Source organism: Maniola hyperantus, chromosome 19 (assembly GCF_902806685.2).
Source record: "Maniola hyperantus chromosome 19, iAphHyp1.2, whole genome shotgun sequence".
Classification (NCBI taxonomy): domain Eukaryota; kingdom Metazoa; phylum Arthropoda; class Insecta; order Lepidoptera; family Nymphalidae; genus Maniola; species Maniola hyperantus.
Window position 1 is genome coordinate 7,401,497 of NC_048554.1, and position 879,519 is coordinate 8,281,015.

Below are 879,519 nucleotides of genomic sequence, written 5' to 3' on the forward strand. Positions count from 1 at the left end.
AGTATAGTTCTGGGAGAATGACATAGGCTTCTTTTTATCCCAGAAAATCAAAGAGTTCCTATGTTTTATGAGTTATTATTTATACCTACCCAAGAAATTTTTGTATTTTTTAGATTTATCAAAGGGAATAAGGCTTGAAACGGGCAGAATGATTTTTGATATGCGCGTCCGTGGCGCGTCTTAAATCAGAATATTTCAACAATTTTTAATGGAAATTAGTGGAAACACTGAATCAAATTTCAAAAGTAAAACTGTCAAAAGCAAAAGTGTCAAGTGTAAAAGTCAAACTGACATAATTATCTTATCATTCGTGTCCCGCTTTTCCGCTTTTCTCTGCTTTCTGCTTGTTTAGTGTTTTTTATAAATCTAAATAAATGTATTTTCAAGATTTCAATAAATGTTATGTGATATGATTTTAGTAAAATAGTGTATTCTAACTGCCCAGACTTAAAAAAACAATTCTCTGTAAAAGTGAAGAATCTCAAGCACAGTGCCCATGCAAATATTTATTTTCTTGTACTGTTTGGTGCATCATAGCTGCTTAAAATAATTTCATCTCCAAATTGGCGTGAATTGGTAAGTTGCATTCTTATTTACCATGAATAAATTATTTTTAGTTTCCGTTAAGTATTGTTTTGTTATTTTCTTGGTTACCAGATGACCTGGCCTGACCTGTGAAGAATATTTAATTAAGCCCTTACTTGCTCAAGTTGACATTGACGATATATTAACGTGAAGTTTACGTGCTATTAACACGTGTAAATACGTAATTAAAAGAAACAAGTGAAGTGAAGATTGTATGTAAAAAAGTGGGAAAATATGGCAAAATCTGCAGTTGTACTAAGTTTTCACGAAATTTTGCTCCATCAGTCGGACGTTGCGCTTCTAAGTGGGCCACATTGGCTCAACGATACCATCATATCGTTTTATTTTGAATATTTAGAAAAATTTATCTTTTCTGAAGCCAAAGACCTCCTGTTTGTTTCTCCAGAAGTAACCCAGTGTATTAAAATGGTTGAAACAAATGATATTGGAATTTTCCTAGAACCACTGCAAATCACTACCAAAAAGTTTGTATTCTTTGCACTGAATGACAACAGTTCACCCGACACAGCTGGAGGTTCACACTGGAGTCTATTAATATTTTCAAGAAATGAAAATAGTTTTTTTCACTTTGATTCATCATCTGGCAGCAACCATGATGTGGCTTGGGACTTTGCTAGTCATTTGATGTTGTACTTATCTAAGCAAGGTAAGATTTTCATATTATGCTAAGTCTGACTTTGAAAAAAAAAAACTTTAAAAAAAACTATACTTTTATTATTAAATTTAAGTGGTAGCAAGAAAGTTTAGAAGCTTGCTTTGGACAAAAGAGTATGACATGCACCCAATAAATTGCTCGATGATGTAGTGGGTGGACTTAAACTGAGAGGTTGTAGGTTCAAATCCCACACATTGTTTTTGTTATATGTACGTACTCCTGTTACAAGCTGTATACTTAGTTTGAGAAAATGTTGAAAACTAAATACATAAAACTATAATCAGATTTTATTGTTTCAGGAAATATAAATTTTGCTGACAAGCATTGTCAACAGCAAAGTAACGGTTATGACTGTGGTGTCCACGTTATTTGCAACACAGAGAAGCTGGCACAGCATGCATACAGTCACGGAGACATCAACAGCTGTGACATGTCCATTCAAATTAATCCTAGTGCTAAAAGGAAAGAGCTTCTCAATATTATATCTAGTTTGTCAAAATCAAAATAAATTGTGGTGCCATGCTTGTAAGATTCTTTTTTTGTTATCTTGTAGCCCTGCCTACTGTTTCGCGACCACAGTGTCTAATACTGAATGATAGCCACCAAGCTCATTTGACATTTATTTTGAATCTGTTGAAGGTTTTCTACCAGAAATTATTTTAATATGACAGTAACAATGTAGGACAAACTAATGTCAATTAGAGAGCTCAATGGCTATCATTCAGTGTTAGACACTAAGGTAGCGAATCACTGGTCAGTTGTAAATCTCCGTAGCGGCAGACAATCTGAAACAGTTTTTTTATGCGTTTGATTTATTGTCCAAAATGTCAAAAAAATACCAGAGTGCAGAACCCTCGGTGTGTGAGTTTTTTATCTACGCTTGTAAAGTTTTAACAACTCAGTTCAGGCACTGATAATAAACTTGTAAATATGTAGGGGGGACGTAAAAATTTAACAGCCTGTGCTTGGAAAATGTGTAAATCTGCGGGTGCATAGCAGCACCAGCACAACAGGATATCACACTGAAAACATAACGCGTTCATTGTTCCATCTTGTGCTGTTGTCGTCAGGTGTCGCTGCTGTAACGTGTTTTCTGACCACTTGACTAAGGATCTGCCCTCCTTTAATTAAAAAGCAGATAAGTGAAAAATATGTTTTGAGTTATTGCCAAAAAAGGTATCAAAAACCAATGTTTCTAAAAAAAACTAGTTCTAAAGATTAAACTAAAACCTTGGTCCTTTGTAGCATTTTTTTTAAATTCCCACATTTTTTGAAGACAACTCAAGAAATGTTTTTTGATTTTTAGTTAAATGACGGCAGGGTTGACCATTTAAAATGTTACGGTACCCGGCAGGAAATATTGCACATCAAGCTTTAGAAAGAGAACGGTTTCATAGAGCGTTGTCTCTGTCGTGGAGACCGACGAAAAGTCACATAGGAAAGAGTGACAGAGATGACACTCTACGAAGCAAAAATGTCTTTCTAAAGTTCGATGTGCAATATTTATTGACTGTACTCTGTACAGTCATATTAAGGACGTGCCATGTATAAAATTCATGCTTGGCGATGAGTAAAAAATAGCCATACAAAACGCACGAGAATTTTTAAAATAGCTGACTGATAGGCATATAAAATATTGTCATTTTAATTCTAGCTATTTGATATTGAAATGAAACGAACTAGGCCATAATATTATGTAGGTATTAAGTATATTATCAAAATCACAAATAGAATTGAGATGAAAATAAATAAAAAGTGCAAAAAACACATGTTTAACAACTTTTTTTTTAAACTTATAGTAAGTAATTGTAAACATTTGTCCTATGTATTATGTTCCCTACTTTATGGCTCAACCCATCCTCCAAATGCCTTTTCTAATTCCTCTGCAACAGCAAAACATAACCGGTCGTTGTTGAAATTCGCAACAACCTGAATCCCTATAGGTAGCCCATCGCTGTTCAACCCCAAAGGTACAGCGGTTGCAGGGAAACCCAAACTATTTATTATAGCTGTGTAAATAAAATTCATTGGTCTTATGAAAGGCTGGTTATGGTAGGGCGCTGGTGTTGGATGTGTAGGGAAGAGGAATACTCCATTATCGCCAAGCATATTTTTAAAGATCTCTTCTAAATGATCGCGAGCCTCCATAAAGTACTTGTACTTTTTGCTTTCCGGATTAAACTTTTCATGGTCAGTTAACGCAACAAAGAGACCAATCAAAGTGTTTCCTGATAAGCGCAGGATATTTTTGAATATCTCTATGATGTTTGAGAATAAGCTCGGGTTTTTCATTATGTAGGTTGCGAAAGGAACTTCGTTCTTCATTGTCGTGAACCATATTGCTTGCGATCGTTTTAGCCATTCGATTTTCTTTTCTTCAGGAACTACATTATATTTATGTTGGAAGTGTTCAACAACTCTTTTTAATACCTGTTTAATTTCTGGATCTACCTCGCTTACCAAGGGAGCGCCAATACTAAATTGGTAAAAGACTTCGAGTTTCCCGATATCTACTGGTTTGTCGAGGTCGAGTTTTTGAGCGTAGTCTCCTGATATTACCTTTTGGATGTGTTTTAAGTCAACAGCAAACCTTGTCATGGGTCCAATACCTGAAAAACAATAAAACTGAGTCTGTCTGAAACTATTTACCAAATATCTTATTGGAAAAGTATAATCATCGACGTGAATATCCATAAAAATTATATTAATGTGTATGTTGCGATTTCAACGAATTTTTGCGCAAACCTGGAGAACAGAATCCTTTTTATTTTGGAAAAATAAGAGATTACCACAGGATTTAAAAATCCTTAATTCACACGAAGTTGCTGGCCAGTCAATCATAAGTAGGTAAATAGTGAGTAGATACCTAACTATTGCTATTTATACTTACACAAATATAAATTAACGTCATCATTCTTGAGTTGAGGATATTGGCCTTCATTGGACACAGCTCTCCTGGTCGGCTTGTGCCCAAATATCCCATTAAAGTAAGCAGGCATACGGATAGACCCTCCTATATCGGACCCTGGAAAATTAAGAACATTCATAATATCACTCGGCCAACGAACAAAGTATGGTCCGTACGATTTCTCACGCGCCATTTTAACTTTCTGTCAACTGTCATGTCAAAAATTACTAAAATCGTACTTTTGACACATACCTAAAGTTAAAATGGCGAGTGAGAACTCATTTTGTACGCATTATACAGCTGGTCGATTACGCTACATCTAACTGCTAACACCTAACGCTACAGGTTGAGGATAGTAATCGGGGAGGGAACGCTCCGCACAGCCCTCGCGCTAACCCGGTGCGGGATAGCGCGGGTGAGGTGCGGGGCGTCATACCCCGATTGTCTTCTCAACCTGTCGCGTACTATAATCATTTATCAAAAACAAAAAATGTATCTTGTTTATTACCGATTCCAAATATGCTGCCTCCAACAGCCTGTATAACACCCTCGCCGCCCGATGACCCACCCACGATTCGAGTTGTATTGTATGGATTAAGCGTTCTGCCGTGGATGCAGTTGTAGGTTTCATACCTGCCAATAAACCATAGTTAGCATAAAAAGATGTAAGTTATGGTGTAAATAACAGCCGAAATTAATACAGTCTGTAATCTGTCGATAGTTTACATAAACATAAACATCAAGATTTTGATGGATATCCACAAGTTTTTGGACTTTGTAATATTATAACAGTTAACTTATTATAAACATAATATTATGGTAATTATTATTTAATGTGTACATGGAAAAATCCGTAAATTACGAAGTTAACAGAGTAGCATAAACTATATATGTATAAGTCAATTATTCTATATTATAACCAGTGAACGGAATAGGTAGGTACAATATGAATATCTAATAACAGGCCGCGTGACAACCGCCGTACTACAATGTTACAATTATGGTCTTTTTTGACAGTGGACAGACAGACAGAGTTAGTGGATTTAAGCGAAGCGGTAGGGATCCGGGTTTCAATCCCGAGCACGCATCTCTAACTTTTTGAATTATGTAGATTTTAAGCAGTTAAATATCACAGTTTTAACGGTTAAGGAAAACATCGTGAGGAAACCTGCATGCCTGAGTTCTCCATGATATTCTTAAAGGTGTGTCAGTGTGCCCTTGGCCAGCGTGGTGGACTAAGGCCTAAACCAAGGCAACAAATTTGGTACTAAAGTTGTATAATAGATATATACAGGGTGTAACCAGAACTCTAGCAAAAACGAAGCCAGATGATAGTACCTACCACTAAAAAAAACGCAAAAAAAATATTCAAAAAAACTACATTTTGTAAAAGTTCACGATAAATTGAAAATAAATCATCTGACTGACGCTAGAGATCAACGAACGTTGCGTAAGTAGGTCACTCGGAGTCAATGCCGCGGTTTACGTAGATGGGGCATTGACCCCAGTTTTGCACGCTATACATGGCGGGTTTGAAAAATACTAAATCACTAAAACTACAAAATGAGGCAAATGGTTATTGGTATTAGATTGTGTTTAGAAAGTATAACATAATGCTAAGTTTTGGTAGCGTTCTGGTTACAGTCTGTATGTAGTTGGTAAATAGATAGTATTATTATAATGTGAATTATCATACCACATGCACATTTCTGGGATATTAGTTACTCCAATAACTATGGCGCCACTATTTTTCATCAGTTTAATTACTTCCGCGTCCTTATCGGCTCTCAAATGTTTCCTTAAAGTAATACCAGCAGTAAAATGGAGTCCTGTAAACAAGGTAGGTAGGTATATAATAGGACAAGTCAACTTTCTTGTTTACAAACGTATTATGGACTCTACCATTTCTTTTCAGTAATCCATATTCCATAGTATAAGACCTACCTACCTGCCAAATTTCATGATTCTAGGTTAACGGGAAATACCCTGTAGGTTTCTTGACAGACACGACAGACAGACAACGAAGTGTTCCTATAAGGTTCCTTTTTTCCTTTTGAGGTACGGAACCCTAAAAATCACTTCATTTTATTACTACAGTCCAAGATCTTTTTTGGAATGGATATAGCTTATACACTGAATTAACATAGGCTATTTTTTATTACGGAAAATCAAAGAACTCTCACGCGAATTTTGAAAACCTAAATCCATGCGGACAAAGTTGCGAGCATCATTAGATAGTAAAGACGGACGTGGCGTGTTATTACACTAGATTATCTAGTCTTATTACACTAGATTTTTACATCACGTTTGCATCATCACTTCCGAACAGGTTTGATTGCTGCCAAGCGCATTAAAAAGAATGGCAGTCAGTGGGGAGTGCCGACAGAAGTGAAAACTTAGAATTGAAATAGTATAAGTCCCGCAAATTGCTATTGCGCGTAGCCGCCATTTTAGTGACGTTCAGCACTAGACTGAAGTTTCGAGCTGATGGTATATTTTTACTTAAATATAGGTACGTCATACGTCAAAATGACGTCATTTCGATGTTAATGAGACAGGGTTCCAGCGCAATAGCAATTGCGGGACTTATTTATACCTATCTAACAGTGTTTTTTTTTTGGATTTTCAAATGATTTAAGTATAGTAATTATAAAAATTTGTACATTATAACATACATAAAAAAAAGAAAAAAAAAAAGATACCGACGAATTGAGAACCTCCTCCTTTTTTTGAAGTCGTTTAAAAACTATTAACATTAGTTTACTTTTTACTTGACTGCGGCGAAGTCCAAAGGAGAGTTATTCCGAGTACTATTACTTAATTACTTAGCTTATGCTCGCTACTTCGTCTGCGTGGACTACACAATTTTCAAACCCCTATTTCGCCCCCTTAGGTTTTGAATTTTCAAAAATCCTTTCTTAGCGGATACCTACGTCATAATAGCTATCTGCATGCCAAGTATCAGCCCGATCCGTCCAGTAGTTTGAGCTGTGCGTTGATAGATCAGTCAGTCAGTCAGTCAGTCACCTTTTCCTTTTATATATTTAGATATTAATATTAGCGTGTTGGTGACGCGTCCTTGAAGTTTTTACCGGTGCCATAATCGCTCAACGTGCCTAAAAAAGATTTTACTTTAAAAAACGTACCTTCCACTCCAATGCTGTCCTTAGTAGTAAATGGAACACCTAGGAATGGTTTCTCTCGTTCTAAATATTCTACAGACAAAGTACCGCTTCTAATAAGATCGTCGGCTTCCTTTGCTTCCTTTAGCGCCAGTTCAAATCGATTGTCGATAAAATAGTTGGTAACTGGATTAGTTTCCTTTATCCTTCGTATGCAAGTATTTACAACTTCTAAACTGGATACCTGGAATCAATAAAATAATTAAATTTAATTTTGTAAAGATGTGCTCATCATCCGACTATAGGAAGGCTTATGTGTTGAATTGCATGTTCTGGCACTCACAGGCTCCAAGTCTAAAAGTTAAAAAACTCCTTTAGGTGGAACTAATTGCAACAATAGATAATGAGTCTTGATGTGAATGTTAGATGATCCTTATCATTGTAATGAGAAGGGTTATTCCCCGGACTTTTATTTAGTAGCTACGAATATACATCGATGGCTACGAAACATTGAAACCATTGAAACATATCTTTGGCCGAGGCAATCGCAATGCAATGCACGTTTCATACAAAATCTAGGGACCACCCAGAACGGAATTCGTGATAAATTACGTCTTACTTAAATATTCCTAGGTAATTTGCATAAACTTAAGTTACTATTTAGGTAACAAGTCTATGGTGTAATTTAGCAACGATATTAACTACTTATTCATAGTTAAAAACGTTTTGATTAATAAGCTGTTAAGCAGCCTACCTAACTGTACTAATGGTAAGTATAGTACGTGACAGGTCGATATGCAAATCGGGTTATGAGGCGGGGGAAGGGGGACCCCGTACACCCGCACCCCGCACGTCACTAGTGCTATCCCGCGCCGGGTTAGCGCGTTGGCTGTGCGGGTGTGCGGGGCGTCCCCACCTCGATTTCCAAATCCACCTGAGAAATTAAGATAAATAAATAGTAGGGAATAGATACAACCTTTTACATGAAATATTTTTGGTGGATTTTTATGATCTGTTGTGTTGTCTCTTTCATGACCTGTGTTAAAACTCTTTTATAGCCCTTTATAAGTTTAGCTGCGACGTTGTACGCCGTACGGGTACTTTAACCAATGTCAAATGTCATGTCAAAAGTACGGTTCTAGAATAGAATAGAATAGAATGTTTTTTTATTCATGTAAACTTTTTAAAAGTGCTTATGAATAGTCAGGTTTAATTTACCACTGGTTCACCTTTAAAATAAGGGTAAATCGTCATTCGTCGCGCGTAGGCGCATTATAATAATTATTATGGTAATTGGTAAAGTTTATTAATCACCTATAAACTATACACAATAATTATTTAAACTAAATTTTAAAATATCCTCTGCCCTAAGGTTGCCTTGAAGAGATCGCTATTATAGCGATAAGGCCGCCTATTGTACTTGCAAACATCTTTGTTATACCTACTTCTATTGTTTTGGTTTTGGTGTACAATAAAGAATATTTTACTTTTACTTTACAATAGTTATTTATGTACGTTTCCATTGAAGAAATTAGGTTGAAAGTTGTTTGGCCTATTTGCATTAGGTGCTATATTTGACCCCGAGTTTATACGCACAATAAACTTTAGAGAAACTCGCCACACAATCGCAGTGAAATTTATGGTTACGTCACAAAAAATGCCAAGGGGGGTATCATATGAAAGGGCTTTACCTGTACATTCCAAAACAGATTTTTGTTTATTTTTATGCATAATAGTTTTTGATTTATCGTGCAAAATATCGAAAAAAATACGTGAGTACGGAACCCTCGGTGCGCGAGTCTGACTCGCACTTAGCCGGTTTTTGTATTTATTGCGATAAATCGGTAATAGATAATAGATAGTCGTTATTGCATCATTGAATATTCATTTTATTACAAGCAGGATGCCTACGACTTTGTCTCTTGGCACAAATTTCTTTTTCGATTACAATTAAGTAAAGGTCAGTTAAATATATTTGTGTCTTTACTTTTTACTGGCGTTTTTATGACGCCTGATGTATGAGGCCTGTTTGTCTTCACGGGTTATGTTCTAATTCTCGGGTATTCTAAATATCTTGTATGAGACCTTCAGATAATCGAAAAAAATTAGCTTACTCTGCCATCAAGGAAGTGATTGATACCTAGTACCTACAACTCCATAGTAGGTATCTGGATAGATAATTTTTATAGTTAAAAACCGGCCAAGTGCGAGCCAGACTCGCGCACCGAGGGTTCCGTGCTACAGTCGTATTTTTTCGACATTTTGCACGATAAATCAAAAACTTTTATGCATAACAATAAATAAAAATCTGTATTAAGATGTACAGGTAAAGCCTATGATACCCCACTTAGTATTAATAATCTTACTTTGAAAGTTGAAAATACTAAATAATTGTTCATGAACTCATTTTCATTTTTTTTGTGATGTAACCACAAATTCACGGTTTTCGGATTTTTTTCCTTACGTGTGCTATAAGACCTACCTAGCTGCCATATTTCATGACTCCTATTCACAATCATTACTATGAAATCGCACTGTGTGCTCGAACGCATAGTGTAGATTCCACCAGTCAGATTATCGAAAATTGACGTGACCAAATAATCTGATTGGTGGAACCACACACTGTGCGTTCAAGCGCACTGTGAGTCCTCATAGTAATGATACGGGGGTTAGTCAACGAGAAGTACCCAGGTTTCTTGACAGACACGATAGACAGACAACGAAGTGACCCTGTAAGTGTTCCTTATTTTCTTTTAAGGTGATGAAGTGTTGTGTTTTATCGTGTCAAAGTTATTCAGACAGACGTTCTGATGCTATGAATGGTATCACATTTCATTTGTAAGTAATTTTATACGTAATTATTAAATTGTTTCTACACTTATTGACATCTAGTGTGAGATAGCTGAACTATGTAGTGACATCAATATATCGATGTTAGGTCGCTAAGCGAGTAGTTTTGCTACTAACCCGCAGATGGAAAATTGAGAAGTGGGCGGCGTTCCACAACCCCTCACCCCGCAAAATGTCACTCGATATTTCATAGGGAAATCTTAATACAACATCTCCTCTTTGTTTCTGCTCTATGACGGAACCCTAACAAGAAATTGTTAATTACATGCATTATGCCTGCCTATTCCGGTATGTGATAGGTAGGTGTATGACCACATAGCTGTTTAGGTTCTAACCTAAACCTTATGGTTATAGCCATGACCTCGATTAAGCGAGCATGTACGCGGAATTGGGTTTATAGATTACATAAGTACATTGGCCCAATACGGTAACAACCGAACCTACCTAATTGGATTTCCATCATTTTGGGGCTGGGAACTGGGTATGTGAAAATAAAATCGGAAGAGTGTGATAGTCGAAGTTTTCTCGCCTTAGGTAGGTAATGATGATGTTGATGATCTCTTCAACTTTTCAAGCTGCATCACGCTTAAAAAGTTGAGGTAACAGTGTTTTGACTTTTGAGGGGCATTTAGTCTGTTCCAGGGAGCTCGGACTCAAAGTTGAAACACAATAATTATTACAAAGTTGAAATTACGTACAGAGGTTCCCTTTATAAAATTATAGTTAAGGAATAAGCTGGATGTTTCAAAATTCCCACGGGAGCGAACACGCGAGCGGCCGCTAGTCCCTTGCAAATTAAATAAATTTATTACTAAAGAAAATGAAATAGGCGTTGGCACTAAAACCTCTTCATATAGACATTTTATATACAAACGCTCTGGTAACTCTACTCGTAGATAGTAGTTTTATCGTAGATAATAATAGATACTTATCTCTGATAGTTTTCTTACTCACTATACAAATTAAATTGCTAATAGTATAGCTTTCCCGGTATTTCCTACAACAAACAGGCTAATTGAAACCAATTACCAACCTCCCTTGTCCTTATTTTTCTGGCAACTTCAATAGCAGGTTGTTTCAATATATCATCCTTTATCCGCGGCAATTTCCTTCCTCTTGTCCCGTAATATAGTTTGAACAAAACGCAAGTTAATGCGTCTAAAATTCTTCTCAACGCGCTTAAAATACGCATTTTTAAACTGAACGGTCTCGGTTTCATTTCTACACATTTTGTGCTCATATTTGCACTTCACAACTGCCTATTGGCGACACCTTTTTACTATTTTAATCCACTTTTTATTATTTAACGATCACGATCGTCTGAGTCACACTGTTGTAGCGGCACAACCGTCGCGATCGCCGTCAATCGCCGACTCGACTCATTTTGTTTGTTCATAAGCCGAAGCATAACAATACCGGCTAGGTTACAAGAGTATGTAATCCCCATAATATCAATAGTGCCGTCTCACTTCACTATACCCACTTTCCTATATACCAACCCTGAAGTAAGTTGACAGACTAGTTGGCTCCCATATTTTTATAATAAGCGCTTTATAGCGAAACACGAATAGCTCCATATGTACCTACTATCTGACTCATTAGTCTTTATTTCCTTATTTTCTTTTACAAAGGTAGACCTATTTGTCATAGAATATACCTATACCTACGCCCATGTGTCAGTATCAGTACAGGGATCTCAATCCCCAAATTCGTTTTGTTGCTATTTGATTACTTGCTTGTATTGCAGATCAATTTCTCGTAAGTCGCTACCGTTATTTCTTACATTTATCAGATATTAGTATAGATATACATATAGTACGCGACTGGTCGAGACAGCAATCGGGGAGGGAACGCCCGGCACACCCGCAAGCTCCCGCTGGAACCCGGTGCGGGCGAGCGCAGGTAACGTGCGGGTGTGCGGGCGTCCCCCCATCTCATACAACGATTGCCATCTCAACCTGTCGCGTACTATAGTAGGTACCTAGGTATATATTTCCGCATACGTAAGTGAAATGGTGAATTGTGTAAGTAAATTTTAAAATTACATCGCTACATAAGCATAAATTCGCAGATTTAATAAATCTACATGCCTATGCAGATTTCTTTTTTTATTTATGTACGTTAGAGTTCTTAGGTATACCTAGCATATTATAACTTAGAATTTGATAGTGCTGATTTCACCAACGTCGGGTGACTTTCAATTGAGGAATAAATTAGGCGTAATGAGAGTTTTTTACTGAAACCTTTTACCCTACCAAATTTATGCTCGGATACTACTTATTTTTCGTTGGTGAAATCGGCTCTTAGAACTAACTACGTAATAAGAGTAGGTATTACTTAATAATTTATAATATTTGATTTATTAGGTAGGAATTAAAGAAATAGTTAGCTTATTTTTTTTATTAATCAACAATGATAAAATAAAGTTAAATTAAGTTTATTTAGTCTGTTATAAAATTCAGATAGAAACGTATTTTTTATACCTGCTGTTTTTATTTGCCGTTTTGAGGCTCTACCCATCCGCCAAAAACCTTTTCTAGTTCTTCTGCAACGGCAAAACATAGTCTGTCATTATTAATATTGGATACTACTTGTATTCCTATAGGCAAGCCATCTTTATTAAGTCCCAAAGGTACAGCCGTTGCAGGTAAGCCCAGACTATTTATTATAGCTGTGTACATAAAATTCAATGGTCTTATTAGTGGTTGATTATGGTAGAGCGCCGGCAGAGGATGTGTCGGAAAAAGAAATACGCCATTATCGCCCAGCATATTTCTAAAAACCTCTTCTAAATAATCACGAGCCTTCATAAAATATTTATGTTTTTCACTTTCCGGATTAAATTTTTCTTGATCGGATAATGATATCAAAAGACAAGCCAAAGTGTTTTCTGATAAGCCCAGGGTACTTTTAAATATTTCCAGGACATTCGAAGTTACACTGGGGTTTTTCAAAATGTGCGCTGCAAATCGATCCTCTGTTTTCATTGATGTTGACCATATTTGTGTTGATCGTTTCAGCCAATCGATTTTCTTTTCTTCAACGGTCATATTATATTTCAGTTGAAAGTGTTCAACAACTTTTTTCAATGCTTGTTTTATTTCTGGATCGACTTCGCTTATCATAGGAGCACCATTACTAAACTGATAAAATACTTTAAGCGTTCCAATGTCCACAGGTTTATCTAGGTTAAGATGTTCAGCATAATCTCCTGATATAATCTTCTGAATGTGTTTTAAATCAACAGCAAATCTTGTCATGGGTCCAGTACCTGAAAATATGAATTAACTATTACATACTAGTCTAAATCCATATCCACACTCTTATATCCATATCCAAATCCATACTCTTATATTCATATTACTTAATATTAAAAATACGAAAGTGTGTATGTCTGTCTGCTAGCTTTTTACGGCCCATCCGTTTAATCGATTTTCTTGAAATTGGGTAATAAACAACTAGGTAAACAATTGTTATGTTAGATGTTTATTACGATGTCATATTAGACTTTGCCCATAAAACTAAGTCTTGGAGAAGCCTAAAAATGGTATATATTTAAATATATACCATTTATATTTTAGTATATTTAAAGATTATATAATATGTATATTTAAATACTAGTGTATGCCCGCGACTTTGTCCGCGTGGACTATACAAATTTAGAATTCCTATTTTACCCCCTTAGGGGTTGAATTTTTAAAAACCCTTTCTTAGCGGATGTCAATATCAACAGCTATCTGCATCTAGCTATCTACATGCCAAATTTCAGCCTGATCCGTCCTGTAGTTTGAGCTGTGCGTTGATAGATCAGTGAGTCAGTCAGCTTTTCCTTTTTTAGAGTAACTTACTTAAATATAAGTTTATTTTATCATCCTGGACTTCAGGATGTAGTCCTTCATTAGATACTGCTCTTCGAGTAGGTTTGTGTCCAAATATCCCATTAAAAAAAGCAGGGATTCGAATAGAACCGGCTATGTCAGATCCTGAAAATATTGATAAATTAAAGTGGTATTGATTATTGCATTTGAAGGTATTTCTCCAAGAGAAGGATATTATTATGATCGACATTGAAGACTAAGCTACTAAAAGTAGCTGGATAATGATTAACCGGATACGTCAGGATTACAGCCTAATAGATTAACCGAGCCTTCGTGGGCGCACCAAACGGCCGCGGGTCAGGGTGACAGGTTGAGAAATCGGCGGACTATACTAGCCGAGTCTAATTATTATTACTTATTATTATACTGTAGTTCTGTTTCTATTACATAACCTACCTATGCCAAACAAGCTGCCTCCAACAGCCTGGATAACGCCTTCGCCGCCCGAAGATCCGCCCACGATACGAGTGGTATTGTACGGATTAAGCGTCCTGCCATAAATATGGTTGTGGGTTTCATACCTGTAATCATAAATCATAATATAAACGTTTCAAACTATAGCGATTTTTTCGAACTACCTATCTACATAAATTGTAACGATAAAGGGATGCTGCGCCGTTATGAGATAGGTAGCTGGTGGTGGTGTAATATAGTTAATTTTGTATTATTTCCTCCCCCTCATTAAGTAGGTATAACCTGTTATCTCTTATCGACTATCGACAAATATTTTTTTACTGTCATACAACAGCAGATTATCAGGTTCCAGTTCCATAAGGTGCGAGCGAAAAGTCCGGTAAAAATGATTTGTTACTCAGTTCGCATGTTTGTAATGGCTCAACTATAATGGTGTGGCTACATTAAGTTTAACGTCAATGCCCAGCAATGCTTTAAACAACGGGTTATAAGACGCTTCAAAGTTTGAAAATTCGGGGTGTCCAACGAGTCACATCCAATCGTGTAACTGTGTGACTCGTTGGGAATCCATCGAAATTTTTGTCCCATCGACTCACATTCAAAGCACAGTGTGACTAGTTGAGAATTCCAATGGATAACAAGGTTACAACTAGTAACAGTGTGACTCGATGTGGAAAAATCTATGAGTTCCCACTTCCCAACGAGTCACGCTGTGATACGATTGGGTGATGATAATCGAGCCAGTATAAAAAAGGTACTTATAAGTCATAGCTATGATAAAGGTATTAATTTATCTTACCACATGCAAAGTTCCGGAACATTTGTTAATCCAATAATTATGGCTCCGCTATTCTTTAACAATCGTATCACCTCAGCATCTTTATCGGCTTTGAAATTTTTTCTCAATGTAATTCCAACAGTCACATGAAGTCCTGCAAATAAAAATTAACAGTTTAAAACCAAAAACTCCTGAAGTGTCATAGGAGTTGGGAAATTCGACAGAAACGAAGCAATGCTTAAAAACCGCTGCGTGTTGTGTTTTTTATCTCATACAGTTTTTCTCGCTCAATAATTGACTGCGCTGCCTAACAAACTATGAAACGCGTTTCATTGCCGTGTTCGTGAGTTCGTTTCACTTTTTGTGAGCTTAGATTGAGAGTGAGGAAACAGAGAATGCTCGCTCACTGGTTGCTCTCGAAGTCCATGTCAAAGTGTCAGCAGAAAGAATCTATTAGAGAAGAATAGAAAGTGCTCACCCAAAGGTTGCTTCTCAGAGTCTATATTATCAACAGTGCCGGCTAAAGCATGTACAATTACCAGCAGAGGTGAAGTGTACTATCAGTATGAACGAATAGAGAATGCTCAACCATAATGGTTGCGTCTCGAGCAGAGATGAAGGGAACTATGAAAGTGACAGAATAGTGCTCTCCCTGGCAACGGTGGCGCTTTTTGTTCTCATTTTGGTTCCCGGCCTCAGAGCAATTAACAAGGCTTGTTGATTGTTTACAAGTTCAAATCCCAGCCCGCAACATGCGAAAAGACTTGAAAACTTGTTTTACTCGAAGACCTCTGCCACATGCCATAGACTACTAAGATTTTATTTTCGTGCCTCATCAACTTTTGCTAGGACTAATTAGCTCAAACATTACATAAACTTCTAAGTACTTATACCTTCTACGCCAATGCTGTCCTTAGTAGTAAAAGGTACACCTAAGAAAGGTTTCTCTCGAGCTAAATATTGTGTAGACAAAGAACCACTTCTTATAAGGTCGTCGGCGTCTTTTGCTTCTTTTAAAGCCAATTCAAATCTATCTTCGACAAAGTAGTTAGTGACCGGGTTGGTTTCCTTAATTCTTTGTATACAGGTATTTAAAACATCTACACTGGATACCTGGAATCATTAAAAAATTTAAATGAGTATAAAAATATGACATTCCAAAGAACGTTTGAAAGTTATCAGAAGGCATAGTAAATTATTAACATCTTTTAAAGAAACGGAATATTATGTGCCCACATGCGTACTGCCGTCCTCAAGCTAAAACGTCGTTAACCAACATTTGGCCAAATTTGACTTTTTAACGCTATCTTACTTAGAATTTTTTTTTCTATCGACCAATCTAACCGGTATTTTCCTAGCTGCTGTAGTTTTTGAAATAGCAATATGAAGAACGTCGTTAAATAACTACCTGTTCATATGATAACAACACTTAAACGCATTTAACTGACATTTGCCAGTCTAAAATGTCTCAAAGCTGGTTTTTTTTCTTAATTTCCTTAACTAAAATGTCTTTAAAGTCACTATACTTATTTTTAAATTAAGTTTTTCTCCAAAATTATGGTGCACTATTCCATAACTTAAATGTCTTTTAACGAAAATGCTAGACTAAAATGTCTTTAATGACACATAAACGCGTTACAGTTTAGTGATATTTTGCAAAAAAATATTGTTTCCTATCCTAAAATAACTCTATCCCGCTATACATAACTTTAATGTCTCTAACTATTCCCGCATCTCGCGAGGTTGTGACTTTCTTCTTCTTGCAATGCCGTCTCCTATCGGAGGTTGGCAATCATTAGAGCTATCTGCACCTTGGACACTGCTGCTCGGAAAAGAGATCGGGTTCTCTTCCCGTACCATTGGCGTAAATTCTTTAGCCACGATGTTCTTCTACGGCCTGGTGGTAAGACTGCCGGCTGTTTTCCCCTGAATAATGAGCTGAAGGCAGTCGTATTTGCTATTTCTCATAATGTGGCTGAAATACTCCAACTTCCGCACTTTTATGGTCTTCAGGATTTCAACATCTTCACTTAGCCTTTGTAGTACAGTTGCATTTTTGATACACTGTACCCAAGAGATTCTCAACATTCTTCTGTATACCCACATTTCAAAAGCTTGTAACTTTGACTAGTGCGCCTGCGAGAGCTTTCTGTAAACGCCTTGTGGCATTCAATCAAACTTTTGCACCAATAGGCAAAATAACCAATGAGTTCAAACCTCTCACTGTACTCTGGAATGATAGCGTAGTGGGAAGAAAACAAGAGGACATAACGGACTAAGAGGACTTAATATGAAGAAAAAAGGAAAATTGTATGATTTTATGGATTTTGTAATGTCACAATTATTACAGCTGACCTAAGATAGTGCTTTTATTTTATTTATGAATACGGAGGATATTTTGAAATCCATGGTTTTTCACGGTTCACTTCTACAAACGGGCCCACAAAGGACGATGGTAACTGAAGAGAGAGTCATAAAATCCAGCTTCACAGGGGAAGTTGTAAAAAATATTATTAGGATTACGATCAATCACAAATACAATAGATACAATGAAACTATAATATACATTAATATTATGCTACTCGTAATATCTACGTACAATAATTAACCTCGGAAAACAGATACAACTCCTTAACCTGTGAACCCCACTTAGCCATGATAGTTTCCTTTAAAATTGATTATATTATATACTACTGCTGTGAATTTTTTCACGTTCCTTTATACAACCATATGGCTGATAAAGGGGGTAGACACTTGACTCTAATAAAAATTAGCACTTTAATTAAAACATCATATTTTACAACGGATCTACAAATTGAAAAATGATGTTCCCACACCCACAGTATTTTTAAAAGACCTATTCAACGATATCTCACACTATGGGGTAGACGAGAAAAAAATATTCACCCCCACTTTACATGTAGGAGAGCCACCCTAAAAATAATATTTATCACAATTTTATTGCACCACTTTGTCGGCGTGATTAATATTTATACCCATGCCAAATTACAGATTTCTAGCACTAATACTATAAGTTTTAACAAAATAAGAGACTACTTTCGGACTGTTCCTCTTTCAATTGTTGTAGTTACCGTTACTTTCATTGGAAAACCTCAAATTTTTATAAACAATGCTAACCTAAAACGTCGCTACGGTTCGATCATTTGCAATAAACCACATTTTAGTTTAGCAATTCTCCCCAAAAAACGCTACTGTATACAAACCATTTCTATTCTACTAGACTAAAATGTGTTTAAATTACAAAAGCCGCATTTTAAGTGTTATGTTATTGATAGTTTTAAGGATCATAACCTAACCTACAACGTCGTTAAAGTCTTTTAGAGTCATTTTACTTTAGTAATTATACAATTTTTTAAAGTTTCGTAAAACGATGAAAAAAGTAAATGCAATCCAAGCCTTAAACGTCTTAAAGGGTAATCTAACGACATTTAAGTTATGTAAATACAAGACGTTGTTAGAAAAAATGCTAGACTAAAAAGCCAAAACTGTCCTGCTTTAATTATTATTTATTCTAGAAACTTAAAAATACAGCTATTCAAAAGTGCTCTATTTGCACTACATTTTCATAGTTTCAAGTTTTGGATACGGTTATTAGTTATCAAATGGCATCATTTCTTCATAAATTCGCGCTTTTTTGATCATATCTCGAAACTTGGTTGTGGTAGTTAACGACACTTTAGCTTTAGGACGGCAGCGTAGGTCACGAAAAAATGTAGTGACTAATTAATAGTAGGACAGGTATTTCTCCAAAAGATTTGGTCCTTGCAAGTTGCAATGCAAGATTTTTGGACCTTAATTATTATCTTATCCAGAATATACGTCCGAATATTAACACGTCAGTGGATCTGATTCGTGTTTGATTAGACTTAATTTTGTTGTAGGTAGGAAAGTTGAAACGAATATGTAATTAAATTGAATTTCGTTGACTCGCTTTTAGGTTTGTTTTATTTGCGTTTACTACTGTACATAATATTGCATTAATCTAGATTTTGTAACTAACTAGGTACAGTAAAATGGTCGATTCATGATTTAGTAGCCCACGCCCAAAGCCTCGTCCGCGTGGATTTAGGTTTGATCCAGTAGAATTTATAAAATCCTTGCGGAGGTAGGCGTGTGGATGTCTACGGTACAAAGAGAATCTTCATACAAAATTTCTAGTTTCTAGATCAAGCGGTTTGAACTGTACCAGAGTGAACTAACTGTACGTTGATATGTCAGTCAGTCGTATATTTAGATTTCATCAAGTCATCTTAAATAATAAACTTCTAACACTATCCAATCACAATATTTTTTTTTAATAAGGGTAAAAAATATCCTAATAATCTTATGTACATACCTCTTTATTCCTAATTTTTCTGGCAACTTCAATGGCTGGTTGTTTCAATATACTATCTTTTATCGGTGGTAACTTCTTCCCTTCGGCACCATAGTATATTTTAAATAAGAAACCTGTTAATGCATATAAAATTCTTCTCACGGCACTCCAAAACCGTGATTTGAAACTGAACGGGTTTGGTTTCATTCTCTATAGAGGTATCACTATTTATTTACTAATATTTACACCTCAAAACTTTAGTGAAGCACTTTTACTTGTATCTGAATAAAAAAATAAAAAATACCTAATATGTATGTATACTCTTAGCTGTATGTTTAGCGACTAGCGTTCAAAATGTCTTGAGCTAAAGTGTACATAATATCATCACCATCGTTGCTAATCTTTCCCAATCAATGACTTATCTTATTTATTTTTAATATCTTCACATTATCTATTTTATATCTAGAGTAGTACCTACATCAACTTCCAATGTTATATTATTTTTATACGATTGATAATAATAAGCGAATATATTTCACTATAATCATCCATATCCATACTAATATTATAAATGCGAAAGTGTGTCTGTCTGTCTGTCTGCTAGCTTTTCACGGCTCGACCGTTCAACCGATTTTGACGAAATTTGGTACAGAGATAGCTTGCAGCCCGGGGAATTACATAGGCTACTTTTATCCCGGAAAATTAAAGAGTTCCCACGGGATTTTTAAAAAACCTAAATTCACGCGGACGAAGTCGCGGGCATCATCTAGTTTTCCATAAAAAACATCAATAATTATATTTGAGAAGCAAAGTAACAATGTAAAAAACCTTCATAAGAAACATCAGTTTCTTTTACGTACCAAAAACTATTTTTTGCGTAAAAAAGCGTGTCGTGTGGCGTATTTATTCTATCCTCTTTTTCTTCCAGATCAACATGTCCGATACGATCCAAGACGAAGGAGGGACGGCGACACGAAGTAATTCACTTAAAATATCCCTACCGACGGTCCTTTGCACGGAAGCCATCGACAACCCTACCCTACCTGACACAAATTCCTTTATGACTTCGGAATCAAAGTTATCACTAACCTCTTGTCTTGGGACGCCAACTTCACCGTTACGTTTATCCTCGCCAAAATCTTTGCCAGCGTCACCTAAGCCATTTACAAAGGGCCTCCAGTCCCGCTCCAATATATCCCTAGATGAATCTTCACAGCTAACGTCTGAAAGCCAAACAAAAATCATGAATAAACCCCTCATCAACACCGGCTCAGCTACTGGTAAGTGCATAATCTTATAAATTTTATGCTTTAATTATATTATCGTACATTGTACATGTACCTACTTATGATAAAGCTGGCATTGCATTAATTGATAAACTACAATCTAGATAATCAAAAAAATCAAATATCATTTTTTGTGACGGGACTTTTCCACGCAGATTTCAAAGGACAAAGAAAGCCTTTTCGAACTAGTGACATGAAAAGAATTTCTGTACGCTTTCTTGGTAAAGACAATAGTTAAAATATCATCATCATCATCATCAACCAATAGACGTCCACTGCTGGACATAGGTCTCTGTAGGGACTTCCACACGCCACGGTCTTGCGCCGCCTGGATCCAGCGGCTCCCTGCGACTCGTCTGATGTCGTCCGTCCACCTAGTGGGGGGGTCTTCCAACGCTGCGTCTTCCGGTGCGAGGTCGCAATTCCAGCACCTTGGGACCCCAACGTCTATCGGTTGTACGAACTATGTGCCCTGCCCATTGCCATTTCAGCTTCGCAACCCGTTGAGCTATGTCGGTTACTCTAAATATAATAGTTAAAATATAGTGATTAAATATTATAATAAAACGACCATTCAATATACCGACAATAATGTTATCGTAATAATTAATTTATTTCAAGAGCATTTCGAAACATCACATTTGTTTCAACTAATGACATCCAATAACATGCTCTTCCTTCTCGCAGAAATCAATCAAATTCAATATTGGCTTTTCAACACAAACATCGTTTTCAATTAAACCAACAGAGAAGGTTCCGTGGTAAGCGTTATTAAAAGTTTCTATGGCATTTAAGCAAGCAAGTGGTATTAATTAATGGTTTATTATTATACCATTTTGAATATTATACAAGTGAAAACATGGAAGTAAATAATATGGTAAAAAAAAATTTTGCAAATCGGTCCAGAAATGTCGGCGAAATCGGTGTACCGAATGAAATGAATGAAAAACCGGCCAAATGCGAGTTGGACCTCACTCTTTTAGGGTTCAGTACATAATTATATTTTGGTCACAGCTTACAAACTACACTTTATGAATCGTTGTATTCAGTGTTTGATGTTTAAATATACAGAACCTATATGGTACATAATATACCGAAACTTCATATTCCTAACTAGCTTTAGTTTTTGAGTTGGGCGACTTTGATTGTCCCCTCCATTTCTTTATTTTTTAAGAGAAAAAAGAAGAGACCCGTGACATGCGGACAGACAGACAGCAGAGAGACGTTAATAGGGTTCCGTTATACCCTTTGGGTACGGAACGCTAACAACAATATTGCTCATTAATTAATATAAGCTCTTCCTTTTTGGAAGTCGGTTAATAGAAATTTCGAATTTAAAAATAATAATAAAAATTGACTTCGATGTGCATTGAAATATGTATATAATACTAGCTGATGCCCGCGACTTCGTTCGCGTGGAATCAGGGTTTTAAAAACCCTGTGGGAACTCTTTGATTTTCCGGGATAAAAAGCCTATGTTACTCTCCAGGTCTTTAACTATACCCATGCAAAAAATCACGTCAATCCGTTGCTCCGTTGCGACGTGATTGAAAGACACCCTAACAAACCAATAAACAAACTCACCTTCGCATTTATAATATTATTATGGATAATGATATGGGTAGTGATGTAAGTACCAATTATAATCCGGGTTTCTTTAAAACAATCATTTAAGAGAAGAATTCATGTTTTAGGCAAACGCGTCTTATTTTAGGCCACATTATCACGTGTGAATTGTGATTGTGCAATAAGTAAAGAGAAAGAAGAAAAATTAAAAATGCGTAAAAGAAAAGCTTTCTGATGTATCAAACTTTTCAATGTATCAAAAATTAAAAGTAGCCCTAAACCGTAAGATAATCCGTTTCATAAATAACGTAATATACAATCAGCGACTGTGTACTTTAGTTAGCAATAAATAAAGAGAAAGGTGAAAAATTGAAAATGGGAAATTCTCTTCGGAAAGCCGCAGTCAAGCGCAGAGCGCGGCCGGCGCCGGGCGTGCCTCCGCATGAGACTCAACAATGCTACCACTAACTTGCCTCAGTTTTATTATCTGCGTAAAGAGTAGTGGAGTTCTTATGGCACCATCAAATCATGACGCAGTTCTCGTTAAAATGTTCAATATACCTCGAATAATAGTCGAGTGATAGACCATATAAGCTGCCTAATTTGCCAACGATTTTCCTGCTTAGTCCGTTTGAGTTGCAGTTTATATTGATATGATAGCATTGCGGTTTGGTTGATGTAAGTGATCAGTAAATAAGGATACGATGTGAAGAATTGTAAGTTGATTATGCCGTGTTGTGGGTGCTGGTGGAATGGCAGACAGAGACACCGGCCGCCTGATAATGAAGCAGGTTTTTATCTAAATTCTAATAGGTACACGTTAGCACAGAATATATTACAAAGTAATTAAATCTTTTAAGTAATTAAATATCACTTGCTTTAACGATGAAGGAAAACATCGTGAGCAAACCTGCATGCCTGAGAGTTCTCCATAATGTTCTCAAAGGTGTGTGAAGTCTGCCAATCCGCAATTGGCCAGCGTGGTAGACTATGACCAAAAACCCTAAAGACTATATCCAAAAACCCTTCTCACTCTGAGAGGAAACCCCTTTGTAGTGAGCCAGCGATGGGTTGATCATGGTGATGATGATGATTATATTACTAAGCTCATGACGTGAACGTCCCGTAACATATTCCAGTCATTTGGTAGTTTTGCCTGGAAAGTTTTCCGGAAGTTTTGAAAAGTGTCAGTTCCAGAATTCTGAAGTGTCAATTTACTCTGGACGAACTGGTGGCCACAATAATTGAAAGTGATTACCGCCTACTGGGGATACCACAAAAAAAACCTACTCCGCCACTCACTCTACTTCATGGTGGTGTGGAAATGAGTTATTTGAACAAAACGAGTGTTGGAGTGAACTTTGCGTCGCTCGTACGCTAAAACTATTAATTTTACAAAAATAGGTGATTAAACAATTACAAATTGTCTATAGTTTAATTTATTACATAACCATTTTCATCGTAAAATGAGTCGAAAAGAAGTTATCGTCAAAAAAACTGTTTCGGCCGCCATTTTTCTTAGATGGCGGTGCGAGAGGCAAAGATACGAGGTGGTAAAATGAAAATTCAGAAAGAGCACGTTGAAATCTATAAAATCACAAATTTTCAAAACTCCCGGAAAACTTTCCTTTTTGAGCACCAAATGACTGTACTAACAGTCATCCACACTGTTGATTGGCTTTAGCTGTAAGAGTATTTAATGATAATTAATTAATTAGCGTAATTTTGTTAAGTAATTTTAGGTACCAGAGAATACTTATAGTTAATGGATTTAACTTGTATTCTCTGGTACCTATGCGTTGTATACCCGACAATGCGTTGGCGAATATATTTTTTCAACGCTATCTAGAGCGATAGATATTTAATTCTTATAACTATATGGTTTTGGGTTTTACCCTTTTCCTAGAGATAAACTATATTTAGTAATTTCCTATTTCATTTTTTACGGACATAATTACAGATGGTGAGCTGATCTTTGTAGTCTTGAATTTATTAGAGTATCTACAGATTTACTGACCTTTGTTAGAACTTATTTAATTGATTTCTTTAACACTCTTTAACTTGAGCTACTTTATCTTTTAGTTATAACTAAAAGATATTCCCTAAATATAATTAGAGTAGGTAAGTTTAAAAAATATGTATATTGTATAAGTATACATATACTTAAGTAAATAAATAAATTATTAATTTCTATTTTCTTCAAATACGCACAAATCTCCATGGAATATTTAACTTATTTCGGCTACCTTGGAGTGATATCTGTTTAATTTTGGGTGAATTTGGCTCCTTCTTTACCTCGCTTTGAGATTTATTGCAAAAGTTTTCACCTTAGGTTTTTACATTACTTTAAACATGGTTCGATAAGGAAAGATTATTCTTTGAAACGTGCAAAGAATATAAATGTTAAGTAATTAACATTTGGCGATAATTTTTTTGTAGCAAAAGCAGGTGCACTCGTATTTCGGCTTTGTTCATAACATATTATTTAGATATATTTGACGTCAGGTGCTCCCTACTTGGAAGACTCCTTTATTTGATTGCATGAAGTTGCGCATTCTAATGGATGTCGTATTCAGTGATGTTGAATCATGTCCAGGGAACGGAGTGGTTACATTACTAGAACAGCAATGTCCTGCAAAAATGATCCAACTTGACTTGACAACTACGTGTTTTTTGGCTTTTAATAAATTAGTGTTGAATCTACTTTTACTCTGTCAGTCAAATCCTGTTCGGTGTCTACCTTATCTTAGGGAGCCATCTCAAAAGGTTAACAACAAGAGTAAAAGAGACATTTATCTTAATGTTAACTTGCAAATGTGTATTAGTTTCAAGCTTCGTCGTTGTCTTAACCGTACACAACACGTACCGTACGTACGTACGTAACATTACGTAGTGGACTTAGGTTTCTTGCAAGAATATTCACAAAAAACGATATTGTGACGCTTTTTAAATAACTAGTATTCTGTGCTTGTATCCAGCTTAAAAACGTCTGTTTGAGCGCGCTTTTCTGAGTCCTGAATCAGCCCCCCAATTGTGTAAGAAATAAGAATAACCATTTCATGGCTATCGCAATCGTCAAGAGTTCTGCCCTTTGATTGGCTGTGAAAAAATGTAAACAGCGAATCAACCAATCAAAGGGCAGAATTTCTTGACGATTGCGATAGCCATGAAATGGTTATTCTTACACAATTGGGGGGCTGAAGTAAAAAGCCCCACATGTATGCTTAGTACAAGATTTTATGTCTCACCAACGTTCATAGTATTCGAGTGTCGAAATACTTGCGCGTTATGGTAAACTGGATCTTAACTGCCTTGGTATAAAGCTCAAGTTTTTCTACACATCTACAGCCAGCGCTCAAAGCTGAAACGTTGCTAAATTAAAATCAGTGGCATTGAATTTTTGACTTCAATTCAAGGCTCTTTAGGTCCATTTTACTTTGACGTTATTGTGTTTCGACTCTCAAATTCTAGCAACGTTGGTGAGACGTAAAATCTTATTGAGGTCTTCTGCTCTACGGTTTCTCTAACTCGGTGCATTAGGCTGTACCGCCACCTTTACAAATGACTCAATTATTCTCCTGTACTCATTGCTAATGGTGTGCTATCAATTTAATTTGAAATGTTTTGTTGCGTTTGCACCAAACAAACTCCACGGCGTGAATTGTCTTCATCGAACTCTAGTTTATCAAGTAAGTTCTGATTGTTCGTTTTAATACAATTAGTTTGAATTCATTTGATTTATAAAGGGATTTAATACGATTAGGCCAAAGTTTCTAGGAAAGGTTAAGGTATATAATATTATGTTCTCCCAACTTTACGATTAAAGTTGAAACATTTCTTTATTGGTTTCATAAATACCTAAGTTATTGTGTTCGCATTCTATAGAATCAAATCTACGGTTTACGTATAGCCGTGATATACCGTGTTCACATTTCTATAAAAAAGTTAATTTCTGAATTTCAGAATTTGTATTTTTTGTTTCCTATTTTTAAGATTGGATGTAAAAATGCTAAATCAACTTCATTAGACGGTAGACTTTATTTTAATTACTGTTCTCCCACTATATAAAATAGGTCGCAGAAAGAAAAATATTTTCCTTCTAGTTACCCTCTCGAGTAACTCAACAGAAAATGATTATTATTATTACTAACTGTAACTTAATTAGTTACTGAAGAACTACTGACCGGTTTCTATTTCAGTAAGTTGTTTATCGTTAGATAACATTTTGGACTAAGAGCCAGCGCGTGCCAGACCATTGTTTTATAAAAGCTGAAAATTTTTCGGCGTATTGTCCCCAACACAAAGAGGAACAAGCAGCGACCATGAAGTTTGGATCGTGATGGCTTTGTTAGATAACAGGTAATAAAGGTGTAAACAATTTTACGTCAAAGTATAAAGTCTAGTTTTTATATTTTCTTCGGAATTGTATTAGAAATCATGCCATGCATTGCCAGACACTTAGTGCCGTGGCAACCCCATGCCAGACACCATTAAACTTTTAAACTTTAAGGGCGTCTTGCAGGGGATTGCCACGACACTTAAGGGTCTGGCAATGCATGACGTGATTTTTAATACTATTCTGAAGAAAATAAAAAAATTAGATTTTTTAGATTTTTTATTTAACATTTTTTACACCTTTATTACCTTTTGTCTCCCAAAGCCACCATGATCCAAACTTCATAGTCACTGATCGTTCCTCCGTGTGTTTGGGACAACACGCAGAGAAACTTTCAGTTTTTTATAAAATAACGAAGAGCTGGCACGCGCTGGCTCTCTCTCTATTTGTTTGGAAAGAAGTAAATTGCTTGAGTCTTGAGCGAATCCTTTAGTAAACTTCAATTACTTATTCCTTTTCATACAACTTTTTAATATTTAAATTAAACCATTTCAATCTCTAGTTTCTACCGTTTCTACTTTTCTTTGACGCCTTTAAAATGTTTTTTTTTTGTGAAACTTTGCCCACGTAATAAGGTATTAAAGTAAGTTTAATTGAAAAACTTTATTACGATTTCCTTTACTTTAATTTGTTGATAGTTGTTTTTATTTGTACCTTGTACATACTGTCTGTGATTACAACACTCTGAAAAGTGTTTCTTTAAGTAATTTTTGCAGGCGACCTAAATTCTTTTAATTAGTTTTAAAATAAAAAAATTGTAAATCGGTCCTGATATCTCGGAGAAATTTGTGTACTTACATAGAAAAAAACAGGCCGAATCGAGAAATTCCCCCTTTTTGGAAGTCAGTTAAAATGAACGCGTGAAGTTGTTATACAACTGCGCGTCTTAGCGCCGCGCTTCTGCAGTCATGCAACGTCGTCGCTGCATTGTGATCAGTGACGTAATCATCGATGACGTAATTCATAAGGATACAGTTCCTTGAAATAATATTTTCCGTTTCCTGTTGTTGTTCCTGACGTCGTATGCAGTGCAGTTTCTGTCCGCATTTATACTTAAGAACTGATTAGATACTTAAGTTTTGATGAGAATCAGACGACGTTTCTGAATTCCACAGCAAATTCCGATGTTTCCTGTTCCAGTTTTATTGAAAAGGTTTCTCGTCTTTTAGAGGAGTACGCAATAAGGGGCTAATTAAAAGGTTCCACTGACATCGTTTCTTTTTACAATCTAATTGCGTTTTGTTCGCTATTTCTGTAAATTTTAAGTTAATATTGACAGAGGATAGTTAAAGATATCCAATTAAGAAGTCTCTTTTTCTAGTGCCTTTTCCATTACCAAAGGCTGGCACATAGACCAATAATTTTATCTATGGGTTGGCATTCATCGCATAATACAAACTATAATTAAAAAGTTATGACTTTAGTTTTCGATCAACTAGCTTTTAAAGTTAACCCAGCCAAGTAAGCCCAGGAATTTACACGTTTTCTGTTCTACTACTGCGACTGGCATGAAACCGTGAGCGTTGGCATCGGTTGTAGTTGACATACAATCATGATTTTGTTCAGCGTATCTGGTATGAAATGGTAGGTATGGAACGCCTTTCCGACATGACTGTTTCCTGAATCCTGCCACGTATGATTTGTGTATTTTTAATGCAAGAGTGATAAGCAACGTCTATGCAAGTACCTACGCTCCAACCTACACTTCTTATTGCTTTCCATCAGACACGATTGTCGTCAAGTGCCTCTTTCAATATAAAAAAAACTTCGCATCGTGACGATCTGGAATCACCTATCATTTCTATCACGTTCATTTTTAAGTAGCTACCCTCAAGTTTTTTCTGATTCGGGATTTAGATTAGTACCCTTATTATAAATGCGAAAGGTGTTTGTTTGTTGGTTTGTCCTTCAATCACGTCGCAACGGTGCAACGGGTTAACGTGATTTTTGCGTGGGTATAGATAAAAACCTGGAAAGTGACACAGGCTACTTTTTATCCCGGAAAATCAAAGAGTTCCCACGGGATTTTTCCACGCGGACGAAGTCGCGGGCATCAGCTAGTATTCCATAAACGTGTCGATGTCGACAGGTATCCTAATACGATTTAAGACCGGTGTGCTAAATCGTATTTTATTTGTGTATAACGCCAGAAAATGTTATGGGTGTCTGACAGTGCTATTCAAACATTATTGTCCCATGTCCCAGTCGTTTGGAATTAGGTAAACATTGAGTACCTACCTACAGGCTTCAATTATAACAACATGGGTTCGTTCTCATGACCTCGATATTTGCCGACCCGGCAGACACGTAAAGCCCTAAACCTTTAAAGCCCTGGTCAAACACAACGCGTGACGGTGACAACCTCTAACGATTTGTAATTCAAGGAACTGTGTGAAACACGTAATACTGAGCCTCGCAACGGGAGCAGTGCGGCTCCGTAATCGGTAACGTGAATTCCTTCAGACGGTTAAGCAATTTCACCCTCGCCCCCTGGGTGCCTGGTGCACTTCGACCGCCCATTGTGCCAGATCCTTTTTTCCCTGGACATGCAAACTGTGAAACCAACTCCCTGATGTTCCCACTAGATTACAACATAGGGTTATGGGCGCGGGACCAACAAAATTTCGGACAACGCATTGGCGGTTCTTCTGGTGCTGTAAATTCATGGGCGATGATAATCACTTAACATCAGGTAACGCGCCAGCTCGTTTGCTCACTATTTTTTATTTATTTTAAAGTCACTTGTTCAGGTTACAGATTTAAAGAGCCGCGTCGCGTCGTCGGTGCCATCACGTGTCGTGTGTGACCAGGGCTTTTTCGGTATATAGCATGCGTTATGGGTATCTATTGGTCGGTTATGATTAATTGAAAGCTATTTGCTATCGATCCAAACCCATATCGCATAGGTAATAATAGATTTAATTTGAAACAAATAGGTACGTGTAGAAATACCTACTTAGTACAAAATTGTAGTTTTGCATCACTAAAGTAAAATGTTAGCTAACGTACGTTTTGTGAAACGTTGTTTTACTAAGGCTTTATGACAGTCTGACAGATATGACAGACTGCTAGACATCCGCACGCCACGGTCTTGCGCTTGGTCCAGCGGCTCCTTGCGACTCGTCTGATGTCGTCCGTCCACCTAGGTCCTAGTGCCATTCCAGCACCTTGGAACCTCAACGTCTATCTGTAAAAATCTATCTATTACGGTTCATGTTCATCATGTTAGATGTAGCCCGCTGATAGACAAACAGGGTAAAATAAGACTTATAGTAAGTAACTAATACGGAACCCAAAAAAGGTGCCAACTCTACTACTTATCACTTTACTACACGCGTTATCTAGAATTATATCAATGCAGTAGCAGTATTATTTTGTATTCTATTCCAGTGTGACAAGATTCACAATACATTGATACCGTAGAGTCTGTATCTACTGTGTAGGAAACTCCTCAAAAGCTAAAGCCATTTAACAAATGTAAGCGCTAAAGTAAAGCACTTAAAATGATTCGTATTCCCAGTAGAATGTGTCATTTTTTTATCTCATTGTTTAACTTGCACTAAAAGTTAATTGTGGCACACAGTTGAGTGCTACGTTAGACCCGTGGCGTTATGTTTTCAGCTGAAATTCATAATTTATTCCATTTTATTTCCTAGTAGTTATAGTACGCAACAGGTTGAAATTGCAATCTGGGAGGGAACGCCCCGCGCTAACCCGGTGCAGGCGAGCGCGGGTGTCGTGCGGGTGTGCATGGCGTCCCCCACCGCATACCTCGATTGCCATCTCAACCTGTCGCGGACTATAGGTACGGCCATAGATAATACATATATACTGGTACGGCATAATCATAAAACTAGGAATCAGCTGAGCCTGTCATAATACTACCTGTAATAATAATAGTCTGAGTGAAAACTTCAAATGTGTCGAGGGTCGCCAGCCCTACATTTAATAACTGTCCACCTTTACTTACTGTACCTCTAAGTCTAGCGATACCTCTGGGACAGTAATTATTATAATTGAGCGTTCTAGTGCAATTACATCCCTACACGGAAGACAGCTATTCGAAACTATACGTTTTTAACATATACAAATCTCTGTACCTCTTACCCTCTACAGTCTACCCTCTTACCCTCTTTGTAAGTTACCTATAACTAACAAATTTCCCTCGAGCTTTTTAAAAATGTATCTAACTTCAGATTGTGTTGCCTTTGTACGGCCTCACTATCGTCCACGTCATAAACCCTCTTCGTAAGTTACCTAACTAAAAGTTTCTCATGAACTTTTTAAAAATGTAGGTACTCTAGTTCAATTTTTGTTGCCTTTGGTACTGCCTAATACCGACCGTTATGAATATTATACACTTACGAGGCTAAAAAAATACGGATGATAAAATGCCTACGGAGAAAAGGCCTTATCAGTTTTCTCTGCAGCAGGATATTCATAAGTCTGTTAAGCTCTATAGTTTCCTAAGATAGTTCCACCATTGATGGCGTATTTTCCTAAAGAGCGTTTTCTGTTCACATAATATGTCCCTAGAGTAACTTAGTCTTAGTCCCTAGAGTACCTAACTACTCCAAAGTCTGCACTCGAACGTAGTCGAAATCCCTCGGGCACGTAGGTATGAAGCTATTTGCCTCCTCGGTTCTAATTATTCGAATCGCTAGCAGCGAGGATATAGAACGCCCTCCCGGCATAAGTTTTCCTCTCAATTTTTAGGTCAAGAGTTAATAGGTATGTTCTAGGCAAGCACGCTGCGTTTTAGGCTGCATCATCACTTGCCAGCAGGTCTGATTGCAGCCAAGCGCTAGTCTATAAATTTAAAAAAAATCGGTGCAAAAGAATGCTTTTTCTACCGGCCGCTAGAAAGCGCTATCCTAGGAAACCAGACCTTTATTACTAAATGGATATAGATTTTCATTTATGTCGAAGTAGAGTTGTTTCACGTCACAAAGTCGTCGTATAGTTAATTCACCGTCAGAGTATATGCAGGTAGGCCTACATCTACGAGTATGGCTTTTACTTAATCAAGAGCAGCTCTCTCGTCGTCCGGGGAAATTGATCATTAACTATGTGTCCTGGGAGTTCACATACGTAGCGATTGCTTTTGTTATCTATAACATAAAAGGTTGTAAACGCACGTGAATTTGAGTTTGTAACTGATCAACAACTTTATGTAGGTCAATACCTACTCTCGAGCAACGAGCACAAAATACTTCCTATTTTGTGCTACGAGTAGGTACTTGGGATAGGTATCGGTAAGCATAAAGCTTATTTCACACTACGGGATATAAATTAGTATTATAGTCCGGTCAAAATAGACATTCAAAGTTACAATAATTCGCATATGGCTATAATATATTGGTACGAATGTTGGGAACACCAATATATAAAAGAACTGAAAAGTCCCTATCGAGTTATATTGCTTGAAGACCAAAGTCTTCGAACAGTGCGTGTTGCCACTTGACAGTGATGATAATATATGGATCCGAGACATGGTCGCTAACTATAGGCCTCATAAGAAAGCTCAGAGTCACTCAGCGGGCGATGGAGACAACTATGCTTGGAGTTTCTCTACGTGATCAAATCAGAAATGAGGACATCCGTAGGAGAACTAGAGTAACTGACAGAGCTCAACGGGTTGCGAAGCTGAAGTGGCAATGGGCAGGGCAATGTTTTTAATTTTCATGACAGCCATTTTTAATTTTTACTAAGTAATAGCGGCAATAGAAATACATATTTTGTGAAAATTTCAACTCTACGTAAGTTAACCGATCACAGTATCAATTATATTAAAGTGAACCGATTTGAATGGGAATTTTGCAAGCGAGTAAGTAACGTTGGCTATTTTATTCCAGCAAAACATAAGGGCCTTACGGCATTTTTTACTTTAAATTAAATAAAGTGTAGGCACTACACAAATTATTATGGTAGACTATCGTTACACATTCCTTACAATGTTTGTTGACAAAATGTCGAGTGAGAAGGTATGCAAATGCAAACATAGGCTATAGCAAACATAATTACTCCCCTTCGAGCTTGGTAGTTTTCCCCCCTTAGGAAGGTTAATTGACGCCTCCTCTTTGCTCCAGAGCTAACGCAGACGGCCGAGACCGACAATGAAATGTTATCCTACTTGTAATCATAAACATTTATTAACTACTATTACCTATAGCCCACGACAGGTCTAGATGACAATCGGGGTATTCGGGAGACGGGGGAGCGCCCCGCACACTTGCACGTCACCCGCACCGAATTAGCGCGGAGACTGTGCGAAATCGGGGGAGTAGGGAATATTATGCAAAACTAATTCTAAAGGGAATTTGGATTTTTATTTAGACAGGACGTCTGTCGGGTCAGCTAAATAAAATATAAATGCCAAAAAGAAATTGGCATATCATTTGATTTCAAATACAATAGGAATTATGATAATAGGTACCCGGGATATTTCCGAATTCCCAAGTTATTCTGGAGCCCCTATTTACTTGCAAAAAGGCCATTTGAAGCTTAGCGCTAAGAGCTTTACGTTAACATAAATATCCCTTCTCGGAAGTTGATTCAGAAGAAAAACAATTTCGTAGGCTTTTACCGTAAATACATTAATTTGTTGTTTTGATAAAAAAACCTTCGAAAAATGAATTATTATTGACTGCTCATAATTTTAGGTATAACTATTTCAGTCACACATTTCTATTTGACTTGCTATTTGAACTGGTACAGCTATAGCTTTTTTTTTAAATTAAAACATTATAATAAAACTTAAAGCTAGCCTTATCTAATGGTGCGAAGAATACCTACTGTCTGCATTTCCGCGCTAGACAGCGAGGCTGATCCGTTGCTCAAAAAATAAGCCAGCCCTTATGTCTCGTAATATTTTTTTTTGCATGGCCCTGAGAGACCCTGAGTCTCCACGGCAAACCTACAAAACTGTAACTCCTGATACTTGCGCCGCGCCGCTTGCAGTTTTCAGCCATTTCTGCTGCGGCTCCCGGTCTTGATGCTGTCTTCCTGATATGACACGGGGCCAATGTGTCAACGCACGTTGCATCTTATATTTGCGCCCGTCCCAGTTCCCATGGAACCGGCGTCAATCCATCAGGTCTCTTGCCATCATCCCGACTAATCCCTGCCGGCTCAATGAGCGCAAGAATGTCTATGGTGACAAAAGCCCATTAGATCGTATCGTTAAGAGAGCCATAATATAGTTAGTGCAAAATGAAATGAAATTTTTTAATCAGTTTTGGATCTTCCCATTCAGTTCTTCGTGCACTAGCTATCCTTCCGTTGTATTTGAGTCATCATGGATAATTCGGTACCTATTATCTACTTAATTGCAAAAAACATCAGATAATTTGAAGTTTTTCCCAAAAAAGTCCCATATTACAAATGCAAAAGTGTGTTTGTTTGTTGGTTTGCCTGAAATTATGTCCCAACGGAGCAATAGATCTACGTGATATTTGCATGGGTATAGTTAAAAACCTGGAGAGTGACGTAGGCTACTTGTTTCCCGGAAAATCATGGAGTTCCCACGGGATTTTTGCAAATCTAAATCCACGCCGACGAAAAGATCGCGGGCATCAGCTAGTAAGAAACCGGCCAAGTGCGAGTCAGGCTCGCTCACCGAGGGTTCCGTAGTACAGTCGCATTTTTTCAACATTTTGCACGATAAATCAAAAACTATGATTAATAAAAATAAATAAAAATCTGTTTTAGATTGCACAGGTGAAGCCATTTCATATGATACCCCACTTGATATAGTTATCTTAGTTCGAAAATTGAAAATAATAATTATTAGTTTATGACCACAATTTAATTTTTTTTGTGTGATGTGACCACAAATTCACAGTTTTCAGTTTTTTCCCCTAAAGCCAGCTATAAGATCCACCTACCTGCCAAATTTCATGATTCTAGGTCAACGGGAAGTAGACTGTAGGTTTCTTGACAGACAGACGGACAGACAGACTACAAAGAGATCCTATAAGGGTTCCGTTTTTCCTTTAGAGGTACGGAACCCTAAAAAGAAGAGAAAAAATGCGATACAAAAGCCGCGGGTAACGGTTTTAGTGCTTAGCAAGGTCCAACACTGAGCGAGCAACATTGCAGCCTCGCCTGAGGGATGTGCATTGTGCGTTGCCTCCGCCGACAATGCGTCCAAACGGCAGCGCTGCCAAATGTAAAGCCCGATTTCCACCTAGAGCGGTGAGATGTGTTCAGTCGACAAATAAAATTTTTAAAAGATGACGTGATAATTTTTCCAAGTCATCTATAAGAATCGGCTGCGCGATTGCGGAAGATTGACAGCTACAATGACACGATCGCAATCACCTCTGATTGGTTGACGCTTGCTCACTATTAGCTACAAGGCATTGTTGCAACAAGAATCGCACAAATTCAGCCAATCAGAACAATTGAGATTGTAATAATGATTGATGTAGGTTTTAGACAATCGTTCTACTGATCTGTCCTCTGAACATAATCTCCTCTCCGCTCCGCTTAGTGTAAACCGGACCTAAGCCTCGAGAGTCTGCCGCGCTCAGTGTGAACCCTGCTCTTGAAATACGACCTCACCCAGGCCGCCACGTTGTCTAGATCTGCTAATAAAACGGGCGTCTGTACAATTTGTTTCAATTCATTTTTATATGGCTGTTAAACAAGTGACGTTGTTTGTAGGATTCCTAAACCTCAAAAGGAAAAAGAAACCCACTATATTAGGATCACTTTATAGGATCACTTTGTTGTTTATCTGTTCGTCTGTCCGACTGTCTGTCTCTCTTGTCTGTCGTGTCTGTCAAGAAAACTTCCCGTTGACCTAGAATCATAAAATTTGGCAGGCAACCTGGTCTTATAGCACAAGTAAAGGAAAAAGTCCGAAAGTTTACTATGGAGACTTCTTTGACATTTTCAAATACAGTAATATCACAATTCAGTCTGGTAGTGTCACAGAGAATTATCCAACCTCAAGAGTACGCATATACCCTAGCATATACAAGGTTTTGCATGAAAACAAAATCGTAAAATGTTGACGGGGGACGGAGAGAAATGCTTTCTTGTGATTAGTCAACTCAAAAGTCATCAAGACAATGTGCGGAATGAGGGTTGCGAACGTTGGGCGTAGGCCGACTTGTATGCTAAGTAACTGCCTAAGCTTGGCGATCGGGGGTGTCCAGCTATTAAATTTTGTGTCAGCAATTTTTGATCTAATCTAAATGTTGGTTGATCTTATTTAAATATTAATCGTTCACCAGAACCTAAATTAATCTCTAAATGTTCCGTTTTCACAAGAAAGCTTTGCAAAGCTTTATCCGTTTCACTTAATTAGGATGCCGTAATTTCAAGGTGGTTGTTTTATCACAAAAGGTTTCTGTAGGAAGTTTATTCTAGGTAAATTAAAGGTAATAAATGTCGCTTAACATCATTACTGCAAAGGTGCTTCAAAGGCTACCAAGTTAAAATAATTGGGTAATTTTAAATAACCGCTAGCTCGTCCTTGACAAATTGTGACCTCTACCGGATAATATTTGGAAGAACAGAAATGAAATAACACTAAACCCGTCTTTTAGGACTTGCCTAATGACATTATTCCGGCAAGTTTCGCGGATTAGGCCCCTCTTGCTTTCAAATATTGAGTACTCTCTCTACAAAAGCTTGTTTCTTACAAAACGCGGTGTATAATTTCAAAGAATTTTATTATACCTACCCTACTCTTTAGAATATGTATGAAAATAATTAAAATTGAGTTATACGTATAGTACGCGACAGGTCGAGATGGCAATAGGGGAGGCAACAAGCCGCACAGCCACGCTAACCCGGTGCATGCGAGCGCAGGTGACGTTCCCATTGCCATCTCAACCTGTCGCAGACTACACTTACGTTTAAAGTTTTAATTAATTTTAACGCCCTATACCTATTTGATTCCAATCTTGAAAAAAGAATACCTATTATTTTAATCTATTTAAAAAAGAGACGAGTTTGCTCAATTTGCTGCATTTTTTTCTATGAATGAAACCTCCATCAATTTCAAGGGATTTCTGAACTGATTTGCGTAATTTTTCTTATTCGATTCCAAGTACAGACTTTATCATTGAAGTTCGAGTCTCTACTCCAGAATTTTGATGCTGTAGGATACATCATGGGTACAGCCAACCTACGCCATGATGACTAAATATCTGCTGGTTCTGAATTAAATAATATGAACTTACACAACAAAGCTTAAAAAGAAAATTACTTAATTTCCAAACACCTTTACCTAAACCAAAAAAAAACGGGCCGAATTGAGAACCACCTCCTTTTTGGAAGTCGGTTAAAAATAGTCGACCACGGATTGATAAACAAATTAATAATGAACTAAATTAATAGGTTTCCTCAATAACTCTTTCTTTTCATTTTATTACTGAGTCTTTGAATTTCCCTAGATTACCGAATATTCGAGCAAGCTAATAAAATATCCGTCGGTATATAAAGAGCCTACAATGAACCACTATACTTTCAAATGAAAATCCTTAGTATTATACCTACAATCATTGCGGTAAAATTATGCAGTGACCTAGAAACATCATTTTGTAAGCAGAAAAACTTGAAAAGCCCCACACCTCAATCTTGTTTTGGCATTGAAAATTGTATTTAAGGGCGTAAGCACCTATCTATGTTTTCCCGCATTTTTATGAGTTACTAGATCATACCCGCAATTTCGTCTGCGTGCGTAGGTTTTAAAAAAAATCGGTCAAGTGTGAGTCGGACTCGCACACGAAGGGTTCCGTACCGTCGTACAAGACCTACTTAATACTTTTTAAAATTTTGATGGCGGCATTTGTTGTTATACCGGCGATAAATATACACATTCTGTGAAAATTTCAACTTTCTATCTATTATAGTTCATGAGATACAGCCCGCTGACAGACAGACAGGCGGGCGGACGGACAGCGGAAGCTTAGTAATAGGGTCGCGTTGGCACCCTTTGGGTACAAAACCCTGCAAAACCCGTGGTAACTCTTTGGTTTTCAGGTATGAAAAGTACCTATAGGTAGTCTATGCCCGTTTCCAGGATGCAAGCTATTCTGTACCAATAGGAGCTCTTAGGATTTACTGGGACCAAAAGTAGCTTACTAGGTATGTCTTTCCCAGAGATGGAAGCTATCTCTGTACCAAATTTCGTCAAAATCGATTAAACGGATGGGCCGTGAAAAGTTAGCAGACAGACTTTCGCATTTGTAATATTAGTATGGGTATTATTGTCATAAGCGATTCATGTTTTGAACCTTGACGATGTCATTAATATATCGAGCGTAATTCGCACCCAAACCATCCACCATTACGGTCTACTTAATTTAATTGAGCAAACAAGAATGCATTAGGAATGCCAGACTTTCTTACGTTGCGACGCCTAACAAATTAAGAAAGCCTGTTGTATCCAAAGGAGGCAGTCGTAATGATAAAATTGTACTGCGACCTAGTATAATAATTTTGGGAGCATATAAGGGTACAAACAGAACGCGCGCGGCAGTGCAAAACAACTGCCAAAAAACTTGGCATCTGAACAAGGCGAAGCGTCAAACAAAACAATACCTAACTTTTTATCAGACTCAGAGCCATCTCAAACATAGCAATGTTTGAGATGTCTCTGCCAATTACCGACTCGATCGATTGATCGCCGTGCCCGAAGAATTTACCTATTGGCGATCAATTACTTAAGCGGGTAACATTGGAGCTTATAGCACCGACGCAGTGTCGCCTGCTTATATGTAGGTCTTTTATAGCGTATAATTTGGATAGTGTACTCAGATATTTCATAACCTTGTTCATTTCACCGTTCTACCACAGAAAAGCTAGCAACCATGAACGCTGGCATCCTAATAATGTGGTCGACATCCAATCCACTCGCATGAAACGTTTTTGCACAACATTTTTTATACGAACCCTCAGGGTGTGGCCCTTCCGGCGTCCATGTTTCCTGCCACGAAGGCAAGAGTGAATAGGCATCTTCTAGGCAAGCGCGCTTGATCTTAGGCATCATCAGTGTTTATTCTTATCCTATCTTATAAAATAAAATAAAAATAAAAAAACACGACTGCCCTGTTAAAAACGAACTAATAAGTAAAAATTTTCACATTTGGGAATGGCGCCATATTGTTTTTTTTTTTTAAATAGCCAGTGTCACAGGATGACGCAAGGCAATACCTACCGTATACTTCCAAATCTGCTTAGGCATTTAGAAATTATGGAGGAATAAAGAAACTCACATACATATAACGCGTAAAATTTAACTTCTCACGTGCCATTTTAACTGTTTGTGTCAATTTTCATGTCAAAAGTACGATTTTAGTCCTTATTGTAAAGGCGAACCGTACTTTTGACATGACATCAGCATAGAGTTAAAATCGCGCGTGAAAAGTCTTTTGTACGGACTATACTTACATACAATGAACCCTGAAAACATTTATTGCCTGCACTTCTTTATTTGGGCAGTCTTGTAAAAAGAAGACATTCTGTTGTGCAATTGCCATCTCGCCGCGCTGACTTCGCGCATTATGTGAGACTCTAGACTTAGTATTGCGATGGGAATTGATGGGATTCTTCAACCTCATTTAGCGAAAATATTCACTGAAATATGTTTGCGCCACATTTATCATGTTTTGGCATGATAAACCGATTCGTATTTGGAGCAGCGAAGGTTTTGCGGTGACGTTAATATATCGATCCCAATAAATATTTTATTCTAGCTTCCCGGTCGGTATCGCATCTATTGGCGAGAATGAATACACAGTATAATAAGCTGATTATCTAATAAAAGGAAAAGCTGACTGACTGACTAATCTATCAACGCACAGCTCAAACTACAGGATAGATCAGGCTGAAATTTGTCATGCAGATAGGTAGCTATTATGACTTAGACATCCGCTAAGAAAGGATTTTAGAAAATTCAATCTCTAAAAGGCGTAAAATAGGGGTATGAAATTTGTGAAGTCGCTGGAATAAGCTACCTAAAAACACAAAAAGTTCCCTATAAATAATCGAATACTGTAATATTGTAGTAAAACAGTGCTCGTTTTTTAGGGTTCCGTACCTCAAAAGGAAAAACGGAACCCTTATAGGCTCACTTTGTTGTCTGTCTGTCTGTCTGTCTGTCTGTCGGTCTGTCAAGAAACCTACAGGGTACTTCCCGTTGACCTAGAATCATGAAATTTGGCAGGTAGGTAGGTCTTATAGCAGACATTCGGAAATTTCGGAAAAATCTGAAAACCGTAAATTTGTGGTTACAATACACAAAAAAAATTAAATTGTGGTCATGAACTAATAATTAAAATAAATAAATAAATAAAGCCTTTATTACTGAATTTACATTTAAAAGTTACATAATTTAAATCTCGCACTTTAGTTCTTTCCGATCAGCGCGTCTTCTGACGCATAGGCCTCCTCCAGGTTTTTCCATAATAGTCTGTTTTGTGCTTCTCTTGTCCATAGTGATCCCGCTGCCTGCTTTATATCGTCTACCCAGCGTTTTCTTTGTCTACCCCTTTTCCGCTTTGAGCCATCTCTAACTTCCCATTCTGTTATAGCCTAGTCATGAACTAATAATTAGTATTTTTAATTTTCGAAGTATATCAAGTGGGGTATTGTACTGTCCTATTTGATAATAAAACACACTTACAATCTCACAAGTGAATGTAGGGTACACGAATCACTCGACACGTCCGCACCCCGCCGGAGCTTACGGCAGACAGACGCTTGTTCGCGTACACTACATCCCTTCTTTATTTTTATTTATTTGAAATAATAGTAATAAACATGTTTCATTTAAGTAAACTTTTTTACAAGCGCTTTTGAGTCGTCGGGTAGTTTTAATTTACCACTGGTTCGGAATGCCGTTCCTACCGAGAAGAACCAGCAAGAAACTCGGCGGTTGCTCTTTTTAATTTTTCAATTTACAATGTTATTATACCATACTATAATACAAGCCATTGCAGCCCCGTGCATTGCTGGAGCGAGTCAAATGATTCAAAATTACAATAGCTTTTAACGTTTCAGCTTAAACACCTATAACATGGCAGATAACTAATTAAGTTTTAAATATAAGTATTTGTTATACATTTCTAGCAAAATTTAATACAACAACTTTGGTTTTAATTCTTTTTACCAACATTCGAAACCAATTTACTTTAGTATAAAATATAATCTATCAATCAACAAAGAATCTACGCTAGTTCACCATTTGCTCCTAAATCATTATTACTGCTATTTTGATTTCCAACAGTCCATGAATCATTTACTTTCTTTATATGAACTACGTTTTGGTGACATTGTGTCCCGGATTCATCATCTTGAATATCAACATCTCAACCACTCACGTCCGTTACTGTATGCGTAGTGGGATTGAAATAGTAAGTAATAGTACCATCAGAAAATGTTTAAAATTGACAACTGTTTTGTTAAATAAATATTTCTCATTTTTCCATTTTCATTTTCATTTTCAACTGCTGTCTGTCGCCTTCCTTTGAGATCTCTATACTCCTTCCCTTTTCCCCTTTATTTGTAGATCCCTGTCTCTTATTTCTTCGTCTATTGTTTTGTATCCCATGTCTGGTGCTGCTGGGATCTTGTCTCAAAACTGTCTTTTATAAAATACGTCCAAGGGAGATTTGCTTACAACAGAGTGAGGAGTACTATTATACATCATTAAGTAACTGAAAATGTCCTCTTTCTAATCCCTGTTTTCAGCCTGACAACTTTTTAGATGTTTTAAAACGTCTCGATTTTTTGCCTCACAAATTCATCCTTCATTTGAGGCTAATACGGGACTATATTATAGAATGATTCCACCTTCCTTACAATCGGTTTGATGTCTGCACAAATAGCGATTTTAAACAAGCGAAAATTTAGTAGCAGCATAATCGATAAACAAATCCGACCATTTAGGACCTTTATGTAATAGTGAGTTTAGCTTGAGTCATTTACAACGGACGATGCATCTAGAACGAGTCTGACTGCAAGTAGAGACTTTATCGTCGCGTTGAACACCCTGGTGTGGAATAACGTGTTGTACGTCAGAGCAATCTTGCGTTACAGGACTTAAGTAATCTTTCACTAAATATTCCTCAATTATATTATTGTAATTATTATATTTTCTAATTTGCGTTCTGTCGTATTTTTATAAGTATCTTGCAACCTTGTTCTTCCTTGCCAAGGAAGTTACTCTTAGAGGGAGGTACCTCTTCCAATTCAAAATTGCGTAAATAATTATTTTATTTTATTTTATATGGAAAACCAACAGCTTAAATTAACATATTATAATCTTATAATTAAATAACTAGAAGCTAGTAATAGGTTCTCACAGGTAGATACAAAATTAAAATTCAAAGAACACAGTGAAAAGCAAACTATAACTAAATATAATTACGTTATGCTAGCAAACAAATTTATTAATTGTCTAAGTGTTCATTTGTAATAACACCCAGCGTTTGCGTTTGTGAAGGAGAAGTGGATTGCGTTAGCGGAGCTTGACCAATAATAATGTACCCAAATGTAGTTTGCAATGCGTGAAGCATACCTACCAGGTGGAGCCGCTACGCGGTCTGATAGCAGGATTTGCCTAAACATTTGCGCGCCAAATCATATCAACCTTACTTGGAAGATGGTAGGTATTATCTGCGAATGGTACCCTCTCTAAGTAGTTAAGCAGCCGATAATAATGTGGGTAAGTGAACTGTGATTTTGTCAACAATCAACGCCGTGAGCGAATATGATCTATCGATAAATCGACTTATACTCTTTATTCTACTGGAAGTACCTCTGAACCCGTTCACAATCGCGGGATTTGACTGCGTCTTGACTGTTACTTGACTGCGTCTAACACAATCTTTTGTTATGGTTATGTTGCGATGCGTTATCTATAAGGTATTTGAGGATATATTCTGCTAGAGTCTAAAGTGCGAATGGACCTCGACTTATTTAAAAATATGAATAACAGGAGACACCCATTAAGATTGCGTGCACAATATTCGAAGACAGCGAAAATGCAAAAAGCATAGTTTGTCTCGCAATTAATATGTATAACAAAGTATCAAATGAGATAAAGAAACTGCCTATGACTAGTTTTAAAACATCACTAAAGACATTTTTGATAAGCAAAGCTTATTATTCTATTAATGAGTATCTTAATGAATCGAGCATAATTTAATGATTACTTAATGCACGATTTACTTTTATTTAATATACATGGGAACCCCATTACATTAACTTAAAATTTTGAATAATAACCTCATTTTAACTCAACATTGTTCTTATCCGACTATTTGACATTTTATTCTTATTTGACATATTTCACTACCAGACACATTTTTACCTTATTTTTAAAATATGTACGAGTAATATTATCAGAACTCGATGCTAGGTATAACATAACATATTGCATGCTAATAGGCAGAATTTGGCTGTACCTTTTTGTTCTTGTAACATCTCAACTGTTTACCCATATTCGCAATAAAGAAATTTGTATTGTACCTATTTGTATTGTATTATTGTATTGGAAGCGGTTGCGAGCAAAACGGTCGTGCGCATATTATTATTAAGCTAGTAAAGCGAGACTGCGATTTGACTCTGTTACTTTGTGTCAGAAAGGTCTGCAAGTGTGCGATCACCTTTATGCCCAGAAATCTCGTTTTGGTTATCTCTATGGAGTAGCTTGTGGTGTTTTGCTCCGCAAGTATAAGATTTATCCGATTGGCGTAGCCGATTTTCTCGAAAAGAAAAGGATAAACAAGATGTGCATCCTTGATTAGACTTAGGACAGCAGTAGTGTTTGTGCGTAACGTTTTTACAAGGCAGGCATAACTGATTTTTATCACCAACCGAAATATCAAAAGATTTTGATGTAAGTATATGAAGAGGGTATATTTTTGGCGAAGGTAGTTTGCGTTGGCGCAGATTTTTATTTTCAATTGACGTGTGATGAGAATTCTCAGGAATTCTATCATTTACTTTAGCTGATTATTTTATAACTTATTAAAATTCTCCCAAGTAGATACTTTTTAGAGCGCATATACTTTTTATACAAGTGAGTAAATAAATTAAGTCTTTATTTTCTATATTCAACTTTTCAACCGCTACGATTAATGTTCCCCAAACATCTAAGAACGAGTTTAAAATTAAAGTTAAAGTTAAGAACTTGATCTAGGTAGTTTTAACTTAAGGTGCGAACATCTTGGTATTTCTCTACCAATGTTGAGTAAATAAGCTCATAACCATCCCCAGAGGGCTCAATCCCTGCTATGGAGGTCACGGCAGCGTCTAGAAGCTGGCCTAATAATTATTTTTTTTCTACTAAGTTCTTTATTTTTGTGAATTTTAGTACTGAAGCATTCATAAAAGATAGTTGTTTTATATCTCCACCAAATGTATGTAAATTTATAGATGGCAATTTTACCTTAGACTTACAAGACGTCGCAGCTTTGTTGATGGCAAACGCTTTTAATTTGAGTTGAACGGTCAACTCAAATTGAACCCACGAAAACCGATCTTCAATGCAATTAAAGATGGAAAATTCGCGAGATAATCTGGATTATTTTAGTATAGAGTAATATTCAACTTCTTAATAAGGTCTATGTATTCTGTGCATGATTTTATTTTTTATTAGCGGCTTTCAACAGGAAATTTCATCTTCACTTGTCATATTTTGAGACGCGTTATATTTGCAAAATAAGCTCCTACCTGAGTCTCCAATACTAACACTTCTGTACTGACCTTTGGGGTCGAACCTTCTCCTTTCGTCATTTTCGACTTCCGAAATCGGAAATCTCCTTTTCCACGAAAGAAAATAGGTATTCAATAAATAAAGTGAATTATAAAATTATACAGGTAGGTAGATAAGCGAATTGCGTAACTGGCTTGCGAGAAAACTAAGTATGTACTTACCTATTCAATTAATATAGTACGTATGCAGAATTTAAATTCTATAAGCAAGTAGGTAAGCGAGTTTAGTAGTCACGGACCTATAACCAGTAGGTATATATCCCGAATTAAGTAACTAGTCAATTAATTTAAAGTATTCAATTCATATACTATGACGCGGTAGGAATAAAAGTTTTTAACTGTAGGTAGGTAGACAATTTTGCCTACTGAATCTTTCGATACGATTTCGATACGAATAGGTACCTAACTTATGTGATTCACTGAATTCATTTATGCGATTCAATTTAGATACACTGCACTGTACCTAAATATTGCACTGTATGAAAATCTTTCCTGTGTTTTGGATACGATAACTATGTCAATTATATAGTTACTTTTAATTAATATTAAAATAACTACTTGATTAAATGAGTGAATATCATGGATTTTATCATAAAGATCAGGTTCCATCCAAGTTCGAAGTGACCAGTGTGGATGATGCATGAGTCATTTTGACTCTTATTTTTGCGTGGCTTTTACTGAAAATCAGTAACAGTATTACAACTGCGTAGCCCTATCATACTGTTGCAAGTATTAATTGCGTGGCTTTTACTGAAAATCAGTAACAGTATTACAACTGCGTAGCCCTTCACACTGTAATTTAATCTGCGTGGCCGTTTTTTTAAATCTGCGTGGCCGTTTCATTTAATATGCGTGGCCGTTTTATTTAATATGCGTGGCCGTTTAATTTAATCTGCGTGGCCGTTTTATTTAATATGCGTGGCCGTTTAATTTATTCTGCGTGGCCGTTTGATTGAATCTGCGTGGCCGTTTTATTTAATCTGCGTGGCCGTTTAATTTAATTAGCGTGGCCCTTTGTTATTTACTCATTGCGTGGCCGTGCAACTTTTTATATAACTGGATCATCTCACTATAAATTGTGCAAGTATACAAATAGATAAGTAGACAAAATGAGATAAGTGCCTAATTTTAAATATTGTGATGTAATTATTGTTACTAATATATAATGAGATAATCAAAGTAACCAATACACATATTTTCTACCTCGACTTAATCCAATTAAATTGTTATTTAAACTCTCATATTTCGAATTATTAGTTAAAACATTTAATAGTCAAACAATATTTAACAAATATTGCACCAATAAAATGTCTTCATCATTATGTCGATCATAATTTAAGTAAATATATCTATTTAACTATTTAACTGATCGTAGGTAGGCAGCGTTCAGTTCAATTCAATTCAATTTTATTTATAGTATACGTGCACAAAATATTTTTGTGAATATCCATATTATAACCATAGTTTCGCATAATTACGTGGCCTTATTTTCGTTCTATTTGATACGATGCATGACCCTTAACAATGAAGGATATAGGTATGAGTCCGTTTGCCACTAACAATTGTTTACGTATCTACCGTACGTACTCGTGTTCATAAGACGCGATTCTGATTCACTAATTTAATGTATGTATTCTATTAGGTTACCTATACCTAATATACATTAGACAACAATTTGTTATAGGCTATTCGAACCGACGTTAGGCAGGTACACGTAAACAACAGATGGCCAACAAATAATAATTACCTACTATACCTTCCTTTATTTCACTTTTTTTTCCTTTTTAGGGTTACATTTTTTAAATCCTAGTCTCGTCGCCACTTGTACTGTCCTATTTGATAATAAAACACACTTACAATCTCACAAGTGAATGTAGGGTACACGAATCACTCGACACGTCCGCACCCCGCCGGAGCTTACGGCAGACAGACGCTTGTTCGCGTACACTACAGGTATCATATGAAAGGTCTTCACCTGTGCATTCTAAAACAGATTTTTATTATTAACACACACACACACACACACACACACACACACACACACACACACACACACACCCACACACACACACACACACACACACACACCCGCTCACACACACACACACAATATTTGTATTTGTTATTAATTAATTTTAAGTTCAACCAATATGTGTGGGAAGGCACTGGCTCCTAATATACGGGATCTCCTAGTTTAGGGGCCAGGACTTCATTTAAGTGAAATGTACAAAATTTGGTAATAAATAAATATTCATTCAATATTCAATATTTATTTTAATGCGTCATAGTTTTTGAATTATCGTGAAAAATGTCGAAAAAATACGACTAGTACGGAACCCTCGTTGCGCGACGTACTTTTTATTTCATTTTAATTTGGGTTGCTAAAAATTTGGATGAAAGAAGAAGTTTCGATGCTAGAAATAGTTTTCTTCTTTCGAATAATTATTATTATTTTTGAATGTCTGAGTTAGGTACCCAAAATAGGTGACACGCTGACCCAGTTACAGTAGTATTTTAAATAGGGTAGGAGTCGATGAAGGTAGATATTATATAAATGGTATCTGATACAATTTTGTTACCTTCTATTACCTACTTTAGGGTGAGTTTAGACTAGCGTGTTTTCTGCTTGTATTATGTTCGTACGCGCTTACACGCGTGCTACATCTCGCACTTCGAGCGTTCACGAGTTTTTTCGAAACCGCTCTCTGATAAAATTCTGTGGGATGAAATAGAAAGGACCAGCACAAAATATACTGGCTCCTACGTAGCATTGCAATGCTACAAGTAACTCAAATATTGTTGTGAAATGAATAGAAAAGAAAAATGTTATAGCCGTAACTATAAAATTCGAATAGGTATACCTACTCGTAATAACAAAACAAAGAACAGCGTCCGCACTTTTACAAGCAAAACGAAGAGTAGGTATACTTAGGCATTCCTACTGTTTTATATTTGTACGGTGTACACTGTACAGTGTACGGCATCACACTACTGTTTTGTGATAATATGTATACTGTATACCTTTATATATTTTGCTCTTCATAATGTTAGCTATAGATAACACAGGCTACATAACTTAACCTATATTAAAAATCCTTACAGTAGGGGTATGTTACTTTAAGAATCTATACTTACTTTTAAATTCTCAATTTTCTTTATTCAGCCATTTAAAAAATAAAGTTTATCTCATATACTGTAGTTTGAACCTGTACTTTAATAAAATGTGCCTGTCTGTCACTTACTTCGTTATTTAATTTTCCTTTTAAAATAGGAACATCTCATTCAGTCTACAATAGTCACATTGTATGCAGTTAGTAAAGTTATAAAGTATCTACTAGTACTACAGACTCAACAGAGTTACTGACTACAGAGTGAGCTACAACAGCTGCAAGTTGATGTCAGACCTATCCGTTATTGATTCCTCTTTGAATTACCTACTTACTAGTCTTGAACAAAATAATATTGGTTTGCATGTACCTACTTAGGTATAGTACGCGACAGGTTGAGATGGCAATCGAGGTATTAGGCGGGGGGATGCCCCGCACACCCGCACGTCACCCGCGCTCGTCCGCACCGGGTTATCGCGGGGGCTGCGCTGGTGTGCTGGACGTTCCCTCCCTGATTTCCGTCTCCACCTATCGCGTACTATACATTCAATAGAAATTATACAGGGTGTAACCAGAACCCAAAAACGCTAGCAAAACTTAGCGTTATTGTTATACTACCTAAACATAATCCAATACCAATAACTATTTGGTTGAGTGATCTACAGTTTACGCAACGTTCGTTGACCTCTAGCATCAGTCAGATGTTTTATTTGCAATATATCGTAAACTTAAAATTATAGGACTTTTTATTATTTTTTTCGCTTTTTTTGTGGTATCATATCAGTAATCATCAGTACTATCACCTGTTTTCGTTTTTGCTAGCGTTCTGGTTACATTCTGTATTTGTCTACGACGACCTTGTATTGTTCTGCTAGGTATTAATTTTACATACATAGGTCATAGAGCAATTGACATCTGACAATAGTGACATACGAAACACTAGGTATAGGAAGTAAAAAAAAAAACATTAGATAGGAACCTACTGTATCTTTTTAAGAACGTTCTAGAATGATTCCAAATCTCACAAACTTTGTAAGATATTTTGTTCATTAAATTCTTACATCATGCTGTTAATTTAATGAACAGACCACGAATACACACGAGTAGATATCTACTCGTGTGACGAATAGACTAGAACAGATAGCAAATGGGGAAGGCAATAAAGGGAAAAGGTTGTTGCGTCACGCTTCGTCGGGTCGTCGCGATGACTTGACGAAATTACACGGAATTCTCGGAAACAGAATCACTGACGGACCAAGGCTAGTTCGGCTATGTCACGTAGTAATAGGCAGTGTTTTGTGGATATACCTACGAGTATTAATACGTTTGAAAAAGTCCTGAGTCACTCACTGAATGTGCTCAGTTCATAACATTGGGCCTAGAAAGCAGTTTTGCACGGAGATTCCCTTTATAATGTAGACAAGGGATATCGCCAGATTTTTCGAAATTTTCACGGGATGCCTAGGTAATAAAGATTATTTATATTTACTATAGGTACTATCTCATGCCCGCGACTTCGTCCGCGTGGAATTAGGTTTTTTGAAAATCCCGTGGGAACTTTGTTTTCGGGGATAAAAAGTATCCTTCGTCACTCTCCAGGTCTTTATACAACAATATACCTACCCATGCAAAAAATCATGTCAATCCGTTGCACCGTTGCGACGTGATTGAAGGACAAACCAACAAACAAACACACTTTCGCATTTATAATAAGGGTACTGATTATTATAGCTGTGATAGCCTAGTGGTCAAAGCCCTTCTCACTCTGAGAGGAGACCCGTGCTCTGTAGTGAGCCGGCGATGGTTTGATCATGATGATATTTTCGCGTATATAAACATGAAAGCGTGGACGGACGACATCAGGCCAGTCGCAGGGAGCCGCTGGATCCAGGCGGCGCAAGACCGTGGCGTGTGGAAGTCCCTACAAGAGACCTATGTCCAGCAGTGGACGTCTATTGGTTGATGATGATGATGAAACATGAAAAACACACGACCAATATTAGACAGAGCTTTTGCAACTCTTGTAGACCAAATTTCAGGTGAGCATAGTCGTAGCCAAAAACAAAAATTCACTGCGTCGTCGTCTTCCTCCAAAAGGTAGTACAAAAAATGTAGAGAGTGTGCAACACAACTTTGAAGATTACTATGGAAAATAGAATCCACTAAATACACTTCGAATCGTTTTATTTTCTAGCCATCCATCGGCTTCGATTGAAATAAAATTCAATCAGTCGGTGGATTGATTTATTACAAAAATGAATTTGGACGCCCGCCCAGTAAAAAATCTTTATATCTAAATATATTTCTGTATGTAGTAAGCATCTATAACTATTATGAAATATATCGATAATCCACTCAGTCTTTCAGTTACATACCTAAGTTTAAAAAATCTGAAGAAAAAACATTGGGTCATGTAAATAGGTATGTAATGCGTGGTTGAACTATTTATGTCATTGACAGATACCTATTAGGATTAAATTAATAATAATTTTAATTATTTAGTAGGTAGGTACTACTTCGTTTTGAATAAGTAAAAAATAGACCTGTTAATTCGGCACTAATTACACTTGGTATTTCAAAACAACACTGTAAATGATAGCGACCACAAAACAGCTTGTTTGGCGGCCATTTTAAATACAGAAAAGTCGCGTCTAAAAAAGTTTTAAGTACTTCAAAAAGCCGACCGGCATAGATGATTATTTATCCAAGTTTCGTAATGACACTTTGCAAAGTTTTGTCCATCTAACTCAATTTAGTAGCTTAGCTTGGCATTCCCAAAAGTTTAATTAATCTATTTTATGCTGGCTTTAACCTAATTAATTGTAATTAGATAATCAAAATAAATTGCTGTTATTATAAGTAATTCTCGTGTTAATTATAGTTAACTATAGGTACAATATTACTTCGACTCGTTCGCGTTAGCCTTGATCGTAGTTGCATTGAATATCATAATTATCATAATCGAACACTCGCCGGCCCACTACTGAGAACGTGTCTCCTCTCAAAATGAGAAAGGTCTTTATTGTAAATGTTTTAGGTACAAATAATAATAATAAAAGCGTTTAGGCCACGGTCTGATATTGCCACATTTGATGATTGGTGCCGTACAGCCGTAATACTGAATTTTTTTCAAAAATATCACTCGGAATGACGTAAGGATTCTAACAATACCCCATACATCCAAATCTGTTGAGGCATTTAATACATGAACCCTGAAAACATTATACTTACTCCTTTTCTTGGCAGTTGTGTAATAATATGTTTCAGGGGCCGTATTATTCACATGAACAATGTCTGAACTAGTTTCCAGCTAGATTTTTTTTAAAGGATATTGCCATGTCAAATGACTAATGTTCCCCTTTCCTCTCCAACTCAAGTCGCGTCAAGCTTGTGCTAGGAGTAGGTACGACAATAGTGCAACAGGCGGGGTTTGAACCGTCGACCTTTCGGTTTTCAGTCCACTCCTTTACCTGTTGAGCTATTGAGGTCTAGAATAGGTCTATAGAATGACACAAATGTAATGTACAGTACGCGGAAAATAATGTACATCGATCTTTAGAAGGATATAGCGCATTCGTAGAGTATTGTCTCTGTCGTTGAGACCGACAAAACGTTATATAGGTATGAGTGACAGAGACAACGCTCTACAAAGCCGAAATGTCATTCTAAAGGCCGATGTACATTACTTACGGCCGCATACTGTAATAATATGTTTCAGGGGCTCTATTATAGACATGTCCACCTGGGTGTCTGGTGCACTTCGACCGTCCGCTGTGCCAGATCCTTCTTTCCACGCACATGCAAACTGTGGAACCAACTCCCATCGGCGGTGTTCCCACTAGATTACAACATGGGGTTATTCAAGGGGTGGACCAACAAATTCCTAAAAGGCCGGCAACGCATCGGCGGTTCCTCTAGTGCTGCAAATGTTCATGGGCGGCGGTAATCACTTAAGATCACGTGACCCGCGCCTGCTCGTTTGCTCGCTATCTCTATTTAAAAAAAAAAGTCTGAACATCTGTCTGAGTTTCCAGCTAGAATGACATAAATGTAACAAGGGTTTCAGAAATAATCTCGAAAGCCGGATTGAGATAAATTGCAACACTGGAATGTAACCAACCGAGCGCCTGGGGTTCTTTTCCGTCTGAACTATCTAAATACCAATTTTCAAGCTTTGCCGACGTGTTATGAGTGATGTTAAGCTATGTATTTTTCTTGGTAAGTAATTGTAATTCGTACACGGATAGTGGATACCCGCATCTGGCTGCGCTCGCACTTCCGTTTCCTATTGAATAATGTGAAATTGAATAGTAAAATACTGACCTTTTCCTCATCCCGAAAGAGTTTGCAAACATTTGCACAGAACACAATCTAAATCTCTACATAGTATAAAATGAAGTCGCTTCCCGCGTCTGTATGTATGTATGAACGCGTAGATCTTTTAAACTACGCAACGGATTTTAATGCGGTTTTCACCAATAGATAGAGTGATTCAAGAGGAAGGTTTATAGCTATAGTTTAGTTCTTAAAAAAATAGAGATCCCTAGAGAAATTGAAATAATGTGAATTAGGTCGGAAAAAAATCCTCTCATTTGAGAGTTTCCGAGGCAATGACACCTCAATGACCCCACATTAGTATCTACGTTGCACCCATGCGAAGCCGGGGCGGGTCGCTAGTGAATTGAGATGGTCCTTGCGTTTGTGGGGGTCGCCCAATGCTACGTTTTTCAGTACGGGGTCTACATTCCAGCACCAGATAAGAAAGGTGTGTGTGGGACCAAACAATTAATCTCGCTACACATCTTTACTTCTAGAGAAAGGAAGGCGTCCATACCCATAGGCTATATCATCGAACTCACTTAATAGAGGACTATGAAATAAAAGTTCGGCGGAAATTAAAATTTAAGACATACGAGTACATTATCCCTACTTGACGTATACAGCGATTCATGCAGATCTAAATCTCCAAGTCTCTTGGTCTTTAAATCTGCTTGGGCTTCAGATTAAATCCTACTTAAGAGCAGGATTTAATCCGAAGCCCAAGCCAGCCCAAGCAGGTTTTATCGTTGTCAGATCACTAGAATTATCCAAAGCCCAAACACTTTTTTTTTTCAAATTCTCGTAAAGTGAAATACGAGTAAGAAGCAGAAATTTTCAAGTAAAAAATTTAGACTTTTTGTACAGATTAACCTACGTGTGAAAACTGAAAAGTATCTAAACTCAGTAATCTTTTTATACTAATTAATAACTAGATTCTTAGACTAGACTTCGTCCGCGTGTTCAAAACTCTTTTACTCCGACACCGTTCAAAGTGGGTTTAGAAGACAAAAAACGTGACCGCATGACTTATTCATCTATGTACAAATATGTATTCTGAATGCGTACTTATACGATTTGCAATGTTCCTTGCATCGATGCAGACGTCACAATGTGGAAAGAGCGACAGCAGCAGCGCAGCTCCTATGCATGTTACGCAGAGTAAGCCTTCATACAGTTCCTTCACGTTCCCTGTATTACAATTTACAACTTGTAGGAGCCGCGCTACTATTGAAAAACTCTGTACGAAAAGTATTTTTTTTTTTAAAAAGAACATTAGCCATGTTAAATGACTAATATTCCCCTTTTTCCTCTCCAACTAAGCGTGAAGCTTGTGCTAGGAGTAGGTACGACAATAGTGCAACGGGCGGGGTTTGAACCGTCGACCTTTCGGTTTTCAGTCCACTCCTTTACCAGTTGAGCTATTGAGGCTTTTTAATGCAACTAAGTATTAGATACTTAGTTGCATTAAAAATAAATTTTCTAAACAGCAACTAGTTATATGTAAGCAGACACTAGATAGGCATGAATTATATTATTTTTATCTGGAAAGCACTTTTCTTCTTATAGCCTCTTATTTCAGAGACAAGATCTAAAGAAAATACCTAACTTTATTTTTATAACGTTAATATAATTTTTATTAGAACAAGATAAAATGTTTCACACTTTCACTCTCCGGGGGCTTTTCTCGAACTCGCCATTGGCGGTAAAGACGCCATGCTATATCTACATTCTTTCACCATCATCGTCAACCGATACACACTAATTTTTTCAGTTATTTATATCATTCTTTTGCAAAAGTAGGGCCGAGATCTACAGAACGCACTTTGACTTGGTAAAACGAGACAGATTTATGTGAGAGATATCTTGGAGAGATATAGTTCTGTCTCGTTTTAACTCTGTCTTAATTGTAAGCAAAGTCAGAGTGCGCTCTATAGATATCACCCTTAAGGTGACCATATCACGTTTCGTAGCACATAGGTCGCACTGAGATGACAAATCATTGGGCGTCTAGATTCTAGACGATGTCTGTCGCGTTGAAATAGGTAACTACTTCAACTACTACTTCAAGGACTATTGGGACTATTACTAATGTAATACCTAATATACACACTTAGACACGGTAGACATACATATCATCACTATAATATGACTTATGAGCCTAGTTTACTAATATGCAGGATTCAACAATACATAAGTAGGTAGTAGTACCTATACTTATAATATTGAGGCTCGCAGTCAATTAAGGTTCGGAGCAGGTTGTCCTCGAAATTTATTTGTCTCCAGGGAGATGGAACAATTTCATCTATCTACGATGCCTAACTACCTACTTACCTTCGATACCAAATCTCTACCTTATACCTGATAATATAATATGATCAGAATTCGACATGGAACTTAGGTAGAGTCACGTTTCCGATTAGGTAGACTAGTAGAAAATTGGTCTTTTTATATATCACTACTACACTGCGAGAATTCAAAGATGGATCTCTTTGATTTTCTGTAATAAAAAGTAGATTAGTCCACATGACTCCAAATCTTTCCATGCAAAAAATCACGTCGATCCATTGCTCCGTTGCGGTGTGATTAAAGGACAAACCGAACATGAAAATACGCTTCTAGAATTGCTGTAATGTTTTTATCTATTAGTGGCCTGCTGTTTAGGAGTTTGGTAGGCTGGTTAGTGTTGTGTGGCACTTAAACATTATGGTTTTATCGCATAACGTGGGGATAGTACCTATGCAAATTCTATTTGAAAAATCAGTTGATAATTTCTATCCCTAATAGTCCAGTCGTATTAGACATTCAAAGTTACATTAATTCCCATACAGCTGAAAATTTGTACGAATTTTAGGAACACTATTATAAATAAAATGTGAAAAGTCCCAATCGAACCGACATTTGCAAAAAAAAGATATTCAAGGTCAAAGTTACAAATATGGGTTCTTGCATTTTTCAGCCAAACGGTAAGTTTTATCATTTAAATAGGTACAACCAAATTGTAGATCATGCAATTATCTATAAAAATTGTCTTTACAATTTTTCTCCTAAGAGTCACCGTTTCTGAGATATTACGATTCAAATAGTTGAAAAAATAGTTTTCTTCATAATTTGCAAAACTATACACCAAATTTAAACGTCATTGGAGCTATAATGAAAGTGAAAGTATTTTCATATTGGTCAGTTTATCTAGTACATACAAACGCAACAATTTTTGAGAATATAAATAATCACACTAATATTATAAACGCGAACGTTTGTCTGTAGCCAGTGGGCTAGTGTTGGATTGATCATGATGTATTGAGATCTAGTAGCCCTAATGTGACCCTGCAACCTACTCGTGTGCCTGCAAGCTATAGGTAGTGATATCGAATTCGCAGTATTGTTTAATTAACTATGTATTCTATTCTAAGCTTTTTAATTAACCTTAACTAATCTTAACACATCAAGCGTTGTCAACCGTCGCCTAAGCGTCGTCTTTAATTAGTTTTAGAGTTCCCATTATATTACAAAGTTAAATTCAGCGCCCTGAGGACCAATTTCTTGACTGAAGATTATATTTATGTACCTATTAGCGACAAAAGGTTGTACAAAATACTTGAATGCTTTGATGGCTTTTCCTGATCGGAAATTCTAGTCGAAGAGTCAGTAGAGATAACGAGGCGGCATATTTGACAAAAGCTAATATAGTAGTTCTAGCTGCGTTGTCTGATTGGTAGACTAGATCTGCCAGTTTATATTTTTCAAGTTGGTGGAACTGCCTGGTATTTCAGGTCGCCTTAATTAAATGTGCAACAAAACGAAACGTTCTTGGTATGAAGGTGGTGTGGATTGTAAACTAAAGTACCTTTTCGGTTTCTTAAAAAAACAACTTTCACTATGCACATTTCAAAACACCCACCATGGTCTAGTAGGTCTAGTTTATTATATTATACAGTTATTTACCATTATAAACCTTACAAATTTTCAGATTAGATATCAAGCACCTCCTCGAAATTTCCTACGGGTTTTTGTTCTATAGGTAAAATTTACGGCGCTGGAATTTGATATGACATCGCGAAAGAAGTCCTCTTGAAGAAGAGGAATCTTGTACCTCAATCACATTTCACACTTTATTATTCAATTAATTATCACTAAATGACTCTAACTTAATTTTGTTCCTCGAAAATCATTTCATCGCACATCAACATGGCTTGAATTCATTCGAACAAGATTAATTCATTGAATAAAACCAGAAAATCTAATACTTATAAACTAACCTCGTGTAGGTAATAGGTATCTAAAAATGGGAAAAGTAAATAAATGAACTCATGATTCTAAGCTTATTTTGTGGTTAATATATGACCACAAATGTGTCAAAACATCAAATTAATCGTGGTATGTTACCTATTAGCTACATTAAAAGTAACTAAATGAAACCATGATTACGAATTGTGGATTCAACTGAACCAAATAATATAATACTGCTTTGGCTGAATAATTCTGGACCTTAATTTCCAGCTCAATGGCTTGAATTTAAGGTCCAGAATTGTTAACATGAACGAAATCAATAGTAGAAATACGTTTCCTGTCTTTTATACCTTCGACTCCAACTGAGGGAAATACATACGTGCTCTAAATATGTTCAATGGATCATTCTTCGGCATCTATCTTCTGTGACTTAGAAATTTTATTAACTATAACTAAAATATATAACTATTTAGTCGTTGTTTTTTGGCGAGTAACATTTGGGAAAACCACAGTAGGTATGTATCTTTCTGTATATATAAAATTCAAAGTCCTGACTGACGGACTTATTATCAACGCACAGCCTATGCCACTGGTCCTAGAGATATGAAATTTGGAAAGTGTGTTCTTCGTAAAGAGCAGGTATCCACTATGAAAGGATTTTTCAAAATTTCACCCCTAAGTGGGGATTTTAAAGACGAAGTCGCGAGTATAAGCTGGTTAGAAAAATATACCTATGGGAGAAACAGTCTGACTGACATATTAACATACAGCTCTGATCTAGGAACTTGAGATTTTGCGTGTAGCCTCTACATCATGTAGGTTCTCTCTAAAGTCTACATTCTATAGTCAAGACCATTGACTTATATATTACTTCGTATGGACATGGCTATTGAACAAACAAAATGGCACCGACTCAGTGGTGCACCAATGCAACCTCAGTGACGTCTGGATTTTAAACGGGTCGTTCATTAGTATCTAAGAAGCGCTGATTTATTTGGTTCCAAAATCGTGAAAAATTTTGTTCGCTTGACCATATCTTGTCATTTATATCGATGTTCAAGACAGTCGATTTTAGAATCCACTCGGATGAAGTAGCCGAAGAAAGCGTGTATTTTTTATGATATAATATAGTGTATTTTATCCAAGTATATCTGTAGTCTGTACATACCTACATACTCTTAATTCTAAACACACACACTATGATTACAAAACTTTTCGTATTTTCATATAAAAGTTTTTTTTATGAAGTCGAAATGTTTGTTATATCTAGAGATTCTTATATCGGTACAAAAAATTTAACGTGCGTATAAATATTTTTCCGACTTAAGGTCGGTATTAAAAGAATTTGCATTCTAAAAGTTTCCGGAATCTTAATCACGTAATAAGTTTTGAACATAATATTTTGAATATGTTCAAAGGAAAATTATTGAATATCTTTTCTTTTTAGTTGTAATTACGGCTTATTACTTTAAATCTCTCATTTATTTAGTATATTTGTTTCAAAAGTCCTTTTGCTGTTGTTTTATTTATACGTAATCTTTGTTTTGCATTGTTTGGAATTCAATAATCCTGTGAGCTCCTTCTTTATGTTTCTCTTAGCGAATATTTTTTTTTGTAGTTTCAGGCATCAGCGCCAGCGGGACTTTAATAAGTTGCATTTACTTTACTTTTATTTCAAAAAAACTAATATACAAGTTGCAGGCGTATTGTTACAATCCAATTTTGCTTGTTTGTATATCAGATTTATTATAAATTTAAAGCCTGAAAATGGCTTTCGTTAGGCGACGTCGCTTGTCCATGTTAAACGGAAATTAAATAACTTAATTGGATGCGGTGACTCGTGCTAGTCGACTGTTGCAATGAATATTAAAAGTTTGTTTATATCAACTTATACCTTTAGTAAGTTTTTTTTTAATTTTATTAAAATTTACAAAGTGCTTTTTAATTGTCAAGTAAATCTACCCAACCACATGCTCTGCTTCGGAATGTTCTTCCTATGCAAATGTAGTTAGGTACATCAATCTCATAGGTACATTAAAAAGTGATCCTATAAGGGTTCCGTTTTTCCTTTTGAGGTACGGAACCCTAAAAATAAAGTCCTGTCTCACTTTAACTTATCAACCTAAACTCTCGGGCTGAAAGCTGAAGTTCCCCTTATTTAGCAAGGCATAACGCAGAAGTTTCGAAATTCTCAAGGGATAGGGATAAGGGAATACAAAGGATTTATATTTTCGCGCGCGAAATCGCGGGCGTTCGAAATTACATAATATCAGTCGAAAGAGATTAGATAGTAGATTAATAAAACCGGCCACGTGCGAGTCAGGCTCGCACACTGAGGGTTCCGTACTACAGTCGTATTTTTTCGACATTTTGCACGATAATTCAAAAACTATGATGCTTTTTAAATAAAAATCTGTTTTAGAATGCACAAGTAAAGCCCTTTCATATGATACCCCACTTGATATAGTTATATTACTTCGAATATTGAAAATACTAATTATTAGTTCATGACCACAATTTAATTTTTTTTTGTGTGATCTAACCCTAAATTCACGGTTTTCAGATTTTTCCCCTAAAGCCAGCTACAACCTACCTGCCAAATTTCATGATTCTAGGTCAACGGCTGTAGGTTTCTTGACAGACAGACAGACAACAAAGTGATCCTATAAGGGTTCCGTTTTTCCTTTTGAGGTACGGAACTCTAAAAAACTAAGATTTTTTCTTAATAGGTTGTTATTATTTTTTCACATCAACTTCCAACAATTAATTAAAATACATGGTTCAAATAGGACAGATCCGATTATTATTTTCTTAACAATTTTTTTTTGTTTTAACTCGTTTCGTTGGTTTAATTTATTTTTAAATTCCAATTTTCTTCCTACTAAAAGTTTTCCAATTATATTTCTTTAGAAAACTTTACGCGACGTAAACTGTTTAATCAAAAATCTCCTTGTTTAGTAATTTTATTATGGTTTTATAATTTACAAACAAAAAGTCATACTTTTTAGAAACAAAAAGCCAAACTTTTTAATCATTCTTTGTTACTAGTGTTACAAAAAAATACCTCAAAGTTTTCAACTCAATAATAATGTTAATGTATACTTAAACTATTAGAAATCTAAATATGTAAAGATAAATCCTGAATCACTGACTGACCCAGCCGAAACATTTTTGAAGCTATAAAGCTGCACCTTTAATATAAACCAGAATAAGGACCAGAACCGATTTTTCTGAATTCCCACGGCAGCGAAGCCATGGGTGGTCGAAATAATAAATTAGCTTTAAAGATAAATTAAATAATTTCACGGGCACGTGTTAAATAACATTATTACCTACAAAAAACATTTCTTGTAAAAATAACCCTTTTGCGGAGGATAAACGAAAAGCCCTTTTCTGATAAGAAAGAAAAAGAAAATAAAGTGCTCACATTTCCCGAACAAGACATTTTCCTGTTCACTCACAGCCGACGACACAAGCAACGTAGGTATACCTACCTATCAGAAGCTCGTGGAAAATTTTGAGCAAGTCTTTGAAAATTGCTAAAAACTTGTGACACAGTTCCACTATCATTTCTGAGAGTGTTAAGCTAGACTTGCCAACTGGCTTGTAATATATATATCGTGATTTTTTTCATTTAAACTGATATTATGTGAAAATTCACTACCCATAAATAAATAAAAATAAAAATCTTTTTTATTCAAATAAACTTTTACAAGTACTTTCGAATAGTCGGATGCATCTACCACATATTGAGTATAAATGTGAAAGTGTGTTTGTTTATTGGTACTACGCCGCAACGGAACAAAGATTCAACTTGATCTATTCCATAGATGTGGTTAAAGACATGGAGAGTGACAAGGGCTAATGGTAATGTTTATCCCGGGAAACCAAAGAGTTCCCACGGGATTTTGAAAAACCTAAACCCACGCGGACTAAGTCGCAAGCATCGTCTAGTATTTCTATTTAAAAAATCCGTGAGATGTCGTGGGACACTCAACAAAAGAGAAGCTGTAGCCTACTTCGCTCACTCATATGGAGATTTCATCAAGACGTTTCATCGATTGTTACCCCCTTTTCAAGCTTTTCGCTTCAAAACGTCATTTAGTGCCTTGAAGTTAGTTAGACAAGCAGATTTTGAAATAATAAATATTATAAAATACCTTTCAGAAACTTATAAAACGTGAACCCATCTCTAACAAGTTTAATATTAATTGGTACACTGTACAAACTCATAATATACTTAACATAGAAAAATTCATTGTACGTACAACTTTCAGGTATGATCAAACTTCTAATAAAATATTTCCACTTGCTCTCCAGTCTCCTGCAGCTAATGCGCTGAAAAGTCTTTAGAATATTTTCTTACTGTGTTGGCTAATCTTGTAACTTTTTTACCTGAGTAAACCTGAGTAACATTATAAAGTCCGTACAAAACGAGTCCTCACGCGCCATTTTAACTCTATGGGGGTCAACTGTCATGTCAAAAGTACGGTTAACCTTTAAAATAAGGACTAAAATCGTACTTTTGACAAGCAAAAAGTAAAAATGGCGCGTGAGGAGTTAATTTTTACGCGTTAGGTATACCTACTAGCCTTTGCCCCATAGGAAAAGGTAAGAATTCTCTCCTCAGTGCTTTGCCCGCAACTTTGTTCGTAGGTACCTACATAATATGTAATTTATACCCTATGCTACTTCTGGATAAAGTAGCTTCCTAATGGTAAAAGAATTATTAAAAACAGTTAATTAACTTCAGAATTTATCGATTACAAACAAATATTTCCCCTTTATTATATAAGTATAGATTTGTTACAATGATTTCGGTGCTGATATCCCTAGTTCGGCCATTTTTAATAATGACATAATATTTCATTCATAAATTCACTTCACTAGCATAATAAATTGGGTTTCTGAAAATACTTCATATTCTGCAACTAAAATAATTAAGTACTTAACTATGTATATAAACAGGCAGACATTTTATCTTTATTCACATTTTTCAATTCGGACAATGTTTCGATTCGGAGATCGTTGGTTTCAATCAAATTCAATCGCCCTAAACGATCCGTCACTCCAAATTCCAATTCGTAGTCCCCTTCCTACCTTATTGGAATTCGGATCGGAATTTTGCAACCGTGAGCGTAGGTAGATATTGAAAATATCGGAACTCGGAAGGGTTCGACAACGACATGCCGTGTTCAACGTGTTGTGTGTGTGTAACCACAATTTAACTTTTTTGTGTGATATAACCACAAATTCACGGTTTTCAGATTTTTCCCCTAATGTCAGCTAAAAGACCTACCTACATGCCAAATTTCATGATTCTAGGTCAACGGGGAGTACCCTGTACCTTTAGTACTATTATATCTTCTGTGCCTGTAGGTTTCTTGACAGACCGACAGACAGACAGACAACAAATTGATCCTATAAGGGTTCCGTTATTCCTTTTCAGGTATGGAACCCGGTAAAAAGAAAATTATACTTAGGTAGGTATATTATTCATAGGTAGTACGTAAGGAAAAGGGTTTGTGAAAACAACTTTCAGGCTGTTTTCATTTTAATATTTGTCGCCATTTACGAGGGTCGGTGGAGACAAGCACAGAAGATTATAGTAATGGCTCCGTCGTCCTTAGGTCATTTATTTTGTGCTAGCTTTTGCTTGTTAGTTCCCACACGCGTAAATTCGTTTTCAGTCTACTTATAAGGGCTTATGTTATGAGGCTCTTACTAATAAAATTGTACACTTTGTTAAATTATACTTCATAGATACTATGGTAGTACTAATTAGATAGGTACTATACAAAGGTAAAATTTGTTAGTTTGAATATGGAGCCATAGGTGCAGAACTCTAGCAAAAACAGCGTTATTGTTATACTACCCAAACAATCTAATACTAATAATAACCATTTGCCTTATTTTGTAGTTTTAGTGATTTAGTATTTGTCAACCCCGCAGTGTATAGCGTGCAAAACTCGGGTCAATGCCCCGCCTACGATGTAGCATTGACGCCGAATGGCCTACTTACACAGCGTTCGTTGATCTCTAGCGTCAGTCAGATGTTTTATTTGGAATATATCGTGAACTTTTTCAAAATGTAATTGTTTTTAGATTTTTTCGCGTTTTTTTGGTGTTATCATATCAGTAATCATCAGTCTTCGTTTTTGCTAGCGTTCTGGTTACACCCTGTATAATAGTTAAGTATAATTAAAGCATTTCTTTACAGACTCTGATTAATTAATCTGTTTACTCAACATGTACATACTACGTACCTATCAGCGGTTTCGCTAACAAAGTTCGTAGTTATGTTTGTATTCAAATTTAATTATTGTATTAAAGGTGAAACGAGGGTAAGGGCCTAAACAAACAAAAAATATTGCTATTTGCCAGTTTTCGGCTTTCCACATTTTCATCATGGACTTTGCCTATGCACCTAAGTATGACAATCAAGTTTGCAAGAAAATAGAGAGAAATTATTATTAGAAAAGTGATAGTCCCTTTTTCCTTAGTTTGCTTAAAAGATAAGTAAAATATAATGCATAAATTATAAGTTCTCACGCGCCATTTTAACTTTTTGTGTCAACTGTCAAGTGAAAAGTACGATTTTAGTCCTTGTTATAGAGGTGAATAGGACATTTGACATGACAGTTGACACATAGAGCTAAAATGGCGCGTGAGTTCTCATTTTGTACGGACTAAAGGCGAAAGTTTGTGTGTGTGTGTGTGTGTGTGTATGTTTGTTACTCCTTCACGCAAAAACTACTGGACGGATTTGGCTGAAATTTGGAATGGAAACACATTATACCCTGGATTAACACATAGGCTACTTTATAACCCGGAAAATCAAAGAGTTCCCGCAGGATTTTGAAAAACGTAAATCCACGCGGACGAAGTCGCGGGCATCAGCTAGTCATGAATAATTGTCAGTTCGGGGTAACAAGGGGCCGCCTATAGTGCGCCCCTAACGCATTTCAGCGAAAAGATGGCGAAAAGCTATTTGTTCACCTTTTAAGTAAACTTTAAAAATACCTGTAAACTAATTTGAAACTGAATACTTCGTTATGCTATATAGTTTGATTGTATATTATATTTTTATCCTATGTGATCCTTGAAAGGCACACATAACGCAGGATGGCTCATGGTATAGGTAAATCCCGCAAATTGCTAATGCGCGTTGCCGCCATTTTAATGACGTCAGCACTAGACTGAAGTTTCGAGCTGATGGTATATTTTTATTTTTTACTACGAAGTAGTACATAAAATTTCGATTTTTACTTAAATATACATCAAAATGACGTTATTTCAATGTTAATGAGACATGGTTCCAGCGCAATATCAATTTGCGGGACTTATAGGTAATGACACGACTTATGTAGGAGGTATAGACTATAGATAGGTACTGTACGACGCGCAACGTTGAATTTTACCTTCAAATTTCAAACAATGCATATTGAGTCTCCTTCGAAAGCTCCCGAGCGTACCTCATACAAATGAAGTTTGAATCTCACCTATTAACGCACAGCTCAAACTACTAGTCGGATCGGACTGAGAGGCATGCAGGAACTATTATGACGTAGACATCGGCTAAGAAAGGATTTTTGAAAATTCAACTCCTAAAGGGTAAAATAGAAGTTTGAAATTTGTGTAGTCCACGCGGACGAAGTCGCGGGAATAAGCTAGTCTAAGTATATAAAAGGAAAGGGTGACTGACTGACTGACTGACCGACTGATCTATCAACGCACAGCTCAAACTACTGGACGGATCGGGCTGAAAGGCATGCAGATAGCTATTATGACGTAGGCTAAGAAAGGATTTTTAACAATTCAACCCCTAAGGGGGTGAAATTTGTGTAATCCACGCGAACGAAGTCGTGAGGATAAGCTAGTATTCAAATAAGAATCGAACTTCGTTAGTATGGGCAGCGCTGGGAATACACTTCTCTTAAAACAAATGGAACTCAGAGCTTACAAAGGATGGAAGAGGAACGTGACGCAAATTTTAAGCCGAGTGTTGTGGGGAATTTAAAATAGAAGGATTTGACATAACAACACGTCATGTAAGCTGGGGTAATCCCTTTTGAGATGATAATACTTTTTGTTTATTGTGGGAGGTATTAGCTGATGCTCGTGAATTTCGTTTTTTTTAATCCTAATATTTTTAGGGTTCCATGCCTCAAAAGGAAAAAAGGAACCCTTATAGGATCACTTCGTTGTCTGTATGTCTCTCCGTTTGTCGTGTCTGTCAAGAAAAGCTATAGGGTATTTCCCGTTGACCTAGAATCATGAAATTTGGCAGGCAGATAGGTCTTATAGCACAAGTATAGGAATAAATCTGAAATGCCGTGAATTTGTGGTCACATCACAAAACAAAATTAAAACGTCTTCATGAACCAATAATTATTATTTTCAATTTTCAAAGTAAGATCACTATACCAAGTAAGATACCTAATATATGAAAGGGCTTTACCTGTACATTCTAAAACAGATTTTTATTTATTTTTATGCATAATATTTTGTGATTTATCGTGTAAAATGGCAAAAAATACGACTGTAGTACGGAACTCTCGGAGCGTGAGCACGCCCGAGTCTGACTCGCACTTGGCCGGTTTTTTTCGGTATGTCCGTTGCTATGTCCATCTACAGGACGCAATATAATATGTGCCATATTATTTCGTCATGTATGGTTAATGAATCAATCTGTATTATTTCATCATGATCAACCCATCGCCGGCTCACTACAGAGCACGGGTCTCCTCTCAGAGTGAGAAGGGTTTTGGCCATAGTCTACCACGCTGGCCAAGTGCGGATTGGCAGACTTCACACACCTTTGAGAACATTATGGGGAACTCTCAGGCATGCAGGTTTCCTCACGATGTTTTCCTTCACCGTTAAAGCAAGTGATATTGTGATTACTTAAAAACGCACATAACTCCGATAAGTTAGAGGTGCCCGGGATCGAACCCCCAACCTCCGATTGGAAGGCGGACGTCCTAACCAGTAGGCTACCACAGCTGTATTATTTACATTTTTTTATTATTACGCCATAGCCAAGAACACAAACGTATATGAATTAAAATAGACTTAAGATTTTGTAGATTCGTAAGTTTATCACGCAGAACGTAGAACGGTTAACCGTTTATACGTATATTTACCAATACCAATTAGTATTTAACTCAGCATTATGTCATATCATGCAGTATCATGCTATACAGGGAATTTTAACGGCGATATCGATAAGCCATTTTTATGTAAATATGATGTCATGGCCGATTTGGCTAGGAAAGGACACACTTGGCTGAAGTTCTTTATGAATAGTGCCGATGTAAAAATGTAGCTTCATTAAGCGCTTTCTTTGTTCAAGCACGAGTATAAATTGTGATCTTTACTAAAGCAGTGACCTGTATTTTAGACAAAAATGGCAAAAACGGCTTTGTAACGACTAGCGTCGCTCACGTTGTAGAAAGCATTTTCAAAATAGCTTTTAAGTCCGGAAATGTTCCGGAAATAAGCAAGGAAAGTTTTCTTTGATGTCATTTGCAATAGCATTAGACGGGATCAGTGATGTGGTTATCTCAGGATTTGTTGTCAGTGTATCAAAAATGAAACGAAGAATAGCAGCCATCATATCGCCAATAGGCCTATTTCAAATTAGTATGATCCAATCATAGCCAACATTAAGACGTCAAAATGATAAAATGCGCTTTTATAATATTTTGTTAAATAACCACCTAAACACCAATATTTCAGAGGGAATATCTTTTTTAGTTAAGTTTATGTCGATAACTGTTTTTTCATAATACTCAAAATATAATTAAACAATAAATATAAATTATTTTGCTATTATAATTATTTGACCAATGTTTGTGACAATACGCCAACTTTTTCACAACCAATATTGACTATTCTGAAACAGAGAGTGCATGGAGTAGAATTGTTACTTTATAAGTTTTTTGAAGTGAACCTTTTTATCCGCATAGGAAAGCCTCCGTATGACGGTAATATTATGAACAGTAATGGTTATCGATATGCCGTCATCTAAGCGGTGAATTATGAATTTGAATGGATTAGATTAGATTATTGAATTTGGACTTATCGTTCCTCCGGTACCTAATTCGGAGAGAACGTCAAGCAGAGACGACTCAAAAGGTGAAACTTGTTAATAAATCATTGTTTTTTTAGGCAATCCACGCAACAAATGTGTGCTGCAACCTGGACACAGTCTGATGGACTGGATACGGCTGGGGAACTCAGGGAAGGACCTCACCGGCGTGGGCGGCCGCATCCGTCCCGTCACGCCTGCGGAACTTGCTGCACACAGCACACAAAGTAAACTAGTGAATAAGCCCCCCGATTGCCATCTGTATGCTTAGTATAAGATTTTATGTCGAGAGTCGAAACACAATACCGTCAAAGTAAAATGAACCTAAAGAGCCTTGAATTGAAGTCAAAAATTCAATGCCACTGATTTTAATTTCGCAACGTTTCCGCTTGGAGCGCTGGCTGTAGATGTGTAGACTAACTTGAACTTTAAAACAAGGCAGTTAAGATTCAGCTTACTATAATGCGGAAGGTTTTCGACACTCGAATACTATCAACGTTGGTCAGACATAAAATCTCGTACTAAAGGTACTGGAGCTGTCCTGACCTCGTAAGCCTAAAGATCCAAACGCATTCGCCCTGCGCTGCGAGACGCGGTAGCATACAAACTCACATAAATTTGTTGCGCCGCATCGTACAGTGCAACTCAAGTGTGTTGGGACCTTAATCGTATAACACATAGTGGATATAGAATGATGCAAACGCGCTTGTCATGCTCAGTAATCGTATTCAAGTGCACTGAGTTCTCGCCCTGCTCATTATTCATGCAAACGCTAAGCTCGTATACCTAACACTTGAAACAAACACTACGGGCGACGCAAGCTGCATAGCACGACGTCGCACCGAACGCGCGCGAAGGTGTGTATGATTTGTTATGTAAGCAACTACATGAATTATCGCAGTGCAGCTCGCAACGATAACTGTAGGAGCCTGGACCAAAGCTCTAACGCTCGCTGCAGAAGTAAATATGAAGACTTATTATAGAGAGAGCCAGCGCGTGCTAGACCTTCCTTATTTTATAAAAGTTCTCTGCGTATTGTCTCCAACACTGGGAGGAATGTTTGTTTGGATCATGGTGGCTTTCGGAGATAACAGAGGTAATAAAGGTGTAAAAAATCTTACGTTAAAGTATAAAGTCTAATTTTTTTGTATTTTGTTCAGAATTGTAGGTATTAGAAATCACGTCATACATTGCCAAACACTTAGTATGGCAATGTATGACTTAACCTTCTAAGTTTAATAAATTATTAACGATTAAGGATTTCTGGCGGTAGTTCCCACGACACGAAGTGTCTGGCAATGCATGACGTGATTTCTAATACTACTCCGAAGAAAATATAAAAAAGTTTTATCACCTGTTATCTCCCTAAGCCATGATGATCCAAACAAACACCCAAACAAACGTTCCTCCCAGTGTTGCCGACGATACGAAGAGAAACTTTCAGCTTTTATAAAATAAGAAAATTCTGCCACGCGCTGGCTCTCTCTACAAGCTATACCAACTTTGTTAACCTGTTTATTTATTCTCTAAAGTACTTTACCCTTTACTACCCCTTAATAATCTTTGAAACATTTTAAGTTTCAATTAATTTACATAGCTTTCAAATAGCTTCCATTGCTAGGTATACATTTCGTGCAACAAATTCACAAAAATAAATATTCATGAATTAATGTTACTAAAAGGGGTTGCTTGTTTTATTCAGTAAGATGATAATTTTGTAACGTTTTCTTTTTCAGAGGACGCCTGGTTAGCGATACGAGGGAGAGTTTATAATATCTCACATTATTTAGCTTATCATCCTGGAGGTATTACCATTACTATTTTACCCAGTCCAAATGCTGATAGAATGCTCTTTATAGTTGCTGCTCACCCAAAATTCACAGGCAAATCATACTAGCTGATGGCCGCGACTTCGTGCGCATGGATTTGATTGTCCGGGATAAAAAAAAAAGTTGCATATGTCGCTCTCCAGGTCTTTAACTGTATCCATGTCAAAAATCACGCCGATCCGATGCTTCGTTGCAGCCTGTTTGAAGAACGAATCAATAAAAAAACAATACTTTCGCATTTATAATAATATGAGTACCTAGTGATTACGAAGTTGAGAGTGAAGTTCATCCTATTAGCATTTTCGGACGAGGCAATATTTTAGAAACATAATTTGCCAATATAATTACAATGTCACATTTCATATTCCATTTGCAGGGCCAGAAGAACTTATGCGTGGCGCTGGTATTGATGCTACGGAACTATTCGATAAAATCCATCCCTGGGTCAATTATGATTCACTTCTGGCAAAATGTTTAGTGGGACCTCTTCGGTTCGACAGGCCAGACGCTGAGGAACTTTTCGATATCACAAATCCATCCCCTAAATCCGACCGCTTACGAGAACCGTCTAAAGCACAAGAACTAGTAAGGAAATCTATGGAAAACTTAGCAAATTGTATAACGCCCGTTAGAAAGAAAATTACGGCTAAAAGCGAAGAAAACGTCAAAGGTAGCCCGCCGAGTAAAATAATGCAGAGTCTAATACAGTCGAGTGACTTGCCGGTCTCGATAAGCCGGCGAGCGGGGTGGGGTCAAGTGGAAACCAAAGACAAGTCTAAAGACTTGCCGTCTCCGCTGCGCTTTGATTGGATTCAAACGTCGGCGAAGCTTACTATCTCAATATACACAGGGCCTTTAGTAAATCCAGGTGGTTCTGCGAGGATTACCGACGGTGTTCTCTTCATAGAAGTGGCAACAAATGGATGGCTTAGGACGATTAAGTTGGTACCTGAGGAGGCATTAAAGGAACCCTTACAATTAAGAGTTTATTCTGAAAGCGGGAAAGTAGAGGTATGTAAATAGAATATTTTGTTACGTGTAGGTAATATGTACTAGCGACCTGCTCCGGCTTCGCACGGGTGCAATTTAGATTTTTTTTAAATTCCGTGGGAGCTCTTTGATTTTCCGGGATAAAAAGTAGCCTATGTCACACTCCAGGTCTTAAACACACATCACCACCACCATCAAAAAATCTCGTCAATCCGTTGCTCCGTTGCGACGTGAATTAAGGAAAAAACAACAAACAAACACTCTTTCGCATTCAAATATTATAAAATGGGTGGTGATGTACAAATATTATATAATGTCGGTATATGACTATTCATATAACGAATACTACCACTACAATACTACCTATCTTGGAATCCGGCGTTCTTTGCGCTAAAACTCGTCTTTGTGTTCCCAAAACTTTACTAATTTACAGTTTTCTTACTACCACTTGAGAACTTGTCGACGTTATAAACTTTGACACATAATGCTCGTAGGAACTTATCTAAAATTAAATTCTCTCGGTGCTTAGTTCTTACTGTGGTATGTGAACTTTGACTAATTTGCAAAACTAAGCTACTACTTTACTAAACTATTCCTTGCAAACTATTATGAAAAAATGTTTTTAGATATTATAAACTTAAAAGCTGCTAGTAAAAGTATATAGCCACTGTATTTCCACACGATCACCACCACACGATCCACCAGGCTTCGCTCGAGTGTTTGCTCTACCTACCTACCTAACATCATCATCATCGCATGCCTTGCCTTCTGTCCTTGCCTTGGTTCAATAGTTCCGGAGTTTATCGATTAGGTACAAGCAAATCTTTCCCATTTATAATATTTATAACATTAGATATAATAATAACAGTTATTATCAATCATCGAACTACAATTTTTATACTACCGAAATATCTAAGACTAAATTTAAGATTAACCTTTAACCTATTAATTTCTTAAAAGTAACAGTTCGTACATCTAATTCCCACTGGCATTACGTAGGTATTATTATAAATGAAAATATATTCTCTGTGATAAATCCCTAATCCAAAGAGGTATTATACGCCGCTATTACTTTATTAATGTAGGACTTTAATTAGCGTAATTCTATTGTATACTTACTTACCTGCATTTGACTAATTCGCATTATCTAACGTGAAAATTATTTTACAGGTTATTGCGTTAAAGGCAGCGAGCAAGGTTTGGAAGAATATCGGGGAGACGACATACGGAGCCGCGGTGCCTATTTCATCACCTCGGTCGGTGAACTGTCGAGTGATGCATGTTGAACGTGTCTCTCACGACACGACACTGCTTGCCTTGTGCCCGGAGACTGGACCTGTACTTGTACCTTTGGGATACCATGTACGAGTTCACCATAGAGTTAATGGTAAGACTTGGTGTTTTAAGCGGCTCCAATATGCACTGGAATCATGACAAGAATCGGCTTGTGGTTTACCTCGGTCGGTGAACTGTCGAGTGGTGCATGTTGAACGTGTCTCTCACGACACTACCCTACTTGCCTTGTATACGTAGTTAGCCAAGTTCTTGTACCTTTGAGAGTTCCCATTAAGTTACCATTTAAGAGTTCACCATAAAGTTAATGGTATGATTTTGTGTTTTTAAGCGACTTCAAAAATGTGGCTTAAAACACAAAACTAACACATGACGTCAAAGAAGCGGCTCTTGAACCACTCAGCTCGCAGGTGTGTACGTGGTGGTGGTACGTACGTAAAGCTGTGAAGCCTCCTTTAAATAATATAAAGTAACCCCGTATAATTCCAACTACGCAAACTATACGTAGGTACAGTCCGTACAAAATGACTCCTCAGGCGCCATTTTAAATCTATGGGTTAACTGTCATATCAAAAGTACGGTTCACATCTAAAATCGTACTTTTCACATGAAAGACACAAAAAGCTAAAATAGCGCGTGATGAGTTAAAGCGTTATAATACGCTGTAGGTACGCTTTTATCTTATACGCAAACTAATTGGTCCCAAACTTTGATGATACAGTGGATTAGTGGGCTTATAAGTTTTATTATTATCGCAGATAAGGAATGCGTCCGCTCCTACACGCCAGTGGGCGACCACTGGGATCGTTTCGGGAGCGATTTGAGCGCGCTCAAACTGACCGTGAAGAGGTACGACACGGGCGCTCTGTCGCCTCATCTCGCTGACTTGAGAGCTGGGGATTCATTGACATTGTCAGGGCCTTACGGGAACTTTCAGTTACAAAAGGTGAGACAACTAAAGAAAAGCTTTTTAATCACTCGCTGCTGTAGACAAATTAATCTTTTTAGTTGGTAAAGTTCTTCGCACATTACACTGACTCGACACGAATCCAACAGCGTTCGAACTTTCGATTCAGAATCGCATCAGAGTCGCGTGGCTCAATAGCTCAACGGATAAGTAGGGGACTGGATTCCGAAACGTCGGCGGTTCAAACCCTACTCGTTGCACTGTTGTCGTACCCACTCCTGGCACAAGCTTTACGCTTAGTTGGAGGAGAAAAGAGCCAATTAGTTATGAGTAACATGGCTAATATTATTTTGAAGAAAAATCCACCGTAAAGAACAGGATATTATTATAAAGCTCACATTTTCCTTGCTTTACTGGGAGTCGACTCGAAGTGGAGTCGCGTCGAGTTTGTGTAATGTGCGAAGACCGTTAGACTTAGTCGGTGCCTTAATGACTACGCCAAGGTTAAACTTCTTTGCTTTTATTACAACGCTCTTTTAAACTTTTGTTTTTTTAAAGTAAGTAAATTCTATAGACGAAATCGGAAGTTTGCCTAAAAAGCTTTGCTTTTAAAAAGCAAATGTTACTTTAGTAGCCTGTTTAATCATTACCGCAATACCTGTTCTCTTAAATAATATTATACCTACCAGTACGTATTTAATGAATATTTTACAAAAAACCGGCAAGTGCGAGTCGGACTCGTGCGCTGAGGGTACCGTGGTTCCGTAGGTACTACAGAAGTAAAACGGTAAGAATCGCTTTTGTTAATGAACCGCAAAACTAACTTTGTTTGTAAAGGTTTATTGTTAATATAAGAAAAACTGACAGGTAGAGCGTTAGTTTTATTTTTTCTGTAAAATATCTATTTCAGATTTTTCGACTGGTAAACTTCGGAGATGAGGGGCAGGAACGATATTTTGCACGATAAATTAAAAACTATTATGAATAAAACTAAATCAAAATCTGTTTTAGAATTTACAGGTTTAGCCCTTTCATAATATGATAGCCTACTTGATATAGTAATCTTACTTTGAAAGTTGAAAATACTAATTATTTGTTCAATAACACATTTAATTTTTTTTGTGATGTAACCAAAAATTCAAGATTTTCGGATTTTTCCCTTTACTTGTACTGCAAATTTCATGATTCTAGGTCAACGGGAAGTATCCTATAGATTTTGATTCTCTTGCCTTGACAGACATGACAGACATGACAGACAGACAACTATAATAAGTGATCCTATAAGAATTCTTTTTTTTCTCTGAACATACGGAACCCTAAAAATATTTCTTCTAGTAGCGTACCTATCTATATTATTTGAAGTGTTCATAACAATATGTCAACGTAAATTGATGGAAAAGGGCGCCCTGGACCCTTCAACGTGATATTTCAATGTGATATTCAATATTTTTTCGGAATAAAAAATAATAAAATTCATACTAATGCGAAAGTTTATGATTTGTCTGTTTAACCGATTTTGTATTGAAAATTGAAAATTTGCTACATAGGCATAGCGTAGGCATCATACTCATTTCACTCACCCAAACTAGATTTCGTGACTCATTTTACGAGTATGTAGGTACAACTGTATGACCAAACTGGGCTTAAAAAATGTCCACTCGAATTTTACATCGTCATCATGAGTTTAATAAAAGACGCGCTTTTTCGAGCTTATCTTATAAATCCATCTAATAAGACGTCGTGGCCTTACTTGGATAAAGGAAATTCGTTTTACTCTGGTAGCTGAAATACCTAGACATCTTATATTTTTAAACATATTAGGAAGGTACTTAACCTTACTTATATACTTACTTATGTACTTATAACCTTACTTACTTAACCTAATACGTATACCTACCTTTTTTTATTCAGATACAAGTTAGCCCGTGACTGCAATCACAGGATTTTAAAAACCTATAAGTACCTATATCCACGCGGACGAAGTTGCAGGCATCGGCTAGTCTAAATATATAAAAGGAAAAGGTGACTGACTGACTGACTGATCTATCAACGCACAGGTCAAACTACTGGACGGATCAGGCTGAAATTTGGCATGCACATAGCTATTATGACGTAGGCATCCGCTAAGAAAGGATTTTTGAAAATTTAACTCCTGAGGGGGTGATATAGGGGTTTGAAATTTGCGTAGTCCACGCGGACAAAGTCGCGAGCATAAGCTAGTTATAAATAATTTAAAAAGATTATTTGACATAAGTAATAAACATGATTTTAACATGATTTTAATAAGATCTCTTCTTACAAAGATAGGACAGTTCACAGTACCTGTGGTTGGGAAAAAATGTAAACAGCGAATCAACAAATCAAAGGGCAGAATTTTGACGATTACGATAACGATGAATACGTTTTTCTTACACAAACCGGGGGGCTGCTGGTCCAAACACTACGACCTTTTAGATCTCATTTGGCGCTCTAAACCATTACGATTTGATACTACCTATTGTCCTTGTATTTGTTTCAGTTAAAACAAGTGAAAATCATTTACTTAATAGCGGCCGGCACCGGCATCACACCTATGTTAGGATTAATCAAGTTCATGCTCACTAGATCCAACCCAAGATGGTAAGTTCAAAACAATCTAAATATATAAAAGTGAAAGGTGACTGACTGACTGAACTATCAACGCACAGCTCAATCTACTGGACGGATCGTGCTGAAATTCTACCTATCTTATTTCAGCGAGCGTGTGCATTTGCTATTCTTTAACAAGACGGAGGAGGATATTCTCTTCAGAGAGCACTTCGAAGAAATAGCGAAGCAAGACGAGAGGTAAATAGTTACTTCCCTTTGAGTTTTCATTTCCATTGTTTTAGGAACTATGTAGATAGATATCTTATTAGTTACTACTAATAACTACATACTAACTACCGTGAAGCCTAGTGGTTAAGACGCCCGGCTATTCGGGAGGCCGGGTGTTCGATCGCAGGCACGCGCCTCTAACTTTTTGAAACTATGTGCGATTTAAGAAATTAAATATCACTTGCTTTAATAGTGAAGGAAAACATCGCGAGCCAACCTGCATGCCTGAGAGTCCTCCATAATAAGAAGTCTGCCAATTCGCACTGGCGAGTGTGGTGGATTTTGGCCTAAACTTCTTCTCGTTCTGGAAGGAGATCCGTGCTCAGGAATGGGCCGGTGATCGGTTGACCATGATGAAAAGAGCAAATTTTGCACCTTACAACACTGAGGGACTCATTGTACAGTACGCGGCAGAAAATAATGTATATCGACCTTTACAAGGAGATAGAGGATTTGTAGAGCATTGTCTCTGTCGTTGAGACCGACAAAACGTCATATGACAGAGAGAACGCTCTACAAAACCAAAAAGTCATTCTAAAGGCCGATGTACATTATTTTCTGCCGCGTACCATATTGAATTTTTGGTTTGAGTTTTCTTTCTAAACTTATCCTCTAAACTTCTCTTGCAGGTTAAACACAATCCACATATTGTCAACCCCCACTTCTTCCTGGACGGGATACGAAGGTCGAATAAAGAGTGAAATTCTTTCCAAAGTGATAACCAACGAATCCGTTTCCAGGGAAGAGAAACCACATTTTGCATGTGTGTGTGGCCCCACGGAATTCACGCACACCGCTATAGACTTGTTAAAATCGCTCGGTGTTAAAGAGGACTATGTGCACGCTTTCATAGGATAGACTGAATTTAAAAATTAATAAATGCTAAATCTACAATCAGAAACTATTCACAAACGTAGGCATATTGTATCTATAACCATCTACCGTCACACAGTTGTGTAATTATTAACATCTTTTAGATGTTTTTTTAAAATTAAACAAAAGCTATTATAATTTTGACCAATTTTGAATGACAAAATCTAAATAATGCATAGAATCAGTACTCTTATTATAACGCGAAAGTGTGTTTGTTTGTTGGTTTGTCCTTCAATCACGTCGCAACGGTGCAACGGATTCACGTGATTTTTTGCATGGGTATAGATAGAAGACTTGGAGAGTGACATAGACTTTTTATCCCGGAAAATCAAAGAGTTCCCACGGGATTTTTTAAAAACCTGATTCCACACGGACGAAGTCGCGGGCTTCAGCTAGTAATGAATAATTTTTACATGATGCCATAATATTTTAAGAAGGTAAGATGAGATGCTGGGTTCAATAAGTTTTGCACGCCATGCTTGGCACGATATGTGATTACAATACGCGGCCGAAAGTAATGTACATCGACCTTTAGAAGGAGATAGCAGATTTGTAGAGCCCTTGTCGTTGAGACCGACAAAACGTCATATAGGTACGAGTGACCGAGACAACGCTCTACAAATCCGAAATGTCATTCTAAAGGCCGCGTACTGTACCTAATTTAAAGACCGCATGTTATAGGTATACATGTACCATATTCAAACAAAATAAATGATTATGATGATGGTAAAACGGTCGCGAAAACTACCAAGTCAGTAATGATTGCATTTTTCTGTACCGAAAATTGGAATGCATCACGAGTCGGCTGCATCAGTACCTTTCCTGCCGTCCTACGCATCGCAGTGGCGCGTTATATGCGGCTGACTCGTGTCAAAGTTCCTACTGAAAAATGCGTTACGCGTTGAAAGCGCTGGGGAGCGCGCTACTAGGGCTACTTCTCTTAAATCACGGAACAAACTATTTTGTGCTATGTAAATACTATGAGATACTACTATGAGTTTTATTTTTAGGTTGCAACTTATCTTAGCGCTGATGATGATTCAGTAATTGAGAATTTGTATAAGTAGTTTTTATTATTACTACCTAAAGACACTAAAGTGCACGTATGTAAATATTTTGTAAGTTTGGTCTAGAATCTAATTCATAGAGTACTTAATTGAATGTACAAAAATATAGATATGTAATTTAGTTTTTAATTTTTATCTAATTTAATGTTAAGATTAAAAACGTCACCTAACTAGAACCATTGAAAATTTAATTAAAACGGTCCATATGTAAACTGTAAAAAAGATACCCTTACTTTTTGCCTAAAATTCACAATCTTTTTATAACCTAGACATACCTATTCGTGTGTATATAGGTTATCTTAAACAATTAGGTATTATGCGTACAAAATGACTTCTCACGCACCATTTTAACTTTGTGTCAATGAGGAAGTTTCCAGGCAACATTCGATAAAATTTTCAGATGGCGCTGAATACTACCACTACTAAAGATGAAAAATACATAATACCTATATCGATATGATCTATGCTATGATCTTTATTTTCATCTTTATCGTGAATTTTCACCAAAAAAACCAACAAAATACATCATCAATATCAATATCATCAATACTTATAATAAAACTGTAACAGGTCAAATTCTGTACATTGAAGATATTTTGAAAATTTTTTTTCGAGGTCACTCTATAATCGATACTGAACCCAAAACTGTTATTTTTTTCATTTTTGTCTGTCTGTCTGTCTGTATCACGGCCGCGCATCACGCTGAAACTACTGAATGGATTCCAATGAAACTTGGTACGATTTGAGGTCATACTATGAGGAAGAATATAGGATACTTTTTATCCCGAAATTCAGCATGGTTCCCGTAGGAGAGGGGATGAAAGTTAAAATGTATACTGAGTTGTAATTCATTAACGCGTAGTCCGATTTCATTCATTCTTTTTTTGTTAGAAAGGGGATATTTTAAAGATTTTTCCGTAAATATTTCAAGGTCATCGGTTTTTAACCGACTGTCAAAAAGGAGGTGGTTCTTTTTTCTACATCGATTTTTTCGAGGTTTCTGGACCGATTTGCAATTTTTTTTTTTAAATCAACAAAAAAGTTTTCGTGGTGGTCACATAAAAAATTCTGGATTCAACTCCTTAATCCTGATGCTGCAGGGTTACTGCCCGCCTGAGTTATCAAGATTCAGGAAGTGTTCATTGTGAATTCATATTGTAGGTACCAAGCAACGACTTTATTCTCAGACTTCAAGTCCCAACTCCTCAACCCTGATGATGTAGGGTACAGCACTCCTAAACTATAATGTTTCAGGAACTGCGGATGATGCAAAATGATTTTAGGTACCAAGCATAGGCTACATCATTGAACTTCGAATCCTAACTCCTCAATCCTGATGCTGCAAAGTACTAAAGTCCTAAATCGTGGGGATTTTAGAATTTCTGATAGTGAATTGATATTTTAGGTATCAAGCAATGGCTTCACGATGACACTCCCAGTCCGAAATACTCTAACCTGATGATGCAGGGTACAGCACTCCTAAACCATAAAGATTCAGGAACTGTTCCTGGTGAAATAATATTGTAAATGCCAAGCATAGACTATGTTATTGAATTCCAAGTCTCAACTCTTCAATCATCATCAGCCTGCGGACGTCCACTGTTGGACATAGGCCTTCCCTAAAGAGCGCCACCACACCCGGTCTTCAGCCTTCCTCGTCCAGCAACTTCCCGCCAGCCTCTTTATATCGTCGGTCCATCGTGCTGGAGGGCGTCCCACACTATGCTTGCCTACCTACGCGGTCTCCTCTCAAGGACTTTCCGGCTCCAACGGCCATCACCTCTACGACAGGCATGACCTGCCTTCTTTTATCCCGGAAAATAAAAGAGTTCCCATGGGCTTTTGAAAACCTACATCCACGCGGACGAAGTCGCAGGCATCAGCTAGTTAAACAATAAACATGAAACATTGGACATGTTTGACAGATCGTCAATTATGTGGCGAATTGTTCGTGTTTTGTTGACTTTTTCCACTTTTTCACATATTATTCGCGACAGGTCGACATGGCAATTTCGAATATCGAATATTCTCATTTTGAAAATCAAATAAATGAACTTTCAACTCAACACTTGAACTTGATTTGAATTGTGAAAGTGAATTAATTATTCATGTGGTCCTCTCCAAAAAATTATATGACAATGCCAAAACAGAGTGTTCAACGTGTTTTATGTAGGAAAATGTTTCTGCAGTGTAAACTCACGGTATACCTACTTAGTGGGCAACAAGTATATGAACAAAAATAATGCTGAATAATGGTGATATTGCAAAGATGCGCGATATAAGATAAACCTGGCGTGAGTAACGCTATTCGATAATGATGCAATCATCAGTTATTATCCTTAATCCAAGAATATTAGGCTAAGATCTATGGAACACCCTTACTTAAAGTTAAAAAGGCGGAAATCTTACTTGTTTTAACTGTCGTCCGAGCAAAGTCAAAGCTCCTTCTTAAGCTGAGATCTATAGTGTGACTTTGACTTTGCTCAGAGTTAAGTTTAAATTAAAACGTAACAGATTTATGTTAGAGATATAAAAAATATATATTATGTTCTATTAAATGTTAACTTAATAAATGTCCTTAAACTAGAACATAAAATCAAAGTGTGATAATAAAATAGTTTACTATAGATAAAAGAGAACAAAAATATGATAAATTATAAGCATATTCCATTTTTATAGTACTCGTAAATGTATCACAAAGCGTGAGGCATGGCACCAGCACAGCAACATAAAGGCTGAGATTTATAGAGCTACTTTGTTTTTACACAGACTGGGTTAAAACGAGACAGATTTATGTCAGGAGCCATCTAACTCTGTCTAAGTAAAGTCAAAGATCAATAGAGCATTGACAGACTGCTCAGACTTTACTTAGAGTTAAAAAGAGCGCATGCAGGCATGTGTCTGAAATAATTGCGTCTCGCTTTAACAGTGTCTTTAATCTGAGTAAAGTCTAAAATATGCTCTATAGATCTCAGCCTGACACAGAACGCAACTACGATTTTAAGACGCAGACCAGTCGGAAGTATGCACACGTTCCTACTGTTTCTTGTAAGAGATTCTAAGGCTATTACAATGCGAATGTGCGATCTTCGCAAGTTTGCGCGAATTTTACATTACGAGCGCAATCAGACATACTGATCTTGAATAGATGTCCTAATTGGCATTCGCGTTCTATCATCAGGCGCGAGCACGCGATGGTCGCATCGCGTGCTTATCCGCGCGATGATCGCGTAATCGCGTTGTATTATAACGACGCCTACGAGCAGAAATTGTATCTGATACCGTCGCGCCTCGCTGCCTTCACGCATTACTGTCCAAGCCTTAAACTGGGTATTCACTAAGTATGTTTGCTCATACATTTAATATGACGTACACACTATTCTGCTTCTCGTATCTGTAATTGCTTGAAAAGGACGTGTGACGTTGCACTTGTCTCCCTTATCTCAGTGGTTGCACGTGTTTGCAACATAGTGGATCATCATCATCATCATGATCAACCCATAGTCAGCCCACTACTGAGCACGGATCTCCTCTCAGAACGAGAAGGCCATAGTCTGCCACGCTGGCCTAGTGCAGATTGGCAGAATAGGGGATAGACGACATAGTGGGTACCCAGCTTTAAATTGTAAAAACATTGCTTACCTAAGTACGTTGTTGTGGTGTTTGTGTCGCTAGACATACAATCTGGCACGACGATTGGCCAAGCATAGTGCGGTTCGAGCAGTGCGCAACTAAAGAAGTTACTAACCTATTAAAAATTCTTAAGTACCTACGTAGCGCGATCTTCGTACCGAATAAGTAAATGATAAGTATACGACTCGGAATACCTTTCTGTGACATCACGGAACACCACAACACAGTAATGTGTTTGCGGCTTTAATTTTAGTTCAGTGTTTAGAAACTCATTGAATTAACTTAAATCACTCTAGAAGTTACTTACTATTTGGAAAATCCATCCACATAATATTTTTATCTAAGTATGTATGTACCTATTTCTAAATTATTTTTGTAAATCTTACACTGTTAAGAAATAGTTTTTGATGAGGTTAAATTGCTTTCTAATTCTGCAGAGAAAGGGATTGGTTCGTCTTACAGATTTAATTTACGTTAAGATTTTGTATAGTGCACCTCGACACGAAAATTTATGTACATAATGAGTACCAGTAATTGTTACAGTAATTGTTTCCTAATAATTTCCCGTGCACCCATAGACAATAGAATATGTCTCGGGTACCAGATTTTTTATTTATTTAGGTATTATTTAGTGATACTTAATTTTTAAAATGTTATCGTTTTTATATCTTTAAATAGTTACTAAACGTTTTATTTATAACTCCCGTGTACAGGGCACTAGATTTTTTTTAAATATTTGTGATAAAAGTTACCAAGAGGTACCAATGCGCAATGGTGCTAATTTGGTTGAACATTAGACCAACAGATCTACATGTGCTACAGATCCTTCACAAGTATTCCGTTGCAGAAAATATATAAATACTTAAGCACTGGTTTGTGTACAACCAATTAGCGCAAAATCTCAATAACTAACGTCGACGAAATACGTGAGTAAAGCCGTTTTATCATAAATGTATAATGGACATCGCTCACGATAGTCTAAACGCTAAAATTTCAATTATTATTTATTAATTCTTAGAGGCATTTTATTTACAAATTTATCATTACGATGTAAATAGCTATTACTTAATAATGTTAAAAGTGCCTACATTCCAGGTGAAATTGAACTAATTAAATTGGTTTTCGTATTGAGTTGTGAATTGTAACATAACAATAAATTATATAATGATATTGTACATTCTGATGTTTTATTCTTTATACCTTTTAATCGCCTCGTGGGGGTTTACGGCTGTGTCATTCTCCAAAATATGACATAGGTATCTATATCTCTTATATTACTTTTCGCCCTTCTAGAGAGAGAGCCAGCGCGTACCAGACCTTCGTTATTTTATGACCTAGACCTCTTCATTCCTTTTTTACAGCATGAAGTCGATATAGCTATAGACTATAGTAGTCAAGCACAAACTAGTCTTGCAATTAAGAAAAATATGTAGGTACATGATTTATTGTGCAGCCAGAAACCAGAATACCATAAATACAGCAAATCGCAACAATTGCGATTGTAGGCACCTATGTGAAAATTACAACTTTCGTACTACGAATGTAAAAGGTCAACGAAGCTTAAAAATATAGAGCTCGTTTCGTCTAGTTGAACTCAATAATCTATGTAGTAATTAACGTAGGTATATAAAACATGCGTTTATTAACACATACGTATATGGATTCGATGGTTGTACAAATAAAACGATGAAATCATATGGAACATTAGTTATATTACAACAAAACTATATATTACAAAATCCATCAAAGTAAATGCTTGCTGTCCACATCCTTTAGCACCTTTGGTACCACTGAACTATACAATCAAAATAACCACGTATCACAAAAAAAGCTTAACAGTTTTAAGCGAAAGTAAAGAAAAATGCAGAGGAGGTTGCCGTATTTTGAGTGTGTGTAAAAATTATACTAAAGGTTAAGCACACGAAACGTTGTGACGCTGTGTGATATACAACGTTAATTTTAGTTGTAAAAACCGAAACACGGGTCGAATATTTTTACATGAAGAATATAGTGTTTTTTAACTGGGACAGTACGGGGAGATCCAAGACCATAGGAAATATAGGGAAACTGTCTTAGAGCTCTTTTATTTTGTGAAAACAATTTTGGCAGTAAATTTTTGGGCCAAGGGTGAGTTGTCCACAAAAATCAATGAAATTGACTTAACATTTTATTTAATGCCGATCAACACAGTTTCGTGTAAGGATTATTTCATTGTACCGAAAGGAAAAAAATTGGGATAGTTTCCCTGTATGGTTTTGGTGTTTTTTTATTATATTGTAAAAAAAATCATTAATAAATTATAATGCAGATGCAGCCTTCCCATGTATATTAAGGTGAGAGTCCACATTATGTTACATGTTTTAAAACTTATTGCATAACAAAATTACAACATGGTGTCCACACACTACTAAACTCATGTTTTATAACATGTTATATAGTCTGAACCTGCCCTTAGGTACAACACAAAGTTAACTATGGGTTTTATAACTATCTGAGGTAACACTCATGTGACTCATGAAACCAAAAGAAAAATATCTAGTGCAGATCTACCTATTGTTACAGTAAAATCGATAGGGTAAAGAGGTACTAATAAGACTATATAAACTAAAAACTCAAATAAAATTACTTTCTTATGTAGGTACCACATCCAACAATCTAACATTAACTATATTCATAGCTTAAACAACCCTGTCTAGATAGACTGTCGAAGTATAATTAATTTAAGTTGCAGACTAACTACTAAGTTGTGGTGTCATAACGCACTGCAGGACCTCACCGGCCATCCTGACGTTCACTGACAATGGGGATCCAGAGGCAAAACTCATCTCAGAGGGCGCCACAAGAGGTCCAGCCCAAATAAATTGTATGTACTACTATGTAGGTTGTAATATTTTATGTAATAAGTAGGTATATTATGTCACTAACATAACAATAAATTAACCCTTCTATTACAGTAAACAGCCCAAGATTTTAACTGACATGTTTACCGGCCAATCTCCTGTGTCTCCTTCAAGCTACTTGAGACTGGCAAAGGGCAAAGTGAATTGTGCTGACATAGCACTGAAAAAAGCCATATATTAAGAAAAGAAGAAGGCTCTTTTGGCACTTTAATGACATTGACAGGGGGGCGCTGTTGGACTGTTGGACAACAAAGGCCAAAGAAATTTTATGTCCTACTTCGTAGTACAAATAAAAAGTATTACCTCCTATGTCGATGACAAAGACTTAGAATATTCAAACAAGAACAAAGGGGACACTTGACGGCAACGTTAGTTCCGATTTTCGCCACGCGCCAAGATAGCCTTGTCGCACTGTAGTTTCTTTTTACATGACAACATAATTGTTTGAATACGGCGTTTGACAGCTCAGAATAGCCGGTTCCACAGATAATACGTACTATGGCCTGATCGCTTATGCGCCACCTGTCGGGATAAATTGGCAGTGTGGATCCATGGTGGATCCCCATTCCTCAATCGCAGCGCGCGTCTAGTCAGACTCTGTCAGACACTGTTCACACGGCATTTGCACTGCACATTTCTTACCGAACACATAGTGGCACATAAGTACTGCAATCAAACGTGGCACACTGTTAAAACCGTAAGAATGTGTGAACGGGGTCTACGCGTCACAGGGACACGACGTATCTAGTGTGCACGATATGGTCACGACATACGAGTTGATCTGTACATTTGATTGATTGTGATATTAGGCAAAACTGACTCTTTTCTTTAAAGTTTAATGCATGGAGATATTGGTATTACTTATGTAATAAATAACTTGTGCTAAAATTCTCAACGTTAGCATAGTAACTATTTTCGTTTAATTTCATTTATTTATTTACGTTCATGTTCTATTATGGTAGATGCTTAAATCTAACATTTAGAACATTATAGAACAAGGATGAAGTTTCGTACTAGAAGGTAGCCCTTCTAATTTTTATAATGTTTTGTTGTTTTTTGTTCTACTTGTCAGTCCCATTTTATCAAGACAGGTATCTTTTCGCGCCGTTCAGTTCAATTGCCGCAGAAACATTAGAAACTTGAGCAAGCACTCCGAACGCGCGGACGCGACTTATATTCCGTACTTTAGAGCGCCATACATTTTGTTTTCCCAGCGTCCCGTCCTCGCGAAGCGCTTGCTCATACTGTGTTGTGACGCGACCATAGACAATACTTTGGACGCAACAAAATCGATCGGAGTCTTACGTTTTTTTAATGAGTGATGACGTTCATACTAGTATCGCTTGCTAACGCTTGAGGCGCGCTCCGATAGGTCGATCGTCGCGCCATACTACGTTGCAATACAAGATTGTAACGTCCAAGTTTGATTTTACACGGCAATAACACCGCACGTTTTTTTGTAAGATAAATCTTACTGAATACACCAAGTATAGAACCGTTCACACGCTTGTACCTTACACAGTTTTAACCGTGTAAACGGTTCTATACTCAGTGCATACGCTACTATGTATTCGGTAAGATTTCATACAAACCAACGAACATTGTTATTGGAATCACACCAAGATTTACAGTGTACATACATAGTTCAATAGTCGCAAACATACAACACGATAGTCCCAAGACAAAAGTAGTATTATTAATGAGCCATGTATGGCATGTTTTCCGCGAATAATTCATAATTATTATATAGTTCCGAGACCATATTAATAAATTACAAAGAAAATTTTACAATGAGTGAAATGAAAAATTACTTAGTAGGTATAATTAATATTGGGGCCGATTCTCTTGTACACAATCTCTAAACTAAACTATAATGGCACATCTTAATCTATTGCTATCCCTGTCATAATGTTTCTTGCGGAAAAGGATAGCACTAGATTTAGATCTGTTAGTTTAGAGATTATGTACAAGAGAATCGGCCCCAATATGTGTGTAAAAGACCATCATGCAAAGCTTCAAAACAGATGGCGCAACCAGCAACTTTTGGAACCGATCAAAAATGCGACTAGCGCGGGCGTCGATATAGGTACTGGATATAAAGTTATAAAAAATTATGAAGATTTTTTTTGTATTTATTAATATGGGCTGTAATTTTCTTAAGCTCTCTTTTTGGATACATCCACTAATATTTATGGGAGATCATGTAAAAATTGGAATTTTCATTTTATAAAATATACAATTGCCGATTGATTCCCGTAAACGATTCTTTCAACGATGGAAGTAGGTAAAGTGAATTTTGCCAGTGCTAATTAATAATTCGCCAAAAGTATTTTATGTATCACAACATTCCTTAAAGATAAAATTCTTTAAATATACAAAAAAACTGTCGCGTTTAAAATATAACCGTAGCAATTAAGACATACTAAGGTGTATTTTCTAGGTCTGTGACTCTTTAAGAGACCTCCAAAACTGCAGAAGAAAGTCCGTTTTTTGGGTTCAAAAAGTTATGATACTCGATTATCTAAAATAGAAATCATTTTGTAAAGAATACATCTCAAAACCAAATAAGTTAGAAGCATTTTAAATCTGATGGTAGGGGTTACCTACTTGTTAAATCAGTATGCAATATTCACGTCTAATTTTTTAGCGAACAAAAACTAACATTACAACGCGATTAAAATAATAAAAAACTGTAATAAATAGACTCCATTTTCTGTAGTTTTTATTATTGCATTATTTAGTCTTTACTTTTCGGCGGATCATGAACCAGCAACGTTTTTAAAAATCTAAATTATTACAAAAAATATTACGCGTTTACGTCATTCACGAACAACACATCGCGGTCTTTGAGACCGGCTTCCAGCAAATTTGAAGTCCCTCGAAGTATAACACGTTTTGGAAAATTGGTCGTGATTTCAAACTCCTCCGGCGACTGTGGGTGGCTGAACACGAAATCATATAGATCCTGGAAGCAAGTATGAAGAATAAGTATGAAAAATTGGCTGTCAGTTGGGAGTACCCAATCTACCGACAGAAGTGCAAACTTAAAACTATGAAATAAGTGTTTTTTTTGTATTATATTTTTTTATTTATTAATGAAAATATTACAATAAAACTTAAAGCTAGCCTTATCTAATTACTATATAAATCATGCCCGCGTGGAATGGTGCCAAGAATACTGGCTGCATTTCCACGCTGGACAGCCAGGCTGATCCGTTGCGCAAAAAATGAGCCAGCCCTTCTGTCACCAGATGAGGCTATTAATCGCGGTGAAATGTCTCGTAAAAAAATTTTAGCACTACAATATTGTAATTATATTGTATTATTGTGAAATGTTGTATTGTAATTAATTGTAGTACCTATCAAAAATTTAAATTTAAATGAAAGCCATTAACATTAGTTTAATTTTTTTAAATAAAGATAGCGAGCAAACGTGTAAGCGGGTCACCTGATGTTAAGTGATTACCGCCGCCAATGAACATTTGCAACACCAGAGGAACTGCCGATGCGTTGCCGGTCTTTCAGGAATTTATTGGTCCTTGAATAACCCCATGTTGCAATCTAGTGGGAACACCGCCGATGGGAGTTGATTCCACAGTTTGCATGTGCGTGGAAAGAAGGATCTGGCACAACGGACGGTCAAAGTGCACCAGACACCCAGGTGGTGAGGGTGAAAAGGAGTTTTTACATCTATTGGCACTCCGAGCACGAGCATTAGCATATTAGTGAGGCAACCTTGAAGTTTTTACTTATCTTACTTTGAAAGTTGAAAATCTTCTTTGTTCATGAACACATTTTAATGTTTTTTGTGATAGAACTACAAATTCACGCTTTTCTGATTTATACCTTTACTTGTGCTATAAGACCTACATACCTGCCAAACTTCATGATAACGGGATGTACCCTACAGGTTTCTTGACAGACAGACAGACAGACAGACAAACAGACAGAAAGATAACAAATTGATCCTATAAGGGTTACTTTTTCCTTTTGAGGTATGGGACCCTAAAAATTGTATTTTATACAAAGAATAAAAATAATCATCAAAAGAAACAAATCATAATTGTTTTAACAGCTCCGAATAGATACCGTACTACAGAATAGAATAGAATAGAATGTTTTTTTATTCATGTAAACTTTTTACAAGTACTTATGAATAGTCAGGTAGTTTTAATTTACCACTGGTTCGGAATGCCGTTCCTACCGAGAAGAAGCAGCAAGAAACTCGGCGGTTGCTCTTTTTAATTTTTCAATTTACAATGTTATTATACCGTACTATACAAGCCATTGCAGCCCCGTGCATTGCTGGAGCGAGTCAAATCCAAGCTTTTTTATCGTTTACATAGTCTGCGACTGTATAATATGCTTTTTTTAGGAGCATACTTTTAGCACATTTTTAAACTTGTGTAAAGGCAAGTCTAAAATTGCTTGTGGAATTTTATTATAAAATATTACACTCATTCCCACAAATGACTTTCCCACATTCCGGAGGCGGAGCCCAGGAGTAGCAAGCTTATTTCGGTTTCTAGTTTGCCTATCGTGAAAATCTACCGTATCTACAGTATTTCGTGCGACAGAGAGACTTTCTAAAGATCGATGTTCATCACTTTTGGCCGCGTTCTGTACTTCTACTTCGTGGTTAAAGTATACAGAGTTTAAATTATATGCTCCTGTGGTTTGTATTCTTACCTGTGTGGTGTTGGCGAGCAGGAAGCGGCGAGTGAGGCGCTCCCCGCCGGGCAGGCGGATGAGCAGCGCCACCGCGTCCTTGCCAGCGAGCGGTTCGCTCGGCAACTTGCCCGCCATCGCTGCTCGCGCCTCTATTACCTACAAACAAATGCAATTTGAATACAAAAATGGTGTGCGATATGCATTCCAATTTGAGTTCCCATGGGACTTTTATAAAACCTAAATTCATCAGCTAGTTAATATAATCATCATCCGAATTTTGGCAGTAAATTACTAACTACATCGCTGTAATTCTGCGACAAAAACACGCCATGTTGTAAAGATCCTTGTCAACTATTCACTGACGCTCCTTATTATCGGCCTTCCACGATTCCTCACATGTTTCGTCCTGTGACGCCCGCAACCGCACAATCCGCATAACCTGGCGTTATCTCCTGATAACCTAACGTACCTGTTGCCGGTGTTGCTCCTCCAGCATCTGTCGGTGCAGATGGTCGCGCTGCACCTGGTCGCGAGCTTCGCGGTCGGCCGCTCGCCGACGCTCCTTCTCCTGGTCGGCCTTGAGCGACTCCTCATATGCTTCATCCTGTGCCGCGCGCAACCGCGCCGTCACCTCGCGTTCCACCCTGAGAACACCAGCATATAAGGGGACCTTAGACCTTAGTTACCTTAGTACCCATGATGTAGAATGTGTAAAATATGTCGTATATATCTTTTTAAAACTGCAAAAAATATGATTACAGCTCCTAATTCGCTTTCTTTGCAGCAGTACAAAAAAATGCTGCATCAACATGCAGCATTATAAACTGGTTTGCTTCTTCGTAATTTTTCTTGTTTTATATACTTAGTATTTTTAGGGTATCCTATAAGGGTTCCTTTTTTGTTTTGAGGTACGGAGCCCTAAAAATGCCTGAACCTCACCTGTCCGCCCTAGCTGCAGTAAGGTGTGGTTCATTCTCCTCTACAATTCTCTGCAGCCTTTGCAGCAACTGCTGCGGTGCACAAGTGCCTTCGTTTCTGGCAACCACAGTCATGCGATGGTCCCGCACACACACTACGCACAATAGAGGGTATCTGCGACCTCCCACTGATTGTGCCACTCGCCAACCCTCTGATGAGTCAATGGAACAACCCCAGAAGAGGGCATGTGTGTTTATGTATTGGATCACTTCTGGATCTGCTAATGTGGTTCTGAAAATTTTATTACAAATCTCAATAGCAATGTACAGTACAACAGCAATGTGCAAAACAAGTAGACCGCTCTGAACACAAGGCACATGATTGCACATTGTACAAAAACTGATCTGTTGTGCTTGTGTATCTAATCTTTAGTCTATGACCTGCACATGCACAATCCGCCATGTTGCACCTACAGATTGGTCTACTTGTTTTGTGTGCACTATAGCCTAAATTCAATAGTTCAGAATAGTTCAGGGCATCAACTTCATGTTTTCTTAATAAGAGACCAGTCAAATTAGTTGGTCTAGAATTTGTGCACAACCAAATTAATATTTATATAAGCTAAGTATTTTGCATGGTTCAGGCCTTAATCTCTCTTATTATATCATCACCATCATCAATCCCATGGCCAGCTCACTACTGAGCATGCGTGTCCTCTCCGAACAAGAAGAGTTTGGTTATAATCCACTAAGCTGGCCAAGTGCCGATTTGTAGACTCTGCAGACCTTTAAGAATATTATGGAGAACTCTCAAGCATGCTGATTTCCTAACAATGTTTTCCTTCACTGTTAAAACATAATTAGTTTTCATAGTAATAACTATTCATAGTTTTAGTATATTGGTGGTATACAATAAAGGTGCAATCCATACTAATATTATAAATGTGGTCTGTTTGTCTGCTAGCATTTCACTGCCTAACAGTTTGAACCGATTTTTATGAAATTTGGTACAGAGTTAGGGGAAGGACATAGGCTACTTTTTATCCCGGAAAATTAAAGAGTTCCCACAGGATTTTTGAAAAACCTAAATCCATGCGATTGAAATCGTGGGCATCATCTAGTTAAGAATAAAGGAAAATCATAAGACTTCAAACCTTACAATATTACCTGCAAAAGTTCTGGGTCTCAGTGGCAGACTCTGAATGCAGATATACAACAAGGAATCTGAGCTCATTCTTGGCATCATTGAGAGCCTGTGCATATGTTCCCTGGTAGAACACTGGGTGTGGGGAGAAACGGGATGTGTAGCTGTTGATGAAACTCATCACATCCCCTAATGGGTCTGTCACCACTGAAAATAGGGATATTTTGATAATAAATATAAATCAATATACAGTATATCAGTGAATCAATTCCTGTTTTGTGTTAGAGGAAAAGTTTTAATTATTGTTATTGTTAACTTAAAATTTTGTAGGTAGGTATCAGCCAAGAAAATATTTTACGAAAACCCACCCCTAAGGGGTTAAAATATGTGTTGGAAAATTGAATGAAAGTCGTAGGTACCTAAGAGCGCTGTATAAAGTTCGGACATAGAGCTATTCCGTACCTTAAGCCAAGACTGAATGAGTAGGTAAGTAAGTCTTTTTGCAGCAGGGAAATTTCTAATCTCATGGGAAACCAGAAATTTTATGCGGTCAAAGTCACGGGCAATTGCTAGTAATACTATAAATGTATAGCTTGCACCTGGGAGATATACATAGGTAACTTTTTATGCTGGAATAGTATGTTTAAGCAATAATCTAGTAATTTACTATCACTTGTTATCACAAATTAAAGATACTTCAAGCATTGAAATGAAACCATTGTGTACATTAATTCCAGTTGCAATGCAGAGATGAAATTGTTTCTCAAGGCTGAAAAACTATAATGTAAACACAATAATGAACCAGGTAATATTATTTAATAAATAATACTTACATCTCCTTTCATCATTTCTGACGAAACTTAAGAGCAAGTTAATTACAGACGATATTGTACTATAACATACAGATACAACTAAGTTGACAACATAACGCAGCATTCCCCGCACTCCCCCTGGACTCTCAGGGGCCTCATCTGTGAAGACTTGCTGTGCTATGTGGTCATGGACGACCGGAGGCGCCCTCGCCTCTGTAGCAAATACTGAAGGTCTGCCTTCCCTTATATTGAGCTGCTCCTGTATAGCAACCTACAAACAATAATTGCTGTCGTTGTTGTTTGTTGTGTGGCTTTTAATTGTGCCAGCACAGCAAACAATAAAGGACGCATTGACAACTTTATCAAAACAAAATACCTACTCCCAAACTTTTTACAATAATCACAATATGAATGACTTATAATAGATTACTTTACTGATTCATAAAGACAAACAATCACACTGTTCTACCTCCAAATCCCACTGGTGTCTCTGCAGAACATCTCTGCATATTGACATATCTTCGATCCCTGTTAAATCTTGGAACTGCAGCATTTTATCAGTTTGTTCTTGGGTCAAGCCCAATGCATTGTCTTCTAGGTCCATAGCGACTACGTTATTGTGAGAAAAATGTAATCCAATAAGCACTAGAGTTTAATAGGTACGTAAATTTACATAAATATGCTAGTTAACAAAAATAATAATGTGAAAATAGTGCGATAATTGTTTTCCACAATAAAATGTTTTTACACATTTAGCGAGCGAAAGTGACAGTTCACATTTCACAATAAAATTCTATGATAAAATTACATCCATTACATTACGACAATTTATTGACATCCACATTAATCCAAGTCCACAGTCCACCATAAAAGCAGTCCACTGTCCACTTTCCTTATGTAAAAAGTACTCTGTGGTCCACATTCCACAGACCACAGACCAACAACATGAGCATGACACGACAGTACCGCGTTGACGTTGCGGCAAATCCTACGAAAGAGACCAATTAAAAAAGCTAGACTAAAGTACTGCGTAACCGCGTGTGAGATAGCGATAGCACGACGTAACGATGAATAACACGACAATTATCATTGTTTAGTTGTCAATATTTGTATAAACCGCTCAACAATATTTTGTATTAAACGTATTTATCTGAAATGAAGTAAATAGTTAACTAATGAGAAATATCACAGAGAAATACAATGATGCCACGAATTCTCAAAGTTTGTTTTGCAACTAAAGTTATATTCCTTGAAAAAAATCGGTTACACAGTAAAGGACAAAAAATAGGTTAGCTGCGTCTCTGTTTATCACATTAGTAACTTTATCTGTGCTCCCTTTTTAGTGTGAATGAGAAAGCAAACGTTCCTTTGTCTAGATTTTTTACTCCGTCTACGGGCCAAATCCTAATCTGGAGCAGGAACAGATATTTTTTTAATTTGCCACCTGTCGCCATTTTTCACTAAGCTTTCAATAAAATTAAAATATAAAGTAAAGACAACGGTGACATTTTGTAATAAATTTATTTTTTATTTCCTTTCTTTTTGGGCCCAGGAGACGGTGGAGGTAGAGTTGGCTTAGGTTCCAGTACTTCCGGTTGTGGCTCAGGTTCTGGATCAGGGGGTACAGAAGGATCTTCATTGGGATCTTCGTATAAAAATTCTGCCTAAAAATTAATTACTTAGGTGTACCTACTTATATAATATACAGAAATTTAATTAATTAAATCAATAATAATACTATGCGGATGGTTTAGTTAGTTTAGTAGCGACAACGCGTTTAAATACCTGCCTATTAGCAGTCGATAGCGATACTCGATATACCTTTTCTACGAACTCGCCTGTACAATACGCGGTCGAAAGTAATATACATCGGCACATCGGCCTTTAGAATGATATTTCAGCTTTGTAGTGCGTATTCTCTGTCACTCATACCTAAATGACGTTTTATCGGTCTCAACGACTGAGACAATGCTCTACAAATCTGCTTTAATACCTTCAACTGATATAATTCAGGAGCGACGCTAAACAAACTGTCAACAAAATCTTCATAGAACACATTTCCATCTCCACGAACATTGGCATCACGTAACATTTCTCTAGTCTCCTCATCAGTGAACACATCTCCGTAGCTTGTGACAATGACTTTGATTTCATCAATTTCCAAAAAGTTGCGCTTTTCAGTATCAAACACCTGTTTTGTATTAAATTGATTAACTTCAAACCAACTTATTCGTGAAGTTTTTATCAATCCATAAAAATTGTAGGTTTGAATGTAGGGTCTACATTCAAACCTACAATTTTTATATAACTTATATTTTTATATAACTTGTATTATACAACTTTTATGAATCTCCGGAACTAATGATCCGATTCTGAAAATTCTTTCACCGATATAGATTATCCCCGAGTGCTATCAGTACCCATTATTATAAATGCGAAAGTGTGTTTGTTTGTTGGTTTATTGATTTGTTGGTTTGTCTGTCAATCACGTCGCAACGGTGCAACGGATTGACGTGATTTTTTGCATGGGTATAGATAAAGACCGTCGTCCTGCGTCTTGTAAATTGACACAGGCAACTTTTATCGAGTAGAGTTCCCATAATATGATTTTTTTAAACCTAAATCCACGCTGATGAAGTCGCGGGCATCATCTAGTTTAAAATAAGAGAAAATATATTTTACTAACCCTGAAAGCTAATTTTAATTCATGTATCAAATCTGGCTCTATAACCCATTTATGTAACACGTAAATAAATTGATCTTTTGTTAGCATTCTTATCGTTTCTGCCCTTAAGTTTTCTACTTCAATCATAATTTCTGCATAGCTTGGGTAATGAAAACATCTTTTATGAAACCTTCAAAAGATATTATTATTTTGTTATTTAGTATAGAAAATTAGCTTATTTGAAGACAATATACTTATACTTATTTACCTAATATACCTACCTACTATATGCACCTACAGGCTACATACACGTCATAGAATCCAGATAATGTCGCAAAGTTTCTCTGTCAGCTAAAAAAAATTACGCAAATCTCGGAGATTTCAGTGTACATAGGTAGAAAAACACATCTCCTTTATTAAAGCCGGTTATAAAAGTAGCCTATGTTACTAATTGGTTAATCCTATACTATACTTGTCTGTGAAAGTCCCGTCAAAATAGATTCAGCTGTTCCGAAGATCAGCTCGTTCTAACAGACAGACAATTTTTTTAAAACGTGTGTTTTAGTTATAGTAGAGTTCAAATAACCATAATTTACCTAAGCTTAATTTGACGTACCTATAGATTTTTGACTATTTGATCGCCGGGTCATTTAACCTACCGTGCATTCCCATTATTAGGTTATATTATAGCCAGGTACCCGCACCAGAAAGCGCTGTTAGAATTTTCGAAGATCCTATACGTACTAAATGGACAGAAGATAGACTACTCACGGTATAAAATTATTCAAAATTTATAAAATAAACATTCAATTCAAATCTAAACAGATAGACCTAACTACCTAATAGGAAGTCGTAAGAAATTATAGGAGCAAAATACCGTGAATTTGCGTAAGGGTGAAATCTTTCAAGAGGCCTATGCCCAGCTGTGGAAGTGTGACAGACAACGACGACTACGACATTTTGAGCCAAGATTGCTGGTTCACAATGTTTATTTCAAGGAGTAGACTTGTGACACTAAAGATTGTTAGATTTGTTTCTTATAAACAGATTAATTACCAAGCTAACTATAGTGATAAATTACTATAATTATATTTCATACTCTACTTTTTTAGTTCCAAAAAATCTTTCAAATTTTCAATTGTAATTACGTTTATCGGTACGCTGTCGCTTAAAACAAGTAAAGGCTTCGATTTATTGTCAAACCACTCGACTATATCAGCTAAATCTTCTTCCGTAAAACGTGGTGCTACATTTGCTAGAGGATTAAAAACGTCGAATACAGACATCATTAAAATTTTGAAAAGAAACGGATTAAAAAAATATTAACGTTCATTTACGTAGTTCATTTAGAATTTTTTTACTATAACTAGAGTCATAGACTATTTACGTCACATCCGCCAATCCTTTTTTTTAAACTGGTTTTACGGCTCTGGGTTCATCTACCAATCCGCTTGCGTAGTGTTGCCATCACAAAGTATAAGTGGAGGTTTTACTTCTATTAATGATGGGTCCTAAAGTCAGGGTATTTAGTTTTTTTTATTAAGTATTTTAGCACGTTTTTTGTTCAACTAATTTAGGAAGTTTTTATTCCTACAGGAACTAGGGTAAAACCAAAATCATAAGTAGAAACACTGGGGAACGTAACTTGGGCTCAGGACTCAGGTCGTGGGTCTCTAGTAGTGAGGTCTCTACTGGGTAGGTACTCTTTGACACTGGATCTGGGTCTGAGGGTCTGACCATAGAGTAGGATGTGGTCTGACTCTGGGTGAAAAGCTGAAATGGAAAAATAAAACATGGCTGGCTTGGTTCGTTGGCTGTCTAACTTTCGGTAGCATTCCCCATATAAATTAGGTTATTTATTTGTGTTAAATGACTGATCAATTGTTACAGTTTGTGAGATAAATACGTCTTATTTGAATGTGTCGAACGAAATCAACTCCATATACAATGTTACAACGTGTTCTTTGAAAACAAGGTAAGAAACATTGATGCTTACTTTATTGTTGGGATCATCATACGCTCTTACTTTAAAATACAACACTGTAATAAAAATGTTTTTCTAATTAGGTGTCGAAGTCATAAACATGGATTTTGGAAACCCACCTCCGAATATGGGTATGCCTCCACCCGGCATGGGTGGTCCCATGGGTCCACCAAGCCGTAACATTCGCCATAATTTTAGACCTTTCAACTATCAAATGCGATTTCCACCCCAGGGTCCTCTGAATATGACTCAAGACGACTTCGATGGTAAACGTTTACGTAAATCTGTTATGCGTAAAACCGTAGACTATAATTCTTCAATTATAAAAGCTTTAGAATGTCGTGTTTGGCAGCGAGACTGGCGTGACAGATACGCTTTACAGCCGGACGCCATGTACACCCCTGACTTATTACCACCACCTTCATATCCAGATAACCCTATAAATGCTGTTACTACTCGTTTTGTTAAGACTGCTACTAATAAGATGAGATGCCCTATTTTTGCTGTTGCCTGGACACCGGAAGGCCGCAGGTTAATAACTGGAGCTTCATCTGGAGAGTTCACTTTATGGAATGGATTAACTTTTAATTTTGAAACTATTCTTCAAGCTCACGACTCGCCTGTGCGATCGATGGTATGGTCTCACGGCGAAGGTTGGATGGTGACAGGAGATCATTCTGGCTTCATTAAGTATTGGCAAAGTAACATGAATAATGTTAAGATGTATCAAGCTCACAAGGAAGCGGTGAGGGGTATTAGTTTTAGTCCCAGCGATTCAAAGATCGTTACTTGCTCAGATGATGGAACTCTACGGATATTTGACTTTTATAGATGTCAAGAAGAGAGAATTTTGAGAGGGCATGGTGCTGATGTGAAATGTGTGCAGTGGCACCCGACAAAAGCTCTCATTGTATCTGGGAGTAAGGATAACCAGCAGCCAATAAAGTTATGGGATCCCAAGTCGGGAACAGCATTATCTACTTTACATGCACACAAATCTACTGTTATGGATTTGAAATGGAATGAAAATGGCAATTGGCTAATAACTGCATCCCGTGATCATTTATTAAAGCTTTTTGATATACGTAAGCTTGGTAGTGAACTTCAGATATTTAGAGGTCACAAAAAAGAGGCTTCGAGTGTAGTGTGGCATCCAACTCATGAGGGCTTGTTCTGCTCTGGTGGTTCTGATGGAACAATCTTGTTTTGGAATGTTGGCACCGATAAAGAAGTAGGTTGTATAGAAGGTGCTCATGAATCTATAGTTTGGACAATGGCTTGGCACCCTCTGGGCCATATACTATGTTCTGGATCTAATGATCACACTTCTAAGTTTTGGACCCGTAATCGTCCAGGTGATCAGATGAGAGACAAGTACAATCTTAACACATTGCCTCCGGGTGTTCAAGAGGACAATGAGTTAGAGGAGCCAGCTGCTATTCCTGGTATGGGTCCAGAGGACAAAGTTGAAATTTTCTCTACCGATACTGACAAAGCAATTCCTGGCTTAGATTTAGATACCACATTTCTGCCAATGGACTTTGAAAAGAAAGTTAAGAAAGTACCTTATAGTAAGCCTATACCGAGAAACTTCCAGGTTCAGTGGAATCATGGTCCATCTATGGATGATTCAGCAACAGAAGCATTGACACAAGCCCTTGTGGAGTCTGTTCCGGGTGCAGTTCCACTACAACAGATTTGCCCTACAGCTATCTTCATTTATGGGAAGCTTATTTCTGTAGAGCCTGGATCAAAACTTGAAAAAGCTATATCTGAAGGTCCAATAGCATTGAGAAGATATATAGCAACTGGTGAGATAGAGGAATTAGATGACATGATGCCTCACTTAGAACAGGATGCTGACGATGACAGTTTCCTGCAACCATTTGAGTATCCTACTCACGAAAATAATGACAATGACAATAGTGCACTTGAGGATGATGATGTTGACAAAAATGATTACGAAAAAGAAGATTATTATAACAATGACATGGATATGAGTGAGCCAAATCAAGATGATTATAATAGTTATGATAATGGACCACCAGACATGAACAACATGATGCCTATGGGAAGTATGCCTCCGATGGGTTTCATGGGACCTCCAATGAACATGGGTCCACCGATGGGCCCCCCCATGCATGGCATGCATATGCCTCCTCAACACATGCCACCTGGTATGCCACCAGGCAATATGCCTCCAATGGGTAATATGCCACCAATAGGTGCTATGCCTCCTATAAACAATAATATGAACACAAGACCTGTCTTCCCTGATAATGGATTTACCAAAGGACATTACGAAAGTGGTTACGACGGTAACCAGTCATACTCTCAAGAAAATGATGAATATAATGAAGAGGAATCATTTGATCGGAGCTTTAATGAAGAGGAAAATAATTTCAATGAAGAGGACAATGATGAGGGGGAAAATTATGGACGAAATCAAAGATGGGGTGGTGGTTACAGAGGCAGGGGTCAAGACAGAGGGCAAAATAGAGGTAGAGGTCAAGATCGGGGTAGAGGCCAGGACCGAGGTAGAGGCAGAGGCCAGGACCGAAGCAGGGGCCAGGACCGAGGTAGAGGACGAGGGATGAATGGCTTTGGTGGGCGCAATATGCGTAGAGGTGGCAACCAACGTGGTTCGTCTTGGAATCGACGTGGCAGTGGTGCCAATCGAATGTTCAGAAGAGGCAGTAAACAAACTAATTAGAAAATGGTAGGATTAAGTCTTTAAATGCATGCTTCAAAGACAATGACTAATGAATGAAAAATGAGTGTTAAGTGCTGCAAGATAAGTGATGATGAGTAATAAGAAGTAAGATGAATATAAGGAGGTTGTAAATAATTTTCGATTACATCTTGTATTTAATTTTAAAAGATAAAACAATAAATTTATATTAAGTTGTAAAAAAAAAATAAGTTGTTTCCTACAGGTGCCCCTTCATTTAGCTGTGGATACAGGTGAGTCGATTAGTTCTAATCATATAATTTTACCTTTTGAGCAAATTCAAACATTGTGTTTCTTGTAATATCAGGTAATATTTGCATAAAAACGAAGATAAAGGCTCAACAGCAAGATGTGGTGTTAGCAGTTTCGTCAGAAGATGCTCTTGAGTCCCGGTCATCACTCTGCAGCATCCTTATAGTAAGATCCTGGTATTTTTTGATTTTGTAAATAAAGATTTTTTTTTAAATAAAGAATAACCCTTTCCTCTATTTATAAAAAAAAACTTTTGTTTATGTGGGGCTAAATGAAATGTTGGCAAATAAAATACAAAAATATAAAGTTAAATAAATCCAAGGTACGTCCCTTCGTCCACCCTATATGAGTCAGTACAATAGATTAACATGAACTTTTCCAGCAAACAAAGTAGCATGCTATTCAATTCAATTTTGTTTTTATGGCACGCAGCTGTTATAAATGGATACAATGCCAGTGACGCGTGTAATGGAAGACTATAGAGAATGGTTGGTGATAGCTGGGAATTAGAGTAGTGACAAAAGTGATGAATAAAATTGTAGTTTTGATACACTTGTAAATGGTATTAGTTATTATATGATTTAAGCCTTTACAGCAACTTTAAATTGAGTAAAATTTAATGCATTGAATTGATGAATTTAGTACCTAGAACATAGTACCTAATTTATAATATTCTAAATATGTTCCTTCCAACATAGTTTTTAGAATACAATAGGACATTTAGGAGCGTAAAATGCTCATCATCAGCAAAGATAATATATTCCAAGACATTGTCAATTTTTCCATATGAATTTTGTTTAAGGTTTTTCTTTGTTCTATATCAGGATTCAGGAATCTGTTGTACTGATTTTTCCTACTGTACCTGCCCCCTCCGTACTTGGATTAATAAAAAAAAAAGCAAAGATGGTTTGTTAAGAAAGATGTTCTAAAGTTAAAATAAGAATAAAATAGAATAACTTTGTAGAAAAATAAATTTATGAAGTATTTGAGGGTTTCATTTGCTACCCTTTACCTGCATAAATAAAGAGAAATTGAGAAATAAAATGTAGTTTCAATTTTTTATTTAAGCATTTTTTATTCCCTTAGAAAATGCTTGAATTAGTAGTCAAAACCGTTTCTTTTGTTACAGATGTACCTGGAAAGATGGATGTATGGGCTGATTACAATATCTCTATGCGGGGCGAGTCAGTATGATAATGGCGCAGACAAGAACTCGCTTACTAGTGTTGCGAGTGAAAATACAACAATACGGCTCGAGGTCATCGATGGAACACCTAATTATAGGCTGATAAAGATGGAGAAAAGCACACAGTGGTTTCCAGAGCGAGAGATAAAGCTAGATAGCTGCGTGAGAAGAGCAAAGTGCGAGCCCCTCAATAAGACAACGTGCCTAGGGGCAAAATTACCCTACAACAGAACAAGTGTTCACCTTACATTCTATGATAGCCAGTACCAAATACAAAGCCAGTTAGAACTGTACAGGGAATTAATCAATGTGCCAAAATGTTGGGCAGTGGTGCAGCCTTTACTTTGCGCCACTTTTATGCCAAACTGCGAACAAGTACTCGGTCAGGACATGGTGTATTTGCCTTCCTACGAAATGTGCAAGATCACAATGGAACCATGTGCCATATTGTATAACACGTCATACTTTCCAAATTTTTTGAAATGTAACGCCACTCTATTTCCGCCGAAGTGCGAAAACGTAGCAAGAGAAATGAAATTTAACACAACTGGGAAGTGTTTACCGCCTCTAATTCATGCAGACAAGGCCCCTCATTTTTATGAAGGTACAGTGGTTTTTAAGCTGTGCAAATTGATACGCACATTCAAATGCTCTGGTTGCAGAGCATTTGAATGTGCCAATTTGCCAAATTCTTTTTAGAGTATCTGTATGTTTTTTGGCAAACTTTTTTTGTTTAAGGAATATCAGGGTGTGGTCTGCCTTGCCGCGATCCTTTATACACGGAAGACGAGCATCAGCAGATCCACCGGCTAGTGGCGTGGGGAGCAGGCGTGTGCCTTGCACTGAACCTTCTAACTGTGGCCACCTTCCTCATAGACTGGCGGAGCGCCAACAAATATCCCGCGCTAGTCATCTTCTATATCAACGTGTGCTTTGCTGTAGCTTCCATGGGGTAAGTTATCTGTACACTGGTTAGAACCATTACGCACGGTCGACTAGTCGCTGGGCAACTCGGATGATGTATATAAATTACAGATTCTAACCCTCGCAGTCAACTAGTTGCCGGACGACTAGACCGTGCGTAATGAAGCTGACGATCAACAGAACCGCTGATTTTAGTGGTGTGTCGCTTGATTTTTTTTTGCAAGTTATTTGCTGACTAATATTACCCTTTCCCCTCAAATTAAGCGTAAAACTTGTGCTAGGAGTAGGTACGACAATAGTGCAATGAGTGGGATTTCAACCGGCGACCTTTCGGTTTTCAGTCCGCTCCTTTAACTGTTGAGCTATCGAGGCTCTTGCTTTGTGTTGATGCTTTGTTTCTCCTCTTATATACTTGCTGATTTCCATGACTCTGCATAGATTAATGTTTTTAATCCTGTGGGAACTCTGATTTTCCAGGATAAAAAGTAGTCTATGTTCCAGGATGCAAGCTATACCAAGTAGATCATGCCCACAACTCCGTCTGTGTGGATTTATGGCCAAAATAATAATCAATTCTAAATATGATCTATCGATAAGTTATACAGTAACATCAAATTGAATCAAAAATTGTAAGATCTTTATTGACAATTAACAATGAAGATATCGGCGGAATTATTATTAATTTTCCAGGACCAAAAGTAGCCTACGTCCTTTTCCGAGATGCAAGTCATCACCAGTCAACATCGGTTAAACGGATGGATCGTATAAAGCTATAGCATTTTAAACTGAGTCGTTGAGTCGTAGGTAAGTGCGAGCGAAACAGACAGATAATTCGACGACTCAGTTTAAAATGCGTCGACTATAGCAGACAGACAGTCATACTTTTACATTTATAATATTAGTATGGATGGATGAGTACATAAATGTGGGCTTTTGTTTACCAGATGGTTGGTACAATTTGGCGTAGGATCAAGGGATGATATCGTGTGTTCAAAAGACGGCACAAGACGACAAGGAGAGCCCTCAGCCGAAGAGAATTTATCTTGCGTCGTCGTTTTTGTATTGGTATGTATATCTCTACAATTTATAGTGATAGGGTAGATGCATCTGACGATTTAAAAATACTTGTAAATTAAATTAATTGAATAAAAAATATTTTTATTTATTTATTTTTCTTTGAATAAAACCGTCCAAGTGCGAGTCGGACTCGCACACGAAGGCTTCCATATCATCGTACAAAAAATAATTAGCCCACCGTGCACTCATAACCTCGTGCAAGTTAACGACTGGACAGGGCCATCTATCATAAATAATAAATAAATAAATAAATAAATGATGTAGTTTAGTAAATTATTTGTTCAAGAAATATGTTTTTGTGATGGATCCACAAATTCACGGTTTTCGGATTTTTTCCTTTACTTGTGCTGAAGACCTACCTACCTGCCAAATTTCATAATTTTAGGTCAACGGGAAGTACCCTATATGTTCCTTGACAAACGTGACAGACATACAGACAACGAAGAAGTGATATAAGGGTTAGAAGGGGTAAGAAGGGATAAAAGGTGACTGACTGACTGACTGATCTATCAGCGCACTGCTCAAACTGCTGGATGGATCGGCCTGAAATTTGGCATGTACATAGCTATTATGACGTAGGCATTCGCTAAGAAAGGATTTTTGAAAATTCAACCCCTAAGGGGGTGAAATAGGGGTTTGAAATTTCTGTAGTCCACGCGGACGAAGTCGCGAGTATAAGCTAGTAAGTAAATAAATAAAATAATAATATTTTTTATTCAATTAAACTTTTACAAGTACTTTTGAATCGTCAAATGCATGTACCACTACCAACTAGTGTCGGTACCATAAATTCAACCCCTAAGGAGGTGAAATAGGGGTTTGAAATTTCTGTAGTCCACGCGGACGAAGTCGCGAGTATAAGCTAGAAAGTAAATAAATAAAATAATAATATTTTTTATTCAATTAAACTTTTACAAGTACTTTTGAATCGTCAAATGCATGTACCACTACCAACTAGTGTCGGTACCATAAATTCAACCCCTAAGGAGGTGAAATAGGGGTTTGAAATTTCTGTAGTCCACGCGGACGAAGTCGCGAGCATAAGCTAGTAAGTAAATAAATAAAATAATAATATTTTTTATTCAATTAAACTTTTACAAGTACTTTTGAATCGTCAAATGCATGTACCACTACCAACTAGTGTGGGTACCATCAGATAATTATTTATAGTAACAGACGCTTTATTTGTTGTTACAGGTATATTACTTCATGATCGCAGCCTGCGTTTGGTTTGTGATATTCACATACGCGTGGCACATGAGCTTCCGAGCACTGGGTAAATTATTACAACTATCGTTTTTAATTGTTGTATGTTTCATTTTATTTTATTTTATCAGTCACTCAAGTGTCAAATAGTTTCAGTGTGACCTGTATCATCATACCTGTATTTGAGATTATGATATAGATTGTTAATCAGTACCAACCCTTATTATAAATGTGAAAGTGTGTTTGTTTGTTGGTTTGTCCTTCAATCACGTCGCAACGGTGCAACAGATTGACGTGATTTTTTGCATGGGTAATGGGTGATTTTTTGATGCCCGCGACTTCGTCCGCGTGGATTTAGGTTTTTGAAAATCCCGTCGCAACGGACCAACGGATCGACGTGAATTTTTGCATGGGTATAGTTTAAGACCTGGAAAAGGACATACTACTTATACTACTACTACTACTACTACTACTACTTTTTATCTCGGAAAATCAAAAAGTTGGCACGGGATTTTTAAAAACCTAAATCCACGCGTACAAAGTCGCGGACATCAGCTAGTAAAAGTATATTCATTCATTCATTCATTAATAGTGACAATCTATAAAAATCCACAGGTAAAATTCAAGACAGAATAGACAAGAAAGCGGCATACTTCCACTTGGTAGCGTGGTCGCTCCCACTGATCCTCACCATCACAACCATGGCGTTTGGAGAAGTAGACGGGAACAGCGTGACAGGGGTCTGCTTTGTGGGCTACGTCAACCATCCCATGAGAGCTGCTTTGTTATTGGCGCCGCTGTCAGTTGTACTTCTATTGGGAGGATATTTTCTGCTAAGAGGTACGAAAATAATCTATACATATAAAAGGAAATGCTGACTGAGTGACTGACTGACTAAACTATCAACGCACAGCTCAAACTTCTGGACCGATCGAGCTTAAATTTGGCATGCATTTGCATGATTTTCGAAAATATAACCCCTAAGGGGTAAACTAGGGGTATGAAATTTTTGTTGTCCACTTGGACGATGTCGCGGCAATAAGTAGTTCCTTTTAAAATTCGGCAATAAAATGAAAACCTTTTTTTGCTTCTCAGTATTGTTAATGTTTTGTTGATGCCTGTAGTGCAACTGCACTCGTTTACCAACTCAGTACCAAAGTATTTCTGCTGAGATTTGTCAAGTGATGGTTAGAGCAGAATAAAACTCGTACCCATCTACTATGGATCTCTAGTCATATTTATGGTTTTTTCCCCAGATGGTTGAATATGTTGAATTCTAGGTATATTGAAGTATTCTTCTGCAGGACCCTCGTTTATTTTACTAAAGTCCCGTCTAACGGCGGTTACGCACCCCTCCGTTCCGAGTCCGTGAAAATACGTTCCTTTTTGTTTTGTATGGGAGCTTATGGCATATGTTGTAGATGATCGCTGGTATGCTCACGGATGACGGATAGGACTTGGATGACGGAAGTGCAGTGCGTAATCGCCGTTACGATTATTTTGTTCCGCAGGTGTATTCTCGTTGATAGCAGTGCGGGTTTCGAGTAAGGACGTGATATCGCCACGCGCCGCGAACAAAATCCGCCAGACCATCACACGGTGCTCGCTCACTGCGGCGTTGGTGGCCGTGTTCATCTGCGTCACCTTCGCCTGCCATGTCTACGAGTTCCGCAACGCCGAGTCGTGGAAGGAGGCTTTCAAGAAGAACATTATGTGAGTTACTGCCCACAAAATCCGCCAGACCATCACACGGTGCTCGCTCACTGCGGCGCTGGTGGCCGTGTTCATCTGCGTCACCTTCGCCTGCCATGTCTACGAGTTCCGCAACGCCGAGTCGTGGAAGGAGGCTTTCAAGAAGAACATTATGTGAGTTACTGCCCACAAAATTCGCCAGACCATCACACGGTGCTCGCTCACTGCAGCGCTGGTGGCCGTGTTCATCTGCGTCACTTTCGCCTGCCATGTCTACGAGTTCCGCAACGCCGAGTCGTGGAAGGAGGTTTTCAAGAAGAACATTATGTGAGTTTCTTCTACTCTTTTGTATACTGCAAACAAAATCTGTTAGACCCTCACATGGTAAATGCAATATGCTTTATTGTACACCAAAAGAGAAATGTAAATATGCGAAACCGAGTCTTGTATACATTTATCGTTCTCCATGGCTTAGTGAGAATTCGATACAAAGAAAGGAACCTTTAGATTTTTTTTCTTCGCGACGATCAAGTCTAGAGTGAATAGGCTAGCGCGCTCCATGTCAGGCTGAATCATCACATGCCAGCAGGTCTGATTGTAGCCAAGTGCTATTCTATGAATTAAGAAATCACACATTTCTACGTATTCTTGGGCGTTCGTTTTTTATTAGGTGAATTTTTAGCATCTATATTTCACGATTATGTATTCTGAGTATTAGAAAGAAAGACAAACTCAAACTCAAATTATTTATTCAGAATAGGTAAAATTTTACGCTTCCTGATTGTCAAAATTTTTATTTGTAAGATGATATAGTGGTGATAATTAATACGTTCTTAAAACTAAAGCTAAGAGGGTTCAAAACCCGCCCAGGGCTGAGAAGAGCCCACAACAAATTCAGCCGGGTATTTATTCAAAACGTTTATTATTTAAATTGTGCCAAACATTACTTCTTATAACTAAGAGTTGGTTATCCCGGCGCTTCCTCCACCTGAGCATTAAACCCAACATGCTTCAACTAAAAGAAGCGCCGGAATAACTGTCATCTGTGGCAGTATTACTACTGAATATTTATCAATATAGCTGTGATAGCCTAGTGGTTAGGACGTCCGCCTTCTAATCGGAGGTCGGGGGTTCGATCCCGGGCACGCACCTCTAACTTTTCGGAGTTATGTGCGTTTTAATAAATTAAATATCACTTGCTTTAACGGTGAAGGAAAATATCATGAGGAAACCTGCATGCCTGAGAGTTCTCCATAATGTTCTCAAAGATGTGTAAAGTCTACCAATCCACACATGGCCAGCGTGGTAGACTATGGCCAAACCCTTCTCACTCTGAGAGGAGACCCGTGCTCTTTAGTGAGCCGGTGATGGGTTGATCATGATGATGGTGATTTATCAATATTGTGACGTTCTGTCCAGCTGTCGGCTCGAAGGGCTGAAGGAGGGCGGTCGCGAGTGCGCGGCGGGCGCGCGTCCCTCCGTGTCGGTGCTGCAGCTGCGGCTGCTGTGCTGCTTCGCGGCCGGCGCGCTTATGGCCTCGTGGACGTGGACGCCTGCCGCCGCGGCCGCTTGGCGACGCTATATGGCCAAGTAAGTTTATCTTCCACCCTCATAGGATCACTTCATTGTATGTCTGTCGTGAGTCTTTAAATATCTTGTACGATGGTACAGAACCTTTAGTGTGTGAGTCCAACTCGCACTTGACCGATTTTTTTAAAAAGCGTGTTCGCCTTATTCATTGTTCAGGAGTCTGTCGAGCCTCCTATGTACATAACCTGCTATTGCCCAGCTCTAATGCATAAATGTAGCATCCACCTTGGGAAACATCGTACACCCTGAGGAAGCTACTCTAATTCCAGTCAGAAAAGTGCTGCTGTATTTGTCGGCCACAAGTATTGCCTTGTTCATAATGTTGTCATTCCTTCGAAATTGGTAACAGTAGGTCGATTTCAGAAAACCTGTATCAATCATTATTGCAATCGCAATTGTTGTAATTAACTGGCTGATTTTTTTTAAAACAAGGCAAGGCAGCCAATAAAGATCGAGCGTTAACTAATCAGAGATGATTGCGATCGTCACACTGTAGCGGTCATTTTACCGTAATCAAGCCGTCTGATTGAGTTTAAATATGTATAAATCCTAATCCACTACCCATTTATAAATGTGGAAGTGTGTTTGTTTGTTATTTTATTGGTTTGTTGGCTTGTCCTTCAGTCACGTCGCAACGGAGTAACGGACCGACCTGATTTTATACATGGGCATATTTAAAGACCTGGAAAGTGACATAGGCTACTTTTTATCCAGGAAAAGAGTTCCCACGGGATTAAAAAAAAGCCTATATCCACGCGGACGAAGTTGCGGACAACGTCTAGTTACTTAAGTTAGTAACGTGTTTAGTACTAATTCCAGAAAGTGTGGCTGCTCAGTAGAAGCTGACGTAACGCGGCGCGCGCGCAAGCACGAGCTGATCGCGCGCGCGTACAAGCGACGCAACGAGTTCATCACGCGCGGACGACTCTCCATATCGCTGGGCGGCTCCAGGCAAGACCCCGTGGGGTTCTGCCTGGACAACACGTCGCCTATCGACTACCCAGAGGACGCCAAACACGAAAGGTGATTGACATCTATAGTACGCGACAGGTCGAAATGGAAATAGGGATATGAGGCGGGGGTCGCCCTGCATCGGGTTAGCGCGGGGGCTGTGTGGGTGTGCGGGGCGTCCCCACCTCGATTGCTATCTAGACCTGTCGCGTACATGTCACTCGGGTTTAATCTTCTTAATATATAAATCAAAAAAGGTTTCTACCTGTGTCCCGCTATAGACTTCGAAACCATCCAACCGATGTTCCCCAAACCAGTTTCATTAGAAAGGCAATAATGAGAAGATGGTTTTAGAATATATATTTTTAAATATTTTATTTATATTATTATTTATTATCTGCTAGTATTCAATATACCTATCTGTGATCAGTCGTAAGTACGCGACAGATCGAGAGAGCAATCGTCTGCACACCCGCACAGCCCTCGCGCTATCTAGGTGCGGGTGTGCGGGGCGTCCCCCCGCCTCATGCCTCGATTGCCATCTCGAGCTCTTAACATGATTGACGTCGATTCTGATGTTTATCTCTAAACTGAATTTAAAGTATCTGCATCTTTTTCTTTTTAATATTGCTTAAAAAAGGACGGAAGATGGATTTTAAATTAAAGTCTCTAAATAGTGCTGCTCTACAATACGACTGGCACCTAAGGTCACGAGGTTTAACAGGCTAGGAAACTAAATTAAGTTTGTATGTCCTTTTCTTGTTACATTGGAAAGAAAAATATGAGAATACTTTAAAATTTCGTTGCGATCAGAATCAGTACTTACCATTGTCCTCCTTCAATATCCTGGGTTTCTTTTCCGAACTTAGACATAGTTGTCTGTTACACATGAAACAATGACATGAGACTTCCCGCCAGATCATTCCAGCTGATCAAGCTCACTCCAGAATCCAATCAGGCCACACAGGTCGGCGAGGACTTGAGGAAGTGTTGCTGGGGCGCCAATGCAGGCTTCTCGTTGGACAGAAGCACCGCTACATTTAAGCAGTACGTGTTCCGGTGTCTCGTCACTCTCCAGCTTGCTCTGCTAAAGGGCTGTCGGTGATATCTTGCGTGGACAGAATTGTTTAACGAACAGTGTCCTCTTATCGTGCTAACCTAACCTAACCACAGCTCACGACACTTAGGGAACTTCTAACAAAACGTCGAGGCTTCGACGTTACTGGCAGGCGTCAAATGTTAGTACATTTGACGCTAGGTAGTCCTATTTTTCTTTGATTTCACGAAGCCATAGCCTTACGGCGGTTACGCACTCATCCGATCAGAGTCTGTGAAAATACGCTCCTTTTTGTTTTGTATGGGAGCTTATGACGTGTCGTAAATAATCGCTGGTATTCTCATGGATGACGGATGTGCAGTGCGTAATCGCCGTTTGTCGTCACACTTGACATAATCGTCGATTCAGGATCAAACCTAGAGTTATCACTCTAGTTCACTCTGCTATAACTGTCATAACTTTCCCTTGGTTATGTTGTCGTAGAAACAAACGTTTGGGCTGTGTATAGCCGCCTTTAATAGTCTACAATCTATTAGTTTTTATTATGAATCGTGACAATAGTCGTCAGTTTCATTATAACTTAGCTGCTTATATACCTATATACCTATTTTATAAATAAAAGGAGGAAACTAATATGTGTGTGGTGCGTTTATAATCATAATAATTACAGTATGTTGGTAAAAGTTACCTTGATGGGGAATTAGTTGGCCTTTAGGTTAAAAAGTTTGGAGACTTGACTATAAACAAATCTTAAAACTTTTTACTGTTTCACCATCACAAGAGGTTTAAATTAAATTAAATTTTTATTTATTTCAATGGACAATCAACAAGTTACAAAACTCTTAAATAAACTACACAAAATGAACTACTTACTGACATACTTACGTACATTATCGTAAAGTTAATGTCTTATGTAATATACAATGTTAACATTGTTGTTTATTTATGAAACATTGTCCAGTAATGCGATGTAACCACAAGGTTTTGTTTTCGAGGCCGTTTGTGGGTAACTGTTACTTAATTTCCACAAGTATTTATTACACTTAGGTATTACATGAACAGTGTTGGCCTGAGAGGTAAACCTGCATGCCTGAGAGTTCTCCTGTTCTCAAAGGTGTGAAATCTGCCAAGCGTGGTAGACTATGCCCAAATCAGTCGCCTACAGTGTGAGCGAGCGTTACGCATTTCACTATTTTACCCATACATATTCAACTTTCGTTCACACCAAACCGACAATGCGCTTTTACAGCATAATTTCCGCCGATTCTCTTGTCATTGTCTAAACTAAATTTAGAGTATCTGAATCTTTTTCTTTTTAATATTACTAAAAGAGGACGGAACATGAATTTTACATTTAAAGACTAAGTTTTAATGCAAACTACAAATTTAAACAATAGGCTCGCGACTGGCAGCTTAAGTCACGAGATTTGAGCTCTAAATTAAATTTAAAACTGTCAAACTGTGTCTGTCCTTTTCATATAACATCAGTAAGAAGAGGACGTGAATACTCTAAAATTTAGGTGTGCTCAGAATCAGTACCATTGTTAGCATAGTGTGAATAAAAAATACAGTCTGATTTCACATGCACCCAGGCTCGAAGTCCTCACAGTCGGCGGCTGACATTACATGAAATATAAACACTCTCTTAGACTAACCCCCGTATTTACAATCATTACTTTGAGGTCTCACAGTGTGCTTGAACGCACAGTGTGTGGTTCCACCAATCAGATTATTTATCACGTCAATTTTCGATAATCTGATTGGTGGAATCCACACTATGCGTTCGAGCACACTGCGATTTCATAGTAATGATTGTGAATACGGGCGAAGCCGTAATTATAGTATGCGGATAAGCCTAAAGTAGTGAACGCTGGGTTGAGTCAGGGGGTGTGGTTGCAGCGGCTCGCTGTCGTCGTCGTGGGCCGCCAACCTGCCGCGCTTCGTGCGGCGCCGCGACGCGCTGGTGCTGCCGCCGCACACGCACCACTCGCACCATTCGCACCACTCGCTCAGCTCCACACCCGACCGGCGCAACTCGCAGGTACCGATTACCGAACTTTACCGAGCTTATGCTAGTCTTAGACTATACAGGGTGTAAGGGATATGCTAACGAAAACTTAAAAATTATTTCTGAACATAATTCTAATTCCCTCAACATAGGAATTTTAGTGATGTAACCACAAATTGACGGTTTTCGGAATTTTTCCTTTACTTGTGCTATAAGACATTGCTAATGTTACCTGCTAAATTTCATGATTCTAGGTCAACGGGAAGTACCCTGTAGGTCATGATTCCCTTGAATTGACAGACATGACAGAAAGACAGACGACAAAGTGAGTGTTTCTTTTTTCTTTTTGAGGTACGGAGCCCCAAAAACAGAAAAATTACAATGTAATATATTATTTAAATCAAAACATCAATTAAAGCTGTTTTTACTGATAATACTTTTTACACCGGTTCGTCAAAGCCAAAGCTTTTTGCATCAAATATTTGGTAATGGACAGTACAAATAGACCCACGTAGTTCGTTTTGGTTTGACCTAGGCGTTGGTATTTTTACAGGATTCTCAGATCAGCATCAGCCTGCGCCACGTGTCAGTAGAATCTCGTCGCAACTCCCTCGACAGCCAGCTGTCTGTTAAGATAGCGGAGATGAAGACCAAAGTGGGCCGCCGCCGCGCTAAGCACAGCAAGGCTAAGAGGAAGCGCGCCTCGGCGAGGAAAGAGAGCACCCCGTCCATTGAGAGCCAGATCAGCCGCTACCTGCTGCAGACTGTGGCGGCCAACAACGACCCTTCGCGCGAGGAAGTCAAGTTCAGCTTCGATTAAACGACCTTTCTTTCGTAGCTAAAAGACGGTTCGAAAGTGTTCACTATGACGTAAATGAAATATTTTACGAATATGTACGTATAAATCACGAGCTCGTTTCTATTAATCCATACTCTATCCGTGGGAAAAAGTTACTATAGCGCTCTCTCTATTACACAATCACATACAAATGGTAGATACAAAAATCTCAGTGGGTGCTAACTAAATCACAAACGAAACTAATGTTTTCTAATTGAATTTAGAATATTTTTGAACACATGTTTGTTATTGGCTGGTGTCTCAAAATAGTAAACACCCACTGAGCTTTTGTCTATCATTTATATGAGGTTACGTAACAGAGAAAGATGAACTTACTACGTCAAATTATGTCCGTGAAAATATCCCCTCAACCATGATTGTTATTTAAGAGATTTATGCAATACTTTTTCTGTCCGATTTTAAAATGGCATGTGATAAGACAGTTCGCACGAACTAATATGCATGTTCTCTAAAGCCTAGCATTTTAAAAATAGCAATGACTAATATAAAAATAAGCATTTATTTAAGTGTTCATACTTTATATTATACATTTATTTTCAAATATTTTCAAAGGCATATAAAAATATCTCATTTAGAAGTTCTCGTGCGCTATTTGGATATGCAATTTTGATATACATATCTTTTTTGACTGATCTCGATTTTTGACTACATGTTTACAGAAAAAGCAGCCGCAACTATTTTATTGATACATGAAATATACCTGCAGTGAGTTGTGTAAATATTATAAAGTGATGTAGTTTTACTATTTTTTTATATACGTGTTTTTTGTATTAATAAAATCGTGAATATTTTGTAAGTAACTACAGTTCAAAGCGAATTATTATAATACCCAAAGTTAAAATACACATTATTTTTAGTTTATAGTTCTAAGTTACTTCATCAGATTGTTTTTGATCAATGTTTGATAATAAGTCATAATGAACGTTGTATGATTTCTAAATATAAAGACTGATCAGATTCTCTACTGCAAGAAAACCATGACAGCTATTTTTTATGACCTAGAGATGATAATTTATTGTTATAGTCTGTAAAACATGAGTCCTCACGCGCCATTCTAACTCTTTAACTTTCATGTCAAAAGTACGGTGGCCCTACCGCGGTTGTTTGACAGCTACAATGTCACGATCGCAATTCATCTCTGATTGGTTAATGCTCGCTCACTATTGGCTACAATGCATTGTTGCAACAAGAATCGCACAAATTCAGCCAATCAGAACAATTGAGATTGTAATAATGATTGATGCAGGTTTTAGACAATCGCCCTGCGGTTCACCTGTAAAATAAGGACTAAAATCGTACTTTGACATGAATAACTCAAAAAATGGCGCGTGTGGAGTCATTTTTTATACATTACATTATACAAAATTTAATGTGCCATATTAATATTCAACAGTATAGTCCGTTATATCAACAGTTTTGTATGAGATACAGGTCGCGAGTGAATAGCAAATAGGAGTTTACCTATATCAGAGCCATAATCTCTGGTATATAGTGTGTTATCTATGGTTTACACTATGTGAAGAGGAGGCGTGGCCGGGATTAAGCCCTCGCGTCCTGAATAGGAGGCAGGCTAGGCAATCACGGTTTTAATCTATGCGCTTGCCTGCGTCTGCCCATATTGTGAACGTACCATTCGAGAATAAACCCGTAGCTAATTTTACACATTTTGCTTAACGGTCTATTCTGGACCAACGAAGTCCTAACGTTGTACCCGCTATAGACTCGCCTGTAGCGATAAGATTTGATAAACGATGTATTATTTCAACTGTACAAATTGTGGTTGTGATATCTATTCTATATATCGTAAGGCTATATTTTGGCAAATATTTTAATAAAGCTGCCTAGCCATGAACGTTGTGTACCTAGTGGTGAATTGGTTGTTGTAGCTTTTTACTGCAGTGTACCTAAAACATTTAATTAATAGCTATATTAATGTTAATTAAGTCTTGTGCTAGCTTTAAATTTTTTTTATGCAGCAGGTAATTGTACGTTTTTTACTGACTTAATTTTGGTAATAAAATATTTATCTACATCTCAGTTTTCTTTATCGACTTACCTACCACAAAAATAAGGCTTATAGAGAGAGCCAGCACGTGCTAGACGTTCGTTATTTTATAAAAGCTGAAAATTTATCTGTGTATTGTCCCCAACACAGGGAGGAACGATCAGCGACAAGTTTGGATCATGGCGGCTTTGGGAGGATAACAGGCAATCACAGAGTACTTTTACATGCAGGCAATAAAGATAACATCAAAATATAGTCTAATTTTTTCTATTATTTCTTCAAAATAATATTAGAAATCACGTCATGCATTGCCAGACACTTGTTGTGGCAATGCATGACACAACCCCCTACCAGACGCCCTTAAAGTTTAAGGCTGGCTAGCAGGGGGTTGCCACGACTGGCTATGCGTGATGTGATTTCTAATACAATTCTGGAGAATATATATAAAAAATTGACTTTATACTTTGACGTAAGATTTTTTACACCTTTATTACCTGTTATCTCCTAAAGTTGATTTACCAAAAATCTATGTGTGGCGGGAGAGAACAGTTTGCGATAAATCTTACCAACTAATTTACTTGCACACAAATTATTTTGCAACCGGATTGCTAGTCAAATATTTTAATTGCTAGTTTCGTGTGGAATAGGCATAAAAGAAAAGAAATAGTAATATTTCTTGTTTATTGAAAACGTAAGATATTGTCTGTGAATATTTCACAACACGAGTAATTAAGTAACCTATACCACAATAATTACTTATAATAGGTATAGTGTATTACATTTTCTTATAATTTCTCAGTTAAAAGATGCAAAATCACAATAATCACCCACTTAACCTCAATAGAGGTACCTAGTCCCAATCTCATCAATTTGACATGCTCAGAAAGTTTCAGTAGAAACGACCAAATGTAGGGTAGATTAAAATTCGCTCTCTATGATCAACATTGTAACAAAGTTATGTGTTAAGTTGCTTAAGTAAGTAGCTTTACTACTAGCCATACTAAACAACTACTGCCCTAACCTTCGGCCTTGCCATGCAGTAAACTTAAAAATACATTATTTTAAACCTAGTAATACATTTCTGTGAATTTCAAATTGAAAAGAGTATAATATAAGTAGATGTTTAAAATGTATAACAACTTTTAAATTATTAAGATTGAACAATAAAGCACGATTTTATTATGCAATGATTACTTTATAACATATACTAATCACAGATGCAGCTTTCAAAGAGGCAAGAAAACGTCGACAAAATTTAGTAGAAAGGCAAGGAAAATAATAAACTAGAAAATCAATTTTATTGTAGCGTAAGGACGGTGATGTTTCTTTGTAAACACTACGTGTACATCAATATTCTCTATGACACCAATAAAATTAATAGCCTTAATTATATTGTGTACATACTAGCGCTTAACGAGCAAATATAAAATAAGTTAAAGTTTACTCACATGCGAAATAACGAAAATATAAAGTAAATGAATGTAGGAACAACGCAAAAAAGGAGTGAAATATTTAAAACTATAACACTTAAAATAGTTGTCATTATCAGCGAACCATCACTGTACACTTAAAAATAATAAAAGGTCAAAAAATTGCACAACAAAAAAGGAATGTTTTCTTTGGCGCTTAAAAACTATAAGGATCATAACAGACACGATGCTTTTAGCATTAGCGATCGATGATTTACCTAGTTGCTTTTCGAAAGCTCGATGCCATCTTTGATCGCTCCCATGCAATCTCCACAGTTGAGCGATCAAGTCGATTATTGGAAGCTCGATGAGGCGTCCGAGCGCTCCAATCGAACGCAGCTATGTTGTCAACGCAATGCAGAATCTAAACAATCGCTAAAACGCGCGATTTCAATACAGCGATCGAATGCAGAAAGTCGTCAAAACGCGATGCAGCATCGGTGCAGTCACATAATCGCTGATCGCCGAAGCCAATGCTAATGAAAAGTGTAGTGTCTGCTACGGCCCTAAAAATCACAAATTTAGCGTCTAAAAATAAATTCGTTTCTAAAACCCAAATAATTTTATAGGATAAGATAAGTATATAATTAAATCACGAATATTAACCTAACCATTAATGCAATGTTGCAATAAAGTGTAAGGTAGGTACGATAATATTATATCATGGTAACACAAAATAATGTGCACCAATATAAATATTTTTTAATATTTATCTAGCTAGCGGCCGAGGACATGCAACATTTAATTCTAACTAAGTGGCAAACATTCATCTATTTTATGAACTATCACATATTTCCAGCAGTCTCTACGTGGACCTAGCTTTGCGTATGTTTTTCTTTTCCGCGTCAGTGAACCCTAGAATATTTTCTATAGCATTTAAGTGCCCCTGGTGATTCTCCGGGTCCGTGAGGAAGTAATATATCGCCGATTTTAAAAACTGTAATGTCACTTCTGGGTCCACATTGGTCTTGTTGCCTTTTTGGGACTCCACGATTCGACGGTACATTGCCTGTAACAGATAGAACTTTGTATTTATTTGTCCGCACGAAGGTATCTAATATCATACATGCAAATAATGTAAACGAAAAACATAGATATCTAGAAGTGGCTACAATATAATTAAAATTATAAATTGCGTACAATTCTAAACCTAGTTATTTCTATTAACGTAAAAAAACTAATACATAAAAATATATTCGTGGAACTTCCACTAAATTGTTCTAACAGAAAAAAACAAATATATCGCATGCGAAAAATATCGAGCGTGGACTACAGTTTGTAAGTTTTACAAAATAATTGGTGTTTTTTTTGCAAATTGCAATTAGCGATTTGACAATAATAAAATAATTTTCTTAAAAGATTTATTATTATAAACGATACTGTCAAATAGCTTATTACAAAAGCCGTCAAGTAAAAAGAGTTCTAGGAGGCAGGCGGCGGACTAAGCTCGTCGGTGGCCTGGGTTACTGAAGCCCCCCGTTCTGTTACATTTATTTTTCCCAGATTTGACTCCTACCCGCTGCGCAGATTTAAAATCAGACCTTTTTTACCTGACGGCATGTACTGTACATTTGAAGCTTTTGAAAAACTAATGTTATCAAAGTACATTATATGTTTTATGTTAAAGTAAAAAATCCGTAATTAACTTAAAATATACCTCATCACATTATATTCCAAGTACTTCCACCATATAACCAAAAGAGGCTGTTTCAAACTATAGCATGCAGATGCAAAGCTTAAAGTAAAAGCACAGGTTATTTTTGTTCTAATAAATAATTGTTAAAAACTAGCTCTTACAGTAAGAAAGTGGGGTTAGGCATATTATATTATAATATTTTTGGTAAATTCCCGTTCCAATAAAATAATGTCACAAGTATAATTTAGTAGAAGAAATAAAATTTAAACACATACTTTTCATTTATGTTTATTTATTTAAATATATTCATGTTGCTTTACAGCTGAGCATACTTAAAATACTCAATTATTTAAAAAATATAGATATATTTAGGTATTACAATAATTAACTTGTGACATTATTTTAACCAATAGTAAAACAGCCAGAATAACCATAATCAAAAATTCTACAAAAGATATGTTCTACGCAAACTTTAAACCCATAGAAAATTTTGTTACTTGATAAATTAATTTTGGCAAGAAATGCAGAAGTTCCAGTATAGCTGTTAAATATCTATAAATTATTAATTTTATAATAAAAACAAAATATTTACAACATAAATAAATAGACCTGTGCACTGGAAGCATAAATTATGTGTTATAAAAGAAAGATAAAAAGGTTTAAACGCTGTCTGTTCGGCCTCCAACCTTTCGAGCTCCTAGGACCCATAAAGAAACAGCCTCCTTTGCACTAAGAAGTACTTGTGACTTTGCAGTTCGGTCCGCTGTGAATGCCGTGTCCTGTAATTCACTACATGTTAAAGCAGGTCCAGTTAATTGCCACTACATGCTCATTCTATTCATTCTGTGTAAACTGACAGGTTATTTTCGTACCAAAAAAATATATAATAGGGAGTTTGACACAAATTGTTGATTTTATAATATTTAGCTCGAAAATAGATTAAAAAAAATATATGTATACAAAATAAAAAAATAGATTTATAATGCGTACAAAATGAGTTTACAGCGCCATTTTAACTTTATGTGTTAACTGTCATGTCAAAAGTACGATTTTAGTCTTTATTTTAAAGGTGAACCGTACTTTTGACATGACAGTTAACACAAATAGTTAAAATGGCGGGTGAGAACTTATTTTGTACAGACTATATAAAATGTATTAGTATTGCTGATACAAAAAATATAGCGCATCTTTCTTATAATGTAATACGCTAGTAACACCATACTTTCCGTTACATGAGAAGGACAAGTAACTCCCTCTAAAAACCTTTATTTGCTTTTTAATTAATTGTTATTCAATTAACTTATTATTCGTCTTTTATTGATATTTCAATGATATTAATATGTTTTTTTCATCAACGAATACAACAGATTTTGATTAGTATCAACATCCCTATTTGTGATATTATATTAAAGAGCTACTAGAAAAATACACCGAAAATGTTAGCGTTTTAAATAGATTTTGGAAGAATACTTAGTACCTATTTCTAATAATAATCATGAGCACTGTTAAATAAATAGCTTCCAGGAATTTTGCAAATCTGGAATTTGCTTATAATGGGTTTGTTAGCAAGAGCGACTAATCAATGTTAAGTCATTCTTTGGGTACAGAAAGTCACTTACTCGGACATTCTCGAGCTCTGTCTGTGTTATTTGAAGCTGCTCCAATAGTTCCTCCACTGAAACTCTGTTTATCTGACTGGTGCTGGGCTCAGGCTCTACCTCCTGAAAAAGAATTCACACTTATACATTACCATACCACTATTTCAAAATATTAAGTACCATAAAACTTTTAGGGATTCATCCCTAGATCACTCAATCTTTCCTGTATTCATACAGGACAGATTTATTGATCTATGTGCAGACTTTTTTCTTTTATATAACAAAGCTATTGAAATTTGTTTTATATTGAAATACGAATAAATGTGTGGACACACTAAACTTATGCTACAAGTAACGAAAACAAGAAACAGATTAAGAAAGGTTGAGTTTTTTTATCTAATCTAATGTCTACATAATAAAAAATTAAAAACATGTCTTTGTTCTGAAAGTAAAATAAAAATAACAATACACTACCTTATCTAATTCATATTTGACAGCTTCCATGCCTTTATTATACATTTGCAGGTACACAGAGCGATGTCTGCTGTCATCATCTTGCAGCTGCTTGCTGGCATCTTCTAGCTGCTTCTCCAAAACATGTATTCTCTCTTTTGCTTGTTCATAGTTTGGCAACAGTTCACAGTAGCGGGTGTTCACATCTGATAATTTCTGAAGCAACGCTTCCACCTTGTCATTGTGAGCTTTCTTTATTTCCTGAGTTTCTCCCACATGAGATCTCACGACGTCTTCTATTTTCTTCTCATAGTAAGCCATTAAGCTGCGCCGCTCCTCATCACTGTCCGTAACTTCTGTCATGCAAGATGCATCATGGGTAGACATGTGAACAGACTCCTTGGAATGTAGAGAAGAATTTGTAAGATCATCAAAATGTCCAGAATCAGTAAAGGATCCTTGCATCTCATTCCGGCACCTGGTAGGAGTCTGATCTTTAAACATTGGACTGTCAGTGATGTCAAATGAATGGTGAACATCTTTACATTTGACACTCTCCTCCTCGACCGAAGGCTCCTCATTGTTCTCTCTCACCGTCACAATCTCACTAGAGTTTGACTTTTCATCCGGAGAGAATATAGAGGCCTTGTACAGACGAAGCTCGACCACTTCCTTAGTGAGCTGGAATATTTCACTGTCCTTCTTTTCCAAGTCCTTTTTAGCTTGGCTTAGAAGGCTTTTGAGGCGGCGAATCTGCTTCTGGGCGCGCTGTGTCGGTGTGAGGTATTCCTCTCCTGCTAAGCCGGCATGTGAGGAACAATGCAACACGTAGCGCATGGATCGCCCGCTGAAAGTGGTGCCGTTGAATGGAGCATATCCCGCATCGATGGACGCGGCGGTGGCTGCGCTGCCGTAGCTGTGCAGAGAATCGTCATCGGGCAAATCTTCTGGAGATCCTGGGGGAGTGTGGGCAGAATCTGTCATACTTATGCAAGGGTCTTGTGTTTTCAGGCAGGATTTCCTCGGCTTGTTACCATTTGCATTGAATGACTGAAATATAAATAACATATGTTAGGAAAATACCTAATAGGTAGTCCTAATATAAAGTTATGTAGGTACTTAGTAAAATTTCAAACAGGTTCTTTGTTCATAACAAATAAGCACATAATATGAATAGTGTTTTGCAACAGAAGGCTATAATTACATGAAGCCCTATGGAAAATATGTTGATTGTGCGGTGTATTATAGCCATGTAGCCATGACAATAATTAAATAGTTACAAGCATCGATGTATAGTAAAATGCAAGACTCGGGAGATTACTTACTTGACTTCGTTGACGATGGCAAGGCTCTGGAAGTCGGGAGCCATCGCTTCGTGGTTTCTGGTTGTTATTTTCCGTGATTATTGGGATATATTTCCTCGTTGATAAAGGCGACCGCTGCACCATTTTTTCACCGCGCAGCCGCAGTGAACACGAGCGTCGGAAATTGCTTGTGACATTTCCTGCGCAGTAATGTTCATCTTGGAACTCGGCTAATCTTCTTCCACAATTTCGATTCATTTTATTTATTTAATTTACATTGACGAAGCGTTCTGCAAAAAATTACCAGATGGTAAAGTAAATTGTAAAATTGAAAACTCAAAGCAAACATCAAAAATTCAAAACTTCTTGAAAAGTCAAAACAAGCCACAGATTATTATTGATGATTGGCATAAGACATTGCTCAACTGTGTCAACTGTATAATCTGCCAGATATATAAAAAAACGTTATTTTTAAAAATAGGAGATTTTATCAAAGAGTATAATAATATACGAATAATATACAGGATTTTATAGTAACTTTTATGGGGGAGTCAGTGGGCTTAAAACTACAAAAATATGAGGCAAATGATTATTATTGGTATTGGATTGTGTTTAGACTTTAGTTAGTACATTTATATCAATAACGCTAAGTTTTTGCTAGCGTTCTGGTTACACGTTAGCCGTATGGGTATAAGTAATTTTACTTTCCTTTCAGCTCTCCGTATTATTAAGTAGGTATGTAGGTAAACAATAGGTAGGTAAATCGTATGCATAAATTCATTGCATTACTTCTTATAATAAACGATGTGAAACAATAAGCAAATTTCAGCGAAAGTGATTTTAATGTTTTCTCAGCGTTTGCAGTTAGGTACGTATACTTACATACAATATGATGTATGAAACGATTGTCCAACGGGAAATTGGGTCGGTACACGCGAGCTGGTAATTTCGCAAGATTTACGATTGCATGCGTATCTTTCTGACAAATACCTACCTACCTATTGAAAAAGTAAAATTATTGGGACAGTACCTATTTGACTGTCTTCATATAAAGTGAACTGAAAAACGAATGGAAAAGGCAGCAGACAGTCAATTCAATTCAATTCAAATAATTTATTAAAAGTAGCTACTATTGTAGTTATATTCTCTTTTTGATGGTCGGGATACAGATGATAGTGGTGATCATAATTAATAATAGCTACGAGGGTTCCAAACGTGCCCAGGTCTGAGAAGAGCCCACAACAAATTCAGCCGGGTATTCTTGTAGATAGGTCTTTCAGGTTCTTTTCTTTTATTCTATAGTACCTACTTACTCACCTAATTAGTTATACCAACCTAGTAGTTTTTAACAAATATAAATAATAGGAAATATATTAATCATGATCAACCCATCGCCGGCTCACTACAGTGCACGAGTCTCCACTCAGTGACGATAGACCGATTTTTTTATAATTCCCATGGTAGTGTAACCATGGGGAGTTGCTAGTAATAAAATAAAGGTAGGTAGGTATTGCTGTGCTACAACTTCGTTAATTTTTAGGGTTCCAAAAGGAAAAAAGGAACCCTTATAGGATCACTTCGTTGTCTGTCTGTCGTGTCCGTCGAGAAACCTACAGGATACTTCCCGTTGACCTAGAATCATGAAATTTGGCAGGTAGGTAGGTCTTATAGCACAAGTGAATGCATAAATCCGAAAACCGTGGGTTTGTGGTTACATTACAAAAAAAAAAAACGTGTTCGTGAATTAATAATTAGTATTTTCAAAGTAAGATAACTCTATCATGTGGGGGTATCATATGGAAGGTTTTCACCTGTCCATTCTAAAACAGATTTTTATGCATCATTGTTTTTGATTTAGATGTCAGTACGGAACCCTCGGCGAGCGAGTCTGCGACTCACACTTAGTTTTTTTCAGTAGACAAGTACCTACTTATGTTACATACTCTTCAACTAGATACAAGAAATAGAAATTTTCTCCGTAAGTATCATTTTACATAGCTACATTAGTGCCTCGTTTTTCTAATAAAACCGAGTGCTCCCTTTCCTTTTTACTTCGCAGCAAAGCAAAATTTCATAAAGGAATCTACCACTGGAAAATATGAAAAACGCATTCTCGGTAACCACCATCAAGATTACTTGTATTACGACTTATATGAGTGTTCTTGTTTTATGAAGAACAAAAAACGCTGCTATAAATTAGGCACCTACTAGAGAATTACTAATGTTATGATACCACAGTTCATATAAGAAGGACTACATGTAGAAACCACCGAAATTCGAACTTAGTTTTCGACAACATTAACCCCTAAGTATATTAATATAAGCTGTGATAGCCTAGTGATGACGTTCGCCTCCTAATCGGATCCTAATAGGTCCCCTAGATCGGGGATTCGATCCCGGGCAAGCACCTCTAACTTTTCGGACTTACTATACTATGTGCGTTTTGTCACTTTCTTTAACGGTGAAGGAAAATATTGTGAGGAACCCTGCATACCTGAGAGTTCTCCATAATGTTCTCAAAGGTGTGTGAAGTTTGCCAACCCACACTTGGCCAGCGTGGTAGCCTATGGCCAAAACCCTTCTCATTCTAAGAGGAGGCCCGTGCTCTGTAGTGACTCCGGACTCGCAGTGAGCTGGTCATGGGTTGATCATGATGATATTTAAATAAGTAACAGACTAGGTAGGTACCTAGGTAGGGTGCCCTATATCTATTCGTCTAACTTTATTTTTCTGAATCAGATGAATATTTCGATAACATTAACTCTTTGATTTCACACTTTTTATTTATTCTTACCTATAAAGTATAAAATACCTAATGATTACATCTTCCTACATACTTAATAGGTATATTACGTAAATCATCTAAAAATCTAAACCATCATTGCCTCATTTCGTTGCATGAAAAATAATCCGCCACAGGTATTCGATCACACCAATATTTCTTCTACATAGAACTTCTGAATTACAAGTTACAACACTTGACGTAGTTGCAAGTTGCAACAGCTACTGTGAAACATTTCTCAGAGCATAACGCAAGAATACAATCGACTACACAATGCTTGGTGTACCTACCAACTTCTTTTCATTACACCGTAAAAACAATAACCTAAATAGAATCTGTGTACGTATCCATACTTTCATTATAAACTAGAGACTACACAAATTTCAACTCCCTATTTTACCTCCTTTGGGGTTAATCCACCTACTTTTATTGTAAACCAGCGACTACACAAACAACTCCCTATTTTACCCCCTTGGGGTTTTATTTTCAAAAACAAAAAAAATTTCTTAGCGGATGTCTACACCATAAACTGTCTGCATGTCGAATTTCAGTCCGATCCGTTTAGTAGTTTGAGCTGTACGTTGATAGATCAGTCAGTCAGTCAAGCAAACATAAGAACCCTGAAAAGATACTAGAAGGCATACCGGAGTACCGCCGAGGAAGACCTAGTGACTGGTGTTTTTTTTTTTTTTTTGATGGAGTGGAGAAGAATATGAGGCTTTTCGGAGTTCGAAATTGGAAGAATTAATCTGCGTGTCACGTCTTGCTAAGATACTACAAAATATTTCAAACAATAACTGCAATTTTTATAGATATTTTAGAAAACTATTATTTTCTAATCTGCATCTAAACGTGATAACTGTACCTACGAATTTTGACTATGCAGAGTTTTTAGGGGATTAGGTACCTACCTACCTATCTACTTATATTTTAAGCTTTGACAAAGAGGAAATAAGACCCACTGAAAAATTTTCCTTGGAATCTTGGGCTACAAACGAAACCAATGAAAAATAATCTTAGACAAATGGTACCCATTATTTTAGTACCTCTATACCTATATTATAGTAATTGTTGGAGATCGTGCGTCCTCTGTCGTACAATTAGGTCCGGATTGGATTTATTGAACCCGGTTATTGGTGCGTGAAACAGCAAATTTAATTTTACGTGAATATTCCACAGAAGAAATTGTTTTAATTAAACTATTTCATCGATTCGCTAACGTTTCACAAACTAAAACCACAGCTAAAACCGTAGATCGCCGCTTTCCCACGTTTCTTTAGGTAGGTACAGATTTTCACCTTTTAAAAACAATGAAACAGAGGCGATAATATGGGTATGGGTGATGGGGGTGAGGTTGTATGTTTGTAAGCATAGTTGTGATTTTTGTCTTACTCCCCTGCGTTTTCTATACAATCGTAGTTTGGTTCTCATTTGAATAGGTAGGTACTCCAATCGAATTCAATGAAATGTTATAGACACGTTCTAGAAACAAATATGATCTGTGTTTTTGGTTTGTCACGTTTTATTTTCAAAGTTACACCGGATGAAAGATTTGTTTGTGAATCTTTGAGCCTGTGTTTACTTTAAAACTACACATTTTTACACCTAAGCATAAGTTGGTACCCACCTAAACCTAAAATTAAGTATCCTGTACTATAAAACCAATAATTCTTGTACAAACGCTGAAATGCTTCTATTAATAAGTATCGTAATAAAATTTCTAAATTATTATTTAAAATATTGTAAAACTCTAGATATGCAAAGCTTTGTTTATTGTTTACATTTTACAATAATAAAGCATTTACAAAATATGGTAAATATGACCTTGGCTACCCGTACGCATGTGCAAAAACTTTATTAATATTATAACTAAGTAGGTAGAGAGGTAATTATGACCACTAGGTATAATTAAACAATGGAGATCGTTAGTAAAAATTCGTAAAGATTTAGATAAGCGCTTAGCATGATATGCTTAGCGCAAATACTTACCTACCTATTACAAAACTGTGCTATGTATGTGTGTGTATTACCAAGGTATTAGGTAGGTACTTAAGAGAAATATAAATCGCTTTGGGGTGAATCGGTGAAAAAGGAGTCAACAAACAAAATTAACAACAGCATACCTAATAACGTAACGTGAAAACGTAAGTATCTATCTACATTACCTATTTAAAATTTTCCTAAAAAGATTTTACTTTTCCAGCAAGTACAGACAATTTTTAGGATTTCGCACCTCAAAAGGAACAAAGGAACACTTCGTTGTCTGTCTGTCGTGTCTGTCTAGACCCGTCAAGAGAATCAAAACCTATAGAGTACTTTTCGTTGACCTAGAATCATGAAAGAATCGTAGTGGTTACGTCACAAAAAAGTTATTTCTTGTGCGATGGTACGGAACCCTTCGTGAGCGAGTCCGACGCTCACTTGACTGGTTTTTTAAGTTAGTTTTCACATGGTTTTCACCTTCCAAGTTTTACATCATCTGCAAATCTGAATATAAATTAATACATAACTAATTAGGTATATACTTTACTAGTAGGGCGCGTGGGTGCGCGGACCACTGAAGTGGTCCGCGAGCATGCAGCGTTTCTTTAACAAAATGCGGACCAATCTTAAATAAGATTTTTTTATAGTTTGGTCGTCCATATATTTTGTATGGAAAAAAATCCGCCATCTTGAATTTTTTTCTATTCAACGAGTAGACCTTCGGATCCTGATCATCTTTTGCTAAGAAACCACTCTTCCATCTTTTATACTCTCCAAGATGGACACCGACGAAATTTGTATGGCGGCCATCTTTTTTTCGCCATTTTGATTTTTTTTCAGCTCACTGGCAATCGGATGAAGTTTCGAGTGACATTTGCTCAAGCACTCTCAATCATCAGCTCTCTCCTTATTTTTGTTACGAATGAATTGTTGTCCTCTATACGAAACCATCAGTGAAAAAGTAATTTTCATACAAAAAATGTTTAGGAGAGGTGATCAATGAGTGAGTGAATCAGCACGAGCAGCTATATATTTATTAAATAATATTAGTTTAAAAGTGTTTCTGTTTATTTGTTACCTTTTTCCGCCTCAACTTCAACTAATCGACCGGTTTCAACGAAATACATGGAGAAGCATGAAAATTAAAGACTGACTTTTTTCCTTTTACTTATAGAGAAATTCGAGTCGGAACCGAATTCAAAAGCTAATTTAGGTATGCCTACCTACCGATAAATCCTGGGCTAGACCTAACTACAACGACATAATTAAATATAGAGTTTGATTAATTTACCTACCTACCTGCCTAGTACCTATAAAATACTAACATTGAAACATTATTTTGGGTACCTACTTAATTTAAAATTTAAATACTTATCGCTGTGAAAAATGCACTTCAGGGAAACTTGGTCAGGGTTAGTAGATTTGGAAAGTCTGAGCATAATAAATTAGTGAAGTGAATAAATGTAAATATCGATGTTATTAAAAACAATAATGCATTATTTTCTAGATAATAATTTCAGCATTATTCAACACATAAGTAAATAAAATATTAGTATTGCGTTTATATAACAAAAACAGTTTTACAGTAGTTATAAAAATTAAATCGATTATCGTCAAAAGTTTCTAGAAATGACACAGACATCAAGATAGTTTAATAAACTTATTTTTATGACGATGATATATTTTTTGTTTAGTGTTTCCTGCCTCATAATAATTACGACCATAAATCCATACGGTCTACTATTAATATTATATTATGCGAAAGTTTGCCTTTCTGTCTGCCAGCTTTTCACGGCCTATCCGTTTAACCGATTTTAACGAAATTTGGTTCAAAGATAGCTTGCATCCCGGAAAACGCAAGTGTTTTTTCCCAAATCGGACAAGTAGGTATAAACAGATATTTGCAATAGGCTACAAGTCAAATTAAACAGAACTCGGTAGGTACATAAAAATAGTCTCTTATCAGAACATGAAAACATAAAAGAAATAAAAGTACTTACCCACCTAACGATAATGTGGAACAGTTGATAACAAAATTTAATATGAATTTTAACGGTAATTTAGCTATAGTACCTATAGGTTGGTTGTCTAAAGTAACAATGCAATAAGGTCCCAATTTATACGTTGTCTCTACAATATAATAGTGCCTATAGACAAAGCGCCTTTTTCATTAAGTAAACTTATCTTTCTTATAAGCTTTTGAATCTGAATTACTATATTGAACAATTCTAGACTTTATTATAATAGCTGTAGGTAATTTTCATCAGAAAAATATTGTTGCACCGTAAACTTACCTCTAAGGGTTAGGTGTAATTTGCTTCTGATTGTATAATATAGGTACGAATAGGCTTTACTATAGTTTCAGTTTTCAGTTTTATTATAGGTACATACGTAGATACTGAAGTTAGTTAGGTAGGTATATAATGCATTAACTTTACTTAATACTCACTAATGTTTTTGACTTGTGCAAAAATTCCAAATCCATTTCTCACTTTTGTGGAAACATCAGTAGCACACATCACTACAATAAGTGAAATCGTATTTCGTTATTCGTTCGCACTGATATTATGTTCGATGGTGAAACTTTAAAAAAAAAATCGCATTTCCCGCAAAATTACATAGAGTAAACCATCCACGTTAACTTTTACGCTAGGAATGTTGCGGTGCGCGCTGCTTGGTCAATGTTTGTTCACGCTAGTTGGTGCCGTCGCAAACGCCCCACTGAGACGACGGCGCAACTGCACGACTAAAACGCTTCGAAAAAACTAAACTCCGTCGCCAAGAATATCAATAGACCCGCTATCAGGTAGAACAATATCACATTTGAGGTTACATAACAGAACATTTGTTACCGCCAAATGTTACGTTAGCAAAACGAATCGACACAGAATTGACTCCGAGCTCTATTGCGGGCAAAGTGAGCGGGCGATACTTGCCAAAGGTTAACGCCGCCATCTAGTTTCGATCTTGTAAAGTTGTACTGCAGTTTTTTGTGAACCAGAAAATTCTTAACTCCATCAATCCATCAACCATTCAACAATAAATTGCTGAACGCACGAAGAAAATGTTTAAAGCAATTTAAAAAGTACCATAGTCTAGATATAGGCTGTTCAATCTGGCTGTTTTTGGTTTAGGGTACCTACCTATACCTACTAGATAGAGCAAAGCATGACCGTAAACAGAAGGTAAGTATAGTTCGCGACAGGTCGAGATGGCAATCGGGGAGGGATGCCTCGCACAGCAACGCGCTAACCCGGTGCTGGCGAGTGCGGGTGACGTGCGGGTGTGCAGGGCGTTTCCGCGCCTCATACCTCGATTGCCATCTCGACCTGTTGCGTACTATAGGCATTAGGCACATGAGCATTGTTTGGCAACAATCGGCCAATAGGAATTGCTCAGTCGGTTGCAATGCGGATGGAAATGGCGGCAGCAGTTTTTTCCGACAACGTCTGCAATTATTACGACATAGTCTGATAACGATGAAAACATGTTCAACTAGCGTACCAAGTTCTATTAAATTTTCTAGTAATTTTTCGATAACTATCAGAAAATTAAGGTAAATTATTGCTTGTTCACTGGTATCTCTAACGTTGGTGTAAATTGTAATCTACGTAAAGGAAAACGAGAGCCATCTTTTCTTTGTAAACTGAAATAACATATACTTACTTACCTACCTGCCTGTTATTAGGTGTTTTTTCTTAACCTTTACTTTTTATATTGGCAATTAAAATTCTTCGAACAAAGTATTGCCTTGTTCAGCGAGTGAATCAAACGCAATTACTTATTACGTTTGTATTTCAGTATCTAATTAACACACTTCCTGTGTAATCATTACGTACCCGTACAAGTGTTATAGTCCAATTGATTTATTCGAGGTTTTCACTAATTGGTAGGTTGGTACTTCGTATGAACACGCATGGCTTAAAAGTATCTACTTAACCTAGGTATACTAGGTACTAGATGATGCCCACGACTTAGTACGCGTAGATTAAGGTGTTTTAAAATCCCGTGGGAACTCTGATTTTCCGGGATGTGATTAGATTTTCACACTAAGGTGCTCGCGATGCTGATGTAGTCACTATTGAATTCAGTACTGAAAATTCACCTCTTGCGCTACCACCGTGCGCTACTAACAGCATTTGTTCAGCAGGGTTCTTGTAAAGAAAAGCTGGCCAAGTGCAGGTCAGACTCGCGCACCGAAGGTTCCGTACTACAGTCGTATTTATTCGACATATTGCACGATAAATCAAAAACTAAATAAAAATAAATATTATAATCTGTTTTAGAATGCACAAAGTAAAGTAAATCCCTTTCATATGATTCCCCACTTGGTATAGTAATCTTTAAAACTTTGAAAGTTGAAAATAACAATATTAGTAATAAAATTTATGAACACCATTTTAATTTTTTTTTCTGGTGATGTACCCATCGACATACTACGTAGTAGTACTTCCAACTTCTTTGGATGTACCTAACCACAAATTGACGGTTTTCGGACTTTTTTTCCTTTACTTGTGCTGTAAGATCTTCCCACCTGCCAAACATGATTCTAGATCAACGGGAAGTACCTTATAGGTTTTCTTGACAGGCACGACAGAGAGACGCTGTAGGAGTACACAACAAACTTTGTGTTCTGGGCATAGAGATTTCATCCAAGGTTCTGAGGCTGTAGGTAAATTAAATGCAAGGTGGGCGACACAGACAAGTAAAACTGAACAAGTAAGACTGGTCGAGTAGGTCTCTCCTCTAGGATTACCTATACGCAAATCTGTGTGCGCGTGAAAACAAAATAAATTTTATACATTTAGGTACCTGTACGCATAAATAGGCATCTTCCAAATTAAATACAGCGCCCAATAATATCTGTTCTATGATTAATATAAACTATAGCTACAAATATTTAAGTACTTAGGTATAGATTAGATACAATTATTTTAAACTAGAACTGTCCTAAGAGATAAGTAAATCTCTTAATAAAGTGCATTATAAACGATAATAAGACTGCTTTAATTTTAAAAATGTGGATAGCGTCAAACCAGCCTCGAAACCGGCTCAACAAGCTTCTGGACGTGAGTTCGGTATTCAGGGTTCCGTAGGTACCCGAAGGGTGCCAAGTGCCAACGGGACCCTGTTATTAAGACTCCGCTGTCTGTCCGCCCGTCTGTCCGTTTGTCTGTTAGCGGCCTGTATCTCTTGAATAGGTAGAGAGTTGAAATTGCCACAGAATGTGTAAGTATTTCTATTGCCGCTTTATCAACAACTAGCTTATGCTCGCAACTTCGTCCGCATGGACTACGTAAATTTCAAACCCGTATTTCACCGCCTTAGGGGTTGAAATTTGAAAAATCCTTTCTTAGCGGATGCCTACGTCATAATAGCTATCTGCAGGCCAAATTTCAGCCCGATCCGTCCAGTAGTTTGAGCTGTGCGTTGATAGATCATTCAGTCAGTCAGTCAGTCACTTTTTCCTTTTATAATTACATTTAGATAGATAGGTATCTATTGTTGTTATAGTGGTAATAGAAATAAAAAATTTAAAAGGGCAACCATGAAAATTAAAAAAAAAAGTATTATTTCTTGTACGATGGTACGGAACCCTCCGAGTGCTAGTCCGACTCGCACTTAACTGATTTTTTGTGCTCTGATTTAAACGAAAGATATTTCTTTTATGTTAGTATATCAGCTTGTTTAATTGGCCTGTTGAATCAAAAGTTGATTTTGTAAATCAACACTGTGTTTATTTGAATTTAAAAATATACCTACCTACTTAGGCTGGTCAAGTTTAGTAAGTTGCTTTATTATCAACTAACTACCCATCTATAGTCCGTGACAGGTCGAGATGACAATCGGGGTATGTGGCACAGGAAGCCCCGCACACCTGCACGTCACCCGCGTTCGCCCGCACCGGGTTAGTGCGGGCACTGTGCGGGTGTGCGTTCACACCCCGGTTGCCATCTCAACCTGTCGCGTGTTATACCTACACTTAGAGCATAGAAAATCAAGCTCATTTCACACTACGGGATATAAATTATATGTATTATAGTCCGGTCAAAATAGACATTCAAGCTTACAATAATTCTAGTGCTAAAAGTTGGAACAAATGTTGGGAACACCAATCTAAGTAAATATATAAAACGATAAGCTGAACTGACTGACTGATCTATCAACGCACAGCTCAAACTACTGGACCGATCGGGCTGAAATTTTGATGCAGATAGCTATTGAGACGTAGACATCCGCTTAGAAAGGATTAATGAAAATTCAACCCCTATATGGGCGTAAAATAGAGATTTGTTTGTGTAGTTCACGCGGACGAAGTGGCGAGCATAAGCTAGTAATATATAAATGAATTGTGAAAAGTCCCCATCGATTTATATTGATGTTTCCAACATTATTTGTACCAATTTTTAGCCCTATGCGAATTATTGCATTCTTGAATATCTATTTTGACCGGACTTTAATATAATTTGTTCCCGTAGTGTTAAATTAGTCTATCTCCGCTTTTTTTTTTCAAATGTACAAATATTTAAGTTTAATTTTTATTATTTTTAAGCGTTTATGAGTTGTATTTATGGAGATGTAACATAATACCTACATGCCTTTACGCGTTTCAATGCGCTCGCTCTCTCCAGATTTCTCGAGCGGCATATTTGATTTGCATGCAAGTGCATTAACCAATTATAATTAAGTACATCAGATAAGGTACATTATAACTTTGTACAGGCACCCGGTGTGTAAAGAAATAGATCAAGTAGACTATCTAAGCGTCGCTAGATGTTAGGGTTGTCCAGTAGCTGCACAAATTACAAAGTACAAAAGTACTCGTACCTATTATAAAATCTCATGATCAACCCATGACTGGCTCACTACAGAGCACTGGAGACCATGGAGATAGACTATGGAATTAAAATTAAAAAGAGCAACCGCCGAGTTTCTTGCTGGTTCTTCTCGGTAGGAACGGCATTCCGAACCAGTGGTAAATTAAAACTACCTGACTATTCATAAGTATTTGTAAAAAGTTTACATGAATAAAAAAACATTCTATTCTATTCTATTCTAAAAAAGAATCTACTACGGGCAAGTGCGGATTGACAGACTTCACACACCTTTGAAAACATTATGGACAACTCTGAGGCATGTAGGTTTCCTCACGGTGTTTTCCTCCACCGTTAAAGCGAGTGATATTTATTTACTTAAAATGCACGTAACTCCGAGTAAACATTAAGTTAGAGATGCATGCCCGGGGATCGACCTCCGATTAGGAGGCAGACCTCTTAACTTCTAGGCCATCACAGCTTTATAAAACCTATTCACTATCAAATAAAAATCATTAGACTACTTATTTAACTTTATTCAAACTTAAACAAGCCTAACATGCAATAGAGTTAATAACTATTTTTAATGTTTTACATTATTTAAACTCGTATCTTCTCTATTATCCTTAAACCATCCTTTACTTTACTCCTGACAGTAGAAATTAAAGATACCTCCTATACTTGTCTGTAATTAATGTTATCTATTTAAGTTTTTCATAATTTTCTGCGATTGATTTTCTTTAATGGCAACCCTGAAGTTTAAAGCTTCTTGCTGTTTATGCTAGGTAAGTGTACCATACCTAATTATGTATATGTATCTAGATCAGTAGCTATGAAAAACAAGTTTGAAATTACGTTAATTATCTGCAAAGGTGAGTAATGGATGACAGAGGGATTTCAAAATACCGGTTTTTTATACCTACATATCTCTACCTCTCTCAGTCTTTGATATTTAAGTAAGCAGGTAGGTACTTTGTTTAGTAAAACAGTGCAATAGTAGGATATCTCTATGTAAGTGTGTATTAGAATAATCCATAGGTACTAATATTATAAATGCGAAAGTGTGTCTGTCTGTCTGCTAGCTTTTCACGGCCCAACCGTTCAACCGATTTTGATGAAATTCGGTACAGAGTTAGCTTATATCCCGGGGAAGGACATAGGCTACTTTTTATCCCGGAAAGTTGAAGAGTTCCCACGGGATTTCAAAAAACCTAAATCCACGCGGACGAAGTCGCGGGCATCATCTAGTTAATAATAAACAGTATTATAATCTAGTCTATTACAACCATAGATAGTACGTTAGTACATAATAATTCAATGATAACAACAAAGCTTTTGGCCCGACTTGGCCCGTGGCACCGGGGTGATCACGACTTGGGAAATAGGATTTTAAAAATCCCACAGGAACTCTTTGATTTTCTGGGATAAAAAATAGGTAGGTATTCTATGTCCATCTCCAGGATGCAAGTTATATTCTGGACCAAATAGATGACGCCCGCAACTTCATCCGCCTGAATTTAGGTTTTTTTTAAGAATCCCTCACGAACTCTTTGATCAGGATAAAAAGTAGCCTATGGCCATCTTCGGGAATGAAAGCTATTCCTGTACCAAATGGGTAGTGAAAAGTTTGCAGACAAACAAACAGACAGATAGACATATACGAGTTTATAATATTAGTATGAATTTTCATAATTAAGATTTAAATAAATACTTATTGATTAAAAAAGGCCAACCAGTAAACTGCGTAAAAAATATAAATGGGCTTCTAGATATGTACCTACCTAACTATTTTTTGCCCGTGCTATTACTTATATTAAGTTAAATGCCACAGCAGGGTGATTATACCTAGGTAGGTTATACATATAAAGGTAAATAAAAAAGTAATAAGTCAACAACGTTTTCATTTTCACTCGTTGTAAGAAACTCGATCGAGTTATTGTATCGATGTAAAGAAAATATTATGTTTTTCTTGTAACTTGTTTATTTACATACAAACATGGAGATATTTAAATACACAGTGATCGCGATACGTGAGTCAGACCGCATCTGATGCTGACCTTATTGTTTTTTTTTTATTATACCTAACTGGATTTGCACATTTCAGTAAACATTTTTAATTATTTTAATTTAGTGACAAGTTAGATCTTTGCTGCGATCTTATCTGTTTGCTCATAATTATGTGTTGATGGTAGTCTAAGATGGGAGCGAGCTAAAAGAAGAAAAAAAGAAAAAAAACTGCAATCGCGCAGCTGGTATTATATAAGTAGGTACCTATATGCCAGAAAATTGATACAAGGGAAAGGCAACTTTCGAGTTAGCGAATCTTTCGAGATAAGGAGTTTTTACCTGACTGCAGTGGCAAAGGCCAAAGGAGGGTTATGTATTTGACCTGTATGTATGTCCGTTCCTATGTCCGCTTGAGCTCCATCTAAGCAGGCCGCGTTTGGAATCCTCGTAGCTTTAATTTAGTTTTAAGTTTACGTACTTATTAATTAATTATCACCATTACATGAATTTTCTTACAAATTCAACAATAATTGACAATCAATCAACGTACAATGGTACTATTTTGAATATAAATGACTTTGCCCCTTTTGCGTGACGGGTCTATTTTTATTTTAATACTTAGAATATTAATTGAAAATATTAAGTAAATAGACAGAATAATAATAATTATCCTATTTACGTTGATTGGAATGATTTTTATTTGAATGATTAATCAACTGTAGGTACCTACTCACTACTCGATAAAGGTTGCGAAGGAAAATGACAATGTTGTTGGAAATACAGGAATAGTCCGCGACAGGTTGAGATAGCAATCGGGGTATGAGGCGGGGGGACACCCTACACGTACGTCACCCGCCTCGCCCGCAGCGGGTTAACGCGGGGGCTGTGCGGGTGTGCGGGGCGTTCCCTTCCCAATTGCTATTTCAACCTGTCGCGTACCTACTATATATACTTAGATTGGCGAATGGAGCCACTATGTTTTATAGAATAACAAGTGTTTAATTAGTTTACATTTCATAATAATATTATATTATAATCATTGTGTTGAAGTATGAACATCTAACAATTAACCATACTTGCGAAAGTGTTTGTCTGTCTGTACTGTGTCTGCCTAACGGCTAAACGATTGTGATAAAATTTTTTACAGAGATAGTTTGCATTCTGGAGCCGGACATAGGCTACTCGCCCGGAAAATCAAAAAGTTTCCCCTTATTTAAAAAAACATAGGTAGGTAAGTAAATCATTCGTAGGGTAATCTTTATTACGGTAAAAATTATATACGGCATTCCGAACCAGTGGTAGAGAGAATATAATCACTACTGTGGCACCAGCCACAACCCGATTGAAACATGATTAAAACTAAAAATAGCATGATCTTTGTCCATTATAGAAATAATGACTTGATATCTTGAGTATTGTAATACTGACAAGAATGAAAGCAACATAACGAAATATTATGACATAATTATTATAATTATTAGGACATGGTACTTACTTATAAAAGAGGTCGATAGGTAGTAGGTAACTAGATATTGTACCAATATCAAAAAGATTACATAATAGGTAATCATCATCTCAAGTGTCAACCCATCGCTGACCCACTACCGAGCCACAACCGAGCCATGCACGAGTGAGAAGGGTTTTAGCTATAATCCACAACGCTGGCGTGTGCGTATTGGCAAACTAGGTAAAGAACATTATGGAGAACTCTCAGATATGCAGATTTTCTCGCGAGGTGTTCCTGGACCCATTAAGTAGGAGGCCAACGTCTTAGCCGTTATCACCGTTTTTAATATACCGTAAAATTTTCAAATAAGTACAAGATTTAGGTATAAAATCATTTGGTAGGTACTGCAGTCTTACTCGTAGTTGCTATGCCACTAGGCCAACCTAAAAGTTATGGTAGATACCTATAATACGCAACAGGTTGAAATGACAATCGAGGGGGGAATGTCTCGCACACCCGCACAGCCCCCGCGCTAACCCGGGGCGCGCGAGCGCGGGTGACGTTCGGGTGCGCGGGGCGACCCCCTACCTCATACCCCGATTGTCACCTCAACCTGTCGTGCACTATACCTAGTAGTAAGCTATGTTACAGTTTAGAATAGGTAGAATTTTATTTTCAGACCTTGAGAATTGTTTTACACTTTTACCAGAATGCCTTCACGCTGCCTTCAAATTACAGGAAGCCTCTCTATGCAAAATTATACCTACTTGAGTATGTTGAGTAGGTACATTATTTCTCTATTCAACACTTTTGTGATATTTGCATTAGCTGGTAGGTAGTTTATAATCGTTGAAGTCTGAGAACTCAAAGTAACGGAAATACTTGAAAGCAATCTAATTAATTTCTGAATGACCTTTTTAAACTACTTCAAGATGTCTTGGGATGGGACTGAGTTTGACGAAAGGTTAGGTATACTTTGTTATGTCAAGGGACTGATTACGGTTGATGAAACGTAAAAAGGTACCTATCTCAAAAGTTACTAAAAACAATTACTTATTACCTTGAAAGGTTGAAAGTATAATTGGAACGTAATGAGCGTGCAATTTTGGTGAAGACCGACGACGTGCAGGGTCGCAGTCGTTACGGTATTTTGTGCTTACGCAAGCATATACTATTCGTATCAAGATTAGGCATTGGAAGGCTTCAAACGTTACAAATGTGCAAAAGAAAAAGAAAAATAAGCATGAAAAGAGTAATTAGTGGAAAGGAAAGAAAATACACGTGGAATTGTAATTAACGATGGTGATCATAACTCAAAAGTAACTCTAACTTTAAATGTGTGTTTTTAAGCCCACGAAGTACAGAGCCACCTATACTTATGTTCTTCTTTAAGTTAATAAAACCTAAAATGCGGAGGTGACCACGTGTGATTACAGTCAAGGGCTAATATTTTGTCATCGAAAAAAAATTTTGAACTTATCTAATAATTTACCTGCTACCTTCCTAGGTAATTGTCAAAGTGTGAATGACATTCACAACACAATGCACACATGCTGGCTGTTAGAACTTTAAAAAATTGTTTCCAACTGAATGCGGGCGGAAGTTCGGGTTATGCTCAGTTTAGTAGGATGCGAACTCCACACCTTGTGCAGCTGCCCATGTTGTCCAAGTGAGAGGGCGCGCTAGCCAGGTGTGCGACACGCGACCAATCAGATCTGTCAACGGCCCACGGGCCCACTGGTTACATACTTGTTTTCTTCTCGAAATTGATATTAAAACACCCGCTATTCTTGTGATTTTTAAAAGAACATTAACTTTGATCGTTTTTCTTACAGACCTAATCTACTCTGAGCTTGATATGTTCAGGAACGAGTTCTGGGCTTGGCCGGCGTGGTACCTATTATGGCAAACCCTTCTCATCCTGAAAGGAGACCTGTACTCAGTAGTGAGCCGGCGCAGATGAGTTGATTATGATGCTGATGATGATAAATCGTTGCTCTAAATACTGACTTCTGATGTGGATTTTTACTCGCTTTTAGCAAATACCTATCTAAATACATATAATATAAAAGAGAAATACCACTCACTCACTCACTGATTGACTGACTAATCACGAAATCTCAGGAACTATAAAGCCTACTATTGTTATTTTTACTTAAAATTTGAAACGTAGGTTCTTTCTAAGGGGTAGGTATCAGATAAGAAAGAATCTAACTCAATTTCATCCCCCCTAAGGGGGTGAAATGGGGGTTGAAAAGTATAAACGTCCTATGTTTTTGAAGTTAGAGATATGAAAATTGGCATTTAGGTATTCTGGGTTCCGTGCCATAAGGTAAGACTGAGTGAGTAGGTAAGTGCGGCCTTTTGCAGCGGGAAATTTTCAGATCTCCTGAGAAACCAGAAATTTTACGTGGACGAAGTCGCGGGCAACTGCTAGTGTTTATTATTTACATACCTGCTTACTTTGCAACGAGAACTCGAGGTCGATCCAATTATTCTTGATTAGTCTTTTGAAAAGTGCCAGTCACGAAATAGCTGACTTGCAAAACAAATAGGTAAGTGCCTACATGAGTTTTGTTTCGATGATGCCTTGTAGAAATACTATTGAAAATATTCATGTAGGTACCTAGATATGCATTGGATAAGCAATAGGGTCTTGGACTGTAGTAGATAATAATATGCAGTGATTTTTTGTATAGTGGTAGTTTATGGGGCTAGAATTCATTATTAAAGAGAATAATTAAAAAAAAACGCTGCAACGGAAAAAGAAATTAATGACGTCACAATGCGTTCAAAAGTCGTTTACGGATTGTGACGTCATTATTCGCTTTCCGTACAGCGCGGTGACTTTAATAATTAATTATGTTGAAAATAGATAAAAATCATGATTTTTTAAAAAAAATCTCTTTAATAATAATATATTCTAGCCCCATAAACTAACGCTATACAAAAAAATCACATTTTATTACTGCAGCCGAAGACCTTATTTTGTATTATAGGACTATATCCATAATACATGACTCATTTTATTAGTGGTCGTACTAATGGCGAATATATTAGGTAGATACATCGATAGCTTATCGTAGTTTATCTAAGGAGATCGATTACCAACCAGCCTAGTTCCAGTTTCGCGTTCATGTATATTTATCACTTTATCGGACTTGACTTGTGTTTGGTGGTTTGGTTTGTCATTATTGTGACTATATTTTACTTGCAGTGGTTCAATTACGTAGGTTGAACTGGTATTATACTGCATATAGGTACCGGTAAAGATAAGGATTTGGATCACTATCAGATAAATGTAAGTATAACAATAAGAAGTGCGTAGGTACTTGCCGACGGTGTAGTATAATATTGTTACGAGCTAGGGATTCGGATTAAAATGCCAATTTACGAAACAAGAACGTTTATTCACACACAATTAAAAAAAGTATTTTCACGTATTAACACCATGTACTACACTTGAAGCTTCGAGAGTTGCATTCGTAACAATATCTTCCTGCTCTAGAATTAAAGTTTCAATGTTGTCTTCCCTTGGAGTTTTGGATTATAATTTTTTTAAACACCTACGTCCTAAGGAAGACATAGTTTTTTAGAGTCTAAACTCTAAATAGCAGATTTATGAACAATGTTCAATGCAGTTTCCACTATCATTCGAAACATTTCAAGAGGAAGTTTCATAGCTCAAGCGCACATGTGCGAAACCATGCCAAGTCAGCTATTATTACAATCATACAGTTTACCATCGATATAAATGATAAGATATGCCCAAGCAAACAAAATTTTTTACGGTTTTGGAACCAAATAAATCATCGCCACCTCTTAGATAATAATGAACTATCCGTTTGAAATCCAGATGTCACTGAGGTTGCATTGGTGCTAAAGCACCAATGAGTCGGTGCCATTTTGTTTGTTAAATGGCCCTGTCCATACGAAGTAATATATAAGTCAATGCAGTTTACAATAATATTCAAACCTAGAGAGCTGTATTCAAAGTCATTATTATCGGTCACATACAAATAACTAACAACATAATTAACTTTCTATCATTCAACTGACAAACTCGTGTACTTAAGTCAAGATTCAACAAGTCGTGAACTTACTTACCTACTAGGAATTTCGTTTATTATTGTCTCTCAAATAGGACTAACTCTCGGAATCGTAATTTAGTTGGAAAGCTGTTGTTAATCATTTTCAAATTAACCGCACTTCGCTTTGAGTAGAAAAAATAGAATGTTGTCAGCAAAAAGCAATGAAAGGTCTATGTTAACAATCTTAACATTAGGTACCTACATGTCAAAGCAACAATTTATCAACTTTTTGTGGCGTCTAGTCGAGAACGGGTACAATGATGCATATCGCCATTTGTGTGCATGTAGCTACATACTTAGAGAGTTTTCCGAACTACGACTTTTTGCTGCAATTCAAATACTGTGGTGATTCATTTTTCGATGTACTTATATACGAGAAACAATACAGATATTTGGGAGTTAGATGCCATAATAAAATGTAAATCCTTATTTCTTATTTTGCTAGTAAAGAATATCAAGAAAGAATAGTTAAATTAAACTATTTCATTAATTAATTGCTCGCTATCTAATGGGTCTCATAAAAAAGCTCAGAGTAACTCAGCGGGCGATGGAGAGAATGCTTGGAGATTCTCTACGTGATCAAATCAGAAATGGGGAGATGCGTAGAAGAACTAGAGTAACCAACATACCTTAGGTTGCGGGGCACGAGACAGACGACACAGATCCCAAGGGGCTGGTTGGAAGACTCCGCCGTGGGGGCCTTCCAACGCTGTAAAGCTGCTGCTTCAAAACTAATCACAGAAAGCCACCGCTGGATTGCAGATAATATAAGTGTATAATCTATGAATGGATTCAAGCGGCGCAAGATCGTGGCGTGTGGAAGTCCCTACAAGAGACATAGGTCCAGCAGTGATCGTCTGCCTATCGGTTGATGATGATGAAATTAATTAATTAAATTAACATTTGCATCAATGAACCGACAAATAAATTCGTCTGCGTCGCGATGCAGTTAGGTTTGCGTCACTGCAAAAAGTCGTAGTGTGCAATAGCTCTACAGTGTTTCAACCATGCAGGGAGACAATCTTCACATCTCGTGACTCGGAATGAATCTATTTTTACTTCGGGCTTCGAGCCTAGTCACTGCAGGGCAACGACCAGCGATGCAACGCCACGGTTAATTTTTTAAGAGTCATTGCCCTAGTAAATGTACATCAAGCGAGACCGAACAGACATTTTACGAGCAGATAATGTGATGGTAATGATCAAATTGTGAACAGGCTATGATGGAATAGCGGTCCAAGTATGCTGATGATTGAGTAGGTACTTACTATTGAATCGCAAGTTTGATAGCCGTGTAAGAATTTTCTATTAAAGTGTGATTGTAAAATTTCATTCTTATATCATACAGCTATTGAAGAAAGATAAAACAGAAAACTGCATCTCATTGTAAGACGTGTCATCATGTAACTTGCGACTGCGAGTTACAAGTTAAAAATAAGCTAACTTTCTTATGTAATCACTGCCCATATTATAAATGTGAATGTGTGTTTGTTTGTTGGTTTGTCCTCCGCAATGGTTTGGCATGAGTTTTTGCATGGGTATAAGGACTTAATTAAAGACCTGGGGAGTGACGAGTGACATGGGCTACTTTTTATCCCGGAAAATCAAAGACTTCCCCTTCCCACTAAATTTAAAAAATCATATAAATGCAAATTTGTGTGTTTGTTTGTCCTTAAATCACGCCGCAATGGAACAATACAATGGTTCGGCATGATTTTTTGCATAGATATAGTTAATGATCTGGAGAGTGGCATAAAAACCATACGGACAAATTCATCAGCTAAGTAATATACCTACACTTTCAACAATTAATATTAATTAGCTTAACACATTGTTTCCTATATTTGTTCATATTATCTTCTGTCTTCGTCATTTTCTTTGTAATGTAAATTCGAGCCGGAAACCTGTCCACATCCTTATGCCGTGGCTAATCCAAATATGAAAAGACCTACTTACTCGAAAGTCGAAACAAAGAGAAAGTGAACCCAGAGGAATAAACGTACTAGGCATTATTTATAAATAGGGTTGTCAACAATAACTTCAACGTAAAATATAGTATAAATAACAGCATAGAAAATAATAGGTAAGTACTTAGTGCTTCTACTAACAAATCAGTACCCTTATTATAAATGCGAAAGTGTGTTTGTTTGTTGGTTTGTCCTTCAATCACGTCGCAACGGTGCAACGGATTGACGTGATTTTTTGCATGGATATAGATAAGACCTGGAGAGTGACATAGGCTGCTTTTTATCCCGGAAAATCAGAGAGTTACCACGGGACTTTTTAAAAACCTAATTCCACGCGGACAAAGTCGCGGGCACAGCTAGTCCAGTCATAAATTAAAATGTTATAATGAGTAGGTAAGATATACATACAGCTTAATTTACAAGCTATAATAATTCTTTTGATACTTATCTTAATTTATAGTGTTAAAATTAAATACATGATTGCCGAATTACTAATTACGAAGTAGGAAAAAAAGAAAAGACAAAAAATAAGAATTTGAGGTCACGCACCCCCAACTGTGCCCCCGTTGATGTCTAACATATAGGACGTGGCCACGGGTACTTTATATGTTTTGATTTATATGTTTTGACTTTTGATTCCTGAAAATATGAATTTTTGTCTCCCATTTTATATCCTTCTTAAAATATTTCTTCTATAAACTTTGTAGGTACCTTACTTAGCTGTGAATTTTCCCAATTCTAATTTTTAGGGTTCCGTATTTCCGTATTCCGAATTTGAGGTACGATCACTTCGTTGTCTGTCTATCTCTGTGTCTGTCAGTCTGTCTGTCTGTCTGTCAGTCTGTCTGTCTGTCTGTCTGTCTGTCTGTCTGTCTGTCCGTCGGTCGTGTCTGTTAAGAAAACCTATAAGGCACTTCCCGTTCACCTAGAAACATGAAATTTGCTAGGTAGGTAGTTCTTATAGCACAAATAAAGGAAAAAATCCGAAAACCGTGAATTTATGAAGAAAAAAATTAAAATGTGTTCATGAACAAATTTTATTATGAGTTTTAGATCTTTTCTAATACAAACAATACTTACGGTAGATCTGAAGCTTGGTAGTTACCTATAGGTAGTTACCTATCTACCAACATTAAATTATTTATCCATTAATGCTATGTACTCATTTGTCTACCGCAGTATAGAAATCGAGTGACTGATAGAAATGCTACATGAGTAATAACTAATGAGTTACCGATTACGGTAACCGAGTGGACGATGAAGGGAACAAAGCGCGGACGTTATACGATTTTCGGCCATCCGTTGATTCTTTAGAGCCGAGAGACGGTTGCAATATTTCGTTAGTAATTAGTAAATTGCGTTAGTAGTAAAGACGTTGGATGCCCAACGAGTCACACATAATCGTATAACGGTGTGATTCGTTGGGAATCCATTGAATTTTTCCCCAGTGTATTATCTATGCCACCAAGTAACACCCACAGCGTTACTCGTTGGGAATGCTTATTTATAAAAATGTTGTAATTAAAAATTGTTGTACTAGAAACTGTCTAAATAATTTTAAATAGATATCAAAAAATTTCAAACCAATGTCAAAGTGAAAGTGAAAACTATACAATTGAAGATAACATCCAGTAATGAGCGAGACTGTTATTATCTTATCTACAACACTACAAATGCCTGACTAGAAAACTTTTTAGAAGAGCAACCGCCTACTTTCTTATGGTTCTTTTCAAGAAAAAGGGGGTTTCAACCAGTGCTACTAGAATTTAGAACTCATACGTTTATGATGTATGACAATAAAACTGTTATGGATTTACAGTTATGGCGAAGATAATGGATTACTGCTAATCGCAGTAACATTAGGTACAATGGCATTAGATACTTAATTGAAAAAAAATGTGTCTGCCAACTGACTTCATTAAGTTAAAGTGAATTTTCTCGATGCCTTGGAACTTTTATTTTACAATTTAAAATATCATATCAAGATTTTTAGGGAATAATTACGTGTGGTCCTAAAAGACAACTCAACTCATGTTATATGCGTGGGTCCATTCACAAGAATCTAACTTTTTTTGAGTATTAATTGCCTATGATGTTTTTCAACGGACTCTTACTTTATTATACTTAAAAGGCTTCATCGAATAATGGTACAATATATAGCACCGTCTCTCTCTTACTCATGTATTTTTCGTCCTTTACGCACGCGCAGCCGACGTCATCGCAGAAACCAGCCAGCCAATTGACCGGTATACAGTCAACCTTCAGTTTTTCTTTTATTTATAACTCGCTTTGCCTGTGTAAGTTATGCCTCGTTTGAATGGTCTAAGCTACTTGTGCATTATAAAAGTTACTGGATCAACTTAGTGTGTTGACAAAAAATTGTGGTTTTTTTAAACATAAAATGCATACTTACCCTTTAAAACTTATACTTACCATCTAATTTTTTTCATATAGGTTAATCCTACAATAGGAACATTTAAGTACATATACCTAATAACTGAATTTATCTTGGTAAAATCTTTATTAAACTAAAAGCGAAAAGAAGTTTTAACAAAAGTAGGTACCTAACAGTGTTTACGAATTTATGTTCTATTTAGGTAGGTAATTTACTAGTTTTAAATAAATTACTTAATTAATTTCTTTTTTCATGTTTGCAGGTACATGGCCATAAATATGGCTACTAGCCCAAGCAACTAGATGGCTACTAGCCCAAGCAACTAGATTATACATTGAGTGAATGTAAACACAGCATTATGCGGTTTAATGAACGGACCGCGATGGCGGCGGCGCGCGGAGCGAGCACACTGCGCAGTCGGCCTCGAGCTCCAGGCGGCGCGCGCGCAACTAGACGCGTCGGTGAAAGGACGCATGACTCACACAAGCGCTAGACATGAACGAGTACGCCGAGTACGACTGGAGGCTGCACCAGATGCAAAATGAACGCCTTTGTGACGTGTCCAGGAAAAGGCTCACAGACGGAGACAGGCAACGAGCTCTCGATGGCCTCAAGGAAGCCGTCGATTCGAGTCTCAACTTGGCCCTTCGTGACAAAAGTCGATGTCAAGACGACAATTTCTTACGGCGGTTTTTGTACGCGCGTAAACACGACGTACAGCAAAGTTTTGAATTGTTAGTGCGTTATCATCAGCATCGACGTGAACATCCAGATCTGTGGACCAGCGCGGACGGAGGAGTGCTTCGCGCCCTCGCCGATGGGCTGCCCGGCGTGTTGGAGCAACGCGATCGACGCGGCCGTTGTGTGCTCCTCATGTTCGCCTCCAACTGGACTCCGCATGCGTGCCCTCTGCTCTCTGTGTTCAGAGCCCTCCTCCTTACACTGGAACGCACTCTTGTCGAAGTGCAAAATCAAGCCAACGGATACGTTATCGTTGTGGATTGGACAGAGTTTACATTTAAACAATCGTGCAGTTTACAAGCAAAAATTTTAAAGATGATGATCGACTGCTTGCAGGATTGTCTGCCGGTGCGATTTAAAAGCATACATTTCATAGGCCAACCGTGGTATGTGGAAACTGCTCTGGCGGTTATTAAACCGTACCTCAAAGCCAAAACGCGGGAAAGAATAGTGCTTCACGGAAACAATTTGTCGACATTACACGACGCGTTGCCTCTCGACATTTTACCTGCTGAATTGGGAGGAGAAGGGCCATCGTACAACTCAGAACGCTGGTTACAAGAATTCTGTCGTTGTGAAAATATAGATTCGAAACCTGTACCTGTCGTCGTAGTAACGGCTCCACCGGTCGAGAACGATCTTCCTTCGGCCAAACTCGATAAAGCTTATAAACAAAAAGACAGTCCTAACTTTTCATATCACGGGAACGAAAAAAGTGCAAAGTCAGAATTACTTCGGGATAAAGATTGACTCGATTGTGTTGTGTAGATAAACCAGCGTGATTGTAAGACAGTTGTGCCTGGGCGCCATCGGGGCGTGTCATTTCATGTACTCATATGCTACGTGCAAGCATTTTGTGATATCAAGTGTATTAGTAATTTATTTTTACATTGCATTATAAGGTGAAACCAAATTCGGAAATGTTAGCGTGACTGTGGAGTTGTATGACGTCAAACTGGAGGGACAAGTTTTTGTATTTGTATTTTGTTTCATCCATAAATTCAGTATCGGCCTCGCATTATGGCCTTTTCAACAATGAGTCAGGTAACCTGACTCAGGTTTATAAGTGGTGGGAGTAGCTAGCTTAGATCGGCTCATCCCTGTCTGTACTGGTCCGGCCAAACAGCGCGGGCGTTAGTAACGGTTATGCGCTTTGCAGCTTTCCAAACGGTTGCGTTGATATGCACCCAAATTGCACAAAACTTATCAGTCTCTCAAAAATATAACACATCCATTTCCAAGAATTAACATTTATTACCCGTATTTATTAATAACACTTAAAATGGTGAATTTTAGGTAGATAAATACGCTTTTTACAATATATTTGCGAGGCTTGTTGCGCATTTACTATTATTTAAGTTGTGAGAGTTTTTTGTGCGTTATAGAAGAATAGGAAAATAATCTTAGCTAGATGCGGAAAGATCGTGTCTGGAACGAATCCATCATATTACTTATAGTTGAACGACCGTATGCTGTAGGCATTTATAACTATTTAATTTTTTATGTTTATTTTTTAATGACTAGTGTTCAGCTTAGTTGCCACACAAGTTGTCAGAAGCAGAACCATATAACAAATATTATTAAAAAATATTAATATTAGTTAATATTTCTCTACTTGTCTACCCTTGATCAGCACAGACCTTTGATAAAGATGTTTTAAATATTATAAATATCTGTTTGTATGTTTGTATCGTAGGTACAAGATAATACTTGTTGTTGAAAATAATTTATGTTCTGTACTAAGTTGAACGCTTCCTACATTTTCAATAGAAACAGTATTATAGTAATAAATCATTGACAAATGACATCAACTATTAAGTTATTTAATAGTAAATTAATAAATAACTCTGCTCTCACTTCGTACACGTATGCTCTCTTGGAATGGAATCATTTAATTATATGAATAAGATGTATGTATGAACTTGATCTGCCCAATAATTGAATTTAGGTGAGCAGGTTTGACTGTGACATTGGACTTCGTAGCTTATTGTAGATGTAGGTAGCTTTAATTTTTTTAAGATATCGGCAGGTATGTACAATACATTCAAATAAAATAAAATATAATGTGAAAAATCTTATACTGTAAATTATGTGGATGTACCTACCTACCTACTTCCTACAAAAACTGTTGCATTCGTTTAAAATAAAGCCTAAGAAATGACAAATAAGTACTAACGTTGCTTTTTAAATTGTACAATAGAGCCTCGTAATTCATAAAACTCTTTATTAATCTTTGAATTTTCTGAAGCTAGAAAATGTATCTTCTTATAATAAAGCCTAATAAAATCTACTGTTTGCTTGTTAGAAAGTTCATTATTAATAAACAATTTTTTCTTGCAAATTATTAATAGTGCTGAAAATGTATGTTGTAAAAAAAACAAAAAATGACAGACTTTTATTTTTAGATTATTGTTGGACGTTAAATGGCAAAAAAGTAAACATTTTTCAATACAAATCTGAATACAATGTACACTTCCAATGTCAAATAACTTAAACGGATGTTGATTGTTTTTTGGGGTTCCGTAGCTCAAAAGGAACCCTTATAGGATCACTTCGTTGTCTGTCCGTCTGTCATGTCTCTCAAGAAACCGACAGGGTACTTCCCGTTCACCTAGAATCATGAAATTTGTCAGGTAGGTAGGTCTTATAGCAGACATATGGGGATCAATCTGAAAACCGTGAATTTGAGATTACATCACAAAAAAAATTAAAATGTATTCATGGACAAATAGATAATATTTTCAACTTTTAAAGTAAGATTACTATATTATATATAAGATTACCCTTTCGTATGGCTTATCATATGAAAGGGCTTTATGTCGAAAAAATACGACTGTAGTGCGGAAGCCTCGGTGCGCGAGTCTGCTTTGCACTTGGCCGGTTTTTTGTCTGTACCTATCTATAGTATAATAAATCATTTATTAGGTACAGAAAGGTACTTGAATTGTAAATAGTATTGATGTAAACAACGTGCTATTCTTCGAAAACGATATTACGACTTCAATAAAATGTAAGAGATAAACTTGAAGCGTAGTTTTATTGCATTATCTCCTTTTTTATGCACTTTGAAGAGGTATTAAAAGCCGTAAATTACGGTTTTAATTTGTGGCTAACGTTTGCCATCGTGGTAAATAGGAAATATTTAATTATATTATAGCTAAGCAGAGTATAATCAAGGTAAATAGATAGGTCAACCCTATCCACAAAATACCTATATTAGGTATACTACCTTCACAACAGAAGAAAAAAAATCGACAAGAATAAAAAGCAAACCATAAAATTATGCTAACTGCAAAATTTTAATTAAGTAGTAGGTATGCCGAATTACGCCACGTGCATAACTGTAACTTTTATCAAGGCAATCTTTTACTACACAGAAAGAATAACTACAAATGACTGTATTTCAAAAAGATAACCTATTATGGTTTTGATACTTAGATACGATTTGTAAATAATATTATGATCGTAAATAATAAAAGATTTTTTAAAATATATCATTACTAGCGACCCGCCCCGGCTTCGCATGGGTGCAATGACAGATACTAATGTGGTGTCATTGAGGTGTCATGGCCTCGGAAACTCTCAAATGAGAAGATTTTTTCCGACCTAAATCACATTATTTCAATTTCTCTAGGGATCTCTAATTTTTTGAAAATTAAACTATAGCTATAAACCTTCCTCTTGAGTCACTCTTTCTGTTGGTGAAAACCGCATTAAAATCCGTTGCGTAGTTTAAAAGATCTACGCGTTCATACATACATACAGACAGCGGGAAGCGACTTTATTTTATACTATGTAGAGATTATTATGACTACAAAATGTTCATAATAATGCCTGCATACAGTTCACGACAGGTCGAGATGGAAATCGAGGTATGAGGCGGGGGAACGCCCCTCACACCCGCACGTCACCCGGGCCGCGCTATCCCGCATCTGGTTAGCGCGGGGGTTGTGCGGGTTCTGGGGCGTCCCCACCCCGATTGCCATCTCGACCTGTCAAGTGCTGTAGTTGTCGATAAACCATTGAATCGATATTCTATCCCAAACCTCAAAGTAAGTAAATATTATTATCTCATCTATCATGGGAGAAAAGAAGATAGGGCGCATCACGCAGTTCACCATCGTCATCAAATATTTTTGAATTGAATTGAACTCTGAATTCTAGAGCGCTTGTTAGGGATCGACGAGATGCCACACACATCAGAATTTTCACGAGACATGCAGATTACCTCACGATGTTTTCCTCTATCGAAGAGCGTGTGATGCATTACAGAATATAAATCCCCCACGGCCCCACACTGTATATTTATAGAAAGATCAGACACCAGCCGACAAGTTAATAACAGCTGATGTAGGTGCATGCAAACTGTGGAACCAACTCCCTATATTTCTCTCTCTCAACTACGTTATTCAAGGGTCGGATCAAAAAAATCCTGACAGGCCGGCAACGCTTTGGCGGTTCCTCTAGTGTTGCAAATATTCATGGGCGGCGGTAATCACTTAACATCAGGTGACCTACTGCCTGCTCGCTTGCTCGCTATTTTTCCTTAAAAAACCTATAAAAAAGTAAAACTTGTATTGTGACTAAAACATAAAATATACTTAGTTAAATATCTTCCAATCATTATACAAAAATTCCACCGCAATCATTATAAAAGTGTTAACAAATCGTAAAACCGTGTGATGTTTGAACAAAGAAGTAAATTAGGACAACGGACGTAACATCTCCAACTGCGCTAATCATATTAGATCCGAGTTTTGTAGGCCAATCAAATTCTTGCTCATTTACTATCTTAGCGTGGGTAATAAGTAAGTATGTACCACTTTTAGTTTTTTCGGGATTTTTTACTCTCCTATTTTTTAGTTAAGTATATTGTAATGCAGAAGTGTGTTTGTTTGTTGTTTTGTCCTGCAATCACTCCGCAACGTAGCAATTGGATCAGATATAGTTAAAGACCTGGAGAATTATCCTGGAAAATCAAACAGTAGGTAGGTACCCACGGGATTTTTAAAACCTAAATCCACGCATACGTAGTCCCGGGCATCAGCTAACAATGTTATAAAATATGAAAATGATTGATCGAATAGTAAAACCTGGATAGTTTTCTATTGTACTCCTACCAAGTACCGAGTGACATGTTTATTGTGATCGCATAAATGGCTGGCCACGGTTTATGATGCGCGGTAGACAATGGGCAATGACTGTAGCGCACCAGCGAGGGTGACAATGCAAGCGTAACGTAAGGAAATATTTTAGTCATATACCTACCCACACTAACCTATAATTATTATATAGAACAACGTTCTGAACCAGTTCTGCTAGCGTCAGGCGAGTGCTCCAACCAGTTTGACCATTCCCGAGCAGGTGCATGACGTAAGCTAATAAGAAAGAATTAAAAGAGCTTTAAAGATTCTTGGGAGCTTTTACGGTAAAATTCATTAGGGTTATCACTTATCATCATCATCATCGTCAACCGATAGACGTCCACTGCTGGACATAGGTCTCTTGTATGGACTTCCACACGCCACGGTCTTGCGCCGCCTGAATTCACTCCTGACTCCCTGCGACTCGTCTGATGTCATCCGTCCACCTAGTGGGGGGTCTTCCGGTGCGAGGTCGCCATTGCAGCACCTTGTGACTAGGGTTATAGGTTAATAAAATACTGCCATATCTCTTGTACGTTGGTAGCCCTTGCCAGCCTGCTACCGCTAGACTTCGTCCTTTACCACCACGGCTAACTTGTCATCCATCAAAGAAAATGTTACTTTTTGTTTGATTTTAAAACCAATTTCCAAAAAGGAAGAGGTTACAGAACCTCCTCCTTTTTGGAAATTGGTTTTTCTTTTTTCCTTTAATGACTAATTCTATTGGCCTCTTAAGCCACCAAAGAAAAATGAAATCATCATACGAAGTATGAATAGGTAGGTATTGAATTCTCGCCGCAGCCTAGTTCATCTAGATTGTAGCACAACCCGACTTCCTTTACAACGATGATGCTGCGAAGTTGGTATTTAAAGCAGGCTTCTTCCATAAAATCCTATCCTGATTTCATTCTCAGTTTATTATTATACACGTGACACCTTACCTTGATTACCTTTGATTGTTGGTTTGTCACGCGACACGCCGCAATGGAGCAACGGATTGACGTGACTTTTTGCATGTATGTATAAAAGACCTGGAAAGTGACATAAGCTACTTTTTATCCCGGAAAATCATAGAGTTTCCATGCGATTTTTAAATCTTAATCCACCCGAACGAAGTCGCGGGCATCATCCAGTAAATATCAATAAAAATGGTCAATATACACACCGCTCATGTGAGTCACGAGGCACGTTTCCGCTGCGCGCCCCAACGGAAGGTACGTCCATCGTACGTACCATCGACACTTAATATTTTAATCCATTGCAAAGCCTTGTAATAGCTTGCTAATGTTATTCGATACCGTGGAATATTGATTTAGCTTCCTCACGTTCATTTAGGCTAAGCTAAAAGCAATTTATACTTTCTACACATAGGTAGTTACGATTCTATCATCATTAAATTAAGCCTGTGGAAGTCCACTGCTGGACAAAGGTATTTCCCAATGAGATTTACCATACCACACCCTGTCCTAGTCCAGACACTTCCCATCCTACCACCATCTTTATATCGTATAAAAATGTTACTGCATAGGATGACTTATTATGACTAGATACTTCTTACTTCTTAGTGAAGTAAGAAGTATCTCGTCATAATAAGCCGAGATAGCCAAGTGGTTAAGACGGCCGCCTCCTACTTGGGAGGTCGGGGGTTCGATCACTTGCTAAGGAAAACATGAGGAAATCTGCACATGCATAAAGTTGTTCTCAAAGATGTGTGAAGTCTGCCAATCCGCACTTGGCCAACGTGGTAGACTATGGCCAAAACCGTTCTCATTCTGAGAGGAGACCTGTCCTCTGTAGTGAACCGATGATGGGTTGATCATGATGATAATGATGACTTACTTAACACCTAAGATGCAAATCTGCACAGTCAATAGACGGGTAGTAGGTATTTGTGGTTAGAACAAAAGTCTCTTTGTATTGTATTGTAATAGTTAGGTACGAGTAGGTAAGTAGACAAAGATGAGCCTATGCGGACTGCGTTGATGTATAATCTTCACATCAAGCGACTAAATGACTGAGTTTTGTTGCAATATGCAAAACGTATGCTAATTTTTCGAAAGCTGCTACAGTGCTGCAGTGCTACCTATTGATCATACTGCAACGGTCACTGTGTGCAGAACGGAATCAGTATTTTTTCATATTTTGGACGGAAGCGGGCTTTCATTACGCTCGCTAAATTAAAAAAAAAACCGGCCAAGTGCTAGTCAGGCTAGCGCACCAAGGGTTCCGTAATCGGGTATTTTTTTCGACATTTTACACGATAAATCAAAAACTTTTAAGTATGCATAAAAATAAATAAAAATCTATTTTAGAATATAGGAACAAGTAAAGCCCTTTCATATGATACACCACCCCTTTGGTACAGTTATCTTACTTAAATTTAAAATAGATACTAATTATTTTTTTATAAACACATTTTTTAAGGTAACCAGAAATTAACGGTTTTCAGATTTTTCCTTTACTTGTGCTATGTCAAATACCTGTCAAATTTCATGATTCTAGGTCAACGGGAAGTACCTGCCCTATAGCAGAGATAATTTATTACATAGGTTTTCTTGACAGACACGACAGACGGGCAGACGAACAAACGGACATAGGGACAGACAGACAAAGCGATCCTATAAGTGTTCCGTTTTTCCTTCTGAGGTATGAAACCCTAAAATATTTGGAAAGAGAAATAATAAATCACATAAGTACAACTATTACTATTATATCTTCTGGGCTATAATATCTAACCGAGCTACTAGCTCGTAGACTAGCATATTAAATTTTTCTAAGTAGGTACCTATCTAAAAATATAATGTGCTTATTAGAGTTAAAATAAAAACATTTAGGTCAAAAAGTATCTATATCTTATTCTATCTTACCTTCTGCTTAAGAAAATGTGTGGACCGCCTCTAAATAATATTAATGTAATTTTGTAAAAGAACTAGGTAGGTACAACACTGTTTAATAAATTGTTCAAACGAGTGAAGGGTTAATAGGTTAGATACACAATTATTCATTCCAGTGTTTCCATAAGAGAAGTGCACTGTACTATCCAGAGAGTGTATGATGGATTGCAAATATTATTTTAACTAAGTACCTATACTTACTTATCTAATGTAAGTTTGTGAAGAGAACTTCAACTAAGTATTACGCTTTTGTGGGAATCAAACAATCTTGAGTAACACTTCAATAATACTTGCATACATCATACATAACATTTTGTGGCTTGTGGTCTTAACTTGAGACTAGAAGGTAAGTAAGCATTGATTCAAATGATACCGCAAACGGCAAACTGATCATGTTTTCTTGCCTTATGCATTCTAGCTCGGTCCAAATATTTTATTTTGACTGAGTATTTTCTCATCTTCCAGAGTCAAAGAACCTGGTAGTTTTTTTTCTGATAGCTTAGGCTGCTGAAGAAGATCTACGAAGTTGTGTAAGGGAACCTACGATAGAGGAATGGTTCGTTCTCTATATTGCTATTTTTTGAATGATATAATAGGCATAGGTATGATAATCATCATCATCATGATAAACCCATCGCCGGTTCACTATAGAGTACGGGTTAAGTAAGTACCTCTCAGAAATAATGATTTGGCCATAGTCTACCACACTGGCCATGTGCGGATTGGTAGACTTCACACACCTATGAGAACAGCGTTACCTACGAAAATCAGCGTTGGGGCGTCTGGTACCTCAGATGTTTGCTCTAGAGGTTTGTGTCTGAGGGGCCCGACATCTCAACACAAGCTGAGTGGCCTACCTGTTCGAGGTGTTGCACTGCTGTACAGGACGATATTGCCTACACCATGTACCACCTATATACCTCGAATAAACATTATTCTATTCTATTCTATTCTATTCTATTCTATTTTAACATTATGGAGAAATTTCAGGGATGCAGGCTTCTTCACGATGTTTTCCTTCAGCATTAAAGCAAGTGATGTTTTAATAACTTAAAACGCACATAAGACTGAAAAGTTAGAGGTGCGTCCCGGGATCGAACCCCCGACCTCCGATTTGATGGCGGACGTCCTATTCACTAGCTTTTCCTAGGTACCTAGCTGCTGGTAATATGCCTGAACATCGCCTGGTAGGAATTTTAATGTAATGTAAGTAGTAAATGTAGAGTAAGTAGGTATAATGGTACTCTACTTTAAAAACCCAGCTGAGTTTGCTTGACTAAGTAGTAAACGAAATCGAAATTTTTGTGTACCTATTGTTTGCTAAAGCATTGCGCAATCGGACGAAGACATAATACGACTTATCTTTATCTAACATTGATCGATGATATGTAGGTAAGTAGGAAATTAGATATATAGTACGCGAAAGGTCGAGATGGCAACAGGGGGAGGGAACGTCCCGCACACTCGCACAGCCCCCGCGCTAACCCGGTGCGAGCGAGCGCGCGTGATGTGCGGGCGTGCGGGGCGTACCCCCGCCTCATACTCTGATTGCCATCTCGACCTGTCGCGGACTATAGATATTCATGGAATAATAAGTGTCGTGTGTACTTATTACGAAAAAAATACTCAAGGCCAGTTGTTGTACATCGGGTGCGGTTAAAGTTTAAGTTCTTACGATTAATTATCACCTTAAAATTATAACTTAACTACTTTTATCAAAAATGTGTATGTTTCCTGGTTGGAATTATATTGAACCAAATTATCATCACATATTTCAAAATTTTTTTTTCATTAAGAATTTCATTTCATCTTCGACCAACAAAAACCAAACACATCGCAAGTCAGTTATTTTCGCATGGTCAAATATGTAAATCTTTGATCCAAAGTTAACTAATCCTGACTTATACAAATTAACAGTAACCGTAACGTAACTTTAACTGCCGGATGTGCAACTGGCCCTTAGGTAGGTATTTCAACTGATACATTTAGCAATGTCAGTAACTCTGTACACAGACAGCAAATAACAGTAAGTTATTTGCTCATTGATCTGAAAACAGCATACTTCAGATATTAAGTTACGCGAAAACATAAATAACAAGTAAAAACTATGGTGGATTCGAAGACATTGGTGGTAAATATTTTTATTAATTGCAATCACTATGTTCATGTGAAATGTACAGTTTCTCTTTAAAAAAAACTGGCCAAGTGCGAGTCCGGCTCGCGCAACGAGGGTTCCGTACTATCATAGTCGTATTTTTTCGACATTTTGCACGATAATTCAAAAACTATGATGCAAAAAATTTTTTTTAGAATGCACAGGTGATGCCCTTTCATATGATACCCCACTTGATATAGTTATCTTACATCGAAAATTGAGAATACTAATTATTAGTTCACTAGCTGATGCCCGCGACTTCGTCCGCGTGGAATTAGGTTTTTTAAAAATCCCGTGGGAACTCTTTGATTTTCCGGAATACAAAGTAGCCTATGTCACTCTCCAGTCTCCAGGTCTTTATCTATACCCATGCAAAAAACCACATCAATCAGTTGCACAGTTGCGACGTGATTGAAGGACAAACCAACAAACCAACAAACAACTCACACTTTCGCTTTATAATATGGGTAGTGATTATCATGATGAGCCATTTGTTTAGCCACTGTTTTCTTCGAAATTAGAAAGTAAATTAAAAAAAATCGATAGACCCTGAAATATAGGAATAAGGAAATTCGTAGTCACGAAGTGAAACATGACCGTGTAGTAGTATTTTATGAATTACTGTCAGTTGTCACATGCGCCTTTATGTACAAATGATAACATGACAGTGAGATTTTTACAAGGGAACCCATTAAAAAGGTTTCCTGAAGTGATAACGCATTATCACGTACACGTAGGTTCATTGAAGTAGGTACCTACCTTATATTTCAATGAACATTCAAATCATAACCTATAACCATCGCCCACTAAAATGGCCTTAGATAAAATTAACATACTAATTCGTCTATTGAACTGTGTAGGCAATAGGTAAGTATAGAGATGCGTATTGTCACACGTTCAGGTTCAAGGTGGTTACGTGACAGCAATATTAGTGGGTAGCTCGCGTTGGTTGCCTTCTTTGGATCAACGCCACGGTATTGTCACGTAGTCTCAGCACCTCAGTTTCAATAAAGAGAAATCATGGTTTGAAACTGTCTTCAGAGAACAAAATAATTAGGTAGTTCTAAATGATTAGAATTCAATTCTCTACAAAAGCGAAACAGTCTAGGCAAATATACAATACACCTATTACATCCTGGAGACAGAAGTCAACTGGATATTAGGTAAGTCATTATCATCATGATCAACCTATCACCGGCTCACTACAGAGCACGGATCTCTTCTCAGAGTGAGAAGGGTTTTGGCCATAGTCTACCACGCTGGCCATGTGCGGATTGGTAGACTTCACACACCTTTGAGATCATTATGGAGAACTTTCAGGCATGCAGGTTTCCTCAAGATGATTTCCTTCGCCGTTAAAGCAAGTGATATTTAATTAATAAAAACGCACATAACTCTGAAAAGTTAGGCGGACGTCCTAACCACTAGGCTATCACAGCTTTCGAAGACGAACGTCCTAACCACTAGGCTAGATATTAAGTATAAGTACCTAATTAAGGAGCAGGCGAAAAAAACGGTACCTACTGGAATTATTACGAGAAATTCAATATTAGGTAGGTACTTAATGACCATAAAACTGTTGAAACTTTACTGTAATTTGTACCGTTCGTTTTGATCAAAATCTGGAAGTTTGGACTCAATTTTACCATCGTTTTAGGCTGTTTTACTTGGAAGTGAGTTGATATTTTGTATTCAGTGATCAATTATCACGAAATTTTGACTCAAGTTTGGTACAGTTTTAGGACGTTTTGTTTTTTTGTATGCAGTGGGCCAAAAGACGCCTCGATTAAAAGAAAAAAATCTAGATAATTAAACTTAAGTAAGATGAACATGGCGATTAATAATCATGTTTTAAATCTTTTTGTAAATATTGTTTGATAAAACGTCGTAAATAATAATTAATCTGTAATCTGTATGTAATTTAATATTGTTACTTAGTTGTAAGATAACTTGTCATTCTCTATTTGCATGCTGTGTTTACCTATAATTAGCTTATCATTTCGCTAAAATATTTTGTAAAATTAAAATTTTGATTGATGTCAATTTTATGAGCTGTTGGTAAACAGTTCATAAACCTAATAAAGAAAACATAGCATTTTGATCAGAAACAGTAACTACACCGTTCTAATCGCCAGCTCCTCATTATATATACTTAACCCAGAGAATATGAAGTTTCGGAATAATAGGTACAGTATACGCGGATAAAAGTGATGAACATCGATCTTTAGAAGGAGAGAGCAGATTTGTAGAGCACTGTCTCGGTCGTTGAGACCGACAAAACGTCATATAGGTATGAGTGACAGAGATAACGCTTTACAAACCTGAAATGTCATTCTAAAGGCTGATATTCATCACTGTCGACCGCGTACTGAACGTATGACTATATTTTTGTTAGATGTAAAATACCAGTACTTACGAAGCTTATAATGAGTGCACAGAGATTGTGTATATTTATTTTAATAATAATAATTTGTATTATATAGACCTGTATAATTAATCATCTTACCTGTAGACGCAATACTAAGTAGAAAGTTAAATTAAAATATTAGTCAATGGAAGAGAAAGTTAGACTGAGCAGATTTGATATAAAAATCAAATGCGAGTCGGACTCGCACACGAAGTTTTCCGTAACATCGTACAAGATTATGAAAAACACAATCTGTGAAAATTTCAACTCTCTACCAATTACGGTTCACGAGATACAGCCCACTGACAGATAGACAGACGGACGGACGGACAGCGAAGGCTTAGTAATAGGCACCCTTCGGGTACGGAACCCTGAAAACAAACTGATTTAGGTGATCAAATCGGTGAAGGAGTCCTAAAGAATGTGTAGCTAAATTGCAAAACCTAAAATTGTATTTAAGCTTGTACTTGATTGCTATTATTTAATCATTCATCCTCACTTACTGGGATATCTTTATACCCACTGCTAGGTATTATCTTGGCTAGTACTAGCTAGCCACAAATTTTTCCAAATGAAGTTACAAAAGAAAACTTCTAAGAGAACTTTCCTTGTGTTAGCGACATTGCTTTGCCTACAGTTGAATTTAAAAAAAGAATTACGGGGGAGATGAAAATGGCGGGCAGGAAAACCGGAGCTATTGATTTGAAGCAGGGAAAATTAGAATTTATAATTATGCCTTGAAGAAGTTAATAGTTTAAAACTAAGATTGAAGTTTATTAAGCATTGTCTAAATGGAATAAAGTCAGTTTCTATAAGTTGAGATAATTTTTATTAGTTCAGAAGTGATGATTACACAACGCCCACAATTTTGTGAGTAATAATATTCACTCATCTAAGTAGGTACTGTGAGAGTTATGAATTCAGCATATGATACCAACATTTGATCCCCAAGCTAAAACACAAACTATGAAGGATTGGTTGAAGAAGATAAATGAAACAGCGTCTGTTTATGGGTGGAATGAAAAGCAAATAACTTTTTATGCATTACCTCGTTTAGTTGGTTTGGCTAAGCGCTGGTATGACGGACTTACTACTGTTAAATATAATTGGAAACAATGGCAGGTGAAGCTTTTGAAAGCTTTTCCCTGTGAGGAAAATTATGGTGATCTTCTTACTGAGATGTTAGTTAGGAAAAGTCTACGTAACGAAACTCTAGAAGAATATTATTATGATAAAATTCGTCTCATCAATAGATGTAGCATAGTTGGATCTAAAGCAGTAGATTGTCTAACACATGGTATATATGACAATCATATAAGAATGAATGTGCAGGGGTTAAGTTTTAAAGATCCTGAAAACGTGCTTAATTATTTTCGTAAGATTTCGTCTAAGAATGGAAACGTCATGAACTTTAGAAAGCTATTGCCTTCTATTGAGCATCCATCGGCGCAAAGTAAGGATAATACTATAAAACAAAAGGGAAGTACAACTCGATGCCACAATTGCAAAGAAATAGGGCACTTTTGGACGTCATGCAAAAAAGACTTAGTAAAATGTAACATATGTAATCGTGTGGGCCACGAACATCAACAATGTTTTCGGTCGAAAGGGTTCAGAAATGATAAAGGCCAAGGTAGTTCACATATAACCAAAAATGTGATGCAAATTAAAACTAACAACTCGGGAAGTTCTAAGTACTATAAAGATGTATCTGTTAATGGAATTGCTACAAAAGCATTTATTGATTTCGGTAGTGAATGTACATTGATCAGTGATCAATTGCAGGGTATGATCTTAAATGCATTTTCTAAAATTCACACTGATGAATTGCCAGTGTTAAAAGGATTTGCAAATGGAGTTATAAGACCTACTGCTAGGATTCAAATTACTATAGAAATTGACTCTGTAAAAGAAATTATAAACGCTTATGTTATACCTCAATTACTATTACCAACGGGTGTTAATATTTTGATAGGACAAAATTTGACAGAACTCCCACAAATTAGGGTTTTCAAATCTGATACAAAACTTTGTTTGTATAATGTACCTAATCTTGAGCCACTTAAATTAAGTATTGTAGAAAATGCTGAAATTAATGGTGTAACAACAGTTAAAGCAACAACCAAATCTTTTACAGGTTACATTTATATATCAACGGTACCCTGTTTAAAACCAGGCTTAGAATACCTTATATTACCGGGGATCTATTTTTGTGACAAAGGTTGTATTAATTTATTTGTTATACCATTGACTTCGGAAAAAATAACATTATTGCGGAACCGAGTTGTTGCTAGAGGTAAAGAAATACCTAATGTTTTTATGACAGATTTTTCTGATAAAGATAAAGTTGAGCCACAAAGAAAGCTTCCTATTAATGTATATAGTATTGTTATTGAAACAATTCACGAGTCGGAAAGTATCCAATATACTGATATTAACATTGATGTTAACTTAGACCCTCAAATTAAAAAACAGTTGTATGAAATGCTAAATTCAAATAAACAATGTTTTGCCTTCTCCAATGCCGAACTTGGTGAAACAAAAGAAACGGAGATGCAGATACGATTAAAAGATGATGTGCCGGTATGTTATCGTCCATATCGTCTTTCTTATACTGAACGTCAAAAGGTTAAAGATATGATTGACGATCTTCAAAAAAATGGAATCATTCGAGAGTCAGAATCGGAGTACTCGAGTCCAATTATTGTAGTTCCTAAAAAAAACGGTGAATTACGTTTGTGCGTGGATTTCCGGGCACTGAATAAAAAGACTCATAAAGATAAATACCCAATGCCATTAATTGAGGATCAAATTAATAGTCTCAGTGGTCAAAGTTTTTACACGACATTAGATCTTGCTTCTGGGTACCATCAAATACCGATTGCGGAAAATTGTAAGCACATTACGGCATTTGTAACTCCGGATGGCCACTTTGAGTACAATCGAATGCCGTTTGGTCTTTGCAATGCCCCAGCGGTTTTTCAACGGCTAATTAACAAAGTACTGTCCCGTAAAAAGATACCTGGAGTTGTAGCTTATATGGATGACATTATTATTTCATCTAAAACTGTCAAAGAAGGCATTGATAAACTGCAACAAGTATTAGAAATGCTTAAAGAAGCTAATCTTACTCTCAATTTAGCCAAATGTCACTTCTTTAAGACTACAATAGAATATCTTGGTTACGAAATCTCATCAGAAGGCGTAAGACCTGGGTTAAAAAAAACTGAGGCTGTCGAATCATTTAAACGACCACAAAATCCGCATGAAATACGGCAATTTGTTGGTCTTGCCAGTTTTTTCCGACGCTTTGTACCAAGATTTGCAATACTAGCACAGCCGTTAACTTGTTTGACTAAAACAAATGCACAATGGATCTGGGGAGAACCACAAGAAGAAGCATTCAGTAATATTAAGAGAATCTTGGTTTCACGTCCAGTATTAGCAATATACAATCCTTCCTATTTGACGGAGTTGCATACCGACGCAAGTCAAGTAGGTATAGGCGGCATATTGTTGCAGAGGCCGAATAAAGAATTACCACTACGCGCTGTTGCATATTTCAGCTGGCAGACAACGGCTGAAGAACAACATTTTCACTCATATGAGTTGGAGACTTTGGCTGTAATTATGGCATTAAATAGATTCCGAACTTATTTGTTAGGTATAGAGTTCAAGATTATAACAGATTGTCATGCGGTTAGAATGACATGGTCGAAGCGAGACATGGTGCCAAGAATTGCAAGGTGGTGGTTACAAGCACAAGAATATAATTTTAGTATTGAATACAGACCTGGAAAACAAATGTTACATGCAGATGCACTAAGCCGAAATCCTTCTAATGCTGAGCATAATATTGACACTGAAACCAATGTGATAAATGTATTAAAGATAGGATCCCAAGATTGGTTAGAAACCATACAAACCACGGATCCAACTTTAAACTATATAAAAAGCGTACTATGCAATACTTGTCCTGAAGCAAAAGCCATCAAAAATGATTTTGTTTTAAAAGATGGTAAAGTTTACAAAAAGCTAGGCGACACGTTGAAATGGGTAGTTCCACGCGATGCTCGATGGAAAGTTTGCCATATGTCACATGACGAATGTGGCCACTTCTCGCTAGAGAAAACTTTAGATAAGATGCGTCGATTTTACTGGTTTCCTCATATGGCCAATTTTGTTAAGAAATACGTTAAAGCATGTATTCCCTGTGCTTATACTAAACAACCCGCAGGACGTAAGGAAGGCTATCTTTTCCCTATACCTAAAAGGCCAATCCCTTTCTATTCAATTCACGTGGATCATTTAGGACCATTTATTAAGAGCAAACTGGGGAACTCATATATATTAGGTATTATCGATGGTTACACTAAATTCATAATCTTAAAGCCAGTGCGTGATACAAAAAGTAAAAACACTGTTAAAGCATTAAAAGATGTGTTTGGTATTTTTGGAACACCTAGATTACTTATTTCTGATAGAGGAACCAGTTTTACGTCCGCAGAATTCGAAAGATTTGCACGAGAAGCAGAAATTAAACATATTAAAAATGCAGTGGCCATGCCTAGGGCCAACGGTCAGATCGAGAGATATAACAGATCGGTTCTGTCGGCTCTTTCTGCTTTAACAAATGGTGACGATGATAGAAACTGGGACACTCACCTAAATACAGTACAATGGAGTCTCAATAATACTTTGAACAAGGGAATCGGGAAAACACCAGCAGAAGTCATATTTCATAAGCCAACAATAAATATATCAGAATCTCACTTACATGACATGATAGAAGAAAATAGCGGAGTTGCTGATGAAGGAGTTTCTGACATTCATGCAAAAGTTATGCAAACTATTAAAAAGAATCAGGCCAATATGACTGAAAGATTTAACAAGAAAAGATGTGATCCAAAAATTTATCAAGAAGGTGACTTAGTATTAATACAAAAACAATTAAATAACCCGGGAGGTAGTAATAAACTTCTTCCTAAATATAGTGGTCCTTGTAGGGTAACAAAAGTGCTAGGACATGACCGTTATGAAGTAAGCAGTGTAGAAGGTCATAGTAAACACAAATATACAAATGTATATGCAGCTGAAAAAATGAAGCCTTGGATAACATTTTCGGTTCCAACCAGTGACAGAGTTGGTGAGGAGTCTAGTTCAAGCTCAGATTCAAACGAATAACTTATTGTGTTATTGTTTGGTTCTTGAAGTGTTCCTAAATGTAAATTCATAGGCTTCCATTTTTCTTATCTTTGACAAAAATGTAGTTTAAATTTAAATATGTATTCTTAAAGTTTTCATTAGTAGGTATTTTGGGTAGATATTAATTAATAAATAAATAAAACAAACAAAGGTTCTTTTATTTGTATTAATACATAAAGTAATTGACATTTTTAGTAGAAATAAAAGCAAAGCAAAATTAGGTAATTGACATGATTTTGTTGCTGCTTTGTTTTTTTTTTTCTTTCTGTTTCAGCAAGAATCTGTAATGATGATGAAGGTGTAAATAAATACGATACAATGAAAATTATTTAAGATCATAGTTCATACAAGAACCAAATGAGTTAATGAAATGATTAGAAGATAATAATATTATAGCAAAATATGAATGTTGCCATGACGTTGTTCATATGAGATTTAAAATATAAGAGAATGAGACTATTAGTTTGCGGCCATCAGGTTGGTGGAAGGGCCACCATGGCGTAAATGATATAGTTCATTAAGATAATAAGAGAATGAGACTATTAGTTTGCGGCCATCAGGTTGGTGGAAGGGCCACCATGGCGTAAATGATATAGTTCATTGAGATGATAAGAGAATGAGACTATTAAGTTCGCGACCATAGGCTAGTGAGCGGGCTGCCATGGCGTGAATGATATAGTTAGTTAAAGATGACAAGTAATAAAAGTGAGTATATTTCTAAAGTTACACTGCAATCACACATTTAAAGAACTCAGATACTGCTTAATTGTTTTTTATTTTGTTTCTTTCAGGCATCATTGACGTAATGATCATGGATATTAACTGATGTCATGACGTTGTGGATATGATGACGATCACAATAAGAGAATGAGACTATTAGTTTGCGGCCATCAGGTTGGTGGAAGGGCCACCATGGCGTAAATGATATAGTTCATTAAGATGATAAGAGAATGAGACTATTAAGTTCGCGACCATAGGCTAGTGAGCGGGCTGCCATGGCGTGAATGATATAGTTAGTTAAAGATGACAAGTAATAATAAGTGAGTATATTTCTAAAGTTACACTGCATTTACACATTTAAAGAACTCAGATACTGCTTAATTGTTTTTATTTTGTTCCTTACAGGCATCATTGACGTAATGATCATGGATATTAACTGATGTCATGACGTTGTGGATATGATGACGATCACAATAAGAGAATGAGACTATTAGTTTGCGGCCATCAGGTTGGTGGAAGGGCCACCATGGCGTAAATGATATAGTTCACTAAGATGATAAGAGAATGAGACTATTAGTTTGCGGCCATCAGGTTGGTGAGAGGGTCACCATGGCGTAAATGATATAGTTCATTAAGATGATAAGAGAATGAGACTATTAAGTTGCGACCATAGGCTAGTGAGCAGGCTGCCATGGCGTGAATGATATAGTTAGTTAAAGATGACAAGTAATAATAAGCATCATTGACATAATGATCATGAATATTGAACTGATGTTTGTGTCTATCTGATGTGCGAATGAGGACATTCTAAGAAAAGGATGGCCGAAACGAAATAATTGTTCAAATGCAACAATCAACCAAAGAAGTGGTTTGGTTTAAGCAAAGATGGTGATTATGAAATTAAGATAAAACTATGAGTTTGATTGAATGAGAATCTCTTTCAATTGAGCCCGAATGTCTGAGGACAGACATGAAGTCAGAATGGCCGATTGTTAGCGACATTGCTTTGCCTACAGTTGAATTTAAAAAAAGAATTACGGGGGAGATGAAAATGGCGGGCAGGAAAACCGGAGCTATTGATTTGAAGCAGGGAAAATTAGAATTTATAATTATGTCTTGAAGAAGTTAATAGTTTAAAACTAAGATTGAAGTTTATTAAGCATTGTCTAAATGGAATAAAGTCAGTTTCTATAAGTTGAGATAATTTTTATTACTTGTTAAAATATATCAGTAGGTACCCTTATTATAAATGCGAAAGTGTGTTTGTTTGTTGGTTCGTCCTTCGATCACGTCGCAACGGTGCAACGGATTCACGTGCTTTTTTGCATGGGTATAGATTAAGACCTGGAGAATGACATTGGCGACTTTTTATCCCAGAAATTCAAAAAGTTCTTACAGGATTTAAAAAAAAAAAATCCACGCGGACGAAGTCGCGGGCATCAGCTAGTACCTAATAACAAAAGAAATTCCATTTCTTGGACGTTCGACTTAACAAAGATAAGATAATAAACGCCTTTGAAGACATGACTCATCTGTTCACTTTCAAGACATACCTACGTTTGAACCACTCCCACGTGCCCTGATGCGGAAAGAATTAAATAAGTATCATTGTTCTATCTTATGAACCGAGAGTGAATTGATTTGACTATAGAAAATCTGTAGTACAGTGTAGGTGTTGTCAATAAATCTAGTTCCAATTCGGATGTACTGTTAGTCATTAAGATATGCAATAGATCTCGTTTTCATTTACAAACGTGTATTAAAAAAACTAAGTAGGTAGGTAGAGTAAGTCTCTACAAATCAACTTTGTATCTATTATCTGCATTATATTCTTGGCAGAGCCCCAATTAATTTCTATTGACCTCCGCTAATGAAATTGACAGGGAGCCGTTGGATTGACGCGACGCAAGACTGTGTGTGGAAGTCCCTACAAGAGACCCTATGTCTCTTAAAGGGACCCCTTATTTATTATTTTGCTCATAGCCATCACGGTAACGGGGGCGTACGCACTACAGACTGATCAAGTCCTATCAATCCATTCGTCCTAACTCCCAACGTCATCCTTAGCCGTGGTCTCGCACTAGTTGACGTGCCCTTAGGAAAATGTTATTCTCCGATCTCTCCAATTATGAGATTTATCTTGGATTCTGTTTTACCAATTTTTATCTGGTTAGTTACATAAGCAAAGACACACAGTTCGAAAACATAATTTTACTACTTATAGGTAATGTTTTTAGACTCGACCTATCCAACAGGTCAAAATAGGTATGTTTTCCATGTTATTTTCAGGGAAAAGAATAATATACGTCCCAACGATAGGTTAGGTAATGTCTCCTTCTTCTCCCCTGTCTTCTTCCGCGGAGTGGGTGGGCGTCAGCATCCAGCTCTCGCTCCCGCTCCGCGGCCTCCTTTAATATTATGACAGTTTCACAGAAGGAGGCCATTATGATCTTACTCATCTCACTATCGATCATGTCGTCTATTATGCTCAGCAGCGAGAGGTTTTATCTTGGACTGGACGACAAGATGTGGCGCTAAGGCCCCCACGCCGCGCACACCACCAAGGTGTGATGTGCCGTATCGTCTGGCGCACCACAATTCTTGTAGGCCGGCGTCTCCTCCCATCTCGCAATCTGATACAGATCCTTGTCAAAACACCCATTCCCTGTAAGCAACTGCACCAGCCGGTACGTCAGCACCCCATGCCGTCATTTGAGCCATCGCTCAAGGTTGTACCTTGTAAAATATGAATAACTTCGTGTGTAGTTTGTAAAATGAATATCAATAAATAAATTGTTACGGTATTACAATAATATTTGACTCGGTCACCCAATGTTAACAAAACGTTTTCTTCTATAAGCCGTACGCATACAAGCTTGTAAAGTAAGTATAATAAGATAAGAGAAAGAGAATAAGAAGCTTTATCAGCGTGTTGGACACGTCATCTCGGCTCGACGCGACGACGACGGTCTGGCTCGTGATCTGAAAATAAAGATAATCGTGTTTACATAAGCAAGGTAAACTTTGTAGTAATATTAGGTTTTTATTCGTAGGTATTTCGGATGTAATGTATCCTTGAAAGAATTAAAATGTAGATAAGGTTTAAGGAGTAAGAGCCAGCCTTGAGCGTGCCAGACCTTCGTCTATATATATAAAAGGAAAAGGTGACTGACTGACTGACTGACTGACTGATCTATGTATCAATGCACAGCTCAAACTACTGGACGGATCACGCTGAAATTCGGCATGCAAATAGCTATTATAACGTAGGCGTCCGCTAAGAAAGGATTCAAAATGCAACCCCTATAAAGGGGTAAAATAGGGGTTTGAAATTTGTGTAGTCCACGCGGACGAAGTCGCGAGCATAAGCTAGTTATTTTATAAAAGCTGAAAGTTTCTCTGCGTATTGTCCCCAACACAGGGAGGAACGATCAGCGACCATGAAGTTTGGATCTTGGTGGCTTTGGGAGATAAGCTTGGTTGGCTTTGGTAATAAAGGTGTAAAAAATCTTACGTCAAAGTATAAAGCCTAATTTTTTTCAAATTTTTTTCGAAATTCAACTCGAAAACATAGTCCGTCCCCCGTCCGTCCATCCGACCGCCTGTCTGTCAGTATTATTATGTATGTCAGTATTATATTTCGTAAACTTATATAGGCAGAGAGTTTAAATTTTCACAGAATATGTATTTCTATTGCCGCTACAAATAATGAAAATTTATAACAACAAATAATAAAAAATTCAAAATGGTTGCCATGAAAATTTAAATAAAAGATGGTAGGTACGGAACCTCTTCGTGTGTGAGTACGACTCGCACTTGACCGATTTTTAGATACGGGTATAATCGCAGCGTTGCGAGAGTCGTAAACCAAATATTTAAATCTATGCAGATAAAAACGTCGTATTTAATTTTCTAAATCCGGTTGTAAATGTTTCTAAGCATCTTTTAAGCCGTTAAAACGCCATCCAAATGAGATATTAATGTACATCTACATATTTTATTACTAGGTGCTGCCCGCGACTTCGTCCGCATGTTCTTCCCCGGGATGTAAGCTAACTGTGTACCCATCAAAATCGGTTAAGCTGTTGGGCCGTGAAAAGCTAGCAGACAGAAGGATAGACAGACACACTTTCGAATTTATAATGTTAGTATGGATATGGATCTGACTTGGATGGCATTGCGGCTCACACAAAACATGTTTTTATAACAAAAAATGCTATTGACTATACTACTGACTATTAGGACTAATTTGGACTTCTTGAAAATAAAAAGCGTCTTAAAAATAAAAGGCGGGGGAACGACAGCGGGGGGCAACACGGAGGGCAAAAGAGCGAGAGGCCGCTCACCAACGAGGTGGTCAGACCAGTTAAAGGGATCCAGCAGGTGTGGATTGTATCACATAGTGAAAATGGCCACCAACAGAAGCCGGTGGAAACAGATAATCCATGTGAAGAAAAGACCGGAGAGAGAGAGAAAAATAAAAACGTGAAAAGCATGAATTTGCAATATAAAATGGATATAGACCAAAAGATATGTGAATTGTTAAGAAGTCCTGAAAGAAAAAGGAATACAACAGTCTGATAGGTAGGTATTTTTGGAACAACAAACTACTTAATTGATTAAGCGACAGAATCGTCAGAATCTTGTTCTACCATATAAGGTTGCATGGGTCATCAGGTTTTGGAAATTGGCTGCACAAAATGACAAAGAAACTAAGTAGGTAGGTAATTAGTCACCAGGTTTGTCTAAATTTTTCCGTCAGTCCTTTGATATTTTTTCATTGGTATCAAATATTTTTTGCTTCTTTTATTACCAGTAGGTAGTATTAATTTAATATTGTATTTGTGACACTGTGCTTACCTAAGTGATTGTGCTTTTGATACCTACTTAGTTTAACTTAAAATTAACGTTTATTTGTTAAAATATTAAAATAAAGTTTAAAACTAGCCTTATCTGATTACTAAGTATACAAATCATGCCCGCGTGGAATGGTGCCAAGAATACTGGCTGTATTTCCGCGCTGGACAGCCAGGCTGATCCGTTGCGCAAAAAATGAGCCAGCCCTTCTGTCACCAGTTGAGCCTGTTTATCGCGGTGAAATGTCTCGTAAATTTTTTTTGCACTAAGACTCCATGGCCCCAGGCCCCATGGTCTCCTGGAGCTCCTTTGGCAAGAGAGTCCGTGGATTCCAAATTTAGCAACCTCTTCTCCTCACGGACATCTGTGCTGATGGCACAGTGGTGTTCCCCTGAGACCTGGAGCCACACGAAAACTTTCGTTATTTAAAAGTGGGCCGAGATTTTTGGATGGCAAGGCATGAACCCAATACCCAGATTCTTTTTTGGATAATGCTAGAAGCCTGGCATGATCTCTGTCACTTGTAACATTTTGAAGCCATTTCGAATTTCGAATGATAATCTGAATTTTAAAGGAATTCTTGAGGACATTTGATAAGTAGGAAGGTAGAGTTCTTGCAATTCACGAAGGCGAGTGAACTTTACTTGTGGTTACTTCGTTTACATGGGCATTGCGTTAGTGTGCGTGGATGTTGGACCAATCAGTCGCGAGCAAGCGCTCGCACGCACATATTTACTGTACCTTACGTATACCGATATAAGTCGTATCGGTATAAGTAAGGTACCTAACAGCACAAGCACGAGCCACTCGCCCTCGTGAAATGCAAGAACTTTCATTAATTTATTTTTATTATTTTCATGCTTTCTGTATGTGCGTGTTGAAAGTTTTTTGATGTATATATACATTACTTTAAAGTTATGTTCTTAGCGTAGGTAAATTGTGGATGCCTATTTAAAATTAGGTTTTAAGTGAACTATTGTGTTCTTTATTGAGAAAATAAATGTCTTTAAACCGAAATTCATACAAAATGAGCGAGTAACATTTAAATTTGTTGCCAGTACAGTTTGTAGACAAATTGACTAGCATGAAGTAATAAGTCTATGCTCCTGTAATTAACTAACGGCGCATACTAGATTGTACCGTTTGCTATCAAATGTACTTCGGTCTGTTTCACGTAGCGTTTTAGTTTCGAGCTTTTAGTGATTTCACTATAATAGTTTAGGCAGTAATACTTACAAAAGCGGTGATAGCCTAGTGTTTAAGACATCAACCTTCTATCTAGGAGGTCGGGGCTTCGATGCAGGGCACGCACCTTTAACTTTAAATACCCGGTGGAAAAAGAAGAGGAGCAAGGAAGCCGTTTTAAACGTCTTCGCTTACAGCTTCGTGCCTCGTCTTCTTTTTGCAAATAGGTTCCTATTTGTATGTGGGTATAGAATATAAATACTATTTACTAGATGACGCCCGCGATTTCATCCCCATGAATTTATTTAAAAATTCCTACGTTGCAAGCTAACTCTGTGTCAAATAGATGAAGCCCGCGACCTTATCTAGACGGATTAAAGTTTTTAAAAATTCCGTGGGAAGTCTTTGATTTTCTGAGACAAAGCCTATGTCTCTCCTTGGGATGCAAGCTACATCTGTAGTTCTGTACCTTTCGTCTAAACAGGTTATACGGATGGGCTAGTCGCCACTCTAGCGAGTAGTCTGCTATATACCTACTATAGATCACACTAGACGGCCCAAGCGTCTGTGACTGAGAAGTAGGACTTCACGCATGAACTGTTATTGAAAGATAAGAAGTTTTATGCTCAATTGATTGTAACATACTTACGGCCTCACGCCATCTATCTTGTAGAAAACTTTAATAAACAACAACTGCCCAAGTATACAGTAGGCCGCGACAAGTTGAGATGGAGTGTATGTCATTGTAAATGTGCGTTTTAATTAATTAAATAGGTATCACTTGCTTTAATGGTGAAGGAAAACATCTTGAGGAAACCTGCATACCTACCTGAGAGTTCTCCATAATGTTCCAAAGGTGTGTGAAGTCTACCAATCCGCACATGGCCAGCGTGGAAGACTATGGCCAAAACGCTTCTCACTCTGAGAGGAGACCCGTGCTCTGAGTGAGCCGGCGATGGGTTGATCATAATGATGATGATGATATAATAAATACAATTTTATCGTAATTACGACATAGGTTCTCCAGTGTTTTTAACATTGATGTTGGAATCCCCCTCTTTTAATAATTTAAAAATATCGAATATCAATATTGTTTTGGTTGCAGTACATGCATGTTGTTACCACAAGAATGAAGGCGGCGGCGGCGCCCTCATTTAGTTTATACTCTTTTCGGTTGATCTATACCTGCGTCTTTTCTTCCTCTTACGTTTAAGAACTCCACCTGAATCAGTTCGATCATTTTAATATCTCATTCCTGTTAAATTAATAAGTACCTAAGTTGGTACCTATTACATGCTATTACCAACCGGCCTTTACAAGAATTAAGTAGGTAGGTACCTACCTAGTTAGTTGTTTTTACCCTTCGAAGCTAGCCAACTACTATATTTGACTGTATTTGTTCATCACTTACGAATTTTTCATCCCAATGGAAATACTAAAATAAAAAGTGGCATATTTTAGGAATTTTTTAGGAGTTTGGTGAATTCTCTATTTTTGCAATGGTCACACAACACCTCAGACTCAGTAGGGCGATTGTCAAATACCTGCATCAATCATTATTACAATCTCAATTGTTCTGATTGGCTGAATTTGTGCGATTCTTCTTGCAACAATGCATTGTGGCCAATAGTGAGCGAGGATTAACCAATCAGAGATGATTGCGATCGTGACATTGTAGCTGTCAAACAACCGCGGTAGGGCCACAGAACAAATCTCACAATCTCACAGTTTTTTTACGACGCATTTTCTTCCCTCCTAAATTCTATATTTGGTAATTTTAATAAATTTTCGCATCGTCTTTTAGATATAAACCCACACATGGCCTTGTATATTTTACGTTTATGTTTATTTGCTCCTAAATTCATGTATTTATTGCGGTGCAGTCCCTTTTGGAAATACCCTTCTTTAATTTCGGTCCTAGACGTGTCACTTAAGGACACTCTTGGCAAAATTCTAAATTTACAATTCGATGACCGCACCTGGACCCAAGCGAGCCTACCTGTGAAATACGGGGGCCTAGGCATACGGTCCATTTCAAGCATTGCGCTTCCGGCTTTCTTATCTTCTGCTTCTGGCTCTATCACTCTCATCAGTCAGATCCTTAATCTGACCAGTCCGACTGATGTTGTGGTGGAGAGTCTTGCGGAGGCCAAGTTGGCTTGGAGTGCGTCTTGTCCTGATGAAGATTATCCTATTGCTGTGGAATGTCAGGGCCTTTGGGACAACCGCGTGTTATCTTGACACACGCGGACCTAGTAGCGCAGTGTACCTCGGCTACGGATAAAGCCCGAATTTTGGCGGTATCCGAAAAGGAGTCGGGTCACTGGCTACACGCTCTGCCATCTCATAGCTTGGGGACGATTCTCGACCAGACAGCGCTTCGTGTGGCCGTTTGCCTACGCTTGGGAATCAAGGTTTGTGAGCCTCATTATTGCCCTTGCGGCAGCCCCGTGGATCGGTTTGGTCACCATGGACTCAGTTGTATTCGGAGTGCAGGCCGCTTATATCGACATGGTGCTATTAATGATATAGTCCGTCGCGCTCTGGCCACTGCCTCAGTCCCAGCTCAGCTAGAACCTTCCGGCTTGTTCAGGGATGACGGCAAAAGGCCAGATGGGATGACTATAGTACCATGGTCGATGGGGCGTGCGCTGGTGTGGGATGCGACCTGCGTCGACACGTTGGCAGCGTCCCATTTATCGGGCACGTGCCAAAAAGCGGCTGCAGCAGCCGAGTCAGCTCAAGAGCTTAAGCGCCGTAAATACTCAGTCATTAGTAAGGACTATGTATTTGCGGCGCTTGCGTTTGAGACTCTGGGCCCATGGTCATCGGACACGAAAGCTTTTATAAACGTCGTGTCCCAAAAGCTGATCCACGCGTCTGGTGACCCAAGAGCTGGTGCTTATTTCGCTCAACGGTTGAGCCTTGCCGTTCAGCGAGGTAATAGCGCCAGTGTTTTGGGCACAATGCCCATAAATGACCATTTGGACGGCGTATATTTTTGTAAATATAAATTTTTTAGTAATAAGTTTTTCTGTATGTATATACTATATATAGTTTTTTTTTGTTGTTTTAATGTATGTTTGCAAAATCTCACAGTTAGTGTGTCAAGTTGACATTAGTGTCAACGTCAAATTAATACATTTATGTGAAATTTTTATTTTTCATCTATGTGTCACTGTCAAATGTTTCAATCAATTTTAAATGGGATTGTTGGGAAGTAAAATTTCACGTTCATCGAAAATGGCCAACTCTGCAGAGATTCAACAATTTATTAAAGACGCTATTTCCCAAGAAAAAGTAGTTGTGTTCTCGAAATCATATTGCCCTTATTGTACGCTAGCTAAGGATGTGAGTATCCATTATAGGTTATAAATTGTTTCCTATTTTATATATTTTTTAAATTATATTTTATTATTTTTAAGACCTAACTTTTATTAAATCTATATCTACCTATCTGATTTTCTTGGTATTTAGTTTATATTTTACTATGAAGCGAGTTATTAACTTGCTCTCCTGTTACTGTTCTCAAGACTTATAAATTACTTTATATTTTTAAGGTATTTGGAAAAGTTAAACAACCGATAAAGGTGTACGAGTTAGACGAGCGTGATGATGGCCAAGCCATTCAGGACACCCTAGCACAAATCTCCGGATTCAGAACTGTAAGTAATTTAAGCATATTGTAATCAAAATGTAAGAAGTAAAATATGATGCTGCGATTCACAGTGACCCTCAAATCAGTATTATCTGTGATGTCATTATTGTGGTGCAATATTTATTTTTAGACAATTTTTTTACACATTAGTGCATTTTAACCACATCCTTGTTGAAGAGGTAAACTCGGTTTCTTTTCGATCTGTATGAGAAGATTTTTAGCTACCTGCTTCTTGAGTTATTAAGGTTTATTTTTAGTATTTGTGTACAAACTACTACCTAATTAGGACCCATTAATAGAGACAAAAACAAATATCTTGCTGGTACCTATATATTGCAAAGTTCAAAAAAAGAAAATAATTGTTGTACCTATGTGGTAAACTCATACATACTTTTTATGTGGTAGTGGTACTGGAAGGAGGACACAAGGTCCTTAACAGAATAACCAGACTAGATCCAATTTAAAATCCAACTTAATTCAATATTCAATAAACTGCACACAAAAAGAAAAGTCCTGATTCACTCAATGACTAATCCATCAACACTCTGCCTATAAAGGTGAAATTATGCCAGAGGTTCCTTCATATTGTAAACAAGGAATAAGGATAAATTTTTTAAATGTTGGGCAGTTGCTAGTCCTAAACTATAACTCCAAACTTCTAGCTTGGTATAACTCCAAACTTCTAGCTTGGTAAAACTAAATCTTATACCACAGCACCATCTGTTAGCATATTGCTGCAACATTATGTAGGTATGACCAGTAATGTCATTTACACTTGTTTCTGAATGCTGTCATTACTCATTGGATGTTATTTATATGAGAAATGGTTTTCGTAACAATCTGAATAATCTTTCAAGAAATGTTAGTAACTAATTAGTTTATTTTTAGTTATCATGCATATTTATACTTGTACTTTAAAATAATAAATGCGAAAATGTGTCTGTCTGTCTGCTAACTTATCACAGCTTATCTGCGGGGCGATTGTCTAAAACCTGCATCAATCATTATTACAATCTCAATTGTTCTGATTGGCTGAATTTGTGCGATTCTTGTTGCAACAATGAGCAACATTGCATTGTGGCCAATAGTGAGCGAGCATTAACCAATCAGAGATGATTGCGATCGTGACATTATAGCTGTCAAACAACCGCGGTAGGGCCACTGTTTAACTGATTTTGACAAAATTTGGTATAAAGATAGCTTGTATCCCAGGGAAGGGACATAGGCTACTATTTATCCCAGAAAGTCAAAGAGTTCCAGTTCTAAATCTAGCCAGACAAAGTCACAGGCATCATCTAGTAATTAATTATAAAAGTGTATTCGTTCATTGTTATAATCTTTTTAACCAACTTCTAAAAAGGAGGAGTATCTAGATTTGATTTTGGCACTGTGTATTTATTTATATTATATTCTTTGCAGGTTCCACAAGTGTTTATTAATGGGACCTGTGTGGGCGGTGGATCAGATGTAAAGCAACTGTATGACTCTGGAAAATTAGAGCCCATGCTTATTGGATAATCTGTCAATATAGTAAACTTGCATTTCACGAGGGTGAGTGGCTCATGCTTGTGTTTAAGTCATATTGGTTTAAGTAAGGTACACTTACGCAATGCCCATGTATACGACGTAACCACAAGTAAAATTCACTCGCCTTCGTGAATTGCAAGAACTGTATTATACCTACTTATTTATAATATTGCGAAATAATAGTACATTACTGTCACAATAGATAAAGTCGTTTGTATAATATTGAAATGTACAAAGTTTGCTTATTTTCTATAGTAATTGAGAAAATATTTGAGAAAACCATCTGTGTTACTTAATTAGGTTTTTTTTTAATATGTTTTCATTCATTGACCATTTAAAATGGTGTTGATTCTATAATACAAATATTTATTTATTTTTCTGTACTTAGGTACAACTCTATTTTTACTTTGCAACTTTTTGTAATAAAGTTTATTTTAAAATGTTTTTTATTTTTTATTTCACATAAGTACAAATTGTTTAAAAACACAATTGAGAAGATCATATTTTGGTTTTGGGATGTGAATCCTACAGATTTGTAAATATAAGTCAAACAACAACATTCAAATCGAAAGCGCTAACATGTTCGCAATAATTATTATGTAAATAACGCAAAGCCTGCTAACATCACCCCTTGACGGCCGAGAGGGCTAAAATCGGCCCGAATTAATTCTAGAGATTCCTCCATAAATCCTTCAGAAGAAGTCACTGGTCCCCCTCCCTAAACGTTTTATTACGCACACGGGATGAAAACATAAGGCTCACTCAAGGCTACTACGCGCAGCCTGCCGAGGGGCCGGATTGGAGTACGTAGCTGTTATAATATATCCTATGTCATTGATAAAGGCGTCCTTTTTGCGTAACTCAATAGGCAGCCCTTATTGAGGAACTACGCGTGCGAACGAGAAAGAAAGCTACAGTTGCTACCCCAGCCCTAGCCGCCCTTGCAGATTCCGGCATACGCCGCTAGTAGGCGCTCCAGCCCGCCCTAGCACAACACGCTTTAATATCTTATTTTGTATCAGGCTTGTGTAAACAAACTCGTTTGTATATTAAATTCTACAAATGTGCCTGTACCGATTTATTCAGTGGTTTTTACACTTGTTTTTTATAAGCTGCCCGAATTAACATGTGTTGTGCTTTGAAATACGAATGAAAGGCCGGGGCTAAAGGTAAGTACTATCATAAAATAGTACAAAACGCTCCGTGCTTAACGTACTTGTCTTTATAATGATTTGTCTGTGCTTTTAAAGTATCTGGGAGGCTGAATTCTTTATGCCTAGTGTTTGGAGTATGAGAACAATGTGACTTTAATATCGTTTGGTGAAATGTTTTTAAACTAAGACTAGTTTCGTTTCGGTATTATAATAATACAAAAAATACCAAGTCACAGATAAAATGTGATCTCTCACTCTAATCACAGGCTTTTATGTTGATTTGATGTACCTAATGAATCTGTTGTTGAAAACATATTTTTAAAGAAACAGATACATTTTTAAGGACGCATTTGCTACGTTATATCTGACCATCAATATATACCTAATGTGTTTTATCAAAATCAGTTTAATTAACTAAGAATTGTATGGCGCAAAACCTAGGCATCAAAGAGCTATGACAACTATGACGCTACATTCACCGTTACTAATAAAAAAAAATAACTTGAGTCCTTATTGGTCCTTATGTTTAGTTTTATTGCAGGGCTAATAAATTCAATAGCAAAAGTAGTAGGTACTTGTTTTTCTAAAGAATAAAATAATACCGCAAATCAGTTAAGTAGGTAGCCCTTTAAAGAATTACGTTTCAATACGTAAGTACCTATGCTATCGCTCTGCTCTGCTCGTCTGTGCAAAACTGAAAAAAAAAAAAGATCAGCGCTACGAAACGATCGCTTATTTTGCTTCCGCAGTCTAAAGATTTCGAGATGTTGGAACTTGAAAAGTCACAACGTAAGCCGAATTCATATTTATGAGTCACGCAGCGACTTGATAGAGAATTTGTGTTACAAAGTAAGCATTTCAAACGAACGGCTTACTATTTACGAAAACCTCGCATCGTAAACGATACTGGCTGAATGTTACAAGTACGGGACCCTATGCCTCGTTTGGCGGGAAAAGCACGTTAGGGGTTGCCGCGTAGGTATATAAGGCGGGCGAAAGGCCGACGGCAGTCAGAGCGGCTACGGCTCCGTGGGCGGCGGCGTAGCGCCTAAACAAAGCGCGTAGCTACGAAAAAGTTTTCACTCGTCGATGCCGTAGTGAAGTAGTTATTTAGTGATCTAAACATAGTTGAGGCGATAGATTCCTTGCTTGTTGTTCGTTGGTAAGAATAGATTGATTAGAAAAGTTTCTGTTATATTTATCTTCTTTTTTATTTGCTCCGTAGTAACTCTTATAAATGTTAGTTAGTTGTGTCTTAATAGTGATACTCGTAGACTGTATTTATGTAGACTTGATTCTTTAGTAATTTTAAGTTACCTAATTATTTTTCTCTTAGTATCCAGCTGACTCCAAAATTCAACACAAAATAAAAACCTTTGCAAACAGTTTTTCGCGAAGTCCTATTATATTCGAGCTCCGCCAAATCTGAAGAGTTTATGGAAGTGCAAAATACCTGTATACCAGTATATTAACTTCATTAACCTAGACAAAGCGAAGGCGCTCGTATAATTTAAAAATAGGAAACCTACGTGTCCAAGTTTATAAACAATAATTAATCCAATCATTAAAAACCTACTTACCTACTTAGTTACCTATAACTCACTTAATATTATCTACTACAAAGCGTTTGTTTGGTTTTTTATTCTGGAAAATCAAAGAGTTGCCACGGGCTTAAAAAAATTAAATCCACGTGGTTATCATCTAGTCGCGGGCATCATCTAATTTTTAGTGTTCCGTACCCGAAGGGTGCCAACGGGACCCTGTTATAACTAACATCTGCTGTCCGTCCGTCCGTCCGTCTGTCTGTCAGCGGACTGTATCTCGTAAACCGTATAAGTATAAAGTTGAAATTTTCATCATCATCATCATCATGACATAATTAAAAATTGCCGTCATGAAAATTAAAAAAAAATTAAAAAGTGTTATTTCTTGTACGATGCTATGGAACCCTTAGTGTGCGAGTCCGACTCGCACTTGACCAATTTTTTTATATAAGAAACCATAGTTTCCTTTACGTTTCCATACAAACGTCGCGTTGTTTAAACATTGTTTTTCTCCATGTTTACACGATTGTTGATGATATTTTTCACAAACAATGAAAGCTAATTTTGCCTCAGCTTCATTTCCATATCGTACATGCTGCGGCATGTCGTTTTAGTTTGAAAAACGCTTGATTTTTATAATATAAAGCGGTTCATACGTCGACCCTAGACTCGGCCTCGGCAAAAAAAGAAAAATTCTCCCATGTCAACAAACTTCGGGCTCGGGGCTCTGGCAGACGGGAATGTTCTGGAGTGCCTATTTGTGTTCATTACTGAGGATGGATTATGAAAGTTATTTTATCTGTACTCCGTTTGTTCACTCGGTTAAGATAAGTGGAACTAGAAATATTCCACACGATTATTTACATGCTTATGACTTTTAACAGTTTTTATTGCCTTAGTTTTAGATTTTCCGGGATTTCAATAGCCATAAATGTTTTGTAAAAATTAGCTAATTAGCTAGCTATCTCAGACGCTCTACATTATAAAATAAGTTAAGGTTTACATATTTCCATCAACAGTGATCAGGATTGCAGGCGTTTCAGGATGTCTTCAGCTTCTGCAGGTTTAGGGATACTCACCGACCTTGGTTTCCTGGTTCCCAAAGTTCCAGCGTTGGGTTTACCCAGGACTTATAAATTAAAATTACAGCAGCTTTAAAATACGTCCATTTTATTTCAGTTCCAGTGAAGAGAGAGAGCGAGAAAGACATAATTTACAGATCAAATCGCAATATAGACACAGATTATATATCATCATGTAGGTACAAAGTTTAGTGATGAGAAAATACTAAACAAACAGTACCTAAAGATTGCAATCAAAAGAGCCAATGGTTCTTCTAGACTTGAAAAGCACACGCTTCACAGTATTGTGTCAGAAACAACACCGAAACTGGCCTAATCATGAGTTTGCGCTGACGAAACATTTACACACACACATGTTGAAAACTCGATTTTCTGTTAATGTATTGAACTGAGTTTGCATTGTCATACAATGTGTTGAAAAGAAACTTGTTTGATATTCCATAGCCTTTGAAAGAATTTTAAAATACTTACTTATTGTCAAAGAATTTATCCGATTTTCTGCAGTGCGAACGTAAATTCAACAAGTTAAAAGATTCATCACACACGCCGACCTGCCAAACATTCACATAAGTAGGTAGTAGGTACAGTACGCAGCAGAAAGTAATGTTAATCGGCATTTAGAAGGAGATAGCGAATTTGTAGAGCATTGTCTCTGTCGTTGAGTTCGGCAAAACGTCATATAGGTATGAGTGACAGAGACAATGCTCTACAAAGCCGAAATGTCATTCTTAAGGCTGATATACATTACTTTCTGCCGCGTACTGTGTTTAATGTATTTTGGTGCAAGCTCACGCTTGTAGACATCTACCGTTTATAAAAAAATTTACTTTTATTATTCGTAACTACAAACCATTACCTGAAAAAAATAACTTTAAAGAAAATACTTTAATAAATAGCTCTGCCATTTATATACGGTAGCGGTCGGTAGAGCTATTGGACTGTAAAATGTTTGCTTTAGATATGAATATTGGCAACTGAAAAGCCGAAAAACCAGTGAACCATAAAATATTAGGAATTTATGAACGGTCAGTCTGTAGAGCAATTCAAAAATTCGTGTATGTATTTAGTTAGTATAGTAGACAGAGTTCTTGTTTCACTTTTTATATATATATTTTTATTTAATATTTTTTCATGTAAGTAGAAAAACTAACTATCACGGGTTCAGAAAACACATTGTACTGAGAAGAGCCGGCAAGAAACTCAGCTTTTCAAATTAAGCATAAAATATATAAATATTGTAATATTATCAATGTAACAATTTACTACAAGTAGGTAAGTATCTTGTGTGAGCAACTAAAAGCTCAGCCAGTTGTTTCTATGCAACTTTATCATTAAAAAAAATATCAATTGTATCACCGTTCAGTCACTGTTTTTAGTTACAATTTACACTACGGTATAAATTGTAATTATTCTAACTTCTGCCATAAGTTAAAAGTTAGAGTCAATATAAAGCACTCCAACAAAACCTTCGCAAAATTCAAAGTATTTCAAAATCACAAAGTTTTGATTGAAAAATGTATTAATTAAACGCCGCGAATGTGTCTGAGAGCTCATCAAAAATGTATAGAATTCGTATGATTTGCATAAAAGTCATTTTATTGGCTCGCAAGACAAACAGAATGGGATATTAGCCGCTGGAACGGGTCCAACGTTGCGGTGGGGCACCTACTTACCTATCTTACGTAGGTACCTGCGCTCGCGATTCACAACGCTGCTTATTCTTAGGCCTTGGCAGACAGCTCTTGATTAATTTCTTTACTTTTTCTTTTTATTATGTAGTACATGCTTATAACCCGTGTTGATATAGCAAACTAAGCAGCAGTACCTACTAAGTAATGCTGCTTTAATTAACTTTGCAAAACTTTACTTACCTACTTAGTATAGTACGCGACAGGTCGAGATGGCAATCGGGGTATGAGGTGGGGGGACGCCCCGCACACCTTTAAAAATTATAATTTTTTCACTTATAAAAAATTTGTTCGTTACATAGGGAGTCACGCATCGTTCATTCAATACATTTGAAACTTTGTACAGTTGTTGTTGGCATTTGCGTGAAGGTTTCTGAGTATTATCATCAACGTACCTACAAAAGGTTCCACGCGAGAGGTAGGCATTTAGAAGATAAAATTATATAGGTGACTAATATTATGTGTCGTGTTTAATATTGAAATGCCTTTATGAATTAATTCCTACTTAATATTTTTATAAGAATCTCATTTTCCATATTAATATTACTTATATGAGAAAGTGTGTTTGTCTATCTACTACCTTTTCGCGGCCTATCCGTTTAACTAAGGTACAGACGTAGCTTGCATTCCGGAGGCAGATTTAGGCTAGGGAGTTCCCTCGGGATTTTTAAGAAACCTAAATCCGTGCGGACGAAATAGCCCCCTCGACCAGTAATAATATCATTTTGAAAAATTATCTACCATTAATGTTGCCGTAATTATGTTTGTCATTAAAGGTAAATGGTAAATTATTTTGACAATTCCAAAAAAGCACCCGCAAAAGTTTTTTTGAATTAAAAATTATATAATAAGTACCTACCTTATTTTAAAATTTATAGACTAGCGCTTGGCTGCAATCAGATATAATCAACCTACTCTATTCTATCCATCTAACTATAATATCGCCACGATGGAGTCGATGGATCGAAGAGTTCGGAAGAATTCAATGACGATGCGATAATTATGTCGAGAGGTACCCGTCACCACCCCCCAGCCGCTATTAAATATTCATTGGACGTCAATAAAAATCAGCTTCTGATTAAATACACTGTTAAATATTCCTTCATAAAGCACCTATTTTGTATGCGTTTTGCGCTATATTGATCGAGATTTGCAGAGCAGTAATGAGGTCTAATTAATTATGGACTGAAAATAAATCACATTGCTATGGTATTAGCTTAGGTACCTTACCTGCTTCTCTAATTTCTCTAACGAAGCACTTTTAGACTAACATCTATTTATTTTTTGTTGTAAGAATGGTGTATAAGTCCTGCAAAGTGCTATTGCGCGTAACCCCCATTAGGGACGTCAATACTAGACTGAAGTGTCGAGCTGATGGTATATTTTTATTTTGGCTGACGTCAAAAGACGTCATTTCGATGTTAATGAGACATGGTTCCAGCGCAATAGCAATTTGCGGGACTTATAACGAAAAATTGTTTTCTCGTTACAACATTGTTCAATAAACTTCAATAAAAATTTCTTAGTGACAAAGTTGCATGGAAGCGACCGACCGGCTGAGCTTTAAGTTACCTACAAGATTATTTAGTGAATTGTTATATTGATATATTGTAACTTTTTAGGATTTGAAAAGAGCAACTGTTGAATTTCTTGCCGGCTCTTCTCAGTACCTACTCATTTAGGATCTGCATACCGAACAGGTGGTAGATGTAGTAGAGCCACAGGGTAGAGCCATAGACGTAGTACGAGAGACACTAGTTGTCCTACATATAATAAATAAATTTTGATTTTGGTATTTTAAGTAAGTATCGTAAAATGATTTTCATTACTATTTAATTAACTAATTTTGTTTTGTTTCAGATGTTAAATCGGACGTTTCGATGGCACGCAGTAGTGAGTAGATAGCCCGCACTTATCTTCTTACTTAAAGGAAACGGCCCCGTAGATATTTGCTAGACGTAGCGGGCGGCGTAGCGTACATAAAGTGAAGGAGATTTTTGCAAGGCGGCTATTTACCACGATAAATTAGAGTGAGATAGTGTTATCGTGTAGTTTTATAGGAGAAAACAATGCCAGAGGTTCTCATAAAGCATCGATATCTCGGTTGTGAGTGTTGGGTAAAGTAGGGTGGGGGAGCATGTGTGAAGATAAGGAGGAGGCGCGGAGTGAGGCGGTGGTGGAGACTCCGAAGCGTCTCTGCTGGCCGCGCAAGCCGCCCGCTCCCCTGCCGGACACTAGAGGGCTTTGTTGTGCCAAGCTTCTAAGGAAAAATGGAAAGTCGAAAAAGGTAAGCGATGCTTCAAAATATACCCACGGGGCTTTTCTGTAGTAAATATACTACTTACTATACCGAATGTCCCGTTTTCAGACATGGAGCTTTTTCTTAATAAGCGTTTTCTCTCTGAGAGCAGTAATAGTCTAGTGGTTAAGACGTCGGCCTCCTATTTGGAAGGTCTGGAGTTCGATCTCTAAGTTTTGGAATAATGTACGTTTTAAGCAATTTTAGATCACTTGCTTTAATGATGAAGGAAAACATCGTGAGGAAACCTGTATGCCTGAAAATTCTCCATAATTTTTTCAAATGAGTGAAGTCTGACAATCTGCACTTTACCAGCGTGGTAGACTATTGCTAAATCATTCTCAATCTGAAAGAAGTCTAGTTCTCAGTAGTGAGCCAGAAGTGGGTTGATCATGATGTTTTCATAGAGTAAAAGACAGCAATCTCGCTACCTTTATTTTTTCTATCTAAATGCTGATAGTATGTATGAACCTTAATGTTATCATAATAAATTTTGCGTAAGTACAGCAAGATCTCGTAAGAAAACTGTCAAGAAAACTGTCGTCCTTATGCCTAAATTATATTATTAACCATAGGTAGCTTTACGTACGTATGATGAAGTAATTTATTAAAGCCTTAAATTTACGACTGAGCTACGCCTATCAGCCTAAGATCCTCCATATTTCAAGGTAGAGCGCGTTTAAGCCTTATAATCAAAGTTTCAACTGAAATTCGGTCACGGCGGTTAACTAACCGTACTTACGGAATTGACTTTGCTCAATCCATACTGTACCGGCTTTTATATAAAGCTCTTGGGTTAAGTGTATACCTGAAGGTAGCCTGTAGTATAACTAGATATCTATATATAAATAGATATCTTTTATTTCAGCAGATTTACTTAAACTTAGTAAAGCTAAGAATACCTAAGAATAAACATAAGAATCTCTAATAAAAAGCAATTAAAATTTTCTGAAGCTAACTTATACACGTAACTTAATGTAAATATATTTTACATTAAGTTACGTGTTACATTAAGTTAAGTTACATATATTTACATTAAGTTACGTGTATGAGTGTGTGCAAATATAATAATAAATAAAATAATAAGTAATAATATAATTTAAAACTTATTTTATACTAAAGAATTCGCGGGCTCTGCTAGTTCGTTAACAACTTGATATATTTCAAAGTATGCAAAAGGCGTGCCTAGTTAATAAGTCTAAGGGTGAGATCTATAGAGCGCACTCTGACTTAGCTTAGACTTAAGGTAGAGTTAAAACGAGACAGGGCTATATCTCTCACATAAATCTGTCTCGTTTTAACTCAATCTTTAGTCTGAGCAAAGTCAAAGTGTGCTCTATAGATCTCAACCTAAGTTTTGCGTGCGTTCTACGCAAACATTTCGGAGCTTGTTAAGAAGTTGAGCTGTGAAATGAGAGTGATAATACAATGTACATTGTATTAAAGATCATAACTAGTCGGGGAAAATTAGAAGCCTTGAAACCGCGAACTTTACATCAAATTAGTTCCCGCTGACATCGCGTGCTCCTTCGAGTTTGATTAACCGCTTCGAGAGAAACAAATGAAACAGCGGCAAAGAGTAATAAGTGTAGATATATTTTAATTAAGAAGTTATGCAGCTCGTTGCCTTAAATCTTGTAATTATTTATTTGCCCTGTATATTTAGGTGCTGGACATAAACCGCAGTCTGTGAATTCTGAACATCCTTTATACGACTGTCGATTGCAAGATCAAGAAAATGGTGTTCCCTTGCCAGCAGGTCTGATTGCAGTCAAGCGCTATGCATACTATCATCATATAATAAATGCCAAAGTGTGTCTGTCTGTCTGTCTGTCTATCTGTCTGTATGTCTGTATGTCTGTATGTATGTTTGTCTGTCTGTCTTCTAATCTTTCACGGCCCAATCGTTCAACCGATTTTGATGAAATTTGGTCCAGAGATAGCTTGCGTCCCGGGGAAGGACATAGGCTACTTTTTATCCCGGAAAATCAGAGTTCCCTCGGGATTTTCAAAAACCTTAAGCCACGCGAACGATGTCGCGGGCATCATTTAGTCTAAAAAAAATATAGAAGCAAATCGCGCGCGATCATTTACAAATAAATAGCCGTGGCCTGAATGCATTACTCTCGTACCTACTTATGTTTTCTACGTCCACACGCATTTAGGCCCTCTATTAGTACCACCTTTTTTTATTATCAGAATAATTTAGAAAAATATAAATCTTCTGCACGAACTTTGAGTAACTCGCATTTCCGAAAATATAATTTACACTAAGAAATTCGATTTTACCGAAAATAAAATATTATGTCTTAGCGTGAATGTTGAAGTGGTGAAAGTCTGGAAATAAATTGAATTTGCAGCGACGAATGGAAAAAAAGAATTTTCTTTGAATCAAACAGCATCCGAGTGGTTGCACTGTTTTGCAATTCTAAGTCCACCAAAGAGATTTCAATCTGACTAATGTATCTGAGATATATGAGCTCCTGCACCTAAGCTATATCGCTGGGAAATTCGAAATGCATTAGGTTGTCTGTCGATAGGTATTTATTCAAGATCTTCCGGGATATCTTCACGCCTTAGGTGCCCTACGTGCGATATTATCTTAGATGTTTTAACATAAGCGTAAGTATGATTTATTGCTACGAGTTCATAAGTTGTAATACTTTAAGTAGGTACTTAATATGTTTTTCTTTATTATATGCTATTGCCGAGAAAAATAAGAAAAAGACGAAACTAAATATTTTCAGGTTTGAAATTCATGCAGTCCACGCGGACGAAGTCGCGAGCATAATCTAGTAACTGCTAAAACTTTTTGTGGTTCAATGTCAATGTAAACATTTACAACAATTATTACAGTTACCATACAGTTACACGTTTTTTACATGTTCCCTACATAAAGTAACTTAAACTATTAATCTAGAAGGAAAATGAGAAATGAAAATTACAGATCTATTTGTAAACGGCGAATTTAATTGAAACCCTTTTCGGTTAAAAAAGTCTGATTTGAATAATAGGTAATAACGACAAATGTAAATCATTTCAATGTAAATCAATCAACATTTAGAAAAGAGCCGGGTTCTCCTCAATTATTGTGTTCCAAGGAAAATATATTAACATTAATGTCACCCCAATTTCCCTTTCGAGTGCCGAAACCGTTTGAAGGCTTTTTCTGGTTAACTGGCGACCGAAGGTAGTCGGCAGGCAGTCATTCCATTATTATTTCGCCTTTCAAAATATTTAATAGTCATTTACTTTGATAAGTAGGTACCTACGTACTCATTGAAGTAGATAGGTACGTAGCTATTAATTAGGGTTAATTATTCATTATTTTCCGTCAGTTTAGTGGTGAATTTATTTAAATTAAGTACGTACATAATATTAATGTTGTAGTAAGGCATATTAAATCTTCGTTAGTTTTTATGGTATATCCTTGATTTATTTTTGTAGTTGTAGGATTGGTTTCATTCATAGAATTATAGATTTGTAATAGGTATGTACAATCTGAATGTATAAAATAAAAAGAAAAATCCTGACATTGATTGACTAATCGCCCAGCTCAAACCTAACCTGGACCTAGAAAGCTGAAATTTTGCACAAAGATTCCCTTTATAGACAAGTAATCAGGCAAGATTTTTCAAAATTCCTAATATAGTAGGTACTAGTCGTTACCACACTAAGGTAGGTAGGTAAGGTAGGTTAAGTAAGTAAATATACCTAGGTATTTGATAAATAGAACAGAAAATGTTTAATTTAAATAAGACTAAGTTAAAATCACAGTATTTGAGTAGGCTCTTAAAAGCCGTCGTTTGTTAATGAAGATTTGCATAATAATGGATACTAGAAATTTGATTACCCGACTCAAAAAGTGCTGAGCTTCTAATTTGTAATTAAAAGTATTCGAAATCCTTTGTTGGAATTGGAGTGCTCGCGATTCTTTCAATTGTATTTTCCTCTAATTTTCTCTTAGGATTACGTAGGGACGAGTAAAAATCCTTTTTTTTTATTAATTAAGGTGGCAGCACCCATCAGAATAATGAATAAATTCTTAATTTATAAGTTTTAAACTGATTGTTATAATATCTAAGTTAATATTTATTTTATTTTGACAAAGGTTGGTTCATAATACATAGAGATATTCGAAAGGATTTAAAGCCCAAATCAAATAAAGATTTTAGAAAATTTAATAAGTAGTTAGGCTGAATATGCAGAATAGTGCCACGGCAGCAGCGTGGCGACGGAGTTCCTGGAAGTTGTAGACCTTACACGAGAGTTGACGGCAATCATGCGTGCCCTGCATGCTTGAGTGTTTTCCAAAATGGTGTTTGAAGTCTGCCAAGTGCCAATCCGCACTTGCCCAGCACTGAGAGTATGGCCTAAACCCTTCTCATTCTGAGCGGAGACTTGTACTCTGTAGTTTGATGATGATAATACTCCCATTCACCGTCATCGTACTGGAATGCTAAACGTCTGGGTGGCAGGGAGTGTGGTCACTGGCTACGGCTGAAAAAAAACCAGCCAACTGCGAGTCAGGCTCGCGCAATGAGGGTTCCGTACTACAGTCGTATTTTTTCGACATTTTGCAGGATAATTCAAAAACTATGATACATAAAAATAAACGAAAATCTGTTTTAGAATGCACAGCTGAAGACCTTTCATATGATACCCCACTTAATATAGTTATCTTACTTAGAAAATTGAAAATACTAATTCATGACCACAATTAAATTTTTTTTGTGTGATGTGACAAATTCACGGTTTTCAGTTTTTTGCCCAAATGTCAGCTATAAGATCTACCCACCTGCCAAATTTCATGATTCTAAGTCAACGGAAAGTAACCTGTAGGTTTCTTGTCAGACCGACAGACAGACAGACAACAAAGTGATCCTATAAGGGTACTGTTTTTCCTTTTGAGGTACGGAACCCTAATTATAAATTCCTAAGTTTCCCATTCCGAGAATCGAATCTTATACACACACACACACACACTTATACACAAATAGGTACACCCGAATAAATCGCTTACTTCTGCGCTAAATAATTATAACGAAAAATTTAAATATTATGAAATAAAAATAGAACATAGTAGCAAAACTTTTCTCTCCTGTTCTTATTTCTTTGTTTTACACCTTTTTCATAGAGTTTTAGCTAAGTAATATTATAATGTAGGTGAACACTGTATAAAAGCAACACTATTAGCATATTTTCCCCTTTGAATTTTTAAAAAGTTTTTGGTAATTTTTCATTCAGAGTAAGTACTTATGTAGTTAATTCTCGGCTAAGTAAAGTCATGCATTTATTAAACTATTTTCAACCAGCTGCTGCCCGCGACTTCGTCCGCGTGGATTTAGGTTTTTAAAAATCCAGGGGAACTCTTTGATTTTCCGGAATAAAAATTAGCCTATGTCACTCTACAGGTCTGTAACTATACCCATACAAAAAATCACGTTGATTCGTTGCTCCGTTGCGGCGTGATTGAAGGACAAACCAAAAAACCAACAAACAAACACTTATAACATTGGTAATGATGTATAATTACAACTGATTAGTTTTCTTACATAACACTTTATTACTACCAAAGATTAAGTACTTGTAAAACTTATTTTTAAAACTACGTAATCCTATTACGTTAAGCGCTCTCGCTCGCGAACGGAAATATTGATCAGTTTGCTAGAAACTTTCGTCTGTGGATTACCAGTCATGGACTCTTAATCTACTTCTTGTAAGCCCCTTGCTACTAAGACCAAATTGGCTAACTATGACTTTTCACAATTGCTTTTTCGGTTGGTCGCTCCCCCCGCCTCATATCCCGATTGCCATCTCGACCTGTCGCGTACTAAAGATTTAGTAGGTAACTAGCTTATGCTCGCGACTTAGTCCGCGTGGACTACACAAATTTTAAACCCCTATTTCACCCCCTTAGGGGTTGAGTTTTCAAAAATCCTTTCTTAGCGATATACCTAAGCTATCTGCTTGCCAAATTTCAGCCCGATCCGTCGAGTAGTTTGAGCTGCGGTTTGATAGATCAGTCAGTCAGACAGTCAGTCAGTCACCTTTTCCTTTTATATATTTAGATTTACCTATGTTATAGAGTAGAAGTAACATTAAATAGTTTCAATTAGTTACCTGGCATCACCTGAACGAGGGTTCCTGCTGAAAAAACATCAACACTGTGTGCTCTTGTAGTTTATTACAAGGCATACAGCATTATGCTGAGCTGAAACCTTTTTTCAGGTTTCGCCACACACGAAAAATTGTTGTCTTGACGCTTCTGTAACTTTGAGCAAATGCCCAAGTAGTGGAAGCGCCGGGTTACTCATACTTATTTGGTGGCATAATGATGTTAGTAGAATTGTTTTTCTTCCCTTCTTTTCTGTCATAACACATAGCATAGAAAATACTATAGGATTTGGCGATACGTGAAATCGCGTTTAGCAACACGTGTTTCCCGCATGTTATCTATCGTCCTACTTAAATGCCAAAATATACGATAAATGTGCTATTTTTCTTCCGCATCCACGAATAAACAGTCACTACCTAGAATTTTTATCTTCAAAGAATTTCTCAGACTAGTTTTCAAAGGCTCTATGTGAAATTGAAATCACCGGCTCCTACGTGACTCTATAACCGATCGTTGTGTATAAGGGAGGTGAAAAATAATATTTTTCATAGCTTACCGACTGCCAGACTCCCAGTGGAAGCTTCTTGAATCAGTAAAGATAGAGAATAATATAGGTACCTCTGAAATATTATTAAGTAGACACAAGTTTGTAATTTTGTATGTACCTACAATACTAATTGATGCCCGCGACTTCATCCGTGTTGATTTAGGTTTTTACAAATTTCGTGGGAATTCTTTGATTTTCCGCTATAAAATATAACTGTCCAAAGTTTTACTATATTAATATGCAAAAAATCACGTCGATCGATTGTTCGTTGTCGATCGTTGTTGCTCCGTTGCGATCAACAAACAAAAACACTTTCGCATTTTGTAATATGGGTAGTGATAGATATATTTATATTATACAAGATTACAAATAGTCCGCGGGTTAGCGCGGGGGCTGTGCGGGTATGCGGGGCTGTCGCGTACTGTACATGCCCAATATTGTATTTCATTAATATAGGTAGGTACCTAGTTTATATTCCATTAATCTAGTTCGCAGTGAATCCCATCTCCGTGTGTCAATCGAAGTGCCACCATTATCCCACCGGACGTAATGGGTGCCAAGCAAACACTTAAATCAGATCCCTTCACTCGTGTAGGCAATAGTCACTTATATTGCTGCCATATCTACTGTGCCTATATACAGCTATTTACCACATTACCAGATGACTGAATTTAAAAATGTGAATAATGAAAAGCTACCGATAGAATTTTAAAAACCTAAATCTACCCAAACGAAGTCACGAGTAAAAGCTAATAATTACTGTTCACTTTTTCCTATTACTCTAGAGCTTAGATGGTTTTTCTTCGTGTTACTTACGCTTACGCCTATACTTTGCCAGTTTCTTAAACTTTGGCTAAGAAATTGCTATGTTTGTTAATTTTTATTTTAAAAATAACGGAGTTAGAAAAACTATAGACGCCACAGGTTTTTAAATACCTAGTACAAAAACTAAGCGTGCATTTTTGTATCTACGATAAGTCTCGCGCGATGTTTGATGATCACAACGCGGTCAACAGACTTCAACAGGAGAGTGGATCGATTTTTTGTATTTGGAAAGAGGAATAATAGTATATTGATAGAGTTTTTCTACAATACTTGCGGTGCGAACGTTATAGCATCGCAAGAACGACATCTCACCTCAGTGTGATTCCATGTAAATTCCCACGATGCGTTGTGCGTTGACGTAGATTTTTACGATGCGATGACGCACTGCAAGTATTGTGAAAAGGCTTAAAGGAATGAAAAGATTCCGACGAATTGAGAACCTCCTCCTTTTTTTGAAGTCGGTTAAAAATAAAATAGGCGCTAGGCTTAGCTCAAATGTCGGGCACGCCTGGACGGACGGCTTGCGGTGTCTGCTTATCCAAGTATGTGTTAAAAACGAAATACCTCCCTAAAAAAAAAACAGACACTAAAAAAGCTTTTAGATCTCATGATTATGTTAGTGATTTTCTACTCTTACTTAACTGAGATTTGTATCTTACTTTGTAAGGAGCTTTCAATGATTCAAAGTGAAAAGTATGCTAATGGCGTCCCTTTTATACAGAAGAGCTACATTATAATATTACTTCGAATAAAACATTATGATGAGATTGTTTAGTACTAAAATGGCAGAGTTTCTGTGAATTTATTTTTATTTAGACCTGGGTGTTGTGGCTTAGTTTCGGTAATGTTTTTAAAGTGATTACTTTGATAAAGAAATATTGGCTTTATGGCTAAAAATCATGATAAATACACGCAAAGAAATAGGTAAAATATTAAATTTAATATTTAAAATTTCTTTTAGTTTACTTAGTTCCAAAAGCTGTCCTCGTTGATTTCAATCATAATGACAGAAACTAACACTCAAAAAAGTACTTAGTTACCCTAAGTAGTTTATTTTATTTAACCCAAAGATTACCACACATTTAACTAACACTGAAAAAAGTACTTAGTTACCCTAAGTAGTTTATTTTATTTAACCCAAAGATTACCACACATTTACACCAAATTTTCATTTGTTTCGTGAGGTGAGGTAAAAAAACTAGCAAATTCGATACTTCGGTAAGTATCGAGCCCGTAAATTGAAGTCGAAGAAAACAGAAGCAGTGAGACTAATAACTTCTGCCCCCGACTGGCGCTTAATCGATTTGTTCGCAGTTTATACATTGGCTGAACTTTGGAAGGTGTGAATTTACTTAGTACGTACTAGCTACATATTTGGTAGCGGAGTAAAAAGGTGAAGCTTAATCGACAGATCGAGCTACTAGCTACATATTTGGTAGCGGAGTAAAAAGGTGAAGCTTACGTGACAGATCGAGATGGCAATCAGGGTGGGGACGCCCTGCACACGCGCTATCCCACACCGGGTTAGCGCGGGGACTGTGCAGGTATGCGGGGCATCCCTCCACCTCATATCCCGATTGTCATCTCGACTTGTCGCGTATTATTTGCACTCGTTGACATTTTAGTGCGGAGTCGTATGGCGTCAGATGCATCCCTGTAGCCATGTTGGCGCAGTGTTTCAAAAACAATTTAAAACAATTAAACTTTCAAAAAACAGTAAGTACTTATATTTATGTTTAAAACAGTTTTTAAAAAATGTTTCAAACAGAATATTTTAAGTATTCTGTTTTTTTTCATACACTGCCATAGAGCATCTCCGCTACGAAACCGTAGCAGCGAAACCGTAGCAAACCCGTTTAATTACCGCCATGACTTGAGACTTGGCAATAGTATGACATGCAAAATAGAAGCGAAACTGCTTCTCGCAGATATTAGACTTTGATTTTGAGCCGTACTGGCCCTGCCCATAGCACATATCCGACGCGAAACAAATATAGAAAACCGTTACAACATGTTCTTAGCAAAACTCTATGGATTAAGGGTGGACTCATTTTTTTATTTAGTCCACAAAACTGACTACAATTATTGTATGATAGCAGGGTAGTAGATATACAAAAATATTAGTTGTTAATTGAGTATACTGGATGTGGACTCATATTCAACCTCTGCGTTAAAAGGCTTGACATAGGCTATACTTTTAATCCTGGTCGATCAAAGAGTTCCCACGGAATTTTTAAAAAACCATATTCCACGCGGACAAACTCGCGGGCATCAGCTAGTTATATAATAAAACTTATAACCTGAAGCTGATGTTATAATAAAACTTATAGATAACCTTATTAAATGCGGCCAAAACGGCGAAAATCAAGTTGTTTCAAAAACAGGTCGACAATCGCAAGTCCAGTATTAGTTAGAGGTCAGTGATATCTCGTATAAAAAAACCGGCCAAGTGCGAGTCAGGCTCGCGCAATGAGGGTTCCGTACTACAGTCATATTTTTTCGACATTTTGCACTATAATTCAAAAACTATGATGCATAAAAATAAATAAAAATCTGTTTTAGAATGTACAGGTGAAGACCTTTCATATGATACCCCACTTGATATAGTCACTCACTTCGAAAGTCTAAAATACTAATTATGACCACAATTTAATTATTTTTGTGTGACCTAACCCTAAATTCACGGTTTTCAGATTTTTCCCCAAATGTCAGCTATAAGATCTACCTACCTACCAAATTTCATGATTCTAGGTCAACGGGAAGTACCCTGTAGGTTTCTTGACAGACAGACAGACAGACAGACAACAAAGTGATCCTATAAGGGTTCCGTTTTTCCTTTTGAGGTACGGAACCCTAAAAACTATAGTAAAAAGTGAAAATAGATTCACGAACGATGTCATGAAACTGATTAAATCCACTGCCGTGCTCTTTTCAGACGAGCATGTTTTAATTTTATAATTATTATTTCGTTCTTTATCTGTCGCAAAGTAATTGAAAGTTACCGTAGAAATGTATTTAAAAAGTGGCGCATTCCCGCTGCGCCGGCGAAATCTATTTATGCATCATTTTATGAATTGGAACAACTTTTCAGGTGCTGAAAAAACTTTATTTCATATGAAACTAGTTGATGCCCGCGTTTCTTAAAAATCCAGTTGTGATTTGACAAAATCCTTTCTAAATATTTTTTTTAAATACATATCAAAAATTGCGTGACCGGCAGGAATCGAACCTGCATCTTCAGGGTTCGCGCCCGATGCCTTGACCTCGATTCCTGCCGGTCACGCAATTTCTGATATGTATTTAAAAAAATTATTTAGTAATTTCCTTGAAGTGTAGGTAAACACTAAAAAATTATAAAAATCCTTTCTATTACATAGTTGTAGGTCTATGTTATAGAAAATCTAAGATTATTTTTTTCTTTCCCGTACAACACGTCACTTTTGAGTCCCGTTTCCTGTCTATCTTTTTCCATTAGTCTGATATTTTCCCATAATATTTCATAGCAAAAAAATATAAGTATTTTATGAAATGAAAATCAAACTGACATGCACCGTATATCACTTTTCTTTTGAAAGTCGCAAAAGCTAATAAAAGTAATGTGATTTATATCATATCTACTTGGATATGTCCCCGACTTGAATTCTAACACCCTTCGCGTGAAATTGAAATCACTGGCAGCTACGTGATTCTAAAAATGATCTGTGTAATGCGAAGTAATATTTAAGTGCCTACCTCGACATCAAATTGTTGGGTTTCCCTGGAGATTTTTACTCGTATCTGAAAAATTAATTTAAGAATTTTCTGGAATAGAAATCATAGGAATAGAACATTAAATAAATAATAACATTATTTTTTCATAAGTATACTTCTAATAGATGTGTTCTTAAAATTGTGTTAAGGTAATCTACACTAATATTATAAAGAGGAAAACTTTGTTTGTTTGTTTGTTTGTTTGTTTGTTTGTTTGTTTGTTTGTTTGTACTGAATAGGCTCAAAAACTACTGGACCGATTTTAAAAATTCTTTCACCATTCGAAAGCTACATTATCCACGAGTAACATAGGCTATATTTTATTTTGGAAAAAAATAGGGTTCCGTAAGATATTTTGGTTTTTCGGACACAAGGTGTAAAAATCAACCAGAAAAGTTACTTATTTTGCGTACGCTGCCTAAACTATAAAAGATAGAAACATAAAATGTTCTAATTAATTGTAGATCTTATAAATATCTACAAAAAAGTCCGCGACACACTATACCCATCTATGTCGAGTGAGGCACAGCAACCATTTTTTTATTTAAAAATCTTGAATTTTTTTTGGACTACATTTAAACGCGTTTATTTTACTCATGCTATTAATCCTTATCAAAATAAATGATTTCATCACTAAGAACAGTTTATGGAGATAATATTTGGTCTTTGAATGATTAAAATTGGACGTTTGGTTTTGAAGTTATGGCGAAATTAAAATATTACGATTTCTGCTGCACGGCCCGTTGTATTATTTATTATATAAAGAGGTAATGTCGTTAAGTTTGTTTGTAGGGGGTAATCTTTAGAACTACTGAACCGATTTTAAAAATTCTTTCACCAGTAGAAAGCTACATTATTCCTGAGTGACATAGGCTATACGGGATCTTTAAAAACCTAAATCTACGCGGGCGAAGCTGCGGGGATCAGCTAGTAAATGTATATAATTAGAAAGAACACTTTGCTGGTTTAGCAAAAGTAATTATCCGCAGAAAACCTATATTTACTAGCAACATAAATTACATTCTGCTGTCGATTCAATGGTACCGTCCTAACAATATAGGTATAACAGCAATAGATAAACCATAATTTTCCTCTAGTCTCGGGACATGTGGGAAATAAATTTTTGAAGGCTTAGGGCCAATTTTACCAACGTAAAATAAGTCTTATCCGAGAGTATATTTGTTATTTTGGCAGGTTTTCAATACAAAAATCGGTATAATACCGTATTTTGAAGATCTCCTTGTAAGATAATTTCGTCCTGCAGTGGACCTCTTTCAGTGGAAAACAACGAGAATGACGAGCATATTAGCGAAATTTGACATCAGTTCCGACATCAGTTTTCTCGTCCACTTTTAATATAGGTACCTTTAAGTGAAAAGTGAATAGGCATATTCTTAATTCTAGACAAGACGTGTGCTCCATTTTAGGCTGCATCTTCATTTGCCAGCAGTTCTGATTGCAGCCAAGCGCTTTATCCATACTAATATTATAAATACGAAAGTGTGTCTGTCTGTCTGTCTGTCTGCTAGCTTTTCACGGCTCAACCGTTCAACCGATTTTGACGAAATTTGGTACAGAGATAGCTTGCATCCCGGGAAAGGACATAGGCTACTTTTTATCCCGGAAAAACAAACAGTTCCCACGGGATTTTTAAAAACTAAATCCATGCGGACGAAGTCGCGGGCATTCTCTAGTTAGTCTATAAAATGGATTGTTTTATAAGTTATATGAAATGGATCGTTTAAATAAATTTGAGATCTGAATACCATAACGGTAAGAAACGCGCGTTTTTCAATATATTAGAGTTTTTCGGTGTCGTGTACAAGTAGAATAAAATTCTTTTCCACAGGTAACATTCTTCTCGGAGCCGCGATATTGCTATTTATGAAACTGAATGCTTGGTTTTTAAATTAATAGGTAGGTAATCATCATCATCATCGTGATCAACCCATCACCGGCTCACTACAGAGCGCGGGTCTCCTCTCAGAGTGAGAAGGGTTAAGTGGTCCCTTATTAGAAACTATCTGTATGAAAGTTGATGCTAATGCATACATGGCATGCGATAGTTCAAACTTTGGTAATATTTCGCTTCAGCTGACTCTGATGAAATGTTTAAATTATGATTTACATTTACATTAAAGTTACTCGATACATCAACACATCACAGATATTGTAACGACAGTACAAAGCCAGTGCGAGGAGCGAGTTGGGAACTAATATCAGCTCATCTTGTATGCATAAACTTGCCAAAATTGAGGGTGGATGCAGTGTCTCGGTCTCAACACTCTGTATTCAGTTTGGGTTTTCTTAACTAAGTTCAAACGAGGTGGTGAAGAATTTTTAGCTTTCGTAAGGGAGTATATAAATAAATTCGGGAACACTTTGAAAACAGGATCCTCTGGGAACTTTGGGATAAAAAGTATATAAATAAATACACTCTTCTAGTAATGCAACGTAGCATAAAAATTTCAAGTGAATCCATCGACTACTTTTCGAGTTATAAGGACGTAAACATACAGAAACTGATTTTTCTTATAAGTTGGGATCAAAACTTGTTTTGCCGAATGACGATGGTCAAAAGTAATTTTAACTTAAACCTGGGTTAAAGTACCTACTTTTGACTAAAACTGTTACAACTGTTACACTGTTAAAACGCACATAACTCCGAAAAGTTGTTAGTAGACCAGTCCCGAAATCGAACCTGAATAGGCTGATTTAACCACGAGTAACTATGAAAGTAGTAATGGTAAACAAAAAAAATCATGACTGTATGGTATAGCAATAAATAGTATATAGCGACAGAAAATAAAGCGGTTTTGCGGCCGCGTTCGTTCGCGAGTGTGGATGTCTGCCCGGGGCTAACGGCGCGGCGCCCCGTAATGCTAACCCCGTAACGGGTGCTGAATCAACGCCAGTATCAGCCTTATTGGTGGTATTTACATGAAAATAGAAAATATATGGCAACACTCTTCAAACATCAATAAAATTTGACCTCGACTTTTTTCCTATCGTTTTTGACTTCATTCAACGAAATTAAAGTGCCCATAATCCCAAAAGTTACAGGTCCCGGGATCGAACTCCAGATCCCCTGAATGTACCGACTTAACCACGAGGCTATCACCACGTATGTTGAAATAGTAAACAATAAAAAATCATGACTGTATAGTATAGCAAATAGTGTATAGCGTCAGAAAATAAAGCGCTTTCGGTTTTATGGCACCGAGCTTTTTTTGCGGCCGCGTTCGTTCGCGAGTGTTGATGTCTGCCCGGGGCTAGCGGCGCCCCGTAATGCACAAAGGGTGCTGAATCAACGCCAGTATCAGCCTTATTGGTGGTACATAAAAATAGAAAATATATGGCATCACTTTTCGAACACCAATAAAATTTAACCTCAATTTTTGCCCACCGTTTTTGACTTCACTCAATGAAATTCGAATGTGGGGACGCATATTGCTATGCTCTATCAAGCTTGTTTGACAATCATGATCCGAGGAGGAATACAATTGCTTTGCTTGGTTCTTTAAATAACTTTTTTTTATTCAGATACAAGTTAGCTCTTGACTGTGATGTCATTTGATGGTAAGTGATCATGCAGTCTCAGATGGAAGCGGGTAATTGGTTCGATACTGGCCTTTACCAGTATCAAACCCATTTTCCCATTCGTTTTCTATGTGGCATCGCACCTGAACGTTAAATCGCTTAGCAGCACGGCTTTTCCGGCAGGATGGTAACTAGACACGGCCGAAGCCTCCCATTGGGTCAGACAGCTACAATTAAATTATTCAAATGTAGGTCTGTACGCAACGGCGAGCTTTGCTTTACTCTCTGTTCTCTATGAAGCGCTCTTTAATCAGAAAGAATAAAACACTGCTCTATTTTGTCCAATAAAATTATCAAATATTAATTAATTTAAAACAAAAATTGTAACCTAATCCATCTAGGTTCAAATCAAATTACGTGGCAGCTACGATCCCTCCAAGACATTCAACTAGCCAAGGCTTACTGAACTAGTTTGAGCTACGAGTTTGAGTTTAAACATCAAGAATGTGTAAGCGTTGTCTAAAGTCTTGATACATAGCTTGTCGTGGAATAGTTAAACGGTGTCGGCCAAACAGTGGCAGAGAATAAATCGCTGCACTAACCAGCGGCGATTAGTGAAGACATAAAGTTGACTCGCTCCGAGACGAGCTGGTTTAATAGCTGAGCATAATTCAATTGTTCCGGCCTGTCGGCCTGTGAAACTATATTCCTGTTCCGTCACGGGCCGCTCCCGGTCGCCATTTTATTTGTAGCTTTAAAAGGATTACACCGCATGCTATCTGTAGCGGAATATATTTCATTTTACAAATGTTGCTTTTATAAAAATGAATAAAAATATTGGATGAACGTTTTGTGGTACAGGCTAAAATGTTTATATACGTTTATTTATTGACTAATACCAATCAATCCTACCTATAGTTATATACATAGTTTCAGGATTTACTACTCCTACAATAAATATTTGTAATAAATTTTGGGGCCATCTTTCGGAATATTTTTTTTGATTGTTTATATTTTATAATAAAATATTATGATTATCAAATGAAGAGACTATTGCTACGTCGTAGCCTAGGATAGAAAGTAAAAGCTACGGCGTAGCAGACAGTTTCCTCGATTGTACCTAGAATTTTGTTTATGTACATCGTATTCTGATTTATATCATAAATTTCCTAATTGTCGCTAAGTTCAAAAATAAAATACGTAAATGTAATACACCTTTGATTACCCGGGATAAAAAGTAGCCTACGTCCATGCCGGGGACGTAAGTTAACTTTTGGTACCAAACGTCAAAATCGGTTAAATCTGTTTAACTGAAAACTCTGGCTCTGGCTCTGAAAACTTAGCAGACAGACACACTTTTGTATTAATAATACTAGTATGGATTATTTATTTACCTACTTCTACTATCTTCGTCCTCTTATTTGAGTTGTATGCGAAAGGATCTGGGAACCCACCGCATTACTATCCCAAGAGAACTCATACGTGATTAATGAAAAGTGGTCACGACCCTCAGCAATGAAGAATACGACTATAAAGTATGGATTATACAGTTTTATGATCAATAGATACTTTATAGGGAAAAATAGAAGCCTCAGAAGTAGTGCGAAAATAAAGTATTCTGTCCACATTCTCCACCCAAACACGTAGTAACAATATCATTACTGCAGTCATCAGTATAAAATTGGAAATGATTGAGCGCCTCGGTGGAAGCGGCGAGCGGCCCGATCCTCGCTGTGAAACGAGCTTGTCAGGAATATTGGACACGCGCCACGTCCCTTATGTGGGTTTCGATAGGAAATGAAACAAATAGATTGCTTTTAAACGCTATACAATATTTTTTGACAGCCGTGATAGCCTAGTGATTAAGACGCTCACCTCCTATTCGGGAGATCGGGGGTTCTATCGCGGGCACGCACATCTTACTTTTCAGAGTTTTAAAGGAAAACATCGTGAGGAATCCTGCATGCCCGAGAGTTCTTTATAAGGTTCTAAAAGGCGCCAATCTGCACTTGGCCAGTGTGCTGGACTTTGACCTTAACCCTATTCTTTCTGAGAAGAGGCCCGTGTTCTGTAGCGGGCCTCTAATGGGTTGATGATGAGATCTTGCCAAATAGATTTTTGAGAGTACTCAAATGTACCTATGCCGCCAAAAAGTTAGGAATGCTTGCCCGGGACCAAACCCCCAACCGCCCGAATAGGAGGTGAGCGTCTTAAACTCTAGGCTATCACATGTACATAATAATATTAATAGTAGTAGTTACCCAAGTACTCGTTAGTTTTCATACCCCGAAGGCATGAGGTGTAACGAGTAAATGTCCAATTTACAATTCACGCGTCCGTAATGTGATTTATTCCGTCCCTTTGTGACTTAGGTAGGTACTTACTACAACATCGTTGGACTAATGACCAAGATACAATGTAGAAAGTTAGATTTTTTTATATTCTGTAGGTACTCATTTGTTAGTTAAAGACGAAATGAAACAACCCCTAGACAATCTCGTAGTCGTTAATTGGCAATATGCTTGGAACAGAGAAGACTGGTGCCTTTTCGCTGAAAAACAATCTCTTCGAGCCGTCGATCTATCGCACTCAAGCTGATCGCACATGTCATGTCATGTCATGTCGCACACGCGCAAAAGTCATAAGAATGCATTTTTCTGCACTGAAAATGAAATTAATTCATCAGTAGTCTCTCACAAGCCGCACGTGCTCAATAAAGGCCGGATTTACATCACGCCATATGCACGCAATACGCAGCAGTAGCGGTCCGGCCGTGAAGTTGCAGCCCGGCACTTGATAGAGAGGGCATTGCTGCAAGCATTGATGAATGAATGTTTAATTTGTTCTGCGAGAATGATCGAGATGACCAAGCATATTATTATGATGAAGGTGGCACGCCTAAAGACGGCTAACAACTGACAATTAAAAAATGCGTTACGTTCGGACCTTACGACTCACATCTAATGTGCGATTATCTTATGCTTGACATTCAAATATTTATCATGTGAATAGTGAAAAGTGGCAAAATAGAGTCTAGAATTCTTAACACCTAACTAAACTATATAACTGTAGGTATACCTACCTAACCTAAAAGAATGTAAAAACATTTAATCGCCTTTTATAAAAAAAATCTCTAACCCCTCTTTAAAATGCCGTGTAACGTTGTCCGGTTCTACGCTGAAAAATGTGGGGAATTCGATTTAGACCCCTCGGGCCCGGCTACCTCCTTGAATGCAAATTCGCAGTGTAATACTATTTTAACCCCATTTTTCCTCTGGGTTCATAAAACAATAGCTTAAAAATAAATGTAGTCTACGACATTGTTCAGTTACAAAATCAAATGTTAAAGTAAGGCGTAAAAATCTCTCCGGTACTCCAAGTAAGTACCTGTATGCAGTCTAGAGTTCTAGGTTTCGCGTTCAATACCATGGAACTATGAATCAGCTTAGCATAATATTTCAAAACTCAGCTTAGCTTATTTGAGCGTCACGGTCAACAAACAATTTTGTGTATTGGCCTATTCAAAAAGTCTTAACTTTAAAAAACTATTATGAAATATATTAATTAATTATTATATAAAATATTTTATTTTACTACTAGCCTTTCCTTTCTGAAAATTCTGTAGGAACTCTTTATTTATTTTTTTATTTTTATTTTTCATGTACCAAAATCGTAGTTACAAAGTAATAATAAATTAAGTTACATTGGAAATGCTTATCTCTAAACAGATAAACTAAACTTTATTTTGCGGGATAAAAAGTAGCCTATTTCACTTTCCAGGTCTTTAGCTATATCTTGCTCCGTTGCTCCGTTGGAGTGTGATTCAATCACATACGAGTAATAAACAAACACTCTTTCGAATTTTATTAAAAGTAGAGATTCCTACAAAAATTAAAATTAAATCAAGGCCTCTTACTTTAAAAAATACATTCACATTGAAATAAGGTTATTTGCATTTTGCAATGCAGATAAGGGCATTGTTTTGGGAATATATTACTATTGTGTTACTCACACATAAGCTGGGATAGCTCTAAACGAGTGCGGATGCTGCGAGTCTGCAATGCAATCTATTGCAGGGGCTCTCTTTAAATGATTATGGTGAGATTAAGTTTTTAAGAGTAAGTTTTATTCATTTGATGTTACCTGCTTATTATACGCACAGTAATTATGTCGAACTCCAACAGACTAAAGCTCTCAAGAAGTTCCATCCCATCGCTGACGATGGAGCACAAGGGATCAGCAATTCCTCGTAACTCCGCCAGCGGGTGCACACTGAAGCAGACCCGCCACTGGGGCACTACGTAGTCTCAAATACCGTTAGAGGCATGCTGGAACCGCAGCACGCCAACCAACTCGAGAATCACACTGTGAGCGACGGACCGCCCCGTTTCCGTCATCCACAGGTTCTCTTGAACACTGTAGCTGATTCAGTGATTGACATCAATATGCTTTGACTTTTCTTCAATTACAGAAAACTGACACAAACCCAGTTATCCAATAGTCTGTTTTACGAGTTTCCATGAATCTTCATGGAAACTCGTCTCTCCCAATCGAAGTGCATGACGATTTATATTCAAGACAGTATCTCAGAGAGCAGGGACAAACATGTTTACGAGGAATTTGTTTTCGTATGAAATTCACGTGAGATCAAATTGACGTCATTATTCGAATATTCTTTAGCTGGTTACATTGTGAATTTATATAGAAATTACCTACCTAGCTACGATTACTTTTACCACCTTTTTACAAAAAAGGAGGTTTTAAGACGCGTAGACCTTATTTTTTTCCGAGACAAAAAGTCCGCCCCCCGGATGCAAGATATCTCTCTACCCTTTGTTAAACATGACCATGAAAAGTTATCAGGCAGACAGAGGATCAGACAGACACACTTTCGCATTTACACTATTAGATGGATTCATTTATTTGATTGGTCCTTTACTATATATGTATGTAAAGGAAGTGTATAGAGCTCTATGTTTTTATGAATAGCTAACTTGAACCGACTATAGATTTTTTTTTATTCACTCTAGCTGCATGCTTGATCACAATCACACCTGGTGGGAAGTGATGATGTGGTCTTAGATGGGACGCGTTTGCCGAGAAGATGCCTAGTCGCTCTTGTTCTTAAGATACCCGGATTGTACCTTATCGCTAAGATACACAGATATCGGAAGAGCCCTAGCCATTTGTATGAGAAATGATAACGCAAAGCATTAACATACTTTGTATCATCATTCCAAGAAAATCTATTGTCAAAATTTTAAGCTTCAAATATGTATTACGTTCTTTAAGTCCAACTAACTATTATCAACTAGGAGACGATACAGTTAGTATGGTTAAAATATTATGCGCTTCATTCACATTTTTTCATGAATAAAAATAATATTTTAGCCGTAGAATACAATGTATCCATTAGTAACGTGGCGGCGACCACGTAATAGCGTTCTTTGTCGCGGAATTAGCAATCAGCCGTCGACGACCGCGGCTCGCTGAAAAACCACTGAAAAAACTGCCTCCGAGGTTTTTCTTAATTGGACTGTAGATAAGCTATGTAGCACAGCCCTTGCCGCACAAATTATATTCCAAGAGCTCACGGGATAAATCACTTTACAGTTAACACAGTGACCACATGACCCAGCTTTGATGAACCTTCTTAGATGTGCTGATTGGCGACAAATTGAAGGAAAACCGAGGTAGTTAATGAGCGTAAATCCATACTAATATTATAAATGCTAAAGTGTGTATGTCTGTCTGTCTGTCTGCTAGCTTTTCACGGCCCATTCGGAAAAGGACATAGGCTACTTTTTGTCTCGAAAAATCAAAGAGTTCCCACGGGATTTTTAAAAACCTAAATCTACGCGAAGGAAGTCGCGGGTGACCCATCTGTCGTGAAAAGCTAGCAAACAGACCGATTGACAGACTGACATATGAATTTGCATTTATATCATAATAATATTAGTACTTATAGTTATAGATAAGATTGAAGTTATGCATTAATTGACAAAAAATATTGCTATCATCTATTCATAAATGCCGTTATAGGATAGCATGTTATAGCATAACTTTAGCCCTACAAAGATCTATTGTTGTAGCCTCTTGGGCTACTTTTAGTCATTTTACTACTCCACAGAATTAAAAATATATAAAATACTTTACTCCATTCACAAAAGTCACCCTCTCGCCTTACTGAACTTTAGGGTTAGCAATATAAAAAATTATGCATTATATCATTATATCATTTAAAAGGTATGTCTTTGTAAATGACGTAAAACTTTCCACATGGCCCTTGGAAAAAGAACGTTCAAAGTTTTCCACTTTGCCGACGTCGAAATGAACTTTGTTAAAGGTCTGAATTGTATTTGGAACTTGTTAATTCCTTGCAGCGCAGTTACTTAAGCGAGTCTTTCATTAGCGGTCGCCACGTGAGATGAATCATAAGCCGTAGAGTTTTAAGGGTTTGAGAAAAATTCAAAGACAATATTCACGGCAGCGCCTGCCCGTCTCGATTGAGACGTCTCTGTCTCTTCGCCTTTAAATAAAGCAGGTTTCCGAACTGCATAATAAGTCCGCCCTTACCTAAGATTTCTGATCGTTTGCACACCACGTATTTCACTTACCGATATCAATACACCATACTAATAGTAAAAATACGAAAGTGTGTCTGTCTTTCTGTTAGTCTTTTTGTCTTTTCATTAGTTTTTTAAGGCCCAACCAAACAGATTTTGACGAAATTTGGTACAGTAGGTAACTAGGTATAAGTATAGATTGCGTCCCGTTGATGGAAATAGACTAAGTACTTTTTACTTTGACAACTCCACGTGGATGAAATCGTGAGCATTGTCTATTTAGTACAAAAGTATCTCGCATTCCAAGGACGGGCATACGCTACTTTTTAAGCACAAAACAAAAACAAAAAGTTCCCGCGCGAAAATCCTGCATCCACGCAGACGAAGTCACGGACATCATCTAGTACTTAATAGTACCTTTCAGGTAATACACAGAAAAAAAAGATTTGTATCAAACAAAAAAGCGATTTTTGATAAACGAGAAGATGAACTTATGTGGAAGGAAACCGGAAAAAAATTATAGACACGAAAGAGAAACATGAACAGCGTTTCCCTATTTTGCATTCCCGCGTAGTTCAGTGAAAGTGTTTTTCATTGTCCCACCATTTCCCGTCGTACTTGACAGACGAGGGCTCTTTTTGTGTATGCGGTCTTTACGGTTCACATATCGTTGGGTCTCCCTTTTCGAACGACTATTGTGTTGAACTGCTACATTGGACTAGTGGTTAGTGCAGATCATGAGGTACAAGGTTCAAGTTCTAGGTTGAACCAAAAACGTGTCTGGGTTTTTCTACTAGTTGGAGTTTTTCCCGGAGTTGGGAATTTTTTGGTGTTAATAATGTTACACCCTCGTGCCTAGGAGAGTACATAAAGCCGTTGATATAGTTCGTACAAAATGACTTTTCACGCGCCACTTTAACTCTATGGGTCAACTGGCATGTCAAAAGTAGGTAGGTACAGTTCACCTTCAAAATAAGGACTAAAACCGTACTATTGAGATGACAGTTGACACAAAGTTTAAATGGCGCGTGAAAAGTCATTTTCTACGCATATACTGCGCCTGATATCTCTCCGGTTGTGTCGGATTGCGATCCTATGGGATTAGAAGAGCCACCTGTGTTTTGCGTGCACTATAAAATCACCCGCGTAGTTGGCTAGTCAGTAGTCTCTGATGAAATTGGCCACCGTGCCTGAAGTTCGACAATACAATGTTATGTAATACTGGCTGCTTTTCCGCGCGTTGCGCATAAAATGAGCCAGCCCTTCTGTCACCAGATGAGGCTTATTAATCGCAGTGAAATGTCTCGTATTTTTTTTTGCACTAAGACTCTATGGCCCCAGGGTCTCCACGGCAAACGGAACAAAATTGTAACTCTCGTTGAGAGAGGCATACCTACTTGCGCCGCTTGCCGTTTTCAGCTGTTTCTGCTGGGGCTCCCGGTCTTGATGCTGTCTCCCTGATATGACACTGGGCCAATGTGTTAACGCAAGTTGCGTCCCACATAAGCGACCGTCCCCGTTTCCTGGGAACCAGCGTCAATCCATGAGGCCTCTTGCCATCATCCCGACTAATCCCTGCCGGCTCAATGAGCGCAGGAATATATATAGTGGCAAGAGCCCTTTTATTCGTATCGTTAAGAGAGCCATGCCTAAATAGCCTACCAGAGCTAAGTAAAATGGCTATAATGATTCCCCAATGCTATCGAAAGCAGTTTTAGACAGAACCAGTATCGATCTGCAGTAATAAAGAGTTGAATGCAAGCTGCAGCCATTATTCCGATTGATCCGCGGCTTTCCGTCGAATTAATTACTGCTTTGTCTCCTTTATTCAGCCGCGGAGGAAATTAATGAACTTCGAAGACACGGAAATACTCGATTCGACTGCTCGATTCCAATTCTAATTGTACGGAAAGATAGTCGTCATGAGCGGTGATAGCCTAGTGGTTAATACCCCACATACCTACTGCTAATTTTTTTATTTAGAAATGTTTTTTCGAAGCCTTACATGACTTATGGCGTTCTGAAAAACGCGTACCTAAGTAGCTACATTCCTATGCAAACTGTTTCTTTTCTTAGCATGCTAATTTCACAGGAATTTAACTCTGAAGTCTGAAAGTTAAATTACTGAACTTTCTGTACTTTCTTTACCCACAAAGTCAACGTCGTGCAAAAACTAAACAGTGAAACCTTCGCAAAGTAGCTAACTTTTTATTGAGTTGCATGTGCATCCTTTCCATGTTTGAAAAGTTATATTATACTTAAATGGGGAGCTGGCGCCAACTAGCTGGCTGGCTGACAAACACCACCGCACCAAGGCGCAGCGTTGGAAGACCCTACACTAGGTGGACGGACGACATCAAACGAGTCGCAGATAGACGCTGGATTCAGGCGGCGCAAGCCCGTGGCATGTCGAAGTACTTAATATAGTTTGACGCTCTGTCACGGCGTCGGTATTATATCGTCACATAATATGCTTATTGACTCGATGAAGATTGAAATGAGTCGCTTTCAACAGACAGACTCAACTCGTAACTTTACCATCTCATGGACAGTTTAACTGCATCGCTTCAACTGTTACTTGTGACGTAGAATCGAAATAGAACTGTCTGAAAGTAAACTTTTCAGACGAAGTCGGATATGTCGAATTGCTACCGGGCCTTTTCACGTCTCTGTTTTATAGATATTGGCATAAATCTTTTGCCACAAAACTTCGGCTCATAGTGAGTGATGGAATAAAAAAGTTTACCAATTAATTATATTTTCATAGTCAAGTATAGAATAAATGTAAGTTTTTAAGTAAACACACCACACCCCAGAACTTTTGAAATAATCTGAATCTAAAATTCATGCTTTGGACTCAGTAACTAAATGAGGATCTTTGCGTCCTACCTAACCAGAAGCTGATACTGTGCCTGTCGTGGACCACTTTGCACCAAGAGGGGCATCCAACGGATTGAAGATCTTTCCACGCTTCGTCATTTCCTAATAATTATTTTGTAAAATAGCAAAAATCTCAGCGCTGCTCCTCAAAAGTTAAAAAAGCCTACTGGGCTTTAACTTTTGAACAGAGAACCTTTATCTGATAACATTCAAGTAAAGAAACGCTTTTAAGTATCCATACCTACTGCTTAATATTATAAATACAAAAGTGTGTCTCTGTTTAAGTCCATCTGTGATCTGTGCCATATGTTTAGCAAATTTCGACGAGTAGGTAGATACAGAGGAAGCTTGCATCCTGGATAATGAAAAGCCTACTTTTTATATCGCAAAATCAAACAGTTCTCACGGGATTTTCAAAAAAACTTAATCCGCGCGGTTGAAGTCGCGAGCAATAACTAGTCTTAAAACAAGCTTAACCCATTTTGCATTTTTAATATAACTTGGCTCACTGGGACTTAAAAGAAGACGCTATATTAATTTTACTTTATCTTGGACGTTTTAAGCAGCACCTGCATACGATCTAAGTAGCGATAAAAGATAATGGAGTAAAATTTTGTTCGACAATGTAAGAGAATCCTAATTAGTATTAGCGTAGTTTTCATAATATTAGTGGATAAGTTTTAGAATAAAATTAATTTAGAACTCTACTGGCACTATTATCAATAAGTTAAGTTAAGTAATTTAAGTTGTTAAAAATTCATCAAACGTAGAAAATACACGTACGCGGCCGAAAGTGATTAACATCGGCCTTTAGAATGGCATTTCATCTTTGTAGAGCGTTGTCTCTGTCATTCATACCCATATGACGCTTTGTCGGTCTGAGCGACCGAGACAGTGCTCTATAAATCTGCTGTCCCTTCTAAAGATCGATGTTCATCACTTTTGGCTGCGTACTGTACTACCTATCCCATCCTGGATTACTGGAAAGTCGTATAAGTGAGCCTTGGCCTTAAGGTACTTAATAATGAGCCCACTCCTTGCAGCACTACCATAGTTCTGATTTCAAAGTTTTCCGTCCCGCTTTCACAGTACCCATGATAAATAATAATTTATGCGATGGCTTTCACCTTTACACATGTATAAAACTACAGGTACGGACCTACACAAGTAGACACTTCTAAAGCGTCGGCAGTCACGTAATATTTAACTCCTCTTGCGCAATTTTAACCTTTTGTGTCAAATTTCACGTCAAAAGTACGATTAAGGCAGCGCATCCGACCGCCGCGCCGCGGCGAGAAAACGACAAACTATATAGATTTTCTCTCTCAAGAAACGCACAATAAATGTACATTCCGTGTAAATGATACGAATACGAATGATGTGATACGATGATGAATACGATGAGTATATCAAAAGTTGCTCTCTGACTTCAAGTTTAAGTTTCTAGTTCTACTCGTTTCTCGTTCATCGTCGGCGGTCGTACTACTGCCATAAGTCCTTATTTTAAACCGTACTTATGACATGACAGTTGACCGATAGAGTTAAAATGGCGTGTGAGGAGTTATTTTGTACGGACTATACCTAGGTATATTAACTCTAGCCGCCCAATAAATAGCAAAGCTATTTCAAGAAAACGGTTGGTATATTTCATATCAAAGGAAGGAATTCAATTAAGTCTAGAGGAATGTACTTTTTGCTATATAAAAATAGCAAGCTTATACCCACTGATTTTTATTGACATCACACATCCACCCCACAGGCCAAAATATCTCAACTAAGTATTTTGGTATATACCTAAGTGACGTAGGGCGAACTAGTAGGTCCACAAGGAAACAGCGAATAACAGTTTTTTGTTAACATAAAAAAAAGCCTTTATTGCAGTGCTAGTGGGTATTGTACAGTTCCTACATTAAAAATATTACAGTACCTACCTACTTAATGATTATTCACACATATTGTTTATAATTTTATATTGTTTGACTTTTTATATTCTGCAATCTGCATGTCCATCGACATAGGCCTCCTATAAATTTTTCCAAATGGTTCTATTTCTGGCTAACCTTGTCCACATAGCACCAACCAAGTTTCTCATCCTATCTTTTAAATTGTCTTCTGTCTTAAAAAAATCTAATTGTAATGTTTTGTTAACATACTTACCTAATTATTATTCCTACAGCGTGCCTACAATTCTACGTCGTAGGTACTAGATGATACTTCATCCGCGTAGATAAAATCTAGCTTATGTGTTAATTATTCAGGGTATAAGCTATACCTACCTACTCCAAATTTCAGCCAAATCAGTTCGGTCATTATGGCTTGAAGGAGTAACAAACATCCAAACTTTCACATCACTACCCATATTACTACCCATACTATAAAGAAGATATACTACATGTAGATGCACTCTTTCCTTGCCACTTCAATTGTAAATGTCAGGAAACAGACGCCGCGCCGGTGGGACTTTCAAGCTTTAATACCTATCCTACTTACATCCTACGCGTTTACAAAAGGGGGAATTAAAGTCTTTTGGTGTGAAGTCGAGAAGTCCTGGTAATTTTCCACCATTCTATCTGAGCTTTCTATATCTACTCATGCAACATGAACAAAACATGTAATATGAGTAGAGTTGAGTCAAGTCTTTTAAGCAATTAGATCCCTTGCTGTAACTGAAAACATCGCGAGGAAACTTGCTTGCCTGATAAGTAGTTTTCCAAATGTTCTCAAAGGTGTGAAGTCTGCCAATCTGCACTTGGCCAGCGTGATTGACTATGACCAAACCCTTCTCATTCTGGGACGAGACCCATGTTCAGATATGAGTCGGCGATGGGCTGATCGATGGGCGAAGTAAAGGAATAAAAAATACAATTATTTTTGTTATTCTCTCCTTGAAACTCCACGAAAATAGGTTGTCAAATAAATATCTTCCCAGTTTTATGCTGTTCCCAATCAAAAACGAGGAAAATGCTCGAATAATAAGTTTTGTACGAAGACAAACATGTTCTGGTAAACATGTTTGTGCCTATTGTTATGGAAAACTGACTTGAATATAAAATATGCAGTTCGATTTAAGGCTGCCGGGGTCACGAACTCATTTCTTATGTAATGTAACTAGGAAACAGCCACAAAATATAATATAGGTACTATCCTAATTTAAAGCACAACAATGTCTATAATATTTATACATAAAAAAAAGTTTTCGTTAAATTCCTGAAAAAATAAATTTAGGTAGATACCTATATCTAACTCTAATTTCTCAATACTTCAGAAGCGCAGACATAATAATTTATCTCCTCGGCCATTATCTATGGATAAAATTATGCTACGTTACTACGCGCTACGCCTCTGTCAATTGGAGAAACTGACTGACTGAAATATCAACGCACATCTTCGCCTCTGTCTAGGCTCTGTGCGTTACGGGTCTATTCCTCATTGCTGAGGGTCGTGACCTCTTTTCATTAATCACGTAGAAGTTATCTTGGGATTGAACCCACCGCATTATTATGCGGTGGGTTCCCAGATTCTTCCACATACAACTTGACTGAGACTTGAGAGAACGAGATTTCGACCCTTATGGTTTTACAGTTATTATTTCAGATGTTAGTGATAATAACACCGATCGATCGATATGTTAACTGCTCTCCGAGACATGGAGGAAAATTCGAGCTCCAAAGTCGATCACCAATCCAGTTATCGACTAAGGTCAACGTTGCCTAGCAATCGCAGACCGCAGTCGATTGATATGCGGTGTCACAACTAGGCCACACGTCCCTGGCCATACAAAAATACAAAACACAAAGCAAAGCAAGCTCGTTCCAGGTCAAGTACGTAATATTAGAATACTAAACAAAATATATAGGGCAAGCCCATGCAATGCAACGAAATAATATAAGCGAGCCTTTAGGATCTAGTACAAACACGGTCGCAATAATAGCACAGCATCTACAAAGAACCCCTACAACACATTGCATTACATGGTAGGTTGTAACGTTCACACCACAGAATTCTAAAGAAGGTAATAGAAATGGTAAATGCCTTCTTTCATACCGGAACGCCGCGCCGTGTCGCCAATTTTTAGAAATACTCTCACGTACAAAAATAATTCGAAGGTGCAGTTAGTGTGCTTACCTATAGATGAGCGGCATTTTGTCGATGACATGCAGGAGTGATTAGTGTCGTATACTGGCGAACGCCTTCGATACGCCGCGCTAGCTCGGTGGCTGTTATCGCGCATGGGGAGGTATCGTCGACGCGTTGGATGATGGCACGAGTTACGCTCGTCTGTAAGAGCCTTTATCTTTAGCATCTAAAGCAATGAGGTAAACTGTCGTTAATTTCAATAGCGCTGATCTTTCACTACACATTTGCACAGCGGCAAATTTATCCTCATTTACTATTTCTATAAGTATTCTGAATTCTGTGGTCCGCACTCGTAGAGCTTGTTTGTAGCTTAAATACCGCCACAGTAATACATTTCCAAAACAATGCTTTTATCTGCATTGCAAATATCTTCCGTTCTTAACTTAATTAAATACTTTCGAGTAGATTGAACACATGCCTAGCCAAATGCCAGCTCGTCTAAAATAAATTTTTGTCTTCTGTTTTATACTCTCAGCTGGCTCTATTTTCTCCTAAATCTGTGTACCTAATTCAGATTAATAGATTATGCAGCTAATCATTTCCGCACAGAAGTCGCTCACTTTTAACTTTCGTGATGCATGTACCCATGGAGCTATGAATCAGCTTTACCTTTCTAAATAGGTGCGCGTCACAGCTGTCTGTGTTCTAAGTATAAGAAGGGCCAACGCAGACCGAGCATGGCATTGAGAGTGGGGTCGAGCTCGAGGCGCGGCGAATGGCGGCGAGAAGATTAAGTCCCAGAGCGGTGAGTAGCGGCGAGTACTGAGTAGAGGCTCTCGGCGGCCAGCGCGCTGACTGAATGACGGCTAATGCACGGTGATATTCAGTGTGAGTTAGAAGAGTCGAATTGCTTCTCGCACGGTATTGACACTCTGCGGTTATAACGATTTCAACCAATATCAAAGTACAAAACCCGAGCTGATAAAAAACCCAGTAGCCACTCCTCATCGCTACTCCACTCCCTCTTAACACCTAGCACTTAAGTTTTCATGTTAAAACGTGAGACTGGAATGAAGTTAATCTGCATTTTTTAAGGATGACCAAATCACGACGTTTGCTCATTTATATTTTTACTGAAGAGAAGCTGCGCCTTCGCGCCACTCCATTCCATCTGTTCGCGTTGCACCTTTAACGTTCCATCAAGCGTAATCGACCGTCAACGTCGTAAATAGGCCACACATCGGCTTTCTGTACAATTTTTCGATTTTTCTCTATAATTCTATAAGCGTAGAGGGTGAAACAGGGTTAAATTACTATTTCACTCTCAATTTACATTCAAGGAGGCAGCCGGGGACGGGGCTAAATCGAATTCCTATCATTTCTTTTCCTTCAACCCAGAACTGTACGCACGGTACATGGCATTTCCGTATTAACCCTTTCTAGTTATTTTATTTCTTTTATTTTTACAATAATGGGAACACGTCACCGCAAAATTAAGTTTACCTATATTTTGTGAAGACCCCCCACTAGGTGGACGGACGATATCTGACGAGTCGCAGGGAGTCGCTGGATTCAGGCGGGCGCATGACCGTGGCGTGTGGAAGTCCCTACAAGAGACCTATGTCCAGCTGTGGACGTCTATCGGTTGATGATGATGATGATGATGATATTTTGTGCAAGTTTATTGCTGGTTTCTTAAAGACCATTGAGGTACGTAACCGCTGAGCAATTGAGACTTGATGCTTTATATTAATAATATAATATATATTAATATTAATAGTTCTAGGATACCAATTTATGAAACTAACAAATATACAATTTGCATATTGTATACCTTTCTCTAAGCAATATTGGTAAGTTACAATTTACCGAATCATGATGAGAATGTAAAAGGGAATACAAAAAATGGGCATATTTTTTCCTTCTACGACGATGAATGATTTTGCTCGTTTCGGGTCATAGTTACCCGCTGCCCCATCTGGATTCCATCTCTGTATTACAATTCATTTTCTGTTGTCTGTTTTCTTCATCCGTAATGGAGATGGAAACCGACACTTCACAATATAGTAATACTAGATGACGCCCGCGACTTCGTCTGCGTGGATTTAGGTTTTTTAAAAATCCCGTGGGAACTCTGTGATTTTCCGGGATCAAATGGCCTATGTCCTTCCCCGGTAAGCTATCTCTATACCAAATTTCATCAAAATCGGTTAAACGGATGGGCCAACGTCCTAAAATATCCCCCTTTTTATAACCACGGACAGAACCAGAAAACTGGGAAGATTATTTATATTTCCTTTTTTGTTTCATAAGGGTCACAGTAATTTTCGGTAATAGTCTTTCTTACCTTCTAAGTAGATATACCTACCGATTTGTGAAGTCATTATGCTCGCGACTACGTCCGCGTGGATTTAGGAAATGGGAACTCTTTGATTTTCCAGAATAAAACATAGCTTATGATACTCGCCAGGTCTTTGACTGTATCCATGCAAAAAACCATATCGATTGGTTGCTCCGTTGCGGCGTGAAAGGACAAACCAATAAACAAACATATAGCTTCGTATTTATAATAGGAAAACGTTTAGTTTAGTTTGTAACGATGGGGCTGACATATAGGTCAACTATAAAAGCTCCTTAAAAAACAGATAAAAAAAGAAACGAAAACGTGCAAATTCATCTAAGTAGACAATAAGTGAGTAGTAACTTTCGGTGAGAAGGTTTCGGAAATGTTCTAGTGCCGGCGGCGCCAACCGCCTCCGCCTGCCACTGTGGTATACACCGTCATTATTCAAATTCAAAAATATATTTTATTCAAATCAACTTCCACAAGAATTTGAATTGTCAAAGATCCTATTGGACCTCCTCCTTCGTATTTTGTTGTTGTACCTACATTGCTAGTAAAATGTATGTTCATAATACGAGGTCAATTTTGCAGAAGTTTAGGTTTAAATTTTATTAGGCTTATTTAGCTATCCACTGTTATTCTAAGTACAGTACGCGGCAGAAAATAATGAACATCGACCTTAAGAAAGAGATAGTGGTTTTGTAGAGCATTGTCTCTGTCGTTTAGGCCGACAAAATGTCACATAAGTATGAGTGACAGAGACTACGCTCTACAAAGCCGTAATCTCATTCTAAAGGTCGATGTACATTATTTTCTGCCGCGTACAATTAGTCGTTTTTATTAATAGCCAATATCTAGTGAAGCAACTTTGCTTTATAATATTATGTACTTAGTACCTACCTGATAAAATTATCTTATGGAAATTCATTCATACTAATTATTAGTACAATTATTATTATCTTCAATGAATTTTATGTCGAATTTCATACCTAATGTTACAATGTGGCTAATTCCATTGTACACAATCTCTAAACTAAACTAAAATGGCTCGTCTAAATCTATTGCTATCCCTTTCATAATGTTGCTTGCGAAAAAGGATGGCACTAAATTTAGACCTGTTAATTTAGTTTAGTTTAGAGATTGTGTACAAGAGAATCGGCCCCATTATCTATCATGTCTTAACTAAACATGACTTATCCGCTCCATCTAAGTAGGTATGTATATAAAGTTGGTGCCATCAATATATTCTGAGAAATACGAATTATTGTCTAAATAAGCTCAGAGAATAAAACAAAAAAAATAGTATTTTCATCGTAGTGTCCCGCTCCAACGAGAATGCTCGTTGTAACAACTCACAAAGGGCGGCACAAATCACATTACCGACGCGTGAATTGTAAATTGGACATTACTCGTTACACCTCCCTCCCTCGGGCCTAGACAACTAACCACCAACGCCATAGACGTACATAAAAATAGTAACTTTTACCTACCTCAGTTTTTCTTTTTGATGCGCTTAGAGATCTGAGACCGGAGTTTTGACTATAGTTGCGTGTCTGATGTTAAGACAAACCGTGTGTAAAATAAACTAATTTTTGATTGTGAACTCTGCTACTTTTTATCCCGGAAAATCAAAAAGTTCCCACAGGATTTTCAAAAACCTAAATCCACGCAGATGAAGTCGCGGGCATCATCTAGTATTATATAGATGGATAGCTGACGGCTGCTACTTCATCTGCGTGGATTTAGATTTTTAAAATCCCATGGTATATCTTTAATTTTCCAGTAGGTATAAAAATATTATACGTTTCTGTCCAGGTTTTTAAATACATAATATTCGTGCAAAAATCCCGCCGATCCGTTGCACCGTTGTGACGTGATTGAAGGAGAAATAAACAAACAAACCAATAAAATAATAAACAAACATACGTTCGCATTTATAATGGGTAGGGGTTATAATGTTCACTCACCAGTCACCTGCACGTGCTAAAGTAAAATACTGATACAAAAATTGAGCGAAACGGAAAATGCGTACCAATGTGGAATTTTATTCATTGAGCACAAAATGAAAACGCAAAATACGGCCATTAGCTCTAACTTCGAAAAAAATTGTAGTAGAATGATTTTGAATTTATCACGGTCGGCCAAATGATGAGCAATATTGAAAATTGAGCATAATGTATGTGCATAAAATATCAAAAGGAAAATTAAAATACGTTTGTATTGTATAAAATAATGTTTGGCTAGCAGTTTTCCGCCCAAATCATCCCAGTGCCGGCCTAATTGGCGCCCAATGGGACACTAACGAGGATATTGTTCGTTTATGTTTCGATGCTGCGATCCCCTTTATGTTTTTTGTTTCATTTCACTCATACACAAACTTAAAGGGGATAATCGGAAATCCATTTATGTCGTTAATTATCCTCGTAATTATTACGAAAAAGTCGATAATATATTAAAAACTCTTAATTATCTCTTATCTTAATTACTTATCTAAAGTTAAGGTTTGTAAATAGTTTAGCTGTTGCATTCTTTAGATAAAATATTTTGAAATCATTAAATAAGTTGCGTTAAATCGGGCCAAAATAACTGGCTTCATTAACGAACTGAACAGCCTCGTTGATTCTTTGCGCAAAAAAAACCTGTCACCAGAAGAGAGAAGTAGGGTGAAATGTCACAATTTGTACCCAGTGCTAATTAACAAAGCGTATTGGTCAATCAACGAAAAGTATGACCTAGATTGCCATGGCTGATTGACCGGGCTGAACCTACTTCGCACTGAAATTCTGAAAAATGGAGAAGCTTTTAAATGAAGAGGTATGTTTGTTTCATTTCCTGTCGCAGCCCAATCGGGACGTGGCCCGTTTCCAATATTGCCGACATCAAGCTCGTTTCACGGCGAAACCACTCAATCATTTCCAATTTTTTGCTGATGACTGCAATAATGACTTTGTTAGTTCGTGTATAGGAGAACGACGTAGATATACCTAACTACAAATAAATAACTTACAGACTAGGTAGGGAGAAAACTAGCACTGGTTGAAAACCTGTATTATTGTTTTAATCATATAAAGATCGATTTTTTTTTATTGAATACGAATATAAGTAGTGACAGAGTCAGGTTCGAGAAATGTTTCGGAATGTGCTTTCTCAGATTCGAAATGAAAAAGTGCACAAAAACTATAGTATGCGACAGGTCGAGATGGCTATTGGAGAGGGAACGCCCCGCACACTCGCACAGCCCCCGCGCTAACCTGTTGCGGGCGAGCGCGGGGACGTGCGGGCGTGCGGGGCGTCCCCCCGCCTCATACCCGATTGCCATCTCGACCTGTTGCCGGCTTCAGTAACCAAAAAAACATATTTCTCAATTATTTTGTCCAAATTACGATGAAATTAATCATACTGGAATTGCAGCTTTAAGAGTAGCTTTATACATTAACTCTGTTTTTACTGAAGTCTTAAATCACCTCCGACAATTTTTCATTTTTGTGGAAGCGACAGTTGGCAGCAAAATATGTTCTGCAGCAGATTATATCTGGTGTAATCCTTTTAATAAAGCTACAAATAAAACGGGGCGACCGGGAGCGGTCCGTGACGGAACAGGAATATAGTTTCACAGGCCGACAGGCCGGAACAATTGAATTATGTTCAGCTATCAAACCAGCTCATCTCGGAGCGAGTCAACTTTATGCCTTCACTAATCGTCGCTGGCTAGTGCAGCGATTTATCCTCTGCCACTGTTTGACCGAAACCGTTAACTATTTCAAGGCAAACTATCTATCAAGTCTCTAGATAACGCTTACACAATACAGCTATGAAATATTCTTATCCTCTATAATCAAATAATTGTGCAATAGGTAGGTCATGTCTGTTACGGCCGTATAAGGAAGGCGGAGGACTGAGTTGTGACGGACTCTCAAAAAGGCCTAAGTATTCAACATAAAAAAGGATGAGGTTTTCAATTAAACCCGTATTTTTTCAGCGATGTTTTTTCTTTACTTTGTTACTCCATAACTCCGTCAAAGAACCGATTTAATAATTCTTTTTTTGAATTTTCAAAAATCATTTCTTGGCGGAAGTCTACGTCATAATACCTACCTATCTGCATGCAATATGATATCATCGTGATCATCCAGACATCCTTTAGCCATGAGGCAAAAAAAAGGTTACAAGTGACAATTTGCAAAATACCTAATCTGTTTAGTTGTATGAGAGAGACCTCTGAAAATATTTACTGTGATTTTGTTAGTTCACTCTGATTTTGTTGTGTGAGCCTTGGTTGCTAAAAATACTTGACTGACTCGTTTGTATATAAATACAACTGAAATGGAACACAGTAGAAGAGACTTATATCTTCCCTCGATGCGGCAAGTTTATGCATACGAGATGAGCTGATAATATTACTTATTTAGTTATTCTCTACTCGCTTCCCACATGGGTCTTGTACTACCGTTACAATATCTGTGATGTGTATATCAACCAACTTTAATGCGAATGTAAATTATTATAACACTAGCTGACGCCCGCGACTTCGTACGCGTGGATTTAGGTTTTATAATCCGGTGGGAACTCTTTAATTTCCCGGGATAAAAAGTAGCCTATGTCACTCTCCAGGTCTTTAACTATACCCATGCAAAAAATCACGTAGATCCGTTGCTCCGTTGCGACGTGATTGAAGGACAAACCAACAAACCAACAAACTAACACACTTTCGCATTTATAATAGGGGTGGTGATTAATATCAAGCTACAGAGATTATTATAAGTATAGTCCGCAACAGATCGAGATGGCAATTAGGGTATGAGGCGGGGGAACGCCCCGCACACCCGCACGTCACCCGCGCTCGCCCGCACCGGGTTACCGGGTTGGAAAAATTATAAAAAAAATCTTTCTATTAGGTACTATTTAGAAATATAAGTCACGTAAGATATAAGAAATTAAGAAATAAGAAATTTAAGAAATTAAGAAAATAAGAAATTAAGAATTTAAGAAATTAAGAAATTAAGAACTTAAGAAATTAAGACAATAAAAAATTAAGAAATTAAGAAATTAAGAAATTAAGAAATTAAGAAATTAAGAAATTAAGAAATTAAGACATTAAGAAATTAAGAAATTAAGAAATTAAGAAATTAAGAAATTAAGAAATTAAGAAATTAAGAAATTAAGAAATTAAGAAATTAAGAAATTAAGAAGTTAAGAAATTTAAGAAATAATGTTATAAAACAATACATGAAACAATTTATGAAATAATGTTATGTTGTGTTGTGTAATGTGTCTGGCTGTCTGTCTGTCTGTCTGTCTGTCTGTCTGTCTGTCTGTCTGTCTGTCTGTCTGTCTGCTAGCTTTTCACGGCTCAACCGTTCAACCGATTTTGACGAAATTTAGTACAGAGGTAGCTTGCAACCCGGGGAAGGACATAGGCTACTTTTTATGCCGGAAACTTTAAGAGTTCCCACAGGATTTTTAGAAACCTAAATCCACGCGTACGAAGTCGCGGGCATCAGCTAGTAAGAAATAATTACGAAGGGTTTGATGGAGTTGTCCTGCAATGCGTCGCAAGACAGTCAATTATCTGATAAGCCCCGTCGCCCTTCGTCAAAATGTCCTCTGAACTCACATGTTACAACCCCGTTACTATAGCAACGCCGTAAGAAAAATACCTATACTCAATCGAAAATCGAACCGCAAACCTAATTATTTGTTCCCATTTATTCCGCCCTTACCCTCCTATTAAAGTTCCGGTTGCCTGAAATTAATTTGTTGTCCCAATATATTGCCGGCAATCTAATTGTCTCGGCTAACCTTTGGAGTTTTAATTTCCTATCGTGTTACATGAACATCTGTGGAATGAAGGCATCTCTCTAGCTAATATAATATGCATATTCCTGTAATAATATCTAGAACATTTTTGTAAATAAAAGTTGCTCCTCCGTTTTTTTTTCAGAGTATTTTTCAGAGAGTGCAATATACTCTACAGCTCTCTGCTCTGCATGCTATAATATTATTCTCTTTTTAGAATGTAATAGAATAGATGTTTTATTTTTTAAATTTAATTTTTTAAAGCGCTTTTGAAAAGTCAAAAGAATGGTTCAGAACGCCATTTCTACCGTGTAAGTCCGCGAGATGCAAGTTATTTCTGTACCAAATTTAATTAAAATCGGTTAAAGAAAAGCTAGCGGACAAGCAGACAGATAGACACACTTTCGCATATATAATATAAGTATGGATATGGATTAGTAAGGATATCGATATACAGAGATATTTACATTCTACGTCTGCATTACGTCTTACGTCTACATTACCACGAAATAAAACACAAAAACTAGCCAAGGGTACTTAGAGCCTTTTAGAAAGCTACTTTATGATCCTTTTCAGTCACACTATTTTTGATAGAAAGGTCTCTATTCAAATACCCACATCAAATCAAACGCACTCCAGCTTCGGTCAGACGAATCGTCCACGGATTTGTCATCGGAAAAATCCCTGAGCGATCATAGACAAAATATACATTGAAATGAATAGATACGGTCTTTGTGAACAAATTGGTAGTGGATGTGGAATTGAGTTAGAACGGACGGGAGCAGCGGCCGATGCGACCCTTGTCGCGTCATCGAACTACAAATTGGCAGTTTAGTGATGTGGCGTTCCATGTATATGCTATGAGGGTTCCCAGCAAAGTAGTTCTTTATAGTTGATAGACTAGTGCTAGATCCCACAAGCACAGAGATAGCTTGCTCCCAGAGAATGACATAGGATATTTTTCGTCTAGGAAAACCTAAATTCATCCGAATGGAGACGCAGACATCCTCATTTGTTACAAAGATAGCTTGCATCTTGGAGACGGGCAAAGGCAAAACGGGAAAATCATAGTTTCCACGGGATTTAAAAAAACTATATCTACGCGGACGAAGTCACGGGCATCATCTAGTATTTAACAGTTTTTATTTAGCCGCACTTTTCTTTTTGTTTCATAAATTCATATCTCGTGACAATAGTTTCTTCAACTAAGTACTTGGTTGCATTCTTATGGAATGTAATGGAATCTTATGGAATTATTGACAACACTCTCTTCACAATCTCAACATAATCTGATGGAATTATATTAACGCCAGGTTCCGACTTCTCAAACCTGATACAGTATCTTGAAACTGATCTCGATACGTCAGTCGTAGCATCATCACTTTAGCTATGTTTTAACGACTACCAGAGCGCTACGGGCGATCGTTACAGCAAGCTTTTGTAAGAAACCGGTCAAGTGCGAGTCGGACTCACACACGAAGGGTTCCGTACCATACCATCGTACCATTACATATCTACTTAACATTAAACTGTATGGCAATGGAAATAGGTAATCTGTGAAAATTTCAACCCTCTATCTAACTATAATTGTGGTTCACGAATCACGAGATAACGCCCGCTGACAGACATAAAGACAAACAGACAGACGGACGGACAGACGGATGAACGAACGGATGGACAGCGGAGGCTTAGAAATAGGGTCCCGTTGGCACCCTCGGGCACGGAACCCTAAAAAGGAGGAAACTACACTGAAACTTCATGTTGTTGCACCATTCACTAGTTTCAACGATACTTCCGAACATAGATAAAACTTAAATACTTTTATCTGCATCTGCGATGAGTTCGTTACAAAGTGGTTTTTAATAGTAGTTCGCTTGAAGAAAATTTGCATTTCTTCGACCTGGCGCGAGCTTGTCTCCAATACTAATTATGGCTATGGATACACCTAATAATACTTATTATAATTAGTATTAAGTATATTTCGCTAGAGTAGATTTTGCTATCAGCTAGGTATACTATTTTTAGGGTTCCGTACATCAAAAGGAAAAAGGAATCCTTATAGAATTACTTTGTTGTCTGTCTGTCCTTCGTGTCTGTCAAGAAAACCTATAAGGTATACTTCCCGTTTACCTATAGAATCATGAAATTTGGTAGATAGGTAGGTTTTATAGCACAAGTAAAGGAATAAATCCAAAAACCACACATACATGTAGTTACTAGTTACTTCACAAAAAGAAATTTAAATGTGTTCACTAAAAAAAAATTAAAATGTGTAGCTCGTTACAATTTAATCTGTTTTGTAATTCTCAAATCATCGTCGCCCCTATATTATACAGTTTGAGATACAAGCTTGATTTGTTTGTATTTACTTTAAAATACAAGCTTTTGCGAAATGTACAGGATAATGAAAGTTCTGAGGGAATTGAAACCGTTTAAACCAGTATTTACCGTCCGGGCAATCAAAGGTGCGGGTCATAGACTAGCAGCTAATGAAACGCAATCGAGTACCTAAGTATACCTACTGTTCTGATACCTGTCCCTGTATAAATTCATATTATGAAATGAAACTAGCTGATGTCCGCGACTCCGTCCGCGTGAATTTAGGTTTTAAAAATCCCGTAGGAACTTTTGATTTTCGAGAACAAAAGGCAGTATTGAATCCCGTAGTAGCCCGTCCCCGGAATGCAAGGGTTCTGTGTATCAAATTTCGTAAACACATTTAAACGGATGATTCTTTAAAAATCCCGTGGGCTCCCCACGATTAAGGAAAGAAATTCCTTATAGCATCAGAGTTGAGGAGTTGGGTCCTTGAGTTCATTCATTAATTGAGGAGTTGGAATCGAAATTTTTATGGGACAACTTTTAGGCAAAAGCTGAAGTTTTGGCTTTGGCCTACGCAATCTGGACATTTCTGATGGTTGCCTTGGTTGCCTTTGGGTTTGTTGGTCAATCGCGATGTCAGTCATTTCTACTTCGGACTATAACAGATACCTACTAGAACTTATATAATATATCAGCGCGATATCATAAATGTATTGAAATAAAATGTGTTCCGTAAAACTAGTTAAATAACATACCTATACTTACAAGTTTACAAAACTAATCTCATACTCGATTCGCATCACGCATGGCTCAACAGACCATAAATCAATTTTTACAAGAGGCCGAACCTAAGTAAACTATCTTAATCGAACAAACAATATATCGATATAAAAGTGTGATAAGCTGTCGCAATCTCCCTCCTCTGAGGACTTGTGGGAGTGAAGTAGACATTTTCGTATATTATATTACTAAGGGAGACAATGGATGTACGCAATCATGATGTATTTTAACCAAGTTCAAAAAATATATATTGATTGCGGTAAAATCACAGGGCTATTACAGGGTACCTATTATTGATTTTTTTAACTTAAAAAAATGGGATGGGGTCTATCTCAAAACAAAACTAGTTCGGAATATAAAATTTCGGCATATTATGTACCTATAGGTATATACAAATGACCAAAACAAATGAACATTTTTTGGGGATTTCTTTCATGGTGTGTTGCGATGAATATTTCATAGGTTACCCATTCATGATTATGTACGGAACTCTAAAAGAGCGACGCCCGGCTCGCACTTAGCTGCTTTTTATCTTTTTTTTTACAATTTTACTTTTATTAATTTTTGGTACAAATAAACAAAAAAAAGATCAGTTCAACCTTGAGTCGTGAAATCCTTCTAAGGCGCTGCTGAGACCGACTAGCTCCTGGACTGTTGCAGCTATAAAAAATTAAAAAGAAAATCAAGGATTTATACTACGAACATTTTTATAGCATTTATATGCAGTAAGTCGCGAGCCGTGAGTCGTGACACCGGGAATCCTTTAGGAAGTAGTAATCCGCACGTCGTATTCGTAGTCCAGACGAAATCCATAATCCAATTACGGGCGCTCGGGCCTCCAAACTGCACTTGACTAGGAATTACTGCTGTCATGCTGGAAATGACATATGCATTGGAAAAATATAATAAAGAAAATTCTCAAATATACTTAAGTAGTATGGAAACGATTTTTCATAGAATATTAACGTTAGGTTGGTTATCGTTCAGTAACAGGATCGAATCATTTTTATACTCGTAGCTCATTGCATTAATTAAAAAAATGCTGTATTATTTTATATCTTTTACTTATTTTCTCTATTGTTGCTCATAGAAAAAATATATTAATCCATCAAAGTTATCTACTGTAACGCATTACCTAGGGTATCACTAATCATTGTTAATCATGTTATTTTATGATAAAATTGTTTTCTTATTGCCATAAACGGAAGAAGCCATTTGTGCGCTTTTCCAGTTGTAACCCAACTTCCCAAGTTGCGTCCCATCTTAGGCCACATCATCACTTCCCATCAGGTGTGATTGTGGTCAAGCGTATACCTATAATGAATAAAAAAATTTAAAAAAACCGCTTTATTAATAAACATGACATAGCATAACAGCGTGGACTACACAAATTTCAAACCCTGTTTTATTTCGTTAGGGATTGAATTTTCAACAATCCTTTCTTAGCGGTTGTCTACGTCATAATAGCTAACTGCATGCCAAATTTCAGCCCGATCCGTCCAGTAGTTTCAGCTGTGCGTTGATAAATCAGTCAGTCAGTCAGTCAGTCAGTTAGTCATCTTTTCTTTTTATATAGATATCCTCTCAACCCTGATCAGAACTTACCTAGTCATCATTTTCATCTTTGCCGTCTTCCACTTTTTTGTCTCGTTTTTGTTAACATAACCATTTGTAATGTGTTTTTTGGCATAACTTATTAGTTTTTAAAAATTAGTGAGACGGCCTTGGTTAATTAACATTAGTTAATACCGACCAAAATCATGCCCACAAAAAGTCTCAATGTTTTTTGATTTTTAAACTTAGCTAAGCAGCTTCCGCGAACGTATCTAATTGCTCGACCCTTACTTACGTATCTACTTATGGATCTACATCCGTCTTAATGACGTAAGGCAACAAAAATTGACAAAATACCCCAATAGGCATCGGTTTATATTTTAACGATTAGCAAATTTGCCCGCGGCTTTCGTGGTCATAGAAGAAAGTTGAGATATTAGAGATAGAAAAAGAGAGGTCATTTACAGAAGTTCAACCGATCGCCGCCGGCTTTCTACGGAACGCGGGTCTCCTCACAGAATGAGAAAGATTTGGTCATAGTCTACCCCGCGGGCCAACGCATGGGCCGTGATAAGCTGAAGATGGGACAAACAGACTTTTGTATCAGTATTATTAATATGGATAAGTTAGATAGATAGATAGGAGAAGATATTACTTCGGAGACCATTTCCAGTATTATTCTATCATGGATGTCGACTCGTGCCAAGAGTGGAGTGGCGTGGAGCACCTGGACGTGACTATCTGCTGGAGTGATCTGCGCTCGCAATCAAATGAAAAATAACTGTTGCTGAAAACGAGTACAGCTTAATTTATCGCGAAATCCTGTGGGCGGCATTTTAATTTGCATCATAAAATTTAATAAATAACTAGGTACCTACCTACCTACTTAATGCGATTTACGAGTAAATCATGCGTGGGGAGGTTGGTTATTTTATTTTAATATCTAGTTATATTGAAACCTACAGGGTAGGTACTTCCCGTTGACCTAGAATCGTGAAACTTGGCAGGTAGGGTAGGTCTTATAGCACAAAGAAAATAAAAAAAAACCGACTTCAATAACCACAAACACTAAAAAGTAAAAAATAATTTAATTTATTACCCAATATATTATGTATACAAGAGTTATTGTAGTTCTATAGTAATATTTTTTGGAGCCGGTGCCAATTAGCCGCACGAACCGTCTATCTACTCTTCATATTGTTTTGTGACTCCACATTGGCACCTCATTTAACACACGGCTTTGCCGGTAGGGTGGTAACTATTAGGCGCGGTCGTAGCATCCCAAAAGACAGGATTAGAGACAATTTAGAAATTACAAATTGCCAAATTGCCCGCCGGGAACTAAACCTCGCACCTTTCACTTAGAAGACTACAGCGACCTTCTCGAGACTATAAGCGGGTATAAGTCCCGCAAATTGGTAATGCGCGTGCCCGCCATTTTATTGACGTCAGCACTAGACTGAAGTTTCGAGCTGATGGTATATTTTTATTTCGGCTGACGTCAAAACGACGTCATTTCGATGAGACATGGTTCCCGCGCAATAGCAATTTGCGGGACTTATACGCAAACATAGATGGATTGATCAATTCCTACACTGTAGTCTGTACATCGATTAGGTCTAATAAAGCTCGCCGCCTGACCTTCCCGATCCATCACGGGTGATTCAATAACCAATTAGTACAGATTAGTTAACTACAGACGTTTGCAGTTCAAATTGAAAACAGGAACTAACGAGGAACACGGTTGATGCATCAATCTAACCTATGTTATGAAGTTTATTCATGTACTTAGATAGAACTACCTGATTCGTCCCGGCTTCGCATTCGTGGGCTTAAACTTATTCTTGATTTAGGAGGAATCTAAAAACCCAAAAAGTGTAAAAACTTCTACACTAGTAGATAATTTGCAAGTTTTTATGAGAAATAAAAACTGATATTTATGATGTACCTACTTATGTGGTCTAAGCACGGATATTTTGTAAGGGTTCCGACTTCCGTAGTCCGTACCTCAAAAGAAAAATGCATCCCTTATAGGATCACTTTGTTGTCTGTCTGTCTGTCGTGTCTGTCAAGAAACCTATAGGGTACTTCCCGTTGACCTAAAATTATGAAATTTGGCAGGTAGGTAGGTCTTATAGCAGGCGTACGTAAGGGGAGAAATTCGAAAACCGTGAATTTGTGTTTAAGTCACAAAAAAGAAAAATGTGTTCATGAACAAATAATTAATATTTTCAACTTTCAAAGTAAGATTAATATACCCAAGTGGGGTATCATATAAATGGGTTTTACCTGTACATTCTAAAACAGATTTTTATTTACTTTTAGCATAATAGTATTTGATTCAGGCAGTACTGACTGTACGAAACCATCGGTGCGCGAGTCTAAATCGCACTTGGCCAGTTTTTATTTATTTAAGTCCTCAGTTAAATATTGTAAATTGCAAATCAGTGTGTAAATTGTATCATCTCAATAAGTTCTCGCTATTGAAAATTTAATGAATAAATTAAAATAACCGTACGTCAATACACGTCGATGGCATTGGGAGAAGTTAATTGATCGAGTGTTTACAAGGACGCCTTTTAATTGGTCTCTCCAGGGTCTTTCATTCAGCGGTGACATGGCAATGGATCTGTGAAAAAGTGTCTCTGCCCACCGCAAAGGGTTTTTGAATTTTAAACGACCTGTTCGAGTAGTCTGTCTGCTTTGAATGACGCACTTGTAAAGCTTGATTTATTCGTACTGAAATATTGGTTTTATTTCAATAAAATTCGCGAGTTATTTGAGAAATAACTTGGGTACAAGGATGGCCATCCATAAACATCATTAGTAGAAATTATCTAGAAACGTTCAACATTTATAAACTTGTGCATGCAATTTAAGTTTGCACCTATGTACCTACCGCAAGACGTCGGGCGAGTTTCCATCTTATGTCGTCGACATTCCATCTACACGCACGAAACGTTTTGCGTCATCATTCCTCATACGCACGACTAAGGTTTGAAATATTCTTCCACGATCTGTGTTTCCTTCCAATTACAACTCGGGTATCTTTAAAACGTCTCATCTTAGGCCATATTAATATATCCATACTAATATTATAAATGCGAAAGTGTGTCTGTTTGTCTGTCTGTCTGTCTGTCTGCTAGCCCTTCACGGTCCATCCGTTTAACCAATTTTGACGAAATTTGGTAATAATATAGCTTGCATCTCGGGGAAGGACATAGGTCCCAAAAGCTTCTTATCCCGGAAAATCAAAGAGTTCCCACGGGATTCCGGGGACGGAAAGATCATAAAAATAAGTTTATTTACATACCTAAGTACTTTACTTTAGATATGTTATTTTATTGAAACTACATGAAAGATAATGTTTTTACTTATGGTGATTACGTATTACTCAGACAAAATTGACGGTATCCATAACATATAGTTTCCATATGTAATATGCATCTACCTACAGCCAGCTACGCGGGAGAACCGTAAAAAACTTTCACGTAGTCGTTTTGCATTTCAAACTCCGTAACATTGAAACGCTTTTAAAACCATTAAACAATAGTCAGTCGTCAAAGTGTCGACACCGGGGTTCCACGGGCATTGTCCCCGCACGAGACGTCCCCGTGTCCGGAACCCAATCATTAGTGTGCTCACTCGACGTGAAACCGATTTCATCCCTCACGAGTGCGCCTCTTTGAAACCGGCGCGCGGCGCAATATTGTCGAAAGCAGGAAAACTCCTTAGGAGAAAAAAAAATATTGTTCAAGTCGCGACGAAGAAAATGAGAACGGAATGTCGAGAGGCAATCGAGCGTACGAGTCTTACCAACCAATATGCTCCCACGTTTGCGTTATCGCTGACTCTGCGAGAGGAAATACTTTGCCTCGACGAAAACGCGAGCGAACGGATTAGACTCCTATCGCCCGCGGTTGTAAACTCGAGCGCTGCAACAACTTCGTTACAACTCCGTTGTTTTGTTTCTGGTCGGTAATATTAGTTTTAGTCAAAAAGCTATTTTTCAACCCGCCGTCGAAAGCCTGGCAAAGTTTTCTAATTTGGCAAATTCACTCCCAATGTTTCATGGAGTCTTTGCCTAAGGGCACGATGAAAGACAGAACTAAGTTTCTTCGTTCGCAATTGCGAGGAATGTTTATTTATTTGAATGGTCCTGAAGTTTAGGGGTTTGTTTTACGATTGAGGAATCTTTAATAATAGTAATTTTTATTTTTTTATTAAAAATATGCTTATGGCCCACATGGACTAGACAAATTTCCAACCTCTATTTTACCCCCATGCCAATATCAGCCCGATCCATTCAGTAATTTGAATTGATAGATCCGTCAGTCAGTCACCTTTTCCAAAATAATATTATAAATATATATATATATATAGTTACTGAATAAGATTTTACTGATAAATTATATCTTTGTTGCCAGGTGCTATTATTTCCCGAGGAAGGTTGGGCGCGGAGTGCTTCTTCATCTTACTGGACGTTGAAGCCCTGTTGGTGGCGACGGACGAGATGCAAAGTGGTCGAAGTAGCTGGAACTAGAAGGTATAGACAAAAAGTTTGACAGTGGCAGAATATTTTTGTTATTATGTACAAAGAACGTTATTAACACAAACGCCCCAAGGGCGGTTGCGCACTCATCCGATCCGAGTCTGTGAAAATACGTTCCAAAGTACTCATAGAACTACTTGTATGGTAGCTTATGACATATGACGTAGATATTTTTTATATCCATATTCACGGATTCGGATCCGATGACTGTGTGATCGCTCTAACTGCTCTCACTTTAGAGTTTAGCTAGACAAAACGCAAAAGCTTAAAATAACAACTCGACGCAAGAGATAGGGATAAGATCGTACTATCTAACCTGCGTTCGAGGCTCAGCCCTTTAGAGCCCTTTAGAGATTGGTTTAACATCGTCATTTAAACATTGCTTTCATGCACATTCAATTTACCTTAATGGTATTATACTTATCTTTTTTCTACAATGCTTTTTTAAAATATGAAAAAGTAAAACAGCAGCAGCACCGGATGTTAATTTACCACGGGAAGCTATTAGCACCTAAGAGAAGGTTTTAAAGAAAATTTAATGTTCCCGCGCTTTAGCAAGGAAGCAGTCTATCATGCGGCGCGTAGAACGTGCTTTTCGTAATTAACCGCCAGCTCCCAGCCTCCAGGTACAAGAGTGTTGAACCGTAGTATGACAAACGGCTGGGAGATTAACGTTGTATCATAACTTATGAACAAACCGCTTGATATGGTGCTAATTTTGTTGTACACAATCCCCTAAACTTTATTAAATTGACTCACAAAAAAAAGTTAAAAAAAAATCATGCTACCTACCCCTTTGCTCATAGGACACATAGTAAAAACGATAGCACTATTTTTAGACATTTTCTTTATTTTATTAAGTATTATAGTCATTAAAAACCACATGGGAACTCTTTGACTTTTCGGGATAAAAAGTTGCCTTCGTTTGTTTCCGCGATGCTATTTCTAAACTAGCGGCACGCTATGATGGCCGGTTTGACGTTTGTCCGCTCATGAAGTTCCGTATTAATTGATAACGACTTTGAAGGAAATAATTGTATTACTTTATTGACGATAGTGATGTGCAGAGATTCATAAATTTTATCGAATGTAGTTTTAGGTTTAGGACTCAAAATTTATTTATTAAATTGATTTCTTAAATGTATACAAGTGTAGAAAAATCAGTTTGCACCATTTAAGGGGTGAATGTACTTGTGAATATGAACAATTTTCACTATGTGGACAAACCTCTGAAATCGCAAAAAAATATCAATAAATTTTTAAAAATGGAATCTAATACGATCGTCACATAGGATCGCTGGCTAGCACAACTACTACCTCCGGCAAACTCGCGTCAATGCTCAATGCAAAACAAAGCAGTTTCGAATTGACGTTGCTTCGAAAAGTATAAACTGTCAGTGCAATGCGATTGTGATATAGTTTGACCTGGCTTTGGATTTCAAATATTGATACTGCATTACTGTTGACCCTTGCTCGTTAATTTGGACTCTGTTCAAGCCCTTTGTTGTGGATTTCGTCGATATGACCGAACGTACGCAGAGAACTGTTCTAAATAGTCAGACACGTGAGTTCCTAATACGCCTTCGTAACTATTTCGATCGTGAAGCTCAAAATGGAGGGCCAATTTTACCTATAACGTCAGTGGTTGAACGCGTAGCTGATGCGCTTAATATTGGACAACGAACTGTTAGACGGATAACTAAAAAAAAATATGGCGAGACTGGCACAGAAGAAAATAAACTTCACACACCAAAAAAGAGAAAACGAGCAAAACCAGTCGTAGGCATCGATAGCTTTGATGCCGATGCTATCCGAAGACATGTTTACGGCTACTATTTACAGAAGGAGTATCCAACAAGAAAAAAGTTGGTGCATTCACTGAAGGAAGCTGGATTATTCTTCGGTGGGGAAAGTTCTTTAACGAAGATTTTGAAGACCATTGGATTTCGATACAAAAAATGTAACAAACGCAAAATATTGATGGAAAGATTTGATATAGCGATGGCAAGGTATACTTTTTACGGCAAGTGAAAGAAATCAAAAATTGGCAAAATGTTGTGTTCTTGGATGAAACATGGCTTAATGCTAACCATACTGTAGGCCGTTCTTGGAACGATGACACAGCAGCATCTACTTCCAAAGTTCCTGTAGGAAAAGGATCGCGACTTATAATTTGTCACGCCGGAACCATCAACGGGTTTGTCGAAGGTTCTCTCATGGCTTTTGCGTCAAAAACCACTGGAGACTATCATGAAGACATGAATGGAGAAAAGTTTACTGAATGGTTTACCTCAATGTTGTGTAGCCTCCCTGAACCATCTATTATAATTATGGACAACGCCCCATACCACTCGATGCAAATTGACAAGCCACCTGCCCAATCCCAAAAGAAAGCTGATATCGTCGCATGGCTTCGTAAAAATGGCGTAGATGCAAACATGAATATGTTAAAAGCGGAATTAGTACGTCTTTTAAAAGAAAACAAACCAACCAAGATCCGATACGTCATTGACGAAATAGCATTAGAACATGGGCACAGAGTTATACGGTTACCGCCTTACCATTGTGAGTATAATGCGATTGAGTTGGTGTGGGCTCAAATTAAGGGATATGCTGCAAGACACAATACAGAACCCCCATTTACCACAAAAAAAATGCTAAAATTATTAGAAGAAGCTTGTGAACATGTGACTAAAGGAGACTGGGAAAAGGTTGTGAATAGAACTGTTAAATTAATAAGGGAAGATTATGAAAGAGATGTGAAAATAGATAATATTATAGAAAACGAACATATAATTATTAATGTATGTGATGATAGCAGTGACGACAGTGAAAATAGTAGTATGGACGAATCTGATTAATTATGGCCTTTTGTGGCACCTTTTTCGGTATCTTTTGTATTCATATGTTTCTTGTGTGCATATAAAGTATGTATATTCATTTTCGTTCAAATATTCAGTTCGTTCAAATAAATTAAATAAACATATACATTTTTGTTTTATTAAACCTATTTAATCAGGTACAAAAACAAAACTTAATTGTTTTTTGTTCGAGAATAAATTGACATTCCACATCACTATTGTAATGTGTCAAACCGGCCATCATAGCGTGCCGCTAGTGTAGGTTAAATTGGTTAAACCTAAACGAATGTGAGAAGGTAACAAGCAGACAAAAATGAGTCACTCTACACAGATGGCACGTTCATTTGAGTTGAGCCGGAAAAAATCGGATAACAACCGCCACCGACATAAATAAAACGTTACCCGACTCAAATTGGTGTTTTGCGTTAAACCTAAAACATAAAAATAAGTATGTACCTACTGAATCGAAACCTCTTTTGGGTTCAAATTTTATTCTCCGTAATTTTTGTTGACAAAGTCTGTACGTGCACCTGACTGTAATCGGTGTTTTGCGTTAAACCTCAAACATAAAACAAGTACTGAAACGAAACCTCTTTTGGATTCAAATTATTCTCCGTAATTTTTGTTGATAAAGTCTGTACGTGCACCTGACTGTAATCGGTGGTCTGCGTTAAACCTGAAAAATAAAAACTGGTACTGAATTGAAACCACTTTAGGGCTCAAATTATTCTTTGTAATTTTCGTTGACATAATCTGTACGTGCACCGAGAAGCTGTGGCGGGAACGCGAACGTGCCGTAAATAAAGATGGCCGACGCGGCAAAGGGCTTAGCGGGAATGAGATACTATTTATTAGGCACACCTCCGTTGGTTCACAGAATATTTCACCTTGCTTTATTAGCTCGTATACTCGCTTTACTACATTTCGTGATATGGAGATTTTAGTATTATTTCTCTGTGTAGTGTATAGACATACAAAACTTTCTTCGAGAGATGCTTGCGAGATCGTGAAACCCTCATTGAAATCCACTTCGAAGCTTAATAAATAAGTGAATACACAGACAAACGAAGGTTGCGACATTTTTAAGAAGAGTTTCACTACAAAATTACATAAACATACACACACACACGCACACGCACAAGCAATAACCAATACAAGGGTAGGTACGTACAAAAAGTTGTAAAAGTTTTAAGTTTTAATACAAACAGATCCATTAGAGCATAGTCCTTTTAAAAACTTACTCACAACCTTTTTTAAGATCGATTTATTTTTCGAATTATTTAGATATATTTACTAATTTTCACTTTTAAGTTGTACCTACTTAAGACTAGACAAAATTTTAGTTCCTCAAGTTGTAAGTGAGCATTGTGCAAAAGATTTCTCAGCGCCCCACGGCGATAGAGAAGAGAACTAAGGAGCCTGTAAGCGTTAACGATTATTGCGGGCTGACTATTTTGCCTAAACGACGCGTATTTCATGATAAAACCACCGTTAAGATCTCTTTATAGTTCGCAGTATTTATAGGTTTACGATTTAGCATTTATTTCGTTTAAAGGTACGGTACGACTACACTTTCTTTATAGTCGTATTCCTCATTGCTGAGGGTCATGAGTCGTGACTCCTTTCCATTAATCCCATAATGGCAGGAGTTCTCTTGGGATAAAATGCGGTGGGTTCCCAGCCAGATCCTTCCGCATACAACTTACTAAGAGAACGAGATTTCGCTTCTTAGGTTTTACAGTTATTATCAGATGTTAGTGATCATAAGGGGGACCCGCGACGGCTTAACATTATTATGCTCGCCGAGAAAGACCAAATTTGGACCTCCAAATAACCTGCATGAAAGTTCTCCATAATATTTTCAAAGGTTTGAGAAGCACTTGCCAGCATGACGGACTATGGCATTCTCATTCCGAGAGGAGACCTGCTGGGCGATTGTCTAAAACCTGCATCAATCATTATTACAATCTCAATTGTTCTGATTGGCTGAATTTGTGCGATTCTTGTTGCATTAATGCATTGTAGCCAATAGTGAACGAGCGTTATCAGAGATGATTGCGATCGTGACATTGTAGCTGTCATTCTCCCGCAATCGCGCAGCTGTGCTCAGTAGTAGATACACACGGCGATTGATTGATCTGAATAGGTGACACACAACGTATGGGTCACTAAAAACAATCCCATGAACTGATGAGGACGATTAGTTTGAGAAGGACTATTTGGCTTAGGTATGTACCTACACAATAGTAAACAGTTCCAAAATACGGACGATGTTACGGGCATAACTTAGTTTTAAACAGTTTTTCTTACAAAACAGTAAAGAAAATGCCATTTTGTTGTACAATTGTGAAGAAAATGCGACTCCCAGCTTTGCATCGTAGATACGTTCGTTTGGGCACTTCTATTTGAGTTCATTCCCCTTTTGTTTCGTTGCAAGTACCTACCAAGTTAGCTAGACTACACCGTACACGTAGCGATACTCTCGGCACCTAATTTCACAAACTCCCATTTCAGGAGCTCTACGAATTTCGCCAAACATTATGAGTCGGCAATAACGAGTAAAAAGTAGCGGAAAGGTGCGCGTAAAGGTTTTAATTCGTCCGTGGGAAGTTCGTAGGGCTGGCGAGATGTTTCGGACTATTACTATGGCCGGCTGTCGCTGACCTTTACGCTGTACCGATACAACTACCTGCGCTGGATCTGCGATTGCCGATCTGTATATGATGACTTTTGCCATTTTGATTTTTGCCATTTTGGCGCTGATAGCAACAGTGAACGTCATGCGAGCGTACTCGGAACTGAATGTTAGTGATAAGACATCGTGTCAACACGATTACCATTTGACACAAAGTGTCAATTTTAATTCGCGGTATATCCGGTAGGGAACTTCGAATTCACTCAAAAAGTAACTGTCATTTTGCATGGCACACCTCTTCCAGCGTACTTGTATATGTCCATTTCAATACCGGCTGCCATTACATCGGCAGTTAGGGTTGCGACGTACGTGTTGGATCTTCGCCCTAGTATCTGGAATACGTGATCGGAATTCCGAACGCAACCCTATTTGTCGGCACGGTACCGAAAAATGTCTGTTTCTTGAAAACGCAGGTCACTTATTTTTTTACAAAGAGAATTTTGTGACTGATAAAAATTGAAATCGTTCCTTTTCAGTTATTTAAATGATTTTTATTAATTTTTAGGGTTCCGTACCCAAAGGGTAAAACGGAGCTCTACTAATGTCACTCTGTAGCAAAACATTTTACATAATTAGGTAGATAGTTACTTAAATCCATACTAATATTCTCTTAGCGTTTATATGCAAGCTTTTCATGCCCTAGGTATCTTTGAACCAATTTTGGCTTGAATCATGGAGATGGGCTAAGCTCCGAAACTACTGCTCACGCATTTTCATACGGTTTTCACCAGTAGAAGGTAGAATTATATGTGACTAGATGATGCCCGCGACGCGTGAATTTAGGTTTTTAAAAATGCCGTGGAAACTTTGATTTTCACGGACTCTGTACCAAATTTCGTCAAAATCGTTTGAACGGATGGGCCGTGAAAGGATAGCAGACAGACAGACTTTCGCATTTATAATATTTGTATGGACTTAAAATAAACGAGCGTTGTTAAACCTTGTCCTATATTATGGTGATGATGCTGGTTAACTATTTAATGTTAATGTTTTATTTCATTTGGGCAGGCACAGCACCCACGCGCGGATGGTCGTGAGCGGGGCCAATGCAGTTTACATCGTGGGAACCTTCAAGCATCTAGGGATTGATGCAGATTTTAAGGTATGTCATCATCATCATGATCAATCCATCGCCGGCTCACTACAGAGAACGGGTCTCCTCTCAGTGTGAGAAGGGTTTGGCCATAGTCTACCACGCTGGCCATGTGCAGATTGGTAGACTTCACACACCTTTGAGAACATTATAGAGAACTCTCAGGCATGCAGATTTCCTCACGATGTTTTCCTTCACCGTTAAAGCAAGTGATATTTTAATTAGGTACTTAAAACGTACATAACATAACTCCGAAAAGTTAGAGGTGCATGCCCCGCACGCGCCTCTTTTGTTTTTATTTTTATTTTAACTAAAATAAAAATAAATGATCATACCTACAACAATATACAATTCATAGACATTATTGTACAACAGTAGTACTTTTTCGCCACTGTTTATTTATAAATATATTATGTATGCACTGTAATGTGAATGGGACGAGAATACATTTATATTCGGAGAATATCGACTGGTAAAGCGAGGCATCACGTATTTCCGGGTGGCCTTCAGGCTTCAAAGTGTCACCTAAGTCACAGACTAGGTGCAGTGTAGCTGGCGGCAAGATTATTATTTAATAAAAACCGGCCAAGTGCGAGTCAAGCTCGCACAACGAGGGTTCCGTACTACAATCGTATTTTTTCGACATTTTGCACGATAATTCAATCAAAAACTAGGACTTATACCTACTCACTCTCTGATTCCTATGAATATATGAACCAGGCACGTCAAACCCAGATTTAGTGCTCCTATTACTTCCACCAATGAAGTCGCACTTGGCCTAATTAATATTTGCCTGTCTCTAATTTAACGTCTTGCTACGTTAATAGCTGGAGCTCACGAAAGAGCGCTAAAACATTGCCGCTTTATGTTCTAATAAACTGACTCATAGTTTATTACTAGTGAAGCCGTGATAGCCTAGTAGTTAGAGCTCCTATTCGGGAGGTCGTGGAGTCGATCCCGGGCACACACCTCTAACTTTTCGGAGTTATGTGCGTTTTAAGAAATTAATTATTAACTTAACGGTGAAGGAAAACATCGCGAGGAAAGCTGTAGGTATGCCTGAGAGTTCTTCAGCACTTGGCCAGCGTGGTGGACTATGGCCAAATCCTTCTCATGCTGAAATTAGACTCGTGCTCGTGGTTGATTATAATGATGATGATGATAGTTTTTTACTAAAAAATTCGATCAAGCCAGTAGTTACGCGTTAAACTTGTTAAGTTACGACTATTTTCAAAGTTATATTCCCTTTTACCTTGAACACATTAGGCATGGCATGGCATTATACATGGCAAAAACACGGATGCCGGAAGGGCATTCCACACCTTAGCGATTCGTATCAGAAACGTTGAGCAAAAACGTTTCGTTCAAGTTGATTGAATGTCGACCACTTATGGGTGCCAAGTTCACGGTTTCTCGCTGTTCTTACATACTAGGGAGCTGTAGGAAAATCTATGTAATTTGAGAAGTGTCATAACAAGGTCGCAGCAGATTTATCTTGTGGTAGTTGCGGTGCGGTGCAACTAGAGACAATTGAGAACATAAATGAAAATCTTATCTTTTTGACCTTTAAAGTCTGACCAAACAACTTTTGCTTTCAAACTGCGAAGTTTCATCTCAATCAATCTAGTAGCTTAAGGGTCTGGGGTTTGGCCATTCTGAGAGATTAGTTCTCAGTAGTGAGCGGGCGAGGGCTTGATGATGATGATTACTTATACCCTATTCAGGTTAGTCTGCTTAGAATAGTTAAATCATCTCTCCCCACAAGAAAGGGTAGTATTTTTTTTATAAAAGATTAATACTTAGTTCCATTTTAATCATGACTAATATTCCCCTTTCCCTTCCAACTAAGCGTAAAGCTTATGCTGGAATGGATACGATAATAGAGAAACGGGTGGGGTTTGAACTGCCAATCTTATCGATTTCAGTCGTTGAGCTATTGAGGCTCTAAATAATTTGTAGTATAAACAAAAATCTTATGATAAACAAGTACTTTTACTTACTGTTTTGTTTGTCCACAGCTTTATCTCACAACGAACGTAACTCAGGCGGATTTCAACATGGGGTATACGATGACTGGTACCCTGGAGCGAGGAAGTCGCTCCACCAACAGCTTCCAAGTCACCCACTTCGCCGTCCTGCGCCGCTGCGATCACGAGTCACACCATCTGAAAAACACATAGACTTTAATAAAGGCTGAAGCAAACCGGGGCTCCAACGTAATGAAGGCGTAATCGGAAAAATTCAATTTTTACACCAGATCAAACAACCGAAAATAGGTATTTAAATATTATAAAATAATATAACTTTAGCGTGGGTTAGCAAAGAAGGTAAATTAATAACTTTTTAATTTTTTTTAATCTTATGTAAAATAGATTTATTTCGATTAGATACTTTATTCGATTGGAGCGTCGAACATAACGCGACGGTAAACGACATACATTGCAGTCTAAAACATTTTACCTGCAATACGAAGAACTACAATGAAGGTGTTTGAAAATGGAAAACGCGCGTAGGACTTTTTTCTTTACGCGTTTCACTTTGAAATGCTTCAAATAGTTCCTTGCAAGTTTTAGGTAACTAAAACTACGTTCAAAACAAATCGGTTAGTGCCATGATATCGCGACGCAGTATAGTTACCAGGTAGTTACTAGCCTCCGTCGTACGTTGCGTGTTTCAGGCTTAACAAAAACTTTTCAGTGCCGCAATTTAATTCAATAAAATTCTTACCTATCTAAGAAAAAACTATTGTCTGAACCGTTAATTATTACTATTGTTCTGATTATCATCTCATACTTTTAAAACAATAAAATTACATTTTCCTCATAATATAAAAGACTAATAATATTACCAACGGTAAACAGAGTTCTAAAAACATGAAATTGTAATTTATCCCATTCAAAGAAAATAAGTTTTTAAACAATTTAAGATTCCTATTTTAATATAAGATCATCATGATAAACTATGAATTAATTGGGTGAACTTGCTGTGTAGAATTAGATTCTGTGTAATTTTATGATCTCAAATTGTTATGGATAGTTTAGATCTAAGTATATTGCCAAGCGATATTGTGATGTTAAGAATGGTCTATTGTTTGATGCTTATTATTTTCTAGTAATTCTCTAAGGAAATCTAGTTTTAAGTAAAGTTACCGGTAGTAGGATAAATTTACATCGTATTAAATATTTAATTTTAATAAAGTAGAGTACTTGCTTTATTGTAGTGTAGTAGTGATAGTGCGAGGTATTTTTGTAAAACTAAGAATAATAATTCATAGATTAAAAGTCCATTTGCCGTTTATTGCAATTATTTTATTATGTAGTTTATATTTAAGTAAGTAAGTATATATAATGTTAATTAGTCAGTCTTTCTAATAAAACTGTCCACGCTGCTTAACTAGATAGGTAAATTGCAGTTACACAGTCATAAACGTGTATAAGACGTGAACATACAATTTTGTAAATTATTATTATTAGGGAGGGCTGATTAATTATTTTAAGTAAGTATTACAGTTTAAGTAAGTAGTAGAACAATACCAAAATATTGGTAAAATTCGATATTTATAATGTATGACCTACTTTTCTACACACCTACTTGGAGTTTCAGTATAGGCCAAGGATTTTGCATTTACATAATATTATGTTAGGCAACGTTTTTAAACTCAAAGGCAAACGTGTAATAATAGGAACTATAAAATGTAAAGTACATAATTATTCCAAATAATAATATTATATTAATTCAGTTTTTAGGGTTCCGTACCTCAAAAGGAAAAACGGAACCCTTATAGGATCACTTTGTTGTCTGTCTGTCTGTCTGTCTGTCAAGAAACCTAGAGGGTACTTCCCGTTGACCTAGAATCATGAAGTTTGGCAGGTAGGTAGATCATATAACTGAAATGTGGGGAAAAATCTAAAAACTAAAAATTTAGGGTTAGGTCACACAAAAAAAAATTAAATTGTGGTCATGAACTAATAATTAGTATTTTCAACTTTCGAAGTGAGTGACTATATCAAGTGGGGTATCATATGAAAGGTCTTCACCTATACATTCTAAAACAGATTTTTATTTATTTTTATGCATCATAGTTTTTGAATTATCGTGCAAAATGTCGAAAAAATACGACTGTAGTACGGAACCCTCATTGCGCGAGCCTGACTCGCACTTGGCCGGTTTTTTAGAAGTGATTCCAATGTTTTGGGATTGGTTATTACTAGATTCGGAAGTATGAATAAGCGTGTACGTAACTGATTTCAAGTAATTTAAGAGTCGTTAGTAGGGGCGGCGACAGTTAAAATATTATTCAGAGCAGATATTGCAGCAGTCAATCGCTACAAGCTATAACTGCAACCTGCGGTCTAACTGCAACCTTCCTTTCAGTGCCATACTCGAGACCGCTTGAATAGTTGACCGTTCTAATGGTCTGTGAACGTTATTTACCAACCAACTGCTCAAGTTGCCCATGTGTGACTGCTCTTGGGGGTCCGGTACGGTGCACTGATTCCATCATGGACCATCATGAGAGCAAAATTTTGCTTGGGTGGGCCTGAACAGAAGATTAGAGAAGATTCTAAACACATGATTGCTTGTAGCCTAGAATGGTACAAGGAGGTACAGTACAACGATTGTACCCTTTGTAACTCTCAACCAACGACCTAAGCACAAGACGGGCCATTCTAAACAATTTTTTTGTAGGCTGCAACTTGTTTTTGCTTAGATTGATGTCCTATTGATATTAGTACTATTTTGACATGGAAGATGATTTTTATTTGAAATAGCCCGTCTTACCTACTTATACTAGGTGCTTACTTTAGTTCAATGCTCTCCCCCTGTCGCAGCCTCAAGTCGTCGATTAAAATAAATGTATCAGGAGTCGGACGTACCTGGATTTTGTAGGAAATGTCAGTAAGAAATGTTCTATGTACATATTGGATGGAACTGCTCGTCGGAGTACTTTAGTGGAGCCAGGTTCATACAGAAATGACTGTGAGCGAGGTATGCTAGCTCCAACACGTTTTGATAGAGAAACCAATAATGCAAGCATGGATTATCAGGATATTGATTTTTGTTTTTAAATAAAGAAACTTAACGCAGAGTTGTCGTACCTATGCCTATCTGCAATTTCCGATGGCGGAACACCACTACTCACAAGAGGCACACCGCACAAGATGCGCACACAACATATTTCTAACTAGCTTATACCCGCAATTTTGTCCTCGTGGACTATACAAGCTTCAAACCCTTATTTTAACCCCTTAGGGGTTGAATTTTTAAAAATCCTTTCTTATCAGATGTCTACGTCGTAATAGATATCTATCTGCATGCCAAATTTCAGCCCGATCCGTCCAGTGGTTTAAGCTATCCGTTGATAGATCAATCAGACAGTCAGTCAGTCAGTCAGCTTTTCCTTTTATTTATGTAGACGTCAGTAGAGGTCGACGTTGACGTGATCTCTGCTTTAGTTTTTCATTCGCTTATTTACTGCTGTAATTGTTACAGCAGTAAGAAATGTCTCTCATGCACTTCTTACAGGATTTGTTAATCTTGCGCCTCCTGTCGTAAACTCATCTTCCCGACATCCAACAGAAGATTATATCGTGATTTGACGACACGATACAAATTCGCCAAATTGACACCAACTCCAAAAATAATACCCCATAGACGGTAATTTCTTTAGTCAAGTCATTTCCCAAGGTTCGTAGTGCACCACTCAAACATCGGCGATGTTATATTTTTTTTTTTAATATTGATTCTTAGCGTTAGCGTTAATTCTTAGGCTAGGTAAGTACGTAACTAAGTACCAAAAGCGTCTCATAAAATTGCCAACCTCAAAGAAAAAGTAAATAGACATGAGAAACAAGTTCTATTAAAAAGCATTTCATATCATTCTTAGTACAGTACGCGGCAGAAAATAATGTAGGTACATCGGCCTTTAGTATGATATTTCGGCTTTGTAGTGCGTTGTCTCTGTCACTCATACCTATATGACGTTTTGTCGGTCTCAACGACAGAGAAGGCTCTTAAAACCCGCTATCTCCTTCTAAAGGTCGATGTACCTATATTATTTTCTGCCGCGTACTGTACCTTCTTTGACCTGCTTGAACGTCGAAAACCATTCCATCTCAGCTATTTGATGGCTTTAAATTTTTGCACAGACATGCGGAATGGTTGATAGTTTCTATGTGCTGAACCCATAAATAATTTCTCTGTAAGTACTTATTTATGTTTGCATGATAAAAAGACAAATTGATATTATCTGATAACACCACATTGCCAGACCTACCCAAGAACCTGTATGTGGTACCTAGTTACCTACCAGGTACCACAAAACGAGATATTCCGAACAAAAAATTTCCTCTGTTTTGCTTACAAATTTGTCAAGTGTCATAATATATTTAAGCTTCATAGAACACGACTTTTGTTTGAAATAACCCTTCCATAGGTACCAATTTACTTCAAATTAACTATCTATAATACCTACAGATGCCATAACACACAAACTAATTCCTTCACCTACATTCTCCTCTATGTCTACATAAAATTATCTCATATTCATCCTAATTAAGTATAATATCTTAAAGCAGTTTATTGAATATTAAGCTGATAAGTCCGATATTTTGTAATAAAAATAAAATATAAATCAAGTAAGTATTGATCTAAGAAGTAAACGTCCAGTATCGCACTCCCTCCAGTGTTTATACACATGATTTTGTACAAAGCTAGGAGATTTTTGGATTGCTCCATATAGCTTTAGATTACTAAGAGTTCTACGAAAAACGTGAAAAATTAAATTAAAAAATCCTCGCGTACTTTAAATTTTAATATTATGTCAGTAATTTGTATTACGTAAGTTGTACTTTAGTTTATTGGCAAAAATACTTGTAGCCAGTTCTCCTAGTTTCCCATAATCAGGCTGGCATAAAATACCTACACTACTCTCACTTTTCTCTTTAAAATCAGTAAGGACCTAAGTCTTGGGATAAAGAGTTAGCAAATGGTTGTATTATTGACTTAGTTTTCTCGATGAAAAGGGAAACTGCAAGAAAACAAAGAAGAAGCAAGCATTCCTGAGTCTTGACTGATTTATTTCGTGCACACGATTGCTTGGAGTTCGGACCAGGGTTGTTGCGGATGACAATATTTTAACATCCACGGATGCAGATGCGGATTATTAGAAGTACACATCCGCGAAGGAGGATGCGGATGTCTGAATTAATGCGAATGTTCCGCATTTGCGGATGCAGATGCGAATATGCGTAACACCCCTGTGGTTTGAACCACGGAGTTACTCATGTGGTTTGGTCTATCTATATTTTTTATTTATTTTTATTGTTACTTTCAGTAAACTAAGTATATTATTATTTTTGTTACTTTATTGCTGTAGGATTTACATATAATTATAAGAAAGTTGGTTGTGATATTTTTAATCATCGATTTCTGTTTAAAATTAGAATACACTTTTTAACATTATAACACGTTTTTATTTAGCTCTTATGTTTTAATTTTTACTTAATTGTGTAAACTATGTATTTAAATATTTTTGTAAAAATAAAATGTTAGTAGGCAATAATTATCAGATAAATCGTGGCTAATGTAAGCTTAATAGTTAAGATGAAAGTATCGAAATAATTGGATAATCATTAAATGATGACGTCACGTAATTATTAATGTGAATCGAAAAATATTCAACTCTTTTATATGTTAACATTTACTTTGTAAATAGTTAGTAGATATGTCATATTTTACAAGTAATCTACCAACTAGCATTGAAAAAATAACGCTTAGGTATGTACAGCTTAATTAACCTGTATTGGTAAGTTGAGTAACTGAAAAAACCATGAAGTAAAACATACTTTAAAATATTTAATTTACAAACTCAATTCTGTATTTATTAGTTAAAAACGTTTATGTAAAGCAAGTGCCAAAATTAGGGAGCTTCTATGTAGATCTCAATGAAACTGTACATACATATTATTATAATTGCTTCTTACATGTCGTTATATGCATACCGGTATGATTACAATAAAACTATAAATATTATCTAAATGTAAAACATTGTTTGCTTTCTTCATTAAATCGCACAACTACCTACCTACTCGTGCCATTATATATTATAAGTCCCGCAAATTGCTAATGAGCGTGGCCGCCATGTTAGTGACGTCAGCACTAGACTGAAGTTTCGAGCTGATGGTATATTTTTATTTCGGCTGACGTCAAAATGACGTCATTTCGATGTTATTGAGACATGGTTCCAGCGCAATAGCAAATTGCGGGGACTTATACTATGGGTCGACTTCATTAGTCTAAAATGAATGTCTTCGTAAGTCGATCGACCTCACTAGCGTAGTGGTAAACGGTGTAGGAACTCCCGGGTTCGATTCCCGGTAGGAGTAGTTTGGGAATTATAATTCTTTCTAAATTGGCTCAAATCTGGGCTAGTGGGAGGCTTCGGTCGTGGTTAGTTAGATACAAGTTACAACCCTACTGGCAAAGGCATCATCATCATCATCATCATCATCATCCGATAGACGTCCACTGCTGGACATAGGTCTCTTGTAGGGACTTTCACACGCTTGCGCCGCCTGAATCCAGCAACTCCCTGCGACTCGTCTGATGTCGTCTCTAGGCGTCGATGAAGGCGTACCGCCAAGCAATTTTTGATCAAATACCGCGTAGATATTATCATTAGAAGTTTTGTTATAGTAAAAACTGCCATATAAGCTGTTATCCAAAAATAATCCAGTGTAACAGTTATCCAAAATGGAAGCAATTTTGGATTATACCGCCAGTTTCTACCAGACCATCCTTATATTTTTCTGAAAGCTGAAAGTTTCTTTGCGTATTGTCTCCAACACTTGGGCAACGTTTGTTTGGTTTTGGGTAGTAAAATTGTAAAAAATCTTACGTCAAAGTAGGTAGATATTATTTTTATTTTTTTCGGAGTAGTATTAGGTATCACGTCATGCATTGCCAGACAGTGTCGTGGGAACTCCCGCCAGACACCCTCAAACGTTAATAATTTATTAAACTTTAAAACTATCTGACATTATCTCCCAAAACCACCATGATCCAAACAAACATCTAAACAAACGTTCCTCCCAGTGTTGGGGACAATACACAGATAAACTTTCAGCTTTTCTAAAATAAGGAATAAAATCGCTGCAAATAATACGAGTATTAAACACCAGAAGAGTATAATAATCAAACTAATATCACACCAATTTCATAACACTTAGTTATGCATTTAACGTTAAATTGGCACTTATTCACACATTATCACTACAACTCACAAAACTAGTACAGTTGCAACTAGTTACTAGTACACTCCCTAAACATCTCAAAAACTGTCTGCCTTCTAAAAATTATTGTTATGCCGTCTCGTGACGCCCCACTTTTTTGCGCAACGGCCTGGTTGTCCAACGCGGAAATGCAGCCAGTATTCTTGGCACCATTCCACGCGGGCATGATTTGTATAGTAATTAGATAATTTTAAATTATATTGTAAGATTAAAAAAAATGCAGAATAATTAATTCGAACATCACTCACAGCGCAGTTTGCGTAAATTAAATCTAAGTAGGTATTTAACTATTTTTATTGACTGTTACAGGTTGGTACATATACATTTGGTTACCGTTGGTAAGTTTTCATGCTAACAGTCAGCCCTTCTGTTAACAGATGAGGCTATTAATCGCGGTATAAATTTTCCAATTGATTAATCTATAAAATATATTTTATTATAGCTCTGTGGCGTAACTGCTCTATGTTTGCGTATTTACCGCTTTATAACGAGTATGTCCTGTAACGAATCAGTAAGACAGAAACTACCGATCAGAATGGACTTCACCGGTAAAGTAGTGCTCATCACCGGAGCAAGCTCTGGCATCGGCGCGTCCTGTGCTCTACATTTCGCGAAATTATCTGCCGAGTTAGCCTTAGTGGGTCGGAATGTGGAGAACCTTAAACGTGCCGCGAACCAGTGTGAGCAAGCGAGCGGAAGCAAGCCACTAATTATCATCGCTGATATAAGCGTAGAAGAAAACATAACACGCATCATCAATGAAACTATAGACAAGTACGGAAGACTGGACGTTTTAGTGAACAACGCGGGAATCGTGAGCGTGGCTGGAGTCATGGATGATATTACGAATTTTGATCGTTTAACTGCAACGAATATTCGAGGTCCGTATATTTTAAGTCAGCAAGCCATACCACACTTGATTGAAACTAAAGGGAATATAGTTAATGTATCTAGTATAGTTTCCACTGTCCCGATACCAGATATGACGCCATATTGCATGACGAAAGCCGCAGTTGACATGTTTACGAAATGTGCAGCGTTGGAACTTGCACCTAAAGGAGTGAGAGTGAACTGCGTGAACCCAGGCCCTGTTGAGACGGAGTTGTTTAAGCGGGCCGGGCTCGATGACGAAAGCAATAAGGGCCTATACTCAGGGATGGCTGCTTCAATGCCCTTGAGGAAATATGCTTTCAGTGAGGATGTAGCGAATTTGATTGTTTTCCTAGCTAGTGATAGTGCCAGCTGCATCACTGGCAGCCGCCACGAAGTGGATTGCGGCTTACATCTTGGCACTCCTCCATCATTTAAATAAATAAAGAGCCAAACCTACAAAATATGACACTACCTATATACTTCTTTTTTTTGCACGGCAACAATTTTGATTTTTTTATTAGGCATTTGTTATTATAGCGGCAATAGAAGTAAGTACACACTTTGTTAAAATACCTATGACGGTTCATTAGATACAGCCCGCTGACAGATAGACAGACGGAGGGACAGCGGAGGGTCCCGTTGGCCCCTGCACCGTTCGGGTATGGAACCCTAAAAAAGAAATGCAAGCAGTTTTTATTTTTTATGTAAAAGATATTTGTAAGTTCTTTGTAGTGATTTAGAGTTAAGGTAAAAAATATTGTATAAAGTATCATTAAACATTATATCCAGTTAAAATATACCTAAACGTATTATGGATTTCCTAGTTTAGGGGTCAGGACTCTGTGAAGGTTTAATAATTTAATAAATATTATTTCATTTCAGTTTTATTTCATTTCATAATTATTACCTACTTAATTATTTAGCTCTGCATATTATAGGTACTACCTAATTTCCAAAAACCTCAGAATCTAAGCTAAAAATGAAACGTAAAATGTACCTAGGCTTAAAAATGTCATAGGTATTATTGATTGTAAGGAAGATCAACAAAACTTTAAAAAATAAAAATCTTAAATTCTTAAAAACAATTTTTTTATTTCGCGCAGTTTATTTGCTAGCGCGGTGCTAATTCAGTGAATATATTCATAGAATCAACCGATATTTCTTGATAATATTTTAGGAAACAAAGCGAGAAATATTAAAATATGGTAAGTATCGTATCGAGGTAGAGAACAAAAGCTTTACAACGAAGATAAACAAAGTACAGCGGTTTTACAAGAGTCCCGCTGAGGCTCGTTGGGATTGTTTTCCACGCAGGCTTTCAGGTAAGAATCCTCAGCTTTAGTGCACCCTTAGTATATTTGGCTATCTCCGTGCTCCCCCTTGACGGGACGCTAATTTTATCTTATCTGGCGTTAATTTCTTTCTTCATTATAAGTTATAACACGAATAACAATTGAGAATTCTTTATTTAAAATATTATTTTCTGTCTATTTACGAGTACTTATTTCACTAAGCTTATTTCACACTACGGAATATAAATTATATTATAATCCGGTCAGAATAGATATTCAAGGTTACGAATAATTAGCAAAGGGATAAAAATTGGTACCTACGAATGTTGGGAACACCAATATATATAAATGAGTTGTAATTTATATCCCGTAGTGTGAAATAAGAATTAAGGTCTGATTTTTCAATCACTGAATAAACTTTAACTGACGAGTGAATTAGCGATTAAAGTAGTCATTTTGACAGGTTTTCAATACAAAAATAACAAAACGCAAAAGAAAATTGGGCCTTGAAATAAAATGCAGGCTCAAAAATAAAATGTCCTCAAGAGTAAGCTATCTCTGTGCCAAATTTTGTCATGATCGGTTCAGTGGTTGGGCCGTAAATATAACAAACAAATAGAAAGAGTTACTTTCGCATTATAATATTACAATACTTAGTATAGATGCATTGAATTATAATGTACTAACGTAATCACTTTATTGATAGTTCAAAGAACAGTTACAAAGATTTAAATATAGAAATCTTATAATAGTAGGTAGGTACTTATGTATTGAAAAAATAATCGTTTCCATGCAGTGATGTGGTTATCTCCATGAGAAAATTTCAAAGAGATGGATTGCTTAAAAGCGATCTCTTTAGCTTACACTATGACACGCCTCTCAAGTCACAATATCAACAGGCGAAGTTTTTTTTTTTTAAAGAATATTAGCCATGTTAAATGACTAATATTCCCCTTTCCTCTCCAATTAAGCGTCAGGCTTGTGCTAGGAGTAGGTAAGACAATAGTTCGAACTTATACCAAAATAGATTTGAAGCCACTTTACTAACAAGCTATTGTGTCCTTTATAACATAACTAGCTTCTGCCCGCGGCTTCGCCCGCGTGGCCTACAGGAAACAAATGGAATTTTTTTATTCAGAAACAAACATTATAACATCAGGACGCGCACCCTGCACCAGCACCGAATAACACATACAACCTTCCAACCCCCATTTCATCCCTTTAGGGAGGGGGGATTTTCTCATAGTCGTTTCTTAGCCGACACATAACCTCAAGAAAAAACCTACTTTCCCAATTTCAAGTAATTAATATCAATAGGTAATTAAAACTGTCCCATACAAACTTTCTTCCCCTATTTTACCACCCTTATGGGCGAATTTTCCAAAACTCCTGAAATACGTATTTCTTCATTTGTGACAGAAAACCCAAATACCAATTTTCATGCAAATAACTTGAAAAATGACGGACTTTCATACAAACTTCCATCCCCCATTTAACCCACTTAGGGGTGGAATTTCGAAAAATCCTTTCTTAGCTTACCTACTCCTAAACCTACTCTTTACAAAGAATAGACCCTCCAAATTTCATGTCTTTAGAACCAGCGGTTTAGGCTGTGCGTTGATATATATGTCAGTCAGTCAGTCAGTCAGGACTTTGAATTTTATATATATAGAAGATCGGCTTATCTACGAGTACGCGCATGCTAATTTCCTCTTAATTAGAACAGTCATCTATTTTCCCGTGTAATGTCATTAAGTAGGGGCTGTTACGTTATCCTGATTAATATCATCCCCTAATTTATACGCGAGAAACGTAACCGCGCCTTTGTGTTATTGAATCGAATCGCGTATTGTAATTACATGCCTCTTACATCGTAGGGTTGACAAAACTCAGTTTTTCAGATGTGTTGAATTAAGAAAGTTTTAGCATTATATTACGATCACATAAAATATTAGAAAACAATTTGATTAGGTTTAACTGAGCTGACTGTACCAAATTCAAGTTGTTTGTATTCATTTGCACAAATTATTTAAAGAGTGGTATCATTGTTTTTAATTAGGTATATGTATAAGTAGGTTATACGTATACTTAAATTATATTTGCAAGGGATCTTTTGTATCATATTATTATGCCTGCCGATAATTGGAAACATGTAGAAAGGTCAGATTAGAACAATCTATTTTGACCTTGCTATAACAGTCTGCCTTGATGGGCTATTCAAAATACCTTCATAACGTCGACACTACTCAAGCTAAATTGGACCCGTAACATCTCTTTTGGATTCATTCATTTACTTATTTTGTTTAACATAGGTAGCTACGTAACAGTCGCTCTATCACTGGTCTAGTACGGAAATCAGTACTTACGGGGGGAAAAAGATTCTACTTTCTTTCAAAAAATATTACGCACAATCAGTGGTGTGCAAGTTATAAAGGTACTGCTTACCTTAGTGTGCCCTAGTTAAAATATTACAAGTCAATGCTTATTTTTCATTATGACGTGCAACCAGTAACCTACTACTGATCCAATTTTACTAGTTCGGAAAATAGGTGCACATTAATGTTTTGTAATAATTATAACTGATCTATGACAATAATGTCTTGTTATGAGTATATTGTAAACTTTTTGTGTCAAATAAATTTTATCTTATCTTAATTCTTTCTCTACCTTCGAACCTTATGCACGCCACTGCTTGCAATAATTGTTATATTATCATCATAACAAATCGTTATCTTGTTGGCAGCTAAACGCAAAGCCGATTGTTTCCATGCAACTTAATCAGTTGCTTTTTAATTTATTTAATTTATTTTATTTTGTAGAGACAAACAGTTACAATTAGATAAATAGATAGTATATATATAAAAACACTTAAACCAAAGCAGTCTCCAATGAGAAAATCCTCCAATGCTTGTAGATATATAAATATCAACGGGCAAAAATAAGCAATATCGACCTTCAAAATCTTCGAATAAAACCTAAATATTACTAAGTGCTTATTGCGGTTATAAATAGCGATTTTATTGCGGTCGTTGAGGATATCGAGTACGTAAGACAACTAGGAGTACGGACTGGAAATACGTAGCTTTAGCAACTAGTACGTGACTATCGGCAATCCACGTAAATGTAGGTACAATCCGCTGCAAAAGTCACCACTAATGACGTTTTTGAAAAGAAAATCTACTATTAAAATTATTAAATACTAGATGATGCCAGTGACTTTGTCCGCGTGGATTTAGGCTTTTAAAAATCCCGTGGGAACTCTTTGATTTTCCGGGATAAAAAGTAGCCTATGTCCTTCCCCGGGATGCAAGCTATATCTGTAGCAAATTTCGTCAAAATCGATTGAACGGATGCGCTGTGAAAGGCTAGCAGACAGACAGACAGACACACTTTCGCATTTATAATAGGTATTATAGTATGGATTAAAAATGTACTGTACCTACCTTATCACATTCTCGTAGTTCATTGTCATCTAAATATGTAAAACGAAAAGGTGACTAACTGACTGACTGACTGACTGACTGATCTATCAACGCACAGCTCGAACCACTGGACAGATCGGGCTGACATTTGGCATGCAGATAGCTATTATGACATAGGCATCCGCTAATAAAGGTTTTTTAAAAATTCAACCCCTAAGATAGGGGTTTGGAATTTCCGGAGTCCATGCGGATGAACTCGCGAGCATACCCCTGGTCCCATCACTAATTAGCTCTAGCCTCTAAAGCGAAAAGTGACACCAAGCTCTCAAGGAAGTTTGATCAACGTTATTTTTGTTTTGATATAACTACTTAATAATAGTTTTATTATTTTAAATGTTACATACCATTGAAAACTCAATACATAAAAACTATTAGATAACCATAAAGTCAGTTCTAATTCTTTGTGAAATACTTTTTTTTAAAGAATAATAGCCACGTTAATCATGACTATTATTCCCGTTGCCCCTCCAACTAACCGCAAAGCTTGTGCTACGAATAAGTACGACAATTATTATATTATAGTGCAACGGCCAAAGGGTGGGGTTTGAACCGCCGACCTTCCAGAATTTTGTCCGTTCTTGTAACCGTTGAGCTATTGAAGCTTAAATTCATTTTTTTTTATTTAAATTCTCTTTTTACGTATAGGTTAAAAGCAATTTTTTTCTATTTAAATAGATTATAGTTTTATTATATTAGTACTTTTGTGTATTAAGTGTTTAGCTTTTAATAACTTTGCGTCTGTAATATTGTTTAAAATGAAATAAAAATAAAATAAAATTGGTATCAAAACATAATAAGTAATGTAATTGTCAAATTTTGAAGCAAACTGTACCTAACTACGGAGGAGAAATTTAGTACACGACAATTATTACTGTAGTACACCCCCTTTATATGAAACACATGAGAACTAGTCTCTATCTATATTCTATACCTACCTATCGTTGTAAAATGTACCTACCTACTTGGTGTGCATGTATAGCACTTGTATTAGTAGAAGTTATTTCTCGTGTTTTGCGACTGGAATATTCTCATAGTTATATCACAGTTCACGACAGTTAGGGAATTTCTAACAAAACGCCGAGGCTTCGGCGTCAATGGCAGGTGTCACATGTTAGTATATTGACGCAGGTAAACCTAATGTAGTCAAATTTCTATGATTGTAGGTACTTCGTAAATAGCCTAACATTTGCCATACTTATCGTCGATTCAGGATCAAACCGAGAGTTCCCTCACTCTGGTTCACTCTGGTTATATTAATTAAACGTGCCTTTCAAATTACTGTTGTATTTATAATAAAAAATAAAGTTAATTTGAAGTTTTGTCAAAGCGAAGTAAGTAAGTTAGTACTAAACTAAGTACCTATTTTAAATTAACTGTAGGTAGTTACTATTTTTGTAGTCTACTTTACTACTCTGAAGTCCTGTTTATAGAAGTAGTTTTATACAATTTCGAATATCTATCAGAATAAATGTGTTTGAATCTTTAATCTGGGATTTCAAAAATTAAACTCAAAATTAACTCTCACACGTTCACTCAAATAATGTTAGCTATCGTTAGTGAGACGATAACGTTTTGATTAGGTAGGTATATAAGGGATAAGGGATGTCATCAAAATTACCTACTAGCGGAATGAGAAAACGTGCTCTGGGACTGTTTCGACCACAGATCTGACTACTAGAGCTTGCAAGGCTTTTTGTCCTACCGTCATTTTGCTGCTTTTACCCTACTGCTCTGCTTTTATCTACACGTATAAAAGGAAAAGGTGACTGACTGACTGACTGACTCAATATCAACGCACCGTTGAAACTACTGGACGGATCGCGCTGAAATTTAGATAGTCTGATATATAATATCTTCTCTCTACTAGCTTATACTCGCGACTTTGTCCCACACAAATTTCAGACCCCCTGTTTTACCCCCTTAGGAATTGAATATATAACACAAACAAAAACAAAAAAAAAATGACGTTTTAATTTTGATGTTTTGTGATTTGTTTACGGTTTTTGGATTTTTCCCCTTACGTGTGCAATAAGACCTACCTACCTACCACAAGATTCTAGTTCAACGGGAAAGTACCCTACAGGTTTCTTGACAGACAGACAGATACTGTGGTGAGTTTCCAGACTTAATGAAACATAGTAAAATAATTCCATTATTTAAATCAGGTAGTACTAGTGACCCCACTAACTTCAGACCGATATCTGTACTACCCACTTTTAGTAAAATCTTTGAAAAAATAATTTTAACTCAACTGCTTAATTTTTTCAACATTAATGATTTATTTCACACCAAACAGTTTGGTTTTACACGGGGTCGCTCAACAACCGATGCTGGTGTTGAGTTAATACTAAATATATTTGAAGCCTGGGAGGAATCACGTGATGCGCTTGGCGTTTTATGTGATTTATCCAAGGCTTTCGACTGCGTTGATCATGAAACATTGGTCGCGAAATTGCACCATTATGGAATTAGGGGTGCAGCATTGGAATTGATGAGTTCTTACCTAAATGATAGAATACAAAGGGTAGACGTGAATGGAAAGCGATCTCCCGGATCCGTTGTAAAAATGGGGGTGCCACAAGGTTCCATCTTAGGACCTTTTCTGTTCCTTATTTACATCAATGACCTTCCTTACCTCGCTAAGGACAATTACGGGATAGTCTTGTTTGCTGATGATACATCACTTTTATTTAAAATCAATCGATACTTAACAACTTTTGATGAAGTAAACAATTCTCTCACCAAGTTAGTACAGTGGTTCGAAGCTAATAACCTGCTTCTCAACGGGAAAAAGACAAAGTGTATTAAATTCACTTTACCAAATGTTAAGCAGGTGAAAACCACTGTGCAACTTAATAATGAGGAATTAGATTTAGTGGATACCGCTATTTTTCTTGGAATAACGTTAGATGCAAAACTTCAATGGGGCTCTCATATAAATAACTTATCGAACAGACTTAGTTCTGCCGCATATGCGGTAAAAAAGATTCGCCAGTTGACAGACATAGAAACTGCGAGACTAGTATATTTTAGTTACTTTCACAGCATTATGTCATATGGTATATTATTATGGGGTAATGCTGCTGATATTAATTCTATTTTTGTGCTGCAGAAAAGGGCTGTTCGAGCCATATACAGTATGGGGCCACGAGAGTCGCTGAGAACTAAATTTAGGGAAGTTAAAATTATGACAGTGCATAATCAATATATTTTTGAAAATTTACTATACGTACATAAAAACATAAATAAATTTAAAAAAAAAAGTGACTGTCATAATATAAATACTAGAAATAAAAATAAACTTGTAATTCCCGCCTCTAGGCTCAGTAAAGTTAGCAATTCATTTGCTCGTAATTCCATACGTTTCTATAATAAGCTTCCAGAAGACATATTGGAGATGTCTCTCAACAAGTTCAAAGTTTTCATAAAACGTAAACTAATTGAAAAATCCTATTACAATGTAAAGGATTATTTAAATGATAAGCAAGCTTGGGAATGAGTTGCTTAACGACTTTGTGATAGTTCTAATAAGTTTCAATAAATTTGTAAAGTGGTGATAATAAAAAGAATACCCGGCTGAGTTTGTTGTGGGCTCTTCTCAGACCTGGGCGCGTTTGGAACCCTCGTAGCTTTAGTTTTAAGTTTGCGTTATAATTATCACCACTATATTATCTTACAAATCTAACACTATACCAGACAATCAATAAGAGTAATTTATTACCTATTTTGAATAAATCATTTGACTTTGACTTTGACTTTGACTTTGACTTTGATATTTTTTTTAATCAAGAATTTATGCGTTCTGAAAAAGATGGCGTGCAAACAATTTTAAATTACTTGACACCTAACGTAAGTAGGTTTGCTTCTCTAAAGTGCTATCGCTCTACTTTCCACACTATTTTTCTGAGCACGTGAACTTACCTGTCCTATTTTCTGATAGTAATCAGACTCGTAGGACATCGCCCTTCGAAATATATTGGACCCGTATTTTGGCCCTAGAGACGAGCGACGCGGCGTGTGCTTACTCAACACCTTGATTATAACAGTAACCAAAAGTAAACTCTATTACACTGGAATAAAGTTTAAAATTGACTATCATTAAATAATGTGTTTTGAAAAGGGCTCGCTATTGATATGTCTATTTTTACAGCCAGTTTTTCTTGAAGCACTACATTTACGACTTCTAACCTTTGCACCTGCACACTAGAATATTAACGAATAGGTTTATCAATTAAAATTCAAAAAATATGTTCTATTCAAATAAACTTTATATATAACTGGTGTCTCTCGGGTCTTGAAACCTTATCAAAAGCTTATTTGAGTTTTGAATATCTGGAACACTAGGGAACTACAAAATCAAAGCGATCTAAGAAATAACTAGCAGAATATTCGGTAGTCAGAGAAGTTAAGTATATTGACATACAAGCATCTGAATATCAGTGAACTAAACACAATTTATATACATAAAAGGAAAAGGTGACTGACTGACTGACTGACTGACTGACTGATCTATCGACGCACAGCTCAAACTACTGGACGGATCGCGCTGAAATTCGGCATGCAGATAGGTAGCTATTATGATGTAGGCATCCGCTAAGAAAGGTTTTTTAAAAATTCAACCCCTAAGTAGTAAAATAGGGGTTTGAAATTTGTATGAAACATTTTAAAATCATTATGAAGTTTCCTGGTCAGTGTAATGAAAAAAAAAAATACTACTGCTTACGAAATATGGAGGACAATATTAATTCTTAAGCAGTAGTATTTTTTTCCTTAACAACTAGCGTGGCGGAACTATCGGAAGCCTATCTTATTTTTTTTTCAGATACAAGTTAGCCCTTGACTGCAATCTCACTTGGTGGTAAATGATAATGCAGTCTAAGATGGAAGCGGACTACTGGCTAACCTGGAAAGGGTACCTATGGCAGTTTTTATTAAACCCACACCCCTGTGGTTTCTACACGGTATAGAACCGGAATGCTAAATTGCTTGGCAGCACGGCTTTGCCGGTAGTAACTAGCCACGGCAGAAGCGTCCCACCGGACCAGACCAGAGATTTAGAAATTATAAAATTCGAACCCCCTTCCCGGAGTTGATCCCGGAACCTCTAACTAATATGACCACAGCACTTACCACTGCGCCAGGTAGGTTGGCAAAATCACAATAATATCAAAATCTTGTGCACCTTCTGACACGCACTAATTGAAAAGTTTTTTTATTTGTTAAAATGATTGCTTGCTTCAATTTTTCCCCTTAATAGGCTTCGTAGCGTGGTCTATGCACAGAAATTATTCGTTGCCAAATAAAGGGAGACGAGAAAGCTTTCAAATCAACTCAAACACAGGCGTTATCCCGCAAATATCTCTGAATCTCGCCACACTGCTAACGTGCTAACATAAATAGCAGGTCTTAATGTTGGGGAACATATACTTTTATCTACATCTGCATCAACATCCGAAATTTATAGGTACTTATTTGTAGATATAGACGAGTATAATATTTCAGAATTCAGACTTTCTAAATTTCTGTAGCCGACGCGACAGCTGCGAAGCTGAAGTGGCAATGGGCTGGGCAGTACATAGTTCGAAAAAACGATAGACGTTGGGGTCCCAAATTGCTAGAATGGCGACCTCGCACGTAGAGGCAACATCAAACGGGTCGCAGGGATTCAGGGCGACGCAAGACTGTAGCAATTGGAATTTTTTGCAAGCGACCTTTGTGATATGTCCAGCAGCTATCGGTTATATAATTATATAAATATCATTGTAAAAGTTGCTTCTTGAAAAGAGTGACTAGTGAATTTCTTGCCAGTTTTGTCTCAGCAGATTCTGCTTTTCCAACCGGAGGTGGTAGAGCATGACAATTAACGTAAGAGGCATACATGAATTGACAACATTAGTCTATATATTATGTTTGCAAAATGTGGATTGAACTAAATAAGAAACAAAATCTATTGTGTTTTGCTACATTAACAAGTGTCGTAAAATAAATAAATCGTACCATTCCTGTTGTACTTACATGTCAAGAAAGGTAGAAGCATTTGATAATAAACATCGCGGAAGGAGCAGATCCGTCGGCAAGAAATGCTCCGCCGATAAAATATGATTGAGATCTTTATTACTCACCCGTACCCGTGTTGCGAAAAACGTTGAGGTTCACGCGAATTTCTGGAAACAAGCGCTGCCTTTGCTGAAGGATCAATCGTGATATGATTTATTACAATACTCGTTTTTGTTAGCGAAATAACAGGTAAAGTTGTATTTATTATATAAATAAATATAATATACATAAATTATTTATTATTAAAATAATTTAATTTATTACCGCAAATGAAAATACAAAAAACAAAAATACCAAACTTATTCTAGAACATAAAAATTACAAATCGAAAATATCATCTAAACCACCGCAACGAGGCAGGGTGCCCAGAACGCTGGCAGCGTTACCTCGTTGAATGGCCAGACTAATATGCTGACCGAGGTAACTGCCAGCCCTCCGGTCCCCCGTGGATTCCGCGAGACGGGATGAAAGGTCCTCAAAAAAGGATCTAGCATCCTCGCCCCACGAACCCATGGTCTCCACCCCAAAAGGCACAAATATGAAACTATTTTCTATATTCTCATATTTGCGCCTCTTGGCCCTTTCTGCCTTAGTAGCCGCCGCGCCGCTCCGGCCGCCACGGAGGTCGCCTGTACCGTGTACGTGTGACAGCGCCAGTGTATCCACACACGTGGCATCCCACACAAGCGACCTACCTTGCTTCCACAATCCACGGGACAAGAGTCATACCGTCTGGTCTCTTGCCATCGCTACGTGCCAAACCATTTGGCAAATTAAAATTAAATCACTACCCTTACTATAATTGCAAAAGTGTGTAGTAATGTTTGTTGGTTTATGGGTTTTTTGGTTTGTTGGTTTGTCATTCAATCACGTCGCAACGGAGCGATGGATTGACGTGATTTTTTCTGTGGGTATAGTTGAAGACCTAGAGAGTGACATAGGCTAATTTTTATCCCGGAAAATGAAAGAGTTCCCATGGGATTTTTATATAGGTATTAATACGCGACAGGTTGAGATCGCAAACGGGGTATGAGGCGGGAGGACGCCCCGCACACCCACACGTCACCCGCGTTATCCCGCACCGAATTCGCGCGTGGGCTGTAAGTGTGCGGGTGTGCGGGGCGTCCCCACCCCGATTACCGTCTCGACCTCTCGCGTACTATTATGTATGTTACAATATTTCTTCCTCATGGCAAGCTGAATGTAAAGCACATTAATAAAAGTTTAATGCAAAGCAATAATTTTCCAAATTTATAGTAGATACATCTTTTTAGGGTTACGTACCTCAAAAGGAAAAAAGGAACCCTTACAGTCTGTCAGTTTGTCGTATCTGTCAAGAAACCTATAGGGTACTTCCCGTTGCCCTAGAGTCATGAAATTTGGCAGGTAGGTAGGTCTCAAGCACACGTAAGGGGAAAAATCCGAAAACCGCGAATTTGTGGTTACAACACAAAAAAAAGTTAAAATGGATTCATAAAAAAATAGTTAGTATTTACTACTTTCAAATTAAGATTAATATACCAAATGGGGCATGATATGAAAGGGCTTCCTGTACATTCTAAAACATTCTAAACATTCAAAAAATTTATTTATTTATATGCATAACAATTTTTAATTTATTATGCAATAATGTCGAACCCTCGTTGCGCGAGTCTGACTTGCACTTGACCGTTGTTTTTTAATTTTTTTATTGTTTAAGATCGCAAAAAACTTTATTGTATGAAATATAAATAATTCGGAAGTCCGGTCGTAACATTTCGTACATTTTATTACATTGTCGATGTCTGCGACATATGGCGCAATGGTATGTATGTTCATAAAAATATTGTTGTTTTCCGTATAGGTATCGCGTGTACAGTACGCGGCAGAAAATAATGTACATCGACCTATAGAAGAGATTTCGGCTTTGTAGAGCTTTGTCTCTGTCGCTCATACTTATACGTAACGTTTTGTCGGTCTCAACGACAGAGACAATGCTCTATAAAACCGCTATATCTTTTTAAAGGTCGATGTAGGTTATTTTCTGCCGCGTACTGTACTGGCGACTCGTACATTCACATAGTGGACTCTATAACTTTCGTAAAAAAACACCTGTGCAAAAACATATTTTGCGAGTTCCAGGGTTGTTTTATCTTTTTATAATAATGAATGTTTTCGTAAAAGTTTTTATAGTTTATCTACTAGACCGCCTATGATGAGTGATGGATTATGCTATATAAAAAAACGCTAAGCGAAATTGAACGACTGCAAACGACTGTCGCCTTCTCGAGTCACGGACGCCTAACGTCCTAATAACTTGAAAAGTCAATCAATAATAAAAAGTAAATTATGTTCAAATAATTAGAAAATACTTAGTATATTATGTTAGCTTACTTTGGTATTTTGTACGCCTGTAGTGTAATAGCCATATGGAAGTTTTATTGAATAGTGATCTCCATGATTTAAGCAACCTACATTGCAAGAGAAAGCTAAATGTTAATTAATCATTAATATAGATTATCTCTGTTTAAAATGGCATTGTGTATGTCAATTGCAGCAAACTTTCGCAAAAAATCCGGAGAAATTGATTATAATTGTCAAGTAGGTAAACAAGAACAATTTAAAACAAAATGATATAGTGGCAACAAAAGTTTCCTCACTAAACAATGTTTACAACGTATATTAGTCACGTATTACGTTATAAATTTCGAAGCTACAAGTTTATTATGTTTACAATATCAAGGATGAAGGAGAGGACGTGACCCGGGCACCGGGGCACAGGTAACTAGCAACACAAGCTATAATTCAATCAAACCTGGCTTAACTGGGAACCGGTAAATGACAACGCTTCTGTTTACCAAATACCTACCAACTTTACGGTGCTACGTATAGTACGCGATAGGTCAAGATGACAATCGGGGAGGGAACGCCCTGCACACCCGCTCAGCCCGCGCGCTATCCCGGTGCGGGCGAGCGCGGTTGACGTGCGAGTGGTAATGTAAAAGAGTCCCCGCAGACCACAAACTTTTTATCGGCCGATAGTTTGGTCGGTTTCTTAATCAGTATGAAGATGTATGTAAGTGCGCAAATTATAACGATTACATCTTCATACTGATTAAGAAACCGACCAAACTATCGGCCGATAAAAAGTTTGTGGTCTGCGGGGACTCTTAAATGTCATGCAATGTACAGATGTACATATCATAATTCATAACTTCACGCAATAGTAAGCAAAGTGAACAAACTTACCTATCTTTTTAAATCAAGACTTTTTAAAGAAAAAAGTGGCTTACGGGAAAGTGTTTCTCCAAGAATAGATGAATTTAAAAAATCTGTAATTTAATTCTAGTATGTAGTAGGTAATACTATAAGTAGGTACCTACTAATTTTACATGCCTGGTAAGATAAAATGGAATACTTAGTTTTACTGGAAACCCGAAACTCTATACCTAACATCTGTTACACAAAATGATTGTACAAATAAATAAAATTGAAATAAACGTGTAAATTAACCAATTTACACTTTGCTTTTATCAAGCACCTCCGCAAAATATACTACTGCCTCTCAGATTATAACTTATGTCTTTGTTATTATTTACACCCTTTCACGTAATTATAGCTCTTAATAAAAAGCACTTAAAACCAATTTCGTTGTTCGCTTAATATCTTAACGTCTTAATTCACGTACGTAAAGCCTCAAATCAGTTTTATAGCTTGTGATAATGAAAGTGTACATGTTTTTTATCGCCAGCTATTGGATTATGTTTGTGAAATGTAGAGACGAAGAGAAAATCTCCAAAGGTTGGTATTTTTTACTTTTCATTTTGCCGCTTTTAGAGCTCCGTATCTTCAGAGAAAAAAGGAACCCTTAGGATCACTTCGTTGTCTGTCTGTCTAGACCCAACAAGGGAATCAAAAAAGCACTTAAAACCCATAGAGTACCTGTACGTCCCGTTGATCTAGAAACGTGAAAGGCAGGCAGCAATGTCTTATATAGCACAAGACCTAGAACCATGAAATATGGCAGCTAAAAAATAAAAAAAAAATAGCTAGGTAGGTCTTATAGCACAAGTAAAAGGAATAAATCCATAAACCGCGAATTTGTGGTTAGATCGCAAAAAAAATTAAATGTGTTCATGAACAAATAATTAGTAATTTAATTTTCAAAGTAAGTAAGATAACTTTAGGGGTATCATATGAAAGGGCTTTACCTGTATATTCTAAAACAGATTTTTATTTAATTTTGTTCATAATTTATATGTATATTATGTATATTCTAAAACAGATTTTTATTTAATTTTGTTCATAATAGTTTTTGTACGGAACCCTCTTTGTGCAAGTCTGCGGTTTTTAAAATTAATATTACGTCGAATGTCAAGTAGTAAAAGTAAGATTTTCCACCTTTAAGAAATGGGGGGTTTCTTTAGATAAATTCTGTTTCAGTATAAGTAAGATAAATAAAGTTAGACGAGGTAAGTCTAGGCTACCAGTTGTCCCCAAGGGGCTCGTAATGGATCTGTGAAAACGACTGCAAAAGAACTTAAGAGATCTCGTGTTCAACATTAGATTTATTTCCAAGATTAGAAAACCTTAATCTTTAGAGTCCCTGACAACGAATGTGTAAAAACTACTAGATTTCTGATTTTTACGTAAATCGAACTTTCTTTGATTTGTTTGGGTAAAATTATTATTGGGTCATTTTTGAAAATTCCGTACCCGAAGGGTGCTAACGGGACCTTATTACTAAGACTCCGCTGTCCGCCCGTCCGTCTGTCTGTCGGCGGACTGTATCTCGTAAAGCATAATAGGTAGAGACTTGAAATTTTCACAGAATGTGTATTTCTATGCCGTTATAACAATAAATTGCGACCATGAAAATTAAAAAAAAAATTAAAAGAACTATTTCTTGTAGGTACTATGGGTACGGAACCCTTCCTGCGCGAGTCTGACTCGCACTTAATCGCTTTTTTTTGGTACTTACGATTTTTTTCTTTTCATAATAATATTGTTATGCGCCCAGCCTTCAGCAATATTATTTCTAGGAGGAAGACCACTAAGAACTAAAATAAATATTATAAAAAATGCACTAAAGTAGCTCTGTGTGCTTGTAAGCGTATCAGTATCTATATTCTATACCTATTACCTAGAATACCTAGGTACAACTACTCAACAGCAGCGTAACAATAAGAATCTTACAGACTTTTGAAAAACGCAGAATCATATAATAGGGTAATTTACCCTTTTTTTTAAAGTGTCCATATTTGATCCTAAAGTGATATTAAACTATCAAAAAATTCACAAAAATTTTATTCGATCGATAAGTGCAATAAAAATACATTTAAATTTTCGCGGTGTGACGTCTCACAGTCGGTATTAACATGGCGGCTACTGTATAGTGTATACTGCGTTTTGGATATTTGTAGTACAGATAAAAAAATTGAAATCTTTAAAATGAATTAGTTATATAATTTATAAACTGAAATCAACATTTTTTCGATTGTTTATTGCTAATACTATCTTGTTCATACATTTTTAGATTTATTCTTGCTTGGTGTAAAATATCATATTCTGCTAATTTTCAGCATGTTTTTGGCCGAATGAAGTGTACGAGCCTTGTTTCGGCGGTTGCGCTGAGATCTCCTGCGACAACCCGCGGAATCACTTACGTCCCTGCTACCCTTACTGCGAGCCCGGCTGCGTGTGTGAGGACCCTTACGTTCGAGATGACCGCACTCACCAATGCGTCTTACCTCAAGATTGCTCACCGTACGTGACTCTGACCTTGATTGTCTATGTTTTTGTAATTATACGTAAGTGTATACCTATATATCAACTATATGTACCTATGTTGTATGCTGTGGGTATTGATGTCCGATTGTACATTGTGTCGCAACGTTCTTGAGCTTATTTATAATCTTGGTATACATTTTCAAGATGAATAACTGTGAATCACTTATAAGAAAGCGTAGGAGGACTCTGGGATGCAATGGGGTTAGGAATTAGGATACGTCGGTTTCCTTATTTTTTAATTAATATAATTAAATCTTTTTTAGTTCATACCTAGAGCTAAGTGTTTGACATCAATACTGAACTACATTAAGATATTATAAACAATAAAGCCTAAGTACAGCTAAAGTGAATGAGACATGGTTGTCGTATACCATGGCCTATTGATGGGATAAAGAATGATTAGACGCTCAACATAACTATTTCAATTTACCAATTAGAGTTTTTTTTGGAGTTGGCTATTATTAGGATTTTTTAGAATGTGTTAAAAATTGTTGCTTTTAGGACACAGATGGGTATACCGGTGCCAAGTAGAAGATCGGCTAAACCACCAGTGCCTCCAAAACCTTCAGGAAGAATACAAAGAGCCCATGTCAAGAAAGAGGACAACTTAGAACTGAGCGATGTCGAAAATCTCCCTAACCATGTAGATGACTTCAAACGAGCCGCAGAAGTCTCCAGAATGGGGAATTATTTCAACATAGTAATCGCTCCGCCACCCATCAAGGCACTGCAACCGAGGAAGTTGATACAGAACGACGCTCAACGAATGAAATCTAATGCAAAATATTGATTCTGATATTATAATAAAAACTATTCCAACAAATACTATTATATTTTTCAGGAAGTACCAAGAAATATTATTATTCTACCCAAGATACTCATCTAAAACTAACAAACGACAATTAGCCACTCAAAAATAATTCCCTAATACCACCTTCTGTAATAAAACCTTACTTTTCTTTTTATTTCATTCAATATGATATTGTCATCATCATTTTTTCAACAGCTAATATAGTAAAAGTGTCCGCCTATTTGTTATCTTTTCACGGTCTATCCGATAAACCGATTTTGACGAAAGTACCTTTAGAGAAAGCACTTGTAAAAGTTTACTTGAATAAAAATGTATTCTATTCCATTCTACATTATGGAGCCGACGGACATAGGCTAGGGATATAAATTAGTTATATACTTCATCCGGAGTTTTTTCGTTTATATAATCCGGAAATACTTAAAGTACCTATATAAAGAACATTGTATGCCTATGGCAGGCCTATGGTTAATAACTTTCGATGCCATATTAGAAAAAGCACGAATAAAATAAATAGTTACGGAACTGATAGAGATCTGTTACAGAATTGACTACCTACATAATCAAAAAAATGCTAAATAAATGCAAATTACTAATGCTCAATTAATCATTATTACATACGTAGGTAATTAACAAACGGATTATTTAAAAACTGCTACAGCAAATACCTATTAGGTACCTACCTCTTTATAACTAGGAAATTGTTGACCACTGCTTATTTTTTTGCAATCGTTAAACACATCCGCCGTTGTTTAGTTCTTTTATCAAACAATCAAGCAAGTGATTGGTTTGATTAGGAGAGACCGTAATTTGGAACGGAAAAGCAAATTACTAAACCTAAATGGATTGACTGATCATCGAACAAGAAAATGCGTTATTTATTATTACTGGCGCTTTTGCTTTGTAAGTTTACATAAACATTTATTGACATACTTTATTGTTTGATTAATTTTAATGAATAGAAGATAGGTAGGAACACAATTGTATTCAAGTTTTTAGGGTTCCGTACCTTACAGGATCACTTCGTTGTCTGTCTGTATGTCTGTCTGTCTGTCTGTCTGTCCGTCTGTCCGTCTGTCCGTCTGTATGTCATGTCTGTCAAGAAAACCTATAGGGTACTTCCCGTTGACCTAGAATCATGAAATTAGGTAGGTCTTATAGCACAAGTAAAAGAATAAATCTGAAAATCATGGGTTTGTGGTTACTTCACACAAAAAAATTAAAAAGTGTTAATGAACAAATATATATACCAAGTGGTATCAGGTGGTTCATATGAAAGGACTTTATCTGTATATTCTAAAACAGATTTTTATTTCTTTTTAATCCATCCATTCGTTTTTGATTTATCGTGCAAAATGTAATGAAATGCATACCCGACTACGGAACCCTCGGTGCGCGAGACTGACTCGCACTTGGTTGTTTTTTTAAATAATAGTAATAGTAATATGTTTTATATTTGTGGTTTGTAATCGATAAACTCTGAAACTACTGAACCGATTTTAATAATTCTTTCCCCATTAGAAAGCTACTTTATCCTCAAATATCATAGGCTGTATATTATGTGTTATACCTACTTGTGTTGTGTGTGTGGTGTGTTGTGTATACCCGAGCGAAGCCGGGCGGATCAGCTAGTATCTAATATAATGAATATAATAATAAGCAATACAATAATAAACATTTCAAACTTCAGAAAAATATATTTGTTTATTTACCAGAGTTTATATTTAGGTATGGCATTTGCAACATCGATGCATTTGCATAAGTAGGTACCTACGTCCCATAGGGATACGTCCTCAATATAAATACTTATACTTATGACTTAATCAAATTGGAATTTGTTTTGGAATTGAGGAAGGTTTTATTGCACTATTTTATCGATAATAGACGATTGGTAGCAGGTTAAGGCACTATAATATAATATTACTAAATATTTCTATCTGACTTTGAAAACATCGTACCGATCCGATGTGCCCCAAAACCTTCATCTAAGCCCAAACCGGTGTCATTACAAAGACAATGTCAAAATCAAAGTCAAATCATTTATTCAATGAAGGTACTGTTGTACCTACACTTTTGGATAGTCAGTTGTTGGATTTGTAAATAGTGGTGATAATAATTAATTGCGTACCTAAACTTACTAGTAAAACTAAACCTGCGAGGGTTTTTATTGTTATTATTTTTGAGCGTAGTAAGTAGCATACGCCGGGTATCCGCTAGTATTTCAATAACTTCCACTTTCAGATAATATAGTTGCGAATGCGAACAGACTAAATTCCTACGATTACGATGACCCCGACGGAATCAAAAGGCATTCTTTTGTAGACGATAGGCGGAATTGGAGAAAGAAAGCTTTATTAAAACCGTTCGACCAGGACCACAAAGACTGGGATGACAGATATGATCGCGACATTCCCGACGTGTATTCCGACGATCCGGAGCCGAAACGTTTCGGAGGGTTGGATAGACAACGGGAGATGGATCCCTCAGCGAGCGTGTATAGAGGACAGAGGCATTATGAGGACGATGACAAAATGAATATGCTTCATAAAATGAGGAGCGCTGAGGTCGGACGCTCGCCGGCTTTTTCGTAAGTAGCCTTTTGATATTCTATTCCGTATAGGTACAGTGTTTTTTTTTTCAACTGGGACAGTATGGGAAAAACCAGAATCATAGGAGATCCAGGGATACTGTCTTAGGAACCTTTAGCTCTTTTTTTATGAAAACAATTTTGGCATAGTAAATTTTTTGTCAAGCGTGAGTTGTCTATAAAAATCAATGAAATTGACAAAAAGAAATTTAATACTGATCGACTCAGTTTCATGTAGGTAAGGATCATTTTTATTGAATCGAAAGAAAAACCAAATTTATTCTAAAGTAGCTTATTCCCGTGACTGTCCGCGCGGACTACACTTTAATCACTTTTTTACCCGTTTATGGGTTCAATTTTCAAAAAACCTCTCTTAGCGGTAAGCTACGTTGTAATAGCTACCTGTATGCCAAAGGGGAATGCCGAGATTATTATTGTCAAAAAATGATGTTATAATATTATTTGTTCAAAAATTTTAAGTTCTTAAGTATTATATACTGTGGATTCGATATAGTTTCATGTGAGGGTAGGCCTATCGCCACCTGGCATTCCCCTTTCAGCTCGATCCGTCCAGTGGTTTGAGCTGTCCGTTGATAGATCAGTCAGTCGGTCAGTCAGTCAGCTTTTCCTTTTATATATTTAGACTAATTACTAAGGTCACGTAATTGTCATCTGCATTGTGTTCATGGTTTATTATTTCTATTTACTTACACATATTATTTACAGAGGGAAAGAGTCAGAGAAGAAAACTCCGTTTACGATGACTTGCGAAAAGCAAAATGAAAGGTAGGATACAATGTGACGTCATGCACAAAAAGTTAAAATGGCGAGGAGTAAAATTTTACGCGTTATATTATCTATAGGTATAAAATATGTTAAAGGCATACGCATCAGCAATGCATCCATTTTTGGACATAGGTATAGGACTCTTTGAAATAACGTCAAGCTGTCTGTCTTTGTCCTTTCGCAGCTAATCAGTGCCACCCACTATTCTGATATCACCTAATTACCACAACTACCATATAGGTACTGAATGTGACTGACTTTATCCTTTATAGAAATCCCATAGCACGCTAAATTACTTGAAGTCAACTCGCCATCAGTTTCCACGTTTCGGTACTTACCAAAAAAAAATTCATAATAGCTCGTCATTTGCAAAGTGGGTTGCAAAAGTCAATATTCATACCTACATGATAAATTTTAAATATGATCCCAACTTAACAAATCCTGATTTGTGCAGCCCATTTTATTTTTATTGACGCTCAAAGTTAATGATAAACGTAACGTAGCTTTAATCGCCTGTTATGAAACTGGACCTAAATAGATTCATTTAATTCCGGAGTATTTATTTTTCCAGATACGAGCCATGCTTCGCTGGTTGCGCCGCAGTGACATGCGACAACCCGCGCGAACGACTGCGCCGCTGTTACCCTTTCTGCGAGCCCGGGTGCATCTGCATTCAGCCGTATGTTCGGGACGATCGCACCCATAAATGCGTCCTACCCGAGGAATGCACTAAGTAAGGAAATATTTACCTACTTTATATTATTTTGGACATGAGCGGTTAAGACGTCGCATTTCTAACTTTTCAGACCTAGGTGGGTTTTAAGAAATCAAATATCACTTGTTTTAACGGTGATAGAAAACATCGTGAGGAAACCTGCATGCCTGAGAGTGCTTTAAAATGTTCTCAAAGATGTGTGAAGTCTGCCAATTCGCACTGGGCGTGGTGGACTATGACCTATGAACCTTCTCATTCTGAGAGGAGAGCCGTGCCAGTATAGTGGACTGGTGATGGGTTGATCATGATGATGATGATTTTGGTGAGATCGTCCTTATGTTTGGCTGCCCATCATGCTGTCCTAATGTATATCATCATCATCATCATCAACAACACCGATAGACTTGCACTGCTGGGCATAGGTCTCTTCTAGGGACTTCCACACGCCACGGTCTTGGGCCGCCTGAATCCAGCGGCTTCCTACGACTCGTCTGATGTCGTCCGTCCACTTAGTGGGGAGTCTTCCAACGCTGCGCCTTCAGGTGCGAGGTCCCCATTCCAGCACCTTAGGACCCCAACGTGTATAGGATCCCTTACAATTTTATAACAGTAGAGATATTTATTTATGCGACACATATTGTGTTCCCTTTACAGAGGCCTCAAAGGAATTCCCGACCTCGGCGAGGATGCTTAGAGAAAACGAACAAATGTCATTGATACACACACAATAGGTACATGCAACCTTGAGGACCCTCTGGCGAAGAAAGAGGATCATATTCCCACGATATTTGAACCTTCTATTTACTCTGATATAAAGTAATTCTATTAAGAAAGACATTGCATCTCTTTTTTATATTAGGTATTTAAATAATTTTGTAGAAAAGCTAGAAAAGAATTGCTAAAGTTATTTTAGTTATTATTGTCTAGGTAGGTACCATATATTTTAAATTATTTTATACTTAACTAGCTGATGCCCGTGACTTCGTCCGCACGGAATTAGTTTTAAAAAAATCCGTGGGAACTCTTTGATTATCCGAGATAAAAGTAGCCTATGTCACTCTCCATCTATACCCATTACCCATGCAAAAAATTACGTCAATCCGTTGCACCGTTGTGACGTGATTGAAGGACAAAGCAACAAACCAACAAACAAACACACTCTCGCATTTATAATAAGGGTACTGAGGTACTGATTAATTTTATACTTTGACGTAAGATTTTTGCACCTTTATTATAAGTTTATTATATTTATGAATCATGTCATATTTTATGTGACATCAAATTAAGAAAAACCAACCTATACAGGATAAATTAAACAAAACCAATTCATTTACACAATACAACATTGTTAAATCGCTAAAAAGTAGGTAAAACAAAAAACCATTGTTCTCTAGAATGTGTCGCTTTGCTTTTTTGTTTCATTCACGCTTCCTTTGTATCGTACTTTTTCATTACGAAGATAAAATTTCAGATTTAGCAAACACTGCAGTTTTGTACTGCCTTCTGAAAAATAATAATAATTTAATTACTTACTGTATAACCTAGTAAAGTACCTACTTATTAAGTAAGTACATTACTTACACTTACAGTTGTACGTTGAAAATAATTCCATTAAGATTTTCAAGAGTGTGCTGTGTGGCGCTGCTTTTTTTTAACAACATCAAAACATTGCACATTAAATTACATATAATATATGTATATATAAAATAATAAACAATTGCAGTTTGTTACAAAAAAAATTTTTTTTTTTACTTTAACACGGATAAAAACGTTTCAAACGATTTTTTACGTTTGTGGTTTGAACATGTTTTATGGACGTTGTATCCGGTTACGATAGACTTTTTGCAACAACTAGGTAGCTTGTTGTACAAAAACATAAGTTTATGATTTTTCGAAGTTGTGTTTTGTGTTATCAGCACCCATGTGGAGCGCACTCATAGTATTTGTGCTACAATCCATACTACAATCCTGCGTTTCAGGCGATGGTACATACGGTGAGTAGAAATGGTCACTTAATTATGTTTTATACAATTTTTATGTTTAGTTATATTATTTTTTCACTGATATCGGTCGTGCGTGAAATCGGCTTAGTCGGCATGACTATTCCGAAGAAAATATAAAACATAGAGTTTATATACTTTGACGTAAGATTTTTTACACCTTTATTACCTGTAATCTCCCAAATCCACCATGATCCCAACAAACATCCAAACAAACGTTCCTCCCAGTGTTGTGGACAATACGCAGAGAAACTTTCAACTTTTATAAAATAACGAAGGTCTGGCACGCGCTGGCTCTTTCTCTATATCTTTAGCAGACCAATCAGATTTCTCAAGTCGATAGCAGGCTTTACATCATGAAAATAATATGGTTTAGCTACGTCATTAATTTGACAGTAATTCCTTTCAGAATGTGGTGATCATGGCAGATTCGAATACTGCATCGACGAGATACCAGGATGTGTGATAGGCTGCCACTGTCATCCAGGATATTATTTTGACACTGATACGAAAATATGCGAACCCAAGTAGGTATTTTCATCTTTTTAGGGTTCCGTACCTCAAAAGGAAAAACGGAACCCTTATAGGATCACTTGGTTGTCTGTCTGTCGGTCTGTCAAGAAACCTACAGGGTACTTCCCGTTGACATCATGAAATTTGGCAGGTAGGTAGGTCTTATAGCAGACATTTGGGGAAAAATCTGAAAACCGTGAATATGTGGTTACATCACACAAAAAAAAAAGTGGTCATGAATTAAAAATTTGTGTCGGAAAAATACGACTGTAGTACGGAACCCTCGTTGCGCGAGCCTGACTCGCATTTGGCCGGGTTTTTTTATATCTTCGGTCTTTGTAGAAGTTTTCGAAATATTATAAAAATGTACAAGTTGGTAGGTAGTTACTCAATAAAACAATAACTCCTACATATTTACTATTTATCTCAAGTAAGTCGTTTTTTTTTCCAGCACAAGATTGATCGAACATTATAGGCGGGAAAATGTGTTAAAAACGACTCGGGATCAAAAAATTGAAGTGACACCTAATACAGTACTAAATGATACTGACCCTGCTTCCACCTACAAGATTGATGGATCTGTTGATGAAATAGCCAAAGACGCAAATGACTTAGGAGACTGGCTCTACAATCAGTTCTTTAAAACCATAGAGAACCAAGTAATTAACAATACAAATGATAAAGATATTTTGACCAGACGGGGTGCATCACAACCAACAATCAAAATCCCCAATAAAAGTAAGAAACCACGTAAAGGTGGAAAATCATCAAAACAAAAAGGCAAAAAGGAACAATTAAGAAGAAAGTTACTTCGAATCACAGAAAATGATAGCTTGTTCGATTTATCTTCAAAATCTAGTTCAGATTCAAGTGATTCATGTTCTAGTGAGGATTTATCGTCTATGGACTACGAAGTAAATGAAAGTAATCATCATAAACATGACGATGACGAACACGGCCATAAAAAGATAGTCATGATAAATAAAAAGCCAAAGCGACCGTTGCCAAGCTTTATATTCTTGCCTAATTTAGATACACCATTTTATCCTCCAATAGGTTTGCCCCCACCACCAATTGTGCCCATGTATCCGATGGTACCAGTTCCTCCTGTACCGCTGTGTCCAATAACAGGTTAGCTTATACATGTACTAGGGTTACCCCAGTTTTGATTAGGTAGAAGACTATGAAGTAAGGTATCTATAAAAGTATCAATGTTAATTTAATTGATCTAAATAACAATCTTAATTTTTTCCAATTTGTCTTGAATACTTAATTCAATATTGTATTTAATGCTAATTTCTAAGTGTTGATAAATCATATTCATGCGTTAATTTTATAGTTTTTTTTTAAATTAATTACAATTTTTTCAGGTTGTATAGATAACGGCAACGTTGCAACTACTACTTCCGCTCCAACTACAATTGCTGCTCCTACTACAACTACTGCTCCAGCCCCTACGACAGCTTCTGTCAGTACCGTACTTACAGATACAACTGTTCCATCTAGCGTGCCTGAAACAACTGACGATACGACAACTACCGATGCAGCTAAAACTGACACGTAAGAGTTATTTCAAAAGGGGTTTGAACTTAGCGTAAGATATAATAAACATTCATATTGGTATTCACATTTCTCTAAAATTTCCAGAAGAGCACTGCGCTTAAAAAACAAAAAGAAGAAAAAAGCTGCAAAATTTTTAAACAATGATACGAGTAGAGCAGATACTGGACAAGGGTAATTAAATTATACATAAATGTTACAAAAGTATTATTTTGTTCATTGTTTCTCAGAGTCTATGTTACTAACCTACCTTATTCCTTAACATACAATTATTGAAAAATATAAACATTGCTAAGGAACGTACGTAGATCTACACATAGAAATTGCCTAGAATTTCGGCTGTTAGTCACCAAATAAGTAACCAAATAAATAAGCTATAACAGACAAATAAAGGCGTCCATTGACAATTGAAAAGAATTGTCCCTAATTTAATTTAGTTACTTTTGAGAAAATTTGTACTATACTTAAATAGTAATAAATATTTAAAACACTACTGATTGAAGATTTTTCTTACAGGATCAATAACTTAAAGTACTTCGAACGCCAGAAAATTGTAAGTTTTTCGTTTAATTTTAAACAATTAATGTATTTGGATTTGTTATTGTTTGATAAATATATAAATGTTCAAAATTAAATTTAAAAGTAAATAAATATTAATGTATGAAATTATGATGGATGATATAAATTTAAAAAAAAAATTTTTCAGTTGGAACGTCTTAAAGAAAAAATGGGAAATCCTTCTGCCAAGTTGTTCGGGGCACCTTTGAAAAAGATCAAAAAAAATTATTCAAACAAATTCATAGATCACAACGTAGACACCGAAAGTCAATTTTTAGATAATGGGATAGTTGATAATGAATTCTTGAATAACGACAGAAACCAAAAACTTATGCAGGAAGATGGAAGTTTGCCTGATAATGTAGACTTTAAATACATCACCGAGCTTATACATCGCGTCGATCTCAATAATAAATCAAATGATTTACCACCTATAGAATATAATCCCTTAGATAGTATTGAATTACATAAAAAACAGTTTTCTGACTATAGTGTTCCTTTGTATACACCTGATGGGCGAAGGACAAGCCGCCCGATGCATCACAAGTCAGATGAATCGTACTATGCTAATTTGGGCAGGCAAATAGCCACTATGATACGAGGAATTGATACACAAGAAAATGTTGAATTGGAGGAAACGTCAAATAAAATAAAGAATGATCCATATTTTAACAATAATTCACCATCATCATTTTGGGAACGTTCGGTGCGATCCCCATTAGCGTACTTAAAAACCAAAAACAAGAAATTTGAATACTTAAAAAGAAGTAATGAATTACTTTTTGACATGGAAAATAAAGTTGAAATTATAGCTTCTACAGCACCCTCTTTAACTTTACAAGAAATAGAAAATATAGTTAAAGTTATGGAAGCTGCCAAAAAGAAGATTCAGAGTAAAAATAAATCTAGTATGAAAAATCCAGGTACTTCTCGTAGAAATCTTAACATTGATTTGTGGCCAGAGAAGTCACGTGATTCAAGGAATAATTTTCAAAATTCTGTATTGCCATATTTTAATAAAATCAAACAAGAAAAAAACGCCAATAATTACAAAAGTAGTAAAAATAACATTGTAAAACCTAATGTCAATTTGCCAGATCTTCGCATGCACAGTTCTCAAAAGTTTGTAGCCTGGAATGGTCAAAATACCAATAGAATTATAAAACCAATAAATCAAACTCATAACATTCCAACACTAGCTACCCCATTATTTAACAAGAAATATGCACAAATTAATTACAATTTTGAAAACACTAACAAAATTCATCAGATTCCAGCAGTAGCAAACCCATTTTCACAAAATACAATAAAACAATCGTTTTTAAACCAACAGATAAATCCGTATTTGTTGCATCGTAGGAAATATTTCCAAGACAATAGCAATAGTTATTATGTAAATAGAAACGTAAAACTTTCTTATTTTTCACCAGTTAAAAGAATTTCAGGAGTACCACAATTATACTTTCCTGAAATAAATCATTTCGATTACATAGATTAAATATGGATTAAGTCAATTTTAATCTCAGTAACCCTTTACTGTGCATTTCACTGCAACGAGAAGTTTATATTCAGATGCTGAGCAACATTTTTCTTTAAATCTAAAATTAAATAATGGATTTTTCGATTTAGTGCCACTAAAAGTTGCATGACAGGCGGTTAAAATTATATTACGGAGTCAATAAAATTTTACCGTTCATAAAAGTAAAATAGGTTGCACGAGTCAGGATTTGTTAACTTTGGACCAAAATTTTTATTAATCTTAATCAAATGTATTTTTTTGTTAAAATAGGAAGGCATAGGTGATGGTGTACAGTTTTATAATAATTACTGCTCGCGACTTCGTCCGCGTGGACTACACAAATTTCAAACCCCTATTTCACCCTCTTAGGTATTGAATTTTCAAAAATATTTTCTTAGCGGTGGCCTACGTCATAATAGCTATCTGCATGCCAGATTTCAGCCCGACCCGATCCGTCCAGTAGTTTAAGCTGTGCATTAATAGATAGTCAGTCAGTCACCTTTTCCTTTTATATATTTAGATAAGTGGCAGGTGGCCTGACTTGGTGGACCAGGTGGGCTGACCTGACTTGATAAGATACAAAATCGGTATATTCTGGGCACCTTTAAAGTAGCGCACATTCGAAGACAAACTCTTAGAGAGACGGCTGCGGTGGTACAGTCATGCAATGAGAAGATTCGAGAATCGCGTGAAATTATTCGCTGGACCCAGACGACGAGGAAGACTTCAACAAAGCTGGATGTCACTTAAATATTGGACCTTAAAACAGCTCAAATAGACACATTGATGATCCAAGACAGAACAACAGAGAAATATGGTTAGGAGAGCCGACCCGAACTAACACGGCTGGCTAGTGGCTAGTTCTATACATATAACATCGATTGTTCAAATTGATACATAATACCAATAAACCGGATTTTTTTTACCTAAAATTGTACATGTTATTAACAATTTTTTCCTACTAAAGCTTAACTTAACTTAACTTCACTTATTGGTGTTTCCTAATATTGATCTGTCAACATTAAAAATATTTCCGTTATTATATTCATCAAAGGACCCTAACCTAATCTACTTGTAAATGTAAAAATCTCCTCCCCTCCTCTGCTTTATCTTTTAGGTAACACTTTTGCATTAAATCTGAAAGATGGCTGTGTTTAGGCGCTACTTATCTTGTATCCCATTCGTCCTTAGTCCTTTTTAGGGTTCCGTACCTCAAAAGGAAAAACAGAACCCTTATAGGATCACTTTGTTGTCTGTCTGTCTGTCGGTCGGTCTGTCTGTCTGTCTGTCTGTCTGTCTGTCTGTCTGTCTGTCAAGAAACCTACAGGGTACTTCCCGTTGACCTAGAATCATGAAATTTGGCAGGTAGGTGGGTCTTATAGCTGGTATTAGGGGAAAAATCTGAAAACCGTGAATTTGTGGTTACATCACACACAAAAAAAAAATTGTGGTCATAAACTAATAATTAGTATTGTCAATTTTCAAAGTAAGATAATTATTTCAAGTGGGGTATCATATGAAAGGGCTTGACCTGTGCATTCTAAAACAGATTTTTATTTATTTTCATGCATTATAGTTTTTGAGTTATCCTGCAAAATGTCGAAAAAATACGATCGAAGTACGGAACCCTCGTTGCGCGAGCCTGACTCGCACTTGGCCGGATTTTTTTTCACTATACTTAACTCGTAGCATTTCAGAACATGCATTCCACTGTAGCTCACTTGACATTATAATTAATAAGAAGTTAATAAGATTTGTAGGGGATGCACTTAGAAGCTATGGGCACGTATGGGTCTTCTCCACGTGAATGCATTTCTTACGCGTGTTAAAAAATCGTTGAAGGAATAACACAAACTGAATTCGATTTAACGACCACCGTTGACGAACTATTGAAAATTCAACAAAGCAATAAAAAAGTGTCGCGTTAGAAAAGCGTCTGTGTGGACTAGGGCTAACGCCGGAGACCAATCCACGTGGTTTGACTAATTATATTGATTCCGTACCTCAAAAAGGAAAAAGGTACTCTTATAGGATCACTTTGTTATCTGTCTGTATGTCCGTCTGTCCGTCGTGTCTGTCAAGAAACCATATAGGGTACTTATACGTACCCAAATTCACAGTTTTCGGATTTTTCTCCTAAAGTGTGCTATAAGACCATACCTACCTGCCGAATTTCATAATTCTAGGTCAACGGGAAGTACTCTCTAGGTTTCTTGACAGACAGACAGACGGACAAACAGACAGACAGACAGACAACAAAGTGATCCTAAAAGGGTTCCGTTTTTCCTTTTGAGGTACGGAACCCTAAAAATAAATAAATACCTATCAACTGTATAAATAAAATAGATTTATGATTAAGATTCTAATAAGATGTTCCAAAATGATTCGAATGTTTGTAATAAACTTGGTTAGGACACTGAAAGATAATGTGGCACTTTTAAATACGGAGGAAATCCGTGGAGAATTGTGGAATAAATTAGTGCTTGCTTGAAACAAGTAATCCGAGGAGTCATCTATCTGCATCTCAAAGGATTCGATATTAAGACTACGAAGGAAACTACTACTAACTATTTATTGTAGGGTTTCTTCTTAGATGCACATTTAGAACCCCTCGTAGCTTTAGTCTTAAGCCACGATTACACCTGTAAGTTTTACTCACGTAAGCTGATGATTTTATTGTACATTTTTTGACTGCCTATTGTTGGATTTGTAAGATGATGTAATGGTGATAATTAATTACGTAAGCTTAAAACTAAAGCTACGAGCATTCCAAACGGGTCCCAAGTCTAACAAGAGCCCACAACATGGCCATAAATACTTTCACATTTATAATATTTTCATTGGAACAACATCGTTATGAGGTGAACAGAGCAGAGATTTCCGAACGAGTTGGTTCAATCAGACAAGCTATAAAAGCTCTAGTATACCTACATACGAATATAAGACGAGTACTTACATATCTCGTAATATCGAGACGGGCTTGCAAATAGGGGCCGAATTTATTTGGCTCGGTATCGAAGCGTTTCCAATTTTCATATTTTCCGCGATGGGACGCCCGCTCGTCCTATCTCGTAGGTCCTAAAGCTCCCGCGTTATTTTTACGATACGTAATTGATTTGCAGTGGTTTAAATCATGCTTTTTATACATTATCGTATTTCATCAACCCTTTCGTTTCGTAGGCTGACCATATAACTTCGTAGGGTAACCATATCATATTATATCAGACTTAAGATCTCGTAGAACTAAAGTAGTTTTATTTAAAGCAGTGATTAATATGATGTTGCTATCACTTGCTTTGTTAATTTATTGGTTTTTTGGTTTATCCTTCGTTGCAACGGAGCAACGGATCGACGTAATTTGTTGCATGGGTAAAGCTGCTTTTTATCTCGGAAAATTATAGAGTTCCCACGGGATTTTATAAAACCTAAATAAACGCGGATGAAGTCGCGGGCATCAGCTAGTAAATTATAAATTAAATACGCTGACGTAAAGGAGTATTTTATAAGAATCTGCAGTTAAGTATAATATATTATTATTTCACAAAATCGTCTAAATTAAAACAAAGGGTCTATATTTTATGGTCCTAAGTTAATATAATAAAGAATTTTGAATTGTACTGCTCTTGCTAAATTAAGGACTATCTATAAGTAGGTATATTAAAAGAGATGATCGTTAAATGAAACCTAAAATACACAAGTCTACGTTGTCGTAAGTAAGTATTTTATGTTTTCGTGTACCATTTTATGAGATTTATCCCTTGTTTTCCCCGTAGGGACCGAAAGTCGGTGATCCACGACAACTAACAATGTAACTCTCTTGTCGGGCTGCCACATTCCCGCGTTATTTTTTTAGCTTTCAGCCTTTTATATTTATTATCACTTAGGTTAAAATTTCAGAAAACAAGTAAGTATTAAATTAAGGCATAAGACGTTTGAACAAACGGCTGTCCACAGCGGGTATCAGTGCGGTATTTATTAAGTGCGGTATCCAATATACCATACAAGGATATATACATATAATACAAGAAAGGCAGTGTCTATTCAATACACAATTACATCTTGATTCTTGCATAATTGTGTACTTTGTCTACGTATACCTACCGTGTTTCTTTCCGCAAGCTTGCGTCTATCCAATTTTCAAATGAGTTCAAACGTTCACAAAAATAATAAGAATTTAATATTAAAATTATTGTCTTTTTTTAAAAAGGGGAACTGTTAAATAATTTTGTAACGAAACTATTTAGTAATATCTTCGCTCAATTCCGTGGCAAGGGATTTCATTAGAATAACGTTTACTATTCGACCTAAAAACACAGTAGGTCCCTCATCTAATCCTAATTTGTTGGAGGATTTGATCCGGGAGCGAATTCATTATTGGAAGCGGACTCGGGGGGCTAAAATCAGCGGCGGTCGAGCCTCCCGAAATTTCGCACGCACGGACCTGAAAATTTTATGGCCAATTAAGCTAATGTGGTTTTGAACAAAGATTTTACCTGTTTGAAAACTTAAAAGGGGCTTGGTTGAGTATTGTGATTTGACAAAATATGTAGTTATATTATTGTTTTATTAATATTAGAATGTGTGTACTATGTATGTCTGAACCTAAGTCTGGCTGGAAGCGTATCTACTTATTTGAGGCTCTATCGCTGAACCTGTCTTGGCAAAATCCATACTAATATTAAGTATAAGTGCGAAAGTGTACCTGTCTGTCTGTCTATCTATCTGCTAGCTTTTTACGGCCTAACAGTTTAACCAGAGTTAAATTTGTTACAGAGTCAGCTTACATCCCGGGGACAGACATACTTAGGCTTCTTTTTATCCCGAAAAATCAAAGAGTGAGTCCGTTAACCGTTTAACCGATTTATATGAAATCTGGCACAGAGATAGCTTACTCCCCGGAAATTGACACAAGCAACTGTTTATCCCGTAAAATCAAAGAGTTCCCACGAGATTTTTAAGGCAAGGTTAAGGTTTAACATAAAGATAGCTCTACATCCTTACCACGGAATTATTCCGTGCTGCCATGAGATGACAGAAATTAAGTATGTAAACAGTTTCTGCGTGGATGAAGTAGAGATAATATTTTATAAAATATAATACTTAGTTTTTGCAAATGAAAATACAAAAAACAAAAATACCAAACTTATTCTAGAACATAAAAATTACAAATCGAAAATATCATCTAAACCACCGCAACGAGGCAGGGTGCCCAGAACGCTGGCAGCGTTAAAACGTATATAAAATTAAAATTTATATTTAAAGTTTTAGATAGGTACATAATTATTATATGGATATTTGGAAAGCCCGTCAAGTCTTTGACTAAGATATCTAAAAATTAGCTGTGTCATCAAAAGTAATTATGTTAGACCGTACCTTTTTTTTCGCTGGTAAAATTGCGATTAGGCATCCCGCATGAAAACGGGTATGTGGGACTCACTGGCACTATGGGCATACGAGTGGGACTCACCGGCACAGCTGCAGCATACCCACCAAAAAACCGCGTCAAGTATAACGTAACATCTCAGGAGGGAACTATAAGCGCTAAAACTTTTTAATCTAATTTTCAAGCGGGCTTTTTAGGTGACCTATATGCCAGCCTCAGCTAAAACTTTATGGATTCGTTAATCATGATCCCCACTTCAAGAAGAACCATTTTCCTTTTTCCTCTCGAGCCGTAATATGCCATAGAAGTCAAACTTTCCCAGCGTTGTTATGAAAATTGTTTCGACTCGGTGTCAGCACTTACAGAGTTTACTCCGGGAGGCAGGGAAGTTCCGCGGTTTTCTTTTCAACTGTTATTGCTGTGAATTTTTTAGTAGACCGTTTGTAAGCAGTGATATTGAGCTGCAAATTAGGTCGTGCGAGTTCTTACTCTGGGACCACGGTAGAAACTAAATGCTACTAGTATATAGTATGCGCTAACTATTAGGTATTGAAGACAAAGTGTTTTTTATGCTAAAATAAACAATAAGCAGTAATGAGCCTTATTGAAGGTTCGTATCGTATCGAAATGACCACTTCCGTAACATCCCTCCTTAAAATGCACATAGGTATAAGTAACTCTGAAAAGTTAGAGGTGCGTGCCAGGGATTGAACCTCGGACCCTGGACTATACCTAAAATGGAAGGCATGTATTTAACCCAAACCAAGAATCTAGAAAAAACAAGCCTTTAGAGCCTCAATAGCTCAACCGGTAAAGAAGTGGACTGAAAACCGAAAGGTCGACGGTTCAAACCCTGCCCGTTGCGCTATTGTCGTACCTACTCCTAGCACAAGCCTGACGCTTAGTTGGAGAGGAAAGGGGAATATTAATCATTTAACATGGCTAATATTCTTTAAAAAAAAAAAAAAACTAGGCATCATTGTACATTTTTGATTGTCAATTTTTGAATTTATAAAATAAACGATGTAATGGTGCTAATTAATTACGTAAACTTTAAACTAAAGCTACGAGGGTTCCAAATGTGCTTTGGTCTGAAAAGAACCCCCACATCAAACACAGCCGGGTATTCATTTTATTACCACCATTTCACAATATCGCTTAAAACTTAATAGAACTATCAAAGCTGTCTAGTAAAAATTCACCATTATATTTATAACTAGCTGATGCCCGCGACTTCGTTTGCGTGGAATTAGGTTTTTTAAAAATCCCGTGGGAACTCTTTGATTTTCCGGGATAAAAAGTAGCCTATGTGCTTCCCCGGGATATGAGCTACCTCTGTACCAAATTTCATCAAAATCGGTTAAACCGTTGGGCCGTGAAAAGCTAGCAGACAGACAGATAGACACACTTTCGCATTGATAATATTAGTATGGACAGTATGGATATATGAAATACGCAAGTGAATGTATTTATTTGTATTGAAAAATTACAAATGCAACACAAGGGTGTAACAGGAAGTGTTCCAGTGTGCCTCTAATTTTGGTTGCGGCAATTCCGCCCGAAGCCTTCCCATCCGCGCCGTGGCTTCACGGTCTCTCCGCGGTAATAAAATAAGCAGTTTTTCCGATTCTACGTTTCATCTTGTCGTTTCGTATTCTGGAGGCAACTTTCGTTTTCAGAGAAAATTGGACAATGCTCTGAACGTCTCTTGCGGGTTCACTTTAATGTCACTAAGTGCGAAGAGGAGTAAGTGCGGGAAGCTAACTCTCGTGTTTGATTAGACGGAAAAAGCCGCAACCTACTGAGGATTCACTGTTGTCTGTTTATCTATCTACTCCGCAATTTCATCACACATACAACTTCTTTATACGATGCAATATTTCTATAGATAGAAAGATAAAAAAATTCAAAGACGTAGCCATGTTGGTAAATCTTTATTTATTTAAAACTTTAACAGCGCTGGTTTCCAGGAGTATTTATAGACTTGTTCCCTACGAATAACAATATAGGTAGATATTCCTGACAGTGAACCTTTATTGATAAACAATGGATTATAAAATATAATTAAAGTCTACTTAAACTACATTATTATCAAACTCCTCATTAGAAGATACTTTTTTTGATGACAATATTAATTCATGGTATGGGTAATTGGCGACGTAGAAACCTTTTTATTCACAGACAGACTAAATAAAAGAAAAAAACTACCTACTCTAAAAAATCTTAACTTGTTTTACATTGAAGCATTTGAAGTTTGTTCTTCGGCTTGAGAGTCGAGGTGTCTGACCTGCAATTTGATTTCATCTGTCTGCAATTCCTTTGGTAGTTTAAAATCTATTAGGTACCCTTATATTTTGTTATATGAAAAGTTTTATGACTTCGAAATCAAGTTTCCTTTGTTTGAATGGTAACGTAGACGCACACACATAGCTTGAAATGGGTAGAGGTACTACTAATATTTTGGAAACTAGTCAAACTACATTTGTTTAATTTTGACGATTTATAATAATCAACCCATAGTTAATCGTGTTATTTCCATTAACGATAAACTAAACGAATAACTCATACCATCACAATAAAATTACTGAAGTATTTATTTGGTTTTATATAATAAGTATATGATATTTGTCTACATTTTAGTTATATTCTAGGACAAAGGTTACTTCTATATTACTACAATATTACTATCACAATTCGTTATAAATATCTACTGAATATGGATGCAACAGCTGGCTCTTAACACGCATAAATCTTCCCTAGATCCACCAAATTCGAACTACATTAAACTAGCGGCACGCTATGATGGCCGGTTTGACGTTTGTCCGCTCATGAAGTTCCGTATTAATTGATAACGACTTTGAAGGAAATAATTGTATTACTTTATTGACGATAGTGATGTGCAGAGATTCATAAATTTTATCGAATGTAGTTTTAGGTTTAGGACTCAAAATTTATTTATTAAATTGATTTCTTAAATGTATACAAGTGTAGAAAAATCAGTTTGCACCATTTAAGGGGTGAATGTACTTGTGAATATGAACAATTTTCACTATGTGGACAAACCTCTGAAATCGCAAAAAAATATCAATAAATTTTTAAAAATGGAATCTAATACGATCGTCACATAGGATCGCTGGCTAGCACAACTACTACCTCCGGCAAACTCGCGTCAATGCTCAATGCAAAACAAAGCAGTTTCGAATTGACGTTGCTTCGAAAAGTATAAACTGTCAGTGCAATGCGATTGTGATATAGTTTTGACCTGGCTTTGGATTTCAAATATTGATACTGCATTACTGTTGACCCTTGCTCGTTAATTTGGACTCTGTTCAAGCCCTTTGTTGTGGATTTCGTCGATATGACCGAACGTACGCAGAGAACTGTTCTAAATAGTCAGACACGTGAGTTCCTAATACGCCTTCGTAACTATTTCGATCGTGAAGCTCAAAATGGAGGGCCAATTTTACCTATAACGTCAGTGGTTGAACGCGTAGCTGATGCGCTTAATATTGGACAACGAACTGTTAGACGGATAACTAAAAAAAAATATGGCGAGACTGGCACAGAAGAAAATAAACTTCACACACCAAAAAAGAGAAAACGAGCAAAACCAGTCGTAGGCATCGATAGCTTTGATGCCGATGCTATCCGAAGACATGTTTACGGCTACTATTTACAGAAGGAGTATCCAACAAGAAAAAAGTTGGTGCATTCACTGAAGGAAGCTGGATTATTCTTCGGTGGGGAAAGTTCTTTAACGAAGATTTTGAAGACCATTGGATTTCGATACAAAAAATGTAACAAACGCAAAATATTGATGGAAAGATTTGATATAGCGATGGCAAGGTATACTTTTTTACGGCAAGTGAAAGAAATCAAAAATTGGCAAAATGTTGTGTTCTTGGATGAAACATGGCTTAATGCTAACCATACTGTAGGCCGTTCTTGGAACGATGACACAGCAGCATCTACTTCCAAAGTTCCTGTAGGAAAAGGATCGCGACTTATAATTTGTCACGCCGGAACCATCAACGGGTTTGTCGAAGGTTCTCTCATGGCTTTTGCGTCAAAAACCACTGGAGACTATCATGAAGACATGAATGGAGAAAAGTTTACTGAATGGTTTACCTCAATGTTGTGTAGCCTCCCTGAACCATCTATTATAATTATGGACAACGCCCCATACCACTCGATGCAAATTGACAAGCCACCTGCCCAATCCCAAAAGAAAGCTGATATCGTCGCATGGCTTCGTAAAAATGGCGTAGATGCAAACATGAATATGTTAAAAGCGGAATTAGTACGTCTTTTAAAAGAAAACAAACCAACCAAGATCCGATACGTCATTGACGAAATAGCATTAGAACATGGGCACAGAGTTATACGGTTACCGCCTTACCATTGTGAGTATAATGCGATTGAGTTGGTGTGGGCTCAAATTAAGGGATATGCTGCAAGACACAATACAGAACCCCCATTTACCACAAAAAAAATGCTAAAATTATTAGAAGAAGCTTGTGAACATGTGACTAAAGGAGACTGGGAAAAGGTTGTGAATAGAACTGTTAAATTAATAAGGGAAGATTATGAAAGAGATGTGAAAATAGATAATATTATAGAAAACGAACATATAATTATTAATGTATGTGATGATAGCAGTGACGACAGTGAAAATAGTAGTATGGACGAATCTGATTAATTATGGCCTTTTGTGGCACCTTTTTCGGTATCTTTTGTATTCATATGTTTCTTGTGTGCATATAAAGTATGTATATTCATTTTCGTTCAAATATTCAGTTCGTTCAAATAAATTAAATAAACATATACATTTTTGTTTTATTAAACGTATTTAATCAGGTACAAAAACAAAACTTAATTGTTTTTTGTTCGAGAATAAATTGACATTCCACATCACTATTGTAATGTGTCAAACCGGCCATCATAGCGTGCCGCTAGTGTAGTAGAGTCAATGGCATAAAAATGGGATATCTTTATAAATAAAACAAAAAGCTGTCTGACTGAATGACTGATCTATCAACGCACAGCTCAAACTACTGGCTGAAATGCTATGATGACGTAGATATCCGCTAGGAAAATATTTTTGAAAATTCAATCCCTAATGAGGTAATATAGGGGTTTGAAATTTATGTAGTCCACGCGGACGAAGTCGCGGGAATAAGCTAATTCAGTTACTTATGCTCCTACCCAAGGTAGTTCGTAAAAAAACCGCATCGATCGTGTATTTACCGTTTTTTTAAATTACACTAGTATGCCTAATGTAATTTAATATAAGATACGCTTGCGCTTATATTTCATGATTATTGTTAGGTTTCTATTCATTTTCAGTATATTAAATTATTCAGTAGTTAGGTACAATACGCCTCTAAAATTACACAATTGAACTAGGTACATACTTACTAAATAAATTTTGTGCTATACGCCACTTAGATAAAAGTCGCAATCAATCCTGAACCAATGTTTCAATCGTACACAAAGAAAAATCTTTCAAACAAAGAAAATTTTTCGTCGTGTTTTAAGCTTATTACTTATTATAAGGACGATGCATGCGGTTTAAAAATATTTCACTAGTAATTCTAATATTCTTCCGAACTAATAATAATTATCTAGTACGAGTGCATCGACAATTTTCGATAATGAATTGTGATTTAAACTATGAATTTGAACGTGATTTTCGTCAATCACGTCGCAAAACGGTTTTCTAATCGGTTTGTCTGTGGCTTTACGAGAGACTATACAAGATTAACTTTACTAGATAGACTACACCAACATACTTATCCCAGTAGGCAGTACCTACCTACCTATGGTAACACTGGTGGCAAAAGCTATCATTTTAATTTATTGCTAAAAGCGCAGCTACCTTGCATAGAGGCAGTAATGGCGGCCCGGTGCAAAATGTTTCAAAGTTTCGCCCCGGATTGAGAAGTAAAGCGCGAAATTTGAATTTTTCCGCCCTTACCTGCTCCTATAAATCAGGCACAAAGTCGTCCTAAGCTCTCCTGAGCGTGTTCTCAAACCTCTTAAAATTCAAATTATAGTCCCTACGAGAACGATCGTCATACTATGGAAATTATTTTCTACCTACATGCGAGTAGGGATATAAATATTCTTATATTTTTAATCGCTGCAGCTGTACGGAAATAGTTAAATAGGTAGGTAGTTATATTACTTACTAATTATTAAACTTCATAAAATCCTGAATAAAACTAAAAACTTGTAAAATATTGCCATAATAATGCATGAAAAATTTTTGACTTTGAAAGGCATTCAAATAAAAAAAATAAAGGGGTAAATTCGGTAAATTAGTAGTTTAGTTAGAGCTTTCTTTATCCATACTGATGGAAAATGTGAAAAATGGACCCTCGCAGTTTTTTTAATAGTAGCCGGTAAGTAAGCACCTATATCAAATTAAAGCTCAGTTAATCCAAGCTTATAAATAAATTGTATGATTAATTAAATCTTTTGGTAGAGGCGTTAAAAATCTAGTGTAGTGTCATGGTAGGCAAAAGAAAACACAAAAGCTACTGGCCTAAGAGCCAGCGCGTGACTTTATATTTTGACGTAAGATTTTTTACACCTTTATTACCTGCTATCTCCCAAAGTCACCATGATCCAAACAAACAAACGTTAGGACCCAGTGCTGGGGACAACACGCAGAGAAACTTTCCGCTTTTATATTATAAGGAAGGTCTGGCACGTGCTGGCTCTCTCTCTATACGATCATAGAGGTCGTCGCCCGTAGTGAATTCTCAAATCTCAAAAGTCAAAACAATCGAATATTCAAATGTAATAATTTAAAAACGCCATCTTAATACTGTTAACTAAATCTTTCTGGTTCGAGAGACAGACGTCATGGAAAAACGGAAAAGCATCCTCGACGACGACGACATGTTCTTAAACAATTAGTAGTGGACAACACTAATAGATGGCGCTGAAGGCGTTACAACAGAAAATTCTTTTAGATATACTAGATGACACTAGTGGTACATTTATTGCGTTACAACTTACAAGATTCAAATCTGGGGAATACGGAAAATTCCTCTATTATATCAATGAAGGCTTATTTAGCAGCAGTGATGTAAATTATTGATAGTTAGGAATACAAAACTGCGGTAGGTATTAGGTAGGTAAAGAAGTAAAGAATGTAATGTAAATAAACAAGTAAGTAATATCAGAGCTAGTCCGGGTCAGTTTTGCATGCGGGCAAGATTCCATTTTTGTGCTCCCCAGGCCTCAATTAGCAATATTTTTTTATATTATTTTGTTTAAATCTTCATATTATAAGGACCTTTATAATTTAGACTTCCAAAAAATTATTTTCTTCCATATATGTACCATTAAAAGTACCTAGATAATCACCAGCAAACATACCTTTAAGCGTAGCGAGCCCGAAATTATTTTTATTCAAATAGAAAAATATCTCGGAAAATAAGTGAAATCTAGGTACCTACTTATAAACTCAGAAAGCGCGAGTGGAGCGAGCGCATTTTTTTTTAATATCGCTCAAGGGATGCGCATATTTTTGTCCTTTGCGCAATCCCCAAAATCAAATCTAGGCAATAAAAAATTAATAATTTATCTATATCTGTCTAAGTTAGTATTCAAACCTGCATTTATCAGTCGCACAAACACAATTAATATTGAATCAGATATATATTATACAGAAAGATCCATGAAACTATGAATCAGCTTAGCTTATTAACAGTTATCTGTGGAAAGATCTATTTTATTACTAAACTAATTATTATTATTAGTTATGGTTATAGTAGGTACATATTTATTTATAACTCAGCTAAGCCCATTTAGATCATTTATATTTACTAAGTATTTATTAAACTGCAAGTTCGCTAAATAAAAACTTACCTAATAATATGTTTAACGTATTTAAATATTATGATGTGATACCTATAGGTGCTATATAGGTGAAATAAATTACTTACATACTTAGTATTTACACGCAATGAATGCGCCAAAATATAGTGATAAATGAGACCGGAATAGACCACAATGAACCATATCAGTAAGTACCTATTACATATAATTATAAATATTAATATTACGCCAGCTGAGACCTCAGAATGAAAAAGGGTGATTGCGCAGTACAGCATTCTGTATTGGCGGGCGACAGAGTTACCCCTATAGGCTCCTTGAACGCGCGTCTCCTGAAATTCAGTCATAAAACTTGTTTATTTTAGCGTAACATACACCAACAGTATATTTAACAGTGAAATCTTCTCTGTACGAGCCAGATAAACATAAGGTAAACAAACATTTAGCTCTAAATAAAGAAATACTAACTGTAAGTTGTACCTATTTCATCTAACTCATTTTTCTTGTTTTAAAAAAGTAAGTAGGTCAACTTTTGTAATTGGTGGCTGTAGTTGATATTATGATATTTTCCGTGCGTAGGTATAGCACACGAGTAGAGGTATAGCGCTAGCCTATTTTTGTACGAAAATCATTACGTCATTTAGTACGTAGGTATCAACATAATACCTACCTATCTTGCACATAACTTTTATTTTCTATTACATTATAAATTATAACATTTATAGGAATCGTCGCATTGCGTTAAAGGTTTCGCAGACTCGTGAAGGATTGGGGTCGGTAACCTGCGTTGTTTGGTCGATTCCGTACGTGTTGTGATTATAAATAGGATAACGTGACATTTTAGTAGATAGAGTACAATGTGCAGTTCCAAAACACAAATTCCATTGATAATTTAATAGGTACCTACCTACCTACTTACCTATTTTCGCGCAGATTTTCTCTTATCTTTTCTGTATTACTATATTTTGTATTTTCAGATTTTTTATTGAAAAATATTTCAATGTTATATTTTTATTGAAAACTTACCTCTGCCTGTACCTAACCTTAAATCATTGAATAATTAATTAACAATTGACGCATCAGTACGACACATGCTGCACTGATTGGGTCAAAATGCCTCGTTTAGCAAAAATCAGTGTGTCTCAACTCTCAATGCCATGACCAAATCGTGAGGTTCTTACATAAAACCTATCTAACGCTGACCGCAGAGACGCGTGGACGTAGTGTACCTAATTATTGTGATATTACTTAGAGTCGTGCGAACCTTGAAATCGCAAAACCTACACCAGTTCAAGAACTTTTAGATTAAATATACTAAACTTATTAATTATAGATATAGCTAAATTTCATCAGGTGAGTACATAAAGCTTCTATGGACTTAGTTTTTATTGAATAGTTCCTAATTACTGACCAGTTGCCTTTCAATGTCCCCAGAATGTACCTACCTATTTATTATGTTATATTGCATGTTGTTGTTGTATTGTATCTTTGTAGTTTGTACCGAAGTTCAGCAGTTCAGTCTTGAAAAGGCTTCGTACATCTACCTATCGCCAGATACCTCTTGGAGGATTCATATTATATTTTCATCACATCCTTGCCAATTTATAATTATTGCCATCCTTAATAATTTGTTAACTATCTTGACTTGCATGCCTGAGAGTTCTCCATAATATTCTCAAGAGTCTGTGAAGTCTACCAATCCGCACTTGACCAGCGTTTTAGGCCTATGGCCAAATCCTTTTCATTCTGAGAGGAGACCCGTGCTCAGTAATGAGCCGGCGATGGGTTGATCATGATGATGATGAATATATTAAAATAAGTAAAATAATAAGGAAAACATTGTGGCTAATTCCTTTGTACACAATCTCTAAACTAAACTAAAATATCACGTCTAAATCTATTGCTATCCCTTTCATAATGTTGCTTGCGGAAAAGGAAAGCACTAGATTTAGACCTGTTAATTTAGTTTAGTTTAGAGATTGTGTACTAGAGAATCGGCCCCATTGTCGATTTTATAGACAGCGTAGGTATGTAGATGATAAAAACATTCATTAAAATAGGAAGGTCTGTACCTTAATATTTTTATTTTAAAAGCAGATTTTTTAATATTACAATAAAAGTACCTAGTCATATTAAATTACATTGACCTCATTTTATTTGCATATTTAAACAGTGGCAAGTCAGCAAGTAGCGCGTTTTACGTCACGCCAGCCGCAGTGTACACTGTACATGTATAATGTTATATCTAACTACCAAAGCGTAAGTAGGTCAAAGAAGATCACCGCCCACTGCGCTGGGTCATCGACTTACTTATGGTCATGTCTAACCATTATTAAAGTTCTTCACTCGCACATTAATCGCAGCGCGAAATCCCGTGAACTATCCGTGAAAGACGTAGACACTCCCGTACCTTTGTTTTCACTTCTCTCAATAAAAAAACACACCCCTCCCTCGTCCTCCTTTTTTGGAAGTTGGTTAAAAATGACAAGCTTTTCCATCACCGAAAGGCGAAATCTATTTTGAGAAATACCCTACTTCCTGTTGAACAACAATCTCAAAATCTGACGCTCCGTACAAGACCGTGGGTATGATAATTATGTAGGGGTGATCTTTCTATTCGATAGTAAAATGGCGAGGGCGAATTCGGTCGAATAGTTTCTTGGTACACTGCAATCTCCGAAATCCTGTAGTAGAAAACCAAGAGACAGGCAACCTTGCGCCAATGTTCTAAACTTTGGAGCTTAGACAATATTATTCTAAGCTCCTTGAGCAGCGCTTCGTCGCCAATGAGTCTTCTCATCTCTCGTCTTCTCTCGCACGGCAATCCACCGACTTCTTACGTGTTACGTAATCTTGTGTTTACCTAACCTACCTCACAATCTCGTCGCAGAGCTAAATAACAGTAAACATCTCTATCTTGCACAACACGGTTTACGTGATGTAATTGTGTTTGAGCGACCTGACACAGTCTCTACCTAATTAATTGCATGATGTTCACAGCATAATCTCGCTTAGTAAATAAATAAACACTGCACTAAGTACGCACTACGTACCATACAAAATATTACGTACGTAATTTTCCTTTTTACCTTTGATTTTCCGAATTGCAGTTGCCGGCTGATTGATAACTAGCCACGAGATTATGCTTTGTATAAACATTGAAAATTGTCTTCCATTTATACCTACCTTTAAAATCTCATAGCTCTAATATTTTTCATCACTAACCCATCGCCGGCTCATTACTGAGCACGGATCTTCTCTCAGAATGAGAATCCACGACGATCGCCAAGTGCGGATTACAGATTGCCTCACGATGCTCGCCTTTACCTTTAGGCTGCGATTACACTTTTAAGTTTTACTCACGTAGGTACTTAATTCGTTAGTAGCTTACGTAATTAATTGATTACAAATTTACTAATGTAAGAGTGTTTACACTAGTAAATTTGTCGTAAGTCTATCATTTAAGCTACTTAGGTACGTGAGTAAAACTTACATGTGCATCCGCGGCATTAAAGCAAGTAAGTAATATTTAATTGCTTAAAAGTTAAAACGCACATATTAAGTCGATAAATCGAACCTCCGCAGCTCCGGCTCCCCCAATAAGAGGCCGACGACGTCTTAATCACGCGCGTTAGGTACCTATATAGCCTCTATGATAATAGTATTTTACATATTATTATCTGCTGATAAAATCAATTTTTATCTATCTACTTAAGTACTTACTGTAAAATTAATAGCTACAATACTTATAGCTCTTATGAGAAATTATGTAGGTACCTACTTGGATAGGTAGATGCCAATAGTTTTATAACAACTTTTACTAACATATGGTTTTTGTCAGTGATTCAAGGTATATAATAATTTACACAATTTATTTATCAAACTGATTGTGCAATGTAGGCCACGGCCGCCGAGTATCATACAATTTGTTACCAATTGATAGATGTTGATAGCGCTATTGGCTGTGCTCCAGCCATGTATGCGTAGTGCGTATTAAGTACATAAAAATGAAATTGAAATTAAAAACAAAACAAAATGTAACTAATATAGCTGGTACCTATTTAACTATGACCCAGTCTATAGCTTTTGAATCGTACGAATCTTGAGCAATCGCCAGGACCTTCGAAAATAATAGTGGTACCTTCTCAACATTATATTTTATTTTTTATTTTATTCGAAAACTAGACGATGCCCGCGACTTCGTCCACGTGGATTTAGGTTGTTAAAAATACCGTGGGAACTCTTTGATTTTCTGAGATAAAAAGTAGCCTATGTCCTTCCACGGGATGAAAGCTATCACTGTACCAAAATCGGTTGAACCGTTGGGCCGTGAAAAGCTAGCAGACAGACAGACAGACAGACACACTTTCGCATTTATAATATTAGTATGGATTATCATTTTCAGAGTAACGAAAACTGCTATCAAAGATAAAATTTATTTAATTCAATACCTAAGACTTCTTTTAGAAATACGGAAATTTCGAGGTTGTAAAATTTTATAATCCTATTAAATACCTAAATGATTTAAAATATACAGGCATTTTAGGGTTACGAACCCGAATGGTGCTAACGGGACCCTACTTACTAAGCCTCCGCTGTCCACACGTCCATCCGTCCGTCTGCCTTTCTGTCAGCTGGGTGGATCTCGTGAACCGTATCTAATAGGTAGAGAGCTGAAATTTTCACAAAATGTGTATTTCTATTGCAGTTATAACAACAAATATTAAAAAATTTAAAATGGCCAACATGAAAATAAAATTTAAAAGTGTTATTTCTTGTGCGATGGTATGGATTAAGGGTTCCATAGCATGGCACCCTTCGTGTGCACAGACTCGCACTTGACTGAGCTTTTAGGCAGCGGTCAGTGAGGTGAAGATTAGGTAGGTAGGTTTTTGATATGAGGAACCATTTCGTCGATTTAAAAGAAAATACTTGCCTACTGCACTGCATTAATAGATAAAATCTCATACTTACACAGGTCAAATTTGATATCGAGAACTACCTACTTCCCCATTCTGGTTCTGGCTGACCAGTTGGCCGGTCGCAGACCATAGTGTACGTACCAAATAAGTATCTACGAGTACCTATCAGTATAATATTCATATTAGGTTATTTAGGTACATTTCTGGAAACGCTACAGTAACTAATTTTAGATTCCATCCCTCTATTGTATTTCCCAAGTACTATGCAGTATGCTAGGAAAATAATGTAGGTAATTTAAAACGTTGGTAGATAGCGGAATGGCCTACTTATCACACAATAGACCTGAAACTAGTTTAGTTTAGATTGTACCTAGTTATGTACCTAGACTCTACACACAGTTTGTTTCACGTAAAAAGGCCGCTAATCACAGAGTAGATCCGTCTACGTATAAGTATCTCGTGTATGGCAGTAATTATACCTACCGAGACCGCGAGGGTGCCACGGAAGGTTTCGAGAAGGTGCCAACTGACAGCCGTAAAAATCAAGGAATTCCACGTTGTTACCTTACACTACGAGCTATCTCAGTCATTGGTCATATATGATGATCTCAGTCAAGCGGTAAGTACATCTACCTCCAGAAACCTCGCTCGCCCATCACCTGCACTCGCCCGCACCGGGTTAGCGCGGGGACTGTGCGGTTGTGCGAGGCGTTTTCTCCCCGATTGCCATCTCAACCTGTCTGCGCACTATACCTATGATAAAAAAAATAAGGCCGCTCAGGCTCTTATTTTATTCAAAAGTCAGAACTCAAAAGTGTACAGTAATCTTGGATCATAATAATCTCCAATTAGGTCTCATTTAGGTAATAATTGCTCGCATGGTGTTGTGAGCACATTGAATATATTATAAGCAAGGTAGCTAAGTATTATAAGGAACAATTTAAAAAAATTCTTCATTTTAATTTATCTTTTTTCAGAATGACTTCACCTGCGATCAGCAAATCTCCCGAAAAGCAGAAGGCTAACAGCAAATCCCCATCGCAGGAAAATGTGGTACGCACGCCCATCGGAGAAACAACCGCATCGACCTCTGGTGGGCTGCGGTCGACAGATGCCTGTAGCTGGTTGCGAGTGTTTAAACTAGCGGATCTAATGATGAAGCAAGGTTGTTGAAATGCAGTTCAACCTAACAAATATTAGGTAGAAATATTTTTATTAGATACACAGTCAACTAGGCAAAACTAAATAATTATTAATTTTATTGAGAACTGTTAAACAATAAATGTTTTCATCTTAATTATGTAATAGCATAGCTTAGAATAAGTAGAATACTAATTATTTACATAGGTCCGTTAGGTCTTATTCCCAAAATGTCCAGTAAGTTTGTCTCTACAACTCTCGAATGTCCCTTTGTCCGAATATCTTTGTTTTCGTTTGTTCCATTTTAGGTAATAATTCGGTAATTTTTAGCACGGCACGCAGGGTGGTGGTCTTTAAGGCATCTAAGACCGCGGATACACCTGTAAGTTTTACTCACGTAAGCAGCTTACATGATTAACTTACGACACTAATGTATACACTATTAGAAGTACCTACATTTTACAATAGTGTTGTCAATTAATTACGTACGATACGTGCTAGTTACTACTTACGTGAGCAAAACTTACAGATGTAATCGCGGCCTTACCTACCTAAGCTACTTACGTAAGTAAAACTTCCAAGCTTACTTTACTCACGTAAGTAAGTAAAACTTACGCAGCCTAAAACAAGGCGTGCTCTCTTTCAACGTACTTTGAGTTTTTACAGCTAAAACTACCAAATTCTACTAAGTTGGAGCAAACTGAATATTCCGAGAATTAGACACTAACAGACAAAGTAGGTACCTACCTCTTACCTAGGTAAAATATCATAACGACTTAAGCTATAGACACACGACGACACTTTACACCAGACACTCAGTCTATAGGTACATCGAGTGTCTACGTGTGTCCACTACCGCGACACCTTGCAGGTTGCAGGTTGTAGTGTCGGTGTCGCTCAGTGTCCGCGACATCACTGTGGAGACGGGGCGTGCGTGGTGTCCGACACAAGTGTACGAATTTCGAACCTGAGCGACACTTTTAGCTAGACTCACTACAGCAATCTGCCGCGCAAGTGGTCTGAGGAAGAAACAAAAACCCTTCTCACTCTGAGAGGAGACCCGTGCTCTGTATTGAGCCGGCGATAGGTTGATCATGATGTGACTTATGTATATAGGTACTTAAACCGTCTTGTAATCCTGTTTTAATAATCTGCTTCACAACATTCAGGTATTATTTTTGAAATCGTTTGTCGTGGTAGTCGAAATAATCTTATTAGAGGAAAAGATACGAATCTGCTGAAATGAATAGAATAAACTTTAAAAATAGACCTTTTTTTTTTAAAGTTTACTCTAGTCGGTCGCGCACGCGAACGGTTCCGTACCATCGTTCAAGATATACCTAACACATTTACTTGTATGTAGAACACTGCAAGCCACTACCTTACCTTACTACCTACCTAGCCTTTCATGATTCTAGGTCAACGGGAAGTACCCTCTAGGTTTTATTGACAAACACGACGGCGAGACTAATAGAGGGACAGACGGACAGACAGACAGACAGACAGGCAACAAAATGATCTTATAAGGGTTCCTTTTTCTTTTGAGGTACGGAACCCCAAAAACACCAAAATGTCTATCTATGCCTTACCGTCAAAAATGTACCTAATAGGTAGACTAAAATAATTTATTTTCTTCTTATCTTTGATCCATATGGATCTCTTTTTGCGACGGCGAATTTTAATCGAAACACATATCGCCTCATGGGGATGGAATGTACTACACTAGCCGAAATGCAGTAAGTATGAGACGTTGAATACACTTGAGCCCGGACACATGATGTAGGTATTCACTAAATGTCGACACAAAAAATTGCTGTGGTATGGACGCAATCGACAGTAGTGTCAAATGTCAGTAACGTCGTGTGTCTTAAGCATTAGAATTACCCACGAATTACCTATTCATGAGATAGTGAATAGACACAATTAGTTAGCTCATTTTAGAAAAACATAGGTAATTACGAGTATGTACCTAGGTAGGTACGTATTTAGTTTTTTTTTAATCATAAACATTGAGTGATTTATCTGGATTTATCAAATCATTGAATTATTACTAGGTATGTAGGAAATCATAATTAGTCTATGAGGAAATGACAATAAAATGTATGATGAGAACATGTCACCAGTGAATAAACTGTAAAGGAAAGTTACGTAAGAAAGGTACCTACCTATAATTTAGTGAAGTAATACTGACTATTTATTTGTTAGGCAATGCTGAAAAGTTGTTATTTTGGCACAGAATAGGTATAATATTATTATAATAGTAGGTAAGTACTACCTAATATACGATGACTTGGTATACGTAATTTTGGCGCGAGTTTTTTTGAATTGAATTCCAAGCCAGCGAAGAATTCAAAGGCACGTGCACAAATCGTATTTATGTAGGTTTCTTTAAAATGGTATTTTTAGGGTTCCGTACCTCAAAAAGAAAAATGTAACCCTTCTATGATCACTTCGTTGTCTGTCTGTCAGTCTGTCGTGTATGTCAAAAAAACCTATAGGGTAGGTACTTCCCGTTGACCTAGAATCTTGCTGAATGATGTTTTGAATTTGGCTGGCAGGTAGATTTTATAGCATAAGTAAAGGAAAAAATCCGATAAACGTGAATTTGTGGTGGTTACATCACATAAAAAACTTAAAATGTGTTCATAAACAAATACCTATATAGGTACTATTTTTAATTTTCAAAGTAAGATAACTACCATATCAAATGGGGTATCATATGAAAGGGATTTTACCTGTAATGTACATTCAAGAACAGGTTTTTATTTATTTTGATGCATGTAATAGTTTTTGAGATATCGTGCAAAAAGTCGAAAAAATACGACTGTAGTACGGAACCCTCGGTGCGCGAGTCTGACTCACACTCGGCTGGTTTTTACGCCATACGCCATCCCTAAAGAGTGAACGGTGACCATAGCACGGTCCACGGTAATATTAATATTACCGTGGCCATAGTTCGTGACGTTCTTAATTTTCGATTTTTTTATGCTAGCGTTTAAAGTGGACTTTTCCACGCAGATTTCGAAGCCTTTCCGAGCTAACGAGGTGAAAAAAGATGTATTTAAATCTATTTGTTAAAGTCTCAAATATTTAAATGTTTACTTATTTACCAACCAGTAAAAATAAGAATAAATTTATGCCTAATTAGTCAATTTGTTGAAACAAATAAATATTTACTAAGTAGTTAAAATAAAATATCAATCAGATATTTCTTGTTTTATTAATAAAATAATAACTAAGCAGATGCCTGCGGGCGGCGACCTCGTCCGCGGGGTAAGGTAAGGATCCGATTTGTCGTAAAGAACTTGACGTCGTCGGACAAAATGAGACCATTTTTATCGTAGTTTGTTCCATACAACAATTGAGATTTTCTTTCTTTAATTATTGTTCCATAGAACAAACTTTTTATTTTCGTGGCGGACTGTCATCAGGATCACTTTTAGGGTTCCGCACCCGATGATGCCAACGGAACCCTAAAATGTCATTTTTCCACAAAAATAGAAATGTTTGTTATGACCTTATTATGACGCAGACGGCATACGTCGAAAATATTTCAAAAAAAAATAAAAACAGACTTCAATAACCCATCTCCGAAGATATTCATCAGATCTTTACCAAATTAAAATGGGACCACCTCTGAAGTATGTCCTACAAAACAAAAAAAGAATCATCAATATCAGTTCATAATTGACGGAGTAATCGCGTCACATACAAAAAAGTCGAATTGAGAACCTCCTCCTTTTTTTGAAGTCGGTTAAAAAGCAAGTTCGAGGTCACGTGAAATGCTAGTATGTACCTAGTTCTTGAGTTCTATCGAACAAATTAGGATGAAGTTTCATTTTGTCCGATGACGTCAAGTTCTATGGAACAAAGTAATGGGAAGTAAACTCCATTCGCGTGGATTTAGGTCGTTCCTTCTTGGTTGTGATTAGTCCAATTCTAATTTTCGTCCAATTCACCTAATTTGAGATTGGAACAATTTTTTTTGCAGATGTGTACAATTCGCATATTTACTCCGTTTATCCGTTTCGCGGTGATTGAAGGACATACGCATTTCAAAAAGCGGGTAGGTATAAATAAAAACGGCTGTTCATGTATTATTTTTTTAATAGTATTGATAGGTAGGAGGTACATAACACGCAGGAGTCTGGGTTTTTGGATAAAGGGAAGTAAAGTTACAATACTATTTTCAATATGTACAAAATATACAGTTATATCTAAGTCCTAGCAATTTAAACTTATAGTAGAAATATGATCACAATATTTTTTATATCCTTACATTTTATTATAATTAACAATGAGGCAGCGCGTGCGGTCGCCGCTGTTGCGATATAACAGTCTAGTCATCACTTTCACTTTTGCTGCACACTTGAGATCAAATGTTAATTTTACATTATATATTTAAAACTCTATTAACTCGCACACGGGCAACAGCGGCCGCCGCAGCGCGCCCTCGCAGCGTACCGCCCGAGCGTCGCCACTTCATGCTTCAGCCGACGCGCGACGTCAAGCGCCGCCGCCGCCGAGTGGGACTCCTTAGTCCTTACACGTTTCGAATCAAACGAAACAAAACTATATTATACTTCTCAGTTTCTCGCGTTCAACATTACACCTATATTAAGTCTGCAGTACCGTATGGATACAAATGATTTATACAAAATTATTATAATCCTCATCTCGAATTTGGAAGTTTTCGTTTAATAGATATTATTAATTGACATCTTGACATACGAGTTAAAAACGAGGATGAAATTACTTGTTGGCAAAATTTTCTTATTATAAACATGTGATATATTATTGCCAAAAAATAATCACATCGACAAAAGAAGTGTGAGTAAATACCGATTTGACAGTGATATAAATATTTATATTATAATTCTCATGAGTTGCCTATATAAATTTATCTCCAAGACTAAATACTGTATCGCTATTTTTCTGAAGACTTATTTACATCGACTCCCTTTTTAAGGTAATCAAAATAAGTGTACATATCGGGCATCCATTCATTAATAAAATTATGTTTTAAAATTAATGGACGAAGTGACAGTTCGTTAGTGTTCCTCCTCGCTAAATCGAGAATTGTTTGCGACGGAAACATGACCAAACATATTATAACATTTATACACCTATACATATATTATTAATCCTTAAAAGAATATACACGTTACCTGTGTTGTTATTTCTATATCGTACATATAAAATTACAATACATAAAATATTTTGTACTTTGTTTTTCGTACGACGAAAGCCGCACTTTTATCTAACCATACATTGCGAAATGATGAATTTGTGTTGAAGTAGAAATTGTGTGAATATATAGCTGAGTAATAAATAACCGCTGAAACGTTTGCTAAACTCGGAGCAGACAAACTAAACTTATGAGAAGTACAATATTGTTAGTTCGTGGAAAATCTATTTTATTAATGGCCATGTTACATGACAATTGACATTCTATGTGAGCGATTTGCTTCGAACAAAAGCACATTTGAAGCAGCGCGTTTTTATCTGTTATTTAAATAAAATTTTCTAACTTTTGTTAAATTTATGTATGTATCCCGAAATAAGTGATCTTTTACTTAGGTACCAGAAAAAATAATTGCTGGTGTTTTAGTCAAGAACATGGACTGGTCAAACGGTTGCGTCGCTCTGCAACCTTCGCATTCGATTTGTGCACGTCGCAGGAAATCGGTCACATAGGGGCTTTTATGTTATAAATGTAATAATAATTTTATTTCATTTTATAGCATTCGATGTTATTATAACGTTAGTTTAGAAGACGAATAGCATGAGGCGGTGGCGCGTGGAATGAGAAGATTCATTTTTGAACCATGTACATCGGCGCGCATCGCTTGATTTAAAATGTTTCAAAGGGTCCAAATCTAATTATTAGTATTATAATGGCACCGATTCCTTTGTTTTTCTCTAAACTAAATTTAGAGTATCTGCATCCTTTTCTTTTTAACAATGGCAAAAAAGGAACGAAACATGACTTTCACATTTAAAGACTTAAATTTTAGTGCACAATACAAATTTAAACAGTAGGTTCGTGACTTCGCGCTAAAATCACGGGTTTTACCATCTAAAAATTAAATTTAAAACTGTCAAACTGCGTCTGTCCTTTTCATATTACATTAGTAAGAAGAGCATGCGAATACTCTAAAATTAGGTTGTGCTCAGAATCGGTGCCAATGACTTGCTATTACAAACTAGCGTCCCTTAATGTCTGGTGATTTGATTGCCAAAGTAGGCACAAAGAGGCTGCATCGTATAAATTATCTCGTTTCAACCATCTATTTAGACTTATGGACTGGCATTCCTAATACCTACTTATCGCTATCCCACTTCGAGCGAGAGCGAGAGGTCGGACACCACGGGGGTCCGACCTCTCGCTCTAATTTGTTAGTCGAAATAGGGTAGCGATAAGTGCCTAGTTATTTGTTTCAAGTAGATAGTAGGAGCGCTCGATCCACCTTTATTGTACATTAATGGTCTCAGCTAAATTGTTAACCCTGAAAAAAGCCTAACAAATGAGTAACCTTTTTATATAAATTATTATTCGTGTTTATTTAGTCTGAAAATTCTGTAATCTAGAATCAATGATGCTACCGTGCCCATTTCTGGGGTTCAGTACTATTAGTTGTATTCGTTTGTTTCGTTTTGAGCGTGTGTGCGCGATTCGTGCATCAGTTGCTTGAACTTGAAGCAAACGTCACTTGTCAGTCTCTGACATGTTAAACAACCGCACATGCACAAATCGCGCACATGCGCATAAAAAGTAGCAAATGAACACAGCCATTTAGAACTGCTATGTAAGACATTAACGCTTAAAAGCCGCGTCTTCGTAACGCCACGGTAGGCGGCTCGGCTAGACTGAGACTGTCATAATGTCAGCACTTTAGTAGTAGAAGGCTTACGCAATTATAAACTTCACTAGTCTTTTATTTAACACTAAGCCAGTCTCCTATCAGTTATCCTAACATGGGCTAATAGTAAGTGGGAACGTTTCCGGAAGCCATAGTATTTTTCATGCCCGAAGTTCCATTCGGTGGATTTGTTAGTATCGATTAACGCACTTTAAAATCAATTTATGTAATAAGTTTGATGACATTTTCATATAAAATATTGTTTATTTCAGACACTATATTGTCTCATCGAATATTTAATGAAACATCGAATGTCACTTCTGTATCGCCTGGCAATAGGCTACTTGACAATTTTTTTAAGTTGGTCTTAAATGGTTAATATTTGTCCTATTATATCAAAAAAATTAACACTATATTTTTTTGCGCCCTAAAAACCGTAAAACTTTAATTTAAAAAAATATTTTTCTTAGACAGGTGAAAACACTGTCGGCCATGTTTGGCCGATAGATTATCTGTGCTCTGACGTCATGCATTTGTAAACAACAGTATAACCCTGTGGTTCGTAGTGGTATCGGCCAAACATGGCCGACAGTGTTTTCACCTGTCTAAGAAAAATATTTTTTTAAATTAAAGTTTTACGGTTTTTAGGGCGCAAAAAAATATAGTGTTAATTTTTTTGATATAATAGGACAAATATTAACCATTTAAGACCAACTTAAAAAAATTGTCAAGTAGCCTATTGTATACAAGTATTAATATTCGATCTTTCATCAAAATATATGTGTTAATAAACTGATGCTTATAAAGCGATAAAATCAAATCGGACTATGATATTGATATTTCATTCGATAAAAAGCTATAATATACATTTACATGTATTGTCAAATATGCCATATCGTGAATATTGCAATTCATAGAAAGAACTCCGTACAAGAAAAACACTCTATACCATCAACAAGACACAGCATTTTAGTATGAACAGATTACAATGAAGGCGGCATGCGGCAGCGCGCGCCGCTGTCGTCACACGCTTTTGCTCAAGTACAAGAACTTTATCAGACTACCTATAAGCTTACATTATAAGACAGAATCACAGTTTTATTTTCCACGTGTATTTTAATCGTTTTATACCGTTCATTAAATATAATTTTTATACAAAACGACATTCGACCGAGTTCCAGATTTTTTCCTTACCTACCGTAACGAGTGAAGCGAGTAAATCGAATTTTTAGTATGGATAGATTCAGTATTTACAGTATTTAAATTAGTTTAGATCCTAAGCTTAAAACAAAATAACAATTTACACTAACAATAAAAATGCTCGATAGATCGCCACTCATCTAATCAGAACCCAAAAACAATCATACTCTATCGTCTGATTCCGCGTATCTTTTATAAATTTAAACTCCGAACGAGGCCGAGCTCAGTCGACCGTAACAAAAAGTATTTTACAAAGCTACGTCTTACACTAAACCCTTACATAGGCGGCGCGCCCGCCGTAACAATAAATACACTAACGTTACTGCACTACAGCGTCCACAGGCGCGAGGTAGTCCGACAATTCCCGGTACTCACTGCACTACAACGTGCGCGGCGGCTGGCACCGCGCCGGCTCGTTGAGGAGCTACGATAATAGTAAAAATCAACTTTCACAACCTGGATATATTTACATTTTTTTTTATTAAATTATTTTTCTAACGGTCAATGTAGAAGGTTTAATTTTCAGTCAGGTTTCCAGTTATTCCAATACTGGAACAGTCCAATCAAACGACTCGCGATACGAGTCGGCGCACAGTGGCACGTCAGGTCCGATATTTTTTTTCAAATCCGTTCTATTTATGAGTCATAATGATGATGGAAAGAACAGTCATGTTTTATGTTCATTCCGAGGCTCGTTGGCCTACGACACAAATCCGGCGGGAGATCGAAGTGATCAGTCTCATGTTCAAGTGGCTCGTGCGTCCTGCGCCGGCGCTCAGCCGAGCGCGGTGGCGATGACGATGAGCAGATGCGCTATGTTGGCGACGCGATGCATAAGATCGGGAGCGATGCGGTTGAGATTTTCGTTTGCAAAATCGCAGGACGGAAATATGTGAACCGTGTATATAGACTGAAAAAAAAAGAAATTAAGTCAGTGGAAGAACGCCAAATATTTTTATTACTAGTTGAATATAGTAAAATTGATTTTCGGTCGCACTGTGTAATTTAATATTGTAATATTATGTAATTATTTAATATTATGTAATTTAATATTGTATTTTGTAATATATTTATGAACTAAGAAATTTCTCCTCTTTCATTTTGTTGGGATATTTAGAATTTATAGGAAAAATATCAGTAAAAAGAAAAACAGGACGTCCAAGTTTTTCTTTTTACTGATATTTTTCCTATAAAATCAAAATATCCCAACACCTTGTTGGAACTGGCTGTAAACTAAATTGTTTATATTTAAATATGTTCTTATTCTTATTTTTTCTAAGAGTTTTTGTTTTACATTCGATGACATATTCTCTTACTTCAAATATATATCTCAAACAGGACGTCCAAGTTTTTCTTTTTACTGATATTTTTCCTATAAATTCTAAATATCCCAACACATTTGAATCTCACTCGATATGATACCAAAAAAATTCACATACCCCCACTTTTTTGGATCTGTCATACTGATTTTTTCGTATAAGTTACAGCCTATGTCACCGGATCATAATAACGAATCGATTGACACCTTATTCATCAAAATCAGCTCAGTAGTTTAGGCGCTATTAGCTGAATTGACATAGTGTGGGTGGTGTGAGCTGGGCGGCTGGGCGATGCTCACCTGGTGGTGCCCGGGCGTGGGCGCCACGTTGACGATGCCGGCGGCCTGCTTGCGCTGCAGGTAGGTGATGAAGCCGGCCGTGAGATTGGTGGACTGCTGGAGCACGTCCATGTGGTCGCGGCCGCACGGCAGCCCCAGCAGAATGCAGTGTTCGTTTTCCAGCTAAAACATAACAACACGAATTTCATGTTAAACAAGAAACTTTATAAGGGCGGGGCGCATCACGCAGTAAGGGGACGTTCATAAATTATGTGAGGTGTTTTTTTAAATTTTCTGTCCCTCCCTCCCCCCCTGGTGCGATGTCGTGAGATTTTATTCAATCCCCTCCCCCATCCCCCAATCTCACGTGAGATTTTTCAAAATGGGGGTTTCTTACGTAAACGCGTTGGATTGTTATTGTAAAAACAAAGAAAAATTTGCTTCGTGCTTTTATTTAGGTACGACTAGTTAAGATTAGTAATCAATATTGCTGAGAGTTATAAGTGTAATAAAAATTTAACAATAGAATACTTGTATAGCATGTACAATCTGGATTAAATGGACCAAAAAAGTATTTTTTTTTGTTTCAATCAGAAAATTAAAACCGGCCAAGTGCGAGTCAGGCTCGCGCAATGAGGGTTCCGTACTAGTCGTATTTTTTCGACATTTTGCACGATAATTCAAAAACTATGATGCATAAAAATAAATAAAAACCTGTTTTAGAATGTATAGGTGAAGACCTTTCATATGATACCCCACTTGATATAGTCACTCACTTCGAAAGTTAAAAATACTAATTATTAGTTCTTGACCACAATTTAATTTTTTTTGTGTGATCTAACCCTAAATTCACGGTTTTCAGATTTTTCTACCTACCTGCCAAATTTGATGATTCTAGGTCAAAGGGAAGTACCCTGTAGGTTTCTTGACAGACAGACGGACAGACAGACAGACAGACAGACAGACAGACAGACAGACAGACAGACAGACAGACAGACAGACAGACAGACAGACAGACAGACAACTAAGTGATCCTATAAGGGTTCCGTTTTTCCTTTTGAGGTACGGAACCCTAAAAATTGCGTGATATTTGCCGAGCCCCCCCCCCCCCTCTCCAACGTAAGATTAGATGAGATTTGACTCGACCCCCTCCCCCCCCCTTAAACATCTCACGTAATTTATGGACGCCCCCTAATCTATAACAACAACTCGTAAACTCACCTTCATCTTGCGGTGCACCTGGTCGAGCTGCGCGGGCTCGAGGCGCATGCGCTGCGCGATGCGCAGCAGCGAGGCGGCCGCGCCGTCTGAGTGGCGCGACAGCGCGTCGGCCGCCACGCCCGGGTTGCCGCCCACGAAGTGCATCTGCACCGCCGCCGAGTCGTTCTTCAGCGCCAGCAGCCCTTGCCACATCACCGGGTACCGCTGCAACATTCCAAATTCTAATTAGGTACTCCTTTCGATAGTTAGGTTATAGATGATAGTGGCGATAATTTTTAGTACGTAAACTTAAAACTAAAGCTACGAGGGTTCCAAACGCGCCCGGGCCTGAGAAGAGCCCACAACAAACTCAGCCGGGTATTGGTTTTATTATTACCTCTTCTATACCTATCTATATGATTAAAGAATACCCAAGTGAGTGTTACGAGCTCGTCTCATCATCATCAAACCAATTCAACAATGACAACCAAAAGTGTACAGTAGCCAGCAGGAAATATTGTACATCGACCTTTAGAAAGAGATAGGCTGTTTTGTAAAGTGTTGTATCTGTCGTTGAGACCGACAAAACGTCACATAGGTATAAGTGACAGAGACAACGCTCTACAAAGCCGAAATCTCATTCTTTGAGTCGATGTACAATATTTCTTACCGGCTACAGTATCCAATTTGAATAAACGATAGACTTTGAAGCGATCACTCACCCGCAGCAGCATCTGCAGCGAGTCGGCCTCGCGCGGCACCTGCGACGCGTGCGGCGGGCCGGGCGCGCCGGGCGGCGGCAGCGCGGACGGCGGCCGTGACGTGCCGTGCGCGGGCGGCGGCGAGCGTCCGCACCGCACCGCGTACACTGCCAAACAAACATTCATTCGTCATCGTCATCATCAACCCATCACCAGCTCACTCACTTAAAAAATCACTTATTTCACTTAAAAACTACTGAAATTGTATAAAAATATAACTATAGTCCGCGACAGGTTGAGATGGAAATGCGGGGCCATTCCCTCCCCGATTGCCATGTCGACCTGCCACAGCCCTCACGCTAACTCAATGCGAGCAAGCGCTGGCGCCGCTGTGCAGGTATGCAGGGCGTCCACCGCCTCATACCCCGATGGCCATCTCGACCTGTCGCGAACTATAGGCAGGTCGTATAGCAAACATAAAGAGAAAAATTCGAATGTGAATTTGTGGTTACATCACAAAAAAAATGTGTTCATACACAAATTGTATTTTTTACTTTCAAAGTAAGATTACTAATACCAAGTGAGGTATCATATTATTCACCTGTACATTCTAACACAGATTTTTATTTATTTTTAATTATGCATAAGTCTTATGCGTAAGTATCGTGCAAAATGTCGAAAAAATAAGACTATAGTACGGAACTCGATGCGCGAGTCTGACTCGCACTTGGCCAGTCTTGTACTTAACAATTTAAATGAAAGATAGCAAGTTGAAATAATAAGATTGTTCAAGTCAACGCGCCGCTAGCGCTGCGATCAACGACATAGTATACTCACTGATGTGCCGGTCGAGCAGCGAGGGCGAGTGCGCAGGCCGCGGCACGCGCGCGGTCGGCGGCGGGCGCCGCAGCTCCAGCGGCGGCGTCGGCACTTTCGAAGCCTCCGCCTCCAGTGCGCCTCTGCAACCACACAACAGAGAACACCGGCGTTACATTCAAATTTATTATGTCTAGGCCGTGGATACACCTCTTAAGTTTTACTCACGCAAGTAGCTTACATGATTGACTTACGGCAAATTTACTAATGTAAACCATCGATATAAATGACAAGATATGGTCAAGCGAAAAAAAAATTTCACGGTTTTGGAACCAATTAAATCAGCGCCACCTATTAGATACTAATGAACGACTCGTTTCAAATCCAGACGCTACTGAGGTTGCATTGCTGCTAAAGCACCACTGAGTCGGTGACATTTTGTTTGTTCAATGGCCCTGTCCATACCATCGATATATATGCCTAAGCAAACAAAATTTTTCACGGTTTTGGAACCAAATAAATCAGCGCCACCTCTTAGATACTAATGAACGATCCGTTTGAAATCCAGACGTGACTGAAGTTGCATTGGTGCTAAAGCACCACTGAGTCGGTGCCATTTTGTTCGTTCAATAGCCCTGTCCAATTAATATATAAGTCAATGATGTAAACACTCTTTTAACTACATTAACCTTAGTAAATTTGTTGTCAATTACCTAAGCTACATACATACCTGAGTAAAACTTACAGGTAATCACGACGTAATATCGGGGCTTAGATCAGATTATACCAGTTTTTTTACACTTTTTTGAACTTTCACTATGTTGATGTGTTTAGCACCCGCTTTTAATGAATAGGGTTTGGGTAATCATATTCTGTTCAGCTTACTTTTCCAAGGACATGACTCATAATGTCTTTAACTTTCAATTCAAAGCTGTGTGAATGTAAATATCAAGCCAAATGTATAAAAAGAAAAAAAATGACAAAATCTCATTCAGTGTACCTTGACAAACGGCCCATCAGCGAATTAAATGAATTTTTTTATTGCGTTTAATTTTCATAAAACGACAAAAAAAAATTGAAAAATAAAGATCCAAGAATATTTTGTTGACGCTGCTGCTTCGTCGAAAAAGCGGCTGCAAATGCGCAATATTCGAACTTTTAGTTTTTGTCAAAGAAGAAATGATTTTGAGTAATTCCAATGGGATCCTTAAAAAACCTAAGTCCATACGGAAGAAGTCGCGGGAATTAGATGATACAATAATTTCAACTAAACTAATATTTATCAGGGGTTTTTAGAATAAAAACACGTTAGAATATTTATTTTATGACATACCTTGGCAAAAAAGTAGGGGTTGATATATTTTCGTGCTGAGTAGCTCGAAAGTGTTGCTGATACATTTGGTAATGGTGGTGCGAAAAGTGAGGGTACATTCCATCGCCCTGCGGATACAATTTTAACAATTAATAAGCTATGTCATTGTAGACCAAAATGATATATCACATATCTATATATATCAATAAAAAGATATTACATTATGATATACCGCGATGGGAGAAGTCTGTTGATGCGCAGGTGGAGGACTTCTAACTAAATCTGCAGACTATCCCGGATAGCATGAACAGAATTACTCTTATATATTTACTATTCAACAATATAAATATCATGGATTAAAGCGCTTCTAAATCTTTTTAAGGTCGATGATTGGTTGGTCTTAGTAGAAATGAATCCTTCCATTTTAACTTCACAACTAAAGAGTTGAATGCATTTTACTGATAGGTTCATATTTATAATATAGAATTACACTACTAGGTATGCACTCTAAGTTTTAACTCTTACACTATTATGTAACTGTTGTTAAGATTAAAACACTGTTTGAATGGATCGTAATTCGTACGTATAAACTTAAGATTAAAAAACGATGCGCTATTACTGTTCATGTTCATGCAATATTTATCTAAGCGTCATATTCACCACAGCGATTGGTCCTTGAGGGCTGCCCGCTGGTACGCTGGTGCGACCGAAGCGAGCCTCGTCCGTAACCGGCGTTCGAGAGCCTGGAGAATATCGATTCAATTAGTAGACAATAGACAAGATGTCTATGTATGTACACGAGAAAGAAAAGGTTTTTGATTTTTTTATATGTAATTTTAAAGTTACCTATGCTCAAATAGATTTACATTCAAATCTTGGAGCCAGTTCTCTTTCGTGATTAAGAGCGGTTACGCACTCATCCGATCCGAGTCCGTGAAAATATGGATATGAAAAATTCGGAGTTCGGACTGAACTCGAATATTGCTTACGCACTAATCCGATCCCTGATCCAAATGCAAGCTATTCAGAGGACATCTTTGACGTTTCTACGTCATACGTCCGATGTTAATCTGAAACACATCAGAGATATTCTCACGGATGACGAAGAGATATCGGATAACGGAAGTCGGAAAGCTACCATACAAATAGTTCTAAGACTACTTCGGAACGTATTTTCATGGATTCAGATCGGATGCAGTGCGTAACCGCCCTAAGAAACAGGATTTTAAGATACGAGTATGAGTGTAGATCAATCTGCAATTCGCATTATTCCGTAGTACGTACCCGCCAGCTGATGGTGCGGGCCCACGACGGCCACCTGCTTGGCGAGCGGCGGATGGTGAGCGCCGCGGGGCAGGCTGGCGGGCCCGGCGTACGCGCCGCGGAAACGCGACGCGCCCGCCGCGCCACCTTCACCTTCGCCCTCGCCACCTCTGTTGACATTTCATTCTTTTATGCATTTAACATAATATAGAGATAAGGCTGTAAGGGTCAGACCTTCGTTATTTTACAAATGTTGAAATTTCTATGCGCATTGTCTCTAACACAGGTAGGAACGATTAGTGACTATGAAGTTCGGATCGTCGTGGCTTTGGCAGGTAACAGGTAACAAAGGTGTCTAAAATCTTCGTCAAAGTATTAAGTGTAGTTTTTTTATATTTTCTTCGGAATAATATTAAAAATCACGTCATGCATTGGCAGACACTTAGTATCGTGGCAACCCCCTGCCAGACACCATTGTTAAAGTTTAAGTGTGTCTGGCAGGGGATTCAATTGTATCTCATAAAACGTAATAGACAGAGAGTTGAAATCGTCACAGAATGTGTATTTCTATTGCCGCTATAACAAAGTTATATATTTCTACAATTATACTCGCACATGACCGGGGTTTCAATGCTAGTGGCAATGCTATCAGAATAGGAATAAATGAACTTTATTAGGAAGCTACGAACCTGACGAGCACGGGGGTGGCGCGGTCCACGAGGTGCTGCGTGATAGGCGGGCGGTGTGGCAGCGCGGGCGACTGCACGCGCGCGTCCGTGGCCTCGGTGGCGCCGACCGGCATCATGTTTGTCGGCACGTTGTCCACGTGGCGCCGCACGTAGCCCGCGTCCCCGGCTTCGCCCGCTGCGATCGGCGAAGTCTCAGCGGCAGGCGGCGCGAGACGTTCCGCTTCACAGGGTCGCTCGGCCAACAGCACAGGTCGATCGGGCACGCTCGGTGAAGCGACCCTCACCTTGTTGTTTGTGTTCGCGGCCGCTTCGAATACGCTCGTTAGTTTGGCTATCTCTGATATCATTTTCTTGGGCGGTTTCGTTATAGGAGTTGGAATGCTCAACGGGGTGGTGATAACGGGCGGCGCGACCGGAGTTGTCTTGATGATAGTTTCGGGTTCGCTTTTTGGTGGTGCAGGAGGTTCTGCCAACTTAGGAAGTTTCGGCTCCTTAACGGTAATGTTGTCTTCCCTCTTAACGTTGTCATCGCTGCTATCCATAGAAGCGTCCGATAGACTTCTGTCTCTTGTTCTCTTGACGCCCCTAGGGGACTTACGGACGTCACCCGTAGAGTTCTTCTCGGTGTTTGTTTTACTACCGGCTTGTCTTGTGGATCTCTTTTTATTTGCCTCTTTGGTATTTCTGAATTGCGTTGCTGTACCCTTTATCACTTCGTCTATAACATCGTCGACGGTGCTACGTTGTATGTCTTTTTCTTGTAGACGTCTCGATTTACGCGTATTTGCCGAGGGTGATACGAACACTTCCATCTTGTCCTCCTTTTGTTTTTCAACATTTTTTGCCTGGTCTTTCTGTGTGATACTGAGGGTCGATGTCGCTATAACGTTCGAATGACCAGAGAGAGGACTTTTTATAGTCAGAATTAGACGAGGCCTTACTTCCGCTTTGTTAGGCGATGTCACTGTTTCATCTCCGGAATCCTCATGAAAATCGTAGACATCTCCAGGCATATTATTCAAATTGTTGGCACCTAAATTTTTAATTTTTTTATCTACCTTTGCTCTGCTGCCTCTTCCTCGCTTTGAAGCTCCCCTAGGTGGTTTGGCTATTTGACGAGTTTGAACCCTGTCCTGGTTTTTCTCCACTCTTTTACCTCGTCCAGTACGACCACCTCTTCTACCCGTTGTTTTTTCCAGAACAGGTTCTCCAATCACATTACACTCCTGAAACGTTTCACTCTTACTTTCCATATCTTTTGATAGCTCTATACTACAAGCATCTTGCCTAGTAGCATCTTTACCCCCAATCAATATATCATTTTGTATGCTTGCCTCTGATGCAGCATCCTCTGTAGAGTTCTTTGTTTTCGAACCATTCACGTCAAAAGTTTGATCTTTCTTTTCATCTGAAATATCATTACATAATGAATCAACTTTCTTAATAACTGACTCTATGTTAACGTCCTTCGCTGACCAGTAATCCCCTTCATCTGAATTTTTTATTTCTTCAGCCTTACTTGGACTTGAAAGTAGACCAAAAAACTTGTCGCTACTTTCGTCAACTTCCGATATTGAGGATATATCATTATTCTCGCAACTTTTCTTTTCGTCAATTTTATCTTTTTCATCATGGCTCAGTATCTCAAATTTTTCTTTTAGATTAAGTTCTAAACCACTGGTTTTGGTAATACTTTCAGCTGGATCATTAGATTTTGCCTCAACATTTAGTGAAGTTGTAATTTCCGTTTCATTAATTTTCAATACCGAGTCGTCATTCGGTTTTATAGTAATCAATTCTTTATTGCTACCTTTTTCAACAACCTTACTATCTGTGCTGGTTCTTGGATCGAGCCCAGGAGCTATTAAAGTAAAACATTTTCCAACATTAATTTCCAATTTCTTTTCGGGATCATTAGTTACTTTTATTTCATTTGTATTATCTTTTAATAACTCCTCAAAGTCGGTTTCACATTTAGTCATATTATGTTCTGTTGAGGATGATGAAGGGTCTGAGGGAGATTTTTGCAAATCTAATTCTTTTTTTTCATTATTTTTATCATAATTTTGTGGCTGGGAATGATTTATGAAAGGTACAGATGAATGATTATCTACATTTTCACTCTCACTTCTCGTATGTAATCTTATGGTCGCTTTTGGAGTTGTAGATGTATTAAGCAACAAAGGAGTCATAACTACATTTCTAAGACTTGACGTCGTAACGACAACCGTGTTTGATGATTCAGGTTTGCACAAGGCTTGTGGAGGTCTTATAGTGGCCATGGATAATACTGAGGGCGGACCTTTATTTGCATCCAGTTGTAAGACATTTGTCATAGGATTCGTAGTAAGCAGCCTCTGTGAATTGATAGTGTGAATCACATTCGACCCATGTCCCCTATTCACTGTTGCTGCCTCTTGAAGGCTGCAAACAACAGATTTAGTGCTACCCTGAATAATAGATGATGGAGCGTGAGTAGCTACATGTATAATAGGTGTTATCAGATTATGTTCAGACTTGTTATTCAATATTTCTCTTTTATCAGCTAGTTGAAGCTTATTGTTTATTAAAACCTTATTGGAAAGATGCAAAGTCGAATTAATATTCCCGACATGCATAGGGTTCTGCACCGATATAAGTCGATTCTGTGACAACACATTTACGGTAGAATTTGCACTTTGTTGCAATCTGGTTGGAGATAATATTATTTTTGTATTCTCATTCAAACTTTCAGATTTTCTGGTGTCCGATATCATCTTAGCTTGATGTATTAATTGTGGATTATTAGCAACACTCGTTTTAGTTTGTTGAATTATATTATTCACATTCAATGGTTTAGAAATTGGTGCGAGAACTGGAGTTACGGGCAATCTATTGAAATGTAGTGGGGAGCCTTGTGTTTGAACCAAGACTGAATTAGGTCGGTTAGGAGATACCATAGCTCTTGCACCAGGCGGTATATGCATAGTTTGAATTGGACTTAATGGTGGCTGTTGCATTCGGACTACAGTCACATGACCTGGAGGTCTTTGCTGTATCGCATTTGATGAAGCTATTCCAACTGAACTGCAATTTTGTGGAGAGCTTCCAAGAATAGCCATGCTAGGTAAACGTGGCGATGTCATACTTTCAGTTCGTGGACTAGTCTTAGGACTCAACAATAATGGTTCATTGCCGATTCTTGGCGAAATTACTATGCCTTGAGGTTTTTGATATATAATATGAGGCTCTGGTATTTTTATGGTAGGTGGTTGCATACTAGAAACTTGCGGCCTAATCATCTGATTTATTACTTGGTATGGAGTACTTAGTCTATTAGGAGTAATGATAGGCCTTAAGGAACTACCAATTTGTAGGCTTTGATTATGCGGTGCTTTAATCTGAACTATATTTGCTGTTATATGAGTAGGTTTGGTTTCATTATTATCTTTGTTAGCCAAGGAACTTGCAGGGATGTTTAGCCTGTGAGGTTCAATTATTTTATTATTTGATAAAGTCCAAGACCGGACTGGAGAAGTTATGACTGGAGTTGCAGTCGATGTAATTTGCTGAACGGTTTCTTGCTTTGTTACTAACGGTTTTACTTCTACTTCGTTTATTTTTTTATTCAAATCTTGAGACTCTTTTTGAATAGGATGTACTATAGTTGTTTTTGGTTTCGTAACGATAATGTTTGAAATCTCTGTAGTCTGAGTTAAGCTTACTTTATTATTATTGTTAAGAGATTGATTTGTTGCAATTATATTTACTGGTAGTTTTTCGATTGCATCTTGATTAGTCTCCTCGGTTTCTTCAGTATCAGTATCTATTAGTAAAAGATCATTATCAGATACAGGTGTATCAGGTTTCATTTCCATTTCACTAGCATTTAAATTTTGAACTGCCTGTCTCATTTCTTCCGCGTCTTGTTCGGGGATTATTTCACTTTCACTTGTAGTGTTTTCAATTTCGATTTGATGCGTATTATTTTTTTCTACTTCTTCATAGCAGTTGACAAACGTATTAGTTTTCCCCCCGAAACTTTCGCCCAGTAATGCAGCAACAGCATCTTCTGTTTCTTCTTGTGAAATCATGGCACGAGGTTTTTCTTCTACCTTTTTCTCTACTTTACAAGAATGCGACTCACTAGCTGTTTTATCGGTTTGTTTTTCTGTATTATTTTCCAAGTTTGATATACTTCGAACAGCATCTTCACTCATTTTTACATCAGTGTCAACATTTACACAAGTTACATCATTCTGCTTGCCTTTTTCAGTGTTAAGGGGAGGGTCCTTCGGTAATGGTACTTCACTAATATCTTGAACAATATTATCAATAGGAGGTGGCATCGGTATATCATTAACCTCAATGTTTCTAGCTGATTCAAAATTGGTTTCGACCACATCACCTTCTAATAACATGTTAGGAGAATCACGATGATTTATCTTTGTCTCAGTGTTCTCATCTGTTTTTGCTGCAAACGGAGGACTATCTGTAATTCTTGGTAAACTGGGTGATTCAGAAAGAGATTTACTATCATCTGATTTGTCGGTAACGTCAGTTTTTTGGGTATCATTGGGTAATGGTATGTCAAGTAACATCGTTTTCGGAGATAGTGTAATGTTATTGTCAAGGTAAGAGTCATCAAGTTTTTTTGGAATAATATTACTGTCGAGATAAGGGTTTTCAATTTTTTGTATCTTTTCATGGTGATATCCATGGTGATGTTCTTTACGACTTTGACGATCTTCGCGATTTCTCTTTTTTTTCTTCTTTTTTTCTCGAGAATCCTTTTTAATTTTATCACAATAATTATAAAACGACATGTTATCTACGCTAATGTTGACATCTCCATATTTATCATCAGTATCTAACTTTTTAGCAACACAATCAGAATTATTTTCCATTTTAGCACGATTATCATCAATATTCAAGGTGTCAGCAAATAACCGAGCTTCTATTGCTTTACTAACTGCATCAACATCTAAGCTGTTATCATCATCTTTGCCGAAATGCGCCTTTTCTTTTCTTCTCTTCTCTTTCTTCCGTTTCATTTCCTCTTTGATTTTAACTTCATCACAATTTAATTTTTCGTTTGTTGTATAATGATAATCCATAGATTGACCTGCAATATGGCCTGAGTCCCTATTTGCGATATGGCCCATGTCTCTATCTGACTCGTCTGAAAGTGGACCAAATATATCTTCCATCTTACCCTCTTTTTTATAATTATTAGACGTCGGATCCGTAATTAAATCATAGGATTGGCTAGGTGATCTCTTATCTTTTTTATATTTTCTTCTTTCATCTCGAGGTTCATCCGTGTCAACACTGTCACGAATTTTGTCTTTTCTTTTTTCTTTCTTATTGTTATGGCGGCGAAATTTGTCTGAGTTTTTGTGTTTAACACCTATATCTGGAGTAACTTCATGACCACTTTCAGTCTTAGTATCTTCATCAGAAAAGGAAAACTTGTATTTCTTTTGTTTTTTCTTATGCTTCTTACGCATTTCATGTATATTTGAAGGAACAGATTCATTTTCTGAAGAAATATCATTCGAATAGCTTTTCGCAAATGACATTCTGTAATTATTTTCACAGTCTAAAATTGATTTGATTCTATTGTCATCGCTATCACTTTTCCCAAATAAATTTAGAAGAGATGTTTTCTTCACCTTATCATTGCTAGATTCTTTCAGATGGATATCATTATCTTTATATTTTTGAGAAGATTCTGAGTCTGAAAATATTTCCTTTTTAATTTTAGTATTTTCGTCATCAGATGTATCGGACATAATGCGTGATCGGGAATTTTTACGCGACAATTTATTATGCGAATCTTCTTCGGTACTTACTGCATCAAAATAATCATTTGTTCTATTCTGATCGAATTCAAGACTAGATCCATGAGATTTTTCACGCTTTTTACTTTGCATTACAATTTGGTCGTCATCAGAAGAACTGCCCATAGAAGTTTTATGAGATTTACGTTGTTCATTTTCAGAATCACTATCTTCATCCCAACTAGATCTTTTCTTTTCTTCGCGTTTCGCTCGACTTTGCTTTAGTTGACTAAATTTAGCTTTAATTTTTTCCTGTCGCTTTTCTTCTTCTTGTTTTTGCATGTTTTTGCAAGATCTAGCTTTAACTTTATCGTACATAGAAATGTATGTTGGTTCATCGTCTACGATGTCAAAAATAGAATGTTTTTTCATAGGCTCATCAGAATCTGAACTATCTGTGCTTGGAACTTTACGATTTCGCCGTTTACTGTTATCATTTTTGTCATCCTTACTTTTTCGTTCAGTAGACATTCTCTTCTCACGCATGGCTTCTTTCTTCTTTTCATCATTTTTAAGTTTTCGGTCTTCCTTAATCTTATTACATAATTCAGCTTGTTGTAGAGCATCTTGTTGCATTTGAAGTTCTTGTATTTGTTGTAATTGGTGAATACGTTTCTTCTCTTTCATCTCTTTACGAAGCGCTTTTTGTCTTTCATCTTCTTCACTCGACCTCAGTTCTAAAGTAGCAAGAAAATCTATATTGTTGTGTAATGATTCTGATGACGACTCCGATTGTTGCTCTTTGCTTGACTCTTCTATCTTTTCAACACACTCATCCAGTGGAGTCTTTTTGACCATCTTATTTCTTTCAGATGTTAGCTCCTTTATTTCCTCTTCTTTTATGTTTAAGAACATATTATCATCAGGTGGTTTCACTTGATTTTTCTTGTCATCTTTGGTTTTACTTTCAATAATTTTAGCAAAATGACCTTTACTGAATTTTGTAGTTTTATGACGATCCACACTTCTAGAATCTTTAGAATCACGTCGTTCACTTTTACATTTTTTTGTATCTTCTGTTAGGCAATCTATACTGTCTTGTGATGACATTCTACGTTTATGACCGATGTTAGATGGTAGGCTAGAACATGAATTTAACCGCTCTTTACGCTTAGAATCAATACTAGGTGAATCTAGAGAGTAATGCCTTTGTTTTTCTTGACCATCAGATTTAATTTTTAATGTATTTTCCATGTAACTATCTGTTTTGTTTTTCGAATGGTGTTCTAAATCCTTTTCTTCTTTTATTTCTGTCTTAATCTTTATTTTACTATCTAATTTAGGTTGATCATTGAGTTTTATCGATTCTTTGTCAGTTTCAATTTTTTGAAATATATCAGTAGTACTTTTCTCTTTATTTTTAGGCTCCTCTTTTATTTCTGTATTTTCAAAATCTCTACATTTAGTTGAATCGTGTGATGTTCTAGACGTACTAGAGTCTGTTGAATCTTTTCGGCAAATATCCCTGCTAGACTCATCTCTTGAAGATTTACGACTCTTCGAATTATCAGATTTAATTTCACGTTTTGTATCATTTTCTTTTTTGGATCGATCGTGCTTGTATTTGTCGTCCCTTTTTGAGCCTTTAACTGAATTTTCTGTTTCTACAATATCTTTTTTTTTATCTCGATCAACTTTGTCTTTTTTATGGTTTTCATGGCGTAAATATTTTGTATCATCAATATGTCTCAGTTTATCAAGTTCACGTTCCTTTTCTAAATTTTTATCAGATTCTAGGTATTTTTCTACATTCTTTTCAGATTTCGACTTATCGATTTTTTCTGAAACTGATTTCAAAAAGGGATTTTCTTCCTTTGTCTTACGTTCTTTTTCATTTTTTTCAAGTTTTAAATTTTTATTATTTTTTAACTTTTCCTTTTCTATGTAATCCTTTTCAATGCGATGATCTTTACAGTGTCTTGTTCTATCGCGCTCGTTTTTATTAGTCTCATCCTGATTTTTAATATTATCAACGGTTTTTTCTATAGAAAGAAATAAATTGCTTTGAAACTTTAAATTGTCTACAACTTTCTCACAATTTATGTTTTCCTTACCAAACTTATCGTCTTGTGATACAAGTGGACCAATGGCATCGCCTTTTTCCTTACTTAATTTTTCATTCAATTTCAAATCTGGCGTCATTTCGATAATCTTCCTTGGTAATTCTGAGCAATTTATGACATTCAAGTGATTTAAAGAGTGTACATTATACGCTATAATTTCTTTACTTATATGATTCTGAAAAAGATTTTCAATTTCTTTTTTATCTCTAAAACCTGCGTCTTGCAATTTACTGCTTTGGTCTAATTTTGCTTTGATGTCTTCTTGGATATTTTTTTCAAATTTTGTATCATACTCATTTGGAAAGAAAAAACTTTCATGACTTAATTCGAGGTCTACCCGTAATTCTTGTTTAATCGCTTCTGTGATATCTTCACTGCATAATTTCGTTTCGTCTCGAAAACAATTTCTTTCAAATTTGTTTATTATGGAATCACTGGTTTTCAAAACGTTTCGGTCTTCTAAACTATCTTCTTTTTTTACAGTAATTAACTTATCTTCTAATCCCACTACAATATCTCTCGTATTGTGTTTTTCGTTAATATCTATTGGGGCATTGTGTTCCAATAAGGTTCGATCAGAAGTTTTTTCTGCATTGACAGGTGATTTGGTCTCATCAGTGTTCATCACTAAAGAGCTCTTTCTACTCTTGTTTTCATGCTTCGTATGATTACTGCCCATTTCAGAGATTCCTCTACTCTTATTTTCGTTCCTCGTATTATTACTGTCCATTTCGGGGTTTCCTCTGCTCTTATTTTCGTGTCTCGTATGATTACTGTCTATTTCAGAGTTTCCTCTACTCTTATTTTCGTGCCTCGTATTATTACTGTCCATTTCAGAGTTTCTTCTACTCTTCTTTTCATGCCTCGTATTATTATTGTCCATTTCAGAGTTTCTTCTACTCTTGTTTTCTTGTTTCGTATAATTTTCGTCTAATTCAGAGTTCCTTCGACTTTTGTTTGCATGCCTCGTAATATTGTCGTCTAATTCAATCTGTTCTTTAGCAATCGAAGGAGAATGTTTTTGCTCATTTGCATCCTCTTTTATATCTATAGAAGATGTTCTCGTTCTACTTCTAGTTTCGTTTAGCGCTTCTACATCGGGCAGCTTGTGTATTCTTTCCAACGGTGAAGGTCGCGAGCGGTCCTGGTCCTCTGGCTCCGCCAACCGCGTGGGCGTCCCGGGAGCCACGTTGGAAGTGGAAGGGATAGCTGACGTAGCAACCGGACCGGAATGTGCTGGAAAAGGGTATCGTAACACTCGCGGCACCGCAACGGCCAAAGAGCGCGGACTGCTTCCCGGACTCGGAACGCGAGCCCCTTCGAGCCTCTCGGTGTCTTCGTCGAAAACGGATCGTTTGGCCAGCAACGATCGGACCACCTCGGAAGGTTTCAACACCTCGTTTATGTCGAGCTCGAGGAGGCGATGCCGTAGCCGTGATCGATCGGGAGCATCCGCATGCGCTCTCGAGCCACTCCATCGCTCGTACTTTTCGTCGAGGGAGCGAATGCGTTCCTCGAGCGAGGGCGAGTGCGGCGCGGAGCCGCCGCTGGAGGAGGAAGCGGAGGGCGGGCGCGGCGGCGAGGCAGGCGCGTGCAGTAGCGAGCGCGGCTGCGCGGGCGCCGCGCGCAGCAGCTGCACGGCGAACTTAGGCAGCGGTAGACTCATTGGAAGCGGCGGGCGCTCGCGCGGCGGCCGACGCGGCTCGGTGGGTGGCGCGTCGGGTTCGTCCCGCAGCGGGGTACCGGCGCGCGAAGCGCGCGAGCCAGAGCCGTCGCGCCGCCGCCGATGCCGCCGCCGCGACACGTGTCCTCGGGAGCCGGACCGCGACCGGCCACCGGCGCTTCGATGCCGCTCCTGGTCATTCACATCATTTAATTATGTACCACTTTTATTCAAGCCAACCGCGTTCTAAAATTAAAATAAAATAAATGTTTAAAAAAATTGTGTACCTACTACTGTCTAATATTTCTATGTATATTTTCGATGCGCACTGCGATGCTGCGTTAACCAATATCGGAATATGGCGACATCCAAGTGCTCATACACTGTCCGTACAATCACATTATTGAGTGACGTAGGTAGTCGGCAGTCGCTCCCAAAAGGAAGCTGTCCTGTAATACGTATCATCGCGAAGAAGTCGGGCATTCTTGCCGATGCGAACATGTTCCATTCTTGTTATTATTTATTAACGATTTAACTGTGTGCATATTGCAACCTGCAGTTGTGGCATGTTCAATCATGGCCATAGCCAGGAATTGATTTCAGGGTGTTTTATCAGAGCCTTAACTGAATCCTTTCATAAGAAACACACTTTTGCTCGACTAATTGATGGGGTAAGCACCTGGTTATACGAATTTTAGTTTTTAATTTGACAGTAAATAGAATAGGTATAAGGCTTCGGGACATAATAGGTGTAAAAAATCTTACATTAAAGTAAAAAAAGTCTATTTTTTTATATTTTCATCACAATAGTATTAGAAATCACGTCATGCATTGCCAGACACTTAGTAGGGTGGCAGCCCCCTGCCATACATCTTTAAAGTTTAATAAATTATTAACGTAGGGTGTCTGGCGGGGGTTCCCACGACACTAAGGGTGAGATCTATAGAGCACACTCTGACTTAGCTTAGACTTAAGACAGCGTTAAAACGAGACTGAGCTTTATCTCTCATATAAATCTGTCTCGTTTTAACTCAATCTTAAGTCTGAGCAAAGTCAAAGTACGCTCTATAGATCTCAACCTAAGTGTCTGGCAAATGGCAAAGCATGACGTGATTTCTAATACTACGCCGCAGAAAATATAAAAAAATAGACTATACTTTGACGTTTTTACATCTTTATTAGCTGTTATCTCCCAAAGCTAGCATGATCCAGACGTTCTTTCCAGTGTTGGCAACAATACGCAGAGAAACTTTCAGGTTTTATAAAATAAGGAGGGTCTGGCACGCGCTGGCTCTTAGGAAATTTAATCCTTTATAATTTCATTATGAACTAATAGGATTATTATTACTTATTAGACTTTCTGTAATAATGTTGAACACTCCTGAATGGTCGATTTGACAGTGACATTTCTTTGTTTACATTTTTAGGGTTCTGTACCTCAGAAGGAAAAACGGAACCCTTACAGACAGACAGACAGACAGACAGACAGATAACAAAGTGATCCTACACTTTGTTATCTGTCTGTCTGTCTGTCTGTCGGTCTGTCAAGAAAACTACAGGGTACTTCCCATTGACCTAGAATCATTAAATTTGGCAGGTAGGTAGGTCTTATAGCAGACATTAGGGGAAACATCTGAAAACCGTGAATTTGTGGTTACATCACACAAAAAAAATTAAATTGTGGTCATGAACTAAAATTAGTGTTTTCAATTTTCAAAATAAGATAACTATATCAAGTGGGGTATCATATGAAAGGGCTTCACCTATACATTCTAAAACAGATTTTTATATATTTTTATGCATAATAGTTTTTGAATGATCGTGCAAAATGTCGAAAAAATACGTCTGTAGTATGGAGCCCTCGTTGTGCGAGCCAGACTCGCACTTGGCCTGTTTTTGATCTCGAATTACATTTCCGAGTTTATAAATAATTGATGCCCGCCCGCAACTTTGTCCGTGTTGATTTAGGTTTTCAAAATCCTGCAGCAACTCTTTGATTTTATGGGATAAACTTTATTTATGGGCTCTTAAAAGTTTTTATAAACAAGTGACTTTATTTGATAGTCCTTTTTATTACTGTACAGCTTCATTCGGAAATTTTAATATCAATAATTCGCTCTCTGTCTAGCTTATTACGACAACCATGTTTATAAAGGGTTTTTAATGTTTAGAAGAAGCCAAATGTTAGAGTTTTTATCATGAGAGTGTAACAGTCAAAGGTGTGTGAAGTCTACCAATCCGCACATGGCCAGCGTGGTAGACTATGGCTAAAACCCTTCTCACTCTGAGAGGAGACCCGTACTCTGTAATGAGCCGGCGATGGGTTGATCATAAGGTATATGTATGATATTTATACGATACTTTTTCACAAACTACATGGACAAGGTTTTTATTTTGACTTGGCAACACCATTGTTTACATTTTTGATCTTGAATTACATTTCTAAATCAGTAAACTTTACTTACCTACTAAAGATTAATCTAATTACATAAATTATTAATACAAGATGCGTAAAATTTAACTGACGCGTCATTTTAACTTTTTGTGTCAAATTTCATATCAAAAGTACGATTTCAGTCATTATTATAATAAAGGTGAATCGTACTTTTGACATGACTGTTGACCCATAGAGTTAAAATGGCGCGTGAGAAGTCATTTTTAACGGACTTTATTCATTTTTGAATAGAACACCAACATTTAAACTAGATCTCTAAATATACTAATAGAAACTAACTTTTGAATGCTTTCTATCTTCAGGGCTGGAATCTCTCCGGTGTTTATGTCCACGGTGCGGTGATACGACCACCGACTGGAGGCGATCTTCGTATGTTGCCTCATCTGTCTGTGGGCTGGATCCTAGTTCATCGTATACCCTGAAATTATAATAAATATTAAATTACCATTTCATAACTAGATGATGCCTGCAGCTGTGTGGATTTAGGTTTGAAAAATTCATTTTTGGAATAAAGAGTAGCCTATAAGGCTTTATCCTTCTCCAGGATGCAAGCTATTTCTGTACAAATCACAAGATACGCACTTTTTTGTGTTCCGCAAATTCTGCCGGCGCGGCGTGTGTATTACATAGTACAGATATTATGGATATCGTCAAAATAGGTAGATACGCCCTTCTTTTTTTGACGGCAGGTTTGTACTGTGTCTCACCTGTATCTTCGATCAGCCGCGTAATCGGCAGGATCATAGTGGTCATGCGCATTGTAACGTGGAGTCCGCGATGCGCTGCGACCGAAGCTCGGCGCTCGAGACCGTGTCGCACTATTTTCATACCTGAGGGATAATCACATTATTGTTTATTTATTACTAGATTACTACTCATACTGTACATATCTATTTAAGAGGATCTTCTAGTTGTAAATTTACATACAAAAAGCGATACCGTTTTTCTCCCCGTAAATGTAGTCCGATTTTCATAATTTTTAGAATAATAAACAACTATGCTCGTACGTTTTAATTTTAACGTAATATTTCTGATGCTAAAAGTTACTAGCGTCTAAATATTCATATTTTTAACCAAAAACTTTCTGGAGTATTTTTATTTAACGAAATTAAAATACCTACTAGCAAAATAAAACGTATGAGCTGATTATGGTATACTGAATATAATAAGACCAAAATTGTCTAATTTTATAAACGTTTCGGGTTAAAATGTTTTCACCCAAAACAATATTTCAAGAATAAAATGTAGGCAAATGCCTACTGGGCTTGCAACGCTCTCTATCTTTCACGGGGAGAAGGCACCGAAGCGGCGTGAAACAGACAGCATTTTTAAAAATACCTACTTGCGTCGCTTTTTGTCACTTGACGATGGTCTCAATTTTTCATTTTCACTCATCTAGCTAGATTAACAAAGGTAGCAGGATGGTCAGGGTTGACACAAGAGTAAGATTTTATGTATAAGGAAATCAAAAATGGAACATACCTACTAAGTGTCTCGTGCCTCGCGGATGGTATGTACCGGCTGGGGGTGTCGCCGACCACTCGCTCGGCACCCGCTAGCGCCGCAGACCCGCCGTGCTTTTCTAATTGTTCATAAAACGCCTCCTGTAATAAAACGTACAAGCATAGATCGAGTCCAACAAATCCCCTTATTCGAAGGTTTTATGTTTATTGCTAGCCAGTGCCAGGCATGGGCTAACTAACACGGATTGCGGCGCCGCAACGCGAAGGCCACTCACCTGGCACTCTCGCGAGGCGTAGTCGACACAGAGGCGCGGGTGGTCGGGCTCAGCGGCGGACAGCTGCGCGGCCACGCGGCGCAGCTCGCGCACGGCGCCGCCCGCCGCTGCCGCCTGCTCGAAGTGCACGAGCGCCGCGCCCGCCGCGCGGTCGACGCACACCGACGTGGCGGCGCCGCAGCGTGACACCGCACCCAGCACCTGCGCACACACCACCGTCACACACTGACGTACTCGCCGCGCGCGGCTCCTTTCACTCGTACTGTCATTTGTGATACAATTTGGTTTACTCTTTCGGTGCATACAATAAACGCATAGAAATAAAAATTAAAATATTCGGTTGTGAACTTTTTTATATATGTATTATTATAATGGGTGGTGAATTATTATTAATGAGCAAGTATTGTATTGTATCGCCCACCTGCTTTTCCGTGTGCTCGGTGAGGCCGTCCACCCACACACACGTGGTGGCCACGGGCTTGCCGAAGCCCAACTTGACGCGCGAGCTGCCCACGTACTCGCCGTCCATGGCGCGGATGGCCTCCACCACGCTCGCGATGGACGCGTACTGGCAGAAGGCGTAGCCCGCACCACCGCCGCTGCCCTTCTTTATGTCGATCTCTATTATTCGTCCGAAGTGCTTGAACTTATCCCTCAACTGCTGCTGCGTTACGTCTTTCTCCAAGTTACCAATAAATAACGTTCTCGTAGCCTGCCAACAAAATATTTATATCTTTTAGAAACAATGAAGAAAGGATACCAATTTAAACAAGTTTGACGTTTGAAGTTTGACAAAACATTTATGTCAAATAATCATATTACAAAAACTATTCAGGTAACAAACATCACATTCCGCTAACATCGTATCATCCATATCCATAACCATACCAACTATAATACAAAAAATGTGAAAGTGTGTATGTGTCTTCTAGCTTATAACGGCCCATCTGTTCAACTGATTATGATGAAACTTGGTGAAGAGATAGCTTTCATCGCGGGGAAGGACATAGGCTAGACATAGTTTATTAATTGTTTTATGATTGAAAAATGGGTCATGATAATTAATATCTTCATTCATGCTGACTTTTTAGTCATCTAAGGGTATGCTTACACGGGCAATTGAAATTCCGCAATTCCAGGCAATTTAGTCAATTATGACGTCAAATCACTTTACTGCAATACCCTTGCTGGGTATTGCAGTACCTGAAAATTCCAGCAATGTTATGCAAAATAATTGCTCCAGATTGCTCCACTTATTGCTCTAGATCGACCCCTACGTGGTCGTGACGTCATAATTGACTAAATTGCCTGGAATTGTGGAATTTCAATAGGGAATATGCGTGTAGTTTTTTATGATATTAATTCGCTTTTTACTTTGTTATAACATAGTAAAAAATATAATGACGTCACGAGTCACGTCAGTCACCTGTCACGTCATTATTACTATAGGATACGGTTAGGCCACAGCCATCTAAGACAATGAAGAAGGCTGTGGTTAGGCCGAAAAATTTGAAAACGTGAATCGTGACGTCACGTTCCGTTTCGACCAATGGTGATGCGTTTCTCAAATGTAAATTTCGCTCGCTTATTTTGCACAATTTAATTAATAATTTATGCAATCAAAAATGAACTAAATAAAAATAAATAGTTGCGATTTAATGTCCGTACAATAAAGATTCGGGGAGGAAAAAATCAAGTTAATTTAAATCACACACATGCTACTTATTGCCCGTGTAAGCTGACCTTACAAAAGTCAACAAGTCAGGAAGTATTGTACATTGACCTTTAGAAAGAGATAGCGGTTTCGTAGAGCGTTGTCTCTGCCTTGCTTTCTTGAGACCTGCAAAACGTCACATCGTCACGCACAACAAAGCCAAAATCTCATTCTAAAGATCGATGCACAATATTTCTTGGCGGCTACTGTTTAATGTACCCAATGTCTACTATGCATTAGTGATAGAAAATTAAACTTGATTTACGTACCTTCGGATGGTATTCATCAATATCAGTCTCATAAGGTTTGGCCGACTCTGCGTCGTCGTCGCAACTTTGGTGAGGTGCCACTGAGATCTTGCAACCAAAAAAAAGCTTATCTTGAGACACTTCGAGTGCCTTCTCTACGTCGGACGGCTTTTTAAAACGGACAACCGCGTACCGGTCGGCGTTCTGACCGACCACCTTCACCCACACCACCTTCCCGTGTTTCTTGTATTCGTGATAGAGACCGTCTTTGAGGGAACTGTCGGTCGATCTAGTCGGCAAGTTTCGTACGCAGATCGCAAGAGGTCTTCCATTCGCCGTTGACGGCCACTGTAAGTGATATTTCTACCTTTACCTAAAACTGTGGTTTCAATAAGCATGATCATGCATTATGCCTAATTCATATCCGTGCTAATTATATATTTATTATTTATAATAATAATTATTATTATTACAGATTAGATACAATAAGTTTAAGACAAAACTTTGAAGAAATAAATGATGAAAGAGGGCCTACGCCGTAGAGGCGATTTTCACGTGAACTAGCACAACTAAGTGCATGTTGTTCTATTAAATTCGACCTCTTATATCTTAACATTGTGATGCACTATTTGCTCTGTATAGTGCGGCCAGGCAAGTGATGTCCAAAGGCAAAATTTAAGCCGTGATTCCGTGCCACGCGGCAGACGGCGACGACCAAAGTTAATTTTGTAGTTAAGTCTCAATTCACTATATTTGCTGACAGAAAACATTTTGAAGCTGACCAAAACCTCAAATGCTACAACATAAAATTATGGCATCTCCGCTAGCTAAAGTTTCCTCCGCTAGTTAAAATTTCAAACTTATAAAAAAGAAAATTGGTGGTACAAATTTTTTTTAATGCATATCTGCACGAAATAGTGTACTTTTCGAGCATTTTAGGTGCACAGACAGCATCATTGTATGAAAAATGGCTCTAGTCATTCACCACCAATCCATACTAATATTATAAATGTGAAAGTGTGGATGTTTGTTACTCAATCACGCAAAAACGGCTGAACGGATTTGGATGAAATTTGGAATGGAGATAGATTATACCCTGGATTAACACAGGCTACTTTTAATCCCGGAAAATCAAAAAGTTTCCGGGGGATTCCAAAAAATGTAAATACACGCGGATTAAGTCGCGGGCATCAGCTAGTAATACAATATGTTTTCTTACTGATGAGTATTTTTGTTTCAACCAATTTTTGCAAAATAAAAAATTAATGATTTAATTTAAAGCGTACGGTAGTAGCCCGTGCACCCTTGCAACGCAAAATACTAGTTATCATTAGACCCATTGATAAAAATATCAAATAAGGACATGGGTGGGTAAGGGTCAAGATGGCTCATGGGCCATGGCACACTTATAACTTTGGCTGTTGCTAGACGAACAACAGTTGGGAGGAATAATATTCATACATATATGTATAATACTTAAATAGGATGGTATAAAGGTGTTAAATGTTCTTAAATTTTAAGGGTCTCTTAAATTCCTATTCAGTATTACTATTTCTATTCAGTATGAAAGATCTGGGAGTCAATCCATGTGGAAAAGACTCACGGTGCAAGGGTAAAGAGGAATACGACGCGACGCAAACAATCATTTATTAATTACTAGCGGATTCCCGCGCCTTGGTCCGCGTGGAATTACGTTTTTTAAAAATCCCGTGGGAACTCTTTGATTTTCCGGGATAAAAGTAACCTATGTCACTCTCCAGGTCTAACTGTACCCATGTAAAAAATCACGTCGATCCGTTGCGACGTGATTGAAGGACAAACCAACAACTCAACAAACAAACACACTTTCGCATTTATAATAAGGGTACTGATAGTCATTTTTCAATTAATAATAATACATCAATATTTTCGGAGGAATAGCAAAAGTCGGACAAATAAAAATGAATTACGCTATGTCCTAATTAGCTGTCGCAATACGACATGAATTTTATTATTCGACTTATTAACCCTGACTTATTCAAACAAAGCACTTCCAATGAATCTGTCCTAAGTGTCGGTCTAGCAACGACGCATTTGTCGGTCGGCGCATTTGAATATCAAACTAGTTAGTTTGTCAAGTCGGTCCCATCAACGTTTTATTTATAAAACTAGCTTATGCTCGCGACTTCGTCCGCGTGGGCTACATAAATTTCAACCCCCTATTTTACTCCCTTAGGGGTTGAATTTTCAAAAATCCTTTCTTAACGGATGCCATAAAAGCTATCTGCATGCCAAATTTCAGCCCAATCCGTCCATTAGTTTCAGCTGAGCATTCAGTCAGTCAGTCACCTTTTCCTTTTATATATGTATTTAGATTAAATAAATTAACGATTCTATAATTGAAATACAAGGAATGTCTATTTTGTAGAGTGAATGTAATAAAAACTACAAAATTCACATTTTAGTAGACAGTATGGTCTAAAGTGTTCCCTTAGATTTATTTTTATCATACAGACAGAAAGCCATCTTGACAACGGATGTGGACGCGTTAGCATTGTAGTCGTTTTACCTATTACGTTAGAAACGCAACGGCTGGTTGCATAGTCTGCATTTTGTCATTGAAAGACTAATGAATTGCGACATAGCATTAGTGGCTTCCGACTTTCGAGATGGTCAAGCTGCTTGACGTCAAGCACGTATATTTTTGCGAGCCAAGCATTTTGAACGTTCACTAAGTTGCTTGATTGTAATTAAGAGCTTTACGCGTGATTGATGCGATTTTATATTTTTGCGCGGCGTTGGGACAGTGTTCTAAATATGAGAAAAATTCAGTTTGCTTGATGCGACCGTCAAACAGCTTGATCAAGCAAAACAAAACTACGTGCTTGACCTCGCGCCGCTTAACCGTCTAGGAAGCCCTTTAATCATCCAACCCATCGAACGGCTAGCAACACCAAAAGTGCACGTGTGCCATCTTGTCCCTAGCTTACTCATGACATTAATTTTGAATGTGACAAGATAAAATGGTCTAGTTACCACCATTCATCTAAAGCTGGAGTTTACACAGGTCGATTTTCGCCGCTTGACTAATCTATTACATTGCAGCCCGGCTCCGACTATTAATCAAGTGGCAAACATCGGTCCAGGTAAAACTGTTTGCCCAATGGAGCAGATGAGCGAGTGGCAGACCTGGTGCGGGTGTGGCGGCGGCGTGCGTCGCGCCGTGTGGTGCGGCGCGTGGTGGTGCGTGGCGGGCGTGGAGGCACGCGACGTGTCGCTGGGTTCGGGCGAGGAGGAGTCGGAGCGCGACGAGCCCGAGCCCGACAGCCGCCGCCGGCGCTCCGTGCCCCCGCCCGGCGTGCTCGGAGTGCTCTCGCCGCCCGCTGCTCCGCCGCTGCCCGCGCCCGTGCTGCTCGTATACCATCTATGGTGGGGCGTTGTTCTGTAAAACGATAATTAAACAAAATGTTACATTATTCTTTTATTAATGTATTCTTTTAATTTATGAACTAGCTGACCCACCCCGGCTTCGGTCGGGTGAAATTCAGAAAATCGGCGTGGGGGTGGAATTTTCAATAATCCTGTAGGGCGATTGTCTAAAACCTGCATCAATCTTTATTACAATCTCAATTGTTCTGATTGGCAGAATTTGTGCGATTCTTGTTGTAACAATGCATTGTGGCCAATAGTGAGCGAGCATTAACTAATCAGAGATGATTGCGATCGTGACATTGTAGCTGTCGAACAACCGCGGTAGGGCCACTGAAATATGTATTGTTTCATTTGTAACAGAAAACCCAAATACGCCTTATAACTTCTCAATTACGTTCAGTAATTCAGAAGTTATAAGGCTGTGACAGACAGCCAGACAGACGGACGGACAAGTGCAATTTCACTCAAATAGGCTCAGACACCTCGCTTCTCTCGGTCAATGATGCTATGTGGCATTGATTGACACGTAGTCGTTCGTCTCTTCGTTCAAATTCCCCAAACCCGAGATGAAAATCATCCAATGTTCGATGCAAGGGAGGATGTATTACAAGATGATGCTGTTTCTAGTATACCTCAAACATAGGCTTTGTCAGACAGGACGCGTACTTAGCGCGCGTCAGAGCGTTAACTTGACGCCGCGCTATGACGCTAAGATGTGTTGTACTACCATCGTACAATACCGTCAAACAGAGCGCCGGCGCTAGCAGTACGCAACGCTCTGTCGCGGCGTTAGGACGCTTTTAACGTCGGGTGTTGTATTTTTTTACAAATTTTATTTTAGCGTCGGAGTGAATAGGCGTAAAATAATAATAAAATACTGCATAATGATCGAAAATTTGATAGAATTGGTTAGAAAATATCCATGCTTATATAATACGAAGGATAGTTCATATAAAGATATATCAATGAAGGCAAAATTGTGGGCACAAATCGGAAAAGAAATTAATGAAACTGGTAAGTAAAAAAATTCGTTTATTGATTAAAATAAGACACAAATTGTTCACGAGTTTCGAATGCTGCAGTCGTTGATCTTCTATTTGTTGGACGATGAGTTATTAAAGCACGCATAGGTGCGTTTTCGTCTTCCGACTCCGGAGTTAATATCGCTGTACCTTGTTTTGTTCGCAAGTAATTATGTAAACAACATGCAGCTTTAATAATATCAATTGATGTGTCCACATCACAGTCAATAGGTCGTAAAAAAAATGCGCCATTTTTGTGCTAATATTCCGAATGTATTTTCAACCACCCGACGTGCCCTGCAAAGTCTTTTATTAAAATTTGTTTTTCTTTCGTCTTGTGTGGCTAAGGCTCTTGGGAATGGACGCATCAAATATGTTTTTAAAGCAAAACCTTCGTCGCCGATAAGTACATGAGGTACGGGCTCCTCGGTGCCTGGAAGAGGTTTATCTGGCAGCAGAGATTTTCCGTGGATATATTGCCGATAAAATATTGAGTTCTCGAATATACCACTATCACTTTGCCGCCCGTAACTACCGACATCTATGACGGTGAATTTGTAACATGGATCGACTATAGCAAGAAGAACTACAGAAAAAAACTTCTTGTAGCAAAAATATTCTGATCCACTATTTTGGGGACACTTTATAGAGACATGTTTCCCATCAATACTACCGACACAATTCGGGAAGTTCCAGGTTTCCCTATAACCCTTCTCTGATTGTTTCCATGTCTCTTCAGTAGGCGATGGCATATATTCTGGTTGTAATGTATTCCAGATTTCTGTACAGACTTCTTTTACAATACCACCGACTGTTGAACGACCTACTCGGAAGGAGAAGGCTATGGTCTGATGTGAATCACCCGTAGCTAAGTACCTGAAACAAAATAATACAATTTATGTTTATTTTATAGGTGAAGTAGCTAAAAAAAAATGGAAGAGCTTGAGGGACAATTATATGAGATACAAAAAAGAGGTTGCAGGTACTACAGGACAAGCTGCAAAAAAATTTACAAAATGGCCTTGGGCTTCCCAGTTACAGTTCCTTGACTCAACTCTGACAGATCGAGAAAGAACTTCAAATATTCGAGAACCTACACCAGAAACATCGTCAGCTATAGAAACTCAATCTCCAGAGACGCCTCCACCACAGACACCTCCACCAAGAACACAAAGCGCACCCCCGCCAGAAACACCTCCGCTAGAGACGCCCCAAACAAATGACACAAATAGTTCACGAGCTAAGAAAATTAAAAAAAACTGACAGCGAAATGGATAAAGTTATAAATTTTCTTCAAAATAAGAAAAAACAAGAGTATGATGCCATAGATCACCTATTCCAAAGTTATGCCCAAACATTTAAAAGTTTTTCCAAAGACAAACAGATAAAAGCCAAAGTAGAACTAGCCAAGTTATTTGCAAGCATAGAAACAGAGGAACTGCAAGAAAACGTCCAGATATTGAATTCACCACACTATTCCATTATTAGTACCGAAGACTCCGTCTGCTATGCAGTACCCAATTCTGTTCCCGAAGATTCATCCCCAGTAGCTGTTATAGATTTATCTAACAGTACTTCATCATACCTGCAACAGCCTGAGCAGCTACGTCAACCACTACGCGAAATCGATATTCTACATGTAACTAATTTTGGAGCATCGACTTCTGATTACAACTCAGCTGATTTTGATTGATTTTCATAATAATAACGCAATGAACATGTATTTAAAAAAATAAATATTTCTTACCTTAGACAGATTACAAGTCTTTCTCTTGTAGAAATAGGTGTCCTCCAGTTTGTGGTACATTTGCTTATTTTTGGGATGAGCAGTTCATGTAGTTCTTCGAATAAATCTTGAGACATACGAAAGTATGTAAAAAAACGATCTTCATGTGATGCAAGCTCACGACACAAACGATGATACTCTCCTAAATTCTTTCTCTTTTGATTGATGTCGTGCACCCATACTCTTTTTCTCTGTGACCGTGATAAAGCATATAAAAGTAATAATTCTTCCACATCTGAATCACTCGACATCTCCATAACGAACAAACTCTTCACACTGCTATCGATCTGCACTACGCTTTGGCGAATGGCGAAATGGCGGCGCGGTGTCGTCGAGTCAGTGCCCTAACGCGCGCTAAAGCGTTCTGTTTGACGAAGCCTCGCGCGACGTTAAAACGGGACGCTATAACGCTACTACGCAGCGCTAAAATACGCATCCTGTCTGACAAAGCCTTGAATGCTCCAGATTCAAGCTCACATGAAGTAATTCCCATTTCGTCGACTAATGGAAATGAAATCATCAGTCAAAATGAAGACGAGATTAGGCTACTTGACACTTTTTTTAAGTTGGTCTTAAATGGTTAATATTTGTCCTATTAGATCAAAAAAATTAACACTATATTTTTTTGCGCCCTAAAAACCGTAAAACTTTAATTTAAAAATATTTTTTTCTTAGACAGGTGAAAACACTGTCGGCCATGTTTGGCCCATATATTATCTGTGCTCTGCCGTCATGCATTTGTAAACAACAGCATAACCTCCCAAAGTTTAATAAACATGACTTCTATACTAGTTTACATGAAAAATAAATATTATAAAGAGGAAAACTTTGTTTGTTTGTTTGTTTGTTTGTTTGTTTGTTTGTTTGTTTGTTTGTTTGTTTGTACTGAATAGGCTCAAAAACTACTGGACCGATTTTAAAAATTCTTTCACCATTCGAAAGCTACATTATCCACGAGTAACATAGGCTATATTTTATTTTGGAAAAAAATAGGGTTCCGTAAGATATTTGGGTTTTTCGGACACAAGGTGTAAAAAATCAACCAGAAAAGTTACTTATTTTGCGTACGCTGCCTAAACTATAAAAGATAGAACCATAAAATGTTCTAATTAATTGTAGATCTTATAAATATCTACAAAAAAGTCCGCGACACACTATACCCATCTATGTCGAGTGAGGCACAGCAACCATTTTTTTATTTAAAAATCTTGAATTTTTTTTGGACTACATTTAAACGCGTTTATTTTACTCATGCTATTAATCCTTATCAAAATAAATGATTTCATCACTAAGAACAGTTTATGGAGATAATATTTGGTCTTTGAATGATTAAAATTGGACGTTTGGTTTTGAAGTTATGGCGAAATTAAAATATTACGATTTCTGCTGCACGGCCCGTTGTATTATATTATATAAAGAGGTAATGTCGTTAAGTTTGTTTGTAGGGGGTAATCTTTAGAACTACTGAACCGATTTTAAAAATTCTTTCACCAGTAGAAAGCTACATTATTCCTGAGTGACATAGGCTATACGGGATCTTTAAAAACCTAAATCTACGCGGGCGAAGCCGCGGGGATCAGCTAGTGAAAAATATAGTAATTATCGTTATTGTATCATCCGAGAATGTAAAAAACGCATCGATAAAGACCACAGGAAAGTTGTGGATTAGAGTGCCCAGTGAAATAAATATACGTAACACGCGAAGACTTGCTTAAAGGGATCCTATATGACAAAGACTTCAACCCAAATTTATTTTTGCAAAGATCAGTTTGTTGTAAGTCTTACTTAATAACTTATTCAATTTATAAAGAGAAAACGATATTTTTTTACGTTTACTATGAGTTTTTAGAAATATATAAAAACTAGCTTATGCTCGTGACTTCGCCCGCGTGGACTTCATAAATTTCAAACCCCCATTTAACCCACTCAGGGGTGGAATTTCAAAAAATCCTTTCCTAGTGGATACCTTCTCTTTACCTACAAAGAACACACCCACCAAATTTCATGTATCTAGGACCAGCTGTTTAGATGTTTAGGCTGTGCGTTGATATATAAGTTAGTCAGGACTTTAAATTTTATATATATCGATACTACGTTAGTCCCCGCGTGACATAGGGATGACATTTCTTTGTTTACATATTTAATGACATCACGTCATGGCTGACAGCGTTTTCTGCGTTTCAAATAAAAATAAAAACTGTATTTTTTTAAATTGTATCCATCCTGCGTTTTTAAAAATTGTTATTGATATATTTCGTTGTCTTAAGCAAAATACTATAATAAATAATCATTTATTGGACGAAATTAGATATGAGTCAAGTAGCCTATTCTTTTTAAAATTTGGAATGTCACTCTAACATGTCTTATAATAAAAATATGTTTTCTCAAAGTATATTATTTAATTAATTGAATTTATCGATCCTAAAACGGACTCTAATAAAGTTAACCGCAATAGCATTTTTCAGGCGTCAGCACGGCGCCGCGCCGCACCCCGCAATCGCCATCTGCATTAGTGTGAGTGATATATCCCTGTGTTTAAAGATGGGCGTTATTAGCTATTTCTGGCAACGGTTAATCATCAGTTATTTAGTTTCAATACCAATATTGATAACCGTTGCCGAATATCGGTATCATGAGTTGTGTTTCAACTAATTTAATATGCGCAACGCGCAGCGGTTTCCGTAGTAGTAAGTGAAGTAACTAAGCTAGCTGCCGTATCAGTACCGTCTGTATAGCTAGCGCGCGCATATTCACTAAAATAAAACCAATTTTACTTTCATGAATATCGTGAAGTAATCACAACCTTAAGTTCATAGCAGCAAAGTTTAATTATAATGATCATTGACATAGGTCAAACTATAGTGGACGCCTGCACGAATAGTTTGCCACAATCCAGTTAACCAAAAACATTTCACGAAGATTGATAAACCAAAGAGGACCTTATCTCTATTACTCTAAGGCTAACTGTATTAAAATTGATAGATCAAAGTGTAATGGACAAGTACTTGTACAGTTAAGCCTTAGCTTAATAGAGATAAGGTCGGCTTTGGTTTATCAAGTTCTTAGTTACTAAGCCGGTAGCCAATAACCGCTCCTTCTCAGCTTTCAGTGAAAAAAAGAAAGAGAAGGCATAATTATTGCGTTTCTAGTTACCAAAAAACCAAACAATGCATTGTCAGTTGCCAGTTGGCAGCGTTGCGTTGTCAGGTGGTTCGTCATAGATGTTAGCTGATAACCGTTGTTAGCTACGACAATAACGCTACGGTACGCTATAGGCACGGCAGCGGTTTTCAGTTAAGTTAAGCTATAGCGCACACATGTCTAGTACACAGTACACGTGCGCGTGGAACAATACCTGCGCGAGCTCGCATTTGCATCGTAAGTCAGACGCGACTATTTCACTGCCGGGAACTATATCTAGTGTGGAACAAAAATTTGAAAATCACGTAGGTATAATAGCGAGGCGTCACCTACACTGGCAGGCGTATGTATACAATCACTATTGAACTGAAAGAAACAAGTTTTTTCTTTCATCCTGTAATGTTATTAAAATTGAAATAGTACCGGTTGCCAGTTCACGGTCGATTTGGAAATACGCAACATGGATTATACAGGACAAAAAGCAGGATAAGCCAAAACACATGTGTCACACATTTATTGCACAGTACAAGAAATGCTACGTTGAAGCCTCTTTTTTATATTTACGAAGGTACCTATATCAATATTCAAGCAAATTAATTTATTTGGGCCAATCCAGTAATCTACCCACCCTACAAGAAATAACCTATAGTACGCGGCAGAAAGTAATGTACATAGGCCTTTAGAATGACATTTCGGCTTTGTAGAGCGTTGTCTCTGTCACTCATACCTATATGACGTTTTGTCGGTCTCAATGACAGGGACAACGCTCTACAAATCTGCTATCTCCTTCTAAATGTCGATGTACATTACTCTCGACCGCGTACTGTACAACCGTTCAAGCGTTCGTGAATTTTTTAATTTATGGGATCTATTGAGATTTTATTTATAGAAAGTTACTGACTGACTATGTAGTTGTATTCCGATAACCAGTGTTTTAGAGTTTAGATCCGCAATAATATACAGAATGCGGCAGAAAGTAATGTACATCGGCCATTAGAATGACATTTCGGCTTTGTAGAGAGTTCTCTGTCACTCATACCTATATAACGTTTAGTCGGTCTCAACGACAGAGACAATGCTCTACAAATCTGCTATCTCCTTCTAAAGGTCGATGTACATTACTTTCTGCCGCGTACTGTACTTTTTTTCTTTGTTAAGGGTTTATTCTCACATAATCATGTCAATAACAATTCACATATTTAAAAACCCCTATTCTATTAGTGCCTTCCCGGAGGTGGTTCCGTGTCTGTCTGACTGTCTGTTACCTTTGCACAGGCGATATATTTAACCGACTTTGACAAAATTTACATAAAATTTAATAGCTTACACCCTGGGAACGGCCATAGACTTCTTTTGTGTCCCGGAAAATAAGAGTTCGCACGGATCTAAGAATACAATCTAAATCCACGTCGACGAAGTCGCGAGTCTCGCCTATCTCTTAGTCAATCAATTGATCACAAAAATTTATACTGAAAAGTAAAAAATCCGCGCGTTTATCAGAAATACATTAAAAGATAATTTTCTGCAAATGCAAATTCACAGCCCTCGCGCTAACCCGGTGCGGGCGAGCGCGGGTGTGCGGGCCGTCCCACCGCCTCATACCCTCATTGCCACCTCGACCTGTCGCGGACTATGTTTCGATAGTAAACGATCAGCTTAAGAGAGCTATACAATCTGGTCGCTTTTATATAACACCTTTCGACATTTGAAGGAGGCGTAGCATATGGTGCAGTAGAGTTGTTCCTCTGGTACCTGCCGTATGCTGCAGGGGTGTTACCGCGGCGGCAGTACTCGGTGGCGCTGTCGTTGGTGCCTCGCCACGTCACCGCCGCGGCCGCCGTCGCAGCCATTGCGCAAGTGTTAGCTACGGTGTCCTCTGTCCTGGAACAAACATCATTCATTATAGTATTTTAGCGTTTAAAGTTCAAACTATCGTGAGCGATTTCCATTATAAATATAGCTTACTAGCTTATGCTCGCGACTTCGTCCGCGTGGACTACACAAAATTGAAATCCTTGTTTTACCCCCCTATGGCGCTCGCACTGCACTTCCTACGCGCTGCACTTCCGTCATCCGAGTTCTATCCGTCATCCGTGAGAATACCAGCGATTATATACGACATATGTTATAAGCTACCATACAAAAGAAAAAGGAACGTATTTTCACGGACTCGGATCGGATGCAGTGCGTAACCGCCGCTCTTAGTGGTTGAATTTTCAAAAATCCTTTCTTAGCGGATGTCTACGTCATAATGCCAAATTTTAGACCGATCTGTCCAATAGTTTGAGCTGTGCGTTGATAGATCAGTCAGTCAGTCAGTCAGTCAGTCAGTCAGTCAGTCAGTCAGTCAGTCAGTCAGTCAGTCAGTCAGTCAGTCAGTCAGTCAGTCAGTCAGTCAGTCAGTCACAGTTAGCTTTTCCTTTTATACATTAAAAATTCCGGCTGTGCTCACTTCGGGTTACTCTAACTACTCAGGCTTACGTTGACTAACTACATGAGTACAGCCGGGATAACCTATATTTGCAAGGATAAGTGCGAAAGCATAATCGTTAAGCGCTCTTCGAAAGATGAGATTTGGAATACGGTCACTACTATAATGAAAGAAAGTTAAACTAACTAGCTTTGCTAGCTAGTGTAGTGTAATTATTTTTGTGTAGATTAACAATTTTCGATGTAGGGTAAAGTCGTGATAGATGGCCCCAGTGGGATAGATGCCACACTTTCAAAAAACCTAACTTCCCAAAATCGCAACAAATAATTAATAGTTTAAATAAGTATCTTATGCACCACACACCTAAGTCCCCGCAGATCGTCTTGCAGAACAGATGCGTTTGGCTTGTGCGTGTGATCATCTCCGCAGCGAACGCGAAAAATGCTTGATAAACTCAAACGTAAGTATTTATTGTTGCATAACTTTATAAGTACCAATAAGTTCCGTTCTGTTTTTTTATGTCAATGCATTGGTTCATAAAATATCTACACAACTAGGTGTTAATCTCTGTTTTGTATTTAATTAAGTTAATAATGAAAGGGCATCTATCCTTATCAAAAAGGATAGACGCCTCGATTTTTGGCGGGATAGATGCCCTTAGGAGTTTCTTAGGGCTATCTATCCCCCATGCCCTTTTACATAATATAATATGTCAGCCGTATTTTAACAATTTTACTGTTCTTCTGGAACTCCTATATATTTTGAAATACAGTTCTCAGAAATAGACCAAAACAACATGGGAATCAATTAAATGACGTAGAAAACGTTTAAGGTTAAATGTTGAATTATTTTTGGTTGAAAAGGGTTTTTTTAGGGTTTAACATGGTAAAAATTGGTTTAAAAGGAATTTATACCTACAAATTAAATAAAAACTTCATGACTTGTATTTCAGTTGTATTCGCAGTTTTTTTCCAATTTCTAGTTTATCTTTAGTTAATCACAAGGTTCCTCTCTGGTCTCTACTCGTGTGTTTTGGCCCTATCAAAATATGAAAGCCTTGCTCCGGATTGGTTGCATATTGCCTTTCTAGAAGAGGTAGTTACCAACTATCCGTGATTCATAGGGATCTTGGTTCCATTGTCAAATCGGAACTGTTTACGTTCATAACAACTAAACTATAATCACAGACCAGTACATCATGTTAAATACTGAAAGAGATCTTTTATAGACAATGCTAGGCAGCAATGTCGCGGCAGCAATGTAGCGGAACATATATACAGGCTCACTTTACACTGAAAGGGAATGGAAGCGAATTTCTTAAATATCACATAGTAGGTTTATTTGTTACAACCATACAAAAATACAAATCTTTCCTCTTTATAATATTAGTGTAGAAATACAAGATTATGTATACAAGAGTTATTGCAGTTTTATAATAATATTATTGTAGTCGATGCCAATGAGGTACCAAGTCACAAAACAATATGAAGAGTAGGTACTAGGTATGTACTAGTAACTAGGTACACCGGTTCGTGCGGCTAATTGGCACCGGCTCCAAAAAATATTATTAGAGAACTGCAATAACTCTTGTATAAAACATAATCTAAAAAATATATAATACATAATCTAAATAATATTAAATTCGGTAATAAATGTAATTATTTTTTCTTTTTAGTGTTTGTGGTTATTGAAGTCGTGTAACACTTGTTACGCAGGGGAAGGGCTGCTGCGGCCAAAAAAACACTGCGAGTACGGTAATAGCGTATATTATTTCCTAATCACTATTACATGATCCTCGAAACCAGCACTAGGGGTACCGAGGGCAGTGCCGACTTGGCGGCTGCAAACCCAGGGTAAACCGTAATACCGGGATATTAGGCAAGTCCCAAGAGTGCCGACTCGGCGGCTGCTGCTTGTTACTTGCGGACGAAGGGATACAGAACATTGTACAGCTTTAAGATATATGGGGCCTAACAGCGGTGGGTGATCGCGCGTTATATTCACCTAGTGGCGCCATCTGTTATCGCCGTTGGAACTACTTATATGTTACACTCCCCCTCTGTTCCTGAAGGCGACCCGACGAGGGGAACAGGAATCTTAGCTAATTACGCTTCTTCGGCCGCCCACGGCCTCTGCCTGATTGCTTCGGGGGGCTCTTCCTGGGGCGTCCCCGTTTCCTCATAGGCTGTACTGGCACTGGAAGACAAGCTGTGTCACCCGTGTAAGATGTTAATGCAGATGTGTGAAAGGTACCGATAGGGGTTTCAGGATCATCGACTTTAGCCAGCACATAAGACGTAGCCCCCTGGCAGGATTTAACAACATACGGGCCATCTCTGCGAGGCGCGAATTTTGCGCTGACTCCGTCGGCGGCTTTACTAATGGCATGAACTGTAGCAAGTACCAAGTCCCCAGGCTTATACCCAGGGTCGGGCCGACGACCCTCATCGGCTTTCGTCTTCCGTGCTTCTTCGTTGGTAGCTCTAACCTCTTCCACTCTTTTCAGGGTGTCGGCCAATAGTAGTAATTTTGGCGTAATTTCAGGAACAAAATTTTCAGAAAGCACTATTTGTCTCAAATCGTGTTTATTATCATCCATCGTTCTTAATTCGCGTGCGAAGGTAAGGTATGCTGGAGTATGGCCTGTTACTACACTAATTGCTGTATTCATAGCGAACCGGATGCTTGCTAGTTTGTCCGCCCAGCTCCTATGATCGTCTTCTACCAGGATGGCTAACTGCGTTTTCAAATCCCGATTCTTGCGCTCGACGGGATTGGCAGCTGGGTGGTAGACAGGGATGAACGTATGTTGCACTCCCAGGCAGTAGGTCATCTTTTGCATTACTGCACCGACAAACTGGACCCCGTTGTCACTGTGAATTCGTCTAGGCGTCCCGTAGCGTAGAAAGATTTCATTCATTAGCACGGTAGCACAGGTTTCAGCACTGGCGTTATCTAAAGCAAACAACTCTACCCAACCGCTAGCTATATCTTCAACTATCAGAATACAATTCTTGCCGGTGGGTGTGGTCGGTAAAGGACCGAAAAGGTCAAAGGAGAGTATCTCAAAACGTTGGTTGGGAGCCGTAGTCTGCAACAGACCAGCTGGTTTCAGATTAGTTGGTTTGTAACGTTGGCAGGCTATGCAGTTCCGTACGTAGGCTTCCACAAACTTTCTCATTCCTTTCCAATAATATCTACGAGCTATCCTCTGATAGGTTTTGTCTGCCCCATAATGTCCTGCTGATGGCTGATCGTGGTAGACCTCTAACACGTTCTTCCATTCATGTTCTGGGACTACAAGCTGCGCATCTTCTCCAGAACCATCTGGGGCATACTTGTACAGTACTCCGAGATTCATCACATAACCTTTTCCGCTCCAATATACTGCGTCCTCACTGGTTTCAGATTCCAGGGCTCGTACTATTCTACCAACGTAGCTATCTTTGAGCTGTTCCTGTCGGATTTCTGCTGGGCTGCGTGGTGGTATTTCAACCACGACGCTGCATACACCGCAATCAGTGCTGTTTTCCTCAGTACAATGAGGCCTGGACAAAGCGTCCGCTACAACGTTTGTTTTTCCCGGTGTGTATTTTATCGTGATGTTAAAAGCGTGTAACATCAGCGCCCATCGTGCCAAACGGCCAGTAGGTGTTTTCAGTGACAGTAACCACTTCAGCGCTTGATGGTCCGTGACTACGGTGACTGGCACTCCCTCTACATAGCCACGGAATTTGTGTAGTGCCCATATGACAGCAAGGGCCTCCCTCTCGGTGGTGCTGTAATTCTTCTCGGCCGGGGTTAGCAGCCTACTAGCATACTCGATAGGATGTTCTTCCTCTTGCTCCCCCTGCACTAATACTGCCCCTATTGCGTAATTGCTCGCGTCTGTTTTGATTATGTACGGCTTTGTTTCATCAGCCTGAGCTAGGACCGGTGCTGTCGTGAGGCTGGTCTTTAGGGTGTTGAATGCTTGTTCTTGTTCCTCACCCCAGGTCCATTGCACACCCCTTTTAGTTAATCTCGTTAATGGTTCACAGATTACCGAGAAATTGGGTATGAACCGGCGATACCAGGAACAGGTCTGGACAAACGACAGCAAATGCTTCAAGTTCTTTGGTCTATGAAGTTCAGTGATTGAAGACACCTTATCCGGATCAACACGAAGTCCCTGCGGGGTGATATAGTGTCCCAAATATTTAACGCTCGCACAGCAGAAGTGACATTTACTCAGATTGACCGATAAGTTGTTTTCTTTCAAAGTCTTTAGTACCTTACTGAGATCCGCCAAATGCTCTTCTAATGTAGTGGATAAAATGATAAGATCATCCAGATATGCCAGCATTTTGACGTCCCCTACTAACGCTTTTACCCGGTCAATCAGTCGCTGGAAGGTCGCCGGTGCGTTACGAAGTCCAAAAGGCATTCGGTTAAATTTATAAATACCCATGGGCGTTATAAAGCTCGTCTTGTCTTGATCTTCCTCGCGGACTTTCACTTGCCAGTATCCCGCACGTAAATCAAGAGTGGTCATAAAAGGAGTTGGCTTGGCTTCACTCAGTAGATCGTCAATTCTCGGCATCGGATACGCGTCGGGTATCGTGATCGAATTGAGACGACGATAGTCAATACGGACCCATCCTTCTTGGGGACCATCACTATAGGCGCAGACCACGGAGACGAGGATGGTTCAATTATCCCATCTCTCAACATCTTAGCTATTTCAGTCTTCAGGGCTTCACGACGCGGCGGGGATAATCTATAAGGGGGTACCGTTATAGGCGTATGATGTCCGGTATCGATGCAATGTTCCGCCAAACTCGTCGGCTTCTGGCTCGGCAAGAAAACTTCTTGTTCCTCATCAAGGATTTTCAACACCTGTTGTCTCTGTATTCCATTCAGCTCAGGTCCCACGTCTATGTTATCTTCCAGGCTAAAAGAACCGATGCCTATGTCGTCTCCTGTGTACTCGGGAAACAACGCCGCGGATTTAGGGGAAAGATCGATTCGGGCTTCCTCTATGGATCTTACGGCATCCGCATATAGGAAGTCCGTGTACTCCGGTGGAGTACCGTCGAAACCCACACGAGGGCGTTTACGTGGGATGCGGCACTCGCCTTCTTGATAGCAAGGCTGCATCTTCATTCCTTTGGCAGTAGGTGCAGCTGAAGCTATATCTGTGACGGCGTAGTCTATTGGCATGGACGTTGTCTTTAAACCCTCTAGTTGGAGATCGTAGATGACACCCGGACGATCAAAGAAGTGTCAGGTGAGCTGCGGTAGATTAATCACCATGCCGACATCCTGGATGAATCCAACTCCTAATAGAGTTTTGTTCTCTCTTGAGTTTGGGAACACCATAAAAGTCGTTGACATCATGCGGTCGCACAGCTTTACAGGCACCGTTGCTAAAAGGACGTCTTCCCTTCGCTTGATCCCGTCTGCTAAAGTGATCGTCACGGTTTGTTTCAGGAACTTACATCAACGGACTTTGAGCTGAGTGTAAAGCTGATATGATGCTATACTAGTTTTAGCACATGTATCCACATAGGCAGTCCTACTGCGTCATATATACCTATCCCAACGATGGGCCTCGGTCGGACGTCCGTCCTTACATTTAGTGCGCAAAAATCCACCTGCGCTTCCGTTTTAACTTCTTGCTTCGTGGGATTGCAGGTAGGACACCGGCTGCGTACCACATTTGGTGCTCCACAGCCGTAACATGACAAAGCCGGCTGTGACGGTGAAGGTGCTTGGGTGGATGCTCCAATAGTGACCTTTTAGGGAGGTTGGCCGCTTGCCGATTCCTTTTCCAGCAATCTTCTGAGGTGTGTCCGATGCGCCGGCAGAAATCACACCTCGGTTTCTTGGGCTTCACTTCATCCGGATTGGCCGTAGAAGTGGAAGTCTTCTCCCTGAGCAATTGCTCGACATTCCGGGCTGAGGTTAGCAATTGCTCAAAGGTACTAACTGTATTGCGCTGAACCTTCTCCCGAATCTTCAGATGCAACTGACCGTAAATTACATCTATCTGCTGTTCCTCGTTTAGCCCAGGTGCCGGGAGTAAGGCTAACAGTGCCCTGTTTTTGGCTATAAATGACTCTGTTAGCGTGTCCTTCTGCTGCCGATGCGCGAATATTTCTTGGAAAATCATATAGCCAGATTTCTTTGGTGCAAACGCGTGTCGCAACCTATTCTCAAAGTCTGACCATGTCTTTATACTTTCTTTCACACCTTGCCACCACGTAGCCGCTTCCTTTTCAAGGATCAACGGTAGACTAGAGATTGCGTCGTTTTCCGTTATCTTATTCATCGTCTTATAAACCGTCGCGGCTGCCAGGAATTCTTCCACGCGCATGCTGTCCCTAGTCCCGTCATACGAGATGGATGCATCTGCGAAGGAGGCGGACGGGGCTCGACCCGTCATTGCTTGTAGCGCCGCGGAGGTAAGCGATGTCACCAACTCCTGCAGCTGCTCTGTTGACATCGTGACTGCGTTGCTTGATGCCATTCTGCTCTTTTTACTTTTCAACAACTTCGGCGACTTGGAGATGACCCTCCTGGACCTCGTCCTCGGCGTTACTCCGATGTCGGAGGTCTCCGATATGTCGTCGGAACCGGAACTCGTCAGCTTGGATCTGGCGACGCAGCTTGGCCCAACGTTGGACGCCACTTGTAACACTTGTTACGCAGGGGAAGGGCTGCTGCGGCCAAAAAAACACTGCGAGTACGGTAATAGCGTATATTATTTCCTAATCACTATTACATGATCCACGAAACCAGCACTAGGGGTACCGAGGGCAGTGCCGACTTGGCGGCTGCAAACCCAGGGTAAACCGTAATACCGGGATATTAGGCAAGTCCCAAGAGTGCCGACTCGGCGGCTGCTGCTTGTTACTTGCGGACGAAGGGATGCAGAACATTGTACAGCTTTAAGATATATGGGGCCTAACAGCGGTGGGTGATCGCGCGTTATATTCACCTAGTGGCGCCATCTGTTATCGCCGTTGGAACTACTTATATGTTACAGTCGCTTTTTATTCATTTTTAATTTTTTTTTTAATGTTCAGGAGAAGCCCTTTCATATGATACTCCACTTGACATAGTTATCTTACTTTGAAAATTGAAAATACTTATTAGTTCACGATCACATTTTTTTTGTGATGTACAACCACAAATTCACGGTTTTCAGGTATTTCCCTTTACTTGTGTGCCACAGGGATATCTACTCGTGTGCTTGTGCTATAAGACTTACTTAACTGCCAAATTTCATGATTCTACGGGAAGTAGGTACCCTATAGGTTTTCTGACGACGCGAAGACGCTTGGATTAAAATATTTCTACAATCTAAATTTCACTGGGCCTTTTGAAATTTAACATTCAAGGTTACAATAAAATTCGCATAGAGCTGAGAATTTGTACGAATGTTCTGAACATCATTATAAATTAAATGTGAAAAGTCCCCATTGATCCGACAATAATTGCAAAAAAAATATTCACGGTTAAAGTTCGCAAGTTCGGGTTTTTAGCGTTTTTCAGTCAAATGGTAAGTTTTACCATAAAATAGGTTAGACCAAATTGTAGATCATGCAAATTATCTAAAAAAATTGTCTTTACACTTTTTCTCCTAAGATTAATCGTTTCTGAGATCTCTTACGTCTTTACGATCCAAATAGAAAACTACTTTTTCAAAAGTAACGACTTTTCCTCATAATTTGCAAAAGCACCCCGCGTTTAAACATCACTGGAGCTAGAATAACAGTATTTCCTTATTGGTCTGTTTATCTAGTACATACAAACAACAATTTATGAGAATAAAAATAACACAGGTATCATGGGTAAAATTGTCTGAAATCGAACAATGGTTTCCCATAGATTTCGAGGTGCTGATTAACGGCAAAATAATAAAAAAAATCCATCACGGAAGGTTTGTACGAATCTTAATCTCACAAAAACATTCATCTAAATTTGGTTGCCAAGATTCACAAGTTTATAATGCCTTCTTTGGTAAAAAGTTGAGATCTCTAGTCTTAGAGCCAAGCTCCAGCTGAGCTTCTACACTCGGCGTCAAAAAAATCGCACCTTTCAAAAAATCTACTTCAAACAATTTTAAACCTTATTTGACATCAATAATGAGAGTCATGTTGGGTATCATTTGAAAGGGGATGAAATGGAGAGCACAAAAACAATTCAATTAATTATTTTTCTTTTATTGGAACAGCACAAAAAAACAAGTTTATGAAACAGTAAAAATCCTTAATTAAGCCTTAATTTAAAACAGATTAATTATACAAAAAAGAATACAAAAAATGATCTTAAAAATAATCTAAAATCTAGTGTTACCCCCCCTTGCCCTGATGACGGCTTCCATGCGATCCCTCATGGATCTTATCAATTTTAAAATGTCTTCTTGAGGGATAGTGTTCCATTCCTCAATAACAGTATCTTTGAGTTCCTGGAGAGTCGTAGGAGCGGGATCACGAGACCGAACCTTGCGTTTTAAATGGTCCCATAGGTGCTCAATCGGGTTCAGGTCTGGACTTCTTGCTGGCCAGTGCATGACAGAGATCCCAACCTCTTGAAGGTACTCGCGCACAATAATTGCAGTGTGAGCGCGAGCGTTGTCGTGCATCAACATGAACCCCTCGCCTACAAAACTGGCATAGGGGACCACATGTTCTTCCAGGATCTCTGTGATGTACCGGTGAGCAGTCAGTGACCCTTGCCCGCGAGCACCTCGAGCCCGGGAGACGCAAACAAGGTCGGTTTTGCCGTCGGCAGACATGCCGCCCCAGAACATACAAGAACCGCCTCCATATTCCACCGTCTCCTGGATGCAGGCTTGGGCGAATCGTTCACCCTGTCTTCTGTACACTCTTTTGCGTCTGTCGTTGCAGAAAAGGCACACTCTCGTCTCGTCTGAGAAGAGAACAGCTTTCCATTGTTCGAGGGTCCAATTGACGTGTTCGCGAGCGAATTGCAAGCGGGCTCGCCGATGCTCTGCGGTCAATTTGGGACCCGTAGCAGCTTTTCGCGCCGCTATTTTCTTCTCCCTCAGTCTTCGTCTAACCGTAGACACACTCACAGTTCTTCTGTTAGTTGTCTGGAGCTGCTGTCGCAACTCAACAGCATTTAAGAACCGATTTCTCAAAGACGTCACTACGATGAATCGGTCGTCTCTCTCCGAGGTGCAGCGACGTCTACCAGACCCATGTCTTCGGACGAAGCCACCGGTCTCCAGGAAACGCTGGTACACTCTTCGAACCGAAAAACGGCTCAAGTTGAGTTGCCGAGCGACATCACACTGCCGCATGCCTGATTGCAGTAGTGCAATCACTTGGGCGGCCTCATCAATAGTGGTATCTTATTTTTCTTGGGAATGAGCTTCTCGTGTGTCCACTTCAACGGTTAGATAGCGAATGACCCCGATTGTTCCTGTATTGACCATTTTATACCTACAAAAGGTAGCGCAACTAGCGGCTGTCTTAAGAAGCAAAATTGTAAGTGTTTTCTTCTTCTTTTTTTGTGCTCTTCCAGTAAAAGAAAAATAATCAATTGAATTGTTTTTGTGCTCTCCATTTCATCCCCTTTCAAATGATACCCAACATGACCCTCATTATTGATGTCAAATAAGGTTTAAAATTGTTTGAAGTAGATTTTTTGAAAGGTGCGATTTTTTTGACGCCGAGTGTATTTGTGCTGCCCATGAGACCTGTCCCAAAGTATACAGGGTGGCCGGGGATATGACGTCTAAAAGAAAAATTTGAATACCTTATATTAAGGGGTATCCAAATTACCCGTATGTATGTTCAGCTATTTTCAATAGTTTAGGAGATATGAATTATTTAAAGATTTTTTCATAATTTTCATCCGCCAATGGTTTTTATATTTTTTCTTTTTTTAAAGAACGTTTTTGGACATTTTTTTCGTGATAATTAGTAACCATAAGTTTAACTATTGCCTAAAAAATAACGGTTTACCTAGGCATTATGGAATATGACTAAAATTTTATCGAAAGTTCAAAATTATTGTTCGAGCGCAGTAGCTACAAAACTTCAAGACTTGAAAAAAAATTAAAAAATGGCGCCAATGGCATATAGGTATTTCTAAAAACTTTTATGGACTTACCACTTCAGAAATAAATAAAAAAAACCTTACCTTAATTGGGGGTTATTTGATGTAAATTGTCTCCAAAGTAAATGAGTGACCTTTTTTAATTCAAAATTAATCATAAAATTTTCTTCAAATTAGGAAAAAGTCACAATATGTAAAAATATACTTTAACTGTTTTTAGGGTTCCGTACCAGAAAGGTGCCAATGGGACCCTATTACTAAGCCTCCGCTGTCCGTCCGTCCATCCGTCCGTCTGTCTGTCTGCGGGCTGTATCTATTGAACCGCAATAGGTAAAGAGTTGAAATTTTCACAAAATGTATATTTCTATTGCCGCTATAACAGCAAATAATAAAAATTTCAAAATGGACTCGCTGACGTAGGGTTCCGTACAAGATTATGTACTTTTTATTTTTTTTAATTTACGTGGCGGTCATTTTGAATATTTTTTTTGTTTGTTATCAAAGCGGCAATAGAAATACATATTCTATGAAAATTTCATTTCTTTACCTATTACGGGTCAAGAGATACAGCCCGCCTTAATGTACGCCCTTTAGATTGTTTTTTTAAGTCATATTTTACAGTGCGACAAGGCTCTCTCGGCACTTGAATGACATTGACAGGGGGGCGCTGTTGGAGAACAAAGGCTTAAAATATTCAAAAAAGAACAAAGCGGACACTTGACGGCAACTTTAGTACCGATTTTCGCCACGCGCCAAGATAGCCTTGTCGCACTGTAGGTCCTGTCTATCAATGACATAAATGAAGAGTAAAAGCTAGCGCGCACTGCAGTTTTACAAACGTTTCTTCCCCACAAAATATTCTGTGAATTAGAAAACTAGGATAGAAGCGGCGCACTTTCGGATTTGAATTATGTAGTTTGTTACAGTTTAGTCTGTGGACATATTATTATGTAGGTATGTCAGTCAGTCACCGAAGAGAAATCTCTGCAGTCAGTCATCAGTTTAGTTTCGAGTTTTGTTTCGTTTTGTGGTTTCGTGATCGTGATATTTTATTTATTTCTGCTTTAGGTACATCGAACTGCATTACTCTGGACTCCGATTACCGCTGCATCATTTGAAGATTTGGCTACTGATTATATTGATAGTTGATACAGCCAGAAAAGGCTGTATCAACTTCTTCGGACCAACATCGAACCCTGATTAAAGTTATACGACTATTTGAAAATAAAAACGTATACGTACGACGTACGTAGTAACAATGGTTGGAAGATGCATTTTACCTGGGTGCAATCATTTGAGATAGCATTTAATTTAATACCAAAAGGCCAATGATGAAACATGTCTTTGGATGAAAGCTAAAGGTTAGAAGGGCCGTTCAGTATGTACATTACATTTCAAGAAATACATAGTCGCAGAATATTATAAAGATAGCTCCTTCACTTACTAGTATTATCTATAATTTATTAGAAGTATTTTTGTACACAATGTCTGAAGAAAAGGATAGCACTAAATTAAATCCTGTCAATTTAGTTAATAAATTCTCCAGGATAAAAAGTAGCCTATGTCACTCTCCTGATCTTCAACTATATACAGGGTTACAGAAAAATAGGACACGATCCCGTTAAGGGGTTATAGTACAGGACATTAGCTATCGAACGACCCCAAAAGTGCTTATGCAAAAGTGTATCGTTTTCGAGTTATTCCATTTTTTTATTTTTTTCTTGGTAAAGGGGTGTTTTGCTACTTCAAAAATTAATAAATAAAAGGAGCAATTTATTTCATCAGTTTTTTTTTTCTTGGTAGTACATATCCGTGTTAATAATAAACAGTTATAAAACAAGAAAAATCTTCAAGCCTTTTAAAATTACAGCCCAAAAACTGTACAAGTTTTCGATTTTTAAATTTAATTCTGTGAATAACTTGCAAATTTCCTGTAAAAATTACTATGGCACTTATCCTGGGGATTATTTAATTTTTTATTTTATTTTATTCGTGTTTTGCAATCAACAGCGATATATACAATATAATTTTACATAATAACAGACTGAAAATAAGGCCAAATAGGATTACAATTTTTTACAGATTACTTAAATAGATATTAATTATAAAGAATATCGGCAAAGTTCATACAAAATTTTACCTTGAATGTGTCTATGTAGGAAAAAATATTAATACCACAGGGGGTCCATTACTTAAACATAATCACCAAGATTTTTCATTTCAGGATTCATCCAAAAAAAGATATTAATATTTTTATATTTTGAGATTATGAAGGTAACGTAGTGGTTACATACTCTTTGGTTGGTAGTACATGCAAGATTGATGCATTAATATTATCAAGTAAAAACACTTAAGAGTTGTGTGCCCAATTCGTGAGTCAGAGATTCTGACAAGTGACATTTGCAACTGCAAATGCACGAATCACGCGCATGCGCACAAAGAGTAGCAAACGAACACAGCTAAGATACTTACCTACTAAACAATGGTCCTTTATATGCCATTGGCATTAGCATTGTCTATAAAAGATCTCTTTCAGTATTTAACAAGATGTACTAGTCTGTGATTATAGTTTAGTTGTTATCACGTAAACAGTTCTGATTTGACAATGGAACCAAGATCCCTATGAATCACGGATAGTTGGTAACTACCTCTTCTAGAAAGCAACCAATCCGGAGCAAGGCTCTCATATTTTGATAGAGCCAAAACACACGAGTAGATATAGACCAGAGAGGAAGCTTGTGATTAAAGATAAACTAGAAACTGGAAAAAAACTGCGAATACAACTGAAATACAAGTCTTGAAGTTGTTATTTAATTTGTAAGTATAAATTCCTTTTAACCCAATTTTTACCATGTTTTATCTCATTCAGGTGCATTTGCTATCTCTATGTTCAGATGACATTCCAATAATCTATTAAAAATCAAAAGTTTTTATTCTTCTATTAAAAATCAGATATAAAACCTTTTTCATTTATTCTGCTTTTAATATAAACCCTCATTTAAACAACAGCGATTATAAATACATGTCAAGACTTTGTGAAGATGGCAATGGCACTAAGTGTTGCCATTAATTTTATTTCAATTACGACTTACAATATATAAGTTGTTTAATAGCACTTGGATAATGCTCTATAAGTATATAGAAAAGAAAATATTCAACTTTTTAGACGTCCAGTAAACTCAACACTAATATACAGTACCTACGCGGCAGAAAATAATGTACATCGACCTTTAGAAAGAGGTAGCGGTTTTGTAGAGCATCGCCTCTGTCGTTAAGACTGACAAAACGTCACATAGGTATGAGTGACAGAAACAAAGCTATACAAAACCGAAATCTCATTCTAAAGGTTGGTGTACATTATTTTCAGCAGCGTACCTAAATGTAAATAAGCGCAGATGTAAGTGCGATGGTTTGGTATCTAACAAGTCTAGGTATGCACTATAGTTTTGTATCGGACATTGTGTAGAGATGTTCTGGTTATACCTAACCATAATATTATACTTAAATGCGAAACGGAACTACGGATTGATGTAATTTTTTGCATGAGTATAGTTACACTAGAGCCTAGAGCCGTAAAGCCAGTTTAAGCGCAGACAAATAAACTGTTCCCATTAACCAACCATTACAAACCAACTATTACATCAAAAATTGTTGTAACAAACCCTCAATAATTATTCTTTTCTTGAGCCACGTGGGGGCGAAGCTGCGGGTAATAGTTAGCACAATAATAAATATAGTTTGTAAGCATTGATTTATAAACAGTTTTATTTATTACTTAATAATAACGAAATACCTATTTTAAAGGTAACTTTCTCTAGAGTGGCAACTCTGGTAATGTTTTGTCATTATAACCAACACCGGATATGAATTTAATCAAATAATAATTTATTTATTTAATAATTTAATCTACGATAAAGTCTTACAAAACTAATTTTGTATAGAAACTAATATATTACTAATTAAATTACTAAGTTTTGCATAGGTCACATTTCTAGACACTTCCTAAAACATTCAGGTAATCCCCTGCCTATGTTCTTTATAACAGTACGTTTGATAATTTAAACAAGCTTTACAATAATATAATAATATGAAAATATAAAAGTCAATTACTAGTAAAAATACCTAGTAGGTGATTGACAACATATTATGTATGTGTGTGTGTATGTGTGAGTGTATGTGTGTCTGTGAGTGTGTGGGTGTGTTTGTGTGTGGGAGAGAGAGTATGCGATAGTGCGTGCTTGTGGGTTATGATATTATGCGGATTTATGTACTATTATAGATACTAGTATAATTATTATCAGTTACATATTATTATTTTTCCGATGCAGTTTAATTATTTCCTTTTTTAATTGCATTTTAGACAGGTGAAAAAGGTCGAAGTGTGAGTAAATTTTATTATAGGTTCGCGCCAGGCGTAAAATTATGGAATTTTGGGCGTAGGTTGTATTTGATTTCGGTACACACAATAGCTGAGGTTTTCGAGGCCTAAAGGAGGAAGCATTGAAAGAGAAAGCTGACAGCAGGCTAGGACAGTCAATTTGTCCAGTCAATATAGCTTGTAGCAGCAGCATGTCACTTTGGTTTCTTCTTAGTTCCAGGGAGTCAATTTTGTAATGAGTACAGGCTTCTTTATAACTGTAAATTTTTTTGAATTCTTTGAAAGCCAGGTATTTAAGAAATTGTTTTTGTATTGATTCGAAAAAAAAACATCTACGTTTCATCAGCTATCCATTGGTACAAAAAAATTACAGAAAAAATCATAAAATCAAGAAAAAATTACACAACAAAGAAACCAGGTAGAAAATTCTAACAAATGCTATTGCCAAAGAATTAAATCAGGATCAATATAAAAACGAGTTTAATGCAAAATCGTTGAAGATTATTTTTCAATTAGGTCAAAAGGTAATATAAAATCAGTCAAGTGCTAGTCGGGCTCGCACGCGAAGGGTTCCGTACCATCGTACAAGAAATAACACTTTTTAATTTTTTTTAATTTTCAAGGCCGCCATTTTGTAATTTTAAGTATTTGTTGTTATAGCAGTAATAAAAATACACATTCTGTGAAAATTTCAAGTTTCTACCTATTAGGGTTCACGAGATACAGTCCACTGACAGACAAACGGACGGCCGGACAGACGGACGGACGGACGGACGAACGAACATGAAATTTTCACAGAATGTTAACCTTAACGGGATCGTGTCCTTTTTTCCTGAAACCCACTATAACTAATAGTCCGAAGAAGTTGACACAGCCCGTAGAAGATGAGTACAATACATAGAATCGGTATTCAGATCTTTATATGCAGTGATAATCGGAGTCCAGAATCGAGCAGTTCGATGTAAAGTAGAAATAAATTAAAAAAAACCGGCCAAGTGCGAGTCGGGCTCGCGCAACGCGGGTTCCGTATTACAGTCGTATTTTTTATACATTTTGTACGATAATTCAAAAACTATGATACATAAAAATGAATAAAAATCTGTTTTAGAAAGCACATGTCAAGACCTTTCATATGATACCCCACTTAATATAGTTATCTTACTTCGAAAATTGAAAATACTAATTATTAGTTCATGACCACAATTTAATTATTTTTGTTCCCCGAATGTCTGCTACAAGACCTACCTACCTGCCAAATTTCATGATTCTAGGTCAACGGGAAGTACCCTGTAGGTTTCTTGACTGACAGACAGACAGACAGACAGACAACAAAGTGATCCTATAAGGGTTCCGTTTTTCCTTTTGAGATACAGAACCCTAAAAATGTCGCGATCACAAAACCGCAAAACGAAAACAAAACTGGTGAATGACTGACATACTTATTTAATATTATGTCCACAGACTGAACAGTTACTCTTCATATGTATTTCATTAATTAGCATGACCTCATAGATTAATTATTGGTATCGCTCTATGATCTATGCATGACCTAAAACATTTATTTAAAAATCAATCTCCAAGCGTGCACTGCAGTGCGGTGAGTTGCGGTGCGGTTTAAAATCCGTAATGAAAATAAAACCGTGACTGTTCAGTCCGTGCACGGCGGTTAATCCAGTCCGCTCGTTTTGCTATTCCATTCTTATCACAACCTTCGTACAACACGGCCATGGAGTACGAAACCAAACTCCGCATTTACGTTTATTTGTTGCCCTAATACCTATTAAGGGTTTCTTTCATGAAATAATAATTATTATAATGATTGCTTATGTGCCAAAAAAAAATGTTTTCTATAGAATGAACATATTTGACATTTTGATAAGAATTATTGGGTCTGAAATTTAATGAATCTTAGGGTTAGGAGCTTACTGCACTTCTTTTTACACGAGCAGCCGGTCTACACGCAGAAACAGTACAATGCCCTGCGTGTTCAGTTCAATAATGCATTCAGGATGCTAATGGGTCTGCCTCGTTACTGTAGCGCTTCGGGTATGTTCGCGGCTGCGCATGTGGATTGTTTCTACACTACCATGCGTAAACGGTGCACATCCCTGGTGCACAGGGTACGGGCTAGCCCCAATGGCATCCTGAGGGCATTTGCTGACAGGTTTGATTGTCAGTACCTGAACCATTGTCATATTATGGTGCACGTGCTGACTAATCAGGCCTGTCTTGGATATAGTATTAGGATTAGGTAAATAGTTTTAAGATTACTAACATTAGTTCCTTAGGCGTGTGTTATTACTAACAAAAATATGATCTATTTATGGTCGAAATAAAGGATTTTTATTTTTATTTATTTTATTTTAAAGTTTTAACTATTGTTATTTTCTCTTGAAATTGGAAACGTAGGTTCTTTCTAGGAAGTAGGTATCAGATAACAAAGGAACTAACTAAATTCTCCCCCGAAGGGGGTGAAATGAGAGTTGAAAAGTTATATGATAATCCTATGTTTTTGAAGTTAGAGATATGAAAATTGGCATTTAGATATTCTGGGTTCCGTGCCTTAAGATGAGACTGAGTGAGTAGGTAAGTGAGGCCTTTTGCAGCGGGAAAATTTCAGATCTCATGAGAAACCAGAAATTTTACGCGGACGAAGTCGCGGGCAATTGCTAGTTTATACTGAACTCAAAGAAGTCCGTTCGCGCACGCGCCGCGGTTTTGACTGCGGACACCATTAGCTCCGCGTGCCTGGATTTCGGTGACGGTTCCAGTGATGAAGAACAGCAGGAACTGTCGGGAGACGATCGGCAGCTGTCTCCCCCCCACCCCAGCCACCCTCACAACGGGCTCTACGGGCAGCGGCACGTGCGTCCCGCAGTCAAAACCGCGGCGCGTGCGCGAACGGACTCCCTTGAAAAAGGACCCCGTATGGGTTCGAAACTAGTCGGGCTAACGTCGACTACACACGTGAGTACAGCCGGGACAGATATTATTTAGAATGGCAATCACTCACGGTAGTTTAAATGCTAAAAAAGAACTCAAAGAAGTTGGAAGTACTACTACGTAGTACACCTAGAAGGCCGACTAAGGCCAGTAACGCGAGCTGAAAGAGAAAACCTGGTTTTCAATGCGTCCCTTTCCTGTGTTTTCTTAGTTAGAGTAACCATGTTAACTCAATTTGGTGGACTACTATAATTTTTATGATAGGTAAAGTAGGTCCTACTTTGGATCCGTAATAATTAATATAAACCATCCTAATATTATAAATACGTAAAAGTGTGTCTGTCTGTATGAATGTCTGTCTGTCTGTTAACTTGTCACGGCCCAACAGTTTAACCGATTTTGATGAAATAGTACAAAGTTAGCTTACAGTACGCGGCCAAAAGTGATGAACATCGATCTTTAGAAGGAGATAGCAAATTTGTAGAGCACCGTCGTTGAGGCCGACAAAACGCCATATCAGTATAAGTGACAGAGACAACGCTCTACCAAGAAGAAATGTCATTCTAAAGGCCGATGTTCATCACTTTCGGCCGCGTATTGTACTTGCCGAGGAAGGTCATAGGCTACTTTTTATCCCGGAAAATAAAAGAGTAAATACGGGATTTTTAAAAATCCTAAATCCACGCGAATGAAGTCGTGGGCATCATCTAGTAATAAATAAAATAAATATAACCTACTTATAACACTAATTCTTAAACTTATTATGATATTACTACAAATTAACGTTTTTCGAATTTTTTGCTTTACTTGTGCTAGGTATAAGGTATTGTTATCTGTCAAATTTCATGATTCTAGGTCAACGGGAAGTAGGTACCCTATAGGTTTCAATTCCCATGAATTGACAGACACAAAAGACAGACAGACAACTAAGTGATTCTAAGGATTCCTTTTTCTTTTGAGGTACCTACGAAACCCTAGAAATCATCGTAATAATAAAATAAGAATGTGAATTTTCAAACTTTTTTATTTTATAATAATATAGCTAATTTGCATTGTAAAATTGTAACACATTGCTTGGTACCTACAACATGAATTTACTACGAACACTTCCTGAATCTTGATAGCTTAGGCGGGCAGTAACCTTGCAGCATCAGGATTGAGGAGTTGGATCCAGAAATTTTTATGGGACCACCACCAAAACAAACAAACTTTTGATTTTAAAAAAAATTTGCAAATCGGTCCAGAAACCTGGAAAAAACGATGTACATTCATTAAATAAATAAAGTCGAAAAAAACGGGCTGAATTGAGAACCACCTCCTTTTTGGAAGTAGGTTAAAAATTAAAGAGTTTTCACGAGAAATTTTTTTAATACGTAAATCCACACGTACGAAGTTGTGGTCATCAGCTAGTGTTATAAATTACAATAAAACTCATAGTTACCTACAAACTTCCTGTCATGACAAAGAATAATTCTAAGTCAGTCCAGAAATCTTGGAGAAATGATGTACCTGTGTACGGTACGGTACACGGTAACCTCCTTCTTTTTGGAAGTTGGTTAAAAATTGTACTTATCTATATAGGCACTACTAAATACTCATAAAAACAAGTGCTAAAGTAATCGGATATTTGACTCCAATTTTTTTATTACTTTATTAAAAACTAGGATAAAAATAATGACGTCAACTGAAAAACTAATTAAATCGATCAAATAACAAAAAAGTTATAAGCATTTAAATATTTCTGACTACACAGAGATAGTGATATATATAATTTTGATGTCACACCTTACTAATGCCATAGTAGCTTCATGCGGTTTCATACAAATTTTCGTTTTGCGAGAAAGAGATGGAAAACCCCCCCACTCTAAAATTAAAATGCCTGTAACTTTGTAAATCTTTGTTGGATTTTTATATATTTTTTTTCAGCGTACGTCATTATTTTTATCCTTGTTTATACTAAAGTAATAATATTTATCAAATTCAAAAGTAGGAAAATACCCAATTTTATGCTAGATTAGATACTAAGCTGATGCCCACGATTTCTCCGAGTAGTTTTAGGTATTTAAAATTACCGTGGGAGGTCTCCAGATCCCCAGGTCTTCAACTATACCCATGCAAAAATCATGTCGATGGAAGGACAAATCAACAAATTAATAAACGAACAAACAGACACACTTTCGAATCTATAATAACATTATGGAAAGTAATCTATTTAATTTTAAGTGTGATTGTCCTTAATAAACTACATAGTTAGCTGTTATGGTCACCCTACGAAGATCAAATACACATATTTAACCTGTGATAAGAAACGCCGCATCCTGGATAACTTTCTTTGCAGCATCCACTCACGGAACAGTAATTGTTCATCATTTTCTTTTATAAAATTATTGCATTTGTTCATATTTTTGATATCTAAAAACATTTCAAAACGTTTTGACATATTTGATTGACATGACAGTGTGACAACCACAGACAATATTGCTTCATCACCATTAGTGTTGATAGTTTTGAATCAAACTACTACCATGACCACAGTTTGGTACGGGTAACTTTAGAAACATGCCAAATATTTTAACCAGAAAATGCCCTGATAATTATTTGTATAGTCCGTACAAATGGCTCCTCACGCGACATTTTTTATGGGCCAACTGTCATATCAAAAGTATGGTTCACCTTTAAAATAAGAAATTCCTTCTTTTGACGTGAAATTTGACTCAAAAAGTTAAAATAGCCCGTGAAGAGTTAAATTGTACGCGTTATGTTTCAAGGTCCTTGAGTGATGTAAGTAAATATTAGTAGTTAGTACTTTTATAATATTGCTACGTTACTAAAGTAACGTAAGTAGGTATAGGTATACTTACTTTAAATTTAGTATTATTAATATATTAAGTTCGAGGTTGTAATTTCTGAGTCAACCTCGAACTCCAGCACCAACCTGCATGTATTGTTCAGGGCATGCTCAACTGATTGCATAGTATCTGCGGAGCAGAAGGATGCGTATATTGTGTCGCGGAGTTTAAGCCGGTGGAGATAATGCGCTAGTCCACCAATTAAAAATTCACTAACTCAGTGTCTAACGCTGAATAATAGCCACCGAGCTCATTAATTGACATTGCTGCTTCATTACAGACAGTAAGATAATTTTTCGTAGAAAACTTTCAATTGATTAAAAATCGATTGTGTCAAATGAGCTTGGTAGCTATCATTCTGTTTTAGACACTGAGTTAGCGAATCAGTAGGATGATGGGGCTAACTTGCAAGGGATAGGGCAGTTTTTTTTACTAAACCCATGCCTCTAGTCGGTTTCTACACGGCATCGTCCATGATCGCTCAATGGGCTTGGCGGCACGGCTTTGCCGGTAAGGTGAAGGCTATCGTATTAAAAAACTGCATTTTTGTTTATTGTGATTATTTATACTAACTACTAAACATTTTTTCGGTGTGGCAATTGTGAGAGAGGGACGCATGCAAGCGAATAGGGGTCCTGCTCGGCTCGTTTTTTCTTTTATCTATGGTTAATCAGAAAGCATTCTCATTCTTTTTACAGTGACAGTGATAGGTCCTGGTGTATTCCTATGTCGATGACTGAACTACATCCATTGAGTTAGTATATAAAGCATTATACATCTTTTTGAAAAAGGAATACGCATTTATTATGCAGTTATGATTAAATAGTTATAGATATTATAGTTATAGATTTTTTACTAACAAATAGGTTTAAGTTTCGTGTAATTACTAACACCAATATGATCCTCGATGGTTGAAATAAAAACATTTTTTTTATTTTATTTTTTAAATAAAATTACGAAAACCGATGAGGCCGTATGAGCTTGATGCCTCTGGTTTTCCGACCAAAAACTATTAGTCTAGGAATTTTCTTCAAATACATAAACGTTTAAAGTTTATTTTAATTTATTTTTATAAATAAGATAATGTTCTAAAAATACGTTTAATAAATGCTTATCTCATATTATTATTGTGTTAATTTTTTCGCAAATGGTACGAAAAGTAGAGTATTTTCCTCGGTGATAAAGCTGTCTTAGTCTTGGGTGAACTTAAATCCCTCGCTACACTCAGGACTCGTCTTAAATACCTCGCTTCGCTCGTGATTTAAGTTTTTAACACCCTCGCTACGCTCGGGAGTAAACCTCGAGTCCTTCGTTACGCTCGCGATTTAAATCGTCACCAGCGACAGAAGACACAGCTTTATCCCCTTGGTTAATAATCTACTATTCTTTTACTTTAATAATTTTTTTGGTTTTTTTTATAATTTTTGTAGTGTTTTACCTACACTTCAAGGAAATTTACTAAATAATTTTAAATACATTCAAAAATTTAATTATTTAAACAACTTTTTCCTACTTTTATTGTTTGAAGTATATATATTCATTAGGTAAATTACATAATAGGACGTATGATTTATTATTTCGTTCAGTATTTCTGACATTTTGAAGGGTGTCATCTATAAGGGCGGTTTCAGACTAGCGTATTTTTTTGCGCGTACGGTCGTTTCAGGATACGCGCTTACAGCGCGCTACATACGCGCTTCAAAAAACCGGACGCGCGTATACGGGCATATTTCGGCGTGTACGCTCGAACCGGTGGTGTTGCGGGCAGGTGTTTCTCGCGGCTCGCGCTTAAACGAGCTTAGAAGCGCGTCAACGCTCGTACGAGATGAGCGTGTGCCAAAAGGCGCGCCTATACGCGCCTACATGCGCTTCCAAAAACGAGCTTATACGCGCGTATAAAACGCTAGTCTGAAACCGCCCTAAGTAACAAAAATCAGTGAAACCTAATAGTTGACATGGGTGTCATCCATTGGGGTACTTTTTAGATTTATGTTATTGTAATTTCATGCAATTCAGCTGAGAAGATCGCCGCCCATGTTATACATGTACGACGTATTATCGTACACCATCTATTAGAGCTACGTAATGGCGGTGGTTTTCTCGGTTGAAATGCGTGGAAAGCCATACCTTTTAGGCTTAGTATTTATGATCTTTTTGTTGTGTTTTTCTGTACATGTTTTTGTTGATTTTGGGTAGTGTGTTTGCGCTATGATCCCAAATAAATGTTTATTTATTTATTTACTAAATTGTTACGCAGGCATAATCAGGCCGCAACGGTAGACATGCCTGCTTACTGCGTTCCCACAGGTCGCCGCGGAAACCGACACCTGACGCGGCAGAAATGATGCGATCGCAAAAAAATGCGCGGGGGGGGGGGTTTGCTTACAAAATCGGTTGAACGGATGGGCCCTGAAAGGCTAGCAGACATACAGACACACTTTCGCATTTATAATATTAAGTACGAATTTATCAGTACTCAGTGTACCAGCAATGAAAAACCAACCAATGTCAAATGAGCGCGGTGGCTATCATTCAGTGTTTAATCTTAAAGTTAACGAATGACCTCGCAGCGCGCAGGTCAGATGCGCGGCAGTCCGCTAGAGAGTAGAGACCACCGATCGACCGAAAACGCGAATGTATGCGGCAGCGGAACGGCAACGTCGCACGTCCGCTGCTGCATGATGATTGATGACGACATGCCACGGGGTTTCCTATCGGAGGACACACCGCATTCGCGCAAGCGTCTACTGCTTTTTTATTGCAGGATAGGCTTGCGCTTGATGATAATCATTCCTTAAAGTCAGCAATGATGAGGTCTAAGTTGGAGCGCGCTTGTCTAGAAGATTCCTATTCACACTTGCAATATTAAATATAAGTGTACCCTTAGCAGGGACGGTAAAGGCGAACTCTTTGGCGTTTGGAGCGTTTGGAGTTCGCCTTTACGGCTCCCGTGTTTCCTGCTGCTGTTTGCTGCGTGGCGGTTCGTAGGTATGAGAAATGTTGAGCAAAAAGTTTCGTGCGAGTAGGGCGAGTAGATTGGATGTTGACCACGTCATAAGGATGCCAACGCTCACGATTTTTCTACGGTAGAACGGATCAAGATTGAGGAGTTCTATACAGCAGAAAGACTTGACAGTTGTGATTAATGAGGAGGTGTCCAGGCAACGTTCGAGAAAATTTTAATAGATGGCCTTAGTAGATAGCGCTAAATACCACCACTACTAAAGATGAAAAATAATACCTATATCTATATTATGATCTATGCTTTAAATTTTTAAATTTAAATCAGAAGCCAAATTAATTAATTAATTACTTCTATTATAGTTTACAGATTTTGTGGCGAAGAAATGTAAGGAAAATTGCAGCGCACGCTAGCTCTTACTCTTCATCTATGTCATTGATTGACACGACCCAAACATTATTTTATTTATTTATTTTATTTTACACTTTATTGCACACAACACAAAGTAAACATTGAAAAAACACAATACAGGATCTTAATCCAATAGCTGTAGCATGCAAAAGCGGCCTTATCGCTAAAGCGTTACATTACAGCATAGATCATATAGATATAGATATTATTTTTCATCTTTAGTGATGGTAGTATTCAGCGCCACATTATATGAAAATTTTCTCGAACGTTGCCTGGAAACCTCCTCATTATTACTTAGAAAAAACTTCTCAGTGATCAAGCATCGTGGGTTACGAACTTCGTAATCCAGTAGGTATATTACCTAGTAGGGAATGCAATCTCATTCATGAATATTTGTACACTGTACCTCCGTACCTCAAAAGGAACCCTTATAGGATCACTTCGTTATCTGACTGTCTTTCCGTCTGTCTGTCGTGTCTGTCAAAAAATCCTATAGGGTACCGAAAAACTATCTAGGTAACCGTTGACCTAGAATCAAGAGATTTGGCAGAGTAGGTCTTATAGCACAAGTAAAGGAATAACTCCGAAAACCGTGGAGTTGTGGTTACATCACACCCAAAAAATTAAAATGTGTTAATGGACAAATAATTTTAGTATTTCAAAGTTAGATAACGATACCAAGTGGGGTATCATATGAAAAGGCTTTAAATATTCCAAAACAGATTTTTAATTATTTTTATGCATAATAGTTTTTCATTTATCGTGCAAAATGTTGAAAATAATACCCGAGTAAGGGACTTACAAATTACATAAATATTTCAATGATTTCCCAACAGTGGCTGATGATCGTCGAAGCACAATAATGTCAGTAAAATGGAATAAATGTTCCTTGATATAAATAAAGTCTAAAATTCACGATTTTAACTACGCAGTTTACACTTGGAGCGCTGGCTGTAGATGCATGGACTAGAGTGATTTACAGTAAGTAATAGTTAATGAGGGTGGGCCAATTATACATCTTCTAAATATATAAAAGAGATACCACTCACTGACTGACTAATCACGAAATCTCAGAAACTATAAAGCCTACAAACTTGAAATTTGGAAGGTAGGTTCTTTTTAGGACCTAGGTGTCAGCTAAGAAACGGTTTTGAAAAATTCCCCCCTAAGGGTGTGAAAGGGGGGGTCGAAGGTTGTATGAAAGTCCTATGTTTTTGGAGTTAGAGACGTGAAAATCGACATTTAGGTTATTAGCTTTAAATAATAAAAAACTGTATAAGTCAATTAGGGAAATTTCCCCCTTAAGTCTAGTAAAAAGGGGGGAGAAGTTTTTATAGAAAAGTTTTAACTATTGTTATTTTTACTTGAAATTTGGAAGGTAGGTTCTTTCTAGGGGGTAGGTATCAGATAAGAAAGGATCTTACTAAATTCCCCCCCTAAGGGAGTGAAAGGTGGGGTCGAAGGTTGTATGAAAGTCCTATGTTTTGAATAGAATAGAATAGAAGTTCATTTATTGGTTGATCCGACACATGATAAACACAAACACAAATATTTATAAACACAAACACAATTTTTTTTTGAAGTTAGAGACGTGAAAATCGACATTTAGGTTATTAGCTTTAAATAATAAAAATCTGTATAATTCTATATGTGAAATTCCCCCCTTAAAGGTGGTAAAATAAGGGGGGGGGGGCAATGTTTTTATAGAACAGTTTTAACAATTGTTATTTTTACTTGAAATTTGAAATGTAGGCTATTTCTAGGGGGTAGGTATCAGATAAGAAAGGATCTAACTAAATTCCCCCCCTAAGGGAGTAAAATGGGGGTGGAAGGGTTTTATGAAAATCCTATATTTTTGAAGTTAGAGATATGAAAATTGGCATTTAGGTATTCTGGGTTCCGTGTCTTAAAGTGAGAATGGGGCTAATTCTGAGCACAACCTAATTTTAGAGTATTCGCATGCTCTTCTTACTAATGTAATATGAAAAGGACAGACACAGTTTGACAGTTATAAACTTAATTTTTAGATGGTAAAACCCGTGATTTTAGCACGCACTCGCGAACCTACTGTTTAAATTTGTACTGTGCACTAAAATTTAGAGTCTTTAAATGTGAAAGTCATGTTCCGTTCCTTTTTTAGCATTAGTAAAAAGACAAGGATGCAGACTCTAAATTTAGTTTAGAGAGAGACTAGAGAATCGGGGCCACTGAGTGGGTAGGTAAGTGAGACCTTTTGCAGCGGGAAAATTTCAGATCTCATGAGAAACTAGAAATTTTACGCGGACGCAGTCGCGGGCATCTGCTTAAATAAAATAAAATAAAATTTAGGCAATTAATTTAATTCTATTTGTGAGTGATGTTGTTGTTATTGCAGTTAGAAATTACAATTGACTTTATTTGTAATTGGGTAATTAACATGTTGATTTATCTTACACACCTAAAACCCTAAATGAATTACGTCCATACTTGACCAACTTTTAGGAAACTTTGTAGGAAATTTGAAGAGTATTGCAATCCTTAGGCGTATGAGGAATGATGGACTATTAACGTAACGTACGCTTATCTGCTAGCTTATGCCGTGGGTCAATTTATAGGTATTAGCAACTGAAAGTAACTTTAAAAAAATAGTCACTTTTCTTAAAGTCTGACTGCTGATTTTCATGTATTGTTGTACAGAATATTGTCAATAATTTATATTCAACACTGCCAGACAGTTCCTATCGTCGGTAATTTCCGCCAGACCATTTAAAAAGCTCGCAAAAAATAACATAGTTTATCTTAATTGTTACATGAAGTTTGAGTCATAATTTTTATATTATGATACTCAGGAAATATATGTAGGCGTGTCAATGTTATAATAGGTTTTACTGTCATAGATTCCGTGAAAAGAAACGTTGCATGAAGGAAGCTTTACTCTGTGAAAAGAAGCCATCTTGGATTAGCCGGCAGAGTTGGATTTTGACAGACACGCGTAGGTTGTCTGATTCAGAATTCACTCTAGCCTTTTTATTTGAATTCAGATTAGCTTAGGTAATTCGAGATAGGTAGCTTTTAGCGTGAATAATAATGTTCGTGATATTTAATTCTGTGATTGTGATAATGTAGAATGTTTGTGTTAAATCGTAACCTTAAAGTAATTCAAACCTTTAATGCTATCCGGTGACTTTGTCTGCAAAGCACTATTAATAATGTTCGCGTAGTTGTTAGACGAATATGGAATATTAATTATATTGGTGAATATTAGAGTAATTCGTGAGTTAACGGTTGGCTCAGTGGATAGATTATTATAATGACATCCGTTAAGGTTATTTCTGCAAACGCTAGTAATTTAGAGTGTAATTGGAGATATACCGGCAGTTGAGATAATAATTAGTTTAGTGTGATAGTAATTTGCAGTTAACTTTGATAGTACCCGCTTTAGAAACGTATAACCGTTTGGTTAAGAATCATTGATGACTCTTGTGTAGGGTAGACACTACCCTACACAAGAGGTAGGGTAATCAGACAATGAGTTTCCCATTAGATCGAATAGCTTGCATTCTGGTGGTTTCGAGGAAACCGGGCACGAGCTGGCGATCCCTTGAGTGGGATTCGCGTAGGTATAGTGTGGCGATTGCATACCTGGATGAATAGTGTTCGAGGCGCCGTAGCGCACGATGCTATGGCATTCGGTATGTAGACGCGCATAGAGTGGATAAGGTAGAGCTATTGTGATATTGCGAGTTAGTAAAGAGGAGTCAATAATATGATCTGGTTTAGATAGTGAGTGTCAATGCAATGATTATTTTAAGAGTGTTCATGAAGTTGAGATTGATGATTGAGCTAGTCGCCACGCGAGTTTCTTGCTGGCTCTTCTCGCGGTAGGCTGTAGCATTCCGAACCAGTGGTAGATTGTCTTTAGATGATCAGATAAAGAAATGGCTAGTGATTTGATTCAGAGGTTGCAATAGCAATTGTGCCCTAATCACATGATGCGATGATGCTATGATGACGCTATGATGATGTTGAGATTAGGTTAGAGTGAGGTGAGGGGTCGCTGTGAGGGGTGGTTGGAGGCGACCTAGGTAGGGTTAGGTTAGGTTTACCTCGTTACCTTGCGTTGATAGTTTCCCTGTGCTATACGTGAAAGTTTCCATGATAATAATTGAGGATAGTCCATGTAATTTGATAACACAAGAATATCGTTAGTTCACATATGCGGCCTGGTTCATTTTAAGAAAGTAAATCCCGACTCATCCAATAGGTTGTTTAAAGTGCTGAGAACTAATTGTAAAGATCATTGATTAAAGTACCTAGTGGTTAATTACTACGTTCTGATACGTTCTGATGTCGGCTGAGGATTAATAATAATAATTATCGGTCATTCTCCTTCCTATTTCTGATGTACGTGTCTAGCGCGCCTACATATACATAAAAATCAGCACTCAAACATTAAGAAAAGTGAGTAATGTTTTCACGTGCCTTTAGCAACTGATATCTTTAAATTGGCCCGAGGTACAAGCTAGCAAATATGCATGACATTAAAAGTATACACTATCATTACTCTATCCCCACATTTTGTTTCTCAGCAAAAAAGGAACGTCTGGCGGCAGTAAGATCTTGGACTATAAAGAAAGTCATTGTAATGTAATAATAAGATTTTAAGACTGAAACTATAACTCATGGTAAAATCTAAATATATAAAAGGTGACTGACTGACTGACTGACTGACTGATCTATCAACGCACAGCTCAAACTACTGGACGGGTCGGGCTGAAAGGCATGCAAATAGCTATTATGACGCAGGCATCCGCTTAGAAAGGATTTTTGAAAATTCAACCCCTAAGGGGGTGAAATAGGGGTTTGAATTTTGTGAAGTCCACGCGGACGAAGTCGCGAACATAAGCTAGTCTAAAAATATAGAAAAGGTGACTGACTGACGACTGACTGATCTATCAACGCACAGCTCAAAGTACTGGACGGATCGGGCTAAAATTTGGCATGCAGATAGCTATTATGACGTATAACGTAGGCATCCGCTAAGAAAGGATTTTTTTAATTCAACCCCTAAGGGGGTGAAATAGGGGTTTTAAATTTGTGTAGTCCACGCGGACGAAGTCGCGAGCATAAGCTAGTATTATATTATATTATATGTTTTACTTTTAAATAAAGCGGTATAGTAAAAGCCACAACTTCTCCTTTTTTATAAAGAGCTTGGTCGCTTATGCAGTCGCATAAGCGACCAAGCTCGTCGCAGAAAGGTTGCATAATTTATATTATATTTCGTTCCGCCTCTAGTCCTTGGTTAGTAGTACCCACCCCACATAACGTGGCACCCTCCTTTTCTTTGATCTTGCTCTCCTCTTTTTTCTTTCGTAGGCATATTTCAACATTCCTCTAGTGATATGATTTTCTTCCCTCCACATTACATATACATATATACCAGCCACATACCATGCCAGCTTATTCCCCTCCACTTTTATAACACTGGGCGCTACTTTCAAACTTCCCCTTATAAATTTTATTGTACATTATCTTATCCTTCTTATCATCCCACACATCCACCTCAACATTCGCATTTCGGTCCCATGTACCTACTCGTCTTTCATACGCCCGTTTTACAACCCAACATTCTGAACCATATAATGTGACAGGTCTGACGACGGTTTTATAGATTTTCCCCTGAAGAGGATCGTCTTAGTTGTAAATTTTCATACAAAAAGTGATGTTTTTCTCCCCGTAAATGCATTCCAATTTTCATAATTTTTAGAAATGTAGATATAATAAAGAACTATGCTCGTACGTTTTAATTTTAACGAAATATTTGCTTATGCTAAAAGTTACTTGCGTCTAAATATCCATATTTTTTACCTAAAATCTTTCTTGAGTATTTTTATCAATTAAACTAAACTAAAATACTAAAAAAATAAAACTTACAAACCTAGATCAAGGTATATATATACTGAATCTAATGAGACCAAAATTATCTAATTTTGTAAACGTGGGGGGGGGGGGAAACGTTATCACCCGAAACAATATTTCAAGATGCCTACTGGACTTGCAAAGGACTAGATTGGCAAATGCCTACTGGACTTACAACTCTCTCTCTCCATGTTTCACGAGATGGCAGCGAAGCGGCGTGAAACAGGTAGTATTTTTGAAAATACCTACATGCATCGCGTTTTGTCACTAGACGATAGTATTAAGTTTAAGGGGCATTTTTGGGTCGCATATAACACCAGAGACCAGTCGACATTTCATAAATCCCACATTTATTCTATTGAATTATATTCATTCACGGCTCGGTCAATATTGCCGTCGCTTTGAAAGAGCGAACCGAGGTACCTAAAGTTGGAGTTTGTGATGTGTGTTGGTAATGTAACTACAAAGTCACGGTTTTCGGCTTTTCCCCTTTACTTGTGCAATATTTAAGACATTGCTATCTGCCAAATTTCAAGATGCTAGCTAGGAAAGTCAACGGGAAGTAGTCTTGAGTCTTGACCGATATGACAGACGCATATAGACAAATTGCTAATACGCGTGGCCGCCATTTTAGTGACGTCAGGACTAGACTAAAGTTTCGAGCTGATGGTATATTTTTATTTCGGCTGACGTCAAAATGACGTCATTTCGATGTTAATGAGACATTAGTGCGTTCCAGCGCAATAGCAATTTGCGGGACTTATAAAGATATTTTTTTCTCTAGAGATGGAACCCTAAAAATTGCTGTCAAATACCAACGACAATTACAGTATGCGGCCAAAAGTGGAACATCGATCTTTAGAAGGAGACAGCAGATTTATAGAGCACTGTCTCGGTCGTTAAGACCCTACCCTACAAATAACATGTACCTCAAAAGGAAAAACGGAACCCTTATAGGATCACTTTGTTGTCTGTCTGTCTGTCCATCCGTCTGTCTGTCTGTCAAGAAACCTACAGGGTACTTCCCGTAGACCAAGAATCATGAAATTTGGCAGGTAGGTAGGCCTTATAGCAGATATTAGGACAAAAATCTGAAAACCGTGAAGTTGTGGTTACATCACACAAAATTAATTAAATTGTGGTCATGAACTAATAATAAAATTAGTATTTTCAATTATTATCCAATTAAGATAACTATATCAAGTGGGGTATCATATAAAAGGGCTTCACCTGTGGATTCTAAAACAGATTTTTATTTATTTTTATGAATCATAGTATTTGATTTATCATGCAAGATGTCGAAAAAATACGACTGTATACGGAACACTCGGTGCGCGAGCCTGACTCGCACTTGGCCGGTTTTTTTTTGTGTTTTCTTTCACGGTTCGTTGATGTCTAGTTCGGAAATTTTATATCATACACCCAGAGTATTATATTGTTCATATAATTATTAATGTGTACAGAACCCTTAAATAGAGCTAGGCTTGACTCGCACTTGGCCGGTTTCTAATTATTTCACATACCTTTGATAACATTATGGGGAACTCTCAGCATGCAGGTTTCCTCACGATGTTTACCTTCACCGTTAAAGCAAGTGATATTTAATTACTTAAAAACGCACATAACTCCGAAAAGTTAGAGGTGCGTCCCGAGATCGAACGGGCGATTAGGAGGCGGACGTCCTAACCACTAGGCTATCAAAGCTTATATTTTACCCTTATATATAAAAGGAAAAGCTGACTGACTGACTGATCTATCAACGCACAGCTCAAACTACAGAATGGATTGGGCTGCAATTTGGCATGCAGATAACTATTAAGACGTAGCGGATGTCTACGAAGATTATTAGATATATAAGAAAAGATTTTAGAAAATTGATAATAATCTAAGGGGTAAAATAGGAGTTCGTAATTTGTGTAGTCCACGCGGACGAAGTCGCGGGCATAAGCTAGTTTCGAATAAAATATAAAAAAATATTAAATATTTAGATTTTTGTTTGTTTGTATGTGTATAATTAATGGTCAAAAGCTGTTATCAATGTTTTTACGACAAAGATATTATGTTATAACAACTTGTTTTATACATTTGCCACGAAGCAGGTAGTTATGTGCACATGACTGTATGTCGGGGTGGGTCTATTAGTTATAAATAACCATTAAAAACTTGGATAAGTCTATTAATTCGGTAGAGATGTAAAAATAAAAACATATCAACAAGATGTTACAGTCTGTAAGAGAATGGTTACCAAGTAAAGCCTTGAGGCGGGCATGTATGAAAATGTGTTAAACAAGTAGAAACACATATCAATAAAGAACATTAGCGTTAATAACAAGGTGCATACATAAAACGATGTTGGATCCGCCGCCAGCCACAGTGATCCCCACACGTTGCGAATTGCGATCTTGATAACAATTTGTAGAACCAATGTATCCAAAAACACTGCACACTATATAGCTCGCATTTGTAAACGCACTAACACATAGCCACTTCACTGTCACTGTATCGGGTATTCCCCCACTGCAATCCAAATTTAGCACTGCAATCCATGAGATGGTCGCAAATTCACTGTCATGGCGGCGGCGGCATCCATATTTGGTGCGAAGACTAATGACGGACATGCTTAATCTATGAGCATAATCACCACAAATTTGCAAGCATTAAAGCATTTGTATTTTTGAATTATTTTACAGGTTTATATTAATCAGTCGTTGACATGTAATGCCACATGAACACCAAGCGACAAAAACCGTCCAAAGGATCGTCGCAGCAGAAAATAATAAAAGCCATCTGCCGGTACCATTGTAATGAATTAATGTACAATACATAGAGAAACTTTCCGCTTTCTTAAAATAACGCAGGTCCTGCACGCGCTGGCTCTATCTATAATGTGTTACTTACAACGATGGTAACTTATAACTGAACTGAAAGAAAATAACAATAAAGAACAATATTTTATAATTATTAAAAATTGTTTAGAATGAAGAAAAATTCAACAAAGAAACATAATATTGAAACGAGTAATTTGCAAATTGATTATTACTTATGTACCTACAATCTACATATTAATACATTATCTATATCGACCACGATCTTATCTCCACACAAAGAATTGTTATTTAATTTATTGATCATGATAAGTAAGTACACCTACGTACAGTAATTAGGTATCCTAACCAATTTAATGATCGCGGCCTCAAACCTTACTAGCTAATCCCTACTTACAGCTTCATACTTAGTTGGAAGGGACAGAGGAATATTAGTAACCTTAAAAATTCGTTTATGTTATTATTAAAAAATTAAGTAGGTATGCCTCGCAATTGTGAAATAGTGATAGTGATACTAACAGATGGCTATAAGTAGCTAAGGAAAAGCTATACTCACGGGAGGTGGTAACGCGAGGCGGAGACGGGAGCAGGTGCGGAATTCACGGAGGATGAAGAACCTGAGTAACCGGAGCCGGCGGGCGAGGAGCCGGCAGAGGGCGCGCCCGCGGTCGATGGAATCGCGGCTGGCTCGTAATACTCAGTGGTAAGAGTTCTTTCGTCCAGTACGTGCTCCACGTTATGTGCCTTCGATGCAGACTTGATGTCCATAAATGCAACAGTGGCACAAATACCGCTATTAGCACTCGCGTTAGAACTCGCACTCGCGCCCTCCATTCGACCCAATAACTTGACATTCTGGACTCGGCCATAGCTGGAAGAGATGAAGGGATTTTGAGTCATCTAGTAAGTTGTAACTTAATTGCAGGCATCTAAGGACAGTGATATAAGGTATGGGAAATTTAAGTATGAAGCATTAAAAATAGTATATTATATAATACCTACTTAAATATGAAAAGCCAGAGCATAGAAAACTATAATATTATAAACATACCGGCACAATTAACGTAACAGAAATAAAAGTAAGATAAAAATATGTTAAAGAAATGATCGGTTATAAATTTATTAATATCTAGATAATACTTTTTATTTTTATTTCACATATTTTGAAAATAGAAAATTAGCCGAATTAGTTTTTTCAAAAAGCTAAATCTACGCGGACGAAGTTGCGGGTATCAGCTAGTAGTGAATATATGACGCAAAGGAGGAACTTTACGTTCAGTCTAATTTTAAAATTAAGTAGCATATGAGGGTGGCTCAATATGATAGTGTATCGAATTAGTGATAATATAGAGATAATCGATGGAGGGAACATGGCTGCTGCTGTGATGGTTTTATTCTAATGCAGAATAATGGGCTCAATACAGGCATATTAATAAACCATGTGGTCTGGTAATGCATTAGCCAGCAACATCTACGGATATGAATCCGATAGAGCATGTTTTTTTATGATTAGCGCTTGGCTGACATGCCTATGGGGACTTACTCAAAAAAAGCGTGAAATCCATAACCCCACTCTTCTTTAGGATTCCGTACCTCAAAAGAAAAAAGAAAGCCTTATAGGATCACTTCGTTGTCTGTCTGTGTCTGTCGAATCTGTTAAGAAACTTATAGGATCCCGTTGACCTAGAATCATGAAATTTGGCAATTAGGTAGGTCTTATAGCACAAGTAAAGGAAAAAATCTGAAAATCGTGAATTTGTGGTTACCTCACAAAAACAAAATTAAAATATGTTGTTGAAGTCATGAACAAATAGTATTTTCAATTTTCAAAGTAAGATAACTTTACCAAGTGGGGTATCATATGGGCTTTAGCTTACATTCCAAACCAGATTTTTATTTATTTTTATGCTTTATTAAGCAAAAGTTTGGTTTATCGTGCATACTTTCGAAAATATACCCGAGTACGGAAACCTCGGTGCGCGAGTCTGACTCACACTTGGCCGGTTTTTTATTTATTTATAGACTTGGCTGCAATTAGACCTGCTGGCAAGTGATGATGCAGTCTAAGGTGGAAAACGCTTGCCTATAAAATGCCTAGGATACTCTGGGATACGTTTCGAATTAGAAACGAGGTAAATCGCGTCCGTGTCTGTAGAATTTCGACTACTTACGATGCCTTACCTCTCCCAACAGTCTAGGTGAAATGCGAAACGCGTCACTTGAGTAGGTAACACATGTTGCCCCAAGAAGCCATAGATAACATTTTATTTATCTGCAGTGCAGCATGTGCAGACGAATGGAAACGGTAATAAGAGCACGGGCTGAAAACACTTATATATAATATATACTAACCATCACTAGTTTGTTCACATTATTAAATTTCATTAGTCTGTTATTCACAAAATCAAATAAAGTTTTTGCTATGGCATCGAAAGGGAAGTCAGATGAAAGAGGCGAAAATTCTGAGTTCATAAATATGTAATACTAGCTTATGCTCGCGACTTCGTCCGCGTGGACTACATAAATTTCAAACCCCTATTTTTATTTTACCTCCTTAGGAGTTGTATTTTTAAAAATCCTTTCTAAGCGGATGTCAACCTCATAATAGCTATCTGCATGCCAAATTTCATCCCGATCCGTCCAGTAGTTTGAGCTATTACAAGTATTACAAGATTAGCAGGTCGATTTCGTTAAACCGGCATTAATCATTATTATTTATTACAATCTCAATTGTTGTGATTGGCTGAATTTGTGCAATTCTTGTTGCAACAATACGTTGTAGCCAATAGTGAGCGAGCGTCAACTAATCAGGGTGATTGCGATCGTGACATTGTAGTTGTCATTCTACCGCAATCGAGCAGCTGGAAATGATTCATGACAGCGCAGCAATTGAATTGATGATCAACAATGAAAACACGTTGTTCTTTTCGTATAAATCTCCGTATTTAATAACCCTAAACTTTCATCGCTATCAAAGGGCGATGGAAATACCTTTGCTTGGAGTTTCTCTATCTATGTGACCAAATCAGACAGGAGGAGATCCGTAGGAAAACCAGAAGCTGAAATGACAATATGAACCGGGCACACAGTTCGTAAAACCGATAGAGGTTGGGGTCCCAAGGTGCTGGAAAGGCGACCTCGCACCAGAAAGCTCAGCGTTAGAAGACCGCCACTGAGTGGAAAGATGACATGAAACGAGTCGCAGTTAGCCGCTGGATTTAGGCGGTATGATCGTGGCGTCTGAAAGTCCCTATAAGAGACTCATGTCCAGTAGCGGAGTCTATGGTTGATAATGATGATGAAATAAAATTGATGATAATACCTATTTGCTTTGACAAAAATACTTTGTAATCCAGTACCTATGTACAGTATGAGTAGTAAATGTAGGTACCTACATATAATTACTACCCATATTATTATAAATGTAAAAGTGTGTTTGTTTGTTGGTTTGTCCTTCAATCACATCGCAACGAAACACCGAACAACGCAACGGATCAACGTGATTTTTAGGGTTCCGTACCTCATAAGGAAAAACGGAACCCTTATAGGATCACTTTGTTGTCTGTCTGTCTGTCAAGAAACCTACAGGGTAGGTACTTCCCGTTGACCTAGAATCATGAAACTTGGCAGGTAGGTGGGTCTTATAGCTGGCTTTAGGGGGAAAATCTGAAAACCGTGAATTTAGGGTTAGATCACACAAAAAAAATTAAATTGTGGTCATGAACTAATAATTAGTATTTTCAATATTCGAAGTAAGATAACTATATCAAGTGGGGTACCATATGAAAGGGCTTTACCTGTGCATTCTAAAACAGATTTTTATTTATTTTTATGCATCATATAGTTTTTGAATTATCGTGCAAAATGTCGAAAAAATACGACTGTAGTACGGAACCCTCAGTGTGCGAGCGTGACTAGCACTTGGCCGGTTTTTTTGCTTGGGTTACAGTAGGTAAAGACCTGTATACTGATTGCTGACATAGGTTATACTTTTTATCCTGGAAAATCAACAGAGTTCCCACTGAATTTTCAAAAACCTAAATCCACGCAGACGAAGTCAGCATCAGCGAAAGTGTGTTGTTGGTTTGTCCTTTAATCACGCCGCAACAGAGCAATGGATTGATAAGAAAATAGATAAATACCTGGAGAGTGACAGAGGCTACGTTTTATCCCGGGAAATAAAAGGATAACCACGCGATTTTTAAAAACCTAAACCCACGCTACGAAGGCAACTAGAAAATAATAAATATTTATTAGGTAGGTACCTACCTAGGTAATGACAACTGAAGGTTATTCAAAAGTAACAAGAATAAGTTAACTATTAAACTACATTATATTCCATAGGTAGGTACCTACATAATATTAGGTAGGTAGGTACCTACCTTATGTTATACTAAAACTGGTACAGTGCTACATCAGAAACACAAGGAAAAAGATCTATTAAATCGGCAGGAGGACGTTGGCTGGACGTGGACAGTAAAATTGTGCTGCGAGGGACAAAATAAATGTAAATAATAATAATTGTAGGTATTATAGTGAACACGTCTAACCGGGCGCTCTCGCTCAACTTATCGCGCAGCGGGCAGCGCGCGTCGGTCGTCATGACGCGGCGAAACTAAATGCGATGTTGCCGCTCTTGACATGGTATCGAACAACATGCGCGGTTGCCGCTTCGACAGACTTGCTTTACTACAATATGTTCGTTCTGTATTCATATTATTTCTCTCCCGTCATACCTACGTCTTGCGACGTATCTCTCTACGAAGTTTTTATCTTCGGAGTTTATGGCGACTAGACTACAAGTGCACTTACATTGTGAATCAGAAGGAAGGTACTATAGGTACCTACCTACTTACATAAATATGAACAGAATCTGAAACTTATTTAGGAAAAGTTACGACACTTTAAAATGCGGTTTATTTAGGTAGGTACTTAATTAAAAACAAGGTAAATGATAATTATTAAGATTAAAACCACTTCAGAGACGTTTATTCGGAGTGTTATAAACAAACGCCAAACAACCTGGTTTGGCTCTCCTTTGAATAATATTAACCAATCAAACTCAATGAAATTGTTTAGATAGTTAGATAGGTACCTTTTAGGAACTAACATCTGAGTCCGTGGTTTTCCAAATTTGCGTTACGTTTTGTTTTAAACGTTAAAACTTTCAAGTTTACGAGCGCAATGATTTACATTTTACATGTACAAATCCTTACAATCCATGTGTAACTTTAAAACTAGTCATTTCTACGCAACTCTGGCAAACCAGAGACAATTAGTTTCTAAAACGTCTCTACAAAGTTTCATTGACTTTTGGTATGAGATCCGGTATTAGAAATTAGAATTTAATATAAATCTAAGCATTAGTAGCGTTAATTTTTAGTACGTAGCAGACAGGACAAATTAGCTTAAATCATAATTAAAGCAGAAGTTATAGTTAATGTTTTCAAAGAAATAATACATTAAATGAATAGATAACGAGAAACTGAACATCGGCAGAGTGATTAAATCGGTCGATGTCTAGTGCGACGTTGCCAAGCTTACTCTTACAACATGGCCGCGCCCGCTGTGCCCGTTTCCGTGTGAAACCGACATGCTGTGTCTGTGTATAAAGTATAAAGGCATTGGTAGTGGTGCGACGGTGATAGCGCGAAGCGAACCGAATACGGGGATGCGAGGGTGTGAGGGTGGAGGGAAGGCAGATACCGGCTCGGTGACGTCAGTCTACTTTCTGAACAACTACCTTGTTATTGCTCACTACATGCAAACTGGAGGGTATTTCTATCTATAATATGTATTTTCCTGTTAAATAAGGGCGTTTTTCAAAAAAGTTGTCGCTTGCGAAACTTCAGTCTCCGAATGGTGTCCGACCACTTTTAAGATCACTAGGTAATTATTATTATCAAAATTTATAAGATTTTTGTTACTAATAGTTGACCCACCCCAGCTTCGCAGTTCGCATGGGAACTGAAATGAAACCGTTTTTAATTGCACTGAGAAGTTTCGATATCATTTTTAGGGTTCCGTACCTCAAAAGGAAAAACGTAACCCTTATAGAATCACTTTGTTGTCTGTCTGTCTGTCAGTCTGTCAAGAAACTTCCCGTACTTCCCGTTAACCTAGAATCATGAAATTTGGCAGGTAGGTAGGTCTTATAGCAGACATTAGGGGAAAAATCTGAAAACCGCGAATTTGTGGTTACGTCATACAAAAAAATTTAAATTGTGGTCTCATATGAACTAAAAATTAGTATTTTCATTTTCGAAGTAAAATAACTATATCAAGTGGGGGTATCATATGAAAGGGCTTCACCTGTGCATTAGAGGTGTCAAAAAATAATGTACCTAATAAATTTATTAAATATATAAATGTATTCAAGATATTCGTTTTTAGATTAAAACTAAATTGAATACAATATATAATAAGTAGTGAAAATTTGAGAAAATCCTTCCTAAAAAATAACTCAGGCGTTCGATCTTTGATACGCCGCGCGCGGCGCGACCGAGCGACGATAATATTAGAATAAAATATATTAGGTAGGTACAGCTGAATACAAATATCGTCGCGATTCGACGGTGAATAATTATTTCATCGAATTTTCGTATTGGCCTGTTACATGTTGACTGTGATGATACGAGTATGCGGCTAGTATTTTTATCATTTTGTTTGTTTCGTAATAAATTTTGAATGCAGTTTTATTTATTTGTGAACTTGAGTGTCGATAAATATTTAATGCGAATAATTGTAATGTAGATTAGGCAAAATAATGTAGATTAGGTACATTTTTGTGTTGTGATAGATTTGTGTCGCGCGTTAATAATACCTATTATAGTAGATTTGTTATTTTTGGAAATACTTGCGTCATTTTATAAATCGTATGAGAAAATGTTTTTCAAAGTGTAGGTATTATCATACATTTAAGTATTAGAGGTAATAGGTTAGGTACGTGAAGTGGTATTGTTCTTTTTAGAAATCATCATCATCATTTTATAATTCGTATGATAATAAATATGTAGAAATGTATGATAATAAATATAGTAGTTACCTACTAAAAAGATTTTTTTATAGGTAACTAGGTAAACTTACCTACCTACCTATTGTATTGTAGGTATCTACTTGACATTGCTTTATCGTTCTACTTGTTTTTATTTTTACATACATAGGTAGGTACTAGGTACTGTATTCCGCGACAGGTTGAGATGGCAATCGGGGTATGAGGCGGGGGTGACACCCCGCACACCCGCACGTCACCCTCGCTCGCCCGCACTGGGTTAGCACAGGGGCCGTGCGGGTGTGCGGGGCATTCCCTCCCCGATTGCCATTTCGACCTGTCGCGAAGGTATGGATTGGGTACCTATTAAGAGTAAAATTTAAAATTTAAATCAATCGAGTTAAATACAAGCTATACCCTAGTTCTCGACCTTATTGACGGTTATGAGAAAGTTGTTTTTTGTCATATTCTTGTTCAGTAGGTATCATTCATAGATTGTTAAAATGTTGTTCTCTATGTCAATAAGGTCGGAAATCGCTTGCACCCATTTATCTGCTTGCGCCTCATGGTGAAATCGGTGCAAGCAAATCTCGACCTTATTCACGGTTATGAGAAAGTTGTTTTTTGTCATATTCTTGCTCAGTATAATTCATAGATTGCTAAAATGCTGTTTTCTGACGTATGTCAATAAGGTCGAAAATCGATTGCACCCAATTTTCTGCTTGCGCCTCACGGTTCAAGCAATTTTTTTTTTGTAACAAAATAAATGTAACGTTAATAATTATTAAATATTTGTCTGTAACACGTGATAATATTGTGATACACACATGAACCTGTATTTGACACCTCTACTGTGCATTCTATAACAGATATTTATTTATTTTTATGCATCATAGTTTTTGAATTATCGTGCAAAATGTCGAAAAAAAACTACTGTAGTGCGGAACCCTCGCTGCGCGAGCCTGACTCGCACTTGGCCGGTTTTTTCAGATCGGATAAACAAGTGGGGTACGTTAATTGAGAAGCCTTTTGCTACAGTTACGTAGGTTTAACTGACCTGTGCACTGTACCTACTGAATTAAATCAATAACATATTGTCATGTTACGTGTAAGTACTCAGCCATATAAATCATATTTGGTATCTAGGTACCACCCGTGATACGTGAAAAACAGCGATTGAAACGTTCATTCATAAGTATTAAAATACAAGAAACACGGTGTGCTATGTACTGTAGGTATATATAATATATTATATTACTAGATGATGCCCGCGACTTCGTCCGCGTGGATTTAGGTTTTTAAAAATCCCGTGGGAACTCTTTGATTGTCCGGGGTAAAAAGTTTACCTATGTATGTCAATAACCGGGACGCGAGCTACCTCGGGATCAAATATTTTCATATAAATCGGTTACACGGATGGTTTTTCAAAAATCACGAGGGAACCCTTGATTTCCCCTGGATAAATAGTAGCCTATGTCCGTCCCCAGGATGTAAGCTATCTCTGTACCGAATTTCATCAAAATCGGGTAAAACATTGGGCCGTGAAAAGCTAGCAGACAGACAGACACTTTCGCATTTATAATATTAGTATGGATGTCGTGGTCAGATACTAAATATAATTAAAGTTCTCGTAACTCTCGTGAACTGTGGTTTGACGATATGACGATACGACCATTTCTTGAATTATGTACCTATAGGAGTTTAAATAATATCCCAAAATAACTAATACCACTAATAATAACATAAGTCTACTCGCGCCAGACGCTGACAGTGCTAGTGGACACGAATCTTTAGGGTGACCACGCAATAAATGTGACTCAAAAATATTAGGTAGGTACACATCATACCTTCTAAAGGTTGATTGATGTACATTACTTTCTGCAGTGTGCAATGCAATGGGAACTTTTCACAATTCATTTATATATAGGTGTTCCCAACATTCATAGCAATTTTCAGCCCTATGCAAATTATTGTAATCTTGAATGTCTTTTTTGACTAGACTATAATATAATTTAAATCCCATCCCATAGTGTGAAATAAGCTTTATGCTTTCTGTCTGTTCAGAGGCTTTATCACTAAGTTGATGTTTAGAGCTAATTTGTAGTGGGAGTATATGCTATAAGTAAAAGTTTGTTGTTTGTTTGTGAGTGTAAATAAAACTTGGCCGATACGATTCATATCTAGATTTCTTGGTATCAATGAAGATAAGTTGGTAGAGAAATTGATAATGCATTTGCTTGTTAAATAAATGAAGTTTTAATAAAAAATAATATGAGGACTGAATTATAATCCAGTCCTCATATTATTATTTTGCTTATTTATATTTTTATTCTATTTTTATAAGAATAAAAGCTAAAGATGCAAAAATAATATAGCTATATGAAAATTTCTAGTTAGAAGAAATTATATGCTACTTGATTTGCTACATAATTTTAATAGCAGTGAGTTCGAGTTCATAAGATTAAAATTGAATTCTTAGTAATCTGGTATTTTATATGGGCTAAGCCAGAAGCCCCTTAGCTTGGCTTCGTCACCCCTTCACTCAACTACGCCCCTTTACTCGACCTTCGTTTCGCTACACAGGTTGCTGGCTTGCTTCGCTCGCGACCTCCCTTCGTTTTACTTGGACTTGTAGGCTCGCTTCATTTAGGACCTCGCCCACGAGCTTCGCATTTTACAAAAAACACTTTAATATGTAGGGAAGACAAGACTGTAGATTCGGGGTGTTCGGATTTCGTTCTGGACCACATTTGAATTAATCTTGTGCATTAAGTATTTTATTACCCTACAGTTTGATCGTCAAACGTTTGTGACGACAGGCGTTGACGATAAAACTATATTATGGTCAGTCCTTGTTGACTATTTCATGAAATAGACGCTTCATGGAATGGGCAATTCTGCAATCTGGCCACGCATATTATACAAAACTACACTGGTGCTGATTCTGTTGTACCTACCTACACAATTTCCATACTAAGATAAACTTTCGCTTTCACAATGTTACCAGTTCTCTAATCTGTGGTTACCCGCCATGTTCACTTGTCAATATGTAGCTTAGATTGTTTATAAATTACAACAAAATTAGCACAATTGAATCATTAATAAATACCATTAACATGAAAAAAGGAGAAGAGGAAGGAACATAATATTTACTAGAGATGACAGTTGAGACCACACCAGCATAACAGACAGGGTAATGGCTTTAGATAATAATAGGGGTTAAAGTATGAAATTGCCGTTTTATTGTAATAGGTACTTCGAATTGACATAGAACCTTCATGGTTTGAGATTTTTGAGTGAAACTTTTTTCATACGGTACCTATGTAGTTCTTCTTTTAAAAAATGTGCAACATTCGATTATCAACTTTCAGTTGTTTTTTTTTTATTCAGCTTAGGCAATAAAGATAGATACTTCGAAAATTCGTGTGATTTTTGAATACGAGTTTCGACGCGGAACTAACGCGGCAGAAACAGCTCGCAATATTAATGTTGGAGAGGGGACTGCTAATGAACGCACTGTGCGATTTTGATTTAAACGCTTTCGTGATGGAAACTTCGATTTGAAGAACGAACCACGTGGAAGACCGCCCACACAGGTGAATAACAATGATTTGAAAGAGATGGTGGAAGCCGATCCGAGCCAAACTACCCAGGAATTAGCGGCATGGTTTAACGTTACCTTACCAACAATATTGACTCATTTGCGTCAAATCAATAAAATAAAAAAAATATGAAAAATGGGTGCCTCATGATTTGACTGATCTGCAGAAAGAAACGCGTGTTGAAACTTGCGTTGCCTTCTTGAATCGATACAGAAATGAAGGAATATTGGATCGAATTGTGACATGTGATGAAAAATGGATTCTTTACGATAATCGTAAGCGGAAAATGCAATGGCTGACCCCAGGTCAAACGCCGCAACAGTGTCCTAAAGCAAAGCTTACCAATAAAAAGGTAATGGTAACTGTGTGGTGGTCTCAGCGTGGTGTTATTCACTATAGCTTTCTCCGATCTGGTCAAGCAATAACGGCAGATGTCTACTGCGCCGAACTCCGAACAATGATAGCGAAACTAGCAGTGAAACAGTCCCGACTTATGAATCGATCTTCACCATTATTGCTCCATACAGCACGAGAAACCATTTTAACTCTACAGGAACTGCAATTAGAAACCATTCGTCACCCTCCGTATTCGCCAGACCTTGCTCCAACGGATTACCATTTTTTCGTGAAATGGACAATTTTCTGTGTGATAAAAAGTTTTCTTCTCAGGAGGCAGTCCAAAATGCTTTCAAAGGCATAAATGAGCTTCCTATTAGATGGCAGCAATGTATAGATAATATTGGTAATTATTTTGATTAAATAAATATGTTAAATTAAAAAAAAACTAATTTTTATTTTTCAGTACAAATCGGCAATTTCATACTTTAACCCCAAATACAATGATGCTAAATAACCTTAAATATATATAAGTATCATCATCAACCGATAGATGTCCACTGCTGGACATAAAGTGTAGGAGTTGTAGGAAAAATATAAGTATACCCAAATAAAATAAGACTAGCCGTTTCATTTAATTTTTATCTTCGTGCAAAGGTATAGCAGAATGCGGCGCCCAGAGTTTGTATAAAACAGGCGAGCGCACTATACGAGGGGTGCGGGACGAGGGGACAAGAGGATAGGGGTTCAATCCGGCCGGGTTGGTCGCCAAGCCTGCGGTAGCCCGGGTTGCTCGCGCAGGTCGATACAGCGAGGGCCGCGGGTGGGGCCGGCCGTACTGCACGGGGTGGCGCCCCGTGCCCTCGCTGTCACCACGCGAAAGTTGCATAATAACGTTACTGCGTACATATACCGTTCACGTTGGTACATGAATAGAATAGAAATTCTTTATTGGACCGAGCACAGAACTTGATTAATTATTATTAATAAAGTCAAAACACAATTTAATCTGTAGGCGCCCACGCCATTAAACGACTAAAAATTACTTAAAGAACACACTGGTATTATAATAGCAGTTTATGAAGCAGGTGCATAATAATAAGTATAGCAAAGCCGTAATATTAATAAGGATTATTATCTACGATCGCGATAGTTAGATAATAATCCTTATTAACAATAGGGCTTAATATTGCTATTTGCTATAGTACCACTCGAGTGTTTTAATACGTACCTAGTCATGTGCTGTGTGTTAGTATAATACACTACTACTTTATCTAAACTCAAATCTTAAAATCCAAAGCACAAAATACCTATGTATTAGTAACATGGTAACATTTTGTCATATACTTTTAGTCTGGTAAAAATTTGTTTGGTATTTTCGTTGCTGTTTCCACAATGCCGCGTGGAGTCAAATTCTTTTCGGTTCCGCGACAATCAGAACAAAACCAATTTCAGTGCCAAATGCCGGTGCGTGCATTCGCCGCCATGTTTAGTTGCAAAAAAAACACTAATGCAAGATACGATTTTGACATTATAATCATAGCAATGTAGGTAAGTACATGATATAATAATATGTATACAGCCCAGTACAGCCGAATTCAAATAGCGAGGATCCAGTATCAACAGTTGAGGCGTATTACTATTTACTCGGCAAGGTATTTTACACCTGATACCTACCTCAAATGTAATGTAGTGATGTGATGGTATGGGCTTCAAAGTACGCTTTGTACGCCTGTACCTGATTCGTAAAAAAACCGGCCAAGTGCGAGTCTAACTCGCGCACCGAGAGTTCCGTGCTACAGTCATATCTTTTCGACATTTTGCACGATTAATCAATAACGATTATGAATAAAAATAAATAAAAATCTGTTACGGAATCTTCATCTTGCTGTATGCAGGTACGGACACGTTCTAGAACACCTCTAGTGGCTTTACACAAAGAATGGTGGTCAATGCTATTTAAATGATAATTGCAAGGCGTCTTTTAATTCCTGTACGTTGTCAAACCGAGATTTATACACTCGACCCTTGAGGTAACCCCATATGAAAAAATCCATCGGTGGTAAGTCAGGTGAAATTGGTGGCCATTTTATAGGACCATATGTGCCTATCCAAGCAACGTCCCGGAAAATATTCGTCTAAAAACCGTTAACTTGCTGTACTATTATGGGGAGGTGGTGCACCATCTTGCTGAGTGATAAATAGCATGATTTACATTAACTCAAGGGAGAATCACCCACTAAATCGACGGCCAATATTCGATATTTCTTGATATTTTTCACTATTTAAAGTTCTGTGGTAAATCTTAAAATATTTTATTATCTAATATCGCGCACCAACAGATTTGGTTATGCGTCACTGTAGTCCGAAGTGGATTACTACGTGACCAGTAATGATTATTTTTTCTGTTGTACATGACGACTGCCGTTTTTTTTTTAAAGAATATTAGCCATGTTGAATGACTAATATTCCCCTTTCCTCTCCAACTAAGCGTCAGGCTTGTGCTAGGAGTAGGTACTACAATAGTGCAACGGGCGGGGTTTGAACCGTCGACCTTTCGGTTTTCAGTCCACTCCTTTACCGGTTGGAGGCTCCTACCTATTGAGGCTCTTATTAGAAAAATTGCATTCATCTGCCCAAACAATCTGATTTGTAAAAGAATAATCTCTAACAGTCAGTCCGTGCTACAAACTAATTACAAAATGTAATTCCTCAGGTGTTTATCGTCAGCAAGTACAAGTCGACCTTCTATGTAAGTCCAATGTATCATGTAGATATGTCGGCAATTTAAAAACCGATTAGTCGGCTAGTCGGCAAATATCATCAGCCCATCTCTAATTATTACTTTTTAGGTTCCCGTACCCGAAGGGTGCTAACTTCCACCCCCATTACTAGTAAGTCTCCGCTGACCGTCTATCTGTCAGCGAGCTGTATCTCGTGAGCCATAATAGGTACAGAGAGTTAAAATTTTCATAGAATGTGTAGTTCTATTGCTAATAATTGCCGCTATCCAATAAGGTACCTATTAATATTTTTGAAAAAATCAGTCAAGTGAGAGTCAGGCTTTTTATCTTCACTGGACGGTAGGTTCCTTAGGAGACAGGGGAGAGAAGGCCTGGGGAGATAATTTTCTGTAGTAAAAAAAAAACTGGTACAATCGTCAAAGTTTTTATAATGCATAGTTAACAAAGAAGAACGCGTATCTATGCATAAATTACAGTCATTAAATAGATAAAATAAAGTATTAGGCTTATAAATGCAAAAAAACTTACCAGGGGAGGGAATACATTCATTGATTCACACCCCACCAAGTGGCTTTACTGAAATGACGGATAAAATGGCCACATGCTTGAGTCATGAAGGCTTGCCACTAACAGCTAACTTCACGTTGTAGGTCCCAATTTACGCGGTAAAGTAAAAAGTCGTGAGTTTTTAAACGAAAACGCCCCGGGGCAAGGGATGCGTACATGAGGGACATTGATGTAAACATTATAGTTTTTATAAAATTTAGATAAAGAGCATGTCAGTGATTGTTTTTTCTTAGTTTGCATTAATTTAATTTCTCTAGTTTCTTAATTATAGGAAATTTAATTTATTACATAATTTCAAGTTAGTTAAAATTACTGATTTACTAACATAACCGGTTAAGGGACAGAGCTGGGGAGATAACTTTTTCACGTTTTAGGCGCTTTTGTGATACATTAAATTGATGAATGTGAGTGACCATAAAGAAGATGGTCTTACATAACAGCGTTATTTCAAATAAATTAAATAAGTAGGTAGGTATATAACTTATATGATTCTATCACCACCTCATAACTTAGAATAACCCAGATATGAATATATAAATATCATCATTTTACTCATCAAATTTAATAGCACCAACGGCTAAAACTAATAGAAGACGAATTTATGTTCAATAAGAATCTATGTATAAAGGTATAATGTAGGTTCATTGTACATATAGGTGTAGGTTTAAGTTGAATCATTAAAATGTTCGTGGTTCATATCGACATAATGGCGACTATCTGGTAGGTACCTACACGTCCGAATTGGCCCGATACGTACAAAACATGCGACGTTGCCGCTCTTCTCGCCGCTGCCACTGGCCGCTGCGCACTGGGCGCCACTACATTACATTTTACCCAAGGCGAACGGCGAACAGAGCTGTAACCTCAACTCCGGCCTGTTGGAGTGTCGATCGACGAAATACGACTTCACTGACTCAATTTAGATTACAATAATATAAATGTTTAATTAATAATCCCCTGCAAAATGCTGCCGATAGTTTGGTCAGTTGCGTTGCGTAGGTACCTACGAAGGCCTAGGAAAAATTAACATGTGAAACGATTTATAAATTATAATAATGTTATTCTTAAACAATAATTATTATTATTTAAACATACAACTATCGACTGATCTCTTGAGGTTGCTGGGAAGTAAGACAGTATCCCATGGCTGGGCAAAGATCCAGTCCAAACCAATCCGATCGATCTTTCCTCTCAAATGTTTTAGTGCCTCTTCGGGAAGTTAGAATCTTCAGCAAAAGTTACTGTTTCTTTTGTAGGTATTATTTTATTATTATTAAAGGCTTAAAACAGCGTTCGGGAAGGTTCGAGATGTCTTCTCATCCAAAATTCCTCAGTGCCTGACCCCGATCAGTCTTTGAACAAAAGGGCTTACAAGAAAGACGAAAGACGACGTCACTCAGCGGACGAAGGAGAGAGCTATGCTAGGAGTTTTTTTAAATTCAGATACAAGTTAGCTCTAGACGGCAATCTTATCTGGTGGTGGTTTCTCGATGTGATCAATCATCAAATGTGGATAGGAAATCCGAAGAAGTACCGAAGTAGTTAACTGGTTACGAAGCTGTTGCAATGGGCGGGCACATAGTTCGCGAAGTACCGATGGTCACTGGTGTCCCAAGGCGCTGGAATGGCAAACTCGCACCGGAAGCCACAGAGTTAGCAGACCTCTCATTAATTGGATAGATGACATCAAATAGGTACGCATGGAGCCGCTGTTGGATTCAGGCAGCGCAAGACCGTGGCGTATTGAAGTCCCTACAAAATATATCTATGCCCAGTAGGGTTACCAGGTCATAAAACCGAAAAGCCGAACAGACCAGCCAGTTTAGCCGGACATTTGGGTAAAAAGGCCGGACAACCTTAATTTTTAGGGTTCCGTACCTCAAAAGGAAAAACGGAACCCTTATAGGATCACTTTGTTTTCTGTCTGTATGTCGGTCTGTCAAGAAACTTACAGGGTATAATAGTAGGTAGGTAAGTATCTAATATACGATGACTTGGTGCATACGTAATTTTGGCGCGAGAGTTTATATTGAATTCCAAGCTAGCGAAGGATTCAAAGGCACGAGCACAAATCGCATTTCTGCAGGTTTCTTTAAATGGTATTTTTAGGGTTCCGTACCTCCAAATATAGCGCCTTTTGAACAAGACTTAGAATTAGAAGGAGCAACAGTCAGATGTTGTGGTGCCATACTTTGCGTGAATAGCGTCTCTTGAAGAAAAGGAAGGAATAAAAATATAAGCTTATACTATAAATCTAAGCCAAAACACGAAACCTAAAAAATATTAAACACGTGGAACAGCCACGAGCGTACTTACAGGATACCTAAACAATAATTAGGTAAGTAAACATTATTGTACCTTGCACCTTGGGACCCCAACGTCTATCGGTTTTACGAACTGCCCTGCCCATTACCACTTCAGCTTCGCAACCCCTTGAGCTATGTCGTTTACCCTAGCTCTCCTACAGATCTCCTCATTTATGATTTGATCACATAGAGAAGCCCCAAGCATAGCTCTCTCCATCGCCCGCTACACGATACTATACGATTAAGTTATTTGATGTTAAATACCGCGTTGGCAGCAGTTTTCGTCCACCACACGCTTAACATCAATCTATATTCTATACTAGTGATGTTCCTTCTTTACATCATCTACACAAGAAGTTGGTATGGTAATTGTAGTTAAACATATTTAAGTAGGTACATCAACTTCTAATAACAAACCCCAGTCTTAAGTCGCGAGTCACGAATTGAATAAATAATAATTGAACGTGGGTGATGAAAATGATTGTAAAAGGTAGGTCAAATACTGCATCCAACGCAATGAACTACTAGGTATTTAACCAAGGTGTTTAATTTAAATCTACGCAGAACATTTATATCAAGCTTATTCTGAACTATACATATTATAAATGTTATATATAAAAATATAATCTATCCAAGTAATCAACAAAAACAACATCCGGTTTGGCACGCAAAAAAATATTTTGGCAAGATTCAAGTCAACATGATTTTACTAGAGAAAATGTGTAACAATTACTTAAAATGAAGAAGATAGATATTTGTCTGGATATATTTTTGTTCAAGAGGTTGTTGACCTGACACCGCTGCGGTCTCCGCCTTCGCACCATTTTGCTTTTAGAGCGCGACATTGCAAAATAGTAGCGGAGCAACGCTTTTACAGTTTGACGATGATTGTTGTTCTAGTGTATGTACACGTATGTTATTAACAAGTGCTGGAGGCAAGAATATTTTCGTTTTTTAGCCCAAACATCAGTTAACCCTTATTATAAATGCGAAAGTGTGTTTTTTTGTTGGTTTGTCCTTCAATCACGTCGCAACGGATCGACGTGATTTTTTGCATGGGTATAGTTTAAGACCTGGAGAGTGACATAGGCTACTTTATCCCGGAAAATCAAAGAGTCCCCACGGGAAAACCTAAATCCACGCGTACGAAGTCGCGGGCATTAGCTAGTGCATAATATTTTTGAAAAATATTAATTTTATGGTATGTATTATATATATTATTTAAAACGTGATGTAAAAATTAAAACTGAGATTTTGGTGCACCTATCATCGTCTTTAGTATGCATGTCGCGCTGATTTAAGGCTCCCCCACACACCCGCGTTATTATCGGTCGATAATATAGCATGCGTTATTGCGATATCTGTTTTCAGTACATTTTGTATTAGGATGGTCATGTAGTTACACACTGCTGCGATAATACGTCCTACTTCCATTGCGCCGATATTATCGACCGATAATAACGCGGCTGTGTGGGAGAGCCTTTATTCAACACTACAGAATAAACTAACGAACCCTCCTGTGTTTCTCATGGAACCTGGAAGCTCTTATAGTGAACTTTTGGGTTGTTCGTCTGTGGCGCAGCAGCACTGACACCTGACTGACGCAGGACGCTCGACTCGAAAGTTTTCCTTTAGGCAAAACCAGACAGTGAGGCAAACAGTTCGTAACTTAAAGAGTTGAAATATACTGTGAAATTTGAGGTGAGATGCCGAATTTCTAGAATCTTTGCTACGATAAACATCCTAGATATTGCAACCTCCGGCCTGCATTCGGAATGATTCCAATCATTCCAAGCATGACGACAATAAAGAAGACTTCTGCAGTCGCTTTATTCAGCTCCTTTGCTATAGCTATTAGCGTGGAGTGTGCCATAAATAACTGGATATTTATGAACAGTGTAAATCCTATTGTTTTTCGCCTTCAGAAAACAACTCATTTTCAAGCGCGAAACGCATGCTTGTCACTATGAGGTCATTCAGCAGCACGACTGATAAGTGTTGCCTACAAATCGCGAATGCAGACAGCCCGGAACACTGTCGACGCCCTCGGAAATACCCATTTCATACAAATACATATTATACCTACCCCGTTTATCGAATCGAGCTAATACGATCGACTTGATCACGCAAACTTGACCGTGTGTGGATGGCAAGTCAATAAATTTTTCTGCTCACAAAAAATGGTCGTAAAATGTTAGAGAATCAGTACGTATACCTACGATGTTTCTGAATGTTTCGTGAGGCAATAAAATTAGAAATGCCAATTTGCAGCGTTGTCAATCACTTTTCTTCACAAGAATATTTAATTAGAATTCAAATAGAAACATCAAGAGCGGAAAAGGGCATCTAAGATCTCCAAAGACACTCTGAAATTAATGTAAGAGACGAGATACACTGGAACAAGCGCGAAACAGCTTACTTAAGAACTGTCGGCCTATCTGACTCTTGAGCAATAATTTTAGTATCCCTAGTTGTTTTTGAAGGTTCTTACAAATCGCCTCGCTCGAAGACTTGACATTTTTCAGCTACCAGGACAGGCTGGATTTCGAAAAGACTATAACACTGTAGACCACCACATATACTGTTAAGGACAGATTTAACAAAAAAGGAGAAGAAGAATATAATCTCCAACTCTTTCTCAAATTATATCTTTGTCACAGTTCACGACAGTAAAGGTATGATTCCGAACCACGCTGCACGCAGCAGTGCTGCCGCAACAGTGCTGTCGCTGCACTAATGTAGCGGAACATTGCTGCCTAGCTCGGAATGTAATCTATATATATAAAAGGAAAAGGTGACTGACTGACTGACTGACTGACTGAATGACTGACTGACTGACTGACTGATCTATCAACGCACAGCTCAAACTCCTGGACGGATCGGGCTGAAATTTGGCATGCAGATAGCTATTATGTCGTAGGCATCCGCTAAGAAAGGATTTTTGAAAATTCAACCCCTAAGGGGGTGAAATAGGGGTTTGAAATTTGTGAAGTCCACGCGGACGAAGTCGCGAGCGTAAGCTAGTCTCATATAAACTTATATAGAGATTGTATGGGGACCAGTAGTGCTGCGACAGCACTGTTGCGGCAGCACTGCTGCGTGCAGTGTGGTTCGGAATCATACCTCAAGAGCGAGTCCGTGAAAATAAGTTCCGAAGTAGTCATAGAACTATTTGTATGGTAGCTTACGCACTACAACCGACTTCCGTCATCAGAGTTCCCTCCGTCATCCGTGGGAATATCTCGGATATGCCTAGGTTTCAAATCGGACGTGTGAGTTGTGACGTAGATCTGTCAAAGATGTCCACTGCTTGGATGTGGATCAGAGATCGGATGAGTGCGTAAGCAATATACGAGTTCGGTCCGAGTTTTTATATCCGTATTTTCACGGATTCGGATCGGATGAGTGAGTAATCGCTCTTAGGGAATTTCTAACAAAACGTCGCGGCTTCAAAGTCACTGGCAGACGTGAAATGTACTGAAATGTTAGTACATTTGACGCAGCTAGCCCTAAGGTAGCCTATTTTTCTATGATTTTAGCACCATAAACCAACACCATATTTCACCGCCTAATATTTCACATTCGTCGATTCAGGATCCAACCGAGAGTTCCCTCATTATAGTTCACTCTGTCTTTGCAGAGTGTGAGAAAGCTTTCGACTTCATCGGCTATTCTGACGTTACTGCAAGCCTGCAAGGATGCCAGGTCGGCGGTATATCGACTATCGAGGTACTCCGATGTATTACATTCTGTGTCATTGACCGTTCAAGTACTATCTATCGAAGGTTTTCTTTGCTGAGATTGTTAAGAGTTTCCTGAGTGTGGACAGGGGGACATAATTATATCTTCCAATCAGTTTAACAGCGCACTGGAAGACTTCTTATTAAAAATATCACACACCTACGACGACGTACCTATTTGTATTGTAGAAAACGGGTAGGTACATACTACATACCACGATTAATTTGGAGCTTTTATGTGCCAACATTTCGACTAAGTTGCAAGTTGCGTAGTTATTTTAACTCCACAAGCTCACAAAGAGATACAGAATAGCCTAAGCCGCTTTTCGAGACATGTCGGTCTCGGGATAAACATGGAAAAATCAATGGTAATGTTCAAACAAAACGTAATAGTGGCATAGAGATGATCGTAGAAAATGTAGGCATCGAAAATGTTTTATAGTAAGTAGGTAGGTAGGTACCGGCAAAACATTCAATTAGTTAGGTAGAAAAATTTCGACGAGGAATCCAATAGAAGAATTCGGATATTCTGGGTAGCTTTTTTATAAATTGAGTCATAATCATCACATCGTCAATATCCTCAATGCCTGAAGACATAGTTTTTAACCAGTGTAACCTTCTTGTCTCACTCCTCAGAGTCCTCACGTATGGTGATGAAACGTAGACACTAAAAAAATGTTTCATTCACAAATTCAGGTGTGGTGGCTTATTCATGTCCAGTAGTGGACATCCACAGGTTTATCATAATGATGATAGTATAAGTTAAGTTTTACTAAGGTTTTTACTGTATTATGCTGCGTTCCAAAACTGGTAGGTAGGGTAACCCACCCTGTAGCCAGCCCCACTCCAGTAGACATTATTTCATTTCATATAGATTAGTGTTTTAGTTAGGTAGTTTACACTGGAAACATCAACAATTTTTTATCAAATCATTGTCTTATGTTTATTATTAATAACTGTTAATACTCACAACCATTTGCCTACTACCAGCGAAATGTTGGGAATGAGTAACGGGTGTCATGTGCTAAGTATATTAATATATATTTTTTTTGCAACTAAAAACTATTCGTTATTACTTACTACTTTTGTTATACCAAATACATTGAACGTAACTACATATTAAAACATAAGTTCATTTTACCAGTACCATAATATTTTGAATGTACATGACTAGATATCCAGTAGTCGCCTTATTCATTCTGTTGGAAAAGACCTTATAATTGCACTTTTATTAGGACTAGGTTTGTGTTGGCCTCATAGCAAAGTAATTGCCTAATTCAACAAATCAATAAGATCAATTTATTTGTACATAAAACAAAGTTCAAAAAAGCTAGGTTGTGGAGTGAAAATGGACATAAAGAAGTCAAGAAACAATAAAACGATATCGAAAAAAGAGATTAGAATGATAAGAGTTCGGCTCAAAACTACACAAAGTTGTTATTGCAAAACGCTCAGCACTAAGTTGCCAATGCCAAACAATCTAGTCGTAAAAACGCATTTTATACCTTCATATAAAACAGTACTAAAAATTTCTAATAAGTAGGTAGTCTGTAGTACCTACTTATTCCTCGAGTACACTAGAGCTGAACGAAATGTCCATGCGGATAAAGTCGCAGGAGTATCCTACTTTATTGTTAACAGATCATACGTCAAAATAAACCTTATTATCGAGTCCATAAGGAGGTACTTCAATTTGGGGTTGATCATGGAGTATGATTACTTGAGAAGTGTCATAGCTATTTGGTTTATTGATATTTTTTGCTATGGTAAAAAGGAATTGTTGCATTTTATTGGAAATTTAACTTTTCGATCAATTACTTGTGATTATATTCATAATAATAAACATTTTACTACATGTAAACAAAGTTTTAATTTGTGCTAAAAGGTCGACTACTGGCTGATTTACCCTATTAGGTAGAATAGATAGGTAGGTATCCTTCGGTCATTAAATTGTTAAATAGCTTGCAGTAAAATAGTTATAATATGTATAGGTACTGAACTTTTACAAACATTATGCAATAACTTGTACCATTAGAGCAAGTTTTTTTTTAATAATAATTACTACTTAGCTGTTACAAAGCGAAACATAGATTCCTACTACTAAACTAGTACATCTGGTCAATGAACTTTAATAACAATACTTATAAATACGCATAAATAAATAAGTAAATAAAGAAACAAATGTATAAATACAATACGTATATCTTACATTTTTACATAAATAATATAATTGCCTTTACATACATAATAAGAGGAAAGCTGAATATTAATATAATGTGTTTATATTCATTATTAATATGCCGTTACTTACCGTTTAAAGTGCTCCCTTATTCGATCTTCTCGTATGTTATCGGGTAAGTTTCCAACCCACAGGTGCCGAGTCTCTCTAACCATCTTGCTTCGACCTCCACATTAGGAATCATTACCCGTTCGCGTCACTACGTGGCAAAAATCAATTTTGCACACCACGGTGCTGTACACATTTTGATTAAATCACTTTCTAGTACACTAAAGACATCGTGATGATAACACAAGTTGCACTTGATAATAAAAACAACACTATCTTTCACCTCACGACATTCGAAAATCGTCACAATATACACTTCACTATAAACACACTACGTAATAGACGCGAGCGTACTCTTCGCAGCTCTCGAATTGACAGTGAAGCCAGCCTCGACGCGAGTTTGCCGATAAGCTCCGCCTTCTGACCGCTGCCGCGCAAAGTGGAGTAGGGTGCCTACGCAGCAGAAATCAAATTTCCCTTAAATTCCAATCTTACATTAGGTATAACCTATTGAAAAACAAATCCGTGTCTATTATTTCGCTTTGGGTAGGTTAGGTAGGTAGTTATTTAATATAAATGAAGTCAGAATTGAGATGTTTAAACGTAAGCCGTTATTATATAGGTATTGGGTACCTACCTAATTTGAGAATGTAGCTCGCATAACATACTTGTAAGACTGTTTCTGTTTCATTTAAACATGTTTATTTATTAAAAAATAATATTAATATCTTTAAATACGTTATTTAGTTAAATATTTAGAAAAACAAACTATAGTGAGCGGGTGGTTATTGCGGTCCGCAGGCCAGTTCTCCCTGAATTAGCCCGTCTCTTTCAATTTAGTTTACCGCTATCTCATTCTAACACGCGACGCGAGACGCTTGGTGTTGTCAATCTAAAAATATTCCCTTCTCTGCGGTGATTAATGATATTTCTTACATAGTCCTCTCAATGTCTCTCAGCATATGCCGATTTTTAACCGACTTCTAAAAAGGAGGTGACTCTCAATGAGGAATTTTCCAGGGTCCGTTCCTTAAAAGTATCATGGGTGGCGCTGTCCTTTGCCTACACATTTGTGTTCCAATTGAGGAACTAATCAAAGATATCTTTTCCGTGAACACAATGTGCCTGTCAGGCCATTTCTTATTTTTGATGTTAATAAATTCTTGTTTTGATTATCTTTTAATTTTAATCTTAAATCGAATTTAATTTGCGGGACAGCAATAAGGCATTTGTAATTGTGCTGGTAAAGAGGAAGAGTGCTGAAACTTCGATGGGTGGGAGCTCCCAAAATTTCATATTTTTTAAGAATTTTTACAAGACATGACCACGTCTCATGAAAAACGGATGTTCGGTGGTTCGGCGCCGGCGGCCACGTTCAATCAAACTCAATATACCAATATCCTGATGGTAGGTAGGTACCTACCTACTTAGTCATTTGAAGGTGCGCTGCCGCTGTCCTTATAAACTGCATATAACTTCACTTTGATTTATTTCGTCACATGTCTTGAGTCTTCCCATCCAAAAACAGGAATCGAACACTGACCGATATTGTTCTTTTTCCATTGGTGCAAAAAGTAAATACCTACTCCTGAATTTAAAAATGCAATGAAAACAAAAGTAGTTATTACCTACCTACTGTTCTTCTTATTCCCGTGGGAACGTTTTTATTTTCCGGGATAAAAAGTAGCCTAAGTATGTCCTTCCCCGGGATGTACTTAAGCTATACCAAATTTCGTCAAAATCGGTTAGACGGATGAACCGTGAAAAGCTAGCAGACAGACAGACACACTTTCCATTTGATGTGTTTATTTATTTTTATTTTTATTCCACTTATCTGTCGTCTATTCCTCTCTTATTTACTGTTGTATTTTCATTTATATAGGTATATAATTATATACATACGTATATTATGTGTATTTACTTTATTTAATTAGTACACCCCTTCCGCTTTCTTTAATTTTTATAATATCCTCTACGCTAAGGTTGCCTGGAAGAGATCGCATTTTGGCGATAAGGCCGCCTATTGTACATGCTGTATTTGTTATATTATGTCTATTGTTTTTGTTTTGGTGTACAATAAAGCATATTTTACTTTACTTTACTTTACTTTCGCATTTAGGTATAAAGTACTATTATATTATTCTGTGGTATAATATGGATTATGGATATGGATTATGGATATGGATTATGGATATGGATTATGGATTATGGATTATGGATTATGGATTATGGATTATGGATATGGATTATGGATATGAATAGTAGGTAGGTATGGATTAATAGTTTCCGGAGTTAAATTACTGCTGCTATCTTCGTCACTCGACATTTTAATTTCAAACTATATGATGCCCGCGACTTCACTCGCTTGTATTTAGGTTTTTGAAAATTCCGAGGGAACTCTTTGATTATTCCGGGATAAAAAGTAGCCTATGTCCTATCCTGGCATGTAAGCTAATCCTGTACCAAATTTCATCAAAATTGGTTGAACTGTTGGGCTGTGAAAAGCTGTGATATCGCAGGGGTTCGATCCCGGGCACGCACCTCTAACTTTTCGGAGTTATGTGCGTTTTAATTAATTAAATATCACTTGCTTTAACGGCGAAGGAAAACATCGTGAGGAAACCTGCATGCGGGAGTTCACCATAATGTTCTCAAAGGTGTGTGAAGTCTACCAATCCGCACATGGCCAGCGTGGTAGACTATGGCCAAAACCCTTCTCACTCTGAGAGGAGACCCGTGCTCTGTAGTGAGCCGGTAATGGGTTGATCATGATGATATTACTTCGTATGGACCATTGACTTAGATATTACTTCGTATGGACAGGGCCATTGAACAAACAAAATGGCACCGACTCAGTGGTGCTTTAGCACCAATGCAACCTCAGTAACGTCTGGATTTCAAACGGGTCGTTCGTTAGTATCTAAGAAGTGGCGCTGATTAAGTTGTTTCCAAAACCGTGAAAAATTTTGTTCGCTTGGGATGGGCATATCTTGTCATTTATCTTGATGGGTGAAGGTCGTTTTATACAGAGGATCTTAGACTATTAGAACAGAAACAAGAGGAAATGAGAAAAAATAAGAGTTGAACCACTTAGATAAATAATTACTTATCTATCTCTATGGTGAACAAGCATAAAACCACGGATATAAAAATAAAATCATATAAAGTCCCGCAAATTGTAATTGCGCTGGAACCATGTCTCATTAACATCGAAGTGACGTACCTAATTTTGACGTCAGCCGTAAATAAAAATATAGGTAGGTAGCGTAGATAGAGTAATAAAGATAGATGCAGGAACGTTTGCTTTTTCATTCGCACTAAAAAGAGAGCACAGATAAAGTTACTAATGTGATAAACAGAGACGCAGCTAACCTATTTTTTGTCCCTTATCGTGTTACTGGTTTTTTTCAAGAATACATACAACTTACATACAAGAAGTGGCAAAACAAAGTTTCAGAATTCGTGGCGTAATTATTGTATTTCTCATGAGTTATTTACTTGTTTTCACCTGTTACCTGACGCAAGAATCGGACGCGTATCGCGTGCCTTCAGGTAACCTTACCGGATCAGACCCGTAGATAGAGTAATAAAGGTAGATTGAAGTGCTGTGTAACCGCGTATGAGATAGTGATAGCACGACGTAACAATGAATAACACGACAATTATTATCATTGTTTAGTAGTCAATATTTGTATTAAACGTTTTTTATGTGAACACAAGTAAATAACTAATGAGAAATACAATTACGCCATGAATTCTCAAAGTTTGTTTTGCAACTAAAGTTGCATTCCTTGTATGTATTCTTGAAAAAAACCAGTTACACGATAAGGGACAAAAAATAGGTTAGCTGCGCCTCTATTTATTACATTAGTGACTTTATCTGTGCTCTCTTTTTAGTGTGAATGAGAAAGCAAACGTTCCTGTATCTACCTTTATTACTCTATCTACGATCGGACCAGTGGGTTGTTTGACAGCCACAATGTCACGATCGCAATCATCTCTGATTGGTTAATGGTCGCTCACTATTGGCCACAATGCATTGTTGCAACTAGAATCGCACAAATTCAGCCAATCAGAACAATTGAGATTATAATAATGATTGATGTAGTTTTAGACAATCGCCCTACAGATAAAAAAAACCTGACGTAGGTATATCGACGGCCTATGTTCGTACCCTATATTCAATGTACTCTGTGGTGAAGCCGAATAAATCGAGTTCAGATCCAACATCGTATAGGCCAATAGCATTATCGTCGGTATTAGCTAAAACTGCTGAACACCTCATTAAAATCAGGCTGGAATGGTTTTTAGAACATAATACATTATTATCAAGAAACCAGTTTGGTTTTAGGAAAGGTAAATGTACCCTTGACAGCTTGAGCGTTCTTACCACAGACATAAGACTAAGTTTCTCTAAAAATGAGTCTTTGGTTGCTGCCTTCCTAGACATAAATGCCGCCTATGATAATGTAAATATCTCGATTTTAAAAAATAAATTGCTAGCCCTGAATATTCCTAATTTATTAATTAATTTTATTGTAAATATGTTGTACGAAAGATATATAAAGTATTCGTTAGATTCGTCTGAAAATGAAATTATATATAGAACTGTGTGGAAGGGTTTGCCACAAGGCTCTGTTTTGAGCCCTATATTATATAACATTTATACTTACGATTTGGACATTTCTATTAACAGATATGCAAATGTGCTTCAATATGCAGATGATTTGCTTTTATATGTTGCTGGGCCATCTTTGGATAATATTAGTGAATTGTTAACTTTAGCGTTAAATGCTTTAAAGTGTTGGTTATATAATAATGGGCTAGATTTGTCACCATCTAAAAGCTCTGTTGTAGTATTTTCTCGAAAGCGAAATCTCCCATCTCTTCATATTAATTACAATGGTATTCCGCTAGCAGTTAAAGATAAGGCAAAATTTTTAGGCGTAATATTAGATTCTAAACTTACTGGAGTTCCTCATTTTGAATATGTTTCATTAAGGTGTGAGCGAAATTTGAATATTCTAAGGTGCCTTACAGGAGTATGGTGGGGTGCACACCCTTTTACAATGAGATTGTTATATAATGCTTTAATAAGAAGTGTTTTAGACTATGGAACATTCTTATTACACCCTGGTAATACAACTGCAGCTAAAAAGCTGGATATGATCCAGTCGAAGGCTTTGAGGTTAGTTACAGGTGCGATGAAATCGGCTCCGACAAATTGTCTTCAGGTAGAATGTTGTGATCCGCCCTTATATATGAGAAGACAATTCCTCTGTGATAAATACTTTTTTCGTACATTACAGCTAAGTTCCCATCCGTTATTTTCAAAAGTACGACAACTTGCATATCAGGTTGATACCTGCAATTACTGGACCCATAAAGACTCTCCATGTCTTGTAAAAAGTCTTAGAAAATATGAAAGTTTGGGCGCTCCCACCCATCGAAGTATTACTCTTCCTCTATACCAGCATAACTACAAAAGCCTTATTGCTGTCCCGCAAATTAAATTCGATTTAGGATTAAAATTAAAAGATAACCTTAATTCAAAACAGGAATTTACTAACATCGTCAATAATAAATGGCCCGACAGGCACTATGTGTTCACAGATGCTTCTAAGCATGAGGATAGGAGTTGTGTTGGGGTTGGGGTATATCATTCACAATATAAAGGTATACAACAAATTAAACTTCCACCTGAAACTTCCGTTTACACCGGTGAATGTTATGGTTTACTTAAAGCTTTAGAATATGTTTTAATTTTAAAGATACCGAAAACCATAATATTTTCTGATTCCCGCAGTGTTTTAGAAGCTATTAAAAGATTTCCATTCAAATCCCATAAACAGTCTCCAATTGTTTTTGGGATTAGAGATCTTTTATATAAATGTTCACAGAGAAATTGCGATGTTGTCCTAGCTTGGGTACCAAGCCATGTGGGCATTCTCGGAAATGAAAGAGCTGATCAATTGGCAAATGAGGCTATACGCATTGGAGATACTGTCCCATACACCAATTATTGTTCTGTTGTTGTAAATTTATCCAAAGTATATTTGTATGAAACCTGGGATGGGGTATGGAATAACGATAGTTCAGTAGGTAAACATTATAGAAAAATTCAGACGTCCATTCCGAGAAAACCATGGTTCAGTCGATTAGTTTTCTCCAAAACTGTCACCTCTGTTCTGTGTAGAATACGCTTGGGTCATGTTTGTACACCAGCCCATTTGTACAAGATGAAAATTGTTCCCGATCCTTACTGTTCCTGTGGGGAGTATGGGGACTTGAATCATATTTTCTTTGCATGCACTTTGTATGATCGGTCTGCCTTTCTTGCTCATCTCGAATCATTGCATATACCATTTCCTACATCTATAGTTTGTTTATTATATACTAATTCTTCAAATATTTACAAAGTTCTAGCTTTGTTCCTAGAAAAAAATGATATCAAGTTATAGTATATTTGTGGGTATATTATTATTAGATTAGTGAAAACCTTATCCTTTTCCTTTCAAATTCCAAATCCCGATTTTTCAATTTTATCCATAGTTTCCCTAACTTTAAACTTTAATAAATAACAAACCTGACATTGGCTAATCTGTGTAAAGCCAAACAAAAAAAAAAAAAAAAAAAAAATGTACTCTGTGGTTCGTACCAATAACCAAAGACTACAATATTCGTACCAAATATGTTATTAAGTAGTCTGTGTTCGTAATTTTCGAATTCTTCAAAACGCAAAAAATATGTTCCTTCTATTAATAAAATTAGATAAAGTTTTTAAAAATGTTTCTTAGATCGTGGAGGTCAGTTAGAGTAGGCTATAATTATTGTAAATATCTTTCATCTCAGAGGGTGGAGACCTCGGCTAGTGATGCAGTTGTCTTGAGTGATACTTGTGTACAAAAGTTAAAACAGCTATGTGGCGCTAACTATTTTTTAAGACTTTGTGTGGAGAGTGGAGGCTGCTCAGGATTCCAGTACAAATTCGATTTAGATGATAAATTGGCTGATGATGATAAGTGAGTACATACATGCAGGGTGCACCTATAACGTTGTTGTGAATTGTGATTACCATATTACTTTAACCTCAATTGTGTGATTGGTTTAAGGTACTCTAGCTCTCTCTGGTCAGCCAATTCGTATTTAGCACATGGCGACTATGGCCAAATCCTTTTCATTCTTCAGAAAACTCTTTCCTCTCAAGGAAACCTGTACTCATTAGTGAGTTAGCAATGGGTTAATGATGATTTTAGCTCCAACAGTGCATTTTAACTAACCATTCAGAGATTTGTAACTATTACATTGAAGCTGTCCAGCTACAGCAGTTGGCCAGGTCAGTGACCAGGGGCCCTACCACGGTAGTTTGACAGCTATAGTGTGAACTGTGATGAAGGTAATCACCTCTGATTGGCCGACACTCACTATTGGCTACAATGCATTGTTTCAAGAAGAATAACATTAATGCTTCCAATCACAACAATTTAGATTGTAATAATGATTGATGCAGCTTTTTTTGCTTTAAATGCTGTACCCTGTTCAGCAATTTTTATGGCCCCTCTGAGCGAGTGCAATGGATTAATCACCAAGTATGAACTTCTAGTAACATTCAGTGTAAACTGCAGGCGACCTGCACAGTCATTTGACAGTTCCGATAACTGCAATTTTGCAGTCAGCTTGCAGTCCAAATGCAGTCCATCTGTCTAGGCCCTTAGACCTATGCCTTTAAAGATATCCCGGTCACATTGTGTTTTTTGTTGTGTGTGTACATTTCTTGTTTTCACAAAGTTATAACATAATATAATATTACAGAATTTTCGAGAAAGATGGTGTGCGTGTGGTGGTTGATGAGACTTCCTTAGAGTACATTAAAGGTTCGACAATTGACTACCACACAGAATTGATCCGGTCAGCTTTCAGAGTTGTACAGAATCCAAACGCAGATCTTGGCTGCTCGTGTGGTGCAAGCTTTTCAATAAAAATTGATTAGTTTTTATGTAATATGTTAATAATTTATTACTTATACTTTATAACTATTTTGGGTAGATACTAGGTACCTATGTAAAACTTAGGTGTAATAAATGAATATAATAATCATTAGTTCCTTATCCTAGTCATAACTTTGTTTTATTTCATTTTCTTATCCATTTTTTAGGGTTCCGTACTTCAAAAGGAAAGTAGGAACCCTTATAGGATAACTTCGTTGTCTGTCTGTCTATCATGTCAGTCAAGAAAACCTATAGGGAACTTCCCGTTGACCTAGAATCATGAAATTTGGTAGGTATGTAAGGTAAGGGTGGGTATGTGGGACGCGCCGGCCGAGAGGTGACCGGAATACCCACTAAAACCCAGCGGCGCTCCTGTGCGTCCCGGACGGCGTGATCTAAATCCACGTGGATGAAGTCACTGGCAACATCATAAGTTTTTTGTTCTACTTAATGTAGAGATGAAATAAAATTCACAATTTATAATTTTTTATATTTATTCGAAAAGTAGGTATAGGTACCTATATAGCTATATTAATTTATTATTATAATAGCAAGTGGATTATATATTATAGGTAGGTACATACTAGGTACATTTTTATCAACATGCTTTTCAATTAATCCTTAAACAATTTTGCTCTATTAAAAATATGCTTATTATAGAAGATTTTGTGATGTTGATCTTTTAATAATAAAAACTAGCACTCTCCCATTTATCGCCTGCGCAGACAAGGGACTATTGTCCGCGAAGGACAGAACTCTACCCTCCCCCTTTTTTTACCATCATAAGTGAGTCGTGACGTTGTACTGTTAGTCCATCGTGTGCCATACGCGATGTATCTCTTCTAGTGGCCTATTTTTGTCCTCCGCGGACAATAGTACCTCGCCTGCGCAGGCCGATAATATATGTGCCATAAAAGCTGCATTTAATGAGATTGAGACACATTGATGGCCCAAACATTGTCGAGCTTGGTGGCAGGCAAAGTGATCATGGGTTCATTTTTGTTAGAGGAATTGGCAGCAGATCTGAAATAAAAAAATAGTTTAAAAATACATAGGTATACACCTGCTTATAATAGAAATATTATGTAGTTAGTGACCGCTAAACATGGGTCTCATAAGAAAGCTCAGTCACTCCGTGGGCGATGGAGAAATGCTTGGAGTTTCTCTACGTGATGAAATCAGAAATGAGGAAGTCCCTACAAGAGACCTGTGTCCAGCTGTGGACGTCTATCGGTTGATAATGATGATGAATAGAAACAAGTGCGAGATGGTTCCGTAGCTTAGAAAGAAACATAATCTATTGTCTCAAAAATAAGCTATTTTATTTGAAACCGCAAAAGTAACTAAGTACCTATGTAAGGATTTATTGCTAATATTTAGGGTTCCATACCTCAAAAGGAAAAACGGAACCCTTATAGGATCACTTTGTTGTCTGTCTGTCAAGAAACCTACAGGGTACTTCCCGTTGACCTAGAATCATGAAATTTGGCAGGTAGGTAGATCTTATAGCTGACATTTAGGGAAAAATCTGAAAACCGTGAATTTAGGGTTAGATCACACATAAAAAATTAAATTGTGGTAATGAACTAATAATTAGTATTTTCAACTTTCGAAGTGATAACTATATCAAGTGGGGTATCATATAAAAGGTCTTCACCTGTAGGTACATTCTAAAACAGATTTTTATTTATTTTTATGCATCATATTTGTTGATTTTATTTTGTTTTTAACTACGACATGGAAATCCTTATTTTATTTTATCTGATTGAGTAATGTTTAAATTTATGATTTCGTAAATGTAATGAACTAGAAAAAAAAAATTGATGTAATTGTAATATTCTTTAACCATTTGCACACCAGGATCTGGTAGAATGTGTCAGGCAACTCAACTGATGTAACACCTACATGTACCCACATTCCAGCGAATAAACGTTTATTTATTTATTTATTTATTTGAATTTTCGTGCAAAATGTCGAAAAAATACGACTGTAGTACGGAACCCTCATTGCGCGAGTCTGACTCGAACTTAGCCGGTTTTTAAAGAACTACAATAATTATGATACCTACTTCGGGCTACTTAAACTTGTATTCAGATTTTTCCTTTGCAAGCTTCGGAGCTATTACAAGAGGAATACGGTATTTTGTTGGCAGTGCAACTAATGCCGTTAGCGGTAGGTACCGTATCACTTTGGGTCGCGTTGCCGTGATTATCGGGATCCTGAATTAAGTTTAAAATACAACCTACCTATAATGTACCTACTACGCGTACGTAGACCACCTACCTACGTTAAATATAGTATGCCTAAAAGAAAATACCTACCCATGTTTAGTCTCATAAACTAAATACAGTTCTATCCTTGACATAGCTGAGGTGGCTGAGCGTAACGCTCCATATTTTTACCGTTCCCGTTTACCTAAGTACCTACTGCAATTCAATACATCGAGTCGTATAGCGTACTACCTTAGCTTACACGGCCTTATAACAGAGGTCGTTCTACCGTTAGGTACCTAGGTCTACTACCTACAGACAGGTATGCGACTGGTTGAGATGGCAATAGGGGAGGGATCGCCTCGCACAGCCCCCACGCTGACCTGTGCGAGCGAGCGCGGGTGAAGTGCGAGTGTGCGGGGTCATACTCCGATTGCCATCTCGACCTGTCGTGGACTATACCTACTGCAAATACTAAACTTCAGTATTCTAGTATCTATACTTATACTATAGATAGGTATTAGTTATTACCTAATGGTGACCATCTGCAATTCGGGCATTCTTGAACAAGAAGAAACTTGATTTGTCCATATTTATTATAAATGCGAAAGCATGTTTGTCTGTCTGCTAGCTTTTCACGGCTCAACAGTTTAATCGATTTTGATGAAATTTAGTACAGAGCTTTAATAAAAATAATAATAATCCAAGGTACAGAGTTTGCTTATATCCCGGGGAAGGACATAGGCTACTTTTTTATCCCGGAAAATCAAAGAGTTCTCACAGGATTTTTAAAAACCTTAATCCACGCGGATGAAGTCGCAGGCATCATCTAGTATGAACATATAAATCAAGTTTCTTTGAAAGCACAAACTTGGCTACCTACGTGTTTGATAGGTAGGCACGTTTGAAAGAGTATAGGTACGGTCTACATAAATTGATGACGATTTAGTCAATTCATAGTTACTCTATATAAGGTAATTTGTGTTTGGGTAAGTGGCGACTGGTGTACTGGTGCAACCTATGAACAGCTATCATTGCTCGGATCATACTGAATCAGGAGTTTGAAGGGGCTAGATCACACCGTAGCGCGTAAGTAATCAGTTACCTTTGTAGGTAGCTATTGAACGCCGATTCGTTTGGCATTACGGCTATGCCTTAGTAACTCGTCAAGGCCTCACCTTAAACCGGATCAGACCTAAGCCAATTTAAAAGATGCAATTTCCCACTCCAACACAGTTGGAACTCGAATCCGGGAACGTAGTATAGGCCGCGATAGACTGAGATGGCATTGCTTGCCCGCACCGGAATTGCGCGGTGGCTGTGCTGGTGTACGGGGCGTTCCTTCCCCGATTGCCATTTGAACCTGTCGCGTGCTATAGGTAGGTACGTCTGCTCTGCTCTAGAGATGAGGTCAAAGTCAAACTAAAGCTGTATACTTACTGCTGCAATTCCTCATTGAAAGTAAAAGCATCGTTGACCTTCTTGACGTTGTGCGGAGAGTAACGGTTGTAGAAGCCCCAGATGCTATTCATCAACTTGCTATTGTATTTGAGAGGCGACAGCTCCGTAACTGTAACAGGCGCAGGAGTTCACAATTTAAAAGATGTTCTAACTTCTAATGTTGTTTTTACGGTCAAAATTGCCTGAACACAATTAATCAAAAGTAACAAACAAAATGAGGCAACCTCTCGAGTGAACCTTTACCCAGAATGAACCGTCTGATAATGATAGTTACAGTTGCAGTTGCATATATGCAGAGGCATAAATATTTTTAGTGTTCTAGATTATAACCTATTTTGTAAATTAAAGAGAAAAAAAGACCGATAAGATGTAGGTCAAACAACTTTTTGTCTAATTTGCATTTAAATACAACATGAAAGTACCTACCTACCTAGGTAAAAATAATATTATTTATTACATTGAAGTTGGTTCAACTTATCGCCTTTAATTTGAATAGCAAAACCTAATATAGATTTTTAATTCTAAATCTAGCCAGGTTCATAGCTGGACTTGGCTGGTAGTACTATACTAATAGCTACATCGCCTGAGCGTCTAACTGCTCTACAGCCTTCGGTAGGAGTAATAGTGTTCTGTGTCTACATCTATAGCGTCTGAAAATAAAAAACGGCCGCCATGAAAATTTCATTTCATTCTGAGCGCAGAGCTCAAACGCCCGAGCAAAGTCTCGATGGAAGCATAAGCTGCTAAAAATCAGGCGCTGAAAAGAAAAGATCCTTCAAGTCTCAGACCACAAATTGAAGGAGGCCTCCTTCAGCCTAAAATATATACACCTCTAGTGCGAAAACTGTGTGTATCACAGTGTTTTCAAAGTCAAACATAAGGACCTTAGAATAATAAGGACCTATGGTGAATTTTAGAAAAATTGTCAACAAGGCCCAATTTTATAGTCCGTGTACCATTGTCGCACTACGAGATTTTACTATAAAATCGACTTATGAAAATGGGTTATCTTACGTTTAGTACGGAAGTACTGAGTCGGCTCTGCTCCTTTTTTGATATTTGAAACCTTCATGTCACGTTGCGTCTCTCGAATGCGTCCGGCGGAGAAAGCGGACGGGGGGATAGAAGCCATGTTTTCTCGACAAGCTGAAATGTGTTAGGTATTCACTTTTAACGATTTCCTTAGCGCAGTCGGCACGAAGTAAAAAAACCCAGGTTCGATTATTTTCAGCTGGGCCAATGAAGGATTTTCTCTAATGTAGGTATATGGTTATATCATTTGCCAATTACCAGGTAGGTAGGTACTAGCAGTGGCGTGCAGGTCATAGAGGCATAAATGCACTGCTTACCCTAGTAATTGTAATGGCTTAATGCATATTTTTGATTATGACCTGCCAGTGAACAGGTTCCTAATAACTAATGCCTACCCTGGCTTCAAACACTGTGCACGCCACTGGGTACTAGGACACTAGGTACCCGCGTAAGTAATCAAATACCAACCTATCATGTTAGCAGTCTACATACATAGGTAGGTAGGTGCCTTATATTATGATTGTTCTGATAATAGGCTTTTCGAGAAAATCGTGCGAGGTAAGTTCCAGTGGTATAATTATATATTACTCTAGGTATTACGGAACATAAAATGAATTTATCAAATACATGTATTACATGTGTAACTAAGTAGGTATTCATTTAGGTACTTATAGATATGCTGCGACGTTTCCAAGTTTTATCAAAGTTAGGTAGTACTAACACTATCCTAAGGTCAGTGCTCGATTGCAGGTACCTATAGTAATAAAACCAATAGGTACTTAGGTACTATACGAGTACCTATGTCAATTGTAGATATTAAAAGGTAAACTTATATTGTAAATAGGCACGTAAGTGGTATTATAGAGCAATAACTAAAAACCGGCTAAGTGCGACAGACAGACAACAAAGTGATCCTATAAGGGTTCCTTTTGAGGTACGGAACCCTAAAAACCGATCACACACACGAAGGGTTCCGTGCCATCATACGAAAAATAATACTTTTGAATTTTTTTGTAATGTGACAGATCAGTAGATCACAGAATATACCTATAATAAATACCTACCCCGTAGTAACCACGATTTTGGACACCATGCAACTGGGTCGATGTATCGATAATTCAACGTCATCATACTATGTACTTACATATATAGGTACTACACCTATATATGTAAGTAGGTAGGTACAACTAGGTACCTGTTATTTATATTATAGCAATTTAGTAATTATTTAACAAGGCACAATTGCTTACCTTTACACACTTTAGCGAATAGGTCTCTTGATGTGACGTAGTAAGAGGCTTCGAAGTTAACGAAGCCTTTTGCCGGGCCCGAGTAGAGACCGCTGGGAGAGGACGAATTTACCGCGTGATACAGCACCATGAACCTTAAACTGTTGAAATCAGAGAACAGAAAAACGCAGACAATAAGCGCGGAGGCAGTGGAGTCAACGGAGACGGAGATGCCACTGTTTCAAAATGGCTGCGAAATACTGACCCCCGCGAGTTTATCGGCGTCTGGCAGCATAATAGGTCATTTGGAGATAACGTTAAATTTACGTCCACAGATTGGTAGCTCTAACTACACATTAAATTAAGGACGTAAAGAAAAGAACCAAACAAATATCTTATACAACTACGTATTTCGTTTTAAAGACGGCCGAAACGAAACTTTTTAGAGAACTTCAATCTGTAGGTAGGTATAGTACGCGACAGGTCGATATGGCAATCGGGGTGTGAGGCGGGGGGACACCCCGCACACCGGCATGTTAACTGCGCTATCTCGCACCGGGTTAGCGCGGGTGTGCGTGGCGTCCCCACCCCGATTGCCATGTCGACCTGTCGCGAACCATAAGTACAGCTATATACTCTGTAGATATTATGATGATTAATGACAACTACTTCACAGTTGCTTTTGCTGAGTAGTGGGATATGGTACAAGGCTTGTGGGTACATAATCTATTGCCCATCACTAGCTTACGCTCGCGACTTCGTCCGCGTACTTCACCCCCTTAGGGGTTGAATTTTCAAAAATCCTTTTTTAGCGGATGCCTACGTTATACGTCATAATAGCTATCTGCATTTTAGCGTTTAAACTATCGTGAGCTATCTGCATGCCTTTCGGCCCGATCCGTCCAGTAGTTTGAGCTGTGCTTTGATAGTTCAGGCAGTCACATTTTCCTTTTATATAAATTTAGATTATTATTAACCATTTATTAGTAGTATTAAGCCTATCCTGACTCCGAGAGGAGACGTGTTCAGTCTGTAGTGGGCCGGTAATGGGTTGATCATGATGATGATGATAATTACCCGTTGTGACACTGGCTTATCGACCCAATCGACCCTATCCCCTGATTTGAGTAAGAATCTACACAGAATTCAGAATAGGTCAAAGATATATATTAAAATGGTAAAGGAGTCTAAAGGAGAGCTTGTCGCCGCGCAGAAAACATCAGCGTTACCTATTGTAAAAACAGACCACAGTTTTAAGATTATGCGTAGCAATTTTATTTTTGTACGTACCTGCCTATAGTTCGCGACAGGTCAAGATGGCAGTCGAGGCGAGGCGAGGGATGTCGAGACTCGAGAGGCGTGAAGACGCCCCGCACACCAGCGCTATCCCACAACGGGTTAGCGTGGGTGTACGGGGCATCCTCACTCCGATTGCCATGCCTGTCGCGTAATACACCTCTGTATTGGATGCTAGAAACACTATAAAAAATTATAGATATGCAAGAGGTATAGTTATTTAGCTATAAGTATTATTGCTTCCGCATGATGTGCAAATACCTACCTAGCCAAAAACTGGGCGGCACGTTGTCCCGGTATGATGCTATTTCTGCATAAAATTCTGTATCTCCTACAAGAAGGTACCTACCTAAGGCATGGTTTATACAGAAGTGGCGAGTAGCGGTTACGTGGCACTGATACACTTTCCTCCAGTCCTAATATAGATATATATGCCGGTAAACGTTAGTTAGGTATAGTTCCCGGCAGTTAAATAGTCGAGCTCGAGCAGGTATTCTTCCACGCGCTCGTTTACTGTGTACGAATGTAGCACTCACACTAATGCAGATGGCGAACGCGGTGTGCAGCGCGGCGCCTGGCCTGGTGTTCCGCTGCCACGCGTCGCGCGCCCCACTGACTCCTAAAAAATGCTATTGCGACGCGTCTTGCGGTTAACTTCAAGAACGACTATTTAATTGGCGCGGACTATACCTATGCATCTACGAACAAAAATATCATCTTACGCGGATGCGTCCTGACTCCTGCGGCCTGCCTTATCTAAGATAATGATGTTAGGGCCCCACACATCGCAGATATAGGCGTCAGGTAGGGTACACCAAAATGAAACAAATGTGAATCCAGCCTAAGATATATTGCATGTAGTAGGTAAATGGCCAGAGCACCAACATAATAATAGTTACTTTTATACAGAGGTTACAAGTTCCTACCGGTATAATGAACTTTATCGCTGAGGAAAAGATTGATTCTAAGCATTTTACATAAAGTACCTACATAATTAGCATAGATACCTACTTATATTTTAGGCAGGTGCATCACTTCATCAGAGGCCGTAGTCTTTATCATCATCATCATCATCATCACTGACAACCAATAGACGTCCATAGACAGACTTTGGGACTCTTGTTGTTTTTTCCACATGCCACGATCTTGCGCCGCCTGAATCAGCGGCTCCCTAAGACTCGTTTGATGGCCCACCTTATAAACGTTGTGGGTCAGATCCGACCCAGCACGTGACCAAGACTGTCGGTAATTTGGGTCTGATCTGTCCCACGTTTTTCACGCAGATGCGGTCGCGTTTCAGGCGATTTTAAGCTTTATCCCTATCAGGTCCAGATGGCAATCGGGGTGGGAACGCCCGCACACCCACACAGTCACCGCGCTAACCCAGTGCGGGTGTGCGGGGCGTCCCCCCGCCTCATACCCCGATTGCCATTTCGACCTGTTGCGTACTAAGTGATGAACATCGATCTTTAGAAGGAGACAGGAGATTTGTAGAGCACTGTCTCGGTCGTTCAGACCGACAAAGCATCATATGGGTACGAGTGACAGAGACAACGCTCTACAAAGATGAAATGTCATTTTAAAGGCCGATGTTCATCACATTCGGCCGCGTACTGTACCTACTTAATAATTTTTGGTTTTTATACCACCAGCGGTGGTTCGCTAACTCAGTGATCAACATTAAGTGATGATCACAATAATTAACATCAATCTCATTTGACATTGGTTGATTCTTCATTGCTGCTTCACTGAATTATATTAAAATACTAGCTCATGCCCGCGACTTCGTACGCGTGGATATAGGGTTTTTATAAAATCCCGTGGGACCTCTCTGATTTTCCGGGATAAAAAGTAGCCTATGTAATCCAGGGTATAATCTATCTCTATTCCACAGCCAAATCCGTGCAGTAGTTTTTGCGTGAAAGAGTAACAAACATACACAAAACTAAAGCCTTTATAAGACCAGTGTGATTTTTTCGTAGAAAACCTTCAATGGATTAAAAATAAATGTCAATTAATGAGTTCGGTGGCTATCATTTAGTGTTGACTAGCTTATGCCCGCGACTTCGTCCGCGTGGACTACACAATTTTCAAACCCCTATTTTACCCCTTTAGGGTTGAATTTTCAAAAATTCTTTCTTAGCGGATGTCTACGTCATAATAGCTATCTGCATGCCAAATTTCAGCCCGATCCGTCTAATAGTTTGAGCTGTGCGTTGATAGATAAGTCAGTCATTCATTCAGTCAGTCAGTCACCTTTTCCTTTTATATATTTAGATCATTGAGTTAGCGAATCACCCGCTACGCGCCGGTAAGCATATTTTAAACTTTGCTATAATTTACACTCTTCACATATCAACAAGGTCTTGTAGCAAGTTATCAAGCTTAAAGTTATTTTTGTCACTGATATAAAATACTTCCTGCCTCATTAAAATGTTAATTTTATAGATAAAATAGCCTAAATAATAATTAGTAATTTGTTCTTCGTTTCTATGCGGCTTTCTTTTTGTCAAAGGTAAAACTTAAACAATACAGGGTGTAACGAGAACGCTAGCAAAACGAAGACAGGTGGTAGTACTGATGATTACTGATATAATACTACAAAAAACGCGCAAAATTCCTAAATTTCATAAAAGTTCACAATATATTGCAAATAAAACATCTGACTGACGATAGAGGTCAACGAACGTTGCGTAAGTAGGCCACTCGTAGTTAATGCCGAGTCGTAGATGGAGCATTGACCTGAGTTTTACACGCTATACATTGCGGGTTTGAATAATAATATTGGTATTGGAATGTGTTTAGGTAGTATAATATAACGCTAAGTTAATATAACTTGCATTAACGGTGAAGGAAAAACATCGTGAGGAAACTTGCATGCCTGGGAGTTCTACATAATGTTCTCAAAGGTATGTGAAGTCTGCCAATCCGGACTTGGCCAATGTGGTGGACTATGACCCAATCAATGCTCTTCACATCCGGAGGAGATCCGTGCTCGGGTAGTGAGTCGGCAATGGGTTGTTGATGATGATGATGATGATGAAATATTATCATTTACCAAAAAATATATGTAAGGAGAGCGTCAGTAATTTCAATGAACTGTTATTGTTTTTAAATAACCAAGATGTGACGTCAATGAGGACATTATGTGGTTTGCGCGTCATCGGTTAAGGTTTAGTATTTGAACTCTGTATTGATCTGACTTAGGCAATATAAAACTTTATCATCATTCATGATTACTGCTGTTGATCTCACATTCCAGACAAGCCGCACGCTCCGCAAGTTTCGCTATCCAAAAGATAATGACGTGCGATGCAAGAAACGCACACCTTCATAGGCATTATGATGCGTTGCGGCGCCGCATTTGCGATTTGAGTGTTAGGTGCCGCCCTCCCCGCCTGGTCTCTCTGGTCCCCAGTCCGTTGCGCGAGCGGTGCGGCGCCGCACTACGTCGTAACGTATCGTGTGGCATGGTACAGCGATTTGTAAGTAGGAAAATGTTGGGACGATAAAATACGATTCCATAGCATGCAATACTGTGCAAGTCACATTAGTTACTTAAGTAGGTATGTAGTATACTACCTATAGCATGACCCGTAAATCGTAATGCACATTTTCAGTACTGAAAAACACGTCGCGTTCGGCGCGTGTGGCCTTGATGATGGGATGTGCGACCCGATTTTTCGTTTTTGGAGCAAAAAAACACCATATTTACATACATATTTTGTATATTTAATATACTTCAGGTCTTAAAATCTACAACAAAATTGTACAATATGGCTGATTCTGTTGCACACAGTCTCTAATTTAAACTAAATTAACAGGTTGTTAAAGTTGAGTAATTTTTAGATGAACATAAAATATGATTAGGTAAAATGAATTAAATAAGTTTTTTATTCAGATCACCAGAAAAGGGGAACTGGACTGTGTCAGCTGTCAAATGCATTAATGTAACAGCTGTCACAAATAACAAAAGGCTAATAAATAATTTACTACATGTCTCTAACACCGCTCTAAAATTTAGTGCCATCTTTTACCGCAGGAAACACCAAGAAAGGGATGGCAATACATTTAGATCTGCCATTTTAGTTTAGTTTAGAGATTGTGTCTAACAGTATCAGCAGCATTATCATAAAATAAATAATCGATTTAATACTGCAAGCAGAACCATTATTTTGTACCAATATTAAACATCAGTCAATAATTATAATTATTACGTACAACAATTCAGTACACCGTCAATATCTATTGCAACATTTGATTGATGAAGAATTAAACAAGTTAAATAAATAAACATTTATAGTGAGACTAAAACCGAGAAAAAAATGATTTTATTCTAACCTTAAGTACCTCGGTGCTGCTGATTTTTACAATACTAACAAATTAAAATTAAAATTGCTGCTCAATTATTATAGGTAGGTATATAAATTTATAGTTTTCATTGTTTAGAGGAATAAATATGAAACGGCATCTGGCATAGCTCAAAATATGATAAAGAGTTCATGATGTATGGGTACAATATGTGATTTTGAAAGTGACTTTTAATAATGTATTTATTATCCACAATAAACGCTTGTTACTCTTAAACTACATTAAAATGAATTACGAAATAAATAATGGTTTGAAAGTAAGTGCGTGTTTACATTTATTATAAATTGCGGACGCGGGCGCGACTTCTTATAGGTTAGGTAAACACTTTGGGTGTTTAGGTGTTCTGTGTTATACCATACTTTACGATTTCACATCTTATCTTTCAGATTATAGTCACTACGAAATGTAATGTAAAAAATAAAAATAAAAATAGTAAAATATACTACTTATTCGAAAAAAGTTGCTAAGTATAGTTGATTTTTTAATTAAATAAAGCTAATTCTATACTGCCAGTTTTTTCCAAAAAATAAATCATGAGGAGAGACAAATAGACTGATGCTCAGTCACCGATTTAGTACGATGAGGATCTAAAGATAGGATAAAATAAAAATTCATATGGACTCACTCGTTAGTCTAGTGACTAGTGAGTTAATATATGACTTGAAACAAAAGGCCACGGATTCGATTCTCAACCCGTACAAATCCTTGTGTGATGCACAGTTTTGTCCTAAACATGGGTGTCCCTTTTCTGTGTAAGTAAATATATTGTGCAAAAAGTATTAGTACATACAATATGTACGTATTATGTGAAAATTGCGTGAGCTCAAACTAAATAAAATCGAGAAGTAGGAACTGGTTCACTGACTCATCCACAATGACAGAACTGAACCACATCACAATAAATATCACATCATAACGTCAAAATTTTAATTTTTTTTACTGTAGTTATAAAAATTTGATACCTTTAGGTAAGTTTCTTTGACATGACATTTATGTGACGTTTGATATATGTGACTGAAACCGCGTCCGCGTACGCGAGTTGTACGTAAACACGCACTTAGCCAGACCGAGTTGCGCGCTGAAGGAATACTTCTTAGCCCAGTCAGCAGCCATTTTGTGAGATTACCTAAAAAAGATGTTAAGTTGTGTTAGAGACACGAGTTGAAAGTCTACACATGTCCTAACCACCTCTGACAGTTTCTAGGTATCTGTGCTTAGGGCGGCTTTATGCTGTCTAGGAACTCTCTGGTGACCTTTAATAGTGGTGCACCTTATTTTAAAGAAAGGCTCTAAACACCCACAAACCGTCTCGTTTGATTTAACAAATATTAGGCCACAAGTGAAGTTATTCTATTTAAACATGAACCTTAATAAGTTTAAGTTAAGGAACAAATTTTAAACGAAACATCTCTTGTGGCCTTGAATAGGTGACCTACATATATGCCAGCCCCATCAGTCTTTCAATAGACTGCGTGTGTATGATGTATGTTGGGACCCTCGAACAGCGACTCAACTTATTAATGTCATATAGACATTATACTAAGAAATAAGACATGTGATTGAGGCTAGGCCTCCGATGTCCATTCATTAGTTGTGCTTCATCCAATGTTGTTCGAATGGCAGTTTCGCCTATAACTACTTGGTCTCACCTAACTATCCTAGTACGTGCGTATGACGGGCGGCACAGTCTTGCACTCCTGCTGGTCGAGCGTGTGGTCGATGACGGGTCGGTAGCTCAGCTTGGTGGCGCCCGTGCTCGCGTCGGTCTCCGCTATCGTGTGCTTCCTCCAGTGTTGTTCGAATGGCAGTTTCGTCTAAAGCAACAGAATTATTTACGGACTGGGCATTTTGAAGCATGCTCATAGGTGTCGTTTTATCCTTACTTGCTTAAGCACCGTACCGATGTACGCTTGCGTGTTACACACCCCAGCTTACGAATTTGTCTTCACTTTTTAAAATACGGATATCTGAGTTCCGCCCACAGAGAATTCAACCTCAAGAGTAAGTACGCATATACAAGGTTTTGCATGAAAACAAAATCGCGATATGTTAGCGGGGGACAGGGGAGAATGCTTTGTTTTAAAGTCACGTAATGAAGACAATGTGCGGAATGAGGGTACCGAACGGGCGTGGGCCGACTTTCATGCTAAGTAACGGCCTACGCTTGGCGATCGCGGGTGTCCGGCTTTTCGGCGTGTATAGGTGGTTGTCTGTGGTTACGCCTAACCAAAGTTTTATAAAACCTTTGATGGAACCCTAAAAAGTTAATTACTAACCTGTCCATCCAAGGGCTTGGAATAGTCCAACTCATCGCGGCGAGTCTTGAAGTCCTCCCTCGCGTGCGCGCCTCGGGATTCCTCGCGCGCCAGTGCACCCTCCACAATCTGCACCGAGTTGATGAGGAGGTTCTGCAGCTCCAGGGTTTCCACCAGGTCGCTGTTCCAGATCAGGGACCTATCCGATACTTTGATGTCCGCCATTTGCTTGTAGATGTTGTGAATTTGTTGGTGACCTAAAAATTTCGTGAGGTTATAGAAAAAAAAAGGTGATCACGCATGTCACGTGCGGGTTTGATCCGCAATATTCAGTCAGCAATAAGCGCTAATGCTGTTCAAACAAAGGAATAATAACATTTTGTTACAATATTTTGTTATTTTTTTTGTTTCTGTTATTTTATTTTTTGTTGTTTTTTTAAATATGGTAACAATAAGATATGTAAATAAATGAGAGAAAATAATGTTTTTGTTACTAACCTTCTTCAAGCGTGCTCTTCTGCCTGAAGACAGCGGCGTTTTTCTGCATACACTTCTGCATCCTCAAACGCAGATCCGCCGTTGAGATGTTGCCATTTGCGTATCTTATCTTGTCCAGGTTGGCGATACTCTCTTGTCCTGTCGTCTGAAACAATGGTACTGACTCTGAGCGCAACTACATTTAGAGTATTCGCATCTTCTTCTTACCAATGTAATAAGAAAAGAACAGACAACCCTAATTTGATTTAGAACTGTCAAACCTCGTGACTTTAGGTGCCAGTCATGAGCCTATTGTTTAGAGTGCACTAAAATTAAAAATCTTTAAATGTAAAATTCATTGTCTATTCTTTTTCAGCAATATTAAAAAGAAAAAGATGCAGATTTAGTTTGGAGGAATCTGAATCGACGCCAATATATTGTATTATCTTTAAACTATGCGTTCATGAAGAATGTAAATCAAACGCGGGCTCCAACTTATCAAAACTTATTTTAGTTAAAATTAAAAATCTTTAAATGTAAAATTCATTGTCTATTCTTTTTCGGCAATATTAAAAAGAAAAAGATGCAGATTTAGTTTGGAGAAATCTGAATCGACGCCAATATATTGTATTATCTTTAAACTATGCGTTCATGAAGAATGTAAATCAAACGCGGGCTCCAACTTATTAAAACTTATTTTAGTTTTACTAATTTTCGCCAGCTCAATACTGAGCACAGGACTCGTCTTCACACAAGATCTTGGCGTGTGGAAATCCCTACAGATCTATATCTATCTGTCTGCTAGCTTTCACGGCCCAACAGTTAAACTGATTTTGATGAAATTTGGTACAGAGTTACATGTCGGGGAAAGACATAGGCTAATTTTTTTTCCGGAAAATTAAAAAACTCCCTTGGGATTTAACAAAAAATCTACATCCATGCGGACGAGGTCGCGAGCATTATCTAGTAAATGATAAATGATAAATGTGATGAAAAGTGTTTCAGAATTCTAAGATAAAATAATATAATCCTTTCTGCTTCCGGAAGTTTATTTTATTGTACAGTTAAAATCTGTTTAATTACACTATGTTGTCAACAAGTGAAAGATGATTTTACCGTATTATGATTTATGACGGGCATTGATGGCGTATTTTGACTTCGCGATAACTTAAGGCAGGGGTCAACTATCTCTATTATACGCGAGAAATTTAATTACATAGCTAGCTATAAAATTGAATTATTTGCGTAGTCATTATAAATTAATCCATATTAATATTATAAATGCGAAAGTATATGTCTGTCAGTACTTTTTCACGGCCATCCATTTAACCAATTTTGAAGAAAATTGGTACAGAGATAGGCCATACTTTTTATACCGGTAAATCAAAGTGTTGAGAAAATCAGAGAGTGGTGGTAAGTCCCTAAGCTAGTAGCAGGCTAATTTGAAAGGTGAATGGCAGTTTTTATTAAACCAATACCACTTTTAAGACTAGAGACAATATAGAAATAAGAAATTCTCAAACTGGCCTTAATGATCTCCCTCTTATGAGACTACAGCGCTCACAGGGAGGTCGTCATGGGGGTGCGATGATGATGATGATGATATTACCTCCTTCAGCGGGGCCTGCGAGTCTCCCGGGCGGCTGGTGTCGGCGACGGTGATGGCGCAGGCGCGGCCGAACACCACGATGTCGAGGAGCGAGTTGGCGCCCAGCCTGTTGGCGCCGTGCACGGAGGCGCAGGAAGCCTCCCCCGCCGCGAGGAGGCCGGGCACCAAGTGGTCTTTTCCGTTTTTGTGGACGAGAACCTGTGGGGAAATTATGAATTACATAATCTTGCTAATCTTCCTCGTGATAAAATTATTCTACATTAGCTGATGCGACTTCGTCCGCGTGGATTTACATTTTCAAAATCCCGCGGGAACTCTTTGATTTTTTGGTAATCCAGGATATAATCTATCTCCATTCCAAATTTCATCCAAATCCTTTAAGCTGTTTTTGCGTGATTGAGTAACAAACATCCAAACATCCACCGTTTCACATTTATAATAATATTAGTAGGAATCCAATTGAGCTTCGTGTACATCTCACGTGACCCTTCCCGGGCAACGCAGGGTACATAGACCGCTAGACTAGTATAACAACAGGTTGCTAGACACAATTTTAACAAGATCGTGAAGTGAGGAAATCCCTAAAAGAGATCTATGTCCCAAATTTGCAATCGTTTTCAAAAAATTTGAATTGTTCAAGGTCCGCAGGAGAGACGGCAATATCAAGCGAGTGGCAGTGAGCTGCTGGACATAAATAGTTCGTCGCAAAACGTTCGTCGGTTGCAAAGGCGACGACGATACCCAAATCCTTCCTTCCTATCTTCCTGGTATGTCGTAAAATTCCACAAAGTAACGTCTGAATCTACTCACCTCCCCGCGGAAGTTGGTGGGGGTGCCGCCCATGTTGTAGTGCACGGTGGGCAGCACGGGGATGGGCTCCTTGGTGACGTCAACGCCCGCGAAGATCATGGCCGTCTCCGAGATGCCGGGCAGGCGCTGCTTCAGCTGATCGGGCGGCAGGTGGTGCAGCTGCAAGTGCACGTGGTCCTTCTCCGGTCCGCAACCTCTGCCTACGCGCAAAAATGTCTTTGTAAACGTTTTGCAGTCCCGCAAAGTGCTAATGCGCGTGGCCACCATTTTAGTGACGTCAGCACTAGACTGAAGTTTCGAGCTGATGGTATATTTTTATTTCGGGTGACGTCAAAATGACGTCATTTCGATGTTAATGAGACATGGTTCCCGCGCAATAGCAATTTGCGTGACTTATACAGTACGTACGTTTACGTAATTCATTTTTATTATTATCAACATTAGGTAGGTACCTACTAGGTACTACCTAGTTACATCATTTTGGTTATCAATTCATTTAAATTCAACACGTCATGACAATCAAAAAGAATACAATTGTGCTCAATTGAAATAAAATACTCTAGACTTGTGAATATAAAAATATAAAAACATACATTTTATTTATTTATTTGTTATGTTTTCTTCACATTAGCCAATAAATGGTGTAAATATATTTTAATAAAGTTGTTATAAGAGATATAACAACAAAAATGAGAAATATGATTGATTTCATGTGTTGCCTCCTAATTCCTAAAATACACTGCTTAATTTGCAACTAAACACCAGTAGATAGACGATTGAATAAAGAGCATTTTGCTGGTTTTAATTTTTCTTTTTAATAGGTACTAACTTATTACCGCGAGTTCATCCGCGTGGACTACACAAATTTCAAACCCTTATTTTACCCTTTTAGGGGTTGAATTTTTAAAAATCCTTTCTTAGCGGCTGTTTCCGTCATAATAGCTATCTGTTTGCGAAATATCAGTCAGCTTTTCCTAATATAGATTATTGATCATAAGTCATTTGAAGTGAACTCACCCTCCATGATCTCGACAGTCATGGCCCTGGACACAACGTCTCGGCTGGCGAGGTCCTTGGCGACAGGCGCGTACCTCTCCATGAAGCGCTCGCCCTTCGCGTTGACGAGGAAGCCGCCCTCGCCGCGGCAGCCCTCCGTAATGAGGCATCCCGCACCGTAGATACCTGGGTTTTAAGGGAACCGAGCAAAAATGTGAGAAGAATAGATTTATTTACTGTAATGTACTGAGAAAGAAATGGAAAGAAAGAAATTTTGGCCACCATAGGATCAAAAAATAAAATGATTTTTTGACAATTTGATGACGTTTTGAAAATAAACTATGTTAGTAAACAAAAACCGGCCAAGTGCGAGTCAGGCTCGCGCGACGAGAGTTCCGTACAAAAGTCCTATTTTTTCGACATTTTGCACGATAATTCAAAAACTATGATGCATAAAAATAAATAAAAATCTGTTTTAGAATCCACAGATAAAGCCCTTTCATATGATACCCCACTTGATATAGTTATCTTACTTCAAATATTGAAAATACTGATTTTAGTTCATGACCACAACTTAATTTTTTTTGTGTGATCTAACCACAAATTCACGGTTTTCAGATTTTTCCCCTAATGCCAGCTATAAGACCCACCTACCTACCAAATTTCATGATTCTAGGTCAACGGGAAGTACCCTGTAGGTTTCTTGACAGACCGACAGACAGACAGACAGACAACAAAGTGATCCTATAAGGGTTCCGTTTTTCCTTTTGAGGTACGGAACTCTAAAAAACAAGACATTTTTGCTAACTGTAATATTTGTTATCCAATCCACAAAACTTCGAACATTCTTTTCTTATCTTTAACCCCCGTGAAGAGAAGTTTATACATATCCTACATATCTATCAGCTGACAATATTATATTTTATTATTGCAATACTTGAATTTGGTCACAGAACTGATAAGATAACCACCAAGTCAAGTGAATCTTAAAATACTACGCAAAATATCGCTGGATAAAAAAATCTTTTCACTTATGTTGATATCATATCAGGTTTATAAGATTTTGAACCACTTTCTAGCTGGTACCACTCAGATTTTTTTAAGTTGACTGATAGTGATTTGTAAATGTTTGTTTAGTAGGTAGGCGCCACAATATCAGTGTCATTTAATTTTGTAAAAGTGTAGACCAATAATATTTTCATCACTTGAACACTGTAGCCGGCAGGAATTATTGTACATCAAAGAATTCCTTTAGAAAGAGATTTCGGCTTCGTAAGGCTTTGTCTCCATCACTCATACCTATGTGACGTTTTGTCGGTCTCAACGACTGAGACAATGCTCTACGAAACCGCTATCTCTTTCTAAAGGTCATGTACAATATTTCCTGCTGAGTACTGCAACTGCTAGATGCCCGTGGCAGAAGATAAAGGTGACTGTGCGCCAACTGCTCTAAGTGGACACTTTCGCATTTATAATATTGGTACTGATTTCCCCAGGGCGAGAATCGAACCTCTTCTAAGTCTACAGCGCTACAGCTACAGCTACTCTTATAAGACCAGAGAGATCGTCGAATGTAGAAGTGGTAATATGTAGAAGCAGTTGCACAAAGGTTATAATAATGTTGTGTTGGTAAAATAACGACGTTAGTTACCAACGCAACATTACTATTAGTTAGTTAGTGGTATAATCGAATAGGGTTACACAGCTTGCCTTAAAGAATATTAGCCGTAGGCACGGTTGCAACGGTCTTAATCCAAATTTATCAAATCACAAATCGTTTATGGTCTAGGTATAGCTCGTCCAGGATCGGATCTATCGATATGGCATCTCGTTGGAATCATGGCGTACCACTTTTTTACAGGCACATTTACAAATCAGGTTCTAAGAAAACCTGCTTACGATCCGTATTATGCCTCATAAGCTGTTGCTTACGATTCGTATAATGCCTCATAAGCTGCTGCTTACGATTCGTATAATACCTCATAAGCTATGTATAAGCGCTCTATTAGTTATCCCGACTAATATTATAAAGGCGAAAAATTGTATGTGTGTGTGTATGTTTGTTACTCCTTCACGCAAAAACTACTGGACGGATTTGGCTGAAATTTGGAAAGAAGACAGATTATTCTCTGGATTAACACACAGGCTACTTTTTATCCCGGAAAATCAAAGAGTTCCCGCGGGATTTTGAAAAACGTAAATCCACGCGGACGAAGTCGCGGGCATTAGCTAGTATACTCTATGTAAGAACCATTACACAAGGTAGTCGCAGTGCCTATGCGCACGAAATCGTGGAGACTGCGTTCGTATACACACGGCGACTTCCATATAAATTAGCGATTCTAACGGTCGCTATCGACTGAGTTGCCGGGCGACTAGTCGATCGTGCGTAATGGGTCTAAGGTTAACTGGGCACGATGTCCGCTGCCAAGTATTACCAGTGGGGTGGAACTGCACGAACTCCATGTCCTCGTTTTGCAGGCCGGCGCGCGCCGCCATGGCCGTGCCGTCGCCCGTGCACGTGTGCGCCGACGTGCAGCTGAAGTACGAGCGCCCCGTGCCGCCCGTCGCCAGAATCGTGTTCTTGGCTTGGAACCTGACACAAAATAATCTCTATATCTACTCCACTCCAAATTCAAAACTAGTTGGGTTATGTATACTTCCACTGATCACGTGATTTCGGGCGTCAGATTCATATTTGTAAATAAATAGGTAAATAGATCTTTTTTATTTGAAGTATCTGAGGCTCAATTTGTTAGTAGAGTACAATCTGATACTTATGTAGTTAGTAACTTTTGCAATAAACTTGGAAAAATAATAATCATCATGTTTGCGGCCTCACTACATATAATATTATATTATAATGTATTCAAGCATTTTGGAGGCTGAACACAGTATGGTCAACAGTATGACATCTTTTTCAAAGTTTTGACTTTGAAAATAACGCAAAGTAAGCTGAGTTTTATTTCCTCTACATAAAGTACAAAATAATGTGAAACAAAATAAAACAGAGGTGCAAATGAGTGCATCGATTTGTTGAATCTTTTCATAATTATATAATTAAAAAAGCAAAAATACAAGTCACAAAAAGCAACTTCTCAATATAAACTATAAATTCGCACTCATAATAATATTATTTGATTAAACAACGAACAATCCATACTAATATTATAAATGCAAAAGTGTGTCGGTCTGTATGTATATCTGTCTGCTAGTTTTTCACGGCCCAACAGTTTAACCGATTTTGATCAAATTTGGTAGAGAGTTAGCTAATTTCCCGAGGAAGGACTTAGGCTACTTTTTATCGCGGAAAATAAAGAGTTCCCACGGGATTTTTTAACAACCTAAATCCACACAGACCAAGTCGCGGGCATCATCTAGTATACAATACAGCTAAAGCAGTGGCGTGCAAAGTATATAAGCTTAAAAGCTCAGCATACCCTGGCTTACTCTGGTAAAGCTCTGGCATTTTGAATCTACAAATGATTGGAATCTTTTTTTAAATAATTGAAAATTCGTCCTCAAATAGCTCGCCGCGCCTTGCAATAAAATCATAGCACTATCACAGTCATGAAACACGGTCGCGGTCGGTGTAAGCACTGTAAGCTTAGCCGATGAACCTTGAGTGAACGCCATCTATCGGTATTCGGTACTACTATCAGTCCTCTCCCATGACGCGGACGACGAGACGCGTCATCAGAGGCAAAATCCAGTTGTGCTTTTACTCACACATCCACGCTTACACGTATAGTAATATTACGCAACTCTAAATAAATAATAAATAATAAATTTATTCATAAGAATGCAGGTGACATAACATGGTTATAAAATTAGTTGGCGAGCCTTATGCATTCTACCTTAGAATATTGGTGTATGAATATTTAAGTATTACATTACAGTTAAATTTTTAAAAACATGTAAGTACATATAAATTACAAAATCTTTAAAATTATATAATATTCAGAAAGTAAATTAATTAAGTCATACAAAAACAAGAGAAAAAAAAAAAAAATAGAAATAATAACAGTCATTTAAATTTTTACATGTCATACAGAGGGGATACCTAACTATTGCACTACAAAGACCATAATTTATTTCAGTCATCTAATCTAAGTCATCAGATTTACATTATTTAGATATTATTTTAGACAAATTATTTGAGCTCATCAATCAAAAATTCCGAGATGTTGTAATAACATTTATTTATAAGCAGCTCATGAGTTTTCCTCTTGAAATTATTTATAGTAGTGTTTTTGTAGTTGTCAGGAAGTTTATTGTACACAGTTATTGCCATATAGTGTGTACTCTTTTCAAACATCTGTAGTCTTTTAGGAGGCACAACTAGTTTGTTCCTTCTCTGAGCTCTACGAGATCTCACCTCACCCAACTCAGCATAAGTTTTAAAATAGTTTGGGTTTTTCTTTACTAGTAATAGCAATTCATATAAATATTGACAGGGTAAGGTAAGAATATGATGTTTCTTAAATAAAGGCTTACAGGTATCCAATGGTTGCAGTCCACATAATGCTCTCAGACATGCTTTTTGTTTTATAAAAACTTTATTAGCAAATACCGAATTTCCCCACAGGATAATCCCATATCTTAATAGTGATGAAACATACCCTTGGTAGGCTATTAATGCTGTTTTCATATCTGAAGTTTGGTGGAGCCGTCTGAGGACATAAACAAACTTATCCAATTTGCTGCATAGGTTTTCAACATGGGTTTTCCAATTAAAATGCCGATCGATTATGAAACCTAGAAACGATGTAGACTCTACATCTTCAACGGCAGATCCCATATAGTTTATTTTAAAATTTGATAACACATTATTATATGGTAAAAATTGGATAAATTTGGTTTTTTGCATATTTACAGAGAGGTTATTTAGTTCCAACCATTTTATTACATTAGACAACGCTTCGTTTGCATCAAATTCAATAGTTAATTTATTTTTGCTTTTTACTATGATAGTCGTGTCATCCGCATACATTATACACTGTTGATTAATAAAGTCGGGAAGGTCGTTGATGTAAAGGAGAAACAATAAGGGACCCAAAACACTGCCCTGTGGTACACCATACGGATGTTGGACTTTATATACAGAGCGATAAGCCTTACAGCATGAATTTGTTGTTTGAAGAATTTCTACACATTGCATTCTTTTGCTAAGATAACTTGTTAGCCATTCTAAACATTTTCCTCTAATTCCGTATTTTTCAAGTTTATCTAAGAGAGATTTCTGACAAACTAGGTCAAATGCTCTAGTCATGTCAAGAAAGATTCCTATGACATTAAATTTATCATTTAGGCTTTCCGTAATAATTTTATTCAAGGCATAACAAGCTAAGGTGGTACTACTATTTTTTATGAAACCATATTGTTCATTTTTCAATAAATGATAAGATGATATAAAACTATATATTTTATTGTGCATTATTTTCTCCAAGACTTTCGAAAGAATTGGTATTAGTGTTATGGGGCGGTAGTTATTTATATCATTTTTATCACCCTTTTTGAAAATAGGCTTAATGATAGAAAGTTTAAGCCTGCCAGGAAAAACTCCTTCTGTAAAAGAAAGATTTACTATGTAACTTAGTGGCAACGCTACATAAGTGGCGCATATTTTTAGAATTTTTGTGCATAAATTATCGTAGCCAGTTGAGTTAGTATTCTTAAGTCCTAATATGGTTTTATGCACATCGTTTGCGATTACTGGTGTGAGGTATAAAGTCTTGTCATTAGTACTAATAAAGTTACTTATGTTATGCCTAGGGACAGTCGGGTAAGATTTTTTACTAAGGTCTAGATGTGTGAGACATTTCTCCTAAAACTTGTTAATGTGTGCGTCAAATGACCCTAAATGACCCCTTTTTGACGGGCGAAATAAGCACGACTTCTGTCCAATCACAAGAGAGTTCAATACCGCGCGGAGTTTAAAGTCGTAAGTACATGTAAGCATTTGAGTTTTTAATCTATTACAATCAAAATAAGTAGCTATATTTATTATAATTCTATACTTTTTCAATTTAATTAATTTATTGATATTATTTTCCATAAATTTGAGTACGGTTTAGATTCTAAGATAAAGCTTGCCAGTTTATGTTTCGAACGTAAATTCAAATAAATAAACCAAAACTCGTCCTATTTAAAAGAATAAAAGATTTAAAAGCATTATGGCCTTTTATTGATAATTGCAATAGTTCTTTAATAATTAAATACTATTTCTTGCAAAATAAATAATAGCTTTTATGAATAATTCAATTTTTAAGGAGATTTTTGGTATATTTTGGCATAAAAATCTCAAACTTTAATTACCTACTCCATCTTGTTTTCTTTCCAATCGTTCAATGTGCAGTGTTTTGTTTTATTTTGGTGAAAAATAGAGTTTTTGTGGATATAACTACGTGAAGTAAATGAAATCCAGTTCGTTTTGTGATTTTAAGAGTTTGTATAAAGGTTTATTTATAGAATACTTATTACTTATTTGGAAAATGGAAGTTTATTCATGTGAAGTTAGTGATGGCGCTGTGTGTTTACAAAAGGTACTTAGACAAAACTTTGTTTCTTTTCCCTTTAACGTAAAATTAGATATTATTCGCAAAGGAATATGTGTACCACTGTTACAATTATCACAAAAAAAGTGATAAAGTATCAGTCACTTATTTGGATGTTTGAGGTGGTTTTTTTGGCATGCGGCGCGGCGAGCGCTTCCTTGTAAATTGTACCTAACATCAGCTGATTTTGGCGAGTAGCAAGTAGGTAGGTGCTTTTATGTTATTTATTTTTTATAGTAGTCATCATCATGATCATGATCAACCCATCGCCGGCTCACTACAGAGCACGGGTCTCCTCTCAGAGTGAGAAGGGTTTGGCCATAGTCTACCACGCTGGCCAAGTGCGGATTGGTAGACTTCACACACCTTTAAGAACATTATAGAGAACTCTCAGGCATGCAGGTTTCCTCACGATGTTTTCCTTCACCGTTAAAGCGAGTGATATTTAATTACCTACTAAAAACGCACATAACTCCGAAAAGTTAGAGGTGCGTGCGCGGGATCGAACCCCCGACCTCCGATTAGAAGGCGGACGTCCTAACAACTAGGCTATCACAGCTTATAGTAGTATGTATCATCAATCATTTTTTTTTTAATTTTTTAATTTTTTTTTAATTTTTTTTTTAATTTTTTTTTTTTTTTGCGTTGTATTCCCCATGCATACCCGGGGCTCTGGGCCTGTGCACGCCACTGAGCTAAAGTATTATATCATAGAATATAATGGACTCGTAGGTACGCGTGCTCACAGACTGATATCATGAAATATTTTTTATTGATATGTTTGATAAACGGAATTACTATGTAATGGATTTGGAAAATATCAACACAGATTAGGTGATTCTTGAGATTATCGTGCTAATGCGTTCTGTTAACAGATTTTTATCGGTTCATGTGTACATTATATGCAGTATAATAAAGAGTAGTAGATAACCACATATTAGCACATTGAACAAAACTTTATTGATATTATGAACAAATTATTTTATTTTTCCTATGTTTTCATCCAAAATAAACAATAATCAAAATCCTTTATATTATGTTAAGTATTTTGAGATAGCATGTTGAGATGAATTCAAAGCATGGGATCACAATATTATAACTAAAACGTTCTTTAATTCAGACAAATAATTACTTTCCATTTCTATGTAGAATATATTTTTAAGCTTAACTATTCAAATTGTATTCTTAAGTGAAAAAAATCTTTATTGTTGAAAGTGTTTTCTATCAGTTAATTATCTTTAGTCTTATTCATAGCTTTTTTTAGCTTATAGTGATTGACATGATAGTATTGACACCACATATTACATTTTCCAATTCATACTATGATAATTTACATAGCAGTTATCATACATTTGCTAATTGCCCAAACACTTGAACAATTTTATACAGCTGAGCTAATATTGGCACATGATATTGTCATATAATTAGCATTTAATATACATACCTATAGAAAAAATTGGGTAGGTATATCAGATTTCGACTTTTATTTCAATTATTAATTAATTAACTTTGGACTTTAACCATCATGGTTCTTAGTTTTCCTTCCCAATTCACAAATGCTACAACTATTTAAATACTCGTAACTAAATTATTATTGACGAATTTCGCAGTTTGTAAGGAAAATAAATGACTAAATTTTGTATGTATCATCATTACTTGTTTATAAAACTAAACTAAAAGCGTTTATAAAACATTTGCATAATAGAAAAAACAAAGTGGCTTTTAAGCTATTGTATAAAAAATAAAATTATGTAGCTTTAATATTTGAAAAGTCACACAAGCATATAAACGAAAAATAAATATATTTTCTTACCTATGCAGGGTTCCATCTTCAAGGTTGAGCGCGATACAGCCCTTGCAGACTCCATCTTCCATCAGCAGGTCCAAGGCAAAATATTCAATGAAATATTCGCAGTTGTATCGTAGAGATTGTCCATAAAGTGTATGTAACAGGGAATGACCAGTTCTGTTAAAGCAATAATATAATATACTAAATATACTAATATTATAAATACAAAAGTGTGTCTGTCTGTGTGCTAGCTTTTCATAGTCTATCTGAACGATGGGTTCAGATGTTCCCTCATATGGATATAGGCAACTTTTTATCTCAGTAAAGATTTTTTAAAACCCTAAATCCATGCGGACTAAGTCATCATCTAGTTTACAGTAATAAATAATTGCTCACCTATCAGCTACAGCACAGCATCTATGCGCCTGTCCACCTTTTCCAAACTTTAGGGATTGTCCACCGAAGGCTCTCTGGTAAATCTTTCCCTCTGGGGTACGGGAGAATGGCATGCCATAGTTGTCAAGTTCAATCACCGCGTGGGGTGCCTCTCTTGTCATATAGTGAATGGCATCCTAGATAGCATATAAAATGAAATATATGGTCAGCAGGACAAATACAACCTAATACTGAAGAACTTGTAACAGCATACACCAAACAATATATGGTTCCAGTAAAATGCTATTAGTATTTTCTATATATTGGAGGGTCGATATTGAAAGAGTTCTTACTGTCGTAGACTCCGTGAAAAGAAACGTATGAAGGAAGCTTTACTCTATGGAAGGTAGCCGTCTTTATTTTAGTTGTCAGAGTTGGACTTTGACATGCACTCATTTTGTTGTTGTTCAAAATTGTCTCTCGCGTTACATTAATTAAGTATCAGATTATAGCTTAGCTAATTATTATTATTTGAGATAGGTAGGTAGATTCTTATTCGTGATATTTAATTCGGTGATTGTGATATAGTTAGAACAGTAATTGTTCGATGGTAATGTACATTGTGTTAAATCGTAACATCTAGTGCCATCCGGTGACTTTGTCTGCAAAGCACTATTAATAATGTTCACGTAGTTGTTTGACGAATATGGAATATTAATTATTGGTGAATATTAGAGTAATTCGTGAGTTAACGTTTGGCTCAGTGGATAGATTATTATAAGGACATCCGTTAAGGTTATTTCTGCAAACGCTAGTGATTTAGAGTGTAATTGGAGAAATACCGGCAGTTGAGATAATGATTAGTTTGAAGTGATAGTTTAGTGTGATAGTAACTTGAAGTTAACTTTGATAGTACCCGCTTTAGAATCGTATAACCCGGTTGGTAAAGAATCATTGATGACTCTCGTGTAATGTTGAAATGGATTAGACAATGAGTTGCCCATGAGATCGAATAGCTTACATTCTACCTGGTTTCTGTTGTGATCGCTTATTTGGGTGGATAGTAGTCGTGGCGCGTGTGGCGCACGATGCTATGGTGTTCTGTATGCAGATGTGCACAGAGTGGAGAAGGTAGAGCTATTGCGATATTCTGAATTAGTAATGAGAAGTCAATTATAAGATCTGGTTTAGATCGTAAGAGAGTCAATGCAATGATCCTTTTAAGAGCGTTCATGAAGTTGTGATAGATTACCTTGAGATGATTAGATAACGGAATAGGTCGTGATTTGATTGAGAGGTTGCAATGGCAATTGCGCCCTCATCACACGATGTAGTGTTTAGCTCAGGCTAGCTAGTTTAGAGTGTGGTGAGGGGTCGCTGTGAGGGGTGGTTGGAGGCGACCATAGGTAGGGTTAGGTTAGGGTGATCTGGTTGTGTTACGTTGATGGTTTCCATGTGCGATACGTTACTGAGAACTATTTGTAAAGAACATGGATTAAAGTACCTACTTATTAATTAATACCTTCTGATGTCGGCTAAAGATCAATAATAATTATCGGCCATCCTCTTGTTCTCTGACATATATATATATTTCTATAAAATGTAATATATTTTCAACGGATTTTATAGGACAAAATTCATTAAGAACATGGTGAATCAAAATATTTGCTATTATCATTTCATTTCATCAAGACATCACCATGGTGGAAACTTTTAAATTTCACATTCAGACATTATAAGTGTGCATTTATAATGGTTTATGTTATGCTTACCTGGTCTCCAAGCCAATCAGAGCCCTTGACAGTATCATACATATGCCATAGCCAATTATCATCCTCCATATTACCTTAAAGGAAAAAAATCATTTTGAAATTCTACATACTAAACCTATGTCTATCATTATGTAATAGAATATTAACCAATGAAAGATATTTTTTCTAGTGTTACCTAACTAGAAACAATATTCTATTTAAGTAATATTTTGATGCTAATTTGGTTTTACAAAATCTCTAACATAAATTATATTGACATAACTTTCATTCAAATCCTTTACGAAAGGATGGCAATACTTTAAGATCTGACAATTTAGTAGAGATGTCTAGACAACCATACTAACATTGCACAAAACTGACTGTATGTAACAGACTGAGGTAGTCAATCAATGGGGCCGATTCTCTTGTACACAATCTCTAAACTAAACTAAATTAACAGGTCTAAATCTAGTGCCATCCTTTTCCGCAAGCAACATTATGAAAGGGATAGCAATAGATTTAGACGTGTCATTTTAGTTTAGTTTAGAGATTGTGTACAACGGAATTAGCCACATTATTATGCTAATTTAGGTACATTTAACTTTTTTTTGCATAATACTTACACTTGACTGCAATCATGCCTAATGATGATTATTGTATAGACATATTAGGTTCTCAAGCCAAACTTGGCCAGATGAATATTCACTTTCTTTGATTAAGGTACCCTCTGCTCAGTGGCGTGCACAGAGTTTGAAATCAGGGTATGCATTAATTAGGTAGGAACCTGTTTAAGTTAGCAGGTCATAATGAAAATATGCATTGATCTGTTACAACTGGGGTAAGCAGTGCATGTATGCCTCTATGACCTGCACGCCACAGCCTCTGCTGTATTTATAATAATATTATAATACTTCATATAATAATTGTATGAGTTAAACATGCCATATTCATTTAGTAGGGTAGTTGTAATAATAATGCTTACCTAGTGCTGCATTAATGCCTCCCTGTGCAGCAACTGTATGTGACCTTGTAGGGAACAGCTTAGTGACTACAGCTGTCTTGAACCCTTCCTGCACTAAGCCAAAGGCCGCCCTAAGACCAGCTCCACCCGCTCCAATCACCAATGCATCATGTTGGTGATCAACTACTGTGTAGCCTTTCCCTGTGTTGACTGAAGCATCTTTCACTGGACATGCACCTCCAACTGATAAATGTAGGTTCCTATAGACATGAGTGGCCTGGAACAAGGATATGCACTAATTCAATAAAATGATTTTTGCAAGATTATCAATAGACTATAGTCGTGCTGATGGAAAACAATGAAATGACTATTATTAGGTTGGGACAACAGTTGATATTAGCTTTTATTTTGAAGAATTTACTCAAGTTGTAAGCTGTAATGATTTATATTATAGGCAGTTTATACAAATATATGAGTAAAATATTCTTAACGTATACATATAAACTTGCTGATTGATTGGAAATAAATTATATTACTGATCAGATTTGAGTTATCGAAATCGAAATTTTAGCATACAAAAAACATGTTTGGAATGCATTAAGAGTGCTGGAAAAATTCTAAATGAATGGTAGGTCATGTGTGGTAAATGAATAAGATTATTCTGACACTATTTATTGAGTTTATAAGGCATTTCTTCCTACAAAACATTTCTATGTCGTAATATTACATAACAAAATAATGAAATATATGCATACGCATATTAATATTTTGCACTTACCAGACAGGCAGGACTGCGAGATAAAGCTGCTTTCATTAATGCACTCATGATGGAACTCCCTGTCCGCACCAGAGTACGATTTTAAGTTTAAGTCTACAGTTTTAGAATTATTGCTGCGTGACCGACATTCACAGCGCCAGCTTTCCTTATCTTCTGTCAGTTTCAAAATTGATAATAAACGTCATGACGTCACAAAAAGCTACATGAAAAGAAAAAGCACAGTTCAGTGGTAACGGGTATCTTTAGAAAGGAGTCAAATCTGTCAAACATTATGAGCTGACGCGACGACGCGCGATGGTTGAATGGAAATAGAATAAAATTGTGAGCAAAAATGTTTCGGTTAGACTCAAAAGTGGCTAATTATTGTTAAGGACGAGCAACGCTCCCATACAATTTTAAAAATCCCTGATAATATACCAATGTTACCCGTTTCTACAGCATAGTCAAAAAAACGTCAATTGTGTCAATGGCATGTCAAATGTCAATGGTGTCAATCGTCTGTCTGTGGTGTCAATTGTCAAAAAATGAAAATGAAAACAAACAAGCTTGAAGCTTGCATTTTTATTTTTAATTCATTCGCTAAACTATAAATTAATTTAATAATATAAATCAGATATAAGGAGAAATAGAAACCATTTTAGTAAATTTTACGCAATGGCTGATAATCCAAGTAGTGACGGCTTGTCTGAAGCTGAAAGGTTAAGAGGTTAGTTCAAATTGCAATTAAAACTTATTATAATTTGCCCTACTTTAATTTTTCTAACAAATCTAAATTTATTTCAGAGGAAGAGTTGGCTCATGAGCTAGATCATAGTGATTCTAATGAAGAAGACTCTCAAGATATTTCCTTAGAAATTGAAGATAAATTGCTTAGAGATGAACCAGAATGTAAGTATTCAAGCTTGTCTTAATTCAAAGGATTTGGTCATGGTAATTTAAAGGAATGTGATGCAAGTTCTTATTTACGCAATGCTGAAACTATAGTATTTGACTATGGAACCGATGGTATGTCATAATCTGCATGCCAAAATTCAGCCTGATCTGTCCAGTAGTTTGAGCTGTGGGTTGATAGATCAGTCAGTCAATTCTTTCCTTTTATATATTTAGATAAACATGCATCTGAATGGAACTGTAGATGTTAATTATGGACAAATGATAATTAATCATTGTCCAAAATATTTCATTTAATGGTTCTCATGATATAATATTGAACTATCGTTTGGACCTGTTAGATATAAAGCTCAACCTTTGGCTACGACAGGTTAAAGCAGTTTTTAAGCATGCATGTTGCTTCACATTTGGTTTAAAGTTTTCATTATACTGAAAAAATATTCTCTTTTTTGTGTAGGTGCTACAATATTAGCAGACTCGTTGTCGTTGTCATTTCAGCCACAGTTCGCTTGACGATCTGCTGCCACACCTCCCTCCACCTTAACTATATATTTTTTTTGCCTTTATTTGAACTGTCTATCTCATGGGTAATCTGTCCATCTCTTGGTAATCTCCTGCATGCCTTCAACTTCCCCTTGCACCTTTTCTTTTTATTGACAATTTTACACCTGGACATGTGGTTGAAAAAAGTGAAAATGTGTGCTTGAACAATGCTGCTTAGTGCCAAGCTTTTCAAGGATGGACCTGTTTGTATGCAACATTCTCAATTATCTTCTCCAGTAACACAATATTATCTTGTGCATCTTTTTTCACTTCTTATTCTCTCCTCACCATCTATGATCCATGTCTTTGAACAGTTGTGAAATATGGGGAATACCAAGGCCCTAACCAGCCATATCTTAATGGTTTTTATTATGTTTTGTGTTGTGATTCCTTCATAACTTCTGTAGTGTATCCATAGCAGATCTAGATATATCTGTGTATAAAAAATGTAATCTTAAAAGTTAATGTATAATCTTTTCAGACACAACACTTACAAACTATAGTGAAAGCATACACAGCACAGATAATAAAAACATAACGGGAGATGAGTTTACTGAAAACTTACAAAACATTACAACTGAAGAAGGGCTCGGAAATGTTTACACTGAAAACACTGAGAACTTTATTACACAAACTGATACATTAACGGACACAAATGATCCCTACGAGTCGTACATTAACGATTATTCTTTTGAGAATAATCATACCATAGATGAATCTCAGTCAGAGATAAATAGAGAGGAATTAAAGTTAAGTGAAGGGAATAGTGATTTCGCAATACCAAGTATAGGTGACTATCAACAAAATGATACATGTATGGATTATCAAACTACAGAAGAAATGATGAGTGAAAGGGAAAGAGAGAGAAAAACTAAAAAGGAAATGGAGGAGGAAGAAAGAGAAAAAATGCAGTATGTTTTTATCGTATTCTAACAAATTGTCTTTGTCAAATGTCATGTCATGTCAATGTCAAATTCTAACAAATTTGTATGCTGGTGTTATTAAAAATATGTGTACGGCTGGGTCCACATAAGATCATTTTGATAAGCACCTGCACATCATGAATCAACTATTTAATTTTTAATTTTAACACACAGCACAATGACGCATATCGCTCACGACAACGAAAATCAAAATTTTTAACGTAAAAGGCTTTCGTTTTGCTGCCACGTGCGGGTGTGTCAGGATGCAATAAGCCTAGTATCCAAGTTGTAATGAAAAAAAAACATTTTCACAGAGTATTAGTATCAAATTTCACTGAAGAGCAGCTAAACCGATATGAGATGTACCGACGAGCGGCATTTCCCAAGGCAGCTGTAAAACGATTGATGCAGACTATCACTGGGTGCTCAGTGGGTCAGAATGTGGTTATAGCCATGTCTGGTATTGCCAAAGTTTTCGTTGGAGAGGTGGTTGAGGAAGGTATGTATTTTATTTACAGGCAATAGGCATAAGGTAAAACTGAGTAAATTCCTGTGGTAGTGCACCAGTGCGGGAGGGGTGCGATGACGTGACGCGAGAGCTCAGTGATTTGTCAACTTGTGACAACTGTCACCCCTCCTGCACCGCTCCACTATCGCAGGAGCTTATTCAGTTATGCTCTATACCTATAAGACATAAGTCTAGCTTTTGCCCTCATTCCTTCGCCTACGTGAAATCGCGGTTCGATCGTTTCAACTTGGGCCGAATTAGAACTAGTACATTATGAAATGTGTGACTTATATATCTATTATCGCACGGGCGACGGCGCTATACGCCGGACAATAATCCAGTCTGTACCTAAGCTGAGTATAATATACTCTGCTTAGGTACAGACTATATATATAATATTATTATTAACAAGTTTATTAAGCTTGTGTGACCACCTCAGGTTCACCTGAATTACGCTTAGCCGTGACTTAAATCACAGAGTAAGAATAGTAATATCTTTATATTATGGTTAAGTTTCACCTGCGAATTTAGGTCATTGTTACGTATGGTTTACGCGGTCCATTAAGATTAGCATAACGTCGAACATTAATGAACTTGTTTAAGTCACAGGAATAGTATACTATTTTATGGTGTCCTAAATCCACCATCTTAAGGGTGCCTGTCCATTTTTTCAGCCTTGGAAGTATTGGAAAACTCTGGTGAGCCAGGGCCCTTACAGCCTAAACACCTGAGAGAAGCTTTGAGGAGGCTTCGAGCAAGAGGCGCTATACCTACCAGGAAAGCTTATAAAGGGACATTCAGGCTATAGCTGTGCGACATTGGTACTTGTAAATGTTTTTGTAATTTTCAAATTGTTTCATTCTTAAAAAAATACTAATGAAATCTTTATACTGAAGCACTTTGCCTCAATATTTGCGGCAAAATTAATCTAATTAGTGGTACAGTACAGAAACTAATGTACACCTGCCTTTAGAATGACATTCCGGCTTTGTAGAGCGTTGTCTCTGTCACTCATACCTATATACATTACTTTCGGCCGCGTACTGTAGATGGATTTGATGATTCAAAAGTACTTTAATTTAGGCGTACATTTAGGCGAAAATAGCCGTTTTTGAGTTAATTAGTAGACGCGCATGGCGCAATGCACCTTTCCGCAATGTGCATTGAACTTAAATATTTTAGGAACAGTTCAGGGCCTGGGAAAATTAAAACAAGTAAATATTCAAATGTTAATTTATTACATGATAATTGTAATAATTATTTATTATTCTTTATTAAAACAATGCATTATAACAATAAGTTAGGATCATATTTTCAAACAGTTGAAAATAAAATCAGTCTTGTTAAAAATGGCTACATTCGCAGAAAAGGTGATGTTAATAACAAATTAATGAAGTGCATTTAAATTAAATTAATATAAAAACATACATTTTATTGATAAGTGCAAATACGTAAAAATAAAATATTTTATCGCAAAATTTCATTTAAACACAAATAAAAGTTGGCACTTAATTCATTCGTGATTGTAGTAAATAAGGTTATGTTTTTAATGATCATGTATGCTGTTTGATATATCACAGTTTTTTTTAAATATAAAAGCTGCTGGCCCCAGATCAATAAATAAATAAAATGTAAAATCGTTAAGGCTCAAACGCATTTGTGCTGCGCTGCGCGGCAAATACCTGTAGTTTATATGTGTTTGTATGGAGCAAGGCGCACTTGAGTGACGCGGCATGCAACTACGTGACATAGCGCAGCAAATACCTATAGTTTGTATGGAGAAAGGCGTACTTGAGCGACGAGGCAGGCTACTACGCGCCGCGCCGCGTCGCGTAGGGCAGCGCAAATGCGTTTGGACCTTTATTAGGAATATTTAGTGTTGTATAACATCTCACCGACTTTAAATCATAGGGGCGTATCTGCATTGTACCCTTACTTTTCAGGAAACACAAAGTACAAACTGCCAAAAATAAAATATAATCAGTCCTATCTGCAATCTGTCGATAAGTTACTTAGCAACGTCGTTATTTGTCTAAATTGTATATGGTATTTGTGACATCAACAACGTCGTTATGGAAGGATTACGGATAGGTTAATTATTTATAATTTCGGCTGTAAATAACTTTGCTGTATTAATCATATGTACAATTACTTCATTATTTTGTATATTTTCTTAAAAAGTAATTTATTCAAATGATTGAGACTGTCGCTAATGCTGGATTTAAAAACCATTCGCATATTTGTGTATACGCCCCTATGGTTTGAACTGTGAAGTCCGAGATGTTTCAATATTCAATCTATCTGTAAGCTTAGCTTAGCAATGTCATTTTTGAATAAAACCGGCCAAGATACGGTTGTACTCGCACAAGAAGGGTTCCGTACCATCGTACAAGAAATAACACTTTAATTTTAATGGCGGCCATTTTGAAATTTTTATTATTGTTTGTTATAGCGACAATAAAAATACACACAAAATTTCACCTCTCTACCAATAGGTAGAGAGGTGAAATATATAGGTGAACCGTAATAACGGTTCACGAGATACAGCCATCTGACAGACAGACGGATGAACGGACGGCGAGCGGAGGCTTAGTAATAGGGTCCCGTCTGGACCCTTCGGGTACGGGACCCTAAAAAGACCTTACTTATTAAATATTTTGACAAACGTTGCTTATCGATAGATTATAGAAAGATTGAATATTGAAAACTGGGTGTTAACCAATCTCTACAAGGGAAGGCACTGATTACAATAGCAGTTATTTTTGGTAACACTATGTTATAGTTAGGTAATAAATGACTACTTCCTATATTTTTATACTAAGCAATATGCTCATAATTTTTTCAGACGGTACGCTTAATCATTCTTTCATATTTATCAGTGAGTAAGAGATCTTTTTGTCATTGAAATAAAATAATAACAAAATCAAAACTGTTAAATAAATAAAAAATGTAATATTAAACCTTTACTCATTGTATTTTATTGAGACTACAGTTTTAATATATTAATTAAAATTAATTAAAAATGAGCAAAACCCAAATATTACATTGACATTATAGATAGAGAGAAAACTCTCGGCATCTCCAAGACTAAAATACGCGATATAGCGTTGCCAAGGCCGTATTTTCCGAAATGACGTAACGCAAACTCGGCAAAGTATTCATTCCCCTCGTACTTTTTGGACCAAACCACTTTAACAACACTTGTGTGTAGTGTGTATCACCAAAGTACGCCATATTGCCTCAGGCCAGGGGCAAACTAGTATAAAGTCGTGAGCGCAGAGGCAGATTAAATATCGAGAGCGAGGCAAGTATCTCATAGCCGCTCTCTCATAGGCGTCATTAAAAAAAAATTAATATGGCTGCTCTGCTGCTCCCAAATCGCATTTCTAGTAACGTGCGTGTTGGTCCTGTGAAATCAAACAATGTATAGTTCGGTTAGCGAAAGAGTGCGCTTTGTTTTCTCTTGTCTCAACATAATTATAGCATTCCATTTTGCATAGAAACGAAGATATTCAAAGTGCATACTCTGGCGAATCCAACTCTACATGATCGCGCGCGCCCCTTTATAACCTCGCGCCCCTAGGCACGTGCCCTATTTGCCTTAGGTATAATCTGCCACTGCGTGAGTGGTAAAACGCGCGCGATATTCTGTTCAAATGACTTGTCATAACGAAATGTTACGCTATATCTGCGCTACCAAGACGCGCCACGACGTCCGCGCTCATTACTCCGTGTGTCCGTGACACTGCACGGTTTACGCGGAATTTCAGAAATTTAGTGCAACTATCGCTTCTTTACTCAAACCGCTCAGATTTTTCGCATAGTGGTTGGGAACAGAATTATGCGCCGCGGATTTCCAAACGCTGAATTTCAACTAGACTAATAAAACTGTCCTTGGCCTTAAGCACAACATGGCCCAACATGTACCACTTTCTTTAGACTAGAAATCGCTCACACAGTATCGTTTATATTTTATACTGCAAGTCTTTTAACGCCACATTCGATGCAAAATTTGGCCGTTTCCACGGGAAACCGACTGCCGCATTCGTGGCAGAAGCGGGACAGGCGCGTCGCGGGGACCGAATCGCGACGCGGGCGGTGCAGCGAGGACTCCGAGCCGCTCGAGCTGAGCGCTTCGGGCCGCGCGTGCCAAGTGGGACTGTGGCGCGACGACGCTCGCGAACTGACGCGCTTATCTGTCAAAAGGAATGTAAAATAGCTATAAACTATGTCATAAAGTGATAAAACACACGACAAACGACAGCAATTTTTTTAAATTTGATTTGTTTTCGTCGCTGTAGTGAGATGAAAAGTTGTGTGTTTCCCACGGCTGCAAATTTTTTTGCGCTCGGGCCTTTGACTTCCTCGTTACGCTCAGGACTTTATTTTTATACCACGAGATAATTTTGAGTTCAATTTCGGTATTCTTTCCTGGCTCGGAATTCAATACAAGTTGGGTTTTAATTCCATCTCGTTGTAGATCTGTTTATTATGTGTAAGTGTGTGTATTAAGTTGTTTGATATTATGATCTATTAATATTGACTTACCATTTATTGCTAAAGATTCCGATTCCTTGCTCATGTCAGGTCTTTGCATCCCATTGGAAGATTTAATTGGTCCATCCAGCTCAGCAGATCTTTCCATCGCCAAGAATTCTTCACTGGATATGGAGCGGATATCGTCTTTCTGACTACCGCTCGAGTCTGACCCAGCGGGTATTCGCTCTAATGATGTGAGTCCATTCGATTCTTTTGCGTTACATAAAGATAGTTTAGATGGCGAGATTCTGTTTAAGCTGAAACATATACAATATATGAAAATATAAATAACAATAATCCCACTAACTTTTACTCGTAATTTTTTGTAGTACCTGACTAACCTGCTATACGCCGAATCGGTGCTTGATTTTCCATTCGGTGTGTGGTTTCCATTTGATGTGTTCTCAGGTTTTCCTCTCTTATGGTCAATCTTTCGTCGAAAATCTTTCTTTGTTGTATTGTTGTATGTTTTTTTGTTATTATTATTACTGACAATATCTTTGTTTGACGTATGGTTGTCCTTTCTTTCGGACTCGTATAATTTATCGAAATCTTTCAAAGATTGCATTAAATCTTCTTCTAGTTGATCCGTTTGGTGACGTGCTTTCGAGTTTTCAATTTTCGTTGCGGTCTTCTTTTGAATGGAATCAAGGAGGGAGGTGGAACGTTTGACAGAGGATGGGAAAAGCTTCTCACCCACAACATTGTTACTGCTAAAAATAAGAGAAGTCGATTTGTTTACAGGAATTAATCCATTACTACCACTATTAACTATTTTTGGAGAATTAATGACTTTAGTGTCGGAGCCCCTCACATCATTACACATGTCAGACGCTACAACTCTAGTTGTGGAACTACAAATGCGTTTTTGTGATTTTTGTTTATGGACCTCTTCATCGAAAGAAATCATAAACTCTTCAAGATCAAAGTCTTCACATAGAGAATCATCATCTCTAACGGAAGCCTTAGATGCTATACTTTGTTCTAAAGAAGACATCATTTTATCGTATTGTGAGCTAAAATCGCTTATAGTTGACGTACTTATTTTTTTTAGGTTAAGATTATTGTTTTTTTCTACTTTAAGGCATGAGGAATTTGTCATATTGTTAGTTTCGTTAAAGATATTTTTAGTTGCACTAAAAGATTCGAATTTTGCTGGTAAATTTTCTGTAGTGAGCAATGACTCCATGCTACTTATGATGTCTGGATTATTTAATATAGTATTTACATTTATTGGCAAGTTGTCGTTTTCGTTAATGAGCCTAGGGTCTATGTAATTACTGTCAGTCATCGATGAATTGTCAAAGGAAAGCAAGGAATCGAGATTTATGAAATCTTTCTTTTCTTCGTTCTTATTTATTTTGTCTAATTTAAGGGGTTGTTTAATAGTGTTACGCTGAAAACCATGATGCATTGATTGTGATATTTTTGGTATTTTATCTTTTAATTTAGGTGTACTGTAACTAGAATTTGAGTAACTGGAATAAGATCTATTTAAGTTGCTGCTCCGACTAAAGTAAGATTTTTCGTTTGAACTTATGTTTTCCTTACTAGATTTCGTAAATGTTGTGTTAAGTTTTTGACTAACTTTCTTGTCATTTCTATTCATCCTGAATGAATTGCATCTACCCCCAAAAGCGTTACTACTGTTATCGTTGTTTGTACTACCGAACGATTTCATTCTTTGTAAGGTTGGTGTTTTTTGGTATGTTTTATTTATTGTGTCTTTTATTTTCTTAGAGTTGTCTGAACGCTGGTATGGTGTAGACTGTTTATCTTTAGCAGGGCGTAAGCTGGGTAAGGTTCTACTAGGATCTTTGAAGGAATTATTATGAACTGTTTTAGGAATATTCGTGTCTGAGGACATGAGTTCTTTCATCTGCCGAGCAGCTGACGCGAATGGGTCGTAAGTGTCATCAAGTCTGAAATAAATTAAAATATTATCATCTACAGTGTAACAGAATTTTGGATCCGGATAGGTCACGGGCTTTTGTTGTATAATTACAAATCTTAATAAACTATCTATCTACAATAATACTGCAATTATACTAACTATCTACCACAAAATTTCTACTTTCTACTCGCTTACATTATAGAATAACCAATAAAAATAAAACCTCTTAATATCGATACGAGGCAGTTTTAGAGGCGGTTCTTCATCACTATTTTCTTCCTGTTTTTCTTTTATGATAAACGTTTGATATTCATTATCAGATTTTTTTTGTTGACCTAACAATTTACATTTTTTATGTCCTTTCTTTTTTTTTGAATTTTTAATCCTGTCACTATCTTTTCTTTGTAAAAATCGATTTGTTTCATTTATTGCCGGTAACTTTAGTTCTGAAGTATTTTTATCTAATAAATTATTCTTAATTTGTGTATTTGATTCTCGTTCATAATATTTAAGTTGATATACAGTAATATGTTCCATATCACAAACTTTTCTTTTAGTAACATCATCATCTGTCATATTTTCACAGTTATTTGTAACATCAATATTATGTTTTTGGTCTTTCACTTCTTGTAAAAGATCTTTGAAGTCATTTTTTAAGTCTTGTAAAGCATCTGAAAAGTTAAGTTTTACAATTTCTGTTGATTGGTCATTCATAGATTCAAGTGAATTAGTCTGAGGCGTGTGAATATTTTCGAGAGATTTTTCTATATGAGTAGCGTTTGTATAGTTTTCATTGGTACTTTGTATCATTTTATCAGTCAAATTAAGAAATTCTTCTAAATCGGCAGGATCTTCGGTGAATTTCGTATACGTATCCCCGCTGCCATGACGGCAAACAATATTACTATCGGCTACTCCATTTTTAATTTTGAACGAGTTTTCAAAAATGTTGCCACTTAAATCAAGTTCGTTATTTTCTTCCATATTTTCTATTGATAAATTTCCAATATCATCTGTCATGTTTCTATTCAATTCGTTTGTAGGTTCAGAAATAAAATAGCCTGACTCTGTATGATTATTTTCCAACTTTTTTATTCCTGTATCAATTTTAGCGAAAGATTTATTATCATCACCAGTCGTTGACGATTGATTACAATTTATAAATGTTACATCTTTGCTAGATTTTTTACTACACATAATATCAGAGGAACTAGTCATATTTGGATTTTTAAATAATAATTCCACTTCTGGATTTGGTTGACTTTTCTGATCAAGATGTTTATTATTTGTTTTATTCTGCCTTTTAATGATTATTTTTTCCTCAACTGTATCGTGTATCACACAAGGCACACAAGGACATAAAAGTTCTGTATTTATACCAATTGATTGACAATTCTCGATCCTGTTTGTAACTACCGAATTATCATCTAGACTATCCAAACTCATTGTACTGTCTTTTATGTTGTTCTTAGTTTCTTTTCTAATTTTCGTTTTGGTTTGTTCTTTTAGATTTATTTTAGAAGTGGCATTCAGTGGCGGTGATCTTAGGGTTGTCTTATTAATTGACGATGGCCTAATTTTTTTACTATTTGCAAAATCACTCGCTTTATCCTCATTAGATTTTTCTTCAGCTACCTTCTTTTCTTCAGGTTTAATTTTTTTCAACACTGGTATTTGAGTTTTACGCGTAGAATCTTTCATTTCAGAATGTATTTTAGTAGTTTTTTGTTTTGCATTTTCATTAATTCTTTCATTGTACTTCGAAACGGTTTTTTCAAGCTTCTTTAATTGTTCTTGTTTCTTTTTACTATTCAATTGGTTTCGTTGTTTTCTTTGCAAATTATGCTTATTAATGTTGGGATCTGTATTGGTTTGTTGGACAGGGGGCGGGTATGATCCTTGGGTATTTCTACGGAAAGGGAAAGGAAGGATTTCTTTACTGTTTTTGTCAAATTTTACGTTAAGTTTTAGATAAAAACAAGGAGTTAGGAACGGAAAAAGACAGTAATTAAAAAACTTAATCAATATAAAGATAACCTTATAAAATATAACTTTTCCCCTTCCTTTCCCCTTATTTGATACATATTGAATCAAATGACGCTAGAACTACAATAAAGTACCTAATAATTTAATTTCAACATACCTAGAACTACTCAGGTCTCTTGCTAGTCTCGCTTGTCTAGCTTTGATGTTAGCGTCACCAGATGAATTATGTTGCGCGGTTCTCATGTTTCTGATGACAGGAACGTGCGGGGAAGCATCTTCGTGGCAATCGTTACTTGACATTGATTCTATAAAAAATATACCAATATAGTATTTTGAGTGTAATAAAATTTTGGAACATTTAGGCTGTCTTTTCGCCATCCAAGGATGTGTGAAGATGCGTAGCGAAAGACATGTGTGAAATCCAACAATAGAATTGGTAAATTTTCATAGTTTAGCTCATTTTAGATCTGGTGCAAAAGAGAATTTTGAGATCGAGAATTAGAAAGTGTTTTACTATACGTACCCGACGCTCTTGTCCTAGGATGCCTATAGTCGCCGTATTCGTGAGGAGGGGACACGCCACGCGATGATTCTACTGATGCGGACCGACTGTTGGAAGATTTGTCTCGCGTTTGCGACGAACTGAAAAGTATACAAAACAGGAATTAAACTAACCCTCCGTAAAATCTATTTTCAAAAGAGGCTATTTGATGGGGGTAATACAGTTTATGCTCGTCTTCCACTGCGAACGGAGCGGGCTCCGTACGGATTCCGTTGAGCTCCCTTCGGTGAATTTCATAGAAGTGCTTCCACTACAAAATAGTGAGCGGAGCGGAGTGAAAGAGTTAAAAGAATAGTGATAGTGGTCGCAGAGTTGAGCACGTTGGGAGTCCGACGGATTCCGTACGGACTCCATTCGACTCGCAACACTAATTTTCATACAAGTGCTTCCACCGCAAACTAGTGAGCGGTGCGGACTGAGCGAGTTGAAAGAAGTCCGCTGTGTCATGGCAACGAGAACTAGTTTTGAACGAACTCGCTCGCACCCCCGCCCCTCCCAACTGTTTCTGCCACTATATCGTCATTCCGTCGGTAGTCTCTTCACTAGAATCATTCGACATTATCACTTTTGAAGAATACCACAAACTCATCTTGGTGCCGAAAAGGCCCTCCAGCACTGGCCCGCTACCAGTGGAAGCAAAGAAACTCGCTCATCTGACCCATTTTCATTTTCCGCCACTTCGCTTAGCCCGCTGTCAATGGAAGGCAAAAATCAGTTTTGTGTGAAACTATTTCTTAGGTAAAGACAAAACTATTTGGCTCCGTTCCGCCCGTTCCTCTCGCTCAAAACCCTTTCGCAGTGGAAGGCGGGCATTATACTAAAACACTACGAATTTTTCGCGCCCAGTTAAAGCAATTCAGGTCAGACCATCAAAGTATATAGATAAGGCCTGCATAGATAAAAACACTGCTCTCATCAATCTTATTAATAAAATTAGATAGATTAGTCGACAGTCGGACACTCCCAGTCTTTTATGTTGTGTTTTTGGTTAATGGTTTGGTATGATGAATCCGTCGTCGTGCATATTTAAATCTTGCAAAAAACCTTTGGAAAACATTTTACAAGAGATTTGTTTCAATATTCAAGCGCATTTTTAAAGATGGCTTTGTTATGCAATAAAATAAGCTGAATCACAGATACCTTTGAAACCTTTGTACATTTGAAAGTCTTGTCATCTCAAAAGTCCATTAAAACTTTTTTACATTTGAAAGTCTTGTCATCTAAAAAGTCCATTAATTAGAGTTTATATAAACGTACCGTCTGCCGCGTACAGGAGGAGCTTTGTACTGTGTCCTAGCATTGAGCCTCTGTTTAGCGTCAGCAATATGTGGCGGCGGCTGCTGTGGCGCGGCCGGTAGTATCTTGGCTTTATCCGCGCACCATTCCACGTGGCGTTCGAACGCACGCATGCCGAAGTTGCGGCTGCAGTGCGGGCACTTTTGTAAGTCTGCTGCTGGCTGGAATCGAAAGAAAGATGTTTTGAATTAATCTCAAAAATTTTGACGTAACACAAAATAAACACAATGGAATATCGAACTTTCTGTCACACAAGGGAAAGTACCTATGTTACAAAAATGATTTTGTAAAAGAGCATTTATAATGGCTTGTATAGTTGTTGTATTTAAAAAAAACCACGGGAGAGGAGCAGAGCGGCGCTGCTCTCGCCATAGTCTTCTAATCCTAATTAACAGTAAAGATGTCTGGGTGTATGTACTTTATTGCGTGGTTATAAAAAAAAAGTGTGTGTCGTATTTAATAATGAAACGTTGTTCATTTTCTCAATTTTATTCCTCGAAAACTAATAAATTTTCGACTTTGAAATAGGTATTTTAAGTTGTTACCTTCATGATGGCACTCCTCACTGACGGAGCTTTGGGCTTCAGGGTAGTCTTGGCAGTGTTGGGCGGACTCTTCTCGAGGAAGGGGCTGTTTTCTGGAAGACCGAAATTCTTTGGCAAGTATTGTTCTAAGTCCGTGCCTGCAATTGTTGGACATGGTGTGAGCATGCTAGTGTATCCTTGCAGTATCCGTGTTCTATTTGAATTTTTACATCGCATTTTAGGTACCTACTTCGATCATTAAAGTACTTACTAGATATGCAATCCCGTACAAAATCGATTAAATAAATACTAATTAATCGAGAAACTAGTGAACCGATTTTAACTATTATTCTTTCACCATTAGAAAGCTACTTTAAATAGAGAAATAATATAGGCTTTAGGGGTATTAATAATGTATAGATATATTAAATTTCATCCGAGCTAGTTAATAATATTTTTAGAACTTTTAAAGCACACTGCCGCATCGTGAGACGTTTTCACGTCAGTTTTTTCACTAGCAAACTAACGAAAATAAATGCGCCATCATGATTGAGCGCTAATTTTTCACGAACACTTTAACGACCAACAGTATAATAAGTATTAAGTATTATATCTTGTAAGTAGGTACCTACATTTATGATCGATGGTATTTATCCAAAAACTATTACTTATCTAGATTTACTATTTAAAATTAAGTTTTACGTGCATTTAATCGGAACTTCAAGACATAACAGGTAGAGCAAACGCCATCCATGCCTGACAATGCTTATTTGTTAATCATGACTCAAGATTGCCATATGTTTTAGTAAAGTCTGTAACACACTCCTCGCGAATCGCGACGGCAACAGAACGGCAGTACACAATTATTGTCACAACAATAATACCATTAATTCAGCCAAAAATTGAGATTGTGGCAATAATAGATACCTACAGGTCTTGCATTTCACGAGGGCGAGTGGCGATGTTTACGTCGTATCGGTATAAGTAAAGTACACTAAATGTGTGCGTTTGCGAACGTTTACTTGCGACTGATTGTTCCGATATGCACGCACACTTACGCAATGCCCATGTAAACAGCGTAACCACAAGTAAGGTTCACTCGCCTTCGTGAATTGTAAGAACTGTACAGCATTTCCGCAATTGCCCAGCAGGAGCGCGACTTCTATGCAAGTTTTGCAGTGTGAACGCCTTCATTAAGTTTCTTGACATCTCATAAAACCGCGTTGGAAACGCGCCGCTGTCGCGCATTGTATGTGTTTCAGACTTAATTTAGATAGACTGTATGTCGTGGCCCGTGGGCGACGTATACCAAACGAAGCTCGAGTCACATTTTATGCAAATGTTAGTCGTCATTATTGTATTGGGATTTAGGACATAGCAAGCTCTGAATAGAAAAGATACCTAGAGTAATAATGATCTGTATGTACATAGGTACTATGATAAAATTGTAAAAGTTTGTCTATGTAATTGGTTATGCCCGCAACAAGTTAAAATCACTGGACCATTTGATACGAATCTTTGCAGTTCGATAAAATATTTTTTAACTTTGATGAAAATAATGAGTTCACCAGGAACCGACCACAACAGCTTGACCCAACAACAACGCCTAGACGGGTCATTCCAAACAAAAAGATTTGCAAGCTGCAACTGTTTTTGCTTACAACTTAATGTCTAGAATCTTACTAATTTTGACAGCTTCCTAGTACAAGATTTTGTTTGAAAATAGCCCTTCTATAGGTTCTAATTCAGTTTAATGGCTTGACCTAAATTTCACACGGGCAAAGCAGATGACGAAATACCTACTTTACTGTAAGTTAACAAAATATAGTTTCAGTGCTTTGCGTACCTACCTAAATAAAATTAGCCAATGTCCTTGAGCAACCTAACCTAACCTAACCGTGCGTCCGTGCCTCTAATGAGAAAATATTGATTTTTTTAATGAAAAACATTACCTACCCGTTTTTATGAGACTTTATGGTTATAAGACCACTAATCCTAAATTTTATTTTTAACTAGAGGATGCCCGCGACTTCGTCCGCGTGAATTTGTTTTTTTTTAAATCCCGTGGGAACTCTTTGATTTTCAGAAATAAAAAGTAGCCTATGTCCTTCCCCGGATGTAAGCTAACTCTGTATTAAATTTCATCAAAATCGGTTAAACTATTGGGCCGTGAAAAGCTAGCAGACAGACAGACATACACACTTTCGTATTTATAATACCTATTAGTATGGATGATGTCTTTTGCTTATATCAATAAGCAAAAGAAGCTGATCACACATTACAGAGCCCTAAGTGTAAGTTTTCAAGTTAAAATAATATAGCTACGGAGTTAAAATCTGAGACAAAATCGCGCAGTGAAATTTCGCAGAACCTACCTACAAGATCTTCTAGGCCTATCTGCCAGATCTTTGTCCGATCATACAAAGAGCAGTTATCTAGGTGGGTACACTTTGACATTTGGGAGGAATACGACATTAGAATTTAGAGAACATTTAATGATGATGGTGATATTGAATGCTTTGCTTGCGGACTGCGATAAATGTTGTAATGTGAGAATAGTTATAGCTTAAAGGTATTTAAGGTCTCAAGTTCAGATATCAAAACAAATATCGCAAATACACGCAAGCCGTAGTTAATACGGGCGTTGTTCAATTATTATTCACAATACGTGCGGGTAAGGTCTTAGATTTTGCGGTAATGTTGCATTTATATTCACTGTGGAACAATATTTTTGCGACTTTGAATTATAATTCGATGTCAAGGACGGTTAAATGATGATAATATCCTCCCATATCAAAATGTTTGCTTAAAGCCTATAAGATAGAATAGAAAATGGCGGTAGCCAGCTTAAGCCTCACTTGCTCGCAAATAATATCCTTGGGTTGTAGATTAGAAGCGATCTAGAAGAAGCCATGTCTGGAAAGTGCCTAACTAAATCAAATATGAACCGCGAAAGATAGACGCTGATAGAGCATTCCATAATTTAGCGGCATGCATTAAATAAAGCGAAGCGAATCGCTCGTATTAGTGGAATGTCAATCAATGTGGAGATGCAGCTTTAACCCCAATATAGTCTTACGAAAATTACTATGTGAGTACATTGTACTCGATGGATGAAGTCATTTGCACGTCAAATAATTGTGACGTCATAGACCAGTATTTCATAGGAGCTCGAATAAGTAGGTATTTGAGCTATCTGTGACAACTGACAGTCAGCAGACCATACGCCTAGTGAGACCGCGCCCTTAGTAGGTACGTGCTTAACGAGATCGGATCTCGGGGCTCATTCATCCGAAAGGGGATATTAAGATCAAGACAACTTTCACGCGTCTCTCACGATATACCACACTAGCAAATAAATATAAACAGTCTATTTGTAGGTCAATAAAGATATGCTATCCAAGTCAGCTTTACTTCAATCTAGATTTATTACTTGGTACTTGAAACACGCAGAAATTATGCACGGACAGACGGCAAATGGCAATGTTAGTAAAATGTTCACATTCGACGGAGAACAGTTATAGAGAGTTATAGGTATTGGCAAGAATGTCATGTTCACTCACCAAAATTGCAATCGCTCGGTGTGGCCACCCCTTTTTAACCACAAACAAAATATAAGTATTATTTTCAATCAGTGGCAAATGGGAATATTTTGAATTAAACTCATGCTCTCCAGAATCAAAACATCTTCAGAAATTTAAATACCGGGCTTAATTGGGTCATCGGAACTATACCTACTAATAATAGCTCGTGTCACAATAAGAAACGTTCTACAAGTTCCAAACCACATCTACGTCTACTTTTAAATTCTACCTTTTCACCAGAGATGTCCGAACAGTCCGAATAGGATCGCTTATTCATAGCTTAACTCAACATAGCTCTGGAAGAAAATGTATCGACTCTTCCACACACCTCATTAGTGCATACGTATCCTTTAGGGTCCATAAGACGATAGCATTTGCATAGTTTTGGCACAGTCTTTGCTTTAACAGACGGATACCCTATACATGCGTTTGCGTGTCAATTATCTGGATCGTTCTCTGCTTCATCAGTCATTCATCATTTATGGTTAACGGAATTCACTGATGACCTACCATCTTATAGACCTCTTAGGTATACCTACATCTTTGGTGAAAAAAGTATCCTATCTACACTGTTTTAGTTACACAAACCTCAAACTAAAGTTGCAATATCTAATGCCACCACCATATTAGACATGGTACGAGCAGTGAATATAAAATGGGTAATAAATAGAAAAGACGAATACCTTCACGTCGTTGTCTCGAGGAGTCGAAGGTCTTTCGTTTTTTCACGGTCATCTTTTCGCAGATCTTTACGTGTTTGGCAAGGGATTGCGGTACGAAGGTCCTTTCGCACACCGGGCATGGTAGGAGCGGTAAAGGGCCGGAGGGTTCTGGTGTGGTGGGAGCTATTGGATGGGTTGGTACTGGAGGGGAAGGAGGTGGACCGGGCCGGGAAGGTGTCGGGGTGTGGAGGATAGGTCGGAAGGATTCGTTGCTGACCGGGGAAGTTAGACCCACTGACTCCGGCGACGGGGACCGCGAGGACTTCGACGATTTCTGATGTTCTTGTCGCTTGCCTGCAAGTTAAAAAACAATTTAGATGTTTACGCAAACATATAAAGAATAGTAAAGTTCGAGTAGGTACTTGGACGATAAATACCGTGACGAAGGCTTCCGAGAAGTTAAGTTAATAATAAAAGTAGAAGCAATTTATTAAAACGCAAATTAGCACTTAAGTAGCACTAGACGATTTGTAGCTTTCATTAGACGTATGGAGTCACGACCTCAAATCGCAATAGTGTTGACATTAAACTCAACTATTATCGCCTTATTCTAAGGATTGTTCTTCTTAGAACAAGCATCTAATTCTTAGTATTTCAATCATCACTATTTCTCCTATTATCAGAACAGCTTAGAATCACGGTTGTTTAAGAGATACCACTGAGTGGCACATGGAAGTCAAGGAATGTTTGTGAAGGGGCAATTTTGTTTGGTCTCCGAGTAAACTATGTACCAACAAAGTACCTACCTATTCATACATTGCGAGAGAGTGTTTACATAAAATTACGTTGTCAGTCTTGTGACTAGACAAATGACAATTGCCTATTCAAATATTGTACGAGTACGACAGGTTTAGCAATCTTTTATGTGTTTCTTCAATATAGGTAAAGAAGAACAAGGGTTTATGACAGTGTTCCTTATTTTATTCAGTAAGTAAATCTTATTCCTTATTTGCTCTTAGTACCTATTTGCATTGATTTACCAAAATCGATGTCTATCTGTCATGCTTATTTCCTATCGTTTTATATTTTGGTACAGTGCCTAATTAAAAATCTTCTGTTAATTTAGTTAAATTATTTATTTAGTCAGCGGGTCCCGGGTTCGATTACAGCCATGCACCTCTATCTTTTCGGAGTAATGGTTATCACTTGCTTTGACGGTGATGGAAAACATTGTGAGGAAACCTGCATGCCTGAGAGTACTCCATAATATTCGTACAGGTGTGTAAATAAGTCTGCCAATCCGCATTTGGCCAGTGTGGTAGACTATGGCCAAGACCTTGTCATTCTGAGAGGAGACCCGTGCTTGCTAATGAGCCGGCGATCGATGGGTTGATAATGATGACCTTCCTAAGTTTTTACTTAAGTGTAGGTAGGTGTTACGGTGCCAGTTAGAGCTAACAAAAACATCACCTTGTACTTTGCGTAGCTTACGTTACATGATGTAATATCGCTTTTTGTTTTCGCGTTTGAATTTAATAACTGTTTTTGTATAATAGAAATAGGAACTAGCGTGACAAGGTATGTGCTTATAATTTACTAAATCGATATGGAGGTTGGAGACGACGACATTCCGTCATGGTTACCTTCTCGATGCCCTTGCAATGGGTTTCACATTGAATTTTTAGAATTTCAATGTAGTTTCTGCGAAAAAGTTTTCTAACTTCTAAAATACGTACAGGTCTAGTATACGTACTACGTCTAGTAAACGTACTGACGTATACTTATCTACCTTCACAAAAGTAAAACATCGAGGAAAGAAATATTTTGTGATAATAGGCTACTTGACTCATATCTAATTTCGTCCAATAAATGATTATTTATTATAGTATTTTGCTTAAGACAACGAAATATATCAATAACAATAATTAAAAACGCAGGATGGATATATAAATCCAATTTAAAAAAATACAGTTTTTATTTTTATTTGAAACGCAGAAAACGCTGTCAGCCATGATGTGACATCATTAAAAATATGTAAACAAAGAAATGTCATCCCTATGTCACGCGGGGACTAACGTAGTATCCATATATATAAAATTTAAAGTCCTGACTAACTTATATATCAACGCACAGCCTAAACATCTAAACAGCTGGTCCTAGATACATGAAATTTGGTGGGTGTGTTCTTTGTAGGTAAAGAGAAGGTATCCACTAGGAAAGGATTTTTTGAAATTCCACCCCTGAGTGAGTTAAATGGGGGTTTGAAATTTATGAAGTCCACGCGGGCGAAGTCACGAGCATAAGCTTGTTTTTATATATTTCTAAAAACTCATAGTAAACGTAAAAAATTATCGTTTTGTCTTTATAAATTGAATAAGTTATTAAGTAAGACTTACAACAAAGTGATCTTTGCAAAAATAAATTTGGGTTGAAGTCGTTAGTCATATATAGGATCCCTTTAAGCAAGTCTTCGCGTGTTACGTATATTTTTTTCACTGGGCACTCTAATCCACAACAGCTTTCCTGTGGTCTTTGGTTATTCCCGTTGAGTCACACCCCCGTGTGTAACACTGTGACACAAGGTGCCTAAAATTTCAAAACATTCCCGTTGAGTAACACTGTTACACAACGGGAATTAATTTGAACTTGTTGGCACCTTGTGTCACACCTACATAAATACATATTATTGCGCGTGTATCGAGTATTAACTGATTGTGCACATTTCCGGGATGTTATTTATTTATAAATACAAGATGGCGGACATGATTTTTTTTACAAAAAATTGACATGGGTGTCGTTTTTAGGGTTTTAGAGGGTGCTGAATTTGATGATGACATTTATTCTGAAATCCAAGATAGCGGACATGAATTTTTTTACAAAAAATTGACATGGGTGTCGTTTTTAGGGTTTTAGAGGGTGCTGAATTTGATGATGACATTTATTCTGAAATCCAAGATGGTGGACATGAATTTTTTTACAAAAAATTGACATGGGTGTCGTTTTTAGGGTTTTAGAGGGTGCTGAATTTGATGATGACATTTATTCTGAAATCCAAGATGGCGGACATGAATTTTTTACAAAAAATTGACATGGGTGTCGTTTTTAGGGTTTTGGAGGGTGCTGAATTTGATGATGACATTTATTCTGAAATCCAAGATGGCGGACATGATTTTTTTTACAAAAAATTGACATGGGTGTCGTTTTCAGGGTTTTCGAGGGTGCTGAATTGGATGATGACATTTATTTTTAAATCCAAGATGGCGGACATTAATTTATTTACAAAAAATTGACATGGGAGTCGTTTTCAGGGTTTTCGAGGGTGCTGAATTTGATGATGACATTTATTCTGAAATCCAAGATGGCGGACATGATATTTTTACAAAAAATTGACATGGGTGTCGTTTTCAGGGTTTTCGAGGGTGCTGAATTGGATGATGACATTTATTTTTAAATCCAAGATGGCGGACATGAATTTATTTACAAAAAATTGACACGGGTGTCGTTTTCAGGGTTTTCGAGGGTGCTGAATTTGATGATGACATTTATTCTGAAATCCAAGATGGCCGACATGGATTTTTTACAAAAAAATAGACATGGGTGTCGTTTTCAGGGTTTTCGAGGGTGCTAAATTTGATGACGACATTTATTCTGAAGTCCAAGATGGCGGACAAGATTTTTTTTACAAAAAATTGACATGGGTGTCGTTTTCAGGGTTTTCGAGGGTGCTGAATTTGATGATGACATTTATTCTGAAATCCAAGATGGCCGACATGGATTTTATAAAATAAATGTCATCATCAAATTCAGCACCCTCGAAAACCCTGAAAACGACACGCATGTCTATTTTTTGTAAGAAAATCCATGTCGGCCATCTTGGATATCAAAATAAATGTCATCATCAAATTCAGCACCCTCGAAAACCCTGAAAACGACACCCATGTCTATTTTTTGTAAAAAATCCATGTCGGCCATCTTTGATTTCAAAATAAATGTCATCATCCAATTCAGCACCCTCGAAAACCCTGAAAACGACACCCATGTCTATTTTATTGTAAAAAATCCATGTCGGCCATCTTGGATTTCAGAATAAATGTCATCATCAAATTCAGCACCCTCGAAAACCCTGAAAACGACACCCATGTCTATTTTTTGTAAAAAATCCATGTCGGCCATCTTGGATTTCAAAATAAATGTCATCATCCAATTCAGCACCCTCGAAAACCCTGAAAACGACAACCATGTCAATTTTTTGTAAAAAAAATCATGTCCGCCATCTTGGACTTCAGAATAAATGTCGTCATCAAATTTAGCACCCTCGAAAACCCTGAAAACAACACCCATGTCAATTTTTTGTAAATAAATTCATGTCTGCCATCTTGGATTTAAAAATAAATGTCATCATCAAATTCAGCACCCTCGAAAACCCTGAAAACGACACCCATGTCAATTTTTTGTAAAAAAAAACATGTCCGCCATCTTAGATTTCAGAATAAATGTCATTATTGATGGAAGCCAGAGCCTAAAGTAAACGCACCTTGATTAAAAAGACTATTGTCTTTTGTAGATCTGTCAATGTCAATGTAGTGTGTCAAAAATGTCATCTTGAAAATTGTACCATTAATAGTGAATACACTCCAAGTTTATTTTTTAATCAAAAGTCTCTTATTTACTAAATCATAAAAATAATAAGTAAATTTAATTCCTACATGGTAGCAGAGCGTATATATATTTTATTTTCAGCACGAAGTGTAAAGATTTCAAAGATTCATAAAGATAAAAATTTTTGCCAACGTGATTTTGTACACGGCACAAAGTAATTATTTTTCGAAATGTCGTTGATAAGTAATAACTCATTTAGCATTGAGAAATTAAGCGGCAGAGATAATTATTCGACATGGAAGTTCGCTGTACAAACTTACTTGGAACATGAAGAACTCTGGGAGTGTATCACGGGCAAGCAAGTGGACCCATTAAAGGATAAAAAGGCAAGATCAAAAATAATATTGCTCGTCGACCCCATAAACTACGTGCACATCGAAGAATGCACGTCCGCTAAGCAGGTATGGGACAATTTATCTAAAGCTTTTAGTGATTCCGGCCTAACGAGAAAAGTTGGATTGTTAAAAACACTTATAACTACTACATTGGATAATAGTAACAGCATCGAAGATTATGTCAATAAAATAATGTCGACTGCGCATAAGCTGCGTAGCATTAATTTCAAAATCGATGATGAATGGCTAGGCACACTTCTATTAGCGGGCCTACCCGACACGTATAAGCCTATGCTCATGGCCTTAGAAAGCTCAGGCATTACTATCTCCGCTGATGCTGTTAAAACAAAAATTTTGCAAGATGTAAAACCATCATCATCTGCAGCATTTTATATCTCTAAATCTCAGAATATTAAGAACAATAGTAGTAATAAAGGCAAATCCAAGGGTCCACGTTGCTATAATTGCAATAAATTTGGCCATATTAGTAAATTTTGTAGAAATAAGGACAGAAAATCTGAAAATAAGAGTAATAACAGTGGTTTTGTAGCTGCATTTTCAGCCGTTTCAGTCAACGATGAACATAGTTGGTACATAGACTCCGGAGCATCTGTACACATGACCAAACATAAGGAATGGCTATCAGATGTATGTTTGCCGAGTCAATCTCATGTACGTATAGCAGATGACAAGGTGCTCAAAGTCGAATTGTGTGGAAGTACCACTATAACCATCCCGGGAACTAATGGTTCATCCAACAAGATTAAGGTAAATAATGTATTTTATGTACCTGATTTAGCAACCAATTTATTATCAGTGAGCAAAATAATTGAAAATGGTTGTAAAATTGAGTTTTCTAATAATGGCTGCCGGATTTTGAACGACAAAGAAGTAATTGTTGCAACAGCCAATTGTTTTAATGGGACTTATAAACTCAACACAAGTGAATCTAGAGGTTTTTCTGCTGTCACAGATAATTCTAATTTTCTTTGGCATCAAAGATTGGCTCATTTGAATTTTAATGACTTGTACAAATTACAAGACTGTGCACTTGGTATTAACTTGACAAAGCAGAAAGAAGATGTATTATGTACACCGTGCCTTCAAGGCAAGCAAACCAGGCAACCTTTCAAGCATGTTGGTTCCCGAGCAAATGATTTGCTAGAACTGATCCATTCTGACATTTGCGGTCCGATGGAGACACTGTCGCTAGGAGGTGCCAGGTACTTTATAACTTTTGTCGATGATTATTCAGGTAAAGTGTTTGTTTATACTTTAGCCAACAAAAGCGAAGCCTTAGAAAAGTTTCAAGAATTTAAAAGCAGTGTTGAAAATGAATTAAATAAATCTATTAAGATACTCCGGTCCGATAATGGCAGGGAATATGTCAATCGTTCATTTGAAAAATTTCTGAAGGACTCTGGTATTACTCATCAAACTAGTAATCCGTATACACCAGAGCAAAATGGGAGAGCAGAACGAATGAATAGAACACTAATAGAGAGGGCTAAATGTATGTTGTTTAACGCATGTTTACAGAAGGAGTACTGGGCAGAAGCAATCTTAACTGCAGCATACATAACAAATCGCTCTCCGTCTCGTGCACTTGCAGGCATAACTCCCTATGAAAAATGGACAGGATTTAAGCCAGATATTAGCCACTTACGGGTCTTTGGTTGCAAGGCAATGGTACATATACCGAAGGAGCGCAGGTTGAAATGGGATTCAAAATCCAGTGAAATGATCTTTGTCGGCTACAGCAATACAACTAAAGGTTACAGGTTATATAATCCTAAAGCTAAGCGTGTGATAATGAGTAGAGATGTTGTGTTTATTGAAAGCTCCGCTAAGGTATCTGAGAGTGTAAAACCTATTGAAAAGAATTATAATAAGGTTGATATCATACTTACATCTGAATCTCCAAACTTACCGTCCACTTCAACTGCCTCAGAAGCTGCAGAACCCAACTTATCCACTAGCTATGATGACTCCAAAGATGATGAGTACAACCCTGACTTTACTGACTGTACGTCTGATAGTAGCATATCACCCATCACACCCAGGACATCCATGAGTCATGTAACAGTCCGGACTCGCAAGCAAAAGCAGAATGATGACAGCCCCTTATCACTTATGTGTTTTAATAATGAAATGGCTATGAGTGTTTTAGATAGTGACCCACAAAGTACTGAAGAAGCTTTGCAGAGCGACCAGGCTCCACAATGGAAGAATGCCATGGACGTTGAATATGAATCTTTAATAAAGAATAATACATGGGTACTTGTGGACCTTCCAGTGGGAAAGAAAGCCATACCATGTAAGTGGATTTTTAAAACTAAAACTAATGAAAATGGGGAAATAACAAGATATAAAGCAAGGCTTGTTATAAAAGGCTATAAACAGAGGAAAAACATAGATTATCAAGAAGTATTTGCTCCAGTTATTCGCTATTCCTCCCTCCGATATTTAATGAGCCTGGCTGTTAAATATGAGCTAAAAATTCATCAAATGGATGCTGTTACAGCCTTTTTGCAAGGCGATGTAGAAGAGGAAATTTATATGTGTCAGCCACCTCTGTATGAACAAGAAGGTAACAAAGTATGTCATTTAATTAAATCAATTTATGGACTCAAGCAAGCCAGCAGGCAATGGAACAAAAAATTGAATAATGTGTTGATTGATATTGGACTTTTAAGAAGCAAAGTGGATCCTTGCATTTATTATTTGGTAAAAAGAGATAATGATATATTTTACATAGCAGTGTATGTAGATGACCTGCTATGTTTTTATAATTGTGAAGAAACTCTACATTTTATAAGAAATAAATTAACTGAAACGTTCAGCATGAAGGATATAGGTGAGGCTAAACATTGCATTGGTTTAAGGATTCATAGAGATAAACAAAAATTACAATTAGATCAGTCCTTATACATTGAAAGAATGTTACAAAGATTTGGCATGTCGGACTGCAAACCAGTGAATACCCCATGTGATACAAGCTCAAAATTGATACCTGCAAAGGATGACAGTGAAATACTCACTAATATACCTTATCATGAAGCAGTGGGGTGCTTATTGTATTTATCTCAAGGTACAAGACCAGATATAAGTTATGCTGTGAACACACTGAGTCGTTTCAATAATAAGCCTACTAAAGAACACTGGATAGCACTTAAAAGAGTGATGCGATATTTGAAAGGCTCTATAAACATGAAGTTAAATTACATTAAATCAAATGAAGATTATATCACTGGGTACTGTGATGCAGACTGGGCATCGAACCCAGAAGACAGAAGATCTTGTACCGGCTATGTCTTCTTATTTCAGGGTTCAGCGGTTACTTGGAACTCAAAAAGACAACTAACCGTTGCATTGTCATCGACAGAGGCTGAATACATGTCATTGACCTCAGCCATTCAAGAGGGCCTATGGCTCAAACAGTTGGATGCTGAATTGCGGTCCTTCATAGCAATTCAACCTCTTATAGTTTATTGTGATAATCAAAGCACCATTAGACTTTCAGGTAATGACATTTATCACTCCAGGAGCAAGCATATTGATGTGAGGTACCACTTCATAAGGGAAAAGGTGTCCAGTGGCGAGGTTACCATCAACTACAAGGGCACTGATGCAATGGTCGCTGATGTACTAACCAAAGGGCTGCCTCTTGCCAAGCATACCTTCTGCTCCTCGGCTATGGGTGTGCGTTCAGGACAGGATGATGGAAGCCAGAGCCTAAAGTAAACGCACCTTGATTAAAAAGACTATTGTCTTTTGTAGATCTGTCAATGTCAATGTAGTGTGTCAAAAATGTCATCTTGAAAATTGTACCATTAATAGTGAATACACTCCAAGTTTATTTTTTAATCAAAAGTCTCTTATTTACTAAATCATAAAAATAATAAGTAAATTTAATTCCTACAATTATCAAATTCAGCACCCTCGAAAACCCTGAAAACGACACCCATGTCAATTTTTTGTAAAAAAATTCATGTCCGCCATCTTGGATTTCAGAATAAATGTCATCATCAAATTCAGCACCCTCGAAAACCCTGAAAACGACACCCATGTTAATTTTTTGAAAAAAAAAATCATGTCCGCCATCTTGGACTTCAGAATAAATGTCGTCATCAAATTTAGCACCCTCGAAAACCCTGAAAACAACACCCATGTCAATTTTTTGTAAATAAATTCATGTCTGCCATCTTGGATTTAAAAATAAATGTCATCATCAAATTCAGCACCCTCGAAAACCCTGAAAACGACACCCATGTCAATTTTTTGTAAAAAAATTTATGTCCGCCATCTTGGATTTCAGAATAAATGTCATTATCAAATTCAGCACCCTCGAAAACCCTGAAAACGACACCCATGTCAATTTTTTGAAAAAAAATTCATGTCCGCCATCTTGGATTTCAGAATAAATGTCATCATCAAATTCAGCACCCTCGAAAACCCTGAAAACGACACCCATGTTAATTTTTTGAAAAAAAAATTCATGTCCGCCATCTTGGACTTCAGAATAAATGTCGTCATCAAATTTAGCACCCTCGAAAACCCTGAAAACGACACCCATGTCAATTTTTTTGTAAAAAAAAATTCATGTCCGCCATCTTGGATTTCAGAATAAATGTCATCATCAAATTCAGCACCCTCGAAAACCCTGAAAACGACACCCATGTCAATTTTTTTGTAAAAAAATTCATGTCCGCCATCTTGGATTTCAGAATAAATGTCATCATCAAATTCAGCACCCTCCAAAACCCTGAAAACGACACCCATGTCAATTTTTTTACAAAAAATCATGTCCGCCATCTTGGATTTCAGAATAAATGTCATCATCAAATTCAGCACCCTCGAAAACCCTGAAAACGACACCCATGTCAATTTTTTGTAAAAAAATTCATGTCCGCCATCTTGGATTTAAAAATAAATGTCATCATCCAATTCAGCACCCTCGAAAACCCTGAAAACGACACCCATGTCAATTTTTTGTAAAAAAAATCATGTCCGCCATCTTGGATTTCAGAATAAATGTCATCATCAAATTCAGCACCCTCGAAAACCCTAAAAACGACACCCATGTCAATTTTTTGTAAAAAATTCATGTCCGCCATCTTGGATTTCAGAATAAATGTCATCATCAAATTCAGCACCCTCTAAAACCCTAAAAACGACACCCATGTCAATTTTTTGTAAAAAAATTCATGTCCGCCATCTTGGATTTCAGAATAAATGTCATCATCAAATTCAGCACCCTCTAAAACTCTAAAAACGACACCCATGTCAATTTTTTGTAAAAAAATTCATGTCCGCCATCTTGGATTTCAGAATAAATGTCATCATCAAATTCAGCACCCTCTAAAACCCTAAAAACGACACCCATGTCAATTTTTTGTAAAAAAATTCATGTCCGCCATCTTGTATTTATAAATAAATAACATCCCGGAAATGTGCACAATCAGTTAATACTCGATACACGCGCAATAATATGTATTTATGTAGGTGTGACACAAGGTGCCAACAAGTTCAAATTAATTCCCGTTGTGTAACAGTGTTACTCAACGGGAATGTTTTTTGTGATAATCAAAGCACCATTAGACTTTCAGGTAATGACATTTATCACTCCAGGAGCAAGCATATTGATGTGAGGTACCACTTCATAAGGGAAAAGGTGTCCAGTGGCGAGGTTACCATCAACTACAAGGGCACTGATGCAATGGTCGCTGATGTACTAACCAAAGGGCTGCCTCTTGCCAAGCATACCTTCTGCTCCTCGGCTATGGGTGTGCGTTCAGGACAGGATGATGGAAGCCAGAGCCTAAAGTAAACGCACCTTGATTAAAAAGACTATTGTCTTTTGTAGATCTGTCAATGTCAATGTAGTGTGTCAAAAATGTCATCTTGAAAATTGTACCATTAATAGTGAATACACTCCAAGTTTATTTTTTAATCAAAAGTCTCTTATTTACTAAATCATAAAAATAATAAGTAAATTTAATTCCTACAATTATCAAATTCAGCACCCTCGAAAACCCTGAAAACGACACCCATGTCAATTTTTGTAAAAAAATTCATGTCCGCCATCTTGGATTTCAGAATAAATGTCATCATCAAATTCAGCACCCTCGAAAACCCTGAAAACGACACCCATGTTAATTTTTTGAAAAAAAAAATCATGTCCGCCATCTTGGACTTCAGAATAAATGTCGTCATCAAATTTAGCACCCTCGAAAACCCTGAAAACAACACCCATGTCAATTTTTTGTAAATAAATTCATGTCTGCCATCTTGGATTTAAAAATAAATGTCATCATCAAATTCAGCACCCTCGAAAACCCTGAAAACGACACCCATGTCAATTTTTTGTAAAAAAATTTATGTCCGCCATCTTGGATTTCAGAATAAATGTCATTATCAAATTCAGCACCCTCGAAAACCCTGAAAACGACACCCATGTCAATTTTTTGAAAAAAAATTCATGTCCGCCATCTTGGATTTCAGAATAAATGTCATCATCAAATTCAGCACCCTCGAAAACCCTGAAAACGACACCCATGTTAATTTTTTGAAAAAAAAATTCATGTCCGCCATCTTGGACTTCAGAATAAATGTCGTCATCAAATTTAGCACCCTCGAAAACCCTGAAAACGACACCCATGTCAATTTTTTTGTAAAAAAAAATTCATGTCCGCCATCTTGGATTTCAGAATAAATGTCATCATCAAATTCAGCACCCTCGAAAACCCTGAAAACGACACCCATGTCAATTTTTTTGTAAAAAAATTCATGTCCGCCATCTTGGATTTCAGAATAAATGTCATCATCAAATTCAGCACCCTCCAAAACCCTGAAAACGACACCCATGTCAATTTTTTGTAAAAAAATCATGTCCGCCATCTTGGATTTCAGAATAAATGTCATCATCAAATTCAGCACCCTCGAAAACCCTGAAAACGACACCCATGTCAATTTTTTGTAAAAAAATTCATGTCCGCCATCTTGGATTTAAAAATAAATGTCATCATCCAATTCAGCACCCTCGAAAACCCTGAAAACGACACCCATGTCAATTTTTTGTAAAAAAAATCATGTCCGCCATCTTGGATTTCAGAATAAATGTCATCATCAAATTCAGCACCCTCGAAAACCCTAAAAACGACACCCATGTCAATTTTTTGTAAAAAATTCATGTCCGCCATCTTGGATTTCAGAATAAATGTCATCATCAAATTCAGCACCCTCTAAAACCCTAAAAACGACACCCATGTCAATTTTTTGTAAAAAAATTCATGTCCGCCATCTTGGATTTCAGAATAAATGTCATCATCAAATTCAGCACCCTCTAAAACTCTAAAAACGACACCCATGTCAATTTTTTGTAAAAAAATTCATGTCCGCCATCTTGGATTTCAGAATAAATGTCATCATCAAATTCAGCACCCTCTAAAACCCTAAAAAACGACACCCATGTCAATTTTTTGTAAAAAAATTCATGTCCGCCATCTTGTATTTATAAATAAATAACATCCCGGAAATGTGCACAATCAGTTAATACTCGATACACGCGCAATAATATGTATTTATGTAGGTGTGACACAAGGTGCCAACAAGTTCAAATTAATTCCCGTTGTGTAACAGTGTTACTCAACGGGAATGTTTTGAAATTTTAGGCACCTTGTGTCACAGTGTTACACACGGGGGTGTGACTCAACGGGAATAACCCGTATAGAAGTCATGTTTATTAAACTTTGGGAGGTTATGCTGTTGTTTACAAATGCATGACGTCAGAGCACAGATAATCTATCGGCCAAACATGGCCGACAGTGTTTTCACCTGTCTAAGAAAAATATATTTTTAAATTAAAGTTTTATGGTTTTTAGGGCGCAAAAAAATATAGTGTTAATTTTTTTGATCTAATAGGACCAATATTAACCATTTAAGACCTACTTAAAAAAAGTGTCAACTAGCCTATTGTATCACAGAATTTCATCAGATTAGTGACTGGTATTGTCAAATATACCTACCACTACAGGTAGTAAGTACCTACTACCTAGTGGTTATTTGAATGCAGCACATATTATTATATATCAGTGTATGTAGCATTTTTCAGTGTACTTAAGTCCTAAATATTGTTTCAAACCGTTTGTTATGGTTATTTCTTTGATATTTTGTTCTGTAACGCCATGTTTAACGGTTACCGTGCCTAAGTGTTGGTTTTAAGCATCATAAATTGATATTCGTAAATAAGCAAAGCATCCTTGCTACATTATATTAAGTAGATAACTAGGTACTAGGATTACTAGGCAAGATGCAAAGGAATAAATATTAAATACCTATAGCAAATATATTTACTTGTGCAGCGTAAATCAATTTGCATTGGGTAGGTATATTTTAGTTACCTACGTTACCGATTCATTGAATAATTATAAGGTAAAACTAGCTGAACAAGTTTAAAACGTAACACTTGTTGATTTCTTCCTATTCGTTTGAATTTAAAAAGTAACATCAAGTAAACCAGATTGAAAGAGGTAAGTGTATCGTCGATACAAATTACAGGATGCCTCACACGAAATTAATGGATGTTAGTGTAATGTAAACGCTAGAACAATAAAGTTCAAGTCCTCCTATTTTGGTATTCCGTTAATATGTTCAGGCTCGACGTTGAGTAGCCGCTTCCTTTCCTTAACAACATCAACGACACCCGATTCCGGTTTGTTGACAACCGTCACACCTTTATTGCCAAGTTTATGTAAGGTGTGCTATGCACGAGTTTCATTCAAATCGAAACCGGCTTTACGTCTACGACCTTGAACGGCACGATGCCTTTGTACTTAATAGGAACCTACTTAATTATTCTGATTATAAGTTTATGACGTTAAGATATATCGTAACGATAAAAATATCAAGAATTTTGTAAAAACGAGAACTCGTTTGCAAGTCAGGCACATCTAAAGGTCACCTCAATGGCAAACTTGACTTAAATACCTACCTGCCTACAGAATTTGCTTAAAATACCGACATTGCAAAACTCAATCTACATTATCTGCCTATAGATAGACTATTGATGTCACTGTGTACACAGTACCTAGGTATCCATATTGTGAATAGTTTTGCCCACATCTTTTTCTGCTTGATATTTGGATAAAGCAGAAGGTCGACATACAGTCGAGGTGTGATCGGAGGAGATCGTTTTTGATCCGTTTTTTATAAACAGTTTTAAGTCAATAGCTTCCAAAATACAATTTTTTTATTTGCATTATGAGTGCATAGATATTTCAATATGAAAGCACTAGAACTTTAGCAGAGTATTATAAGGCATATTATATCTACCTACAAACATAACATTGGAGCTAATGGGATAAAACATAAGGTATTTCATAAAGGGTGGCCGTGTGCAGGATTTTACCAATTATCACCTTTCCAAGAAGATATTCGCCGCTCCCAAGACTAAAAAGAAGTAATACGCAATTATGATGCACAGGCCATCGTTCACGCGTGCGGCGAACGTAAATTGCTACAGGTTTTACATGGAGTGTTTTTAACAAGCGGACTGCTGTCTGACGACCCCGGGTCCGGACACATCAAAGGATTCCAGTACAACTTACAAGTAATGAGCAAACAACGGCTCCTGTTACCATCCTAAAAATATTTTTCTACATAGCCGAAATGGATGGAATGCAGATGGTCGTAGAAAAAATTTATTTTAATAGTCATTGCGTAACAAATTAAATTCAGAAAATGTTCGCGGAACCAGAGCTTGGACAAAACCTACTTTTTGATCCAAGGAAATAAGTACATAATAATATTTTTTCTGGTACTTAACACACTGTATCAAAATTCATACATTTCTCTTTATATCAGATGAAATCTACACAAAACAAGGCTATTTGGAAACTCAAAGCTGAAGCATTATCTTAGTAATATAATCAACAGAAATTCGATAGGACTTTCACTAGTTACTGGTAAGTAGCTGGTAACTATGCAACTGAAAAAAGAAATTAAGTGTACAAAAAACACTTATCTCCCAAAATTTACCTTGATTATGATTTTTTTCTATTTTAATTACAATTTCATACCAGCGGCGTCGCGTCGGCCTATGATTAAAGAAAGGTAGTTACTTATCGGGAATTTTTGATACTCTGATAAATTTTGGCCGTCTTATCTTAAATGTCATCAGAGATGAATAGTCTATCATTATGAAGGTGAAAATTTGATTTACCTAGTCATTAGACTGGTACTCGATCGTCGTACTTTTATTATTTCGTAACGAGATTATTTATAAAGCATTTCTTTAGAATCTTTCAATGAGCTACTATCGGTACGGCTGCTTTTTGTGTTCCGAAATAAACTTATCGAATAACCTCTATCCGTTCAAGAGCATCCGACAGTTTGAAAGTTGAGTAGCTTTATTTCAGTTGTAACAATGTTAAACTTTGATCTTGTTGTTTTGTAGAGATTGCTTTGGAGAGTTTTACATGATGCAAGCAAAAAATTATTTCAGATGATCGAAAGAAATTCGAAGAATCGATATAGGTAAGTTCCGTTTGATTAAAAGTTGAATAGTAGTAATAATAGGTCTGCATAAATTAGGTGCATCTATAACCAGCGCCAAGAGGATTGTTTTTGCCAAGGTATCCTTATTTCTATTGGTTCTTGTCGCGCTCAGAGTCACAATCTGTTCCATGGAGACGTTCGAGAGAGCAAGTTCAGTTTGCCTCGAGTCAAGGCTGCTCAAATACATTCAAAACTTTTAAAATAATTTTATGTCCCAAAATGAATAACTGTCTTAAAATTTTGTACCATGTAAGAAACGTGTTTCGGATGGATGAAAGACAACACGTAGTTTTGTTGTGGGGTGTCTGTACTGGGCAATACCAGGCACAGAAGACGAGGGAACGCTCCAAGGGTGTCACTATAAAATTGCTCGAAATTAAATCTAACCGTGTTGTTTACAATTTGATGTTTTCAAAGCTCATTTCAAATTGTAGGTAATTAGATATCTGTAAAGGATAAACAGATTTTAAAGCAACATAAATTAAGACCAAGTGCTTTGTGGTTAAATTACTCTTTGAAATCATTGCAGGGGCATATTCGAATATATTATCTATATACTTACACAAAAATCAATTAATGATTATGTGCAATCATAAATTAAAAGAAAATGAACAGAGACATTACTTATTTTCAAAATAAAGCTAGGTATATAAAACAGACATTTGAGGATATAGGTACGAGTTTATTGAATTAACCATCTCATGAGTCATAACAATATATGAATATACTAAAACAAAGGTTTCTTGTTTAAAATTTAAATGTTTCATGTATATTAAACCAACTTAGTGTATCTAAATTACTCCAAATACGTTCATTTAAAAGCAGACGATGACGAGCTACTTACTTTGAAACAACAAAGCTTCATTAAAAAAGAACAACCATTAAATTCAATCAGCATAGTTCAATAAGAGAAAAATATCTAGCGTTGAACTAATAAAAGACAATTACGAGACTACGAGTATACCTATCTAATGCCGTAATGTAATACTCTAGATAATAAAATTGCAAATGAAGTTTGTTCACCCCGCCGTTTTGCGATAGTTTTATATTGAGTGGAACGTAATGGCTTGTTAATATCTTATTGCCAAGCAAATGCCTCTTATTGAACCCGCATGAACGCTGTAAATTACTCAATAGGAACAATAACCTTCGTAACGTCGTCGACCATTTTCTATGAGAAGGTTCCTCTTGACTCGAAATAGAGGAAGAAAAAGCATACTATCAAAGTTCAAAAAAATTAAAACTTGGATAAGTATAGGTAAATATCTTAAACAAAGGTTAATTAGTTTGTGCCGTCTAAATTCACCACGTAAACAAACTTATACAAATTTTTATACATTTCATACTTTTTTAGAAAGCAGAACTTATTGTCAAGAGTTATGATTAGCCCGATAACGAATAAAGCATAAAACTATTTCAATTAGAGCGAATAACGAATTATGCGAAAGAAAATTACAAGATATGGATACCACCCTCCTAGTAAGATAGTAAGAAAAAAAAACGATAAAAGAAAGCATTTATATATTTTAAATTCAAAGTTGTCCACTGTTCAGTTCAGACATCTGTAATGATCTTAACCAAACATTTTATCAAAAAGATCTAAAATGTACAGACACAGCTCTGTTACATTTTTTTACAATAAGTAGCAATAAAATATAGATTTAAAATGAGAAAGTTTCGATAACTCTATGAAATCGATATGAGATCCAATCAAGAGAAACAAAGAAACATTATATCTTAATGATATCCCATACCCAGAACAAAATCTCAACGTCAAAATCAATGAAACGCGTCTCTTGTGACAAAATCAGTCAATGGTAAAGTTACAAAAAATCGAAAATACTGACTCCAAACTGGGTGTAATTAATAATGTCCTACAAGTTTAGATTTGATACTTCCTGTAAATATAATAGTAAATTAGATATTACTGAAGTAAATAACATGTTTGTAATTTAGAATCAAATTGTGATCAAAGTCATTAATTTACATTGCATCTAAAATCTGTTACTTTCTGACACTATGAAAATCGCTCATCTAGTAAAAACCAACAGGTTAGTAGATACCTACCTACAGTTAGTCAATTTCTAATTTCCATGCAATATTCACAAACCGCAAAACTTTATTTAGGTAGGTACCTACGTGGTCTAAACCCCAACGTGAGAAAAACTCTCCCACGCTAGTTAAGACATTAAAGTCTTTATTGGACAATGTCGCACACTTTCTTCGTAAAGGTTACGTTTAACCGCATCTATACGAAGCACCCGTGAGAGAAAAATTTACGTACACAACAAAATGCCAGAGTATGCTTTGCCTGTTCACGCTTCTTACGTAAACAAAGGTCAGACATGTGTGTCTAAGTCATTATTTCGTGCACCTAGCTAAAAATTTATGACAGCATATCAATTTGATGTTCTTTAGATAGATTACTAAAGTGATTTCCTGTAGACTTTTGACCATACATCTTATTAATATGAGCCATTACGCTGTTGTTTCAAATAATACTTTGTTATGTAATTATATTCATTCGCTCACGAAATCGTTTGGGAAAAATTGGACCTGGTACTTTGAAAAAAAGTGAGGCTACTTAGTAAAACTTACAAAGCGTGTAAAATTTTACAATATCATGTGTAAACTGACTTATTATAGCCGATATCACTAACGGTAATATTCTAATGGGGTATGCCTTGAGAGCTAGAGACTCTATATTTGACCTGAAACTGAGGATTTGCTAAAAATATGTAAATATCTGCTCGTCTATTTCCAACATACGCATGTCTCGGACCAACAAACGAATGTGACAAAAAACAGAAAAAAATTGTGATATTTGCCTCAAGGAGTGGCATGCCTCAGGTTGAGGCTCATGTTGAGGCAGCATCTCCAGTCTTCATTTGAGGTGCCGGCTAGCTTTAGGAGATCTATGCAAAGGTTTATTAGAAGACGCCATAAACAGGTATGGACAGCAAATGCATTATACAGTGTTGATGAGAGACGAATAAATAATCTTGTTGTCAAAGGTTTATTTTGAATATTTTGCACAGAATATGAAACAACCTGAAAAATTATATCAGTATAGTGAAAGCAATGTGAATCATGTTTCCAATAGACAAATAGAAATTTGCGTTCACGTTGGCTGCGTCGCAACTGACTCCGCGATTTCATATTATGAAAATTAATACTTTTATCTCAACTGAGTGTTGCGATAGTCCTACAGATCAGGGTAATCTGTGGATGGTCCAGACTCCAGAGGAAGGTTTGAAATTGGGTAGGAAATTATTTTTAAGGTTCCGTACCTCAAAAGGAAAAAGTCGTTGAGACCGACGAAATGTCACATAGGTATGAATGACAGATGACAGAGACAACTGGAAACTTTTTGATGCGATCATAAAATAATGAAGAGGCTAATAGTAATAATATTTTTCTCGAGATATCTACCTATTAACTCGACAATAACATGATAAATGGTCGAGATTCAAAAAATCTATGTGCAATGTTGACGTAACTCTTAAAAAACTAAGTGATCTGCTACAAAATGTTACAGAGTCATTACAGTAGGTACCTACATACAATTATCATTTATTGTTTTAAAGTAACAACTGTTAAATATAAGTAATAATTCTTTACGTAAAAAACCAGAAAAATAATTGATTCACGATGTTGAAATGATTTATTACTATGTAGGTATTTATTATATGCGACTATATAAAAATAGCTACATTATAAAACGCTATTCGCTTCTGCACACGGGTTGTAAAATTAAAATTTGAAAACGCGACGCGATTAGCTGATTAGCTTCTGTGGACGAATTTATTTAAAAAATAATTTTTCAAAGAAATGAAATTCAAACCAGAATTCTTTCGAATTAAAATATGTCCACATAGCAGTAAACAAATTAACATAAATATATAAAAGTGTAGAAATGGACGTTTTGAAATTTGTGTGTACAATTGACTAAAAGCAAAAAGTGTTCAGTATGACCTTGTGTGTATTTGCATTTGTCAGGCGTTAAATAAGTATCTAATGTTATTCTTGGATAAGGTTGTGTATTACAAATGCTTATTATGAGTGGATAAGTAATTATTTACTAATTGAACTTTAATCGCGTTGTACATCTGTTTATGGTCAACATGTTAAATCATTTTCATTGTCTTAGTAAGTATTATAAGTAGTCTTGGAAGACCTTATCAGTATATTCCTACCTATTAACATTATATTATTAAGTACCTATGTCTTATACCTACTACCTAGTAGTTTTTGACCATGGCTTTGAACTTTGAAAAATGCAGGGTGTTTGATTATGTTTAAGCTTTGCTTTCGGACTGCGAAAATTTCGTCACAATCGGTCTAGATGTTTTTAGGGTTGCACAATTAAATAATATTATGGATGTTAGAGTTTAAATTGTTGATTCTATTAAACTTGATAGGATCATATGAATAAGATACACATATTGACACCCACAAAACTATCTTTTCCAATTTTGGTAGATGCCTGGGATTGATTTGAAGATTGAAGTAGGTTACAATTTGTGGACTAGGTTGAGCAGATAGCCAGAAAACATACCAAAATAGAGGTTAGAAGATAATCTTACCTTGTTTCCGTTTAACACAAAAGCAATTGAGCATTGTTGCGTTGTGTCGCAAGCACTGAAACTTGTAACGCTAAGCGCACTATCTTGAGCACTGAACACAAAACATACGTAAACAGCGGGCTCCAATATCGCACTGTTCCACACGTGCTTATCACCAGCTTTATGCTAACTAAGACTGTAGGTTATCTCGATTATGTTTACTGTTTACATATTATGTAGGTAAGTTCTTCAGTTATATTACAGGCGGCCCATTATGAGAGAAAATATTTAACTCTCTTCGAAAAAACAACTCGCGCACGACAAGTCAAATTTTGACAGTCTCAAAAGTCAAAGCTAGATTTTGTAATCACTTAATGAAATGCCGCTTGATTTGTTTTTGCACTTAAGTCATAATGAAAGATCTGTTGCAAGATGATTTGAGGGTATTGCAAATAAATTTTACAATAATAAATTATAATAAATAGTCACTTTGAAAACCATAATATACCTCCTTCAATCATATTAAGTATAGATTAAATAAAAATGTTAATTATATTATCAGTTGTACCTATCTTTTGCTAATGATTAGAAGTTACTAGGTAAGTAGGTATACTAAGTAATTAGAATCGTCACTTTTTAAAACAAACTAATTTAACACTTGAAATTAAACGGCACGAGAATTCTTTAAAACTTGGTCGAAGCACATATTATACTTAGTAGATAGGTAATATACGTAGTTGAAGTTTCACTTTTTACTGCATACTAAAACTATTTTATGCACATCACACAAACTAGTCCGTTTGAATACAATCTAATTACAATATTAGCATGTTAAATTGACGAATAAGTTAATATAAATCATGTAAGTTTAAATACCAATTAAGTTCGCGGCGGTAAATTTAATTATGGGGAAGATGTCGCAACAAATAATGCACTTCTTTTAACTGACGCGGGAATTTATGGGGCTTTTTAAAATCACTTTATACTTGAGGAGACTTAAGTTAACGCAAGCAGATGTTCATCTTAAGCGGGGTGTGCGCTAAGTGAACTAAAAAATTTAATAACAGCTGCAGTGCTAGCGTGCAGTTATGTGAATTAGATCCATTTGTTAGTAAAATTTCGTACGGGAATGCTAGCGAAATTATAATTGTTCGTGAATTGACTGTAATAGCAATATTGTCAATTTGTGATCGCGTGACAATAAAGTGCGCCAGTTTGAAAACGCATGCTTTAATTGGTTTCGATTATTTCGAAGTATACAGTTATTTATTCCATATTTTAAATGTTCTTTTAATTTCTAACCTAATTGCCTAATCATCATCATTGATAATAACAGATACAAAAGTTTCATATCTGTAATTTGTAACATTAGTAGGTACATAAGTATTAGTATTGGATAACAAAGCAATGGAGGGAATGTGAAATGTGTGAAAAATTCAGCATTACAGATGTTTCTATATTAATATGAATATTCTGATATAGACTGGAACCAAATCTGCTGACTAAATCCGGTTATAGTTAGAGCGACTAATTAATCAGCAAATCCCTTGGCAACCTAAAGAAGATAAGCTGCAAGGACCTGCATGCTTTAAGAAATGGATACTATGGTCGACCAATCGAAAGACTGGACAAACTAGTTGTGCAGGCCAAACCCAAAATAATTGGAGCGAAAAAATCGACATGGCCTTGCTGGTTTGAATAGGATAAGCGAGGATGATGCTGTGAGGAATGTGTTTTATAGGTCGTTCAATAGGCATCACTGGATCGTCATGTTTAAGGACCTGCAAGTCCTCGAAAGAGCTGGTTAGTTCAAAGTGGAGTAGAACCATGCAGGAATAACGCACAGGACAAGCATGCGTGGCAGGATTTTCGTCCGACGCTAGAACCAATGACTTTGACTAGAACCTTATTTTGCTGGCACATGGAACCGAAAAAGATCTCTTTCGGTTACACAGCCAGCGGAGTAAGTAGTAAGGATATAGCAATTCCTTTGAAAGAAATGGTAGGGCGTCAAAGTTCAAATGGAAACAACTAAACGAAAGTAAATCTTAGAACTAAGATTTTATAATCAAACAAAAACAAGTCCTTGAATAAAGTAAAAGCAAGTGTTGTTTTACAAGCCTTTACGAGAGAGGTAATTGTCGGCACGTGACAAATCTCTAAACAATCAAACACACATGTATACAGTAAGATCCTATAGCTCTCACGGTTTCTTATTGGATACAAGCTGACCTGGCCCGACGTATCTCTAAGTATTCTTGGATTATATGGATAGGTACTAGCTGCCCAGACGTAACTCTAGGTGGTTTGTATTATAAAACTGTCTGTCAGTACCAGATTTACTACTAGATTCCTCGAGACGAAATTATCAAGGTTCAAAAGCATATCTAGCCTTAAATACTTTAGGTACTGCGCTTGATCAATCAATACTCAATAGGTTAAACCAAAGATACAGCTTGATCCGATTTTACGCGTGCGAGGTTAGGTATAAGAATCTTATGTTTAATGTCTTTGTGGGACACTATAAAAAAGTTCTAGAAGAAATTCTGTTCCTTTTTCCGGTTATTATCAGCTGACTTAACTTCAAAAGACTGGAATGATATTTGACAATATTGTATAACAGAACAGCCTACCTTTTTTGGAGCCAAATATTGATATCAGTTTCGATATCGTCCTCTTCTTCATTTTTGTAGTTATCACAGTAAAACTAAACTCCACACTCAACCGTTATGGACATTAGATCACATCGGATAAAAATACACTCTCGGCTAGATGTATGCGTCCTGAAGTTTTTAGGTAGTGAATGCTTTTTGCTCCTTTTGCCGCTCTTATTTCCGTGCTACGAAAATAGGTCCAACGCTCTACACTTGCATCGGCGCTGGCGCATCACTCATACATATCACAATTCACAATCACTGGTCTGTTTCTAAAATATGCTGAAGTTACGTCCGTAAACATAAAACTATGCTAGCGGGCTTACACTTTTACAGTAACTGAAGTATGCCTAACTGAACGTCGCTATGGTGTTATCTGTTTATACACATCCTTATCAATTAGCTATCATACGTGGTGACAAAAACAAAAATAATAACACACGCAAATGACTGAGTAGTTTCCAATATATTTTTAATTATTATGAATAGTCTAGTAAAGTTTTAGGCGCACGATAGAAAATTAGATAGGAACTATGGAAACGCCGCGTCAGAACTAAGAAATTACTGGTGGTGTAATAGTGTACGGAAAAAAAGATGAGTCTATTAGGGAACAAAATAAACGACGGCTATTCTTGGTCGTGCTGCGGACGCAACTAAACGCAACGACCGACAGCGTGAGGCGCGTATGCGCCGCGCTCAAGAATAATACTGTTGGTCTGCTGGCCCCCGCGGACGTATTGTTAAAAAAATTAAATTACTACGAAACTATGGTCCTCTTTCCGTTAACAGAATCCCGTTTCCGCTCAAAACTCAATCAAGCGGTGGAATGAAGTGGACGAATCTCACGAAGCTTTTGAAATTTTGTATCGTTTCATCGCGGTGGCAGTGGTGACAACACCGGAGACAGAATATCCGTTGGCCCTTTTAAAAATGGAACTAACGAGCACTTTTGGGAAGAGCCGTTTGACGTTTCCATTCAGGAGAAGGGCGGTCATAAATCACACGGGGTGTGAAAGAATCAGAACATCAACTCTGTTAAGGGTGGAAAGGGATAAACTATAGAAAAAATACCACAAAAGAATTTATTTGAAAATGTAGCAAGCAAGATGCGTGGGAATAACGACGTTGAGGATTGTTTTAGAGCAAAGACATTCTTGGCTATGCAAATTAAAATATTTTGGCTATTTTTTTTTACTTTCGTTTTCACTTTTATATCGTACTAGCTGATGCCCGCGACTTCGTACGCGTGGAATTAGATTTTTTAAAAATCCCGTGGGAATTCTTTGATTTTCCGGGATAAAAAGTAGCCTATGTCACTCTCGTCTTTATCTATACTCATGCAAAAAATCACGTCAATCCGTTGCACCGTTGCGACGTGATTGAAGGACATACCAACAAACAAACACACTTTCGCATTTATATAAGGGTACGGATGTATGTAATAAATAATAATACTATAATTTTCATCTTGCTTCATATTCTGTGAATAGAGCGAAATAATTTTTACACAAACCGTTGACAAACAATTTGAATATTAGATTCGAGTAGCTGGCGACCAGAACCAGACTAGTCCACGAAATTAAAACAGGACGGCGCGATTGCATTTTTAAAATCTTTAGTACCTACCTACTTAGTTATTTGCACTTTTTCAGGTTATTTTTACTCCGCTTTGGGCCCAAAATGGAGGAAATTCTTTCGTTCGTGGGGTTGGCGTAACTGGATCAAGATTCAAAATACTAAAACAAAAAAATGTGTTTAAGTTAAAAGAGGACTAGTTAGTCTGGTTCTGTTCGCCGATTCTTGAATTTCAATTATAAACAAGCTTTTATTCAATTGAGGCAACTATTACTCAGTTTTGCGAACTTAAATGGTGAAGTTTTATTTTGTATCTGTGTGTTAAAGTTAAATTGACGTAAAAGTTTTTACGTAAAATTATATTTTCACATAATGCTATGGCACGTTCCAGTATGCGTTAACTCAAGTGGAAGACAGCGGTCCCGTCTTGCACCATTGCATTGAAGCTACGGTGTTATGAAAAGCGCAGACTTACGACTGGACAGTCTTTTTCCAGGAGGATATCACGCGTAATAGGATGTGTTGCAAATCATGCACGAATAGATAAAGCTTGTTAAATAGGTAAAGTTTAAGGCTTTGAACAAAAATAATAAAAGAAAAAACTGACTGACTGACTGATTGATTGAAATCCACGTGGATGACGTCGCGGGTAAAAACTAGTAATAAAATAAATAAGAAAATTACCACATGAAAAAATGTGATTTTATTACAAGGTAAAAAATAATATCTGCTTAGTTTGAACTAAGAAAATTTATATAACATTCAAAGCATGTACCTAGTCATTTCAACTGCAATTAAACCTTTAAGTTCTATCAGAAGTTGTGACTATTTACGATGATGCCTGATGGAAAGCAGTTAGGCTTTATGCATGCAATGTGGCCATGAATAATAATGCGAATTCACTCTTATTTAAGTTACCTCCTCCAAATAATATTGTAAATGAATTTATTTATTAACAGTTGAATCAGCCCAGGCAGTTTGGTCTAAAGTCTACGCTCTGATACTATTTGCTACACTAAGAAATCCGTAGTGAATTGATGAACTCCCCTCTCGCTCTTCCATTACGTATGATTATAAACAGACAATGTGAACGAACCCTATTTCACGAGGCCGATTTGTTTGATGCGTAACAATCGATATGATTTAACAGTCTTATTAATAGGTAGGCGCGTACAAGTGTAGTTACTACCTTAGTCAACTACTGTATTTTTACAACCCTAGAAATAAACGCATTTAAATCGTGATTCTTGTTATTGATTGAATAGGTAGGATTTGGATTCAAGAGGCTCTGTTTTCAATAAAAATGCAACTAAATTAGGTACCTACCACGCCCTATTAACAATGTACGATCTGCCATTCTACCATAATTGTAATGCCCAGCCCAGGATAGCATTTTAATGTTAGGTAATCTTTAGGGTTCTGTACGTCCTAATGAAAAAAGGAACCCTTGTAGGATCACTCGTCTGTCCGTCTGTCTGTCTGTCATAACTAACGAAGGTCGATGTCGAGGATATGAAAGTCGATATCGAAGTTACGAAGGTCGATATCGAGGTTACGAAAGTCGACTTCAAGGTAACGATGGTCGATGTCGAGGCAACGAAGATTGACTTCGAGATAAAGAAGTTTGATATGGAGGTAAGGAAGATTAATTTGTAGGTAACGAAATTGGATGTCGAAGTACCTACGAAAGTCAACTTAAAGGTAACGATGGCCGATGTCGAGGAAACGAAGGTCGATATCGAGGTTACGAAAGTCAAATTCAAGGTAACGATGGTCGATGTCGAGGTAACGAAGATTGATTTGCAGGTAACGAAAGTGGATGTCGAAGTACGATAGTCAACTTAAACATAACGAAAGTCGATGTCCAGGTTATTAAAGTCGATGTCGATGTACTACCTGATAAGTAAGTATTTTAAAAATACTGCAACTTATAAACTATCGCTTACAAAATATAATCATTATTAGATTAAGATTTAATCTACAATAGGAATACAGGTAATTCCTATTGTAGATTAAATCCAGCATAATAATATACAAGTCATAAACGGTAAAACTTAATGTAGGTACATTGTTGCTGCATGTCTATTCATCGAATTAGGAAAGACAAGCATATAGTTTGCATTTATGTGACTTATGAGTAGTAACATAAAGGACTAAAAGCATACTTGTTTCACATAACATTTTACAGACATTAAGCTTATTTCACACTACGGGATATAAATTATATTATTATAGTCGGGTCAAAAAAGACATTCAAGGTTACAATAATTCGCATAGGGCTAAAAATTGGTACGAATGTTGGGAAAACCAATATACGTATACATGAATTGTGAAAAGTCCCCATCGCTTTATATCGATGTTCCCAACATTCGTACCAATTTTTAGCCGTATACGAATTATTTCTAACCTTGAATGTCTATTTTGACTGGACTATAATATAATTTACTAGCTGTTGCCCACGACTTCGTACGCGTGGATTTAGGTTTTTAAAAATCCCGTGAGAACTCTTTGATTTTCCGGGATAATAATTAGCTTTTCTCACTCTCTAGGTCTTAAACTATACCCATGCAAAAAATCACGTCGATCCGTTGCGACGAAACCAACCAACCAACAAACTAATAAACCAACAAACAAACACACTTTCGCATTTATAATATGGGTAGTGATAATAATATGGGGAGTGATATCCCGTAGTGTGAAATAAGCTTTACATTTACGTTATACCGTTTAAGAAATATTGTCCTCTGGCAAACAGGTTTTCGCCTCTTTAATGTTCATACTTACCTACTTCATATAATGAGGAAGTGACATAACGGAGTCGCACGGCGGACATGCAATCGTTTATTGTTGTTTATAATGTGGACGTGTGAGACAATGCGCTTAACAATGAATCATGAGTGTGAAGCCAAATTAAGCTCGCCTATCGCGTCTTATGTAATTGACATGTCGTCTTAAAATATACATACATAAAAAGTGGCTCTCTCAACTCAATTCGTGCTTCAAAGTTCAAACGTGATTCCCACTCCTATAATATGTAGATATCAGTTAATAACTTTTTGGAGTTATGTGCGTTTTAAGCAATTAAATATCCCTTACTTTAGCCAGAAGGAAAACAGCGTGAGGAAACCTGAATAATGTTTTTAAAGGTGTGTGAAGCTTGCTAATACGCACTTGACAGGCGTGGTAGACTGTGGCCTGTTCTTCTCATTTTGAGAAGAGACTCATGCTCACAGTAGTGGGCCGGCGATAGATTGAGATATCAGTAATAATTAATTTGTAGGTAATTTAGTTATTCACTAAAATTATAATTTTTAGATGAATCGTCTAATAGCAAAGAATAGGAACATCAAAAATTGGATACTTAGCTACACCTATAATAAGCTGCTTAAATAATAATGGCAAAAATTTAAAGTTAACCCTCATCATATCGGATGGGTCATAAATTATTTTTTAGGTCAAGAGTGTATCGGAAACCATTTTAATACTGCAGATGCGATGTGCGATGGGTGTAATTTGTTGTGCTCAAGTCGTTTTATTGTTTAATTTATAAATTGACATAATATTATGATACCTATATATACTTACGAATAAAAATACATGTGACTTGTAAGGTGTAATTAAAGCAATCATTGTGCAGGTGTCCACACGCGAATTTGCGGGTGGTCTTTAGTGGTCGGTGTTGTTTTATGAAAGGTGATATCTTGATTTACAAAACGGGATTACAGATTCGTTAATGTCGATTAAATTTTTTACCAGGATTTTTTTAAAGAACTTCATTCGACATGACCAAAATATTAAGTCCCTAAAGAGATTGCAAACGGCTGCTAGACCCACAGGAAGCTATGTTTTCACTTTGGGAAGATCATAATAAGTAATTCAATGACTTTTCAGTCCTAAAAATGCTTTAATTCACCCGATGCGGCCGCATTTATCACCAATGTTTAGCACACGCGTTTTCGGCTCTACGCATACGGGCATCCGGGTAATCCCCTTACTCTAGAACTTAAATAAAAACCGGCCAAGTGCGAGTCAGGCTCGCGCAACGAGGGTTCCGTACTCGTATTTTTTCGACATTTTGCACGATAATTCAAAAACTATGATGCATAAAAATAAATAAAATCTGTTTTAGAATGCGCAGGTGAAGACCTTTCATATGATACCCCACTTGATATAGTTATCTTACTTCTAAAATTGAAAATACTGATTATTAGTTCATGACCACAATTTTTTTTTGTGTGATGTAACCACAAATTCACGTTTTTGATATTTTTCCCCGAATGTCTGCTATAAGACCTACCTACCTGCCAAATTTCACGATTCTAGGTCAACGGGAAGTACCCTGTAGGTTTCTTGACAGACCGACAGAGACAGACAACAAAGTGATCCTATAAGGGTTCCGTTTTTTCTTTCGAGGTACGGAACCCTAAAAAGATTCTAGGTATGAAAATGATCTATGGCTGTAATTCTAAACTGCCATAAATTTGTCGATTAGCGCGACAACGTCCGAATGATTTGAGTTAGGTTAAGTATTTCAAGGATCCTGCTAGAATTTTTCAAAATCTTATCATAGTGCGGTTGTACGTCATAGAGAAAAACTACAGGCTTTTAAGTTTCTATGAATCCACCAGCTTAGATTGTGCAGTGTACACTGTCTATCAGTCAGTTACTGCGTTTTTACTTATAGATAGTTTATGCTCGCGACTTCGTTCGCGTGGACTACAAATATTTCAAACTCCTATTTCACCCCCTTAGCGGTTGAATTTTCAAAAATCCTTTCTTAGCGGATGCCTACGTCATAGCTATCTGCATGCCAAATTTCAGCCCGATCCGTCCAATAGTTTGAGCTGTGCGTTGATAGATCAGTCAGTCAGTCACCTTTTCCGTTTATATTATATTTATATATTTATTATGTTATATTTATATATTTATATCTTTATATTCTTATATATCTTTCATTTTATCTGGATCCGGAAATTCATAAAAGCTAAGAAATTCTCACTAAGCTAACAGCAAGTTAATGTGCAAGTATGTATATCACTTTCTAATGTAATGATTTGCAACTGCTAATGTCCAAGATGTGACTATAATCAGCTCTTGTCATTGGAATCAAATGTCTATGTCGTGCTCGTGACAGTTGATACCATTCTGAAGACTAGGTATGGCGCTTTGTTTGGCTAAACGAGCTTTTGTCTGTTCTTGGTTTCTCTAACAATTAGGAACGTTTTCAGGTGATGGTATATCGACTTTATTCGATGCAGTCTAACATGAAAGCGGGCTAACATTGAAGTGGTATCTACGGCAGTTTGTATTAAACCTATATCTGTAGGTTAAGTTCCTGGTTAAAATACAAATAGGTACTTATTAAACACGTTACCTTAGGGTTTTTACTTTGATAAATTTTACTTTTGCGCCTACAAAATCCGCCGAGGTTAGATTGTATCTAACCTAATTATAGAATATTCTGACTGCCAACGTGGACTGTTTTACCCATAGATTATAAAGTTTTGTGTTACCCTTTCAGTATGTCAATTAGGTACCTATATAACGTAACGTTATCCTGAATGAGTCATAAACGCCTTTCAACTATTTCATCACATTTGTTTACGCTTATTCCTCCACGTTGGATGTCCCCTTCCTAAGGTAAACACGTGGTCATCGTGACACGTGGTCTTTATCCGTAATTTTAATCCACGTGGAACTTTTTAGATGATGACCCTCGTTGAAGACGTTGGTATGTTGCGATTTCTGTCAGGTTTAGTAACACTACCTATTACATAATTTCGATTAGGAATTAGGATGCTTACAGCAACCGATATGCACTTAATATAAGTAGGCTCAATTTAAAAGATATTGAAAAGTTTTAGGTAATTTAAAAATTGAGCTTTAAGTTGTGTGTGCAGTGTATTTTTTTAATAGTTAGATATTAGGTAGGTACTAGGTACCTACCTAAGCTACTTCTCTAGGTAATAGGGCACTTCAACGGAATTTGTTAAAAATTAAACAGGTTCTATAAAAATAGGTTTGTAAAAGTATGATCACTAAAAACAAACAAAATCTTACTCATATTCGTCAATTAAATTGATTAAATGACTAGCTCTCCAGAATTGATTGGTTGTGTAACGCAGTAGAGATGCAATGAAATAGCTTGAGATAAGCGATAAGAACGACTCGAGATGATCAATGATCCCGATTTCCTATTGACTGATATAATATATATACATTATCATGGGTCCATAGGTAAGTAAGAAATAGTTATTTTAGTTGAGAACCTACTTACAGGATTTCGATATTCGTATTTTGTTGGTGTCTCTTAGATGTAATATCAAGACTGTAGAGCATGGTAGAGTTTTTTTTAAAGAATATTAGCCAAGTTTATCTGCTGACTAATATTCCCCTTTTTCCTCCAATTAAGCTTAAAGCTTGTGCTTGAAGTAGGTACGACAATAGTGTAATGGGTTGGGTTTGAACCGGTGACCTTACGGTTTTCAGTCCGTTCCCTTAACCGTTGAGCTATCGAGCCAATGCATTGCAAAATACACTAGGTAGATAATTACTCGGAATAGTCTGTAAGGTACGGTGGCGGAGATAGGCTAGGTACTTTTATTTCGGAAAATAAAAGACTATCCACAAGATTCTCAACCTAATTCACGCGGACGAAATCACAGGCATCATCTAATATTATTTTAATCGATATTTAGTTTTTCTTTTAGCTTCAATGCACCTTTGAAAAGTGAAAACCTTAATAATAAGATTGTACCTACGTATCTTTAAATCTTTTCCTTGACGTGGATCTTAAACAATGCATCAGTGTTGCAGTGTAGGCTGACGTCGGAGTCAATGCCCTGTCTTGTGTAACGAGGACGGGAGATGGAGACGACAAGCGAATTTAAATCGCAAATCCTACCCGTATAATATCGGAGGTCGATCGCTTATCATAAGGCTATTAATTTTATTGGGATCAGAGGTTTTCATATCGATAGTTGAAGCGGTCTTATCATCAACTAATCGATATCAGTTCAGAGCGAATGATCAACCAGATATTTTCCTTTCTCCGGTCCGGGTGTTCGATCCCGTATACGCACTTCTAACTTTTAGGATTTATGATTTATTTTTTTGACAATTAAATAACACGATAGAAGTGGACGATAACAACTTTTATTAGAAAACAACGGTGAAGGAAAACAATTTAGCTAGCGTAATGGACTATATGGCCTAAAGCCTTCCGATTCGAGAGGATAGGTCTACTCACAGTCCACACAGTGTATACCTAGTAGGTCGACGATGTATTGAGTTTGAGACGATATGACCTACTTTAACAGTGGGATAGAGTCACGGTTCCTACTGGTCTCTTTTGGATTATGGCAAGATGCCACAACCAGAACCAGGCAGTAGGTAGTTCAGAGACAACATTCTGCTTCGGAAAAACTTCTGGAAAGCTGGATTTTAGTATGAGTTATCCATATCACCAGATTCATCATCTCATCAGATATCATCATTATCGAGAGTTTGTTGGCTCCTTCAATCACGTCGCAACGGATCGACGTGATTTTTGCAAGGGTATAGTTTAAGACCTGGAGAGTGACATAGGCTACTTTTTATCCCGGAAAATCAAAGATTTCCCATGGGATTTTTAAAAACCTCAATCCACGCGAACGCGATCATGGACATCATCTAGTACAAACTATCCATCCGATTGCTGCAACATTTTTATAAGGGCACCAAAAACGTGTCTTGTTTCGACTCATATACTTTAGTATCTTCAACCAATAATAAACTGTGTTTTAGGTGTACTACTAAAGTACTAACAACTAGTCTATAGCGTAGTCGCGTTTTATTTCATTACCTAGCCGTTAAATTTTTCTCCCAATTTCATCTTCACACAATATTTTACCATATAGGTACTTAACCTAGATTGCGGAAAGCAGAACGTCTGCCTTGACCTTTGAATGCACAACTTTGAATGTAGGTACAAAATGTTTTTTGTTGTTAAAATTTCTTTTTTATCTTTGGAAGTAAGTAAATTGCAAATAAGCCGTTTAAATTGGTGGTTTAAAATGAGAGCGAGATATTATTATTATCGTTATAATAAATAGCAAGAAACTAGAACACAATGACCAGAGCATCATACACTCTCAATTTATTTTGCGATCCGAATGATTCAATACGTTCAATGACATCACAAAAAAAATTAACGAAACAGTCTTCAAGATCACATCCGATCTCAAGTGGGCGATGTCGTGAGTCCTACACAAAACATTGGATGACCGAGCGTTTTTAATTTCCGATAAAGCTTTTAATCCATACTAATATTATAAATGCGAAAGTGTGTATGTCTGTCTGTCTGCTAGCTTTTGACGGCCCAACAGTTTAACCGATTTTGATGAAATTTAGTACAGAGGTAGCTTACATCCCGGGGAAGGACAGGCTATCCCGGCTTTTTATCCCGGAAAATCAAAGAGTTCCCATGGGATTTTTAATAAACTTAAATCCACGCGGACGAAGTCACGGGCATCATCTAGTTTCCGATAAAGCTTTTAATACTATAATAGTCATGAAAAAAACCAAACTGCTTGGATTTGGGAGTGTAATCGCTTTCACTAACAATTGATTGATGGATCGAATCGTGAATTGACTGAGAAAAGTAAATAAGAATGCAACCAAATTCCAAACTAGAAAATAGCTTTATTAGTTTTTAGGGTTCCGTAGCCAAATGGTGCAAACGGGATCCTATTGCCAAGCCTCCGCTGTCCGTCAATCTGTCTGTTAGCGGACAGTATCTCTTGAACATGTGGGTAGAGAATTAAAATTTTCACAGCGTGTGTATTTCTATTACCGCAACTAACAAAAAATAATAAAAATTTCAAAATGGCCGCCATGTAAATAAATTAAAATGAATAAAAAGTATATCTTGTTCGATGGTACGGAACCCTTTGTGGACGAGTCCGACTCCCACTTAATTTTTGAATGTATTTAGATATCAGATAATTTATTTCATTGACTTATCATAAACCGCAATTGGTTTTCTCCAGTGATATGATTGTTTTCTCTACACAAAAGATCGAACTGCAGAAATGCGTACCTACCATCCAAGTCGAAGGTTTGTAATTTTTTTGTACCTACCTATCTTTTTTTAGGTAATTTTTAGGGCTCTGTAGTCAACAAGTAACCCTGTAGTTTCACCATGTCCGTCTGTCCGTTTGTGAAGGGCAACTATAGAAACTTACAATGCGCGTAATAGGTAAGTAAGTAAACGGAATCCCGAGTTCTCTTTGAACGCTCATTCCTAGGCAACGATTAATTAGTAGTTTATAATTATGCCAATTACTAGGTAAGTAGGTATGGTCAATGGTATAGATTAGTTTGATCATAAGTACCTATTGCTTCTATAGCAGCTGTAATGATGATGAGAAATCTGTTTTTATTTATAAAGTGTAACGCTAAAGTTATACCTTGCGTTTTATAAAGAGGGATGAGTGATGACGATACAAAACTGCCTAATCGGTTCCGTAAAATATAAAGGCTATATAATATAATGTTAAGTAGACAAGTATTTGCCTACTTTTGATGATGCTCTCTACTAAATTGCACAATAGTGGTTTCAAAAATAGAAAAGGTGCAGGTGGATGAAAATGGTAACAATTTGTAGATCAACCTTGAAAAGATCGTAATTAATGCATTTGTTAATTACTTGCGTTCACGGTCATACGAATACCTAGAATATCTACCTGGCTAAGGCGTGGACTTTAAGTTTATTTTGATGACGTAACACTGCGAATTGCGCGCCATTGCATATTTTACAAGCCATAGAGACTAAGGCTGGACGCTCATTGACTGCTATCGCGTGCAGTGTAGGGTCATCTTAGGGCACTTAGGCACACATTGTTTGGAGCCCTTTTAGTAAGCCAATAAAATTTGAATGTAAACACAAAAAACCCGCAAAATACTAACTAAAAGAGCCATTAGGTACCTAGTGGTTTTAAATCGTTTATTGGACGAAAAATACATAGGCTACATAGGTATGGTCTAGTCTGGTCTAGCATTTCGAGGCCTCATCTGGCTGGGTATCCTGAACTCCTAGTCCTCGGGCTCTTCTGATAAAGATGAAATTGATCGCCTGAGCGTCGCTTCTTTACAGCACTTGGCGATGTGATTTATTTAATCAGTCCATCATCATGACGCTTGCGTGCGTCTCGGGGGTGACCAAACTCTAAACGAAAGCACTAAGCATTTCAAAACTTCCATTGCTGGTTGCGCTTCATATTAGGACTCTAGAGGCGCTATAGGAATCTCGGATTTCAAAATATCGGGATCCCGCATGAATTTTGTAGGATTGGTCCTGCACATAATACTCGTGGGATCTCGCGGGATTGGCAGAACTGCGCATTAACAAATTTTATGTGTTATGTGTGTGAGTATACCTACTCTCTGCGTGTCAATTTGCCAACAAATTATTCCTTACTAACTAGCTAGGTATTGTACCGTGGCGTGTATTGCAGCGTGAAAGCATAAGGAGATATTTCCGCCGCTAGGCTAGATCATTCGTAAGGAGTCGCTTGGCAGATATGACACTATTTACGATGTTTTTTCGCAATTATTTCTAATTTTTAAATCTCGATTTGATCTCAATAAAGATTTTTTTTTTATTTTTTATTTCAACACAAGTCCTTTATAAACTTGTAACTTATTAGATAGATTTCGTAATTTCTCTTTAGACTTGCAGATCCCTGGATCCGCAGATATGGGGATTGAAGTTTTAACGCGGACTGCATTCCCTAGGGCGACAGTAACCAATGTGCGTCGATCCTAAGCTAACAAACCAGCTAAGACCATATTTGTTGTTTGTCTTTACCGTAAAAAGCATGCCCAGTGATAACGCCTTTTTATCTTTGAAACGAGCGCCTTTTGCCAGGCAACCTACTTCATTGACTTTGTAGGAAAGTAGACTCAGAGTAGGTCTCTTATTAAATATCTAAAGGTATCGAACGAAGTTCTAAGTAAATAAAATACCTTAGTATTATTCTATTTTATCAATAAAGGTACTTAGGTACCTAATATTTTGTAATAAAACTATGATTACGATAATTTAATTTTAAAATTCGGTCACAGATAATTATAATAGAGTCAGTAGATAGAGATGCACAAATTTATCTAACTTCAATAAAAATATTTTACGAGTAATAAATTAAATTCTAAAACGCGCGGATAACCATTGGAAAACCTAGTTTAGGTACCTACACTCCAATGACTCAATTCACTGACATCCTAAAAAATCAAAACAAAAGGCACCCACTACCAATCTTATGGTGATTATTATAAAACTCAGTACAGATTTATTTGTATTATATTACCTCTGATTTTATTTACAAATCAAGCTTTGTTGCAAAACATTTATTGTTTAATCAAGTACACAATCCTCCTATAAAGGACCTTCACAAGAACCTGTTTTATAAACGCCTCTAACAGTAATCTATGTGGGTTTAATCATGAATATTACGTCGCTAATAATCAAAGCAATATTTAAATAAAATAATAAAATACTCACCATCGAAAATCTCCATGTCGGTCCCGGCCAAAAAAATCAAAAGTTTTCGAAATCGTTTCTATGACGACGCATGACAACAGCCTTCTCTGATTCCTATTGGTTACAGAATAAACAATCACAGAGGCAAAATAAATAAAAGCTCTATCAGACAGGTGCGAATGTTCGGGTGGAATTTCAAATAATATTGGTCGGTATCATCCTATATCAGTATAGAAATATTCCGGCTGAAATTACGCACTTATTTTGCAAAGATATAGGCCACTAGGATATTATAAAAAAAATAGTCAGATAAAAGTTAGTAACTTATTTAATACGAACATAAAAATAATAATAATATCGTCGGGATCCCGATTAACACCACATAACTAGTTAGTTACTTACCTAGTCAAAAATAACAATTTTACGGGAGCAGTTTCATGGATTACCCTGCTGTTAATTTTATTCCGTATTGTAGAAGTTCGAAGCAAATACCAGTTTTAATTTTGCTCGTAGCGAGAGTGTAAGAGAGCATAACTTTTCTTCACTTCCGTTTGTTACTCTTTGTTTCCGGTAAAAAAAAACTTTTATTTATGGTAGAATAATGTTGCCTGGTGTAATATTTTCCCCTTAATTAAGGCAAAAATTATCATTACCTTGATAAAATATTGATTATTCAATAGCATTTAAAAGCTTTTACGATAAAAAGATTTTAAAAGATTTGATATAGCACTGTGCAGATTTAAAAAAAAAACTATTTTAAGAAACATTACTTTATAAGAAACGTATAATAAATTAAAAATCTCATTTATATATTCCCTGAGATCGTAATTAAACTTAATGGTTAAATATATTTGACTGAGTGAAGCGAGGTTTCTGTGTCTACTTGAGTGAAATTACACTTGTTCGTCTGTCCATCTATCACAGCCTGAATCTGAATTACTGAACGTAATTACTTCAAATTTAAACATAATAATGGGGCCGATTCTCTTGTACACAATCTCTAAACTAAACTAAATTAACAGGTCTAAATCTAGTGCTATCCTTTTCCGCAAGCAACATTCTGAAAAGGATAGCAATAGATTATTTTTGAACGTGCCAGATTAGAATTAGCCACATTATGTAGGTATGTAAGCTGATGGCCTTCAGCCGAATATTGTATATAAAATATAAAAAGCTTTATTTCAGGGGGCTCCCATACGAAATGGGGTGCTTTAAAGTGGAGACGTCATTTTGATTTATCGCCGCAGTCGGTTATAAAGACCGAACAAACTACAAAACAAAAGGGAATTAGGAGTTTTTATATTGTCAACTCTAATGACGTTGTCCGCGTTGACGAGTACCAAAACGAAAAACGTCTGACGTATATTTCCCATTCGGTTAATCATCGATTTGTATAAAAAAGGATTATTTTTATTACATCAACTAGTATATAAATAATCAGTTTGTGAGTTATACACCATGGGTTTAACAATTTCTAGTGTCTTCACAAGGCTATTTGGGAAAAAACAAATGCGTATCCTAATGGGTAAGTGACACGACAAACCGTAATGTTAGGTTGCGTAGAATGTTTTGTGTTTATCTTGCGGAGATAGTTAAGCCATTTGGGTTTAAATAATTGTTTTAATGATTGTAAATGTTTCTGTTTGTTAGTTGGACTCGATGCCGCTGGCAAAACTACAATACTTTACAAACTAAAACTTGGTGAAATAGTGACCACTATTCCGACCATCGGTTTTAATGTGGAGACAGTGGAATATAAAAACATTAGTTTCACGGTTTGGGATGTCGGCGGCCAGGACAAGATAAGGCCTCTGTGGCGTCACTACTACCAGAACACGCAAGGATTGATATTTGTTGTTGATTCAAGTGATACAAAGCGAATAGCTGAGGCAGAAAATGAACTTGCTAATATGGTAAGTTTTAACATCAATGTCTGGTATTAGTTTAGTTTGGTTTGTCATCAGTTTGTCTTTATTCCAAGTATTAAAATAAAAAGGAACATATTTTCACTGACTCGGATAGAATGAGTGTATAACCACATTGTTCTGTTTCTTAACACCCTGCACTTGGTATTACAAGCATTTGCATTTCACTATTAATATTATGAATGTGAAAGTGTGTTTGTTTGCCTTGAGTTTCAGCAAACCTTCAGCTTAGGCCAAATATTATATTTGACACTATTTGTCAGGTGTTATTATAAAATCATAATAAGTTCAACATGACAATAGTAAACGTATACTTCATGAAACCCATTGTTTTAGTCACTTGTAGCCAATCTTGAACTGAATTTCTTAGTCTGCTGCACAGGTAGGAGCTGGTGCATCCTGCGGGGCGGCCAGCGGGCACAGTGCTATACTATCTGACCTGCTCTCGATTAGGACACGTCCGCGGGTCTTCCTTCCAATTTCTTGTAAATATTAAGAGTTTGTTCTACACACTGGCCACCTCGCAGGACGCACCTGCTCCCACTTGAGCCACAGACTTCGAGTTATTAAACCTTCGGCATCCACTCAAGGTTCTGGTGATAGCCATTTAATCGGCTTTGGCCGGAAATCGACCTTTGGTTTGGATGTTTGTGAAGATGGACATAAAGAGTCAACTCTATATTACAGCTCAAAGAAGATGAACTCCGAGATGCAGTAATTCTAGTGTTTGCCAACAAACAAGACATGCCTAACGCAATGACAGCAGCAGAGCTTACAAATGCTTTAAATCTGAACAACATGAGGAACCGACGCGTAAGTAATCTTAGTCAATTTTCGGCTTTGCGAGTCAGACTCGCGTAGCGAGGGTTCCGTAATACAATCGTATTTTTTCGATATTTTTCACGATAAATAAAAAACTAAATCTGTTTTAAATATCAAAATAAATAAAAATCTAAATCTGTTTAGATTGTAATTAAAAATGTACAGGTAAAGTCCTTACATATATACCCCACTTGATATAGTTATCTTACGTTGGAAGTTGAAAACACTATTTATTTGTTCATGAACACATTTTTTTAAAATGATGTTCACAATTCACGGTTTTCAGATTTTTCCCCTTATGTGTGCTATACGACCTACCTACCTGCCAAATTTCATGATTCTAGGACGGGAAGTACCATATAGGTTTCTTGACAGACAGACAACAAAGTGATACTATTATGGTTCTTTTTTCCTTTTGAGGTACGGAACCCTAAAAATCACGAACGCGTGCACTCTGTGACTTGTACAACATGCACGCGAACCTCTCGTAAACCACTCGTGATCACGTCAAGGTTATGTCGTTATGATGCGCGTTGAGTGTACGGTTCGTGCGCGTACGCAGGTGTGGCCTTTAACGACAGACTCATGGGATCATCACTTCTGGTACATCCTAAGTTATGATTCTAATTTGATTGAAACCGTTCATGGTTTAGCATTTTAATCAGTGGTTGACATCCACTTTGGCTTTTTCTGACACAAACTGCTAAGGGTTTGAACACCCTTCCAGCATCAAGATCCAGAGTCAAATCTGAATTAAATAAGAGTTCAAAGAAAGTAACTCATTTACAGTGCGACAAGGCTCTTTTGGCGCGTGGCGAAAATCGGAACAAACGTTGCCGTCAAGTGTCCCCTTTGTTTTTGTTTTAATAGTCTAAGCCTTTGTTCTCCAACAGCGACCCCTCTGTCAATGTCATTCAAGGGCCAAAAGAGCCTTGTCGGACTGTACAGTGGCTTACTTTGACAGTAGTAAATAATGATTTTTCTGAATATCAAGGTGCAGCAGCTGGCAAGAAATATTGTACATCAACCTTTAGAATGAGATTTTGGCTTTGTAGAGCGTTGTCTCTGTCACTCATACATATGTGACATTTTGTCGATCTCAACGACAGAGACAACGCTCTACGAAACTGCTATCTATCTCTTCCTAAAGCTTGATGTACAATATTTTCTGCCATGTTCTGTAATGAAATTTGAGTAAGCATTCTTCTTTAGTAACTATATTATAAGGTGTGGTAAATTATAAAAATGAATGTTCATTCATTTTAAGTTGGTAGTAATTCAAATTCAAGATAAGATAAAATCATTTGATTATCTAATGTTATATGTAATTGTAAACCATGAAAACCATTATCTATTGTATATTGTAAGTGCTAGTTTCATTATCATATTGTGTAACATAATAATGTGTTATTTTCTCTAACATTACAACATTAAAATTTTATTGATTTCTATCATGGTGGAAGTTCTGAAAATCCTTTCTTATGAGAGAACCTAAACATCTCTACTTTCTAACTCCAGCTGTTTGAGTTGTGCCTTGATAGTTCAGTCAGTCAGTGTCCCCATTACTATAGTCCGCGACATTACTATATGAGATGGCAATCGGGGCATGAGGCGGAGGGACGCCTTGCACACCCGTACGTCACCCGTGCTTGTCCGCACCGGGTTGGCGCGGGGGCTGTGCGGGTGTGCGGGGCATTTCATCTTGTCGCGTACTATACATGATGATGTATGAATATCGTACTGTAAGACTAAGAAAAAAACGTTCAGATAAATATGAAAATATGAAACTGTTGAGTATCTTTAACTAACTTCTCTCCAACTAAAATATAGTTTCGGATTTTTTGTTTTGAAACTCTATCTTGTCAGTTTATCAGGTTAACAATCTTCATTTGTCTGGTTCCAGTGGTACATCCAAGCGACCTGCGCCACACAAGGCCAAGGGCTCTACGAAGGTCTAGATTGGCTGTCAAATGAACTCGCAAAGAAGTGAGACCTAACTATGAAAAAGGGAAAAGACCATCGAATTATCCCAAGAAGGCGCGTCAATCTTCCATATTGTGACTCTTGTTCAGACTTAATAAAATTGAGACAATTTTTTTTAAATGTAATTTAAATGTATTTATTTAAATTAGTATCAAGTAAGCTCTTGTTTCCTAGGGTAGTATGCCGTCACATGGTGGCTGCTCTAGCGTCCACTGACGTCACATAAACGCTGTCTATTGAAACAATGGCATGGTTAACTTGCTAGAACACGTTTTTTGACACTGTAACGTCGGTTACGCACTCATCCGATCATACCTTATGACACATATATTATGTATGTCGTTGATAATCGCTGGTATTCTCACGGATGACGGATAGAACTCTGATGACGGAAGTGCAGTGTGTAATCGCCGTAATGTCGATGCCAAAAAACAGTGCCATCATAAAGCGGCGACCGTTATGTGACAGCTATCTTAGCAAACTAGAGTTTAAATGGCAGTTAACTATTATAAAATCTTTACATACATTTTATTGTTTGCATAGATGTAAACAAATATTATATAAATTATGTACCTACAATTTTGATTTGAAGTAGTATAAAAACATTTAAAACTAAGGCTAAAGCTAAAAAATTGAGTGTAAGGGCGCCTTAATTTTTTTTAAATGTTCGTGGCATAATGTATAGACATTAAAAACTAGCAAACCAGATCAAAACCCGTTGTTTTATGTTCACGGTACCGCACCGCTAAGCACTAAATAATCCAAAACATTTTGTACCTAGTTGAAAGAGGCTAATCAATATTGGCAACCAGATAGGGCATGGTTTTTACGCTAAGCATGGGCAGGGTCATGCTCCGGAAGGCAATAGGGAATATGCATGTGGTATAAAAGGTACTAGATTTTTTCTCCCGATTCTTTACTGTCCTGACATTGTATCGTGTACTGGTGACTTCATTCAAGGCCCGCTAAAAATGGTGGCGTTCAAACAGATCAATTTTAACCCATGTTTTAAATTTTATTTAAAAAATAATTTTGAGCATTTATTACAGTACTAGATGATGCCCGCGACTTCGTCCGCGTGGAATAAGGTTTTTAAAAATCCCGTGGGAACTCTTTGATTTTCCGGGATCAAAAGTAAAGTAGCCTATGTCCTTCCCCGGGATATAAGCTAACTCTGTACCAAATTTCATCAAAATCGGTTGAACGGTTAGGCCGTGAAAAGCTAGCAGACAGACAGACACATTTTCGCATTTATAATATTAGTAATTAGTATGGATTTATATTTTTAAACACGATAAAACGATGTAAAAAGTAGATTAAAATATAAAAAAAATAGATGCATATTCCCTATTGTGAATACATTTGCGTCTAACGGGGTACGGACTGCGGGCGTTGCATTGTATAATGAATTATTACTTCATGTACATTTCATACTATCGTTCTTAGAACCGTGCCCCGAGCATAATGTATATTAAATTAACTCTGTATGTATTTTTGTTATCCCATTACTATTTTGCTCTCAAAATAGTATGAGAAAAAGAAAATTTTATAGTGTTCCCTTTCCCACAGTGGAGGGAAATAAATTAGTTTCTAAACTTGGAACTAACATTGCTTACAATGGAGCCGATTCTCTTGTACACAATCTCTAAACCAAACTAAATTAACATATCTAAATCTAGTGCTATCCTTTTCCGCAAGCAACACTATGAAAGGCATAGCAATAGATTTAGATGTGTCATTTTAGTTTCGTTTTAGAGATTGTGTACAACGGAATTAGCCACACTGTTAGTTCAAGTTTAGAAACTATCTAATCTATCTAAAAATCATGTTGCCCCTTTCCACAGCGAACATAGTGAAAAGGATGACACTACTTTTTATACATCTCCCATCTCTGAGACTTGTTTTAGGCCCCAATATTCATACTTCTATTTTTACTTTACATCTGAAAATTAAGTCTTATGTATATTGGAAAATCATATAATTGCTAAACTTATAATAATATGCTGCCATTCCAAAATTATTTATGTGTATGGTTGTATAAATTTATTATTTTATTAATATAAAGAAAGTTGTTCTTTCCTAATTTTAGTATTGGCTTGCAATAAAGATGTAAACAAACAAACTGCAGAGAGGTGATGGGGCATGGTGCGTCAGCAGACGATTTCGTTACAACATTAAATACACCGTTATTTTTTGTTAATGAGAGAACTGAGTACCTAGTTTGTTCTTTGTAATAATTTTTAAAGATAGTTTTTACCAAAAATGTATATAGTGCGGACAGCGCGAAGTAGCTATTATATTCCCGCAAGTGCGCGCACAAATAGGCACGGCGCGCGCGGCACTTGATATGATTTGATGTCTGATGACGTGATGCGAGAGCTCACTGATTCGTCAACTTGTGATGACTGTCATCCTCCCGCACCTCTCCACCACCGCAGGAGCCTACTCGTACTCATTTAAAAAGCGACAAGGCTCTTTTGGCGCGTGGCGAAAATCGGAACTAACGTTGCCATCAAGTGTCCCCTTTGTTCTTGTTTGAATAGTCTAATCCTTTGTTCTCAAACGGCGCCCCCTGTCAATACCATTCAAGTGCCAAAAGAGCCTTGTCGCACTGTATGTACGCACATGTACGCATCACTTATAGCTTATGTCAGTTGTCATTACATTTTATAAAAAAAATATTGTTAAAATAAAAATCATACGTGTTTCGGGTTTCCTATTAATAAAAAATAACGTTGTATAAAGAGTGCTCATTAGTCTGTCGTGACGTGTTCATCGTCCCGCCAGAACACGTTGCGACATACCAGAACACAGGAAGTTTGTTAGCTTAAAAGTCAAATTGTGTGTTGAACCAAATGAATGCATTTATTTTCATACACACTCGTGTGATGTGGAAAGTATAATGTGTTTCAATCTTTTTTATTATTTAGGGTTTCTTACGATATAAAGCATTATTAATATCATATTATAACATAAAAATAGGGAATAAGTTATGATTAGTTTGCACGATTTTAAAAAAAAACTTTATTGTAATTTAATTACTTGTATTAAAACAAGTAAGTACCTATCAAAATAATTGTTTATTATAATATAATTTTATCTGTCAATCTGTCAGAGATTTTTAAAAATGTTTAATTTTATAGACAATATTATAGTAAGTACTAAGTAGTATAATCCGTTCAAAATGACTTTTCACGTGCCATTTTAACTCTAGGGGTCAACTGTCATGTCAAAAGTACGGTTCACTTTTAACTAAATAAGGACTAAATCGTACTTTTGACATGAAATTTGACAGATAAATTTAAAATGGCGCGTGAAGTCATTTTTTACACATTATACCTTACCTATTTTGTAAAGGCTCATTTTCATTGGTCGAGTATGGGTGATTTCTAAAATACATGCTATAAGATCTGTTTATGTGAAACCTTATTTGTCGATAGTAAACGCATTCGGATTGCGAGTGATTTCTAAAACGCATTCCATTTTGCCTGCATGGTGAATTTGATTGGTCGTTACGCCTGCGTTGCGTACGCCCTTACATGTTGTGTATTGGCCGTGGTACAGACCAACGAAATTGGGCCTTTGGTAACTTATGAAATAAATTAAAAAACTTTCTTTAATTCGTAATTTTTATGTACCTAGTTACTGGTAATTCTGTTTGACCATAAATAAATTGATCAAGACTTAAAGTTAATACCATTTCTAATGTAAAAGACTAAGCACAAATGAATTTTGATTACTTACATCAATATTTTTGTTGGCTCTTGAGTTTCAAATAGGCCTTGATCAAGGAGATGTCATATACAACTGAAGAAGCAAACGTTATAATCAGGCGTGAATAAGCCGCCCCACCTAATGATTATAAAGATGAAAGATAACTACCTAATTAACATTTTAAGTTAGATATATTATTGTCTATCTCTTTTTAGCTTGTTCCAACTTCCATTAACATGAGAAATGCGCCAGATGTTATATTTAGATAGCGATAATATTGTCTAACAGTAAAAGCAGTTGGTCGATTACGGAAAATCAATCATTATCTATTACTGTGGCGGTCGCCACAATTGCAAGCAGATGGCGTTCCTTACTCGTACGAAGAAATCAATCAGCAATCACTAGATACAAACCCAAGCCTTGACTACTCACCTCGCTATCACTAGATGGCAGCACGGGTACCATTTTCGGAAGTGAAAGTTGAACACGCAAATCTGGCTCGCAATAACGGAGTTCTCTGCAATCTGCACTATATATACAAGTTTCAAGACAAGCGTCGGCTCAGCTGGCGCTACCGAGCAAAACCAACGCTCGGTGGGAGATCTCCCTTTGGTACGGTCGAGTCTACACACCGCTCCCGTACATTAACAATCTCAATTATTGTGATTGGCTGATTTTATGGTATATTTTAGCAAGTAGCGAGAGAGTGTCTGCTAATCGGAGGTCATTGCGATCATCACCTTGCGGAAGCCTTGCTCTAGCGCCAATTTATTGAATGACATCAAGCACGACTGGATTTCTTGTAAACCTGAGGCCATTATGTCATGATCTTAGTATCACTCACTATACACATATTATACATTTATTATAAGTATTGATAATATGTATCACTAATAATTATGACATCTCTGTGGTCCTGACTTAGTTATCACTTTACATTAGATGTAACTAGGGTTGAGTCTAAAACTACCTAACCCAGGTTCCAAAATATATTACCTTTTTTCCATTTCTCATTCAACACTGACAATAACTTTGTTCTTATGCAGTTAAATATTGTGGCTAATTCCGTTGTGCACAATCTCTAAACTAAACTATAATGGCACGTCTAAATCTATTGCTATCCCTTTCATAATGTTGCTTGCGGAAAAGGATGGCACTAGATTTAGACCTGTTAATTTAGTTTAGTTTAGAGATTGTGTACAAGAGAATCGGCCTCATTATTTCATTAGAATATAGTTTTAGTCCAGTTAATCGTATTGGATTTTTATTAAAAATATATAATAGTTATTATTTTATTAACGAATACTGAGCACTAAAGGTTTGAACAAACACAACGCGCGACGGCAACTTGTCTAATAGTGCCCTTCCAAAATACTTGCGGTGCGACATCGCATTGTTAGAACGACGTCGCACTGGTACCTATGTGACTCCATACTACATACTATTACTACTATTTAATTCCCACGATGCGTTGTGTTGTAGAATTTTACGTGCCACGTCGCACCGCTAGTGGCATGCATACCGCTCCGACTACTACAATTTGTAAGTTAAGAACTGTATGAACAGCAGTTACACTGCACAGTCGCGCTTCTGCTCTCGCTGTCATGCTCCTGAGCGTTACGTGTTCCATGCGTGAAATGTTATGTCAAACATCCAAGTACTTTCTAGATTTTTAGAATAGATTGACACTTAGACAGATTTCTAGATAGATTTGTGTACCTATTTTTTTCCTAATTCATATATAATTGTTGACTTTCTTTGAAAGTAAAAACTGTAAAATTAATACCAAGCGAAGAATGATTTGCTGGTCTTAAAATTTTGCTATGGGAGATAGTGCTTTGTATTACAAAATGTATGATTATGCGTTCAGTTAGATGATTAGCCCCGCCGCCGCTGTTGTGCTTTGTCCAGTCCTTGAGAGTTAATTTTGAGTGTGCTCCATACAAACGAAGTTTTATTCATAATTTAATATTAACATTTGTAAAGCTAGTTCCGTAGGGGAAAGGCGTCGCTGCGGAGGTACCACGGTTTAAAAATACCCGTGGTACCTTCCTTCAAACTTTAACCAATTAAACTCAATAAAAATTTATAGACACGCTCAAGAAAAAATATCTGTCTGGTTTGTCAGATTTTCGTGAAGACATATTTTTATGGAAAGCTGACAAACCACAGTGACACAGACACAGCTACATGTAATAGTTTCTAGATAAATACTATTAAAATGAAAATTCGTTTGTATAGGGATCGCTCGGGAGTGTTCTAAGGAAACTCCTCTTAAATTGATGCTCGTTTTCTCTGCACTTTTATATCAACTTTCAAACATTTCTAATATGTTGTGGGTAGGTATATCTTTTTGCATATGTACTAAATGATAATGTAACATTTAAATGTATATACTGTAAAATGTTTTGGCCAAATATTTTGATGTGTATGTGACAAAAATATGCTTTCAGATAATATTATTCTTGCTTTGGATATACACTAAAAGGTAATGATAGTGGCAAATAAATATAGGTGTAAATAATAGTGGATTTTATTCAGTTTCCAAAAAATAAATTTTAACATTGTACAAAAATATTATTATATCTTATGACTTCACGTTATTTTTAAATAAATTTTATTGAAATATGTACGTATAAGAAATTATCGTGATTAGCATTATTTATACAGTAGTCGTGGGTGGTGGGGACATTTGTATCCTTTTTTTTGTTGTGAACAAGCGTCGTTGACAATACATGTATAGTGTATACATATTGTATAATACGCGACAGGTTGAGATGGCAATCGAAGTATGAGGCGGAGGGACGCCCCGCACACCCGCGCTCGCCCGCACCGGGTTAGCGCGGGGATTTTCGGATGTGCGGGGCGTCCCCACCCCGATTGCCATCTCGACCTGTCGCGTACTATAAATGACTGCAAGCTGAAATCCAAAGTTCATGTTTATTGATATTTATGACTCCACGACGCTTTCCGCTTCTCAACGAAACTCTTAATTCCTTCTTGTCCATCATCAGAGTTAATATTTTTAACCATTATATCTTCGCCCAACTTGTAAGCTTCAAGGACGCTCAAGTCCATTTGGTTATAGAAAAATTCCTTTCCCAGTGTAATAACACTACGGCTCTTGCTTTTGATCTGATCAATGATTTTGTCCACTTCGTCATCTAATTTATCTGCGGAGACTACTTTTGTTACGAGACCACTTTCGTATGCTTCTGTTGCCGATATGGGTTCACCTAAAACATATTCCATTTTACCTAATGCACCCAAGTAGGGTACCTACTAAAAAGATTTAAACTTCAATTGCCTTATGGACTATTGTCGTACCAACTGTAAGCATCATTATCATAATCTCAACACATCGCCGACCCATTAGTGTTGACCAGAGGTCGGTCTCCTTTCAGAAAGAGAAGAGTTTACGCCATAGTCCATCGAGCTGGTCAAGTGTGGATTGGCAGACTTGCCACCTTTGAGAACATTACGGAGATCTGGCATATAGTTTTCCTCACGTTGTTTTCCTTAACCGATAAAGTAAGTGACACTACTAGGCTATCATCGATAAGCTCTATAGGTAAGGCCTATTACTACATTTAAGTATATCTATTGCCTATAAGCTTGAGAAAAGGGGAACTTTGGTAGACCTTTAAAATACCTAGTACTAAATAATATAAAGACTAACCAGTTAGCAACATGTACATAGCTTTAGATTTTGGCACACTCCTTCCGACGGCGATTCCTGGCGTAGAGCAAAATATTCCGAAGTTAGCTCTAAAGAAAAAAGGTAAAGAAAATCAAATAAGATAAAACAATTGTGTGTTGGATTTCATATGTTGTGCAAGGATGTATATGAAATCCAATATAGCAAGTCATATGGAGTCAAGTGAGGGGTTCGATCGTTTCGGCCAGTTGGGAATCGGGGGGGTCGATCGATCGGTTGGGAATCGGGGGAATGGGAGTTCGGGGGATCGGGGGTAAGCCTTACCCTGGTGTTGAAAACTTGCTTTTATCCGAACAGACGATAATATCGCAAGTCGCAACCAATTGACAACCAGCGGCAGTTGCGAACCCGTTCACCTACAAAATCAGCTCTTAGGGCCTTCAAATTTGCCGCAGAGTGGCCACACGAAGGCAGCACGGTTGCAGCGCTGCGGTCGCGCTGCTTTGTAAATCTATATAATTTCGATCGATGAATCGACGAGGCCTCATCGCGAGTATAGCGCGCTGCAGTCGCGCATTTTTATTTATAAGGCTTTGCATAGCAGCGCGACCGCAGTGCTGCAGCCGCGCTGCATCCGCGCAGCACTTTGCGACAAATTTGAAGGCGCGCTTAGAATCAGGTACAGTAATTCCTATGGTAGCGTTTTGATGTGCAGTACGCCAGAATAGTGCGCGCAAAATAAGTAGTCCAATCTGAACACTAGGTGTACGATTGCGCGTTGTACTTGCATAAAAACAGAATCTCAGTCGGGCCTGTGTACCTATTTTAATCTTTAGACCTGCGCAAACCGCTATGTTTGGGCTAATTGTTTTGCGTGCACTACCTATATCAGCGGGACGTAGAAGCCTCGCACACCTGCTCTGAATATGGAATCCGTGGAAAGTGGAAGCCGAAGTACGCGACAGCTTGAGATGGCTTTCGGGGCATGCAAGGGGGGGACCGCGCTCCGCACACCCGCGCTCGCTCACTATATATTATGTCGCACACTATAGGTACAGTACGCGGCTGAAATGTAGGTACATCAACCTTTAGAAGGAGATAGTAGATTTTTGTAGAGCGTTGTCCCTGTCGTTGAGACCAATAAAACGTCGTATAGGTATGAGTGTCAAAGACAACGCTCTACAAAGCCGAAATGACATTCTAAGAACATTACTTCCGGCCGCGTACTGTAGGTAGGTATATTATATTTTATGAGCTCATGGCATGTTCAATTACTTGATAAAAGCTAAAAGTTTTTATAAGCTACAGCTGGAAATAGGTACATGCTCATAAAGCTGGTTTCATATTTTGTTCGCGTTTTTAACATTAGTAAAGTGGGTTTTTTTAATTTTTACCTTCGCTATTACCGGCACTGGACTCAGTATAATAGATTTCATCAATTCTGTTGCTTTTCTGAACACTAGTTTATGTTGCTCAATCCCTGAGGACATTTGCTGTAAAAACAGTTATGATTTAAAAAGTTGTTAACTAAGTATCTAATTTTAGTACCTAAGTAGGTAGGTAATAGGTATATTTATGATACACTAGCTGATGCCCGTGATTTCCTCGCGTGGATTTAGGTTTTTATAATCCTGCAGGAACTCTTTGATTTTTTGGGATGTCACTCTCACCGTCCTTGGCCAGCGTGGTCGACTATAGTCTAATCACTCTAAACCCTTTTTAGGGTTCCGTACCTCAAAAGGAAAAACGGAACCCTTATAGGATCACTTCGTTGTTTGTCGTGTCTGTCAAGAAACCTACAGGGTACTCGTTGACCTAGGATCATGAAATTTGGTAGGTAGATAGGTCTTATAGTAGACATAAGGGGAAAAACATGAAAACTGTGAATTTGTGGTCACATCACAAATAAATTATGTGTTCATGAACTAGTAATCCATACTAATATTATAAATGCGAAAGTGTGTCTGTCTGTCTGCTAGCCTTTCACGGCTCATCCGTTCAACCGATTTTGCTGAAATTTGGTACAGCGATAGCTTGCAATTGCATCCCGGGGAAGGACATAGGCTTCTTTTTATTCCGAAAAATCAAAGAGTTCCCACGGGATTTTCAAAAACATAAATCCACGCGGGCATCAGCTAGTAATTAGTATTTTCAATATTCAAAGTAAGATAACTAGGTACCATATCAAATGGGGTATTAAATGAAAGGACTTTTATATACATTCTAAAACATATTTTTATGCATAGATACTTAGTAGTTTTTGAATTATTGCGCAAAATGACAAAAAAATGCGACTGTAGTCGAACGGACTCGCACTTTTCTGAGAAGAGACAAATGTTCAATAAGGGCCCAGGTTAGTTGATAATGTTGACCGTACTTACCAATTCCTTCAAATTGTGACCAGCAGAGAATACATTCCCATTGGCTGATAAAACTATTGCCCTTAATGAAGTGTCCTCTTTGTTCAGGTTAATTGCTTCTATGAGATGAGTCATCATATCCAGCGATAGTGAGTTTCTGACAAATATATTTTTCATATTTTAAATAGAATAATCATAGAGAAGTTTTATCAAAATGGGTCTATCACTTCATAATCGTAGTTAAGGCAATTTGGGGCTTAGAGTAAGAACCCAAATAAACTTATATAACCAACTAAATAGATAGAATTTTAAAAATCCTGTGAAAGCCTTTTTAAAAATCTCTGGTAGGTATAAAATGCCTCTGAGATACAAGCTATCCCTGTACATCATCAAACATCGGTAAAACGGATGGGCCTTTGAGAATCCCATAGGAACTCTTTGATATTCTGGGATAAAAAGTAGCTTATGTCCATCTCCGGGATGTTAGCTAACTCAGTACCATTCATCAAAATTGGATGGACTGTGTAAAGCTAGCAGACAGACAGATATACACTTTCACGTTTTATAATATTTGTAGGTATGGATGTTCTCAGTAATATTTTCCATTATATAGCTATATTTATATAACTTACTTGGTTTTCTCATGATTTAGTGTTATTTCTCGTGTGCCATTATTTTCATTTGTAATAAGATATTGGTTATGTGCATTACGGCTTAGTATAACTAAAGGCATAACTATTTTTCTCTGAAACAATAGAACCAAAATTTTATTGAAATAGGTATTTACCTAGTCTTTTTGTAACAGTAGGTAGGTACAGCGTAAATAACAAAATAATTGGTCTTGCCTGGATTGTAGATAACATTTCGAAAATCCCTTTTGATAAAATCTAGCACTACAAAAATATCTCATAAACTGGCAAGTGGCAGTTTCAAAATAGTAGTTAGGTACCTAAAAACAAGAATAACCTCCAAAATGTAATGATAACTGATAAGTGATAACAAACACAAACACAGCTGCGACCTGTCAAATTTCGGGTTGCCTTACCAGAAATTGACATCTAGATTAGGGGAAAAAACCGACCAAGTGCGAGGCAGACTCGCGCACCGAGTGTTCCGTACTTCAGTCGAATTTTCGACATTTTGCACGATAAATCAAAACCTATTTGCATAAAAATAAATAAAAATCTGTTTTAGAATGTACGGGGTAAAGCCCTTTCATATTGGTATAGTAATCTCACTTTGAAAGTTAAAAATATTAAAAAAATGGTTATACGCGCATAGGTCTTTCTATGGACTTGAAACTTTGTAAAAATATCATCAAATTCAGCATCCTGGAAAACCCTGAAAACGACACCAATGTCTATTTTATGTAATAAGTGCATGCCCGCCATCTTGGATTTGAAAATAAATGTCAGTATCAAAATCAGCATCCTGGGAAACCCTGAAAACAACACCCATGTTTATATTTTGTAAAAAGTGCATGTCCGCCATCTTGGATTTGAAAATAAGTGTCATCATCAAATTCAGCATCCTGGAAAACCCTGAAAACGACACCCACGTCTATTTTTTGTAAAAAGTGCATGACCGCCATCTTGGATTTGAAAATAAATGTCACTATCAAATTGCAAATTCAGCATCCCGGAAAAGTGCATATTCAGTCAACACTTGTTACACACGCAATATGTAGGTGTGACTCAACGGGAAAATAAAATTCCCAATGAGTCACAGTGTTACTCAACGGGAATTTTTTTCAACGGGAACTGATGCGACTCAACGGGAATAACCCCTGTAGGTAGCGCACCGCTGACGAGTCCCCGTTTGATATTAAATCAGTGTCCAGGTTTATACATACTCGCTATTTATTTCCTGAAAGCTGAAAGCCGTACTAATTGTTGGCCTGGAGGAGCGCACTTTGTAAATTTTGAATGATTTCTTAACTTTTCCGTTGTTTGCCTATATTATGTAGCTAGCTTATGCTCGCGACTTCGTCCGCGTGGACTACACCAATTTCAAATCCGTTTTACGGACTGAATTTTCAAAAATCCTTTATTAGCGGATGTCTAACAACCAGAGTCGCTTAATCATTACTTAAGGCATTCTCTATCCATACTAATTAATACCTTAAGTAACGATTATGCGACTGTGAGTGCGGCAGTTAGTCATAAACGTTGATAACAAAATTAGGACATTAAAATACATTTTATTTACGGACGCATTTATTGTAAACAAATATACCGGTTTACTTTCCGATAAGTTTGATGCTTAATTAAGTTTTGCGAAGTTGCGAATGTGTTAACAAATTATACGACTTCTTTCTTTTATTTAAATAATATATTAATCAACTCTCAGTAAAACTTAAAGCTAGCCTTATCTAATTACTATATAAATCATGACCGCGTGGAATGGTGCCAAGAATACTGGCTGCATTTCCGCGCTGGACAGCCAGGCTGATCCGTTGCGCAAAAAATGAGCCAGCCCTTCTGTCACCAGATGAGGCTATTAATCGCGGTGAAATGTCTCGTAAAAATTTTTTAGCACTAAGACTCCATGGCCCCAGGGTCTCCACGGCAAACGGCACAAAAATGTAACTCTCTATAAGAGAGGCATACTTGCGCCGCTTGCCGTTTTCAGCTGTTTCTGCTGCGGCTCCCGGTCTTGATGCTGTCTTCCTGATATGACACGGGGCCAATGTGTCAACGCAAGTTGCGTCTCACATTAGCGCCCGTCCCCGTTCCCAGGGAACCAGCGTCAATCCATCAGGTCTGTTGCCATCATCCCGACTAATCCCTGCCGGCTCAATGAGCGCAGGAATATTTATGGTGGCAAGAGCTCTTTTAATTGTATCGTTAAGAGAGCCATGCCTAAACAGCCTACCAGAGTACTACTACTCTCAGTAATAATTGTAACTTGCGAATGATAAAAGTTACACGATATTAAAATAGTGTTTTTGCAAAAGGCGACATTTTTAAGGCGATCTATAGTTAAGTTTCAGTTAAAATCAGACAGATTTAAGCCGGAAATGTAGGGGATGATTTATGGCAGCACTCGAATGGCGTGGGCTGTGCCACGTACGACACACGACGCGCGGACGAGACATGGGTTCAAAACATCTGCCGTGTCCGTGCACGGACGTCACACGGCGAAGAATAAACTGCTTCATATAAATTGTTAGCGATGTTTTGAATCAATGCCTTGTCCGCGCGACGTACTTGGCACGGCACGCGCCCGCCACGAGCTGGCATAAATCATCCCTAACTCTGTCTCATTTTATCAGTGTTTTAAGCTCTATATAGATCTTAAAGTCACAATACAGTTTGCAGCACTGCCGTCACTTTCGTAAAACGTGCGTTAACTGCGCGTACAAATGTCGCCATATAATGCAAACACCCATATTTTTGTATTTTTTTTTGTAATAGTTTGCTTAAAAATCTCTTCCTACTTCTTACACAGCTTTTTTCTTTGGTTAATCAGCAGCCATTAAATAACCACAGACAACGTTCCTAATAATGTCTATCTGATTCACTTCCTGAGCTATCGGAGTCTTGAAAGTCTCCTAAATATTCAGCCTTTTCATCTTCTGCAGTTATGAGTTGAATGACAGTGCTAGGACAAAAATAAACGATTAGGCAAATTGAAGTATAAATAAATAGCTATCTCCATGCCAAATTTCAGACCGATCCGTCCAGTAGTTGGAGCTGTGTGTTGATAGATCAGTCAGTCAGTCAGATATGAAAGATTCAGTCATGAGCGAGTCAGAATAACACTTTTTTTTAATTTTCATGGCACCCATTTCGAAATGTTTATTATTTTTTGTTATAGCAGCAATAGAAATACACATTCTGTGAAAATTTCAGCTCGCTAACTATTCCGATTGAAACAAAAAAATTTGTTAAAAACAAATAATCTACACTAATATTATAAAGAGGTAAAGTTTGTAAGTTTGTTTGTAGGAGGTAGTCCATGGAACTCCTGAACCGATTTTGAAAATTCTTTCACCAGTAGAAAGCTACATTTTTCCTGAGTGACATGGGCTACATTTTATTTTTTTAATCAGAGATCCCTATAAAAGTTGGAATAAGATAACTGGAGCGGTCGCTAGTCTTCTTTCTATATATAAAAATGAATCGCTGAATGTGTTGCTGATCGCAAATCTCGAGAACAGCTGAATCGATTTCGCTAATTCTTTTTTTATAATATTCCTTGAAATACGAGGATGGTTCTTACGGAGAGAAATAAATTAAAAAATTGCCTGAAAAAGAATTGACTGTTAGGCGGTACGAAGTTCGCCGGGGCAGCTAGTTTCAAATATAAATCTTACTTCAGCACTTGTTCCTCAAACTCATTGTGTTGTGTGGAATGATTGAACGTGTGTGTAATCTTTGTCGCAAGAACTTTGTCCAATAGACATCTGAGTTCAAACAGTTTGCTTGCACCATCTCTTCTGCAACGCACTTTGACATCTAAAATGGACACTATACAGCTTTCTGGATCTTCAGCATCTGTAACAAAATAAACATTCATAATAATCACTACCCATATTATAAATGCCAAAGTGTTTGTTGTTGGTTTGTCCTTCAATCACGTCACAACGGATCGATGTGGTTTTTTGCATGGATATAGTAAAGACCTGGAGAGTGACATAGGCTACTTTTTATCCCGGAAAATCAAGTTCCCACGGAATTTTTTATATCCTAAATCCACGTGGACGAAGTCGCGAGCATCAATAGTCCTACTTAATATTATAAATGTGAAAGTGTGGATGTTTGGATGTTTGTTACTCAATCACTCAAGAACGGCTGAACGGATTTGGATGAAATTTGGAATAAAGATACCCTGGATTAAAACACAGGCTACTTTTTATCCCGGAAAATCAAAGAGTTCCCGCGGGCATCAGCTAGTAAGCTATATACACGGAAGGATTGTTAATAAAACAATTACTTACCATCCGTAACAATAAACTCGCCGAAGAACAGCAAAGGCAGAGTGTAAATAAACGTGACGTCAAAGATAAACAATTCACTGGACCGTTGCTTCAACCAGTACACCAACCAGTTGGCTCCAGGGTTGTCACACAGCTTCATACCTATACCGCCCCCTCTTGCGAATCTAGGTCCGCTCATTACACTGTTCGGATGTACGTTCAGTTTACCATCTTCAGGGCTGCGTGCCACGAATTTGGGAGGTTTTCGACGGTGGTCCAAGTTGGACCATCTATAAGAAAAATAGAGTGTAAGACACAGTTATTTGGCTATTCCGGTCCAATTTTACTGCAGTAAAATTAGACCGGAATAACCAAGTAGCAAACCATGGTTTTACGTCACAGCGCTTGTGCACTATTTATTTATTTATTTATAGACTAGCGCTTGGCTGCAATCAGACCTGCTGGCTGATGCAGTCTAAAATATGTTCCGAAGTTGTCATACTACTTGTATAGTAGCTTATGACTAGCTCTCAGCCACGCCAACTCGGCAGCCGGCTGTACGGGCTGCGGGGAAAAAGGACCCCGGATGGGTTCGAAACTAGTCAAGCTAACGTTCGACTAATACCGAGCCGAGAGTATGAATGAATTATTTATTCAATAAAATGCAGGTACAATAGGTTGAAACAATGTCTGATGAGCTTTATTTTATACATTTTACTATGTTTTACCAGTAAAGCCGGTTTATCATACAAGTACAATTAATATATTTTTAGTCTCTAAAACTTATCATCAAAAAATTAAAAAAAGCTTGTTGGATGGATTTCCCATTGGACTGCACAACATTTAATTATTTCATACACATCCATTTTTGTCATACCATTGTGATGCCAGCCAATGGAAAACCTCCCATGTATGCAAAATTTAATTAAATAATTTAGTCGGTGGAGCATTAATACGTACTTGACATGAGCAATATTCGGGTACAGGGACGCAGCAACAATAGCTTTGAATAGACTCAAGTTACTTGAGTTCCGATTCTCATACGAGTATTTGACATTTCCCGACGGCAAAAATCCCATTTGCATCAGATTATCTCCAAACTGGTTCTTCATCTCAGATAGTAACTGCAGAGTATTGTTTGAAAGAAAGTTTTCGTATGCGAAAGCGCGTCGTTGTCGCTCCCCACACTCCTCCCATTTTATAATAGCTTCAGATATTGCTATGTGGTCGCTTGGTTCGCCTAAAGCTAACTTACGTTTCGCTCGGTCCACTTCTTGTTCTTTACCTGTAGGAAAAATATAACATACAATTGTTTCTAAAATAAAATTTCTGGGTCTGAACTCGGAATACCATTTGAGTCTTTGAGACTTTCTGAGACCCATTCCCAAATCAGTTGGATTTATAGTTTGCGAATTTTTAGGGCAAAACTATCAGCAGACCTTAAGTGTGGGAAAATTAAATTTCAATTCAGTTCCGTTCGGGTTCTGGACAATTCCCAGCAGGGTTAGTTTGAGAAACTTTATAAGTGTTGATGGGATCTTTAACACTTACCAATAACAAGTTGGAAGGGGTCCTTGAAGCCCCATACAGCCGCAACGCTAGCAGCGCGATCTAAGCAACCGAAAAGCGCCCCCAAGAGCAACAGTTTCCCGGCCGCCGGGTGTACCGGCAGCCTCGCTAAATGCCATCCCAAGGGGGTTAAAGTTTCCTTCTTGTTTAACGCGCCACACCTAAGTAAATACAAGATTTTCAATAAGTGAAACCCGTTTGTAGCTCCTTATATTTGTCCCGGAAGATCAAATGCGTTTCTACTGACGCGGAGCTGGGCGGAGTGGACCGTGAATTGGCCAATCACAGAGCTCGAAATCTCCACTACTCCACATCCGTAGAAACTGTGTAAGTTCTGCTAAGCTCTGCTACAAATTATAATGAAAACACTTGCCACTCTTCAGTGCTCTTAGCTCCGCGTCAGTGGAAACACTCCCTTACGACGGGATTAAAATAAAACTTAAATACACATGGCCAAAGTTGCGGACACATCTATTTGGCACAGAGACAGCTTGCTTGGAGGTACACTCTGATACGGTCTACTTTTTATCTCAGTTCCCACGGAATTTAAAAAAATCCATATCTATCCACGCGGACGAAATCGCTAGAATAATCTAATAATCCTCGCCTACCTGGGTGGCCCTGGCCTGCTAGGATTTTGGAGTGAGATCGGCTGGCTGGAGTGATCCGCACCAGGGTCTCACGTACAATGGACGGCTACGTCTAAGTGCGGAACAGAATCCCAAGAAGAAGATCATGTAGTAAAACATACCTTTGCAGGTGTTGCACTGCCCAATTAATGGTAGTTTCCGCGGGTGGTGAGGGCACCATTTTCAAGGCATCTGCCGCTATGCCGAGCCGAAGTTTCTTTATCATAAGCACTGGTTCTAGAAGATTGCTACGTTGCAGCTCTGGTAGCAAACGCTCTGGGATCTTTCCTGCTCGGTACGATGTTAGGAGGTGGTAGCATATACCTGGTTGACATCTACCGGCACGTCCTCGCCTAGAAGAAAGGACACAGCCATCAATCTTTTAAGAGCGATTTGTACAAAAGTTGTAAGTGGTAGAGACGTATCGCGGACACATTTTTATAGGCTTGAGACGTCCATCGTGGCGCGGCCAATACTACTCCTAACGCTTAGTTAGCATACAAATACTCTCTATGGAGGAGAACTGTTCAAAGAATCAATCTGCAATTTCGTTAGCTTATTTTCATCACACTGTTTTAACGCTGCCGATCCAACCGACCATGTTGTCAGATACATTTCTTCTTGTGCTGAAAACTTGTTTTTCGGCTAGTCTCGTCGAGTGGAGTGGACCATTGCAGCCCACTCACGCGTCAACATGTCATATTGAAAACGCATGTCTATCTGTTTGGTAACTTTTCATGACCTAAACATATTTTACTTTAGTTATTTTTCCGAATAACTTGAATTTGGGTATCAGCATATACTTCTGTTTACCGCGGGGAAACTTATGTTTCAAGGGGATAAAATTAACGTATATCAACGCAAACTACCACAAAAGGTTTAAACGCGGCTTAAACAAATGTTAAACACGCTTAACCCATACACATACTTAACGTTAGGTTAAATCTTGTTTAAGTTTTTGTGGTGAGACCATTTAAGTTTTAACTTCTCACACTTCTAAAACTTACCTTTGCCGTAAATTAGCCTGCGCCACCCATTCGGTGCTCAGCGTCGATATATTCGTCTCGACATTCAAACCGTTTATTTTGATTTTCCCACAGTCCACTACATAAACGACATCGTCTATCGTGATGGAAGTTTCAGCTATATTCGTCGCTATTATAATCTTTCTTATGTGACCTGGCGGCCGCTCGAAAATCTTGTGTTGCTCTAATGTTGCCAGTTTTGAATGTAAAGGGTATATTTCGAAACGGGAGTGAGGGAAACACTGGCTGTTCTCCATAAGAGACATTAATTTCGTGATTTCCCCGATTCCCGGCAAAAATACTAGTATGGCACCCTGCTGTTCCTTTTCACAAATATGTTGCAGTAGTTCGACAATTAAATCTAGTGGCAATTCTTCAATTCTACTATCTTGAAGTGTTTTGTATACTTCGTAACTCAGTCCACGCTTTATTGATTCCAGCCAAGGACCTGCAAACATTTTATTTGCAAATAGTACTTATTACTTATCGTTTTTATTAATAGCACTCAGAAACGATTGAGGTATGTGTTTCGATAAAAGTACATCTAATCACACGCGAATTTCATCACGTTTTGGTGATAAAATTCATATTAAAATCAATACTACATTAAATATAGAAATTGTTGTTACATACCAATAGCTTTTTTATGTTGCACAGAAATATTAAATTAGCAAAAAATATAAGTAACTAAAGACGAAACATACCGATTTCTGCCTTATACTTGATATCTTTCTCCATCGGGTCTGAAGTATTTCTTCTTGCATATTTCATCCATTTAGGAAAATGGGCTTTTTGTTTTTCTGGGGGCAGGTTGTATTTAGTAATTTCTAGGATTTGTTCTAGATAAATATCTTGTACAGGGTACGCTAGGCCCTCTATATGCAAGAGAGGGCAGCCGTCAAAGTATTGAGAGAGAGTGTCAGCATCTATTGTCGCACTCATCAGGATAAGCTTTAGGTCCTTTCGTTTCTTTAGTACCTTAAAAATATAAAAATGATAACTAAGCTATCTGGTATTGCCCATATACCTATGGATGTGTTCAATTAAGCGCACATGTGTGCTGCTAGGTTCAATACTTTGTAGTGCAAAGAGGTACTTTTTAAAGTCAGAAAAATAAATACTATTTCATAATATTATGAGATAGTTTTATTATTTTTAGCACATTTAACAACAATTTATAAGTTATTAATTCATAACTTATAAAAACTATAGTTCAAAAGTCCTATCCTTATTATTAAATAGAGTTTTTAGTACTTATACCAAAAAAATGTGTAAATCAGCCCATATATCTCTTGAAAATACTTGATTAGAGCACCAATTTCTTTTTCTGAGGTTGATTAAAATTTAAAAGTGAAAAAAATCTCTATGTAGTTATATGAATTGGCCATTTCAAAGAAGACTATTTTCATGCAAATTGTAGATTCGCTTATAGATCGCTTTGGCAAGTTTATGGAACACATTTCGTGTTCGAAATAGCTACATATTTAATTAAATGCAAAGTAACAGTACGCGACCGAAAGTAATGTAGTTAGAAGCAGATTTGTAGAGCATTGTCTCTCTGTCGTTGACACCGGCAAAACGACATATAGCTATGAGTGACAGAGACAACGCTCTACAAAGCCGAAATGTTATTCTAAAGGTCGATTACATTACTTTCTGCCGCGTACTGTAGTGAGTATTTACCTGTTTCAACATGCACATAGAAAGATCCACATGCACATCTCTTTCATGCACCTCGTCCAGAATTATGTGACTGTAGTTAGACAGTGATTGGTTAACTTCTAGCTCTGCTAAGAGTATGCCAGTAGTGCAATATCGGATACTGCCCCTTGATCTTTCGTCGACTCTAAAATTTTTGTAAGTATCACCCATATTATAAACGCATAAGTGTTTGTAGGTTTGTCCTTCAATCAAGCCGCAACAGATTGGTGTGATTTTTGCATAGAAATAGTTAAAGACCTGGAGAATGACAGGCTACTTTTTAACCCAGTATATCACATCCTATCCTTTCCACATAAGATTTTTAGAAACCTAAATATATGTACAGATGAAATAGCGGGCATCATCTAGTATTTTAATAAACATTAGAGAATGGACATAATTTTAAACTGTATGGAATGCTTACCTTTACAAACTCAACTGTTGAACTAATTTTGATAAAATTTGACCAACAGTTTCAGGACCATCTCCAAGAATCGTAATTCATCATCATCATGATCAACCCATCACCGGCTCACTACAGAGCATAGGTCTCCTCTCAGAGTGAGAAGGGTTTTGGCCATAGTCTACCACGCTGGCCAAGTGCGGATCGACAGATTTCACACACCTTTGAGAACATGGAGAACTCTCAGGCATGCAGGTTTCCTCACGATGTTTTCCTTCACCGTTAAAGCAAGTGATACATATTTTAATTACTTAAGAATCTTAATTAAAAATCTTAATTTTTTGATAGCTATTATTTATTTTATTATGGAGATCAAAATAAAAGATAAATATTTGGTGCCTCATATCTCTCTAAACATATTATTATGCTGTTCTATATCTCTCTAAATCGAAACTTTTTGATAATATTCTAGTACATTATTTGTTTGTGTACAGTAAAAAATTAAGTAGCTAAAGACTTACGGCCGCACTCAGAGTCGCTTAATCATTACTTAAGACATGAATGAGTATGGATAAGGAATGCCTTAAGTAACGATTAAGCGACTCTGAGTGCGGTTGCTAGACCAACAACACAATGCAGGTGTATCTGTAACATTGAGAAAAGTTTGGTTCGGCAAATTTCACCCTACAACTAGGATGGGTGCACTAAACTGTTTTGGGTGGTATTTTCTTTGTGATTTTATAAGCTTACTTTTCCAGTCTTACAGCATAACCCACTGAATGCCCAAGATTTTCATCTCTCTCTTTGGTAACTCTCATAGCCAATGAGGAGGCTGCTATCCTCCTTGGTTGAGTCACTAGAATCTTCACATTTGCACCCTTTTTGGCACATATTGCTTCATCTAAAATTATTTGCGGTACCTAAAAGGTTAAATTTTAGACCAATCTTAATAAATAAAGATAAAAGAACTGTGAAAAGTTTTTTTTTGGAATATTGATCATCTATTTTAACTTTTTTATAACAATGCAGGTAAGTTACCAACAACAACTTTTTGTAACAATGCAGATAATCCAGGTAAGTTTTTATAAAATACTAGCTGATGCCTGTGACTTCGTCTGCGTGGATTTACATTTTTCAAAATCCTACGGAAACTCTTTGATTTTCCGGGATAAAAAGTAGCCTATATGTTAATCCAGGGTATAATCTATCTCCATTTCAAATTTCATCAAAACCTGTTCAGGCGTTTTTGCGTGATTGAGTAACAAACATCCAAACATCCAAACTTTCACATTTATAATATTAATATAGTAGGGCCTAGAAATGTAAGTAAATAAATAACAAACCTGAGTAGATTTTCCACAACCAGTCTCCCCACTGATAACAATCACCTGATTGTTGTTTATAGAATCATAAATCTCCTTAGACTTAACATAAGCAGGTAACTTCTGTCTAAACTGCAACATGTCTTTGTACCGAATCCTTAGTACCCTATCTTCATATTCTTTGTAGAGAGTTGCATTTAGATTGTGAGTTTCATCATTTACAAGATTAATAGTGACTCCTTTTGAGAGGCATTCGTCAAGTTTCTCATCAAATGTTCCTGTTATGATATCTTCGTACCCATATTTGTAATCACGTGTTTGCCTTAAGCTTAGACTTTTTGGGGTTGAAGTGTCCCACTCGGGTTCTTCTGTGCTAATTGGGATAAAGTCGGAGGTATTAGGCTCACTTTTAATTTTTTTTCTATTTTGGGCTCCATCTTTTTGCATCTGTACCGGTTCTTTTTCAACCTTGATTTTTTTACTGTCACTACTCTCTGTTAAATTTGAAAGGCATTCGTCAGTTGAAGTGTCCCACACAAGTTCTTTTGTGCTAATTGGAATAAAGTCAGAGGTATTAGGGTCACTTTTATTTTTTTTACTATTTTGGACTCCATCACCTTGCATCTGTACCGGTTCTTTTTCAACCTTGATTTTTTTACTGTCACTGTCTTCTGTTAAATCTATAACTTCTGTTATCACTTTGAAATTGTCAATGTTAGGCAAGTCGATGTTGCTGCGAGTAGCTATTTTTGTAATCAATGATAAGTTGTTTTCAACCGCTGTCATGATGTGGGTAGGGATGGTTAAATTGATCTGGAAAAATATTTAATATTGGTGTTTTACAAATTTCAATGTAAAAGATGATAATGTAAGTATCATTAGTGAGCTGTATGTACACACTTTCAAGTATGTTTTTAAGTTTTTATTTGTAGGTACTTACTTTCTGTAAATACATAATATAAGAACTAATGTATTATATTTATTAAATTTATAAAAAAATTAAATAAAGCATGCTATAATACACACAACATTTACCAAAAGTTTTTCAGCCCTCTTTTGTTTAAAACTGTCTCTGAAATATAGTCCGATTTGCTTGCCTCGCAATCCCGGCGGTACCCCCCTACGCTGCTGGTTAGAAGCACCCCAGCTGCTGCCTCTACTTCCTCGTGGTTTCCTCCAGTTATTAAAATTACGGGACATGGTAGAGAAAGTTTGTTCGATATTTACCGGAAATCGCCGGTTATGACTCTTTAAACAAAATATTATATTAAATTTTATGAAGAATGTTTAAAGGTAGGTAGCGGTTGAAAACCACTGTACAGAAAAAAGTGAAACCTTTTTACTGAAGGTACTGTTATTGCATGGTGCATCAAAGTTGTTCCAGTGATGGGATTCTAGGTAGGTAGCGGTTCAAAACCACTGTACAGAAAAAAGTGAAACCTTTTTACTGAAGGTACTGTTATTGCATGGTGCATCAAAGTTGTTCCAGTGATGGGATTCTAGTACAAGCTGAGTAAATAAGGAATATATTTATTTACTTACGTTATTCTTTAGTATTTTAATTCAATGATAATATTATTACGTTCCTTGAGTAGGTACATAGTAAGTTTCAATATGGTTTCAGTGACTTAATTTCAATATTGATATCAAAGAGTTTTTGATACTTATTTCAATTTTCAAATCCAAGAGGTACTTTTATTTATTTTCTTCTTCTTCTTCTCCTCTTGTTAGTGATTAATCATAGATTAATATGTGTGTGATGGTGTGATTAATATACTCTTTGGTTGGTTGCACAGCACCATAGCACGACCAGAAATAAAAGTTGCACAGATGTTAAAAGTACTCTGTGGTTGCACAGGCACAGATCACTATAATAGACAATAGACTACGATAATAGAGGTGAGTTAGGCAAAGACACCGTACCTAATATAATCCGTAGATAGAGTAATAAAGGTAGATGCAGAAACGTTTGCTTTCTCATTCGCACTAAAAAGAGAGCACAGATAAAGTTACTAATGTGATAAACAGAGACGCAGCTAACCTATTTTTTGTCCCTTATCGTGTAACTGGTTTTTTCAAGAATACATACAAGAAGTTGCAAAACAAACTTTGAGAATTCGTGGCGTAATTGTATTTCTTATGAGTTATTTACTTGTTTCACATAAAAAACGTTTAATACAAATATTGTTGATCGGTTAATACAAATATTGACTACTAAACAATGGTAATAATTGTCGTGTTATTCATCGTTACGTCGTGCTATCGCTATCTCATACGCGGTTACACAGTACTTACATCTACCTATTATTCTATCTACGCCGAGTGCATAGAGTCACAGAATATAATATAATAGTACCTAATCCTAATACACTCTGAATACACTGGAAAAAGTATATACTCTGACATTGGCTAATCTGTGTAAAGCCAGAAGAAGAAAAAAAAAAAAAGTATATACTCTTTGGAAATTGTCCTGTCAATGTCGTTATGGACGTGTGTGTATACAAAATATAAAAAATTACGAAAACGAAACATTCTGAGATGAACATATTTTTATTGTAGAATAAATTACTATCGTAAGACTTATCTTATTAGAATTAAACTTTTTGTACCGTTATTTTATTACATAGAAAAAAAAATGTTTTGGAAAAGTGTAAGTTTGCCCTTGTTTACCTAGTTTTATTTTGCTTTATTGTGGATTGTAACAAAAACATTGTATTAATATATTGTTCTTTCTCTAATTTCAGCGTTTAAGAGCAGTTTTGTGCAGAGGACGTAGAAAAAAAATAACAAGTTTAGTCATCATTTTGATATTTTTGATAAACGCAATGTTCTATGTAAGTTTAGAACTATACAATATTATAAAGAGAAGGAATAAGGATCCTTGGTATAAGAGGTAATGTGAGTCTATATATAACTAGCTTATGCTCGAGACTTTTTCCGCGTGGACTACACAAATTTCAAACCCTTATTTCACCCCCACGGCGATTACGCACTGCATTTCCGTCATCCGAGTTCTATCCGTCATCCTAAGAATACTAGCGAATCGCTGGTACCCTATTGTCGTAGATAATCGCTGGCAGCGTTTATCTACGACATATTATGTCATAAGCTTCCATACAAAACTAAGAGGAACGTATTTTCACGGACTCGGATCGGATGATTGAGTAACCGCCGTTAGGGGTTGAATTTTCAAAAATCCTTTCTTAGCGGATGTGTATGTCACAATAGCTATCTGCATGCCAAATTTCAGCCCAATTCGTCTAGTAATTTGGGCTGTGCGTTGATAGATCAGTCAGTCAGTCAGTCATCTTTTCCTTTTAAATATTTAGATTATTTACTACAATTATTTCTTTATAAGTTAACTGGAAAATCAGCCCCAGCTTCGCATAATATGTGGACTTAAAGATTTGGTTATTACATACCTATACATTACATAATTATGTTGTGGGACGACTTTATTTGCCTAAAAGTAAAGCTAAATACTTAATAAAATACTTTTGAAATAAATTTTACAGCTTACGATATGACCAAGACTCTTATGTTGACAAGACTGGTATGAGAGTTATTGTAGGTCATTATGTTGGAGGAAACTCTGGAGGCAACTTGTCTGAAGGTAACTCGGAGAAAATAACTCATTCATATTAAAATGAAATCCCAAGAATTATTCTAGTACTATATTACAGTCATTGCGCCAATGTAATTTTTGTCATTTACTTACCTGATAATAATAGTGGCCATATCCCTACTTCTTGTTATTAAATTAATTATTTTTTAATGTGGATTAAATGTAATGCAAGTTTGATCTGAGGCCCTGCTTAAAGTAATAATATTTTCGTTGTATATTGTTTTGACAGTTTCATACCTATGGAATACTACCTATTTTATACCTATGGAACATGTTTCAAGAAAAATATATTCAAGGTTTGGTTTTGTTTTCTAGATGTAATAAATATTAACCATTATGCACCAATAGAAGGGGCAGGCGAAGGTGGAAGGCCAGTCCAACTATCTCAGAGAGAGATCATACCTGCACGGGATCTATATGCCCTGCATTCATATAACATAGTTGTCAGTGATAGGATATCAATTAATAGAAGTCTTCCTGATATGCGCAGTGAGAGGTAAGAATATACACAATCACTACCCTTATTATAAATACGAAAATATGTTTATTTGTTGGTTTATTTGTTTGTTTTTCAATCACGTCGCAACGGAGCAATGGATTGACGTAATTTTTTGCATGGGTATAGTTAGAGACCCTGACATAGGCTATTTTTTGTCCCAGAAAATCAAAGAGTTCCTACTGGGTTTTTAAAAACCTAAATCAACGCAAACGAAATCGTGGGCATCAGCTAGTTATTTCATAATATGGTTGTAAATTCTCTACCACCCTCAATTGGGGTATTAATGTAACTTTGCTTGTAAAATGCGCAACAGAGCAATATAGGATAGACAAGATTTTTAAAATGGTATTGTTGACGCTGGTTGCCATGCTTTGAGAGGCAGACAAGTATATTTTATCCCATGAGTGGATATAATCGGGGGATATAATTTTTATCTCCTGCCCATGCTAGCCTCGCTGGGAGAGTGACAGGCTACTTTTTATCCTGGAAAATCAAAGAGTTCTCACGGGATTTTTAAATACCTATATCCTAACCTATATCTACAGTACGGGATAGGTCGAGATGGCGATCGGGTTGGGAAGCCCGCACACCCGCACAGTACCTGCGCCCCGGTGCGGGACAGCGCGGGTGACGTGCGGGTGTGAGGGTCGTCCCCCCGCCTTATACCCCGATTGCCATCTCGACTTGTCGCGTACTATAGTTACAATTTAAATATATAATTTTCTTCCACAGTTGTAGGAGTATCCAATATAATTTAGCAGATCTACCAACAGCAAGTGTGATTATAGTCTTCCATAACGAGGCCTGGTCTACTCTCATGAGAACTGTGATGTCAGTTATTATCAGATCTCCTGCAGAATTGTTAAAACAGGCAAGTACTTATTAAACAGCGGAATTTCCAACCCTCGTAGGCAGTGCGTGCACAAAGTTTTACTTTTAAGATACAAGTACGGTTTACGGTAGGCATTTAGTTCCACAAGTCTGTGAGAATTGAGCTATTTCTATTTGGATAAACAGTGTTTTTATGCCTCTATGGGATCTATAGAATTTTTGAAAATTAACAAAAAAAACAAATGTCAAACCCCTATTCTATCCCCTTGGGGTAAACTCGGGACGAAGTCACGAGTTTAATCTAGTTAAGGTATATTCTTTTTGGGTCAAACTTGTATTTATTTTGTTTCAGGTTATTTTAGTAGACGACGCAAGTGATAGAAAGTATTTAGGCAAGGAGTTGGAAGATGCAATAGCTAGGTTAGACAAGGTACAACTATTGAGAAGTGTGAACCGAACTGGTTTGGTGGGAGCAAGGCTCATGGGCGCCAGGGCTGCCACGGGAGATGTCTTAGTATTTCTGGACGCTCATTGTGAGGCAAGTGTTTTGGTTTGTCGCGATTATTTGCAGGGATACAGTTAAATATGCGGAGAGTGACATACAGCCCTACTTTTTTGTCCCAAAAAATCGATTAATTCTCACGGCATTTTTAAAACTCTATATGCACGCGGTCGAAGTCGCAGGCATCACCTTGTTAATTAGTAAATGTTTACCACTGGTGTCATGTAAACCTACTAAAATAGACTTGGTCTATCTATGTAACAGTTTTAAATGTGATTCTAAACTAATTATTTAATTATAAACATTATCTGTTACAATTTCGTCAGTTAAAAAGTCCACCCCTGTTGCCTCTGGGCCAAATGTATCCGTCAAGCTTGCAGCATCCGTGAATCGCGATGGACAGGACCTACTCCAGGTAGTCCACACAGCTGCAGCTCTTTTCCCTTAGATGTCGCGATGTTATTTAAATACATATTAATAGCAAAAGGAATTAATCCATTATGAAGAATGAAAAACTTTACTGGCCAAAAAGAATTTTTCTTATAAACAGTAAGTTCCATTAAATAATACTATTATTACATTCCCAGGTCACGCAAGGCTGGCTCGAGCCTCTGCTAGACAGAGCGGGAAGTGACGATGTGTTTATTTGTCCACACATTGACCTGCTCTCGGAGGACACATTGGCTTACACAAAGAGCATTGACGCGCACTGGGGCGCATTCAGCTGGCGCCTACATTTCCGCTGGCTCATGCCCAGTAGTGAGGTAATGATGAACAAATCTAAAAATCCTGCCAAACCTTACCCCACACCGGCGATGGCTGGAGGTCTTTTCGCCGTTCGGAAAAGTCTATTCTGGCGTTTAGGTGGATACGATGACGGTATGATTATATGGGGAGCCGAGAATCTAGAACTTTCCTGGCGTGCGTGGCAATGTGGTGCCAGAATTGAAATAACGTCGTGTTCTCGTGTAGGTCATATTTTTAGAAGGCATAGTCCATACAAGTATCCCGGTGGAGTTGCAAAAGTTCTCAATGCGAATTTAGCTCGAGCGGCGACGGTATGGATGGATGAATGGGCGGATTTCTTTTTTAAGTTCAACCCTTCTGTGGCTGCGATTCGTGACACCCAAAGTGTGGCAAACAGGGTTGAGCTTCGCAAGAGATTAAACTGTAAAAGTTTTAAGTGGTACTTGGACAATGTGTGGCCACAAAACTTTTTCCCAGGCGAAAACCGCTGGTTCGGAAGAATACGGAATGATAAAGGTAGTTGTATCGGGGTGGTTGCAGGAACGCCCGGGTTAGGAGGACCCGCTTCGGGAATTAGTTGCGGCAGTGATCTCGACCTTGATAGATTACTAGTTTATACTCTCGATGGAAAAATCATGGCCGATGAAGGGTTATGCTTACAACAAGGAAACGGTAGGGCGGTGTGGAAAACTTGTAGTACCAATAAAAAGCAAATATGGCAGCAGAAAGGTCCAAGGTTAAAAACTGTGGACGGACTCTGTCTGACTTTAGTAGCTAGTGAAAATAAAGATGGCGGTGATCCGTTAACCGCCAAGCGGTGTTTAGAACACAGCAGGCAAATATGGCATTTCGAGAGAGTGCCTTGGCGTTAAAATGTGATACTTAAATACTCGTACAAATTGTTAGAAGTGATTATTTAGTTTAATATTAAATATTATGTTCATCTGAAAGTGATATCTCAGTATTTGATCTGAATATTTATGAAAAGAAATTTTGTTAGGTACTGAATGCATTTTTGTCAAGCAAGCCGTGTGTGTAAACCCCACTAATAGGACCGCTTTTATTTACACACTTCAGCTTATTTAAGCCCTGGTGAAAAACGATGAATTGGTCTAATTATACTGGTCCGCTTTGAACTTGCGTAGAGGTATGCATCATGTAAGCTGCCAAAACAATGCATGCAATAGTGTTTGCGTCAACCAAAGTATTATTTTTTTATTTTCAAAGTAGAGCATTTTAAGGAAACGGGTCACTCGCATTTTGACATGGTTGTAAATCGATCTCGTAGTTTTTTGTTGATATATCTGTACCTTTTTGAATAGCCAATGAACTAAGAAAGTTAATTCAATAATTTGTACGCAACATACCATACACTTTTGTTCGAAAATCTTTGTTTACTTACTTGTTTTTTTCGTAAACTAACATTTGGTTTATTACTTGCACCACAGGGTTTGATGCATGCGCTATTGCCAGCGAATATGAGGCATATTATGTCAGGATAGTTGATACATTCGTTTAACGCAAGTTGAAACCCAAATTATAAGCGCACCATTGTAGTTAGACTTAATGAAAATATATAATTAATCTGCTTAATAAATACTATCCAAGTATCCAATAAAGTAATCCTATTGATTGATTGTTTATATAACATCTCATGTAGAAATTAATTTGCTAGATAGCAAAAAAATATCTTCTAAAGTGATATTTATTATTATATTGTATTCAGAGATAGTTTGCACAATATTACGTGTTGTAAGACCTTTTATAATATAATTATAGTGATTATTATTAATACATTAACGTTTTTATATACATTTTGTACTTAATTTTACAGTGTAATTTTACTAATACAGTATTGTAAATCGAACACTAACTGTGATTATATTTTTTTATTGAAAAATAAGTTGTCGAGTATGTAGTTTTTATTAGTTACTAGGATTAGGTCAAGAAATTTCAAGGTCGCGTCACCGACATACTAATATTAATAGTGTTAGGAGTGCCGATAGATGTGAAAACTAAACTAATGTTAATAACGATTTTAATTTCCAAAATTTTAATGTTTTATACTTACTACAATTAATTCACTGTTAATACCTAATTTTTATTTTTTACTTATGTGGGCAATCCCCAGCAAATGCCAATTTTTATATTAAAAGAATAAGCAATATTGCATAAGGGCGTTTGTGCACTCATCCGTGAAATCATGGATTCCGTAAAAATACGAATCGAATGAGTACGTATTTGTAGGACGGCTATTTCGAAGAATCCCGGATACGAACCGAATAAGGATAAGTGCACAAACGCCCTAAGAATGAGCAATATTGAATGAATGAATTGTCTATCTGTGTTCCATATTATTATTTTTATCTAGTATTTTAAGTAGTTAATATTGATTTGAATACTTACGAAAATAACTTCTAAAAAGACTAAAGCATTTATTAATTTATATACCTACTTAGGCTTTTTATTGCTAGTCTGTAATCAATGTTACTAAATTAAGTGAAATTTTGAGATGGGTTTTTATACCATATCAGAACTAGGTAATCATACCATAAGGAAACCCTGCATCAATCATTACAATCGCAATTGTTGCGATTGGCTGAAATCATAGCATTCTTGTTGTAACAATGCATTGCAATCAATAGTGAGCGAGTGCCAGCCAATCAGAGGCGATGTCGATTGTCATACTGTAGTTGTCATTTTACTGTAGATGTGGACATTCACTGCTGGACGTCTATACGAATGCGTGTCACTATACCCTGTACTGATCCAGCCCCTTCTCGCCACCCTCTATAAGCCATTACGCACGGTCTATAGTTGCCCAGCAACTCAGTCGACGGGCAACTCAAGAATCTAATTTGCGCACGCAGTCGCCGCAACTCTTTACTTAAACAATTAAACTTTTAAACTTTAAGGGTGTCTGGCAGGGGGTTGCCAGGTACTGTCTGGCAATGCATGACGTGATTTCTAATACTACTCTGAAGAAAATTCAAAAAATAGAGTTTATACTTTGACGTAAGATTTTTTACACGTTTATTACCTGTTATCTCCCAAACCAACTATGATCCAAACAAACATTCCTCCCATGTTTGGGAGAATACGCAGAGAAACTTTCAGCTTTTATAAAATAACAAAGATCTGGCACACGCTGGCTCTTAGTCCATAACTATCATCTCAAAAATTACTTTTTATGTTATGTATATGCTATATTATAATATTAAGTTTGTGTATAACGTCACAGGGAAATCATACGTTGGTACCACGGTGCTTGACGAATATCTTCAATGAAACAATTATTTGCACTATTGTAATTCATATTTATTAAATTTAATACGAGTTTTTGTATTTTTATCTTTTATTAAAAAAAAATGTGTCTTAAAACATATTTTATTTAAATTATTTATTTAGTTTATCCTGAGTACCTAGGTGACATAAATACTACGTAAACAGGGCTAATAATAATAGCTACGTAATAGGTACATTATTCTTACAAAACTCTTCGCTGATTTTTTTCAATTGCCAAATTATTTTATTTATTAAGGATGTTAAAATTACCTGTAAAAGTTTAAAAATATAAGGTGATTTAATCTTAAAACTTCGAGGGAAAACGCGCCTTAGTTAGAGGTTAAAAGAGTTTATTTGTCAAAAAGAACAAAAGTTCACTTACAGGAGAACGATCTAAATATAAATATAGGTAATATAATACAAACATAATCTTTACAGGTACGTTGACTTTACATAATAATAATAATAATAGTAAGAATTTCAAACACATTATAATCTTAGTTAACAAACTATTGTGTTTGCCAAGAAGCCAATAAAGAACTCTGCCGGGTATTCTTTTTGTTACCATAATTTTATTATAATGTAAGTATAAACATTGGGCTTAAAACGGTCATATTCAAAGATAGAGAAAAAGATTTTAATTTAAGTATCATACACCGCCTATTTCCAATTAAGCTCAAATTTTACAAACTGCGAGTTTGCTTAGTTTTAATCATAAAGATCTAGTGTTTGTTAAAATTACAGTGATCACAAACAGTACGCGGCAGAAAGTAATGTACATCGGCGTTTAGAAAGACATTTCGGCTTTGTAGAGAGTTGTCTCTGTCATTCATACCTGTGTGACGTTTTGTCGGTCTCAACGAACGAGATAATGCTCTACAAATCTGCTATCTCTTTCTAAAGATCGATGTACATGATTTTCTGCCGCGTGTTGTACTAAATTCATTCTGAAGTTGCAAAACGGCGGTCTGTACAGGTCCCGCGCAAAAGGAATTAAAAACAAAGCCCGGCTGAGATCTGTTTTGTAGAATGCGCAGTCATATCTACGCCTCGTCTTCAGATTGGACTAAGGCTGAGATCTATAGAGCGCACTTTGACTTTGCTCAGACTAAACGATTGAGTTAAAACGAGACAGATTTATGTAAGAGATATAACATCTGTCTCGTTTGAACTCTGTCTTAAGTCTAAGCTAAGTCAGAGTGCGCTCTATAGATCTCACCCTAAGTATTTATTTTGCGCGCACTATCTATACCCAATAAGCAGAATTTATAAACGCCACATACCGTAGAAGAATACCTATTGATTAGATAAGAAATTCACCTTAGGACAAAGTATAAAAATATAGACATTAGAAGAATATGAAAAGGTGATTGGATTTTGTTGGCAGGGTTACAGTTATCGCCATTGCAATAGAAACAGCGTGCATCGCTGTGTCCGCGGGCCCTCTCCACTGCGACGAGAGCGTTGCACACTGAGTCCACTTGTGCTCTGGGCACACACCCTCGAATTGTGTCCACGGTGTTGCCAACTGGAATGTAGATATTCAGACTTGATCGATATATATTACCTACATACTTTTAAAAGCAAATTTGATTATAATGAGGTAGGTTGAGATGGCAATCGGGGTATGATCTCTAGTAAAACATGAGTAGGTACCTAAACTAAAAGCGAAATTGAAAAGTAATGGGGACCTCGCATCGAAAAGCGCAGTTTAGACTATCGTGAGTGATTTCCATTATGTAGTATATATCTCACCGCTTTTTGACGCTAAGACAATGGCATCAGTCGTGGGACAAGGACACTATTAGCTCCGCTTGCCTGGATTACGGTGACGGTTCCAGCTTCCAGCGATGAAGATCAGCAAGAACTGTCGAGAGACGATTTTCAGCTCCCCCCTCCCCTCCCTTCCCCCTCCCCCACCTCAGCCACTGCGCGGATGGGTTCGAAACTAGTCGGGCTAACGTCGACTAAACACGTAACAAAAGCGCAATGTTGGGTGGATTGGGAAAATGACATTACACCAGCAACTGGACGTATGGCGGCCAAGACTGGAGTATAGAGAGGATGAATGCAGTATGCTTTCAAATGTATTTACTCACACGACTTATCATCCGGTGTTGCTACCATTTTTAAACATCTCATTTCTATAGCCATATTCGAACCCGTAGATGGTGGTGGATGCCCGAGATTGTGCAGCCATTGTGCTGACACCCAGTTCCTCGGATTGCATTCTACTGGGGACCCTGGCCAAACCGTTTCCTGTGGATGACATCCTAAGCATCGTTGATAGATGCAGCTTTCTGAAGATACTGAAAAAAAAAAACGAAATAAACTAACAGACACCTACTTATTACTAAAGAGATCGCACAGGGTCACAAGACCCGCAGATTTTTGTGAAAACTCCTTCATTACTGGCGCTTCTCGCAATCTAAATTCAATTTATAACGAATTCAACATAGACTTATTTTATGGCAGTGTGAATAGTGCACGCAAAGTTTAATTAAGTTGTTTGCTAGCATAACGTAATTATATCTAGTTATAGTTTGCTTGTCACTGTGTTCGTCTTACTAATTTCGTATCTAACTGTGAAAACCTATTATTAGCTCTAAGTTACTCAATTTTAATTTATTTTAGTTTATTAAGCTGTTGGATCGTAACTAAAAATAAATTTAAAAAAATGCGAGTGACGATAGACCTAGACATCCTGTGCCGACCTGTGCTGACGGCATCAATATTCCTGTGATGCTTCGCTGCTGATGTCACACATACCTATTTTACATGCGTCTCTTTCGTATTGTCCCATGGTATACGATTACCTTCAAAATCCAACCTTTCTTGCTTGCTTAAATATTGAGGTTAACATGACAAATCAATTTAGTCCGCTCTCGTCCATATTGCGGTGATTTTAAAACAGCCCTCGCGAATTAAAGAAAGTCCGGTAAGCCTGTCATGTTACTCGTAAGTCGTACTACACTTGACTTATGACATTATTGTAGCGTGTCGAATTGGATTGTGCAGCAGCCTTCTCTCGCCCGGAACAGATCGACCCGTGTAATGACTGCTCCAGAGTGCAGTTTACGTTTGTTTTAAGACCGCAATCATACGTCATTTTCTCGCGTTTCGCACCGTTTTACCGGCCATCAGAACATTTGGATCTGAGCCGCACGTATGGTAGACCTACATGATTATCGAAAGCGAGAGAATCTGCTCGGGAGTGCATTGGTATGCGGTTGATTGCTTTGCTTTCTTTGGCTTTTATTTTTAGGGTTCCGTACTACAAAAGGAAAAACGAAACCCTTTTAAGATCACTTCGTTGTCTGTCTGTCTGTTTGTCTGTTAAGAAACTTATAGGGTACCTACTTCCCGTTGACCTAGAATCATGAAATTTGGCAGGTAGGTAGTTAGGTCTTATACCACACGTAAGGAGAAAAATCGGAAAACCGTAGTAGTTACATCACAAAAAAAAATTAAAATGTGTTCATGAACAAATTATTAGTATTTTCAACTTTCAAAGTAAGATTAATATACCAGGTGGGGTATCATATTATGAAAGAGCTTTACCTGTACATTCTATAACAGATTTTAATTTATTTTTATGAATAATAGTGTTTGATTTATCGTGCAAAATGTCGAAAAAAATACGACTGTAGTATGGAACCCTCGGTGCGCGAGTCTGACTCGCACTTGGCCGGTTTTTATGATTGCTTCTGCATGCAACTGCATAATTCCTTATCTTTTAAAACTGTTAACCAGCGCCTCTTATATAGCAACAATTTTATCGCTGTGCTATTTTATTACAAAAATGTATAAAATTATTGCTTATGATAATAATATAATTGAAGATAATAAATTGAAGTGCTTTCTGCTTGCCATTTTAGAAAGATTGCTTTCGAAGATAAAAGTCTATAATTAGGCTTTATCATGTGAATCTTTATAAAATTTTGTTTATCAGGTCATGTAATCGGACGGGCAAGTCAATTTGGAGAAAATAGAAAATTCTGAAGCAATCTAATAGTTTTGGTAAGTGTTTTGTTATTGCCTGTGGCCAAGAATACACAACAGAATCAACCGAGCTTGAGGTCAATTTTTATAGGTCTTTCTGTAACTCTGTTGATCTCTCAAATGATTTTCCTGTCGACCAATAAAAAAGCCGGCCAAGTGCGAGTCGGACTCGCGAACCAAGAGTTCCGTAGGTACTACAGAAGATGTATAAAACGGTAAGAATCACTTTTTTAACGAACCGCAAAACTAACTTTGTTTGTATATTATATCAAGAAAACTATGATAGAGCGTTAGTTTTATTTTTGTATAAAATATGCGTAATAGGAACCAGTTTTTTTCAACATTTTGCAGGATAAATCAAAAACTATTATGTATAAAAATCTGTCTTAGAATATACACAGGTAAAGCCCGTTCATATGATACCCCACTTGATATAGTTATCTTACTTTGAAAGTTGAAAATTCTAATTTATTTGTTCATGAATACATTTTGATTTTTTTGTGATGTAACCACAAATTCACGGTTTTCGGGTTTTACGTGTGCTATAAGACCTACCTACCTGCCAAATTTCATGATTCTATGTCAACGGGAAGTACCATATACTGTGACCCTATAGGTTTTCTTGACAGACACGACACACAGACAACAAAGTGATCCAATAAGGGTTCCTTTTTTTCTTTTTGAGGTACGGAACCCTAATAATAGGTTTCAGCTATACTAGGCATGTATTGTTATCAATACGACCCAGTAGTCTAGCTATTTACATGCTCGATGATCCATTTTTTGTTTTAAAGTGGCATGCTATAATTCAAAAGCCTGGGATCTTCAAACGGTCACTGAGGTGGGCAAAGATCGCCCATAGCTAGAGAAAGTGGATGATCGACGCTTGACATAATTGTTCACAAATAACGTGTTCACCTTGTCTAGATTGTAACATTATACGAAGAGATATTTATCGGGAGATATTTACCCAACTAACCAATAGCCATGGTCTAGCGTTCACTTGCTTTCACGGTGCAATAGTTGACTATAAATAAGTACCTAATAACTTTTCTATAAATTGCAAAATGAGAGAATAATATGTAAAGCGTCACTTTGTACAAACAAATGATTCTTGTCACTTGAATAATTGAGTTATGATTTTACCAATAAGCATGAAATATTCGTCTTGTGAGAGGGGAAAACTTTAATTTTTTGGGATAAAAGTAGGTAGGTAGGTACCTATTGTTGTTCGTCTCTAAGATTAATGCAAGAAACTTTGTGCCTTGAAAAGGTTACCTACAGTCTACAGATACTACTTAGATGGACACTCGCATTTATTATTAGTAGATATGGATGAAAAGTTTGTTTGATGTACCTATTTGGGTACCAGTCGGCATTTTTTGTAGGTACTGATTTATATACCTAGTTAGAAAATATTATAAATAGTTAGAAAATATAGGTAGGTAGATAAACGTAATTATCTACTAAGTAGGTACATATCTCATCATGCGAATCAAAAACCCCACTTCTATTTGCTATGAAATTAAAGCATTTATGTAAAGTTAGTTTTAGCGTTAAACGCTATCTATCCCAACTAAAGATATGATAGCTTATCTTTAGTAACACTAACCTAAATTCAAAATCAGTGATGCTCATCACAAAAACTACAACCCACGCTTCGTGGCGACACGGCGCTGCACATTGTAACAATGTAAATATGATTGTCAACAGTGAATTGAATAAATATTTATTAACCGGTAGTTGCAGAGCAAGATGCGCCTGTTTGGTCCATTGTTTAGTGCTAACAGGGGCGCGGGCGGTCGGACTTTGTTGATTCGTACCGATGATCTAAAATAAAAGGATGTGACGAAACCATTTTGTAGAACAATTGAGTGTTGCAAAATATGATTCCTTCCCTTTGTTTATGACGAATCATTCATCAATACTACTATAATATGTATCTATAAATGCGACAGTTACTCTGCTTGTTAGTTTGTTACATTTCAACGGTTGTCACGGTTCAACCGCTGAAGCGATCTTGAAAGGCACGGAGCACTTGCATCCTGGAGGATATTAATTATACATAGGATATTTTATATTCCGGAAAATAAAAGAGTTCCCACGCGACTTCAAAAACCTAACTCCAAGCGGACGAATCAAATTGAACAGTAAAATACTGGCAAATATAAAAAGTTGATCGATGAAAATCTTGAAGACTTTACCACTTACCTAATGACAAAATTAATGTAACAGTCAATGTGAACACTAACATATCGATTTTGAATACACAAAACAGGACATGGATATCACTAGAAGCGTGTCTTCACACGGGAGTGTTAACATACTAATCTACACCGCCTTTGTTTTTATCTTTTACGTGTGCTCTTATCACTGGATAGTAAATTATTTCTACATTTTCGTACTAAAATAAAGATTGCTGGTCTAATATTAGAACCGAATTAGAATTTACTGAAGCCCTTTAGGCTGTAAAAACGGTAGGCGAGTAAAAGACAAATAGATTCACGAGGCAAGCTTCTGTTTCGTAGACAAGTGCCAAGACCTAGTATAGAAAATTGATTGCCAATACCATTTGAACAAATGAGTAACGGTAGTTCGACGCAGAAATAAGAACCTCAAACTGGAATTCCCTTTTATGAGGTGAACGTTCAGGACTTTGTCGGTGGTTTGGGTGGTGGATGGCAGTCGCAAAAATCAATAAATACCTAATAATAATTTAATGTATGTAGGTAACCTGTTTATCATCAATTTTCAAAATATGCAAAGATGTTCGAAAGGCACCAAACAAAAAAAGAAGAAGGATATTCGAGGACCCTAAATCCGGTTTTCAAACATGAAAACTAGTCAAATCAGTATCTTTTTATCAAACGCCAAAACACGCGCTTATCTAATTCGAGCTTCTATGAAATACTGGCATGTGACGTCACAATGATTTGACGGGCTTTTTTTAGTTGAATCGATAATAATTTAAAATGGTTATTACACTGAAAACTAAACATGGGACGTGGATTTTACCTATTTTGGAAGACCCTCTATTTAATAATTAGGTACTGAGAAATAATCTATTTTTGACATAGGCAATACCGTAATATAAACGCCAAGTGGTTTCTAGAAAAAAACATCTCATAATAAAATATTGCATTAGATTTATATTTAGACTAGCTTATGCTCACGACTTCATTCGCATGGACTACGCAAATTTCTAACCTCTATTTCACCCCCATAGGGGTTGAATTATTTTCAAAAATCCTTTCTTAGCAGATGCCTACGTCATAATAGCTATCTGCATGCCAAATTTTAGCCCGATCCGTCCAGTAGTTTGAGCTGTGCGTTGATAGATCAGTCACTCAGTCACCTTTTCCTTTTATATATTTAGAAGTGTGATGGGTTAAAAGGGAAATGGGTTAATTTTTCTTCTGAAACATCGCAGTTGTTGAGGCCAGCACCGAAATGTGGTTACTAAGCACTGCTGCAACGGTGAATGAATGTGAACGAACGATACGTGCCGATACTAATTTAACAAATCTGTATTAGACAAATAATAATTGGTGCTATTTAAATTTTCACGTCATCATTAATCGTTAATTCAAGATTTATGTATAAAGTAGCTAACTCTAATTATGGATTTCTAAAGTTAAACAAGTGGCATTTTGGACTATTATTTAGATAACACCGTTTAAATTTTAATTAAATATCTCCTATGAATTTTATAAACTTAAAATTTATTACCTACTGTTCCAATTGATTAAATCAAATGAAACTGATAGTGTGCATGAAATTATTAGTTATGAATTATTACTGGACGGATCGGGCTAAAATTTGGCATGCAGATAGCTATTATGACGTAGGCAGTCGCTAAGAAAGAATTTTTGAAAATTCTAAGGGGTGAAATAGGCGCTCGAAATTTGAGTCGTCCACGTGGACGAAGTCGCGGGCATAAGCTGTACCTACAAAATAAAACCGGCTACGGCCATGCTCCAGAACATACGATTTAAATAGGTGTTTCTTTATTTTGGTAGGTAGTTGGAGAGCGCGAAATAGTGGCCCAGATCAGTCTTAAAAGCGACATCGGATCGTGTCGGCATGCAACGCGGATGCCTTCAATAGATAAACCGTACAGATGTTAAGATGGATTGTTGCTAGCCCTAATAATTCTCTGCCCACATGATGGAAATCTTATTTAGAGTACCATCCGTACGTGCATTTTGTGTATTATCAAATTACTTTTGTTTCGATCTTGTCGAAAATTTTCTAAACATGATAAGAATGTTAGTAAGCTGTGATAGCCTAGTGGTTAGGACTTCCGCCTCGCCTTCGATCCCGGGCACGTACCTCTAGCTTTTCGGAGTTACGTGCTTTTTCAGTACATAATTATATATCACATGCTTTAACGGTGAAGGAAAACATCGTGAGGAAACCTGCATGCCTGAGAGTTCTCCATAATGTTCTCAAAGGTGTGTGAAGTCTACCAATCCGCACATGGCCAGCGTGGTAGAGTATGGCCAAACCCTTCTCACACTGAGAGGAGACCCGTGCTCTGTAGTGAGCCGGCGATGGGTTAATCATGATGATTATGATAAGAATGTAGGTAGAGCGGTTATAAAACGAATCCTCCAATATCAATATAATTTTTGTACTAACACCGTTGATGGTTGGTAGATAGATAAAATAAGTACTATGATAAGGGCTGTCATCTAGAAACTAAATCGCAATTATTGGTTTTTTAAAATGTTGATTAGAAGTAGATAATTAATTTTAAAGCAAAGCATTAAGATTACGTTTTAATTTTTTACAAAAAACCCGCGCGATAAGACAAGCGAGTTCAAAGCATCGCCCGCATTAAAAATATTTTATTTATCTTGGACAATTTGTTATTGCCACTTTTCTTGGCTTCCGGTAGTCGTGTAATTGAATCTTCTGGTTTTCGGAGATTTATAGCCTTCATTTGATTGAGCTACCGCCCTTGATTAGCGGCACGACTCGGGGGCTGCGGCGTCTTTGTTTTCGGCAACATCGAAATTAAAATCCTTTTAACGAAATACACGGCTAATGTGATATTTATCTTTGCTTTAAATAAGATCATCCTTTAGCCCACTAAATGAGATCTAAGAGTGTTTTAATTAGTGGTAATAAGGATATAATAGGTTTACCGCTTTAAATTAAAATGTTAATTGATGTAATAAATTTTGTATAGGCTAATTATTTATTCAATCGAAGAAAATTGTCTGTTTAGATATCTACCTACTTACTACAAATCCTTGGAAGAAAAATTCATTCCCGTTTAGTAGATACTTATTAAGTTAGGCACTTTGCTTTGGATCCTGGTCCAAGTGGGCCACTGGGATATTTGACATAGGTAGGTACTATTTACTAGAGGTAAACCACGGCTTGTTCGCGTAAATGTCGATTTAGGTATTAAAAATGCCGTAAAAAAACTGACTTTCCGGCTTGTGATTATCTGTCTTCGGGATTCAAGCTATCTCTGTACCCACCAAATAGATGATGCCCGTGATTTCTTCGGTATGGATTTAAGTTCTTTTAAAAATCCCGTAGGGACTCTTTGATATTTCGGTACAAAGTAACCTATGTCTTTCCCCGGGTTGTAAGCTATGTTTGTGCCAATTTTATTCAAAATCTATTAAAAAGATAGGCCGTGAATAGCTATGAGATACCTGGCAGACAGACGAACACACTTTTGCATAGTATGAATTGCCTCGTCTTTTTCTGTCTTAGAGATCCATTGTAGATTTACATGAATAATCTACATGAATCTACTGTAATGAGTATCTACATGAATTTCTAAGACAGTAAAAGTTTATTTAGAATTATTTTTGCAACTAAGTTTCTCAGATTATTCGAATTTTGTATTCAGTTCAGTTAGCTTATATCAAGCTATAAGAAGATTTAGCGGACATAAAAGGTATGGTAAAACGCTGACATAGTGACCTGCCGATATCATCGGAAGGACGACGTGATCGCGTGAGATACTCCTGCGCACGTCTACCCTTACTCTGTAGTCCGTTATTTTAATTTATCTCGCCTACTGACAGCTGTTTATACTATTGCAAATCAGACTACTTCTAAGTACATTTGTAAATCAGAAAAGTTCCAAACATTTATATTTTATAGTTTTCCAGAAACTTATTAGGTTTCTATTTACCTACTGTTATGATTCTGATATTGTCTAAAATAGTCGGAAACGTTTAACGGACTTAAGTCCTCCTTTAAGTCTAAAGATAGGTATACTTAAGAGATTAAATTGTATACAGCTCAACTTTGATTTTTGTTTTTTATAATATTAACTTAAACGGGGTCTAGGTGCAGAACCGACTAAACCTACTATCAAACAACAGTTTTTCGTATTGCTAACAATACGAAAAACTATTGTTTGATGTTGAACGCTTTCTATGAGACTTACTTACTACTTAGGTAGTACTAGAAAGACTTGAAGTTAACTTTCTCAAATCATAATTATATCAAACAAAGTCACAGAAAAAAATATTATATAAAGTTTTTCTGAGATTCTAAGGTTAAAAAGATTTGGACGTTACATTAACATGTCTGTCTGCAATCGGCTTCAATTGGAAAGCAATAAATATGTACTAAGTATCTTATTTATAGTAGCGATAAGCGAACTGGGTGTTGCGTGACTGACACTACTGAAAAGCATTTAAATCCAGGAAATGTACTGTTAGCCCATTACTAGTAGGTATACTATCAATCAAGTGTCACCAAAAGCCCCAGTTGCTCGACGGTTAAAGGGGCGAAACTAGAAAGTGTGCTTTGGATATCGAATGGAGAAAGAAAGTAGAATATGACTATATTTGGGGTGGCTGCATACGAATGTTGCTCTACGTTTGCTAGAAAGTCCTCTATTTCTAACTTTTCGGAGTATTGTACGGTGAAGCAAAGAACATCGTGAGGTAACCTGCACTCCTGAGAGTTTTCCATAGTGTTCTCTGAAGATGTGCGAAGTCTGTCAATCCGCACTTGACCAATGTTGTGGTCTACGGCCTGAATCTTTTTCACTCTGTAGTGGACTGGCGATGAGCTGAGACGATGAAGAAGTCCGTAGAAGCAGTTCCGGTTAATATTCCCGCTGTCCAACTTTTATGCATCAAACGGTTGTATTGAATGAACCTGTAGGTAGTGTGGTAAGATAATAAATTATGAAATTGCAAAAAATTGTCTTGACCATACAAAGGCTTTAATTAATGGGAAGTTATAATCATCTGGTGTGATGGAACGCTAACTTTGCAGCCCATTTCAGGATTTATATCGGCAATTATAAGCTCGTTGTAACCCAGTAATTTCTTGTTATTTGTATTTTATGAAAAACTTATTCAATCACCGCGCTGCTGCTTGTGGTTACGATCAACATACCTAATTTACTTTTTAAAAACTGGTCAAGTGCGAGTCGGACTTGCATACGATGGGGTTCCGCACTATCGTACAAGAAATCTCAAACAAGTATAATAAAAATTTGCAAGTTAATGCCGTACAGCGCCATCATGATATGATTTAGTAAACTAATTATTTCATAAACAAATCTTTTATTTTTTTGTGATGGAACCACAAATTCACGGTTTTTGGATTTTTCCCTTTACTTGTGCTATAAGACCAGGCTACCTGCCAAATTTCATGATTCTAGGTCAACGGGAAGTACCCTATAAGGTTTCTTGACAGACAGACAACGAAGTGATGATATAAGGGTTCCTTTTTCCTTTTGAGCGGAACCCTAAAAATACGCGACACATCACATAAACTTCGATGAGTGTTAAACTGGATTGCAAAGTGAAAAATAAGAATTGCAGGCGCGAAAATTGGTTGAAGCACCGTTTAAAGTGTCGTTAAACCTTGTCGAAGTGAAAATATTGTAATCGTAACCGTACAACGATCAGCGCAGTTTATGGGCTGCGGAAAGCAGTTCCCATTATTACACTCGTTCATTATTCAGTACAGAGAACTCGCGGGGTGGTTTTCGATTTAAGTGTAGGCAAAATTACTTCGCGGAGACCTATTTACATACCGTCAATTGTGATACTCATCGAAATTTACCGTACCTTAAAAGGTCTGAGGAACCAATTCGTTCGTATCGAGTGATCTTTGGCTTACGATTTGGATCATTTCCTTTCGAGCAACCTTCATGCATGCAATTTCCTAAATAATAAGCAAATGCAAATCTAATCAAAATAATAAGTTCGTTATTAGGTAGTTAATGTAAGTTCAACATCCTAGTTTTTGTGGTAATATCTCAAAGGTCAGTTGAAACGGCAGCCAGTGCACGTATCTATAGGGTATTTCATTGTGAATTGTAATGCAAATGATTGAAGAATAATTGATTCCATCCAAAGCAACCTCAATCATCCAAATACAGAACGTGATCAAACAAGTGTCAGGGACAAAAGTAAATTAGATTTTTAAAACCCCGAATACGCTTCAAAATTTAACCGCAAAGGGAGCGGTGCCTTTGTACCTTTAAATTAAAAACCGGCCAAGTGCGAGTCAAACTCGCATTTTTACTCGAGTATTTTTTTCGACATTTTGCACGATAAATCAAAAAGTATTATGCATAAAAATAAATGAAAATCGGTTTTAGAATATACAGGTAAAGCCCTTTCATATTATGATACCCCACTTGGTATAGTTATCTTACTTTGAAATGATAATTTTTCGTGCGATGTAACCACAAATCCACGATTTTGAGATTTATACCATTATTTGTACAATAAGACCTAACTACCTGCCAAATTTCATGATTCTCGGTCAACGGGAAGTAGGAACCCTATAGATTTTCGTGACAGACACGACTGATAGACGGACAGACATACAGATTACAGACAGACAACGAAGTGATCCTATGAGGGTTCCTATTTTCCTTTTGAGGTACGGAACCCTAAAAATACCATCAAAATATTCCTACTGCATAAAATCTCTAATAGTAATAATCTACCTAATTCGTTTTTACTGATTTTGATGAAAGGTACAGAGACAGTATGCATCACAGGGAAGGCTACTTTTTGTCCCGTAAAATCAAAGAGTTTCCTTGGGATTTTTTTAAAACCTAAATCCACGCAGACATCATAATATGAGTATTACCTATGCTAGTAATAAATAATTTGGATCTAGATTCGGATTGAACCTGGGATTTAATTTTGTGTTTATTCTCGAAACGCTACACAGAGTTGTTGCTCGGTTATGAGAAACGTTTTTTGAAAAATATGCAAAAATAACAGCATCCGGTAGCATTATCTGAAAGTCACGTAATCTATTATTTGTGTTTTATTCAAAAGACTCGATAATAATAATGTTTTAAAGACTTCTATTGTAAAGCTACTACGATACGTGTGAGCCTTTTAACACAAAAGCAAATACATTACAAATTGAATACTAATCTGACATTTAAATGACCACTTCGACAGTTATCCTGAACCCGGCAATGAACCGGAACTGAATGAAATATGCAATTATTGATTTGCAACCAGAAATGCGACCGAATTTTATAATCATGTTGCAATTGTAGTATTAATTAGTAGCTAGGTATCTATTGCATTCAGATTTCCTACGGTCACACAGTTACAGCCTAATATAATAATTATTCAGTACGAAATAATTATTCATATAGAGAATCTGTGCTGCATTATATCTGGAACTAGCTTATGCTCGCGACTTCGTTCGCGTGGACTACATTTTCAAACCCCTATTTTTAAAAAAGGGATTTTCCGTTATAAAAAGTAGCCTGTGTCACTGTCCAGGTCTTTAGCTACCTATATCTATTATCTACCCATGCAAAAAGTCACGTCGACCCGTTGCTCTATAGCGATGTGATTGAAGGACAAAACAACAAACCAATAAACCAACAAACGAGCTTACTTAGGTAAACGAAAATTGAGAAAACGGGAACGAAGCGAAAGCAATTTTTTTACAATATTTATTACCTTAAGGGGTGCATTTTCAAGTCCGTTTCCTAGCGCCCCCCGAAATCAAATCTAAATCTATCTTAAATAGGTATGTACTTACTTACTAGCAATTTTACTGTTTTTGATCGCGTTTTATTCAATCAGTTAGCCTTAATCAGTGCTACATGAATATTGACGATTGTAAGATAGACAAAAGAATAAAATATATTAAAATCCTAATATCTACTTACCTAATTTTGGTTTGTTCGTTTCGGTGTAAGAGATTGACGCAACAGATCCGATTTAAAAATCTAATGACTTTTTTTTAAAAAGCTAGACTACCAATACTTAAATCTAGATAATATGATTGCATAAATTAAAACAGTCAATGCCTGAATACATTTTGATATTGAAACGGTTTTGTTGTTCATGATTCGTCAACCTTAACCAAATATTCATCATGATCAACCCATTACCTACCGGACCACTACTGAGCCGGATCTCCTCTCAGAGTGAGAAGGATTTAGGTCATAGTCTGCCACGGTGGCCCAAAATATTGCAACACAACTAAATAGTTCTGTCTTCTTTAAATACCGACGTATACCTACCTACATTGAAATAAAATAGTGGAATTGCAAACAACTACTGATTGTATCGTTAGTGTAATATTTTACTTTGAAAATTACAGTTGACGGCTCAAAATATGTATCTATCTAGTACCTATAGTCCGCGACAGGTTGAGATGCCAATCCGGGTATGAGGCGGGGAGACACCCCGCAAACCCACACGTCACCCACGCTCGCCTGCACCGGGTTAGAGCGGGGGCTGTGCGGGTGTGCGGGGCGTACCTTCCCTGATTGCCATTTCAATATGTCGCGTAACTATACCTATCTGATTTTTTATTAGTCTCAAATTGATTAACCACTTCAATGGCAGTAATTGCAATATTTATATTTTATTACAGTACAATCATAAGCCCAAAATGTTTGTACACTGTCAATATTTATGTAATGCGCCGAGATAGAGATCGCTGGCAGACAAAGACAGACATTTTAAATTGCATTCCAATGACTTTGCACATTCGGTAAATTTCTTTTGGCAATAAAGAGTTCGTTATATTTTACGTTAATTAAGAATTTACATCGCTACGGGGTCACTGAGAATATGGGTCAGTTACACGAAGTTTTTGCCAGTCACAGATGAAGTCTGTGTTGCCAGTGATGACATTATGGATCTGAGACATGGTCGCTAACTATGGGCTTCATATTCTTATGAAGCCCATATCCATTCCATGTTTCATAGCCATATGCATTCTAGCCCAAAGTCTCTCAGCGGGCGATGGAGAGAGCTATTGCTAGGGGTTTCTCTACTCTACGTGATCAAATCAGAAATGAGGAGGTCCGTAAGAGAACCAGAGTAACAGACAGCTCAACGGTTTGCGAATTTGTAGTGCGAGGGCGAGGCATGATATAGGTACTTTGGGGTCCCAAGGTGTTAGAATGGCGACCTCGTCTCAGAAAGCGTAGCGTTGGCAGAGCCCCCACTAGGTGGACAGACGACATCATACGAGTCGCAGGGAGCCGCTGGATTGAGAGTCAGACGGCATGTGCCCAGCAGTAGACGTCTATCGGTTGACCATGATAATGATGATGACACGGATATCTAAGAATATAGGCAGTATTGTCTTCTTAGTCTTTACTGAGATTTTGACTTATGGTTATGCGTACCTATTACCTACTAAGAATAGTAATAATTTTTTTTGTAGCTAATTATACACAAATGCGTCTGCGTAATTTTTTTCGTTCAACCTTTTCAGTGACCATAGATTATTTTTATGCTTACCGCAATCTTCCTTACTAAAACCAACGTACGTAATTTTCAAGGTGCATTAGATTTTGGTATTTAAGTTCTTTTTGTATTTAAGTTGCCTTGATATTCCATTCAAAAGTCCGTCCAAACTTCAAAGTCTCCTTCAAATAAAGATAAAGTGAATCAATCGATTATTATTTATTATCCCAAAGTATAAACGTGCACGCGTATTTTACAAATGCATTTCATTATGTCACTTTTGAGTAAGCCGCGTTCCCAAATTGGTCCCTATGATAAATGGTGCTGATATTTTATTCCATTAGTATTAAAGTATTTAATTCCTTTCGACTACTGTTATAAAGCATTAAGGATCTCGAGATAATGTTAAAAGCATACTTTATGGATGAACGTGAACCCATTTTTGGTCATAACTGCACTATTGTTAATTTGATTTCATTAATTTCGGATGACGTGCAGACATAATTATATATTCTGTGATGCAGATAAGGCAAATATATTACAAAATACTTACATAGAGTTTGAATACTGGATGTAGGTAGGTATAGTTTTTGCGTTTCATAACGAGTGGCTCATGATCGGTATAAGTAAGGTACCTACACTAAAAGTGTTGTTTGCGAGCGCTTGCTCGCGACTGATGATTCCGACATGCACGCACACTTACGCAATGCCCATGTAAACGATGTAACCACAAGTAAAGTTCCCAGGTCTTCGTGAATTGCAAGAACTGTATGTTTCGCAATGTATACTATAAGAATTTCAGTCAGTCATAAGCCACACAAAGAACAGCATGGTTAAAATACGACGTAGACATAGCGAAACATACTGCACTCGATTATCAATACATCCAAGCCAGCCTTGTTGTATTCGGTCCACATTAAACGGATAATTACAATCATTTCTAATAATGGCCGAAATATATTCCGAGCGTACAAGACAACATCTGACCGCGGTTGTAAAGGGCACAAGGAATAACGTAGCCATGTTCGGTATAGCTCGGAAAAAATAAGGGTGTAGACAATGTGCAGTTCTATTGATTAAAATTGTCGGAACGTAGAGTTAAAAGTGCTTTATTCCAGTAAATTCAGTTACGACAATCTAATCAAATAAATAAAATTAGTACTTAATACTAGTAATTATGATAATATAATTAGTTTCACAAAAACATGTCAAGGAAGTACTTTAGATAAGGAGGATTAAAAACCTTTGTTTTCGACGCCACATACAATGCTGTCTTTGCTGAAAGATTAAGAAAAGCCAGTTATCACACTATAGACTAATATTATACAGACGAAAGTATGTATGTGTGTTTGTGTGTCGGCCAAGTGAGTTACGGAGTATGAATTCGCTCATGATCGATATAGTGCATTCTTTACATAATATTATCCAGGTTAATCTAGCCCGGATAATCTTTACTGTGCTATTTAGGCAAGCAACAAAGATTTAACTCTGTGAAGAGTAGAAAAAGATCTCTCTGCGGTAGCTACGCTGACCGGGAGAGTTGTTTTTTATTTTATTTTATAAAAGCATTGGGTATTCTATATTATCATCAGCCTATCGCCCTGAATAGACCGTGAAAGTATGACGTCACAAGTCTATTGGGGTTGTGGGCATGCCCATCGTGCCCACAACGCTGGATCCGCGCTTGGTGTGGACTGCTGGACGGATGGATTGGGATGAAGGAGAAATTCGACCACCGCGATCGGAACCGAATTCGGAACCGAAAATGCAAAATCAATCAGAAGTTCCGTAAATTTGAAATCCCTATTTTATCCCCTTAGGGGATGAATTTTAAAAATCCTTTCTTAGCGGATGCCTACATCATAATAGCTATCTGCATGCCAAATTTCAGCCCGATTCGTCCAGTAGTTTGAGCTGTGCGTTGATAGATCAGTCAGTCAGTCAGTCAGTCACCTTTTCCTTTTCTATTTTTAGATTACGTTGGATAAACACAATATAATTATATTACTTTTCATCCCGTAAAAATCCATAGTTCTTGCGGGTTTTTTTAAATATATACCTATTCATGCGAACATAGTCGCGGGCGTCATCTAGATAAATAAAATTGTAGTTGACTCATCGAACGTTTGCATAGGGGAGTTGAATCGTTGCAGCAGAGAGGACGTCAGTATATTTTATTACTGAACAGTGGCACTGGCTCAACTCTCAGCGTTACAATTATTATTCTCTATTTAGCTATTCGTAAGTTTAAGAGCACATTGAAAAAGAGGCCCTAAAGGAGTTGCCGGTTATCTACGGAATTCGGCCTGTGCAGGCATGACTCATTGTACCGGCCACACCTGACGATATAGCAGCCCTTGTCGAATACCATTTACATTTTACTAGGCACGGTGAGAGGTGACTCTTAAATCTAAACTGTAACAATTGAAAGCGAATTTATATTGTCCCCAATTGTTATTTTAATGTTGGTATAGATTGTAACTCACTGAACTGAAGTTTTGTACCTAGTAAGGTTTTTGCTGTTTCTACATAGTTCCCAGTACCCCATATAATGTTATTTTTGGGAATCCGGTTTGTATCATTCTTCAGTCTTCACTATTGGGAGAGTTACCCTATTAAATTTCATCATCGTCATCATCATGATCAACCCATCGTCACGTCGGCTCACTATTCCGCACGGGTCTGCTCTCAGATAAAGACAAGTTTGGCCGTTTCCACCACGCTGGCCAACTGCGTTTTCTCACGATATTTTGCTTCACCCTAAAAGCAAATGATATTTAATTGTTTAAAACGCACATAACTTGGAAAAGTTAGGGGTGCTTACCGGGGATCGAACCCTTTACCTTCTGAATAGGAGGCGGATGTCTTAACTACTAGTTACCACCACCAACCGGATACCAAGCTCAGAAAATAAAAAAGAAACAATGTTTTCTTGGCCACCGTCTATTCATTCAATTTACCAACTCAATGACTTCCTATAAATGAATGACTGTTTATGGCGTAATACTCGCACATCTATGCAGTACTTTGATTGAAAATAGAGCACCACAACCTCCAAGTGTTGCGTAGAGGAATTCCGACATTCAAAATTTCACACTTCACATCGACGAAATGAGATTTGTGGTCAAACAATTGATACTGTCTGAACGAGGAAACCTTTAATTTCACACTAGATTACGCACTCAAATCTGCTTAACGCTAATATTGAATTTTAGAATAAAATCAATTATCTATTTAAGAATATAGAAAGTTGGACATCGTATGCATTTGAAACGGTGTCTGCACGGTGGTATGGAAAGTTCAAAGTTTTTGTCTTTTAATTCAAGTCTCTCTCTTCATTTCCTTCTGTCGGTGGCCATTTTAGCGATGGTGTATAACTGGCACGAATTGGACTCCTTCAGTTGGTCCGATCATCTTGTTGGTGAGCGTCTTCTTCCTCTTCTGTCCTCAGTGATGCCCGTAACAATCAGCTTCTCTAGGCTGTTATTCCCACGCCGCGCGCCGCATGATGTGCTCGAAATGAGAGAGCAGCCGTTAATTCAAGTAAAACAATAAATATTAAACAAAATTGCCCACCCAAAGTGGCAGATCTTAGAGGACCATCTCAGAGTTTTATCAGATAAGTGATATCGATGAAGGTTGTACTTAAATTTTCAAAATTGGTTCCTGCGAAATCTTGCGGCTTGGGTTTACATTGTAAATTGTAAAAGTTAGGTGTTCACTACAGATGCCCGTGTAAAGGGCATCTGTGGTGAACAGTAACTTGAATAACGTAGTGTTACCTACTTAAAACTAAAAAATATTTTTTGTGTCTCTTCATACTTACCTCATCATCATCATCATCATCAGCCTGTGGATGTCCACTGTTGGACATAGTTCTTCCCTAAAGAGCGCCACCACACCCGATAGCCTTCCTCATCCAGCCACTTCTCTCTTCTTCACTTCTCTCACTTCTCTCAGCCAGCCTCTTTATATCGTCGGTCCATCCTACTTACCTACCCACTCGTAATTTAAAAAGATGTCTTTGGGAAAAAGGTAACTATGTTATTCTACAGTAAAAGTAAGCTGGCAAAAATTGTTCAAAAGTGTTCACAAGGCTCATCGACATATCTCAAAGGATTAGCAAACATGACGGGTCATGTCTGTCACAAAACCGACGCGACGGCCGATGGGGCAGACGTGTTCTAGACTGGAGACCGCGTACCGGTAAGCGCAGTGTAGAACGACCTCCAGCCGCCCGGTTGGACCGATGACATTAAAAAGGTGGCGGAAAGTAGAGGGCAGTTGAAATTTGAGATTTTATCATTTCTAAATTTTCTCTGGTCTGGTTTGGTGGGAGGCTTCGGCCGTGGCTAGTTACCACCCTACCGGCAAAGACATGCTGCAAAGCGATTTAGCGTTCCGGTACGATGCCGTGCAGAAACTAGGTTTAATAAAAATTGCAATGCCTATTCCAGGTTAGCCCGCTTCCATCTTAGACTGTATCATCACTTATCACCAAGTGAGATTGCAGTCAAGGACTAACTTGTATAATATGAATTTAAAAAAAAAACCCCTCGTAGCATCGTGTATAGAGGTTTGTGGAACATATTATTATTAATACTATTGATTCCTTTAAATTTACTTAATTTTCCTGCCACATATTTTAATAGTGCAAGCGTGATTGTCGTCTAGCGCAAGCCTATGTCGCAATAAAAAAAAACGTGTTGTCTATTGTTCGTCTTTAACAATTTTATTTTACGATTTAATTTGAAAGGTTCATTAAGCTTATCTTTAGATTGGTCTAAAATCTGCTCAGCATTCACAGTGAAACATTTTATTGAGTGATCGTGATGCTCGGAGGGCTCCTGCTGCGTGTGACACGCCTTTAACTGGATCTGGCATAAGATCGCCACATGTAGGCGATTGTTTACAGCTAGCCTCTTACCGTCATGTATAATGTATATAATTTTGTATTAGCTACATAAGGTTTTTTTTAAATCAAAACCAGAATTTCAAATAAAACAAGTTGACGTGTCATAATCACTTCCAATATTATAGGTAGTGATATGGGTTAATGATTAGGTAGGTTATAGGTATAATCATTAACCCATATCATTACCTATACTATAAATGTGAAAGTGTGTTTGGTTATTGGTTTATTGGCTTGTTGGTTTGCCCTTTTAAATCTCGGCGCATAATTCTCTAATGTGTAAAACAAAAAATCATTCTACCTAAGTCTGTTATAGACTTTGAAACCATCCAACTGATGTGCCCCTAACCAGTTTCATTGGAAAGGCAATAATGCGAAGATATTTTAGACCACTAAAACTCATTAGACACATTCTTTTTTAGCGTAGTAGCACACGCCGGGTATCCGCTAGTTTTTAACCGACTTCAAAAAAAGGAGGAGGTTCTCAATTCGTCGGAATCTTTTTTCTTATAATAAGTAGGTAGGACTTTGTTTATCTCTAGTATCAGTTTAATGGTCGTAGTAGCGTAATAATAAATTGAATATAGGTGCGATACGGGGTACCCTAGAGTAGGTATCTGATACTTAAATCAGTTTTATTAGCATTTAACGTTCATAAGTATTTAGTGACTAAGGATAAGAATAGCACGAGTCCAGCAAATCAAATACCTAGCAGCTTTGGGCCACGATTCAGTAAATTAATTCGCGGTTCTTGAATTCCTTTATTTTGCACTGGATACCTTTGACCTTTATCAGGCTGACAACGCTCAATTACGGGCACAATTACAGCGTCTTAAGTAATTAATGAGACCGAGAACACAATTGTTTAATTAAGACATGAGGAGCTGCACCTACGCGTACATTCCCCTGGCGGCCTGCAGCCGGTACTGCCTACGGCCAGGGGCGACGCATCGCTTCATCAACGGACTTTAAATTACGAAATGGTTCTGCACATTCACATTTTTCTGTTGTTGGTATTTTTCAGTAATCACTTAGTAGGTAGGTAACTTATCTATGAAAAAAAGTTTAATTAACCTATATTCACGGAGACAGAGTCGCGGGCATCATCTAGTAGACTGAACGATTAAAATTTAATATTGCAACGCACAGTTCAAACTACAAGAAGGATCAGGCTGAAATTTGAAATGAAGATAGGTATTATGACGTAGGCATCCGCTAAAAAAGGATTTTTGAAAATTCATCCCCTGAAGAGTGAAATAGGGATATTAAATTTGTGTAGTCCACGTGGACGAAGTTGAGAGCATAAGCTAGTTCACATAATAAAACGTAAGTCTGTTATCATTTTCGCCATGTTTCTCATTGAATAACTATTCTACTAACTTCACCAATAACTTGTATAGTGCATTCAAAATAAACTGGAGTGTTTCCACTTGAGACCGTCATAAGCAATAACAGTAGAATTACATTCGACATGCCATGTAAACAATAGGGGTAATAAACTAAACACTCATAGAGCCCATTCATTTTTAAAGGAGCCGGTTCAACCTCACAGTGTTCGAATCTAATCTAAATCAGCCTGTGCTGTCCCACGTCTGGGCAAAGGCCTCCCTCCGATCCTTCCACAATTTTCTATTTCGTGCCTCTTCATTCCACGTAACTGTAAGTTTATCTAATTCATCACGCCAACGTCGTCTCGGCCGACCACGCTGGCGTTAATGATTCTGGGGCGTCCAAAAAGAAGCAGATTTTGCCCATAACTCATCTGGCATACGGCACACATGACCTGCCCAGTCCCATTTGAGTAAAGCGGCTGATACTTTTAAATTCACCCGCCACAACTTAATCCTATTGTTACTGTTAATGACGGTCTCAAGTGGAAACACACCAGTTTATTTTTATACCTATAATAACATCATAAGGTTACAACATGGTGTACCTAAGAAATTATTGCTTGAAATAGATAGATAACCGATTATATTGTTATGGAAGTTAACGGTCCAAATCAAACAAACAATGAGCAAAACCTAAACAACCGAGTGGATTGGCCAACTCTTTCTATATCTGCGGAGTGGTCATAAAAAGGGGTGTATCGACAAGCGATAGCATCGCTTAGTGAATTACCGACGGCCTCCATTATTTCTGTTCGGTACCAAGAGATCGAGTCACTGGAAATGATATTCGTATGCTTAGATATTGTGATTACCTTCTACTAATATCTACCTACTCTATTAACACAGTCGTAAAAAGAGATGATTTTATGATTTCTGTAAAAGCGAATACAATACTCTTACTAATTCACGAAATCTCAGGTTCTATAAAGCCTATATTAGCAATCATCTAAACTTATAGAGTTCATGATTTTTCATTAATTAAGAAAATCTTATCTTGTACAATAATAATGTTACCTACGGCTAAAAGTAGAAGTGCGGTTAGATAGCGGGGCACACGATGCGTTGCGGCGGCGCGGCGCGGCGGTGCGGCGTCGGAGCGGATCGCTGCGTCGGAGTCGTCTTATAGAAATATCTGTGGCATGTCACACGATGCGCACCGGCGCCGTACCGGACTTGCAACCACCGAGACGAGGCGGGGAGGGGTGAATGCGTTGCGAAGTCGGAGCGGCACCGCTCAGTTGTTTTTATTAACATAGGTACTGTCCAACGATGCTACGGCGCCGCTGCGACATAACAACGTTGCGGCGCTGCACCGCTCGTGTGCCCGCTGATACGGTGAAATCTTAGCGGTACGGCGCCGCAACGCATCGTGTGACCGCAGTCTTACACCTTTAGCCGGCTAAAACTAGACGCGACCGTACCGCACTGGTTGTCAGCCGTATCTATAACAGCTGATATTTAACATACCTACTAAATACCTAAAAAAATAAGCAAGAAGGCCTACTTTTAATGACTCTAAAACGGGAAACATTACCAACTTTCTAATAGAGCGTCTCAGTATAAGGTGGCGATGCGACATCGCGATAAAAATCAAAAATACGCAACGAACAATTAACGCACAACCACAACCGGAGGACGTGTCATTTCTAGCCAGCTAGATGCTATCAGATCTCTTAGCCATTATTCCGTAGCTTCGGAGAGACTAATGGGCTATCAGGGCAATAACTCAGTGTCGTTCATTGTCCGCGATTCGCATTCTAGCACTATCTATAAAGGGGTGACAAATTTATTAATACTGAACAATGTAACGGTATTTATTAACTTGGCTATAGATAATTAAAATTTGATTCGCTCGCTCGCATCTCCGCGTTTCCTATGGCTGTCGAGTTTATTTATGTGCGATATTTATATATGCTCGATTTGATTATAAATCATAGGGTAAAGCTACAATTGATTGGGATAGAGTTTCTTGCTGGTGAAAACTCACATAAATATTATCTTACATTCATCAAACAAGTCGCAACTTAAATAAAATACGACTGCCCTGCCAAAAAACGAACCAAAAAGTAAGAAAAAAACATTTTGAAAATGGTGCCACGCAACGAAACTAACATTATACCTATGTGAGTTTTTTTATTCCAATGCTCAAAAGGAAAAACGGAGCCCTTACCTATAGGATCACTTTGTTGTCTGTCTGTCTATATCAAGTGGGGTATCATGTGAAAGGTCTTCACCTGTGCATTTTTGAACAGATTTCATTTTTATTTTTATGCATCGTAGTTTTTGAATTATCGTGCAATATATGTCGCAAAAATACGATAGTAGTACGGAACCCTCGTAGCGCGAGCCTGATTCGCACTTGGCCGGTTTTTTTAATAACCTTATTTTATTACTAACCAAACCCATAATTACTTCTAGGTAAGCAGGTATAACTAATTTCGAAAGAATATTTAATTAATATTCTTGAATAATGAAATTATCTTATCGAAAAGGACGTCGAAAGTGAACTAACAGGACCACCTTGAGAGACAGTTCTGAGGTTTCCTTAGCGAGGACATGGGCTTTAATAAATTCCACCTCGTAACATCGGCAACGGTTTGCGGTTTTGTTACAAAACGGCTTCTGAGCTAATACTGTTACCCTCTATCGGGCGAAGTTAATAATTCAATCTATCTGAGATCTGTCGATAAGTTACTTAGCAACGTTGTTATTTGTCAAGAAATACTATACATTAAAAAAATTTAAATAACGAGCAAACGAGCAAGCTGGTCACTTGATGTAACCACCGCCCAGTAGGCAGTGGCGGATTTGCCCTAAGGCCCAGTAGGCCCGGGCCTAGGGCGGCTAGATATTAGAGGCGGCCAATCATGACAAAAATCACTTTTTTTAACAACAACAAAAATTGCGCCTGCTGCGCTTGCGCTCCTATTTATCATTGAATTGTATTTTACTGACAAATCAAAAGAAACATTTTTAACCCCCCCCCCCCTCCCCCCTCCCCAATCAACTCATAGCTAGACTAGACTATGATTAATGGGTGTTGAGAAAGGAGCGGCTGGTACTTACGAAATCCTGGGGCCTAGGGCGGCCAAGACTGCAAATCCGCCACTGCCAGTAGGTATAATTAGGCGACAGGTCGAGACTCGAGATGGCAATTGAGATGGGGACATCCCGCACACCCGCACAGCCCTCGTGCTAATCCAGTGCGGGATAGTGCGGGTGACGTGCGGGTCTAATGCCCCGTTTGTCTTCTCGACCTGTCGCCTACTATAGGTACATTTGCAGCACCAGACGACCCGCCAAGCGGTGCCGGCTTTTAGGAATTTGTTGATCTACCCTTAGCATAATCCCCTGGTGAAATCTAGTGGAAACACCGCCAAAGGGTGCTGGTTCCACAGTTTGCATGTGCGTGGAAAAAGCGGGTTTTGATAAATCGAGAGTTTAACAGATAAGTATATTGATTATCTACTCATTCGTTTCGGCTGCTGAGAAATCATTATTATGCTATTAACTATTAAATGATAGAAATCCAATATATTTAGGTCTGTACGACATATAAATAAATTAAACAGACAGTCAACTTACTCCATTATAAACGAAAACGAAAGTAAATAAACAACAAAATAATATCTTCTTATGAAATATTCATTTGATCAGAGATATGCGTAAATTTGACAACACTCGATACGTATTAATTTTTTATAGCGATATTACAATGTTTATTGTATGGAAAGCGATTCGATTATGTTGTCACTGTCGGTCTATTGGAAACACGTAATGCGAAATCGAAAGTACAAGGTGACCGATTGAATGTGCGATCGACAAAAAATATCGATATCGATGAACCAGCGACACCATCGCCGCCGCAGAGACAATTAGGCCGTAAGCAGGCGATTGTCGTTCGTCATCATAACAGACAAAAAACCAGTCAAGTACGATTTGGACTCGCACACGAAGGATTCCGTACCATTGTACAAGATTACTATGTATATTTAATTTTTTTTATTTGAAATTTTTATTATTTGTGGTTAAAGCGTCTATTTATAGACATACATACGCACTCGGTGAAAATTTCAACTCTCTACCGTTCAAACGTTTCGCTGACAGACAGACAGTTAGACAGACTGACGGACAGCGAAGGTTTAGAAATAGGGCCCCATTGGCACCCTTCGAGTACGGAACCCTAAAAACCACTCTCGAAGCTTAAAGTGCTTATATTCCGTGAAATTGGAATGTCTTTTTTATCGGGTCCGATCATGTTAATTGTGTAATTTTATGCAAGAATGGTAGGAATACGGATATGAAATACAATAGAGAGTCAAAATATTGTACTAAGTAACGAAAATAAAGCAGACTCGAATAAAAAGCTGATCGGAACTCGCTTATAAACTTTGCCACTCTTGGCGGCTTGCGTTAAAACAAATTATTACGATCCAATTTATGTAGGACCCATTTTAAAATATTTTATTCATCATCATCATCATCAATCCATAGTGGACATTAGACTCTTGTAGAGATTGCCACACGCCACGGTTTTGCGCCGCCTGGATCCAGCGGCTCGCTGTGACTTGTCTGATGTCGTCATCCACCTAGCGGGGGGGTCTTCCAACACTGCGCTTTCCGGCGCGAGGTCGCCATTCCAGCACTTTGGGGCACCAAGAATTTTATTAGAAGAAAGATAATAATCTAAATATATAAAAGGAAAAGGTGACTGACTGACTGACTGACTGATCTATCAACGCACAGCTCAAACTACTGGACGGATCGGGCTGAAATTTGGCATGCAGATAGCTATTATGACGTAGGAATCCGCTAAGGATTATTGAAAATTCAACCCCTAAGGGGGTGAAATAGGGGTTTGAAATTTGTGTAGTCCACGCGGATGAAGTCGCGGGCCATAATTAAAATTGACAAATCGCTGTGATAAAACTGATGGCACGATGTCTGCGCATACGCCCATAAGTTATCAGCAATATAAGAATATGAATCTAAGTCTACGAAGAAAACTTTTTCTAGAAAGAAAATTATTTCTTTTGAAGCTGTAGGTAACTAACTGAAACTGAAGATAATATGACGACGAGTACGAAAACAATTAATATTGCGCCTAATCCGTTTAGACTTATTTACACATGAATAACTTCGATAATGGATTTCAGCGTGATTTCAGCAAATCGAACAAAGAATTAAGTAGATTTAAGACCTGAGGTGTAAAGCAACGAAGTGGTACCAAAAAATATTCTTCGAAATGTCTTCCGCCTTTTCAAGGTTATCTGTCTTCGATTGCAAAAACTGATGATAAAAAGTGGTGTCTAGTTGAAAGTAAGTTGCACCCGTTTATAGCGTGAAATTTTAAAACTTAAGTGATTTTTTTAACACTTTTTTATAGGCCAATTCAACATTTTTAGTTAAATAAGTTAAAAATTGTGAGTCGCTATTTTTTACTATTGCCTTATTTTAGGAGCTGTGATTATTACACAGACAACTAAGCCTTGGTAGTTCCTGACTTCGCGGAAATGCGTATATTTTGGATTTTTGGATCATGCATTTTGCGAGTAGGTATGTTTCTTATTTGCAACGGTCACTTGCGAATCTTGCAATATGACACTGCATAAAATCTCGCGGTCCAATCTTGGCTCAATAAAAAAGCGGCGGCATGCAATCGCGCCCTGACCTTGTCAGTTCAAGTCAATTTCTGCGTAGTATGATACAACGTAATTTATAAAATAATTAATGTGACTATGCTCAGTAACTTCAAAAGTAGGACGGTAACGCAGGCGACTGCTGCTCAACGACTGCCCAAAAAAGGAGTGTAATATTTTCAGGCTTCATATGGGTATGTATGTGAGTTTTTTTGTTCTTCTAAATGCCTGAACAGATTTCGATGTATGGGGTATATCATTAGAACTTAAATCATCCCGAGTGACACTGGCTATAATTTTTTTGAAATAAATTAATATGGCTGGGCAGTCATGTTTTTATTTTTTTTAATTATTACAGCCCGTTCCCACTTGTCGTCTGTTGGGCCCGGATTTTAATCGGATGTTCCAGTGGCAGAACATTTTGACACAAAATCGGTTTTAAAGTAGCTTCATATACTTAAATATTCTGCCACTGGAACTGGAACCGGCTCTTACTTGTTGACTGAGACTGATTTTCATCTAACAAGGGCGGACTTTGCATCTGTACTGTAACTGGTCAAAATTGGTTATACGGATGGGTCGTAAAAAGCTAGCATGCAGACAAAAAGACACACTTTCGCACTTTATCTTGTTATCTAGCTAGTATGGATGGTCAAACATTATTTTGTAAAAACAATAAAAACATGGAATTGTCCTGTTAACAAAAAGAAAAGGAGACATTATTTTTAGCAGAGAGAGATACTTTAAAGTGCACAGTACGAGGTCGAATTTCGTCGCAATGCAGGTATTTTTCCAAAGTTTTTATCTGGTTTTAACTATGATATTTATTTTAATAACATTCCTTTATTAAAAATACTAAGTAGATGATGTCCGCAACTTTGCAAAATGTAGAGGTGCGTGCCCGGGCTTGAACCCCGAGTAGGAGGCAGACGTTTTGAACCACTGGCTATCACCGTTGTTTTTGTGACTAGATGATTGTATCCAATATCAGTACGACCTTGTTATTAAAGTATAAGGTATCATCATCTATATTCTATCCGTCACACACACCGGCGTGGATGCTCTCATAAAATCGGATAGGTTATATATAGGTAAGGGTCTTTCAAATTTTGAAATGAAATAAAATAACCTGTGTAAGTGATATTGTGCGGTGCGATGTGGTGCGATGTGGTGCGCTACGGTGTGATAAGGTGCGGTGCGTACCTACCCACCAAAGCAAAAATACCTACTGAGATACAATTAAATAGGTAGGTTAACTAAGTAGCTACTTTCTAACTCTAAGTATATAACAAAGCTACACCTTAAACTTAAGAACTTGAAGAGTAAGTACCTAACTATACTAAGGTACTACTTGCACCCAATAAGGGATCGGCTCCTAATAAGGATCACTGTAAAGACTTTTACTTGTTATTTACTACATACCTACTTTAAAATTCGCGTGCAATGTGTCATTCATAGACAAAATGCAACCGAGCCATCACGCTTGGGCCCACCATGTTGATAGTAACTACTGATTAGCGAAGTTCATTATGTTGGTGTGGCAGGAGGAAAAGCCAAAAATCCGAAGAAAGAGATGCTTGAAATATTTCCCAAAATTGCGTGACGATCGCTACAAAAAAGGTACAGTATAAGCCCGCCTAGCTTATCAAGGCCTTGGGCATTCGTGCGCGGCTCTACGTGCATGGGTCGAACTAAAAATGAAATTGATTCGATCTCCGCATCTCAATGACGTAATAGTTGGTGGTAATCCGATTAGAAGAATCCCGTGACTTCCGTTTTCTATGCTTTCTTTTATTGCTTACTTCCTCGTAGCTTCTTGAAATTAAGACTTCATATAGACATTAGGTTTTTTTGTTCATAAGAAACCTGAAAATAGTTTGTTCAGTCAGTAAAAATGTATTAGAAATATACCTATGCGCAAGAGCTGGCGCTTGGTGATGATTGATTGGGATGATTAGGCGGAGAAACAAAACTAACTTTTAACTTTGTTAGTTTTCACTACCTGTTTTTTTTTTCACACAAATACACACATTAAGTAATTTTATTTATTCAATTAAAAAATACAAGTATTTGATGTGATTCAATTTCGCTATTAGGTATCAAAACTAATGCGTTTTCATACCAGTCTTGTCCTGATTTGACCATTATCTACTAGTCAGCTACTATTGTGTAAAATTACTTAGATTTATTACTTAACTTACTTAGACAATTGATTCAATAGTAAATAGTGTGATCAGCAATAAATATACGTTCTCTATCTATCTGTAATCTACCAATAAGTTAGTGACGTTCCTGTTTTGTCAAAATTTACAACCTCCTCTTTTTTGAAAGTCGGTAAGTAATGTTTACACTATTGACTTTAACAAGGTTGTTAGCTTAGAAAGGCATACATCTATTTTTTTAAAAAGAATACTAGCCATGCTTATCAGGACTAATATTCCCCTTTCCCCTCCAACTAATAGTAAAGCTTGTGCTAGGAGTGGGTACGACAATAGTGCAACGGGTGGGGTTTGAACCGCCGACCTTTCGGAATTCAGTCCGCTCCTCAACCGTTGAGCAATTGAGGCTCTATAGGTAGATTAAAGATACCTAGATTGAATAAGAAAACAGACGTAAAAGGGTAAAAATCCGACTAAATAACCGTCGTATTCGAGCTACCTCAATACGGAGCTATTTGCAAATCGGGCGCAGCTTTGATATGCGGTAATGCGGTCCCCGTCACATTAGCGCGTGTCTGTCGCAGTTAGGAGGTACTTCGTAGGAAAGAATAGCGACAATTCATCGCGATTTGTCTGCGGGTCACGAGCGTCGTGACTGCGATCAATGTTTGAATCCACCATGCACTGCGCTGCGCAGTGTGCTTGCAAGTCTACGGATTTTGAATTTCGAAGTTCGAATCGTTTAAGGCAATAACCCTTTGTTGATATGATTTGCTGATTTGTTGATTATGGGTAGTGAGTTGCGGTGACTAGCTGCTATAAAGCTAATGACACATTAGAGGCGAGTTATACATGCCACTATTCACGAAATAGGTACCTACCTGAAGAGCAAGTCGTTTATTACACTTTGAGCATTAATAGTTTTCAGAGTTAAATTAGTGTCCCAGGTGGTCCCAGGTTCGATTGTCAGCAGGGGCAATGTGATCACTTTCATAATTTACTATGTAAAATTTACTTTAGCACATATCTAAATGTTCATTAACTTTGTAAACCTTTGCTTGTGTTATTATCATAATATTTTGATTTATAATTAATCTTCCATCAATTAGCTTCAGCTTTGTGTCACATTTCATAAAGAAACTGGTCCTTTATGTGCCGTGAACATCATCGAGCGTGTTTTCATCAATCAAGCTTGTCAGTGTTAATCCCTCTTTGCTCCGATTTTGAATGGCTGGAGACAGGCTTGAGGCACCTTTACATTCTCGATAGAGTATTTTAAGGTGATCGCGTACATAACAGCGACCTCTATAAGAGTGAACTAGATAGAGCGAGGTGAACTCTCGGTTTGAACTTGAATCGACGACATTTCAAATATTAGGCTATGGGTGACGTGAAATCAAGGAAAAATAGGGTATTCATAGGCTACCTAGCGTCATATGTAGGAACATTTTTGACGCCTGCCAGTGACGTCGAAGCCTCGACGTTTTGTTACAAGGTAACCATGCCTAACTGTCGTGAACTGTGTCTCTATGTAAGTAGTACCTGCTACGCAAGACGGGTCCTTCCTTTTTTTAAAATTTGAGGTCCGGTGTCATATTTATTTTAAGAGTTTCATAGAAAACGACTTTTTCTGAAATAAACCTTCTATATCTATAGCTTTACTAGTGTAGTTCAATGATACAAAAAGACAACCCGAAGCAGGCGCAAGCGTCTCTACAACCATCAGCCAACAGCCGCATCACATATTTTAACAAACTTTACAAGACTGAAAATGAATGGTAAAGGTTCGGCTGCATCGGCAAATCGAAGAAATGTTGATAACGTAACTGGAGTGACCTCAATTTGCGCAGTTTTACGGGCGAATGCTGCAGACGGCACTTGCATTTTAGCTCTTCTGGCGTCTCTTGCTGGTCTTGCTAATCGTGCTAGCTGTGTAATTATCTCAATTTCCAAATTGTCCACTAGCAATAAACCTTGCAGATGGCAAGTTAATTGCACTGTGTAAACACTTGTAGTAAGTCAATATCTGAAATATATGTTGACTAAAACTTGTCGTGTGTAGACAGGCTAGTAACATAGTACTAGGTACCTACTATGTTACTAGCCTGAGCTGACTTCTGCAAGATTTATTAATAGTGGACTCTTCATTATACATATCTCACACCCGGCTTTACTCACGAGTTTGTGTAGTCGACGTTAGCCCGACTAGTTTCGAACCCATCCGGGGTAATTTTTTTAAAGGGAGTCAGTTCGCACACTCGTCGTGGTTAAAAGTTAAGACTGCCGCGACGCGTGCGCGAACTGACTCCCTTTGAAAAAGGACCCCGGATGGGTTCGAAACTAATCGGGCTAACGCCGTCAACTGAACACGTGAGTATATCTGGGACGAGTCGACGACGAGATTGTAGTGGGCGCATAACAGGGTATTAAGCTCAACTGTAAACAAGTGCATTTCGCTGCAGTATCAATCAATATCGAAGACCGAAGTGGATCTTTTAATCCACAAGACGACCGTTGGACGTTTAATTAAAATATCAGCGCTGTCTTTGTTGTATTAATTCGTTTTTTGATTTCCTTCTAGGAAATGAGCTAGAAATCAGTTTCGGACTCTGATTTCACATATTCTCTAACTTTTCGTTGCGCGTTGTGCGTTTTAAGAAATAAAAATACCTAAACATCGCGAGAAAATTATATTAAGGATTATAGAAAGATATTTAAGTTTTAAATATTTCTTAAATAAGATGTTTAAGAGAATATTAATTTTTACTTAATTTTATGTGCCAATTTTTAAACTTTTGATAGGGTTTAAATATTAGTTATTTTTGGGTTAAGTAGACAAGTAGAATTATTAACATGACGTGTAGGCACTTATTTAGCATGATTAAAACTTGAAAAAAAGGGTTAATTGAGTCGAAATTGTGTCACGTAATCCTGCGCAATCTTCAAATGGTTCCCATGGCAAAAATCTTCACATTGCAAAAAGTTTGCATCGTTTCCAAAAGCGGTATACTAGCGAGTATTAGTGGCATATCTGAAAAATGCCAAGATTCTGAGAATCGCTCGCATAATTTACGCTCGGTGGGAAGTTCAGTATCGAGAGAGTTTATTTGCTCGAATTATTAACCTGGGAGGCCAAAATTAATTATCGTGTTCAACCAGGGTAGCCATCTTTACTAAACTTTTCGGAAAAATTGTGTAAAACACTATATACACACGTACAAATCTGCAATATAGGTAGGTACTTATTATTTACGACTGAACTCACATGATTAGTCGGAATACGCCCGACTAGTTTTGAACCCGTCCGTGGTCCTTTTTCGAAGGGGCCTCTGCTTGCGACACGGCGCGGCGCGGAGGAGTAGTTTAAGCGCTAAAATATTCTATAATTCTTTATGCCCATATTTCCATACTAACATTACAAATACGAAGACAGTTTAAGGCTGGGTATGGACAATGGGCTTAGAATTTTTTTTCTCCTAGAAAATCAAGGAGTTTACATGGAATTTTGCAAAACCCAAGCTGCTATAGTAGCATGCATTAGCTAGTCCTTTACAATCTTCTTCTTCCGTACCTTATACCACGCTAGGTGGTCGGCACAACATGTCTTTTTCTTCCATTCACTTCTGTCATCCGTCAACGCATTATCCACCCCTTTTACACGCATATCCTCTTTCACGCAATCTATCCACCATTTCTTTAGTCGTCCTCTCCTCTTTTTTCCCTAGTCTTTTACAATATTGATATACAAAAAATATAAAGCAAAATATTGTAGAGTCTTCTCTAAAATATACGAAGATTTAAAGGCTTCAATATCAAGGCCCTTACAGAGATTGAAAATTCTAAAAGAGAGCTTTTTCTTAAACCAGTTGTACCAATGTATGTAAATGATTTTGTATCTCCAAATTAAATTATGGCCTAAAAGTGAGCCAATTTCCTTGTCACGTTAAAAAGCAATTAAGCGTTGTTTTAGGCCGATTTATTTTCAATTTCATTTGTCGTAATAATTTGTCACTTGTAAAAATGTCTTTCTTGATCAAAATCGATTTTTGAACTTATGCACTAGTCACACAGCTATTTAGTGCCGGTACTGTGTCTTTTATGCTCTACTAGCTAATTTAAATATATAAAAGGAAAAGGTGACTGACTGACTGACTGACTAATTGACTGACTGACTGGTCTATCAATGCACAGATCAAACTACTGGACGGATCGGGCTCAAAGGCATGTAGATAGCTATTATAACGTAGGCATCCGCTAAGAAAGGATTATTAAAAATTCAACCCCTAAGGGTGTGAAATAGAGGTTTGAAATTTGTGTAGTCCACGCGAACGAAGTCGCGAGCATAAGCTAGTAATGATGAAAGCGGTGGTAGCCCAGTGTTAAAAGACGGAGGGCCGGGGATTCGATTCCGTTATACGCGTTTTAAGAAATTATCTAAATATCATTTGCTTTAACGGTGAAAGAAAACATTGTGAGGAAACCTGCGTGCCTGAGAGTTCTCAAAGGTTCCCATAATGTTCTCAAAAATGCGTGAGGTCTGCCAATCCGCACTTGGCTAGCTTGGTGGACTAGATTGCCTGAACTCTTCTCATTCTGAAAGGAGACCCGTGCTCAGTAGTGAGTCGGCGATAGGTTGTGATAATGAGCTAAAGCCCCGCGTGCGTTACAATGCCTCTTTAATTTTTTGCAATTTAAACAAACGTTGATAACAGAATCCTTAACGTAAGTTTCAAAAACAACTGTTTAAAGTTACAACTCAATCGAATAAATGGTGCGCAAACGCATAGAATGTGAAACAAATTAGGCTACTTTTTATCCTGGGAAATCAATTCCCAGTCAGCTATCACGGGATTTTTAAAAACCTAAATCCACGCGTACAAATAGTCGCGGGCATCATCTAGTGACTTATAAGTTAGGTACATAAATACCTACTGTGTAACAACACAGTATTTTGTATTAGGCATTGTGAAATTCAGCCAATGCGTGACGTACTTAATATGATAATATGTTTAATAGAGAATTAAAAACATAGCCCTGTGCGGGCTTGCTGTGTGACTAGTGCTTTAATGCTCTACTGACATTAACAGAGCGTGATTTTTTTCACTTTTACAAGAAATTCGTGCGACCTGGCAATAATAAAGTAGTTAAGGCAATTTGCGTGCTGTTGATAAATTGAAGTAGGGCAATATTGGGGACTTGGTAACTGTTCCATGCGCGTCGCAACCAGCTACTATTTCACAACCGTCAGTGGCGAACTGAACCTAAAGTCACATGAGCCTCAAGTCTCCGATTCTAGGAGGCCTCCAAATCTTGAGAAGCCATTATTAGTCAAGGCAAGCAGGCTGAAATTATGTTAAGCAAACTAAGAATCAGATTAGAGTTGGAGGCCTCCAAAAAAGAAGAGAAGTGAAGAGTTAAGAATATCTTAGATCCGTTTCCGTAAATTTAAGTAAAAAAAAATTGGTACAGATCACAAATGTATAGAAGAAACGCTCAATGGAAGAGATCACTTTAATCTTAAGGTCACCTTTGTACCTATTTATACGAGATATGTAATCGTCTATTCTTATGTGCAATAAGGTGTTTAAATAAAATAAATAAAAATACTCTAATAATTTAGAAATGCAAATAACGTTGAATTATCAAATCAATCCATCTACTACTTTTCGAGTATTGCGGGCACAAAGTACATTTATACGGATTTTTATAATATAGGTACAAGACATTATAATGTGCAGTAAATGTTAAAATTAATCACTATTGGTCTAAAATAAATAATTGGTTATAAAGAACATTTTAACATTGAAATGAATTCAGTTTAATTTTTTAAGCATTTACACGATAAAAACTAAATTACCGCTGTCAGTAGGTACGTCATGTTAAACCAGATACCGCTGCAGGCCGTCAGCATATTGTGGGAAGCCCCTTACACTGTAGCCTGCACTTGTCAGTGCGGAGAGCGGAATGATAAACGTTTATTTTTCATATTTCGGACGTATTGCGTAATACACTGCTGCCGGTTTGGGTGAGTAGCGCTGTCATAATGTCACATTACATATTTAGGGCGACCAGTTATACGTTCTCTCTCAGGGATAAAATCCGGACATCCGTAGGAGAATCAAAATGGCAGACGTAACTTAAACTTAGCAAGGTGAAGTGGCTTTTTTTAATAAACAGGAAATTCCTGACGCATATCCCTCCGTTACCCCTGACGGAATTATGTGGGGCTTGCACCCACTAAAACCTCTGTTCGTCCGTCAACAGACTGGCGGTTGCGCGGGTATCACTTAGTAGTACCTATTGCTACCGTGCTCCCGCCAGGTTTGTCCCGACACGAACTGGCAGGCGGGTCCCAACTCCCATCGCTAGTCTGGTTGCTATCAACCCGTCTCGGAAGCGCACCCGGAAAACGGCGCGCTGCCTCCTGAGCTGCTTATATTTATTTCGGTTGATGAACGCTCGTCAACCACAGATCTACTCGTGTGACCACAGGCCGGCAACACATGGAAGCCGGAGGTCGTCATGCGCCCTCCTTGGCTTAGTGGGCAGGCCACGCCAGTGCCAAAAAGACGGCTGCAGTTTTAAAAGCAATAAAAATAGGCGAAATAACATGACTTATATACGAACATCCCTGTAATTACTGTATCAAACGAAGCTACTCTAGTCAGTGATTTCAAGAGGCCCAATTACTTATTAATATAATTAGTAAGATATGTACAGTGACGATAAGTCGCTCATTTTGTGGGAGTGAGGTGTCGTAAGGTGTCTCAGCACTGAGATTCAAGGGCGGTCAAACAAGTTTTGTGACAATGTGTATTACATTACATTAGTCTGTATTTGATACAAGGAAGATTATGTTGAGGCTAGGAATACATTAGTGCTTAAAAGATTAAATCGTATTAGTGATATCACCAGTTAGGTATCAAGTTTTTTGAAGAGATATTATATTCAAGCTTTACAATTTATACACAACTAGCGACACGCCCCGGTTCCGCATGGGTAGCAGTAAGCAGACGGGCCACAAATAAGTACCTACGCTCTTTTGCCTTATATTTTTCAAACACAGGATAATTAGTGATTACCATAACAAAGATTGCTCAGTATTACAGAAAATCAAATTTCTTCTGTTGAATTTCGCTTAAATTGGTCGTACTTAAAAGCTTTAAAAGAAGGGCGATGTTACACAACCTTGGAGAAAGGTAAGCCTCCTTTAATGAAGGCGATCGGTGAACGGACTTATTTAAAGTCGCAATAAAAGGAATTTTTTAATGATGCTGACGCCAATATTAATATTGAAAGAAGTCGTCGGAGCTCCTCGGTTAAATGTAGTTATAAATTACGTTTTTGGTGCGCAAGCGTGCGAGCCCGCCGCGTCTCTCCTTTCCCGTCCTCCGATTATTGCTCTCGGTTTTGCATAATGCTGCTATTATTTAATAAGCTACTTTCGTGCGAAAAAAGTTTAATGGAAACCATAAAATGCAGCGAGAATGTGTATATAAAAAGTCTCGAGCACGCACTGATGTCGCCAAAAGGAACAACGACATTACTAAAACATATTGTTGTTGTTAAAAATGATGTCGTTAAAATAAAATATATTTTATGTATTTATTGAATTAAGGAAATTTGAATGCTTTATCCATTAGAACAAAGCACTTAAAATATCTTTTGTGAATGGTGACATACTAACTTTACCTACGAAATCTAAGTAATAAAATTCCGCGGATAGGTAAGTTTCATAGAGATTTCGTTGATGTCTTTTCTATAGAAATAACGATAGCTACACAGCCACAGTAAGAAACTTTGACATGAAAACAAAATATGTTCACGTAAGGTAGATAGATATAGGTAGGTACCTACTTACAATTAGTAGTAAGTATGTAACCTGTCATAATACTTACATAATTAATATAAACTTAAATTCCTTATAAACCGAATTACATATATTTATTGGTAATATAATATAAGTGCAAGTTGTCAATGTTTAGATGTCATTAATAAGTATTTTTACTATTATGTACTAGCTATTACTTCGTCCGCGTGGATTCAGTTTTTTAAGAATCCCATTGAAATTTTTATGCTATGTTATAGAGAGAACCTACATGCAATGCAATGCACGCATGATTCAAGTTTCTATAAGGAGATATACAGAATGTAACCAGAACAGTGGCAAAAACGAAGACAGGTCTGATGATCAGTGATATGATACCACAAACTGACGCTAGAGGTCAACGAACGTTCCGTAAGTAGGCCACTCGGAGTCAATACCGCGTCGTAAGCGGAGCATTGACACGAGTTTTGCACGCTATACATTGCGGGTTTGAAAAATATTAAGTCAATAAAACAAAAAAATGAGGCAAATGGTTATTGGTATTGGATGGTGTTTAGGTAGTAGGTATATATAACAATAAAGCTAAGTTTTTGCTAGCGTTTTGGTTACAGCCTGTATGTAGATCATAGAGCCTGTAGTTTTTAGGCTGTCAGTCAATTACGGTACTCTTTTATAATTATGTTTATGTAGATCATGTTAGATTTTTTTTAATAAATGAATAGTTACAAAATTATGTAACTTCCTTTTTAAGTCGTTTCAAATGTTGCCAGACAGCAACTACTTGTCAGTTGTCACTTAAAAGCAAAGATCACTTGGGAACTAACCACACCAAATTATATGACGTTCGTATAATTAGCCAGGCGATACATAATTCATTTTAGGGTTCTTTAGCAAAATGGTAAAAAGGAAGCCTTATGGATATGGTGCTATTTTGTCCATCTGTTCATCTATCACACCTGCTTATTGCAGTAACTACTAATGATATCGACATCGACTTGAAAGGAATACTTTTAAATAATGCTTTTGGCCTATTCTATTGTAAATTAAATATTTTTTATTTTTTATTTTCATTGTAAAAGAAATTGAAATGTCATATTGTGTGATCCCAAACAATAGGGATTTCATTAATTTAACCAAAAAACTATTTTCCGTTTCTTTCCAAGGTATGGAATTCTTGGTGGGTGAGTTTGACTCACACTTGGCCGGTTTTTAGGGTTCCGTACCTCAAAAGGAAAAACGGAACCCTTATAGGATCACTTTGTTGTCTGTCTGTCTGTCGGTCTGTCAAGAAACCTACAGGGTACTTCCCGTTGACCTAGAGTTATGAAATTTGGCAGGTAAGTAGGTCTTATAGCAGACATTCGGGGAAAAATCTTAAAACCGTGAATTTGTGGTTACAACACACAAAAAAAATTGTGGTCATGAACTATTAATTAGTATTTTCAATTTTCTAAGTAAGATAACAATATCAAGTGGGGTATCATATGAAAGGTCTTCACCTGTGCATTCTAAAACAGATTTATTTTTATTTTTATGCGTCATAGTTTTTGAATTACCGTGCGAAAAAATACGACTGTAGTACGGAACTCTCGTTGTGCGAGCCTGACTCGCACTTGGCCGGTTTTTGTTATTTAAATATTACAACTCGATCATCTTAATTATTAACTATGTACACGTCAAAATATAAGCAAAAGGAGTATTCAAACAGTTTCTATGTCTTAATTGGAAATTTAAGAATATGAGTAGGTAAAGATGGAACCCAATGGGATATGCTTTAATACAGTATTAGCATGAATTTCCGTGTTAATTAGAGTTATCTCTATAATAGAGAAAGAGCCAGCTCGTGCCAGACCTTCTATATTTTATAAAAATTGAAAGTTTCTCTGCGTGTTGTCATCAACGCTGGGAGGAACGTTTGTTTGGGTGTTTGTTTGGATGTATCAAATTGTAAGTAAAAACGAGATGCACTCCTTAAACATTTTTGTTCAGAATGACGTCTAAGTAGTACAAATTACACAGAAGTTTTGGTGTGACTTATTGAATGAAATAATGAAATTAAACTTTTGATTGGCTGTACGGCTACTGTAGAATTTTTAATTAGGACCATAAAAAATAATGTACTCACTTAATTTAGAAGTAGCGGCAACCCTAAGGTGAACTGATAATCGTGCAAACGATGTACGCTCTCGATTCCCGCTCGACATCGACATGTCGAACCTTGTTATTTTTACATTCCGTCAGAAATAATTTGCGGACATCAGAGCATGTGATTCTTCGAAAATCGTATCGGCCATCGTTATTGCGAGAAGATTGTACTTGAAATGATGAGCACGCATCTATAGCAAGAGTGATTCGAAGAAATATGACAAAAAAAATTACATTCAGTAGGATATTGCGGTTTTAAGAACAAAATAGTACCTACCTAAGTATGTAGAAATTATCATCTAATTATTATTATTCGTAAATATTTGTAATGAATGTGATTATAAAAGGCGGTGTATATTATTTTCCCCTTGAAAAGAAGTTATATATTATGTAGGTACCTAAAAATATGTGCCTACGTAGAGTTAGGTACTTACCTACTAAGTTACTTATTTTCAATATTTTCTAAAACTAGAAGACAATTATTTCACAACATAACTCATTATATTAAAAAGCAAAGCAAAGGGATTTAGCTAAAGCGATTTAGGGTTCCGGTACGATGCTGCGTAAAAAGGACGTGGGTTTCAAAAAACGGCCTTACCTCTAAAGACTTCTTTTGATTACCTCTTCCAAGTTACCCGCTTTTAACATAGAGTGCATCATCGTGATAGAATGCTGGCAAGATCTGTCATCGAATTAAAAAAACTTGAGCTTAATATAAAAAATAAAATGGTTAAAGTAAAATGCAAATAGAAAACAAAAAGCGACAGCATGTAACTGATTCAATGGAACATTGAAACGTGAATTCCTTCCACACAGTCGATCATATATCAATAGATACTATCGCGAGAGCAGAGGAAGTGTGGCCGACCTTCCACGCGATTCCAATACCATATCAATTTTACGAGAGGCACGCCGCACGAGTTTCCTGTCATTAGAGAGTACAGCATCACAACTGATCATTTGCTCCACATAAAGTGATTGACAAGGACTCTATTGAACTAAAAATGTACTCGTACCAGTGTGTTGCGACACTCAATCCATCTTATTACTAAAACTTTACATAGGTACTGCGTATAAGTTACACATAGCTTAAATTATATGGATTGAATGTATGGCTATAATTTGTATAAGCCATTAAATGTACTGGGAAATTAGTTACACTAAATGTAGGTTTGTTATATAATATGAGTTGTAAAAAACAATAATTAATATCATTATAAATGCAAAAGTGTGTCTGTCTGTCTGTTTATCTTTACCAATGCACGGCCCACGCGTAACTCGTTTTGACGTTTTCTTTAGAGCTCTATCCTGGACATGGGCTTATTTATCCTGGAATATAGAGTTATGTCGATAGATTCGCGGGCATTATCTAATTTAGCATAATTTTGAACCTGATAAAGAAGATGAGCCTGTGTTTATTTTGCTTGTGTTTTGAGTTGTTGTTATTTTTGTGATGATTTTTTTAAATAGCCGCGTCTTGTCTATATATTAGAACCATAGAAGTAGGAATCAGCTTAGTTTTTACTTACTGCCGTAGATGATCGACTGTAGGTGGGTGGTATCGTGATGTGCGGTTTTTCCTAGATTTTATGTGAGACGACCGTGGCGTTAAAATAAATTTGCTGTGTTCTGTTTTTGCAGACTTTTTATCATCACGAATTTAGCGCTAAGTGCTCTGCTTTTAAACAACTTCCAAATAAATTATGCTTCACAAAATCCATTATGAAACCCATAAAATATTTTACTTTAATTAAAGAGGAAAGCTTATCTTCCGAATAAATTAATCGTACATAACAATTTAATTCTAATTTATTAATCTAATACTTGTCACTGGCCGAAGCTATTATTAAGCAGTTTCTCGCATTGCATTGTAATTAGACTTTCATAACAACTATTTATTGATTGGGATTGTGTTGGAGATTAATTAGAAATTGTTTTGAGGCGCTGATCGAGATAGGCATTACATTGTTTATTGTGTTGCATTAATCGTATCGGTAGCTCATGAACCGGCACACCCAGGTCATTACAAGACACCATTCAGCGCTTTAAATGTATTTCGTGTAACAATAGACCGGGTGTAATAGCCGAGGGGTATACTTGAGAATAAGCTTCGTACATTTTGCAATATTGAGTGGCGGCGGTAATTAGACCCGCGTCCGGACTGTTACAGCATCCTGATTCTAACGCATACTTCATTCGGACGGCGAAATCAAACGTCACATAACTGAAATTAAGATCTCGGATTGTGGACTCTAGGTTGAAAGTTGTAGAGCTTTTAATTGATTGATTGATATCGATCAATTCGGAGATCCGTTTCGGGAATGGTGTAGATTAGTGAGCGTTCGAAAAGGGATTTCATCAAAATGGAGTACACACCAAATCCGTCTCTATTTCCTATTCGTAGAGGATTGTAATGCGATGAAATGTTGGTGGTAATGAATCATTTCGGCGTGTTTCAGTGATCGATATGGTCCCTTAGAAGCTGGACGAGTTTCGCAAGAGGCCGCTACGCTATCGCATCGAATTGATATCGTCTAATTATATGGTATGGTAGGCCAACGCGTGTGCGGCTCACCCGATTGATTGCTTTGTTCATTCAATATCTTGAGATGTACTACTACATTCAATAGTGCTGTCATGAAATATTAATTTATTTGCTACCAGCTGATGCTCGTGACTTCGTGACTGCGTGTATTTAGGTTCTTTAAAATCCCGTGGGAACTCTTTGATTTTCCCGGATAAAAAGTAGCCACTTTCTAGGTCTTGAAAATCACATGCAAAAAATCACGTCGATCCGATGCCTGCGTTGCGACGTGATTGAAGGACAAACCTACAAACAAACACACTTTCGTATTTATAATAGGGGTAGTGAACATATAAGCCATAGATAGAGGAGCCGTAGCCTCGTGGTCCAATGCGCTCTGGGTGCGATATACCCATAGAGACGCGAGTGTCGAATCCTGCCTGTTCCGTAATTTTTGATAAATATATATCTTTAGTAAAATGATCTGGAAATATTCTTTAAAATGTTGGTAAACACTATGATAAATCTCTGGAACTAATGATCTGATTCTGAAAATTCTTTCACTTATAGATTATCCCCGAGTGCTATAAGCCATAAATTATAATATGACGCGAACGAAATCGCGGGAAAAACATATAAAATAAAATCACAATCCCCGTTTGTTAGTGTATTCGCTCAAAATTTTGATAATATTCTAGTCGATTATTATTACGATTATTTCCCCTTTCTTTCTTATGAATAAATATGCATTATTTATTTATATCTAGTTTAGAAATCAACAAGTAATTGTATTGTACATAGAGGATTGATTTTATTTACTCCTCGAGTAGAGCAACCTTAAATGAACATTGTTTAAGATCGTTTAATACCTGGTAATAACACATTTTTTTCTCGGCACAAAAAATCGACCAAGGTTGCCCGCACGACATAATCTAGAAAGTGTGACCTTAAAAAAGACAGACTATAGGTACTGTAGCGTCTGACTACACTGCTGTCGCGGTGGTCATGTCAAAGCGTCTCGGAGGGGCTCCAACACGTTTTCAATCTACTGTTTCTAAATACGGACAAATTAATTTGGTTCGCGAGGCGGTTGGAGGTTGCCGCGAGGTCGCCCCTCTCGCCTGATCCTCCGATCGATAGTAATAAAAAACCTTTTTTATTACTAAGGCTGATTGCACATTGGCTATTTTAGCCTCAAGAGCGACTAGACGCTATAGAGGCTATATCCTAAAAATAAATATGCTCTACGCCAGCACACGACTGCAATGGCGTACCTATAATATATGGACGCTTGATCTATTAATATATAAGTAGTAGATACTATTGGTAATAGTTTGTTAACCAACAGATTTTCAGAAGAAAACAACTTACTTACTATGTAATAAATTAATAGTATTTACCATACTAATTACTTATCTAAATAGTAAATACTATGTACCTAATTATAAAAAGAGAGAAAAAACGATGATTAAGTAATATGTTATATTATACTGCTATAGGTACGGCTGCGAAACTTGGAAGGCGAAAAAGATCTCGCACATGAAAACCATTGAACAATGGTTTTCATGTGCGAGATCTTTTTCGTCAAGCGAGATCAATCGTTGTATTCGATATAGCTATACTCTGGCCCGATGATAAGATAAGTGGAGATAAGATTTAATGACAATGAACGCTTCCGTAGGATTTATGTAGGTTTTAGCTTTGTGGAAGCTTGACTGAAAAGAAGCGATCACTCAAGCAAAAGTACCCCGTGTGTGTGTCCAGCCTAAGATTATTACGAGAGGACACACTGAATCATGAACGCCGCTTTATTGGGCTCTTATATTGCATCACGACAGTTTTTACAGCTGTAGTGATTGTTACCCTTTACCTTTCTATACTGGATGATTTCCCTGTGAATCATAAAAATAAATAAACAAACCATACGTATAGGCACGTTATTTTATAGATTACTTGGAATATTTTATTTGGTGGTTAGGACAAGGGAAATAAAACATATGACTGTATTATGATTGTTTATCAAATTGTTAACAATAATTATCATTCGTAATACTCAGCTCCATACATCATAAGTACTACCACAACAATTTTATATGTAGGTATAGGCACTTAGTTCAATCTCCATCCATCCATATCCGCTAAAACACTCCGTTGTTTTGTCACGTTGAACATACTGCTTCGTTACATCTACTGTTTCAACTTTGAACGCTAGGTATTTTGTGCTTTTAAATCTCTCTCTCTCTCTCACTCTCTTTGTTTTCCTCGTTGCTGAGAGTCGTGACCTTTTCCATTAATCGCACAATGGTTGGATTTTTCTTAGGATTATAATGTGCTTAGGAGCCCACCGCATGCATCTACCTACAGTAGCTGGCAGAAAATATTGTAGGTAATAAGTCAACCTTTAGAAAGAGGTTTCGGCTTCGTAGAGCGTTGTCTCTGTCACTTATAACTATGTGACGTTTTGTCGCTCTCAACGACAGAGACAACGACAAGCACAGCAGAAAATCTATAAGCAAAAACATCTATACCTACATTATTATGAATTCTTTGCGTATGTTCAACGAAGTAGTGTGTAGTAAGGAGCTACGTGAAGCCATATTTTGTATCACAAATATATAAAACTGCTTTATTTGGTCGTTTTACTTGTTTAAAATGGTAGCGTTGATGTTAATGCGTTGTGGGCAGTGAGACGTCACGGAGAATGAGATGACAGTAACGAACTGAGAGCTCCGTTTAAGGATACCACATTATGGTGCCTTTGACATCATTAAGGTCAGTCTCCGGAGTCAGGTTATCCGTGACGTTACGGAAGTTGACGTCTGAGGCGCTGTAACAACGTGACGACTCAAGTTTTGTTGAAGTCGGAATAAATTCGACGCTGTTTTCGAACTCTTTTTAATGGAAGCTGAGCTGGAATGACATTGCCTGTGCTTCCAAAAATAAAACCGTTTGTAACTGACCGGTAAAATAAGTCTCATAAGAAATACTGTAATTACTGTAGGTAAATTTTACGACGAAAAACACTTTTTCTTAATAAAAAGATTTATTGAGAAAAAGTAAGCGTTATGATAACCTAAGGACGATTTACACAAGATGCTGCTCGTAATCACTGCCTATGGTATACGTCCGCGTGGACTACACAAATTTCGAAGCCCTATTTTACCCCCTTAGGTGTTGAATTTTCAAAATTATTTCTTAGCGAATGTTTAGGTTATAATAATAGCTATCTGCATGCCAAATTTCAGCCCGATCTGTCTAGTAGTTTGAGCTGTGCGTTGATAGATCAGTCAGTCAGTCACCTTTTCGTTTTATATATTTAGATATGTTTATTTAAAGCAATGTTGCTTCTTAATTGTAACGTCCAATTTATAGACTATTATAAGGCACGAGAAAGGCTGAAAGCTTTTGCATGTAACATTTAAATGCAAGATTGATGGGACGAAATCGCTGCGTGCCAGAATTAAGCAATAACCGCCACGATAAGCAACCAATGATCCATCCATTATAAATTTACATAGTAATCGCCGATAAGTCACATTATTGTCTTAATAAAAATTGTTTTATAGACTAGCGAAGGCTGTAGGAAACTTATACGGTGATGACATTTTAAGTGCTTGATACTTTTTACTGTAGCTATAGTACGCGACAGGTCGAGCTGATGGCAATGAAGCCGGGGGACGCACTGGACACCCGCACAGCGCCCGCGCTCGCCCGCACCGGCTTAGCGCAGGGGCTGTGCGGGTGTGCGGGGCGTTCCCTCCCCGATTGCTATCTCGACGTGTCGCGGACTTATTATATACCTACTAAGACATTTCTATGTCAATAGGAAGTACAGGTTTCGATTCCCTTGACGGGTCTTGACAGACAGACAACGAAGTGAAGAAACCCTTAGAGGATACTAAGGGTTTCTTTTTCTCTGGATATACGAAACGCTAAAAAGCAGACATGAGACCACTCTTCACAAATTATTTATTAGTATCACTATTATTAGGAGATAATTGGATTTTCTATGTTTACTATTAAAAAAACAATTAAGTATCTCCTATCTTTCCTATAAAGAAGATTTAATTCAAATGCCCGTAGCCATTATTATATTTACATAAACGCTCGAGCAATAACGAAACAGAAGTCAATCTCTATTAAGTAGGGGAAAATTACTTTCACGATAGCCCGAGCTAATCTCGAACATCACGAGCTAATTATAATAACGACGCATGAATAATTTAATAATTGCTTTACAAGTTTGTTTAATTATGCACGTACTCGGGATAGCGGCTTCTTATGTTTTAATATTGTAGGGAAATTGGATTTGCCATTTACAATGTAGGTATGCGTGCAGTTTATTGTGGTATTGTACCTAGTCGTACATTTATAAAAGGAGATAATTTTCACTGAGAAGTCGGACAAAATATTCCGCTGGTAGACTCGATAACCTTTTTTTTTTTCAAAAAGAGATCGAGCCCTAAGGTCTCCACCCCAAAGGGCACTATACATAGGTATTAAGAAGCACCCATCGAGGTATTCATACTTGCGCCTCTTGGCTCATTCAGCGTTGATGGCCCCTGCATCCGCCATTTATGGAGGTCGCCTGAATGTGGGATGCAGCTAAAGCACAGAATATATAATAGTACTACGTCTGAAGTGTCTGCACACGTTGCATTCCAAAAGACCTCTTGGGCTATCGGTTATTAAAAAAGCCCCCCCACACCCCGCACACTGAGGGCTCCGTACTCGAGTATTTTTTTGATATTTTGCACGATAAATCAAAAACTATTTACACATAAAAATAAATAAAAATCTTTTTTAGAATGTACAGGTAAAGTCCTTACATATGATAGTTCACTTGGTATAGTTATTTGAAAATGTTATATAGTTATTTGGTTTATTGAAAATACTAATTATTTGTTCACATTTTTTTTAAATGATGTAACCACGATTTCACGGTTTTCGAATTTATTGTACCTTTACTTGTACTATAATACCTACCTGCCTGCCTTTAATGGTTCTAGGTCAACGGGAAGTACCCTATAGGTTTTCTTAACAGACACGGCAGACAGACAGACAACGAAGTGATCCTATATAGGATTCTTTTTCCCTTTTGAGGTACGGAACCCTAAAAAACGATGTTGTGACGTAAACTCATTGTTTCATCAGTCACAACATGGATACCTGTCGATCGGGCGTTGATCACAATTAGCTAATGTAAGCAATATATTAACTGACACAATGTCATGTTAGTATTTCAGATTATCAAATCGGCTATTGTATTCCATCTGTTCACGCCCTGTAATCGAGTTATAATACGTATTGACAACCTGATTTATTTATAATTTGCTAATATATCTCTGTTTTGGTAGTTTAGATTAGCATCGCTCCACATTATTCAAGGCATCTGAGTTCGTTCAATGAAATTGCATCACTATCTACATTCAGGGCCCTTAGTGCAAGTTTTCTTTAAAAACTACCTTAACTCTAAAAGTATGGAAACAGTTCACGACTAGGCTAATATTTGACATATCGTCGATTCAGGATAAAACCGAGAGTTCCCTCAATCTAGTTCACTCTGGTTTGTCCATTCATATACCTAATATTTGACAGATCCTTAAAACACTCGTCTCTACCTAAATTGAAAATTACTGGTATGTCATCGTCTCAGCCGTCTTCTACAGAACATGTATAATGTATATTCTGTAGGGTTTCCCACACTGCATGCCCTTGATCCAGCGGCTCCCTGCCACTCGCTTGATGTCGCATGTCCACCCAGTGGGAGCTCTCCAATTACAGCACTTTCAGGTGTAGGTTTACCGTTCTAACATCTCAGAGCCCTGTCTGAGCAAACTTCTGGGATAAGCTTGTGTTTGACGACAATATGCCTAATAAAAAGCAATGATGAGGTATAGCTTGGGACGCGCTTGCTTATAAGATGCCCGTTCACTCTTGCCTTGAAGCTATTTAGGTATTAGGTACTTGTAATCAAAATCTTCTTATGTTATTAAGACGATAGTATGTATGTAAGTATTTCATTGTCAGGGCAATCAACAATCACAAACTTGGGCAACCGAACCTCTTTACAGAGTAACCCAAAAAGACGTTCAACATCAATTAATCATGTTACAGTCAATGATTAATTCTGTCATCACCAGCACAATAAACGGTTTGTGTAATTTCCACTAATGTTCCTAGCACGCTCTCGCTAATTACTATAGAAAAATGAATATCACTCGTTGGTTTGACGTCGTTGCGTAGAGCCCGCGGGTTGACGAGATGATTACACCTAATTGAATGTTGACGCGTACTTGCTGGGTAGATTGAGAGACCACGACAAAAAGCGAGCTGCTAATATTGGCGTTAGATTATGTATTATATTAAGGGCCTGTTTCACAACCGCTAGATAAACTTTATGTAACAGATAAGTTTGACAGATTACCGAAACAAAAACGGTCATAAGGTCATATTTATTCGTTAGATAAAGTTTATCTGGAACTGGTGAAATAGGCCTTTAGTCTTTTGAACGTATATAGGACTAGCTTATCCCCACGATTTCATCCGCGTGGACTACACAAATTTCAAACCGCTGTTTACTCCCTTAGGAGATGAATTTTCATAAATCCTTTCTTAGCGGACGTCTACGTCATAATAGGTCCTCTATGCCGATTTTCAGCCCGATCCGTCCATGTAGTTTGAGCTCTGCGTTGATAATAATCAGCCAGGCAGCTTTTCCATTTATATCTTTAGACTAGCAATCATCAGCGGCTTCGATCCCGTGGGATTAAAAAAAATCCGTCTAATTCCTTGTCTACATTATAAAGGGAACCACTGTGTCTCTTTTCTTTATTCAAGGGCTTCTTGGGCTGGGCGTTGTCGGCTGTCTGAGTTAGGGCAATTTGTTTTACATAAAATGTAAGTAGATATGATTTTGAGAGTTTGCTCAGGAATTAATTTGTCCACGACAAAAGATCACACTTTTTTGTCGTGGGCTCTTGTACTTATACAAAGGGCATTATATTATATAGTCTGCGACAGGCCGAGATGGCAATCGGGGAGGGAACGCCCCACACGCCCGCACAGCCCCAGCGCTAACCAGGTGCGGGTGAGCGCGGGTGACGTGTGGGTATGCGGGGTGTCCCCCCGCCTCATACCCCAATTGCCATCTCGACCTGTCGCGTACCATAGGTATGCACGTCCTTGCACGCATTGAATCGTGACTGTCTAGACTAGATCACAATAACTGTGCGAAGACTGTATTTACCGCATCAGTGTGATAGCGAAAATTACCACCCTTCCGTTATATCTACATGTTTACGAATAAACGTTGTCTGTTGCAATTTCCATTTACTATCATTGTAAAGAATATATATTATTACAAACAGCAATCACCTCTTGGAGTGTAAGTGTAGAGAAAATCATCAATCATCATTATTACTATTTAGACCTCCACTGTTGGACTCTTGTAGAGAGACGTCTCTTGTACACGGATGTCCACAGCTATACGCGACGATCTGCATGGCTCCCTGCGACCCTTTGGTGTCGTCTGTCCACCTATAATAGGAGGTCTTCCAACGCTGCGCTTTCCGGTGCGAGATGACCATTCCAACACCTTGGTACCCCAACGTCTATCGATTTTTAGAACTATGTGCCCTTCCCATTGCCACTTTAGCTTCGTAGCTCGCTGAGCTATGTCGATCACAGAGATAAACTTTTGGAGTAGGTATACATTACTTATACTTATTAATAAAATACCTACATTTGTTTATTTCAATTGTAAAATCACCACATCATTAAACATTTTACCTATCTAAAAACTTTTTCTCTACCAAGCAAATAAGTAGTGTTGCACTGATGTGATGCGCCATAAACTATTTTAATTGAAGAGACCTATTTGTCGTAAAATCCCAGACTTCCTTTCTAAGTGAATTGATTAAATGCATTTCTTATTTCCCTGCAGCACTGTGCCCAAAGAAAATAAACACGATACAATCAAAAGAATTCCATCCTTTTTGCTTTAACTAATGGCTCCGTGGTATCATTGCGCTGCACCATTCAATCTCTGTAACCTATCACCAACGAAACTTTTGCATAAGTAAATTTACTTTCACTAGTGAAAATATACTCTATTTAACTAACACGTAAAGTGCTTATTTCTTTGAGCTTTCACGTTAGTTACAATGTTTTGGGAAGTGAAAAGTACGCGTGCCTAGCTCGTGCCAATTTGTGAATAGCGGCGGACGCTTCAGGCAGCTTTCTTTCCTCAATTGCTAAACTTGTTAGTTGAATATCACTGCTATGTTAAATAGGGCCTATTGCTTTACTTGCATCATCGATATCGATTTATTACTTCTGAATATATTTTAAAGTACAATAGTACTTTCATGTCCATACATATAGGTACTAATATCAGGCTGAAAAACAAAAAGAACTTTTACTAAGAATTGGAAAATACTTGTGTGTAATATATATTTATTGTTTGTTGTTTCTGATATATTAATTAGACAAAAGTCTGTCTGCTCTGGAAAGGTTCTACTGTACCTGAAAAAAATTATATTCATTATAGGTAGATAAATTTTCCAACCTTTACAATATAATTATATCAGAACAATAAGTGAATTCGTGGTCAACGAATAAAAAAAAATATTTCTTGATATTATTTGGATGGTAAAAATGTATCACATGGTAATCGACATGTCATGGTCAATTTTGACAACACTAGGCATCTCATATTATGACGGCTCGCTCACGCTGTACACCGCACTCCGGCGTACTACTGTCTCTCATTAGAATGATTGATGCTGCGCTTGAATGCGGCTGCCGACCGTGCTATTGCTGGTCACGAAAATCCGTGTGTGGAATGAGTGTACACTGTTGCATCTTAGGCGCCATCTCCACGCACGAGAGAATCGCGGCAATAGTCTCGCCGTGTCATAAAATTCGATACAAACCTATCTCCACAGGGGCAACACTATCGCAAGCATAATTTGTAGTTTGTACCTATAGAATTTTGTCACACGGCGATATTATCGCCGCGATTCTCTCGTCCGTGGAGATGCCCCCTTAGGGTGAGATCTATAGAGCAAACTTTGACTTTGCTTAGTCTTAGTTTTAGTTCAAAACAAGACAGATTTATGCCAGCGATATAACACTGTCTCTTTTTAACAATGTCTTAAATCTGAGCAGTCACAGTGCGCTCTGTAAATCTCAACCTTAGTTCTTATAGGTACACATTTCCTCGAGTGTATGTGTATGTATGGTAAACCAAAAAGTCAGACTAAAGTAGGCAAGATTGTTTATTGGACGTTGAAGTACTTAATCGTAAGCATTTATTTGTTCGTAATAAAACGGTAATCCATACTAATATTATAAATAACACTGTCTCTTTTTAACAATGTCTTAAATCTGAGCAGTCACAGTGCGCTCTGTAAATCTCAACCTTAGTTCTTATAGGTACACATTTCCTCGAGTGTATGTGTATGTATGGTAAACCAAAAAGTCAGACTAAAGTAGGCAAGATTGTTTATTGGACGTTGAAGTACTTAATCGTAAGCATTTATTTGTTCGTAATAAAACGGTAATCCATACTAATATTATAAATGCGAAAGTGTGTCTGTCTGTCGGTCTGTCTGCTAGCTTTTCACAGCTCAACCGTTCAACCGATTTTGACGAAATTTAGTACAGAGATAGCTTGCAACCCGGGGAAGGACATAGGCTACTTTTAATCCCGGAAATTTAGAAGTTCCCACAGGATTTTTTTAAAAACCTAATCCACGCGTACGAAGTCGCGGGCATCAGCTAGTAAAATATAAATTGGTAAACCTTGTATCATACTTAACAAACATGAAAATAAAACCTGTGCAAACGACCTGGTTGTTTTTATATCAATTTGAGCTACTGTGCGATCTGCTCTTTAAATGGGTATAAAATACAGATTTCTTGGCGAGAGACTTAATCTTTTTTCCAGAAAAAGAGCATGCATAAGATTTATGTTAACAATTACCGCAGATCGCCGTGGTTGATTACAATTAAATTAAGACATGATGTACCTTTCGTGACCTCGTGGGCGTTCCCTCCCTTACCGGAGCCATGCTTCTCTTTTCCCTATAAGTAAATTCTTGCTGATAATTATTACTAGCACTGCGCTTGCATTATAATTATGTTATTAAATAAGAGCAGTCCACATTACCGTTTCCACGCCCCGCAGCGCTTCTTATTGGTTTCATAAAATAGCGCTCTATAAATGACGAGGTACATTATATCTATAGTTACATTGAACCAATTTCCATATTATAACGTTTGTCTCCTTGCCTTATTGATGTGTAAAGTTTCAGGTTCCTGCAGGAAATGTTTAAAAATATTTACTAAGTACTTGTTATAAAATTATACCTGCTGGCTCCTATTTTTTTATTACATTATACATGGGTAGTCTTTCTGTATCTATAAACGGTTAAAGAGCCACTGAACATAGGCTGCAGAAGACTGGTTTGTGAAAATCCTTGCTGAGACCTAAATCCAGCAGAGAACATCTTTTGATTGATTCGACAACGACCACGATACATAGTTAAGTTCGGCAAGGCTGTGTTAAATTAGGTTAGTTGAAGGGCCCATACCGGGTGTAACCAGAATGCTAGCAAAAACTTAGCGTTATTGTTATACTACCTAAACTCAATCCAATGTCAATAACCATTTGCCTCATTTTGTAGTTTAATTTGTATTTTTCAAACCCGCAATGTATAGCGTGCAAAACTCGGGTCGATGGCCCACCCACGACGTGGCATTGACTCCGAGTGGCCTACTTACGCAACGTTCGTTGACCTCTAGCATCAGTCTGATGTTTTATTTGCAATGTTGTGAAATTTTACAAAATATTGGTTTTTTTGTGGTATCATATCAGTGATCATCAGTACTATCGCCTGTCTTCGTTTTTGTCAGCGTTCTGGTTACACCCTGTATATATCACTGTAATCTAAAAAGTGACAGAGATTTCTTGGTTAGCAGATTCCAATCCAAAAAATAACAAATATCTTCCTAACAAGGCATTATTTAATACACCTACATTATAATTTCACTGCCTTATGCAAAACATGCATTGTAAATACCAATGTGGCATTTACTCTAAAATGAATTGGTTCTAGATTCAAGAGACGAAGAATTTCAAACATCCACACTTAATGGGTTCAGATGTTTATCAAATGATAAGGTTGTATCTTATTTCGGATGGCATATTACTGTTGTATTATCAATCATTGTCTTGCATTAAATGTCTATTTAAATTAGACTACGAGAGTGCTGTAAGAAGGTGAAATTCAGCCAAGAAGTACTTACCTTACCTATTCTTACTCACATGTAAATTTTAATCACATAGTAGCTTACGTATTTAATTAACAAATTTACTAAGGTAAATGTACTTATAAGAGTGTTTATCGTAAAGTCGGAAGTTATTCATGTAAGCTACTTACCTACATGAGTGAAACAGTTATGTACAGGTGTATCCGCGGCCTTATAAAAACCAAAGGTAGGTGATATATTTGATTATGGTTCGTTCAAGATACCTACAAATACCACTAGAAGCTAGCAGTTTGGTTATATTTATTACTTTTGTTTAAAAAATAAAAAAAAACAACTTTTAAGTAAGTATACATTCGTTGTATGTTTTAAATTCTCATTTGTCATAATAATTAAGAGGTCTGTATTGAATTGAATTGAAGACGTAGGTTTGTTATGTATCAATTCACTGGAAACGTCATTTTATGACGTAGGTAGTCCCGATTATTTTATTTATTGATAATTAATTAAATTATAATACTTAAGTATTATAATAATAATTAATAATAGCAACAAAATAAAATTATTTGCAATTCCTTAAAATATTATTATTAAAAAGGGGTTTTTGCAGGGTCTGATCTTTGATATCTCTTTAGATATAATATATTTTATCACAATTCATACTTTTACTTATACTTTACTTATACTTATTTTTACTTATAATTATCTTTAACCGGTTTGAATCACTTTGTATAAATCGCTAATAGCTCTTGACCCCTTTTTGTAGGATTTAATAGTTTTACCTTATAGTTAGTTGCTACGTTCTAGATATAAAATCATACATCATTTGTGATACATTTATTTTCTACAATCGAGAGTAGAGTGAGCAAAAAACCAGATTCATCGGAGTTTACGACATCAAATTCATTCATTGGATGAATAAAAGATACTATGATATATATTATGACCATGTTGGTTAAGTTAATGTAGGTACCCACATATATTTTTACAAGTGTGTAAAAACTTCTATACTTCTATGAACTGAATTTAATAAGTTAGTTAAGTACATGGAAAGTGTGTGAATACTCCAGCAGGAAATCTTAGTAGGTATTTATTGGAAATATTATGATTCATTTATAAAACAGGTCAACAGGACAACTCAACTATTTGCTTTTCAGTATTGGTTAGTGGTCAGGTATGTCTTCCCAAGATGTTATACCTATATACTTTAAGTATTCTGACAAGTCTGTTTATGTTACATATAATTCTGTTTATATTTCTTATGGGTAGTCTCCGGCGAGGAAAATTAAGACTCATTTTGATGCAAGCGTCTTCCCACCTCGCTTTGTCACAGTCAAGCTATGTCGAAATAGCTGATTCCAGACTAAACTTTGAAAAGACGTGTTAAGTAATCAGTGCATGTCATGTTACGTGACACCTACAAAATATTTTATAGATTAACCGTGCGCGAACTGAATTTTTTGACCATCTAAACCGCAATGGTCGTTCTACTTTAGGAGGAAATATCGCAAGGCTATTTGGGTACGTGGCTCATCAAACCACCTGTACCTTGAAGACCCAAAAGAAAATTAAAACATAAATTTTAGCTTGCTTAAGTTGCATTTTATCAATCAGTTACGGCCTGCGCGTCAAGCTTGCTTTATACTTTTGCGGTAACCACTTTTTTTGCTACGAAAAACTTACGCATATCATCTCGAGGCGAGAAAGTCAAGTCACTACACTACATGCATGTAGAAATAAGAAGGTATAGGTATTTAAGGAATACTTTTACTTCCACCAAAGGTTGTTTTGTTACGTAAATAATGAGTTTTATTGCATTAAAAGTGAAACTGTCAGATAAAAAGATTTCAGAAGTTAACGAATGACATAATTTAACGACGATGTTAGAGTTTGTAATAACCTTGTTATTTATTATTTGGTTCACAATAATACAGCGGGCTAGAGTATGTGTTAAATATTATCTAGTTACAATTTGTGCTAAGTACCTAAATAAAGTTTTCCCAACAAAATGAAAAATGATAGATTTCAAAATGGTCACCAGGAAAATTAAAATAAAATCAAAAGTGTTATTTTTTTGTACGATGGTACGGAACCGTTTGTTTGTAAGTCTGACTCGCACTTGACTGATTTTTGGTAATATCAGTATTCAGTATGCTACGTAAGCTTTACGTGAATTCATCATTGCGTTAGCTGAAGTCACGGCATTTATATGATTGCCATTTTTCTCAATGTACTACCTAATGTGCGAGATAAGATAATTAATATGCCTTGTCCGTTCGTAATTGAACTCGCTGGCTAATCAGTGAAACCAGTTGCAGTGGCAACTCGTAGTAAGTGACCAAATGAAAAACTGTATCGTAGAAAATCACCTAGCGGGATGGTATAGAGAGTGAAAACGGCTAGGGTTACTGGACCGACTGTTTTAGCTCAGTGCTTTTAACTTGACATCCGGTATTTAATATTTTAGTCGACACTTTTAGCTTAAGTTATAAGATTTAGTTAGTTAACAGCTGATACTTATGACTTTATCTGGGTGGATTTAGGTTTTAAAAATTCCATGGAAACTAATTTTACGGGATAAAAGAAGCTTCTTTTAGTTTATTTTATTCTCCACGTTTTGAATAATACTTATCCATGCAAAAAATTATATCGATCCGTGGCTTCATTGTCATGTAATTGAACAACAAACCAACAAACAAACATACCTTCATATTTATAAATGGGCACTGATAACTAAGGATATGTCATTACTTAAACGAGAAACTAGCTGTTCTGAAAAAAGCAACTCTAAGTCCAAAGCAAATCCCTGCCTAAAATTATGAAAACTTTATTCGATGTAAAAATAAAATATTTATAGTGACTTTTTCTTAAGTTTAAAAGTACCTAAATAAAAAATTATCACTGGAGATTTTTTACATAGTTATTGGCGTTGATCTGGAACTTTTCGCCAGAAAAGCTGCATCCTTTTTTGAAAATGGAAGTGCATATTCAAAAAAATAAAATTGATAAATTTTTACCTGTAATGCAGTAACGAGTTCTCGCGCAAAAAGCTCTCCCGAAAACAAAAAGTGGTTCAAAGTTACGAAACACGAGCGAATACCGTAATAACGAGCGGAAGACACGGCGACCGAGTGTCCTTCGCGATTAATTAAAAAGACCGGAAAATTGTGAGTTGAACTCGCGTGGAGAGGGTTCTGTATGAGATAAATATGTGACTATGAACGCACAATATAAAGTTTACCATGTTTATCCGCAGCCGCTACTTACTAAAAACTTTGTCAGTATACTACTTGTTAGTTTTATTCCAAAAACTGTCTATGAAACCTCATAATATATTTAAAATACCTATCCATTTAACAAGATTATTACTCGTAGGGGGTAAACCATTTTTTTACAATTCCCGCTTTACATTTTCATGAGTAAGTAGATAACCCCGATTTAAAAAAAATTGCTTCTGCGTATCGATAGTATATACGTTTTATTAGAGCTAGTCTATAAAGAAAAAAGAGTCCGTCTGCATTGACCCTTTATAGTTTTAGCCTGCCGAAAATAAAAAGTGGTTCAAAGTTACAAAACTCGAGCAAATACCGGAATAATGAGCTGCGGACGACGCGACGAGGCGGCCGAGTATCCTCCGCGGTGTGATTAATTAAACAGACGTATGCGATGAATAGGCATTTACTAGACAAGCGCATTCCATCTTAGGCTGCATTATCACTTGCCACTACGCACAACAGACGGAAACGTTTAAGTGCGGAAACCAGCCCAGAAAGAAAGATCACTTGCCACTCTAGGTCTGATTGCAGTCAAGCACTAGTCTATAAAGAAAAAAGAGTCCGTCTGCATTGACCCTTTATAGCCTGCCGAAAATAAAAAGTGGTTCAAAGTTACAAAACTCGAGCAAATACCGGAATAATGAGCTGCGGACGACGAGGCGGCCGAGTATCCTCCGCGGTGTGATTAATTAAACAGACGTATGCGATTAATAGGCATTTACTAGACAAGCGCATTCCATCTTAGGCTGCATTATCACTTGCCACTCTAGGTCTGATTGCAGTCAAGCGCTAGTCTATAAAGAAAAAAGAGTCCGTCTGCATTGACCCTTTATAGTCTGCCGAAAATAAAAAGTGGTTCAAAGTTACAAAACTCGAGCGAATACCGCAATAATGAGCTGCGGAAGACGAGGCGGCCGAGTATCCTTCGCGATCTGATTAATTAAACACACGTATGCGATGAATGCACTCCCGCATTTCTTTCGCCCACTGCATTTGTGTCCGGCTCGACACAATTATATTATAATTACGAGAATATTTTTTAAAACTTATTTTGTAATTTTTTATTAATTATTATTAACGATTAAATATTGTTATTATTGTTTGTTTATGTTGATAACAAAAAAATATGTTTATTTAAATTAGATTTTAAATTTAAGTACTAGGCTCCATCATCACACGCCAGCTTGGTTTGCCAGCAAGCCTGACTGCAGTCAAGCACTGTATAAGTACCTAGATTAAAAAAATCTCGAATTTATGACTCAGTTGATACCACGGGGTACAAAATATTTTCTACTTCGTGGTTGATACCTACTGGCTAAATCTACTTACAAAGATTTTTTTTTGAGAAATCTTTATTCATTTCATCGCGATACTTATTTCAGTTCGGTCTTGTGTACTGAATTAAAGCTTTGAAGTTGACTTTGTAACATGATACATAAATTGAGCATCTTTCCTTTTCATACTCATTAGGTAAACTTTATTATACTGATACTAGATGCTACTCGCGTGGATTTAAGTTTTTTGAAAATCCACGAGAATTTTTGACTTTGTGATTGTCCTGGACAAAAAGTTGCTTATATCATTCCCCGGGATGTAAGTTAATTCTGTACCAAATTTCATCAAAATCAGTTATACTATTTGGCTGTGAAAATCTAGCAGACGGACAGACACACTTTCGCATTTATAATATTAAGTACTTATGGATTAGTATTATAATAATATTGAAAATATCATCATGTTGATCATGTCAATCCATTGCCGGCTTATTACTAAGTACCGGTCTCCTTTCATAATGAGAACGGCTTGGGTCTACCACGCTGGCCAAGTGCGGATTGGCAGACTGTTGTAAAATATAAAATAAATACCTACTTTAAATAAAATTGGTTCACTGAGGCATGCACGATTAATTTGCGAGTATATTCGTACATGTTTCGTAACCGCTTTCTTAAATCATATCACGCCGAAGCAAATTAATTTGAAGCGGCAAAAGTATGCAGGTAAATCGAGTGTGATCGAGTTTATTGCGAAAACTTGACCAGAATTAGCCGCTGATTTACATCGGGTGCGCTCCACTTTGCTCCAACAATACAACAACAAAACACCTACATTTATTTACTCAAACAAAAAACACAGTTCATGACATTTATTAAACCTTCTAATAATACCTCGAGGCTTCATCTATACCTGCTGGCAGGCGTCAAATGTAGGCAATGAAACTAAGATAATGGTTAGTACGCGACAGGTCGAGATGGCAATCGGGGTATGAGGCGGGGGACGCTCTCCACACCCACACGTCACCCGCGCTATCCCGCACCGGGTTAGCGCGGGGGCTATGCAGTGATCCTGATTGCCATCTCAACCTGTCGCGTAATATATCTTTGAAACGACTAGGTATGTGAAATGGGAAAAAATATTATTATAAATTTTTGATTTCACGTCACCCCTAGTGCTCAAATATCTAATGTTTGACAGATGTCTATTCAGGATGAAACCGAGAGCTCCCTCACTCTAGTTCACTCTGTCATAAATAGCATAGTATAATAATTATGTATGTAAATCAAATCAAAAAATCTAAATCAAAATTTGTTTATTTCATGTAGTTTCTTATCATATTTTACTACTACGCCTGTCACTCTACCATCGGTTCGGAATGAAAATTATACCTACTGAGAAGAGCCGCCAAGAAATTCAACAGTTGCTCTTTTCAAATCAAAAAAAGGTATACATAACACCATCTTGTGGGCAACTGCATAACTCAGCAGGTTGCTTCCACGCAACTTTGTCACTAAGGAATTCAAAATAGCCTCGACTTAATAAGTGTATTTGATTTAAATTGCTTAATTAATTAAAATGTATTTGAGGGAAGTCATATTTTAACTTTTGGAATTATTCCTGGTCAATATTCTCAAAATAATTATTACGATTCAGGTTAATTAATTTTTGCCTGATATTTTAGATCAAAGCGAAACATACTTGTTGCGCCTGTACCGAATATATTATTATAATGTGACGGGCGGCGGCTGACGAGTCGACCTGTCAGGGCATTTAGATTGAGCGCAGAGGGTCTTGTAGGTTTTAGCTTTTATTTATTTATTTTTAGCTCCATTGCACGGTATATTCATATTATACATTATATAAAAATTAATGTTTGTGTGTTCGTTCGTTTATGTACGTTCGCGCATCGTTCAAACTTTGTGCAGTTTGTGTCAGCACTTGTGTGAAGATATGTTGCCATCACACTACGCTGGCATCGCGTATAAGCTACCTATCTATTTTCCTAATTTTTCTCAAACATGAGTACCTATCTAACACTCAATATAAAAATATAGTATTGTATTTACCATCTATGTATAGCCTTGATCTTTGATGAGTAGGAATGTACATTTAAACATGTAATAAACATACATACATTAATTATTTTTATGTACAAATGTCTTCTTACTTGCACGTAAGTACTTCATTTCAAGTTTTGTAGACATTGAATTACGTTGTTTTTAATTAAAATAAAACACCTATATTAATTACTAAATAAGATGTAGAGAGGAGTCTCTACATTGATTGGGAAATAAATTATTAATTTATACTGAGTAAGATCCTAGAGGAAGTACAAAGCCCTACTTAAAAATGTTAAAGAGACGTTTTAAAGTTATACGTTAGAAAAATTATTATGATACATATTTTTTTAAATTACAAGCCAGTCAAACCGCATAGGAGCTTATTGTTAAAATTATAATCACTTTTCACATCACCATCATCATTATCATCGTCATCAACCCATCACTGGCTCACTACTGAACACAGATCTCCTCTCAGAATAAGAAGGGTTCACAACAACCAACTTCAGTTTGCATCATATTCAAAATATTGTAATTGGAGAACATTAAGAATCGGACCATTTTTCAACATGAATGAAGGATCTCTATTTTCTCAAGACCGGTTAACGGAGGTTGTTGTAGGTACAGAGAGGCAGTGTATAATTTAGTAATACGGAGCAGAATTACACACAATAGTGTTGCACCTTATCATCACGGTCAACGTACAATTATCGATGTATGGAACATTTATTCGATGCACTGTTCCACTTAATTCAGTTATCGAGAACTTTTCAGATCGTAACTGCTTTTAAATGAGGCATAACGAGGTCCATCGCTTTAAAGTAAGGCACTTATCGAATGAGCTCGCGGTCATTTCGATAATTGTGGTGGGAAATTGTAAGAAAAATTTCGTATGCAACGTCCCTATAATATGAGTATGCAGATGGTACATAATTGGAGCTTGAAATTAAATATTCTTCTTCAAAAATTCGATAACGGTTATAACTTAATCGAAGCTGATTCGATTATAAACTTTGTTTTACAGTAGGCACCAGGCACTGCTTACTCAATTTATATTGAAACTTATAAAATACATAATATGTTTGACCAACCCAATCTATATTAAAAATATCGATTTGTTGTTACTAGACGTCGCTTTTCTATAAGTTTTTATTTTAATTTCTTAGTTTTAATTTAGATTTATTTTATAGATTAGTTTTAATTGTTATTGCCTTTGGTCATCGTTTAAACGCTTATTTACATATTAACAATTAGTAGGTGTTTAAATAAATTTACCAACATTATCGACAACAGTGTTTAATTAATTGCCTCCACCTCCCTAAAAAAATCTTGAAACAAAATTTCAAGTCAATAGAACTTGTTACATAAAAAGTAGATTCTCAAATATCAAAGTATTAGTCTCGTTCAATTAATTTCATTCCTAATTAAGCCATTAAAGTGTAGACTGCCCACGTAATACGTAATATCCTTACTGTAACCGACTCGGGCTATATAAGGCATTCTTCCAAAATGAGAGATCATTATACGTACACGTGACCAACGATGCTTCCAACCACCTTCCAGCTGTATATTTCGTATCGATAAGCAAGTTTGTCCATACTTAAGGCCAACCACACACGAACAGGTCAAACTGATAATGGGAACATCGGTAGGTAGGTACTGTTTGTCGATTATGGGAAACTTGCATCAATCACTGTTACAGTCTGAATCGTTACGATTGGGTTTTATAATATTTTTGCCTACTGATTTCTTTCAAAATCGATATCTGAGGTTCCTAGTGTTCATTAAATAGGAAATTGTTTTCAAGATTTAAAAAAGTGGATGCCATTTTGAAATTCTTTGCTATTGGACCGATTTCAAAATTGATATCTGAGGTTCCTAGTGTTCTTAAAACAGGAAATTGTTGACAAAATTCTTGGTCGAAATCCTATTTTAACGGAAGTCTACGTCAGTCTAACTATCTGCATGCCAAATTTTAGGCCGATCCATCCAGCAGTTTGAGCTGTGCGTTGATAGATCAGTCAGTCAGTCACCTTTTCCTTTTATAATAGATACATATGTCTAACAAGTTTTAAACTAGGTAATGTCAGGGCTTTGCTTGTGTAAATAAATATTCTATACCTATTTTGAATGTTAGATATTTACTTACTCTTTAAAGTTCTTAAAATAGTGTGCGAATCCTACTTTATGTTACCTCTTGTTTTTTTATAAATCCACTATGGAACAGCAATCAGTCATCATCATCATCATTATGATCAACCCATCGCCGGCTCAATACAGAGCACGGGTCTCCTCTCAGAGTGAGAAGGGTTTTGGCCATAGTCAGCAATCAGTAGTTTGCTTTCAACAGCTGCTCAATTCCGGAAAAGCCTTATCAATCATTGCTACAATCTCAATAGTTTTGATTGGCTGAATCTAGGGTATTCTTGCTGCAACTATACATTTCAGTCAATAGTGAGAGAGTGTCAGCCAATCAGATACGAAACATTGTTTTGTTATTTTTTAAAGTTTGAAATGCACAAAATCTAGATATCAGGAAAACTAGAGAATTACTTAGTGAAGTTACAACTGTACCACTGGATTAGTTCACTCTGGTTTGACAGGTTCATGGTGTGCCTCAAACGGCGTGTAGGGACTGTATTGATCCCAGAAGGAGTCCTCAGCAGGCGCCGCTGCTGGCTGGGTTGCACGAACGTGTTTGGCCTGGCCCCCTAGCCGAGCCATCAGGCGATGCGTGGAACAATATGGGGCTTTAGTCGATAAGAGATTTTAGCTTTCAAATATTCAACCTATATAATTATTATTTATGATAATAATTCAAGTATTTATCACTTACAGCGAATAAATACCATTCAAAAATTATTATCAGTAGGTATTGATAGTGAATTAACATTGCCGTTACATTGTTGGGGCCAGCGTTGGGGCCAACGTGTGGAACCAACGTAAATGATCATGTTTTTAATTTGACAAATGATTTCGATGTCGAATATCAATAAGTGTCCAGTCCAGTGTCCACAGTGATCTCGCAGGAGAAACGCGTTGCGTAAGCCTCGTTGTTTTTGTGGCGTGCTAGAGTGGGCGCTAGTCTGGTTTCATCAGCCGACCTTGCTTTCCTTTAATTAGCCACCTCACTGAGCACAGCTGATGGATCGGTCACCTGTTTCGGCCCGTTGATTGTAAAGTTGCTGGAAACGACTTCGAAAACATTTTTTGTAGAGAAGGCAGAATCGAAACTAGGAACGGTTAAATTATGCTATAATTATATACATACATGCAAATTAACCAAATTATTTACTTAAACACGATACACTATTCTATTTTTGTTATATTCTATTCTATTCTATTCAATATTCTATGCTGACGAGGTTCTTTAGTAGACTATTTTTATTGGTTCCTCGCAAATGGGAGAAAAGTACCTACTATACAAATCTCAGCGGAAATAGCAATTACCGACCTCGTTTAGTTTAAATTCACTTGAGACGTCCTCGGCTTTGCCTCGGCCTTCCAATAATACTCGGCCAGTAATCGCTTTGTTTCAGGCCTGGACTGTAATTAACTATTAATTATAGCTAAATATCAAATTACAGCTACTTATAACTTAAAAAAAAAAGAATATTAGCTATGTTAAATAAGTAATATTCTCCTTCCGTCTCCGACAGCGTGTGCTAGGAGTAGGTACGACAAAAGTGCAACGGGCGGGGTTTGAACCGTCAACCTTTCGGTTTTCAGTCCACTCCTTTACCCGTTGAGCTATTGAGGCTCAATTCAAAGGTGATTTGTTGAGATTTTTAAAAATCTTTTCCATGCGTTGTAATTCAGTGTGATAAAGACGTCGTGAGAACAATATAAGTAGTATATAAATCTCCACTTAACTTTATATCCGTGGTAACATGTCACCGCAAGTATGCTCTCAAAATCACGCAACTGACCACAGACTGGTTGATTTCGCTGGTTACATCTTATCTGTGCCCGAGGAACTCGTAGCGACCTTTCAAAATTTACATTATCTCTACATTTTATACTTGTAATTATTGCGCTCAGTAAATGTCATTATTGAATTAATAAGAAGCTCATTATAAAAGCGATTACAATATTTTATGCTTACTACACTTTCACCGTGCAGTGCTTTCAGCGAAACTCGAAACTCGAAAACGAGTGCAAACGTAACATTTGTTACATGCATACCTATAGTCGACGACAGGTTGAGATGCCAATCGGGGTATGAGGCGGGGAGACGCCCCGCACAACCGCATGCCACCTGCGCTCCCTTGCACTGTATTAGCGCAGGGGGTGTGCGGGTATGCGGGGCGTTCCTTCCCAGATTGCCATCTCGATTTGTCGTGTACTATACAGATTTTTTTGCCCGTGATTTCTAAAATCGATAACCACATTCATAATTGGTGTATTTGCCGAATTTCGTCACGATGGTGCACCGACGACCGCCGACGCAATTTAAAGTTGAAACACATGCAAAAAGTCTAGGAGTCAACCGCAAAAGTCATAATTCTGCGAAAGCGATCGGCAGTTTTTCAATAAGCAATAAATATCGCGAGCAACGCAATGGTGGCACGCGCGCGCGCTAACAAGCGCCCGGCCGTGTCATCGTTGTGCAACATGCCCCACCCAGTAAAGCCTGCACTAGATTAGGTTCTAATGTAAAGAAGAACGCGATTTTAATTTTTCACTGTGGAAAAAATTCCAAGCGTATGGCAGCGATGCACTGGAGAGAGCTACCACGCTACCACAGTTCACGACATTTAAGAAACTTGAAACAAAAAGTTTCACCTACAGGCGTCAAATGTAAAAAAAAAGAATAGCGAGCAAACGAGCAGGTGGGTCACCTGATGATAAGTGATGACGCCCATGAACATTTGCAGCACCAGAGGATGTTACCTACATTTGACACTAGGTAGGCTAGGAAGCTACTAGGTATCCTTGATATCACATCTCTCCTTGCCTAATATTTGATAGATGTGGATTCAGGATCAAACCGCGAGTTTTCTTTCACTCTAGTTCACTCTGACGTTACGGTATCAAAAAACGCTCTGAAAGAAAACTCGCTATTTTGTTTCAATAGGTAGACGTTTCATAGCTCTCCTGGGTAATTAGAGCTTTAAAGATAGATAACGACGATGCTGAATTAATGTGCGTATTACAGGATGGATAAACTTGCAAAATAGTCTTTAATGTTAAGGTTTAAATTATCTATAGATAGGCACCTAGGCTAATAAAAAAGTATCGTGACTTACAAACTACGCACAGCCCAAACCGGTGGATCTAGATTCTAGACACTTGATGTACTCTCTCTATGAAACGTAAATGCCCGAAAAACAAAGAATTCCGAAAAATTCCAACAGGATTCTTAAAAACCTAAATCCACGCGGACGAAGTCACTGGCATCAGTTTTTATTATAGTTTTACACAACGCTTGATATAAAATATGCATAAACTTTTCTCCTGTAACTTGAGACATACATTTAAGAAACGATTCCGTTAAGGTTCTATACATAAAGAAACCTATACTTTGTAGCTAGGAATAGACTAGAATAGGGCGGCGTTTACTCAATAAAATTTATTGTGTAATTACAAGTAATCTTTCGCTCTGTTATCAAACTTCCCTATTTAAATGGCGATATCCTATTTCGTTTTATATCTTGGATAACATTTTGGTCCCTCAGTGTATAATACTAGGGATAGGTCATATATTTCAAGCCTTATTTACGCCAGAGCAACATAGTGCGACATTACGACTTGCCACAGGGCCGCACGGTAAAAATATAATCCATATCCATACTAATATAAATGCGAGTGTATGTATTTCCTTTTCACACAGAGATAGCTAGCATCTGGGTGAAGGATAGGTTTTTTATTACGGAAAATCAAAGCGTTACCAATAAATATTATAAAGAAATATTAAAAAAACCGACTTCCAAAACCACTACAAATAACTTTTGTTTCTACACGTGTAGGTATGTATGTTGAAGTCGGGCGAGCTTTAAGCTTTGATTTCTAGTTTCTGTTATTATGCTCGCCCGACTTCATACAAACATACATACATTTGTGTACGCCACTCGACTCTGGAGCAATACCTTGATGAGATTACAATAAAACAAATTGTAAAATCCAACGAATAGAAATAAATCATTTTCATTTATTGAGGAAGTCAATTTAATAGGATTGGTTGGTTATAAAACTTCAATAGATATACAGGTACAAAGCTCAGGTTTCTCTAATTAGCACAATAAATTCAATAGTTTGTTTATGAAACTGCCTCGGATCTGGGAGGTACGTTTGTCTCAAATTAATGGTAATAAAGTATAATCATATCGTAAACGCCATGCCGGTCGTGAGGCGGCGCGCTAGAATGCCTCTGGCGTCCTTCGGGCGTAAAATGGGCTTAACCACCTATAGGTAGGTATCTGCTTTTAAGTATAAGAAAGAGTTGGATTACATCTAGCATAATACTTGTAAATTAAAAGTTCTCCATACTGAAACTATCTACAGGAACGGATAGGTACTTACTGATATAATTCTGCAAATTTTCCTTTCATGAACAAAATCAAGCTATAAGCGTCGGTATCTATGACTTTCACTACCTACCTATATAGAAACATAATAATGTCTTTCAACGAAATCTAGTTGAATATGTCTTACTATATTGACAGCGCGCTAAGGGGTAAAATATTACCCCTTAGGGTTTGAATTTTCAAAAATCCTTTCTTAGCGGATGTCTACGTCATAATAGCTATCTGCATGTCAAATTTCAGCCCTATCCGTCCAGTAGTTTGAGCTGTGCGTTGATAGATCAGTCAGTCATCTTTTCCTTTTATATATTTAATAGATAGACTATATGCACGCTATTACAAGCCTTGCTTTGGCAGTTTATAGGTACATGACGCATACATATACGAAAGTTGAAGCATAAGTTGAAAGCGCACCAGTGTAGTTAGATGTGGGTTGTTCTTTTTTGTTAATGAAAATACACAGATTCGATTTAATATTATTTATTTTATTTTGACAAGGTAATCGGTGACCTTCCAACGACTAATAGGTATCAAAAGTACAAAAACGAAAAAGGTAATATAATCTCTATTTCTTACACAATCTAGTGATAAGTTAAATAGCATCTCTTACTTGTTTAATAGATTTGGTACGAGTATACTAAACAGTAAAGACATGGCAAAATGTTAAATTTAAAAGGTAACAATGACTCTGAAATAGTGTAAACGCCAAATATTATAACAATATAATTATAGAATTATTGTATTAAGAGATATTATAAGAATATAACAATAATACTGTCGCCCTTTAACTAAAAAGCTGTTAACTGCACAATTTTTTTTAGTTATCGACAATAACACGGCAATGCTCAAAAACTAATTTTTCTAAAAAAACAATATTATGTTGGACTAAAACTAAAACTACAAAAATATAGATATAAGTTTTTTTCGATAGCTTAAACATTTTTTTTTTAGATTAGCTTTTTAGTAAAAGGACGGCAGAATAGCTTTGTTATCCCTGAAGGTAATACATATAGTTATGTTAACTACAATTCATAAAAGTATCTTAGAATTTATACCTATGTAGAGTGTTACCCAATATGTAGAAGCATCTACGTAAAATGAATTGGTATGTACCTACCTAAAATAATGAAGATTAATATTTGTGATTTTTTCCATTTTTTTTAAATCAGGCACTCTTATCAGGTATATAAACTAAGAATAATAAAAAAAAACTAGTAAATTACCTACATTTTATTCGTACTAATATCGAAAAGAGCAATATTTTTAGATGGCAAGACAAACAATATTTAAATTACATAGATTTAGATAATAGAATGCATTTTTAAAAAGGTATTTTTAAAAGCATTTTGAGTAAATAATTCTTTTATAATATGTAGGTGCATTCATTCACCAAAGTCTATAGTGTGTACATAATTATAGGAATCAATAAATATGTAGCAAGGTGTCGATAGGGATACATTTATACAATACTTTATACTCGTAACAATAATAGAGATCTATCTATACTTAAAGGAACGTTTACATTAGTTCATTGAGAGACTTCGTCAATAAAATTGATACAATATTCATATACGCAGATCCAATAGTGGCCGAGTAATAATTAAAATCACAGTTGTTTATCTTAATTTAGTTTAACGAATTTGAAACAATTAGATAGGTTGTCAATAGATTTACAATAGACTTTATAATAAAATTTTCTAAATATTTAAAATCTCAGAAAAATATAAAAAATACATTATAATTTGCGTAATATTTTAAACATAACAAACAGGGCGACACAGTGTCGTCACAGGAATAATAATATTAATAATTACTCTGTGGTTTTGCCCTAAAAACTAAAAGAACGAACCCATTTATGAGAAGAGCTGTTTCTACAACCGACAGAGATAAGACGTGATATTATAGCGAGCGAACAGGGTGTGTGGTGCGTGCCCCAGTTACTATATCAAAAAATATACAGGGTGTAAACAGAACGCTAGCAAAAACTTAGCGTTATCAGATGTTTTATTTGTATACTGCAATCGTGAAATTTTACAAAATATAAGTTTTTTTTTTTCACGTTTTTTTGTAGTATCACATCACTTATCATCAGTACTATCACCTGTCTTCGTTTTGCCAGCGTTCTGATTAGGTATGTATGGAGTATGGCCGTTGCCTTGGTATGACATATAATATTTGCCGGAGTACATGTCAGACAGTAACTCAGGTGTGCCCTATGCACTTGCTACAATATCATGCCCTAAGACTAAAAGTTATACATCCGAAACTATTTACACCTTGGTCGTTAAACACGTGTAAACTAAAAAAGGTTTCCTTTGGCGGGCTATCGAACTAATAGCTCTTTCGATTATTGAACTAGTTTGATCATAAATGGTTAAAGTAAGTAATTTACACTCAATATAAGTAAGTATTCATCGATCAGATCAATTTTAAACAACTTTTTCTAACATTTTATAAAATTATTCATATATTATTATCATCAATAAGCAACAAGTCATATGTTTATTGGTAACCGGCGTTTCCTCTCAGACTAAAATACTAACATAACATCAAATGAAGCAAAATTTACAAAAAATATTACAAAACTACTTACATTCATACATTTTTATTTTATATCTAAATCTAAAATATAGCGAACACTCTCTGAACACTTAAATTATATTTACGTCTTTTATGCACAATGAATACAAAATAAATCCTAGTTCGTATATCTTTATCGGTAGTAAAAATTCGGTACACGTTCTAACTAAACTACTTTGAACGATAGCTTTATATTTACATAAAGTATGTTTATCACTTCTTCATAACCTTAAGCCGACACAACATTATTTTCACTTATCTGCGCCATTTTTTCTGAAGAAAAATAAAAGCGGTAACAACTAGGAATATTCGCTAAGTCTATGTACAATGTACATGCTACTTTATATTATAGAATTTTACAGCCAAAATGGAATGTTTTTGTACATTGCAACAGTTTAAACACATTTTTTAATGGCGCGGTTTATAGATCGGTCAAGCGTCAACTCACTAAGTCAGACGTAGGTACGGTTGTAATTAATTACACACAAGAGTCATTTGGATGTATCGACCAGATTATTGTTTTGGGATTTTTGTTTAAGTTTACTATCAAGTGTGGTCCGCGACACTAGCGGCCGTGGCAGCGCGACGGGCGGGTGCCACTCGGCCCATAAACGACCTAATTTCTTCAAAGTAGGTCTCTTCCGGAGACCTCCGACGGTTGTCGTCCCCGTTCTCCGCTTCATGCTTCTTCAGATGCCTATCCAAATTAGTCTGCTGGCCGAAACAACGGTCGCAATGACGACATCGAAACGGCCGTTCTTTGTTATGAATGTTCCGTACGTGTCTTTGCAAGTTGGACGATATCGAGAAGGATCTTTCACAGTACTTGCAGCGGTAGGGCTGTTCGCCCGTGTGTGTCCGTAAATGTCTCGTCAAGTTCGCACTACGCGGAAACGCTTTTCCACAATAGGAGCAAGTGTATCGGTCGCGGGCTCTGTTCACTCCTGGGTTTTGAGGAACGGGGGGCGCTCGAGGAGCGCCGGGTGCGAGGAGGGTCGCGGCCGCCGCCGGCAGGAACGGGTAGCGGCCGAACGAGGCCGGCAGTGCGAGAGGCAGGCGCCGGCAGAACTGCAGCAGGGCCGGGTGGGCAGGATGAGCCGGGTGCGTCGGGTGCGTCGGGTGCGGCGGCGGCGACGGCACGATAAGGTTACAGTTCTCATCTTCCAGCCGCTGGGGGCGCTTGTGCGTAACTCGCAGGTCGAGGGGCTCGTCGGCGCGCGGGGAGCCCAGGGGGCTAGGGTGTCGCTCGAGTGGCGAGGAGGGCGGGGAGGCGAGGCGGCGCGGCGCCGCGTGCTTTTCGCGCATGGCGGCCGCCGCGCACGCGCTCATCGGGCTCGTGCGCCACCGACCTGGAACAATATAAAGCTCTATGAAAATACATTCACTACACTTAGGTTCAATAGCACAACGGTTTAGAATGCGGACTTGAATACCTACGACAGTTCGTAGCTTCAAATCTCCCCGACTGTAAACACGTCATACATAAACTTATGTCGTATACCGCTTGTACAAGCTTAACGCTTTCAAGGAGAAAGTCATGGTTAACTTGTCAAAAAATATGTAGGTAGTTGCAAGTTTTATTAATGTCCTATAGATACCTAGGTACCTATCTACTCATATTCTATACAATACATTTCATAACTTTTTTTAGGGTTCCGTACCTCAAAAGGAAAAACGGAACCCTTATCACTTTGTTGTCTGTCTGTCTGTCAAGAAACCTACAGGGTACTTCCCGTTGACCTAGAATCATGAAATTTGGCAGGTAGGTAGATCTTATAGCTGACATTTGGGGAAAAATCTGAAAACCGTGAATTTAGGGTTAGGTTAGGTTAGGTTAGGAGTGACTATATCAAGTGGGGTATCATATGAAAGGTCTTTACCTGTACACTCTAAAACAGATTTTTATTTATTTTTATGCATCATAGTTTTTGAATTATCGTGCAAAATGTCGAAAAAATACGACTGTAGTACGGAACCCTCATCGCGCAAGCCTGACTCGCACTTGGCCGGTTTTTTAATTGAAAATATTACAATAAAACTTAAAGCTAGCCTTATCTAATTACTATACAAATCATACCCGCGTGGAATGGTGCCAAGAATACTGGCTGCATTTCTGCCTTTTCATTTCATAACTAAATAATATAAATTGGGGTGGTCTCTACGAGCAGAGCTTTCTTCAAGCAAAAATACAGTTGGTATAATGTTTGACCGTTTACTAAAATGACGAAACAGCGAGACCGCTCAGCGCAGGGGAGAGGGCATCAGATCGAGCTCCTACGCTCGCCTTCGACGCACGCCCACTGCCTTGCGACATCGGAAACTAGAGCAATTGATACAGAAACGATGTTTTTTAAATTAATTATTAACGATACTTTATTGGGTACTTTACGATGAGGTAAATACATATTTCTTACGAACAAGATTGCAAACGCTAAATCAAAATGCTGATAGATTCTTATGATATTGATCTTTATAGTGCTTGCAGCATAATATGGTTATCGATACACGATGTAACATAATATTAGAGTTCACCCACCTGTTATGTTTCGATGAAAAAAAACAAATAAGTAAATAACTGTCATAAAAAACCTCCAAAAATACATTCGATATTAAATGGAAATAAGTCGTCTGTATGTAATTTCGAAATAAGACTATTAATTGCTCTGATACAAATTATGGCATTTTTATACAATATTATTATCAAAATATTAACCCCATTATTTAAGTTTTTATCTGCCTGTCTGTTTGTTCGGACTAATTTTGAAAACTATTTCAAAAGGATTTGCAAGGAGTTCGCAGGCCGGGATAGGAATATGCAAAGAGATGGGTAGAGACACTGTAATATCTAGGTTTATCCCCTGAAAAAGTCTTTAACTATATCCATAAAAGAACCTAAAGCCACTCTGTCGTGATGGCAAGTCATTCGCAAAAGCTAGTAAGCTATAGTGAAAATAATTAATTTTATGATCTTACAATAATTTCTTTTTAAATAATGGACATGGATATCATCTCACATAAAAACTAGTCTAGTTTATATCGCCGCTCCTTGTCCCTTTCACTGGTCTAGTTTTCTGCTCACACCGCGTACACGATATTCGTAAAAAAGTCGCTTCACTTGCTCGGTACAACTTCATCGATGCATGATCGATTGATTTGGGTAAAACACACATGATACTTTATGCATCGGCGATTAGCGATTTCGTTACTAGGTATGACGATTTTGCATAGGGTTTTAGATACTAGGTAACTAGGTACAAAAAAAATATACGAAGTCAAAATCCGCGTTTTGAGCGACAGGCGCTCCTTTGGCTGCATCACCACGGGCCACCTATTGGATGTGATTGCAGACAAGCACATGCCTAAAGTTTAAAAGTATTTATTTTCTTCAGAATAGTATTAGAAATCACGTCACGCATTGCCAGACACGTAGTATGGTGGCAACCCTCTGCCAGACACCTTTAAAGTTTAATAAATTAATTAACGTTTAAGGGTGTCTGGAGGGGTACCCACGAAACTAAGTGTCTGGCAATACATGACATGATTTCTAATACTATTCTGAAGAAAATGTAAAAAGAATTAGACTTTATACTATGACGTAAGATTTACATCTTCATTGCCTGTTATTTCTCAAAGCCACCATGAACCAAACAAACGTTCCTCCCAGTGTTGGGGACAATACGCAGAGAAACTTTCAGCTTTTATAAAATAACTAGCTTATGCTCGCGACTTCGTCCGCGTGGACTACACAAATTTCAAACCCATATTTCACCCCCTTAGGGGTTGAATTTTCAAAAATCCTTTCTTAGCGGATGCCTACGTCAAAATATATCTATGCATGCCAAATTTCATCCCGATCCGTCCAGTAGTTTGAGCTGTGCGTTGATAGATCAGTCAGTCAGTCAGTCAGTCAGTCAGTCAGTCAGTCAGTCACCTTTTCCTTTTATATATTTAGACGAAGGTCTGGCACGCGTTGGCTCTGTCTCTAGAAATAGTTATAGAAAAATACTGTTTCGGTGTGGCATTGCATTTTGGTAACTCTTTTGTTAAAAATTGGTTTTCAAATGCCAGATGCCAGAGCTTCGCTAAATTGCAGCGACTCATGATTAAATATTATATCAAATATTTAAATTATAATAATATAATGATAACATTAAATGATTACTTAATAGTAACTTATAGTTTCCGAAAAGCGATGAAATCGCCGATTGCCGATTGCTTAAAGTATCGTGTTTGCTCGTTCCTATAAACAACTTCATTGATTTATGATCGCTTGACTAATACATACATCTAGGTACTGCTTATTGTTCCTCGTCACGCTTGTAATATGTTGTGTTTTGCTATATTGTTTTGCTTTTTTTGAAACCGGAGAGAGTAAGCTTGTTTTCTATTAAGCTTTTATAAGGTAGGTAGGTACCTTAGTAAGTAGCTGATGTGGAATCAGTTTCTAAAAGTCCCGTAGAATCTTTTTGATTTTTGGATAATATAGTAAAAGTAGTCTATGTCACTCTCCATGACTATACCTATGCAACAAATCACGTCAATCTGTTGCTCCGTTGCGACGTGATTAAAGGACAAACCAGCAAACCAACAAATACACTTTTGAATTTAAGTAGTAACTTCTCGTGATTTCTATATTTTTGTTCATAAAATTTATAGCATTTTCAAGGGTGCTGGTACAAATTTGTTGGCTCACGCCTACGACCGGACACGCGGCTAATTTGTGCCAAAAGCAGACGACATAAATCCTTTGAACGAGAGTCAAGCATCGACATTTTAGAGACCTTATTTGGTCAGTTCGTGAGTCCGGTGCCGCTTGTTTATGATTTGTTACTGGAGTCTCTCGCCGAGCTATTTAGCCCCCGGAGAAACTGGGAAAATAATTGCACATTGAAGCGACATTGTACAATACACAAACCGCGCGACGGAAAATGCCGGACATCACACTGAACGCGCGCGTAGGTATATTTGTACGATTTGTAATACAAGAAAATATCAAATAGTATGGCGTGAAGGTGGCCAGGCCCTAAGGCTAAAGTACAAAAGCCAGCAATACGTCTATACCTACCTATAACATGCTCTGATTTTCCTATGCTGGCTTTATTTTCTCTCTAGCCACTCTCTCCGTGGTTGCGGATCCTACGGATATCCTCATTTCTGATTTGCTCACGTTGATTTTAAACATATACGGCTTTTGTAGAACTTCTAGAAGCTGTGTTGGATGGATAGGTAGGTACCTACACTGCTATCACGCGTCCAGTTTGTTTCAGCCTTAAAGAACTATTAGGTCTACCTAGTGCAATTAGTATGGAGTATGAACCAATGTTCATACTCCATACTAATTGCGACTTCAATAAGTCGGTGTGATATTTGCACGTACACCAATAACTAGATCGTAGATGAATTTGTCGGCACTATCAAAGAATCGCACGCTGTTTTCGCACGTCTGACTGTTTGCACGTTCAGCGCTTAGCGTTTAGAGCATATTTGTGTGATCCCATCACGAGTCGAGTCACGATTCTCTAATTGCACTTAATTAACGACGTTCGGAAGCGCCGTGACGTATTGCGTGGTAGGCGGAGCGAACACGGTTATGTATGTTAATGTAAATAGTCTGGCCAATGAGCGCCATCACGCCACGCCGCCTTGTGATATATTAGCATTTGAATCGTTTATTCGTTCTTACCGCTACGGGCACCACTCTAACGACTCAGCTGTTGACTTTTGTGGGCTTTTATGCATTTCGAATAGGCCCATCAACTTGTTCCACTTGGCTTCTTATGTAAACTTCAATTCAATAAATTACTGTATACGGTAGTGTGTGTATGTGGAGAACGTATCGACTATCGTAGTATCGACTATTGAGTTCGTGAATAGGTGGCGCACTATCGAGTACCTATATTACTTATTACTTATTAGTATTACTACCTGAGAGTAAGATGCAATAACCTAGTGGTTAGGACGTCCGCTTTCTAATCGTAGGTCGAGGGTTCGATCCTGGGCACGCACCTCTAACTTTTCGGAGTTAGGTGTGAAGTGAACACAGCCCATGAATCTAAAAAGTTGGCGGGTAGCGTTTTCGCGGCGACATTTGAAATGCAAAATTTAAATGTATTTTTTTTTAACATATCGATCGAATAAAATTTTTGTAAATTTTTTGGTAGTTTATTATTACTTTAGGATAAAATTAAGACACTTTTCAAAAAAGGGTAAAATACCCTATTACCGTATGCGGTATATTCAAGGTATAGTGTGTGTGGAGAACATATCTATCGACTATCGAGTTCTAATGTAATAGTGGCGGCGCGCGATAGAGCGTGCCGCCGATAAATTACTTTGTTTATCATTATCAGCTAATAATATTTTAAGTATTATATTCGATGTTAGGTGTAAGAAACGCGACATCGTAATTTTATCGATAATGATTTCATTTAATGTAAAGTTTGTAGTGTGTTTGTTATCTACTATTTAGATACGCTCAAGTAACTCTTATATTCTATGTCTAACCTTTTTAAAAGAATAGATACGTAATAAATATAATATAATATGTAAGTAGGTATACATAAGATATTTATACTAGAAATAGGAATAGACATATTTTTTATTCAAATAAATTTGTATAATCACATCGTCACTGAATGTACTATAATAGTTTGGAATACCCTTCCTACCAAGAAGAACCAGCAAGAAACTCGGTTATGTTGTGTCGGTGTGTTGTATTTAATATTATTATTTGATAAAAGGGAATATTAGTCATTTAACATGGCAAATATTCTTTAAAAAAAATTATGCCATGCATTGAGTCCCATCGCCCACGCATTGTTGGAGCTAGCTGTAGGTCAAGTCCATGCTCTTTTTCATTTACATAATCCTCGATTGTGACTATGCTTTTTTCAGGAGTAGGTACTTATAATAGATTTTTTAGGCCTTTCCCAAGTTGAAGGAAAGTCTAAAATTTATTCTGGAATCTTAAAGGTAAAACTTCTGATGTGATATACCTACTTAGTCTTACAATGTATGAAGTATTTTCCACTATTTATTATAGGTATCTCAATTCTTAGTAAAATTACCAACACAAACTGAAGTAACAACGTGTTAAATCAGTAATCTAAAGATACGAATGTTTATCCGAAACATTTCAACGAAATATCATTTTCGCTTTACTAACATATATTGTTTCAGTTCGAGTTAGAGGCGCACGACAAATTCCAGTTGCGACAAAGGGTCACCGCAAGTAGACCTTACCTAATCCGACTCATAAATCTATCATCACGGCAACTACCATAAGCGTTTAGTACCTAGGTATAATTATGTTCGTGATTTACTACGTCCGCTCATCAATCACGATAGGCTATCAAGTATAGGCATTGCCTACAGAAACGTCAGATTCCATGCATCAACGTAAATTAGCATCAAAGTGGATACAATAGAGTATATAGTTGCATAAAGTTTTACAGTTTAGAGTAGAGATGTAAACAGTAAGCGCCAATGATACGCGTTTTGCATGGTTAGCAGTGTGGAACATATGGGTGGCGCATCGTTTCATTGACGGAATAATGCACGTGCATCAAACTGAACTTAAATTGAATACATATTAACGTATTCAATATAGTGCGTAGAGAACGTAGGTACCTATACCTATACCTATATACCTATATCGACAATCGAGTCAATTCAATAAACAAGCGGCAAATCCTAAAATTCTTGCAAGAGATTCTGTCTGTTGAAACGACGGAGAAAGTTCTTAGATATAGGTACCTGATAAATGCAAATTAATTTCTGAAATCACAAATTTTGCGCTTATGATAATACTTAGTATAGTCGTTGATTTGATTTCAAATATTTTTTAATTAAAAATATATTATATTGAGCAAACGAGCAGGCGGTATTTAGATGTACCTAAGTGTAACATAAAAGTTTTACGACCATGTGTAGTAGACGTCATGTGCCCGCTATAGCTAAACTTAACTGAAAACCGCTGCCGTACCTATAGCGTACCGTAGCGTTATTGTCGTAGCTAACAACGGTTTTCAGCTAACATCTATGACGAACCACCTGACAACGCAACGCTGCCAACTGGCAACTGACAATGCATTGTTTGGTTTTTTGGTAACTAGAAACGCAATAATTATGCCTTCTCTTTCTTTCTTTCACTGAAAGTTGAGAAGGAGCGGTTATTGGCTACCGGCTTAGTAACTAAGAACTTAGTAAACCAAAGCCGACCTTATCTCTATTACGCTAAGGCTTAACTGTACAAGTACTTGTCCATTACACTTAGATCTATCAATTTTAATACAGTTAGCCTTAGAGTAATAGAGATAAGGTCCTCTTTGGTTTATCAATCTTCGTGAAATGTTTTTGGTTAACTGGACTGTGGCAAACTATTCGTGCAGGCGTCCACTATAGTTTGACCTATGTCAATGATCAAATTAGACTTTGCTGCTATGAACTTAAGGTTGTGATTACTTCACGATATTCATGAAAGTAAAATTGGTTTTATTTTAGTGAATATGCGCGCGCTAGCTATACAGACGGTATTGATACGGCAGCTAGCTTAGTTATAACTACGGAAACCGCTGCGCGTTGCGCATATTAAATTAGTTGAAACACAACTCTGATACCGATATTCGGCAACGGTTATCAATATCGGTATTGAAACTAAATAACTGTTGATTAACCGTTGACATAAATAGCCAATAACGCCCATCTTTAATGTGTAGCATTTAAAGCACAACTTTTATAAAAATAATAATATTAATTACTTAATAATACATTGAGCCAAATAGTAGTTTAAATTGTGTTTTCAAGATACCCATTAAAAATAAATCAGACCATAAATCTAAGTTTAGAGCATTAATTGAAATAAAAACGAAAACATAAAAGTCAGATATTCATTTATGGCCCAAACGTAGCAAAGTATTAGCCATCATTGGAAATAAATTCGTTAAAGTTAAAAACGTTCCCAATTTGGTCACAAAATGTCAGTATGAATTATGAATTTATTCGTAAAATAACATTTCCGTTCCATACAACACGCAACGTCTTGGTAGTTGCGTTTGCTAAAGCGCGTGTAGAATCAAATCGGGCAGCCTCATACTACGTCGCACAAATACTTGACATATTCTCTCATAAGATCGAGGCCGGAGCAGATTCACACGCCCTGCTAGTTTTTTAGGCGACGTATCGACATCCATAATCTTTGATTTATTTCACATCACTATTTTAGGAAATGCGTCGCGCCGACCACCTTATGGCGAGATATGAAATTGCGATCCGATGTATGAACCCTCGACATAAATGTGTCTAAACCTGAGATGTATCGATTATGTCCGCGGACATGTTATACTAACTGGTACTGTAAATCGTTGGAAAAACTGTGCAGTAGAGAAGAGTCCCACGGACATTATGCTAGTTTGATAGGCACTTTATAGCTTAGGTAAACAGTAATGTAACATGGACAGTTGATAGTCCAGTTACTTTACTCCAGTTCCTCTTAATTCATGGCGATTATTTTTCACATTTACTAAACGAAACTTAGTATATAGTCCTTGCATTTCACGAGGGCGAGTGGCTCATGCTTGTGTGTGTCGTATCGGTATAAGTAAGGTACTAATTAGCTTTAGCTGCGCGAATCGTCTAGACTTCATATTTTTATGAGACTCCACAATGGCACCTCATTGGCACCGACCCCAAAAAATATTATTATGGAACTATATTAACTCTTGTATACATAAGATATTCGGTAATAAATTAAATTATTTTTCAATTTTTAGTGTTTGTGTATCGAAGTCGGTTTTTATTTTTTTTGTGAAATTTTTTTATTTCACAATTTTTAGTGGCCCCATGGAATTATGCTATGACTGGTTAAAAATCTACTGTTTACTAAGCTATTACACTGATCGCGAGCAATTTACTCTTATCCGTTGAGGAGTTCCAGTATCTATCTTCGAAGATGTTCATTAGATCTTCACCAAATTTAAAAAAAAAAAAAAAAAGATTCCGACGAATTGAGAACCTCCTCCTTTTTTTGAAGTCGGTTAAAAAACGTAAAAATCGTAGGTATTTATTTAAAGGAAGTTTTACTTCAGAGCAGAGTGTAGGTATGATTGGAGGACAGCCGATAGGTTCCTTTATATCAGCACCGTCACAAAGACCAATGGTGACCTTGTGTTTGCACAGGCGCAGTAAAACGATTTGGGAGACTTCTCCCAAATCGTTTTACTGCGCCTGTCTGCGCTGAGAAACCCAGTGAAAACCCAGTATCAATAATTTCAGTGATTGAAGACAATATTATGTTTATCTCTGGAAAGATTTTGAAGACCCCGCTGGCGCGTAGTGAGCGCTGTGGTCACTGAAATTTCGTTCCCGGCAGGGTCAATTTGAGAAGAGGAATTGTAAGGCGGGAGTTTTTATAAGTAGGTATAAAGAATAAAGGGCCAGTCAATAGTTGTATAGTAGTCGTGGCCTATCGGCAAAAACGTACCTATAAATGTAAAAGCCTGTTAATAAAAGATTAAAAAAAAAAAAAAAAGCTATTTAACGTTCCGACACGATGCCGCGCAGCAGATTATAAGCTCCTTCTCGCTTCCTCCTAATAGTTCAATAAATGCCGTCGTAACTAGACTGATACAATATATCCACCATGAAAAAGCCTTACTATTTTATTATAGAGCTTTGCGTTTAATCGTACCTGAACTAGTAAACTCAAGGATATTTTATGGTAGGATATAAGTTACGGGTTATTAGGAAACGTTCCAGCTAAGTATCGAAATGTTTTGCACTTCGACGCGTGCTCAGGTTTTATGAGACGCTGGTAATTAGATCACAGTCGGCCGTAAATCTGTGTGAACGACTATTACTAGGAAACTATACAATTTCCCCTATAAACTTTGTAAACTGTTTATTAGCTACATCGAACCGTCGAAGAAAACTTCGTTTACACTATCTTTAGTACAATATTAAATAAATAAATAATTTATTATTTAGGTACTTAGCTGTAAGGATGTGGTAGGATTCTATAAAAAGGCTTTTAATGTAAAACACCTCTTACCTATTCATTCAATTATAAAGAAGACTTGTAAGTATATAGGTAGGTACCTATTATGTATTTCGACGATTCTATAAGCGGAGTTGTGGCCATGATAGAAAAATTAATACTTAATAGGTTTAATTTTATAATACAACCCTCTGTTAGACTGATTGCTCTTTACGAAGAATTCCTGGAGTTTCACCATCATTAACACATCACCGGCTCATTACTGAGCACGGGTCTCCTCTCAGAATGAGCCAGCACACCGTGGTGGACTATGACCAAACCCTTCTCATCTTGAGAGGAGACTTTAGAGTTTAGATAGTAGGTGCCCAGTAAAGATTTCGTAAAATACTGGCAGAAAGTCGCTTACCCTAGTTTAATTGTCAAACAATGAAACATTTTTTAATGGAAGAAATACCTTACCTGCTTTTATGTTTGTATTAAGTTTTTCGATATCGTATTAAATTTGCCACGCCTCAGTTAATTCAGCTTTTTTATAACACATACTTTTTAAAGCACGTTTCGGTAAATCAGGTTAGTAAACAAGATTGCTTATATATCGTCTTATTAACATCATCTATTTGCAAATTGTAAAAATATGGATGTTTTCTGCGTATCATACGATAGGTATTCATTAGGTATCTGGATATAGGTAATGCGAATTTAATGCAAAGTCCCCGCAGTGAACATAGCTGGGCGGATAAGAATTTATGAAACACTTAATTTTTTTATCGATATCAGATAGGTAGGTATATTATGTACCTACGCTTGTCGGCGATCTCACCTGCACTCTGCTGTCCAAGCACCGACAAACGCTTTGTCAATACAAGAACCACGAGAATGCGTAGTTGCACTGATGACTGATCGTGCTAGGGCAGCTGCTGTTGAAGCAATCCACGATAGACGTTTCCCTATACTGAAGCCGCTTCAGTATAGTACCTACGCGACTGGTTGAGATAGTAATCGGGGAGGGGATGCCCCGCACACACGCACAGCCCCCGCCTTAACCCAGAGCGAGATACCGCGGATGACGTGCGGGTGTGCGGGGAGTCACCACGCCTCATACCCCGATTGTCATCTCGACCTTGCTTACTACTCGGTGTCTCGACCTGTTGCGTACTAAAATATAGGTATACTATAATACTAGAGAATATTTTGAAAGATGAAATATAGCATAAGAAAACTAAGCAGCAAAAGAAAAAGGTGATACATTTTTTGCTAATTTTGTTGTACACAATCTCTAAACAAAGCTGAATAGACAGGTCTAATATAATATTTATCTATCTTTCCGTAGAGAATTATGCAAGGGTTCCATAAGGACTAGCAATACTTAGGTACTTGTAGATCTGTCATTTTAGTTAAGTTTAGAGATATTTAGTGTACAACAGCTTTAGCTACAATTCAATACGTATATTCCTTCGTCAGGATTAAAAAATAAGTAATTTGGAATTATTGACGTAAATTGATAGCAGTGAAAAGTTCTCAGCGATGTCAACAGAAAATATAACACCACCGATAGAATTTTATCGAAAACCTGTACGTTACTGTCATCGAAATAAAGGTTAACGATTGAGATCGTTACAAAACAGATATAATAATGCACTTTCATTATTTATTCAGCGAATAATCTCCACAAAATTGTGTACGGGAGGTAGATAGCTGGACTTGTCCCATAAATTATTGCCCGGTATTAGAATGAAGGTAGGAAAGCAGGCACATTTGCATTGGTGATTCGGATTTGCGGTGACGCGGGCGGTATTAAGATGATGTATGGGGCCCTGATTACGGGCTCGAGATGTGTTGGTACTTGGTAGTTGTTGTGGGTGCACGCTGTACACTGCGTCGGGAATGCGTTTTATAAGTACTTGTTTTCATCATGATCAACCCATTGCCGCGCCGGCTCACTACACAGTACGGGTTTCCTCTCAGAGTGAGAAGGGTTTTGGCCATAGTCTACCACGCTGGCCATGTGCGGATTGGTAGACTTGTACTTGTCTTATTGAGGTAATTACTTGTTTTACTGAGGTAATTTTATTAAAATCTTTATATTTTGTGAATTTGTTTAAAATAAATTCTTAACAAACACACATACTTACAACTGAAAAAGAACATTATGAGAAGCTCCTGTAATGCATAAATGCCTAATTAAGAAAACTAACAGTTAGTAGTAATAAAAAGGCCGTAATTTAACGTATGTGGAAAAACATTTATTGTTTTTGATAACTATAAATAGATCTTAACTTTGTAGTTTCAAATAAGTTTTATAAAGGAAATTATAGTTATAAACGATAAATTAACAATATTCAATTTTAATTAAGTACACTAATATTTCAAGGTTCATTACTTTTTCCAATCTAATAATAAATATAAAATGTCATTAAAATTGTCTGATTTTACTACAGCGTCAGAAAAACACTGAGGTATAGGTTAGGTACCATTTGTAACATGTTTCCAGTTTCCACCTAGTTGTAATTCAAAACGCGTTCTCTAGAGATAAATGCCTACAGGTATCTTGAGGCATACCTCGTGTTTCCATAAATGAAAATTCATTTAATGCGATCATATTAATAACTGCTCATACCGATCGTCTAGCATTAAGTAGAATACATATCAAGCTAGATTCCGTTTATTACATAATTTGTAAACACTTATTATCGAACCAAATAGATGCCTTTTACGAATTAATTTGCGATTGATATGATTACAAACGATTTTAGGTGTGGATGAAAAACGGAATCTCACGGTGGAACGAATCGATAGCTTATTTTCAGTAGGCAACTTTTCAGTAGGGATCAACTATAAGAAATTGAGGGAAGGGATACAGATACAAAACATGCTTTTCAAGAGCTTCGATAAAAAAGTCATTCAAGAAAAAACATAATATATTTCGATAATTTACAAATGTTTGACTATATATAATTATATTATTAAAGCAAGTTTAATCATTTTTGTTCTATAAAAACCTTGGCCATGAAGTTTTAGTGCGAAAATATTTTTACGAGACATTTTATTACGGTTAATAAATAACTATAGCCTCACTGGTGACAGAAGGGCTGGCTCATTTTGTGGGCAAGAAGATCAGCCTGGCTGTCCAGCGCGGAAATGCAGCCAGTATTCTTGGCACCATTCACACATGGGCATGATTAGTAGGTAGTCAAAGGCTAGCTTTAAATTTTGAAGTCAAATTTTCAATTAAAAAAAAGAAAAGCAAGTTAACATTAACAAAGGTAAAGATCCGCTAAATAAACAAAGAAGAGGCAGGTTGCAAGGCGTAAACTGATACCAACAGCATACCATAATAATCTTACTGAAGTCCCGACACGACATTTCGCCAACGCAGTCGCCGCATGTAGGTGGTCATGCCTTTATCAAGAACTGGTGACTCCGCTGCATTTTATTAGAAGTATCCTTAATACATTGCGGAAGTGTTCTGTGTGTTGTTCGAAACGTATAGGAAATCACATGGACATGTTTTTTTGTTAGTAGATTAGCTTGTTCTCGCCTACGTAACATTCGTAAGCCATAAATAAATAGTAATACTAAATGATGCCTGTGACATCGTCTGCGTGGATTCTTCTTGATTTTCCGTGGTGAAAAATTCCTACTTTATGTCCGTCTCTGAGATGCATGAAATATCTTGCATCTCATCATCTCACATCTAGCATCATCAGGGATCTTTTTTGGGTTCCGTACCTCAAAAGGAAAAACGGAACCCTTATAGGATCACTTTGTTGTCTGTCTGTCTGTCAAGTAACCTACAGGGTACTTCCCATTGACCTAGAATCATGAAATTTGGCAGGTAGGTAGATCTTATAGCTGACATTTGGGGAAAAATCTGAAAACCGTGAATTTAGATTGGGGTTAGATCACACAAAAAAAATTAAATTGTGGTCGTGAACTAATAATTAGTATTTTCAATTTTCGAAGTAAGTAACTATATCAAGTGGCGTATCATATGAAAGGTCTTCACCTGTGCATTCTAAAACAGATTTTTATTTATTTTTATGCATCATAGTTTTTGAATTATCGTGCAAAATGTCGAAAAAATACGACTGTAGTACGGAACCCTCAATGCGCGAGCCTGACTCGCACTTGGCCGGTTTTTTTCAGGTCAAAATCGTTTAACAACGCCGGCCGTGAAAAGGTAACAGATAAACGACAAATTTTATGGAGTATTAAATATTCGTTTCTTGTGGCTGTACATCTGGTTTTTTTATAAATAACATCTGCGATAAATGTATTTATTTAGCCCATAATATTAGGACAGCGATAATATATGATACTCACGGGCAATTTAATTTTATTTAAACAGGCCTTTTATTACTGTCGGCAGCTTGTTTAACTTCAATCGTTTATTTTATTAATTATATTTTTAGCTGCAGCTGTTCGATCCACCGCGCCACCAAGGAAGGAAGGACGCCAAGTTGAGATAAGGAAAAAATCAGTCAAGTGCGAATCGGACTCGCCCACGAAGGGATCCGCACCATCGTACAAGAAATAACACTTTTTGATTTTTTAATTTTCGTGTCGGCCATTTTCAAGTTTTCAAGAAGAAATATACATTCTGGAAAAATTCCAACCTATAACGGTTCACGAGATACAGCCCACTAACAGATAGACGAACCCGACGGACGGACGGACAGCGGAGGTTTAGTTTATTAATAGTGTCGCGTTGCCACCCTTCACGTACGGAACCCTAAAAATGTAATCAAACTCATCTAATTATTAACGTGTTTTTTAGATTGTAAAAACATAAAACTGGTTTTACTATATTTATTATATTTGGCAATGAAAGTAGTCAACCAGTCGCAAATTGAATTTAAATGGCAAAACTAGATCATACACCATAAATCTTGTGTCTGTGATTGATCAGTAAGATTTATAAATAAGTGATTTTTACAAGCTTATGTAAGTATCAAGTTCATTATTTCACACAAAGTTTTATATAAATGTAGATTAAATTAAGTATTCACTCGTACCTATTTACTGTGATTTTTATCTAGAATCCTCTATAATTCTATCACCCTAGTTCTGGTATTTTTTTTATCAAGACTGTTTATAAAAGTTTAGATAGAGAACTAACTATTTTCTCTGCATTTTCTCTTTTCGTCAATTCGTAATTCAAAGGATTTTTTTAATGTTGCAAGTTACCTACAACATAACTTAAAACTAGTCTTATCTAATTAAGTTATTACTTTACAAATAATCAAATCATGCCCCCGTAGAATGGTGCCAATAATATTGGCAGTACTTCTGCGCTGGACTGCCAGGCTGATCCTTTGCACAAAAAATGAGAGCCCTTCTCTCACCAGATGAGGCTATTGACCGCTGTGGAATGTGTCAGTTTTTTTGCATTAAGACTCCATGGCCCCAGGGTCTCATATAATAAAAACATAAATTACCATGGGGGATATGCTAACCTATTCCGTAACATATTCCATCCTATTATCATGACAAGCTCATCGCCAGTTCACTACAGAGAACGAGTCTCCTCTCAGAGTGAGAAGGATTTTGGCCATAGCCCCTAGTCTACCGCGCAGGCCAAGTGCGGATTGGCAGACCTCACACACCTTTGAAAACATTATGGAGAATTCTCATCAGGCGTGCAGGTTTCCTCACGATGTTTTCCTTCACCGTTAAAACAAGTGATGTTTAATTTTTTTAAACGCATATAACTCCGAAAAGTTAAAGGTGCGTGCCCAGGATCGAACACCGAGGAGTAGGAGGCGAACGCCCTGACCACTAGGCTATCACAGCTTCAATCACCTTATACTTAGGTATACAGTTATTGAAATATACCTAACGTCACGTCAACATCAATTACAACAATAAGTCAATGTTAAACAGATACCTTGAGATATACCTACCTATATTTTGTATGCAGTTATACCAACGAGGTTATCGTACCTGACCTCTGCTTTCTCGGTTCCAATATATTTGACAGGCAGATCAGCTACCGCTACTAGCTTAGCTTGGCGTGCTACACTAGTAGCTAAGTATAGATTAGAGCTTATTTGTACCGCCTGCCAATTCACCGCCAACTTCTTATCACGGGTGAAACTAACACGTTCACTAACAGGCCCCATTTATGTAGAGACGGTTCTAGTACGAAGGAACACATTATAATATAGAAATCATGTAGATCCACCCATATTGGGTAGATGGATTTGAACTGAAATGATTTGTTATAGACCACGATCGATGGCCAAATTCGGATTGGTAGACTTCACACAGCTCTCAGAACATTATGGAGAACTCTCTGGCTTGCAGAGTTGCTCATAATGTTTTCCTGGCTGGTTTTCCACCACCACTACCACCACTAGGCTTTCACGGCTCCTCTAATAATATGTAATAGACTATCATAATTAAGAAATACTATTCAGTGAACAGTAGTTGGCACATACTCTAAGTACCGAAATCGACCGGATGTAAATGTCACAGGCTATCACATAATATAATGAATTAAACTAAACACGAAATTATATTACACTCTATGATGTAATTTATTTTGTGCTTCTATAATTATTTATTATAGCCGAGCTAATCTAGTTTCTATAAAAATAACAATAAAGCCTAGAGTACACGGGTTAAGTAAACGGAGAGTCAACTAGCTTACTGCTCTACCATTTTTCAGTACTGTACCAGTTTTGGTAAACAACAATAAAATTACCATCCATCTATTACGAGAGAAATATCAGAGATTCTTGAAGAAGAACTCAACAGAAAAATGAGAACGTGAAACAGGAGTTAGATTCTGGGCAGAGATATACCTATATGAACTTATATGAACAAACAATTTATTCATAGGCTTTCTTTAATTTTAGTTCTTATAATCCCGCTGGCATAAGACTTTCATGAGTTATATTTTAGATGTGTTTTAGTTTTTTGTTCATATCAGTTTTTTTGTTTATAAATAATAGGAAAAACCTGCTCTGGCGCACGCAGGTTTATATTTAACTCGGTAAATAAACGGTAAAGCCGGTAATAAAGTAGAGTGGACGTAGGTGGGGGAAGACACGTGATATGTATAGTATCTGAGTGACTTTGCTCTACCAAAATACTCTATATAATCGGTCTACATTAGTATAATACCATAGTTAATAGTTAGTACTTTGCTGTGCTACTATACCGTTTACTCTACCCGTATATAACCCGCTTAAGTGATAATATAAAATCGAAATTTTAATATTAAATACACACGAGGAGAATGATTTATAGGTAAGAAAATTTAAAAATGTTTTACGTACAGTGAAAGTGTAATCTGTCTTACTTGTCACTTTGCATGTAGGTATTATTTTATTCAATTCACAGGCCAATTAGTGTGCACTAGCAATAAAACTTGTAGAAGCCAAATTACAGAAGTTATTTGCCAACGAAAAAAAAAACAAAATATTACTTGCTGCGAATGTTTGTCACAGTGCAACTTGCCAGAGCTGACGTCTTCTGCTTTCATTGCTAGTGTACACTTGGCTTTAGATATGTTTAGATAGATAGTAATTATTATTGATTTTAAAAAGTCACGTCAGAATATTTCAGGTCAATGATTGGACACCGAAGATAATATATTGCTAGCGTTTTGCATTAGAATATCAATAAATATTGATTATAATAAAAATAATCTTCCTTCTTGATTTTGCGATGATTTAGTAGCTTGGTAGCTTAATTAAAAATTTATGATTATTACCTTTAATGTGTCGGTATTTCACTGTTAATAGTTTCACGTATCGATATTATAAATTAATTATTGATATCACAAACCTGATAATGGTCCGTCAACCTTTTGAAGATGGTGTCAAAGTGAGTAAATCCCGCGCCAATATCTAGTGGTGATATTATATGTATTGCTCACGTAATAATTGTGTCACACACGCAAGCGTACGAATTTGTCTTCACTTTTTAAAATACAATTTTACTAGGTTTGTCTATCTGGAGTTGTATGATATCTTTGTAATTTCATTTAAGTGGCATTATTTCTTTATTTAGAACCACATCTGTTCTGAGTGCATAAAAAAGAATATGCATTTTCTCAACTAGGTATAAGTACCGACTTAAAGGGCTTCAATTACAAGTCTTACACAGTTTTTTTTTACATTTTTTATTAAATTAATTATCACTTATGATCGCTAATGGCTGCAAGTTTTTGTTACGTTCTTGGCCGACGCGCCTTGTAGGGTGTGTATGGATGTCCACTTAGAAAATATTAATGACGATTATAAATCACGTTACTGACATTACGAAATTCTAAAGAGCATGCACACACTTTCGACGAAACTGCTTTTTAAAATTAACAAACAGTAGGGATATCCGTCGACCTGTTGACTGAAAAAAGTTTAACGCTTGATCTCGTGTGGAGGTTTTTGAAAATCCTGTGAGAAGTCTTTGAGTTTCCTGATAAAAAGCAGCCTGTGTCACTCTCTAGGTCTTTACTTTAATTTTTTTTTAAATTTTCCTTGGAATACGGCACTTTTCAATTTCGAATAGGTAGAAAATCCATTTGTTATGGACAATACTGACCTAAATAGTCATTTTTTATCAGGTGTGATTGCAATCCCAGGTCACACAAAACAATGTTGTATAGGTATAGATATTGTTTGACGAATAAAATTAATGTTTGATAAGCTGCACAGAAAAGTTGTTAAGACGTTTTTGTACATAGCTTAGGTGTCGTGAGTGTGGAGAACCCACGCACTTGTTGTTACGAAGTAATTTCTATTGATAGGTATCCAACGATAGGTTATCTATCTCAGCCTTCCATTTGTTCTAGTTATAGCTGTATGATAATAAACCAGTTAGCATTGTTGTGGAGGATCCAGTTAGGACCCTGTCATGTTTTATATGATTATGTCTGTCTTTGCTAAAAAACCTGCCAAGTGCGAGTCAGACATATTATTTAAAATTCGTATTTAAAAAAAATTTACTCTTGATCGATTTCACCTACATTTGGCCTACAATATTAAAAAAACCCAAATCCACGCGGATGAATTTGCGGGTAAAATCTAGTTAGTAATACAGTTAAGTACTATTTAGTAATCTGGCTTCTGAGCTGAGACACTAGGTACACAGGTGTACCAATGAGTCCTACTCCTTTTTCCCTTATTAGCCGTATCTACAGATAATAATTATTAGATCTACGTATAATAATTATTACAAAAAAATACACACAAAATTGAGAACCTGAACTTTATTTAAAGTTGGCTAAAAATAACATTTAGATTTGATACCATAACCTTCTCATTCTGAGAGGAGACTCGTGCTCAGTAGTGAGCTAGCGATGTTGATCATGATGATAATGACGATAACAACTAGTAATCCAAGTGGTACAAACCCCATTAAATGACCTAGTCTTGTCTACGCCTCAATACAAGCCATCTAAATAAAGTATTTGCATACTGTTTTACATAGTTTTGAATAGCAAATTAGACATGTATGCAAATGTATCAATTGCTTGCTTATCACTGGTCATACCGAGTGTCATAATTGTATTTCATTAGAGCATCTGCGTATTATTATGCTAGCTGAACCACCCCGTCTTCGCTCGAATAGGATTTTCGAAAATCCTGAAACTATGCCTACGTATTTCTTTATTTTTAACCGACATACAGCAAAAATACTAACTTTCATAGATAAAACGTGAAAAATGACTAATTTTCATTCAAATACCTACCTACTCATCCCCTTTAGAAGTAGGTACCTAAGCTCCTTAGGGGTGAAGTTTTCAAAAATCCTTTCTTAGTGAATATCTGCGTTTAAATGCCGTTTATTAAATAACTAGCTAGCCCGCGACTTCGTCCGCGTGGATTTAGATTTTCACAAATCCCGTGGGAAGTTTTTGATTTCCCGGGATAAAAGTACCCTTATCATAGGATAAGGGTACTTTTATCCCGGGTAAATTGATCTGATTTTTAGATGGATATAGATCCATCTAAAAATCAGATCAATTTGTTGCTCCGTTGCAGCGTGATTGAAGGACAAACCAACAAACCAAAAAAAAACCTATTCCAAATCCTAGCTCCTAAACTGCTACTACATGAAAAATCTGAAAAATTGTAGGATATTAGCACGTAAAATATAATATTGGTAAGTTTAAACAACATTATTACGATTATTGTGAGACCACTACCACTACCAACAGCTTTAGTCGACCAAGATAATGTGGTCGGTGTGCCGAACAAATAGTAAGATATACTTAGTGAAAGAAAATAATTCACAACAAAAATGACTGTGTTTCTGATTATTTTATTCTTCTTTTTGGTTAACGTTCGGTTTGTATAAGCATCACTACGGAATCTTACTATTTGCACCACACAATTGAAATATCGTTTTTGTAATTTTAATGTGCAACAAAAATTTTCCACTGACGCAAAATAGTTAAAAAATGCAAATGCAAATTAATATACAGAGTATAATTAAAGCTCGATTCTATCGCGCTACAAAATCATCGAGGCAAAATTACAGAGCACGAGCGCAACGACCCACCTGTTAATCGCCTTCATTATAGGCAATCGACCTTCCACGCCAATGATAACAGAACTGGTTCACCGTCGGACTGTCATTACTGCTGAACGCAGTGCGGCTGCAACGAGGGAGGCTAATGATGCCAGGTAATCCTATGGCTGTTAGATAATACGGGTCAAGATCTACAATTCTGTAACAAGTAAGTACTAAGTATCTGTAAAGCATAAAATAATAATAACAAAAAAATAGAGTTCCGACAGGATTTTTAAACACCTAAATCCAACAAAGTCATGGACTCTGTAAGTATATCTAGGAATATTATAATCGTATGAGCATTTCAAACTCCATTCAAAGTGCCTACTTATATCGATTTGTAACCTTTATGTTAACAATAAAACAAACGTAACAACCTTTTATCTGATTGATGACTCTACCAGTGATTTACGGAACTGCCTCAAACGCCTTTGCAGATGACCTATCGTGGCGATTAAGAAATAGAAGTAATCGAATATTCCTCAACACTAATTGACAATGCCGAAGTGTACAATGGCTGCCCACATTAATTCCGTGAGCCTTGGCATTACAGCGAAATGTCTGGGCGATTCCTGAGGATGATATGGACGTGGTTTGTTAAGTGCTATATAAAGCTTAACAGGGGCTCACCGTCACTCGCTCCATACAAACGTAGGTACGTAACGTAGCGTACGTTTGGCAGCAGTCAAACTCTATGTAATTTTGTTTGTTTGTCAGATTTTGTAAAAGTAACTAACGTAACGGATTTAAAGATTTATTAAATTCTTGAAACCGTATAACTTCGAAACTGAATATTTTAATAGAAATCTGGAAAACCACAGACATAGACAGGTATTATTTCCTAGAATGCATCTACAAAATTGCATTAAGTGTGATTGGTTAGGATTCAAATGATTGCTAAACTACGTTTGTGTAGAGCGCACTACGAGTAAACCCCTCTTAAGTGCTAAAGCTTAAGTAGACGACACTCGATACTTGATGAGTATGTAAACACAGAGCTTCATAATTCCACGCGCCGCGCGCCGAGCAACTTAGTCGAGTATTAGTAGAGTCGCTCATGTTTATGAATTCAGCAACTCGTTATTTTAATTGCAAGCCGTTTAGAATAGCATAAAATTACAATCCGATGACTAGTTATTATGTACTGATATTACAGGACGGTTTTGAGGTAAAGGCTAGACGTATCAATTAAAATAATAGTGTCGGAATAATATTACAGTGGACGTTATTGAGTTTTATCTGTATCCTTAAATGCAGTTAGTATGCAAATATTTGTAATTTAAAGATACAATTTCCTCTGAGATCTTAATAGACCTTGAAAGTGACATAGGCTACTTTTTATCCCGCAAAATCAAAGAGTTCCCACGGGATTAAAAAAAAGGGCCATTGGAACGAAGTCGTGGGCATCAACTAGTTCTTTTATAAAAAAAATCTTCAAATTCAAGTTACGAAGTCATTTTATGGACTCTTCTTCGCTTTAGCTTGCCCCGAAATTTAATGGACGATTTTTCAGTTTTTATCTATTTGATATCGCAATAATTTCTTGATATTTAAATAATTATTTGACTCTATTGGTTACAGAAAATGAAAGATACATTAACTTTGCGTGGATTTCATATATATTTTATAACAGTATCCGGCAGGAAATATTGTAGGTATACCCACCTTTAGAAAGAGGTAGCGGTTTTGTAGAGCATTGTCTCCGTCGTTGAGACTGACAAAACGTCACATATGAGTGACAGAGACAACGCTCTACAAAGTCGAAATATCATTCTAAAGGCCGATGTACAATATTTCTTGCCGGCGCGGCTGCTGTACGAAGTGTATGTTGGACACAACATAGATCCGTGTATCCCAATCATAATTCGTATTGAGCAAGAACTTTTGGCATTATAATATCCATCCAGCAGCCCACGTGTATTGAATCTAGTTATTATAGTTGACGTGTTTGCGATTTCATTGTTTATTGGGTGTCGTTATCTGTCGGCTGCTCACTGTAACGAGATGGGTTTTGAATTACGCGACGTAGCCAAATGGGATTTTGAAATGCACGGTGTTCCTACGTATTTCAATGTTCCTAGTGACTAGGCAAATAACTAGCAAGTGGGAAGAAATATTATTTCATTGACTTGTTGCTTGTGCTTTATTTTACTTTTCAGGATTTCATAGGACGGTCATAGGTTACTGTTTATCCCGGAAAATCGAAGAGTTCCTTTAAAATTTTCGAAAAACCTAAATTAATCCGGACAAAGTCGTGGCCATTATCTAGTTTAGTACCCTAATTATAAATGCGAAAGTGTGTTTGTTTGTTGGTTTGTCCTTCAATCACGTCGCAACGGTGCAACGGATTGACATGATTTTTTGCATGTCAATCCGTTGACATGCAAAAAATAGATCCGGTACTACGTAAATAGAAAATCCGGTATAGATAAAGACCTGGAGAGTGACATAGGCTACCTACTTTTTAACACGGACAATCAAAGAGTTCCCACGGGATTTTTAAAAAACCTAATTCCACGCGGACGCAGTCGCGGGCATCAGCTAGTTTATAATAAATACAAATGGCTATATGAGTCAACGAAATTATTTGTAATATTTGCGATTTATTTTATGACTTTGTGGTAAAATATACGTGATAAAATTAATATAAAGACCACACAACTTAAGACAATAATTGTGTCCCGTATTTTATTAAGTAGTTATACTGAAATCGTAATAAACATTCCAACACTTAATTTTCTCAGTAGGTAATCAATAGTGATGCAGAATAATAATAATTAACCTAGAATTTAAACTATCATGAATAAATAATATTTAATTACATTCACAACTATCCAACTTGTCAAAACAAGGTATCTAATGAAAAACTTTAATATCTATGAGTGAGTACCAATTTTTAGCTCGTTTGAATATGTTTATATAAAACTAGACACGACTCCAGCTACGTGGATTTAGGTTTTTATAAAAATCTTGTGGGAACTCGTCCGAGTGGGATTTGCCGGGATAAAACGTAGCACTTTATGTTTATCCGTGCAAGCTATCTGTAGATGCCAAATTTCGTCAAAATCGGTTTTAAACATACGAGCCTTTAATAATCCCGTGGGCACTCTTATGATTTCAAACCCTTGTCATTGTTCAGTAGTAGACAGGCGATGGGTTGATGATGATGATGAATATGAATCGTTGACGACAACTGACTGACGTCCAACAAACTGTTTGTACGTATGATCAGATATTGTTAATAGTACAAAATAATTGCTATTGTTCCATTTGTTATAACAATGGCACTATACACTGTAGGTACAAGAATATAATTTCCTGACGCCATTCGAGTACCTACCCAAAATCGGTCCGCGAATTATCGCCGAAGATCAATGCAAATTCTGGAGCGGTCGTTTGCACCGTATATGGGCTTCATTAAGGCAACGGAAAAAATAATACGGGGCTCATGTGAACGTTTATACAAGAGCTTTTTTTAATTAGAGCCCAAGCACACACGATACTTTCATCATCAGTCGTCAGTGACTATACGTCTGCATCGATCCATAAAGGTATCCCGTATCAAGTTTTAGTAACAGAAATAGAAAGACGATTATTTATTCACATAAACTTGTGAAAAGTGAATCTACCGCTGTCAGAATGTTCTTCCTACCGTTAAGTATACCAGCAAGAAACTTGGCAGTTGCTCGCACGCGGTTGTGGCGTTTAAAGTCGTTTTAAGCCACGATTAATGTTGAACCCTTTTAGTGACTGGTTGCGTTTGAATATAGCAACAAACTATAAATACCAGAACCTCTGATCATGGTTTCTGATCTCAATAAATGAGTTAAGAGTTTACCGCGATGAAAATATATGATTAATGCAAAATAGTAAAATCCATAGTTATCCAATATCCATACTTATTTTATAAAAGAAAAAGTGTGTGTGTGTACATTTATACAGCTCATCCGTTTAACAGACGTAGCTTGCGTACCGGGGACGGATATAGGCTACTTTTTATCTCGGAAAATCAAAGAACCCACACGAAGTTTTCTAAACACTTAAATCCACGTGGACGAAGTCGCGGGCATCATTTAGTAACAGTATAAAGGCGTGTTTACACAGCAGAGCACCAAGCATCGTAGGAAGTTGGTGCAGTTGCAAAAATGCCAATGCAAAATGTAGTGTGTGCTGCGGCTTGAACAAGAGCTTTTTTAATTAATATCCGATCGCCCGCGCCGACCACATCGTTATTCGGCACCGAACACGCCGTGTGATGGACACGTTACGAAATTTCACAAGTAATCTCGGTAAACCTATCTCCATTGTGCTGACCGTACACGGTAAACGCTTATTAAATAAACAAGTCAAACACAACAAATTGGCTTAATTGTAAGTATGCTTTATGCACATTTTCTATAGAATTGCTCTTCATTGTATGAAAAATAAAACGAACAATATTTTTTAATGAAATTCAGTATTGAGAGCTGTAAAAATTGTGAGCCTTTTTTTGAGTTCATAATCTGTATCATAAATTACCCATACAATGTATTGAAAAATTCACAATAAAGTAGTCCATAATTTTGAAAAAACTAAATTTCTTTGGAGCAATCTTCAGAAATTCGATGAGCATTTTTTTGATGGATCCCTATAACCTAACCCTCTATCCTAAATTTGATATGAATAATTATTTTTTCATTGAAACTGTTACAATAAAACCTATAGTTACTTACTGTAGGTATAAATCGTGGAATGGTGCCAGAGGGGGATTCCAACATCAATGGTGCCAAGGATATATTGTATTAATATGATCCTTTGAGCAAAAAATGAGCCAGCCCTTTTGTTACCAAATGAGGCAATTAACTACTATGAAATGTTCGTTCGTATGTTTGCTGATATGATAAAGATATTCGGAAATGGAAAACGGTCCTCATCAACGGACAAAAGTATGAGTCAGTACGATTGTTAGTACCTAAACATTAAAATTCTTTATAATTTAAAATTGGTATAATTAAAAAAATCCTATTCAATTCTCCTTTTAAAAATCCTAATCGTCCTAGTTTGATATAATCAGAAATCAAAACGAAAGCAAACCTTAAATCAAAGTTTATGCTCAGCGTAAAAGTAAATGTATAGGTACCAGTTTTGCTTCCTCGTAAACTTCGTCTAAGATTCAGTAGCAACTACTGCCAATAATTAATAGTCTTGTATTTTCTATATCTATTTAATATCGCATAAACGTAACAAATGTACGAACAAAGTCGTAAACATGAGCATCAAACATAAAATCTTTCCGATTCATCGCAAGACTGTCCACGTACACTCTTGAGTCTCGCCTACTCAGTGTTCATGTGAGAAATAGAAACGTATGCGTTCTTAAATCAGAATGATTACAAAATTGAGCACTTGAATTTTTATGTGTTTCAGCTGTATAGGTTCGGGAAGGCATTTGATTACATTTCGTAAAAGTTAAAATATTTTTATATTAGTATACTGTAAGTACCTTTTATTATAATTTACTGTTATAATGCTTTATATTAATAGATACTTATATATAATTTACTCTGAATCTAGGTAAAGTGATCTAACAATTACTCAGAAAATAAGTTAATTGTGTGGTAATGAGTATCCAACAAGTTTTATACCCGATTAAGTTTGTAGTGGGCTTCGTCTCAGATCAGGGCACGTTTAGAACCGTCGTAACTTCAAGTAATACGTAATTTAATTATTATTTATCTAACTAATTCAACAATTAATCCGGTGCGGGGTGACGTGCGGGTTTGCGGGGGCGTACCCTCGCCTCATGCCCCGATTGCCATCTCGACCTGTCGCGTACTGTAGAGTAAATAAACGACTTTGACTTCAATACCAGAATTAAGTAGTTCAATTATTGTGATCGGTTTTTATTGATTTAATTATTATTGATGCATTATTAAGCATCATAAATATATTAATTGTTATGTAGCGAAAGTTGTTCATTATTAAACTGCTTTCGCTTAAATTGATTTAAGTACCTACTACAGAATAGGTTCCACCTAATATAGCCTGAAGTTTCCTAGCCCGTAATTTTCGTTCCTTACGAAGATTATTATAATTATTAAATTAAGTTTAATCTCGTACCAGCCAACTTCCTGTTTGGTTTAAAAACTGGTAGCTATGAAATTATCGATTATGTTCAAAATCCGATTAGATGATTAATCATATAGAGATTTTATGGACATTATCGACGGAAATTACATACTACATGTTCGTAATTTTGTTACTAGTTATTGAACTATAATTGAAATCTAAATATATAAAAGGAAAAGGTGACTGACTGACTGACTGACTGACTGATCTATCAACGCACAGCTCAAACTACTAGATAGATGGGGCTGCAATTTGGTATGCAGATAGCTATTATAACGTAGGCATCCGCTAAGAAAGGATTTTTGAAAATTCAACCTCTAAGGGGATGAAATAGGGGTTTAAAATTTGTGTGTTCCACGCGGACGAAGTCGCGAGCATAAGCTAGTAAGTAGTAGGTATATAAAAAACTGTACTAAGATTCTGAATTCTTCAAATTAAGGCTAGGACAAAGCCACGACGAAACGCTATACCTATCTACTGAAAGCGATTTGTCAAACTCGTACAATTGAGACTCCGTGAATTAATATTGCGAAGCCGCACTGATGCTGTCGCGTGTTGACTTCGTGCTCCATACAGTTGGCGTCAGGTGAAAATAACTCTTACCTTGTACCTGCGCAGTGGGTAATTTACTGATTTATTTGATGGTAAGTGAGGCGCGACGGTGGGGGTTGTCTGTACCCCTGAGCATTCATATGTTAATCTATTAGAGCCATTACGCAGGGTCGACTAGTCGCGTGGCAACTCAGTCGTCGGCGGTCGTTAGAGCCAGTAATTTCTATGGAAGTTGCCGTGCCTATGCGCACCGAGTTGAGTCGACTGAATTGCCGAGCGACTAGTCGGCCGTGCGTTGGGTCTTACTTCTCGGGTTGTAGTAAGAATAGTTCCCTACCCAACAACCTGCAAATCTCCTTTTTTCTCCCTCCCAAGAAGTGATTCACCTTCTCGTGGTGGTTATTTTGAGCCGTGGTCAAACACAACGCCCGGCGGCAGCGGCAGGGGTTTTAGATTGGAATGCAACATAATTACCAGAAATAAACGTAGGCGTGGTATGAAATACCTTCTCGAGTACCTCTATTTACTAAACATTAACTAACACACCGCACGGACAACACAATACGCAATTACAAACAAGCATCCATTGCGTCGATCTGATAACTTAAACGTTCAATAGTTGCGTCACCATCAAAATAGGTATAGCTAATTGTTACAAGCATTTCGATCGTGCTTTCACTCGAAGGAAGCTCTGGTATATTATTATTATACCATACCCAGCCTCGCACCTGTTTTGCATACCCATCTTGACCATGTTAGTGCATGCAAGTGCACCAATTCCAAGTGATGTGCCGCACGTTTATCGATAAAATATGTGCTTTGACTTGGTAATATTTACTATTGAATATGTCTACGATAGAAAGCCTGGCTTTTGACTATTTATGGTCATAAGGGAGAGCTATTTTAGGTATGACAGAAGTATTTCTTTAAACTATTGCCGGTTTTACTCGTATAAGCTCTACTTGGGTTTGATTAGCATGCCTAGGTACTTATCTTTAGCATAGTTGCTTCCCAGAAGGTTCTAATTTTAATATTAAGTTAATATATTTTACCCATGGCTTGGATTTAGTATTTACTAATAAAAAGAAAAAGACTAAGTATATCAAGCATTAAGATGAATTCAGTAGGTGAAATGTGAAAAAGTAACAGAAAGAGTGATTCTTGCATTTATAATATTGTTAAAAGTATAGATTACTTTGATAAACACTTACAACGTAATCAACACTTTCATATTTTAATTGAAAAAAAAAGTCGATGTGTGTCTATAAATCCTGAAAAATGAACCATCAATAGAGATGTTTTAGAGGAATATCGATAAACTCATACACGCGTCAATAGCACTACCGGGGAACCGGTGCTAATCTTCGCACGTCGGTTGCGAAGACGTCAGTTAAACCATTAACGGTGAAACTGCTTCTTATTAAGTTTCAATCTTATGCACTTAGTGGTTAACGATCGCACTAAAGTACTTAACTAAGGAGCCCATATGGTTTAATAATGTGCAGAAAGCCTAATGGAAAGAATAACTTAACGAAGCTTTGGGAAGCGTGTGTTTGAATGTGGCTGCGAATTTGGAATTAATATTCTACAAGACATTTAAGTACGTTACAGGTTTTTGAGGGTTTTTTACCCGAAGGATGCTAACTGGATCCTATTACTAAGCCTCCGCTTTCCGTTTGTCTGTCTGGTAGCTGTATTTCGTGAACCGTAATAGGTAGAAAGTTGAAATAATTACAGAATGTGTCTCTATTACTGCTTTAACAACAGAAAATAAATAAAAATTTCTAAATAAAAAATAATTTAAAATTGATATGTCTTGTACGATGGTCGGGAACCCTTCGTGTGCAAGTTCGATTCCGATTTTTTAATTTAATAATAATCATAACATCAAGCTGAAATTAATAAGTAAAAATTTATGAAGGTTATAAGCTCTTTAATGTTCCAATTAAATAACTTTATTTATCGAGGTAGGTTTATTTTATCGACATAAATAATTGAACTACTCGTACCTACCTATTATGTCGAAGTGAAGATATTAATTTCGTTATTTTCATAAATTTAATATTACATATAGAAAATGTTTATTTACATCCTGCAATTGGTAATAATATTGCAGTCATTACATGCGCAAAACCAAAATTATTGAGATTGCAGTGCAGGTACATACAGACTTTACATCACGTCCGGCCCGTGGGATTTTTGGTTAAGCTTAAATATAAAAGGATGTATTAAATGCTAGGTAATAGGTGAATAAGTTATTTATTTAATAGGAAGCCAATGGTATACAAATATTTTTTTTACATCTAAATTAAAGGTAAAAAAATAAAATAAAGAACATTAAATTAAAACTAAAAAAAATTAAATTAATATAAAATACTAGACGACGATGTCCGCCAATTCGCACTAGACATGTATTTTAAAAATCCCGCGGGTTCTCTTTAATTTTTTGGAACAAAAAGTAGCATCCTTATTGCGGATTCAAACGCGATAAGTAGGTACTTAAGCCCATTTTTTGTCATTTCTAAAGTGACAATGAAAGCTAAAAGAAAATGTTACTTTGTCTTATTTCTTTTGTGTATAAGAGTGGGGTCTAAACATAAACATAATACATATTTATTAATAAAATTTAATGTATACTTATTACAATATCCAAATGCACATCGTATTATAAAGAATTTGTATATTTGTAACGCAACCCTGTAATTAATTGTTTTTAAACTAAGGATTTGTGACTAATCAACTATTAGCATTGCCTATTTTATTGTTGTATATCTATTGTTAGCTCACTTAACGCTGATTTTTCTTTATGACCTGCTTATAAAATATGTGCTTTCTACATAAATATGTTTCCTGACTTCATACTCTGTGGATGCCACTAGGTCTAATAATGAGATTTTTTAATAATAATACGGCTAGTAAAAATCATAGTAAAATATAATATAAAGGAATAATTTTGTAGACTGATGCCCTATAATCGAGTGGTCGTCATAATTCGATTTCACAGCGCGCTTCGTTAATTACGATCGGCAAAGATCGATGCATCCGCGCCACTGGACTAGTTGTTATGGTGAAACGGACAGGGCTCGCCAACTATTTAGAGTTGGTCAACTTTTATTTATTTATTATATTTTGGTATTATAACCATAATACTAATACTATAAATGTGACAGTTGTCTATCTGTCCTTACCTTTTTACGCTCCATCAGCTTAATCGATTTTAACGAAATTTTGTACAGAGATATCTTGCATCCCAGAGATAAGACTACTTTTATCTCGGAAAATCAAATTTACGGACGAAGTACTATTTTAACGCAACGAAATTCATTCTTTGCTATTGCCACGCTATTTGCAAAATAAAAAATTAATCTGTTATGCTGTCATCACTATTAAAATACTGTGGTGCTAATCAGCTATTATACAAATATCTTAACTCTAATATTATTTATCTATTTATTTAAACATCTCTATTGCTATTAAGCAATAAAGATGTTTAAATAATAATAAATAATATTAATTATGAAAAAGAATAAAAATACAGGATATACTTCAAAACTTATATTATTATCGAATTAGCACCATCGTATTATGTGTAGATACAACGAATACTTAGGTATTTGATAATAAACTTACATTTTGTATTTTACGTCATTGAGCCAAGTTGTATCAAATCTTAAGTGGATTCTTATTTTATTCTTTAAAAGGTAGAAAGGACTCCAGTTAATATAATTACCTGTAACAGAAAAATTACAATAAGTTAGTGTTTATTTATTTTAAAGTTATAATTTATCATCATCGTGAGCAACGCATCGCCGGCTCACTACAGAGCATGGGTCTCCTCTAAGAGTGAGAAGGGGTTTGGCCATAGTCTACCACACTGGCCAAGTGCGGATTGACAGACTTCACACATCTTTGAGAACATTATGGAGAACTCTCTGGCATGCAGGTTTTCTCACGTTTTCCTTCACCGTTACAGCAACCCATTGATGGTTTTTATCACGTGACATAATAAAATTTATGGGTGATTTTTTGTTTCTAACGGAACCAGTGACGCATGCAGCGTCTTAGATGATGACGATGTGATGACATTTATTATATTTTTTATTGTTAATGTTTTAGGTTGCTGACAACTGCCAGATTTCTCTAGCGGTCAGTAGCTTAAGTCGAGATACGCAACATGTTCACTTTCGTTAGAGACCTTTTAGAAATAGCACCTAAGATTATTTGCCTGTAAACACAAAAAATATATATTTTTTAAAATATATGTACCTACCTAATAGTAATATTTTTTATTAAACTGTAGTGCAAATTAATAATATTAATATTTAATATTTATATATTTATTATTAATATTTAATAAACTGGGTAGGTACGTTAAACATTTAGATTTTGCTATCGATCAATTACCTATAAATCAAGGTGTTAAGCATATTACTTTATGGAAGGGCCTTTCAAAATATACATTTATTGATAGAGATTTATTATTTTATAATGATTATAGAATAGAATAGCATATTATAGAAATGGACATAAATTATTGCGTCGTAAAATTTACGAGGAACATTATTAATATATTATGTAAAATTATTAGTTTGTGCATTTTAACAACCGTTTAATACGAATATTATGTCCAGTTGTGAATAAAAATTAACACTTTTGCGTACAGATTTAAAAACTAATTTGTACGATTGATAAAATAAGTAGGTACAATAAAACGAAAAAATGTGATAAGTAGGTACCCTTTTTAATTGAAAATGAAAAAAAAAAAAATTTAGGTACTAACATGAATTTACTTTACGTAGAGACACTCTTTTCATGTCCTTTGACATTCTTATGGATACTGATAAGGACACATTTGCATATTCTTTCATTATTATGTCCGCTTTCAAAGGATTTTGTGACTTTTTTTTACAACAGATTTGTTCACCGTTTTTACGTCTCTGTAAAAAGAGATTTTTGTTTTAGCTAAGTAATGTACTATAAGTGTAATCTATTTTTTACTAATAATAAAGCGTTATAGCTTCTAAAACCTAAGATAAAAATCTAATCTCTAACAATCATAAAAAAATATTCTGAAGCAATGAAGTAGGTAAAAAAAGAAACCTATCTCTTAAACCTTAATAAAAATACAATTAATGTATTCATAATGATGATATAAATTCCAATAGGTATCTATACATATTATTTTTACGCAATAAAATTATTATCCAACACCAAATAAAAGAGACGCAAATTGACCACATCCAATCTCGTAAATAATTTCAATTCGAAACAACGATTTTGTGTTTACAATCCACGTCAATCTGTTCTGGTTTAAGAGTTTATATTCGTTGATTTATAACTATTTCTTTCAAAACTAGTTGTTTAGAAACTGGACTGCGTTTCCGGCGGGACGGCCTCCGGTCTTAGCGGTCGTTAAAAATATTAACATACAAAAATATCGTCACGTTTGTACGTAAATTGAAAACAAAATAAAATGTGTACATGTTTTCAAATACAGCTATGTTTGTTTTGTACATGTTTCTAGACTTAGTGCCGCGGATACAACTGCAAGTTTTACTTATGTAAGTAGCTTACATGATAAACTTACGATATTACTACTGTAAACAATCTTATAAGTAGATTTACATTTAGTAAATTTGTTGTCAATTAACTACTTAAGCTACTTACGTGAGTAAAATTTACAGGTGAAATCGCGGCGTAAAATATGCTGTTTATGAGTTACCTACCTTTTTATTTTCTGTTTTATTTGTAAGTATTTTTAGGTCTAGATATATAAAAGGAAAAGGTGACTAACTGATCTAGCAACGCACAGTTTAAACTACTAGACAGATCGGGCTGAAATTTGGCATGTATAGATAGCTATTATGACGTAGGCATCCGCTAAGAAAGGATTTTTTAAAACTCAACTCCTAAGGGGGTGAAATACGTGTTTGAAATTTGTGTAGTCCACGAGGACGAAGTCGCGAGCATAAGCTAGTGCATGTATAAGTTTATAGAAATGTAGTGCTGCCAATATAAAAAAAATAAGTTTCCTAATTCTTTTGTTATTAGTTGATCCAAACTGCCTGCCTGCCTGGGAAAGTCCAAATGAAATTAACCCAGAAAAAACTAAGAACAAAAAAAACGCACTTTAGGCACAGAACTAACAAATTAAATAATAAATAACCAGAGCAAAGTCACTATCAAAATGTTATAGGCCATAACGAATCGAATGCGATCTAATTTAGATTTTTACGGCTATTTATAATCGGTTAGGCGCTCAAACCGAAATGATAACGATCAATCTATTGGCGCTCAAAAATAATAAATTTTATTTCATCTTATAAACGATGCTGCATCCGTATCTATATTATAAATCGCTTCATCTTTTCGGCCTCACCGCCGAAATTAAATATCTTTAACTAGATGTACCAATTTATCATAATAATTTCGATCATACATGTATATTTTAATTAGTTGTTAAACGCGTCTTCTTATAACATTAACATTTTATGAATGTGTATTGGTTGTTTAATTTGGTCGCTTTAATATTTTTGATATCAATAAATAAAATTAGCTTACTGAGGTACGCCGTACGAGTAACTTTACTGTATACCTATACTTAGTTAATTTGTTGCAAGTTTTAACAGATTAAAACATTGATTTAGGCGGAATCTACCTAGATTTAAATGAATAAATACCTACTTAGGCCAAATTTTTTAGTTCAATTTTTTTAAATTATAATTATGTCTCACAGTCGTCTGTTGTGTAATTTTTTTGTTAATTTGTTGAATTTGTTTTTGTATGGAATTGTCAGATTACGAAATTCAACCATACGAATACAGTTGATAGATTACGCTACCTGTCATAATGCTGAGTTCGTGGGGAAATCCGTCATGAATGCCACCGGTCCCGGGGAGGTAGGCACGGAAGTTGTGTCGGACTTTTACCGATTGAAACCTCACTGTGTTCCATGCGGTCCATGCATCGCGTGAGTAGGCTACGAGACCAGACTTGTTCGCTCGACCCAGCCAGCGACGCTAGGCAGACATTCCTCTGGGACCGATCAGGTGTCGTGGCGCCTCCTAACTCGAGCCTTCATATCGGGTGATAGTTTCCTCCGCCTGGAAGGCCGTCTCAAGGGCGCTTCTTCGCCAAAGATGGGTGCACACCTACGCCTGAACCTCCTGCGATGGATGGGATTAGATCCCGCGTCATCCTCTCTCATCCGCTCAGTCGTATCATCTCCTTTCGTGACATTACCTCTTGCAGAAGGATTCTACCGCCTTCCAAGACCTATCACGGTCCGCCCTGCTTTGATCACGGCTGGCAAGGCCCTAGTCTAACTTTTCAAGTAAACTAACGTAGGGTAAATATTGTGACTTGCCGCAAATCTGACAAACATCGTCATTTGACACAGGCAACGGTCCGGCAAACTTACATAACTCTGGTGTCATGTTTTGTAACTTAAAAACTTACACACAAGATCTCAGTTCATTATTCACTTGGTAGTTGGTAATTTAATTAAATTTATTAAAAGAAATGCCATCATGCGTCTTTAAATGACAACCTGCTGCGTAAATTTTTATACAATGTTTTAATTGCGGCCTGGCCTCTTTCATTCTCACTGATGCCGACGATGATTACCTTCCATGGTAAATTAAATTATGTTTACGTAAAAGATGACACTCTACTGAAGAGCAGACAGCAAATAATTAAGATAATCAAGCCACACTTCTATGAGAAATAGGAATTTATGCATTCTTTCAATTCTATTTTTTTTTATTCAGATACAAGTTAGCCCTTGACTGCAATCTCACCTGATGGTAAGTGGTATTCTCATTTAATTTTATGGTTTCTTTGGCAGCAAAATTGAGCATTATGGAGAACTCTAACAGCCGTACTCAGAGTCGCTAACCGTTACTTAAGATTGAGTTAAAACGAGACAGATTTATGTGAGAGATATAGCTCTGTCTCGTTTTGACTAAACTTAAGTAACGATTAAGCGATTCTGAGTGCGGCTGTAAAAGGCATGCTGGTTCCCTCACGATGTCTTCCTTCACCGTTAAAGCGAAATAGAGGTGTACGCCCGGGATCGAACAAGTAACTAGTAAGTATACTCGTATAGTATTGTTTTATTAATACGTTTTTGTTGATTTTGAACCTGAATCGTAAGAACTCAGTCCATAACTTATGTTCAATTAGATGTGATCGTCTGATCGTGTGAAATGTCCTGACGACGAGCGATGTGACAGTTGAAATGTATGTTGTAAAAGTGTTTTTGTTACAAAAACATCGCAAGAAAGCTCGCTGCTTCCTGTATTTTTAATGATCCTTATTATAAAATACATATAAAAATCGTGGCGGATGTAACCATGTAGCCTTTACTCTTCTTTACCTTTAACTTGGTTGTACCTATAGTAAATTATGGATTGTTATGAAATTTATATTTTTAGGGTTGCGTATCTCGAGAGAAAAAAGAACCCTTATCCCTTGGTTGTCTACGTCCTGTCTGTCAAGAAACGTCAGCGAAATCAAAACCTAAAGGGTACTACCCGTTGACCTAGAATCATAAAAATTGGCAGGTAGCAATGTCTTGTCAGCACAAGTAAAAGGAAAAATCCAAAAACCGTGAATTTGGCTACATCACAAAAAATAATAATTAAAAAGTGATATTTCTTGTACAATGGTACGGAACCTTTAATCCTACTCGCACTTGATCAGTTTTTTAATCCTTGATAGAGCAAGTTATAATCTCATCTGATAGTAAGTAAAGACAGGTATTATCTAAGACGAATGGCTCTAGTATGAAAGAGGTTTTTTACTAAAAAAGCTACAATAATGTACTAGCAATAACTTACATATAATATTTCATATTGTATAAAACTTTTTGTTAGATCATGCAGCATGGAGTATAGCAAACCGAGTATATCAGGCGTCATATAATTATTTATTTTTAAATAAACTTATTATTTATCTATCTTCGGTAACCGAAACATTTATCTCATGTCATGAAAAGATAAGAAAAGAAAAGAAGATAGTATTATGAAGAGGCAAAAGTATAGAGCTATCGAAAGTTTATTAAACCCCGAAAAGTATGACTTGTATTGTTCATTTTGCTATGTATTGCTGCTCTATTACTATTACTATGATAACTCAGTGTAACTAACGATCCAGTGAATTAACGATTTATAAAGTTTAACCGCACCAATTGAGAAATTTAAAGCATTATGGAAATATATAAAGCGGAAATAACAGGGAATAAAATATGAATAGCATTCCAGCATCCGCTATAGGTATCAGTGCGGTTTCGCCGGATGCTTGTCGAACTTTATTGATGGCACCAGTTCTAGAGTTTGCCTATACATCTGTGATAAGATCCTATTTTAATTAGTCACTTATGTTTTCCGCAAGGGATAAATTCATTTTATATGATAAAGTCATACCTACGAGTACCAAACTTATTTTTTTTTATATTTGCTCGCTGAAATGGCAGAAAGTTTCAGAGCTATTTTTAATGAATACATCTCTTTCTGAATCATATTTGTCATTGCTGAGGATTGTGACCTCTTCCATTGATCACATAATAATAAGTTTTCTTGGGATGACAAAATAACCAACCAATCTTTTCAAAAGAAAAATACCCTGTCAGAAGCAGCAGCAATAGCTTAGGTTTTTAGTCAATTCCAAAAAAGGGGGTTCTCAATTCAGCCCATGTTTTTATAAAGAATTCAACCCCTCCAAACCAAAATCTAAACAAAACCAAACCCAAATTACCAACAGTACTGATCGAGTGAATTCATAAGTTATTCCTAAATCCAATCTAAATTAGACATTGCACTTATAAAATTGTGATAACTATAAAATACTGCAGCTTTTATAAGCAAAAAAGGCCTAACATCTGTACTATTTAGCAATAATCATTTCTCGCGAATTTCACCGCGTTTCCTCCTAATTTAATTACCGAAGTCTTATGTCCGCAAATAATTGCACTTTTAAATCACATTTGCTCTTTCAATCAATAACGGCGTGTCACAAATCGAGTGGAAAGTGCTATAAAATTTATATGTCCAATTAAATTAGAGCGAAAACGAGGCCGGTAATGAGGTAGTCACGAAAACCGCCTCATTGGCCGGCGACTCCTTTGGCGACCTTTTTGGCAACATAGTTTGTATAAACAATCAAAGGATGCAAAGAGTGTATTGACTCTCACAGGTTAGGAGCCCATTATCTATCTATGAAAAGTATTATTAAATTAGAGTGAAGCTAAGTTGGTAATGAGGCAATCACGAAAACCGTTTCATTGGCCGGTGACTGCATGGCGACCTCTTTGACTTCAAAGTTTGGTATAAACAATCAAAGGATGCAATGGCTCTCACAGCATAATATTTCCGCGCGACAATTTCGTCGTGTGTCCTTTATTATTAGCCGTCTATGAAGACTGTACCTACCAAGTACTATAATATATAGATAATAATGCAATATAGTGCGTTATCTACTGTATAATCTACAGTAGACGCTAATTAGGACTTGACATAGATTGTATGTTCAAGATTGATTGTTAAAAAAGAAAATTTGATTCAAATTGTTCAAGGTTTCTTCAATGCGAATGCCTTCCACAGCTCATCTTACTGTGATTGTGGAATCTTCACACTCAATTGTATAAGTAGGTACAATATTATGGACACTTAAATTAAAATCGATTGATGCAAATTGATACTATGTAGTGAGAATTGTTTGCATCATAATAGTTATGAATTTGCATTACCACGATATAAAATATCTCGCGACATAAAAGTCCTGCGGTGATATTCCACAGCGTGTGCTCACCCTTACTTACGCAAAAACTCTATACGTGAATATTCACAGGGCGCGAATGTACCGAGATGTTAATGACAACCATAAATTTTAAGGGGTCCTGTTTTTCTGATGGAACGTCGCCCTAACGAGGCGGTTGATTCAAAAACAATGGGTGGTCATTGCCTTCAATTGATTTGTTTCATACATAATCGAGGATACCTTACACGTCATAAAGTATGTTTAATGACAGGCAAGGCGACTTGGAATATGCCTTTTTGTATGAACAATGCCTGCAAGACAAGTTTAGAGCTTTGTGTTGTCCGCCGCCACTTTGTCCACTTTAGATTTTTTGTTCTTCTATAGGACTAATTTTTCCGAGATAAAAAGTATGTTTCTGTGCCAGTCTTATTATATTATTATAGAAGTATGGATTATGGATCTCTATCCAAAAATAAAAAATAAATATAATTATTTCACTTTATTTCGTGTCTCTACACGAAATAAAATGAAATAATTATATTTATTTTATTTAGGCCAATCAATGGTCCAATTATACTAAGTACCGTATCATACTTTAAATTTATTAAGTTGGTAGATATTATGTAGTCATCACGATACTAAAATACTTGTCACTAATTAACCTATCTAAAGTAACGAATAAACCTTCGTCATCAATGTCAAAATAGAGTCTATCGTAGGTAATTAATTTTTATGATGCCTTCGTTATGTATAGTTTATGCTTATGGCAGATATGTTAGGTACATGTATCCAGATACAGGTCTAATTAAACTCAACTACCCTGTTCCATCACTGGTCTAAAATCTTAATAATATTGTTATTAATATTCATAACGATTTTTCAATGATTCAATTAACTAATTTGGGAATTTTATACAAATATTGACAATTTATTAGTCTAATTTATTCCTAGTTCCAGTTAATTATATGGCGATTGAAGAATCCGCTCTAAGTTCATTAAAAATATATATTTTGATAATGAAATACATTTCAATAAAGCTTTATTAAGTATTGGTCAAGTTAAGGTAGGTGTTTTGTAAAATATATTTAAAAGACCTTAAAAATAAACGATTATAACTAAGAGAGTTGATCATCGTCGTCAGGTTATATAGCAACATATTCAATGTAGCAACTGATTATTGAATAGCTCTCAAGTCGTTTAGAAAACATGAGGATGACCGACATAGTACATCCGACGGTAGTGATGCTTACATAGTTCCGCTTGTTTATTATTTTGAGGAACTTTAAAAATGCTAATAAAAACGAATATAAAAACTACGAGAGTAGGTACATTCGCACGTTAAATTACCGTAATAGAATCAAGGCTTTGCTACGGAAGTGCTAATTCGTAGCTGCGTAACAAATGTTCAAGTATCTACACAAGAAAAAATATTTTTGTCGTTTGAAAATTTATTCTTTCTTTTGTTGGAACTAACTTCTAAACTATACCTACTTAATATTAAATAAATAAAAATAAAAAAATAAAAAAATAAAAAAGCTTTTATTATTCCTTACATGCACATACTTAATTTTACTTAGTTTTTAATTTTATCTTATTATTAACATTATATTATATATACAATTACTTTTAATTTTTTCTTATTATTATAAATTATTTATTTATTTAAGTATGTAGTTATTTACAATTGCCTATTTGCTAAAATCGAAAGTGTGTTTGTTTGTTTGTTTGATTGTCCTTCCTTCATGCCCTAATTAAGCAATCAATCGACTTGATTTTTGGCATAGAGAAAGGACAGAGTACTCTCCGTCTTTTCTCTATGCCAAAGTTACTACTTACCTAGGCTTCTTTTTACCCCGAAAAATCAAAGAGTTCTCACAGGATTTTATAAACCTAAATCCGCGCCAACGAAGTCGCGGACATCAGCTAATAAAAAAAATTAAAAAAAATTCTAAAACCAAATCCTAAGTTTGGATAATAATAAAATAATATCCTTGTCAGTTTTAGTTTCCTGTAATTTGTACTGAAAAAAAATTTGCCGTATCTTCGTTTTTCACTCTGGGCTGGGACTTAAATACGTTTCCGTCTGTTGTGCGGAATTACCATATAATCCGCATTAATGTAAACATACTAAAAACAATTTAACAAATGCGTGCAGGGTGTTAACAGGACATGATACATTGATAGGGATCCGCAATTTCGCTCCTTGCCTGTAATTTTCGCAGTGTATTGCATTCCTTTGACTACTTAAGTATTAAGGGACTACCATACGATCTGTATCGGATATCGATGATATGGATCAATATTACTTTGTTTGTAGTTTGTTCAATATTAACGTCATAAACTGTTAATTTTAGTATAACGGTATCAAATGTACCGAATACCAATATGCCATAATGGTACGGTAGAATGTGTATGTTTTTTACATACCTATATACATTTAATTACCTAAAGAAAAACTTTTTCTATCCAAAAAAATAAAAATAAAATTATTAATTTAATTTAATTTAAAATAACTTTATTGTTAATAGATTTACAGAGAGTAAGAATACAGGATACACTTAAAAAACAAAGGGCGACCTCATCACTAAAGTGATCTCTTCCAGGCAACCCATACTTAAGAACTTATAGAACTGTAAGACAGGGAGTCGCAATGTAGCTATAAATATAATAAAATACTACTCAATCAATGTGCTTTGTTAAGATTTTTCTTGTGTCTGTAATAATAAATAATCTTCTTTATTGAAACGTTGAGAAACCTCCCAGACCTGTTGGCTGTTGCTTATTTTTTTTTTGTATAGGTACCTACGTAATTGCACTTAATAAAATTATTCAGATAGGTATTTTTTAGTCTTAACCCTATTTGCAACGTAAATGGGTAGCTAACAACTTTCGTATCTTCATACACATAAGTACCAGACATTTCGATCATGTAGATTCAGTTAACGATTCAAAAGCACTTGTAAAAGTTTACTTGAATGAAAATATTTATATTTCTGACACCGATATCGGATCGGGCAGTGTAAAACGCCTAAAAAACGATGATTCAGTGTCAAAGTGGTGTCGTGTGGTAGCACTGTTACGTTGCAGAAGTCGCCAACAGTTTTATCGCATCATAAAGTTTCGAGTTACTTTGAAGAAAGTAAAAAGTGAATCGCGTAAAATGGGAGGTTTTACTGACGCGTGGAGAAATTAATTTGAAACTTTAGTGCCATGTTGAAACTGTGGACTACTCTTGCGTAATATGATACTCTTTCCGACTGTTTAAGTACCTACAGTGTTTATTTCTCGAAATATATCTCATTATTATAATATAGCGGGTACGAATTTAAAGACACAAAAATATGTCAAATCCAATATTTAAAATGTAAAATTGTGGCTTTTTGTATATCTGTTAAGGTTTTCACGGTTCAATCGCTGAAACAATTTGGACGGATTTTTTTTTTTTTTTTTCGAAAAGATAGCTTATATCAATAAGATAGATACTTATAGATTACTTATAGCTGCCTCGGCGAACTTCCTACCGCCTAACAGTCGATTCTTTTTCAGGAATTTTTTAAAATTTTTACTCCGTAAGAACCATCCCCGTACTTCAAGAAATAATATTATGAAAAAAATATTAGCGAAATCGGTTCAGCTGTTCTCGAGACTTGCGATCAGCAACACATTTTGCGATTCATTTTTATATATAGAGATTCATATCCCGGGAAATACAAGAGTTCCCATGGGATTTTTAGAATATCTAAATTCAAGTAGAGAAATGGCGAGCATCAGCTATTAGATATAACTAAGTATACAGTTTTTATTATTTCAATGTCTTCTTCTTCTTCTTCTTCTTTTAATATATGACTTTTTCCAGTGCCATGTCAGCACAATGCACTTTGCCAGTCTCAAGTAGCTTGAAGGAGACACAGAGGAGATTGGCCGGTTCAATGTCTTCATGTAAGTCTTCATGTTCTGTGATGTCTTCAAGTGATGATCCAGAATTCTAGCGGGCTTATAATTAAAAGGGGTTACCCGAGTGGCATTGTGATGGTAGGCAAAATACGAGTAGCTTAGCGATATTAGTACTCCAGAATTATGGTGACTAGGTATGACCAACGCCTTCTAGTTACCTTAAATTATGAAAAAATTAAAACTTAATCTAAACAAACTTAATTTTTACTAAAGCTTATTTCGCATAATCGGTATCAAAGATGCGGCCAGTTTTAATCAAAATTTAATTGAAATTATACTATTCACTTCCATGTTTAGGTAAAACTTGTAAACGGAAATTAAATGGTCAAGAATAATAGGCAGTTATCTTAGTAAATTGCGTATCTAGTCATAGAGATAGGGTCTGTAAATAAAGATAGCCCCCAGGCGACGCATTGCTTCCTACGAGAGCTCTATAACGTGTACATTGATATAATAAACCAAAGATATATTTCAGAAGCGTAACTTCTCACAATTTCTTACGTCAGTTCACGCAGGTGGGTAATGAACAGACAGACAAACAGAAGATGATTATCATTAAATAGTAAATCAATGATTTTTCATTCGTGAGAGAGAGGTGATTTATTCCTGTATTTTATATGCAACTAGCTTATGCTCGCGACTTCATCCGCGTGGACTACACAAACTTGAATCCCCTATTTCACCCCCTTAGGGGTTGAATATTCAAAAATCCTTTCTAAGCGGATGCCTACGTCATAATAGCTATCTGCATGCCTAGCTATTTCAGCCCGATCCGTCCAGTAGTTTGAGCTGTGCGTTGATAGATCAGTCAGTCAGTTAGTCACCTTTTCGTTTAATATATTTAGACTAGCGACCCTCCCCGGCTTCGGACGGGTAACTTATTACAATTTTCATAGGGATCTTTAATTTTGTTGAAAATAAAGTATAGCCTATGTCACTCAGGAATCAGCTTTTTACTGGTGCAAGAATTTTCACAAGTAGAAACTTACGTACAAACTTTACCTCTTTATAATATCAGTATAAATAGATAAAAATATAAAGTTTTAGTAAGTAACTGTTAATTACACACATAATATACTTCACGCTATATTTTAGATAGAAGAAAGGTATTATCTTGGGATTTGTATATCGATGGGTGTATCAAGTTGAGAGCTCGCAGCGGAAAATATTGTGAAGGTGCATTTGAATGCATGCGTTGGCATAGTAAATTGTCCTGTTTTGTACAGTAAGTGATATAATGCTAGTACTTTACTATACGGTCACAGCCAGCGGTCTCTTTAGCTTTTTAATGTCTTTATGTTTCTGAAATGAAAGCTCAATGGTACAAGCTTCTAGAGGTCTAGCTCTTGCACTGACAACATTGTCTGAAGAATAAGGGGTAATTGAGCAACCATAATGCAATTGCAATCAGATTGTAATGGAATCAGATTTAGACCGTTGAAGCGGATTTCTGGAAATCGTTGGTTGATTTATAAATGTTACAATTTCAGTAAGTAATAAAATTAATCGCTTTTGCTTTTTTTCATTTGCGCCAAAAATTTGTAACAGTAAAAAGAAAAAGATAATAGTATGTGGACAGGGAAGCATTTATCTCTCTCTCTTTATCATTCTTAGAGATATCTACCAGTGCCCCTTGATAATTGGAGAGGTTATGAAGGTAGAAGAATAGGTAGACCATCTAACTACAACACGTACAACATAACTATTCGGTGCAGTGTTATGCGTTCTGTTATTAAAAGTCAAGATAACTATACCACTTTAGTTTAGTCCTCATTCCAAGCTCTTCGTTATATTGATGATTTTAAGCTTATTTCGTGGTTTAAGAAAGAGGGTAGTTCACTACTGCCCTTGACAGCTCGAACTTCATCTCTCGCAGCACCGCAGTCCCGTCGTGACCACGACCCGTGCAATTGGGTTGAAATATCGACAAATGAAAACTTCAAATTAATCGTGGTATGTACCTACCCGTTATTTACATTTAACTATCTTCGTTATATTGTATTGCAAGATCTGAATGGTGCGAAGATATTGTGTACACATTTAATAGATACATTTATCAGCCTGTGTTTGTTTATAAGTGTCCTAGTTTGTGTTAAATTAATGTATTGTGTGTGTTCCTAATAAATAAAATAAAAAAAATAAAATAAAGGAGGATACACGTCAAGCACATGTCAGATTAGGTACGTATAATCAACTAGCTGATCCCCGCGGCTTCGCCCGCGTAGAGTCACTCAGGAGTAATGTAGCTTTCTACTGGTGAAAGAATTTTTAAAATTGGTTCAGTAGTTACAGAGATTAACCCCTACAAACAACTTAACGACATTACCTCTTTATATAATAGTATAGATATAATATTAAGCTTTGATATAGTACAGCTACTATCATACAACTGAACTGGTACCGTGGAGTGCTGTTAGCGATATGTTTCACTAGATGGGGCGCTTTATAATACAAACATGTTCCAATCAATATCGGTGTCCGCACTCCTGCAATCATAATCCGCTTTGACGCAGTCCATTTGTTAAAATTTAACTTGCGTGATTCTGATTACTCTAAATTTTATTATTCACATATAGGTAGTCAGTATCTAAGTCTGGTCTAACTTACCTATCTATGTTCGTAGAAACGGACAGGAGTGCGGACACCGATGTTCGTTGGATCATGTTGTTATAGTTTTTGCAATTCACGAAGACGAGTGGCTCATGCTTGTGTTCAAGTCGTATCGGTATAAGTAAGGTAGGTACACTAAAATATGTGTGCGTTTCCGAGGGCTTGCTCGCGGACTGATTGAATCGCAATGCCTATGTAGGTAAACGACGTAACCACAAGTAAAGTTCACTCGTCTTCGTGAATTGCAAGAAATGCACTATGAAGCGCCCCATCTAGTGGGACATATTTTACATCGCTGAGTGCTGTACTATAGCTGAACGGGTGAAAGTATGCGAGCAGGGCACGAGACAACGGTGAATTCTGCGACACTGCCCTGTGTCCACTAGAACAACTAGAGTTGGAGCATGCGTACACGTGCGTATTGCAAAGCTTGATACAGTACAATAATATTATAACTTGTACAGTTGAGTTAAACCTGTGCTATTAGGGAATGGGCGCGGGTGAAAATATGCAAACATGCATTTTTCACATACTTATTTTCAAAGACAGAGATTATATTAAACATTGAATTCTATGATACTAAACGATACGATACGGGTTATGTATATACGAGATAGAGCATGCTTACAGGTGATGAACTTTCTGATTTTCTTGGCACAGAGAGGTTATCATAGCAAGTATTTTGTGGTGTAGCGTGTTGCACTCACTAGGAATCTAGCTAAATCTTTACATGTAAAAACTCGCTGTGCAATTATTCATGCGAAAGTAAAACCGCACCGCATTTCATCCAGTTTTAATCAAATCACAGATTGTTTCTCGCGTGAATTTTTCTATTGCCTGTGAGAGTTCAGAATTGTGAAAAAATTTCGTTGTTTTTTTCTCGCTGCGGGTTAGCCCGCAGTGTCAAAGGCTTTTCCTAGTGACTTTGTTGTAAATATTAGCTACGGTACTTATAGGTACGTAAAAAACATGCACATAAGACAATACCGTCTCACGACATTCCCGACAATCGTGTTCGCTGTCACTATCACCGATGAGTTGATACAGCTTCCTTGTTGCAGTCAGCCATTGTTTTGTGAAATAACACTAGATACGTTTCTATTACGATACTGACCGTTATTGACATAACTAGAGCCAATAGGAAAGTGATATGCCCTGGATATCTGCGATCCCTTCCTCGTACTTAAGAAAACATTTAGTTCTTGCAAAACGTTGGATGTACCTACTGCGAGTGCGTTCGAGTGTTTACGTACTTCGGATCCCTTGCTTATTTATGCAACTAACAACTTAAAATAGAATTTTGAAGCGAGCGTTACTTTGCGAAAAATCGACGTCTGAGGAATTTCCAATAAGTAGGCAAATATACACCCTAGTATCAATATACTTTTAAATATACTTTCTTTGTAGAACATTTCTTAAAGAACTAAGTAAAAGCTCTACCTATAGATTAATTAACATTCAATAAATGATAATTTGTAATGAAATTTTGTCTGAAGCTTGGATTTATAACTAGGTATATTAACTAAGTAAATAGGTACATCAACGACGAACGGAAGAAATATAAACGGCTGATATAATACAACAGGAAAGGAATCTTATTATTTAAAATCTTATTAAGTAGTATCAAATTATCGTTCGGGTACTGTACGGTATTCCGATGCAGAAGTTATTCAAGGGTGAAAGACTCTACAACAGTAACGTTCGTAAATAAAAATATGTACGAAATGGAAGCATAAATAAAAAATAATAAAACAACCAAAACCAATATAACTGGTCGGTGCCTTTATATTACTCATCTGGTGTCAAGATAACCTGCGAAATTTTCACTCTTAAGAACGTGTTGTGTTGATCGCAATGATAAATGTACCTCGGAGCAAAAGGAATCGTAGCAAGAGGCTCATGCACAAAGAATTTTGATTTATTGCCTTAGGGCTATCGCAGACAACCAATTTTAGCCAGTCATCGATTTAAGTTATTGCGACTATCGTCTGTGACACGCGGTGTCAGATTTTCCCTGCTACCTCCTAATTTTATACCTATGTCTAAATGAACATAATTATGTTTACAAGTATGTTCTATTCCTCGTTTTAGCGCAAAAACATCAGATCTTGGATCGAATTAAAGAACGTCAGTCGTTTCTTTTCGCTTATTTTGCGCAGCGCTGCAAACTATAGAAGGTAGTAATTGAATAGTAATTAGTCCATAATATGTTTTTTCTCCAAACTCTATCCGGGCCTATTAAAATCTGACGTCTGCGCTAGGCTTTATCGGGATTTCTCCTTTGAAAATATATTTTGGGTCATCCGAAACACCCACTCACGACCCGCCTGAAGCTACCAAAATGAAGACGTCGTATTGAATGGAGTAATAAATCATTCATTGGCTATATGAAAATTTCTGTCTAGTTGAAATATTATCGGACACTCAAAAGATTTTTTAAAAGACCGGCCGTGTGAATCCTGATACCTTGTTTTCGTAGGGTTGGCAAACACATACTTCTACTCTACTTTAAATATTTTTGATCTTAAAGACGGTGATTTTTATGAAAAAAATATGTAAAAACAGTCTATCTAATAATAAAATTTAATGTAAAAGTATGTTAATATGGCCAAAATTAGATTTCAGTTAATCTCACACTTACAAAAGACGATTAAAAAAATCGACTTCTAGTCTCTACATTTGACAGATCAAAAACAATTTATTTGTACCTACTTATACATAATATGATTTCATTATACTCACTTCATTTTGATTTTAGTCATGAGTTTCGTTCTTTTAATTTCGCAGAGCTTAGTGTTATTTTGAAATGACATGACTGATGGAAATCATGCTAGAACAAAAACTAATTAAATATATTTATGTAGTGTGTAATTGAGTGTCAGCCCTATTTACTTGAGCGAAACAAATTAAGTTGTTATTCCATACATATGCATACGTAGGCGCCTACTTCATCAGAAAAACACTACCTCAATTACTCGGTGGTGCATTTAGGACACATCGGTCTTTTTGCCGCGTACACCGATCTCGCTTGTCCAAATTACCTCGCAATAAGGTTTAATTTAGGTATAATGACTTTTAAATTATGAATAACTAGCTGATCCGCCCCATCTTCGCTTGAGAGGATTTTTTTAAATTCCTTATACAGGGAATGATCTGTGATGGAAGTCTAGGAAGTCTACGTTATAGAGAGAACCTACATTTTTCTTTTTAATTACCAACATAGAGAATGTTTAACAAATCCAATTTAGACACAGCAAAAAACCACGAAGGTTTAAAAAGTGTGTCATTCCGTCTACTTATGAATACATAATAATAATAATATATACATGAAATCCGTTCATTCTTTTATAAGTAGGTATATAACAGATAATACTATTATGAGAGTCATCTGAAAATAGGTTTTCCCATTATTAAGAAAAAAGAGAAAATACCATTTTTTTTAACTTGGTGAACATTATTAAGAAAATATACCCACTTAAAATGTCAATATAAGCTGCCAAACAGACACAATTTAGCATTTAAAATATTAATATATAAAACTACGCAAATTATACTATGTTTAAAGTAAAAGAATACCTATACCGTAATATAAACTCAATATTGATCTCAATTAATTTTTAAATGCTGACTCTTTAGGTAGGAACAATATTTTTTTTTGATTCAGGGAAAATATACCAAAAGAAGTCTGAAGTCAGATGATGGTAGATCCTTAATAAGTAAATAAAAGGAAATAAAAATCAAAATATGCAAATCTCCAAATCCAAATCAAAATATCCAAATCAAGATAATATGCAAATAAAATCATGTCAACCCACTGTCAACCCTACCTATCTAATGTAAGTAAAGGTACATTTAAGGTCCACCATTGGTTGTTTTCTAAAATTTACCTATTATGAAAATATATCTAATGACCTTTATAGCCATGACCACCCACGAAACAAAGGTGTAGCTTCAACAGGAATGCAATAAAGGCTATTTTACATCATTCCCAATCTGTCCTGTAGTACCTACGGTAATAAGTGTCACGTTACAAAGGCAAGTCTAGTGTCGTGGCAATGAGATTTTATGTGGTTCAGATGAAAAGTTATGAGGTTCCTGTTAGTGGATAAAATACTGTCAATACTTAAATAACTAAGCATAGGTACAAAAGGAAATAAAATTGAGACTTAGGTCTGATTTATATTTGTCCGTGTCCATGGATGGGCCACAGTCAGACACACTTTTAGTTCATATTCGTGCTAGAAGTACGGGACTGGTACGACACTGAATCGACCCTTACTCGTACCTACCCAAAGTAAACTGGTCATAGTCAAAATTTTAAGGGTTCGTAATAGGCTGTCAATAGATTACTAAACTAAGCAGTATTTTATTTTCTATTCCATAGTTCAAAATGGTTCTTACTTCACCGATTTTACAGGTCACATGTAGTCTTGAACACATTTTGTATAACTCTTTTTACTTTGTATGTATGTTATAAGTCCCGCAAATTGCTATTGCGCTGGAACTATGTCTCATTATCATCGAAATGTTATTTTAACGTCAGCCGAAATAAAAATATACCATCAGCTCGAAAATTCAGTCTAGTGCTGACGGCACTAAAATGGCGGTCACGCGCATTAGCAATTTGCGGGACGTATATCTACATGTTTTATTTAATTCAATAACTACAATAGGAACCTAAGTACAAACTATATTCTATAAGGTTGTGAACGGGATTTACACAAAGAGGCTCAATCGAAACTTATCCGGCTGTTATGCGCACGACCCCTCATGCATCACAATCAGCTAAATAATATACCTAGCCACTCTTTAGTATCGTCACAAACATGGTCACATGGTACAAGTGTTAGGAAACTGAAGGTAGAGAGTTAAAATCTTCTTTAATATATAAAATACAAAAAATGTTTCGCTTGTGTCCGTTATAGACTTTGAAACCATCCATCCTATGTGCCACAAACCAGTTTCATTAAAAAGGCAATAATGCGAAGATGGTTTTAAAGTGATTTTTTAAAAGGCTTTTTAGCGTAGTAGCACACGCCTGGTATCCGCTAGTTTTAAATATATGGCGATAAAATTAATGCAAAAATAAAATATGATAGCTGGGAAATATAAAAAAATATTTAAAAATCATATACTAAAACTAGCTTGGCAGCATTATCTTGAATTTACTTAAAGCTCTAACAAAGGTTAGATTATTCACCCTCAAGCACGTTAAAAAAGTGAATAGCATATTAATACTATCTAGAGCCTCAATAGCTCAACGGTTAACGCGCGGATCCGAAAGGTCGGCAGTTCAAACCCCACCGTTGCACTATTGTCGTACCTACTCTTACCTAAGCTTTACGCTCAGTTGGAGGGGAAACGGGAATATTATTCGTGATTAGTATGGCGAATATTGTTTAAAAAAAACATATTAATATAAAAATAAAAAATAGCACCGTTATCCGCACATGACTTGCGACGCGTCCGCGTCACCGCAAAATACGTTCAAATCGCCCGCATGACTTACAGAACAGTAAATCTTGTCGCGATCTAAGCTGAAACTGATGCGGCACTACATCAATGCGGTAAACGTCTTAGTGTCCACTGGGACGCTCGTTTTATAGCCCTCTTGCGTTTCGTTGCGTGCCAGGACTTTAGAGCCAGTATACACACAAAGTTAAAAAAAATACAAATAGCGAGCAAACGAGCAGGCGGGTCCCCTGATGTTATGTGATCACTGCCGCCTATGAACATTTGCAGCACCAGATGAACTGTCGATGCGTTGCCGACCTTTTAGGAATTTGTATAAAAGTCCCGATTTATAATTTTGGGTCAACTTTTTTTTCTTCTTACAACAAGTACCTAAATTTCAGGTTTGCAACTCAATTCGTCTACGAGCTAAAGACCTGTGATACGCAGTCAGACAAACAGACATTAATAGGGCTCCATTTCTACCGTTTGGTTAACACTGCGCAGCGTCACAATAGTGTAAACGACTTCATGCAGTTCCGTCGAAGAGCCGTTTTCGAGTGGCTGTTGTCACACTATATACGTGTGACCAGGCCTTTAGCTTTAGCGATCAGCAACTTGCCAACAGCATTGATGCTGCATCCCGTTCTGCCGACTTGTCGCATGTGAAGTGTGAATGTGATATCAAAAGGACAGATGCCAGAGCCTCACTAACTCGATTGCTGCATTCAAATGTGTGCGGAGTGAAACGTGCGATTACTGCTTTATATTCCGATACTAATTATCAAAATTGTTAAGTTCAGAAAAAGTATGCGCATGCTAAAAGTATCATGTGTGTAGTGGCCCTTAGAACCCTTTTACGTGTCGTTGCGTGTCTATATTAAATATGATTGTGGGCAAGCCTTTAGATATAAAATACTGGACCATTGCAATCGCGGGCCGTGTTCCATGTCCATAGCCTTTAATTGAATGATGCATGCAATTGGAATAATGGTACGGGATAAATTGACATTAGTGTCGTTTTGAAGGCAGGTAGGTATTTCAACAGCACTTTAGTGAGTAGTCCTAGGCGCTTTACCATACCTACAACCTATCAAATATCAAAACAGTTATGTAAATAAAAGTAGTTTGGTCTATTTTTAAGGGGACTCAAAACTTTGTCAGCAAAAATCGTGGCATTTCTAAATTTCATATAGAGTCAGGTACTAAGAGTGAAAATGGCTAATATTCCTCATCGTTATCAAATATAGCTACAGGTTTTTTTCTACGTCAAATACCAAATTAGGTATTTAAGATACATTACTAAGATTGAAATAATAATGAATCAATATTTCGAACCATTACTTAAAACAATATAAGTACCAGCGCTCATAGCCATATTTCCCATTTGTCAGTTTACGAGATACGCCCGCGAGCAACGTTCTTAATTACACAGCTTCTTCAGATGTATGCATTAGTGGAATTTATTAACGCGAGAACTATACTATGATCTCTACGTGCAAGCATTTATAGTTCTTATAACTGTGCAATAAGGGTCAATTTCGTTAACAATAGCGATCTTTAAAATGAGTTAAAGATCGCAATCTATATAAAGGTAGAAATTGAACTCATTTGAGCTGTTACGTACCGTTCCTTATCAGGCGCTATATTTTATTGTGTAGTTCCTGGTGGATACACTCAAGTGAAGTAGAAATAAAGTTTTATAAGCTAAAATAAGATGATGACGAAACTAAATCAACTGGAGTTAAGCCTAATCACATCTTGTAATAAATATATTTTATTTCATGTAGATTAACAGTAACACACAGATTGGAGTCTTCTTTTAGGAGTAAGAGAACTACTTCTGTGTCAGAAAGCTCCACTCTTCCATAGAAATATCAGCGTGAGCGTGCATATGTGTGTAAGTCAGTAAGTGTATGTACACATGTATTTGTGTGTGTCTAAGTGTGTGTGTTATGTTCATAAGTATTAGACAAAGTATAAGTCAATAATATAATTATGGTCACTCTATGGGCCATCTGTCATGTCAAAAATACGGTTTACCTTTATAATAACGACTAAAATATGACTAAAATCGTATTTTTGACATGAAATTTGACATAAAAAGTTAAAATTGCGCGTGAGGAGTTAAATTTTACGCGTTATACCTAATAATATAATATACTTCATCAATCAGTTTCATTTCAATCAATGAAATTATTACATTAGCACACCCATTCAAATGCTTACCTCGAAGTTTCATGATCTGTTTTTATAAAACTAGGTTGTTAAACATTAATCAATCTCTGTTAGTTATGTAGATATGAAATAATAACTGTAACCTTACTGATTATGGTCTTAATGATACGTAGTCCAAGCGTGTAGCATTGAAGGATCATCAATGAGATATTATGTAGTTGAGAGTTCTACAACATGAATATTTATTTAAAAAATTTACATGCACACTTAAATAGTATAAATTTTTATATCTTAAATTATGAATCATCAAAAATGATTTAAAAGGGTATTTGGTTCACAGGAGATTGTACCTATATGTATTACATTACGCGGCAAAAAAATTTATCGACCTTTAGACTGAGATAACGGATTTGTCTCTGTCGTTGAGACCGACAAAACGTCATACAGGTACAAGTGAAGGAGACTGCAAAGCTGAAATGTCATTCAAAAGCCCGATATACGTTAATTTCAGCCTCATATTGTAATGTATTTATAGCTGAAAAATACAGAGACAAAGATCAATTTACTACAAATACCTGTGATAGAGAAATATATCCTTTCATAGCTGATTACAAATTTAGGTATTTAAACTCCCGTGGGAAATTTTTGATTTTCCTGGATAAAAAGAAGTCTATGTCACTCGCCAGGTCTTTTATTACATCAATGCAAAAAACACGCCATAAATCAAGAAACCAATGAACCAACAAACAAATACGCTTTCGCATTCATATTATATTCAACACTACTTAGGATGATCTTCATAGTTTATCAATGAAAATAGATGCAAAAACTACAAAACAACTTCTTATATAAGTTTTATTTGGTCGTGCTATCGTTGTAATTGGAAAATAGCAGAACAGACCGACAGATCATTAGCGGCGCGTGCGATGCGCGTGCGGTCGTTGCGTTATAAAATAAAACAGTATTAGAACCAACGCACACATAATACTTAGCAACGGTAGCTATTGGATTTTTCTGTTAAGAAATTCCCAATACTAGCCTAGAGTTAAGAAGTTAGCGGTGTATCACCCCCGTGCCTCGGAGATCACGTAAAGTCGTCGGTCCTAAGCCTGATCGTGTCCGGTCGTGTCGGATTTCCGTTCTATTGGGGTATGAGAGTGAGGGAATAGAGAGTATACCAGCTGTGTTTTGGCACACACTCGTACACTATAATATCTCCCGCGCACTTGGCTTATCTCTATGGAGTGGCCAATATTCATTGCCAGGACACTGAATGTTGTACTTTTAGCAACGTCATTCAGCGATTTTGTATCCGCGATCCATGCAGTATTGTCTTGCATATCATTTTGTGCGTTTCGATGCATTGTTTCTGCCGGTTTGTTGCGTTTGAGCAAATCAAAGTGACACATAAATATAGAAAAGAAAGACGTTTTTTTTATTCAATTGTACTTTTACAATACAAGGGCTTTTGAATCGTTAAGTGAATCTATCACCTGGTTCGGGATTCCTTTCTGTAGATAAATAGTGATACAGATAGATAAAGATAAGCAGAGTGGAACGTGCAGTTGTTATTTGTTGCATAGCTTTTGATACTGAATATCAAAATATTATGTGAGTATTTAAAGTTTAATTGCAGCGTTTAGCTTCAGTAAAGCAATCAATTTGGCGATATTCTCGATGCTAAAAGTATCGTGTGTGCTATAGCCCTAGGCAAGTATCAGGCTCAAGAGATTTAATGTTTCACATTCCACTACACGGGCTAGTTTAGTTTCTTTGTATAATTAAGCAATGTTTACGGTTTCACATATAATAAATTATAGTTTCATCTAAATAATGATTTGTCCGAACAATGGCAATGATGATACTCATATAGTGGAACTAAAATTATCCAATCACAACATGGCACGGTGTAATTTAGCGAGTGTTTTCAGCCAACGCCCACGCGTCTGTGTAGTGTGTACCATCAATCACCCAGTGGGCCATTCTTTACCACATGACATTCTAATGCCTCTAATGTTTCGCAATGCAGGGTTTACATTTTACAGTCCGGACGTATTGTCTTTATGACTATGATGAGGTCACGAGCTCTTCAGCTCTTTGTTTTTGTTGATTGCATGCTCGCTTCTGGTGCTACCTTGTGTGATTAGTTAAAAGTTGTACTGCTAAAGTTTTTTTAACCTGCTTTATATGTGTGTTTTCTTCTGATAAATCTCCTGATTTTTCTACTTTTTAAAGTTATGTTTTTCTTGTCCCAATTGAAGTTCTTTTTTTACTTTGTTAACGCCTTTAAAAATTGACAAATTGACCTGATTTTTCGCCATTCGGGAGAAAGCTGTGGGTATTATTTAGGTTATCAATTCCCGCTATCTTTTGCATTGTTTATTCGGCTCTAGTATTGCTAATTTCACAACAACCGTGGCGCGGCGGACCTTTTAGATCATTTGCCACTTATGTAACTTTGTTTGGCTTTATAATGGCCACTCGCAGTGGTCAATAAATATCTCGTGTAACAACAATACACTACCCTGAACTATCGTTGGTTGAAGCTCGAATATGTCACGGGATCGTATCTATATGTAAATTGAGGCGAATTTTCGTAACGTTCGCGTTCCAGGGACCGATTCATCATAGAAATGTGGACGGACCGGCCCACGCATAGCATTAATGCAGGACATTTAATGCATTATACGCCTAGATAGCGACGGACTTAAGACCCCACTAAATAACGAAATCTGATTTCCAGGGACACGTTTTCGTGCCCATAGATAAAAGATTTACTTCTCTAATCTGTGGTCGTGCCCAATTTTGCTATACTAGTATTTTTTCACATAAAGTCAACATGACCACCTATTACACTATTTGGGATAGAGACCTCCCTTGTGCTACCCCCTTTTTAAAAATTTATACTAACAGTTTTTAGATCTATAGAAAATCTTCAATATTAGTATGATGATTCCATCAATTTAAATCTTTAGCATTATAAAGTGCATTTGCCCATAGGTATTAATTAGTGTCTACCGCAAAATATGGTGTTCATTCATTCGGCATAACTCCATTAAACATTTATAGTTTAATAATGCTTACACGAAGATCATGATAAATGAGTTTTTGTTCGAGCGAAAATTTAATCGATTTCGTTCATCGATTAAGTTCAATATGCCCCGTGAAGCTATAAGGGTTTATTTGAATAACTATTTGTGGACAAGCGATTTGCGGCATAATTGAATACTTGTTTCAGGTACCTATCGCAATTTTACTGTATTCAGATGGTATCGAATAGCGAGATCGTTAACTATTTGACAGGAATTTGAGAATGCAGGTTGAAATAGCTGCCTCTCCCGCATTATTTACTGATTAGTCAGTGCTATTATCAGATAGTACAAGGTCTTTGGGTCTATAAGTATCTTAACTTGTTTGCTATCTGCTAGATAATGGTTAAAATAGTTAATCTTAAAGGACTGTTTCACTTCATTTTGAGATTATTATAATTTATAACTTTTTCTGAGTAGTTACGTGATCTGCATTAATAGAAGCATTGCCAGCTTGTTAAGTAATACTTCTTAATACTCTTTGTTCAGTCCCAAATTATGACTACACGGATATAGACTACATGGATATAGACTACATTTATCTCGGAAAATCAAAGAGTTCCCGCGGGATTAAATAAAAACCAAATCCACGTGGATGATAATATGAGCATCATCTATTGGGTATAAATATAGCTTACATCCCAGAAACGTAAATATGCTACGTTTCGGATCTTTACGCGGATGAATTTAAAAACTTAAATCTGGGCAACATCTAATTGTAACATAAACTTCAACATAAACGGCTCAGCACTTTAAAAATTTAAATTGCCATACTTGTTATGTGTGGTCTCGCGGTCGGATGAGATTGTATTTCGCAATTACGCCGCGGAAACGGGGGATATTGTGTGTCTGTCATGATGCGACTAATGTTAAGCTTCGAAATGACATTCGAGGGCCGCGGGCGGCGGCTCCGCTTTGTGCAAATACCTCGTATCTGCGTTTGTGCCTTCAGCTATTGTGCTATGGATGACTATTGTTACTGAGGGAAGTATCTTTATTTAATTTATCATATTGCTAATTTGCTTCAAATTGTGAAAAGCACTTGGTCATCATCATGATCAACCCATCGCTGTCTACAGTTTAGATTTGAAAAACAGAAACATAAACAGGAATCGCAACACAACTAGTAATCATCATCAACAATCCATCGCTGGCCTACTACTGAGCATAGGTCTCCTCTCAGAATGAAAAGGGTTTGGCCAAAGTCCACCACGCTATTAAAATGTGGATAGGTAGACATCACAGACCATTAAGAACTCTCAGGCATGCTGGTTTCCTCACGATGTTCCTAATATCAACTGATATTTAATTGCTTAAAAACTTCAAAAAATTAGAAGAGCGTGCCCGCATTGAACCTCGGAGCCCCTCTGAATAGGAGGGTAGGCCTTAACCAATAGGCTACCATCACTTTTTTGTTTTATTTTATAAACTCTAAAGTAAGAGTATTAAGTTATTAGGTGATGGAATATTGCAGGCATCTAATTTTATAAAAGGAAAAGGTGACTGACTGATCAATCAATGCACAGCTCAAACTACTAAATGGATCGGGCTGAAATTTGGCATGCAGAGAGCTATTATGACGTAGGCATCCGCTAAGAAAGCATTTTTAAAAATTGAACCCCTAAGGGGGTGAAATAGGGGTTTAAAATTTGTGTAGTCAACGCGGACGAAGTCTCGAGCATAAGCTAGTATCCTATAAAATATAGTAAAGGGATATTTTGGAATGTCCTACAATGGTGTGTGGGAGTAGGCCAACCTCAGAATGGCTAATATCTTTAAGGTCAACACGCCCATTATGATATTTCAGATGGTATTCCATGGCGCCACAACTTTATTGAATGGTATGCAAAAATTATGGCTAAAGATGATCAGCTTATCTCTAAAACTATAACTGGCAATGCAATCTATAAGTACAGATAAAAAGATAAATTTGTCAACACAAAGACTCAAATATCAAAGTATCCATAGCTTAACCTGCTGAGTCTGAAGTTTAAGGTTTAGCTTGGGAATTTCTGTATAATTTAGACCTCTTATTTTATACCTCTACCACCTTAGTGCCCTACTAAGAAAGATATTTTACGCTGCAACTAAGCTTAATTTTTTAACCCATTTCACCTTACATAAGCTATTTTATTTTAATTATCCGTTGAAACCTTTAGATAGGTAGGTATATTATACAGAATACTATCAAAAATGTTGCCATAGGTTTAAATATCACCAATTTCAAAGTCTCAATCAAAGACATTTATTTAAAATTTTTAGATTCATTGTAGCTACGAGTACACTTTTTGATTGTCAATTGTTGAAATTGTAAGAACAATTCATGTAATTTCACTAAGTACCTATGTACCTACTTAATTGCACTTTATTTATAAAGGAATAGGCAGAAAAAGGATTTTATCTATTAGCTATGTTTTACTTACATTTTAATCGTATTCTTCAGTTAAAAATAATAATGTTCTGCTGTAGAAATGTCTTCTTGGTAGGAATTACATTCTGAACCAGTGGTAAACTATACTTGACGATTCAAAAGCCCTTGTAAAAGTTTACTTGAATAAAGATATATTCTATTCTAAAAGAAGGTAAAAAAATTAAAACTGTAGAGATGCAGCCCTGCACTAGATGCGCGTGCGCTGGGCGCGGTATCACTTCCTCAGTTGAACGGCGCCCGCGGCGCGCGCCGGTCGTGCGCTGTATAATGAGTTTACCGCTCTCTTTACCCTATCGGGCGGTAATAAAACCTATGGCTACTTGCTTGTATGTCATTAAATATCATATAATATTTCAAACTATTATTATTAGATATTAAATTCATAAGGCACATTAAACTTAATATCTTGCCTTTCATTACCCTAAGTTACGGAGCAATAAAAGGGTAGTTTTAATTAATTTCGGTAGTTCTTAGTAAGCTATGTCGTTAATTTCCAAATCTGCTGCCTGTCATTGGCCTGGGTTAATAAGTCATCGGTGTTCAAGCTATATGCTCGGTTCATTGATTGTGCCAAAAAATATAAGATAGATTGACAGATACTTTTGCACTAATAAAATTAGCATGAATAAGACGATATGTCTAAGAAATGTGAATGCTTAATATAATATTGTAACAGCGGCATAAAATCCTTTGATGCTTCTCAGCTCGGTACAGTTACTTCGCTTTCACTTATTAATAAATGTCATCAGCATTAATAAAACAAGCAATTAAGAGCTTAACTACTTTACGCGTTTCTCTGTTAATATTACGACTTCACATTACAAGAGACGTGCTTCCGTCGAATGATTAGTGTGAAGCGTACACACGTAAATTAAGTGAAAATTATTTTAATTTATTAACAGGTAAGAAAAAATACTTTTAGGTTCTATTTCATACGTATGCCAAATTATTGAATACTAGCTGTTGTCCGCAACTCTGTTCGCGTAAAATCTCATACAATAATCATACAATTACAAGATTCCGGCTAACTCTACATCGATATCTTGGAAAAATAAATCCACGCCGACGAAATCGCAGGTATAATATAGTTTTAACATTTTATGAGCTTGGTCCGCGTGAATTTAAGTTTTAATTCATTTAAAAATCCTTTCGATTTTCCGGGATAAATTCCGTTGAGCCGTGAAAAAGTAACACATAAACTTTTCTACTTATAATAATAATGTTAGTATAGTTACCTATTTCAAACTTATTACTTAAACATGAGTGTATTCATCAAGGAACAAACTTTGTTATCGTCCTTCCTTATGTTCTGTCTATCAAGTAGGGAAATCAATCGCAAATTTTGACAGAAGAAATCTATTTAATAGCATAGGTTACATTCAATGGCGCGTAACGTCCAGTGAAACTTACAAAATAGCCCACCATTATCAGCCTTGGGCGTCCGCAACCGACAATTTCACCCTGATTCATATCATCAGCGATCCCCGCGAGAAAATGCGGGAACCACAGAATTCATAATAAGTATAGAAGTGGATAAGGAGCATAAGCTAATCGTCGTGCTGATGTGCTGTACGTTTATTGTAACTACTGACATATTAACATGTCATTACAGTTTAACTTACGTTGCTTTGAATGGTAATTTACGTGTATGTTCTTCTGAACAATAGATACGGTTGTTTGGATTAAAGTATAATATTCCGTGGGTCGCTACCGAAGTGACTGACGTGTGCGACGGTCACGCTGCAGCTTACCTATGTGCGTGACAGATGCACCGGGATGTGACAGTACTAAATACTATGAATATGTATTGGTGTTGCCGCACGCGGCTGTCGAATTATTCCTTTAGTAACCTACAAATATATGGCAGAAAGTGAGTCTTCACGCGTTACGCGTCACGAACAATCAAGAAAACTTATTTTTATAGCGAAAAGAGTTGCTAAAATTGACGATACAATATCTCAGTATCAAAGACAGCAGATATCATTTCTATTATCGTATACAAGATTCCGTGGTGAGAACATTTTCTCAATTTGATAAGAAGAATCATCGGTCCGGTTCAGATGAAAACGACAGTTTCCGTTAAGCTCGAACTAGTCTAGAAAACCCGACCGAAGGAAAGTAGACGGCCCCTTTTAGATAATGCCACGTTACTGTTTATGTCACGTCATGCTATCATTTGCGAGTTTATCGCTGACAGCATGTTATCAGTGATAGAAGGATTTGAAACACGTTAGATGGAAAGAAGAAAGCTAGAGTGGTAATTACCACCTTATTATCGAATCTCGTTTATTAAGCCAATTTTAAGAGCAGTCATAGCCAGTGGTTAAGATGTCTGCCTCCTATTCGGAGGGTCGGGGGTTCAATCTCGGGCATGCACCTATAGCTTTTCGAAGCTATGTGTTGAACAATAAAATATCACTAGCTTTAACGGTGAAGGAAAACTAGTCGGGCTAACGTCGACTAAACACGTGAGTATATGCAATTTACAAACTGAATTGTAAAGAGTGAACGTAGTTTTTGATTAAGTAAATAAAAAACCGGAAAAATACAATCACAAAACTATCCATATTATTAATATTATAAATGCGAAAGTGTGTCTGTCTGTCTGTTAGCCTTTCACGGCCCATCCTCCGTTCAACTGATTTTAACGAAAAAAGGTACATAGATAGCTTGCATCCCGGGGAAGGATTTAGGCTACTTTTTATCCCGGAAAATCAAATAGTTCCCACGGGATTCTTATAAACCTAAATCCACGCGGACGACGTCGCGGGAATCAGCTAGTTTTGAATAATTTCACCTACAAGACATCAACGAACATTATCTTCAATCGAAGTAAAAGACTTCAACGCGCGCCGTTTTAACATTTTAAAACAAAGTAGGTACGATTACATTTACATTAAGTGACTTTACTTTAAAATTAACTTAAAAGCATAATTTGCTGAGTGTAATTATTTTGTTCATCTTTACAATGAAAGAAGAATATTGAAATAACGGTACTTTGCTGAGGACATGAACAGTTAAATACAATCGTAATATTTAAAAGAAATCTGGCTTTAATTTTGGCATTTTTAAGCCTTAAATACTTACCTAGAAAAGATACTCTAAAATTTAGTTTAGTAAACCAGCTTTTTCCCACGACTTCGTCCGCGTGGACTACACTTTGATACCCCTATTATAACCTTTAGGGTTTCTATTTTCAAAAATCCTTTCTTAGAGGATGTCTACGTCATAATAGCTATATGCATGCCAAATTTCAGTTCGGTTCGTCCAGTAGTTTGAGGTGTGCGTTGATAGATCAGTCAGTCAGTGAGTCAGCTTTTCCTTTTATATTAATTATATTAAATATGAGGACAAACGTTACTGTCGATCTTCTTGCTGGCACTTCTCAGTACAAATAGGCATTCCGAACGAGTGCAGCAGTGGCAGGTTAGGTAGATACATTTTGACGATTCCAAAGTACCTACTGGTAAAAGTTTATTTGATTTTTTTTAATAATTTCTATTGTAGAGTAAGTTTAGAAGAAGGAAGAAAGATAACAGACATTTAAAGATAAGAGGGTTAAAGTTACAAAATGACGTCAGAGTAAAAAAAACCAGTCAAGTGCGAGTCAGGCTCGCGCACCGAGGGTTCCGTACTATAGTCGTATTTTTTTGACATTTTGCAAGATGAGATGAAATGAAATGAAATGAAAATCTTTTTTATTCGTATAAACTTTTACAAGTGCTTACGAATAGTCGGATGCATCTACCACTGGTTCAGAATGCCTTTCTAAGATAATAATTTAATAAAACTTTGATGCATAAAAACAAATAAAAATCTGTTTTAAAATGCACAGGTGAAGCCCTTTCATATGATACCCTACTTGATATAGTTATCTTACTTCGACTATTGAAAATACTAATTATTAGTTCATGACCACAATTTTTTTGTGTGATGTAACCACAAATTCACGGTTTTTAGATTTTTTCCCTTATGATTGTTATAAGACTACCTATCTGTCAAATTTAATGATTCTAGGTTAACGGGAAGTAGGTTTAGGTTAACCCTGTAGGTTTCTTGACAGACAGACAGACAGACAACAAAGTGATCCAAAGTGAAGGGTTCCGTTTTTCCTTTTGAAGTACGGAACCCTAAAAACAAATATTTGTGCATTTTATAATGTGAGGGCGGGCACTTAAAAGTTCCATCGGAAGTTTAACATTACTTTTTCGTACACTAAGTGGTAATTCCGAGTGGTGGTCATGTCAAAGGTTGTCCAAAACCTACCGTTCTCCGTTCTCACGCACTTGGCTTCTGAGAACACCATATCACACATAGATGTACCAAAAATAACTGTCTAACATTGTTCACACCATAAAAACTGTATCATAAACGTGCGCTACTGAATTAACTGTGCACTTACTAGAGTTGTTTTGTAGTGCGCAAAAATAAGTTGTATTTGTATGGAATGTTGAAAACATTTTCTTTAATTTGTTAAATAAGTTGAAATTGTCTTTGGACTTTGGAGCAAAATCCTCATACTTATCAGATATAAATGCAAAAGTATGTTTGTTTTCTTAATGTTACATTTTCAGGGCCCATTGCAGATAATCTTGAAGAAATTTGTAACAGAGATGGCTTAAGAAATACAGGTATTTTATCTCGGGAAATCAAAGGATTCACGCAATTTCCAAAAATACATAAATTCGTGCGGACAAAGTCGCAGACATCATAATATTATCTATAGCACAAAACGTCAAATAAACCTTCTGCATGAAATTTCTTAAGTGATAGATGAAAATCGCATTGAAAGCCTCTTAACAGTTTAGAAGATATAATAATCGATTGCAATTACAAATACCGATTAATACTTTGCTTCATACCATAAATACTTAGAGATTATTATTAAAGTATTGGAAAACTTCTTTTAGGATTATATATTAAGATAATATATTAAGATTAAGATAAAGGTTAAAGCACGTAGCAGCGAAGTTTTTCATTACTAATTATTTAAAATGGCATCTATAATTTAAGGCAACTCGAGATATTATAAAAAAACCGGCCAAGTGCGAGTCAGGCTCACGCAATGAGGGTTCCGTACTACAGTCGTATTTTTTCGACATTTTGCAGGATAATTCAAAAACAATGATTAATAAAATTAAATAAAAATCTGTTTTAGAATGCACAGATGAAGACTTTTCATATAAAAACCCACTTGATATAGTTATCTTTCTTAGAAAATTGAAAATACTAATTATTATTAGTTCATGACCACAATTTTTTTTGTGTGATGTAACGAATGTCAGCTATGGGATCTACCTACCTGCCAAATTTCATGATTCTAGGTCAACGCAAAGTACCCTGTAGGTTTCTTGACAAACCGACAGACAGACAGACAGACAGACAGACAACAAAGTGATCCTATAAGGGTTCCGTTTTTCCTTTTGAGGTACGGAACCCTAAAAAACCATACCTATTGTGTAATACCTAGTTGCATTGAAAGTTTTTAATAAAATTCGTGAAGATGATATCGTAAAATGAATGTTTAAAGGCTTTAAAGGCGAATATGTTTTAGTGCGTAATTCGATATGTCGATGACCCCGTTGGATAAGATCGGTAGTTTTCGGCTTCTTTGAGCGGTGTTCTTAGCCCTAATTGAATTTGTTTGTTTCGTACCGATAATGGGATATTGCCTGAGGGTGTAAGCCAAGCTGACCGATTGTTCGAAGCTGACCCGTGAGCCGTGGGTGAGATCGCCTACTGGAAGCCGGTATCCGAATATTATTTGTTAATTTACTAGCTTTTGTCTATGATGTTAGCCGCAACGCAACATCAATAGAGTGTGAGAAAACTTCTCTGCTACTAGTTAAGGTCTTTGTTACTTACTTTGACTATTATTTTAAGGCAAGTAGGTAGGTAATAATTTCAAAACCAACACTAGATATATGATAAAAGGTATATAATACACAGAATTTACCAATAACTTATGTGCATGTGTATCAAAAAAATCTATGAATTGGTCGTGAAGTTATATTTTATTCGTTGTTTTCTTAAAATTATAAGAAGAAAGTCAATTCAGTGTTTAATAAATACATACTTTTATGTACAAAACAATATTTGAAAACTTTTGTTTTTCTTTTTAAAAAGTGTTACGCGACTCAAATATGTGCTTCGGTTACCTACTTGATCTGCAATAGGCACTATTTTATATAATATCTCTCACCCGGCTATGAACTGACTTCCTTGAAAAAGGACCCCGGATGGGTTCGAAACTAGTCGGACTAACTTCGACTAAACACGTGAGTACCTATAGCCGGGTGAGAGATATTATATTTATAATGGAAATCACTCACGATAGTTTAAACGCTTAAATAGGTACACTATTTTATAGGTGTTTATTTTAATGTAGCGGTATTATTGCTTTCCGAATTAAGATGAACCTATAAAATTTTGTTGCATCGTTAAAATTTAAATGTTATTTGAACTCTGAATTAAATTGAATTTAAATATAATAAGTAGATTGTAGGCATAGTCCGTTCAAAATAATAATAATAATAATTGAATAAGAATATAAATGTAAAAAATGGAGCTAACAATTTAAAAACTAATCTAGGTAAAGGTGTTGTTGTCGCACCGATGCAGGTTGGACGAATGTTTTGTAAAAGGATTACTAAGATCCTCTACAATACCACACAAGATAGCGTTGGTACTGTGTGTCAGTCGTTCCCAGAAGGAAACCGTCCTTGCTCGGAGTATGGCGAAGAAGTCAGGGACCCTTGCAGCAGCAAACATAGCTTTAGCACTGCAGAAACGCGGGTGCTTCATTAGGATGAGGAAGGCGTCGTTATATTGTACCCTTAGTGCATTATAGCTGCGCTTGGTAAACTTTGTCTACCGCGCTAGCCAAGTGCGGATTGGCAGACTTTACACACCTTTGAGAACATTATGGAGACTTCTCAGGCATGCCGGTTTCGTCACGATGTCAAGTGATTATTTAATTACGTAAAACGAACATAACTCCGAAAAGTTAGTTACGCGCCCAGGATCGAACCCGCGACTTCTGATTAGGAGGCGGAGTTCCTAACCACTAGACTATCACAGCTTCCACTAGGCAAACTAGGCAAGTTAATGTTATATAATTTGTTTCTAGATCAAATGAGAAGACAAGGAAAACTAGTGGTCTCGTAGCTGTTGTGGCTAAATTGCCAGTGTCTCGTTTAAATAATACATAGCCCCGAGGCGTAATTACATATATAATGTTACTTATATGACGCACATGGAGAATCGTTAATGTTTTGACATTTAGTTCTAAAACATATTACTTATTCTTTGTTAATGCCGCGCGTAGGAGTACCACATTACAAGAAGCAGTCTATTAATGTCTTGTCGAGGCAAAAGATTCTTCTTATATTTTGCCGAAATTAATTAATTTCATCCAGGTTTTTTTCATAATTACGTCTATTTGGTAGTTTGGTACGTCTATTGAGGTAGCTTGCATTCCAGGGACGGGCATAGGCTACTTTTTTAACCCCTAAGAGTTTTAAGAGTTCTCACTGGATTTCTGAAACTTAATCCACACGGATAAAGTCTCGGGCATCATCGAGTATTATTAATAAATAATTAGGGAAAACTATGTTCAGGTAAAATTTGTTAGTTAGTGAATTTGTATGTAGGTAGTAGTGGGTACTAAGTAGGTAATGATCCGAATCTGAAAGTTTTTCACTAGAAGATAATTAGGGACATTATAAGTACTATAGACTATACAATGAATACGATGAAGCCGTGGACAAGAGCTAGGATAATATTATGTTGAGGTAATTACTAAGCTTTATCTAAGTTTTGGTATATATGTCTTAGAAACCTTAATGTAAGTAGGTAGCATACGTACCTTTTTATCGGTAATTGAATGATGTAACCATCATTGAATTCGCACAACTATCGAAGGTCACGTTATATAAATTAAAAACAATTGAAGATATTTCACAAAAGTATCAAAAAATTTCCGCGTCGCTGATCGCAAAACAAGGGCCTAACGGGTGTCGTCACTGGGGAAGCGAAAGCGAATCAATCGCCTTCTGCGTGACCAAGGCTATTGTTAGGAAAGCGAAAATGGGACGGATGCGAAAAAAAGGAAGACTAGCGGTCGTAGCACCCGTCTAGAGCCTCAGGCTGACTGTATAGTATTAGTAAGTATTACGAACAGATTATTAATGAATAACACGATTTAATTTCAATTTTTTAACGTGTCTCGGATCGATATGCTATCACTGGCAACACGCATTGTTCGAAGACTTTGGTCTTCAAACACCAGGGTTTTTTTGGACGAGAAGATAATATCTCGAAGCTTTCCGATCGCTGCCCAGCCACACGGAATCACAGGGAAGAAAAACTACCACATTCTGAATTCTTTTAGGCATTTTAAATTTTAGCCTGTTAACTTTTCACTGAAGGGAAGATCAGATTATTGATAAATAACTGAAACATTACTTCCCGTCATCTCTCAATATTCTGATAATAATAAGTAGATCACTATTTACGAGGCGTATTAGTTGATAGTGCAATCATCAAAAGGAATCGCGCAAAACTATATAATAGTTGGTATCAATGTCAGTCAGTGATCGGGAGCAAAAACCTGTGGCAAAAACAAATCAATCACCTTAATATATATTAGGTAAAAGGAAGGATCGTTAGCACACGTCTCGTGGCTTAAGGCTAACTACATAGTGTAGAAATCATACGATTTTTGTCTATTAAAATGGTTGTCTTACCGATAAATCTCTTGCAAGTTGCAAATATCTCCACTTAACATGATCTTACGCTGCTTAAGGTGATTTGATAGACCCAGCCGCGAAAATTCAAATTTTAGTTAGTTTTTCGAAAATAGTAGATTAATTATACATCGAAGGCTTATGGTAATGAGTTTTGCGCGCATAACATTTATGCATCTATATTACATGTTTTTCCATAATACTTTGGTCAAAAATACTCATTTACTTCATATTTGTGCAAATCTGGGAAAATTCAGAAAATGATCTTTCAGGAACAAATATGAAGTAAATGAGTATTTTTGACCAAAGTTTTATGGAAAAACTACTTGTAGATGCATAAATGTTATGCGCGCAAAACTCATTACCATAAATAAGCTTTATATGTATGATTAGTCTACTATTTTCGAAAAACTAACTAAAATTTGAATTTTTGCGGCTGGGTCTAGCAAATCACCTTAAGTGCTAATTTTACACCTAATTTATTGGGGAGCAAATTGTGTGAAATCACAAACAAAACACGCGCGCGTAGTGTGACTGGAATTATTATGGATGTCACATCGCTTGATGTGCTAAGCCTAAACTGTGAACATTTACGAACCTCCAACCTGGACTATAAAGTCCAGGGACTGATCGCAGATAGAAGAGAAAAAAAAACATTTATTAGGTAACTAGTATTAATTTCCTCACACCATCCTAAAATGGTACGTTCGTAGATAGCCTTACAGTTCTACTATGTTATGACATGTCAGAGGGCGCGTGGCTGCTCGCACATTACTGAGTCACGAGTGGCCCGAGCGTGTCCATTCAACCCCTACTGCTCTGCTGTGACATGACATGTTGACCGATGCGTGACTGCTCGCACGTCTAGTGGCCCAAGCATGACCATTTAGTGGCATCTACATTTATATACTAGTATTTTCTTTACACCATCCTAAAACGGTAGGTACGTTTGTAGCCAGCCTAACAGCTCTACCGTGGTCCGTGACATGACATGTCGGCGGGCGCGTGGCTGCTCGCACATTACTGAGTCACGAGTGGCCCGAGCGTGCCCATTCAACGCCATCTACATTTATATATTAGTATTCCATAGTTTACCGTTAAATTGGATAAGTTGGTAGCGGTTCTATTTGTTCACTTATCTGTGGTTCCAACGAATTTCTGGCTCGTTGCTAGACGTTTTAAAAAAAAAATCGAATTTCTCAATAGCGTTAAGTACGGTTCTGCTTGTAAGTTTAAGATGAGTATCTAAGAATCACAAAATATAGTAAATATTAGTAAGTAGTTTGTCAGCTATCACTATAAAATCGGTTATACGGATGGGCTGTAAAAAGCTAGCAGACAGACAGACAGATATATCCCTTCCAGGTTAGCCCGCTTCCATCTTAGACGGCATCATCACTTACCACTAGGTGAGATTGCAGTCAAGGGCTAACTTGTATCTGAATAAAAAAACTTACTAAGCAAGAAGTCGCCCAACTAAAACTAAATACTTTCTCCATAATGCAATCTCGTAAAATTATTATTTAAAGTTGTTTCAAGTACACTATAAAATTTAATACGCAGAATCTTTAACTTGGTAGGCATATGTAATTTAAAAAGTTGCATCATAGCAATAATCGTACATACTTCTACAATATTCTAATCTCGTTCAAATTACACTGGTGAATCATCATCGGTATCACAGATAACCAGTCTGAACCGAAGACCTTTTCGGCTAGCATTTCACAATTGCGCCACCACGGCGAGGCATGGCCAGTTACAGAGGTGAGACGTATTTATCGTCACAGGTAGAACTACTATTAATGTAATAAACACAGTACATCACTAGTTACTTAGTACGTAAATAAATTGTCACGTCTCCAGAATATCAGCTTACGTACCTACAGTCTCTTAAAAAAAGATTCATTTGTTTTTGCTTTAATCCATCCGTCCATCCATACTAATATTATAAGTGTATTTGTCTGTTTACCAATCCGCACTAGGCCAGCGTGGCACACTATGGCCTAAAACCCTTCTCATTCTGAGAGGAGACCCGACTTAGTAGAGGACCGGTAATGGGTTGATCAGAATGATGACAATGACCTGTTAGTCTGTCCCTTTGTCTGCTTTACACGGTTCATCCGTTTAACCAATTTAAACGAAATTTTGTTCATAGATAGCTTGCATCCCGGGAAAGGACATTAGCAATTTTTTGTCCCGAAAAATTAAAGAGTTTTTAAAGGGATTTTTAAAAACCTTTGGCACAGAGATAGCGTGGACTGGACACAGATATGGTCCACTTTTTATCCTGGAAAATGAAAAAACCTAAATCCAGACTGCCTGATGAAGTCGCGGGCATTACCTAGTTTAAAAACAAAACTCATGGCTGCTATTTTTTAGCAAATACAGGTAGGTACAGCGTAGATACATAAATGTTTACTATCTATACCATAATACATATTAGTATTTTTGCGCATATCTATTTATTGAAACTACTAGCTGAACCGCTCCGGCTTCGCTCGGGTGGAGTTTAGAATATTGAGGGGGAGGCTGAATTCAATTTTTATCTCCGTAAGAACCATCCTCGTATTTCAAGGAATATTATAAAAAAGAATTAGCGAAATCGGTTCAGCTGTTCTCGAGATTTGCGATGAGCAACACATTTAGCGATTCATTTTTATATATAGAGATGACTTTCGCCCTTGATAATAATATAGAGAGATCGAACTACAAAAGGATTTGGTCACAGCATTTGTCACAGTTATTCTTGTGAAGTCACAGTCACGGTTATATCAATTTAATGTAGTAGAGCCTTAACTCTACTAGTTTTATTTATATAGCAAGTAGTCGGGTGCGATCACGACCTGGTAATTGATGCTTTCTCGCGCGTGCCGAAGCCACTGCGCCGTTATAAGTGCTGCGGGTGATTTGCTCCGTCTTCACCCGTGCTGTTCGTCCCAGCTTTAAAATACTAACTGCTTAGATAATACGGTCTTTTGTTTTGGAGATTCAGAATAAATCTACATGTTTATGATAGGAAAGATGGCTTTTAAAGCTACTTATTCGTATTTATCAAACTGGAACCGTACGCGGCAGAAAATAATGTACATCTAAGCCAACTAACAAATTCGTTAACATTGACAGAATATCAAACACATCAAGAATTATAAAGTCAGAATTAAATGGACCTAAGACTGATGATATTAATGGTTTTTCATTAGTTGTCTTTTGGTTGTTGTTTGTTTGTTTCTGCTTGGAGCGCTGACGAGTGACGGTAGGTCAGGGTATGATGTTATCAAAACTTGAAACTTGTTTAAGTCCATTTTACTTTGACGTTATGTCTCGATACTCGAAATATTATGTCAACGTTGTTAACTTGTACTAACCCTAAAGGTTATAGGTAAATGCATTGCTTATAATCTATAGGGTTATCTCACTTTTAAAAATATAATGGGACAGTTTATAACGTGGTGGAGAATATCTTTTGCTTTTCTGCATAGGTGTCAGGGCAGTATTATTGTTGTTTGTAGGTACTGTGAGAAAAATTAATGTGTGTCAGAATGCAAGAGAGGAACATGACCAACTAGGGCGAAGTAAATACTTCAAAACACTTATGGCTTAGCCGTGACTTGGGTACGCGTTTTAGTGCATCACTTACGAAGTCGTGATAGCTCAATGCACTATATATAAACATAAACAATACTGTAAAACAGTTATCAACTTTAAAGGCCTCTACCTTATTATAGTAAGAAATCGATCTATATATTTATGGTATAAAAAATTGTGTATTTAAAAATAAAATCGAATGCAAATTATTTATTGGTTTTGTACCCAAATAGAACAAACTCTATCACTTTGAAAGCGCACGCTTCATTATAGCACTGATGTATGAGTTCGAGCAGCTTTTTTACGCTCGTGATGAAACTAATAAGCGTTAATACTATATACCCTTTTTTGTACCTACCGTGCTTATGGAAAATAGGCGTAACACGAGTTTGAGTAACGCTAACAGCAGTAATTAGTATTATAAAACAAGATTAGTATTACAAACCGTTTTGGTCATTGTGAATTTTTTTTATGGTTTTCGCTCGCCTACTTGCAGTAGGTATAGTGATACACAGTTAATTTGTTTTTAGAGGGCACATAGAGGTAGCTGTTATATTATTTAAGAACCATGGCATTTGAATAAGATGAGCAAAGGTTCCTAAAGAATAAAACAGATTCCCTACAATTTAGAAGACTAAATTAATTTTATTTTTGTTTTTATTTCATAGAAAAAATATGGTAATTGGTATAAACAACAACATCTATTGCCAAATATTTTTCATTATTGAAGTCGTAGTTTCGCGCGCATTTCTTGGAATTGGTTACCAAATTCGTAAGTTTTCGGTTCTATAGCTAATCGTCAAATCACAAGAATAATGAAATTTGTTGAATGATGCGGCGTTTATTTAATTTTTTAATCTGTTTGTTGTTTATTTCTCGAAGATCAAATTTTTTGTACACCTTAATTTGCAATTTAGGATTCCTTTGAAAGTCGTAATTTGTCTTTTTAGTGCAATTCGTATATTATCTTATATATACACTCTAAAAGCTGCTGACTTTACTAAGTCCTACACTGTATAGTCTAGCTGAATCCATATCCATACTAATATAAATTGCGAAACTGTGTGTGTCTGTCTCTGTCTGTCCATCAGTTACTTAGATAGAGATAGCTTGAAACCTACATAAATTATTTTTATTCCACAAATGAAAAAAATCCCACGGTATTTTCAAAACCAATCCACGCGCGTATCGTCTAGTAGTTATCAAATAACCTGACTCTAGTTAAAAACAATGTTAAAACAGTAGCAATTCAGCATCTATTAGAGAACAGTAGCTCTTACTTTATATAATTACAGTGAGATATATATAGGTGTGGCTCAATATATCCAATATTATGATAACGAGCAAGTTTACGATGGTAACAAATTCCACAATCACTTATCTGTCAGTCAACTTACGAGTGCTCCAGATATTAGATCATTAAATGCGTGAATGTTGTTTTAGAGATTTACGCTGCTGTTCAGGCCCTGATGTATTAAATTATAAGATGTTGTAAGGAAGAAAACTTTATATTGGCAATCCGCTTGATGGCTTTGAGTCTTTGTATAGTGACCCTTAAAATATATCTGTTTCTAATTTTACATGACTGCTGTGTCTGTTTTTGTAGTTAAATATCTTTATTAATCTGTTTTATAATGTGAAGCAGTAAAACAGAAGTAGAACTGGAATTGGCAAATCAAAAGAAAATTTTAAGATTCTAGGACCACGTGACAGAACTTGCAAGTTTCATTGCGATGTTTTCCTTCACCGTTAAAGCATGTGGCATTTCATTGGTTAAAACGCACATATTTAACTCCGAAAAGTTAAATGCGTGCCCAGAATCGAACTCCGAACCTTAACACGTACCTATAGGAAGTCCGAGGTGCGTGGTGATTTTTTTCTATACTTTATACTTACTTTTATACTTTATAATTGTTAACAACCCGTAGAATCTGAATTTTAAGATGTAAAAAACTTCTGTCAACCTAGGCAACAAGCTTATAAACTTGTCCATATCTTGTGTGTAATATTTCGGCTTTAGAGTAGGTAAATGGAGGTAAAAGTAGATTTCGGTAAATTGTGTTAACAAATTGATAAAATAAGAAGACATTTTCTGGCTAATGCTTTTTGCCGGCCATTTTACGCGTGAGTGAATCGTGATTTAAGGCATTTCTGTTGTATTTTACTTTGCTTTGAATGCTTTGCCAAGTTTTTTGGTTGTGTATGAATTTATTAGATTTAGTTTATGAAACCGCGGGATGTTTTTGTGTTGTAATAACTGAATTATGTAATTTAAATTGGTGCTTTTTGCGTAAATTGTACAAAATAGAAACTACTTACCAAAATATTTCTGTTCCGATTTGCAGTTATAGTTTTCTAAAAAATGATTTAGTTATCACAAATAAATAAGTAGAACAAAATGAAATTTGTATCTTTTTTTTTGAAATTAATTGCTGCTTTAGGTCCGTGCTAGTTATTAGTTACCTACCTATCCTTTAAAGTTAGTTTTTTTTTTTTTTTTTTTTGTTTATTTGAAAGTAATCAACAGCGTAAATACATAATTATTATTTAAATTTAAATCTAGGTATAACAGAAGGCCAAAAGAGATTACTTAAAATTATAATTAAACTATTTTAACAGAATAGAGTTAGAATAAATGTAGGTATATACAATAATAAAATAAAATTACAACAGTGTGTGTATGATTGTATGTGTGTGTGTATGCGTGTGTGAGTGTGTGCTTATGAGTTTTATTTAGCGTTCGACATATTTATAAGTTATTTTAAGTATTCATATTCACATTCCTTATTTTCGTAGATACCTACCTACGACCTGTTCGCCACTGCTAGTACCTACAGTACCCGGTATAAAATATTGTACATCGCCCTTTAGAAAGAGAAAGCAGTTTCGTAGAGCGTTGTCTCTGTCGTTGAAACCGACAAAACGTCACATGGGTTTGAGTAACAGAGACAACGCTCTACGAAGCCGAACTTTCTGTCAAAGGTCGATGTACATTATTTCCTGCCGGCTATTGTACCTAACCTATATATATTATTACGTCTAGGAGCCACTTTGCATATACTGCCACTACTTCTTGTGTGTTTCAGGCTTTAGCTACGAGTTTGATTGCAGTTCTTTACGCGATCTCAATGAAGTTGTTCCAAATAAACATTCGCAATGCACTAAGCTATGTCTGCGGCGACACTAAACCAGTTTATAATATTTTCCCGGAGTGTGCTGTCTGTATCATTAGGTTTGCATATTACAACCTTCTTTTATCTAAACATTTGCATATCCACATATTTTACAGCATTGGACGCGTTTTGACGCCTCCAATGACTTTATAAGGGATCACGCCCGGCCTTACTTTACTACTAAAGATAAGGAATAGTGGTAGGATTATTTTAATTAATTCAAAAGGAAATAAGTGTTGTCGATTTAGAATAATATGAGGACGCGGGCTGTTTTGTTTTTTATTTTATTACCATAGATTTTCCTAATGAAAATTTATCGCTCCTCTTGCCTTTACAATGCCATTTTATAAAGGTAAACTTGTATTTAAATAAGTACTCTAGACATGCAATAAACAGACTAGCTGAGTTATCTCTGTGTGAGATTACTAATCAGTGTTTGAAATGAAGTTAATTTATTAACGAAATATGGTGTCGACATTTGCAAATAAATCTATTCATAATATATTATTATTATTATATGTCAACACTCGAGTACTAAATGCAAGTTACTATTATGTAACTGATTTTATTATCATAATATTATTAGCATATAGGTAATTCAAATATTAATAATTTCACTAAGGCCACAAATACAAATACAATTTTTTTCTATAAACAGTAGAAATTCCCTTAATATGGCACACATTTGGCATATTCATACTTAATTAATTTTAAGTGCAAAAGTGTCTGTCTGTTACATTTTCAAGGCTTGATGGGCCATGATAATAAACCGACCAACCGATTTTTACAAAATTAGGTACTAAATAATTTTAAATACATATCAAAAATTGCGTAACCGGCAGGAATCAAACCTGCATCTTCTGGGTTCGCGCCCGATGCCGTGACCAACTCGGCCACGGTTTCGCTTACCTTAATTTTACTTGAAGTGTAGGTAAAAACACTAAAAAATTATAAAAAATTAGGTACACAGATAGCTTAATATCAAATATATAATAACTGAGCCACCAGTCAAAGCATTTAAAGCAAAGTGAAAAAAAACGAAATAAGTGCCTTAAATCACGATTCACTCACGCGTAAATATGAGTATAGATATGCATCCCGAGATAGACGTACCTACTTGCCTACGCTATTTTTACGTAGGATTATTAAAAACCTAAATCTACGTAGACAAAGATAGGTATCATCTAGTACCTATCATATTTTTTATATGGAAAATTTACAATTTCTGGTATGCTATATATTTTTTTTACCATAAGTAATGTTTACTGTAGGATTTATGTAATATTCAATGAACAAAAGCGTTTAAATAAATATTCAAACGCATAATAATGTGCGTACATTAATGGAATTGCCATGTAAAACACCTAGTAAATTTCAGTTAGCTTAACGAGCCGGGTTATAAACAAGCCTTCGAGATTTCCTCTCCGAGTGATATACGCAAATTAAATATAATAAACAAAGACGGGCAAGGGAGAGTCGATGATAGTAGGTGGTGACTAGGTTTACCAGCAGCGGTTAGGCAAAGTTGGGACCTAGTTACATAATTGGTACTGCTGTATTTGTCATCTATCTAAATATATAAAAGGAAAAGCTGCCTGACTTACTGACTGATCTTTCAACGCACAGCTCAAACCACGATGGATTGGGCTGAAATTTTGCATGCAGATAGTTATCAAGACGTAGACAACCGTTAAGGAACAGTTTTTGGAAATTCAATCCCTGAGGGGATAAAACCCCACAGGTTGAAGTTGTTGGTTGTGTAGTCCACGCGGATGAATCTAAAATAAAGTAGCTGTTATAATCCTTAAAGATATATGAATTATTACTTTGTAGCAAGTAATAAGTAATATCACCCATTATTTCTCATTCTAAAGGAGACTCGTGTTCATTAGAGGGCTGGCAATGAGTTAAGACGATGTCTAGATTGTATAATAGAGTCGATAGGATCTAGGAGCCTACCGTATTATATACTTATACAACTATTATACCATTGTGATAGATGGAAAGGGTTTCGCAATGAGGGATGCAATGCAAAAAGAGGTGATAGAATATTCTTAAATACTGCAACAGAGTAGGTACCATAGCATCGAAAATCGATAAGATTTGATAATACTTATCACATAGCGCAAACTTTATGGAATCATACCAACGTACTATAAAACAGCTATTTCAGAGAAAGAACATTTTAAAAGTATAATATATTGAGCTCTGAAAGGTCTAAGATTGTAAAAAAAGAAGAGTTTTAAGATATCATTAGCGCAAACTCGTGATATTCAATCGGAAACAGATGGCTACCCTATTGGCGAGGCAAAACCGCGTGGTATTCGATTGTAGGAAACCGCAAATACCATGGATCCGTTGCTTTCGATATATCGGGAAAGTGGGCTAGTCTACAATGTTGTTTGATAAAGCTGGTCGCGTGCTGAGACGCCTTTATAGAAAAGTGAAACGGGCAACTGCTACGTATCTCTTTTTTATTTACTGACTCGTTGCGATGCTGTCGCATTCCGGAGTAGGTATTTAAGGATTGAAAAGTGTGATGCACTGCCGGCAAGGTCGTTGAAAATATGTGGCCATTGTCCCCCACGCTGGCCAAGTGCGGATTGGCAAACTTTACATATTTAACATTATGGAGAACTCTCGTTAAAGCAAGTGATATTTAATTAGAAATTAAAATGCTCTTTACAACCCCGCACCCCCCCAAATAGGCTGACATCTTAATCACAAGGCTTTTTGATTTTCCGGGATAAAAATAGTAGTAGCAAAGTTCACGACAGTTACTTCTAACAAAATCGAGGCTTTGACGTTACTGGCAGGCGTCAAATGTTAGTACATTCCCCGGAATGCGAGCTTTCTTTGTACCAAATTTCGTCAAAATTGGTCAAACGAATGGGCAAATAGTCAGATAGACATACTTTAGCATTTATTATATAAATATTAGTATATATATTAGGATCCCAAATTAACTTAAAAGTTATATTAAATATCCAATTTACCTGACCTCTGGTGCCCAATATTTAAGTTAATAACTACCTACATTATAAAGTCAAAAAAATCTAAAAGGATAAGTATTCTTCCTGCAATGCTTTAATATTATTTTATCAATGTACGGATAAAATCTCGCTTTCACTTATTTACGGCAACAGATTGAATAGAATTTACAAGATCAAATGCAATATTTACTCAGCTCTTCCTGCAAACCAATAAACAGTCTGTTTTATTGTAGAGCATGGGAATATAGTGTGTACAATGTTCTATCTTCGTGACACGTTATTTTCTCGGCTATTTATCGCAGACACTAATAAATTAGCCTTAGCATATTAGCCTTAGTATTAGTTTCTGAAATAAACATATTATACAAGTAGGTACGCTGGAAGACGTGTGCCCTACAATTTTTTTAGTGCTGAATCGAAGCACCTTTCCGTGTGTATAGGAAATTAAAATTGACACTTCGTCTCAAAGGGTATTCGTGTCAAACACAAACTAGTGGTTTGTGGTCCCCTGTCTTATCACTGACATTTAGCTCCAAGTATGCCTAGTACGCGACAGGTCGAGATGGCAATCGGGGTATGAGTCGGGGGGGACGCTCTGCACACCCGCACATCACCCGCGCTATCCCGCACCGGGTTAGAGTGGGGGCTGTGTGGATGTGCGGGACGTCCCCGCCCCGATTGCAATCTCGACCTGTCACGTAATATACGCTCATGACCCTCATCGCTGCCAAAATTACAAAAATCAAGTTTCTCCAAAAAGAGGTCGGCAATCGCAGATCCAGCGTGTATTAATAGAGGTCAGTGATTAGTTTAGAGTTTAGACTATAGTATATCTGAGGTAGATATGTTTATGATGACAGATTTTGTAAATAGTTTCAAGCATGTTTCAAGACACGTATGTGGAGTATTAGTGACATTTGTAAGGAGTTATTGATATGGCGCTTGGTATTTTTCGACCGGCAGCGTAAGTGATGATAGCATCGTAACCACATGTACCTGGTGTAGTCTATCTATCCATATTTATATTCTACACAGAACTGTAAAGCAATACGATTTTAAAATTCCGTTCTCACAAGCCAATTAGGGGTACATGTCCAAAATAACTTAAATAGAGATGTTATAAGTGGACTCCATTCACATATCCAGACTTATATTAAATGCAATGATAACAAATATATACCTAATATGGGTGGTGATAGATTTGAGTTGCATGGGTTTTTTTTTATAGTGGGAAGCCACACGGAAAAACAGCTAGTATTTCATTCACGAAAATATTTGATAAGAAATAAATTTACATATTTAGTTTGATTTTTGAATACCTGTACCAGAAATCGTAGAAAACTATTTTTTTTATAGGAACAATAAACTTCTCAAAGCTTCATGAGCCTTATGTAATGCTTGTTATTATGTACGTCGTTAAAATATGCTGTAGGTACTCTTTTATTTATATAATTCAATCGATAATGCACCGTGTATGGTAATAGATTAACGAGGTTGTTTCTTAATGCATCTTTAGAATGTAAGGACAAAGCAAATATTTTACAGATATTACCTGCTGGTATGTATAATATGATGAAGTTGCATCACGCTATCTGTATTCTCAAGTGTTTCGAGTGGGTAGGTATGGATGCAGAATTATGTTTTGGAAAATTTCAAAGTAAATTTTTCTTTGTTTTGTTGCTATAGTAGGTATACACTATGCTGACTAGTTAGTAACTTAAAATAAGCTTATTACTGTTTTCTTTTTTCTTATAATAATAAGGACAAATATTAAGGCTACTAATAGATGCATGCAGCATGTAGAAGTCTCTTTTATGCCGAGATATCATCGTTTTGTATAGGTGCGTAGGTATGTAGTATATAATGATAGGACAGTTTGCCGATGAATCTTCTATATTTAAATATATAAAAGAAAACCTGACTGGCTGACTGATCTATCAATGCACAACTCAAACTACTGGATGGATCGGGCTGAAATTTTGCATGCAGATAGCTATTATGACGTAGACATCCGCTAAGAAAGGATTTTTGAAAACTCCAGGGGTTTGAAATTTGTGTAGTCCACGAAGACGAAGTCGCGTGCATAAGCTAGTTTTAAGTATAACTGTACCATGCGGCTTGTAGCATGCTGTATTATCGCACTATGTTGTTCAAGCGTAAATGAAGCTTTGTTTTACATCCATATTATATAAATTACAATCTGCGAGTAACATTTATATTACCGATAGAAATAATTTTTGATGAATTTTTAAATTGCTACCATAAAAATACGTACCAGTCTTACATGCAAATTATGGTCGAGATTTGATTAATAAAATGCAAAACCTACTTAATAAGAGTCTAACATTATGGAGCACTTTTAATGCCCAGACTATAATTTCAAATGATTAGATATAATCTGCTTAATGCAATATTTTGTTGCTACACGATTTAGGTATGATTTTAACTTTGCGGCCTTGGACAATTTTTAATATGAATGAAATGGGATAAAGTTCAAAATGAAGCGATGTTTGGTATAAATCTTTTTTAAAATCTCTGGTGTTATTAACATAAACAATTATAATAGGCAAAATTGATAAAAATAAAATAAATAATAATGGAACTATTTATAAGTTAACTGAAATTATATTTACTAGATGGTAACCACGACTTCATCCGCGTGGGTCTAATTTTTTTAATCCAGTTGGAATGCTTTGATTTTCCTGGACAAGATGTGTCTGTCTACAAGATCTTGATCCTGTCAAGTTTCGTTAAAATCGGTTAAACGGTAACAGACAAACAGAGAGACGGACTTTTGCATTTATAACATTAAACTAGCGGCACGCTATGATGGCCGGTTTGACGTTTGTCCGCTCATGAAGTTCCGTATTAATTGATAACGACTTTGAAGGAAATAATTGTATTACTTTATTGACGATAGTGATGTGCAGAGATTCATAAATTTTATCGAATGTAGTTTTAGGTTTAGGACTCAAAATTTATTTATTAAATTGATTTCTTAAATGTATACAAGTGTAGAAAAATCAGTTTGCACCATTTAAGGGGTGAATGTACTTGTGAATATGAACAATTTTCACTATGTGGACAAACCTCTGAAATCGCAAAAAAATATCAATAAATTTTTAAAAATGGAATCTAATACGATCGTCACATAGGATCGCTGGCTAGCACAACTACTACCTCCGGCAAACTCGCGTCAATGCTCAATGCAAAACAAAGCAGTTTCGAATTGACGTTGCTTCGAAAAGTATAAACTGTCAGTGCAATGCGATTGTGATATAGTTTTGACCTGGCTTTGGATTTCAAATATTGATACTGCATTACTGTTGACCCTTGCTCGTTAATTTGGACTCTGTTCAAGCCCTTTGTTGTGGATTTCGTCGATATGACCGAACGTACGCAGAGAACTGTTCTAAATAGTCAGACACGTGAGTTCCTAATACGCCTTCGTAACTATTTCGATCGTGAAGCTCAAAATGGAGGGCCAATTTTACCTATAACGTCAGTGGTTGAACGCGTAGCTGATGCGCTTAATATTGGACAACGAACTGTTAGACGGATAACTAAAAAAAAATATGGCGAGACTGGCACAGAAGAAAATAAACTTCACACACCAAAAAAGAGAAAACGAGCAAAACCAGTCGTAGGCATCGATAGCTTTGATGCCGATGCTATCCGAAGACATGTTTACGGCTACTATTTACAGAAGGAGTATCCAACAAGAAAAAAGTTGGTGCATTCACTGAAGGAAGCTGGATTATTCTTCGGTGGGGAAAGTTCTTTAACGAAGATTTTGAAGACCATTGGATTTCGATACAAAAAATGTAACAAACGCAAAATATTGATGGAAAGATTTGATATAGCGATGGCAAGGTATACTTTTTTACGGCAAGTGAAAGAAATCAAAAATTGGCAAAATGTTGTGTTCTTGGATGAAACATGGCTTAATGCTAACCATACTGTAGGCCGTTCTTGGAACGATGACACAGCAGCATCTACTTCCAAAGTTCCTGTAGGAAAAGGATCGCGACTTATAATTTGTCACGCCGGAACCATCAACGGGTTTGTCGAAGGTTCTCTCATGGCTTTTGCGTCAAAAACCACTGGAGACTATCATGAAGACATGAATGGAGAAAAGTTTACTGAATGGTTTACCTCAATGTTGTGTAGCCTCCCTGAACCATCTATTATAATTATGGACAACGCCCCATACCACTCGATGCAAATTGACAAGCCACCTGCCCAATCCCAAAAGAAAGCTGATATCGTCGCATGGCTTCGTAAAAATGGCGTAGATGCAAACATGAATATGTTAAAAGCGGAATTAGTACGTCTTTTAAAAGAAAACAAACCAACCAAGATCCGATACGTCATTGACGAAATAGCATTAGAACATGGGCACAGAGTTATACGGTTACCGCCTTACCATTGTGAGTATAATGCGATTGAGTTGGTGTGGGCTCAAATTAAGGGATATGCTGCAAGACACAATACAGAACCCCCATTTACCACAAAAAAAATGCTAAAATTATTAGAAGAAGCTTGTGAACATGTGACTAAAGGAGACTGGGAAAAGGTTGTGAATAGAACTGTTAAATTAATAAGGGAAGATTATGAAAGAGATGTGAAAATAGATAATATTATAGAAAACGAACATATAATTATTAATGTATGTGATGATAGCAGTGACGACAGTGAAAATAGTAGTATGGACGAATCTGATTAATTATGGCCTTTTGTGGCACCTTTTTCGGTATCTTTTGTATTCATATGTTTCTTGTGTGCATATAAAGTATGTATATTCATTTTCGTTCAAATATTCAGTTCGTTCAAATAAATTAAATAAACATATACATTTTTGTTTTATTAAACCTATTTAATCAGGTACAAAAACAAAACTTAATTGTTTTTTGTTCGAGAATAAATTGACATTCCACATCACTATTGTAATGTGTCAAACCGGCCATCATAGCGTGCCGCTAGTGTAGTATGGATGCAGTATTTTGCTAATTTTAGGGAAATTAAAAACAGATGGCGCTATCCGTGTAAATGATTCTCGCGGACGAAGTCGCAAACATCAGCTCATATAAAATAGTTTTATTCGAGCTTACTTGTGGTGACTCGTGATAGAAAAACATTAAACGTGCGTGTATAAACCGATCATGTTTTTGTTCTATGAAGTGTAAGTGTAAAAGCATCTTATAATGAGCGTACCAACAAGTTTATTGCACGATTCCGTATTTACATTAACTATGTAAAGTATGCGAAGGTGCGCTCTGCGTAGACAGGTAGACTATTTAAGGGCATTTGGCTAACACTAAACATCTCTAATAACTACATTACGAGACGCTAAATTGACATGTAATTAACTATTCCCGTAGGTCTAAATTTGAAAAAGTGTTTTGTTTTATTACTACATTTTCACCCACAGTACGTTTTTTAAATAAATATCTAAGGCTCAAAGCATATTGACGCAGATTCAAGACAGCGAGCCGTATTTTCACAGTTTGAAGCATAATACATCTTTTTCGTAATAGATGAGCAGATAAATATTTTGGTCATCTATAATTAGGTCATTCTTATAATATCATACAAGTATTTTGAGTACAAGGTAAAAGTTGTTCTTACCTTGCCTGTACTACGGGCACGAGCAGGTATAGCGTGACTAGGGGTCATTATAAGACGCGTGTCAAAATAGGTAGGTACTATGATATCAATTTAATGAGGAATTTAAATTATATTTGATGAATTACGGCATAATATTATAGCTAGATACGTGATACAGTAACCCATTTTATTTTATAAAATTCTTTTTTGTATAGCAATAGTATTATTGAAGTAAATACTGCTGTTTTTAGCTGAGAAAATAATAAAGACCTGGTTAAATATTTAGAAATAATATAATACTTTCGGTATTTGACTACCAATTGAGAAATTTGAAAGTAAAAAAAAGAAAAAATACTTAATATAAAACGATATAATAAAATTCTTAGAACACATTATGGACATAATTATTAAATCCACAAAGTATCCACTAATGACTAAGTACGTATTCATATATTTACTGTCTAATTTACATATGTATGATTAGGTATATATATCTCTGTATTTTATGAATAATTCATCATTTGTTTACCTTATATTGGATAGAGAACTTACAGGCTACAGTACGATTTATAATTATTAAATGTTCAGTTCAAACTAGTTCAATCATTCAAATATGCAACTGCTCTAGATCTAATCTGGACGCACCAATAAAAACCTTTATCGCGTTATCATCTCACTATCTTCTCAGAAATTCCGCAGCTTTTCTTGGAAGCGCCTAGTAGGATTTAGGCTAGGCCTGTTAACACGCGCCTTCCTATTTCGGATCGTAGATGTGTTTAATCTACAAGAATGTCGTATAATTTGCTTTAATTTGCATGGTACTAAGGTGGAAAATCGTTGGAATACCGAGAAATTTCCACGCGATGGTCATTTGCCACAGCACATCGAAATATGTTACGCGTGTGTTGTTACACCGACTGTCGTGAACGATATTTGTACGAGGATATGTATTGTGTCTCTAGAAGCGACATAAACTAAACATATTGCTATATTTTTCTTAATGCTCCTTGCAGAAAAGGATAACACTAAATTTAGGCCTGTCAATTTAGTTTACTAACCTCTGGGATAGGACTTGAGATAAATTATTGAATAAGTTTAGGTCTGAATGTGGTAGGGCTAAGTGGATGCATATAAAGTCGTTACAATGATTGCATTTATTTCTTAAAAGGTCAAAATTTAAAATAATAAAATGTTGGTTCATTGTTGTGCAAAATTTTTGACAAATTCCTAAAAGTTAAGAACATAAATTTTATTTTCTCACTATCTTTCTTTTGATAGATTATTTTGAAAACATTTCGCTACATTTAAAAAATATTCTGTATGTACCTATTATTTATATATTTTAATTCTAACATATAAAAATAGGATTAAGTAGATGAACTACAATAATTATTTTAATAGTATAACAAGACGGCTAAACCATAGGTAATAAGGCAAGTCTAGTGTTTTGCATCCAAGATAATATGACTAGAAAGTAAGATCAAGTAAGTAAACATTTTTGGTCGCTTTTCTAGTGGCTGTACATTCATAGCATAGCGTGTTGTTCTAAAGCGATAGCCCCTCTAGTAGCCGACTAATCGCAGCCTTGGGTCAGCCCGTGTTACAGCGGACCACGTTTATTATAATAAGCCATTATAAAGTTTAGCCATCGCCCTTTATACTCGCGGTACACTGGCGGAATTAATTTTATCTCGCAAACAGCTTCTTACTGGCAATTATTTCAATGCTCTTGTACCACCTATAAGTAACCTACTCTACTACCTATTAGCAACTACTCGTACTAGTCCATTTCAGTTTGCTATTTTAATAGCTATTTGATAAACAAGTATTTTTTAAGCCTTGTGTAAGTATTTAAGTTATAAAATATAAATTATAGTAACAACTAAGTAGATGGATTAATGAAACAGAATAAGTTTGTTATTAGAAATAGAGCAGTCCAAACACAATCAGTGCGACAACGGTTTCTTGCGATTTTTTTTCATTGACAATGCAAAAACCGCAGAGAGGAGTACCTAACGCTAAATAAAGTTTTGTCTAAATAATGCTCTTAGGGAAATATTCGAAGTAGTTGTATATGAATAAAGTTATTGTTTCCTTCCCGAAAAAATGGCAAGTTAAAATAATTAAAGTAGCTTGGCCTTTGAAGTTACCTCGTGTATATTTTATATATTTAAATTATGCTTAAAAGTATTATATTTTTCCTTACCTATTAGCGCTTGGACGTGGTGACTGGGTATAATCTCATTTGCGGTAGACAGTTTGGCGGCGGTTTTTCAACTCTGAAACAAAAATAAATTAGGTTAAAGCAAAATGTATGGGAAAAAATATAGTTAGTTATACAAAAATTTAAGAAGGGTCCACACTAAACGCGACAGCGCAGCTTAAAAACGTGCTGTCGCACTGTTTTAAGGGTTGCGCTTCTGTTTCAGTCGAGGCAAGGCAAATCAACATTTTGCGAAGCTCGAACACTCTTAGCAGGGAACCAGCTATTAACGTAGCTATTTTTTAAATCAATTTAAAACACTAATTAAACTACTTCAATGTTACAAAGTGAACATTTCACGGATCGAACTTAGGGTATCGTAACCGTTTCTTAAATAATATCCACAGAAAATTTGAGTTGTGCATATTATGGTGTGAAAGCACAAATTTTCTTTAGGAGGTATATGCTGTACCAGCAAAGATATAATAAGTCGGTGCGGGGTTTGTTAGGTAAGTTTCATTAGCGAAGCAATTTTAAATGGATGTAGACGCGGCTCTAGATGTCCCCAAATATTTCAATGTTCAAACAATTGCGCCATCCCGATGACAATAATAAATTATTCTATGATCTTGCAAAATTACCACTAAATTAGTCACATCGTGATCCGTGGCCGCAGATCCGATTCTAGAAATTGGCTTTTGAAATTAATTGCGTGATCTTTGAACCGTTGCCAAATGTTCGCAAACCCTACATTGTCGTTGGATTAGTAGGAAGGCGTAATTAAATGGCTGATTCATGACCGCTGGAATATATTTTATTACTTGCAAAGAAATCACTAGTTGTTTCAAATAGGAAAGCTAGCGTTGGAAAGCTTGGAACACCGCAGATACGTAAGCTCTCTTTGCGTGTTCTATCGCCTCTATAATGGAGAGTGTTCCGAAGAGTTGTTTGATCTCATTCCACCCTCCTTTTTCTACAACCGCACCGCACGCCACCGCAAACAATCCCACCCTCATTACATGGGTTTCTGGAGCACTTTGACCATCCGTTGTGCCAGATCCTTTTTTCCACGCACATGGTTAGTCTAGTTCTCCTACGGATCTTCTCATTTCTGATTTGATCACGTAGAGAAACTCCAAGCATAGCTCCATCGCCCGCTGAGTGAATCTGAGCTTTCTTATGAGGCCCATAGTCAGCCAGATTATATACGTATGTAATCACTGGCAACACGCACTGTTCGAAGGCACTGAGGAATTTTCCACAAGAAGACATCTCGAAGCTTCCTGAACGCTGCCTATTAAAAAGTATCCTCTGTTACTCCTTGGTTAATCCTCTACTTATCTGTGAAAGTCCCATCGAAATAGGATCATACGTTCCGAAGACTAGCCCGTTCAAACAGATAAAACATTAATTTTATTTATTAGTATTGATATAGATGCACAGCAAAGTGAAATACCTACAAAACTATAATAAGAAATAAGGTCTCCCATAACAAATCACTTCAATTCCATCCAATCTCAGGCTTTCGTAACAAATGATAATGATTGCTTAACAAGATGGATTTTTTCATATAGCATGTGCATGAATGAGTCTAATTCTCATGTTCCGAAACAAAGGTATAAACAATTTGCGGGCACCATTAGAGGTTTGGTTATTGAAAAAGCCCGTGCCCATCTGTTACACACGGAGTAAACGTTCAGATAGCAAGATAAAAACCAAAAGGCTTCATAAAATAATCTTTTTCCAAAGGAAAAAGGAAACCTTATAAGATCACTTTGTTGTCTGTCTGTCTGTCCATCTGTCCGTCTGTTTGTCCGTCTGTCCGCCTGTCTGTCTGTCCGTCTGTCCGTCTGTCCATTTGTCAGTCGTGTCTGTCAAGAAAACCTATAGGGTACTTCTCGTTGACCTAGAATCATGAAATTTCTCAGGTAGGTAGGTCTTATAGGTAACACAAGTAAAGACTTTAAATGCTAGTAAGTCACAGGCTGCTATCATTGGTAACCCCAGGCAAACTTGTAAGATCGACTTCAATACCGCTGGTTCAATCGTGCTGAATAATTCGACCATACCGTTCAGTGCGACTGTCAAGAACCTCGGCTTGTTTATTGACTCCTCATTCTCCTGGATCCCGCAAACTAATTATGTAAGCAGACGCCTCTTCGCTGCTGTCGGCTCTCTTAAAAGATGGAAGAATCTCCTCCCAATCAAAACAAAAATATCTTTGGCTGAAACTCTGCTCTTACCCATATTGGACTATGCCGACAGCAGCTACAGAGATCTGAATGAGGAGCTACTAAACAAGTTGGAGCGGTTGCAAAACCTTTGCATTCGATTTATTTATGGACTAAGGAAATTTGACCACATCACCGAATACCGTACGCGTCTTAAGTGGTTGACAATTAGACGGCGTCGGGATTTCCACGCACTCACCTTACTCTTCTCTATCCTCTATGCTCCCCACACTCCTTCGTACCTTAAAGATCGCTTTACTTTTCTTGGTGCTGCCTATCGCGACAGGAATTTGCGCTCATCCACAGATAACAAACTCCAAACCCCACGTAACTGCACAAAATTCTACGGGAAATCTTTTACAGTATATGTTGTACAACTGTGGAATGCTCTGCCCAAAAATATCCGGGATTCGAAATCCTTGCCCATATTCAAAAATCGTCTTAAAGAACTATACTTATCGATGCCATAATAGTTAATTTATTCGATCATAGGTATAATATGTATGTCTTTTATAATATATGTAGGTATGTAGTTATATATATATATATATGTATTTCTATTATGGATTGTATATATATTGATATTTATAATAGTTATGTATATGTATGATAGTTATGTATGTATTACTGAAATAGTTAATTATATTATATAATATTATACTACTTCATTTTTCTGAATTGCGTGTAAGTACTATGCTACACACCTAGTTTCTCCTTTCACCAAAGGTTGCCTGGTAGAGATTGCTGTGAGCAATAAGGCCGCCTTTGCATACAATTATTTTTTAGTTTTAGTTTTTTGTAATAGTTATGTAATATTTTTTGTGTGCAATAAAGTATTTCTATCTATCTATCTATCTAAGTAAAGGGAAAAATCTGCAAACCATGAGTTGGTGGTTACATCACAAAAAAAAATAAAAAGTGTGTACAATTTTTTTAATTTACTAAATCGCATATTTAAATGGCGATATCTTGTATGATGGTACGGAACTCTTGGTGAGCGAGGTATGCTTAAGTTTTGTATTTTGAAAGCATTGTGTAAGTATTCCCGAAATAATTATTTTTTAATCTTTTTTTTAATATAATAATTAACTAAAGGGCATACTCTCTTCAAAAAAACATATTATCTTTCGTTTCAATTCAGGCAATTTAAATTTTTCAATAGTCCCAGTCTTATAATTTCTCTTCTTATATTCGTTATTCCTCAAGCCAGTGTGTATCACGCGTTACATATCGCACACAATAGGCGATGATTCTGATACAAAGCAATGGGAGCCGCGATTATTAATCGTCATTGAAGATTGATGTGACACTATGGTGTAATACACCTTAAGGCACTTGTCCCACCGCCAGCGATATTAGTATAGTACCTGGAAGATTTGTAATAAGTACTCCAAAAGCGGCCCGAAAAATAAAAGCAAAAATAATATTTGACCTTAATTCAATTTTGTCAAATTTAGATTTATTGCTTAGGTGTTAAGTTTTAGTAAATATTTATATGTTTTCATTCTAAAAAACCTGTGCCATTTGACCGATATTATTTTGTTCGTAATCTGTCATCTATACCTCCTATTTTATATCGATGCTCACCGCCGTAGCGAGCGACCAGCTATCGACTATTTTCTCGCTCAAGAAACCTACACTTGATGTATGAGTTCGTGTCAATAAAAGAGTAAGTACCTAAGTAAGTAAAAATTCTTTACTACACACAAATTATATACAAATAACATAAAAGTATACAGTGTTTACAGATTAAGGTGTAAAGGCGGCCTTAACGCTTAGAGATCTCTTCTAGGCAGTCTGTATGATAGAGTTGAAGAGATAAATATAAAGTTAATCACTGACTGTGCACACTGCTGGCAAGAACTCTCTCTCCACTATAGTTTGTCGCAGTTAGAAGAGCTATATAAAAAAAACTCGCTTAGCAACACATTCTTGGCGGTGAAAACACTCTCACTGTTTGCAAAGAAATAAAATTTATGTCTCGGCCGCCTATTCGAGCGACCGGGGCTATTAATCGCCTGTCGCACTCACACACTCCCTCATGGCTCAGCGAAAAAGCTACCCCAATTACAAACTAACTTATCTAGATTTTAAGCTTATTTCGTGGTTTAACGACGTGGTATGTACCTGTTTTATACAATACAATATAACTTTTCTTGCTCGCCAACTGGTTTCTAGTTTTTAGCTCCACTCGTTTCTCGCTATCGTCGGCGGTGGGACAAGTGCCTTAGTAGGTTAAGGTTTCGAGGTAACAATATATTGATCCTTTTACAATAGTCTATCGTAATATCTTCAATAATTAATAAAAGCTCGAGATACATTATCACTAACACATTCTTATGGGCTTTGAAATAGGTAACTGATATTGTGGTGCAATACTGACAGTAGTACAAAATTATTATTATTATTATTTTTTATTCGTTATAGGCGCACGCTTGACCACGATCACACCTGATGGAAAGTGATGATGTGGCCTAAGATGGGACTCGTTTGCCTAGAAGGTGCCTATGCACTCTTGTTTTAAAGATATCCGGATTATAATTGACAGGAAACACTGATCTAGGAAGAGAATTCCAGACCCTAGCCATGCGTATAAGGAATGATGACGCAAAGCGTTTCGTACGCGAAGATGGAATGTTGACGACATAGGGGTGAAAACTCGCCCGGTGTCTTGCGGTACGGTGGTAGAAAGGTAAGGGATTATCAAACTGGGGTGGGCATTTATGTATGAACCTATTCAGTTATAATGAAAAATAAGCATTGAGCTATTAGGACTAAGGTAAGTAGTGCGTTTATGCCTCTATGACCTGCACGTCACTGTGTGTACGGTAGCTGGACATTTTAGTAGGTCAAATCCAACTAATGTTATAAATCGAAACTATGTCTATCAGTCTGCTAGCTTTTCACGGCCCATACGCTTAACCGATTTTAATGAAATTTGATACATACTCGTAGCTTGCAGCCCGGAGAAGGACATATAGCCTACTTTTTGTCTCGGTAAATCAAAGAGTTTACTGTCTGTCTGTCTGTCTGTCTGTCTGTCTGTCCGTCCGTCCGTCCGTCCGTCTGTCGTGTCTGTCAAGAAAACCTATAGGGTATTTCCCCTTGACCTAAAATCATGAAATTTGGCAACAAGGTAGGTCTTATACCACAAGTAAAGGAATAAATCCGAAAACCGTGAATTTGTGGTTACATCACAAAAAAATTAAAATGTGTTCATGAACAAATAATTATTAATACTCTCAATTTTTAAAGTAAGATAATAATACCAAGTGGGGTATTATATGAAAGGGCTTTACCCACGTAAATTCTAAAACAGATTTATTTTTATGCGTAACAGTGTTTGTTTTATCGTGTAAAATGTCGAAAATATACGACTTTAGTACGGAACCCTCGCGTCGGTGCGCGAGTCTAACTTGCACTTGGCCGATTTTTTATAATAAGTATTAGGTACGTATATTTTCTCGTACTCACACGCTGCTGCGGATATACCTACCTAATTTGCATATCCGTTGATCCGCAAATGTTGATCAATAATTAAGTATTTACATTTTCACATCCACCAACATCCGCAAAATTGGGACATATTGTGTGAATATTAAATTAATATAACTAATAGCTTTTGCCCGCAAATTCATCCTCATAATATAATTATTTTTAGTCTATAGCAGTTGGTAGATCGGAATTTTTAGATTTTTTTAAGTATATAAAATAGTAAATTAACTTTAAATAGTGAAGGCATCTTCTTGGCAAGCGCGCTCCATCTTAAGGCTGCATCATCACTTGCCAGCAGGTTGGATTCCCAGACCTGATGGCAAGTGATGGCATCCCAGCCATAGACATTTATGTTTTTTTTTGTTCCAGAAAATAAAAAATACTTAATACCCATGGGATTTGTTGTATACCTAAATCCACGAAAATGAAGTCGCAGGCATCACTTATTTGGTATATCGTTATGGCCTTGTATCCTGGAGATCGTTTAGGCTACTTTTTATCCCGGAAAATCAGAGTTTTTAAATACAATATTAATCATGCTAATTATGACTATTATTCCCCTTTCCCCTCCAACTAAGCGTAAAGCTTGTGTAGGTACGACAATAGTGCAACGGGTGGGCTTTGAACCGCCGACCTTTCGGAATCCAATACGCTTCTCCCGGTAAGCTATTGAGGCTCTTTTTCCCGTGGAATTTAAAAAGCGGATGAAGTCGCGGCAACATCTAGTGCAATAATAAATTACAACGTAATTTTCTGGATGACTCAAGCCATCAAATTTACGTAACGCCATAACTTGAGCAAGGCCGTTGAAAAAAATCCAATTCTCGTTTACACAAAATATTATGGCTCCGAGACAGTAGACGATCTACTGACCAGATACAGCCTGCAATTATAGCGGTAGAAGCACAAAGAGTATTTTTTTTCAAATGTTATGACCTCTATGTCTGTAGAAATAGAAGCTGTTTTGCTTATAAGTATCTCTATATAATATAGTATAAAATAAAGTCGCTTCCCGCTGTCTGTATGTAGGTTTGAACGCGTATAGATCTTTTAAACTACGCAACGGATTTTAATGCGGTTTTCACCAATAGATAGAGGGATTCAAGAGGAAGGTTCATAGGTATTGTTTAATATTGGTTTGTGTTAATTTGTTGAAATATGACGATATTTAAACAAATTGTCGGAAGAAATCAAGCAACCATCGAAAGTTACCAAATATTATAAGAAAAAAGTAGGATAAACTCGCCCCACCACATTAGTATCTACATTGCACCCATGCAAAGCCGGGCCGGGTCGTTAGTTAAGGTATATTATAGGTTGATGGTTAGATTGAAATAATAATAATTAAGCCGTACCCATCTTGTCTCAAATAGTAATTTCGATGTAGTTTATTCTGCCCTCAATTGCCCGCGTTATTGTAATGGTCAGATTTGGAGACTAGTTAAAGTACTTGGCAATCTTGTTTTGACTCGGAAACATGATTAAGTGGACTAGTTTATTTTAGAGCCGTGTTAATTTGAGTAATAAGGTGTTGGATTGCTTAATTGAATTTTTAACTACGTTCTTTTTTAATAAATGGAGCAGCTTTTTGAAGGCTTTTTTTGATTTCGACTGGTTACCAGCATTTAGCCTTGAACTTGTAGGCATCCGCTAAGAAAGGGTTTTTGAAAATTCAACCCCTAAGGGGGTGGAATTGGGGTTTGAAATTTGTGTAGTCCAGGCGGACGAAGTCGCGAGCATAATATGCAAGTTATTATTAATAAAACAAAAGAAAAAACAGGGGATCGCATTTGATCATTCACCAAAGACTCCTTAAAGATAGCGGGTCTGATAAAAAGGAACCATAAAAGTATTAAAAATTAAAATCAAAAGTGGAAAAAAATACCAATAAAATGCTATAAAGTAACAAAACTGTATATCATCCGCGGTAATTGCGTACCCTGAACGTTTACGACCAATGAAACGAGGAGAAGGGTCCTTGTGATGCGGCAATTTTTTTACTACTTTCGAAAGTGAAACATTATGCAACCGCAAATTTAAGCCGATTTATGAGGTAGGCGTTAATTGAACGAATTGTGTGACCTACGTCCGTTTAAGTTTTACTTAAATATTTGTAATTTTTAGGGTTTCATACCTTAAAAGGAAAAAGGTACCCTTACAGGATCACTTTGTTGTCCGTCTGTCTGTTGGTCAAGAAACCTATAGGGTACTTCCCGTTGACCTAGAATCATGAAATTTGGCAAGAAGGTAGGTCTAATAGCAGATAGGAAAAATCTGAAAACCACCTGAATCCAACGGTTCCCTGCAAATTGCCTGATGTCATCCGTCCACCTAGAGTCGAGGTCTTCCAACGCTGCGCTTTCCGGTGGGAGGTTGCCATTCCAGCACCTTGGGACCCCAACGCTGAGAATCTCATAATTACTGATTTGATCACGTACTGGCAACTGACAACTACTGGCATTATTACATCCGGTCCATATTAAGTCCGATCCGAATTAGCATAATCACTATACATGCAATAGTCCTACCAGGATTGATCAGATGGTTGGCGCCAACCAATTTATGTAGATTCATCAGTTAACAGCAATTCGTATCTCTGTCTTGAATCACACACGGTGATATTTCCTCAACAAAACGAAAAAGATTTTTGCTCATTTAAAACACTTTAAAGTAAGTATTACTGCAAAAACTCGATGCTTCTTTATCACCATGAGAAATTCATTTCGATAAAGTCATATCACAACAATCGGACATTAAAGGCGCCTCCGATCGAAATAAATTACTCGAACCTTTAGAAAATTACTCAGCATCATCGCGTTTCATGGAAATCATTGGTTGCATGCGAGCAGTTTTTTTCCGTATATGTCGCATAAGGAAGTCCATAGTCACTCGCCTCGTAACGCCGAAGTTTGCTTTTAGTAACTACGAGTATGTCTTGAGGTTGACCTCTGACGTTTACACTCATTTTACTTAAGTACGCGACAGGTTGAAATGGCATTCGGGGAGGGAACGCCCCTTATACTAACACCTTATACTAACTACCTTATACTAACAGACAGACACTTCTACTTTATTTACTTGCTTTAGCTACTAGATATCGATTATCATACGTGAATGCCTTAGGATAATAATAATTTAATTACAATGACGATTCGCATATTACCGCTCATTTAACAATGATTAAGTTAACAATAGATAAATGTCAAATGTCAACATTCTTGCATATCAAACTGTTTTGATAAGGAATTCCATTGTAACAGCTGTTGTACCCTACAAATTACAATGTTTTGTAATAGGCGTGGTAATAGGCAAATACTGATTGTTTTTTAAAGATTGAAGTATAAAACTTATTACCTTTTTCTTTTCAAAATTAGGATAGTCGTAAAAATGTTGTCTGAATGTTCAATCTTTTGATTTGAGCCTAAAACAAATATGAGAATTTGTCCATGAATTAATTAATGGGTGCGAATTGTAAACTACATATAAAGGGAGTTTCAGTTTTTTCGTAAAATATTATAATAAGTACAAATATTAAAATAAATATACTTACTTATTAAAATAAAATAAATATTAAAATACATACAATAAAGTTTTTCAACAGTCAAACTTATACGGATTATAATGTTTAGATGTTTAGGTAGTAAAATATCCTATGTTCTATTTTCACCGACTCTTATCGGTATTATGCGATAAGCATTAAAGTTACTAAGAATTACCAACTCTTGGTTATTATAATATTGTAAAATTGTAACTGACTCTATCAGTATCGAATCCATATTTTATGTGGTATTGTGAAAATGGCAATAGTGGGTAACTTATGCAATTTTCACAATATTCGTTAACGATATCTGAATCTGGTAAATTGTGGATACGATAGCAGAATGCTGAAGAAATATTAATATTAAGGGCTTAACTCACGATCTATACGAGTCTTTATTATGCGCATGAATAATTTGTTCCCATTAGTGATTTATACATGATAAAGTGAACACGTGGAATATACAAATATCTGTGTAATTCGGTGTACTTTATTATAGTGATCGGATAATTGTGAATTATGTTATTTGGTATTGGAAATAAGATAACACCGAATTATCAATTGTTTTATTGGATTTTGCTACTTTTGGATCGATATGAGTAGGATTATAAATGCGGAAGTGGTATGTCTATCTGCTAGCTTTTCACGGCCAATCCGTTAAAACGATTTAGACGAAATTGGGTACAGTGATAGCTTGCATCCGATACTATCGATTTGAACAAGAAAGAAGAAGAAGAAGAAGTTTGAAGAAGGTGGTTAAAAAGTCCTTTATTAATTACTTCTGTAGCATTCGGTGATATGAATTAAGTAGATATTATGTCTATGTATGTACTATGTATGAACATTGCATATTGAACTAATTAGTTATATTAATACTAATAATATTAATAGGCAGGAAATGATACCTAATAATTAATATGAGTAGATTATTCGTTGTTAGATAATAGCAGGATGTAGGTACTTAAAGACGTTAAAAAATCCGGTTTAGGGGATGTCACTTACAAAAAATTCCAACCACATTCTATAAAATAAAGTTCTTATTTATGAAATATCTTCTCATATTTTCCACCAGTTCTTGGACTACTTTGTATGTGTCGATGTTGACATTTATACTAAGTGGCATTATAATTATTTCGTGCGGTAAACTTAGTGGTAATGTCAGTGTTACCATCTTCAGTCGCAAGCATCAGAAATATGCGAACAATTTCCGAAATAGCCATAAAAACACTTAATTATTAAAAAAAATACACTCCACGGTCTGACCTCACGCTGGCACTTATAGGTGCATTATGTTAGTCCTTGCACTTTGTAGTGCGCCATCACTGTTAAGGTGTGGTCACACTCTCGTTGAGACAGACTTTAGAACGATTGCGTGTAACAATTGTCAGAGTAAAATGGACCTAAATTTCCTTGATTCGAAGTTTGTCTCTACGACTAGCATGGCCTGTCCACTGTTATTTCAGCTTGCTAATGGTTTGGGCTATGTTAGTGACTAGTGAGCTTGTTCGTCTGCTGACTTTGAATTTGCGGACGAGACTGTTTGCCATGCCCACGTTTCAGCATCATACGTGAGGACGATACATAGTAAGAATATTTACTGAGAATAATTCTAGGCTAAAATAAGTATAGTAGGTACTCGACGGGTTGAGATAGCAATCGGGGAGGGAATGCCCCGCACACCAGCACGGCCTCCGCGCTAACCTGGTGCGGGCGAGCGTGGTGACTTGCGGGGCGTCCCCCCGCCTCATACCCCGATTGCAATCTCGACCTGTCGCATACCATAGTAACGTATGATTTCACCTTGTTATTTTCCGAGATGTATAAAAGCCTTAAAAGGTCTTTTATCTCAAAACCAGAATCGACATGCTGTCATTTACGCAGGTTTTTATCACACGCATCTCCGACTCATCTCCGCCATTAGTCAGAAACTGGTCCGACTTCCTACGTACTCAGGATGTTGGCCCATATTCGCCACTCATTAGCTTAATGGCTTCGGACGGACGATCATTTTAATATTACGAAATTTCGGTCCGGAGCAATGAATTGAATAAATATAATCTCGATACAGTTAGGTACAATATTTATTTTTACAAATCACCTTCTCTCCTTAATTATTTCTTGTTTAATATTATATGTACCTACCTACCTATTTTTTTTTAAATCCAATACCTATAGCATGGATTTCAATATTTGAGAATGTATTTGATCAGGATTACTACAGCATCATCATCATCATCATCATAAACCAATCGCCGTCTCACTATAGCATTGGTAGGTATTTGTGTATGATTAAAAACAAAGAAATTCGTGTTTCACGATTTTTAGAAAATCCAGCCATACACACATTTTAAAAATTGTACTCACGCGAAGCCGGGGCGCGGTCAGCTAGTTTTTAATATAGTGAAATCAAAGTTTCCATTAAATCTTCAGTTTCAATTTAAATCCAGAATGTAATCTGAATACAGCTAAAAAACAATTAACCAAACAAAATGTCAATACGTTAATTATTTTTTATTCATTGTCCCTCAACTGAAGATAAACGGAATCCAATAAAAAGAGAGAGTGTGCATTGTACACAATTTATCTTTTAAGCAATTAACTGAATGTAAAGGAGATGTTTCGAAAATATATGGCCCTGGGGCCAGATCTTATACAGTATACTGAAAAGTAGGTAAGATACCTTAAAATAGCGTTTCAAAATAACATTTTCTTAGAAATGGGTTTATTTGCCAGTACAAAAATAAGAATTTACGCTGTGAATTGCAACACAGAACAAAATCCATCATGGCGGTAAGATCAAAGAAGATCAGTAATCAGACGCCATTATTGACAATCCATGAAATTATTAATTTAAAATTATTTTCCCGAGATAAAGGGGGTTTTCTCAATTTTTTAAGGAAGTGTACATGTAGGTATGTGTAATGTGGCACAATTAAAAAAAAACATCTACTTTACAAACATTTATATTATTCTTACGGCCGACTAAAAAATTAAGGAGTAATATCAGCCAAATAAATCTTAACAGATGAATATTAAGCTAATTAACAGTTAAAACGAGATAGAGTCTAGTTCTAGTTCAAGTTCAAGTTGATATGACATCAAATCTATAATGAGCTACAAGAAAGATTATGTGTTAATTTTATATCACAGTTGGCCATTTACATTTAAATGACCATCAAATGGTAGCAAATTTGTTACATCAATATTCATATAACACTAATAACAAGACGTCGCTATTTAATATATTAAACATATTAATTTTTGATTGTTTAACATAAGTGCTTCAAACGTTCCGCTGATTCCAGGAGCTCTTCAAATAATCAACTTTATTTTGAGCTGATAGAGTTGATTTTTGTTTGGGTAAGATTTGAAAAATCGTGTCTACGGTAGCCGAAATCGGGGGTCAGGAGATCAGTCGTGATCCAAAACTGATATTAGAGATAGTAATAAGAGTGACGCATGCGTGAATGAGATATCTGTATGAAGTAAGGAGTGGACCGGTGATGAAATAGATACAACGATGAATAATAAAGATGGATATCGAATTATTATTTCGTTACCAGTTACCTACTATGTTCTCTAAAAATTACGTAACTCATATTGAAGCTATCATTGAAAAGGAAGGCTTCGAAGGGGATACAGCTAACTTTAATAGAATCGAAGTTAGTTTGAGATTTAAAAATGAGACAGATTTTCCTGGTACAGTAATAAGTGCTGTGGTCTTAGGTCCCAGCAGTTTCGATTCCCGACAGTTTAAGAATTTATAATTTCTAAATTGTTTCTGGTCTGGTCTGGGTGAAATATTCGATCGTGGCTAGTTACCACCTTACTGCCAAAGTCGAGCCACCCAAGCAATTTAGCGTTCCAGTATGGGTTTAATGAAACTGTCAATTCCCCTTCCAAGTTAGCCCGCTTCGTTCTTAGACTGGATCGTCACTTACTACCAGGTGGGATCGCAATCAACTTGAATAAAAAAAGGCTTTCAAAGAGAAGCATTAAATCCCATCCATTACAATTTCCCATCTTACGAAACTCTGTCGTGATTTACAAGTTTGCAACCGATGTCGAGACGATTTATTTTACAAAGTTGCACTTTTAAATTAGGAAGGCGATTACTTTGATCACACGTGAAGAAAAATGTCACTTATCAATTAGACGGAATCTTTTCCTTACTTTATGATAAACTGTATTGCGACAAAATAATTATGCTATAACAATTTAAAACCCACGAAAGTTACGCGAAATTGGGACAAAAATGTTAACAGCCATATCGCTGTCCTCGGAAAAAAGGCAACAATGAAAATGAGAAATTTTGATGAACCCCTTTACTAACTTAAGTTGCGATATATTTCGCGCTTAATTGGGTGCCCAAATGAGCGGAGTACCTTAAATTAAACATGGTCGGTGACTTCAAAGAGGCTGGTTAATTTATTGTGCATCGCTGTGCCTTTAACTTTTGCACTCACTGAAAGAGACAAGACATAAGCGCTAGCGATATGACCTTTGTAAAAATAAACATCTTGATTGTTGATATGGATCAGCTAAATTCCCCACGCGGACATCGACAGTATTACGGAAAAAATACTCTAAAAAACCATTATTTAAGTAGGTATGTAAATATTATTAGCTACTATATAGCTGATGCCAACGACTTAGTTCGCGTGGATTTTGTTTTTAAAAAACCCCTGGAGAACTTTTTGGTTCTCCGGGATAAAAAGTACCTAACCCTTGTCCAAATCTTTAACTATAACCATGCATAAAATCACTTCGACCCGTTGTTGCTCCGTTGTGACGTGATTGAACCAAACCAAAAAACCAATAAACAAAAAAAAATACGATGATTATGGGTAATGATAATATGGGTAGGGTGATTTTTGTGGGTGCGAGTGTACTATCAATTGTACCAAAATTGCTTGCACAAAGCTAATTGCATCAGAATTAAAGTATCTTAAAAACCGTTCTCACGCTTCCATTCCCGCTTCCGCTATTGCTCGCAATTCGTGTCCTTGGCCGTGCCACTTTGTCGTTCAAATATTAAATTGTTTTACTTGATGATACCCGCGACTTCATCCGCGTTAGTTTCAATTTTTCAAAAATCTTGTGGGAACTTTATGATTTTGAATTTAATATTACTATGGAAATATGGATTATAAACATGGATGTACTGATTATAATGGGTATTTCTAATTTAGTATTGCTTGACACTAATGCGTCAGGATGTATGGTACCGTGAAAAAAATTCTCACGTTTCGATTCCCCCTTCCGCTATTGCTCGCGCTTCGTGCCATTGATCGTGCCGCATTGTCGCTTTCGTGTGTATGTAGCCTTACTTTTAAACAGATTAGAGTGGACGTTGCCGCGAAGATAATTTTAATGGCCGCCTGACGTTACGTCGAGTGTAAGGAGATTCACGGTTGATGTGCTTCGATTTTAGGCTTTCACTTATATGTGTAGAAAGTGCTTAAAAGTGCGAAATAAATCAGTTTGAAGTTTTATCTCAGAAAGTACGATTTTAAGTGTTTTTATGGAAGCAATAATTCACGGTATCCTGTATCCATCAAGTAGGTAATAAACATTATTTATTTGTAGGTAATGATTAAATAATGTCGAAACACTAAATTTTTTAACAGCATTTACGTAAAAGACAAATTTTTGTTAAAGTAGCAATTAAAAATTCAAGATTTTCCCAAAATCGTTACAAGTAGGATTCAAGTCAAACTTAGGTATCTTAGGTTTAGGATGAACCAATTTTGTTCATACTCACCGCAGTAGTTTCCGTAGTTTTTGCGCGAACATACCTGGAAATAAACAAGCGATGTTTAAAAAACAGTAGAGATTGAATCCCTAATTAAATATGACCAATTTGCACTTATTCTCAAATCTGATTATAGTGGTTTCATGTAAGTAATAAGTATAACCTTTCATTAAGTTGTAGTTAAGTCACCGTACAAAATATATTGTCATGGCAAGGCGTGATAGATTGCTTCTGCGGTTTACATTCAATATCAAATTAAGGTATACAGTTGATAGGTAAATACCTGTGTTAATTGTTCTGTTACATACCTTGTAATATAGCGATATATTAGTTACATTATAACTACATCGGCACATTTATAACAAAGCATTTATTAAAACTATAGGGTCTATAGGATAGTGAGGCATTTATTTATTTATTCATGTCAATAACTAAAACTAAACCTAGCATATAAGCTACAATAAAAAGACATGCAAAAATGAAAGTTTGTCTCTGGAGTCCAAGTGATTGTAAAGTTTTTCAAGTTTTTTAACTAGTTTTGTCTACTAGCTATCTATCAAAACACAGTTTTTCTTTTTGTTGTTAAGAACCAGTGATGTGGTTAGAACCATTATTTTTGCATGGATGAGTAATTTTTTAGGGGTTCCGTACCTCAAAAGTAAAAACTGAACCCTTATAGGATCACTTTGTTGTCTGTCTGTCTGTCTGCCGGTCTGTCAAGAAACCTACAGGGTACTTCCCGTTGACTTAGAACCATGAAATGTGGCCGGTAGGTAGGTCTTATAGCAGACATAATGGGGAAAAATCTGAAAACCGTGAATTTAAGATTACATCACACAAAAAAAATTAATTGTGGACATGAACTAATAATCAGTATTTTCAATTTTCGAAGTAAGATAACTATACCAAGGGGGGGGGGGATCATATTTAAAAAATAATCTAAAAGAGATTTTTATTTATTTTTATGCAATAGTTTTTGATTTATCGTGCAAAATGTTGAAAAAATACCTGAGTACGGAACTCTCGGTGCGCGAGTCTGACTCGCACTTGGCCGGTTTTTATATGTTAAAGGAGATTCTCCAAACGTTATTAGTGTTCCGCGTTATTAATTCTGGATTGTTGTGAATACGAACACGATTTTATATTTAGTGCCTTAATACGGCATTTTATTGTGTAAAGAGCCTATAAAATGGGTGTATTGTTGAGACGGTGCGACGATAAATATGACGATATCTCTACGTCCTACCTACGTGACCAATGAAAGGTTGGTAATGTTATTATATTTGCGGTCAGGGCTTATTATAAAATACCCCAATAGCCAGAAAATTAAGAGCTAGCGCGCACAACGGTAAGTTTCCGTACGTTTTCTTCTCGCAAAATCTGTGAACTATAGAACTATATGGAAGCGCGCGCACTGCGGAATTATTTCGCACCGGATTTTGACACATTTAAATTCAGCGAATTCATCATGGTGCGCGCTATAGCTCTGTAGGACTCTGTAAAGAAAAATCACCTCTGCTCGTCTGCACTAAAATGTTAACTAATCCAACACATAGCTGGCTCACTATAGAGCACAGACTCCTCTCAGTATGAAAAGGGTTTTGCCTAGTCCACCACTCTGGCCAAGTGTGGATTGGCAACACGCAGTGTGGATCGAGAACATCATGAAGAACTCTCAGGGATGCAGGTTTCCTCACCGTTAAAGCGAGTGATGATATATTTTAATTTCTTAAAACGCACATAGCTCCGAAAAGTTAGAGGTGCGTGCACGGGATCGAACCCCCGACCTCCGAAATAGAAGGTGGACGTCGTAACCACTGGACTATCACGCACATCTTACATTACTTTAACAGTACTATTTCTTACAAATCCAAGCTATAAGTTAATATTATGCATTATTCTCTCGTTATTTATCAATACAAGTCTATCCCCTATCTGATGCTGCATAATTAATATTGTAATAAGAAACATGATTAAATTATATTATACACTCATTGACAGCTTGTCAGAAATCTGTCTTCCTTTTTTATCCGTAGTCTAAAGGAGATTACTCATCACACACGAAATACTAAGCCCAATGCAGACGACCCAAGAGCTGCATTTTTCAATAGGTACTGAAAATGAAATAATTTATATTAGCAGCATCAGACGGACTATAAAATTGCGTAAGCAGAAGTTTTCTGTTTTGTTTTTGTTTTAATTAATTCAGATACAAGTTTACTCCTTGACTGCTATCTGTGGTAAGTGACGATGCAGTCTAAGATGGAAGCGAGCTAACCTGGAAGTAGTATGGCAGTTTTTATTAAACCCATGCCCCTTTCTAGTTTCTATACGGCATCGGACCGGAACGCTAAATCGCTTGGCAGCACGGCTTTGCTGGTAGGGTGGTAACTAGCCACGGCCGAAGCCTGCCACCAGGCAAGACCAGATATTATTTAGAAATTATAAAATTCCAAACCCCTGCCAGGAATCGAACCCGGGCCCCCCACTAATAAGACCACAGCGCTTAATACTGCGCCAGAGAGGTCGTCAGAGTTAGATTTGTACCGAGTACCGACGTAGACTAACGATACTAGCTAGCATAATCTTCTTTGCGCTCGATATGGCCGAATTTTGCTGCTGATAAATTAACAGTAGGTATTGAAAATGTGTTTGGGCTCTAGCAGCTCTTTTCATCTCGTGGTATACGATCACCTTTAATGATCAAGTGAAATGGAGACATTCAAGAGATCTAACTAAAGCCCCACGAGAATTGACAGCTGATTTGATCCGTCCGTGGTAATACCATTGTTTGTAAACCAATTTAAACTCTGAGTTATTAACTTTAAGATTGAAAATGCTATTGCATTTTTGAAAGCCTTTTAATAATAACAGGTCTTCAGTGCGTGATCCGTGAGAATTAATTTCAATGTAATGGATTATGTTAAGATGTTTGTACACTATATACGCATATTGATATTAGCTTATCGGTATCGGTACTGTATATCGGTATAATATCGGTATTATAAATAGATGAAGGACTGGTTATGGTGATACGAATACTCTTGGATATAGGTATTAGGTACAGATCACTGATAAAACTGACATGTGAGGACACTGACTCATCAATGCAAAGTTTAAACCAGTAAATCAGGAACTTCGAGCTTGAAGTAGTTGAAAGCGCAGTTAAGTAGGCTCTGAGATTTGAATAAGGGCTAAACGATATGATTCGAGAGTCGCTGAGAACTAAATTTAGGGAAGTTAAAATTATGACAGTGCATAATCAATATATTTTTGAAAATTTACTGTACGTACATAAAAACATAAATAAATTAAAAAAAAAGTGACTGTCATAATATAAATACTAGAAATAAAAATAAACATGTAATGCCCGCCTCTCGGCTCAGTAAAGTTAGCAATTCATTTGCTCGTAATTCCATACGTTTCTATAATAAGCTTCCAGAACATATTGGAGATGTCTCTCAACAAGTTCAAAGTTTTCATAAAACGTAAACTAATTGAAAAATCCTATTACAATGTAAAGGATTATTTAAATGATAAGCAAGCTTGGGAATGAGTTGTTTAGCGACTTTGTGACAATTCTAATAAGTTTCAATAATTTTGTAAAGTGGTGATAATAAAAAGAATACCCGGCTGAGTTTGTTGTGGGCTCTTCTCAGACCTGGGCGAGTTTGGAACCCTCGTAGCTTTAGTTTTAAGTTTGCGTTATAATTATCACCACTATATCTTACAAATCTAACACCATACCAGACCATCAATAAGAGTAATTATTACCTATTTTGAATAAATCATTTGACTTTGACTTTGACTTTGATTTTTTATTTGCCTATAAGTTTTAAAAATATACCAGTAAAGCCACGCCGCTAAGCTATACATACTCCATACCACCTTCAGATGAAGATTCTTAGACATCAGGTAAGATTGCAGTCTAGCACTAACACTGGTCTAATAATTTATTTTATTTGGTAAATATGGTATATACGATCTAAATAACAATAAAACATGTTTTTCCAAACATGACCTCCAACCTGTAAGACCATAGCTCTCACCACTGCGCCAGGTAGGTTGTCGTCAGTTTTGCCGCTGTTATAATTACGATTTCTATTTAGTGTAAAAGCTCTATAATGGTAGGTGACAACGATGAGAGAGGAAATATGTTTAAATATAGACCAATTACTATATGAAATCTGGGGCAGTTGAATTCTTTATAGTTAATAACAATTATTATAAGTTCCGGCACTCAAAGTGTCAATATATCTATAAATACTTCGCCATTTTGAGACCACTAATTAAAATCGTGATGATTAAGGCATCGTATAATAATTTAGCTTATTACCTACTGTAATATAAATTATTATGTCTTGCAATGATTTTTATGACAAGACAGGTAAAATGTTAATTACTGCGTTTATATTTTATTTATTTTTATAAAAGGTAGCACTTAGACCTCGTTTTTGCTCTAGATGTAAAAAAATTAAATATCTCATATATACCATGTTTCCTGATAACTTTTTAATGTTAAGTAAGTTAACATCAACCCTTCTGCAAATTCCTAACTTAAAATTCACTTATTTTCAGCCTTTTTGGTTTTACATACAGACAGCCAAGATCTTTTCTTTTTGTAGTAGTTGTTATATTTAAATAAAAATGTACTTATATGAAATACTTGTAGTCTTTTATATAAAATACTAGTTGATGCCGCGTTGCAATGTGCCTCGCGGATATCAGAAACCTCGCTTTATTTTAACTATTGGATGAAAGATACCTACGCAACCTACAAATGAACGAACATACTTAAATATTATTTTTTATAATATTTTTGGATACTGTGCAGTAAAAAAATATAGTAAAATGCACATAAAAAAAATGCTGTTAGTATTATTGGCGTGTTATTTTATTAAATTGGCTCATAACTAGCGACGAAATCAATGATAACATCTGAATATCCGCTATATGCGATGTCTCAGCTTGATTGCAGTATTATATGAGATACCCAATAGTATACCTACTTGTACTTATGAACTGCAAGCTGTATGTTGATGGGCTATAAACAGGCGGTAGAGTTTCCGACGTAGCTAAAGAGACACGTTCAGAGATATAGGCAAAAGTATAAAAAAATTGTTTTTTTTTGCTCTCATATTACGTAGATCAACAAGCCGTTGGCAACAACTTTCTACGATTTTTGAAAATTTGAAAATATAGACAGTCAGTAGATACTTGTGCATTTGCATCAATCGACGAAATAATATTATGTTTACTCAATCATTACTTTGCAAACATTACATTGCATGATGATGCATTATGCAAGCTTTAAACGTTTATTCACTTTTTCCTAAGCAAGTAAGGTATAATGAGTTCTAACCAATTGGCACAATTAAATTGTTACATTCCAGCCAATCCTTTTATGGCTAAGGGTTTAAGTTACTAATTAACTATACAGGATGGTATCAAGATGCCTGTGTCGCCTTAGTCCCCAGCCCCAACTCAATCAACCGCATTTTATTTATGCATGTTAAGAAAAAGGAAACATCAAGAATTCTTCATTAACTGTCCACTTCCTTACAAAAAACATCCTATTCGAATAACGCTAGTAATTTGCATATCCAGAGCAATTTCACGTCCTCGGGTAGGACACAGACTAAAGGAAAAGATACATGGAGCATTCGCGGCTAAACATGTTCATAAAAGTCAATCCAGCTTTATCTTTGTATATCTTTGTATTCAGAGATTTTGCGTGAACTAGGTAGGTAAAAGATAAACTAGAGTTGCAAAACATCGATATTAATTATGACTAAGTATATAATACAGCATTTCTAGTAAACCTCAAAATTTTTGGCTCGCCATTATAAACTGCCAAAGAGAAGAGATGCCACCTAATTGGATATGTGAACATAATTAATATTGCCCTTTTTAAACGTTTAAAAATTTGTGTACAGAAGGCAAACTTTAACTCGAGTATTATTCACTCGAAAACAAGGGGTTTTATAAATTGGCTTCCTTTGACTTGTTTTATTTAATTGTTTGCCGTATACCATATATTTTCTAGAGTCTGTCGTTGAATATGCAGTAATGGCGGAGACCACCCGCACGTAGTTTTTGCCTTGCGTATCGCGTTACTACTAGCTTTTTTGTTCTCTCCACAGACATTCACGGATTTCAGTAAGGCTTCTATTTACGCTTCGGTGATTAAAAGACGTGGGATTTTGTCTTCAATAATTTTTGTTCAAATTTAAATCACCACATTTACGAACAGTGCGTGTTGCCAGTGATGACATTTCTACCTATGGATACCTAATACCTATGGTCGCCACTATGAGCCTCATACGAAAGCTCAGCGGGCGATGGAGAGAGCTATGCTTGGAGCTACTCTATGTGATCAATCAGAAATGAAGAGATCCATAGGAGAAACAGAGTAACCAACATAGCTCAACAGGTTACGAATCTGAATTGGCTATGGGCTGGTTTCAAGGTTCTGGAATGGCAACCAGCACCGAAAAACGCAGCGTCGGAAGACCTCTCACTAGGTGGACAGCCAACATCAAAGAGTCGTAGGGAGCCGCTGGATTCAGGCGACGCAAGACCGTGGCCTGTGGAAGTCCCTACGAGACTAGAGAGATTCCTAAGATACTATCTCCAGCAGTGGACATCTATCGGTTGATAATAATGGTGATGATGATGTTTTCATCTGCGATGGGGTTATTCAAGGAGCGAATAAACAAATTTCAATCCATTAAGTATAGTATTATGACCATAATGGTTGAATATATCACTTCTAATCGATTTTCTATCGCTACAGCTTACAACCTTCGATCGGGAGCGTATAATAAAATCTGTATGAGCCGGCCATAACTGTAAATATGACCACGCCTCTGTGAGTTGTCCCCAGAGAAACTGAGGTTATGTGTGCGTGTGGCATGGCTTAACCTTCGGACACATAAACTATGGCAAAAAAATCAGGATATATTTATACACTAATTGATGCACGCGCTATCTTTGTACCAAATTTCATCAAAGTCGCTTGAACGGATGGGCCGTGAAAATCTAGCACACAGACAGACAGACAGACACACTTTTGCATTTATAATATTAGTATGGATATGGATTTATACTCTTTGATAAATAATAAGAGCAAGTAAATATTATAACATACTTACTTGATAAAGTAACCAACTTCGTATGAATTTAGGGTGTTTTAAAAATGCCTGGAAACTACCTATTTGATTTTTCGGAATACGCTAAGTAGCCTATGCTCCGGGATTCAAGCTATCTCTGTACAGAATTTCGTACAAATCGGTTAAACGGCTGGGCATTGGGTCGTGAAAAGACAACACACGGACATACAGACATTCGCTTTTATAATATTAATATGGATTATAATTAAAGCAGGTAATGCGAATAAAATCAACTTAGGTATGTATCAGCAAGTCCTAACAAAACAGAATGTGAAACAAAAACAGTGTAGACGTTGCTCTACAACAGTTCTAACAAGAAAGCCGATCAGCCATCGTCCAGTTATGGAGTAACTATAAAATATTATTAAAACAAAAACGTGTTCCCGTTTCACTTACACGCCTTCTAGAGCGCACCTCAAACCATTAGAAATGTCGTATTGTTGGTTAATCCTTTTACAGTTGTAGTTTTTAATTGTGGCAACCTGCAGTTTTTAGAGCACCGGAGCCAATTGACTAAAACAGATCTCTTATAGAGTTTCGCCATTTCCTACTGTCTGCCTGTTTTTGTATGACGGTGATGGATTAAGGGAAGGTCTGATTTCGTTTTGCTATAGTCACCTTTTCTGATCTAGTACCTTTAACTAGCTAGGCCCAAGCTTGTTTTTAAGAGTTCTATTTATCTATCTTTTAGTTCTTTTTTGAAATTGGTTATGTTAATGCAATTTTTCAGACGTGAAAACTCTTGAGTGTTCAATCACAAAATAATAAATGTGTATGTTTGTTGGTTTATTGATTTGCTACTTTGTTAGTAATATATTCTTCATTCACGCCGCAACGGAGGAATGGATCGGCGTGATTTTTTGAATGGATATAGTTAAATATCTGGAGAGTGACATACGCTACTTTTAATCCCAGAAAATCAAAGGGATTTCAGATTTTTAAAATTAAATCCACACGGACGAAGTCGCGGACATCAGTTAGTCATTCAATACAAAAAATACATGTTCTTGGCTACCTTTTTGAAAATGGTAAGTTTCGCAAAAATTGGTATGACGGCGCATTTTTGTTCCATCAGCACAACTGTTACTTAGTTAGGTGAATACCAAGCGACTCTGAGAACGGCTGTAGGAGTTTACAGCCGTACTCAGAGTCGCTTAATCGTTATTTAAGTTTAGTTAAAATGAGACAGAGCTATATCTCTCACATAAATCTGTCTCGTTTTAACTCAATCTTAAGTAACGATTAGCGACTCTGAGTGCGACTGTTAGTTACTTAAAGTGACATCCCTGTCGTAACTTTAGCGCAATTTCTGAATCATCATTGATCTTAATATTACTCAAATGAACCATAACTATGATATTCCGATGGATCAGACAACTTTCAGATGGCCCAGGTGCATTTTCATCTGTTATTTACCTTTTATTATTAATAAAATCGAGTCATCCAAATGACTACAATATCGATCAAACACAAGGACAACCATTAACCTCAATCCCTTAAGGACGTAATTGACCTTGGAGCGATGTTGGGGCGACACTCATTGTAATATCGATTACTTTCGATTCGATACGTACATATCGATCGCGTCATTCGATTGTGTCAACTTTGACGAGCAGCGATTCAAAGAGAGAGGTTATTTCTCGAATTGAATTTTAATGGATTTTAATAATCTCTTGGTTGATTGAAGCTTCTTTACTTTGCAATTTAGTGGTTATTACCAAGGACAACTTTTACTTTATTAGGGTTCCGTACCTCAAAGGAACCCTTTAGAATCACTTTGTTGTCTGTATGTCTGTCTGTCGGTCTGTCAACCTACAGGGTACTTCCCGTTGACTTAGAATCATGAAATTTGGCAGGTAGGTAGGTCTTATAGCAGACATGAGGGGAAAAAATCCGAAAACCGTGAATTCAGGGTTACCTACATCACACAAAAAAAATGTGGTCATGAACTATTTTTAATTTTTGAAGTAAAATAACTATATCAAGAAGGCTATCATATGAAAGGGCTTTACCTTGCATCCTAAAACAGATTTTTATTTACTTTTATGCATCATAGTTTTTGAATTATCGTGCAAAATGACGAAAAAATACGACTGTAGCACGGAACCCTAGGTGCGCGAGCTTGACTCGCACTTGGCCAATTTTTTTATTTATTTAAGTAGTGTTCTACTTTTACAAGATTCTACTCTTTCTCTTCCTTATTATTCTTTCTGTAACTTTTTAAATGTTAAGTAGTTTTTCTTCTCCGAATTAAAACGGCGAAGCATTTTACAAAATATGCTTTTCAAATTTGAAACTTTTCTTTAAATACCATGTGTACTTACCCAACACCATCTTGGAAACTTTTACAGATTTTATAGTAATTAACAACCCTGGTAAAAGACCGCCATTTTTGAAGCAAGTTCAAAGGTGTCAAAAGATGCGTGAATGCCTATATCTACAGGCGCACATTGCTAAAGCGCGTGGCCGCCATTTTATTGACGTCAGCACTAGACTGAAGTTTCGAGCTGATGGTATATTTTCATTTCGGCTGACGTCAAAATGACTATGAATGTTAATGAGACATGGTTCCAGCGCAATAGCAATTTGCGGGACTTATAGTCTGTGTACGCGTATGTGTCACACACCCAAGCTTTTCGAGTTTTATGATATCTTTGGTATGATCTTTGGTAATTAATTACAAAATGACTAATTTGATGTCTGCGATAACTGCCTAAACTGCTACACAATAATAATAATAAATTGCTTCATAATAATATAATCTTATAGCGTTTTGCCAAAGAATAGTGATCGCAATTAATGAGATCAATCTTGATTGTTTACTCATACAAAAGTAGAGTCACCATCTATTCGATTTACGCGAGATATTTCAACAAGTATGTCCACAGAAGATTCTTAGCCCTCATTTTTAAAAGCTTGACATTGTATTAGCGTGCATTGTTGAAAGCTTCTTATATTAATGTTAATCAATGTTGTTTGTTAGTTCAAAAAGTTTAGATCAAATTTATATTAGTTTTTATATTATAATTAGATGGTGCTCGCGACTTTTTCACATGCATTTGGTTTTTTTAAATCCCGTGATATGTAAGTTTTTTTCCTGAATAAAAATGGATTATGTTTAAATGTCCTTATCCGGGATACAAGCTAACTCTGTACAAAATTTCATCAAATTAATTGATTTCATGATTTGGCTGTTTTTTGTTTTTTTTTAATTGTCAGGACAAGGGTAGCATAAAATATTTTTTTTTGGATAATCCGCAGAAAAAACCAAAAATTTTGTATTTTTTTATTTGGCTGTTATTTCAACAATAGACTGATTGCTTTTATCACGAATCCCGAAAAAAAGATTTTGAAGTTGGTAACCGTAGTCACAGGCAGGGGTCCGAGCGAATCGTACCTCAATACACTTCAATCATGTTCAATGGCATTCAATCCTTGTTATCATATGATCATGTCGAAAGCAAGGTTAGTGGGAGCGGTCAAGGGATAGCCAACGCCTTCACCTCGAGTCTCGACAGACTCAGAGCAATCGCATTGTTACAAATATTGATCTTATGATCTGCTTGAGTTGCAACATTCTTTACTAATTATAACATTATTCGTTGATTGATGAATAAAGTGACATCGTCATCTTGTAAACATATTATTATTAAGTATAGGGCACGTAACTATGCAACTATAGTACGCGACAGGTCGAGATGGCAATTGGGGAGGGAACGCCCCGCACAGCTCCCGCGCTAACCCGGTGCGGGATAACGTAGGTGACGGGTGGGGCGTCCCCCCGCCTCATACTCCGATTTCTATCTCGATGTGTAGCTAAGCTATAGAATTCAAAATATTTGGATATAGGTTGGATTTAGGTTTTTAAAATGCCATGGAAACTCTCTGATTTTCACAACGCGGTTACGTTACGCGCACAAATGCGTTAAGTGTATCGGCACACGAGTAGATATATAGACCACTGACCAGAAGCTTCATACTAGCGGCTGGCTGTAGGTTCACGCACTCATAGTGCAGCTCACGCACACCACGACGTGTCACGGACGCTCCATTTGCCGCCGTTTGCCATCGAAACGGCGCAAACGGAGCGTCCGTGACACGTCGTGGTGTGCGTGAGCTAGTGTGAAGCTTCCCCTCTGGTCTGTAATATTATCTACTCGTGTGGTATCGGTACGCTCACTACTACAACTGAGGCTGAGCGGGCATCGTGAAATAGAACATCTAAGTTATATTGAAGGGGATCGGGACTCGGGAGCCACCGGGCGCGGCGGCTCGTACCACATCTCGGGTCACGTGACCAAGTGAGACCGGTAAGCTATAAGGTTTGACCTATACGAGTAGTTACCGTAACGTAGTCGTAACATAAAAACGCCCAAGTATGCCGTTAGCTGTAAGCATTGCTTGTGACGCACGACAGGAGTAAGATCGAATTCGCTTTCAATGAACGGTTACAAGTTATCGATCTCTTTCGTAACTCATATCTGTGTAACGCACATCTCGATAGCTATTTAGGTAACCTTGTTCGATCGGGCCGTGATTTGCTCGAACACCTGATAAAGCTTTGCGATACTATCGGATTCTAATTAAATCCAATAATTGGTATTTGTTGCTCAAAATAATTACATTGTGTTACGAGATACTGTTATTATAGAGCCTATTACATTATCATTATAAAGTTATCAGAAAAAGCTTTTTTGATCACCTCTAACGCCAGCTCCACACGTTGGCCCCAACGCTGGCCCCAACACTGTTCGCTCTACGTGTTGATCGGGAAATTAGCTTTGTCAACATTGGGGCCAATGCTAATTTCCCGATCCACGTTGGGCGAACAGTGTTGGGGCCATCATTGGGGCCAACGTGTGGAGTTACTTTTCGTAATAAGAACTAGAGTAACCGACATAGCTCAGTGGGTTGCGAAGCTGGAAACTGAAGTGGCAATGGGCAGGGCACATAGAAAAACCGATAGACGTTATTGGATGTAACATCTGTCATACTGATTTTGTTGATTTAAATTGTAGCCTATGTCACCCGGACCATAATAACGAATTGATTGACATCTCATACATCAAAATAGGTTTACTAGTTTAGGCGCTATGGTGGAACACACATAGATACAAACTTACATACATACATAGACTGCTAAAATCATAACCCTTTCTTTTGGCTTTGCCGTAATCGGGTAGTATAAAAGTCGAGTAAGAAGTTTTTAATCTATGAAATACCGGTCCAGATGTTGCCCGAATAACAAAACATGGACGAATGTTTTTTGTACAGTACCCGTAGTATAAGATTTTACGTCTCACCAAACGTTGCTAGAATTCGAGAGTCGAAACACAATAACATCAAAGTAAAATGGACCTAAAGCGCCTTGAATTGACGTCAAAAATTCAATGCCACTGATTTTAATTTCGCAATGTTTCCGCTTGGAGCGCTGGCTGTTGATGTGTAGACAAACTTGAGCTTTAAAACAAGGTTTTAAGATTTAAGAGAACAAAAATTTAAGATCCAGTTTACTAACGCGGAAGTATTTTGACTCTCGAATTCTAGCAACGTTTGCTGAGACGTAAAATCTTATACTACGGGTACAGCTGCTTCGTGCACGCGCCGATGGTATCGCGAGCGCTCGGGGGGCGTTACGAAAACCACTTAGCTATCGGATACCATCGCAACCAAACGTATTATTTTGACTACTTCGTTTTTAAATTATGCATCTAAACCCATATTTTATGGCATACAAATATAATACATGAAATTGTGTTTGTCTGTCTGTTTTTAGGGTTCCGTACCTTAAAAGGAAAAACGGAACACTTATAGGATCACTTTGTTGTCTGTCTATCTGTCTGTCTGTCTGTCGGCCTGTCAAGAAACCTACAGGGTACTTCCCGTTGACTTTGAACTATGAAATTTGGCAGTTAGGTAGGTCTTATAGCAGACATAAGGGGATTTTTTTAAACCCTTGAATTTAGGGTTACATCACCCACAAAAAACTTAAAATGTGGCCAAGAATTAATAATTAGTATTTTCAATTTTCGAAGTAAGATAACTATATCAAGTGGAGTATCATATGAAAGAGCTTTACCTGTGCATTTTAAAACAGATTTCTAATTATTTTTATGCATCATAGTTTTTGAATTATCTTGCAAATAGTCGAAAAAATACGATTGTAGTACAGAACCCTCGCCTGGGTACGCGAGCCTGACTCGCACTTGGCCGGTTTTTATTTCATTCCAAAACCGCTGAAAAGACGGTGTTGGACGGAATGAGACGGACCGAGGCTAGTTTTCACCGAGGGAAATATTATGAAAATGTCTTTCAAATCATCAAAACATTTGCCGGCTGACTACTGAGCTAGGAGTCTCCTCTCAGAATGTCATACTCCACTTTTCTGGCCAACTGCGGTTTGGCAGACTTCACACACCTTTGAGAACATATTATAAAGGACTCTCAATGCAGGTTTCCTCGGGATGATTTCCTTCACCGTTTAAGTGATCAGACGGAATCGCTGACAACAGCTAGTAAGTATTTATATCATACATTTAAAATAGATTTATTGTTTAAAAAGTCATTTATCACAATATTGATATCGTATTATGTTATACGTTATCTAAACTTAATGGGTCCCGCCCAATTAGAATTGCAAAACGTAGGTATGGAATTAACATTATCTTTTTAGTTATAAGTTAGAACATACTCGTAATAATAGTTATGTGTCTTCGGCCTTCGGGTAGGTAACCATCCTTTACGACTCTGTAATAATTATCTACTAGGTATATCTATGTTATTAGTCTCTACGTTCACGAAATTATAATTTCTCTGTTTATTTATTTGTACGTACTAATATTATGAAAGCTGTGATAGGACGTCCGCCTCATAATCGGAGGTCGTTAGGGGTTTAAAAAAAATCCTTTCTTAGCGGATGCCTATGTCATTATAGCTATCTGTATGCCTTTCAGCCCAATCCGTTCAATGGTTTGAGCTGTGCCTTGATAGATCAGTCAGCCAGTCAGTCAGTCAACTTTTTCAGATGACGCCCGCGCCCTCGTCCGCGTGGATTTAGGTTTTTTAAAAATCCCGTGTGAACTGTTTCAGTTTCCGGAATACAAAGTAGTCTATATCCTTTTTCGGGATGTAAGCTAACTCTCTACCAAATTTCGTCAAAATCGGTTAATCTGTTGGGCCGTTAAAAGCTAGCAGACAGACAGATACACTTTTGCATTTATAATATTAGTATGGACTAGAACCGACTACCTAAGCAAATCCGAAGGTGAAAGCTAGATCATGACAGTGGCTTTCCATAATGACAAAGAGGCTGAATTATTATGGTCCAAAGAAACTTAGCAATTCATAACTGTATGATTTAGCGTGTAAGGAAATTAAGTCAGAAATAAATCTACTCTAAAGACAGTTAAGTAGGCAATAAGTTGAGCTAGCGATAAATAACTTTACTTATAAATTACTGTAAGTTAGATGTTTAGCGTCAATGACATCGAAATAAGCATAAGTTAGGTCTTAGAATAGATTTGACTGACACTAGAATGCCAGATACAGACTTTTACGTCTCATAAGTTACGAGTACTAAGAGGTTAACAATATGCAAATAACATAATTTAGGCTGAAGATCTTTTTGTAGTCCATAGTTTATCATTTAGTTACAACAACTGTATACCATCTATGTTCCCCTAAAAACCATAACTAAAAATATTATTTAGCTTCTTATTTCTTTCGATAGTTTTTAAATTATGTTTAGATCAATAGATGCAATTATGCACTAACAAAAGAAGCTTCCTAAATTTTTCAAAATAGAGTAAAACATAATTTAGAAAACGTATTTTTTAATTTTACCACCTACGTACCTAGTAATATTGATTAAATTTTTAATTAATATTACAAGGTAGAGCTATTTAGAGCCTCAATAACTCAACGGTTAAAAGAGCGGACTGAAATCCGAAAAGTCGCCGGTTCAAACCCCACCCGTTGCACTATTGTCGTACCCTACTCCTAGCACAAGCTTAACGTTTAGTTGGAGGGGAAAGGGGAATATTAGTCATCATGATGAACTTGGCTAATATTCTTTATCTATATATATAAAAGGAGAAGGTGACTGACTGACTGACTGACTGACTGACTGATCTATCAACGCACAGCTCAAACTACTGGACGGATCGGGCTGAAATTTGGCATGCAGATAGCTATTATGACGTAGGCATCCGCTAAGAAAGGGTTTTTGAAAATTCAACTCCTAAGGGGGTTAAATACGGGTTTGAAATTTTGTAGTCCACGCGGACGAAGTCGCGCGCATAAGCTAGCACAAAAATAAAAAATATGCTTTCTTTACTAGGTCCCTATCATAAAACTACATCAGCAAAACATGTCCACAGGAATAGATATATATAAAAGGAGAAGGTGACTGACTGACTGACTGACTGACTGACTGACTGACTGACTGATCTATCAACGCACAGCTCAAACTACTGGACGGATCGGGCTGAAATTTGGCATGCAGATAGCTATTATGACGTAGGCATCCGCTAAGAAAGGGTTTTTGAAAATTCAACTCCTAAGGGGGTTAAATAGGGGTTTGAAATTTTGTAGTCCACGCGGACGAAGTCGCGAGCATAAGCTAGTACAAAAATAAAAATATGCTTTCTTTACTAGGTCCCTATCATAAAACTACAACAGCAAAACATATCCACAGGAAAAATAAACAATTCACAAAATCAACGTTGATATTTTGGTTTCGTAAAAAAATATTACTACAAAAAAAACTCGAACGGGTCTTTAGATGTCTCACTTAACGTTTATCTCAATCAGTTTACTATCAAGATGGTATTAGGCAAGTGAGGCTACTTACAATAAACTTAAAATGTAAAGATACTATCTCCCATCTCGGTATCCTCATTCAGATGGTGCTCACTGCAACCCATTTGTATTCGATACGATTATGTAACCATACTCTGTTTACTTAGAAAGTTACTCATTGTCCATCATAAGTGGTCCTATAATAGCTGTATATACCTATAAGTGGCATGTCACACAGCAAAAGACTATGTATGATTTATTTAATAAGCGCATTATGAACTTGCTTGCTTGGTGTACCGATACATAATAAAAAAAAATTCTCTAACAAAATTATATGACAGACAATTTACATGATGAAGACATCCGAATGAAAAACGGAATCCTTCTAGGATCACTGGTGTACCTGTCTGTCTATCCGTCTGTAACTGCCAATTCGCTCTGAATCTACTGGGGGTTATAAGTATAATAATAAAAGAATTTCTTTGACCCAAACGTGGAGATATTAGAAATTTCGCCAAAAATTTGGCATTGCATCCTAGAAATATAAAACCACTAGATGATGCCCGTGACTTCGTCCGCGTGGATTAAGGATTTTTAAAATCCCGTGGGAACTCTTAATTTTCCGGGATAAAAATTAGCCTACGTCCTTTCCACGGGATATAAGCTAACTCTGTACCAAATTTCACGGTTGACCGGTTGAACGGTTACGGTATACGGTGAAAAGCTAGCAGACAGACAGACAGACACTTTCGCATTTATAATATTAGATGGATTTACATTGATTTTTCACTGTGTTCCAAACTAAAGGAAGTAATTTTTGGGTTCAAAATTACGTAAAAAAGTGTTGCCATTTTATAAGCGATTTTATGTTTCGACGTAAAAACTCAGCAACATATTATAATAAATATACTATATCTTGAAATGCTCTGTAGCCGCTGTGTAGTATTGTCTAGATGGAAGTTTCTAAGCAAACAGATCATACGGTTGTAAAATAGCATTCCTTTTCTATTTGTTGTCGGACCTGCACGTCGATTTAATATGCGTACCTACCTACATTGACTGATCACTTTCAGTCGAACAAGAGACATTATGTTTAATTAAGATGGAGTCAAAAACTTTCCCTTTACTGAAGATAATACGATGACATTTCTAAAGCCACATGCTATCGCCTTACTTACCTATCATACATCATGATCAACCCATCGCCGGCTCACTACAGAGCACGCGTCTCCTCTTAGAGTGAGAAGGGTTTTGGTCATAGTCTACCACGCTGGCCATGTGCGGATTAGTAGACTTCACACACCTTTGAGAACATTATGGAAAATTCTCAGGCATGCTGGTTTCCTCACGATGTTTTCCTTCACCGCTAAAGCGAGTGATATTTAATTTCTTAAAACGCACATAACTCCGAAAAGCTAGAACCCCCGACCTCCGACTAGAAGGCGGACGTCCTAACCACTAGGCTATCACAGCTTACTACCTTACCTATCATACAAACTGTTCTATTTCGTATGCTTTTTATGTGACTTTGTTCATTTTACTTATTACTTAACTTTCAGTTTTGTTTGATGATAGGCTTCGACTGTGAACTACGTCTTGAAAAGCCGTACCGTACCGCCAAGCTATTTACCACCATTTATACCATTAGATGAGATCGCAGTCAAGAGCTAATCCATACTAATATTATAAATGCGAAAGTGTGCCTGTCTGTCTCTCTGTCTGGCTGTCTGTCTGCTAGCTTTCAACCGATTTAGATTAAATTTGGTTCAGAGTTAGCTTACATCCCGGGAAAGAACATAAGCTACTTTTTATCCCGAAAATTAACGAGTTCCTACGGGATTAAAAAAAATCTAAATACACGCGGATAAAGTCGCGGGCATCATCTAGTCTGTAATAAAAATGGAAAGCAATCCATACTAATATGACTAGTGCGAAAATATGTCTGTGTACCTGTTACTTTTTTGATACAGAGGTAGTTTGTATCCCGGAGATGTTATCGTACTACTACGGCTATCCCAGAAAATCAAAGAGCTCTATCAGTATTTTTACGTTTTTTCATCATCTACATAATCATAAAATACCTACTATTTTTTTAGTAACTGTGATAGGTACATTAATATTGAATTTTGCATTAATTTTGGATTTTTTACAGCCCATTGAAACCGTAAACGCAAGTTCACAAATTATGACCTTAATACAATGGAAACAGCTTACGTTTTTCGCATGCAATTATCTCTCACGCATCTGGAGTGCAACAATACGGTCATTATAATGCCCGAGCTCGTGCTGATGTTTTCTTTATTCCAAATTCCAAGGCTGATGTTTTGACAGCCGAAATTGCTCCGATAAAGAGCAGTTAATCTTTCGTCTCAATGGGTGTAATTAATTTTGTTGTTGCTTTTAGCATCTATCGGCTAACGTTTATCTATGTAATTGTTGAACGTACCACTTTCAGGGTTCTTTGGTCAAATGGTAAATTCAATCTGGCAGTTTCAATTAGAACCTCAACAGCTCAACGGTTGAGGAGCGGATTGAAATCTGAAACGTCGGTGGCTCAAACCCCACTCATTGTACTAATGTCGTACCCACACCTAGCACAACATTTACGCTTAGTTGAAGGGGAAAAGGCTAACATTAAAAAAATATTAGAAAACGCTCTGATAGACCAGTTAATCTTTCGTTTTAGTAGGTGTAAAATAATTTTGATTTTGCTTTTAGCATCTGTCGGCTAAGATTAAATTTAATTAAAGGAAATTGTTAACACTACAACTTTAGGGTTATTTGGTCAAATAATTGATTTAATATTTCTGTATTATTGATTTACATTGTTATGCCATCTTTGCGGTGTAAATTCATATTAGAGGAATACACATTCCACATACATGACTTACCTACAGGGTTCAGTTTCTTTGTGAAATAAGCAGCTGTTTCAAAGATTTTCTTATATGCGTACATTTTTCTAATAAGTACATAAATAAAGTACTGTTCTGCAGAATGATTTAATACCGGGTGAGATTTTATCAGTAGAAGCGCAAACCTATCAACAAAAAACTTTAACATATAATTTATCTTCACATTACACCGATTATCTGTTTTAAATTGGCTGATCGCATCTCTAAGGTTGAACGAATGTTTCGATGGTTACTCAATACCTACTACACATGCAGAGATATTATAAATGTTTGACTAGATGCGGCGTTAACACGTTCCAACGAACATCGGTGTCCGCACTCCTGTCAATCGTAATCCGCTTTAGACGCACTCCGTTTGTAAAAAATAAACTTGCGCGATAACTCTAAATTATTATTCACGTTATCATAGCTAAGCAGGTATAGGTAGCTTACCTACCTGCGTAAAAAATTTACAAAAAAATAAATAAACAAAAACTGACTTCAATACCTTACCACAACCACTAAAAAGTAAAAAATAATTAAATTTATTACCGAATTATACATATATTTTGTATACAAGAGTTAACTATGTCGATAATAGTATTTTTTGGAGCCGGTGCCAATTAGCCGCAAGAACTTTCGAAATCAAAATTTTTAGTGGCCCCATGTATTAAAATATGCTATGCCTGGTTAAAAACATACTATTTACTGAGCTATTATACTGATCGCGAGCAATTTACTGTTACCCGTTGAGGAGTTTCATTATTTATCTTCGAAAATGTTCATCAGATCTTCACCAAAATTGTATGGAACCACTTCGAAACTATACCCTTTCAAACAAAAAGATAATTTTCCAAATCGGTTTAGGCGTCTTTGAGTAATCGGGGAGCATACATAAAAAAAACAAAGATTCCGGCGTATTGATAACCTCCTCCGTTTTTGAATTCGGTTAAAAAGGACTGCGTCTAAAGCAGATCACGATTGACAAGAGTGCGGACACCAATGTTCGTTGGAACATGTGATTACTATGAAGCGCTGCATCTAGTGGAACATTTATATCGCTGTCCACTTGGCATTTGAGCCCACGTGCAATAATAGCATAAATATAATCGGTGAGTTTGAATTGATTTTGTAAGTTTGAACGCTCATCATCCGTCGTCACCCGACAGTTGTATACATTGTCCAATAACTGCACCTAACTGCACCCACAATTATGATTACCCTCGCTATTTGGTGCACAGGACACACCCAGACTCGTTAGCTAGCTTAGGCTAATCTCATGCTACGTTCAAATGGCTTCAATGAAATGTAGACAAGGCTGTTTGAGGAGCTGGCGAGCAAAACTTTGTAATTACACTTCTGGTCAAAATACTTTTTTCTTTAATCTGGATGTTTTTAGCGCCCTGAAACAAACCTGAACTCATTTTCAAGAAACGACCTAAAAATATTGCACTGTACCTAATTGTGTCCAAAGTTCATGATTTCGATGAATGAATACAAACTTATTTACAAGCGAACGGTCTAAACCTGAGTTTGAAAAATTGAGTTTCATGATTTCGATCAAAACGAATATATATAAATGAGTACTCACGTGCCATTTTAACCTTTTGTGTCAAATTTCATGTCAAAAGTACGATTTTAGTCCTTATTTTAAAGGTGAAGCGTACTTTTGACATGACAGTTGACCAGTAGAGTTAAAATGGCGCGTGATGTAATTTTTTCCGGACTATAAGTCATCATCATCATCATCAACTGATAAACAGCTACTGCTGGACATAGGTCTCTTGTAGGGACTATAAGTACCTACAGTAAATTTTCAACAGCTTACATTCAGTTGCCGTGTAATTTTCTTGCAATTGCACCGTTTTCATTTTGAACTTGCGTAATTCTTTAAAATGTATTTACGTAGTCTGAGTTGAGCTATGTGCTATTACAGTAGATGAAAAACATCATCCAGGAAGTCATTAAATTCATGAAAAGAATATGATACGATTTTTTTTTATATTTATGGGCCAGTTTTGCATACGTCCAGTGGACATACGTATCACTTTAATGACTCTGCTAAAATGACTTCCTAGCAATAATTTCGCGCATTCAGAGGCATAAAAATTATCTTTACATCTGGAAACTTAATTTAGTGTCATTCTGCAGCGTGTTTAGTGCAACCAAAGTTTTTAAGTGTATGCAATTGATGATTTTTTGGTAGAGATAACATCAAATGTCAGTGAGTAATAGTTTATTGTTGCGACCTTTCGTCGCAAGGTTTGGTCGTTTAGTCGAATGTGGTTCAGTAGTTGCGCCAGTACTAGGCTGAGTCTAAGCGGGTCTCGAGCTAACGCCGTCCTAAGTTCTGTTGCAACATAGTGCAGAGTCATTGTATGTTAAACGGGCACTTCATCTTTCACGCCAAGCTTGCGCCCGTCGATTTATTGGCCGACGCGCCCCCTTTGTGACACGGCTAGATACAGCTATCTTTAAGCGCACGTCTGATTGAATTAGGGTCTGATTAAAAATAATTTCATGTTGAACATTGCCTCGAAAATGTGTTGGGAAGTGCATACCAGTTTCGCGATTATATTTCACGCTTCAGCAATTTATCCTAAATGCCATTTTGCGTCGAGCCGCTGACAATGATTACGATTACAACCTGACGCCTCTATGTAAATAGTTGTTTGATCATTTGCAATATAACAGGTATTTGCATTTTCTACAATAACTTTGACGCTATGGCGATCATAAACATTTCGGTTTTCATTATTTGTTACAAGTTATCTACTCAACCCACGTGCGCTAAGGCAATAGATTGGCATGAAATTGACGTGTTGCTGACATGTATCTATTTGAATAAAATATTCGAGTTAAATCACCGCGAAATTTCTAATAGGAACTGCCAAGCAAATGCAATGATAACCCCATGTAGCCTTTCACTGTCGTTCCTCATTCATAGTAAGTCATTCATAAAATACATCAAGTGTGAGTGGTTTTTTCCATTCCGTTCGGTCTCTAGGGTTCCGTACCCGAAGCGAAGGGTGCCAACGGGACTCCGCTGCCTGTCCATCTATACGTCTGTCTGTCTGCCAGCAGGCTCTATCACATGAACCGTAATAGGTAGAGAACTAAAGAGTAGAGATTGTCACAGTGTGCCGCTATAACAACAATTCATAAAAATTCCAAAATAGCCGCCATGCAAATTAAAAAAAGTTCATAGTGTTATTTATCTTGTACGATGATACGGAACCCATCATGTGCAGGTCGGACTCGCATTTGACCTGTTTTTTGATCGTGCAGAGTTTTATTTCATCAGTTAGTTTTTAACAATAGCGGCACGCGCTGCTAACTTGATCCCCGAGGCGCAAGCTCACCTCTGACCCAAGACACGTGTTGCTTCTTCTCATTGGCTGAACGAAAGTGAACACTCATCGTTTTGTAATAGCCTCTTGTCTCTCTATTATGCTGTGTTTATTCAGCAAACCGGCGCATATGAAGCAACGACTGCAAACAATCTTTTGCGATCCATTTAACAATAACTTCGTGCTAGGAATATTTTAAACCATAACAAGCTTTCAATGTATTGTGAAGACTACAAAAGAACTCTTGCAAGTTAAGTTGTGAGTAAATTGGATAAGAGAATGTTCTTAAACAATTATTGTAATATTTAAAACTACAACTTCAACCGTCAAAGTAACAAAGTGGATTTGTAGATTGTGATTTGAAAGTGATTTTTAGTCTATTTAATTTTAATTATAACCGTGTGAGTTTTTTATTAAATTAACCAATCATTAAAATAAGTATGACAGTTTAATTTGACGTGAAAGTAAAAAAAAATTTAAGTTATCAATAGTAAGTACTTGTTAATGGTCTATTGTTTCTGATATTAACACCTAATTAACAGTAGTAGGTACTTACCTACTTAGTAAAAGTTAAATCAGATAAAATATGTAGGTACGGTAAGAGCTAGCGCGCACCACGGTGCGGTGACTTGCAGTGCGTTTTAAAATCCGCAAAATCTGATGCGGAATTAATTTCGCAGTGCGCGCGCTTCAATATATTATAGTTCACAGATTTTGCGGAACAAATCGTACGGAAAACCGAGGTACGCGCTAGCTCTAACAAATTGGACTTCGACACTTTTATAGAAAAACTTTGAATAGTATATCAGAGACGTTTGCATTATCTAAATATATGAAAGGCAAAGCTGACTGCATGACTGACTGACTAACTGATCTATCTAGTCGCGGGTATAAGCTAGTCTACTATATTTTTAGCAGATCCTTTTCTAGTAGGTTTTGACGACCTCCCTGGCAGAGGCAATTTGAGAATTATAATTTCTAAATTATCTCTGGTATGATCTGATGGAAGGTTTCAACTGAGGTGCCGCCAAGCGATTTAGTGCGTTCCAGTACGTTTCCGTGTAGAAACCGATAAGTAGGGGGTTTATAGAAAATGCCATACCTCTTCCAAGTTAACCCGCTTCCATCTTAGACGGCATCATCACTCACTATCAGGTAAGATCAAGAGCTAACTTGTAATCGATGAAAAAGGTAGATTACACTTATTTAGCTTTCCTTGAGATTTTTATTTCAGCATCAAAAAAACTATTTTTATAACACCCCTTACCTACATTATCTCTGTCAACAAGCTTATAACTCTCGTAACTTGAACTAAGTTACAACTCGGATGTTACTGTATCATCAATACGCTATGTTGTCACCATGAGATGTCATTGTCATATCTCCGGCACTAGTTTGACTGCTTTTGACTGTGGTTTGACAGTTCCTGGCTACGCGATGACGAGATAAAAGTATTAGGCGGCAGATGTTTGAAAACCGTTAGTTACTCTTTGCGACTGAACTGGTCTTATTTACGACTAGCTGACCCGCCCCGGCTTCGCTCGGGTGGAATTTAGAAAATCGAGGTGGGGGTTGAATTTCCAAAAATACTGAAATACACATTTCTTCATTTGTTTCCGAAAACCCAAATACCAATTTTCATGCCAATAATTTGAAAAATGACGGACTTTCATACAAACTTTCATCCCCTATTTAACCCACTTAGGGGTGGAATTTCAAAAAATCCTTTCTTAGTGGATACCTACACTTTACAAAGAACACACTCTCCAAATTTCATGTCTCTAGGACCAGCGGTTTAGGCTGTGCGTTGATATATATGTCAGTCAGTCAGTCAGGACTTTGAATTTTATACATATAGATTGTTGAGACTTGAGACTAATAGATTTAAAATTTAAAAATTTAGTCTTTAAACCATTACTCTTGTTCTATTGTCATTTTAGAAAAGGAAAAGATGACTAACTGACCTACTGACTAACTGATCTATTAATACACAGCTCAAACTACTGGACGGATCGCTCAAGCTGAAATTTGGCTGGCGATGGGTTGATATAATGTTGATGATCTTTAAGTACTTATCTTAAAGACTTTTGTTTGGAATTTTGGAAGTCACATTCTAGATCACAATCGAAATATCTAAATCGAATTAAAAGGCAATATAAATTCGTCTAATGTGTGTTTCAAAATCGAAATTGCTTGTCATTAGCAAGGCTAAAATGTCACCGAACAATGCAAGCGTAGTGTACGCTTGACGCCAGGCGAAGGCCGTACGTGAGCGCATTTCCTTTGATATTATGCTGGAAACGGTCACGCACCTAGCATAATGCATTCCGATTTATAAATGTCTCGAATATTATTCAATAATTTGGACTTGTGCCGAATTATCTGCGATTCGCCTCAGTCTGTACATACTATAAGGTCGAACTCGAATCGATCTTATAGTATGTACAGAAGACTGGGCACTGTATCAAAAATATTCATATAGAATTCAAAATTTAATGTAGGACGAATATATAATAATATAATTTATTGGACCTTATTATAATTTAGTATAGTTTGTTGGTTTGTCCTTCAATCACGTCGCAACTGTGCAACGGATTGACGTGATTTGCATGGGTATAGATAAAGACTTGGAGAGTGACATAGGCTACTTTTTATTCCTTAAAATTAAAGAGTTCTCACGCGATTTTTAAAAAACCTAATTCCATGCGGACGAAGTCGCGGTCATCAGCTAGTTATATGAATAAATAGGACTGTATTATCAGCATTGATGAAAAACATCATACTCAGAGTCGCTTAATCGTTACTTATGTATAGTTAAAACGAGACAGAGCTATATCTTTCACCTAAATCTGTCTCGTTATAACGTTTAAGTAACGATTAGCGACTCTGAGTACGGCTGTTAAACGTATTAAATAAAATTGTGTTCGATATTTTTTGAAACTCCAATATCTCAAAAGTCATGGGACGAATTGAAATGATAAAGATTTTAAATTCAAACTGCATCCGTCAAACTATTTTTATACTTATTCTAGCAGAAGCTTTACGCTAGGTTATAAGGGAAAATGGTAAAATAATGTTATATTAGTCATGCTAGATATTGTTAAATTAGGCTAGGTAGATATAATCTGTCAATTATGACTTAGTTTTTTGTATATTATAGGTAACTAACTAATTATGCTCGCGACTTCATCCGCGTGGACTACACAAATTTCAAAATCCTCTTTCACCCCCTTAGGGGTTGAATTTTCAAAAATCCTTTCTTAGCGGATGCTTACGTCATAATAGCTATCTGCATGCCAAATTTCAGCCCGATCCGTCCAGTAGTTTGAGCTGTGCGTTGAATGATCAGTCAGTCAGTCACCTTTCCCTTTTTATATATTTAGATTATTCCCCTTATAAATAAAAAAATGCGCTACATTGAAAAAATGCCAGCGCTCATGACAGGAAACTCTAAAAGAAAACAAAAATGATGTAACGACGTGACTACTGACAAGTTTTCTAACAAAAAAGTTCAACGCGTTTCAAGCCCACTCAACTCGTCAATAGAATAAGCTTAGTTATAATTTATTGAGCCATACAATAACCATCCTCGAGTGATTTCATTCATAGCAGATACTTGTAATAAATCCTTTATAGAACTATTAAATGCTTTACATAATTATAGAATGGTCTTCATAGAACCATAGATAAGTTGTTTATTAAGTGGATTCGTTACACTGCTGTGAGTACTTTTTAGGGTACCGTAGAAATATTTTTGGATCTCAGATTATTTTATCTAATTACTCTAGTATGTGAGTATGTATTTGTGTTTTTCTGTTCGTATAAGTTGAGTGCACTAGTTTTCTAGAGTTGGCCTGACCATCGAGTAGGTACCTATATTCGTGGCATGCATTCCATGTTGACAATGAGATTCTCGATGCTTTGATTTGCAATATGACCAAAATATAGCTAAGAATGCATTGAACCTACCGCTGAAGGCAGATGGTCAAATAACGTGTTTTTATCAGTTCAACAGTAGAACCATAACAAGTACCAACTCTCTTATTAATAGGTATCAGCATTGATATCAATTCGATCCAAAACGTAGACATGTTTATGTCCCCTTCTCCTTTAACTAAATGTGTAGATTTTGCTAGGCGTGGACATAACAACAGTCCAATGGGTGAAGTTCGAACCCGTGCCCTTTAAGATCTCAGTCCGCCCTTTAACCGTTGATTTATTTACTATACGGGGCCCTTGACAAAAAGTACAATTCCAGCTTCATGTTTATTTCTTGTTAAGTGGTCATAAACTGTAATGCAATTAAATAAGAATTATTTGTATGGAAAGTCGAAATTTTCGATGGACCGTGTTCAATTAAGTCGATCTAATTAACTCTTTAGTTACACCGCATCTCAATCAAAGCCATTAGAACAGAGGAATTGTCTCATAGACTACGAGATGGCGGCAAGATTTTGAACTAACCGAATTCATTTTTGGGATTTATTTTGTACGTAAAATTATGTATTTTCATTTAGTCAGTGCCTTATCTCTAGCAATAAAATATGCTTATGTTATCAATAAAATAACTAAACTATCCCTTTTTAACCCACATACAGATATCTTCTCTCATATCTTAGTGTTGAATTATAGTGCCTTACATATTCTGCTATAGCTGTCAGACACCAACAATTAACAAATACTTATGTAACTTAGATTGTCAGCTTCATAATAAGAAAACTATTATAATCTATCAAAACCATCAAGCATACCGTGTAGGTAGTCAAAAAAATGTTTAAAGTATAAATAAGAATGTCTAAAGAAGGTTAAACTCAAAAAAGAACATCACAAACAGATTAATAAGAAAGTCTCCAGTAGCGACATAATACACCATATCGATGTGACTAATAAACTAATATGCAGTGGTTTCCTGTTCAATACTATGTTGCACTAGTAATTATTTCTGTCTTCCATTGATAGGAAATCCAGCGTCCGTCTCTGAGACTATTAGATGACAGGAAGTGTCTAATGGAGAGCGTTCGGTAGCGGCATTCTGGGCATGGTGTTAAGAAATAATTACTATCGGTCACGCCTCTCCTGATTGCTTTTCGTAAGTGCTCGTAAATTTGCTGGGATTCCAGCCCGTATGTGCTACTCATTTGAAATAATAAAGCGACGGGCGGTCTTACCCAATGCTCTTTATGAGACCTTAAAATGTATGCAGCTTCTGTTTTCGCTAAGTAGATCCATAGAATACTTAATAATAGGTACTTACTAACGGTAAAGCTATAATAGACAACCGATGGGATATTTAATATTAATATTTTAATATTATAGTAGGCCTCTTAAACTAAAAATAAACCTAAACTAAAAAAAAAAACCTAAAATAAAACATAGCACATTTATTATTTAAAGGCAGACGTCCCACAAAAACAAAAATAAAAAAAAATAAGCCAAAAATAAAAGCTAAACATAATCAAGATAAATGACAAGATATGCCCAAGCGAACAAAAATTATCACGGTTTTGGAACCAAATAAATCAGCGCCACCTCTTAGATACTAAGGAACGACCTGTTTGAAATCCAGACGTCACTGAGGTTGCATTGGTGCTAAATAATTATTTTAGGACCAATGAATCGGTGCCATTTTGCTTGTTCAATGACCCTGTCCTTACGAAGTAATATAAGTCAATGGTTTTGCGCTACGTAGTCGCTGATTCTCCAGCTGAATTACGCTACCACGTGTCACGGATATAAACTTGCTGACTACGTAGCTACAGCATATTGTCATCAGCATATGAACGATGTAGCCTAACTTTACTTCATATAATGCGTAAAAAATTACTTTTCGCGCGTCATTTTAACTTCTTGTGTCAAATTTCATGTCAAAACTACGATTTTAGTCCTTATTTTAAAGGTGAACCATAATGTTGACATGACAATAATTGACCCATAGGTAATAAAATGTCGCGTGAGAAGTCATTTTGTACGGACTATACTTCATACTGGGGCTCACAGAGAGCCTGCCCACAATCGGCGTCTGATAATACGTTAGATGTGAACACTCACTAAGAAAATTGTGATCAAAATCGGCTTAGAATCCCTAGTACAATTTAAAGCCGATGGTAAAAGCTATACACATAAAGACACGCAATCTCGAGCTGACCTGTTTACCTCAGGCTTACATTGCATCATGATTTCTACGGTACGCGTAAAAAAGAACCCGTAAATTAATACATAAGTCACGGCAAAAAAAGGTGCTGTAAAACGGACGTAATTTGTACCGTTCAGTCACCGTACTTATATGCTAGGTATTTTTATCTATTCATTAATTGTACGCTTAATTTGCATTACTTGATATGTAAATACAGGAACATAGTTGCTCTTATCCCTTACCTGTCAGTGTTGCGATGCTAAAAAGAACTACGTACTTGCATGAAATTAACTAGGTAGGTATATTCGAGGCATTATAGCGTAGATAGAGGAAAAAAATAATTGTACTTTATAATAGCCATTTTCACTTATCACTTCATGGTAGGTATACTTTCATCCAGGGTCTACATATTATTTTGACCCGATTAGACAATTTGGTAGATTTTTAACAGAATGACTACGATCAAAGCTTGAATGGTAAACTCAAACTTAACATGTTTACTTGGTATATACCTATTATATAGTATAGGTTTGAATGAAAATAAGCATTTAAAGTGCACTCAAAAGGACTTAGCAAAGGTAAAATCCAATTCGACTCCCTTTGCTCAACAACCCAGTTACCTACCTAGTACCTACCAAGGTATTAGGTCAAACGTTTGCAAAAATTAGTAGGTATATGCCACATAGCATCACCCACTAAAGTCTCTACTAAAAAGTTACTCAATGAAATGACGATGTAAATTAAAGGTTTTTTTTTGTATTTTGTGATTTTAATAGCGATCTTATACCTACCTATTACTAATCGGATGCCAATAAAAATAGCGGTACACGGCACCAACCATTAAATGCCACTTGTCTTCATCCTCCATTACTTGGATGCGTTGTAATTTACATCCTTTATTGGCTAATCAATCTTCGACAGGAACATTTAACATACGAGGACGAAATATGTGTTCACCAGCAGCTACACGCGACTTCGTTCGCGTGGAAGCGCCGTTAAAGTTCTATCTTCAGAAATTTTGCGCATCAGTAGGTAAACTAAATAGTATGTTTGTTTGTTGGTTTGGCCTTCAATCATCTGCAGTCGACGTGATTTTTTGCATGGATACATTATATCAAATAGTTGAAGACCTGGAGAATGACATATCTAGGCTACTTTTATCCCGGAAAGTAAAAGTGTTCTCACGGGATTTTTAACAACCTAAATCCACGCGGATGAAGTCGTGGGCAACCGTTAAGCAGTCGTAGACATATAATAATTCAGGTAACTATGTTGTGACATGTAGTACCGTTCGGATTTTTTTTTTTTTTAAAGAATATTAGCCATGTTAAATGACTAATATTCCCCTTTGTTGTCCAATTAAGCGTCAGGCTTGTGCTAGGAGTATGTACGACAATAGTGCAACGGGCGGGGTTTGAACCGTCGACGGTTTTCAGTCCGCTCCTATAACCGTTGAGCTATCGAGGCTATAACATCATCTGGTGATAATGTTGATGATGTATTGTTATAATTGCACAATATAAGTAATATAGAACTTCTTATCTACAACGCTCCAGCTGGGTCCCCGAGGATAACACCGGCGCGGAGGAAGATCTTACGGTCGAGCACAAACACCACTTCCAACATATTGTATATAGAATGGAAATAAATAGTGATTTTTCACTACGCATTGCAAGTGTCAGTTAAAAAGCATCAAAGAAACAGACAGATTAACTGTTGCATAGATAAGTGTGGATGTGGATACGAGGACGAAATAATCTCGTTATATTAGCCGTGGATGTCACAAATCAGCGTTCAGCGGAAGCGAGGCTCGCGATAAATTATCGTGCGAATAACCTAAACGTCCGATGACTTGTTAAGGAAATTAATGACGTTTGGCATGACAGCAGGAAATATCTGGATCACGGGCGAGATAGGAAACGTCGGATAGAGATACGCTGACCCGCTTGGCTTAAGTTGCGTATTTGACGCACTTGTTCTGTTTATTTCCTGGGTGTTGCTAAGTTATTATCTACTTATTATAAACTATCTGATGCCCGCAAATTCACACACGTCGATTAAGGGTATGCGCGGAGCATGTACTGTTATTCACGAAGGACAAAAGTGGGGGTTTTTTACTACAGTTTTCGCCGTAGTAGGTAAGTACTGTTAATCCCTCGTGTGCGTTATGCGAATAACCTAAACGTCCGATGACTTGTTAAGGAAATTAATGACGTTTGGCTGATAGCCGCAAATATCTGCATCCCTTGCGACGTAAGAAACGTCGGATATCAGTACCCTTATTATAAATGCGAAAGTGTGTTTGTTTGTTGGTTTGTTGGTGTATTAGTTTGTTGGTTTGCCCTTCAATCACGTCGCAACGGTGCAACGGATTGACGTGATTTTTTTGCATGGGTATAGATAAAGACCTGGAGAGTGACATAGGCTACTTTTCATCCCGGAAAATCAAAGAGTTCCCACGGGATTTTAAAAAATCTAATTCCACGCGGACGAAGTCGCGGGCATCAGCTAGTTTATAATATGGGTAATAGTGATTCCGAGAAAAAAAAGTAGACTATGTCACTCTCCGTCTTTAACTATACCCATGCAAAAATCACGTCGATCCGTTGCTACGTCGCGACGTGATTGAAGAACAAACCAACAAACTAACACACTTTCGCATTTATAATAATTATATGGGTAGGTACTTAGTGATAAACAACAATGTATTACCCATTAATTCAGTTACCTCTGAATTAATGGGTAATACATGTGTTTGTAGTTGAGTTTTAATGTTCGGTAATATCTTACCGAATATTAAAACTCAACGAAGTGAAAAGTGTGAATTTATCATCGGATGCGCTAATCGTTTGTTATCTTAAGCAGTGGTTAGCCGCCTCGGTGATCACGCTATCTTTACTAGCATCGAACATGTGGGAACAATTCGCACGATCACTGAGAATGTTTGAAGAACAAAAAGGAATGTCAAGATGCATGTTGTGTAAGGTCATTATATACTACTCCTATACAGCTACTTTAGTTTGACATTCGGCCAATTTGCATTGAGCGTGTGTTCTTGAGACGTTTTCGTCGGCGTTTTTAAGGTCTCGACATTGTTTTGTGGGATGATATCATAACAATGAAGAATACATGCGAGTGATTTCGTATTTTTGTCACTAACACGGTGCTACCGACTTTGTTTGCTTAGTTTTACCTATATTAGGGTTTTAGAGCAACTAAGTATGCGTCCTATCTAATTATTACTATGGGTTATTTTTTCTCGATACAAGTTAGCCCTTTACCTACTGCGATCTCGTCTCTTTTTTTTCTTAAAAAGAATATTAGCCAAATTGCTGACTAATATTCCCCTTTCCTCTCCAATTAAGCGTAAAGCTTGTGCTAGGAGTAGGTACGACAATAGTGCAACGGGTGGGATTTGAACCGGCGACCTTTCGGTTTTCAGTCCGCTCCTATAACCGTTGAGCTATCGAGGCTATAACATTCCCTGGTTGATGATGTACGATGGAAGCGGGCTAACCTCAAAAGGGTAGGTAAGTAGGTATAGCAGTTTTGTTAAACACAATGACAATTTGACTGTGGTAGTTTATCATATTATAGGATGTTGACTAGATCTACTTAAACACTGATCAAGTTCCCGTTTACCAAGGTTAAGGATATGGTTTTATAAGCGAGAAAAAAAAACAAGAAACCTCTGACTTAAGCTAACATAAAAAAAAATAGTAAGTAGATACCTATCTACCTATTAAATAACTGATATTCCGTAACTATCATAACGAGCATTATCTTTTACTAGCTTATGCTCGCGACTTCGTTCGCGTGGACTACACAAATTTCAAACCCCTATTTCACCCCCTTAGGGGTTGAATTTTCAAAAATCCTTTCTTAGCGGATGCCTACATCATAATAGCTATCTGCATGCCAAATTTCAGCCCAATCCGTCCAGTAGTTTGAGCTGTGCGGTGATAGATCAGTCAGTCAGTCAGTCACTCAGTCAGTCAGTCACCTTTTCCTTTTATATATTTAGATTAGATTAGTAAAGCAACGTAAGTACCGAACTTTCTTCTACTCTGTTGATTTATTTAATAGACCTGTCGTACTATTAAATACCTACCATAATACCTACGACAGTACGCAGCGACTACGTGCGTATTGCTGATACGGATATTTCGTAATTTCCAAATGTCAAATTAATGCGTTACACCGACGTCAATGTCAAAATTGGTGTCACTTAGATTTGACATTTACGATTACCATCACATTACGACAATTAGGGGTTCCTTGATAAAGAAACTAATTTAAATGACCTTTATGTTACATGTAAAGTGCGTTAAGCCCAATTGCTAATCCGCATATTGCCAAGGTAGGCCTGTGAAAGTGTATAGGCTTAAATTTATTTCTCACGTTACGCAAAAGTCTTTACTGATTTTTATCTGGCCGTCTGGATATAAATATTATGTATACAAATTAGTTGATAAGTGCTTGTTTGGACACTCATGGCTGAATGCTGAAATAATATAAAAGCGCTTCGAACTTTATGTGACTGGTAAATTTGAGCCCATGTGACTTAGAAACTACACATTTGACGGAAATCTTGCAAACCACAGACCAGATACTAGTTTCTAGAACGTATCTACAAAATGTCTAAAATTTACTTCATGCAGATTTTAAAGTTCCATAATATTACTTATGTGTATCGTAATGTATCACGATTACGTTCAGGTTCTAGTCCTTAACGAAAAAGTTATATAAAACGCCGTATTATTCTAGCATGACTCATGCTAGATGTGTCATGTATATTACATAAACAGGCACTAAAATAACCATAAAACATATCACCAGATTTGTCAAAGTCATGTCGTCTTTACACAAATCACGAGTATAAGTTTCGCAAAATGTGAATTAAGTCATCTCACACCGAGGCGCGGCTGTGACTATAATACCAAAGTATTTAACTTAGACCGTGAGAAGTGTGCCACTATCTGATCTTATCTTTATGTATCATCGTGAACTCTTAGAATAAATTATAAAGAATTATACAAATTAGTCATTATGCCATGTTAACAACAAACAAATAAAACGTGAACAGTAAAATGTCTCTGGAATGCTAAAAGCGTTGTAATACTTTACGTCTAGACATTTTTGTGTTTGGCAAACTGTGCGAATTGACAGTGACAGAAGTGGCGGCGTGTGGTAAAATCCAGTGGTTGGCCGACACTTTTTAGGGTTCCGTAGGTACCTCAAAAATAAAAACGGAACCCTTATAGGATCACTTTGTTGTCTGTCTGTCTGTCGGTCTGTCAAGAAACCTACAGGGTACTTCCCGTTGACCTAGAATCATGAAAGGCAGGTAGGTAGATCTTATAGCAGACATTCGGAGAAAAATCTGAAAACCTTGAATTTGTGGTTACATGACACAAAAAAAAATTATGGCCATGAACAAATATTGCTATTTTCATCTTTCAAAGTGAAATTACTATACCAAGTGGGGTATCATATGAAAGGGCTGTATTTGTACATTCTAAAACCAATTTTTATTTATTTTTAGGCATAATAGTTTTTGATTTATCGTGCAAAATGTCGATAAAATACGATTGTAGTACGGAACCCTCAGTGCGCGAGTCTGACTCGCACTTGGCCGGTTTTTTATTATTGGCTGGAATTCATACTGCAAAAATACTACAAATTCAGCCAATCATAACAATTGAAATTCTAATTTGATAGCTCTTTTCCGTAATCGACCAGCTGATTGAAATGAAAGATTACAACTTTTTATAGCCCTTGTAAATTAAAGTAAAATATGTATTTTTGAAAACAAACAAATGCTCTCGACTGAGATCTTGTTAAATAACTTATAATAACTGTACAATTTTAAGAGTCAAAAGCTCGTTCTCTTATTCGAGATGTATGCGGAAGGATCTGGGAATTCATCATATTATCATCCCGAAAAACCTCTACCATTGCTTCATGAATAGAAAGGCGTCACGACCCTTAGCAACGAGGGGCAGCATTGAAGGAAAACATTGTGAGAAAAGCGGCATTCCTGAGGTTTCTCCATAATGTTCTCAAAAGTGTGTCACCATCATCATCAACAACCCATCACCGGCTCACTACTGAGCCCGGATCTCCTCTTAGAATGACAAGGGTTAGGCCGTAGTCTACCATGCTGGCCAAGTGTGAATTGGCAAATTTTACACATCTTCTTCAGACTTCACGCAAAAGTGTGTGAAGTCTGCTAATCTGCACTTGGCCAGCATGGTGGACTATTGCCAAACCCTTCTCATTCTGAGAAGAGACCCGTGCTCAGTATAGTTAACCGGCCGGGGCGGCGATGGGTTGACGATGAAGAAAGATTCGACTTACGGAGCAAGTGACGCCGCATTGTTTTCATAATCTCAACTAACGATAGTTTAATAGAAGAGTTTTCTTTTCATTAATAACATAATAACACCATGTTATTTCACGTAAGTACACACGCAAGCGGCACGTGCAGCAAAATAATAATACGATATGTGTTTTAGATTACGCTTATTTGTCAGCCTTTGACAAGTTGCAGTCCATTCATCTATGTGGGAAACGTTGTGAAATTGAAAATGATCATATTTCTTTTAAAAGACACTAGGCTATTGCACAAAGATCCACCTAGTTTTCGTAGTTAGCTATTCATTATTATGTGCCGTGGGATTTTCGCCGCGATTGTTATGGATTTGATAGACGCATTCCTTGGACGGGCCGTATATGATTATGTTTTCGTAGTACGCAGTTTATCTATAGTCCATATTTATATATATAAAAGGAAAAGGTGACTGACTGACTGACTGACTGATCTATCAACGCACAGCTCAAACTGCTGAACGGATCGGGCTGAAATTTGGCATGCAGATAGCTATTATGACGTAGGTATCCGCTAAGAAAGGATTTTTCAAAATTCAACTCCTAAGGGGGTGAAATAGGGGTTTGAAATTTGTGTAGTCCACGCGGACGAAGTCGCGAGTATAAGCTAGTTAATATTATAAATGCGAAATTGTTTCTGTCTATGTGCTAGATTTTCACAACCTCCAAACTTCACAACAACCAAAATCTGTTTATCGTTTTCGACGGGTATAGAGATACTTAGCTTAAATCCCATAAGGCATAAGTAAACTCTAAAAAAATGGTAGGTAGATACCTACGTATTTATGACTGCTACTAAAATAAATTATAGCTTATATAGTCAGATAAAAATAGCAAAAAATGCTACTTAATAATTTTTAACGTAAATTGTATAGATACAAATTTCTCAAGGATTACGACTGACTATATAATAATGCATCTTGTCAAATGTCAGAAGCAAAACAACGCGCTGTCATCGGCACAAAACGAACATACATTGACTACAATTTTATTGGCCTAGTTTCGGTCTGAAGGTCTTATGTAAATTTTGGCGGACAACTGAGTAATGACTGGAGCGAGTAATATCAAGACAGATGGTTCTTTAATAGTTATTTTAGTTAGAGGTTTAATCGTACCACGCTCCAGACAAACGTAGTTTGGCTCTCGTTTGAATATTAACCATCTGTTAATCGTCTGGTAAAAGGCTTCGGCCGTGGCTAGTTACCACCCTACCGGCAAAACCGTGCTGCCAAGCGATTTAGCTTTCCGGTACGCTGCCGTGTAGAAACCAAAGGGATATGGATTTAATGAAAACTGCCATAACTCTTCCAGGTTAGCCCGCTTCCATCTTAGACTGCATCATCACTTACCACCAGGTGAGATTGCAGTCAAGGGCTAACTTGTATCTGCATAAAAAAATCAAACACAATACAATTTTGTAGATAACGTTCTAAGAACTAATAATTGTGTCTGTGGTTTTCCAGATTTCCGTTAAAATACTTCCGGTTCAAGGATTTACATACAATTTTTTTTTAATATTAGCCTTGTTAATTATTATGACTAATATTTCCCGATTATTTATTTAAACCCGTGTAACTTTAAAACTAGACATTTTTATAAAAATTTAACAAACAACAGACACAGATAGGTATTAGTTTCTTAAACGTGTCTACAAAATTTTATTTGCTTGGTTGCTTAATAATCAAATGAGAATAAAAGTACGTTTGTATGGGGCGGGTGACGGAGAATCCCCTGTTAAAACAAGTTTAATGATCAATTGTTTTGGACTAAATGAAGTTATATAGTAATGGAGGTATCTAAACTTCCGCTAATGTACACGGAGGTTTAGATAGTTAATTATTATTTCAAAATAATTGATCTACAGAGTGTTTTGGACTTATAAACTTTTCAGATAGAAGTTTGATAAATTGATTTCTAAACTTAATAAAATGATTGTTGCGAAACTTGTTCCTGGAACCGCGAATGTTGCTTGAAAATTGTATTATGAAACTGCCAAAGTAAATCTAAGGGCTCGTTCAGGGAAACGCGGGGCGTTGCGCGGCGCGTTGCCCGTTTTCCATGTTTACGGAGAGAGGAGGCGCGTGAAACGGCGGGCGAGGGCTGCGGCGTTATCCACAGAGTAGCACGCGCAAAGACAAACATACGGCAATTTGCGGTCCCGTTTATGAAGACGCAGGGTAATGTGCGACGCGTGGTATGGTGCGTGGGAAACAACCACTTGGGGTATCCACGGCAGCTGCTGCTGTGGACCCCTTTAGGCAGTCTTCTTCGGACAGCTTTCGACTCAGACATGTGTTAGGAATGGAGCACGATTTAGTCGACGTACTAGGGAATTATTTTATTGAAACTAACGACACGCGCGTAATCCTTTCGCTGCGGGGCACGCGACGTCGGAAGATTGGCAGACTTCACAATGCATGGTTTCCTTCACCGTTAAAGCAAATGATACTAAATTCCTTAAAACGCACATCACTTCGAAAAGTTAGAAGTGCGATCCCGGAATCGAAGCCGGAACTCCTACTAGAAGGTTGACGTCTTAACCACTCAGCAACCACTGCTTATTGTTGTACATAATGTGAATTTTTAATTCGCTAAAGAAATATGAATGACGGAAACAATACGCATTTCCAGTGCTGAAAAAAGCATAACGGTAAGCTTCGTAATGTTCGTCAGCCTAGCTTTCTTTAAAATAATGTTCTTGCAAAGTAATCCTAAGATTCTTAGTCCTTTCCACGTGCAAACTGGATGCTCTTATTAAATCCCGTATAATCATGACCGCTACTATGCATAAATGAATTTTAAACCTCGATGATTTATGGGTGGGCTCGTTGAATATTTAAACGGCATCGATCTTACAAAGGTATGATTATGTTTTATCGGGAAAACGTTTTCTATTTCATATTTCGTAACGTGGTTGAGGCAGCTTGGTTTAGGCTGCCTTTCCACCAGAGATGTGCAAAGTAGCTACGCTAGTTAGGTTGTAGACAAGCTATACACTAAAGCTAAGTGGTGTAGGGGAGAGTGTAAGATGAAAATTTTTGTATTGAAATAGCCCTTGACTGTAATCTCACAAGCGGACATGCAGAAGATGCACTTTTGCGCGAGGTAGCTGTGCGAGGAAGATGTATAACGCGAGGTAAAGTACTACGCTTGGCTGTGCTTAGCTACACCACTAGCGCATCCCTAGCTCAATTTTTAGCTGGTATTCTTAGTTCGCATCCTTAGCGCATATCCCTCGCTTCAACTAGTACCTACATATGTAAAAAACTAAGCTTCGTTGAACCCCTTTCGACCAGAGCTAAACAGAGCAAAGCTAAACATCCGTAGCTATGATAGCTTACCAACGTAGCATATCTCTGGTGGAAAGGCAGTTTTATAGACGCTTTAGAGATTTAACAGAAACAGTAGGTAGTAATGAATGGTGTTTAGATTAAAATGATCGCGAGTTGAGATTAAATACTAGTCTAGACTCTAGGTAGAGTCAAGCTTCGCAAAAAACTTTACGCTGATTACGTTACGTTTTTTATTCACTTTTTTCAAATATTATGACAATATTTGACAGATTAGTAAGTACCTCAAAATTAACATTAAATCTATTTCCTGATACCATAAATTATAACTATTCAAGTTTGAAAATAAATTAGTTAGGTGTATATACGAATAAATCGGTGTTAGTCGTTAAGTCGTCAGCCTCCTATTCAGGAGTTCCGGGGTTCGATCCCGGGCACCTCAAAATTTTTAAGTTTTTAAATATTACTTACCTGCTGTTGTTTTAACGGTAAAAGAAATCGTGAGTAAACCTGCATGCCTGAGATTTGAGCATAATGTTCTCAAAGGTGTGCGAAGTCTGCTAATTCGCATTTGGCTGACCAAGAGCGATTGGCAGTGCGTGGTGGACTATGGCCAAACCCTTCTCATTCTGAGATGAGACCTGTGCTCAGCTGTGAGCTAGCGATGGGTTGATGATGATAAGTCGATACGAATAAAGTGTATCCAAAAAAGTTTGCATTTTTTTTTCATCGCGTCGTGGACTGTCTAAATTTTATCAACAGAAACGCAAATACATCTTAAATGTTGACGTAAAGCTTATCGGAGAGCTACAAATAATTCACCTGTATTTTTCCTTTAATTCGGTAGCCGCAACCCTCAAGATAATTGGTTTTCATTTCGTTATCTCCATGACCGAAATTCATTGAAAACGGTTTAAATTCAAAGCGTATTAAAATATGCTGAGGCATTTCGACCAATTAAAATCTTGCGCCATTAATCGCTACTGATTTATATTTCACACGATTTCATTAATTTTATCTGCGATAATTCACTTAAAGTTTTAAATTAAAATCCCGATACGCGCGTAGAAATCATGGATAATTTGTTGCTTGTTGATTAAAGTGAGGATATCATAGATCTTCGTCGATAGATCGATAGATATAAAGATAGCGATCTGTGTCTCGTAATTAACATTGCAATTTTTTGTCGCAAGTGTAGATTCCAGAGAATCGATGAAACTGCCTTCATAAATAAATAAAATTATCGGTACTCCATATAGAAAGTTTGAAAATGTTAAGTTTACACTTACAGCGATTTTATTACGGCGATAATGATTCAGACATTTTGTTCATTTTATTATTGTATTGCTCTAGATTGCAAATCTTTAATTATGATTTATCAGATAATTTCATAGGCTCCAGTGAACAGTAAAATTAAATTTACAACTTAAAAGTATAAGCGCCACTCTCAATTACATCCTCAGATCATTTCGCTATAGGCATTGTGGTAATTTTATCGCTTTAAGCGCGTGTCTCCACAAAGCGGAGCGGAAATTTATTCAGCAGACTAATTTTCAATAATCTGATTGGTCATAACGCATCACAAGTGGTAGCAAAAGCGGTACAGTGAGTGGCAGAAATAATGTATCCGGGTGCTTTTATACTGAGGTGGAGCGGAACGGAGACATAAAATGTTTTCGACCAATCAACTTATACAACACTTACAACAACTTGATTTATCTATTGAATACTTCTCCGCTCCGTTCCACTGCGCTCTGCTTTAGTATAAACGCACCGTTAATGCCGCCAACAATTTGCGCCGCTTCTCTACTTGACGGCTCCATGTTATGAGGACAAAAACACACGCAGAGGACAAAACACAAATCATTAGCATCGTAGGGGAATACGTTTTGTTCTGTTGCTAGTCTGGGTAGTTTCATATAAAAGTGCGCGCGCGGTTTTTTAGTCAGCCAAACAAAATATTTCGCCCTTTTGTTTTCTTCACCGCGTCCGCAGCGACTCTGCGGACTGCAACATGACCGTGTGTAGTCATGTGGACCTGTGAGAGCCAGACCTCCGTTATTTTATAAAAGCTGAATGTTTCTTTGCGCCAATTTTCCTCAACACAAGGAGGAACGATCAGCGACATAATACCCTTAAACTTTAATATGTCTTGGGTGTTTGCCAGGGGGTTGCTACGATACTAATTGTCTTGCTGCGTGACGTGATTTCTAATACTATTCCGAAGAAAATATAAAGAAATTATACTTCTTACTTTGACGTAAGATTTCATACGTCTTTGATACCTGTTATCTGCCAAAGCCATCTTAATCCAAACTTCATAGTCGCTGCTTGTTCCTCCCTGTATTGGGGACAATGCGCATTGAAACTTTAACGTTTATAAAATAACGAAGGTCTGGCCCTCACGAACTCCTAGTCCAATGGGTACGCCGCGCTGGCTAGGCATTGCCGTGATTTTTAACAATAAACCTGATATCTCCCATGGGCGTGCGAAATCGAGCGAAATTAATGTTGCGTCACATTGATTGGCGTGGCTGATTGTTATAAAACCGATCGTTTATGGAATTTCGTGATTTTGTAAGCTCGAAACTGGAGCAGTGTGCTATACTACCTGTCTTACTGAGCTCACTGTATGAGGGGCTACTTTCACAGATTTACGGCTGTACATTTCATTCGGAATACGACCTTTTAGAGTACAGATAATGATATGTATGACATTAACAAAATAATTGGTTTGCTTTAATCTGAAGCCCAAGCATAATTTGTGCGACAACGCTTTCTCGCGTCTTTTTTATCAAAAGTGATCTTTCCCACTGATTGTGCTTAGGCTGTTGTTTTGACTCAATCTTGGGTCTTCTCTTCTCCACCAGCTCTTTTACTGAGTTTTTGTCTAAGCTCTATCATCATCATCATGATCAACCGATCGCCAACCCACTACGCATGAATCTCCTCTCAGGATGAGAAGGGTTACGCAGGCCAGTGCAGAATGGCACACTTCACACAACTTTGAGATCATAATATGGAGAACTCTCAGGCATGCAAGCTTCCTCACGATGTTTTCCTTCAAGTGATATAGAATTACTTAAAACGCAAGTAACTCCGAAGAGTTAATTGTGCGTGTCAGGGATTGAACCCCTGGTGCCCTAACCTCCCGAATAGAAGACTGACTTAACCACTAGGCTATCACCTTACTGCATCCTGAGCTTGCTAAGCTCAATTTGACAAAGTAATATGTAATTGCCTATTATTGGAACAGTATAGGATTCTTCCCGCGGGAACTCAGAAATTACATCTATCCAGATAACCTTAGAAAGTAAAATATTTATCTAAATACAAAATATCATCCAAATCGTTAATAGATACAAGTGTTGCTCGCAAAAAAAAAGGAGAAACAAGGTAAACTTAAACTTTAGATACGTCTTTAACGCACAGGAAAATCAGTTGTTAATTTTGTACAAAACTATACGAGTACATGCACGTGTACTAGACTTAGGTTACAACGTTACAAATATTAAACCTAATTAGTTTTTCTGCGTGTGGAATTAGTTGATCATAACAAGGCGTGCAATATAAACCTAAAGCTGGCATTCATGTGTGTGAACATGTTTTGTGTTAAACAATTGGATTCCCATACACCGATTGCCATCTACGTGGTAAACTTATGTATGTTGCGCAACGCTAGAAGACGTATGTACGCAAAGATAATGAAAGTGATGTTTTTGTACGTTAAAAGACGTGTGAACGAACAATATGGAACCTAGATAACTGGGTCTGTAGGTAAGGTCCCATGTGGCTTAATATTTGCGATATCGGATCTTGATACCTATTGCGCTTTATATCGTTTTTGTGGAGATATTTCGTAGCTCTTTCTACATGTAAGTAGTATAAACACATAGTAAAGATACCAGTGACAACCCTCCACCTCCCATGGCCCCACCAACCTCTCAGTTATATGGGACAAATCGCGGGAGGGCACCCGTTCGGTACTTGCTCTTGCTGTTTTCTTGCGTCAAAGCAAATGATATTTTTATAGCTTAAAACGCACATAACCCCGAAAAGTTAGAGGTTTGTGCCCGGGATTGAACTGCAGTAAATAATATGTCGGTACGGGGTACCTATGGAAGTGCTTACTATCATCTGATCTACTTTGCTCGCAGCGGACGTAACCGTTTCTCTATATTACAATCTATTCAAACTATCTTTTCAATCATTTAAGGCCAAGCATATTATTATTATGATACTTTCATAACAGATTAAAATTAAAGGTACCACTTTCGCATTCATTTGATAATCCAGTCGTAAAAAGCACAGTCATAGTAATGATTCAAATTATGAAATAACTAGCTGATTCTAGTAACTTCATTCGCATGAATTCAGGTTTTTAAAAATCCCTTGAGAACTCTTTTTTTTGCGGGACAAAAAGTAGCCAAGCTCGCTCTTTAATATACGTATGTAAAAAAATTACGTCAATCCGTTGCTACGTTGTTGGTTTGTTCTTCAGTCACATCGTAACGGACCTACGGAACGACGAGATTTTTTGGGTGTAGATCTGTAGAGTGGCATGGGTTACCTTTTATCGCAAAAATTAAAGAGTCTACATGGGATTTTTAAAAACCTAAATCCGCGTGGACGAAGTCGTGAGCATCATCAAGTGCGTAATATTTCAGTCTAGAAAATTTTATCTAAGAAATAAGAAAATATGTTGTGCAATATTCCTCCCCCAAGACAGTAAAAACGCCCGCAACCTTCTCTTTTTTATGTTCATCAATAAAAAGAAGTTAAAAATTAAGACATTTTGTTTGCATTAAAATAAATTTTCTCGTTTACGAGTTTTTATTTGTTCATGCAATAACGTTAACTGTTATTTTATAGTTTTTGTATCTTTATATTATTATCTTTGGTGATTGCGTAAGGCGAAAATGCTTTGGAAGTCGATTGCGGCATTTGGTAGGAGTTTTAAGCAATACCTACATAATATTATATTTTAATTGTAAACAAGTTTAACTTAATTCATGATATATAGTAACTTTCTTCAGATACCTACTTCTTTTACTTTTTATAAAATTTAACAGCAAGTATTATACAGTGGGATTTACAATTTCAAAAATTTACTCAGGAGGCCATCATCGTGTAGGTATGTTTCTCGATATTTTGTATTAAATTGAAATTTTACGAACAGGTTACAGAATTAGCTTACATTCCGGGGGCAGACATAGGCTAGGTACTTTTTATTCTAAAAAATCAAAGAGTTTCCACGGAATTCTTAAAGGCTCATCAATTTAACCAATTTTCATGAAATTTGGTAAAGGGACAACTTGCATCCTGGAGACTGACATAGGCTTATTATCCCGGAAAAACAAAGAGTTTCCATGGGATTTTTAAAACCTTAATCTACGCGGACGAAGTCGGGGGTCATTTAACATTATATAATTTTCTTTTGCAACTATTTTTGCATTCCTATCTCTTTAATAGTAACTTGTAGAACTTGTAGAAATGCTTCCCCTTAAGGTATCAAGTTAGAGCGATGATATCCTTACTTGTGATACTTGCTAAGAGTGCATGTAAAACGGATGTCCGTTCAATATCGGAGAAAGGCGTATTCGATTGTTCTATCAACCCGATCTCTTAATCAACCAGATAAGGAAAATGTAGAGCGCCTTTCATGTGTATCTATCTACCATTGACATATTTAAACTTTTATAAGTTTCTTTTATTGCTTGATAATCCTATTACAGTATGACGTTTATCTGTACCAGTTGAAAATGTAATACAACTACTTTTATCTATACAAGAAAAAGCTGATTAACTGACTGACTGATCTATCAACGCATAGCTCAAACCACTGAACTGAACGGATCGGGCTGAAAATTGGCATACAGATAGCTATTTTGATATAGGCATCCGCTAAGAAAGGATTTTTGTAAATTCAACCCTTAAAGGGGTAAAATAGGGGTTTGAAATTTGTGTAGTCAGTAAAAAATGTTTTATTTTTGGTGCCATAAATAATAATTAAATAGGTAGTTGTGTTGCATTATATAAGGAAAATGCATTATTAGTGTAGATCTGGTTCCTAGGGCGGGCTGTTTGGGTGATAATATGTCACTAGTAATTCAGGTTATTCTATAGATCCTAATCTCTGTGAAGATAATATAAAAAAGTGTTTGGAATTCACTCCTTTATAATTATGACACTGATTAAGGATGTTATTTAAATTAATTTTTTGTTTATGACAGGTTTTCGGTTGAACACGGTCATTAATTTGGTCAGTCATGATGCAGTGGATTTTATACGGAAACTAGCTTCTGCTCGCGGCTTCGCCCGCGTGGCCTACAGGAAACGAATGGCATTTTTTTTCTTAGCTGACACCTCAAGAAAAAACCTTCTTTCCAAATTTCAAGTTAATAATATCAATAATTAAAACTGTCCCATACAAACTTTCATCCTCTATTCCACCCTTATAGGCGAATTTTCCAAAAATCCTGAAACACGTATTTCTTCATTTGTAACCGAAAACCGAAATACCAATTTTCATGCAAATAACTTGAAAAATGACCGACTTTCATACAAACTTCCATCCCCCATTTAACCCACTTAGGGGTGGAATTTCGAAAAATCCTTTCTTAGTGGATACCTACTCTTTACAAAGAATAAACTCCAAATTTCATGTCTTTAGGACCAGCGGTTTAGGCTGTGCGTTGATATATATGTCAGTCAGTCAGTCAGGACTTTGAATTTTATATATATAGATAGAAGATAGATTATTGTTAATACTCATACTAATTAGTGGTTATATCAAGCAACTTACAATAGGGTCTTCGAGTGTAGTAATAAAATGAAGTGATCTGTCCTACTAGTGATGTCCTACCAACATTAGGGTCTTAGACTGTAGTAATAAAATGACATGATTTTTTGCATAGCGGTAGTTTATGGGGCTAGAATTCATTATTAAAGAGAATAATTTAAAAAAATCACGATTTTTAGGGTTCCGTACCTCAAAAGGAAAAACGGAACCCTTATAGGATCACCTCTTTGTTGTCTGTCTGTCTGTCTGTCGGTCGATCTGTCAAGAAACCTACAGGGTACTCCCCGTTGACCTAGAATCATGAAATTTGGCAGGTAGGTAGGTCTTATAGCAGACATTAGGACAATAATCTGAAAACTATGAATTTGTGGTAACATCACACAAAAAAGTTAAATTGTGGTCATGAACTAAAAATTAGTATTTTCCATTTCGAAGTAAGATAACTATATCGAGTGGGGTATCATATGAAAGGGCTTCATTTGTGTAGGTATTCTAAAACAGATTTTTATTTATTTTTATGCATAGTATTTGAATTATCGTGCAAAATGTCGAAAAATACGACTGTAGTACGGAACCCTCGTTGCGCGAGCCTGACTCGCACTTGGCCGGTTTTTTATTTATGAAAAGCGCTAGGGTTCTCTTAAAATACCTTTATCCAATAGCAATGGATGACCATCGGTTGAGACGACGAAGATTATACAAGAATTCAACGATACTAAGAATGGCTGATAACAGGGTGTTTTTTTATTAGATGCCCCAAGTATGCTTTTCTAATGGACGATCCTCTCAAATCGAGATGTTTAAACTGCTAGCTTTAGAATTACCCGCAGCAATATATGCGGACTATGTGCTTCATTTTGTAATTCGCTTCCAATTTTCTGTTTTTCTTGATAAGTGACATCATAGGTATAGCATACAGGTATTTGTCTGCGCTGTTGACCTCAGACGTTTGACTGCACATTATGAAAATGAATCTGAAAATTATGCGTCCCGTCTAGGTATATGGCCGTCTGTGCATTTTTTTACAATCTGAGTAATGTGCTTTAGTGCAGACTATTTCGAATTTCCTTGAATTTTTATCAGACATCTATGTCTACGTCTCAAATTCTCTTCACTTGCACGATGTCCTAAGCGCATACAGTATTCGTTGAAGGCAGTGTTTTATAGTTGTTACATTATGGATTTGAATTCGCATGCAGTACCGAATGTGTGGCGTCACCCCCAGAATCGAATTTGTTTATTGCATCGTGATTCATGTGTCTGGATGCAGCAGACGAATAAATTTACTAAGCATATCTAACTCGCATAGCGACTGATTTTTTCGTGAAGTCATTTTTGATTTGATACAGTTTTTTGGGCATTTAAACCAACCTAAAAGTGATTTTGGGATTTTGTCATTTGTATTCTAGAATCTAGCTTTTTATGGCACGTACAGATTGTTTATAATCTTGTATAATATTTTACCATATTTATCACACATGTGGAAAAGTTTTTTTGTTGGTTTAGCCTTAAATCACGCTGCAACGGAGTAACGGACCCGGGCGGCGTGATAATTTGCATGAATAAGTACCTATAGTAGTTAAAGACCTCGAGTGTGACTACTAATTGTTATCGCGGGAAAAAGTTTGTCCTTCAATCACGCTGCCACGATACAACGGATAAAGGTGATTTTTACCTGGACATAGGTACTTAAAAACTTGAACGGTGACGTAGATTACTTTTATCCATGAGTCCTGACATCTCAACGTATGGTCCGCGACAGGCAATCGGGGATGGAACGCCCCGCACAACCGCACAGCCGCCTCGTTAACCCTATGCGGGCGACATCTTCACTTTTTAAAATATAAATGTAGCTTTGCCTATCTGGACTCTTACTCCATACTCTTGGGATTCTTTAAAAAACCTAAATGCCCTGATGAAGTCATTCAGTAGGTACAGTTGTACAAGTGTTTTTAATAGTCTATACTGATGAGCAGTATCAAGTCTGAATGTCTTGATTTGTGATTCTTTTTGGTCGTCTTAGTACAAATTATCAACTTCTACGGGCAAGCTACGAAATGTTGGCGTATTAAGGTCTTCGTTTATCGCTGCTGTCTCAAAATTTCGTACAGTACACGGCAGAAAATAATGTACATCGACCTTTAGAAAGAGATAGCGGTTTTGTAGAGCATTGTCTCTGTCGTTGAGACCGACAAAACCTCCCATAGGTATGAGTGACAGAGGCATTGCTTTACAAAGCCGTAATCTCATTCATAAGGTCGATGTACATTATTTTCTGTCGCGTACTGTACATAATTACATGACAAGGAAATTACTATTATAGTGCAAAAGTCTAGATTTAAATGGAAAGCACGTGGTAGAGCAGTTAAATAAATTTCCAATGTAACTTAATTTATTATTACTTTGTAACTACAATTTTGGTACATGAAAAATAAAAATAAATAAATAAAATAAAACACGCGTAATGACAGTATAAAAAAAAACTAAAAAATATTCGTCACTCCTACACAATAACGTTTTAAAATGAAATCACTTCCCATATTATAACTGCGAAAGTATGTGCTTGCTAGTTGGTTTGTTGCTTTGTCCTTCAATTAAGCTACATCGGAGCAACGGATCAACCTGATTTTTTGCATGGATATAATTATGTAGTATTAAAGACCTAGAGAGTGCCATTTATGCTACTTTTCATCCCGGATCAAAGATTTCCTACATGATTTTTAAAACTCTAAATCCACACAGACAAAGTCGCGGCTAGTATCTATATTATATAGGTACGTAATGCAAGTGTCTCTTATTTTATGCCCATATTTTTTCAATTATACTATACATAATTATAAAAATTAATTACCATACCTACCCAGCACCCATGTCATTATAATTAAACTTTTAACTGTCAATGATGAACGGTATAATTATTCTTCTTTGATTTATAAATCTCATCTATCTGAGCTATTTAAATACTTGATAGTTATTATCTTATTTAAAAAATATGTTTAAAGTTTTTTTAAGTCAAAGCACAGTTTCAATAAAAAATCATTATATTAAACAATTTTGAGTTTTAAATTTTAAAAAAACGAAGCTGTGGTAGGTCTCCTTTTTGTTTTTCGATTTTTCAGCACGTTTAAGCATTATAATATTTCTTTCGTGTGCCGTTACCCTAACCAAATACAAAGGTTGAGTATCGTTTACAAACCATTACGATACCCGCGATAACGCGTTCAGCGCTTTTAATACTACAAATTAACGGGCAAGAGATGGTAACTAGTTATTCAATAGCCACAATGCGAAGATGGTATCGCGGGGGACATTTCGATGCTAAGTACTATTCACCCATTTGCCGTGATACGATCGTCTTCTTGGTTTGTGTCTTGCCGAGATGCATGCGATATGTAGCAAGCGAATAATCGTAACTATCACCTTTTATAACTAACATGCACTTGCACAGTCAGTGTTGATATATTCAGGGTAGGTATATGAGTTGAATTGCTGTGTGAACTTGTCTGTGCGAACTTTACCGTGGTTTTGGTTGCTTGTCGCTAAAGTTAGGTGGTGGATCATTGTAAGACTATGGTTTTGTGAGCCGACGAGCCGAGATTTGATTTGTTTCATTTTCCTAGCCTTAGAATATTTTTGCAAAGCGTGAAGCCAGAAGTTCGCAAAGAAGGCCCCGAATGAAGCACGTCTATGAGACCGAATGGAGATAAAGGAGAAGATAACGAGCGAAGCGAGCCTCAATACCCATAGCGAAACGAAGTTAAAAAAACATTGAATTGTTTGAAAGAGATGTTTGGAACAAAAATATTCTGTAGAAGTCGTCGTTCGATCCGTTTATCAGTCAGTAGGTACAATCAACAAAGCTAAAAGGCTAGCAACGCATTGGCGGTTCCTGTGGTAATGTGGTGGTGTTCATAGGTAGCGGTAATCATTTAACATCGGTGACCCGCTGCTCGTTTGCTCGCTAATTTTATAAAAAAAACACGTTTTTTTATTCGTCAATAAACGCTTCGGCAAAACCGTTCAAGTATATAATTCTTAATGTAATAATTATATGTAAGTATTTTTTATTGAGTTATCTTAAATTTTTTTTCTTTTTTTCGTTTACATTATGATGAATAATTGTTCCTTTAGTAATTGAAAGATCGAGACCCTTTAAAAGTTGTATTCTGTCAAGTAGAATAGTAATAACAGAGTATGTGCTTTGATTGCTAAGTACCAGAAAAATGATAGGTTAAAAGATTTTGCTTGTCATACCCGTCACATCTAGAGCAAATCGCGAAGGAATTCTAAAAACTAGGTATAACGCATCGAAAGTACGCCGTAGCGAATCTAGGCGTCGCGTCGCGTCGCAGTTTTTACACGGACTTTGAAAACGTGCGATGTTTTTGATAATTCGCTACGGATTGTTTGTGTTTTAGATAATGTTATAATCTTGAATAAATTGTTCACTATTTTTAGAACCAGTACAAAACATAGAGTTTTATCAAGACTTTTTACCGAAATTTAAAAAAATGTTTTGAATTCGATACCTTGTATCAATTTTATTTATTTTTATTTATTTGAGAGTTATAGTTGTTAATTTTTATTTCATATTTTTTTTATTCATTCTAATATCCTATTCTAATTCCTAATGTGAAAGTTTACTTGTTACGCTTTCAAGCCACGATAACTGAACTGATGTCTGAAATTTGGAATGGAGATAGCTTATACTTAGACTTAACATATATAATTATATTAAATAGGCATAAAATTTCATCCCGCAATATTAAAGAGTTTCCGTGGGATTTAAAATAACCTGAATCTACGCGGACTAAGCTGCAGGCATCCCGCATCGGGCAGGCGGAATAGTTAGATACAAAATCCAAAATTTCTATTAATAAACATGTTTTCTACATCGATGGTTTCCTCTATTTTTTGTAGCATTTTCTCGCATGGGAATAGGTATAACAGGTAGGTTTCATGAATTGTATCTAGTATAATTATATATGATAACAATGTTTATGGATTGTTTATCAGCATGGAAAATATGTATCGCGATATAAATATTGTAATTCATCGTCTGATACCAGGAAAGGAATAAACATGCATGAAGGCAGGTCTTGTAGATAATTAGAAGCGAACTGCGATTATATGCAAATTGTATGGAGTGGATCGTTTTGAAATCATCCGTTGTCACACCTACCCGATGTAATTTTGTATCTAGCATAGTCGCTATTAATATTTAAATTGCCTATATGAATCTTAAACTGCGTAGCGTTAGACAATGCTAATAATTAATGTGATCATGTTACATAAACTAAAGTTAATTATTGTGATTTTTTGTTAACCAGAAAAGGTCTTAAATGAATTTTTATGTTTATGAAAGTAAAAAAAAAATATTGCATTATTTAATTAATTGGGATATGAAATGAAGCTATGTACTTTTTTTTTATGTAATTGACATTTTAATTACATGCCAATACTTTAAATATATGTGTTTAAAAAAAACATTTTCCCCAACACTATTTTACTCCTACCCTTATCCTTAAATAAATACAACAAAATGCAAACACTTTCAAATTAAAAATGATTCGTTAAAATATATAGAGTAGATATAAAATCGTTATAAGCGTAGGTTGTTACCTACGCTTACCTAATTAATTATTCTTAGAAAATCAAATCGCTTCAATCCGTCTGATTGATTAACATCCTACTTACTTTTCAAAAATTAAAAAGCTCACCCACCCACAGCTTTTAAAAAATACCCCGAAGCGTCTGTTACGTAATGGTTAATATAAAATCACAAAATATCCATTTATGGGACGTAATATCGATATACCTGTAGATAATAAACCGGAATATTGTCATACACCTGATCGAAATTGAACCAGACAGGTCTGTCAGTTATCTAACTCTACGCACCTATAGTAGTGAAAGCGAAATGTCTAATTATTTTTTTATTTTATAATAACAGAGATGACATAGCGGTTCGCCGCGGTAGAAATGTCTTATTCTTTTTCTTCCCACCGCGCCGCACCGGGATGCAATCTCGATCAGTGTGAAATGATTAAAAAGAAGTATGATTGACTTTTGACGGTGTAAAATGATTGCAATCGATGCATTGCCTCGATTCATTGCCTCGATTCATAAAATATCGGTGTCTATGTCTCGAAAAAATAAAAGAGGTGCTCGGAATACATAAATAGCTCGCGAGGTGATCTCTGATAACAGAGTTCCTATTAAGCGGGTAATTATTTAGACTGTAGAAGTATATTGGTAGTTATATCACGAGATTAGCATTTCACTTTCTATTATAGTTCAGAAAGAAGCTGTTGTTACCAGGAAGTTTATTATAGCTGTACGTTTAGTATTAGTTAAGACCACAGGTTAAGACGGATCGAAGAATTACTGAAACTTTTGTATTATTTTTGTGTCTCCTAACTGTTTGGGGAAAACCAACCTTTAATTTTCTAGTCTAGAAAAAGGGTTATTTTGTAACTTTATTTTAAACTAGCTACCCGTCTAGTCCATACTTAGTATTATAAATGCAAAAGTGTGCCTCTCTGTATGTCTGTCTATCTGCTGCTAGCTTTTCACGGCACTTCTGTTAAACCGATTTTGAACCGACCGAACCGAACCGATTTTGATCGATGAAAATTAGTACTGCACCAATTGCTTAGATAGCTTGCAGCCCGGGGAAGGACATAGGCTACTTTTGATTTCGGAAATTCTAAGAGTTCCCACTGCATTTTAAAAACCTAAATCCACGCGGACGCAGTCGCGGGCATCATCTAGTACAAAATAAGTGAAATTAAAGTTTGAAAAAGACCTTTACCTTTAAAAACACAAAATAAAATTATATTGCATTTTAATAGTGCTCATTAAATATTTAATTTATAGCTTCAATAATATTATAAACTTGTATCTTTATTTTTCTTTCATGGTTGCAAAATGATAAGAAAATTACGCACACGTCCTAATTTTTGCTTCACGCTTAGGTACTTTATTTTATCGGTGCTAAGAGAACTTATAACATAGAGTAAAGAAAATGCGCTTTTATAATATATATCCTATGATATTATTGTTGCCAGTGATTTTGCAAATCATCAATAAAATATTTTTATATTTTATAAATATATATATATATATATATATATATATATATTTGTGCTTTTTGATTTAGTTTAGAGTACATACAGTCATACATATTATATAAAATTTATATAGTTAAAGAAAATACTAAATACTTTTAATCGCTATAGAAAATGAATGCAACAAAAAGTGCGTAATAAAAATATGATTGTCCTTAAATTTTAAGTTACAAACTTTTTATGTACTAATTGGTCGTAAATGAATAAGAAATATCAATAAGAAGTTACAATAAATACATTATAATCGAAAAACCTTTGTCTATATTAAAATATAAAAAATAGAGCTTTAAGCTTTCGCTCTACTTGCTTCGTAATTTCTTCGCATACAATTTGTAGATACTCATTATAATTTGCACTTTTCTCGATAAACAAGAAGGTTTCATTGAAAATAGTTAAATACTAGTGGGACTATTTTAAAACAATGGACCACGTCCCGAAATCGTTATGCGGGTTCAATGAGCAAAATACGAGCAAAAAAAAAGCGTCGTCTCTCTACCCAAGTTCTACTTCGTTATTGATTCTACGCATAAAATTTGTAGGTATTTTTTATAATTTGCACTTTTCTTGAAAATAAGAAAGTTTTATTGAAAATAGTTAAATACTAGTGGGACTATTTTAAAGCAATGGACCACGTCCCGAAATCGTTATGCGGGTTCAATGAGCAAAACGCAAGCAAAAAAAGCTTCGTCTCTCTACCCAAGTTCAACTTGGTTATTGATTCTTCGCATAAAATTTGTAGATAATCTTTATAATTTGCACTTTTCTTGAAAATAAGAAAGTTTCATTGAAAATAGTTAAATACTAGTGGGACTATTTTAAAGCAATGGACCACGTCCCGAAATCGTTATGCGGGTTCAATGAGCAAAACGCAAGCAAAAAAAGCGTCGTCTCTCTACCCAAGTTCAACTTCGTTATTGATTCTTCGCATAAAATTTGTAGATAATCTTTATAATTTGCACTTTTCTCAAAAAATAAGAAAGTTTTATTGAAAAAAGATAAATGCTAGTGAAACTATTTTAGAGCAATGGACCACGTCCCGAAATTGTCATGCGGGTACAATGAGCAAAACGCAAGCAAAAAAAGCTTCGTCTCTCTACCCAAGTTCAACTTCGTTATTGATTCTTCGCATAAAATTTGTAGATAATCTTTATAATTTGCACTTTTCTTGAAAATAAGAAAGTTTCATTGAAAATAGTTAAATACTAGTGGGACTATTTTAAAGCAATGGACCACGTCCCGAAATCGTTATGCGGGTTCAATGAGCAAAACGCAAGCAAAAAAAGCGTCGTCTCTTTACCCAAGTTCAACTTCGTTATTGATTCTTCGCATAAAATTTGTAGATAATCTTTATAATTTGCACTTTTCTCAAAAAATAAGAAAGTTTTATTGAAAAAAGATAAATGCTAGTGAAACTATTTTAGAGCAATGGACCACGTCCCGAAATTGTCATGCGGGTACAATGAGCAAAACACGAGCAAAAAAATCGCCGTCGGCCGGCGGGTAGCGTAACTCACTTTCTGGTTTACTAGGTCGAATAATCTTGTTTATTTTTTTTATTCTAGTTATATTTATAGAGTGAAAATTGCAGTGAAACTGTTCCGTGGTTTTATTTCGTTTTTTTAACGCGTAGGGCAAGGTTGTTTTTTTGCCATTGTAATCAGAGTTGCGTAGTTAAGTCGTAACGATAAAAAAAATAGCGAGTTAAAAGTGATAAGCTATTTTTGCGAAATGTACTTACCTACTTATTAAAGATATATTGTTTGGTTTTTTAATCAGAATATCGTGGTATTTACAAGTTTTATATTATGGTTGCTATAGCATAGAATTCCGATAGAGTATTCTTAAAAAGAGGTGATATACCTAGTAATATAATGTTTTATCTATCATAGCATATAATACCTATCTACTATTTATTCTATCATAGTAGGTAACACAGACTCAAGCGGAATTTATTTTATAAATATAGAAATTAGACACCTAAATATTTTGAGGATCACGATACATCTGGATTTAATGGTCACGTAATTATTTTATTTACCGGATTCAATAAAATCAGAAAACATTTAATAATAATATTTATTTTAACGACCTTATGTGTAGATAGAATTATTATAATGATGACTAGGGACGATGAGGCAAAATGTTACTTTTTTATATTAAATCATTTAGCACTTTCTTTTTTTTAATTTTATCCTCCTTCCGATTTTCAAATATTATTATCCGATTTCTATTATATTTCAGGCAGTAAGCACTTTTTCGTTTTTATTTGATGAAAAATATTGAACAAAATTGAATATGAACTTCAGCGTAGCGATTAGCTACAGTTTTGGGGGCTTTTGTATTTTTAATAGTATTCCAGATTTTATAGTTATCCAGATTTTATATAAGATAGATGAATGTAAAAATAGTATTCAATATTGTATCTTACACGTTTAATTATTTAAAAAATATCATCATGTGTTTTGATCGAGCTTACCTATATTTTAAGTAAGATTTTTTATATCTGCACATTTTATTAGCAGACTATTAAAAGTTTATTTGAGAGAAGCAAGTCATTATTATCATGTTGATTCATAGAATTTCATCAGTCACTGAATACAGCTAGCGCAATAATACGTATGTTACCGCACGTGCCGTCGCAATGCGTATGATAACAATTGATAAAATGCGCAACTTTTCACAAGACATTAAAACTTGGATTATTTTGCACTGTTTTTAGGTAATTTAATTTTAAACTAAAACTATTTAAATAAATAAAAAACCTACCTTATCCGAAAAAACTTGAACTATATCCCTTGGCTATATTTTTCAGCTTGTAAAAAATAGTACAGCACTTTTACTTTCAAATCACAAAAGTCCGACAAAAATCCTCAACAATCCTTCAAACGATAGTGTTATTTAGGTCATAAATCACTCACAAGTTGTATAAAAAAATCACAATGTATCGTCAATATACCACAGCACATAGAATATCCATTCCAGAGCGAGCGAGCTTAAAGTTGAGCGAACGCGTGCGCAGGCCGGCGAGGCATCTTGTTATCAGCGCGAGCGGCGCGCCTCGCGACAACAACAGAACTTGCGGGCCGATCTCAATAATAACAAGAAAAGAAAACGGTCCAGTTTCAGCGAGGCTTCCGGATGGCTCGGACGGGGCGCGGCTGACTCACTCGCACGCCCTACTCCATCTCGCTCCCTCTCTCTCTAACGGTACTCGAGGCTTGAACGATAGCAGTCGCGGGTCCGACACCGCCCCGTATGTACGCTGCACCGATTGAAAGGGCTTTAAGGCTTTACCCGTTTCACGTGTTCGACATCGCAACCGATATGATCTAGTTGGATGATTGTTACTGATAAGCTGATGTAGAGGCTTGTAATAGAATGGGTACCTACAAGCGTATTATTATTAGATGGATTAAAAAGATTTCCTTGTTTTAGTATTTTATAATAATAATTAGTGGCTTAACTGAGGCGTTAATATTATCAATGGATGAAAATGTATTGCTGATAAGCATATTTACTTTGAATAGTGTAGAGCTGCAATATAAAGGTTATTAGTTGTACTATAATGTTATCCGATTAAAATAACATTAAACATCCCTGATTTGACCTGAAATAATTGTTTGTACTGGAACAAAACCGAATCGTAATATAACATTATTCTGAATGTAACTTTAAGTTCGTTGAAGTCTTTTGTATGCGATATTGTAAACGGCATGGAGTTTCTTTTTACCTTAGCTTAGTTTTTAAAGTGAACTGGTTTTTTTTCTTATTTCACATATAAATGATAGTTTAAAATACATGCAATAGTATTCTAAGATTGAACATTATTTTTATCATTTTTAAAATACAAAACCTACAGGCAAACGATGCTTCATTTCAATATTTTTTTAACATTCTTACTTATTAGGTAAAATTAATGGTAAAAAAATTTGTGTAAACAAAAATTGGTTACGAGAACAAAATTATCCCATAATTACAGATTCTCGAAAACCGATAAATGTCGTAATTTGTGACGTGGTGAATAAATTGGTTTTGATTAAATAAAAGCGCGATTGCCTTAACCAAATACAGGGGTACAGGCACAGGTACTGGTTGACGGCCGCAGGCATACAATGCTTTTTGAGAGAGCTGATGGCAGAAATGAATCAGTGATTTATGTTTAAATGATTGTGTGACGGAATGGTTGTGTGAAGCGGTGATTGCTTAGTGGTCAAGACCTAGGTCTCCTATTCGAGGAGTCTTAGATTCGAACACGGAATGTATCCAAACATTACTAAAATGAAAAGTTTTTTCAGTTTCTGAACAAAAAGAAAAAGTGTAAGTAAATTAAATTTTTGGATTCTGACGAATAATCAACGATATAATTACAGCGACGTGGTGATAAATAGACTTTGATCTAAATATATAAAAGGAAAAGGTGACTGACTGACTGACTGACTGACTGATCTACCAAGGCACAGCTCAAACTACTGGACGGATCACGCTGAAATTTGGTATGCAGTACCCGTAGTACAAGATTTTACGTCTCACCAAACGAAACCAAATTCGAGAGTCGAAATACTTCCGCGTTACAGTAAAATGGACCTAAACAGCCTTGAATTGAAGTCAAATATTCAATGCCACTGATTTTAATTTCGCAATGTTTCCGCTTGGAGCGCTGGCTGTAGAAGTGTAGACAAACTTGAGCTTTAAAACAAGGCTTTTAAGATCCAGTTTACTGTAACGCAGAAGTATTTCGACTCTCGAATTTGGTTTCGTTTAGTGAGACGTAAAATCTGGTACTACGGGTACTGATAGCTATTATGACGTAGGCATCCGCTAAGAAAGGATTTTTGAAGATTGAACCCCTAAGGGGGTAAAATAGGGGTTCGAAATTTGTGTAGCCCACGCGGAGGAAGTTGCGGGCATAAGCTAGTTAAAATATAAAAGCGCAATCGCGTTGACCAAATATCGCGCACTGGCACCTCACACTCACAGGTATTGATTGACGGTCGCAGGCAAAGGATTCTTATAGAGAGAGCTGATGGTAGAAATTTTTCAATCAGTGATATATTTTCAAAGTAGATGATGCCCGCGACTTCATCCGCGTTATTTTATGTTTTTAAACTCCGTAGGGACTCTAAAATTTCCCGGGAAAAAGCAGACTGTGTCCGGCTCCAGAATGCAAGCTATCTTTGTATGAAGTAGATGATGGGTGGATGGATGGATAGATGGATTTAAGCTTTTTGAAAATCCTGTGGGAGCTCCTTAAACCGGGTGGTAGCTAGTCACGGCAGAAGCACACTAGACCAGACCAGAGAACAAGTAGAAATTTCTAAAATTAAAAATTCGCCTTGCTGGGAATCGAACCCGTCACCTATCACTTATACGACTACAGCGCTCACCATTGTGGCAAGGAGGCTGTCATGACCTCTAATGACATGTTAATCATAACAAATTGAAACTGTCGCCAGCTCTTAGCTTCGATACTGCAGGTTCTGAATAAAGTCATGACATTAAATCATATTCACGGGATTGGAGTAAATTTTTTTGTGTTCATAAACTCAATCTTTTTTTTGGTACAAAAAGCAGATCACCTCGATAATATGACTGTAAGTACATCGTTATTTATGGAGTCACTGTCAGTACCTACTCGATCGTCTAGATTGTATTTACTTACCTGTATTACCTGTGAGGTCGTAATAACCTCCTCTAATAACGAGCAAATCATAATATTAAATTGAAACTGAAGCCAGCTCTTAGCTGTGATATCGTTGTTTCTGAATAAAGTAATGACTTTAAATCATATTCACGGGATTGGAGCAATATTTTTATATGTTCTTAAATTCAATGTTTTTATTTTTTGGTACAAAAAGGAGATCTATGACTGTACATCGTTATTTACGGAGTCTTACTCAGTCCCTACTTAGTACTTAGTCATCTAGATCGTAATTACCTGAACTATATTTAACTAGCTTATGTCCGCGACTTCATCCGCGTGGATAAGTCCGTATTTTACCCCCTATAGGTTGAATTTTCAAAAATCCTTTCTTAGCGGATGTCTCATCATAATAACTATCTGCATACCAAAATTTTCCACCCAGATAAAACAGGTGCGACAATGAGTCATCTACATTTTTTGCTTGATTTAAAAATTGTGGCAGGAGTCATGATTAAAAATGGAATATATTAAAATAAAATGTTCAAGTTAATACTGATCCTGATTAATATTATGATTGTTCGGAAATTATGGTGCTCATTATGTTAAAATCGATGCCACCATAACTCATCATTATTGTTTAAATAAATAAACGAGTCAATCGTAAACGGCATACCTATTGTGCGTCCAAGGTTCCAAAAAACGAATACGTTGTATATTTTGACAGGTACCACGATAATTTGGTGAACGAGTGTAAAATATTCGCACGTGAAACGATACGGTACGATAAGGTACGATACGATAGCAGATACAAATAACTTCAGTCTTCTAGCAAGAAAATAATGAGAAGTAGACATTAATTTGTTTGTATTTCTTCAATGGTAGAGTCTGGTCATATCATAAGTGACACACACTCTCCAACATGAAACAAATAAATTCATCACGGATCTCCTCTCGAAATGAGAAGGGTTTGACCACAGTCTACCTCCCTAGCGCAGTGGTAAGCACTGTGGTCTAATTAGTGAGAGGTCGAGGGTTCGATTCCTGGCAGGGTTTGGAATTTTATCATTTCTAAATTTCTGGTTGGCCTGCTGTCTGGCTTCAGCCGTGGCTAGTTAAGTACCACCCTACTGGCAAAACCGTGCCGCCAACCGATTTAGCGTTCCGGTACGATGCCGCGTAGAGACCAAAGAGGCATGGGTTTAATAAAAGTTGCCATACTCTTTCCAGGTTAGCCCGCTCCCATCTTAGACTGCATTATCACTTACCACCAAGTGAGATTTCAGTGAAGGGCTAACTTGTACCTATATGAATAAAATAAAAAATACCTCGCTGCCACAATGCTAATTAACTACAACACCTACCTTTGAGAACATTATGCATTTCATTAACTCTCAGGCATGCAGGGTTCCTCACAGTGTTTTCCTTCACCGTATAACCAAGTGAAAAAACGCACATTACTCCGAAAAGTTAGAGGTGCGTATCCGGGATCGTACCCCCGATCTCCCGAAAAAGAGGCCGACGGACGTCTTAAATACTAGGCTATTACCATTTTACAAAATCATGACTTAATCTTATTTCGGTAAGGACTATTTAATTATAAAAAAAACCGGCCAAGTGCTAGTCAGGCTCGCGCAACGAGGGTTCCGTACTACAGTCGTATTTTTTCGACATTTTGCACGATAATTTAAAAACTATGATGCATAAAAATAAATAAAAATCTGTTTTAGAATACACAGATAAAGACCTTTCATATGATACCTCATTTGATAATATAGTTATCTTACTTCCAAATTGAAAATACTAATTATTAGTTCATGACCACAATTTTTTTTAATGTAACCACAAATTCACGGTTTTCAGATTTTTCCCCGAATGCCTGCTATAAGAACTACCTACCTGCCAAATTTCATGATTCTAGGTCAACGGGAAGTACCCTGTAGGTTTCTTGACAGACCGACAGGCAGACATACAGACAGACAGACTACAAAGTGATCCTATAAGGGTTCCGTTTTTCCTTTTGAGGTACGGAGCCCTAAAAATTGCACTTGAAAATTTCCATTGCATTGTACAAAATCGCGAGGGTCAAACTTTACTGCACCAGTCGAGTTTGCCTTGCTTTGTGTTGCTGCTTACTTTTCACGATAAAATATATTAAACTGCAGCTTTATTTAATTTAATGTTCTCATAGAGATTCATGTTAACAACTAACAGGTTTATATATTTGGTAGTGAAGATATTTTTAATTGATCCTAAAAATACAAGTTTTTAAATAATTTTACTTTAAAACCATTAAAATTGTATATTTTTTTAGAATCTACCTACTCGAACACAACAGCTGCGATATTGGTAGATCTCTATACGATAAGTCGATCTCGATTAACTTTATAATAAAGTAGGTACAATTGCTAAAATTAATTGCATAAATCGGTTATTGAAGATGGACGTACGAACATCCAATGTTCCGTTTATGTTAAGGAGGGCAGATTAAGATTTACTTACTTTGATAGTTTTTTTTTTTAGAAAGAATATTAGCCAGTATATATAGTTATATACACCTTAAACATAACTGATAACTATTGTTATAGTCGACGCATTTTAAACTGAGTCGTCGAGTTATCTGTCTGTTTCGCTCGCACTTACCTACGACCTGTAAGTGCGAGCGAAACAGACAGATAACTCGACGACTCAGTTAAAATGCTTCGACTATAGCTGTAGATATCACCTATTTTGGTTCGATAAAAAATAAATGATTTGATTGTTTTGTATTGTACTTCGTAATATTACTTTTGTTTGAACCTAGTTTTAAATCAAAAGTACACAAACAATGTAATCTAGAGCCTTAATTGTGAAACGAATAAAAAGATCCATTATCACAAATGACGAGAGGACTTGCAAAAGAGAAACCTGCTCCAATTCGTAACTCATTGGTAGTAATCGATTACACAAACGAAAAATCCAGTAGTTAGGAGCAGTAAGCATTTAATTTTTTTAACGTTTTGTCTTACAGCATGAATTACGCATCGAAATTATAAAGGCCTGGATACAAAGCGCGAAGCAGTGATGCGGCCACTTGGGTACAGTGCGACAAGGCTCTTTTGACGCGTGGTGAAAATTGGAACAAACGCCGCCATCTTGTGAAGTGTCACGCTGCCCCCTTACATGCGGTGTTGCTGAGTACTAAATATGAAATTCTCTGTTTTTGTGAAATATCAATGTCATGCAAGTACCAAAAGAGCCTTGTCGTGCTGTACATCCTGTGTTTGCATTCTCTTCTGCTTTATTTTTGTACAACTACAATCGGTGACATATTAAAAGGTCTCTGACGATGACTCACATTGCACTCCCTAACTTGTAGGGCAATATTGAACTGTCTGGGGGGGGGGGGGAGGGGCGGGCGAGGGTACGGACTAATGAAGCCAACCCATTCGTCCCTATAGTCTATTTTTTAATCCCGGAGACAAAAATGACGTTTCATTTGTTGCCTTTTTTACGACTCTTTAATAGTGATGTGTTTTAATCGTTACTTACCGATAAATATTTGTTAATACTTGATATTATTGTCAGATGTGTATGAAACAACAAAATGTGTTGAAAATAATAGATGCCACGAAGCAAAATAAGAAGAATTAAAAACTAGAAGCCGTGGTCCGAGCTCTTAGTCCCCCCCGCCCACCCCCCCCCCCCCCCCCCCCCGCTTACGCCTCTGATCTTGATAACGGTATTCCTCTGTGTTCTATGGGTATTCCGAACGAGTAGTATGACGATTCAAAAGCACTTGTAAAAATTTACTTGAATAAAAATATATTCTATTCTATTCTTGCATTATAACTTCTAGGAGCCGTGCTAGAAATGATGCCGTCGCGCGTCGCAGCCATCGTAGCGCTGTGTCTATCCCTGCCTTAAAATCCGTCAATCAATTGAACGGACGCTACCGGAGGCTATCTGAAACAGAAGTTATGAAACACTTCGGATACTACATTTGATAATGAGTTCTCAGAAGCTTAATTTAAAAATGTACCTATTTGTTGATGGTAATCTTATTTAAGAACAAGTGATGAATCTTTATTAGATTCGTTGGACCTGAAAGTATCTTAATCGTTGCACAAAACTATGGGCTCGATTAACAAGGCCTTACAATAAACAAATATCTTTTCCAAAAAACTTTGTCAAGTGCGAGTTGAACTCGCACGATAAGGATTCCGTACCATCGTACAAAAAAACAATTTATTTTTTGTGATGTAAGCACATACCTTTTCACGGTGTGCGGATTTTCCCCTTTACTTTTGCTATAAGACCTAAAGAATAGGTAACATCCATACTAAAATTATAAAAGCGAAAGTTTGTTTATCTGCCTGTCTGCTAGCTATTCACGGCCCATCTGTTTAACCTATTTTGACGAAATTTGGTACAGAGATCTAGCTTGCATACCGGGGAAGGACAGGCTTTTTTTGTCGCGGAAAAACAAAGAGTTCCCACGGGATTTTTAAAAACCCGACACTTACGCGGTCGAAGTTTTCATTATAGTGTTTAATAATAATGAATCAATTACAATAAATTGAATATTTCAAAACATAAAAGACAATAGCTAACGTATTTTTATATTGCAGCATTGAAAAGGCTATCGAAAAACTAATCGATTTATGATATTCTTTTCAAAGGAATGCACGAGGCTTTACACAAAAGGCAAACTACTTTGGGCCATCATTTTTTCAGCCTCTATAAGGTTAGTTACTATATTTATCACTGGCGTTTTTTATATAATTATACTTAGAGGCATGTCATATTACTAGAGAGAGCAAACCCCTCAAAGCTGTCTCAACCACCACACCAGTCGTACTTTTTGTCAATCGGTAATGTTTGCATCTATTTCTCATTGATGAGTTTTGTGACCCCGTTTCCGTTAATCAAATAATGGTATAATAATGCAGTGGGCATAGACCTATGAATACTCGCACGGGTTCTCAGATCCTTCTGCATACAACTCAACTACGAGAACGAGATTTCGACTTGATTGTACAGTTATTATCCTGTTAGTGGTAATAACTCGGACCGATGCAGATGGCTTCACGGGCTCTCCGTGGCACGGATGTAACGTCAAGACCAAGTTCAGGCCACCAAATTTATCGACTTGGGTCAACGTTGCTTACGAATCACGATCGATTGATACTTAGGTATCCTTAGGCACAACTAGGCCACACGTCCCTCTATCATGCTATAACGCTACTATTACGATATAAATGTACTAGGTAGATACATATCATGTTTCTAAAATGTAAAAACTCCAAGCGAATGTCTTCGTAAGCATAATAATAATTTTAGGTGGGGGTGCTTTTTTGATACCTGTTGAGTTCTGTTGCTCCATAGGAATTAATCTCGATGCCTGTACCTACTTATAAAGATTGTTGCAAAAAGCCTTTAGACATATTTAGCGTTCAAACGCGAAATAGTATATCCAAATGAATTACCTTCAATTGCGCAGTAGCGCGTATTATAGTCGAGTAGGCATCGAACAGGGCGTGGTCGTCAAAGACCTTAGAGAACGGATGTAGCAGCCTCGTTCGAGCCGCCACTGCCACCATTCCAGATCAACGTTTGATGATAACCGCATCTGAAATAAAAAATATCGCTTGAGTGAAAAGGTCAGACGGTGGCCGCTGAGTCGAAATTAAAGTCGAAAATAATAATCATTACTGCCGAATATGCCCAATTGGTTCAGTATTTTTGAGAAGGGCGCCCAGATTATTGGAATCATTAGCAGGACGGGACATAACTACCTACTCGTGTTATATAATATTATATTGTTGAAATAAATGAGGAGGTGGCGAGCAAAACGGTGTAATTGCACGAAAATAAATTTAACAGGAGGAGCAAATAATTAAACATTCTTAAATATTATGTTGATAGCAAATACTATATTATTTTAACGGTGTATAAAATTCTTAATTGCACCGACTAAATAGAGATGGCGCTAGTGGTCGCTTAAATCATGCGACAATATTGTATCATGCACCTATTATATAGGATCTACTGAAAATGTTTAGTCAATATCAATTCACTATCGAAACAGATAGCAATTTTTGCAAAGTGTTATCGCTGTAAGTGGTAGTACTTGAAAGTTGAAACCTATATAGTCCGCCGTCCGGTCATGTTAGCTAGCTAGAATATAGTGGTACATAGCATTAATTCCTTTATTTCCTACAGAGCATATCAAGTCCCCAATCCCCATCGCATCCCATGTCTACTAAAAAGTTATTCGAGGTCAAAGGATTATTTTTTCGGTTTTTAGGGTTCCTTACCTCAAAAGGAAAAACGGAACCCTTATAGGATCACTTTGTTGACTGTCTGTCTGTCTGTCCGTCTGTCTGTCAAGATTCAAGAATCCTTCAGGGTACTTCCCGTTGACCTAGAATCATGAAATTTGGCAGGTAGGTGGGTCTTATAGCTGGCTTTAGGGGAAAAATCTGAAAACCGTGAATTTGTAGTCACATCACACAAAAAAAAATTAATTTTGGTCATAAACTAATAATTAGTATTTTCAATTTCCGAAGTAAGATAACTATATCAAGTGGGGTATCATATGAAAAGGCTTCACTTGTACATTCTAAAACAGATTTTTATTTATTTTTAGGTATATCATGCAATAAAATACGATTGTTATACGGAACCCTCAGTGCACGAGTCTGACTCGCACTTAGCCGGTTTTTTTGAAGTTTGCTTGTAAACTACTATTTTCTAAGAAATCTGACATTTCTCATCAAAAATTGTAAATCATAAAATTATCTACAAAAATTGTCTTTTATTTATTAACCGACGACACCGAGGGTTCCATAATACAGTCGTATTTTATTGTCATTTTGCACGATAATTCAAAAACAATGATGCATAAAAACAAATAAAAATCTATTTTAGAATGCACAGATGAAGCCCTTTCATAATATGATTACCCCACTTATATACATTTAGCACGACGGGATATACTTACTCGTGTTACACAATATTGTTGAAACAAATGAGGAACTGGTACACAAAACTGTGTATTTGCACAAAAATAAATTTAACAAGAGGAAATAATTAAACATTCGCAAACTATGTTGATATACTATTTTAATAGTATTGTGTATAAAAATCTTAGTTGCACCATCTAAATGAAGATGGCGCTAGTGGACGTTTAATTCACGTGATAATATTATGAATCATGCATCTATTATATGATCTGCTGACAATGTAACGGCATCATTAATTCACTATCAACACTGATAGTAATTTTTGAATAGGATTTATCGCTGTAAGTGATAGATACTTGAACTATTTTCTAAATTAAATACTGGGTAATCCACCTGTCCGAAGCCGTAGCTAGGGCGGGGCGGGTCATCTTGTGACCATCATCTATCTATAATACAATTACATGTACAAGAAAATTATAAAACACGACTGGCCTGCCAAAAACAAACCAAAAAGTAAAAAAAATCACAATTAAAAATGGCGCTATAGAGCCGCTACTCTTGAATAATCAGTAGAATAGGTTAGCTCTTAAGTTTTATTCAACACTAATTATTAAAAAAAACGGTGATAGCCTAGTGGTTAAGAAGTCCGCCTTCTTTTTGGGAGGTCGGTGGTTCGATCCCAGGCACGCACCTCTAACTTTTTGGAATTATGTTTTTTTAAATAATTAAATATCACTTGCTTCAACGGTGAAGGAAAACATTGTGGGGAAACCTGCAAGCCTGAGAGTTCTCAAAGATGTGTGAAGTCTGCCAATTCGCCTAAACCCTTCTCACTGTAAGAGGAGACCTGTGCTCAATAGTGGCCCGCAATGGGTTAATCATGAATGTATTAAAAAAACAAAATGCTTCCGAGGATTATCCCGTAGGATTCGAAAATGATTGTTGACCTTAAATTTGACAGCTTAAATGTCGATTGGGGTCTTACCATACTGAGCGACCCTTTCGACAGCTTTTCTTTCGAATAATTACGTTATGGTAATTTATGCGTACGCTTTTGGTGATCTTATCGTTAAGTTTTATGGCTTATTTAACAGAGTGTCATATGTTTACCTGTGAAATTAATCAATTTAATGTTAATTGTCATTAACACTTCATAAATTCATAAACATTGTGCCCAAGCAAATAATAATTTTATTATAGAGCTACTTTCTTGAATATATTATTGTGATCGTATTTGTTTATACCTACCTACTTTGAATAAATTATTTGACTTTGATTGTATAATAATTTTTGACTACCTATACTTTTTATACTTATCTACTAGAAAATCCTGCAGCTTAATATGTGTAATGCTTTAGATCAATGGACTATAGTGTCATGTTTTAATTAAAAATAATTATATCTTTACATAATACTTAAGGATATCAGCATTTATCACATTTTACTACTTTATCAACATAATGATACACATTTTCTTTACCAAATATGGCTACACCGAATATGGGCATTTCTTATCAGTCGATTAAACGGAAGCTCACACACAGATAGCTTTATTAGGTAATATTACATTTAAAAGTTAAACCAAATATGACAAGTTTAATTTACGAACAAATAAATCACTGAACTTAATGAACCTATAGTTTTTGTCAGGCAGTTACTTTTAATTTATTCGATTACAACAAACGAGTAGCTACCGCGTTTCAGTTGCTACAAAAAATAATGTAAGTAAGTAAAATACGAAGGTTTAGAACGAAAATCCGAGGTCTTATCAAAGATAATGCACGTTAAGATAAGCTATGGCTCAAGAGGCGGACTTCATTAATTTTAATGAATTGCATTTGTTTTGGTAAAGTATAGTAAGGCAAAATATATAATTTTTGAATCAATACTTTAAGTTTAATGCCATAATGCTGTTTTTCATTAAAATAAGTATCATTATGTAAAGATATCCTGTGCACAGTCGCTATAAATCGCAGGGAGTCACTGTATATAAGCCCAGTTTGTAGAAATCCCTAAGTATAAGATACTTACTGACCTGTCTGCTGGACAGTAGAGTTTGAACAAATGTACTTCATATACAAAAATATTGCCTAACATGTTTGACCAAAACATTTAGACTTATTTCTTTTATTCACCCTAAAACAGTCACCTTAGGGTGTATAATCGGAAACGTGTGTCCATTTATTCACCCCGGACGGCGAATTAGTGTTAAGGTGTTTTTCGAGTGTAGGTACACCCTTACATACTTACTTACCCTACAGTGGACGTTTTAGGGTGGATAAACGGAGTAAGCCAATATTTTGTATTTTTTGAAAATAACAGAAAAATTCATGCTAGACTTTGCTAAATGAGAATAAAGATTAGAGAAGTTTTTGTTTAGTCTATAAAATAAAAATACAATTTTTTTTTGAGATTCAGAAAAAAGCTCTTCTCGAGTTGTGTCACTTTAGTAATATAATATTTATTCAAAGTATCCGTTTGAGCCAACCGGAAAGGTATCTATGTAACACCACAGATCCGTAATGTTCTGGTGATCTGATTAAATAATTTATGTGGAACATACCGCGAACTTATCACGGATATTTATGTCGCGCAGAACAGTTCATTATAAATGGGTAAATGGCCAAGTTGTTATCACAATTTACCTACATAAATTTCGAACTGCAAATTGTAGGACATACCGATTCTTGGCTATCATAATGGGGAGATAAATCATTTTTATTTCGCTATAGAATTTAGATCGTGGTTTACTTACGAGTTGGTATCAAGGTGATAGAATACACACTTCACAGTAGGTAGTTATGCGTATTTTTGCTAACTTACAGATCTTACCTATTCATTCATAGCTTCATTAGCTTTTGCCCGCACTTTGCTCGCGGTAGGTACATTAATTTATATTTATAGCCTCGAGGCTACATTCCAGGGCCTTGACATAGGCTATAGGCTACTTTTTGTCTCGGAAAACCAAAGAATTCCCACGGGATTCTTAAAAAACTAAAGTCGCAGGACGCGCGGACAAAGTTGCATCGCAAGCTGGATTTCTCCTCGGTGATCGTAAGTATCAGTCAGTACGGATATAATATATGTATATGCAGTGGCGTGCAGGTCATAAAGGCATAAATGCAGTGCTTACCCCAGTTGTAATGGCTCAATGCATATTTTTCATTATGACCAACCAGTAAAACAGGTTTTCACATAACTAATGCCTACCCTGGCACCAAACCCTGTGCACGCCACTGATATATGTATACCTAAATATTAAAATGGATCGGCTAAATGCGACATTGGATGATTCTTTTTTGTGTTCGTTATTGTCAGGACAAGGTTTATATATGAAAGATTTTTTTGGAAAATGCACGGAAAAAACAAGTCCCGCGGGACCTGTCTTTTGTTGGGAAGTTTCGGGCAGCAGCTTTTAAGTTACGCGTGACGGTGACGCAGGACTCTCGACCGAAATTGGCAGCGCACGTGGGTAACATGTTTGCTTTTCACTTGACATTGTATGAGAAAGTTGAGAGGCACGATGATTTTCACTGAAACAAGCGCGCGAAAAGGGTTTAGGAAAAGTATTTTTGAGAATAAACTGCTGAATTTATGTTTGCAAAGTAAAGTTATTTCAACTAATGAATAAATAAACTACGTCTAATAATAAATTGTTTTAGAATTTTCATATCCCTAATCTTATTTATTTACGCCCAAAGTTGTCATTAATTTAGTGTTAAAATAGGATTTTTTTTAAAAATCGATATAATTCTTAGTTTTGTGCGTACAATATCGAATATTGTTGTAATTTCCCTCCTACGTTTGTATGAGGAAAGCACTGAACTGAGTCCCCTTAAGTTATAACTATGAATACGAAAGTGTGTTTGTTTGTTTATTTATTGGTTTGTCGTTCAATCACTGCAACGGATTGACGTGATTTTTAGCAAGAATATAGTTAAAGACCTGGAGAGTGACATATGCTACTTTTTATCCTAGAAAATCAATGAATTTCCCCGGAATTTTCAAAAACCTAATACCACGCGGACGAAGTCGCAGGCATCATCTAGAATTATATAAAGGCACTATTTACTAAGAGCCTTCGCAATATATAAAAACATGAGTGTGCCAGGTGTAAGCTGCTCATATTTTGTAAGTAGCTACCTACGCTCACACTTGTGCCCCATTAATATTGTTGGCCTAATTATAAAGCTGTAATACGCCAAGAAATAATAATTGCATGAAGTTTATGGCACTTAAAGTGATATTGCTCATAGTTTAGTGTGAAATAGATCCTTAAATATTTTACTATAATTGAAACTTTGTCATTACGGGAATGTCGTTAATTTGAATAATTTAGACATACCAATACCTAGACTAAAATTTAAGCAGAGTCGTGTCTGTCCAGCTTGCTATAGGTAAACCGTTTTACTAAAACGGTTCTTCAGGCAGGAAACGAGTTGCGGGAGGGTGACAGTTGGCGTAAAAATCGAGACTATCAACGTTATCTTCATCCTTTTTTTCGTGAGGAATGGATATCACCACGCCCGGAGAGGCACGCAGGTTGTCTCGGACTCTTATCGACTAAAACCCCACGATGTTCCAACATCGCCTGATGGCAGCGGCGCCGGCTGAGGACTCCTCCTGGCATCAATACAGTCCCTACACGCCGTTTCAGGCACACCAGGAACCAGTCAAACCAGAGTGAACTAATCCAGTGGTACAGTTGTAACTTCACTAAGTACCTAGGTATATTACATTTATCTAGTTTTCCTCATATCTAGATTCTGTGCGTTTCAAACTAAAAAAACAACAACAATGTTTCGTCTTTGATTGGCCGACACTCACAATTGGCTGAAATGTATTGTCGCAGCACGAATACCATAAATTCAGCCAATGATAACTATTGAGATTGTAGCAATAGCAGTTGATGAAGATTGTCCGGAATCGAGCAGCTGATTAGTGCAAACTACTGATTGCTGATTGACTGATTTTCATGATGGATTTATATAAAACAAGAGGTAACATAAGAAAGATTTGCACACTATTTTAAGAACTTTGGTATATGAGTAAGTAAGTAAATATCCAATATTTAAAATAGGTAGGACATTTATTTATTTATTTACACAAGCAAAGCCCTGACATTAACTAGTTTAAAACTTGTTAGATATATTTTGTTTATAAATAGATTTAAACTGTAAGGGCTTGTCCAAAAACGCACGCTTTCAGCGTAGCAAGATCATTTAACATCTAATGGTATAAAATATAAATCAATAAGTGTCACTATAAATCAACTTTGGGCATAGTTGACTTTGTACCTAACTAACGATATTTTAAATTGTATTAGTCTTTTAGGTTGATGTGAACATGTTCTCTAACTAATTGTATTTTCATAGATAACAAGAAACCCAATTATTTTATTTGCAGCTATTTGGGGACAGTTTGCAGTTTGCGTCAATTTGATTATTCATTCGATTTCATTTGAAATAATATTTTGTTTAAAGACGATGGGAAATTTTAGAGCTTTTTCTTAAATCAAACCACGCAATGAAGCCTGTATAATAATTTATTGGAAGTATTAAATAACACAAAAAAAATTAAATTGTGGTCATGAACTAATAATTAGTATTTTCAATTTTCTAAGTAAGATAGCCATATAAAGTGAGGTATCATATGAAAGGTCTTCACCTGTGCATTCTAAAACAGATTTTTATTTATTTTTATGTAATCATAGTTTTTGAATTATCCTGCAAAATGTCGAAAAATACGACTATAGTTCGGAACCCTCATTGCGCGAGCCTGACTCGCATTTGGCCGGGTTTTTTAGTCAATTCGATAACTTAAAATGATTAACAAACTTTAAAAAAAGCGAAGTGAAATTTACGATTTTTGGATTTGATAATTCCTAAGGAATAATTTATTTTTGATATAAGTATCAGTTTGCATGGAACAAATTTTAAAAGCTAATAAAAAGCTTATGGCTGGATATTTCTTTCTAATGAACGACCGCTTGTGGCCGTCTAGACACTTCCTTATTTATTTTACTGCTCTCTTTATCCTTAGCAGCAACAATATTAGGTATATAATTTATTCTAAACTTCCAATTTACAACTTTAATACGTCTTCCAAATAAAATCACTGTGGTATTCAGAATCTGGTATGACGAAGGAATTGCAAGAAGAACGGAAATAGTTCTTGTGGTAAATCCTAAAATAGTATTTCTTGATAACTATGGGTCATTTCAATAGTTTGTATTGTCACATAGATAATTATTAATTTCCGTAATGACTAGTTTCCTATTTAACATCCTTCATTTCTGTCCTTGAATTAAATTAACACCTTAAACCCATAGTAAACCCCATCGATTCATCGCCGCCTTATGCCTATTAATGAATATACAGAGAATTGTGGTACAGTTCGTAACGATATAATGCCATAGTATCCGTAAAGCTATACACACATTAGGTCGTATTAGTTACGGAAATCGTAAATTGTGATGACAAGCATTCTATATATTCCCGGTAGAAAAACCTGATTTTTCAATTTTATAAGTTATCTTGAGTTGAAATAAAGACCCATAAAACTGACAATTTTTTACTCTAATATACGTACGAATTTTTCTTTTGCAGCGAAAGAAAAATTTGTTTCGGCCTTGCTGTGGTTTTGTCTCACAACAAAAACTAAAGGTTCTAAAAATGTGGTGAACCAAAATAGCATATCCCCGGGATGCAAGCTACCCCTGCACCAAACGTAAAAATCTGTCAAACCGATAGGCCGTGAAAAGTAGCAAACAGATAGACACATTTTTCGTTGGGATCTCAAGGTGCGGGAATGATGACCGTGTACCGGAGGAAGCGTAGTGTTGGCAGAACCAACTTAACGGACGGATATAAGATCAAGCTAGTCGCAGAAAGTTGCTGGCTGGATACAAGGGGTACAAAACCACGAAGATCCATGTGAAAGTTCGAGAGACCTACATATTATTGTCAAGATGTCGCAACATGTTACATGAAGCGTATGAATTGGGAAAAAAGGCTCAGATTTAGTAAGTTCATGGATCTGCTGATGTGCAGCCACCCTTACCGTAAAGTCGAATCTGTTCGATGTGCGGTGGTAGGTAAGCGCGGGGTGCGGGGCGTGCGGGGAAGGCGTGGTCGGCGCCGGCCGCTCGCCTTGACTCTAGCGTCAAGCATCGCATGATCTCTAATGTAGCGCGGTGCGTGTGTATTGATCCTTAATCTATATGAGACCTAAATTCTAAATTAAATTTCTAAACTCTCTGTAAGCTGATCTGGTGGGACGCTATGGCTGTGGCTAGTTACCAACCTAGCCGCAAAACTATGCCACCAAGCAGTTTAGCGTTCCGGTAAGATGCCGTGCAGACACCACCTTATAGACTACATCATTACTTATCATCACGTGAGATCGCAGGCAAGGCCTAACAAGTAATGGAAATAATATCTGATTTGTCGATATGAATAATCGAATAATTTGTAACTGAGAAAATATATAAGTAGATATTTAAAATTTTCTTCATATAGTCCCTCCATGTATAAATAACTCCAAATAACTCTAAATCGCTGCTGTTAATGCAGTAGGTACGTGACATGGACAAAGCTTTGCTTGATAACACTTCGCAGATTGCCGCACTACTTGCCGCTAAACAAAGTCATGACCGGGCCGTAAATTCTACGACTGCAGAGTATTTTAGTCTACAATAAGACAATGGAAAATAGTCAGGTGAATTTATAAAACGATTTCTTATAACCTGTGGTCTTTATTGAGTGTAGTAGGTATGATTATAATTATGTCAGCTTCGATTCCAAATAGTATGGATTGGTTTTAGTAACTATTAATTTAAATATTTGAAATACATCAAGTATCAAAACGCGGTATCAAATCGGTCGCGGTGTATCAGGAGTGAATGTGGCGACTCTACAGCGCCCGGGCGCGGTGATAACGTTCCGTTATCAACCTGCGGAATATATCCGTACCTGCATGCAATTAGGGCCCGCGTAATATTTGTTACATGTTCCACGGACAATTTAAACAGTAAAATAGATCAAGTATCAAAACAGGTCGGTCGCGGTGTATCAGGAGTGAATGTGGCGACTGTACAGCGGCCGGGCGCGGTGATAACGCTCCGTTATCAGCCTGCGGAATATATCAGTACCTGCATGCAACTAGGGCCCGCGTAATATCTGTTACATGTTCCTAGGACCGGTGATATTTCTTAGTCTAGAATAGACTCTAGGCACTGTCCCGCATGTTAGTGTTGTGTAAGACAAGATTTAGTAACTTTCTGTTTTGGCTGTTTTAGGCATGGACATTTTGAATTGGATCACTGCATTTCCCTGTATTATTTAGGCCATGAGTGCCCACCAATTCTGCATAACTTTTTTTATTGTAAGAGACTTTTGCAAAGCTGTAACTTATTACCTAACGACTTCAAAAAATGAGGTTTTCAATTTAACGCGTATTTAATTTTAATTAATTAGATAAGTAGGTATTTAATTTTTTTCGCTAAGTAGGTAATTAAAGAATTGAATCTATTATAAAAGTAGGTAAAAAAAATTATGTTTAATATTTTTTTTATAATTAGGGGTAGGTATAGTTATGTATTTGATACCTAATTAACGACCGCCCCCAGCTTCTCTCGATAAAAATGTAAATCTTCGGGATTCTCTAACCCGTGGGAATTTCGAAAAATCCGGTCTTATTCCGTGTTTGCCTTGTGGAGGGAAACTGTTCAAAATTTCAGTTTCCTAGGTCGAAGAGTTTGGGCTGGGCATTGATGAGTCAGTTAGTGTCTAAATCATTATACTTATTACTTACTACTATGTTATTGTATCTAATACCCGTTATTAATATAAATTTACAAAGTATCAGGGGGCACGGCAGTGCCTCCGCCAACTCTTTGATTTTCCACGATAAAAAGTAAGCTATATCCTTTCCCGGGATGCAAGCTATATCTGTAGGTACCAAATTTCATCAAAATTGGTTAAGCGGATGGGCCGTGAAAAGCTAGCAGACAGACAGAATCACTTTCGCATTTATAATATTACTAGCTTATGCTCGTGATTTTGTCCGCGTGGACTACAACATTTTCAAATCCCTATTTTATACCTTTAGGGGTTGAATTTTTAAAAATTCTTTAGTTAACGGATGTCTAGGTCATAATAAGTCAAGTAAGTACTTTGAGCTGTACTTTGATAGATCAGTCAGTCAGTCAGTCAAGAGCGCACAGGTAGAGATTTTTACAAATCCCTGTTGATACATATGACTTTATACCTACGATAATATATCTCACACATCATACTAATATTATAAAGTATTATATTTATACGTCATAAAGCACTTCCGTGATTAATACCACATATTTATTAAGCCCACCTCATACTGAGGCGTAATTGTCGGGGAAGACACCGAGATCTAGTTCAACAAATAAGGTAACACCACGTAAGATCACTACGCCAACTGCATTATTCATTTTGTGCTGTGATCTCGTCGTCTATGTCATTAAATACTAGGTATATAAGTAGTGTTGCTGTAGAGAATTACAAATCGTTTAAATTCGGGCGAAGTTACTTAGTTATTTTATGCTGGATATTATAATTATGGCTTTGATTAAAATATATGAATCTATTAAGAATCAACGAAAAGAGATAACTTAAAAGATTTTCAGCAGCATAGCACAGTTTGTTCGACAAATCTTTCTTGCGATTTTATTCTACTGTTTTGTTCTTGTTTGAACGCAATATTGTTCTCGGGAACGTAACTGTAAGATGAGATTCTTTGAAAAGGATTTTGTAGCACTGTATCCTTATAAAAAAAATTAATATAATTATATAATAAAGGCCACGCCTCACAACAAATTATCGCATCTGTTATTATAACATAAATACCTGAGAAAATATGCCCATAATTATTATATGAATTAATTATTATGTATGGTTGTTGTTAACCACACTATAACTAATATCGCCTACGCGTTAATCTGCTGTACTAATAAGCATTGCAAATACATTGACATGAATTAGTGATAAGCAAAGAGTATAAGTTGTGATAGCCTAGAGGTTAGGTCCGCCTCCTATTTGGGAGGTCAGGGGTTCGATGGGGTGCCAGCCAGGTAACCTCCCAGTGTGCCTGGGTGCTGCTGGTCCCTTTTGGATGCATCGGCCATCCGAGGGGAAGAGTAGGTAGTACCTATTTAGGCCGGAGCACCCCGGTAACATGGCTAATAATCTCTCTTCGGGGATATTGTTAGCCATGGCTAATGATCTGGCAGGGGTTTCAAGGTTTCTCCGCGTGCCTCGGAGAGGGCGCAGCGGACGAGGCGGAGGATGGGACGCGGGCGACGTGCGCGGAGTGTGCAGTTGTCGCCCGTTGGGTCCCGTTGGGAGGCGCACGCACTTGGTCGGTGCGCCTCGGACGTGCGGTGTGGGGATCTCATGAGCGGGGTCCCAGGTGGAGGGTCCGCCTCGGCGGATGTCGCTGACTGGGTCGCGGTGGTTTGCTTCGGCGTTCCCGTGACCCAGTCACCAGGTGACGCGCAGGAGCGCCGCTGGGTTTTAGTGGGTAGTCCGGTCGCCTCTCGGCTGGCGATGGGGGGGATGCGTAAACGCATTTCCCAGCGTTAAAAAAAAAGGTCAGGGGTTCGATCCCGGGCACGCACCTCTAACTTTTCGGGAGTTATGTGCGTTTTAAGAAATTAAATATCACTCGCTTTAACGGTGAAGGAAAACACCGTGAGGAAACCTGCATGCCTGAGAGTTCTCCATAATGTTCTCAAAGGTGTGTGAAGTCTGCCGTACTCCGCACTTAGCCAGCGTGATGGACAAAGGCCAAAACAATAAACCTCTACAAACAAAATTAGTTTTGTGGTTCGTTAGAAAAAGTGATTCTTACCGTTTTTCTTCTTCTGTAGTACGGAACCCTCGGTGCGCGATCTGACTCGCACTTTACCCGTTTTCTTAATGTTATTACAAACCTCTTATATCTAATAGACTAGTTGATGCCCGCGACTTCGTCCGCGTAGATTTACGTTTTCCAAAATCCCGCGGGAACTCTTTGATTTCCGGGATAAAAAGTAGCCTATGTCTTAATCCAGGGTATAATGTATCTCCATTCCAAATTTCAGCTAAATCCGTCCAGTAGTTTTTGCGTGAAGGAGTAACAAACATACACCCACACACATATACACACACACACACACACACACACACACATACAAACTTTCGCCTTTATAATATTAGTCGGGATACCTAGGTATATAATTTAAAATAAGACGAATTTGTATTTTAAGAGATTGACATAATGTTAGTAGGTATTATAAAATAGAGAAAGGCACCGGATATAGGTAGAATATAGAGAATGAAGGTCAGAATACAAAATATAAAATATGAATAATCTCTAATTTATTATTATGTACTAGCGAATGCTCGCGACTTTTTTCGCGTGGACTACACAAATTTCAAACCCCTATTTCACCCCTTAGGGGTTGACTTTTCATAAACCCTTTCTTGGCGCATGCATACGTCATTATCTAAGTAGGTACATGCCGAATTTCAGCTCGATCCGTCCAGTAGTTTGAGCTGTGCGTTGATAGATCAATCAGTCAGTCAGCCACCTTTTCATTTTATATATTTAGACTAGATTAGATAATGAGTTCCCACGGGATTTTTAAAAACCTAATTCCACGCGGGCGAAGTCGCGGGCATCAGCTAGTTCTAAGATAAATTACTAAACGTACAATTTCCTCTACATCGGAATGGAATCGGATGCCTTTGAATTTCTGAATATTTTTTTACTGGGGGTCTATGATTAGGTACCTATTTATATTATTTAAAAGCGAAATACCAATCACTCACTAACTGACTGACTAATCAAGAAATGAATAATATAAGGTTGAATATTTATATTTAAGGAAGTCTAGATCTAGATAAGTACATACATAGGACAATATAGTCGTTAATTATTTCTTATTTAAATAAACCGTTGACAAGTTAACAGTTTAAAATATATTGGTTCTGATTAATTTGTATAGACAAATTGATATATGGGTACTTTATTTTAGGTATAAGTATAGTCTGTACGCGACAGATTAAGATTGCAGTTTTACCTGAAAGATAGAACGAAGGAGGAGAGGAGGTTTTTAGTCCGTAGGCCGTTGGGCAGCACCCCAAATGAGTCGGGTATACCAGTGGTATCCATGAGGATTTTCCTCCTCCCCAAATGAAAAAAAAAATCGGGTTAGGGACGCCCCGCACACCCGCACAGCGACGCGGGATAGCGTGGGTGACATGCGGGTGCGCGGGGCGTCACCGCGCCTCATACCCCGATTGCCATCTCGATCTGTCGCGTACTATATTTATCATTATAAGTAATTATAACATTTTATTTCAACAAAGATTAACGCAAAATATTATAGCAAGCGACCTTGCTGAATCGTGCGTTGCGTGTACTTAAAATAAGAGCAGTTAACCGAACCATCCTCTATTTTAGCGCAGACTACCCAAGTGTATCGACGTAAAACTGAACGCAGATTACAGACGCTGTGCGACAACCACCCGCAAAAACGCCCATCACCATCGATATAAATGACAAGATATGGTCAAGCGAAGAAAGTATTTCACGGTTTAGAAACCAAATAAATCAGCGCGACCTCTTAGATACTAATGAACGACCAGTTTGAAATCCAGACGTCACTGCATAAGCACCATTTTGTTTGTTCAGTAACCCTGTCCATACGAAGTAATATATAAGTCAATGCTCATCACAATCCATTTGAAGTGATGTTAGAAGCACACGTCGACAGTATCGAATGCAACAACAATAATATTAGGCTATTGATTAAGTCCTAAAATCAGGGCAATAGTAGGATAAAGGCACTCCGAACCAGTGGTAGAAAATTAAAAAGTACTTGTAAAAGTTTAATTGAATAAAAAATATTTTTATTCATTTATTTAATAAAGTACTAAGATGTTCACGGGTTTTGATTGCAGGAGTCGATCAATGGGTAATTTAAGATACTCCTGCAGCTCGAGAAAGGACCCATTGCTTTACACTACTTATAACTTTTATCATAATATGATATGCATTAAAATATGAGCCTATGAAAGTAGTTTTTATAACCATAACGTGTTGCTAGTGTGAATAAATAACATACATAGTTTATGTAAACTTTCAGCTTTGGCAGTACGTGAACCGTGGCCTAAGGCGCTCTGGGAGCGATATCCAGGGAAAACGCAGGCTCGAATCCTGCCGGTTCCACAAATTTTAACATTTATTTTTTATTTATTTATTTTTATTTATTTATTTTATATCTTATTAGAACAGCAGTGCCACTTACACTAACTAGATGATTAATAATAAATTTAAATACAAATAAAGGTACAAGAAAAAAGACATAAAATACAAAACGATAAAAGATCAAAGGATTTTGAATATGTACGTAATATAATATATATAAGATGTATATTTTAAACATGACATTAGTAATTTCTTTGAAGTATAGGTAAACACTATCACACAATTTATAAATATTGAACAAGACCCTAAGCAACTGACGGTTTCACCTTTTTGTTACCTACTACGTTTAAATATGAAAAGCGCTGGGGAGTACGCTAGGGAAATTTCTCTTCATTGGTACGTGCGATTTTGGCGGCTCGATCCTAATGTGTGATCATCCTTGGTGATCGGTCGATGGGTAAGGCGATCGCATCTGTCATACGATATGGATCGGTGTCCGCGACGATACAGCACGGGGCCTTGGAATTGCGCTTACGGAATACGCGTCTCATGCGTATCAAGTTAGCTGCCATTCTTTGGAAATATTCCAAGTATATAGGGTGTGTAATTGGTGTGTATGTTACCATAACATGGTACAATGTATCGACATAAAAAGATTTGTCCTGATTGATTCAGCCTAAATTGCTGGCTTAGAAACTTTAAATTTTTACAGTAGATTTTACAGTAAGGTTCCCATTCCAGCACCTTGGCACTCCAACGTCTATCAGTTTTTTGAACTATGTGCCCTTCTGACTGATTTCAGCTTCGCAATCCGTTGAGCTATGTCGGTTACTCTAGTTCTCCTATGAGGAGATCCTCATTTCTGATTTGATCACGTAGAGAAACTCCAAGCATAGCTCTCTCCATCGCCCGCTGAGTGACTCAGAGTTTTCTTATGAGGCCCATAGTTAGCGACCATGTCTCGGATCCATATGTCATGGTTCTGGCAACAAGCACTGTTCGAAGACTTTGGTCTTCAAGCACTGATGAATTTTGGCCAAGAAAACATCTCGAAGCTTCCTGAATGGTGCCCAATCGAATTGGATTCGGCGGCTGACCTCTTTCTCGAAGTTGTTCAAGGACAAAAAATGTTTTTGTCCTTGAACATTTTGCAAAATGTGCATTTTGCAAATTTCCTCTGTGCCTGTGAACCCATGTCGCATCGAGGAATTTCCATGGAATTTCAAACATTATGTTAAAAACATATTGAGCTATGTGAATCCGAATAGCGCTTACAACGCTTTAATGTAATGCAGATGCGCTAGATGATTGTCCGGTACTGCACGTGCCGTGGGCGTCAACACGCAAGCCTCGCGTGCATGCAAATGTTTGCTGTTCCTCCATCGATAGTGTATTGGGACCTCTGGTCTGTGTGGGCATTGCTTAGTTTCACTTAGCTTACGTTTGCATCTTAATTCCTGGGTACAATGCATTTTGACCGAGTCTATCTACGATTTTCTTATTTGGTGAAATAGTATCTATATTTTGAGTTATCAGTTCTCACTCGCCATTTTAGCTTAATGTGTTAACTGTCATATCAAAAGTACGGTTCACCTTAAAAATAAGGACTCTAAAATCGTAAGCTAAAGTGGCGAGTGCAAAGATCTAAAAAAGTATGCATTTCGCTTACTGAACATAGTATCAATGTAATAAAATAACGGTTATTACTGCATTTCCACCAAGCCTCTACCATTATACTATACTTAACTTTTATCCCTATAATCGCGGGTCAAATTGACGCAATGGATCCCGGGGGTATGATAAGTGAGTCGGATTAGTGTTATACCTCGATGCTGGTATGTACGAGTAACTCAAATTGACACTCCAAATTTTTTCTTCGTAGGCATATCCCTTGAATACCTTTCACTCACTGAACAGTATCTATGTAATAAATAAAATAACGGTTATTACTGCATTTCAACCGAGCCTCTACCATTATACTACACTTACCTTTTATCCCTATGATCGCGGGTCAAATTGACGCAACGGATCCCGGGGGTATGATAATTGAGTCGGATTCGAGTGTTACACCTCGTTGTTGCTATCTTCGCGCTCGGGGCCCGCGCTGTTTGCCGCCTGCCGCATCGCTGCCAATCTTAGGCGCTTTCTACAATGTGCGCAAATTCATTTACCTTCATTAGTGCCGATTTTCCTATCCCCAAATTCTTTAACTCAGGGATACATACCTTTTGATGCTTTGACTGTTTTTTATTGGAATATTGCCAAATATATTTCTCAGTCAGGTTATTCAGTCTAATCGACTCATATGAAATTGTAATATGTTGGTGAGTGACTGACGTAGCCATCCACTAAGAAAGGATTTTTGAAAATTCAACCCCTAAGGGGTGAAATTGGGGTTTGAAATTTGTGTAGTCCACGCGGATGAAGTCGCGAGCAAAAGCTAGTTTTAATATAAAAAGAGTTCGTAATTTATAGTAGCACCACTCAAAATTTACTTAATTTAAATACGGTATTTGACAACTAGTCAAATCAGTAACTTTTTATCAAACGTCAAAACGCGCGCTTAGTATGCGATATTCTATGAAATACCGGTGTGTGACGTCACACTCATTTGACGTGCTTTTTTAGTTTAATAATTTAAAATGGTTATTACACTTAAAACCAACAAAGGACGTGGATTTTACGTATTTTGGAAGACCCTCTATTTAATAATCACTGAGAAATAATTTATTTTTGATGCAGTCAAATACCCAATTATTGTGACCAATGTAGAAGCAGCACTAGTGACGCCCGCGGATATATTTGACATTAGCTTGAAATATACATTGACGATTTGCCGTTTTCATGTCTGCGCCACAACGAGCCATCGAGCCTTCCTTGAGTTTATTTATTGGTGCAGAAACACTTAGATTGTGAAAACCTCACTTGAACGTCCCGACTAAATCTTCGCTCCAAGCGATAACTGGAAACCTTCTTACGGGGTAAGTACTAAGGAATCATAACAGATGATGCACTGACGGTTAAGTTAAACATAGTATTTTACGTTATTTTTTCAAGTCTTTGGTATTTTTGAACAATATTATTATGAGATAATTTTGAATTTTATATTGTACAAATAAATATTATTATCAATCATAAATTCAAAAGTGTGTCTGTCTGTCTGTCTTTCTGTTACCTTTTCACGGAACACCGTGGTCCGTGATGCTTGGTGAGACAGCTTGCATCCCGGTGATGAACATAGGCTACTTTTATCCTGGAAAATTTACATACATTACTACATAAATACTTTGCTAGACATAAATACATAATTTAAATACATTGCTAGTGTAAAACTTTTATATTGTAAATTGGGGTTAGTTGAGCTAACTTCCGCTACATAGTTTTTAAGGAGATTTTTCTATGATTGAAAATATAGGTGTCCACTTTATATGTCCCTGTAGGTTTCTTGATAGACCGACTTGATTCCTATAAGGGTTCCTTTTTTCCTTTTGAGGTACGGAACTCTAAAAAGCACCTCGAACATAATTTACTTGCATTTTGTTTAATTGAGAATAGAATTATATTTTACTAATTTGTTTTGTAATACCTAAGTATTAAATTAAATATTCAATTACTGATAATAATTCATATTATCTAATAATATATTATTTTTTGTTATAGTTCGAAGGTAACGGGATATGTAAATTACGAGTAGTTTGGACTAACACCTATGTATACTGAATATTCATATACATCCTTATATGTAAAATATTATAATTTATTTCAATAAAATAATGATCTTGGCTGTCTATTAAATTAAAATTGATCGATTTGTATATTAATGTTATGTTTTTAAAGATTCAAGAATGAGCAAATATGGCAATCTGTTCTCAAAATTTACGCGTTTTACTTTATTTTAATCCTATGTACTTATTTTAATAGTAAAAGTAAAAAATCATGAAAAAAGTTAATGTATTATGTACTAGCTGATGCCCGCGACTTCGTCCGCGTGGGTTTAGGTTTTCAAGTATCCCGTAGGAACTCTTTATTTTTCGGGATAAAAAGTCTATATTTACTCTTCGTCCTTTCAACTATCTCTATCCCCAAAATCAAGTCGATTGATAGCTTTGTTAGGGCATGAAAGAAAGACAAACAAACAAACACACTTTCGCATTTATATTATTAAGTATAGATAGACACTTTCATATTTATTTCACGGGTAACTCCACCCGTGCGAAGCCCGGGCGAGTCGACTAGTTATAATAAATCAGGCAAGCTATTTGAATAATTCAATTTGGTACAGGTGCATATTTACAATATTATGTTTATTAAGTTTTTCTATGGCGAAACGGTAAGTATGATTGATTGTAAAAAATATTCGCCAAATAAAAAGACAACTTTTAATATCCGATACCGTTTCGAGGTCATAGTCAAAATATGTGCGCAGTGCGACCTAGGTGCTAGAAGGGTTGTAGGCTACCTACTTACTGTAGGTATAAAATTTAAGTAGGTATTCCATTATTCAAATATCTCTGCGTCGGCAAGTTTTTGTATTCGTACAATGTGTTTCCTTATGTTTTTCATTTCATCACATACCTATATGGGTACTATTATAAATGTGAAAGCGTGTTGGTTTGTTGGTTTGCCCTTCAATCACGTCGCAACGGAGCAACAACGGATCGACGTAATTTTTTGCATGGGTGTAGTTTAAAATCTGGAGAGGGATATCGGCAACTTTTTATCCCGGAAAATCAAAGAATTCCCACGGGATTTTTAAAAACCTAAATCCACGCGGACGAAGTCGCGGGCATCAGCTAGTATTATATAAAGTAGATATTTGATTGATTGTTTTAAATCTATAAATATCACCAAGCCTGAGTTGTACTAGATACCAATAAATTTGAGAGGGTATTTATTGATTGGGACGTTGGGGTCCAAAAAACTATCGGTTTCCACTGGAAAAGGCTACATTTGGAGACATTACTCTAATATTAGTTGAATGAGAGAACTGAGTCAATCTCAAGCGAATAACAAGAAGCTACTCGACACAAATACGAAATAATATGATTTGTGAAATATGACTATGAAACCTGTGTCCAGCAGTGGACATCCATCGGATAAGATGACCACAACGATATATAAAAAAATTTTTTTGATCGGTTGAGATAGAAATATAAGTTTGGGATGGGTAAAGAACATTATACCTAATAGGATGAGACATCATAGGATGAATACGGAACAGCCCATTTTAGGTTTAAACCTGTAATATTGTTAAAAATGTGTAATACCAAGTACCCAGATAGTATTCAGCAACAAAAATATAATTTATCAAAGTCAGAAACCAATATGGAAATAAGATAACCCGTAATTGTATTGAAGTTAGATTGAACGGTCGCTATATCTTATCCAAGATGCATAATATATAGGTTGCCTGCGCTTTTTTAAAGTAAAGGCTAGAACAGACTCAAGTCACGCCACAGGCGCGCGTACGCGTGTACCTAAAATTTTTATTTATAGTTTGATTAAATCTTGAGTCATGTAATCGATCTATGTAATGCAATTGAGCTACGAGAGCCAGTCTGATGCGCTGTATAGCACAGAAAGACAGTGACAGAAAATAATATATATAGTTCGTGACAGGTCGAGATGGCAATCGGGGTATGAGGCGGAGGAACGCCCCGCACACCCGCACGTCGCTCGCGCTCGCCCGCACCGGGTAAGCGCGGGTGCTGTGCGAGTGTTCGTTCCCACCCCGATTGCATCTCGACCTGTCGCGTACTGTTACCTAGTTAGTGACGCAAAATGTCATTGCAACAGGACTTGCAACTAACTTCTCATTCACCATAAAGCTTGGATCCTGTTGTACGATTTGCAATACAAGAAACTGTTGTCTGTTTTTATTCAGTTCCATATACATATGTATATGTATACGTAACAACTTTTAGGAGGTCGTACTCGGTAATCGTCGTATGTCAATTTTGTGTGTTTCTGGCTTTACCCCGAATCAATCAAGTTTTGAAAGCGTATTTTTTTGTTTGTCAAATCAATTTCTTATGATTTGTGGGTGTTTCTTGTTCACCTCCGGCATTACATTTAATAAATTTTTAATTGAACGTATTATTTTACATACCTACATATTATTATAGACATTAATATAATATATCACTAGATGTTAATATAAAATTATTTCTTAATAATTGAGATGCTGATATATGTTGTTGTTTCGATATGACTTTTTATTTTATGGTAGCAATTATTTTTATAATTCCTGTAAAGTTTTAACATGTTTCATTCAATTTTTGCTGGTCCTGTAAAATTGTATTTCTTGTAGGTACTTATATGATTTTGCTTGCCAGCTCCTCATTATTATATTTCGCTTTTGATTTATTAATTTGTATTTTTGAGATGTTTTCTTTTCTGAATAAATTACCTACCAAAGTTGTAGTTAAGACATAAGGAAATACTTTTTTACTATCTTTATTTCTACATCATCATAATGATCCATATGGGTCGATAATAACTATAAATTACTAAGTTATCAAAAAAATATACCTATGGGTACCTAGGTACTATAAATTCTGTTATCTATCTTTAAAAAATGAAATAAGTAGGCTAGTTTTTTTATTTTAAATTCTGAAAAATATTGTTTAGGAATTACAGCGAAAATTAAAAATACTGTATTATTTTTCATACATTCATGTACTTTGCACATACCTACCAAACAAAATAACTGCCTACGCAGGTACCTGTACAGAAATTGGAATAAATTAGTACCGTAGGGATCGTCGCCGTAGACTGATGGACAGGTGTCGTTGGTAGAAACGACTCTATCAGATAAATCTCTGAGTATCTTAATCAGCGCACGTGAGGTTCCGTGACACAGCCAGCTTAATTAAAACATAAAGTACTCTAGATAGGACAACAGAAAACAAATAAGGATATACGGGTATATAAATACTGATATATCTAGCCCACATGCGGTGCCACGCATAGTATTGCGATTTTGTGCATGGTTGTTATTTCACACGAGCTGGCAAAAATAAAAAGAGCTTATTATAAAATTGTATTTTGTATCAGCTTAGGTGTAAACAGACTTAAAAGGGATGTTTGAAGCATCACTTCAATTTTGCCTGCATAACTTTAGTTATCTCGAGGTAAAGTAACTAATAATATAATAATAATAATAATAAATTTCTTTATTTCAGGCCGTGGCCCATGTGGTGTTAGTAAATAAGTACACAATATTTAAAAACTTAAGAACTATGTTAGTACGTACAGCTTATGATATTTATCTTCAACTATTCGTAGGTAAAATACTCGCTTGCAAATTACTCCTCTGTAGATTACTTTCTTTCTTTCACACATCTCGGTTTTCCTATTAAATATGACAAAGTAATCAACACAATTAAAACGATTCTAAAATGTTTATTTTTCATGAGGACAGGTTATGTGCCGTGATATGTCAAGACTACCAGTTCGGAAAGAAGATTATTTTGAGAATAGTTGGCAACAAACTCAGTAGTTGCTCTATTTTTAAGCGATTCTGTGGCTTTATCTACCCGGAAATGATTAAGCTTGGGTGTATTTTTTTACAAACTGAAAATTCACCACGTTATATATAAGACTCGTAGATCTTACTTCGCTCGGTCAGCTATTTAACCCAATAGAGGAAGGAACTTAAAAGACGTTAAACTACTTTTATAAACTGTCACATCTATCTAATTGTTCACGTTTCTAAGTCGATTGTGGAAACGGTTGTCCCCCGTGAGGCAGTTAATAGCGGGAAATGGTACAAGATTAAATGGATTCGCTTCCCCCTGGCAGATGTCTCCGCTTGCTATTCGCGGTGAAAGTAAGAGCATTTTTACATTATCCGATCCGATTTAAGTGTCGAATTCTTTTTTTTTATAATGTAAATAGCGAGCAAACGAGCAGGTGGGTCACCTGATCTTAAGTGATTACCGCCGCCCATGAAAATTTGCAGTACCAGAGGAATCGCCAATGCATTGCTGGTCTTTCTTCTACTATCATCATTAAGTTCAGCCATAGCACCAACTCTTTAGTCTTCGGTTTTCCTAATCCCTGGTCGACTGGCATCCTACAATTTGCATGCCAAAACGCCGTCTCCACGGGAGGATCATTCAACTCCAACGTCCATCGGTCTTCCGACAGACGTGACCTCCTCGCTGCCAGTTTTTAATAGAGTCGCAAGCACGTCCGAAGGAACTTCCCACAGACCCCACTATAAAAGAACACAGCTGAGCCATTTTTAAATGTATAATTTCGCAAATACTCGTAGAGCCAACTAGGAATCGCACATGACGTCATGGAGTTTACGTACTACCACGTACGTAACAGAAAATCTTACGATATCGGGTCGGAGTGTGAAAATAACCTAAGTCACAGCATTATGAAGGATGAATGCGGTGACAGTAGCCTGTATAGTTTTATACCATCCTATATTAGTGTCTTTAATGTACTTTAGTGTGACTGGGCTATGGGACCAAACCCGTACCGAATCGACGCAGTGCCCTGTCCCCAAGGTGTTGTTTGTCAGATAATAACGGAACGTGTTATTGATATAATATAGGTAGACTAAAATGTAATTTGTTTGATCTTTTTTTGTCTGTCTGTCTGTCTGTCTGTCTGTCTGTCTGTCTGTCTGTCTGTCTGTCTGTCTGTCTGTCTGTCTGTCAAGAAACCTACAGGGTACTTCCCGTTGACCTAGAATCATGAAATTTGGCAGGTAGGTAGATCTTATAGCTGACATTTGGGGAAAAATCTGAAAACCGTGAAATTAGGGTTAGATCACACAAAAAAAATTAAATTGTGGTCATGAACTAATAATTAGTATTTTCAACTTTCGAAGTGAGATAACTATATCAAGTGGGGTATCATATGAAAGCTCTTCACATGTACACTCTAAAACAGATTTTTATTTATTTTTAAGCATCATAGTTTTTGAATTATCGTGCAAAATGTCGAAAAAATACGACTGTAGTACGGAACCCTCATTGCGCGAGCCTGACTCGCACTTGGCCGGTTTTTTATTGAATAGATAATACTATTAAGGATTGTCTAACGGTACAATTCTCTAAACAGGTCTAGTGTAGGTACGTGAAGGACATTATTTAAATCACTTGTCACTAATTTCCATATTTTTTTGGCTATGATTATAATGTTACAATCTTTGATACGTTTAAAAGTGTACTGTTTTTTTAATGAATTTAAAATGTATATCCTACGAGATTTTGAGAACGTTATAGATAATAATATTGATTCTTAAATAATAAGCTTAAAATTTTTCTTATATTATGAAATGTTAAATTAATAAGCTAACTAATGTGAACATATTGGTAAGAACTCTAACTGTGCTAGCGACTCCAACAGCGTGCTAAAATAATCATGTTTTTTAATATTATCTACTAGCTTATGCTCGCGACTTCGTCTGCGTGGACTACACAAATTTAAATCCCTATTTCACCCCCTTAGGGTTGAATTTTCAAAAATCCTTTTTTAGCGGATGCTTACGTCATAATGGCTATCTGCATGCCAAATTTCAGCCCGATCCGTCCAGTAGTTTGAGCTGTGCATTGATAGATCAGTCAGTCAGTCAGTCAGTCACCTTTTCCTTTTATATATTTAGAAGATTTTCACAGGTGAAGTTTTTCGAGAAAAAAGAAGCCTCTTTTCTATTTCCCAGATTCAACCTATCTGTATCAAAGATTTCTTGTCTTCTGTTCAGCGGTTGACCCACAGAAAAAACATTCCTTAGACTAGCGACTCGCCCGGGCTTTGTACGGAACGGCACGGAATTTACATCATATACCGGCAGCTTATTTTCGCAAAATGTTCAAATTGTAGCCTTACTCCTTCTTACATAGTCCCTCTTTTTATTGGTAAAAACCGTACGAAAATCCATGCAATAGTTTTTGAGATTGCCTCAAACAAACAGCACTGCGCGGCAGGGGACTGTAATTTATAATAGGTTAGGTAAAAATGTAGTGATAAACGTTATTAAAAGCGATTGAAAAATCGGCCTGAAGTAAAAAATCAGTAAAGGAAATCAAAAGAACTTGTAATAAAGACGTTGATATTAGTAATAGCCAATTAGACTCAGAATATTTGTTTAGCAAAAACTATGGTAAAGTAACTGTTAATTAAGGCACTGATCAAATAGGAGGTTAGTTGCAAGGACCATTTGAAGACTCGAAAGGAACCTATCAATCTTACTCTGTCAGTTACAGGAATTTGCGAGTTAGTCAAGTGTTGGCAGTGACATGTTGTTTATTTGCTGTTTGTAAAATAAACATGTGAAAAAACAAGTGCGTTATAAATTATCATTAAAATTACTGCGTTTTTTTATTAGTTGTATTACCTACCTTTAGCACCTTTACCTATTATCACTTTAGTGATAAGGTCGCCTTTGCACCCTAGCACAAATTATGCACCTTTATACAAGTAGGTACTACATATATATACTGGTTTTTTGTTGCAATTAAGCTTTATACTGAGCTGTGAGATCCTAGTGGTTAGGACGTCCGCTTCCTAATCGGAGGTCGGGGATTCGATCTCGAGCACGCACCTCATAAGTTTCGGGGTTATGCGTGTTTTAAGTAATTAAATATCACTTGCTTTAATGGTGAAGGAAAACATCGTGAGGAAACCTGCATGAGGAATGATGATGATGACAAAATGTTTTAGTAATAAGTATTTTTATAGTATTTATCACATTGATGGCCGAAACTTGGCCAAAAATGGATATTTGCCTTTGTCCTCGCGCGTGTACAATTCGAATGTCCGAGACTAACACCGGAATCTAGAGATAGGACCTCATGGACGAAATATAGGGCCTTCTTTAGCGGACGATTCAGACGATATTATGTGTCATACACAATCGTAAAGGTTGAAGATGTTACATGTAGTTTGAATCGTCCTATAAAGAAGCCCCTGAACAATTTGCTTAGAACTTACGAGTAGTATTACCTATGTACCTAATTACATAAGTCATTGGTCGATCATGTAGTTAAAGCCTTACATCGTACATGCCTCAGGTACAGTAGGACAATCGTAACAATACATCAGCGACATTAGCACGAGGCGTCGCTGACCTCTGCCTTGCTGTCATCTGTCGCGCCGATCACATGAACGCTTTGCTTAGAAAAACATTAATTAAAGTTTATTTCTATAGCGCCGTATACTTTTTCAATTAAATTCATTGAAAATAAAAATGAGAAAGAGAAGCTCTGAGTCTCTTTCTTTGTTACTGGACAAGAGTAAGGTTTAGAAATTCTTATAAACTCATCATCATTATCTCAAAGCATTATCTACCCATTACTCACCACGAGTCTCCTCTCAGAATAAGAAGAATTTAGAGTTTGGACCATAATAAATACATCACGCTAGCAAAGTGCGAATTGGCTGACTTCACCCCTTAGAATATTATGAAAAATTGTCAGGCCGGCAGTTTTCCTGGCGATGTTTTCCTAAACCGTTAAAAAAGTAATAAAAGTATTTGATTACTTAAAATGTACATTACTCCGAAAAGTTAGAGGTGCGTAGGTACTATATCAAAGCACAGAATTTTATATCTTCTCATGGTTCTACTAACAATAATTGGAGTATCTAACTAAAACAATAAATTAGACTCGTAAGTAGTATAATTATAATTAGAATGTGATCACGGTGGTCTACTAAAAATACATCAAAGGTTCAATTTTACTTCGTAGATATAAGCCTAAATTAACGTGTACCTACCTAGATTTTAATGTATAACGTTACATTCTTCATATGCTCTTCCTCGTTCTCGATACACAATTACGTTTTTACGATAAATTATGTGTTACGCATAATTCATGATAATACTAAATTACTTAAAACTATTTTTAAGCTAATTAAACTTAGTCTCTATTTCTTAACCTTTATGGTTGATTTTTCAATTGAAGCTTCTGTTGACTTAGGACGTTTGTTCTATTGAAGTGGTTTCATTTCCAGATTAATCCAAAAGATAGGTGGTGGCTGCATGCAAAATACTTCCCTCTGAGATATGAGGATCGTCCGGCACTCGTATATTATTTAAAGTATCAGTAGACGCCACACACGAAGCTACCGTATGGAGGAGTGGCGAAGTATAGAGTCTAGGGTATACTTGGATTTTAGCTTCATCTCTAAGCCAATTCCGGCATAAACATCTTCGTGGAAACATTTATTCGCACATTTACATATGCCTTTATTTGTATGAAGTCTGTATCCTGCAATGGGATTTAAATATTAAATTCCTTTACGTAAATGGTTATTCTTGACTATCATACTGTAAAGAATGCTAGAAAAGGTAAATAATTAAATATGATAATTATTTTATTTGCCATAACTTTGATATTCAAGTTTTACAGCCGCACTCAGAGTCGCTAATCGTTACTTAAGATTGAGTTAAAACGAGACAAATATATGTGAGAGATATAGCTCTGTCTCGTTTTAACTAAACTTAAGTAGGTAACGATTAAGCGACTCTGAGTACGGCTGTTAGTGCAAGTGATTCAGACACTTGTAATTATTTTTAAGGCTGTCACTTTTTGACAACAGCATTATGCTCGTGCTAAAAATTTTTACAAAAAAAATAAAAACCGACTTCGTTACATAAACACTAAAAATTGAAAAATAATTTAATTTATTACCGAATATATTATGTATACAAGAGTTAATATAGTTCCATAATAATACTTTTTGGTGCCGGTGCCAATTAGCTTTAGCTGCGCGAATCGTCTAGACTTCATATTTATATGGGACTCCACAATGGCACCTCATTGGCACCGACCCCAAAAAATATTATTATGGAACTATATTAACTCTTGTATACATAATATATTCGGTAATAAATTAAATTATTTTTCAATTTTTAGTGTTTATGTAACGAAGTCGGTTTTTATTTTTTTTGTAAAATTTTTTTATTTCACAATTTTTAGTGGCCCCATGGAATTATGCTATGACTCGTTAAAAATCTACTGTTTACTAAGCTATTACACTGATCGCGAGCAATTTACTCTTATCCGTTGAGGAGTTCCAGTATCTATCTTCGAAGATGTTCATCAGATCTTCACCAAATTGAAATGGGACCAACTTTGAAGTATACCCTTTCAAACAAAAAAAGAATTTTCAAAATCGGTCCAGGCGTTTTTGAGTAATCGGGGAACATACATAAAAAAAAAAAAAAAAAAAAGATTCCGACGAATTGAGAACCTCGTCCTTTTTTTGAAGTCGGTTAAAAAGTGACAGCATTTCAAAATTGAACTAAGCAAATCCTTATCTGTCCTTGTGCAAATCAGCCTAAATACCTTCTAATCATAGGAGAACCTATAAGAAGTAAGTCTGAGTAGAGACAAAAACAGTGATAACATTATAATTATTTACTTATACAAGACCTAAATGTATGTATCGTATTATTATTTATATTATTATGTTTTATTATTTATATTATTATGTATTATTTACTTATACAAGACCTAAATGTATGTATCGTAGGTAACTCATAACGGCTAAATTAAACTGCCCATACCTAGATCCATAAGTACTACCAGTAAAACATTAAGTTGCGAGGTATGACTATTAAATTGTTAAAGGAATCATGACTAGTTACAATCTGTGCTTAAATTAGGTAAAAAGCGTCTCCATTTCGTTTTTTATTTACATCCATATACGGTTAGAAACATCACTGATGTAGCCAAAAACGGCCACCCATGACCTCGGAAGCGGAACCACCCACACCCCGTCACGAGTCCACAATCAAAATCATCTTAATTATAAGCGTGTCGATTATCATCTCAAAATTTCTGCCTTAAAAGGTCTATAAAGAGTCTCTAAGTGTACGCAATTTATTCGAGATTACGCCCGCCCGCCGGAGTTATGTCACGACTTGCTTACGCTCCAGACACTTCTGTTTTGTTTAGGACAACTACAAACGAAATAAAAGAAACCTTTTCTCACGATCCATACTATAAATACGAAAGTTGTGCGCAAAAGAAACGATTTCGAATTTTTTCATAGGATTTGATTGGGATCCAAATCTATATAGATGAACTCGCGGGTACTAGCTACTAAATGTAGCTATAATAATATAAAAAAAAGAAATTGGCTGACTGACATGTCAACGAACAGATCTAATCTAACTCATGGCTCTTTGCATATGTCTCGAGACTGGACTTTTAAATATGTAGAGTCCTAGGTATATCATATTAAGTAGAGCCAGCTAAAAAGTTATTAAAAATTCTTTTTAGACCAATTTGAGACCAAAATTATTATTTTTATATAATAATCTTAGGACTCAGATCCTACCGTAGATCATTAGGACTTTCTCAGTGGTAAATTCATTAATGATCTAAAAGCACTTGTACACTTTACTACTGTTGAAAGTCCTTTAGACGGAAGTTGATGCAACGTAATACTGTGGTGGCATAGGTAGTATAAATAGGTTTCGTGATTAAATCTGAACTAAACTTTCTAAAGAACGTCTGTGCTTGCCCTTAGTTAGGTTAAGCAGCACGTGCTGCGAGTTTCATAATCCAGATTTGTGTTGTCTTTGCTTAAATAAGCAAAGTTACGACTACTTTGAGTTAACAATTTCAAATCAAAGAAAATAGAAGCCTGAATACATTGATATCGAGTAATTCAACGTTCTTTTCATGTCTTAAATAGGTAAGTTTAGTAAAGTTTTCTAATACTGATTAGTATTAGAGTTTTAAGAAAACTTTACTATTAAATAATACCTGGCTATGATTTTAGGTCAAAAGTACCCCACTATTATATTATTCTGTACCCATAGGTTTCATGACAGACACGACAGACAGCCAGAAAGACAGACAGACATACAACAAAGTAATCTTATAAGGGTTCCTTTTTCCTTTTGAGGTAAGAAACCTTAAAAATTAAATCTTACACGTCTCCAGAGTCAGATCTGCATCAGGAAGGTTGCCATCGCGTTGTAGATGGTGCAATAAAGTAAATTGTTGTTATTATTGAATTACATTGATCGTAAATCTTTCCGCTTCTCCTTTTCGGGATCACGCATAAATACAAGGAAATTATTATAACTTATGAGATGCAAAAATTTTAAATGCGTCTGTGGCACTTTGTTAATCGTGTAATTGAGTAATTTGTGGAAAATGCTGTTACATGTATAGAATATGCCTTACATGTATAGAAGTCGGTTAAAAAAGTACTTATAGGTAGCTAGTTGGTTAAAGAGAAGCGATGATAGCGTCTACAGGACTTAGGTAGGTACAGTAGCCGGAAAGAAATTTTGGCTTTAGAATGAGATTTTGGCTTTGTATAGCGTTGTCTATGTCACTCATAAGTCATACGTATGTTATGTTTGTCGGTCTCAACGACAGAGACAACTATCTACGAAAGCGCTATCTCTTTCTAAAGGTACATCTACAATATTTTCTGCCGCGTACTCCTAATACAAAAAGAAATACAAACATTTTTATTCTATACAAAATCTAGCATACCTATAAGTAGGCTCAAGTCTGTAACTCTGTAACCACTAGGACTTCAGCTTCATATTTTGGGGGTCAGAGATTCGATCCCCCGGTCTCCATTCTTTCATATCTTCGGTAAGTACAGCTACCTGTTGTCTCAATGATGACCTCGTACTGGAAAGCGCGGCGTTGGAACCCCAAATAGGTAGACAAATCACATAAAACTAGTCACAGGCAGCCGCTGGATTCAGGTGCCGCGGCGCGACCGTGGTGTGTGGTAGACCCTACAAGAGGCCTATGTCCAGCAGTGAACATCTATCGATTGATAATGATGATGATGATGATGAATTGTACCTATAGGATTTAGTGAAACAATAATAATATTATAATCAAAGAAGCCTCTGCAATACATAGGCAGGCTCGCGTGTGTCCCGCTATGGTCACATAACGCTATCAGTGTAATAACGCAGTCCCTGCGGCTGAGCTCCTACCAACTGCATTGATATTGCTCTGTATACAGTGCCAGCGTTCTTGATGCTTGCAATAATTGACGAAATAGTCGTAATTTGTTTTTGAGTTTCAAACAATTGCTGATGTTATGTCTACAATATAACAATCACTTGTATGTGATCTATTAAATTGGCCCTACTAGTACAGGGATATCATAAAAATTTTATTTAGCTAATAGACTTATTTAGTTTTGCACTAGAATTGTAAAAATATGATATAAACAATATTTTGGTGTGTTGAGATATTTTGTACAATCTATTAAAACTGCTTGGTTGCGCTACACACCGGGAGCGGGTGTGATTGTGGCTTGCTACAGATAAGGTAAATAGCTCATACAATTGTTGGAATGGGAGGCTCGGAGCCTCTTTTGTTAAGGAAGTGGTATCTAATGCGCTTAGCCGCCGGACTTACATGGTGTCGACGGCTGTGCTGTGCCTACCAAAACGGTGTGACTTGGGCCCATAATAAGCCAATTTTGAATTGTCTTATTTGAATACTCTGTGCGTTCAAATTGTTTATGACTCGGAGATTCATATTATAAGGTAACTATAGATTTTTATTGATCTTACATTATTGGTCTTTGATCGTACCTATAGCGTAAACTGCCTGGGTCTAGTTTGAGATTTTGTTTCTTTGTAACATAAATAACCACTAAGAAAGGATTTTCAAAAATTCCCGAGTCAGCTAGTTTTTGATAATTTATCTTCAATATAACATCATCACCATCGTCCGTCACTGACCTCGCACCGGAAGACGCAGTGTTGGAAGACCCCCACTAGGTGGACGGACGACATCAGACGAGTCGCAGGGAGCCGCTGGTTTCAGGCGGCGCAAGACCGTGGCGTGTGGAAGTCCCTACAAGAGACCTATGTCCAGCAGTGGACATCTAGCGGTTGATGATGATGACGAGAGTAAGCTTAGCCTTATTCTTTTTTTATTTTCTATCATTGATCACTGGCAATGATTAAAGGCATTTCCTCTAAACTCGTCCAAGAATATTAGATATTACTTCTCGATTCCTAAGTGACAATTATTTACCTCGGTCATATTTATGCGGAACTTAGAGTACCTTATTGAAATGCGAAGAAATTATCTTGTTTATGCATCTATATAGGTATCTGATATTATCGAATGTAATGATGGGAGTATATAAAATGTTAAAGCTTAATGCAGTTAAGTGAATGTATCCATAAATTTATGTAGGAATGTAATAGTGCTTAGGATTCTAATGACATAATTATTGTAATCGATTGGAAACGTTTAACTTTGCACTTTCTTGGTGTAAATAACTAATATCCGCAAAATACATTTGATGTACTACATGAGTATGTTCAAATTTTCAAATTCAAAATATTACCAAATCTGAGACTGAGTAATTGACATAAATAAATAATAATTAACGTACGTAAAGCTAAAACCACTTGGTTCTAGATTCTAGAAGCTTGAGATTTTTTTTAAAAGGTAGACTTGCACCAGGAAAAGATTTTTAGAATTTCCAACACGTATCTATTAATAAGTGGAAGTGCCGATTTAGAAGGGCTCTTTTAGACTCTTTTTGAAATTCGGCCCCAAATAAAATAAGCGCCATTATAGATTTGTCAAAAGGATAGTAATAAAACCATAGGTATGCGACAGATTGAAATGCCAATCGGGGAGGGAACGCCCCACAAACCCGCACAGACCCCGGGTTACGGTACGGACAAGTGCGGGTGACGTGCGGGTGTGCGGGGCGTCCCCCCTCCCCCCACTTCATACCCCGTTTGCCATCTCAACCTGTCGCGACCTATAGATACGTACAATTTGCCAGGAAGTAACATAATATAACACCTATAATCATGGCTTAGGTTAACACATTTATTTTCGAAAATTAGATACCGTCGAAACAGCAAAATAATTATCCTACAAATAGATTTAATGTAACATAATCTAGACTTCGCAAATGACTACCCGTTATTAAATTAGCATAGAAATATGTCTAAATTAGTGCCTAGACTCTAGAGGTAAAGTTGCTATATAGAGCTTCTGTAATGTATATTGTATGTAACAGCTAATAAAGTTGTTATAGAAATACATTTCTAGTTTATCAGAGAAATTATAATTTTCCTTTTGAAATAATCTATTAAACATGTTAGTAATTAAAATGTTTAACGAGTTTAATACAGAGAAATTAGAGGAAAACTGTATCTGAAAAAATGAAAGAAAAACGTTTATTTCTTACATTGTGCCACAATTTACATCTTAGAACTAAGAGTTGACATCCCGGCTCAAGCAGAAGAAGTGCAAAAGCATGTCATGTGTGGCACAACCCGAAAAAAACCCGCCAAGTGCGAGTCAGACTCGCGCACCGAGGGTTCCTCCCTCGAGTATTTTCGACATTTTGCACGATAAGTCAAACACAATTTTATGCATAAAAATAAATGAAAGTTTGTTTAGAATTTACAAGACATTTTTAATATGAAATCCCACTTGGTTTAGTTTACTTGGTACTTTAAAAATTTAAAATATTAATTATTCATGAAAATATTTTAATCTTTTTTTATGATGTAACCACAAATTCACGGTTTTCGAAGTTTTTCCTTTACTTGTGCTATTAGACCTACGTACCTGCCAAATATCATGATTCTATGTCAACGGGATGTACCTACCCTATAGATTTCCATGACAGACACGACAGATGGACAGACGGACAGACAGACAGAAGTGATCCTATAAGGATTCCTTTTTTTCCTTTTGAAGTACGGAACACTAAAAAGGTTCCAGCTCAGCAATTTGCTGTATGCCTTGATACCGTGTGGCGTGCACAGGGTTTGAAGCCAGGGTATGCATTAGTTAGGTAGGTAGGAACCTGTTAAGCTACTGGCAGGTCATAATGAAAAATATGCATTGAGCTATTACAACTGGGGTAAGCAGTGCATTTATGCCTCTACGACCTGCACGCCACTGCTTGATACACAAGAGCATACAGCGCTGATCGTAATATTTGACAGATGTCGAATCAGGATCAAACCGAGAGTTTCCTTACCCTAGTTCACTCTGCCTACGGCATGTGTCTTGTATTATAAAATTTAATAAGAGAATCGATAAAGCTTATTGCGGGAGGAATTATAGCTCTCGTGAATCTCGATAGCTGTTTGTTTGTACCTAATATTGCTCTTATCGCCCTCCGCCGGCGACAATCGTGAGACTGCGACCATGTGTGATGCTGCGATTTGTTCAGACTAGAAAACTAAACGCTAAATTCCTGCTAAATAAAATGGGTAAGTATTTAAAATAATTTACTTTTAAGTATAGCAGTAACAAAGCAGATTAGTAAAATGTCAATGCGTTGTAAAAACAGTAGTTTTTATATTAGCACACACTAATATTTCATTAGATATTTTGAATTCTGTGATCTAAATATTCATGCAAACTAACATACAACATACAACCTTTTATCTCAAAAAAAAGCAAGCGCACTCCATTTTAGGCTGCATCATCATTTGCTACCAGGTCTGATTGCAGCCAGGCGCTAGTCTACAAATTAAAAAAAAAATGAGGAGCTAACGATCGATCTATTCACATGAAATTAAATTAAGAGATTTTGATTAATTAAAAAGAAATGGGAGCAAAACACTGAAAGAACGCCGTTGAAACTTTACTGTAATTTGCCATTTTGATTTAAATCAAAAACTTTGGACTTAATTTTAACACAGTTTTAGACAGTTTTTCTTGGAAATCAGTTTAATTTAGTCTTAAGAATCACAAACTTTGGACTAAGTTTTAGCACAGTTTTATAATTTGCTTGAAAATGAGTTCCGATTTGCATTTAGGTAGAGGGTCAAAAACGTCTGTTGATTTAAAAAAGTTTTTTGAGCAGACGTGTAATTGTACCATTTTGTTTGCTAAGTCCTCAAATGTACCACCTCCATCGTGGGTAATAAAAGGGAGCTATAATATTCTATAAGGTGTATCAATTTCGGTTTAGGGAGCTGGCGGCACTTGTGTCGCATTAGCACACAGTTTTGGTTATCAGTGACAGTTTTATGGCGATACAAGTGCATCCAAAACGGTCCGGCATGGTCAAGATCGTGACGCGCTTTGACCTCATTGCAGCCCTGCATACAATATAGCACTGAGTGCTATTGCTTCTTTTATGATATTCTATACTACGATGTAAACTTATTCAAGGGAGAGGAATAGTAGATTATTCAACATGGGGGTAATGTAATGTCTTAGGTCACGGGCACCGGGATAAATAGCAAGCGTGACGAGGGATTTTAAAGTAACTCCTGAGCGTAGCAAGGGTGTTGCATCTAGAATCCTGAGTCAAGCGCATTACATCCCTTAAGTCGTACTGGATTTTGGTACAACTTTCAGATTATAGAATCTTTTCATGCAATTTATGTATTTTTCAATACAACATATAACTTCAGGTTTAAAGTCTGACCTTAAAATTCCAAACAGAACAAGTTAGAATAGTCAACATATTCAGTTTTATTAGTGCTTACATAGTTTTACTGTCTGATAGTAAAAACTGTTGCCTAATTATTCACTTCCTTTCGAAAAGAGATGTATGCATCATGCAAGATCCATATGATAAAGATAGGGCATGGTTTTGCAGGTCCTCTCGTGAAAGTATATAAAAAAAGTTATTCAGGACGTAAATTTAGATTTATAAGATTCTTGATAAAACACTCCACAAAACTCGCAAGGTGTCTTGAGATGGGGCACCCGATAGATGTGATGTTGAACTCTTTATCGTTCACTTATAGGCAATACGAGCTAAGATATTTAATAATCTGATGTAATATTCAAATTAGGATATTTCATGACTTGATTCACACGAAATAATCACGTATGGTATGAAAACATTTACGATTTCCTGTATGAACAAAGTTTATTGCAACGTAATCTGTAACAAATTTACCTCTACATTTTATTGCTTCATTTCAAGTAGATTTAAGGTTATAGGTATGCGAATAGTCGAATAAAATGTATGCAATATTTAATTTGATTGTCGTGGCTAAATTTTTTCATAAATCCAAATGCTATCGAGCCCGTAAGTTATAGTAAATCCAAAATTGTAAAAATACAGTCCATAATATTATTGTTACTATGTTGACTATAAAATACTTATGCTATGGAGTCGTTGATCGATTGACATTAAGTTTAGAAAAATTGCAACATCATCAATGTGAAGGGTAAATAAAATTGGAACCTAATGTGTCCTCTTTGAGACTCGAGATAGTTGTATATCAACAAGTAGGTACTGATCCAGAATGTCTTCTACTAAATTTAGATCAATATGATCATTACAGGTGATAACAAGTTGAAAGCTAATGAAATAGAAAATAATATGAAGATGATAATAAAACCAATCAAAAAGTTGTCTGGTAAGTAATTTTTTTTAAATCTTGGTGGCCTATCCGCAAAACAGTCTAAAAATCTAATTATTGCTATCATGCAAACAACTGCATCAAAATTGAAGTAAATGGAAAGAAAACTTATTTCCCCAAACGCTTATTATACCATCTCTAACTCATCGTGAGTAAAAAAATATAAATGGATTAAACCATGATGAAAAGTAATCATTTCCAGGTATATTTCCAAACCATGATATCGAAATGCAATTCGACATAGAGCAGACGCTATATCATCCGACTGAACGAGTTGGGCTAGTAAAATCGCACAATCAAGTACAGCTATATAATTCAGCCTATCCGAATAGCCCAGCCAAAACTAATGCTTTCAGAAGTCTAAATGGAAGAGAAAGATCCTCCGCGCCTTTGTCTATGAAACCAGAAGCAATCACTTTTCAAAAGGAACTACCAATACGTGGAATAAGTAGGAGCCTAATAGAATAATTTAAACAATTTATTAGTAATCATACGCAAATTACTTAAATTTCTGTATTTAATCAGAAAATAATGCATCACAAATATTTTTTAGGAAGATCAAACGACGTAACTAGTAAGTATCTTCATTTTTCTAATATTTTTGAAATTACTCACAGTTAATATGACTGACGCGAATATGAAATTTACTCAAACTATAGCAAATTCTGCATCATCTGCGGCCGTAACTACAACAACGCTTCTATCCACTTTAGGTATTTTTATAATAATTATTCCAATATTTTTTTGATTAGATAAGTTGTTACTTATATAATATTTTTTTTATTAGATGTAGGGCAGTACTGACTAATTGACTAGGTATATTCTAATACAGGTCCTGATAAACAAATAGTTTACATGAAAGATTTGAAAAATGCATTGGACAAACTTGAAAATAAACTATTGTTGAGTAAGTAACATAAAGTTAATGAACTTAATGCTATTGTGAAAATATTTTCTAGTTGCGTTTAATATTCAGACGTTCCATCAAACGATGGTTCACCCGAATCACCCTTTGTTGAAAAAAGGTTTGTGGGTGGCTTTAGGTGATACTTTAGGACATTTTAATTTTCTGTAAACTTTTTTTTTATATTACACACATGATTATTTGTTGCAGGAATCAAAGATGGAAGTGAGTTTTTGTGGGAATTATATAACTTATTGTAACTGAAAGACTTAAATAATTAAATTTCGATTAAAATTGTTCATTTTCTAGAATATTGTAATAATCAACAAGAAACAAAAAATGAGTTGCCACTAACTTCAAAAATAAGTCTTGACAATCCAACACTGTTGAGTATGTTTGATACCTACTTTAAAGAAAAGTAAGTATAGTAGGTGACATTTCGAGATGGCAATCGGGGTGGGGAAGCCCCGCACACCCGCACAGCCCCTGCGCTAAGCCGGTGCGGGATAGCACGGGTGACGTGCGCGTATGCGGGGCGGTGGCGGGGCGTCTCCTGCCTCATACCCTAATAGCTATCTCGACCTGTCGCGTACTATAGGTATAACCTTTCATTAAAAATGAGCAAATCATGATAAATAATCTCAATAATAATAATCACATTATTTCAGATGAGCCATTGCAGAAAGAATCAAAGCCAAGCGATGAAGATTTGAACTGGTTAAAAATCAAGCTTCCAGTTTAAGATTTATCTAATAGAAAAGTATAATAATAAATTTCTAACTCTAAATAAGTACCTATGAAATCTTATCCACGAGTAAAGCTCGGGTAAATTCTCATTTTCGTCAATAGTTCTATGAGAACGGAATCGGGTTTTTTTAAGGTATTTGGTAAGGTTTTATATGAAATCATTTTCGTTGATTGATAGGGGACGTATTGGATTTACGGGGGGTTCCTTAATGTATTCCATTTCATCGGAATACTGAATTTAATTTCTTATCGTTTGTCACCTGCATGCGGCATAAGCATCGACATGGTTCTTGACTAATCGGTATTCCGGTTGCGGGGAGTCCCCGCATCCCCTGCACCACAATAAATATCAGTTAGGGTCAGATCTTGCACTTTTGTGAAAATTTGTAATTTTGCTTTTTAAAATTTATAATTTTAACAATTTTTGTAAGTATGTTTATGTTAGTTAGTACTCGTAGTTTAATTAGTGTAATTGGGCTTTATGGCCGTTCTAATTAAATAATAAATAAATAAATAATAATAATTAAAAAACAAATTAAAATGATTACGATGATTTAGGTAACTAATAGCCTTACTATAAACTACTACTTACTAACTTCATAGTCGGAAAGAAAACCTATCGTCGTTGAAATACGTGATAGTTTCTATTACATTATTTTAATACCCTATATTTATTTATGTTCGGAATAATTAACTACGGTACTTGTTTTGAAAACTATTTCGATTTAATTATGTACCAAAACAAGATTAATTTAAACACTGTGCAAATGAAATACCACTTGCCAAAACTTAATAAGTAGGTATAAGTATTTCGGTGTAGGTAGCCATGCCAATGCTATTTAAATTACGTATCTTTGACACTGCAATTTTTTACATAAATTAGTTTAGCATTCCAGCCTAAAACAAAGAATGTTACTTTCAAGGACTTTAGAGTACATTATTGAAACACTGTCGGTAGAATCACTAAATCAAACAATGACCGCACAAAGTCTAATCAATTAGTTGGGGCACAGACCCGAGACTGCGACAAAATGTCTCCTCAAAAAAGTTATTGAGGTAGGTTAAAGTAGGTAAGGTAAGGTATTGAAAAACTCATAGTCACTGGTAAGATCGAAAGAAAGAGACCCCGCGGACATAGCCCCAGGCGCGAGTTGGTCACACCAAATAAAAAAAAGCGGTTAACACGCCTATTGCCATGTGGATTGCATGCATCGCATGCAATACACGTGCCAGGAAATATGGCAGAACAGAACATCGTAGCAAAGATCACATCGAACAGGAGCCACGATCCTCCAAGTTAAGGGAGCGACGCAGGAAGAAGAAAGTCACTGCAAAACGAGTGGGCCAATCTGAAGTTGCATAATGGCGGTGTGCGCAGGACTATGGTAGGCCTAAGGATTTGATACACAAGCCCGGCTGAGATTGTTTTTAACAATGCGCAGTCGTGAGCCTCGTGTTCAGACTGGACTACATGTTTTGCGAAAACTTTAAAATCCTGTTAATAAATCCTAGAATATTTTTTACCAAAAGCAGATTTCGTTTTTTGTTAACCATTGTGTGAGCTTTAATTCAACAATTTTAACAAACCAGTTAAATCAATGTAAATAAATATGTTAAAGGTGGTTATTCTAATGCGTAGGTATGCTTGTTTTGTAAACCAATTTTACGTAGGTATAAAATGAAATGAAAGGAAGAATAATACGTTATGCATCGGAAACTTCTTATCTAAATATTATAATAACAATGCTTTATTATTGTAAAGTTTTACTCATATTATTGTCTGAAGTCTGCACTATGCCGCTCTTGCACAAGTGCAATTATTTACAGCGCTTGACCTCAGAGTCACGGCACAAAAAAATTAACCATAAGAAATATTTATGGTTATCGCCAAATGTTTCCACATAGATGATTGAGACGTCCAACTATGGTTAATGGTTATTGAATTTGAGGTCGCTACTTCATTTTTGATGAAGCTTTTAGAGTTCCGTACCCAAAGGACCCTATTCTATTACTTAGCATCCGCTGTCCGGCCGTCTCCGTGTTGGGGACAATACGCAGACAAACTTTCAGCTTTTATAACATAACGAAGCTCTGGCACGCGCTGGCTCTTAGTCCACAAACTCATGTTACAATTGACATTTAGTATGTTTATATAAAATTGTTGATGTAAGCAATTTGCTGTGGGCTTGGTATTCCTCACAAAGGCTAATATTTAATTGCAACGTTAGTTATTCGGTCGCGCGATACCGATCTGCGTTGGAGGTCACTAGAGCACTGAGCCTTTGAGCAATCAGTTTGCATAAGTTTGTCGTGATTTAGATTTACTGTTTATATCTTATTAATTGTTTATAAATACATACTAATAAAACATAAAAGCGATATGCATATCAAGATTCGTGCCTGGTAGAAGAGAAGGATTTGCGCAAGAGTTCTCCAGGTCGCCAAATACCCAAATGGTTGGACGATAAGGGGTATATTATATACGATGCTAGCTGATGCCCGTGACTTCGTTCGCGTGGAATTAGGTTTTTAAAAATCCTGTGGGAACTCTTTGATTTTCACAGACAGACAGACAGACACACTTTCGTATTTATACTATTAGTATGGATATGGATAATATTATTAGTATAGATGATACTACCTAAAAGCACCCAAAAGTGATAAACACCCTATCAGGTAAAAAAACATCGTTTTTAATTAGATCACCTAATAAAAAGTATGCGTCGAACATAATAATTATAACCTACATATAAACAGGTCGATGACCTTCTCCTTTTTTGACCTATGTCAAAAACAACCGTAAAATCTTTACGTAATAATACAGTACATCAATATTTCATTCTAATCAATCGCACCTCGTGAACGCTTCAATTAAAAACTAATTTGAAATAAACGGCTATATAAACTGTCTATAGCATAATCGTAGGATAAAAAACATGCATTTTAATTGACTACGCAGCGTGTGGTTCTGTAATTTTATACCAGTTTCCAAACTAACGAGTCGATATTGTAATAGTAACCATTTTAGTATGACCCTTTGTAGCTTCTATGCTAATACATAGAAGGGGCTCGTTTGTAATAATATGATTAAGTATGGTTAAAGCAATAAGTGGATACTAAGTATAAAAATTATCTATGAGTTATTCGATTTCAGTAAAGTGCTTCACATCTTCAAAACAACAGTGTAAACACAACTCACACTGCCAGAGCTGAGACGCGGTGTCTTCCTTGATAATAATTCAAACTATAATTTTTTATGTACCTTTACATTTTTTACATACTTTTGCATAACGGCGGTGGCACCTAGCTTACTTATGAGCTTATTTAGGTGTCCCCTTTTAAGTACCTACAAGTTTTAAAGCTAATTTAGTTTTTTAAGTATATCAAATAATACTTAAGTTAATCGACCTGAATAAAGCGATTTTAAATATTTATTATAAAATATTGCCTAATTGGTTAGTAAAATTGATTTATTAATGTGTAATTAACAAAATTTTAAGCAATAAATTGTACACGTACCTAATACGAAGGTTGCTGCGGTGGTGCCCAATGCTAGAGTACATTGATAAATCGCAATGCAAAAGCCTGAACTTAATTATTAGGCATAGATTAGATATTTCCCTTACCTATTTATTACCTGCCAAGAGGTGACCTAATGGTTAGGACATCACTTGTTTTAACGGAAACTTGTAAGGAATAGGAAACTTGCAAGCCTGAAAGTTCCTCATAATATTCTCAAAGGTGTGTGAAGTCTGCCGATCTAAATGAGTTGTTATGTCATATGCCACCACGGAATTACAATTTCCACTTCCATCATCAGAGATGGAAAAAAGTTACATGATCATTTTCAATTGATATCCAAACAACAGTTTTTCCTAAAATCTTATCTCAATTAGATTAGTTACTGCGTTTCAGGAAATAACTGAAAAATCTGTTACGTACCGAATTCGATGGAAAGACAACAACCTGCTAAGTACTACAAGTCAACCTAAGAAAATGCTTTTAAAAAAGACCATTGAGAATTTTTTGCATTTTCTGGTAGATATTTGTGCCTCAAAACTTAAGTACTGTTACAAATAAACGTATTTTACAAGTGCATTTGTTGCTGCAATAAAAGATCATTAATTTAACTGTGATTTGGGTGATTTGCTAATCAATTGAAAAATACGCTAACTAGGCGTAACGCCTAACTAGCGACATTTCTTATCTTATTTAGAAATAAACTAAATACGCAGACACAACTAGACTTTTTAGGTATTCCCAAATTAAACAAAAAGAAGTCAAAAAGTCGTGTAAAAAGTCCTAGAGGTCACCTTACACTGGTCAAAATAAAATTGACTAGCAACTAATACTGAAAGTGTAACGCTTTAAAAGAATAACCTTGCCAAACTTTACAAAGGCGTCTGCTAGTCATTCGATCTATTTTAGTATTAAAGTTTTTAGTGGTTTTTTTTTTAGTTATCTACTTATTAACTAGCTCTGTATCCAGATGGTAGCAGTGCTTAGGTTATAATTATACTATAAATTCTGATTTTTGTCACTGTGCTTGGTGCTGATATAATATTTTGATTTCTTTGTATTTATGAGTATGTTCTTTACTTCATAATAGGTACATTTTCATAATTAAAGACATTAATTATTATTTTTAGTAGTAGGTTTTGACGACCTCCCTGGCGCAGTGGTGGCCGCTGTGGTCTTATTAGTGGGAGGTTCCGGGTTCGATTTCTGACAAGGGGGGGGGGACAATTTTATAGTTTCTAAATCTCTGGTCTGGTCTGATAGGAGGCTTCGGCGGTGGCTAGTTACTACCCTTACAGCATTCCGGTACGATGCTGTGTAGAAACAATATTTATTAAAACTGCAATACACCGTCCAGTTCAGCTCGCTTCCATCTGCATCGTCACTTACCACTAGGTGAGGTTGCAGTCAAGGGCTTACTTGAATCTACGAAAAGCCTACTTTTAATAATAAATGGTTCCTAAACCATTTATTATTCTTCTTCACTTTTGGCAGAGTGATCGTGGCTATAAATTGCCCTTTACTGCTGTTCGTGCGATCTCCTTCCAGCGACTTCTGTTGGTGGCATTACGCGTTTACATGTAGAACTAAACAAGGAACTAGTCTAGAAACTTAATTACACCCATCAAGAATATCGACTTGCATGTATACCTAGTAATATAATAATTGACAGTGATAAGCATTTGTTTCACACATTATTAATTAACATCTCTACTAAAACTGACAGAACAAAAAGACATTCATATGGATCATAAGCAGTTTGCGTACCGTTCCGACTTCAATTTAATACAAAACACGTGCAAGTCATTTTTGGTATGCATTTAATTAATATTATGATTTTAGAGCCTATGTAACCCAGTTTAAAAATATTTGTTATTTGCGTTATGAAGCAATGTATTATTCTTCAAGTTTGAATTTCAATGCAATCTAGGTAGCAGACATTATTATAGTGCTCAATTATAAGTGCGGGCGCTAACATATCAGCTTTCTCAGTTCCCTTACTCTCATCGTATAGGCTCTTTGGAAAGCCTGGCGCACTGCAGAAAATTAAGCTCTCTTTTCGTGTTTTATCGCTTTTATAATGGGTACCTAGTGCTCTAAAGAGCTGTTTGACCTCATTCCACCCTTCTTTTTTTACGATTTACCGTTCCGGTACGATGCCATGTACAAACTAAAGAGGCATGAGTTTAATAAAAACTGCCATACCCCTTCCAGGTTAGCCCGCTTCCATCTTAGACTTACCACCAGGTGAGATTTCGTTCAAGGGCTGACTTGTATCTGAATTATAAAAAAATGCGGTTTTCACTATCATTGAGAATTGTACTAGAAAGATTTACATTTCTAAAAATTTCCATTTGATCTTAAATCCAGCCGTAGAAAAACGGGGCAAACAGTAGTATCTTGTTGTACGTGTTATCCAGACATCAAAGAGCACCCTAAAGCAAAATGGCATAACGCGGCAGTACCTACCTAATATCAGGAGCCACACTGAACTTTAACATTTCCACCTAGCTGATGTTCTCGACTTTCACGATAAACGGCCAATTTAGAGATGCCTGCCGACCGGGCAGTGTCTCAAGTTAAACTATCTCAATTAGTGCCCAGATGGATGACCCCGCAATTTTGTTAGGTTTTACCGAGATTGCAGGTGTTATTAGGTTAAGTGCAATGGGGCGGCGAGGTATAATGGCTAGTGAGGAAAATTATAACATCCTTTGTGCATGCCGTAGTTTGATATGACCGGAGATACTCTGTACCTATACTGTAATATTCTTGAAGTGACTTGTACGTTCTGTTTTCCTATCAAATAATCCTATAGATCAATTATAGGCTGAATCCTGTAGACCTATATGTTACAATGGTAGGTACTAAAGACATTTTCACTTTAAAATTATGAAGTTTAAAAACCTTATGAAGCAAATACATGATCCCATTATACGAAGAAATTACAAATTTCAGTCAGTAGCACTAGCAAGTACAGTGACAGATATCAGAAATTATGATTTTCCTACGAAATATTAAAGGGCAGAAACATTGAGAAAATAATTGAATTAAAAAGTATAGGTACAGTACTTACCCTAATTTTTTTATACAGTGATCTGCAACTATCAAAAGCACTCGATCCGCGTAGCTTTTAGATGAGCGAGTGGTAGCTGCTACAAGCCGCACGCGCCGATGATACATGTCCAATTCTATTATTAAGTCTGAGATCGTGCTAGTAGTGCTAGTGACAGCGGGCTTTCATTGGATGTAAACTACGCGCTCACCATACAAAGTGTGCCTGTTTGTCTATTTGTCTGATACCTTTTCACGGCCCATCTACTTAACTGATGTTGACTTAATTTTTTAAAAATAGCTTGCATCTCGGAGATGAATATAGGCTACTTTTTATCCCAGAAAATCAATTTTTCACCTAAATCCATGCGCATACAAAGTCACATCCAATATTGTTTAAAACTTTTTTGTTAAAAAAAAGTTGTAGGTATTAATAAATCCCTTTCATTTGCGACAAGAGATTTTAGTGCACCGCTCATTCTATACTTACCTAGTACGCGACAGGGCGAGATGGCAATCACTGCACGTCACCCGCGCTATCCCGTACCGGGTTAGCGCGGGGTCTGTGCGGGGCGGCGTCCAGGGGGACGCCCCGCACACTCGCACAGCCCCCGCTGTGGCAGGGGCCACATACTCCAATTGCCATCTCGACCTTTCGCGTACTATAGGTAGGTAGCTCGTGTTACGACTCTCGAGTGATTACGACTTTTTCGATGTTTTTAGAACCTTTTGCATGTAGCAAATCAATTATCTCTAGAACTTACAGCAATAATAAGCCTACACATTTTATTTGTAGAAAGCGACCTCTGCCCATCGCTTCGTTTCCTAAGAATTTCGAAAAGCCTGGCCTTGTCTACTTGTCTACTTTATATAGGGAACATTTTCAAGTATCAAAAGTATTCGGTCCGTACTCACTTAAGAGAGCGAGCGTGCCGGTGGCGACCGCACCTACTCGTCGCACGCGCTGCCGCTGCGCAATACTGACCTATTTTTCATTACTTAATAGGTTAGATCGTAGCTTTAGAAATAAATCACTATACCCAAGTTTACCTACTAAAAGATAAGATAACCAAAAGATTACCAAGCTCTACATAATTAAATAGTTAGTAGTGTCTGTTAGGTAAAGCCAATAACTACTGTTTTGTAGGTAAATAATAATAGAAATAATTAATTATTTACAAGCTTAGTAAAATATATCTTAGCACAAGAAATAAAAATTCATAACATTTGTAAATTAAAATTAATGACGACAATTATAATCTTATGGATTTATTAGATATCGCGCCTTTATCCGCGTGGATTTAGGTGTTACGAAAATCCCGTGGGAACGCTTTGATTTTCCGGGATAAAAAGAAGCCTATGTCCTTCCCCGGGATGTAAACTAACTTTGTACCAAATTTCATGAAAATCGGTTAAATTGTTGGGCCGCGAAAAGCAGACAGACAGACTGACACACTTTCGCATTTATAATATTAGTATGGATATGGAGATGGGTTGGTTTATTTTCGCGTGTTTTATTATAAAGCTCATTCCACATCTCATTCTATGTATAGATACGGAATGTGGTAAAAATCGGTTAAACCGATGGGCTGTGCAAACGTAGCAGATATACAGACACACTTTCGCACTTATGTGCGAAATTGTGCGTGTGGATGCGTATGGATTTATTTTATTATCCTTACGTAGTAAAATTTACCATTATTTATGAAAGGGTGATACTGATACAATTACGTAAATTAATAAAAGGTTCAAGCATTGTGAAAATCCTTTTAGCAACTCAAGTTTCAGACTTGCAACTTGTAAGTTGTATAAGTAACTTAATTACAGCGAATTAGTTAACATTATGTCTCTTATATAAATAAATTCAAGTGAAAGATTACAACTGAGCGGAGGTCAAACCGTTCTACGTGATTTTATTATTCTTATTTTAAACATATCTGCTCCTGTTTAAATCAACCTTGCGCACGATTATAAATGTTAAAAAGTCAAGTCATTATCGCCAAATAATTCTCAGATTTTATGTCCGGACGCATTTTTTTAATTTGTCCGCCTTTTATGTGGGTTACGAAATTACCTATTAAAAATTAAAATACGTACGTGTAATACCTTTCTTAAGGCTATAAATTACATTTATTTGTTTGTAAGGTTGTAGGTTGAAATGAATACCTACATATTATAATCTGAATAGGTGGGGGAACATAGGTACATAGAGGAAGTTGGAAGAGGTATGTATTTCTTTTAATATTTTTCTCTTGAGAAGGTACCTACTAGATAAGGTCTTATATGATGTTATAAAATACTAGCTAATGCCCGCGACTTTGTCCACGTGAATTTCGGTTTTATAGAACCCCGTAGGAATTTTTCGATTTTTTGAGTAGGTAAGTAATAATAATAGTAATGTACAAGCAAAGCCTTTTCATAATATGATACCCCACTTGGAAAAGTAATCTTACTTCGAAAGTTGACAGTGCCAATATTTGTTTATGAACATATTTTTATTTGTGATTTCCTTTTACGTGTGCTATAAGACCTACCTACCTGCCAAATTTCATGATTCTAGGTTAACAGGAAATACCCTCTAGGTTTCTTGAAAGACATACAGACAACGAGGTGATCATAAAAGGGTTTCGTTTTTCCTTTTGAGGTACGGAACCCTAAAAATAACATTTTTTAATTACTTTTACTAACATTACATAACTCCGAAAAGTTAGAGGTGCGTGCCCGGGATCGAACCCCCGACCTCCGATTAGACGGCGGACGTCCTAACCACTAGGCTATCACTGCTTATACCAGTCCCAGGGTTCAAGTGTGATAATATCTTATAATGAATTTCTTTTGGATCAAACAGTAAGCTAAGATCACATAAGTAGATATCCCTACTAAGATTACAAAAAATGAAGTAATGCCAATGGCACATGTTTTATTGCGGTAAGTAGGTATATAATATTTGTATTTTTATTTAAAGGACACAATATCTACGACTTAAGTATTGTCTAATAAAAAAGAAGTTGTAACCACTTATAACATTTTTGCCTTTATTGTACAACATTACAGTCATCCAGCTACAAAGTCAGCGCAGATATAAGACAAGACAAGAAATTATAGATAACATTTTTGATATTCAGCTAAGGAAAATAAAATTAACATTCACTGGTGTTGAAGAGTAGAGTTTAGTCAAAACGAAAACACTTGTACAAACGTAATGGACTAAGAGCCAGCACGTGCCAGACCTTCGTTGTTTTATAAAAGCTTAAAGTTTCTCTGCGTATTGTCCCCAACACTGGGGACAATACGCAGATACGTTTGTTTGGATCATTGTGGTTTTGGGAGATAACAGTAAAAATCTACGTAACAGACGTAGCGCATGTAAATTTAAATATCATAAAGCTAAAAATGCCTACCTATAACAGCTGTAGCTTTTAATAGGTACCTTTTTTCAAATATCACAGTCATATTTTTCTTATTATAAAAGTAGTTACTTAAAAATGTTTCATAGTGCCTAATCAGTAAAAACTTTGAATGAATTTCTCGAAATCTTTCTTACGAGTAAGTAGGGGTTTTCTTTAAAGAGAGTAACTACAGTATGAAAAATCTTAAGTTTCTAGACCACAGTGAGCCGTGCGCTGATACATCAGTCAATCACTTCATACTTTTTAGTATAGAGATTTTAGTGGTCTGTTGTTTGCGTCAACATTATAGGTAGGTGGGGCACAATCGCGAGATTGCTTATCTGCCTCTCGTTTTCACTGTTCGTGAACGGCCGACATCTTAAGGTCAGAGCAAAATTAAAAGTGTTTTAGTATCTGATAACAGAGGCTTATTATGATTTGAGCTGGCTACACAACAAAGCTTCCTACCTGCTGGGCAGTTGCTAATATAAAAATGTAATTTAAAATTTATTGTAAACCCTAAACGAACGGTAAATTGAATGTTGCATTTCTATTTTATTTCCCTAGCAGGAAAGTGAGATTGCGCTGTTATGTTATTGCACAGTTGCAAATGAGCTCAAATTCGTTTCTAATAATATTTTTTAATTGGTAGGTAAGTATGCATGTTTTTTAAAGTCGCAAGTTGAAATTATTGGAATAAAAAAAAAATCAATAGCTACGACGTACAATATTGGATTCGAGAAACCTCATTAACCAAGTCTTACTAAAATAAATTAAATTGTTGCATTTGCATTTTAGTGATGACTAAATGTTAAATTAACGTATAAACTAGAATAGTTACAGGATTACAAAAATAGAATGACACAAGATAAACTATCTCTGTGAAACTTGTCCATCCGAAACGAAATTTTGCATTTTTATTTTAGTAAGAAAAAAGTCAAATAACGCCATTTCGATAAACTTTGTAACTACTGAACCGATTTTAATAATTTTTTCACCATTAGAAAGCTAATTTATACATAAGTAGCACAGAATATAAATTACATATGTACCCGACACGAAGTCGTGGGGAAAAACTAGTTTAAGATAATAAGATGCAGTGAAATCTGTCCATCCAAAATGACATGTTGCATTTCTATTTTCGTTAACTGGACAGCAACAGTGCACCATTGTGGGTTGGAAATGTGTTTCAATCCGATTATGATAATTATTTTAAAATATAAATATGTATGTACACCTGACACGATAGCTACATACAAGGTATCGTATATTTTATTTATTCGTTGAGGATTAACATAATATAACATAGTTGATTAATTTGATTTACTTGATTGACAAATACTCTAAAATAATATTGAGTTGCAAGGACGCAACGATTTGGATATTATGATCACTGGGGTTTAGGTTTGCCTAGATCAAAGTCAAAGTCAAATACTTTATTCAAAATCAGTACCCTTATTATAAATGCGAAAGTGTGTTTGTTTGTAGGTTTGTTGGTGTGTTCTTTAATCACGTCACAACGGTGCAACGGATTGACGTGATTTTTGCATGGGTATAGATAAAGACCTGGAGAGTGACATAGGACTATAGACTTTTTATCCCGGAAAATCAAAGAGTTCCTACGGGATTTAAAAAATCTAATACCACGCGGACGAAGTCGCGGGCATCAGCTAGTAGGTAATTACACTTTTTGATAGTCGGTTGTTGGATTTGTAAGATGATATAGTGGCGATTATTTTTACGCGAACTTAAAACAAAAGCTATGAGGTTTCCAAAGTAAACGAGCCTAGGACTGAGATCTAATTCGAAAGTATTTTAAGATAAGAAGTATGTCCTACAAAACAAAAAAGAATCATCAAAATCGGTTCATAATTGACGGAGTAATCGCGTAACAAACATACAAAAAAATAATTAAAATAAAATAAAAAATAAACATAGAGTCGAATTGAGAACCTCCTCCTTTTTTTGAAGTCGGTTAATAAAATAATTACTTATCGACGTATATTTATTTATTCGTTGAGGGTTAACATAGTTGCTTAATTTAATTTAATAAAATAAATAAGACAAAGACCCTAAAATATTGTGCTGCAAGAACACAATTTGGTTATGATACGATGGATTAAGAACTTCCAAGATCTAATTCGAGAGGTTATTAAGATTATAGAAAACATACATAGGTATATAGCTCGGCTGGGCAGCATTCAGGAAGTTTCAAGATGTCTTCTTGTCCAAAATAAAAATAAAAAGTACGCCATTATGACATGACGTCACATTCCAGTATTTCATAGAATCTCGCATACTAAGCGCGCGTTTTGAGGTTTGATAAAAAGTTGCTCATTTGACTAGTTGTCAAATACCGTATTGTAAAGGTTCCGCACATGCAGCTTTCTAGTAGTGTCGAATTCAATAGGCCAGACTAGAGTCGGGGAAATTATATGGTTACCGTAAAGATAAAAGCTGTACTTTGCATTTCGCACGCGTCGGCCTTCGGGCGACAGGTGGGCGCTGCAAGAAAGCTGTGGTCACTAGACGATTGTATTAAGATAGCCATTTAGAAGGAATAGAGAACGCTTTGTATGCGTCGCTTGTTAGATTTGTGTCTAATTCAATGTCTGATACGCAAGGCCGGATCACGGAGCTCACGACGCACACCCCTATTATCAAGGAAATTGATTATTTAAAACTAGATGAAGCCCGCGACTTGTCCGCATTGTTTTTGAAAATACCGCGTTAACTCTTTAATTTTCCGGGATCAAACGAAGCTTATGTCTTTTCCCAGAATGCAAGCTATCTTTCGCGTCGCGTACTATACTTAAGTATATTATTTTATAGGACCTCCCGTAATTTAGAAAACTTCGTGCACAATATTTCAGTTAACTGATCTGACTTTATCATAATAAAACCTCGGCGATAAAACATGAAAGTACAATTTGTATAATCAGCCAAGCGTAACGCACAATATAACAATAACTTTCATAGCTCGTAGCTACTTGAGATTGAATAACATCACGAAATCGGTCGTAACGTATTTATTGTACCTACCAATTAAATATATATACGGGAAAGCGACATTTTTAAAAGAAAACTACCTTATGCTCGCGACTTCGTCCGCGTGGACTACAAAATTTCAAACCCCTATTTCAGGAGTTGAATTTAGAAAAAACCTTTCATAGCGGATGCCTACGTCATAATAGCTATCTGCATGCCAAATTTCAGCCCGAGCCGTCCAGTAGTTTGAGCTGTGCGTTGATAGATCAGTCAGTCAGTCAGTCAGTCAGTTAGTCAGTCACTCACCTTTTCCTTTTATATATTATATAGATAACAGTCAAGTGCAATTTTTGCACTACATAAGTTCCGTAGCATACCTAATTATTTTAGTTTTAGTGTTCTATACCTAATCTAGAATTAAAAAAAAGAACACTAAATAATGGAATCATCTCAGTATACATCTATGTGATACAGTATACAGTATATACAGTGCATACAGTATAGCCTTTTATTATCTGATTCTAAGGTACGAGTACGTATATCTTGTTATTTTTTATTTTCAGGTCTAAAAACGGGTCGCATTGAGAACCACCTCCTTCCTTATTGGAAGTCGATTAAAAATTTTTTACGTTACTTTTACCCAAATAATTATACGAAACAAAAAAAATTCCAAAAAACTTGAAAAATCAAAATTGTAACCAAGTCTATGAAAAATCAATCGTTTTAATATTTGTAATGTCGGATTTCAGTTTGCTTTTTAATTTGAGTATACGATATATTATGAGCAAGATAGGTTTAATAAAATAATAAAATGAATGCTGCAGAACCCTAAGCCCCTCTAATTCAATTATACCGTTTTGAATGCAGCACAGACTTCACTGTCGCTTTCAATTTATAACCACTTTTTTCAATGCAATTTTTTGGAAACTCTGAATACGAAACCAACTAGTGTATTGTATTGTTAAGTAGGTGTTTAAACGTGTAACAGAATAATGAGTATTTTTTTAGAAAATCAGATCCTCATCGGCGAACTTTAAGTTGCGTATCTAATACGAAACCATTACTCTCTAACTATTTAGTAACTAGTACCTACTTAGCAGTATTAGGCTCAAAGGGGGTTGCGACCCCACGCGTTTAATATAAATGACGTAGAGGCTTAGTCAGCTGCGGATCATAAGAGCTAGGATAAAGTCCAGGCTAGGTCAAAAAAAATAGTGGGGTTTTCTTTCAAGAAATTTACGATAGCAGCCCGGTGTTGGGATGAAAGTGCACCTGTGCTTGCGCACATAGGGCGTTTGTGCCCTCATTCGTATTTGGTTCGTATCCGTGATTCTGGCCGTCATACAAATACGTACATTTGATTCGTATTTTTTGGATGGATCGATAGATGGATGAGTGCACAAACGCCCATACTGTGGATTGGCCACCGTAGCCAAAATTTGGAGTAATTTTGTTTGGCAGATACAAATTGATGGGTGCAAGCATGGTGCTATGAATCAACTTAACTTATCTCGACTATCTGTGGGTGTGAGCTTGAAACATGTGATGTTTACTAAACTAAACCCCGAAATGAAATTGGTTTTTGTCTCGCATTGCAATAATTTCCTCCCGATTGAATTTCAGATCAGATTTAAGAGAGGCTAATCTCCACAGAGAGTAGCCATCTGAACTTCAAAAATTATAGTGCACACTTGTGTGTGTAATTCTGGTGTTGGTAGATAAAACAAAAATAAGTATGTAAATCAGCGATAACTAAGTAGGTATGGTTATCTTACAAATATAAGTGTACAGGACATCATACTGGTGTATCCCTTTTTAGGGTTCCCTAGTATTCATAAGAAACGAGCTTGATACGTCTAGCCGTTTGGGCTCCGCGATGATAGATTAGTCCGTCAGTCAAGGATGCATTATAAAATATAAATATTTAGATATATGGTATTTTAATCTCAATAGCATATGTAAAATACGAGTGGGCTTCTTATAAAGACGATCGCACACCAAAGAACACTCGCTAAGCTTGTCGCACGCAAAGTGTTATACTAAGGTAACCTGTTCTACTTCTAGGGTCTGACTCATTACCGCAAGTAGAATGTAGATGTTGCGTAAGTGCGCAAGACATTCGCATTTTCAGCGCTAAAAAATGTCTTACTTGACTTGAGGTTTGTACCTACCTACTGATAATTTCATTGGTTTCATTTTTCATCATTAATTAATCGTATATCCAACTCCCGGGGTAGTGAGGCGTCTTCTTAGCAATCGGCTTCCAAAAAAAAGGATCTCCTTTTTTTTGAAAGCCGATTGCTAAGAAGACGCCTCATGAACCACCTCAAGTGAAGCCGATCCAGGTTTCACTTGGATATTCATTATCCACGCCTATCGATGGCTCGTCCGGAAAGAGTGTTCCAATCCAACGCCTGTCTGGATCCGGTGCTCGTCGTAGTATATGCCCAATCCACTTCCATTTTCGGTGTCAGTCTCTAGGTGTACGAGTTGTTACGTGCCGTTACGCGCACGAATGTGCACGAGCCACACAAATATTACGCGTTACATCGCATCTCCATTGATAGTGAAGATGTACGAATTGCGAATAAGTAGTTGAAATGCAACTATTGATGAATACGTACTTGGATATTATGCTTGAGATCATTAGCACCTTCAGCATTTAAAAACGCGGTCCTCGCAGCACATGGAGTCATACAAATTGTGAGCACTGAAATTGCGTGCTGCGGTGCGAGAGGATTGGTATACGATCAGTATAAAGCGGTATACATTCACCGTAACTGTTTGAATACGTCATGTATTATTCAAACGGTTACGCGCACGAGCCACACAAATATTACGCGTTAGATCGCATCTGCAATGACAGTGCAGATGTATGTACTGCAAACAGTTGAAATGCATTTAATTAAATCATTGTCATCATCATCATCATCAATCGATAGACGTCCACTGATGGGTATAGGTCTCTTGTAGGGACTTCCACACGCCACGGTCTTGCGACGCCTGAATTCAGCGGCTCCCTGCGGCTCATCTGATATCGTCCGTCCACCTAGTGGGGGGTTTTCCAACACTGCGTCTTCCCGTTCCGAGGTCGCCATTCCAGCAGATTGGGACCCCAACGTCTATCGGCTTTACGAACTATGTGCCCTGCCCATTGCCACGGCCATAGCTTCCCACCAGACGAGATCACAGACAAAAATTTATAAATTATTTTCCAAATTGCCCCTGCCAGGAATTGAAACCTGGAATCGATGTTTCACTTGTAAAACCATCGCGCTCACCAGTGCGCCAGGGAGATCGTGATTTATCAAGAGATTATTAAATAGGTATACCTTTCTATCAGATCTCCAAAACAAATGATAGTATAGAACAATTAAACACCAAGGTCGCACACAACTCACAATGTTATACTAAGTATTACTATAAATAGTTTATGTTGTAGGTACTAGCATTGACATCTAATTACAAAGTTTTATCTTTTAATTAGCTGAATATTAATGCCCTAATAAAATACCTTATTAATTCAACCCACCGATATTGTAAGTTAGAACAAACAGTTACTAGAAGGTCTCACTAAGATTTTTTATTTACATAACGATCCGGGAAGGACAAAAAGTGGCTTTGTCAATATTAGGAAGTAATTAAGCTGCCTTTTGCAGTCTAATTAAATGTCTGATGCTTTGTGTTTCGATGAATCAATTATTTTTAGGGTTCCGTAAATGTGCAGTGCAAACGGAACCGACCATTATAAACTAACGTGCATTATAATGTGATAAAGGGATTTGATGGCTAGATATCAACGAATTCGTTTCTCTGTCTTTTTTTCGAAAAAGCCGATTGATGCCAATCAGACCAAGCAGGTATGAACAACAGTTTTTTCCTTTGAGGACTGAGGCAGCGCAGAAAGCAAGCAATAAGTATTTTTATTTTTTACAAGTTATGTATTTTACTAGGTATCATATTATAATATCATGCGGAACCCACTCTACCTTACCAGCTTTTTGTTAAGAAAATGTTAATGTTTCTTTGAATACCAGTATAAAACATATGTGTCAAGTGAGAAAGAGTGAATGACACGAATAAGTAATCAATTGGAGTAAATGAATGTGGACTGATGGTATCGCATGGTTTATTGTTATGTAGGGCCGGACAAATGAGTCAACAAATACTAATGAACAAATCGTAACGTCACAGATCCAGGTTTTATTGAGGCCAATTGAGACTGAAGTCTAAAACGTTGTGAAATATTAAAGGCCGTTAGATTAATACAACGAATGACAGTATTTTTTTCAATAGGCTTATAAAATCTGCAAAAATGTACGTAGAGCTATGAGATCTTTTATCGCACCTATTTTTATGTTACCTATTTGCCAAGAAATTCCATACAATTTTTGACAAATAACAACATCGCATCACATATAGATTTCTTATTCATTTTCGATAATCTGTATTGGTACTTCACTGCAATCCATAATATTTTGGTATCTATAATCTACCTATATTTGGTATCTATGGTAGATAGTGGGTTCTTTACTAAAATAGATAAAATAATATAAATTTAGTAGCTAGGGAGTAGCTACTTGGTAAGCAGACATTTTTTCTGGTAGTACCTAGTAAGTATGTTTTATTTATAAAGCTTCTTTCTCGGAGACTGCAAAACTTTATGCATATTTTTTACCTGATATATATCTACTTATTACACTTGCTTTCTCTAAAACATTTTGATGTTTTACAAAAGAAACGTTATTTTTAAATCATAAACCTAAGTAGCGGTGCCGCCTAAAGACAAAACCTTGTTGCATTTTGTAACGTTCTAATAATAATTATTAATTCGAATTACATATTTACAACAAGCCCTCTGTTATAAGTTTAGTAGTCAAGATACAATTGATAACTTAAGCCTCGGTTTCTTGGACGCTGTTCACCATCGTTTCACAAATGATGATGATGATTTTATATGAATAGCTGTTACTGTTAATAGTGCCTGAAATTGAAATTCCTCAGTACCTGAAGATCAAAGTCTTGTTGCCATAGTGTGTCTCTATATAAGCTGACTGCCTGACTGACTGACTGATCTATCAACGCACACCTCAAACCATTGGACGGATCGGGCTGAAATTTTGCATGCAGATATTGCGGCGTCTGCTAACGAAAGGATTTTAAAAAAATCAACCCCTAAGGGGGTAAATAGAGGTTGGAAACTTGTGTAGTCCACGCTGACGAAGTCGTGGGAATAAGCTAGTGATAATATAAAATCAGACGCATAGTAAGCATAGGCCTCTATGAAAGCTCAGAGTCACTAAGCGGGCGATGGAGAGAACTATGCTCAGAATTTCTTTCAATTTTAATAATCGCGCTTTGAGAAACTAACCGTAAGCGCTTAATTTACCTAAGTTATGTACTTTTAGTGTGAACTGGCCTTGAATGTCCTCATGCTCTCATTACGGGCGAAGCCGGAACGATTTCTTACTAAGAACAACTCCCACACCACTAATAGCCTAGGCAGTTATTGACAATGTACCTACTTATAGCGGGACGATAGCAGCAAGGCAAAATGTCATAGTGGAGGCGCGCTTACGCGTGTAAGATTTGTAATACAGAACAGATCACATCAGATCACAGAAAAGTCGCGCGTTTTATGTGTCTAAAGATATGAATCTCGTAATATACTTTCCTTCCTGCCTACCTTCTCATAGCCTCAACTAAACGGTTAAGGAGCGGAATTCCGAAAGGGGTTTTTTTTTTTGTAAAAAAAAATCAGAAAGGTCGGAGGTTCAAACCCCATCCGTTGCACTATTGTAGTACCTACTCCTAACACAAGCTTGACGCTTAGTTGGAGGGGAAAGGGGAATATTGGTCATAATTAAGATGGCTAATAATCTTTAAAAAAACAAGATAGTATCATTTTATAAAAGACTAGCTTATGCGCATTGATGGCGCCATATACCTATTTTAGGCGTAACTTATATTATTATAATATATCAGTCGCCGTTCTGCTGTTCGTTGAATGTATTATAGGTACCTACAATGTCAGAAATCTTCTCGTACACGCAAAATAACGCGTAAAATTTAACTTCTCACGCGCCATTTTAACTTTATGTGTCGAAATTCGTGTCCAAAGTGTGATTTTAGTGCTTATTTTAAAGGCGAACCCAGTACGGGTTCGCCTTTAAAATAAGCACTAAAACATGACAGTTAAACCATAGATTTAAAATGGCACGTGAGGAGTCACTTTGTACGGACTATATAAAGTTTCAACTTTCAACTCAATCGGATGAGCTATAGTTAACAAACAAACAACCGAACGGATATACAAACATTAATTTTAATAATTATACCTACTCTGTAACACGGAGTGAGACAGCTTTTCAATGTAGGGCAAAAAAGTAAATTAGGTCCAATAATAGGAATTGCTGTTTTCATGTAATAGGTAACCTTGTGGTGTACTATGATTACCTACTGATTGTACCAATGAATAGGATATTTTTTGCATGAATCAAACGCAAAAATAATATTATGTACCCTTCCTATCTTACCTACGCTAAAATATAGGTACCTACCTACTTACTTTGACTAAAGTTTATCTACGTAGCACTTGATTGTGTTTTATTGTAAAGGCTAGGCTACTGGTTAGGAAGAATAGGAATAACATTCGAAATAAAGAGTTTAAAAGTTTTGAACCCCAAAACATATTATAAGGTTACCTAACTCTTAACCAAAAAAAAGGAGAAGAATTGAACTAAAATAATGCCTTTACGCCGTTGATCGTCGAGCTGGAAGACTCATAGCATATTATTATATAATATCAGTCCCGGCTTAACTCACGTGTTTAGTCGACGTTCGCCCGACTAGTTTCGACTAAACACGTGAGTAAAGCCGGGACAGATAATATATATAATGGAAATCACTCACGATAGTTTAAACGATATCATAGCATATTAATATCGTACCTACTTGTTTCTTTCTTCACTCTGGGCTGGTTTCCGCACTTAAACGTTTCCGTTTGTTGTGCGTATATTATCGGATTATCGGTCCGTGTTTTATAGGACATAATATTTCAGAGAGAGCGCTCAGGAGCTTTTCGATCTTGTGCCCCCTTCAACTTTTTACCACCGTACTGCAAGACGCCGGGTGTGTTCCTTATGTTGATGTCGTCGAAATTACATCTATACGCACGAAACGTCTTGGGTTATCATTCCTCATACGAATGGCTAAGGATTGAAATACTCTTCCGCGATCTGGGTTTCCCACATCATCACTTCATCACTTTCCATCAGGTGTTATTGTGGTCAAGCGTGTGCCTATAGTGAATTTAAAAAATCTTATTTATGAAGACACTTTAAGTATGCAACAATACATTAATTACATTCAATGAGAATAACATTAGTTGAGCTTTATGGTTTGCATAACTACTTATTTATATCATACGAGTTTTCCTGTAAATTTAAATATTGCTGAGTAACTTATATTTTATATTATTTAAATAATTATGAATTATAATTGAATTGATTTTTGAATATTATCGACTTGGTTATTATTTATTCTGACATACGGTAACACACTCATGCGCAGATACTAGATATAGCCATAGGACTTGATGTATTCAAATCAAACAATAATTTGTCATGCAAGTATATTTTCAGGCTCTACCCGCCTAGATACCTATACCTAACTTTACCTCAATATCAATTTTTTTTAATCACTCTTAGTAAATAATCATAAACTTAAAACGAACTTGGCATAATGGTGTGATTAATGATCAGATCTATAGATAAATAAAATCAACAGATTTAAAAAAAATCGGGATCGTTATCCCGATTTTTTCTATTCCGTTGAATAAGAAGTAAAAATTATCTAGATTTTATTTTAATATACTAGACTATGTCTGCGACTTCGCGTGGATTGAGGTTTCTGAAAATTTCGGGTTTTGCATGAGAATGATTTTCCGGGATGCAAAATAGCCTTTGTCCTTCTCCGGGATGCGAGCTATCCCTGTACTAAATTTTGTCAAAAAAGCTACCGTAGGCACTTTGGAATTTATGATATTAATATAAATATAATATCTTCACCTTAAGCAGTAGGTAGGTAATTGAAATAAACTTTTTTGAATCAGTAAATAATTCTTATCTTATCAAGTCAATTTTTAGTGGCGGCTGTCAATTTTTTTTTGGTAACATGACATCTGTTGCACAATGGTTACGTGCTAGAGTGTAATTATCGACCATCGCCTTCCGTGTACGACACTAACAATGAAACCGATATCGAATCGAAAACGATCAAAACTAGATTTCGGTCAGTCTTTTTATTGCTCGAACACGCAATTTAAGAGTGGCCTCGCCTCCCTGAGACAGCTGTTTCCACACGAACGGACGCACTTTGCAAGGAAGTGTTATTACATCACAGTAAGAAATCGGTTTGCGTTTTAATTAATGTCTAGTTTTTGTGCCACCGCGAGGGTAACGATTCGCTTGCACACAGCGACATTTATAAAATAATGTTCCACTAGATGCGGCGCCTCCTCAGACTAAGAATCAAGGAGACTTGGCATCAAAATAATAATATCTTGTTAGAGCAAGCTAGGTGTATAGAAAAGCTCTGAAGAGTGATAAAGACAAAAACACATGTTTTGTCTTCGTCATAGTTTAGCTTTTGTTTTGTCATCTGTGCCCAACAAACCTCTGTGATAGTAATTTATTGCAAATATTACGAATTTTTATTTACATTTTTATTTATTTGGTGTAGACACCATGTATGGTGCATTGCTGTGTGATCGGCTGTAAAAGTTGTAGCGAATTATGAAACATAACCTTTCACACTTAAGTATGATTTCTATTGTTGTTTCCCTTTATTTCTTGTGTCGTGTCCCTTTCGGGTATACGCGTCTGACAAGTCCACCTTGATCCTTTGTCTGAGGGCGCCTCATAGTAACAACGTTAGTACGTTGTACGTAGTAGTACATACAATTTCTTTGGTAACAACATATTCCAACGAACATCGGTGTTCGCAACCTGTCAATCGTAATTCCTAATACGCATTAAATGCCGAGCGTTTGAAAAATGAAACTTGCGCGATAACTTTAAATTATTATTCAACTTAATACTTATGATATTTGAATATGTATATTGTATAGGTAGCTTTAATACCTGTAGTCTATTCTAACTTATCTAGTCATGTTCGTAGAAACGGATCGCGTCTAAAGGATTGCGATTGACAGGAGTGCGGACACAGATCGTTGGAACATGTTGTTACTATGAAGCGCCCCATCTAGTTGAACATTTATATCGCTGTTCGCATATAGCTGTTTTCAAGCTAAACGACTGATGGATTGGAATGTCCTTGAAATACCGTTATCTACTTCTATCTTATGTAAGAGAAGGCTACGCCTATGGAGTTCCATTTTCATACTAGCGCGTTTCCTCCAAAAAATGAATGTGCCTTTTACACCACAGTCAACTCATCACCGGCCCACTACTGAGCTACTGAGGACTAGTCTCCTTTCGGAATGAGTAGGGTGTAAGCCATAGTCCACCACGCTGGCCTAGTGCGAATTATCAGACTTCCTAGACCTTTAAGAACATTATGGAGATCTCTTAGGAAATGCAGGTTTCCTCACGATGTTTTCCTTCACCGTTAAAGCAACTCATATTTAATTGTTTAAAACGCACATAACTCCGAATAGTTAGAGGTGTGTGCCCGGGATTAAACCCCGACCGTTCGAATAGAAGACCAATGTCTTAACCACTAGGCTATCACCACGATCTATATATAAAAAATACCAGTTTAGGTATCAGTATAAATTGTTGTGACGTCAGATACGCCCAGCCTATCAAGCCTGTGAAAACCCTAAATTGCTAGAACTTTTTATTTTCATTAATCATTCATAGTTAAACACCTATTTTATCTTAATTGTTTTCTGAGTGTTCTGAAAGACTTCCTTTACAATTTTATAATAAGTACACAGTTTTATTAGGTTGCAATTAAATACCTAAAACATATTATAATACCTACTGTGTAGACGCAGACCACTTGCCGGACCAACGCCATCCGGTGCTCTGAAAGTAAACCTTCAAAGCATGTTTTGCATAGTATTAAATATCTTAAAGGAAAAGGTGACTGACTGACTGATCTATCATCGCACAGCTCAATCTATAAGTCCCGCAAATTGCTAATGCGCGTGGCCGCCGTTTTAGTGACTTTAGAGAGTTCAGAAATAGACTGAAGTTTCGAGCTGATGGTATATTTTTATTTCGGCTTACTTCAAAATGACGTCATTTCGATGTTAATGAGACATGGTTCCAGCGCAATAGCAATTTGTGGGACTTAAATAGTAGACGAATCGGGCTGTTCGGCTCGCAGATAGCTATTATGACGTAGATATCTTCTAAGAAAGGGTTTTTAAAAATTTAACCCCTAGACAGTAAAATAGGGGTTTTGTAGTTAGTCAACGCAAATGAAGTCGCGGACATAAGTTAGTAAAATATAAACACACAATCCATTAGAGTTTTTAATTGAGTTCTAAATGGCAATACTGATAGGGGTCAACCTTTATTAGTTACATTATCTATAGTAGTATCGGTAATACAAGGATAATTACAATAGATGTCTATTGTTTCGCGACCTTCGGGTGACCGGCGCACGGTCCACCATTGCTCTGATTAATTTGATACTTACAAAAAGCTATTTTGAAGTATGTAGGTAGGTAGTTTTTTTATCTTAATCACTTTGATGAAGAACAAACTAAATTATCTACACCTACATTTACCTTGGACATCGACATCGTGACGAAAGTACAGATTGGCAGACTTAACACACCTTTAAGAACAATTTAGAGAACTCTCAGGTAGATATACAGGCTTACTCACGATGTTGTCCATCGCCGTTAAAGCAAGTGATATTTAATTGATTAAAACCATCGATTTTTAAAAACCAATATCACGAGCGATACGTTGAATCGCGTGCGGCCGTCTGATGATAAAGTCAATAGACTTTTGCAAATTCTATTGTCTTTTTGAGTGCGTTTTTTTTTGTTCTAAGGGCCTATCTATATACTACGATGATTAGAACTCACATACGCACAACGCAGGGGCGTGCTAAGGATCGAAGCCCCAAGCCTGAATGATAGAACTGGGCGGTAAAACTGCGACTTAGTGTTACATTAATAGGTACGGTTCTATTGATAGTTTTGTTTTTGATTTTTTAAGTGTTTTACAATTTTCTCAAAGGTTTATGAACTCTGCCAATACGCATTAGGCCAGGCTAATCCATTCTCAAGTTGAGAGAAAACCCGTGCTCAGTTATAGACGGGCATTAAGAGGATGATGATGTATATTTAACGGACTTAATGAAAGGTAAGGGGTCTGAATTCAGTGCAGTTTATGTCGAAACTACCTGCCCTCAATTTACTCTCTTCATAACACAAATCACCACAATTACAACTTAGACTTGGCAGGTTTAACTTTTCATTTAGTCGCGTAATCGGTAAACGTGAAAAAAATTAGAACTAAAATAAGAAGAAACATTAAAAGAAATTTCGTTGCGTTTTGAGCCTCTACAATTCTGCTCTTTAATAACATAAAAAACACAATAGGTACTCCGTTGTGCAACTATCGGTTTTTGTGATTATTACATTCAATTTACCAATTAATTTTTTCAAAGAGAAAACGTGGACAGTATTATTGTGAGAAAATTGTAGAAAAACTGTTCAACGTTATATTATTAACATCTAAGTAATCTTGAAACAAGATTCTTTTACCGTATCTATACTTATACAGTTAGATAGTACCTACTTGAACATTGCATTTATAAAATCTAATATCACCAAAATATAACAAAAATTACTTCGTGCTTTGTATTTTTAAAACTAAGTACTATTTTATGTCCACGACTTTGTCCGCGTGGACTACACAAATTTGAACCCTTTCTTTACCTCTTTAGGGGTTGAATTTTCTTAAAACCTTTCTTAGCGGATGTTTGCTAGCTTTTCACGGCCCAACAGTTTAACCGATTTTGTTGAAATTTGGTACAGAGTTAGCTTACATCCCGGTAGGACACAAGCTTTTTATCCCGGAAAATTAAAGAGTTCCCACGGGATTTATATAAACCTAAATCCATGCGGATGAAGTCGCGGGCATCATCTAGTACCTACATATATATAAAGATAAATTTATTTCCGTGCATACTTAGAAATATAAACTTTAGACGTATCCACGTTTAAGTCTCGCAAATTGCTATTGCGCTGGAATCATGTCTCATTAACATCGAAATGACGTCATTTTGACGTCAGCCGAACTAAAAATATACCATCAGCTTGAAACTTCAGTCTAGTGCTGACGTCACTAAAATGGCAGCCACGCGCATTAGCAATTTGCGGGACTTATACCTATCAACTGAAATAATAGATAATATTATTTATACCAACTATAGATCCTTAGATCTATTATCTTTAATATTACCTTTTGTTAATAGCCTGCCAAAGATACGGTCACTGTATCCCTGCTAATGACTACAAAAGCGAGATTTTTTATACAAAACAGATTACTATGACTAAACAAATACAAGTCATAATTGTACAAATGTATTTTATCTCTTGCCTTGTACACAATGTCATCGTTGACATTACGGAAACGTCGTCAAAGATACATAGTATTATATCTAAAAGCGCAAAAAATATATACCAAAAAATTTAATAAGGAGATGACTTTATAAAAATATGTGTCAGGTTTCGGTCTATGTACAAAGTGTAGTGAACAAAAAATGCTTGTTTATCTGTTTTTTTTTCATATATTAGACTCTAATAATGACAGTATTGATATATCTGTTTGTTTAAATTAGTTTGGAGTATTATTTAATGAGAAAAATCTAGAGGATTTGCCTGTAAATCAGCGCTGCAGTAGTCAAATACCATTATGTTGAAGTTTCCATTGTCAAATTGAAATAAACAAATGAGATTTGGAAAACAGCACCTACGTTATATAACGTATTAATTCAAGGTAAGTGTTTGCAAGTTTTGTTGGTCTAGAATCTAGATTATGGAAATTATTACAAATATATCAAAAGAAATTCAAATCTTATGGATCTACATCGTAATTATTGAGGTGATAACTAAAACCCATTCATTATTCAAAGATTTTTTGTTGAATTCTGTATTTACCTAGATGAGATCAGGACAGTCCAGAGTCATCGAAAAAAAATTATGTAGTTACTAACCGCTGGGTTTTTAACATCGAATATGAAATTAGGTAAATTCAATATTCGAAGTTAAAAACCCAGAAACCCAGAACCCACATAATTATGTAAAAACAAAATGAAAAGGTGTGGGTTGTGGTCTTTCCATATAATATTAAAAAAGCAAGAAAAGTGTTAGGTACTGGAATTTTATCTGTGAATTTTAACAGCGGGTTTTTACGTCAATAAGAATTGGAAAAGTATTTTCCATTCGATTTTGTTAAAAAAGTACAATAAATTGTTGAGTTATTGTGTTAATAAGGAATACGCTTTCGTATTTTAATTACGTAGTTCAGACATAAACATACTGGGCTTTTACGCTATCGAAAGCAGTATTTACGTAGAATGACGTCCGAGAAACAATATAAGTACCTACCTACGTTTAAAAAGTTGTTACGAAATTCCTAATTGATGAATATATGGATAACAATTTTCTGGTTATACCTACATGTAAAAAAAGTTTACCGGGTAGTTAAAGATACTGTATCTTATTTCTCTGTATTGTTACATTGTAGTGAAATGAAATTCTTTTATTTTGTAAAATAATGTATCTATACCTAAGTACTTTGTATTGTTGCGTTTATAATATATATGAGCAATGAAGTATTTTCTTCTTCTTTTCATCTCTTCACGTAATATCTCTACGTAGGATCTACTGTTGGGGATTAATAATGTGATAGGCTCCTGGATTTCTTCGCATTTATAGTGTGACTTTAATTTTATGTACCATACATTTTTAAATAGGAATTTTACCTACAGTAAAATACTTGTCTCGAAATAAATTCGATTGCGCAACAGACAAAATATTACAATATTTTATTATTGTGCATATCGAAAAAATAATAACAAGTCGTACGTTACACTAAGGCGATCTTGTTAAGATCAAGTTCACAAAGAAAGCGGTTAATCCGCATTCTTCTACACATCGACGCAATTGATTTTTTACACCACGTGTGTTTAATGCATGTTTGCGAATTCCTTTATTTCTTCGAAGAACTTTATCTGTACTCTAGAATTCGATAAACCCGGCGGCTGTGGAATTCTACTAAGCGGTCGAATAGATTAATATATTTTTTAAACAAAACAGCGTACTTATTTTCTTTTTGTAGATATTTTTTAATATAATTAAATCGTGACTAAAAATCCTACTAATATTATTAGGTATCAGGTGCAAAAGTGTGTTGGTTTGTCCTTCCATCAGCAACAGAGCTACAAATCAACGTAATTTTTTGCATACCTATAGGCCTATAGAGGTCAAGCCAAAGAGTGACATAGGTTACATTTTGTTCCGAGAAATCAAAGAGCTCCCATGGGATTTAAAAAAAACATAAAAATTCGCGGGCATCATATTATGTTAAAGGATATTTTTACTTTTTCTTCTAATATACAGTCCGATACTTTTTCATCTATATATACTGTTAAGCTTCCCATGTTCATCTTTAGTCCTCTGGGCAAATAATACAATACGCTTCTCCGTCCGTCTTGTCGGCAAATGCGTCGATATTTAACCAATAGTTTACCAAATATAAATCGGCTTGCAAACGCCACTGTTTCTATGTCCATTGTGAATGTGTCTTTATAGTGAAAAGTCCACTGATGTCAGCCTCGAACTCAATAACTCAAATTTAACGGCCTTGCCGCGGACATAATATTTGTTTCATATCATAATCATTACGTGGTTGACATCCCGGGCGGATCAGCGAGGCCAATCGACAATCGTACCTACTGGAAAAACAACGTTGTAATTAAGGCCATATTATTTACTTCTAATTATTGTGTTGAGAATTGAGATATGCGGTAAACGATAACGGGGTCTTGTTTCGTTGATTAAATGTGTCCTTTGTTTTGTAATTAGTTCGCAAAATTTAGAATAGCAACAGACTTTACCAATTTTATATAACAGAAGACGAATTAAGTAGCTTTGTAAGTATTTGGAAACGAGTTGGAGAACTTAGTTAATCTATGAAAATAAAGTCATCCTATTTATGCGTTTCATTGATATAGCTATCTCGCACATCCATGGTCCATGATACCATATGGTGATACCATGTATAGTGCGTGAGAGGTCGAGATGGCAATCGGGGTATGAGGGGCTGTGCGGGTGTGCGGGGCGTCTTCACCCCGATTGCCATCTCATCTCGACCTGTCGCCTACTATAGGTATATTCAATACTAGCTGACTTGCTGCTTATAAAATCGGTGAAGGGGTGAAATTTCTAAAAACCCTGAAATACTTATTTCTTTATTTTTAGTCGAAAGCCTAAATACCAATTATCATGGATATAACTTGTAAAATGACGGGCGTTTATCCCCGTATTTAACCCTCTTAGAACTGAGAAAGGATTTATGAAAATGTCACCCCATTTTCAAAAATCCTTTCTTAGTGAGTAGGAAGGTACCTGCTTACGTCATAGCAGAAACCTTAAAGTTTCTAACGCCAGCGGTTTAGGCTGTGTTGATAGATCAGGCAGTCAGTCAGGACAAGCATTTTCCTATGTCTATAAGATTAAAATGATATATTATAAGCTTTCAGGCATTGTTTTTTTTGAAGTGGAGATATTTAATTGCGTTGACTTTAAAAGTTAATGTCTTTACTTAAAGTATTTAAAATAATTTGCGATTTATGTAACTCTTTTATTCGACAACTATAATTTAATACCGCACTTGCTAACTGGTCCAAATATGTGACATTTATGTCAACTTAATTAAGGTTTTCCGAGAGTTCGGAATTGCGTTTACACAAAGCCAAAGGCCAAAGTTGATGATTTCTCAATAGGGTCGTTTAAAAATAAATTACTTAAACTAGAAAATTACGTTCGCAAAAATATTCACTGGGCGAAATGTAAGGTAAGACTTATACGTTCTGTGGGTATTTAAGATATTTTTGATTTCATGTCAGACAACTACGATTTTAATTATTCTCAGACACTGACCTCTATTAATACACGCTGCACTTGACTAGACCTGATTTTGAAGCAAATTTATTTTCGCCATTAATTTTGGCGCTGATAGCAGCAGTGAGCGTCATAATATTGTGAGCGTACTTGGAATTTATGTTAGTGATGACTGATGAGGCATCTGTCAACATAGTGTCAATCTTGTTCTGAGGTCAATACGAAGACCATTGGGTAATTTGTCAAAATTTTAATACCCACTTTGCTGGGTGAGGCAGTTCGAATCGACACAAAAAAATAACTGTCATTTCGTATGGAAAACTTCTTCCAGCGTAGTTACTTGTATAATATTATGTCAATTTTTTCAGTTCTTAGATTTGCAGCCTTCAACGCTGGAGCGTGTACTTATCAGCTTATCATACCTGTAGTTGTAGCTCGTTTTCAAGAAAAACTTTATAACATGCTATGAGCGCCAACTATCTATATCGAACTAGATTTATTAACTATTTCTGATGTTAATTGTAAAATTTAAAAAAAAAATCTTTTGTTACCTGCTATTTACCATTTGAATATTGAAGCCAGCTAGTCTATCTACTTCCTTGAGAATCGTACTTAAAATTGTTATCATCGTATCTTATCTTACACGACTTGTATTAAGACATTCATCAAGGAGCCCTAAAAATGTAAAAGCTCTACAATCGTTAAATGCTACACATAATTATAGTGTTCTGTATTGGAGCAAGGTCTGTAGCTGACATTTTAAATTTGGTAAATTTTCACTTGCTAGTTCTTATGTATGCAATTCATTCAGATTTTTTTGTAAGAATTTGTCTTTAAAAGTTCCGTGATTATTTAGACAGCAATTTGTTTTATTTTCATTGCTACAACAAAGCTATTTTTAACACTGGTTTCGGCGTAGGTAGTAATTTTTTTAACTTTTATTTATAATACCTACTGCAGAATAATTCCAAGAATTTATCTTAATACTTATTACCCATATCTCTATAATATATAAAAATGAATTGCTAAATGTGTTGCTGATCGCAAATCTCGAGAACAGCTGAACGAATTTCGCTAATTCTGTTTTCATAATATTCCTTGAAGTACGGGGATAGTTCTTACGGAGAGAAAAATTTAAAACCCACGGGATTTTTGAAAACCTAAATCCACGCGGATCAAGTTGCGGGCATCATCTAGTCAGGTACGTAAAGCCTACAGGCTAGATGGTAGTAAGATTAAAGCTGTCATTATAATAATATAATGATACTACTATATATACTTTATTTTAGACACACATTTGATTACGGAAGTTTAAACTTCCACAATAAATAGTATTTTACTGTGCGTCATGAAAATTTACCATCTCTTATTTCACCAAGTCGTCAATTACTGCAACATACGCATACAGTTTTACGATTTCCCAGATACGTAATGGAAATACCGATTCCCCGTATCTTTCTTTTATATCTTTGAGACCAATTTTCTTAGAACTACGCAGTGTCCTTGCACGTTCTAGGTATTTTTTACCCGTTCAATTTGATGGTTAGTTTGACAGAAGGAATGCCAGTAGGGCGACGGTCGTGGCCGGTCGAACAAACGTGACTCCGACCAACCTATTATCCAGTTTAAAAAGATCTATCAAACCTCTTAAAGCTGTATGAAAAAGTAGGCACAGATGGTTCTATCGAAAGTGGTAATAGTGCTAGTACTAACCGTTGTCGTCTCAATGCCGTCTTAAACACGAAGATCTCAATTCTTTTTGTGTCTAATGATAATTAATTGTCCGTTGTTAATATGCGCGTTTGTCAATCGCATCGAATTAGTGTCAATTTGTTTTACAGATTAATCGCTATAGATTAAGCTGGAGAAATCTCTAGGAAATGGTGGTGGTGATTACCTAACAAAATGTTAACGACTTTTATTAAGGACTAGAAACCGCTCGCAGCTTCATTGGGCTATCATTTCCTATCCCGTGGGAGTTTTTAAAAATCTGGTCTTACATTCCTTGTCTACAAACCTCCGTGCAAAATTTTAGCTTTCTAGGTCCAAGGGTGTTCTAGGGCCTGGGCGTTGATGAGTAAGGACTTTTCGTTTTACTTACATTTACCTAGATGATTCTATTAAGATTGACATGTTCAAAATGTAGGAAAAAAATTAGGATGCGTGTGATATTTACTCCGAAAAAGTTTTTGCATTTTTTCATAGTCCAGACCAAAAAATCCCTGATAAGAATCGATTATATTATTTTGTAAGCCAATCACTGAAACCTAGAATGTAATGTAATTATACTTATTACGATTTTTTATTTATCATTTCTTTCCATCGAACTAAACGTAAAGCTTATGTCAAGAGTAGGTAGGTATGTATGTATAGTGCATATTGCTCTATTTGTCAAAAGTCCTTCATTAAATGTGAACCGTATAGTACTTTGGACATGACAGTTGACACAGAGCAAATATGGCGAGTGAGTTCCCAAAACTTATGCATTATATTAGTAGTCAATAGTCCAAACCATTCCTCCTACAGCAATGAGTACAGCGAATGGGGTTTCATCATAATAATAATATATTTTCAGCTTATTTCACTGCACTCGCATAACCTTTGATTGATCTCGAATTCAGTAAAATATTGAACTATGAAGTATAGTTCAATATTTTACTGTTTTAGTTTCTTATAGCTATTAATTCTGCTATAAGAATAGGTGGGTACATTTAATGGGCAAGGGAAAGACGGACTTACCATATAATTTTAATAATAGAGAAACCTTAACCCATTACCACAGAAGCCGGGCAATTAACTGATAACATCTTCTATTCTTTGCGCTAACCTTGATTTTATGGCCTATTATGTAAGTCTGATAGAATATTTCACGATTTACAATTAGTATTTGCAAGTACAAGGACTTTGCAGTAGCTATGAAAAGAAACGATACGCCTTATTACCTATGACTCAGTTCATTTGTAACCTATCGTACAATATCTAGTGCCTACATCAGTAGTCAAGATCCTTCTCTGAAATTGAATCAAGTGGAGTATCCCACCGTTCCCACTTGGGGTCCGCCACCTCATACCCCGATTGCCATTTAAACCTGTCGCGGACTTATAGGTATGCCTAATTGCGAGTCAAATCGATCATGCAGTTTTTGTTTATGTGTGAATTAAATTAAACGGACACATGTTTCTTCAGACTTTTATGCCTTGTTTAATTTATGTTAAAAGATTTAATCTGTTCTTTGTAAATGGTCTGATTAATTTAGCTTTCGGCATAATTATTTTTTATTTAAATATTATGCAAATGTCAACAAATAATAATATGTTTCTCAAGGTAAGTAATTATTGTACCCCATTTGTGTACCCCTTCATACAATTATTATGATGTCCAAACTTTAGCCCAGATACGTCTGGGTTGAAGTTTGGATACAGAAAATTGCATAAGAGACGTTAACTGTTGTCCTATATGAAATACATAAGCCAGCGTGGTTGGACTATGCCAATGGCTATTTAAAGTAATTAATTTATTTAAAAAAATACTTATGCACGATTATGTTAGTTTGTTACTAAATATCAATCCTGTCAAGGGATGCGTAAACCCCAAGCTAATCTTTGTAGTCTGACACACACAAGCATACAAATTTTTCTTCACTTTTTAAATATGACTGCTAAGCTCATAGCTTTACCTATCTGGAGTTTTATAATTCTTCTTCAAGTCTTCCAGTTTTGAGGGTGATTCGCTTATTCAGTGAATCCTTATACATACGACGGTATATTTGACAACCTCCCTGGCGCAGTGGTAAGCGCTGTGGTCTTATTAGTGGGAGGTCCCGGGTTCGATTCCTGGCAGGGATTTGGAATTTTATAGTTTCTAAATTTCTGGTCCTCGGCCGTGGCTAGTTACCACCCTACCGGCAAAGCCGTGCCGCCAAGCAATTTAGCGTTCCGGTACGATGCCGTGTAGAAACTGAAGGTGTCTGGGCTTAAAAAACTGCCATACTCCTTCCAGGTTAGCCCGCTCCCACCTTTGACTGCATCGTCACTTGGCACCAGGTGAGATTGCAGTCAAGGGCTAACTTGTATCTGAATAAAAAATACAAAAAATACAAAAAAATAAATGTTTCTACGTATGTCCGTTATAGACTTTGAAACCATCCAACCAATGTCCCCCAAACCGGTTTCATTAGAAAGGCAATAATACAAAAACAATCATATTATATAAGACATTCTTTTTTTAGCGTACACAGCGTGCGTTTTTCACACACAGGGCCGCTACTTAGTTAAAAATAAAATTGACAAATGAGCTCGGTGGCTATCATTCAATGTTGATCACTGAGTTAGCGAATCGCCCCGCTCCTGTGATCGTCGTAGCACTTAAGGATTACGTCATAAAGCATTATTGTAACTGAAATTAAACATCTTCGTCGAGTATCTATTATGATGTTGAAATGGTCGCCGCCCACGGCAGGCGCAGGGTCGAAACGTTATCCTGCCCATAAATCAGCTTGCAACACATCATGTACACTTCACCAACTTCACCATGTAGATAAAGCCACATTGCTATGAAATAACATGATTTAGAACTTTATAAACTTCCCATACATTTCGTGAAAATACTTAGGATAAACTTTCGTCACACCGATAGACTTGCGAATCGTGAGATGTCGCTTGTACACTTAATGAGAGGTCTTCTAATGCAGCGCTTTCCGGTGCCAGGTCTCCATTCCAGCGCCTTGGGACACCAACGTCTGGATAATGCTTTACTTACCTATACCTAAAAAAATGGTTATAAATTGTTGTAACTTAATTGGTCAAAATAAATCGTTTCACAGTAGGTAAATGTGTCGGGAACCCTGAAGTAAGTTTGAAAAACTTGTATCTCAGGGTCCCCGCTCTTCCTCTTCCGTCACATACTTATTATACTTAAATATTTACAACAAATAAAAATACAAATACAAAATTAGCATGTCGTGTTTGTGAGTAATTGAGCACAATTAATGTAGTTTGAAGTTTCCCAACGACCTCTGTGTAGTAGTACTACGCACAAAATAGCGCATTCCGAAGTCCATGGAAAAGATATTCAAGATAAAAAAAATTGAAGACAAATTCTTACGTTTATGTGTGTGACATGCATGTGCACAGACACAGACTACATAGAAACTGGAGTAGTATTTACGCATCTTTGAGTAAACCAACAATTACGAACATACTTCAAAACTTATGGTTTTGAGCTCCAAACTTTCTAATCAGTTGTTAATCTTTTCCCCAGCACCATTACCAGTAACTAACTGCCCTGAACATGACACTTTTCTTGCCGTTACCGGAAGCCCGTTACCAAACTATAGAAGTCATTGATATTTGGAGTGTAAGATACGGGATGGTATTCAGCCATAGCTGCCTAAGTACGTACTCATTCATTCTCCCTCTTGCGTGTCCACATTGATTGTGCTTGGGCTGCATTTAGTCTCTTGTCAGTAGTCAAAACAACCGTCCGGGTTTTTAAAACTGACACAGCTGGAGATCCAACCAGCAACGTCTTATTTACAAGGTGAACATTCACGCCTAACAAAAAAGGTAGTTTAACATTTTGTACAAAAAAATCTTACAATCAGATCAATACTTTAAACTTAAAAGCATTATCAATTACCATTGTCATGGGAAAGAGATCATGTTCCAAGATAGATTGTGTAAGATATATTCATTATGATTATTATGAGATGCGGAAGTCAGATGGTAATCGTAAAAACCAGTAACCTGTCAATAAGTGGGTTAAGTAAGCAGACCCTATAACTGGGTTAAGTAGACCCTTGTTACAAAGATAACATTTTCTTGACAAAAGGCGTGAGAGAGATGGTAAATATTATAAAACTTTTTATTACCAGAGCTTAGGTTATTGAAGGATATAAAATATATAATAAGTATATAGTTATCTATAGTCTTTTGAAAATAAGTAGGTAAGTAAGCATTGCTTTAAAACAGAAGAAAATATTTAAGAGTAGGTACCGTCATAATATCATAGAGATAGTGATAATATTAGAAGCAGGATTTTTCTCCTCTTTCTCATGGTGGTTGTCTACTACCACTACTACTACTGTTGCTGCTGCTGCTGCTGCTATTTTTGCCTCTTCCGAGGGCACTATGAGTTTGCCTAGTTGGAGACACCGTTTCCGCAATACCGCAATAATACACATAATGTGTATAATGTGTACAAAATGAGATCTCACTCGCCATTTTAACTTCATGTGTTAACTGTCATGTCAAAAGTACCTACGATTTTATAGGCGAACTTTACTTTTGACATTATAATTGACTCATAGAGTCAAAATGGCGAGTGAGTTCGCATTTTGTACGGACTATAACGGCTTTTCCACAGCCTCACGGTAAAGCCTATATCCGTAGTAGGGTAATACATTATGTGTATCAAGTATTGTATAATTGAACAATGAACAATTACGACGATTATTATAAACATTTTTATAAAATCACGGTCTCAATTACATTCTATTGTACGCAATAAGCAATAGATTCGATTCAGTTTATAGCCCAAGCACAACCGATGTGACAATGGTTTCTCGCGGCTTTTTCATCAACAATTGCCGCAAAAGTTGACATATTTTTGTTTTATATTATACTTGCAGTGTATGCTCTTGTGTATCTGCATACAGCTAATGCTGAACTGTAACCTTTTTTTCGGGTTGCGCCACACATGACACAGTTTATTACGGCGCTTCTTCTGCTAGAGGCATGTTGGCTTTAATGCTCTAATGCAAAAAGCACCGGGATAACCGACTCTTAGTTATATTAGAAAAAAGCGTTTTTTTCTTTCTTCTTTCCTTCAACTATCTCCAATACCCTACCAGTTTTTGAGGAATTTGAACAGGCCTATACTGTAGGAGAAACCGGCTTTACTCACGTATTTAAACGACGCGTTCGCGAACTGAGACCCTGCGAAAAAGGACCCCGGATGGGTTTGAAACTAGTCGGGCTAACGTCGACTAAATACGTGAGTAAAGCCAGTTTCTCCTACATATGGCAATCCCTCACGATAGTTTAACTGCTAGAATAGGATTCCGCGCTGGTGCCACAATTTATTTGTCGTAATGTTTGTGCTCGGACTGCAGCAGTCGAGGCAGGATCACGTCGTCGCGTCGTCGGTTGAGACACCAAAGGTTGTCTTGAAATGCGTGCGGTTGCACAACCGGAGAAATAGAGCAGACAGGTGTGGTTAACTTATTTTCGCTTTGCGATTTACTAATAATGCTATGTCAATCCGTTTTGTTATTGGTTAAAGCAGTGAAAACACTATGCAATAATATTTTTACATTTTTTCATCTATTTTTACCAGATTTGGTGGAACGGTTAAAATTAATAGTTTTATAACTTTGGTAAACCTTTTAAGCTATATTGTGATAAAGTAATGTGCATTGCCTAGACTTTCTTTATTAATGTTGCAATACTTAGTTCTTATTATTATTTTGAGTAATTTTGGTCCACATCGTATCAAAATATTGAAATGAAATGAAAATATTGTTGTTTAAAATAAGTTATTTCAAAACTGTCTCGTGAACCTTGGAGTTAATTTGAAAAACCTCCCCGCTCTTCTTCCTCCGTCACCGTCATTGAGAAAACCATCATGCTTGGTAGTTTAAAGGTGGTTTAAAGTGCGTCCATGATCTAGACAATCTAGTTCTAGGATGTAATAACAGTATGGTAAACATATTATATTTATTATTACCAGACTTTTTATTTTCAAGCTAATAAAACCACGTAGAACATTGTTTTTAGTTATAAGTCCCGCAAATTGCTAATGCGCGTGGCCACTATTTTAGTGACGTCAGCACTAGACTGAAGTTTCGAGCTGATGGTATATTTTTACTTAAATATACGTCAAATGACGTCAAAATGACGTCATTTCGATGTTAATGTTACATGGTTCCAGCGCAATAGCAATTTGCGGTACTTATACAAACATTATTGAGATGTAGACATCACACCATTAGATATAAAAATAAATATTGGTGAGCGTAGTAAATGTACAAAGTGTTAACGATCTCGGATGCATTTTGTCATTTATCAAGCTATCAAGCGAGCGCCGGCGATGCAAAATAAATATTATTTATTATTTTATCTGTCAGCGGCTACAAAGGAATATAATACATCAGCGCCCACGCCCAACGAAAAAGTGCTACCGCCTTACGTTGCCTTATCGAAGTTATGAAGATACGACATTAAAAATTTCCATTTCTATTTTGTTTTATTTTAGTACACGTGGGTTGAGATTTGAGAATCAGAATAGGAATTATTGAGCTATTGTTATACTCTGTAGATTAATCTGCGATGGTGTTAAAAGTAACATATTATGTTATCTATTAACAACATGGTTTTGTTTTTAAATGAATTTAGTTAAATATATTGTTCACGTCAGTATCAATACTAGTAATAAGGATAAAGGACGTATAGTCCGGGGCAATTGGGGTATGAGGCGAGTGTGCGGGGCGTCCCCTCCCCGATTGCCATTTCAACCTGTCGCTTACCTACTAAAGGTATGATTCCGAACCACGATGCACGCAATAGCGCTGCCGCAGCAGTGCTGTCACCAGCTGTCACAGTCCTGTCGCTGCACTACTGGTCCCCATACAATCTCTATAAGCTTATATGACATTAGGTACATTCCGAGCTAGGCAGCAATGTTCCGCTACATTGCTGCCGCGACATTGCTGCCTAGCTCGGAATGTAATGTCATATAAGCTTATAGAGATTGTATGGGGACCAGTAGTACCGCGACAGGACTGTGACAGCTACTGACAGCACTGCTGCGGCAGCGCTGCTGCGTGCAGCGTGGTTCGGAATCATACCTTTATAGGTACCAACTATCAACTAACTTAAATGACGCGTAAAAAACAAACAGGTTGATAAATTGGCGTCCAAAATTCCCATGGAAATTCCGCAATGCGCATTATGTTATACATTATACGAGAACATCTACAAGAGGCCTTGACTTCTGCAAACTTACCTTGGTTACTACTAGGTAGTACAACCCCTTAATTAATTTTTCAACGGAGCCATTAAAAAATGCCTGTAAAGAAATATTCAAAATATTACACGCAATTTATCTGCAATCAGGTGAAACTAATTTTGTTTTGGCTTATAATACAATTGCATCACTTTTTTGTAGCCACAAAATGTCGTGCACGGGAGCCCGAACTATTATGGTTTTTATGCGTGATGGTTATAGATTGTATCCGAATCTACTGTTTCGGAGTTCGTGAGGTGATCGGAAATCCATTGTGAAACATCTACGGCCTCGACATCAGGTTTTTTCAACCGCGCCGCCGTTGTGACGAATGACTAAGTATCAAATTGTGGTTGCTGGGTATTTCATACCCACAATATGTACTATGCCTACATACTTTTTGGCGTAAAATGAGCCTTACATGATTATTTATTTCTAAAACTTCAATAAGTGTAACAAGTTGAAAATAAACCGGCCAAGTGTGAGTCAGGCTCCCGCAATGAGGGTTCCGTACTACAGTCGTATTTTTTCGACATTTTGTACGATAATTCAAAATTTATGATGCACAAAAATAAATAAAAATCTGTTTTAGAATGTACATGTGAAGACCTTTCATATGATACCCCACTTGATATAGTCACTCACTTCAAAAGTTGAAAATACAAATAATTAGTTCATGACCACAATTTTTTTGGGTGATCTAACCCTAAATTCACGGTTTTCAGATTTTTCCCCAAATTTCAGCTATAAGATCTATCTACCTGCCAAATTTCATGATTCTAGGTCAACAGGAAGTACCCTGTAGGTTTCTTGACAGACAGACAGACAGACAGACAGACAACAAAGTGATCCTATAAGGGTTCCGTTTTTCCTTTTGAGGTACGGAACCCTAAAAATGTTTTTTTTTTAAACGCTAATATATTCTTTCAAGTGATATGAATTATTTAAAATAACCGAGCGTAGGTACTTTATCTAATTACACTTTTGACATACATACATACACCGCAGCGGAAATACCTATTTAGTTCAAGCTACTAAAAGGCTGAAGACAAGATTCTGCGCTATTGATAAATAGAATTATCAGCGTTTAAAAAAGCGTCGGGTATCAAATACCTGACCGCAACAGTGCCGGGTTAAAGAGATGTCACAAAATTTGAAGACAAAAGCAATCTCATAAAATTGTGTAAGCAGCAGTCTTTTGAGATATAGTTGCCGAGACCTTGAGTGTTGATTTGTATCATTGTTTGCATGTACGAGAGTAAAACAAGGTCACGTCCAGTCCGTCTGTCCGTCTGTGCGTCTGTCTATTAACCACAGACAGTTTAAAAATAAACTATAAGTGCTGTTAATTGGAAATTAAGTATATAGAAACCTATTACCTACCGCTATAGATAGAGAGACCTCGTATATATTTGAAAAAAAATCGGAACATTAATGAGTTGTATACCTACCTACCTCGTTAAATATAAATAGGTATTTTTTAATTAAATTAATTATGAGGTTTCTTAGACAGTTTTCAGTTAAAAACTAGCGTTTAGGAATAAAATCACCAAAATGTTTAGCAAATAACATGGCTACTCCATGGCTACTTAAGAAACCATGCATGCGGTATGTGTGTTCTAACTTAACACGTACCTAGGTACCTATGGTACGCGACAGGTCAAAATTGCAATCGGGGAAGGAACGCCCTTGCGCTAAACCAGTGCGGGCGAGCACGGGTGACGTGCGGGTGTGAGGGGCGTCCTCTCTCCTCATACCCCGATTGCCGTCTCGACGTGTCGCAGGATGTCCAGAGTAAAAGTTGGTAAAACGTAAAAAATGTTACATTTAAAATAAAAACATGTAAAAATAAAATGAATTTCAAATCCACTTGTCACTCACGGACGCGACTCAAAAATTAGCATTAAAATAAATTAGTATTTTTATCAATGATAGTTCATTGTTGGCTTTTTCAAACGGACATCGTTAGGTCGTTTCACATTAACGTGCTGGTACCGCAGATGCTTCACACTGTAATTTATCATCAATTTCATGTGATCATAGCCACGGGTTTAGTTTTTTTTTTTTTTTTTAAACGTAGCCATATAATAATGCATGACGTGATTTTTAATACTGAAGGAAATATAACAAAATTTGGACTTTAAACTTTGACGTAAGATTTTTACACTTTTATTAGCTGTTATCTCTCAAAGCCACCATGATCCAAACAAACATCCAAACAAACGTTCCTTCCAGTGTTGGGGACAATACACAGATAAACTTTCAGCTTTTGTAAAATAATGAAGGTCTGGCACGCACTGGCTCTCTCTATAAGCTCTGTGTAGGAATTTCAGACGTAAATATGCCAAAGATGTCACTTAAACACCTTGGATTTGGATCCGAGATCGGCTATCTCTCGTAAAGCAATATTCGAGTTCGGTCCGAGTTTTTTATTTCCCAGTTTTTTATATCGTATTTTCACAGACACGGATCGGATGAGTGCATGGTTGCTCTAAGGGGGTAAAATAGGGGTTCGAGTGAAGTACACGCAGATGAAGTCGTGGGCATAAGCTAGTTGAGAGATAAGTTTATTAGCTGCACGTACAGCTACGGCCTAAGCTCAGTATAACAGCATTCGTTAGTATGAAGGAGCTCTATAGATTCCCTGGGGCTTAATAATTATGCTACTTCGCAGCATGTAATTTCTTTTGCTCTTGTTTGTAATTTGCTTGTCTCGAATGCTACAAGTTATTAACCAAAGCTCTCGGCACGAGTAGGTAATATTAATAAATTAAATGTTTTTATTTTTTATTTTTAGTAACTGCAAACATGCTGTAAACTGATATTTTGTGTAAGTGCCAGTATAATATAGTATAATGTCAATAGTTTTTTGTCAAAGGCTTACTTAATCATATTATTGCCCTCGGTCATTAATCACTCTATTAGATAGACGAGAAAAAAAATTAAGCCTGGTAGTAATAGACTCTAAACTAAGCCGCGGACGGACAAACGGAAGATGGACATGGCGAAACGATAAGGACATTTATAACATTTTAACGTTTAAACTATCGTATGTGATTTCCATGATACATGTCTCACACCCGGCTTTTACTCACGTGTTTAGTCGACGTTAGCCCGACTAGTTTCGAACCCATTCGGGGTCCTTTTTCGCAGATACTCAGTTTGCGCACGCGTCGCTAATTAGTCTTGAAACTAGTCGGGCTAACGTCGACTAAACACGTGAGTAAAGCCGGGTGTGAGACATTTATAACATGTTTTCTACGGAACCTTAAAACAGGTGTATATTGTAAGATGTATTTCGAATACTAATTTCAAGTAAACTAGAAAGTGCAATAACACAATCTTAGAGGTTTAATCTATATATGTATATAGGTAAAAGGAAAAGGTGACTGACTGACTGACTAGTCAGTCCAGTCGGATGCATCTACCGAACCAGTGGTAGATGCATCCGACTATTCGTAAGTACTTGTAAAATTTTATACGAATAAAAAAGATTTTTATTTTTTATTTTTATTTTTAGTCAGTCAGTTAAGCTGTGCGTTGATAGATCTGTCGATCTATCAACGCACAGCTCAAACTACTGGACGGATCGGGCTGAAATTTATCATGCAGATAGCTATTATGACGTAGACATCCGTTAAGAAAGGATTTTTGAAAATTCAACCCCTAAGGGGGTGAAATAGGGGTTTGAAATTTTGTGTAGTCCACGCGGACGAAGTCGCGAGCATAAGCTAGTGAACAATAAAAAGATATTACACATATTGCTCTTCTTAGTAATTACACGGAATAGCTTTTACTAGATAATTAATAATAAACACAACCGTTTCGTTCGTCTTCTTAACGTCGGCATTATACTGTTTGTTATAATAGCGTTATAAATTCAAACAGTACAACACTGTAGATTGTCTGCACCTCACGACAGCCGTAACTCAAAAATACTATAGAAGACACGTGAACAATATTTGCGATACCGAGTATAAATAATCTGTATATATACTAAATATTATACTAAATATTCTCTAGCTAAGTATAAGTCGATTCTATAATTCTATTTCGACTTACATGTAAAAATACATCTTGTTAACTCGTATTTACCGTAACTTTTTTTTAATCCTCTGTATGATAACTCTTTACTGCGATCTCACCTGGTGTTAAGTGATGATATAGTAGCGGGCCAACCTAGGCGGGTTTGTCAGTTCTTATTAGACCTATACAAGTTACTTTTTAGCATCGGTTTCTACACGACATCATACCAGAACGTCAAGCCAAGAAAAAACAAAAAAAACAGTGTTATTTCTTGTACGATGGTACGGAACCCTACGTGTACTAGTCCGACTCGCATTAGATCGGTTTCTTAAATATATATTAACTAATGAGGTTTAAAGGAAGTTGGACATAATTTAAATCATCGTGATTAATCTATCTATCACTACTGAGAACGGTTCTTTTCTCAGAATGTGAAGTGCTTAGGCCATAGACCGCCACATTGTGGCGCACTGCTGATTGGCAGATAATCTAAATAGTTATGGTTTATTATAACTTTACCTAACTTAGTAAATATTTTCAGTTTAACAAGAGTAAGGTGCTCAAGTTTCTGCTTCTCTACAGAAGGCTCAATAAAGTATCCGAGCAGATGTAAATGGAGCAGCGAGCTCGCCCGAGGCTAGGGCGGGGTTCGGACAACACTTTCATATTATTACGGCCGCATTGCACGCACACACACACCAACACGCACACAGGCGCGCACGATTAGATCGCGCCGAGCATAAGCCCGCGCACGCGATCTGACCACTTTCAATGATTCGTTAGCAAAATCATTAGGAGATGTAATGTCGGCGCATTGTAATACGTGTTTATGGTTATTTAAATGATTTATTTTTATTGATTGTTTTTGCCTTGTTGCGAGACAGAAAATAATGATGGCTGTATGAATAAGGCTACTATTATGCGCGGTATTGCGAAGGTAACTTCTACTATGTAATTTGAACGTTTGGTAATGGAATTTGTAACGAGAAAATGAGTTGTCAAGTCGGTTAGACCGGCGCATTCATCATTTGTGGTAGGACCAGCGGCAGTCGTGTGTGCGGACAGGTTCGGACGGCTCTGTTGAGTGTCGTGCGGAGTGGATGAATGATGTGTGCACTGCTTTAATGCATTTAGATCACTGTAAATTATGCTCGATGAAACTAATCACTTTCCCGTGGTTAAACGATAATAACTATTAGATATTTACGAGGAGGTACCTATCTACTCGTATATTACCTACGTACGTATCAATGGTACCTACCTACCATTTTTGATAAAATAATTTATAGATTATCATCATGGGCTAGATCTTGAAAAACGATATATGATTTTATCTTTAATAATTACAAAAAGCAAAAGTTTTGCTATATTTAAAAAACTACTGATCCAACATATTTACTAAAAACTTAAATGAACTATTGTAACATACATACATACATAATTATTTTTTGTAACATGAATGTTAGATATTAAATACTAGATAGTGACACTTAGATACCATGTACCTACCATTGATTTAAGTACCTACCTAATTAATTAATGTACAGTTGTAATTCTTGATATATAAGTGAACTGTTGTGTTTGTTCATTATTGAGAAATAAATGTCTTTAAACCGAAAGATGAAAGAAAATTATATTGGCCTTTGCTGGAAACTGTAAAGTAAACTTTAAGTAATTTAAAGGATACCTATATTCAACACAAATATAATCCATAACGTGAAATATAAAACTGGTATCGATAAGAACTCACATTATGAAAGAACTCAGTCATTACTCATTAGTCGAATTCAAGACGAATTAAATAAATCCACGAAGACCACCACGTTCGGCCACACACGCAGCGCATCCGAAAAGTAAAATAATATTTCGCGAATTCCTTTACGACTGAAATTCTGGAACTGCAAGTGTAAATTGAAAATTAAGGGATATTACAATTGTATTACAGACTATAAAACCCGATGAAATGATGTAGAAAATGTCGCAAAATCAAAAATACCGAAAGGTCAAAACTCAAAAAGCCTTGAGCAACACGTAGATACGACAATAAAACAATATTTGGCCACAATTGACGTAAATTCGCGGTTATAAAATTTTACAATTGCAAAAGTACGGGTCTCGAGCCTCGAATATGTCTAAATGAGAATTTCAACTGCCCGCTAGTGACCACCGAGGAGAGTCGTAAATATTTCAAAATACCCATAACTTTTGGTGCCTTGTAAGTCACTGTAGTAACTACTTGTTCACTTGGATAGTTTACGTTTATTATTCAAATAATATACAATCGTAAATTATATTATCTGTAAATATTTTATTGTAAACATAACCTGAAAACGTAAATATTATTTCTAGACATTTTGTAAACCTATCTATTATTTTGAGGTGCACTAAAATTGTCTTCCATTATAGAACATGGACCGATTTTATTCTATCAACGTAATTATATCTATTACAACTAGATGATACCCGCGACTTCGTCCGCGTGGATGTTTTCATTCCTCGAGATCTCTTTTATTTTCCAGAACATAAAGTAGCTAATATTGTAAGTCGGGTTTTAAGCTATCTTTGTCCCAAATTTCAGCCAAATCCATCATGTAGTTTTCGCGTGAAAGAGTAACAAATATACATATTATACACACACACACACATACAAACTTTCGCCTTTATAATATTATTGTGATTGTGATAGATGCAAAAGTCATTAGTCAATAGAATCTTACTAAGAATATCGACATAAAGATAATGATTATGCATGCAATATGCTTATTGTTATCACAACTGCTGTTATCAATCCCAAGCCTTTGCAATGGCAGCGAAGCCGGACCTGTCATATATTTTTCTAGTTGTTTACTTATCATTATTTATCTACAAGTCCTTGAATATGAATTTGAATTATTGAACCACCTAAGCTATAGTTATATTAATGACAAGTAGAGTTCCCGTTTCATAGATCGCAAGATAACTTAGAAGTATGACAGCCAATCGCATATATTTGCGTTGTTAAAAAAATCTTAGACGGATCAGAAACTATTATAATAAATCTATTATCGGCAATCATACTTGCCAATCGTCAGCTATAGTATGATTTAGGAGGCCAAGTATTCCTCGTATTTATTTATATTTATAAACTACGACAATGATTACTTATTGCGAATGAGACAGAGCCTATCTTAAACTCTTCAGCTTGAGAGGATCGGAGTAAAAATCCTTTCTTGGCGTATGCCTACGTCATAATAGCTATCTGCATGCCAAATTTTAGCCCGATTTGTTCAGTAGTTTGAGCTTTGCGTTGATAGATCAGTCAGTCAGTCACTTAGTCAGTCAGTCAGTCTACTTTTCTTTTTTTATATATAGATTATGAACTCAAAATTTTCGCCTCTTTTACCTGACATCCCACTCCATACGATAACAAAAAAAATACACTTTACGTATCTACATGCACACACTGCATAACACTGCACAATCATAACCCTTCCCTTTGACCTTGCCGTAGTCGGGTAAAAACAACAGAATGAACGACTTTTAAGATCTGTCCCAAGTTTGATTAATGACAGATGGCAACATTAATTACGACGCGCTCAGCGCAAATATCGACGTCAATTAAAGATTTCGCATCCAAAGCATCGAACATAATGCATGTCGAAACATCTCACAATTATCACGTCAACGTTACAATGTCGGAAAGACAGAAACGCTTATGTTACCGATATTATAGGGAATACGTTAAAGTACGTAATATCTAGATAGATATCTTTAAAATAAATGGAACACAGTAAACTGCAGAGTTACATTTATGTTATTAAAGAGCGAAGTTCTATGTAACTAAATAAATAAAAATAAATAAAATAAAAATATTTTAATTGGACCATTTAAGGATCATAGTGTTAGTAATACCTTAACCTATTTGTTTATCTAATACAAGACCAATTTGCCAGTACACGACACACATTAGTAGTTCAAGTAGGTACTGACTGTTGATCTTATTAACCCCTCAGGACACTATTGGAGCTGACTCGGAGTGCTCGGACTCTGAGCAATAGGATGTGTAGTGTGTGCAGTACACGACAAAAAGACGTAATGTATATCCGCCATTAGAATGACATTTCGGCTTTGTAGAGCGTTGTTTCTGTTACTCATACCTATATGAGTATCGGTCTCAACGACAAAGACAATGCTCTACAAATCTGCTATCTCCTTCTAAAGGTCGATATACATAACATTCTGCCGCGTATACCACTTTTGCATACCTAATAGTTCGAAATGCTTGCGCTTCGGCGGACATACCTTATACTCTACAGAATCGAAGAAGCATCAGCATCCTGAATATATTGTAATTTTGTACACAAAGACAGGACATCGTTATATGTATTTATTTCATTTATTGATGATATATACCTACATTGTAACCTTGAAGCAGATTCTTGAACTTTACCAAAATAGATCAATGAATTTACCTATTATTATTATTCTGCACACCGTTCAAATAAATTTAAAATTACTTACTAAATTGTGAAACGGCACACTTCGGGTATATTTATAGCTATTTACTTGTAGCATTGAAGTGTGCCGAAGAACTTTTTAAGCTGGTTCCTCGTTCACCTTTCTACTATCGTACTGCAAGGCATCGCCAAGGTCTGCACGCGTACGTAGTCAAAATTCCACGGATACGTACGAAGCGATTTGCCTCCTCATTTCTAATTCGAACCGCTGAGATTTGGAACACCCTTCCAGGCTCCAGCGTCAGTTTTCCCCTCCAATTATAATATGGCTACCTTCAAGACAAGAGTAAATAGGCATCTTCCAGGCAAGCGCGCTCCATCTTGGGCTGCATCATCACTTGCCACCCAGCTCTGATTGCAGCCAAGCGCTAGTCTATATTTTTAAAAAAAAAAAAAGCTTTTCAAAATAATGTAATCCATACTAATATTATAAATGCGAAAGTGTGTCTGTCTGTCTGTCTGTCTGTCTGCTAGCTTTTCATGGCTTAACCGTTCAACCGATTTTGACGAAATTTGGTACGGAGATAGCTTGTAACCCGGGGAAGGACATAGGCTTTTTATCCCGGAAAATTTAAGAGTTCCCACAGCATTTTTAAAAACCTAAATCCACGCGTACGAAGTCGCGGGCATCATCTAGTACTAAATATGCCCGATAATTTATGAGTCATTCTATAGCGAAGGGGTATAGAGTCTCAAGTTGTCTAAATAGGCATCGTTTAGCTTCACTCGACCTCGTAGACTCATTTAGGTTTAATTTAGGAATCTAATGGTGATCTGCAGATTAAACAGATAAGCTGCACTCTAACTGGTTTACGCATATTAGCGATAACACAGATGTGAATCCGGTCCAAGCCTGGTGCCCAAGGTTGTCCCTAATTATACCTTTCGAATGAGACGTCATTTCCTTGCTCTTACGAAATATTAAATGTAAAAAAAGTCTTTTTCGCGTACCGAAGGTGTGAATTTAAATAATTGCAATAATCTCACTGATGGACTGACATGCGATTTTAATGAGCGGGTGAACGGTGCCCGCGTGAAGACGATGCCGCCAGCGGGAAATGACTACATGTCACGGAGATATACGTAAAGGATAGAGCGGCTAAGCTGTATGCCAAGAGATTTAGTGTTTCATTAAGTCGGGAAACTCACCACAGTCAACACAAGTATTGAATATTAATGCTAACTCGGGTGCAACAATATCAATTAATGATTTCACAACGTTAACGGAAGTGATCCGGAGCTATCTCGCAATTTTATTTTATTTTTATTTATACGCACTACGTCTGACCCGAATCTGATCCAAATCCGAGAATTCTCGATCAGAAGTAGTAGTACCTACTATTTGTATGAGAGGTTTTGCGCTAGATATGAATTTATTGTATTGTCCATAACGGGTACATACCATGATTAACTAGGCGATTTTTAACTACCGATATTTCGTCTCAGTTGAATGAGTCGTGGTCACGACGGGACTGCAGTGCTGCGAGAGTTGTCATTCGAGATGTCATGGGCAGTACCGGTCTACCCTCACTCTCATCATCATCATCATCATCATCATCTCATCAGATCATGCAACTGAGTCGAAATATCAGCATTTAAAAATCGCCTAATTAATCGTGGTATGTACCCGTTATAGACAATACAATATGTCGTTAAACCACGAAATAAGCTTAAAACCATTAGATGTGAATTTCAATTTCCACAGCCATAAAGAGCTCAAGAGCCCTTTTTAAAACCTTATAAAAAAGTATGACGACAACCGACAATAGGCTACTTGACTCATATCTAATTTCGTCCAATAAATGATTATTTATTATAGTATTTTGCTTAAGAAAACGAAATATATCAATAACAATTATTAAAAACGCAGGATGGATATATAAATCCAATTTAAAAAAATACAGTTTTTATTTTTATTTGAAACGTAGAAAACGCTGTCAGCCATGATGTGACGTCATTAAATATGTAAACAAAGAAATGTCATCCCTATGTCACGCGGGGACTAACGTAGTATCCATATATATAAAATTTAAAGTCCTGACTAACGTATATATCAACGCACAGCCTAAACATCTAAACAGCTGGTCCTAGATACATGAAATTTAGTGCGTGTGTTCTTTGTAGGTAAAGAGAAGGTATCCACTAGGAAAAGATTTTTTGAAATTCCACCCCTGAGTGGGTTAATGGGGGTTTGAAATTTATGAAGTCCACGCGGGTGAAGTCACGAGCATAAGCTAGTTTTTATATATTTCTAAAAACTCATAGTAAACGTAAAAAAATATCGTTTTCTCTTTATAAATTGAATAAGTTATTAAGTAAGACTTACAACAAAGTGATCTTTGCAAAAATAAATTTGGGTTGAAGTCGTTAGTCATATAGGATCCCTTTAAGCAAGTCTTCGCGTGTTACGTATATTTATTTCACTGGGCACTCTAATCCACAACTTTCCTGTGGTCTTTATCGATGCGTTTTTACATTCTCGGATGATACAATAACGATATTTACTATATTTTTCATGTAAACTAGTATAGAAGTCATGTTTATTAAACTTTGGGAGGTTATGCTGTTGTTTACAAATGCATGACGTCAGAGCACAGATAATCTATCGGTCAAACATGGCCGACAGTGTTTTCAGCTGTCTAAGAAAAATATATTTTTAAATTAAAGTTTTACGGTTTTTAGGGCGCAAAAAAATATAGTGTTAATTTTTTTGATCTAACAGGACAAATATTAACCATTTAAGACCAACTTAAAAAAAGTGTCAACTAGCCTATTACAGTTAATCCAAAACAAACGGCTATAATAAAACACAGCACAAACTACTTCAACGCAAACGTTTCGTACAGCGCCTCCCACTATGTGAAGCCTGTTGTAGTTGAATTAAAATATTGATCTCTGACAAAACGCGGCACTCATCTACGGTTCTTCTACACATCAATTTCATTTACCTTTATCAAGTAAGATCGCAGTTAAATACTTGGCTACAGCCAGCCAAGGACAAATATTTGTTTTATTAGCTTATAACTTACTAGCTGATTCCCGCTGCTTCGCCCGCGTGTACATAATATAGCCTATGTCACTCCGGAATAATGTAGCTTTCTATTGGTGGAAGAAATTTCAAAATCGGTTCAGTAGTTCCAGAGATTACCCCCTACAAACAAACTTAACGACATTACCTCTTTATAATATTAGTATAGATATGGCTTTGTCTCATCTATCACTAATATAAATTTTAAATATCTTTACAAATTCTGCGTCTTAAGAACCGACCACCTCGAGCATGTTACTGAGCCGCTGCACGCTGGTCACACAAACGTAATAATAACCAAAACCGTAACAAGAAAATTGTCCCTGCTCTGACCTGGAAACATTAATTTTAAAAACATTAATGAGAAGTAAATCTTACGTTTGTTATTATTCATTATAAAAAATTGTGATTTTCTTGATGACAGAATTTTAAACTTAGCAATGTGGTAGAGGAGCCGAGTGTGCGTTTATATCTTTTTAGGCAGTGATTTACATGAGAGTACAGTACGCAGCCGAAAGTAATATTATAATACTTTAGAATGACATTTCGGCTTTGTAGAGCGTTGTCTCCGTCACTCATACCTATATGAGTTTGTCGGTCTCAACGACACGGACAACGCTCTACAAATCTGCTATCTCCTTCTAAAAGTCGATCTACATTACTTTCGGCCGGTAGGTAGGTATTTCTCTTTCTATTATCGTGATTCTTATTTGTTGAGCGTCGCATCCCTTTCCATTATTAGGAGTCCGAAGGATCCAACACTGCTAACGGGACCCTATTACTAAACCTCCACTGTCCGTCGGTCCGTCTGTCTACCTGCGGGATATATTTCGTGAAGCATAGATAGATAGATAGAAAAATTTATTGCACACAATGAAATAACCGTAATAGGTAGAGAGTTCAAATTTTCACAGATTGCTTCTATAACAACAAATAATAAGGATTTAAAAATATTTGTCAAGGAAAATAAAAAAATATTTAAAAAAAAAATATTGTAAAATATTTTTCCTTCACTCTACTATCTGTCATCAAAAGAGAGATTATTAATTTATAATTTATTTTATTATTTTTTATTATGTCTGAAATAACGACAGTACAAGTTTACCAATTGACAAATATTTGGCAATTTTTAAAATTTGTAATCGTTATAAAAATAATATGTCCCCAAGACAATTCAAAATAAGACTAATCCGGTTTAGTATTGAATGATAGCCAAGCTAGTCGTAATTAACATGATTGGAACATCTGCTTCCATTCAAATGAGTCAGCGCATTATTCATCCATACCTTATTCGGTGAAACTAAATCATGTAGACTATCACTTGTCGTTGTAGCAGGAAGATAAGACAATTTATCTTCATGTTTAAGGTAGAACGGTATGCAAGGATCGAGAGGAATTACAACATTAGGATTATAGTCGGTTAGTTAATTCCCTACGAAGCTTCCGCGTAAGCGATCCCAATATAGAAGGTTTACAGACTTTGTACAAGAGTCGGGAATGGATGTGATGTAGCTGCAGAATACCAGAGAACAGACTTTTTGTCTTGCAACTTTTTGTCTTGTCGCCTTTCTACAAAATATTGCCATAATGTTAAAAGTTTTAAGTAAAAGTTTTTCTCTATAAATAGGCGTTAATTCGTATTGTTTTGTCTCATCTGAATTCTATTAGAAACACTAGCTGATGCCCGCGACTTTGTACGCGAGGATTTAGGTTTTTAAAAATCCCGTGGGAACTCTTTGATTTTCCGGGATAAAAAGTAGCCTATGTCCATTATTAGATCTTAACTATACATATGGAAAAATTCACGTCGATCCATTGCTCCTTTGCGACGTGATTGAGGGACAAACCAAGAAATAAACACACATTTATAATATACTAGCTTATGCTCGCGACTTCGTCCGCGTGGACTACAAAATTTCAAAACCCTATTTCACCCCCTTAGGGGTTGAATTTTCAAAAATCCTTTCTTAGCGGATGCCTACGTCATAATAGCTATCTGCATGCCAAATTTCAGCCCGATCCGTCCAGTAGTTTGAGCTGTGCGTTGATAGATCAGTCAGTCAGTCAGTCAGTCATTCAGTCTGTCAGTCAGTCTCACCTTTTCCTTTTATATATATAGATTTAAGATTTATAATTATATTTATAACATATTTTATAATATGGGTAGTGATATGTTTTAGAACAGAATGCAATATACATGATACACACATAGGATAATATTTTGTAGGCTAACAATAACAAACATGGCATTACTATCACACTTTTTGTCGCAATAAAATGTCGTCAGTGTGATCTTACGTAGCGTTACAAGTCGCTATCAATTCCCCGTTGCCTTGGGCACGCCCAGGGCACTAACCCTTGTCGCAATATGCACCATTATGCACCCAGAGCACTCACACACGCGCACTGATAAAAGATGTAGGTGTAGTTGTCCCTCGCGTAAAATAGATGGCTACCCTCCCTTTCACTAGCGTAACAGTGCCGTGGCTGTGGACACAGCACTTGAATTAGATTTGAGCCAAACTTTAAATATTCTAAAAGCAGCTTTAGTACGTGACTTCGGTTGCATAGATGGAACCTCTAATCCAGGATAAAAAGTAGACCATATCAATTCCCAACTCTTTAACTACCTATACCCATGCTAAAAATCGCGACGATTCGTTGTTGCGTGACAAACCAGCAAACACACACACAAATTTTTGCATTTATCAAATTAGAATATGTCAAAATGTCTCCTAGAGCTACTCTACTCGGTTCTGTGATATTTTCTTTACGGCCCAAATGATACAAATACGTCAAACATAACCTGGCTCTCTTTCTGCCGTACTCAGAGTCGCTAATCGTTACTTAAGATTGAGTTAAAAAGAGACAGATTTATGTGAGAGATTTATAGCTCTGTCTCGTTTTAACTAAACTTAAGTAACGATTAAGCGACTCTGAGTACGGCAGTTTGAGTCTTAAACTTTGATCCTTTTCAATATTTGGCCTATGACGTGCTCTTTTTCCTTGTTTCAGCGCTACAAAAGTTCGAAATCACGCAACGTCCTTTTGAAAAACATTAATAAATTTGGTTAAATCTAAACGTATAAAAGGAAAAGGGGACTGACTGACTGACTGATCTATCAACGCACAGCTCAAATTACTGGGCTGACCAGGCTGAAATTTAGTGTGCATATAGCTATTATGACGTTTGCATCCGCTAAGAAAGGATTTTTGAAAAGTCAACCCCTAAGGGGGTGAAATAGGGGTTTGAAATTTGTATAATCCACGCGGACGAAGTCGCGAGCATAAGCTAGTATAGCTTTAAAAGTAATCATTTACTTAGTTACTATCTTAAAGTTGCTTAAGAGCTTTACATTAAACTCAAGTAAATTAACATTCGATCTTGAACACACGGAACATAAAGCAATTTCAGTCTGGATACTTCACATTCCTGCAAGGCTTGAAATTGTTCCTGACCCGCGGATGACAAGTAACAAAGTATTTAATTAGGAAGTAATAAAAAATTTAATTCTAGATAAAATACCGAGTCACTGTTCACTGTAAATTGAATCCGTTCTGAACGTACTATTCTCAAGGTTGGCGAGCGTACTATCGATAGCACAGACTCTAAGGTATATCCATATATTGATAACAGATAAGGCTGTCACCGACGACAGGGCGGTGGCTGGTTAACAGGGTTGCCACCACAAAACGTGGTTTAATGAAATGAAATGAAATGAAATGATTTATTTGTTTTAAAAGGTCTTTTTAAAATTGTGCCAGGGACCCTGAAGTAAGTTTGCAAAACCTGTATCTCAGGGTCCCCAGAGGGTTTAAGAAATTATATTTTTATTTATTACTTTAATTCGGAAACTATAACCAGTGAAAGATAAATGTTTACGTATAATAATATTTATGGTGGACTGAATGCTATGCACGCTATGAGATATCTATAGAGAGACATTTAATAGATTTAATTTAATCAGCTTTATTGTTAACAAAATTACAAAGAGTAAGAGGTCTAGGAAGTGTCATGAAACATTTCCTAGACCTAGACTAGGCATCCAAAGAGGCATCTAGGGCCCGGAAGTGCCTTTTACAATTTCTTAAAAAAATCGCTCTTTTACTATAGGTGTTTTGCAGAGTTAATGTTAAGTTATTCATTATATTTGCTAAGATATATTAACATGTTCTAGTTCCGTACTTATTAAAGGTCTTAGGTTACTTAAACTTCTTGTAGTTTGGTATGATGTGCAGATTTCTGTTTCTCTCTTTACATATTAGGTGTTTTATGCTAGGATATTCTTCTTTCAGGGTCGCCAGGCTAACCTTACTCAGCACTGGCAGTAATTTGAAGTAGTAATAATATTATGTAAATTATATCCTCCAGTTTTTTAATCCAATGGCTTTTGCATCTCGGTCAACTCTATCTATCCAGTGCAGCTTTGGCCTACCGATAGATCTCCGTCAATCAGGCACTGACTTCATGATTTTTTCTTAGTAGCAATAGCTACTATTGCTAGTTTATCAAGTTTATTAAGTAATTGGATAAAGAAACTACAGAAGGGCTAACCCTAGCGCTAAATATCGGTGGTGATATAGTGCACGTCGACTCGTTGCGAAATTAGAGCGAGCGGGCGCGCGCAGAGCGGTGCGCGTGCCACGAGCCTCGGCCGTGCGTCTGCGCCCGCGACTACTCGTAAATACGATTTATACTAGTACACTAGTACACGAGTAGAGAAAATGATGTTGGACGCGCTGAAGCTATTTATCTAACTTGGTGATCATTTAATTTAAATATGTTAATATATCGATAAGTTTATTTGATTGAAAAATGGGTGTTTGGCATTTTAGAAATATTCTGTATTGGCTAAACGGATTTATTTGAATAGAGATTGGATAGGACAGCAGCTCCTAAATGAGAAAAGATCTATACACGCGTAAATAGTAGTTGATGCCCGTGATTTCGTTCGCGTGGGTAGGTCTTTAAAATCCCTTGGAAACCCTTTGGAACATGTCTAATTTTTGTCCTGGAAAATCCCACGGGATTTTTGAAGATAAAGAGTAACAAACCCAGGCATCTCTTCAGTTTTTCAACTATATCCACACAAAAAATTCGATCCGTTGCCTCAGAATACATAATAGTAGGTACAGGCCGTTGCTCCGTTGCAGTGTGATTGAAGGATAACCAACAAACAAACACAATTTTGCATTTTTAGTATCATCAACATAATGTTATGTTGTGTATTGGATGATTTTGCGTCTACGTAAGCGATGATAAAAAGACTAAAAAGGCATTAATTTACATATTCGAGTAACAGTTTTTTTTTATTAAATTCAAATTATAGTTTCGACAAAAGCGTGGGAAACCGTACAAATCTGTTAATTTCATAAAATAAAAATTATCGATTAACTACATATTGGATCCATATTAATTAATGAATATGTACCAACTTTAATTTAAAAGTAATAACGTCGGAAAAATTGCATTATACCATAAATATTTTGACAGAATCATATATAATATTCGTATGTACGCGACAGGTCGAGATGGCAATCGGGGTATGAGGCAGAGGGATGCCCCGCGCATCCGTACGTCACCCGCGCTCGCCCGCACCGGTTTAGCGCGGGGGCTGTACGGGTGTGTGGGGGTGTTCCCTCCCCGATTGCCATTTCTGCGTTCTATAACTTATTGATTTACATGCATTGGCACATTAAAATAATTAAATATTTCTTGTTATTTAACAAATAATTAACAATAAACTCGGCAGGGACTAAGAGATTGAGGTCAAACGGATTGGACCTTTCACCTCATATCGAGAACAAGTGCATATTATTGCAAGCATGTGATATATCGGTATTTCTGAAAATATTTAATAAGTTATTTCAGTTATATAAAACGATACATTGCGTTGTTCGAGTAGTTCAATAATTTTAATAGGTTCGTTTATTTCCTAATCCATACTAATATTATAAATGCGAAAGTGTGTCTGTCTGTCTGTCTATCTGCTAGCTTTTCACGGCCTAACCGTTCAACCGATTTCGACGAAATTTGGTACAGAGGTAGCTTACAACCCGGGGAAGGACATAGGCTACTTTTTATCCCGGAAAATTTAAGAGTTCCCACAGGATTTTTAAAAACCTAAATCCACGCTTACGAAGTCGCGGGCATCAGCTAGTTTACCATAATTATTGCTCTGATATTAGAAATTTTATACAAATTGAAAAAATGTGTAAAACACACTGATTAAGACGAGACTAAAATATAATTGATGACGAAGTTACGTTGAACATCTGCTTGAGCTTTGAGTTAGTTGCCTGCAAGATATTGAAGCGCCTACCTGATACGTTGTAGGTATAATAATATTGTTAAATTGTAATATTACATTTTCAACATTAGAATTTGAAAAGATTAATAATGTGTTCGTTGTGCCTTTTGCCGTGCCAGTTCTAAGTAGAATCTGCCGAATCAGGAGTAAAGTCCCAGACAAAGGATATTGGCTGTTGTCCTACACGAAACAAACAAATTTTAAATCTTTTGGCTAGTTGATCCCGTGACAAATAATTAATTTTCCCGGATAAAAGTATTCAGTTTCTCTCTGATGTTAAGGCTATCTGTCTTCCAAATTCTGATAAGATCGATTCAGCAGTTGTGCCGTGAAATGGTAACAGACAGACACATGCGCATTTATAATATTGTAGGTATGGTTCATTTAAACCTATGTAAAGTTATCAACGATTTCTACGGTCGTTGGTTTTAACAATTAGTTTCGATAGGTTATCAAGTTTCCACACTCGAATTCCTTGTTTGATATTTGTGTTCACAAAGATTGGGTATCGAGATATTCAACAGATGAATATAAACAAAATTCTTCCGGAGCCAACAACGCATTGTCGATATTGATTGATATTTGATTGATTGATATTGCTGATGACTTTTGATAGCGCTAAAATCAACATAGAGACTCCATTCTTTCAACATTAGCTGACCCATTTTCTTATTTACATGTATCTAATATAATACCTACACATCACGACGACGTTGCGTTTTACCTACATAGCATAGTGGTGGGCGCTGTAGGTCCTACGTTCGATTGCCGGCTGGATCGATTTGCACATCATCATCACCATCAGCTCATCGCAGGTTCACTGCTGAGCACGGGTCTCCGCTTAGGATAGGAAGAACTTGGCTATAGTAGTATAGGTATATGTTGGTTAAGGTGCCAAGAATACTGGCTGCATTTTCGCGCCGGTCAGCCAGGCTGATCCGTTTCTCAAAAAATGAGCTAGCCCTTCTGTCATTAAATTGTTAAAAATATTGATACATACCGTTAAATTGATACCATAACTCCGAAAAGTTAGAGGTGCATGCCCGGTATCGCACCCCGGACCGCCTGACTAGGAGGCCGACGGCTTAACCTCTAGGCTATCACTGCTTACTAGGCTGGAATATAGGTACAATCAGTATGTTGTTTTGCTATCTAAAATTTTAATAGATAACTAAGGCTGAGATCTATAGAGCACACTTTGACTTTGCTCAGACTTAAGATTGGGTTAAAATGAGACAGATTTATATGAGAGAAGATAATACATCTGTCTCGTTTTAACTCTAACTTAAGTCTAAGCAAAGTCAGAGAGCGCTCTATAGATTTCACCCTTAGTCAGGTAACCTTGTTTCGTCTGCGTCTTCATTAGTTTCAGTAATTATTATTAAATTATTATAAATTAATTATAAATTAATTAACGATTAATTTACTTCAGTTACTGAGGTATGACGAAATGACATTTCAATGTTAATATTTAGTCGTTCGACAGAACAAGGGTATTTCAATTAATTTGCTTGGACAAATGCCTCTGATAAATTAACTGTTGAAAAGATTTTATCACCGGTTGCACTTTCAAGTAAGCTTAAATACAACCTTCTATTTTTCATTAAATAAATAATTAACAGTTATTAATCTTTTGTTTCAGATTGCTTAAAGTTGACTGGAGGAACCATTTTTGCGTTAAATGACAATTTAATTTCGCAATACCAATAAACTTTGGAATTTCAAGGTGCCAGAATGCCGCACCGGATAACTTGCGAAGAAAGAAAAGCGACTTTCTGTGAATACCTTTGCAAGAAGCCTAAGTACATATAAATACAGAAGTAGGTATTCGTTAGTCGAAACTACGATGATATATAGGTACACTTGGATAAAATATCTTAGATCCTGTTTAGCAGATTATAAAGCGAGTCCAAAAGAGAAATGGTGTTCACGGTTCCCTCGAAAATACGTATACAGTTTTTACATCAGTTACTTTTGGATACTTAATATTATTACCAGACAACTTGTTTTCATACCTGCTTAAATTTGAAGACCATCCCTTGAAATAAAAATGGGACATGTTGCCCAGAATATCCAATTAAAACCACTCGCCCATGAAATGAAAGCTAATACGCTTCAATTTTTGTTATAAACAGAACGAAGATTGATCGAATTTTTACAAGAAAATCGTCACGAAAAATATAACTTTTTATGTCCGCGACTATACATATCCAGTGGTTTCATGAGATAAACTATTGCATTACAGGAACTGTAGGTTATAAGCAATAAACGAACTTACATTAGAACTCTATTGGTTATCAGGCCAGCATTCATACAAAAATGCCTCATCCTTTGCCCATATTGGGCACAAGTTCTGACGCTTATGAAAGCAATATCCTACCGATGAGGTCGTACCCTCCTATTACCCGTATCATTACCGTAACATAGGGCACGCTAAACGTCCAAGATAAATGAACGAGCCTACAATTAAACACCCACGTTGATCGATCGGTTCTCTTCATTTTTGTAACCAACAGATTTATTAATCATGCGCACGGTAATCTTGTGAAATTTATTACCTCTAAGCGAATCTGCCTATAGATTTATCAACCGAATGTGTGGGCTAAGTTAACTTGCTTTGCGTATAGAATTGCTAGATGTGGCTCATTTTCATGGGTCGATAGTTTGGTCGATGCACAGCGTCGAGGGATTCCTTGCAGGTAGAAAATTAGCCTGTCAAAACTGGCACTTTACAGCCAGGTTTTAGCAGTCTCCCGCTCTCTATCGAGCAATGGAGATATAGTTTCCCATGCATTTCAGGAATCGCGCGCGGTGTCACAGTTTACAAATAAATTCACTACTTAGTGGCTATCCCGCCTTCCCAGAATTCTTGCATGCTGTGTATCGACCTAGTGATCGAGTAATTAAAATAATTTTAGTGTAAAAAAACTTTTTCAAAGTACTAAAACGTTAACTAGCAATTAAAATAAATATAACTTGCTTTAACTCTGAAGGAAAACATCGTAAGGAAATCTGCATGCCAGAAAATTCTCCATAATGTTTTCAAATGTTTTGTGCCATTTGGCAAAAAACAAAGCAAATGAGCTCAAATTCGACTGTCCTACCATATATATGATATCAGAGAGTTCCAATGTCCACTACTGCCTCCTCCCATTTCATCTAGGTCCTAGATACTTGTTACACTTCCAGCTAATTTCTATATCAACGTATGGCCATAATAGAGATGACCGGCCACCAACAATTAGCCTACGCGCATTAATTACGCAGAATAGACACAAAACCGATACCTCCGGCTTTCTAATTTAATTTGGAGCAATAGAGCATGCGCGCAACGACAACCGAAGACCGACAGATAATAATACCTATATTTTTTGTTGTACCTACCTATCTGCTATCAATACAACGTGTGAAGAAAAAATGACTAGCGCGAATAAGAGTTCGGTTTTTGAATGTTTCGTACCTTATTATATTGCTTATTTAAAAAACTAAGTAAATATATTATTATGATTTTATTTCATAGAAAAATATTTTTGTGTAGGTCGATGTTGAATTTATTTCCTACACGTTTTAATTACTTAAAATCAATTTTGTTCCATGGTATCACCTTTTAATTCTTTAAGCTACTTATGTTTTACTAGCTTATGCTCGCGACTTCGTCCGCGTGGACTACACAAATTTCAAACCCTTATTTCACCCCCTTAGGGGTTAAATTTTCAATAATCCTTTCTTAGCGGATGCCTACGTCATAATAGCTATCTGCATGCCAAATTTCAGCCCGATCCATCCAGTAGTTTGAGCTGTGCGTTGATAGATCAGTCAGTCAGTCAGTCACCTTTTTCTTTTATATATTTAGATGTTTTACCTTTAAGGAAAAAGCAGTCTCAGAATAAAAATAGTAGAGAGAAAACATCTCGAGATGGCAATCGGGCTATGAAGCAGGTTGACGTCCCTCACACCCGCACGTCACCTGCGCTATCCCGCACCGGGTTAGCGTGGGGGCTGTTCTGACAAGCAACTGCTGATAAATGTGTTTAGTAAAAACAGCCATACCAATCCAAGTTAGCCCTCTTGAATCTAAAACTGCATCATCACTTAATACCAGGTGAGATCGCAGTCAAGGACTATCTTGTAATAAAATAAAATAAACGCGTCAGTTCAACGTTCTGTCGTCGCACTTTGCCTGTCCAAGTGTCCAGGCCTTTAATGCCCCAGATCACCTTAGAAGCGATATCTTTGCGCGGGACACATTGTTTATCCGCAGCGTGAGGTCTTCCTATAAGGTAGCAGGTTTGATTCTATTCGCGCCGATGCCGTTATAGTAGCTTTGTGATTAAGATCGTACAGAAAATTATTTTTGTTTACATATTTTGTTCTAAGTACATCTGGACGATGATGATCATCATGATCATTTCACGATAAATAATTTAAAGGCCCCAGTATAGCAGACGTACAACGGACGGCTACGTCTAAGTGCGGAAAAGAAACGTAGGAAGAAAGAAGTAGAAGAAGAGGCCTCAGCTTTGAGTCACGGACAAGGCCAAACAAGCATAAATTTTTTAATCTGTGTATCTTTAAAATAATAATAGGCATCTTCTAGGCAAATGCTTCCCATCTTAGGAATGTCAATTTCGAATATTATACTATTTTTAGTAATACGAAACGAAAGAAATAAAAAAAATGTAAAAACAAAGTTATAAAAAATAAAAAATTGCTAACAGAGTCAAAAGGTATAAGGCTACTAGAAAAATTATATCGAATCTGTATGTGCATTATTTTCAGTCAATAAAAGGCTTATTTATTAATTTATGTTAATTCGAATTAGGTACGGTGTAATAAAATAACTAACAAATTGGTTTTATTTTAAGGATTATCTCTAGAATATCTGAGATCATTATAAATGAGACTTATATTGTAAAGTATTGTATACTTGTACTAGCATTTGCGATAAATAGATAATGAACATGTTTAATGATTATTTAAGGCAATTAGCGTCAATGTTTTCAATTTTATATTCGAGATAATATAAATAGTATACACATATTAAAGATAAGTTAATGCGATAACTTAAAGATATAAGAATTAAACATGCAGTCTGTTAAAAATTACTGTTAGTTTAAGAGCAATCACGCACTTATCCGATCCCAATCCGTGAAAATACGGATATAAAAAAATTCGGATTGAATTCGGATATTGCTTACGCACTAATCTAAGCCACTCGCATTAACAATTTGCGGGACTTATATATAATTAGCGTTTTTCAATAAAGCATTATAGTAACAGTCTGTCGTCTTTCATACTAGGATACCATAACAGTATGGATGTGGTAGCATCAGATATGGAGTGCGCCATCTGATAGCCGTAGATCGGAACACTTGCTTCGCTATCGCGACCATTATCTGTGTCTTGCTTCTTTATTGTATAAAATCACCGCATGGTAACCTGGTCTGTATAATTTATAGCTTTTCTATTTGCTGACCGATTTCAATTTTATATCCATCCTAGAGAATTTTCGGATAAACCTCCGATGAAGCTGAAATTTGTTATAATAATGTACTTTTTTGACCTCCTAATCACGAATATCGAAAATTGGCGAATTTTCTTATGTAAGTAGTATCAATTACATTTTGATAGGTTAGTGAACGTTAGATTCCATGAATATATCTAACAATAACAAAGTTTTAGTAACATCATTCAATGCTGTTATATATGGGTTTTTATATATGAAGGTTTAAACGCGTAGTACGTGAAAGGTCGAGATGACAATCTTGGTATGAGGCGGGGGGACGCCCCGCACACCCGCCAGTCAGCCGCGCTATCCCGCACCGGGTTAGCGCGGGGGCTGTGTGGGTGTGCGTCTCCACCCGAATTGCCATCTCGACCTGCCGCGTAATATAGGTAAGCATGGCTATCCTGGCTAGCTACGAGTTGAATCTCATACCTAACTTCACTAGTCCAATAAATAATTTAACAAAAACTGTCATGACCAAAATTTTAGTTTTTCTTTGGCCGTTAAAATCACTGATATTTAACTGCATAATGGTCCTAATAACTGGTTTCGTTAATTCAAATTATTCAGAATATTTCAGAATTCAACCCACGAATCGCACAACGCAGGTTGATCAATCCATCGTATCCATTTAACTAAGGACCAAACGATGATATAAATCTGCCAGACAACCGTCGTAAGTTCGGCTCCGATATGTTTGTTAGGTACATAAATATCCATTATTTTAACAAGCCTTTACGTGACTTACAAAGCCCACGTAAGTCTATTGAAGTTGCCGCTAGGATTCCATAAGTTTGATCCAAAACTAAAGATTACTTAGAAGTAAGGATACTTGATTATTTAGACCCGTGTCATCAGTCAAGGGGTAATCAGGGGGGGTTGCCGCTAGGATTCCATAAATTTGATCTAAAACTAAAGATTTCCTTACTTGATTATTTAGACCCGTGTCATCATCAGTCAAGGGGTAACAAGGGGGACTGCATCTTTTTGACACTCAGCAAGTGCAGTTTGGTATCTCTACCTAGTCTACCTAGGTTATCTACACTTGACGCCTGCCAGTGTAGGTGAAGCTTCGAGGTTTTGTTACAAGCATCAGTTTTCAACCCGTCCTGAACTGTGATTATCACTGATGACGGAGCCACCCCTTTCTGTGGGCATTATGATTTCTACCATGACAGGTAGCAACTGTCACGAAAAATTATTACAGAAGCACTTCGAAAAGTGCAAAATTGCAAAATGACGATAGGCATATTAAAAATACGATAGTGTAAAAAAGAAAGACTTCGTCTAAGAATTTAGAAAATAGAATATTAGCCATATCAATCATGAAATCATGAGTGATATTCCCTTTTTCCCTCCAACTAAGCAAAAAGCTTGTGCTGAGAGTAGGTACGACAATAGTGCAACGAGTGTGGTTTGAACCGCCGACCTTTCGGATTTAAGCCCGCTCTTTAACCGTTGAGCTATTGAAGTTTTTTGAATGCAAACCACTTTTATTTCAAGGAAATGAAGCTTCTAAAAAAGTTTGCCAAGGTCTTAGACAAGGACTACATAGATAGTACCTACTACATACTACATAGTACCTACTTAAATATTATTGTGAGTTTCAGTTTATTACTAAGTAGGTATATTCCTTATTTCACAAGTTATAAGACAGACGGACAGAATAATGGATGGATGAAATATAAAAGTGAATTCACACAACTAGATATAACCGTCAAATGTAGTGAGCGAGTTTTCACGCCAAACGCTTCGCCATCAGAGCCTTGACTCTGATGGTAAATGACGTAGTTTATGTCTGCACCCGGACAGAAGCCAAACACTTCACCAAGTGTAAAGAAAAGAGTTTATCAACGTCAGAAGCTGAAAATAATGTTCTAAGATTTTGCCTGCCCACACACACACATACACACGTAAGTCCTAGTGAGACGCGCCGCGGGACACCGTTAAATACTTCCTATAGGGTTTCAACTTTCAAGATTGAATGCACCCCACTTTATAGATGAAACTAGCTTATGCTCGCGACTTCGTCCGCGTGGACTACACAAATTTACAAACCCCTATTTCACCCCCTTAGGGATTGAATTTTCAAAATTCCTTTCTTAACGGATGCCTACGTCATAATAGCTATCTGCATGCCAAATTTCAGCCCGATCCGTCAGTCAGTCACCTTCTCCATTTATATTTATTTAGATACTTAATATGAGACCTCACTTAAATGGTATTTATCATCGTACTATCCATCAATATCCATATTATAAATGCGAAAGTGTGTTTGTTTGTTGGTTTGTTCTTCAATCGCGCCGCAACAGAGCAACGGAACGACATGATTCTGTGCATGGATATTCAAGTCCTGGAGAGTGGCTTAAGCTACTTTTTATCTCGGAAAATGAAAGAGTTCTCACGGGATTTTTGAAAACTTTAATTCACGCGGACGAAGTTGCGAGCATCAGCTAGTACCTACTTTATAAACTTGGCAAAACAAATGCCACGCACTCACACTTGGACGAGTTGATTTAGTTTGCCGTCGTCTTTCTAATTTGTGAAGAAAAACTAACTATGAATCCATAAAACCCTCCTAGCACATCCGATACAAAACCTCCATAAATCTACCTTTGATGCCAGTACATTCACAAGTTCTCTCAAGTCACACGTAACGTATATATTTTGCTCGTTACGTAGGACCAACATAATAACCTCGGGAATAAGCAATAACCTCAGTCCCGCACCTTTGTCCCGCCATCCCGCGCATCTGTCCCGACCGCCAACCAAAGTAGGAAGTACCTAACAAACTAAGATTACTTTTTATCCCGGAAAATCGAGTCCCCACGTGATTAGAAAAAAATATGCGGACAAAGTTGGAAGCATCAGTTAGTACCTACTTTGTAAGCTTAGCAAACCTACAAAATGCCTACGCACTCGCAACGTGGACGAGTTGATTTAGTTCGCCTTCGTCTTGTTAATTTGTGAAGAAAAACTAACTATGAATCCATAAATCCCTCCTAGCACATCCGATACAAAACCTCCATAAATCTAGCTTTGATGCCAATACATTCACAAGTTCTCTCAAGTCACACGTAACGTATATATATTTTGCTCGTTACGTAGGACCAACATGATAACCTCGGGAATAAGCAATTACCTCAGTCCCGCACCTTTGTCCCGCCATCCCGCGCATCTGTCCCGACCACCAACCAAACTAGGAAGTACCTAACAAACAATACCATAAAGAACACACTAGTGGTACTTAACCAGTTTATCTGTACCGTATTATAATAATACAAGTGCATTGCCCTGTCTCATTGTACCTCACTTGGTTTTGTTTGTCGTGTTAACTTACATACTTACATAATTGCTCTGTGGTGGGTTCCTATTAAATTGAGAAAATGAGTACCTACTTAATATCCTGCTGGTCTAGCTATTGAGAGAAGACAGTGCTTTGATATTTTGATGTTAAGAATACGTGGATCTCCAATCACTATCAATAGAACAGTTTATCAACAAAACCGTACCTAATCTCGGATCTTTCTTTATTAATTTTATATTATCTTGGAAAAATTTAAGTTAATCCAGAAAGGTACAAAAGTTTTTATTATAAATAAACTAATACATTACAAATAACTTCAAGTTTTATTATATTTTAATTATTTTATCGTAAAGAACAAAACTTACATGATGACATGACTTTAGACATGTATTAGCTTTTGTATATACATAATAAATTCGGTAATAAATTTTACGGACAAAAAAAAGATACGTACTATCTACAATAGGTATAGTCGTCAGAATTTGATGTTCTTTTAACCTTCATAATGGCCATGATAGTAAAATCCCGATAAAGATACGCGAAGCTAAATAATGAGTAGTAAATACACAAAGAGCGGCAACACAGCTAACAAACTGGACTCGGCTAATATAAATTGCGCAATGTTCCGTAACATGTTAGCAAGGAGTCCTAAGCACGCAAAATACGTCCTCCCAGATATATAGACCAAGAGACATTGATTTAAATGTACGAAATATTGGTTTATGAGGCTATGAAAATTAGTGTGACAATGGATATCAAAGTATCAGACATATATCGGAAGAGACATTGAATTAAATGTATGGAACGGCTATTTCGGACAAAAATCGTATTCTGTTTAGCTGTCAAAATTAGTATGACATTAAATATCAAGATATGGTAAGAAAAATCAACTTGCAGCTCGCAATAATTTATTTTTTAATAATAATTTTGTTCGGAATGACAAGTCTAGTGCGTAGTCCAGATGTATCTTGTATGACATGACACAAATAATGTAATATGGAGTTTGAAAGCAACCAACGATATACCCCAAACCAACGAAAAGTAGGCGAATCAAAATAAAATTATTAGCGCCCACTGAGATATTTTTATCTCTATCATTTGTATGGAATTACATAACAGATAGAGCGCTATACCTACTGTTATTCTTTCGGCGGATAGGCTACAGTTAGTTCAAACGACTTTGGACGGTCGTCTCTCAAATCAATAAATGCCTGATAGAGAATAAGGGGACCTTTCTGGCTATTGAGATGTTACGCGCGGGCCCCGCTGACATACGTATAGACCACGAACACACCTTTTGCAGCTTCAAGTATGTAAGCTACACATTCAATAGAATGTTAGTGATGTTCTGCGGACGAAACAAAGACCGGCCACAGACGTAGCGACGGCACCTTGATATATTGCAGCCTTTGGTACGCAGCTAAGAATCTTAAGTGAGAATTGCGAATGTAGTCATTTGAAAAAGTTACGTTTTACTTGGGATAACTTGAGTTTGTGATATCTACCTAAGTATTATAGTAATAGGATTAAGAAAAGAAGGAAAGTGATTTAGTTTATTAAATCGTAAAAAGTTGTAGATTCGTTCGGTTCATTTTTAGGATTCCGTGCTCGGAATTTGCCAACGGGTCCCTGTTACTAATATCCGTCCGTCCATTAATCTGTCAGCGGGATGTATCTCATAAAGAGTATATCTAGGTAGGTACACACCTACCCAGATATACTTAATACCAGACAGTCAGATACTAACACTGAAGATCTGTTATCTTCTGTATTCTCTTTGGACGGGAATAACAGCTCTCGAGGTCCCAAAGAAGCTGCGAAATTTTCGGATAGGTTCTGAAACAGATTCCAACTAACCAGCAATGCGTGACGTAGATGATAGAGGCTAAATATATAAAAGGAAAAGGTGACTGACTGACTGACTGACTGAACTATCAACGCACAGCTCAAACTACGGGTCGGACGGATCAGGCTGAAATTTCACATGAAGATAGCTATTATGACGTAGGCATCTGCTAAGAAAGGATTTTTGAAAATTTAACCCATAAGGGGGTGAAATAGGGGTTTGTAATTTGTGTAGTCCACGCGGGGGAAGTCGCGAGCATAAGCTAGTATAATATAAGTAGGTATATTAATAGATTGTTATGTATGTAATATAAACAGGGATGAATTGATTACGTAGGTACCTACTTGTAACTCGTAACACAACCTGCTACTACGCGTTCTTTCTTCACCGACATAATATTATAATTTGGAATTAATATTAATGTATGTCAATCATATGATGGATTGCGGTTTATTTTTCCCACATTATATGACTTCTGGTTCCATAAAAGAAAATAAAAATCAGTGTACAGATTTTCTGTCGGCGAGTGTGATAATGTGTCAGACTTTTCTCACGTTTCATATTATTTACGATCTGCTCAGTGATTTCATTCATAATACTTAAATGTTTTTTCATTTAATACGTGTATTTTTAATAATTCATTGAGTTTTGATTATATTACACTCAATTAATACTTGAGTACATGATAATAATATTATAATGTCTTCGACTGTTAATTGTGTAATGCATTCAAGATAGCGGAATAGTGATTTGTCTAAAGATGTCAAGTGCCAAGAGGAAGGAAAACATCGTGAGGAAACCTGCATGCCTGAGAGTTTTCATTATGTTCTCTAATATTAGTTGAAGTAACAATATAATTCGATACATTATGTGTGAAGTCTAGGTACCAATTTTCACTAGGTCAGCGTGATGGATTATGGTCCAAACCCTTTTCATTCTGAGAACATACTCCTACTCAGTAGTGTGATGGGGTTACCATGATGATGATGATGAATGTGTAAGGAGCCTTTAAATTTCACCATAATAATATAAGTACCTCACCTGACGTTCGGTGAGTTTAAAAAGAACCAAGCCGTTCGAATTAGTGTTAAAAAGTACATAAGTGCAGCGTTTGTGTAATAGTGCTTGTGCTAGGTACTTTATTTTTCTAGGTCACAAGAACATAGTGAACTGTAAGTACGTGTTAGAATAAACTAAGGACAGTTATTGGACTGTAAATTAGATTTAAAAATTAATCATAAGTAGAAGTTTAAGCTAGAATAATATTACTTATTAGCCCATAGGCTAGATGGTAGTAGTAATAAAGCTGCCATTTTATAATGGTGCTTTATGGTAGGAAAAAAAAAACCTGACGTTCGGCTACAATGGATTGCATAGTTTGTTGTTGACTATGCAATCCATCTAATCTACCCTAGGTAGGTGTTTCAATGAGTTCAATTCTCTTCCATGTTACATATTACAGTTACCACTCGCCAATTTACAATACAAATGTTGCGATATCTCAAACAACGTGACTAAACACAAAATATCAAACAAACTAATTTCATTGACACGAAGTTTAACACCAGACAATAAGGTATTAAACATGTCAATAGTGAAATAGGCCTTGAAATGTCAAGACAATCCGAACTCCATGTCAGATATAAACATGCTGCGCCTGATTACCATATCGTCACCTTTCACACCGATGACACATCCGAACCGCATTATAATACTAGATGGATAAATCCTTGGTCTAAGAATTTGCATTGGCATAAACGCCCCCAAAGGTTTTACCCAAAGGTGGTCGTTCAATCGAATTAAAAGAATTTAGGTACTTGAAACGATATTCGTAAGGAACTACAAGCATAATTCACTTAAGTATAATCCGCCAAAACAGACAAATCTGTATGGTACAACGTGCAACATGGGATACGTAGCGCCCAGCCTTCCAGTACTAAACATGCATGAAAAGTAAACAGCCAGGCAAGCAATACCACCATATAAATCTTCTAAAACCCACTTAACGTAGGTACGGTTTGAGTGTTATATAAGTTAGTCTGTTTCCCTTTATACATAAAATGAATGTAATATGAATGCAATTATCTAGCCCACATAACACTAATAAGTCAAAAAATCGTGCAAACCGAAAATCTAGTGCAAAATTTTACACGCATGAAATAGGCTCATAACATGCATAGGTATATAAAACCGATAAAACTATAAAGTTATTACCTCACTTCCTAACAGTTCACACTCGTAACGTGCCTAAAAGCCAAATTGGTAAAATAGAGTTTCGGCTTCGGATTAGGATTTTAGACACTTCTAGATTGGTTTGAAAACTCGTCAGGCAGAAGCCGAAGTTTTGTCTTTTGATGAAACGCTCTGGGCAATCCTGAGGATTGCCTAGGTCAATCGCGATGTGCCATTCCGGCTTTGGACTATAACATATAGATCATCATCATCAACCGATAGACGTCCACTGCTGGATATAGGTCTCTTGTAGGACACCACGGTCTTGCGCTGCCTGAATCCAGCGGCTCCCTGCGATTCACTTGATGTCATCTGTCCACCTAATGGATGTTGTTTGGCTCGTCCACACAACCGCAATCGGCTAGGCAATCGAATCGGTTTTGCAGTTCAAGTTGCAAGTTTTCGGGGTTTTGGATGTGAGCACGAGAAGGTTGAAAAATGTAAGTAGATAGAAGATTTAAGACATTATGGTAAATACTTTTCCTTAAGCATTTAACATAACATACATTTTATGTTAAAGTTACACTTAACATACATTTTATATAGATTTACAGGTGTAAACTATCTCCTATTGCATCATATATCAATGGATACTGAACACATTTTGCATACAAAGAGTTATAAATGTTTCCTATGAGTAGAACTATGGGTTTTGAAAGCTCGGGTGGATGACACGCGTTGATTCTAGATGCTTTATGAGCCGTGGTGTATGTAAATGTATGTAAAGTGTAGTCGTCTTGTTATGAAATATGTGTTTTGAATTCGCGTACAATGAATTTCCATTCAACACTGTACAGTAGCTTGCTCTATTAGGCAAACATACTTACTTGCATCTTCAGATAGCTGTAGAAGGGCAAACGATAAATCTAAATATAAAAGAAAAGATGACTGACTGACTGACTGATCTATCAACGCACAGTATTTTATAATTGTAATAAACCTATATTTATGAGGTACTTAATACTACATTTTACAAAAAAAAATGATAAGTGGTATAAATGACAGATACGTATATGAGTACAGATTCAGAATTATAATTATTGCGTGGTGAAATATCTACTCAGGTAAAATTGATGCACGCAGAATTTTAATACAGAACGTCTCAACTAGATACCTACTACTACTTAGGTACTTTTTAGTTTTTACTAATCAGAATCAGAAACTCGTTTAATCATCGTATTAGAATAAGTAGTAATCTCTCTCCCCCGTTCTCTTTTTTGATATTATGATGATGGCCGATAAAAGTGGTCCCAAAAAAAGTTAGAGGAAATGTACTGTAACTTTTTTTGGGTCGACAAAAATTCAGACCACTCGTCTTATTTTCAGTATTCCATTATCAGATAAAAATCAGTACAGTCTGTGCTCCTCTAATAGCTGATAAACTGCACAAGCGTTTTTGAGGACAAAAATAATTTTCGTAAAGTACAAAACGTAGTCGCTGAAATGTCCTAGTATGAATCGTAGCGTTTCTATTACACGTTTATTTTATTCAAGCCATCCGTAAATTATTGGCATCATGATCTATTGTCAAGAGCCGCACAGCAAGTGTCTTTCCGAGACTCCTGAACACCGCTAACGGACGGGTGTTTGCGTGTAAAAGGCAGATATTAAAATGGGTTGTGCGCAGAAACACTTGCTCGATCTGACAGGCGATAGCTGCGGCACTTGAAATATCGCTGCTGGCTCGATACGGCGCGGCCCAGCGGGACCGATTGTTCCTCAGTAGGCGACAAGGCGTAGTGGAAACCTAGACTAAAGAAGAAAAATTTATAGAACCCTCGCAATCTTCTCTGGCTCTGTAAATTAGCCTACTCTCACACAAAAGGATTTTTCCCCATGTTCCGGATACCCGAGAGCGAGATCTTGAGATGCGTCATTCATAACGCGGACAGTTCTGTTGGGCGTTTGGTGGGTATATTGGTAGTAGCAGTGAGTCTCACATAATCGCTTTTGTGCGGGATGCGTTGTTGTTTTTCCCCAGAAAAAAGATTTTTCTTATCCTGATCTTAATACAATAAAGCATGGTTAACGGAGTGAGGCAAGGATGTTACTGTGCTTGCAGAATCAAGAGTATGGCAGTGTGTCAGCTTCAAGTTTTTAGCCTCTTTGGAAATTTGTTTGCATATGAAATTATTGTATAAAGGGTATTTTTCCTCACGTATAAAAAAATTAACCTCATTCATCGAATACTACGCGCATAGCATTAGGTCGTGCAAGCAGTAAGCAGGACGTACGTTTATCGGCTTCTCTCATCTGTTTGATTTAGTGGCGGCCCGTTTGCTGTCTATGTTTTTCTATTAGTCTGTGAGTAGAATGTACCAATATGTATGTACTTTAATAATAGTTAGGTAAGTGCCTATCTGCATGTCACTTGGAAATAAATTAATTCAAAAATTTTATCATTTGATCTGTAGTCTAGTCTAGTCAAAGTAATCTTTCTGATTCTTATCTAATTTAAATAAGACTGGAAGTACCTACTTTTTTTCAGGACACATTGTGTCAATCAATTATTCTCTTTCTAATTACATAATTTTAGACGGAAAACTGTTTTTACAGGATTGGTTAGCTATAAACTAAATGGTATCTATCTACCCATATTTAATCTCTAATTGGAACCAATGAATACGCAATATTATTGGAAGCAGCAAAATTATTCTAGTTAGAAAACAAAAGCCTATTACAAGCTTAATTTGTATTGCATTGGTTCATAGACCTATGAAATAAAAACCGGCCAAGTGCGAGTCAGGCTCGCGCAATGAGGGTTCCGTACTACAGTCGTAATTTTTCGACATTTTGCACGATAATTCAAAAACTATGATGTACCTACCTACCTGCCAAATTTCATGACTCTAGGTCAACGGGAAGTACCCTGTAGGTTTCTTGACAGACAGACGGACAGACAGACAGACAGACAGACAACAAAGTGATTCTATAAGGGTTCCGTTTTTCCTTTTGAGGTATGGAACCCTAAAGGTCATATTAAGAGAAGTAAAATAATTTATTGAGTTTGATTGGTTAACATATTATAGGTATTCAAACGAGAATCTAATGAAGTTTAAACATGGTTAGCGCTGGAACGAACGATAGTGTTATTTCTCTCAAACGATGGGTTTCTAGAGACAGCTTCCTCTCTGTAACTTCATTGATAAAGCGCTATTAATGAGTCTCAAGTTCTTTTTCGCAATGAACCTGTTTACTAAATCAGATGTGCATAATTGGGCAATATTGTTTAGCCATTAAAAACCTACTCAGTCTGTCGCAGGCTAATCGTCGCCTGCGACATCAGCGCAATTACCGATTTGAATATGCCACACTGAATTTGAAATTATAATGATTCATTCGCTACATGACGTTACAACATGTCTAGGCGATGCGATTATACAAACAGGAACACAACAGTGCACTGTCGTGTACTACCAAAATTAATTAATTGAAATGTATTCCTTGTAATTATGAGTGTTGCGATCTGAAGTTGAATACTTGAACTAGAAAACGACCCAATCGTTACTTTCATTTTATTTTGTTCGACGTAGTACCGATAGACGTCTACAGCAGATTAGGGTTCCGTACCTTAAAAGGAAAAAAAGGAACCTTTATAAGATCACTTCGTTATCTGTGTCTGTCTGTCTGTCAAGAAACCTAAAGGGTACCTCCCGTTGACCAGAAATACGATCTCGGGACCTCCCGCTTCTTAGTCCACTGCGCTCACCACTGCGCCAGGGAGAAAAACAGAACGCGTCCAAGGGAGCTGCTTGAAGTTGTAACTACATGATTGCGAAAGAAAACATCGTGGGGAAACCTGCATGCCTTAGAGTTCTGAATATTCTCAAAGGTGTACGTGAAGTCTGCCAATCCGTACTTGACCAGCGTGGTACTATGGCCTAAACCCAGCATTCTAAGAACCCGTATACCTACATAGTGGACCGGCGATGGCTCCAAATGATGAGGATGATAATTACAATAATATAACGTCCGATAGTATAAGAGTATAACCATCTGAAAGGAGAAGGAGCTACTATAACAACGACACAGTATTAAATTCTGAAAGATAAGTGGGGACGTATAAGTACTTCTACGAGATTTACTTTGACTTGTTTACGGTATTGTAGAGGCTGGCAACACTGTTTTTAACCGTGTGAGAGTTCCCCGACAAGATTTGTGTAGGACAAAACTGCAATACAAACCTTTTTAGAACTGTAGCCTCACTAGCCTGACTTAATAAAGCTTGCAAACCACTAAAACTTTAATTGTAGGTAAATTATACAAAAACATCAGAATACCTACGATCTATCACAATTGATAAGAAAATTCACTTTTAACGGAAAATAAAAATGTAGGTATGATTACAAAAAAATGAGATTCAAAAAAATTATACTCTTATATATTAAATTATTAAATTTAAAGCTAAAAGTGACATGAATATTAATTAATTCATTGTTAAAAGTATCTAAAACCAAATCATATTAAGTATTCAACATGCATACAATATTACAATATACTAATATTTGGAAATTTTATGATAATGACATGAGCTGAAACCCTCTATAAAAATTAAGAAAAAAAAAAAAAGACATGAGCTGAGTGTGCTAGTAGGGGGTCTGCCAACGTGCACTTTTCGGTGCGAGGTCGCCATTCCAATTTCCAACACCTTGATACTCCAACTTCTATCGGTACTTCGAAGTATGTGGCCCGCCCATTGTAACAAAAATCGATCAAGTGCGTGTCGGACTCGCACACGAAAGGTTCCGTACCATCGTACAAGAATATATTTTTTTCATGGCAGCCATTTTGAAAGGTTTATTATTTGTTATAGCGGCAGTAGAAATACTTGTGTGTGGGAAAATTTCAACTTTCTTCCTATTTCGATTCACGAGATATAGACAGATAGATGGACGGACGAACGGACGGACAGTGTAGGTTTAGACCAAAAATCACAAACCTTATTCTTTGAGCGTAATAATTTTATTAAAATAATAAAGCTAAAAATTAAAAGTTAGCAATACGCAATACGCTTGACTGGATATCTTGCCTAATGAGACTGGTTGTACCAGCGATTCTCTAAATTAGAAGCACACGCTGCGTTTAGATTTCCCCCTTTCTTACGTTTCGCCAACCCGCACAATTTGTAACGCAACAAGGGGCATTTTCGCAACGTTTCAATTGAATGGACCACTTAGTTAGGATTAGCACAATTTATTGTTACTGTCCGCGTTGGCTCTGTTTTGTCGTCTAAAGATGGCTTGGAGATCATCTAACCATAAGATAATATTGTATTTATGTGGTCCATTTGCTAATATTTATTTAGTAAGATTATTTTAGAGTACGAAGCTGTGATAGCCTAGTGGTTAGGACGTCCACCTCCTAATCGGAGGTCGGAGGTTGGATTCCGGGCACGCACCTCTAACTTTTCGGAGTTATGTGCGTTTTAAGTAATTAAACATCACTTGCTTTAACGGTGAAGGAAAACATCATGAGGAAACCTGCATGCCTGAGAGTTATCCATAATGTTCTCGAAGGTATGTGTAGTCTGCCTATCCGCACATGGCCAGCGTGGTATACTAAGGCCAAAACCCTTCTCACTCTGAGAGGAGACCCGTGCTCCGTAGTGATCATGATGATGATGATTTTAGAGTAAGACTAAAACATTGTACAGTGGTGTCATGCATGCTTTACCTAGTCATGGAGATCTAGAGTTCCGAGTTTTTGAGTAGGAAAACTCTATGCAACGATTCAATTACTATACAAATTATGCCCACGTGGAATGGTGCCAAAAATACTGGCTCCATTTTCGCGCTGGACAGCCAGGCTGATCCGTTGCGCAAAAAATGAGCCAGCCCTTCTGTCACCAGATGAGGCTAAGATAAGTTGTCCTTTCTGCATGACTTTTGATTGTATAATATGTTTTAATCTTAAGTTATTGGTACATAAATAAATAAATGAAAATAAACCATATAAAAACCCCTTTTACTGGTACTTTTTCTGTGGGACGTTTTTGACCCACTAAATACAAATTAAACTCATTTACAGGCAAAACGGCCTAAAAGTGTGCGAAAATTGAATCCAAAGTTTAAGATTTCGATCACTGAACAGAACATACAAACTTGAACTCATTCATTGATATAATTTCCAAGCAAAGCCTTACTAACCGCTTAGTATTCAATTTCATAACTTTACACTAAATTGAAATAAAATTCAAATTTATAAAACCAGTGAAGTCTAATTACGCAGTATTAGGTATGCAAAAACAAATTGTTCTCATGGAAGAGTTAATTTTTTATAGAAAAAAGTACGTATCAACCATATTATGCTTCGCAAAAATATGCAAATAGGGTATTTCAATGTAACTAATTACGATCAATTGCTAATTACATCAATCCTTGCGAACTGAGAGTCAGAAGTTATGTGTGACACCCTCATCATTAAGGCAGAGCAGACATAAGTCACAATGAATTATATATATATATATACACACGGTATAATTTCCACTTGCAAAAATGATCAAGAAAAATATAGATCCGTTAGAAATTTATTACCTGTATATGAAACTACATGGTACATAGATGATGACTTTTTCCCGCGTGGATTTATGTTTTTGAGAATCCCGTGGTAACTCTTCATTTTTTCAAGACAAAAATTGATTGAGTCCATAACTGCTTCCAGTATGCAAACTATCTCTATACAAAATTTCGTTCAAATCGGTTAAGCAGATGGCTCGTAAAAAGGTAAGAAACTGACACACCGATAGACAACATTTCGCATTTATACTTCATATTAGTATGGACTACAATAAAATTATTCAGTTCGGTTAAAATCTAAATTCGTTTATTTAATTGAGTCCTGAATATTTGAAGATCAATAATAAGATTTTATAAATACACCGCTAACCGCTATAGCTAACCGTATGTATGATAATATTATGTAGTTAGTTAACTTTATCCTCATCATCTTAATTAAAAGTAATTCTTCGCATCATTAAATTTTTTAGGTAGGTATGTTGTTATCGAAAAGGGATGTTTAGGTGCACTTAGAAGTAATTATCATAAGAATCCACATCAGATATTATACTATAACAGTAGCTTTTAAGTAAGTAGGTATATTTCATATAAAATGTTGTAACTGACTCATCAACTGTCTGGACTGTCTGGACGCCAGTCTACAGATTCGAATAACATAAATAAATTAATGGAAAGTATTTAGAAAATGTCGCATCAGCCGGATATCGAAAGACGGGCGACAATTTAGTATCTTAATGCTAATAGACAATAATTACCAGTAATCTTATTCGTACTTGAGAATAATTTTGCTTTTCCTTATACATTTTTATTTATTTAGCATAACTAAGCACTTATAACAAATTTAATAGTACCGCTAACATAAAAATCTATAAACATCTAATTATTCATCAAAATTGAATACTTTTAGGAGTTTTTTTTTGTTTGAAGTAACTAACTAGAGGTGTTTTGTGAGTATGCTCGTGACGCAAACCTCTATGTACTTAAAGGCTTTGGCAGACACAATACGTGACGGCAATTGGTTAAACGGGGCTCCTATCAGTTGAACTGCAAGAAACTGTAGATATGCATTACGTCCATACTACCAAGCGCAATCATCCTGCCGTGCTAGCAAGCTACTTGCTACTAACGACACGCGCCACTATTGTGTTTTCTGTCTGAGCCTTAAGATGTCTAGAACGGCAATAAGTATCAGATGATAAGCATATCCTTTCTGTGATACTGGAAAAAAAGCTATTCATTACAAAATGATAAATAAATAGCTTTATCATTCAATAATGTCTTTACTCAGCGTCTTTGTCACTCCATCAAATAGCATATTTATATTTCATAGCGCTAAACAAGGTAAATGGTGCTAATTATGAACAATTGATAAAGTAAGTATTTATTACAATTTTCTTAGTGACATCATTTCTCCTGGTGATTCATTGTTGGTAGATTGTGTCACAGAACCGATGGCTGCTGGAACAGAAATAATATGTGCTATGGAGTGGAGACCGGCAAGCTTAGTGTGGAACGACCCGTAGTCTGCTAGACCAACATTTTTAGATGGTGGCGAAAAGTAGCTGGAACTACATATACCCTAGCTAGATAGCCGACAGAAAAACGTGTGTGGTACTGAAAATATGTACGTGTAGCATCATTATCAAGATTTGACGGCATCATGAACAAAAGTCAGCGCTGAAGTGACCTTTACTCACGTATTATTATGGATTGCCAGATGCTTTGGTTTTAACTTTGGTTTTAACTTTCGTTGTTTTCAGTACTGATGCTACATGCTCTTTTGTGGCATATACAGCTTTTGTTCTTCCAGTGACTCTTGCGAGTCTCAGCCGTTAGTGACGAGTTTCTTTGCTTGAGAAGTTTTAAGTCAACTTAAGTGAACAATAATTAAGTCACTGAATTTAAGTGTACACTTATTATTATGTTTGTAAAATTATTATGCAACTAGGCTTAAATTTTTATGTCATAATATATCACACGAGTATTATGAAATAAGCTTCGCAGAAACGTTCACCGCAAGGGGAATCCAATAGTAAAAAGTTCTAATGCCATCCACTTTATGGAGTAAGTTTTTCATGCTACTAATTACGACTCGCGCACCTTATGGAGATGTTTACTCATTTGCTGATCTCGTGAGAATGCAGATTCTAATTACTATGTTATTAAGCTGGTTATAATATAAATTTTATTGATAAGTTATAGTATACCTATTTCCATTAAGGTTTACACAGTGATGACCACGATGGGCAGGTAAATTGGTTATAGACATTAGACAGTCTTGGTGGACAAACGACTAACGAGAGAGTCGCTGGAAAGGCGCATGAAAGTCCCTTAAACCTAAATTCTATACTTAGTCGACATCTATCAGTTGAGACGAAGACAAAGAAAATATTATAATTAATTAAACCTTTTGAGATCCGAGTTTAGCTTTTCCGTTTTCTCCTTGCCTTGGAAAGCATAGCCTTCGGTCCCGATCATTATGACTAACATCTGAAATATCTGTGAAATCTTAAGCGTCGAAATCTCGTTCTCTTAGTCGAGCTGTACTTATACATAGGATCTGGGAACCCACCGCATTATCATCCCAAGAAAACTCCTACCATTATGTGATTAACAAAAACGGATCACGACCCTCAGCAATAAGGAATACGACGCACAAAGATAGAGGTATAAGTATATATCTTAGGACTCATCACCATAAAAATTACGAATTAAACACACATGAATTCTCACACAAGTAAAGTAAACTACATAGGTACAGTATAGGTACCTACTATATTGAGCAACTATTGGCATTGGGTAAGAACTTTGAAAGAATCAGAAATCATCCATAAAAAATGTCTGCGTGGTCAATTTACTAGTCCAAATAGTAAATTACATGATCTTAATGGAACTCTAATTCTAAGTGATGCATATGTTATTGACGCTCCATTTTTAATGACAACTTTTTGGGACGGTCTGGCTTCCAAAAAAATTGTGCCAAGACGCGATTCAAGCCACGGCAGTTATCACCTTACTACTATGTTGATTAAACGTAACACGCAATATTTGTCGTGTATTCCTCCTCTTTAGGCGTGAGTCGCATGTTTTGGCCATCGATTTATTTTAATGTTTTCCTTGGCTTGCCTATCCTCCAGTTGCGTTTTTGTGTTTCCGTCCTAGAACGTTTTTTACCTACGTGTTTATGAGATGGATTGCTAGTAACTAGTAAGCAACCATACTTAGGATGTCTTTCGATGACATGCCTTACCCAATTGGATGTAGGTCTTTGGGTAGAAATTTTTATGGTATAGCAGATGTCCCCAGCGACTAAGTTTTGTATCTAATCTGTTACCTACATTATTTTTTCTTGATTCTTAATCAGTACCCATATTATAAATGCGAAAGTGTGTGTGGTTGTTGGTTTGTTGGTTTGTCCTTCAATCACGTCGCAACGGAGCAACCGATTGACGTGATTTTTTGCATGGGTATAGTTAAAGTCCTGAAGAGTGACTTAAGCTACTTTTATCCCGGAAAATCAAAGAGTTCCCACGAGACTTTTAAAAACCTAAATCCACGCGTACGAAGTCGCGGGCATGAGATAGTATTACATACAGTATTCAATATAGCATTTCAATTTAAATTGAAATATTTTTGGAACTTGAGCTTCGAGATAGGTATTTATCATTTATTTATGTGAATGCTTCGAATACTACAAATATTTCCGTAGCTTTTTATGGTATTTCCCACGTTAAGTTTACATTTCAAAGTCTTCTTGTCCTTGCGCATTTTTCAGCGTAAATTTTTAATGTGTTTTATTTTTTAATAACTTCATGTACACAGTGACGAAAATAGCTGCCAATGACGATCACTTCGATTGACTTCATTCATTAAAAAGTGAAAGTTGTTATAAAAAGTCTGGTGGCAACGGTCATGTACCAAACAAGATCATATAAATAAAACAAGATCACATACATTATACACATTACTAGGCCCCCGCGTCCAAATGAGGAGTAGTAATTAAAACGAATATATGTGTCGTCGAGTGGGCGACAACCTTTTAAGAACGCGTTGAAGTTCATTTATGTAACCGTCGTAATTTAGTGAAGAAATATAGGGTGTTAAAAAAATCGTAAAATGAGTAATTTTCGACATCATGATTGCTACTTGCCATTTTTTTCAAAATCAGTCTAATAAAAGGAAGGTGACTGACTGACGTCACGTCAGTCACCTTCCTTTTATATATTTTCCTTTTATATATTTAGACTAGCCGATGCCCGCGACTTCGATGGCGTGGAATTAGGTTTTTTAAAATCCCGTGGGAACTCTTTGATTTTCCGGGATAATAGGTCACTCTCCAGTCTCTATCTATATAGGTCTTTATCTATACCCATCCAAAAAATCACGGCAATCCGTTGCACCGTTGTGACGTGATTGAAGGACAAACCAACAAACAAACACACTTTCGCATTTATAATAAGGGTACTGATTTTTTGTTTTACGGTATTACTGTACCTTCTTAAGGTAACTTAGGAAGGTACAGTAATTGCAATTTATTGTAACTAAAAAACTACATAAAATGGGCCTAAAAATACCATCATCATTATCATCAACCCATCGCTGGCTCACTACGGAGCACAGGTCAGGAAAATAGTTTAATAGTCTAATTGAATACATCCGCACAGGGAGCGCATAATTCCTTTCGACCAATGAAAATGGCTCTTAAGTAATTGTTATTATATTTCTTCATCATCCAATAACGTAGTAAGTTATGATTTCACTCTCCCACGGGTCACAAAGAATTATGACATATAACAAGACATAAAATCCTACTCCGGTGATCTATTTTACAATATAATAATTAAATACACATACATTTACAATAATAAAACACTTATGACCATAACCGAAGAATATCATAGCATGCCAGCATCAAACATGGCAATAGAGCATCGTTAATCATATTTCTTGGTTGTTTCCTTCAAGGCTGTGGAAATGTTAACCTATGTTGTACCTACCTATACAATACAATGATAGTTTTAACATCAATGGTACAACACAACTAATATATATTATTTACTGTACAATAAATCTTGCTAAATGCTTTAAGAGTTACCGCAGACGATCGTTTTTTATCTGAGACAGATTTTCATCCAAAAATGGGGCTGTATTTAGATGGCGAATGAGCGATGTCCAATTTCACATAATCTTAACATACTGATAATAATAAATATTTAATAAATGTACTAATGCCCATTATTATCGTTTAATTTATCGGTGTTAATTTCAATATTGATCCTGCTCTTTGCCAAAAATCCGATAAACGTTTGTTTCAATATTCAATATATCTTTAATCTGTAAATAAGTAAATTACTTAGCAACGCTGATGTTTATCAAAAAAACAATTTTTGATAAAAATAGTTGTTAAAAAAGTTATCTACAGATTGTATATTGAAAATCAAGACGTAAATCCGCGAGAGTTTGTCACACATATTATTACGATTTGTCAAAGATATTTTGTGGGCATCTGCACTAAATTTGTAAATGTCCTGTACCTACTCCATTTTTACTAACTTTAGTTGGACTATAACTATTACATCAGTAGTGTGCGACAGGCATAAAAGTGTTTTTTTAAATAGCATAACTACCTAATTAAAGCGATGAAGATTTCCATAATTTCCCAACCAGAAATCAGGCCAATTCCTTGGGCATCGAATTCTTGAAATCTGAATATTGTTATAGGTACCTACAGGTAAAATTATTAATTGTTAAAAAATCCAAATAAATCATACATCACGGAAAGGATATTAATAAAACATAAAGTCTGCGTCATACTACGAATAAGAAAAGGCCTCATCTCAAAAGGATTCATAATGAGTAAATCATGACAATATCAATACTTACAGATAAATCTACACACAATGTGTTAATTAGTCAGAACAAACCAATAATAACCCCACAATTAGTACTAATTGATGTATTGTATACATAGGTTCTACAACTTATTACTGTAATTATGTAACCTAAGTATACATAGATAGAGATTACAGGATATTACGTCTGGGGGTTGGGACACGTCACTCGGATTTACGTTAAGGTAGATCAAGATTTTAAATATTATATTATTGGATAATCTTATTCAACAAAATATATTAGTGATTTATGAATGTAGGTATCTAAATTATAATTAACTAGCTTATGCTCGCGACTTCACCCGCGTGGACTACACAAATTTCAAACCCCTATATAACCCCCTTAGGGGTTGAATTTTCAAAAATCCTTTCTTAGCGGATGCCTACGTCGTAATAGCTATCTACGTGCTAAATTTCAGCCCGGTCCGTTCAGTAGTTTGAGCTGTGCGTTGATAGATCAGTCAGTCAGTCAGTCACCTTTGCTTTTTATATATTTAGATTTAGATTATGCACCACCTGCAGTCTATTTGTATTTTTATTTTCCTACTTGCTTATGCCGCGATTTCGACCGCGTGGACTACACAAATTTCAAGCCCCTGTTTTACCCCTTTATTGATTGAATTTTCAAAAATCCTTTCTTAGTGGATGTCTACGCCATAACAGTTAGTACATGCCAAATTTCCGCCCGATCAGTCCAGTAGTTTGAGCTGTGCGTTGATAGATCAATCAATCAATCAATCAATCAATCAGCCTATTTGCGTCCACTGCTGGACATAGGCCTTCCCAAGAGCACGCCACCACACACGATCCTCCGCCTTCCTCATCCACCCACTTCCCGCTATCTTCTTAAGGTCGTCAGTCCAGCGGGTTGGAGGTCGTCCCACACTGCGCTTGCTGATACGCGGTCTCCACTCCAGAACACGTCTGCCCCATCGGCCATCGGTTCTGCGGCAGACGTGGCCTGCCCACTGCCACTTCAGCTGGCTAATTCGTTGGGCTATGTCGGTCACTCTGGTTCTTCTACGGATTTCCTCGTTACGGATTTTGTCCCTCAGAGAGATACCCAACATAGCCCGCTCCATAGCCCGCTGAGCGACTTTGAACTTGTGGACAAGGCCAACTGTCAGTGTCCACGTCCACGTTGATAGATCAGTCAGTCAGTTTTTCCTTTTATTTATAATATGTGTAGATTCCTAAAGGTTCCTGGAGAATGTTCTGAAGAGCTGTTAGACCACTAGCTAGGCTAGGCTAGGCTTTAATATACATGTAGAAAATCAATTAAACAGAACAATAGGTATCATTGTGTGTAATTAAGCTATTTATCATTAATCAAAGCGATGTCCTTTGAACGATAGTGATCCGTTCTCATTAGGCGTCATTACGGGGGGCTTATACTCGTAGGCTATAAAAATATTTTTCACATTACTTAGCTACATGTGGTTACTCAACAGCTTCCTTTGTAATGTCTATTGTGTAGATATTACGGAAGCCATACTTGATAGGTCGAACAAATATCTATTTCAATCATAAAGGAATTTTTCCTGTGAGGATTTTTGAATAATGTTGTCAGAAATGCCATTGAATATGTTCAAAAGTACGAGTTAGTATACCTAGGTATATTAAAATTTTTGTTTACTCAAAGTTATGTGTCTTAATGATATTAGGTCATCAACATCATCATCACCATGATCAACCGATAGCCGGCTCACTACAGAGCACGGGTCTCCTCTCATTGTTCACCATAGTCCACCACGCTGGCCAAGTGCGGATTGGCAGACTTCACACAACTTTGAGAACATTATGGAGAACTCTCAGGCATGCAAGTTTCCTCACGATGTTTTCATATTTAATTTCTCAAAACGCACATAGCTCCGAAAAGATAGAGGTGCGTGTTCGGGATCGATCCCCTGGCTTACCGAATAAGAGGCGGACTTCGTTATCACTAGGCTATCACGGCTTAATTTTATCAACATCAATGACAAAAACTATGTTTACTTTTTGTCTGATGTCGTCCGTCCACCTAGTGGGAGGGCTTTCAACGCTGCGCTTTCCGGTGCGAGGTCGCCATTCCAGCACCTTAAGACCCCAACGTCTATCGGTTTTCCGAGCTATGTGCCCTGCCCATTGCCACATCAGCTTCGCAACCCGTTGAGCTATGTCCTTTACTCTAATTTGTGATAACGTAGGTATAGATAAACTCCAAGCATAGCTCTCTTCATGGTCCGCTGAGTCACTTCAGGCGGCGGCGCAAGACAGTGGCGTGTGGAAGTCCCTATAAGAGATATATGTCCAGCAATGGACGTCTATCGGTTGATGATGATGATGATGATTTTTGGTAACAATGTGACAGTTTTGAGCCTTTATTTTAGATGCGTATGTAATAGTTTCTCTAATCCGTGGTATGTACCTAAAGTATGTTACTTTGTTTCACATAATATTATAATAATATTATCGTTTCTCATATTATTTTCTTAATTCTTTTGCCAAGTAGCCTCTTGTCATATCAATATCTCAGTGTAAATTTGTCTTCCTTGATTTAATTATATGCTAAGTCGTAGGCCAATTACTTACGTACCATATTGGTATGGAAAATTACAAATAATTCTATACAAACATATAGTTCCGCCCTGAATCGTTAATGAGTGACTGCACAAAAACAATACTGTCCTCTTATCACAAAATAAAAATTTAATCAACGGGATATTATAAAAAAAACCGGCCAAGTGCGAGTCAGGCTCGTTTCGTACTACAGTCGTATTTTTTCGACATTTTGCACGATAATTCTAAAACTATGATGACTTACTTCGAAAATTGAAATTAAGTACTAATTAGTTCATGACCACAATTTAATTTTTTTGTGTGATATAACCCTTCATTCACGCTTCACGCTTTTCAGATTTTTCTGACTCGCACTTGGCCGGTTTTTTTATACTTAAACTAATTAATAATAACAGGTAATTGCAAAAAAAATCCACCCTTCTATGCACAGCGGAACCAAAGATATCTAAAAACATATTAAAATGCACAGCGAAACCGTAGTAGGTAAGTAGTCTAATTGAATAAATTAATGGTATTTTGATTCTGCATTGAACCGTGGGTCAGCCATTTGCATTTGTATAGAGCTCCGAGAGCAAGTCGGCCAGTACCGGTCCTTATCTCGAATCAATTTTTGAAGTATGTAAGTAGGTGCCTACACACCAGCTGCTATAGACAATAGCGAAGTAGAGATAGAACGGCGATAAAACAGATTCCGAAAGATAATCTCACTTTCAGAACTACGTGACCGGAATGGAAAATATTAAATAACTTGTCATTGCAAGTAATTACCTACTTGCATTTATGAGTACATAGTTAAATAACATAATAATGTACAGTACGCGACAGGTCGAGATGGCAATCCCAGTGCGAGCGGGCGGCGCGGCGGGCGCCTGTCATGTAGGTACCAATACGGCTCAATGAAATCAAAAAACCGAACTTGTTTTAAATTTATTATTCTCATTACCTACTGATGGAGAATTTAGTTTAGGCAAGTAATCGTGAAGTCCTAATAAAATAGCTGAATAGCAGAATTACAACACGGAAAAGTGAAATGGGAGCAAAAATGGTGGAAACAATTCGAGCACCATGACAAGATCGAAACAAGCTCGGCTGCACACGAGTTCGCGTGCCCACTGCCCAGGTTGTGACATCGGCCGCGCCCAACTAGGGATGTGCTAGGCCCTTGAATATCGACTATCGATAAACATTTCAGCAGAAATAATAAACATCTAGCCACTATCTATTAATTTTCTTGGTCGGATTATGTTAACTCATGCAAAAATTGTTGCAACAAAAAAATATAATATATCTGGGGGATATCCCCAGATGGGATTTTGCAAAAATGTGGCATAAATGCCAGGACAAAACATTTTTTGCAAAAAAAAAAACGTGCCAAATTGAGGACCACCTCCTTTTTGGAAGTCGATTAAAAATAAGAGTCGGTCAAGTTTGTATATGGACTAAAGTTTGATACCAATATCTTGCAACAAACACGACAAGATCGGAAAAAGTTTGGCAGGTCCTGAGTTCACATATTCACACATCTACTTTGAGGGATGTAGGTACCTACTCCTAGCTTTAAATATCCATAGTCAGTTTATCATGTCAGATTAGATTTAAAATCGGTCCATTTTATGATTTTATGACTTCCTGAGTTTACTTTGACGGACTTTGACAACATCACACAAAAAAATACGCTAACAATTTGAACAACAAGATCGAAACAAGCTTGGCTATAAACAAAATAGAAGAATAACTAATTTACTTTAAGTAGGTATTTCAATCATCCATACTAATCCATACTTCCATACTAATATTATAAATGTCTGTCTGCTAGCTTTTCACGGCTCAACCATTCAACCGATTTTGACAAAATTTGGTTCAGGGACAGCTTGCATCCCGGGGAAGGACATAGGCTACTTTTTATCCCGGAAAATTAAAGAGTTTCCACAGGATTTTCAAAAACCTAAATCCACGCGGACGAAGTCGCGGGCATCATCTAGTTATTAATAAAACTATACGAAATACAATTTATACTAAACAACATATTATTATTTTGATAATATTGAATGTAAGGCAACGTTACACCACTAAAGACCTAGCGATAGCACAATTAGATGTTTGTATTCTAAAGCTAAGGCAGCGCACGCGCCACCCTACCTCTATCTTAGGGCCTGAACAGACTTAAAGTGCGACGGAGAAGCTATGAAAATTGACGATATATCGTAGTAAACGCGCGCGTGAGACTAGGCCGCATTCCGCATTGATGAGGATCTTGAACCCTTTCCATTAATCCCATAATGGTAGTAGTTTCCTAGGCGTAATAGTTCTGTGGGTTCTTAGATCCTTTCGCATAAACTCGACTAAGAGAATGAGATTTTGCTCTTTAAAATAAAGTGTTATTTTCAGATGTTAGTCTTATGAACAGGACTATAGATCCATGTATTATCCATTTGGAGCTAAATGTCAAAGCCACCCTGGGAACTGGCTGGACGGTCTGGACGACCTGAGAGCCAATAGACTCAGTAAATTGGATGCTCAAGACCTGGCAAAGTGGACGGCAAAATGTAGGAAAGTGTAGAATACGGCAAAATATAGAATGCGGAAGTGCACAAACGCACCAAGGCCACAACGGCGTAATGGATTTCGGCTAGTCATGAAAAGAGCAATCGCAGAGTTTCTTACCGGTTCTTCGCGGTAGGAAATGCATTCCAAATCAGTGGTAGATGCATTTGACGATTCAAAAGTATCAGTACCCTTATTATAAATGCGAAAGTGTGTTTGTTTGTTGGTTTGTTGGTTTATTGGTTTATTGGTTTGTTGGTTTATCCTTTAATCACGTCGCAACGGTGCAACGGATTGACGTGATTTTTTGCATGGGTATAGATAAAGACCTGCAGAGTGACATAGGCTACTTTTTATCCCGGGAAATAAAAGAGTTCCCATGGGATTTTTAAAAAAACCTAATTCCACGCAGACAAAGTCGCGGGCATCAGCTAGTAATTGAATAATTTTTATTTATTTTTTACTTTATTTTATGACGTATCTTTAGATAACAGGTCTGTAATAAGACATTGTCGAGGGAGTGGTGAGTGAAAATAATATCACAACTTCTAGCATAAAAATGTCGGAGACGTTTCCGTCGCCGTCACTCTGCTGTGTGTTTCAGGCTTTATGGTAGGTAATATTATGGTACCTATACATACAGCCCTACATAGAGAACCTGAGCGTATTCATTGTGGGTATACTTCATTACAATTTTTATAGGTCCACTTTTAATTAATGATCGTTTATATCGTTTATTACTTTGAAACCATTGGTCTGGATGTTTGACATATTTTTCCTGTATTAATGACTTACATAAAATATAGGCCTAGGTACTAGGTCTCATGTTAAAAGTATTAAAATACTATTAGGCTTTTAATTTTAGATTACCGCAACATTTTCAGTGCTGGAATTCCAAATCAATCTTGTTATAGGTATAATTAGGAATACCTACTAATCTAGTTCGCTTCATGAATTTCTGACATACCTACCTAGTACCATCAATGTACCTTCAGCGTAGGTAGTGCGCGATTCATAAACTTCTATTTTGGAATTGCGAAAATTGTATTAAATCAGTCAAGTTAAAAAAGCGAAGGTTCTTGAAACCATTAAAATTAATTAAGTCTTTTGACGATCGAAATTCAAAAATAACTATCACAGACAGATTCAAAACAAAACACTTAATCTCGATGATGATCATGTAAATACATAAATGGAAAAGGTGACTGACTGACTGACTGACTGACTGACTTATCTATAAACGCACAGCTCAAACTACTGGACGCATCGGGCTGAAGTTTGGCATGCAGATAGCTACTATGACGTAGGCATCCGCTAAAAAATGATTTTTGAAAATTCAACCCCAAGGGGGTGAAATAGGGGCTTAAAATTTGTGTATTCCACGCGGATGAAGTCGCGACTCGCGAGCATAAGCTAGTTAATACTAATTGTTTAAATTTTTTCACTTTAAGTATTTACCTACCAGTTTACATTAATTAGTCATTTAATATCCGGTATGAGAACACCCCGGTAATAAGACAAGAAAAATTCAATTCGTCCAACGGAATACGGATCCATGTTTTTTCTGGTAAATACGTAAGTTAAGACTTATAGCTAAATGACTTATGGGGAATTTATGAATCACGTATGAAAATTACACTTTAATGATCGAAAAAACTGTTCTGAATCTTCATTATTCTCAAGTAATTGTCGACTTGTCGCGTACGGAAGAAGTTATGAGTCAATTATTGACATTCATAAAAATGAGCATCGCTCATGTTCATTAAAAAAACTTTAATCAAAATATTTTAAATTATTTCTTAAGTCTCGTTGATATTAATGTAATTTTATTGTATAAACAATTAAATATAAAATTGATATTAAGTAAATCCCAGTTACCTACAGTGGGCGCGAGAAATAAATGCCATCGATGTATTTATGATCAGGAGGTGGATTGCCCAATAAATTCAATCTTGATAAATACATAAAATATAATTTATTTTATTAACAGAAAGACATTTCTTTTTCCAACGATAACGACAACTCACAAGTGACAGACTTACAAATATAGAACGCTATTTTATTCTTTCTTCACTTTAGATGTAATGAGTTTACATACGAGTTCATATCACGTTCTAATACGCGCCCTTAAACCATTACATCGCAAACAACATAGTGTGCCCTTAACTTATTACAGTGTAATATAAACACGCCCTACATCGCGCCCTTAACCTATTACATTGTAATATAAACATGCCTTTACAATTTTATATCAATCAATAAGATTAAATAAAACTCTCGAAAATATTTGATTATAAAAATAAAATAACTATAAACTAGTTCTACGGCAAACACACAATATTCCTATTAGGTATATTATGCCCTATGCCCCCTTAATCAAATATCTTCTTCAGACATAATTCTGATAAAAATGTTTCATTTTAGGACCATGTAAACTTTTTGTTAAAATATCTGCAATGGCATGACATATACAATTATTTACATCTGGTTGCTTACGTGATCTAAGGTTATAACGTGGTTCAACCCTTTCCACAACGTTTTTGGTCTCGTCTTGAATATCAACCATTTCTTCATTGTTTTCAGTTTCATTGTTATTATCAACTGTCTCAACAATGGTATCAACTTTATCGTCCTTATTATCATCCTCTTTAGGATTCTCTCTTGGCACAGACTCTTTTTGTCCCTCGTCCAGATATATAGGAACAACTGTGTCCTTTGTTACTATATTATCGCTATCACCAGGAAAAGTATTCTCTAAAAATTTAACATCTCTATATACATGAACGGTACTCGTCTTTGGATCCATCAACCGATAACCCTTAGTGTTATTAGGATATCCAACAAAAATCGTAGGTACTGTTTTACTATCCAATTTTTGTCTCTTTTGTTTCGGTTTCAATCCATAAGCTAAACAACCGAACACCTTAAGATGACTTAGATCAACTTTCTTTCCTGTCCATAACTCTTCCGGAACACCATCTGTTACAGCCTTAGTAGGACTTCTATTTTTTAAATATACAACAGTATTTACAGCTTCCGCCCAATACTTCTTATTTAAATTAGCTTCGCATAATAATGCTCTTGCTTTTTCTATAATCGACCTATTTGCCCTCTCAGCAACACCATTTTGCTCAGGTGTGTACGGGACCGTCGTCTGGTGCTTAATACCTTCAGACTTTAAAAATTTATCAAATAATCGATTACAGTACTCAGACCCATTGTCAGTCCTCAAACATTTAATTGATTTGTTCATCTCTTTCTCTACTTCCGCCTTATATTCGCGAAATTTCTCAAAAGTTTGACTTTTATTTTGCAGAAAATATACATGTGTTTTCCGAGAAAAGTCATCGATAAACAGTAACATGTATCTCGAACCACTGAACGACGGCTCTTCCATCGGACCGCAAATATCGCTATGCACTATTTCCAAGATATCCCGTGCTCTAGTACCTTTGTTCTTAAAAGGACTCTTACACGTCTTACCTTCAATGCATGGGATACATGGTTCGATCAAATCATTTTGTTTAAATTCAATTCCATTGACTAGGTTTTTTAACTTATCCATATATTTTTTACTCAAATGTGCTAACCTTCTATGCCAAAGATTCGATAAATTTTGACTTGACAATGTCACGTTCAATGACAAGTTTTGATTTTCTTTTAATTCGAAAATTCCACCAACATCCTGACATTTGACAATTTGTTTATCCTCTTTCGTTATGATACAACCTTTTTTGTTAAAATTCACAACGTAATCTTTTTCAGCTAGCTTGCTCACAGAGATTAAATTCATGGACAATTCGGGAACATGCAAAACATTATCCAATGCAAGTTCTGTATTTGCATTAATTTTTACATTAGCGCTCCCTTTACCTTGGATTGATAATTCTTCCCCATTTGCCACTCTTATTTTCTTATCCGCCTGCTTTTGATAATTGGATAAATTATTTACATCGTGGGTCATATGGTGTGAACATCCACTGTCAATGTACCAACTCTTCGTCTTAAATGGCTTCTTGTCTACTGTAGTCATGCAAATCGACGCAAAATTATTTACAGTTCTAATTTGCTTCTTTTCATTGCATTCTGATGCTTTATGGCCTGGTTCATGACACTTAAAACATTTAAAAACTTTCGACTTATTTACCTTCGAACACCTATTCGATTTCGATTTTTGGGAAATCGTGCCCGATTTGTTCGCCATCAAAACATTCGACGATGTATTTCCACTTGACTCATCTCGTTGTCTATTCGCCTCTTGTATCAATTTAGTTTTAATTTGCTCAAGAGTCAGTTTTTGTCCACTGTTGTCTACAGCCATTATAAGGGGATTATATACTTCACTCAACCCGCTCAGCATAATAGACACTATCCAGTCATCATCAATTGGAGCATCGATATCATTCAACTGATTCGACAAAAACATTATTTCCGAGATGTACTTCTCCATAGACTCGAAATTCTCAAGTTTACATTGCCAGAGTTTCCGTTGTAACGTAATACGTCTTCCCCATCCCTTGTCTTCATAAGCTTTACATAGGCAATCCCAGACCTCTTTTGCAGTCCTTGCTCTATAAACATGCGTGAAGCAATCGGGTTCAAGTAAAAGACAAAGTGTTGCTCTTACTTTTGTGTCCACTTCTATCAGGTTTTCTTTCGTTTGTGTACTCGTTTGACCTTCATTCGCTACGACCCACCACCAGCCTTTCAATTCAAGATAGTTCTTTACCTTAAATTTCCAATAGGCAAAGTTTTCTGAGCCTCGCAACTTTTCTATGTGGCCGCACAAACCTGAATTAGACTCATGTCTTTCTACCATGATTGAATTTTCAGAGCTTCTAGATTTAGATGTGAAGGCCCATAACCTATTTATGATCAGGAGGTGGATTGCCCAATAAATTCAATCTTGATAAATACATAAAATATAATTTATTTTATTAACAGAAAGACATTTCTTTTTCCAACGATAACGACAACTCACAAGTGACAGACTTACAAATATAGAACGCTATTTTATTCTTTCTTCACTTTAGATGTAATGAGTTTACATACGAGTTCATATCACGTTCTAATACGATGTACCTCTTACCAGCTATAGTATCTAAATGCTATCAGCTGCGTAAATTACGACGCAATAACCTAAGTAACACCGTTTTAGGGTTCCGTAGCTCAAAAGGAAAAATGGAACCCTTATCACTTTATTGTCTGTCTGTCTGTCCGTCTGTCAGTCGTGTCTGTCAAGAAAACCTATAGTAGGTATAGTTAGATATATAGAGTAGTTCTCGTTGACCTAGAATCATGAAATTTGGTAGATACGTAGATCTTATAGCACAAGTACCTAAAGGAATAAATCCGAAAACGGTGAATTTGTGGTTACATCACAAAAAAAATTAAAATAATTCATGAACACATTTTAATTACAGCACCATCTATGTGATTTGATAAATTAAAATTTCATTATCAATGAAATTAGATGGCGCTAAATAATCTATTAATATATACCTATAAAAAGGACCCCGGATTGGTTGGAAACTATAGTCGGGCTAAAGTCGACTAAACACGTGAGTAAAGCCGGTGTGTGATATATGTATAACAGGATTTTAATTTCAAAACAAACCTGTCAGTAAAAAAATGACAATATAATAATACTATCAGTTATCTAGGTATCTTCATTACAAGTCATATTAAACATACAATAATTATAATCATATTTAATGAAAAAAAGGCAGGAATCTAATCTTGTTAGTCAGTACCGTGAACTAGAAATAAATATATTGCTTTTCCTAACAGCCTAATGGTCGGCTTATTGAATAACATTAGATATTAATAAATAATTTATATGAATTGTTGAACAATAAGCACCTGCGCACACTATGTTGACAATTTATTGTCATACGAGATTTTATCTCTCGTAGGTAATATCTCATTTAACGATAGTTAAGAAGCATGGATATCTAAGCTTTAAAACACGTTTTTACACACGTTATAGATGACGTATTTTGTCCACGAATCTAAATATATAAAAGGAAAAGGTGACTGACTGCCTGACTGATCTATCAACGCATAGCTCAAACTGCACACAGCTATTATGACGTAGGCATCATGCAGATAGCTATTATGACGTAGGCATCCGCTAAGAAAGGATTTTTGAAAATTCCTCTAATCACAATAAGACAAAATTGGGTAAGTCAGAATACTTGGTATGTATAGATGGGAGGTGAAGATACTCCTGTAAGATACCTGAAGGAAAGAATGTCATAACTAGAGCGCCCCACGACTTTTTTACTAATAGGGAAACTGTACACACTAAAAAAATCGTATGGAGTCTAGTACTTAGTAAGTACTTCTCTGCACAGTGATTGTGTGCACACACCCTATCGGTCCACCCCAGGATACCTATATTTATCTAATATCCGCAATGTCATATCTGTACGTCATTACTCAGTGTGCCTCTAATCAAAACGGATGTCGCGGTGATATAGCTGATTTATTTTATTAAAACGCCGACAGTGGGTGGAGGCTTAGGTTAGTAGGTACTGTGTTAATAAAATCGATTGCCAATCGAATCGGTCCTATTCGTTCTATTACAACTCATTAACTAAGTATATAATGATAACATTTGTATATCTGTATAATGGTATAGTATAAATTTTTAAATTTTAATTGCTAATGCGCGTGGCCGCCATTTTAGTGACGTCAGCACTAGACTGAAGTTTCGAGCTGATGGTATATTTTTATTTCGGCTGACGTCAAAATGGCGTCATTGGTATGTTAGAGTAAACTTTTCACGATGAATAATTAATTATTTGCTACAGTTAACTTGCAGTACTTAAATGGGCATACTTAGTACCTACAGACAAACCAGTTTTAATAAAAGTCCTGAAGTTCTTAATAAGATTATGTTATGAATTTAATAAAAATTACAGAGATAATTTTATTTATTAGAATAATAATAACTTTGATAATTAATCACATAAGCAGGCATCGTCGCAGTTAAACTTCTTATTACTCCTGAACTATGGTTCAGGGCAAGTTGATTAATAAATGATCAAACGAACTTCCAAGTGAAGTTCGATCATTATTATATGAGTTGCTTCATTAGAATATATGATTTTATACACTGTAGTTTCACTATTTACTTGGTAACCTCGCACAATTTTAAAGATTTATTTTAAAACAATTCAAAACGTATTTCCGGCGTACTCGCCCCCACTACGACGACGCCTCGGCTTTAGCTCATTATTTTAGAGTATGTAGTGTAACTTGTACAAAACTTTCTATTATTTGGGATAAGCCATGCATCGGGGAGGGAGGGAGATCATATATTCTAATGAAGCAACTCATATAATAATGATCGAACTTCACTTGGAAGTTCGTTTGATCATTTATTATACATTCGTTGCTTCATTATTCATATATGATTTTATACACTGTAGATGTTAAGAGAAGAAAGTTTTGGAATTAAAAGCATAATTTGTTATTATTATGATTTTAGATTTTATGATTAATACACAAATCGGCTTATGTATTTTAATAATTATATGTAGGTACCTAGTTCTTATTAATCTAAGTAACTAGTTCACTGTCCTAATCAATGATATTGATCAAGTCTTATCTTAATTTATTGATACTTGATTACTGATCGGGTGAATTCCCCTTCGTCCAGGATAATTCTGTTGTAGAATTGGGCAAAAGAGTCAGAGGAGCTAGTCCAGCCTGTGGTCTTGCGAATAGTTCTGATAATGACGTCAGCAGAGCTCGCGGCCGAATACCTACGGCGATGTGTACACCGCTCTCTGACCGGACTTGTTTCATCCATCTACCGATGGACTGCGTTATCGCAGCTTTATATTATGATCGCTTCTGTGTTAACAGGAGCGTATTTGTTCTCTCAGGTCTTATATTTCTATT

At 36.8% G+C, this 879,519-nt stretch overlaps 28 protein-coding genes and 1 long non-coding RNA gene across 51 annotated transcripts; 14 read left to right on the top strand and 15 right to left on the bottom strand.

Annotated features, from left to right (window-relative positions):
- Positions 1-218: 218 nt before the first annotated feature.
- LOC117990960 (cytochrome b5 reductase 4) lies at positions 219-80,904 on the top strand. Of its 2 annotated transcripts, XM_034978463.2 has the most exons (10): positions 219-576; positions 20,476-20,827; positions 66,362-66,508; positions 68,018-68,086; positions 68,487-69,121; positions 70,271-70,487; positions 71,152-71,339; positions 73,819-73,919; positions 74,037-74,126; positions 74,786-80,904. In XM_034978463.2, the coding sequence occupies exons 2-10, from the start codon at positions 20,482-20,484 to the stop codon at positions 75,012-75,014; spliced, it is 2,022 nt and encodes a 673-aa protein (XP_034834354.1). In that variant the 5' UTR covers positions 219-576; positions 20,476-20,481; the 3' UTR covers positions 75,015-80,904. The 2 variants fall into 2 exon arrangements, with proteins under 2 accessions (XP_034834354.1, XP_034834356.1); XM_034978465.2 differs by lacking the exons at positions 219-576; positions 20,476-20,827 and adding an exon at positions 22,821-23,190.
- LOC117990964 (fatty-acid amide hydrolase 2-B-like) lies at positions 3,017-11,531 on the bottom strand. The gene is made up of 6 exons (XM_034978473.2): positions 11,175-11,531; positions 7,316-7,535; positions 5,866-5,998; positions 4,678-4,802; positions 4,152-4,286; positions 3,017-3,870 (listed from the first exon to the last, which is right to left on the bottom strand). The coding sequence occupies exons 1-6, from the start codon at positions 11,379-11,381 to the stop codon at positions 3,104-3,106; spliced, it is 1,587 nt and encodes a 528-aa protein (XP_034834364.1). The 5' UTR covers positions 11,382-11,531; the 3' UTR covers positions 3,017-3,103.
- LOC117991484 (fatty-acid amide hydrolase 2-B-like) lies at positions 12,592-20,718 on the bottom strand. The gene is made up of 7 exons (XM_034979081.2): positions 20,637-20,718; positions 19,569-19,828; positions 16,105-16,324; positions 15,233-15,365; positions 14,416-14,540; positions 13,990-14,124; positions 12,592-13,412 (listed from the first exon to the last, which is right to left on the bottom strand). Exons 2-7 carry the CDS (start codon positions 19,752-19,754, stop codon positions 12,634-12,636), a joined length of 1,578 nt encoding a protein of 525 aa, XP_034834972.1. The 5' UTR covers positions 19,755-19,828; positions 20,637-20,718; the 3' UTR covers positions 12,592-12,633.
- Positions 80,905-81,421: 517 nt separating the features above from the next.
- On the bottom strand, positions 81,422-91,058 carry Faf2 (Fas-associated factor 2). Its single transcript, XM_034978968.2, has 7 exons — positions 90,643-91,058; positions 90,195-90,444; positions 89,385-89,568; positions 88,240-88,509; positions 87,770-87,944; positions 87,319-87,456; positions 81,422-85,594 (listed from the first exon to the last, which is right to left on the bottom strand). The coding sequence occupies exons 1-7, from the start codon at positions 90,775-90,777 to the stop codon at positions 85,436-85,438; spliced, it is 1,311 nt and encodes a 436-aa protein (XP_034834859.1). The 5' UTR covers positions 90,778-91,058; the 3' UTR covers positions 81,422-85,435.
- Positions 91,059-91,675: 617 nt separating this feature from the next.
- On the bottom strand, positions 91,676-94,154 carry LOC117991485 (uncharacterized). The gene is made up of 4 exons (XM_069504811.1): positions 93,943-94,154; positions 92,860-93,028; positions 92,167-92,364; positions 91,676-91,837 (listed from the first exon to the last, which is right to left on the bottom strand). Exons 1-4 carry the CDS (start codon positions 94,125-94,127, stop codon positions 91,694-91,696), a joined length of 696 nt encoding a protein of 231 aa, XP_069360912.1. The 5' UTR covers positions 94,128-94,154; the 3' UTR covers positions 91,676-91,693.
- A 442-nt stretch (positions 94,155-94,596) lies between these two features.
- On the top strand, positions 94,597-110,856 carry LOC117991377 (protein smoothened-like). Of its 2 annotated transcripts, XM_034978964.2 has the most exons (11): positions 94,598-94,813; positions 98,935-99,595; positions 99,730-99,943; positions 100,860-100,980; positions 102,190-102,268; positions 102,814-103,038; positions 103,710-103,911; positions 105,310-105,480; positions 106,300-106,503; positions 109,388-109,529; positions 110,050-110,856. In XM_034978964.2, the coding sequence occupies exons 2-11, from the start codon at positions 98,935-98,937 to the stop codon at positions 110,314-110,316; spliced, it is 2,286 nt and encodes a 761-aa protein (XP_034834855.1). In that variant the 5' UTR covers positions 94,598-94,813; the 3' UTR covers positions 110,317-110,856. The 2 variants fall into 2 exon arrangements, with proteins under 2 accessions (XP_034834852.1, XP_034834855.1); XM_034978961.2 differs by lacking the exons at positions 98,935-99,595; positions 99,730-99,943; positions 100,860-100,980; ... (5 more) ...; positions 109,388-109,529; positions 110,050-110,856 and adding an exon at positions 94,906-97,744 and having other exon boundaries at positions 94,597-94,813.
- A 2,171-nt stretch (positions 110,857-113,027) lies between these two features.
- On the bottom strand, positions 113,028-126,480 carry LOC117991378 (protein quick-to-court-like). Of its 2 annotated transcripts, XM_034978966.2 has the most exons (6): positions 126,035-126,480; positions 118,842-119,110; positions 117,538-118,566; positions 117,085-117,186; positions 116,152-116,244; positions 113,028-114,838 (listed from the first exon to the last, which is right to left on the bottom strand). In XM_034978966.2, exons 2-6 carry the CDS (start codon positions 119,076-119,078, stop codon positions 114,635-114,637), a joined length of 1,665 nt encoding a protein of 554 aa, XP_034834857.1. In that variant the 5' UTR covers positions 119,079-119,110; positions 126,035-126,480; the 3' UTR covers positions 113,028-114,634. The 2 variants fall into 2 exon arrangements, with proteins under 2 accessions (XP_034834857.1, XP_034834858.1); XM_034978967.2 differs by lacking the exons at positions 116,152-116,244; positions 126,035-126,480 and having other exon boundaries at positions 118,842-119,203.
- A 10,491-nt stretch (positions 126,481-136,971) lies between these two features.
- LOC117991146 (clavesin-2-like) lies at positions 136,972-146,084 on the top strand. Its single transcript, XM_034978702.2, has 2 exons — positions 136,972-137,155; positions 142,570-146,084. The coding sequence occupies exon 2, from the start codon at positions 142,803-142,805 to the stop codon at positions 143,796-143,798; it is 996 nt and encodes a 331-aa protein (XP_034834593.1). The 5' UTR covers positions 136,972-137,155; positions 142,570-142,802; the 3' UTR covers positions 143,799-146,084.
- Positions 146,085-156,575: 10,491 nt separating this feature from the next.
- LOC138403692 (uncharacterized) lies at positions 156,576-161,679 on the top strand. The gene is made up of 4 exons (XM_069505122.1): positions 156,576-159,272; positions 159,540-159,666; positions 160,156-160,572; positions 161,645-161,679. The coding sequence occupies exons 1-4, from the start codon at positions 156,576-156,578 to the stop codon at positions 161,677-161,679; spliced, it is 3,276 nt and encodes a 1,091-aa protein (XP_069361223.1).
- A 2,004-nt stretch (positions 161,680-163,683) lies between these two features.
- Positions 163,684-259,029, bottom strand: LOC138403653 (uncharacterized). Of its 2 annotated transcripts, none has more exons than XR_011237870.1 (3): positions 258,825-259,029; positions 234,868-235,032; positions 163,684-164,555 (listed from the first exon to the last, which is right to left on the bottom strand). It is a non-coding gene; the product is annotated as an uncharacterized lncRNA (long non-coding RNA). The 2 variants fall into 2 exon arrangements; XR_011237871.1 differs by lacking the exon at positions 163,684-164,555 and adding an exon at positions 226,069-226,205.
- LOC117991121 (uncharacterized) lies at positions 170,793-173,244 on the top strand. The gene is made up of 3 exons (XM_034978673.2): positions 170,793-170,966; positions 171,176-171,280; positions 172,693-173,244. The coding sequence occupies exons 1-3, from the start codon at positions 170,820-170,822 to the stop codon at positions 172,789-172,791; spliced, it is 351 nt and encodes a 116-aa protein (XP_034834564.1). The 5' UTR covers positions 170,793-170,819; the 3' UTR covers positions 172,792-173,244.
- Positions 173,849-240,903, top strand: LOC117991120 (uncharacterized). 2 transcript variants are annotated; one of them, XM_069504992.1, is made up of 5 exons: positions 173,849-173,969; positions 180,129-180,555; positions 226,094-226,212; positions 232,783-232,876; positions 234,886-240,903. In XM_069504992.1, exons 2-5 carry the CDS (start codon positions 180,406-180,408, stop codon positions 235,045-235,047), a joined length of 525 nt encoding a protein of 174 aa, XP_069361093.1. In that variant the 5' UTR covers positions 173,849-173,969; positions 180,129-180,405; the 3' UTR covers positions 235,048-240,903. The 2 variants fall into 2 exon arrangements, with proteins under 2 accessions (XP_069361093.1, XP_034834563.1); XM_034978672.2 differs by lacking the exon at positions 173,849-173,969 and adding an exon at positions 175,003-175,116.
- On the top strand, positions 242,654-588,410 carry LOC117991118 (L-xylulose reductase-like). 2 transcript variants are annotated; one of them, XR_011237857.1, is made up of 2 exons: positions 242,654-243,722; positions 588,238-588,410. XR_011237857.1 is itself a non-coding variant. In XM_034978671.2 (1 exon), exon 1 carries the CDS (start codon positions 242,654-242,656, stop codon positions 243,470-243,472), a length of 819 nt encoding a protein of 272 aa, XP_034834562.2. In that variant the 3' UTR covers positions 243,473-243,914. The 2 variants fall into 2 exon arrangements, 1 of the variants encoding a protein (XP_034834562.2); XM_034978671.2 differs by lacking the exon at positions 588,238-588,410 and having other exon boundaries at positions 242,654-243,914.
- On the top strand, positions 257,466-260,434 carry LOC117991081 (uncharacterized). Its single transcript, XM_034978625.2, has 3 exons — positions 257,466-257,644; positions 259,426-259,609; positions 260,135-260,434. Exons 1-3 carry the CDS (start codon positions 257,566-257,568, stop codon positions 260,421-260,423), a joined length of 552 nt encoding a protein of 183 aa, XP_034834516.1. The 5' UTR covers positions 257,466-257,565; the 3' UTR covers positions 260,424-260,434.
- LOC117991015 (uncharacterized) lies at positions 261,249-265,362 on the top strand. The gene is made up of 5 exons (XM_034978539.2): positions 261,249-261,344; positions 262,683-263,028; positions 263,755-263,814; positions 264,386-264,547; positions 265,184-265,362. The coding sequence occupies exons 1-5, from the start codon at positions 261,311-261,313 to the stop codon at positions 265,221-265,223; spliced, it is 642 nt and encodes a 213-aa protein (XP_034834430.1). The 5' UTR covers positions 261,249-261,310; the 3' UTR covers positions 265,224-265,362.
- LOC117991486 (uncharacterized) lies at positions 266,279-271,324 on the top strand. The gene is made up of 7 exons (XM_034979083.2): positions 266,279-266,523; positions 266,939-267,056; positions 267,494-268,173; positions 268,413-268,602; positions 268,690-268,776; positions 269,119-269,155; positions 269,309-271,324. The coding sequence occupies exons 1-7, from the start codon at positions 266,451-266,453 to the stop codon at positions 270,656-270,658; spliced, it is 2,535 nt and encodes an 844-aa protein (XP_034834974.1). The 5' UTR covers positions 266,279-266,450; the 3' UTR covers positions 270,659-271,324.
- On the bottom strand, positions 294,062-388,414 carry spen (split ends). 9 transcript variants are annotated; one of them, XM_069504825.1, is made up of 20 exons: positions 388,048-388,414; positions 366,007-366,321; positions 332,429-332,557; positions 324,485-324,737; positions 321,338-321,664; positions 319,776-320,066; positions 319,355-319,555; positions 319,099-319,220; positions 318,324-318,446; positions 317,896-318,034; positions 305,614-315,353; positions 304,946-305,094; positions 304,322-304,404; positions 303,882-303,950; positions 303,683-303,789; positions 302,371-302,492; positions 301,555-301,700; positions 300,854-301,057; positions 299,654-299,815; positions 294,062-298,945 (listed from the first exon to the last, which is right to left on the bottom strand). In XM_069504825.1, the coding sequence occupies exons 1-20, from the start codon at positions 388,128-388,130 to the stop codon at positions 298,811-298,813; spliced, it is 12,900 nt and encodes a 4,299-aa protein (XP_069360926.1). In that variant the 5' UTR covers positions 388,131-388,414; the 3' UTR covers positions 294,062-298,810. The 9 variants fall into 9 exon arrangements, with proteins under 9 accessions (XP_069360926.1, XP_069360925.1, XP_069360932.1 ...); XM_069504824.1 differs by having other exon boundaries at positions 332,372-332,557; XM_069504831.1 differs by lacking the exon at positions 366,007-366,321 and having other exon boundaries at positions 332,372-332,552.
- LOC117991303 (uncharacterized) lies at positions 325,739-327,982 on the bottom strand. Its single transcript, XM_034978870.2, has 2 exons — positions 327,497-327,982; positions 325,739-326,625 (listed from the first exon to the last, which is right to left on the bottom strand). The coding sequence occupies exons 1-2, from the start codon at positions 327,790-327,792 to the stop codon at positions 325,974-325,976; spliced, it is 948 nt and encodes a 315-aa protein (XP_034834761.1). The 5' UTR covers positions 327,793-327,982; the 3' UTR covers positions 325,739-325,973.
- On the top strand, positions 394,732-396,143 carry LOC117990956 (iron-sulfur cluster assembly 2 homolog, mitochondrial). Its single transcript, XM_034978459.2, has 2 exons — positions 394,732-395,045; positions 395,836-396,143. Exons 1-2 carry the CDS (start codon positions 394,810-394,812, stop codon positions 396,011-396,013), a joined length of 414 nt encoding a protein of 137 aa, XP_034834350.1. The 5' UTR covers positions 394,732-394,809; the 3' UTR covers positions 396,014-396,143.
- Positions 396,488-402,198, bottom strand: LOC117991329 (uncharacterized). Its single transcript, XM_034978895.2, has 4 exons — positions 401,965-402,198; positions 400,697-400,828; positions 399,662-399,791; positions 396,488-397,034 (listed from the first exon to the last, which is right to left on the bottom strand). The coding sequence occupies exons 1-4, from the start codon at positions 402,092-402,094 to the stop codon at positions 396,935-396,937; spliced, it is 492 nt and encodes a 163-aa protein (XP_034834786.1). The 5' UTR covers positions 402,095-402,198; the 3' UTR covers positions 396,488-396,934.
- On the bottom strand, positions 407,950-426,117 carry SdhA (succinate dehydrogenase, subunit A (flavoprotein)). The gene is made up of 13 exons (XM_034978891.2): positions 425,969-426,117; positions 425,212-425,467; positions 424,251-424,324; positions 422,500-422,675; positions 422,128-422,280; positions 416,196-416,353; positions 413,779-413,943; positions 412,762-412,961; positions 411,952-412,149; positions 410,364-410,508; positions 409,887-410,122; positions 409,260-409,424; positions 407,950-408,736 (listed from the first exon to the last, which is right to left on the bottom strand). The coding sequence occupies exons 1-12, from the start codon at positions 426,014-426,016 to the stop codon at positions 409,269-409,271; spliced, it is 1,965 nt and encodes a 654-aa protein (XP_034834782.1). The 5' UTR covers positions 426,017-426,117; the 3' UTR covers positions 407,950-408,736; positions 409,260-409,268.
- Taf11 (TATA-box binding protein associated factor 11) lies at positions 426,494-431,799 on the top strand. The gene is made up of 5 exons (XM_034978892.2): positions 426,494-426,674; positions 426,752-426,856; positions 427,884-428,313; positions 428,640-428,824; positions 429,508-431,799. Exons 1-5 carry the CDS (start codon positions 426,623-426,625, stop codon positions 429,639-429,641), a joined length of 906 nt encoding a protein of 301 aa, XP_034834783.1. The 5' UTR covers positions 426,494-426,622; the 3' UTR covers positions 429,642-431,799.
- Positions 431,878-479,905, bottom strand: LOC117991324 (serine-rich adhesin for platelets-like). Of its 7 annotated transcripts, none has more exons than XM_069504872.1 (10): positions 479,768-479,905; positions 443,902-444,234; positions 443,198-443,227; positions 439,656-439,792; positions 439,072-439,271; positions 437,776-437,894; positions 437,410-437,557; positions 433,705-435,294; positions 433,382-433,629; positions 431,878-433,029 (listed from the first exon to the last, which is right to left on the bottom strand). In XM_069504872.1, exons 1-10 carry the CDS (start codon positions 479,781-479,783, stop codon positions 432,806-432,808), a joined length of 3,045 nt encoding a protein of 1,014 aa, XP_069360973.1. In that variant the 5' UTR covers positions 479,784-479,905; the 3' UTR covers positions 431,878-432,805. The 7 variants fall into 7 exon arrangements, with proteins under 7 accessions (XP_069360973.1, XP_069360975.1, XP_069360970.1 ...); XM_069504874.1 differs by lacking the exon at positions 479,768-479,905 and adding an exon at positions 466,630-467,305 and having other exon boundaries at positions 433,705-434,085; XM_069504869.1 differs by lacking the exon at positions 479,768-479,905 and adding an exon at positions 466,630-467,304.
- Positions 481,053-484,590, top strand: Arf4 (ADP-ribosylation factor 2). Its single transcript, XM_034978894.2, has 4 exons — positions 481,053-481,271; positions 481,397-481,659; positions 482,359-482,484; positions 484,397-484,590. The coding sequence occupies exons 1-4, from the start codon at positions 481,205-481,207 to the stop codon at positions 484,481-484,483; spliced, it is 543 nt and encodes a 180-aa protein (XP_034834785.1). The 5' UTR covers positions 481,053-481,204; the 3' UTR covers positions 484,484-484,590.
- Positions 491,029-496,088, bottom strand: LOC117991487 (enoyl-CoA hydratase domain-containing protein 3, mitochondrial). The gene is made up of 7 exons (XM_034979084.2): positions 495,054-496,088; positions 494,841-494,953; positions 494,230-494,365; positions 493,243-493,341; positions 492,173-492,264; positions 491,870-491,958; positions 491,029-491,426 (listed from the first exon to the last, which is right to left on the bottom strand). Exons 1-7 carry the CDS (start codon positions 495,069-495,071, stop codon positions 491,131-491,133), a joined length of 843 nt encoding a protein of 280 aa, XP_034834975.1. The 5' UTR covers positions 495,072-496,088; the 3' UTR covers positions 491,029-491,130.
- Positions 497,330-507,580, bottom strand: LOC117991489 (ATP-dependent DNA/RNA helicase DHX36-like). Of its 2 annotated transcripts, none has more exons than XM_034979085.2 (13): positions 507,321-507,580; positions 506,814-507,026; positions 505,800-506,591; positions 505,207-505,376; positions 504,036-504,198; positions 503,057-503,330; positions 502,335-502,800; positions 501,450-501,680; positions 500,681-500,859; positions 500,090-500,414; positions 499,151-499,419; positions 498,527-498,707; positions 497,330-497,811 (listed from the first exon to the last, which is right to left on the bottom strand). In XM_034979085.2, exons 2-13 carry the CDS (start codon positions 506,976-506,978, stop codon positions 497,709-497,711), a joined length of 3,318 nt encoding a protein of 1,105 aa, XP_034834976.1. In that variant the 5' UTR covers positions 506,979-507,026; positions 507,321-507,580; the 3' UTR covers positions 497,330-497,708. The 2 variants fall into 2 exon arrangements, with proteins under 2 accessions (XP_034834976.1, XP_069360969.1); XM_069504868.1 differs by having other exon boundaries at positions 507,114-507,580.
- LOC117991301 (polypeptide N-acetylgalactosaminyltransferase 3-like) lies at positions 508,248-512,957 on the top strand. Its single transcript, XM_034978867.2, has 7 exons — positions 508,248-508,428; positions 508,523-508,671; positions 509,294-509,391; positions 509,719-509,899; positions 510,635-510,773; positions 511,086-511,271; positions 511,823-512,957. The coding sequence occupies exons 1-7, from the start codon at positions 508,414-508,416 to the stop codon at positions 512,852-512,854; spliced, it is 1,800 nt and encodes a 599-aa protein (XP_034834758.1). The 5' UTR covers positions 508,248-508,413; the 3' UTR covers positions 512,855-512,957.
- On the bottom strand, positions 515,282-521,605 carry LOC117991028 (uncharacterized). The gene is made up of 3 exons (XM_034978554.2): positions 521,481-521,605; positions 517,367-517,576; positions 515,282-516,795 (listed from the first exon to the last, which is right to left on the bottom strand). Exons 1-3 carry the CDS (start codon positions 521,521-521,523, stop codon positions 516,584-516,586), a joined length of 465 nt encoding a protein of 154 aa, XP_034834445.1. The 5' UTR covers positions 521,524-521,605; the 3' UTR covers positions 515,282-516,583.
- LOC117991212 (transcription factor hamlet-like) lies at positions 582,427-739,531 on the bottom strand. 2 transcript variants are annotated; one of them, XM_069504985.1, is made up of 4 exons: positions 739,241-739,531; positions 684,527-684,560; positions 669,502-669,574; positions 582,427-585,891 (listed from the first exon to the last, which is right to left on the bottom strand). In XM_069504985.1, exon 4 carries the CDS (start codon positions 585,869-585,871, stop codon positions 585,089-585,091), a length of 783 nt encoding a protein of 260 aa, XP_069361086.1. In that variant the 5' UTR covers positions 585,872-585,891; positions 669,502-669,574; positions 684,527-684,560; positions 739,241-739,531; the 3' UTR covers positions 582,427-585,088. The 2 variants fall into 2 exon arrangements, with proteins under 2 accessions (XP_069361086.1, XP_034834654.1); XM_034978763.2 differs by lacking the exon at positions 684,527-684,560.
- Positions 739,532-879,519: the final 139,988 nt, after the last annotated feature.

Bases quoted from the DNA above. Each gene is read 5' to 3' on its own strand.
- LOC117991301 (XM_034978867.2), top strand. The intron at 509,900-510,634 runs GTAAGAATATAC...TTTCTTCCACAG, and splicing joins CCTGATATGCGCAGTGAGAG to TTGTAGGAGTATCCAATATA. The intron at 511,272-511,822 runs GCAAGTGTTTTG...TTACATTCCCAG, and splicing joins TTCTGGACGCTCATTGTGAG to GTCACGCAAGGCTGGCTCGA.
- LOC117991489 (XM_034979085.2), bottom strand. From the start codon at position 506,978: ATGTCCCGTAATTTTAATAACTGGAGGAAACCACGAGGAAGTAGAGGC. The intron at 500,860-501,449 runs GTATGTTTTACT...GTATTTACTTAG, and splicing joins GCAGTGCAACACCTGCAAAG to GTGTGGCGCGTTAAACAAGA. The intron at 500,415-500,680 runs GTAAGTGTTAAA...TTTTTCCTACAG, and splicing joins CCCCTTCCAACTTGTTATTG to GTAAAGAACAAGAAGTGGAC.
- SdhA (XM_034978891.2), bottom strand. From the start codon at position 426,016: ATGAGTGCATTAATGAAAGCAGCTTTATCTCGCAGTCCTGCCTGTCTG. The intron at 424,325-425,211 runs GTAAGCATTATT...TTTTCCTTTAAG, and splicing joins AGGCATTAATGCAGCACTAG to GTAATATGGAGGATGATAAT. The intron at 409,425-409,886 runs GTTAGTAATTAA...CTGTTGCTTTAG, and splicing joins CCAAGCCCTTGGATGGACAG to ACGAAACTGCCATTCGAACA.
- LOC117991329 (XM_034978895.2), bottom strand. From the start codon at position 402,094: ATGGTGCTGTATCACGCGGTAAATTCGTCCTCTCCCAGCGGTCTCTAC. The intron at 400,829-401,964 runs GTAAGCAATTGT...AACACATTTCAG, and splicing joins ATTCGCTAAAGTGTGTAAAG to CTTGTCGAGAAAACATGGCT. The intron at 399,792-400,696 runs GTAAGATAACCC...CGCCTGTTACAG, and splicing joins TCAGTACTTCCGTACTAAAC to TTACGGAGCTGTCGCCTCTC.
- LOC117991303 (XM_034978870.2), bottom strand. From the start codon at position 327,792: ATGGAGATGTCGAGTGATTCAGATGTGGAAGAATTATTACTTTTATAT. The intron at 326,626-327,496 runs GTAAGAAATATT...ATTTTGTTTCAG, and splicing joins AGACTTGTAATCTGTCTAAG to GTACTTAGCTACGGGTGATT.
- LOC138403692 (XM_069505122.1), top strand. From the start codon at position 156,576: ATGATACCAACATTTGATCCCCAAGCTAAAACACAAACTATGAAGGAT. The intron at 159,273-159,539 runs GTAATTATGGCA...AATGTATTAAAG, and splicing joins ATGAGTTGGAGACTTTGGCT to ATAGGATCCCAAGATTGGTT. The intron at 159,667-160,155 runs GTAAAGTTTACA...TTACGTCCGCAG, and splicing joins TGATTTTGTTTTAAAAGATG to AATTCGAAAGATTTGCACGA.
- spen (XM_069504824.1), bottom strand. From the start codon at position 388,130: ATGGTTAGAGAGACTCGGCACCTGTGGGTTGGAAACTTACCCGATAAC. The intron at 318,447-319,098 runs GTATGTTCCATT...ATTATCCCTCAG, and splicing joins AGGCACGAGACACTTAGTAG to GTATGAAAATAGTGCGACAC. The intron at 299,816-300,853 runs GTGAGTTTACGA...GTTATGTTTTAG, and splicing joins AGGTGCACCGCAAGATGAAG to CTGGAAAACGAACACTGCAT.
- LOC117991028 (XM_034978554.2), bottom strand. From the start codon at position 521,523: ATGTTAGTGTTCACATTGACTGTTACATTAATTTTGTCATTAG. The intron at 517,577-521,480 runs GTAAGTGGTAAA...TTTTTTTTTCAG, and splicing joins TACATTAATTTTGTCATTAG to TATCTTCAGAAAGCTGCATC. The intron at 516,796-517,366 runs GTGAGTAAATAC...TCTACATTCCAG, and splicing joins AACACCGGATGATAAGTCGT to TTGGCAACACCGTGGACACA.
- LOC117990964 (XM_034978473.2), bottom strand. From the start codon at position 11,381: ATGAGCACAAAATGTGTAGAAATGAAACCGAGACCGTTCAGTTTAAAA. The intron at 7,536-11,174 runs GTTGGTAATTGG...TATTGATTCCAG, and splicing joins GAAAAATAAGGACAAGGGAG to GTATCCAGTTTAGAAGTTGT. The intron at 3,871-4,151 runs GTAAGTATAAAT...ATTGTTTTTCAG, and splicing joins TGACGTTAATTTATATTTGT to GTATTGGACCCATGACAAGG.
- LOC117991120 (XM_069504992.1), top strand. From the start codon at position 180,406: ATGTGTGAAGATAAGGAGGAGGCGCGGAGTGAGGCGGTGGTGGAGACT. The intron at 180,556-226,093 runs GTAAGCGATGCT...CTTTGTTGCCAG, and splicing joins AAAATGGAAAGTCGAAAAAG to GTGCTATTATTTCCCGAGGA. The intron at 226,213-232,782 runs GTATAGACAAAA...TCATTTGGGCAG, and splicing joins GAAGTAGCTGGAACTAGAAG to GCACAGCACCCACGCGCGGA.
- LOC117991378 (XM_034978966.2), bottom strand. From the start codon at position 119,078: ATGAATCGAAATTGTGGAAGAAGATTAGCCGAGTTCCAAGATGAACAT. The intron at 117,187-117,537 runs GTAGTGTATTGT...ATTCTTTTTCAG, and splicing joins TCAAATATGAATTAGATAAG to GAGGTAGAGCCTGAGCCCAG. The intron at 116,245-117,084 runs GTAAGTGACTTT...AGTGAATTACAG, and splicing joins CAGAGCTCGAGAATGTCCGA to GACACGGCATTCACAGCGGA.
- LOC117991212 (XM_034978763.2), bottom strand. From the start codon at position 585,871: ATGAGCGCGTGCGCGGCGGCCGCCATGCGCGAAAAGCACGCGGCGCCG.
- LOC117991487 (XM_034979084.2), bottom strand. The intron at 494,366-494,840 runs GTAAGTTATATA...TATATTTGTCAG, and splicing joins CTAAATCATGAGAAAACCAA to AAACTCACTATCGCTGGATA. The intron at 491,959-492,172 runs GTAAGGCTTACC...TTTTTTCTTTAG, and splicing joins AGCAAGTTTTCAACACCAGG to AGCTAACTTCGGAATATTTT.
- LOC117991118 (XM_034978671.2), top strand. From the start codon at position 242,654: ATGTCCTGTAACGAATCAGTAAGACAGAAACTACCGATCAGAATGGAC.
- LOC117991121 (XM_034978673.2), top strand. From the start codon at position 170,820: ATGGGATTGTTGGGAAGTAAAATTTCACGTTCATCGAAAATGGCCAAC. The intron at 170,967-171,175 runs GTGAGTATCCAT...TATATTTTTAAG, and splicing joins ATTGTACGCTAGCTAAGGAT to GTATTTGGAAAAGTTAAACA. The intron at 171,281-172,692 runs GTAAGTAATTTA...TATTCTTTGCAG, and splicing joins AAATCTCCGGATTCAGAACT to GTTCCACAAGTGTTTATTAA.
- LOC117991485 (XM_069504811.1), bottom strand. From the start codon at position 94,127: ATGATGTCTGTATTCGACGTTTTTAATCCTCTAGCAAATGTAGCACCA. The intron at 93,029-93,942 runs GTAGAGTATGAA...TATCTTTTGAAG, and splicing joins GATTTTTTGGAACTAAAAAA to GTTTCATAAAAGATGTTTTC. The intron at 91,838-92,166 runs GTATTAAAGCAG...ATTAATTTTTAG, and splicing joins CTGAATTATATCAGTTGAAG to GCAGAATTTTTATACGAAGA.
- LOC117991486 (XM_034979083.2), top strand. From the start codon at position 266,451: ATGTGGAGCGCACTCATAGTATTTGTGCTACAATCCATACTACAATCC. The intron at 266,524-266,938 runs GTGAGTAGAAAT...AATTCCTTTCAG, and splicing joins TTCAGGCGATGGTACATACG to AATGTGGTGATCATGGCAGA. The intron at 268,603-268,689 runs GTAAGAGTTATT...TAAAATTTCCAG, and splicing joins GATGCAGCTAAAACTGACAC to AAGAGCACTGCGCTTAAAAA.
- LOC117991377 (XM_034978961.2), top strand. From the start codon at position 94,923: ATGGATTTTGGAAACCCACCTCCGAATATGGGTATGCCTCCACCCGGC.
- LOC117991146 (XM_034978702.2), top strand. From the start codon at position 142,803: ATGAACGAGTACGCCGAGTACGACTGGAGGCTGCACCAGATGCAAAAT.
- LOC117991324 (XM_069504869.1), bottom strand. From the start codon at position 466,681: ATGAAGAAGAGGACGATATCGAAACTGATATCAATATTTGGCTCCAAA. The intron at 444,235-466,629 runs GTAGGCTGTTCT...TTTAACTTGCAG, and splicing joins AATATTTGGCTCCAAAAAAG to GCAAGCGACAAGAACATCAG. The intron at 443,228-443,901 runs GTATTCGTCTTT...GTGGTTAAAAAG, and splicing joins CTCGAGACAACGACGTGAAG to GGGTGGCCACACCGAGCGAT.
- Taf11 (XM_034978892.2), top strand. From the start codon at position 426,623: ATGGCTGATAATCCAAGTAGTGACGGCTTGTCTGAAGCTGAAAGGTTA. The intron at 426,857-427,883 runs GTAAGTATTCAA...TAATCTTTTCAG, and splicing joins GCTTAGAGATGAACCAGAAT to ACACAACACTTACAAACTAT. The intron at 428,825-429,507 runs GTATGTATTTTA...CCATTTTTTCAG, and splicing joins TGGAGAGGTGGTTGAGGAAG to CCTTGGAAGTATTGGAAAAC.
- LOC117990956 (XM_034978459.2), top strand. From the start codon at position 394,810: ATGTTTCTTAGATCGTGGAGGTCAGTTAGAGTAGGCTATAATTATTGT. The intron at 395,046-395,835 runs GTGAGTACATAC...ATAATATTACAG, and splicing joins AAATTGGCTGATGATGATAA to AATTTTCGAGAAAGATGGTG.
- Arf4 (XM_034978894.2), top strand. From the start codon at position 481,205: ATGGGTTTAACAATTTCTAGTGTCTTCACAAGGCTATTTGGGAAAAAA. The intron at 481,272-481,396 runs GTAAGTGACACG...TCTGTTTGTTAG, and splicing joins ACAAATGCGTATCCTAATGG to TTGGACTCGATGCCGCTGGC. The intron at 481,660-482,358 runs GTAAGTTTTAAC...TCTATATTACAG, and splicing joins AAAATGAACTTGCTAATATG to CTCAAAGAAGATGAACTCCG.
- LOC117990960 (XM_034978463.2), top strand. From the start codon at position 20,482: ATGTCCGATACGATCCAAGACGAAGGAGGGACGGCGACACGAAGTAAT. The intron at 71,340-73,818 runs GTGAGACAACTA...TATTTGTTTCAG, and splicing joins GGAACTTTCAGTTACAAAAG to TTAAAACAAGTGAAAATCAT. The intron at 74,127-74,785 runs GTAAATAGTTAC...CTTCTCTTGCAG, and splicing joins ATAGCGAAGCAAGACGAGAG to GTTAAACACAATCCACATAT.
- Faf2 (XM_034978968.2), bottom strand. From the start codon at position 90,777: ATGGACCTAGAAGACAATGCATTGGGCTTGACCCAAGAACAAACTGAT. The intron at 90,445-90,642 runs GTAGAACAGTGT...TATTGTTTGTAG, and splicing joins GACACCAGTGGGATTTGGAG to GTTGCTATACAGGAGCAGCT. The intron at 87,945-88,239 runs GTGAGGTTCAGG...TGGTGTTCTCAG, and splicing joins ACTGCAGCTAGGGCGGACAG to GGTGGAACGCGAGGTGACGG.
- LOC117991484 (XM_034979081.2), bottom strand. From the start codon at position 19,754: ATGAAACCAAACCCGTTCAGTTTCAAATCACGGTTTTGGAGTGCCGTG. The intron at 15,366-16,104 runs GTATAAGTACTT...TTTTATTTGCAG, and splicing joins GGACAGCATTGGCGTAGAAG to GACTTCATGTGACTGTTGGA. The intron at 13,413-13,989 runs GTAAGTTACTCT...TCATATTTTCAG, and splicing joins TAAAATAAACTTATATTTAA to GTACTGGACCCATGACAAGA.
- LOC117991081 (XM_034978625.2), top strand. From the start codon at position 257,566: ATGAAAGTGTACATGTTTTTTATCGCCAGCTATTGGATTATGTTTGTG. The intron at 257,645-259,425 runs GTTGGTATTTTT...GCTAATTTTCAG, and splicing joins CGAAGAGAAAATCTCCAAAG to CATGTTTTTGGCCGAATGAA. The intron at 259,610-260,134 runs GTACGTGACTCT...TGTTGCTTTTAG, and splicing joins TTACCTCAAGATTGCTCACC to GACACAGATGGGTATACCGG.
- LOC117991015 (XM_034978539.2), top strand. From the start codon at position 261,311: ATGCGTTATTTATTATTACTGGCGCTTTTGCTTT. The intron at 261,345-262,682 runs GTAAGTTTACAT...TTCCACTTTCAG, and splicing joins ATTACTGGCGCTTTTGCTTT to ATAATATAGTTGCGAATGCG. The intron at 264,548-265,183 runs GTAAGGAAATAT...TTCCCTTTACAG, and splicing joins CTACCCGAGGAATGCACTAA to AGGCCTCAAAGGAATTCCCG.